General features: G+C 37.0%; 22 protein-coding genes, 1 long non-coding RNA gene and 1 other non-coding gene across 33 annotated transcripts; 15 read left to right on the top strand and 9 right to left on the bottom strand.

Annotated features, from left to right (window-relative positions):
• Window positions 1–18372: 18372 nt before the first annotated feature.
• LOC120634603 (bromodomain-containing protein 7-like) lies at window positions 18373–38444 on the top strand. 4 transcript variants are annotated; one of them, XM_039905341.1, is made up of 12 exons: window positions 18373–18576; window positions 18776–18888; window positions 19310–19432; window positions 21962–22168; window positions 23278–23478; window positions 28411–28561; window positions 29518–29655; window positions 30474–30614; window positions 31688–31824; window positions 34311–34495; window positions 35209–35387; window positions 38267–38444. In XM_039905341.1, the coding sequence occupies exons 1-12, from the start codon at window positions 18558–18560 to the stop codon at window positions 38359–38361; spliced, it is 1689 nt and encodes a 562-aa protein (XP_039761275.1). In that variant the 5' UTR covers window positions 18373–18557; the 3' UTR covers window positions 38362–38444. The 4 variants fall into 4 exon arrangements, with proteins under 4 accessions (XP_039761275.1, XP_039761281.1, XP_039761277.1 ...); XM_039905347.1 differs by lacking the exon at window positions 19310–19432; XM_039905335.1 differs by lacking the exon at window positions 18373–18576 and having other exon boundaries at window positions 18590–18888.
• A 4284-nt stretch (window positions 38445–42728) lies between these two features.
• LOC120630028 (hairy/enhancer-of-split related with YRPW motif protein 1-like) lies at window positions 42729–61304 on the top strand. Its single transcript, XM_039899153.1, has 6 exons — window positions 42729–42810; window positions 43521–43667; window positions 47614–47732; window positions 48141–48340; window positions 50689–50897; window positions 60787–61304. Exons 1-6 carry the CDS (start codon window positions 42729–42731, stop codon window positions 61302–61304), a joined length of 1275 nt encoding a protein of 424 aa, XP_039755087.1.
• Window positions 61305–73997: 12693 nt separating this feature from the next.
• Window positions 73998–99877, bottom strand: LOC120632702. The gene is made up of 2 exons (XM_039902679.1): window positions 99742–99877; window positions 73998–74734 (listed from the first exon to the last, which is right to left on the bottom strand). Exons 1-2 carry the CDS (start codon window positions 99787–99789, stop codon window positions 74234–74236), a joined length of 549 nt encoding a protein of 182 aa, XP_039758613.1. The 5' UTR covers window positions 99790–99877; the 3' UTR covers window positions 73998–74233.
• Window positions 99878–112387: 12510 nt separating this feature from the next.
• Window positions 112388–112459, bottom strand: Trnaq-cug. Its single transcript has one exon. It is a non-coding gene; the product is annotated as a tRNA-Gln (tRNA).
• Window positions 112460–126293: 13834 nt separating this feature from the next.
• Window positions 126294–132892, top strand: LOC120632711. The gene is made up of 4 exons (XM_039902690.1): window positions 126294–126513; window positions 127598–127688; window positions 128573–128812; window positions 130015–132892. The coding sequence occupies exons 1-4, from the start codon at window positions 126382–126384 to the stop codon at window positions 130056–130058; spliced, it is 507 nt and encodes a 168-aa protein (XP_039758624.1). The 5' UTR covers window positions 126294–126381; the 3' UTR covers window positions 130059–132892.
• Window positions 132893–143037: 10145 nt separating this feature from the next.
• LOC120632672 (serine/threonine-protein kinase hippo) lies at window positions 143038–162861 on the bottom strand. Of its 4 annotated transcripts, none has more exons than XM_039902627.1 (11): window positions 162076–162861; window positions 156159–156261; window positions 154119–154277; window positions 153071–153298; window positions 151849–152057; window positions 150901–151010; window positions 149610–149737; window positions 148483–148618; window positions 146748–146898; window positions 145090–145223; window positions 143038–143284 (listed from the first exon to the last, which is right to left on the bottom strand). In XM_039902627.1, exons 1-11 carry the CDS (start codon window positions 162201–162203, stop codon window positions 143112–143114), a joined length of 1659 nt encoding a protein of 552 aa, XP_039758561.1. In that variant the 5' UTR covers window positions 162204–162861; the 3' UTR covers window positions 143038–143111. The 4 variants fall into 4 exon arrangements, with proteins under 4 accessions (XP_039758561.1, XP_039758571.1, XP_039758580.1 ...); XM_039902637.1 differs by having other exon boundaries at window positions 149610–149734; XM_039902646.1 differs by having other exon boundaries at window positions 143039–143284; window positions 145133–145223.
• Window positions 162862–172857: 9996 nt separating this feature from the next.
• LOC120632694 (cilia- and flagella-associated protein 20) lies at window positions 172858–174061 on the top strand. The gene is made up of 2 exons (XM_039902667.1): window positions 172858–173323; window positions 173696–174061. Exons 1-2 carry the CDS (start codon window positions 173048–173050, stop codon window positions 174011–174013), a joined length of 594 nt encoding a protein of 197 aa, XP_039758601.1. The 5' UTR covers window positions 172858–173047; the 3' UTR covers window positions 174014–174061.
• Window positions 174062–174534: 473 nt separating this feature from the next.
• On the top strand, window positions 174535–196232 carry LOC120630258 (nodal modulator 1). Its single transcript, XM_039899417.1, has 19 exons — window positions 174535–174728; window positions 176021–176235; window positions 176749–176920; window positions 178079–178238; window positions 179800–180048; window positions 181418–181586; window positions 182526–182705; window positions 183417–183498; window positions 184404–184594; window positions 184870–185048; window positions 185673–185834; window positions 186676–186852; window positions 188779–188962; window positions 190214–190416; window positions 191467–191657; window positions 193018–193170; window positions 193295–193400; window positions 194612–194974; window positions 195778–196232. The coding sequence occupies exons 1-19, from the start codon at window positions 174580–174582 to the stop codon at window positions 195925–195927; spliced, it is 3435 nt and encodes a 1144-aa protein (XP_039755351.1). The 5' UTR covers window positions 174535–174579; the 3' UTR covers window positions 195928–196232.
• A 2077-nt stretch (window positions 196233–198309) lies between these two features.
• LOC120632547 lies at window positions 198310–200351 on the bottom strand. The gene is made up of 4 exons (XM_039902405.1): window positions 200220–200351; window positions 199541–199655; window positions 199051–199143; window positions 198310–198433 (listed from the first exon to the last, which is right to left on the bottom strand). The coding sequence occupies exons 1-4, from the start codon at window positions 200296–200298 to the stop codon at window positions 198355–198357; spliced, it is 366 nt and encodes a 121-aa protein (XP_039758339.1). The 5' UTR covers window positions 200299–200351; the 3' UTR covers window positions 198310–198354.
• Window positions 200352–203347: 2996 nt separating this feature from the next.
• On the top strand, window positions 203348–204260 carry LOC120630122 (heat shock protein Hsp-12.2-like). Its single transcript, XM_039899277.1, has one exon. It carries the CDS (start codon window positions 203411–203413, stop codon window positions 203921–203923), a length of 513 nt encoding a protein of 170 aa, XP_039755211.1. The 5' UTR covers window positions 203348–203410; the 3' UTR covers window positions 203924–204260.
• A 6614-nt stretch (window positions 204261–210874) lies between these two features.
• Window positions 210875–221031, top strand: LOC120634698 (phospholipid scramblase 1-like). Its single transcript, XM_039905454.1, has 5 exons — window positions 210875–210926; window positions 214175–214374; window positions 218483–218674; window positions 219613–219771; window positions 220887–221031. Exons 1-5 carry the CDS (start codon window positions 210902–210904, stop codon window positions 220908–220910), a joined length of 600 nt encoding a protein of 199 aa, XP_039761388.1. The 5' UTR covers window positions 210875–210901; the 3' UTR covers window positions 220911–221031.
• A 173390-nt stretch (window positions 221032–394421) lies between these two features.
• Window positions 394422–850521, top strand: LOC120627917 (zwei Ig domain protein zig-8-like). Its single transcript, XM_039896047.1, has 7 exons — window positions 394422–394473; window positions 472771–472937; window positions 790601–790811; window positions 793528–793566; window positions 843933–844075; window positions 849475–849643; window positions 850133–850521. The coding sequence occupies exons 1-7, from the start codon at window positions 394422–394424 to the stop codon at window positions 850255–850257; spliced, it is 906 nt and encodes a 301-aa protein (XP_039751981.1). The 3' UTR covers window positions 850258–850521.
• A 15700-nt stretch (window positions 850522–866221) lies between these two features.
• On the top strand, window positions 866222–867916 carry LOC120630020 (protein GVQW3-like). Its single transcript, XM_039899141.1, has 2 exons — window positions 866222–866563; window positions 867839–867916. Exons 1-2 carry the CDS (start codon window positions 866222–866224, stop codon window positions 867914–867916), a joined length of 420 nt encoding a protein of 139 aa, XP_039755075.1.
• Window positions 867880–868796, top strand: LOC120631054 (cytochrome b5-like). Its single transcript, XM_039900468.1, has one exon. It carries the CDS (start codon window positions 867982–867984, stop codon window positions 868354–868356), a length of 375 nt encoding a protein of 124 aa, XP_039756402.1. The 5' UTR covers window positions 867880–867981; the 3' UTR covers window positions 868357–868796.
• A 1548-nt stretch (window positions 868797–870344) lies between these two features.
• Window positions 870345–871211, top strand: LOC120630009. The gene has a single exon (XM_039899130.1). The coding sequence runs from the start codon at window positions 870345–870347 to the stop codon at window positions 871209–871211; it is 867 nt and encodes a 288-aa protein (XP_039755064.1).
• Window positions 871212–877726: 6515 nt separating this feature from the next.
• On the top strand, window positions 877727–885943 carry LOC120633843 (integrator complex subunit 9). Its single transcript, XM_039904214.1, has 3 exons — window positions 877727–877990; window positions 879397–879588; window positions 883583–885943. Exons 1-3 carry the CDS (start codon window positions 877982–877984, stop codon window positions 885296–885298), a joined length of 1917 nt encoding a protein of 638 aa, XP_039760148.1. The 5' UTR covers window positions 877727–877981; the 3' UTR covers window positions 885299–885943.
• A 5445-nt stretch (window positions 885944–891388) lies between these two features.
• LOC120629991 lies at window positions 891389–892714 on the bottom strand (the record flags this gene model as incomplete). Its single annotated transcript, XM_039899108.1, has 1 exon — window positions 891389–892714. A coding segment is annotated over one exon (351 nt), but the record flags the coding sequence as incomplete, so codon positions are not given.
• Window positions 891389–897939, bottom strand: LOC120632727 (leucine carboxyl methyltransferase 1-like). The gene is made up of 3 exons (XM_039902715.1): window positions 897378–897939; window positions 896560–896743; window positions 891389–893263 (listed from the first exon to the last, which is right to left on the bottom strand). Exons 1-3 carry the CDS (start codon window positions 897591–897593, stop codon window positions 892716–892718), a joined length of 948 nt encoding a protein of 315 aa, XP_039758649.1. The 5' UTR covers window positions 897594–897939; the 3' UTR covers window positions 891389–892715.
• A 1332-nt stretch (window positions 897940–899271) lies between these two features.
• On the top strand, window positions 899272–902284 carry LOC120629501 (probable malonyl-CoA-acyl carrier protein transacylase, mitochondrial). Its single transcript, XM_039898449.1, has 2 exons — window positions 899272–899890; window positions 901336–902284. The coding sequence occupies exons 1-2, from the start codon at window positions 899574–899576 to the stop codon at window positions 902156–902158; spliced, it is 1140 nt and encodes a 379-aa protein (XP_039754383.1). The 5' UTR covers window positions 899272–899573; the 3' UTR covers window positions 902159–902284.
• Window positions 902285–905976: 3692 nt separating this feature from the next.
• LOC120629511 lies at window positions 905977–906733 on the bottom strand. Of its 2 annotated transcripts, none has more exons than XR_005658987.1 (2): window positions 906595–906733; window positions 905977–906242 (listed from the first exon to the last, which is right to left on the bottom strand). It is a non-coding gene; the product is annotated as an uncharacterized LOC120629511 (long non-coding RNA). The 2 variants fall into 2 exon arrangements; XR_005658988.1 differs by having other exon boundaries at window positions 905977–906239.
• A 258-nt stretch (window positions 906734–906991) lies between these two features.
• LOC120629492 (very long-chain specific acyl-CoA dehydrogenase, mitochondrial) lies at window positions 906992–910755 on the bottom strand. Its single transcript, XM_039898437.1, has 6 exons — window positions 910292–910755; window positions 908618–909151; window positions 908407–908548; window positions 908183–908341; window positions 907317–908120; window positions 906992–907228 (listed from the first exon to the last, which is right to left on the bottom strand). The coding sequence occupies exons 1-6, from the start codon at window positions 910360–910362 to the stop codon at window positions 907064–907066; spliced, it is 1875 nt and encodes a 624-aa protein (XP_039754371.1). The 5' UTR covers window positions 910363–910755; the 3' UTR covers window positions 906992–907063.
• A 1860-nt stretch (window positions 910756–912615) lies between these two features.
• Window positions 912616–919464, top strand: LOC120629891 (phospholipase ABHD3). The gene is made up of 4 exons (XM_039898971.1): window positions 912616–912906; window positions 912967–913136; window positions 917718–917928; window positions 918646–919464. Exons 1-4 carry the CDS (start codon window positions 912802–912804, stop codon window positions 919318–919320), a joined length of 1161 nt encoding a protein of 386 aa, XP_039754905.1. The 5' UTR covers window positions 912616–912801; the 3' UTR covers window positions 919321–919464.
• A 5408-nt stretch (window positions 919465–924872) lies between these two features.
• Window positions 924873–926241, top strand: LOC120633790 (zinc finger protein 706-like). 3 transcript variants are annotated; one of them, XM_039904151.1, is made up of 4 exons: window positions 924873–924985; window positions 925065–925179; window positions 925762–925917; window positions 926000–926238. In XM_039904151.1, the coding sequence occupies exons 3-4, from the start codon at window positions 925774–925776 to the stop codon at window positions 926087–926089; spliced, it is 234 nt and encodes a 77-aa protein (XP_039760085.1). In that variant the 5' UTR covers window positions 924873–924985; window positions 925065–925179; window positions 925762–925773; the 3' UTR covers window positions 926090–926238. The 3 variants fall into 3 exon arrangements, with proteins under 3 accessions (XP_039760085.1, XP_039760077.1, XP_039760093.1); XM_039904143.1 differs by having other exon boundaries at window positions 924873–925179; XM_039904159.1 differs by lacking the exons at window positions 924873–924985; window positions 925065–925179 and adding an exon at window positions 925341–925472 and having other exon boundaries at window positions 926000–926241.
• On the bottom strand, window positions 926205–927849 carry LOC120633780 (DNA repair protein complementing XP-A cells homolog). Its single transcript, XM_039904131.1, has 2 exons — window positions 927577–927849; window positions 926205–926696 (listed from the first exon to the last, which is right to left on the bottom strand). Exon 2 carries the CDS (start codon window positions 926552–926554, stop codon window positions 926264–926266), a length of 291 nt encoding a protein of 96 aa, XP_039760065.1. The 5' UTR covers window positions 926555–926696; window positions 927577–927849; the 3' UTR covers window positions 926205–926263.
• Window positions 927850–932399: the final 4550 nt, after the last annotated feature.

The following is a 932399-nucleotide window of genomic DNA, read 5'->3' as shown; positions in this document are numbered from 1 at the left end:
AGTCGAGCCGAGATTTGTTAGATTCGTTGAATTTTCTGTTAACAATTCTGAGAAGCCTGGAGTGTAGACATTGTGGTGTCCACCCTCGTGCCTCGAAGAGCACGTTAAGCCGGCGGAAATCGTTAAAACCTACCAACACTAAAAACCTATATAAGAATATTTCATGAATTTGCAAAGTAAACAATGGTGCAAAAGGTGTCCGTTGTACACAAATCTCTTATTAAAACTAAATTGACATGTCGGAAAGTAGTCATGTTCTTTACACAATAATCCTTTTGGGTAAAGTTACTTAATTTATTTTACGAACTGTCATTTTAGTGTAGCTTAGAGATTTATATACTACAGTAACCTTAGTGCAAGATTTGCTCGCTTGCAATCGCGAAGTCGGTTTCGAGTATGGATTAAACTCTGTATCGTCAAAGCAAAGTTTGTACTATTGATTTTTGTTTTACAAATTTTAAGATTTGCTCGCTTGTCGGGGAGTCGTTTTCAAGTTTTAAAATAATTGTGAGTAAAAGTAAAGTCGGTTTCATTCGCATTATTTTAAATCTCTAAGTGTTTTTAACATAACTTTTGTAAAACAACAACCAGAAAGGATCGAATCTTGCACTAAGACTACTGACAATAGAATTGTAGGGAAATTTAAGCTTTAACACCATGCAAATAAGATCCATTTAACGCCGATATTCAGGTATTTCATTCGAAAACGACTACTCGACTGCGAGCGTGCAAATATTGTACTTAGGCGTACAACATTGGCGCCATGTCTGAGATCTAGCTAGTAGTTGCACTACCGTCTCCGATAGGCAACTTTGTAAGGACCGCTTCCCTAGACTATGTTCACGTATTTTATGTTTTTGAAACCCCCGATGGAAGGTAGAGACGCTGGTATAAATCGTAGTTTATTAGGTACAGCTTAAAATTAAAAACTTTTAATATTTCAAATCATATATTTATTCTAATAAAAAAAAAATCGCATTTATTAGGTTCGATGTAGTAGGTTTGAAGCGGTGATAGCTCAGTGTCCAGGAGCTCACAAGCTCAAGAAGCAGGCAAGAAACTTAGCAGTTGCTCTTTTCCAACATAACCAATTTACATTTTAACATAATTTTTTTATCTTGTGTGAGATGAAAGCAGAGCCGGAAGATTCCAAGCAACCTTGCTATTTAGAAATTCATCAATTTAATATTGAATTGATGAATTTCTAAATAGCAAGGTTCGTTGTAATAGAAGCGGTGATAGCCCAGTGGGTAGGACTTCGACTTCATTTTCAGGGGGCCGAGTTCGAATCCCAGCACGCACCTCTAACTATTCTGGGTTATGTGCGTGTGTCAAAAGTGCCTATTTTAGGCCTACTTGAAATCATCTACATTTAATTTCATCTTCATTTAAAGATTCTGTTTTGCTGCTCTAAAATTCCAAAGTCCAAATATCTCTTTTGTCAGAACTCTGAACTATACTTAACTATACTATACTGAACTATATTTAATCATTTATTTCTCTCCGTATTCATTCTCTTCTATTCTCTTCTCGAGCGGGTGAAGATCATTATCTACACCCATGTACACCCAACAATAGAATATCATCATAGTAAATAAAAGATGTATTTCACAGTTCAAAAATAGGAGTGCTCCGATCATCACCAAACTTTACAGGATTACTCGTCAGGTCCATCCGGAGATTCCCTGAAAGTTTCATTGAAATCGGTCAAGCCGTTTCGGAGCCTATACGGAACATACCCACACACTTTCTCTTTTATATACATAGAAATCAGACCATCTAGGGCATCATTAAAATGACTGTGTAAAAAACAAATGTCCAATAGCTTATTCGAGTATTTATTTCTTGGGCTATAATTATAGATAAGTAAGGTAGGCTTGCTTTGGTTTCCAAACGTCAATCGTAGACTCACTAACATGTGATAATAATAGTTTAAGCCCACCAACCCACATTGTAAAGGCGTAGTTGGCCTAAAATCGACTCTCCTATTAAAGTGGCGGCCTAAGCCCAGTAGTGGGTCGTTATTATACTTATAATAATAATAGTGATGAAGATGAGGAAAGCCCAAAAGTCTCAAACAACTGTTTTCAATAGCTTTCGCAATTCTTTAATTTGAAGATTTACGCGAGTTTATCAGAAGAGTTCCGTTTCGAATTCGCATAGATCGCGACCTTGAATACCAATGAAGTGAGGAAGCGTAGAGCATCCTTGTCGCATGTCAGTTTGTTTATGTGCATAACTCAGTAACCGGGCCATCGGAGAAACGGACTTTCGTCTTAAACACTGACGTCAGCACACGTGGAATATCAAGTCTCTAATTTATCTTCATCGTTTTAGTTATTCAGAGCACACAGTAAGAGATTCTTTGTATGGAAATGTTTCAGCTGTTTTTGCCAAATAAAATGAGCAACATAAAATGAATTTTAAATAAACGGTGAAAATTTAGTGGGTGGGATTTTGGCATCATTTTCGGGGAGCCAAGTGGCCAGGAAGCATACCCCGATAGCGGACTAGTATAAAATCTGGACTAGGAGCGGCGGTTGAGTATGGTTAGGAAGCAAAATGTAGAATATTCTAACACTTGATGTATGGCAGTTTAGTAGGGCTATGAAGCCTCGGTTCAAAAAAAGATGAGTCTTTCGACCGTCGAAGCGCCGGTGGGGAGCACACGCTAATGTAAAAATGAATAATATGAATAAAATATCACTGCGAGTTCTCCATAACGTTCTCAAAGATGTGAGAAGGCCACCAATCCGCACTTGGTCAGTGTGGTGGACTACGGCCTTAACCCCTTCTCATAGTGGGAGGAAACCCGTGCTCTGTAGTTGGCCGGGTTGCTGTGATGATGATGATGACATCTTTGTCCGTAGGATGGTCATTAGCCGTTCGAAGCCTCCCACTAGACCAGACCACAGAGAAAATCCAGAAATTATAAATACCTCAATTTCCCGTGGACCACTTAACTTAAAACCACAGCGGTCACCGCTGCAACAGGGAGGTCGTAAAAAATGTAGTAACTACATAAACACCTACGAAACTTTTTTTTACTCTGAAATTAAAATAAGATCGTGAGTTCGCAAAGCACAGCCATATCTTAGATCTGGATTGTTGTTTACTATCGGGGGAGATAAGCAACTTTGTAAGCATCGTTTCCTTATAATACGTTAAGGGATTTTATGATTTTTAAATTAGCGACTGAAGGTAGAGTCTTTAGCTAGCTCAACTATACCGTATAGATGAATTTAGTTACTTTGGATATATAGAAATAATACAGGCTGAATCATCCAAACTTACTATATATAAATCAAAGTCAAAGTCAAATATTACTTTATTCAATAGGTGGCACTTTTGATGTGTTGATTAAATACAAAATGAGTGTACATAGTAGTGAGTGTCGATAACTTCATTCGTAAACTTAAAACTAAAGCTACGAGGGTTCCAAACGGGCCCAGGTCTAAGAAGAAGCCCACAACAAACTTAGCTGGGTGAAGGAAAAGTATAAGCAGAAAAAAATTAAATGTTATTACTAGGCTTCATTTGCTATACATAAGCAATCTCTTTGCACGTTTCCTCCACAAAGTCAAAAGTCAAAGTCAAATATTCCTTTATTCAAATAGGCACATAGATGGCACTTTTGATGCGTTATTGTATACAAAATGTGTACATAGCAGTGAGTAGTGATGGCGATAACTACAATCGTAAACTTAAAACTAAAGCTACGAGGGTTCCAATCGCGCCCTGGTCTAAGAAGAAGCCCACAACAAACTTAGCCGGGTGTTCTTTTTGTTATCACCATCTCCCATTGTCATTAGAAAAAATTTAAGAAGCAACCTGGTTAGAGCAATTGTTTACACCCAAGCTTTTTTATCGTTTACGTAATCCTTTATACTATAATAGGACTTTTCAATAAGCTTTCGCTTAATACAAACTTTGAACTTCTTTAGTGACATCCCCAAGATATCAACCGGTAATTTATTGTAAAATTGTATACAATTTCCTTTAAATGAATTGCTTATTTTGTGTAGTCTAGTGTACTGCACCACAAGTTTATTTTTGCTTCTAACGTTCAAATTATTGCAGTCACATTTTCTTTTAAATTTTGATATATTTTTGTGAACATACATTAAATTTTCAAATATGTATTGGCTATAGAGTGTCATTATTTTAACATCTTTAAATTTATCTTTCAATGACTCTCTCGGACCCATTTTATAGATCGCACGAACAGCCTTCTTCTGCAGCACGAAAATAGTGCCAATATCAGCAGCATTACCCCATAGTAAAATTCCATATGACATAATGCTGTGAAAGTAACTAAAATAGACTAGCCTAGCAGTTTCTATGTCTGTCAGGTGGCGTATCTTCTTTACTGCATAGGCAGCAATTGTAAATCATGCAAACGGATATAAAGCTTATTTTGCTATAAACAACAACAACCTCGCTTATCTGTACGAAGGATAAAAGTTAAGCAACTCATATATATATTTTTTAAACTCTTTATTGCACACCGAAAAAAATGGTCTACTTAAGGCGGACTTAATGCTAAAGCATTTTCTAGAGCAGTACACGCGTCTGTGTCTACGCACATTTACCTGATATGGAAATTCAGCCGATGGAGACAGTTTACCCATTCGAAGTTGAGATCTCACCTGGGCCGAGATCTTCAGTAATGAAGGAACGACCAGAAAGACAGCTTTTGCCCGTTTGCTTTGTCCGCGTTGTAACGGTTTTTTACAAATCACGCAGGAATCTTTTGTTTTCCTTGGATAAAAGTATCTTATGTCCGTCGATCAAGTAAATTGGTTGCTTAATTAGGGCATAAGTAGGGGCAAACAAACTAAGACTTTTGCGTGCAACCTAATCTAAAGTAATATTATCAGATTAGTTTGGATTAGGTTCAATGATTACTGGAGGTCATGACCTTCCACAAAGAACACCTAAGAAACTATTGAAAATTACGCGTAGTAGCAAGAAGAGCGTGTATCATGGACTTACGCAAAGAAACAACTACTTCTATAAAAAATTAGGAAAGCGGTTGACCAAAAGGCCATCTATTTTGTTCTAAGAGCTCGAAAGTCTGATAGAAGTTTCATAAAACACTATTTTTTTAATTCTCTAATTGCTATAACTTTTGAACGAATCATCCGATTTTCACGTGGTTGGCGGTATTCGACGCAGCTTATTGAGTCCTATAAGAATAAGACATGATGACACCATTGCGGGAATAGTCTGGAACGCTTTCTAGGACCTCAAAACGTCGACATTTATTGAAAACTCGATTTTCGAAAAACAGGGTGAAACCAATAACTTTCTTAGCGGGAAGTTAAAAAACTAAACTTTTGCATAAGTATTGTAGAAAATTGTTATTGTTAATTTTGTGATTACGTCAGCCAGTTTCCGTAAAGGCGCCTTGGTCGCGCCCACTATCATTGGCTAAATAAGGGCATCCAGGCCGCCAATGGCCAATACCCTTAGTATGAATTCTGTACGCACAAAATCATCAACATCTGTGTGTTGTCAATATTATTGCCTGACTTATATTAAGGGTCGCAGCAGGTTGCAGAATAAAATGTTATTTATAAATTTATGAGTCCAAGAATTACAATATTAATTATTAATTTTTATAATATTAAAACTAAACTTATATTATCACTATACTAGGCAGCTCGGCCAATTTGTGGCACGAGCTCCCTAACCTAGGTCTTACAATTAATTCCCATACGAAGCGTGGTAAAAAAGGTATCACATCACAATTCAAAGGTAGCCTCCGGAATTCGCTGCGCCGACGAAACTTGAACATGATACGATACGGCCGCATCTTGGTTAGCAGGCATACTATGGCTATCCCTTGGGTATGCCTACGTAACACCTGTGTAGAAGAAGAATTAAAGTATTTATAAAAAATGTATCAACCAATAAAAACGGAGCTAAATGTATATATTTTGAACTTGTTCATGTATCCTTTGCATTAGATTAACAAGGCGAGGATGGAGAGCAATGAAAGAGTTTAGAGAAAGACTTGACAAGAAGTCCATGCCCCATATCATAAATTACTGACCAACCAAACTAGAATAGTTTTCTTAAATAATGGTAGAGTCGAGCGTATCGAACACTTACCTATACCTACAATGTTTTATGCAAATAACAGAATTGAATTCAACTTTACAGAGATTCGATGGTCGAAAACGAACGAAAGATTGCGAGCGTGGCAATTTCATACTAACGGTACAGATATTAGGTGTAGAACTTCTACACTTAATATTATCTGTGATATTAGTACCGACTAAATGTTTAATAGGAGCACATTGACCTTTTCAGAAGCCCACCTACTGGGACTACTGCTGGCTTCTCAATAGAGCCTTCATTGCCAACCGCTGATTGTTCTTTTTTTTTTGGTGTATACCACTAAGCCCTTGACAATCTCTCTCTCTCTCTCTCTCTCTCTCTTCCTCGACGACTGAGTGAGCTTTGTATGTAACTGTTGCATAGTTACGAGTTCTACCCTCGTTTAAATTATTAATATACATAGTCAGTTAAATTTTATTACACACGAATGTCTGTACTAAGTTCTATGTAAAACAAGTTATTATCATCTGTTATGTGGCTCAATAAGTTGTTAAAATGTTTAGTTTATATGCTGTAAAGTATTAAAAAGGTGTTGCTACCAATAAATTATTTATTTGTTTTACCTAGGTTTTTTACTAGGATATGAACTACTGTATTACAATTATTTAATAATAAAGATTTATAAACAAAACAATCTCACCAGGTAATAAAAACCAATCCAACCTACACCCATCCATTGCGGGACCCTTGCCACGTACTGAGAGAGAACAGAGACTTTTCTTTTAGATTAGCTACTTTAAGTTGATTAAAACCCTTTACGATCAGGGGGAGATGTATGGAACATCTTACCATAATCTCTAACACTACGGACTTCGTCTGTTTCTGAACAGCGACATTGAGGGTTTTGCGCGCCGCAGCTACGTAAGGTAAGGTATGTAAGGCTGAGGTAAAATTCCTGAAATGTCTTAAGCCATCTTACATCATTGAGGTGTCCCCGCGTGCCTCGGCAATTATCTTTATGACGGGGCGCGAACAAAGGGCCAGATTATCTCCCATTTTCTCGTAAAAGGACGAATTAAATACTTGAAGGAAGCAGGAATGTTTGGAGCCCTATGGAAATCGCGGGGGTGCGGTTACTCGCGTTAAGGATAAGACATTTGACACACAAGGACGCTACGATGGCAGGGGAGATAGCTGAGCAAATATTGAGAAGCCTGAACGGTTGTAGGGGTTACCATTCCAGGAAGATAAGAGAAGATAGGAGGCAAAGTTATAAAGAGTAAACAAAGATTTGATTGTACACAAGCGACCCGCAACGGCTACGCACGGTTGCTATACTGAAAGTGCAGCTTGGAGTGATTAATAACGATTTTGAGTAACAGCGCGCTTTCAATAGTCACATATTTGAATTCCTTTGTATTTTTTTTAGTATAACTTGCATACCTTTATATATATAATTCTACTGTACGTGTGTATGTCACTGAACTACTCTAAAACGGCTGTACCGATTTGAATGAATTCTTTTGTATGTTTTCAGGTGGCACCCTGGATGGTTTAGATTCACAAATCAGCCAGACAGATGGCCCTGCAATGGGTATCTATGTTTTTGATATATACTGCAAATAAACGGCTGATTTATTCAGGTACGAGTCTGATTTGAAAAATTCTTTCAGAGTTGAATACCCATTAGACTCTTATCTATCTATCGAAGAAGGCTATAGAGTTAATATCATCATGCTAAGACTAATAGGAGCATAGCACTAATGAAAAATGTTTGAAATTCGAGGTTTTTTTCCTTTTGAGAGCTTACGCTACGTGCGCTGCGTAATCGGTTAAAGTTTCGATAAAATCACGTATGAAAAAGTTGTTCCCGTTTAAAGTTCTAAAAAAAGCCAGGGACAGTATATGACTATATTTTAAGGTTGACTTTTACGCGGAAAAAGTCGCGAAGGACCTTTAGTATACTGCATATAAACCTTCCTCTTGAATCACTCTATCTATAGCTGACAACTATAGTAAAATCAACGGATTTTAGGCGTAGTAGGTATAAAATATCCAAGCGTACAAATAGTGTCAGCGTAGTCTTATTTACACAGTTATGAAATTAAATGAAATGTATTTGTATGAAAACGTGATAAAGATCTCTTAACCAAATAAAAGTCAGAAAACCACAACATAGAAAATTTTATCAACTTAAATAAATATACTACGACAATGCACACAACGCCATCTAGCCCAAAAGTAAGCGTAGCTTATGAAAAATATACATAAATACTTATAATATACAGACCCAGACACTTAAAAACCTTTATGTTCATCACACCTACATTATACAGTTGTGGGAATCGAACCCAGGGCCTAGGACTCAGGGCCTAGGACTCAGGGCCTAGGACTCAGAAAGCAGGGTCGCTGCCCACTGGGCCAGTCGGGTGTCGATTATATATCGACATATAGTACGTTTTAGGCGTTCATAACATAATATGTTTTAGGCGTACCTTTACCTTGTATTTGATTGGTTACAGTTGTTAAGTTATTCCTAATTATTTACCTTTCAAGTTTCAACTGACCTTTCAGAGTATGATTACAGTTCTTGCTCTTGTACACTACAGTTCAAACAAACAAAACTAACGCTCGTTTTATTGGGATGACATCGAGCCGTAAATATTTTGTTAGGACGTCGAAAAACAGAACTATTTTTAAAACATACTTAACACTAAGAAGTTATGAAATAGTATAGTATTATTATTCAGTCAACCTTTCCATTACTTCTTGGTATAGAGTATGTTTTAAAAATAGAAAAACAAATAAGTTGAAAAAAATCATCATCAATTCAACCGATTGACCAAATACCACTGCTTGACATAGGTATTGTTTTGGGAGTAATAAAATCCACGGCCCTGGGCCGCTTGTTTTCAGCGGCCGGCAGCGACTCGCTTGATGTATTTCTTTTCTTTATTCATTCAAAAAATGCCCGATAATGACCACACGGGCAGGCGGCGGCGCTGCTGCCCGACACTGGTATGTGCCATTTATTCAGTCTAGCCAATTTGAAATGGTTATACCATCACTTGTCGGACGCCAGAACTATTTTATTTATTTATTTATTTATTTACACAAAGTTTACAAAAAAAAACTTATAGCTAGAGAGCATCAGAAAACCACCCAGGTTTGTAGTATATGCTAACAGAGAATTAAGTCTAGGTACGTTAACTACAGAACATTATTGTCAGTTTACCATGTTGTGTATAAAAATGATCATAAGTGACTTAAAAAGAAGGACTTCCCCGGAATCAGTGGGTAAATCATTAACTTTGTCGGTTAGTCGGCAGGGTGCACCACGGGCACGCGAGGTTGGCAGTTTGGGAGGCTGACTGGACTAGCATTCCACTTACACCCCAAAAACAAATAAAATAACAAGATATGTTCTTCATGAATAATACAAAATAATTTCTTTATTGTGTCCCTTTTAATCTAAGAAACGGTAACAACTATATTATAAATAAATAAAATAAAATAAAATCATTTTATTTCAGGTCGGGGACCCATATACAAAATTGGGAGGTTAACACAAAATAAATATAAAAGTCAGATTTTAAAAATAAATAAATAAAGAAAAAAAAACAGTAATTTATTAAAATCTAGAATTAAAATTAGAATAAATTTCAATTAAAATTAAAAATGAAAATTAAAATCCAACTATTTTATAATATTTCATGTTATGTATAGTTTAATTATTTTTTTATATTTTCAGAAGGGTCTTTCCTCGAAGTTTTATGTACAGATTTTTATATAGATACAGGTACATCGCCGCGTCCTTAACGCGAAGGGCACTTACATGATGCGCAAGCTATGTGGTCTCACGAGCGATTATCGGGATTGAAGCGCGGCATTGTTCGTCACTGATAAGTGATAACTGATAACGCGGCTCACGCATGCTAATTGGGAGGAGTCCAACTGGGAATTTCGAGATAAAGCAGCACTCATTAGTTTTGGGATAAATTTATGGTTTATTATGCTTAGCGCGAGGTAGTATGCAATAGACTAATTTTGGAAAACTGCCCTAGGATGTTCGGAAGTAAGTATTTCATCACATAAACCCGTTACCGGCCCCGGTTAAGGCCGTAGCCCACCACCCTGGCACAGTGCGGATTGGTGGACACACCTTTGAGAACATTATGTAAACTCTCAGGCATGCAGGTTTGCTCGCGATGTTTTCCTTCACCGTTAAAGCTTGTGATATATAATTGCTGAAAAAAAAAAGCTGTGCGTGTACTAGTGTACACACGTAAGAAGTAAAACTTATTACTCTACACATGAACTTATTTTTCGAAAAATGATCCACTATATGCAACTTTACAGAAATTGGTTAAATAAATTTTAATTAGATAAAGTTTAACAAAAAGATTTTAATATCATAGGCATGAATACAAATAAGCGCTGTAAATACTCTGTTATTTGTAATGACTACGTATTTGCGTTTGAGACTCTGGCGCCATGGTCTTCGGGCACGAAACATTTTATTAACGTAGTGTCACAAGAATTGGTCCTTACGTCTGGTGACCCAAGATATTTATTGTAAATATTAATTTTAGTTTTTAATTATTATTTCCCTACAAAAATAAGCCTAAAAAAAAGTGTAACAGAATTAAGAAATAACATTGAAGGATGTATAAGCATATTTCAAAAGAAATAGAAATAATATAATTATTTCATTTTACATATATTAGTAGTACTACTAAATTTAAATACTAAATACTACTAATATTATTACAGCATTTCATTAATTGTAATAGAATTATTACTATCATTGCTATATTTTTGCTTTTAATGGCTTATGGTAACTGAAATATGAAATATATCGATTACATTCTTGGATTAAATAAATAATAAATAAATAAATATACTACGACAATATACACAGCGCCATCTAGCCCCAAAGTAAGCGTAGCTTGTGTTATGGGTGCTAAGATGACTGATGAATATTTTTTCAATGAATTAATATACATAAATACTGGTAAAATACATATAAACACCCAGACACTGAAAAACATTCCTGTTCATCACACAAACATTTTCCAGTTGTAGGAATCGAACCCACGGCCTTTGACTCAGAAAGCAGGGTCGCTGCCCACCACGCCAATCGGCCGTCAATCAGATTGGGATACTCCTTAATGTTCTCAAGAGCGTGTGAAGTGTACCAATCCACACTTGACAAGTGTTCTCATTCTTGGGGAAGACCCATGCCCTGTGTAGGCCGGTAAAGGATTAACGATGATAGAGCTATCTTCTGGAAGCCGTACAGTATCACATGAGGCTTAACACTTTTTTACGGTAATAGGGCAATTGGCCCACCTGATGTTAAGTGGAGAACCAACGCATGTAAACTGGGCAACAATACGCAGAGCATGCAAGGGACAGGTCCTGCAATTCGCCATCGACCTGAGACTAAGGTGTTAAGCCTCATGTGCCTAAAACACCGGCAACCATGCTCTTCTTCACACAACAATGCTGCAGAAAAAAACATGGCGGTGTAACTTCTCTGGACTACTAGATACCTTCTGATGATCAGGTGGGCCATCTTCTTTGTTCGTCAGTTGTTAATATAAAAAAAAACCTACTTTTAAAGATAGTCCTACGTATAGGTACTCATAAAGTTCGCGTGCCGGAATCAGTTTAAAGTAGAGACAACAAGTTCGATGAATAGCATAAATAATTGTAATCTATAACACAGTGGGATTCGTGCGAAATTTAATAACGCTGAGATCGCACTCGGTCGTTGACGTAGCTAGTATTTCAGTCCGGGGGGGTAACGTAGCGTAGCGGACTAACATACTAGTTTGTCGTCTACAATGGGTCAAAACCCGCGGGCTATCGTTTCTCTTTCTCAAGGATAAAATGGGATATCTAATAAATAAAACAAAAAGCCTTTTATTTCTTCATACATTTACAAATTTATGATGAAAATATAATTTTATATTTATACTTAATTTTAAGTAGGTATTAAAGTAAAAATAATAGTTACAATAATTAAATAAAAACTCCTTTATGAAGAAAACCTTTTCAAGGCCAAAGCGCCCTCCAGAGACAGCCAGCGCTGCCTGTTTTTTGTTTTCAGCATCCAGTTTGGTCCAGCCGAGTTTTTAATATCGTCAACCCACCGATAGTGGGGTCTACCTCTAGAAGTGGTACCTTCTAGGCCATGCCATTTCGTTAACCTGAGGGTCCTTCGGTTTCGGTAAGTCTAGCAACATGGCCAGCCCACTTCCATTTTACTTTCCATTTTAGTTAGTATAGGCTGTCATATATCTATGTTATGAATGTACCCTATGATTACTCTGAGTCTGTATTGTATAATATTCTATGGTCATTGATTAACCAAGCTAGAAATGGTAACCAGTGTTTTATTATAAAATTATGTTAGCAATACATAGGCGAGGGCATCGGTTATTTTTCAAAAACCCGGGAAAGCATATGTTCACTTCTGGGGGGTTTGTGCCACCCAAGACTCCCTCCTAGCTACGATAATGACCCCACGGCGAATAATAGCAGGAAACAATGTGGAGGCGAGCGTGAATATCGAGCGTTCAACAACAGTTTAACAAACTCTCGGACCTGCGGACGGACTGTGCCACTGCTGGGTATGTACTTCACTTGGCGATCGTTTGCATCGGAGTCGCCCAGCATATTTTGTTTGTTTGGGTCAAAACTAGTGCCATCGTATAGAGAAAAGGCTTTGGAAAGATAAAACTTTTTTATTTTTATCTTCATTTCTTATCGATAATTTACTGCTATTTATTATTATTTGATTTCGAGTAGAGAAAGGATCATCATCGTCATCACTTTAACCGATTGCAGTCCACTGCTGGACATACATCTTTTGCAGGGAGTTCCAACATTCACGGTCCTGGGCCGCTAGTTTCTAGCGGCTCCCAGTGACTCGATTGATGTCGTATGTACACGTACTTAGTTGTGGGCCGACCAACGCTGCGTTTACCTGTGCGGGGTCGCCATTCCAGCACATTGGACACTCCAACATCCATCGTTTTTGACGGTCATCGAGAAAGGTTATTATATTATAATTATAACAAACTAGATGTGCCCTGCGGCTTCGCTCACGTAATTTTGGAAGGCAGCGTTCTGCTACATAGTCACACCTATAGTCATAAATGAGACTTTGAGAATTTTTCATAAACTTTTTTTATCTTACGTAACTTTTTTTTCTTTAAAAAGTCTACTAAGGTAGGTATGGCATTTAACGCCCAATGTGGAATAACGCCCGAATGCTAAAAATTGGGGATACTGCCGCACGAGTTACGTTACACGCCACGCACACATAGAATAAAACAATAGGAACGCAACAGACGCAATGCTACGGGGCTCACGCCACCAAATGCTCAGTTGCGAACTTTACCTCATGGACGCCGGCAGTGCACGCTGTTATTATAAAAAATACTCTGACAAATTCGTAAGTTTTAGTATATTTTCTATAATTAACATTTCTAATTTTGTGATTAGCGTTTATTTTAGATACCTTTTTTTCATATTTCATTGACGATTTGATTGATTTTTTTTAATTATGTGTGAAAATATGAGTTTTAGGTAGAAGGTACTATTCGGGTAGTAACGCCCCGTAAAGTGAGGTTTGGGCGTGAATAGCCTGTATGGGCGCTATTATCCTTATGTGGGCGCATTTATACAAGGCGTAAATTTCTGTGTATCATAATGATTTGCTTTTTACAGATCGGTGAAATGAATCCATCTCATTCGACACGTAAGAGAAGAGGGGAGTCTTGGTCGGAAGATACTATGAAAGATTACTGATCTCATTCATGTTTAATGTTGTACCCAATTCAGGGCGTTAATTGACGCGCTAGTCTGGGACGTCATTAGCCATCTACGTTTAATAGCGCCCAATAAGCATTTCATAATTATCTATATTTTAATTAAAAATCCTTTAGATGTTGATATTCTATACCTATAACACAAGTTAGAAGTGAGATATTTTTGTCAAAGATGAATATGAAGAAAGTACGTGATGTGTTGGACGTGTTACAAAATTTGAATATTGTAGTATTTGTTGTTCATATAATGATAATTATAGTGCTATCTAAAAAAGACAATATAATATACTTTTAGGATTTGTACGGCTCTAAGTCGAAATATTTATGTTTATTAAGATAATACGTAAATTAATATATGGGCGTTACTAAAAACTGTATGTTCAATAACGTCCATGACAGGGTATTCAAAATGTCTTTGTTTGCATTATCTTAGATGACTGAAAGCACTTATGTGTTATTTTTCTGTGTTTTTTATTTGTCAATAAAACTATTTTTCAAAACAGTTTTTAAATTCAATCATTTCATTAAATAATATATCAATTTGGAATTAAGTGGGCGTTAATTGCCTAGGATACCTTAGGTATATTATTTCTAATACCTCCAACAATATGTATAAAATGTTTCATGAAGATCGGTCAGAAGTTTTCGCGTGAAAGCGTAACAAAGAAACTTACATTCACATTTAAATTATAAAATATATATATTAGTAGGGATAGGGATGTTTCACTTCGCAAACTTTGAACAATCACATACTTACATAACCTTATACTTATATGTAGGTAAAAAACTAATTATACCGCGATAAACAGAATTACTTTTGTATTTGGACAACAAAGTTCTTTTTACTCCCTACTTATAAGTATATAGAAATAGTTTTAATATCTAATAACTTATTAGTACGTTATACCTATTATAGGTATGAGAGCTGATCCCGGCAACTAACTGTTCTACAGTTTGACGGAATGATTATTATTTTTCTTACTGTAGTGATTGTTACAGAAATACAGAAAAAAAAATCATTAGTACACAAATCTCTATAAACAAAAGTCAATTTTTTAAGTAAAACTTCTTTAGGCGCGACTAGGGAGTAACTCAGATTTTTTTCTGACGGAAGTAACGCTTACATTAGACGTCTGTGTAGTTTCCGCTATTTAACAATAATAATTTGGATTGGTCAGTATATGTCATATACTTACGACCAATCCAAAATCCTAGTACGCCAGCTAGTAGTAAATATCATAATCAATTAGGATTATTTATTTCCGATATTTTCAAACGGATCCATTGTGAATACCAAAGTGAATAAAAATTAAACAGTTTAAAAATAAACATTATAAATTCTATGAAAAGGTTATATTGACATGTGCTTATTTAACCCTCAATTTTCTATTCTCAATTATTCTATTTAACAATTTAATCTGAATTATTTATAGGGTCCACGCACACATTTTTTCTCTAATAGGTACGTTTTTGTCTTCCATAATAATGTATAAGATGGAAATCGATGGACAGACAGATTACTCGCAGCTTCCCCGAGGTACATTATTTAGGTCTTGCAGATCAAAATTATTACCTATCAGGCATAACCTAGGTTGGTTCGATAAAGTGTGAACGCAGTGCGAGCAAAGATTTATTAAGCGCTATTCTCCATTAGCCGTTGAAGTCTTCCAGCCAATTTAATTAGCGGCCAACACGGAAGATGCCGTAACAGAGCGCGAGCTTGAAATCACTTTCCTAAAAACGTGACGACTTTTCAATCGTTGTGGATTAGAGGTACGTAGGTACTTTTTTATGTAGCACTCCCCAAAGAGGATACAAACACAAAGTTAGGACGGCCCAGTGTTTAATTTTAATTTATTTACTTTTTAAGTTCTACAATACAGTGCACGGGTCTACTCCGACAATGAGATGGGCTTTTTAAGTTTTTAACTTCAAAATTATAGTATATTAATTAAGTATAAGGCAATTGTAATGAAAACCCTGTTAGGTGTTTTCGTCTTTATCATCATGATACGAGACCCATTACCGGTCCACTGTCAGGCACGGCTCCAAGAATGCGAAGGGTTAAGACCCACCACGCTGACCAAATGCAGATTTATAAACTCGCTTTTGAAAACATCTAAAGAGCTCTCAGGCATGAAAGTTCTGCTCTGTTCTTCGTTTGCTTCACCGTTAGAATAAATGATAGATATTTTTAATGCACATAACTACAAAAAGCGAAAGGTTCGCAGCCCAGGCAGTTAATCGGTCTTTTAATTTAAATACCTTTATCTCTCGACTACTATCTACTCTATAACGTAATTTTTGTATCTTAATTCTATAGATAAATTAAATAAACTGGTGCACGGCTTAAAATTCTGTTGAGCTTATGGCTATTTAGTTTAGCGTTCGGATTTTTTTTTTTCAACGCAGGACTTTATGCCATTATTAGAAATAAGACATCATCTCTGCCGGCAAGCTTCAGCTCTAACAGTATACTGATTGTGATAGCGGCTAAATTGAATTCACTGATATTCCGCTAAAGTCCTAGTCTGACAATAATGACACTGACAGACATACGAATTTCTAATGCAATTTTTATCTTTCTAAGAATTTAATTATTAAGTAATAACATAGTAATTTTAAGTTACTAACAAAATAATTAAAATTGTATTTAATGTTGTTTGTAAATCAGTGAGCGTAAGTTGCTTTCAATATGTAAATATTTATCATCTTATCTTGCCCCTTTGAGTTTGATAGCGAAAATGTAATAATCCAGAATACCGACGCGAGGTCACTATTTCAGTAACTTGGTATCGTGGATGGTTGGTATATTGGTATCCAGAGAATTAAGAGCATACAGAATTTTCATTCAGCCATTTCTTCACATCATGCAGAGCATTGAAACCAAAAAAAAGAGAAGATACCCTGTACACGACTAATATTGTTAACTATATTCAATATTAGTAGTGTACACAAATTTTGTATTTTCTTAATTCTGTATTGGTATCACGTTCTCGGTGCTATGTTCTCCTTCCCACCCATACCCACTTCAACATCGCAACTCATTGTGCTATGTTAGTTATTTTACAGATCTACTCATTACTAGAGTAGATTTGACTCAGCCGTCTGTGTGTGATTATCATAATATTATCTATAAATATATGAGTGTAGGTAGATAGTACCGTGTTCAGACCCAAATTGCCCTGTTATTTAGTTGATATTCATCATCGTGATTATATTATTAATCCATTACCAGCCCAATACATTGCACGGATCTCTTCTCGGAATGAAAAGGGCTTAGACCGTAGTCCACTAAACAAAAACATAAGATATGCATAAGATTTATATATGGCCTGTGTAAGTTCGACCACATATCCCAGTTTCGGACGGAACTTGGGTGGTTGCCAATCAGTCAGCGGAGAGACTTGCATGCTTTGTCCCTTTTATATCGTATCCTTTTCTTTCCTCAAACACCACCTTATTTGAAGGAACGATTTATTTTTTACGGAGCGGACTGTCAGGACTTGCTTCGATCTTGCACCGACGGCAAACTCCAGGTTCCATTCAGTAGCACGAAATACTATAGTAACTCTTTTACGGTTAATTGTGTCAGACTCTGGAATTCCCTCCCTGCTGACATACGTAAGGCTCAATCCCTAAATGTTTTCAAGAAGCGTTTGGAAAACCATTTTTTATCTAGTATGTAGTATATTGCTTAAATATGTATATACTTATATATATTATGTATAATATGTATGTAGTATTAGAATTTATGAGTAAGTAGTTTATTAAAATTATTTTATATATATATAAATATATATTTTTTTTTTATACTTAAATTGCTGCACCAACCCGTTCCTTCGTTTTTTTTTTCCTAACGTCAAAGGTTGTCTGGAAGAGATCGCTTTAGTGATAAGACCGCCTTTGCACGCTCTATTTTATTTTTATTATTTTAAGTTTCTTCTATTTGTGTTTAATTTAAATAAAATGTGTGTGTGCAATAAAGACTTAAAACAAAACAAAACAAACAACAAAAACAGCACACTAGCCTAGTGCGGATTGGTAGATTTCACACGTCTCTGAAAACCTGATGTAGAACTTAAACGCATTTTGGCGGTAATTTGAAAAATAACTTGTTCTAAAGTAAAAATAGGCCTGTTTTCAGTCTTTCGATGCACTTAAATGTATATGCTCTTCTTGATACTTTAACTTTGAGCTCTTTCTACCATTTTTAGCAAATTAAAACTCATATTAAATTATTTAAATGCAAAAAACTAATACAAGATGGCGACTAAAGGAAGTGGAAAGAACAGTGCTACCAATTACTCAAGCGTCAACTCAAGTTGAACGGAGCACGTTCGCTCTTTGAAGTCTTTGTAAAGGATCATATCTCTTTTGACTGAACTTGTAGACTCTGTGGACCCTGTTAAAAAATCTGTTTTCGGTTTTGTATGTACCTACAGTTGTAACACAGTCACAGATAAATAAGATACTGTGATGTGATAACTGCAAGTACAGATTTTTAAACAAATTAATTAAAACACCCGATTTTGCAAACAATCTAAATTAAATTTGCTTTAATCGGACGCTTAGTTTCAGTTAAAATAGTTGTGATACTTCAAAACCTAGTGCTACTGTTAGAAGTTTAGCGTCTTGGTCAACGTAAATATGGACGAATTGAGTTGCAGTAAGAATCCTCAGTTTAATCAGTAAAGCAAAACTGTCTAGTGTCTATCGACATTTAACTATATTACTACTCGGGTGGAATACAAAATTCTCTAAATTAAACAAATAACCGCCCGTCCGGCAGCCCGCAATTGAGCAGTGTGGTGAATCTTAGCCGTGTTTCGCTTTTCGGCTGAAAATGAGTGATTGGTCTGTTTCAGAAGAGGAAATCTTTGATGTGAGTGATATTGAACCGTCTGCAAGCGAAGATACAAAGATAAATGAGGGGAAAATTAAAAAGAAAAGGACGAGGAGACGCCGAGAAGTTGATTTGGTAAGTTTCTTCAGAGTTCTTATACTTTGTTCTATTAACTTGCTAAACCAGGGTATTTAAGGTCTCCTTCGTCTTCCCTCTGGGATAAAACACATTATACAGCTTTCACATTTTATAACTCACATGTTCTTTGCAAGATTAACAGTTCAGGAGACTAAAAAGCACCTAACAATTTAATTAGTATGTTTTACTAGTAGCATAAATGATAAAAGATATCTGATATTACAAATATTATATATTAATATTATATTCTTTCAACTACAGTAGTACATTATTGTAGCTACCTTATGCTTTAATTATCATTACCACTACTAAAGGCCAAGCGAAAACATAGCGTCTGTCAACAATCACACTTCCAAAAACGTGTTTTGAGATTAAGAAACAACATGCTCAAACTAGGATTTTTTTCTGTACACTCTAGATGTCGGAGGGTGATGAAACTGAGGATGAGGGTCTGAACAAGAAGCTGTACCGCAGGCTGAGTCCAGCTCCAGGGCCTCACTCACCAGCCTCGCACAGGGAGCCTAGGACCTGTGTGCTTAAAGTAAGCTTACGTAATAAATAACAGGCTTGCTTTATTATAATCAAACAAATTACTCGCCACTCCACTGACAGTGTGAATTGAGGATAACAAAGTGAACACCCAACTAAGTTGTGGATTTGTTACACCAGTGCAGTGTTTGTTTGAAACCTAGCTGATTTAGTATGAGGTTTACAAATGTAGCTATCACCATAGTCAACAAAGCACAAGTTTTGTATATGGTCATAAGGTCTTCTACAGGCCTATTTGAATAAAGAAATATTATAATTTTACTGTAAAATGTCAGGTGTGCGGTTCTACTGCAGACTGTGCATAGACAGTTAGATGGAAGTGCACACTTGCTTGCTATTTAATAACCCAGTTATTGCAATAATTAAGAATTTAGGGGGCATTGTGACACATATAATATCCTTAATCACTTATCTGGATCTCTACATTATATAATATAATAGCAGATGCCTACAACTTTAAAGGCATAGAATTTCTGATATCCTGAATTTTCCGTGTATGCCCTATTTGGATAGGGCAGACTTGGGTCTCCAAAAATCAAAAAGAAAATGAAAGTCAAAATACCAAATTTTATGGATTTATCCCAAAATGCTTTAGGACCCTATGAAACCCTTCATGCTGGAATTTTAAAAGCACTAGTGCAACATTTAAACAGCAATAGTGAAACATTTGTCTTATAACTCAAAATATATCTTGAAAAATGCAGAACTTTCATGATGATGAAACATGTACATCTTAATTTCTTTAATCAAAAGCACAAAAAGATCTATAACTTGAAAAATGCAGAACTTTCTTCCCCTAACCCTCCAATTTCTGTTAGTTTTTAAAAAAAACTGTGGAACACTCTTTTCTTCTTATTTTATCAAAAGTTCTGAGACATTTCATACATATAACAGTGGATATCCTTTGGGAAGAAGAAGAAGAAGCAGGTGCTGCTAGGAACAAACAATGCAATGGCAGGCCGAACCCCCGGCTTGCCTTCTATGTCACAAAAACTATAATAATAATAATCCTTTTGGAAAAGAATACATATGACTGGCAACAGCACCCTTCAGGTCGTACAGGACATGTGTGGTACAAGAATAGCACATTGGCCTATACAAAATAACTTGATAAACCTTCAGTGTGACTTACATTCAGAATTAAGAACATAGAGAACCCTCATTCAGCCATTATTGCCAAGTACAGTGTAGTGCATTGTGTCCAAATACAGTGAAAACGCCCTGTGCACATCTCATTTCACACCCGCTGAATGTTGCTAGCTAAAAAAATTTTCCCATTTACCCTATTTCATGGTAAACATTTGAAACATTAGAGGTACAAATAATTACTGTTAATTGCTAAATGGAATTAAATGACAAACCAACTGTTCGGGAAACACTACTAACACTTTATTAGTGTTTCCCCAACAGGATGTGGTTTTTGATGCTTCAATATTAGTTGTGTACACGGTTTCTGTGTGTTCTTAATTCTGTGGATTTACTACAGATATAATATTTATTTATGTATGTTTAATTTTTAATTATGAATGTTTATTTATTTATTACTTTTGTACTTTTTTGCTATTTCGGTTTTTACCGAAAAAAAAGATTTTTTTTATTATTATAACTGAAACTGGTTACTTTCACACAAATTTTCTGATTAAGATTAGTTGTAGACTTTAAAAAATCCATTCTTAGTACAGTTCTATTGTGATCAAAGTATATTCTATTAAAATTTCAAATTTCTACGTTTAGCCATTTGGGCTGTAGACTGTTCTTTTAGACGGCCGATTGGCGCGTTGGGAAGCGACCCTGCTTTCTGAGTCCAAGGCTGTGGGTTTGGTTCCCACAACTGGAAAATGTTGGTGTGATGAACATTAATGTTTTTCAGTTTTTGGGTGTTTATATATATTTTATAAACATTTATATATAATATTCATAAAAATATTCATCAGTCTATGGGGCTAGATGGCGATGTGTGTATTGTCGTAGTATATTATTTATTTATACTGTATATGCATAAAACAAAAAAGTTAGATAGTAGTTCACTTAAGCAAAGAAAATGCAATGTTTTACTTACAAATAGAACAAAACCGCTTTCGCTCGTCGACAATTCATCACAAAAGTCACCACTCTTCAAATTAAATAAAAAATTTGCTATATAACAAAAAAACTAATTTTGGATGTAACAAAACTTTGACCTGCCTGAAGCCTAGCTGAAGACACTAACCTATTTAGAAACTGAGGTGCTTCTTCAGTTTATATCTATTTCAAATATAATGCACACACACACACACACAACACACACACACACACGCACACACAGACGCACATACACACACACACTCGCGCACACACACTTGGAAGAGTACTTCCCGACACAGGTATTTTGATGCTTACGTGGAGGTCTCCACAACATGTATCATTTACTATGTAATAACGAAATTTTTTTATTACCATCTCCATCTTTTCCATAGCTCATTTCATTCATTCATTCATGTTCACTTATGAATTACAATTGTGTTTTCTACCATCTTTGCAGGCTAGCCAGAAGCGCCGGCCGCTGTCTCGTCTCCTGGAACAGCTCCTGCGCAACTTGGAGAAACGCGACCCGCACCAGTTCTTCGCGTGGCCCGTCAACGACAACTTCGCGCCCAACTACTCCGTAATCATCAAGAGGCCGATGGACTTCTCCAGCATCAAGCAGAAGATCGACGACAATGAATACAGATCGCTCAATTGTTTTATTGTGAGTAAACCTGTGCCAAGTGCAGTTCAGGAGATTGGAGACATGTCAGAACGCTTTTTATATTATATACGTGAGATTTTAAAGAGGGGGAGGGGGTCGAGTCAAATCTCATGTAATCTTACGTTGGAGAGGGGTCTCGCAAATATCACGCAATATTTTTCTCATTGAAACAAAAAAAAAATACTATTTTGGTCCATTTAATCTATATTTAATTTTAAATGCAATCTTAATACGATTAAGATTCACTAATTAGTTCAAAAGAAAATAATTTAATTCATACTTCGACGTTAAGACTGACTGACTGTCAAACCACCGTATTTGTTTTATAACCATTTCTCTTTTTCTTTTTACAATAACAATCCAACGCGTTTACGTAAGAAACCAACATTTTGAAAAATCTCACGTGAGATTGGGGGAGGGGGTTGAATAAAATCTCACGACATCTCACCGTGGGGGGAGGGAGGGACAGAAAATTTAAATAAACAACTCACGTAATTTATGGACGCCCCCTTATAAGTATATGTATATTATTCATAAAAATATTCATCATCTTAGTCACACGAGCTACGCTTACTCTGGGGCTAGAGGGCGATGTCTGTTTTGTAGTAGTAGCACTATCTAGTATTTTGTGCCTTTGTTTTCAATATGTTCAATAGAGTACACAAATTTCCAATTTCAGGATACTTGACAGTCTTTAAATGAATAGAACTACAATGTCACTGCTTCCATTTACTCTTCTAAACTTCGCTTTCTTGCTTCAACTAGACTGCCTCTTATGTCCGCCTTTCCATGAATGTTTGATTAATGAACATGAATGTTTTTCAGTGCTGGGTGTTTATCTATATATTATAAGTACTTATGTGTATTATATCCATAAAAATATTCATCAGGTATCTTAGTACCATACATAACACGAGCTACGCTTACTTTGGGGCTAGATGGCGATGTGTGTATTCGTAGTATATTTATTTATTTCATTTATTTATTATTTAATCACCAGCAATATAGTATTTTTGAAGTTATACTTCTTTTGAGTAAATTTTTACGATGCGCGCGCACACCGTCACAAAAAAGCGACACCGGTACTGAGCCGCCCCGCCTCCCCGCAGAGCGACTTCAAGCTGATGTGCAACAACGCCATGAAGTACAACAAGCCGGGCACGGTGTACCACAAGGCGGCCAAGCGCCTGCTGCACGCGGGCCTCAAGCAACTCACGCCCGCCAAGCTGCGCCCGCTCGGCGACATCCTCACCTACATGTACGAGATCCCCATCCGCGAGCTGGGCTTCGACATCGGCAAGATGGACGTGGTGAGTGCCACACTCGGCGGATATATAAGATGTTATATAAAGCTAGCTTTGAAGGGTACTCATTGCAGTGGCGGTACTACCATAGAAGCCGAAAAGCCAGGCTTCAATTATCAATCAAAATTTCTAATCGTAATTCGCGTGTGGCCCATAATCTTACCGTCTTTCAAAGATAGTTGATGTTTGTGATTTGGCACAACAATAACTGCCTTATATCGGCCAAATGATGAGTCAGATTAGTCCTATATATAACTGGGCTTGCTCTCATTAAATACTCTAGAAACGCCACCGACTAATTGGGGTATTACAGTGTTTATGATATGCTTAATTGTTTATACAAATTACGCAGTGACAACCATAATATCACCTGCGTTTACGATTATAATGCTATAATCTGAAACAAATACCAGATTAATCTGCAGTGTACATTTTGTGTCATAAACTTCTCTATCGTTCCTGTGGCATAGTTGTGAATGTTGTTAAGACAGCACTCACAACTATGTTGGATACCCATTTAATGTTTTTGGCGATACATTTCTAAATGTACTCATTCAAATAAATGTGAACATTAGATGACATCGGACTATTCAAATTCTGCGCGCGCAACTTGTATTACATTCGAAAAACATCACTCTCATCTGATTTCCAGACGCCGGAATAAGTTTTATGTTCAAAAATTTGTTAAAACAACTAATTTCTGTAAGGATGTCTGAATTCCAAAAAATCTGTTAAAACTTCTGTAAGAATTTAATCTGATTTACAATGTTATCTCTGTCAAATGTGAACCTATTTTGACGTTTTTCCTTTGGGATGTGACGTTTTTCCGATTTTCGAAGATAATGAATGTAAAACCTTAACAAAACGTAAACAAAAACTATAAAACAATGAGTGCATTATTAGGTTGGGGAAAAAGTTTCTTCGAATTTTTAAGCAAATTCAAAACATTTTTAAATATAGTTTATTTACATTTAATTAGAGTATGTAGGTATGTACCTATGAGTTGTTCGATAACTCTTTGCCATCTTGTAGGTAGGGACATAATCCCATTGCTATAGAAATTTTGGAGTTTCTGATCAAAAAACCGCGACAAGTTGTTTTGGCAGTCGTCTCGTGATGTTAAACTGACACTGCCTAAAGAATTCTGAAGAGACCGAAACAGGTGGAAATCTGAAGGTGCAAGATCTGAAGGTGCTATACGGCGGATACATTAACACCTCCCAGCCAAACTCTCTTAATTTTTGCTGAGTGGCTAAGGATGTGTGAGGTCTAGCGTTATCATGATGAAAAACCACACCCCTTCTGTTGATTCATTCCGGCCGCTTTCTCTCAACTTCTTGCTTCAATCTCATCAGTTGTTCGTTGTTGAGTTCAGAATCGATGGTCCTGCCTGGTGGTAACAGCTCATAATGAATAATGCCTTCCAATCCCACCACACACGGTATCACCTTGTTGCGTGTTAACCCGGGTATCGCCACAGTCTGTGAAGCCTGACCGGCCTTTAACCACATGATCCACGTCTCATCACCAGTTATCAGCTTCTTTAATAATGGTTCGGTTTCATGACGTCGTAATAAAGAATCACAAATGAGTACACGGTTCATTAGGTTTCTTTCAGTGAGCTCGTGAGGTACCCAAATATCCAGTTTTTTTCAAATGCGCCAAAACGGTGGTCAATTCCAGTTCCCAGTTCCCAGTTCTTCAGCTACGTTGTAACTACTGATACATATGCCGATCTTGCTCCAATTTTTCTAAAATAGTATCCATTTTATCCGTAAAAGGGCTACCAGAGCGAGGTGCATCTTTGACATAAAAATTTCAGAGTTGAAAATGCTTAAACCAAATTTGTGCTACTCTCGCAGACCCTGCATAAACATCGCAAATTTTTTTTCGCGGCTTTCGTTGCATTTTTACCTTTTTTGTAGTAAAATTTTAAAATGTATCGAATTTCTCCATTAGATTCACTCATCTTCACAGTACGAAAAACAAATAAAAATCATACATTTTCCTAATTTGAATTTGGAATTATCTTCTTTAAAATTTAAACTTTTAATGATACCAAAACCAGCCAGATACAAATAGTATAACCAAAGAGATTTTATTACAAGTTCGTACATACTATAATGCGAAAAGACTTTCCCCAACCTATTATATATGGTGTATTATACATGCAATGTTTTACAACGCAGCCATTACGGACATACGGTCGAAAGGTTTGCAATATAATTATATTACGTAGTGACATGCACTCAGGGTAAGCACAGACAGGAATGTCCTAAACGTTTGGTTACGATCTAAAATTTCCGCAGAATATTCAGTGTCTGATCTTGCCAAAAATAATCTTTATTCATATATTCTTACTTACAGGCACTTATAGTTGAACAGGCTCAGTATTTCCTAGGCATATAGCCTAGGAAATACTGAGCCTGTTCACAATTGGCCAGGCCATTATTGCCCAGGTCTCGTATTGGTTTGCTCATAATTGCCAGGTGCCGTATTTGCCAGAGCCCGGGAATTCAGGCGGATTTAATCGAATAGAAAAATCCCATTCCCATTATAACAAAAAAAAAATTGAGGTAGGCAGTGCTTTTAGGCATATATGAAGAGCAAAACACGAGTAACATCTCAAGCTTCAGGTCGATAATAATACAAATATATATGTTTATATTATTTACATTTGTATTATCGTTAAGATCTAAATGACGGCACATAACTTTTAGTTTGGATACTATAACGATTTAAACTAAAGCAATGCCTACCCTTAGGTTTACAATACGTAAAAAGTTTCGTTTCTGTCAGGTTTCCCACAACGCATTATTTATTTTTTAATTGGAAAGATTACCTGCAATGGTTTCAACTCGAAAACACTTCTAACTGTGTTAACTAAAATTCCGTTAATGTCTGTGCTTCCCCTTAGAAAATAGATTTTTCCGCTTTACCGACTTGAATGGGTGTTGTTTTGTTATTTAGCTGAGAACGCGTCATACTATTATAGTGCAGACTTTTGCATGATCTGTTGTAGTCGAATACGATATTAAGCCACCATACGATGCTTCGTTAGATGCTTTAATAAAACCTACGTACGATCGACAAGTATGCAGTCGAACCTGGATGGGTGATAATTTCTGGGACCCAATATGTTTCTTAGTTTTTAAACTTAATGTTTCACTCTAAAGTGCCTGGTGTTAGATTTACTACCTACGTTTACTTAATCGATCGTTAAGAGTTAACTACGATTTGCAGGGGTTTGGAAGAGCGAAACAGTACTGTCACTAGATGGCGCTTTTTACTTTTCAAATAAATCGTTGTTAACTTACACGCGATCGAATAAGTAGGCGTAGGTAGAAAATCTCACGCTTGGCACTTGGGTTGCGGGATGTCTATTTTCAAATATTGGATAGAAGCAGGCGTTACTTTGCGGAAATACATATACATATGTTATGAAAATTAAGCTTAACTTGCTATACTCCGCGAACAGCAGGAGAATCTGTATGGTGTAATTTATAATTTCTTCAATTCGTATACTCTACACCAAACAGATCGTCGGCAATGTACCTTCTACCTACGTTTCGCTCCGAAACCGGAGCATCCTCAGGAGATGTTGACTTTAAAATGAATAATTGTTAAGAGTTATTCATTGTAAAGTCAACATCTCCTGGGGATACAGATTCTCCTGCTGTTCGCGGAGTATAGCAAATTAAGCTTAATTTTCATGTCTATTTTCACTTACAGGTACAAAGAGTAATTTTTTGTGCGTTATGTTTTTGCTACCAAGAACTTTCTCGAGACGTTATATAAAGCTAGTTTTGAAATACCAAATTCTCGAGATGTTATATAAAGCTAATTTCGAAATACCAAGTTCTCGAGATGTTAAATAAAGCTCGCTTTGAACGACCAAATTCTCGCTATGTTATAGTCGGCTAGTTTTTGAAAGAACAAAATCTCAAAATTTTATATAAAGGTAGTTTTGAAAGACCAAGTTCTCGAGATGTTATATAAAGCTAGTTTAGAAGGGTAATATTGGGGTCTTACAGTTATTTATAGTTATTGTACAAACTTGTCATAAACTACGCAGTGGCAACCATAACAAACAGGAAAAAAATAAATGATGATACTCATAGTGGTTTATGTTGGTTACCATAGAAGTTTTCTAAGGCTAGGTTTTCTATTCCGTGATCTGGCGATTTATGTGACTCGCAGACTATTCACGATTTTCTAAAATCGCTTACTCTTTAGTAAACTTTCGTGACGTGGCGTGAAAGTTTACTCCGATTTATTTCGTATCGATGGAGCGCACAATACCCGGAAACCGTACTACTAGATGGCGACTGTCACTAGATGGCGCGGTTTCCATACCAAAATACAAAAAAATTCAAAATTAATTTATTTCAAGTAGGCCTAATTAATAAGCACTTTGGAAACATCAAGTCAGTCTGTTTGTCGGAAGGCAGATTCCACTGAAAAGAGCCGGCAAGAAACTCAGCAGATTGCTCTTTTCCAACATAATTTTAAAGTTTAACAATCTTTAGAATTTTTCTGTTTTGTGAGAGATGAGAGCGGAGTGGCCTGCTTCCAAGCAGCCTTGTCGTCGTACCATTGAACAAGTAAACGTATGTAAGAAATCTCACATTTGGCAATCTGATACCCTTATTACATTCGAATCGTAAAACGCTATTAAATACAATTTACGACGTCATCCTGCATAAAAGGTGTCGAAATTAACGTCAAAAAATCCATTAAAAGCGCCGTTAAAATAACTTGAGTCCAGGTTCGACTGTGAAATAATTTTTACCTGATATCCTTTAAAATAGTTTTAAAAAGCTATTGCTGTGTGAAACTGGGTTCTTTGCATGAATTAGACTTAATATCCTATTTGCACTGCACGACGCGCTAAGCTGAAACGGTTCGGTGAAGTGCAAAACTGTCTTGTCCCGTCAGCATAAGGTGCTAAAGCGCAGCAGCCCTCTGAAGAGCGGGGGCTCGGAGGCCGAGGTGGTGTCGGACGGGCCGGACCGCCAGGACGGGGACAGCGTCAAGATACAAATGGAGCTGGCCCGGGAGCAACATCGCAAACGCCTCGCTAAGAAAGGTTCACGTCGCTATATCCAATAACTTTCAACAAACACGAAGTTATTTATGTATTAAAACCCCTCCTTTGATATATAATTTTTTATATACAGTGTGTAACAGAATTACGTAATAATATTAAAAAATGCATTAGGATAAGGAATCACCCTGTAATAATATTAAATCCAAAGAATCATATTTATTTTTCCAACAGCGAATTCAAAACAATCTAAGAGTTTACTTATTGAATATTAAAGACCGACACGCGCATACGCTACGGGACGCGCATCTAATAAAGTAATAATAATAAAAGTTTTTATTTGATTAAAAGTACATTTTTTCTTAAATTACCCAGGACCCCAAACTAGGATATACTGTTACTGAGAGTCTTGGGGTCAGTGTGTTCCCAAATGTGTATCGAGATTAGAGAAAAAACAAAGAGAATACATATTTAGAAGTTAATGTGACAAGAGTCACATGATTTCAATTTTGCATGTTAGATTAGGGGTGTAACTGATTTCTTACAGTTAGAACTATGGACGTGGTTTACTCAAAAAATATTAGGTTTTCGGTTTCACAGATAAGTCTCAGAGACAGTTCATATTGTAAGGTTTAATTAAGGAAGTATGAAAGTATTATTTCGGTTTTCATTTACACGTTGTAGGTATACGTTGGAGTGACAGCCCGACAAACAATTTGCAGGGCAGTGTCGAACTATCGAATTTGTCCGATTATAATTATTAATTTGTTACTTAAGACTCCCTACAGTTCGGATTATTTTACAAAGGAGTCCGACCAATTACAATCCAATGATAAGATTCTATGTGTTACAAGTTAAATCATGCATTATCTACATTAACGAATAATGTCACATTCTGTATATTATATAATAAAGAGGAAATTATGAAATATTTGTGTCGAGGGTTTTCAAATTTTAATGTAATCTTTAGTTATTAATAAAGTGATGTCCGCTCCCAGCGTTTCCCCGGATGGATGCGGAAGGCAAAACCACCTTGAAGCTGGTCACCCACACGGTGGAGGGCGTCGGCGACGACAAGCCCATGACGCTTGGCCAGTACGTCGGGAAGCTCGCGCAGGGCACTGGCTCCTTGCACAGTAAGTTGTCCTTATTTCTATAACCCACTCCAAGTTAGAATGTAATCTCAATCTCACTAGTGGTAAATTATGTCTTTTTAGGGTGCCGTCTTCTTACGAAGGTTGGCAATCAAGGCTAAATAATGATTTGGTGCACTTTCCAAACCATTGTGGTAGGTTTTGAGCCATGATATTCTAAACCAGGCTTTCTTCTGCCTGCCGCTTGACCTTGTATGATAAGTTGAAGAAGTTCATACTGGTGTTCCGCATCACATGACCGGAATATTCTAATTTTCTTATTTTATTTCTTATTAGTACCTCTGGAACCTTACCCGTTCTGTGCAATACGTGCTATTCCGTACACGATCTGTCCAAGATATTCTTAGCATACGTCTGTACATCCACATCTCGAACGCTTCGAGTTTCCTGGACATGACAGATTTTATGGAAGAGCGGAGTCTTCTGATACAGGTGTAGTACTACTACATCTAAAAGAAGGTTCCAAACTTGCAATCTTGTTAAAACTGTAAAAATTTGGAAAAAAAAAATAAACTATTTATTTATATTAAAAAAAAAAAAAAAAAAAAAAAAAAAATGATGATGGTGCGAAGTGTACAAATCCGCACTTTGCCAGCATGGTTGACAACTGCCTAAAACCTCCTCATTCTGAGAGGAATGCACCCATGCTCTGCCGAATGGGTTAAAAATGTTGTACGATGTTTTAATAGCCTACCTTCCTGAAAAATGGAATGGCCTTTGGGCTATGAAATAGATCCGACTGGAAGTTTTAGATATTAGCGCGTTCAAACAAGTTAAATTCATTGTCCATTCTCCCGCAGCGACTCGCGAGGACCGGCGCAACATGGCTAAATGCGTGAAGCCACTGCACTACGGACCATTCAGTTCCTACGCGCCCGCCTACGACGGCACCTTCGCTACGCTTACTAAGGACGAGTCACATCTCATATACCACACGCTAGGTAAATCAAAATGGCGTCCACAGTTCAGCTGTGGTTCACAAGTGTTTTGAAGTTCAAATCACACGGGGCTATGTCCAGCAGCTATCTGTACACTAAGTTACTATTTCAGCCAAGTCCTAGCTGTCCAATGGTTCTCCGGGCCCATAAGAACAACTGATGGACGGCCGGGGGCAGGGAATCCAGCGATTTCCTAACTACGAACCCTAAATGCCACAAATGAAAAATAAATGTTATCTCTATCAACGTACCGATGCGACCACAGACCAACGCTTTATTTATCTTGCTGTCACAGAGAACGCGTTACTGCGGCACAAAGAGCATACTAAAAATCTGCCAGAGAGTATACCAACCAAGCTAGCGCGAACATTTACTTAATAACAGATCAACACACCGTGCCGCTTTCATGTTGCAAGAAGGAATAATATTGATGTTGGAAAACAGCAAACACGAACAGACAGATTTGAGGTTTCAAAAGTGCTTTTATTAGATGTTCTTGAACTAAATTAGTTTTTAATTGGAAATTTAATCAGTAACCTCAGTGTTAGTTTTGGACGTTCATAAATAGATAGATAGATTTCGAATATTGATACTCTGTATAAAAACATATGTAATATCATATGTGCACGGAGTACACAGTTAACGCATTAGGGTAACAAATTGGTGTCCGGAGTCTCCCCTCTGTCCGTGGCATGTGCAGTATGCTCGGCTTGGAATGCGCGCCGGTACTTTCAATGAGTATACAAAGAATCCAATGCGTCAGAGTAAAAAGGAATCACTGCACCTTTTTAAAATTCCACCAGCTAAAATTCTTTCAAACTTTTGAATATACTACAACACAAAATAACAAAGTATGATCTTAAAGTTACGGGTTGTTAAAAATTAATGTTCTTTTTGAACTAAGGGAGAATCGTTTGCTACAATTTTAATATGACCATGCCAAAAATCAAGTTGATTTACCACTTATTTAGGGCGTGTAGGACAATCAAAGAAACACACTCTCGCAATAATTATAAAATTCAAACTCATATAGTTGTAATCTTAGAGTACAGTTAAAAATAATGTAACCGTTTCAGCATCAGAAACGGGTCAGGGCAACGAGGAGATGCTGCGTTTCGCGCCCGACTCGCCGTGGCAACACATCTACGATATGGAGGCCATGTTCCCCGACAAAAAGGCGCAGCAAGAGCCCACCACGCCGAAGGAAGACAACGTAAGTAGATACATTGATCATTTTCAAACAACCTTTTTATACTTACAGTACAGTTTAACGGTCTTATCGTTAAAAAAACAGTATACCAGACAACCTAAAGCAAAGTAAAAGGCAATGACAGTGGGTCATGGGCATATAAGTAATAAATATTTATAAATAAATATACTAAGACAATACACACATCGGCATCTAGCCCCAAAGTAAGCGAAGCTTGTGCTATTGGTACTAAGATAGCTGATGAGTATTTTTATGAATATAATACACATTAATACTTATAATATACAGATAAACATCCAGACCCTGAAGAACATCCATGTTCATCACACAAACACTTTCCAGTTGTGGGAATCGAACCCACGGCTTTGGACTCAGAAAGCAGGGTCGCTGCCCACTGCGCCAACTGGCTGTCTTAATAAGTACATAATAAAAGGCAAACATTCAATTATCAGACCTCTAACTTTCTATAAAAATTTCATAACGTCTCGCTATGGGAAATTTCCTATGAATGTGTGTTACATTTACTTTCCTCGCAGGATCAGTCTGTTGTTTTATATGCGTACCTATCTTTTGTTATTTAAAATGAGTAGTAAAGGTGTTAAGTTTCCTTATGCAACTGTTGTATAATAAGCGGTAATAAAACACAGATACTGAGAACACATAGTGTTTTAATACTTAACTATGAACAGTTGCATACAAGACTATCTACTCACATAATATACATATGCTAACAGTCCTAGTAACCTAATATTATCGATTACTGGGTATATATAAATAAACTAAGTATTAATGGGAAGAAATATTTATTGTAGTAGTAATTAACATTTTTTATACCTAGTCAATTGCTAAAATTCAGTTAAATATGTTTTTTTATGTTGGAAGATCTCGATCCCGATGTATTTGGCGGAATATTTTTATAAATTACCTCATACTCTATATTTATTTTGTATGAAATTGGAAAAATTAAACTATAAATACTTAAATATATATAAAAGATCTGGCGGTGTGCTGTCAAAACTGGCATCGCACAAATCAATAAAAATGGCGGGGATTCCAAAAACCTAATTATTTTTAGCCGCGCTAGGGCATGTTCTTTTTTTGAAATTCATACACATACCACGCATCGAGCAGTAAGAATGTGGCTGTCTGTGTGAAACCCTTTGCGCAGAAGGGATCGAAAAAAAAAAACTAAGGAGTGGTATAATGAAATTCAGTACAACATCATATTATCCGTTCGAATGTTTACTGTTTCATAATCTATTATAGAAGACTAGACGTATAATAAACTTAAAAGATAGACATATGCTGTGTCGGATCTTTTTTAGAACTTTAAAGGGGAATAATTTTGCCATACACGATTTTATCGATACTTTAACCGTTCACTTAGCGCAGCGGAAGATATCAAAAAAACATGATTTTGAAACATTCTTCAGTGGCTATATGTTCTTATTAGTCTTGGCGTGGTGATATATAGCCGAACTATATTACTATAGTACTATAGTGTTTAATACCACAGTTCTACAAAGCTTTCCCTAGATGGCGTTTGTGAACGTTATTAATTAATAAGCTCGCGCTATCGTTTGTCCTAATGCATTTTATATGGTAATTGGGTCGCCTCTTCAGTTCAAGTTCAATAATCAAATAAAGTCAGTGCAAAAATAAAGTTTGTTTTATATTGTTTTATAATTCCTACACTTGGGTAGGTAAATACACTAATAAAAATTATAAAAATGCAATGTGTCATGTCTTGTTTCAAATGTTTCCTACTAGATGACGCTACAGTCGCTATAAGACTGATGTGAAAGGCATATACTAATTTCGGTATCGACGGTAGGAGAGCCGTAGCTTAATTGGAGAAAGCGCTCAGGCTGCGATTGCCAGAAAGTCGTAGGTTCATATCCTGTCGGTTCCAAAAATTTTTATATAAATTTTATTTATTTATTTATTCGTAATCAACAGCGTTACAATAAAAATATATTATAAATAGTTTCACTTAATACTAAGGCCACAAAGATTACATAAACATTTTTTTAAATAGCTCGGTCTCGGATTTAACATAAAAATAATTTGAATTGATAAATATTTAAAAGAGTTAATAACATAAAATTGTGAACAAGACGTAAAGAAACAAAGAAAACTATTAAGACTAATCGATCAAAAACAATCAAATAAAAATTTATTCGTCGCAGCATGTGAAAAAGCACATATTTGTGTGTGCGTGCGTTCTTGCGTGCGTGCGTGTGTGTTTATGTATGTGTGTGTATATATGTGTGTGTGTGTGTGCGTGTGTGCGCGCGCGCGTGTATGCATGCATGCCTGGGTGTGTGTTGCATACTTTATAGTGCGGTGCTCCATGTAAGCGCCCGAGTCATGGCGAGTTTTAAATTTATAAAATTGATAATTCCTCCAAGTGTAGGTAAAATCACTAATACTAATGATAAAAATAACGCGGGTTCTGTATGTTCGTAACTCTGTGTCCGGCGCGGCAGGAGCTGGCGGCGGTGCGCGTGGACGTGGCTGCGCTGCGCTCGCTGGGCGCGCTGGGCATCGACGTGGACTTCCTCAGCGAGATCGAGGACGACGTGCTGCAGGCGCAGCGCGACTACGGCATCGGCGCCGCGCTGCGCCACACGCTACGCCTGCTGGCCGCGCTGGAGCACGAGCAACGCGAGCGGTGAGCCCGGCCTTTATATTCCTTCATTAGAAAAAACAAATGCAATACCAACAATACAATAATTTATTGGAAAGGGAGCATCCTACAACCCAACGACTCATGTATACATTGAATTGTCTTTTATAGCATTAACTAGCCTGAAAAGAGCACAATCCTGAAAAGAACACATCTAAGCTCGCAACAAAAACATTTGCACACAATATGAGCTCATATTTAATGAAATTTACTTGAATTTATAAAAAAACAAACCAGTGAAATGCACTTTTTCGAACTCAAACAAACAACTTCCCGTTATAACGCAAGTCATAAAAAGTGTGAAGTTTAGATTGTCTCTGAATACGCCCTGTATAAGCAGATGAGCGTTCAACTTTGTACACGTAACACTTAACAATTATTCATTTTAAAGTCAACATCCCCTGAGGATGCTCCGGCTTCGGAGTGAAACTCTCGTAGAAGGTATATTACCGAAGATCTGTTTGGTGTGGAGTAAGGATTGAAGAAATTCTAAATTACACCATACAGATTCTCCTGCTTTTCGCGGACTTTATGAAATTAAGCTCAATTTTCATGACGTTTCACAAGTATCCGACTTATCGAAAAAGACAGTAAATGTACTGCAAAGCTGGCCTCTAGTCCAGTCGTAATAGGCTGTCGATGACGATGATGTATATCGCGACGCCCGCCCGTGACCGCCGCATGCGCCGTGCCCGCAGGCTGTCGGGCGCGCCGCCGTGGCACCTGTCGCAGTGCGCGCGCGCCGGCGGCTCGGAGCGCGAGGCGGCGCGGCTGGCGGCGGCGTGGCTGCGCGGCATGGTGGCGCGCGTGCCGCCGCACGCCGTGGCGCCGCTGCCCGCCGTGCGCGCCGCCATGGGCGTCACCCTCGAGCACCTGGGTGAGTCGCGCCCACACCCCCACACCGCCACACCGCCACACCGCCATACACCCACACCCCCACACCGCCACACCCCCATACACCCACACCCCCACACCGCCACACCGCCACACCCCCATACACCCACACCCCCACACCGCGACGCGAAGACAACTTGTTGCGGTCAATTTATAAAGGGGGTCAATAATTAAACTTTTGATAACTATACATTCATTTCTGCCGGATATTTAATTAAATAGTTAATAAATAGTATTCAAGAAACAATTAAAATAGCTAGCTAGCTAGTTTCGTTCTTTAGTATATATTGTCAGCATTTAATATTATTTTATATATAATTTAAGTACATATTTGTTTTTTTTCTGTGATTAATTCTTAAATGTATGTTTTGTTCGCGGCACTGGATTTAGCTAGTTTATGTCACAGCTTGATGGATCTTACAGCTTATACTCTCATGTCTCTCTTCTTAATATTTTTTTCTCATTCTAACTGACATTCTAGTTTTATATTCGCAAGTTGTGGCAGTCTCTAAGTGTATCTACAATATTACATTAATATGTTTTTTTCATTTGTTGTGTTCAGTGTTACAGTAATTTTATAAAATGGGTAAAAAACCAAACTTTTGATAACTATAAATTGATTAGGATTTTACAAATACCCTAATAATTATTAATTTATGAAGAGATAGATTTTAAGAAACAATTAAAATTATATTTGATTAACAACCAATGTTTGACGGCCGATTGGCGCAGTTTGCAGCGACCCTGCTTTCTGAGTCAAATGGGTTGAAACCGTGGGTTCGATTCCCACAACTGGAAAATGATTGTGTGATGAGCATGAATGTTTTTCAGTGTCTGGGTGTTTATATGTATATTCTAAATATTTATGTATATTATTCATATATTCTAAGTATTTATGTATATTATTCAAATAAATATTCATCAGTCATCTTAGTACCAATAACACAAGCTACGCTTACTTTGGGGCTAGATGGCGATGTGTGTATTGTCGTAGTATATTTATTTATTTATTGAATTGGTGGGTGTTTTGATATAAATACGACTGCATTATCGATGCACCTCAGTCCTACATGGACTCGACGATGCAAAGATACCTCACGGTGTCTCAGTCGTTTATCAAACTTCACTATTTAATTATTGATGTGAAACATCTCAGACGGAAGTTAAACCTGATTTTTGGCGTGGCGACAAAGGCCGTGGCGACGCATTGCCACGCTGTACGATTGAATTTTCGTATTTCGTATGTAAAAATAAAAATGAATATTCATTTTGTAATAAAACAGTCATTTTTAACCGACTTAACAAAAGGGGTGGATATCCGTTTGGTTGTAATTTTTTTTAATTTGTGGAACAGTGGAACAATTTGTAATGCTTTATCTTTTTATTATGCAATATCTGCAATAACTCACAGAAAACAATTTCGATGTTTCACATCTGCCAGGCGTCCCGTGACGGCTCACACGTTTTTTTATTTAATGTACAATATAACTTAAAAACTGACGATAAACGACTAAGACACCGTGAGTTATCTTTACATCGTTCGAGTCCATGTAATACTGAATTGTATCGAAAATGCAATTATATTTATATATCAAAACACCCACGAACTCAATGTCATGAACATTGGTAATTAATCAAATATAATTTTAATTGTTTCTTGAAATCCATCTCCTCACAAATTAATAATTATTAGGGTATTTGTAAAATCCTAATCAATTGAATAAAATATCTGGCAAATATGAATTTATAGTTATCAAAAGTTTGGTTTTTTACCCACTTTATAAAATTACTGTAACACTGAACACAACAAATGAAAAAAAACATATTAATGTAATATTGTAGATACACTTAGAGACTGCCACAACTTGCGAATATAAAACTAGAATGTCAGTTAGAATGAGAAAAAAATATTAAGAAGAGAGACATGAGAGTATAAGCTGTAAGATCCATCAAGCTGTGACATAAACTAGCTAAATCCAGTGCCGCGAACAAAACATACATTTAAGAATTAATTACAGAAAAAAAACAAATATGTACTTAAATTATATATAAAATAATATTAAATGCTGACAATATATACTAAAGAACGAAACTAGCTAAACTAATACAAAAAGGACAAAAAAACTACTAAGTTTAAACAATACCACAGTATTGCGATAGAAAGTGGTCGTTTAGTTTTTTATTTTTAATTTAGGAAGACCTATCCCCTATTATGTCTGTGTCAAGCACTTTATTAATGCTGCTATACAGAGTTAACATCCTACTAATAGGTGCAGATCAAAAGTCAAAGTAAAAAATATCTTTATTCAATTCATGAGATGGCACCTCTAAATAAATGTAAATAAACTACGACAATAAACACATCGCCATCTAGCACTAAATTAAGCGTAGCTTGTGTTATGGGTACTGAGATAGCTGATGAATATTTTTATGAAAATAATAAATACTTATAATATACAGATAAACAGCGATCCTATTATGCGTACATAACATGAGGAATGTGTACACGGTTGTGAGATGATGGCGATAACCATATTCGTAAACTTATAACAGAAGCTACGAGGGTTCCAAACGCGTCCTGGTTAAGCCCACAAAAACTTAGCCGGGCGTTCTTTTTTGTTATCACATTGTCATTTAAAATTATTAGAAGAGCAACCTGGTTAGACCCACCAAGCTTTTTTTATCGATATCGTAGTCCTTTAAACTTAAAGCTTACGTTTAAAAATACAAACTTTGAACTTTTTAAGAGACATCTCCAACAAATTCTGCTGTCACAAACATCCGTCCGAACTATCACATTCATTTTATCGCTATGGTATATTATAGATAAGGATGGTGATGACGATGATATATTATTTCTAGACACACCGATGGCCGTGGACGACTTCGAGATGGAGATGAACGAGCACCGCGACACCGTGTCAGACCCCGACTCCCGCTCCAGCCACGACAAATGACAGACAAACACTGTAGACGAATATTAATTATAAAATTACTTAAACTTAAGACTAACCACGTTAATGATAATTATACGTTTTCACAAAAACTTAAGCCTTTTTACTTTACCCTATTCCATAGTTGAATTCCCTTATATAGGGATTGAAAGTGACATTTTTTATTGCATGCATTGTGTCGCTCGTCGGTTTCGTACTTAGCAGCGGTCAATCAACCCAGTCAACACTCGAACAAGAAAAAGGCTAATTTACATGTAATTGGATGGAACCGGAGGCCTTGTCAAGATTAATCGATGTGTTTGCGTCGGATTATTACAGAGTTCCCTCGCCACCTTCTGTCTCCATCATCACGTCAGCTCCATGTTCAAATTTCAGCTCAAAAGAAAAAGCGGAAAATGAGCCCGGTTACCGACACACACAAAATAAAAACTTGCAAAAATTAAAGAAGACTTCTTCGTTCTTTCTTATGGTGGAAAGTATACTTAAATACTTATTGTATATTACCCGGAATGAAAGCGATTTGTTGTGTTTGTCTTAAATAATAATCAAATAAAATTTAAAATAAGTCTTCGAATTTATTAAATTAAAAAGTGCAATAAACGATCAATAATCATGTCTATCAAGGACTAAAAAAAACTTACCTTAAAAATTAAGATTTTTAATTTTGTACGAAAGTTCAGCGCCGTGACAACAGATGGCGGTACTAGATAACAAATTTCGATAGTTGTATGTAACTCAGATGCCTTGTAAATAAGTATTCTGCTGTTTAACACCCAGTTGACTGTGTAAATATTCTGTAAATTATGATGTTTTAATACGACGTCTTTCAACACACTCGCGGCTAGCGTGGGCAGTCGACATTTTTCCCCTCGGGAAAAGGACACAATTCCATCTTATCCTACAGCTTTATCAACTCTCCAAGTATTGGAGAACGTGGAAATTATAATACCCAATTGAAATTATAAACGTTGCCTGTGCTGAAGCGACAAATCAAAAAAACAACATAAAAAACTATAAGATGAGAAGCAATCCTGACTTCTCTTTTTGAACCACCCGGGCGCTTATTAGGTGTTTTCCGCACAGGTTTGATAAAAAACGCTATTTTTACGAACATGAGATATGAAAATAAATAAAAAAGTTTGATATTATTTCAGCCATCAGGTTTGCGCCGTCTTTCAACCAATAGGTGTGGGGAAAACGGCTGCCATTTGTTTACCTCAGTCACTGCGTCAGTTCTTCAAGGACAAGACAGAATGGAAGATTTTGGTGTTCTACTTGGAGTGCCGTATCGATCTTAACCTGAACATGGTGCTATCGGTGGATCATGCCTTTACCCAAGAAACCACAACTATGCTGAACCTAGTCTTCGCCTCAAGCTTATCGCCACAGACTAAACTCTTAAACTAACGGAGCGTGTCCCGTATAATTCCTACGCCATTTGTTCGGCCTACCAAAACCGGTTGGCTTGCGTGAAGAGAAACAACTTCAGACTATCATAAAGTTGTAAACTTCAGTAAGAACTCTCTTATGAAAAATGAATGGCGGCCAGGATACAGACAGACAGACCGACATACTGACAAAAAAATACATTAATGGCTTCAGCAACGATTATAGAGGGTCCTCAAAGAAAATGTCACAAAACAGCCGCGGACGACCTGATCTAAAAAAAATCTCACTTGCTCCCCCTAGACCAGAAGCTGGGTACGCGCAGGGTTGCACTAAACGGTAATCCTTAACAAAAAGCAAGGCTTATTGGAAGCTCGACTCAGTGGGAACTGGGAAGTAAAGTTCAAAGCGAAATTAAATCCCCATCGCAATAATTGGTCGTCGATATTTCACGGCGTATTTAGCATGCCGCCCCCGTGCCCCGACCCCCGTCCCCCGCCCCCGCCGGTCGCGTGCGCGGCGCGTGTGAGCCCGCGCCGCGCACGCTTCACACACTGTTCGACGCATGCGAGGGGCGATGAGTACACTGTACTCGCAGGTGATCTGTTGTTTGCGATTCGCGTGAATATTTTTATTATCTAAAAAAATAAAGAAATACCGATTATTAACACGCTCTCAAAATATGAGGGTTTGAAAACCGATTAACTTTTAGAAGTGCTGAACGATTTAGTGTTCCACCGCGTCAAAACCGATTTATGGGTTTGAACTCTAAAATAACTGCGATACCTCTAACAGTTGAACCCACTCTATCTTTGAATACCCTGATGTATAAATTTAAAAAAAAATCATTAATTAGGGACCCACCGAAATATTTGCAAAAACATTAAAAATGGCCCTGTCGTTCAGTAGGAGTTCAGTTATGTGATCAGTGAAGAATTATAGTTACAGGGCAAATTTTTGATAGATTATTTTCAGTTTTAGGTTTTACAATAATTATAGTTAAACCCAATGAGAGTAACATTAAGGTTAACCCATAAATATAACTGATTAACACTGTAATAAATAATTACACATTACATACAAATAAATAATCATATATTAATAAAAATTATAATAAAAGCGATTTTAATTTTTTTTGCATTAAAAACACAGTATAAAAATTGATTGTAGGTTATGGGTATTTGGTGTATATAGGATAAAGTACCTATACGTACTAAATTTTAATTAAAATTTTTGATCCCAAGCACCTTATAAATTTTCAAATCTGAATTTTCCCACCAACTTCCCTAAAGCGGCTCTAGGGAAACAAAAGGTCCAATGCCCATTAGATATCGGAATCAACAATACCGTAATTTCAAAACGATACCTAAAACCACCCCCGTGCCGTATCGCCCCCGTTTACCCTTCGTTCACACGGGAACTCGCAATCTACCAACTTCTAAACACACTTCGAACAACCAAAAGTGGACTCTATTTATTGGCAATAAGTGTTACGTAGACGTTTTACTATACTGGTAATATTGTAACACAATATGATAATGTGGAATATTATTTCTATGTAGAGCATATTTGCTTGGTGATATTTAGTGGTGTTGACTGATCGACATTGTAAGAGAGGGTATTGTATTGAGGCACTTATTACCGTTAGGTATTTGTAGTAGGTACTTTACAACCCGCAACAGCCTTGTATATTTCTACTTACACAGTGCATGATGCATGATGACTTATGGCTCCGAAACGTCGCTGGCTATGGATCTCATAAGAAGGCTAAATAAAAAAAAACAAAATTCAAAATTCATTTATTTCAAGTAGGATAAAAACACTTTTGAAACGTCAAGTCCGTCTGTTTGTAGTGACTCTACCATCGGTTCGGAAGGCAGATTCTGCCGAGAAGAAGCCGGCAAGAAACAGTTGCTCTTTTCGAACAACAATTATTTATATTTTAAAATTCATTTTTCTATCTTGTGATGGCCTGGAGATGAAAGCAGAGCCGGGTGCGAGTCGCGAAGCTGAATTGGCAATGGGCGGGACACATAGCTCGTTAGGTCCTTGAATAGCGACCTCGCACCTGTAAACGCAGCGTTGGTAGGCCCCCGTTGGGATGGACAGATGACAAAAAAATTAGTCGCAGGTAGCCGCTGGACGCAAGCGGCACAAGACCGTGGTATTTGGAACTCCCTACAAAAGACCAATGTACAGCATTGATCGTCAATCGATTGATATGATGATCACACAAGGAGATTACATCCGATTCTATAAGGCTGATGCGACCAACGCGCAACGATCTAATAAGATCGATGTCAAAGTAACATCTAATCATTTCTGGCTTTTATTCTGGTTTAATATTAAAAAAATATTCCAGCGTTTAGCACAATAATTCAGACCACTTATGCTAATCTTTTCTTATTTTTTGTTACATTATTATTATAGTTAAAGGTGAATTTTACTAAAATACTAAGTGAATTTGTTAGAAAATATAATATATTTCATAGCGTAGAGTTAAAATACATTCACGTTTTACAACCTCAAATTATTTGGCTCCTACGAATAGAATCGAGTAGTTTTAGTATAATATGGGTACATAATAGGTTTTAATAAAACAGAGCTTTAAAATATTCTGCCATTTCGCCACAGAAATAAATTTACACAGGATTATGATAGTAAATTAACAAATATTTAAAATCTAATTACTAGAATTCCATTGTATATATGTAATAAATGAAACCCCTCCCTTGCGATCCCGCAATGTACTATTTACGATCATTATCTTCCTAATACTTATTAGGATGATAATGATCGTATTTTATCGTCCTATATACTTAGGTCAACGGGATCTGAAAGGCATTTGATCAACTAATCTTGTGAAATATTAAAAAGTAGCTCTCGCTACGTAACAACCGATACACTAATAGGCAGTTAAAATAAATATTTAATGGCGCCATGGATTTAAAAAACTTGTCGATTAGACTAAAACTAATGTTAAAATGAAGGTAAAATATGTGCTGTGCGATAAGCCGCCCGAGTGCGAGAAGGATATCGAAGTACCCACGTCGCAGAATCAAAGAGGTATGCTGACAACGGGCATCAAAAGATTTTCGTCAAACATGACCCCGAAAAGAAGCGACTCCCGATAAAAAATAGTACCAAAAAGCCTAGGGTCCCAGAGCAAAAGTTTTCGACTTTTAAGGATTAACCCGTTTTTTGTAGGCGTGAGAATAAACCCCAGGGTCTCGTGGCAGGTGCCTACCACCATTGTCACGGAAGGATTCTTTGTGCGCGGAATTTAAAAAGAGCTTTTGTACTTTTATGTTACACAAAATACAACTCGAGTGCTCCCATTCTGTGTTTAAATATACTTTTGATTAACTGTTGTGTTTATTTTACGCTGTGGGAAATGTGGTTACTTGGGTACTCGCCGGCTTGTTTCGAACTGGCCTGGGGCTATATTGCGTTGCTTTATTACTTGTTGCTTGAATTTATGTTAAGATTTATCCATTACCACAGATTTGTACTTGACCTTTATCGCAGCATGTAGTTACTTAACTACCCACCATCTGCACTGCGGCAGGGCATTTAAGTTACCCGTCTTCACCTACATTATTATCAGCCTAATAGAAGAGAGGTAATCACAATATCGACTCACAACGCTGCTCCAATTACAAAATAAATAGAAAAAAATAAAAAGAAAAAGAAGAAAATGAAACTGAAACTGTTCAATTTATTATCATCATCAGCTTTGACATGCCACTGCTCTGCAAATCTTATTTTTTTCATAGGAAATATGGGTTTAGAGACACCCCTCCATTGCGGGTCATCAGCATCACCACCTCAACCGATTGGTCGAACGCTGCTCATCCGAGCCGCATTGCGGTTCTTCTCAATTGCTGAGGTAGCTGCCCGTAGACCCACCGGTTTTCTCACAAGTGGGTGAAAGGGAAATTCATTCAACTTCAACCAACTGCGTTAGGGAAGGAATTAAAAGTTAAAAATATCAGTACACCGAATCGATAACTAAACACGAAATAGTAAAATTTACGTAGCGATTTAATAAAAAAATATTATTATATTTCATAAGGATATAACTTACTATCAATGCCGACCTGTTAAGTAATGTATAACCAATATGGCGGGTGGGCTTAAAAGATTTGTATCACAATTTGTGTAAAATAAGTTTATGAGGCCAATTTTCTTTTATACCGACACCAGCTCTAACGCAATGTTTGGATTGTGGACTAGACGCTGGAATTGATTAGGGGTACGACTACCATACTCCCTAACAGGTTAGCCCGCTACCATCTTGCACTACATCATCACTTACCACCACGTGATATAGCAGTCTAGGCTGATTTATAGTGCAACAAAAAAAAGACAACACTGAAAGACACAGAAACCAAATAACTTATAACCCCTCTTTTTGCGTCGGCAGTAAAAAAGGTGATATGACAGCATTTCGCACGGTTTTTAAAATAATAGCAGCATGGTGCGATTATTCGAAGCACCTTAATCCTATAAGATTTTCTATATAAATAAGTTAATCCTTGCTCTAAAGAGCTCTTGTTTTGTTCGTGATCCTATTTCTTTGAAGAGCCTTCACGTCGAGTTTGAGGCAAAAAGTGAGTGAAAATAAGTAAATTTTAATTTTGTAAAAGTCCTTTTTATATAGATAGGAATCTTTTGTATTTTTAGTAAAATCTTTGGATAAAGAATCTATCGTTCACTTTTTTTTTGTTTAAGCTTAAAGTTATTCGCATACCATTATCGAATCAACGCTGCCTCGACAACAACTTGAACTTGGTTGCCTGGAAGAGATCGCTACTAAGCGATAAGGCCGCCTTTTGTATCCTATATGAATAAACATAAATAAATAAATCAATAAATCAATTAATAAATTAATAACTTGTACAATAATGCGGGCTTTTGCGTATGCCTTTTTGCGGCATGTTTAATACTAAAGTTCTACTTAGCTTTCCCTAGATGGCGCTGGTGAACATTATTTATTAATTATCTCGCGCTATCGTTTTTCCCAATGCATATTATACGGTCATTGAGACGCCTCTAAAGTTGAAGTTCACCAATCAAATAAAGTCAATGCAAAAAAAAATAGTTTGTTTAATTTTTCAGCTTGTGGAGGGTGGACCCTAATACACGACGCCAGAGCAAAGGTGAATGGTGGGTTTAAGTGCAAACACGGCATAAAGAAAGTGCGGCATGTATAATGTACAAAATATGAAAACAGCCGAGCCCAGTTGAAAACGGGCTGCCCACTCGTCTAACACTTCTAAACACCCACAGCCCGCTCACTACTCGGCGTTGCCAACCGGGCCGATTGGCGCAGTGGGCAGCGACCCTGCTTTCTAAGTCCGTGGGTTTGATTCTGGAAAATGTATGTGTGTAACAAGAATGATTTTCTGTGTCTGGGTGTTTATATGTATATTATAAGTATTTATGTATATTATTCATAACTTATCTTAGCACCCATAACACAAGCTAACGCTTACTTTGGGGCTGGATTGCGATGTATCTGTTATTACGTTTGTTATTTACATACGTATACTCACATTACTAACGTATATATAATATATTTATATATAAGTGTAAGTATGTATGTTTATATATATATATATGTATATAAATATATATATTGCATAAATGATGCAAAGTCTCAGGGTTCAAATACCTCAATGGGTGTCCCACAAGGCTCGATTTTGGGTCCTTTTCTATTTTTAGTGTATATAAATGATCTACCGTACCATGTCAGTGGAACATGCGACATTGTATTGTTTGCAGATGATACACCTCTAATTTTTAAGACTGATAGGAGTAAAGATAACTCTGACGAAGTAAACCGTGTTATGTCGCATGTGTCGCACTGGTTTACAGTTAACAACTTACTTTTAAATGCAAAAAAAACAAAGTGTGTCGAATTTATCTTACCAAATGTAAAGAAAATTGATAAAAATATAATGATAAATGGTGAATCACTAAAAATAGAGACTTCCACAGTTTTTCTGGGCGTGACCTTGGATAATAAGCTACAGTGGGGTGCCCATATAGATTCACTAGCGGGTAAACTAAGCTCGGCTGCCTACGCAGTCAGAAAAATTAGACAGATTACTGACGTTGAAATAGCTAGGCTAGTTTATTTTGTGTACTTTCATAGTGTTATGTCCTATGGAATCTTGTTATGGGGTAAAGCAGCTGATATCGAAACTATATTTATATTGCAGAAAAGAGCTGTACGGTCAATATATAAACTAAAATCACGCGAATCCCTCCGTGAGAAGTTTAAAGAAATAGGCATACTTACTGTAGCTTCACAATATATTTATAACAATATAGTATTTGTAAGACAACATATTAGTCTTTATAAACAAAAAGTGGACATATACAGTCGACTTACAAGAAATGGTCATAAATTAGTGTCATCTGCATATCGTCTGCGTAAGGTACAGGGATCATTTGTGGGATTGAGTATACGCTTTTATAATATGATTCCTAAGGTGATTTTGGACCTGCCAATGCACAAGTTTAAAGAATTTGTTAAAACACATTTATTAGAGCGAGGTTACTATACAATTGATGAATTTTTTAATGACAAGGTTGCTTGGAAGCATCCGGCTCCGCTTTCAGCTCTCACAAGATAGAAAAATGAATGTTAAAATACAAAATGTAAATTGTTGATGTTGGAAAAGGGCAACTGCTGAGTTTCTTGCCGGCTTCTTCTCGGTAGAATCTGCCTTCCGAACCGGTGGTAGAATCACTACAAACAGACAGACTTGACGTTTCAAAAGTGCTTATATTAGGCCTACTTGAAATAAATGAATTTTGAATTTTGAATTTTGAATTTTGAATTTTGAATTTTGAATTTTGAATTTTTGAATTTTATAATATAAATATATATGTTTATCACCTCACATCAACGCTAGACAGGAAACCGGTGGTTTTTGGGCATCGATATATACAACGGGTAAATAAAAACCAAAACTTTACTTCACATGCTTTAAGGGGAACATTATGTATTGTCTCTGAGACTTATCTGTAAACCGAAAACCTAATAGATTTTAAGTAAACCACTTCAATCGTTTTTACTGAACGAAATCACATACAAATCACATAAAATTATGCATTCTAATGTAAAATTTGGACGAAAAACATGACGTACGAATGGATGCGTGCGTGTGTTTTTGAAGAACGTATGCAAGTTCCTTTTTCTTTACTTTTGTTTGGCAGTTTTACTTTCAGAATATAACTATGAATATTTATCCGTCTAGCGGTCGTTCTGGTTGACATGATGTGATAGATTTAAAAGATGTTTGCCCCGGCGCGGCGTGCTCAAACAAACTTTATATTTAACTCTTCAGATAAGGTTCCCTCCAGTATTACGGAAAATTAATCAAAGTGCTTAGAATTAAATTTCACAATACCCAGTAAGCGTGACACATCTCCACATCCCTGAGCCTTTGCACAAACAATAGCCTTCGTTCAATGAAATTGCGTTTCCTAATTGACGCCGCTTCCCACCGTGTGTCGGACACGCGGCCTTTTCAAAAATATTAAAATAAAAAAACACCCTTTTATCACCCCTAACTATATAAAAATACCAGCTATATTCCTGTGATTGGCTTTAGAAATAATGCATTAAACGTTGTCAACCCTATTTGATCTTACATTGCAGTCGAAACAAATCCAATCGCTATGACTATAAAGGTTAAAATCGCAGCGCTGGAGTGAAATAACAAAATTGTTTGCATATAAATAAAACAAAGTTATGCTGCAGTCGATAACACGTTAGTGCTTAGTGATAAGGTTTTATTTAGCTTGTTATGTGGTAACTTTATGTTGGTCGGATGTAAAGCATGGTCGCCACAGGGCTGGGAGGCGGTCGGATGGCCAGGCACGCGGCAGCACACTCCGCGGCCGGCGGTCGACGCGCGCGCACGTGTGCATGTGTGTCCCGCATGCGTACTTACTGCGTTCAACAAGTTCCTGTAATTTCTAAGACGTTTTGACACTTGTTTCTTAATTGATTATTTGAATAGAATTTTAATTACGATTGATTCCGGAAAATTAGTGTAAAAATAGTTTTTCTGACAATACTACAAACATTTTCAAAAATATTAGATTTTGAACGGTGTGGTGTGCCTAAAGTGGAAACTCAATTTTTTCCCAAAACAGTTTTGTGTTTAATCAGTGACATTTCCAAAAAAGTTAAACATAGCCACTTTTTCTGAAAAGAGTATCACGAAAAGATTTTTGTTTACTTTTAAATAAAACTATAATTATATTGTGCAGTCAATGACATTTTAAAAGTGCAAAGAAAAAACTAAAACGTTTAACCTAAACTTAACGAAAACCAAACCAAATAACGAAACTTTGGTACTAGTAATTTTATATAGTTATTACAAATGATGGAGTATCAGAGGCACATGGAGCCCAGCGCTCACCAGCAGCCCCAACCCCAAGGACCCCAGTGGGCCCCGCAGTACGGCTGGGGTCCCCCAGTACCCCCTACGACGGCGCCCGCGCAAAGAAACAAACGGACACACTCAGAAAGCGAAGACGACGCCTTCTCAGAGGAGAGCAGTAAGGATGCGCAGTGAGTATATTTTATTTTGAAAAATCTTATTATACTTTACTGTAAACAATAATGTACATTCAGTTTTATATCCCCGATATCCACAGAAAAATATATTCAGTTTAAAAACATAAAAATAAGCCAATTATGTACTGTAAAATAATCATTTCTTCTGTTTATCTGTTTTATACATACGTATAAGAAAAGACTTGGACGCAGCTAGTAAAAATTTTATTGCCACTAATTTATGTACTAGCTTACAACTCTATGTGAGCAATAAACAACGCGTTAATAAGCTACTAAGTAAGACTTACAATGATTTTGCTTCAATTTAGAACACAAGCTAAAATGGAACCATTTATTTCAAAAATATAAAATATATTTAGATATGAAGGAGATCCTAATAAGAAAAAATAATGTACCTATGGAATTTAGTGGCTCGAACCTTTTATGTAGACGATAAAAACTAATATGTTTAAACTGGTCGTAGACAATGGCTACGCCGTAGCTCGTCTACGAACGTGTGCTGAATACGTTGTCAATACTCCTCATTATATTAATCGTTTGTCTGCCTATATCTTCTAATAAACCATTTAAAAAAAAATTCAATTGTAATTCTAAATACACTTACCAACTGCATCGCATCCCTTGCTCTGGCTTTTACTTCATACGCTCGGCTACTATGGACCTTCCTTAAAACTGGGACTAACAAAAATTGTTTTCAAATCTTACTGGAAGTTCCAGAGATTACCGCGTCTAAATCAAACAAACTTAAGCTTATTATTAGAATAATAACTTATAATAAAATAAGTTCCGTTCACGTGTAAATCTCGACCAATCTAGGCATCTAAATATAACGTACTAGCGTGTCCAGCCCGCTTCGCCGGGCTAGATTTTACTTTATTTCATTTAAACAATAAACTTACGTCATAAAATTTTTAATTTAAGTCTCATAATATATTAAATCATTTATTTCTCTCCGTATTCATTCTCTTCTATTCTCTTCTCGAGCGGGCGAAGATCATTACCTACACCCATTTACACCCAACAATAGAATATCATCATAGTAAATAAAAGCTGTATTTGAAAGTTTGACAATTTGAGTTCACCAAACTTTACAGGATTACTCGCCAGGTGAATCCGGAGATTCCCTGAAAGTTTCATTGAAATCGGTCCAGCTGTTTCGGAGCCTATACGTTTAGGAACATACCCACACACTTTATCTTTTATATATTATAGATTCTTACTTAACTATAGTCGTTGAGACATAAATTCGTAATTCAATTTACTTTCTTTTATACTAACTTATTATCTTTCTACAAATAACAATGAGTGAATGCTTTCAAATTTCATTAATATAAAATCAGAATGAAATATTATTGAGAAAATATGGTAAAGGTAACCTTTAGAAGAGAATCCTTTGACCTCAGCCGTCTTTTTAAAACATCTTTTGACTTTTTTAGATTTGTCACGACCGTAATAATACAACCTGATGTTTTTAATCTTCATCAATACTCAACACGCACATAACTTAGAAAAGTTAGAGGTGCGTGCTACGATTCAAACTCTGCCCACCGAAAGTGAAGCCGAAGTCCTATCCACTGGAGTATCACCGCTCCATCATCATAATCAAATATCAACTTATTACCGGCCCAGTACAGGGCACGGGTCTCTGCCCACAATGAAGTTAGGCCGTAATCCACCACGCTAGCCCAGTTGACCCATTGGTTGACTGAACCCGCTTTGGAGGCACGAGTCGGATCTCTTCTCTCAATCTCTCTCTCCTATGAGAGATAAAGCCTGTGCCCAGCAGTGAGACGTTACTAGTTTGATGATGATGATTTAGCATGTAACTGTAAGGAAGTGAAGACAGGAGGCGGCGGGCAGCTATTGGGCTAGCTACTCTCTCCATATCTACTACCACTGTCAAAAAGTTCAAAGTTTATATAAAACGTAAGCTTACAAAAATATCCTATCGTAATGTTAAGGATTACTTAAACGACAAAAAAGCTTGGGTGTGATTGCTTTAACTTTACTGTAAGATGGTGATAACAAAAAAATACCCGGCTAAGCTTTTTGTGGGCTCTTCTTAGACCAGGGCGCATTTGGAACCTTCGTAACTTTAGGTTTAAGTTGGCGATAAAGTTACCTTTACAATTATGTAAACATAATGTATGAAGGCTTCATAAGTGCCTGTGATATGCCTACATGAATAAAGAATTTGAATTTAGAATTTATACAAGCCTCACTACTGTCTGAAGGGGGGTTCAAGCTGTCTTGAACCAAAATAAGGGAAGTGAGGGCACTAGAGACAGGGACATATACACCTAACCGATTATTTGTACTGACAGTAGATTATCTATGACCAGGTCCCCAGGCGGTGACTCCTGCCAGCTCATGACGCGCAAGCGACGACGTGGCGTCATCGAGAAGAAGCGGAGAGATCGCATCAACACCTCCCTCACTGAGCTCAAGAGGCTGGTACCCGCAGCCTGCGAAAAACAAGGCAGCGCGAAGCTGGAAAAGGCTGAGATACTACAGCTCACGGTTGACCATCTCAAGATGCTGCACTCTAAAGGTATTTTTTTTATTTTATTTAGTTCGCAAAACTTACAATCAACTGGTTACTCTAATATAAACTATAGGACTATTTTTCATGTGTATACAATTGTGCCTTCTCGATGCGAACATAGCATGCAAATCCGTTGGGTACATAAGGCTGCTGCAAACAGCTAAAAAAACAAATTTAGAATAGTATAAAAAAAACTAAGAAAAGAAAAACAAAAATTTGTGGAAATAAAATTACTTAAGCAATAACCTTTTTCTTAACTTAAGCTTAACACTAGGTATGTTATCGCTGTAGATATCTATACTATCAAGAAAACAATTTTCGAGAAATTGCATTCGATACATAGGACTATGTTGGCCAAGATTAGTTCTGGTTTTTGGCAAGCAAAAAGTCTTACGGTTTTGGAGGCGGCTACTTTCACGTGGAACTACGAATTTTAATATACATCTATATCTACCAATGGCAACTGATTCAACTGATTCTTTCACAAAACTGATGCTATCAGTGCTCGAAACATGGAAACAAGTGAGAAATAACGCAGCGTTAACTCGGAGAAGGCTGATTACTTATTGTCCTACGGTCAACCGTCTCTAAATTTACCCTAAAGGTAATTTATCTGTAAAGAGATAAACAAATAAATATACTACGACAATATACACATCGCTATCTAGCCCCAAAGTAAGCGTAGCTTGTGCTATGAATACTAAGATTACTGATGAAGTTTTTTTTTTTATGAATAATATACATAAATACTTATACTATACAGATAAATACCCAGAAGCTAAAAAAACATTATGGTCATCACACAAACATTTTCCAGCTGTGGGAATCGAACCTGCGGCCTTGGACTCAGAAAGCAGGGTCGCTGCCCACTGCGCCAATCGCCTATCAAAATTTCCGTTACATGTAAAATACAATGCAATGCTAAACTGAAAAATGCTGTCGACCGGTCGGTCGACCTTATCATCAAGCTAAACTCTAAAGGAAATATATCTATATCTATCTATAAGTTAACGATAAAATAGACGAGCAAGATAAGTTTCCGCGTCATGTGCTAAAAGGCTGTGCTATACTGGAGAATGCTTCGTTATTTCACCATTCCAAGATGCTGTACTCTAAAGGCAGATTACCTTCCTATGCAGCGGTTTAATTTTATTTTGAAATTACAAAATAATATAAACTGATGATAAAAAGAGTAAGCTTTTGTTTATTTATTCTTCATTTAAAAAAATCTCTGTCATGATTATTAAAACTTCTCTTGTAGGTATAATTCAATACTATCTAACCGTTAGCACTGCATTTATCCTGTCATTTGTACCTTTACAAGAAAGAATTCATTTCCGTTTCCTTCGAATTAACAAAGATGCCGTTACGGTTACGCAAAAAGTCGTCAAAATGCTAAAAAGCAAAAGTATTTTACCGTTCGCTTTTCCATTTACCGCTTTCCGGTTTCGTAAAAAATAACTGTTCCTGATAAAAAAAGATTACCTACAGTGGTTTAAATTTTTTTCTGTTTTATTACTCTTAAGTTAGCCCTTGACTGCAATCTCACCTAATGCTAAGTGATTATGCAGTCTAAAATTGGAGCGAGCTAACCTGTTAGGGAGTATGGTAGCCATACCTCTAATCGGTTTCCACTCGACATCGTACCGGAACACCATATCGTTTAGCGGCACGTCTTTGTCGGTAGGGTGGTAACTAGCCACGACCTAAGCCTCCCACCAGACCAGACCAGAGAAAATTCAGACATTATATATTCGAACCCGGGACCTCCTACTTAAATTCACAGCGCTCACCGTTGCGCCAGGGAGGTCGCCGGTTTTATATAACTGATAGTTAATTTAATAAACATACTTGATAGCAGTGGCGGTACTACCATACAAGCCGAAAAGCCGGGCTTGCGTTACAATAAATATCTCTTTTAAATTTTTCTCGACTATTCCGAAATGAAATTAACAGAAACTTCTTTATCCTAATTCGCGTGCTGACCCTAACCGTAGTGTTTTTAAAAGATTTGTTGATATGGTTTGTCATTTAGCACAGCAAGAATGGGGAGTTAGAGATCATGACGAGTTAAATTTGTCCTGTAGGTAACTGGACTAACCCTAGGAACGCCACTGCTTGATAGTTCGCTTACCTAAAATCATTAGACGATTGGTAAGACTAAGCAGGTAAATAACTTAATATCAAAATCTAGACCAATTAAAAAATGTATCGTGAACTGTATTTCAAATGTAAATATTTCAATAGGAAATTATTTTTAATTATTCATTTAATCTCGTATCAAACATGCTTGTTATTCCGTGTAGGTCTTATGTTAGTTTTGGCCCACATGTGCGCCAAAACTGCCACGCAAAGATCGGCAGCAAATCGCACACAAGGGTCGTTATCATCTTATCAATGTGTCACAGAGCCGTTCCCACGCTCTTTCCGGGCTCGACAGGTGGTAATCGCAAAGCGGAAATGCAATTGTATTACAAACCTTAAATTTAGGAAATTAGAGTTTAAATTGAAATGACTATATTTTCATAAAGTTAGTTGGTGAGTAATGGATACCATATCCATTACACACCAACTAACTTTATGGTATATAGGTTGGAACCGGGGCTTTTTTGCCATCGGTGTAATAAGTAAATATTACAGTACAAATGTAAGGTGCGTATATTAAACTAAGTATCTAATCATATTGAAATAGGACATTATAAATCTATACTAACATTATAGAGTGTTAGTTGTTGCTTGTTTATTCTTAGTTTACGCCTTAACTAATCAACCAAGGACGATTCCCACGTTATTTGTAAAAACCCGTAATAAACGCGGATGGAGAACGCGGACAGCAACTAGCTAGTTTTATATTTTATGTAGAAGTAGTAATAGTTGAGTGTAAGGTATCATTGCTGTGTTATTTAACGAAAGTTAAACGTATTTTTTAACAGTTTTTATTGGAGCTTTAGTGGCCGCGAAAATGATTGGTGATACATTAATTACTGACCAAATATCATGTAGTATAATTATACTACATGATATTTGGTCAGTACCTAATTGAAGTAATCATTATTATCTACAAAAAAGTCCGATAGTAAATAATGATATTAATCTTTATCCAATTAATAGTTTTATAATTTTATTAACGTACAAAATATTAATTGGACAATAAATATAATAAAATAATAAATAAAAAAATGACAACCATATCAACAAATCTTTTAAAAACACTACGGTTAGGGTCAGCACGCGAATTAGGATAAAGAAGTTTCTGTTAATTTCATTTCGGAATAGTCGAGAAAAATTTAAAAGAGATATTTATTGGATTGTTTAGAAGTTACGACGGGTATAGAAATGCTAAAAGCAAGAAAAATTCCGCGTACATAGCCGCGTATATATAGTTTGGTACTAAAACTGGTCCTGAGGTGGCGCTGCAGTTAGGTTCTAGGTTTTTTTTTAAGATATTAAAACCTGTAAAAACCGATTTTGTGCAGACGAATTTGCGCGGGTGGGCGATTTTAAAATGAAATATCAATTACTAAAACACGAAACGGAATTGCATAATTAATAAAGCACAGTCACTTCCGGTGTCAGCGGCGACCGCGAGTCAAACCACAGGGCGTGCTGGTGAGATTGCAGCAATTTCACCACAGGTCGTCGACCGCAGAGAGGAAGAGTCAGGAGTTTAGACCACGCTATAATTACTCTTCAAATTATGTGGTTTACGGTTTGTTAAATAACTACTTTTTAGGGTTCAGTATCCAAAGGGGTGCAAAACACGAACATAATACTAGCAGCCGCTGTCTATACGTTCTTCCGTCTATCCGCCTGTCACAGGAGGCTGTAGCTTTCACGGTAATAGATAGCCAGTTGTAATTTTATCCTATATGCCATAGCAACACGTGTGAACATTTAAATAAATTCTATTATCACTGTCAAAGAAATACCAATAAAAATATCTTATAACCGGCATCTATATAACATTACCTATGACTGTTGTATGGGAGCCCCCTTAAATATTTTGTTTATTCTTTTTTTTTATTGTCACAGTGGCACTGTAAAAAAAATTCAACGGTATAACTATCACGGTTCATGAGATACAGCCCGGTGACAGACGGATGTACAGTGGTAGTATTAGGGCTCCGTTTTACCCTTTGGGTACGGAACCACAGCAGCAATTGATCCCCAAGAAGTATGAGATAATTAAATCGTCGCTTCGTCGTCGTTCTTCATAGTAAAAAAAGAAATACTAAAAAGGTTTTGTACTCCAAGGGACGTTTGGTAGGAAAAGGTAAGGACCCTTCAATGCACAAATATTACTCGCACTAAGCTGGTATTAGTATACTTATTTATTTATTAAAAGCACTAACAACATTCATATTACACGTTTTTAAATATAACACACACACACGAAAACATGGACTGAAAGCGTCATGTAAACTTAGTTTGACAAAAATTCAACTCACCGATAACTTATAAGTTACATATACTTTATACGTTGTTTACACCATGATATAGTCCACCAATCCGCAGTGGGCTGGCATGGTGGATAACGGTCTTATGTGGGGGGAGACCCGTGCCCTGTAGTGGGCCTTTAATGATATGATGATGATGATGAGTCACATAGTTATTTAAATAAATAAATATACTACGAAAACACACACACCGTCATCTAGCCCCAAAGTAAGCGTAGCTTGTTTTATGGGTACTAAGATGGCTGATGAATGTATATATATATATATATATATTTTATGAATATAATACACATAAGTACTTATAATATACATTTATATTCATCACACAAACATTCTCCAGTTGTGGGAATCGAGCCCACGACCTTGGCCTCAGAAAGCAGAGTCGCTGCCCACTGCGCCACTCGGCCGTCATTTTCCGACGTTATTTTCCAAGTAACTTAAACATAGGTAATATTTGGAATAAAATACACAAACCCACAAAAACTAGTCAATGAAATGCCTTAATCGATTAAGCTTAACCGCAAATGTTTTCACAATAGCAGTCTATTAAGTATTTAAAACCGCATCAAAACTATTACCTCCGGTCACAATAGCGCCATGTTTACCCGTCCAGGTAGAGAGGGTAGCGCGGCACAGACGGACACGCACCTGGCGCTAGAAAAAGTCACAAACAGGAAGTGGCCGATAGCCGCGCTTAGCTAGTGATATGCGATCTGGCTTTTTGTCCCTGTTTACTTCTGTTTCGGTAATTTTTCTCATGTCTATTTTTATTAAAAAAAAATACTATATAATTTAAGTGAAAATACTGAAAACCATTGGTTTCATTGATGGCTTAGGGGTACAGGATTTAATATAACTGCCATAACAATATCTTAAAACACATTCACTGCAGCAGGGTTACTACAACAACAACAACAACAATTGATGAATTCCTTATCAACAAGGTTGTTTCATCTCTCACAAACTAGGAAAATGATTGCAAATTGTTAACGTTGGAGAGCTGTTCAGCTTCTTGCCGGCTTCTTCTCAGTAGAGTCTGCCTTCCGAACCGGTGTTACGAGTCACTACAAGCAGGCAAACTTGACGATTCAAAAGTGCTTATAGATATAAATATTGTACTTAATAAAAGAATTTTGAATCAGAATTTTGATCTAATACTCAAACGAAATCGCTTTAGCAAACGAGAAACAATATTAAATAAAGACTGAACAATTAATAAAATCAGTAAATCATTAAGCGGCATTCAATACATAAGTAACCAGTGTTTTATCCAGTGACCCCAGTAAGTCCGAGCTCAGCAAATAGGGGTGCGTGGGAACCGAGCTCGCTACCATATCTCACTCGGTAGCTGCCCTACGGAGGGCCAAAGTATAGCCCTCCGAGCAAAATATCCCAGGATTATATTAAAGTCGTAGGCTGAATTGAACTTCTGTAACTAAATTTAGTTTTTCGGAAATTATCATGATAAAACAAACATTCTCAGTACATTAATGTCCCACTGCATTTCAGAGCATCGAGATTTTTAAATGTATTATTTAATGTGTTTTCATATTATATGTAAAGTTAACTAAAATGTGTAAAACTTATCTACGCATAACATAACCGAAACATATAGTTATATATCATAAATATTATCAACCCTTAATCGGCCCACTACTGGGCACGAGTCTTCTCTTAGAATGAGTTAAGGCCGTAGTCAGATTGATAAAAGTACAAAAGCTCAATTCAAATAATAATATCGATATCGTGTAACAATATATCTCTACGTATCTTTATTTGGAAAGAGAGAGATGCTGGCGATCCTACCTATTTTATCTATATTAAGTACTAGCTGTTGCCCGCGACTTCGTCTGCGTTTGATTTTGTTTTTAAAGTATTCCGTATCGCTAAGCCTTAAATGAGTATAGTAGTATATAAAAATATATATAACATGTGACTGTCAATTAATTATAGACAAATAAATTGCAATAAAATAAAATTGCGAATTTAATTTAATTGAAAATATAAGCTATCCTATCTCTTAAGTTTGACCAGACTGCTCACGGTGTGCCAATTTAATTTAAAATCGGTTAAGTATTTTAGGAGTCTATCGCAGACAAACATCGTGACAGGAGATTTATATATATTAAGACTAGTTGTAGGCCGCGTTCTTCATCCACGTTATTTACAGTTTTTTTCAGTTCTCGTGGAAACCGTTTTGGATTAAAAAGTAATCTATTATAATACTTTCCATCTTTTCAACTATCTCTGTGCTAAAAATCAAATCCATTGGTTGATGAGTTAGTTCAAATAAACAAACAAGCAGACTTTCGCATTTATAATATTAAGTATGGATATCCGAATCAATTTAAGTAATTCTTTACACTTATACTAAACCAGCCTCTTTCATAAAGAGATTGCAAAAGACACGTACAAAATACCCAACACTAAGCCATTCGACTAGTATTCAAAAAAAAAAAAAAAAGACATAATCTACATTCGCATCCCCCTATCACGCGTGTATTGTAAGCGGTGACAAGCGGAAATAAGACGGAATCTACTTCCACCCGAACATGGATCCAAAAGGGTTGCGCCCCACCTGTACACAAAAAAAAGACGAGAAAAAATGACGCCCAGTCCAAAAAAAGGAAGGGAGCCAAGACAATGATTCAGTTAGACTACTGCTTGAAATATCCTGTAGTAGTTTCCTTTGAACATTTTTATAATTAAAGTAATGTATGAATTCAAATAGCGGCGATAGACTAGTGATTTTTACTTCGGCACATTGTAGAGGGACCGAGTTCCCCGAAACGTAACTCTCAGTTGTAACCAACGAAATACCATTTGCTTTACGATAAAGGTAAACATCGTGAAGAAATCTGACTCCACTGTGTTTCTAAGGTATGTGAAGTCTACAAATCCCCACTTGACCAGCGTGTTGGATTCCGGTCAAAACCCTACTCATTGTAAGTGCAGATCTGTAGTAGGCCGATGACGAATTTATAATGATTATGTTGAATTCAGACGGTTGTTCTAGTGTTTAGCATTAAGAAGTAGGAATTAAGTTATCTTTCATCATAAAAAAATCGTTTATTTCGTTTCTTACATTACAAATGAAACATGTAGTGGAGACCTCCTAGTAAGCATCAAATACCTGTGTCAGAAGGCCTCACATAGCAAACACAAGATTAAATAAAAAACAAAACGATTGTGTAGTGTGATTGGTTGTGTTTTCATGATATAATGTAATAGAATCATGAATACAATTATCATGTAACACACAAGCTGTTTTATTGAACTTAATTTATTTGGTGGCAATTTTTTTTATTACAAATTCTGTGCAATAATGTTTTAAAATATTTAACGAAGTCCTACTACATATTCAGTAGTTAATTGACAGAAACTGTTTTTTTTTACGGTCTGTCATTTAATAGGTGCTGTCAGTTGACAACTAATTCCGACGTTATGCCAGTTTCATTAATAAGGCTCTAAGAGTTACTAGATTCACCCATAAAAACCTTTTTTTTTTTTTTATTTGGAAAACAAACAGCTATAAATAAATTGTTACCATGGATAAACTTAATTATAGATCTTACACAAGCCAATAAAGTTTTCACTATTAATTAAAATTATCATAATGATACGGGAGTTTGGTTTAATTATATCTAAGTAACCTATACTAAGTAATACTAGTTACAATAAGTTAATAACGCAAAAAAGATTGCTCATTTACAAAAAGTTAATCTAAGAAAGAAAAAACACACATTCAAGTGCATTTTTTGATAGCAGATACAAACTCTCCATACTTATAATAAAATTGGTCTATATGTTGATACTTATTATTGTAAATATCACATGGTCTTATAATATGTTCTTATAATTTATAAAAAAATGTGGACGTATTTCTTCACATATACCAACATCATTTCTTTTTCCGAGTAATAAAGCGTACCACAGTTCTTCATAATGCGATAATGTTATGCAATCTGGATGTCCTTCATTTCCCCCGTTTACAAGTCTCAGTCGTCTTGTCCCGCTGGCCCACTGCCGCCGTAGTAAGACGCGTAGTACGCACCGCAACCCCTCGACATAAACCTTAGCGGATTCTGTTATTAAGCTTTTTCCCCACGGAAGAGCACCGGAAACACGGGGTTCTGATTAGGGCTGTCAACTTTCACTTTATTTATAACTAGCTAATCCGCCCGGTTTCGTGCGGATGAAATTTAATATACTGTATATTTGCATATTAATCTGTAGCCCGCGACGCCGCTTGTTTTGGTGTTTTTAAAATACCGCAGAGGTCTTTGGTTTTCTAAGGATTCTTTACTCATTTTCACTTATCTTCTTTGACTTAGCTTTATTCCCCTATGTGAGGTCCGCTTTCCGGCCTACTTTGTCCGGTCTTGAGCATCCGATTTTTTGACTCTATATGCTCTCAAATCTGTGTTCGACTGGCCGTTTTCTTGAACGTCCAATAGTTTTAGGTCCTGCTGACTACCGTTTTTCGTTTATATCTCTGCTTTGTCCACCTCAACAGTTTGAGATTAATATACAATACAAGTCGATTGTATTGTAAAATTATCATGAAAATTTCAATTAAACCAGAAATTAACATGAAGTTGGTAACCCTGAATCCCGTTAATAAATTCTATCTCTTTTGCACATTCTTTACATCGCCATCCATCTCTTTCTAATTGTAGCATAAGAATTTAAGGGAGGGTAAAGTTGAATGGAGCTTTCTTGTTTTCTTCATTCTCGAATATTCTTTATACTCACGCGCTTTACATTTATTGTACGCATCTGCATCAGAGACAGGTTATTTTTGTCTTTTAAGTTAAATTTAACCCTTCTTCTGTACTCCCTTACACTTTCGTTATGTGCAGCTGGGGGTCAAAATGACTATAGAGCTACTATTGTGAAAGTGAAATTATAACTTAAATAATTGCATGCAACCGCTGCACACTTTCAAAACGTAAAAGAAATTGATAACTTGCACACCCATATCTCAGTTCAATTATAATTTGTAATAGGGTGCGACAATGACAATTACAATTGATAAAATCATTGTTATTATGCATTCATTTCTTATGTTTAACGTATATCTTTCATTCAAGCAATATTCTCTGTACTCCAGGATCATGGTCATCAAACATGATTTTTTTGTTATATTGCGTCACTCCAACTGTTCCAATTCATTTTGATGGCGAATATATATTTTTAATATTTTTTTAGTACTTGAGGTATAGGTATATATTCTGTAATAATTATTACAATTGAATTTAATATTTTTTAAAACTCTTTATTGCACAAAAAAAATAAACGGTTTACATAAGGCGGACTTAATGTTCAAAAAATTCTACCGACCTTTGGACGTGCGAGAAAAACGAGTGTTGTTTTAGGTCCACTTGATGTAAATAATTATAGTTATTTAATCAACTAACGAAATACGATTGTTTCAGGTCTCGACACGTACGCCTACGACCCTCAGCGCTACGCGATGGACTACCACAGCATCGGCTTCAGAGAATGCGCCGCGGAAGTTGCTCGGTACCTCGTCAGCTGCGAGGGCTTGGACATCCAAGACCCGCTGCGATTGCGCCTGATGAGCCACCTGCAATGCTTCGCTGCGCAGAGGGAGCTCGCGTCCAAGTCCAACTGGGGGTACCCGCAGTACCCTGCAGTACCGCAGTCAATACCCCAAACTCAGCACGGGTATACAGAGTTAAGGGACCCCGCCGTATCCACTGCTGTGTCTACGGTAGCGCCTTCGATAGCCGCACCTTTGTCAGCACCTCCAGCCTACACCCATTATCCTCCCGCGCCCCCGGGGCCTCCCGGGCCATCAGCACCACCCGGACACCCTGCCCCTCCTGCTCCTCACTACCCAGCTCCGTATCCTCACCACCCACCTCACCATCAGTACTCGCAAAATAGCTCGAAGCCATATAGGCCTTGGGGTGCTGAGTTAGCATATTAATCTGGTCAAGAGTTTTTATGCGCTGGTAGGAATTATAAGTAAAACTATTTAGGCTTACCCTTTGGCCCTTGGTGGTTTGGCTTTTTCTATAATTTCAAAAAGAACAAAGTCAGAAATACCTTAGACATTTTTAAAATGTCAAGTATGTCTATCTGTTTTGTATTATACCACAACACAGGCTTGGAAAGCAGATTCTACCGACGTGAAAGTCATTTCTAGTCTACAGTTTATTATACATACTGTACGTTTTTCACGCTTCTAGGTTCGACTTGGCATCTTATATCATTCTGCAGCAAATGGCCAAAAAAATGATTCTCATATTTATAATTCTTACCAGTTCAATAATATGTACGTTGTTGTAGATCTCAGAGTTTAATTTAATAAAATACCTACACTTATATTTCAAGACTGTTACAATTAGATATTAAATATTTATACAAATAAGCTGTGTGATACCAATATAGTATATAAAATTAGTTTATATTTACCTAATGTAATCATTTTGGGACCAAAAACCAAGCTTTAATGTTTAAAATAGAATGTACCTAAGGATAAAGCCAGAAATGGGACGAAAGCTAGAATAATCCACTTACAACGCCAACTAGGAAACACAAATAAGTCGTTGCTCTTAAGGCGATGCGCAAACGTGGACTACGTTCAGTAAATATTTCATTTTAACCAGTGAACATTTCATTCTCATTCCGTGCGCATTAAGAAAATAGTTATCGGTGTAACAGTTGTAAAAGTCGCTAACAACAATTTCGTTCGAACCGCTATTAAAATTACAACACTGACCTTTATTATTAATTTATTACCACTAGACTGGCTAGGCTCATACATAGAACAGCTGAAATTTTCACACGATGTGGCATTGTCACATTTGACATATGGAGTACTCTGGAATTAATAATATAGTGTTTTTAACCGACTTCATAAGTCATTTAAATAGTTCCTTGAACACTTTTGCAGCTTCAAAAAGTGACATCAGCCTATCCAGTGATAATTAGATAATAACAAAGATTTGAGTTTCAAACTATGGCCACATGAAATTTTATATATTTGTCATCCTGCAGGCCGATTCTTTATCTTTATTCTGTACATTCGAGCTGACACCAAATTTTCCACTGTGGAAAGTTGGCAACTATATTTTGCATTCTGATTGGCAGGCACAATCATGTCATGTATAATAACGGTGTAAACGTTATTTGGTGTCAACTTTCCACAGTGGCTAGCTTAATTTAGTGTCAACTGAAATACATAATAGCCCTACTGATTGATCGGGCTAGGTCGGTTCACAACTCCTTCACCTGTGAACGTCAAACTGTTTTCTTTAGCGCTCTGTCTATAGAGAAAGGTATGAATATTGTCACCATAATATAAGTTGTGATTTGCACAAGGTTGTGAAAATTATTTTTAAATTTGATGTATGTTTTGGGTGATTTTGTCTTCGCATTACATTATATAATGTTATATATGTGTAAATATTTTTGTAAATATATGAACTAAATCGCTTGCGATTCAGCCAGAGAGAAATTAAATTATTTTTTTTAAATATTTAAAACTCTGTTTTATTTCTACATTCATACAAGTATTTGTTAAATGAACGGGTCAAAAAGAAAGAAGATCTTATCAGGCACTTTAATAATGTAAAGTCTGTCAAGTAGATAGTTTATAAGAACAATATTGTATACTTTTTGCACTTTTAAAAGCACTACAAACAGGCATACTCGACGTTACAAAAACGTCGAGTATGCCTGATTGTAGTCAGTCTACCGGTTCAGAATGCAGATTCTACCAAAAGACCGGCAATACTCTGTAGTTGCTCTGTTCCAACATCAAAATTTACAATCATAAATACTTTGAAATGGTCTTCAGTGGTTTCGGCAAGAAAAAGTGCACGTGGTAATCTCGACTGCTACGGTTGATTGCACAGTATTCCACTGGACCAGTGGCGTCCACAAGGTTTTTGACTGGGGTAGGAACAAAGTAGCAGAAGATGGCATCAAATGGGTAAATCCTCCTCCTAAAAGACCTTTATAAATATTCCAGGCTAAATAGTGCTTTTGTGCATGTATGAAGTGCACGCCACTGCGCTGGACGCACTGCATTCTTCTGGTCGCCGCGGCCAGTTGACTCGCTCACATCTAAGTTGCCGCTTTAGCCACCACAACTAGTCGTCAACGTGGAAGCTTAGTGCGCGAGTCTCCTTATTTTTTTGCGGTTTTGAAGAAATTGCTTTATTTGCTACAAAGTTAATGCTTGGTATAATAACTTTGTCTTTATCTCACTCCTAGGCTTAGGCATTCTTCTTCCCCGGGCGTCTAACAAAGCCAACAAGAGGGACATGCCGTGGTGATTTTTAGTTTGGGTATACCACCTTTAGAGGGGGGAATCCCACATAACCTCCGTCCTGCCTAAGGGTCGGAGGTAACAATAAAGCTTTTCCACCCCGCCACAAAAAAAAAGGCTTATGCATTCTTCACACTTCATAGGCGTATATAAAGGCTTCTCCTTTTTTAATAGTCATAATTGACAGACGAGCTCCGTCTTAATAATCTCTACACCTACTAAAGATACCTTGTTAATCAAGCTTAGCGTAGGAATAAAGCATAGCATGGGGTAGTACTTCCCCGGACGAGCTACCACTAGCTCTACGACGACTTCCGTTGGTCCGGCGTTGACTGGAATGTGTATTGGCGAGCTTAAGTTAGGAACTGTCTTACATGGCTAAGAGACCAGCGAATAAACGTGCGTTCGGTATGGCAAAGCAACAACGGCAAAAATAAATTCATGAAAATGTATGTAATGCTTTAAAATAGAGGGTGTTAGAGCATAGACCCACAACGCTGCTTCGATGTGGGTTGGTGTTTTAACAATTATCACAAAAAAAAGTCAGAGTAAAGAAGTTACATTGTAATATGGACAGATATACGAAGCTTATCATAAAATAAAAGAAGTCACACGTGTTACAGCTATTTTCTTGACGTCCGCGCCACGCTAATTCCCTCTGAAAACTCTGGACTGGTATTGGGAATAACCGGGTATCAAAATTAGGACTTGATGAATGCTATCCACCAGAGCAACGAGGTACTTATGTTAATTGTATGATAAAACGTAACGAACTATTTCCCATTAACCCTCCACACAGCTAAGTTAAATAAATTAGCAATAAACAGCGCACAGGTGTCGCCGGTACCTACTGCAGCAATTAATGTTGACCCCGCAGATGTCATAGGGAGCTTAGGGTTGGCACCTTTAGAAAAAAAAAAGTATCTTCACGGCAAATTAAGAAAGGAATAACTCAATAATTGCCTTTATTTTTTTTTATAAAGGCGATATTTTTTCTGATTTTTATCAAATTTTGGTAATGACATTAAACTTTTTTATTGTAAAAAAATGCCGTGTGTTAGCAGATAAATATTAAATACAATTTAAGATGCTCCCTAGTTCAGTTATAATTACAATGATAACTGGTAGAGTTACGATCACAATTATTATTATTGTGTAAGAAGATAGCATAATTACTAGTAGGTAAAACTATTGTAAAGTTGTTTGAATTGTTATTTTTATTTTATTTGTTGTATTTTTCTTTTATTGTTCTCGTTTCAATCTGTATAATTTACTATACTATGTATTTAAATAGTGTCATTGGTGTTAACCGTACTTATTGAATTAAAATAAATAAATAATAAATAAATTATTTATTTATTTATTTATTTATTTAAGAGCAATAACAACATGCATATTACACGTTTTTTAAACATAGGCCACACACGAACACATGGACTGATATGCACGTCAATGACAAGTGCACATAGCATTATATGAAATAAAATATTTATATCCAGCATGGCTATGCGTAATGTCCAAAATTGGAAACTCAATTAAATTAAAAATAAATAACCAAAAGCTTATAAAACCAAACGGAATCAACAGTCAAAAAGCTACAAGTACTGCTGTATTAAAAGGTTGATAAACCGGTCACGATACACGATAAATCGCACTGTATTGGAAATGCCAAGGTGATTACTTTTGCGATTGCAAATTTGAAGAATAAGCAAATATTAATTATGCTTATTAATTGGGAAAACATATCCACGCATTTGAAGTCCCAATATAACCCGAGTTGCGAGTCAATAACACTTGATTAAAACAAGTCCATCGACCTATTTTAAACCGCGATAGGCAAGTGGCAGCCCTGCCCAGGGTCCAACTAAATGTATTCCACACATATCGTCCCACTTCAGCGATTGTATGGGATACCGCCACCCCTGTGTTTCCCACGAATGGCGTCCCTCTCGCGCGGACTATTCGCGTATCGCCCGTCGCTCTCGCACTTCCGTAGGAAGGCCGAGGGTGCAAAAACGTAAAATTTTTTCTGCGATCGTGTGCGTGCCGTGTGGCGATATGTGTGCTGGTATTTGTGACAACCTGATGCTGTCCTTCCGTAATACGGGAATTGCAGATTTACTACATGGCGTAAGCGTGAATGTTTTAATAAATAATTAATACATATACTACTACAATACACACATCGCCATCTAGTCCCAAGGAAACGTAGCTTGGGTTATGAGTACTGAGATAGCTGATGAATATTTTTATGAATATAATACACATAAATACTTATAATATACTGACAAATACCCAGTCAGTTAAAAACATTCACACAAACATTTTGCAAATGTGGAATCGAACCTACGGCCTTGGACTCAGAAAGCAGGATCGCTGCTCACTGCGGCAACCGGCTGTCGAACAGCCGTTTTGAACAGCATTACTGTCGCCAAGCACTATTGTTGTGCTCCGGTCTAAAGGGATGGTTGCCGGTGTAATTAAAAGTATATGAGGCTTGAAACCTTCGTCTCATATTGATGGATCCAGAGCAGCACTTTGCAGGACGTGTCTTCACATAATTTGCTAAGTGTTGCACTGTTTATCAGGTGGGCCATCCCGTTGGTCCATCCATTAGGTACTACAAAATAAAAAACTTATTAACTCAGCTTCAAGATATTTATGTTACATTAGCTTCTGCCCGCGACTTCGTCTGCGTGGACTTCAGAATTGTGTCTAAAGCTTCGCCAGTTAAAAATATTTAGTCCTATCACGGGAACTATTTGAGAGATCGGTATAGAAGGTACATGACCTTTTCCATAGCATTGGTAACTTGCAATTGCAATACTGTCTGCCCACAGCTTAGCGTTTAAACAATTTTCAATTTTCCCTCGGGAACTACTTAAGGAAACGGAATAAAAGGTAGCCTATGTTTTTTTTTGTGTTAATGGCTACATGCGTGCCAAATTTCATCCAAATCCGTTCCGCTGGTTTTGCGTGATTGAGTAACAAACATCCACACTTTCGCTTTAATAATATTAGTAGGATCTGAGCAGAGAAATACAGATGCGGCAAAGTTGTTGAATGTTCCTCCTTAGCCAGGTTTTATCGAATACCACTTCGTAAGGGTTAGATGTGAACCAAACAAATGGATACCATCGCGCATGGAGTCTCAGTTTTGCGGTAGAGTGGCAACAATGGAATCAGGTTGTTAAGTTCCTGAGCTTCCCATAAATGCTCAACTGATTAATTTAAACCTACACTCGTGTTAGCGACGCAATTAGCCCGATGGAAAAAACGTCATTCTGACAACACCGCGGCAGTTTAAATTGGAAACGTTGACCGCAACTGACCGCAGCCCCATCGTTTTCAAATTCGTCAACCAGCCAGCCAAGTCATTGAAGAAATCCCGTGTTTTCACTAGCCCTGACCCCTACAACTAGATTGGAATAGGCCTCCTCTCTCATAGGATAGAGGGATTTAGGACCTTTTGCTTGTGGAATCCGGCTTAAATATGACATATTAATGATTATAATCCCGGTACTCTCCGAGCAGTGTCTCACGAGAGTGGACACTTCTATTTCCTCACTCCGGACTTTTTCGACTCCCTGGCGCAGCGAGCGTTGTGGTATTAAGCTGGAAACTCCGGGTTCGATTCCCGGCAGGTGTAATTTGGGTATTTATAATATCTAAATTTTCTCTGGTCTAGTCTTGTCTTGTAGTTGGTATAGTCTTTTATTTGTCCGCTCGACCGCTTTTTTAATTTTAACAGGACTATCTCCATACGTACCGTATGCAGATACGTTCCGTTAAGCCCGCTATGGCCTAGTTGCGGAAGTGTACATCGATCGATTGCGTTTGTGATTCAAGTCAGTTACTGCACGGCTAGCATAAGCAAGAGAAAAAGTTTTATCCTCCGATTATAACCACTGAAAAGCGATAAAGTTTACTGATCCACCTTACAAAGCACGGCCACGGGGTGGCAGGTTTATTACTTGTATCATTTGAATATTATTTTCACATATTCGGCGAGTGGATAAAACTGTTGGAGAAGATTCAAATATTGGCACATAAATAAGAAAATACAGAATCCTAATTCAGCTATGTGTATCTAGTACATTAGGTCCAAACAAAGAGAAGACGCCCCAGGTACGTCTCACTTCTTAGTTGCCACCAGCGGAATGTTGCTAGCTCACCATAATAAAAAAAAAAATCCCATTTTCCTCATTTCATGGTAAACGCTTAGAATATTAGAAGTAAAATAATTACTGTAAACTGCTAAATGAATCGAAAACACTACTAAAGTGGAGTGGTTTTAGATGCCCCCTGGACAGACAAAGACCATTGACCATGCAGCATATTCAGTATTTTGCATAATATACTACAATGCTATATATTATATTGCAATGCTATTATAGCAGGCGCATGGGAAAGTACAATATATTTCCTTTGAAAACTACATAAATACATGAAAACTACTTACTTATATGAACGACTTTTGAAAGGCCTACAACACTTTTAGTATTAAAAAAGGCACACCAAATTGGTCCAAAACCTACAACAAAATAGATGGATATGGTAACATAAAAAAATATACACGCTGAAGTATTGAAAAGCTTTTTTGTCTGTTAAAAATAAAGCAAGCATTCTTTCTTTTCGTATTGTGTTTAAGCCATTTTTAGCGTAATTAGGCATTCTAAAGTTTGTAATAACAAACTGGAATATTGTTTGAATACAAAGAAAACCTGTGTAACGAGTTACAGGATTTAGCTTCGCCAAGCCATTGATGCGAAACTTGTATTGGTGTATTGAAATATTGTCAATAAGTATAACGAAAATAGGGCCCGTAATTTTAAACTTAACAATTTATAAAGCAATGAATGGAAAAATGGTTGCATCGGAAATGCCAAAGGACAAAATACGGGTTAGATTTCTGGAAAACATGAGAATAAAATGGATAATAGTTTACCTATTACTGCCCGTGTAGAGCTTCTTATTTTTAATATATCGAATCCATGGCAAAAACAGCTGGCAAGAAACTTGGCATCCTAAATAAGATCAAGCGGTACTTCACGCTACAGCTTCTCACCTTGTACCAAGCTCAGGTTCGATCGCGCGAGTGTCTACTGCTCCCATTTATTGGATGGCTATGCCAAGTATCAGCTTGATTCCTTGGATTCAGTGGATCGCCGTGTTAAATGGTTCATCGGTGACCTAGGCAATGGGCGGGGCACATAGCTCGGAGAAAGGATGGAAGTTGGGGTGCCAAGGTGCTGGGATGGCAGATGGCAACTGGTAAGCAATCCCCGACGAGGTGGACAGACGACATCAAGCGAAGCAGGGAGCCGCTAGACGCAAGCGGCAAAAAACAGTGGAATTTGTAACTTTCTGCAAAAGTGTTTTTACCTACACTTGGAGGAATTATCAATTATAAAAATTTAAAATGCATATAAAAAAATTTCGGAACCGACAGGATATAAATTTTTTTTTATGCATTTTAAATTTATAAAATTGATAATTCCTCCAAGTGTAGGTTAAAACACTAATAAAAATTATAAAAATATAAAAAAAAGCAATGTGTCATCTCTTGTTTCAAACGTATCTCATTGTAATATTTCCTACTAGATGACGCTACAGCTGCTATAAAAATAAAAAATAAAATTAAATTAATTTATTTCGACCGACTTGGATCATAAATGGTTAGTAAAATACAAAGTTAAAATTAAGTTAAGTTGTGAGTAAACTTAGCCTAAGGAAATAGTTTATATAAAACCCTTCGAGCATGCCCGATTGGAAAGCACGTGTACCATGCAGCAATGGCACAGGTACTGACTATCAGTCCTGCCAACAAGTACCCTCAGAAGGCCGTTGGAACTAGCCATAACCCTGCGCACCAAGGATGTACACCGTTTTCGCATGATCGTGTAGAAACAATCTATATGCGCTTCGGCAAAAATCCCTGACGCGCTGCAAGACCGAGGCAATCCCATATAAGACTGTGTCAAAGGCATATACTAATTTCGGGATCGACGGTAGGAGAGCCGTAGCTTAATTGGTGAAAGCGTTCAGGCCGCGATTGCCCGAGAGTCGTAGGTTCAAATCCTGTCAGTTCCGAATTTTTTTTATATGCATTTTAAATTTATAAAATTTCTGCAAAAGGCTTATGGCCAGCAGTGGACGTCTATCGGTTGATATGATATTGAACAAACATCGGAGCAGCGTGACGGGTCCAGGAGACAGGTGAAAACTTTGCCCAGCAATGACACGTTTAGTAATAGACTAATGATGATGATGAAAGATGAGATTTGTGCCCAGAAGTATTGATATTATGGGTGAAACAGGATATCAAATAAGTATGAAAAGGAACCTGTTTGTGTTTCCATAGCTTATTGTGTTTTTGTAGAGGGCTTGTGTCCAATTGTGCCCAGTGTCGCACAGCACAATACGCGGGTCAAACACGTATTTATAATTGCTGCCTTTTACAAATTTCTCTAAGAGACAATTGCATTAATTTATTCAGAGTCCGTCGATTATTACTAAATTTGTCACTACTTTTAGGATATGTATTACTATGAATAGTTCTATAGTGGGTGGGCTGAAATTTCCTTTTCTTAATATAATAATATGTTTTAATAAAACAGTTTTGTAGTAGTGTAAGTATGTACTTTTGTTTTAAATAAAATTACACTATATTCGTGTATAAGTAACTTACGACTTTAAATAGTTTTTGTATGTTTTGAGGGTTCCGACTGCGGGCATTGTTGCGAGTTGAGCCAAGTTGATAACTGAATGAGAAACCAACTGAGGTCTAAATTTTGCCTAACTTTCCCTCCGTGTCACGTAATCCCGGAATTATCACTTATACACTTTATCTAAGAATTCATGAATTTAGGCTTGTTGTTTTTGTAGCAATACTTGACGGAGGAAGCAAATGACCCAGCTTATGGTAATTGGAAAATCATTGGCTATAAATAGAGCAACGCTTCGCTGGATATGCCACGAACTCATCCAGCACCTGTTGGCCACCCTGTGTCCATCAACCAGATCACTGACTAATCAGGGGTCTATCGACATCCTGAGGTGCATTGGCGTGCATAGAGGGTATGCACAGGGTATGCAGATGATATAAAATGATGAAAATCTCCAGTACGAGCTATAAAAATAAGTTTTTTATAGGGTAGGCATTGTAAGAGTTATAAAAAGCCTAGACTCAAGTAATTATAACTCATACTGGAAATTTTATTAAATTTTATATCATCTACCCTGTGCATACCCTCTATGCACGCCACTGCTGAGGTGTAGGGGTTAAGTCTCAATTAATTATTCCGGAAACCACATCCTTCAGACCGGCAGGGTGATAACGTATCTCGCGACAGAAATGCGACAGGCGTAAATGTTGCAATCACTGTGACGTTTGGCGTCACCAAAAGTGACGTTTGACAGCAGTGATTGCAAAATTTACGCCTGTCGCATTGCTGTCGCGAGATACGTAATCACCCTGCCGATCACAGCATTACAACAATGCTGCTTAGCGGCAGAAATGAGCATGGCGGTAGTAGCTACTTCGCCGGACGAGCTCTGTCACAAAAAGCCCTACTAATCTGAATTTGAAGTAGGGTGGTGGTTCTATACTCTCATTGCAGCATAAATGTAAGAACGATGAGCCCTTTTCTACATATCATGATTAAATAAATAAAATAAAATAAATAAATACACTACGATAGTACACACATCGCCATCTAACCCCAAAGTAAGCGTAGCTTGTGTTATGGGTACTAAGATGACTGATGAATATTTGTATGAATTCTATATACATAAATGCTTAGAAAATACATATAAACACCCAGACACTGAAGAACACTTAATGCTCATCACACAAACATTTTCCAGTTGTGGGAATCGAACCCACGGCCTTGGACTCAAAAAGCAGGGTCGCTGCCCACTGCGCCAGTCGGCCGTCATGATTATGGCAAAGACTGCAAAACTGCAGAAATAAAACATTGTTTTTAAATTTTCATTACTTATATTAATAAACTATTTTATTACATTTTGATTATAATAAAATGTATTTGAGATCAATACTATCTATACAATTAGAAAATTATGTTACATAATATGTGTACTTAATATCACAATAACTTTGGTAGGTAATGGTCTGTTGACGCACAGAAAATAAAAGGAACTCGTAGACGGGCCAGATCTTAGGCAAATTCTTACTTTTCAAATTATGCAACACGTAACATTGAATTGAAATATTATATTTTCAGTTTCCATTTTAGTAGCCCGTTTACGAGTGACATTTGCACTTATATACAATAACTATTACTTTGCAGAATACACGTAAACAACTGTTTCAGATATTTGAACGAACTTTGCTTCTTTTTCACAAGTACGTTTTTGGCGGAATTTATAAATTGCCAACTATGTAATGTTAAATATATAATAATTGTTTATATTTCGCATAAAATATTTTTGTTTTAAATTAGGTACTAGTATATACAAAATTAATCATTTTAAATATTTCGTGGCATTATATTTATTATTTTTATGACATTCATATTATACTTAGATACATTATAAAGAACATTTTCACTAACAAACGAAGTATATTACAAACTCACTTACAACTAGTAGTTGACCGTAATTGGCCAATTTTGGCCATAAATACTAGTTTAGACCACTGTTTTCATCATCTTCAGTACCTACTTTCGGCGCCGAAACTGTTAATTATTGATTTACGGAACAGATTTTTAAATTTAAGAGCGAAAACATGGCGCTAAACAACGCCCTTGTTCATATTTTTGACAAACCACTGCATGTCGATTTGAACTCCACCTAGTCACAAGACTCGCAAGTTTCAACATCATTGCAGACGCTGGCTAGACGCGTTACTATGACGTTAGCTGGACTATGAACTAAACTCTTTTCGTAAGGTTTTAAACATATCTACTTGGACATGATATTTTTTCAGTTACTTTCAAAATAGTTAGTCCCTAATTCTAAACGTCGAATACAGTTTTATTGCGTTATCCTAAATTATCTTACATTCTTAGACCATGAGAATAACTACTAATACGCGAAGAGAATATTTCGCACCAGGCACGGTAAATGTAATTAGAGATACCAATATTGAATCCGGCGAGAAAGCCAAGATGTGAAATAACAAAAAGTCGAATTATACGCCACAACTAAGCGACATAACTATTGGTTGCCTTGGATATATTTGTATTGGACGTTCCCATCGGACAATTCCACAGAAATTTTACTATTTTTCAACTATTAAACGTCTTTATGATTTTATGTGAATTCACAAGGAAATTATACTGATCTATTCTTTATCTATTATCTTTGTTTGTACAATGATATGATTCGATCGTTTGGACTAACTTAATTCCACCTACTAATGGTAACTACTTCTGATTTTTTTTCCGACATTTTTTTGCCATCGCGGATATTTAGCGGATTTGAATTTAAAAGAGCAGCATTACATTTCAAATATCAAATATCGCGTTGTAAAAGTCGCCAAATTGGGGCGGTTTGGTTCTTGTGATTAATCGCCCAAAGGACGTAAACGACTTGATAGCCATTAGGAAGCAGGTTGGAAGCCTCGGTTTGGCCTTGCTTTACCTATCCCTTAAACAAAAAGCTTGTCAGCTCACTTCATAATTCTTATGACTTTATTGTGTCAAGATGTTGTGTAAACAATAACAGAATTATTCAAAGCCTTTAGAATCTTATTTACTTAATTTATTTATATTATTAAATTCAAACGTTCGTTAAGCCTCGTGGAAAGCTAACAAGATAAAATTAATTACGATAGTATCTTATGAAAATTACAACACAGCTGTAATTGTCTCAGGAATAATCAAGTTGGACAAAAACATTTTAATTGTTCTGCGAGCTTATTAATAAACTGATATTAATATATTTATGCCTACATTTTAATTGATGTATTTAAATTTTCCCAGAAGCATTCGCTTTTGACATTGTGTTTAATATTTTACATGGGCACGTCAAATGTATACTAATCTTAAATTTGGCAGATCTAAAAGTAGACCCATCCTTTTCACAATTTCCCCTGTGGAAAAGGTAGGGATTTATTCAATAGAACCCAGTTTTATAAGCAATTAAAAAGATTTTTTACAAATCCCGTGGAATATTATGAAATTTAAGCTTAATTTGCAAAGTAAACAGCTTCTGGGGATGCTCCGGTTTCGGCGCAAAACGTGCTTAGCCGAATTGCCGAAGATCTATTTGGTGTGGAGTATAAAGATTAAAGAAATTGTAAATTACCATACAGATTCTCCTGCTTTTCGCGGAGCAAATTAAGCTAAATTTTCATAATATATCATGGCATTCCGCAAAGTTACGTCTGCTTCTATCTAAATTCCTTTGAGACCGTTTATTTTCCTGGTATTAAAAGTTATTCTACTGTTATCTTTGTTACTCTCCGACCTTTCAACTCCATCCTATGCCAAAGATCAAGTCGATTGCTTGCTAAGTTAGAGCGTAAAGTAAGGCCATACAAACTATCGAATTTATAATATTAGTACTAATAACCAGTGACCAGCAGAATATACCCAGTGCGTACATTGCCTCTGTCAGTGCGTCACAGCAGCGTTGCTGCTCGCCTGCTCCGCCAGGGCTGCCTCTATGACTGTCTCACGGGTCTCGTTGAGCACGTTCTGCGAGTGCTCGTCTTCGGCATGGTCAGCGTCCAGCAGCGTGTACTCTGTGTGGATGCTGCTGCTGTCTTCACTGTCCAGCGCGGTGCAATACGTCACAGCAGCGTAGCACAGCGCCCTCTGCGGGCTGCTCCTGTGCGAGCCGTAAGCAGAGTCCCACCTACTCGACTGACTGTGATGACTTTGCAAGCTGCCGTTCCGAGAGCAGCTGTCATAACTGTAGTACGACTCGTTGTTTTCGAAGGCCTCGTTCACTCGTATTGGTGGCATGGAGGTGCGACAGGGACAGAAGCGTTGCAGGTCGATCTCCGGTGCCGCGTCTACGGTCCCGCTGTACGATGGGGAGCGGACGAGCGCTGGGGAGACCCGGTTGCGAGCGCTCTTGCGACTCTTGTTCCGTTTGAAGAGTTTGAAGGCCTGTAAAGAGGAAAGTTTTAAATTAGGTGTTACTCAAAGAAATCTTTGTTTAGAGAAATCACTTGATAAAATGATTCAAAATTGGAATTTTTCCAAAAATTCATTAATTTCAAGTTAGGCCTAGTTTATGAGCACTTTGTGTCACACACAAAGTCAGGTCAGTCTGTTTTTAGTGAGTCTACCACTGGTTTTGGGGGAGGCCTACGCCGCAGAGGCGACTTAAACATAAATTTATTTTTAGTAAACGTAAAGTTATTTGCATTAAAAATATGTAAAAATATAATTGTAATACGTTTTCGAAATAAAGGCTTTTTTATTTATTTTTTCCACCTCCACGAAGAGGAGCAGGCAAGAAGCTCAGCAGATTGCTCCTTTTCAACAACATTTTGACTTGTGGCTGACAAGTCAAAAATCTTAAGAATTATCTAAAGCGATCGAAACGGCCTGCTTCCAAGAAGCCTTGTCGTTAAGAAATTCATCAATCTTATAGTTAACACGTTTTATTAAATAGGTATACACATTCACACATTGTTTAAACTTAAGCAATAGTCTATAAGTTAAAAGTAGTGAAATGAGAGGAAATCTCTACAAAAGACCAAGCATCCAACAGTAGATGTTATTTAGTTTTCCCTAGTTTATCTATTTAGACTTTCAGTGATAGTTATTTGAACTCATAACGGGGCAGATAAAATAAAAGTTTCATTTGCCACGACAGCGATGGTTGCGATGGGACAGGTTAAACTTTTTATAACACAGTACAAGTCGATTCAGAGATCTCAGCAGCTCCTGGGTGACGAAGGACTGACATTAATAATCTCAGGCTTTCACGAACCTGCTTCTGTCCAGCGAACCTTAAACTTACACTTACCACAGTTTTAATATAATGTTTTAATTAAAGTTTCAATATAATGGACCAAAAGCTCCGAACCAACCTCATCATAAAAAATATATGAAGTGACAAAAGCATTATTATGTCATATCGGGATATGATAGGATATTATCAGACAGATGCGCAGTTCCACCGCGTGTCGGGAGTTATTGGGCTGTGATATCGCGCCAAATTGCTTTCCGATAAGGTATATAACCGGAAGTCCTTGTTTTATCACATACTTGTTTTTTTTAATAAAATTGTTTAAGTTTAGGGTTACATTCTAACCAAGTTCAAATGCAGGAAGGTTCTTTGTTCATCGTTATATTTAAAGATTTTAAACTAAGATTTTCGTGGATAATCAACATTCCTTAAATATGGTTCAATGGGTGCGTACCACGATATTATTATGGGATTTGTCCATATTCCGACCCAGTGGATAATGTCAAACAAATAATATTATCCTGGTATGTACCTTCCCGTTGAACTGTATCTAAGAATCGTTATATTTATTTGTATTTTACGAACTAATCGACCGATTTATGTTTTATGTGTTAACCTCAGAATCTTCAGACTATTACTGTCTCACTTCTGGATCTTTATCCAGGGCATACTCACACAAAGGAAAGAGAGAATAAGAGCAAGCATTGACACACAACGCTGCACCAACCCGGATGATCGTCTATTACCTTTAATTATTATCAATGAAACGTAAGCTAAAAAGATTAAATGGCTCATATAACTAGGCCACTTAAACTATAAGGCCACCTCATTATTATGGCTTAGCTATGCCACTGATATTATACGGGGCTTCTACTCTTAGAGCTCAGCGTTGGATTATTGGTTAAATATAGTAACTATTTACAAAAAATTTCATGGTAATAATTATTTATTTATTTAGTTATTCATAAGAGACGACAGCAATTAATTGTAACAACATTCATAAAAAAAATTAAATTTTGTGTTAGTATTACGAATTCTGTCTAGTCATTACAATAATCAATTATAGGTGCACACAGCATTATAAATAATAATAATAATAATAAGTAAATATGTTACGACGTGACGCCATCTAGCGATGAAGTAAGCGTAGCTTGTGTTATGGATACTGAGATAACTGATGAAAAATTTATGAATAATATGCAAATAGACCTCAAGGCAAACGAATCCACAGCCTTGACTGAGAAAGCACGGTCGCTGCCCACTGCGCCAATCGGCCGAAAAAAGCTAATCAAAAGCACTAAGAGTAACGTAGGTTATTTGTATGTTTTTATTCCAGCAAAACGAACGGTTCCCGCGGGATTTGTAAAAAAAAAAAATTAAAAGTACTAATTATTATAACCGGGTTATTACGCCAAACGCGAGTACAGTAATGATCGAGTGATACCGCAGTAACAATGGGGTGAAAGCTAGAATTTCATCAAATCGAGGTTAATAGCCAATCAAGAGAGCGCGCGTCCCGATAATACCTATATTAATATAAACATGATAATAGGTTCCACGCGTCAAACGCAGTTCATTTAAATGGCCACAGCTTAATCCGAAGCAACCGTGTCGAGGGAGTCTGACCCCTGACCTGACCTAGTATATCCCTGGTGTATTGTACCCACTCTGTTATTGATGAGTGCCCGCAGTTTTATACGCCTATACCTACTGTATCCCTACTATTGTATTTGATAGAAGCAGACGTTACTTTGCGGAGTTCCATGATATACATATTACGAAAAATAAGTTTAATTTGCTATACTCCTCGAAAAGCAGGTTAATCTGCGTTGCCGAAGATCTGTTTGGTGTTGCAGACCATACAGAATTTCCTGCTTTTCGCGGAGTATAGAAAATTATGCTTAATTTTCATAATATACTAGCGTACCCTGCCCGCTTCGCCGGGCTAGATTTTGCTTTATTTTATTTAAACAATAAACTTACATCATTAAATTTTTAATTTAAGTCTCAAAACATATTAAATCATTTATTTCTCTCCGTATTCATTCTCTTCTATTCTCTTCTCGAGCGGGTGAAGATCATTATCAACACCCATGTACACCCAACAATAGAATATCATCATAGTAAATAAAAGCTGTATTTGACAGTTTGACAGTTCAAAAATAGGATTGCTCCGATCATCACCAAACTTTACAGGATTACTCGCCAGATCAATCCGGAGATTCCCTGTAAGTTTCATCGAAATCGGTCCAGCCGTTTCGGAGCTTATACGGAACATACCCACACACTTTCTCTTTTATATATTTCATTCATCATAATATACTTTACTATTTTTTCAAAGCTAACTAACGTAAATTTATGAAAATTTGGGCAACCGACGAAGATTCTAATCAGTGAAATGTATGCTAATATACCAAGCATGCAAGTAGTTGTAAAACTTTTTAGTAGCAGTAGAGTTTGAAGTGGTAGTGACGTTATTAATGATAGAAAAGATTTTAAAAGCATTTTTGAGCAGTGGAAATAATACTTTTTACTAGGTTATTTATACCGCCAAGCAGTATGCTGTGTTTCGATCTAAAGGGTGTGGTTGCCGGTTCCGATAGCCACACAATACGACTCAGAGCAAGACTTCTTGTGTCGTGCAAGGAACACGTCGTACAAACTGCCACCCTGTGTCCAACAACCTAAGGCGTGGGTGTTAAGCTTCATGGATCTGTAATCACACCGGCAACCACTTACGCCTCAAAACGCTGCACTGGTAATCAAATATTATAAAGTGACTCGGTTGCTTGCTAGCGCACAGTTTATACAGTTGCCTAGTGGGAGGTTATGACCGTGGCTAGTTACTACCCTACCTAGAAAGAAGTGGTGCTAAGATATTTAGCGTTACTTAGCGTTCCAGTACGATGTCACATAGGAACCGATTGGGATAGGTTTAATGTATCTGTCATATCATTAGCCCGTTATCATCATAGATGGAAGATTGCAGGGTACCCATAATACAAGCTTGTTACTTTCTGGCTAGACAGCGATGTGAGTATTGCCGTATTATAATAAAAAAAAAGAAAAAAAAACTTGTAGTGTAATAAAAAAAACAAATATTTAAATAGCGTTGCATTACAATTATGAAATTGGTTTATAATTCCCAATATGTCGGAAGGATCCCCCGCCCGGATTAGTGACGCGTTCGCCGAGTAAATTGCGGTCATGCTGGCATTTCGAGCGTGAACTCCACTGTTATGTCGTTGAAAAACTGCTTATCACTGTGCTTCAGCGGATTGAAAAGTAAATTAAAAGTTATTTATAGTTCCTTGCTAACTACATGGACTTAGTTTATGAATACACTTAATTTCACAAATCTGTTTAAAGTTAGAACGAATGATCGCAACGTGCCCGTTAATTCCCCTTAAAATTATTGGGATTAAACCTTTTGCTTGATAGTTACGGCGCGGCGGCTATTTTTTTTTTTAATCTATAATAGACTAGCGCTGGACCACAATCTAACCTGCTTGAAAGTGTACATGGGGTCTCAGACTGGACACGCTTGCCTAGAAGATGCCTATTTACTCTAGTTTTAAAGATACCCAGGTTGTAGAAATTAGGATAAACAGAACTCGGAAGGGTGTTCCAATCTATGAGTATAAGAAAAAAGATGCAAATCTGAATGAAACTTTAAATCAATTATTAAATGATTATATAAAATTATCTATCCTATGTTTATTTTGTTACTGAATTCTTTTTCGTTTTCTATATTTTATATGTAGTCTGGCAGATGGTTTTAATAGAACATCCTGACCCAGTTATTTTTGGGCTTAGCCAGCTGATTACATTTGGCCCCGGTGCCAAAACCTTTACACTGGGTCCCGAGTCTGGACTAAAAAGCACATTAACACGGAGCATGCCAAGCAAAACTTGTGCCGAGGATTTTTATTAGGTACAGTCAGAAAAAGACGCTATTTTTAATATGTAAGCGGTTTTAATGTAACTAAATTGCTTAACAAAGTTTTGAATTTATCATTTGGTTAAATTGCAAGTAAAATAAAGTAACGGAAACTTCCGAAAAGATTGACAATTCGTGAAAGAGAATGTTGAATTCAATAAATTTCAGGTTTATACAGAAAAGCCGATTGCGTTCGGTATATAAAAAATATTTCATAATAACCAATACATACAGTTTTATTTTAAGTATAGATAATACCGAAATATTACATACACAACTAACCAGTAAAATTCTTACGAGAAGCGCTGGATAATTTTTTGCACGAAGTATCAGCCTGGCTGTTGAGTGCCAGCACTTTTGGCATCAATCCACGCGGGTAACTTTAGAGTTATTAGTTAAGTTATAAGTTAAATATAGTTCAACGGGTACATACCACGATAATATTTTTGGATTTGTTAATATTTCGACCCAGTTGCATGCATCGTGGTCACGACGGAACTCCCGTGAGTCCCGTCGAATCCAAAAATATTATAGTGGTATGTACCCGTTGATCTGTATTTAAGAAATGTTGATTAATCTTTAAGTTAAACTGTAACATTATGAATCATTTAATAAATAAAAATAACCATTAAAACGTTAATATTTGTTTGTCAGCAGTACTTCATTTGGTAGCTCCACGCTAAACCTCTAAAGACGTGGCCTTACTTAGTTATTCGCCAGCACGCTACCGCAAACTTGCTCATTAAACTTTGATTACTTAGCTCGCAAACTAAGTCAGGGAAATGATCTCGTGAAAAGTTCTTCTAAAATAAAAATGAAAAATACATAGATACTTTTAACTGCTGTGGTCCTGGTATATTTATTGAATTATATGCGTTTAAATATTGGATAGAAGCAGGCGTTACCCTGCGGAATTCCATGAAATACTTGAAAATCAAGCTAATTTGCTATTCTCCGCGAAAAGCAGGAGAATCTGTACATTGTAATTTATAATTTCTTCAATCTTTGTACTCCACACCAAACAGATCGTCAATAATATCCTCGTGATTGACTTTAAAATGAATAAATTAAAAAAAAAAAATTAAAAATGGTGATCGCAGTAGATGGTAGAAAGAAGTAATGGTGCTTATAACGGCTTATATAAGACTAATGCCGTAGTTGAAGAAGCTGGTTTACACGTCTTTGGAAACACTGTTTAGAACTCTAAAGCTTGCTGGTTTCCTCATTGTGTTTTGTGATAATTGCTTAAAACTCAAATAACTCCAAAAAGTACAGGTGAGTTTCATTGGATTATATAAATCTATAAGATATAAAAAAATATTTTGTTATTCTGATAATAAAATAAGACGAAAAAATCAAATTATCTATGAGTCATTCAGTTGCAGTACTTGTTCATCAAAATAAAATGGAAACGAATTTACGTAACAAAGGTTTAACCTTACTAGGTCGGAATTCAAATATTTATTTGCATGGCGAATTTAGAAGTTGAAAGATTGATGTACAGCCTTGTCTTTGCGTGCTTGTTACTAATTAGGGGAGTCTTTGGGGGATAGAGTCAACGCACTTACGTCGGGAAATATAAAATTATATGAATGTTTACACCTGAAATATTTACGTATTTATATGACCCCGATTTTGCGTGTAAAAAAATTGCTTTTTATAACACTGCCCTAATCGAAAAGTGGATATGGACAACCGACTAACTCGAAATGGACATACATAAGTGGTATACCGTCATAGTCGTATCTGCATATTGTCTGCGAAAGGTACAGAAGACATTTGTGGGATTGAGTATTGTTATGCTTTTAAAATATGATAATTAACTTTGAATCTACCAAAGCATAAGTTTATACAATTTTTTATTATTACACATTTAATTAAGTTTGGTTACTATACGATTTATACTTGAAAACAGGCCGCTCCTCTTACATTTTTAAAGAAAATGATGTTGAGTTTCTTGTCGGATTATTTCTCGGTAGAATCTGTTCTCCGAATATTAGGTAGAGTCACTACAGACTGTCTTGACGTTTCAAAAGTGCTTATAAACTAGGCGTATTTATTTATAAAAATTAATTGTAGAATTTTGAGTTTTGTTTGTTAAGACAGTTGACAAAAAGAAGGCCCTCTATTTATTAACTAACCCTCAATGTATTTTGGTTATTTATATGTTTTGTGTAATTTTTATTTTTTTTACTTTATTATCCAAGGCGGTCAGAGTACAATAAAGGTGTTATTCAAACAAGAATTCTGGACGGATGGTAAGTAACTTATATACCAATCGGTTTTGAAACCTATCACCACTAATTTGTATTTGTATTTCATCGTCTACAATAAATATTTAAGATAATTTATTTGTTTACTAACGAACCCCTCATTGTACCTACCTATCTGTAGTAATTAACAACCGAGAAGTGTTTACGAGCTGTTGTTGATAAAATGGACTGATAGCAGTGTCACAGTGTAACAAACATACAGTGAAAATGCAAATGACAATTTACCCAAGAAGGTAAGGCTTTCATAACACATAACATTACTTCAGCCATATTTCTATGTGAACACTTATACCTACGCTGAATATTGCATATATAAACTTTATTATTTATTTATTAACTCGTGGGCTGCTAGCAGTGCCGAGCAGGCTAAGAGGCGTAAATATGGAAACCTTCATAGCAGTTTTATATTTGTGCCTTTTGGAGTAGAGACTTTGGGATTGCGGGGACCAGGGGCTCGAGCACTTTTTAAAGAATTGTTAAAAAAGGTTAACGAGTCTACCGGTGTTCCTAGAGCAGGCAGTTACCTTGGTCAAAGAATAAGTTTGGTCATCCAAAAAGGTAATGCTGCTAGCATCTTAGGCACTATGCCTGGCTGTGGTGGTTTTGAAGACTTTTTAGATTTTATTTAGTTTTATTTTGGTATATAGGTTACTTTAGGTTATTTTTGTTTATGAATAAAATACAATAAATTAAAAAAAAATAGTAATATTTTTTATAATTTAGTATAGAAATTTTCATCACACTTGACGTACTTTTCATCAAACTTCACTCGTAACGTGGATCTTATTATATCGCTTATATTTTCATAATCTAAGGCTCTAAGATATTAAATACGTGTATGTTAAAGTTCTCCCATACACACATTTCGCTACTAACCGAATTACAAAATAGAGGAGGTTATCGATTCGTTTGAAATTGTTCGTTTTTTTTTTTAATTTTAATTTACCTATTTTTCGATAAGGACACTCAGTGAATCCATACTTTAACAAACTTGAGTCATAAAACAAGTAGAATTTTGATTGGCAATTAGCAGTCTCGTTGTTACGTCTACTGTATGATTGTCACACCACGTTAGAGCTATTGTGGATTCAGTGCTGATAGTAAATCAAAGGGAATGGAAACGGGTTGAGCGTTCAACTTTGATCGACGATCGCTTCTAGCCTGATAATGGACGTTATCAGGGTACTTAAAGAAACTAAGTCATCCCTACTAACTATAAGAGTCAAACCTCTATAAGAGCTGTACCAGCGCTAAAGGTATAATGGGTGTTTTAGCCATAACCCTAGTCCTTGACTAGGGTTATGGCTAAAACTACTTGGGAAAGGAGTATTTAGCCGATAGGGTTATTCAATACAAGCTGGTGACCGCTTTCTTCGTCCACGTTTATAACGGCTTTTATTTCAAACCCCGTGGGGACCGTTCGTTTTCATGGTATACAAAATAACCTATGGTATTCTCCGTCTATTTAACTAACTCTTTGCAAACGCACTCACATTTATAACATTAGTAAGGATTCATGGTAGGAAAAAACTTTTGTTGCACAGGTTTTTTGTGAGATCAAGGCTTTTAGAGTAATCACTTTTAAAAAATACGCAGTAACAACCAAACGTCAGCTGCAGTTTTTATGTCAATGGGAATCTTTGTTGAATTGATCTAGAAAACCTTGTAAAAATGCGGGCAAGGCTAACTTGTCCTAAAATAAAAATAAAAATAAGAATTATGCCTAAAACATATACTTTCGTGCGTCATCTTTTTTAACCTTCAAAAAGGAGGATGTTTGTTTTTCTTTATGTGTGTTCAGAGATAGCTCCGTCATTTAATGGAGAATTTGCAAAATCGAACCCCTTTCGAATACATACTAACTAAATAATTCCGAAATGGTCCCATTTAAATTTCATATAGATCTGACGAAGAGTTTCTAAGACATATAACGGGTAAGCTTAAAAAAAAAACAGCAAATCAATTGCGATTGCTGCTATATATATGTATATATTGCTTACGCAATCAAGGCCGCTTTCGCATGCCTACAATATTTGTATTCATTTATTTTATTTATTCTTTATTTTATGTATATTTTGAAGTTTGTGTGAAAGTATTTCTTCTTCTATATTGGATAAAAGCAGTGTTACTTTGCAGAATTTTATGATATATAAGCTCTACTAACAATTATTCATTGTTAAGACAACATCTCCTGAGGATGCTCCGGTTTCGGAGCGAAACGTGCGTAGGATATGTTTAAGTTTAAGAAATAATAAATAACACCATACAGATCTCCTGCTTTTCGCGGAGTATAGCAAATTAAGCTTAATGTTCATAATTATTCTTAAAACTTAAAACATAACACTACACTTGAAAGTGTTACGCAGATGTACCTATTCAGAAAATCGGGTTACACCCACATTTTCTATCAAAGCTAGTTGTAGTATTCCAGGTGGATGTATACAAAGAAGTATTTACTTTTTAGTTGGTATAACATTTATTTGCGTAGTTATCTTGGAGTATTCTAGTATTACCTTTACTTTATTTTATCTAGATGTTCCTACATCTTGATAAACCTATTGACATGTTCACCTATTTATAACCTCCGCGTTACCCCAGACGGTCGCAGAGTCCGTTAAAGTCGCGTGTTTCCGCGTCACCGGCCGCTGAGAGGTCACGGTGGCTAACCACCCTCCCCCGTCAGAGTCCGCGATAACAGGTTGCGTTGTACGTACAACAGGCGAAAAAAGGGAAGCGGCCTCACCAAAGTGATGAAGTAGTGGTCTAAGCTAACGATCTTTACCGTCAAACGTCACTTTTGTAATTTTATTGAAATGAAATTTATTCGCTGAACATGAGCCGAGCTTTCATATGGTCTCATTATAATTCATTCAACATTCTTTCCTATTCTGCTTTAAAGCGAAAAACAAAGACAATTATAATACCTGTTTGACGGCCTAGTGGCGCAGTGCGCAGCGACCCTGCTTTCTGAGTCCAAAGTCGTGGGTTCGATTCCCACAACTGGAAAATGTTTGTGTGATGAACATGAATGTTTTTCAGTGTCTGGGTGTTTATCTGTATATTATAAGTATTTATGTGTATTTCATTCATAAAAAAAAAAATATTCATCAGCTATCTTAGTACCCATAACACAAGCTACGCTTACTTTGGGGCTAGATGGCGTTGTGTGTATTGTCGTAGTATATTTATTTATTTATTTATGTCTGCAAAATCTTTCTGAGCAAGAATTGAAAAGTAATTAATTAAATTATACAGGCAGTGGCGTGCATAGAGGGTATGCACAGGGTATGCACATGATATAAAATGAAAATCTCCAGTACGAGTTATAAAAAACTTAAGGATAGGCATTGTAATGTGAAATAATAATATTATATTTAATTTGAAGTCAGATACTCGGATATTGTATAGAAACATTTATTACACAGCCAATGCGCCAGATTTTTCTCAAAAAATGCGTAGGTTTTTTTTTTATGCCTGCATCTAATTTACTGTAGATTTTATCGCACATAGCAAAAGGGGATTTTGCGGTTTGTTTTCATTTATATTTATTGTTGAACAGCCGAACTTTATTCCTCATTTTAAAATGGCTTACGTTCGAGAAGTTTTTAAATGTGGCGATGAACGAAGACTGATATTTCGTAGATATACATTGTATTGTATGCAAAAGTGACGTATATCAGCAAATATCACGAGATTTGCGCTTGTTGCAAACCCGTTGTGTCATCGATTATTTCCTTTAAATACCTTCCCAGAGTTGAGACAACTCAGAGAATCGCTAGGATCTCTGCTATACTTAAAGTAGGAATGAAGAACGAACTTTTGGAGAAATATACAATTATTGATCAAAACATAAGTAATTATAAACAAAAACTCAATATAAACAATTGACTTTAGAAGTAGACACGGACATAAATTAGTGATATCTGCATATCGTCTGAGAATAGTACAGAAATCCGAAGGTAATGCTAGATTTACCTTTACCTAAATTTAAACAATATATTAAATCACATTTAATCAATCGTAGTTTACTACACGATTGATGAATTCCTTAATAACAAGGCTGCTTGGAAGCAGGCCGCTCCACTCTCATCTCTCACAAACAGAAAAATTCTAAAGATTGTTAAACTATAAAATTATGTTGGAAAAGAGCAATCTGCTGAGTTTCTTGCCGACTCTTCTCAGTGGAATCTGCCTTCAGAACCTGTGGTAGAGTCACTACAAACAGACTGATTTGACCATCAAAAAGTGCTTATAACTAGTACGAAATATTTAGTCAAATCGAGTCACAGATAACTATGATGAAGGCCCTCGATAGTACCCATAATAAAGGTACGCTTACTTTGGGGTTAGATGGCGATGTGTGTACTGTCGTAGTATATTTATTTATTTATTTTATTTATTTAATATGTTTGCACTGGTTATGTAAACAGAAATACTTGAAATTAAAAGGATTTCTCTAAGATGAGTGGTAGGACAGTACCAACCAAATTTTTAAATATCTACCCTTGTAAAGTTATATCTTCCCTAGTGCCACGCGAACAAAGTAGAGAACAATAGCTAGCAAAAAACTACAACCTCCTGCTACCCGTGACTTTACGGTATTTGAATGTAACACAATGTTTGCAGACAGGTGCTACGCCCGCACCCTCGCGTTCCCACGGGCGGGCGGGCGACGGTATTTACGATCTAGTGTGTTTTGCGCTGCGAACATTCGAGTCACAAGCACACAGGTGGCCCAAATGTATTCCCTACACGAAACGAGTTGCGACAACTTTGTAATTAAGTTTAATTTGCTTGAACCGGATCGCTCTTATGGCATTAAAAACTTTTGGAAGCGAGGATTAGGTTTGAAATTTTCCAACAAAATTCGATTGATATAGAGTGTGCGAGCTAGACAAATGAACAAGAGACATCTCTGAGAATAAAAAATGCCCTTTATGCTACATAATACATAATACTTTATGTAACACTATTTATACACATAAATGTGTAAACCTGAGATGCAAACTGATAACGTTAATATATCCAAAACTTACTCTGAGATTAAACCGGTAAAGTGAAAAATAACGCATCAATACAGGCTGACTACAATTGTAAGATAGTTAAGAATAAAAAACAAAATATATTGAATATTGGCGCAAAGTAGCGCCTACTTTGCGTATCGTCATGGAATTACGTAAAGTAGGCGCTACTTTGCGCAATCCCATGATATATGAAAAGCAGGAGAATCTGAATGTTATAATTGTTAAGTTGTGAATTGTTTATTGTAAAGCCATCATCTTCTGAGGATGCTCCGGTTTCGGAGCGAAACGTGCGTAGAGGGTGCATTGCACCTCTGATCTGTTTGAAGATCTGTTTGTGGAGTTTAAAGATTGAAGAAATTATAAATGACAATATGGATTCTCCTGCTATTCGCAGGGTAGGAACAGAAAATTAAACTTAATTTTCATAATAAAGCATATTGAAGACCTATGCAAAACTATCCGTAACAGCATCAAAAAAAATATTTTACATAACTATTTCCAAAGGCTAGTATGCTACAGAGACAGTCACACAGACATTCACAGATTATCGCACTGCTGAAATACAAAGCGAATAAATTATGTGTTAATCGAGTTGGCGTCGAATAACATCGACCGGTAAAGCTCAAAAGTTGAAACCGAAGACAGATTGGAAATGTTTGTAAGATGAAGAAAATTGTTGAACCTAAAATAAGACTTCGATAACTTGTAAAAGATTATTGACATTTATGAGAAAATAAATCCGAGATCAAAAGAATTCTTGACATTATGTTTGAGTACGTTATGTTTAAGTACCGAGATCATAAACCATTTCGCAGAGGCGTAATCCGAGTCCTTAGACGCAAAATTATTAAGTTCAACGCAGCCACCGGACTACGACCGAAGACCTTACGACCTTATTAAACACGGTAGAAAAATTTTTCCACAATCAAGAAAAGGTCAAGTTGTGAAGGTTAATGTACAACACAGTTCACGTCGGCATCACTTGCTAAAAATGCCTTTAATAGTTTTTTACTTTATTAGCTATTTAAACAAATGAACTATTTTTCTGTTTCATTAAGCAGGAAACACACCGCAGTCTATACAGTTATTAAATATTAACGCTAAATCGGGTGCAAACGACATCAATAAGTGATTTGACAACGTTAGCGAAAATGCCCAAAAGTCAAGTTTGTTTTTTTTAATTATTTACCTTTTTTTGTTACTTTCGGTGCTTTGTAGGTTAAACCATCTCCTTTATAGATAGGAGAAAAAAGATGGTTTAACCAAATCGAATAGCTCCAGGAGGAGAGGAAAAAATTATATCCCTCGATCTACGAGTGTGTACCTGCTAAGCACGGGAACATGGAATAGGAGAAGCTTACACCCGTTTATAATTACACTTATATTATTTGGATATTATTTCCACATGTGCGCCAATACTCTGAGAAGTTGATAAATTATCCTTTCCCCGGGGATATAATTGTCTCTTGTAGAATAGACCAGCAACCTTGCGATTTCTTGACGTTAACCCAGTATCTAACATTTACTTTCAGTAGAGATGTAAAACTATAAGTATAGTTATTTTTAGTAAGTATAGCATTCTTTGCAATTTCTACGTAATTTCATACGAGTATGTATAATAATAATAATTATAATAGTTTTTATTTGATTAATAGTACAATTTTTTTGGACCCCCAATCTAGAATATTCTGTGTCTTGTGTCTTCCAATATGTGCATCGAGGTTAGAGAAAAAACAGAGAGAATACATATTTAGAAGTTTACATTATCAACATTCAATGTATTATGTGTATAAGTGCGTAATGGTTTACTTGAGTCTATTAATGTAATGATCAATAATAAATCGTGAATTCTTTGTCATGATAACAACAAACACATCAGACGATGCGCCGCTCTTGGAACCATTATCTCCCTATGTGTACATATCATCGTTATTTATTATCAACTCATTACGGCCCACTACAGGGCACAGGGCAATGGGAAGGGTTTGGACCGTGTATGGGAGCTATGGTGATACGCTCGACCGTAACAATAGGAAGATCTCCCTCCGAGCGGGTGACCGTGCTCGGGGACCGAGGTCCGAACATTCGTTTCATTTTTCGGATGGACGAATAACTACCTGAGAGGTTGCTACGGCGTCACCGGGAGAGTGGGGCGAGCGCGAGAGCTCGCCATGGGAAGAGCTTGACGACATCGGGGGAAGGTGGAAGGTGCGAGGACTCAGACATTCCACCTTCGACGTTAATCTGTCTGTTGAGACCGAACATTCATCTTTGTAAGGTGTATATATAGTCAATTTTTGTGAACACTTCGCTAGCGGGATGCAGGATTTTTGTGGCGCCATCTAGTTCGGTAATGTGGAGACCGTTACAGACCGTATTCCACCACGCCGGCCGAGTGCAGCTTGTACACTTCGAACGCCCTTGAGAGCATTATGAAGAACTTTTCATACAGGTTTCCTAATGAGGTTTTCGTTCACCGTGTGCAACCGTTAAGCAAGTGATATGTAATAGATTGATTACTTTCCTGGCGCAATGGTTGAGCGTTGAGGTCACTGCAGTCTCACCTTGTGGATGTGGTAAGTAATGATGCAGTCTAAGATGGTAGCGGGCTAACCTGCTAGGGAGTATGGCAGTCATAACCCGAATCGGTTACTACGCGAAATCGCACGGGAACAGAACTTAATAGCTTAGCGGCACGTCTTTGTCGGTAGGGTTTTAACTAGCCACGGCCAAAGCCTCCCACCAGCCCAGTTCTGAGAAAAATTCAGAAATTATAAATTCCCATATTGTCCCTGCCGGGAATCGACCCCGGGACCGCTTCACTTACTTCTACTTAAATTTACAGCGCTCACCGTTGCGCCAGGGAGGTCGTCTTATAAGTTTAAAATTCATAACTCGCTTAAAGGAAATTGCATGCAATTTCACAATAAACTACCCATTGACATCTTGGAGATGTCTCTTAAAAAGTTCAAAGTTTGTATTAAACGTAAGCTTATAGAAAAGTCCTATTATAGTATTAAGGACTACGTAATCGATAAAAAAGCTTGGGTATGCATTATTGCTCTAACCAACCTGGTTATCTGGCTGGTCTAATAATTTTAGATGACGATGTGAGATGGTGATAACATAAAGAACACTCAGCTAAGCACCTACGCCATCTATGGGCCTACTTGAATAAATATATTATAGACTTTGACTTTTGACTTTAAATATTCATCTACCTTTAATTGCAACGGGAACTACACTGTTCAGACCAGAACACAGCAATGCTACTTGGCGTCTTAAAGTCAAAGTCAAATATTTCTTTATGCACCTAAATTAACTTTTGATGCGTACATTACACACAAAATGTGTACGAAAAAAAGGTGCAGAACTCCTTTGTGGGGTTGAGTATACGCTTTTACAACATGATTCCTAAGAAAATGCTTGACCTACCAATGCATACATTTAAAAAATGTATAAAAACGCATCTAGTACAGCGAGGTTACTATACAATTGATGAATTCATCAATGACAAGGTAGATTGGAAGCAGCCAGCCTCGCTCTCATCTCCCGCAAGATAGCAAAATGATTGTAAATGTTGAGGTTGGAAAAGAGCAACTACTGAGTTTCTTGCCGGCTCTTCTCGGTAGAATTTGCTTTCCGAACCGGTGTCACTACAAGTTTTGTTCCGAAGTCACTACAATTATACATACTAGACGTTTCAAAAGTGCTTATAAAGTAAGCCTACTTGAAATAAATGAATTTGAATTTGTCCATAGTAATGAGTAGTGATGGCGATAACTGCATTCGTAAACATAAAACAAAATCTACGAGGGTCCCAAACGCTCCCTGGTCATCAGACTTAGCCAGGTGTCCTTTTTGTTATCACCATCTCACATTGTCATTTAAAAAAAAATTAAGAAGCAAACTGGTTAGAGCATAAATACCTAACGGCATACATCCTCGAAAGTGCGTTGTTACAAAAAGCGTTGCCACTGCGATGTTACTGATAAAGTAAAAAACACAGCCATCAGCATCATGTATGATGACGGCCGAGTGGCGCAGCGGGCAGCGACCCTGCTTTCTGAGTCCAAGGCCGTGGCCACAACTGGAAAATGTTTGTGTGATGAACATGAATGGTTTTCAGTGTCTGGGTGTTTATCTGTATATTATAAGTATTTATGTGTATTATATTCATATAAAAATATTCATCAGCTATCTCAGTACCCATAACACAAGCCACGCTTACTTTGGGGCTAGATGGCGATGTGTGTATTGTCGTAGTATATTTATTTATTTATTTATATATAGCATTTATAGCTACCAGTTTGTGTCTGTACACACACTGGTACATATACCTACTATTAATGTATTAAATCAATTTTGTTCAAAGCTTTTGTTATAAAACTCCCCTGAAACTATAATAAAAACACAAATGAACCTAATTTACTTAATAATTTCTAATGTGCAATTCTGTTGTGAGCTAATTAATATAACTTGCTTTTTTGAACAAAAGTGAAATGGTCGTATAACAACTGCTGGCGATGTGACTCAGCGGTGCGAATAAATACCGACATTGTATTGTAAATCATTTACAGATATTGGTCCTTGCCTTACATTAATGTAAGCGTCCATCGGCTGCGAGGCGCAGCGTTATATACAACGTGTAAATGAAAACAGAAATAATATTTCGCAGGCTATAGAGGTACATCCCGGCTTAGTTTGTTGTGGGCTTCTTCTTAGACCAGGACGCGTTTGGAACCCTCGTAGCTTTAGTTTTAAGTTTACGAAATGGTTAGCGCCACCATCTCACTACTGTGTTTTTCTCATGTAATGTACGCATGAAAAGTGCCACCTATAGGCCTACTTGAATAAAGATATTTTTTACTTTGACTTTGCACTGTCTCTGAGACTAATCTGTGAAACCGAATACCTAATAGTTTTTGAGTAAAACACTGCCATATATATAGCTATCTCAGTACCCATAACACAAGCTACGCTTTCTTTGGGGCTAGAGGCCGATGTGTGTATTGTCGTAGTATATTTATTTATTTACTATATATGGAAATAAAATTATGTGACACCTGTCACTATATTAGGTACGCGTCGCGTAGCATACCTAGCTCTATTCTAGCTATGCTCGTGAAGGTATTTTATCTTCAAAAGGGTTCTGTAAGCAGTGGCGTGCACCGGGTTCCTTACCAGGGTATGCATTCAGCGTGTCATTTGCATAAAAAGGGCAAAAATTCTCATTCTATACGAGTTATATTCAATTTTAGGGTAGGCAGTGCTTATGTGTATATATTAAGTGCACGCCACTGTGTGTAAGGAAACACTTAGAAAGTTGTGCATTCGTTTATATGGAAAAATAAATATGCTTCTTTTGGTATTTTTACAGGATGATCCTTCCATATTATTTCGAAATTCTGTTACACGTTGTATACATTTTTTATTGATTGAGAGATTTTTCGGTTCGTAGTAAGTTAGGCAGAACCGCCACACTATGGGGTGAAAGGCTCGATCGGGTGAGCTCGGCACCGCCGCGCCGCTGCGTTTAGTATATTCAATTCATACCTAATAATTGTCTGTTAATTTAATAGTTATTTTTGTGATTTGTGTTATTTGTGATAATAATTATTTTAACAATTACTTGGTTTACTTGGTTAGGGGGTTATGTTACTAATATTATATATGGAAAAAACATTATAAAAACACAGTTATTTTTTTCACTTCTTACGCACAAAACTTCTCGGCAGCTCTAAAGTGAAGTCCTACACACTGGGTTATCACCGCTTTGGCACATAGGTTATTATTTTTGTCTATAAAGGTTGTTTTATTTTATTTCAGTGAATTTAGAAGTTTTGGTTGTAGCGACGTACCTATCAGCTCGGAGGACGGTCAGCTTTATTGTTATCGTTTGGACACTAGGCCGTCTGCTCGGCCAGCCTGATTGCAACGTATCATATTATATGAACACAGATGTACAGCATACGTACAGACAGATAATATGGAAAATAAATACGACGTACCAATTATAGTTCAAATGCCTCGTTATACAAGACTTTTATATTCAACTCAATCCTTAGTCTTTAATCCCCGATCTGTTAGGGTCGGTCCAAAAAATATAGGGTACTTGATAATAATTGCGGTGATAGCGCATTGATAAGGAGCTCGACTTCCCTTTCGGAGGCCCGAGTTCGAATCGCAGCACGCACCTCGAACTTTTCTAAGTTATGTGCGTTTTATGTAATTAAAATATCACTTGCTTCAACGATGAAGGAAAACATCATGAGGAAACCTGCATGCCTGAGAGTTCTACATAATGTTCTCAATGGTGTGTGGAGTCCACCAATCCGCTCTAGGTCAGCGTCGTGGACTACGGCCTTAACCCCTTCTCATTGTGGGAGAAGACCCGTGCTCTGTGGGCCGGTAATGGGTTGATGTGATGATGATAACAACAATGCATTACCAATTAGGAAATTGGCGGAAAATACATAAGGCTCAAACCGGCTTACTATCTCTAACATGTGATTGTCTTTTATAGGCGTAGTTCCAATTTCCAAGTTTGATTTCGGCTGTTGACCAAGTTGGGGTAAATTTATAAACGTTGAGTTCAGGAATTCACGTGAGTTCAAAGGTCTGTTTACAAACTATTTACGGTTGGAAATTCCAAGCACAAAATGCATAATGCTAAATAAATAAATATACTACGACAATACACACATCGCCATCCAGCCCCAAAGTAAGCGTATCTTGTGTTATGGGTACTAAGATGACTGATGAATATTTTTATGAATAATATACATAAATATACTTATAATATACAGATAAAAACCAGACACTGAAAAACATTCATGTTCATCACACAAACATGTTCCAGTAATGGGAATCGAACCCACGGCCATGGTCTCAGAAAGCAGGGTCGCTGCCCACTGTGCCAGTCGGCCGTCAAAGGGTCAGCAGGTATCAGTCAGTAGCTATGTTTTATATCTTTAGTTGTCATTAAAGATGATTGTGCAGCACCGCGATAAGTCATCAAAACTAAAGGGTGTCAAGAAAAGAAAAATAGAGAAAAGGTAGAAAAGAGTAGTAGAAATAGTGATCTTAGGAATAGTAGAAATTACGACGTCCTCCACGCAACGGTGAATTCCGCGCTGTGTTATAATATGTCCGAATCCGGGCTGGAGCATTTTGGAATTTATAATTACCAAATTTTCTCTGGTCTGGTCTAATGGTAGGCTTCGACCATGGGTACCACCCGACCATCTAAAACGCACCGCCAAGCGAGTTAGATATATAGCGATTTGGGAGAACGATGGGTTTAATTTAACCGGTTAACCCGTTCCAGTCATTACTAACATTTGGTGTTATTGCAGTCAAGGGCTCACTTGCAAGAGTTTGTAGTATAAAAAACAAAATCCTACGCGTATAAAGACTGTGATAACAAAGAGTCCCGAAATTAAGCGTGTGTAAACGCGTGGTAAATAAACAAATCCAGATTATTTTACAACCCAAAACTTACCTCACAATATTAAGTAAGTATAAAGTTTCGTATCGTAACTACGTAAATAAAATTACGCATTTTCTACAATAACATAGTAGGTAAATACCTACCTACGTAACTAAATTATGTCCAAACTTCCACGTAATAATTAACTAACATTTATTTACCGACGTCATTAGAGAACCAATATTGAGAGTCCCGTTCGTCTGCTTCCTCTCTTTATCGCGAGCAAATATGACAAACAAACATACAGTGATACAGAACGGCCACAGGTTATATATGGTACAGTTCGGAATAAAGTTTTTAAGTTGTGATATATGTTAATGTTACTTGCGAATAGCCTTAAACACAACTTTCAACAAAGTTTTCGAATAAAATAAAAATACTACATATTAGCTGATTACTGATTTTAATTGTTTAATTTTATTCAGCAAACTTAAAATTGCAACCAGCTGTGGATCTGGAAAAATTTTAGGCCCCTTTTTAATTTTGCAGCACTCTGAAATTGAATACGGTCATATAACGGTCTTATAGTGACTTACCTAACTTAGCAGTCTGTAACTATTAAACTCTGCCTTTGTATGTATGAAATACTAGTAATAACTAATGACACTGGTATTCCACTCTCTTTCTAGCTTTATCCCATAAGCACACCCCGCACGCTTTTTTCCCCAACCTCGGACCCCTTGACAGTAGACAGCTGACAGTTGACAGCTAGCATTTGACTCTCCTTTACCACAACCTCTGTCTACAACCTATACACTACAGTATGTACGTTTGGTTTTAGAAAAAAAGGTATCTTGTGTCCATGGCCTCAAGCATAGAGGCCTCATGTGCCCGTAATTTCACCAACAACCACGTAGAACGGAACACAGCAACGCTGCTTGACGTCAAAAATAAGCATGATATTTCCCTGGTACAAAAAGTACTCTACTCATCAGTAGTATCCGCACTGTACGGTTGTTAATCTGTGAGATTTACAAACCGCGTTGAAACCCCTTATCGCCATGTAAATTACCTCACACGTATGTAAATCTCGCTATCTGCTGAAATATATTTGTAAATAACCAAAATGTTAGGTTACGCTGATTAATAATTTGATGGAGATGGTATTGAATTACAATAAATATATATACATGTATATACACGTAAATAAAAAGGGAGCTCCGAGTTAACAGTATTTCTTATTCTATTAGTAAAATATCCTTTCTAATATCTTTTTTTTGATATAATTTTACTAGTGTTGTTACCGACACTTGGAGGAGTTATCAATTTTACAAATTTAAAATGCATGAAAAATTTCGGAACCGGCAGGTTTTGAACCTGCGACTCTCTGACAATCGCGCGCTCTAACAACTATGCAACGATCCTACCACCGATGCCGAAATTAGTATATATACCTTTTAAATCAGTGTTGTAGCAAATTCTATTATTTTTCTTTTTATCCATTCTGTGCCACATAGTTAAATGGTAAAAATGTCAAGATCGTAAATGAGTTAAGTTACCAGTGGTAGAGACACATAAACAGACAGTTTATAGTAGTACTAGACTTTTTCGTGACCGCGTTCGTCCTGGGAACTACCTACCAACTTCCGCCATGCTTATTTCACTTGAGGCTTAACACCTACGCCTCAAACTGTTGGACACTAATTTAGATTTTGTAATAATGTACAAATTGTATGTAAATTTCAAAAGTACCTTTTGATCGTTCGCCTTGTTGGCTAAATAAAGGGGGGGTTTGGGTCACGTATTTATTAATATAAGCGGTGATAGCCCAGTGGGTGGAACTTCGACTTCTCTTCCGGGGGGCCGAGTTCGAATCCCAGCTGCACCATTAACTTTTCTAAGTTATATGCGTTTTAAGCAACTCAAATAACACTTGCTACAACGGTGAAGGAAAACATTGTAAGGAAACCTGCATGCCTGAGAGTTCTCTATAATGTTCTCAAAGGTGTGTGGAGTCTGGACTACGGCCTTCATCTCCTCTCCAGTGGCGTGCATTGAACCCTCAATGCACGCCACTGCACAGGGTATGCAGATGATATCAAATTATATTAATACAGTACGAGTTATAGAAACTTAAGGGTAGGCTTTTCCTAACTCATTCAATGCCTATGCTTAACTTTTTGTAATTTTATATAATCTGCATACCCTGTGCATGCACACTATGCACGCCACTACTCTTCTCTCGAGCCCTTTAGTGGGTTGATAAAATGATGATGATTAATTTAAGCATTTATGAATGCAACAGGAAAGAAATCTACAAGTAAACGTTTACACACAAAAGGATAAATTTATTTTTTAACAAAAGGATAAATATTTTTAAAAATCAAATTATTAAGCACTACTTATTCCACATAATCTTTAGGGAAATTATATATATATATATATATTATTATTAAAGTGTTTCTTTTTTTGTTTCAACTTTAATTTTATCTTTACTTTCTGTTTAATTTAATTCCAAGTTGTGTACACATACTTTGGGTTGTAGCTTAGAACAAAACTTTTTATTACTTATATTTAGATCTACTTTTAGTTATTACCTGTTTTGTGTACCTAATAACAATAAACAAATAAACACAATCTCGAAGAACCTCTAATGCAAAAGAAAAGTGAGATATGAGTCGAAATGCGAAATATTCTTCATCATCTCGCACAAATCGTCATTTCGGCAATGACAGTTTCGAAATTTATTTCACAGTCTGTGTGTAACAACTTGGCGTGTAGGTGCTAAATCATTCACCTGCTTACCTATTAGCAAATCTTTCATTACAGATGATAAAACAGAATCCGTACCTACCTAGTGTCCTACCTTAAAATAATTCGCGTGCTGTGTTAAATACGACTTCATAAACACACATTGGTGTTTCTCTGCTGAAGGTACACAAATCTCTTCAGTAAACTCAATTGAAAATGATGGTACAGTCTAAAATGTTAGCCAGCTAACCTGTTAGCATGGGTATGGCAGTTATATTAAACCTTTGTCTTTTGTAAAAACTTTGTCCGAACGCTGAACGCTTGGCGGCGCGTCTACTCAATTCCTAAACTAATTTATTCATTCCCAAGTTTCCTCCGCCGCGGATCGAACCCAGTTTACCACAGCTGGAAAATATGGCAGTATGGTGTCAATTCTATTAAACAAATATCTCCAAACATAATTATATTGACCGGTTTTAAAATGGATCTATCCTACCGAAGATCTGTAAAGTTTGCTTGTGTAAAATAGAATGTCGGTACACCGGCAGGAGTATTTCGCATTTTACATTTATGCTTTAAATTTTGCTTTTTATGTAAGTACTTGTTTGTAGGATAAAAACTTTTTCTATTTTATCATGGTATTATAAAAATATGTGTAGATAAACGAAAGTAAACTGGACACTATTTCTCATCACGCCAAATGTTGGATTTATTGTGTCCTGTACCTATTTATAACTAAAGATCCAACGTCGTTACGTTCTGAAACCATACTAAAATATCGATACCTAGCATAACTTCTCTCAAGTAAGAAGTCAACACACAGAACCTTTGATATAAAATACCAAATTCTCCTTCGGATGTACCTAAGCCACATGCCGTATCCCTTGATGGCGCAACGGCGCCTTTGACAAAATGCGGGAAGGGTCAAGACGGCACGGCACAAAGGCGACCGTATCTAAGCGAATGGACTTTACCTACATAAGTTCTCACATGTAGGTCGTTTTCAGTAAAAAGTACACAAGTTTTCAGTAAAAATTTACTTGACCCGTCATTTATCGGACCTCGATACCTGGAGTACAACTGCTTCTTTCCCACAAACTTGTAATAACTGTTTATATTCTTATTTCTCCAATAATCTATATTTATGCTTATAATAAAACTGTAACTGGGAGATTTCTGTACATTTCATATATTTTGAAAATTTTGACCGGGGGGATGCTTTATAATCGATACTGAGTCCAAAACAGATTTTTATTTAATTTCTGTCTGTCTGTCTGTCTGTCCGGGCATCGCGTGAAACTACTGAACGGATTTATATATAATTTGGTGGTAGCAGGTATTTCGGGTCAACATATAGGAGACTTTTATCCCGATAAACAATAAGTTTCCTTCGGAAACGGGATGAAAATTTGTATCTATTTAACTTCGCTCCGTTAAATTTGAACCTATTTTAATAATTCTTTTTTTATTTTAAAGTGTATACTATCAAGCATGTATTGTCTAATTTTTATGGCGATCTGATAAATATTGTCGGAGATAAAGGACATAACTCATCACAGATAACATCAAGTCGTAAGGGATATGGGATAACTATCGAATGCATGCGTACCATCCTACTGTAATTCTCAATACGAAAGAAATAAAATAATAGAAATATTAAGCTTGATTATATACCTGCAAATTTAAATTATTCAATGGGCAACCCAAACATTCAAATTTTTCCTTTAAATAAGGTGGAGAAGAAGCAGCTATCTTACCAGGTACCCATAACACAAGCTACGCTTACTTTGGGGCTAGATGGCGCTGTGTGTATAGTATATTTATTTAATTATTTAGTATTTATTATTTAAAATACCTCTTAAAGCGTCTGTTTTAAACCCATCCAGTTGTGCAATATGGGATTACGTAACAAGTTTGTATGGGTTTTTCTTTCGCATTTACAAATTAAACGCAGACGAAATCGCGGGCAAACGATTGTGTTAATATTAAGGTATCATTAGGGATTATCTAGTGTAACAAATTCCAAGTCAAGTTATATAAATAGGTACTAATTGAATTACTGACATCCCTGTGAATAATATGTTCAGCCGTTTTACGGCAGAATAGATATCAAACGTCGAATAATAAAAAAACACTGTATTACACCGGCCCAATCTGTTTGTGCACCACAATGACACAGACAGACAAAGAGGTCAATCTTAAAACGCCCCTCTTTTTCGATCATCGGTGAATTACAATTGAACAAATTGAGTTCATCACAAATCGTATTACTGTTAAAATGTACCTTTTTTAAACTTGTCAATAATTATATTTAATGTTTACAATAAACATGATTATTGACCAAAAAATTGTGTTTATTTCCGTATACATACCAAAAAACATACAATCATAAAAACGCTTTTGATTTATAATATTATATTAATACACATAAAGTATAAACTATCTTAAATTCCAATACAAGCAACTATATTTATACGTTGACAGCAGGTCAACTTTAATCGGTTTATATTCGACATAGTACTAAAACGCTAAATTGACACTGCCGCTATTCAAACCGGGGACCTCTCACTTATAATGCCAAAGCGCTGACTGCGCCAAGATGGTCGTGAAGATAAACAACTAAAAACTTTAACAAAACAATCCTACCTCAGTCGACCTTACACCCGAAAAGAGCTGTCAGTAAAACAATCCAGATCCAGAAAGCCGAACAAAAAATAACAATAACAAAAAACATTTGAAATGCAACATCGATAACAAAAAGTAAAAATAAACGCACCTGCAGCCATTTTCTCCTTGTCTCCGTCAAGAAGTCTGCTAACACCATTGTCACTTCACCAAAAACTGTGGTAATTAAAAGTGTACGAACAAAATAGTTTTTGTAAAAAAATTTTAGAAAAGTTTACGTAAATCCAACCGAGCAACGTAACGTGCGATCCACACGGCCGTTAGGGAGGGAATGTGGTGTGGTGAATAAAGCTGTGAGTGAGAGGTTCTATACAGTAGCGGCCATGTAGGTATTGTTTTACCCCTCCGCCCCTCTTGGATAGCCGCATATAAGGATCTCTTTGAATTTTGGGATCCCCGTTTACCCCCACTTATAAAAATGCATTAAAATGGTGTCATTCTAGCGTACGCTTATTATTTAGCTTCTTGGGAGTAAGGATGTGTTTTGTTTAATTTTAGTTTTGAATATTTTTAATATCATCGGCTTTCGAAATTATATAATTCTTTCAGATGTTCCAATTTCGTGAGTGATTCCTTCATACAAAAAAATGTATACCTATTTAGAACAATTAATTTTAATTTTTAGGTGTTTTGAAAGTTGCCTTTAACTGCTGCACAGGCGATTCCTTGGGATCGTTGGATCCTTGGATGCAACGTTTTAATATCTCAATTGGTTAAATGTATTGCGTCAATTTGTTCGTCAGAGTAGCGTTCGAAAGTGTGTTATGAAAATTAAGCTTACTTCGCTATACTCCGCGAAATGTAGGAGAATCTGTATGGTGTAATTTATTATTTCTTTAATCTTTATACTCTACAAACAGATCTTCGCAAATGTAGGGTACATTTCTACGCACGTTTCCCTCCGAAAACGGAGATTCCTCAGGAGATGTTGACTTAAAATGAATAATTGTTGTTATTACGTCAGAGTATAGTAAATTAAGCTTGATTTTCATAATATATATTTGCTGCTTTTCTATCCAATACCAATAAACTTGATTTGTATAGAGTTGTTTGAAACGATGGAGAGTAACATAAGCTGCTTTTTATCCCAGGAAAAAAAAGGTTCCCATTGGATTTTTGCTCCACAGCGGGCAATACGAGTGTATAAGTTTATATGCCAAATTCAAATTAATTTATTTGCTTAAACATGACAAATTATTATACATGTTTAATCGCAGTTTACGACATTCAAATCTAAAAGCATCTAGGTATTCTAATTTAGTATACATCGTCACTCAATTGCAAATATATTAGAAATAATAAAAATTGGTAGCGACATGGTAGCATTATAAAGTGTATTAGTTGTGTGTCATAATCAAAAATAAGAAAAATAAAAAGTCTGTAATGTTTCGTGGCAAAGAATAATAACACTTATCCAACAACCAGTCGTGTAATTTAGCTTTGAAGTTCAAGAACCGTAACCCTTTTAAAGTTGTTGGTAATTTATTATAAATCATTATCATAGCATTATCATACCAATTCTTAAAGTTTCGCTTACTTATTTACAATGCTTCCTGTACAAAAGGCCTGTCAATTTATTTCAGTTAGTTGTGTACTTCTATCTATAGTAGGTATAGCACCTTTTACGCATTACTGATGTGGAAAATATTACATTCAACTCGAAAAAGTAAGTAAACCTTCGCTACATTCTTCTCGTAAACATCTCGGGTGTGTATAGAGTACTTTCCATTTCATAGAACAGTCTCCTAATAAGACCTCCTTTTCTCATCACTACACAATTAAGGTATAACATAAAAATAATAAAATTTTAATAAGAAAATGGACGAATGGATGATATAAGAAGCAAAAATAGACTCGTTGCGCAGTTTACTAGACTACATAAAATTGCTAATTCATTCAAGGGCAATAGTATATTACATTATAACAAATTACCGAATGAAATCTTTGAGATGTCTCTCTATAAGTTCAAAGTTTATATAAAACGTTCGGCATACCTTTCGGAGGGTCCTCGTGCGATCCTCGGCACGCACCTATTACTTTTGAGGAAATGAGGAAACCTGCATGACTGGGACTTCTTCATAATGTTCTCAAATAAGTTTCCCAATCCTCACTTGGCCAGCATGTTGGACTACAATCTTAACCTCTCCTCTCGGTCACTGATGAGACCGGTGCCCATTAGTAAAGGGTTAATGAAGATGATGATGATAAAATGGATAACCATGAATAATTGCAAAAATAAAATCCAGCATTAAAAAAGACACATACTTAATGTTCCGTTATTTTCCTTTCAATTATAGTTACGACTAGTATACAATATTTCTACCTATTAATATTTTTTTATTTTCAAGCTATTGCATAGCTTTTATCGCGGGCCCTGAGCGCGGGATTGAGCCAATGTTGCTTGCAGTTCCTTCACACCCACGGAATGGTGCTAGCTCACTTATTTTTCCTATTTTCCGGTAAACGTTTAGAACATTAAAAGTAACATTATTAGTGGCAATTGCTAAATGGTTACTAACTGCCTGTTCGAGAAACACTACTATAGTGGAGTGGTTTTTGATGCTTCAATATTAGTGTACACGGTTTCTGTATGTTCTTAATTCTGTATTTTTTCATTGTGCAATATTGTTTTATATTCTTTGGAAAACTGTGTAAGAACGATAAAATCTTTCTCTCTATAAATGTGCTAAATTGCAGCCAAATTATTTATATAAAATGCTTGTGACATACAAGTTAGATAGTCTGTTTTAGTAGCAGTCAATTTTTTTGTGACAGAGCTCATCAATGTAAGTACTACCTCCATGCATATTTCTGCCGCTAACCAGCATTTTTGTAACGCTATGACAGGCGTGGTTGCCGGTGTAATTACAAGCGCATGAGGCTTAACACCTGCGCCTAACTTGTTAGACTCTTTTCTGCGAAGTTTGGCTCTGTTTACAGACGATGGTTTTCCACCTACTATCAAAAATTTATAATGCCGATTGTAGTGACTCTATCATCGGCTTGGTCCATCAATTATTACTATTAAAAAATGCTCAAACTACCAGTTTTCCAATTGGGATACGGAACCCAAAAACACATTATTTCCACGTCTCTCACCTGTATATGATCCATATATGACGCACCTTAAATGTTACTTTAAATAGATAACTGTGTGTTTACATTACCTACTCACATACTCTCTTAACATTTATTACGCGTGTTCGTTTACGGCTATTTCAGTACACAACATACTTCCCTATTTTTAACCGACTTCAAATCAAGAAGGTAGCAAAGCCATCGTAAATAAAAATTAATCTTATTTCAAAACAGCGGGCTCATAGATGGATGGTCCTTAATTGGCTTGCCGGTACCCATTTATATTCGTTTAGAGCACAAAATTAAACACATACAGAACTCTCATTTCGCCATTATTGTGAATAGTGCATCGTACCCAAAAAAAGTGGAAAAAAAATGTCAAAACGTTACTCTGAGTTGAGGCCGAGACTTCCGAACAAATGTAACTCTATTATGGTTGTTAACAGATATAGCAAGCCGATTCCGTAACTTAGTTGACACCAAATTTAGTAAGACACTGTGGACCAAAAAGTCTGTTAAATAAATATTTTGCATTTTGTAACCTAAGTTTCCAACTGAGTTAATTTCAACTCGGTTGGCCGATACAATAACGTAATGTATTTTAATTATTTCGGTGTTATTTGATGGCAATGTTTAACAGTGATCAACTGAATTTGGCATCAACTGAGATATAGAATAGCCCTGCAGAAGAAGAAGCCCTGCAGTCCATCCGTAAATTTCAATGTACAGTACGGAATCAACAAGATGCAGTCTTATTTCACTTTACCGACTTTTTTGTCCTTAAAACATTATCTCTGCAATTTTATTTGCCAAATATTAACTTATGCAGGCCTACATTAAAATGGTGCTAAGTCCCTCTGTTTACTCGACCCAGTTTTTAGCTTTGAATAATATTAAGAAGGCAGTAAGTATTAGTACAGACATGAGGTCACAAAAATGTATGGTTCACTAGGCTGCATGTGACATTTATATCTATTTTCACTTACGAAGGACAAGCGAATGCCTTAATAAGTAACGCCTAATCTAATGATCTCATTAGATTAGGCGCCCTATTCATACATCAACCGTTAACCAATAGTTTTCACCTAAGACTTGGTGATCTTTTTATTTCTATAGACATCGCCTCATTAGGCATCCGATTTAAGCGATGCTAGGTTTGATTGAAAACGGGCATTAGCGTTTCAGTAACTTTTGGGGCGGTGGTGAGTGCTGTGGTCTTTCAATTTGTGGTCCCGGGTTCTATTCCCGGCGTGGGAAATGTGGGAATTTAAAATTTTCGTGGATAATTTTCTCAGGTCCGATCTTGTGAGAGGCTTCTGTCTTGGCCAGTTACCACCCTACCGACAAAGACGTGCTAAAAAGTGATTTAGCGTTCCGATACAATTCCCCGTAAAAACTTATTTAGTTAGTGGTGCCACAGCCAGTAACGGGTTAGCCCGCTACTATATAAGACTACATTATTACCACCAGAGAGGAAGGGCTAACTTATAGTAGGATAAAAACAAGTCTCTCTCAATTTTACTGTTTAACAATTTATAATCCACATCGAAAACCCGCTAGCTCACGTAACAAGTGTGTAAAAATGATAAAATATATTTCAAAAACCGTAGAAAAATACTTCTTAAATCTTCTCAAGAAGTCGTATTTTAAAGATTAAAGCATTAACGAAAAGTGCTAACGAGCAAGTTTAAACGAAAGCGTTTTATCTTAAAGCGTCGACTTAAAAGTTAAAGATCCTTCAGATTTACCTTAACCGTCGTTTCTTTCTAACCATAATCTGAATTAATATTTTTATGGATAAAAATTTTTGCTAACTGTCTTTGGATGACATTATATTTTATATACTAAATAATAATATTTACTAATCATTTATTGCAAAATACACGTCAATGAGGTTTTACATGTTAATTTAGGGCACAGTGTATTGTTAGTAATTTGGCATGCAATTTTACAAAATAGTTATGACCGCCCAACTAATTGATGTTAAAAGAATATAATAATAACACTTAGATTAATAAATTGTCACATTAAATAATAACGATTAAAATCTTATTTTGAAATATAACATTTGCACATTGGATATAGGCAGGCTGATAATAAATAAACATAAATTGATAAGGTTATTCTCTAAATTGCAAATAGTCATTTATGCTGTAAAATGTTTTAGAGCTAAGCCATTCATATAATTTTCTCTTGAATGGCGCGAATGGTTATGACTTTATGTTGTTTGGTATTTTATTCCCAGTAAAGTTTTTCATAAACAGCACAGTTCTAGGATGGTGTTTTAAGACCAACCTATTTGGATTTCTTGTTCTTCCAGGATACACATTATGAGCTTTAGGAAACAGATGAGGATGCTTTTTAACGAATACACAAGTTTTAAAAATATAAAGGCACGGGAGCGTTAACAAATTAAGCTTCCTGAACAGCGGTTTAGAAGTATCAAGGGGTGCTGCGCCGGACATTGCTCGGACACATTTCTTTTGGGCGATAAATAAATAATAAATAAATATACTACGACAATACACACATCGCCATCCAGCCCCAAAGTAAGCATAGCTTGTGTTATGGGCACTAAGATGACTGATGAATAATTATAATATGAATAATATACATAAATACTTATTATATATAGATAAACACCCAGACACTGAAAAACATTCATGTTCATCACACAAACATTGTCCAGTTGTGGGAATCGAAACCCACGGCCTTGGCTCAGAAAGCAGGGTCGAGGCCCACTGCGCCAATCGGCCGTCTAAATATATATGTATATAAATGCTCTGTTGCTAAGCTTCTGGAGTGAGCTCGGCTGGCTGGAGTGACCCAGCGGGGAGCCATACCAGAGACACTACGTTCAACGGGAGGTTCCGGCCGACCAAGTACGGAGACAAGCCCAGAGGAAGAAGAAGATGAAGAAGAAGATCACAAGATGGAGGCAACATAGGCGTGATAGACTTCCAGAACGATTTTAGTATCAACAATTTATTAAGTCTTCTAATAAAAAAATAAAATTTATTAATTTCTAGATACTTTGTTTTTTTTTAGTTACGATGATCTCAGGGACTACTGGTCCGATTAGAAAAATATTTCAGTATTTGATAGCCCATTAATCGAGGAAGGCTATGTGCTATATACCGTCACACTAAGACCAAAAGGAGCATAGCACCAATGAAGAAATCTTGTACCTGCAAGAGATTTTATAAAAATATTGGTATGCTAGTTATAGTAGTAGCAGCTATTTGTGACACAGCTCATCCGTGGAAAGACTAGATATTGATAGAATTCTGGTGGGAGGCTTTGGCCGTTTCTAGTTAACACCCTACCGACAAAGACGTGCCGCTAAGCGATTTAGTGTTCCGGTGCGATGTCGCGTAGTAACCGATTAGGGGTATGACTACTATACTCCCTAACAGGTTAGCCCGCTACCATCTTAGACTGCATCATCACTTACACCCAGGTGAGAATACAGTCAAAGACTAACTCGTAGTTGCATAAAAAAAAAAGATACGGCCATTTTTATTTCAGCAGCCGCCAAGCATTGCTATATTCCAGTCGTAAGCACGTGGTTGCCTGAGTAATTACAGGCAAATTACAGGATTACGTACGTACGTAAGTCCTTGCATTCCCTGCGAATTTGCTTAAAATATTAAATCAAAAGAAGCATATGGTGGTGTGGTGTGGTTTTGAAGACGCTTTAAATTTCAGTTTTAAATAGTTTATTGTAGGTTAATTTGTAAAACAAATATTTTAAAGAATAAATAAAGTTTATATCTTTTATCTCTTATATTTAGTAACTGCCATAAATAATAATTATAGTATGTGGTATGGTCATCTCACTACCGCGTAATTCTCATGTTATGTACGTATCAAAAGTGCCACCAATGAGCCTACTTGAATAAATTTATTTTTGACTTTGACTTTGTTATAGTACATATTTTTTTTAAATGAAGAATTTGAACTAGAGCGCTAAACGCCTTGACAGGTTTTCACTTTAAAAAACTTTAATTTATTATTATATATTTCATTTAACAGTGCATAGTATGCTATGCTATTGTATAATCACCCTCGTTAGAAATTAGAATCCGCGAGATCCGCAAAATCCTTTTTAATTCTGAGGTATAAACAGCTAAGTTTTAATAGGTAACCTGATAATACATTTCCCAGTATGCTTCACCCCTTAACCAGCCCGCACTAATGAGTATTACCCCTGACATTTGCACACGCCAACTACTAATGAATGCCTGAAATAGAATATAGTATCTACACTCTATCAAAGTCATTATAAGTCGCTCCTTTAAATAATAGATTTATCAAAAGAAGCGCGTTGCTCACAGAACCAATTTACGTTGGAGTCCCAAGCTAGGTGCTGAAGCCGTGTTGACAAGCTCATGGCTGCTTAAAGATTAAGTTAATGTGTTTAGTGACAACCGGGCCTTTGTTGTTGCAAATAACTGTATTAAACTAGACTTACTGAAATTGAACAGAGTACGTAAAACACTGTCGCTTCTAGGACATTGCGTAAGCATCGAGTGTTGATAGAACGAATATCTGCAGCGGATGACGTACACGATACGTCTAGGAAAGTAACAGAACATTTGATAAATCTGACTTCTATTTTAACTTTATGATCACCAACCCGTCTGCCCAGAATGGTGATTACCGGAACCCTGGGAAGATACTCTTAGCCCATCAGTAAACTGTCACAGGCTGCTGATGATGATGACTGTAGCTTTTATTATGGGATACTGTAACCCAGGGAAGCAGAAAATGCCACATAGTAACGACGTAAAGAAAGCAACAGCGATTAAGTTAACCCATAAACTAAGACAAACTATGTAATTATAATGGCGGACGTGAGTTTGCAATATTTTTATATTGCAATACTGTTACTTATTATTATTATTTTGTTATTTAATTTATCTTTTTATATTCTAATAACTGGGTACTGAATACTTTAATTACCTTTCAATAAAGATTATTATTATTATTATTACTATTATTGCGAATTAACAAATGAAAACATTTATGAACTATCGATGTAACGGTGAAGTTTTCAAAAAAATATATTTATTTTATAGACTTAACGTTCATTTTTTCCGTTAACTCTTCATTCCAGCGGTTACAGTTAGTGGTAATATATTGTTTACAATACCATTGATGACCTCGCAGGCGCTGTGGTTTTAAGTTGGAGGTCCCAGGTTCCAGACGGGGCAATTTGGGAATTTAAAATTTCGGAATTCGGGTCTGGTGGGAGGCCTCGGCCGTAGCTTGCTGTTACCCTACTGACAAAGACGTGCCGCTAAAAGGTATAGCGTTCCGATACGCTTTTGGGTAGAGACCTATTAGGGTTATGGGTTTAATATTACACACAATAGATTAATAGATTTGCCGGCCCATTACCGGCCCACTGCATGGCACAGGTCTCCTCCCACAATAAGAATGAGTTAAGGCCGTAGTCCACCACGCTGGCCCAGTGCGGATTGGTGGCCTCCACATACCTTTGAGAACATAATGTAGAACTCTCAGGCATGCAGGTTTCCTCACGATGTTTTCCTTCACCGTCGAAGCAAGTGATATTTTATATTACTAAAAAAGTTAGAGTTGCGTGCTGCGATTCGAACTCGGCCTTTCGAAAATAAAGTCGAGGTACTACCCACTGCGCTATCACCGCTTGGGAATCCGCACCTTAGTGGGAAATAGAAGATTATTCAACGAGGGGGTAAAGCATGTCGTTACGGGCTCCGGGATAAATCTTAAGCAAACGAGGGATTTTAGGGTAAATCCCGAGCGTAGCAAGGGTGCTCCATCTAGAATGCTGAGTATAGGGTTTAGGGGCGTATTCAGATACGCCGTGCGCGATGCTCATCATACAAATCATAAAAGCCCTCCATGGGACTCCAGTACAACATTACTTACCCGCTAAGCCTGTATGATGGATTGAAGTACTTGACATTTCAATACAAGGCTAGGTATTAAGGCGTCGTCGAGCGAGTGGTGTGAAAAAAAACCTGTTATTTTATTTGCATGTAAATAATAATTATTGTAGCTAAGATATCACCAACTTTTCCTCACAAAACCTACGTTGCCCATTTATTTATTTATTTAGTACCAGAAATTAAAATATTTACATAAAAAGGACAAGACGTGCGCAAGGACAACTTCTTCCACTACAAGTTAGCCCTTGACTGCCAATTTACCTGGTAGTAAGTGATGATGCAGTCTAAAATGGTAGCGGGCTTACCTGTTAGGGAGCATGGTAGTCATATCCCTAATCGGTGTCTACGCGACATCGTACCGGAACGCTAAATCGCTTAGCGGCACGTCTCAGTCGGTAGGGTGGTAACTAGCCACGACCGAAGCCTCCTACCAAACCAGACCAGAGAAAATTCGGAAATTATTAATTCTGGAATTGCCTCTGCCAGAATCGAACCCGGAGCCTCCCATTTAGATTCACAGCGCTCACCGATGCGCCAGGAAGGTTATCAAACTTTCCGCAACCACAGCACATTCTCTAAAACATACTTTTAGTAAATAACTACTTAGAATAACTACTTACACACAGAACAGTTGCCACGCTACAAGCGATGGATGCTACGCAAATGGCGGCTCAAATAGAGGTGCGGCTGTTTGTATCAGAATACAGCGCGCGAAAAATCATAATTGAATGCTGAGTACAGTAGCTTTTTGTTATCGGCATCCACCGACACTCTACGAGCCGAATCTAAGAATAAGTTTAGCCTTAATTAAACCGGCAAGCCGATTCTGTATCTCAGTTGACAACAAAATAAGCTACATACTGCGGAAAGTTCTTTTATTTTTTTTATTCCACTACAAGTAAGAGGGAGCGAAGACAGCAAAACTTCACAGGGCATGCAAAAACGAAATCCTGCAACATGCTGCCCTGTGTGAAGGTGCTAAACTTACGACGACGGCCGATTGGCGCAGTTTGCAGCGACCTTGCTTTCTGAGTACAAGGTCGTAGGTTCGATTCCCACTACTGGAAAATGTTTGTGTGATGAGCATGAATGTTTTTCAGTGTCTGGGTGTTTATATGTATATTCTAAGTATATATGTATATAACATAAAAATATTCATCAGTCATCTTAGTACCCATAAAATAAGCTACGCTTACTTTGGGTCTAGATGGCTATGTCGTAGTATATTTATATTTATTTATTTAATGCCTGTACTTACACCGGCAACCACGCCCTTCAGACCGGTACACAGCATTGCAACAATGCTACTTAGCGGCAGAAATAAACACGTATCCCGTACGAGCTCTATCACAAAAAGCTACTGCTAAAAAAAACCAACACAGCTTTTCTTCCCTAACAACTACCGCCGTCTATTAGTAAATTAAGAAGTTTGCATTCCCTTGATTGTAAGCAAATTTAATTATAGAAACACAATACGGGTTTTATACCACTTCATCAAAATAAGTACAGCTAAAATATTTGGAAAGCTCCGTTTTCCCGCCCGAGGGCGCAACGTGGGAAAGAGTTGGCGCCTTTGGTCGCACGGACGACTCCTCTGGCACGTGCCGGCGAATTAATATCACTGACTGACTCCCTTTACTGTAAACCAAACTATACCCTACTGTACTACGTTAAGGTACATTTTAATTATGTTAACTAATTGGACAAGTTCAAGAATATTGTTAAACAAAAACAAACTCTATTATAATGGTATATAAAGATGGCTTTGCTATTTTGGCAATGCCTCTACTTTAACATACTGATTTTAACGCTATGGAAAATTATAATCTGTATGATTGGAATAAGGTTGTGTTTGTATTGTTTTTTTGGCTGGAATAAGTTTGATTGTGTGTACTTTGACGTAATTATTACAGATTTATGGAAAGCGTGCGCTTAATTCAGGCGCACGAACTTTATTGCGTTCACTATATATTTTTTTAGTTGTTGATAAGTTGTAAATTTTTTTCCGTAATAATGGGCAGAGATGCCCCCACCCCTTGTGACGCGTGTTACAAATGGCACGGAAAAAATACCATACCTGCAATAGTGAATATATAGGGTAGGATTTGAAGTTAACAATTGACTTGTCACAAAATTTAATAGTTATAATAATAATAATCATTTATTCAGGCTAAAAATATCTACAAAAATCAAAGTAATTTTAACTTATTTTAAAGGTTTTTTGAATCCTTCGTGACTTGTCGGTATTTCCAGGCTTAGAAGTATCTCAAGTACTTTAGGAAAGACGCAATTTACCTTTTTACCTAATGTTTTCCATACTCAGGTTGACGGTTCAGGCACGAAAAGGTAACATACATATGAATTTATAATAAATCTCTCGTATAGATACTACACTGGTGGCTTATAACTTGTATACTTGTGGGTTAGTTAGTTACATAACGAGATGGCAGGCAGTTGCATCCGCGCCATGGCTACTCAGTTTGGACGACAGTGTTTTATTTGGAAGCCCTTATTAATACCAAAACTAGCTGACCCGTGCAACTTCGTTGCACCAAATCGGTTATTCCCGGAAAACTAAAATAACATTTTCTAAAAATGAATCCTAGCTAGATCGATTTATAGCCCCCGAAACCCAACAAGAAGAACAAGAATTGCTCGTTTAAAGATATAAGATAACAATATTCTAAAAGCATAACTAAAATCCTCCTACTTGTAAATAATATAAAAGTTTAATGGATCCCGGAGTTTTTGGAAAATATCATCGTAATTGAAATGATAATTCCTGGAATTAACTCCTAAATTCGATGTTAAAGGTTGCCTAGTTACTTAAGTTACGTACCTTCGTACTAATTACTACTTTGTTGTATATTGAATAAATCGCATGCCATATAACACAAAGACAAACGACAATGTCGAACTTTTTTCTTAGTAAAAATGGACTATAGTTTTCGGACAAAGTTTTTATTTCGTGAAGTAATATATGCTAACTGTTAAATAGCTGAATTCAAAATAAATTTCAGAATTTTACGTTTCAGCTTCAAATTACTTTTAGTTATTCGTCCATGTCACCTACGTCCAGTATAATGGTAAATATTTATTAAAAAAACAAATTAGTTCTTGTAATAGGCCTTATTTAACATCAAAGCTTCAAAGCCAAAGCAAGTAAAACACTAAACTGCACTTCTTTAACGAGCGCCGCAAGGGATTTTGCTAAGTACCTGAGCACTGAGCACCGGCTGAGTCGAGCTGAGCAATAATGCGTTTTGCTCATTACTCAGCAACATAATACCGCGGTCGCGCGCCGCTCGAGTGCGTGCCACGCGCTCGGCGTGCGCCGTGAAAGGAATATGGATTATGTTTTTTTATTTTATTTTTAGTGATTGCTTAATGTTTTGCTATAGAGTATTAAGTAGCTTTCCGAACTCTTTAGCGTATTAGTATGCTCTGTGGTCTTATATGCGGCAGGTACAGGGTTCGATGCCCGGCAAAGGCAGCTCGGGAGATTTCAGCTGTGGTCACTTGTACCCTACGATAATGTCATACCGCCAAGCTATTTAGCATTCCGGTATGATGCCGCGTAGAAACCGTTTAGGCGCATGGGGGTAATATAATTGGCTTACTCCTAAAATAACCATTTTTGAACGAGACATCACTTACCACCAGGTGAGATTGCAGTCAAGAGCTAACTTGTAGTAAAATAAAAAAAAAGGCTAAAAAGTTAGGTCCCACCGAGATTTGAACTCGGATCGCTGGATTCAGAGTCCAGAGTGCTAACCATTACACCATGGAACCGATATCTGCACGCGTGAACTCAGCTTACGCTAACATCGAGACAGTGAATCGTCAGTTGTAATAATTTAAAAAAAAAAGTAACAAAAAACATTTACAGATTCGATGTATCCGATGGCAGTTGGTACCTACATTAGGTATTCCTGTTTCGTGGATGGGTGCCCTTTTACAATTTAGCAGTTTCAGTTCATCTTGTCAAATGTATGCTTTTTCCAGAAACTTTATACACATGTGGATTTTATGCTACGTTATGCTTTATCTGCTGAATCGTAGCTTAAGAAAGCAAACCAAGAAACTATTTTTGCTTTTGCCTGTTTTACGGAGCAATGTTTAATGTTACTAATACTAGTAACTTTATTATAAAAAAATAGTCTATAACTGAACTGAACTATACACAAATGAAACAAAAAAAAGGTACATGAAGAAAGAAAAAAATAAAATAATAACCGGCTATGTTTATTGTGGGCTTCTTCTTAGACCAGGGCGCGTTTGGAACCCTCGAAGCTTTAGTTTTAAGTTGATGAATTTAGTTATCGCCATCAACTCACTTCTATGTCATATTTTACATGTAATGTACGCATCAAACGTGTTATCGATGTGTCTAATTGAATAAAGAAATATTTGACTTTGACTCTTGTATTATCTATTATTTTAACCGCAGTCGGGGAGGGCTGGAGGTTTTTGATGTGACTTTGATTCCTTTACGAAAAATAATAGATTTTTTATCTGTGTATTCAGATATTCTTTGCGCAAAGAGTTGACGATGAAAACTGACCAAAAAACGTTTTCCTATAGCTACAAAGGTAAGATTGCTTTGCTGCCACGCCCAAAAATAAATTAGAATACAGACTACGCAGTCGTCAGTGACGTGCACTTCATAGATGCGCAAAAGAACTGCCTACACTAAAATTGATATGTAACTCGTAAAGGAGGAGAATTGCCATTTTATGCAATCTTCCAGTGGTATGCATACCCTGGTAAGAAACCCAGTGCACGCCACTGGCAGTTGCAGTGGATGTACAAACAAAAAGAAACGCCCCATTTCTTTAAAATAAATTAGTTTAAATATATGATTGAGCGATTTGATTCGGAGGATGATTAGATTATCACCGCGTCGATTTATTACCATCGATCATATAATTCGACAGCCAATCCAGAAGGAAGAGTTAACATAAATTGCATGTTGGAAATTCAATTCGATTACATTTCTATCACTTAACTATTTTATACACTGACTCATTGGTCTAGCGGTAAGCGTATTTGTCTATGGAACAAATTGACCCGGCGTCGATACTAAAATATATGTTTCGTTATATTTTTTGGTCTACCCACGAGGCACCGAAGTAAAAAGATGTAATATGTTGGTATTACTAACAACACTAGCGGCCAAATGACGCAGTGGGCAGCGACTCTGCTTTCTGAGTCCAACGCCGTGGATTCGATTCCCACAACTGGAAAATGTTTGTGTGATGAACATGTATGTTTTTCAGTATCTAGGTGTTTATCTGTATAGTATAAATATTTATGTATATTATTCACGACGCGGCGGGTAAAACTGCGAAGCGTATCCAGTAATAAATATTATTCTAGTATTAATTAAGAAAAAATATGTAACATTTGCATCGACATGTCGTCCGTATTCCGCCCCATTGGTCATCTGAGTTATGTCCACAAACATTTTGAGTATGATATCCATAAGACTTTATTATATTCCTCGTATTTATATTGGCATTATATCTCCCGATACAAAAGCAGCGCATGCTGAAATTACACCTGGAACGACATTGTTTGATACTTCGAATGTTCTGTTTAAATAAATTAAATCTTGGTTTACATATTTTAATTAAAAAAGGGAATAAATATACCTACCTAAAGTATGAATTTTTAAACCGATCACATATATTTCATAATCAAGTTAGACACCCGAATGAAACTGAAAAAAGCAAAAAACAAACACTTATTATTTATGTGTTTTGTTTAAAACAAAAGTTGAAAATCAGTCACTCACTACTTATTCATTTAAGAAAGCAAAATTTCATGTTTAATATTATATAAAGTAACTAAACAATATATATACACAAAAGTCGGGAATTAACAATTTCCGAATCTCCTCTACCGGGGTTCGAACCCCGTATCTTAAAACTTACTACCACGTAAGGAAAGTTACGTTAACTGATATTATATTATAGTATTTTAGTATTTATTTGATTGAACTAGGTAATTAAATTAAAAACTTCTTCTTCTTCTTTTGATTTATGGCTTTTCGTAGTGCCAAAACAATTAAAAACTTAACTGAGCAAAACGACGGAAACAATGTATATTTTTGACTGCCTCTGTCAAAAAATATACATTGTTGATCACAGAGTATATTTGACAAGTGCACAATATTCTTAATAGATGACGTTCAGTGTCGCGATTAACCATTTCAAGATTAACCTATATTAATAGTTATTCTTACAGTCAACGGTACAAAATCCCAATCCAGTCGAACGCAAGACGTAAACCTCCCTTTGCGTGGGCTAGATGGATGGCAAGGTATTCGGTAAACAATTTTTATCTCGTGCGTGCAATGCTTTCAACAGCAAATATGTTGAGACGGATATTTTTCACGTCAAAATTGGCAATTTTAGAAATATGTATAATTATGGCAAAATAAGCATTATAAGCTGATAAAGTTTTTTTTTTTTTATTCAATTTTGTTGTATAATTTTCACTTTGTACTTAATCCCCAAGCAATTGTGGTTAATGTTATCGTTTATGTATAACTAAGTTGTGGAAATTTCATTGGTTTATGTGATACAGAAATAGGGCTTCACTCTTACGTGTAGTAGAACTGTACCTTGAAAATCTAATAAATAAATCTATAAATATAAAATTATAAATAAATTCTGCAAAGTATCAAACCATCAAATCCAGCTACACTTCAATAATTGTAACAAAATAGATCGTGTCAAAGCTCCCACTCCGCTTGACCATACCGTTTTATTGCACAACTATTAACAACAAAGCTCCTTTATACGACGCCGTAGCTCTTAATGCTACGGTGTAGAGTCCATTTTACTCTAGCCTTGAGGATAATGGTAGTTTGATTGAATTACTGACCACGAGTGACCGTTCCACCGACTGGACAAAGAAAACATGGCAAGTACTTAATATTGGATTGCGCTAAGTTAATTTAATTCAATTATTTGTGAGTTTGAATTAAGAGGGTCTTCTTTCTGTGGATTCTTGATGACTGCATTTCGACAATTTTTTTTATAGTTATAGTCACAGACAAGCAACCAGCTTGGTCTAAGCAGGTTGCTTACCTGGTAGTCATTAGAAAACCATTTTTTATTTTATTTTAACTCTTTATTTGTACACCACAGTCTGAGATAATATAGAGGACGAATAGAGAGGAACACGCCGACACGTCTGATGTCGGTGTGGCCAGCCTTATAAACGACATAACGTTTTCTTACTGGAAATCATTAAATGTAAATAAAAGCCACGTTTATGATACGTACCGCTAAGATGTGGAACGCCCTCCCGGCAACTGTGTTTCCTGCCACGTATAATTTGAGTACCTTCAAGGTTAGAGTGAATAGGCTTTTTCTAGGCAAGCGTGCTCCAACCTAGACCTCATCACTGCTTTCTAACGGGTATGATTGTCGTCAAGCGCTGGCCTATCGTTTATAAAAAAAAAAAAGCCCCCTGAAACTTAGCATCACCGAATTAAAAGATACAGAAACCGTATACACGACTAATATTGAAGCATTAACATACCACTCGATTTTAGTAGTGTTTCTCGAACAGGCGGTTAGTTACTTCACTCCATTTAACTGTCATCATCATCAAAGCTCTACAGCCCTGGGTGGGCCTTGGCTTGGTCAAGCATATTTTTCCATTTGAGGCGGTCAGAAGCTGCTTCTTTCCAGCTCCGAACTCCCAGAACCCTCATATCCCTCTCAACTCCATCACTCCACCGACCCCTAGGTCGTCCTCGGCTTCTACGCCCCTCCAAAGTGCCCTCCATCAACCTCTTTGGCGCTCTCGTGCCTTCCATGCGTTGCACATGCCCTGCCCATTGCATTCTTAACAGTTTGATAGTTCTGACGACATTCGGTTCTTTAAATAGTTCGTATAGCTCGTGATTATACCGAATGCGCCAATAACCATTATCCTGCATAGCACCAAACACTCGTCGCAAGACCTTTCGTTCGAAAATGAGCAGACTGTTTTCGTCTTTCTTGCTTAAGACCCAACATTCTGCGCCATATGTAAGTATTGGCCGGAGCAAGGTCTTATAGACGAGTATTTTCAGACTTCTCGACAGAATCTTTGATCGAAGATAAGGTAAAAGTCCGAAGTAACATTTATTTGCCGATGTGATTCTCCTGTTAATTTCAGATGATATTTCGTTGTCCGCCGTGCCAAGAGAACCAAGATATACGAAATCCCTAACTGTGGCGAAGGTGTTCGTGCCAATTTTAATACTTTCTTCGAGTGGGGTTTTTTGGACGCTTAAAACCGGCATGTACTTAGTCTTATCTTGGTTGACACACATTCCCGCTGCTTGGGTTGCACTCTCTAGTGCTAGGTACGCATTGTTCAGGGCTTGTCGAGATCTGCTTACAATGTCCAAGTCATCGGCGTATCCTAAAACCTGAACAAATTTATAGAAAATGGTGCCGTCTTTTTCAATTTTTGAAGCTTGCATACATTTGTCTAGCACAATATTAAAAAGCAGGCAAGATAGCGCATCACCTTGTCGTAAACCGTCATTCACCAGAAAGGAGTCCGAGAGGTCTGCTTGGATTTTTTCCATTTCCATTCCATCCAATTTGCATTTAACTGTGACAGTAATTATTTCCTCTAATGTTCTAAAAGTTTAACATAAAATAGGGAAAATTAAAAAGTTTGTGAGCTAGAATCATTCCGCGAGTGTTAAGTGAGCCGTACGTTTTCTCTGTTTTTTGACACAATGCACTGCATGCAATAATGGCTCAGCGAGAATTCTATATGTTCTTAATTCTATGAGATACGAGTATATACATAACTCGGAAAATTAGGAGTGAGGTTCACTTTTGAACATCTCTCATCGGCTATAAAAATTGGGGCGCACCGAATAATTAGGTCTCCATTCATCCCCACATCTAAATCGAATTGCTTATCCGATTGCGTTTCGATTAATTCAATTATAATTTAAATTGACGACTTGTTGGCGCTTGTAAATTTCCGTCGGTCAATGGCGGATTGACGATTTATTATTTGGTTACACATGTGATACTTTATGGTTACAGTTTTATGATTATGCACTTTTCATAATTGGAATATCGTAAATCAATATGCTAAGCGGTGATAGCGCATGAGATCGACTTCCCATTCGGAGGGCTGAGTTTGAATCCCAGCACGCACCTCTAACTAAAATTATGTGCGTTTAAATTAATTAAAATATATCTTGCTTCAACGGTGAAGGAAAACATCGTGTGGAAAACTGCATGCCTGAGATTTCTACATCATGTTCTCAAAGGTGTGTGGAGTCCACCAATCCGCACCAGGCCAGCGTGGTGGACTAAACCTTAACCTTTTCATTGTGGGAGAAGATCCGTGCTCTGTGGTGGGCCAGTAATGGGTTGATGTGATGATGAAATCAATATGAAGCTGATCCTTCAATCCCTGAACCAACTACAAAATTTTAGAATAATTTAAACATTACAAGAAAGAATAAACCAGCAGTACAATATACAAAGTTACATAAAATTAATAATTCGTTTAAAGAAAATTGCATACAATTTTACAATAAGCTACCCACTGAAATCTTGCAAAGTAAAAAGTTTAAATTAAACGTGAGCTTATACAATTGTCCTGTTATAAGTAGTATGAAGGACTACGTAATCGATTAAAAAGCTTGGGTGTGAATTTTTGCTCTAACCAGGTTACTCTTCTAATAATTTTAAATGACAATGTGAGATGGTGATAACAAAATAGAACACCCGGCTAAGTTTGTTGTGGGCTTCTTTTTGGAACAGGACGCGTTTGAAACTCATCATAGCTTTAGTTTTATGTTTACAAATATGGTTATCGCGATTCTCCACTACCGTGTACACATTTCTCATGTGCCTAATGCTCGCCAAGTGCCATCTATGGGCCTACTCGAATACACATATTTTTGAGTTTCACAACGAAAAGACAATCTAGGGTTATTCAAGGGGCGGATAAACAAATTCCTTAAAAGCCGGCATCGCATCGGTGGCTCCCCTGGTGCTGCAGATGTTTATGGGCGGCGGTGATTACTTACCATCAGGTGACCCACTTGCTCGTTTGCCCGCTATTAATATAAAAAAAAAACGAATAGTGGACTTTAAATATCTAATTGAAATGTTTTTTTATCTGCCCGCGTTTCCTCGCACGTTTATTATCTTTATTATTCTTGTGTTTATTCCTACAACTCCTCGGATACATACATATGGTAAAAAAAAACGTAAAAATTAGCTGCGTGTAATCTTAAACACACCTTAAACAACCTAATTCGGTAGGTGACAAGGTTAGGTCCTACTTTGGAGTTCCGAAATTTGTCTCTACCTTTCCTCTACTTTATGCCTATGACGCCGTGACGGCTCTTTGACCCTTCGCACTTCGTAGTGTTGGTCCGCGTATCATCCACTGCGTAACACCAGACAATAATCGTTACCTGAGACTGTTACCTAAACACACTAAGATGGCTCTGGGATATAGAGAGTCCTTCAAGAACGATGGCATGTAGAAGACCCGGATGTAGGTTGTGGTAACCCAGGGGACTTCTTCGTATAATCAGGCGCAGTCAGCCTATAATTATTACTGACCCAAGTCTGATACAGGCAGTGAGTAAATAAACAAATCTTGATTAAAATGATAGGTACCTACGTACGTAACTAAGATTACTCGGGAGTTTATTTATCTTAAGTAAACTCACCAAACAAATCAACCCTAACAGCAAACCCTCCATTCCGTTCATTAATTAAGGATTCATTAATTATTACAAGCCCAGAACACTCTATCCCGAAGAGCTTTGTATGCAAATCGTAGAAACCGCTGATTGTTGACAAGCGTGAAGAACTTTTGGAATACATTTTAATTGTAACAAACGTTTTATTCGATCCACGAAATATGAATGTTCCAGTTCATGTTTTTTTAATTGCGGAGTCTGTATGCGATTGAATGATGGACAGCCGTAACCAATTGTCATGAATTCAAATTCTTGCAATTTATTTTATTGTTCTCTTTAAAATTATTCTAGTGAAAACATAGTTTGTTTAGTAAACTATTTTTTTGCTTATTAAAAACCAATGAAGTAGAGACTACGTTAGAGCTATGAATTTGGAGAAATCATTATTTTTACAATGGTTTTGCAGTCTGCTGGCCAGATCTAGCCTGAGCGGCTTACGTTATTTGAGCAACTGCTAGCGACATCTAGTATCATAAACGACAATCTTAAATTTCTATTCTGCTTTTCAACTTTAACAAAACATTACTGCGATAGTAACTTTTATAATTATTCTTGTATTAAATACTAATTATTGTTCTACAAATATTTAAAATAACTGTCTCATACCTTGCCCCTTCAAAACTTTAAAGTTTTGGAACGAAAATAACAATGAACACTGTGTCACTCACTTATGACATTGACATATTGACATTTGACATTTGCATCTGGCAGCCATTAATCGTTATTGTTTGTGTTGTTTTATCTATGCTTATGTTACGAGCGCGTAAATACGATACGGAAATTGTATCGATTTTGTGCGAATTTTTTTAAAAGTTTTACATGTTCAATGAATGGAAGCCAGTGCCTTGAAAAAGAAACCAAGTGTGGTAACGGTAGTGTCCTTATGTCCAATCAATCTAGAACAATGCCTACGTTAGAATTAAAAGTTTACATACGCGTAGTCGCGGTTGTGTTTGCGGTAAGAAAATCACTTTATTTCTTTAATTACTGTAATTAATTATCATTTAAAAGTTTAAATCACGATATGATTATCACTTGTTTATTAAAAAAGAGAGTATAGCAAACGTGTTTGTGCAAAAAATCTAATACCTATTATTTAGTAAAAACTTGTTTTCAAAATTCGAAAATTTGCGAGATAGTGCATAAAATTTTGCGAAAATATAAAAAAAAATAACTTTAGAAAATCATCATACACGAGCTACATTATTGTAAACAGATAAGTCGAGCTAATATTTATTTTATTAATTACCAGATTATTAGTAAATCAAACAAGCAACATCTTATTAGGAATTTATTTTTAGATATCTGTACCTAATCATTTATCACAAGCGCAGACTACACACCTGGTGTTGGGATGTTCAATTATGATATAGAATGTGTATTTTTAGGAGGAAGCAATTTTACATGTTACTAGTACTTACCCGCGACTTAGTACGCGCAAAACTTGGCTCCAAATGTATAGATAGATTTAGAGTAAAGATTTGCCGACAGGTCACCTAGATCTGGTGGGATACTTAGGCTGTAGCTAGTTACCATCCTACCAACAAAGCCCTGCTACCAAGTGATCATGTATAATGTTGCATAAAAACTGATTAAGGGTTATGAGCTTATAGTAATTGCTGTACCCCTAAAAGGTTAACCTGCTACCATCTTAGAGTGTATCCTCACTTATCACCATGTGAGATTGCAGTCAAAGACTTGCAGTAACTTCATCATATTAACCCCACTACAGAGCATGAGTTTTCTCCCACACTGAGGAGGCGTTGAGGCTGTAGTCAACCACGCTGGCTCAGTGAGTATTGATGGACTTCACATGCCCTCAAAAACGTTACGGAGAACTCTCAGGCATGCAGGTTTCCTCACTATGTTTTTCCTTCACTGTTGAAGTAATCCCCAAGCAATTGTGGTTAATGTTATCGTTTATGTATAACTAAGTTGTGGAAACTTCATTGGTTTATGTGATACAGAAATAGGGCTTCACTCTTACGTGTAGTAGAACTGTACCTTGAAAATCTAATAAATAAATCTATAAATATAAAATTATAAATAAATTCTGCAAAGTATCAAACCATCAAATCCAGCTACACTTCAATAATTGTAACAAAATAGATCGTGTCAAAGCTCCCACTCCGCTTGACCATACCGTTTTATTGCACAACTATTAACAACAAAGCTCCTTTATACGACGCCGTAGCTCTTAATGCTACGGTGTAGAGTCCATTTTACTCTAGCCTTGAGGATAATGGTAGTTTGATTGAATTACTGACCACGAGTGACCGTTCCACCGACTGGACAAAGAAAACATGGCAAGTACTTAATATTGGATTGCGCTAAGTTAATTTAATTCAATTATTTGTGAGTTTGAATTAAGAGGGTCTTCTTTCTGTGGATTCTTGATGACTGCATTTCGACAATTTTTTTTATAGTTATAGTCACAGACAAGCAACCAGCTTGGTCTAAGCAGGTTGCTTACCTGGTAGTCATTAGAAAACCATTTTTTATTTTATTTTAACTCTTTATTTGTACACCACAGTCTGAGATAATATAGAGGACGAATAGAGAGGAACACGCCGACACGTCTGATGTCGGTGTGGCCAGCCTTATAAACGACATAACGTTTTCTTACTGGAAATCATTAAATGTAAATAAAAGCCACGTTTATGATACGTACCGCTAAGATGTGGAACGCCCTCCCGGCAACTGTGTTTCCTGCCACGTATAATTTGAGTACCTTCAAGGTTAGAGTGAATAGGCTTTTTCTAGGCAAGCGTGCTCCAACCTAGACCTCATCACTGCTTTCTAACGGGTATGATTGTCGTCAAGCGCTGGCCTATCGTTTATAAAAAAAAAAAAGCCCCCTGAAACTTAGCATCACCGAATTAAAAGATACAGAAACCGTATACACGACTAATATTGAAGCATTAACATACCACTCGATTTTAGTAGTGTTTCTCGAACAGGCGGTTAGTTACTTCACTCCATTTAACTGTCATCATCATCAAAGCTCTACAGCCCTGGGTGGGCCTTGGCTTGGTCAAGCATATTTTTCCATTTGAGGCGGTCAGAAGCTGCTTCTTTCCAGCTCCGAACTCCCAGAACCCTCATATCCCTCTCAACTCCATCACTCCACCGACCCCTAGGTCGTCCTCGGCTTCTACGCCCCTCCAAAGTGCCCTCCATCAACCTCTTTGGCGCTCTCGTGCCTTCCATGCGTTGCACATGCCCTGCCCATTGCATTCTTAACAGTTTGATAGTTCTGACGACATTCGGTTCTTTAAATAGTTCGTATAGCTCGTGATTATACCGAATGCGCCAATAACCATTATCCTGCATAGCACCAAACACTCGTCGCAAGACCTTTCGTTCGAAAATGAGCAGACTGTTTTCGTCTTTCTTGCTTAAGACCCAACATTCTGCGCCATATGTAAGTATTGGCCGGAGCAAGGTCTTATAGACGAGTATTTTCAGACTTCTCGACAGAATCTTTGATCGAAGATAAGGTAAAAGTCCGAAGTAACATTTATTTGCCGATGTGATTCTCCTGTTAATTTCAGATGATATTTCGTTGTCCGCCGTGCCAAGAGAACCAAGATATACGAAATCCCTAACTGTGGCGAAGGTGTTCGTGCCAATTTTAATACTTTCTTCGAGTGGGGTTTTTTGGACGCTTAAAACCGGCATGTACTTAGTCTTATCTTGGTTGACACACATTCCCGCTGCTTGGGTTGCACTCTCTAGTGCTAGGTACGCATTGTTCAGGGCTTGTCGAGATCTGCTTACAATGTCCAAGTCATCGGCGTATCCTAAAACCTGAACAAATTTATAGAAAATGGTGCCGTCTTTTTCAATTTTTGAAGCTTGCATACATTTGTCTAGCACAATATTAAAAAGCAGGCAAGATAGCGCATCACCTTGTCGTAAACCGTCATTCACCAGAAAGGAGTCCGAGAGGTCTGCTTGGATTTTTTCCATTTCCATTCCATCCAATTTGCATTTAACTGTGACAGTAATTATTTCCTCTAATGTTCTAAAAGTTTAACATAAAATAGGGAAAATTAAAAAGTTTGTGAGCTAGAATCATTCCGCGAGTGTTAAGTGAGCCGTACGTTTTCTCTGTTTTTTGACACAATGCACTGCATGCAATAATGGCTCAGCGAGAATTCTATATGTTCTTAATTCTATGAGATACGAGTATATACATAACTCGGAAAATTAGGAGTGAGGTTCACTTTTGAACATCTCTCATCGGCTATAAAAATTGGGGCGCACCGAATAATTAGGTCTCCATTCATCCCCACATCTAAATCGAATTGCTTATCCGATTGCGTTTCGATTAATTCAATTATAATTTAAATTGACGACTTGTTGGCGCTTGTAAATTTCCGTCGGTCAATGGCGGATTGACGATTTATTATTTGGTTACACATGTGATACTTTATGGTTACAGTTTTATGATTATGCACTTTTCATAATTGGAATATCGTAAATCAATATGCTAAGCGGTGATAGCGCATGAGATCGACTTCCCATTCGGAGGGCTGAGTTTGAATCCCAGCACGCACCTCTAACTAAAATTATGTGCGTTTAAATTAATTAAAATATATCTTGCTTCAACGGTGAAGGAAAACATCGTGTGGAAAACTGCATGCCTGAGATTTCTACATCATGTTCTCAAAGGTGTGTGGAGTCCACCAATCCGCACCAGGCCAGCGTGGTGGACTAAACCTTAACCTTTTCATTGTGGGAGAAGATCCGTGCTCTGTGGTGGGCCAGTAATGGGTTGATGTGATGATGAAATCAATATGAAGCTGATCCTTCAATCCCTGAACCAACTACAAAATTTTAGAATAATTTAAACATTACAAGAAAGAATAAACCAGCAGTACAATATACAAAGTTACATAAAATTAATAATTCGTTTAAAGAAAATTGCATACAATTTTACAATAAGCTACCCACTGAAATCTTGCAAAGTAAAAAGTTTAAATTAAACGTGAGCTTATACAATTGTCCTGTTATAAGTAGTATGAAGGACTACGTAATCGATTAAAAAGCTTGGGTGTGAATTTTTGCTCTAACCAGGTTACTCTTCTAATAATTTTAAATGACAATGTGAGATGGTGATAACAAAATAGAACACCCGGCTAAGTTTGTTGTGGGCTTCTTTTTGGAACAGGACGCGTTTGAAACTCATCATAGCTTTAGTTTTATGTTTACAAATATGGTTATCGCGATTCTCCACTACCGTGTACACATTTCTCATGTGCCTAATGCTCGCCAAGTGCCATCTATGGGCCTACTCGAATACACATATTTTTGAGTTTCACAACGAAAAGACAATCTAGGGTTATTCAAGGGGCGGATAAACAAATTCCTTAAAAGCCGGCATCGCATCGGTGGCTCCCCTGGTGCTGCAGATGTTTATGGGCGGCGGTGATTACTTACCATCAGGTGACCCACTTGCTCGTTTGCCCGCTATTAATATAAAAAAAAAACGAATAGTGGACTTTAAATATCTAATTGAAATGTTTTTTTATCTGCCCGCGTTTCCTCGCACGTTTATTATCTTTATTATTCTTGTGTTTATTCCTACAACTCCTCGGATACATACATATGGTAAAAAAAAACGTAAAAATTAGCTGCGTGTAATCTTAAACACACCTTAAACAACCTAATTCGGTAGGTGACAAGGTTAGGTCCTACTTTGGAGTTCCGAAATTTGTCTCTACCTTTCCTCTACTTTATGCCTATGACGCCGTGACGGCTCTTTGACCCTTCGCACTTCGTAGTGTTGGTCCGCGTATCATCCACTGCGTAACACCAGACAATAATCGTTACCTGAGACTGTTACCTAAACACACTAAGATGGCTCTGGGATATAGAGAGTCCTTCAAGAACGATGGCATGTAGAAGACCCGGATGTAGGTTGTGGTAACCCAGGGGACTTCTTCGTATAATCAGGCGCAGTCAGCCTATAATTATTACTGACCCAAGTCTGATACAGGCAGTGAGTAAATAAACAAATCTTGATTAAAATGATAGGTACCTACGTACGTAACTAAGATTACTCGGGAGTTTATTTATCTTAAGTAAACTCACCAAACAAATCAACCCTAACAGCAAACCCTCCATTCCGTTCATTAATTAAGGATTCATTAATTATTACAAGCCCAGAACACTCTATCCCGAAGAGCTTTGTATGCAAATCGTAGAAACCGCTGATTGTTGACAAGCGTGAAGAACTTTTGGAATACATTTTAATTGTAACAAACGTTTTATTCGATCCACGAAATATGAATGTTCCAGTTCATGTTTTTTTAATTGCGGAGTCTGTATGCGATTGAATGATGGACAGCCGTAACCAATTGTCATGAATTCAAATTCTTGCAATTTATTTTATTGTTCTCTTTAAAATTATTCTAGTGAAAACATAGTTTGTTTAGTAAACTATTTTTTTGCTTATTAAAAACCAATGAAGTAGAGACTACGTTAGAGCTATGAATTTGGAGAAATCATTATTTTTACAATGGTTTTGCAGTCTGCTGGCCAGATCTAGCCTGAGCGGCTTACGTTATTTGAGCAACTGCTAGCGACATCTAGTATCATAAACGACAATCTTAAATTTCTATTCTGCTTTTCAACTTTAACAAAACATTACTGCGATAGTAACTTTTATAATTATTCTTGTATTAAATACTAATTATTGTTCTACAAATATTTAAAATAACTGTCTCATACCTTGCCCCTTCAAAACTTTAAAGTTTTGGAACGAAAATAACAATGAACACTGTGTCACTCACTTATGACATTGACATATTGACATTTGACATTTGCATCTGGCAGCCATTAATCGTTATTGTTTGTGTTGTTTTATCTATGCTTATGTTACGAGCGCGTAAATACGATACGGAAATTGTATCGATTTTGTGCGAATTTTTTTAAAAGTTTTACATGTTCAATGAATGGAAGCCAGTGCCTTGAAAAAGAAACCAAGTGTGGTAACGGTAGTGTCCTTATGTCCAATCAATCTAGAACAATGCCTACGTTAGAATTAAAAGTTTACATACGCGTAGTCGCGGTTGTGTTTGCGGTAAGAAAATCACTTTATTTCTTTAATTACTGTAATTAATTATCATTTAAAAGTTTAAATCACGATATGATTATCACTTGTTTATTAAAAAAGAGAGTATAGCAAACGTGTTTGTGCAAAAAATCTAATACCTATTATTTAGTAAAAACTTGTTTTCAAAATTCGAAAATTTGCGAGATAGTGCATAAAATTTTGCGAAAATATAAAAAAAAATAACTTTAGAAAATCATCATACACGAGCTACATTATTGTAAACAGATAAGTCGAGCTAATATTTATTTTATTAATTACCAGATTATTAGTAAATCAAACAAGCAACATCTTATTAGGAATTTATTTTTAGATATCTGTACCTAATCATTTATCACAAGCGCAGACTACACACCTGGTGTTGGGATGTTCAATTATGATATAGAATGTGTATTTTTAGGAGGAAGCAATTTTACATGTTACTAGTACTTACCCGCGACTTAGTACGCGCAAAACTTGGCTCCAAATGTATAGATAGATTTAGAGTAAAGATTTGCCGACAGGTCACCTAGATCTGGTGGGATACTTAGGCTGTAGCTAGTTACCATCCTACCAACAAAGCCCTGCTACCAAGTGATCATGTATAATGTTGCATAAAAACTGATTAAGGGTTATGAGCTTATAGTAATTGCTGTACCCCTAAAAGGTTAACCTGCTACCATCTTAGAGTGTATCCTCACTTATCACCATGTGAGATTGCAGTCAAAGACTTGCAGTAACTTCATCATATTAACCCCACTACAGAGCATGAGTTTTCTCCCACACTGAGGAGGCGTTGAGGCTGTAGTCAACCACGCTGGCTCAGTGAGTATTGATGGACTTCACATGCCCTCAAAAACGTTACGGAGAACTCTCAGGCATGCAGGTTTCCTCACTATGTTTTTCCTTCACTGTTGAAGCAGGTGATATTTTAATTCTTTAAAACGCACATAACTTATAAAAGTTAGAGATGCTGGGATTCGAACTCTTCACCACAACAATGAAGTTCCTAAGGCTAACTTAGTGGAATAAAAAAAATTGGCAATATTAAACCTAGGTATTTCTAAAATTTCAGCTATCCTCAGTAACAGCCTTTGCGTTGGCATCCCTGCGGCTGCTCAACTGGAATCTGTTTTACTTAGAGCACCTGGATGGGGGTGAGTTAGGTGAGTTAATCAATTCTAAAACTTTGACCTAAACTAATAGGTTGGGGAAAAAGTCTTTTTGAATTATAGTATGTATGAACTTGTAATAAAATCTCTGGCTAACTATTTGTATCTGGCTGGTTTGGGTATCATTAAAAGTTTAAATTTTAAAGAAGATAACGACTGTGATAGTAGCACAAATTTGTCAAATTTGGTTTAAGTGTTTTCAATGCTAAAATTTTGATGTCAAAAATGCACCTCACTCTGGTCGCCCTGTTACGGATAAAATGGATGCCATTTTTGAAAAAGTGAAGCAAAATCGGCATGTCAGTAGTTAAAACGTAGCTTAAGAACTGGGAATTGACCACAAAACAGTTTTGGTGCATTTGAAAAAAAGCCGTTGACTGTAATCTCACTTGGTGGTAAGTGACGATGCAGTCTAAGATGGTAGTGAACTAACCTTTTAGGGAGTATCCAGTGGCGTGCATAGAGGGTATGCACAGGGCATGCCGATGACATAAAAATGAAGAAAATCTCCCGTACGAGTTATAAAAAACTTAAGGATAGACATTGCAAGAGTTATAAAATGCCTAACCTCAAGTATTTATAACTCGTACGGGATATTTTCTTCATTTTATATCATCTGCATAAACTGTGCATACCCTCTATGCACGCCTCTAATCAGTTTCTACGCGACATCGCAACGGAATACTAAATCGCTTAGCAGCGCGTCTTTGTCGGTAGGGTGGTAACTAGCTACGGCCGAACTTTCACCAGACGAGATCATAGAAAATTCAGAAACAATGAATTGCTCCTACCGGGAATCGAGCCCGGGGCCTCCTACTCAAATTCACAGTGCTCACCGTTGCGCCACGGAGGTTGTCTAAGGCTCTTCGTAATTACAGGCGTCCACTACTTCATTACGGGCCTCATGCTCTGCAACAGTGCCATAGGCTTCATCAACAGCTGCGTCGTGATAAACCGCAGCGCCGCCCGCAACACGGGCCGCAACATCACCACGTGGCTGCTGCTGGAGTCGCTGTTCGAGGCCACCCGCGTGGTGTACGTGTTCGTCTGCGAGGTGGTCATTAAGAGCCGGGGGCCGCTACACATATACGAGCTTCTCATCAGCGTCGTGCAATACTGTGAGTATGCTTTGTGAAAACGCTGACATTAGAATATTATTATAAATTAAATTCGCAATATATTTATAATAATATAATCTTTATTAAACAAAACATAAGTTATTATAAACAAAAAATCTATATAAACAGTCGACTTACTAGAAACGGACATAAATTAGTGTTATCTGCATATTGTCTGAGGAAAGTACAGAAATCCTTTGGGAGAAATCCTTTGGGGTTGGGTGCTTTTATAACATGATACCGAAGGTAATATTAGATCTACCTCTACCTAAGTTTAAACAATATATTAAAAAACATTTAACAAATCGTGGTTACTACACCATTGATGAATTCCTTAACGACAAGGCTGCTTGGAAGCACTCCGCTCTCATCTCTCACAAAACAGAAAAATTCTAAAGATTGTTAAACTTTAAAATGATGTTGGAAAAGAGCAATCTGCTGTTTTTCTTGCCGGCTCTTTTCAGTGGAATCTGCCTTCCGAACCTGTGGTAGAGTCACTACAAACATGACGATTTGACGTTTCAAAAGTGCTCATAAATTAGCTTTTAAATGAACTTTTAATTTTGAATTTTAAAAACATGTCAAATTAATGTCACACCTTATCCATGAGATAATCATTCGCATAGATCTCATATCTATTGGAATTCCTTCGATTATCGCTTAAACGAAGGAAATTCTCACGTCTCAATTATATGTTTAGGCAAGTGATTATTTAAAAGTGGACTAGTGCAGAAAAAGCTCTTTGAGAAAAAAGCCGTTTTGGACTACCTACACTTCCATTAAATATTTCCCATACACACTTTCGGGGTTATGTTATATAAATTGGACGGCGGATTGGCGCAGTGGGCAGCGACCCTGCTTTCTGAGCCAAGGCCGTGGGTTCGATTCCCACAACTGGACAATGATTTGTGATTAACATGGATGTTTTTCAGTGTCTGAGTGTTTATCTATATATTATAAGTGTTTATATATATTATTCATATAATTATTCATCAGTCATCTTATTACCCATAACACAAGCTATGCTAACATTGTAGCTAGATGGCGATGTGTATAATCGTAGTATATTTATTTATTTATTTTTAATTCAAAGCCCGTCAACCTGCATTGGTGCAGAATGATGGGTGAATTCATTACATACGGCATTAATAAGACATGTTGATAGTGTGACTTGCCCGCTAATTGTTGTTTATTTTTTCCAGTGCTGAACAGCTTCCTGTATTGCCAAATGATACTCAGACACTAGTATAGGTACATATTATGTTGTTTTATTATGATATTATTTAGACTGTTACGATGTTTAAGTGTTTTGAAGTAACGTGAGATGTTTTATTATAGTAGACATTCCAAATAATAGGGTTGTCACAAATGATTTAAACAATTCTACTATTAAAAAAACATAGTGTTTGAATCTTGTTAGTTGTATCACAAATTATATAAGTATAAGGATTTCTTATCTTCTATAACTTTGTTATTTGCATAAAAAGAGATATTTTAACGCAAGTCTCTAACTTTAAAGCTCTCTATATCATTGTTGCTTAAAGCAGGATTCACATTAGATTTATCTTGACTTGACGTATCGTTATGCATGTATGTATTGGTAATGGAAGCCTACTCATATATTTTTTATAATGTCGTACCTACTAAACTTACGCGATAAACGCTTACGCAAGACTAATGTGAATCTGGCTTTACACTCTTCAAAACAATTTATAGCGTCAAAATGACATATAGTATGAAGAGGTGACATTTTCTCCTTGTATGAAAATGTGTAATGTTGACGTAAAATGTGTTTCGTGTTTGTATCTTAACAAAATTCCTTTGTTGAATAAGGTTGAAAGCCCAAGTTGTAAATAAAATACATCATTGAATTAATTGTATAATTAAAGATTTGCCGGTGTTGTGCTATTTCGTTTACAATGCAATTCTTTTTGACTAGTTAAATTCAGTGGATAAAAAGCGATAATTTAAACAATGGACGTTTTAAAGTCATCGGTTGAATTTTAATTGTATAGGAATCGCTCAGTAAAATCGTATTTTTTCACGCTGTTATAAAAAATCGTTATTTTTACGAAAAAAACTTAAATATTTGTGACAACCCTATCAAAAACTAGTACTTTAGGTCACCAAAACTATATTATTGTAATGATCTCTGAAATGGAATCAAGTATTAATTTTAATGAAAAGTGAGAAATTATTAGAGTTTAACTCCACTAAGTAACTATATACATCTGTATTTTCTGCTATGGTAGATTTTAGTAGCGGTTATTTTTTTTATGTAACCTATCATCACATTCGTAGAATTTATTTTGTTTGTTAAAAAATCACTGTGATCTTTATACGGTAAAAAATTATAAATTATAATGTTCCTTTTTTTGGTTTTATATGGACTAAGTTTGAGATTATTTTATGCCTCTTTAAATGTATTAAGTTTTCGAAAATATTATATATTTAAGTAGGTACCTATTTCATGATGAACGCTTCTCACGTAGCGGATTGTGGTGCGTCGATTTATACTGAATTATTTAAACGCTTCGTGAGGAGCCACAAGTAACTTGGTACTACGTATAGTTAAGTTAAGCTAAGAATTGTTAATGTTCAGGCACACTGCGACTAAAATAAGGGTGGAAACACACTCACCACACTCCACCGGAAACGGGTTTCGCGTTTTTTGTATCCGTCTCTGAATGTTATCTTGCCTATCCTTACTATTATTATAAATGAGAGTGTTCGCTTGTTTGTTTGTCCTTCCTTCACGCCCTAACTCAGCATGAGGAGCGTCGACCTCAAGTAACGGGGTTAGGTAGCCCTTGACTGCAATACGTAAGTGATGATGCAGTATAAGATGGTAACGAGCTAACCTGTTCGGGCAGTTATATTAAACCCATACCCTAATCGGTTTCTACGCGACATCGTGCTGGAACGCTTAATCGCTTGCTTGCACGTCTTTGTCGGTAGGCTCGTAACCAGCCACGGCCGATGCCTCCCACCAGACCAGACCAGAGAAAATTAAGAAATGGTATATACTCATATTGACCCCGCCGGGTTTTTTTATATTTAATTAGGCGGCAGACGTAGCATGTTATAACCACGCAGATATTTGCCGATGATGTGTTGTTCGCATATTCGACAGATTTATTTTTAGGTTTTTAAAGTTTCACGGGAATCATTATTTTTTTTTGGGATAAAAAGTATCCGTCGTCCTTCGTCATGCAAGCTGTTGTATATGTCCAGAGGTTGAACCGAATATAGGTAACAAAAAAATAAATAAACAGACACCTTCGAACCAACCCGTTTCTTAAGGTTGTCTGGAAGAGACCGCTTTAGGAGTAAGTAAGACCGCCTTTGCGCGCCTCATTGTCTAACCTAAATTACTTGTTTACCTTTTATAAAATGTGCGTATGCAATAAAGTTTGAAACAAACAAACTTTCGCATTTATAATATTAGTATATAAACTAAGCAGTGTGTGTGGCAGACTTCCATTTTACAATTAAAAATACTCAACATGCGTCACTTATCGAGGTAGTGGCACCTGTGATAAAAAAAAATATATTTATGGACAGTATTCAGAAAAAAGATAGCAGAAAATCGCAGTTTGCCCTGACAAAAATATTAGATAACTTATTAAAGAATAAAACAAAAAAGCGTTATTATTTTATACCCGAATCTAGTTGCAACGAGTCTACTAGAAATAGTTGACTTGGTTCCGGAAGGCAGAGACTCTTCTAGGTCCCTAGCCTTGTCGCCCAGGGACGAATTCATACGAAAACACTTTTTTTGACGAGGGTGAAATCTGCTGATTACGAGATATCCCCCCCCCTTTATTTGACTGGCTGAGAGTCACGACAGCCTGTGCCACATCGAACTGCCGTCTTCCTATAAGAAAACCCCTGCGTGATTAGTGATAACACACATCGCACCAACCACGTCGAGCATAAAATAAGTTCGTAACCGTATGGAATGAATTGAAAGAACCCTATTTTCTCTTTCAGAGAAAGATTAGTGGAATACATATTATCATAATAATATCAACTCAGACTATAATTATGCAACGACTGAAAAAATATATGTAATGAAGTGATTTGTAAGTTTATTTAATTGTAAGTGTATATAATATTACTAGCTGTTGCCCGCGACTTCGTCTGCGTTTGATTTTGTTTTTAAAGTATTCAGTATCGCTAAGCCTTAAATGAGTATAGTAGTATATATATATATATATATTACATGTAACTGACAATTAATTAAAGACAAATAATTTGCAATAAAATAAAATTGCGACTATAATTAAAGATCTAAGCTATCCTATCTCTTAAGTTGGACCAGACTGCTCACGGTGTGACAATTTAATTTAAAATCGGTTAAGTAGTTTAGGAGTCCATCGCGGACAAACATCGTGACTGGAGATTTATATATATTAAGATATATGTATTTTAATATTTATATGCATCAAATATTTGTGTATTCAATTCAGTAGGTATGTATGCATATACACCGTCGACTGTCTGTTTTAACTCATAGCTTATAGCTTAGGTTGCCTTTGAAATATAACTTTAAGTTATAAAGTTGTCTTTGCACCCTAACAATAAAGCGATGTTTTGTTGCAATAAAGCGATTCTATTTATCAATTTTTAATGTATGCCAGCAGGTTATAAGTTTTTTGCAGGATTTATGACGGGCGACCGGTAAAGCTGTCGACTTCTCCCACCCGTGAGAGTACTACTGCATGCTTATTACTACATTGGCGTTTCGGTGTAAAGGGCTTGGTTGCAAGTGTACGTACTGGCACATGATTCTTAACACGTACGCCTGTTTGATAGATATAGGACTTTGTAGGGCGCCACGCATGACCTGCCAACTGTTGCTCTGTTCATAGGCCCTTAGTAATAGGATGACCATCTGCTTCGGCATTAATATAAATAACACGACACCGATTGTAGTATCGGTGAAGTTACATATTATATCCCTATCCCTACTAAACATATTATAAATGTCAATGTAAGTTTGTTTGTTACGCTTTCACGCAAAAACTAATCAGCCGATCCTCATGAAACTGTGTACACATATTCTTGGAATTGTTAGAAGTATTATAGGATACTTTTTATTCCGACATTAAGCTCGGTTCCTTTGGGAGCGGGGATGAAAGTGTTTGATGGTTTTACACCATAACTCCGGACAAATTGTAACCGATTTAAATAATTATTTTTGTACTATAGAGGTTGTAATATGCGTTTAATTTTGCCCAAACTTTGTGTAGATCTGATGAATGTGGTTGGAGATAGAGGACAGAAATCCTCAGCGGACAGCAGCAAACCCCTTATTTAAGCCTTAGCGATACTGAATACATAATTGCTGCCACATTTATGAGGACCTCAGTGCTAGGACTAAATAAACAATGTTAAAAATGTTCTTCGTTAAGCTTTAGCATATGAATCAATTAACAATGCGATTTCGATTCTTCCTGTAACAATTACTATTCTTTGTAAGTGAATGGATAGAATAGAAGGAGCTAAGACTGATCAGACAGTTCTTTTAAGGTATTCTTACTATGTGTGTTGTAATATGTCTGTGTGTGTGTATTGAAAAAGCCTACATTGTTACTAATTTAATGAAAGCTCGGTAAAAAGGTTATTATATGAGAATAAAAGCGTTTTCATAATTTATCATTTTTAATCTGTGAGTTGTCCGTCCAAAAATATAATTGCATACAGCTATCAACACTTCAACAGGCTACAGAATTACAAAGTGCACTTTGTCTCATCACGACTTGTTAAAAGGCAAAACTCCCGCACACTTGGCAATAAAGGGAACAAAACTAAGCCTTACTTTTACCTACACAGTAAAAATATATCACTGTGCGTAATTTTGATGGCCTTTCAAGAAAAATTAGGGCACCAGTTTTGCTAGCACACAATTTTTCAAAACAAATAATATTGTGCGCCAAATTATGAAAATTAATTCATACTACCCTTTTCTATTAGTTTTATTCTGAAGATTTAGAAATTCTCTAAATTGCAGAGCTCATCACGCAGACTGAGAACCTAATTATGTAACACAGGAAAATAGAACGGACCCAGTATTGCCAGTGTACGATAGAGGTAATAATATCCACTCACTATGTGGACAGTCCGGAGGCGCATTGATCATCAAACAATGATTCCTCGACAACTATTATTATTCGAGTCTTTTCCTTCACAGAACACTACAGGATTTAGATGTGCTTCAAATAAACTACAGTTCCTGTTAACTTTGCTCGCCAAATATAAATAAACCTGTCAGATCGTACGACATTCTTGTTGAAAAAAATAACCCGATTGGGCAAATAGCACAATAATTGACTAATAAATTCGCTATCGATAGTTAATAGATCTTTTGAGGCATATACACTCGAATATATTCATTCAATTTGGCGAGCTAAGTACCTAAATCCAGAACAAAATGGACTTATGTCTTAAGTTGTAAATCGATTACAGAACATTTTACAAATATGTTATCACTCCAATGTTCCCATTCCAATTACACTCTACCTCTAATTTAATAAAAAATTTAATAAAATTAGAGCAAAGCAATGCTAAATGCCTTTTAGCAGTTTTACACAAATACATTTTTACCCTGTTTAATTCTTAGAAAGAAAAAAATGATTATCCAATGCTTGTTTTTTTTTTGCAATTTAATAATTGTACGCCGATATAATTAATTTCCAGGTAAAGGTAAATGGCTAATAAAGTATTGCGTTAAGGCACTCGCTTAAAAAAGAAAGTGTCACATCATCATTGCAATCGCGAATGGCACAAACCGACCAATCAACAGGCTTCCCTTCTCTAATATATATAAATAAACATTCTAAATTTGTTAAATCTATTGCTCGAATGTACGAAAATACTATTATTTTACACTTAATGGCACTTCTAAAACATTTGTAACTTTAATATTATCATTTAGTTTATTTGAAGGAGGTTTCATTAGCAAAATACACTCTGTACAGGCGGGGGGAAATGACATGGTACATCGTGACGATCCCAATTGTTATTTGCAGGTTCGCTTTAAGTCCCACTTGTGTCAACATGTCAAATCGTAAGAGATGGGCAATCCACGACCAATGAGTCACTCACCCTTATAGTTTTAACAGTTATCAATAACCCTTTTTGTTGTGAACATCAACAAGATCCATATAAATGGCAAAACGTTTTTTCTATGAAATAAATAATTGAGAAAAATCATAAACAAAGGTCGAACTAAAACGCAACCTGCATTCACGTGCAAATTTGCGCGGCCAACCAAGACGCGCCCAGCCAACCAGCAATTAGGAGTGCAAGTTTGCACACAGCAGCAATTTTGACAACTTAGTTTACTTTTTTCCTGCTATTGATATATTAAAAGAGTTCACTAACTGTTTCAACTGCTTAGGGTTAGATTTTCATGAAATTTTAAGTGAACTGTTCAAAGTCAAGCATGTAGTTCTAATTCCACTGGTTCCAACATAGCTTTGCAAGTCTGTTTTACTTTTTTTAAGAAGTTTAGCATCGTCACGATGGCCCATTTTAATGGAAAAGTAGTTTACAAATGGGTCATATAAACTTTTTCCTAACAAACATTTTTATTTTTCATACACAGTCTAAATCTTATCAGTGTAAATATAGCACTTCATAAACTGTTAACCCTACTTGCAAAAAAGTGAATATGCATAAACTTTAGAAATACTTTGACTCACGAATCTCACAACCCACTACAAAAGTTTATATTTTCTACAGTTTAGCTAGCATACAGTTCTGATGCGAAAGCACATTCACGGAGCAATAGCTATGCACCAATCCAAATAAACATATTATAATGTTTGAATACAGAAACCGGTGTTCTTTCTTTAAATTTTGTATTCCTTTTAAAATTCGAGAAGGCTGTTTCAATAAAGAAATTGTCATATACCGACATTTTTTTACCCAGGTATGCGTTAAGATTGTGCTAGGAGTAGGCTGACAAAGTAGGTAGGCAGTAAAGAAGTTCCTATTTCAGTTCGGCTCCTAAATAATTTAGCTTTGAAAATCAAAACAGCAGCGCCAGCCCTCCGCATTTGATCATCCCCGAACTGTATAGTTGCTATACTGTGACAAATGTCAATGTACAATTGAGTGAATATAATCTAATATAGATATTATTATAATACAGCGAGATGAAAAAAAAAAAAACGTCTGAGATCCAAACACAAGGAACTAAAATTAAATTAAATGAAACGTAAAACACATTAACAAATCAACTAAGTCAAACTAAATATTATTTTGTGAACTCAATGTATCTTACAGTCAGAACTCTTTGCTTTAGATTCTAAACTTATATTTCCCTCGATGCGGCCTTTCACACCTACAACCATGTTTTTCCAGGTAACAGTAATTGACTGGTATAACTGTGTTAAATATTTCACAATTTCCTTTTTTTTTTAATTCCGTTTGACAAGATTCCATTCCATTCCTGCAGGGCTAGCATGGGCGGGGGACACTTCTCCACGGGGAAAGGATATAACGTTTATCCCCTCACGCATTTATATCCACCCCCCGAGCATGGGCACACGGGTGGACAATATATCCACGGTGGATATAATAGGGGAAAGACGAACCCCCGGTAAATGTCACAAATTAATTATTCTAATCTGTGCTCATGGTTTTGACAAATAAATTTTTCGTTTTCTGTTTTGTTTTAGTTGTCTAAGTTTTTTATTGTTTTTTTTATCTATAAATGTTCCTCGTCTGCGGCTGTTTGTTTATATTATTTATTCTGGATTTTTCAAAGTGGTATAAAACCTACCTTTCGAGAAAATAAAATGAGTGCTAAAAAGTAAGTCTTCTATTATAAAATGTTTGAAAAAGTGACTACCTATTGATTTAGAAGCGTACCTAATGAATGAATGTTTTACAGTGAAAGTAAACAGAGACGTTAATCATCAAGATCCAATCCTGTTTACATATCAAATTATTGATCTTGTACTATTTTATTTAAAGTTGTGCTTGCCTTTTTCTATGGCCCATTAGTTGACAAATTTGTGTTTATTCAGATCAAGAAGTAATAAAATACAATTGCAAATGTTGGTAGATTTCATGCCAACCCACAACCACCTTGCCACTGGGGAATTCACAGGAACTCTTAGGAGCCAAAAGGGCAGACTCCCAGTGGCAAATCTTAGTCATTACTGAAGGAGCATGGGCCAGACGGGACGGTCAATCAGTGGAAACACTTAAGTCAATTTTGCGGTAAAGTAAGCAAGTGCAAAAAATTTTAATTATTTATTAGTGTTGTTGGCATCAAACAAGTCTTGCATAATTTTTCTTTTATTTGCAGACGTGGCAGGACATTAAAAAAGCTGCAACAGCACGGGGACGCAGCACCACAGGCAACATATACATAGTATACATGTTGCTGTAAAGTCAACCAAGTGAAGAATTTATTTATTTTCCAGAGTAGGTATAGATGGAAGAATGCAGGATGCTCATTTATCACACAAAAATAAATTAAAAAGGATGAAAAGGTTAATTTAGAAATTTTATTAATTAAAATATGTATTTATAAATCTTTCTCTTTTTTGTCGAGCAACTGTTAACAATCTTGTTTGATGCATATTTGATGTCTGATGTTGTTCTTCGCTCGTATTTACAAAATTTACTGTCATTTGCTCCATTAGAGTTCTGAAATATACAAATTATATTATGCTCAATACTGTTGACCCAAATTAGTAGGGCAAATTGTATGTGAAAATGCAGGATCAATGATTAATTAAATTATTAATTATTATTAATTTAAACATGTAAATTAATTCCTACTTGTTTTGCTTTTTCAGATTTTCTCCAAGATTTTAATAAAATGTTTAATAGAAATATATGCACAATCCTACACTGTAATTTGGACGTGATGATTAACCCATGCCATGTTAAATAATTTATCAGACATTTTTTTTTGTATTTTCTTATATTTCATTACTAAATACAGTATCTACTGCCAAGGTTTTGTACTAATTCCTTAAATAAACAATTTTATTATAATGAGACATTGTTTTTTGTATATTCATATAAATAATTTACCAGACTAGTTGTATACAACATATGCAGCAGAATCCTAGGCATGTAATTTCTAGGTAATTATGAGGAGTATAATATAATGATATAGGTGTGTAACTTTTTTTGATTTGCATTGTTTCCCTTTTATACTAGTAAATGGCAACAATAAGTAAACTTTGCATATTTTATTTAAAACATACATTAGATGTAGTACTGTCCGATTCTACTTTAATACAGCTGTATCTTTTCATATTTTACTTTAGAGTTAATAAATATGAATTGGTCATGGACACACACCACAAACTGTAAAACATATTTTAAAATTATTAACTTACTTGATTGTTTAAGTTTTTGAAAACTCTAGATCTAAATAATTTGTCTTTACGAGTTGAACATCTATCGTGGATCTCCCTTTCCTATTTTTGTATTGCACCCCATTTGGGAATGGTAAGGGAGGGTGCAGTCAATGGCTCCAAGAATATCAGGCAAACCATGCTTCACTTCTAGCTTCTAGCCACAATTTGCCTGGCAGTCTGTTCCCAGGAATAATATGTACTTTGGCATTAGTCTAAAATGAAATGAAAAATAATTAAAGTACCTAGCATTGAATATCTTTGCTATGTACTTATACTGAAGTACTAAGTACTGACTAATAATTTTATTATTAAAGTAAGTATATGTATATTTGATGAGGGGATGTCTGCCATTGGAAGACGGGTGATCAGTCCTATGTAAGGACCATTCCACCCTATTCCCCATGTTTGAGACACAGGTTTTACTGGTGTCCTGGCAGGGTCCTGAAACCTACCAGTCTCTGTGGTGAACCTAACAATATCCCCTAAGTTGAGGTTTGCTAGGTCTTCTTCACTTATTCTATCCTTACCTTGTAGTTCCCATCTTACCAACACGTACAAGAGGCACTCAGCTATAAAGTGAAAACTAGTTATCACATCACTGCACTCTGAACAGGATGGGATTTATATTTACTAATGAGAATTATTAGGAAGTAAGTACCTATATATACTCACATACTGACAATAGCTCCAGTAATTTGCTGACTGTTGTTTGAGCAACAGCCATGGTCTTGACCTGTCCCCGCTGATAACTACCGTCCGCTAATAATAGCCTTAAAGATGTGAGAACCTAGACAAAAAGTGATTAGCCATGCTTTTTTAAACCTACGTTCATATATAGATGATGTCTTTGCACAAGGTGATTTTAGGTACTTAATAACAACTTACTTTATGTGCACTGGGTAGTCCATCGACAGCATTTAGTGGTTAGTGCCTCTTTAAGGTCCTCGCACGAGTACAGCACACAATTTTTACCCATCCGAAACAAATATTGGAACTCGGCATCGGGAAATTCGAACGGATTACTGGCGTCACGTATAGATCGCCGGTGTAATTTTCGTTCAGATTTCTCCATTTCACTTGAATAATAAGAGCCCCAGAAAGCACGAGACATGTTTTTTTCGACTTTAATTCGTTAACAGAATTTTAAACCCACGTCTAAGGACGGGGATAAAATTGTCTCTTTCAAATGTCAAAAAAGGATAGTCTTTCCCCTTTCATTCTTTCCCATGCTATGGGCGGGGGATATATATCCACGAGAAATGTCAAACGGGGATAAATTTATCCTCTCCCCTGTTGCCGTGCTCTGGCAAGGGGAAAAGATAATTATATCCCTTGATAGAGGATATAATCGGGGGAAATAATTTATATCTCCTGCCCGTGCTAGCCCTGCTGAAGCATAATAATTTAAATAACTGCAAAAAAAATGTATTTCCGACCTATAGATACCAAAAGAACTTCGTCCAATATTTGAATTCATCATAATACCTTATTTAGAATAAACAAGAGTTCTGACTGCAACACGCACATTTTGAAATCAAATTAACTAAAGATTTAGATACTATATCTACATTATATAATATTGTCATGTATTTATTACAATATACTACAAGTCATTGTACATTCTCCATGTGAATTATAGAAAATATACTTTCGACTATCCGCTAGAAGGCTTCCTAAATAACATAAATTAATTATACTCTGTATTTGATCTGATATGAAAGGATACATTAGTTTTTTTTTTTTTTATAAACAGTACTACAACAATAAATTTATACGAAACTGTAAGTATTTGTCTAAAATTTCAATATAATTAGCATGAAATCATATTACCATCCGACTGTGAAGCTTCTTTAAGCATCGGCGATCAGCGATATAGTTGTTTTTTAGAAGCTTGCCGACAATACTTAATGCTCCAACGCATACGAACGTCAGTAGTAGAGTTGTAAACTTTTTGAAAGCTCGATGCACTCTGCACACGTACTGTCGTAGCGAGTTAAAAAGCTGCGTACGAAAGAATCGATACAACGTGCGATTTTGACACGATTATCAAATCATCAATAGCAGCGCGCGTCGCAGCATCGAATCATTTGCTAGAACACGCCATTTTAACAAAGAAATGGAACGCAATGAAATATCCATAAAGCATCGTCGCAGCCACTAAATCGCTTATAGCTGATTCTAAAAAGATATATGAAGTAATAAGTATAGGAGACGTAAAACATTTAGTACTCCCATATCAAAATCGAATAGTTTGTGTGCTACGTGGAGGTGGTTCAAAAATATTCCACACAGAAATCAACGCCATCTAGCGGAACAGTAAAGGCCGTTCAAACTACGCAGATATGTCTCAGCATCCTTACGTACAAATCAATGTCTACACTAAATTAATTTAACAACTTACATCTAATACTAGACGCGAGTCTCTGATGCTAGAAACGTAGATACGTGCGAACGACTTTTGTGACGTCCACTTTTACTACGGTTAGAAAATCAGGGAATCCAGTCTAGAAAATATAGGAGAATTTGTCTCAAGTTTCAACAAATTAAACACATTTGTTGCTCAAATGCAATATTTGGCCCTGCGTTAATTATTTGGCTGCAAATTTTGACCATTTCGAATAAATAGGCTCAGGCATTTTCAGCACTAGTTACGTTACCACTGTAAATGGGAGCGAGACTGCGGGGCACAGCTAGTTAGTAATAAATAACATTAGTATGTTATCAGAACTTAACCCATGTTGAGTTTATCTACCTATAATGGAGAGTATCTCTAAGGTTATCGAGAATCAAAATCATAAGAATTTTGCAAGAGAATTCTCAAGCTTTTTATGACAATTCTACATTTTTCGACAAGTGTTGGAAAACTTTTATCGTTAGAAAGTTTAACTTGTTTTACAAAGACTTTTGCACGATTATCGGGACTAGCCTTTTTCTTTTGCCAATTACTATTAACACTATTCTATTAAGAATAAAATGCCAAATAATAGCGTATATCGCTACATGGCTATAAACGACATATATAGCCATTTCTAGTGTTTCTAGTGACATACGTTTTAAACTATAATGTACGAGCTATAATCTAACTGACAAGCTCCGCATAATTTTTATTTCATAGGAACATTAATTCATAAGCAATTTGGCACCTCTAATTTTAAAAGCTCCTAGTTTTATAAAAGTTCAAAAAGTTTTGTTAGGCCGAATTTACATAAGCGAGTCTAGTTTTTTTGTAAGAAGCACTAAAACGCGACCTAAATTCTTGTTCTCGTGGAACGAGATATTTAAAAAAGTCGTGCATGCCCCGAACAAAATTTGCGCAAAAAAAAAAAACAATTTTTTTTTTTTCTCAGAGAACTACAAACATTATAAATGCAGTATTGCTACAATAGCTTAAAGCGGTATTTTTTTTAATACGCTCTTAATCAGAAATACAATTTTAATTTCAAACTGGCTAGTCAGAGTGTCAGAGAGATGCGGAGATCCTAATTTACCAATCAAATCATCGTTATGCATTTTCAAGTGTTACGCAAAAACTGTAAAACCTATCCCTTCCCGAATGACTAGCCGTTGAGATCCTGCTGCAGATAGGTCAGCAAACGCTACACACGCAGCGAGCAGCGTGGCGCATCAAATCTAATCTAGTTTTGTTCCCACATAATAAAATATATCCAAAGATTAGAAATGATGGAATTGTACAAGCATTTCTTCAAACATAGATTCTCAGAAGTGAGATAATGAGCCAATAATTGCACAGGCGTTAACGCAGCGTTCCATAGAGCTGACAACGCGGTAACCAAAGCTGAAAGCGCGGTGCACAGGGCACCGGAGTCGAGAGCGCAGGGTACAGCGCAGCCAATGGCCCCGCCCACTCACAGCGCGGCGCACAGTGGGCGGGGTCACGGCGCGGCTCACAGCGTGGCGGCTAGAAGTTCTGCTGGCGCTTCCGCTTGAGCGAGATGGCGTCGAGGATGGGGCGGCGCTTGCGCTCGTAGCGCTGGTGGAGGCGCTCGATCTCCGCCTCCATCTCGGCGTCCAGGCGCGCCATGCACGCCTCCAGCTCGCCCTCCGACAGCAGCGACAGCTGCGGACACGCGCGTCACACAAGCGCTGCCACTCACTCCGTCTGTACGGAGGCGTTAGAAGCGCTTCCACAGGTTAAGTGCAAATCGGGCCAAAAATTAATCAGCATTTGGAGCCACGGAAATTGTAATAATGCTGTACGATCAACAGAGAACCTAACCTAATGAATATTTAGTGTTACTCTAATAATAACAGGCACCTGAGGCAAGTAAATGTACATGATAATAATCAGTATCGACAGCTTAAAGCCAATATAAGGTGAAGTGGACCGAGCCAATTTAATAGCTTCAGGCTGGCAATCGGACTTTTAGATAGAAGAAATCCAATGCAAATTTTGACCGGACCAAGGAATCTAAGTCAGAAACCTTAATTGAACATTTCTACAAGGTGAGCTACGCAGTTTGAAACATAGTTTAACTAGTTTTTAACTAGCTCAAATTAGTATAAAGACACTTAACAAACTGTAAACTAAACCACACCTACGCCTCGAATTGCTGGACACAGAGCGGCATGTTGCAGGACTTGCATGCCTTGTGAAGTGTTGCTCTGTTTATAATCATCATCATATCAACCCAATACACGGGTCTCCTACCACAATGAGAAGGGGTTACGGCCGTAGGCCACCACGCTGGCCCAGTCCGGGTTTGTGGACAAGCTTTATACAGATAAAAAAACTGGTTTCGTTCTAGTTAAAATCAAACCAACTTGCTCTTCTTCCAAAAGGTGGTAAGCGTATGCAATGATGTTCTAAAGACATGAACCATAAGTCTAAATAACACAAACTACTGGTTGTTTTTTAGCATCTATTTACACTGTTAGTAAAATGGTTAATGGCTAGCCAAAAATATTAACACGAATATGTGTGAAATGCCGTCTTCATTACATACAAATGACACAAAAGTTAAAGATGCCACAAATATTAGGACGCTTCAGGTATTTTTTAATATTAATTGCTTTCGAAAATTTATTGTAAAGGGAACATAGGGACTCCGGGATTTCAAGGTAACTTTGGACCTACCAATGCATATGTTTAAACACATTTATTACAGAGAGGTTACTGATGAATTGACAACAGACATTTGATGAATTTCTTAATGACAAGGTTGCTTGGAAGCACAACGCTTTCATCGCTAGCAAGGCAAAATAATTACTGTACTAACTATGATATTGAAAAGAGCAACTGCTTAGGTTAATTTCTGCAAACAGACTTACTTGACGTTTCAAGTGCTTACATTAGGCCTGCTTGAAATAAATGACTTTTGAATTCAGCACAGGGCACTGAAACAGTGTCATAGCGGGGAAACTGACACACCGTGACACAGTGGCACAGCGGGAAATTTACACACCGGGATACAGTGATAAGGCGATGACACAGAGTCGCAGTGGGGACACTGACACACCGGGAAACAGTGGCACATCGGGGACAGTGACACCCCCTGCCAAGGAAACTAATACACTAAGAGACAATAGCAAAATGACACAGTGGCTTGACGGGGACACAGCCGTGACACACCGTGATACAGCGGCACAGAGGTGCCAGTAACACACTGTGACCCAGTTGCACAACGAAGGAAAAGAACACACTGGGAGAAAATAGCAAGACACAGTGGCTAGGCGGGGACACAGTGTCATAGTGGGGCCACTGACACACCGGGAAACAGTGGCACAGCGGGGAAATTGACTAACTGAGAGACAGGGGCAAAGGGACAAAATGGCTAGGCGGGGACACAGAGGCACAGCGGGCACACCGGGACACGCGGGCACACTAGCACAGCGGCGACACGGAGGCGCCGCCGGCAGACTTACGGGGCCGCAGCGCGAGCAGAGTGACGACGTGCAGTTGACTTACGAATTCGAAGTTGCCCTCCTCCAGCAGCGCGCGTTGCAACGGCTCGCCCGCCGCGCCCGCCGCACCCGCCGCGCCCGCCGCGTTCAGCACCCTGCGGACACGCCGCGATAGTACACGACACGGACCACACCACGTCCTCACCCGAACTCTCATAGTGTGAGGGAATGGGGTGTGTTCCCGAGTTAAACATACTACCGATCGCTGGGAATAAGGATGAGATAAAATACCCCTTTGATAATAGTTCTGGAAAGATTTCACTTTCTTTTCATCGCACCAAGCACCGTGCGGAACACATCATATATATATGACTCTTCAACGAGACGGACCACACCACATTCTCACCCTAGCTTTGTCATAGTTTGAGGGTGGAAATGGGGTGTGTTTCCGAGTTAAAATACCACTTTTCCGACCGCTAGAAATAAGGATGAGATTAAAAAAAAACATAATTGATAACTTCATAAATATAAAATATTTGTTGTTTTTGAATTTGCACCGTTCAGAAGAGGCAAAGATTATTGACCATACAGCCTATTCAGTCGTATAGCAATATTTTTATTTATTCACTTTATTGCAAAACAAGTCAGAAGTGAAACTTCTTTAAGAGATGATATATATATATTTTTTTAAATTATATTTAAAACATGGTAAAAAAAGCCATAAAATTGACTTCCTTATTTATTTTAGATTCTATTCAAAAAGCAAACACATCACGCGGTGTTCCCAGGCGGTCACCCATCCAAGTACTGACCGCGCCCGATGTTGCTTAACTTCGGTGATCGGACGAGCATTGAATTATAAAATCAGAATACGACAATCTGCCAGATAATATCAATACCCATCAGTAATTACGTTAAACTTTTAAAGCAACCTTGTTAGAAGTCGCATTAGAAGTTTCACTTCAAAAAAGGTATACAAAAGGCGGACTTAATGCTAAAGCATATTATATTGGTTAGTTTTTATATCCGGTAATAGATTAGATTGGAGATTGCCTGTATTCCAATGAAATTTAGCGTTAAATTTGACTTCACAACATGAACTATTCATTTTGCACCAATAAACGAATACTTTTCAACGGTGTGTGCAAAAACTTTTAGTTTTCCGTGGGAACTATCAAATGAATTGCCGATCAACTGGTAGTGTTTATATTATCTTTGGCGCGAAACGTTACATACTCTTTTTAGGCTCTGTATTCCTGTTAAGAAGAGTTTTTTCGTAATAACATATTTACATTACGTAAAATAGCTTGAAATTCACAAAGAAAAATAACATATGAATAAAATATACAAAGCTATACTGGAGAGGGAACATTTTAAACTGTCATTGCATGTATTGTATTGGAACTTAGAATATGGTGCGTGATTTTTTAACCTAAACCAAAAGAATAGAATGGTATGAGATAAGAGGCTGTTCCGACTGTTGTCTTTTGAATTAGTAGGAGGGACCACACCTCATTACCACCCGCGGGTGGTAAACCCGCGGGTGGTAATGAGGTGTGGTCCCCCCGCAGTTTAGATAAATAGCCGCAATTTTCCGAACATGAGATTTTCCATCAACTTTAAGCTATGAGATAGTATTAAGCTTTGTTATCGAGTAAAAAATATTATAATAAATATACCTGAGTTCTTCCTCCCCGAACCTTAATGGGCCCGTGAGAGTGCCGTTCGTGGTGCCCATACCGAGATGGTTCACTTCTTTCTTTTCGAAATGTTCCAGGAACAGCGGCCGGTACTTCGGCCGGTTCGTGTCCATGGGATCTGTGTCGTGTCCTGCAAAATACACTTGATGAATTAAAAGTGGACTTTTTAAGGACACAATGTTGAATATTACAAAGTCAAAGTCAAAAATATCTTTATTCCAATAGGCCCATAAGAATTACACAGTGAGATGATGGCGATAACCATTCGTAAACTTAAAACTAAAGCTACGAGGGTTCCAAACGCGTCCTGGTCTAAGAAGAAGCCCACAATAAACTTAGCCGGCTGTTTTTTTTGCTATAACCATCTCACAGTAAATTAATATTAAGCTATGAAGTTAGAGCAATTCACACCCAAGGTTTTTATATCGTTTGAGTAATCCTTAGCATTATAATAGGATTTTTCTGTAAGTTTACGTTTTATTTTGAACTTATTGAGAGATATCAGAAAGATTTAATTCAGTAATTTATTATAGATTAATATACAATTGCCCTTGAATGAATTAGCAATTTTATGTAATAAATAAAATATTTTATTTCAAAGTAGGTTCCTAACTGTATACTTACTGAATGTATACTTACAAATCTGTCATTATTTCAAATAATAATTTTTATTATTACATGAATTGTTTCAACCATTTTGTAATTAAGTTTTTAAAACTAAAAATTATATATGACAAAAGTTTATAATTATTAATTACCGCGAAATTATGCAAAAATAATATTAATAATAATTTACATCTAGCTATTATAACATTATTCGTAATACCAAGTATGTAGGTACTTTTCCATTTAGAAATGTGTTGAAATAACAGCCATCCAAGCGTTCCCGTCATATATATAATTATCTACGGTGTAGTAAACTTTCTTACATAGACTTTCCTTTACATATGATTTGAACCTCCCCTCGCCTAGTAAAAAGCACAACGAGTTTTTTTGCTTGTTCTCGCTTGTAATTATATATATTGTTTTTAATTTATAACATACTAGCTGTTGCCCGCGACTTCGTCTGCGTTTGATTTTGTTTTTTGATTTGGCATTAAATTAAGTTGTAGATCTAAAAAAAAAAGATATTCAGTATCGCTAAGACTTAAATGAAGGGTTTGCTGCCGTCCGCTGAGGAGTTCCGTCCTCTATCTCCAACCACAGTTTGGGCAAAATTAAACACATATTATATAGTACAAAAATAATTATTTAAATCGGTTATAATTTGTCGGAGTTATGGTGTAAAATCGTCAAACGCTCATCCCCTCTCCCAAAGGGGCCGAGCTTAATGTCGGGATAAAAAGTATCCTATATTACTTTTAACACTTCCAAGAATATGTGGACAACGTTTCATGAGGATCGGTTTAGTAGTTTATGCGTGAAAGCGTAACAAACAAACTTACATTGACACTTATAATATTAGTTGGGATGAAATAAAATATAGCAGTGCCTTAAGGGCTCAATTTTAGTGGCTTAAAAAAGATTCTGAGAGCGGGCAAGAGGGCAGTGGCGTGCACAGGGTTTCTGACCAGAGTATGCATAAAGGAGGAAAATGGAAAAATTCCCCTCCAATACGGGTTATATAAAATAATTTGGGTATGCAGTGCTGTTGTGCATGTATGTAGTGCACGTCATTGCAAGAGCGGTGTAGTCTCGTGCGAGCTGTACTCACGCTTCATGGTGGCGAGGTCGTGGTCGTAGATGACCATGGTGCCCAGGTCGGCGGCCAGGTCGAGCGACGCGTCGCGCGGCACCAGCGTGGCCTCGCGCGCCTTCATCGTGGCCTCGCTGTACTCCTCCGCGCCGCTCTGCCGGGGCACATCAACACACATCAATCCCACTTCTACAACCAGACTTCAAGAGAAATAACTAACCATGAATAATACGCGGTGACAACCAAAACGGTGTTTACAAAGAGGTCTTCGTGAATTATGTATTATAATCTACTTATATATAGTACTAGCTTCTGCCCGTGGTTTAGCTAACCTTAAATTCAATTTTTGATTTGTTCAATTTAACTACAGAGGTTTAAAAAAATGTCTTGCTCCTAAAAGAAAAATATGAACGTAAATTACTTAAAAATCAAAAACTTTCATATATTTATATAAAAACAAACACAATAATTAATTATATGAAACAAACTTTCATATATTTAAATATAAATATAAATTTTCATCTCCAATTTGTTGCCTTTGCAGTTGGAATAATTTTTTTTTCAATCAAAAACCTAAAATCAATGTTTCATGAATGTAACTTGAAAAATAAATTGATAAATGAAGTATTTTAGTCACCTTTACTCGCAACTCGTGTTCACTATACGCAACAAACTGATACAAGGCATAAATTAAACCTACCCACTCAGGTTATAAAGAGACAGTGGCGTGCATAGAGGGTATGCAGATGATATAAAATGAAAGAAAACTCCAGTGCTAGTTTTGAAAACTTAAGGGTAGGCTTTTTATAACTCTTACAATGCTTGTGATGCTGGAGATTTTTTTCACTTTATATCATCTGCACACCCTCTATGCACGCCACTGTCAAGGGAATATACCTATGCATCCGATAAAATGGCGATAATTTTTGACAACTGCATTCTGATCTGCCGTCACCACACAGCAACCCGTAGAGGTGTTGCGTTCAAAACAAGCTGCTCTGACGAAGAAGTGGCTCGCTCGCTCGCTCGTTTCACTTTTATGAGTTAGGCGTCTGCTTTAACAGTTGCTTAGGAAAGCCACTTGGGGTTTTCCCAGTACACAAGCGCACATGGTGTTCTAGCTGGGGTACAAAAGAGGTGCTCACCGGCGCGATGGTCTTGGAGTGGTCGTTGTTGAGCAGCGCGGCGGCGGAGCGGAAGGCCTGGCTCTCGCGGATCTCGCGCGCCTCTGCGATCAGGGCGCTCAGGATACTGGCTTGCTTCGCGTTGCCTGCTGACACCCAAACCCCCACCACCATCATTATCATCGTCATCAACAACATCACCATTATCACCATCAATATAACCACCATAAACGCATCCGCGGCAAACTACAGGTTTCGGCGAAAGTCCACCCATTGTCCACGCAGGCCAAGTGCGGATTGGTGGATTTCCACACACCTTTGAGAACATTATGGAGAACTCTGCAGCATGCAGGTATCCTCACGATGTTTCCTCGTAAAGCAAGTAATAGTTTACTTCGCATTGCGTGCCAACACAGCAATATTAATGGTGCAAAGTTAGAAAAATGTATGTCCATTCCTAAGGCTTTTGAAAAAAGTGCAATTAAAGTATATATAACAATATTATAACTGAACAAGGGATTAGACAAAATTTTGTTTTATCTTTAAAAGGAGAAAGAATTTGTATATTCTTAAATCCCTCACAAGTTCACTTATACAAGTGTCATAACGTCGGAATGGTTCCCTAGTGTTCTGAAATTGCAAAGGTGCTGTCCATTGAAGTGCGACATAACATTGCAAACTATTCCGACGTCATCGCTCACCATCTCCACCAGATGAGATTGCAGTCCAACTTTTTAGTGTTAAAGAAAAAATGTAGATACGTGACCAAACAAAGTCAGAGGAGAGTATGAGCCACAAAATTCGCAACATTTTTCTCTGAACAAAAACATTGGTTGTCTGTAAAGTCGGCTTACTGACGATAGTTGAACGTGACAACGTCGTAAGAAAATACTGATGGAATGGTTGGTTGCATTTTTCAAAAGAAAATTTTATTTTTATTTGTTTGATAGATATTATCGTTGCTATAAAAAATTGACACATTCACTTTTCACTGCACTTCATTCTTGCCGAAAACATGTAAATGTATTATTGTATAGAAGCTGTCCACGCAGACGCATCGCTCACTCAAGTAGGAGAGAGACAGATGTCGAACGCGGAGGCCGACTGTGCCTCTTTGTCGCTCGTTCCGCGCTCTCGCTTGCACTTCGAGCCTTGGATGGAACGCCTCAGAGCGAGGTAAGTAGCGAGGAGATTTTTTGTGCGTGCAGCTGGCTCCATCGAATTATAAGTCGTTGTCACGTCAAAAGTTCTTAATATTTTCTAATACCTACTCTGTGGCTTAAATATAAAAAAAATAACTAAAAGTAGGCACCTATAAACTCGTGCGTCAGCAAGTATTCAGCGGTGGCGCGCTCTTCGGGGTTCTTCACCAGGCACTGACTGACGAAGTCTATGAACTCTGGAGACCACTGGTCCGGCTCTCTGGAACCAACAACGGTTATGTAAGTTGTCGTAAGTTTATACAAAAATCCTATTATAATATTAAGGATTACAGGTATGCTAAAAATGCTTGCGTATGATTGCTATAACTTAATAGCTCAACATTAACTCGACTGTGAGATGGTGATAACAAAAAAACCCGGCTAAGTTTGTTAAGGTCTCTTCTTAGACCAGAGCTGGTTTGAAAAATTTATGTTATTTTATTAAATTTTTATGCTACTAATATCACTTTCTTTACTCTTGACAAGACTTAAAAAAGTACCATACACATAAATAATGCATTAAATTAAAAAAAAAAAATCTAACTTAAAATATCATTTCCAATCGCTATTTTAGGGTATAAAATATTGATCGTTAGGTACAAAAAAAAGAGTGTGAAAATTTTTAAAATACTCCGGAGCGAATCGTGCGTAGATCTGTTTGGTGTGGAGTATAAGGATTGAGGAAATTATATTTTACACCATACAGATTCTCCTGCTTTTCGCGGAGTATAGAAAATTAAGCTTAATTTTCAGTATATATCACAGGATTCCCCAAAGTATCGCCTATACAATATTTAAAAAGTGTCAGTTAATTAGCAGGACAATCTCATGATAAACCTTGCTCTTTTTTTAGCATGTTATTTGGTCGCATAGTTGAGGGGATACGTAATGAAAAGTTATATTACGGGATGCACGAAAGAGGAGGTCAATAAGTAACGTCAAGGACACCTGTCGAATGTACCCATTTATGTAACGTAGGTGAAACTGCTGCAAAAAGGTAAACCTTGAAGATTTGTCTATCATTTGTGTATCATGGAGCCAGCGGAGTTCCGCCTCACCGGAAGGAGGGCGCGGGCTTGGTGGGGATCATGAAGATGGCGCGCATGGGGTGGATGTCGCCGTAGGGCGGCTTGCCCTCCGCCATCTCGAGCGCCGTGATGCCGAGTGACCAGATGTCGGCCACGCAGTCGTAGCCGATCTCCTGGATCACCTCGGGCGCCATCCAGAACGGCGTGCCGATAACGGTGTTGCGCTTCGCCATCGTGTCCTGGAATATGCAACTCTTGCTCCAAATCTGTCCGTCTTGATAATCACTTATCAGGAGGGAGTTCAAGATTTGCTCGTCTGCAACCGAAGAGTCGTTTTCGAGTGAAACTTACTTGAACATCGGAGTAAAATGTAACTTAATGGCATTGTAATAAAGCTCAAATTGCCTCCAACTCTATAGCTCGGACTTTTGACAGAACGCGTTTAAAACAAAAATCAGAAGTGCAGGGATTTTAGACTCAAAAACGACTGACAAAACATCCATTTTACTTGGACGATGCAGAGTTTGATATTGCGAAAACGACTCCTCGATTGCATCAGGTGTGATTGCAGTCAAGGACAAACTTGTAGTGAAGAAAAAAAAGCCTCTTTTCTCCACCTTCTGATAAGTAAGTAAGAGTAATTTTTTGTCACTTTCTAACTTTATGTTACCATCGATACTTTTTGTCCACCATCGATACTCTTTAACGTCAGAGTGAAATTAAATGTATTCACCTTATTTGAACATTTAAATACTGCTATACAACGCGGGTTCTCGTTATACAAAATAAAGGATTACTGAATTTATGACCCTATGCAAATGATATTGTATAATTTATTTAACGCAACAAACAGTATTTCAATACTCCAAAACTAATTTTGTAAGACAACAAAATAAGTATCTAGTGTGCTTCTTCGCTTACAAGCTTCACTTAACACATAATGTTTTAGAATTGTTGGTAGTTGTTCCAGAATGATATAAACCTATCCTTAAGGAAATTTTAACAGCTGATTGTCAGACTTTTAAGACTTTTTCCGCGCATTAGAAAGACTCGAGCTTTAATTTTAATTTATGGAATTAAATGATCACCATCCTCTCATTTAAAGGGAAAGAATAATAAGAATACGCTTCAAAATATCATTCTTTAAAGGGAATTCGAATACTGAAAGCTTTGATGTTTATGTTGAGGATTTCTAAATTTTGGAAAGTTTTAGAAGCTGCTGGAAGAAATTAAGTTTTCTAAGGCCACTTACAGTCAATTGCCCAGCGACGCCAAAATCAGCCAGTTTCGCGTGACCCTCCGTGTTGAGCAATATGTTCCCCGCCTTAATGTCTCTGTGGATCTTTCTTCTCCGGTGCAAGTATTCGAGGCCCTTCAACGTATCACACAGTATCGTCGCTATTTCATCTTCTGAGAGCGTTTTCTTTCGTAACCTCATAATATCTGAAACTGATCCCGCGCCGCAGTATTCCATGACAATCTGGAATAACAAATTAAAGTATAAGCATACAATTTTGCAAAGGATTTACTGCACTTTTTGATCTAAAATGTTGCATTAAAAATATGTATGAATTAAAACCAATTTAAACCCACCTTCACGCATTGGAATAGCTTGGTGCGCAACCTCTAATAAATCCTATGACAACGCAGGCCTATGATGAATGATAACATTAAATATTTATGGGTCTAGACGACAGTTTTATGAACCAAGACACTTCATAAATTTAAACGTTATATTGTTTTGCTTTTAATTTAAGCATTGAAATATAACTTGCTATAACGGTGAAGGAAACCATCGTGGAAACGTGCACAGCAGAGATTTCGTCATTAATGTCCTCCATATGGTATAAATTCTACGGTTTAAACTCTTCTTATTCTGAGATTACACCCGTACCGTTTACAGAATATAATATGAAAAAACATATAAAATATATAAGAAGGAATAAAATTGTTTAACACACCATTTGGCTGCATTGCTTCAAGCATATCATCTTTAGTATGGCACCTAAAATCTATTTACAATAAGCTACCAGCGTCAGAATCCTAATGGTATATTTAATTATGATTTAAAGAATAGTTAAGAATTTGGAATTTAACTTAAGAATCTGTTGTTTCTATTTTATGAAAATTGATTGTAATTTAATTATAAGAATAAGCTACTTTAAGAAATTAAGTTTGCATGCAATTAAATGCCATGGCGGATTGTAATACTAACTCTGTAAAACTAAATCTGCAAATAAATTAATTGAATTGTATTATCAATATACATAATAAGGCAAGTGAAAGCTGCCATGCCTCACCCACAGGTCCGTGTTCTTAAAGTAACTGCCGTAGTACTTGACCACGTAGGGGCTGTCGCACTGCTGCATGATGGAGATCTCCTTGATGATCTCCTGCAGGTCCGTGTCCACCGGCACCTGCTTGATGGCGAGCACCTGCCCGCTCTCCTTGTGTAACGCCTGCAAGGAAGACAATCTAATCAATTAAGGTCAGCGACAACTCCACTGACGCGAAATAAATCGTCATTTTCAATCAATCAATCAATGATTTATTTATTTTGCTCGAATTTGCTACATGCAACATGTTTACAAAAGTGTTAATTAAAGTTTATGAGTGTTAAATATCCTGCCAAGATTGGCGTGCAAAAATTATTCGCTAATGATTATATCAATTTTCTACATTAAATAACAAGTCACATTTAAATAAATTAATGAAAAGTAAAAACACAAAAGAGGAAATAAAAATATCAGATTAAATAAAAAATTAATACTTAATAAATAAAATGAATTCATGAATGTCTATAATTAAATTCTCCATTTAGGTAGTCATTGATATGATAATAAATCTAAAAGTTTATCAAATAAAACTGATTTAAAGCATGCAACAGGTAAAAGTTTCAAGCGCATCTGGCAAGTGGTTGTAAATAAGTACAGCCATACAGTGTGCACTTTTACTGGTCACGGTGAGCTTTTGCATTCAGCATCATGTCAACCGATGGAAGTCCACTGCTTGACATAGGTGTTTTGTAGAGAGTTCCAAATACCCCTATCTTGTGCCGCTTGGGTCTAGCCGCTCCGTGCAAATCTCTTGATATCATCCGTCGGGGTCTATCAACGCTATGTTTAATGGCGTGAGGTCGCCATTCCAGCACCTTCAGACCCCAACGTCTACGTCTTCAATTTCGCGACTCTTTGAACTATGTCGGTAATTCTAATACTTCACTTACTCATTCATGGTTTGTTAACCTAGAACTATTTTAAGCATAGCTGTCTCCATCGCCCGCTGAGTGACCCTAAGCCATCTCATGAGAAAATCTTGATAGGGGCAGGTATTGACTTAAAAGTCCCAGGCCAAGGATTTTGGAGTCGGGGGCGGTCAGAGTAGGGGGTTACGACCGTTCACTATACAACATTCCAGGCTTAAGGCAAACAAGTTGGGGAAGCGTTTCACCGGGCCCTAAGGTCGTCGTGCTTGGGAGGCACGGATGCGTTCTTGGGAGATCCCGTAACGTCCCACGGAGAGGTCGGCTATATCGATTTCAAAAGACTTTTCCCCGTTACTAAAAATGGCTATGACAGATTACTTTAGTGAGATGCATTTCAGCTGATGATGGATCAAATTAGGAAGTTGATTCTGAGACATTTATCTTGAACAATCCTATAAATTATGATGAATGTTGGTAGCCAAAAGTCCGATGAGGGCGAGCCTAAAAGGATGCCTGGCACTTACCCGATGAATTCGGGAAAGTAGAAGGCATCGACTGGATGTAAAAGCCTAGAAGTTACGACTTTTCCTGAGCGTACAACGAAATTTCGTTTAAGTTGAAATACGGAATATACCTTGTGAATAGTTGCAATGAAACGTGAATTAATCGAGTAAGGTCATGGAGAATATTTTTTATATGCAAAATGGTTGCGAGGAAACAAAGATCATAAGTAAACTATTGAAATTATATTAAAACAAATAAATGATTTCCTTTAAAATCTCTTCCTCAAAAACTTTAAGTTCAAAACTCATGTTTGACTGTGTTTATTATTGCAAAAGCAAACGGAACCTAAACACTTTCAGCGAAAGTTGCCATCGAGAGAAAATTGCAAAATACAGGCTTTGGGGGCGTCCTACAAACGAATTGGAATTTACCATTTAGCTTGCAGAATTATGCTTGCTTAAATATTTACCTTATAAGATCAATCTTTATCATAATGACGATAAGAAATAGGCGTTAAAGCCCACCGACCAGCGTTAAAGTAGCTCAGTGGTTTTATGCTCCAAAACCATTTCTCCTCTGTGAGACATTCTTTAGTTGAGGATGATAACGTTCGAGAAATTCAGAAAGATACCTTGTAAACGCTGCCATAGGAGCCTTCACCGAGTTTGCAGATGATGTCAAATACTTCCTCCGGTTGCCGCGTTAAACTCTCCTCCGATAGTTTCTTTAACTCACTGGAACAAAGAAAGTAGAAATTTATTCCCAAATATAACATATCAGCCCATTACCTGCCCACTACAGGGCACTAGTCGCCCCCCACAATGAGAAGGGTTTAGGTCGTAACCTACCACACAGGCCCTTTGCGGATTGGTGGACTACACATGCCTTTGAGAATATTATGGAGAACTCTCAGGCATTTAGGTTTCTTCACGATGGTTTCCTTCACCGTTGAATTGGTGATGGCCCAGTGTTAGTAAAACAAAAGTCCTACTTCTGTTTTACTTTCGGGGGGCCGAGTTCGAATCCCTAGCACGAACCTCTAACTTTTGTAAGTTATGTGCGTTGCGTTTTAAATTTGTAAAATATCAAATGCTTCAACGGTGAAGGATCAAACTCGAGCCGAAGCCCTAAACACTACACTACCTCGCATCAGTGCGATATCCTTACTGTGTGCTACCAGCGTCAACTTAATGTAAACATAAATAATATATAATGGCCACTTCACTTCAGCTCGTTTGAACTCCTCCGCCGCGTCACATCGCACGTGGTGGACATAAACAAGGGTGTCGTAATAAAATCAATGCGTTACGAAATACCAGAGTCGACGACCGCCCTAACCCCCACGGCCTACTGATATTACCGTGACATTATTGAACAACATGCTACCGTAATTAATTAGTTTTAAGTCAGATTTATGGCCTTCCTGAACCTTAGATACATTTGAAGGTGAATATGTCGAACCTGCACGAAAACGCAAGTTTCTCAGCATCATCATGTCTCGTCTCCTCTCACAATGAGAAGTGTTTAGGCCGTTGTCATTGTGGAGAACTCTCAGGCATATGTTAATTTCTTAGAACTCACATAACTTAGAAAAGTTAGAGGTGCGTGCTAGGATACGAACTCGGCACCGCGAAAGTGAAGCCGAAACACTTACCATTAGGCTATCAGTATAAGTTTAATTTGAATATATACGATGTTGTGATTTAGAAAGTATGAAAAGTATAGGTACTGTATCTTGACCAGAAACAGCCGGGTCTTATTGCCACTTTAACTTTAAATCAAATAATACGATTTAAAGTTAAAGTTGCAATAAGAAAATGATTGTTTGTTGTTAAGTTTCGTATTGGGAAATAAAGAGACTGGCGTTCTTATTATACGAAAATAACTGCGACTATAAACTTATCAATGATTGTATAGAGAGTAGTGAGGCCATATGAATACGATTAGGTGGGAAACTCTTCACTCAATCACCATGACAGACATACTCCTGTTATTGGTTTTGATAACGTTGTTTACTTCCTCTCGTTACAGAGCAATCAAACAATCCGTAGGTACCGCCACCACCTAACACCGTTCAGATCATCCGCAGCAAAATTAGGGCATTAATAGATTTTTAGATATAAATGCTACTCTCGTAAATTAATCAGATTTGACGAAGATATCAATTAACTTATTGGAAGCGGTGATAGCCCAGCGGATAGGACTTTGAGTCCACTTTCGGGAGGCCGAGTTCGAATCCCAGCACGCACCTCCGACTTTTCTGAGTTATGTACGTTTTTAAGCAATTAAAATATAATTTTCTTCAACGGTGAAGGAAGATCCCCCTAGAAGACATCGTGAGGAGACTTGCATGATTGAGAGTTCACCCATAACGATCTGAAAGTTGAGTTGTGTCAACCAATCCGCACTGGGCCAGCTTGGTGGACCTTAACCCCTTTTAATTGTGGGAGGATACCGCATCCTGTAATGGGTTGATATGATGATGATGGTGATTAATAAACTCCACCCAAATAAAAACAATTGCCAACACGTAGCACAAACATAATATAGGGAATGTTGAAAATGGAGAAATTAACCAAGTATGTCTCCATCCGTACCTAGACCAAAGTAAATAATTTAAAAGTGTTTACATAACCTCCCCGTCTACTCCTTTCATCCATCTGTTACTGACATTTGGACAAAGCTTTAAATCGTTATTATTAGGATCTCAATTTTAAACAAAAGTGTATACTTGAAGTTTATGGACTAATACAATAATAATAATAATAAACGTCAGTTAAAAGATAAGTGATAATGATAAAAGAGGCAAATATTTTGAGTATTTCACATAATAAACTGTATATCACAAATATCTTTTTTTTTAATTTTATTTATTAGGTTTACTTACAAACACTTACACTAATACAACCGTTTTTAAAATTTTAACTATTCTATTTAAGTGTAATGTTTTCTTAAAAGTAAACACAGCATATGAAAATATATAATAACACCATATCATGAAAAGAAAAGGTATCGAGAATGAGAATATAATAACAAAATATCTCACTCACTAAAAAAATAAATCAAGGAAACAGCAAATGAGGGTCAATTGGTCCATGATAAAAATATCTTATCTCTGAACTTATACAACGAGTCAGAGTAAATATCAACTTCAGTGCTAATGTGGTTTAGGGTCTTACATAATCTTAGAACAGGGGAATTGGCACCAAGAACAGTTCTACGCAACGGGGGACAGAGTGGAGTTATAGGTTTACGGGGATAATTAACAGGTATCCGAGATCTAAAACTGGATAGTAATTGAGGACAGTCAATTTTAGCGTTTAGAATCTTAAAAGGACAAAGTAATCATGTGCCGATTTTCTCCAACATTTTGTCCTTTATAGATATTTCTGTGCAGATGAGACGGCCATGCCTTCGGTGATCGAAAATAAGTAACAAAGCGATGACAGCGACAAAGCGAACGTAGCAAACTAAATTGAAAAGGATAAGAAAGCGCTGAAAATCGGATGAAAGGTGTGAAAGACATAATATGCAGTAAGTGGAGATGTGGACTACATGTGGTCTCGTTAGACATCTGTGCCCGAGAAAGGAATGCGACGCTGTTTTAGTTTATTTATGACATAAATAATCACACACAAATAACAACGAACTCTCAAAAGGGGCAGGAGCATGCTAGGATTTAAGAAGTTTTAGGATATACGATTTCATTTTAATTTTGTCTTGGAATTGGACCCCTAAAATGCAAACAAAAACCGTGCTTCAGGTGTCAAGAAATCACCCAGCAGTCATCAAAACATACTTAATAAGAACAAATCTGAAAGCTCCGAAAATAAAACATACAAGTGACACTGAAAATGTTATCTCAATCGGAGCTTAATATAGAATACAAACCATAAGCAGTGATACAATACAAGTATAAAATCAGTACACGTAATTCAGATTTCAATATCGTAAAAACTGATTGGACATACTCCACTCCAAAATGCGATATCTACAAAACGCTCAAAGACAACATCAAAATGTAGTCAAAGAGAGATAGGTGAGCAATTAATATGAATGTGAAATGGAATGAAAGTAACGAGATTTTACCATCCTCGAAGAGAAAAAAAATTACACGGAATACACGAATAATACACTTGCAGTAGAATGTACAAAGGCTAAGGTTTCAGTAGGGAGGAAACTTAGCACCACTACTTTTTCTGCTCTATAAAATAGACGAATAGATATTTAATGATGTTTTTAATTATAATGTGAATTTAAATGTGTAAAGTCTTTTTCGTTGATTTATTTCATGACGTGGAGTAGATGCACTACTCATTAGATAAATAATGTTATTAAAACATGCTTTATCTCATTACAATGTACTCAAATATATTTTATCTTATAAAAATAATAACATATTAGTCATCTGACAATCCTCAGACAATGTGATTGCATCGGAACATAGTGTATGTATATAGATTGTAACTTAAACATGAAAACAATATGACGGTTATCCTCAGTTGTTAGGAAGTTAGCTCTGTAGCAATAAAGCCGCAAAATGGTACGCGTTAGGCATTGTTTTAATCTTATATATCTAATACTATTTGTCATCGGATTGGTCTGCTTTTTTGGGTTTTCTAACCGGGAACCGTTTGTTTTCTTGGCATATAACGTATGATAAGTCCGACAATAGGCAGCAAGCTGTCTATGAGCAAAATTTTGTCAAGATCGGTTAAACTGTGTATAATATAGTGACATAGGTTTTTTTTGCTATTCTGGGATAAAAAGTATCAAATGGTCCAATGGGTAACAAATTTCAAAATAGTTACACTTAATTAAATCCAGTCGTCGGGTTCTCGTCCAAAATCCCCCAGTGCCTGAAGACTAAAGTCTTCGAACAGTGCGTGTTGCCAGTGATGACTTACGGATCAGAGACATGGTCGCTAACTATGGGCCTCATAAGAAGGCTCAGAGTCACTCAGCGGGCGATGGAGAGAGCTATGTTAGGAGTATCTCTACGTGATCAAATCAGAAATGAGGAGATCCGTAGAAGAACTAGAGTTACCGACATAGCTCAGCGAGTTGCGAAGCTGAAGTGGCAATGGGCGGGGCACATAGCTCGGAGGACCGATGGACGTTGGGGTCTTAAGGTGCTGGAATGGCGACCCCGCACCGGTAAACGCAGCGTAGGTCGGCCCCTAACGAGGTGGACAGATGACATCAGGCGAGTAGCTGGGAGCCGTTGGAGGCAAGCGGCCCAGGACCGTGCATTGTGGAACTCCCTACAAAAGACCTATGTCCAGCAGTGGACGTCCATTGGTTGAGATGATGATGACTTTAAATCCATATCCCATAGATACTTTTACAAAAAATAAACTATCTATTCATTAATTCAATATTACTTTTTAAAAAGTTGTGCTCAAAAAGATCATGCAAAAGCTCATATTAGAGAACCCGATTCTGAAAGAACGTGGAAGAGAATATTAAACCGAAAACCTCTGCGTGGATAATTTTGTATGGCTTCGTGATAGTTAATTTACAAAATGTAAAAAATTGTGACCTTGATTGTAAGCTGAGTACCACAATATATCCCATATTCACACTTCATTAGTTGAACCTTTCTAATTTAAGATTTATTTAAATAAAATTAAAAAGAAAAAAAAGTTTTAACTGCATAATTTGTATACGTATTTAATTAGGACATCATAAATTGTAACGGTACCGCCTTAGTCAGTGTAACAGAATTCATGCAGCTAACCACAACAGCATTCTCGGTGATTCACTACATTGTAGATAGGCATTTCCTTACCGGTTATGTATTTCAATAATTGATTGTTTTATTGTTAATATTTCTGCCTTCCTTTTAAAGTTTGTGTTGGTATCTTAGTAATACGGAAAAATCGCAGAACAAACGGTTGTTTACCGCAAACATTTCACGAATTCCTTCTCATCTAAATCATCTGGGCGAAAAAGGTTAAAATGTACGAATAAGTTCCACTTGCAGAAATTCTGTTGAGTTTTATAGGTAAACTAGGTAATTTAGTTTATTTATGACTTAATAAGTATAAACTTGGTGGTGGAAACCGACTCGCCCTTGACCGTTTTTTAATAAGCACAGAGTTGCTTACATTACTTTTCACTTAAAAGCCTTTTTCTCTGTTTTCTGTACCCCTACTTACTAGTCCACACATTGTGCTTACTAGACAGAAATTAAAAACTTCGCTCATGTACGCGCCTTTTGGTCTAGCAAAAGGTTTTTTGAATATATAGGTTAGCATTCTGATGTGTCCAAAGTCGTACAAAGTCATCCAAAGTGATGAATATTAAAAAACATCGCATCTTTTGAATAATAATTAAACAATAAAATAATTATCATATAGATTTCAGTCCGAACTTATCTTAAGCTATGAATTGTCAAACGATATTCGCGTTTTCAACACACTCCCAACCATTGTATCCTAAATTGACTTGATTGATTGACAATAAATTCTAACTATTGTTTCATCAAAATATTATGATTATTAGGGGTGAAGCCTGAAGGTAAACCAACAGTGATGGAAACTCACCCCAGTGGGCGATCGTTGGCGCTCATCCTGTCAGCGCGTCGCTTCTTGCAAGTATTACAATTGAGGGTTGGAGCACCCCCTTCCCACATGCCACCCTTCCAAAACACGAGCCTACCCTCTGCGTCCATGAGGGCACTTCATCTTTGCCATTTTTGCCGCCTTGGCTATTCAATAAAAGCAATCATCCTGATTCACTAAAGTTTAAATTTTAGTCAGATCCTTTCTTTTATCTAGTGTTATACTTTTAAATAGTGATATTTAGTGTACCTCTTGGCCTTTACGCGTCTTAATTTAGTCAAAGAATTGAAGTAACTACCAAAAATTTCCGCCAAACAACTAATCTTCCTCTTAGCAGATTTGGCACACTCAAAAAATAGATTTATTGGCACATATTTTACAAAAAAGGAAAATGTTTGAATGAAGAGTCACCACAATACAAGTGGGCGCGTTTCTACCTAAAAACAGATCACTTAAATATCATTTACACACAAACACGTATGAACACGTTCAATAGGCAAACACTGTTACTGTATCTTTGCTAACTGTCCACCAGATAACCGATAGCTGTTATCACAAAATCACAGGTTAACTTTTCCCGTTATGTTTATCACAATGGGTCGAGGAATTATTGAGAAATGAGATTATTTATATTTACGTAACGGCACGTCCGCTGTAAACATTCCAAAGTGATTAACAAAAGTTAGATCCCGAAATAAACTCTGGTATCCTTTCCAAGTCATAATAAACGGTCGAGGCGTGCGCGTCGAGACATTGGGCGCACGTCTCCTGCGCCGTCTCTCACCAGACTGCCTTCAGCAATTTGACGTTGACAGCTTCGGAAACATGGAAACATTTTCCTGTTTCTCTAGGCATTAACCTCTTTACCTATACCACGTTTAGTTTTATACTTAGCATTGTTTGCAATTTTGTCCTTAATTGGTAAACGGTCAACATACATTGTTCGTATTTCTGATAAAGAATATATAAATAATATAATTGAATTTGTTACATTAACAGTAAAAAATAATAATTCGAAATTATGTATAAATAGGTATATTTATAACTTTGAAGCACGGTATATAGTTAATTAATTTTTAAATACTGTTTTAAATTAATGTATTGACATTCACTTCACTAAAACACGGCTGAACAAGAAGCTGCTAGATCTTTTCCTGATTAATAATAAAAATAACTATTTATTTTCAGGCAATAGTCCCATGGAATAGATTCGTTTTAAAGTATAATAATAAAAATAATAAAGATAATGCAGATATGAAAAGTTAACTTAAAACCTAAAATTATAATTCTCACACCAGTGCAAGCAAGACCAATATTTGACAAACGGTTTTCTAAGGTCCTCATTTAAAGTACAAAGGATGGTATTGGTTCTGCGTCTAAAACTTTCCCAGAAGGAGGCCGTCTTTCTTCTGCAAATGGCAAAGAAAGAATAGTAATAGAATTTATCTGCTTTAAAAACCAATATCATTTTTGTCTTTAAAAAACTCGAAAAAGTTTGTTTGTGTCTACTTTTCGCCCTAAATAAGCTATCAATGGACTTATTTTTTCTCAGTCTGTTTAAAGGACGTAAACAAACGCGCACGAAGAACAGACGGCCAACAGCTAGTAAATGTATAAATATGATTAATTTTTAAACACGAAGACAGATCATGATCAGTATATGTATGATTCCGTATCATAAAAATTATAGCCACCAAATCGCATTTCAGAGCTTACCAAGAATATACACAATAAAAAGCTTTATGTATTAGTTTTCAATGTCCCATTGGTTACATATATCAAATGTTGAGTGATGTTTTTTGCCGCCGTGTCACGAGCGCGACGGGAGACGGGTGGGCGGCTCCAGATAAATAAAACAGCGTGTTGGTCCGTCTATAAATACACGGATCCTATGTGATACCGCCTGACCTTTTTATTGGCACGCTTGTTGATACCGTACTGTAGACTGTAGTTATAGTGTTAATCTAAATCCTATCTAGATTATCCCACTTCTGTCGTGAGTTTACGTGAGTTTTACGGTTTACCGAGCAAATCCAAGACGAGCTTGCTCATATTACTTGTATACTTGTTGATACCATACCGTTGTTATATTGGCACAAGAATCTAGATTAACGTTTCCTACTTCTGAAGTTATGAAAGCTTCGTGTACCATGCAAACATTTTGTACGGTGCAAGCAAAGTTCATTGACCTTATTCTATACACGCCTAATACCTTATGTTTGATTTAAATCTTCAAATATATGCGTTTATAATGTCTTTTTAGGTTAAAAAAACAGATAGTTAATTTCATGAACCTATGATAATATTGTTTGTTTGGTTGTAAACTCTTTTGAACACACAGAGTTTTTTCCAGACTACCTTTAACGATATATTCTATTATTATATTGCTTGCAACATCAGCGCTATCGGGAAAAAGCCTTACCTCAACATCTGCACAAATACCAATTTCGTACCTCTTCGGGTAAATTTGTTTAAAAATTCAAAAATTTACAATTTATTTATTTCGAGGAAGCCTAATATAAGCAGTAACTTAACATCAACAAATTTTAACATTAATTTTTCAATCTTGTGAGGGATGAAAGCATTGCCGGATGCTTCTATGAAACTTCCTTGTCATTAAGGAATTCATCAATTGTATAGTAAACCTGTTTGAAAAAATGTGTTTTAACATATTCTTTAACCCTATGCATTGGTAGGTCCAAAATTACCTTCGGAATCATATTATAAAAGCGTATTTACCGCTGCCCGTAGCCAGACAAGAGTCATACAATTCAAAATAGCATGTGAACCTTCCCATTCATTGTCGTGAACTCGTGGGAACAAAGAGACAACAACCGCTATGAATTATGATGAAAATATGAAACTTTTTATTATGTTTGAATTTTTGCAAAAATCATATTATAACAGAATCAAAGTTAACTCAAGAGATAAAACTTATGTTTCAAACAAATTTTGTTTGAATTCGGTTAGAATTAGAACACTGCGATTTATTCAATTATAGAACTTTCGGAGGGCCGAGCTCAATCCCTTTAACTTTTCAGTTATGTGCATTTTAAGCAATTTAAATATCACTCGCTTCAACGGTGAACGAAAATATCGTGAGGCAACCTGCTGATGCCAGAGAATTCTTTATAATGTTGTCATAGGCATGTGGAGTCCATCAATCCACATTAGGCCAGCGTGGTGGACTACGGCCTTCTTATTGTGAGAGGAGACCGGTGCCCTGTATGGGTTGATATGATAATGTATTCCAAATTCTTAAACAGGAGCCATAAAGCTCAAAGATGACTAAATTTTTCATAACATAGCATTTCCCGTGACTCCAGAATATTCGATGTTATCGATAAACAAGGGAGAGAATGTCGTAAGAAAGGGACCCCACAGCATGTTGAATGGCTGACGAGATGTTGACGCATTGAGTTTCCGCCGGTGATATTTTTGCGGGTAAAAAAGCATCACGGTCATTCCTCGTGGGGAGAAAATACACAGCGTTCCTTTCACCGAGAGACTAGACCACAGCGTCTCAAATTTTTGTTTGTTTACTCTCCAGCTCAGGCAAAATATTTTTTCATAGGTCAGAACTTCGACGACGGCCGAGGGCAATTTACGTGTACGCAAGCTGTAATTCAAATTCAAATTCAAATTCATATATTTCAAGTAGGCCTACTTTATAAGCACTTTTGAAACGTCAAGTATGCATGTTTGTGTGACTCTACCACCGGTTCGGAAAGCAGATTCTACCTATTCTAATGTAACTATTTTCAAAAGCTTTCATTTAAAATGGGTACAACGGTGAAGGAAAACATTGTGAGGAAACCTGCATGCCTGAGAGTTCTCGATAATATTCTCAAAGGTGTGTGGAGTCCACCAATTCGCACTGGGCCAGCGTGGTAAACTACGTACTTAACTCCTTCTTACTGTGGGAGGAGGCCCGTTCGCTGTAGTGGACCGGTAATGGGTTGATATGATGATGATGATTGTGTGCGCATTGCAATGCATCACTCCTCCAACCGTTTCTTTGGTTTATTTCCGATGGACCTCCAACACATACCTGAACAAGTGCTACCGCGCTACCGCGTAAAACGTATAATGGGAAGTATATCAATTCGTTATAAAGTTTAACCGGAAATGCAACATTTTTTCATATCGGGCAGGAGCTTTACGTCCTCTCCTCGACATGTTTCTCGACGCCATCTGCCGAGCGATGAACCTAGAGCGGCTATACCTGGACTGGGGCACGCGATCATGACGTACTTAGCTCTTGGGAATCCTTAGCCGGCGATATAGAGATGAATATTCGAAGCTTGCTCGTGCGTAAGACGTTTCAGAGAAATGTAATAAATTGATCATCAATTTTACGTAGAAACTCGGCAGCGGGAGAAATTTATAAATGACATACTTCGATCTATTTTTAATTTTTATTCCACTACAAGTTAGGCCATGATTGCTGGTGGAATCTCACCTGGTGATAGTTAATTGATCATGCAGTCTAAAGTGTTAAATTGAACCCCTAATCTGTTTCTACGCAGCATCGTACCGGAACGTCGTGGATGACGTGGACGAAGAGTCTTACCAGAATACAGAGAAAATAACATAAATTTCCGAATTGCTCTTGTCATGGATTGATCCCGGTACCTCTTTTTTATCACAACACAGCGTTCACCATTAACGGAAAATGAAGTAAATCTAGACTCGACGTAGCATAAGTTCGAACCCCTTAATCAAATGAGTATGATCTGTAATTTTCAACATATGTAATTACATCTTACATAAGTATTATTGTTTATGTTGTTTTTTACAACATCTGCAAGCAAAAGAAATAATACTGCTAGAATTTGTTAAGAAGCTGAAGCAACTGGATCATTAGGATTCCAAGGCAGGGAAGGGTGGGGTACTATGGGGACATAAGAAGACTCAATATTAATGTACCCAGGATAGGAAGATAGATACATTGAAAAGCACCACCCCGAAAGACAAAAAGGAATAAGAACTATCCAAATAGGTAAACAAAATGAAACATTTGAGTTGGTTGAAAATTGACGAGTGCCAAAAATAACACGTTTCATGAAATTCTTGAACGCGATAGGTATATTTAAAGATGACGATGAGATAGACTTATAGTGCAATGACGGAAAGAGAGCATCCTTAGTACAACATTTGTTCGCTAGCCATCGAGGAGTCGCTTTCGAGTATTAAACTCTTTAACGTCTATATAAAATAAACTTAATGACACTCGCTTCAGTCGCAAATGATATATGTACTTCTGATTTTTATTCAACAAACGTCCTGTCAAAAGCCTTGTGCAAACCATTGTGAGATTTAAAATATTGCAAATCAGTTTTTAGTATTTTCATACTGGAAATCGACTCGATTGCGAGCGGGCAAATGTTGTGTGTACTAAGGCTACAGCAAACGGGACAGGTCAGCCCCGAGCGACGACCTACAATCTGGCAAACACAGCTTGCGCCCAGACCCACGCGAATCCCGCCTCTCAGTAACAGCTGCTTAGAGCTGGGCGACCACGAGACGATACCGATACGACAAAGCAACTGTACCACTTAGAACAGGTTACAAAATTCATAAAATATATATACAACCAAGGACGACAAGAAACTTCCCTAGCGTCCCCTCTAGACCATAAGTGCAACCAGCTTTGACGTTAAGTAAGATATCTGTATGTTAGAAGAACCCAGTAGTTTTTAAGAAACCATAGTAATAAACAAGTAGGCAAATACATGTCGCAGTAGTGTCGTTTAATGTAAAGGCCTGTTCACAGCAAGAGCTTTATCAATGAGTTTTACATTATAGTGTTGTCAGAGACTTTATTACCTAGTTTCAGCTAAATTGCAGGTAATATATTCTTGACAATCTTGCCACTTACGATGTGGCAATTTAGTTTATCATCTGTGTGGGCTGAAACTTTGCTTTTTACTTTTCTCAGAATTTTCTATGCAAAAAATGCAAATGCAAGAATTATCATACTCTTCACTATCAACCCGTTACGGGCCCACCACAGAGCACGGGTCTCCTGTCACAAGGACACGGGTTGGAGGCCGTAGTCCACAACCAAGTGCGGATTGGTTGACTCCACAAGCCTTTGGGAACATTATGGAGAACTCTTAGGCATGAAGGTTTACTCACAATGTTTTCCTTCAGCATTAAAGCATGTGATATTTAATTGCTTTACGCATATTATTTATCAAATGGGAGGTCCGAACTCCCTTAGTTCAAGGGCTCTCCCTTGAATCAATCATATATTCAATTACTGTGCATTACACAGGTATCACTCCAGTAGGGCTAGGCTGCGCGCCACGAGAGAGTTATGTCTACCCATTATCTCGTCCATCCCTAAAGAAAAAATATGAGTAAAGGGTAGAGATAATTATCTCGTCGTGCTCATCCTAGCCCTAAAGGACAAGTTATTTTCAATATAATTGAGTTGTTTCAGCTAATTGACATCATGAGGTTTTTATAATACGATTTATCACTTGTTTAATTAAGGTAGCTATATGAAGGTCGTGTTATCGATTATGTAGGACGTTTTGTATGGACCGGCCATTGATCGCTATCGAGTGGAAGGCGTTGGAAGACAACGGGTGACAACGGGTGCCAGGTGAGTGCCTGATCAAATAACTATGAGAGTTCCGTGACAAACGAAATTCCAATTTAACAAAGGCAGGAAGCGGCGTGACACTAACAGGACTCTGTTTCGCGTCGTAGAGTAAAGAAACCTAAAAGTTTTATAAGTAGGTATCTTCACAAGTATGGTGTAAGTATAAAAGTTATTTAAGTGATTAACGTAGAGCGTGTTGCCAGTATGTATTGGTGCAGCGCTGTAGCAGCCAAGGAGTTGCATATAGTATCCTGAGTGTAGCGAGAGTCTAAGGGGTGCCCAAGATGAAAGCAGACCCCGTTTAAGTACTAAACTTTTGGATCCTCGCGAGAAATAAAAGCATACACATCTTCTACTAAGGTGTACCTACCTTACCTTTACATTCCTATACTTTAGAGACCATATAACAATATGGGATCAATGGAACTACAGCAAAGTTTGAGTGCAACAACGTGGTATTTGGAACACCCCAAAAAGACCTTGGGCAAAGGTCTGCATCGAACGGGTGAAATGATGATAATGATTTCTTTTTTATGTACTTTTTGTAGTGTGCAATAAAAGTATATATTATATTCAATTATTCATACAGCCGCGGACGACTAATGATAAGTAAAGTTTACAGGTACAAAAAAGATGAGAATACTGACCGACGGATCCCTAAAAATGGAGGGCCCTTATCGATTACACGTAATCGTCGTCAGGGCCTTTTTGGTTCGCCTATTGATTGGAGCGTGGAGGGTATTGAATGCAGTGAGTCAATGCGGATGCCACATCCAGCGGCCATTGTTCTACTAATGTATCTATGCTGTGACCTGCTAAAGGTCTGTATGACAGGGCGACGATTTATTCCTAGGAAAACTTTTTTTAAATAACGCAACGCAACAAGGGTTTTATATATGTAAACTGGCTGTCTTCGTCCGTTTATTTTCAGATATTCTTAAATCCCGCCTATGTTTTGTTGCCTTGCTAAGTTATAAGTACCTAAATATGTTGGCTGAAAAACGTAAAAGACATCTCTAATCTATTTTTTCGCGTCATCGTAATGGCGGTAAATGTATGGCGGTACCGCTTTGCCAGGGTGATGGCAAATAGCAGTGGTCCAAGCTGCCCACCAAACAGACCAGAACCAATTTGGAAAAAAAACCCTACAATTCTATTCCATTCAAATAAGGAAACGATGAAGGAAAACATCGGAAAGGAAAACATCGGAAAGGAAATCTGAGGATCTCTTCTCCATTTCGTTTCGGCAGTGAGTTGACTATGATGATGGGATTACTGGGATTTTAGGCCATAGACCACCACGATGGCTAAGTGCGTATTGATAGACTAGTCTAAAAGTACACACACACCTTTGAGAACGTTATTTAGAACTCTCAGGCATACAGGTTTCCTCACGATGTTTTCCCGTTAAAGCAAGTATAAAGCAAAGTTTAAACTTCATAAACTAAAAACCCAAATATTAATTATTTTGAAAAGTTAGAGGAGGATCGAACTTGGTTAACCCGAAATGTAGGCCGAAGCTCTAACCACCAGGCTATAAATGCTTACCCTGTCTAGTGGGCCGATAATAAATTGATAACGATGATAAAGACAGTATACACAACATGCAATTAGACAATAACTAACCATGTAGGAATACTTTCCAACGCAAGGTGACTGACCTGAAAATGCAACACATGCAAAATCAAAGTGAGGCCTTGTATCATAAAAAATAATACGACTTTAAACTTACTGGGTTACTTGAGTTTGGCATTTCACGTTATCGCGGACTGGTTTTCATAATATCAATACAGTGAAAGTGCAAAGCAACATCCACAGAGTAAAGAACATACAGAATCCTCATTCAGCCATTATTGTGTGCAGTGCATTTTGCCAAAAACAGCGAAAACGCCTTGCGAACATATTGTTACCCACCTGAGGAATGTTACCAGCTCACAAACTTTTCCTATTTTCCCATTTTATGGAAAACGTTTGAAACATAAGTAAAGTGCAAGTGGGCATCAAAGCAAGTCAACTTGAAATACTTCAGCAAGGCCAGCAGAGAGCCTTCCAGTAAGCAATACAATTATTCATTCTGTTGGCTTATCATTTTGTACAAGGCCTAAACAAAGCTGCAAGTGAAAAGCACTCAATGATAACAACTACAATGTACATATTTCTAATCTATGACATAAAATTATCTCAACGGATATGTTATGCGATAACTACTTACTCTCTCCAATGTAGTAGTTGAACTTTTAGAAAGTTTATTGATGCATACAAACATATTAAAAACATATTAGAAATATTATTGTTTATTAATTTGATGTAAATTTTATGGCACTTAAAATTGAATATGACTTACTTAACTTATATTTACATAGATAGTAATTATGTTAATTTTAACTGTGTTATTTAGTTTTAAACCAAATTACAGGGATTTTATTGATTCCCATAATATATCATTCAATATCAGTAATAAAAACCTATTCAAAACAGTGCACAAATGAGAAGAAAAATCTTTTCAAACAGGGTTCAGAATTTATTAAAAATAAAAACAAATAATGTTTGTGTGTATAATTATTTGGCAAATAGATAATGTTTCAGAAAAGAAGCTATAATAACTGCCTCAATTAGGCTTATTATTTTAGCTTGCAAAATTGTACTCCCACAATACGACAAATTACAAAAAAAGTTCACCTAAAAATCAACACCAATTCACAATTTCCTTTTACAATACCTTAGAATTGCTATAATGAAGGTATGTGAAACTATTTAATAGATATCTAATTTAATCAAAAACTGACAATATTGTTTAGTATCCTAAAGATGTTTAGACCACTATGACCTATTTTGTTTAGAATTCCTAAAGATGTTTAGACCACTTATTTCATATAAGTTTCACCATTTTGTCTGCCTGTCTGTGACATTGAGGGAGTTTGTTAACAAATACGATTTCCTACAATTATTATTAAATATATTTTATTTATTAAAGGAACAAGAACAGCTTGCTCAAAATAAAGGAAAATTACAATTATTTTGTTTCTAATCTGTGTGACTAGTCACATAAAGGTGTGCACAGCATTTACTTGAATAAAATACAAAAAAAAGTTTGTCACTTTGTTAGTTTATTATTTATGTTGTTGTTTTGTCACTTTATGTGTGGTTTAAAATGAATTTAGTTGTCTGAGTGAAATTAGTAAGTTGTGTGTAATCATTGGGATGAGGAAAAAATTGGTGAAAGAGACATTTTTTGTGGTCCTTAGTTTAAGCTTGAATACACCAAAGAGGCAATTATGTGCCTAAATGCAATAAAGTCAACCTCTTTTGTTTAACTTATTCAAAATAAAACAAAAGATCAAAGTGTTGACACATGTCTATAATCAAACAGTTTATTTGTATTCAATTTCATAAATTTACATGTTTAACTTTAATACGTTATACCTATTTATTTTAAACTCTAGCCTGCCTAGCTGATCCATTAAAAATTACTAAAATTATTTTGAAGTAATTTTGCAGAAAATATTTACGAAATAAAATTGAGGACGTAAACGAATTACTAGTTAGTTTTTCTACCTCAAAAAGATCAGGTAAAATTCTGCTTATTTTGAAAAGATGTGTATAGAATTTATTATCTATTTTCAATTTAGTAGGTAGTAATAAAGACCCTTACCTTTTTGATGAGTTCTCAGTCATGTTCAATGTTTCACAAATACGCACAGAAAATAAACAAACAACAAATCATTATATAGAAATGTAATAAAAAGAGCGACTTATAACTTCATTTTAATTACAGTTGACAAAATAATAAAAAGTTCTCGGTGAATGCGATAGTAAATCGCACGATTCGCGTGTGATCTATCATCTGTCAAAAATCATAGACAATTACAGACGATAATCAAATCAATCGCTGTCAAAGTGGTGCATTACGTTCCATTATCACCTTTAATCTGTCATTATTTTCATTAATATTTCTAGTTACGTAGTGAATATCAAGCATTTTAATAAAGAAAATGCACTCCGTTGCGAATAATCAAAATTTAAAGATAGATATTGTGCTTACAGCAATATTATTATTAGTTTATTGAAATAACTAACTTTGTTAAATATGCAATACTATGGCGGTCATTAAAACGTTTTCCGTAATTCTCTATGGTTTGTTGGCGGTTGGCCGTTACCATGGTAATCTGCATTGATAACAAACGCATGGCCAATGGCCGTGATCAAAATTTTTGTGTTTACTGTCAGTCTGTCAGTTTCTAATGCAACCGCGAAATAATATTCGTTTATTGATTAAACTTTCCAAGTAAACTATCTGATGAATGTGAGGCCACGTAGAAGTTTCCAGAACAATACGGCGACATGTTTAAGAACACTTTTCAGTCTGGGTTTCTGTCAATTCTTTACAGCATAGGCAGCAAACCTTTACAAATTTGGGATAAAAAAGTTCGAAATGGGCACATAAAACGCATTACCGACAATGACATACAAAGTTTAGTGCTTGAAATAGTTGGGACCAATGTGAGCACTACGTACATAACATGCCCGGCGGATCCGAAGAAGACGCTGGGCATCAAACTGCCGTTTTTGGTTATGATAATCAAAAATCTCAAAAAGTACTTCACTTTTGAAGTCCAGGTTAGTAATTTCCGATGTCCTCCAAGTCCTAAAAAAATTAACTTTAGCATAACCTCTTACTATAACGTTTGGCAACCTCCATGCCAGTGGTGATCGCTGTTCCCTTACAAAGGAGAGGTCTTTGGTACAATTCCTGATGGAAGGATTTTGAGAGCTCATAGTTCAGATTCACTATATGGTGTAAGTTGGAAGTGCTTGCAGTACAGCAAGCAGCAGTAGATTAGCAGATGTAAGATACCAGTAAGTATTTCTTGTAGAAATTGAGAGATAGATATGAGAAACTTTCTACACCATTCTACCTCTGGGTAAAATTGCAGTCAAGTGCATAAAAAAAATATCTTCTTAGCTAATCTATGTTGTGTAAACTTTCAGGTACTTGATGACAAGAATGTACGCAGACGTTTTAGAGCCAGTAACTACCAATCAACAACTCGAGTCAAACCATTTATCTGTACAATGCCAATGCGTCTAGATGAAGGTTGGAATCAAATACAATTTAACCTTGCTGATTTTACAAGGAGAGCATATGGCACTAATTATGTTGAAACATTACGGGTACAAATACATGCTAACTGTAGAATCAGGAGGGTGTACTTTTCAGACAGGTTGTATTCAGAAGATGAGCTTCCTGCCGAATTCAAGCTATTCCTGCCAATACAAAATAAGGCAAAAACTGCAGTTGCTACATAAATAATTGTAGTTTAAATATTACCCTAGTAAATGTATTTTATAAGTATATTTTATTTTATTTTTTATTATCAAACACCTGAGCTTTTTGCAAAACATTATGTATAGTGTTATCTCATAAAAATAAAAAATAAATGCACACTAAAAACAATTGTTTAATTGAGATCCATTACTGCCTAAATAAAAGCGTTATGGAAATGAGTGACTGCTATACTGATTTATTTATATACTCATAGCCTGGTTTATGGTAGGCTTCTCATAGTGTTTACATACTCATTGAGGAAAAGATACAAAAGGAACACATATTAAAGTATAAATGTTCCTTGCATATATTGGATATAGTTTTGCCTTTTACCTATGGGAAATATTGAAAAAAATCACGGCTTACTGAATAGGCTTTGCCTTGCCTTTATATGAACAAAACTGAAGCATAAATTATACCATCTGCCGGTCCTGGAGGGGACAAATTAAAAAACAACAACAGAAATAAAATTGCAAACGTCATTTGGAATCAGTAATGTCAATCTGACGTTTTGATTTTCAGGCAAACTATTCATGGGTGTATGAAAATGTATTTCTCAATATTTCGATTCCAAGCTTTAATTTTAATATTTATTGCAAATACTGTATCAAAGTGTTATTCAAATGATATATTAGGTTGCGGCGGATTTGTAAGGAGTCACGCCAGCTTGGACTTTTCGAAAATCGAGATTGGCTTGTAAGTTAACCTACAAATCACTTTAACATAATAGGATTATCAGAATAAAGTCAAGATAAGAATGAAAAGTGTTTTTTTTTCTTTCGTGTAAAGTAGATCTTGACTGTAGTCAAGTTTGAAAACTATAAGCCATTGGGCTTAATGACTATTGGTGAATACAGGTTAAAAAGGAAATGTTCCTTTTGGTAATTTGGTGGTTTTAATTTATTAAACTCGGTGGCGCAGTGGTGAGCGTGCTGGGAGGCCCTGGTTCAGTCCCCTGCAAAAAAATCAATAAGAATGACTCTTATTGATTTTTGTTTGGAATTTATAAGTGTTGAATTTTAATTGGTCTGGCCGTGGCTAGTTACCATACTACCCACAACGGGTTGGGTATAGATATCCGGTACTTGATTTTACATATGTTTTTTGCTTAGGAGCTTTGTCTGGGTTAAACTTGGTCCATATACACTGTTTTTGGATTTCGGAAATGCATTTTGAATTAATTACGATAAAAATAAATTTCACTAAAAATTGCGTATAACGAAATGCAGCTAGATATGTATTTGGTATAGTTTATGAATAGTTACAACAAAAAAGCTATATTTAACATAGGATATTTAATACATAGGTCAAAATCTATTTTAAGAAGCTAGGTTAGGTTAGCTTAGAACATAAAAGACCATTGAGAGCCGAGCGAAGGGGAGCGGAGCGAGGCGTCCCCTAGAATCTGACACTAAAAAGGTATATTTAACATAGGATATTTAATACATAGGTCAAAATCTATTTTAAGAAGCTAGGTTAGGTTAGGTTAGAACATAAAAGACCATTGAGAGCCGAGCGAAGCAGAGCGGAGCGAGACGTCCCCTAGAATCTGACACTAAAAAGGTATATTTAACATAGGATATTTAATATATAGGTCAATATTCCTATGTAAAAGAAGTGAGGTTATGATTTATAAAAAAAATCATTACTCGAAAACTATACTTTTCCGACAAAGGGGAAAGGTGGGGGGGGCTTCCCCTACCTCCCCCCCTCCCCCTCCCACTCCCACCCTCGTACGCAAGTACCGGATATCTATACTTTTACCCCCACAACGACTTCTGAGTTAGCGTTTCAATACGATACTGCCTACTAACCGATTATGCTTATGTGTAATGCAGCTTCCCAGCTACGCCAGCAACTATCTTAGCCAAAACATACATTAAAAATGTGGACACTTTAATGGTGAAGGGGCAAGTTTAAGCTTTATGACTATGTTATCTTAGAGCCTAGTTTTTCCTTTAATATTCCTTATTCATCGCCTATTTTAGATACACAAGAGAGGGAATCCTCAAAGAGAGAACAGAATGTGCACCAACCAACGGATACTACTTTCTGCCGTTATATGAAAAAGGAGAATACATTTTAAAGGTTCACCCACCGGCAGGATGGAGTTTCGAACCTTCCAAAGTAGAACTACTTATTGATGGCGAAACAGATCAATGTTCTACAGGAGAAGATATCAATTTTGTATTTAATGGCTTTGGTATGTTTTTAATAATAATAATAAATAAATATACTATGACAATACCCACATCGCCATCTAGCCCCAAAGTAAGTGCATATCTTGTGTGTTTTTTATGAATACATAAATACTTATAATATACAGATAAACACTGAAAAATATTCATTTTCACCACACAAACATTGTCTAGCTGTTGGAATCGAACCCACTGCTTGGACTCTGAAGGCAGGGTTGCTGCCCACTGCACCATTCTGACGTCAAGTTGCAAAAATATTTTATATTTATTGTAAGTTGTAGTGATTTAATATACAAAGTAAAGATAACCTGATATGTGAGTCTGAAGCTTTTCTCTAAAACGTATAATGGCTAATATTGCAAAAGTACATACTGTTATATCTTGTAGATCATGAGCGATGGTATCTTTTGTGTGCGAGTCTGACTCACGAGTGATGGTCTTAACACTTATTTAAGTGTTGCAAATATTATACCCATTCAATAGATGTCTTTTCCAAAAATATATTGTGCTTGTTTTAGGTATTACTGGTAAAGTGATCACAGCTGGGCAGAAACAAGGACCTAGTGGGATAAATGTGGAGCTGGTTAATGAAAATGGAGATGTTAGACACACAGTTACATCTGTGGGTGGAGATTTTCATTTCACTCCTGTTATACCAGGAAAGTATGTTGTGAAGACTTCACACCCTAGGTAAGACCTTAAAGAAAAAATTGGTTGCCTGTAAAGTCGGTATACGGGCGAAAGTTTTACGTGACAACGACTTTGAGTGGTAAAATAATTTTAATGTGAATATTCATTCGTATAGTAGGAAGAAGGATGAAATAATAGTAACAATTTAAAACATTTATTTATACAAAGAATTATATTTAAAACATTAATTTATACAAAGAATCTCGCACTGAATTTCATATTAACAAAATTTTATTTTTACCTTTACACATACATACGTATTTATATACAAATATACATACAATAACTTGCAATATATTTGCGTACAATGAAACAGCGTTTACTACAAAGGGACGCGTGCCTTTCACTTTTTATGTCTGTCTCTCTCGCTCTTAGGCGGGCTAACCATGCCCGAGTGGAAGGGACGCGTGCCTCTCACTCGCTCTCATTGTGAGCGCATAACGTGAGCGGAGCGTAACGCAGTTTCTTGAAGTGTCACCCGGCAAACCAATTTATAAGACGTTGTCACGTCAAAAGTTTTTGTTTGAAATGGCTTCAATTTGTATGCTATAATTTATATTTAATAAAAAGGATGGATGAGTTTAAACTGTCCCAAAGTTTTAAGTTAAGCCCTTCAAATAGTAAGATTTAGTGCTGAGTAGGAACAATCTATGAATTTAATGCAGGGTCATTATGTCATTCTTTGAAATGGCTATATGCAGTAATGCACACATGTAGCAACTTTCTAGGGAAAGACAAGGCCCATTTTACTTTGGCGATACAGAGTTTGATATGCGAAAACGACTCCTCGATTGCGAGCGAGCAATTCTTGCAATAATCTCACTTTCCCACGCCAATTTACAACACCATGAGTTTACGTCGAGTCAAAAACTTTATATCGTTTACCGTAAAGTAAGTTGTTATTAAAGTGACAAAATAGTTGACGGCGACACTCGACCACGCCTTTTAAATTCTCTAACCGCGCGTTGAAGTCGTGGGGCTTTAAACTATTGCAATTTTTATCGCGCGGCGACTACGCATACCCAGTTAACTTACGAGACAATGAAATAAATTATCGTATTAACATTTCACAACCTTCTTCAATTTTCTTCGATTACCCACGCTAAAAAATAATGCAAAATAGAAGTTGTACAGTTGTGGATCAATATTAATTAACAGGTGGAAACTGGACCCCGCTCAGACTATAGTACAAGTGAAGGAAGGGAACACAGTCCTGCCCCTAGGATCCCTCAGTGTTAAAGGCTATGATGTGTCTGGATCAGTCTCATCCTTCGGCAGCCCCATCGCTGGGATTACTGTTCTCCTTTATTCTATACAGGTAAGATATCGGGTGGTCAAGATGATGAACTACAATACCCTCAGTGTAAGTTTTGGAGTATAGTACCTGAGTGTCCTAACTTAGTGATCCTAGTGATGGAACTAGTGGGACTTCTGCCCTCGGTGCTACTCTGAACTGAATCTGAACTGCTGGTTTAAAGTTTCTCATCAAAATATGACCTTTATTTATTTATTTTTTACTTCACCACATTAAGAAAAAAAAAACGGACACTTTCAAATTCAAAATTCAAAATTTCTTTATTCATGTAGGCCTATCACAGGCACTTATGAAGCGTTCATACATAATTGTTTACATAATTGTAACGGGATGGTGATAACTTCGTTCGCCAACTTAAATCTAAAGCTACGAGGGTTCCAAACGGGCCCTGGTCTAAGAAGAGCCCACAACAAACTTAGCCGGGTAAATTTATTTTTTTGTTATCACCATCTTCCAGTAAAATTAAATTAAGCTATGAAGCTAGAGCAATTCACACCCAAGCTTTTTTATCGTTTAAATAATCCTTAATGTTATAATAGGATTTTTCTGTAAGCTTACGTTTTATATAAACTTTGAACTTATTGAGAGACAACTCAAAGATTTCATTTGGTAATTTGTTATAAAATAATATACAATTGCCCTTGAATGAATTTGCAATTTTGTGTAGCCTAGTAAACTGCACAACGAGTTTATTTTTGCTTCTAATATTAATATTGTTACAGTGCATTTTCTTTTTAAATTTTGATATATTTTTATGGACATAAATTAAATTTTCCTATATGTACTGACTATGCACCGTCATTATTTTAACTTCTTTAAGTTAAGTAGTAGGATAGAAAAGGCGGCCTTATCGCTTAGTAGCGATCTCTGCCAGGCAAACTTTGGATTAGAACAAGATGAGCGAGAGCGGACAGGTGGTGTAAAATTATTATAAACCTACATTCAAATATAACCTACATCTAAATACATAAACAAAATTGCACAAATAAGAAAAATATAATAAATAAATATAAAAGTATAAACTAATCTCAACTCGATCATACATAAATACTTAAGAACATATAGATTTTTTATAAACAAGGTACTAAAAGACGTCATTATAGTGCAAGATAATATGCTTTCACCGCGTTTTTAAATGTTACAAACGATTTTGCCTCACGTATATTTAGTGGGAGCCTAATAGGAGGATTCCACAATTCAATAGCTTGCACTGTAAACGAGAGTTTATAGAACTTCGTCTTGTGAAAAGGCATGTGAAGTGTCAGCATACGACATGATCTTAAATTAGCAGGCAATCCTACAAAATCAAATTTTTCCTTCAAGTATGAAGGTGTTTTATATGTATTTCAAACATTGAATATTGAAATTTCTTCCAAGTGCGTGTACATAGGCCACACTTTTTATAATTAATAACACCTGTTAATGTTTTGATGCAAGATTTAATACAGTCCAAGTGTCAGCTTTACACCTTTCTCGTATGAGAGGACCCTCGTTTAGCAATGGGATACTAATAAGGTTGATAATGCTAATAATTTTTTTTTTTCTAAAAACGTTGGTTTTTCAGGAGAACCCCAAATTTCGAGTTGAAGGGTGCAAAACGGCTCTTCTACAAGGTGTTCCGGATTCCCCCATCTGTTACTCAGTGACAGATGCTGCTGGGGAGTTCAAGTTCGGGCTCGTGCCGGCCGGGGAGTACAAGTTGCTGGCGCTGTCCAAGTCCCCGGGGCAGGCTACCATCACTTACAACATCAAGCCCGACGCCGTGCCCTTCACTGTCAAACATGATAGCTTGTACATCAAGAACGCTTTCGAGGTAATTTTGTATTAGATAGTCACTGGTTCGTTTGTCCGGCTGACCTTTATGGTTCCATCGGCGTCTTTACTATATGATAGCTCATGACAGAACTCTTCGGGAGAAGTTCTACCATGCGTATTTTGACGACAAACAACATTGCTGTGTTCCGGTTAGAAAAGCCGTAGTTGCGGGTTGTATTGGACAGTCCATTTTTATTGAGAAAGGCTATATAACAATGATGTTTTATAGCCTTTCTCAATAAATGAACTACCAATAATATTATTATTAAAACAAAATAAATAAAAAAATCTAAACGTAGTAAAATACCTAGATAAAACAGTTCTACAATGTCACAATGTTCTGGTATTTAATATTGTTGCTCTCGCATTTAGAGACTAAGAGAGTAGGACCGCATGGCCAGTGACAACTGTTGCAAAAATGGGAAAAGTGATACCTTCCGATGTGGTAGGTAAACGTTTAAAGTTACGCCATATTAATATATAAATTGTTCCTCTTAATAAGTTTAAAAAAATAGTCCGCAACAATGTGCATTTACAATGTTTAGTAGTAGTAGAGCTTTTTGTGAAAAAGCTCGTCTGGGGAATGAATGAATGAATATACTTTTGGTGTACAACCAAAGAAAAAAAAGTAGTTACAGAGATATAAATACATAGCAAGAGAGTACAATTTGGTGGCCTTATCGCTACTTAGCGATTTCTTCCAGGCAACCAATGGCGTAAAAGGAAAAAACACTGAAGGGCGTGGTTGCGGGTGTAATTACAGGCACATGAGCCTCTAATGGAAGGACACAGGGCGACATGTCTCTGAACGTGCTCCATGCATGCCTTGTGCAAGAGTTGCTCTATTTATAGGCGATCTCTTGGTCCGACATATAAAAAACTATTTCAAGGTTGCAAATACGCGGACGTACTGGTCTATAAGACCTTGCTTCGGCCAATACTTGCATATGGCGCCTAAAGCGAGAGAGACGAAAACAGTCTGCTGATTTTCGAACGAAGGGTGTTGAGACGAGTGTTTGTTGCTGTTCAATATTTTTGCGCATGCGGCACAACCACGAACTTCATGAACTTTTAAAAGAGGCGAATGTCGTCAAAATCTTTGAACTGTTAAGAATGCGATGGGCGGGGCATATGCAAGGCATGCATTGTACGTGAGCCTCAAAGAGGTTGATGAATGACAAATTGGAGAGGCGTAGAGAGGGCGAGCTCGAGGTCACATGAGAGTTTTGGGAGCCCGCAGTTGGAAAGAAGCTCCTGTTCCTCTGAAGGAACTTGACCAAGCCAAGGCTCACTCTGTAGAGTTTGCTGATGGAAACGTAGACGAAAGCAGGGGACTTTATATATATGCTTTATATGCTCTCGGTCAGATAAGCGGGTTCAGTGTGGTGGGCACGGTGCTGGCGGGCGCGGGCGGCGGTGGGCTGGCGGGCGCGCGCGTGCTGGTGGCCGGCCAGCCCGTCGGCACCAGCGACGCGGCGGGGCAGTTCACGCTCCGCGACCTGCGACCCGGCACCTTCACGCTACACTGCCAACACGGTGAGCCGACTGACACTAGCTTTACTAACTATCAATTCAATTCAACTCCATTTTATATACCTATTATATATATTGCTGATCTGGTGAAATATCTTGATTGTTAAAATTCTACTGGTATAAACATATAACGATATAATCCTTATTATAATTATAATTTTGGAACTGTATCTGTTGTAACTGTATGTTTGTTTTTCCTTTACGCGTTAGATAAATAAAAATAAATACAAAATTTCTTTATTCATGTAGGCCTATCACAGGCACTTATGAAGCGTTCACACATATTTGTTTACATAATTGTAAGGGGATGGTGATAACTTCGTTCGCCAACTTAAATCTAAAGCTACGAGGGTTCCAAACGCGCCCTGGTCTAAAAAGAGCCCACAACAAACTTAGCCGGGTAATTTTGAATTTAAATTTGTTTGTGACTCTCTTGGGCCCATTTTATATATCGCACGAACACTACTACTACGACAATACATACAAATAAAAATAAATAAATAAATATACTACCACAATACACACAGCGCCATCTAGTAAGTAAGCGTAGCATGTGTTATGGGTACTAAACTCAGCACACATACATTTTCCAGTAGTGTGAAACCCACGGCCTTGGACTTAGAAAGCGGGGCCCACTGCGCCAATCGGTCGTGGAACAAGCTAACAATCAACTCGATTTTTGGGATATAATTATTTAAAAGGACGGAGAGTAACTTAGGTTGTTTTCGGATCTGACGTCGTCACATCGCGGAACCATTCTCACACACACATCGCCATCTAGCCCCAAAGTAAGCGTAGCTCGTGTTATGGGCACTAAGATAGCTGTCGTTGAATTCTGAGAGATAACCGGCGACCCGGCAATGATTGCGCTCAGCAGCATGAAAACCAAAATGAAACTAAAATGCCATACCTGTGTCGAAAGAGCAAGAATGGGTTCCGCAGCACAGTGCGAGTTCGACGAGCTGCAGGTGGCGGTGACGGCGGGCGGCGTGAGCGCGCCGCTGCGCTGCGTGGCGGCGCGCTGGCAGGTGTGCGGCCAGCTGGCGCCGCCCGAGCCGCGCCACGTGCTGCTGCGCCCGGCCGGCGCCGCGCGCGAGCGCCGCGTGCGCGCCGCCAGCGACGGTCAGTCTCTGAACTGGAGAGATAGATGTCTTATTATAAATCAGTGTTTTTACTAACTATAGGTGCTACATGTGTACTGACCACATCGAACGAGTCGCCGGAAGCGGCCCGAGACCCTGGATTATAGAACTCCGTACGAAATACCTATGTCCGGCTGCTGTGGTCGTCGCGACGATGATGATAACGATTTCCTTGGAAATGCAAATAATATTTTTAAATTTTAATAGTAATTTATGGATAATGTTCGTTATATATCGCGGCAATCCACAAAGTAACACTGGCTTCTATCAATTCGAGCGAATGATGCCGTCGGTCAATGCTCGGCCTCCCGAGATGTGAGATCTTTTCGGATATATGTGCCTTTTTTTAAATTAAAGCAATAAATATTTATAACACTTTAACGGTGAGGAAAAACACACTGAGGGTATTTACATCCTTGAAACATCAAGTTCTCAAAGACGTGTGAAGTCTATCAATTCGTACTTGGCCAGTTTGTTATTAGATACGGCCCTAAATCCTTCTTCTTCTGGAAGGAGACCAGTGCCCTATGGTTGGCCGCTAATGGATTGATATAGATGATAAACCAACTTATCGACTGGCGCGACGCAAAAGCTCCTTCCCGTAACAAGTAGGGGGAACTGAAAAATGACACAATGCCTGGAGCTTCAGGCCAAGGTCAATAGGGAATGTTAGTAACAAAGCTGGTTTCAGGTAAATGGTGCACCTTCCTGCCGCCCGGCGTGTACTCCGCCAAAGTGGAGGTGAGCGAGCAGGAACAGAGGGACGGCTTACAGTTAGTACCACTTGTATTATTATTATTAACTTAAAAGCACATAAAGAATATAATAATAAATAAATACAATACAGAAGACCTATCGCGTAATCGCGATCTCTGCCGAGCAAACTTAGAATTAGGACAACAAGAGATGGATAAGAGATATCTACTCGGCCTCAACGAATCATCCGTGAAATTCTGCGAAATATCCGCAGCTATCCTAACCTATATATCATAACCTATCTTGACTTCATTCTATTTTGTCCTTTTTATATCTAGATCAAACTTAACTAAAATGAGACTCTTTTTTTCGAAGTTTTTACCAAATCCGCGAAACCTTATGTTAATTGCATGTTAGTAAAAAATTGAACAATATTTTATTATACCTCAAATTTATGACTGCAAATTGTGCACACCGGAACAGAAGACACGAAGCTTCTCTCGCTATCAATCTGATGGGCAAAGATAAAAAGAGACCTCGAGCAAGCCCAAGGATACAAGTAAAAATATGTTAACTGATTCCATTTGGATTCAGTTAACATATTTTTAAGGTTAACGGGATTAGGGGCGGAAAAAAGACCTTGAAGATTTTACGAAATTTTTTACTTCGTCCTCAGCTACCTAGTGAGCCTATATCTAGGTGTACAGCTGCATTAATAGTATAACTGCTCCAATTCTAATGTTAGTGCAGTACGAAGGTGCCACTGGCTGTGGCTCTCCGTATGCTAGGGAATACGTCAATTCTCATTACAGAAGCACGGATGGTGTTATTTATCAATCCTCCTTTAATATATTTCCGGAGAAAGCCTGTCGTCAAGTGAAGTGTTCAATAGAAAAATTGGGAAGTTGGCATTTTGAAGGACTACTTAACTTATCCAAACGTGCGCCCATGGTCGTAAACCATTTCCAACGTGTACGTGCAGGTTCTACCCCGAGGAGCAGCGCGTGGCGGTGGGGCGCGCGGCCGTGCGCGGCGTGTCGTTCAGCCAGCTGCGCGCGCGCGTGCGCGGCCGCGTGCTGTGCGCGCAGCACTGCGCCGGCCTGCGCGTCGCGCTGCGCCCGCTGGCCGCCGACGGCAACTACGCGGGCCCGCCGCGACACGCGCCCGTCGTCGGTGAGTGGCGTCCGTCCGTTCGGCCTCTACCCATCCTCCATGGGGCCATCCATAAATAACGTCACACGAATTTCATGATACTTTGACCCCCCCGCACTTGTGATCCCGAAATTAGTTAACAGTTAGATTATAATAGATTTTGTAATGTGACGTCACAGAATTTTGGACTTTTGTCCCACAATATCACCCTTTGTCCCCGTCCCTTCCCTGACGTGTGTTGTAGTCGGCGAACCGACCGCAATCTCTCGGCTCAGACTGTAACGTCCTGTCCGCAGACGGCGAGTACGCGTTCGAGGAGGTGGTGCCGGGCAGCGTGGAGGTGTCGGTGCGCGCGGCGCGGCTGTGCTGGGCGGAGGCGGCGCACAACGTGGCCGTGACGCAGGAGCTGCCGCCCGTGCCCGACTTCGAGCTCACCGGGCTCGCGCTCGCGCTCAGCGCCTCGCACCGCATGCAGGTGGCCGCCCGAACCGCACTACCTTTACTAACCCCTAACGCACATCGAAGGGGTATGCGTGCGTGCGTGCGTCAGCTGTGTCGCAACGTAGCGCTCGAATGGATGAACTCATTTTGTTTCTTGTTTGAATGGTGAATTAGTCGGGAATTCTTAGCTATGTTTGATAGTGATCAGTAAAAGATGATCGCCGCCACAAAATGACTGATTACCTATTTATTCACAATATGGATGGACTCCCTCAATATGGATATCAAATAACAGGGCTTGACTAGTGGGATATTAAACACTGACAAATTTTAAATCCAAGATGGCTGCCGCCATAAAATGTCGAAATATATTTTTTATAAGGTAAAGGTAAATATCAAATGAAAGTAATGTACACTATATTGGAATCAGAAGTATTAACTACAGAAATGAAAACTAAGAAATAGTGTTATTGTGTTGGAGGTTGTTTTACATTTTTTTATTGGTATTTGGGTTGTTACTCTGGCAAACAGTAATCTCAGTATATGATAGACATAGATACCACTAGAGTTTCTTCATAATTCTATAGAACTCATAAATGTCTATTAGCATAACGATAATAATGTAAATTACAGCTGTATTCGGCATGTTTTATTCCAGGTGGAGTACAAGAGCAAAGCGGCCAACGGCGTGCTAACAGTGCCCGCTGGGCAAAGCCGTCAGTGCGTGCCGCTAGCTGACCAGTACACGCTGATCCCTCGCGGCTGTCACCGCGTAGAGCCGTCAGAGATTACTGTTAAAATGGACACGGCAGATGTGCCGGTAAGTTAACATTTCAACCAACTGAACTCGTTCCCCATAAAGTGAGGCTGAACCACTAGGTATTCACCGCTTCCGCTATGACAAAAATCACGTCAGTCTTTTGCTCTGTTGCTTCTTCATTGAAGGAAAAAATGCAAGAGTAAGCGTGTCTTCCCACAGAAACTGTGCATTTTTCCGGGATAAAAATTAGCCTATGCCACTCGATGCTCTGTTGCTGCGTTATTGAAGGAAAAACAAAAAACAAACAAACAGATGAGTAGTTGAGAGGAAGAAGAATAACATAAGCTACTTTTGATCCTGGAAAAACATGTAATTCCCATAAGAGACATTCAAAAATCATGAAAAATCGTCCTTCATTCACGCTCTAACAACGTGACCAAACGACTTTATTTTTGCGTACAAATAGTTGAAAGGATGCAGAATAAAGGATACACAAGCATCCTGAAATAGTTCACTGCTGTATTCATGATCAGTGTCCTATTCCTCCTGGCAAAGTTTTTCAAATTACCACGCGAGCGAAGCCGCGGGTAAAAGCTAGTAAATAAATAAATATTCTACACGAATACACACATCCCCATCTAGCCCCAAAGTAGGCGTAGCTTATGGGTACTGACCGGTGAATATTTTTATGAATAATTTACATATGAACATCCAGACTCTGAGAAACATTCATGTTCATCACATAAACATTTTCCAGTTGTGGGAATCGAACCCACGGCCTTGGACTCAGAATCAGTCGTCGTCGGTGGTTAGGTAATAGTTAGCTAAAAAAAATTAAAAAACTGGGTTGTATTTTTATAAGTTTAGTTTTAGAGTCCTTAAAACGTCGTATCCATTCCAGAGCATTTCGTTCGTGGCGACAGCCCACGCGGCCGTGCTCAAGATCTTCTCCCCCGAGCCAGCGACGGACGTGGTCCTGCAACTGAACTTCGACGGCCAGCCCGAGGAGAACGTCCCGCTGAAACCTGTCCAGGACGAGAGCGGATATGTGTACGAGCATACGGTTTACTTAGCCGAGGTGCGTAATACGTTGACAGCTCCGGGACATCAACACCTGGGTTGTTAAGTGGTGTCAAGCGCCTTAAATCTTATCATCACCATCAACCTATTACCGGCCAACTACAGAGCACGGGTCTCCTCCAACAATGAGAAGGGGTTAAGGCCGTACGCCACCACGCTGGCCCAGTGCGGATTGGTGGACTCCACACACCTTTGAGAACTTTATGTAGGACTCTCAGCCATTCAGGTTTCCTCATGATGTTTCCCTTCACCGTTGGAGCAAGTCATATTTTAACTACTTAAAACGCACATAACTTAGAGAAGTTAGAGGTGCGTGCTGGGATTCGAACTCAGCCGAAACCCGAAAGTTAAGTCGAGGTCCTACCCGATGCGCTATGACTGCTTCATAAATCTTATACTAATATATAAAGCTAAGGAGTCTTACTGATAATATGGAGTGGTTTTTGATGCGTCAAAATCAGTCATTTACGCGGTTCTTTATGTTTCTTTTAAATTATAATAATAATTTTATTTTATATAGAAAAATGTGTACAGCGGGAATTCCCTTCTGGACTAGACACAGTGATACTATTGACTTGTGCACAAAGGAGTGCTTTAACTATTATTATATATACTTAGTAATAATACTTTATTTACAAGAATGTAGGTACATAGAGTTTTTGATATATTAAATAGAATCCAGTACATTCTACCAGTTGGTGTATGAATATTTCACAATATCAAAAATGTTACAGTATTAAGATTAAATTAAGGAATGACCTAACAATTTATTATAATTCAATAGATTAATAATTTAATTTTTATTTTATACGTTTTAAGTAGATCAAATTAAATAGATGTTAGCACCAATTTATGAATTGTCTTAATATTAACAAAAAGATAATAATATTATATTATATTATAATACAAGTTACGAAAATTAATAAAAATAATAATAATATAATATAAGTCTCAAAATACTTGGACCTTGCGCAGATTACTACCATGTCGAGTGTTAAGTCAACAGTCATTGTTCCGATATGTCATTAGTTGTAATTAAAAATAATACATCCGAAATTACTCTGTTACTTTTTTTGTTTGTTTTGTTTATCATTACAAGTCATCATTTAAATATTCTGCAATATCATACTTACTGTGACAATATAAAAATTTTGAGCAAAAAAATAGTGAACTGAAAAACTTGAAACTTAAGTAGATCAAAATTAATTTTGGTCAAGAAGACTTATCCGGATATTTTGTATAAAATAGAACTCAAAATTAATGTAAATGTTACATATTTGTGATTTGTGATGGCTTTTTATATATATTTTACTAGCGGACCCCAGCGCCATCCGTCGGGCTGATTTGTGAATCTAAACCATCCAGGGTGCCACCCAAACGCATACCGAAAAATTCATTCAAATCGGTCCGGCCGTTTAGGAGGAGTTCAGTGACATACACACGCTCACATGAACTCGTCTGCGTTTGATTTTGTTTTTTGATGTGGCATTAAATTTAGTTGTGGATCTATATAAATTTAAAGTATGTATTATCGCTAAGCCTTAAATGAGGGGTTTGCTGCTGTCCGCTGAGGAGTTCTGCCCTCTATCGCCAACCACAGTTTGGGCAAAATTAAACACATATTATAACTTATATAGTTCAAAAATAATTATTTAAATCGGTTATAATTTGTCGGAGCTATGGTATAAAATCGTCAAACACTCATCCCCTCTCCCAAAGGAACCAAGCTTAATTTCGGGATAAAAAGTATCCTATATTACTTCTAACAGTTCCAAGAATATGTGTACAAAGTTTCATGAGGATCGGTTAAGTAGTTTTTGCGTGAAAGCGTAACAAACAAAGTTACATTCACGTTTATAATATTAGTAGGGATATATCATAACAATAAATTCGGCAATAATTCGTGTGCGTGATGTGTCTCCAGGGCGAAGTGGCGACGGCGTCGGCGAAGTCGTCGCAGCTACTGTTCACGCCGCGCGGGCCGCAGAGGCTTGTGGGCGAGGCGGAGTGCCGGCCGCTCGCGCTGAGCCTGCGAGCGGCCAAGGCACTCACGCTGGCGGGCCGGCTCGTGCCGCCCGTGGCCGGCGTGCTCGTCACGCTCGAGGGAGGTGGGCCGAATACACACATCGCACACGCGATACATCTCATACGAATTTGTAGAATTTAATCGCTCGTGGTGGAGAAACCACAACAAGAACACTATATAGAGAGTCAATATTTTACTCGGAAAGTATTAAGTAACATGGTTGCAATAAAGACAAGTTGACAGTAGGATGAACAAGCACACAAGAGAGAGCAGATTACGGAAGGAAGAAATGATTGTCTATAGTAATACAGTTCCTGTCTGTGTCATAGACAAAGCACCTAAGTTGGGTTGCTTTCAATTACAATTACAGAATACATTTAATATCCAAATATTACAACATACAACAGAATCAATCCGTCTTATAATAATAAATCAAATGAACCCATGTTACGTTCGTGATTACAATTGTTGTTGACTATCATCGTCTACAAATGATCTTCAATGCAAAATAATCTTTATGTCGTTGGCGATAAGATTCATTCCCAATTCGATGTACGTATGTTTGATAACTCCAATCGGAAACGCGCAGTTAATTATAGGTTTCAGTTAATCAAATATTAGATGTCTTAAGAATACAATATGTGCATTATAATTGTTTAAGTTATGTAAACCTGAGGAATTTAGTGTTTAAAATCGTTGATCCTACTATATATAATACTAGCGGACCCTCGCGCCCTCGTTCGCTTATGAGTCAACTCTAAAAAAAACCTGGCTAAGTTTGTTGTGGGCCGTTTAGCCGTTTTTGCGTGACCGAGTAACAGACACCCACACTGTCACACGTTTTAAGGGGTAATCTCTGGATCTGAAAAGTAAAAGAAAGAATATTAATGAGTATGCAATATTTTTTGACTGCGAAATGATAAATATTTTTATTTTATTTATTTATTCATAAGACACACCAGCAATTTATTGTAACTACATTCATAAAAAAAAATACGTGTTAGAATTACAAATTCTGTCTACATACATCATTACAATAATCAATTATAGGTATTACGTAACAGCATTATCGTTAAGCTCTCAGGTCCAATTATAAAAAAATGAAAACTGAAATAAGTATTTTTTTGCAAATAATTTCATTTCTTTCGTGTTGAAGATAAAGTAAGCCAAGTAAAATTTGCATATTTTACACATATTGCATTTTATTTTATAATTTTGTTGTGTGTAGACCCAAAATAAAATTTTTCTTTCTTTCTTTCTATTAAATTGGTATTGTTTCTTCTGTTCTCTTGTTTTGTTAATGTTAGTCAAAGGTTCATTAACTAATTTCCAGACGACGTGCAGCTCACGCAGAGCACGGCAGCGGACGGCGCGTACCGCTTCGGGCCGCTGGACGCCGCGCTGCAGTACCAGGTGCGCGCCGAGAAGGACTCGTACGTGTTCGGCGAGCGCCAGCCCGGCGGCGACATCCGCGCGCACAAGCTGGCCGAGATCACAGTGAAGCTGGTCGACGCTGCCAGCGGCGCGCCTCTAGAGGTATATAACACAGCGCCCGAGGTTTCCGCTTTCGGTATTGCAAGAAATCCCGCGGTAAAAATATCCTTCATCCCCTTTCCAGGATGCTCGTTATATTTTAACAAAGGACATGGCCGCAAATCGTATCTAAATCTGCCCCAGAATGTCCAAAGATTTAATCTTTGTCATTAAATAGTACAGATCTCCTTTTTACAGAATAACGAAGTTTCATGAACTGGTCTCAGATATAAACTTCAACGTTGACAACATTGATTGATTTGTTCGCTCACTTTTTGCTATATTAATGTAAATTACTATATGATAATCCGGCTCGAAAGACCAAAATGATGTGGGGTCTAGTCCTTTGTAGTGTTGATATGATCAGAGATTTGTTAGACATTGATAAGTGCACTGTATTTTCTGTGATAATAATTAAAAATCACGTGTAAATGATATAATGATATTAATAATGAGTCCGCGTCGAGTGGCCCAGTTATAGCCACGAGGCTCGACGATTGCGTAAACTGCTGACGGTGCAATGATCGGTACATGCAGGGGCCCGAACATTTTTTTGTATACTCATTGAGAGTATTGGTGCGCAAACAAAGCCGAGCTGGCCCGACGTAAGCGTCGCGGGCAGAGGGCGGACTCCGCACTCCCCCCAGTGAACTTGTTTGTTGCGCTGTTGATGTCGGCGTTAGTTTAAGTTAATGTGATTTCCGAGCGTGTCGAGGAATAGATGGTTCTGTACGCTTAGACGTACGTGGAACCGTTTTCGAGTATCAAAACACTAACGGCGAAACAAAGTAATATTTATGTTACTAGTTTTTTCAAAAAAGCCCGAAAGTTGCCTGGAAGAGATAGCTATAACTCCGCCTTGTGCCTACGCATATTTAAGTATATGTTTGTAATTTGTTATTTACAACTTTCTGTGGTGTACAATAAAGCATTTACATACATCGATAACAAATCAACGCCGAACGCCGCCCACGGAAAATGTAGTATTAGTTCAACATTTGCTTGCTCGCCATCGAGCGCGCAAATGTCGTAACCGACCTGCGACCGGTGCAGGGCGCGCTGGTGTCGGTGAGCGGCGGCGCGTTCCGGCGCAACGCGGGCGCGGGCGCGGCGGGGGCCCTGCGCGTGGGCGGCCTGTCGCCCGCGCAGTACTACGTGAAGCCCAACATGAAGGAGTACCGCTTCGAGCCGCCGCACGCCATCGTGCCCGTGGAAGACGGCCAGGAGCACAAGCTGATGTTCAAGTACGTCCTGAGTGCTAATTTTTTTGCCAACCCCAGATGCCTACATGCGTGCGTGCGTGCGTGCGTGCGTACTTGCATGGGTATGTGTATGTTTCTGTGGCATCGTAGAGCCCGAACGTAACGGATTAACCGATTTAGATTTTGTTTAAAATATGAACATTTCGGAATTTAATGAAAAATGTTTGATAAAAATCAGTCCAAGATGACCGCCGCTACGAAATGCCTCGTAACATATTTTTTCACAACTCCCTCAATGTAGGTATTGAATGAAAGGGTTTGACTAGTAGAACACTATATACTGTGACAAATTTTCAATCAATGATGGCCGCCACAACGAAATGGTGAATCACCTCCTTTTTTCACAGCTCCTTTAATTTGGGTATCAAATAACAAATAGAATAATTTACCTACACAATATTGAAAGTTAGGGGTTATCTAATTTTAAAATTTTATATAAGAACTGATTGAAAATATCGATTAATATAATTTTTTAATTTGAAGTTTAAAATTTCAAGGTCACGCATAAATACATTTTGTTATATGAGTTATCTAATTAGCATATTTTATTTGTGTACGGAGAGTGTAACGTTACGGATATCAAACGGTGATAGTTAACTATGGGCCTTAGATCAGAAATGAGGTAGAAATTTCTTCTGTAGAAATTCGGAGCATTGTAGTTTTAATGGAAAATATTAAGAGATACTTCCCATAATGTCACAAAACAAACTATAATTTCATCTTTCGGTCTCAATCATTAACTTAATTCATTAATAGCGCTTATTTTTAAGATACTGTAATATCTTGAAAATTCTAACTTTTAATATACCATCTGGTAATTTATATGCGCTCAGTACGCGTTATTTTTAATGAAATTAAATCTTTGTCTACGAGCTTGTTTTTATACATATTTAATTGTATCATTAAGCCTGACATATTTAAAAATCTGTCTCATTGCTTATGCACAAAAACAGATACTTAAAAAATATAAAGGCACTGTGGAGGGAGTATATTCCCAATTTTAAATAGCTCCAGATAGAGACCTTTTTTTTAATTCTGTGTATCTGTCTGCTCTGTCGTTTGACATGTTCAATTAGTGTGGCGAAATACTTTATTTTGATTCCAACGATTCCTGCACGGGAGCTACGGTAAATCGATCGATCGTAAGTATATATATGTATATACTAGCGGACCCAGCGCCATCTGTCGGGCTGATTTGTGAATCTAAACCATCCAGGGTGACACCCAATCGCATACCAAAAAATTCATTCAAATCGGTACTTGTGGCGTCTTCTAGTTCGGTAAAGTGAAGGGATTATTAGTAAGAACCAAAGATTGTAATATTTCCATTGTGCGTGCGCAGGGGAGTACGCGTGGCGTGGTCGGCGCACGGGCGCGCCGTGTCACTGGGCGGCGCGGGCGTGGCGAACGTGCCCGTGCGCGCACGCCCGGCGCCCGAGCACGCGGATCGCTGCCCGCAGCAGGACGCCAGCACTGGCCCCAGCGGGGAATTCCGGTAAGTCAACATTACATCAACAATCATAATGTGGGCCCCGATTATAAATTCAAATTCAAATATTCATACATATTATATGTTTACATAAGATAATACAAAAATCTGTTTGTGTGGGTGTGCTCAGTATTCGTGGCCTGATCCCGCGCTGCGTGTACACGATCGAGCTGAAGGAGTCCACGGACCCGGAGCTGGCGGGCATCGAGCTCGCCAAGTCGCCGCCGCCCGTCGAAGTGAGTCGTTTTTACTTAAAGATGACTTGGTGTTGCACGAGATCTTGTACGTGAACATTTAAACGTTTATATGGTTGTTAAACCCCGACGCAAAAACGACGGGGGCTTAATATAAGTTTGATGTGATTGTGTGTGTGTATGTGTGCGTGCGTGTGGGCGTGCGTGCGTGCGTACGTTCGTGTGTTTGTGCGTTTTATCAAGAAATCATAAACACCAGCCACCAGTTTTGGGTAACTGATATATTTTTACACCCGCACCGTAATACACCACAATAACATCGCCAAGTCGTCCGTCCGGGTATTATAATAATAATAATAATAATATTTTTATTCACCAATAATAATAATAATAATATTTTTATTCACCAAATTTTGGGTGAAATATGTTGCTTGTACTATATTCTGGCAAAACCAAAATGGATTAATTTGCATGATAATGAAATACGGCATAACCTAGTAAGAACGGTTATTTGAGTAAAACTACTGACTTGTCATTACTATGTTATATACGGGTAATCGTACTAAGTCGGGAATGTTTAAAAAAAAAATCGGGAATGCAAGGTTATCGCATTTGCCGGTCTGGTAATCTTTTAAAGTTTTGGCTCCAATATGACTGTGCCCTTTGTTAAACGACCCTGTCTTTATGCAGTAATATCTATGTCAAACTTTAAAATGATGTTGGAGAAGAGCAATCTGCTGAGTTGCCGGCTCTTCTGAGTGGAATCTGCCTTCCAAACCGGTGGTAGAGTCACTACAAACAGACTAACTGAACGTTTCAAAAGTGCTTATAAATTAGGCCTACTTGAAATAAATTAATTTTGAATTTTATGGTTTAAAATAGCATACCTCGCGACTTCTGCCACGTATGAGTCAACCTTAAAAGATAGACATATGTTGTCGCAGACTTTTTTTAGACCTTTAAAAGGAGACCAACTTTGTCATACATGATTTTTATATTAATTCATGAACTTTAACCGTTTACGCATCGCTCGCTGCGGTTCTCAAGAAGGAAAAAACCCAATTCTAAAACATTATTCTTTGATGCTATGCTCCTATTGGTCTTCGCGTGATGCACCCTATAAGCCTTGCTCGATAAATAGGCTATCCAACACTGAAATAAATTTTCAAAGTAAACAAACAAACAAACTCTTTAGCTTTATAAATTGATATATAAAATTTAACGCCACAACTAAATTGGAGCTTTATTTACAGGTAAAAGAAAAGGACATCAAGAACATCCGTCTAATAATAATCCAGCTCAACCAACTGACAGACGTGAACGTCCTTATCCACACACCGAACATAGACCACTACAAATCCCTCCGCCTAACCCTAGCCCTAGAATCCTCCCCCCATAACACCCTGTTCGCCACTAAACTAGACCCTGCGGGCTACAACCAGTACAACAACCCAGGGTTAATGTACGTCATGCCAAGGTTACCCGCGGACAATAAAACGTACGTGTTGCAGTTGGAGTGTTCTCTGTCAAAGGTGACGCATTCGTACAGCGAGAGCGTGTTCTACTTCAATTCCGATGGAAAATTCCGACATTTCGACATCGAATTTTCGCCTAAAGTGAGTTTCTTAAATTTTTTATTTTAGTTTAGTTTAGTTCAGCAGTAGAAGCTTTATCTGACAGAACTCGTCTTATTGTCGAGCTTATTTCTTTCGCTAAGCAGCATTACTGCAATGTCATAGTCAAAGTCAAAAGTATCTTTCTTCAAGTAGGCCCATAGATGGCACTTATGATGCGTACATTACATGAGAACTACACGGTAGTGAGATGATGGCGATAAACATATTCGTAAACTCAAAACGAAAGCACCGAGGGTTCCAAACGAGGGTGTCCCTGGTCTACGAAGAAGCCCACAACAAATTTAGCCGTGTGTATTTTTTTATCACCATCTCACATATCATTCAAGAACAACCAGGTTAGAGCACTCCAACCCAAGTTTGTGACGTCACTTATTGACTGTTATAATAATATTGTTAACGTCCTACAGCTGGGCGCAGGCCTCTTCTCTAGAAGAAAACAAAAATTCTAGAGCATTGACCCAACACGCTGCTCCAATGCGGGTGGGTGGGCTCACACCAACATTGAGCTATAGTAATATAACAACAGATAAAAAATATGTTTGACTAGCTGTTTCACGCGGCTTCGTACGCAGTATTTTGGTTTTTTAGGATTCCTGCGGGAACGGTACATTTTCCCGGGATAAAAAGCAGCCTGTTTATTAATCCAGGTTATATTCTAACTCCATTCCAAATTTCAGTCAAATTGGTACAGTAGTTTTTGCCTGAAAGAGTAACAAACATCCATCCATCGATACAAACGTTCGCATTTATAATAGTATGATAACATGGTGGTTATTTTCCAGGTGAAATCCTCAGAACAGGAGCTCCGGCAAAGTTCCCTTCTGGTGTTGCCACTTCTCGCGGCGTTAGGCCTCCTGTACACGCAACGACATCGCCTGCCCAATCTGAGGCCGGACACAATGAAGAGAGCGAACAGGAAAAAGGCGCAGTAACATGTCACTATCTATCCTAATATTATGAATCTGAAACTGTATCTGTTGGTTTGTCTGAAGCGACTACTTTCACGCAGCAACTGAGCAGCTGATTTGATTTGTTTGCATGTTAATAGTTGAGAAGACGTGAGAGTGACACCATTTTTATTGCGGGAAAACGAAACCGCGAGTATGACGTCCAACACAAAAATGATCATAATAAATACTCTAAGGGATAGAGAAATGTGAAAATTAAGGAATTATTGGGTAAAGAATTTTATACAAAGAGTAAAAGGAAAACTAATTTATAGCAATATTCAAAACAATCAGAGAAAATCTGTACAGATGCTTTACCAACCAATTAATACATTTAAAAAAAATTGTAATTAATTTGAGACATTCCATATTGGAACTTTTGATTTTTACATGAAACGATAATCTATTATATTTCATGAAGACTAATGATATATCAAGAACAAAGTTTAATTTATTATTTATTATTTATTGTTCAAAATATTTTTTTATGATTATAGAATGAATATAAAGTATTTCTTAAATGTAGTAAGGTATTCTTAACACGATATTTATTTGAAATAATACTCGCAGAACGTTATTTTACTATATTTAAAAAATAAATCGATTAACTACGAAAATAAAGTTTGAAATAAAAATTAAGTAATTATTCATTGAATCGTTTGTTTAATATTTGTGGGTGTGATGTGATGGTGAAAGTATTCAATAGATATAAGTGTGAAGGTCAATAAATGTGATTTGTTAGTAAAATTTGTTTTTTAATCATCTTTCAGTATTTGCCTTATGAAGTCAAAAAAATATTAGAACCAGTTTTAAGACTCAAATTTAAGACATAGTTCCACGGCAGGATTACAGAATTTTCCACTTTAAAACTATATAATGTCTACTTTCCTATGACGTTTCTGAGTATCGCGAAGGATAAACTAATATGAGGAATTAACATATATATAAAAGTAAGTCAAGCAATCCGCACAGAGCGCTGTGGATTTAAGTAGGTGGTCCCAGGGTCGATCCCCAGCAGTGCCAATTTGGGAACTTATAATTTCCGAATTTTCTCTGAACTGGTCTAATGGGAGGCTTTTGCCGTATCTAGCTACCACCCTATTGATAAAGACCACATCCAGACAAGGACCAGATTCACAATTTTTTTTCATATGCCATTTACTAAATCCCATCTCGGAAAACAAGCGCCTATTTACAACGAGTTATCTATAAAGATACCTGGCATCGATATCTTCCATGACTCACCCACAGCTTTTAGAAAGAAACTCACCGAACACTTGTCGGTGAGTTTAATTTTATGTTAACTTTTTTTTGTCAAATTAAGTTTACATGACGCTTTGTCAATGCTATGTGCACTTGAATGAATGAATTAATGAATATACTTTTATTGTACACCAAAGACTTTGGTGCCTTATCGCTACATAGCGATTTCTTCCAGGCAACCAATGGCGTAAAAGGAAAAAACATAGAAAAGAGGTAGGTGGTGCAATAAATAACATTTAAAATTATACAAATATATAAATAAAATATATAACATAAATACCTATATAAATATATAACATACAACATCCTCAATTTATATGAAATACATAAATAATTAAAATGATCCGCTTTAGCGGTGTTCGGCCGATAGAGACAAATAATGATCCTTCACTAGTTTCTTGTCATTGAATGCATATCAGTCCATGTTTTTGTGTGTGTGCTATGTTTAAAAAATGTGTAATAAGTATACAAGTTGTTAGTGCTCTTAATATTTGATAAATAAATAAATAAGACTTGTCAAGCAATTTAGCTTTCCCGTAAGATGTTGCGTAGAGACCGATTAGAGGTATGGGTTCAGCCCGTTACCATCTTTGACTGCATCTTCACTTACCAGCAGGTGAGATAGTTAAGGGCTAACTTGTAAGATTTCTTGTTTGTCTTTAATTTACGGCCTTTGCAACCTATCGAATTGATTTTTAGTTAGTGGAAACAAGAAAGAGTGACATAGGCTTCTAGCATGCACGGCTAGCATGGGCAAGAGACATATCAGCGGGGAAAAGATACAAATTTAACTTCTCCTACAGTTTTATCAACTCTCAGAGCGTGATCTCATGTGTGATAATAAACGGGGAAAACTCCTATTCCATGTTCCCTTGCAGGCGTGTGCTACGTCATATTTTACATGTAATGTACGCATCAAAGTGCCATCTATGTGCCTATTTGATTAATTGACTTTGACTTTTGGACACGTTAATTATATCCCCTGTCTGGGGATATTTTCCGTCTCCTGCCTGTGCGAGCCCTGCTTGACAACAAACGGATCCCACGGGTTTTGAAGAAATACGTAATAATCGCGGATAACCGGCTAGGGGTAGTAAGACAAAGTTGGCGGATTTTGAGAATCTTTATTGGTTCGTAGTAAATCTTAGGTTATCTGTCGCAGCTATACCTTTGTGCACATTCGGACAACGAATGCGCGCGATGATCCCAGAGACGAGCGTTCTCTTTGCTGTTGAATTAGAAAAAAAAGTCATTAAATACGCTACTGCTACTTGCTACTTTTAGTCTTAGTAAACATTCCACTTTTTTTTTTATTCCACTACAGACCCTTGACTACAATCTCATCTGGTGATAAATGATGATGGAGTCTAATGGCAGCGGGCTAAACTGCGCGGACCAGACGCACTTTTGTCTTGATTGCGATATTAATGTCTTTCCAAGTCCTATGTAGCTGTGACATAGCGCTTTTAGCCAATCCGATTCGCCTTCGAAATTCAGTTTCACTAGAACCAGTGGCTAATATTGGAACCCAAAGGGTTAATATGATGCTGATGATGACATCCCGTCAGTCATTATAATACTAGTTTACCCTACCTATAAGGTCTATGAGGTCAGGTCCTTATCTACCTATAGAGAGAAAATGGCAAATAATATAAACTATTCAAATAGAATAATTCTTATAAGTACCTATTTGGTTTGTGGAAGTAAGATCTCCAAAGATCTTTTTATAAACCAACTTTTTAGACATCCTTTCGAATGGAAACAAAATAGTAGATATCTCTTGTTTGTAGTACAAAGATAAATCATATAACTTCTAATTGGAACACCCTTCGTATCTATACTTACTTGACAAAGTACAATTCAAAAGCTGCTATGAAGTTCCGATTGGATCGAGCGTGCAGCTTGCACAATTCCAGCTTCTCGCATTCTTCTTCTAAACTGAAAGCGGACGGATAATTAATTATTATTATTTCTTCTATCCATACATGAATGTGATTTCAAAAACAGCGAGTTAAAAAGCTCATGAAATGATTTGTTAGAGTAGATATTTATAGAATCTATACTATAAAAACAAGAGTTCTTAAAAAAGTCTGCCAATCGATTTTTTATTCGGTTATTTACATATTTTCTGATTCGCTTCACCATTTTAAATTTAAAAAGACAAGAGAGAGAGAACTTTATTATTAATATTGGGAGGTACATAACCTTTGACAAGCAGAAAGCTTCTTGCTTCGTTTCGAGACAAATACCTATCTGAATAGGTAAATAGCAAACAAAATTGTATTTCTTATCAAAATCGGTTTAATAGAAAACAAGGAATTACTTATGCACTTACTTTCTTTTAGCTCTTATTTTTGAAAAATCGTTGCTAGTAAACCCGCCCGAAGTCATCGATGGGTTTATAAACCTTTTGAAAAGCCGATGCTCTGGAACTGCCACCAAAGAAGGTTCTAGAAATATACATTTTGGTAAATTAATTACATATTCTGTGTTATGTAATTTGACTTTTGTTGACATAAATCTTAGTATGGAGAAAGAGCGTAGAACTTATGAAACGGTAGAGCCGTAACGAGAGTAGAATCTCAGACTAATACTGAAACATTTTCGAATGAATGAATACACTTTTATATAAACATACACAAAAATTGTAAATAAAAATGTAACAAAAAGTATACAATTTGGCAGCCTTATCGCTACATAGCGATCTCTTCCAGGCAACCAATGGCGTCGATTAATCTTTCGAATTGTGTCCAGTAGATTTGTATGACTAGAATGTTTTCATAGTAATAAGTAATAATTGACGGAGAGCAACACTTCGCAGACTAACATTGCTTTAGCAATAAGACCGCCTTTGCGTACCAATGTTTGTTAAAATATACTACTATTAAAATATACTAGGTACTGTTACAATAATTTAATAATATAAGATTTGCCAAATATTTCTTAAAAGTAGATACTTCTGGACCGATTCTTACTACAGAATAAAATGATAGGAGTAGGTAGCCTCTACATACCAATTTCAGTTTCCTCCAAAGGCTTACTTTGAACAGCACAGAATATTACAACGAATACAACAAAAACTATTGAATTCATTGTTTTTATTTTTTCAGCGCCGATATTACTTATGTTTTAAAGTATTAAAGCCGAATGAGATTAAACGGTTTATCTTCAAGATTATATACCTACCGTGGTTCGGAGTACCGCGGACGTCAAATGTATCGCGGTCAGCGATAATTGGTAGTGTAAATATATTATTGTGATTATCGCGTTACAATTGCTCGAACAATCGATCAACAAAGGAAAAACTTGTGTGCCTTGCATTCACATGTAATGTATCTACCAACCTCATCACCATCACCATAATCACTTCAATTTTTATTTTGGTTGAATAATAAACCGTTTTCTTTACGGAGTTCCAAAACCCACGGTCTTGGGCCGCCTGTTTCATGTCTTTTGCCCCGTCCGGGGTCACCATTTCAGCACCTTGGGACCCCAACGTCCATCAGTTCTCCGAGCTATGAGCCCTTTTGAACGCGCTTGTCTCAAAAGTTTATTATAAATCGACGTCAATTTCATGAAGACATATTTTATTATTTATTAAACTTTTTATTTGTACACCACTATGAAGTTAGGGAAATAAAAGAACAATAGAAATACAAAGACGGAAGTAGAATACAAAAAGCGGCCTTATCGCTTAGTAGCGATCTCTGCCAGGCAACCTTTGGATTAGGACAACATGAGCGAGAACGGCCAGGTGGTGTAAAATGATTATACCTACTTACATTCAAATAGCTAAATACAAATACATTAACAAAATTGCACAAATAAGAAACATACAATAAATAAATATAAAATAATAAACTTATATATACTTACCTAATACTCAATCATATTACTTCGAGTGTAGTACATAGAGATTGTTATACGAGTATAGTTGCGGCATCTATATACCTACAGTAGTATAGCTGTGATAATTTTGTTATTTATTAGTTGCTCTAAAAGGATATCTTTTACTTTACTATTCCAATTGGAGAATCACGACTCAAGAAAACTTCAATCTGTGACTCACCGCACTGCGTTTTTATTTAGATCTGCCTGATATATTGCCCAAATACTTACAATTAGCAGATAATACTGGACCGATTCTTATTACATGATTACTTAAAAAATTATGTTAATATGTTGCATAAACTTTAAACTTAGCTACGTGCGTCATTCAATAGCAAATGTATTACGAATCGAATAGTTAGGTATATACTTTATTTTGCAAGAAGTAGTAAAAATATGTGTTACTATCTCATACGTTAAATCTTTAAACTCTACTTTAAAACGTATTTCATTGTAATCTGTGTATCACTTTAGAGTAATTAACATCTTGAAGTCCCAAATTCCGTGACCGCACAGAGTTCTCTGAGTAAACCTACGTAGTTACGTACCTTCGTGCGTGAATGCAACTGGTCTATTGTTATCGACACTATCTAGGTACAGTATTGAAACCACACTGATTCCGGCCAGAAATAGCAGCGGTTTTTAGGCTCGGAGCTATTTAACCTACTCAGGGATAGCCTACTAGAGATAGGGTTGCTAGACGGTCGGGAATTGGCGGGATTCTCCCGAATTTTTGTATGTCCTCCCGACTCCCGACAAAGCGAATAGGTAATCTCCCGAAAAACATGGCAAGAACAAAAACAATAAACATGCTCATTCGGTTTTTATCTTATGTGTCACAAATATCTACTATGTTTTTTTTTCTTATATCTACAGTGCAATGCAAAAATATGTTTGTTTACTTAATATATTATGTATAATTAATATTATTTACTTATTTTTTTATTTCTCCCGATCTGGCTACTCTGACTAGAGGAAACTGAAATGTACTGATAGTTCTATGATACAAATCAATGTAGGTCCTAATGCAGAACACTGGCTTGTGACCAGCAAAGGGGATCCACAATGCGTTCCTTGTCTGCATAGTGTTTTTTTATAGTTATACGCGTAGGTGGTTAGCCTCATGTACCTGTAATTACACCGGCAACCCCGACCTTCAAACTGTAACACGCAATTCTGTTTAGCGACATAAATAAGCATGGCGATAGTAGTAGTGTAAATATGCCATTTAGAAAGGATATATTCCAAAACGATGAAGAAATCTGAAAATTTTCCCCGAAGTTGGAAAAAAATTACATCGTCCCCAGCCACGGCATCTTTGTTTATGGGGTCAGATGAAACGTTTTTCACTCAGGATCCCCTAGTGTAAATTATTCTATATTATCTATACTTTTTACGCCTACACATACAATAAATAGTCTAGCTGGCCACTTTATGACTTAAGTTTAATTTCATTGTATTGCAGTTATTCTATTTTTGTCAAAAACTCACATAACTACGAAATGTGAGAGGTTCGTGCCAGGGATCGTACTCGGTGAACCGGAAGAGAGACCGAAACTCTAATCACTGAGCCATCATCAACGACTACAAATTCACCACTACATTTACTGAGTTATTTTTGGCACGTTAACTTAGGTACTGTATTTATCTATCGATTTCATCACCCAGCTCTAATTGTCTTTTTCCATTAGGTATGCTTTCTGTTGCAAATATTGTGCAATGGCTTATTTACTTATGCAAAACTTTGCTAGAGAATAATACTTTAATTCAACTAAAATTAATATAATATTACAGTAAGAAAGAAAATAATATTATATTGAAGTACGTGTCAATCAATGGTAAAATATTTTATTTAAACTAACAGCGCCATCTAGTAATGGCAAGATATATTGAAGAATGTAAAAACACTACTTACTGCTAGATGGCGCTGTATATGTACCGTTATTATACAAATCAATCTTTATTGGAAGTATAACCTTATTTTAGTATCTTCGAAATACTCTGATCTCTGTCTGTCTGATCTCTGATAAAACTGTCATAAAATACACTCAATATTTTTATATTCTTTAATAAATATCAAAGGTCTTTCTATTCAACAACAGATGTCGCTATGTGGACACTACGCGAAATCTAGGCTCCTGCGGACTATGCGACGCTTCGCTAGAACTTTCGCGATAGTTCTTGCGGCTTCTGGACTACAGATAGCGCTAGTGCCGCGAGTATAAATACGGCGCAGAACCGCGCGCAAACTGTCAGTTGAAAATAAACACACCATCGAAGAACTTCTTACAATAACGCGAGAAAAATAACCACAACAATGTCTTTGGTACCGTATTGGTTGCGTCATATGCGGAATTTGGCTCACCGAGACCCTATGGTCAGATTGTTGGAAGACCCATTTGCCGTGCTCGCGAAGGATCCTTTCTTCAGAGACCCGGTGAAGTTCATTCGTCAAGTAACAGCACCAATCGAGCATCAACATGAAATCGAAGGCGTTTACTCTGATTCAGAGGTGAAAGTCGACGGGAAGAAGGTGGAAGTGCATTTGGACGTTCAGAACTTTACTCCCGAGCAAATCCAAGTGAAAACAGTTGGCAACGAGATCACAATTGAAGGCAAAAAGGAAATTAAACGTGACGATGGGTGGACCAGGAGTCACTTCGAAAGGCGTTTCTTGCTGCCCGAAGGTTTCCCTCCAGAGAGGGTGGAATGCCACCTCGACAAGGGAAAGTTGAAGTTGATAGCATTCAGGGCTGAACCGCTTCCGGAGAGAAAGATCCCGATCCAGGAGAAAGCAGGCAGTGATAGTGATAAAGAAAAATCTTCCTGAATTCTAACTTATTTAGTGTTAATATTATTTTAAATTATTGTTTTCTTTAATTACAAAGCATGTCATAATATTATGAAAAGGTACTATAAAGCTTGTTTCATAATGTGTTTTATAGGTACGTAAGTACGTATCTAGGTTTTTGCAAGAGGTAAGTTCCCACACCAATACTTAACTTGCAAGAATCGAAATGATTGTGAAACAAGGTTTATTGCTTTACGTCATTTTATTGAAAACAAGTTTATCCAGACTGATTAGTTTAGGGTATTGTTTCTATAGTATATAGTAAAAAATATTTTTTGTTTTTTGTGCAATAAAAACTTTAAAACAAAGTACTTACTTGTCATTACTGTGAAGTGTCACAGTACTTCCGAACCATGATATTGGACTTCCCTGGCCCAATGGTGGGGGCGCACCACCCTGTAAATTTAATTAGGAGTTTCCGGGTTCGATTCCCGGCAGGAGCGATTTGGGAATTTCATATTTCTGAATATTCTCTGGTCTGGTCTGGTTGGACTTTGGGCGTTTTGGCGTGGCGTAGTTACCAAAAGACCTTTATAATTATATAGAAATTTTTATCTTTTATTATATGTAGGTATACAACCTAATCCGTAATAATTATAATATCATCTATATCTTTACTTAATAAAACTGTTACTGGAACATTTCTGTACATTTAATATATTTTTAAAATTTTGATCGGGGGATGCTGTATAATCGATACTGAGTCCAAAACAGATTTTTATTTAATTATTGTCCGTCATCTGTCTGTAATAAAATTTGGTATAGTGGTAGCTGGTAACATATGAAACGGGATGAAAAATTTATCAATTTTACTTCATAGCTCCGTTAAATTTGAATCGACTTTAATAATTCTTTTTTTATTTGAAAGTGTATATTAACAAGCATGTATTATCTGAGAAATAAATATCTGAGAAAATTTGTTAGAGATAAAGGACATAACTCTTCTCAGATACTAGCAAGTCGCAAGGCATACGGGACAACGACCGAATGCATGCGTACCAACCTACTGATATTATAAATGCGAAAGTTTGTGAGGATGATAACCATAATCATTTATTTGCAAAGAACATGTAAAATTATAGATGTTACAAAAAATTATACAGAACAATGTTTAGCCCATTTAAAGGCATGCAAATCTTAACTTAAAAATAATTAATAATATTCTTTAATAATAAGGTTTTAGTGTATATTTTACTTTACTATGTAAATAACGTAAATCTTGTACGTAAGTAAATAGCATGAGTGAGTTAATAATGTCAATAAATAAAGTAAGTAAATAATGTGAGTTTATTTTGTACTTCAGTAAATAAAACGATTAAGTGAATGAAGTTATTCAGTACATAATGTATGAAAGTAAATATTGTACGTAAGTTAATAAAGCGCGTGATAATATTATTATAGTATATAATATATGAAAGTATATAGTGAAGCTGATTAATGCAAGTAAGTATATAATATAAGTAAATAAAGCAAGTAGGTAACTGAAATAACTAAATAAATTTACTAAGTAAATAAACGAATATATACTTGCAAGTAAATAAATAATGTAAGCAAATGATTTAAGTTAATAATGTTTTTAAGTAAATAATATACGTAAGTATATAATGTGAGTCAACAAAGAAGGGGACTTAAATAAGTAAATAATTTTACTATGTAAATAAAGCGAATAAGTAAATAATGTTATTACGTAAATAATGTAAGTACGTAAATATCGTTAGAAGTAAATAACATGAGTGAGTGAATAATGTCAATAAATAAAGTAAGTGAATAATGTGAGTAACTTATGTACTTTAGTAAATAAAACGATTAAATGAATTAAGTTATTCAGTAAATAATGTACGTGGGTTAATAAAGCGCGTGAGTAAATTATCATAGTAGATAATATATGTATACTAGAAATACTAGGTGATCTGGAAGCAGGTAATGTTTGTCATTGTGGAATATTTCCTTATTCTTGGCTGGAACTTGGCTGACACACTATCGTGTGCCTTCCCTACTTTCATTATTTAATACATAATTTTTGTGTATCATCAATAGTTTTCTCAGCACACGCTACGTAAAAAAAATTGTAAAAAATGTTGTTACATCGTTGCAATTATCTTGATGATCTCCATTTTTTAGTCCCGTCTAAATCAGTCCAGCCATTTTAGAGATTAGCCGGAATAAACAGACAGACAGATAGATAGACAGATAAAAATTGTAAAACATGTTACTTTGGTGTACCTATATTCCGTATTCATGTACATGTAGTAAAAACGGTTATTTCAACATTACAAACTGACACTCCAATTTTATTATATGTATAGATATAGATAGAAGACATAGATGTATAGATACAGATTACAGTGAATTCCCGCACCCATCAGTAGACTGCAGATGGCGGCAAATAATTACACACCATAAAAACCGTGAAAGTACTTGAAAAAATACTAAATATTTACCCTGTGCTACGAACTCTGTTTTAACTCGTCTGATATATTAGTCGAATCAATTTCTCCAGAAAAATATCTACCCGCCCACGCCGATCATCGGGATTAAAAGAACATCGCGATCTAAATAGAAATAAACAATCGCCCGCAAGAAATTGTAGACGGGTTGCGGGCTCCGTGAAATATTCGGGTTTATACAATGATACTAACGTTACACGGAGTGTTCAGTTTGTTTCTAAGTGTTCCGCGGCGGGCTCACCAGTAGGTACAGCATGTTGGCACCCCAACGTCTATCGGTCCTTCAAGCTATCCGGTGCCTATTTTAAATTAAAATTCAAATTCAAATCTTTATTTGCGTGTTAACAAATTTGATCTTACAATAAAACATAACATATAAAAACTGTATAAATTCCAAACATATACATGCTAAAATAATTTATTTATAACTACTCCTCAGTCACGTTTCCAACAAAACAGTCAAAATTGAATTATTTTGCAAGTGCCCATGTGTTTGTGATTCGCTGCAGCATGCCGTGTTGATCGCGCCTTGAGAGCTGATAACAATGATTGAAATTTTATCATAATGGTTTCCATATCTAATTTGCTTCTGTAGATTTTGCCTGAAGAGAGGAGCCGACAGATTCATCGATCGACTGGCGTCTGTATCATTTTATTCGTTGACATTATATTCCTAAAGTAACAGTAAAAAGCTAAGTACAGTAAGTGAAATACATCAAATGACAATATGTAAAGTAAATAAGGGGATGAAAGTTTTTGTGGGAATTTATGTATCACAAGTTATACGCGCACCAGGTCGTGGGCAAAAGCTATTTATAAATAAATTTCGCTATCATTAAGTGACCCAAAGTAATTTAGCGTGTTTGACGTGGGTGTGCTAGTTGACACGGGGATGGGGGCGGCAGACGGGGTAATAGCCCGGTGACAGAAACCTCAACGCCCGTGAGTTTGTGTTTGCTTACAGAAAGTACGGGGCGACAAACTATGTGATTGTATATCGTACCTACAACAGTGACACAAAAGAGTTTCCTGTTTTAAGTTTAACCGGTTGTGTTTGTCACACAAACAGTCAATAAAGTCCAAAATACAGCTGAGAATAGGTTCTCCAATTCGGTTTTAAGTATAAGTTAACAGACAGACAATTAACTTGGGAATCTGTTTTCGTTTCATGAATACGTACTAAGTTCGTCTGTGACATCGACACCTGTGTAGTGCTGGGAAAAATGGTCCAATCTCAATACACCCATTCATTCGATCATGGGTTTAAATGTATAAAATTTTACAATGAAAAAACCTTCCAGTTGACAATCTTGGAGATGACTTTTAAAAATTTTAAAGTTATATCAACGATGGAAAATCTTGAGTATGGCTCTAACTGTACACTTAGGTCATCTTCTTCTACATTACTCTACATCTTTAGTTTCTTACTCTAAGATTTTTCTTTTCAAGCAACGTCATTTACATACAGTAGATATTGAAATAAAGAACGGTTCCTTTTTGTTTGTTTGATAAACTTTATTGCATGTACCGGGAATAAAAACGTAATAATTTAGGCATAGAGATGTTTCCAGATGCACTTCTTACAGACAACCTTTGGTGAAATAATTCAGACGACCGGGAAAGTGGAGGACAAAAAAAAATACTTCTACATACTACACGGCATATAATGAAAAGTGAAATTTGAAAACTGTGGTTTTTTCTGGTCGGGAGTGAAGCTTACGCCGTGGCTTACCATTGCCACCCTAACGACAAAGAAGTGCCAAGCGATTTAGCGTTCCGGTACGGTGGGTTTTACGCCAGTGCTACCAGGTGAGATTGCAGTCTAGTCTTGTAATGGAATTTGAAAAAAAATGATGATAAACAAACGTTTTTAAGCTTTCTTAGCTTCGTGTTTTAAGACCCGTTGTGATATTGGTAATCACACTTCAGTTGGTTCCGAGACGCGGGAAAGGCGGTCGTTTGGAAAACAGAAATCGCGGATTTCTATACTCCAAACACGTACCGATTATTTTAATTGTATATAAGACAAGTTACTAATAATGAATTAGTTATCTGTGGTTGAAAGTTTAAGTTTTAAAGTGCTTATAGACATAAAATATACGTTACGGTCTTTCGTATAAGATATACACGTAAAATATGTTTTATTAATATTTGAAAGAAATAAACTTAACAAAATATCTGCGATCTATTGAACTATTACGAGTGATATGCTAGGTTTTGACCGTTGAGAAGTTACGTCTTCTATATTCAAATAATTGAAGCTTAAAGCTGTCTTATTGGTCCCATTCGTATGAATTATTGTACGGGACCAATTAAACCGTAGGACCTTTCAAATTGAATACAAAAACTGAAATCAATTGAGATTTGTTTGTTGTGAACAGAGTGGCACATTAAAATTCAATATGCATAACTATTTAGCCAATGAGGGACAAATTAATACGTAAGTTTTAAATTAACGTTAATGATGTGGGGATTTGGCAAAGTATCCTCGCTGCACCTTATTCAGAGGTTACCAGAGTGCTATTTGATTTTAAATAAAGATAAAGAGAAGAAGGAATTATTAATATTCGTAAAGGGAACGATGGAGCTGCCATTCTTATTGTTAAGAGAAGTCCCCAATAAATAAAGAATTAAAAAAAATATATTATTATTTAGAACCAAACTGAATTTAGATTCAACTTTCAAATAAAGAGGAATGCCAAAAACAACAACTTCATATACTTTAAAAGATAATTTAAAAGTTGTCTATGCCATTTTAGATACATATTTTTGATACAAAAAAATATCCTTTGTCTATTTAAAACTTCCTTCGGTTTTATATAAATAACTAAATAGTGTGATTAGTGGCATCCTTTTGTTTTCCCTTGGAGTCTTTAGTTCTATACACTTAATTAGATAGATGATTAGATAGATAATTAGATAGATGTGTCCTTCAAAATAGGCTACGTGTAAGTTAGTTGCACTCCGATAACGGAGCATCCTCGGGAGATTTTTCATCTTTATTTAAAAGGCAAAATATAACTGTAATACTGCATTCGGTGAATCGGTGATAGCCTAGTGGGTAGGTCACTTTCGGGAAGGAGGGCCGAGTTTGAATCTCAGCACGCACCTCAAACTTAGAATAAGTTCGGTGCGTTTTAAGTAATTAAAATATCACTTGCTTCAACGGTGAAGGAAAACATCGTGAGGAAACCTGCATGCCTGAGAGTTCTACATAATGTTCCTAAAGGTGTGTGGAGTCCACCAATCTGTACTGGACCAGCGTGGTGGACTACTAAACCCCTTCTCATTGTGGGAGGAGACCCGTGCCTTGTAGTTGGCCGGTAATGGGTTGATATGATGATGATGATCAATACTGCATTCAAGGGCTCATTCACATTTGCAGATAAATAAAAATAGTGTAAAGGGATCGCACTTTACAGCACACAGGATTTTAATTTTAGTAGTTGTTACCACTTAATTATATTCGTTAAGCTGGGAAAAGGCGCCATTAAAACTCTGTTAGTTTTTACGACCTCGGTGGCTCTATGGAGCCACTTAAACGCTCTGATTACCCAAAAAGGAAATTGTTATTCGTACGTACCCATTTTGCTTAATTTAACTGTTTATCCCACCATACAAACTGCTTTCCTGGTTATGTACGTATTGTACCTAATGCCTTTTTGTTTGAAGTATGATGATAGCCATTGAAAGATGGATGGATAATCATATAAGTTATAATATAAATATTATAGTTATATAAAATATAAATTTACTTTACGTGCTACATTGTCACATTAGGACAACTTTGAATAAAATAAAATTTTGTATAAAACCTGATTTTTTCCAAATTCCCAGTCTGCTTTGTCCTGATTCCGCCCCCAGCCTGTGTGTGCTCCACGCCTAATACAAACGCAACTATCACGTAAAGGAAATCGTGGGCTTGCATTAGTAAAACCAATAAATTTGTAAAAAAAGATATTTGATCGTGCGAAAACAAATCGTCTCAGTACGGTGGCATGTTTATTACATCAAAATAAACTTTGCGGACGTTGTTTATTTACAACAAGAAGAAAAATTAAATACCACAACAAAAACATACCTACTATAGCAGCCTCTTTTGGTGGCTTAGATAAATCTTATTTAAGACCTTGTTCTAACCTACTAAACCTCATCGTAATAGGCTTAGGAGCAAAGTTAAAAATACGAGCGTCACCCTTTTTTGGCCTACCAGTAGTTACACAGAAGTGAATTTACTTTTATTTTGAATTCGATTTTGTTATTTAAACTGTACTAAATGATTATAATATTTGTATGAATTATTTTGAAACTGGAATTATGTTTGATGAAAGAATTGGCTAAATAATGTACACTACTATTACTTTTTTAACCAATAGTCACATAGCCGCTGATATCCTATGACAATCGACTGCTAGATTTTATACTCCGTTTCATAGAAGCTGTACACATTAGTGTCAAATAAAAATTACACGGAAGTAACCAATTATAGTATTGAAAAAATACCAGGAAAATGACGACTCCCGAATCATCTACAGGTAAGACTTCCTACTTCCTACTATCCTTTGACGACCTCCCTGGCGCAACGGTTAGCGCTTTGAATTTAATAAGGAGGTCCCGGTTTAATTTCCGGTAGGGGCAATTTGCGAATTTATATTTTTTTGCGAATCTGTTCTGGTGGGAGGCTTTGTCTGTGGCTGGTTACCCTACCCATAAAGACGTGCCGCTAAGCGATTTAGTGCTCCTGGGCGATGTCGTGAAGAAACCGATTAGCGGTATGGCTACCAACCATACTGATACTCCCAAACAGGTAAGCCCGCTACCACCTTAGACTGCATCATCACTTACCAACAGATAATATTGCAGTCAAGGGCTTACTTTTAGTCGAATAAAAAAACCTACTTCTCACTATTATTATAAATGCCGGTTTGACGGCCGACTGGCGCAGTTGGCAGCGACCCTGCTTTCTGAGTCCAAGGCCGTGGGTTCGATTCCCACAACTGGAAAATGTTTGTGTGATGAGCATTAAGTGTTTTTCAGTGTCTGGGTGTTCATATGTATTTTCTAAGTATTTATGTATATATAATTCATAAAAATATTCATCAGTCATCTCAGTACCCATAACACAAGCTACGCTTACTTTGGGGCTAGATGGCGATGTGTGTATTGTCGTAGTATATTTATATTTATATTTATATTTAAATGCGAAAGTTTGTTACTTTTCACGCAAAAACTACTGAACACATTTGAGTGAACTTTGGAATGAAGATAGATTCTACCCTGGAATAACACATAGGCTCCTTTTTATACCGAAAATTGGTTGCCTGTAAAGTCGGTATACGGGCGAAAGTTTTACGTGACAACGACTTTGAGTGGTAAAATAATTTTAATGTGAATATTCATTCGTATAGTAGGAAGAAGGATGAAATAATAGTAACAATTTAAAACATTTATTTATACAAAGAATTATATTTAAAACATTAATTTATACAAAGAATCTCGCACTGAATTTCATATTAACAAAATTTTATTTTTACCTTTACACATACATACGTATTTATATACAAATATACATACAATAACTTGCAATACATTTGCGTACAATGAAACAGCGTTTACTACAAAGGGACGCGTGCCTTTCACTTTTTATGTCTGTCTCTCTCGCTCTTAGGCGGGCGCGTGCCTCTCACTCGCTCTCATTGTGAGCGCATAACGTGAGCGGAGCGTAACGCAGTTTCTTGAAGTGTCACCCGGCAAACCAATTTATAAGACGTTGTCACGTCAAAAAATGTAGAGTTCCCGCAACATTCATGAAAAGCCACGGGCAACAGCTAGTATGAAATATTGACGTTAATGTTTTGCCACCCGTTGCTCAGCTGTGCCGTTATATTCATCTTTTACCCGTTGTCCAGTTCAATTAGTGACAAATCAGAAATATACTTAGACTTATCGGTGACCGGCTTGCTCGGTTACCCGATTCAATCAAGAAGTTGAATGATTTTATACAATTAAATCCAAATACCAAAAACTCTTAAATCCAAAAACTTCTTTCATGTAGGCCTATCACAGGCACTTATGAAGCGTGCATACATATAATATGTTTACATAATTGTAACGGGATGGTGATAACTTCGTTCGCCAACTTAAACCTAAAGCTACGAGGGTACATACACACTGTTATATATACTATTCTATTACTTGCAATTTTTTTTACGATATAACCTAAAAGCCCTCATCGATTTTAATAAATCAGTCGTTAAAATTTTACAGACAAAAATAACCACCTCGTAGGAAATATGAAAAAATTGTTATCCAAAAATGTTCATTTTGGGTATGGTACTCAGAACTCCGGGACTATGCATAAATATTAATTTGAATGATTAAAGTATTATCGTCGAGAGTCGTCTTAGGTTCAGTGGCGTGCACTGGGTTCTTACCAGGTATGTATACAACGAGAAGCTTCCCAAAAATGCCAAAAATACTTCAGCTATACGAGTTATATGTCAATTTTAATGTAGGCAGTGCTTTTGTGAATGTACGAAGTGCACGCCATTGATTTAGGTTTATAAATAAATAAATAAATATACTACGACAAAACACACATCGCCATCTAGCCCCAAAGTAAGCGTAGCTTGTGTTATGGGTACTAATATGCCTGATGAATATTTTTATGAATGATGTACATAAATACTTATAATATACATATAAACACCCAGGCACTGAAAAATATTCATGTACATAACACAAACATTTTACAGTTGTGGAAATCGAACCCACGGCTTTGGACCCAGAATGCAGGGTCGCTGCCCACTGCGCCAATCGGCCGTCAAATCGAATCTTATGATTGAATCTTGCTTACTTAGTCTGTTAGTTCCACGCTAGTAAATTACGCTTCGAAGGCTTGAAATTCTCATCAAGCTTAGAATTACAGCACGGTTCTCAATTTACAATGTTGGTACAGCAAGCTTGCAAACATTCAGCGCGAATTTATGGAAACGCATCTCTTCATGTACGCAGGCAGGTGCGTCTCGATTGGATGTTTATTTACCTGTCCGTTCGCCAATAACTCTGTAACGTACCGAATGAATACAGCTTTCCTGCCGTAATTCACACTCCATTCCCCCGGAATGCGGGGAATAAACTCGCCGCAAGTTTCGGGTTCGGAAATTTATGAATTGTTTAGACACATTTTTATCTGAATGTAAGTGCATAACGAATGACGGCCTTTGTGGTTCTGCGATTCATGAACGAACTACCTTCAACGTTGATCCAAAATGTAAATATTAAAAATTTTAAGCGTAAACTGAAAGAATACTTTTTAGCGAAGTTGACTGACTCTTTTATATCTAGAATAGTTTATATTCATTTATTTTGGTACTATTGGACGGCCCATTGGCGCAGTTTGCAGCGACCCTGCTTTCTGAGTGAAAGGACGTGGGTTCGATTCCGGTTCGACAGCCGGTTGGCTTATCCGGCAGTGACCCTGCTTTCCGCTTCCAAGGTTCGATTCCCACAACTGGAAAAATGTTTGTGTGATGAGCATAAATGTTTTTCAGTGTCTGGGTGTTTATAATATGTATATTATTCATAAAAATATTCATCAGTTATCTAAGTACCCATAACACAAGCATATGCATAATACAAACACAAAATAACGCACCGTGTGGCAAGAACCATAGACAAGTTAGTTGCCCAGTGAAAATCGATTAAGTAATAATTGTCTATAGTACACGACAAAACTAACTTTTCAAATCTGATTGTATATAAAATTCATTTTCGGTTCAAGGTATCGAAATGCTCAAGACAATCGACCGAGTGCTGATCAGAGAGAAGACCGGGACATATACTAATAACAAGTACGTGGTGCTGACGGCTGACGGCACCGTACTCTTGTATGCCAAGGAGGACTCGGGGATCCTCAACAGGATGCTGGTCGGCAAGAGCAGGGCTTTTGAGATTGACGTCTTCGACACTAGCGATCTTGAGGTATGATATTAAATAATTGAAAGTAAAATGCTTGAACCCTTTATTAAATTTGGCGTATTTGAGCAAAGTCATGAAAAGAACTGCTTTTGGTTTAGTGGTTAGCATATTCGGAATCATGAAGTCCTGGGTCAGAATCATGGTCCAGGCAAACATTTTTCAAAAAATTAGGTACTGAGTAATTCTATCTAGAAGTTTCTGAATTTGTGGTGTCCGACCCCGTGCCTCGGAGAGCACACTAAGTACTCAGTCTCGTCGGTTGCGTCCACTATCACTAACATATTTAAATATACTGCACTAGATGTTGCCCGCGTTTATTACGGTTTTCCGATTATCTGGGACATAAAGTAGCCTATGTTACTCTTCGTCCATTCAACTAGCTCTGTTTCAAAATTCAAGTGGGTTGGTTGGTATGTTTGGGCGTGAAATAAGAACAAACGCACACATTCGCATTTATAATATTAGCAAGGATTGCATAGATTGACATAGCGACAGTAGTAAAGGGGCACATAGCTCGGAGAACTGATTGAAGTTGGGGTTCCAAGGTGATTGGAATTGGTTTATCGGCCCCCAACGGTGTGAACAGACGACATCAAACGAGTCGCTGGGAGATGCTGAAATTAAGCGGCCCAGGACCGTTAATTTTGGAACTCTCTACAAAAGACCTATGTCCAGCTGAGGACTTCAATCGGTTAAAGAGATGATGATGATGAAGGATTGAATTTTCATTTCAGGCATCTTGGGAATTCAAAATTGACCACCGTTTTGATATAAGTTTATCAATGAAATGCTGACCACTGGACGAATGTTAAGTCTTAAATCATACGCAGTAAACCCCATTGGGGTTAATTTCGGGTTAATGGAAAGGTCAGCATTCGATATGATCGCGTATTAGCCGTTTCAACACGCTACGATACTTCGCACGCACCTGGGAAAACTGTTTTTATAACCCTTGGATTACTGTGAAACCTTGCGTTGGGTGATTTATTAGGAATACGATTGATTAAGTGAATTTGTGTTGCGCGGGTAGCGTCACAAAGGGTTGGCGGTAGGACATGGTAAATTAGTCAATTGAGTTGGTAAAGTTTAAAATTGTTTCTTATTGCACCAAGTAACAAAAATAATGCTATTGATGCACAAGAAGTTGCAACAAATAAGATGCCTTTTTTCGGATTAAGAAATTTTTTATCTCTCTCTCCCCTGATGAAAACCTAGCTAAGCTTGCTAAATGATGTTATAAACAACTAGTCTTTATTTTGTATGCGGCTATATAATAATAAAAATGTTATAAGTACAATACCATCATGTTGAACAATTAGGTTTAAGTATTATTATTCTCTATCATCGATATTTCAGTATCGTACCTACTGTATGTATCCACAGAATAAATACATATAACAAATATAAATAAATATACGCCGATCTACGTCGATAGCTAAATTGTTGACCAGTTCTGAAAGATTGTCGTGTTAAAAGAAAATGACATTGATAGAAAACATAAAATTATAAAACCCACTGGAAAGAAACTTCTACACCTTTTGCAAAATCTAAGAAACTGTGCAGTGCTACCTGTGTGAGGATGCCATAAAAACCTCTTTTATATAATATATTTCAGTAAGAATAATAAAATAACAATAGTCATTTTCAGCCTCCCATTTGGCTTGATTTTGAAGCCGGAAGACCTGCTCAGAAATTCTAAACACCAAACTGAAATTGGACTGTTACGATGACATCAGATATGAAGATATACAGGCAGAAAGACAGACCGACCGACCCAGCCTTCAGATTTGTAACACCTCTCTCTTTGCGTCAGGGGTTAAAATTTTATCTTCCTCGCTTTGTTATTTGAGACGCAATTCCATTTTCACGCAGAACACGTTTCGTGCTTCAGCAGTCTATCTAAATAGTTGGCGTATTTGAAACAAGGAAACTATCCACTGTTCGAGTAAGGTACCCCATTTTGATTTTCTTTGACTGTTTCTGTGCTCTTTGTGGTTCTTTGGCTCAAAATTCCGTTTAGATTAAAGTTAGTCATATTTATTTACTTTAAAATATCTAAGTTTTGTAAAAAGATTGAATTGGAAAAATTTGTCCGTAAAGGGATTAACTCTATTAGAGTGTGAAATATTTAAACATTTATGATAATAAAAAAGAATAGATCATAGATAATTATATAAGTAGATATTTACTGCCCACAATTATAAGACGAAATAGGAAATACGAATATGGAAAAAAAACAACAGTTCTTATAATAAAATCGATTATATATCATATATTTCTATCCATATACATAACAATCGATATGTTTCTGTGGTAAGTATGAACGCAAAAACAAGGGAGTCATGAGCGATGATATGGGATAAATGAGCGTAAGGCCGTTTTCTGTGATGGCAAACTTGTCTATTTTACCGACCATGAAACTCTAAAGCTTTTGGGACGACTCGAACTCTTATGTACAAAAAAAAAATCAATTCTATTCTATGATCCGTAGGCGAATGTCGAAGGTGCTAACCGTTAGATTGCCGAGGTAGTGTGTGAGGTAGAAATAACTATAAATCCGAAGGTTATTAGGCATACTGTATGTTTGCAATAGCTGACATCTTTTTGATCATACGGAAGAAATATTATGATTGGACTGGGCCCATTAGATTGGTTGATAGTAATTCAACAATATTCTGTAATTCCTAACAGGGTATAATAAAAGAACTGCATGATAGTAAGTCATCTTTCTAAGTTATTATCTTTTTCTTTGTTATGTAACTTCTTATTATAATATATTTTTTTTCTTTTTTATATATCTCAAAATTTTGTTGTAAACAAAGAGGGTCTTTTGTTATATGCATGCTGAGTTAGCCTTTAAGTGGAGTGTACAACGTTATAAAGCAATTGTGCAAATGTGTCCATATATTTATATAGGTTGTATACTCGTTGGCTTTCTAATAAATAAATAAGTAAATAATTTTACCAAACATTAATTATATTATTTATTTTGTAATTAACTGGACAATATTCTAAAATCAAAATCGAGTATTTCAATCATTTACTTCGACGAGGTCTTCTTAAAAGCACTTTTGAAGCGACAAATCTGTCTGCTTGTAGAAACTCTACCAGCATAACTGACTCTTTTCCAACGTCAATAGTTACTATTTAACAAACACATAATTACTACACAATGATAACAATTATCCTGGCTTTTATAACGATTACTGGTATAAGATGTAGGCGATTTTCGTTCGTCAGCTTTCGTATACCTAACATTGCGGTATGCATATAACGCCAGCTTTTTGCCCTATCATCCATTATTTACGAGAGGTTGCCACATTCCACACATTCACGTTACATGTCACATTCCCCGTAGAGACGGTCCGTATGTGTGTACAATAATGGCCAGCTCACGCCGTGGATGGCAGAATTTTCAATCTTTTTCCTAGTTCGCTTAAATAAGAACAGAACCAGAGTTAAATTAGTTTACCGGTTCTAGATTTAGTACATAAATACACTATCTGAAACAGAATATTGCCCTCTGTCGTGCTTCTATATTATTATCCCAACTTCTGGGTGTTGTACGCAAAAGGAATACCTTTTTAATTACAGAAGAATATTTTCCTAATAGTAGTTTATCTATCTAGTTTTTAGGCATTTTACAGTCGAGGCGGTAATCTTACCGATACACATCCAACCAATTTATAGCCAACATCGTTCGCTGCATACAACCTATATTAAAATATAGTAAAGGGAATATTTCAATCATGTTTAAAATATGTAATACATATATAATATATTCAAAACTAGTATTGAATTGTGAAAAATTTTATAAAATTAATCGTTCATTTATATTGAGAAGGTAAAACTATTTGTTCCTATTACTTTTAGATGCATAAAACCTCTTTGTTTATTAAAAATAAATAATCTGTGTTACCCGGCTAAATTCAAAGTGTTGAATCTTTATTCATATGACTTGCAGTGAGTTACAAACTAAACTTAATCGGGTCATCATAAATAAAGCACAAGTACGGTACTTTTCAAATAAAATACGCGTGTGTCTTGGATATCGATGCAGGTGTGTTGAAAAAATCTTTACGAGAATAATATTTCGTTTAATGTCTTTCAGGTAATGAAACTGCGTCGCCCTTACACCGTGGGTGCAGACAAGATGGACGTGATGCTGTGTGGACTGCCGGCTGCCATCGTGCGCAAGGAGGTGACCTTCTTCAAGCCCGTGCTGGTGATCAACGACACCAGCGACCGGCTCGTCATCAGAGTCAAGGGTCCTGTCTCTATATCTGCTGAATGCAATTTTGAGGTACCTAAGCTTCATTTAAACCTGTAGTTAAAACATTGTATATAGATTCATTGAGTCTACTTTCCCTTATTCTAAGTTATGTAGTGTTGACTAATCTAATTCGATGACCGATTGGCGCAGTGAGCAGCTACCCTGCCTTCTGAGTCCAACGCCGTGGGTTCGATTCTCACAACTGGAAAATGTTTATGCGGTGAACATGAATGTTTTTCAGGTTCTGGGTGTTTATTTGAATATTATTAATATTATGTTTATTATTCTTAAAAATATCAGTAATCTTAGCACCCATAACACAAGTTTGTAAGTGTACTTTGTTTGTATTGTCGTAGTATATTAAAAAACAATCGTATTCTTAACTCGAAGACAGGCTTGTTTTTTTGGTATCGCATGTTTTTAAGACCTATAGCCTAACTGACGTCAAGCTTTCTTAGGAATGCTTTTGTTGGTAAATAACCGTCATCTTTCGGTTGAAACAATTTTAAATTAAAATAGACTATTACAAAATATCTTAACAAAGCCAGGATTTGAAACGAAGCCCAAGAACAATAGTTCTTTCTGCTCACATTTCCAAATAATTTATTATGAAAATTAAGTTCAATTTGCTATAATCCACAAAAAGCCTTAATGGACTTTAAAATAAATAACTGTTTAAAAAAAAACCGGCAAATTCAACAAATCATTGTCAACATATCCTGAGGATGCTCCGGTGTCAGAGCGAAACGTGCGTAGATTGCGGAAAATCTGTTTGGTGTGGATATTTAAAGGTTTAAAAAATTATAATATAAAAAAATTGTACCATACAGATTCTCCTGCTTTTCGCCGAGTATAGCAAATTAAGCTTCATTTTCATAATATATCATGGAATTCCGCAAAGTAACGCCTGCTTCTATCTACTATTAAAATAGTTTATTTTAATATTTCGTATCTAATTATTTTTTCAGTTGTACACGAGCGACAAAAAGCGTATAGGCGACATCCGCAAGCGCTGGAGTGGACTGTCGCGCTCAGCGGCCAGCGACCGCGACAGCTTCGCCATCCGCTTTCCACTCGAGCTCGACGTGCGCTACAAGGCGGCGGTCATCGCCACGTGCTTCCTCATCGTGAGTTGTTGTCACTCGCGACAGCGGCGACGCCGTGCGCCTGTCGCACATCACACGAACATTAAATTCTCTATCGCACCAATGTTTATCACTTGAAGAACACACCCTCCTCCCAGTCAAAGTCAAAGTAAAGTCAAATATTTCTTTGTTCGAATAGGCACATAGTTGGCACTTTTGATGCGTGTAACTCACACACACATAACATGCACATTACAGGTAGGTAAAATATGACATAGAAATGAGTTGATGGCGATAACTAAATTCGTCAACTTAAAACTGAAGCTACGAGGGTTCCAAACGCACCCTGTTCTAAGACGAAGCCCACAACAAACTTAGCTGTTTTTTTTTGTTATCACCATCTCACATTATCATTACAAAACTATTTAAGAAGCAACCTGGTTAAAGCAATAATTAACACCCAAGCATTTTTATCGTAGACGTAGTAATTAAAATTATAATAGGACTTTTCTATAAGCTTACGTTTAATACAAACTTTGAACTTTTTAAGAGACATCAACTGTCAACTATTTTATGTAGCCTAGTAATATACTAGATTAGATAGATTCAACAATCATTACATTTTAATACATTAAATTTTAAAATATATATTGGCTAAAGACTGTAATTATCTAAACATCTTAAGTCGTTACAGCACATGTGCAAACAGTATTTATGATTCAAAACCAGATTTTGAATAAAATAGTATTAGTTTTTAAATTACGTAAAAACTTATTACTTATCTATGTAATTGAGTATTATGTGAGTTAATAATAGCATAAATATATATCATAAATATCTATTATGCGAGTACTATATATATATATAAATTTATATCGGTATTTGTAGTTATTATGTAAATGTAGTTTGTATGTTCATGTAAGTTTATTTTACTTTTTGTAACATACTTTATGCACCATCCACTTTCCACTTTTTTATCGGCTTCGAATACTCAGGTTGCCTTTAAAAGATCACTTTATCAAGATAAGGCCGCCTTTGCACTAAGTAATATTACATTGTTTTCCTTGTGTTTTACCTATTGTATTGTATTGCAATAAAGTTTTACAATTCTATTCTACCTCTATCTTAAACTAAACTTAATATGTTTTCCCTTTCAGGATTTCTTGTTCTATGAAAATTGAAGAGCAAAACAAAACGCAACCAGCAACGGTTCACTGAATAGGACTTACAAGAATCGATAACAATATTAATCCTGACCTACTTTTTATTTAGTTGTTTATTAAGTCTATAAGATGAATTCAAGAAGAGTAAGTTTAATAAAAGTGTCTCTTCTTTTTCGAATTAATTTAAGAACCTAATAATTTATGGGAAGCCTACTTAAGTTAATAATTTTATCTATAATTTATTCTGTGATATTACATTCTAATGTTTCTTCTAAATAAAAGGTCAGTTAATAATTCCAAATGTATTTGATTTTGATTAAAAAGAATTGCAACTATTTATAAAATAAAACATATTTAGGTATAGTTATATTTCACAGCGCATTGGGCGAGCTCGACTTCACTTTCGGTGGGGCGACTTCGAATCCCAGCACGCACCTCTAACTTTTATAAGTTATGTGCGTTTTAAGTAGTTAAAATATATCTTGCTGCAACGGTGAAGGAAAACATCGTAAGGAAATCTGAGAGTTGTACAAAATGTTCTCAAAGGTGTGTGGAGTCCACCAATCCGCACTGGGCCAGCGTGGTGGACTACGACCTCACCCCTTCTGATTGTGGGAGGAGACCCGTGCTTTGTCACTACAAATGGCTTGTAATGGGTTCATGTAACGATGATGATGATATTTCACAGAAAGTAGTTTGTGCTGCCATCTGGTAGCGAGTAGCAATAACCCTTGGCAACGTCACTACATTTTCGTAGTTCTCTTGAACTGCGATAGATGACAGATATAAATTGTCTTAAATAGCCTGCATATTATTTATAATAGAATCCGTATAATGTACGAATAATAATTATAAATAATATATCTTTTCGCGCGGTCTCGAAAAAGGCATACAGAGGAAAGTTGTTTTGTTTGGTTCGGATGGGGCAGAGAATCGTTTAAAAAGTCCCGAAAGTTTTATTCGGGTCCCGCCAATGTCAGTGTCGCGAGTCGGTTTAGAAATTGTTACCTGCGTCAATTTAACTATTTAGATTTGTTTAAACTTATTTTGGGAACATTTGCAAAAGCCATTTTTCTTTAGACAAGTGCTGATAGCAGGCACTGAAGTTCAGGTTCTCTAATCTACTACGACAATGCACACATCGCCACCTAGCCCCAAAGTAAGCGTAGCTTGTGTTATGGGTACTAAGATGACTGATGAATATTTTTATGAATAACATACATAAATACTTAGAATATAAACACCCAGACACTGAAAAACATTCGTACTCATGACACAAACATTTTCCAGTAGTGGGAATCGAACCCACGGCCTTGGGCTCAGAAAGCAGGGGCGCTGCAAACTGCGCCAATCGGCCGTCAAATCCTTAATTACTACTATAGCCTTAACCCCTTCTCATTGTGCCTGTAATAGATTGATATGATGATGATGATGATGCGGTACCTACCCGGATAAGTATACTTAGATATTCCATAAAATAATATCGAAAAACAACAAGATTTTTTTGATTTGATATGTATTTTGTTTGGATTAAATTGATACGTTCGTCAAATAAAGGACGTGTCACATGCAAAGTTTATTGGAGACTAGCTGTCCCGGCAAACTTCGTACCCCGGATAACTTTTTTTTTATGAATGTTATATATAATACTTGTCCTATTCCGGTCTAAGAGAAATCCAAAAAATCAAATATCATAAAAGTTGGTCCAGCCGTTCTTGAGTTATAAATGGTGTAACTAATACAACTTTCTTTTATATATATAGATTAACTAACTGTTAGTAACACAAGGAGACTTTGATAGTAGTCGGCTAACAAAGCCGTAGCTCACGCATCTTAGATTAATCAGGCCAGCCGGGTTGCGCTTATCTGACCTAGTCTTACGACTGTTGACTTCTACGCGACGCGCATTCAATTCACCGCTTGACGCGTGTTATGACGTCTCATTCATTTCACGTTTCTATCGCGAATGTAAAGGAAAGCCGAGCAGGTTCTACTCCATCTCGCGTGAAGTAGATTCACTTTAACTACCTATTAAGTGAATTCACAGTTGTTTGTTTATTTTTTAGATAGTGTTGAAAAGATGGCGATACATTCATACAGTGTAGCATAGCCAGGAGTACCTAACAGGAGTACTTAACTGGAAGGAATCAATTTTGGGCCTGCATGTAATAGGTTGGTGAGGAAGGAAGTGTTTAGTAAAGCTTGGTGCATAAAATGCTGAAGACTAAAAAAATTGGCTGACTGTCTTCTGTTTAGACTATTATACCGGAAAGGAGAAGGAAGAAAATACAAGAAAGACGTCATGTTTCAATCTGAGAGGCCAACGAGGCGACAGGGGGTCACCTTAGTACCCATGGTTAGTGTTGCCCAAATGCAAGAACAAGACGAGACTTAGCCAGTCTTGGTCTTGGTATTGCGCCAATACACCTGGTCTTGGTCTTGGTCTTGGTCTTGCGCTCCCAGTCTTGGTCTTGGTCTTGGTCTTGCAGCAAGAGTCTTGCAAGTCTTGCAATTACCTATTAGTCTATTACTATTTATTAAAGTTTACTTTAAATCTTAGAAAAACGTATTAGAATTGGAACATTGTGAGCTTGAATTAACATAGCCATAGTAAAGATCAAGCAGATTAATAAATAACTGAAGATTTGATAAGAAATTCGAAAAATCAACTGACCTATATGTCGTTTTCCATGGAGGTAACTGTTTCTTAATAAACATTTATGATTTATAAGCTTACATTTGCTAAAACATGTAAAAAAACAAATTAATTACAATAACTTGACTGTATTTTAAAGAACAATACTTATCTGTCTAGAAAGAGATTGAACCCTCAACTTATAAGAAATTTAATAAAAGAGTTTTACGATTTATCATTTATTTGAATAAAAAATAAAATACAACACAAATCAACAGCTTTATCATTAGGTTATGATACTTTATATCAATTCTTTTGACCAAGAATTAATACAAAGTAACCATCTGGCTGACTCATCACTTAACCTATTTCTATGTTTTCTAATTACTAATGATGCTTTAGAAAATAACCTCTCAGCAGGTACTGAAGTTGCAGGTATTGAGAGAAAATCACGGGCCATTTTCGATAAAATCGGATACTCTGTCTCATGCGTCCTCCACCAATCTAAAATCACCAATCTGAAACTTATTTATTCTTTGGAACACCTGTAGGTACTCTTAAAATTCGAAATTATTTTGCATGAATAGTGTCAAATGTTATGATTTCGGCGCGGCGGCAACGATTGTTTTAGATTTCAAAAGAAGCCGCCGGCGCGTGTATCATAACCATGTACTTCCGAAAAGCGGCAAATTTCTTTGAGAAGTAATTACAAAACCTTTGATGCCGCATTATCAAAGTGCCGATGGTTAAAACATAACTATGCATGCACTCAGTTTGATTTTAATAGATATTTTTTTATTCGCTATGTTTATGGTATTAGTCGTAATGCGCATAGGTCCAGTTTTTCATATTCTTTGATATAGTTTTTTGCGTCTCATAGAATTCCTAAGCGTACCTACCTACCTATACACCGAACTGTTACACCTAACTACTCCGTGAAATAGCGCTAAGTCCTAGCTGCAAGACGCAAGAGTCTTGCAGGCTATGTCTTGTTCTTGCTCAAGTCTTGCACGGTCAGTCTTGGTCTTGGTCTTGCTAAAAATACGCGGTCTTGTTCTTGGTCTTGGTCTTGCAAAAACGCAAGAACAAGACCAAGACTGCAAGACCAAGACTGAATTTGGGCAACACTACCCATGGTTTACTTACAGTCGCAAATAAATTAATTAGGTAATATTACGTTAGTATGAAGTACCACTTAGGATAAATCTTAGTCGAGCGTAGCCTTCGCGATTAAAACTAGGCGAATCCGGGGTAGCTAGTCTTATACCTAGATGACTGCTTAAGCAAAAGAAACTGAAATATGAGTCGCTTGAAATAATAATTTCTTTAAAACTCAAATATCTACTGAAAGAAAAGTTTACCTTGCTTGCAAATTAATAAATCATTTATTCACTAAGCCCTGGTCAATTAGACGTGCCCAATTCTGCAAACCAAGATGCAAATACTGTTAAATAATCGAAAAGAAATAATAATAGGTGAGTTAAAAGTAAGGTCTATCTTATGTACGGGGACCTCTAATAACAATCCTGCTTTTAGAAGTGTCAATTTAATTTCTGTGTATTTAAAGAACAGGTAGACAAACAGTTGTAGTTGCAGTTTTTATGTTATGCTATGTAGTTAATATTGAATTAAAAGAGCAGAACTTAACAAAATAATGTTACTTGCTTGCTTTGGATGGGTCTAAGAATTTATTGTTCCTTTGGATGAGTCTACTAATTGTTTTGTAGCGTCAGCTTTATATTATAAAGTAGACCGACTGTATTGAAATATGATATTTAAAAAAAATAATAAGACTTAGTACTATTCCAGTCGTAGAATTCTTATCTATACTTATAATAAAACTGTAACTAGAAGATTTCTGTACATTTAATATATTTTGAAAATTTTGATCGGAGGATGCTTTATAAACGATACTGAGTCCAAAAAAGATTTTTATTTAATTTTTGTCTGTCTGTCTGTCTGTCTGTCCGGGCATCACGTGAAAACTACTAAACGGATTTAAATAGAATTTGGTATAGTGGTAGCTGATATTCTGGGTCAACATATAGGCTACTTTTTATCCCGATAAGCAAAAAGTTTCCTCCGGAATTGGGATGAAAGTTTTTATCAATTTTATTTCATAGCTCCGTTAAATTTGAACGGAGTTTAATACTTCTTCTTTTATTCGAAAGTGTATACTAACAAGCATGTATTGTCTAATTTTAATGAAGATCTGATAAATATTGTCTGAGATAAAGGACATAACTCTTCGCAGATACCAGCAAGTCGCAAGGCATATGGTACAACGATCGAATGCATGTGTATCATCCTACTGATATTATAAATTCAAAAGCTTGTGAGGATAAATGTATGGATGGTTGGATCTAAGTATGGATGAATTTAGTGTATATTTTACTATGGTTTTCTGTAAATTGGCTGAAATATAACGATGCTTTCTAAAGATGTCATAACGATTTAGAGTTTTACTGGGTTACGCCGCGAAAATGGTTGATGATACATAAATATAATGTATTTCATGTTTAAAGTAATCGTGATTATCTACAAAAGAATCCGCGAGGCTATATGTCTAACTGTTATGGTTAAGTCACAATAACTACTCTTTTTATAATTTTTCTTTCAAAAAACTGGTATAATTGTAAGATGTTGACATTCCTATCATATTAATACTTATCCAAATAAATAGTTTTATAAATATGAATTTTGATTATATACCTGCAAATTACTTTTTAAATTGTTCAAATTGAACCTATCGCTTAGAAGTTACGACGGGAATAGAAACGCAAAAAGTAAGAAAAATGCAGCGCGAGTAACATACTTTGGAAGTAAAACTGGACCTGGTAGGTAGCGCTGCAATTCGTTTCTAGGTTTTTTTAAGATATTACAACCTCTAATAACCGATTCGGTGCAGACGAAGTTGCGTGGGTAAGCTAGTTGTATAATAAGCATGACTACAGTAACAAATAATCGCTAAAATATTGTATTTATCTAATGATTTAAGGTTCATGTATTATGAAAAACATATTTTCATTTTTATTCAAGGTAAGATTGGTATTTATTTTCAATCCGCCATGAAAGGTTAAACGCCGAACTCAAAATTATGACGTCACGTCTATATAAGTATAATTTTGTACCGTTTGAACGTCGAAAATCTCTGCGTTGATATACGTAAGTATCAGCTATTAAGTTTTTTTTATCAATTTCAAAATCAAGAATCTTTAGCTATGGAACAAGGAATTACTAAAGCTCTATTTTTCCTTTGACGTCATGTGTGCGGCCATGACATCCCGAAGTTACGCGAATGAATATTATAATGAGCCTTTAAAGTGAAGTAGGACCGGGTTTACTGGATTATATAAGAAATGAATGACTAAATTACCTACTATTACTTAGTAAAACATTTTTAAACCACCAGAGCGTATTAATAAAGTATTTGAAGTTGAAATAACATCGGATTTCAGGATATCAGCGGCGTGGCAGTAAACACCCGGCGCAAGGAACTAACGCCCAAGAGGGCGTGGGCAATTTAAGGAAGCTGCTTGGAAGCATTTGTAGTTGTGTAATAGATTTAACTACCCCGAAGGCCGTATGTTATCCAAAAGAATTATTTTTTGTTATCCAAAATCTATTAAATTTTGTAAAACTACAGAAATGATGTCCACCTAGTTAGAATTCTGAGGCTATGGAATGAAAGTTACCAAAAGTTTTAATTGTCTTAGCTTTCTAATGACGCTTCATTTCCCGGTGCAGGCTCACTATTTCAGCGTCTTGGAACCCCAATGTCGGTTGGTACTGACTATTGGGAACGAGTCCCACCCATATTTAAAGTTCTATATACACATAAATAAATAAATAAATAAGTGCTTATTGAGTTATATCATTATTTGATGATGTAGCTTAAAATTGGTTGCCTGTCTATTCACCTTTAGAACTGCTGGACCAATTGTTGTGACGTGACTTTAAATGGGAAAATAGAAATTGAAAGCGGACCAAGTCACGGCTTTTTTCATTTAAAACCTCATAAGTTGCGAACACACTATGAACTAGCAGTTGAGTCTACTATCATATTCACGTGACGTATATATACTCGTAGCAACTTTAAGGTTACCTACAGTTACCTGTATACCAGTCCTATCGTTTGTCCTGCTATTCTAACATATTTTCTGTACAATATCTGAATATCTGACATATAATATCATGATTCGATATTGCTATGATGACGTTGACAATATCTGCATAGTTTATTTGGTTACACTTTAATGCTTGTCCAACAAGATTATGTATATAATCATTGTTCAATTCAATTCAACCTTAGATTTCGCATATTTTAGTAGACTATGCAGAAATTTTGTATTGTTATAAGACCATATGAATAAGTGACCATATGTTCAGCGAATATATTTCATTTCACTTCATAATTTCACATCATGATGACAGCCGATTGGCACAGTGGGCAGTGACCCTGCTTTCTTAGCCCAAGGCTGTAAGTTCGATTCCTACAAATGCAAAATGTTTTGTGATAAACATAAATATTTTTCAGTGTCTGTATACTATTAGTATTTGTTGTATATTATTTACCAGTCATGTTAGTACCCATAACACAAGCTACGCTCACTTTGGGGCTTGTTGGTGACGTGTCTATTCTGTGAAGGTATATTTATTAATTTAATTATAAAGCATCCCTAAAACTGGGCCACGACCTCTCATACCAAAAGCTATTAGCATAATTACTTTCTGTCTGTTCGGACGATGAAATGTTTTCCGAGTTAACGCCAAGATGGAGTGGGAATGCTCCGCCCGCTCCGAAGATGGGTATCTTTTGGAAAATGCAGGTTAGTGATTGAAGGAGAGAACATAAAATAAGTTCAGTTTACATATTCAAGTAAATGGCAATATAGGTATTTAAGTAGGTAGCAGCAGGATAGCTTGCTCTTCAATATCTGGCTCTTTCGGGCATTCCCTCATAATCCACGATTATGACTAGTAAACCGATATACAGGAAGAGGGGTTCACTTGTAGATGGGGAAGAGACCCATAAAGATAAATTCACCAATAGATTTACAGTCATACAGTTTACTTATCCCTCGCACAGTGAAATACGTTGTTTGTCTTTGACTGCGTGCATCGTACCAAAACAATAAATCGCTCCTGCTATCGCTAAATAGTTATCATATTTAAATAAGACTTTTTATATGTTGGGCGCGGGCCCCTTCGCTCCTATTGAAATGGAATTTCAGGCAGGCTGAAGTCAATTTCCTACATACAGACAACTTCTTTATATGAAATTTGCGTTGGTGTGGAGTCTAGACTACTAAAAATTTCTCGGAAGAAATACCCAATGTCTAACAATTTCTGGACCTATTTGAGAAACGTGACCCGTAACGCGAAACAAAACACCAACACAACAGCTCTGAGACATAGAACTAGCTGACTTAAAATAATATACCTTAATTAAACTATTATTTGACCACCTTCGTGACGCTATGGTTGTAACTAGGAGGTCCGGGTGCGATCAAATAAAGATTATTATTAATATTATATTACTTACCTCGACTGCAGTCGAGAGCTTATTTGTACTGGATAAAAAAATAGTGCTTATGTTAACGTACGAGGAAATAAAACTCTATTATGAGCGAGGACTAAAATTCCATGGCCCCAAAGTCTTCGAATACCGGGACAATATGATAAGACTTAAATAAATTCAAAGGTAAATTATAGCCGCACTTTGTGGCTAGTCATTGAATTTTAGCACTAAATTCCGTGGACTAGCATTTATGTACTTAACTTGATTTAGGTCGGTGGTATCTTGGGCCACCAGCTTCCGTTACCGGTTGAAATGGTAATAGCTACTTTACTTATAATAATCACTGGTGGTGTTTTGCGGTTTCGCATGCAGAACGTTTTATAATTAATAAGTTTGCCAGTTGACTGTACTTTGACTACATTCTCACATAAATGAAAGTTTTTTATTCACGAAATGCCAGCGCTTGACGACATTAATAGCTGCAACAAAACAATCATGAGTTCTAGCAATAGGGCCTAGGGTCTAGGCTGCACGCTCGAATAGAAAATGCCTATTCACTCTTGCCTTTAAAGGAATTACCGTGGCAGGAAACACGGATGCCGGGAGGGCAACATTATAAAAAAATCAAAATTGATTTATTTCAAGTATTGTGAAACATCAATGTCTGTTTGTAGCGACTCTACCACCGGTTCGGAAGGCATATTCTACCGAGAAGATGCCAGCAAGAAACTCAGTAGTGGCTCTTTTGCAACATCATTTAACAATTTAACAATCATATTCCATTTTGTGTGAGATGAAAACGGAGCAAAAATTATTAAAAATTCATCAATAGTAAGTAATAGGTATAGTGATCTTAATGTATTAAATGTGTTATGTAAAGTCAAATATAAGAATCACCTCGCTGTATTAGATGTGTTTGTACACATTTTTTAAATGTATGCCACAGTAGTTCCAGAATTACCTTAAAAGCGTATACGCAACCCCACAAAGGAGTTCTGCACCTTCCGCAGACGATATGCAGATATCACTAACTTACGTCCATTTCAGTTAAGTCGATTGTTAATATCAGCTTTTTGTTTATAAAGAGTAATATTTTGTGTCACAAATACTATATTATGATAAATATATTGCAAAGCTATTGTAAGTATACCTATTTGTTTAAATATTTCACAAAACGAAGTTATTAAAATACCGCTTGCTTCATTGGTGAGGAAATTATCGCGAGGAAACCTAAGCCTGAGAGTTCTCGATAATGTTCTCAAAGGTGTGTGGAGTCTACCACGCTGGCCGAGTGCGGTGGACGGTCTTAACCCCTTCTCATTGTGGGAGGAGACCCGTGCCCTGTAGAGGGCCGGTTATGGGTTAATAATAATCATTTATTTGCAAAAACATGTGAAATTATAGATGTTACAAAAATTATACACAAAAATGTTTAGCCCATTTAAAGGCATGTAATTCTTAACTTAAAAATAATTAATAACATTCAGAATTAGATTAATTAAAATTAATTTAATCTAGGCCTGTGATTTAGATCTACGGAATAATAACATTGTTCAATAAGATATTTTTTTTTTTTAAATAAATAAATATACTACGACAATACACACATCACCATCTAGCCCCAAAGTAAGCGTAGCTGATGAATATTTTTTTTTTATAAATTATATATAATAAAATACTTAGAAAATACATATAAACACCACACTGAAAAACACATTGCTCATCACACAAACATTTTCTAGTTGTGGGAATCGAACCCACGGCCTTGGACTCAGAAAGCAGGGTCGCTGCCCACTGCGCCAGTCGGCCGTCAAGCCCGCTGCGTCAGTCGGTAGGTAGATATTGTATTAGTTTCAGCTTATATGTATTTAATTAGTTATGTTTTAGTTTATTTTGTTTCTGAACAGTAGCAAAATATAACAGTTTTTCATATGATAACAAATAGGGTTGATCTGATGATTATGATTCAATCAGTAGGTATCAGATTATCCATTGTTTCAGATACATACTAGTTGCTTAAATGATATCGGAGTATCTCTTCGTAGATTACCCTAATTATTAAGGATTACCTGGCGCCTTAAAGCTTAAATTGTGAACAATGGGCCGACAGCGTTTAATGAAATTAGAACGACAAATAAATTTCGTCCAGTTGTTTTCCTTTCCACTACCTTAAGCTGCTGAACGAAACGCTTTCTGATTTCGGGCTCTTTAAATTCTAGTCATTGCTCCGGACGAGCGAAGCATTGAAGATGCTTTGTCATATATTATTTTAAAATACTTTTTACTTAAGGTACTAATGTTTTCTCTAGCGAAGGACAAAGCAATGTCTTTGTAAGTTATGCCTTAACAATTAGATTAGGAGTTCGTATCTCCGAGAGCACGTTAAGTCGTTCGTCCCGGTTATAACTTGTGACGAAAGTCGTTAAAGCCCACCAACCCGCATTGGAGCAGCGTGGTGGGTCGAGGCTCTAAATCCGTCTCTTCTATAAGACGGCCTGCACCCAGCTGTGGGACATTAATAGGCTCGGCGGCCAATTGGCGCAGTGGTTAGTGACCCTGCTTTTTGAGTACATGGTTCGATTTCAACAACTGGAAAATGTTTGTGTGATGGACATTCATGTTATTTTCATCGTCTGGTTGCTTATATGCATATTATAAGTATTTCTGCATATTATTCATAAAAATATTCATCCATCATCTCAGTACCCATAAGCTACGCTTACTTTGGGGCTAGGTGGCCATGTGTGTATTGTCGGGATATACTTATAGGCTGCGCATAATGATCCATGATGTGATAGTTCGCCTTTTATGTGGTATCTTATGACCTGCGCACACTATATCGCACGCGAAGTCAACTCAAATTGTGTAACAAACTATTGCTTATATGAACACTAGAACAATTGTATTACAGAAAAGTAATGAACCCACCATAATTTAAAGTGGATATTCAAATATCTGTAAACATCGATTCTTAAACTTGATCGATTCTTACATAAAAATTATTATTTTTCACTTAAGGTAAATAGCGAAATGGTTAAGCCATTAATTTTGGCTAAGGTGTAGAAGTTGTGGCCTAATGCCTTTAAGAGTTAGAAGCTTGGCTCTACATAAGATCTGATAATTTTAAGCTGTGCGAGTCTTAGGGGCTCGTGGTAACATTGTACATGAAATGTTTTTAGGAAATTACCATTCTTTTACTTTAGTCGAGTCGGTCTAAATCGATATGAAGTGCGAAGGTCATTATCAGACGAAATGTATGCGCATGCCGATGATCTTGCGGGTGACAATAATATAAGTGTCTAATAGATTTTCTTTAGTTCGTTAATTTTTTAAGCATATGTCGGAAGGAGATTGAGATTGATTTATTTGTATTTAGTGAAAACACACACTCAAAACAAAACACTTTTCCATTATTTAAATACAAAGTGTCATCCATTATTAGTAGGGGTAGGCTTTTTTTCCAACTTTACAGTAGTTGTTCTTCTATAGTATATACATGTTTAATAATAATTTTTTACAATACACACATCGCCATCTAGCCCCAAAGTAATATTGGATTAAGGTTTCGTCTACGGGGACTGATGTATGCCCAAATTAGTTCTAAGATACAAAATGAAGTCCCTTAGTACCTCGTACGAATTACTGCTAATTTAATCAAGCACAGTGCACTTTCACCTTTGCGCCTTTGGTTTACAGGGTATATTACTGTGAGCTTTACATTGTTAGATACATTCTATTACATCAATTTAAAGGATCCCCTACTTAAACCTGATTTATCAAAAGCTCTAGGCTCCTTTCCACAGAGCTACCGAAGGATGCGTTGCTTTAGATGTTTTTGAAACCAACCAATACGATCGTGGCATTTCATTGATTATTAATTACAAGTAGATCTTTACACGAATTTACGCACCGTAAAAATATTAGAGTTAACACAATAGAAAACAAAAACCTTTATGTAGAATAAAATTAAACTTTCATACAGTCCGAACAAATAAATAAAGATATAATAAATAAATAATAAAAAAATATATTTTATTTTATTTTTATTTTTTCTTTAATTGGAAAACCAACAGTTGTAGATACTAACTAGTTCACAGATTGATTGACTTAAAACTAATAACAGGTTTCCACAGATAAGTCTTATATAAACAAGGGTACCTGATAGAACCCAGCAAAAACGCAGCAAACTAAAACAAAGTGTTAAGTTTACCTAGCATGCAACAGTTTATCTACTAAGTTGCGACGTACACTATTCATATTACCATAAAATAAGTCAATTTCGGGGTCATTGTAAACAGAATTAAGAAGGCGAGAGACACGGATTATAAAGTAATTAAATCTATTCTTAGTTTTAGTTAAGGGTACGTGCAGAATCTTTTTATGCCTAGGTAATCGCGAGGGTACAAATAAATCTAACTTAGTAAGTAATTCCGGACTATCTATTGACCCTCTAACAATGTTAAGTAAGAGACAAACGTCGGCAATGTTTCTACGTGTAGGAAGGGGTACAAGGTGTAAATCCGAACATGATATTTCGTAGGAAGTTTTAGGAAGGTGAAATTTGTGCTTAAGGAATCTAATAAATTTCTTTTGAATACTTTCTAATTTATTGATATAAATGTGATACGCAGGATTCCATATTTGGCAAGCATACTCTAGTTGACTACGGACCAGTGAACAGTAGAGGATTTTGATGGTTTTCATTTTTTTGAATGGTTTACTAACACGTATAATAAAACCTAAAGCTTTAAATGCTTTGGTCACAATAGCATCTATATGATAATCAAAAATTAGTTTAGTGTCGAGGAGTACCCCGAGATCTCTTATAATATCAGTTCTGTTAAGGTTTTGATGTTTTAAAATGTAGTCATAGAGAAAAGGTTCCCTTTTCCTAGTAAAAGATATAGAGTTACACTTAAAGACATTAAGATCAAGTTTATTTTGAATGCAGTAATCATCTAATCTAAACAAGTCAGCTTGTAAAAGTTCCGCATCTTTAACATTATTGACTGTACGAAATACCTTCAAGTCATCAGCAAAAAGTAAAAATTTTGAATGTATAAAGCAGAGATCGATATCATGAATAAAAATAGTGAATAAAAAGGGTCCCAACAAGGACCCTTGGGGCACACCCGACGGTACTGCCATCCAATTTGATTTAAAACCATTTAACACAACTGTTTGAAGTCTGTTATTAATATAAGAAGAAAACCAGCGAAACAAATCTCCTCTGATCCCAAGGGAGGCCAGTTTTTTTAGAAGCAAGATGTGGTCAATCCTGTCAAAAGCTTTGCTATAGTCAGTATATACAGCATCAACTTGGTCACGACTATCTAACTTATCAGTAAGAAAATCTAAGAATAGTGCCAAGTTTGTGACCGTAGATCTACCCTTTAAGAAACCATGTTGGTTCTGACTAAATTGCGACTTTAGGACATTATAGCATTGATTATATACAATACGTTCCAAAACTTTGGCCACAAGGCAAAGTTTAGAGATTGGGCGATAATTCTCTACCATATTTCTTGGGCCATTCTTATGAATAGGGGTAATATAAGCAGATTTCCAAAGAGAAGGAATATATCCTTCAGATATAGACCTCCGAAAAAGAATAGAAAGGGGAACTGATAAACTATGCGCACAACTAATCAGAAAAATGGCAGGAATTTCATCTGGGCCAGCTGATTTATTAGGTTTTAAAGATTTTAGGGCTTTTTCTATAACTTGGGGAATGAATTCAATTGTATAAATGTCAGTTGTAATAGAATCTCCTGGCTGCACATGCGAAGATGAAGAGGTTACTTGTTGATAGGTTGAATGAAAGTATGATGAAAAGAGTTCACATATACCTGTTCCAGTGTCAGATTTAGAATGGGAATAAGTCATAGACTTAGGATAGAAGCTAGTTGCACGTTTGGCAATACTACGCTTAACATGTGACCAGAATAATTGAGAATCTTTCGTGAGAGACTCTTCAAGTGAATTAATGTAATATGAGTAACAGTTATCTTCAAGTAGTTTGACTCTGGTTCTTAGTATATCTTATATAACGTATTTAAGGGTATAATGTAAATAATGTAGTTAGTTAAATAATGTACTTAAGTAAATAAGTAAATAATTTAATTAATGTACTTAAGTATATAATGTAAGTAAGTATATCATGTATTTAAGTAAATAATGTACTTAAGTAAATGATGTACTTAAGTAAATAATGTACTTAAGTATATAATGTACTTAAGTAAATAATGTACTTAAATATATAATGTAAATATGTATATAATGTATTAAAGTAAATAATGTACTTAAGTATATAATGTATTTAAGTGAATGATGTATTTAAGAAAATAATTTTCTTAAGTAAATTATGTATTTAATTAAATAATGTACTTAAGTATATAATGTTAATAAGTATATAATGTATTTAAGTTAATAATGTACTCACATGTACTCAAATCATCACTTACCACCAGGTGAGATTGCAGTCAAGGACTAACTTGTAGAGTAATAAAAAAACAAAATACTGAATTTTACACAAACTCAGTACTACTCAGTGTAAAATTCAGTAGTTTCACATTTCCGAAATATTTTACAAACTGCCCGTGCAGGTGAATACGAAGCCGACTTCTTCTTCGCATAGAAATCCACCAATTTGACAGAAGCCCCAGAAAGGTTTTTAATACAATATTTAAACGAACGTGCTAGACAATAACGGCGGATTTCTCTAAAAAGCTAGCTGTTAAACTTCTGGCTGGTCAATCGCTCTTGGCCACTGCTGCTTCAGCACGACGCTAGTCCACACACTACACAACAGACGGCTACCAAATTAGAGGAGCCTTAATTGTCTAAGACATCCACCTTACCGGACCTCGCTCCAATGGATATCCATTTTTCGATAACTTCTTGCAAGGGAAAAATTCAACTAAGACGGGGCAGTCCAAAGCGCCTTTAAAGATATTATGTAGTAAAGGGATCAATAAACTACCTGTGAGATGGCAAAAGTACGTAGATAGCCATGGTATTATATTTTAAAGACTAAAGACTAATTATAAAATGTATTGGTAACTAAAAATTTTTAGCACTATTAAAATTAATTAAATTATTTTCTCTTACGATCTTTGGTAACTTATTGTAATGTTTATGTATTATTTAGCCATCACACATAGGTACACTTTTATTAAAGAGCACGGTTTTGTGAGGGGTAAACCTAGTTTACATACATTTTTGTAGCTTAAGATTAATATTTGGTCTATCAAAGACTACAAGTCCCTGCTAACTACCTGAATGGCATATCTACTTCGTTAATAAAAAAATAATAATCTGTTTCACATATTCATATTCAGTTGATATCACATAGTTTGACTGTTCGTCGTAGCATCGCCGCACACTTCCAGTGGAAGCATGGGCTAGCATGATGTTGGTAAGCATATAATAAACGGTCGTACGTAAATGCAGGTCTCTCCCGTGGCCACTTAGTACATGCTCCTATGGTCCCGAATTCATGTTCACGGTTCGATTTCAAAAAGCCAGTTTCTACCGAGATACCTTACTCGGCGAACGAGATAAGACGATGTATCAAAGGAATAACCGTAGGGGTTTTAAACTTTGGATATTAAAACTTTGTTCAGAATACAGGGACTTTAACACTATTTTGACGTTTCAAAAGTGCTTATAAACTCGGCCTTCGTGAAATACATGATTTTTAAATATGGAATTTTTGAATTTATTTTTAACCGACTTTCATCATCTGATCTGCTTTTCACAAAAAGCAGATGAGATGATGAAAGACTCGAGAACGGCTGGACTCTTTTGGCTAATTTAGTTCTTGAAATATTTGTGGAAGTCTAGGGAAGATTTAAACGGTAAGAGAAATACTAATATTGATAATGACTTAGACAACGGGAGGTATCTTTGTATCGTTCGAGTCCATATAGGACTGAAGCGTATCAATAATGCAGTCATATTCATAAAATTACCCACTAACTCAATGAACATGGTTTTTTTCTTTTGGCTTTTAATCAAATATAATTTTAATTGTTTCTTAAAAACTATTTATTGATTAAATAATAATTATTAGCGTATTTGTAAAAATCCTAATCAATTTAATAAAATATCTAGCAAATATCAATTCATAGTTTAAGTTTTTACCCAATTATAAAACTACTGTAAAAATATATATAATTCTTCTTTGCGTGTGCTTGTTATCTAGCTCCTGGACCGATTTTGATGAGATTTTGTGTGTTTATTTCAATAAGTTCCTACTTTTTAATAATTGTTTTGTGAAAAACTGTCACAGTTTGGTGCCTCTTGAACGCTGTTATACGTGTTGTACACACTTTGAAGTTAATTGCATATCTGATCATAATGCAAAGTAGGAACGTGAAACTTTAATAGGTCAATATATAAAACGTTTCCTGCATTTATCTAACTCTTATTAGTACCGACATTCTAAACTTTGTCGTGATAATTTCAGACTGGCGCAATTTCGTCCGAGCACGCTCAACTTTGCCGTTTCACATGATCACTGCAAGTTTAATAAAATAAAAATAGCAACATGGCTGCAATCTGTTGCAGAAATTAATGTGTGTGATAATAACTTTAATATTCCTATATTAACTTTACCGTCACAGAAAACAGTTTTTATTTGACTTATTTATTTCGTCATGGAACCGTAAGGCAAAAGAATGATTCTGTAGGATACCGACACCAGCTTGTCGTGTCATCTGTTGGATCGATGTCCACAAGTGGGCATAGGTCTCTCGTAGAGATTTTTACAAATTTCGGTCTAGTGCTACTTGCGTCAAGCGTCCATCTTTGATAAGCAAGAAATAAATATTTTCTACAACATTTTAAAGTATTTTTTTTTAAGTAAAACTTCGTTAGGCGCGACTAAGGAGTTGCTCAAATATTTTTTCTAACGGAAGTAACGCTTACGTCAGTCGTTTGTCTAGTTTCCGCTATTTAAAAATAATAATTTGGATTGGTCGTAAGTGTATGTCACATACTCCACGCTTCTTGACTTATACGTTTTAAAGATAATAACCACTTTGATGTATTTTAGAATAGTTTTGGTTACCATGACCACTAATTGTTATTAGTTAAGTTGTCGAATAATATTAAAATGGATATCGACCACTGTGACTAAATGCTCATATTATTTCACTATAAGTTAGGCTTGCCTTGTTAGGACTGCAATCTCACTTGCTGGTAAGTGGTGATGCAGTCTAAGATTGTAACGGGCTAATCTTTTTGGGTTATGGTTGTTATATTAAACCTATACTTCTAATCGGCGTCCAAACGACATCGTAACGGAACGCTTACGCTTAATCGTTTAAAGGCACGTATTTGGGTAGGGTGGTAACTAGCCACGGCCAAAGCCTCCCACCAGATAAAGTAACTTTTTACGTAAATTTTATGAGACGCTAGTTAGTTAGTTTTAAAGCAATTATCCAATCGCACAGTGTCCCTTGTTTACTTCTAACTGCCTAAGTAATTCCTAATTGGGTCAATAAAAATCAAATAAGATTTTAATTTACATTAAAGTCATTATTTTGTTTTGTAGACGCGGAAAATAATGATTTTAAAGCTAATTTGAAAAAAAAGGATGATTAGGAAAAGATATATTATGTTTTTTATACTCAATGAAAACACTCCGCGACTTTACCCGCGTCAACTATAATATAAACAAAGTAGGACAAAAAATAAGGAAAAATAATTTTAAACTCGGATCTACGGCCTTTGACTCAGGAAGCAGTATCGCTGACCACTGCGCCAATGGGCCGTCAAAATTGTAATAATAAAAGAAAACAATTAAATTAGAATAATAAATATTGAAGTCAAGTCTTTCTAAATATGTCTATACTCAAATAGGCACATAACATATGAAAAAGTACATGACAGTGAGATGATGGCGTTAACCATTTACATTATGGAACGTAAAACTAAAGCTATGAGACTTCGAAGCGCGCCCAGGTCTAAAAAAAATCCCACTACAAAGTTATCCATCCATGTTCGTTTCGTTATCACCGTACAATAAATCCTAATTATTATTATAACTGCGATAACATTTGCTTATCCTTCCTTCACGACCTAGGTAAGTAACCAATCGGGGAATCAATCCTAGACGGAGAGAAATATAGGCTACTCTTGGTCCCGGAAAACAAAAGAGTTAAATAATAATAAAAAAATAAATATACTTTGACAATAAATATACACACAACACTATCTAGTCTCAAAGTAAGCGCAGCTTGTGTTATGGATACTAAAATGACTGAAGAATATTTTTTACAAACAATATACATAAATACTTATTATCTACAGATAAGCACCCAGACACTGAAAAACATCTATATTGATCACACAAACATTTTCCAGTTGTGGGAATCGCACCCACAGCCTTGGACTCAGAAAGCAGGGTCGCTGCCCACTCCGCCAATCGGCCGTCAGTTGTTCACAATCTGAACATTCTTCTTTTCCATTTACGTGTTAAAAAAACAACCAATTGACTTTATTTATGGCATGGAGATAGTTGAAAAGATGGAGATTAACTTCGACTGCTTTTAGTCTTAGAAATAACTATATTGGGTGAGTAATTCACTGCGGGTAGCACCGCGAGGCGCAGTTAGTACGATTATAAATGATCCTCGTTATAATATTATGGTCCAAAATAGATGAATTTGGTGAGCTTTAAGCGGCGTTGTGATTGGACTAGAGTAGAGATTTGGTAATTATATTAAAATAACTGTATCTTGCGAGTTTGCGCTCACCTATAAATCTCCACGAGCCCAGGGTTCGGCGCGGGGTGCGAGGCGCGCGGTGAGACGACGTAAAGTAATTACACAGTTGCCGGTGAGTTAGCGACGTGTTTTATTACTGTCGCCTGTCTGTTGCTGACTCGTCCGCCACTGAGCCTTTCTTTTTAGATAACTTTATAATACTTCTGCATTATGGTGCTAACGTACAAGTACTAACAATTTTCGACGCCGTACGACAGGTTGGGCTTCAAATTCCAAAAAGACTGCTCTTCCAAAAGGTGGTTGTTAAAGTACAACCTTGCCATACAGTTGAACTTCGTCATAATGATTTACCAATACTAAGTGTGTTAGATACTTGGGCATATACGATCGAAAACTGACATGGAGAAAACACATACAAACAAAGTGGGAACTAAACCTAAGATATCGAGGATTGTTTTGGTTGCTTGCTAGCAACTCAAAGCTGTCTACAGACAAACAACTTCTTATAAAGAAATAAGCACTTAAACAATTAAGGTAACATCCTAAACAGCTGGCAGTTCAACTCACTGTACCAGATAGTCTCAGCCGGCCTAAAAGGAATAATATCCTGGACCTAAATGAGTGTTAACTCAGTCTCTTCTGAATTTAAATGTAAAATTATCTATATTTTAAATATAAAACAAATAAAACTATCTGCTGATTAGTGGCAATGGGATAGGGCATGTTATTATCGAGGACTGATTGCAGAATATAAGGAAAAAAAAATCTACGTAAGAACCATCCGATTATCCTAAGTTTTATCATCATTACTAACCCAGTACTGGCGAAGGGTCTCCTCTCGGAATGAGGAAGTTTTCTTAGGTTACTTGGTTGAATACAAGTAATTTTTCTCTAAGTTTTGTTGAGTAGTTTTGAGCTACCTTAGTCACAGTTGGTGAGCATAGGATTGACGGCTGATTGTCGCAGTTTGTACCGACCCTGCTTTCTGAGTCCAAGGCCGTGGGTTCGATTCCCACTACAATAAAATGTTTGTGTGATGAGCATGAATGTTTTTAGTATCTGGGTGTTTATATGCATATTGCTATTTATTTATGTATATTATTCATAAAAATATTCATCAGTCAACTTAGTCACCATAAAACAAGCTACGCTTACTTTGGGGCTAGGTAGCGATGTGTGCATTGTTGTAGTATATTCATTTATATATTAATCATTTATAGAATTGACACAATAGGAACTGAAAGCGACCAGCGTAGACCCTCTACGATAGTCTACGCTGTTGAAAAGTAAGCTGGCTTTTTCTTCGTGTTTTTCTGTTTTCAAACAAGGAACGGGACCTTACGACACTGGATCTTATACGCTGTGTTATGTTTGTTTTTCTGTCCTTTTTGTGGTGTACTTAAAATAAAGGTACCTCTATACTGTACTTGGGTTTATATCTGTTACTTAGCGTGTAGTTTGGTGATTTTTTTCTTATTTTATATGAACTTGTTTGTTTTGTCTGTGGGAGGCTTTGGCCGTGGCCAGTTACCACCCTACCAACAAAGACGTGCCGCTAAGTGATTTCGTCTTCCGGTGTGATGTAACGTAGAAACCTATTATGAATATGACTACCATACTCCCTAACAGTTTAGCCCGCTACCATTTTCGGCTTCATCAACACTTACAGTCAAGGTCTAACTTGTAATGGAATAAAGAAAAAAAACACTTTTTTTTGGATGCAATAACGGTGTTTTCATCAATTCATAAAAGTGTTTATACGTTCATCCATTAATTAATTCGTGAGTAGCAAATATAAGGTAAAATTATTTTAAAAGATATAACTCTCTCCTCCACAATGCAAAGTTAAATTCAGAGGCGAACCATAATTAACTACCTAGATAACTTAAATAAGTAATTTACCTAGCTCTAGATTAATTACGGTAGACAGAAACGTTATAAGTTCCATAAAGCGTAATTACCCGAATTTAATTAAAGTGACAGCGCTAAGGTACTTAAAACTGAAATGAATGATTACCAAAAGTTAGAATTGTTAGTTAGTGTGACACTTCAGCGGTAATCGAACTTTGGGATTTCACTAGGGTTCTCACTACAACACACTGTTTTCTTTCTGCCTTTATTAAACACAAGCGTGAAAAAAAAGCTAGCTTCATAAATACTGTTCTACATACTACTATTTAATGATCAGCGCCATTATTTAAATCTAAGTCATACTTACTGTCGGTATTTTTAATCAAAAGCGATAACACAAATTTTCATAGATATGCTTTAAAAAATATTTGTAAAGAATGTGTTTCTTATTTTTTAAACTTTCTTATTTTCATTATTTATCTGTTAACTTCTTTGAGGAATTTTACATTTACAAATGATGACCATATTTCTTACTAATTTGTTAAAGATTCCTGAATCAATAACCATTAATCGGATAATTTTGTGTGGTTAAAGACATTTTATTACAAATATAAAATTAAATGGCTATGGGTGTAGCTTCGGGTATGGGTGTGGCTGTGGGTGTTGCAATGGCTGTGGGTGTAGCAGTGTGAGTGACAGTGGAGGTGGCAGTGGGACTGACAGTTGAAGTGGCCGTAGCAGTGGGTGTGGCAGTGTGAGTGGCAGTGGGACTGACAGTTGAAGCGGCCGTGGCAGTGGGTGTGGCAGCGGGTGTTGCAGTGGCTGTGGGTGTGGCAGTGTGTGTGACAGTGGGAGTGGCAGTGGGACTGACAGTTGAAGCGGCCGTGGCAGCGGGTGTGGCAGTGGGTGAGGCTGTGGGTGTGGCAGTGGATGTGGGTGCGGGTATGGTACTAGCTGCGGGAGTGCCTGTGGGTGAGGCATTGTGTGTGTGTGATTATTGATTTGGGGTATATGTTGTTATCACCAGCCATGTCACGACCTATAAATGTTAAGTAAAGTCACTAAAGGATTCAAGCTGCGCTACACTTTATTGGTAAATGTTTTTTTATTGACAAGTTCAAAGCTGATTTTAATATCTGTTGGCAATATCGTGCCGCACCGCTTGAGCGAAATAATACGAGTCGCTGGCTGCCAACGATAATAAAAAACGTGATGGCGCCAATTACACGCGCTGCGGCCTTCGGCATACCTATGATAGATATACTACAGCGAGCATTCCCAGCGACTTCGTCTGCATACTTAAAAATATAACTCGAATCACAGACACTTATAACCCGCCTATTTATATACCATATATACTTAGTTTGCTTGGCTCCTAAAGGCCTTGATAGTGATGCCACAATAGGAACCGGTTTAAAAAGTCTTTATCTCTTCTCATGAATTGTATTATCAAGTGCCAGAACCATCACCCCTCCTCGAATCGCGGCTGTCGTACAAGGTTACTGGAAATAAAGCGTAAAAAGGCAGTCCTTCAATTAATCTACCACTAACGTCTACTGCGATCACAAACCAGTCATCAAATCGTGGTTAAGACTTAAGAGTGATATTTAGTCTTGCATTGGACTGTTATTGCTATGTGATAATATTTTTATTGTTATTGGGTAATTGAATTTATATAAATTAAGATTCAATGGTGAGCGCTGTGAATTTAAGTAGGAAGTCCCGGGTTCGAATCCCGACATTTTTCGTAATTATTAATGTAAAAAAAAATCTCTGGTCTGGTCTGGTTAGAGGCTTTGGCCGTGGCTAGTTACAACCCTACCGACAAAGACATGCCGCAAAGCGATTTAGTGTTCCGGTGCAACGTCGCGTAGTAACGGATTACGGGGGTTTAATATAAATAGAATACTCTTAACAGTTTAGCCCATAACTATCTTATACATTACTTCTAGTGTTTAAAGAAAATCTGAATTCTTAAACAGAAAACATTAATAACTACGGCAAATATTTGTGTATTAATATACACAAGTGATCAAAATCCCAACGACAATTTCGATCATTCAGTCAAAACGGCCAATAGATAATCACATTTTGGTTGGAGTTACAACGAAGACGCTACGGGTTATGATAAAGGTGTAAGAGCGGTGATAGCCCGGTGAATAAAGATTCAGCTCTCCTAGTGTTGGACCGAGTTCGATTCCCGGCCCTAACCTCTAATTTTTTGAAGTTATATGCGTTTTCAATTAAATATCACTTGTTTTAATGGTGAAGGGACACATCCGTGGAGAGACCTGCATGCCCGAGAGTTCAAGAACCAATCCACACTGGGCCGATAAATCGCTAAGCAGGCACGTCTTTGTCAGTAATCGGCTTTTGCCGAAGCCTATTGCGAAAGCCCGAAGAAAATTCAGAAATTATAATTTGTTTAAATTTCCCATGCCTGAGATCGAATTTGGGTACTTCCATTTAAAACCACGCTCACCGCGGCGCTAAAGGGTGGTCAAAAACTTGGAGGTTTCAATCCCCGTGACCCGTAAAGCATGCTACGCCGTAGATCCGGCTGGGTAATTACGTATCTCACGGCAGGAATATACATTCTTGTTAAACCGCCATTGTAGTAAGCAATTTGCGTAAATAGACTATTATCAGAAGCTAGTGGTAGTTATTTTTATAAATTTAAAATGCTTATAAAATTTTCGCAACCGACAGGATTTGAACCTGCAACTCTCTGGCAATCGCGGCCTGAGCGCTTTGACCACTAAGCTACGGTTCTCCAACTGCTGATGCCGAAATTAGTATATGCTTTTATACCAGTCTTATAAACCCTGCTGATTATCACTATATCTCAAACTTGTGATAATAGTCACAGAACAAGTACAACGAGTGTGTAACAAAAACGTATACGAAGGTATTTTTATCTTGCGTAAAGTAAGTATTTGTTCCGGAAAGGGAATACTTATTTATTCCGCCAAAAAATCTTTATTATCTTGGTAATTTGGCGCGGCCGTAAATCTCGGAGCCCCGCGGATACAAAGCCCCGTCTTACAAATAAATTAATTACAAGTGCTCTCGCCGGCGAGTGGTAACGTGGTTTATTGCTGTTGCCGATATGTCGGCGTCACTGCTTCACACCGAATTTAAATCGGAGCCGTTTCAATATGGCTTTCAAGTACAAGGTATACGCTTAAAGGTAATAAATCAAAGTAATTTAATAGAAATATGGCGATGTGCGTATATAAGTAATTTAAAATATCTTCAAAATCTCAAAAAAATAAAAAAAATTGTTCCAACTTGACAACGGCAGGGTGATTACATATCTCGCGACAACAATGCGACAGGCGTAAATCTTGCAATCGTTGCTGTCAAACTTTACTTTTCTATACAATAAATAAACAAAAGTGACGTGATACGTTCATACATATATGTTTACATTATTTTAAGGGGATGGTGATAATGCTAAAGTTACGAGGGTTCCAAACGGGCCCTTTTCTAAGAAGAGCCCACAACAAACTTAGCTGGGTAATTTTTTTTGTTTTCACAATGTCACAGTAAATTTACATTAAGCTATGAAGTTAAGAGCAATTCATGATTTGCTTAAAGATAGCTATAGAGAAAGAGAGTAGAATACTTTTCATTCCAGAATAAATAAAACCAATTGTTTATGATATTTGCCACTAGCTGGCGTATAAGTGAAGAAGCGTGAAGTAAATGACATATAACCACCAATCCAAATTTTTTTTTTTTTTAAATAGCGGAAACTACACAGACGTCGTACGCGAAAGAATCTGAGTTACTCCCTAGTCGTACCCAAAGAAGTTTTACTTCAAAAACTAATTCGCACGAACGAAGTCGCAGGCCCGAGCAACTCTGTCCGCAATAGCGCCTAACGAGTGCTGCAAAAAACTCATTACAAAAAATAAGCGCTCGTAATTTAAGCGGACGTCATCGCTGACTTCGCTTAAAAGCTTAGCGGGGAGAGAAAAAGCGAGCTAAATCAACCCGGAGCTCCAAAAAGTCCAGATAAAGGATCAACAAGGCCCGATGGGATTTATTTGGTGCTCTGATTACGTTAAACGCTGTCTCCTTTGTGTAATTGTTCAACTAAGCTGTAGAATAAAGTATTCAATTAACTTTGCTCGCTTTGGGATCCTGTAGACTGTGCCCTATGTTGTGTCCAGCGCCACTTTAGTATAAGTCTCGAGCATTGAGGAAGGAATGCAGCCATCAGTGGACTTCAATATTTTGTTGTTCAAACAATTACAAATACCGAAATAAATGACTTGGTAGTAACAAAAATCAATTCTCTCATTTCACTCTTTTCTCATAGGAAAGGGTTATCTAGAACCTGCTTCAATGTGTGTTGGAGGGCCTCTACTGATAATTCATCAGTATCAACCCAGCCACAGCCTATAAATGTCTCAATACACTTCCATACCCGGGTTTGAAAGTAAAGGCATCACTCTGTTCCAATCCGGGTTGGTGGGTTAACCGAAATTACACAAAGAAGGTACATTTATATAATAAATTAGCAAAATATAATTACCATGCCTGACATGGTAATTAAACATATAACGTTATACGCTTATATACGGAACAGGCTGTATGTGGCATTTCATTTGCTTACTTCTTCGAACTACACAATGTACCCTCCTAAAAATATGTTTTCTCGCACACCTACATTGCGAGCATGATATTTGTGTCATTTTATTGACGTGACAACGTCTTATAAATTGGTTTGCCGGGTGACACTTCAAGAAACTGCGTTACGCTCCGCTCACGTTATGCGCTCACAATGAGAGCGCGTGAGAGGCACGCGTCCCTTCCACTCGGGCATGGTTAGCCCGCCTAAGAGCGAGAGAGACAGACATAAAAAGTGAAAGGCACGCGTCCCTTTGTAGTAAACGCTGTTTCATTGTACGCAAATGTATTGCAAGTTATTGTATGTATATTTGTATATAAATACGTATGTATGTGTAAAGGTAAAAATAAAATTTTGTTAATATGAAATTCAGTGCGAGATTCTTTGTATAAATAAATGTTTTAAATTGTTACTATTATTTCATCCTTCTTCCTACTATACGAATGAATATTCACATTAAAATTATTTTACCACTCAAAGTCGTTGTCACGTAAAACTTTCGCCCGTATACCGACTTTACAGGCAACCAATTTTTTTTTTAAATATTTAAGTACCTAATCTGTTATTTAAATGGAATGTGCAGTTCCCTTTCAAGGCGACAAGGCTTAAGGGTGCGAAGAACCCACAAAATATGTAATATTTTTGTTTCAATAAATAAATAAATAAATGCATATATAAAGAAAGTGGACTGTATTGATACTATGATAGGCGACAACGAAAGAGGTATAAAGATTAGGAAAACACGTGAAGGACAAATTTGGATTAAAAAGAATCAACTCACGGTAGCCCTTCGCGAATCCAGCGTGTCACTTATTTTCACTTACACACAATATTCAATGAAACGTTATGCGAAACGATTTTAATTTATATAATTTTTGTAACTTATACGGCATATGTTTTTATTTCTCACGAAGCCGTGCGAGCGCGACGGTAGTCGGAGTTCGACTTTTTGTTCATAAATCGGCGAACCCCAAAGGACGGGTAGGAAGGAAATAAAGATAGGAGTATTAATGAGAGGGAAAGAGAAAGTGTATTATTAGTAATTTTTAAGTGATGTCACAGCGACTGTTTCGGACTTCGTCCGAGAGCGCTGCTGGTGTGCTCTTAGACGACTCGCATAACCTGATTTTGTTCTAAACGTGCGGATGCATTCGTTACACGTCAACACACCGGCAACGTAGTTATAGTATACGGCCGCTGGTGGTCGGGCCTTTAGCTCATCGCGTTTAGCATCAAGCTCCTTAATTCGTCTCAACTCAAATTTCGCCACGTTCGTGTTCACTAAGCGCCGCCAATGTGAGCGGTCTTTTAAAGGTCTTCCATCTTGCCGGAACAATGAAACATTGCTTCATATAACGCTTCAGCACGCTGGCCGCCTTGTTTCTGCTTGCCATCTTGCAGTTTGGAGTAGAAGATGCGCTTTGCAACTCTCCCGTCAGACATCCGTGGGCCATGCCCACACCACCGCAGCTGCCGCCTCATCAAGTATGCCTCGATACTCCAGACATTTGCTCGCCGTAATATTTCTGTATTGCGAACACGATCCAAATAAAGTTTAACAGTTTAGTGCGGTTAACTGTAAGAGAAATATATATGAAATATATGTGCCATATCAAGACACCTAATGTTTTTTTTTTATCCATAAAAATAATATACATAAATGTCGTGTGGTGACGGCAGATCAGAATACAGTTTTCACCAGTCCTCTTCCCGCGGGTGTGAAATATAACACAGAGCAGGCAGCTTCGTCCTCTGTGCTACTACTATCATCTACTGCGATCACCAACCCTTCTGCCCAGCGTGGTGGTTATGGGCAAATCCTCCAGTTAGGACAGGCTTTGAGTCCAGCAATGGACCGTGATAGGCTGTTGATGATAATAATACATACATACATATAACATACAGATAAACACCCGGACACTTAAAAAAATCATGTTCATAAATGCAACCCACGACCTTGGACTCAGAAAGTAGGGTCACTGACACTGCGCCCATGGGCTGTCAATATGCATGGCGGTACTTCCTCGGATGAGCTCTGTCACAAAAAGCTCCTACTACTACTTATAAATTTATACTCATCATAACATCAATCAATTAACGGCACTACAGAGCACGGGTCTCCTCACATAATAAGAAGGGGTTAGGGCGTAGTCCACCACGCTGGCCCAGTGCAGATTGGTGGACTCCACACGCCTTTCAGAACATTATGTAGAACTCTTAGGCATGCAGGTTTCCTCACGATGTTTTCCTTCACCGTTGAAGCAAGTGATAATTTTAATTAATTAAAACGCACATAACTTAGGAAAGTTGGAGGTGCGTATTTAATATTATTAGTGTTTTAAGGTTATGTTAAGACAGAACTCAGACAAAAGCGTACTACTTAGCGAACACTCATTTTTGTATCGTAGGTTAGCAGAAGTAACGTTTCTGGTTTCAATTAGACTATTGGCCCCAAAAACCTTTCAGTTGTTTTCGGCAAGTTGCTAATGCCATCGCTCTTTGTTGGTTAATTCACTTTTAATTTGTTTCACTTGCGTTAATTATTAAAGGCGGCCGACACTTTAATACCGTTTAACTTTGTTAGCCAAGACAAGTTTAGTTTAGTTATTACCATTGAGTACCTGGGCAATGCCGGTGGCTCAGGGGTTAGCACTTTCGAATAAATATCACACGGTACTGGGTTCTGTGTGGGACTCAAATTTGTTATTTATTGTGCTTTTCTATCCAGAAACACTCAACTAAACTTTTTACAGACGCTTGCGTGAAGGGAAACATCATCAGGTTTCCTCATGATGTTTCCCTTCACCGTTTAAAGCAATTGATATTTTAATTGCTTAAATTAAAAACGCACATAACGATGAAAGGCAGTTTTGCGTACCGGGGCTCCAATTCAGTCTTCACGAAAGGAAAGCGGAAACCTTAACCACTAGGTTATCAGGTAGCTAGCTGATGACTATTTGTACGAAACACATAAATATTTATAATATACTAACATACACCCACAAACAAACATTTTCCTGTTGTGGGAATCGAACTCACGGCATTGATCTCAGAAAGCAGGGCTGCTCACTGCGACAACCGGCTATGCGGTGTGTTAAAAAACCGTGATAAACGTGGACGCAAAACGCGGCCAACAGGTATTGTTATAGTAATCGTTAAAGCTTGCCAACTTTTATCAGAACAGTGGGAGTCTCAAATGTAGTGGAGGCTTTATCTCATTCCAGTTCTGGTAGGAGGCTTCGGCCGTGGCTAGTCTTCATCCTACCGACAAAGATGCACCGGTAAGCGATTTAGCGATCCGTTACGATGTCCCGGGTTAAATATAACTGACATACTCCCTAACGGGTAAGCCCGCTACCACATTAGACTGCATCATTACCTAAGGGAAGTTTGCAGTCATGGGCTAACTTGTAGTGAAATAAAAACAATTGCCACTAGCGTGTGCTTTGTGTCAGGGCATTACTTGGTTGTGGCTATGATGATGAACTTGGTTATGCAGTTTACGTCACGGAGTGCATTGACTTGTTTATCGTCACAAGCTCTCAGCCTACAAATAAAACACGATTCCACGAGCAAAATATAAAACGTTGAAGAAAGAATTGGTTTGTTATTATCAAGAGAATTGTGTGATCTGGAAATTTGGCTTTGAAAAATTTTCAGAAGAAATAATTCTAGGAAATTCAATGCCTGCCTTCAATCACACTTCTCGAAGTCCTTGATTTCTTGATTTGAACAGAAAACAATACCAATGATAAAGAGTTTCATTTGATACTGTTATTGAAGGAGTTGAGAAAAAAAAAATCTCTATTTTGTGGTGGTGGTGGTCTTGGATTTGAAATTTGTCATAGTGTGGTATAGTATTATAATAGTCAAGCCCTATGATTTAATATCCATACTGAGTTGTGAAAATATATGTAAACCGTCATTTTCTAGCTGTGGCCATTACGTACTGATTTACGAGGCCACAGATAGACATACACACGCACACAGGCACATCAAACTTATAAAACCCCGTAGTTTTTGCGTCTGGGGTTAAAAATGAAATAATTTTTAGTTGCGCCCATGCATGACTCAGAGCATGGCTCTTAAGAATAAACTTACAAGCAATAATTTTAAATTACATTGCAAAAGTTATAATATTTCACTTGTGTGATTAATAGTGTGGTGATTAGGTTAATAAAGAATCTAGTTTAAGTGTTAAACCTTCATTAGGGCGAGTGTGAGGCTTCGCTAATGTGCCTTTGGCGTGATCACACACGCCGTGCCCGCTGCCGAGCCCGGGCGAAAGGTTCGGTTCATAAATGTAGCTTTTAATAACACATATATTTTTTATTATAATTATATTTATTAAAATTTTCACAAAAATGACTTATCTGCAGTCGGTCTGGTTTCTAGTTCTACTGTAGTGTTATCGATAGCATTCCATGCCATTCTATCCTCAACATTTCTGATAGCACGTGTTATGACGAGTAAGTTTACGCGTTTACTCTTAGCTTTAAGTTTGAGTAATTACCGTGGCTTTACAAAAACTGATTAAATAAAGATACTCCATGACATGCTCCACCGAGTGAGCGAGTTCTGGGTTTTACTCAGGTTTTCACGTCTTAGAAAATCGAATACAGCTTTAAACAAGCACGCCAACCCAGGCTGCGAGCAAGCGGTCACTCTGCTCCTGCTACTTCTTTTATGCAAATTTGTACTAAATTTGTATCTGATATACAGGTAGCAAGTATCCTTTTTGCAAGTTTAGTACGTCTCGTATACAGGTCACAAGTGTTGTTTATGCAAGTTAAGCACGTCTCGTATACAGGTCGCAAGTGTCGTTTATACAAGTTTAGTACGTTTAATTTACAGGAAGCAAGTGTCGTTAATGACAGTTTAGGATGTCGCTCATACAGGTCGCAAGAGTGTAGAGAGTTTTATGCAAGTTAAGTACGTCTCGTTTACAGGTCCTCGTTAACTATTATGTAAGTTTAGTACGTCTCGTATACAGAAAGCAAGTGTAGTTTATGCAAGTTTCATACGTCTTGTATACAGAAAGCAAGTGTAGTTTATGCAATTTCATACGTCTTGTATACAGAAGGCAAGTGTCGTTTATGCAAGTTTCATACGTCTTTTATACAGGTCGCAAGTGTTTTTTTTATGCAAGTTTAGTTCATTTCGTATATATATCGCAAAATTTGTTTATAGATGTTTAGTACGTCTTGTATACGTGTCACAAGTATCTTAATTGCAAGTTTAGTACGTCTCGTATACAAACAAAAAATAAAAACTCTTAAGCGGTGTTATATTAGTAAACATGTCGATCTAAATATTCACCAGAAAACACTATGTGAGTTAAAAACAATAATAAGATATAACTGAAATTAAATTGTGAGCCGGCCCCTTGTTTGTTATCTTCTTTCCCTTCATAGAAACGGCCAACAATGTTAAGACTTCTTTAATTAAAACTTTCCTACATTTTATTTCGCTGTTTATTTGCTGAGTTGAGGTTTTTCTGTACATGTACGTAACTACGCAAACGAATGGACTGTCCCGCACGAAGAAGTTTCATTTTTTACGTTATTTTTAAATTGTTGAACGTAATGCACTATATCCTTCGCAGAGAAAATTAACTAGGTAATTGTTTCCAAGATACTGGCAGGTAATTTGAACTAAGATTATAATATAGAAAATCTTTGTTTGCATAAAAAAAAAAACTTTTTAGAAATATAGGAAGGGAAAACGGGACCGTTTTGACCACGATCCATGCATGTGGGTCGAAATATCGATAAATCCGATAATATTTTCGTGGTACCCCTTGAACTTTATTTAAGAAATATTGATTGACAACGAAAATTTTACTTTTAGTTATTAGAAACGTGTAATATCGATAAAGGTAAACAACAAGCCTAGGATTATAATAACCTACTTAAAATGATTTCAAAGACACTCGAGTGTAACCTGAGGTGCTCCAAATGGGGGCAAAAAGCTGTGATTCGTGAGGTCAGCAGGGCTAGCACAGAAAGAGACACACATTATATCCCCCGACAAGGGAGATAATAATACACGGTATATACACATATATTATTTGGATATTATTTACACTTGTGTGTAGTACTCTAAGAGTTGATAAAGCTGTGGGAGAAGATACAGTTTTATCCTTTCCCCGGGAAGTTGACTGTCTCCTACCCATACTAGCCGTGCAGATGGTCCAATGTTTTATAAAGAAAGATCAGTGGTTGTAGGAAATTCACAAACATTTTAACACTGTAGAAGTAAGTACCCACGGTAAAATTGAATAATGAGTTTACACTGAGCAGTGTGGGCGTCTCGGCGTAATAAAGTGTTACCACTATCAGCTGTCCGATGCGGTGGCGATGGCGCAAGGTGTACAATTAGGCTTGCTTAGAGTTACTTCACAATACACTGCGAGTACAGACATTTAAAAAACTTCCAGTTGATGTGTGATGTTTTTAGGTTTCATGTTTGTATGTACGTGAGTTCATTCATCCACCATCACTTATCAGTGCCTCAACAGATTTGTGTAACGTATCTTAAGAAATCTGGCATAATACAGAGTGCCACTGGCTTTAACAAAGAAAATTCATGCAATGATCGGCAGTGTTTTTCATTGCTTGCACCGAATGCTTCAGTAAATGATTTTTTTGATACTGAGCATCCCCAATAAAATAATAATAATAATAAGTACAAGTACTTGCCGTACTACAAGTACACACCGGTGCCGGTACTCGAGCGCGACAATGTCCCGCTCTGTTGGGACCGGTCTATTATTACCGACAGGACGATCATGGCTAATAAGCCAGATATTGTAATAATGGACCGAACGCAGTCTACGGTGTTTTTGGTGGACATCACGAATCCGTATGACGAGAACCTCGTGAGAGCGTAAATATCTTGTTCTAGGTTTAAAGAAATAAAAAGTGTTGAAATAAAAAAAATTCTAAGCGTGTTGGTATGATTGGAGGTTTCAATTTGACTTCTATCTGTGCCTTGTAGTGCACGTTAAGCCGTCACCTCCAGCCGTTTTTTTTATGGTGTATGGTATTATCGTTTATGCTGGAGTGGTTAACACGCTACGGTTTGGTGCCTGATTTGTCTAGTGACTTGCTCGACGATTCAGGTAAAATAGGGGTGCAAAATGGGTATACTAACGTTAAGGTTTCCGTTGCAATGTCGTTTCTCCAGCAACTTAAGAGTGCTGGAGTTATCGTTCGTTTGAGCTATGTATCTTATTTTTATTTATTTGGGACAGATAATAATTATATACTACATTAATAGCTCTTAAATTTAAACAAAAATAAAATAGGGCTAATATGTAATCCAACACTATCCACATAAGCGTCAGGAGCAGTAGGGTGATATGAGGAAGATTGACGGCCGACTGGTGCAGTGGGCAGCGACCCTGCTTTCTGAGTACAAGGCCGTGGGTTCGATTCCCACAACTGGAAAATGTTTGTGTGATGAGCATTAAGTGTTTTTCAGTGTCTGGGTGTTTATATGTATTTTCTAAGTATTTATGTATATATAATTCATAAAAATATTCATCAGTCATCTTAGTACCCATAACACAAGCTACGCTTACTGTGGGGCTAGGTGGCGATGTGTGTATTGTCGTAGTATATTATTTATTTATTTTATTTATGAGGTAGATACGATGCATTGTTGGTAGCTCAGCTAGACTAGACTAATATAATTTTTGGTTTGATCACTTAATTAGATTTATGTTTTCAGGGCCTGATAAGGTCAGCGACCCCCAAATCTGCCTCCTTTTACGAATCCAGTCTACCGCGCTGCTGACACGCGTTCTCGAAAATATCGCGTTGTACAAAGTCCCCCATAAGTTAACTTGTCAGGGTAAACAAGGAAAAACGTTCGTAAGTCTATGGCTCTCTTGTGGGATACGCCTCCGCAAGTAGTCGTAAATACATCGTCCTATCAACAGCTTGTTTTCGTGATGTACTGATAACCTGCCCACACTGATTAGGGTGTGGTTTTGTACGGAGTTAATCGCCGCTTTAACTAGTATTAGCCGACTTTTAAAACTAGAAATATGTAAAAACCTAGATCTCGATATGGTGACGTGAAGCGGTGATAGCCGATAAGACTTCCGCCTCTCTTTCGGAGGGGCAGAGTTCGAAACCCAACATACAACACTAACTTTTATAAGTCATGTGCGTTTTATGCAATTAAAATGTCACTTGCTTCAACGATGAAGAAGCTTTATAAAGTATTGTCAACCTTATAGTGGGTACATTGATATTTGATAATAACGTCTGGTATGTCAATCTTGGGCTTTACTTGAAAATTTTGAGATGCTTTTGGACGCGTTCTTCGTTCGCTATTATACAAATCCCTTGGGAGCCGTTTGTCATCCTGGGATAAAAAGTATTCTATGTTACTCTCCGTCCTTTCAACTAACTCTACGCCGATTGCCTGCTCAGTTAGGGCGTGCAAGGAGGAAAAAAAAATAGAAACACACTTTCGCATTTATATTATTATTAAGGGTAGTAAGAGTAAGTATAAGATTAGATTAGATACATCATAGGTAAGCTTCTACAATTTCGAAATAGCTTATTTCAAAATTGTAGAAGCTATAAAATAATCTTCAATATTACTTCCGTAGGTAATTAGGTATGTCTTATTAGATAGGTCGGTTTCTTGGCCTGAACTAATTCCTGAGCTCGCAGTCGACAGGCTTCAGATTTATTTTAATACGCAGGTCATAGGGTTAACCTCTTGTAATCCTTTTAAGTATGACTTCTACGTCGTCGGACGTTGGATTGCTGCGTTCCACAATAAACGCTCATGGCTTGCGTCCAACAGCTCTCTGCGACTCGTTTTGTGACAAAGATCATCGGAAGCACTACTAACATGCTTATGACTGCCGCTAAGCAGCATTGTTGCAACGCTGTGTTCCAATCTATAGGGCTTCATCATATCAACCGATAGACGTCCACCGCTGGACATAGGTCTTTTGTAGGGAGCTCCAAATTCCACGGTTTTGTGTCGCTTGGGTCCAGCGGCTACCTGCGACGCGCTTAACGTTCTCCGAGCTATGAGCCCCACCCATTACCACTTCAGCTTTGCGACTCTATGAGCTATATCAGTAACTCTAACTGAAGGGCTCGGTGGCTTTTATTTTAGGCACATGGGGCTTAACGCCTACACCTCAGGTTGATGGATACAGGGCGGCACGTCACAGGACGTGTTCGTACGCAGCCCTGCGAAGTGTTGCTCTTTATAGGCGATGGCTTTCCACTTACCATCAGGTGGCCCATTTGATAGGTCCGTCAATCTATACTTATAATGAAACTGTCACCAATATTATAAATGCGAAAGAAATAAAATAAGAAAAATATTAAGTTTGATTATAATAATAATATATTCATTTTTAAATTATTCAAATTTAACCTATTGCTTAGAAGCTGCGACGGGTAGGTATAGTATACGTACGGCGACGACGGGCCGCGAATAACATAGTTCGGAAATAAAACTGGACCTGGTAGGTAGCGCTGCAATTAGTTTCTAGGTTTTTTTTAAGATATTAAAATGATTTGGTGCAGATGAAGTTGCGCGGGTCAGCTAGTCATTAATATAAATAAAATTAATGTTGCTTTTATTAATGCAGGATCGCAATTCCAGCACCGTAGGAACCCCGTGACCAGTTCAGCTTTGATACTCGTTCTGGTTTGTCAGTAGCTCTAGTCATTGGAAGCAAAAGCGAAACGAACTTAAGGTGAGGTTGTAAAAACATTTTTAATCATTACTTCGTCAGTACAGATTTGAAAAAATGGACTATAACAATATGAATATTAGAAATAAAAATAAACTCACTTACATCAAACGAAAATTTGAATTACGTTTTGCATACTTATTCATTAAAATCACTAATGTCTCCAACATTATACTCATATTTGCTCTAGTACGGACGGATAAAACCATTTTAATAGAGGTGTACCATGAGTTTTAACAAAAAAGGAAAACATCATAAACTACAAATCGCAAATTGTAACATACTGAACAGAACAAGTCGGCCCAGACAAACAGACAGAAACAGAGCCTCTGTTTTTGGCCGGGGCTTAATAATTAAGTACAGATTTCTGGTTTTTTAATCAATTTAATGAATCATTAGGTATTATGGTTGTTGACGTAAATAAAGCGGAGGTCTGGCCCTCCGAGCCCGTTGTGCAAAGCTATTGCTCATTAGCGGTGAAGCCCTGCTGCGAGAAATGTTCAAATCATTGGGTATTACTAATTCCCCGGTATGGAAGTAATGATTAAAACAAACGTCTGCTTTAATTGACTGTTTACGATGGATCTTTAAAAGGACTTACGGCGTAGGTATAATTTATTTAATTGTCTATATAATCTCGGTCATTTTCCTAGCTAAATTAAATCGTAAATTCCTTATTAAGTAGAAGAAACATAACGTTGATTTTAAAATACCCGTTCACCGGCCCTTGACTTAGTTCGTATATTTTTACTATTTTATTTTGATAATATGGCATCGTTGCTGGCACTTGTGAATTTTGATTACTGACTTTTGTATTGAGTGACATTCGCAAACATAATGACGAATCAATTGTCAAAAGAATCATGAAATGGACCTAAAATTTACTTTAGTTGTAAACTCTATCGTTTTCGACTATGTTAATCTTTAAGCAAATATAAATACACATATTTATGTAACTTTGAATGTTTATAGGAGTCTACAAACCAGAGTCTACAAACAAAATAAAGCCGCCAGCAATAAAGCCGCCGGTTTGCGTCAGTGGGCACCGGCTTTATTGCTCTTCAATTCCAGTAAGAATTTTTGGAAAGAAAAACCCATATTTTCTAATAATACCCAACCCAGGATGAACCCGCAGTCAAACATGGTAACAAATATACCAATAAAGAATTTATAAAGCCGACAGCCGACTGGAGCAGTGGGTAGCGAACCTGCTTTCTGAGTCCAAGGTCGTGGGTTCGATTCCCAGAACTGGAAAATGTTTGTGTGATGAACATTAATGTTTTGTAAACATTCTGTATATTATAATTACTTATGTATATTGTATTCATAAAAAAATATTTATCAGCTAACTTAGTACCCATTACACAAGCTACGCTTACTTTGGGACTAGATGGCGATGTGTGTATTGTCGAAAAAAAAATCCTTCAAAAGAAAGTATTCTAGAATTTTGACTGCATGTTTGGTTGAGAAATTACTTTTCGGACTAGAATGTTATGGCGCCAAACCTGCTTTGAAGTGTCTTTAAACCAATAAATCTTGTTCACGCCTGAACACAAAAAAAATACTTATCCTTAAGCGCGTGAAACAACAATTAAGAAATATAATTTCAACAAAGAAATTCTGTGTTCTTATGACACAAAGAAACTGTGTATAAATGTTAAGTATATGATAAAACGTTTCCACAAGTAGTGGAACTTAAGAGTTTGTCGGCATCCTTTGTGAAGAGAACTTCTTTCTAAGAACCTAAGCATTATAACTCGCTACACGTAAAAAGAGCGCTGTCGGTACCGACCAGCGGGCAACTGATAAAATTACTTTCGAATGAATGCGGTGATATCCTAATAGTTCGGACTTCGTCTTCACTCCCTTCGAACTACTTCGTACCGGTAGGCACTTTTAAATTTTATAAGCTATGTGTCTTTCAAGTAATTAAATATGACTTGTTTTCAAGATAAAAGGAAAAACCTCGTGCATACCTGAGAGTACTCCATTTAAAAGCATGTGAAGTCCACCAATCGACACTAAGCCGTGTTGGACTACGGCCTAAAACCTTTTAATTTTGGGAGGCAACCGGTGTCCTGTAGTGGCTGGTTGTTAATGATTGTTTAAAACGAAAAACTTTAAAGTAAACTCAATAAAAGTGCGTAGAACTCGTATCTACATACTTGTAGGAAGTTTCGAAATGCCTAGGCCTACTCAAAACAAAGTAATCGTGAATTTAATTTTAGAGTTGTTTATTTAAAACACGAGTCATAGACACTATTCTGTAAATTTTCTAATCGACCAAGAGTAAGCGCTCTATTTCCATGACGTGAGCTTTACGCGTAATGACTGAGAGGCAATTCGAACAACTTGTCTCTATTTCTATATCTTTGTCTACACTTTGAAATTGCACGCGTTTGCTAAGAGAAAAGGTTTTTCAATCCATACGCAAGCATTTTTGTTGAATTTTTACGTGAGCCCTGTGTTACGGCAGTGGCCATTTTGGAATTCTGGTCTGGTCAGGTGTGAGGCTTCAACCGTGGCTCGATACCACCCAAAAGACAATTACGTACCACTGAGTGATTAAGTTGTAGAAATAACAATAGGCTAATATTTAGTTTAAAATTTTGATTGATGGCATAAAACATCGGGATGGTGTTAAACGTAAACTTAGTTATACCTGACGAAACAATAATTTAATTAATACGTTTTAAAAAATGTTTGGAAGGCGTCCTCGAAAGACCAAAAAGCGAAAGTAGCAAGCGAGCATGTAGCTTCTAGGTCTATAAAATGAAGTCTCATAGCAAAAACAGAACAGTACATACGCACGGTGCTTGTACATGGTGCATATTATGTAGAAATTTGAGGTAGAAAAGCTTTGTTGAATGCCTGAAGATACCACCCCTATTTTTTCCGTGTTAAAGACGTGGTGATAGCCCAGTGGTTAGGACTTCGGCTTCACTTTCGGGGGACCGGGAAGAAGAAGAAGAAGAAACAATTAATTGCACGCAAAACACAAAATAACTAGAATAACAAGAAATAAATTAAAAAATGTACGTAAAGGCGGCCTTAATACTACCATCTCTTACAGGCAACCTTTGAATGACAGAACCAGTGGCAAGAGAGTTGGACAGTGCTATAAGTACCTATACTAATATAAATAAATAAACAAATATAATATATATAAATAAATACCTATACAAATATATGTATGCCGAGATCGAATTCCAAACTCTAACTTTTCTAAGTTATGCACGTTTAAAGTACCTCATCAAAATACCACTTGCTCCAACGGAAGGTAAATATCGTGAAGAAACCGCATGCCTACAGTTGTCCATAATGTCCTCAAAGGTATGTGGAGTCCACCAATCCGCACTGGGCCAGCGTGGTGGACTACGGCCTAAACCCTTCTCATTGTGAGAGGAGGCCCACGCCCTGTATCGGGTATTAATGGGTTGATATGATGATGAAAAAACGCAACCCAAAACCGATAATCTATCTTTGAATTATACGAGTGTATTGCTTAAACCATCAAACGCGCTAATCTTATCCTGTCCGATTGAAATATTATTTTTGTGTCCTAATCCCAGAACTAATCTTTTACCTTTCAGGGTTTGGCAGGTTAATTTAGGAAATTATTTATTCTTTACTTTCCTTAAGTGTTATGAATTAAGTAATGCAGCTGAAACCGGGTTGCAGCTAGCAAGTAAATGTAACAACGTGTAACAGAATTACGAAATAATAATAATAATTTGAATTTATTTCATAAGGAATCACCCTGTAAAAATATTAAATTAGAAGAAGCATATTTATTTTCCATACAAAGAAATTCAAACCATTCTAAGTGTTCACTTATGACAACCCTATTGCAGATAAAAGGCCAACACGCGCATAGTACCTACGCTACGCGACGCGTACCTAATGAAGTGCCAAGAGATACATGATTATAATTTTGCATGTGATGTTAAGGCTGTATGTGATTTCTTTCAGTAAAAACTATGGCAGTGATTTACTCAACAACTATTATGGTTTCGATTTAATAGATAAGTCGCAAGGACCGTAAATAATGTACCTTTGAAGCCTATGAAGATAAGATTATTGCGGATTTCATTAACACGTTGTTCAATCACACATTGCCATCTATTTATAATATGCTGATAACCACTCAGACACGAAGAGAGATTCATGTTCATAACACATTTCCAGTTGTGGGAATCTTACACTCAGAAAGCACTGTGCCAAGCTGCCGGCAAAGCTAGTGTTTGATATTGAAAGCACTGAAGAAGTTATTCGAGTTTTCATCAATACATATAGATTGTCATTTGTCTATTGTTTCTTGAGAAATTAAATGAAAGTACTCTTTATTGTATAACTAGCAGTCACCCGCGCTAAGGATGCGTACACCAAAACAATGAAATTATTAAATAAGAAATAAAACAGGTTGCAGATACAAAGATATAAAAGGTATTTTTTTTTTATTACACTACAAGTTAGCCATTGTCTGCAATATCAATTAGTGGTAAGTGATGATGCAGTCTAAGTTGGTTATTGGTTAGTTATATTTAACCCACACCCCTAAAAGGTTTCTACGCGATATCATACCGGAACGCTAAATCGCTTAGCGGCATGTCTTTGTCGGTAGGGTGGTAACTAGCCAATAATAATAAATATTAAATTCCCTAATCTCCCCTGCCGGAAATCGAACCCGAAAACTCCAACTCAAACCCAAAGCTTTCACCGCTGCGACAAGGATGTCGACAAAAGTAAAAAAGGTATTAAGTAAAAAGGGATATTTCTTGTTACCTTGTTTAATACCTAAAATGGATATAGATGTGAGATGTCCATATCAATTTGGCAGCTTTCATTAAAGCGCAGCGGGGTAGCAGTCAAATATTTATTATAGTGTCTGAAGTTATTCTGATAGATTGCAAAAGATACTGCTAAGTACACACTGCAATTAGGGCGCGGATTCGCTGAAGTTAGTTGTTTAATTAGTTTCCGATTGTGAACGATGATTGATCGCCCCGTCGCCGATGCGGGCGCTTCAGACATCAGACACCTAGCGTCCGTAACACTGCAATACCATTACAGGTCGGACGTATCCGACGCCCGATTGTCCTGTGTATTGAAAATATATTTAACTACCCATTGACATTTTGAGATGTCTCTTAAAAAGATCAAAGTTTGTATTTTTAAACGTAAGCTTATAGTTTAAAGGACTACGTAATCGATAAAAAAGCTTGGATGTGAATTATGGCTCTAACCAGGTTGCTCTTCTAATAATTTTTAATAACAATGTTAGACTAATGGTTTGGCTAGATTGTAATAGTACCATGTGTATTTATCATAAAAAAATTGCCACCTTATTTATTTGAATATTAAGAATTATAAGGCTCTTGGGTTAATGTAAAGATTCATTCATTTAAAGGTTATTGTGGAATTAAAAAACAATCACATATGCACGTCCATACATGTTGTCTTCTGAAAATATTGCAGCCTTTTTCGGCAGACTTCCACGCGCTAATAGTATTTTGTGGTCGCTGGGCTCAAAAGGAATGCTCAGGATACGAGTCTACTCTAGGGTTGTATTATGTGTTTTGTGCATTTATGTACTATAATACAAATAAATGAAATTATTATTATTATTATTATTATTATAAATTACCGGTGTTTCACACGATATGGTGACTGCCAGTGGTGACGTAGAGTGACGCCAGATAAGAATACAGTTATCACCATCTTCCCACTGGTGTCCTACGATGCCAGTAATGAATATGATGGAGACCGGTCATCTCCTGCGAAAACCAAATTCTCCCGGGAAGGTTTAAAGGCTATTGATTGAGTGAGGAAGTTCTTGATTGATCGAGTGAGGCTGAGTATCATTGCCATACTTTTGAACTCTAACTAATGTTGTAAATTCAGAAGTATGTTTGGTTCTTTGTTTGTCCTACCTTCACGCTATAACAGAGCAACGAATCGAATGGATTTCCGCACAGAGTTAGTTAGAGTAATCTCCGTCCTATCTATCCGTCTCCGTCTATCTTACGATAGACTACTTTAGAGCCCAGTGAAACAAACGACTACCACGAGATTTGTAAAAAACGCGGATAAAGAACGCGGGCTACAGCTGGCATTGTATTAATACTCATCTTTGTCATAATGTCATTAGAATACTAAGGTTCAATTATATATTTAATTAGATTAAAAACTGATTAAAAAAATAATTAAATTGTAAACACGTGGTGGATTATCCTTCACTAATTATTACGATATTGCTTTGAACCATGTTAGCTTAACTGATATTTTGGCCTTGTAACTCCCTCCTACAAAGCTTTTATTATGGCTGATTTTACTATGGCTTTTATATTGGCTCATTTGCATTCACTTGCCCAAATTTCGTTTTTCTTTGGCAGCCCTAATTGTGAGCTATCGGAACAGAAATTAAGGTAACTCAAAAGAGTATAAGAAAGGGATAGACGTTCAATAAAACGCAATTTTGTTGACGCTATGATGCCGATTCTAAATAAAACCATTTGAAGAACTGTTCTCGATCAAGGGATTTATACGTACGCGTACGTGCGGAATACATTGTACAATAATGTAGTTATTTTATCAATTTTTTACATAATATATTGAAATTCGGTTCAATTTAATATTCGATACCACTCTAGTCTAGCATGATACTGTGTGAACAAATAATTAAATATGCTGAATGTTTTCAAATTATTTTAAATGACTTCTATGAAGAGTTACAAATTTTATAGAGTTTTATTGTTTTTGTTTTGTGCAACTTATGTATAGATGGTTTTATTTCATTACTAGTGAGCCCCTGTCTACACAATCTCATCTGTTAAAAAAAAATAATAGTAGCGGGATAACCTGTTTGTAGTTTGGCACACCCAATCGGTTTCTACGACACGAATTACCTAACAGACCAGACCACAAACTGCGCCAGGAAGGTTTTGAAAAAACAAACTCTCGTTGTAAGATACAACACACAGTTTGGATGAATTATCTTATCAAACTGTTCACGCGTAGCACGCATGTTCTCACGCAGAGGCTTTACGTGTATTATTTTTTGTTTAGTCTGTGGGTGCCTATAAATAAAACGTAAAGTTTCTCGCGATACGGAACGAATCTAATTAGAAAGCGGTAGTCGGGAGCTTTTATAAACGTAATTCCCTTTGATCTCGGCCAACCCGCCCCCCGCGCCCCCCGCCCCGCGCCCGCGACGACGTGCAGGGATTACACTGAAAAAGTGCGTCAAACCGGACTCGATTTTTTTTGGCCGAACGGACTGAGCTCTTTTCCACCAACTTTTATGTAGGAGCTTATGTTAGACGTTATTTTTTTAGGCAGTTTACTTTCTTTGTTTTTAATTTCTGAGTAAAGGCTGTCAGAGCTTTTATTTATTGGTGGATTAACAATATTTTGTTTCTTGGGAAAATACTTCAAGCACACAATTAATAGTATTAATATATTGTTGAAGCCTAAAGTACTTGCTGTTCCTCTGGAGCCGGCTATCAAACTTTTGTAACTTATCAAATTCAAAAATTGCCTAGCATGGTCCTGACCAGAGACCAGACCAAGGAAAATTTAAAGAGCCAGGGAGGTCGTCAAAAACTATTTTCAATGCAATCTGTCTTCTGCAATAATTTAAGCTACTTTTAGAGGGTTTTGAGTTTAAAATAAACAGATAACGGATCATTCACGGAGACTCATGCAGTAGCGTTTAATTAATATATTAAGCAGTCTGCGTAAACGGATTTTGCATCGTGTCTACAACCGAGCTGTTAGGTACCATGCAAAGATAATGTGAAATAAACACATCAACACTTCTCAGATAAGTGTTATCGCAAGCGAGTGCTATAAATTAATTTGTAGAACTATAATAAAATGTGGTAGAAATATACTCCATATTGATTGCGAGGTTTGGCCGCGCCACCCGCTCCCCGTATTGAAAGCGTAGTGATATCACAGACTAATGGAAAAAGGTCAAGTTTGGGGTCCCAAAAGAAAATAGAGGAGAGATGCAAGGCACACACAATGAAATGAAAGAGGAGCCTGCCTTCCGAACCGGTGGTAGAGTCACTACAAACAGACTGACTTGACGTTTCAAAAGTGCTTATTAACTAGGCCTACTTGAAATAAATGAATTTTGAATTTTGGAGGGGGGTCTAGAGCCAGTTTGATAGCAACGTTAGTCGCAATCCTACGTTATACCGAAGTTTTACGTACCGTTTTGGTGAACCGTATCGTACCCGTTTCCGTAGGTGGAATAGCGGACAAGCAAGTGAGTTGTAGTCCAATATACAAGTGAGTGTTGTATTTATCGATAGCTTTTTTTATAGTGTTAATTGACGGAGTCAGCAGATCGCCCAGGTCATGTTGAGAGTAAACCATCCACTACAAACAGAGCAACACTTCGCAGGGCATTCAAGAAACACCTCCCTGGCGCAACGGTGAGCGCTGTGAATTTAAGTAGGGTTCGATTCCCGGCAGGGACAACTTTGGAACTTATTTCTCCACTACCATACTCCCTAACTGCACCATCATGTACCACCAGGTGAGATTACAGTCAAGGACTAACCTGCAGTGGAAAAAAAAAATTTTGTGTACAACAACAAAAATGGGTCCGAGAGAGTTATTGATAGATAAATTTAAAGATTTTAAAATAATGACAATGTATAGTCAGTACATATTTGAAAATTAAATGTACGATCATAAAAACATTTCTAAATTAAAGAAAAAATGTGGCTGCAATAATTTAAACATTAGAAGTAAGAATAAACTTACAGTGCAATATACTAGGTTACATAAAATTCATAATTCGTTTAAAGGAAATTGCATACAATTCTATAATAAACTACCAATTGACATCTTGGAGATGTCTCTTAAAAAGTTCAAAGTTTGTATTATAGAAAAGTCCTATTATAGTATAAAGGTACGTAATCGATAAAAAAGCTTGGGTGTAAATTATTGCTCTAACCAGGTTGCACTTTCTAATAATTTAAAATGACATTGTGAGATGGTGATAACAAAAAAACAAAAAACACCCGGCTAAGTTTGTTGTGGGCTTCTTCTCAGACCAGGACGCGTTTGGAACCCTCGTAGCTTTAGTTTTAAGTTTAGGAATGTGGTTATCGTCATCATCTTACTACCGTGTAATTCTTATGTACGCATCAAAAGTGCCACCTATGGGCCTACTTGAATAAAGATATTTTTGACTTTGACTTTGACTTTTCCCTTAAGACTAAAACAATGCTGCTTGGTGGCAGAAATATGCATGGCGGTAGCCTTTTCGCGGACGAGCTCTGTCACAAGCTCTTTGTTTGTTTTTGATAGGTCTATCTATCTTTCCTGTGGTCTGTGATTAAAACTGATATAATATTCTTATTGGAAATGAATTATTGAGCTCATAATACGATAACAGGGTTTATTTTTATCTAATGCTGTATGTTTGAAACATTTTTAATGGAAACCTTTTATTGGATTATATCATTAATAGAGTTTATTGCTTGGGAAGAGAATACATATATTTTATTATTTTAAGAGCCTGATGCAAAAATTTTGGCTGTTTAGTTTCACTGCCATATCTGTCTGCTTATGCGTGCCATTGTAACGCAGAAAAGGATGCACCGATTTTAATGCGTTTTTTAGATTTTCTACCCAAAGCGTGCCAACCGGAACCTTAACTAAGGGCATCTGCTGCCCATCCGTCTTTTCAGAAGTATGTCTCTAACCGTGGTAGTTCAAGAGTTGAAATTTTCATGCAGTGTATTTTTATTGCTTTAAATAACAATAATAACTAATAAGAAAACGGTCAAGATCGAGTCGGGCTTACACAACTATTTACATTTATTAAATGTGTAAGTAACGGCTGAACTCCCGCGAATTATCGTCGGAGCTTGCCCGACTAATTTCGAAGCCATTCAGGAATCTTAATTATCAAGATGGACTAAGAGCAATTTGGGATTCAAAGGTAGTCGGGCAATATCCGACAAAAAATATCCGATGGTGTGGAACCCTTCTAAAGTTAAGGGAAAATATTCATAGGGTACTTGCATACCTATATTTAAACACTTATTATTCTAAAAGTCCCCTGTTATAACATTGTGAGGTTACCTGCATACCTGAGAGTGCTCCCGAATGTTCTCAAAGGTGTGCGAAGTAAACTAATCCACGGTTATGGACTACGTTGCTACTAGCGTTGTGGACTACGGCCTAAACCGTTTTCATTTACTTCAAGTAGGTCTAAATAAAAGCACTTTGGAAACGTCAAGTCTGTCCATTTGTAGTGCCTCTACCACCGGTTCGGAAGGAAGATTCTACTGAGAAGAAGCCGGCAAGAAACTCAGCAGTTGCTCTTTTTAACATCATAAGTATTACAATATGTATTCTGCCTTGCGAGAGACCAATAGCGGAGATGTGTTCTTCCGAGAACCCTTGTAATTAAGAAATTCTAAAGTTGTATAGTAACTTCGCTGAAATAAATGTGTTTAATTTTTTAATCCTATGCATTGCTTGGTTGAAAATAACTTTGGGAATCAAGTTATGATAAGTATTAATGTAAAATCCTTTTGAAAAATACAATGCGGACTGAATTGTATATTTCAAAAGTATACGATTTACGTAGACGTCAACGAACTATCTGCATTGATCTGACTATCAAAATATGGTCTGGAATCAAATGTCTACGTGGTGAATGGTGGATGCAGTTTAATTCCCGCTTTACGACATATAAAAATGTCTGGGCTGATCGCATAAAACCGATATTTTATTCTGTTTTTACTGTCCATTTAGATGAGGCGATTAGGGATTTATTTGTGTTTTATGTTTGGTAAGACAACAGATACTCGTCTGCAATCACACCTAATTGAGCGAGTTAATAGCAAGAGATATGATAGGGTCGATTGAACTGTGACCGTGTCCCATTAACAGGTCCCTAAATGTATGTAGTTCAGGATGTTTTTTTAGACTATTATTTATAATTTCTATAACCCTTAAACCCTAGATTTGCCTTTGATACACCCTTTCTTTACGCTGGGAAATGCATTTATGTATTCCCTCCGGAAACAGCCGAAGCTGCTTTCATCTTTCTCAAAATAGAAAATGAATGTTAAAGTGAAATAAGTAAATAGTTGATATAGGATAGAGCAACTGCTGAGTTTCTTGCCGGCTTCTTTTCGGTAGAATCTGCTTTCTAAACCGGTGGTAGAATCACTACAAACAGACAGACTTGACGTTTCAAAAGCGCTTATATTAGGCGTACTAGAAATAAATGAATTTTGAATTTTTGACTTTTTGGCTGCACCGTTTCTGGAGAGGTAGGTGGGATTTACCGGCATAAAGGCAGCCCGAATTCCCACTAAAACGCAGCGATGTTCCTACGCGTCGCCTGTTGATTGGGTCACGGAATACTGACGAAATCGTCCGCGACCCAGCCAGCGGTGTCCGCGGAGGAAGACCCTCCTCAGGGGGAGCTTAGTGAGGTACCCTTACTCCGTCAGAGGCGTACCAGGAACATTCAAACATCTTAAAGGGCGTCGGATTTCTTGGAATCCATCGCCCGGAACTCCTTGTTAGGGTGGCAAGAGACGTTATGCGCACGACGCCTGCGACCCGGATACGACACCCCATGTACAACTCTAAATCTACCTGTTTTGTAATTGAAATATTAGATATCGTAACTTTGCGATTTTTTTATATTTTTTTTTATTTCACTACAAGTAAGCCGCAACTTTGGATTTGGATGATGAAGTCAGAGATGTTGACGGGCTAACCTATTAAGGAGTCTGCTAGTTATAATTAACCCTAGTCGATTTCTATGCGACATCACACCGGAACGCTGAATCTCTTAGCGATTTATATCACATGCAATTTATAATTTTTATTGCTTTTTACCGAGTATAGCAAATTAATCCTAATGTTCAATGTCTTTTCCAAAGATTAGGCCAAACAAACAGATAGACAGACGGGCATAACTTTTAACGCGTGCTTGAACCATGCTACGATCTTTTGCAATCTCTATCTTAGTAAGAGATAGTTATTTCGATGTTACAGAGAAACAATTTTTAGATAGGTATTTATTTCATATTTGTATAGAGTGCCCGCCAATAAATAACGCATAACGCCAAAGTCGTCTCTTGCAAATAATTAAAAAAAACACAGACATAAATTCCTTTGCATCGGGCTTCTTTATATAAAGGCAGTGGAAGGCAGACTAATATTATTTCACGGCAAGACTTCCGGCGAAGTCTTTTTCGATTTTCGTTGCCGTTGAAGACAGCGATATACAAACATTAAGATATACACATCAAGTGATTTTGTACAGAGCATTCGGTCTTCGGCCACAACCACCATTATTATCCAATTAAAGATATTAATGTCGCACTACTGGACATAGGCCTTTTTTCTGGTGTTAGAGTATACACACACCACGCTGCTCCAAGGCGGGTTGATGGGCTTTTAAAGTTTATATCAACTGTTAGTCATAAATTAATAACCAGAACCAACGGTAAGTGCTCTTCGAGGCTCGGAATGAGACACAACCAATTTTCTCACACTGTTCAGTTACCGAAAATTTGTTAATAGAAAAATCTACTACCTTACCTCATTTATAGACCTGTATAATAAATACAGCCCTTGTATAGCTAGTCTATGGGCACTTGTATAGAAATTAAATGGGAAAAATTAAGAGTTTAGACCTTTACGCTGCTCCAAATGCTCAAGCAGCGTAGAAACTCGTGACAATCTGGGACAGATGGCTTTCTGAGACACAGGATTACAGCATCACTAGTTCCTGACTCGTCAGTCGTCGCCATGAAAGAGTGAAATACTTTTCTAATATCATTATTTTAATAATACTAAATGATACTAAGAAAACTTTCATCTCAAAAATCCTATCTATATAAGAGATTTATTCTCTTAAAAAGGTGACTAGGAAACGATCGAACAATTTCTCAAACGTTGACATCTTAATTTTGTACAAAGCTGATTGAAATATTCTTATTATTGCCCAGTACTTAATCAATAATTCTTATTATTATATTCTCAGATTAGTAATTCAGTCTCTAATTAACATTGCTTTTTCGTTTATATCAATTAATTAGTTTTTCTACTACTTTGTTTTTTTTTTTCTTTTATATTAGCACTAAGAGATTTTTGCGTTAACTTGCTATGAATGAAAATTCTAATTATTGATTAGGTACTTTAGGTAGCTACAGTTAAGATTATCTTTCATAGTACGTGTAACTTGTATCTACATCGTATCGCCCTACTGCACCTTACAATATTATGTGGATATAGTGTTGTGGATTACATATTAACCCACCCCTTTTGTTTAGATTTAAGAGCTATTGTTATAATATGTAATGGTTTTCTGTCCCAAATAAATTAAAGATTAAAATGTGTGTATAAATTATGATTGTAAATTAAAATACTATTTTTTTGCTGTAGAAATCCGCGCCCCCCATTTATTCTTCCCAGAAAAATTAGTGGACGTAAAGTTGTTCTTCAATACTGCTTAGAAACTTATCTTAGTATAAAAGAGTCTTAGCAATTATATGTCTTCGACTATAATGTAGATCAACGGTCGCAGCCTATATTTATTTAGTTCCTGCCGGCTACTGCTGCCTGGAAGCTGTGCACCTTTATTGAATTTCATCCCTCAACGAGTAAACTACATAAATACATAGATAGCGACGGCATAAATAAACTTGCAGAAACAAATTCGCTAAATGTTTAATTAAATAAATGGAAAGTGAGGTAAATTATTTTATTAGACAGCCGATTCGCGCAGTGAACAGTGACCCTGCTTTTGATTCCAAGGCTGCGTGTTCGATTCCCACAACTGGAAAAAGTTTGTGTGATGTACATGAATGTTTTTCAGTGTCTGGCTGTTTATGTGTATATTATAAGTATTAATGTATATTATTTTCAAAATCATCAGTTATCTCAGTACCCATAGCACTACGGCAGTTCGGTTAATGTGTCTTAATTTATGTACATAAAAATATAATGAAATTTAAAAAGAAAGTGGACTGTAACAATATTAATATAAGAAGTAAAACTAAACTTTTAGTGCGGTTTACTAGGCTATATAAAGTTAGAAACTCATTTAAGAGTAATTGTATATCCTTTTATAAGAAATCACCAGATAAAATCCTTAAGATTATATAAACGTAAGCTTATAGAAAAATCCTATTATATTATTAAGGATTACAGGTTTGATAAAAAAGCTTGGGTATGTTTTGCTCTAACTTCATAGCTCAATATTAACTCGACTGTGAGATGGTGATAACAAAAAAAAACCTTGCTAGGTTTGTTGTGGGCTCTTCTTAGACCAGGGCGCATTTGGAACACTCCTAGTTTAAGTTTTAAGTTAACGAATGCAGTTATCGCCATCACCTAACATAAGGTTTAACATGTTAAATCAAAATGTATGAACGCTTCATAAGTGCCGGTGATAAGGTCTACGTGAATTGAATTTGAATTTAAATGTATTGTCGTAACATATTAAGTATTTATTATTAATCTATTATTAATTAAAGAAATATTGTTATCAGTTATTTTTAACCGACTTGCTTCAAAAGGACTGCTATCGTGTTAATATGGATTGTTTACGCAATTACACAATGTTATCATTTTTGTTAAATAGTAATAATAATATTATGATTTTTGTTCAATAGTTTGACGCTTGTGGGCAGTATTACTGCTACCGACAAAGAAGTGCCGCTAAGCGATTTAGTGTTTGTTTATTTATTCGTAATCAACAGCATTACAATAACAATATATTTATAAATAGTTTCACTTAAATCTAAGACTAAAAAAGATTACATAATCATAACATTTTGAAATAGTACGATCTCGGATTTAACATAAAAAATATTTAGGTATTGTGAATAAATAAATATGTAAAAGAGTTAATAACATAGAAGTGTGAACAAGACGTAAAGAAACAAAGAAAACAAGACTAATCGATCAAAAACAATGAAATAAAAATTTATTCGTCGCAGCATGTGAAAATGCACTTATTTGTGTGTGCGTGCTTGCTTGCGTGCGTGCGTGCGATGTCGTGTAGAAACCGATTAGAGGGTATGACTACCATACTCCCTAACAGATTAGCCCGCTACCATCTTAGACTGCATCACTTACCACCAGGTGAGATGGCAGACAAGGGCTAAGCTGTAGTGGAATAAAAAAAAACTTTTTACAGTTGTTGGCAAAATTTGTGTCAACTGAGATACAGAATTGGCCTGCTGGTCTGCCAAGCTTCTGGCTTGGCCAGCTCACCAGTATAGAGGGAGGGAATTTTTTATAGAATGAATTGACAAACCACGGCAATATAAATACAGCAACGCTTCGCAGAGCATGCAAGGAATGCGTCCTATAAAGTGTTGATTTGTGTCCAAAAAACTGAGGCGTACGTTTTAAGTGTGTACTTATGTGCCTGTAATTATGGTATATAGAGCTTACGTAACGCTACTCCAATATGGGCTATTTACTATAATAAAACAATAATCCTTTTTTCAGAGATAAATCATATTCTAATGATAAAGTTTTCAACTGCCATCTATATTAAATTCGATTGTAACTGCGTTGCGCAACTATCCCATTCTCAAAGATAAGAACAAATAACTTTGTTTTATTAAGGCCCCATTATTATAATATCATGTTTTATGCCACTTAAACTGACACAGTGAAGTAGCCATTTTGCTATGTTGATCCAAGTAACTCGTCTATAAAATTTATTCGGCTATTTATTAGCAATTTGGCGACAAATGGCGGAGCGAGGGCTCGAGTAGAGGTACTACGGAATATATTCTCGTTTACGATCATTACCAGAACAACTTTATAGCCACTACAGAATTACAGCTGGTAGGTATCTACTTTGTATTGACTGGAAATTTAGTGTTTTAAAACACTGAATTTCCAGTAAATATGTACTTATGACGTCAGTTGTCAATTTCCAGAATAACTGAGACTTTAATGATGTCTATAAAGTATGGGAGAAGCGATGATAGCCGATTTTAGTGGTTGGGACTTCGACTTCCTTTTTGGGGAGACCGAGTTTGTTTCCCGGTACGCACCTAACTTTTCGGAGAGATGTGCGTTTTTAATTTAAAACAATAAAATAGCACCGGTTTTGAAAGTAAAGGAAAACATTGTGAGGAAACAACACACAAGTGATATTTCAATTACTTAAAAAGCACATACCTAACTTAGAAAATTTAGAAGTAGGCACGTGCAGGGATTCGAACTCGGAACCCCGAAAATGAAGTTGAATTCTTACCCTTGCCCAAACAAAAACTACAAAATTGCCCTTTTTATTTAATAAAAAAATGTCTAGTTGCCAAGCATATAAAAGTTTATCCCGGGAACATATTTATGTTCTGAAAAATCTCTTACTAAATCAATATAATTGAAATATCACCATTCAAGAACAATTTGGTAAGTCAGCCAGGCGGTGACAGATGATGACAGAGCGCAGAATATGATGCTGATATTTCCATCATACTTCGTATTCTTTCCCGTTAGCTGAGTGTACTAGGTTTGTTTCACAGGTTTACGAAAACCAGCCTGTGAGTTCAACTCCCTGGTATTGGGGGTTCAGATTTTCTGGTAAGGTATAAAATAAGCTAATATGCATTGGTGGGAATAAAACGTTTTGAGAGTATTAATATTTTAAAAGAAAGTGACCTGGATTGAAAGGCGAAAAAAAGAATTTATAAAGATTAGGAAAACACGTGAAGGACAAATCTGGATTAAAAGGTATCAACTCACGAATTCAGCGTGTAACTTATTTTCCCTTTCACACAATAACTTCACAATATTCAATGCGAAGCGATATTATTTTATATAATTTTTGTAAGTTATACGTATGCGACGTATACGTATGCGTGCGCGCGCGACGGTAGTCGAAATTCGATTTGTTGTTCATAAATTTGTGAATCCCAAAGGGCGGGTAATACAGATATGAGTTTTAATGAGAGGGAAAGAGAAAGTGTCTAATTAGTCATTTTTACTCGATGCGTTTTGTTTTGGTACATATTGACACCATACAGATTTTCTTGCTTTTCGCGCAGTGTAGCCAAACTAAGCTTAATTTTCATAATAAATCATGGATTTCCGCAAAGTGACGCCTGCTTCTATCCAATACATATTTTGATTGCCATATTAAAATTGAGATTCCTATTATTACCATACATGACAAACTTTACTACCATCGGTTGAAATCACAGAAAAGTTAAATACATTTCTGTACTTAAATCAGTGTTTTGATTAATATTTATAATAATGGAAACTTTTATTTGGGAACACCAATACATTATCTATTTAAACTCAGAAAATATGACAACTTCAAACTAAGAACCAGTTGAATTGAAACAACTTATATTAACTAGATTAAGATCTGTGAGTTCTGAAAAATAATAAAAAATAAGCAAGCTATGTAGGCATAAGTATTATTAATACCAAACAGAGTACAGCCTCAGCTTACTCCTGTAGTTGCGGTTCACTGCTACAATTCTGACTGATCCTAAGGAAATTTGGGATGTACTAATGCATAAGTTTAAACAATTCAGTATAGCGGGATTCAGTTCTGCTTGCTTCTCTGCCATACAGTAGACATATGCCTTAAATTAATAATTGCCAGAGATAATTTGAAATATATAAGGCGCGGAATACATAATTACGAACAACGATGCGGAGCCTTTATACTGCGAGAAAATTATATTTTCTTAGTGAGTTAAGAAGCAAGTAATATTTTACAAAATAATAATAATATTTTTATTCACAAGAATGTAGGTACATACAGTTTTTAAAATGTAAAGTAAATTTTATAATATTTATACAAACAAATGCGTGCCTCACAAATAAAAACTCGGTCTTGTTCTTTAGTCCGCTTTCGTTTCAATTAAAACCCCTCGGGAATCTTTCATTTTCTTATTATGCCATGTTCATCAGTGCAAAATTTCGTTAGGTTGTACTGAGGTTAGTTGGTTAAAGCCAGCGGGGTCTGTTCCCGATAGCTCTTCTAGATCTCCGTTTCGAGTATGCAAGCTATCTCTGTATCATCACAGACATGTACGGGAGCGGTAGTGATGTGTTCGACCGTAAAAATAGGAAGATATTCCTCCGAGCGGGTGATCGTGCTCGGGGATCGAAGTCCAACCATTCATCTTTGGAAGATGTATACCCATATGGTAAATTTTTCTGGACACTTTGTAAGCGCGATGCAGGATCTTTGTGGCGCCATCTTGTTTGGAAATGTGGAGACCGCTACAGTTTATGTTGGCGAACGAAGTTATCACACATTTATATACCACCATTACCACACAATTATGTAAACACTAGCTGACTCGCATAACTTCGTCTGCATCTAGAAAAAAAACCTAAAAACTAATTGCACCGGCCTGTTTTATTTCCAAACTATGTTATTCGCGGCCGTACCTACGTGCTATTCTACACCCGTCGCAACTTCTAAGCGATAGGTTCAATTAGAATATTTTAAAACTGAATTTCCAGGTATATAGTCAAACTTAATATTTATATTACTTTTTTTCTTTCGCATTTATAAAATTAGTATTTAGTAGGATGATACGCATGCATTCGATCGTTGTCCCATATCCTCATATCTGTGAAGAGTTATGTCCTTTATCTCCGATAATATTTATCAGATCTTCATTAAAATTAGACAGAACATACATATATAAATATACTACGACAGTACACACATCGCCATCTAGCCCCAAAGTAAGCGGAGCTTGTGTTATGGGTGCTAAGATAGCTGATGAATATTTTTTTGAATGTAATACACATAAATACTTTTAATAAATAGATAAACACCCAGACTCGAACCCACGGCCTTGGACTCAGAGAGCAGGGTCACTGCTCACTGCGCCAACCGGCTGTCTTAAAAGAACGAGAAGAGAACTGTTGAGAACATCATATAGGAGGAAATTTCAGGCATGCAGGTATCCTCACGATGCCTCCTTCCACCGTTCAAGCTAGTGATATCATTGCTTGAAACGGATGCAACAGTTCCATAGAAGCCATGCTAACAAGGCTCTAAGATGATTTTAATTCTGTAGTAGAACCAGAATTAAAATCATACAAAAACCTTCTAGACGTCTAATATAGAAGCATCAAAACCAATGGAATGGTTTCTCGAACAAACGGTTAGTCACTTCATACAATTTAGCAGATGACAGTAATTATTTACTACGAATGTTCTAAGCGTACACTATAAAAATGGGAAAAAGTTTGTGGGAGCTAGCGACATTCCGAGGGTGTAAAGTGAGAAGTGCGCGGGGCTTTTCACTGTTTTGGACACAATGCACCGCATGCAATAATGGCTGAATGAGGATCCTGTATTTTCTTAATACAATGGATTCTACATAGGTTTTATTTATAGAGAATTCATTACTGCGTTCCATCCCGTCGCAGCACTGCATCTTAGAAACTCAGTTGTATGCTACCTCTTGAGCGCGACAACACTTGCAACACCTCACAGATCCTCCAACACAAAGCACTCTACGCACATTTCATTCCGTCAGCGAAACATCCTTAGGCACTTCACAACAAACTATTTTTACTTGTCTGACTTTTATTTATTTATTTTATTTATTTATTTGGTATCTATGACCCAAAAAAATTTATAGCCCAAAATAGTCGTAGCTAGTGTTATGGGTACTAAGATGACTGATATGAATAATACACATAAATACTTTATATAATATACAGACAAACACCCAGACGCTGAAAAAACATTCACGTTCGTCGTACAAGCATTTTCCAGTTATGGGAATCGAACCCAGCGTTGGACTCAGAGGATATAAAGAGTATAGTATCTGTCACGTAGTTTGAAAATCTCTGAATACTGATTCTGACCAGAGAAATCTGAATTTTCTCTGGTCTGGTCTGGTAGGAGGCTTCGGCCGTGGCTAGTTTTCACCCTACCTACAAAGAAGTGCCGCTAAGCGATTTAGCGTTCCGGTACGATACCGGAATCGGAAAACTCCCATGCTTTAAATCCTCTATAAAAGATTCGGAAACAGTTAGCTTATTGCCAACATTAAAACACCCAATGTCATAATAAACGTTATAATGTTGTACTGAATTTCATTCTAACACTCCTTTTTTTACGGCGCAAAGGGTTTCTCAAAGACAGCCAATTTCTTACTTCTTGAAGAGTGGTTTGTGTGTGAATTTCAAAAAACGAACATTGTCACTCACGCGCTTGGCGTCAAAAAAATAATAGGCTATTCAAATCCCAACTTTTTTTCTTCGATACTTTTATTGTTTTGTTTACAAAAAAAATAGCGATTCAAGTTTTGACAACACTCAGACGGATATTTTAAATATATTTTTATATTTATAAAATATATAAATATATTTTTCGAATTCCATAGACAATACAAATAGTGAAGTGATAAATATAGATACCTATTCCGCCGAGTACATCGTGACCGGAACGGAATGACCTTCCAACATTTAAGAACCTATTCACATGAATTTTAATAATTGCATTATACAAATTAGACTAGACGAAACAATAAAATTATGCTACGGCAATTGGAAAAGTAAATCATTTATTTCTGTGAGTTGTAGGCGTTAGTTACTTATCAAACCTGTTAGGAACAGTTATTTACAGTGCTGAAAAAAATCAGGGGTGATTTCACTGTTGAAAGCTGTACCGGGGTAAAGGGTGGGGGGTGAGCCAGGGCGCCGACTCCGGCAGTACCAAACCGCCGTTAAGACTCGTCACACGTCTCTCGTGCCGCTCGTTTCTGTGCTGTGATACCTTGTGTCTGTGTTACGTGATATTGTCATGTGAGTGGAATACAATCATTGAAATATTTACGTGTCAGTGTGTTGGTTGTGGCTGCCTGGGCATTGACTGACGCGGTTTCGGTAAGATTAAAATTTAATGTACCCTTTTTAACTAGATCGTGACTTAGTTCGCTAATATTTCCTTTTTGGCCGAGTTCGACGAATCCAAAGACCTGAAATGTTAATGAAATTTGCTTTTCAGGTTCGTTGTTGAATAAGAGATTTAATTAATCAGGTAATATAAACCTTCTTCATGTATATTAATACGTTATATTAACCTTTATTATAAAGATAATAATATTATATCTGATATATTAAATTTAATGGAATGGTTTCGGAAAATTGAACATTGATTTCCATCGAGAATATTTTTATCAGAAACTATTATCAAACTCAATACTTGTATTAATTTTCAAGTATATAGGCATTTGCATTTAAAATAAGGAAATAGCAAAAATATATAATTAAGTACAAGAAAAGTAATTTCGAGTTTAAAGACCGTACTTTTTTTTTAAATTCCACCTTTGCGTTATGATATTGACCCAATTAGGCCGTTCCTTTTTTCTTTTATTTTAGATATTGTTTATTATGTATAGACAAATAGGTCATTTTAGGTTGTTTAAAGTTATAAATACCTGTAAATAATTCATTTTATTTACCTCAAGATGGACTAAAGGTTTTTCTTACACTTTATGAAAAATCTAAATTCTTTTTTTAAAAAAAACCTTGGATATCGAGTATACCGAGTGTTTCGAAGTAGATGGAAACTGAACTAGGTAAACATTGGGTGTCACATAGAAAACACTAGAATTGCGTGTATAAGAGCGTGAAATTCGCCTACCTATTGAATTTTTAGTCTGTAGTCGATATCTCAGTCTCTATCTCTATCTCACAATATCATTTAATTTTCAACATATAATCAGTGAATGAGGCTTTTGGCATAAGCAAATAATTGTTCGTAAGTAGATATCTCTATATACTCTGGTAACTAACGATTCCATTGTTTTTAATAAATATATGGGAATATTGGGTACAGTTTCCGAAAGATCTATGTCACTTCAGTATCCATATCGATATTAAATGCGAAAGTGAGTCTGTTTGTTTGTTTGTTACCTATATTCGGCCATAGATCACCCCGGACCCGTTGTTGCGGTCTGTATAAACTAGGTTTTGTTTCATTATAAGCCTAGGAAATAAGTTTCGCGCAGGAATTCTTCCAAACCACAACAAAAGCAGGCGAAATTACCGTTACTGGCTAGTAATGAATATTATTGGCCAACCGTGAACGCGGGCAGTAAACGCGTCTTTTTTTTAAATTGGTAACAGATATACCACCTAATTGTAAATGAAATACCAGCGCGATACCGAGCAACGCTTCGAAATAAGTATGGCCGTAGAGGTACTATCCCAGACGAGCTATCACAAATAGATCTATTACCACTAATGTTTATGTACATATAATTTTATCATCATCATCATATCAACCTATAACCAGCCAACTACGGGCAAAGGTTCTCCCACAAACAGTAAGGCTAATGCCGTAGTACACCACGCTGACTAAGTGCGGATTGGTGGACTTCACATACCTTTGAAAACATTACGGACAACTCTCAGGAATGCAGGTTTCTTCACCGTTAAAGCAAGTGCTTTTTTAATAACTTAAAACGCAAATAGCTAACAAAAGTAAAAGGTGGGATGTGGTAGGATTCGAACACGCTTCCCAAAAGTGAAGTCGAAGTCCTACCCACTGAACTATCACCGACTCTGGACTATCAGTGTACGTTTTTTTAATACCATTTCCCAGTGATGCTACAGGGCTGATTTGAATGTGGTTTATGTATGACGTAACCATTTGTTTTAAAAATGTTTACCGATGGGAAATGCTATCATGTTATTAATTATATACTTCTTGCTTTTGCACGCAACTTCATCTGCTTTGGTAACAATTTATTTAAGCTTAAACTTATGTACCTAGCTAAACTTGCATCCTCGAAACGGCTCCAGGGTGTAAGGTATGTGTATGTATTTTGCCAAGATCGCTTTGGTTGTTAGGCCGTCTATTAATAACAGTCACATTTTCGAAAACCCGTGCAAACTTCCGCCCGTGCTTTCGCTAATTTATTTATACAACGTGTAAATGAAAACCGAAATAAGCCTTCAGAGCCTTTACGTACATTATTTACTGTCTCTGAGACTTATCTGTGAAACCGAAACGGCAATAGTTTTTAGGTAAACCACTGTCATAATTTTTACTGAAAGATATCAGATACAGCCCTAACATCACATGTAAAAGAAAAATCAAGTGACTCTTGTCACTTTTTTAGGTACGCGTCGCGTAGCGTAGGTACTACGTGTCGGTCTTTTATCTTCAATAGGGTTGTCATAAGGGAACACTTAGAATGATTTGAATTAGTTTGTATAGAATTTAATATTTTTACAGGGTGATTTCTTATGAAATATACCTATGCACCCTTCGACAGTATTTCGTAATTCCGTAACACTTTGTATATTAAGTATGGGTATGTAGGTAAATATCTACACGTTACGTTTTCACGCGCGATTATGAACTTAAAGTTCTAAGACATAAAATTCTTTGTAACAACAGTAATGGACGAAATCGCGTAACACAATAATTCAAATTCAATTCAAATAGTATTCAATCATAATATTGATTGATTTATGGATATAATAATAATAACAATACAATTATGTTTACCTTTATTGCTCTACTATATTGCTTGTACAAGTAGTAAACGAAATAATGACATCGACATGGTCATCGAATAAATTAACAAAATTTTATTATTTACTTTTCGGTGTAGCATTTTAGGCAAACAACACTAGCTTTAACGATGAAGGAAAATATCGTGAGAAAACTTCCATGCTTGTTCTTCATAATGTTCTGAAAGGTGTCTGGTCTACCAATCCGTACTTGGTAGGATTTGTGGACTAAGGAACAAATCTTCTCTTACACTGTGGGGAGAGCTTGTGAACCCTGTGACCTGTAGTGAACCAGGAATGTGTTGATAACGATAATTTAACTTATTATCTAAAATATACTTTAGGAAGCCAGAAGGGGAAAATCTTTAAAAAACATTATAAGACAGAACGTCAACTGATAAGTTTAATTTTAAGCGAAAAACAAAAAAATAATTACGAAGTAATAACAAGATGGCGGCGCAGCGCCACCTGTTCGAAGGTAGTCGACAAACCTACTCCCAAACAAATGTGACAGCTGCCTTTTATGGGCAAATGTACCTACCTTGTTAGTAGGTTGGAATTTATTTCCAAATTCTACTATAGATTTTCCACTATGGCAAGTTTTAATAAATTTGTCATCTTATAACTGCGAGCAATTCTAAGACGCAATGGGTCTAACACGCATGGGTCTAAGGAGATGCCCACAGCAAACTGAACCAGGGATTCTTGATGTTATCAATATTACTTTAAAATCATCTTAGTTTTAGCAATGAAAATTGAAGAAATTTTGACGACCTTCTAAGTGAAGTCGTGAACACTGTTGCCTTATAAGGGGGAGTTGTAAGGAATCTTCCCTACGCGCTAAATAAACAATATTTTTAAAGAACGTAATATCGAGAGAAAATCGAACCTCATAATTTTATTTCGTAACCAAATCCGATCAAACTTGGCTCAATTAAGTTTAGAGAAGTACTAAAACATGGCATTACAAAATAATACATTTTATTCGTTTAATTTTTCATATATGCATTAGGCCCATCTCGCCCTGCGACTACTTTAAGGGGCGATCGGACGCTCAGTACTCCGAAGCCGGATATGAAATGTAGTTTAAAAATGTTTAAAGGCATTGTGGAGGCAAAGATATTCTGAGATCAAACATATCCCGTGTCAAACTTTATTTAATATAAGGTGTCACCTATAAAACTTGCCAAACTTTATCAAAAACAGTTCAGTGATTTAGGCTCGAAAATTACTGAATGTAGGTACTAATGGAGTTCTAACAGACAAACATAAGTACTTTCGAATCCAAACTAATATTATAAATGAGAGAGTGTTCTTGTTTGTTTGTCATTAATTTACGCCCCAACTAAGCAATAGATTTGATTTTTGGCATAGAGTTTGTTAAAAAGACGGATATTAAGATAGGCTACTTTTATTCCAGGAAATCAGATGAAAAACCGTAATAAACGCGTTTAAAGACTGAGGGTAACGGCTGGTGTATAATATTAGTATGAATATTTATGCACATGGGCTACACTGAACCAATCTTAAAGCGGAGTAATACTATTAAATCAACCCAATAATGAGTCGGTAAACATTCTGCCCTAAGGCGGTTATCGGTCGGGCAACAGTCCCCGGATGAAGAAAAGGAATAAGCCCAAAACTGTTTGTTTAACCCAGCAACTCGCTAGCCTCCTTCGGCCTTCAATGAACCTGAATGACCGATTGCTCAAACAGACGTATTAACTCAGTTGATAATGCGTTTATATTGTTATCTATACTTATAATAAATCTGAAGTGTTTGTTTTTTTGTTTGCTTTGCGCTAATCTCTGCAACTAACAGTCGGAATGGAAAACTCTGTTAGGCTTTTTATAGGTCAATCGTTGAGAAAGGGTATAGGCAACTCAATATCACGTTGTGACCCTTAGTTGTACAATGGGAGGGCGATTCGATGCAATGGGTCCTAGAATAAAAGTTTGTATGGGATATAATGGCTTATCAGAAGTTGTTCGCGGACGAACACACGCTAGTCATATATTAACGTATTATATCATATCGTAACTCGAATAGTTCAACGATAAGAAAGTAACATGAAATATCGTAATATAACATAAAGAACCCTAATTTTGTTGTAGGTATATTCTTAGACCAGGGCCGATTTGGAACCCTCGTAGTTTTAGTTTTAAGTTAACAAATGTAGTTATAGCCATCATCTTACTTCTCATACATACCCATTATTTATGTGATTTACGCATCAAAAGTGCATTTTATTAACTAATTCAATTAGAATCAAAAATTAAAATTAATCTAAAAAGACAGGACGAGCGTTCTTTAATAAAGAAATATATGATTTTGACTTTGGCTCTACCAGTTACCATTCGTTATTTGAGTAGCTGTAAAGCTTTCGGCCGTGGTTGCAGACTGTCGGTGTAATTACAGGCACATTCAATATCACTTGCTTTAACGGTGACGGAAAACGCGTCGTAAGGAAACCTGCATTCCTGAGAAATCTCGATAATATTCTCAGAGACATATGAAGTCACTGGACTACACATATACGGATACTGATCCGTATTTCGCGAGCTTGGAGCTAAGGCCTAAAACTTCTCATTCTTGACGTCGACCACCTGAAGTGGGCAGTCTAAATATGAGGCTTATCACCTACGCCTCGGGTTCGGGTCCTCGGGAAGGACACAGGGCGGCAGTGGCGTGCAGTGGGTTTCTCACCAGGGTATGTATACGGCAGTAAAATTGCATAAAATGGTAAAAATCCTCCTTCTATACGAGCTATATATAAATTTTAGGGTAGGCAGTGCTTTTGCGCATGTATGAAGGGCAATGTGGCACTTTGTAGGACGCGTTTCTGGCATGCCCTTATTTTTGCTCCATCTATAGGCCATGTTTTCCACTTACCATCAGGTGAGCCATATGCCTGGTCTGTCCAATTATTATCCTACTATCTTACTTATATTACAGATGTGAGTGTGGATGTTTTTTTACTCAATCACGCAAAAACGGCTGGATGGATTTGGATGAAATTTGGCATGCTTGTAGCCTTTGGCATGGAAAAGAAAATAGGCTACCTTTTATCTCGATTACTTAAGAAGTTTCCGAGGGAAAATTAAAAGTTAATTAATTATTACTATAAAAATATATATTTCAAAGATACAATAAAGTAAACGTTTATTCTATTTCAATAATCTGAATAAATGGTATTTTAATATTCGTAACGTTAAAGTACAAATAGCAAATGATATTTTGTGCGTTACATTGAATCCTCCATTGTACTTTTGTTATGTTAAGTACGGTAAGGGTTTATTATAGTGGGTAGCTGATATCTCAAATAGTGGACTTTCTTTGATAACAGCATCTGGGCTAGTTTCAAAGGCTCCAAATGAAAATTGAATAAGGTTTGTATCTCACCAAGTCAAAGATATTTAAAGGTTATATTTGTGGCAGATAGGATAATGTGACAAAGAGCATGGTTTAAGAAAAAATGACTAATGGACTTTCTTTTTCTACTTCTACTCTCAATAATTAAGTACTACAATGAATAACTTAAACTTAACAAAACTAGTTAAAGTTTATCTAGTTAAGTTTAGTATTTAATCTGTTATTGTGCTGTTACGAGTATTATAAAACTACCTCCCTACTTACGAAGGCGTTCCAGTATAACGCTGCATGAACACCGACTAAGGGCATGAGTTTAACATAACTGTCTTACTTCTTACAGACAGGTTAGTCTGCTGCCATCTTAGACTGCATCACGTACCATAAGATGAGATTCCAGTCAAGGGCTAACTTTTACAGAGAAACTAAGAAAATAATAATAATTGACTAGCGTTTGCCTGCGTTATTTGATGTGTTTATTACGGTATATTATAAATCCCGATGGAACCTTTTGTTTTCCGGGGATAAAAATGTAGCCTCCGTTACTCTTCGCCGTTTCAACTAGCTGTATGGTAAGAATCAAGTTGATTGTTTGTTTAGTTAGGGCGTGAAGGAAGGATGAACAAACACTTATGAATAAATAAACAAATATACAAAACAACACACACATCGCCATCTAGCCCCAACTTAAGCGTAGCTTGTGTACCAAGATGTCTGATGAATATTTTTTTTTAAAAATTAGTTAAATACTTATAATATACATATAAACACCCATACACTTAAAAACATTCATGTTCATCGCACAAACATTTTCCAGTTGTAGCAATCGAACCCACGGTTTTGAAAGCAGGGTCGCTGCCCACTGCACCAATCGACCGTCGAATGTATAATTGACGGCCAATTGGCGCAGTTTGCAGCAACCCTGCTTTCTGAGTCCAGGGCCGTGGGTTCGATTCCCACAACTGGAAAATGTTTCTGTGATGAGCATGAATGTTTGTCAGTGTCTGGGTGTTTATATGTATATTCTATGTATTTATGTATATTATTCATAAAAAAATATTCATCAGTCGTCTTAGTACCCATAACACAAGCTACGCTTACTTTAGGGCTAGATGGCGGTGTGTGTATTGTCGTAGTATATTTATTATTTATTACTATTATAATATCAGTAAGGGATATCCTCTCTACTTCGCGGTAAATCTCTTAGTGTTCGATGTAGTGAGGTGTAAGGAAGGGCTCTTTTTGAAAGCTTTGTTGACTCAGCCAGCCGCGCGGCCGAAACCTTAGCCTTGAAGATCTGTTTGATTATATTACACAGTGCAAAGGGATCACGGCAGTGATATACAAAATGGATCTTACGATCAATCTATGACCGGTTTGTGTGATTTAAAACCCTTCACACAAAAATAGTTTCATCACATTTTCCATTCGTCCGTCCGTACTGATTTTTTTATTCTTGTACAAGTTAAATCTATAAGTTTTACATACATGGCTTTTCGTATTATGTTTCTTAAAACAATATCTCTATATACAACGTGTAACAGGATGTACTGCATTTTATTCGTCTACAAGTGACATCTATAAGTTTTACATACATGGCTTTTTGTATTATGTTTCTTCAGTCTATATCTATATACAACGTGTAACAGAATTACGAAATAATATTGAAGGATGCATAAGTATATTTCATAAGGCATCACCCTGAACAAATATGAAATAAAAAAAGCATATATATTTTTCCATACAAACGAATTCAAAAAAAAGTATTTGCTTTTGACAACCCTATTGAAGATAAAAGATAGACACGCGCATAGTAGGTACCTACGCTACGCGACGCTTACGTATAAAGTAAACGGAGTCATAGGATTTTTATTTTGCAGGTGATGTTATGGCTTTTCTTTCAGTAAAAACTGTGGTTTACTCAAAAACTATTAAGTTTTCGGTTTCACGACAACACGTATTGTGGCACCCCCCAAGGTTGGCTGGTAGAAAATAATTTAGCGTTAAACCGCCTTTTGTAAAACTTTTTAAACTAAGATGGTAATGGGCTAACATGGAAGGGGGTAAGGCAGTTGTTATACAACTTAACCCTAATTGGTTTCTACGCGACATTGTATCGGAACGCTTCTATTTATATGTTATTGTATTAATTTAATATATGCGCTGGCGATACAGGTTAATGGTATAAATGTTAAAATAATCTAATTCGGGACTGTGACAAGCCCAATTTACACGCTAATTATCAAGATAGTTTTATAATATTGAAAATGACATAGATTTGAATCAAGAACAACAAAATTTAAATTACATGTAATAAAATATTTACTGGTGGACAAAGGCCTCTTTCAAGCAGCACCAAAGCGTCAATGGTCGAATATGCCTAATGATCACCTATAGAATTGCTTAGTCGCTGGCGTTATAGCTTCTTTTCACGGCTATACTTAGATTTATGCCCGTTTTCACTAACGACGAACTAGGCAATGCCCAAGTAACGCCTAATCAAAGAAGACTTACATTTACCTTTCAACAGTCAATTTTCACTAGGCAACTTGTCTATGCCCCAAGGTGTGGTATTTTGAGTTAGTATTATCATTTTTTTTGACTTAAGATTACAAATAAAAAAATCCAATTATATTTTTTTATCTGTCTTGTGCCAGTTTGACCAGTTTGAGTTCCCTAAACTTTACGATTCGCCGAATCGGTGCCGTAACTTAGACTGCGCCTAAAGCCGTGAACCTCTTTTTACTCTCTGGGAATCACCTAAATCCCTAGGCATCCGATTAAGGCGATTCCTATGTTTTGTGACCGGCATTAGTGTTGTTAGGTAAGCGCCAGCTCTTAGGTCAGCAGACACGTAAACTTTTCAGACATTAATATACTAAATTACAATATAAATAATTAATTTCCATTACATTTACCAATCATCTAATGAATTATAAATATTTACGAAAATTAAGTATAATAATTTATTAATTACACAACTTGTTATTAATTAAAATGGCTTCGGTAAATTTTGCGCCAAAACACTCACGAATTTTTCAACGACATAGTAAAAAAAAAATCGTAAGCTCCATGACCGTTCCAAGCGTATTTTTTTCATATTAGCGCGTGCATAAAATATTTCACTATTAACTTTAATCGAATTCGTACTCAAGACGCTGAGGTGATACTATTTAAGTGTAGTTATTTGCTAAATTTTCCTTTCCGATTAAACATTGAGCACGGATTATACTGAAGTGATTATATTACGGTAATTTCCACTTTAAGGAGAAGGGAAGGTAGGTAAGTAGACAGCTGATCGGATTTGCCGCGCGGTGTTCAGTGGCTTAGAAAAGTTGACAACGTTGGTGGTTACCAGATAATATAGCTATGTATTTGGCTATGATGAATTATTTATACAAGGGAAAAAATGTATTAATATACAACATTCTAGACATTTCCCAATGCGCTATTATCGGTGCTACGCCGGCGCTCTCATGAAAACACAAAAAAATCCCTCATCATAAACCCGGCCTACTACAGAGCACGGGTCTCCTTCCACAATGAGAAGGGGTTAAGGCCGTAGTACACCACGCTGGCCCAGCGCGGATTGGTGGACTCCACACACATTCGAGAATATTATGTAGAACTCCTAGGCACGTAGGTTTCCTCAAGATGTTTTCCGTCACCGTTGAAACAAGTGATATTTTAATTGCTTAAATCGCACATAACTTCGAACTTCGGGATTCGAACTCTGCCCCTGAAGTAGTTTCCTGCTCAAAAGACGTGGAAGTTAAATGTAATCTCCTCTACGGTATGTGTAATGTAAAATTAAAAATTTAAGTCTGATTTGTTGCGATACGAAACTTCCTATAGATACCGATGTGCAGCTGCGATATCAAGCACTGTAACGGTCATTAGCGAAAAAATTGGCACCCGATTTGTTGAGCTATTTGAAACTGTTCATTTTCCTTTTTTGTTTGTGTTTCTAAAGTGTAGTAGTTCAAACGCATTTTCAATATTGCGTAGATATTCTATAGTTTGGGTAGCTGATGAAATGCGACGACTAACTTGCTATTACTTCATTGAATATACGAAAAAACGGGCAAAACTGCACAGTGCAGAACTTCCAAGTTGTGTGGTGTAATGCTGTGCAGTTTACTAGGCTAAAATTGCTATTCGAGGGTTATTATATTATTTTATAACAATTACCGAATTAAATCTTTGAGATGTCTCTCAATGATTTCAAAGTTTATATAAAACGTAAGCTTACAGAAAAATCTTATTATAATGTTAAGGATTACTTAAACAATAAAAAAGCTTGGGTTTGAATTGCTCTAAAATCATTGTTTAATATTAATTTACTGTGAGTTTGTGATAACAAAAAAAAAGTACCCGGCTAGCATTTCTTTAATATAGTTCAACGGGTATATAATATTTTGGGATTTGCTGATATTTCGACCCAGTTGCATGGATCGTGGTCACGACGGGATTGCGTAGGTACGAGATCAAGTTGGATGTAACGGGCAGAATCTGACAATGATACATAGTTATATTTATAATACAATGTTTTTTTTTAAATATTATATAATGCAACGTTTCATTCCGCAAAGTAACACCTCCTCCCATCCAATGTTTATAGACCAGCTTCGTAAGACCCCTCTAATGCCACACAGTTCGATGGTAGAATGTTGCTGAACATTCCTGTCAAGGTTCCAAGGTATCATGATAGGTAATAATAATGTTCTTAGCTTTACAATCTTGCGTTGACTATCGCATCTTCACAGATGAGTGTAATAAAAATATGGTGGACATAAAAAAACATTATCCTGCATTCAGTGCCCAGATTAACAAAGATACCTATCAATGTTTATGGTTTACTCGTTACAACTCACTTTCTCATAAGATGCGCTATCCATCGAATCTAACGCACCGAGGTAATACTTGGCAGAGTTATCCATAGAGTCCTTGCATGGTTGAATTTAAGCTTCGTACAGAGTTATAAGCTGCTCCGGCGTTTCCATTCTGTATTTGTGTTGTGTAAGTCGTGTGCATTGGAAATGCAAACCGGCATCAATCTACATGTTGAATGTAAATCATTTTGTCCAAGCACAACTGCCACTTGCGTGCAAGTGACAAGTAAACGCATGATAAGCTCTGGTGCAAATTACTTGTACTTACATGACTACCAACAGACAACAGTGGTACCAGGAGTGGTGAGCGCTGTGATCTTATAAGTAGGAGGCCCCGGAGTCTTCTCTTGTCTGATTGGAAACTTTGGCGTTACTCTAGCAACAAAGACGTGCTGCCAAGTATAAACGATATACCTACCTACCCTTAACATGTTAGCCGGTTACCATATAAGATTGCATCATCACTCGACCGCCACGTGAGATTGCATTCAAGGTCTAACTCGTACTGGTAAAAAAAGTTATTCATTGGTTAAGAATTATACGCATTAATTTCGTTACTATCGTGATATTTTAGCCCTTGTGGACGGTTCCACGCCCTTTTATACACTCCCGCCATTTTACCGGTTTCGTATGCCGCCTCACGTTTTTGATTTAACTTTTTTTCAAAGGGCCTAAGCACGCGCTCAACTTATTTGCTCTGTTAAATCTAAATTTGGAAAAGCAACCCAGTTGTTTATATACTCTTTCACACAGAGTATATTTTGTGTTTGTATCAATCAGTCGAAACTCAATCCAACATTTTTCTTCTAAATTCAAAAATGTGCTCGTTGGTTGGTCTTTCTCTCACGTATCAACAGAGTAATGATATGTTTTTTTTTATTGAGATTGTTATAGAGCTAAAGCGTGACACAGGTTTTGTAGTTTTGACTGAGGGAAAAAGCTAGTTTTAAAAAAAATTGTTAAATTGACTAAATAAAGTGGAATAAATTAACTGAGAATGTTTTGTACCAAAACGCCTATTTAGTTACAGTTATTTATTTTTAGTTATATTTTTTTCACCAACTATACCTGTTTTTGAGGTTAGTTATAAATACTTAATCTAATTTTAAGGAAATTTAATAAAAATACATTTATCGGCATTTGAGTTAGTTGAAAAGAAAAACAAATGAAATAGGTACAAATTTGACTGAGATATAATATAGAAAAATCGCAAAACAACCACTTCTTAGCAATAACCTTATCCTTTTGCAAATCTGTTGGAAATATAACCTTCTGATAGGCACCTCCACGTCACGTCACGTCACGTTTTTGTCAGAAACTCGAGCTTTGTGATTTGCGCGTTTAAAGCGAACACTGGATTGCTTATCGCCGGATGAATAGAAGCCTTTTCGCTTGCCCTTGACAATGAGCGATGGCGCGTCAATGCGAACAATGTACGCATCAAACCACCCAGTCGGAATAATTCACGAGCCCCGCAACTACAACAAACAATTTATCCAACTCAAATTATATCGCTGCGGATCTTTTTTCGTTTTTTGAAAATACAAATAGCAGGAAAATACAGGAAATTATTCTTCTTTTTAGGGTCGCTTTCCCAGAGGCGAAGTTTGTCAGTCAGCTTTGTTTAATCCGGCTTATTCTTATACTATGGGCGAAACAATCATAATAATATGTAAATAATAATATGTAAATCAAAAATTTAAAAAAAACCCCGGCTTTCAATGTGGGCAAGTCCCTTTTATTGAGGAACTTGGTAAAAAAATATTAAATTGGCCATTTCGTGGTGGCGGCTATCTCGGATTTGAAATTTGTCATAGCGTGTAGTCTTATATTTATTACTATTAGTCAAGCCGTTTCATTTGATGCCCATTCTGAGGGAGTAGAGAAATAATATGCGATGCACCATTTTGAGGCGGCGGCCTTAGACCAATTTTCATGAAACATAGCTAAGAACAATCCCGATTCTTTAACCTTACAAACAAAAACTATATCAAAATTGGTTCATGCGTTTGGGAGCCACGATGCCACAGACAGACACGCACTAAGATGCATACACGCAGACTCGTCAAACTTATAATACCTTTTGTAAAATTTTGTACTTTTCCTTTTTAAGGAATTATTGCACCGATATTTAAAATTTGTTGTTTACCCATAAAATGTACAATATTATGAAAAGCAAGCTACGGATAGCTATATTCACTTTAGTATATAAAGACAGACACGCTCAAGACGATATAAATAAATAAATATAATTCGACAATACACACATCGCTATCTAAACCTAAAGTAAGCATAGCTTGTGTTATGAGCACCTACTAAGCTGATAAATATTTTAATAAATATATTTGTTTGATTCCGGCAAAAGCAATTTTGGAATTTATAATTTTTGAATTTTCTCTAGTCTGGTCTGGTCGTGGATTTGGCCGTGGCTAGTTACCACCCTACCGACAAAGATGTGACGCTAAGCGATTTAGTATTCATAGTACCCCATGCACGTTTCCAGCATGTGAGGTAGCTCTTTGCAAAATCTCGCCGTAACATGTTCCGGATATTTTTGGGAAAATGCTGGCTATTTAATATATAATGTTAAAAATTCTTTAAGAAATAAGTACTTACCAAGGACATCCTCATTCAGCCTTTATTGCATGCAGGGCATTGTGTCCAAAAACAGAGAAGACGCCCCGGGCACGTCTCACTTCACGCCCGCGGACTGATGCTAGCTGAAAAATTTCATTTTCCTCAGTTTGTGGTAAACGTTTAGAAACAAGGTTAAATAGTTACTGTCAACTGCCAAATGAATGCCTAACCGCCTGTGGTGAAACACTACTAAAGTGGAGTGGTTTTTGTTGCTTCAATATTAGTCGTGTACACGGATTCTGTATGTTCTTAACTCTGTTGTACATACATATAAAGCTTGCCTCATATGATCTTTTAACTATGCATAAGTTATAAACCGTTTTAATTAAATATGGTACTCTAATTAACAGAATCATTTTCGGATCTTTTCATGTCAATTTAAAACAAGTAATAAAACCTTAAACCTTTCACTGGCCACAGTATGTAATAAAGTAGGTCAACATAAACCTTAGTAATAATAACGTTTTGATGTTATGTCGGTCTGTAGAACATCGTATTCCAATCTCCTGCAACAAATAAATCAGCTAGTCGGAAATGCTTCGTGAATTTATTTCAATTGTAGTTTATAAGGTAAATCTGAAATGCGACAACACAATAGCTCAAGAGTACATTGTCAACTTATCTAAGCCACCGCGCTCCGTAAATCTACTCTCTTCCAACTCTCCCAAGGTTTTGTAGTTTCCAGCTTATTTTAGTCGTAACGAAGTAAATTAACATACTTTGAAAGACTTGACTTCGTCGAAATCTTCCGGACATGATTTTGCAGATAATTTTATAGTTCAATCGGTATCAAATCCATTTTACTATCTTTATTGGTATATTTTATTATAGAAGTGCTGGAGAAATGATAATAAAATGACGCTTCCTACTTTTTAAAACAGATTTTTAAAATAGGCGCAAACCATAGACATTCACATAGCACACATGCATAGACACACACACACACACACACATACATACACACACATAAAAAACAATACGCGTATCCCATTGCAACTCTTTATAAAGAAGCCAAGGTTTTAAATGTAAGGCAACTTTTAATTATAAAAACAACCCTATTGAAACATAAGGAAATGGTTAATGCCCCAAATCATAGCGAAGTTACAAAAAAAGAGTATACAAAGCAAACTTACCACGACTTAAAACAGCATTTGCCAGACGCTTTTTCCCTTATATTGATGCACATGTCTACAATAGTATTCTTAAATATACAGATATTAATGACCTAACTGTAAAGAAGGCTAAGGAAAAGTTAACATTTTGGCTCAACACACTTGGATACGATGACACTGAAAAGATATTAAAATTCGTACAGTAAAATTTTATATATTTATATATCTTACCATTTTATATATGTAGAAGTAATATATATCTTACTTTTACCTACTATATTATATACACAGGCTAATTTGTTTAATTTATTCGATTTTTACCTCATTAATACCTTTATTTAAAACTATCACCTTCATAAATTTCTTTTTTGGCCGAGCAATCAATTTTAGCAATCTGTTAACTGGGCCCCACGATACAGGTCGCCTAGTGTGGGGTCCACATTATCAATAATAAGAGGCAAATATCAATATAATGTGCAATTAGCTTTACAAATATGTTTACCAATTTATGTGAAATTGTTGTAGTTTTTGTGTTGTATTTCTTTTTCTTTCTACTGTTGTATATGTACACAGAATATAAAATTCTGTGTAACATTTTTGTTTCAATAAATGATTTATTATTATTATTTATTAACACACAGCCATACACTCTAAATAAGTCGCTGCAAGTTTTTATTGTTTTTTTTTTTGTATTTGAAACTTAACCATTGTTTTTAGTTATCTTCGTTTAATTTACTTACTTGGCTCTAATTTTTTTATAGGCATTTACTATGTTCTACATTTGTTTTATAAATGCCGAAAATCAAGTGGTATTGTAACCTAGTTAGGGCGTGAAGGTAGGACTAACAAACAAACACACTTGCGCATTAATAATATTGGATATAATCAATGCGAAGCGGTGGTAGCGCACTGGAGATTTTCATAAGCAGACCCTGTGCATACAACTGCAGACACTATACAATTATAAGTAGGTATTAATTGCGCTTCGATTACGGAATGTAGTAGGTAAATAATTATGCTCATCACTATAAAGGATGGTAAAATGAAGTTATAATTATTTTGTCCCGTGGGAACAAATGTGTGAATGCTTTTTCTGGGATAAAAAATGTCAGTCTCCAGGTTGCATGTTATCGACACCATATTTCGTCAAAATCGGTGGAATGATTATGATAAGCAACAAACAGACAAAAAGATCTTTTTTCGCAGTCACAGTATTCGTAGGTACGGATTTTGGATCGATAAATCAATTGAAATTCCGACAGAAGACAAATACCAAATACCAAAGTTCGTGATTCGGATTCAAAAATTTAATTTTCTTTGCTTTTTGAAACTGTAATAGCGTAGTCCTCTCGGCGTGCATATTCGTATACTCTTTGCACTCCATAACATGAGTCGAGCTGCGCCCAACACTTTGGAACCGCTACAATCGCCGAGTCGTGAGTGCAAACTCAATGGTTCATTCATTCATTGTGTCGACATAGCCACTGCTCCGAACAAGAATAAACTTGCTGACGATGCACTGGATTGGAATTGGGTTTTTTCAAATAACAGTTCATATTGTGTGATATACAACCCGCACTACTTATTGGAAGGCTTTACTACAATTATGCCTGATACAGTTACCCTGACCGATTTTGACCACGAGGGCGGTAGTTTTAATTCTCCAGAGATATTATGGAACTACGCGGAAGATATTATAGTAATAAAATGAAGAACATTCAGTATTGAATAGAAGCAGGCGTTACTTTGCGGAAATCCATGATAAAATGAAAATTAGGCTTAATTTTCTATACCCCAAGAAAAGCAGGAGAATCTGTATGGTGCATTTTAAAATTTCTTCAATCCTTATACTCCACACCAAATAGATCGTCGGCAATGTACCCTCTACCCACGTTTCGCTCCGAATGATCATCTCCACTCAGGAGATGTTGACTTTACAAATGAATAAGTAATGAAGTCTAGGTAACAGAAGAAAGAGAAGAATATTTACTCTTACTTAATAACTACTCAAGTAGTACTCGGAAGAACAAATTAATGCCAAAAAGGCATTCAACACTTTACTGTTTCGTAGCAGAACTGAGGAAGAAAAGCGTGTTGCGTATTATGAACGCAAATCGTCTCGTGCGGTGGGCTGTGTAAAAACGCCCTTGCCAAACGACGGTACCAGGCCGTGATAACCCGGTACACTGTGGTATAATATAAAACTGGTATCATTCCAAATTGGCACATTTACGAATTGGACTAGTTTTGTTATCGACGAAATGTTAATTACGTTTTACGACCAAGGCTTATATTCGACAATTAAGTACAGAAATTACAGCGGGTAAACTTAATGCTGAAAAAATTATTATTGCATATTTCCTTCGCAATTAGAACAACCTTGAACTGGGATAATAACTAAAACAAAATGTTTGAAAAATGTTTACAGTTAAAATATTTGAATTCTTTTCCTACACTGTCCAGTTAGTTAAGTTCCAATTTCGAATAAGAGGTAAATCCTCAAAGTTAACTCGAATGAGCAGCATTCGGAAAGAGTCGTGACATCTTTTATAGAAAATTCTTTGAGAATTTTCGCCTTGCAAGTGCTGGATAACGGTTCTTTAACATGGTAATCGAATAAACTCGAAGTCATCAAACGATGAGCTAAGTTCCGAGAACCTATGATGAACTCCAAAAATGAGAAGATCTGTCGCAGAACCATATTTACAGAAACGAGTTTATAAGTTCTCGAGAGATGAAGCCTTTAGAATTTTTTGTTAATTATTCTACAAGTTCCGAATCAAACTCCAGTCTCCCGCGTGACAGGCGAGGAGACTTAACCACTATACTACCTAAGAACCGGTATGCTGTGTGGTGACGCCTGATCAGAATACAGTTTTCACCAGCGCTATCTTTCCACGGGTGTCGTACGAGGTGACTAAAGGAATATAACGGAACACGAGCACCAGCGTCCTCTGTGCTAGTACTACCTTCTACTGCGATCAGCAACCCGTCTGTCCAGCGGTGGTTATGGCCACACTCTACCGTTGGGAGAGGTCTTTAGTCCAGCCGTGGACTCAACTTATAGGCAATTGATGACAAGTTAGCCCTTGACTGCAATCTTACCTGAGGTAGTCCAAGATAGTAGAGAGCTTATCTGTTAGAAATGAGGCAATTGTAATAAATCTCTACCCCAAAGTTGCAGGCACGCTAAATTGCTTCGCAGCACGTCTTTATTTGGTAACTAGCCACAGACAAAGCCTCTTACCGAGCAAACATTCTGGTGCTGATGATGACAAGGATGATGTAAGGTGAGGAAGAAATGGCTTAATAAGCAATATATAAATCTTCTTCCCTCGGATGCCACTTATCACAGCGATCGATAATATAACTGACAAAAACAATAGAGAGGTTTAATTTCCTGTCCTTCGTAAAATATAATTTAAGCCCGGCGCGCTTCCGATTGGGAATATTCAAGGGAAATGTCCCAATATTTTATCACAGACCAAAGTAGTACAGATAGATGGAATATATGTGAAAAAACGTGTCAGTAACTGTGGGTGACCTTGATTCTCTATGACATTGCAATAGTTATCCGTCACAAAATCTATTCAGCGATATACTATTTCGTTTCTAAGTTATTATTTTCGTGTTTTTAACGAGCTTATGTAAGGTTCAAAGAAATCTCCTAATATGATCGCCCTCAAATTTTTTTTACTTAAATTTTCGAATGTGTGCATCGATCCCCCTATCCATTGTGTATTTGTGTGTCCATTGTGTATTTGTGTGTCCAAATACACAATGAATAGGTGGATCGATGGATGGATAGATTGACGGAAAATAAAATTACACCAAAATAAACTTCGCTCGGTACTTTAATAAAATGAGTTTTAAACAGCCTTCAATTACTGAAGTCGCAAACTGCAGACGTATTTCATTAATTATTTGACGGAACGTTTAACTTTGTCCTTTTAGTCTGTGTAAAATACATTTGAAAAATTCGTGAACTGAAGCTATTACGTTTTGGAATCTCTCGGATATTTTGTAATCTACTTTTAAGTTTAGCGGCTCTAATAGGCTTTCAACAATTGTACTTGAGCTTGTAAAGAGTATTTATTGATTATTTGGCCAGACCCTGGAGCAAATGCTAGGAATAAATGATGAAATGCTGTATCATTGCCATATTGCTCTGGCAATAAGGCTGCCTGCTGAACTCTGTATAATATTTATTAAATTAAAATGTTTTCTCCAGAGTGATGAGCTGCAGGAGGTCATATTTATCGTGTCTCATAATATGACCAAAGTACTTTAACTTCCGCCAAAAAAAACACTTCAATTATAATGTATTATTGATATTCGTTTTTTTATAATTTTTTTAGTGTTTTTACCTTTAGCTAACTTGTTAGAAATTAAAATTTTCCATTTTTTTTAATTCACATAAAAATTACGGCACCGTTACGATTTGAACCTGACACTCGTGACTGCCTGAGAATCGCAGCTTCAAATCCTGTCGGTTCCGTAATTTTTATATGCATTTAAAAATAACTTCCCTTAATTCAAATGATGTATTCTATTTGAATTAGCGGAAGTCCGTTATGTACACTGAACACTTAGCTTAATTTGCTGTAATCCGCAATTACAGCTACAGCAAGTCTTAAGTTTCAGCAATTTTGCGTAGAGAGCGTATTTGTAGATAAATAAATAAGTAAATAACGACAACTTTGCATCGATATTAAAAATGTGCTTATTTTACTCGTAAAATGCGAAATATTATGATAAGCAAGCTACGGGTAGCTTTATTCACTCTAGTCTATCAAGACTGACATGCTCAGATGGACGATATAAATAAATAAATGTACTACAATATATCCATCAAGCAGTCCATTGTGGCGTTCCACAAGGTGTACATTTGGGTCCAGTACTTTTGTCATTGAATTTAAAAGATGGGATCAGCATCATCATATCAACCCAGTACCGGCCCACTAAAGGACACGGGTCTTCTCCCAAAATAAGAAAGGGTTAAGGCCGTAGTCCACCACGCTGACTCTGCGGATTCGTGGACTGATATGGATATAGGATACTCTATCGTTAATAGTAATTATATTATATATGCTGACGACATGAAACTATATAGAGTCGTCAAGTCTTTTGATGATTGTCTAAAATTACAAGTGGATCTTGAAAATCTATCAGATTACTGTGCTCGCAATCAACTCTTTCTCAACTCCGATAAATGCAGTGTTGTATCGTACACCAGGAAAAAATATCCCATAAAATTTAACTACAATCGCTGTAACAACGCTCTCAAGCAGGAAAACCTGGTTTGGTGATTTGGGTGTGATTCTGGGTGATCAACTAACTTTTAATTTGGATAAAGATAAAATAAGAACAGTGTGCTTTTAGAAATTTAGTTTTAATTAACCGAACCACCAAACCATTTAGTAAAATTATAACATTAAAATTGTTATATTATGCCTTTGTTCGTTCAATATTAGACTTAGGTTGTATTATTTGGAACCCTTGCTACAAACTTCATATTAATAGAATAGAAAAAGTCCAACGTAAATTCATCACAATATTCAAATTTCGTTGTAATTGCTACAATGACTCCTACAACAATTCCCTAAAACACTCGTATTTTAAGCCTTTACAATCGCCGGAAGCATTTCGACATTGCATTTTTATATGAAATCATAAGAGGTCTACTTGATTGCCCTTACTGCTATCTAAATTTAACTTTTCATGTCCATTAAAACTCCCTATTCGCCTCAATCGTTAACTATACATGTTTTCGCCGCCATTTTAAAACTGCATCTTTTAAAAAATACTTGTCATGTACCTTTATAATTATCTTTATATTTAAAGGAGGAGGTACTAAATTCGTCGGAATCTTTTTTTTTTGAAGTAAAACTTCTTAAGGCGCGACTAGGGAATAACTCCGATTTTTTTCTGACGGAAGTAAATGAATAAATAAATAAGTCGTAAGTATATGTCATATAGGTACTCCACGCTCCTTGACTTATGCGCCAGCTAGTGGCAAATATCATAATCATTTACAATATTTTCAAACGGATCAATTGTTAATATCAGAGTGAATAAAAATTCGTATAAATAATATACCTAAATGCTTATAATATGTATAAAATATGAACACCCTGACACTGAAAAACATTCATGTTCATAGCTCAACCTTTTTCCACTTGTGGGAATCGAACCCACGGCCTTTGAGTTAGAAAGCAGAGTCGCTGCCCACTGCACCAATAGGTCGTAGAGATCTGTATGGTATGGCTTAAAAATAAGTTATAATTTGCAGCGCGCTGGTTTGCCTGGCTGTTTTGAATAACAAAATAATACTTTTGCAATGAGTACAAGTACAAGTTTTGTACAAAGGAAAAATACCTTTGACATAAAGTTCAACATTATAGTAGCAAAAGGGAAGCTTTATTTGTCACCAATTACAAATTGTTATCTATTTTTCGTTTACCTGTAATTTTTATTTATGATGTCAGGATTTTTCCAAATTTATTTTTATAACAGTTAATATCTCTTTATTGCTGTATTTTACAGACATAATCACAGATTGGCCGCAATTAACAATCGGCCACACAATAGCTTAAGCTCGTTTCAAATTAATTGTATTAAATTACACACAGCAAAACACATTAATTTAGTCTAATTTAATATCATAGGCCTAATAATAATAGATATTGTTTTACATTGTGCTGGCGCAATTTAGCAGCAAATCATTACAAAGCTGGACTGTAAAATAATATTATGCTGATTACTAAAATTGTAACCAATCTATACTTCTAACAGTAACAACTGTCTAAAACTGTAGCCGGTCGAATTATGTTGAAGGGGAACTTTATAATCTATACTCAAACCATAACTGTAGTTTTTTCATTTTTCTCATTGTCTGTCAATCTGTTTGTCTGTATTATGGTCGTTTATCACGCTGAAACTATATTTAATGAATATAATCCCCGAAATTCTGCTCAGTTCCTTTCGGAGAGATGAAGGTGTCTCATTGTATGTGTTAATATGCAGAGAATAAGCAGCTCATACATCTTTACATCAACATAGTTATGTAAATATGTGTTATTCTTGAAGTTTCTTATCGAGTAGCCCTCAGGACGAAGGGTCAAAAGTTAGCCCGATACACTTTACACTAAGTGTATAATTTTGTCAATTATATTCGGCCCGATGGCTCGGAAACTAGATTAGAACACAAAATAATTGTAGCATGAACTATTATGTATATATAACTAAGTTTATCTTAAATCCATTATAGTTCGTGAACACAAATTGTGCTAATATTGTGCCACTTATTCCGACCGGCCTACAACAGGAGTTCACAACTTGGCCTCCGTAATAGGCCTGTTCCACAATGCTTGGGAACCATTTGTAACTTTTTTTTTATTCCTCTACTAACTATTCCTGTACTGTAAACTCACCTATACATGCTAATACTAGCATGAGAAGATGAAGATGAACAGGAAATTGGGTCAAAGATATAACATGGTGTTCCTGTTCTTCTCCTACCGCCCAAAGTACTTCATGGGCGGTAGAAGAAGAGCGAGAAGACCATTCCGAAGGCCAGAAGACGACAACAGGACCGGAGAAAAACCAATGATCGCGAAGCATGGAAGAACTTGCGGGAAGCCTATGCTAAAGAGCAAAATAATCAAGCGAAACCGGTGCCTTGGTAAGTAAATACTCAGTAAGAAAAGATTGTTGAAAATGCTTTAAATGAATAAAATTATATACCCTGATGAGGGATACAATTTTCGTGTCCACCAGCAAAAGTAACCGGGACTGAAGAAGCTAACCCCCGTTTGGTATTAATATAAATAAATAAATATATTTTGACAATACACACATCGGTATGTAACCCTTAAGTAAGCGTAGCGTAACACTCAGAGACTGAAAAAACATTAATGTTCAAATGTGTTGTACATTTTCCTGTTGTGGGAATCGAACCCACGGCATTGGACAAAGAAAGCAGATTCACTGCCCAGTGCGACACTCTGCCTTCTCACTTATCATCATAATCACCCATTACCGACCCACTACAGGGCAAGAAACCAATGAGAAGGGTTTAGGCCGTAGTCTCACACGCTGGCCAAGTGCGGATTGGTAGACTTCACACGACGTTGAGAACATAATGGAGAACTCCCAGGAATGCAGGTTACCTCACTACCGTTTAAAGCAAATGCTATTTAAATTGTTTAAATCCCACTTCTATCATGTGCATATTATTTGCACACGTGCGCCACTGCTCGGTTGATAAAGCTGTGGCAAGATAAAATTGAATCCTTTCCCCCGGGGGGTAAAATCTCTTCTGCCCGTGCGAGCCGTGATGGTGGTAAGCGGTGATGCTGTCTAAGATACGAGTCCCATGAAAATCACTTAACAATTAATTGTAAAGTGAACATCTCCTGAGGATGCTCCGATTTCGGAGCGAAACGTGCGTAGAGGGTACATTGCCGAAGATCTGTTTGGTGTGGAGTATAAGGATTGAAAAAATTATAAATTACACCATACAGATTGTCCTGCTTATGAAGATTAAAGAAGATTGAAGATATATATACATAAAATATATAATATACATAAGTAAGGTCTTAACTAGTATATCAGCAGATAGTAACTGATGTTGCAGATCGTCATAGTAGCGACCTAACCCGTCAGGGGTAGGTATAGTAGTTATATTAAACTCATACCCATATTTGTAGGTATATGAGGTATAAAACTATACCTGTCATGACTTAATAAAATCTTAGAAGTTAGATTACACAATCACTTACCACCGGATGAGATTGCAGTCAAGGTGGGAAAAATGAGAAAGTACACTAATTCGGTTAACCATTAACTATATCTACAAAACCATTGTTTCACCTAGTATAAAATTAACTGTTTAAATACAAAATAATAATGTGCCGCCATCAAAAGTTTCGCGAAAGGCCCGCCTGACCTTTTAACCTCTTTCAACCAATCATCCTCTAAAATAACTCGTCCAGTTTCCCCCCAACTTCACGGTGTAATTTTCTTGAAACCGACAACTTTCCGTAATTTACGAACAGTTATGGCGGACGAATTGGTCAAAGGGTTTTGTTAAACAAGAGCTTCTTAAAACGTGTACCATTAAAATAACTTTTTCAACTTTCGCGATTGCATTTAATATTGTGGAGTACTGCGCATTGTGGGCGATGTAGCAATTTCAACCTTACTGTCGGGTTGTTATGAAATTATTTACGAAAAGCAGGAGAATCTGTTTATAATTTCTTCAATCCTTATACTCCACACCAAATAGATCTTCGGCAATGTAGGGTACATTTCGCTCACAAACCGGAGCGCCCTCAGCAGATGATGACTTAACAATTAATAATTGTTAAAGTATATATACTCGCGGAGTAAAGCAAATTAAGCTTAACTTTCATATTTTAATTTGAATAATATGAGTCTTAAAAACCGAAGGAAGTTCACTCTGTTGATTTCAGTTTGTAAACTACCAGCATATTCGAATGGCTTATGCCCTGATGTGGTAAAAGTGAAAAAAAAAACATCTCCAACTTCTGAAGCACTCCCTTTAATAGAAGACAAAGATCTAGACAGTTATGTGGTGCTATTGATAGTTTTTTTTAATTCCACGACAAGTTAGCTTTAAGATGGTATCGGGCTGTGAGGGCTAGACAGCTATAAGCCTATCCTCTCAAATCAGTTTCGTACGCTTATTTAGGTATAATAAAGGTGGTAACTAGCCACGGCCTAAGTTCCTTCTACCAGACCAAACTAAATCAAAGAAGCATAATTTATGCTTCCGTCCAGTACTAGATTTTTCCATGTCCGAACACGGGACCTCCCACTTGTACGAGTAAGACCACATCGCTCACTCGAAGATAGGTACTGATGAAAAAGTAATATATCTAGTCCATGTTTCAAACGAAATGTCTTATGGCCAATTTAGTTCAGAGTGAAGCTATAACGTGAAGCTTGCAGCGGTAACTTTACACCTTTTTGAATCTAAAACATTTTAGACAAGCATTCATGAAGTTCTATAAAAATTGTGACAGTAACTTTTAAGTCGCAAGCTGTTCACTGCCTCAAGCCGCATTTACATCGGGCAAGTTTTTGTGTAGATGTAGGTACGAGTATGTCTCAGATTTTCGTGTAATCATCACCTGAAGCTTATTAAAGTCTCACTGCTGAGCTCAGGCCTCACTAACCCAACGTTACATTAATATTTGTTACAACTAAAACTTTTCGTTCGTGGATTAAAAGATATATAAATTACAATTTACGACTGAGCTTGCATATTGTGTGCAATAGCTATATATAGCTTGACACTTAAATTTTTTCATCATTTCACTTTTATTAAAGGCACAAAAGTACAGACATCAGAATAACAAGCATAACACTGCGTTTACAATTTAAGCTGAGAATGATGATGCCAGTTTTTAGCAACTCAAGATGCATGTAACTTGCATGGTCGCAGTAGAAACGCAGCTTAGCGTGCGATATAAAAGTAAACATGCGGGCGTGTAAAATATTTACGACGACCTCACGACGCCATCGTCGCAATGGATGAACTTTTAGTCATAAAAGTGTATGACGATAAATGTTTAAATTCTAACACTTACGTCATTTTCATTGGATGATAAAAATTAAAAATGAATTATTAATGGAAAATTAACTAAATTAATGACGACGCCTTGCCGCACGAAAACGTATCGCGCCGATTCGTTTTCGTCGATATGCTTTGCGTCTTTCGTCCGCACTCTTGCTTATTGCGTGCGGTTAGCTTGCATAGTACGAGGGCCCATTGGCGCAGTTTGCAGCGACCCTGCTTTCTCAGCCGAAGGCCGTGGGTTCGATTCCCACGACTGGAAAATGTGTGTGATGAACATGAATGTTTTTCAGTGTCTGGGTGTTTATCTGTATATTATAAGTATTTTATGTATATTATTCATAAAAATATTCATCAGTCATCGTTGTACCCATAACACAAGCTACGCTTACTTTGGGGCTAGATGGCGATGTGTGTATTGTCGTAGTATATTTATTTATTTATTTATTTAGTATACGCTCCGAAGAAACTAGTGGACACAAGTTGCTCTATTAAAGCCATCTTCTCAACTATCTTCTCAACTGAATGACAGCCACTGCTGAACACTGAACTACAAAAGACTGCCATTACAGGAATCTTTTGTATACATTTCCATTTTCCACACACTGCGGTCTTGTGCAGCTGGAATAGGTACAGTGGCTACCTGCGGACTCGTTTTATGTCGTGTGTTAACCTCGTTTGCATCTACCGACACTGTATTCGTTGTGAAATCGCTACTCCATCATCATAGGACCCTTGCGTCTTACAAGTGTCTGAGTTAGTTATAACGGGACAATCCTGTCATGACCACGATCCATGCAACTGGGTCCTAAAATATTATCGTGGTAAGTATCCGTTGAACTATATTTAAGAAATGTTGATTAACTACGAAAACCTCAGTTCAAAATCTTTAATCATGTATTAATGTAGATATTCCAATCTCCATAGATCTTTCCAAGACCCGCTTATTGATTTTCGATGAAGTTTTTAATGGAGTCCATCGATAGCTAACTGAATAAACTCATGCATACCTGTGAGAAACTATAGGTGAATCGAAAACTTCGACTACTCACTCTAAGGACACCTGTAGGGCTATCATGATTTCCACAAGAGAGTTATGTCTATCCATTATATCATCTATCTCTATAGAATGAGACGAGTAACGGGTAGAGATAATTATATCGAGATGCGCCTGCTAGGCCTACTGGACGCAGGTATCTAAGGCGCAATGTCATGGCTTTTTAATTAATTGTTTTGGATGTTTACTTACATTATTATTTCGAGCGTAAGAGTATCAGTGTTAGCAATGATTTTCAATATTCCTCAACGGATCCTTTATGAAATATTATGATAAGTGATAACGCGATGAAATCACTGGGAATTGAATTAAACCGGGAAGGGTTCGCTGGGGAGGCGGAGTGCTTGCCGCTACGCGTTACGTAAATTAATTAATTCGGTTGCTCTCCCTGGCGGTATTATGATATTATGACGAGTCGATTAATGGCAACATTTATCAACCGGCTGCAAAAATAAGAGGTTATAATCTTTTATTAAAATAAATCAAAAATCATAATCGTGCCGTGTGGTTGCGGAATACAGGTTTCTCTCCCCCCTCCCCCCGCGGGTGTTTTACGAGGCGACTAAGGGAATATAACGGAAAACGGAAACTGCGATCACCAACACTGCCCAGCACGGTGAGCATGGGCAAATTCTTCAGTTGGGAGACACCTTCAGTCCAGCAGCAGGGCTAGCACGGGTAGGAGACAAAAATTATATCCCCCGATAATATCCTCTGACAAGGTGTGAAATCAGATATAATTAACGTGCCCACCTGCTAATTCACTGGAACATGGAATAGGAGAAGTTTACCTCGGTTTAATATTACACATATATATTATTTGGATATTATTTCGACTCGTGCTCTTAGATTTGATAAAGCTGTGGTAGAAGATAAATTTTTATCCTTTCCCCGGTGATATAATTGTCTCATGCCCATGCTAGCCGTGCTGGGGGCAGTTATAGGCTTTTAATAAATCACAAAAATCAAATATAAAACTAAAATTGCGCGTTACTATCCCCCTACTCGGAGAACATGGTGATAGAATTGATTGTTCTTAAATAAACTGTAATTAAAATCATTGTTACATTATATGCTTCTGTATATATAGCTGAATACGCGGATAGATTTTCAATATATATAAAATTTTATCTCTCAACTGTTGTCCAAAATATCGAATCGCCGCCTAGGTTATACAATATTTGCTTTGTATTTTATGACCAAGAATCATAAAATTTATACCTTACCGTAATACGGCAAAAATGTAGGTCAAGTTACAAAAGTAATTCCTTATTTTATGTTTTCTTCGTGTTAATAGTATTAGACCTGTAAATTAGGGTTGTAACATCTTAATTTTCAGGTCTAATACTATTAACACTATCTTTATTCTTTATACCTATGTAAAACAGATCTAGCTTTTCGTCAAAGAAAATGGTAAAAAGAATTAGCGCTACTTTAAGATATGCTGTTATTTTAATTTAGATATTTGTATACAATCATTGATTGTTGCAGACCAATATTTAATTAATAAAAGTTGCTCTCCCTTGCTTGTACATGTTTGAAACTGGGTGCTTTGCGCAAAAGCATTATATAAGGCATTATTGCATTTAGCATTATTATGCGGCCAATTATGCGTACCCGAAGTATGCTAGAAATCCTAATCGTTAAATTCTAAACTACCTTCCCAAAACTTAGTATTTTGATAAAAAAAAATTTATCAAAGTACTTGTATAATAAAATACCAAACTATATGAAATCATTGGCAATGATAATCAATATAATACTAAATTATTTAAATGGCTTAATGTGTAAGAATTTTTCGAATTAAAATTTGATAATGATGTATAATTTGGTGATAATGGAATTAATTACATTATTATTATGTATATTACTAGACTATACCACGTAATAAATTGGCCAAAAAATATAATAAAATATAATCTGGCAATAAATAATTATATTATTATTGATATTGCGTACAAAATAAATTATTGGCACCACTGTAGGACACAAGAACGTAGAACGCCGGCTAAGCCAAAAAAATATTTTTTCGCATTTAATGTTTCGAAACTTGCTCAAAGTATAAGTTAGCCTCCTACGCCTATTATTAAATATGAGGATCTCTTTTTTTATCTCATAGCAGAGGGGGTTGAACAGCATTTGACCACCAAGCTTCTCCAATGAGGTTTGGTAGGCTTACGAGATTATTATAAAAAAAGTTGGCTTTGTAAATTGCTATCCAGGCAACTCTGCATGATCGATAAATTATTTTAATGAAGATCTCTTAAGCAAAATATATGAAATCCAACAAACCATTATTACGGGATCAATTTTCAATTTCCGCAATCTTCATAAACCTAAGGAAATCGCTCCGAACAGATTCTAAAGTTGTTTTGTTAATATTAAAGTCGCTGGCCGTTTTGATAAGGATTGACTTTACGTTGTTTGCAAAATAAATTTTGTCTGAATAAACCGAGAGCTGGTGAGCGGGAAGTTATCGTATTTAGGTTGAAATTTTAATTGCTAACTTATGTGAAGGTGCATTTTGTCTTTTGTCCATCTGTTCATCCTCTTATGCCACATATTTTTGATCGGCAATGCACGCTTTATTCTTAAATAATTTATTGTGAGAAAATTTACGATAACCGAACGAAAAGCAAATGATATTTGAATACGCACGATAATGTCTTTACTAGTGTTTCTACCACTGGAACTATTTACTTGTCAAATCGTTTAATATTGATAATTTTTGATTATTTAATTTGAGACCTGCCTGGCGCATTGGTCATCGCTGTGGTTTTAAATGGGAGTTCTCAGGTGCGATCCTATGCGGGGAAAATTTTATGAATGTATACCTATTTCTGAAATTTCTCTGGTCTCGTCTTGTGGGAGGCTTCGGCCGTGGCTACCACTACACAGATATGGCGCCAAATCCCGGACAGATGTCGCGGGGAAACCAATTAGGGTTGAATATAACTGCCCTACCTCTAACCCGTTACCATCTTAGACTGCATCTTCACCAGAAGTGTGGTTTAGTCAAGGGCTAAACTTGTAGTGGAATAAAAAAAAAATACGCACTAAATTTGGCATCGATTGATTACTAACCACAGAATTAATAACATACAGAACCCTCATTTAATGAGGAGGAATGAGGGGAATTTTCAAAAACAGTAAAAACTTTTTCCATATTTCCCATTTTATGGTAAACGTTTAGAACATTAGAGGTAAAATAATTACTTTCAACTGCTAAAAGAAATGAAGTGGCTTACCGCCTGTTCGAGAAATACTATTAAAGTGGTGGGATGTTCATAAATCTATATTACTAATATACCCTGAAGACCCTGGGACCCTTGCTGGGGATTGCTGCATCAGATTACATTGAGATCGGGATGTTATAGGGTGTGTCAGAACAGCCGCGAGATGGCGATGAATTAATTGAAAAGGCTCTCGCTTGGCCCTGACGGTGATAGATGGCGCGTCCAAATATTAACGATGCCTACTTCTAAATGATATAACTCATTTTTCTTTGGATTCGTTCCTTTTATTTTGCTAGCACTGACAAGTTGTTAGTTAAAAAACCGTTTTATATTTCTTCTAGTATTTATTTATTTATTCAATTAAAATTCCACTACAATTCAAAATTCATTTATTTCAAGTAGGCCTACTTTACAAGTACCTTTGAAACGTCAAGTATGTAGTTTGTAGTGACTCTACCGACCGAGAAGAGCCGGCAAGACACTCAGTAGTTGCTCTTTTCCAACATCAACATTTACAATCATTTCTATTATGCGGGAGTTGAGAGCGAAGCTGGCTGCTTCCAATCTACCTTGTCATTAAGAAATTCATCAAATGTATAGCCATATCGCTGTATAAGATTTGTTTTTACACATTTTTTAATGTCATATAGATTACACAATTACTATATTTTCAAAAGAGATTGTTAATCTGATGTTTGAAACATTTGAAATGGAACACTACGAGGGCGCTGTAACTAGATTGAGAGGTGTACTTTCGTTTAGGAAGTCGCTTATTTTATAATAAGCTGTCTGCAGCAAGTAATTTTTAAAGGTTTTTGAAAATAAGTTTATACTTTCTTTTTCTTTTAAATGTTCCGGGATTTAGTTGAAACCTTTTGTACATGCATGAAATGGAAAACCTTTGCCTGTAAATGGAACAAAACGTGGCACTCTGTGTTCATCAACCTGAGGCGGAAGTGTTAAGCCTCACGTGCCTATAATTACACCGGAACCGTTTCTTGTGTTAAAAGATCTTTATCTAACTGTTTGCATTAGAGTTTTCCCGCGTACAACTTTTGGCAAGACCTATATAAACTTTGACCTGCCCCACCGGATTTTGCTGTTAGTTCATTTGCACGTCTTTTAAGAATTTAAGCATGATATTTACTGGCCTATGATATTACATAAATAAGCAATTAAATGCAACAAAAGCATTTTTTAAATCCGAATGGTTCTTCCAGAAATTCTTATCGAAAGTCTCTTGCATTAATTATTTTTTTTAACTGCAAAACCTCCAACGGCCAAGTATGTTGAAGCTTTCCAAATGCCATCAAAAGTCAAAGTCAAAAATCCATAATCATCATTGTATATATCATACAAATTAAAAACATCTCTAATGGTACTCCATCACATTAATTCTTTAACAGAATTCTTTCTGTTCTATTAATATTTTATAAAATGTGTTGCCGACTTCGTGCTCGGAGAGCATGTAAATCCATCAGTCCCGATAATTGTTAAAAACAGTAGATAATTATCGTTATCTGAAATTCAAAGCTTGTTGCAAGCAGGCGCTGGGGATAAAAGTAAAAATTCCCAGGTTCGGTTCTCGGCTGGGTCAGTTTCATCAGCATAATCCGCAGCCTATTAACATCCCACTGCTGGGCACGGGTCCGCCCTCTCATAAGAGGTAGCATAGATCCACCACGCTGCCCCTACGCGGGTTGGTGGACTTTCAAGGCACGGGCATGTCTCTTATGAGAGATGGTTTTAGAGCATAGACACACCATACTGCTCTAATGCGAGGCATGGGTATTGAAATCGTCAATCAAACATGCTAACCAGCATGTTTAAAACGACTCACAAGGTCCTCGGTTAAACTAGACTATTTGGTTAATAAAAAACTTCTTAATTCAGAAATGAGCAGATTTGTACTGTAGTAATACACCTTTTAATCAATTATAATGTTTTATAATGTTTAATGTCGTCTTTCATTCTTTTGTCTTATAGTTATCCATAAATTATTTAGTTCCGTCTAGTTAGTGTAAGTGGCCCTGCCATAATAACAACATGTGAAATAAATAAATTAAAATAATAATAATAGACCAACGAGGCAGTCAATGTAACTTTTTCTGGTCTGGTGCTTCAGGCGTTGTGGGGGAAAAACTTTATTGCTTTCTCCAACCGTTGGGCAGGACGGAGGTTATCGGAAGCCTACTACAACTGCTGGACTAAAGGGGTCTCCCAACGGTGGGGTTTGCCCATAATCATCACGTGGGGCAGATGTGTTGGTGATCACTGTTGATGGTAGTACTAGCACAGTAGACGCTGCGGCCCGCTTATATTTCCTGACGACACCCGCGGGAATAGGAGGATAGATGACAACGTATTCTGATCAACCGTCGCCACACGGCAAAATATTATACAGGCATTAAAATATAAAATTAAAAAATAATATATTGGTGCAGCGTACAAGGGGCATTACATACTGGCTTTTAAAGATGGTAAAACCCTTTTTCTCATCGCGTAACAAGTTTTGGTACGACAACATCAACAAGGCAACTTTTGAACTTTTAACTATAGCCCTGGGTGGGCTAAACTTAAACTACTGAGGTGATGATGCTAAGTTTTAATAAGATAGAGATTGGAGATATCATTTCCGAAATCCTTTTCATTATTGATGGCGTTAATTCCGTTTATTACATCTCGTGCACACCTACCCCACCGTACCAACTCCCCTTGAATACATTAAAGGGTCTTTGTCTGAACTTATTTACAATATTGCTTTCTAGTTATCTTTGTAATCAAACCTTTGTAATTTACGACTTGAGCCTAATTTGCCTTTGATTAAAACCAAACTTTTGCTGCCCCCTGTTGCCCTGGTATCCTATGATCTTAAACATGTCTTAAAATATATAACCTACTCTTACAATTTACTTGCCACTGATTTAAAAATGTTATAGAAAATATTTTATTTCTTACTTTATAAATAGTTGTTACACAAAATCGGTTTTTATTATCAAAAATATTTTCCACGCTTTTTTGTGGGTTTCCAACTATCTAATTTATGTTGCTTTTTTTAAGAAAATACACATATTTCTTCAAAAATACTCAAATCGCTATAGTTGCTCAATTTATCTAAGATCCCTCAAATAGATCTTCACCAAATTAGAATGGGATCACCTCTGAGGTAATCATCAAAATCGGTTTAAATCTGGTAACAAATAGAAACACCATCGATTTGAGAACCTCCTCCTTTATTAAGACGGTTGAAAACTCCGAAGAGTAACAAAGGAAAAGGTAGCAAAAGGTAGTTTCCGCATACAAAAACCCTGTAATAAGGTACGTGATCCGAATTGACGCCCAGCCATACGAAACGTGACGATGACTGTACTAAATACGTGTTTAATTGAACTGAAATTAAACAATTTAATTTCGTGTGTGAGAATCATTTTCTATTTTATCCAAAGGGTCGTTTCGAAAACAGTTTATCTATATGTTCGTATAAACAGAGACTTTTTTCATCGTACAGTGACCCAGTTAATTAGCCCAATGTCATTGTTATTCATTGTTAGATAAAATACTAAGAACAATAAAATTATAGTTCGATGTATAAGAAGCACTCTATATCGAGGTTTAGCAGTTCTGTGCGATGGCGGTATCAATGTAATGGCGGTCGTTCCATGCAGCAGAAAAATATTCGAAGTGGTACTTAATTCGATATTGAGCTTCCAAATCTCTAAATGCTGAAATTAATATTTTAATTTTCTATCACTGTTGTAGAATGGATAGACTAAAAGATAGACTTCTAGTATCCTAAGAAGTAGTTAGTAGAAGTAGGATTCGGCTTCTATAATAAGAGGTTAATGTTAGTTTTCAATAAGCCAAAAATTTGTATGTTTTTTTGATTAATAACTTTGCATTTCTACAACAGAGTGTTTAGTCGGTCCTGACTATTATATCTAACATGTGATGATAATCCTTATGACCACCATTTGCGTACTATATACTGTACACAAAGTTTTTTTAACCATCTGAAACCTCATTGTTTTTTTATAAGAATTACCAAAAATACCACTAAATACTAATGTGGACATACAAACTAATATGATATTGTTAGATCCTATTTAGTAAGAACACGTTTCTGTGGCTGCAGAAATAATATTGAATTGTGTAAGGATCGTGTTTCTGCAATCCACAATTTATGGAAATGAAATATTCTTATTGCAGAGAAATCTATAAAGATAACCATTCTATTTTTCCATAATATCAATCTCTTTTAAATTTTTCGATTATGTTTTAAATTGAACTAAGGGAATGCTCAGACATATTCTGGTCAGGGATTTTAGTGCTCCGGGCCATTTTCGTACACAAAAATATTAGTTTTTTTTTTAATAATTAAGTCCCAAAATTCTGGTAGCATTGATGAAGCAGTAATGCACGTAATCCCAAAAACTTTCAAAACATTTTTTTTATGCATGTAGACCTTAAGACTAGGAGGGTTCCAAAGGCGCCTTGGTCTAAGAAGAGCCCACAAAAAACTTAGCCAGGTTTTTTTTTGTTAACACTATCTCACAGTCAAGTTAAGGTTTAGCTTTGAAGATAGAGCAATTCATACCAAGGCATTATTATCATACATGTAATCCTTAATATTATAATAGGATTTTTCTATAAGCTTACGTTTTATATCAACTTTGAACTTATTGAGAGGCATCTCAAGGATTTCATCAAATATTTTGTTATAAAATGATAAACAAATACCTTTAAAACTGTATATATAATTACACTGAAGATACAAACTGGATTCTATTCTTTTTTAGATTTGGGAAGGTAAAAGGCCTAGTTAGAGCGGTGGATACGATCTCGGCTTTACTTTCAGGGGCCCAAATTCGAACCCCGGCACGACCTCTAACTTTTCTCAGTTATGTGTATACCTAACGCACTTAAAGTGTAAAGGTAAAGGAAAACATCGTGAGGAAATCTGCATGCCTTCAAGAGAAATCTGCAAGATTTCTCCATAATAATCTCAAAAACGTGTGAAATCCACCAATCTGCACTGGGCCATCGTGGTGGATTACGACTTTAACCGTTCTCTTTCTGAGAGGAGACCCGTGATCTGTTGTGAACCGGTGATGGGTTGGTAACGAAACTGTATAGTTATTTGCACGTAAATATGAAGAGGATCTGATCAAAGTATTGCGTGATTATTATTGGGGAACGGAACTTTTCAAGGGAAAAAAGCAAACCACTCGCATACCGAACAATAGTTCACAAAGTAGTCAGTTTTGTTATTTATTTTGAATTAAATTGTAAAGAAAACCGATAAACAATACGTATAACTGATAAAAGGTTCTTGTTAATTTAGTTAATGGACTTTCGGGAATGCCTTCCCTCGGAATGATATTTGATCTGGATAAATGGCTTCGGTAAGTTGCGGCGGCTTGGCTATGAATAATTCGAGTGATATTGTTTTACTTTCCGTCACGCACGGCGCAATCTTCCACTGTCGGCGAAAACAAAATCATTTCTATAGTTGTAAACATCACATATTTGAATAGTTACGTTTTTATTTGATTTATATCCCGCTAAACCCAAACTAAACGTTTTGCGTCTTGTTTTTCTTATGATGTGAAAAAAGAGTAAGTACAATTTGTACATGGCGGGGGGGGGGGGTTCCCCCAACTTTTTTTTATAATTATTAAGTTTTTGTTTTTTTGGTTACCAATATGCTGTTGTTTTTCATATTTAATGTTATAAATAACTCTTAAAACCTTTATTGATACACACCTCAGGAAGAGAAATCTGCGATAAAGTAGTGTTGTCGCTTTTACATCACTCAGACTTCCCAAAGGTTTACGTTTTGTTACAAACTTCTTTTTCTTTTTGCGGAAGAATGTTACTATCGACATCAATATCGGCCAAGTTACTAATATTGTTGAATTCCAGAAGGCTTTCGCTTGGAATGATATTTGATCTGGATGAATGAATTCGGTCGGATGCGGCGGCTCTGCGAATCATTCGGGAAATATTGTTTTACATTTTGACACGAACATAGTAAGTAATACTTCACTGTAATTTTGCCAAAGCCAATTGAGAACAGAAAACGGATATAAACATTACAACGGAAATGTTTAGAACTTAAACTTTTTAACATTTCTCCATATATATCTATGAAATATGCTAATTTGTAAAGAAAAATGTTGAAAGTTTACACCAAAATGAAAGAAAACGTACATGTTACATTATATAATTAGAACGTATACGTTAGATTATAGAATAAGATTTATTTTAAATATTGTATTATAAATGTCACATTACGTATTGTGCTGAATAAATTGAAATTGAAATTGAAATTGACCTTGAGCGCAGGCAATACTTTTACTAACTTATTACTTCCAGGTGTTATTGGGTATTGAATCCTTATCATGGTATTTTCGAGGGTAGGGTAACTAGCCACGGCCGAAGCCCCACTAGGCCAGACTAACAAAACTTCAGAAATTATAAATGCTCAGTTTATCAGCTTTATGCTCGAAATCAAATCCAGGACCTCACATATATAAGATCACACAACTCACTCTATAAGCACTTTTGAAATGCACGTATGTTCAAAGTCTATAACAGATAGACTTGACGTAGTGACTCTACATCAGATCGAAAACCTGATTCCATCAAGAAGAAGCCGGCAAGTAAACCAACAGTTGCTCTTTGCCAAAAAAAAATATAGTTTCATATTATTATATTATCTTGTGAACCCATGGTGTTATTAAGTCTAGATAAAGGAACTTCGACGTCTAGATCATTACGACAAAGTCTAGGCTCTAAGCTCTTAATCTCTCACCTAGCTCACTATTGTACACCCAGAGTCAAAGTAAGCCCACTACTTCTACCGCTACCAGTTCAACGATAGTGCATCAATTCGTTGTAAGTAATTTACATTGCGGAACGGTAAGTTACATTATTAGGAGGCACAGTGTTCACCGCGCAGTGAATAATGGATGACGCAATGGTCGCCGTTGAATTATGACTTAGTAGTGTCCCCAGCCACCGGTCGTTTCAGTGGGATTGAGACTGACGATATTGGATTTTGTACAATAATCAGATGAATCTCTACTGTAATATTTTAAAGTAGAAGGGTGTGCTTAGCGCGCGGTTGTTTTGTCCTTTTGTATTCTATAGAGTTAGTTTTTTCTGCATAGAAAGTGTCATATCATAAAGACTTTAGGGCGGATGCTGTCTCCATGCATAACATTTTCAAGATTGGTTTAGCTCTTAGGTTATCATCATCATTTCTAACCATTACGGGCACGGGTTTCCTCTCAGAATGAGAAGGATTTAGGCCGTAGTCTACCACGATGGGCAGATTTGATAGACTCCACACGCCCTTGAGTTTCATCAGGATGTTTTCCTTGAACGTTAAAGCAAGTGGTATTTAATAGTATAAACTAAAAACGCACATAACTCTGAAATGTTAGAGGTGCGTGCCGGAGACCGATGCCCCCGAAAGTGAAGCCGAAACCCTGTGCTATATTAAATCAAAACTGATGAATAGGTCGGACATACATAAAACAAATAGACACTCACGCATTCAAACTATCGCTATGGACAGTGGCGCGCATAGAGGGTAAGCACAGGGTATGCAGATTGTATAAATGAAGAAATGAAGAAAATCTCCCTTATGAGTTATAAATACTTAAGGGTAGGCTTTTTATAACTCTTACAAAATTTCTATCCTTAAGTTTTTTATAACTCATACTAGAGACTTTCTTTATTTATACCATCTGCATATCCTGTGCATACCCTCTATGCACGCCACTGACTATGGATGCGAAAGGTTTATGATTACTTTACGCAGCAATATTCGCATTCACAACAGTCAGTACAAGCGAGTAGTAAAGTCGGATGAAGCCGGGCATATCTCCTTAGTAAATAACAGAGAGCCGTTGAGTTTTGCTAAAAGCCGCTGAGTACGGTACATTTTCTCAATTTTAATGAACGTATAAAATAATATGAATTAGGTTCTGTGCGTTAGTTGTGCGAAACATAATTGTAATTTGCGGACAATGTCGTTAACACGAGTGGTTAATTTAATTTGTAACCGGCCCTTACACCCAGAGTACGGGGCTTAGTGCAAATTACTTTATCATCCGCTAAGATGTATTGTATAGAATTAACTCCAGTGTATTTCGGTACAGCGATTATTCAATCGACATATCTATGACTTGATAGTTATAAATTCGTTCTGTGTACAATATACTCCAGGAATGTAAAACTAGCGATGGGCTATTTTTGTGTTTGTGTGATTGACAGCCGATTGGCGCAGTGGGCAGCGACCCTGCTTTCTGAGTCGTGAATTGGTTCTATTCCCTTAGCTGGAAAATGCTTGTGTGATAAACATGAATGTTTTTCAGTGTCTGGGTGTTTCTATGTATAGTATAACTATTTACGTATGGTATGTATATACAGCTATCTTAGTACCAATTGCAAAAGCTACGCTTACTTTGGGGCTAGATGGCGATGTGAGTATTGTCGTAGGAAATTTATAAAAAAAAATACAGATTTGCCAGCCGACCCGCACTGATGCAGCGTGGTGGGTTTATGCTCTAAAACCGATTGGGCTTACGTGTCCAGATAAGGGACATTAATAGAATAAAGAGATTTACGTTGCTAGTTTTGTAAAAATAAACTTCCTGTCTTGCGTAGGAAGTTATAGTTGAAAGTACTAAACTGTCTACTTAACGATTGCACTGACTACTAATTAACTAATTTGGTACTCGTATAAGAGTTCCAAATTCTGTATTTATTTAACATACGCTCCGCCAAGAGCGCTGCTGTAGCAGTGAATTTGAGTCTTAAATTAAGATGAATAAGTTACATTGTATCAATTACCTACATTGTTTAAATACTCGAAAACAACCTTACGCTTGCGAGGAAACTAAGGATACAATGTACTTTTCTTACATTACATAAAACACCGAATAACTTGCCAAGCCTTATATTTGCAAATTAATTAAAATGCGATAATAATCTGAGAATAATCTTAACGGTTATGACAGCGTCACCGCGAAAGCTCGCCATGGGAAGAAGAGCCCCAAGGCTCGACGACATCTTTCGATCGCCAAATAAGACGTTCTTATAGTTATGGTCAGGAAAATCTGCTCAAATTCCATAAGCAGGCTATCTAACGATTATTAAAATCCCTTATAAACATTAAAAGGACATGTAAAATGTTTAGATAGCCGATAAATGAATTTCAAATTACCATATCCCTTTCGTAGATAGTCAAGCACGTTAGGTCAAAAGATATTTTATGAGTGTTGTCGATTTTTATGTAAGGTATTAAGTTTTTTAAGCAAAGTTTTAAGCATAAAATGTGAAGCAGATAATATTCCAGGACATTTTACCAGCGAAAAATGTAGGCTGTCCCTTCGGCTCCAGGTGGCCGGTAACAAGGTTAGCGGAAATGCATAATGGAGCGGAGAAAATTGTTCCAGAGAATTCGGGGGCACACGGAACGCTTCAATATATTATGACGCCGTTCCCTTTTATACCTACGGGTACATGTTACATAGGCGAACGAGTATAAACTCGGCAGACATTTTTGTATTACGAGTTAATAAAATTTGTTACGCTGCGGCGTTAACAAATATATTTTTTACTCGCCTGCGCAATCTACACGGAACGTTATTTTGGGTTTGTTTTTTTTTTAGAAAAAAGGAGTAGAGGGGTTGGACTCTACATCAGGTTAATATGTCTAAAGCACACAATTGCACATGATATTTAAAAAAAAACTCTTTGCCTGTAAGCCATATAGAAAAACAACATAGTGGTTTCTTCTAACATATGTTAGAATAAACAAAATATTGCTACATATGCCAGAAATTAATATTATATCTTATCCAACATCTTCATTTAGTGATAAGAACTAAGACACCTGGAGGTATCTTTGCCAGTGTATCGATAAAATTCAAAATTCATTATTTTAAGTAGGCCTAATATAAGCACTTTTGAAACTTCAAGTCTGTGTGTCTCCACCGGTTCGGAAGGCAGATTCGACCGAGAAGAAACCGGCAAGAAGCTCAGCCGTTTCTCTTTTTCAACATCAACAATTTACATTTTACATTGAAACGTTCATTTTTCTATCTTGTGAGAAATGAAAGCGGAGCCGGATGCTTCCAAGCAACCTTGTCATTAAGAAATTTATCAATTTTATATTAACCTCGCTGTAGTAAATGTATTTTACATATACTTTAAACTTATGCATTGGTAGGTCCAAAATTACCTTAGGAATCATATTGTACCTTTCGCAGACGATATGCAGATGTCACCAATTTATGACGTAATAATATATTAATGTAAACATTACAAATTCCATTGACTGTCGGAAGCTTTTGGATTAGATTAATTATTTATCAAATCACGTCGGGTGTATATAAAGCTAGATTGGTTCAAATTTCTAAACACCTGCCAATTAAAGAATTAATGTCTCACACCATGTTTGATTTCGTTTCAAAGATGCCCTAGGCCTTCATCAATAAAGTATTTTAAAATTTGAATAGAAACAAACATATTTCAATTATAAACATAAAAACCGTCATGACGTTGCAGTTATTTTGAAGCAGTGGTGAAAATACTACTATAGGGTTTGCTTAGAACCAATTAGAGGCTTTCCTGGTAACGCGTAGATCAGCTACGACTCTTGTAGAGTTAGCTACGCAAAGTGTATAGTTTGCTACGGCACGGCGATAACCCTCTAAATGACCTTTTTCAAGAAAGCATACAATTATTTCAGCATCTGTGGATCGAGATCCGTAGGTTAATAGTATGGAGGGTAGAGGTAAGGAGAGTCATCTTATATGGGAGAAAAGTTGAAAAAGTGTCCTGACACTGCGCTAAATAACAGTTCAAAAATCCTCCACAATGGCGCTGGTGGATGCACAGTGTATGGTATGAATGTAGCAATCGTAGATGAATTGAAGTATGCCGAGTTAAAAAATTTAATGTCATTATCGACTAAAGTAGTTAATTATTGAGAATTTCAACAACTTACGTTGTACAAAATATTGTGGTAAATATAACCTTACTTCCTTGTTTATTTTTCAAGCCTACTCTAACAATATTTATATTTGGCGCTTCTTTTAAGAGTTACCTTGATGCAAATGTGGCGCCATCCTAATTTAATACATTTTGACGACACTTTTTCATATACACAGATGACTCTCCTTACCTCTACCCTCCATAGTTAATAGGAAAAAGCACTCAGGCCGAGATTGTCGCAGAGATGCATTTTCAAATAGCGTTTTTAAATAAAATATTCTAAGTGTTTTTTTCGAATTCGACTACAAATTAGCTCTCGATTGTTGTCTAACTTGCTGGTAATTGATGATGCAGTCTAAGATGGCAACGGGCTAAGCTGTAAGGTGTACAGAAGTAATATTAAACCAAAAAAAAGTAATTTTACCTAACCTAACCTAACCTAACTGGATTCTCCGCGACATCGTACTGGAGCGCCAGATCATTTCACATCTTCATCGGTAGGGTGGTAACTAGCCACGGCCAAAGCGTCCTACCATACTAGACCAGATTATAAATTGCCAAATTGCCCCTGTCGGGGATCGAACAAGGGACTTCTTACTTAGAACCGCAGCGCTCACCGCTGCGTCTGGAAGGTCGTCAAGTGAAGGTGAAGGTAATATAAAATGACGCCTAATGGAAAGTAACTTAAAATAATATAGCAATGATTACAAGTATAGAGCCAGACAAAGGACTTGACCCGTAAATGTATTCAGGAGGAGTGTTCACGAGATATATTAGACATAATTAATTAACGCGAACAATGAGAGGGATTCTAAGCCCTTAACTCATTTCTCTTTATGTAATTGAGCATTTTTTTAATAGAGTGAACGTTTTTGGATTATTATTTTTTGTCGTTTTAGGATTTTTCACCTCGAATTCGGCTCTTCTAGGCAAATTATTCTGGCACAATAGTATGCTAGGCTCTTTAAAGTTTCTTATGTAACTTTTGCTTCGTAGGGATCAACCCTTATCATTTTGTGGTTAATGTTATCGTTTATAGTAGTGGAAACTGAATTTGTTTATGGGACACACTAAAAAACGATATTTCTCTTATATGTAAAATCAGTGTTTGTTTTACGGAAAAGATAATAAATAAATAAATTATAATCTACTGGCCTACCCAGCCCGCTTCGCCGGGCTAGATTTTGCTTTATTTTATTTAAACAATAAACTTACATCATTAAATTTTTAATTAAAGTCTCATAATACATTAAATCATTTATTTCTCTCCGTATTCATTCTCTTCTATTCTCTTCTCGGGCGGGTGAAGATCATTATCTACACCCATGTACACCCAACAATAGAATATCATCATAGTAAATAAAAGCTGTATTTGACAGTTCAAAAATAGGAGTGCTCCGATCGTCACCAAACTTTACAGGATTACTCACCAGGTCAATCCGGAGATTCCCTGAAAGTTTCATTAAAATCGGTCCAGCCGTTTCGGAGCCTATACGGAGCATACCCACACACTTTCTCTTTTATTATATATATAGAAGATATGCTGTGACGCTTTAGCCACGCAAAAAAGAGTGATATATTTATTCTCATCTGATGCGAGCAGTTTCTTGGTTAAGTACGTACCACTCTCGGTATGTCCTTTTTTATAATAATCATTGACGGGCCAAGTAAAAATGGACCAGCTGATGGTAATTGGAAAACTATTGTTTATGGGCATGCAAGGAGACCTTTTTAAAGAGCGCCGCCCTGTGTCTCATGTAATTATCAAGCCTCATGTGCCTTTATTTACACCAGCAGCCATGCCCTTCAGATCAGAATACAGGAACCTTGCTTGGCGGCAGAAATAAACATGGCAGTTAGTACTTTTCCCGACGAGTTTCACGAAAAACTACTCGTCTCGTAATATTGTATCTCATATATGTGTCGGTCTGTAGGCCACAACTTGCCATGCAATCATGTTTTGATTTATTTTAATGTAACAATAATATACGGTTTTTATTGTCATAATTAACGGTTTTAAAATAATGCAGTTTTCTTACAACTGACCGAATTAAGTTGGTGTTCGAGTAATATTTGCTTGATCGGAACATTGAAAGATACCGCTACTGCACCGCATCGCTCACATTCACTTCATCAAATATATATTTATTTTGTTTCATGAGACTTATTTGTTTTTTGTTTTACTTTTAAACTATAATTAACACTTTAATAGGTCTTTCTTTGAGAAAATATTAAATCAATAGTAAAACACATTTATTACCGTGATAATTCAAAATAAAAACGTAACTGGATCTTATCACAGAATGCTATTCAAGATTAAGGTAGATATTATATGTTTAATATAATGTAAGGAATATTAAAACTTTTTTCTTTTCTTACGATAAGGTTTGAACGCGCTACAAAAAAGAATAGAGATAAAAATGGAACAGTAATAACCAAATATAAGTAAATTACTCATTATTCTTCGCAAGTCAGATAGTATAATGTTGATTCAGTTCGGCGTGTGAGATAAAACAAAAGTCTTAAGACATTTTATGAAAAATAAAACTGAGACTGTTTTTACGTTCTATATAATATTATAGGAGTTGCAAAATGTTTTATTTCAAGAAAAAACAAACCCATCACTCCAAAGGTACATCGTGATATTTCATCCATTCATAAAAATTGTGAGATAAATGCCTTTCAAGAGAGGTGACAAACTCACAGAACCAACTCTTGTAAGAGATTGCTTTAGGAATAAAACCGCCTTTGCACTCACCTAAAAGGTTTTATTTTAGGGTATATGATGTGTTATATCCATGTATGTGCAATCAAGTATTGTTAGTTCTAAAGTGCCCTCTAGTTTGTTACCTTAAGTTTGTTAGTTCGATCCCCTGCAATTTAGATTTAAATATTTCTAAATCTTCTCTGGCCTGGTCACGTAGGAATCTTCAGCCATAGATAGTTATGACCAAGAAAGACGTGCCACCGAGCAATTAAGCGTTCCAGTACGATGTCGCGTAGAACTGAATAAAGGGTACAAATTTAATTTAAAAAGAATATAACAGTCATACCTACCAGGTTTGACTATCTTGGACTGTCAACGGGTCAATAAAAAAGTCTTATTGAATAGTGTCAGCTTGACTTTAGATATTCCTATTCTCTATCAGCAAAATAAAATATTAACTACATAGCAATACAAGAAACACATAAAATAAAACATATTTACTCTCAATATATCTAGACAAAAGATACAAATCGTCAATACACGGACTAAAGCGTGTAAAAAGGCGAGTCTACTTTTCTCGAATATTCCGTAATAAGATACGTGAGGCGACTCCACGCCTTTATTCGTCTACACGATACGAAACGTGACGATGATACGACTAATTTGTTCCGTTCAACTGTAATCAAACGATGAATGCGCTGAGAAAATGCTTTTCCTATCCACTACATTAGGAATTGGCTTTTAAAAAAAATATTGGAATATACATTAAATAATACAAAGTGGATTTCAATACGTTTGAATACTTCATTTACTCACTAGCGACCCACCGCCTCTGCGCACGTGTGCAAGGTGTGTACGTAATGTTAATTTGTTTTTCTGGAGTTAAAATGTCGCGCCCGCCACTCACCCTGCCCTCGATTTTTTAATAACTGATTTCCTCTAAGATATTTATTTTAGTGATACATTGTAAAGGACAATTTTATCGATATAAAACGCACAACGTGTGTTTAATTGGATAAGGAGTATTACTGTATTGACTAAAATAGTTTTGTAAATAACCCTTAATTCGCATTTCAAACCAAAAAAACAAAATCAAAGTCGGTTCATCTGTTCGGGACACACATACTGAAATACGAAAACACCCACACCGACTCATACCGACACACACACACCCCCACTCTCTCTCTCACACACACACACACACACACGCCCACACACGGACACGCACACACACACACACACACGGCTTAACACTAACTTTATTACACAGCATAATAAGGATCATAAAAAAGTTGCCTTTAACTCTTACGAGTCAAACTGTAGACATGCGTGGAAAAAGAGATTGGATGTGAATAGCACCGTTATTATTAAACAAAATAACATATATTTTAAATATGGTATATTCGTGTAACGTTTTGCTTGCGGTCAGCAAACGTAATCATCGAAACAATACATCAATACACGAACGTTACGTATTACAATAGAGAATAACTCAACATCCGTCCCGAATATCCTGTTATAAGTTACGTGACTCGATCCCGTTTGTTTGGCCCTGAGTGACGCGGTGACGAAACAAGCGATATAGCTGTTTGAATTTATTTTATTCTTCACTTCTTCATTTTCATTGGGATGTTAGCCATTATGTTTATAAACGCTATTACAATTTCTATGTTTTTAATTTATATAACTTAGGAACTCGTAAAACTAGAGTGAATTGGCGTCTGATGGCTCAATTACGTGGCGTAAGACTTAGGAACAGAAGAAGAAAAAAAAGGAGCTTGTATCCTGGAGACATACAACTACTACATATCTCCGGAAAAATAAGATTTCCCATGGGTCTATTGTCCCAAAAAACCACTGTCGAATCCTTGGGGAAATAGCTATAAATATAATAAAAAAAACGTGAGACGTAAAATATGTCACAATACATCAATACGCGAACGTTTCGTTTAACAAAGGCGAGCGACTTAACACCCATCCATGCCCGAATATCCTGTAATAAGATACGTGGCCCGAGCCGTTGAAACCTTGATAATACGTTGGTGACACAAGCAATGTACACCGATGTGGTCTAATGTAGAAGCCTCATAAGATCATCATCATCGTTATTAACCTACTGGTACTTCTATAAGACACGGGTCTCCTCCCAGACGGGTATAGGCCGTAGTTCAAGTGCAGATTAGTGGCTCTTAGGAAACTGGAATGCACTGGTATCAGAGGCACACCACTTCAGTGGTTCAGAAGTTACTTGTCCAACAGAAAACAGTTCACTAAAGTGTCAAATATGAAAAGTGCCTTGCAGAATATTAATTTCGGTGTTCCACAAGGCAGCATAATTGGACCTACACTTTTTGTACTATACATCAACGACATACATGACTTACCATTTAAAAATGCTGACATTGTATGTTACGCCGATGACACTGCCTTAATATTCAATGGTTTGACTTGGGATGAAACATACCATAATGCCCAGCAAGGGATTGCAGTGTTATCGGAATGGCTTAATAGCAATTTGTTAACCTTACTTGTTAACATTGCCAAAACTAAATACCTTTGCTTTCACAAAACTGCTACTTCCGCTCCTAGCAAAAAAAATTGCTACAGCCTTAAGGTTCATAGTTGCGGCACGGCAAGTACAAATGCTTCTTCAAGGCATCAATGTAACTGTGATCAAATCGGCTTGGTTAACGTCATTAAATATCTTGGAGTCCAGGTGGATAACAACCTCTCCTTTAGGTTCCACGTCGCTTTCCTATCTGGCAGAGTCCGGAAAGTCATTGGTATAATTAATAAATTACGTAACGTAGCAAACATATTAAAAATTAATATATATATTTTTGTGTCAGTCGTTGCTCAATTATTGCATTCTGTCCTGGGGAAGTGCAGCTAAGACTATTTTAATAGAATTAGAGAGAGCGCAACGTTCTGTCCTAAAAGTACTACTAAAAAAACCCTTCAGGTACCCAACTACACTACTTTACAAAGAAAGTGGAGTACTTACAGTTCGACAGCTCTTTATACTGAAAGCAGCTATACTGAGGCACAAACAGTTACTCCAATCTCCAAACGTTGACAAGATTTTTAAGGGAAGAGTAGTGAAAATCAATCTTCCAGTGGCGAAAACAGCTTTTGCTAGACGTTTTACACCCTATGTTGATGCGAAAATCTACAACTATGTTGCCAAGTCTTGTAATCTTAAACACCTAACAATTAAACAGGCAAATCATACCATCACAAACTGGTTAAAAACACTAACTTACAAGGAAACAGAGGAAATACTTATGGCAAATATGTTATAAATATTTTCTTACCCTTTACAACATACTAGTATATTTTTCTTTTTATTTTATTTTTATAAATATATATTTATATTTATTTATTTATTATACCCTAAATCAATGTATATATCTAATTGTGTCATGGTATCTATAATATATAAATATTTAGATCATAAAAGGATATTAGGAGTATCCTAGTCCTATGTTAATCTAAAAGAGAAGTCTTTCATGTTCTCCACGATACAGGCTACCTAGTGTAGAGACTAATTGATTTTTGTAATCTTTTGAAAATAAAGATATTTTTATTTATTATTTATTTTATTTTTTTAATGAATCATTGTAAAGTCTAAATTCCTAACAATTATTCGTTGTAAAGTCAACATCTCCTGAGGATGTTCCAGTTTCGGAGCGAAACGTTGGTACATTGCCAAAGATCTGTTTGGTGTGGAGCATAAGGATTGCAGAAACTATAAATAATACCACACAGATTATCCTGCTTTTCGCGGAGTATAGCAAATTAAGCTTTTTCATAATATCATGGATTTCCGCAAAGTAACGCCTGCTTCTATCCAATATTTACAAACGACATTAAGTTACAGGTGTGTACCGGAGTTCGAAATTGGCCACTCCCATAATGAAACTTCAACCACTATTTATCTTTAGGCTGTCACCTAATAAGATACTGCGCAGATATTCCGACACTGCTATGCTAACCACTAGACTTTTGCAAAGGGGGAGTAGGTCCTCAATATAAATTGACTAAGTTAAGATGTAGTTTAGTCATTCAAATCAAAGTTACAGTTAAGAAAGTTAAGAATATAAGTACAAATATTCTACGTACTAGATAAGACGTCGTATACTTTCCTGTCAGATAATATAATTAATTGCATTTGCACATTCCTCGTTATAGATCGAATGTGCAACCACAACTCATTTTAGTTGTGGTCTGCGACACAAACTGCATACTATGGTCAGTCGGATATCAGAAAATGCACATACTGCTAGCTTGTTCTCCATTGCTATGAGATTATTGCACTGTATGACTTATCCCTGACTTAGACCTAGCCCCTGTTATTTGATATCAGTGACTATATAAAAATATGTCTACATAACTTGTTAATTTTTAATTTTATTCAGAACTTATTAAGTTACTGTTACCTAATCTAGCTCATAAAAGTTATTTAAATTCAACTAGTTATTTTTAGTTTTTAGTTATAATTATTTAATATATTTTGTATTATACAACGATCGAATGCATGAGTACCATCCTACTAATATTATAAATGCGAAAGTTTGTGAGGATCGATGTATGGATGGATGTATGTATGAATGTATCAACTAAAATAATGACTAAAAAGCCCCGCAAACGGAGGAATATCTTTTTTTATAAATTTTTATGTGTTTTTTTTTATTAATTTATACTGTTGAAAATTAAAAAAAAGTACTTAAATAAATGATATAATATGTTAGATAATAGAATATACACATGTTTTTTTTTATTTCATGTACAGAAAGCTTACAGTTACAGTTTTAATATAAGTACCTATAGATATATTATATAAATAGAAGAAAGTAGAATTTTTAGGATTAATAATAATCTGACTTAGAATACAAATAAAAATACGTGTTTCATATCCATAAATCATAATATATCATAAGATAAATACAATAGTTTAGCGATTCTTTGTTACTGGTTATGCGTATTAAGCATAATATTTTCTAACATGCTAGAAGGTTACCAATCCAGTTACGATTGGTAGCCACAAAGGCACAGCGTCGTGGACTAACCAAAAACCCTTCTCACTCCGAGAAGAGACCCGAGATGATAATACATGGTGACGATACCATGTAGTGTCGTGCATAGGGAGTATGCACAGGGTATGCATATAAAATAAATAAATAAATAAATAAATATACTACGACAATACACACATCGCCACCTAGCCCCAAAGTAAGCGTAGCTTGTGTTATGGGTACTAAGATGACTGATGAATATTTTTATGAATTATATATACATAAATACTTAGAAAATACATATAAACACCCAGACACTGAAAAACACTTAATGCTCATCACACAAACATTTTCCAGTTGTGGGAATCGAACCCACGGCCTTGGACGCATAAAGCAGGATCGCTGCCCACTGCGCCAGTCGGCCGTCTGATATGATACAAAATGAAGAAGAAAATCTCCAATACGAGTTAAAAATACTTAAGGGTTGGCTTTTTATAAATCTTACAAAGGCTATATGCACGCCACTGATACCATTTATTAAAATATCCATTAGTCGTTAGTGATTGTACAATATGCAATACTCACCGCTTGGCATCTTTTATGTTTTCACGTGTTGATATTTTATGACAAATTAACAAATGAAATCTTTGAGACGTCTCTCAATAAGTTTATATAAAACGTAAGCTTACAGAAAAATCCTATTATAATATTAAGGATTACTTAAACGATAAAAAAGCTTACGTGTGAATTGCTCTAGCTTCATAGCTAAATAAATTTAATGTGAGATGGTGATAACAAAAAAAAATTACCCGGCTAAGTTTGTTGTGGGCACTTCTTAGACCAGGGCGCGTTTGGAACCCTCGTAGCTTTAGGTTTAAGTTGGCGAACGAAGTTATCACCATCCCCTTAGAATTATGTAAACATGTATGTATGAACGCTTCATAAGTGCCTGTGATAGGCCTACGTGAATAAAGAAATTATGAATTTGAATTTGATGGAATTGATATGTGCAATTCACAGATAATTGTTAATTAAAAACTCTAATGGTTCTGTTGTTCCATCATCAGCATATACGTTCCCCTATTTCGAATGGTATGAGTTCTAGTATTCTGAAAGCATTTTAAACGGAGCTCAACGTCACATTTCTTCTGGCGTTATATAAAAGCTTCGGTATTTGATATTGATGTTCAACGTCGCTTTATAAATAGGCCATGTGTCGAGTGACTTATTGTTAGTTATTTTAAATATTAAAATATGTGATAGTTTTTCTATATTCCAGTAGAAGTAAGCCCTCGACTGCAATTGCACCTGGTGGTAAGTGATAGTGCAGTCTTAAATGGTAGCGGGCTAATCTGTTAGCGGTTCTGTGGAAGTATGGTAGTTATGACTACCATACTCCCCCTAATCCCTTAATCAGTTTCTACAGGAACACTAAATCGCTTAGCGGCACGTTTTTGTGGGTAGGGTGGTAACTAGCTACGGCCACAGCCTCCCACCAGACAAAATCTTTTCTTTTTTTTTATATGTTTTTTTTGTTTTTTACATCAACGAAATTGATAAATCAAGCAGATGGCTCAGCGAGTGGGAAACCATGGCATATAAACGGAAAAACACTTTGCAGGTCATGAGAGGAACACGTGCTACACTACAACTTTTTTTCATCAACCGTAATTACAGCCTTTTTTTCATTAACCTGAGACGTAGGTGTTAAGCCTTATGAGCCTGTAGTTACACCGACAACAACGTGCTTTAGACGTCACACAGCAACGCGGCAGAAATAAGTATTGCGGTAGTACTTACCCGGACGAGTTCTGTCACAAAAAAACTCTACTATTTTTTATCACAGTAACAGAATTAATATAGCGGCTGACAGCCTTCAGCCTAAATTAACATAGAGGTTACATTTAATCACAGAAAATAAAAAATAGTTTCCTCATAGACTGTACATCCATGCGCACAATTTGGTATAGATAGATAGTTTACATTCTGCATGAACACTAAAGTTCATACCGGAATGACCAAAAAGAAAAAATGTATTCGGATAAGTTATATTTCTTTGTATTATAGAATTTGCAGTAGTCTAAGATTGATACAAGCTAACCTGTTTGGGGTGTGTCAGGTATAATAAATAAACCATAACCTTCATCGGTTTCTATGCGATATCTATATGCTTAGCGGCACGTCTTTGTCGGTAAGCTGGTAACTAGCAACGGCCGGAGCTTCCCACAAGACATAATATATCTTTTTAAACCCCAAATATTTTCAACACAATTCTAAATACGTGGCAGAAACTAGTTGCTAAATAAAACGTCAAGTAGAGTGTGCGAATATTATTTTTTGTGATCAGGTCGCACTTTGCTGGCTTTAGTACATTATGTTGTATTGTGTAACGTATTGAACTCGCTATTACAATCACGCCCATTGTGCGCCGCTCCCGAATAATGGCGGTTCAAATTTGTAATACAAGGAGATACTGGCGTCAAATATGGCCGCGTTAGGTCGAGATGTTATCAAATTACGGTATTTATACTAGCATATTTTACCTGGACTTCGTCAGCTCAAAATGAGTGCCCTTCCATTTTTTGAAGTAATAACTTTTTAAACCGTGTTGAGCTATGTTGTTGATGACCTCGACATGCTCGTGACGTATTGAGCCAGACTGGCAACGCTTAGTGACCTGTGTGCATGTATACGCATATATATATATATATATATATATATATATATACTAATATATTGCATTAATATATACCTACCATAACCTAGCTGTAAGTGAGTTATGTTATAAGGCTAAATAGCCATTTACTTATAACATATCCCACGTTTCAAGTGAATCGCCATTGGAACCAGTGATAGAGTCACTTCAAAAAATAGAGTAAGAGAGTCTAAGAGTAATATAGAGCTTTTTGTGACAGAGCTCGTCCGGGGAAGTACTATCGCCATGCTTATTTCTACCGCTTAGTAGCATTGCTGTTTTCCGGTCTGAAGGACGTCGGTGCCGGTGTAATTACAGACACATGGGGCTTAGCGCCTACACCCCAGTTTGATGGACACAGGGCGGCACGTTGCAAGACATGTTCCTTTCATGTCCTGCGGAGTGTTGCTCTGTTTATAGGCATTGGATAGAAGCAGGCGTTACTTTGCGGAGTTCCATGATATATTATGAAAATAAAGCTTAATTTGCTTTACTCCGCGAAAAGCAGGAGAATCTGTGTGGTGTATTTTATAGTATATAGTATCCGCACTGGAGATGTTGACTTTACAATTATTAATTGTAAAGTCAACTTCTCCTGAGGATGCTCCGATTTTGGAGCAATGCGTGCGTAGAGGGTACATTGCCGAACATCAGCTATCTGGTGTGGAGTATAAGGATTGAAGAAATTATAAATTACACAATACAGATTCTCCTGCTTTTCGCGGACTATAGCAAATTAAGATTAATTTTCATAATACTGTTAATAGGCGATGATTTTCTGCTTACGATTAGGTAGGCGATATGCTTGGTCCATCAATTACAACTTTTAAAATATCTGAGTTTTGTCAGAAAAATATTTCTTTCTCTTGATAACCCATCTCCATCTTTCCGACTCTCCGTCGCGCTCTCTCCATTCTCCGCTGTTTGACTGGCGTTATCGATTGCCCCTCGATTCCCGATAGGTAAGCGATGCGTAGCAAGATGAATGGGTTTTAATTTAAATACGTTCGCATTGTTTGTATGGTATGGTATGGTATGAAATAATATTCATTTGTAATTTGCATGCCTTTTAACAGACTTCTGAAAGAAGATTATGTTAAACGTTTTGAGGAAAATTAATATTTGTTGTATTTTTTTTCTTTTTTTATTACACTTGTTCAAGTTAGCCCTTGACTGCAGCCTAAGATATAACAATTAACCTGTTAGGAAATATTGCAGTTATATTTAACCCCTAATTGGTTTCTACGCGGCATCATACCGAAACGCTTTATCACTTAGTGGCACGTCTTTATCGGTAGGGTGGTAACTAGCCACGGCCGAAGCTTACCACCAGACCAGACTAATGATAATCTGCTGCCGGGAATCGAACCAGGGACCTCCATCTTAAAACCACAGCGCTCCCTGCTGCGCCAGGGAGGTCGTAAAAAATATTGATAGTTTAGTATAAACAAATATGATAATGTAATCATAAAATGTATTCCGTTTTATCTCAAAACAGTAAACTAGTTTTGGTGGTATTCAAAAATAATATTCATAATTACTTGAGAATTACTTCGAAGTCGCGATAGCACAGTCGGTAGGTTCGTATAAAAAAATTTTAGTTAGGCTGGACCATATTCCCAGCAACTGTGTTTCTTCTTTTATTAAGCCTTTACCTTTTTCCAAGCCTTTACTTCAAGACTAGAGTGAATAGGCTTTTTCTAGGCAAGTATGCTCCAAACTAGACCTCATCATTGCTTTCTAATGGGCATGATTGTCGTCAAGCGCTGGCCTATCGTTAATGAAAAAAAAAATATTTATGTCACTTTTTGACACCATTTGGCTACGACTGCGAATGAAACAGAACCCAAGTTCAACTTGTATTTGACACGATTTTTCTTAATATTCAATTGCTGTTGCATGTCGCGATTGTGTGACTAATGGATGCCTGCACGAAGATGAAGAAGCTTTTAAAAGCTGCGAGGTGGGCGGCAACCGCTAACGATATGTTTGCTCGCGGCACTAATGAATTGCACTGCACCGCACCACGCCGCTTCGCTCCGTTCCATCTAATGAATTCTCTATGAGCATGCTCTAAGCACTTTTGGCTGTATTTTTTTAATGCACTGTTTGTTTCCTTTAATTTAGCTAACGTCGTTTTCTTGTAGGCTTATATAAATATTCTGCAAAGTTAATCGCAGATTGCCGCAAAACCGTAGATGTCTCAGGAGATTGGACACATTTTTCAGAAGTAATGTACCAAATGCAGAAAATTCTTCCGGCATCTGTGTTTCAATGCAACGTTGAGTACCTTGAGGCAAGTGTGAATAGGTATTTTATATGCGTTTTAACCTACTTTTAACATCATATATAATATTTATATTCTAATAAAAAATAAAATTCTAACAAACAAACTCTGAAGATAGGAACAGAAAACGGGTCTCCGTCATTCGAATTTACGGAACCTACTGCATTAGGTGTGGTTCATGCTCATTTTGTGGTAGTGCACGATTAGTTTTAGTTGTCATGTATAAAGCTAATAGTGAGAGTATATTACTAAAATCCACCATTTTAAAATTCATTTCGAGTGGTTGTGCCAGCCGTACGGGGTCACAGACAATGGCAATAGAAAGAACTTCAAATGGTGTCGCGTGATTTCTTATTTGGAGGCGAAATAAAATGAAAGTAAATTGAGAATATTGCATTGTGGAACATAATATGGCAATTGCTAAGTAGGAATTCGGGGATTTTGAACGTATTTCTGACTTAGCTTTTATAGAACTAAAGAATTTAAAGAAAAATATAAGACATTAAGGTCACAATTCAATAAATTATTTGTTAAAAATATTTGGCACTCAGCTTTAAAGATTGTATGCACCTAAGTGACGAAAACTAATCTGTAGCATGAAATCAAAAAGTTATTTCGGTTTTAGTACATAATTTATTTATATTGATTCACTTTGAAAATTATTAGTTCATAATCGTAATTAGCATGTAATGTTTACCTTTAAATGGTTTTGCATAGGTACTCTGTGCAATGTATATAATATATATGATAAGGAATATTATTTTTATTTATGAAAAACTCTGGTATAAATAAACACAAATAAAATAATAAATAAGAAGAATAAGAAACGAGATAGCCCAGTGGGTAGGAATTCGACTTCACTTTCGGGGTGCCAAGTTTGAATCCTTGCGTGCACCTCTAACTTTTCTAAGTTATGTAAGTTCAAAGCAATTAAAATGTTAGCATAGAAACCAATTAGGGGTTTGACTTATAACTACCATACCCCTAACAAATTATCCCAGTACCATCTGAGTTAGATAAATGAGCAGTCAATATATATTGAAGTGCAAAATAAATCTTAAAAGACGAGTCGAATTATAAGAGCAGGTTCTCATTATTCCTCACTTTTGATGTAATATTCTTCGGTCTCCGGCCAACAGCCTGCCGAGTGAAGGCAAAGCAGATGAAACTCCGAGGCCCTACCAGAGGTAAAACTGGCCCGCGTTGGCACTGATCAGCAAAAATTTGCCCTAAAGTATCATCATGTATTGTTATTACGTTTTGTGTTTATGAAAAACATATGTCACATGCCTTAATACCAGTAGGATCGGACTATTAAATGTTAGTGTGCCGGCTAGCCCATGTACGACCGTTTCCAGCAGTAGTGCAGCTAAATCTGGCAGGAGCATACTCATACAAAATGCATCAAATGAAGCCGAGTGGTTTACTGCAGTGCAATTTATATTAGTGTTTGTAAACATATTGTTAGATTACCGTCTGTTTGTAACTTGCTGGGACATCGGTGAGCTTCAATATTTAACGGTTCACGGTCTGGTTTGAATTAAGAATAGTTCTTGACCAGTTTTTTTTTATAGAAAAAGCTTCAGACGTTGTACCTGAAAGCTATTGAAAGTATCGTCAGCATCCCCAGCGTTTAACTGATGTACCGGTGGGCATAGGTCATTTCTGTTATGAGAGAGAGGACTAAAAACTTCAATTACTATTTTATTAAAATTCAAATCCAATAAATATTTATTTATGTCCTATCAGAGACACTTATGAAGCGTTCATTTACATATGCCACTATAAATATGAGGTGATGGTGATAACTAACTACATTCGTTGACTTAAAACTAAAGCAAGGAGGGTTCCAAACGCGCTCCTGTCTAAGCAGAGCCCATAACAAATTTGACCGGGTATTTTTTTTTTGTTATCACCATCTATCTCACTACTACAATATTTTTTGTTCACTACTAGTTAGCTGTTAGCTGACAGCTGGAGGTAAGTGCTAATGCATTCTAAGATGGTAGCAGGATGGCTTGTTAGGTCTATGGCAGATGTAACCGCACACCCCGCACTATCGGTTGCTACTTGCATCAGAGCGTAATATCTTAAGGTTATCATCACATCTTAGTTATAAAACTGGGGCTAATGTTTACTTGTATCACTAGACCAAATAGCCAGAAACTAATTTTATACTTATTTATAAAGTTGAAGATCTTGTTTGTTTGTTTACTTGAACGCGACGATTTCAATAACTACTCGTCAGATTTGAAAAATTCTTTCATTGTTGGCTATCCCATTTATCGAGGTAGCCTTGATTGATATCTCACGTTAAGACCAATAGGAGCGAAGCACCAATTAAGAATGTTTAAAATTATGGTATTTTTCCTTTTTAGAGAGCTTCCGTTGCATGCCCTGCTTTAACGGATAAAGTTTCGATAAATTTCGTTTATGACAAAATTATTTTCTTTTAAAAGTACTAAAAAATTCGTTGACTAATTCGCGATTAAAGTCGCGAGGGACCGCTACTAACATATACAATTCAATTTATATTGCCGAGTTTATGCAGACTTTTTATATTTCATACCATCATACAATTACGCAAGACGTGAATGCATCTCTTCAGATTTATAAAGCTTATGTTATGTCCTGACAAATACGCCCGCATTTATTAACAGAAAATGGGATTCCTGAGACAATAAAAAATACAAAAGTGCAATTCCTTCTGCCGTATTATTTATAAGCCTCATTTTTCTGTTGTTACTCTTGATACAATTTTATTTTTTTAAAGGGATGTACAAGACACCTGGTCTCCTTCTTATAACGGTATATAAAGTTGCATTTAATTAAGTGTATGTTGACTTTAATTGTATAAAGGGGTGGCGAATAGGATGTCAAAGTTAAAGCAATTAGTTCAGATTTCTCTTTCGGTCTCTCTCTCCCTCTTAATTGCTAACATATAATTTAAATTAATTATATTACAGTAAATTTAACAATATATATCAATGCATCTTAAGGAATCCAAGTGATGAAAACAGAGGTTTTCCGACCGCAACCTTTTATCTTTATCGTAAAGATTTGTCTTCTTGTCTTGGAGATTGTAGACTATCCAAAAGTAGTGTCTGCTTCTATTCAGAATTAGGACGGAATTTAAAAAAATCCTGATAAGTGCTTTTGTCTAAAAGTTACTAGCGGATGATTGTGACTTCTTCTGCATCCACTACAAACAGACTGACTTGCCGTTTAAAAATTGCTTCTTAACTATACCCACTTGGTATAAATGAATTTTGAATTTTGTAAAATTTCAGTTAGTAATTTTTTATAATAAAATCTCCCGACATCGAATCACCTGTTCACTATGCTTATTCGTAATCGCTTCATACTTTGCACGAATTCAAAAACTTTTTAGCGTGATGTTGGAAAGTCTACCTACCTACTATAACCTACACACAACTTGGGCGATCAAATGAAATTTTCCAATACGACAGATAGTTATATCACTTTTAATGATAAGGTCGCCTTTGCACGCTAGTACTAAGCACTATTACTGTTTTCCTTGTGTTTTTCTTATTGTTTTGTGTTGCAATAAAGTTTTTCTATTCTATTCTATTCTATAGTTCCTGACATTAACGCTCTTATACAAACAAACTCTTCGTCTAGATATAAAAGACCGGGGATAGTTATATCTTAATGTTTTATTTACCGTTACTGCAGATGGAAAAACGCGGCAAGACGACCATTCTCTATTCAACCTCCTTTATGTTTTGAGGTCAGTAAAAAAAAATATGGCAAAAGTGCAATTTTCCCGCCATATTTTCCACGCGGGTTTTTCCTGTTATTAATGGCCGCGACCGCCGATCGTGGCAGGCAGCGGGCGATTGGTCGGATTATTGCGAACAATGAAATAGCGTGAACCCGGGGCCCGCTGGATTGCATATAATGATATCGAAAACCATTCCGCCATTGTGGAATATGTTGTTTTCATTTTGTATTGTTTTATGTTTGCTCATTTTTAACGCCATTGGCCCATTTCTCTGTATCTATACAAAAAAATTAATCTCCGTCGTCTTTGTGTGATTTTTTATGACTGCGTCTTATTAAAATTTAAGTTTTACATGTTGATGAATCCATGTTTCCAGCGGCTCGAACGGTCGAATCACGCTGCGTTTACCAGTGCGGGGTCGCCACGTCAGCATCTTGGGTCCAACACATCCATCGGTTCTCCGAGCTAACAATAACCTACTAATAAAAGTAAATGCGGTGCACCTGAAAGCGATTCCAAAGTCTTACGCACTGGGCCTTATCACCGATTTTTCTAAATTAATTATATAAAAATGGAAGCGTTTAGATTTTTTTTTATCCTATTACTCAAAAAGATTTTTCGTCATACATTTATCCTTCGTCTAGTCCACGTCCCCAGGCCTCCATTCTATTAGGGCACCACACGAATAATTTATGTAACGGCTCAAGTGTCGCTTCCTTAAGTTGTCTTCGCTGTTCTTTGTGATATATCGGGGTCCGCGCGCCATTTCTGAAAAATACCACAAGTATATTGTCCTTGGGAGTAGCTTTATCGCATTTTGTACCTATATTTCAGCGATTATCCCCAAGAGTCTAATTTGTTTGATGGTTTTGACTTTTTTTTTTTTATTTGTCTGGTAGGAGTCTTTTTTTGCCACTACAAGTTAGCCCATGATTGCAATCTCCGTGATAGTAAGAGATTAGATGGCAGGTGGCTAACTTGTTAAGGTAGGGCAATAATATTAAACTCTGGGCCTCGGTACGATGCTACGTAGAACCGATTAAGGTTATTGTTTATATAACTGCCATATACCGTAAAAGCTTAGAACAATTACAACTATACAGAATGTAATCTTGGGCTAGCTTGTAGTAGATTCATTATAAAAAAAGTATATATCAACCCTGAAAATTCATTCGCGCGTTTTATCTTTCCTTGCTTCGCTCTGAATGTACGAGTACCATAGAACATTCCGTGCAAATCCCTTATTGACAAGTTTCCTTCAATACTGTGAATTAGTTGACGATGTAAGTTCTTCTGAAATTTAACCTCAGCTCCATACTAAACTGCTGGTAACACGCTTAACTATTGGGATTACGGTCATACAGGTAAAGCACAAGTGAAGGCTGCCAGGCGGGTCATACCCTAAACAAACCGCTGAAAAGGGTATACTAAAACAAACGAATACGAAACTTAAAGACACGCCAGTCACTCAACTGTGAGTATTCGACAAGTCACTTAAATTGTCACTAAAACACATGTTTGTCTTTCCTGTACTTTTTCTCCGTTTTTTGTACAATAAAGTTATTTAAATAAATAAAACATGCCCTACGAAGTGTTGCTGGTGTTCTATTTATAATAAGGTAGCCCCTTTGCTTGTACAAAAAAATATATAATTTATTCATAATTCATAAAGCTTTCAGAAAAAAGCTCAATCAACTTATCGTTAGTTTTATTATAACAGTCAACTTATAATAAAACTGTAATTGGAAGATTTCTGTACATTTAATGTATTTTAAAAATTTTACCCGGGGGTAGCTTTACAATCGATACTGAGTCCAAAACAGATTCTTATGTAATTTTTGTCTGGCTGTTTGGACATCACGTGAAAACTACTGAATGGGTTTAAATTAGATTTGGTATAGTGGTAGTTGATATTTCGGGTTAACATTTAGGATACTTTTTATCCCGATAAACAATAAGTTTCCTCCGGGAAATGGGATGAAATTTTTATAAATTTTACTTCATAGCTCCGTTAAATTTGAACCGATTTAATAATTCTTTTTTTATTTGAGAGTCTATACTATCAATCATGTACTGTCTAGTTTCTGATAAATATAGTTGGAGATAAAGGACATAACTCTTTACAGATAACAGCACGTCGCAAGGCAAATGGGACAACGATCGAATGCATGCGTGATGCGTACCACTACACACTACTTAATATTATAAATGCGAAAGTTTGTGAGGATGTTTGTATGGATGGATGGATGGATGTTTGTTACGCTTTAACGCCACAACGAATGAACCGATTTGGCTAATAGCTCATAGGCTTCATTTTATGCCGGAAAAGCAAATAACTCCTACTCCTGTAGGAGCTGTTGATAGCATCGCTATTTTTTTCGCATTTGTATTTCAAAATCCGCGCAACGGAGTTTTGGATTGACGTGGTTGTTTAAATAGGCATAGTTTTAACATTATAAAGCTCTTGTCCGCGACAACATACGACTATTTTTTGAAGTTGATTTATTCACAGACGCGAGGGACCGCTAGGAAACAATAAATGTAATGTATGATCTCGTCCCCAAAGTGCGAAGTGAAACGAATCAGTTACAATTCCAAAATGTTTAGCTCGCTACGTGAGCGGCGCCTGTGCAAGTTTATTTCTGAAATAGAAAAGGAATTGCAGGTGAGACGTCACCCCGAAGCTGGATCGGTTTTAGCTACAGCCGCTTTGGGTTTGTTGCACACTGCCGCAAGATCCGCTCGAACCCGTTGAATCGCAGCCAGCGACACAATTCGTCCGCATTATAAGTGATATGTGAGATTACGTTAGGCTCATACAGCGGGCAATAAGTTTAAGTGTTAATGGGCGACTAACACACAAAGGTAACAAAAAACGTGTGTGTGCTTATGTACACGCGTTAGAAGTTATAGTTCTTTGGCGTAACAAAATTTTATCTTTCGCCATGTTAGTGTCGTTTTTTCTACAAACATAGAATGTTTGTAAATGAAAAAACGACACTAACCTTAGAAATAAGGTATTTAATATATTGAAAATATTATTATTATTATCTCTTTATTAGGCAACCAAATTTCACTCAAAATTAATATTTGAGATTTTAGTACAATTGAATCAATTAAAACACCAAACTTTGACAATTGAAATTGTACATTGTCAAACCTTTTTTTGTAAAACAAAAATTTTGACCATAGCTAACTTCATTGTTTTGAGACGGTGTGCGCACAACGTCTCAAAAAACCAACACGCTTCGTAAAAATTTGCTCTCATCATTTTACCGTAACGCACCGAAAGAATTATAACTTCAATAATCGGACTAATCTAAAATCTTCGGATGACAGATTAATTTTAGTAGTGCTATTCCGTTCTACCGGTCTACATGGAAAAGGATAGCACTACTAAATTCTATATGCCATTTAAATATTTTTGATTGGATTGATTAAGTATTACTGTAGCGTAACTAAAGTCAATTTAGCATAACTGTTTCATTATATGTTGACACTTTCCATGTTTTGTTTATGAAGAAATACCTATTATTGGCCGACTCTAGTTACCAATAGATGTGCTATATCTATTGCAACCTTAAAAAAAGCAGCATCCAGTTTTAAATCCTCTTTTAGGTGAGGGAAGAGACCTACGCCTAGCAACTGTTGAACTATAATAGGCTAACCATGACGTTTGGTACAACTATGTCTATTACTCCTGTTTTTTTTTGTTTTTTTTTTATTCTACTACAAGTTAGCCCTAACTGTATTCTCCCCTAGTGATGAGGCAGATGCTTAAAGCTAGTTAACCTTTCAGAAATATGGCAGTTATGTTAAACCAATCACATTCCCAGACTATCTACCGGAACGCAAAATATGTTTGCGGAACGTCTTCGTTGGTAGTTTGACAACCCGCCACAGACTCCCACCGGAAAAAGAGGTGTGAAGTGGCAATACGTATTTTTATGGAACTAGAATTCTATGGAGATTACACTGTTGTATCAATTTCAAAGTACTCCGAATGTCAAATGTAACGTATTAAATGTGGACAAGATTTCAGCTGTCTTAAATGAGAGCCAGTGCAATGGTATTATAGAGCTCAGGCATAAAAAAATCCGAGCCGTGTTTAATTCAGTAGCATTCGCTTACATTGTACACAAGTCGTTAGTCATGTAACCGCTAACGACGCAGACGTACTGGCACACAATTAGGCATTCTGTTCAACTAGCGAGCAATAATGAAAGCGATCAAAACTCTTCTGAGCAGCTGTTATTGCGCACTAAACTCCTTTGTTGCACAATACATCAAACGTAACTCGTTTATGTTAGTTTGTGGCGACGCGTTTTTTGGTTTTATACCTGTCATTATACGTTATACGAGTTTGGCGGGAGTTCGACACTGCAAATTGCTTTTACGTTACCTGGGGGTTACACAGAACTTTGACGGCGATGGGTAAAGCTGGCTTCACATTACAGACGCGTCACAAGCTTGACCGGGGTATTTTTTTCTATGAAGATACGATATTCTTATACTGGTCATTGAATCTATACTAATACTATATGTGTGACAGATATGTGACTTAGCAACCGATGAACTTTATTTATATCATAGAGTTAGTTGATTGGATGGAAAGTAACATCGGCTACTTTTTAAAGAAAGAAACGATTCCCACGGTCTTTGTAAGAAAAACCTAATAAATGCGGACGAAAAACGCGGGCAAATGCTGCTAAATTCTATGAAGATACGAAAAATTCACAGAACTGTACTGATGATTTTAGTAGAAGTACAGCTTTATGGGAAATAGCTCGTCCAGAGAAACATACTTATTTCTGCCGCTAAGCAGCATTAATGTGTTATGGTCTGAAGGGCGTTGCCGGTGTCATTACATGCACATGAGGCTTATCACCTACGCCCCAGATTGATTGACACTGAAGGGGGGGGGGGGGGGGACCACCTTGTAGGACAAGTTCTGTGCATGCCCTGTAAAGCGTTACGCACTCTGTTTAGTATTACTTCAGGACCAGTTCGGAATGGAGCAAAAACTGTCGTTCCTTGAAATAATCACCAATATCTTGTGCTAATAATCGTTTCAAAGTCAAAGTCAAAGGCCCCTAGGGGGCACTTTTGATGCGTACATAAAAATTACACGGTAGTGAGATGATGGCGATAACCACATTCGTAAACTTAAAACTAAAGCTACGAGGGTTCCAAACGCGTCCTGTTCTAAGAAAATGCCCACAACAAACTTAGCCGGGTTTTTTATGTTATCACCATCTCACAATGTCATTTAAATTATTAGAAGAGCAACCTGATTAGAGCAATAATAAATGAATAAATAAATAAATATACTACGACAATACACACATCGCCATCTAGCCCCAAAGTAAGCGTAGCTTGTGTTATGGGTACTAAGATAGCTGATGAATAATTTTATGAATATAATACACATAAATACTTATAATATACAGATAAACACCCAGACACTGAAAAACATTCATGTTCATCACACAAGCATTTTTCCAGTTGTGGGAATTGAACCCGCGGCCTTTGGACTCAGAAAGCAGGGTCGCTGCCCACTGCGCCAATCGGCTGTCTAATAATTCACAACCAAGCTTTTTTATCGATTACGTAGTCCTTTGTACTATAATAGGACTTCTAAGTTCTATAAGCTTTTAAGTTTAATACAAACTTTGAACTTTTTAACAGACAGCTCCAAGATGTCAATGAATAGTTTATTGTATTGTATTTGTATGCAATCTCCTTCAAACGAATTATGAATTTTATGTAACCTAGTATATTGCACTGTAAGTTTATTCTAACTTCTAATGTTTAAATTATTGCAGTCACATTTTTTTCTCAAATCTAGAAATGTTTTTATGAACGTACATTAAATTTTGAAACATGTACTGACAATACATTGTGATTATTTTAAAATCTTTAAATTTATCTCTCCCAAATATCTTTATGTCTACCAACCCACATTGAAGCAGCATGGTGGGTCTCAGTTTTTTATCCCTGTCAATTGTGAGAGTAGTCGTGTGCTATAAAAAGCTGATGAGGGATGATAATACTTGCAAGTAGTAGACGTCTATACAGGAAGAATGAGAAGAAAAAAATTAAAAAAATTCAATTATTTTCCTTGAAACCTGTTTAATAAAGAAATGTCTAAATTTGAACCAGTAGCCAGAATTAGCATCTGAATGTACGCATCGCCTTCCCATTTTTCCGTCTACCTAATACAATTTAACTTGGCCGGTTCACTTCACTTGACCCGGAGAGTTTTACTGTATAAATTTGGAAAGTAAGTAATAAATTTCTTAATTTCATTATACAGTGTTATGTCAGATGTGACTCGAGGATCGGGAAAGAGGGGGGAGGGGAGGCATTAATCAAGCCGGATCGTATTTCTGTCAGTTGTGAGAGGCTCTGACTTATAACACGAGGATTTATCGATGGCTGGAGACACTTTCGTCTCTAATGCAGGATGTCGGGTGTTATATATATATTTTAAATCAATTACTTTACCATTTTCATAAGTATAATTTACTTCATATTAAGCAATTTGGTTTCACACGGGGTCGCTCAACAATCGACGCAGGTGTTGAGCTAATACAAAACATATTTGAAGCCTGGGAGGAGTCACGTGATGCACTTGGTGTGTTCTGTGACTTATCTAAGGCGTTTGATTGTGTTCAACACGAAACGTTAGTTAGGAAACTACACCACTATGGAATTCAGGGTGTAGCTCTAGACTTAATGAGTAACTATCTACGCGATAGAATTCAGAAAGTCGACGTGAATGGAAAACGGTCTAATGGATCAGTTATGAAAATAGGTGTCCCACAGGGGTCTATATTAGGACCATTTCTGTTCCTTATTTACATTAATGACCTTCCTTACCTTGCCAAGGATAAACACGGGATAGTTCTGTTTGCCGATGATACATCACTGACTTTTAAAATAAATCGACGTGAACTAGCTTTTGACGACGTAAACAACTCTCTCGCTAAAGTGGTACAGTGGTTTGAAGCTAATAATTTGGTTCTTAACGGAAAAAAAAACCAAGTGTATAAAATTCACTTTACCTAATGTTAAACACGTGAAAACCACTGTACTACTTAATAATGAGGAACTGAAACTGGAGGATACGACAGTTTTTCTAGGAATAACGTTAGATTCTAAACTTCAATGGGGCCCTCATGTAAATAATTTATCGAACAGGCTTAGTTCTGCTGCCTATGCGGTAAAGAAGATACGCCATATGACCGACGTAGAAACTGCTAGACTGGTATATTTTAGTTACTTTCACAGCATTATGTCATATGGAATTTTACTTTGGGGTAATGCTGCTGATATTAGCACTATTTTCGTGCTGCAGAAGAGGGCTGTTCGTTCTATCTACAAAATGGGTCCGAGAGAGTCATTGAGAGATAAATTTAAAGATTTTAAAATAATGACAGTGTATAGTCAGTACATATTTGAAAATTTAATGTACGTCCATAAAAACATTTCTAAATTTAAGAAAAAATGTGACTGCAATAATTTAAACATTAGAAGTAAGAATAAACTTTCAGTGCAATATACTAGGTTACATAAAATTCATAATTCGTTTAAAGGAAATTGCATACAATTCTACAATAAACTACCAATTGACATCTTGGAGATGTCTCTTAAAAAGTTCAAAGTTTGTATTAAACGTAAGCTTATAGAAAAGTCCTATTATAGTATAAAGGACTACGTAAACGATAAAAAAGCTTGGGTGTAAATTATTGCTCTAACCAGGTTGCTCTTCTAATAATTTAAAATTACATTGTGAGATGGCGATAACAAAAAAAAAAAAAAAAACACCCGGCTAAGTTTGTTGTGGGCTTCTTCTTAGACCGGGACGCGTTTGGAACCCTCGTAGCTTTAGTTTTAAGTTTACGAATGTGGTTATCGCCATCATCTCACTACCGTGTAATTCTTATGTACGCATCAAAAGTGTGGGCCACCTGTGGGCCTACTTGAATAAAGATATTTTTGACTTTGACTTTGACTATATTAAAATTTGTAGTAAGAAAAATCGTATTAACGTCTTACGATGCTACTCTTATAGTGGTCCGTTAAATCCGTTGCAAGCGACAGATGGAACGTGTAAGTAGATATACCTATACCTACGACCTATATCTGCGCATGCTACGGAGTTCGTTTCCGCCTGCGAGTAGTTATATTCGCGTTTCGATTATCAAAAAACGCTCTTAAAAAAGAAAGAGGCAATTCAACTGTTTGCTTTGTTTGTACATTTGTTATGCGATTACTCTGCAACTCCGATTTTGATGATCTTTGTCATAGCTTAGAGGTCATCGTATTTTTAATTGGTGAAGATGTATAGCAGAGACCTTGAGAGAGAAGAATCGATGGAAATCTTCAAATTTTATAGGCTCACCTATAGTGAAAGTGTAAATATTTGAGTATTTTGAAAATACTTAAATTGCTATGATAATATAACTAGAGCATTTGGTGAAATGAAACTGATAACAGACCAGGGATGGCCACCGGAGCTATAGAATAAAAAAAATGCACTGCCATTTTATTTTTATTTTATAGTCAATACATATTAGAAAATTTAATGTATGTTCATAAAAACTATTTGTAAATTTAAGCAAAAATGTGACTGCAATAATTTGAACATTAGAAGTAAACATGCAATGCAATATACTTGATTGCATAAAATTCATTAGTCTTTTAAAAAAACACAAAAATTATTAATATGAGAGGAATAAAAGATCCTAATAGAGGGTATAATTTTTTTATTCAACGCTGATAACGGTCTGCGGGCCTTTTACGGTATAAAGACAATGCCGCTTGATATTGAATATCACACAATATACTGCCGATTGACGTAGCGACCCTGCTTTCGGAGAACGCCGTGGGTTCGATTCCCACAACTGTAAAATGTTTGTGTGATGAAAATTAATGTTTTTAATTGTCTGGGCGTTTATTGTATGTATATTATAAGTATTTATGTATATTATTCATAAAAATATTCTTCAGTCTTCTTCAGTATATTTATTTATTAATAAAATTAATACGGTCTCTTCAAAACAATTTCTAGTTTTTATTTTTAAAAAAGTTATACGATTGTAAATTAACATTTTTTTTTAAATAATTAATCTAAAAATAGTTGGCAATCGTGAGACTCTCTCTCTCTCTATACATACAGCTACTTCACAACATTAATTTATGTTTGTTTCAAATGCACTAAAATTAAAAACTCTAATATTTATTGATTATTGTAATCATTAGCTGTATTATTAATATGCAACAGCTGGGACTTTTTAGTCGTTTAGGACGGTTTATAGTTTTAACCATCAACGCAGGTCTTAACAATTATTCATTGTAAAGTCAACATCTCATGAGGATGCTCCGGTTTCGGAGCGAAACGTGCGTAGAGGGTACTTTGCCGAGGATCTGTTTGGTGTGGAGTATACGGATTGAAGAAATTATAAATTACACAATACAGATTCACCTGCTGTTCGCGGAGTATATTCAATTTAAGCTTAATTTTCATAATATATTATGGATTTCCGCAAAGTAACGCCTACTTCTATCCAATATACAATACAACTACGCAGTTCCAATGCGTATTTATAGGTTAATTAACACTTTATTAAGCCATTTTCTTAGCGTTTTCGTTAAAAGTCGAAATCGATGCATAGTTGTAATACACGTTGAAAATATGAAATCGTGAATAAATCTGTAAATTTGATATCCGAGCATTTATACGCAAGTTTAATTGCATTCATAAAGTAAAAGTCAGTGATTCGGTTGATTTACAAAACCGACCATTTTTTGCTAGTATTTTACAACGCCGAATATAAAAATACGGCGCAAATTGGCGTATCTGAACTTAAGCCTTTTTTATTCGTGCGTAAAACTTGAGTTTATTGGATTGTTTTCACTCTCACACAGTGCACTCTTAAAGGAACTCAACATTTATTTGTTTTTATCGAAATAAATGGGTTAAGTGCCAGTTAACTGGTAACCGACATTTTCTTATTTTATTAAACAAACTCTACTTCACTGTTATTTATGAAATATTATTTTATTTCTTTACCAACACACAACTCAAATTTTCTAAGTCTATATATATAAAAGAAAGTTGTGTTAGTTACACCATTTATAACTCAACAACGGCTGGACCAATTTTTATAATATTTGATTTTTTGGATTCCTCTTAGATCGGAGTAGGATAATAAGTATTAAAAAATAACATTCATCATTCATGATGTGCGGTACGAAGTTCGCCGGGACAGCTAGTTTATTTATAAAATGGGCTTGACGAAGCCAAATACTTTTAAATCAATTATTTAAACTGTCATTTCAACTATTGTAACAAAATAAATTGGAAAAAAAATTGTTAGTATCGTATAACTTTTTGGAAAACCGATATAGTTTTGTTTTCTTCACGGGGCTTTATTGTTTCTAATGTTTTTATGATACCATATTTTTTCAAATTTTATATTAATATGAAGAAAATATTCTGTCAATTCGGCTATTGATGCCGTAAAAACCAGTGCGGGTTTACCTGGTAGGGCAGTTAAATTAAACCCTATAATCGGTTTCCAAGCGACATCGTACCAGATGATAGATCACAGATCCAACGTGCTGCTCTTATAGAGATTTACCGAGACCAACGACATTACGTGTTTTCCGAGGTACGAAGGTGGCCCAACCCGGCTCTCAAATCTAAGAACTCGTGAATGATGTTTTGACACGCTAACCATGTAGACCAACGAGGTAGTTTATATATGCACATGGATTATCCGAATCAATTGGAGCACGCAGAGTTCCAACAAACGCCGTCCCGCAAAGCCCAGCGCAATCACACTAAGTGCGCTCAAAATAGCGTGTGCTTTAAATTTCAGGACGACAGGTTACGGCTCAAGCCGGAGTCCTAAAATATAGCGTTTGACGACGCGTGCCGCAGTAATTGCTTTATAAATAAACCGCTCTGCACTGCGCAGACTAAGTGCTTCTTGACTTGGCGAGGTCGCTGCTTTTACTTTACACGACACAATGGCAATGACAACATTTTCTATACATTCAAAATTGACGCTTCATCGTTATCGCATAACCGGCCTACTACAGGATATGGGACTCACCGCGCTGGCCCAGTAAGGATTGGTAGACTTCATACGCCTTTAAGAACATTTTGGATAACTCTCAGGGCATCCTCAGGGTTTCCTCATGATGATGGATGTTTTTCTTCACCGTTTAAGCGATATTTAAATCTATATAAATATATTACGACAACGCACAAATCGCCATCTAGCCCCAATGAAAGCGTCGCTTGTGTTATGGGTACTAAGATGACTGATGAATATTTTTATGAATAATATATACTTAGAATATACATATAAACATCCAGACACTGAAAAACATTCATGCTCATCACTCAAACAATTTCCTGTTGTGGGAATCGATCCCATGGCCTTGGAATCAGAAAGCAGGGTCGCTGCAAACTGCGCCAATCGGCCGTCATATATAATTGCTTCAATTAAAAACAAAAAAAAAATAGAGGTGCATGCCGAGGTTCGAACGTGGTTCTTTGGACAAGAAAACCGAGCCGACCCACTAGGCTATTTGCGCTATGAATTATATCCATTTGATATTACAAAAACAAGAGTGTGTTTGTATGGATTGCTGTTTGTTACTTTTTCACGCAAAAACTACTGAAGCAATTTGACTAAAATTTGGAATGGATATAGATTATACTCTGGATTGATACGTAGGTTTCTTTTATCCCGGAAAAAATGAACGTTTCGTGCGGGATTAGTGAAATATAAAAAAATCGCGGACGATCTCATAACAATTTCGGAAATATTTAATGAAAATGTACACTTCATAACCAGCTTACTACAGGGCACGAGTCTCCTTTTAGAATGAGGAGGGTTTGGGCCATGGTCCACTATGCTGGCCTAGTGCAGATTAGTATACTTCACCCGCCCTAGAGAATATTATGGCGAACTCTCAGGTATGCAGGTTTCGTCACGATGTTTTCCTTAACCGTTGAAGCAAGTGGTATTTAATTGGTTTATTGTTTATTGTTATTAGGTACACAAAGCAGGTAATAACTATAGGTAGATCTAAATATATACAACTACAACCCAAAGTAATTACTTTTAAATTTGCTTAAAACGCAAATAACTCCGAAATGATAAATGTGTGCCGGGCATCGAACTCGGTTTCCCAAAGTCCTGACTACAAGCACGGCCGCAAGACTGTCAATATTTCGAACAATAGCTAAACTAGCAATGATTTGTTATGAATAGGTAATGTACATCATATGAATGTCCTCTGTTTCAATATTTGCAGAGTACCATTACAGTACACTATGTTAATATCATGTCTTTTTTTTTTAATCCACTACAAGTCAGCCCTTGACTGCAATCTCAATTGGTGGTAACCGATGATGCTGTCTAAGATGGTAACGGGCTAACCTGTTAGGTAGTATGGTACCCCTAATCGATTTCTATGCGACATCGCACCGGAATACTAGGAAGGGTGGTAACTAGGCACGGCCAAAGCCTCCCATCAGACAAAAAATGTCTTGCATAATGTTTTAATGTCACCTTTGAATTATTTGTGTTATTTGTGTTAAAATTATCTATATATAATGCAGTTCCATCTAGTGAGTGTAATTAGCGCTGGCGTATTAACAACATGTGAGTGTTATTACGGCCAACCTTTTTTTTTTTTATCGGGGGGGAAATCTTCAAAGATACCCGACCTCAGGGAAGATCGGGTTATGTTGGATTTTAACTCCGCTGTCGGAGGCTCCGGGATCTCCTAGGAACGCACCGGTGCCTCCCTCGTACAGCGCATGTAGAGCTCGTCCCGGGAGAAAATATTCCCCCGACCTCATTTGCCTCGCTATGGCTACGGCAAGTTGCTGTCCTACCCGGCGCCAACCTGGCCCTATAAACTCAGAGATAGTCGCGGGCTACAGAGAGGTAAAAGAAAAGCGTGAAAAATGTTTTAACCAGACTGACTAGCCTATTTATTGGTCGTGGATTATATCAAGCTAAGCCTAATGGTTATTGTAGCCGTGATTCCTGTTTCCACTATTAGTTGATATGATTCAACGATATAACTGTGTATTCAGATTGCACTGCTATGACGAATCAATCAAAGCTTTTAGGCTACTCATAATGAGTAGCCTAAAATGCATAATAAGCGATGATAGCCCGGTGCGTAGGACTTCTACTTCACATTTGCTGGTCCGAGTTTGAATCCCAGCTCGCACCTCTAACTTTTCTTTGTGCAATTTAAGCAATTAAAATATCACTTGCTTTAACGGTTAAGAAAAACATTGTGAGGAAGTCTGGATGCCTGAGAGTTCTCCATAATGTTATCATAGGCGTGTTAAGTCCACCAATCCGCATTGGGCCAGCGTGGTGTACTACGGCCTTACCTCCTTCGCAGTGTTCGAGGAGACCCACGCCCATGCAAGTAAATTAGCCACAGCATTGAAACTCTTAACTAAAAAATGTAATTCGTGTCTGTCAAAGAAAAACAGCGGAAATCTTGAAGCCCTAAAAAAATCGAGAACGAACCTCACCATGTATATAATACTGCATCGAATACTGGATGCCAATCAAGAACCGGTGTGCATCTTACAATGAAGCCAATGCCAAAGAAATCTGATATAGGTCAATCAAATTGTAGTGTTATAAGATTATATTCGAAGAAAAATTTATACATTAGAATAAAACAAATTACACCTAGTACTGACGAAATAAGAGACCTTCGAAACATAAAGGTACAAGATGACGATGGACAGACACTCTATGAAAGACATGAATATAAAATGGATACAAACGAAACCAGAAACCATTTAGTAAAAGACATGTATAGAGACTCCCGAATACACGGAGGTAAGTAGAGTAAGCAAAAGGTATCAAACCGATAAGATTGGTAACCTTCAAACTGAATTTAAGTAGAAGCAAACCTCTAATCAAAAATTTTCATATTGAAGTAATATCTTTAAGCTAGTTTCCAGTATGAAATATGGGAAAACTCTAGGATCAAAGGAAATATAAGATAAGATTTTTAATGGCGCTTTTATTAAATAAGTTATACATAAAGAACAAATCCGTTTTGCTTTTATACTAATATACTCTATATTTTATTTGAATAATAATTACCTAATACTGCGATACAGATAAATAAATAAATATACTACGACAGAGACATCTAGACCCAAAGTAAGCGTAGCTTGTGTTATGGGTACTAAGATGACTGATGAATATTTTTATAAATATTTTACATAAATACTTATAATATACATATAAACACCCACACACAGAAAAAAATTCATGTTCATCACAGAAACATTTTCCAGTTGTGGGAATCGAACCCACGGCCTAGAAAGCAGGGTCGCTACCCACTGCGCCAATCGACCATCCAAAGATAGAAATGAAAGCTGACATTTAGAAGTTTGTTCAAAAGATTTGCATCAATGCTACAAATTGAAAAGAAAATAACTTTTAATTGAACGAGCGGAGCGAGGTCTTACATAAACTTGAGTGAAATTGCACTTGTCCGTCAAACTGTCAGAGGTACATAATTAATGAATCAAAGTATACAAACATACAGTAGAGTTTCTTTGTCAAAACTCGTCCGGAGAATTACTACTAACATGGTTATTTCTGCTGAAAAGCAGCACTGTTGCAATGCCGTGTTCCGGTCTGAAGCGCGTGGTTGCCGGCGTAGTTACAGGCTCATGAGGCTTAACAGCTACGGTTCAGGTTGATGGGCACAGGGCGGCACGTTGCAGGACGGGTTCCGTGCATGCCCTGCAAAGTGTTCCTCTGTTTATAGGCAATGGTTTTTCACTTACCAAGAGTACGGGCCCATGTGCTTGGTCCACCAATGAGAACTTTAAAAAAAGAAACCTATTTAAGTATACTTTATAAACGATATGGATAAAACCAAAGTATTTTACTAAGTATTTTAGGTGTTTTAAATTTTTCTTAATACTAATTTATGCTGATATTGCCTCCTAGTATAGTTAAAAAGTCTTTGATATACATAAAATGAATTTAATTTATCATAAATTAGACGACTCCTAGAATGCACCTAAAATTGCAAAATATGAATATATATACAACGTTTCACACGTTAAAAGCGAAATATTGCTACACATGATTTAGGGCTACATTATTTTCTGTAACTGAGATTTGCTTGTGAAACCGAAACGCTAATAGTTATTAAGTGAACTACTGCCATATTTTTACTGAAATAAAATCAGAAACGGCCACATCATCAGCTAACATAACAAGCAAAATTAAAATCAAGTGACTCCCGTCATTTTATTAGGTGCATATCGTGTAGCGTAGGTACTATGCGTGTGTCGGTCTTTTATCTTCATTAGGTTAGTCATAAGTTAAAACTTTTGAATTAGATTGAAAGGACAAAAAAATATGCTCCTTTTGATTTAATATTTTGCACCCTTAAACAGCTTTTCGTAATTCAGATACACGTTGTATATATTAAGTATTGCAAGGTTTATTTAATTATTAATTTATTATTTATGTACCATAAATTGTGATTGTAAACACATGATACATGAAGTATACAAAGGAAAGCTCATCTCCATAAGAGATCACTTCCAGCTACCCTAGGATTTAAGTAGGATGATTTTATTATATATAGGTCAAAAAAGGTACAACATACTAAATAATAACTACTAAAAATATGCAATATATCGAAATATTAACAAGATTCTACTTGAAAAATTTAAAGATATTATATTGTATACAAAATACATTACAACAATATACTAAATATTAGGGTTGCATCCTTAACTCAAAGTCCGGTTTGGCCAGGCCCGTTAGATTTTTATAATCCCTCGGGATATCAATAATTTATACGCAGCAGCTGCTGGCATCCGCTAATGCTTACAGATATTATAAAAGCGAAAGTGTATTTGTTTATTACTTTGTTAGTTTGTCTTTTCTTCAAGCCCTAATTAAGCAACAATCAACTCGATCCAATTAACCAGATTTTTGGCATAGAGTTAGTTGAAGGGCTGGAGAATAACATAGGATTTTTATTCATGAAAAATAAATGGTTCCCGCGGGTAAATGCGAACTAATAACGCGGGCAACGCACGCACACCTTAACTTGTCTAAGTTATGTGTAATTTAAGCAATCAAAATACCACTTGCTTCAACTGTGAAGAAAAACATCGTGAGGAAACCTGCATACCTGAGAGTTTCTCCATAATTTGCTCAATGTTGTGTGAAATCCACCAATCCGCCCAGGGCTAGCCTGGTGGACTACAGTCTTAACCCCTTCTAATATAATTATGTATTGGGTTGATTTGATGATGTTGCTGATGGTAAACTTATCATCAGTGTTATGTTGACAAATACACAAACAGATTTTTCTGTCTTATTTATAAAAAAACAAAAAAGCGTTGCGAAAAACAAAAGGAAGACCCTCTTGTCCCAGTACTTATTGTTTTGTTAAGTAATCATAACACTCTTAGAATAAAAATGAGATAATCTCCAAGAAATGGAAATGCCAGCTCAAATCTAGCTCCGAGGCGTCTTAATGCAAAAACCGAAAGGCGAATTTATTTATTCCCGTAGAAAAAATTCCGAGAGCAGTCGTCGAAACTAATATAACAAATTGCTTGTTACAGCGTTCTTTTTCATAACGCCCCAGCGAATACATCATTTGTAAAAGCTTAGGTATACTCCTACTACTTTTATTGTAATGTCGCCGTTTTCCTATTATGTTAAGTGTTCTCTGGACTTTCCCCGTGTAACGTGCTGGACAAATCGCGTCGCGTGAATTTTCTGGCGATGTGAATAAATATGTGTGAAACGTCGCGATAATACCCGCGGTACCCACCCGTGTTACCAGCCACTTAATAGCTAAATATTAATTGACTGTGAGATGGTGATAACAAAAAATAGCCGCGCTAAGTTTGTTGTGTGCTCTTCTGGGCAGTGGCGTGCATTGCATATATGCAAATAAGCAGTGCATACCCTACCCTCAGGGTCTTAAAGAACCTTCAGATAGGACCATTAAAGTTTTGTAATTAAAAAAACACTAAGTAAAAAATATATGAAAGCGCCATCTAGTAATGAGCGGCCAAACTTCTAGGTCAATTGTCGCTAGACAGGCGACAGCGCAACCAGCGCGCGCGAGGCGTATAGCGTACAAAATAAAATCTTCTACTTCGTATTTTAATTTTTAACCGTAAATGCTAAACATTTATCTTTTAAAACACGTGAAAGTACCTATATTATTATTTAAATCTCATGTTATCGATTGCAGGGTAAATCCATTATTATGAATCACTCGACATATGACGCCCTCTACTGTTGCATAGAAATATCTGTTCTGCTAGATGTGTGCGTGCAATTTAGTAGTGTGTGTCGTGTAATGTTATAATCGTGCGCTTGTACTTACAAGATTAGCATCGGTTCACACAAGAACAGTTTCATTCATAAATTCTCTATGTATGGGTGTCTATAAGCACTGCTTACGGAAGTGGATAATCAAATACGTGTTTAATTTTTTTATGAAAAGTATTCCAGGAATTATTGAAAAGTGAGAAAGTTAACAATAAATATTGTTTCTATTTATTTTTGACATATCAAAATAAAATAGCGTTCGTACCCATACTTACAAAAAAATTAAAGACATATTTTGACTAATTTCGATTGCAATATTATCATTAGCATATTCAATCGCCATTATTGTTTACCTTCAAACAATGCTCTATGGCGTTGGTGATAAATAAACGGTTCAAGTGCATAAATTCAGCAACTTATAAAAGTTTGAGTAGTGATAGTTTAATGTGTTAACGTTATTTTATAGTTTATTCATTCATTTTATAATGAAAGTTGTTAACTCCCATATTCCTGCGGTCTTTGTTTGGGTTCAGTGTGCCTGGAAAAAGTACTTAGAGACAACTTTAATTTCTATCCCTATATCGTAAAATCATTCGCAAAGGAAGGTGTGTACCAATGTTACAAATATCCACAAAAAAGGTGATAAAGTAACACGTATGTTTAATAATAAATATTACGAAAACTATTCCTGACTAAGCGGCTTTGTACACACCAATCGATTATTTTGCTTTCCTTTTGTTTTATTGTCCAATATACGTAAAGTGTGGAATGATAAAGGATATTGTGATATTAATAATTTTCATCAAGACGCTAAAAACATATGTTGGAAAAAATATTATCATCTTCAGTGTGCTTAGAAAATGCTGCCGAATGGTGTGTCATAATTTTGTGACGTAAATCAGGGTATGTACTTTTATTCAATTAGCAGTAGATAGACGATAGTATTAAATCAATCAAAAATATAACTTTTATAAAGTAATTTGATTATAAACCGACATATCTAAAATATAAATTTTACTTTATGTTTGTGCTGAACACCTTGTGCATACCCTGGGTCCAAGGGCTATGCACGCCACTGCTTCTGGGATACGGGCGCTGTAAACCATAAGCAAGATATGAACGCATTTGACCTTGTTGTGTAGACTTGTTATTTTTCATTCGAGATAAAAATTAGGTTATCAGAAGTTTGAGAGAACGAGCGAGTATTTCAGTGTTAATAACTATTTGGTCTGGTCCATCAATGTTATACTGGGAATAAATAAACTGTCTCATTACTGTTCAAAGGCGTTTTATAGCTAAGACCCACCACGACGCTAATTCGCCAGCTTTGAAGAACTAAGGGATAAAATTTGATTGTTGCATTTTTATTCACGTAAGTTTCTTGTCATCTTTAACAATTTTCCATAGCAGGCATTCTGACAAGGTCTTTTTTGTTTTGGAAAATAGTTTGGGGATTGTTTATTGTAGGCTTATTATTTGAAGTTTATCGGTTTCTTCTTTATTTCAAAGACTCATAATGTGAACAGTTATCAAAGAATTATAAATAAAACTGTCTGTCTCTACAAGTTATTGTGTAGACAGAATAGATACACCCAGAACGGATAAACCTTTTAAGTTTATAACGTGAGATTTTAACCTAGTTTTTAACGTGAGATCTCACCGGATGGTATCTGACAATTCGGTCTAAGACGGTAGCGGGCTAACCTGTTGGCGGTGTGGCAGTTATATTAAACCCATACCCCTAATCGGTTACTTGGCGACATTGTACCGGAACGTTAAATCACTTGGCAGCGAGCCTTTGAAATGTTTTTTTTTAATAAATGAATTATTAATTCCAAAATTGCCCTAGGATGACATATTAAAAAGATCGCAGTGCTTACCAATGCGTCAGTGAGTTTATTCAAAATAAAACACAGTTTTGTCAGATTATTTAGAATTAAATGATATTGAAACTAAGTTGACAGCTCTTAATCCTCGAATGATAACGTCCACAAGGAATTGTATTTTTTTTTCACTAAAACACAATATTTCTTTTTGGTGAAAGTTTATAATTCTGTGCCCAATAGGTACTTAGTATCTCTGTCATTCCGTTTCTGACATTCAAATTTAGTCATGTGCATATTGAGTTTAAGGTTACGTAAAGGCATGTTTAATACTTTAATAGGTACGCTTTATTCAGCCTAACTACATTTCAATATAAATAACTGTATCAGCTATAAAAATATTAATTTACGATAATAACTAACAATAGAACCATCTACTATATCAGTTGTTTCTATTTAGTGACCTATCGGTTTAACCGGCTCAGTTTGTTGTGGGCTTCTTCTTACACCAGGGCGCGTTAAGAAACCTTGTAGCTTTAGTTTTGAGTTGTCGAATTTAGTTATCGCCATCAACTCACTTCTATGCCATATTTTGTGTACATGTAGCTGTAGGTAATGTTTACATCAAAAGTGCCATTTATGTGCATATTTGAATAAAGAAATATTTGACTTTGACTTTGTCAAAACGGATATAAAAAATAATGTCAATATTCATAATAAGTTTTTTCATCAGTATATGCCTTAAACATGTGATAATGGGTAACGCTTTGGCTTTCCTTTGAGACAAGGTAGGTAGGAAGGTAGGTACAATAGAGAATTTTGGTTTCTACGTTGCAATTTTGATATATGCTTGGGAAGGCAACTACTGTGCGTTATCACATTAATTCTGTCTAAGTGTAAATAGTCTACCATATAAATGTTCCTAGTGTAAGGAGAACCTCTGAATCAAAAAAACTCCTTTGTTTGCATCCACCATTCAATCTTTTAATTCGATGTTTTTCAACTACCCACTTTTCATTTCCTTTAAATTATAAAATAAACGAAGGATTGCTTTTAATAATACGCAAAATAAAACCTAACACTATGAAGTAAGGTCGTCGCTAAGGAAGCGGTGATAGCTCAGTAGTTAGGACTTCGGCTTCACTTTCCGTGGGCCGAGTTCGACCCTCGGCACGCACCACTAACTTGTCGGAGTTATGTGCGTTTTTAATTTTAGCAATTTAAGTATCACTTGCTTTAACGGTAAAGGAAAACATCGTGAGGAAACCTGCACGTCTAAGAGTTCTCCACTAATGTTCTCAACGGACTGTGGAGTCTATCTATCCGCACTTGACCAGCGTTGTAGTCTACAGCCTAGGCCTTCTCATTCTGACTTGAGACCTATGCCCGGTAGTGGGCCGGAAATGGGTTGATGAAGATGATGTCTCAAACTATAATTTGGATATGAACCGTGTAGTGTGGTGGTTGGGCTCTACCAACGCTGCGTTTACCGGTGCAGGGTAGCCACTCCAACACCTTGGTACTCCAACGTCTACCGGTTCTTCAACGTCTCTGGTACCGTCTTCTACGGATCTCCTCGTTTCTGATTTGATTGCGTAGTGATACTCCTAACATAGGGTTTTCCATAGCTCGCCGAATGACTCTGAGCCTTCTTATAAAGCACATAGTAAGCGACCACGTTTCCGATCCGTAAGTCAACATTGGCAACACGCACTGTTAGAAGACTTTTTCTTTAGGCGCTGACCATTCGAATAAGATTCGGCGGATCACCTCTTTCTCAAAATTGGACATACTTAACTGGATCGTGTGTCCTAGGTATATATACTCGTCTACAATTTCGAGTGCAGAGTTACCAACTATCACTGGGTTGAGCGGAACATGAGCCTAACGCGTAAACGTACTTAAACGTAATTTCTGACTTTTTACAAAAAATAATATTTACTTCCACCTTGACCAGGATTCTATGCATTCTGAATCAGAAAGAATCAGATCTTAAAGCGTAGAGATAATAATTCTGAATAATTAAAACCAAATAGTAAAACTTAAGCAGTTAAAAGTGTAGAGTGAATGGATTAGGGGACAACTGAGCTATTTAACGTGTAAACATTGGTTTCCGCTGAACGATGACGGATAAAAATAGTTCTTTCATTGTTTGCTCTTAACTGGGCCGTAAGATCCTACTTCATTATATATTTAAAGACTGCTCGTAATAATTCAAAGTAGAACTGGTTCATAATAATTTAAGGAGGTAAAAGTACCTAATTGTACGGTAATATAACGACGGCTGTGGCTATTGCACTCAAGATATATAATGAAATTATAGGTAATACTAGTATATTCATGTGCTGGCTTTCAGAATTCCGTCTAGTACAAATACTCAAGCGTTAGAGAATTTTAGTATCTAGGTTGCAATATTTATTTATACTTAGACGGCATTTATATTATCATATAAACGCCGTCTAAGTATAAATAACGTTACAAATACTACAGTTGAAATCCTGGCTAAGTGTTATAAATACGTATAAGTGTTTTTGTGCATTTGAATTTTCTTCATGCCTTCACTTCTTAATGGAGTTAGTTGAAAAGTGGGAGAGTAAATTTAGTTCTTTTGATCCCTAAAAAACAAACGGTCGCAAAACATGGTATTAGTAAAAACCCGTTATAAAAGTGGCCGAAGAACGTTGGAATACAAGTATTTTTGAAATTGTAAACTGCGTAATGCGTACTACTTTCGTTTGAAGCAGTATAGTTTTAATATTATTTTGCAAAGTTTAGATACATACATTTTGATGGATATGAATTGTGTCCTTATTAGGCAAGAAACGAAAAAAACATGGTTTTGTTCTAATTTAACAAAAAGGAACACTTGCGATGCGATATTCTTGCCGTTAGCAACTTAATTTTAAAGTAAGGTTTCTAGCCTAAGTCTAAACACTAGCTGTTGCTCACGACTTCATCTGCATTTATTTTGGTTATTTTATCTTCAAAACAACTTCTCTTTATCGGTGCAGCTGGTTGAACTGTGAATAAGGAAACAGATACTCGTACAATACAACATATCATGACCACACTCACGAGTATACTATAATCTGATCGTGTGTCTGTGTGTGTTTTGCTTCTCCTTTCAGCTCAACGCTCTTTATCTCGGTACAGAGCTTGCATAGGACAATTCTTAGCGGGGTTAAAATCATTATCATCATCATATCGACCAATTAAAGGCCCACTACAGGGCACGGGTCTCCTCCTTTAATGAGAAGGATTTAAGGCCGTAGTCCACCACGCTGGCCCAGTGCGGATGGGTGGACTCCACACACCTTTGAGAATATTATGGAAACTCTCAGGTATGCAGGTTTCCTCACGATGTTTTCCTTCACGGTTGAAGAAAATGTTATTTTAATTACTTGAAACGCACATAACTTGCAAAAGTAAGAGGTGCGTGCTAGGATTCGAACTCGGCCCACGAAAGTGATGTTGAGCTCCTACCCACTGCCTTATCACCGCTTCCTTGGGGGTTTCAATAATAGAGATAAAAAAACAGAAACAGATTCATATGAACAAGAAGTGTTAATTTAAAACCATTAAATACGTTTCAATCATAATTTCTTTAGAATTGTCATATTTGACACACACCCATAAATTCCTCCCCTACCAATAATCGTTCAACGCGACTGAAGAAGTTTTCATTTGGTAAAAAATAGAAAACACCTAGCTCTTAATATTAATATGGATTAACATATCAATTAAAGATAATAACATGTATGGCATTCTTTCGAATGATTAACATGAACAAAACAGATGTGTTCCGAGTCGGGGCTCATAATGATCGTTATAAATCAGTCACGTACGCGACAGACGGAAATACGCGCGCTGATTAATATAACTAACAACAGCACAATAACAACGGTATAAAACGCACAAATAAAAACAGACTTAAATGAATCTTTTCATTATTTTCTTTCAGTAAATCGCATTTAAAGGGGTTTGAATATTCTAGTATGTAGTCTGGCCAACCAGTTTTTTTTATTTTTGCAAAATAGCAGCCACACATAAAACATTTATGAAAACTATTGGTTTTGTTTTTAGTTTTGAGTCAAAATATCAATAACCCTTTTGGGATGATCTTACAAAGATCGTATAAGATAGAGAACAATTCCTACTATGTATTAGTGTAGCAGTGATGGTTTAAATAGCAAAAGCGTTAATGATTGGCTTGCGAAACTCTATTTAGCATTTGAACAAATTAATGTAGCTGTAAAGTGTGAATACCATAAAATAATATCTATTTGTATGACATCGCCACGTCAGTAGGTACTCTATTCTCACAGCCGCGACAAAACTATAGTAAAGGACATATAAATAAATTTTATCGCATCCGCAGTTTCGTGGAAATTTGGAACCTGCGAGCGACCAATCACATGAATCTTATTTGTATCGGTTTTGATTTATATGTACTCTTTGTTTGCACACTAAAAGTAAAACAAAAACAGAAGAAGAGTAAAAAAAACACAGACAGAAGCACTATACAAGAGGCGGCCTTATAGCTTAGTAGCGATCTCTGCCAGGCAACCTTAGGGTAAGAATAACATGAGGATAACAGACTACAGGTTGTGCATACTTAAAAAAAATACATACGAACTACATACTAATTCTTGAACTAGATTACACAAATAAAATAATACATAATATAATAAATATTAATAAAAACTAATATAAACTTTAACATCCCTACTAATATTATAAATGTGAATGTAAGTTGGTTTGTTACGCTTTCACGCAAAAACTACTTAACCGATCCTCATGAAACTTTGTACACATATTTTTGGAAGTGTTAGAAGTAATATAGAATACTTTTTATCCCGACATTAAGCTCGTTTCCTTTGGGATAGGGGATGAAAGTGTTAACCGATTTAAATAATTACTTTTGTACTATAGAGGTTATAATATGTGTTTAATTTTGTCCAAACTGTGGTTAGATATAGATGACAGAACTCCTCAGCGGACAGCAGCAAACCCCTCATTCAAGGCTTAGCGATACTGAGTACTTTAATTTTTTTTAGAACTACAACTAAATTTAATGCCACAACAAAAAACAAAATTAAACGCGGACGAAGTCGCGTACAGCAGCTAGTATATCATAAATAACAGTAAATGCTATTACAAGTTATCTCTACAGTGATTTTTGAAATATTTTTTAAATATATCAAGTAATTTAGGCTGCCGTATGTCGATTGGGAGCGCATTCCACTGCTCAATTGCTTACACTGTAAACGAGTGCTTGTAGAACTTAGTTCTATGAAAAGGCATACACAGAGTCACAGCTTTATCAACTCTCAGAACACTGGCGCACAAGTGGAACTAATTTCCAAATTATGTATGTGTAATAAAAACGGAGGTAAACTTCTCCCGTTCCATGTTCCCATGCTTTAGCAGGTGGACACGTTGATCATACCCCAGACAGGGGACTGTCAGGGGATATAATCGAGGGATATATAGGGGATATATTTAGGTCTATCATGATCTACAACAAAATCCCAAAGTATATTACAGAAGAAAGGAATGAAACGGTATTTAAGCGAAATCTGAAACATTGGCTTATTCAAAATTGTTTTTAAAACGTAGACGACCTTTTTAAATATGATGCTAAGACCTAAATTACATGATATCTTAATTATTAATTATCAATTATTAATAAAAGTAAATCCTAATTCTATAATTATTGCTAATCTTATGTTTTAAGTTGACTTACAATATTCTAATATTTTGATTTTATTTTTCTATTTTTTCCATTAGTTCTAAGTTGACAAATTTTAATATTTAAATCAATTGTAATAATTGATAGTTAAGTAAAAAATAAAAATAATTTCGACATTTTTTATGGCAATGCCCCGACGGGGCGTCATGTCTCTTATGTATGTGCATGTAGCAATTTATAAACAATAAACGATATAATTTTTGTCTCTTGCCTGTGCTAGCCCTGCTGAAAAATGTTTCCTGGTACGCTTATAGGTTAGTTGAATAAGATTCTTTTGTTGTAATTCAATTTTCAATTTGAATCTTCTTGTGTCTACGTTTTAATGTGATTAGGTAACAGTATTACAAAAGCGATTAACATGGTAACACACGATATTTCACAGGCTAATGAAATTAGCTCTAAATAGCAATAATTATCAAAGCTGCTACGTAGTAGAGCCACCGATTAGTTTTAATAACGTTGGTAACAATGTCAACATCAATTTCAGATGGAATTTGAATTTCAAATGGCTCTGGAATCACGATTAGAATGTCTCCTAGGAGACTATTAAATATTGGTTAGGTGAACTTAATGAAACGTTCAATCGCAATAAGTTTCTGGACATAAATTGATTTATAATATGCGAGATGCAAAGTCTCTTAGTGCTAATAAAAAAAAATATAGATTGTAAATACTGTATTTTTTTTATTAGCACTAATAGATTTTGCATTTATTTGCTATGAGAACTAATTTAAATTTTAATTGGTTACTTAATATGTAGATAATACTATCTTTCATAATACGTGTAACTTGTATATTGCATCGCCCTAGTGCTCCGTACATTAGTGTAATGATTACAACCTATTAACCCACTCTTTTTATTTAGATTGAAGTGCTATTTTGAAACTATGAAATGGTTGATAAACTGTCAAAAGATTGTAAGCCGTAATGTACCTACTGAATTTTTGTTAGCTTATAATCTCGATCGATAAAATCGAAGTGAACGGGTAGTTATGGCTTACAATCTATCGACAATTTACAATATTGCGAGATTGAATATAATATTAATACAACAATAACTGTTCTAAATAAAGATTTATTATTTTTAAATAAATGAACTAAAATAGAAATAAATTTGCAGTTAAAACAAATTTAAACATATAAACCGTATTGGAGCAGCGTGGAGGGTCTTAGCTCAAAACCCTCTCTCCTGAGTGAGTTGAGTCTGGAGCCCAGAAAAGAAACGTTAATAAGTTGAGATGACGATGATGAAGTTTACGTCTAACCGTTAAACTAAATTTTCTTATTAAGTTGAAAAGTTCGTTTAAAGATAACATAACACAATATTGGACTTGGACTTCAGTTTCGGGGAGCCGATTTCGAAACCCAGCCCTAACTCTTTAAGGTTATGTGCGTTTTAAGCTTGTTTTAAAGGTGATGGAAAACTTCGCGAGGAAACCCGCATGCCTGAGAATTCTCCATACTGCTCTCAAAGGTTTGTGGAGTCCACCAATCCGCACACGCCCACATCACATGTTTATCCGCCCATTAAATAACCGAACTATCTATTGGTCGGGGCTTATCTTTTATATTACGCAACATGGCATTACTGGTAGTGTGACCACTAGAAAGTCTTCATATAAAATATTCGCATTGAGGTTTAAAAAAATAAAATCAAATCATACGTTATAATAATACTAGCAAAAGGTATTTTACGAATAACCTGGTATAATAACGTAACATGTTGTTCACCCGTGGCTCTGCTCAATTATGCAGAACGCGTGTCCGGACGACATGTCCCGTCATGTTTAATTATATAGAAATTTTGTTCAGTGTGTCACAGGCATGTCACGAGTCGGACGTTTTTCATATTTAGATTCTATTATTAAAATCTCGAATCTGGATTTATAAAAATGCACCTTAACGTTTTTGATTTTTCCTTAGTTAGAGATAAGTTAAAGGACCCCAGTGTATTTAATAGAAACAACAGAACAACTGCACGCAATAGTATGCTGCTGCACAAAGGTCTTTTATAGGGAGTTCCAAATTCCAAATTCCACGTGTCACTTACGTCCAGTGGCTTCCTGGGACTCGTTTGAAGACGTCTGCTAGACGGGTGGAGAGTCTATATGTCAAATTACAGAACAGACATATTGGGCTTAACACCGACGCTTCAGATTGATGGACACAAGGCGAAGTGTTCCTTGCATGCCCTGCAAACTGCTGCTCTATGTATGGCCAATGGTTTTTACGTACAGATTTACATACAGATTGATCAGTCAATAGTTACTATAAAAAAAATTATAATATAATGATCAAGAGGGTATATACAGGGTATGCAGATGATATAAAATGAAGATCTCCATTACGAAATATAAATACTTAAGGGTAGGCTTTTTATAACTCTTACAATGTAAGTAATTTTAAAATTTAAGTAAGTCAGTTAAGTTAAGCCCTCCCCTTAAGTTTACTCTGTGCATACCCTCTATGCACGCCACTGATAATGGTATCTGTAAAGTAACCAAGAGTAAAAACTAAAACAAATGTGTTTGATCCGCGTGTACGTAGCACGCACATAATTGGTACGTCATACATAAGTATGCACTAAACACTTTAATAGATAATGCAAAAAAAAAATGTTATTAAGCCACAACAACGCATATAATGTTTAAAAGGTGATTTTCAATCATCATTAGTATGCATAAAAAGTCATTGTATGATCTACTCAATCTTATGTAGATAAACCTCTTCCTTTATATTATATAATGCGAAAAGACTTTTTCCTCAACCTATTATATAATATGTTATAAATTATTTGGATAATTGACATAGTTTAAGGGATATAAAAAATTTTCAAACAGAGTCCTACGGGAGAAGAATTTAAGTCTGAGTAGTAGGAACCCGTAATGCAAGCTATCATTTCATTACAGTCCAGTATAGTCAACATGGGTGAAACCGCGGTAAATAGCTAGTGATCGATAAAAAAGTACATTACCAATTAAGTATATTACAATGAACACAGCCCTCACCACACCGCTGCAGTAGATTGTGCTTTGATTGCGAGAATATTTGTTCAAGGTTTAAAGTTCGATTTAAGTGAACGCTAAATGGGTTTTGAGATCAAATTCGGCAGTGTTTTTTATTTAGATTAGAAATAAAATATTGTTAAATATATAATATAAAATAATTATAAAATAAAACAAAATAATACATTTAATAGATAAAAAAAAAACAACCGCTACATATTAGTTTCGAGATGGTCTACGTTATTATTTTTGGTAGTCGATGTCGTTAGAATTATGTATTTGGGTATTTCAAACATCTCAACAATAAATGATTATTTATTAATTAATGTACAATATTTATATGTACACCACAATAACTTGAAGAAACAAAAGAGTAAGGAACCTCTAATGCAAGCTAACATTTCGTTTTCAATTATAATAACAGAAATGGAGAAAAACCTTTTAACGAACCAGAAAAAAAAAAAAATTAATGTAATGTGTCGATTTATGCTCTTGTGCATAAAATTGTCACATTACTCTTTTAGTCCGTATACATACTCAACTTGAATAAGGAAAATTTCGAGTTTGAGTGTATTGAATGTTCCGGCTTCCCTGCTCGCTGTAGCCATCCATCCGGTGCCGCCCGACGCAGTTAAATGCACTTCCGATTGATTGATGGCTCCCGCGCCCTCGCTCGCCCCAGATTCGTTCGCTCTTTTGTGTATTTGTGTTCCCTCCTCAAACACCTGTGGTAAACCTGCGCTTTGTTTGCGACTGTGTGTTGCTTTTTGTGATCTATTTAATGGTTTGCACTTTACTTACTCATGTAATCAATCTGCGTGAAATTTACGGTCCATTTGTGTGGAGGGATTTGATAAGAAGTGAGACAAAAAACCATCAAAGAAGATTTTAGAAAACGTCTCAAAAGGTTACCGATGAGGAAGTTATGCGACACAAGTTTGTTGTCAGCGCAAACTTTGGAAGACCGTCAAAAAGAAAAAAATTGCTTATCTATGGCATGTGCTTAAGCATGACAGAACAGGCTACTGCGGCCGAAAGTGATAGGCAAATTTGCTGGAAAGTGGCGCGTCAGTCGCAAGAGGAAGTCTTAGTTTGTGAGTGGAGAGTGGACTGAGATCGCGAGTGCCGTCCAGCTGTTTAGCCTCGAGAGAGAAAAGGTGTAGTATCAACAAACGATGGCAATCCTGAACTAGGCACCAAAACGAAACGGAATATTGTTCTAGATGTAAAAACAGAAGTAAAGATGACTGTATCGTATGTATGGGAAGATGATAAAAAATGTGGCTGAAATTATTGGAAAGAGAAAAAAAAAGGGGTCTCCGTAGAGAACACTTGGGCAGGCCTATGCTGGAGAGCAAAACAATCAAACCGGTGTCTAATATAATTAATGACAAGGTTGCTTGGAAGCATCCGGCTCCGCTTTTATCTCCCACAAGATAGAAAAATGAATGTTAAAATGTAAAAAGTTGATGTAGGAAAAGAGATACTGCTGAGTTTCTTGCCGGCTTCTTCTCGGTAGAATCTGCCTTCCGAAACGGTGGTAGAGGCACTACAAACAGACAGACTTGACATTTCAAAAGTGCTTATATTACTTAAAATAAATGAATTTTGAATTTGAAACATATTTTTTAACAAAACGGTTTTTACTTTGGTAGTCATCGTCATCATTATCATAACAACCGATAGACGTCCACTGCTGGACATAGGTCTATTGTAGGGAGTACCAAATTCCACTGTTTTGTGCCGCTTGGGTCCAGCGGCTGCCTGCGGCGCGCTTGATGTCTTTTGTCCACCTCGTAAGGAGTTGACCAACGCTGCTGGCTGCTTATCCTTTGGGTTGGTTGATTTTTTTTAATAACAATTGATGTACCTGGCGAATGACCTACCAGATGGTAAGAAAAGAACAAAGAAACACTTTACAGGGTATGCAAGCAACACCTCCTTAAAATACTCGGTTACATTAAAGCGTGGCAAGCGTGGTACAAAAATTGAAAATCTCTGTCGGTATAGTGGTAAATCCAAGCCCTAAGCTTTTAGAAAATTCAGAAATCCAAAATTCACATACTGCCTTTACCCCCCGTAATCAAACCCATCCCACTTATAAGGCCACAGTGCTCAATACTGAATCACAGTTGAAAGAAAGACAAAATCCACAATAAGGTAATAAATAAAAGATGTCTATACCATTAGTTCTTCTGTTTGAATAAACTGAAGTTTAAATGTATTGCCAACTGATTGATGGCTTGCTGCCCTTCACAAGTGAGCTCAAGAAAAAACCTTTTGTTTATTGATTTTTGGAATAACTTATGTTATAGAGTTGTGTTTCGTTACTATGTTCTCGGAAAAAAAAAACTTTTATATGATAGCTGTTATTTCAGCTATGTCTTTACTTCTACGCATTTTCATACATAGAATGTTGATAACAATATTTAACTAATCAATATCAGTATTACGTAATACATAGTTTGACCATCGAAAAAACAATTAATTGTTTTAACTTAGTTATTTAGTGCATATCTAAATTTGTCTTCAAGATCATGGTAAAATCTTTGTGTATACGACGAATATATATAACAATAATGGCTATGAACGAGAGCTAAAAATGGAATATAGATTTGAAATAAAACAGTTATGTATGTATTTACTAAGCACGGATAAATAGACATTTCCCTACATTATTAAGGAAAATTAGGTCAAGAGAAAACTGCAGAGAAAGTTAAGACGTTTCATTGCAACGCTCTGCGATCTCCGACTTCATCTTTCCCTAGTTTTTTATTTCCTTTGTGAGAGTGTTCAGCTACAAGTTAAATGCGCTTCCAATTGATTAATAGCTGCTTTTACACCGGGGATGCTGTTTCATCAGCTTCTGTTCTCTTTTATCTTCCAACTATGCATCTCTTTAAAATGTTTTAGTCGCTTATATTTAGTTTTACGAATAAATAAAATTGAACTCTATTGTCTGCCTGTTATTGCTGCAATCATTTCTCCTGTAATGAGTTTAAACTCATATAGACGAAATACACTTTTTAAAATTGTATTGGCTGGCCGTATGTTTATACATTATCAGGTCACTAATGGACAGAAATACATTCTCTCAAATTCATGATATCATAACTGATATATAATTTTTTTGTTTATAACATTACTTGTAAAAGTCTTATTTTTCTGTACTTACATTATTGCGAGCATCAGTTGCTCCAATTAATAAATTATTTATTATAAAGCGTAGTTTTAAAATATTGTGTAAAATTTTTAGTAAGGTTTGTGTTGTAGGGTTATTTTAACGGACGATCCTATACTTTTCTTTGATAAAGGCCATTATTCTACTTTCAAATCGCTATCAAAGAGTATACAGACTATAGTTTGTTGATATATTTTTAATATAATCATCGGTGCAGTTTACTAGGCTGCATAAAATTAGTAATTCATTTAAGGGTCATTGTATATCTTTTTATAACAAATTACCAGATGAAATCCTTGAGATGTCTCTCAATAAGTTCAAAGCTTATATAAAACTTAAGCTTATAGAAAAATCCTATTATAATATTAAGGATTACATGTATGATAAAAAAGCTTGGGTATTATTCATAGCTCAACATTAACTAGAATGTGAGATGGTGATAACAAAAAAAACCCTCCGAGCTTTAGTTTTAAGTTACCAAATGCAGAATCACCATCACTAACATTTGCGAAACATGTTAAATGTATGAACGCTCCACAAGTGCCTGTAATAAGGTCTACATTTTTTAATTTGAATTTGAATTCTTTTCATAGATAAAGTACTGTAATTCCCTATTTCCTAACACCCGCGGCTTCGTCTGCATATATTTAATACACATTTTAGTAATATGTAGTTATAATTATATCATATATTGCGGATTTTTGTGTGTATTGATTTTTGTGTTTTTGTGTGTTGATGTATGTGTGTGTATGTGAAGACGTCTTTTTATTGAGGAAAACATAAAAACAAAAAAATCAGATAGATAATCTCAAGTATGAGCTAGTTCTGTACCATGATATTAAAACACGACAGTAAAATGATCTTTAATACACATTTTCAATTCTATCGAAATCATCAGATCATCGCTGTATGAAAGGGTTTCAGTTTGGATTTACGTAAAAATCTGCGCAATTAAATAGGTCAATGTCGCTTAACTGATTTGTTCCGCCGCAACTAGGCCGCCCATCTCAATGATCCGATCGCTCAACAATATCTTCAGCGGTCGTGTGGTTAAAAATGTATGTTATAGAAACATTTTGCACTCATAAAATATTCATATAAATCCCCAGAACTCGCATTTACAAATATTTCTATAAAGTGCATTCGAGCTGTGTAGACTTCAGCATCAATTCACTGCAGCACTATGAGAATTCATAGTAAAGTTTCTGAATAAATACTTTTTTTAGCGGTTATAAAGGCGCAAGGCGAACATATTTTTCTCTATGGGCGTAACAAAATTATTTATGTTTTAAGTTCATTGTAATTTATAGGTACAAATATATAATATAATAGCTGTTTCCCGCGACTTTGTCTGCGTTTGATTTTGTTTTTTGATGTGGCATTAAATTTAGTTGTAGATCTAAAAAAAAATAAAGTATGTAGTATCGCTAAGCCTTAAATGAGTGGTTTGCTGCTGTCCGCTGAAGTGTTCTGTCCTCTATCTCCAACCACGGTTTGGGCAAAATTAAACACATATTATAACCTCTATAGTACAAAAATAATTATTTAAATTGGTTATAATTTGTCGGAGTTATATTGTAAAATCGTCAAACACTCATCCCCTCTCCCAAAGGACCCGAGCTTAATGTCGGAATAAAAAGTATCCTATATTACGTCTAACACTTCCAAGAATATGTGTACAAAGTTTCAAGAGGATCGGTTAAGTAGTTTTTGCGTAAAAGCGTAACAAACAAAGTTACATTGACATTTATAATATTAGTAGGGATATAGGCATTATTAATTTGATTTAAATTTGTATTTCATAATCGATCGATTTAACTATTTGTTATTTGACTAAATAATTCTTCAATCAAGTCTTTAAGATGAAGATGTGTTTTTGAGACTCGGGAACAAATTACTTCAAAAAGAAGCTATTGTGATAACCTCCAAAATAAGTCAATTCATTATCGCGGCATATTTGTAATAAGAATATTTTTATTTTCTGTTTATATAACTTCTAGGCTTTCTATCAATACTTCGCAAGCTTATATCTTCTCGATTATCGGAGTAGGTTCCCAATTCGGTTGTATTTTTTGTTTACTTTAGTGTTATTAACTACAATTTTATTTTTGATGCTGAACATATTTAATTACATAATATTATTATTTCAATACCAATCCGCACGGGGCCAACGTGGTTGACGGCCTTCACCTCTTCTCATTGTGGGAGGCGACCCGTGCCCTGCAGTTGGTCGGTAATGCTGATTATTATTTAAAAATTTGCATGAACCAAATACACAATTTTCTTAGCGTTTTTTCCTTTTTTCTGCAGGACATACATACAATTTTTAGGGTGAAAATATTGCAGTAAGATACCTTAAGCATTTTTTTTCAACGCGCTGAACATAGAAAAGACTCAAACTATTATACTCTAGAAGGGACCGGACGAAATATTTTTTTACCTCTTTGAATTGAACGCGAGTGAAACTGCGAGGGTAACAGATAAAATGCGGCCTTCCCTTCCCATCCGATAGCTTGAGATCAGTTCCGTTGTATTTTTCTAGTCGGATGTCGATTGTGCGCGGCTGCAGCGATGCACAGCGTCCGTCAACAAGTGGCCATTTAAGGGAATGAATGCCTCTTTGTTGACGGCTGAGCTCGCAGGTTGACGGCGAGTGGCTAATGTAAGCTACACTTCGTAGGGAACTGCTCTTAGATTGAGTATTGGTTATTTGTTTTACTCACCTAATGATGTACAATGTGTAAATGAAAACCGAAATAATACTTCGGAGGCTTTAGAGGTACATTATTTACAGTCTCTGAGACTTATCTGTGAAACCAAAACGCTAATAGTTATTGTGCAAACCATTAGCAACAGTTTTTACTGAAAGAAATCAGACACAGCCCTTATATCACATGCAAAAATACAATCAAGTGACTCGTGTCACTTTTTTAGGTATGTGTCAGGAAGGCTTAGTGAGGTCGTGAAGGAAGGACAAACAAACAAATAAACAAGTACAACATCGCATTTATAATATTTATGCTCGGTATATGGGCGTGAGAGCCAGAGATACTGACATCGCTCGACGCTTTTTAAAGTTATAATATTAATTTTATATTTATTAATATTAATTTTATATTAGTTATAATATTAATCCTTACATCCTGTCTCAAAGTAGGAAGAGTATTTTTGGCGCCTTATTTAACAAAGTTGTATGAAATATAATTGCTCAAATAGGGTTCGGACTTTGAACAAAGGGTTTTAGCCCACTTTATGAGTTATGCTCGGTATATGGGCGTGAGAGCCAGATATACTGACATAGCTCGACGCTTTTTAAAGTTAATGATGTTACAGTTAGAGAATCTCTAACTAATGCGCGGGAGATATTGTGGTGCACCAGTGTGTGTGTGCAAGCACAGTTGCACTCTGTATTCGCTTGCTCTTATAGTCCGATGAGACGGCTACTCGGATACGACAGGAAATAGTTCAGGCGCAAGAAAGACAACATTACGAGCTCTCGAAGGCACGGGGGTGAATCCACCGCCAATTTGAACCAGTCCGGAGTTTGGAAGATTTCTTGATAGAAAAACTTACTATTCACTGACTCGACCCGGGATTGATCCCAGCTCCTCGTTGTCTGAAGTCGAACATGCTAACCGCTAGACAAACAAGGTAGACCCCACCCTGGGTAGACAGATAGCAGCTAACAAGTGGTAGCAGGACACAGTCGACATAATACTGGTATTTGGCAATCGCTCGACCATTTTTATGGACCATTATTATGATGATCTGTAAAACTGTTGTAGTTATTCGCACTGGGCCAGCGTGGTGGACTACCTTCCTTCTAATTTTGGGAGGAAACCCGTGCTCTGTAGTGAGCCGGTAGTAGGTTGATGTGATGATGAAGATTATGATGATAAAGAAGACTTAAAAAACATCGGTTTAAGCGGGACTACTATAGCACCTACACTATTTTTAAATGAGGCAAAAAGAAACGGCGGCAATATGCATCGTGTTACAAAGCCAAGCGTCCTCTATGCGCATGCATTAAGGCGGCCACTTTGTGTCTGTGGCGGCACAGACAACAAATTGCCCTTTGTCGCTGATAAATATAGGGCGGCGGATATCATCCTGCTTTTAATACGAGAAGTGCTACTTTGTGCGGATTTATTGCTACGTTCTATTGAAAGCGCGACGAAGCGGATTCCGTCCGTCTAGAGCGGACAGCTGATCTGCAGTGCTTGTTATACTCGTATAAATAAATAAATTTATTAAAAACGACTAAGAAGCATATGCACCCATTACCGGCTGGCAGTACGTGTCTTTCCATATTGACAATGGGTTAAGACCGTAGTCCACCACGCTGGCCTAGTGAGCATTGGTGGACCTTTGAAAACATTATGGTCTCTCTGCAGGTTTCCTCACGATGTTTTTCTTCACCATTGGAGCAAGTGATATTTTAATTGCTTAAACGCATATAACTTAGAAATGTGCGTGCGGGGATTCGAAATCGCCTCCCCCTCACTCGTTAAGTCGAAGTCCTACCCACTCGGCTAGTTAGCGCTGGTCTAACTTGCCCGTGTTTATTAAATCTAAGAATCTCCTAAATAGAATGCCTAATTTAGGCGATGTCATTAGAAAAAAAATGTTTCACCAACTCTTAGGTGACAACTATAGGTGAAAAGTTGATTTATGCCTAGGAATCTCCTTAGATTAGGCGCTACTTATAAAGGCATTGCCTGAATAACAATTCATAAGAGAAAACGGGCATGGATCTCCTCTGTGTGAACGGTGGAGGACAGGGGTAAAGTCAAAGTCAAATATTTCTTTATTAAAATAGAAACATAGATGGCACTTTTGATGCGTACATTACTTGTAAATGAGTATGGTATTTAAATGTTTAACTTAGACCTTGGTTCAATGACACCTGATAGTACGTGATAAAGCAGCCTAAGATTGGTCAGCACTAACTAGAAGATGACTTGGTCTTGATACTCTGATGATTCTGAAGATACTCGCATCTTTGGTGGTGGAGGAAAGGGATGCCGGAAGACATTCCAAATATATTGCGGTGCGTATTGGAAATAAGGAATGAAAGGCTGCGTACGTGTCAATGAGATATCGTCTACGTTATGAAGTATCCCCTTATAGTTCTTTGGTGAAAATAAGAGGGACGTTTTAGATGAAATAGCTGATGATTGATGAATGATTTTGTTCGAAATGTCTATGCAAAAATTTGCAATGAACCCGAAACCTAGTTTGCTGCAATAATTTTTTGTTTGTTGTAGTAGTAATGTTTTGTTTATAGCTCAATGGCAAAAGCCTGTATCCGAAAGGATCTGAAAGGATGTCCATCCTTCATTTGCTTATTACGGTCTACGGTTGGGCTCCCAAGGTGCTGGAATGGCAGCCCCGAACTGGTAAGCGCAGCGTTGGTCGGCCCCCAACGAGGTGGACAGACGAGATTAAGCGCGTCGCAGGTAGCCGCTGGATCCAAGCGGCTCAGAACCCTGGAAGTTGGAACTCCCTACAAAAGACCTATGTCCAGCAGTGGACGTCTATCGGTTGATGTGATGATGATGATGATGATGAAGCAAATTTAAAGACACTCTTATTTTTTCTTTTCTATTAACATCATGACCAATAATTATTTTAAATGTAAAAATAACCTCCCATTTGTAAAAAACACCCTAACTAAGCTAAGCCAGAAAAGACGTAAAAAATGAATAAGGACAAAATTCCCAAGGAATTCTTAGGAAGTTATAATAAAAACTGTAACTGAAAACAGTCCGTAATGGAGTCTGTCATTTCTCGGGGCCACTGGAGATGTCAGCTTAATTTAATCCTCCAAAATGAGCACCCTCTAGATTTTTTTGTACACATAATGCGATTTATTTAACCACCGCGGCCGCTCATGGGTGACAAATTCAAAAAAATATATTTATTTTCAGACCTACTTTACATTATAACGTCAAGGTTATCCGTGTACGCAAACTAAGACACTTAGACGTTGTTCTGATAATTATATAATTTATGATAACTTCAGCTTTTTCTACATAATTTATTTTTGATCAGGATCTCCTCGAACATCGGCTACGGTTTTGTTTCTGTAATTTTTTCATTGTAAGAATTTGTTGATTTTTAGATGCAAAAATCGCTGTGCAGTTTACTAGGCTACATAAAATTGCTAATTGATTCCAGGGCAATTTTATATTATTTTATAACAAATTACCGAATTAAATATTTGGGAAGTCGCTCTATAAGTTCAAAGTTAAGAAACATCCTATTAAAATGTTAAAGATTACTCAAAAGATTGGGTGTGAATTGTTTCATAGATTAATATTAATTTAGTAGAGATGGTGGTAATAAATATTACCCGACTAAGTTTATTGTAGGTTCTTCTTAGACCAGGGCGCGTTTGGAACCCATACCCGTAGCTTTAGGTTAAGACTGGCTAACGAAGTTAGCACCATCCTCTTACAATTGTCTTAAGACTGACTGAACAATAACGGTCTACTCAACATTCCACATGGCGATTATCTCGTGAGCTTTGTCCAAGTATTTAGATACTTTTTCCTTTTCAGCTTTTACCAGATTATCGTCATGTAAAAATCTTTATTGATAAGCAATTTTTTTAATACAAACATTATTTCTTTTCCTTTACGAAATACTGATACTTAGGATATAAGCGGGATAAGCAATAAATTTTAACCTGATTTGGTTTCCGGGACAAGAAAGGAATGCTAGACACCAAATCAACCACAATTCACTCTAGTAACACTTTACTACAGCTTACTAAAAGGAAACCAAAAACCTCAAATGTATATAATAATTTGAGTACTTTTTTACATCCCATTCCATAGTTTACCGCCACACACTTCCTGTAGGCTGTGGCAGCATTCCGTAATGAAAGGAATCGTAAAACTATATTTTTACAGAGTCCCTTGGGTTTACGATGGATAAAATCAACAGGCAAGTTGTGTTTGTAATATTGTGACGCTGTAGGAGAACTTTTTGATCATTATTACCATTTAACGTTCTTAGTTTTAAATGATTAAGGTAATAAATAAACACTCGACTGCGATTCTGAACTGAATGAGTCTATGAGACGTTCTATTTTTAATACAAATTGTATACACCAGTCTACTGGCGGTATAAATATAGTTTTAGGAAACATATCATCCATATCATCAAACTATTTAAATGATTTATATAATGTAGTGGTACTTTAAGTATAATTTAGTGGCTTTAACAGACCGGCATAGTCACATTGACGACAAAGCTCTTTAAATTAAGATAGAAACAAAAAACAAAATCTGAATTAAAAAGAATATTAATACAAAGATATTATCGGATGCGATGGGCTTTGCGATGGTAAATAAATAAATAAATACGTATGTTATGTCAAGTAGGCCTATATAAGCACTTTTGAAACTTCAAGTATGTCTGTTTGTAGTGACTCTACCACCGGTTCGGAAGGCAGATTTTACCGAAAAGAAGCCGGCAAGAAACTCAGCAGCTGCTCTTTTCCTACATCGTTTTACAACTTAATATTTTTAAACTTTGTTCTATCTTGTGTGAGAAAGCGGAGCGGCTTGCTCTCAGGCAACCTTGTCATTAAGAAATTCATCAATAGTATAGTAACCTCGATTTATTAAATGTGTTTTTATGTATAAATATGTTAAACTTATATAATGGTAAATCTAATATTACTGTCGGTATCATGTTATAAAAGCATATACTCAGCTCCACAAATGTTTCATAAAATTAATAGTAAGTATATGAAATTCTTAACTGCGTTAGCGTCTTACTATTGGACTACGGCTCTGTCAAAGGGGATAGGTATTTAGGGCTTAGACCCCCCACACCGCTCTAATGCGGAATGGCAGGCTTTAGCGATTGAATTCTAAATTAATTTACTCCTGTAAGACTTCTTTATAGGCGAAGTCTGTCTGTTTGTTTGGTTTACAGTGATTCTAGCCCCGAATAATTCAGCATGATGTCGGTATGATAAGTTTAATATAACTGCCAAACGCTCTAACAGGTTAGCCTGCTGCCATCTTAGACTGCATCATCATTGCCAACATATGAGATTGCATTCAAGAGCTAACTTGTAGTGAAATACAAAAAAAAAATATTGGCATTTGAATTTGGTTGGTGGTTTCTACAAGAATTACTTATTACGGAGAGTGTGCAGCATATATTTTTTCTTGTATCCTCACCACCTTGTTGCTATTGGACTGCAAAGCATTATAAGGATCTGAATTATTATCTACGTATATCCCACGGACGCACAAACACAAATAACTATGCTTCCTCGTTTGTAATACGCATAGGAAAGATATTAAATGTCCTGCCAGCTTTCCATTAACCACCTTTACTATCTACGTGGTACTTATAAATCTCAAGTAAATCTTCTGGGCTAGTGTTCAGGTCTGAAGCGCGTGGTATCCGGTGTGTACAGGCTCATGAGGCTTAACACCTACCCCTCAGATGATGTGTTCCTGTAAAGTGTTCCTCTGTTTATAGTTGTGGTTTTTAAAGATTTTAACTTAGTTACCTAAATATAGTTCAACTGGTATATACCACCATAATATTTTGGGTTTCCTAAAATATTATCGTACCAGCTACCCGTTATACTATATTTCAGAAATTAACGTTATTTTTGTTTTCCACTAACCATCAGGAACAGCTCTCTCCGTCAACTATACCTGTCTGTCTGGTTTACCATCAGGTTTCATTACCGCTAAGCGAGTTTGTATATAAAAAATCTATATTCATATCGAAATTAAACGTCTGTTATACACGATCTATTTAGCAAATAAATTAATATAAATATACAAAGTATGCGTATATTGTGTTATGTTTACTAAGATTACTGGTGATTAGATAAGATACAGATAAACACCCAGACACTGAAAAACGTCATGTTCATCACACAAACATTTTCCAATTGTAGGATTCGAATCCACAGCCTTGAATGTAGCCTCTTAAAAGCAGGGTCGCTGCCCACTATTCCAATAGGCCGTAAAAATTTAATTGTTATTTTTAGTGAACTTGACCACTCGTATGTTATATTCTATAAATTCTCTAAACAAAAAAACTGCCCCAACACAGCAAAAGCGCTCGCAAACCCGCCCGCCCTAACGAAACTCCATCCAACAGCAGTAAAGAACCGGCAGTAAATGCGAATTATGTGTAGCGGTAACCGAGATTGATTCGAATCGAGCGAAAGCATAAACTAACGCAATCACAGCGTATAATGCGTTCAGCACACAACAATTTGGCGGAATGGCCCATTATGTTGCGAATTACGCGTTAACACCCGCGGGCGTAAACACTGCTTACATTCTTCGCATCTTGATGCGATGTTTTGAAAGTCTTCTGCGAATAGAACTTGTTTGTACAGTTGGATCAAAGAAGCTTGACTTGACGTTTGTACGTCACCCTGCCAATCATTGTGCCAGTGCTCTTTTGAATTCGTCCCTAACTTCGCGTCTTAAAAACGCATTCCCCAATTACAGTTTGTAGTACTAGTATAACGCAGAACGGTTAGCAGCGTCAGCGTTTTGGTTTTCGGAGGAAAATAACCCTTAGGACTTCCGACTAAAACAACAATCCCCCCTATCTGCCAGGTCTGAACGGTACCCACACTAGATTTTCCCGTCTCGTCGGTGCCTTTTACAATTTAACAGTTTCAGTTGATGTTGTCACTCGAATAACAGACGATTAAACAATTCGTCCATACGATCTGATTATTGATGAAGTTGCTTTTTCTATTAACTTTATACATATTTAAATATTATGCTAGACAAAGAAAAGTTTTTCTGTTAAATCATAGCTTAAGGAAGTAAGCCAGGAAAACATTTTTTCTTTTGCTTGTTTTACCGAGCAACATCTAATGTCACAAATACTGGTAACATTTTTATATTTAAAGGAGACTATAAATGGACTGTTACGTTAAGCAAAGCTCGACTTGATTCTAGTCAAGGAGATCTTAAAGATCCGACGTTTGAGTAGTTTTATAATCATTAATAGATGTTTTTGACTGATAATAATAATAATAAATAATAAATATACTACGACAATACACACATCGCCATCAAGCCCCAAAGTAAGCGTAGCTTGTGTTATAGGTACTACGATGACTGATGAATATTTTTATGAATAATATACATAAAATACTTATAATATATAGATAAACACTCAGACACTGAAAAACATTCATGTTCATCACACAAACATTTTCCAGTCATGGGAATCGAACCCACGGCCTTTGACTCAGAAAGCAGGGTCGCTGCAAACTGCGCCAATGGGCCGTCATGAACTTTAAGTACCATATTTTAAAACCTATAGCTGACGCACAGTCAGTAGCTCTGCTTACCTGATATAGCTTGACGGTTGGATATCTAAAAGCCTTCTTAAGAGTAGTTCTGAGTACTAACCTTTGTGCTCGTTCTAACTGAATCAAGTGTGATTTCGAAGCATTACCCAAGGAAGTTATGCAATAAGTGATTAGTGATTGACAACGGGCAAAGTAAACAGAGTGTAGTGTTTCTGGTGATGCAGAATATCGAAGCAGTTTCATAATATTTATAAATTTATACATATACATCGGAGCGTGTAAAATGCGCAAACCCTGATTGACTTTTTGCGAGGTGGTAGTCTATTATGGGTAGCAGTAGCGATCACAAGGCCAACGTGTGAGAAAATAGCCACCGGAGCTTGTCGGTCTTGATTCTTGAGGTAACAACTGCGGGCATAAACACTTTTTCCGTATCTTGATGTGTTGAGAAAGTTTTATCATGCTTTTGGCCCACTGTTGGTTGGTGTTCATATTCGTCTTTCAGTGTTCTGTTAAATATTCACAAGACAAAGTCACGGTAAAACATTAAGTATACACTATATTTTAAGAAATAACTATCAAACATTTCCACTAACAGTGGTCTCACCGTTCATAACGGAATATTAAAAGTTTATTCAAAGCATTAAATTTGGCAACCTCGAAAACCATCAATGTAAAAGGGAAATAATTTCAAAAGGGCAAAGTTTGTGCAATCCCCGCTAGTGTGAGAGACAGCGCTAGATTTATGTCCTTCGCGGGAGTATGTTTTCTCGGGATAAAAAGGAGTATCTATTTATATCTTTACCTTATTCCAAAAGCTTTGGCTGAACTAGACAGTAACAGCAGTAACTTTACTGTGTAAATCCAACTAATAAATAAATAAAACAAGTAATTTTCCCCATGTAGCATTATAACTAACATAGAAATATTTTTATTCACAGGAGTTAAAAAAAAAATATTTTGTAATGAAAATGGAAAATTTTTGTATGTAGTCGGTTTACAGTCAAGTCTAAAATTCACACCATGAATAAATGTGCCACGTGAATTTATTTGCATTGCAAGCTGTTTGGCGCACATTAGTTCGGTGGTTCAAAGTCCATAACGGATAAAGGCAATAAAAACAATTCAAAATTCAAAATTTCTAAATTCATTTATTTCAAGTAGGCCTAATACAAGCACTTTTGAAACGTCAAGTCTGTCCGTGTGTAGTGACTCTACCACCGGTTCGGAAGGCAGATTCTACCGAGAAGAAGCCGGCAAGAAACTCAGCAGTTGCTCTTTTCCAACATCAAAAATTTACATTTTATATTTTAACATTCATTTTTCTATCTTGTGAGAGATGAAAGCGGAGCCGGATGCTTCCAAGCAACCTTGTCATTAAGAAACTCATCAATTGTATAATAACCTCGCTGTAATAAATGTGTTTTAACACATTCTTTAAACTTATGGATTGGTAGGTCCAAAATTACCTTAGGAATCATATTATAAAAGCGTATACTCAATCCCACAAATTACTTCTGCACCTTTCGCAGACGATATGCAGATGTCACTAATTTATGACCATTTCTTGTAAGTCGACTGTTTATATCCACTTTTTGTTTATAAAGACTAATATGTTGTCTTACAAATACTATATTGTTATAAATGTATTGTGAGGCTACCGTAAGTATACCAATTTCTTTAAATTTTTCACTCACGGAGGGATTCACGTGATTTAAGTTTATATATTGACCGTACAGCTCTTTTCTGCAATATGAATATAGTTTCAATATCAGCAGCTTTGCCCCATAATAAGATCCCGTAAGACATCACACTATGAAAGTACGCGAAGTAAACAAGTCTTGCTGTTGTCGTCAGTAATCTGTCTAATTTTCCTGACGGCGTAGGCAGCCGAGCTTAGTTTACCTGCTAGTGTATCTATATGGGTACCCCACTGAAACTTACAATCCAAGGTCATGCCCAGAAAAACTGTGGAATCTTCCATTTTTAGTGATTCTCCATTTATTATTATATTTTTATTAACTTTCTTTACATTTGGTAAAATAAATTCCACACACTTAGTTTTTTTTGCATTTAAAAGTAAATTATTGACAGTAAACCAGTGCGACACATGCGACATAGCACGGCTTACATCGTCAGAGTTGTCTCTACCTCTATCAGTTTTAAAAATTAGAGATGTATCATCAGCAAACAGTACAATGTCACAGGTTTCACTGACATGGTGTGATAGATCATTTATATACACCAAAAATAGAAAGGGACCCAAGATTGAACCCTGTGGGACACCCATTGACGTAGCCGACCCCTGCGACTTAATGTCTTTTATGCAAACCCTTTGGGTTCTGTCACTGAGATAAGAGGCAACCAAATTTAGTGCAACGTTTTTGATACCATAATGGGCTAGTTTAAGAAGCAAGGTTTTATGATCGACACAATCGAATGCTTTGGATAGATCACAAAAAACACCAATGGCATTCTGCGAACGTTCCCAGGCATCGTACACATGTTTTAAAAGTTTAGCGCCTGCATCCGTGGTGCTACGACCTTTAGTAAAACCGTACTGCTCCGGATGTAGTAAGTTATTTACATTGAAGTGATTCAAAAGTTGATTTAATATAATTTTTTCAAAGACCTTACTAAGAGCTGGTAAGATTGAAATGGGTCTGTAATTGTTAATGTCGTTTTTATTGCCAGATTTAAATAGAGGTATAAGTTTACTATGTTTCATTAAATTTGGAAAAGTACCTCTATCAACACATTCATTAAAAAGTATGGCTAAGTAAGGGGCAATAACGTCTATAATGTCAGATATTACCATTACAGACATACCCCATAAATCACCGGTTTTTTTCTGTTTCAACAACTTAAAATTCTTTATTATATCATATGCAGATATATGTTTAAAATTAAATAAAACGTTGCACTCATTAACGTTGTTCCTCAATAAACTCTGAGCTGCAGTAGGTGAAGAATTAAGTGAATCAGTCAACAAAATAGGAACACTCTGAAAAAAGTTTTCAAAGGTACTTGCAACCTCACTGTCAGCGGTAACTTTATTATCATTAATAATTAATTCAAAGTTTACGTTGCGAGATTTAGCTTTCCCAGTTTCATTATTAACAATTTTCCAGGTTGTTTGTACTTTGTTATCCGATTTTATGATTTGATCCTTAAAGTATAGCGACTTAGCATGAAAGCAAACGTTCTTAAACGTTTTAGAGTACATTTTTACGTGTTGTAGGAAAGCTGGAGTATGGTTATATTGTTTTTCACTATAGAGCTCATACAAATTATCTCTACTTTTGTATATGCCAATAGTTGCCCAATCGCTAAACTTTATTTTTTTATTGAAATCTATATGTTTGAAATTGAATATTTTGTTAAATTCATTTTCTATGATATTAAAGAGCGTACCATAAATGCTGTCAGGATGACCGTTCTTAAAGACAAGGGCAGGAATTTTGGATGATATTTCACCTTTGAATCGCGTCAATTTGCTCTTAGTTATCGGCCTACACTTGACGATATGTTTATCTTTGTTTATATTATTCAAAACAGTAATTTGTTGGCCACAATGATCTGATCTTAAGTTGGTTATTATCGATTTACCTAAGATATCAACAGTTGAGAAAAATATTATCAATCATTAATATATACTTTATAATATTATTCTTATTAAGCTACGGCTCTCCTATCATCGTAACTTAATTGGAAAAAACGCTCCGATTGCCAGAGTCGCTGGTTCAAATCCTATCGGTTCCGAAAATTTTTATATGCTTTTTAAATTTATAAAATTGATAATTCCTCCAAGATTAGGTAAAAACACTAATAAAAATTATAAAATTACTTAATTTATGGATATATTTTATATATATCCATAAATTAAGTAATTTCTTCTAAAGCAAGACTTGTCGTTATTGTCATGCTTTGAATCCTCATAATACTTGAAAGGTGGCTCTTGGACTAATCGACTTTAACCTCCATTAGGAGCCGGAACAAACTTTTCGAACTGAGTAAACATTTGTGTAACTTGCCACTTGAATTATTTACTTATTTCTTTGGGTGCTGCAAAAATGTTGTAGAAATGTTTCTATAAATACATTAATTAATTTGATAAAATATTTCTGTACGAATCACCATAGTATAGTTGGTGTATAGGTTAAAAAGTTTGGCTAGGTATAATGAGGAAAGTGAGATGTAGGAATCATTCCTTCATTTAATCGTTGTAACCTTCTCTTCTTGCGGTGATTGCGAAGGTTTGCAGTAAGCTTCGTAGTTCTGCTGCATTTGCGATTCCAGTCCGCGATTTCAGTCTGATGTTATGTAGCCAGTTTTTTTGTGCGACCAACGCCACTTTTTTCGGCAGCTTTTCCCATCATAAAAAATTGCAGGATCTCATATGTCTGCACTTGCACGTGCCTTTTGCAAATTTTCTGACTTTGGTGATGTGCAAAGTTTTGGTTGACGCGTCGAAAAATTTCCACATTCCATACGTGAGTCCATCTAATGGCCGTCCAGGCCTCGTATCCGTATAGGAGTATGGGCCAGATGTAACAACAATTCCGCAAATAGATCTTAAATCTGCGGTCGCACAGTACTTATTTCATTTTGTTAAAGGATCTTCTAGCTACTTCAATCTGAGTCTTAATTTTTTGATGTCTGCTCCAGGCAAACATTTAATTTTGCACTCTCTCAACTTTGTGGCCCACTGTATCAGTGTTTGGGTTTTCTGTCATAATATTCGCTGCTCTAATCTGTAGTAACAAAATTGGCGTTTCTTTAGGCCGTTTTTATCTGTTCCCAGGAACTCCTGATACGCAGTTGAATTTGGGCTATCGAACATGCCCTGACAAAAACAACCTTGTGTCGATTGTGACGAATAAAAATCAAGCTCATTGTACTTGTACAATAATTTTGATCAAATGTAAGATTTGGTCGAATTGTTCTTGGTTCTCATAATATATTCTGGGTGGCTTTTGGTCTAATCAACTCTTAATTTTCTTTATCCAAGTCTGCGATAAAAGTAATCAACATATTTCGATTTTGAATGTGTAATTTAAAAGAGCAAATACTCCCGAGAACGAAACAAATCGTGTACATATGTTATGCAAAATATTTAACGGCTAAAATATTAATTTGTCACGCCCCCGTTGGCGGTTATAAATTCCACGTGGCCCGCGATCCAAGTTATTATTCATACATTTCCAATGGACGTATTGAAATTGCGTATTCAAATTCATATTAAATAAAACCTGTGCGAACTTGATTACATGTGAATTGTGTCTAAAACGTTTATTTAGTTGAACGTAATGATTTGAATATGAATTTGAAGCAAAGAAAAAATATATGTAAAACAATACCATCGTAAAAATAAAGAATTTCGAATATAAAAATAAAAATAGACATAAATAATAACGGTTAAAAATCAGTAGGTAAATAGCAATTTTGTACAACTTATTTCTTTTGCGTCTCCATCATCCAAACTGGCTTTTTACTGACGTATTTTCAAGTTTAGTATTATATCTACATAGGTACGTATTGTTATGTTGTTTTTTACATAAGTAATAATTAAAAGATGACAAGTATAAGTAACCAAACTGTTTTTTCAAGATCCTCTACAATCCTCCACACTTCGTCACCCACACCCTATCGTAGTTGGGTCACAGCGTAGCAAAACTAATTAGAAACAGTTCACTTGTGAATCGGAGTTAACTTTGTAATGAAATTCCCGAACGGACCGTGGCGAGGCCCTCCCGGTAACGACCTCTCGAAAATTTATATCGTAAGTTGGAAACTACCTGCGCGACCGCCATAAGCGATCGCCCATAAAGGACTGGAACCATCCCATTACAGATGAGAAGTTACAATCTCGATTGCACAGGGAAGGGCCCTAGGTCCGCTTCTATTCATCCTTTCTGTAATTGCTGACTATAACACTTTAACCCTTTAAATTACACCGATTCGGTATAGATTTCGATTGCAATCGTTTTTGTAAATTTATATTTATTTCTATTTTCTGAACTTTCCATTTGATAATATACATATTAAGCAAAAACTAAAGGATAAAATTTTCAGTAATTTTATAGAAAAATGCAATTTTTGCCAATTTTCTACAAATTGTATTGTTTATTCCAGTATCTCTGTAGTTGAAAAACTTTCATTCTCAAGAACAGAACAATTTTATCAATCGACATAGCCACGGTTTACCGACATTGTTATTTTGACTATAACAAAATTCCTTTGAATTATATTTTTAGATAGTTTCCTATTGTTAGTTTCGCAGTTCGAGAGCTTTTCGTTTCCAAGTTGAGAAGCTTCGATCCCGGACTGCAAAACAATTAAGTCAACTGTTCAACTTTTTTACTCCCTCTGGTATATTTGGACCGTCATCCGCCGTCCCACTTTTGTCTTCCAAACAACGCTTTGATTAAACAATTTTGTTGTACAACGTCAAGAAACATAGTAACGAGCAGACATAGCGTCCATGTCAATATTAACTAAGTTCACATAGCGTTAATTTAAGCGATCGGATTATGGGATGAAATATTAATTTCCATTAATTTTATTATTGAAAATTAAACCAAAGGGTTGATGAACTTTGAGATTTATTTGTGAATAATTGGGTAGCCCACACAAACTTAACAGATTAGAAGTTGACTGAGATCCTAATGGTAGTTTGTTTCAACAGTTTTATGTACTCTTAGTATCTAGTTTATGATTAATTGATAGTTTGTATAAAGATTTGAATGTTATAGATATAATTACTTAGTATTTTTTTAAACTTCTTATTCTTTAACAATATCTAATAATAAGATATGACATCCAATGCAGTAAATAAACGTCACTATTCTTACAGCGTTTGTCTAAAAGAAATTATCTGTATCTTTTTACTAATTTGACAAAACTGAACTCCCAGACATAGGCTGTTCTAGTTAAGTGATCAAGGTTCCTCTTTTAATTAACTAAGAGAAAAAGACGAGGATATAAAATAACCAGTCAAACGTTCACAACACATGGGAAATATAAATATGTGTCAATAATTTACAGACATTTAGATGTTACTGCATTTTTAATTCGGACCAAATGGTCTCGTACCTTGTCAGGGGGTTATGTAGTTCTTCTCAGAACGGGTTGAGTTTTGTTATGCAAGTATAAAGCTTTTAATCTTTCGCCCGCACACAATTGTCAGATATGGAACGGGCGGGCGCGTGGGTGCACGGCTACTTCAGCGATTGTTGCGAGGCCGTCAACCCGCAGGCAATTTCCCCGCGCGTTTATCGGCGTACTTGTCACCAGCCGCATAACCGCACAACCGCGATCTCAATTCTGCATACGTGCCACTATGCGATTTGTCTCCTTTGCAGTGCAATATTACGTGGCGGATTTAACTGAAATTTAACGGAATGTCAATTAATTTTTACTTCAACCATCATCCAGTATTTTTATATGTTAACTAGCTGTAGCACGCGTCCGCGTTTGTTACGGTTTTTTTTTTTACAAATCGTTGGTTTTCATGGGATAAAAAAAGCCTATGATCGACTTCGTCCTTTCTACTAACTCTATGCTAAAAGTCTATTCGACTGGTTGCTTAGTGACGGCATGAAGTAAGGACTAACAAACAAACACACTTTCGCATTTATAATATGAATATGTATGAACTACACCCGTCTAGTGAAGTTTCTGAATTATCTCTGGTCTGGTATGATAGGAGGCTTCGGCCTTGGCTAATTAGCTAGCAGCAGTCAGAAGTTAATTTGTAGGAGGAAGGACAAAAACTAATGTTGTAGGTTTTTTAATGTTCCTATCTACTGTAATAAGACTTAATCAATAATTTCCAACTAAATTATCGTAATTGGTATGTATTCTTTATTTTTTAGGTAGCAACAATCACGCTACAAATTACTAGAGTTGGTGGTATTGATGAAAAACGGGGAGATAGATATTTTACTGACGTCGCTGTTTATAATTCAAGTAGGTCATCAAGTCGAGGTCGTCTGGCCGGTTATTAATGGTTCATCACTATTCGAGATTCAGTATTCCTTAATTAACATATTGTGTTAAAAGAATACTACTGTTTATACCTAGTATTCTGTTGACTATTCGAGTACTTGGTAATGTATCTATTTACTAACATAAATATGTTAGCAATAAAAGTAGTATCTGCATATGTTTGAAAAGGTATATTCATTTATTTCTTTTTATTTTTTTTATGAATGTTTATTTATTTAGTTTTGGACGTTTTTATGCTTTTGGTTTTTTATTGGATAAATTATTATTGTATAACATAATGCATATCTACTAGGGCAGTAACCCTGCTTTATGAGTACAAGGGTGTGGGTTCGATTCCCACAAATGGAAGATGTTTGTACATGAATGTTTTCAGTGTCTATATATATATATATATATATATTAGTCATAAGCAATAAATTATATATTATCTATCTTCTATATATATAAAAGAGAGTTAGCTTAGTAACCATAACACAAATAATCGGTCCATTTTTAAAATACACGACATATATGAGTTTAGCCTGTAACTTAATTTGCCGGTAAACGACATGTGGCCAATACAGCAATTCCGATTTATCCCGAAGAAGGTAGTCAAAACAATGCTCAAATTTCCAAACATGTGTATGAGTTAGATATTTACAGCTCTTAGTATTTTCATATCTAGTTAATGATGGCAATTCGCGTTGACACTGACTGATCGGCATGCGATGGATGCATTGGCACTCGCACGAAGGCCGCTTGAACACGTGTAGCATGCGTTCCCGATTTGCCGTTTAATTTGCCATCACACTGATTCTTCGTTATTGACGAGATGATTGGTCTCGTCGTGATTGGCATTTGATTCTTTGCCATCATCGTCATTATCATCGTCAGTCCAATTAATTTTCACTGCTGGGCTCAGATCTCCTATTTTATGGGAGAGATTGGTATGGAGTTTAAGCTTGCTTTGCTAATATTTTTAAGCAATTTATCATACGCTTTAACGGTAAAGAAAAACTTCGTGAGGAATTTAACATACCTGAGAGTTCTCCATAATGTTCTCAAAATCGTCAAAAGCGTTGTAGACCACGGACTTACTTAATGAGGAAATGAGGAAAGAGACCCGAGGCCTGTAGACTGTAGTGGGCCGGTATTTGGTTGATACATGATTATGCTAGTATTTGCTAAGGTATATAACGAACTCTATGTCCGCAATATAATACAAATGCCAAGCGATAATGATTGGAGCTAATATTGACCGTCGCGTCGTCGGTAATCCCTGACACGATCCTAAATTTAACCTCATATGAAGCATGTCATGCTTGATTTGTCAGTACGTGCACCATAAGGCAACGTTTCAGGTCATCATCTTATCAACCCATTACACAATGAGAAGGGGTTAGTCCACAGCGCTGGCCCAGACAGGGTTTTGGTGGACTCCACCCACCCACACGCGAGAACATTATTAAGAACTCTCAGGCATGTGCTAGAAAAAACACGTATTTGCTCACAATGTATTCCTTCACCGTTGAAGCAGGTGGTATTTTAATTGCAGAAAACGGACAGCCGGACGGACGGACGGACGGATATCCGGACAGCCTCACTAGCATCCCAAATACATTATTTTATACTCTACACGTAGGGCATACATTGTGCCGATTTTACGTGTTATTGACCGACAGTAAGTCGTGTAAAAGGAAGTGCTCTAATCTCTAAAGAGCGTTACTTGTACTTAGGGAACAACGATTTTTTTGTGGTGTGGTGGAAAAGCTTTATGGCTAGCTCCCTTCTTTTTTGACAGGACAGAGGTTATGTGGGACTCGCATACCCAAACTAAAAACAACCACGGCATGAACCTCTCGTTGGCTTCACTTGACGTCCGGGGAACCCATTGCTTACAAACCGCCCCAGCCGAGTTCCAGGACTCCCACGCTAAAGAGGAGGGGATAGTGACTGCTTGACCTCCCCCTCAGACAGTAGGGATTCTCGCATAGTAATGGGTAGCCCAACAGCTACCCACCGCTTTTTTTTGCTTTGTGCTTTCGTAACTAAGAACTTCATTTGATACAATTTCTGATGCCTTAACTATAATTATCAATCAATCAATCAATTTTTATTTTTGCTTGAATATGGTACATGCAACATGTTTGCATAGGTGTTAATTAATTTTTATAAGTGTCACATATCCTGCCAAGATTGGCGTGCAAAAATTTTTCGTTAATCATTATATTAATTTTCCACATTAAATAACAAGTTACATTTAAATAAATTAATTAAAAGTAAAAACACAAAAAAAAACAGGAAATGAAAATAACAGATTAAATAAAAAATAATACTTAATAAATAAAATGAATTCATGAATGTCAATAATTATAATAATTTTTTATTTGGGTAGTCATTGATATGATAATAATGTCTATCCAAAAGTTTGTCAAATAACACTGATTTAAAGCATGCAACAGGTAAAAGTTTCAGCGCATCTGGCAAGTGGTTGTAAATAAGTACAACCATACAGTGTGCACTTTTACTGGTCACGGTGAGCTTTTGCATCGGTACACATAACTTAAGTTTAATCCTTTACGTAACTAAGCACCCTTATGTACGTCGTAGATCTCGTGTGCCGTCAGGATCATTAACACTTTATTATAATGAATACACTTGAATGAATGAATTCACTTTTATTGCACACCAAAGAAACAAAAAGTAGTTACAAAGATATAAATACAAATCAAGAGAGTACAATTTGGTGGCCTTATCGCTACATAGCGATTTCTTCCAGGCAACCAATGGCGTAAAAGGAAAAAACATAGAAAGGAGGTAGGTAGGTAGGGTAGGTAGGGTAGGTGGTGCAATAAATAACATTTAAAATTATACAAATATATAAATATAAATAAAATATATATATAAATATAACTATAATATATATGTATAAATATATTACATATAAATACAAATAAAATATATAACATAAATATCATAATAAAATCATAATAAAATGAATAAATATCATTATAATATAAACTCATCATCATCATCAACCCGGCCACTACAGGGCACGGGGAGAAGGGTCTGTGCCGTAGTCTACCACGCCCTTGAGAACGTTATGGACATCTCTGGCTGAAAGCATGCTGGCTGGCACCTAAACTCAATACTGAGTCGAAATCCCACCAACCCACTAGGAAAGCAAAAGTAGGATTTGTCTTTTTTCTTATAGTTATTGCCGAACCATGAAGATTTTCCACCTGATTGTATGTGTGTTTGCGTGTGTGTGTATGTGTGGTTGTATGTGTGTGTGTAATATTGATTTATTTTTGTTTGAAAGGTAACAATTATTCATGCGGATGCTCCGGTTTCAGAGCAAAACGTGCGTAGAGGGTAAATTACCGAGGATCTGTTGTCTGGTGTGAAGTGTAAGGATAGAAGAAATTATAAACTTCACCTGCCTTTCGCGGAGTATAGCGAATTAAGTTTAATTTACATAATATATCATGGATTTTCGCAAAGTAACGCCGGCTTCTATGCAATATTTGAAAGATAAATTAATCGAGAGTGATCTTATCTATGTTTAATAAAAACCGGTCCAAGATGGCCGCCGCTACTAAGGTGTGAATTATATTCTTTTGACAACTTCCTCAATATGAGTATCAAATGAGAGGGCTTAGATAATAGAATAATATACACTGTGACAAATTTCAAATCCAAGATGGCTGCCATCATACTAGGGCAAATTTAATATTTTCACATAAATTATTTTTTTCAACATTTTTTTCATATAAACTGAATGGGGTTGACTAGTACAATAATGTACCTACACGAAATTAAAGGTCGGGTTGGGTAAAATTTAATTTAATATTTTTTATACGATTTTCATTAAATCAGCCTTAATTGAAAACGATTTTCACATTGAACGGAACTTCAAAGGCTGAACATGAAAATATTCGTATAGTTCAGTCAATATAAATGGTCGAAATAAATAAAACAGCACGTAGCAAAACTAATTAAGCACGGTTCACTTGTGAATCGAAGTTAATTCGGTAATGAAATTCCTGAGTCCGGGCGCCGGCCGGACCGGCCGCATGACCGCTCAGAGTCCGGCCGCTCTTTCAGCAACGAACTCTTCAAAATTCATATTTTTAAGTCGATTTTCTAAAAAAGTTCTTATTTATGTGTATATATTTTGTGTGTAGAATTTATGTATGATCGCTGTTTGTTGGTCTTATGTTCGTTCTTTACACATTTTTTCCTAGAAAACCTATTTTAAAAGCACTTTCGACATTTTTGACGACTTCCCTGGCGCTATTGTGAGCGCTGTGAATTTAAGTAGGTGTTCCCAAACAATTCGGGAATTAATAATCTTCTAAATTTTCTCTGGTCTGGTCTGGTGGGAGGCCTTAGCCGTGGCTAGTTACCACGCTACCGACAAAGACGTGCCGCTAAGCGATTTAGTATTCTAGTGCAATGTTGCGTAGAAACCGATTAGGGATAAGACTACAATACTCCCAAACAGGTTAGCCCGCTACGATTTTAGACTGCATCATAACTTACCATCAGGTGAGATTGCAATCCACGGCTAACCTGTAGTGGAATAAAAAATAAAAACATTACTTCGCGTTACAAAGTAGGTACTAGACTTCGTCCGCTTTTAAGTCAACGTTTAAAGATAGACATGCAGTCGCGGACCTTTTTAAAAGTGGAACCACTTTGTCATTTATTATTTTTGCGAAACTTTAACAGTTTAAGCAGCGCAGCGGAAGATCTCAAAATGAAAAAAAAAACCCGATTTTTAAACATACTTCATTTGTTTTATGCTCCTACTGGTATTAGCGTGATAGCCTTCCTCGATATATAGGCTATCGAACACTGAATGAATTTTTCAAAACGGACCGGTAGTTCCTGAAATCATCGCGTTCATGTAAACAAATACACAAACAAACTCTTCAGCTTCATATATCAAATTAAACTATATAAACCGCCAAGCGTCATTCATGTGCGAGAGATATAAATAAAATATGGAATAACACATCAGCATCATGATTTCAACCAATTGACGTCTGCTGCTGGACATAGATCTTTTGGAGGGAGATCCACAATCCACGGTCCTGGGCCGCTTGCCTCCAGCGGTTGCCAGCAACTCGCCTTATGTCATCCGTCCACCTCGTTGAAGGCCAACTGCGTTTACCTCTCTACACCTGTCGCCATTCCAACACTTTAAGACTCCAACGTCCATCGGTTCTCCGAGCTATGTGGCCTGTCCACTTCAGCTTCGCGATGGAATAACAAGTCTCTTAGCAATATAAAAAAAAAGAAATCTCCAAAGAGAAATGTCCAACTTTCCTTCAAAAGGGACTGTTTGACAAAAAATAAAACTATTCTAAATTCATAACTAGTCAAAGCAACAACTTTCACAGTGAATGATTAATAGTACTGTACAGTTATTCTGGGAGCTCAGATTCCTAGCGAGAGGAAGCTAACGCGTTGCTCGGCGGTTGGTCATCTGTCCGTCACAAAGGTCAGTGCAACGAGATATTAGTGCTTTTGTGGACATTGAAATTGTATTGTGGTCGTTTACTCCGACGCAGATTGTTTAGCCAGTTGACAACTCGGTCGGTATATTAGGTTAAGCACAGAATTTAGAACATACAGGTTTGCCCGAGTACGTCTCACTTCACACTCGCGGAATGTTGCTAGCTCACAAACTTTTCCCCTTTACTTCATTTTATAGTAAATGCTTAGAATATTAGAGGTGAAATAATTACAGCTGGAAACTGCTAAATGAATGAAGCGACTAACCGTCTGTTCGAGAAACATGACACACTAAAGTGGAGTGGTTTTTGATGATTGGAATTTTGTAAATAAATAAATATATAACGACAAAACACACACCGCCATCTAGCCCCAAAGTAAGCGTAGCTTGTGTTATGGGTACTTAAATGACTGATGAATATTTTTATGAATAATATACATTTATACTTATACTATACAGATACAGATAAATACCCAGACACTGAAAAACATTTATCATCACCACACGAACATTTTCCAGTAATAGGAATCGAACCCACAGTCTTGGAATCAGAAAACAGGGTCGCTGCCCACTGCTCTAGTCCGCCGTCAAATAATAATAAGACGCCTTGAAAAGCACGTTATCCCGATTTACGCAAACACTGATATAACGTATGTTTACTTGATAACTTACACTGAGGCTGATCTATAGAGTGTAATTTAACTTTGCTCAGAATTTACTTAGTATTAAATTGAAATAGATTTTAGCAAGACTCACCATTTGATCATTATAACGTGTTCCTTGCATGCTCTGGCAATATTGCGCTGTTTATAGGCGATGGTTTTCCTTAAATTATCTAAAAATAAAAGGCAGTAGGTAATAATCCTAACAAAATGTTTCCATTTACAAACTTTGATCCGGCTTTCAATGTAAGTGTCTGAAAGTCGGTCGATCCGTCAAAATATTGCTGTCGGACTTCGCCGGCCTACCGCAGGTTACTAAACTTTGCTCTTCCGAAATGATTTCCCGTCACTCACGGCGCCCGGAGTTGGCAAACTTAATACTACCAGAATAAACACACCTCTAACAAATAAAACTCGCCTGAAGAGCTATTTCACTCCATTTAACAAACGTCACGTGGATTTTAAATCCAACATTCTGGCTTTTTTAATACAAGCTAACCCTTTTAGTGTTAGCGACAACGTATTCTGTAGGGGAGGCGATAACTGCTGCACCGATCGTTACGAAATTTGGCTCATATATAGCTTGCACCCTGGAAACGGGCATAATATACTACTTTGTATCATAGAAAAGCAATGAGGGTTCCAAGATATACCCTTTGTTATCTAAGCTGCGTTTCTCAGCTTAAACGATCATAGCAAGATTGCATTAAGTTATATAGCTTGTAACTTGAATACACTTGAACTTGGAAATAGGATATTTTTTATCTTGGGAGAACAATCGCAGGACAAGTTCATCACAAACAGCTGTTTTTGTCTGCTTCAACCTTGGGTGTTTAACAAGTTCGTCATCGTCGTCATCGTCATAGTCGTGCTGCCGACGAGTCGAAACCGATTACGAGTATAGTTTTATTATAATTGCCACACCCTCACAGGTAAGCCTGTTTCTATCTTAAGCTGTATCATCACTACTTGATCAGATTCAGAAAACTTGTAGTGGAATAAAAAGATTACAAGTTTTTCAGTAAAAAAAGCATTGTTTTTGCGTTTTGTAGTCAGATTGCTTCAGGCATTGCGGCTGGAATATTTCGGCAGGCATCCGTTGCTTTTATTATCGCGACATTGTCTCCAGTCTCGCTTTGATTAAACTATTTTGTGGCAAGAGAACCAAATGAATCCAAGAGCACTAATGCCCGTTGTAACTAAACCTATCGCCTAAATCGAATGCCTAATGATTTAGGCCTAAAAATTACATCTCTTGACAATATTCAACACGCAACACAAAGTTGTGCAGTGAACATTTTCAGAAAATCTCCGGTAAAATGTGCGTGGAGTATGTTTTGCAGAATGTGGTGTTATTGCTTTTACTGTATTATAGTGAGAGAGCGATTGAATCATAGTGCACGCCGCGTGTTGCAGTTTGTAGTGTTTGTGATTAAAGCAAATAAAATTTAAATTATTCGTGATCCTGGACTATAGTAAATTAAAGCTTGTTCAATTTTTTTTTCTATTAAAAGTTAGCCGTTGACTGCATTGACACTTGGTAATTAGTGATGGTAGTGGGGTATAGCAATGATATTAAACCCAAACCCCCTAATTGGTTCCTTCGACATCGTACCGAAACACGAAATAGCTTAGCGGCAAGATTTTGTCTGTAGTGTGGTAACTAGCATCATGCTCTGGTGGAAGGCTTCCTTCCACCAGAGCAGTTGCATCTGTGCAACAGACTTCATGACATTAGGAGAAGTTTCCAGGCAGGCAGCTAAAATGCAAGAAGTTGACTGGAACGGACCAATATAGCACAAAATTTATGTTTGCAAAATGGTAATTACATCTATCTATACTTATAATAATAAAACTGAGACTGGATTTGTGTACATTATATATATTTTGAAAATTTTGACCGGGGAATGCTTTATAATCGATAGTGAGTCCAAAACAGATTTTTATTTAACTTTTGTCTATCTATCTGTCTGTCTGTCTGTCTCTCTGTCTGTCTGTCTGTCTGTGTGTCTGTCCGGGCAACACGTGAAAACTACTGAACGGATTTAAATAAAATTTGGTACAGTGGTAGCTGATATCCCAACAACATAAAGGATACTTTTTATCCCGATAAACAATAAGTTTCCTCCAGGAAATGGGTTGAACATTTTTATGAATTTTACTTCATATCTCTGTTAAATATGCACAGATTTTAGAAATTCTTTTTTTATTTGACAGTGTATTGTCAAGCCAAGCCAAGCATGTATTGTCTAATTTTAATGAAGATCTGATGAATATTGTCGGAGATCAAGGACATAATTCTTCACAGATAACAGCAAGTCCTAAGGCATATGGGACAACGATCGAATGCATGCGTACCATCCTACTAATATTATAAATGAGAAAGTTTGTGAGGATAGATGCCTGGATAGATAGATGGATATTTGTTACGCTTTAACGCCACAACAAATTAACCGATTTGGTTGAAATTTGGCAGAGATACCTACAATATAGTCTGGAATAGTTACAATAACGTATGTAGTAAGTAGGTATATTGGAATGTCGGAATAGATGTTTCTTTAAAGTTCTTTAAAACAGTCCGCAACAACATACGACTATTTTTTTAAACCGATTCATTCGCGGACTAAGTCGCGCTTAATTGTACATACCTACACAGTGTTCATGGATTGCATTTTATGTAAATTTGGCCAGCTGGCTAGTAAGAGTACCTACTCTTACTAGGTGTCTCTGATTTCACTAGATTGAGGTACTGGCTGAAGAATTGAACTAATTTGATTTGAAATTAGATAGTATGATAACTTCAGCGGCAGCACCCGCTGAAGTCCACTACATAAAGACTTAACGCAATTTCACTAAACATTTTTATAAAACGGTTCGAGAATTAGACTAAAAAACACAGTTGCCTAAGTATAGGTGCCTTTTTTTGTAGACATGTATTGAATCATAAACATTGCTAATGGTCATGTTTACATTGTTTAAGGGAATACTTTGTTTGGACTTTTTTTTACACTTTTTTATATTGGCTTACTCTACTCCTTGATTTTTTGAAACTATGTATCAAATCAAATTAAAAGAGACCCATAGAAAATTACTACGACATTGTGCTCCCGAGAGTCGTTGCTATTTTTCGAATAACTTCTTCATTTCTTTAGCTACAAATAGAGAGGCCGTAAAGGCGAGAAACATAATAGGATTTTACCTTATTTTATTACAGGTCCGAAACCTAATCTAATAATAACATTGGTGAGGGCCAAAATTAAATTACAAATAATAACTATTATTCCCAAATGAATTTTCAGTAAAGTTTATGAAAATAAATCGTAGACAATAATTAGAAAATTAGAAAAAATATTACTAGCTGGAAAACTGATAGTGATAATATTACTTTACTAATAATGTTATTATATAGACTTTTGGAGCCAATTAGTTTAGTTTTTAGTGAACTTTTTAAAGAGAATTCACGACAGAACACTATTTTAATCGTGTTAAGAAGAATCACGCATACATCTTTTTGTGTGACCCTAAAACTCTATTTGCCACGTGGTATCATGTTTTTAAGTACTATGTCTGCTCTTTTATATGGATGCGAAACATGGATGTTAAAGAAGGAAAGTTGTAGACGGTTGCAAGCGTTTGAGATGTGGTCAATACGAAAAATGTTTAAGATAACATGGAGAGAAATCATCTCAAACGCTCAAGTATAACGAAGGGCCAAATGCCAACGGAAACTAATGACAACCGTCATATAAAGGAAGGTTTTGGTTTTTGGTCACCTACAGAGAGGATCCCTGTTCTAGATTGATCCTTCAAAGATTGAAAATTACCGGGAAAAGAGCACCTGGTAGACCGAGAAAGAAGTGGTTTGATACAAGAGATTGGACCGGACATAGCTATTCGGAATTGAAGAAGATGGCACATCATCGTTCGATTTTCCACGAGCTGACCTCCGAACTTCAATATGAAGTTGGCACCTAATGATGATGTTGATCTTTAAACAAATATATTTATCAAGAAATTATATTATGAGTAAACTCTTTTTCTTATCTAGTCGATTTGAAAATATTGCATGCTTGATTGATTCAAATCAAGGATTCAACCAAGTAGATGCATTAGTTAAATCGTCCTAAGGAAGAGCATTGGAAGTTCAAAGCTGCATTCCTTCCTTGGAGCTCATTAGACCGATCTACCAACGAAGACAAGTGGCACGACACTGGCACTGTCAGGAGTTTGTTGTACCTACATAGTTTACAATTTAACAAATTTAACTTCGGAATAAAGTAAATCTGTCAAAATGATATCGAGGTCCGAACATTCGTTTTTGGAAGTTGTATATATAGGCATTCTTAGTGAACACTTCGCTTGCGCGATGTAGGATTTTTAGTAGCGCCATCTAGTTATGTAATGTGGAGACCGCCACAGCCTTGTGTTTAAAACTTCATCGTCCCTTGCGACCGAGTTTGATCTACGGAACCCCTAACTTTTCGAAATTATATGCGTTTTAAGCATCGATCATTAACACAAAGTAGTGATCGATGGGTTTAAGTAATAAAGTTGTCACTTGCTGCAACGGCGCCTGGAAACATCATGAGGAAATTGTCATGCTTGTGTTCTCCTAGGTACGTAAAGGCTGCATTTGGACTTCGGCCAAACCCTCCCTATCTTAGAGAAACATCATGCCTTATTTTAGGCTTTTAATGGTGGTGATGATATAATGTTATGCTTTAAGGTTGGCGCTGTCAATAACGCAGTTTTCTTGCAGGTGCGGTTGGAACGGGCGCGGGCAGGTGGCTCAGTGTAGTGTATGTGCGCGGGGGCCGCGGGGCGTGGCATGCGCGCGCGCGCCGCTAGCGAGCGATGCAGCGCGCGGCGCAGTTCGTGCTGCTCTGCATGGCGCACATCTCGCCAAGTAAGTACTTTTATCACATCCACACCTAGCGACTGCGCCAATGTGGGATTTTACTCCATTTGAAGTTCTGACACTCCTATTGGGAGAGAACTTCTCAACAACCTAGGACAGATAGTACTGGCGTGAGAAAATTAGAAGACTCCAATCCGCCCAAAATGGGATAGAGCAAGGCAGAAGATGATTGCATTCGCACACAATAGCGACTCAACACCAACTGAACTAAAACTTGAGCATTTCAATTTTGGGTTTATGTCTCATGTCATAGTGTTGTTGGAAGTGCCTGACGAGTGTGCAAAAATTGGTCTACTCGTGGTACGAGAATATTGAAAAGTTTGCATTGTAAGTCAAAACATAAAGCTTATATTCCAATACTGTAAGTTCAGCCGAATCGGCCATTAGGCAGCGATATGTAAAAACTTTATAACGTAGAGGATCTAAAACAATTAATACATGCACGATTGTCACGGTTGTAAATACTGCAATGACATTTAAAGTTAGATGATCCCAACATGTGGTGCTGTGTGCTGGCCTGAAATTTCTATGTTTTCTCGATTAGTAGCATCTCAAATAAAAATAAATGGTTGGAAAACGGACGATAGAAAGAGTTCCAGATAAAATTTTAAAATGCTTCTCGTTTTTCATCACTTCGCACTTATACTACTAAATCAAAATTATATTTGGCAAACGTGTTATCAGGTGTACCTAACCGATGGACATATTGGCCCAGTCCGCAGGATCTATAAGTGGTAAAACATATAGTTCTCGTACTATATTATGCAAATTGTACGGTGCCTTTAATATAACATACCTCAAATTCTGCATTAGGAATAGTAAATTTCTTTATTTTACCTCGCTGCTTTAAACTAATTACGGTAGTGTACCTCAGTTCTTTGCTATTATGCGTAATATTATTACGGTTTGCAGGAAACTTCTCGCAATAATACTATACTGTGGGAATAAACTCATTACTGCCATGGTTGATGCATTTCCTAACAATTTGATTTTAAGCCGGAGCTTTGTTACACTGAAATATTAATGAAACTTAAGGGCTGAGAAGAGTGGTCTAAACTACTTCACACTTTACAACAGCAGTCGTTGCATATATAACAGATGCAAATTTCATACCTTTCATCTGAATCCAGGCGTAGGGGATCAAATTGTTAATGAAAGTTTAGTTTCAGATGGATAGATACCTTCCTTATTGCACACAAGTAAAAGACAAAAAAAAAAAATAAAGACAACAAAAAACTAAATTAAAAATGCGCAAAGGCATCAGTTAGTTCCACACTATATAAATATTTTTTTCCACATTCTTGCAAATTATTACTTCCTTTTGCTTGTTGTTATGCCTACTAATTTTTACATGATAGTCAGATATAAATCCAAACGCGCCCTGGTCATTTATAGGGTGTATAATAAAATCCTCAAATATCGGCAATGCATTGGTTTCTCTCATCCTCTCAGTATACTGGAAGTCACTTACGTAAAGGATGACCCTCCTCGTTATTTAAAAAAATATAATGAAAAGAAATACCTAAAATTATACCATTTCATGCATCCATATTATCCGATAGCGGAAGTAAACCGATCTTGAGCAAATTGAAGATCGGGTGCTCAGAAATTGGTATGTACTTTAAAACTTTTTTTACCGAAAAGGACCGTTCTTATTGAAATCAAAAATCGTTCTCAGAATACGATAAAAGGCTCCCTCGTATGAATAACTAAACTTTGGGAATTTCTGCGTAATCATAATAGCCTGGGAGCTAGTGGTAATTTTTTCATATGACTAGTTCTAGGTTGGGGAAAAGGGCGATAGTGTACCTTTTGAAAGAGATAAAAAATGAGGCAAACACAGTTTTTGCGAATAAAAAAAACCAATAATGTTCTAAGTGTTCTAAATCTGGTTGGCGGTTATTGCTGCGGCTAGATGCACAACCGTACAAAGATTTACCGCCAACTTAATTCAGTAATCTCTGTTGCGCAAAAACTGATTCAGGATTCCGCCTACTACCCTGTATGTTCTCTCATCTGTAGTCGTAAAATTATAGCATGGAGAAAATAAAAAAAGTTCGAAATGATTTTATCGTGTCCAGCATTCAAGTGTTATTTTAGTATAATAAAAAAAACATTATTTTGCAGCAAAAACCGTTACCTATTTCTATAATTTTATAAAATTGATATTTGGAGGAAATATCTTTACCATACAAATTACACCATATTAATTTAAATAGCATATATAAATAGCTATCATAGCTAACGTAGCTAGGTAGGTAATGGACACACGCTGCGATTCTCAGAAAGACAGAATTTTCTGACGCGATCTTATGATTAGAAAATTTCTGCCACTAGCTCTTTAAGTATAAAACTTCGGGTTCCTGTTAAACGGTATAACGATGTACCATTATGTTCGATAGTTTGCGAGGAACCAAAGAACACGTAATACAGTTTTCTCCAAGGTATTTTTTGTTTTATCTGTCGAAAAAACGTTGTTTACATCTTTACATAGTAATAAAGGAAAATCGCTCATATCTCTGGTACGCTTAAACATAGCAAAAGATTTTTTAAAATACAGTTTTGATATACAAAAAAAAGAGAAAAGCAAAAAAATAGAAATATACCTAACGATCTACGCGTAGTTGCATCTAAACTTTTATTAAATACCAACTGTTGCCCGCGACTTAGTTTGCGTTTTTTTAAAGCGTCCTGTAGGAACAGTTAATTTGAGAGATATGCGGCATTCACTTTAGGTGCAGTCCTACAGATATTTTTTAAATTGTGTATTCTTGTACAGAGAAAACGGATGTGGTTTTTAAAAATAACTTTTTGATATTAGTGTATACGGAGTTGTTTTGTTTAAGTGTAGTCCGTACATTTATAAACCCAAGATAACTTTTTAAATAAATTTGTTTGGAAAGAATTACTTAATGTTTTACTGCTACGTATTTACCCTTAAAGATAACACTATTGATTTGAATAGGAATATGTACCTGCCGTACTATTTTAACCGAGCTTTGTTTCTACAAACGATTTAATAAAATGTAAGAACACCTTACGGACGGACACTTTTTTAAATTAATAATGAGTGCATAATTTTTATTTAATACCAATAGGCAAAATTTAGCTACTTTGGGTTACATTATTACAGTTTCCTTAAAAATCTCCCCAAGGCCTGGTGGTCCACAACGCTAATTTATTAATAACTAATTTATTTCGGACTAGTACTGAAAACTTCTTAACAGATGCCTTCACAGGTGTTCGACTCGGAAATCAAACCGAGGTTCCGTGGTCAAACATTCAATCACTAGACAAACGAGGCGGTCAGTAAAAATGTTGATAGAATAGAACAGATAAGTAGGGAGTAGATGATATTTGTAAACGAAATAGCTCGCAAACACACTTTGTGATATTTTCGGTTTCCATAGCCAAGGTTAAAATGCGTTTATCTCCGAAGATCAAAGCGGCTTTCGGAAACTACGGTCCCTTTCATCCCGAGGCTGAGTCCCACTGAATCCCATCTTAACCCGGCTTCAAGTTAGAGCAATGACGTCACGGGTACTTTTCATAATGTAACCTATTAGATGGAACGAAGAGATTTACAACGAACAAGCTCAGGGTGTCGAGTTAGCCGCACTGGGTCGGACGACAGCAGTGCGTCTTTGTTGAACGTATGCTCGTTTGACAAAGACGCAAACAAGCTTCTGTCACAAGCTTGATTTCGCATTATACCACGATTTAAACTGTGGATTTCTTAAAAATCAAATCTAAAATTCTAAAAAATTAAATCAGTTTAATTTAATTTCAACCACGAATAATAATAATTCTTAAAAATTATTATTATTCGTGGTTAATAATTCTTAAAAATTAAATCAGTTTAATTTAATTTCAACCACGAATGTTGAAATTAAATTGTATACATTAATAATATGACAATCCGTCACTTGTCATGCTGTTAATCACAATGAAAAAAAAAAAATCATTCCTTAACCTACAGATCAATTGAGTAAGAAAAATTATTAAATTTAGTGATGCCACATACAAATTAGTCTCATGTTAGACACTTAAAGCTAACCAAAAAAAACATCTATCCATTAGCTATGTGAATAATCGTATTCTAAATAGTGTTACTGTAATTTTTTTAGTCAACTGGTATTGTAAAGTTTGATACACATTGCACATTTAAATTATTCAGGTAATCATGGTAATGATTACTAAGGATATAAAGAATCCAATATAAAACACTATCGTCTATAATCCTCATTAGTCTTGGTTGAAAAAAGCGCTGATATCAGACCATGAGGAAGCATACATGGAAATGGGTGACATGTTTTATTTACTGGTGTTGTGAGTTCAAATTAATTTAAAACAATTTTAAAATTGAGTTTAATAAAATTATGTAGATGTAAATCTTAAAAATAAATTCAGTATACCCTGAATGAATATAATGTAATTTTGACGATAAAACTTAATGAAATTTTAAACATTATTTTATACAATAAAATATAAATAGAGAACAAAATTTCTCAATCGTTGAGAGCAAACCCTTGGAATCGGTAATCATTTGTTAAAAAGGTATGCTTTCAAAACATCTTTAAAATTAGGACGACATAACACAAGGGAAATTTTTTTGTTTTTATTTTTTCCTTAATCTATTGATTCAATGATTTTACAATATTACCAACTTTATTGCTTTTATTTGAATTAATATTTAGAATTTAATCAAAAATAACACGTAAAAAAGTGTTATGGTTGCTTTTTCGTTTTCTATAACTTTTATTTCTATTTCTAGTAAAATTGTAAATTGACGTTCGATATATGAAAGTTGGTAATCTTAGCTTAAACCTTTTATAAAATATTAAAATTGAAAACCTTTTTCCGGATTGGATATAGTACATTACGCGAATAAAAAACAATATGGCAACGTTGTGTACGATAAATTAATTTTTCATCTAACGTGAACGGTCCGTACCGGTATAAGTAATAGTTACCTAATAGGATTTGATATAAAATTCGTAGAACTTGTATCGGGTAATATCAACGTAACAGTGTTTGAAAATAAAGAAAAATGTTTTTATTTTAATTAAATATGCAGCTTACCGTTTAGGTTAATTATTTATTTATTTATTAAGAGCACTAAAAACATGCATATTACACGTTTCTAAGTATAGCTCACACTGGAACATGCACTGATATGCATGACAATTACAAGAAAAAAACATTACAAGATGACAGGTATAATATTAACGTTTAAACTTTAAATATCATTAAACGTTAGCTTAAATAGCTATTGCTTGACTGCAATGTAACTGATCTTATCAGTATGTTTATGAAAATAAGTTATTACATTGTTTTCACAAGGTTATTTTTTGATGTAAAATTCAAAAATTCAAATTCATTCATTTCAAATTTATTTTAAAAGCAATTTTGAAATTATAATTATATATATTTTAAATTTTAATGTGAAACAGAAAGTATGTCTATATGAAATGAATACCACCGGTTCGGAAGGCAGATTCTACCGATAAGAGCCGGCCAAAAACTCACCTGTTTTCCAACATCAACATTTACAATAATGTTTCTATCTGGCGGGAGATGAGAGCGAAGCTGCTTCCAATCTACCTTGTCATTAAGAAATTCATCAAATGCTTAGTTACCTCGTGAATGAGATGTCATAGGTCCAGAATTACCATAAGAATCATGTTGTAATAGTGGATACTCAACCCCACAAAGGAGTTCTGCACCTTTCGCAGACGATATGCAGATATAACGAATATAGTTCCGTTTTTGTAAAGTTCTATAATGTAAGGTATAAACATAGAAATCTTAATAATAATACTGTTTCTTTTTCTATGGGTATAACCAAACGAATATCAGGGTAAGCCTGATGCAACTTTCTAAGATCTAAGCGCATTTGAAACTCTTTTAGCTCTAGATAATGTAGTTATCTTAATACAAAGAAAAAGTATGTATGAACAATGTAATGAATAGAATTCATTTTTTCAGCGACATAAAGAAATTAGTCATTGAGAGATAAATTAAAAGATTTTAAATTAATGACAGTGTAGTCAGTACAAATTTGAAAATTTAATGTATGTTCATAAAATCATTTCTAAATTCAAGAAAAATTGTGACTGCAATAATTTAAACTTTAGAAGTAAGAATAAACTTACAGTGCAATATACTAGGTTACATAAAATTCATAATTCGTTTAAAGGAAATTGCATACAATTCTACAATAAACTACCATATAAAATATAAAACACTAGTGTGCCTTGTCAAAAAAGGGCAGTCTCTGTTTAGCCAGCAAATAGTTCTTCACGTGGGCGGAGGCCGTCACGCTGGCCGAAATACTAAACTTAAGTACTTTACATAAATACTATATTATTTCATTTCTTGCTATACAATTCAAGTTTGTGCTTATAAATTGGTGGTAAATTGTTTCATAGGATAAAATAAGATTTTTATAAAACATCAAAAGGAATCATTGTAATGTAAAACATGATATTTAAAAGATGGGTTGCTCTGGAGTTTCGCCACTTCTCCTCATGACCCGATTCCGAAGTGGTAGTAGTTTGAAAAGAAAATATTACTGTGAAATATATGACCAAAATACTTTAACAGAGTTTTTATTTTTATGTCATTTAATTTGGGTTCAATTATTACTTCAATCAGAAGAATAATAGTCCATTAGTTTAAATAAGATTCAATTAATTCGTCTATTAGTTAAAAGAGATATACCTACCTGACTAATTAGAAATCTTTTACCTGCTTCTATCCAATAAGGGTAGGTTTTTTGTAACTCTTATAATGTCTATCCTTAAGTTTTTTATAACTCCTACTGGAAGTTTTCTTCATTTTGTATCATCTGCATACCCTGTGCATACCCTCTATGCACGCCAATGGTTTCATATAAGCTACATACTGCGGGCTTTTCTGTCCTGTGCGGGAGGTTCAGTAATTAAGCCGATGATGACACACAATACATTGTAAACAGCGTTAATAAGTTTCCATATAAATATCGCCGAATCAGGAAAGCGTCCGCAAATCCAGGTCAGGCTTGCCGGCCGGGCGCCTCGTAAACAAACTTTGTTATTACCAATACTCTCAACTTTTCTAATTTATAACTGAGCAAGCGCGACTCTGCGTTGATCTTTATTGTTTAAACAATGAAAACTTTCATCTGCAATAACAGCTCCGAGCCTACTGCTCCTTAATGTCCTTGTTCATATTACTATGCGGTAGTGTGTTTTGCAGGGCAATTTTTAAACTGGAAAAATGCTCTGTACTTTTATAATGGACAAATAGCGCAATCTTTTATAATTCCTTTGTATGATTGCCCTTGATTGCGTGGTAAGTGACGATGTAGTCTCAGATGTTAGCGGACTTACTTGTAAGGGAGTATGGGAGTTAAGTTAAACACATACCTTTAATCTGTTTCTACGTGAAGTCGTGCCGCAACGTCTTTGTCGTTATGCCGAAGGCGCCCGCCAGACCATAACAGACAAAATTTCCAAATTGCCCAAAGTTAATTAAATCTAATTCAGGCCTATAGATTGCACTTATAATGCCCTGCCAGCACGGCTAACATGGGCAGGAGATAATTATATCCCCGGGGAATGGATAAAATTGTATCTTCTCCCACAGCTTAATCAACTCTCAGAGCACTGGCGCAAAAGTGGAAATAATATCCAAATAATATATGTGTAATAATAAACGGGGGCTAACTTCTCTTATTCCAAGTTCCCGTGCCTTAGCAGGTGGACACGTTCATCATATCCCTATAATTTTTATCTCCTGCCCGTGCTAGCCCTGCAGGAGTCGAACCCGACTAAAACCACAGCGATTACCGCTATCTTATTATGACCGGCTAGTTATAAAATGGCTGAACGTTCAGACTAGCCCACATGTTAGAGGTTTTGAACCCTGTTACTCGAAACAATTCATTTTTACGTTTCCACTAAAGCGTCTGACTGAGCGAGTTACAGGAATTCAGTAAAGCAAGAACAACTCACTTTGCTTACATAGAGCTAGTTACAAATAAGAAAACTTCAGTTTCACAAAGCAAAGTTCAAATAAACAAACATCCTCTCAAAACGACGGCATCAAGAGTTGAAGCTTTTCATCTTTCGAGTAGAGATATTTAAACGTGATAGAGCGACCAAATTCGTAGCCAGAAAAGGCTCATTTGAGTTATTCAAGTAGTAGGTATTATAATTCCAGTCCAATGCCATTATTAAAACAATATATTAAGACATAAGATTCATTCATTGGAAGGTAAACACGTTGCAAGTCGAATGTAGCTTATATACTCGTTTTACTTTTTTTAGTCCATACAAAACATTTCGAAATTAACTACTTAACTGCCTGCTGTTATTAATGCGAAAGTATTTGTTGGTTATTCCTTCTTTCACGTAGCTATAATAACAATGAAATTGATTTCATAGTTATTGCACTTATCCTCCCAATGAAAATGCAGACTAATTAATTACAGGCTATTTAATTGCAGGATGTGTTATTTTCATGCACTGCAAAGTGTTGCTTTTCTAATAGCGATAGTTTTCCACTTGCCATCAGGTGGGCTATGTGCTTGGTCTATCAATTATATACTTTAAAAAAAAGTCTTAATATGCGTTAGATCAAAAGCTCATGCCCATTCATGCTAGAATGGCTCAATGAATTTTGATGAATTTTTATATATGTATACGTTTTGTCCCGAACTTTCTAATACTATAATGTGAAATTGAGTTTAATTATTTGTTATTCTTTCATCTACTTTCGATGAAGAATATAGGCATTCTTAGGTCTAGGATACGTTGTGTCCCAAACCTACTAATTTTATATATGGGAAATTTATTTTTGCTATATGTACTTCTTTCGTACACTTTAGAATTTATAACAATACTTGGGGCACAGAAACGCTGATTAAATCTATCCGTGGTTTACCTTTCTCACCGTGTCGTAAAAAATAAATTGTAGGTGAATTTACTTAATAGTCGCTCTAACGAAATGCAATTATCTTCGCTCAAACCATTTCATCTCCCGTCAGCAGTTTACGAGGACAGGACGCGAATAAAACTATCCTTTCTGGTGAGAACCTACTCGCCTGGTAATTTATGTAGCTCCGCGGTATTTACTGCCGCTCTCGAATTGATGTGGATAACGGAACCAGGAAAGGGAGAGAATAACTCGTAAAAATAATATGCTGGGTCCACACAGAGGGAAAAGGACGAACTTTATTTAACTGTAACCTTTTTTTTTACTACAAGTTAGCCCTTGACTGCAATGTCAACTGGTGGTAACTGAGTTTGCAGTCGGTAGCGGGCTAATCTGTTAGGGAGTATGGCAGTTATATTTAACCCCCCAGACGGTTTTTACGCAACATCATACGCTCAATCGCTTAGCGACACGGCTTTGTAGGTAGGCTGGTAACCAGCCACGGGCGAAGCCTCCTACCAGACCAGACCAGAGAATATTCGGAAATATTAAATAGACAATCTCTCCTGCTGGGCATTGAACCCAGGACCTCCGAAACCATAGCCGATATCGCTACGCCAGGGAGGTTGACAAACTGTCATAGAAATTAAGAATCACTAAATTAACATTCACAGGTTCAAATTCGATTTTTAAATATTAATCTGCAGAACGCACAGTTTTTTAGTTTGTAAATAATTATAAATTCTCAGCCTTTCTCATCCAACCGCTCCCCGTCACTCCTTTTATGTAGTCGGTCAATCATACTGGAGGGCGTTCCACACTACGCTTGCTTGTTCGTGATCTCTACTCTAGAACTTTCCTGATCCAAATATTTTTTAAACATTATTTTTTATTTAAAAAAATGCGGACATGGTAGTTAAATGATGGCGATAACTACTGATAAGCGACTAAGACACCGGGAGGTATCTTTGCATCGTTCGAGTCCATGTAGGACTGGAGTATATCGATAATGCAGTCGTATTTATATCAAAATACCCACCAATTCCATGTCATGAACATTGGTTATTAATCAAATGTTTAATTATATAAAATTACTGTAACACTACCTTCGTCAGCTTAAAACTAAAGATGCAAGGGATCCAAACGAGTACTGTCACCCTGCATTGATTTCGGTGTAATTTTTTTACGTCGTTCTTCAGTTCACGCCTAATGTCTTTCGCCATATCTACAAGTACCATAACATAAACGTTTTTTATCTATTTCGAGTGTTTGTTTTGGGCGTTTTTACGACGTCACTGACAGCGTCATTCCGGTGAATGATAAATTAGCTCGTCGTTGCTGTGTGGGCCGAGCGTCAAACTAGTACAAAGTTTATTGCTATTTTACGAAAGGAGCCATTGTTATGAACACTTCCTACCAACAATACGAGTAGTAGTTAAGGAACGTAGTTATCGCCGTCATTACTATGTACACATTCTGTATTTATTTATTTTATTAAGCTTGCTAGCTTCCAATGTTCTGCTTGCAAAACCTATTACATTGTTAAATTACATATCTGTCCGTCTGTCTGGTTTTCGAACCAAAGAATTTTTAATATAATATTTGATTACCGATTTCGAGGCTACCAAAATTATATGAAATTTTAAATATTAGTGTAAACTCGAATTAATATTAATTAGTTCTCAGTCAAATTAATTGAACTTTCAATAACAGCTTAGGGCTAATCGCATTGGCATCTTTTTCACTCTGTTATTATCTTTATATCCGTCGTAACTCCGATTCGAATAAATTGAACAGGAATTTAAATATACACACTCAATCTTGATTTTGAAAACATTTTTCTGTCAATTCGAACATAAAGCGATTATTGTGAGTTAACTATTTTTAGACATAATATATACACACAGATTCTTTTCACGGCATTAATGCGTAATATAAAAACATTCAGTACCTATACTCTTTTAAGTACCATTAAAAATTGTAATGTATAAGATTAGGTTAATGAATTTTATTAATTAGTCCTAACGCTATGTTGTATTTTTACATTACGTGGTAACTACTTTATGCTAGAAAAAAAAAAACATTTTTCGCAGCGTACGCCGGTGTAGCAGACGACATGATTTTTCCCGACATCTTTCGTCGTAATTCAGCCAATTTACAGAAACCTTTATTAATGATATGCTTAAACCGTCCCCCTAAAGCGAATCATACTCCATCTATTAGTGCCAATCGTATGACAAACCGATTTTTATAGTTATAATTCTTGGACCAAGCAGATGACCCGACCAAAAGTAAGTGTATAACCATCGCCTATAAAAAGGTTTACACTTCACAGGGCATGCAAGGAACACGTCCTGCAACGTGCCACCTGTGTGCATCAACTTGAGTTAAGCCTGTTAAGTCCCAGGGGCCTGTAACAACACCGGCACCCACGCCTTTCAAACCGGAATACAGCATTGCAAAAATTATTTATAATTATTAAAAAAAAATGGTGTATTTTCCCGGACGAACTCTGTCACAAAACGTCTACTACTAGGTTTAGTACTTTTTCAGTATAACACCTTCAGACAGACTCGGCGGGGGACTGTTTCATAACATGTAGTCAGTGGCATGTATAGAGAGTATGCAAAGGGTATGCAGATTATATAAAATGATAAAAAACTCCAGTACGAATAATAAAAACTTAAGAGTAGGCTTTTTATAACTCTTAGAATGCCTATCCTTAAGTTTTTTATTACTCGTACTGGCGATTTTTATCGTTTTATATAATCTGCATACCCTGTGCATACCCTCTATGCACGCTATTGCATATTGTGATAGTGATTGTGTCAGCGAAGTGCGGATACTAATGATAGGTGGAGGCAACGCTACGACAGCGCAGCCCTCGATTGGCGCAACAATACGCTGGCGCTATAAAACAGCAGTGGCCCGCGGGCGAGGCGAAGAGCGGCCTTGTGCCACATGCGGCATTGTCGCTGCTGCGCTTGCAGACCTAGATACGCCTCTCGAGAGCAACACAACTTGAATATGTAAGGAATTGTTCTTGTAGGCCGGTCGCGGACGGATATAGACATTTAAAAGCAAAAAAAAAAAATGCAAATGTAACAGTAAACTTCTTTTTTCAAATAAGCAACATATCAGACTCGTATGATGTGCTACTACATATATGTATGCTGCTGCTTAAACTGAATACTATATCTCGTCTATGTCTATAATTGGTGATCGCAATTAGAACGATTATGTAAATTTCATCTAAACCAAAACACCCAATATTTACCTATTTAAAATTAAGTCAGAAAGCTCAATACAAATGTATTCCCAAATTTCCTTCCTAGATGCCTCTAGAGCAATATATATATTTATTAATTTAAAGACCAGTTCATCGCTATCATTTCTTTTTCTAGAAAAGCTTAACATTTTAGAAAATCTAAGCTTTTAAAATTACCATTAATTTTTTATTCGCTATTTTCAAAGGACTCAATTTTGAACAAGAAAGAAAGATATAAATAGACGTTAACTTTCTTTAAAAAATTATGCCAATCTTTGCAGGATATATATATAATATGAGTCTAAACACCTATTCATAAATGTGGCATGTGCCTCATTCTAGCAAAATAAAACATATTGATCGATTGATTGGCAGGGGAATATTTTTATAAATAAAATCAGTCCGAGCTACAGATGTCTCTGTTGCACTCTACGGGTGAAAACAGGCTCAGCGCGAAGGCAATAGTTTTGTCAAATACTTATTCATAAAAGTTTACCCAGTCATACCACAGTATTAATAGATTCTGTGACTGTATTTACACGTTTAGCTTTCAACCTATAGCAACGCTTGATGAATGCAAGATAGCATATCCGATATTGCATAGTATCAATTGAAGTGATAAACAGCTAAATTATCGCACGCCCTGCTAAAAGTTGCCTTGGGTAAAACCTCCCTTAGGCTACTCGGCTAACAAGAAGCTCACAGAGCAAACATAGCTACATACTAACATAGCCGCTATTTATTTGGTAAATATGATATATGTTTTACATGAAAACCATAGCGATAAACATTACATAAGTAGTACCTACATATTATATTCGAATGTAATTATTAGTTTCAGTTGTTGGTTTTTAAAGAGAAGCACAGCGTTGATTTTTATAAGTATCTTACCTTTAAAACAAATATGTGCATTTACTGCTACTTAGAATTAAAAATGTCGTGTTTTATGTCATTCTTAATTAGAACGATATGGTAACTTGGGTTTCAGGATTTGGAATGAGAGAAGTCAGCCCTTGAGTCCAAGGTTCCAGAATACACTTCCAATCTATGGTTAATATCACGTCACGCTACTTCACTTCTCGCGCTTTTACAATTTTTTTTTAAATGTTTATAGACGACTGCTATTGCGCTTGACTGCAATCCCAACTAATAAATATGTTGTTTGGTTTTACCTAAACCCACGTTATCATGCGCGATTATGATCTTTAAGTAGCCTAGTATTATGGTTATTTGTAACACTTTAATATTTTTTTGTCCACCAATACGCACTGGGCCAGCGTGGTGGACTACGGCCTTAACCCCATCTCATTGTGGGAGGAGATCCTTACCCTGTAGCGGGCCAGTATTGGGTAAATATAATGATGACCGATGGGAACCGTTTCTTTTCTGGGATAAAAAGGGGCCTACGTTATTCTTCGTCCGTTCAACTAACACATCATCAAAATCATGTGGACTGGTTGCTTGGTAAGCGCGTGAAGGACAAACTAACAACCAAACACACTTTCGCATTTACAATAGGTATTTTTCTCTTCTGAAAGGGAGAAGAGGATACTAATGACAAAGATTCAGTTTGAACTCAGTTAATTCCTGACTTAATTTACTAACGTCTGCCAAGTTTATATTTGGACAAACCAGGAACATAATAAAAGTTGGTTTTCATAAACGCCTTTATACCTCCACTTGCACTGAACTTTAGTAATAAAACTGAACATTAAGCAAAGTCAGAACCATTAATATTACACCTGTCTAACATACAGGTTGGCCATAATTACAGTGTTAACCTTTGCTTCAGTTTAGTTTTGTTCGTTGGCAGCAAAGGATATATTACTTTCATCGTCACATCGCTGCGCTGAGTACAGAAACCTTTTGTTATACGCTTTTATAACATATTTCAAAAGGCACTTTTAGACCTGCCATTGCAAAAGTTTCAACGACGTTTTGTTAAATTATATCATATATATGTGTGATGACTGAGAGTATACAAAGACAGGGATCAATTTAGGGGCCCGCGAAATCTAATACATACTATATACCACGTTCTACATCATTGCTTCTCTGCCTTCAGGGGCAGTGTTAAATATACTTTTTATTAATATAGTGTTTTTTCATCTTGATAAATGCATATTTTAGTCAACTTTATTATGTAAAAGTTGAGTAAAAATAAAAATTATATATTTTTTATTAATATTGTCATATCGTAATTACAGAATACAGAATGGAAGGCGTATAGAGCGCATGACGGCAAATACCATGTCGTGTAATTTGCCGTGACGGCATACTTTAACTGGGAAAGCGTACCAATAAGTGTTTGACATTTGTCAATTTAAGGCACAAATACAAAATGCATTTAAATAAGAATCTTAAACTATACTCGCATTTAAATTAAACATATAACTTTCAGCTAGCTAAAATGATTAAAAAACTAATTTCAGAAATCACAGGTTGCAGGATACAGGATATGCCAGTACATACCCGGTAGTGATGTAAAATTCCTCTTCCTAGAAGTTATGACGGCACCTAATTTACTTGTATAATTTACAATTTACTTGTATAAGCAATTGTATTTAAAAGAATGCGCGCTAAAAGTAAATAATAGATAATTTTTAAAGTGATTATCAGAATTTAGTATCTTACTTAGTCGAATGCAGAAACAGATAATTTATAAAATTAATTTCGTCAAAAGAGATTTACAAATAACTCCAAGAATTACCATTACCTATTTTCTAAAAATATCTTATAATAATATTTCGCGGTCCGCGTGGAAATAAATTCTTTAAAAATTTCCCAATAAACCCTCTACTACCCACGTACGCCTAGGGGGACACTACCCCCTCGTTCTTTCAAAAGAAGTAGGGGTAAAATTTCAACAAACATTGTAAGGAAACCTCATACTTACCGAAGTTTTTCTTAACAAAGTTATTTTAAGTTGACAGAAGGCCAGTGATCCAGCGATTAAAAATTTTCCCTCAAAATTAAGGCATACAAAGGTTTACAAACTCTGTGATCCGTGAAAAATCAATAAATACGGACAGACATTCGATTGTTGAAATTCGTTTCATATTTTCATTATCGAGGAAAAATGGAAAAATATTTTGTGCCACCTGCAACAATGAAATAGCAATATTTATTATTGCTCAATTGGATGCTTTAGATTTTATGAAAGAAATAATAAATTTTGGTGCCTAGAAAAAAAAATAGCTGTCATTAGAGCAGCGTGGAGATCTAAACCCCTCTCTCCCATGCTGCGAAATGCTTGTGCTCAATAACGGAATACTAAATGCTGGAAATAAAAGAGTATAACAAAAAAAACGGGATTGGAATTCAGGTTGTTACCTCACTGCATCAAGAAGTTTGAATCTCGAGCCAAACCAAAGTCATTAAAATATCTATATATATAAGCATTTTCAGTACCGGAAAAATAATCTTCCAGCAGAGGGTGGGGTAAGGAGAGTGACGCCTGCGGCTCTTGCAGAAGTCTGCGATCGACTTAAGCTAGAAAAATGCATTTTGTAATGTTAAACTCGTGCACATAATTTCTCTACCGTCTTTAGTACCGGTGGCCCCTTCCTTTTACGAGTTCAAATAAAATTTCTTAAGATATCGTGAGCAAAACCTCATTTACAACTCGCTCACGTTTTTTGTTAAAAACTTATTTCAAGCTACACGAGTACGAGCTACACGGTGAAAAATAAATAAACTTTTATTTTTAAATCAAACATAGTTACTCGTAGTCACTTACCGATTTCTACAGCAAAAAATCCTTTAATTATTAGGATATATATTCAAAATTTTGAAGTGATCATAAAAGTGGGTGGTGTGAGAAAGTACCTATACAAAATCAATGCTTACTATGGCCTATGTATAAAATTTTACACGCCGTGAACTATTTGAACTTAATCATACGTATGAAGAACCGATGACTCAATAATAGTTCAACTAAATTATAGAAAGATGTTTGCCAAGACGCAATTTGAATATTTCTTTTGAAGTGAAAACTTCATTTATCGCGGTACGCATATTTTTAGATGAGATATAATCTCTGAATTGGCGACACCGTTACGAGCCGCAGCTATTTGAATTTTTTGAATAGAGAATTCGATTTAACTATGTCCAATCAACGCAATATGAGCACAACGAGATATAAAAGTACAATTGTTAATAAATTTAAATAACTTCGAATCAAAATTGTTTATTTCCTATTATATTTGCCATGAACCTATTTCTATTTTAGATTGTAATAATTTTAATGATAATGTTGATGATACAAGAGATTTTGAAAGCTAGCGATGATAATGATGATGATAATGCTAGTGTGAATATGAAATGTATTTTACAGTTTCTAATTGTTCACACATCTTAAATATAATACAAGGCAAATGTCGTCCTCTAGTTCCAAATTAACCTTGTCAATTCGTTACCTAGATGGCACCACTTGTCTATAATGTTGCGCTAACGACTTGTTCAACGAGAACTTGAAGACGAGTTATAATGCAACCAATAAAAAAGTTTTCAAACAGTGTTGTGCAGTGTTTCATTGGTGCGGTGAGTGAACACTAATAATGAATAAAATAAAATTCATAAATGAAATGCATGCATTTTATTAAAGTTTTGCACTCGTCTGCGGAATAACCTGGAAGTCAGTACAATGATTCTTCTGTCATCATCACAAACGTAATTGAAGCTGCGACCTGTTGTCGTAGAGGTTAGAGTCATCAACATCATCATTCGCAGCCTATTAACATACCACAGCTTCACAGGCCTGCTATCCCATAAGAGAGACGGTTTTAGAGCAGGGACCCACCACTGTGATCTAAGGCGTGTTCGTGGGCTATAACGACTATTGTCAGAAATTAGCGAATAATGGTAATAACCGAGACCGAAGTTTTAATAAGATATTGCCAGTTACTAATATTAAAATTATTCCATGACTTATCCTAAATAATATTTGTCCTTCCTTCACACCCTAACCGAGCAACCTATAAACATGATTTTGGACATAATGTTAGTTGAAAAGTCAGAGAGTAATATGGGCTACAAACGGTTTAAAAGCGGACAACAGCCTCCGTAGGAAACAGCTATACGTAGTTTGCCTTATAATGGTGAGGTATGGGATCGGATCCTCAGCAGAGACAACTTCGGCCGTCGCTAGTTACTCTACCGACAGAGACGTGCCGCGTTTATGCGTGATTCAGTGGTCTAGGACGTTGCGTTGAAACAGATTAGAAGGGAGCCATTCCCCAAATCGATTAGCCCGTTACCATTTTAGACTGTATGATCGTCAGGTCGGATTGCAGTTAAGGGCAAATGTATAGAGGAATAAAAAAACGAAGCACAAATAAAATGTGATTGAAATAAATAAGGGAGTAATGGGAGGCGGGGCGGCAGCCCTCCGAGCCCGCCGGCGTTGCAGTTGTTTTATGTTAATGATGTTAATTAGTGAATTCTTCAGGCGAAACGTAATTTAGCAGCGTACTCTAGGTGCTATATTATGTTAAACTAAAGGTTTTTAGATTGCACTAGCTCAAACGGCTTATCTTTTAATTATTTCTCACTATAACAATTTAAAATTATCGCTTGCAAAACGGGTCGCTTCAATGACTTGATTAACCTATAGTAGAGCCAGTAGAAGCGGTGATAGCCCAGTGTAACGGGCGGGTTAGCGAATCCCAGCATGCACCTCTAACTTTTCTAAGTTATGTACGTTTTAAGTAATTAACATATCACTTGAAATTTTGTATTTACAATTTTTCTGTATGAGAATGAATGAATACACTTTTGTTGTATACCACATTGTGTATTCATTCATTCATTCACTTAATGCAACGGTGAATAAAGAAAAGAAAAACATCGTGAGGAAACTTGCATGCCTGAGAGTTCTCCACAATGTTTTCAAATGCATGTGAAGTAAATCGATCTGCATTGGGCCAGCGTGGTGGACTAGGGCTAAACCCTCCTCATTGTGGGAGGAGATCCGTAGTGTAGTGGGTCGGTAATTGGTTGGTGTGAGGATGAGAAACCTACCACCTGATAATGTTCAGTATACTGGACTACGGCTCACATGTTCATGATGTCAGTTAGTAAAAAACATTGCTAGCCACTTTTCCATCTCCTTGTTTCGGAGAGTATGTAAAATCGTTCGTCCCAATTATTATGACTTATAATGTGTTATAGTCACAGAATTAGGAACATGCAGAAACCGCGTACAAAAGTAAAATTGAAGCATCAGAAACCACTCCTCTTTAGTACAGTTTCTCTCACAGGCAGTTAGTTACTTTACTCCATTTAGCAGTTGACAGTAATTATTTGACCTCACATGTTCTGAACGTTTACCATGAAATGGGGAAAATGGGAAATGTTTGTGAGCTAAAAACATTACGCGGGTGTGAAGTGATACGTGCTCGAAGCGTTTTCAGTGTTTTAAGATACAATACACTACATGCAATAATGGCTGAATGAGGGTTCTGTATGTTTCTAATTCTATGGTTACAGTTGTAGCTTCGCATAATTAAGCCTCATTTCTATGAAAGAGAAGGGCTGTACCCAGCAGAGGGACGTTGAGCATGCACCTTCCATCTTGAGGATTTAAAGCTTTTAGGAACTGCTCGACGGGCAACAGCAAATCAGTTAACTTATGATAAACGATTAAGACACCGGGAGGTATCTTTGCATCGTTCGAGTCCATGTCCATGTCTGAATTGTATAGAAAATACACCCGTATTCATATCAAAATACCCACCAACTCAATGTCATGAACACAAGTTTAATTATTTACCCACTTTATAAAATTACCGTAACACTTCTAACCATTAGTAATAACAAACGTAGTATAATCATACAGAGGTATGAAGGAAACGTCTAGACAGAATAATCTATCATATCCATCAAATACGATTTCAGCATTTAGGCCGAGAAAAACTACTGTACCTGTTTTCAAATTCAAACTCAATATTTCTTTATTCATATAGGCCTATTACAGGCACTTATGAAGCGTTCATACATATATATGTTAACATAATTGTAAGGGTTGTAAGCCATCGTGATAGCTTCGTTCGCTTATTTAAACCTAAAGCTACGAGGGTTCTAAACGCGCCCTGGTCTAAGAAGAGCCCCCAACAAACCTAGCCGAGTATTTTTTTGTTATCACCATCTCACAGTAAATTAATATTAATCTTTGAATTTAGAGCAATTCACACCCAAGCTTTTCGACGTGACAACGTCTTATAATTCGATGGAGCCGGCTGCACGCACGAAAAAACATGACAACATGCTGCGTTACCTCGCTCTGAGGCGTTCCATTTAAGACTTGAAGTGCGCGGAACGAGCGACAAAGAGGCACAATCGGCCTCCGCGCTCGGCAGCGTTCGACAGTGAGCGAGCGATGCGTCCTCGTGGACAGCTGCTATACAATAATACATTTACATGTTTTCGTCAAGTATGAAGTGCAGTGAAAAGTGAATGTGGTGTCAATTGTTTATAGCAACGATGATAATAGAAACTATGTACATTGTAAAAAAAAATACATAATTGTATTCATGCGTACAAATAAATGTAACTTGGTCAATTCAATTGTGATTTCAATCTATCTACTTTCTATATCCATACAAAATATCTATCAAACAAATAAAATTAAAATTTTCTTTTGAAAAATGCAACCATTCCATCAGTATTCTCTTATGACGTTGTCACGTTTAACTATCGTCAGTAAACCGAATCGATTCGAACAGACAATCGATTTTTTTATCGTGTAAGTAATCCTTAACATTATAATAGGATTTTTCTGTAAGCTTACGTTTTATATAAACTAACTTTTGTATATTGTGTACTACATAGAAAGAATTTTTTTTAACACTGCTGTTGCATTTCTATACTTTTTAAAAGTTTATTCACGGACTACCACGGTGAAGTATCCATCCAGAATAAAACTCTTCATTTAAAGTAGAAGCTACACGGTTAACTTTATTTACTAGGAAATAAAACTAAAATAAATTCATTCCATTTCCATTCTGTTCAGAGGAAATGTTATATATAAAGAAACGGATAATCGTGTTAAGGCCACATGAAAAGTGGATCGCGCCAGCGTCGTTATCCGGCGCTGCGACAAACGAGTGAAAAGCACCTTAATTAACGACCTCTCCACCCCTGTTGTACTGTATCCCCTATTTCAACACTGACTTTCGAACTACTACAATGGAATGCACCGTTGACACACACAATAAACACTTATCTTAACAGAGACGCACATAAGCGTTGGCATAATGATTCTATTATTAGATACAATGAGGCGTTACTTTGCAAAAGTCAATATAAAATTAGCATTAAGCTTAATTTGCTATAATCCACACCGGTGGTAGAGTCATTACAACCAGACTGACTTGACGTTTGAAAAGTGCTTGTAAAATAGTCCTACTTGAAATAAATAAATATACAACGACAATACACACATCGCCATCTAGCCCCAAAGTAAGCGTAGCTTGTGTTATGGGTACTAAGATGGCTGATGAATATGTTTATGAATAATATACATAAATACTTATATAATAATAATAAACAAATAAATACCCAGACCTTCTGCCACTGTGCTGCCCACTGCGCCAGTCAGTCGTCGAATTTTGAATTTGAATTTATGCAATAAGCAAAGAAGTATCGTATCAAAACCCCGTCCTCTTAATTACATGCAAGAAAATTGAATAAAACTTCTAGCTATCATGCAATATAACGCATTATCACTCAAACTACACTGTGCATGCAGATTCATTTAGAAACTATTTTCCGTTGTGAAGTCAATAACTCCTGAGGACGCTTTGGTATCGGAGTGTATTTATTAAATCACCAAATTTTTAACCTTTTTGTATATAAGGGATATAAATAAAGTGGTACAGAGTTTTTGTATTTCTTTCATACAGCAAATGATGAATAAAATATTCACAAAAAGAGATTCAAGAAGTTTGTGGCCTATTGGTTGGAAGGCTTTTATAATTGTTTCAAGTTTGATCACGTGAGCCATTTGCAGCAGCACTGGTACAACAGTATCTTAAGCATATATTTCAAACCACAGATAAACAGATTCGGGCTTTGGGTTTAAAGCTACTACACCCCAGAGGGCTGATCATATTATACAAGTCGCAACCGTACAATTTGATCCGTCCAAACTCTGTACTAAAGGCCTATGTTCAGCAGTGGACTTGCATTGACGTGATGGTGATACCTCTTCCAAGTTAATTTTCACTTTAGAATGCATCTTCATTTACAATCACTGATTTAAAATAGATATAAAAGAAAAAAAAAACTACACAAAAAAAGCTTTCCAATGTTCATCTGATCGCTGTTGATTTTTGGCCGTTTTCCGAATTTTTCAAGGGGAAGGTAAAAAGAAACAGATAATAGGGTGAAGGCCACATAAAAAGTGGATTCCGGCGGACTCCGCACTCGTTACCGGAACAACAGTGAGCGCGGGAAAACACGTTAATTAACGCCTTCCCACCCCTCCCCCCACTTGAGCCGGCGGAAATAAAATAAATGGAAATAAAAACTAACGGAGGTGGAAATAAAAGAAGACGGTCAAGTGCGAGTGGTTATTCACGACTTTAGCGGGCTCCATACCTTTTATGTGTTAAACAATCGATAGATGTTATCTGATAACGAGGTCCTAGATTCGATACCTGGGTCAGTTAAAGAACTATTATGTAGTAATTTTTTTCTGTTTAAATATTTCAGGACTAAATGGTAAATATCCTTGCTCCTTTCAGGAAAGAGGCAACTGTGTTCATTAGTAGCTTGATACTGATATTCATGATAGAAAGTTTCGATAAGCATTGAATGAGTTTATATTATTTATATACAAAATAAGTTAGTATATACTAACAGTTGCTTCAATAGTTTTCTCAAAGAAATGCGACTTCATCTCAAGGACTTCCGGTTTTCATATTCCGCCCGTTAAGTGCCCGAATTATCTAAGGTGAAGCGCGGTTCACTGTACCAGTCGGAAGCTGGTATTTGCTCGAGAACCGAGGCCCATAACAAAACGAAATAAGGAAACATATATATGTTTGGAAGTTACGGCGCTCATGTGTGAAAAGTTCCAAAGCGTGATGTAGATTTTGATGGTGCCATCTCTTTTGGTAACCGCCACAGCCGTCATAGAATATTGGAAAATAAGGTTTACTCATTTCGAAGATAAGCATGAGTATACATATAGACATATATAAAAACGTGATTAAAAATTAGAAACCTAAACTTCACTTACAAGTTACTCTTGTAGCTATAAATCTGAAACTAGGATGTATTTCAATATCATACAAATCTTGAATGAAGACATTTTTGAGATTTACTTTACATCTGATCTTTATATGATCAGTACTGTAAGAAAAATGAATACGACACTGTACGATATATGCCTGAAGCTTTTATAAAAACGAAAGTATTGTATTTTGTAATAACAGAGTAGTAAAACCGCGTCGGAAACATCGCTGCCAACTTAACAAAACTAAACCGAAGCAAAGGTTAACACTGTAATTATGGCCAACCCGTATGTGAGACAGGTGTAATATTAATGGTTCCGACTTTGCTTAATGTTCAGTTTTATTACTAAACTTTAGGCAAGTGGGGCCATAAAGGCATTCGTGAATACATACTGTACACGATGCCGGAGTAGTCGATAGCACAGTAAATAGAAAATCTTTTTCACTTCTCATGCTCCTAAAGTTTATGTTTGTGCTAGGCGTAAGCCGAACAGAACAGTGTTTTTACTCTTGTTTATAATGCTAGAATTTGATCTCAGAGGTGGCTCTGAGATCAAATTCTGATGAGCTCAGATCTGAGTTACATGTTCAGTGAAAAATGTACTCATGATGAATTAGGTAGTAGATATCTTTAGCCTAAGTAATGTTTAAAGTGAAAAGATACATTAAAAATAATAAAAATTGTTCTTTTTATAAATTTGTACTCGTTCAATAAATCAGGTACAATAAAAAGGACAATCTATTGACTGCGGACTAAGTGCGTTTCAAATATTTTGAAATCAAGTGATAATAACCTACTTCCTCCGCTGTGTAGTTATGTTATCTATCTCCGGTCAACACCAAACTATAACCTACCTAATACAAAGAAATATTTAAATTGGTTTACATTTTACGGAGTTATGATGTGAAGAGTATTCTGAATATGATTTTATTGATATGTAGTATTAATTATTTGGGTGACATTACTAAGGCCCATTGTACGCCAGTATTAATAGTCATTTTCTTTATTTTTGTGCTTCTTAAAGAAAGTTCTAAACCAATGGCACAGTTTCTCAGTAACCTATACATAGTTATAGGAAACCCTACAGGTAGTTTCGAAATGATTTACACTATACCTGGTATTGACGTAAGAAGAAGTTGTCATTATTGTTGTTGAAGTCTCATTAAGTTGACTTTGGCAATGACCAAGCTAACTGCTAGTATTTTTGCCTTGCTTCAAATAGGTGTACTGAAAAATAATAAGTTGATCGTTTATTAGTAGTACAAAGTATTCTTAAATATATAGAAATAAGAAACCTAACTGTTAGGAACGCAAAGGCCAAGTTGACATTTTGGCTCAACAGCTTGACTCAGTTACGATGAAACTGAAAAGATATTAAAATTCATACAGTAAAATTTTATTTATTTTATTTATCTTACCATTTAATATATGTAGAAATAATATTTATCTTACTATTACCTACTATATTATATACTGTGGGATTAGATGAGTATTCAAATATTCTATTATGTTAATCAATCGAATAACCAAAATGAACAATGCATTTCCACTGTAACTAGATGTCGGTTAACTGTTGGGTTTAAATGGGCAAGCTAACGAATGCTATTCGTTAACGCCATTAGCCCGTACTGCGGTCGTTTGTTTAGTGCTCGATGTATATATTAGTATAGTTATAGGACGTACATTCAAATATATATTGGATTATCTATCTCTTTAGTCTAAGCTTGGGTTAAGATATCACGAAACTACTTCCTAAATATAACTATACTGTGGTTAGTTATGTGAAAGAATTAAAATACTTGTCTGTTTTTATTTACGACAAACAATGTCTAAGTAAGTAACGCCTAAACAAACAAGATTCCTAGGCATACATTTACCTTTCACCAATCGATTTTCACTAGGTAACTCATACAACCTAACTTGTATAAGATTCTTGCCACAAGCTCGACGGTAGGAGGTCGACTTACCTTTCGGAGGGGTCGAGTTCGAAACCCAGCACGCACCTCTAACTTTTTAAGTTATGTGCGTTTTAAGTAATTAAATATATCTCGTGAAAAAACCGTGAGGAAACCTGCATACCTGAGAGTTCTTCATCATGTTCTCAAAGGTGTGTGGAGTCCACCAATCCGCACTGGGTCAGCATGGTGTCCACTATGCTGGCCCAGAGCACGGCCCTAACCTCTTCTCACTGTGAGAGGAGACCCGTGCCCTGCAGTGGGCCGGTAATGGGTTGCTTTGATGATGGATTTAAGGCACTGACCTGTATTATTATAATAATAGAGGTCAGTGTTTCAAGATTACTACAAACACCAAATTTTCAATCAATTTACGAGTTCCCTAAACATTACACACCACCGACCGTGTCGTAACGTAGGATAGCGTCCAACGTCATAAGTTGTTATCGGTTGGTGTAACGTTTTTGTCTCTACGCATCAGCAAAACCATTAGCGTCCGATCTAAGCGTTTCCTAGGTCTAGTGAAAAGGGGCGGGTAATATTATAAGTTGCCTTCATTAAAATTTAAGCGTACCTTCTTATTCTCCTTCTATTCCTGGGTCTGTAGCCGTACTTGGTTTGTAAGTACGGACACAGATTTGACTCCCCGCTATATAAAGTACTCCGGCCACCTGAGCACGCCGGCCGTGCTGCCGAATGCTTCAGGGAGTAATGCTGAGGAGCTATGGCGATTACGAGCGCAGTTAAAATTTTACTAATAATTCCAATGACAACACTTTGCTAATATCACTCTCCATTGCCGTAAAAGCGTACTGTGCAAATGGAATTGAATTTCATTTTCGGCTTTGGGATTTACGTATTATATGTGAACACATATATTTACATCCATCTCTACATGTGAATTTGAAGTTGATGTTCTATTACTAAGATATATATTGTTTTAATAGACAGACAGGCGGGTGGATGGTGTTCGTTTAGTTACAAACTATAGTTACAAACCTTTGAAATTGTAATTGTTGGTGAGAATATCATGATCGTAAGAAATCTTTGCTCAAACGGCTGAACGATCAAAATTTTGCGCGCTGATAGACCATGTCAGTTTAACAATTTGTATACAATGTTTTAAACTAGGACATTGTTAAAGTATAGAGCATGAGCGAAAAGGCGCGAGCGTATGTATTGAGATATTCTCTGAATATTATCAACCGACTTCAAAAAGGACGAGGTTCTCAATTCGTCGCAATCTTTTTTTTTTATGTATGTTACCCGATTACTCAAAGACGCCTGAACCGATTTGAAAAATTCTTTTTTTATTTTAAAGGGCATACTTTTAAAGCGGTCCCATTTAAATTGTATTGAAATCTGTCCAGCTGTTACTAAAAAAACAACAATAATGTAACCCAATGTAGCAAATTGTTGCCTATAAAGATTATTATTTGGCGTGCGCTGAGAAAAGTATTGATGATACATAAAAAAAAAGATTCTTAACACTCATTATTACCTACAAAAATGTCCGCGAGGAAATATATCTAACTATCATATTTAGCTCACAAAAGTAGCGTTTGTGTTCTTAAATTTGATTAGAATTATTGCATTTTTTTGTTTCTGGGCAAATGTTGAAGTCGGTTTTTTTTAAATTGAAAAATATTTTTTGCTAGTCAATGTTGCGCGTCGCTCCACTTTGCTCGTCTTCACATCATTTTGCTCGCCCTGATTCTGTTTTGTTCGTCTCCAATTTAGTCGAAACGCACTCTTAATCCACATAAGATGGTCCCATGTTCCGAGCCAGTCTAAGATAAGCTATACAAGCTGGTCCGAGACAAGATAAATGTAACTACACATTGCATACTTACCTCCATTACACAAATGCTCGTATTACCCGGTACGGCGGCCGCATATAGCACTAATGAATTGCGTTCATTAGCTGCGCCATTTAGTTAGGCTCCTGCAATCTTGACATTGTGTTAGTCAAGTTTTAGAACAAAAGACAATTTATTATCATATTATATTGTCTTCCTTCTGACCAAACACACAATAATAATTTTTCAAATAAAAATATTATCTGGCCACTTACATAAAGAATATCACTACATTTGAAAACAGAACTCTTCGGCTGTAGAATACCTGCAGATCGTTTCATCTGTCTATTAATGTTGTAAGTCTTTTTTTTGTTTCCATGACTGCAGAAGTAGGTAATTCCGAAATTAAGTATAGCCTATGAACTTTTGGATCAAATAGCATTCTAATGGTGAAGGAATTATTAATATCGGTTATGAAGCTTCCGATTATATTGATTACAAACGAACAAACTACAAAAATTTCACCTTTATAGTATTAGTATGGATATGATAATAATATAGTATATTATACAAACAGTTTGGTAGGTTGAGTTTTACAGTCGAGACAGTATTAGGCGCATGAGCTATAAGCGAGGAACGTAATAAGGAAGCCGAGAGTATAATATGCAATGTACGATTCGAGTTTTATAGAACGATTTTCTTCACAGTCGCCTTGAAAAAAAGGCTGAAATACGTTCTCAGACAATATCTGACCCTTTTTGTTGTTTTTTTCACTGTATCAAAGTTACCTAGGCTTTTCTCTACATTTTGGTGACAAGGGGCTATTCAAACGCGATTCGTTATCCCCAGCAGAGTGAAATCTACTGCTCTGCTTTCCAATTTAAACTAGAATTTTTAATAATCAACCACAAAGCGAAAACATTAACGAAAATAAAGCAAAATTATTAATTACGGAATGTAAAAACTGACATTCAGCCAGCATCATTCGCTGCATACCGCCTGTATCAATATAAAACGTGTAAAAATGTAATAAAAGGAATATTTTCGTATTTAAAACATGTTAAAAAAATAAATCTAGTTATTTTTTTAAATGTAATTAATTTAAATAAAGAAATTATTCTGAACTATTTGATAAAATATAAGGTACAAAATATTAGTTCATTGAACCTCTTTATTAGTAAAAAAAGAATTTGTATTACCCGGTTTAAGTAAAAATAGTATAACTTCATACGTCTAACTTGCAGTGAGTTACAAACTTAACTTAATCGGGAGATCATAAATAAGCACAAGTACGGTCATTTTAAATAAATCACGTGTGTCTAATATTTTGGATCATTTGTCATATGAGGTCCTAGTTACGAGCAAGTGTGATAAAAATATTGAAATTGTTTATTTCTTTCATCAAAATTTTATTTATTATAAGTTGACGAACTGGCTAGCTAGATTTTTATCTGAAGGCAGGTTTTGAGAAAAACCAGCCTTCTCCTCCGGAATACACGTGAATATTAAGACATAACAATTATATAGCTTTAATTTCAGCTGTTTCACATGTCCCTACCAAGATATCCGCCCTGGTGGGGAGTGTAACATCTATAAGACTAAAAATAAGTTCTTCTCCTGCTTAAGTTTTGAAAAGTCTTCTGGTTTTTCGTACATTTACTAAGTAGAAATGAGGATACTGTATTTTTTACAAGCTTATTATACAGGTAGCCTAGGAAGTAGTAAAACCGTCCGAAAATTAGTTTATTTTTAAACACATTTGTATTTTAATGTATTGCATTTATTAATAAAAGTATCGTTTGAAGAATATTTAGGAGAATAAAAATCACCGGCAACGGTACACGATCGATAGCTGCAGTTTGTAGTTATCACCTGCGGCCATTTTCTTTTACAGTTCAATTAATTCTGCACAGAACATTGTTAAAAATAAAATTGGATTTATTTTATCCCCAGAGGTATATACAGTGACAGCGTGATAGTTTTCAATAATATTTATATTTCGTTTTATTTGTGGCTTTTAAATAAAATGAACTGTGACAGAACCGTAGCACCATGATTGATTTAAGCTCTTTAATATATTTTTTGCATGAGAGGAGGCCTTTTCCCAGCTGTAGGATATAAAAGGGATAGGAATGTATAAAATAGATATGAAACATCAACATTTAGACATGATAATGAAGGTGCTGTCCACCTATAATTGATTATTGTAATGGTCCATTTGTAAGTGTAACGCTATGTTTTTTTATACTATAACAAATCATTGCTGGCGTGTCTTATGAGTATATAAATAAATAAATACTGCAATGTGGTTAATAGAATGATACTTGTAGTGATGATGATCCTGTCTCTCTTCCTCTACGTCGTGTTCCTCATTACTGAGGGTCGTGAACCCTTCCACTTCCAACCTTTCGGACGGTTTTTTGCCATTTACCTCGGCTTTTAGCAACATGTAAAGCAATAGGGTATCGAGAGCAGTGCGCTGATGATGATCCTTAATTACCCCTAAAATTATGGGATGCTCCGGTAGTATAGATTTGTACTTGAGATGTAAGTAAGTTAAGTTTTTAAATATGTTGTGAATCGAAATTTTAAAATGGTATTACAAAATCTAGCTGGTTTAACAAATAATACTGTACGTTACCCAGTTTAAAAATTGTATGCATTTTAAATTACCGATTCCCCCATATTTCTCTTGCAAATATACTTTGCTAGTTAGAATTATAATTTAGCTTTCCTGTAATAATTTTAAGAACGTTTATCGATTCTATTAATATCTGTTATTTTACTTTATCTGTATTATTTTTGTGGAGTTAGTTTGTTTTTGTTTAACTTATCATGATTTAACTGACCAGGCAAGTGAAAATGCATGTGTTAGGAAATAAAGAAATACAGATTTATTTATTTATTCCAAACAAACACGTAAAAAGTAAGCCAAATAATGCAGATAAAGTCTGTGATTTCCACACTAGGATTCCCTGTGTCATGGACTTGCATCAATGCAAATAGGCCGTTCTCACATTTATCACCTCTTTCCTTCACTCGCGTAATGTGAAGTGCTACAAATAAATAAAATAAAGTTAATAAACTGTACGTGATAATTAATTGCTTAAAACGTACGTAACTCCAAAAAGTTAGAGGCCGGGGATCAAACTCGGTCCACCGAAATGGAGGCCAAAGTTTTAATTACTAGACTCTCAGGGCTGTATTACATAAATGTACTTGGCGCGATTATTGTTAATCATTATAGAGTTTTTCTAGCTCTTTTTCTAGATCTTTCTAGCCTATAAAACCCAAAGCAGCTTCGTAACCACGTGCTTTATTAAGCCGTTTGCTTTCTGCCCTCCTTTATGATCCGTACTTAACACGCCTTTTTTTATTTGGAGTGGTAGAAAAGCTTTATTGCTACCTCTGACTCTTAGGCAGAACGGAGGATATGTGGGACTCCCTCCTCTAAAGGAGGTATACCCAAACTAAAAACCACTACGGCATGTCCCTCTTGTTGGCTTTGTTAGACGGGCGGGGAGCCGTGTACCTTGTGTTCAGTGAACTCACCTTGTTCTGTGCTTTGTAACGTGATACAACGCATGGAAGAACCTAGTGTAGAACTTTCCCATTAGAAGCATATGATACAAAGTATCATAGTGTGCTTTATTACAAATGAAGACACCAGCACTGTTTCTGCCTTAGCGCTATAAATCCGCGGTGTCGACGTCGTGCCCCCCCCCACTACGCGGCAACTTCGCTCGGGGCAGGCGTCTTTTGAGTTACTAGTTTCATATTTGCATGTGCCAAGTTATGAGCCCCAAGCGATTTGTGAGCTCGAAACATGATCAAATGGTTTATATCTTTCCCAGCCGTTTACAACAACCACAATGAGAGACAACAATATTTGTAAGTTTTCTTTTTAAATGATCACATTATTTTTATTTGCATAGTTGCATAACCTCAACTTATGATGAGACTTTCACAGGCAAGTAGAAGAGATTTTGCAAGCTATATTTATTTACGTGTACTTTTTCCCGTAAATATTTACCGATTTCGATACAACTTATGCAAACATGAAGAGAGATTTGCAAGAAGTTAACTAAGCTTAAATCGTGTGGTAACGGTAGATCAGAATACAGTTGTCCCCACCTTCTCTTCCGCTGTCGTCATACGAGACTAAGGGAATATAACGGAAGACAAGCAGCAGCGTCTTCGGTGCTACTACTACGATTTACTGCGATCACCAACCTGTCTGCCCAGTGTGGTTATTATGTGTAAACCGTCCCGTTGGGAGAGGCCGAAAATCGTTTTAGTTCGGATCAGTTAGTATACCAAATAATTGAGAACCCGCCATTTCCAACAACCTAGACCAAACATCCGAAGTTACGGTCCGGCTTTCATCCGAGTAAGTTCAGTATTATTTGTGTCATCCGCTTTGCATGTAGCATGTATGTGACGTTACTGTGAGTTACAGCCGTATAAATATTTACTCGCGAGCGTTTTGCTTTTGATCACGGAGATGAATTTGAATTGGTTTACAGTGGTATAGTCGATATCACAAAAATTGATGTAACGTATGTTTGCAGGTTTGAACTGTTTTTGGGTTGTCTTTGTGTGTTAACAGTTTATAGCACAAAGCGTTCTTCGAAAATCTCCAATTAGGTATTATTTGGGTGAAATTTAATTTTGTCCAATTTTTTCTAGCCTATACTTCTCTCTGTCTGTCAGACACTATCACCACCTCTTCCACGTCACAGTCTATAGATAAAAAATGCGTTATAATCAAAATCAATAGACACTGATTTGCCAACAATATTTAGTCCATTTTGTTTCAACATTATATGGGTCGACGACGGGTACGTTTTATCATTCGTGCCATAACCTCTCTTCAAAGTAAACAAATTCAATACTGTTTGTCACAAGTTCACAAAGACATTTCGTCGCTTTCAAAATTACTCTTAAGTAGGTATATGAGGGTAGTTCGCGTAAATACGATCGGGATTTCAATTTACCTATGTAAATTAGATCCTTTGAAGCCTCCCTATTTTATGACCCACTTGGAATTGGGATTCGATGATAGTAAACTTTCATCTTTGTGAGCAGAGCGTTGTTACTACTACTATACCATTGTTTGTACGTAGCTGCGTTACGTTTTCAACTAATTACTGTGATTTTTATAAAGTATAACCAACTAGCAATTCTAATGCTATAGATATCGTATTCGAATAAAATAATAGATGAGACGAACTTTGCCGTTTTCCTACCTTGTCCTAGAGTGGGCTGGTAGGAAATGCTTTAGCCTTTTAAAACCCTTTTATGGGAGTAGTAATAATAAAGAGACATAAAACTTAAAATAAATAGTATTCTATTGAATTAATGTATTACTATTTATTTATATAAGATTTTATGTTGTTCAAGGCAAGTTTTAAGAGGTGTAAACATACACTCTAAAAAAAAATTGGTTATTCCTAACAAGATAGTGATTGTTGTGATCAAGCATCTTGATTCCATACGAGCCTAACAAGAACATAGATACATCAAATAAGATGATAATGATTGTTTATCATAATTCAATGGACTGGGCAACTGTATTGCTCCTATTATTGTTACTTAACTAAGGCATATTCTTAACTGATTCAATTTACGTACTTGTTTAAGCTAAATAATTAAAAATAATCAAATCATACAAAGAAGTAAATAATAATAGAAACAACGTATTTATTTGTTAGAATCAATGAACATACCTACATTGTTAGCTCAATCTATAATGAACTTGCTGCTATAACTAATCAGCTTTTGTTGTTATGTTTATTATCATAATTGTTATAATTTATATAACGCCAACTAAGAGAAAATCTCTCTTAGTTGGCTTTCTTTTTTAGAGTGTACCACTTAATTAACAGCGTAAAAGCGAATTCAAATGGATGTGTCGTTGTTTGTCTTGATGTATCAAAAATATATTTAGAGCCATCCTTTAAATAATAACTCTCTACATCATTGTATTATACACGTTAAAATAAGTCTTAAGAGAAAGAGTATATATTACTCCTTTCTGATAAATTAAAATAAAAACTTGATTGTGGTGATTTTAGACATTAAAATAACTCGGTTACATAATATCAGAAGTAAACGCTGTGTTTCCCACAATTGGGATTGTTGCAAATAGATAGAATGTTGGAGTAAATGAAATAATTATTAAGTCATAAGCAGAAGGTCGATCGAGTCTCTACGTAATTAAATCAGAAATGAGAAGAGCCGCAGGTGAACTAGAGTTACCGACATAACTCAGCGAGTCGCGAAGCTGAAGTGGCAATGTTCCGGGCACATAGCTTGGAGAGCCGGTAAACGCAGCGTAGGTCGGCCCCGAACGAGATGGACAGATGACATTAGGCGAGTCGCTGGAGGCAAGCGGCCCAGGACCGTTGGACCTCCCTACAAAAGACCTATGTCCAGCAGTGGACGTTAATTGGTTAAAATGATGATGATGATGATGAAGCATAAGGGGAGTGTATGCTATTCTGCGACACGACACCTCAGCCCTTTGCACTGGTTTAGAAACATCAACCCGAGTTGTTAACACACGAAATGAGTGACCGATGAAGACCTTTGAATTTCTTCCTCAAAAAGCACTAAGTTTGGTCCGGGTCATTACCACTGACATGTGATAATAGTCGTTATCTTAGAAACAAAATCTAATATCAGAGCATCAGTGGCGTGCGCATGGTTTCAGACCATGGTAGAAATGAAAAAATGCTCCTGCTTCACGAATGATATAACTTTTTAAGTGCTTCTGTGCATGTAAGAAGTGCACGCCACAGAGCAGGAAGGTTGAGCAGAGCACTGTGTTTACCTCCGCTCGTGAGATATCAGAGAGATAGATCCTAGTCCGGCTAGCAGACATAATTAAATATTTTTTTGTCAGCTTAAAAACAAGGCTTATAAAAATAAAGTACAATGTAAGACCTACATTTATTTTCAGAGCACGTAAGTTTAGCATATTACATAATGATGTTTAAAGACACAGGTTATGTTTTGAAATATTTATATTCTGTTTATGTTCCGCAAGTTATGTTTAGTTAGGTTTGTTTGAATAAAGCGCTGTGTTAAGGGAAAATAGGTGCCTGTTCAGAATTCTCCACACCCAAGTCTGCCCTAATTTAAAACATAAACTGATTGTGTCTAAAATGTTTCTTTGTTTGAACTTCTTTGTTTTGGAAGAAGAAAATAGCATGAGGAATCCACAAGTAGTCGCAGTTTTTATTTCTTATTTTATATCTCTTCATTGAATAGCCTAATAATAGCAAATTAATTCATATTTAAAATTCAAAATTCAAATTCAATCATTAATTTCAAGCATGCTTGAAATTAACGATTGAATTTATAAGCACTTTTGAAACGTCAAGTATTTATCTCATGCATCGATGTTAAAGATCCTTTTCCCATACCCCAAATAGTTTACTTCGTGCAAAGAGTAAGGATAGTCATATAGAGTATCGATGAGTTCGTGTAGGCAGAACAATCGGTTGGAAAGTGCGAGACAAGGAAATTAATGACTCTTACATACAATCGCGATGTTGTCTCAACTAAGCTGGCATTTACCACGAAGTCACATAGGTCAAACTGTTCTTTCTTTGTATTATGATGTATAGTTGACAGAAACAGTAAAGTAGACTTAGAATGCGCACGCGCCCCGGCACGTGCCTCTAAATTTTTGGAGTTATGTGCATTTTAAAATATCAAATGCTTTAACGACCGATTGGCGCAGTGGGCAGCGTCCCTGCACTCTGAGTCAAGCCCACAACTAGAAAACGTTTGTGTGATGAACATGAATGTTTGTCAGTGGGTGTCAATCTATAGATTGGTATAAGTTTTTATGGATATTATTCATTAAAATATTCATCAGTCATCTTAGTACCTATAACACAAGCTACGCTTACTTTGGGGCTAATGGTGAAGTGTGTATTGTCCAATCCACACTTGGCGAATGGAGAGGTCTACCACCTTTTTTGCTATTCAGAATACAGGGAATGTGGGCACATATTGCAGAGCGGCAAAGTATTTAATTTAAAGTCCAATCAGTTTTGTTTGGCAGTTTGAATTTATATATTTTATGGGAAGGTTTTGTATTTAGACATCTGTTATTTATGTCCAATGTGGGCGCAATTATTTAATCTCTTTAGAATTTCCTTTATAAATATCCTACCCACATCTCTTAAATTTCGCTTTCAGATACCAAAAGGTTGACTGGAAGAGATCCCTGAATGGGATAAGCCGTCTTTGTACACCTGGCCCGCTTTTAATTAATATTGTATTTCTATTGTGCGCAGTAAACAGATTATTATAAGGAAATAAACAGGGTTCTGATGAAAAAAAAACTAGTTTCCGTAAATTCGTCAATTTCATGAATATATGAGATCTTATTAATGTTAATATTAAAATGTCCTTAAAGACTTTTCATTTACATTTTTAAATTGAATTTGTCTTTGTTTTTAATAGAAATAACTGAGGACCAACCAGATAGCCCCTTGAAAAACCATCGTCATTATACATAGCAGCAATTCGTGGAGCATTCATGGAACATGTTCTATAGAGTACCGTCCTGTGTCCATCAACCTGAGATATAGGTGCATACACTCTAAAAAAAAATTGGTTATTTCTAACAAGATAGTGATTATTGTGATCAAGCATCTTGATTCCATACGAGCCTAACAAGAATATAGATACATCAAATAAGATGATAATGATTGTTTATCATAATTCAATGGACTGGGCAACTGTATTGCTCCTATTATTGTTACTTAACTAAGGCATATTCTTAACTGATTCAATTTACGTACTTGTTTAAGCTAAATAATTAAAAATAATCAAATCATACAAAGAAGTAAATAATAATAGAAACAACGTATTTATTTGTTAGAATCAATGAACATACCTACATTGTTAGCTCAATCTATAATGAACTTGCTGCTATAACTAATCAGCTTTTGTTGTTATGTTTATTATCATAATTGTTATAATTTATATAACGCCAACTAAGAGAAAATCTCTCTTAGTTGGCTTTCTTTTTTTAGAGCGTAGCCTAATGTGACAATAATTACACCGGCAACCATTCGCTTCAGACTGGAACAAAGCTATGCTTCTTGGCGGCCGAAATAAGCATGGCGGAAGTGCCCTAATTGTGATTTGTAGATAGATATAATATTTGAGGAAATTCAACGCGGAGATCTTAACTCTTAACAATAAAGTACTTGGGCTTAAAATAGCTCAACGAATTGTCACGCAACGACAATGGTCGGATCACACATCTTGGAGTTTCCAAAGCACAGTAACAACACAGTCCTAACACAGTCCCAAAGTTGCTAAGTCAAAGCTTCTTTACTCAAATATTTAAAAAAAGTTACTTATTAAACAATAAAAAACTTTAGTTTCATAAGAAACATTTTCACGTACTTAGAAATTAAATTTACAATGTACACTTTGTCATCCAATTTGAGTGATATAAAACTAGGAGCTTAAACTAATAAAAGCTGATGGTAATAAAAGTAGCGCGTTTATATAAAAAATACAATAGTTTTCAGGCTTATTTTTAAGTGATACAAACGACTTGTCGCAGAAAATCTCTTTAAGTAGACTGTTATATAGTAGTGCTCGTCCAACCTAGCTCGATTTAATTTTGATGCGTTCATAATTTTATTTTCCATTTCAGTAAGATGACTGTGATTACTAAATACGTGAATTTACAAATAAAGCTACTAGGGTATAAAATCATTAAAATTAACGAAATGAAGGTTTGATGGCAGCATTGCACTGGAAAAATAAGTGTCAGTAGACTCCTCACTAGGTTTACAGATGAAAATGTAATACAACCCACAGGCCGTCGCTGGTTCTAAGCGACTCAGAAGAAATCCCTACAAGACACTGTCCAGCATTTGATCTCCATGTTACTACGACAAAAAACTTATATTAAACAATAATTCTTAATCGGAAATAAATAATTTAAAAGCAAAAATGTTGAATTCCTCAACAGAAATTACAAATCTTCAAGTTTCTAATGACTCGGGGATAGGTTTAAATTCTTATTTTAATGAATTCCTGAGAATAAGTGAGTGCAAAGAGCGCTCGTTAAAAGTTGTAATCTGCTTATTCTTGAAAGAAAATGTATTTCTCCAGCAAGGGTTGTTTCTAAATGTAGCCGATCATTATATTTATTTTAAAACATTTTTTCTGTCTCATTTTATAGTGATTATGTGGATTCTAGGCTTATAATTATAGGATTTAACCTTATCCTTCATGTCCGGTATTTTAATAATGGTTTATTATAAAGCAATACGCTTTAATTTTAAGAAATTGTCTGTTATCCGTTAAAATATACCGTCCTGTATCTCCAAAGATTAATTAGATCCTCAAAAATATTAGATATAACCAGAAAATATGTAATGTTTGCATTGTCTAGGCAATCTAAAGACACGATAGGTGATAGGGATACTTGCGCTGGATCCAAGGAGTTACTCGGAGCCCTTGCTTACCTTATTCTGGTAAGAAACCAGCTCCGCCACAATTTTAAAAGTAAAAGAGAGGAATAGATCATGCCAAAGATCAATTAGCAGTCAGTCAAGTAAATTTCCAGAAATAATTCAATTGTCCATTGACCATCCATTTATGGATGTAGTTCAACGGGCACGCTCTACACAGTTATGAATTATTATCTTTTAATGCTCTAAGAATTTGAGATTTGATAAGAAGAACGTGGCAAGTATTTATATTCTCTTAATAAGTCGACGCGAACCCAAAGAGCATACCAACTGTAGATACAGACCACAGAATATAGTGAACAAGTAGTTAATCCTTTCAAATCTTAGGTTCAAATAGGAAGGTAAAAATTTTACTGGGTATCATCATCATCATCATCATATCAACCCAGGCCGGGCACGGGTCTCCTCTCGCAATGAGAAGGGGTTAAGGCCGTAGTCCAGCACGCTGGCCCATTGCGGATTGGTGGACTCCAAACACCTTTGAGAACATTATGTAGAACTCTCAGGCATGCAGGTTTCCTTCAAGTAAGTGATATTTTAATTGCTTAAAAAACGCACATACGTGTATCTTAGAAAAGTAAGAGATGCGTGCTGAGTTATCGACCCTTCTAGGGACCCTTCTAGGGACAGGGACCGATTTTACAGGGCATAGTCAGTGTTAAAAATCACGAATTAATTTTAAATGTCGGTAGTTGTTGTAAAGACCAAAGGTTATAAAAGAAGGATTGTTTAAAATCAATAAACTGAACGTCCTCTAGATATTATGTATTTTTTTAAGACTGTTATCTACACTCTGTAACCAAAATGATAAAGTCGTTACTACTACTATATCAGTTTCAAGACTATGTAGTGAAAATGAGTTGAGGGTTCCCACATTTTGTTACTATATTTATTTACGAATAAAAATGTTGTTACGAATTTTATAAACACATACTAACGATGATTATCAATAATGATAACGACTATTATCAATGCGGAAGTGTTTGTTTATTTATTCACTTTGCTTGTAACATAAGCTCAGCTCAACTACTACACCGATTTCGATATTTTAATAAAATTTGGCATAAATATAACTTGTATAAAAGGAAATTTTACTTTTTGAAAAAGTATCAGGGTAACGTTCCTGAAGGATTTTAAAATTGCCTTTGTTACCTATCCATGCCTCTAAAGGTAAAGTGATATTGGCGAAATTTTGCAATAGATAGGTCAATGACAAAGTACTATTTTAGTCTGGGAAAAATAATTGCTTCAAGAATTTCATAAAAATCAAAACAATGAGGACGAAGTCGCGGGCTAGCTAATTAATTATTGAAAATTTTAATATGGAGATTATCTTAAGAAGCTTTTGTGCTTTAGTGCTATAGCTCCCTGCGACTTACTTGATGTGGTCTGTCCACCTACTCGGGCTTAGTAACGCTGCGGTTAACGTTATGTTTATATAATAATCCCTAACTGGTTTAGTTACCTATTTATTTTTGCATGCATTCCCGATATGCTTTATTATCGTTGAAGATAAGCGTGATAAAGATACCGTCTGGTGTTGTTGGTAGTCTACCGTTCCTATCACATAGCCACGCCGTTGTTACCCCATGCCTCACCGCAGGCGCTCGTAACACGCGAGCGTACACGAAGCGTACTCGTAATGCATGCAAATGTCTTAACTCGCCAGTTGCCAACTCACAAGATCCTAGTCATCGCCTTAATCAATTTCAATTTAATAGGAGACTATTCCTTAGTCGCCTCGCACAAAATCCCCGGGAAGAGTAAGAGGTGGTAACAACTGTATTCTGATCTACCGTCACGGCACATTAAATGATAAATCACGACACAAGTTATATCATAGGAAATACATATGTCTTACTTACATCGTTACTTGTTATTTTAGTTATGCCACTTGAAATTGGGGTCGTTCAAGATTCTAGTGGACTGAGTTAAATCAAATTTAACGCTATGTAAAATACTTTTTTTTTAAAGCGGTGATATCCCAGTAGGTAGGACTTAAAATATCACTTCTTTAAACTTTGTGTGAAATCCACCAATCCGCACTGGGCCAGCGTGATGGACTACGGCCTTAACCCCCCGCTCATTGTAGGAGGAGACCCGTGCCCTGTAATGGGCCTGTAGGCCTGTAGTGAAAGTACTTTAAAACTATGAAGTGGTGGGGAGAATAGAGCCTCCAAACATCTTGTTGATTTATAAACAAACAAGCTGAAAGGACCTTTCAAGCCGATTTTTATTAGCGTTATGGCGTGTCGTGGTGCTATGACTGTCAGCCATAAACATTACATTTAACATGAAGGCGTGCTCAAACCTCTATCGTGACACAGTGAATAGTGTTCACGACATAATATAAATGGTATGGTCGTCCTTTTGATGCATCTCTACAAGCCGTGACATTACTGTGAATGCCGGTTTAGAATTAGTTTAATGGGTTTGCATGTTGTCAGGGATAACTTACGGCTTCAAGACATTGTCGTAGTGGCCTGATACAAAAGCTTAGAGCAGAACTCAGCGGCCAGTTACTTAAATGAGCTATACAAAGCGGCGATAGTCTAGAGGTTATAGTTCGATACCTCTGACTTTTCGGAGCTTTAATTTAAGCAATAAAAATATCAATTGCTTTAAGCTTCAGAGAGTTTTTCATAACGTTCTGGAATTTAATGAAGTGTCCGCTCGACCAGCTTGCTTGATACCCTCAGACTCTTTAGGCTCGGAAGGCTAAATCTACTGAGAAGAAGCAGGCAATAATCTCAGCACTTATAGTGCTCTTGTAGTTCTTGGAGTATCTTCCACATGATTAAATAAATTAGATGTTCAAGAGAAGCAGAAAATTCGATATCCTTAGTGTGTTAAAATTTAGATGTCTTTAAATAAATAAATAAATATACTACGACAGTAAACACATCGCAATCTAGCCCCAAAGTAAGCGCATAGCTTGTGAGGAGGGTACTAAGATAACTAATGAATAATTTTATGAATAATATATATATTTATAAAAAACAGATAAACATTCAGACACTGAAAATTATTTACGTTTATCACAGAAAAAAAATTCCATCGAACCCACGGCCTGGGGCTCAGAAATCAGGGTCGCTGCCCACTGCACCAAACGGCCGTCTTTATATTAATTTCGACAATCGCTACTAAAAGTGTACTATGCGTGTGTTACGCTGAAACAAATATTCAACAGATATAATCATGCCAACCGTTTTATAATACAACGAGATAATCTATCCTCCATTTATGTCACCCTCGCAGCTCCCGGCCTGAGTCTGAGATCGTTGCAGGAATTGTCCAATTACCTCTACCAATTAGGGCGAAGTAATTGGACAGATCCATTCTATTGAGAGCCAATAATGGCCAGAACCTATTGCCTGCCTCCAATTTCACTTCTCACTTCCCGCTATATTTTCTCTAATTATGAAATGTATAATAAATATTTAAATTTAAAATCTAGGAAAGGAAACAGCCACAGTTTACATTAAGATAAGATAACAAAATTTACAATACTAATAATCATGCTTACGGTAATAGCCTCCACTTCTGAATTTTCGAAGTTATGTGTGTTTTAAGCATTTGAATATCATTTGATTTAAAGGTGAAGAGAAACGTGAGGAAAAACCTGTGTGCCTGAGATTTTTTTATAATGTTCTGAAGGACGTGTAAATGCTACCAATCAGCACCTGGCCGTCCAAACATTGACTTAAAGTTAAATATTAACTGGGAAAGTTATAAGAAAAATTTCTAGGTGTAATTCGAAAATATTTATATCTTATTGCTATTCTAAAGCACAGTAAGCCAGGTCCAAATTTTGGCTAGACAATCTGTCACATACCGATTTAGGAATGCTGTTTTGTGTTGTGCTGAACCTCTCCCAAAAATAACCCGTCATCATCATCTCTTTAACCGATTTACTTCCTCTGCTGTATAAAGGTCTTTTTTCCTTCGTAGGGAGCTTCAAAATCCACGGTACTTCGCTTCTTGTTTCCAGCGGCTCCTAGCGGCTCGTTTTCGACTCGTTGGTGGCCGACCAACGCTGCCTTTACCGGTGCAGGGTCGAGATTCAATCACCTAGGGATCCCAACGTCCATTGGTTCTTCGAGTTTTTTTGTTATAATTAATTAGCATTGCATACGAATTATGCGTTATATAGCAGCTAATTTCATCCTACTGTTCGGAGTAACAATACAAAAGTTGTAAACACTTCAATACGAATTCATTAGCAGTTCGCAGAGGAAGGCCGCTGTGCGCAGCGCAACTACAGTCTACAGTGAACTGCGACCGCTTCCGCTTCCGAGACATTATTGTTTGCCGCATCGAGGCGGGAACTCAGATAGTTTCACATTTCGCACTGCTATGACAGTGGGGATTACAACTTACGCTTTTGTATTATTTCCATGCAAATATTCAGCCTTACTGAGTTTTGAAGCGGTGATAGTCTAGTGGTTAGGGCTTCGGCCTCCATTTGAGGGGTCCGAGTTCGAAGTTATGTGCGTTGTTTTAAGTAATTAAACTATCTCTTGCTTTTAACGCTGAAGGAAAATATCGTGAACCCTACCTACAATCCTGGAAGTTCTCCATAATGTTTTCAAGGTCGTGTGAATTCTACTGATGCGCACTTGGATAGCGTAACGGATTAGTCCTTTCTCATTCTGAGAGAAGACCCGTTGGCTGGTAAAAGGTTGATTAGGTTACTGAGTTTTGAAACCTGGAAAGACAAACCAATAAGGGGGGTAAATAGTGCTTCCCAGGGATCATAAACGACCGCCCAAGAATGGTCTTATACATTATCATCATCAACCGATTCTGATCTTATCATAGGCTATTTCATTCTATACCTACTAGGCTATCTTTGCTAAGAATTATATATAAAAGTGAACATTCACAAATTTTAATAACAAGCAGTAAGACGCAAAGTAAGAAATGTACGATTAATGAATACAATTTTTGGTATCAAAATACGAAAGGTTATCGTTTCCAACCTGTAACGCAGTCTCAAGCACCGAGCCCCCTCTCGAAGTATTCTCAAAAAGATCAGCTGACAATTAACTTGTTAGCCAAGAGGCGTAGGCTAACAAAGCTGTCATTTCCCTCCTGCCGTCAAAGGCCCATCAAAGGGCTGTTGACAAAGACCCGGCTATATTAAAAGATTGCCTCGCATTCCTTACGAAGGCTTTTAATCGAAGACTCATTACCCACTTCTTAATGTATACAAAGGATTTGGCCCTGCGGTGTGTTTCGGAAGTCAGAAGTTTTAGTTCGATTCGGCTCCATCCTCATGGGACATAGGAGAGATGGTTTTAGAGCATAGAAGCAGACTAGCGATTATTAACTACTACTATACCAGTAGTTTAAATTAGATTTTATTCTTTATTTGTAATTCCACTACAAGTTAGCCCTTGACTGCAATCTCACCTGGTGGTAAACGATGATGTAGTCTAAGATGGTAGCGGGCTAACCTGTTAGGGAGTATGGTAGAAGTACCCCTAATCGGTTTCTTCACGACATCGCAGCGGGACACTAAATCGCTTAGCGGCACGTCTTGTGGTGGTAACTAGCCACCGCTAAAGCATCCCACCAGACCAGACCAGAGAAAGATCAGAAATTACTAATTCCCAAATTGCCCTTGCCTGCTTAAATCCACAGCGTCAAAAACAATAACTTGCTAATAAATTGTAAATAGCATAACATAATGTAAAATATAATATGCTAAAGGTTCAATAAAGTAATTCTTTAATAGGAGAAAATATAAGTGAAACATAGTTCACGTGTGCGTGCTACTACAGCCAATTTTCTCAGATAATTTGGTGTGTATAACCCAATCTTATTTTATTATTATGGCCAAAATAAATAAGGACTAGTGAAAATTGCTATTATAGCGCGTCGGCGTTATGACTCTAGACTATCTATGCCTTGTCTAGCCACTCGAGCGTTTTTAATTGTGACAATATTTATTTAACTTACTACATCTAAAATGAATCAGTCAAAAGAAGGTTCAAATCTCACTTTTTTATTTATTTTTATTAAACTCTTTATTTGTACACCACTATACAGTTAGGAATATAATAGACGAATAGAGATAAACACAAAGACTGGAGAAGAATACAAATGGCGGCGTTATCGTTTAGAAGCGATATCTACCTAAGGATTTGGACAACAACAGCAAGAACAAATAGGTGGTGTAAAATTATTATAAACCTACTTTCAAATAACTACATACGTATGTAGTTGTTACACAGTGTAATCTTGTTGAACGGGAAACAAATTTAAAATCAACTATTTATTTACTATTATTGTGCGTTTTTGTTACCTTAACATGCTCAAGATATTCTCACTGTCAACCTATTTACTATATAACCTGCTGCCACTACGTTCTACGTTCTACTGCCGTCACTACTTATCTCTTCATCGTCTAGAGTCTCGTACAAGATTGAAATGTATCGGAAATGCTCCCGTTCTTAAATCAAAATACCCACCAACTTAATTCATGAACATTGGATGTGAATCAAATGTAATTTTAAGCGTTTCTTGAAAACTATTTATTATTTAAATAATTATTAGTGGCGCATTATTAAAAATCCTAATCAATATAATAAAATAGTGCAAATTAAATTACTTTGTGCACCATCTGCTATCCATTTAACTACTTGCTTCTTTCGCGTAGGTTCCCTTTAAAAGTTTCCTTCAAGTGATAAGGCAGCCTTTGCACCACTAAATACTGAATTGGTTTTTTATTGCTTCATTTCAATAAAGTAATCCTATTTATCTATAGATACGTAGCTGAACATTAGACCGTCGTGGCAGTTTTCGGTTCTTAATATCCAATCCTATAGCTAACAATTACATCGTGTTCTATCTGACGGCGACTTGCAGTTAATAGTATCAAGTTATTATTGATGGAGAAACTTAGACGAAGTTCGCGGATAGACAGAGTTCGCTGGAAGCCATTGCTACGTCCTGAGTTATGACGCTTGTGGGTAATTGAATTTTATAAATTGATGTGATGAAGACAAGTGATCGAGCTTTTTGGCTAAATTTGTTTTAGCATTTGCCGTATTAAGGAAATATCTACAGCCGATAGTACCATGGTTCATCGACTCATATATATACCGTTGATTTTCTTCGGCACAATGGTCAGCGGTCTATGTTGGAGATCTTTTAAGAGGGAATTTATAATTACCGATTTTACTCAGGTCTGGTCTTCTGGAAGGCTTCAGCCGGGGTTACCACAAGTTACCACCATAACAGCGTCACTATACAATTCGGGGGAAGGGTAAAGAGGGGAGGGGAGGCAGTTGTTCAAGCTATCCCGATCCCTTCCTAGTAAGCACAGACTGGCTGGGTGGCTTCCTAACAAAGCCAACAAGAAGCTACATATCGTGATGGTTGGATTTTAGAACGGGTATCCCAAAAAAAGGGTTCAAGCAAACTATATTATTTTCCGGTATGATGCAGCATAAAAACCAAATAGGTAGGTATACCACCAGGAAGTTATCATGGGTTAACTAGAAGTAGGATAAAAAAAACATATTCTTTAATTTTTGTTTACGCGGGTTCCCTGAAGATACCTAGCCACCAGGGGCAGAGTTCCGAGTTATGTGGACCCCACGAAAACCCCATCGGGCTACTCTTGCAGACCTTCTTTAATTAAAGAATTGACAATTTTTATTTGATGTGTTTCTGGTATTGAAATAGTTATCCCGTTATTTATTTAAACAACTTTAGTGCATTATATAGGAAACACACACAGGACAACTTACTTAAACATTATTATGTGCAAAAGGCGGCCTTCTCTAAAAGTGATTTCTTCCAAGCTTCTATATTAAGTTTTCTATATTATTCTATATGTATCTAAGTAAGTATAATAATGTTGTTTCGGCTTTATATATATATTTATTTTATACACGGGAGTGAGAGTAAATCTCGATAATACCCAATAATAATAATTTATTTGCTAGAACTGTGGGTCACAATAAGTTGTTTTACAATACTTAAAATACACTCCGTAACACTTTACTGTCAACGACGGTGTGCAAATCTTTTCTGATTCTACGGAGTAAGATTCAAACACTTTTATTTATCGAAAAATGAAAAATAATAAATAAAAATAGGAAATTAATTAAGGAAAGGATAATTATAGTCAAAGATTTCAAGTCAAATTGTCATTTAAATATTCGTTAACACTGTAGTATATTGAAAATAACTCTCCTAAATATCTTGAGTGGCAAATTTTTATGGCACTCAGGTAGTTTATTATATATATAGCCATATATAGATATAGCCATGCAAAAAAAATGTAATTGAATTTTTAGAAAAAAGCTCCTCCTCGGCGGCACCCATAGTCTATTTTGTGGCCCTCCTATTTGGGTACAGTCAACATAGTGTGGGGAATAAATGTGGATATTTTTATGTTTTATAATTCGTGTCCGTTAGTCCAGACTTCGGAACAATTTAGCTGATATTGGCTTAAGTACGAAGACATTGCAAGACGTATTCGAGGCTTCTTCATACAGCGTCAAATAGATAGTTTGACGATATCGCGAGCAACTATCTGCTAGTGAATACTATGTGTGTTTTTAGTATTGGGAGTAGGTAGCGACCTCGTTCCGCCGCAGGATATTAAGCTGAAACTAGCAGCAGATTTATTATCCCATAACTAATATTTACCTGTTCGTGCGCGTGGCGGAGCTGAGTCGACGCAACGGTTTTACGAGGCCACAGATTAATGGGATCAGCTAGCGAAATTCACGCCTACGTTCAATATGACGCGTACTAATGCGCCAGGCGGAATTATAGCGTGCTAATGCGCTTACCAATGTCACCGGCGGGTTGCAGTTCCTGAACGTAGCTTTCGTAGAGCACATTAATTGATTGCGCTTTTCTATACTAATATTATAAGAGAAAAGATTTTTTTGGTTTGTACAGAATAGGCCCCGAAAGCACAGGACCGATTTTAACCAATATATAATTAATTTGCAAAGATTTTGGACATCATTAAGAAAATTGCAAAAATGTAACACAAAGTAGTAAATTTTAGACTCTAAAAACTATTGGTGACACATAAAAATGATATTATACTACATGATTGAAGTACTCATTATTATCTACAAAAATATTCGGGAGGGAATGTAGTAAAGTAAGGCAGACAGACATAGTCAAGTTATGACTTAACAATCGAATCTCCAATCTCCACCAACCACTCCAACTCAAATCTCCAACCAAAAAAAGGTGTCAAACCATAGTTTGACACCGATTGAAACTTAGAAAGTTTTCAAATTCGTTTACATGGTAAAATAAATATGCTTCATTTGATTTAATATTTTTATGAAATATACTTCTGTACCCTTCAACATTATTTCATAATTCGGTTACACGTTGTATATTTGTAAATAATAATTAGGTTCATTGGGTTATCAGCTTGGTTACTGTTCAGTCTACACTGTGCGGGTGTTTATTGATAACTACGGTGGAGCTCGCGCGTGCAAATTGAACAGGCTCGCTCGCTTACAAATGAGGTTTTGTGTATTGTTAATGGAAATTGTGTACGCGTAGCGCATTCAAGGATCAAGGTCGGTGGTTCGGGACAATACCTAGTTCTATACGTACCTGGCACCGAAGATTTGGAGCGGGAGGCCCCAGAGACGCGGGGCTTTTTAGGAATTTATAATTTTAGAATTGTATCTGCTCTGGTCTCGTGGAAGGCTTTTTAAGCGATTTAGCGTTTTCCGGTAGGATGTCGCGTAGAAACGGATATGGAGTGATAGATTTAATATAACTGCTAAACCCCTAACAGGTTAGTCTGCCACCATTTTAGAGAGCACCTTCACTTATGTACCAGCAGTTGAGATTGCAGTCAACGGCTTAATTGTAGTGGAATAAAATAAAAGATTTAAATCGTAGATATGCTCTTGCAAAATATCAAAAACTCGAACGATTTAATGCCCCACAGATGGGCGTACGGTTTGTGTCTCATTAGTGCGAGGATTTCAGCTTTGATTCAAAATGCTCATCCAATGTGGATTGGTGATTTTAACATTTGTGACTAAGTGATAATAAATAACCAAGTTTATCGGCTTTACCTGCTCTCGACTAGTGCCAATGTTCTAGTTCCGGATAGGTATTGAAAATTTCTCGGTCATCAATAAATTTTCCGCCAAACGTGGGATTGTCGCAGAAGCTGAAGTGGCAGAGAATGGGCACATAGCTTGGGGAACCGATGGTTTTTGGGGTCCCAAGGAGCTGGAATGGCGAACGCACACCGGTAAACGCAGCGTTGATAGATCACCCACGAGGTGAATGGATGACATCAAACGAGCCGCAGGGAGCCGGTGGACTCGTTACAAGACCGTGGAACCTATTTGGAACTTCCGACCAAAGGTCTGTGTCCAGCAGTGGGCGTTCATTGGTAAACAAGATGATGATGACGATATGAATTGTATCCAGTACCTCGTGATTCCTAGTCGTACATGATAACAACTTGACCAAAGAGGGATGATGGTGGTTCAAACTACTATCATCAACGTCATATTAACCCATAACCGGAGGAAGGTTTTAGGCCGCAATATATTATACTGTTCTAGATTTAACCAAGCATCATTGTTATTATTGTTTTTCCTTGCATTTAAAAAAAGTAAAAATAGTTAAAGCAGATATATTTGCGGAATTAATGCACAAAATTAGAACTCTTATACTGCTTAAGTGTATTTTATATTAGGCTTACTTAATGAAAATAATAGCCCAACACAGGTTGGGATTTTATTTTCTTTTACCTTTCAGAAAAGTATTTTTGATCAGGGCTTATACTGACACATTTCAAAGTGCCTCGTGTCAAAAAGTCAGCAAAGTATTGTTCTATTAATAGAAAACCCAAAATAGGTTTCCGGTGGAGAACTCAAGTTTCATTCCTATTTATAGGTATCTAATTATTAACACATTTTCTCGTTTTCTTCAATTTAATTTTGTGGAGGTATTTATCCACAGTACAAGGAGCTTTACTTTATTACTAGAGAGGCTTTTCAGGAGTTTTTAAATGTACAAAAAGTTAACCTGGCCTTATTTCTTGTGCCTTGAGCTTTCAAACCACTGTCTAACATATAAAACCCAGTGTTAATAGACAATTTTATCCTAAATCGAAGGTGGAATATATTTGTGTCATCCTTAATTTTTAAATGTTTTCTGTTGACAAGAATGGTTCTGCTCATTTTAATCCACGATCGTTTTCACATTGGATTCATTATGTACACGTGGATACTGCGTCTAAAATAACAGATTAAACAAGCCAGATGAACAACTAAATGTAAAATAAAGCGTATGCCACTTTATCCTTACTTTAAAAAATGGTTCTTCATTCAAAATTATTACAGTACAAGAACATTGCATTCACTGTCACTGTGCAGAAGTCTTAGTATAACATTTCACTTACATTAGTTCAGCAATTTTAGCAAGTGGCAAAGAATAAAATTACTCTTAGAACTAGAACCGTAATTTTTTTTAGGGCTTAAAACTATCACTCTTTGGCTGTTGCTTCGGATAAACACATTTTTTGTTTTGTAATATTAGTAGTGCTAGGTGGATTCTGTATTTTCTTAAAACAGTTTACAAAGACCGTACTCGGTTGCTGTTAAACTTTATAAGTTATCAGAACTTAAATAGCAAATCTCATAACCCATTAAATTAATAAACTTTCGAAAACTCCTTTTTAATACATCCTTAGACTTATAAGCAATGTGAATAAAACTATTCATGCGTATTAAAACGCATTTTTAATAACTTTCGGCGTTTCGTTGTAGCCAAAAAGCCCCTTTTCTGAATTCATTGATGGCATAAAATGTTGAAATATCTTCGGCGATTCATTATTTAAGAGTAGGCGTGAGCCAAAGTGTGTGTGGGGTTACAACGAAACTGTCTGCAGAGTCCGTATGTATTTGTTTAATTAAAGGGTGGAAAATGGATGTAGGCCTTTTGTGCAAAGTCAGTTTTATTTGACCCGGGTCACGTTAGCGCTCCTGAAATATTCGAGCGGGTTTTTTCATTAGAGAATGTTTAGAGACTCTGAATTTTAATAACCTCATTTACCTATGAATTATTTTCACCCGACTGGACAAGATAAAATATAGAAGCTATGTTTCATATGTTTGTATGCAAATTCAAATTCAAAAATTCTTTATTCAAGTTGGCCTTTCACAGGTGCCTACAAAGCATTAGTACATATTTGTTGCCATGATTTTAAAGTGACATGAGAAATGCTTGAATCGGATTCCATATGTTTTAGGTGATGACTAGAGAAAAAAAAAACGTTTCACCAACTCTTAGAAAATCACTAGCGATGTTAGGTGCCATATGAAGTTAGAACATCGATTTGGCTCGACTCATAAACTTACACTTGACCAATGGAAAAAATAAAAATTCGCTTGTATAATAACTATACAAAAAATGAAAAATACGATAGTCCAAACAGAAAATACCGCACCTTGTGTTAAGCATCATAGCTGTGTTAGCTTATGTGAGTTGCCTAGTGAAAATTGATTCGTGAAAAGTAAATCTTTTATAAGACGTTACTTACTTAGGCATTGCTTTGTCGTTTGTTAAAACGGACATAAGTCTTATACCAATAAAGTTACATTAATACGGGCAAAACCAAAGTTCCACAAAGATGTTCCATCATCATATTATATTCCATCATAAGATATTCCATTACCTGCACGCGAGCACATAAGTTATGGCGAAGTTTGCAAGTTAGCGATATGTATGGTGTAAGTACCGCAAAGTTACTTTATCAATATACAAGTCGATGCTAACTACTAACTACTTACTTACCTAAGTAAGTCGCCACCAGCGGGAGTTGCCGATGTCCGAGTTTATGAAAGTTCGATATATTCAACGGGCTTAAAAAAAGGAGGAGGTTCTCAATTCCACTGTATTGTATATTTATTTTTTTTGTATCTTTGTTACTCAATTACCTACTAAGCCAATTATTATAAACCGATCTTAATGATTCTTTTTTTGTTCGGTATGCTATACTTAATTTGGTGGAGATTTATTGGAAGGATTTATTAAACGTAAGCTTATAGGAAAGTCCTATTGTAGTATAAAGGACTACGTAATCGATAAAAAGCTTGGGTGTGAATTATTGTTCTAACCAGGTTGCTCTTCTTTTAAATGACAATGTGAGATGGTGATGACAAAAAAAAAACACCCGGCTATGTTTGCTGTGGGCTTCTTCTTAGACCAGGACGCGTTTGGAACCCTCGTAGCTTTAGTTTTAAGTTTACGAATGTGGTTATCGCCATCATCTCACTACCGTGTAATTCTCATATACCCATCAAAAGTGCAACCTATGGGCCTACTTGAACAGATATCTTTGACTTTTACTTTGGATCCAATTGGTAGCAATTTCAGTACTGTTTAATATAACTTGTGCATCACCTTCTGAAAAGCACCATTTAGTCGAGTCGAACGTATTATTATTATTATTACTCTTTATTTGTGCACCGCATGAGGTAAATACAAGAAAACAGAAATATAAATAAAGAAGCAAAATAAAAAAGGTGACCTTATCGCTTAGTAGTGATCTCTGGCAACCTAATTTAAAAACTGAATACCGTCATAGTTTACAACGTAATTTTTAACAAGTACTTCTAAACTGGAATACGCTAAGTTACCCGTTACTGTAGGGACCATTGTTAAATGATAATGGTCGAAAATTACAATGGTCTATAAGTGTTATAACACTATAGTGTTATCACCAAACTGTTACCTGGGAAGTATGCAATCGTTCGTGTCGCACAGGTTCAAACAAAGTCTGGGACTTTCAGTTCATTTATTTATTACTTTCATGTATAGCACACATTACTGATACATAATTGAATAGATAGGTAAATAGACATGAAGCTCCGATATGGTTAAAATTACTTTAAACTGCTTTTTTTCAGAAAAAAACCAATTTAATTTGTTATTTTTATTTGTTAAATAGGTGATAAAAATATAAGAAATTTAGAAATTAGAATTTTGTCAAGAATATTATAATATACTAATCAAATGTCAGCTGGTTTATCATAAATATGTCAGACGTTTAAAGTCAAGATTACTGGACTTATGATCGGCTTATAGTTAAACTTTGTCCGATATCATCTCAGAGGTATTTATATGTACTTGTAGTTAAAGCTTACAATAATTATTCCTACGCAAGTTAGATCTCCTCAATATTACACACACATTTATTAGTCGGTGGCAAAAAAAAAGAAAATTACTCGGTTTTTACCTTGTCAAATACTATAAAAATATAAACCGTATACAAAATACATCTATAGTTAATTAACATTTCACTTAGCACCGGCTTTATATGTTGTAGAAAATATTTATTTCTTGCTTTTAGTTTTTCAACAAAGTTTTATTATCAATTTTTTTTTTCGATAATACTCGCAAAGAAAAAAAATTGAAGTGTCTGTCTTTGATTCCGAGTGCTAAACCCTCGCACAAGCACCCTGAGCACGTTTTCAAAATTATTATTGTACGTCTTTAAATGTACAACATTTCTAAACGCATTCCGTTTAAGAAGACAACAAAACGCACAATATATAAGATTGTTTTCATATTCTAAAAAGTTATCAAGAGCAAATGATTATCCAGCTTTATTTCCTGTTTATGAAATCCTTTATTTTACAGTACATTTTTCTTTAAGCTTACGTTTTTTTGTACACTTTGCACATAAAGATTATGGTAGATAATTTTATTTTACATAGTGTTATTTTATAAAGCCAGGGAAATACTACCTACCATGTTTAATTCTGCCGCCAAGAAGCATTGCAATGCTATGTAGCGTTCTGAAGGGAATGGATGCCGGTATAATTACAGGTATACGAGGTTTAACACCTACGCCTCAGGTTGATAGACACAGGGCGGAACGATGGTTTTCCACTTACCATAAGGTGGACCGTCTGATTGGTCTGTTTGTTAATAATAATATCAAAAAAATCGATGGTATGATTCTGACAGGCTCGCGAGAGCTCCGTCTGTATTCTTCTTCAATGCTTGCACTATAACGAATAATAAACAGCATAGTTTAGCAGTAAATCAACGACAATAATATTGTCTACAGTCCAAATTGATGTAGCAATATGGGCAGTATACTAACAGTAGACAATTACAGTGCGCGTGCCAAGATAGCGGAATTATATGCACGCGTTGAATATAATTATCTCTGCCATATTGAATCACATGCCGGTCTTTAGCTATTAATTTAACTTAACTAGGGGTCGTCTCAGTCGATTATACACATTTCCAATGTCTCTAATTATATCCTAACTTGGTCAATAGCTGATAAACAGAAAGAAAAGATGAAAATCACTTTCCTAACAGAGGAGAAAATAGAAAGATTTTGTCTTAGCGTATTTAATTTTTCCATACCAATTAACACTGATATTATTCATGGGAAAATATTTTTTTGTTACATGTCTTCTTAGTTAAGAAATTCTTTTACTTCCAATGTAGGGCGTCTTACTATTGATGAATGAATGAATACACTTTTATTGTACACCAAAGAAAAAAAAAGTAGTTACAGAGATATAAATACATATCAAGAGAGTAAAATTTGGTGGCCTTATCGCTACATAACGATTTCTTCCAGGCAACCAATGGCGTAAAAGGAAAAAACATAGAAAAGAGGTAGGTGGTGCAATAAATAAGATTTAAAATTATACAAATAAAATATATATATATATATATATATATATATATTTTATTTATAATATTACATTATATTTCGGAAAAAGCCAATCGCGGGGTGTTTTAAAAAATCGCAGTAGATAATAGTAGTAGCACGGAAGAATCCGCTACTCGTTCTCCGTTAAATGAAAAAAAACAAATCCAAATATTCTTTATTCACGTAGCAATATCACAGGCATTTATGAAGCGTTCATACATATATGTTTACATAATTGTAAGGGGATGGTGATAACGACGTTTGCCAACTTAAAACTAAAGCTACAAGGGTTCCAAGCGCGCCCTGGTCTAAGAAGAGCCCACAATACACGCCGGGTATTTTTTTGTTATCACCATCTCACAGACAATTAATATTAAGCTATGAAGTAAGAGCAATTCATACCCAAGCTTTTGTATCGGTTAAATAATCCTAAACATTATAAAAGTTTAAGCTTACGTTGTGTATAAACTTTGAACTTATTGAGAGACATCTCAAAGATTTCATCCAGTAATTAAATAATATACAAAAATATATGCTATATTCCCGCCTCGTGCGATACTCGCGGGAGGAGGAGGCATAGTAACAACTGTATTCTGATCTGCCGTCAACAAACGGCTGGTTATAATAGGCAGGTGTATGTTAAAGTTTTCATAAATAAATCTAGCACATGACTTCATTAAAAGGCGAGGCGGGGCCTTTCCAAATGAATACATCTCCAAAATAATTTATCACGTCATAATATCAAAGCCGTGACTCCAGCTCTTTACCGGCCGCCCGGTGCCCCGCCCTGACATCCGCCTTGATTAAAACTCTTCTATTTACACCTTCTATACTCCTCTGCAGTGGCGTGCGCTTCATACAAGTACAAAAGCACTGCCTACGCTAAATATGCTATCTTCCTTCTATATGCATACCGATCAAAATTACTACGATTAAAAAAAACTTTTTGCTTTTTATTGCTCAATACTTCATAGCGGCAGGCGGGCGAGTTGATGCTGTAGGTCGGGATAAATTGTGAAGGATAACGGAAGTAAGTTTGCATGGAAACTCATCAGAAGTTGTACACGGACGAAGAACCGGGGCTCTGGACTGTTATATTTTAGGAATAAATATTTTGCACTAGCACACAAAGCGCTAAAAATATTGTTTACATTACAAGACAAATGAGATAAAATGAACTATAGTAAGTATATCACTTTTCTAGTACTGAGTCAATGTTTTGTTGTAATAAAGTTATTCCACCTATTTATCTATCTACATAACACTATTGCCTCGCACAGCTTCCCTAACCGAGTAATCTACGTCTTACAATAAGTTACTGCGTCTGCTGATATCCACCCGCGAAGCAATTGAAATCTAGATCCGCATTCGGTTCCACGCGAATTACACAAGTTGTATTAATGCGGGATTGCGGCGACAGCGCACACTCGGCGCGCGCTTCCGCAATATCCGCAACCGAAAGCTTATTATAGCTGGGAGCTGGTGGCAATTTCGGTATATGATTAGTTCGGCGCTGGCAGTAATCGCGAATAGAGTGGCTGCTGCCGACACGGCTAACATGTTGTGAGTCTGTGCACCTCCCGTTTCAAACATCCTATGTTGGGTTACGAGTGAGTTAGCTCGCAGTATGTGATGAGTTATTAACAGATCACGGCCGATTGGCGCAGCGGCCAGCGACTCTGCTTTCTGAGTCCAGGCCGTGGGTTCGATTCCCACAACTGGAAAATGTTTCTGTGATAAACATGATTTTTTTTCAGTGCCTGGGTTTTTAAAAGTATTTATGTATATTATTCCTTAAATTATTAATCAGTCATCTATACACAAGCTACGCTAACTTTAGGGATAGACGGCGATGTGTATATTACCGTAGTATATTTATTTTATTTATTTTATTATCTTTCAAAAAATTACTCAAATTTATTTTTATTAATTGATGACTACCGTATTCAGTGGAGAGCAACGTGGTGGGTCTGTGCTCTGAAAGTGTCTTTCCTCTTTGATAGGAGGCCTGTACGAAGCAGTGTGGTACTTACCCACCTGACACATTTATCAGTCTTCAGTTTTAAGCTTACGAATGTAGTTATCGCCATCATCTGACTACATTGTTCTATTTGAATAAAGAAATATTTGACTTTTACTTCGAAATATTAATAGGCTACGAATTTAAAATGCATATACAAAAATTATATAGCCGTAGCTTTGTGGTCAAAGCGCTCAGATTGCGACTGCCAGAAAATCGCAGGTTCAAATCCTGACGCTTTCGAATTTTTTTATGTGCATTTTAAATTTATAAAATTCCTCCAAGTGTAGGTAAAAAAACTATAAATATTATAATATTATTAGGCTGAATAAAATAACTTAGCTGTTTAAACATAGATATTAACGCTTAATCAGAATGTTTGCAGGATTCGACTAAAGTTTATTATGGTATCTCTAAAGCATTCAATAGTGTTAAACACAAAACCTTGTTACAAAAACGTTTAACTTAATTTTCTTTAAATGAGAAATAATTACCTTTAAATGAGTAAGAAGGGTGACTTAAACGCCATAATATCTCAGAGCTGTGAAAATTTAATGGGTGTCCCACAGGGCTCCCTTAATTTTTTTTGGCAGACCATGTACCGTATCATGTCAGTGAGACTTGAGACATTTTATTATTTGCAATACATATCTTATAGCATGCCTAAATATGTTTTAACAGTCGTTATAGACACCTATTTGAAAAAAATGAGTTAAAACTTTAATTAAAGTTATGTGATTCACCTTATAGTAACAGTATTATACATTATATACATGATAATGATTGTTTTCACAAAGACCAATCAATCCACGTGTGTAAATAGGAGCCAATGTTGGTGCTGTGATGGTTATTAATAATTATTTATTCATGTTTGTTTTACGTTTTGTGCTTAAATTTACTTTGCGGTGAATTAATATTGTTTGCAGACGGATTTGGGTCATAGATAAATGTTGGGTTTGGTAATCAGTGATAAGGGCGTAATAATCAGCATTCTCTTAAATAGTAAGAATTTAATTAGGCTGTTATTTCTAAGTAGGTACTTTGCCTGTTACGCTGATAGAACATTTGACATCGATCTAAATCACAGCTTTGAAGGTTGTTATATAATTGTGTTTTCGCTTAAAGTGTACAGTTTTTTAATGATATCTATATCCTGAAAACTGCTAGGCCGTTTAATGTGGCATTTTTACGTTTAACAGTTATCATATTCTGAGAGTAATTTCTTAGATATGTTTTTAGGTTACGTTAGGTTGGGGTAAATATATTAGCGGGTACTGAAAGTTGGATAACATCATAAAAAATCATTAACTCCATATTTTCGCTGTTAATCTATGGACTAGTCTATAGCTACGAGTATTTTAATACTGGGAATTGTAGACATAAATATTATGCACGGTGAATACCTTTTTTTACATACTTTCACAAATCTTTACTCCAACCTATGTTCGCTTCATTCAAACATCAACACAAGACTAATTTATTTCATACTTATAGCCCCTAGTGAAAAAAAGCGAACAGATGATATATTTCTACATGATGAACTTATATTAGAAGCACCGAATTAAACGATATGGTTACAATTATTACCACAACGACGTTGATATGACAATGTGGAAGAACGATAGTATACTGATATTTTCTGTATTGATTTTGGAAATGAAACTGAATAGAAAAATAAAGCAGCATGCATGGCGTGTGTACAAGTGAAACACTTAAGTTTGAAAGGGCTCGCAGCAGAGTGCATGAGAAAAGCTTTGCTCTTAATATAAAAATATGAAAAAAGCTAATATCAAAGAAACTTAGCAAACATACTTCTACTATTTAATGGATTGTATGTGTAACCAAACTTCTTAGTCGTATTATATTTATTTATCTATTATTTATGTACCATGAAATGTGAATCAGAAAATTGTAGTATATGTCAAATAAAGGTACAATATACTAAATGATAACCACCAAAAATATGTAATACAGAATAACATTTGAAGATATTATATTATATACGAAATACATAAAAATAATATTATACGTATAACTATAAAAAGTAACAAGTGATAAATATACTATGAAAACGACAGTTAATGCTCTTTCACACTGTTTTTAAAATATTGCACGTCTTTTCATACCCTTGTAAGTTTTTAATTTCAACAAAAACATGTCAAATGAAGATCAAGTTTGGGTCCAGATTATCTATTAAACTCTGATTTAATTCTGTCAAAAAATGATTTATGAAAGATTCAATCACTTCCCGACGATTGGTCAGCTCTCACTTAATTAAGCTAATACATTTTTGAAGTTAACCGTGGTTTACTGCAACCGTGGGTAATCGGCTCACGGAGAGTGCGGGGCGCGGCCGCCGTTGTCAGTCTCACACTCGACGATGATCGATGTTTGGTTGCCGGGTTTAAAAATAGCACACGTTTATGCATGTCACTCTCAAGTGTATAAGCCACGTGGAAGTAATGTTTACTCTTCGTCTTGCTGTAAATATTGCAACAAGCATTACGAAATCAAATTGATATAGAATTGAAGGCTAATTATTATTTAACCTAATAAAAAATATCCTCAGAGCGTTCCGTGTCCAGGTCTAGTCCGGATCAAGTGCAACTGTTACTTATCAAAATACTAACAATCTGTCAAATAATGGAGTTGTCTAATTTTGACGTTTAGACCTCGCTAATGTGACAATTCTTTTCATGAAATATTAAACACGTGCTATGATCTTTGGAAGGAGTATATAGTTTTTTATTAAAAAAACAAAATCGAAGGGTATATGGTATAAAACCATCAAACCATCTTCTACACAGCTGTGGATTTAAAATAGCTTCTTTAATAGAGCGGACATAAAACCTTATGATGCGCCTTCGCTCCGCGCATATTCCATTGGATAAATTTGCTTACATGATAAAAAAAGTTAATACACCCAATTGTAGTGTCTGCAGTGTGGTGGAAGACGTTGACCATATTCTAATGGAAGACAGCACTTTAATAAGCTGATTCTAAGATCCATTGGATATTTTAACAGTGTGCTCGCCTACCCAAATTCAGTAACAGCAAGAAAACTGTTGCGATTGGTTGGGATTGGTATCGAGAAAAGACAATAATAATTCCTCCCTCGATGACAGTCCTAACCATGCTGTAGTAGTACTGTATGTAGTTATACGTAATGTAACTTTGCAGAGAGGCATATTCGCCCAGTGAATCATCTCTTAAAATAAGGATAAAAATATATATACATATTAAACACACTTGAAGGTACATAGATCTGATCCCTGGACATGTCAGTTTAGTATACTATATCTCTTTTTCTGTACAATATTTCTGTTTCTAGTAGAAAAAATTTAAAACGAAAGAGTTTCAGCTAGACCTCTACGTCTAGCTGAAACTTGGTATACATGTTGTAAGACTTTATAGATTTTTTTTACCATCTGAAATTCTTGATTGGAGCGGAATTTCCCCAAAATTAAAAAAAGTAAACGGGTACTACGGAATACCTCCGCGTTTTAAGTTTCGTTCAAGGTTATTCCTTTTTCTTTTACAAAATTTTTAGTTGGTCTCATTAAAATTTGGTTTATATTTGATGTGATGAGCAGCAAAGCTCTTCAAAATGCACAAAGTTCTTCACTTTTAGATTTCTACCCGAGGATTCGGTTTAGCGAATAGTAGACCCAGCGACAAATTATTTATTTGACTACTGGCTTCTAAAATTCGTTTTTAAATATTTTGTTATTAAGTAAATAAATAAAAATCATTTTAAGTTTGCGTAGAAAGAATAGCAAGGAATAAAATAACCTCGTTATTGGAATATTTTCTTGGCAGTTTGAATATCATTTAACACAATTCAACGGATTACCGAATAACGCAAAAAAGCACAAAAACGTGCCGTTCGGGCCATTAAGGGTTTTTGCCGCGCTGCAGCTTTATTGCCGACTCGTGACTGCGGGCGGGTTGGCGATATTTTACACCGACTTGCAGAACGTGGAGGTTATCAGCTCACACTTTTTCCCACATTTTAAGAATTAAGAACAAGTTCATAATAAGTACAACGAGCGAGCGAGCAGGAGTGGTAACTACCTCATGGGCTGAAAACTGTCACTGAGGTGCAAGGCTTCTTGCCATGGCGTAGATTTAAATAAATTTTGTACAAGGTTCTAATTAATTTTGATTTATTTAGATGAAGTTATACGTGCGTTACTAGATGCAACTAGTGCGTAAAATCTCCATTTCTGTCAAGTCTCCTAAGACACCTCTAGTCTAAGCCGTCCTTGAAGCTTGATGAACTGGTGGAATTCTTTTATGATTTGTTTACAGTTTACAGAATCTTTAGAATGTTATATAAACAAAACAGAATCATCATATTTAAGATACTGTCCTTGTAGGAATCACCACTTTTCTAAATTTTGTGCCCCATTTTGATCCAGTGACTCTCTTGCATCCACACAGTATCGCTTCCGCACAGAGGAGGTTTAAACACGTGAAAGCTTCGTTAAATGATGCGGGTTGCAGCACCTTGGAACTTTTTAAGGAGTTTCTTAAGGGGAGGGGAGTTTCTAAAGACTCGCATGGACTAAAACAAACCACCTTGTATCTGGCAAGTCTGCACGGAAGCGTGCAGAATAACCGAAATATTCTCATCATTTATATATATCATTAATTTATAAGTAATTGTTTTTCACGACCTCCCTGGCGCACCGGTGAGAGCTGTGAATTTAAGTAGGAGGTCCTGGGTTCGATCCCCGGTAGGGGCAATTTGGGACTTTGTAATTTCTGAATTTTCTCTGGCCTGGTCTGGTGGGAGGCTTTAGCCGTGGCTAGTTACCACCCTACCGACAAAAACGTTCCGCTAAGCGGTGTTCCGGTGCAATGTCGCGTAGAAACCGATTAGGGTATGACTACCATACTCCCTAACAAGTTAGCCCGCTACCATCTTAGACTGCATCATCTCTTACCACCAGGTGAGATTGCAGTCAAGGGCTACCTTGTAGTGGAAAAAAAAATCTTTCATTAGGCCATTGGACTAGTATGCCGTAAGCGTCCGTTAAAACCATACATAGTCACTCTAAAAAGCGTTGAGAAACCTAAGACTTGGTTTGTGGTTGAAACAAACTGTCAGTGTCGGCCTTCCCGTCCATACATTAATAATCACAGCTATCACGGGTAGTGCACTCATTTGTTCACTCGTTCATGTTTCACTACAACATCATGGCTTACAAAGTAAAAAGCTATTTCACCGGATTCCAGTCCAAAGCTAGATTTCGGAGTCCGATAATCCGGATTATATATTCTGGCATTTTAAGCAACTAGCACGGCGGGACGCCACAAAAAATGTTTATGGTTTAGCAAAAATCTGGATTCCGCTTTAAAATAGGCTTTGTTTGTTAGCGTCTACAGATGTGCCAACAAATCGGATTACGATATACTCCAAGGTCGGGAAGTCTTATTGAATAGATATACCCGTGCAAAAAATCGGCAGCTGACCTGATTTTGTATTACAAATTGGTGCAACTGTACTTGCTATAGCAACAATTAATATTATAATTATTATTTAACAACAATTAATATTATAATTATTATTTAACATTAATTAATATTATAATTATTATTTAACAACAATTATTTTACAGTTTAGTTTCAGGCAGGCAGACCAACTCACTCTCACGTTAAAACAGCGACTCTCTCTGGCTTTCTTAAATTGAGTATTTTTAACGGTCGTCGATGAATGTATATAGTATTTATCTATATATACTATATAGGTATATATGCAAATATAGATGTTTATTTATATGCACCACCTACCTCTTTTTTTGAGCTGCCTTTTACGCCTTTGGTTGCCTGGAAGAAATCGCTATGTAGCGATAAGGCCGCCCAATTGTATACTTTTCGTTAAATTTTTATTTCCAAATTTTGTATATTTTTATGTGGTGTACAATAAAAGTGTATTCATTCAGTCATTCATCATTTAAAAGGCAGTACAAGTTGGAATGGTTGTTACGTGTTGGCAAGTCGGAACATCTACAAATTCCTTTAAAAAAAATCCGGGTTCCCTTTTCAAATAAACTTTGTTTGTGCCACGCGAGGTAAAACAATGCGATGAAATATTCCTGTACGGAGTATGTTTGTGTTCGCGACCGCAAGGGTTTTTGCCGCGCCCGCAGAAATGTTTGAATACTTACGGCCGTTATTTACGGCGATGTGGAAGATTTTAATGGAAATTATGAGTACATAAGTTCATTTTTTTACAGCATTGCCCCAGTTTTTGCATCAATGATCATTGACATGATTAGTAAATTACCTGTTAATCGATAAAAACGTTTCAGTTAATCAAACTAATTTGATTTTAATCTGATGATTAGCGTTTCAGCTCCTAATCTAAACATATCTTTTGTTTACTGCTATTTGCCTAAACAGTTTGAAACAGTTTTTCTGTTTTTAGTAATTTTACTACCGGTTCCAAAGTTTATAATTGACATATTATAGTGTGGGATAAAAGTAGGACCGACGATTCTAAGTAACCTTGTTTTAAGGAATTCAACAATCCTTCACTTATCTCGATTTAATAAACGTTTTATTCATGTAAGAGTTTGTTTTTTTCACAAGAGGTTTTCGTGGTAAGCTGCTATGTTATATTATTTATTTTGTGTAGTAGATACATGGTAGATTAACAAAACATATAATGCCTTAAGCATTAGGTACAAAACACCGGATTGAAACATAAGTAATAATGAAAGCGTGATGAAAATATAAACAAATTAACTAGAAGAGTTTTTAAATCTTTCTCAGTAATTAAGCTTGTATTTTTAATAGCTAACCGTAAAGCTGTCAGTTGAACTTACACTCAACCACTCGGCTTGCCCTGTATTTACTTAAACTTTGTGTAAAGATGCACGTACATTAAACACAATACAGACGCACGATATTTCGGAAGTGCATATTAGCGGACCCAAAAGCAAAAGAAAAAAGCATTGTGTGCATACTTTGACAAACTTTTTGGAGTGGGTATTATTTATATTATTTAGGTAATTATTATTATTATAATTTCTTAATCGATTTTAGGCTTTGGTGGCGGCTTATTTTCCCACAGACAAGCTGTCGAAAAGGAACGCTAAATCGCTTCTTATCAGGGCAGTTCCGGCTATATTGGTAAAGAAGCCGATTTAAGGGAAGCGATTAATAAAGTGCCCTACGACTTTCAGATAACTGCACTTTCATCTTATACTGTATCGTAACTTACCATCAGGCAAAATTGCAGCCCAAACTTGTACTCAATAAATACACTAAGTTGCCACTACTTTTGTGACTGCACTCAGCACAAACGTCACAATCAACAGCACTAGGAAAATGTATATTATGTTTATCAATACGTGGAAGCTATGCTACTTACGTGAAACTCCTTAAAACATAATAAAAAAAAGGTATAATCTAATCTAGAAATTATTTATCATACTTGTAAATAGAAGTATTTAAAGTACGTTTATTTGTTACTTTAATAACGCGCAAGATTCAGTGGAGAGGGTCAGATGTGCGATCGCCTTCAGTTGCATTCAGAATGAGCTGTCATCGGTAAGGGATGGGGCGCGATGTGATATGGGTTCCCACTATATTTCACGTTTTTACTTGTCTCCGGGATGATTGGCTGTTGATTTATTTGTTCCATTCGTGTTCCTATTTCGTGGCAAACAAGTCTGTGATCCCATTGGCAGTTAGTCTACGCGTCTTACAAACATGAGGACCAAGGTTCTGTGACCTGTTCTTTTTCTTTACACATCTGGCCATTATTCTTACTTGTTGCATGCTTCTTATTACACTTGAGGAACAGATAATCACGATCACGTTCTAGCTTACAAAATGTGTAACGAGCGAGCGATAGCAGCGATAAGCAATAGCCACGTGTCGGGCTAAAATTTAAGTGTCATACTTAATACTTAAATTGAATTGTAGTTGGTTTTGATTCATCCCCTAAGGCACCAGAATCTCCGGAGTAAGTCCTAAAGCAACGTGGAGGGTCAAATACCTATCTTTTATTAAAGCTGGATGTTTATGCACAGCCGTGGAAAGTAATTAAATGATATTTATCATGATGATACGTTAGTTTAGTTGTTATCATTATTTTAAAAGTATAATGTGTATACAAGCAACGTCGTAACTAAACAAGTCAGAGACAAAGTAATCTGTCGGCCTTTTTCAATGCTCTCGTTCGCATTAGGAATAGCTTTAGCTGTGGATGCTCTGACCAACGTCCAATCTGTCTTAGTTCTCGGTCCAATCAAATTACGACGCAATCTCTCCGCAGATTTATTGTGACCGTCCGTGCTGGGTTAATCGTTTTTTCGATGACCAACCTTGAGGACGTCACTTCCCGAGGCCGCTTTATCACTCTTATTCCCTCGTTCTATCGTCAATCTGTCCTCACCATTTGAATGAATCTTGCCCTCATTTACGACCTTATTTGTATCCTTATAGAATTCTTTATCCTTTGCAAAGTTTCCATCATGTGTGTTATACTCATCTGCAACTCTAGGCTTTGCATTTGCTGTAGCTTTTATTTCTTTGACAAGAAGAGCCAATTTGTAGTTTTTATCGCATGAGTTAAGTTGGTACCCAATTAAGGCGATATCCATCAAGTGTCGGCCGCTGATAGGCGATTGATTAAGTTGGCGTGGTGTCATTTTTTGGAAGGTCCGAGATTAATGGAGAAAATACTGACTTGATAATTATCGTGCTGATCTATTTGTTTTTTTTCGAACTAAAACATTGAGTTTAAAGTTAATTCCATCGTTCCTAATAACGATTAGGCTATTCCAAACAAAGATGAAAAAGTATTTGATATATGAGGAAAAAGTATTTGATGCACTTTATATCAAATCCTTTTTTTTCGTATAGCGCAAATATGTATCATTAAAATATTTTTTTGTGGACACAGATAGATAGTGAGAAATGGATTGAAATCTATATCTCTGGCTAAACCTTACGAGATAGATCAAATAACAGAATTGTATTACTCAGCACTCCTTTTGGCTCCACATTTGTCTCTACACTGCTCCCGTGCGTAGACGGGGTGGGTACAATTGTACTGTACTGTAACACTAGTTGATGATAAATACAGAACGTAAAATACGTAAGCCACGGTACATGATATGATTGTAGTTACGTATGCCATAGAAATATCAATTAATTATTTTAGTTCGTTACGCTTCCTGCATAATCAAAACACTGTTATTGAATAACAAAACGAAGTTAACGAAGTGAAAGCGGGGTGGAACGGGGTGACGCAGGGGTGAAACTAAGACTATCACTCTCGAGGGAGACCAGGCTACAAATATTATTAGTTTGTGTCGTTCATGGAATATTATGCTAATTTTATAACAACACATTACACTAGGCACGTGTAGGCATGTGATTTAGGGCAGGAGTTTATGAATAAATAGTTTTTTTTTCGCATACCAACATCTTTTTATCAGATGAAGTTCGTGTGGAGCTTTTAGTGAGAGCACTCGTCCGGCGAAGTATTTCTGCATTGCTGTGTACTGGTTGAAGGGCGTGTTCTGTGCAATCCCTGAAAATTGTTGGTCAGTTAATGGGCGAGGGTTTTTAGTAATAAAAAAGTAAAATGTTGCTATTAACCTTCTTACACTATTTTATTTAACTTGTGTAAAGGCTTGCTCACATTTGGCGATGCGCAGCGTCTAAAATTAACTATGGCGTATTCGCTTCGATCTTGATGCCGGAGATTAGTTGTCACGATGTACAATTAATGTCAGCAATGTCAATATTAATTTACTAGTAATGAGTAGCTGTGGTCGAGGTTTGTTCAGAAAAATACTTATTCGGTTTAACAACATTTATTACAACAACGGTATTTTGCATTACATACTGATAGGTAACATAAAACAAAGGCAAGATTTGACGCAACCTTTCTCATCGATTAGGTTTAAGAGATTCTATACATAAGGTGGATAATGACTGGCGTTAATAACGCGTACGATATGCGATGATAATAAAAAGCACTTACTGCGCATACGTTTTAAACGCGCGTTGAGAGCGCGTTGTAACTACAATGTGCAGAAGCCCTTAAATGAACCCTTTCATTTACATTGTACTTACTCGTTATACTATCGGAGAAGGTATAACTATTTTTTTAAGTCTATTTTACATTGTAATCGTTCTCGTACCATATCCGTAATTAAAGCATGATACGGGAAAGTAGTTTCGAAAGATATGTTGTGATTTAAATTTGGTACATTTCGTGCAAATTTAAATTTTAAATTCCACCGAGAATCGCGGCTGTTGAACTAGTAAGTAATATGAAATTGAGATAACGTTTCAGTAGCATTAATTAAACTTGTTTGAATGATTTTATGTATCGTTGAATCGGGTAGCAATTACAAAATTAAAGATTTTATTCGATTATTGGCATAGCGGACACCATCTCTGAAAGTTTTATATAGACTTTTTAAAAAGGGGGTGGTATGCCGATGAGGTTTTACATTTTATTCTAAAAACTTGGTACGAAACTTAGTCACCAAAGCTATCTGTACATAGTATCTCCGACTTAATTCTGCGATAATAGCTCGGGTTGGTCGGTGCGTGCAACTGTGTTTGTGTGCTGTTTTGAACGTTTGTTCGTAGTTTCCATATGGCTTTAATAAAATAAAATAAAAAAATAAAAATAAAAATCCTTTACTTCGACCATAAAGTTGATCATAATTGTTAGTAATAACACACCTTAAAACTAATGTTAGTGATCTTATATCTATCTAATTACTTAATCCTAATACTATATCTAAGACAGGCTTGATTAGTCAGCATGTGCACCATATGACAATGGTTCAGGTACTGACAATCAAACCTGTCAGCAAATGCCCTCAGGATGGCATTGGAACTAGCCCTTACCCTGCGCACCAGGGATGTGCACCGCTTACGCATGGTGGTATAAAAGCAATCCACATGCGCATCCGCGAACATACCCGACGCGCTGCAGCAACGAGGCAGGCCCAATAGCATCCTGAATGCATTATTGTACTGGACACGCAGGGCATTGTACTGTTTCTGCGTGTAGTCCACCCACAGGCTACTCGTGTAAAAAGAAGTGCAGTAAGCTCTAAAGAGCGTTACTTTTACAGGAATAGTACAACGAGCAAACCTGCGAGCGATCATGTTCGCTCTAATAGACAATGCCCTGCGTTCTCTCTCTATGTCAGCATCGTCTTTCAGGTCAAAAGACACCAGATGCCCTAGGTATTTGAACTGAAACACCCTCTTTAAGGGGGTACCGTATAACTTAATGGGTGGTACGTTTGAGGGCACTGGTTTCCCTTTGGCCTGAAAGACCATGCATTCGCTTTTTTTTACATTATACGTTAACCCGTGACTGCGAGCGTAGCTTTCACACATGCTTAACAATTTAGCCAAGCCACAAACAGAAGCACTGAGCAACACCATGTCATCTGCGTAACTGATGTTGTTGAGACATACTCCGTCAATATGGCAACCAACATGCGTAGTGCTAAGCGACTCCATCAGTGCGTTGACATAAAGGTTAAAGAGCTTAGGGGAAGTTAAGCCCCCCTGTCGCACGCCGCACCCTAACCTATATGGCTGCGAATACGATTCAGACCATCTCACGACATTGACCTGGTTTCGATACCAATATTTGAAGATCCTAGTAACTTCTTCGGGCAGACCGGTGTCTTTCAATTTCTGCCATAGGATATCGTAACTTACCAGGTCAAATGCCTTGCTAAGGTCCAGAAAACACGCATAAATAGGCGTTCGTCTGTCCGTATAGTACTTTACAGTTTGCTTTAAACATAATATGGCCGACTCTGTTGATAAACCTGGCCTGAAGCCAAACTGATTGTCGTGTAGGATTATATGTTTATCCAGCTGGATGTCAAGCAAACTGTCAAGCACTTTCGCCACAACCGCGCCAAGTGAGATAGGCCTGTAGTTGGCTTTATCAGATATGTCCCCAGTTTTGTTTTTCACAATTGGCACCACCACAGTTCTCATCAGTGCAGCGGGTAAGTACGAATGCGCAATACATAAGTTGAACAACATGGAAAGTACTCTAGGTAAGTGAGGACCAGCATGCTGCAGATGTTCAATACTCAGCCCGTCATGGCCAGGAGACTTTCCACGCGACATAGAAGTTATAGCATTCTTGACATCCTTAGCTGTAAAACGGATTCCAATCACCTGGCCACACGTACACTCATCACTGACGGACTGTGATGGTCCCAACGGTGAAGTCACTGTGAAATGTTCTTTAAACATGTCTGCTATAAGACTATGCTCATTAATACCATTCACGCTCACTGGTAGACCAGGCCTACCGTTTGATTTATTGGTGGATTTCCAAAAGTTACGAAAATCATTTTTCGCATGCTGTGAAGCCAAGATATTCATCCTTATTTGTTCGCTGTGGTTCTGACACCACCTTAAGCGTGACTTAAATAGACTGCGACTTCGATGCATGTCGACATAGACCCTACCATATTTTGGTTTACCCCACCAGACCCATATTAAAAACTTCGACCTAGCCTCCCTATGTGCATCGCGAACATACCTGTTCCACCCCGCCACAGGACGCTTCCCAACGCGCGATCTTACAGTTTTGGATTCAGTGGCAGCCACAGACAGAACATTTACAATGTCGCTATACAATTTATCAATAAGTAACGTGTGATCGATACGCCCGCAAACACAATCACTACACGAACGAAATTCCTCGGGAAAATCAATATCTTTTAATTTTTCATGACATAGTTTAGTATACATCACTATTTCTTCCGGTTTTCTATCTCCCCATAGAATCTCGCTCGGCATGTTACATACACTCGTCAACTTTGGTTTAACCATATCCAAGTCACACTCAATAATCAACGGATAATGGTCGGACCAATACACATCGTACTTTACATATACATTGGAAATTGACGAATAAGCCGAGTTGGTCGTCACGCAGTGATCAAGCCACCGCCTCGACCCGTGGGCTTCACTCACAAACGTGTATGTGTCCGACCTTATGCCTAAAATCTGTACATCCACACATGACCACTCTTGCTCGTCACAAAAACACGTCAGCTCGTTATAAAAACGTTCATTCGGATGGGCGTTAAAGTCGCCAAGGATGTAAACACATTCTACGTTCATACTGTTAATAATAGCACTCACCGAACTGAGGCAATCAGTGAATTCCGTAAGGTTCACTATTTTATCTGTAGGCATATAAATACTAAACACTAAAATAGACCTATCGCCCATCACTATTTTTATGGCACATATTCGTGGATTATCACAACACACGACCGACACATTTTGGAAAACACTTTTATTCCATAGCAGCGCTACACCTCCATAAGGCCGGCCGCACACCATGCCCGCCGCCGCATCCATAGCAGAAGTGCCCGTGCTGCCGAAACGCTCATCAATCCCGCTAAGAAACTGAATATCATGCCCAAATAACCACGTTTCTTGAAGTGCTATCACACTCGCCGACTGACACAAAAGCCTCACATTGTCAACTGAGCGCTTTATACTTTTACAGTTGAAGCTTACTAAATTACAGGTGAATCTTTTATCCATTAACAGTCGGGGTAGGGCCGTTCACGGTATTCGTCGCCACCCCGTTCGCACCACTGCTGTTATTTCGCTTGAAATTGACGAAACGCCTGAATATTACTCCCTCCGGCCAGAGTGTTGCATCTAAAAATATTTCTATTTTCCGCTCTGATACAAAAAATTTGTACGCGTTATAGTCCTTGTTTCCTCGTAAAAAGGAAATCTTTTCGAGATTGATATGCTCTTTCGTTTTGTTATAGACGTAATCCATAATATCCTTCTCCGTGGTGTCTTTGTGTATCATGGTAATAAAAATTGGGACTTTTCTTTCGACGGCTTTAAAGTTACAATTCTCGTCATTGGAGACCCCCGCGACTCCCTGGTAACGATACGATCTCGTTTTCGGTTTCCGACGCTGTACAACATTCCACTCGCCTTCTGTCTTAGTCACCTCAGCGAACGACAACACACCCGCTGCCCGGATCGGAGCCGTCTCGCTGGCCGTCTGAGCGCTCAGCGCACTCACCGCTGGTTGCGATGACACATCACCCGCGCCGCCCGCGCCCTCGGCGCTCACCTGCTCCGCCGCGCGCGCGCCTTCGCCGCTCCGGATACGTTGAGATTTATAACTATCCGCCGCACTACCTTCCATATAATTTATGCTCCTATAGTTTAAACTAAGATCTCTCGGAGATGACGACTCAACGTTAGGACGATCGCTGTGATTTGTAATGATCGTATCATCGAGTTGCGACAATCCAATGGGCCCACTGTCCCGATATGCGCCTCTTTTCATGTTCACCTTTGCAGCTGAGAAGGGCGGCGATGTATATCGGTAACTTTGGCACTCAGTTCTCACTTTTTCCAGCTGGTCGATAGTTACATATGACGACTTAATATCTTTTATCTCGGCCTGCACAACGGCCAGATCCTTGAGTAGTTTTGAGACGTCAAGGTGGTCAAACGTAATCGGGGGTAACTTATCTAAGTCTCTCGCTACAAACACTGGCAAAACATCAGGGTCAGTGCCCTTAAAAAGACTGATTATGTCGTTTAAAAAACGGTTTTCTTTGCCTTTTCCTCTCCTCGCAGTTTTACGCAGATCCTGCGGTAGGGAATCGACGAGCAATTTATAACTTTCCTCGATCTCCTCCAATGAGAAGGTCGCGGCACAAATCCTCACAATGCTGTCTTCATCAGCCACAGACAATTTTGCTTTTACGTACGTTAATAATTCACATATTACGACCCTACAATTATTGCACGATAACGTCATTTTTCAAAAAACTGCAGCGCCGCCGTACAGCAGGCACACTGCACACGACCGATACGGGGCGCGGCGCTCGCGCAACTGAATTAATATATTTACTGTAACTTTAATGCTTAAAGTGATGGGCAAAGCATCAGTTGTGTTTACATTTTAAGTAAAATGAAAATAAGGTATTATTGATATCTCGTAGATAGTATTAAACAATATATTGGTATACAACGTGTAACTGAATTACGATATTCTGTTGAAGGGTACATAAGTATATTGTATAAGGAATCTCGCCGTAAAAATATTAAATCAAAAGAAGCATATTTATTTTTTCATATAAACGAAATCAAAACATTCTAAGTATTTACTTATGACAACCCTATTGGAGATAAACGATTGACACGCGCTTAGTACCTTCGCTACGCGACGTTTATCTAATAAAGTCAGAAGATTTTAATTTTTCCTGTGGTGTTAGGCTGTTTTCTTTCAGTAAAAGTGGTTAACTCAAAAACTATTAGCTTTTCGGTTTTGCAGATAAATCTCAGAGACAGTAAGTAATATACCTCTAAAGCCTATGAAGTTTTAATTTGGTTTTCATTTACACGTTGTATATATTTGTCTTTATACGCCCAAACATACGTGTGACATAATGTATACATTTTAATCATTTTTCACCCCCTTTCGTGCAATTCAAATATGCAGTTTAGCATACAGACATACATTAATGCTTTTCAGCCCGATGATATAATTCATCGCAGGATTAGCCACTGGCGGTAATAAGTCTAGTCTAAGTAAACTCTCGCTGTGTTTACTTGATCAACAAGACAATCATTAACACATCGTTTAATTGTGTATGTATTGTACCTAACTGTGTATGGGTTCAACGATCATCAGGGATTAGTTATCTTCGTAGAATTACCTCCCTCTAATTGAATACCTCCCTAGCGCGGCGGTGCTCACCGCCCCTTGCGGCCTTTCTATAAAGGAGGTTTTAAGTTCGATTCCAAGCTTGGGTAACTTGAAAGTTCAGTTGGAAATTGGTTTTAGTGTAATTTGGTCCAATGCGTAACAATAAAGATGAAATTGATCGTCCAGCACGGCTAGCAGAACGGAGACACAAATTATATTATACATTTTAAACAGTTAATAGCAGCTAGTTGAGGGTGAAAATGGGGTGTGTTCCCGAGTTAAACATAATTCTTTTCATATCGATCGTTAGTTAAAAAGGATGGGTTGAGACAGTAAAAAAGATTTAATTTTTTTTCATCGCGTCACTTCATACAATATTTATTGTTTTTTTGACTGTCCCCTTCAGGCTCTAGGACAGGCAAAGATCATTGACCATACAGTCTGTTCAGTAGCATAACAAAATATTTTGTTAGTTTTGGATATTATCTTATCTAATGGGTAGTTTATTTTATCTTTGGCGCGAAACACGCCATACTTTTTGGGCTCTGGATTCCTGTTGTAGCTGAAAAAAGTTTAGAAATTGTACTATTTCATTTCATTTCTGGCTACACTAGGTCTCCATAGTTATTTTTTGCCAGGCTATATATAATATTTATTAATCAGCTTACCAATAATTATTTTGATGTAAAGCTTATAACTTTAAATGCATTAATTATAAAATCTTTGAAGGAAAAATTAAACCATTATGTTTGTCCATGTGCCAACATCATCGGCCTACGACGTCTAATTGTTCATTATAATCGATTGTCAATTTACTGAATAGGCTGTAAGGTCAATGATCTTTGCCTTTCGTGAAAGATACAACAACAACATACGTATAAAAAAAGTATGTGACGATTGGCTGACTTCTCTTTTTGAATATTTTACACCCGCGATAGATTAATGGTGTCTTTAGCCAAAAAACGCTAACTTTTCTAAACATGAGATATTAAAAAGTTATTGGTAAAAATTCCAACCAACCATAGGGAGTTACCTGGCCCAAAGGTAGTTATAGAGTGTATATCTAGTTTCAATATTATAGTTTTAGTATTCAAAAATATCTACAGTACAGAGCCTAAACCTAAAAACATGATACAATACCATATTTAAACCCCACTATGTGAATGACACAATAATCCAGCCCAACATACCCAGACGGACAAACAAAGCGGTCAAACTTATAGCACCGCTGTTTGCGACGGGGGCTGAAAAACAATTAAGTCTAAGTAAACGCTTTTCATGTTTACTCGTTCAACAAGACAATTACCACCTCGTCCAATTATGTACAAGTATTCCACCCACCTCCGTATGACCTCAACGACCATTAGGGATTAGTAATCTTAGTCGAATGACCTAGGAAATGGGCGCAGACTCGCCGTGAGCACATACTTGCGGCCTTTCAGCTTGCTTAATTGCTGGAGCCAAGTTAATGTGTTACTGGAGGCTGCAGCCATTAACGCACGACCGCCTGTTAGCCGCACACAGAAGTGCTACGATTTTAGCAATCTGTGTTATTAGCCCGGTAGGGAAATACACGAAACACTCCCGTTCGAAGGTACTCAGTATTACTTGAATGACACGCTTTAAATGTTCACGCGCCTTTAAAACCAGTACTGAATGCAAAATTCTTCTTCTTCTCAGTCGGTTCGCTCTTGTCAGAGCGGTCGTGGTCGTCATTTAAGGGTTGTGGCACGCTTAACTATTCGTCGCCACTCTTCTCTGGCAGCTGCCTTTCTTGCACACTCATGTAAGGGGACGATGATGATGATTTAGTTCCTAGTTATAATGGCCAAAAACTAGGCGTTTAGTGGTGCAAGCACTTTTATATACTTTTTGTATTGTGATTCTCACAATAATCGAGGCGCGATACTCTTTACGTATTCATGTATTTTTCTCAAACATTTCCTTTGCTTGTCTCGAGTGGAAAACTTAAATACATTGATACAGCACAGGTCATTTCGGAGAGCATTGGATTTAGGTTTTTAGCCGTCATAAATTCACACTTTCAAAATATCACATTTCTGCCGGGTGGGTATTAAAAGACATTAAAAAACGGTCAAAGCAAAATAAGCTCCTTTTCTTTGTAATTCGGTTCATATTTGCAAACGTACGTGCGACTTACTCATTGAAGGTCAATATAGTTACACACCACGGGAGCCGGATTGCACAGTTTAAAAGACAAAAAAAAACTAAGAAAAGCTGACTTCAGGGTACAAAACAGAAATTAAGCTTTTGACGCAAGTGAGTATTAATGAATAAACCGTATTTATCTCCATGTATCCACGAGTATATTCACTGTGTACAGGCGCCCTTTTCCCCCATGGCCACAACCGAGCATTTCATTGAATACTGCTACTGCTAAGCTAATAAATGCTTTTTTGTTTGCTTCCACTTACTTCATACCTCTTTGTGAGTTAGCTCGCAACCCGAGCTTGCGCTTAGAAATTTAAAAATACAATTAAAATTATGAAAATGAAGCTTAATTTGCTATGCTCCGCGAAAAGCAAGAGTATCTGTATGGTACGATGGTACGATTCACAATTTTTTCAATCTTTATGCTCCACACCAAACAGATCGTCTGCAATTTACCCTCTACGCACGTTTCGCTCTGAAACCGGTGCATCCTCAGGAGATGTTGACTTTCCAATGACTATTTATTGTAAAGTCAACATATGGAGTATAACAAATTAAGCTTAATTTTCATAATATGTAATGGCAAAGTAACGCCTGCTTCTATCCAATAAAATTAAAATAACTTCTTTAACTGAGTTTAATGAGAGGAAATGTAGTATGCATTGTAGTCTGTACCTGTGTTTCTTGTACTCTTTGTAGATTACAAAACCATACAATTTTTAATCTTAAATGATAAATTGTTCTTCCATGGCCTATATATTGGTCGGGTATCAGCTTTTATTGTCCGATTATTCTCGTTCAACAATGGCTCGGATGAATAAATAAATAACCTTTTGTTTTGTATTTAACTTTATTGATAATGTGACAACGAAACTAAAGTAATTACTAAACAAGTCATGCCCACGTGGACTGGTGCCAAAAATGCTGGCTGCATTTTCGCGCTTAACAGCCAGGCAGATTCTCTGCTCAAACAATGGACCAGCCCTTCTGTCACCAGATGAGGCAACCCACAATCAGAAAATGTTTGTGTCAAGAACATGGATGTTTTGCATAAACATATTCACCCGTCCAGTTAGTGCCCATAACACTATCTGCGCTTATTTTGGGGCTAGATGGCGATGTATGTATAGTCGTGGTATATTTATTGATTAATTCAATAACCCTTAATTTAAAAAATTCAACTTTCTAAATTTCAAAATTCATTTATTTCAAGTAGGCCTAGTTCAATTCAATTGTTTATGGATTTTGTCTGTGCCAACTGGGCACAAGGTACTTCGCCAGTGTCTTGTAGATGGAGAGAAGTAGGCTTAGTTTATCAGCACTTTTGAAACGTCAAGTCAGTCTGTTTGAACTGACTCTACCACCGGTTCGAAAACTTCAAAACACCTTCATAATTATTGCCTCGCGGTTTAAAATGTATACTTAGTATAAAAACCGGCAGACAGCTAGCGAAGTGCTTCGATAACCTCCTCTATAACGTGTTTACGAGCGCATCCTCCCAAGATCGATGCTGCGCATTGATTGGCAACTTTGTGCTCCGAGATTACGCGAGAGCCGCGTTTATTGCCAGAACTTTCCGTATAAGCATTTTGCGAGAGCAAATTTAATAGAAAATCGCTCATACTCAGATTATATTAGATGCGAGGAAGTTGAGTGAACAGATTTGAGTTTTATTATAGTTTTTGGATTTCCCCTACGCAGACAAATGCAATCATGAACGGTTAAATTAATTTTGTAATTGTGTAAATAATTATCATCATCATCTTAACGGTGATGTAAGATACCCAGCTAAGTTTGTTGCGGGCTTCTTCGTAGACCAGGACGCGTTTGGAACCCTCGTAGCTTTAGTTTTAAGTTTACGAATGTAGTTATCGCCATCACTACTCACTGCTATGTACACATTTTGTATATAATCAACGCATCAAAAGTGACAAATATGTGCCTATTTGTATAAAAATATTTGACTTTGACTTTGGTGGTAGCGTCACTACAAACTGACATACTTGAAATTTCAAATGTTATATAGATAAAATTAATGAATTAAAAAAAAATCAATTAGGTTCTAAGTAAATAACCCGTCAGCCACTGCTGGACACGAATAACATTATCTATGTATTATCTTCGTGCACTGATAGGATTATATGATCTTTAATGAGAACGAAATGCATTTCAAACAGTAATTGTTGACTGTTGTTGGAATGGTAAAGAATTTTTGAAAAAAAAATTAATTGAATGTACTGCATTGTACCCGAAATAAAACATTATTCGTTTGATGACTAAGAACAATAAATTAGGGAGGAAGTTTTGTCCTCCCAAAAAAAATAGAGTTCATGATATGGAAGGCTCAATTAGGATCTCCATAGCATATAAGCGACGCGAGGGCTAATTTATTGTAGACTAAAAGTAAAGTTTTTAGTCCACAACAAGTTAGTTCTCGACTGGTGGTAGGTGATGCAGTTTAAGCGGGCTAACCTGTCAGGCATTTATATTGAATCTATACACCCAGGCTTCAACCAGACATCGTACCGGAACGCTAAATTATTATCATTATTATTTAACTCTTTATATGTATAATACATAATTAACATATCCCTACTTCCCTATCCCTATCCCTACTAATATTATAAATGTGAATGTAAGTTTGTTTGATACGCTTTCACGCAAAAAGTGCTTAACTGATCCTCATGAAACTTTGTACACATATTCTTGGAAGTGTTAGAAGTAATATAAGATACTTTTTAAGCTCGGTTCCTTTGGGAGAGGGGATGAGTGTTTGACGATTTTACACCATAACTCCGACAAATTATAACCGATTTTGATAATTATTCTGTACTATAGAGGTTATAATATGTGTTTAATTTTGCCCAAACTGTGGTTGGAGATAGAGGACAGAACTCCTCAGCGGACAGCAGTAAACCCCTCATTTAAGGCTTAGCGATACTGATTACTTTAAATTTTTTTAGACTTACAACAAAATTTAATGCCACATCAAACAACAAAATCAAACGCAGACGAAGTCGCGGGAAACAGCTAGTACTAATATAAAATAAAAACAGAAACATGAAAAAAGAAGTAAAATACAAGAGGCTAAATCGCTTGGCGGCAGGTCTTTGTTAAAGAGTGTTTATTAGCTACAGTCGAAACATATAGATTTTACAACTCGATCAAGTTTGCAGACTTCCATTATAAACAATCAGCTTAATTTGCTATACTCCGCAAAAAGCAGGAGAGTCTATACGATGTGATTTATAATTCCTTAAATCCTTATACTCCACACACAACAGATCTTCGGAAATGTACTTTCTACGCACGTTTCGCTCCAACACAGGAACATCCTCAGGGGATATTGAATTTACAATGAACGAATTTTGAGTGCAATTGGTGTGAAGTATAAAGATTGAGATAGCTCAGTTGAAGCGGTGATAGCTCAGTGGTTAGGACTTCGGCTTCACTTTCCGAGGGTCGAGTTTGAATCCCAGCACGCACCTCTAACTTTTCTAAGTTACGTGAGTTTAAAGCAATTAAATTATTACTTGTTTCAACGGTGAAGGAAAACATCGTGAGGAAACCTACATGCCTGAGAATTCTCCATAATGTTCTCAAGACGTGTGGAGTCCACCAATCCGCAGTGAGCCAGCGTGGTGGACTAAGGCGTAAAACCTTTTCACTGTGGGAGGAGACCCGTGCCCTGCAGTGGGCTTGTAATAGGTCGGTATGATGATCAAGATAAAAGTAATTATAAAATACACCGTACAGATTCTCCTCCTTTTCGCAAATTAAGCAAATTTTGACGGCCTAGTGGCGCAGTGCGCAGCGACCCTGCTTTCTGAGTCCAAGGTCGTGGGTTCGATTCCCACAACTGGAGAGTGTTGGTGTGATGAACATGAATGTTTTTCAGTGTCTGGGTGTTTATCTGTATATTATAAGTATTTATGTGTATATTCATAAAAAATATTCTTCAGCAATCTCAGTACCCATAACACAAGCTACGCTTACTTTGGTTGGTATTTATTTTATTTAAGCTTTATGTTCATTGTAACTTAATAACCGTTATTTTAACAACGCATCACACCTCTCACCGGTCTGGTTAATAGTGAAACTCAAACCAGAACAGTTTCCACTTTACCAGCGCCGTGGAACCAATCAACCGTTGATAATGAGCTTACCGGTGCGTCACGGCCCCGGCGAGCGGCACCAGCTAATGTCTGACACACTTCCGTGCCTCATCATTTGGCGGGTAATGGAAGGTGGCCCGACTTCGCGCAATTTAGGTCCCGCAACCCAGACCGTTGACTCAAAGGCTTTTGTTAGAGGTTATTAGCGGCTTATTTAGCGACACAGATTGAATTTTTAACCCGATAACATCTTCTTAGTTTACAGCATCGGAGCAAAGGTGCCTCTAATTTGTTTGATATTCATTGTTTACACGTGTAAATTGATTGACGTATAGCGACTTTTTTTCTCTCATTTGTCAACCTGAGATCAGTCTCTCTGGACTATGGTAGGTCAGACAGAGTAGGTCTGGGTAATAAAAAGGGTCTGGTGATAACTGTTTATTTAAATAAGTATTAATACTGCGATACTAATGAAACCCACGTTAGTTTCCACGGGCAGCGGTTAAATAAAATTTTAGAACACAAAAGCTGCTATTGCGACTTAACTATGATAGTTAACTTAACTCCCTCGTGCAATTTTTTTGTAGGTCATAGTGAGTTCATCTATATGTATCATCAATAGTTTGCTCAACGCACGCAAAATAGTGAATTTTATAGGCCAAATTATGCTACTTTGGGTTACAATATTGCAATTTTCTTAGAGACCTCAAGAAACAAAAATATTCCCTCTTATAATATCAGTATAGAGATATAATCTGAGTCGCGGCGGCTTCAACGATTTTAATAATATTCAGTATAATAGCTCAGGTGGGAAATCAGGCGGCTCTGAAACTAGACGACCCCGGTTTGAGTCCAGATGATTATTTATTATTTTTTTTGTTTTGCTGTTATTCCGAAGTATGAAGGCCCTCAAATTTTGTTTATGGTATTCAAAGTTTTGTTTGTTGGTCTCGTAGAGCAACGTCTAAAGTGCATATCTTGGTAGATACATCTCTTTAATTTCAGTATGGAGTAATTTGCCGACTTTGCTGGTTTGAGTAAAAGGTTGCCTTTGTGTGCCATTTAATTATATATTTTTTAACAAGAATAAAAACTTACATCAGTTATGAATGTTAAGCACTACTTGAATACTATGTGCTACAACTAGCTTTCAGAAGTGAAAGTATATGTAACTACTCCCAAATTTGATAGAAAATGTGGGTGTACCCTGATATACTGAATACATCTGCGTAATACTTTCGAGGGTACGAGACGGGATGTTGTGTTGTGTGATTGCATTAACAATGCATATTTATGCGAAAGCAGCAAACGTGTTTCATTTGCTGTTGTTGTTTAAACATTTCTAAACAAATGCCCTTGGAATAAAAAATAAATTTTGATTTATGACTGAATACAACTAAAAAAAACATCCGAATTAATAACCTCCTCCTATTTGAAAGAAGTCGGTTAGTAAAATAAATAAATATTATAATGACTAAGAGCAAAGATAGTGCAGTTTACTCTGAATTCAAAAGTACTGACAATCGGGTTTAATTAGAAAAGAAACTAATAATATGTTACCTTAGAAATCTTAATAAGACATTCTAAATAACCTTTAGCCCTTTAAGTATACACAATACTTGTCGCAAAACGATGTGCAGGCACACGCGAACGCGTTTGGTGTCATACATTTTGTTTGTCACAATGACGTAAACTAGTTGTTGAAGGGACAAAAAAAATGTTTTAAAAATTATAATCGAATCGCTAACTGTTACAAATGTAGTTTGAAATTTGAGTGCTCTGAGTCACATTTGATTTGTCTTGTTTTTAAGGTTTCTGTCTACTCAAATGACTGACAAATGACATTGCCCGCAGGTGCGTGCGACGTGGCAGGCGGCGCGGGCTCGGTGAACGCGCTGCCGGCCGGCGGCTCAGCGCGCCTGGCGCCCAGCTTCGACGCCGCCACGCCGCGCAACGTTACGGCACTCGTGGGCAAGAGCGCCTATCTCAGCTGCCGCGTGCGCAACCTCGGCAACCGCACGGTGAGTACCATTGGCATGGCCACTTCCCTTATAGCTACTACTAGACTACTAGACTTTACAGTTTTACAGGAAATATAAAAAGTGACATATTTTAATTGAAAACAATAAAAGACGCATGTCGGAAGCAAGGTTATTGCACTGCAGCAAATAAGTAGACAAAGGGTTTTTGAATTTGTTTTGATTTTCGGCACAACAAACTAGTTTTTTTTTAATCCTATACACGTTATATTGGGTTTCAAAAACACTAAAAGGATTTCTAAAAATAAATCTATAGTAGCTAGGTTAGATTTCAAACCACGAATCTCTAAAACTCAAACTGCATAGTAACATACTTTTTTCATCTTTCATAGAAATGTTCGAAAGCAAAAGCTGGAAAGGCATAAATCCGCTTAAATATACAAAACATTTGAAACAAGTTGTGGGCTCGAACTACGAATAAATCGAATTTTGCGTACTCCACAGTCCTCCACAGAAATGCATTGGAAATGTTGCCATAAAGCGTGGCTAGACTGTATCCAGAAATGGGTGACCTACTTTAGCAGAAAAATTGGCAACGCCCATTAGAATTGGTCGAAATTTGGCAAGTGTTATGCCACATGGGGCACATAATGGCTATTCTGATATTAAACAGACCATTATTTCAGTTATTATAATTCTTTATTAAACAGCATTGTCAAATTTGCTTCAAAAAGTTAACACGTGTAAACTTGAGCTCATTGGCGTTTATCAGTTTTACGTGAATTGGTTGTCAAAATTCAGATGGTTTTACATATCTCATTTTCAGAAAATAACAGGAAATTATAAACAACACAATTCTATTTATTAACTTTTGGTTTTTCCACTTACATATGGCTTTAGATTACAATCTCACCTGCTGATGCAGTTTATAATGGTACTGGGCTTAGCTGTTGGGCATATTGGGCAGTTGTATTAAACGATACCCCTAACTCAAGAGCTAATAAACGACTAGTATATGTTCATTTTGCTTTTTTACTTTTTCTGTGTTTAGCTGTAATCCAAAATGTTTGCTGCAGCATGAACAGCAAGTAGATCAAATTTTGGAAATTGCTAAATCTAGCTTAGTGTTAAGACTGATGCTTACACTGGGACTCGCATGCATTCCTCCAAAACCGTGGAAAAAACATCCGAGTGACGTTAGAAATTACAAACTCTTCGCCAACAAACACTATATGGAGGGTTTCATTTAAACTTTATTTATAACTCGCACTATACAATTAATTGGCTTGAAATGTATTTATTAACTTTACATCCATGAAAGAAAATCTTGTATTTTTATCTTCATAAATCGAAAAAAAAGCTCAAAATTCTTCCAGTTTTCAAATAACAAAACATTTCATTTTGTCCCCACTGTGTGAGCGCGTTCCATCTTCCGACCCCATCCATCAGGTACTACAAACGGCTTTATGCACTAAACACTCACCTTAGTTACTTGGTATAGAGTTTAGTTTAGTCTGTGTATAGCGTACGATGCTCTGTTAGTTTCTATGTAGGGTTGCCACATGTAATATGCGTTATAATTCGAAAAGGCTTAGCCTCACGCCATATTAGGACAGTCTCACGTGATCCCCCGACACATCCAATGAACTCGTGCAACGCTTTTCGTAAAAGGATTCACCAGTTTGATTAAAACGCGTTGTCTACTTCTTTCTTAGAACTTCTTAATTCTAGAAATAATAAAGCCCAAATAGTGTTTAAACGTCAATCACCTTATGTCTTACGTAACGTCACAACATTCCACAGTTTCTGAAATAGAGTACGCTTACAAAACTTTAACATAACAAGTCATCTCGTAATTTTATATCAATGCAACCGACTAACGTAATTTCTTTGATACTTTTATTTATAGTTATAATTGACCAAGCTGATATGCAACCTAATGGTAAATGGAAAACCGTCGTCTATGAACAGAACTACACTTCGCAGAGCCTACAAAGAACATGTTCTGCAACGTGCCGCCCCGTGTCCGTCTGCCTGAGGCCTAGGCATTAAGCCTCATGTGTAATTACACAGGCAACCAGACCCTTTAGACCGGAACACAGCATTGCATATTACTAACTCTGGGAAAACTAACTAGATAAACCGATGTCAGTTATTTTATAAGTAAGTACCGGTGGCAACCCTGCGTGTATGGTGCTTTCATGCATTATGTGCGCGCGGCGGGCGGTTTGGTGGAATGCGTTTAAAAGCATGTTTTACGCGTGCTCTAATGAATGTGTCTGGATGAAGTGCGGGTGATTTTGACACTCGCGATTATGACGGCTCCGCACTTTATCACACCCTTTGATTGCGACAGCAATTATAGTCTAAGGTTGCCTTTCCAACAAGGATCTTCTGCATAGCTAAGCAGCGCGAGAAAGCGGTCTCGTTGTAGAACACGCTGTGAGAATTGGGTAGAAGAAAATCTTTATTATAGCCTGAAGTAAATATATTGTATTAAAGTTCATATTACCTCAAAAAAAAACAACAAAAGAAAAATCAAGTCAGTAACACTTCACACATAACGAAAAAAAATATGCCATTACTTCTACAGTTTATGGAAAATTTGATCTCTTATTATTTTCTTTTAGTTTGTTAGTCTCTTCAAGGATACACATCGTTTTAGAATAATACTATATTCACTTCTATATTAAAAACTCAAAATTAATATTTTTTTTCATTCATGGGGGCTTCTAACAAATGATACATATTTCAATATTTGTCGTGCGCGGAAAAATCTATTGATGACGCATAGAAGTGATTTACTACATGTTAAAAGTACTTATTATCTAAAAAATCCTCCAGTTAAATGACGGTTCGGATTTGTAAACTCGAACGGCAATAAAGCTAGCTATCTATAAAGTAAAAAAATATACCAAGCATTCTATAATTTACAATTCGTACTTATAACAACATAAAATGTGAAGAAGAAATTTCCGCCACTGGCCACCTTTGAAAATCAATAGCTAGTGGACTTTAAATGGGATTTAAGTAAAAAGGGCGCGTAGGAAACCGGGATCGTGGTCGTGGGCGGGTAATCAGGACTGACCTGAGTAGGTCCGTGACCTGTACGACCGACAGGCACAGCTGCAGCACTTACGTCGTCACCACATTCCAGGTTGTGTTTATTAAGCAGACAGACATGATCTTTATACGTTCGTTCACTGAGCGGTCTAATACCAACTTATATCCCGAATATAAGCAACAGTGCACAATAAACAATAAGAGCGCGAATAGCTCACTGAATGAACAGAAGCCAATAAAGAGCCAGTTTAACGTTAACGATAGGATTTTTCCTTTTATAGATATCTCCAGGATTTAATTCGGTTATTTGTTTTCAAACATTATAAAACATAATTCCAATCAATCACTTTATTGCAACCTGAACCAGAGGTGATTTCAACTATTAGTATGGCCACACGAAAAATTTTCAAATGTATATTATATATTTTCACTTCCTGAGTAAGAACCTGTGTGTGTTTTCTTTTCGATGCTTATGGCCGCACAACACTACATACATTTTCAATTGTATATTATTTTCAATTCATAATTAAAAACCTAACTGTGTGTGTATATCTCTCGCTACGCAACCTCACACATATCGCATGGAAATACACCCTTACTTTGTCTGGGACCTCTGAAGGGGAATAGTTTTCCATAAGATAGTTCTCTTGCATAGGGGTGTTTCGCAGTTAAGTAGGAATGTCTGCTTGTGGATATGTTTTTTATTAGCATTGTCGACACCCCTGGTAATTATAGCTCGGTACTTAAGGGTCTGTACTATTAAAAATACCACTTGTTTGTTAAAACTCACATTTCTTGATTTCTAATTACTAGGAGAATCTTAATTGAAGTTCTTAAGTGAAGAATTTTAAGTGAAATCTTAAGTTAAGAAGAAGAATCTTAAGTGAAGAGAAATCTGTTCTCTAATCGCACATATACAATGATTTGGCATAATGTATTAGCCATAGGGTGACCTAGGTACTACATATTATTACTGGAGAGGCTGCATGTATACGGTTTATCTTTGGTATACGTAAGTTTGATCATGTGTCCTAGTATAGTTCTCGGTTAAACTGGCTACCAATTCAATCCCGTAGGAACTTGCACGGTCTTTGTCTTTTATATTCTATTTTATTTTCTCCTCAAACGCCACCATATTTAAAAGAGCGATTCAACTTTCTTGGTAGCAATGTTCAGTGCTATTTGAGGGCTAAGGATGACAACAGGTTGCACGTTCCTGCCAGACACTCGCATGCGTATGGACATTATTTTACAGTCAAGGTGGTTTTACTCTGGAATGGAGTTCCAAGAGACATAAGACAGTCTAAATCATTAAGCATCATCAAAAGTCGTTTAAAAGAATATTATTTATCTACGGAGTCATAAACTTATATATTTATATGTGTATGTATTTATTTCTATATAATTTGTATTTGTATTAGCTATTTATGTATTATAGTTATATATAGTAGATGTAGTTTATGTTATAACATATTTTAAAAATTGCACTATCCCGTTTCCATACTCCTTTTCTTCTTTCATTAAGGGTTGTTTGGAGGAGATCGCTTAAAGCGATAAGACCGCCTTTCCGCATTTTTATTCTTCTTGTATTTATGTTTTCAATTTATATTATCTTTATCCCTTAATTGTGTGCAATAAAGAATTTATCTATCTATCTATCTATTATTATATTTATAAAAGAAAAATGCAAACATTCTAGGCGATATAGATAAAATAAAAATAAATCTTTATTGACAAAAAGTTGCCATTGGTTCCCACATTAGGTAACTGTCAAAGAAATCTAGTGCGAATGTTTAATTTATGTTATTAAAAAATATAATTATTATCTTCGGTGTCGATGTTTGTTATTTTCAACCGGTCTGTAATGCGTAACTTGGTCTGTAAAATTTCTTTTTTTTAGTAACTTTCAAGTTAGCTCTTGACATTTTATTTGGACCTTCTTCTTATTAGGACTTCTGTTGACAGAAGCTTAATATTTTTTATACGTGTTTATGATTTAACACTTTTGAATACAACACATTAATGGAATAGAAGTTTGAGAACGTATCTCGCTATTATATTTCCTGGATTTCAGTCACGAGATAAAATGATGAGCCTTAAACGATAGCTTCCGGCTGATTGACCCGCGCATAAAATATCTTATTCGCTCTATACCGTATACGCTACGATAACGTATTCTATCCGCAGGCAAACTTTATAGTTATCTGATCGCTTTTGTTTTAGGCGCTCAAATATATTAATATTAACCAATAGAACATTGACATACTTAGAAGTGTACAACTGATCGGTTAACGTCATAGTTCTAGAGCACGATAATGTACGCTACTTTATATCCATTTGTATCGGAAATAATAATAATATAAAACTGACGTGTTATGTTTGTGCGTGTGATAGTGTGCGTGAACATTTTGGTTATATCTAGCACACAAATCGGGGACCTGAATCATTTACTTATTCAGAAAGACAATCATAGCTAACAGCTACCGATTATTTAAACAAAAAATCTTTGTACAGTATTTTATCTAAATTTTTTTGATCTCAGGTCTCTCAATATTATGAATACGGTACCCATCATATACGACACCCCACATCCTTCCTTTTTATGTTGTGGGGGCTTTATAGATATATTAATTTAAGTAGACAGTTCTTAGTTCTAGTTTTAAATTAAGTTGGTCAAAAAAGTCTTTTGAATTTAGAATTTTGAGGTACCAGGATCTACCGAACAATTTTTTCTACTTTAAGTACATTATATTCATTATAACCATTAACATACTTACAAACGATAATCTTAAAACGCAGGCTTTGAAACACATAGTACAGATTGAATGAACACTGTGAAGTTAGCTCGTATCGTATAACCTAATAGTTATTGCAGCAACACGAAACGAAAACACATTCAACTTCACGTTGCTGTTATACTTAGATAGTTTGATTGCTTGTATGAGTCCCCTTAAATCAGAATCAAAATTAGCTATTAGTTTTAAAGGTCCCTTTTTAATTTATTGAGGATTTACTAGCCCTGACTAGCACATATAGAATAGCTTATGTTAAACGGTACATTTGTAACCAATATTTGCAGTATTTTATTAGAACTGGCGCTGTACTCCACTCTTTACCCTGTTTTACCTCGTTAAATTGCCCATCATCGTACCTACTATGTTTTCGCTTGGCGTTCTCTCATAGCATTTCATAAAAAAATCGAAAAATACATAGTATTTTCTTTTTTACTCTAAATATTAGCGCTTTGAAACAAATCAAGTACTTTTGCTTTATTACTAATGTATTGCGTTGTTTCGGGACAGATGTTTACGTCTACCAATAAGATATCTACCCGCGCAACTCGGATACAATATTTTTAGGACTCATAGACCGATATAGAGTGAAACATCAAGGAACAGCTACTGAACAATGAAAACAAATCATAAATTTTATTTACGCCTATACAAAATATCCGCGTGTAACCAATATGTCATTTAAATACAGGGTACATATCAAAGGACGGTGTTCTCGATCGCTTCGACATCATTTAATTATCCAACCGATCATAAAGCCTCCTTTGGGATTAAAGAGCCCCAACATGGTCTAATATGTATCTCTATCACCTGTACAATAAGGTGCAAAATTGAACAGCTTTGTGAAAATGCGCTATGGCATACCCGAGTTTCCGATAAAGGCGTAATTAAAAGTAATACGTTTTATTGTTGCTTTTATCGCTCCGGAGTCTTGGTACCGTTGGATCTTACAATTGTAGGTAGGTAGGTGCTTAAATTTTAGTTGTTCTTACAACTTCGAGTCTTTAAATGTGTTTTCGAAATGGGTTCGATGTGAATAACCTTTAAGAATCTCTACCATAGTTCGTCCGGTCAAATAGTTTACAGTTTACCCGCAGGCTATTTTGAAAATTACGTGAAAGTTAATAAATACAACATTTTTTCATTATTCAGAAACTCATTTTTTATTTTATGTTTATTATAAAAAATGATATTGTTATACAATAATATAACAATGGAAAATCTATATAACTTATAGAGAATCCATTAAAATTAAGGACTACACCTAGAAAATATGCATCTTTTTAGAGCTGCAAACGTTTAAAAAAAATTTACAAAAACAGACGACTTTGGATATGCTGTATCAACTAATAATGAGGGACAAGGTCGCCATTTGTATCCTTTTACTTGAAGTGTCTTGTAGGAGTATAAATAAAGAATATATATAAAATATAAATAAAAAGTAATAAAATAAATATATTTACAACATTGTAAGCCAACAGTTCAGTGCCAAAGAAAAAATAAAAATTACTATAGGCGAACGGTATACAAAGTATGTGATCACGGCGACTTCTTGTAAAGTGACGTAAAACCTAAAGCAAAGAATAAAGTTAAGTCTTCCTGGTAGAGAATTAGCCGTTCTGAACATATACCGGCTGCCTTTCAACCACTACTTAAACCAGCAATATTTTAATATTGTTGACGTTTTGCTTTAGAATTATAATAGTTTTAGGACGGCAAGGTCTGCCAAAGGAGTTAGTTTTTAACCTCCACTGCAATAACGATGGGGCGATACATAAGTTTGACTTGTCTGTGTGAAATCGGTCCAAGATGGCAGCCGCCACAAAATGGCAGATTATATATTTCTTCACAACTACCTCGGGAGTTTAGAATTATTTTAATTTATAAATGATCCTATTTGAAGCGACGATAGTAAGCACTCTTCAAAACAAAGGATATATGACCCTTTTATGAGGCAGCTGTTTTTAAATCACAGACAAACACCGCAACTTTATTTATTTTCACACAGAAGAGGTATTACGATTAGTAGTTTCTAATTATTACCGAGTATTCAATTAAATTCCAAGTCGGAACAACAACCGGTGTTTTGTTTGTGTTTCTATTATAATAATATACTGTTATATTTGTTAGGGGCTATCATCCATGGTATATAATATTATTATGATATACTCCGTACTTTAACTGTCGGTTCATAAGCAACTCGTTCAAGAGAATACATGCAGGTGCACTTGTCTAGTATACAAAATTATACCATTTCATACGGAGGGAAGTTACATATTTAAAGATTGTTCATTGCAGCCTTTTGACGACCTCTCTGGTGCACTTTAATCTTATAAGTGGAAAAAATCGAGCTTTGTTTATTACTTTATTTATTAGTTCATTTTGAATATTTATTCTATTAACCTGTAAATTTCTCCCTCTTTACTTACTAATTACTTATAGAGTATCCAGAATGAAAAACTGTACCGAGACGAAAATGTGCGTAGAAATAATATATTATGTTTAAACTCTCATAAGTGTTTTTCGTATTATTACGTGTTTTAAATTGTACCGCGTTACGCAAATACGCTCGAGAAAAAAAAGCTCCTAACGAAAATCTCCGTGAATCCAGCTGATTCTGATCTCTGTGATTACATATGATATAAGAAAACTATTATATTAGATTATATTAGACTTTATATTAGATTAGGATAATTTTAAGTTTTATCATTGATTGTTATAATCAGAGGAAGTCACAGTAAACCACTAGCATGCCATTGAATAAGCAAAGTCTCTATTACCTATTTTTGAACGCTCTTTCCTAGCTTACAATAAAATGCAAAAGTATCACCTATGAGTGGCCATCTACGGGTCATCTCCTAGAATGGTGGATTTTACACGCCATTGTGAACGTAATGAAAACAATCTCAGGCATGCAGGTTTCCTCTCAGTGTTTTATTTCACCATTAAAATAAGTGATATTAATTTGCTTAACAAACGCACTTAACTGAAAAGTTAGAAAAGTTAGATGCTCGAACGTGACGCTGAAGTTCTAACCAATAGGCTATAACCGCTGAGTATTTATATAAGATCATCAGTTTTATTACTTGACCAAGTGGCCCTGTACTTTGATATAACCGAGTCTGCATATATCGCTTCTCGTTTGGAGAGGTTCGTGCTTTGGTGGGCGCAAGATGAATATTCATGGTGGATTAGCATAAATAAATACGGCGTGTAAGAAGAGGGGACCATTATGCGGGAGTTTGTGACAGCGCTGTGTTCCCGCGTTTTGGGACGCACCTCTTCATCTGCTGTAAAGTACATTACGTTAAAACATGGATTTATAATTATTTCGACAGCACCCTTTATTTTGTATTATTTTAAAGCGTCTGTCCGGATCATCATCATCATATCAACCCATCATCGGCCCACTAATCATGGCATAGCATGCGTCACACATGGCCAACAATGAGAAGGGGTTAAGGCCGTAGTCCACCACGCTGCAGATTGAACTCCACCGACCTTTAAGAACATTATGGAGAACTCCAAGGCATGCCGGTTTCCTCACGATGTTTTAATTCACAGTTGAAGCAAGTGATATTTTAATTTCTTAAAACGCACTTAACTTTGGTTATAGGTGCGTGCTGGGATTCGAACTCGGCCCCTCCGAAAGTGTAATAATAATAATAATAATACCTAATAAAAATCATTTTTTTGCAAGAACGTTTGTATAATATCAAGATGTTGGTAAACAATATAGTTAGTTTAGAGAGCATAAAATTCTATTAAATTAATAGTGTGCAAATTTGGTTCAAGGATATTAAAGAGATCCACCTTAATTAAATGTCAAATTAAATTAAAATAACCACAGTAACACAGTAAATAAATGTGTAAATAACTAAATCGAAATAAATGATCCATAATTTATGTTCAAAATTATTTAGTTTATAATAAATATTCTTTTACATCATAATAACATTTTTCGAGAAGCCATTTGTAGTAGAGCTCCTACCCACTGGGCTATCACCGCTTGACTCTTAGGAAGCAGGTGTTGCTTTTCGGTTCAGATGAAAGTTCAAGATAAACTTTCATCATCATCAGAGATAGCATATAACAGTCCACTGCTGGACTAAATGCCTCTCCCACAGGAGAGTTTGCCTATAATTAACATGGTGGGTGAGGGGTTGGCGATCTCAATAGATGTTAGTAGTAGGATAGAGCTGCTACCCTTTCTAGGTTGTAATCCCTTAATCTCATAGAATACACTGTTGTTCTGATCTGCCGTCACCACACGGCAACTTACTTTTAGTTGATTAAATAGTCCGCACCAATGCCTGAATTCTTCTTATTCCGAGAAGAGAACCGTGTACTGTAGTGGGCAGGTAATGGATTGATAATGGATGGATAATTAAATAGTAACACTGAATAAAGAAATTCCGCATTTCAGGGTTTTCGTTAGACCCTATTTGCGTTTTACCAATGTTATTAAAATCAACCACAGCCTATCGGCTAACTTATTGAATATGCAACCGAACGATTGTACAGGCGATATTTCGAGCTGATATCCACTAATGTGCTTCCCCATACGTCCTAACAACAATAACCACGCAATTTTCATGGACAGCCCATCTATATGGCCATTCGAAATACAATACTGCGTTACATAAAATAAAAGTGCCGTTACATGTAGCGAGCGTTAGGAATATCCGCGGTTAGTACGGTACATGGAACGTAAAAAATAATTCGAACCAAATAGACCTTTACGACCAGCATAACATAGACGTTAATCGCGTGGGTGAATAATTCCAAAAGAGCATGGTCCTTTTGGAAAGCGTCCAACCCTCCCATTGGGAGCAAACTGCCGATCCTCTGATTAAGTTTCACAATTCCACTGAATAACCTTCGCTTTGGATTTTTGGATAAAATATTCCACTTGGAAAATATGAAATCGATCGTCCAAATTTCGTTTTCAATGTTTGAAGTTTTAAGGACTGTCATGATTATTTAGTCTAGTTTTCCAAGAACTTGTTTCTGATACCTACTCTTACAAATTCTAGAAATTCTTAGGGCAAAGAATAACTGAAGCTTCTGAAGCAGTTATCAGATCCAGGAAACTTGTTAACTTGAATGTCTAAATTTTACTTAAAAAATGTGAAAGAGATCATCGTAAAACAGATCAACTTCCAACCAAGATAAAGTGTCTCACATTTCTCCTAATTTTAATAGTGAAATCCACTTGAACGATGTCACGGCTCGTGAACATAATGCAAAACATTGTGTTATCTTTAAAGATATATTACCGATTCAAGTTTTGTCAACTGATAAAAATCGTAAAGGCACTTTGCTGCAGTATCTTATCGGAGGTTAGCATGTTATCAATGAATTTCTAAACTAAAATGTGTAGATACTAAATGTATCGGCTTTACATAACTCTGCCGGCAATACAATGAATAATTATTTCATCAAATCAATTGATGGACGTCCAACATGCTTGTAGGGATTTCTGAATTCCTAGATCTGGTACACCTGGTCCAGGAATTAATATGATTGATGTGGTTAACTTGTAAAATATTCAATTTGAAACAAAAAAGGTCTGCATATACAAACTTCATAACCTAAATCCAACCCGATCGAGAGAAAAGGCGTATTCGGGAAGTTTCAAGATTTTCTCCAATTCCACGTTTGAGTTACCGCCGTTTCGCTTCCAGGTGAATAGATAGCCACTCTTGCAAAGTTTACCGACTCTGCCGTTCTTAAGAACATTTCATATACCGTTATTCCCACTCGCCACTTGTTTTATAGTTTCTCGAGTGTTTACGACTCCTAAAATTCAATCTATTTTACAAAGAATTCGTGTAAAAGTTTGTTTGTTTTTTATTGAGAACGTCAACTTTGAAAACTGCATATTTTAATGGAACTAAAAAATTGTTTATAAACGTATCTTGGAATTTGGGTGGGCGTAATCAACAGGTAATTAAGAAAATATATATTTGAAATGTAATAATATTTCCTTTAAATTCTGGTTAGTAATGTCTTGAGCCTCTAAACTTAATCTAGACGCGCTCGAGTCCAAACTAGCATAATTAAATATAGGATTTGAAATAGCAACAATTTATGTATCGTAACGACCATATGCACGTTATCATTGTAAAATATACCTATTTTTGAATCTGGTAATTTTCTTAACAAAAAGTACGTAGGAATTCGGTCATTTCAGCTGTTTAAAAATAAAAATAGTAATAAAAAAACTTTATTATCAAAATGATTGCAAAAACCAATATCTAGTGGTCTCCACACTAGGAAGCCTGTTTGGTGGATACCATAAAAGTCTTCCATTTAGTTTAATAAGAATTAGGACACTTCCTTTGATGATCTTAATATTAATATATTATAGGTACCAAGATACAAGTAGATATATTCACTGAGGTAGGGTAAAATTAATAAATATATATATGTATATGTATACGTATATGAATATATTTGTTTGTATATTGAAGGGGCAGAGAAGAGACAGAGACTGGCATTTTTATTATTTACATATGATAGACTTGCACTTGACAACTATGGATAATGGAAATCAATCATGAGGTCTAGGTTGAAGCACGCTTACCTAGAATTTGCCTATTCACTCTCGCCCTAACGGTTCGTTAATATTATAAAGCCTTGCAATATTTTCTATCTGAAGATTTCCCAATTAATCAATGTAACTGACCTTTACATTTTATTGTACAGAGCCGACGATTCCATCCAAGTGTGTGAAGAAAGTAGCGTTTTAAGATTTTCTTGCAATTCCACGTTAGAGTTATCGCCGCTTCGCTTCCAGGTGGATGGATGGTCGTTCTCCCGAACTTTGCCGTCCCCAAGTGAATTTTATACTCGGTTATTTCCACTTGCCGTGCTTTTATAGTTTCCTCTACCTTTAAGTGGGTCGCTTTTTGAAAACGTACTATATTAATGCTGCGACTGAATTCCCAAGTGATCCGTCTTCCGTTTGATAAAGGTAGACCCATTACAAATCTCTTGAGTAGTTAGTTACTCTTACTTACGAGTATGTATACTTTTTGTTGCGTTGTAAAAACAATTACATGGCACTAGCACAGTGCTGTCAGTTTTATATAGATAGATAGATAAAGTCTTTATTGCACAAATTATAAGCGAAAACAAGAAATAACAAAACAATAAATATATATATATATATATATATATAAGATGCGCAAATCTCTCTTACCGCTTTAAGCGATCTACTCCAGACAACCCTTTATGGTAGAGAATTAGGTTTTAGTTTATCCGATTCAAAAATCGATGCACGGGCATTCTTTCATTTTATACGTATTTTTTTGAAAACTTCAGAATTATTTAGCATGTTACGCAACTTCGGTGCTACGGTTGTTTACTTGAAAACCTACTCTATAAAGATAAATTTAACTTAGAGCTAAGTGGTCTGATAAAGGCTTTAGCTGGTACTAAGTAGTTAACTGCTTTAATTAACATAATATTGGACTTTTTCACCTGCTTGGCTGACCATCGTAGGATTTTTTTCTTTTTCATTTAGTACCTACCTATAATTATTTTTATTGAAACTTTTTCAAAATGTTACGGCATCGAGCGCAGTCTAAGATTTCTTTCCAATTCCACGTTTGAGTAATCGCAAGTTAGTTTCCGGGTCGACCAAACGAACCCACTTGAAACTTTGCTGTACCTGTAGGACATTTTATACTCCGTTAATTTCAGTTGCCACGGTTTTTACTACCTCATGCAAGTTAACTAGTATAGAACACTGGATTTGGTGTCGTGGATGAAAACATACATTGAATTATATTTGGGTTTGGTTTTTTTTTTAATCAAGACTACGGACTAGTCTATACTATGATTGTTTGTGCACACAAATACTCATTGTTTTATTGTGCAGAAGTTCGGGATCTATTGTTTTAACAACAGTTTCTTCCACAATGGAACAAACAGTGTGAATAAAATAAAGTAGTATTTTTTACTGGACATTATAAATAAGTTTTTGATTCAGTGGCAACTTTGGTGGTATGAAAGGCCAATGGAGTATTATACAAGTGCCATTAAAATCTGCCGTGAGAAAACGCCTCTGTGCATACTCTTGAAGACTTAGCTAAACAAATTAACTTGGCAGATATTCTAAACGAATATTCATTGACATCATTTCAGCATGCCGGGACGTCAACTGCTGAATTTTGCCAAAATGGCGCAAATTACCAAAAAAGTATTCTATTGAGCTCCGGCAGTTAACTTAAATAATATTATCATCCAAGCGAAGTATTTATAGATTAAGAGAGCGGTAAATGAAAATTGTCTTGCTTACCGAAGGTTTCGCCCACGGTTCGCAACCGCGTTTTCCCCTTCTCTATCGTAATCTTGCTGTTACAATACGTACACGTTTGTTTTCACTTCTAATATTAATATTGTTACAGTCCTCTTTCTTTTTAATCCAATTTCATGAAAGAGTTCAATCGTCTAATCGAAATCAGAAGTGGAGCGTTAATCATTTTAATAATTGAAAAATAATTTAAAAGTTTCCTCACTCGGATGAAATTCTAAATCACAAGTGATGAAGTTTTACCAAGTTACCTGATTAAATCGACCACTGTAGAGCAGTTCCAATAGTTCAAACTGTAGGGCATTAGAGAGAATCTGAAACTTCGTGCCCAATTATGTAGACTCAGTGTTATTAAAGTGACTTAAGCTATAGAAATGGTTCACGACGGCTTTTCGGTTTATCATCGTAACTTGGCTCCGGTGGAGTTTCAAGTTACCTACTGATATTTGCGACATTAAGGAGAATTAAATATAATTAAAACTAGCTGACCCGTGCAGCTTCGTCTGCACCAAATCGGTTATTACCGGAAAACACAAATAAAATGTAATTTTCTAAAAATGAATCCTACGAGTAGCTTGATCGATTTATCGCCCCCAAAACCCCCTGAATGCTAAATTTCATGAAAATCGTTAGAGCTGATTCCGAGATTCCAATTATATATATACTAGAATTGCTCGTTTAAAGATATAAGATTTTCTAAAAATTAATCCTAGCTTAATCGATTTATCGCCCCCGAAACCGGGGTAGTATACAGGGGTATACTAAATTTCATGAAAATCGTTGGAGCCGATTCCGAGATTCCAAATTTATATAAACAAGAATTGCTCGTTTAATGATATAAGATAAGATATCACTTGCTTCAACGGTGAAGGAAAACGTCGTGAAGAAACCTGCACGCCTGAAAGTAATAAAAATTGTTCTCAAAGGTGTGTAGAGTCCACCTAAATCCGCCCTGGGTCAGCGTGGTGGACTTTAACCCCTTTTCCGTCAGAGGAGACCCGTGCTCTGTAGTATAGTGGTAGTATACAGTAGGTAATAGATTGATGTGATGATGATGACATATATTGCTACTTAAACTACGGGTTAAACGTAGAGTGGATTTTTTTTCTTTTCACTGCCAGATCTCTTAAATCTAAACATAAATACAAATTAACGACTTAACTAAAGATTAGTATAGCTAGCTTTTCCAAACATAATATTTAAGTGCTTTTGCAATACATTAAATATAATGGTCCAAAAGTTAGTTACAAAAACATCTGCTTAAACAACGTATTTAAATTTTTTTTTTTAATTTTATGTACCCAGGGCATACTGAAGAAATAAACAAATATGGATAGACTAGTAAAATTTTATTTCCAAAATTAATTCCTGTTTCATGAGTATATCACACAATTAAAAAAAAATACATTAAGTTATGCAACGCGTGATTGAATACCGAAATAATACTTCACAGACTTAGAGATCATCCATAATGTACTGTTTCAGAGGATTATCTGTGAAAACGAAAACCTAATAGTGTTTGGGTAAACCACTGCCATAGTTCTTACAACGAAATCAGAAATTGCCCTATCACAGGAAAAATGAAATCATGTGACTTCTGTCATTTTATTAGGTGACGTGTAAATACTATGCGCGTGTTTGTCTTTTTTCTTTAATAGGGTTGTCATAAGTAAACACTTAGAATGTTTTGAATAAGTTTGTATGGAAAAATATGCTTCTTTTGATTTAACATTTTTACAGTGTGATTCTTCATGAAATTAGTTCGGTTACACGTAAACTATATTTGCCTGTTGACTTCTACTTGCTTTGAAATAAAGTTTTGATTCAACAATTAATTTGAGATAAACTCCGATCGATCGCAACATTAAATGAAGTAACGCTAACAGGTTATGAAGTTAATAATTAAAGAGACGTACACGTAATGGTCGTATTCGCCACAAGTTTACAACAACAATAGGTTTTGTAAATAGAGTTACAAACTAGCACAATTGGATGTTAATAAATTTTCGTAACAGCCCAGTTAAGGGGAACTAGTTTAGTAATAGCCTTAGTTTGATTTAGGTTCTCCGGAGGACGCCCAAAAACTAAAGTTGAAATCGAATTATTGGCGATGTTCCGGAATCCTGCAAATGGATGAAAATTTATGAGTTTCTTAACATTTTCCTTCGGGATGAGTAAGTTTTTATTGTAGTTATTAAGCTAGATGTTCACGTGCGTGCATGCTCCACGTTGGTATTTCACCAAAACGCAAGCTAAAAATGGTGAACATCAGCTCTTTGAAGCTTATTGGTCGAGCTTATCTAACTAAAATTTTCCAACGTTTATTAAGAAATATATCATAATGTTAAATATTTTCTACCCAAGTTTACTGCTTTAAATTGAGTCCATAGGTCTCCGTATATACTCGACGTCTATTCAATCAATCAAATTCGATTTTGTGATGCTTGCTCGCCGAGCTTGTGCCTTCGTGAGGAGGCAGCTTTATAATTTCGTCCGCATCGTTTTTCCACTTCGCTGAGCCGATGGCGACTCAGTTTTTTGTAATATCACTTTAGCACGATTTCTGTCCGGACAGAGCGTCTTCATAGCCGTCTTACAACTTCTTACAATATTTCTTTTATAAAAAAGACGTTCATTTTTGTAACGAGACCGTTTATTTTGATAAAATAAGCTATATTTTATGTGATGTAAATATTTTTCTTTATAAAACGATAATTATTGTATCAATGTCAATGTTGTATCAATCAAATTCATGCAAAATTATGTTTGTTATATTATAGTCCTTACGCCCAGAAGCGACGGATTTTTTGATCGATGTGTTTTAAAAACGTTTTTAACAACAACAATCTATTATTAAGTCAGTTTGTTTTACTAGGACTAACGTTAAAATTAAACTTCCAGTAACTGTGAAATCTGCTTAGGTAATATCTCAATATCACCATGTTGTGTGTAACCATTGAATTTTCTACTATTTTGTGTGTTTGACGACCTCTGCAGTGCAGCGGTGAGCGGTTTAGTAAGTTCTTAGTTCTTAGTTTTAGTCTTCTTCTTTTTAGTTTAATAAAAAGTAGGTAGAAAATTATTGAAAAATATGATTTCTAAATAATATATAATCCAATTTGAATTTTCCTACTCTACAACCTCCCAAAAAGACACCAACAACACTCCCTAACTTAGCAGCAAATTGACATTATATTTATTTTGTTGTTGAGAGAAACATTTTTCTACTACAACTACTTTTTTTGTTTTCCTGGGATAAAAAGAGATTGGTAAAAAACGCAGGAAACAGCTGAGACCGTTACAACGTCTCGCAACCATGAAATCTGTTCGTACAGTATAATTGGTAGGTTCTGGTAAGAAAACCTTGGCTGAGAAAATTCTAAAGAATAAAAGTTATTTGTTGGAAAGTGCCTCATCGATTGAGATGTGGGTTCTGGCCGCACATTTCCCGCTATTATTTTCCCGGCGTTATAATTCAATTTGGAGAGCTGGCGCCCCGGAGCCGGCCGGCAGCGCCCGGGTGCTAGTGCAGGGGGGAGTGGCTGCTGTAAGAGCGGATTCTTTGTTTTCGCAACGCTGCGAGTTACAATTTAACTTCAGATCTCTTAAAATTTACGTGGTGGGAAGCTTTTGCCATCTTAAAAAATAAATAAATAAATATACTACGACAATACACACATCGCCATCTAGCCCTGTGTTACGGGTACTAAGATGACAAATGGATATTTTTATGAATAATATGTACATTATTAATAAAAATATTCATCAATAGTTGTGTATAAATACTTAGAATATACATATAAACACCCAGATACTGAAAAACATTCATGCTCATCAAAGTAGTGAGAATCGAACCCACAGCCTTGGACTCAGAAAGCGGGGTCGCTGCAAACTGCGCCAATCGGCCGTCTTTGCTCCATCCTAACTACATTTTAAAGTTAATTGATAAGGTTAGAAAAACCACTTTTTAATGCAAGTGCAAGTATTCCACATTACACCACTTTATAGAGCTGCGAGCGAGGCAAAGACTCGGGAATAGTGAAAATAATAGTTCCGCTTGTGTATCAAACGAAGTTCGTTAGTAAATTTGTGTTATGAAAAAGAGTACCTACCTACTAAGAAAGAACGCCTGGTTCATTATGTTCTTTTAGATCTTGGTCTAGCATAATACCTACTTATATAATTGGTCATCACAATACTCATAGAATTGTATCTATTAGATATCCCTTTAATTTGCCAAGTACATGCACATTATTTATCGTTTCAATGTTTCAAATGTTAAATTCAAACTGTTCGGTTTGATGAATGGCTCGGAACAATAGTAATGTAAAAAATAAAGGGAATTTGCTAACTCACTGAACACAAGATCTCACAAACGACACGACTCCTAAATTTTTTAACGGCAGCTGTCACCTAAGGCAGGATATTTGGAAATTGATATGAGGTGAAATAAGGGTTGGATCCTATCAGACATAAAAAATCGCAACTATTATTATAAAGGTGGCCAAATAGGGGACGAAAATTTTTGCGGTCTTTTTTTTTAAATTTAATTTATTTCTTAGCTTGTTAAGGGAAACAAACTGTGCTATTACACATAAGAGTAATGTCGTATTTTTATATCACATAAACCAATGAAGTTTCCACAACTTAGTTATACATAAACGAGAACATTAACCACAACTGCTTAGGGATTAAGTACAAAGCGAAAACTTTACAAAAAAATTATTAAGTCTACAAAAATAGGTTACTTATGAAGAGTATACAACACTTTTTTAATGAATTCTAATATAATCGGCATTGGTAGATTGGGGCATTTTCCTTAGCTGGCGTGATAATAGAGTTGATACTATCAACTTCATGATATTTATATTCGTCCCCTATTTTGTCTTTTGATAAAGGTTTGCACATCTTAAAACCTTGTAGGCAACAATAAGCACCGCTTATGGTGAGACCACACTCGTTGCTGCGGTTGGTCGAAGCGCAGTGAATCAGTCAGTGAGACGGTGCCTTCATCGCAGCGACCATGATGAATAGTATCGGATAATCCGCGCGATCCGTCTTTAATATTACTTTTAATACTATCATTTATGTCTACGATGCAAGCGGGGTTATCGTGGCCTTTTTCGAGACATCAGCTTATTACGTTTGTGCTTAGATATATGTAGGCCAAGGCATGCCGAAGGAATAATACAAAATATGTACCAAATGATAATTACTGCAGTTTTTAAAGTCGGTTTAAGTCGATTTAATATTGAGAACTGAGTAAGAAGCAACTACATTGGTGTTAAGAGAACAAAATACTAGCAACTGAAAATGATAAATCAACGGAATTAGGAGAAATTGATATGTTACGACTTGAAAGAGTTAGGAGCATAGAAAGAAACGGCCTTTCGGCTGTTCCCTTCGCTGGCTATAGCCATTATATCGATGAAAAACCAACACTGATGATAAGGGGCCGTAAAAACACCGAATCATGCTGTCTGACAAGTTTCCCTAAAATCCTTTCAAAGCTCCAAATCGCCCTAAAGAGGGTAATATTTTTTAGCCAAACATTGATGACTTCAGTAGATAAAGAGCAAAATCATGTTTTATACAAATGCGTGCTCATATTCCCAAAATAAAATGAAGGTTGGCAACTTTGTGCGTTTTATACACCTATATATACACATCGATTTCTTCACCTTTTCTATAGTCGGCAATTAAATCAATGCCTTTTCCCAATAAATTTGCGTGAATACATTTTTTATTCGGTTACGAATATTGGGATTGGAATTTAATTTATTTTATTTTAAGATGATTAAGAACTTCCTAGATCTAACTGTAACAGTGGAGTCAAAATAGGCTTAAATTAACAGATCCAAGATTTTCTGTAACCTGTAAACCAAAAGTAAAAATTCATGTCATATTCAACAAGTATAAGAAACCTGATTTCCATTATCGTCTGCAAATCATTTCTAGTTGTTGTTTTTTTTAACAATTGCCCTTAAAGTGATTCGTAGAGTTAAAGTGTTTAACTAAGTAAAACATAATATAATAGCTAGACCTAATAAGAGTTTAATTTATTACCTTATTTTTTTATATTTATTTATTTTTGTTAGTTTTTTTCTTATAAAATATTATATAAACGCATATAAAAATGTGACGTAACGGTTTTAAACTAAATTAATCCTCGATATACAACATTGTTGCAACCGTTATCGTTGCACGACGAAATGCAAAAAAGCGTTAGCAGGAGCATTACACTGGAAGCTGTTTATTAAATATTTCGTAGCTCTTTATCCTGTTCAATAGAAACTTTATTTTTCACTGTGTTTCTAGCATTCTGTATCAACCAAGCGGAGCGGGGCCGTTTAGTCCATCAGTCTCAATTACATTGTCATACAAACTTAGTGCAACAGATAATCCAATCCAAATAACTAAAAACTATTTATATAATTTGCGATTAATATTAGCATTAACGTTTTTAACCGACTACGAGAACAGAGTAGGGAAAACTTTTGAAAAGCACCTTTTGGTCAAGTTAATCCACGGATGTCCATCGGAACTACATAATAATAAGTATTCCAAGTCTATATTAATTATTTTAAAAAGCGAGAAAGAACAATATTAATGCATTAAATAAAAAAAAATTACTAGCCAAGTATTTTTAGTAGCTTATTTTTGAAGCTGGGCAGTTTGTCTTTAAATAAATCGTTTGACTTATCCTTTACTATAAAATATTTGTATGAACTGCATAATCTAGGAATCAAACAGTGACGACTTAGATTAAGTAATTCTACAAAATCGGTGAGTGAAAAGTTTTAATGACATAGAAACTCAATGATTTACAGTTTTGCTTTGACTCGGGACCCACGGTCTCGTGAGCTGTAGTCTAGGCAATCAAGCTAATTAGACCAACTAGGCCGCTTTTTACTCCAGAAAAACCCCCAGATCCTATGTGATAGAAATACAGCGCAATTCTATTGAACCTAAAATATCTAAGCGGACTCTGAAAGTTATACGGAAACATCCACAAATATTCAGCATCGTAGCGCCCGAGCAGTTTCTTATGTGTGAATATTCGTTTCTGTACAATAATATTTATCAATTAATGAATTTCTAAATAATAAATAAATATAATATTACCTAGCACTCAGTGGCGTGCATAGGGTATGCACAGGGTATTCAGATGATATAAAATGAAGAAAATCTCCAGTACGAGTTATAAATACAATATAGTATATTTATTTATTTATTTATTTGTGCATACCCTCTATGCACGTCACTGCTAGCACTTATACCTAATGGCCTATATTAGGTCTGTAAATAACAGATATACATTTTTTTTTGTTTTTAAAGACAACTGAATTAAGAACCTCCTCTTTTTGTTTTTAAATTGGTTAACAAGACGTGATGTTGATAAATTATGAACATTCATTTACACTAAATAAATTGTCCTGCTTTTCGCGGAGTATAGCAAATTTAGCTTAGTTTTCATAATATATCTTCTAGAGATGACAAAGGCCTTTCGAACAAAGAAATATTATTTAAATCTCAATGCATGACACAGATATGCCGATACATAATAATAAACAAAACAACCGAAACGGTAACCTCCTTTTTGAAGTAAGTTCCGCTTAAAATCTGATTAAGCTTTATATTCATCGTAAGTACCTATATGATGAAATTCCGTAAAAATCCTCTTCAACCCTGTTAATAGAGACACGATACACAGAGTAAAGCATGCGTAAAATAATTGTTATACCACAAAAAATAATTATTGTATGATCAGTAATCCAGTACAGTGTGCGCATCGTGGGAAATAAACACGTTAATATCATCACGAAGAGGATAATTGGCACGCCATTAGCGACGGCGCTAAACACCGGTATGCGCAAATCAAGGAGCAATTCGCAAGTGTGGAAATGAGTTGGAAATAACGCCGATTTGGGCAGGGGCCGTATGCTCGGGGCCCGTTTCATTTGATGGCCCAATATTGGGGAGCGTTTGGTTTTCAATTTGCTCACTAATTACTCCCGAATTTGTCTGACGTCACACGTATCAAGACAGAACCAGACCTATCCCACTAAATTCACTGTTAAGCTTTCGTTATGTGAAGTTGCTTCTTAGACATACGTAAATAATCAGAGTAGAGTAGCATTAAGTTGATAAAACATCCAATGCAATGACACAAATCACACTTTGTATATTTTATATGAAGTATTTATATTTTATTAAAGACTTTTAAGTAATACATGGGTACAAATGATAAATCAACATAATGACAACATAATTATTAGTAGGTTTCTGCGAGGATTACGTTCTACAAAGTGCCAACCTGTGTCCATCGACATAAGGCGTAGTTGATATGTATTGGATAGAAGCAGGCGTTACTTTGCGGAAACCCACAATATATTAAGAAATTTAAGCTTAATTTGTCTGCTGCTTAGCGGTGTAAATGAGCATGGCGGTAGTACCTGTGCTACTTCCCTGCACGAGCTCCGTCACAAAAAGCTTTACTACTACTACTAATATGGATTGGACATGGTGATTACCAAAGCCAAACAGCCGACTGAGTTGCTGTGCCTCTTATATGCCCCCAAAAACGACGTGGAGCTATAAGTTTGTGCACTCAACCTCAATATTAGTAGGTAATTCCCTTAACATGCCTATATAGTGAAAAGGCTTGACCGGTAAAATACTATACACTATGACAAATATCAAATCTAGGATGGCCGCAACCACAAAATGGCAAATTACTTTTTTTTTTTACTAGCCCCTCAATATCAAATGAAAAGCCTTGACTTGTAGAATAACGTACAGTGTATTAAAAGTTAAAGTTTTTCATTTATAAAATTGTAAGTAGGTTATAGAACCCATACGCATAATTGGAAAATATATTAAACATTTCAAATAAATTCTGTAAATAGACCTATTTGAATAAGAAACTTTGTATCAAACAAGGTAAATACCAAGTAAAAATACAACGAACCTCGCAACAATACTTTAGGAGAATTATATACCGAATTACGTAATGTCTGGATACAAGAGCCGCCTAAACTGCTCAAGGCTGGGCGTACACGAATCCTCTCAGGGTTTGTTCGGCGGCTCATTATCCGCACGGACGTGATCTGCATCCGCAACTGCGCACATCCACGGAGCGGCTGCGGATTTTTATGTTCGCCTGTTTATACTTCAGCTACCGATACAAATGGCAAGGAGAATGAAATAAAGAGAAGCCAAAATAAATAAAGGCGGAACTGATCTCTCATTCATAAGCTGCCTTCGATTTAACTAAACAGGCACGGCAGACTAAAATTACTCTCTGTGTGTGTGTGTGTGTGTGTGTGTGTCTGTAGCATCGTATTGGCCGAGTGGATGAACCGATTTTGTATAGTTTTGTTTGAAAGTTTAATTAGTTGGGAGAGTTCTTGGCTCTCTTCTTCTGTTGATAAAAATCGGTCCAAGATGGTCGCCACCAAAAAATGGCCTATTTTGTATTTTTTCACAACTCCCTCAATATGAGTATCAAATGTAAAGGCTTGACTAGTATAATAATTGGAGATTGAGATTACATGTCGGGGGTTTTTACAATTTAATTTTTTTACATTATCGACCGACAAAATGGTTGAGGTTTTTGAGCACAGGTGATTGCGTTGATAGTAATAATAAATTTAGGCAACTAACCATTAAAATAATTATGATTGGGAGTGAGGATTGATTCTGAGAGAGAATTTGAATTTATTATTTCAGATTTTTCCTTTAGCCATAGAGGTTCTGCCAAGCGATTTAGAGTTCTAGTACGATGTTGCTGATTAAACAATAACTTTTCTTAACTGCCACACCTCTAACAAACTAGCCTGCCACAATCCTAGAGTGCATCATTATAAACAAGGTTTGAAGATGAGTTCAAATTCCTTCTATATAAAAAAAACCGGCCTTTTATCATCGTCATCATATCAACCCATTACCGGGCCACTACAGAGCACGAGTTTACTTCCACAATGAGAATGGTTTAGGTCGTAGTTCACCGCGCTGGCCCAGTCTCTCCAGAATCTACACGCCTTTGAGAACATTGTGGACAAATATCAGGCATGCCGGTTTCCTCACGATTTTTTCCTTCACCGTTAAAGCAAGTCATATTTTCATTGCTTAAAACGAACACAACTTAGAAAACCGTGCGCGCAGTCCTACCCACAGGGCTCGTGGTTTTTTTACATTAAGCTGCTGTTTTTTTTTTATTTTGACCTTTGATTTGACTATTATTATAATACAGAAAATAAATAAATATAATTCGTCAATATACACATCGCCATCTAACCCCAAAGTAAGCGTAGCTTATGTTATGGGTACTAAGATAACTAATGAATATATACATAAATACTTATAATATACGTATAAACACCAAGACACTGAAAACCAGTCATGTTCATCACACAAACATTTTCCAGTTGTGGGAATCGAACCCACGGCCTTGGACTTAGAAAGCAGGGTCGCTGCCCACTGCGCCAATCAGCCGTCAAAAATAGGGATATAAATGTTTTTTAACGCAATTGTTTCAGCGGTTATGGGTGCGTGGCTGTTATGCTCACGTCATCCACCTTCTTTACCTTTTGAAGCAGTTATGAATAGTTTAAAGATAAAGCCTATACCCACGAATCCTTGTTATGTAATAATTCTCACAAATATTAAATATAGGATAGAAGCAGGCGGAATATAAACTTTGCGGAATGTCATATATGCGAATGCGACCCGCATTGCCGAAGATTTTGTGTAGATACAGTTTCTCCTGCTTTTCGCGGAGTACAGTAAATAAAGTTTGTTTTTCATCGTACAGAATCCTCACCATCAAATAGCAATGATTTTTAAACTTCAAGATGGGACATAAATGTCACCCCTTAAAAATGAAATTTGAATACATATTTTTATAAATGCAAAAATAAGATTTGAATGCAAATAACGAAGCGGATATTACAAGCGGCGCAGCATCTTTAAGTAGTAGGAGCTTTTAAAATTGAAAAAATTCACACCATTTCCGCCGTTTAAGATAGCTTTAAAAAGGATTTTGATAGTAAACGTTCAGAGACTTGCACAAGCTTAGCTCTTTGTGTAATGATGTACAATTCCTTTGGTGGAGTTTGTTTACTCTCGCAGAAGCAAGATTTTCGCCTTAATGTTAAATAGATAAAATGAGGAAATTGGATAAACTGCGACACTGTCATTTGTTGTGGTTACCGTTTTTTGTGTATAGAAAATAAGTTTAATGAAATTGAACTGTACTGTGTTGACTCAAAAGAAAATAGTGCGATGGAAGGTTTGCACGCTTTGTCTATTGCACTAGTAGCGCTCATCTTCAGGACATAGACCCACCACACTACTTCAATTCGGGTTGATGGTCTAAATCGATTGTTGTTGAATGTTCATGAAAATAATAGGGACCGACAGCTTAAAGTGCTCTCGCAGACACGGGGCTGGACCCCGTTTTTTTTTTTAAAGTCCGGACTGGTACTGAGAATTTTTAATAGAACAATCCTGGCCCAAACAGGTAATCGAACTCCGAACGTTGTGATCCTTAGTTTAATATGCGACCACCAACGCCTAGACTATCTAGACAGTTAGTAGCGCTCAAAGGGACTTAAAATAGTGATATCTACGTATTGGCTGCGTGAGGTACAGAAGTCATGTTTTATGTTTAGTTTCTTATGGTTTTTGCTTAAACAACATGCTTTCAAAGGTTACTATGACCTTTACCAATTCATGAATTCAATACGAATTTATCATGGCAAAATTACTATCTAAGAGATGAATTTTTTAATGGAAATGTAGCAAGGAAGCCGGCTACACTTTCATCTCAGACTAGAAATAATATTGAATGTTAAATTGTATAATGTTGATTCAGAAAAAGGCAATTGCTGAGTTACTTTCTTTTCAGTAGAAGCTGCATTTAGAACTATTGGTCGAGCCACCACAAAAACATAGGCTTGAAGTTTCAAAAGTACTATAAGCAGTTTATTGTACTCATAGCAGCCTTTAAGCGGTATCTACGTGAAATCATACTGGTACACTTGCTTTGCTGAAGTCTCCCAACAGACTACATCCAAGCTTATCGAACCTAGAATTCCACTAAAAGGTACAGTACATCTTTATTTCAGAGAAAATACGTTTGCGGATTGTCCGTTTCACATGACCAGATATAGTAATATCAGGATGATAAATACGTAAATAATGGATCGTTTTTATAAATTATCTTCTGTATATATAAACTTAGATCTTTAGAAAGCAAATATGCAGTTTCGAATCAATATGGATTACGTTGATGATCCATTTACCTTTCCTCCGCTCCTCCGTTATCACTAACACCTGATAATAATTGTTAACTAAGACTCAGTACGTTACCTAATCCCGCCATTACGAAAAGGTGTACCGCGGTAGATCAACGCTCTATAGTCTATACCCCCGTCTTCTATTGGAAAAGATGCTCATGCTTGCCAAAAACCCATTAAAGAAGATGATAATTATCTCAATCATTAAATAATTAGAGTTTCTACTTTTCGTCGTCTCTCTCGTTGCTGGAGCATGATAAGCCGTTAGTTATCAGTGAATGGAATGAAATCGCTTCCTGCTTCCTTCCTGGTAGTCGATTTTTAATGGAATTTCAAAATGCAAAAATGAAAAGGCACTAAGAAGACGGAAATTACAGTCGGCGCAGTCTTTCAACCCGAGCACTGAACATTCATCGCTGCTTTTTATTTGATCCGCTTTTAAAAAGGTTGACATTGTTCTAATTAGTTTCAACTTTTAATTTAACTCTCCGTATTGTCGTAGTGGAATAAACTGTAGTAGAATTTAACTCAGCTTATGAGGACGTTAATTAATCACCAAATTAACTAAAAAAATAGGTGTCATAATAAAGCGGGGTCACTCAGCGGACGACGGGGAAAGAGATGCTAGGAGTCATCTATAGTCAGTAGGAAATCCATAGAAGAACCTGGTTATTGACATAGCTCAACGGGTGACGAAGCTAACGCACTCCCTTTAAAAGATCTATGTCCAGCAGTGGACGTTCATTGGTCATTCATTGGTTGGTGGTGATAACGAAGTTATTTACAAAGCTCTTTGATTAGTTTATTATATAAAGAAGCAGCAGATAATGCTTGGATTAATTTTGTGTGATGAAATCACGTCGAATCACGAAATATTTCACTTTGACTTTGACTTTGATGCGTTTCCCTCTTGCTGCTTTAAAGTGGGACAGACCAGAAAAATAATTAAAAATCAAAGACAACCGACTCAAAAAATATATATTCACATATGGATCTGTTTTATGAACCAGTACCTATAGTCGCTACAAATAAACTGACAGAAGTTTGAAAGACGCTATAAAGTAAATCAGGCCTGAGTAAAAGGTCTCTGTATTTGTCTTTATTATCTTTCAAAAAATATAAGTTCATCTCACAATTGCATCCTATCTGCTATTTACATAAATCAAAGATTTCCCCATTGTGTAGGACAGGTCCGAATAATACCGCATATACATAGATCACGCGGACATTTGTTGATTAGCTTCTGTTATGGGCTATTGTATTGCATTATTAATTACCTAGTACGTTCCTATTGAAGCGGAGCGCAGCAAAGATTTGCAGACATAGACCAGTTTGTGAATGATCAGAACCTTCTACTTCTTTGTCCGTCCTTCTGTCTATATGGACATATAGGTCTGTAACCAGGTTTTATCTCATGAACCGTGTAATAATGATTTTTTGTTGCCACAGTAATAACAAATACTAAAAACCGCATAAAATTTTAATATTAAAAAGGGGCTCCCATGCAACACGACTTGCCGTTTTTATAGATATATAATGGTAAGGTTTTTTTCTATTTGAGGAAAGGGATAAAATAAAAATAGGGTGCGACTGGCGGCGCAAAATCTGGATGTTTTCTAAATCCACTTATAATTTTTACAAGCGCAATTATTTATTCAATGCTTTATACCAATTGGTGAAATTGTAACCAGCAAATAATTTTTTTCTCCGGACTCTACGACCTGTGAATCCATTGCAAACATTAGTGATCACGTTATCATCATTCACACGGGTCTTTTTCCAGAATGAGAAGGAACTAGGCCGTAGTCTGCCAAGCTGGTTAGGTACGGATTTGCCCCCCCCTGCAGGGCCTAGCAAAGGTAGGAGACTAAAATTATATTCCCCGATTATATGCCGTGACAGGAGATATAATTAACGTGTCCATCAGCAAGAGCACGGGAACATGGAATAGGAGAAGTTTACCGCCGTTTTTATTACACATATATTATTTAGATATTATTTCCACTTATGGGCCAATATTCTGAGAGTCGATAAAGATGTGGGAGAAGATAAATTTATATGCTTTCCCCGGCGAGATAATTGTCTCCTGCCCATGCTAGCCCTACTGAAAGTTAAGCCGAAGTTCTTACCATTGAAAGTTCTCACCGGCTACCAATACTATTATTTTTTATTAAGAGGGTATTTATTTAATTTATTAAAAGCCCTAACAGCATATATATTACACGTTTTTGAAAATAACCCACACACAGTAACATGCACTGATGTACACGTCAATAACAAGTGCACATAGCATAGACAAAGCGTCATGTTAGCGGATTTGACAAAATAATGTTAGATAAAAAACATACAGAAAAAAGATTTGAGCCGTCACGGGATGCCTGGCAGATGTGATAAATAGACTTGAACAATTAATAGGTACAAAAGTACAGATTATGACCGGAACTAAATATGGCATGATAAGAAATACAATATTACGAATTTTCTCCAGAAAATAATGACTTTTTATTTAATATACATTTATTTACATCAAAAAAAATTCGCATGACATCGCGGCGCCATTTCTAACACGCTATTACCTATAGACAACGTCTAGTACATATATTCCATTATAAAGCGTAGCGAAGCGTCGCCACGGCCTTTATCGCCACGCCAACAATCAGGTTTTCGCTTTGCCCATAGATGTGTCACATCAAAAATAATTGACAAATTACAAGATTTTATAAATTTATATAAAAATTTTCGGAACCGATAGGATTTGAACCTGAGACTCTCTGGCAATCGCGGCCTGAGAGCTTTCTCCAATTAATCTACGGCTTTCCTACCGTCGATCCAGAAATTAGTATATGCCTTTCACATCAGTCTTATAGCGACTGTAGCTTCATCTAGTAGGAAGCGTTGCAGTTTCGAGCTGCTTTTTCAAACGTCCATATTACAATGAGACACGTTTGAAACCTGAGATGACACATTGCTTTTATAAAGAAATGCAGAAAATTATTATATGCATTTTGAGTTTATAAAATTAATAGTTCCTCCAAGTGTAGGTAAAAACACTAATAAAAATTATAAAAAAAAAAATTGCAAGATGGTGGGAAGATAGCGATGAGATGAACGAACCAAGAGAAGGCCGCAATCCGGACTCGTCTCCATGAATGGGCAAGAAAAGCAACCGTGAGGGACGTGTGCAGACGGATTGCAAAGCGTGCCACAATTCCCAGACGACGTTCACGACCAGTCTATCAAGACTAACGACTAAGAAGAAAAAGATTATGGGTATAATATTCACGTTTAAACTTCCTCCAGAAGCATGCTTATAATAACTTTCGGTTGTATAATTGTTGTATTCGTTAAGGAGTTTCTATAATTGCAGTATAAAAATGTAAACCTAATGGCGAGCACGTATGCTTAAAGTTACAAAGCATAAGTTTGTTCTGTATTACATTTTAAATGAAACGCGGGTCCGCTCGTATTTGCATCGCATACAACTTTTAAATTTTAGTTGCTAAACTAAAATGGGCTGAGAATTATAAAATTCCAGAGGAAATTTCTGCAAGAGAATTTCGAGTGCAAGCGTAGGTATATTTTTTAATACACCTAGGTACTTATAATTAATCTTAATCTGGGTGCATATTTCTTTTTCTAACAAATACGTTTGAGACTTGAATTTGATACTTTATATTTTATATTTTAAAAAACTTTGAACACATATTATATACTAGCGGACCCTCGCGACTTCGTCCGCGTTTGAGTCAATCGAGAAGCTAGAATAGATCTGATGCTTACATAATAATCATATTGGTTGATACATACATACATACATACATACATACATACATACATACATCTTCACAAACATTCGCATTTATATAATTAGTAGGACGGTATGAATGCATTCATCGTTTTCCCATATGCCTTGCGACTTGCTGTTATTTGTGAAAATTTATGTCCTTTATATCCGACAATATTTATCAGATCTTCATTAGAATTCGACAACACATGTTTGATAGTATACACTTTCAAATAAAAAAGAATTATTAAAATTGGTTCTAATTAAACGGAGCTATGAAGTAAAATTGATAAAAATTATCCCGTTTTCCGGAGAAAACTTACTGTTTATCAGGATAAAAAATATTCTATATGTTTATACGGAATATCAGCTACCACTATATACCAAATTCTATTTAAATCCGGTCAGTAGTTTTCACGTGATCCGGTCAGTGAGGGCAATGTGCGCACGTTTCGCTCCGAAACCGGAGCATCCTCAGAAGATGTTGACTTTACAATGAATGGAGATGGTGACTTGACAATTATTTATTGTAAAGTCAACATATCCTGAGGATGCTCCAATTTCTGAGCGAAACGTGCAAAGAGGGTTCATTGCCGAGGATCTGTTTGGTATGGAGTATACGGATTGAGGTAATTATAACTTACACCATACAGATTATGCTGCTGTTCGCGGAGTGTGGCAAATTAAGCTTAATTTTCACAATATTGCCATAATTTAAAAAAAAAAACGTTAAATAATAAAATGATTAGACAACATCCTCATTTCGCCTAGTCCTGTAAAAATATCTATGACCATTCTCATAAGTGTGCTACAGATAATGAGATAATCAGAATCAAATCACATATAATCAGACAAACAGACAGACTTTTAAGTTTACAAATGTAGTTAACGCCATCAGTTCTCATATATGTACACATTTTGGATGTAATCAACGCATCAAAAGTGCCATCTATGTGCCTATTTAAATAATGCAATGTTTTATTTTGACTGACTTGACTTTTAAATTCGTTATATTCCTTCTGACGAGAAAGCTTATGAAAATTATAATTTTAGATACTTGCATCGTATAAATTCAACGTGCATTTCTGTATGTCCACGGAATCCCTGAGATTTTAGCCATTTACTAGATTCTTTATTTTTCGATATGGAAGATTGAGTATTACTTCATAAAAGTATTTTTAATAAGATTCGTTGAAAGTAATAGTTCCTTGAGCAATTTGTGCTGACCTATAAGAATCTTATAAAAATATTTAATAAGATTTGCTTTCAACAAACTTCCATTAGGAAGTATAGGTAAGAATAGGAAGTTTACTTTAACTATATATAACATTTTATGTGCGTTACCACTGCTGGGCTCTCTCAACGGGAGCCAGAGTTTGCCCAGTTTGCCCAGCCAATCAGACTGGGCTTGGTGATCCTAGAAAATGGTAGTAGTAGTACAGAGAACACTTCTACCCGTTCTCCCTTGTATGCAAGATGGCACGCGGAAACAGAGCGTAATGCTTCTGCGGTATACAGATGTACTGAAGCGCCATATGAAATGTTTCATTATTCCAGCAAGATGGGCGACATTTACAAAATACCGCTTACATTGGCGGCGCTTAGTGAACTAAAAAAATTCGATGTTTGTTATAGTATAAAGGATTACGAAAACGATAAAAAAGCTTGTATGTGAATAATTTTTATAACCAGGTTGCTTCTTAAATATTTTCAAATGGCAATGTGAAAAGGTGATAACAAAAAGAACATCCGGTAAGTTTGTTATGGGCTTTTTCTTAGACCAGGGTGCGTTTGGAACCCTCGTAGCTTTAGGTTTAAGTTTACGAATGTAGTTATCGCCATCTCTACTCACTGCTACTTATACATTTTGTATATAATCAACGCATCAAAAGTGAACACGAACGCGACGAAATTTGAGTTGCGACGACTTAAGGAGCTTGTCGCTAAACGCGATGAGCTAAAGGCCCGACCACCAACAGTTGCCTTCGTTCTTCGTCCGCGTATTTGACCGTTTTATTTAATTTCGCGGGAACCCGGTTTTCCTGGGATAAAAAGGAGCCAACGTTACTCTCCTTTCTTTTAACTGACTCTATGCCAAAAATCTCAAAAGTTGTGGTTGCTAGAGGCGTGAAGGAAGGACAAACAAACACATTTTCATATTAATTACAATATTAAAAAGGATACTAGCCCGCGGTCTTCTATCGCGGTTTATTACGGTTTAAACATAGTCAAATATTAATTTATAACCTGTGGAAACAGTTTGTTTTACTGGAATAGAAAGTAGCCTATGTTACTCACGGTCCTTTCAACTTACTCTATGCTGGAAAGGACAATTAAACCAATAAACACAATTTCATCGACTTCGTATATCATTCAAAACGGATACTATGCAGACTTTGTTTTATAGGCCAACCCTAACTCCACGCTCCTGCGGCTATTTACCTATCCCATAAACTGCGACTTAAGACGCGGAAAAGATCGCCTGTTATAGTTGTTATACTATCAAGATTGATACCTGACCTAATTGCGAAATGGGGTGAAGTTCGCTTAATTACGCCCCCCGCTGCAGCCGCACCCCGCGCCCGCGCACCCCCTAGCCACCTCTTGACCTAGCGCAGTCGGACGCAAGTTGCCCCACGGTAAATATAAACGAGACTGCAATGTTTATCATTGCACTGAGCCGGGGTAGTAGAAAGGCAAATATTTTTGCTTTAGTTAATATTTGTTATACGAGGTGGAAACGATAAGTTTCCTCTGTGGCTCAGTGGTGGGCTATGTTGCCTTACAAGTTCGATTCCCGGCGAGGGCAATATTGGGAATGCATAAGTTTTAATTCGGCCCTGGCCTTATTTAGCAGGGAGCTTGTGATTCCCAAAACACCACAATTGTAACGCCAATTGGAATTCTTTTTAATAAACTTGTTGGCAAGTAAACCTAATTTTGAGAATACCAGCTTCCTTCTTCCGTAATTATTCCGATAAAATTATAAGTGAATACAACCGTCTTTATGTGCATGTGTAGTATAATCCATAATAGTTTTATACTAATATTACAAATGCCAAGGTAAGTATTATACATTCGGTATAAGAATCGTTACCGCGATATTATAAAAATGCACTTATTTCCTCATTCCTTGAACGGTGAAAACCTAATGGTTCGGTCTGTGACATCCCTCTCATGGGGATCGAGTTCCATCCCCGACACGCACCTCTGCAACTTTTTGGAGTTATATGCGTTTTTACGTAACCGGTGAAGGAAAATATCGTAACGAAACCAGGCTTACCTGAGAGTTCTTAATAATGTTCTCAAAGGTGTGAGGTCTACCAATCAGCACTTGGCCAGCGTGGCGGACTACGGTCAAAACATTGCTCATGCTGAATAAAAAACAGTACTATTAAACAGTGGCCCAGTGACAGGTTGATAATGATTTTGATGTAAATAAAAGTAAGCTAGCGCCCTGGAGATGTAAATACATTTTATAACAAAAGCGAACTCGGTCTTAGCCGCAGACAACCCCTATTATACAATATTTTACAACATAAATCTTTAACAGATTTTTTTTACATTTATATACTACGACAATACACACATCGTCATCTTACCCCAACGTATGCGTAGCTTGTGTTATTGATTCTTAGATAACTGATGAATATTTTTATAAATAATATACATAAATAATTTGAATATACAAACAAATAAACACCCAGGCACTGGAAAACATTCATCACACAAACATTTTCTAGTTGTAGGGTCACTGCCCTTTGCGCCAAACGGCCGTCTCAATAGAATAAACCGATAACCATCAAAACCAGAAAAATATCAACAAATGCAATAAACTCACTCTCTTTAATATCTAAAGAGCATATTCAAAAAATATTAGATTTTTACTTATCGCTTTATAAATTATTTTAAAGCAATGAAACTAGCACTAGCTTGAATCGCACTAAACCGGTCACTCTTCATAAACCTTGGCATCATCATATCAACTCATTACCGGCCCACTACAGAGCACGGGTGGCCTCCAACAATGCGAAGGGGTTGAGGCCGTAGTGCACCACGCTGGCCCAGAGCGGATTGGTGAACTCCACACACCTTTTGAGAACATTATATAAACTCATTTCAAAATTTGTATCCATATATCGCTTCCGGTATCGATACCGCTAATTGGCTCCTGAAGCTCGTGTGATTATCGTGCAAGATCCACTGTAATATTGTGATGGATCTAAAGTTTAAACATGTAACACATCTCGCAGGTATCCCTATTAAAAGCTTAGCGAGCTAGAGTGCGAGCGTAATTGAATTTCATTTGTTTTTAAACATTTCCGAACTCGTTATTTTCATTCTGTTATAATCGCATCAGAATTATAAGTTAATTTCACCACCGCTGAGTGGCTAATGGAAAGTTTTATCATTCCGAACTTTGAGAATTTTAATCCATGTAGTAGGTACAACAGCTTAGCAAGTGTTCAGTTAGGAAACGTACTGGTGTTGAACATTAACAGAGAAATTCTGGCAACTATTTCAACATCAATCAATGAATACGACTATTATTCAATATGTAACACAATTGCAGCATAGGGAATTAAAAATTGCGACGATCGCTATCAACATTATCGTTCTAATTATCTTATAGTAGGGAGTATAGCTTAAGTTTATACTATACTATTGCAATGAGGATGCCTCGCTTTCGGTAACGATCTATGAGTCTTGAAAAATTAATAGGAATTGTAACTGAATACTGGCTGAAAAATAATATCAAATAGACATAAGGTAACGTAAAAGCCATAATGCTGAACTTCAACACACATACAACTACTGACTTTGATTAATAGTTAGACAGCATCATTGATTTTTCGCACTGTCACAACAAAGCCATAGTTTGACGTATTGTAAGTTCGGCAAATTATTCTTGCTCCTTGTAGTATCAAACAAACAGACAGCCTGTAACATTCTAATTACATTTAAGTCCAAAAATTTTAGCATGCAATTTATAGCTGTTAAAACACTTCACTGATCTGTATGATTACTTTACTGTGGCACACATACATAACACACGTAAGTTTTGAACGGTAATTTGTTTTAAAAATTCATTTTATTATTCTCCCTCGTTGCGGGATATGAATTTGAATGAAATGGGAAACCCCAACAAACTCAGTTAGTGTTTGAATAGTTATTTTATGTGAAGTAAAACTAAACTAATTATTTATAAGCCTATTTCAGTGTTATGTTTATTTATAAGACTAAGTTTATATAAATCTCATTTGTCACTCTTTCAATGTGTTGTGTGTGTTTGTGTTTGTTGCATGACTTACGAGGTGTTGTTCTGTTTATCTGTGATGATTTTCACTTACTATCAGGTGGGCCATCTGTTGGTTTATCAATTACTACTGAAGGAAAAAAAAATATTTCATATGTTTCGTTGTTACAAACAATGTACGCAAACAGATAACACAGCTTATCTATTAACTAAAGCACATAAAAGCTTTTTTCAAATTCCTCGAATAAAAAACTAGCTACATACTAAAAAGCATTATACATTTTTCACGGTATCTAATGTTAAGCTTGGTAAAGCTCAGAAAATTATGCGAAAGTTCTCTTTAGTCTCATATAATCTTCCAAGAATTTTCCCGATCGAAAAGTTTAAAAGCTTTATGCTTCGATCGTGCTTAGACATGTCTTTAGCCGACATCGTGTTATCATAAGATACTCGTTGTTCCTACTAGCTATACAAGAGTGTTTGGAACATGCCTATGCCTAACCCTATCCCTACTTCCCTACTTAATACTATAAATGTCAATGTAAGTTTGTTTGTTACGCTTTCAAGCAAAAACTAATTAGCGAATCCTCATGAAGCTGTGTACACATATTTTTTTTATCCCGACATTAAGCTCGGTTCCTTTGGGAGAGGTGAGGAAAATATTTGACGATTTTACACCACAACTCCGACAAATTATATCTGATTTAAATAATTATTTTTGTACTATAGAGGTTATAATATGCGTTTAATTTTACCGAAACTTTGTGTAGATCTGATAAATGTCGTTGGAGATAGAGGACAGAACTCCTCAGTGGACAACAGCAAATCCCTCATTTAAGGCTTAGCGATACTGAATAATACTTATTTTTTTTAGAACTACAACTAAATTAAATGCCACATCAATAAACAACATCAAATGCAGACGGAGTCGCGGGCAATAGCTAGTAGCATATATTTGGAGAAATTATTACAATCACAAATACTAAATTTTGACAGAATATTCTCTGAGCACTTCAAGTTACTAATGTGGTTAAACAGGGTAAGAAAGTTTACATAGAAGTCTGTCATTTTTTCAAGTAACATCCAAGGAACAAGACATTTGGTTTTTTTTTTGTTAAAAATTAATATATTTATTTTCACACTTATTGAAAATACTACCCTCAAACGGATTAAATAGTAAAAGGAAGTCCGTGGTTTAAGCTTTACCCGTAGCTGGTTTTTAGAATCAAGCATTGGGACCTGTGGGAAAGTTTCTCAATCTCCAATTAGAAATAAGTACCAAGCAGACGAAGTTGCGGGTATTCGTTAGTTATGAAAACTGTAATATCCCAAACGTTAGTAGGCCATTTGCTTCCTTGAATAATCAACTGTGTTTTTAAAGATTTAACCTAAAAAAACATAATAATAAACCTTGAACGTGATGACCAACCAGCTTGATGGAAAGCAATGATGAGTTTAGTTTACCTTTGCGTTAAAGGTACTTAAGTTATCATCATCTTGTCATCTCTTGTCAGGTCTTTTATAGGGAGTTCAGAATACCAGGGTCTTGTGCCGCTTGGGTCCAGCGGCTCTCTGCGACTCGCTTGATGTTATCTCGTCGGGGGTGTACCAACGCTGCGTTTACCGGTGTGGGGTCGCATTTCCAGCACCATGGGACCCCATATCCATCGGTTCTTCGAGCTATGTACCCCGCCGATTTTCACTTTAGCTTCGTGACTTCGAGAGTCACTTAAGTAACACGCAGCAGGATACATAGAATACTGGATTCAAGGTTTCGCCAATATACAATGTGTAAATGAAAACCGAAATAATACTTCACAGGCTTTAGAGGTACATTATGTACTGTCTCGGAGACTTATCTGTGAAACCAAAAACCTTAGAGTTTTTGAGTAAACAAATGCCATAGTTCTTACTAAAAGAAATCAGATACAGCCCTTACAAGGCCAGCGAAATTACAATCATGTGACTGCTGAAACTTTATTAGGTACGCGTCGCGTAGCGTAGGTGCTATGTGCGTGTCGACCTTTAATATTCAATAGGGTTGGCATAAGTAAACACTTATATTATATAAAATTATATATGCTTCTTTTGATTTAATATTCTTGCAGGGTGATTCCTTATGAAATATAGTGATGCATCCTTCAAAATTATTGAGGATTTCTGTTATACGTTGTATAAAATGTATCACAATACATTAGTTCTTAAATATTTGAGTGTACATATGGTATGTTATGGACGTATCACAGTTTTGAAAATAAGATTTGAAACTTCTGAGAGAAGTTATTATGAACTAAGTATTAAAAAAAACTTGTATTAAAAAGGAAAGTATTGATACTTTCCTTTTTAAAACAAGTCCAATGTACTGAGCTATTTATTATTAACTAGAACGCATACTCAGAGGTTTGTTTACCTCGGGCCTGAATAAAACATTTTAGTAATTAAAATCCAGGTTTACAATACGCAATAACAGTAAAATGCTATAAATATTAGCTTTTTCACACGTAATACAACGATACACATCTGAGTTATTGCCGGGCCTGTATTACTGTACCCGTTTTGTTGTAATTCATTATTACGATCACGCTATCCTCCTGGAGATAGTGATCTCGGGTTATTATGACCCCAATTATAAACAGCAACAAAGGAAAAATAATTATTTTTCCTTCTTGCCCACGTCACAAGCAAAAATTAGTAAGTTCAAAAGTAGCATACCTCATTATATAACTTTGGTACGCTAAGGGTACGTTCACATTACATACACATATCAGTTACGAGTTTAAACTACGTATCATACATCTACCTGTGTTTTATTTTTATTCTTGTTCTGATTTTTTTTAACTAGTCTGCAAATAAAAGAGTACAAATAAATAAATGCCAGCTACGATAAATATAAATAATCATTGAAGTTTGTCGATATTTCGACCCATTTACACGAATGGTAGACACGTGGGATACCTACCGAAGTTGGGAACGTCAAGTTGAATGACACGAGCGATCCTGTCTGCTCGCCACGAAAGTAAATCGTAAAGTGACTGACAGTCGTCAAAGCACGTCACTTTTTTTTTCTTATCTTTTTCGTCTATTTTCATTTTCTATTTTTTTTTAACTTAAATACTTTAGTGAACTGTGGCTTCCCTGCGTACTTTTTTAAGTTTACTCATTTCAAGACGCTTAAAGTTGCCATCGGTGGTTAAAATCTGACGATTATGAAGTTCTATCAAGTTTTGGACTGCTGTACCTTGAGGCTCCTTTGTTTTTGACCGCAACATGTTATATGGCCCTAGTGGCTGGTCCAGAGCTGCAATCGGTTTTATATTACAAGCAAAAAAGAAAAAGAAACAAAAAGGAAAAAAATATAGTACCGAATTTATATCCAGAGGAATACCAAATTAGTCGTATATTTTAAAAAATCTAATATAAATTTTCTTATTATCGCTCAATCTATGAGTACGTTCACGAGCCAATTGAATTCGTCTTCTTTGAATTTTTTTCGTTGTCTAAAGATGAATGAATTGCTATTCCAAGATTAAATAATAATTTGCTTGTAATTACTCGTAAATAATATAAAATATCATACCTAGCTCATAATAATTCCTCAAAGAAGATATAATTAGGTTTAACAAAGTTTTATTTATCTTTCGTACGGTTTATAACAGGATTTTTCACTTACACTCTTGTGCAGAGATACGTGCAATGATTCGTCGCAACTTTTTTGTATTCCGATGTACGCCTCATGGTGCTGGATACATGGACTCCATACTCTGGAGCCAGAAAGGGGCTGTAGGATCGCAGCTACTCGTATAATAAAATATAGACGACTTATTCTCAGATTTTTCCCTTTTCTCGCTGTTTTATAGTAATCATCCACGCCTGAAGTAAGGCGGAACTTTCAAGATATGTTACTGCGTGTATACTTGTAGGTGGTAAGCATGTTCAACTACGAGGACCTGGGTTCGATTCTTCGGCCAGAATATGCATTAAAGCTCGCCAACAGATGGTAGGTCTACGCTCTATAACACTTTCTCTTATGTGATAGAAGGCATTATATGCCAAGCAGTAGATCGGTATATGTACGGTAGTGATGATTAGAGGCTTAAGTCAAAGAAATGTATGTTTTCAAAGACCAACGAATAATAAAGTAGGTGTAAACGAAACTTTATATAAAATCACGCTAATCTTTACAAAAACACAAGTATTATCTGAACTCTGTAAAGGGTAGGAATTATTAATAATACGGAAAGCAGCCCGTAGTGTCTGATACATAATGTTATCTAGGTGATGAATGAGCAGACATTACTCCTACCTACAATGGTGTGCGATTGATTTATGTGGTCTGAAGTTTATGGTCAGGCCAAATAATTGTTAGTGGTACTTGTAATGACTACCAGTTGGTTACATGTAGGTATCAAGTAAGTAAAGATAGCCTGGAGTGTCTTCGAACAGTGCATGTTGCCGATGATGACTTATGGTTCTCAAACGTGGTCGCTTAAGTTGGGCCTCAGGTTCAGAGTCATTCAGCGACCGATGGAAAGAGCTTTGTATCTTTGCGCTGTCGCAGCACCACCCTTAAATTATCTATTTGAAAAGACGCTTGCTTTGAAATAGTACCATTGCATTTAAAAATACCATAGCTAAAGACGTAATAGAAAACAGTTGGCGGTATTACAATGCTATTTCATTTGTATTTACCGATAGTGAAACAAAACAAGTCCATATAAAACAAGCCAGAAAGGGCCCTGACTGACAGAGATAGCGGCTATTGTTCTCTCCCTTTATCTCAATTCTCTTTGTTACTCTCCATGGTATTTGTGGCGGACGATGGAGGATAAAATGCGTATTTGTTTAAGAGCAAGTCAGGGATTTGATAGAGCTGTTAAAATACAAATCGACGCTGAGTGGATTTTAGTTCCCAGAGCAATGGTAAATTAAAATATGAGTGCTTTTTAGTTATCTTCAACCGATTGAAGACTGCTGGACATTAACCTTTAAATTTGTAAGGAGTGACTGATTAGGCGTCTGCCCACCACGTTGGGGCCCACTAGCGCTGCGTTTGACTGTGCGGGGTCGCCATTCCAGCATTACTGGGAATCGGAAACACTTCAGCTTTTTAGTACCCATGTTATATGTATAATAATAGAATTTGTGAGCCAATAACAATTAATTGAAGCTTCGAGGTTTGTTTATCATCAACCCATCACGGACCCACCACAGGGCACGGATCTCCTCCCACAATGAGCAGGGTTTAGGCCGTAGTCCACCACACTGGCCAATGTCAATATTTTTCACTTTAGCATTTTAGCTGAAAAGACTACAATCGAACCTGCCGACTGTGCCGACCTGCGTGCCGAAGAAAGCACAAAATATGGATTTGTACCGCATTGTATAAATATTTTAACTGACCTTGTTTACCAGCTCTCAGACTAAATTACCCGCGAAGGTTGCGGATGCAGCGCACGTCTGCTCGGATAATGAGTTCAACTGAACCCGCGACTTGCGCGGTTCCGCATTGTACATCTAATCTTAAGCAACTGAAGCCGCCGAGTTACGCCCGCCCTTTATTTCCTGTGTTTCCGGTTACAGTTGAAAATTTGGCTGTGAAAACGTGTCTAGATCAATGTTCTGTAGTATTGACTCCACCATGGCCATTGAGGGGAAGTTTGCGCGTTCTAAACACATCACCTAACCGGAATATCACGTTTCTTTAAGATGTGTGACTTCGTGTGGTATACAGAACGGTAGTATTCATTTGCGTGTATGACGACCTACCTGGCACAGAGGTTACCGTTGTGGTTTTAAATTAGAGATACTGGGTTCGAAATCCGTCAGGGGCAATTTCAACTCTGATCTGGTCGGGTGGGAAACTAACTTATAGATGTCCTCAATTTTCTGTCATCATTCCTTCATGTTCTGCAGATTTATTCAAAAGTTAAACACGTAAAAAAGTCAAATTACCTTTTTGCACTCAAATTACAGTAACTGATATTAATTTTCAGTAATTATATTATAAATACGTTGGTGGAGGAAAAATAAGATGGATAAAGATATGAAGGCGGAAGGGGTAATAGTGTATCGGACTTTAGCCTCCCAGACCAGTTTTGATCCCCGAATCTCAGAGTCTGCAAAGTCTACCAATCTGTAATTGGACCTCCTCGTTCCAAGAGCTGATCCGTACCGTGTAGTGGGCGGTTATTTAGTGATTTTTATTATGGTGATATCTCATAACTACAATATAATAATGACAGACTAGTAACAATGTAATGACTCTAAAAGTTTTGTAATTTATTTGGTAAAAAGGATCTATAAATACTACTCAACACTTTTGATATAAATATAATTAATTAAAACTGAATTTTAGATTTTACTGCTTTTTACTGGGAATCGAAAAATTAGAACGCGAAACTGTCGAGAGCAAACAAACTCTTTAACTAGTTAAACAAATTTATTAGAATCAAAATAATTTACTGAACGATTGCGAAACTCACTGCGTCGAAAATTTATTCAAAACAATTATTGAATAACGGATTGGGATGAAAGTTTAGATATATTTTTATATTTGATAAAGCAAAAATAACAATTCTTGATTATTTCGTGCATTAAAATTAAGGCAGATGAAATTAATTATAAAAAAATATATAATACAATAAGCAGTGACATTTTTTCACATTAACAATAAGCTTCAGTAAAATTATTTATTTCATCACACATTTCTCTAAACCGTTCTTATTTATACGACACGTCAAGTGTGATTTAGCATATTATAGGTTTCTTCGTAATTCATCCTACGCATCATCTAAAATTCTCTCTTTTTTATAAATCTACTTACAGCTTTTGTACACTACATTATCACATTAACCAAAATGCCTTGTAAGGGCCATTCGCTACTTACTTATTCATTATGTGTATATTATATGTAATCCTTAATTATATTAAAGATTACTTAAACGATAAAAAAACTTGGGTGTGAATTGCTCTTACCTTAAAGCTTAATTTAATGGGAGATGGTGATAACAAAAAAAACCTGACTTAGTTTGTTCTTCTTATACCAGGGCGCGTTTGGAAAGCGCGTTTAGGTTTAAGTTGGTTAGGTTAGGTTAGGTAAGTTATCCCCATTACTTCACAACTATGTAAACATATAATATACATAAACGCTTCATAAGTGCCTGTGATAGGCATACATGAATAAAGAGTATTTGAATTTGAATTTGAATTTATGCTTTTACGGCTTTAGAAGAACTTTTGATTTTTTGTACATCTAGTAATAATACCTCAGTGCTAATGTTATCAAACGGCAAAAAACTGTAACGTTTTTACGGCTTCGTGCCTGGCAACTTACTCTGGGCGTGATAAGAAAGTTCAGCGTTACTTACTGACAGTGGGCAGATTTAAGCTAACAGTTTCCTTCTATTGTCAAATTAGAAACTACAAGTGCTGTTGGAGAACCAGATTGAGGGAAAGAGTTCGATGAGTTTGCAAAGCTCAATGGCATATAGCTTGAACAGCCGATAGACTTTAGGGTCCGAATGATTAGAGATGCCAACCGGACCTGTGCAGAAAAACCTTGTCATATATTATAAATCTACCAGTGGACGTGTATTGATTGCTGTTATGTTTACAGTTGTTTGAGCTCTCAATTATTTAAGATGAATCCATTTTAGTTGACAGGATTAACCACGATGAAACTGTCAAGTTATTTTTATTCTTTGTAAGCGTAAACAATTGTCTAGATAAGGTCAAACTCCCAACTTCCTGACGTCAGGACCTCCTTGATCGAACTGTCAAGAACTTTGGTAAAAGCATATCGCCGTCGACAGAAATTAGAATTGAGGGGTCTGTCTGTCAGTGGTGAAACTTTGTTTCTCGGAACGTAACTTTTAACGCAGAAAAGGAAAAAGATTCACGACTTTATGTTTAATCTTGAGATCTACTTACTTAATGTAATTGGATTTTTTCGTCAACTCCTGATCGAGGTTTTTGTGGTGATTATATTTTCACTGTTATTCAGATTTTTGAATGGGAGGTAATTATTCACCTTAGTGAATAATAAATTCTTCGTTACGGTTATAAAATTATTTCATTTATAAACGCAGACATTCTCAATTCAATACGTATTTAATGTGTTGACAAATCGGAGGAAAGTATTAGAGCTCTTAAATAAAAATGTTCGCCCATCTTTTTTTTTTGTGATAACCATCTCTTCTGTCTCTCTTCCGTCATCCCGTCTGTCCATCTCTATATTGGTTAGTAATTCAGAGCTCTATACATAAATAAGAGTATGCTTCAACTAAAGAGACGAGAGAGAGTAGGGTAGGGCCATGGTTAGAAATAACTCTTTTCTTAGCAGTTTTTAGTACCAATTATTAGGGACTCCTGGGACTGTTTTGTAAATTTCACAAGGTTAAAGTTTTATTAATTTTGTTGATTTAATGGTAATAAATAACATTGATTAATAAAATAATTAAACATCACAACCACAAGAAAATAATTTATTACTTGATTCCTGACAAAGAAATACATCGTGTGTGCTCTCAAAACATGATAGATGGCGCTAATCATGGTAGGGCATTTTGTAACACAGCTTGTCCGGGGAATTCCTATCACTATACTTATTTCTGCTGCTAAGCAGCATTGTTGCAATGCTGTGTGCCGGTCTGAAGGGCGTGATTGTCAGTGTAATTACGGGCCCATGATTCGTCTCAAATTAATGGCCACAGGGCGGCATATTGCAGGACGCGCTCCTTGCATACCCTGTGATGTGTTGCTCTATGGTATAAAGATTACTAGTAAGAAAAACCCCGATTGAATCACTAGATATTTTTGCATAATCCATCTCACTTTTCGCATTTCATAATAATATAAAGCTGTAACAAAGGTTATTTTAGTGAGAAAGCGTTTTCAGGTTACACGGCTATTAATAATAATGAAACATTACTGTGAAATGCACAAGCTCGTTCGCTTAACTAGAATAATATTTTGGACACGATTTAAATGCACAAAACTTTGCGGTATATATTTTCGAAAAGGTCAGCGTGACATTTTATTTTAATTTATTCACCGTTCACACTATACCAGCCACTGAATCCTGGATGTACATATCTTTTCTTTATAGTGATAAATGATGTTCTAAGTTTATGGCCCATTTGATGGTAACTGAAAAACCAATACGTACAAGCAACATTTTACAGGGCATGCAAGAAACAATTTCTGCATCGTTATATGCCCATCAACCTGAGGCAAAATTATTAAGCCTCATGTATCTATAACTACATCAGCAACCACATCCAACATACTGAAACACAGCATTGCAACAATGCTACTCAGCGGTAGAAATAAGCATTGTGTACTTCCCCACAGGAGTTGTCACAATAAGCTCTACTACAACTGTTTATTTCGTTAGATTTATTTTGTTGTCTGTTCCTTTAAAAATAAATTCTGTTTCCAGTAAAGTGTTGTGATAGTACAGTTACTGTACTAGAGTGTCATGTAACCTCTGCGTTTTAGTAACAGTAACTATGCTGTTCATAGTATTCCAGTAGCAGTAGGTACATCGCCAACACACCGTTGGATTAGAATGTCACTTGAATACTATGAACAGCATAGTTACTGTACTAGAGTGTCATGTCACCTCTGCGTTTTAGTAACAGTAACTATGCTGTTCATAGTATTCCAGTAGCAGTAGGTACATCGCCAACACACCGTTGGATTAGAATGTCACTTGAATAATGTGAATGAGTCTTTATATACGTATCTTAACTAGCTTTGGTTTTCGGAATAATAGTATTCTAAGGATCAGCAAAGGATTTAAAATTAAAAATAAAAGAATCACGATCAGCCTAACTTTAATTTACAAATTTCAATTTTAACAAAAAAATAAACATAACCAAAATAAAAACAGATCCAAACTACATAAAAATAAGCACACAATAACACGCAAATTATCACAAAAATAACAATTAACAAATACAAGAAAAATGGCTCACGTGACCCGATATGCACAGCACACACAATGTTCTTCATTGAGATCCAACAAACAAATGAATTTATGACGGTACAGTGCTTGGTTTTATAGGAGGGTCGGTATCGGTGGGGGATGCGGCTAACACGGCCTCTCCTGACGAAGAGTCGTCCCTGACCCGTGGACATGGTGTGGTGCTGGGGGCAGCATCAGCCAACGCTTATGGTCCTGCCTCAGGATCAAAATCCAACGGAGGCATGGAGGATCCGGTGCCCGATCCCGGTGCTGCGGGGTCTGACGGACTTTCTTCAGTTTCGTCATCTGTAGGGAAACCAACATGTTAGAAAGAAGATCCAGCGTACCAGAAGTTGTCACAATCAGCTCAGTCTTCTTTCACTATAACGCTTTCACACAATCCATACGTCACGCAACTCAGATCATCTTTAACACAGTCTTACAAACATCACCTCAGAGACGTCTCAAAATAAGAAAATAGGGCCCTGTTACTCTTATCCTTGTTCTTCGTTGACACCTCCAGGCGGCAGCCGTCTGCCAAACACTGACCGCTTCGTCGACCGCCCCATGGCTGGTTGCAGATGTCATCTCCAACGCGCTCACGCGTTCACCCAATCGAGGGTCTACTGTCTGACTGAGTGCTTAGCACTGCTGACTACAGACCAGTCCACACAACTTGGACGTCCGACTGAGTGCTTAGCACTGCTGACTACGGACCAGTCCACACAACTTGGACTTCGCGTTAACACACATGCGTGCCTTCACGCCAACGGTTACTCTTAACCGTCTACCCGACTAGGTGCCTCGCACCCCTCACAGGTCTGCCAACCGAGCCATTTACCTTAACCCACCAACACTACCTACGACGCTGTCGATCGCCATCCACTATCCTAACACAGCTTAAGCTAACCTTTGAAATTTACTAACCGTGTTTTAAATTGAGTTTACTACTTTTAATTTGTCCTATTCCGCTAAGAGGTCTTTCTATGATAGAGAGAGAGAGAGAACCTACCTACCTACCTACCTATACATGTGGGAAAATAGGTTTTGTTCATTTTTGTTACTAAATAGGATAGCGACAAACAGAGCCACAAGCAGTGTTTAAATGCGATTAAGATAAAATCGGTTGCATTCTTATTGCCAAAGAACGCAGCACACGTCTCCGGACACCACTCGCCCGCCAAGGCACCATGTATTGCGCAGCCGCTTGCGTCGTTTTCCCATAGCTGCCGCTCAACAGCTTGAGCTCGTAACGACCGCTCGGCAGTGCGCCGACCACTCTATACGGACCGCGCATCCCAGGATCAAATTTTCCTGTCGAGTGAGAAATTTTATCATAAACACAAAATCACCAACCGCATACTGACGAGGTGGATGCCTATGCAGATTCGAATACTCGTTCCTGGCGACCTTAGTTTTCTCGAAGGAGTTGTCTCGTCCTGTGCCTCATAACCGATGCTACTGGCGTCTGTGTGAACCTCGGTGGGTAATTTATGATCAAAGATAGCCAAGATTGGCTCGCTGGTCAAGTGTCGGATGAGGTCTTGGCGTACCTTTTCTTGTTCGTCTCCCCAGTGAAATGATACCCCTTTTCATGTCACATAGGCGATGCACCTAGTCTTGGTTGCGTAGTCTTTAATGTAACGGCAAAAATAGCCAGCGAGACCTAGGAATTGCCTTACCTGTTTGACATTCCCTGGTGGTGGAGTCTTCGCCAGTGCTTCCACTTTTCTGGGGCTCGGCTTAACCTGACCTTGACTCACTATTCTACCAAGATATTCAACCTCGGTAGTAAGGAAGTCGCATTTTCGAAGGTTGATTGAGAACCCCGCAAACGTGAGAGTATTCAGTACACGGCGCAGCAGCTCAATGCCTTCAGGAACAGAGTTGCTAAGGAGCAAGACATCGTCAACATAAACTAACACCTTACCTTCATCTATGAGAGCGCGACCTACGATTACGTCGATCAACACTAGTCGAACGTGACAGTGTCCTATCACGGGAATTTGCCCTATCGCTATAATGGCGTAGTGGCGTTAGACTTCTCTAATAGCTACGCAAATGTGATACCACGCTTACTTGTGCGCAAAGGGCTCCGCGAGCGGTGAGCCCGGCCACGCGAGCCACTTTTCGAGCTATCTCTTGATTGACCACGTGGCATTATACCAATCCGATAAAAAGGTTAGTTATACACAAAACAAAATAATTTTTTTTTTTTTCTAAGACGCGGGTAGATCTGTTTCGCTCCTGGTTTTGTTTATGTGGGCTCTTTAGCAGGACTTTATCCCACTTCTGATCTAAGGATCAGCAGAGGATTTAAAATTAAAAATAAAAAGAATCACGATCAGCCTAACTTTAATTTACAAATTTCAATTTTAACAAAAAAATAAACCTAACCAAAATAAAAACAGATCCAAACTACATAAAAATAAGCACACAATAACACGCAAATTATCACAAAAATAACAATTAACAAATACAAGAAAAATGGCTCACGTGACCCGATATGCACAGCACACACAATGTTCTTCATTGAGATCCAACAAACAAATGAATTTATGACGGTACAGTGCTTGGTTTTATAGGAGGGTCGGTATCGGTGGGGGATGCGGCTAACAGTATTATTTTCAAAGCGACATTTTCCATTTATTTTGATAAGAAGAGACGTAGTTTGAATAGACTGATGTTTAATTTCTGGATAGATATTTTTAAAAGAGTTTAACTGCAGTTTTATTTAAGCGTATATGCAGCGTATTGGGAGATAATAAAAATGAATTTTCAAACGGATAACCACCCGTTAATAAAACTGACGTGCACGGTTTGAAATGAAAAATGAAACTTTAAAAATCATAAAACATTAATTAAACTTCCCTAACGCCAAGTGGAATGGTGAAGCCAAAACAGGGTTACCACTTGGCACGATTATCTACACTTGCCTGGAATCTCCCCATGTAGCTATTGATCATAAAGTCATCTAGAGGCATGATTCTCTGAAATGAGTCGCTTTTATCTGAAAAGGGTATTTTTTCAATAATCAGTTGAATGAATTCTACTAAGCGTACCGAGATTCCGGATCTACAGAGAAGGTTTTACCAGACTTGTTTAAGAAATTCATAAAGCTCGAGATCTTGGCCTTCACTAAACCTGCTTACTTATAAGGAAAAACGTTTAACACTATACCAAAGTGAACATAAAAATACAGCATAAAGATTGGAGGATGATCTTACCCACATTGTAAGAGAAAGCAAAGCTAAATACAATATTTGCGTAGCGACGTTTGGTTTTGCGGTCAATGCGCACAACAACAAACAGTGGATGGTTTAATACAATTTACAAAAAACAGTTCCTTTTACATGGTTCTATGAATATAATCCTAAAAACCACATAACTTACATTAAGAATGTGGTAAAAAGGGTTTGGAAATGTCAGAACCAACTACTTTTTGTTAGATTTCTATTAAGCAAATACAATAATCTCGTTTATTTTTCCGTGGAACAAGTTGCATCTGACTTGGCTAGGTCAAGAGGGAGCCTGGAGGCAGAGGGAGAGAAAGGGGGATTTGTAATTAAGAAACCGCCTCCACTTTACAATTGGGTCAGGTATCAATACGGTGGTGTTATAACAAGCGATCTTTGCCTGGAGCAACACTCTATGAGAGTAATAAACTTGTATTGAAAATACCCTTGCAAGAACCGAGGTTTAACTATGAGATTGTCAGTATTTTGTAAGACGCTAATGGCAATTTTGGAACCTATAAGATTATGACGTTGGTAGGTGTGTCGAGTAGTTGGTTGCTAACAGTTGTGTAGCAAACGATCTCTTCTATTATGTGTTACAATTTCTATGTGGAAAAAGCAACTCATGATTTTCTCGCCAACTTCTTCTCGGAAGAAACTTTATTTCAAACGCGGTAGAGTAACTACTTACAAACATATTTGATGTTTCTGAAGTAACGTATGTAACGTTACTTTAACTTTACTTTTATAACTGTTGCTATGAGAACTTGTTTAAAAATTTCGTTCAGCCTGGTACTGATCACTACAGGAAACGGGTCTCCTCTCATAATGATAAGCCACTCTGGCCAAGTGCAGATTGCTAGACACGCCGATAACATTATGGAGAACTCCAAAGTATGCAAGTTTCGTCACGATATTTTTCTTCACCGTTTAAAGCATATTTACATTGCTTAAATTAAAAACTCCCAAAAGTTAGGGGTGCGTGCCGGGGCTTAGACAGGGCTCCAGGAATGAAAAGCCTTACCAACTAGGCAAGTGTCTTAGACTTCTAAAGTGTGTAACTGGATGCATATTTAGTTATTATGTAAGAAAGATCTCGGTAGCATCCCGGAAAATTGTAAGTTGAAGCTGCACCAGCCATTGATTATGTTTTTATCACTCACATGTAATCAAAGAAGATTTATTTGCTACGAATGCTATTCAAGAATTGTTACCAGAGGTCAGATATAGTTACTCAAGTCCAATGAAAAATCGGAGGAGTGGTAATGAAATATGTCTTTTTCGCCTATTTCAATTTCAGGCATTTATAGTTCTGAAACAAAACGTCAAAAATATTAACCTTTTTTTAGTTTTTAGTTTAGCTTAAGTCAGCTCTATAATAAACTTAGTATGTTCATATTCATATAATGAGATATATTCTTAATCACTCTATTCCATTTTCTCATTTAGACAAATTATGTCTAAATGAGAAACTTTAGTGATAACAATTAACAATATTGTACAAATAATGTACATCATATAAAAGGCAGAAAATACAACAGGGAAATAATGGCCCTTCAATAATCATCAAAGGTTTCCTAGAGGTAATTTGGTAAATCGCCCTTTGTTCTTTCCCACTGCCTGGCAGATTATCCTCAATAAATACACACAACTGTCTCCCATCAGGTTTAACTTCGAACTCGCCGGTGATAGCTTCGCGATCCCTCCTGATCAAACTGTCAGAACTTTCGGAAGTAGTAAGCCAATGTTACCAAAAATTCTGTCTGTTTTTGAGAAGTTTTCTGAATTCCTTTGTAATTTTCTCTCATAATTTCTATAAAGTTAAACATGCTCTTTGGTTGTCGAATCCCAACAAATTGATGCTCTCGGTATGAATAACATCTTCACCATGTTATAATTTTCAAGCTTTTACCCGTTACTTCTATTGCATGGCAATCGGTAATTGTCACGTAAACTTTTAAATTTTCTGGAATAGAATGTTTCCTATTTATTTAGGTTACAACTATTTAAACAAAAATTGGTAGAACTTATTATCGTCAAGCCAAATTTAGACCAGAGCCTTAATTCTTCTTTTACAATTGTGTTTCGGTTTGCCAATGACGTGTTTAATAAATTAAAAAATGCCTAACTATTCGTACCATGATTTCAGACCGATTACCCTCATCGTCCAATATTGAATCTACGTTGCCTAACATCTTGTCTACTTATTTCATATCAAAACTTGGCAACACTATCATGTATAAGAACTTAACAGATTTTGATGGTTTTTTCTTCTCTCCACGTTCGAAGAAGAGGTCGTAACTCCTCAACTCCTTTGGAAAATCACTCTCAGGTAATGCTTTGTATTTGTTTAGTAAAAAGTGTACGTTCATCAAATAGGAAGAAGTATAGAACATAATACTTTCAAGTAGTTTTAGGTTTATTAAAATCCCTGTTACGAAACTCAATTTATTTAAAATATACAGGCGGCCAGGAAGTAGGAACAGCTTGCTAAATAGTTATAAGATGTAAATCGAATTCAAGGAATTTATTCAACGAAGCCACCGGGTCACTGCCGAGGGCCGACAGAACTAATATAAATAGTTTAGTTTGTCCTGTCCGTGACAGTATTCAAATTTTAAATTACTTGTTGTGGACTGTGAACGCGTACGTACCTACTGCAGTAATTAATAAAAGCAAAATCTGGAATGCATGTGTTTCATTTATGGTTTATTTACTCTACGATTGTACTCTTATGCGAATGCTTGCTACTCGATTAAGCCAAAACGGCTAAACGGATCTGAAAATTTAGCACAGATTTAGGTAGTAACCTGAAATAGCACATTGACTACTTTTTTATCTAGGAAATATGTACATTTTTCCAAGATAAAAAAGGAGCCTTTATAATTTTAACAAAAAATCAACAGAAAGTAAGATCGACGTGTTTTTTAAGATATCATTGCGGTATTTCAGGAGTCAGATAGGCACAGCACAATCAAAATTTTTACTCGAATGAAGTCGCGGGCAGCAACTAGTAAATCATAAGTTGAACGTATGTTTTTCGATATTCGCCAAGTAAACAAGGTGACCGGTTGATATATATCTCTAATTAAGGAATGTAACCAGTTTTAAAATAACTTCGATAAGTTACAAGCCAGCAAATGTCAGATCGAATATTATACGCGAAGACAGCTCAAATCAACTTTGTGTTATGAATGCGAAGTAGGTACCTCCAAGCAAGTTGGGCACAATGCAGCGCGGCGCAACGCCGCAGGTTCTCTCTCTTTATTTATGAGAAAAGTTTTCCGGAGCCAGACTCCGTACCTTTGTCTTGAGGAATCCGTGTTAGAGCCGTTATGGTTATAACGTTGTACTACACTATGAGTTATTTAATTATGCTTGTAAAACAAAATTGCATTTCTTTGCCCGCGAGAGACGGTAGGAATACGTGCGCTTGGAGTGTGAAAACTTGTTTGTATGCGTATGTTACAATTTCCCAAGAATATAATAGTATTTTGGAATAGAATGGTATGGTATCTGCTCAGGGTGGTTTCTATATATAACCATCGATTGAATCGTCAATGAAAATGGAAATGTATCAATTAAAGTTCCTAGTAAAATGGTCTTCATATATGACCCATTCGATTTAAGAATAGTATAGTTTGCTGCATTTTTGCTCGGTACCCTTGTTTATATAAAAGTTATCTGTGGAAACTTGTTATTAGTTGTAAGTCAAACAATTTGCTAATAATTTAGTATTTACAACTGTTGGTTTCCCAATTAAAGAAAAATAAAATAAAACAACCTTGACGTGTATGTAGTTGGTTAACCTGAAGGTGTATGTAGTTACGCTATGGGCCTCATAAGAAACTCAGAGTCACTCAGCGGGCTACGTGATTAAATAATAAATGAGGAGATCCGTAGAAGAACCAGAGTTTTGACCATGGTTGAACGAGTCGCGAAGCTGAAGTGGCAATGGGCGCGGCATATAGCTCGGAATCAGTGGCGTGCACTTGGTTTCTTACCAGGGTATGCATACAGCAAAAAATTGCATAAAACGGCAAAAACCCTCCCGTTTTACGAGATATATATAAATTTTAGGGTATGCAGTGCTTTTGTGCATGTATGAAGTGCACACCACTGCTCGGAATTAAGGATGTATGTTGGGGTCTCAAGGTGCTAGAATGGCAGCCCCGCACTGGTAAGGTCAGACCCCTAACGAGGTGGACATACGATATTAAGGTAACCGATGGACCTAAACGGCCTAAAATACATTTGAAATTACAGAATTCAATATTAAATTTATACGAAAGCAACAAAACATGGCACCTGTTTTACAAGACAATCAAGTTTGAGGTCCGCTCGTTTACAAATACGAATAATCGAAGCTTTTTTTAAGAATGGAGAATGAGAAATAGGGCCATCAAAGGCCTTCATCCTTCAGTGAGATACAATCCATCAGACCGAGTGATAGGAACAAGGTGGAAATTAAACTGAGACACGAGACGAGGTAATCTTGAACGCCTGAGAAATTACACCAATTATATCCAGCGGCTAGCGATTTGTTTTTCAACTTTAGCAGCAAATTGATTGTACCCAAGGTAAAACGAGGTAGAATCGCAATAAGCAGCGGATGGTTCTAGCCGCGATTGTGATCATACAAGCAAATATTATGATACACAATTACACAATTTACATTACGGTGAGAGTCTAATGGTTTTTGCACTTGTGTACAATGAACACAACAGAGGAAATACACAAGCAGGCTGATTAGCCCGGTGGGCAGCGACCCCGATGAGTCCAACCCCGTTGGTTCGATTGCCACGACTGGAAAATATTTGTGTGATGAACATGAATGTTTTTCAGTGCTGGTTTATATGTTTATTTTAAGTTTTTGTGTATATTATTCATAAAAATATTCATCAGTCATATTAGTTCCCATAACACAAGCTACGCTTACTTTGGGGCTAGATGGTGATGTGTGTGTTGTTGTAGTATATTTATTTATTTTTTTACTTACAATTACGCAACTAAATGCTTAGAGTACTTTACAACTTGATCGTTCGTCTGCTATTCATATAGAAAATTCACCTTCTCTTTATAAGAGAGATTCCCTGTCTCTCTCAGAAGAGCCGATATTGTATTGGTTTCAAGCGCACACTAAATGTTGACAAATAGCTGAATAGCACCTGAATTCAAACGAGCACATGTTCGCAAAATTAACAAAAAAGGTGCTAAAATATCGAGAATAACGCCGACCGCCATTATTAAATATGCCCGTGATAAATCGACACGTGCATGGTCGCATCGCGAACTTTTATAAATTTTATAGCCCCATTGCAGTTTTATTGCTAGCGTTAATATCGGCGACTGGTTCCGCCTATCTCTAAAACTTTGAAATCTATCTGACAATCTGATCTACAAGAATTTCCATTATTTGTGTTTCTCCTTTTAACTCAGGATCCGTTGATGTATTGAGAAGTATTATTTCTTTGTTATTTTGCAATTCAGTTGAGTTTTTTTTAGTTTTATTGTGAGTTAATAAATATCTCTTAGTTCTATTGTGAATCAACATCCGCTATTCATGTTCTATACAATAACAGAATAACAAAGTAAAATAAATATTTGTGTTATGGCATATGAGTATTTATAATCGAGATTCACGTTTATGGAATAAGAAAATATAAGTACCTATATCATGAAATTTATGGTATAAGATTCACTTTCGGGAGGAACCAAGTTCGATTATCGGCACGCACCTGTGTTCGGTGTTCTGTGCGTATTTAAATTGGAAAAATTAAGTTATTAAAATATTACTTATTTTAACGAGGAAGGAAAGCATCGTGAGGCAACCTGCGTGCCTTAGAGTTCTACATAATGTTCTCAACGGCGTGTAAAGTCTAACAATCCGCTCTGGCCCAGCAGGATGGATGATATTGAAATTTACTACCTATTTATTGAGCGATGTTTTAAATATAAGAAGTCGTCTCTGGCTTGCACATTTTAGCGATTGCACATCCTTTTTTATTATATTTCAAATAAGGTATGATCAGATTTTCAATATTCAAGGTTAAAAACGTAGCTAAAAAACAAAATAAAAGATACTACCTTAATAAATTTAGTAAGAGTTTGAAATACCTTTCTTAGTACAGATCTAGGGTTCCGGAAGACTATTATCTCAAAAATTACAATTTTGATGTAAATTATTCACGTTCTGCCGTTTGAGACGTAGGTTGTCTGTCAGTTAGTCAGGGCACAGCCTTTTACAGTTATAAATTTGAATTAAATAAGGCAGTTATGAATTTAACTTTGCGACACACTTTACCACCTTTGTGTGATTGAAATTCTCATAGTGGTTCTTGTTTACGTATATTTATAACAATTGCTAAAGCGAAATACATTTATCGTGTTTGGTATTCCGGCTATCCACCCATTACTATACTATTAAGGCGAGAAAGAGAAATAGATAAACGCCAGAACCTACACGTAGTAGTTAACACGCGTTTTGTTAAACATGATTTTAGTCAAAATAATAAAATCATCCTTTATTCCTTCATAACACAATGCACTATCTTTTCTCAACTGCAGGTACGGTTGGCAAGCAACCAAAACCGGTGGTGTATTTCACATTATTTCTGGTGTTCTCCTAATTTATAACCCCCCCTCCCCTTACCCCTAGACTCCAGTAAGTGAAACAGTAAACCGGATGTGGTGGGATTGTGCCAAGCAAAACATTAGTAATACTAAGTGATGCTTTATAGATAATGGAACGGATGGAAAATAAAACTAAAATGCATTTGTCTGTTATGCGAAATCGCTATTGAATTTTGCTGTTATGATTTTTGGCAGTCTGTTTGTGCACCACCATACCAACTTCTGGTCACGGGCTTCTTTTTTCGTAGCAGAGAAGGATTTAGAGCATATATTTTCTCTTTGTTGCTACAGTTATGTGGATTGGTGGGCTTTATCTGCTTAACCTATTATAAAAGTATGGGCACGGTGCCAAATCCCTTGGGTTGGTCAACTCCTAGGTAATTTTTGACCCGACCTGACGTGTATCAATCCAACCTGCTAATACAACACACAAGACCAACAAAGTCGTTGTTCAGAGGCAGTTTTGAGCAGAGTTCAATACCAAAAGGTTTCATTGTTAATATTGCGAAAATATATGCGTACATCCTTACACCCTTACTGTTATCATAAATACGAAACTGAATTGTTTTGTTTGTTCATTTCTATACTTTGCGTCCTAATTAGGCAAACAATCAACGCGATAGAAGGGCGGGCAATATCTAGTAAAATAATAGACACGAAATATTATTAAAATAATAATAATAAATATACTACGACAGTTACGCACGAAAGTAAGCGTAGTTTGTATTATGGGTACTAAGATGACTGATGAATATTTTTATGATTATTAAACATAAATACTTTTAATATACAGATGAACACACAGTCACTGAAAAACATTTTGTTCATCATACAAATATGTTTTAGATGTAAGAATAGAATCCACCGCCTAGGACTCAGAGAGCAGGGCCGCTGCCCACTGCGCCAATCGACCTACAAAAATTAAATAGTCTTTTTCGGAAAAAATAAAGAAAATGTCACTGACGTAATAGGTCAGGGGAAAATGTCATATTTTATGAAGAATCTTTTACTTCAAAAGCACAGAGTAGGTAAATGAATTAATTTTGCTTATACACGTGTTTCAAAATCAAGCGTTTATTTATTACGCTGTTCCCACTTGCTCGACTGCTAATTAAGTGTACAAAAAATCACAATGTGTGCGTCTTAGTTTCTCCATCGTTATTCAACCGACTTGAAATACTTATTTTTAGAACGAAAAGAACAATGGTGAGAATCTTGTTTATAGAATTCGTAAGCGTCTGCAAATGTAACTCTGCAGATTTGGATAATATATTTTTTATATTTTCCTGTTATAATAATTATAGGTACTCTTAGTATAAACGATATGAGAATTTCACGCTCGCAATCATCAAATCAGTTTGGCTTAGTTAGCCACGTTATAAAGTGATACTCTCTGTACTACTTCTAAATATTACGCAATATTATTTAATAGTAGATTGTTTTTCAAGGAGGTAATGCGACGTCTTACGTTACGGGTGCCGGGATAGATCCCGAGCTAATAAGGGGTTAAAGAGTAACTCCCGACCGAGGGCTGCAAATTTTTTAAAATATATTAAATGTACAGAAATCTTCCAGTTACAGTTTTATTATAAATATAAATATAGATATATTTGCATAATTTTTGTTTTTAATATGCCTTTTTTAATTTCTACGTATAAACCATATAAATTTATATTTTTAAACCATGCCTTCATATTTTATCTTAACAAAATATTTTCGTCTCGCTGCATTTCAATTTTAAACTTTTATTTATCTCATTTGAATACATCTGTCGTCACAGATATCTAGTGGAATCAAACAGTGACTGTGGTATGGAAATTAAAAGTTGAAGATTAATCAATGAAAATTCATTTATCGCCTCGGATGGCGCAACTTTGATGAGGAGCGTGTTTGTTTTATCCGATGAAGGAAGGGGGGCTGGGGGAGAAGTGAAAACGAGTGAAGTGTTGTAGGTAGGAAGGCTTTAATTAATTTTGCTTCGTTAGCCGATAGTTTTTAATCTGTCGGCAATCGACGCTCAAAAGTTTTAACTCATCGAATTTGCATTTGCTCCGAGGTTTTATGTTACTTTTTAACTTTTTCGCGATGCTGGCTGCTTGTTACCGTACATTGTATACAGAATAAGTTATAACAACCGTAGAATTATTTATTTACTAGCTGATACCCGCGACTTCGTTCGCGTGGATTAAGGTTTTTTATTCCCGCGGGAACTCTCTTATTTCCCGGGATAAAAGGTAGCCTATGTTCTTTTTCATGTCTAAAGCTACATGCATGCCGAATTTCATCCAAATCTATTCAGCCGTTTTTGCGTGATTGAGTCAAAAACATCCTCACTTTCACATTTATAATATTAGTAGGATAGTGGGATTTTGCAGAAACTCTAATTTTATTATACAGCTATGAATGTAATGCTCCTTTAAAGTTGAAGGTTGGCCAAGTTGCAGTCTCACAATTGATTGAAACGTTGACTTAACCCAAGTTGATAATTCGATGGTTGGCTTTGAAGGTCTAACCGTATAGGTCTCACTAAACCATAATTAAGTAGCTTGTTTGATACTGCATTCTGATATGGATAGTGAGTGGGATAACTTAACATTAGGCGACCCGCGTGCTCGCTGGTCCATTCATTCTATATAAAAATAAAAACTTAAGTCTCATAAATTGGGGAGGTGGACTGTCTAAAAGCGCTATTTTGAGATGTTGAAATATATAATTCTATTCGTATTTTAGTTTTTCTCTGACTATTATATTTTCCAGTTTTGCTAGCGCAAAAATGTGTATGAAAATAACCAATGTTATAGTCATCTCATGTAACACTAGCAGAGATTTTATATTATCGGATGTGCCCGACAGCTTCCGGTCCTGCGCTAGAGGCAATTCCAGATGCTTTCAATTCCCGCACGAGGAATATAAAATACAAAATATAGCTGCCTGAGCTACCTCCGCATGTCTCCCCCATGCTCTGCGGAGATTCGCTCGCGACAATTTAATAGCATCGAAGAAAGCTGGCCGAGTTTGTTGTGAAATTCTTGTCAGACCAGAGTCCTTTTCGATCAGGCATTCATTCTTATACTTAGATTTTGTTAAAGAAGTATAACTTCTTTTAAAAAAAACGACACCCTGAAGTTAGCTATAATCAACATTTTAGTTTAAAAAAAAAAGGTTTGACATTGTATTGTTTGTGTGTGATGTGATTTAATTGATTCAATTGTACAACAATCTCAAATTTTGATGTTGAGTGAAACTTGGTTGTATGATTATATAATATATAAATAGCTAGATAATGCGTTATAATACAACTATCAATGTATTAAATACCTTTTTCTATTTTCAGTGCGGTTTTTTTACAAATGTAGATTATTAGAAAGATAAACTTTTTGAAAAGATTCTTATCTTGTTATGCCAAAGAAGTAAAACTTCTAACGCGTGTATACACACTTTTTTGTAAAGTGGAGTCAAATTTCTTAAAAATAACGTTTTTGACAGAAAACTCAAACGATTTTTGTTAAATAGAAGATATGTACCTACTCTCAATACAAATTTAGTAAGACAGAATTGTATAATATTAAGCTTGTTATAATAGTTTTAAAGCTAAATTTGTCTACAATTCCACGACAATTGCAGAACGCTTGTTAAATAAAAATCTGTGCAACAGATTTTGCGATATATAACCAAATAAATTTGGACCACGTTTTCACACTGTTCAACTCTTTTTATTCATAACGGGCACAACCATATCAACTCAGACGTTATCGCGCAAGGAAAAACCGAACTGTGGGCTCCTTAAATTTTTTAGAATATCTTGATTAACCTGATGAATTTGAGTATTAACTCAAGTATATAAGGATAAGGACTGCATCTTAGCGTACAGGATTCAAGATATCTCTCATTTGTTGCAACAACATTTTATCTGCTAAAAGTTGTAAAATGGTAAAATAATGGAAACAGCATCAGTAAATATTAATGTTATGATATGATTCGAAGAAACGTTTTATTATTATCAGAACTTCGTCTTAAAATCGAACTTAGTTACTAATATTGCACAGTTATTAATTATTTAATATTAACAAATGATTCATCAGGTCATTTTTATTAGTTAAATAAATGATTTATAATTATATCAGACTTAGCTCGGATGCTACGAGTTTTGGCGGTCGTTTCCAGGTGCAGTATGAATTAAATTTTTTTTTTTCTTTTTATAGAGACTTGAAACAATTTTAAAATTATTTTCGATTGTAATAATTGTTGCGAGTCTCGACGGAATGACTTACCTTCGTGTTAATTTTTATTATTAGTTGTCATGGCGATAGAAACAATATTAAATGCTTAGGTAATTTAACATTTTCAATCAAATTAGCACATATATAAGCACAAAGAAGCTTTTGATGCTGGCTCGTGGAATATAAAATATAAAATGGAAAATAGATGCACCCGAGCTAGACCACATGTCTCCGCACTGCACTGACAACAGTCACTCGGTTGGATGTAATGCGTGAATATACCTGAAGTTATTCGCTGCCAGTGTGCTAAGTAATGGCACGCCAGTTGCTCTACTTGAGATCGCATTCATCTGAGCTATTAGTAATGCACATACAAATGAATTATTTTACGTAGGCTTGCTTTACAGAAATTTGACTTGTAACTCAGCAGTTATTCTTTTTAAAATTAAAATAAATAATATTTTGATAGAATTTCGCCGTGATGAACTTTCGAATATTTTTTGCTTGTCTTTACTAATGTTAATAAATAATACTGTTTATTCGTTTCTATGCTTGGCTTTATTACTGCATTATTCACGAATCCCGGATACGGGTATGGAATACTTTTTTACACCAGAAAAGGTCCCCACGTGGATTACAAAAACAACATTGTGTTAGCTATTGGTTGTATTGGTTGTACCAATGTATGTATTTCTTTGTCGCTAAAAGTAATAGTGTGGTATGTATAGCTTGCGTGCGTGTTTATGTAGTCACACTAGCGACCCAACTCTATAAAAGAGTAATTTAAGTAACACGACACAACATTGTCAAAACCTCTATTTACATACAGTAATCATATTTCATTACATACAGTACGAGTTCGAATCCCAGCACGCACTTCCAACTTTTCTAAGTTATGTGCGTTTTAAGTAATTCAAATATCACTTGCTTCGACGATGAAGGAAAACATCGTTAGGAGACCTGCATGCCTGAGAGTTCTACATAATGTTGTCAAAGGTGTGTGGAGCCCACCGATCCGCACTGGGCCAGTGGATTACGGCCTTAATCCCTTCTCATTGTGGGAGGAGACCCGTGCCCTGTAGAGGGCCGGTAACGGGTTGATATGATGACCAATAAATCGCCCGTATTTTGTTTGTATACCGGCCCTGTTGCATACGCAGTTATATAATAGTCCACCGGTTTCAAATTAATGATTATAGCATTAATTTTTGCTATAAACATTAATTTGTTTCTTGGACACTAATAATAGCAGAAAGCTCTGTACAAGTTATGTATTGTCTGTCTTCCAAACTTCAAGAACGCAAACATTCATTAATAACCGCGCTGCTTCCATTTCCTCAACAATTTGTATTTCTCAGCGCGACGCTGAAGGCCAGTCGCAGTCGGGAGTTCGACAAATGGCGCAAACAGACCAAATCTGCCAAGAAATATTACAACTGCAACTGCGACTTGTATGCATCTAATGAGAGCTAGCGAGGAAGCTTATTTGCGTTCGCTGAGAGGGTGGTGCTTATGGTTGAGACAGCGCATTGCAGTCGATTGCGCTGCTTGTGACTTTGAGTATAGCTGGTAATTGGCTTGGTCCGACTTGAAACTCCACTTACACTGATCTCTACTACCACTTGTTCGCCTGATATCACTTTGTTTTTGTCTCCAATAGGCATGATGATAATAACAAAAAATAGCCAAAATATTGTATTTATCTAATAATATATCATTATGATAATATTAATCCCTACTAATATTATAAATGTAAGTTTGTTTCATGCAAAAACTACTAAACCGATTATCACGAAACTTTGTACACATATTCCTGAAGGTATCAGAAGTAATATAGGATACTTTTTATCCCGAAATTAAGCTCAGTTCTCTTGGGAGAGGGGACGAAAGTGTTTGACGATTTACACTAGGCTTAGCTATCCTAAATACATAAAGTGCTGCAACATTTATGAGGCACATGTCTTTCGAAAAACAAAAACAAAAGCGGACGAAGTCGCGTGCAATATCTAGTTTACTATAAAAACTTATTTTTATTTAAATTCTAACAGAGATTTGCATTTATTTTCAACAAATAAAACAGCATAATCCAGCGATCTGCCATGACAGTTGAAACGGCGAATTCTTTATGACATCACGTCTCTATAAACACAATTTTGTACTTCTTAAATCTTTAACTTCGAAAATCTCTCCATATATCAAGTATTTTGTGATTATACTAAACTTTGACTTGGTGTCACGTCCAGCAACCCGGTCAAGCCTCACGTTCCTGTAATTGTAATCAGTGGCAGAAATAAGCATCGTGGTAATAATTTCCTGAGAAACTCTGTCATAAAAAGCTGTGCTACTACGTGTGACACTTGTATTTCTTAAAAGAAATTATTGAATTGTTAGAGACCTGAACGGATATTTGAAACTAGGCATTCATATTATGCTACAGTTTCTTTAAAAAAATATCCATAATGTATGTCAAGGTACGATCATAATAAGGAATCTGCTCGACAGAGAGATAGTAATGTTATATTATTTGGGTCCTACATTGTATTCACGTTTGTTTAAATTTCACAAAGCAACAAAAAAAATCAAATCAGTATGAGGACATTTAATACTACTGGTCGGAATGGGTTCACGTGCGGCCAAATAATCTCGTTTTTCCTTTGAAACTTGATATTTAACAGCATCCTTTTATATCAATCGCACGGGGTTTCATACTGCATTACATTCATTGAAAATCCTGCTCTGAAAGTTTGTTATATCTGGTGAAATGTCTGATCGCTACGCCAAATAAGTGTTTTTTATTCCACTAGGTAAACCTTAGTTAACTTCTCAGTTAACCCTTGACTGCCATCTCTCCAGGGGTTAGGTAAGGATGCAGTCTAATAGAAATAAAAATAGTATTTATTTGCTTAAATATGTGTATAAAATGTAATTTACAATAACTTTTCTAAATTCAACATATTCTACCAGTTCGGCATGCAAATATACAAATAATTATTTACAGCAGTCATGATAATAATTACTAAAAATGTCATTTTAAAAATAATTCAGTCAATATCACAGAAATAATAATATGATGATACAAATTAAATAACAAATAAATAAAATTCCGTAATTCATAAATTAAAATATATAATAGATATTCATTACAATTACGCATTAAAATCTCAGCAATAATTCAAACATGCACCTTCTAAATGTCAATAAATTCATTTTGTAGCATTGTGGTGGCAGATGATTATTAATGCGAATATATAAAAACCATTCAGTTTCCAGGTGACAGACCAAACCAGAAAAAAATCAGATATATTGAATTTCCAAATTGCCTCTACCTGGGATCGAACCCAGGATCTTCCACTTTAAACCACAGTGTTCATATGTCTTCAAATTATACAAATATTTATAATATTTTATAACCACTTAATCATTATTTATAAACGTATGTTGCACTTGTTATTCGTTAACCCTATTTATATTTATTTCCACAAAATAAACTTCCTTTCATTTTCTAGGCACGTAAAATGGAAATTGGCCGGAAACCATTTTATTATGAAAAAAAAGTTAGCATACAAACCTCCTTTCATAGTTTGAGAGATTTCACGGCACCCGAGCTGACCTGCATCTATATTCTATAGCCTTTCATTTCTGATGTGCGGAATACAAAATATCAAATTCTGGGGAAACTGGAGCCAAATTCACTCGAAAAGTAAACTCTCCTGTAGTGCGAGGCGCGATACGTAATGTCCTCTTCTGTCAAAATACCAGACCATCCGAGCTAAGCAGTTTATGAAGGTGAAACTTGCGGTAGGTGAGCTATGTTTGGACCCCTAACGCAAAAGGAGTGTTATAGGATTCAACATCACGCTTGGTTCGGTTGTATATGTGTGTCTGTGACACTATACTTAAAGGAAAGGATTGATTTGAATGCGGTTTTTTGAATTGTCATACAATTATTTTTTTCATTATAAAACACGTTCTTAAATATTATGCGGATGAAAATGCGACTTAACGGTCACTCTTAAGTTAGTAGTCTAATCGACACTGCAAAACCAAAAAAATTAAAACATGACGAATAAAAACTACCGCGGCGCTTACTAGTGGCCTCATATAAAAAATGCAATTGCAATGCAATTATAGCACAAAACACATAGGTATAGACGTCTATACGTGTAAGTTTCTGCGGTTATGGATGCATTAAATCATAAGATTATTATGACGTCTCCATTTCGTCACAAATACTCAATTTTTTATTAATTGACTTAGTTTTATTTGTCATCATCATTGGCTCTCTGTGAGTCCGGCCTGCTCCAGTTAATTTCTCCATTAATCACTATCCTGTGCATTTTCGCATGCCGTTGGCTTTTGTATCTCAGTCTATGGAGAGACATTGTAGGTTTTATTACAGTACCTATGTGACATCAATTGTAAACAAGTCATTAAAAAAAAATTGTGAACACGGGGAAGTCTCCACTCTAGCGGCTGCTCGATGAATTTCGGCAGTCACCCATCGAAAATAAATTTTACCGTTACGTGTCTCTAGACGCACATGCAACGCGGAAGAGCCGCTCGTTGAGATTCAATACCCGGAAATATCTGACTCATAGCTTTTTTTTTCTTAGTTTATTTTTAATTTACAAGCAATGTTATAAATCCTTGCAAGCACCTATAATATAAGTTATGTGCGTTTTAAGCAATGAAAATATAAGTTGTTTCAACAGTGAACACATTGTGACGAAACCTGCATGCCTAAGAGTTCTCCATAATGTTCTCAAAGGTGTGTGGAGTCCACCAATCTGCCCTGGGCAAGCGTGGTGACACCCTTTTACTTTGTAGCAAGATTACCGGTGTTCTGTATTTATCGGTCATATGATGTTATATTTTCAGCGTACAGCTTCGCTATGCTGAACCGCATCTAATAATTTAGGGTGTAGTACTGTGTAGTGGTAATAATTTATAAATTTAACAACGTTTTTATTTGGACTAGGGTTATGAAATGATTTCACAAACTTTCTAAAAACTGTTTTATATGAATCCAGAACAATTGAATAAGGTACAAACTAAGTTATTTTATTCATTTTTATGACTATTTAAATCAGACTTATTTATTCCCCAAGGCACAAAGCCTTCTCATGACCTAAGTAAGATTTTCAAACACGGGCATCATAAAACGTTTTCGAATTAGGTAATACCTGGTTTACCTAAGTAAGTAATAATAAGTTTAGTAGTTTAGTTTAGTTAACGTTATTTTTTTAGGTTTCCGAGTTTAGTTATAACAATAAATATAAAATCACTGTTTACTTACAGAAATGAATGTATGTTGGGTGAATCCAACTATTTGTTCCATTACTTCCTGGCATTAATCTACTTAAAGCATTGCGGGCTAATGCAAGTCCGACCGCAGCGGAATACATCTAGTATTTCAGTCCGACGGTCCGCTACGCCGTATCGCCCCATCTAGCGTGTTTCGCCACAAAATCACCGTGACCGCTAAAATGTGGAGCCTGGCTTCCAATTTGTAGCCTTTGAATCTATTTTCAATAACATTTCAAATTCAGGCTACTCCACTATCCGTAGTAGCCTTGGATGCATGCCACGCCATGAAATTTAGGTCAAGTTATACATACTCGTATCTCAGGTTTATCTTGGACCTATTGTGACAAAATTCAGAATAATAGGGACTTTTATAACAGTTCCACAGAAGAGACAAACTTCGGTATCGTATTTAATTAATTAAGAGAGACACTTTTAGATTTACCATAGCATCCCACTTTGGGGACCCCAAAGTTTACCGGTCCTAGAATTTGTCCTACTCATTGCCATTTGAGCTTTATAATCCACAGATCTATTTAGGTCTTTGCATAAAGGAAATGCAAACAACCACACAACAAAAAGTTTGGTTTTAACACTATCTACTGTCAGTTCTTGTGGAGTGTTAGCTACTAATACAAAAGCAAAAAATAAGAGGGAATTAGAGCTGAGAGCAGGCAACCTTTTCATCGTCCATTAGCGAGTTTGAAGAAAGAAATTAATTACTTTGTAGCTCGGTGAATGCACTCTAGTATAATTAATTTCATTTTAAATTCATCTAATAGAGAGAGAGAGAGAAATGCAGGTGGGCTTTTCAACTTTTTCTTATTCTGTTTTTCGTGGATATCTAACTAACTAAAAATAAACTCTACGTACTCTAAACGTTAGGGATTTCAAACGAACACATTTTGTCACGAGTTCTTTTCTTTTGAGCACAAATACTGTACCGGACATTGTAACCATTTATTTAATACGTTACTGTTTGTTTTTAGCTGAAATAATCTTCTATTAGTACTTTGTCACAATAAATCACAAACAAATTGCGTCCCATTGTTACGCCAATGTGGAAAACTTCTACGGAAAATTTAAAAAAATTTTAGCTTTTTTAATATTCTTTAGCTATGTTTTTGCATTATATACTGGCAAAATAAGGGTAAAGTTAAATAAAACTAAATCTCTCAAGAACTAAAAATATGCTAACCAAAATAACTGATTCTTTAGAAATAAATTCATTCATTCATTGTTTAGTTATTTTCGTTACTTGAATAGCTCTAGATAAGGTTATTGGCAATTAGGGTTAGTGTCGAAGGTTAGGGCAACGATATATTTCTACGGAGTACAGCTGGCTGGGCACCGTGTGGTGACGGCGGACTAGAATACAGTTTTCACCAGCTCGCCTCTTCTCGCGGGTGTCGTACGAGGTGTCTAAGGGATCAGCAGGGGCAGAAGCCTCCTCCTTGCTACTATTACAACACGAACCAGTCTGCCCAGTATGGTAATTATAGCTCAACTATTATAGATTACTAGCTGTTGCCCACGACGTTTGATTTTGTTTTTTGATGTGGCATTCAATTAAGTTGTAGTTCTAAAATAAATTTTCAGTATCGCTAAGCTTTAAATGAGGGGTTTGCTGCTGACACATTCGGATCTACACAAAGTTTGGGCAAAATAAAACACATATAATAACTACTATAGTACAAAAATAATTATTTAAATCGGTTATAATTTGTCGGAGTTATGGTGTAAAATCGCCAAACACTTTCATCCCCTCTCCCAAAGGAACCGAGCTTTAGGTCGGGATAAAAAGTATCCTATACTACTTCTAAATTTTCCAAGAATATGTGTACAAAATTTCATGAGGTTAGGTAGTTTTTGCGTGAAAGCGTAACAAACAAACTTACATTGACATTTATAATATTAAGTAGGGAGGATAGGGAAGTAGGGATAGGTATAGGGATTGATATCAAAGCTGGCAAGCTTCAATGAGTCTTCGTTAAAATAGGTACCTACTAAAACCATAATGAAGGCAAAGTGGAGAATTAAGCAGTAGACGCATTCCCGTCCAAAGTAATTGACGAGCAAAGCTGGTAAGCTATCACCTGTGAAACAAGCTAGTTTGACCAAAATTAGGGCAAAGTTCAAAATGAAGCAATAGACAAGGTAATGAACGAGCAAAGCGATGAAAGGTGAATTGGGTGGCGCGTGATAAATCGTGTCCAATACCAAATGCAACGTTCGCAGGCAAATGTGTTTCAGGCACGAATTCGTTTTGCAACAGTTTAGTTGGGCCGTTGAGTGAATTTACCCGTCGCTGCATAAAATTATTGCAACACCGAACTGCAGTTGATTTTAATACGGTTTTTTTCCTTGACCGAATTAACTGCCTCTTTGGTCTAGTGATTAGCGTATTCGTCTAAAGGTCACAAGTTCCTTCATTCGAGTCCTGGGTTTGGCCAATGAAATGCAGAATACTGAGTTTTTATATTTCAATAATCAATGTACACGTCGGAAGTATTAAAATTGGCGATTTCCATCTTTTGCTTTTTGAGAGTATTTTAATCAAAGGGACTTAATTTTCTTCTTACAATCATTTATCAATATCAAACTTACGTCATCACAATGTCTGTCGATTCAACCATTACTGGTCCACGACAGGGTCTACGGGTCTCAGAAAAAGAAATGTTCAGGTAATACACGCTGGCTTAATATGGATTGAACACACGCTTATATAAACATTTAAAGACAAATGTTCGAATACAGCAGTAGATTTAGCTTTTGATACAACTACATAAATATTATGTACGAGTACCTGATAGAGAGACGATGGCAATTACTACATTCATTATGGATTACTGTCGGGCACGCGGGTTTCCCTAAAATGTTTTGCTTCATCGTTAAAGTAAGTGATATTTAGTTGAAGATGCTAAGCGCTTTATACGTACGTCGTATATCGACCACGTAGGGATGTAGATCCTTACGAGGCCTCGCGGTTCGATGGTAAAAAGGCGAGGGGGGACTAGATGAAATAGTTCTGGAGCACACTGAAATATATACTATAGAATACCGTAAGGCAGGTAAACTTGCGACGATGTTCCAAACTCTGAAGTTTTTTTATTGGCTAGGTCACCGATAAGCCTTCGTGCACGGTGATCCACCGAATCCAGGGCATCAAGCCGATACTTGGTAGAGCCATCCCATAAATGGGAACAGTACTCCTTGCACGATCGAACTTGTGCTTGGTAAAAGGTGAGAAGCTGTTCAGGCGTGAAGTACCGCTTGACCTTTGAGGATGCCAAGTTTCTTGCCAGCTATTTTTGCCTTGGATTCGATGTATTGTCCGAAGATGAGGTTGGACGATATATTGACACCTAGAAGCTGTACACTGTCGGCAATAGATAAAGATATACCTCGGAAAGTCGAAGTCAGGGAAAATAGACTCCGTTTGGCAGTCTGATATTAAATATAAGTCAAACTGATATTTTATATATTTTTATAGCAATAAATGATTGGACCAAGTAGATGGCGCACCTGATGTTAAGTGGAAAACCATCGCCTATACACAGAGCAACATTTCAATTTGTATTAAGCCTCTTCAGACCGGAACACACACACAGCACAGCAATAATGCTGCTTGCGGCAGAAATAATAATGGCGATAGAACTTCCCCGGACGAGCTTTCCCACAAAAAGCTCTCCTACTACAAGTAAGTAAGATTCAGGAGAGCGTAATAGCTGATGGCCTGAATATTGAATTTCGTTTTATTTACCCGAGGGAAAGTTTTGTAAAATTATTGAGCAATTACTTAGTTGGATCAAACGGCTAAATAATTTAATAACCTGGGCGTCTGCTTACTAACTGAACTGTACTGTACTTTGTCTTTCAAACAAAGCTCTATTAAACGCTACTGTTATTACTTCAAAGAGTTTCTGAACTAAGGGCGGGAATAAGTAGCTGGGTAAATTTGAATTAAGGCTACGGCGGCTTTTAACTTTCTTTAGATATAAAACACAAATGTTTCAAGTTCTTTTTATAAGTCAAAGTCAAAGTCAAATATTTCTTTATTCAAATAGGCACATAGATTGGTGCGTACATTACATGTAAATTATAACATAGAAGTGATTTGATGGCGATAACTAAATTCGCCAACATAAAACCAAAGCTACGAGGGTTCCAAATGCGCTCTGATCTAAGAAGAAGCCCACATTCTCAATATCACATTGTAATTTAAAACTGTTAGCAACTAAGAAGCAACCATTTACACTCAAGCATTTTTATCGTTGACGTAGTCCTTAATTCTATAATAGGACTTTTCTATAAGCTTCTGTTTAATACAAACTTTGAACTTTTTCAGAGACCAAGATATCAACTGGTAGTTTATTGTAAAATTGTATACAATTATATTTACTTTAACTTGCTGTTGCATTTTATTAAGATTTTTCAAGTCCCGTGGGAACTACTGGTTTTCCTGGGATAAAAAGTAGCCTATGTTACTCTCCGTCCTTTTAACTAACTCTATGCCAAAAACCAAGATGAGTAGGCACTATTAGGAGGCACTATCTAATAGTGCCTAAAGTAAACGACAGACAAACAAACACATTGTCGCGTTTATAAGATAAGTATTGACGATTAACTGCAATCTTAAGCAAGGTTGCTCAAACGCTTTCACGATGTGCGTATAGGTTTTTTAATATTTCTAGACTTTATTTATTGGCTACCAACGAATATTATGAAGATTCATTTGTAAAGAAAATACTCAGTAATTACTCCGCAATTTAATAGCTTATTTGCATTTCATCCAAAGAGTTTGTTTCTGTGTGGTATTTAATAAATAAAAAGTAATACTGAACTTGAAAAAAATAGAATGTAAATAAACATATAATTAATAATTCATAAGAAGTAAAAATAAAGAATTGGTGAAAGTTTTAGATACAAAAAAAGAATTTTATATCGCTAAAATTAATCACGTAACGTTTTATAAATTCATTGACAACCTAAATGGTATAAAGAGAATTTTTTGTTAAATTGGGAAAATGTTTTCATTTTCGCAAACATATAATACAATCAGCCGAATGAAAAGCAGATAGGCCTTTGTAACAGCAATTATTATCAGAATAGCAGAAGGTTTTGCGCACAATTTTTTAATTTACGATCTGTATATTTCAAGTAGATTTTGATCATGGATTTAAATATAAGCTTTCTTATATTTTTCTTTCTTAAATTTTCTCGATATTTAAATAAGGTAGGCCCATTAAGAAACCTGTTTGGACTAATGATTTATAAGATCACTAGCTTATATCAACAATTTTGCCTGCGAAAGTTTTCTGATATCCCGTGAGAATAAAGACTGCGATTTCTATGCCTCAAAGCCAGCTATAGTCAAAGTTTATAGCCAATTAAATCAAAATACCAAATTTATAGATATAACTTTAAAAATAAAATACTTTTCTACAAAATGGTAACGTACAACGTTTTTAACCGAAAGCCAAAAAACTATTTTCATGTACATAATTTAAAAATAACTTGAAACGGAAGGACTTTCATGAAAACTTTCGTTCCCTATTTTACTGGGGGTACTTAGTATTTTCAGCAACTCTGTAATACTTGGTTCTCATTAAGTTTCATGGATATAACTTAAATAAGTCAGTTTCACCCTAACTATCTTCCCTTGTTAAACCCCAAAATGGGTAGAATTTTAAAATCAAATCCTTTCGTAGTACACCTCTAGGATGCTGTAAGAATATTCTCTCCGATTAGCCCGTTGGGTTATACACTTTAAGTACAAGGTGTGCACGGTACAGTGATACAGTTTTGAAATAATAGAAAATCAGGACTGTGACCTCAACATAGTCTATGGTAGCGCTCTAGGTTCAGAAATGAGTTATAAATTGTTTGAAATATAATTCATGAAAAGGAATCTACTATCAGTCAAAGTCCACGTTGAACTTACATATTTGTTAAAAACTTTAGCGTTTTTCACTACTATTTTAATACTTTCACTTTTTCATAGTTTTTCAATTACATTTTATAGCATTGCCGTGTGGATCGGCGGCTTAACTTGTTTTCCTACCATAGAACACGACACCAGTGCAATTAGCTTAACTTTAACCTAATACTAGATGAGCCTTTTAAAATTGGTTTGGAGCTAAGATAGCTTTCAGTATATTCGTGGGGCCGGCAGCCACATCGAGGCTTATCTTTTATCTTATCTCCGCAGGGAGCGCAATCTAAGATGCACTTTGATCCCAGGTTTCTATACTCACCCTATATCCACGTAAATTGGGTCAAAAGATTTTCTATTTTTGAGGTTTACGCGATTTTACCGTGCGAAATTCAATAGAAAAACAGATATTTACGTACTTGATATTTAAGTATATCCTCTATGATATTAAATTTATTTTTGTGTATCCATTGGCGTTATAAATAATATCATGTAGACATGTATACAAAACTAGTATACATCATAGACAAACTCGTATTATATTATACTTGAAGGTTATTGAGTTTGCATACCGACATCGCGTGGGTATCAATGTCCATATAAACTTATTCAGAAGACACATTAATCTTCTATATAGATAAAAGGCAAAGCTGACTGACTGACTGACTGACGCACAGCTCTAACCACTTGACGGATCGGGCTAAAATTTTGCACACATATAGTCATTACAACGTAGGCATCTGCTAAGAACGGATTTAAATTTTAATTTCTTCAAAAAAAAAAATCCGTTCAAGTTTGAATCCATGAAACTTTCATTTAAGGTTGTCGATTAAAAATAAAGAAATACATACGTGTTTTACAAATTTTAAAAATTCCATCTCTAAAGGCGTCAAACAGGAGATCAGAATGTATATGAAAGTTTCTGATTTTTTAAGTTATTTACGTTCATATTAAGTTATTTTCTTTTCGCAGCAAGACATTTTTTTTAACCTTTGTAGTTTAATTTACCAAATCTTAAATTGAACTTAACTTGAGCGAAGTCGCGGGCATTAGCTAGTTACGAAAAAAATTAAAGTACTTCAAATCCTACTAAAATTACAAATGCGAAAGTTTGCATAGGTGGATAGATAAATGGATGTTTGTTACTCTTTCACGCAAAAACTACCGAACGGATTTTGATTAAAGTTTACAGTAACAGTATCTTAATTTTAAAGATAATACGTATACCTAGGACACACGATCCAGTTAGGTAGGTCCAATTTCGAGAAGGAGGTGAACCGCCGAATCCAACTCGGATGGGCAGCGTTCGGGAAACTTCGTGCCATCTTTTCGTCAAAAATCCCTCAGTGCCTGAAGACGAAAGTCTTCGAACAGTGCGTGTTGCCAGTGATGACCTATGGCTCTGAAACATGGTCGTTAACTATGGGCCTCATAAGAAGGCTTAGAGTCACTCAGCGGGCGATGGAGAGAGCTATGCTCGGAGTATCTCTACGCGATCGAATCAGAAATGTGGAGATTCGTAGAAGAACCAAAGTTACCGACATAGCTCAACGAGTCGCGAAGCTTAAGTGGCAATGGGCCGGGCACATAGTTCGGAGAAAGGATGGACGTTGGGGTCCCAAGGTGCTGGAATGGCAGCCCCGTACTGGTAAGCGCAGCGTTGGTCGACCCCCAACGAGGTGGACAGACGACATTAAGCGCGTCGCAGGTAGCCGTTGGATCCAAGCGGCTCAGAATCGTGGAACTTGGAACTCCCTACAAAAGACCTATGTCCAGCAGTGGACGTCTATCGGTTGATGTGATGATGATCTATATAATATAATCTTGCTTATGGTAATCAAATTTGTTTTAAAACAATGCATTATTGGCGAACGTGTTTTTATAAACTTTATGTAAATTTTAATCCAAATAAATACGTTATTCATGACAAGTATATGTATCTTGAACAAAATTGTTCTCGATATTATTGAAATTTCAATAAATATCTCAGGAGATATCATTGTTTTAAAATAACTCCGCAACAATATAACACCACGCGTGCATTTTTAATGTGCAAGGCAGTCATGAGGGAAAAGGGAACTATGGTTTTTACTGTTACTGATCATACTCGTAGCATGATGTACCTTTAAATAGCTAATTACTTATACCATGTAACAATATATTCCCTCTTGAAAGTAATATAATATATTTTACCGGGTTTATTCCTCAAATAATCGCGGATTAAGTCGCAGGACGCAGCTAGTGGGTTGATAAGTAAAAATACAAATATTTCAACTATATTGAAATGGATGTTATAGTATTTTTGTTGAACTTGTACAACGTACCAGGATATACATTAAAATGCTGTACTGCATCCAGATCTGACGAAACTCGCATACCTGAGAGTTCTCCATAATGTTACCAAGCCGCACTTAGACTAAGGACTTGGGTTAATAATGACGATGATGGGACAAATAGACATAAGGGACAAGTCTGTTTGTTTTAAGTTTCTTATATACTGCTCCATCTTACAATTTATGTTACACAGTTACATCGTTTGTAGACACAGAAACCAAATCAGAGCTGTTCTTGATTCCAGCTAACCAGTGTAAACTCCGAAGAGCGGATTGTTTGTCAGTTTGCATGTTTGCTATAATCACGTTGCTCCGTCGGTCAACACAACTGGAACGTCGAAGAGGCTATGAGACAAATAAATACAAGCTGGACTCCGTATTGTATCTCGAATTGGATGTTTGCTTTCAAAATTTTAGTAGGTAGGTACTTACTGTAAAAGGCAAACATTTATATATATATATTGACAAAGCTATTTACAAACTGGACCGATTCGTTGAATGGAATGAAATTATATATACTTCTTTTGATTTAACTAATCATTATATTCTATAAATATACTTAGTGGTGCCAGAGTTACGGGTAGTTAGTAAACTCTTAACATTTTTTAATATCCTAATTAATAAATATGCTTTTTATTTCATTTCTTGTTATCGTTTAAGGTGTTCAAAGTGCAAAGATTTTTATCTAGTCCCCTTGGAGATTTATTTTCTGCCTCGGAGACTAATTTACTTATCTCATGTTATACACTTTAAAATTGTGATTTTTCGCTATGAGTGGGATGGCCAATGCTCAGAAGTAAGAAAACATGATTATGAAGTTACTAAAGTTTTATCGTCCAACATTTTATTCATATGTAGGAGTTTCAAATTTTAAATGCATATAAAAAAACTTATATGCATTTTTAAATTTATAAAATTTATAATTCCTCCAAGTGTAGGTAAAAACACTAATAAAAATAATAAAATCATATGAATGAGTTTATCATTACCAAATACTACTAAACACGGATATGTTTCTGATATGTGTAGAAGTGATATCTGCCTGACAAATTGATGAGAGATTAATGACTAATAAAATGTCTAAAAGATATCAAAGAAGTCTATCTCGCCAACACAAAGCGCTATGATTATTCGCATCAGCACATATTTGTTACATTATCACTACAATCACTCTTCGCTCACAAGCCTGTAAAGGTGCATTTCTACTGAACCAGGAAAACGGAGAGAGCGAGTTATGACGAGAGACTATAATAGAATAAATTGATCTCGAAGGATCGGTGAGGTTTCGGCTTCCATTTTGGGGAAACCGAGTTCGATCGACGGCGCTGCTTGCTGAAAACATTGTGAGGGAAACCTGAGTGCCTGGGAGTTCTCAATAATGTTTTTAAGGGCGTGAAGTCTACCAATACGCCTTCTTTTTCTGAGAGGAGACCCGTGCTCTGTTGTGGGCCGCGAATGGGTTGATGGTGAAGTCGATATAAACAGTCGACTTACTAGAAACGGACATAAATTAGTTACCTATATCTGCATATCGTCTGAGAAAAGTACAGAAATCCTTTGTGGGGTGGGTATATGCTTTTATAACATGATACCGAAAGTAATATTAGATCTACCTTTAACTAAGTTTAAACAATATATTAAAACACATTTAACAAATCGTGGTTACTATAGTTTTGATGAATTCCTTAACGACAAGGCTGCTTGGAAGCAGGCCACTCCGCTCTCATCTCTCACAAAACAGAAAAATTTTAAAGATTGTTAAACTATAAAATGATGTCGGAAAAGAGCAATCTGCTGTGTTTCTTGCCGGCTCTTCTCAGTGGAATCTGCCTTCCAAATCGGTGGTAGAGTCACTACAAAAGAACTGACTTGCGTTTCAAAAGTGCTTATAAATTATGCCTACTTGAAATAAATGAATTTTGAATTTGAATTTTGGTGCTGTGACGGTAGGCCTTACACGTGTTTACCTTTGCCAATTGACTTATTCGGCAAAGTGAAGGTAATGTGCAAACAAATGTGGCACGAGTATTTCAATGAACGGTCACTAACGAAGGGTATTTGGTACAAAACCTTACAGAGTGAGCCTCTTCGACATCCATGGTTTGAGAAAATGGCAAGAAGATATGTGGTCGCACTATTACGGCTGCGGTCTGGTCACATTCCGTCGAAGAAGTTTACACATTTAATGGGTATATTTGACTCCCCGAACTGTCCTGATTGTGGAGTTATTGACGACATCCAACATGTTTTGACGGAGTGTGAACGGAACGCCGTGGAACGACAACAAATTTTTACTCTATCTTTGCAGGTAAGTTTGTGCAATAGCATCTTGGCCTTCCCCTTATCAAAGAAGGCGGAGTGGCTATGCACACTATTATTTAGTGTACATTATTGTGATTAAATTAGAATAATATCATAAATTATCACAAAGTGATAAAGCGACTTAATCACAAAGTGATAAAGCCCCCTTGAAAATAATAAAGATTTGAAAAAAAAAACATTTTTGAAACGAACATTACTTAACTTGTGAGAAGGAGGTATCTCTCGCACTAGAGCAAGAACCCCAACTTTACTTACCATAATGGCTTGCCATAGTATCCGTTTTACGTTAAATTATCGTTAAACTTCCAAGAGAGAGATCGTTGTGAGTCCAGCTAATATTAGATAAATCGAAAGCCCGGTAAACCTCCTATCACCTAAAATTTAGATGATTACATTTGGCTTTTCATAACCAAATATCAATCCGCACTTCATCTATTGACGTGGCAAGTCTCATAGAAAATTACAAACCTGTAGATTTATTTGAGTTTACAACCTTTTCTATGATTTTTTCCTAGTCTCCATTTTTACATTACCCAGTATTAAGGCAATCAAAACAAACAAAAATATTTAAATACTTTCGAGTTATTGCGTGACTAACGCACGGCAGTTGCGATGTAGATATAAATAGATCTCTGTTCGTTCCTTCATCACTGAAGATCGTGGTCCCGGTGAGATCTCAATTTCGAGTTGGTAAACTGTCTCCATCGGCTGCTGTTTGGATATAAATAGATAGAGTTGTTATTTTTGCTCTACACAAACCGTCTCCGCTTCGGTGGAAATGCGCCCTAACTCTCCGCTCGCAAGCCAGTAATGAATACCTTCAGGAAAGTCGCTGGGTGACGCAGCTATTAATAACCACGATTGGCTCCATTCATCTCTCCCAGGCCGCTCATTTCCGACTAATTATCGCAAAAACAGCAAAAGCATTGTTATTGGGGATAAAACTATTTTTTCGCAACTACGGCTTTTGTCTGATGTAGACATTGATATCCTGCCCACGACATTAAGTCTGGATTTATAAATGAAAAACATTTCTTTACAACAATAGGTAACTCTAGAAACGCGTTCACACAATACACGCAATATATTTTAGTTAAAAATATATATTAACTGTGTAAATAGCTCTGATATCTTATATTTGGATACCTTGTATCCTCTTAGTTACGGTGTTGATGCATTCATTTCAGATATCTGTAATAGTTGTACCAAAACAATTCTGATCAGCACTTATGACTATAACATCAAAAATTACCATTCCGAATTCTTTATATTATGGAAAATAATTCAAAACTAAGCTGGTTTGGCAAAGTTATTAATATTTTAGTAAGACCTAAGATCTATAAAATGGGTCCGAGAGAGTCGTTGAAAGATAAATTTAAAGATGTTAAAATAATGACACTCTATAGCCAATACATATTTGAAAATTTAATATATGTTCACAAAAATATATCAAAATTTAAAAGAAAATGTGACTGCAATAATTTGAACGTTAGAAGCAAAAATAAACTTGCAGTGCAGTACACTAGACTACACAAAATAAGCAATTCATTTAAAGGAAATTGTATACAATTTTACAATAAATTACCGGTTGATATCTTGGGGATGTCACTAAAGAAGTTCAAAGTTTGTATTAAGCGAAAGCTTATAGAAAAGTCCTATTATAGTATAAAGGATTACGTAAACGATAAAAAAGCTTGGGTGTAAACAATTGCTCTAACCAGGTTGCTTCTTAAATATTTTCTAATGGCAATGTGAGATGGTGATAACAAAAAGAACACCCGGCTAAGTTTGTTGTGGGCTTCTTCTTAGACCAGGGCGCGATTGGAACCCTCGTAGCTTTAGTTTTAAGTTTACGATTGTAGTTATCGCCATCACTACTCACTGCTATGTACACATTTTGTATATAATAACGCATCAAAAGTGCCATCTATGTGCCTATTTGAATAAAGAAATATTTGACTTTGACTTGGTTTAATTAATTATTAGTTTAAATTTAATGGAAAGTTGAATCCTAAGAGATGAAAAAATTATCACGCCTATCAACCAAGCAACCACAGATAATTATTGAGTAACCAGTTTTATTTAGAAAATAGGCATGAAATTGGAAATATCCGCGCTTTAAGTGCTTCAAAAATAACCCATCATGGAAATGGTATTTATGTAATTTTAATAATTAATTCTACTAAGATTTTAAATGTGAAATAGTGGGTGTTTGTTATTCAATCACGCAAAAACGGCTGAACGGATTTGGATGAAATTCACCATGCATGTAGCTTTTGACATGAAAAAGAACATAGGCTACTTTTTATCCCGATTCTTAAAGTAGTTCCCGAGGGAAAATTGAAAATTGTTTGCGAGCTAAGCCGCGGGCAGACAGCTTTGAATGAAAAATCAGCTAGCATGTCACCTATGCTAAGAAGGGTATGTACTTTCTATTCCGATCTCTCAAATAGTTCCCGTGGTAAGATTAAAAATTGTTAACGAGCGAAGCTTTAGGCTACATTCTGACGTCCACGCAGACGAAGTCGGGGGCAGAAGCTAGTAATTAATATAGTTTAACATGTTGAATATATATATATCTTTATAATAATAAATCTTGAACTTCCATCGTGAATTTAAATGGCAACGTTTTATTTACTGCCCGAACATGAAAAGTATATTAGAAATCATGTAAGAAACGATATCAAATAAAAACAAGTTTTTCCGCAATAAGTGTACCTGCCCAAGGCTTCCTTTTCCGTGTAATAATTTTCCGGAAATTAACAGAACTGCCAAGATAAATGGCGCCAATCGTGGTTATTTATCGCCACCGTGTCGGCGGGAGACGTTTGTGTAATGGATGCATGTTATATGTTGACATGAGGAATCATAAGGGAATTCATGTAACTAAGTATCTAGTTATAATGTAAAATCGTGATCACAAAAATACCTAGTTAAGTTTGCTTTGGACATAGAATTAAAAACATACAGAATCCTCATTCTGCCCTGATTGTGTCCAAAAACAAGAAAAACGACTACAAAAACGCGGTATGTTGAACCCTCATAAACTTCTCCTAATTTTCCCATTTTATGGTAAACTTTTAGAAAATTATAGATAAAATAATAACTGCCATCTGCTGAATGGAATTAAGTGACTAAACTCCTGGTCGAGGAACAATATAGTTGAGTAGTTTTCATGCTTCAATTAGTCGTGAACACGGATTCTGTATAATTTTAATTCTGTGACTTCGGACTTCTCTCTCTCAAACGCGCCCTAGAACAGAACTCGTACAGAGGCCTATAAATATGAATATAGGAATTAAATTTCTTTTTTATAGTGATAATTAACGGACCAAGAAGATGACCCCCGTCATGGTAATTTCAAACATACAATGAACACCCCCTTTAAAGTGCCGTCCTATGTCCATCAACCAAGACCTTCAAACCGCAATGCTGCTTAGCGGCAGTTAAGCATGATCGCACAAAAAGCTACTAACATTGTTTGTACTACTCGAATTTCTTATTCGTTGCTAATGTGTTGCGTTGTCGTACCACTATGGTTTTGCGCATTATTATTTAATACTTTATTTGTATACCACATCATTAACATATACAGAAATAAAAAAAAACAGAAACATGGAGAAAGAAGTAGAATGTGCTCAGGAACTTCGCAATCTTGTTCCTCCTTCCCCGTTCTACCACAGAACAGCGAGACACCGTGAGCGGTGGCATCCTTATGTGGTTTATATTCCATCAACACGCACGAAACGTTTTTATCCACGTTTCTGATACGTACCGCTAAGATGTGGAACGCCCTCCCGGCATCTGTGTTTCCTGCCACGTATTATTTGAGTACCTTTAAGGCTAGAGTGAATAGGCTTTTTCTAGGCAAGCGTGCTCCAACCTAGATCTCATCATTGCTTTCTAACGGGCATGATTATCGTGAAGCGCTGGCCTATCGTTGACAAAAAAAAAAGGGCAAAGAGGCGGCCTTATCACTTCGCCATCTCCGCACGGCAACCTTCGATTTAGGAAAAAAAGAAAAGGAGATTAAAATACTGGTGGTACAACTTTTAAACTACATACATGCGAATTACTACATAATGTAATTAATAAATAAAAAAATAAACTAATATGTACATAATAACAACACAAAAATATTTAACATACAATAAATATTTACGTGAGAGTGAAAACATGCTAATAATATCGTCGTCCGTCGACAATATAATCGGCCTTAACTACTATGCTGCGCATTACGTTAAACACGGGTATGTGTCTTGTTGCAAGTCGCGATGCGATTCGTAATGAATCTTCATTGGGAACCGATGGTAGAGTCACTACAAACAGCCGATCTTGACGTTCAAAAAAGCTTGTAGAGTAGTAATTGTACAGAATCCAGCTTTCCTAAAACATTGTAGCATCTCAGTGTTGAGTGCGTTTTCTTGCTCCTTATGGCAACGCACCAGGTGGTATACCATTGTAAACTACATGTGGGTAGTACGACGCACTTTGATACTTGTAGCAAAGCGTCGTGTTGCTTCGCTCTTATTATGATTTACAATATGACAAATCTCTCGTTTTTAAACAATAATTCCGTTCGGTTATCCAATACCTTCTATAAAAGGACCACCATTGTAGCATTGCAGTCATATGCCCAGCAGTGGGATCTACATGATGTCCGGAAAACATTGTGAGGAAACCCTGCATGCCTGAGAACTCTTTATATTCTTGTCAAAAGTGTGTCAAGTTCACTAATCCGCATTGGTCCAGCGTGGCACTGCTTAACCCTTTGCGTTCTCGGAGGAGACTAGTGTCCTGTATGGGGCGGTCTATTAATATTATAAATGAGCAACTGTTTGTTTGTTATTCCTCACTTTACCCCTAACTAAGACTAGACGATCAAGTCGTCAATTTTGGCATAGAGGACGGAGATTGACGGAGAGTAGCATAGACTACTTTTTATTTCAGAAAAACATCTCCATGAAAAAAACCGTGATAAACGTGGTGACAATTGTGATGCTGATGAATCTATTTACAAAAGATAAGAGTGCCCGTGTTACAATGATTGGAATAAAAAGTGAATAATGTTGGTATTCTGTTGGACACACACACCCACAAAATAAAGTCACAGGTGGTGGCATGTCGGCATTAAAGAGCGTCATGCCGCTTACTGCAACGGCATACGAGTAGATTTGACTGCGCCAAGGCGCGCCAATAGAAGTTTCACATCGAAAAAATCCCCTCCATGAAACTGTGTTAGCTAAGTGGGACGACCTCATTAAGAAAATCCCATTCGTCGATTTCCAAGCTACAAACTTTCAATTAAATTCTCTACATCTGCTAATTAGTCAAAGTTGTATTGATTGCAGTTATTGGCGGGGCAGGTGTTAATTGGAAAGTTTTGCAGAATCAATTCCAACTTGTATCTGTGGGCGACAAAAAGTTGGCGAGAGAGCGAATTTATGATTGCAATCAGATGAACCGGCTTCGTGCATTCGCTTTAAAAGATTAATTCAGTATTTTGCCCGATTAGTTTCCCGTTCGGGGTCCTTAGTCATAGACGCGTTCGCGTCATACGGTACGCTGAAGTTACTTTTTTTTGCAATTCGCCAATAAGCCCTTACTGCAATCTCACCTACTAATAAGTGATGATGCAGTCTTAGATGGTAACGGGCTAATCTATTTGGGGGTATAGCAGTTATATGAAACTTAAATAGGTTTCTACGCGACATTGTTCCCGAACTTTAAATCGCTTAGCGCTACTACTTTGTCAGTAGGGTGGTAACTAGCCTCCCACCAGACCAGCCGGGCAATCGAACCACAGTGCTCAGCGCTGCGCCATCCCAGGTCCTCTAAATAGCGGTTATAAGTGTCAGAAGTAGTAGGCAAATGTCGACGTTTCAACCCCCAGCAGGTATCTGATCTGGTGGTTCTTGCAGAAACATCCGTAGGTATAATCGAAACATGGACATCGAAAAAAGTCGAATTATTTTAAACGTTACGGTTTTGTAACATTTCTCAGGTGCCTTTTGTTGTGCTAGACTAAAGAGATTAAGCTAAATATCACTGATATTCAAATATCACTTGCTTCTACATACATAAACACACTCCGTACATAAACATACAAACCAAGACACTCGTTTCGCTATTTTTCTTTTATCTTGTCTTTTGTTGCTATGGAAGAGGGAGGCCTCCTGAAACAGGTATTTTGATGCTTACCATGAGGTCGCCGCAAGATGTATCATTTACTGTGTAAGAAACGAAATAGCGATTTTTTTTAAATTAACCTTCACGCCTAAAAGTTCTCCATAATGTTCTTAATTAAAGGTGTGTGGAGTCTTCCAATCCGCACTGGGGAAGCGTGGTGGACTACGTGGTAACCCCTTCTCATTGTGGGAGGAGACCCGTGTAGTGCGCCGGGCATGGGTCGATATGATGATAATGATGAAAGAACTTAAAAGGTATTCCATGTTCATCAAATGTCTGGGAAAACTTCGTTTATGCAGAGGTTGAACCCTACATGATAGCTTTAGTTACGATAGAGAAGTTTACAAATGTGGTTGTCATTGTCACTACACAGTATTTTATAGACTTTGAGTGGAAGGGTACTTGCTGCGACTGCCTAGGGTAGGCTATAGTCAATAACCTATAGCAGTCCACTGCTGGACTAAGGGCAATAAAGAGTATCAGGAGATCAGGAGATCTTCGGAGATGTGAAATTCTTCAACAATTATTCGTAATATATTCATTGTCAACATGAGGATGCTCCGGTTTCGGAGCGAAACGTGCATACAGGTACATTGCCTAAGATCTGTTTGGTGTGGAATATAAATGAAGCTTAATTTTCATAATATATCGTGGAATTCCGCAAAGTAACGACTGCTTCTATCCAATATATAAAGGCAATAAGTCCAACATGAGGGTTTGCCAATAATCACCACGCTGAGTTGGTGATCGAGTCAATCTGAGATGGTAAGAGTAGGGTTCGTGATTATTGTATTCTGATCTGCCATTATCACATGCCAAATAATAATTAAGATTAAATTTTACCCTTAGACTTAAACCCGAGATATTTCACTTGTAAAGTCACGCTGCACATCGTTATCGTTAAATAGAATTCAACAAGAATTCATTTGTCCGTAAAAATAATTACGACTACATTCATTAACAGTATTTTTTTAAACGAGTGAATAATCAAATACATTTTATCAGATCGTATCCAAAAAAATTGCGAAAATTCAAACAGATTCGAAGGTAAGCTGATTATAAATCTGGACTCAAATAAATTGGTGGGCATTGATATGAAAAAGTATAGATGAATTTTTAAATTTAAAGCGTCGTGAGTGATGCTTTTTTTTTAAATTCCACTACAAGTTAGACATTGACTGCAATCTCACCAGCTGATAAGTTATGATGCAAAGATGGTAACGAACTAACCTGTTAGGGGGCATTGCAGTTATATTACGCGACGTCTTACCGAAACGTTAAATCGCTTAGTGGCACGTCTTTGTCGTTAGGGTAACTATCCGGGACCGAAACTTCCCGCCAGACCAGAGAAAAATCTCAATCTTATTTATTTATGTATTTGTGAACAATAACATAACTTAACCTCTAATAAATGAAACTGTGATAACTGTTAAAAAAAAAAATCAAGGTTGGTAATTATAAAGTGTTGGAAAAGAGCAATCTGCTGAGTTTCTTGCAGGCTCTTCTTAGTGGAATCTGCCTTCCGAACTGGTGCTAGAGTCAATATAAGGACTTTGAAACGTCAAGTCACAAACAGATTGACTTGACGTTTCAGAAGTGCTTATATTAGGCCTATTTAATAATGAATTTTGAATTTGAAAAAAACCCATTTACGCGATACGCTATGTGTGTACCTAGAGTGCTGTGTATCAATGGTGCGTGATTGATTCGTGGACCCGCACTAATTCAGTACACGCCCGTAATGAGCGGGTCCATTACTATGTCCACTCGTGGGCGGGGCGGGTTTCCACGAAGCAATTGATTGCGCTTTATTTATTCGATTTTGATACGGGGCCTACTGCGGTAGGTCTCAGTGGCTCATATGACATGTTAATTGGTGAATGTTTAGGAAAACTTTCCACTAATAGAATCCATTATTGTTTATCAAGCGGTGGTCTAGTGGCCTTGGCCTCACTTTCAGGTACCCAATTCAGTTCCCGGCACACAAATCTAACTTTGTTTATGGGCTTATTGGCGCAGTGTCCCTGCTGTCTAATCCAAAGCTGTGGGTTCGATTCCCACAACTAGAATTTTTTTGTGTGATGAACATGAAGTTCATGTCTGGGTATATATACCTGTATATTAAACGTATTTATTTATATTCTTGATAAAAAAAATAATCAGTCATCTTAGTGCCCAAAACACCAAATACACTTTCTTTGGGACTACATGGCGATGTGTGTATTATGCATTAATATACGTGATGACCTACCGCTATTCAATTAATAATCAGATGTTGGTAAAAAATATTATCTGGTGATACCGCATTTGGGCAGTCGCTTTAGATCCGTCACGCAGCTCAAATATAAGTTGGTGGGTTTATTATTGTAAAATTAAACTACTACTACAACTGCTCATAATCTGGGCTTAATCGGGCTTAATGTAGTCTTCAAAGTACGACGCTAGACTTCCCCAATTATCACAAAAATGCAATGGCAACAATTCGTTATCACTTTTAGCCAGAGTCGAAACTGTTCTCCTATGTCCATCTCCTATGTCTCTCTATGTCTATCGTACTATTTATTATTTATTTATATCCTTAGTATACTTACTAGCCAAAGCCAAGCCTAGCGTATTTTGTCAATTTTAGACAAGAACAGTGCAATAATTTTCTTAGTAAATAATTTATCTACATATAAATTAGAAACTTATCTAAGCTTAAAAAGAAATATATTTATTTTTCATATAAAAGCTTGTGTGCCTTACATCAAGATATGTTCAACGGTTAAGCCGTACTTAGGTAACAATCAGAAAAACATATAAATAGTCACATTCCACTGCTGGAATTTAATCGTTTTATAAGGGTTTGCCCATAATCACCACGCTAGGCATACGTGTTGGAGGACTTTGCTTCTCGTTCTCTCTTATATTCCCTTCGTGGCCCCGCACATCCAATTGAAGAAGAGGGGTGGTGACAAATGTATTCTGATCTGCCGTCTTCACGGCATAATGATTCATAAAGATTCCTTTAATTCTATAAGCTGATTGCAGCAATATAATTAGTAAGTAGATTTCTACTCTCCCTACTGATAAACAAACCACTCGATAGTAGCATTAAAGACAAAACAAAACCCATTTGCGATCATGAAGTTAACCCTCCTTTGACTGTTTAATTCCAAAGTGCAATTTATAGCGTTCCTTTGTGATCAAAGGGAGATAAAAAATTGTGTTTTCACAATTCATTTGATTTGCATTCCCGGACGGATGGCGATTGGAATAAATGTAGAAATCTCCGATTCCGAGGCAGCCATTCAAATAAATAAAATTGAAACGCCAGTCTGTTATAACTATATTTCCATATTAGATCTCTTAGCAAAGGCAAAAGAAGATTCTAGGTCTCCTATATCTAATAAGGAATTAGTAATCAAAACAATATACAGTTTTTTTAAATTTTATACTACGACAATACATACTTGCCATCTAGCCCCAATGTAAGCGTAGCTTGTGTTACGGGTGCTAAAATGACCGATGAATATTTTAATGAATAATAAACCATATTATACTTAAATAGAACAAACATTCTTTGCGGACGATGTCGTGGAAAATAAATAGTCAATAATAAAAACTGAATATTGCTTTTAAGTCCCAGTTTATTGAAGGAATAGCAGAGGCTTTCAGTTGAAAATAAACGAAGCAGAAAAACTACAAGTGATTGCGTAAATAAAGTGGTTAATTGAAAAACGGGCGAGTTTTTTATTTATGATTTATGGATATTCAGTTTATGTATTGTGGATTCATAATACTCTTAGTACTACTAAGGTGAATGAATGAATACACTTTCATTGTACGCCACATAGACATATAGAAAAATGTAAAGTATACAATTTGGCGGCTTTATCGCTAAGTAGCAATCTCTTCTAGGCAACCAATGGCGTTAGGCGTAAGATCATTGACACATCGTCAGCATAAAATGCTGACCACATGTAAAGAAAAATAATTAGAGCCTTGACCTAAAACTGCACTATACGGACTTCCTGCCCTTAACGATTTCTAAACTCTTAATCAAAGTAATACGTTTAAACACCTTACTTATTTTCTACAGTGTGGTGGTGTTTTGGTTAAAGACATGTGGTATCGATAACATTTTAAGACCAAAGATACGAGATAGGTATAAAATGCGCTCAGGTTATATGAAAAACCCAAAAATAAAGCGCCTGAGTTTATTTTAATATTTGTATAATCAATCATCCTACAATATTAACATTATGCAGTGAGATGAATTTCCAAGCTCCCTCATCATTTATACCGTTAGATTTATCATGAAACTTACTTAAACAAACCATTATGCAAAATCCACACATCCAATAACTCGTTCCAAGGTTAGTTATGCCAGTGATATGGAAGAAACTGCGTATGCGATTTTGAAACTGTGTCTTTTATTTTTCCTCAAAATATTATCATTAAAATCAAATAATTCAAATATAACAGGATTGCTGAGACGCTTAAAGAATATAGGCTTATATTTATAGACAGGTTCTAAGATATTTATCTTAGAACCTGTCTATAAATATAACAAAAAACCGCCTTCGTCACACACATTTTGTACCAACACTTACGTTCCATCAGCAGAAACCTCTAACTTTACTAAGTTATATGCGATTTTAGTTGTGTTGGTGGAAATTTTTTCAAAGGTGTGTGAAGTTCACGCATCCGCAAGGGGCCAGTGAGACCTGACCGGAAATGAGTTGATATAATGATGCTGATGTACTTTTCGTGCAAATGAAAGATTCACTTTCGAATTATCAAATGTCAAACATTCGACCCAGACCGGAACCACTTTTTCGTGTACAAAGCTGTATTTTTTATTCAAAATAAGTTTGTCACATTTTTTTCTGTTACTAACAGGGAACCTATTTATTTCTTCTTCTAATAAAACTTAGTTATTTCCGTTTCACTGAAGTGGAGTAGCAACAAAGGATGTAGCAGGAGGTGCAGATAAGGGCAGACCCTTGTCAGTTTGTTGTTTGTCCGCATTTTTATCCCGCCTCTAATCCGCACTGATTGTAGTGAAACAAATTAAATCCGGCCATCTATGCCGTATTCAATTCCCGTTAGTAATTACAGCATAAATATGTCTGTCTGTCCCTAAATATGTTATGACCTCTCTGGCGCAATGGTCAGCGCTGTGAAGAGGTGCGTGCCGAGATTCGAACTCACTCGAAAGTGAAGTCGAAGTCCTACCCTCTGGGCTATCACCGCTTCAGTACCAAAAGTTACTACCTTTCTTAAGTTTTATGGTACATAAGCACTGCTTCTACTTATGAGTCTGTTCTGCTTTAAACCTTTTTGACAGCCATAAGGGCCACTTTCCCCTGGCTCCCATTTTGGTTTGGCCAGTTTTTGGCCTTCTGTGTATAAATATTTCTTTCTATCTCAATTTTAGAAAATGCGTCGAGTCTAAAGCTAAAATGCCTGCTAAAAATTGCCTGATTATTGGCATCTTACACAATATATATTTTGGCGAATGTGCTCAAGAACTTCACTCATTGTTTTCTTCGGTTGCTATTCTAGCACAAAACATTGAATTGAATCAGGCGTTACTTTGCGGAATTCCATGATATATTATGAAAATTAAGTTAATCAGCTTTTGTTAAGCTTTTGTTTAACAAATATTCATTTTAAAGTCAACATCTCCTGAGGATGCGCGGTGGTTTATAAAGATTGAAGAAATTATTAATGACACCATATAGATTTTCCTCTCTTCGCGGAGTAGATATAGAAAATTAAGCTTCATTTTCATAACAGGCATGAAACGTTTTTCATCCAAGTACTACCGTCAAGAAGTCCTGTTTTTTTGTGCCAGGTATAACTACATTATCTTCAATGAACAGTTTCGCAAATGGTACACCACATTAATTATACTTTAAATGTGTTCTACCAGAGCCGCTAAATACAATGATATCGATTTGAAAAAAAAAACTATAGATTTTAATGGTTAAATATACCATTACTTTATAAAAATTACCGAATGAAACCTTTGAGATGTTTCTCAATAAGTTCAAAGTGTATATAAAACGTCAGCATATATAAAAGTCTTATAATAATATTAAGGAGTACTTAAACGATAAAAAGCGTGGGTGTGAATTGCTCTTATTTCAAATCTTAAATATTAATTAACTGTGAGATGGTAATAACAAAACAAAATAACCCAGCTAAGTTTGTTGTGGACTCTTCTTAGACCAGGGCGCGTTTATAATCCTCATAGCTTTAGATTTCAGTTGGCGAACGTAGTTACCACTACCAGTAGGCCTGGCCTACGTAAATAAAGAATTCTTAAATTTGAATTTACCTATAACATGACGCTATTTTTGTCGACGCTTTCACATTACAGTTATTTGCGCCAGTGCTACCGCCTTCAATCTTAGCAAAATGGCATGATATGAAAATATGCCAATAGCAATTTGTCAAAACGCTATGAAAGATTAATACAAAACATGCGACCTGTTAACCAGTTTAAATGGATTAACTAACTGCGATTCATCATTGCACGGGTTCATTGTTTCAAATCATTTTCTAATTCACGAATAGTTAAGGAGCTGGTGGCAATTCCGGAATATCATTAGTTTCACGTTGTGAGTGGCGGGAAGAAGTTGTGATAAGTTAAATAAGGTAGCAAATTAGTTGTCCCTGCTCTGGTACTGCAACAAAGCAATAAATATATTTCGAAGTTTTATAAAGGTCGATCAAAACATGTCTATATTGGGAGAAAATGATACATCAGACATTTTCAATAAGAATTTATGCTTTAATTTTTTTTTCAATTTACCTCTACTCAGAGGCGCAGTATATGGCAGTAGTTTTTGCAAAATTTTGCTAATTACTGGTGCCAAATTGAGTTGACAGATTTGATCAACACATACTTATTCACATATGAACGACACATAACTAAACACTATAATATATACTACTACTACAGATAATCTTTAGACCTATAGAACAAGGAAATTAAATAAAGCCCGTCAAAATAGTCCAAGAAATGGCGGGAGAATCGTAGGTACATAAACAAATCACAACGAAACTTACTATTCAAAAAATTCTGTCGGTTCCCTGGCTATAATTCCCGACAAATATCAGATTGATCGCATTATTCGTGTAACGTCCCGCCCCCGTAATCCTAACAAGCCAGCGATAACAAATTATGTTTTGTCATGCCATTTGATATTTATAACGATTCATTATTCTTAAACAAGTTATTTTTTAGTATGTCAGGAAAGCTATATGTTTAATGAAATTAATTTGCAAGGTACCTAAATAGATTTTGCTTTTAGATGAAGAAAAAACTTCAGGTAGAAGAGCCGTAGCTTAATTGGAGAAAGCGCTCAGGCCGCGATTGCCAGATAGTAGCAGGTTCAAATCCTGTCGTTTCCATAAATTTTTAAATGCATTTTAAATTTATAAAAATTTATAATTCCTCCAAGTGTAGGTAAAAACACTAATAAAAATTATAAAAAACTTCAATCTCAACCATAATGAAAAACAATCATCTGGTTATTTAGGGAATTCAGATAAATTTATCGGGAAACTTACTACGGTCTACCAGCGGCTTAGCTCGTAAACATTTTTAAATTTTCCCTCCGGAACTATATAAGGAATTAGGGTTTTCTAGCCTATGTCAAAAGATACATGCATGTCAAATTTAATCCAAATCAGTTCAGCCATTTTTGAGTGATTGAGCAACAAACATCACACTTTCACATTTATAGCATTAACAGGATTCTAAAAACAAGCAACCAAATTTATGTCTCATACGATACGATTAAGTAGTATCAGTAAAGAATCGAGGTATTCCTTTATAATGAAGTATTCGTGGAGCTTTTTGTGCCAGAGCTCGTCCGGGGAACCGCCATACTTATATATCCCGCCAAGCAAAATGCTGTGTTCCGAGTCTGTAAGCTGTGAATTCAAAGCACGAGGCTTCTAATCTACGCCTCAGTTTGATGGACACAGGCACCTTATTGGACGTGTTACTTGCATGCCATGTGCGATACCGCTCTGTTTATTTAAAATAGTTTTTCACTTGCGATTATGGGGGTCACGGGGTGGCTTGATCAGTCAATTAACCTATAAAAAAAAATTTTGTCCCATAATATCATTTTAGCAATAATTAAACCGGAAATAAATAAAAGGTTATAACATATCCATATAAGGATGGTAACTAATATATCATTCGCAAAACCTTAAAACATATCTATCAAGAACGGTTCAATGGATCTGCTGTAAGTAACCGAGGAATTGGGTAGTCGTAGACTGTAGTTGATAGACGTGCTATAGTTACCTTTATTACATTCTGTACTGTATGTTTTGAGGATTACTTATTATATCTCTTAGAAACACGACAATGTGTCAAAAGCCACGTTTCGGGCAGAAAAGGCTCAGAATTAAGAACGTACAGAAACCGTTAATGTGCGCGTAGCGTTTGTTTTTATACACAATCTACTGCATACAATAATGGCTGAATGAGGGTTTTGTGTGTTCTTGATTCTGTGAGTAAAGGTATTAATACCAATTATTCAACAATTGAAATACTTACGCTAACTGAGAGAAAAATGCTTTAAACGTTCAAATATCCAAAATACCAATATGTCAGTCAGTCAGCACAATGCCTAGTTAAAAGTGCACAAAAAAAATCTTTCAAATTTAGACTAAATATACCTTATACCTGGTTTTGGAACCTGATGCTGAACCATAAAGACAACAGTTTGATGACATAAACACAGACAGACAGATAAAGCAGTCAAACCTAAAACACAGCCCGTTTTTAAAGGCAGATACGTTATATCACGTTATAAATTTATGTGCGCTCGATCTGGAGAATCTAGACTGGACTAGATCGTAGCAAATTTGTAGTACGAGCGGAGATTTATCAGACGTCAGATTAGCGCAGCGATGTAGCGGGCGCGGTGAACATGCAAATTGGATTGTAAGCGCTCGAAGCGCTGCCCTCTACATATTTGTGAAACATGCAATGAAATCCATATCAATATTATAAATACGAAATTTTGCCTGTTTATAACCTATTTTCGGTTCAAGTGCTGCACCGATTTTGATTCCATTTGGCACGCGTTCTGGAGATTGACACAGCATATTTGCCCTACAAATAATCAGATCAGAAAAGATCAGATTTAAAAAATAGCCATTATTTTGTATGCGTGTGCGTCGTCTGAGCGAAAAGAATTTGACTAATATAAATTATTAAATATAATACAGGTAGATCACGCTGAGAAACACAATTTGACTTATGAATCTGAAACGAGAAACGTAGGTCCAACATCAAGGCACAAACATAACCCGGTCATGACCCAGACCGAAACGGAGTCAATCCAATTCGGCAGTAAACTGCAGTAACGAGTGGATTACGGGGACGGAATGATATCATTAATTGACATAGCTTCCGGACCAGTGTAGAGACACAGTATTTGTACGCAGAGATTCCACTTCACTACGTCTAGTGGACTAGACGTTTCGAAAGTATAGCCGTGTTATTCAAATTAATTATGATTATTTTTTCGTTACTTACTTTATATTTTACTACTTGCACTTCGTCTGCAGATCCCATGGGATAAAAAGTAGCCTATGTTACAACGTCCCTTTTAACTATATATCGAAAAGAAAGTTGATTAGTCGGTTAGGCTTCACGCCCTAACATAGCCCTGTCACAGAAAGCTCTACTGCTACTTTGAATAATATGATACTATTAGAAGAAGAATATGTGGGTATGGGTACATGTTTCACATACAACCGGTGGGACTTTCGCCATCGACCGCATACATTTTTTGGTATTCCATTAAAATAAAGCAAAGCGGTACAGCTCCGAAGCCACTCACAGAGCACAACTCATTACAAACAAAATTAATAAGTAACGAGAATTTTACGCAGCGATGAGAACGTTCATTAACTTTCCTATCAAAACTTTAAGTGGCCCGATCCCTCGATCCACGTGTAGACATAATTAAAAGAGCAGCTGCGATACAAAGCGTTTTAAATATAACTGCAAATCTCTCAACACGAAGTAAACGGATTTAAGCTAAAGTTTGTATAATAGACTGAAGGAGAGTAAGCGATTCAGCCATAGAAGGTCAGATAATGCTTAAATATTAAAGTCATTAACACGTGCGAGAATTAGTAATATGTCCATAAATAGATATAATCAATCAAACTTGGTCACAAAGTTTGAATGAAGCAAAGAAACCGGTGTGCATCGCTATTCACTTTTTGTTGTCACTTAAAATAATTAAACAAACTTACCATACTTTTGGAGGTCGGTAGAAGAAAGATCAGTATGTGTGTGACTCGGTGTACAATTTACACAAACTTGGGAATCTAAATGTCATTGGTCCTTCAAACCTCTCGCAGAGGCGAGCTCTGTGATCTTATAAGAAGGAGATCTCACGATGGATTTCCTTATTTCTTAATTGATTGAGTTTGATACTGTTTTATCAAAAAAAACAATGTAATATCAGAAAATTTTATTACATATTGTATCGAAAATAATTGTTTTATTATCATGAGCGTGTTTCCATAATATTGTACACTGTTACGTTCTAAGTGAACCCAGTCAAGTGTTTGTAAATATGGGGTTACCGCTTTTTCTCGTTTGATGTTATTTTAAGGTAAACGAGATTAAATTACGCGGAACAGTTGAAACATCGCAATGTATTTTTTCCGTTAATGTACTTATCTCAAATTTAATACCATAAGACTCGGAAATTTTGTTTTTATTTCTATTTATATATTACGTTAGCTTCTCTCTCTTAAGCCATTACAAAACTTTGAGTAGGTGCCTACTGTTATTATTTTTTCTCACATCCGGGGGCTCCTTACGGAAATCTCTTTAAAGGAAGCTGTTTTCTACAGATCTTGTACTATAGTACTAAATAAATAAGTAACTTGGCCTAGATTACAATATTACGTTATCTACATAACCGCTAAAGTACACTATTGCCAAAGAAGGTAATTATACAGCGGTCCCACGAATTTGGATGGAACAATCATGCAGTAGGTAAGGACCAGGAAGTACCGTGGCTGGCTCAGTTGCAAAGGACCATGTAGATGTTATAGGTATGACATGGTCGAATTCGAAAACAGTTCATTCAGACCTAAAATGCTACTTGGCAGTTGTTTTTAAATACACAACTAAGAAAACCTTTCTCATTTGCGTTAGTCTTGACATTATTTTCTGTCCAGTAAATTCTATATAATCGTTTAATCAGAAATATATTCAACAATAACATTTCTTTTCTTCGATATAGAGAGGTTTATAGATTTAAATAAATAAAAAAATTAAAAATAACAACATGAAATTTAAAAAACAGCTGTGATTACATTATTTATTTAGCTTTATATAATGCAACGATGATAAATTATGACTTGATGATAATATGCTAAGAAAAAATACAAAAAATAAGGTGATTTAACTTCGCGTTATCGCTTAAAACGGGTCGGGGGACCCAAAGTGCCTCCCACTTACAGCATTATTACACACATTAGCTATGGGCCTCTTTCTTCGTCCGCGTTTGTTATAGTTTTTGAAATCGCAACAGAAACGGAAATTGAAATGGAAACAGTTTGCTTTCTTGGGGTAAAAAGTAGTCTATGTTACTCACCGTCCTTTCAACTTACTCTTTGCCAAAAAATCAAGTTAATTGGTGAATTGGACGAACAAACAAACATTCTTTCACATTTACCGCCTTGAAATGGACATAAGTTAGTGACATCTGCATATCCTTTGTGAAAGCGGCAAAATTCATTTGTGGGATTGAGTATATGCTTTTATAATAAGATTCCCAAGGTAATTTTGGACCTGCTAATTCATAAGTGTAAGCACTATGTTAAAACACATTTAATAAATCGCGGTTACTATACTATTGATGATTTTCTTAAAGACAAGGCTGCTTGGAAGCAGGCTCAGCTCTCATCTCTTAAAAGATTGTAAACAGTAAAATGATGTTGAAAAAGAGCAATCTGCTGAGTTTCTTGCCGGCTCTTCTCGGTGGAATCTGCCTTCCGAACCGCTGGTAGTGTCGCTACAAACAGACTGACTTGACGTTTCAAAAGTGCTTATAAACTGGGCCTACTTAAAATAAATGACTTTTGAATTTATAAAATTAGTAAGGATAAGCTCATGAATTTAAAACACCTAAATCTTTACTGAATGTTATATAGATATCTGTTGCCAGCGCTAACAAGGCGACTGCAAAAGAAAAGAAATAGCAAATGAGAATAATGGCACCAATATTTCATCGTTAGGAAGTTAATATTTCGTAAGCACAGCGATATCAAATGTCAAAGAGAAATAAACGCAGGGTAATGTTAGAGCGGCTTTATTATAGTTTCCAAAAGGTACCAATATATTTTTATTTTTTTAAAACACTCTCTGCCCGTTGCATTTCATCCTGTTCATATATTATTATTCGTAGTAGTAATCTTTTATTGACACGGTATTAAAAATGCCATTTTTTTCTGTATTAGTGAAATAAATTTTCCAATCATGTATAATCTATATTTATACTAATAAATATTAAAAAGAGGTAAAGTTTGTGAGTTTATGATACTATTGGAGGTAATCTCTGGTTCTACCTTACCGATTTTGGAAATTCTTTCACCTTTATAAAGCCACGTTATTCGTTGTAGCCTATAGTAAGTCAGAGAAAAACGGTCGAAAGAAAACGTTGACGATGATAAATATATTATTGAGTTCTGTAGAAAAGTTGTAGAACTTTAATCTACAAAAAAGTCAGCAACAAACATATGAATAGTTTTCATATCTAAATAACAAACAGTAGTTTTTTATATTTAAAAAAATATTAAATCTGTTAAACACGTTTATTGGTATCAAAATTATGAATTCTTACTAAAACAGAAGGCTTTTCCCTTTACTGCATACAATTTGGACGAATGGTTAAAGCGATAATACGAGATAGGTATGGACCCGCGACCATGTAATCTTCTAAGTGATATTATTTTTATATGTTCAACATGTCAATCTTTTTAGAAATAATCTGTGTTTGCTTATATCGGGAACTCCAATAGTATAACATGTTGGTACCAAATAATAACATTACATCTAATATAGTTTATAGAGAAATTTTGAACACTAAAATAAACGTTATTTCAAGGTAATAATATAGTAAAAAAATAAATATATTTAAACATTCATAATTGTAATAGCGGTTATACTCGTTTTCTCAATTACTAAGATTCGATGTGTGATAGTAAATAGCATATTTTATCTATTTCCCTTTTGAATCTAGATTCAAAATTTTTGATCTAATTTATTTATTAAATTCTAAAATTAAAGTAACTTAATTCCTATATCATTATCTATCTACAAATAAAAGTCATGTTTAATTTGTGCTTCTGTTTAGAAGATAGCCGAAACTACTATTACTTTGCCAAATAGTGCCCCAGAATGCTACTTGCCGTAATATAATAAGTTAAACAAGATATGTAGCTCGGCAAATGTTACAGACACGTGAACTCTTCGGAACCATGTTAGTTTTCAAGTAGAACTCATCACAAGACTTGGCATTTATCTATCAAACTTGCACGAAGTTTAAAACTAAATTTGTATCTGTATGTTTGCTCAAAACTTACACTTAAAGCTCTGTAACTTGACTTCGAAATACACTTCAAAGCTAAATTTATCTAGCTACCTACGCAGTAGTACCGTGGCTGATAAAAAATGCTTTGCCTAAAACAGAAGACCTAGAGATTGGATATTCAAATAAGTCCTTAAAAAGCCAGATGCGTGAAAAGAAATACATCCGAAATTAAATGAGATATTGTATAGTAACAGGCGTTACTTTGCCGAAATCCATGATATATTAAGAAAATTATACACCGCGAAAAGCAGGAGAATTTAAACTTTTTTTTGTTTATTGTATGGAAAAGTGACGTTTGACAGCAGTGATTGCAAGATTTACGCCTGTCACATTGCTGTCGCGAGATACGTAATCACCCTGCCGAATAACTTAATTTTTTAACAAAATTTTAGAGAATGTTAGAGAAAGAAACCAAATGGCTAGACCATTCTTTAATTCTAATTCAGCTTTGTCCTGTTTGTCTTGAAACTTTTAAATCTCTTTGTAAAACCTGAAGGTTGGCGTGTTCGCTCTGAGAGTGAACAAGGCGAAACTTTTATGCTTTCTAAATTATAACTTTGAAATTATTTAGATTAACATCGGAATCGCCAAAGATTTAAATTCCTTGCAGAACGGTGGCTTTATCAAAAGGTACCTCACGCTTATTAAGTTTACTCTAGACTTAAATCTCACTTAATGATAGTGGTGATGCAGTCTAAAGATATACCGGGCCGGTTAGGGGTATGGCTGTTATAAACCCATACCCTATTCTTGGTATTGTGGTAATGAGCCACGGCCACAGATTCCCAGACCAGACCAGACTTAAGCTAATTTAGAAAATATTGATTCTGAAATTGATTGCCTCCCCACTTTCAGAACCACAACGCCGACAATTGCACCAGGGAGGTCATCTTTATTGCGATTATTATTTTATTACCAGTCAGGGTACGAGTCTCGCACGATGAGAAGTGTTTAGACCGTGGTCCACCACGCTGGCCCGGTGCATTGTTGGACTCCACACGCCCTTGGGAATTCCATTTCTTCAAGTTATTTCCTTCACCGTTGAAGCAAGTGATATTTTAATTGCTTAAAACACTCATAACTTAAAAAAGTTAGTGGTGCGTTCCGAGATTCGAGCTCGGCCCCCGAAAGTGAAGCCGAAGTCCAAAAATATGTCGCAAGTACTATATCCTTATTTCCCAAGGAAGGATTTAAATGCCCAAAAAAATGACAGACCAAAACTTTCGCCATTATAATATTTCCAAGGATTTTTTCAGTGTACGCTTATTTAAGCGCACGGGCATAGTTACAAAACAATAAGAATATAAAAGTGGTGCCACACCTTGTAGCAAGAACTATAGACAAGTTAGGTTATATGAGTTGCCTAGTGAAAGATAAAATAATGCCTGCTTAAGAATCTTCTTTCACCAGGCGTTACTTACTTAGGCATTTCCTCGTGCATCGTTGTGTAAACATTAGCGTTACGGTTCGATATCACTTAGAAACCGATTAGGAGTGTGGGTTTAATATAACTGCCCTAACAGGTCAGCCCGCTACCATTCTAGACTGCATAGACTGCATCACCATCATCACGGCTAGCATGGGCCGAAGACAGTTATCTCCCTGGTGAAAGGATAAAAATGTATCTTCTCTCACAGCTTTATCAACTGAGAATTGGCGCACAAGTGTAGATAGTATCTAAATAATTACAAGCTGACCCGTGCAACTTCGTCTGCACCAAATCGGTTATTACCGGGAAACACAAATAAAATGACATTTTCTAAATGAATGAATCCTAGCTAGATCGATTTATCGCCCCCGAAACCCCCTGTATACTAAATTTCATGAAAATCGTTGGAGCCGATTCCGAGATTCCAATTATATATATACAAGAATGATATAAGATATATGTAACAATAAACGGGGGTGAACTTCTCTTATTCCATGTTCCCGTGCTATGGTTATATCCCCTGTCAGGGGATATTATTTTTGTCTCATGCCTGTACTAGCCCTGTAGTTGAGATCACAGTCAGTGGCTAGCTGGTATTGGAATAAAAAAAAGTAATGCTAATTCTCCATATACATTACGTGTTAAAAATAAGCTTCATATAAAAAAATTGTTTCACTGCGTAGAAATGAGAGACTTCAGAGACTGTAATAGAAAGTTTAAATAGCGAATTCTAATTAAACTTTAATTTAACTTTTATTATTTGTCCCACGGTCAGGCGAATGAGTCTGACGATATACTAGTAGACAGTATCCTTTGAACTCGCCGCTAGTATTTGAACTTTTGGTATTAGTTGAAAAGGCTGGCTTTACTTTCTTAACATAGGAACCCACTTTATTGAGAAAGTAAAGTCAGCTATACCTAATCTCTCTAATAATACACGTATTTAATGATTGAATGTATTTCACGTTTAATATATATGCGTCTAACAACAGAGCATGGGGTTCAGAATGAGACAACTGCGGATTGGTAGATTTTAATGCTGGGCTGGCCTGTGAGAGGACGCTGCTCTCTGTTATATTTCCTCATCCGCCTCGTACCACTCCCGCGGGATAAGTAGGAATGATGACTATTGTATTCGGATCATCTAACAACCAACCGTGACTTGGTGTTCCGTAACGAACGGGTACGGGAAACTAGCACAGGTTAATTTTCGCGCAACAAATGGTCAAGTTGTACCACCGCATCGGTCGCCGCTACCTTTGAAATGCACAGTATATTTCCACACAATTCCAGTCATTTGGTGGGAGAAATCGACCGTGATAAGTTACCACACTACCAACAAAACCTTGCCGCCAGGCGGATAAAATTTCCAGAAAGATGCCGCGAAGAAACAGATTAGAGGTATGGGTCAAATATAATCTGCCACAGCGTTATGACTTACCACCAGATGATATTGCAGACAAGGGCTAACTATTAGTAAAATAAAAAAAATTGGGTTCCCGAAAGTTCACCATGTGCTATTTCTAAAAGTCATATTTACTTAATAAAGTTTGTGACTTTGACTTTGCCCCGTGGCCAAAAAGTTAATATTACTTTTAGCAATCACACATGGTTGTAATGAGTCAAGTCATAAAGTATATAAGTACACATAAGTATACCGAAGTTAACGATCTTACGTTACGCCGTGCTTATATCCTAAACCGCAAGCTCCCCACTCTCTCCCTTTACCCTTAACAATTTAGGTGGTAGTTTATAGCCAATATAATAATATTTAATCCCATTTACACATAAGCTTAGTTAAATATAAATAATAACATTACTAACCTAATCGGATTTAATATTAGGTACCTATTATTAACGTGCCAGTTAAAATTCCTAATATTGTTTAACCTTCCTTCAAAAAGGAGGAGGAATTCAATTCGAATGTTTTTTTTTTATGTAAGGCGTATATATATAGGCGGATTTGCAAAACTTTTTTTTGTTCGTAAGTGGTTTAATCTGAAATGATCTTAGGAAATTAAATGGTACGTTTAATTTGTTAAAGATCTGATGAAGAATTTCGGAATTGTTTAAAAAATTAAAGCAAATCAACAGCGATTACTGCTATCACATGAAAACGCATTGTTCAGGCAATCATATAACATAAGATCTCGCCGGTACACTTGAAAGGGTTACGCAAGTTTTCAGCATATCAGCGTTCGCCCACATTTTTCTTGCATTTTTTTAGTAGTTGCATATTTTTTCACGACTGAAATCTAGTTGTAGTTCATAGTATGCAAGATTCATTACTACAAATTTTTTATTCATTTTATTAGCTGTGGCATATATTTAAGAAGTCTGTGTGTTTTATTCCTAAATATTTGAAAAATTAACATTTTATTCATTAAAAACGAACGTAAATCACTCTACGATTTATGATGTGAGTGCGGTCAATCAGTCAGTAGGTAGGTATAGTAGTAGTAGGTAGTAATAGGAGCCGTGATGTGACTGAAGGAGTCACATCACGGCTCCTATTTTATAAGTATAGAGGAGTGTGTGTAGAAATCTATCAAAAGAATAAAAAGCTACTGTGAGTCACATAGCCCGGCAGTTTATGAACTACGAAGACCTTGAACGATGTGACGGCTTTATTTACCAAACGGTCCTTTCATACCAAACTTTATGCCACTTATACTTTCTAAATGGTAAACATATACCATAGAAACCGTCGCCCCGTCAGTAATTCGAGAACTTATGACCTTCTTTGTGGAATGGAAGTATAATATGAAATTATGTACGACTTCAGCTCTAACTTTTCTCATAACGATAATACTAGACAAATCTTAAGCTGTGTTCTTAAGTATCGAAGAGACCTTTGGTATAATATATTAATAGGCATAAAAAATAAACAATAAAAGTTATTTCGCAATAACATCATCTGCATAGAGTAAATAAATCCTTCGAAGGAGGTAAAGAGAGAGTGTTCTAACAATACGGCAGTAAAAGACGTTTTAAGACTGTACGGTACTAAGTTAAAAATATTATGCCATGAAACATTTTTCTATTTCAATTGAATTTCATTATTAATTTCATGAAAATAAACGGCGAGCACACCGCTTTCGACTGCACACAATGCAAAAATTTTCGTTGTTATTTTTTAAGGACAACAGAATTTACATGCTGGAATTTTGTCAGAGGATTAAAATAAGAATATTTGTTTTTATTTATGTAGCTGATACATTTTCCCTTTTCTATCTATAACGTATTTTATTCATCATCAACATCATTATCATCAGATAATGAGCATCCACTGTTGGATATAGGCTTCTCGACTCTTCCAATTTTCTGCTTTTCTCATTCAGTCGATGCCTTACATGGAGGTTTCCTGCCACTCCAGCTAGTTGGGGGTCGAATGACACTTTATTTAACGACTCGCGGTCTCCACTCGAGGACCTTTCCGACAAACGTGACCAGCCCACTGGCACTTTACCAGCCACTGTATTTTATTGTAATTCTTAATTTTTGAAAATACTTTACCTACTCCGTATCCAAGTAAGTGTCGTTGGAATAATAGTTGGAAGGGTTAAATTTAGAACAATAATCTTTCAGATTTCAGGCTGTCTCCATACAGCCTCCGGCTGTAATCACATAGAGGACTGATTATTATTAGACCATTACTTAATATGCCAAAACCCGACTAGTTAGCCCTCTACCATCATAGACTGCATCTTCATTCACAACCAGATGAGATTGCAGTCCAGGGCTAACTTGTAATCGAAAAAAAAAGGTAGTACCTTTAAGATCCCAATAGGATAAAAATATCAAGTTATGTAGGGAAAGCGATAAAATCTTTGAAACGGTACGAGTAAGCCGGGTCTCTGGTCTCGGGTCTATGTTCGCCTGCGGGATATTCAAATCAGTGGAGTGGAGAGATCCGACGGCGCCGGATGGCTTACCGTCCCGGGCGCATCCCCCGGGATACACAATTTGATAATACTCCGCCCCCAATCTTACTAACTCAGATAATAATAAGAAATGTTTATAACAAACAAATCATTTTTTTAAACTCTTTTCATCATAAACCTACAATTATTGTTGTTGTTGATGGGATTTCATAATATTTCATGGTCATCATCAACCAGCGCACTTCAGGGCACGGGCCCACCACTTAAAAGCTGTAATTCGTGATTTTAAAAAGAATAAACAACGTGACGTTCATACGCCCTGGTCACAAAAGAGCTCACAGCAAACCTTGTCGGATGGGTATACATTATGTTATTATCATCGTGACATAGCTTTATATCGAAAATATACCTTAAATTAGTTTTAATTAAAAAACGAGTTACCAAAATAAACTCTATCTAGTTTATTTTAGTATATTTATATATATATATATATATATACTAAAATAAACTATATGGTAAACGCAGCGTTGGTCGACCCCCAACCAGGTGGACAGACGACATCAAAGGAGTTGCGCGGATTCGCTGAATACAAGCGGCCCAGAATCGTGGATTTTGGAGCGCCCCACAAACTCCAATGTCCAGCAGTGGACGCCAATCGGTTGATTTGATGATGATGAAAATAAACTATATTAAATCGAAAACGTCTTCGATACGACCACAACGAGGCATATTACCAATAAAATGCTGGAAACAAACGAATTCATACGCCAATGATCAATATGATTTGAATATACACCTTTAGCGTCTCTCAATTAAACGAATACATATAATATAGTCTAGTTTTTTTATTGGCAATATCAGCTTTTAATTAATAAATAAATATAGAGTTACTATAGTCGTATAGAGTGAGTAGACTCTTAAAATTTGGAAACGAATGTAAAAAAATAGTTTTGTATTTCTAACTAACCTCAAATCCTCATTGTGAGTATAAAAAGAGGAAGGGAATTTTATATTTTTCTTTTTTTCTTCCACGCGATGTTTCCATTGTTCCTGCCACGAATAAACCGGTTTTGCTCGTACGCGCACCGCAGTCAAGACAATACGAGAACTCACGCATCTGAAGCCCATTTCACGTTACATAAAACTTTACTGCTTTGTGGTTTTTATAAAGCAATAGGGTAAACGTAATATTTCTACTACGCTGTATCGTGTAGCCTTGCGTAGTTCGCGTGAGAAAGATAAAAATGAACTAAATCGCCCAAGCCACGCCGCGGCGCAGGTGGCTCTTAAAATTAACGTGAATAAGAAGATTATGTTTAATGCACACGTTGTGCGCCATGCAGTTTCTCTGGAGCACTCGCAATTCTTAAAGGCCTTTCTGATGCGTTGGTTAGCGCTGTGGTTTTAATTCTTGTCCCGTGCTCGATTTCCGGCAGGGGTAATTGTGAATGTTCTGGTCCGATGCTTGGCTTGTTACCATCCTACGGACAAAGCCGTGCTGCTAAGCGATTTAGCGTCCCGGTACGATGTGGCGTAGACACTGCCTAAGTGTGTGGATATAACCTGCGATAGGTAGGGTGAAAACTGGCGACAGCCGAAACTTCCCACTAGACTGATCAGAGAAAATTCAGAACCGAATCGAGCCTGGGATCTTTCACATAAAACACAGCTCTCACCTGCGCCAGGCAGGTTTACGACCTTAGTTAAAATCTTCAATATACCAACGAATGTTTACAATTTCATTAGATTGATAAAAATCTATTTTGCCTCTTATTGGACACATACCTAATTAAATTTCTTGTTAGAGCCATTTGGCGCACCTACACAGTGTGGCGTCGCGTGCGGTCGCATGCATGTTGTCTGCGATTGCATGCGTTGTATAAATCTCATATTCCCTCACATTATTTAACGCGGCGATCACGCGATGAAATATCGTCGTGTTGAGTTCATAGCGCCTGTGCAATCATATGGAAATATAAAGTGCAGAAGTTCCCCGGCCTTGCAGCTCCAATGTTCTGGCATTTAGCTTCATTCCAAAAGATTCCTATAACCTTTGTCTTTTCGAAATACCGTTTTGTTGAACATTAATACATTATATATTTTTTCAATAGTACAAAGGTACTATCTTTACCGTACTACTGTTACCGTAGCAATAGATAGAGTGATTCAAGAAGAAGATTTATATGTATACATGCATATTATAGGAGAGAAAAGCCCCTAATGGTAAGTAATAATGCAGCCTAAGATGGGGCGTGCTTGCCTAAAAGATTCCTATACATTCTTGATTTGAATGTACCCAAATTATGGGTATCGGGGAAGACGGAAGATGGAAAGGCATTCCAGACCATTACAGATCTTTGAATTGAAAGTTTAGTGATTTGATGTTGTAACAAACCTATCCTTGTGCGCTTACAGCGTAACGGTGGCTCAACCTTACGTGATAGATCCAATGTACTACGCAATTGTCTTTAAAAAATGTAATAAAAAAGTCTGAAATGGTATATGTTTATTTACACAGTAACCATTTCTTTTCTTTTACATTTTAGAAAAAAAAATTGGCTATTAGCAAAGTTATTTTCAAGTCAAAGTCAAAAATAACTTTATTCAAGTAGGCCCATAGATGGCACTTTTGATGCGTACATTACATAAAAAATGTGTACACGGTAGTGAGATCATGGCGATAACCATATTCGTAAACTTAAAACTAAAGCTATGAGGCTGACATATTGGAGATGTCTCTTTTTAAAGTTTAAAGTTTGTATTATACGTAAGCTTATAGAACAGTCCTATTATAGTTTAAAGGACTACGTTATCGATAAAAAAGCTTGGGTGTAAATTATTGCTCTAACCAGGTTGATTTTTTTATAGTTTTAAATGACAATGTGAGATGGTGATAACAAAAGAAAACAACCGCCTAAGATCGTGGTGGGCTTTTTCCTTTTTCGCGTAGCTTTTTAAGTTAACAATTAACTTCTATGTCATATTTTACATGTAATGTACTCATCAAAAGTGCCATTTATGTACCTATTCGAATAAAGAAACATTGGGCTTGAATTTGACACTGGTTGAAGTAATATTTTATAAAAAGATTAGTTGTTGTACCGCGTTGATTACCTGGGATAAAAAACCTGTATAACTCTAAGCCACAGATCAAATTGACAAGTTGATAAGTGCGGGCGTATATAAGGACAAACACCCAAACAAACTTTTGCATTTAAAATATTTGTTAGGATTAATAATATTGGCGGTAGTTGGTGGCCTTGATTTAAAAAAAAAAATAAGGATAGCTAAACTTACAGTTTTCCATTTTAGCTTAAAATTTTGTAACATAGAAAAGAGACGCTGCTGATGTCAATCAGATTTTGTTTATTATCAGGTTTTAGTGATAAAACGGGACGCTAGGCTAATCGTGTGAGATACGTTGGAAGGGTAAAGGCTAAATTCAGACCTCCAAACATGGTGACCTCTCAGTAACTGACTTGGGTCAGCGCACTTATTCTGCTTTTGCCAACCAGCTTCACTTCTTTTTGTTTTAATAGTACCCCAGAAAATAAGGTAAATGTCAGAGGCAAAGATGCTTCTGGTCATTCAGTCAGTTTGTAGTAAAGCCACATGCTAGGTGCTGTAGCCGCGACCTTGCACCGAAAAACGTCTCAGGGAGACGCTGGAAACAGGTAGGACCATGGTATGTAAAAATCTTTGCAATAGACCTATGTCCAGCGGTGGACTTCCTTAGTTTTGTGACAATGACCTACACAGAATGACCCATTAGTCACCAAGGCAAACTCGGTCAAGTGCATGTAAGTGCTGAAAGCGACTTTCTCCTTCCCTGTTATCAGAAGTTAAACGTTTGACTTGGAAAATTAATTTTACAAATTTCGCATCTTAATTAATTTGCGTAATAAAATTTTCAAGAGTAATTAATTTATTTTCCGCCTTTTTCTTGATCTGTGGGTGACAATATAATTTGTTTACTTAGTTATAATTATTTTGGCACAAACGTTGTTTTGAGTATACTTTTCTAATACGACGACAGGATTATATCGTATCGTAGTCTAATGCCTGATATTGTAACGAAATTCATAATACCAATACATCTTCAGGCCACAGAAATAAGGTCGTATATTCATCCTTATTAAGAGGGAAAGTAAATAAATGGATAGAATTTATTTTAACGCTTGATTGTTGGAAGCTGTGGATGATGTTTTTGTTAATATAATGACTGACTCTTCAGTCATGATGCGTTTTTAATAATGATGTATCTGAAAATCGGAGAAAATCCTTTGGTCAATGTTGTTTTTGGCAAACAAGCACGAGCTTGCAAGGAAACATTTGTTAGTACGTATTGCATATTCATTTAATTATTATATTAGCGTGTATTTGTATCGATACATGTTAGTATATAATAGAAATCTAAACCTCTGTACTTTTTGCCACTATATATCACTACTTGTAACTAACTACTGCGATTTAATATATGCCAGTAAATAGTGCGTTAAATTGTTTAACTATCGCCAGCCATGCTAAGCTCTGTATTTGGTAAATTTTTGAACGAAATGTATTCTGTTTGTGTTGCAAAGTAAAGTATAATGTATTGACTATATTGTTGTACAATGGCGGAGGGGCCGGTCTTCAAGCGATGAATCATTCACAGGCTCTCACTTTACTGCCTAGGCCGTAAACTTAAACAGAAATTGACAATAAAGTGCCTTAAAAACGTATAGAGGAACGCGCCCGGAATACGCGAATGAAGGAGGCTCGTAAAGACCACATATACATAACACGTGACATTATGTGGGGGATCTTTACTGCGTTTCGAAAATATCATAATCTCTATCAACTTTAAAACAAAATCATTCTTTTTAAAGCTAGGTTTTCGAGTTTACTTCGGTTGATCAATCTATCAATATCTATTTGAAAACCTGTGTGTTTTGTTCGTTTTCTGTTTGGTTCAACACTGCACCATATGATATTTGGTTCAGATATATCTAGATTGCAGTTTGAGACGGAAAACTCGCAGTTCCTGTGGGAATTTAAAGAACTGAAACAAACGGACTAAACAGATATTAATATGATATATCTATATAATAAATATCTTCCTCGTTTAGTCGTGCTCCTCGTGTCTAATGGTCGTGACCACCTCCACCCATGACTTACTTGTTGACGATATTACGCCATTTCTTTTTATCACCAACGACGTGGAGAGTATCGTAGACGGTAGTGTCAAGTGAGCAGCAAGTATGGTCAGACTAACGTATAGGACTACGGCCAAGTAATCTTTTCCTTCCTCTTCACCAGTGACTACAAGTTTTTCGAGATTATCGCCGTCTTTCGTGGCAATGTGTCCGAAGTGTTCAAGAATTCGCTTGAGGCAGATAATAGATACAGTGCCTTGTTTTGATTTGAAATTTTGCAATGGGATACGGAGCATTTTCCACCCGCACCTATATAAGATATACAATTCAGCTTAATCTAATATAATCCGTAATCAGATGAATATGACTTTATAAGATGCAATTCCACGGAGAAAAGAACGATGTCAATGCGATGCGATCAAATTTTGCAAGTGATTTTATAAGCGGAAGGTCTTGGGTTGAACCCCGACAGAGGTAATTTGAAAATTCATAATTTCTTTATTATCACATGTTCTGGTCTATTGAAAAGCTTCGGCCGTGGCTAATCCACCATCTTAATGGCAAATAGGTGCTGCCAAGCCATTTAGCGTTATTTGTTGCGTGAACCTATTAGGGTTACGCAGAGCGCGTAACGATCTTAGACTGCATCATCACTTACCACTAAGTGTGATTGCAACTATGTAACTAATGAGAAGGGTTAATTTGCATCTTTTTTAACATTAATTATGCAAAAATTTAAAAACTTTCAAAAGTACTGCCGAAACTTGAATCATCAAAACCGATCCGGAAAAGTTAGAGATATTAAATATTGGTTAAAGCTTCGTTTAATAAAGTAGGAACATGGTCAAGATGGGAATTTTGAAAATTCAGTCCGCTTAATACCAGTTTTAAAGTATGCAGAGTTATTGAAAGTAAATTTGAGTTTGACTTTGATGGCAAAATACGAGTAACAATTTTCTATTAAATAAACAAGGATTTTTTAATTTGATCATTTAGTGGTATTTAAGGATTAGCATTCTTAGAAACTTAATGAATTAGAGTTAGTTTGTTCACTGTACCAACGCCAACCTCCTTTCGTGCCAAGATACATTTTAACAGCTAGTCAGCGTACGCACAGCGTATCTCCATTAAGAGTTATAAAAAGCCTACCCTTAATTTTTTATAACTCGTACTGAACATTTTCTTCATTTTATATCATCTGCATACCCTGTGCATACCCTCTATGCACGCCACTGCAGCTAGTGTGTCTATATTGGCGGACCAGACAAATGGTCCACCTATTCGTACGTGGAAAACCATCGCCTTTAAACAGAGCAATACTTCTCAGGGCTTGCAAGGAATACGTCCTCCAAAGTGCCGCCCTGTCACCATCAACCTGTGGGCTCGGTGTTAAGGCTCATGTGCCTGGCCACACCTGCGACGGAAATAAGCATGGTTGTAGTACTTCCCCGGACGAGCTCTGTCACAAAATATATATGGCCTTCGCATCGTATCAACCGCAGGAGGTCCACTGCTAGACATTTATTACGTCTTTAGTAAGCTTTCCACACGCTATGGCAAAGTGCAATAACGATCAACACATAAAACGATGTAATGTACGTAGCTGTGTGATTCATGCATGGTGCATGTCACATCTCCATGGCTATAAATTTGTCGCGCTTTAAAATTTAAGACCTAAACAGGAACACACACGGACACCGGGGCGGAAGCTGTCCGGGGCTTAGAGTCCGCGAACACAATCTGGTCTTAAACTGGTGTTGTTCTTTGAATAGAACAGTAGAATAAGAAGATAGAAGTAACAATAGGTTTTCGAACATACTGCTTTCGCGTGCATTGTCCAAATAAAAAAAGGTATCTCTCAGATTGCTGAGATACCAGCCGAGTAAACGCGAAGTTATGTTTTGCGTAGTCTCTAGTAAATAAAAATATACTAACTTTTATATTTTATATTCACTTTCCAGGGAGGTAGTAACAGAATTAAAAAACTTCAATTATTTCCCTACGGTATAAATTAAATAATTTTTACTATAGTCAACAGCGGTTACCACTGAGCGTGAAAATGCAGACCTATCACTATTTGATCTAACATTGATTATGGTATTATATTGTTATTTTTATTAGGTACATTAGTTTTAAATAAAAATTGTAATTCTTTGTTACCGCTGGTTGTACCCTAACGTAAGACACTGATAAAACTTAGTTAGCCGCTGTCTGTGAAGATTTATTTATAAATAGTTGGAGATTTGATATACCGCTTCCGCCCATGGTTCTGTGTGTTTAGTGCTTTAACAAAGTAATCGGCGAACACCGCGTTGACGTCATATCGCATTATGCTTCCCCGATACGAATTGTTATTTTTGTCGACATGTAAATTGAAAATTGTAAAACGGGGTAATTTAAGCGGCTGAAACATGCAAGCCTTTCAACTATTACGGGCATTTCTGTTGAGTTTTCTTTCAACGTTGTTCTTTTTCAACGCTAAGTAATGCTTTTTATAAAATAATATAGACTAAAAGAAATATGCTAGACGGGATTGAATGTGTTCATAGAAGCGTGTAATTTATGCGCACATTGTTTAAAGTTCATGCCTACTTCGCATTAAAGGCTGGTCTAATGTAGTAATAGCTATATTATGTACTTATATGATGGTGGAGTAGGAGGTACCATGTTGAATTTATTCATAAATTCTATTTAAGCTCAAAACTATGATACTTAGAACCTCCTTCTGTTTTAAAAACAAATGTTCTATGCAATTTATATAATGATCTTCGACGAACTGTGTCTTCTTGCGTCAGCTGCTACGGTATTTTATAAGATTTATATAATAATGAAAGTTAAGATGTTAAGCGGGATTTTTTTATAGATAGTGGTTTTAGAATTTAAATGATAAAATGGAATACCGAGTCGACTGCGCCAATACTCCCGGGCGCGCTAACTGGAGTAGACAGCGCGCTTTGAGCGTAAATATTTCTACAACAACGCGCTACGTAACGAGGTTACCTGAACACTTCAGTTGTTACGATGTGCTTACTTTATAAATTGACTCCTTGTTCTGCAATACACTCAAACTCAAAATATACTCGAGTTGGCTTGTAGAAGGCACTTTTAATGCATACCTAGAGGTTTTTACATTGTAGTGAGGTGATGCTGATAACAACACTTATGGTATCACTCCTGTTTAACAGTGAAAATTTACGATTAAAAAATAGTCAAGTTTCGCAACTTAGAGGTTAACATCTTTAACCACGGATCACAAGATCCGTGGTTCGATTCTTTGGCTGGGCCAACAATTCATTACCAACCAGGAATTTTGGAAATTGAACGTGTCTGTTAAGCTGCTTTAAGTTAAGCCAACGTCTCTGGTTATAGTCAGAAATTAGTGACATGTGATAATAAACAGGACACGTATTAGACTACCGTTTTGGATATATAATCCCTTATTTAGAGGAGACCGGAGCCCAGCAGTGGGACTTTATAGGCCAAGTGTTATGATAAAGATTTAATGGAGTATGATAAGATGGTGATGATTAATATAATTAAATTTGCTAACAGGTACACATATTATTAACAATTAGCCTTGGAAAAATTATCAATGCCGAACCCGCTGTAGCTATAAATAGACTAACGATGATAATAGTGAAGATAAGTCTCAATTTGCTTTTGACCTTCACTTTGAGGAATATTCAAATAAATCGATTAAAGTTATCGAGAATCAGATTCAAATTCAGAGTCAGATTTAAGCCTAAAAGCCCGACAAACTGCAACAATTTTACATTACAGACTCTGTTCCGCCCACGGATAAAATATACCCTTACTTTCTAACAATACTTTAAAAGAGTGCAGTAGCGCTTCAGTTTTTAAGTTTATCTTGTTTAAAATGTTAGTCTTCTCCAAAAACTACGGACCTACATTGGCTTATCTTTATTTGCATGACCGCGCTCTAGCATGCCCGATGGCGAATTTATTTACGCCGGACTGAGCGCTGGATTGGAACTGTTATGCTAAAAGATACTCTAAATCCGGGTAGCAAACTAAAAAGTGGCGAGCAGCAAATCCACGGCCAACTTTAGCTTTACGGCCGCCGTGACATAGCGGCGACACTGACAAACCCTCCGGTGTCGTATATCAAAACTGACCCCGCAATTACTTGCCGGAACTGTTTGAATTGTTTCAACATTTGCTAACCCTCGCAACGTATATGTTGCGTCACGAAAAAAGAGCCGAAAGCCGATTAATTAATATAACAATCTCTATGTAGGATACATAATTTTATTACTACCGGAAAAGCCGATTAAATTAATTAAATATCCGATTTGGAATGAATTAAAAAGTATTTTATTGCTATATAAAGTGTATTTTATAAAACTATTCATCATCAATTTGTATATTTTAAACTTGCACCTATTACTTATTTGGCACAGTTTAGATTTGTACCTTATTTTAGTAATAAGATAAACCCTTAACCGAAATAATTTGTAACGCTGTTTGATTACTAATAAAAAAATAAATCATTCATACTAATCTGTTGCACCAACAACAGGATTCTTCTGGGAATTAATAATTGGGTCAATTGTCCACATTATTATCCAACTACCCTCCTATTCCTTGTCTTGGATTGTTACCTATGTACTCGGTGTGACGCGAGCGCCGCACCGCCTCAAGTTGGTATTGCACCGCTTCGCGATCGGACGTATGACGATTGCGTCTGTCTGCGCATAACCGCACCTAAATAGTGGAAACGTCGTGAGTGCTGCTGTGTGAGCGTTAGACCCCACAGGGTGTTTTCGTATTGCCAGTGAATGTGTACTGTGCCAGTAAACCGTGCTCCTCGCTTAAGTACGGGTCGAGGTCCTGCTAAGGTTAGTGCACGATTACCAGTTTCTTTGCCCTTCCTCTGCCTACAGCCTGCCTACAGATTTGACAGTCAACAAGCCTTGCCTTTCGAAGGTGGACAGTGGTACCGAACTATTGTTTCTAAAGGCGATCCAATAAAATTTAATGACACAAAAGCTGCTATTGTGACTAGTACCATCAAGTTTTATTAATTAATTAATTTGTTTTTTAACTTACGATTAGGATAATAGAGATTTTCCTAATTCAAAAGCGAAGATACGGATGCACCTACCTACATACATTAGAAAGTATATTTTATTAACCTACCTCCTAAACATTATCAATGTAATGTAAACCTTTGTGAGTTCAGTCAGAGAAAAACGAAACAGATTCGTTCTCTCAGCTATGTCGTTAAGGGTGAAAATAGCGCGCGTCAGCGGCGCCGTGCCGTGAGCAAGCTGGTGCTGCCGCGCTGCCTGCGCCTACGCCGCACGAACCGGTCCGGGGCACAAAAAATTCATCTGTCTTAAACCGTCCGCATTATGCAACCTCACCCTAATTATTTTGAAAATATACAATATAAGTGTTAGTTCCCTCCTAACTTTGAGCTCGTTATATCCTTCCATACCCCGAACAAATAATGCTGGATACATTAGGGGCTAGTATGGGTATACCCCGTAAAACCTCATGTACAGGAACCTAAAGAATTTATTTTGCACTCGCTCCTACATAAGGCTATATTTAGCCTCATGTGGAGCCCAAATGACTGAGTTCCTTTTTAATTGGCTCCTAACCAGAACATTGTACAAAGCTATCAACGCTTTTATGTTGTTGAAACCCCTTACAGAACGAATTAATAATCCTAAAGTTGTGAAAGCTTTCTTACAACAATTTATAATGTGAATTCGAAACTTAAACCCCGTGTTTAAACCAACCCCGTAGTCTCTCACCTCAAGTAATTAATTATATTATAAGAAAAAAATTTATACTTTGGATTGACGGCCGATTGGTTACTATTGACGGCCGATTGGCGCAGTGGACAGCGACCCTGCTTTCTAAGTCCAAGGCTGCGGGTTCGATTCCCACAACTGGAAAATGTCTGTGTGATGAACATGAATGGTTTTCTGAGTCTGGGTGTTCAAATGTATATTATAATTGTTTATGTATATTATTCATCAGTCTTCTTGGTACCCATAACACAAGCTAACGCTTACTTTTGGGCTAGATTGCGATGTGTCTATTTTCGTAGTATATTTATTTACTATTGCAATTTTCTAAAAGATCTCCTTTTTTTTTTAACAAATTATTTATTAGTAGTTTTCTGATAGTTTAACTTTCTTTTGGCGAAAAAGTGATTAAAATCGGTCCAGTACTTTTAGAGCCTTTTCACAAACAAAAAAAGAAGTTTCCTTTTTATAATATTAGTTTATAAGTCCTCTTTATAATAGTAGATATAGCAAGCGCTGGGCCAATCATTGAGTGAACCACTTGCTTAATTCATGGTTCAATCTTAAAATACTTTATCAGCTTTTTTTTTAAATACTACGCACTACTACAATACACGAATCGCCATCTAGGCCCAAATTTAGCGTAGCTTGTGTTATGGATATTAAAATGACTGATGAATATTTGTTATGAAATTATTCATAAAAAATATTCATCAGTTATTTTACATAAATACTTATATAAGATACAGATAAACACCCAGACACTGAAAAACATCCATGTTCATCACACAATCATTTTCCAGTTGTGGAAATGGAACCCACGAACTGGGACTCCCACTGCGCCAATCTCCAGCTTTAGTCTATTTAGAGAGCGGATTTTAAGCATAGACCCGACACGCTGCTAAAATGCGGGTTGGCAGACTTTTAACACTGAGAAACCCGCAATTACGAGGCGGTTACTAAAAACTAAAAAAATAAATGAGTTGGGAGGTTGAAATAAATTTTACGGACTACGATTACAACTGCTGTTACATTGATAAGTTTGTATATTCGAATGTCTCACCTGGCGGTAATCTTATGATACGATGGAGTTTAACGCCCGTATTTATATGCATCGAGCTGAGAACGAGTTCTAAAGCATTCGTCAATCCACGCTTAGGACGGAAGTTGACAACTTGTTCTTAGCTCAATTTCTGTTCATTCACACGGGCCTAAGAAAATAAATACTTGAATGATGGATGCATAATAGAAGTAAAAGCATTTTTCCTATACTATAAAGGGTACCCTTTTTTATTCGTTAGCTCTTATGTATCATTACAAACGCATTAGATACGCCAGCTGGTACAACTATTCAGGTCATCGGAGGAGGAATAGCTTTTTAATACGGGAACACATTACTCCCCTCACCGCTGAGCAAAGGCGGTCAAGTGTAGCGCATAAGCCTTTTTTGACGACTTTCTAGCGATAGTTTTTTTGGTGACGACAAAATGGAATTTTTCATTTGTGCACGTAATGGCCTGTACAACATATCAACTCAACACCGATCTGACTGCAATTAAAGCTTTGCATTCCAATGCTGCGAGTTTTATGTTACATGCCATAAATAAACTTTTCCAAGAAGACAATTGTTGAATAATAAATAACTAAATATATCTTTGATTTTTATTACAATACACACAACGAAATCTAGCCCCAAAGGAAGCGTAGCTTGTGTTATGGTTACTAGGATGACTGATAAATAATTTAATTAAATAATGTACTTTAATACCTATAAAGACCAGACACCTACACAGTGAAAACTTTCGTTTTCAGCACACAGACATCGGGCGTCATAATATAATTCCTAGGGTAATTTTGGACCTACCAATGCATTCGTTTAAACAATGAACAAATTTATTACAGCTTTTAGCTAGAGGTTACTATAAGATATCATTCTGTATTTCTCAATGACAATGTTGCTTGGAAGTATTCGACTCCTTAATCTCACATAAGATAGAAAAATTAATGTTAAGCTGGGACTGCTGAGTTTCTTGCTGTCTTCTTCGCTGTAAGAGTATGTCTTCCGAAGCGGTGTTTTGACTTTGACTTCTGTTTTAAGAGACTCAAAGTCAAAAATATCTTTATTCTAGTTGGCCTATAGGTGAAACTTTTCATGCGTACATTACATGAGAATTACACGGTAGTGGGATGATGGCGATAACTATATTCGTAAACTTACAACTAAAGCTACGAGGGTTCCTAACGCGTCCTGGTCTAAGACGAAGCCCACAAAAAACTTAGCCGGGTATTTTTTTTTGTTATCACCATCTGACATTGTCATTTAAAATTATTAGAAGAACAACCTGGCTAGAGCAATAATTCCCACCCAAGCTTTTTATTGATTACATAGTCCTTTATACTATAATAGGACTTTTTTTATAAGCTTACGTTTAAGACATCTCCAAGATGTCAGTGGGTAGTTTGTTGAAACAAACATACAGACAAACTGGACATTTCATAAGAGCTCATAGAGTAATCCAACTTAAAATATAGGTTAATAAATTTATAGATCATAATTTTCGGTATTATTTTGTGTCATATTTCATATTTATTAAGAATATATAGTAAAAGGAATAAATACTTATTTAATTTCAAAAATATATAAAAATGTTTTTGGCTCACTAAATCAATTCAAATGGTGTCGTGAGTTTTCCCCACTTGGCGCCCGGGGTGTTGAAAGACACACTATTTTAGGGTGGAAAAAGTTAGACGCTTTCTATGAGAGACCGTGTGGCCATATAAGAATGCATTATAACCATTATTCAACGGGAAAAACTAGTTTTAAAATAAAACTATACAAAATGTTATATCGATTAAACCTTATACCACAGAATTATAGTCGATTTTATGTAAATTGCATCAGGACCTGGTTAAAGCTCGGGTTATTGTGATCCATTCCCCATTTGTGATATAAATGGGGAATGGATCACAATAACCCGAGCTTTTAAAAACGAAATGAACAGTTAAACAGAATATAATAAGATAACATCTATGTGTGAAACTTAAAAGTGACTGCACGTCTCAGATGCACTCACAGAAAAAATGAAGCCGTAGCAGGGCGTAACACAGAAACAATATTTCAAATGGAAAAAGTCCGTTAGGAGTTAACACTCAAGGCACGAAGTTTAGTGGTCCATTTCATGTCAGCTTTGCCATTTGCTGTGACTCGTTCGTAATAACGTAGATATTGTATAACTACTATAATGGTCTCATACATAGGACGCAACAAAATTATGACGTTTCAAAAGCGTTGTCCACACAGGAAACGATTAGTCTATGTGATAGTCCATATACTTGTTTGCAGCGGGATGTAGAATCGTTGAAAGCCACACTTAAATAAAGTATCCATGTATTTACATTATAAGAAATTAAAAAACATGTTAATAGACCGTTAAGATGTACAAGTCGATTTTGGGGAGAGCCTCGTGATTTATGTACCGGTCTCCTTTGATAACCGTTGAAATAAAGCATCGTGGGCAAACATGTACAACTGACAATGCTTCTCCCAAATTCGTGTGCAGTCTACCATCAGCCCTTTGCTAAGGTTGTCAACTACCGCCCACAGTTTCTGCAGGGAGGAGTAGCAATAAGTTGATATCGATGAAGATATTCAAAATGATAAAATTCGTTGAAGTCAAAGTCTAAAATATTGAAGCCTATAGATGGCACTTTTGAGGTGTACATAACATTAAAAATGTGTACATGGTGGGAGGTGATGTGACGATAACCGTTTCGTAAACGTACAAAGCTACAAGGAGAAGTAAAGCTACAAGGATTCAAACGTGCGCTAGTCTAAGAAGAATCCCACGGTAAACTTAGCCGGGAGTTCTTTTTGTAATAGCAATAATTGACAACCACGTTTTTGTATCGTTTACCTGATTCTTTATACCATAACTAGCTATTGCCCGTGACCAGGTGAATTAATTTTATATTAATTTGCTATAAGCAGTTTAAAAATAACTTTTATTTTACCATCCGGAAACTAAAGACGGATTCATCTTAGCTGTTGTACGTTTTACTCCCCACTTAAAAGCAGCTCCAAGAAATTGATTGTGCTGGTTAAGCAACATTAACATAAATCCAGTAAATATGATAAATTTGGTTACCAAATTTGGAAGTTTGAAGGAGAATTTAGCTATGATCAATTTTAAACATGAATAGTTTGGTTAATCGTTTGCTTAATCATTTGGTTAGAAGTTAAAATCATACTCTCAGTTGTTCCGTATGCAGAAGGGTAACCAAGAAAATTCCTAGCATTTTTATTACGAAGTTTTAGAGGTCCATTCTCATATGCTTGTATGTGGCATGTCCTTACAAAGCACCTTGAAGTCTTAAGTCTGTGGGTTGCTTCTGTCTGCTCAGAAGTTCTGTTCTGTCTCTAATGCGTTCATTAGTTGATAATGCTTATCGTTTATTATCAGGCCGTCAGGACTTTATATTTCATATAACATGAAGATGATATTCAACAGATCTTCATCATCTCTGGGTAGAGCTACTAAGGATATAACTTTTCCAGTAAAAAATCTTTAATAAAATTAGTTGGGATATGACAGAGCTACGGTATTAAATCGTCTAAATCTTTCCTCCTTTAGACCGCAGGACCGCCATTGTTTTTTAGGATCAAAATACCTTAAATGTTAACCCGGAGTATCAGCCATAGGTAAACTTAGTTGCACGCCTACAGAAAGGTGAAAATTAAAACAATATCTGTTTGTGTTCTCTATCGATATTTAAGCTTCCCCGGATAAAAATATTATATGATGGGCTCACAGTTTAATTATAAGGAATTTCAGAATATTCTTTCTTAGTGGATACCTACACTTTACAAATAATACGCTGACCTAAACTCATGTCTGTAAGACCAGCGTATAAGTTATGCTTTGATTTTTCAGTCATGCGACTGAAATTCTAAGAACTGTGGTCCTAAAATTAAATATAGAAACACATATTTCTTTATTTAATTTTAGGAGCCAAAGTACCAAGTTTCATGGATATAATTTTTAAAATGACGAACTTTCAAAAAAACTGAAAACCCTATAAAACCCTATTTAATTGGGGCGGAATTAAAAATACTTTTTAGTGTGCGGTTACGTAATACCAGAAACCTAAATGCTAATAATTTAAATTCAAAGTTTCTAACCATAGCGGTTTAGGCTATGCGCTGATTAACAGTCAGGACTTTGAATTTGTTATATATAGAAAAGACTTTTCTTCATCGCGATCTCTGTTGCTTAAATCGTTGAGGATAATGGATTACAATATCGATCCGTCGTTCGAACCGTCTGCAACGGCGGATCGTCTCGTGTGTGGGGATCTTAAGCAGAGCGGCTCCGGCTTGTGCTCCGCATGTTATGAGGAGTTGCCGTTTAATTAACGTTTATTTCAGGCTGCTGGCTTCGAAATGTTCTTAATAACCGAGCAAATAGCTTTTAACCCCTTCTTGTTGGAACAAGCTGAACCGCATTGTGGCTTAATATTAGAATAATAAACCTATAACCCTTATTAATATCCTCGCTAATATAAACAATCGTCTTAGTAGAAACTGACATCAGTTATTGATATCTGCACACTGTTGGCGATAGATACAGAAGTTCTATATGGGTATAATAAAAGCGTTTACTTAAGTACGCGCTTTTGTATGTTATTCGGAAGGTAATTATGGACCTTAAAATGCATTAAATGATATTGTTTATTCAAGCAAGAACTTTTTCGAAATTCATTCAAGTAAAGTAGGCCCAGTTTACAAGAACTTTTGAAACGTCAAGTCAGTCTGTTTATAGTGGACTGTGCCACCAGTTCGAAAGGCAGATTCCACCGGGAAGAAACGGCATGAAACTCAGTAGATTGCTCTTTTTCAAAATAATTTTACTTTAATTAATTTTGTATCATGTGAGAGATGAGAATGGGAATTAATTGTCATGTTCAATTAAAAATTTTTTTGTAATGAAAACAGCTGGCTCTGCTCACATCACTTACGAAGATAAAATAATGCTTGTTAAAGTGTAAAATGTTGACGTTGGAAGAAACAACTGCTGAATTTTTTACTGGCTCCTTCTCGGATAATCTGACTTCACAACCATTGGTAGAGTCACAGTCACAGATAAAGCGATAAATATATGTTTGCTTCATTCTTTACAAAACTACTTAAACTTTACAGGTAATGCATTCGAGAGCTTCTTATTCAGAATAAATAAGGACGGCACATACGACAAAGCGTTGCACATAGCAGTAGTTTTTACTTGTATAAACTAGAATAAATCTAGAAATAGGCAAAGTTCACAAAACGCATTACAGAAATGGAACAACATTACGCTTCCAGCGAAGTCGGTCAAGTGGATGTAAACGTCGCGTCACCAGCGCGCTGTTGCCATTTCCCCTTTTCATATAATTCACCCACTGAGAGGTAAATGTGCGTTCGAATCATTCATATTCCATTTATTACTAGTTTCCTCGTGGAGTTTCTGTTTTCCCGCTGGACTAAAACATTTTTCCGGGAAGAAAAGTTTCCTACGAGTTAATCGGTAAACCGGGACATACTTTTTCTATGTGTAGGTACAATTAATTTGTTTAGTAGTTTTATCGTGATGCTTTATATTTCATGTATCTCGGAAACTGCGCTTACCATTGGAATCAAAACAATAGAGTATACTACATTCTCGACGGAAAGTTTGAAAAAAATAGAATCGTTGTGATTGGAAACTCAAAACGAAACGATAAAAAAAAACAAACGTAAAATGTATACTACAAATTCTGATTCAAATCTTCTTTCTTCATGTAGACCTAGCACAGGAAATTATGCAGCGTTCATACATTTAACATGTTATATATATTGTTATATAACATGTTAAAGCTATGAAGTTAGAGCAGTTCACAAACAGGATTTTTTTGTAAGATTACGTTTTAAATAAACTTTGAACTAATTGAGAGACATTTCATTCGGTAATTTGTTATAAAATAATATACAATTTCCCTTGAATTTATTAGCAATTTTATGTAGCCTATTAAACTGCACAACGAGTATATTTTTGCTTATAATCTTTATATGAGAGTGTAACACACTCTATTTTCTTTTTAAATTTTGTTATATTTTTATGGACAGAAATTAAATTTTCAAACATGTACTGACTATGCACCGTCATTATTTTAACTTCTTCAAATTGATCCTTTAATGACTCTCTTTGGCCCATTTTATATTATATTGCACAAACGGCCCTCTTCTGCACGACGAAAATAGAATCTATATCAGCAGCATTACCCCATAATAAAATACCGTAGGACATAATGCTGTGGAAATAACTAAAATACACGTAGTATTAAGTAAGCAAGAGAATGAGGTAGACACATTTTTTTTTAGTTACCATGGAATCTGAATAATATTGAGTAAATTGCACAGGACATTTTTTCTTAACTATTTTTTATGTAATAAAAAGTAATTTCTTTGCAAAGACACGATTTTAGATATAAATAACTCTGAACAAAGCTTAATCCCAAAGTATATACGTAATAGAAAATAATATGATATAGAAATAGTCAAGGCATTAAAAGATTTAACCATTTTTGTTTTGTTTCAGGTAAGTCATCAAAAGTTTTGAAAATAAATCAAACCTCAACAGTTTAAGGTGCCTTTGGTATGTATTTAGCATAAAACTAAGCCAACCACGTTATACAACAAAACTATATGGAATGGTTAGTACTTCCAATAGGATTAGTGGATGCAGGAGTCCAGTGAGAGGAAGAGTTCAAAAGTATTTGAAAATGTTAAAATCGACTGCTGTAAAAATGTACAAGAACCTTTTGCATATAATTTATGTTAATGTGAGTGTGTGTTTCCTTTATATGCAATAAAGTTGTTAAAATAAATAAATAAATAAGAACCTCATCCTAAGTGTTTTCTTGCTTGCAAAGTTGGGGATAGACGAAATGTGGTATTTGCGACTACTTTAACCGTGTGACAGAAGACTGCAATGCAGAAAATAACAATAACCAGATATTGGGAAGACGGGTGAGTAGCTTCCTCATTAATGTTTTTACTTTATAAAACGATATTTTCCAAAGTTTAGTTATACATATGAAAATTGCGAAATCAAAACCTTACCTTAAATTCTCTCATATTAGATAAATGGAGCATACCAACACCACGCTGCGGGTCGGCGGGCTTCAGTTATGACGTATTATAATCACAGCTTCCGCAATTGTTGTACTGCATCGCCTGAGTTTTAGTCGTAGTTTTGTCGCTAAGGTGATATCGGATGAAGTGAGATATCATCAATATCCTTGTATAACTCATTCATCCCATCATCTTATACTAACAGCTTCCGTCCGTCTATGTACGTATGTATTATTATATCTCAAGCAACGTACGTAACAATAAATCAACATTTTCTTTATAAGTTCTACCTGCTTCTTTGGTCAAGTGATGAGGACGTTCGGCTTCGGATTACAATGTCCTGGATTCGTTAACCACCTTTACCGAAAGCGCTCAGTAAAACTATATATGTATGTATAAGTGTAATAAAATGAGAATTTATCTTGCATAAAAACAAATAATTAAGCTATGATTAGGTACATACTGTGGGTACAAATAATGGCACATTAAAAATAGCGCATAAAAAGAAATTTTATACCTAGCGTGCCTCATTTATCCGATAAGGCATTACAGTTTTCTATTATAAAACTTTTCAATTTACATGTAGACCAAAATAGCCGTATGTGTCATAAATGTTATATGACGTCAATTTGGCATGCATCGTCGCGTGACGGCCGCGTTAAATAATGTGAAGGCATGATATATTTGTGACATGCATGCGATCGTGGGCGACATGCATGCAATCACACGCGACTCGATGCATCGTCTATTTTAACGATAGTGTTAAAATCTTTACTTAATGTTTAAAAGTTAGATAGCTGTTTATATATAGCTGCATATAGGAGACCATGAACGAAATAAAAATCGACAAGGGGTGAGTCAGTTCATATTGTAAGAGTACGGCCTTACGTTCGCCGCTATCTCTTTGTATTACGCCGCAGGTTGCGCCTATCATGACACAATACCTCTGCCAATGTGAAAGGATCAATTTACCATAGAGATCCGAAACTATCCATTCTAGTTATTACCATTTGCCCCGCTGCTTTAAAAATGAAATATTAAAATCCATTACAATATGAAACCAATGTGTCAAAAATATCCCGATAGTTAATTATTGTCTAAACCTCCACACGTAAGGGTTTGATAAATAATTTCCACCAAGCAGCCAGCTACCTTTTCCAAATTTTTGTCTGAGCCGTAAGTTAATTTACCCTACTTATTCTTTTTAGGACACGAGACTAAAAAGAAATTAAAAAATTTGGCGCTTCCGCCTTCGTAAAGTGCTCCAGTGAATGTATCAAAAAGTAAATGTAACATTAATCAGAATGAAAAATTTCCTGCTCTTCACTTTGTTATCTTTTTGTACCTTCTTTCTTCCTTTGAGGAAGCTTAACGCTCGGTTATATTAACCTTAGCTTTTGAGAACACACTAGTAAAAAATTGTTCTTAAAAAGTTATACGTACGAGTACCTTAATTTATTTAAAAAAAAATGACTTAAGTTTAAAATGCATATACAAATTTTCGGAACTGACAGAGCTTTTGATCTTGCAACTCTGTCGATTGCGGCCTGAGTGCTTTAACCAATTGAGCAACGGTTCTCCTACCGTCGACGCCCCTAATAGTATATATATTCCTTTTACATCAGTCTTATAGCGAGTGTAGCGCCATCTAGTAGGAAATATTGCAGTTTCGATTAACTTTTCAAGATCCATATTACAACGAGACAATTCTTTTCAAATTATATTAGATTTTTTAATCAGTGTTACACATAGGATTAAAGACATTTATTCTCAAAAGAAACAGTTTCACTTAATGAGAAATTAAAAATTAACATAAAGAAGTGGTAATATATTATCTAGTTTAGTGTGATACAAAAACAAAGCAAACACAAAAATACAAAAGGTCGCATCCTTTTGTATTTTTGTTCGCCCGTTTATACAATATTTAAACAATGCTTTTTTAACTTGTTTTTAAATGATTTAAAAGATTTCTTGCAAAAAATCTCTTTGGGTAGACTATTGTATGGTTAGTTTTAAATCCAAAACTTACTTTCAAGCAACAGTTTTCACTACTCAATGAGACACCTAACTCATTCATAGGTCTTTTATAATACAATACAAGGAACGTTGTGTGTTCCCGAGGGGTATGTGAGGCGGAGGCGACGGCCGTCACTGCTGGAAGTACCGATTAGGCGGACAAATATATTAAAAAAGGCACCAATAACGCACGCCCTCCCCATCCTCAATGTCATATCAGAGCAATGTGATTTGTATTGTTGCGCTCTGAGTGAATTCACAAGGATCGCAATGTGGATTATTTGTTACGGAAATAGATAATTAAATGGCATAGGATATAGCATAAGGATGTTAAGATTATTTAAAAAAAAAGAGCTACATTATCGCATTAGGTTTAAGTATTGTGTAATGAAAGTGTTAGAATAAGAATATAAGTAAATAAATAAAAAATCCAAATTTTACGGCTTCATGTTGCTTGTTCACATAGAAGGGGCAAAGCATCCCTTTTTTTTTTTTTTTTTTTTTTGTGGGGAAATCCTCATGGATACCACTACACCACGGGGAGGTGCAGTGGTTATGCCGGACTCTTACCGACTAAAACCCCACGGTGTTCCAACTCATCGCCTGGTAACTGGGTCATGGGAACGCTTTCGCACACAACCACAACCGCCCCTACCGTAACCTTAATGTCCATCGGTTCTTTGGTGTACGTATTTGGCCCGTGTCCACTTTGAAAATAAATGGCACAGATCGGTTTCGGCTGTAGGGATACCGCTAGAAATAGACCAGTCTTGTTCATCCCAAGCTTTTTTATTATACATTTAATCCTTAATATTATAATAGGATTTTTCTATAAGCTTACGTTTTATATAAACTTTGAGAGACATCTTAAGGATTTCATCTGGTAATTTGCTATAAAATAAAATATGAAAGTATACCCTACCCTACCCTTCTATATATTATGAAAGTCAACTGCCGTGCAATAGTTTTGCAAAGATTCAGAAATGTTTGTTTAATCCGCTTCAATACTGGGCTGTAGGAAAACCCCAGAAGAACAGCTAAAAATCGTAATCGTATTGATAATCGCTAATTAATAGTTACAGAGAAATAAAATTTAGGTAGTCCGAAGTTCTTTGTATATGATGAACCATCTATAATAATATTGGAATGAAGTTGGGTAAGTATTACTAAGTCTATAGCATAAGCAGTAGAAATAGTAATAGGAAGTCTTTACAGATGGACAAATACTTTATATTCGACTATTAGTAAGAGAGCGGTGATAGCCCAGCAGGTAGGATTTCGACATCACTTTCGGGACGTCGAGTTCGAATCCCAGCACTCACATGTAACTTTTCTAAGTTTTGTGCGTTTTAAGCAATTTAATCAAACATCGTGAGGAAATCTACATGCCTGAGACTTCTCCATTATGTTTTCAAAGGTGTGTGAAGTCCACCAATCCGCACTGGGCCAACGTGGTGGGCTATGGCCTTAACCCCTTTTCAGATGGATTCCCATAGTGAGACCTGTGCCTTGTAGTGGGCCATTGATGGGTTGATATAATGCTGAACCTACCACCAAACTAGACCAGAGAAAATTCACCACTACGCCAGAGCGGTTGTCAAAAATTCACACCAAAAGTTTTTTTTTCCATGTCTAAACATTTAACACATCTAATGTAAATAATATTTATCTATTTTATTATACTCGTAATCATAAACAATAATAACCTAAAATAACCTATGTAACAATAAAACACAGGTTTAATATAATTTAATATAATTTCATCTTTTTGTGATATCACAAAAGATATTAACAGCAACGTTTGAGGCAAACAATAGTATGCAAACGGAAGCGCAGTTGTTTGTTTACACCGCTACAGCTATCAGCTAGTCAGAATGTAGGTTTGATCAGAATGCCTACATCTAGGCTTGTTAGGAAGCCTTGTTTACTGCTGCGCTGAGATTTCATATTGCAGGGTTGCTACTCGTATTGGATATACCGACTGAGAATTGAATGGATTATATTAATCTTTATTTGCATATACTCTTGTATGTACAATTACTTTAACTTTGCATTGAGTTTGCAATTCATTGCGTGGTATTGAAAAAAACCCTTTGTTAGTCATTTTCCCAGCAGCTAAGCTCTCGGTTCCAGCTATTATCAATAACTTATAGGAATAATCGTTAAAGCCCAGTGACTCACATTATAGCAGTCTGGTTTGACGGACTCAGCAGGTGACTAACTTTATTGTAAGTGGAAAAACAGAGCAACACTTGACGACAATCCTGGACAAGCCAGCGCGTGCTTTAACGTACTGCCCTGTGTCCATCAACCTGAGGTGTAGGTGTTAAGCTTCATGTGTCTACGCCCTTCAAACCGGCATTGAACAAGGCTGTTTTGCGGTAGAAATAAGCTCTATCACAAAAAGATCAACTTCTATATCATAAAAGCAATCCTTGATTATTATCTACTGTGAGTACTATAAAGGAGTATCCTAATTTGTTTTTCGCCGTTCTACCACAGAACAGTGCGATGTTGTGAGAGATGGCATCCTAGTAGATAACATTTCAGGCATTTGCACGAAATGATTTATACCACATTTCTCTACTCACAAAATAAACCTTTGTGTATATAAATATAAAGTTGAGCGTATTCAAAAATGCTCATTTCACTTTATACCGGATTGAACCAGTTTAATTATTCATTAATTTAATCAAGGAAGTCTGATACGGGATCGCAGAAGTCGCCAACCCTATTGTTGCCACAATATAGCACATAGTAACGTATGTATTGGCGCCATCGTCTATCGGGGCCCCAGTAATCTTCATCCACGCTTCGACTTTATTAGCTTATCGATCTATTGGCTAGGCTATTAAGTATATAAATCCGTACTATTAATTTACGCAGCTTTTTTGAAAGCATCGAATTTTGAATAGAAGTAGAGTATTGGATATAAGCAAGCATTACTTTTCAGAAATCCATGATATATTATGAAAATTAAGCTTAATTTTCTATACTATATAAAGCAGGAGAATCCGTATGGTGTGATTTATATTTACTTCTATCCCTATACTCTCCACACCAAACAGATCTTAATCAGAATTGTTAGGTGTTACTTTACAATTATTCCTTGTAATGTCAACATTTTCTGAGGATGCTCCGGTTTTGTAGTGAAACGTGTGTAGCGGGTACATTGCCGAAGATCTGTTTGGTGTGGAGTATAAGAGTGAAGAAATTATAAATAAAACCATACAGATTCTCCTGCTTTTCGCGGAGTATATCAAATTAAGCTTAATTTTCATAATATATAGTAGCAGAGCTTTTTGTGATAGGGCTCGTCTGGGGCAATACCGCTGCCATACTCATATCTGCCGCCAAGCAGCATTGGAAGCATGCAAGCAGCGTTGCCGTTGTCATTACAGACACATTGTCTGAAAGGCTTAACACTAACACCTTAGGTTCATGGGCACAGCAGAGCGAATCCACTGCGCTACAACTAAATACATATGAAAAATATATTAATAATATGTTTAATTACTAAATCTGGTTCTTCAGTTCTGGTGCCGTGGGATTATGGAAGATCAGAATAAAGTTGACGACACCACTCCTCTGCCCGCGGGAATCGTACGAGGCGACTAAGGGATAGCATCGTAAAATTTCAGCCCGACCCGGGATTCCTTCCCGAGGAAACCTAATAAGAATCCCGCTAAATCTCTAAATCCCTCTCACTCACCGTGGCACAAGGCTGAGGATAACAAATAATAACGTAGGCCTACTAACTCAAATTAAACTTCAGTGCTAAGCCCATTTGGGGTCACCGTGCAGAGTAACAACTTTTGATTGTTAACATGTCCCGGCCGCGACACCCCTTAGAACTTAAGTTCAAGTTATCCTATTTAAAGTTTTAATAATTATAAGTTCTGCGGGCGGGATCTCTTTTAAATTTGATATTTACGCCGCCATGTTGTATTTTTTATCACTAAACCACTGCTAGGTAGCAGACAGAGACAAATATAACGACATCTATAAAATCGATGAAACATATAATTTTTCATCACCATCAACAAATCTTGACGACCTCCTAGCGCAGTGGTGAGCATTGTTGTCTTATAAGTGAGGCCCGGGTTCGATCCCAGTACAATCTCACCTGATGGTAAGTGATGATGCAGTCTGAGATAAACGAGCTAACCTGTTAGAATATATGCCAGTTATATTTGATCAGTTTCTACGCAACATCTAACCGGAACGCTCAATCGGTACGGTAACTAGCCACGACCAGTACTTTAAAACTCGAGGCCAGCATTTTGACAACGAACCAAGGCATAAGGATCGTCTTCTTGTACCTAGGATTAAACTAGCCTTATATAGAGAAAATGCATTTTGTATGGCTATTCGAGTATATAACAAGTTGCCAGACTCCATAAAAGGAATGAATCTTCCTTTATTTAAGAGGAAACTGCATGAGTGGCTATTATTTAAGTGTTTTTACTCAATTAATGAATTTTTTGACTTTACTTAATATTATTATTTTCGATAATTTTTGTATGCATGTATTATCAACAATATAATGTATATTACTCAAGAATGACTTTGTTAATTTAAATATTTTTGCGTCCAAATTGTAGTTGTAATTTCTTTTGTAATGTTTTCCTTTTATGTTTTTATTTCAAATAATATGTTTGTAAGTTGCACACCAAATTAATGGTAATACACTGTTTCAACAACAAAAGCTAAATTTGTAACATCTGATTATCTACGTGTATTTATGCAAAAAATCTAATTATTATTATTATTATTATTATTATAATTTCTATACTACTATCAAGCCAGCCTGCAAGTCCCTACAGTTTTTTTAATGTCGTCTGTCGGCTTGTTTTGTGGCCTCTCGCTCTGCGTTTTCCGGTGCGAAGACACCCGGGCTAGTTAACACCTCAGCGTCGAACGATCTTCTTAGTTTTGTTCAGATTCCCAACTCAGCTACATCGGTAGCTCAAGAATGGATTTCCTCAGTAAACACTTAGTGTCAGACAACAATTTACTATTCCTACGTATATTAAAGAACGCGCGACGTTTGTTGGGTATTCTCGGATTCGGATCAAAGTTTTCTTACAACAGCTTAGCCTAAGTGAGTATCAAAACAAAAATATTTCGCATTATTATTAACTTTCCCGTCTGGGGTGAAACCCGGTCGAGTGGCCCTTTTGTTTCAAAAGAAAAAAAAAAGAAAAATACGTTTTGTTATCAAGAATCATTTCTAAGTCGCACAAATCAAAGGCATTTCCTTCGAGCCAGAAAATATAAAGTTCATAATGAGACAGAACAGGTGTTCTTTGTTGGATCTCTTTCATTAAGGTAGGTGGCGCGTTGAAATTCAGGAGCACCTAAGGGTGTTCACGCAACTAAGTTTATTAACACGAGATGCATTAAAATCAAAACAATCCCACGACCACTAAAATTCAGAGAGTAGCTCTTATTTTTTCCTGTACGGTACAATACGTCTCCATAAAGTTCACATTGTATCAAATAGGTTGAAACTAGGCTTAGTAAAAAATAATAGTTTTTGTATAAATAACAATTAATTTAATTGACTCAAGATATCTTATTATTATGGTGATGTTGTATTTTTTGGGGATCTCTTATCGTATGTCATCTTCATCGAACAAGAATTCAACTTAACAGTAAATTATATAAGCTATTTTTATTCCAGAAATCTTGTTGGAGTATTGTATAAAATTCCAAAGGTATTAGTTTGTTAATTTTATTGAAGAAAAAATATACAAGATAATATATCTATTGCGGTGTAACAAAAACCCAATCGGTGGAAATAATTAAGACAATAATATCTATAATGATATTCTAGACACAGACATCTAGTTGAGAGTCAAATATTCACCCAAACATACAGCCAATTTTTCTTTTTAAGTAATAATTTTACGCGAATATAAATTAATTTGTAAGTGTAAGTAGGTCAAATGTATAAAAAAGGTATGTGTACTTATAATAAATAAATAAATAAATCTGCTGGTAAACTAATATATAAGCAAATTCACGTGTTTAGTATATATCACGTTGGATAGAGGCCAACAGAAATTGTTTTAATTGTGTCGCTGTTGTCCAACATAGTGCTCGAGCAACCTTACGTTATGCGTCAAGAAGGCTCTTCAAATTGTCAAGTAGCTAAGACCACCTCCAATCCCCATTGTTAAGAGAAAATTAAACCAACTCCGAGGCTGTTTATGTAAAAATTTAACATTAAAGCAAACTTAGTCCGAACTGTATTTACTTAACTGACTTTTAGTAATTTTATTTCTTGAAAAATGCTTTGTTCCATCAACATCGAAAGAAAAAAGAGCTTATTTAACTGCGGTTTTGCGCAATACCTACGTAAGTGGCAATGCACGCATGTTGCCAGTGCTGACGTAAAGCTATGGGCCTTCTAAGAAGGCTCAGGGCCTTCTTAGAAGGCCCATAGATAAGATAGGCTTAGGTAAAGAAGAGAGATATTCTCAGTGTATGATATAAACATTATAAAATAAGAAATGTGGATATTTAAAGAAATAGAGTTGCAGACTTGTGACAACGTCAACACAATGTGACAAAATATTTAGTACGCTATTTTGATTTCAATTTTGTATTCGTCAGCATTAATTAACTTTTTTATTTTATTTCTACGAATAGGTTTTTTAAAACGCACTGCAGTACTCTAATACGATTTTATTTTGTGTTTTTGTTAATATTTACTATATAAATTGATATAATTATGTTTACACTTTTTTAAGAAATGTCTTATAATTTCGCTTTTCAATCTACCTTAGCAATCAATGAGGAATAACGCAAATAATTCTGAAAAATTGGAACGAGCCAGGGATCGAACTAGGTAAGTAACTAGGTGTCCCCGAAACTAAAACTTCATAATTATAAGTTAAGAAAAGTATGTCCTATATTTTTTTTTAGATAAGAAGTTTGGCAAGCAGATGAGTAAAAGTCTTGTTTGTTTACATGTTAGTAAGTAATCTAAGTAATTTATCAGTGTAGGCCCGAGTTGAGATCGCCACTCTGTCTAGACTAATTTCGTACCACTTGCTGATATGACTTATCGTGCAATTGATTATACTGTTTATAAGTTAAATTATTTATAAGTATTCATTTCTGAGCTACGCTTTGTATATGAAATTACAGTTTGTTCGCCTTCAATATGCCATGTGATAATGCAAGTTATGGTAAACGTGTGTTCAGAATTTAATTCAAATCCTTTGAGCCGTTTGTGTGCGGTTGAGTCAACAACAATCCACAAATCCAAATATCCAAACATCCAAACCGTATCTCAAATGTTCATAATATTTGAATACTAGTGCAAATAAGTACAGATTGGACAAATTCTTTATTGCACACAAAAAATAGATTTAGCCTGGACGAAAAATTTGTTTGAATCTTCCCACAATTTATTTTTCTGAGTAATTTCTAAATAGGTACTTCCAATAAACTTCTAGCTGAAAAAAGCTAAAGTTTGCAATCACTAACTTTATAGAACATTTTCTTGGAAACCCGGTTTAGTACCTGCTTGAGACGTTCTATTAAGAATAACTTAGCAAATACTCCTGAAACTTTAGTTAAAAATTTCCTACTTAAAGAAAAACATCATTAAATGAATTGCTTGGAATAGCTGGTGGCCATTTAGGTACAAGATTAGTCCCTTTTGTTTATTTGTTGATATTGATTACTAGTGAAGCATTAAACCGCGTGAGCTGATGCAATGTTCCTCCTGAATCATATAATAGAGGTCAGTGGTATTCATGATAAAAATTATTGCTAATGATTAAAATTATTAAAAATCTTAAAAATATACCCGATGAATCACAGCAATTGTAAATACTATACTACCAAGTGGCTTAAGACGCTGTCCTATACTGATACGGAAAATATCGTCACTTAAAATTAAAGGCACTAACTTTGCAGATCTTGCTTGCAAAACATACTCAATAACACGCAACCCTCACACGTACATACACGCACGAACACTCATACATACACACACACACACATACACAAACGCCTTGTCGCACACATACGCATACACGAACACGTACATTATAAAATTGTAAATTGTATTGTTTTAGTTGTAATATTTTAATTTTTCTTTGTTTAGTCTTTTTAAGCAAACCCGGAGGTGGGCGTTAATAGCTGTAACACAGTTTCTAACTAACACAGTTGTTACCGTTCCTTAGAATCCATTGTAAATGAGACACAATAAAGACAATTATTATTATTAATTATTATTATTATTACTCTGACACAACAGTAGATAGGTTATATTCTATCTCTGAAGTCACGCACACAAAATTAGTCTCAAATATAATCAATTACTCTTCTCTCTTTAATAAGAGAAAATGGCGACTTCGATTTGCACTCGAAGCAATATAAAGCTTTATCTAGAACCCGAGTGACCCGGCGATAGAGTGCTGATTCAGGTACACTTCCCGCTTTACGGCGTCGTAACCCGCTCTGGTTAAGGACCCCCATATTGTGCCAAGCATCAAGATCGCACTCGGCGAACTGCGTCACCATACGTACCGTTGTCGGTGAGACTGTCCTGCTCAAACTTGACAGAAGACCGCTTGTCCACAACCTCAGATAAGGACATAAACTTCTTGTGACTCTGTCGCCTTCATAAGCATTTACTGCTTTTATAATATAATATTATTAATAAAAAAATTATAATCGAGAAAGTGTGTCGAGTTTTCTGTTGGTTTATTTCTTTGGCATGTAAGCATCTTTTTTTTTCGGCACAATGGCACCTTGCATCCTTAAAATTGGCACAAAATAATTATAACCCATTATTTAGGCTTAAGATCAATCTAAATTTAGTCTCTAAGTAACCGGACATCTATTTACAAATGCTTATTAATAATTATATAGTAATACTACTCTATTGGTTAATTATTATTTATGTTTTTCACCCGAAAATGTAGTATTATTGGAACCCTACGAGGTGCAGGCAGACACCTGCTAATGAGATCGAATCCAATATAACTAAACCATTAAGGTTATAGCGGTTACGTAATCGAACAAGCGAGACTATGGTGATGCTGGCTTTGAAAGCTAGCAAGCAGACATATTATTTTTCGTTTTATCAAAACTCTGAGTTTCAAAAAAAACCACCAACGCCGTCGTGGATCTCCTGGCAGATGTGCAAAATTAAGTATTATTAATTTAAAGTGAAATCAACATCGCGAAATATTAATCGAAACATTTACTGTGTAGGTGAGACTTTAAGAAGCTAGACAATTCCTGTTTAAGGCCATGAAAGAGTGGTCACATTAGTCATGAATTAATGTTATCTTATTGTCCCCGATATCCTCAGCTGTTACTCAATCCCGCCATATAAAGCTCTTTTACAGCATCTAAACATTCACGCGACCTTTCTCGTGCGCAATCTTGTATTGAATAAATAAAATACAATGCAGCAAGGCCGCATCGCATTACGCTGAGAGCTGATAAACGGAATGAGGCAGTTCTTTATAGCACTCAAAATATCTTTTGGGTTGGTTCTTACGCAACATGATAAAACATGCTGAAGGAGAGTATGTCCTAGGTATTAGGTACACATCAAATGTAAACTCAAGAATAATAGATTTTTATAAGACAAACTATGTCGTACTATCTTTTTTGCATAATAAACGAGCGCAAGAATATTCTGCGAATCATGCGAAAGATAAAATGACATCGGGCGAATCTTTAATGGTACCGGTTAAATAAAATCTCGTCATAAAGGTGTACTCAAGAGTGCTTTATAACGACTACATGTTAGAGCTACTACACATTATAAATGTGGCGCGCGTCTTTATAGTCCAAATGCTCACTCAGGGTGTATAGAGGCAGGTCACTGTATTTATCATCACAAGCAATTTCGGGTCAATTAGTTTATACTTTATACGTATAATAAGACACTTCTAACCTTACTATTGTTAACCCTTTTTTTACTGCCGTAGGCAATGGAAAAACGCTCAAAAATATCTAATTCCATCGGTTCCGTGTGAAACTTTTATAATTTAAGTTTAACGGAAAGAACACCAGCTCTCCGACTACAATACAATGTAGTACCACGTCAGCAATGCATTGAAAGTTCAAAGTTTTGTAGCATTTTGTTTACGGCACTCTATACACAAAGTAAACAAGAATTATTTCGTGAATAAAATGTGAAAACCTTTTCATAGTCGTAAAGTTGGGATAAAATGCTATTTGAGAATTAAAAGCAAAAAACCGACGCACTGATGCAACGTTTTCCAAACAGGTCGCATTTTCGGTAATACATTGTGTATTTATTGCTCTACATTACGCTTTCCGTTCAGTGTTCCGCGCCATTATAAAATTGCTGCTGAAATTGATGTTTACAATTTATCACGGGCTTACGCTGACGGGAAAGATTGCGTGAAAGCTCGCATGCGTTGATAGATATTTTCATAGTCAAACTAATATATCCTTTATGACGATTTTATACAAGAGAAATTATCAAGAAGCTTAGTCAACAATACCACGCAACTAAAATAAACAATTTTTATGATATCTAAATAATCGAATATTAATTAAAAAGTAGATAAGTCTTAAAAAGGTTCGTATGTGAGCCAATTCAATGTTCTATGTAGATAAATTTGTTACATTGAATGTTTGTAAATTATTAAACTGATTAAAATGTTTTGAAAATTAAACTTAATTTGCTATACTCCGCGAAATGCAGGACTCTGTATGGTGTAATTTATACTTTCTTGAATCTTTGTTCTCCTCCACACCGAACAGATCTTGGTCAATATACCCTCTACGCGCGTTTAACTCCGAAACCCGAGCATGCTATTGTTAAAATCTACTTTTTATGTATTTTGATTAATTTTTTTGTTACTGTAACTGGGGCTCTTGTGTAAATCGAAAAAGACACATGCATACACATGCACATAAAAAAAAGCAATGAGCAATTTTTGAAACAATAAACTTAGTCGTAAAAAATATAGTATGATCAATTCTTTGCTGAATGTAGGTGGTACAATTATTTAGCTAATTTAGGAACCGCCTCTGTATTTATGGCGAGCGATAAATAACTGTCTGAAAATAAAAAGATCACATCTAACATAAAATGGGGTGACACAATTTAAAGTTACCTTTCCTGCAACGATGATGCGCGAGATATCGTCGCCGACCGCTTCATTTTTATATTATTTAGCTCTGGTAGAGAAAGTTTTTTTCTCTCGTTGAAGCCTTAGGTGTGTCTTTTTATGTCAAAGCTAAACTAAGCCATATTTTTCGCTACGCATTCATCGCTTGCATGCCTCGCTCACATTTTTCACTTTAATAAAAAAAACTGCCTTTACATCAAAGCTACAAGAGAACAAGACATAAAATACTGTAAGCTGTACAGAAAGTAGTGCTAAAAGATAATATCTTGTAGGTTACAATATCTTGTTTTACAATAATTAAATATGTTTTAATTAATTAAAAAAAAAAATGTCAATGAAATACAATAAATCATGATTAAGATTATTCTAACATAAAAACAACAAGACAAGATTAAAAATCAATTTAGAACTCGGATTACAAGATAGCGGGCTTGACGAGTATCTAATTTTGGCCAAACCCAGTTCCTTTATGGTAAATTATAACCACTACATAAACGAGGCAAGTCTATCTTCTGCCCAAGTTATTCTAGTGTAGTTTCTGTAAATAACTGTTGTGTACCAAAAACGATAAGACGTCTGAACTATTTTAATATTGAAATGATTCATCGAATAATTGGTACGGTCATTAAAAAATTTGTAACTAGCTTTACAAATTTTAAAGGCTTTATAGCTCCTATATAACTATGATAGCGTAATCCTTATTGTTCAATTCTGCTAGTCGAGATCGCCTCGCTACAAATCTCGCACGTCTTTAGTGAGAAGACAGCCTTCATTTCCACCCCGCTCGGCAATTTCGATGGCAGGGAATGTCAGTGGTGTGTAAAATCGGGTGTTTGTCGCTGCAGGGCGGGCGCGGTGGAGGCGGGGGTGTTTTAGCAATTTTTCTATCTCCCGTGTAAACAACATTACGTCGATCGGCGAAACGGAGGCCATCGCCACATCAACGTTACATAACATTTTGTTAACATTTCGTACGATTATACATGCGTCAGCGATTCTGTTTTCATTTTACAAGCTACTTCAAGTAGAAAGTTATCAATTGAAGCTGATGGGCGCAGACTGTATACTAACCATTAAGCAGTTTACATTATTATACACTCACCCACCGCGGCAACGTCACGATTCGTTCAACCCTCAAAACTGGGATCCTAACGCGCAAAAATTGGAACGAGCAAACTAATTTGGTAAGGATCGCCTTGCTTACGGCGACCCCGCTGCTTTGTGAAATAGTTATTTTTTAAAGTAGGTTAAAAAATTAATTTTTGATAAATATAACTTCATAACATAATGTGCCAATGATTAACAATTGTTATATAACTTATTGAAAATATTAATTGAAATTATTATGGTATTTGTCTAATTTAATACTTTTATCAAACTATAAAGACAGGTCGCTGATATTTATCACAGGATGAACTTAAGAACAATAATTTATTATTAATTTTTCTTAGTGATGAACTATAGTCCTGTCAGTCCCTAACGGTCGTTTGGCGCAGGGGCAACCACCCTGCTCTGAATCCCGGGCCGAGGGTTCGATTCATCTGGATAATGTTTGTGTGATAAACATAAATGTTTTTCAGTGTCTGGGTGTTAACTGTATATGATAAGTGTTTTTGTATATTATTCATAAAAATACTCATCAGATATCTTAGTAACCATAAAAAACGCTATACCTACTTTGAGGCTAGATGGCGATGTGTGCATTGTCTTAGAATATTTATTTTATTATTTATTTATTGCTTCGTTATTTCTAGCCTAAAGTAATTTATTGCTAATAGCTACATCAGCAATAAATTACTTTTGACAGTAACACAGTAAATTTGCAAGTAGACTTTTTAACTGTTATTTCAAAAGGACTTCATAAAACATCACATCCCGTATCATGTCATTTTTAGTAATAGTTTATTAAATACCTAGTATACTTGGAACTATGAGCATAACATTGATGTCAGTATTTTAACCGCCTTAGAACAGGGGAGAGAGAGAGCACTAAATTCCGCCTGTTCCCAGCAGTGGGACATTGCTAGCCATCCCTTGACGCCTCTACGCTTAGCAGCACGCTTTGTTTCACGCTTTGTTGGTAATTACTTAGTTAACTTAAGCTGGGTACAGTATTTAGAATGCGCGGATGTCCCCGAGGGATTGCGGGTTCAAATTCTAGGAAAGCTCCTTTGAATTATTCAATACTAGCCGACTCGCCTCGGCTTTGCACGGTCAACCTTTGTTATCTGTTAATATATATGTTGTGGTGATCGGGACTGACAAACATTCCGTGAATTAAACTTATGAACGTTTTTTGATATATTATTATGGAGTTTTTATATACTACTAGCTTCTGCTCGCGACTTCGTCTGCGTGGACTTCAGAATTGGGTCTAAAGCTTCGCTCGTTAACAATTTTTCATCTTACCACGGGAACTATTTCAGAGATGGGTAAAGAAAATAAATGTCCTGTTCATAGCATAGGTTATGTGCATACCAAATTTCATCCAAATCCGTTCAGCCGTTTTTGCCAGATTGAGTAACAAACATCCACAGTATCTTATTTTTAATATTATATAGTAGGATTAATTTTTATCACGCTATAACTCCCACTGTATAAGTCAACGAGGGCCAGCTACATTCTACTTGAAGTCTTTGCCTTAACACCTTTCAATTATTATTACTAGTATTTAGTTTCAAATTAGTCTTAATAATTGAATTGTTGCGTGTTTTCTGCTACTTGTTTTATTTTTTATTATTTGAATTATTTCAAAATCTTTCCTTAAATAATTCTTTTAGTGTTATTAATGTAGCTTTTCTAGTTTAAGTAATAAGAATTTACTTAAAATATTTTCTAACGAACAAGACTTCGTTTGCAATTTTTCCGCAAAATAAAATTGATCAAGGATGCAATCTATCTAAACGCAAGGGTTCTTTCCTACTCAACAGAAGAGGGACATATGTGCTGCAGGCAAATTAGTTAATGAAACAAAAGTAAGGGGATTATTTTCAAAGTCCGGCACGCAATTCAAACTGCCAAAGTGTCCGTTTTGATGTAACCGCTCGCGAGCGCTGCGTTTGTCAACTTTGGGAAAAGTTTCACTCGCCGCCACACCCGCCCGACATTTTAGTGGCGTTGCGGTTTTATTTGTTTATTATTGCGTTTCGAAATTAAACCAGCTCTCTGACTTTATATGGGTCGTTACGAAATTGTAATACTTTGTCTCTTAGTACCTACTCGTCATTTTTGTATAGTTTTTTTTTGACAACATGATCACGCGGTTGTAGTTTAAGTACGAGGTCCCAAGTTCGATCCCTTCGTCTGGTGGTATATTGACAAAGAATTGCCTCCAACTGATTCAGTGTTACGGTGCGGTAAAAGAAGGAGTTCATATTTATTTGTTAGCGATGTTTTGCTACTATCACTTTGGGTGGTTTTATTACTACACGCCCGACCAGAAATCTTGTCGGATTGCGCTCACGTATGAGTTCGTTAGAAGCTTTCATGTTTAACGGATGTCGGGATGATATGCAAAAATATTAAAATAATTTCACAATTCCTAGTTACTAAATAAATTAAAATCTCTTAAACCAAATATTCCCTCCAGGATTCTTTTCTTTTTGTTTTGTTCTGGAGTAGATCAACAAACGCTTTTCAACGTCTATCGTTCACAATCGACTGCTGGAGATTAGTTAAATTTACTTATGTTTTAATTGGAAAACGGAATCGACAGGTGACCAGTGGATTATTGATATGTGAGTATAGATATTTGATTAGTATATATATATATATATATATATATATATATATATATCTATAATATATTCAAATATCTTGTAGCACAACCCCTAACATCTAACCGAAATCTCCGCCATTTTTTAGGCGACGTATAAAAGGCAAAGTAAAAACACGTGCACATAAATTACGAAAAATGCCTAAATTCACAAATATTTACGCACAGCTTAATTATAATCTCTTGCTCCAACGTACCTTTTGAATCAGTTCAGTTAAATAAATAGAAATGTCCTGCCTGACTTTTTACTACTACTGCCTAACTGCAATTATTATCAGCAAATATTATATATGGTCATGAAATCAAATACATGTTTGCAACCGGCAAACCTAACGTTCATTTGTTTTTCCGTTGATATCTCTGTTTTTATACCCGTTTTATTGTGATCATTGCCATATTTTATGGCATGTTATCTGTGTGCTTTATGTATATTTTATCTATTTATATATATTTTGATGGCTCATAACTTGTATGTCAACTGTAGTATAACTTCTGTGTTGTGCATATTTTAAAATTATGATTTGCTACAAGAACCCTTGCAATAATTCTTTATTGACGTAGGTATCATATGGTAAAACAATATTTCACTAATCACGTGTTTGTTTAAATATTTCTCACGTTGTACCTACCTTAGATGCTACAAAATGATAGAAGATTTTTTAAAGTTACTTTTTTTTCAAATTTTTATTTCAAAATATAAAAGTTATTCGTGCGTAGTTCCTCATCGGATTCAAGGATCTTCTAAAGGTCTGGTATTTAGTATATATTACTACAATGATGCAGCTCTAATAGCGTTTCTACTCTTATTGTTAACTCCACGCGCTAGTACAGAACTATCGCAAAACTACTCTGCACTAGAAATACGTTACATAATGCTGTAAAAATAGGAAAAAAGTATAGAAATAATGTGGTCCCGTCTCGTCATTACGGGCGTGCACCATGCGCTCATTAAAATGGAAATAAAAGTAAAACTGTGCGGAACGAGCCGCATTATTTAGATGGAAATGCGGCCAGAGCGGCCACGACAGCACTGCGTGCGGCGTGCTGCGTGCGGATACCGCACCGATAAACGCCGCATCGTAGACACATGAGGGAAAAGGTACTGCACCCATAGCACAGGGTAATAACTGCTTGGGACCCCAAGTCTGATATTGCAGTTTTGTCTCATTTATCGTTCAAACATAATAAATGAAAATATAATCAAATGGAAACTTTTAACAATAAACAATTTTACGATAAATAAAATTTTTCGTTCCGTATCAACACCTTAACAAGTCTATATCGTTCTATTTATTGCAATAAAACTTATTTAATCGTTTGTAGCATATAATGTTTCATATAATAAATAACCTTATTTTTCATTTTCATTTTATTTATGTTGTAACTAACGTAATTTATATATAAGTAATATATAAATTACGTTAGTTACAACTTTATAATGTGGGTAAATAATTAAGCTTTATATATTTGTTATGATAACTATAACTTGATATGTCCCAGATATTTTATTAAAATGTTACATTTTAACCAATGTGCTCGTAATTCTTATTTAATTAACAAAACGTTTTCAAGAAATAAATCAAATTATATTTGATTCATAACGTTTGGCCGGTGGGCATTTTGATATAAATACGTGTATTTTCGATACTTTTCAGTTCTGTATGAACTCGAACGATGCAAAAATACCTCTCGTTTTTCACCCTGACACAAACGATGGGGTGTTATAAGATGAAGGAACGGATGAACGGATTTTGATTTTGATTTTTTTGAATGGAAGGTGAATTAGTCTTGAGTGATCTTGGCTATGTTTGATTAAAACGGGTCAATAAGGCCACCACCATAAAATGGCGAATTTAATATTTTTCACAACTCCCTCAATATCGGTATAATTGGGGTACTAGTAGAATAATGTACACTGTATTTAAGTATGGCAAATTTATTCCTCAGATAGGTTATCTAATGATTGTAAAATCAGCCCTTAATATATTCGTAACACATAATTACGTCTTTGTCTGTAGGGTGGTACCTACTGTCAAATTGGGCCTGTTGGGATTCGAACCCGGTATCACATTTACCATTTATTATTGTGGCGCAAGAGTCACGTGAACAATCGCGCTAGGGCCTGCGATGAGCCAACACAAAGGCCGCTTCGATAAGCTCGCGCGGGCATTAGGGTGACTCGCCATTAGAGCTGTGCGAGGTAGTTGCGCAGAACTATGATGCGGAAGGAAGGTGTGATACTTAATAGCGTTACACTCAGCGGTATAAGCGGCATAACGGAGCCAATAAATAAGTACAAATATTTGACAGACGATGGGTCACACTTTCCAAGTGTACAGCGCTATCTTAAATAACGCCATGAAGCTTTTTTTTTATTTCTCTACTATTATTAGTTGACTTGACTACAATCTCACCTGGAGGTAAGTTATGATGGTAAGATGGTAAGGGACTAACCTATCAGGGAGTACGGTAGGTAAGTTTCTAAGCGACATCGCACCGTAACACTAATTCGCTTAGCGGCACGTCTTTGTCGGTAACTAATCACGGCCAAAGCCTCCCAACAGATCAGACCAGAGGAAATTCAGAAATTATAAATTCCCCTATTGCCTCTTCCGCAAATAGAATCCGGGACATCCTACTTAAATTCACAGCGCTCACCGTTGCGCCACGGAGGTTGTCAGAAACGATGAATCTGAAGCTCAGGCCTTCTCTCACAAAGAGACGTTTTTCAAGCATTAACCCTACGCGATACTGCATTATGCGTTGGCATAATGTGCGGACACATGACAACGCCTTTTTTTTCTACTATATCTATCCGGTCCTAAGAATTTTTAGAAAAAAAATCTTAATAACAACTGATTCTTGGCCTGATCTGGAAATTGAACTCCTCATTATGAAAAGAAACTCATTATCCGTATTCCTTACTACCAGATCAATGAGTCAGTACTTTCATATTAATAAAATACTGCTACACTAAACCTCTTTTTATTACAGCTAAGCCATGAAATAAAGCGATCATATTTTTCGGTTCGATGCTCATCCAGAGCAACACATTATAACACGGTTCCAGTGGCAAGCCACCTTTAGGCCGCAAGCAAGGCGCTAACAAGCGGCGCGCATCAACCGACTGAACAAATAAACTCAATTAGAATCACCCGCCTTTGCGTTTCTAATTGGGTATGTATGCTTAATTTAGATTACGTGTTGATCTTCTGCGCACCGCACACTATCCATATTTTACTTTATTACGACTGTTTTTGTGGAGCAGTTTAAGTGGGTAACTGAGCCCAATACCATCTCGTTCACGACAAGTTTGAAAAGAACCTTGAAATTTGAAGAATAGGCATCGCAACCAATCACCGACGCACCACAAAATTCAAAAAATTCAAAATTCAAAATTCATTTATTTCAAGTAGGCCTAATACAAGCACTTTTGAAACGTCAAGTCTGTCCGTGTGTAGTGACTCTACCACCGGTTCGGAAGGCAGATTCTACCGAGTAGAAGCCGGCAAGAAACTCAGCAGTTGCTCTTTTCCAACATGAAAAATTTACATTTTACATTTTAACATTCATTTGTCTATCTCGTGAGAGATGAAAGCGGAGGCGGATGCTTCCAAGCAACCTTTTCATTAAGAAACTCATCAATTGTATAATAACCTCGCTGTAATAAATGTGTTTTAACACATTCTTTAAACTTATGCATTGGTAGGTCCAAAATTACCTTATTTACCTTGGGTTGGGTCTCCTCTAAGAATGAGAAGACCGTAGTCTACTACGCTAGCCAAATGCAGATATGTTGACCTAACACACCTTTGAGAACATTATGGAGAACTCATAGGCACGCGGGTTCTCTCACGGTGTCTACAAATTCCATCTCCGTTGAAGCAAAATTAAAAAAGAAAGTGCACTGTAACAGTATTAATATTAGAAGTAAAAATAAACTTGTAGTGCAGTGTACTAGGCTGCATAAAATTAGGTATTCATTTAAGGGTAATTGTATATCATTTTACAACAAATTACCAGATGAAATCCTTGAGATGTCTGTCAATAAGTTCAAAGTTTATATAAAACGTAAGCATATATATAAAACATATTATAATATTAAGGATTACATGTATGATAAAAAAGCTTGGGTATGAGTTGCTCTAACTTCATAGCTTAACATTAACTAGATTGTGAGATGGTGATAACAAAAAAAAACTTGGCTAAGTTTCTTGTTGGTCTTCTTAGACAAGGGTGCGTTTGGAACCCCGGTAGCTTTATTTTTAAGTTAACGAATGCTGTTATCACCATCACTAACATTAGTGTTAAATGTATGAACACTTCATAAGTTCCCGTGATTTGCAGTGATATTTAGTCTACTAACGTAAAAACGCACATAACTCTGAAAATAACATGTGCGTGCCGGGGATCAAACTCGGTCCCCCCAAAAGGAAACCAGAAGGCTTACCGACTAAGCTATCACCGTTTACTAGGCAAGCACAGTGTTAAGTGTTCATGGCCTGAAATACTTACCATTTCTTTTATAAATTCCACTAACATGAAACTGAGTTACGAGTTAAGACAGTGATATGGCGCGATGAAGTGTTCGTCGCCGTAATATCTCACGCAGAGATATACGGCGGCCGTCGCGGAGATTTGTATTGTGTGCGATGAGAGTACTGCTCCTATGAATGTTTGAGCGCCACCTTCTGTATTGTGCTACATCTGATACAAGCTTGTGACTCACTGCAGTGGAGCTTCTTAACGCACGTATGGGATATGCGAGATGGGGATTAAAGCTAGTTTACTTTATAAGTATTGAAATTTTTCACAAAACAACTCAGGACGACAACTAAACTCAAACTCAAAACTTTCATACCGACCCGTAGTAGTAAATGTATGTCCTTATTTTACGCCTTAACTAAGCAAAAGAGTCCTAGAAAAACAAATGGTTCCCACGGGATTAAAAAACATAATACACGCGGACAAAGTATACAAGCAATAGCTAGTGATTCATAAAGATATTTCTCAAGACCATTCTAAAACTTATTATCCTTAGATCACAGAGTAAAGAACATACACTAAATCCTGTACACGACTAATATTGAAGCATCAAAAACTCCACTTTAGAGTAAGGTTTCTCGAACAAATGGTTAGTCACTTCATAACATTTAGTAATTAAAAGTCATTATTTTACCTCTTATGTTCTAAACGTCGGCGTCGTACGTAAGCGGTGATAGCCCAATAAGTAGGAGCTCGAATTTACTTAAGGGGGGCTGAGTTTGAATCCCAGCACGCACCTCTGACTTTTCTAAGTTATGTTCGTTTTTTAAGCAATTAAAATATCACTTGCTTCAACGGTGAAGGAAAACATCGTGAGGAAACCTGCATGCCTTAGAGTTCTCGATAATGTTCTCAAAGGTGTGTGGAGTACATCAATCCGCACTGGGCCAGTGTGGTGGACTACGTCCTTAACCCTTTCTCATTGTGAAAGGAGGCCCGTGCCCTGCGGTGGCCTTTAATGGGTTGATTTGATCATGTTCTAAACGTTTACCACAATATTTGAAAATGAGAAAAAGTTTGTGAGCTAGCAAAATTCCCCGGGTGTAAAGTGAAACGTGCGCGTGGCGTTTTCACTGTTTTTGGACACAATACACTTCACACAATAATGGCGGAATGAGGATTTTGTATGTTCTTAATATGTTCTTAATTAGGTATACATTATATAAGTAGTTTTATTAAATTATTTGCTAATAAATTAAATATAATGATGCTTAGTTATAAATCTTATTAGAAAATAGGAATAATTCATATTGTGGCAAATCTGAAAACTGTTTACGCTTAAGCTATTTACGATTCATTCACAAAATTTAAACTTTTTTATGTAACGATTGAATATAACTGGGTCTAATAATAATACGCAGGTCACAGCCGCTCTTTTTGTCACGTTTAACTCAAAATGTCGTAGTATTAACTTCGCCGACCGAAAGTAAATTGTATCACAATGTAACAGATCGTTGGTTGTTCAACAAAGTGCGGGGACGTGTGGCGCTAAAATATTCATGAAAATGTTTTCCACCCCCTCGTGCCGAGATACCACGCACTTCTACATTATAACATGGTGACAGACAACCGGCCGAGCTTTGTGTAGGTGACAAGGTTGCGTGGAAGCATTGCTTCGCTTCCGTCTCTCACAAGATAGGAAAATAAATGTTAAATTGCAAATTGTTAATGTTGGAAAAGAGCTACTGCCAAGTTTCTCGCCTGCTTATGCTCGGTAGAATTGCTATTCAAACTGGTGAATTATGAATATTGAGCTTAATTTGCTTTACTCCGCGAAGAGCACGAGAGTCCGTATGGTGTAATTTATAATTTCTGCAATCCTTCTACTCCAAAGGAAACAGATCTTCGGCAATGTACCCTACGCACATTTCGCTCCGAAACCGGAGCATCCTCAGGATATGTTGACTTTACAATAAATAATTGTTAAGTGCTTAACAATTATTTATTAGGTTTTATTTTTAGTTTTTCCGCATATTAACGTCTGCTTCTATCCAATATCCAATCTGGTGGTAAAGTATCTGCAAACATACAGACTTGTCGTTTCAAAAGTGCTAACATAAGTACTTACCTAGCTTTAACTTAAATTTTTCACTTACGCCACGATAACTTATTATTATCCAATATCTTAGTATTTAAAAACAAAAATCAATAAGTCGAAGTGGTTGGTTTTTTCCGGAGTCTGTAAATGACTACTTGAAATAAATGAAATTTGAATTTGATGGCAACACCGCGCCGTGTTCTTGAGACATGGGGACTTGAAAGATCGACATCCTAGAAGTAACTAGCAGAATAACCGTTTGATCTCAACGGCTTGCGAAGGTTAACTGGCAATGGGCCCATACAATTGATGGGCGTTGGGCCCCTGGAGTGGTGACCCATTCAACAAGACATCTTTATCAAGGTCAATATGTATGCAGCCCCAGAGGCATTGTAGGTTTTGTTTTACTGCAATAATTGACGAATTGGAAAAACATCGCTTATATGTAAGGTACACATACTGCAACGTGCCACCCCGTGTCCCGTGTCCATCAAGCTAAGGCATAGGTGCGCCCTTCTGACCGGAACACAATGTTCCAGCTTTACAGCTGTGCGGCAGAAATAAGTGTGGTGGTACTTCTCTTGACGATCTCGCTTAAAAAAAGCTCTAATAATACTAAGATATTTTTAAGTTATTTATTCAACCGCCACAAGCAACCTTGTCATCTGAAACTGAGCACACAATCCCCTAGACCAGACAGAAAGCGTCACACTTCAAGAGATATAGCAGACCGTTCAACACGTCCGATCGGGAAACCATCACTTAGCCATCAATAGCCTTTAACAGTTCACTGGTGGACTAAAGGCCTCTATCAAACCCCTCTAGGGGTTCGCCCAGGTCATACTCACCACGCTAAGCAGAAGAGTTGGTGATCGTAGTAGATATAAATAAATATAAATATATAAATAAATGTACTACGACAATACACACATCGCCATCTAGCCCCAAAGTAAGCGTAGCTTGTGTTATGGGTACTAAGATGACTGATGAATATTATTATGAATAATATACATTAATACTTAGAATATACATAAACATATAAACACCCAGACACTGAAAAACATTCATGCTCATCACACAAACAATTTCCAGTAGTGGGAATCGAACCCACGGCCTCCGGCTCAGAAAGCAGGGTCGCTGCAAACTGCGCCAATCGGCTGTCAAATCGGCTGTCAGATAGTAGTAGTAGCACAGGGAGCGCTGCTGCCCTTTATCCGTTACATTTCCTTAGTCGCCTCGTACGACATCCGCGGGAAGAGGAGTGGTGACAGCTGTATTCTGATCTGCCGTCACCACACGGCACCGTAACATGTAATTTAATAACTCAGTTTAAAAATACAAAGTTGATGATATTACATGCAATAGCACGACAGGCATTGTGAGAAAGCTTAATGCTCATCAGTTTAATTTTTTATTAATTTGTGTTTCGAAAATGTAAGCTACAAAATTGTATTTCCGTCTCTCCGACTGGTGAATCAGTCGCTTGTTAGCGATTCTTTTCCTTAAATTCGAATCGCCCCTAATGAAGCGCCCTTTGTGCAGTCACGTCTCAAAAACAACTATAGACGTGACTTTGAATGGCGCGAAAATGAGATATCGCTAAGGGTTTAGTGGAAGAATCCTCTTTTTATTTTAACAAACTTCAAAAGGAAACGGTTCTTATGTCGATTGTTATGTGTATATATAACAAATCTTCTTCTATGATAACGCTTAACTCTTGTTTGGATAAACTGTTTTAATTGTTTTTTTTTTAAGAATATCTTCGGCGATAGTAGTCGACAGTTTTTTTTACAAAAATAACTAAGTATACTTAAACTGCCAAAAAAAAATTATCTAATCTAAAGGCACAGAAACTTCGTTACGATCCTGAGCCACTCTTGGCTGCTTTTATTTCTAAAGAAAACAGAAAAACTAAATCAGGAGAACTGCTCAATCGTTTTGTTAAAAAATCTTATCAATTCATAGTATTATACCTACTTAGTGTTGAAAAATGTATCGAAATAGGTACAATAGAAATTTCATCAAAAGATATTTTAATCGGATTACATTTAAATGGATTCATATTTCATTTCGTACATTTCTCATAGAACTTAAGTTCGATAAAGAATTTAGCAACAATGTAAAAAGTAATAAATTGAATAGATACTTTCTACTCATTGAAAAACTCTCAAAATCTGCGTCTTGATCTGGAACATTTTGGTACAGCAATAATACAGATAGGCTGAGAAACGTGGAAGATTTAACGCTGCCGTCATATGCCATTTCCTACGGAAAATCGGCACACATCTATTTTTGTAATTATAACAATTATTAATATTTAAAAATTTCACATTACTACCTTTAGCTATAGGTTATAGGTTATCGGTCAGTAGTCAGGACAAAGCTTTTTTTATTATAGTTTGAAACATAACTTATACTAATGACTGTAGCAGTCATGGCCACTTGGAATCGTGCCATGAATGCTAGCTGCATTTCCGTGCTGAACAGTCCAACTGTCCCTGTGAAAAAAAAAAATCTACACAGTGGTACTCACAAACTTGTCCCTCCCACAGCCATAGTGCTACATACAACGTTATTGCACATGAGGCTTAACACTAATGATTCAGGTAGACACATGGCGCACTTTGTAGGAGGCGTTCCTTGCATGCCCTGCGCGGTGTTGCTCTGTTTACAGGAGCTGTATTTCCACTTCCACACTATGAGGTGGGGCGTCTGCCTAATTGTGTATTTTATATTTACTAATGTACCTAGCTGTATTTTGACGGCCGATTGGCGCAGTGGGCAGCGACCCGGCTTTCTGAGTCAAAGGCCGTGGGTTCGATACCCACAACTGGAAAATGTTTCTGTGATGAACATTAATGTTTTTCAGTGTCTGTGTGTTTATCTGTATTTTATAAGTATTTAGGTATATTATTCATAAAATTAATTTGGAGTTAGATGGCGATGTGTGTACTGTCGTAGAATATAATATATATATATATATATTATACTCTTAACGTTACTCACCTGTTCTATTTTACCTTGCCTAACTGCAGTGTTAGTATAACGATCGAACACAAAGTCATGATTCCAAATCCCAAGCAAGGTATTCTGTAAAAGATTGTAAATAGCAAAATTGTGTGTTGAAAAAGAGCTATCTGCTCAGCTTTCTTACCGGCTCTTCTTGGTAGAATAAGTCTTCCAAACCGATGGGAGTGTCACTACAAAGAAACTGACAAGACGTTTCAAAAGTGCTTATAAACTAGGCCTACTTGAAATAAATGAATTTTCAGTTTTTGAAAAGTATTCTCAGTACGAGCCCGGAATCACGAAATAGGCGGTGTCAAACGTTCGTGGGAAAGCACGTGAAACCTTAACAAAACCGGTTAATATCACTTACATGTCGCTAAAACCCATTAACCCCCACCGGAGCAACGTGGCGGGGGGTCTGCGTCAAGCCATAAGTCGTTACAGGCTGAAGATCATTAATATTGGTTTTTGTTCTGTTCTTCAATTGGCTAGATCTTCAATACTTGTATGCTACGGAACATTTAAATTAGTTAATAAATTAATCAAATCGTTCGCAGCAGACGTTGGAACTTTTGTAATGTAACTTGTTCACGTCCACTGCTTCATAAAACACGGAGCTTATAACATGCAAATCGGAAGTCGCCGCAATGCATATCAAAGAAGCAGGGAGATCAAACAGCTCCTTTGCTGCGCGTTATAAATTTTTATTTTTTTGCATTATAATTTACTTAGTTAATTATTAAAAAAGACAAGCATATATTCTGCCAAACAATAGCGGAAAGCTTGCAAAACGATGATAGCCCAGTGGGTAGGACTTCGACTTCAATTTTGAGGGCCCGAGTTCGAATCCTACCTCTAAATTTTTTAAGTTATGTGCGTATTGGAATTAGGAATTAAAATATCACTTGCTTTAACGGTGTAGGAAAGCGTCGTGGGGAAACCTGCACGCCTGAGAGTTCTCCATAACGCTCTCAAAGGTGTGTGGAGTCCAACAATCCGCACTGGGTTGGACTGCGGCCTTATTACCTTCTCACTAAGGGAGGAGACCCGTGCCCTGTACTGGGCCGGTATTGGGTTGATATGATGATAATGATGATGGCTGACAGACCACCTTTAGCCTATAACTGCTGAACGTAGAAATTGGAAATTTTTGTCAAATATACCTGTAATTGAGTGTGAAAGTGTGAGATTGGTATCCCATAAACTAGGTAGCTAGGAGTGTATGGGCGTTAGATTGGGAACTAATAAGAGACTACCGCTTCATCACAATCTCAACCTGACGGAAAGTGTAGATGTGGCCTAAGAAGGAACGCGCTGGCCTTGAAGATGCCTAGCCTAGGAATCAGGAGACACACAAGTCGGAAGGGCGCGTCCGAACTCTAGCTATGCGTATAGGAAAAGAAGCTGCAAATCGCTTTGTGTTTTTTTGGGATATTGACAACATAGGAATTCAACCCCTCCCGGTGTCTCACAGGTGTCCCACATATTCAATTGGTGAAAAGGGGCCGAGATCGAACAGTTCCTGAAAACACTCCGCGAAATATATCTTAATACAAAACACCGACAAATCGGCTTCCTTATAAAGATGATCAAGACTTTGTCGTTATTGTTGTGTTTGTTTGTTTGTCGAATTTTGTGTTGTGTTGATATGTTTTTGTTGAGTTTTTTGTTTTTATATTATAGATAACTAAAATAAAGATTTCGCGTCTTTTACCCTTAAAAAGAACCTAAATTCAGTGTGATACATTATATAATGCAACAAACAGTGTCAGTCAACATCGACCCAGTAGTTTTTAAAGAAAAGGGTGAACGAAAAACCATTATGAGTTATTTTATATTATGTTAGGGTTAAAATGGAGATTATATTATACATAACGTAACCAGTCTGTAACCTCTAAACATAACTATCTATTACCCCACAAAACCATGCATTCCTTTATAAAAACCCAACGCCCATCTTTTTGAGTTGGGGATTAAAAAAAACTCCAAAAATACTTAATTTTCCACAAGAGCTGCACACTAAGTTTCCCTCACGTAGAGACTTTCTGGCTCAAACAGTTTTATTACACGTGCACAGCAAATACATATAAATATAAAATATTATACATATGCCGTATTCCAGACCACGTAATGCATTTGAGAGATGAAAAGAAATCACATAGAACCTTCGCCGCTCGTTATAAAATGCAAGCCGCGTTTTCTCGACGCAGTGCTCAACTAACCGGGAGCCTGCATTCTGTTACGAGGATACCTATTCATTGCGTTATGGCTACGCTTCGTAGTCAAGAGAAATATAGCAATATAAAGAAACAGTAACCCTAGTCCAGCATTCTGACGATACAACAGCCGATGTTTTTTTTATAAACATAGTCAACCGGAATGTTTTATTCAAAATCTTAAAACATTTAACCTTAAATTGAGAGTGGCCTGCTTTCAAGCAGCCTTGTCGATAAAGTTCCATATTTACTTTTCCAATAACTAGAAATCCCTATTTGCAGCCTATTATTAGTCTCTTACAGAAGTCTAGACTAGACTAGACTAGAAGGATTAATTCTTTATAAAAACGGAGCTCTATGCGAATTGCTCTGAAATAGCGACATAATTATAAGTTGGCGATAATGATCCGCACCGACGGTTTAACCTGCATTGCGTAGTACATGAGTGAAGCTATTTCGCAATTTCCTGGCTCTGGACTGGTTACCAGAATATTTGGACAGGAAACCCAATATTATGTTGAACATTCAACAGCCTGCTTGACTTTGACATTGAGGTTCAATTGCTTTCTGTTTAAACTAACAATAGTCGGACAGATAATAAAAAATAAAATATAATAAAAACATTGTATTACAGATTGACAGAATTGACCAGATTGCCCAGTCCATATTCAAATTAAGTTTTAAACAACAGGCATAAGATTCTTATATTAATAAAAGTAGAATTTATAAATTATATGATAAAAATTCAAATTAAATTGAATTTTATTATTTCATTACAACCAAATCAAATAATAATATGTAGGTTATTCCAAACTTGAACAAACTTTGGAATGTTGTTATGGTAGGACTTAACAATCTTTATTATTCTATCTTTTTTGTTTTTGTTTTTTTTATTCTTAACAATGTTAAATAATATCAATAAAAACAACACTATTAAAAGTCTATTAAAATTACATCCACTTTTTCGCTTGCGGACTTTTGAATGCCCAAGCAACCAGCGCTCAGGGCTCAGAGTGAGTAACCTCCTCACAATACACGCCGTTTCAAGGATTACTGCCTTCTGTATCTGACCCTTGATCCAACAACTAAGTTAAAGCTTCTTAAGATGTTGGTCGAAACTTTTCGCGAGAAGACTGAATGCGTTATTGTATTGTACTCTGAGATTTTCAAAGGTGATTTTGGTGTAGTTGCACCAGAGCTGAGAAGTTTAGAGCGTCTGAACAGGGTGACCTTCAATTTTCAGAAACAGCGGGTGAAACGCCTTGCCAGCATATTGCTTTTAGCAGCCAGAGAGCAGTCTCTGTTTCTACACGTCCTCATTACCTTTCATGGTGTCACATAATATATATCCTAGATATTTGAGTTTACAATTGTAGGTTTACAAAGGCAGTACAATTTCTGAACCTTACTTATATTTAAATACCATAATTCTAGTTTTTATTACATTATATATTTATACAGTAATCCGTATTTTTCCGCATATTTTTCACATATGAAATGATATTTCGTATCCCGAAAAAATAACGGTTTATGTGAGATTTAAATATAACCGAATAGAACAGGGATGATGTTGGATGAAGGCGAAGTACGCTTATCATCATATAATCCTAATAATACTCCAGTATCACTGTCTTGTATCTTAACACTGAAGTGTTAACGTACGAGAATGTTTGAGAACAATACAAGTTTCGTCTAAATTCTGTTCCCGCTGAGTTCCTCTATTGGGGCCCGGGGCGCGGACGGGGTGTATGCACTGTATAATAAAACGCTCCACATTTCTTTACACAATCGACGCGTGTGGAGTTTGGAAATTCAATCGAGCTTCACAAAATTTGCAGAAATTTTTCCAATTTGGAATAACGGTCCGCCGTCCTTGGGTAACAGGTTTTGTCGAATCATTTTTCGATAAATACCGAGTGTAAAAATGAACAACGATAATATCGGTCATTATTTTTTTTTTTTTTCTATTAATTACGAGTGAAATAAAATATCTAAAAATACGTGATCATCAAATTCATTTACATGATTTTGATGATTTCTTCACATGATTTAAAGGTAAATTATTTACTGTCTCTGAGACTTATTTGTGAAACCGAGTAGTTAATAGTTTTTGAGTAAACTATTGCCATAGTTTTTACTGAAAAAAAATAGATACTGACCTTACATCACATGCAAAATAAACATCAAGTGGCTGCGGTCACTTCTACGTGTCGCGTAGCGTAGGTACTATGCGCGTCTTTTATCTTCAATAGAGTTGTCATATGGCTGCACTTAGAATGTTTTGAATTAGTTAGTATGGAAACATTTCTTTCTTTTGATTTAATATTTTGACAGGGCGATATTTCTAATGAAATATACCTATGCACCCTTCAACAGTATTTCGTAAGTCGGTTAATCGTTGTATAATGTGATATAAAAAGTTAACTTATATCCTACACATGGGCTCAAGCCTTCCATATCATATGACATCGAAGACAGCGGGATATAGAACCATCTTACTGCTTTAAAGCAGATTTCTGGGCTTAGATAATGATACTGATAACTAAAGCTAGTCGTAAAGTCATCCAATTACCGACTGGGCAACTTTGCTCAACCAACGCAATCGACTGATTTTCGCTGTCGCAACTAGGTCTCGGCTCACAATCTCGTAATGAGAGCACTGATTGCTGTCGAGTCGCAAAGTGCGCAGTACTTATATGAATTTATAATGTTTATTTTTACTACCACGCGGCAACATGCAATTTTCTCCGCACGCAAGCTTTTAACTATAAATGCGATAAATTGAACATTATTTTTGAACTTGAACTTTGAAATTAGGTATATAAATAAACTAAACCTAGTCGACAGGTGTACAAATAGTGCTATACTTATCACAATGTATTCTGTAGAAAAGAAAAGCACTAGTTTTAGACATGTCAATGGCGTTTAGTTTAGTAGTGTATAAAATCCATGTTTATTATATATTGGTTGCTTCTGCTCTCATTTACCACAAGATTAATAGAATAATTGTTAAATTACAAAAGGTTGATGTTGGACAAGACCTACTGCTGAGCTTCCTGCTGGATTCTCATCTGCCTTCTTCTGAATCAATGTTACCAACAAACATATTTGACGATTCAAAATGGCTCATTAAAAACTTACTTGCAATAAATGTGTTTTAAATTTGAAAGTGGATTTGGGACATAACCACTACATATGCCACTCTTATATAGATTTATATTGACAGACTAGTAATCAAATGTACACAATTTGTAAGCATGACTCATAACATTTTAATATCTGTAATTATTATGAACATTTACTATACGAGTATGTCCCATTGCGAAAATTTAAGTTATTCATAATGTTTCTACTATTGGTTGTCCATTATTAATTAAATATAAAAATAAGCGATGATCACAAAGTTTAAATCGATCTAGGAACCTTGAGGTATGCATTCACACAACTGTAAATAAGCGGCGGCACATCGTCGTCCTCATTGTCATGAACAGCGTTTTACAACGAGGCGTAAACCTCCAGCGACCCTGGGGCTGCGCTCCGGAGACATTATTTCGCGGCGTAATTCTCGCTTTGATTAAAATATTTTATGAGCAGTAACCACTCGTCACCGAAACGCTTTGTTTTACTGCCGAAATACAACAGAACGTTGCAGACGAGGGACAATACGGTCGTATTTGCGACTAAGTTTTTTTTAGCTGGGTCTGCTTTTATTACGATTATTTCAAATCTCATGGGAAACATTCAGTTTCTAGGTTGAAATAGCCTACGATACTCTCCATCCTTTTAATAACCTGTTTGACATTAATGATGTGTTGACTGGATGCTTAGTTAAGACATGAAGAAAGGACAAACATACAAACAAAGAAATAAACATACTTTCGCATTTATAATGTTAGTAAGGATTTCTTTATTCCTTTTGCAATGGAAACCTATCAAATACTTGTAATACTTTTTCAACTTGGAGCTTCTGCAAAAATGTTCAGTTAACGATCGGAAAATTTGCACTTTCGAACAAACGTCGATTTAAAAAAACATTAAATAAACTAGTGACCATGCTAAAATAGAGTGTGCGAACAAGTAATCCAATAACGTGATCGCATAGCAAAAACAAAATTGTGTCCACGTTGCATGGTGTCAAAGTCAATAAAGTTAAAAAAAAAGATCTTGCTTCCATCGGATGTGCCTCGACACCTTACTTTGATTATATTTCTGTGTTTCTGGCTATTTTCTGGCGTTAAATTAGACATCACTTCATACAAAAATGTTTGAGGAAAGAAATTTCAATACCATATGGAACTTCATCCCACTATTTAGTAAATAGTGGGATAAAGATAGTAGTATTTACCCCATTTCAAGTTATGTTTCATGGCAAATGAATCGTATAATCGAAAATAATGAACTTTACTAACATTATATTGGTCACTACGAGTAAGCAGCTTATGATTAGAATATTTACGAGAGTTTAGCAATGGAATGGAATTTTTGTAGTGGTAGAACAGAGCTCGTCCGCAGAAGTACTATCACCATCTTTATTTCTGCCGCTACACAGTATTTTTGCAATGCTGTGTTCCGGTCTGAATGGCGTGAGAGCCAGTGAAATTACAGGCAAATGAGGTTTAACACCTACGGCTCAGGTTGAAGGGCACAGGGCGGCACGTTGCAGGACGTGTTCCTTGCATGCCCTGCAAAGTGTTGCTCTGTTTATACCATGCAACTTACCATCAGGTGGGTCATCTGCTAGTACTACTCATAAAGCCTACAAATCGAGTGTTATCCCTACCGATAGTTTATTACGTCGATCTCTTTGAGTGGCGTTCACAGAGTCAATACAAATCACGTGATCGTAGCAAATGTAGAGCACGGCGGATTGCAATAATCCAAACGAGCACGTCGTCACGGTTTCAAAAGGCGAGGAATATTCCGAAAACGGTAGTTCGCGTACACAACAAGTCCTCCGATCGCAGGGAATAGCGGGCGATACCATACATAATGAAACTCGTTGATTTTATAACTAGCTGTTCGATCCGAGTTCAGCTGTAAAGCAAATTACTTTTACTTTTAAGCGAAAGATTGTCAATCAACTTCTAAGCACAAAATTATATTTGTTTTTGATTTATGTCTTTTATTTCTCAACAAAACATATGTATTTTTAGGCATTTACTAAAATACTAAGGAATATTTCAAAATTAATAATTTATTTAATTTTTTTCGTAATATTGCCTATTTTGGCATAGCCCCGGAACCCAAAAAATTGCTACTAAAAAAAAGGTTATGTAAGAGCACAAAATAAATGAAATTAAAAATAATATTTTTTAAAAAGCCATGTAAGATTTTATAGTAATTTCGCTATGATGTGCTTATTACTGATATTGTCCTTTATACTTATATCCACCGTTGCACATTGACTTGTGAATTTAAAATGAGGCCAACAACTGTTATACTCCTTTCGTCTTACGGCTTTACAAATAAAAGTGGCCTAACATCGCAATGCTATGCAGTGTTATAATAACTACATAGTGACGCATTATTATTTTTCCGACTTTATATAACGTTTATTTTTATTTTGTAGGATTCTTAAACCCTAAATCGATTCGCAGTTCGTCATTGAAAATAAAGATTTTAAAACAGTAATGAAATAAAAATAATGAGATTCCTCTTATTAAGATTACCACGATTAACTATTGCTGAAATAACATAAAAAAATATTTCGATGAACACCGCTAGTAGTTTTTTATTTTGTATGATGTCTGCGCCGCACCGCAATAAGCGAGCACTCCCGCGAAGGTTAGTGTAGTTTTGAATAAGAACAATAATCTTAATGTAAGACGATTACGCGCTGTGAGATTTGCTCCCATTAAATATCACGAGTATTTTCAGTGTAAATAATAATAAATTTGTAATTTAATTCATAGCATCGTGTTAAGCATTGTGCTAGTGGTACACTCAATTTAGGTTTTGTGTGTGGTTGTGATGAGCGCTGTGGACTTCTAAGTAAGGTCTTGGATTCGATCGGTGGGGAAAACTTGGGAGTTTATAATTTCTAAATTTTTTCTGGTCTAATATTGTGGAAAGCATTACCGTACCGATGTAATAATATACCTACATATACCGATAACACCTAACCAGCTTCATCGTGTCATCCTTGGTAGCGTAAACTTGCAGTATTTCATAATTATGTACATAGTTTTTTGTCCGTACCATTGGATAGAAGCAGGCGTTACTTTGCGGAATTCCATGATATATTATCAAAATTAATGAAAATAATTAATGTCAACATCTCCTAAGGAAGCTCCGGTTCCGGAGCGAATCGTGAGTAGAGGGTACATGGCTAAAAATCTGTTTGGTGTGGAGTATAAGGATTTGAGATATTATAAATTACACAATACAGATTCTCCTGCTTTTCGTGGAGTATAGCAAACTAATTTATATTATTGCATATACACACCCGCATTTGCGTACATACTAAAAAAAAAACATTACGTCAATTATTATTGATTACGTTAGTTATACAAAAATTAAGGGTAGGTTTTGTATAACTATTACAACGTTATATCGAAAATGAAGTTTTGTTAATTTTTAACTAAAATAAATTTTATTTTGGTTTGGTTAGTATAGAATGTGAATAATCTCTTTTAATCATCTGTTCTTATTTGTAGAGCTAGATGCGGTTCAAAATAAAGCTCAGCTTCAACTCGTCATTATGTTTAACACAATATAGTTACCGATTGTTCTGGCATTATCAATAATTAAAATTAAAAAGTTCCCACTACCCTCGACTGGTAAACATGCGCGTTCCACTTTATATTTACAAAACGCTGGAGTAGAGTGGGGAGGGACTGGGGGGCAAACCATTTAACCTGTAAATAGCATACGTTGCCTACCTAAGTACTGTTATACGCACACTTGCGACAAATCACACACTTTAAAAGCAAAGGCGAAAACCTTGTTTATTGGTCCCCAAACTCTTACAGCTACCAAAAGTGATCTCCACCCAGTGGTGGGTGATTGCATGTGGGTGGCACCCACAACCACAGATATAATTCTAATCGCTGTTCGAGCAAAATAGAAGTTGAACGAGGCAACGAATTATTTAGCCCATACTGCTGACACTGCAAACATTCAGCTTTATCTTATACGAGCAATTCTTGTATATATATATATATATATATATAATTGGATAAGAATTGGAATCTCGGAATCGGCCCCAACGATTTTCATGAAATGTAGTATACAGGGTGTTTCGGGGGCGATAAATCGATCTAGCTAGGATAAATTTTTAGAAAATGTCATTTTATTCGTGTTTTATCGATAAATATATATATATAATTAGAATCTCAGATCGGCTCTAACGATTGTCATGAAATTTATTTTATAGGGCGTTTCTGGGACGATAAATCGATCTAGCTAAGATTCATTTATATTGGAATCTCGGTATCATTATATTGGACTATTTTTTTAAATCGACTCATTCGCGGACGAAGTCGCGTGGGTCTGCTAGTATGATACAAAAAATGGTTTTTTGTAAGATTTTGGTGATTATACAGTAATAATAATAGGCATGGTGTTCGATGTAGACATGACAGAGTCGGAAAGATACAAATGAGTCGGAAAAGGAAATTGTATTGCTCAAATTAATGAATATATATTATATTTGTTATTGCATTTTCAATAAAGTAATTTTTAATCTGGGTAATTTAAATTTATCTTAAAGCGTTTGGATAGTTGTATTCTAACTTATAACGTGGCGCAAGGGTGATCCTACTCGCTAGTTTTTGCTTTTTAATTTTAGATATCAGTATGAAGAAGAGAAGCTAGCAAGTGCAAAGGTAGAATACTCAATTATATAAAGAAACATTCCAAGGAGAAATAGTAAACGGTCTGTTTAACCAATGTACCTAGTTCATATCCTTCATACGACCACAAACTCCCGAGTCAACTTCCCGCCGACTGTCTCATCGCCCGTGTGCGCGCGCTCGCGCAACCATTAGATATGCGCTCGACACATTACACTTTCACAACAAATGCCATTTACTTAACCCTTTTTCGCGAAGTGCCTCGGTCTACTTCGCCCCTAATACAATATTCCGCTTTGAACCCGAAATAGCTTCTTGTTGACTTATTTATTGCCTCTTATCGTTCCGCCGCGTCTACGAAACAAATAAATTGTTAGATTTGTACCGAGTAATTATTTCTAAGTTATTATTAAGTAGCAATAACGCACGCACCACTTGAAAAGTCTTCTGAGTGCCAACGTGAGTTTTTTAACTGTTTACGAATTCGATCGCGTGAAAGTCAGCTACGATTTTAATGGTATCGAGTGAGCGCCATCTAATTACAATAATAGGTAACCGTACTGTAATATAGGTGGCGCTCTTATCACACTTGGAACTCGTTTATCCAGTGATGCCATAACGTGGTAAATAACCGTGGTTGATACCTATGGGCTTCGTAATTTAGTTTAGAATTATTCAGCCAGCGATGGCCAGAGTTGTACTCTGATTTTAATAAATCCAGTTAATAATAATAATAATAAAGCTTTATTTACATTCCTTATAATTAAGTACTAGGGGTAATTGAGTTTTCTACCGATAATCAATAGCAATTATTTATGAGTCCGCAACAAAAAACCACCAACAACACTAAAAAACACTATGTATAAAGGTAGAATACATAAAATACAGTTAAGTTAGTTAAATAAAATAGAATAAAAACCATACACATATTGGAGTTAAGAGTGTGCTAGAGTATAATAGAAAAAAAGGCAGAGTTGCTTGATTTCTGCTTTTCAAATACTGACCTATGCCTTAGAAGGTTACAAATTTACTGTATGTTTCAGTCAGAGAGTAGACAGTCTAATTTCCAAACCACGCGGTACTTTATCCAAAAATGAAAAAAAGAGTAGTAAAAAATTCAAGTTTTTTAGTTCAAAAAGCCTGGTAAGTAGCTTGGTATAATAGTTTTTCATTGTTATATATGGGATGTATGGTTTAAATTATACTCGCTACTGTCAACTCACTCGCTGGAACCATAAACATAAAATAGTTACACAAGATTGTATGTTTATGACTGCAACTTTACGCTATATCTGTATAATGCCTCGGCACACAAACCCTGTTTGTTATACAACGAACTCCGTTAACTTAGCATAATAGATGTAGAGTTTGTTGAACTATTCGATTTAGTTCCACCCTCATCTTTCTATAAAATCGAAGCATCCAAAGGTCTACACCGTAACATTGTACCTGTTATAACCACTCCTATTGCTACCTTGTTGGCTTAGTGGGTAGCGTAATCAACTACGGAGGCCAAGTTCCTGGATTAAATTCCAGGGTCGGGCCAAAAATTTGTTTGAATAACCATCCCAACCAACCCAGCAGCATGGTGGGTCTGTCTAAGACTCTCTCTACGGAGACTCTCTCTCTATGTGACAGGAGGTCTGTGTTCAGTAGTGCGCCTAATTATATACACCATCTAAGCGCTATGCTTTTTATACGCACTGATTAGATATTGTCAAATACACTAGTTATGCAATCTACGATTAATATTTGTTAATTACTTTGCCAGTTGACTGAGGAGTCTTAGCAACGATTCTGACCCATCTTTCTACGCATTTTTAACGAAACAATAACGACGGGGTGTTTAATGTACGTGTGTGTGTTTCTGTGTTGTGGCATCGTATCTACGATGACCGTTACGATGCAACGCAACTTTCCATGACATGACTGGGGAGTTATGAAAAGTTATTAGAGTTTAAGTTGCCTTAACAATTATTCACTGTAAAGTCAACATCTCCTGAGTATGCTCCGGTTTCGGAGCGAAACGTGCGTAGAGGGTACATTGCCGAGGATCTGTTTGGTGTGGAGTGCACGGATTGAAGTAGTTATAACTTACACCATACAGATTCTCCTGCTGTTCGAGGAGTATAGCAAATTAAGCTTAATTTTCATAATATATTATGGATTTCCGCAAAGTAACGCCTGCTTCTATCCAATATGACTGGGGAGTGTAAATATATTCTTTCTACAACTTCTTTGATATGGAAGGATTTAATTTCAAATGAAAGGGCCTGACTAGCAATAGAATAATACATGATCATGAACACAGTGATAAATACTAAATCCAAGATGGCTGGTACTACTACAAATGGAGGATAAACTTTTACTTTTTGCTACTTCCTCAATTATCGTCTTCATGATCAATAGTTACTGCTGGACTAAAGGTCTCTTCTACGGCAGGGTTGCCCATAATCAGCACGCTGAGCAGACGGGTTGGTGATTACAGTAGATGGTAGTAGTAACACTGAGGACGATGCTGCCCATTCTTTGTTATTTTCCCTTAGTCGCGTCGTACGACACCCGCGGGGAGAGAAGGGTTGGTGAAAACTGTCTTCGGATCTGCCGTCACCACAAAGCATAATATGGTTATCAAATAGAAGAGCCTGACAAGTAGATACTACTTATATTATTTATTAGTTACTAGCTGTTGCCCGCGACTTCGTCTGCGTTTGATGTTGTTTTTTTAATGTGGCATTAGATTTAGTTTTAGATCAAAAAAAAATTAAAGTATTCAGTATTGCTAAGCCTTAAATGAGGGGTTTGCTGCTGTTCGCTGAGAAGTTCTGTACTCTATCTCCAACCGAAGTTCGGGCAAAATTAAACACATATTATAACCTAGTACAAAAATAATTATATAAATCGGTTATAATTTGTCGGAGTTTTGGTGTAAAATCGTCAAACACTCATCCCCTATCCCAAAGGAACCGAGCTTAATGTCAGGATAAAAGTATCCTATATTATTTGTAACACTTCCAAGAATATGTGTACAAATGTTTCATTAGGATCGGTTAAGTAGTTTTTGCGTGAAAGAGTAACAAACAAACTTACATTGACATTTATAATATTAGTAGGTATTATTTAAAAATACCTTTAGAATCTCCAGCAATGTGAGTCGACCCTTGACAGAGTCGACCTCCGAGGCATTTTTAGAAACTGCTTAAGTAAGGCAATACAAAAGTGATTTATGCCCGGTCTGAGTTAAAAATGACGTGTACCGATTTATCTACATCTTAATTACAGCTTTGCATTATTCCACAGGGTAGCGTGAAAGGCCGACGGTTTAGCGACTTTAAAATAACTAAAACCTACTTGTAACTCTGTGTTGTAAATAAGAAAGCGCACATATTTGACCGACTTTGAAAACAAGAGGAGGAAATCAAATAGACGCGCTCGTTACACTTAATTTTGGTACATTCCTCACCTACATATAAAACTATCGGTTCTTTGTAACCCTCATATCTTTTATAATACTTATGAAATAAATGCATAAATAGCGATATGCTAGTAGCTAGTGAGTGATGATGCAGTCTAACATGGTAACATGGTAACCTGAGCGGATCGTTGAATAGGTCAGCGGCACGTCTTTGTTGGAAGGATGGTGCCTAGCCACGGCCGAAGCCTCCCATCAGAGGAAAGCTAAGAAATTATAAATTCCCAATTGTCAATTCAAGTGAATTGGAACCCGGGACGTTCCAATTAATACCACAGAGCTCACCGCTGGAAAATTGTCGAACATATTATAATCAAACTAAGATTTTATGACATTGTTTGTTAGTACCAAGTGAAGTTGAAATAAAAGCCTTTTTTGTGTAAATTTTTTTTAGATGTTTATGTTTTTTATTATTTGCATAATTTATTTAACGTAGCATAGATTGATGATAATGTATGGTGACATAACAGAGCGTTGAACCGTTTTCAATGATATCAAAAACTTTTTACTTAAACTGTGTATGGATATTGAAGGCAAAACCTCCTCTTTGCTTTACCTTAGTGGAGTATTGTGTCATGTTTTTAAATAATTATGCTTGCTAAAGCACACTATTTATGAAAGTTATAATTACGAGCCGCTCTTAATGAAAAGCTATTTGGAAATAACATGGAAAGTGTACGTATCAGTAGGTTTAAATAACGGTGTAACGGTTAAAAGGCCGATTAAAGTTTAATGGCACACTTTCACGATATACTATAAAAATACTGATATTGAAAATATCATATATCGATCAAATCAACTTTATGACGGCCGACTGGCGCAGTGGGCAGTCCCTGCTTTCTGAGTCAAAGGCCGTGTGTTTGATTAGCACAACTGGAAAATGTTTGTGCTATGTACATGAATGTTTTTCAGTGTCTGGATGTTTAACTGTATATTGTAAGTATTTACGTACTTGTAGTTACGTATATTATTCATAAAAATATTCATCAGTTATCTAAGTATACAAAGCACAAGCTACGCTTTCCTTGTGGCTACATGGCGATGTTTGTATTGTCGTAACATATTATTACTTCTTACAAAAAAGCGCGCCCCGGTCTAAGAGCCCACAACAAACTTCACCAGATAATGCTTTTGTTATCACCATCTCTCAGTAAATTAAGATTCAGCTATAAAATAATATAATTTCCCTTAGCAATATTAGGTAGCCTAGTAAACTGAACAACGAGTTAACTTTTGCTTTTAATATCCATATTGTTACAGTACATTTTCTATTTCAATATTTACTATATTTTGATGGACATAAATTAAATTTTCGAATATGTACTGACCATGCACCGTCATTATATTAACTTCTTTAAATAAATCCCTTAATGACTCTCTTGGGCATATTTTATATATCGCACGAACAGCCCTCTTCTGTAGGACGAAAATAGAATCAATATCAGCCGCATTACCCCATACTAAAATGCTTTTAACTTATCACCGCACTGCTGCACTAGTAGCCGTTTTATGTATGTGTCGTAAATCTTTTGTACTGAGTTATATCAACGTTTACATATTGTAACCATATATCCCTTGACCCCATGGTAAGGATTCAAAGGTTGCAACTGCTAGGCCTATTCGGTCGGTAGAGGCATAGATTGAGGTCCGATTCCAATTTCCCGTTGTCACGTGGTCTCGATCGTTCCTTTCAAGGCGAGACACACTCGACACATAAATCAAGAATCCAAATTGAATTGAAACGGAAATACCTGAATATTGGCGACGTATTTCATACAGATATTAAGTGGCTTCGGGAAATTTTTCGAATAATAAGTTGGGCTTACATTTCGGGTGGGCTTCAGCAATTTAGCTGTCTTTTTTTCATTTAAGTATATTTATTGCATAAAAATAAAAAATGACTTTGAATGAACACAAAGCTTAATTTGCTATGATCCGCGACTAAAAAGCTTTTCTAGGCACAGGCCACACCACATAGATCTCCAAATTAAATAATAATAATATTAATTTGGTAATAAATAATATACTACGGCAATACATCACATTGCCATCTAGCCCCAAAGTAAGCGTAGCTTGTACTAAGATTACTGATTAATATGTTTATAAATCATATACATAAATCCCTATAATATACGTTTAAACACCCAGACACAGAAAAACATGGCCTTGGAATCAGAAAGCACGATTGGAGCATTCTGAGGAGGTGCTAACATCAAAACGCACGACATTTCAGGTAGGATTAAAAACGAAAAATGTGTTTTTTAAGTAGCATTATTTACATGCTTTCGATTAAATTGTTAAATTAATATAATAACTATATATTTTTTTATTACTATAGAAGGTTAACTAGATTGTACGCCTACAGTTCGTTGTCACTGGCAATATCCACGAGTCAAGAGTTTGGCCTTCAGGCACTAAGGAATTTCAATCGAAAAGATGTCTTGAAGCTTTCCGAACGCTGTCCCCCCAAATTAAATTCAGCGGTTTACCTCTTTCATTTAATAAGTTCTACTGAACAGGTAGACCACCTGTGAGAGATGGTGATATGCGTGTCGCAACCTCAAAAGACGGTCTGACCCATAACATTGAATGTTAAACATACAACAGTGCTATCAACTGTATTTATGTATATTATTCATACAAATATTCATATGTCATCTCAGTTCCCATAACAAGCAAGCTACGATGGCGATGTGTGTTTTGTCATATTATATTTATTTATTATTTATTGAATTTGAATTAAAAACTGCGCAATTTAATATACTTTCAACCGAGGTACGTATTAAAAATAAATTCATCTCTCAGTATTAAAAAAGTCACATAATATCTAAAAAAGAAAATTGGTGGCATTAAGGAGTACTATAATTCCATTCCACAATAAAATAAGAAAATCCTCGTAGCAAATTCCTAGTTCAAAACAACTCTTAAACCACTCAACGGTAAAAATACAACGCAATAAAATATCTATCAAATAGATTAACAACACTATCACTGGAAATTGCCTTTTTACGGCCAAAAATAAATAATGATACTAAAATTACTTATTTTACGCCAAAAAACGCTAAATTTTTCGCAGTCTTTTAGCCTTAGTACGAGTGGAGTCGGAAACTGTATAGTTAACGTGTGATATGATAAGCGGCAGTACGGAATGTACGGAAAAAGAGCTTAAACTTACAGCTAATAAAGTAACGATGCTGACAGCTACCTGTGAGTATAAAGGTGGTTTTGAGGCTTAACCTCGCTTCTAGACTCATCATCATCGTCATCATATCAACCCTTTACCAGCCCACTAAACAGGGCACGGGTCTCCCCCCACAATGAGAATTCTTTGCCCATTGCGGATTGGATGACATCACACACCTTTGAGAACATTAAGAACTCTCAGATATGTAGGTTCTTCAACGGTGAAGAAGACATCGTGAGGAAGCTGAAAATTTAATTGCTTCAATTAAAATATCACTCGCAAATAACTTAGAAAAGTTAGAGGTGCGTGCTGGGACTCGAAATCGGCCTCCCGAAAGTAAAGTCGAAGTCTTACCCACTGGGCTATCACCGCTTCTTCTAGACTAACCAAAGTTAATCCTTGATCACCATCTCTGAACTAATTATCGATACCTATGTAAAGAGTCGATAGGTACTCGTTAAATATGGCGGTATACTCTACGGGGCCAGTTTCTGGGCAGCTGTTGTCCATGTTATTTTATTACAACATGCCGCTTAAGATACTTAACATGCCAACTGCTCAATTGGATGTCAGCAAGTGTTTGAACTCTCGATTTTAAATTTCGAAAGAGAAAAACACACGACCGACGCACGATAAACAAAAGCTTGTTAAAACCAATTACTGTCGTAAGTGGAAAACATTCACCGAATGGCACAAGCAGCAAATATGTATGCGTTCCTCAAATATAAAAAAAAAAACTCAATTAACACACACTGAATGTAAACAATTAAAATATTAAGTAAACTTTCACCCCGATGTTAAATGAATATAGTTATGAAATTCGAAAACCATCATGGCGAGGTGCTTGCGAGCTGCATAATTTCGTACTAAAGTTGCTGGTATTACACAGAATGCGATCAAAATAATGAGGTACTTGGGGCGGAGAGGACTAAAACTTGAAATTTGAATTGTAAATAGGATTCAGGCAATAAATAAGATGCGGGGGCAAATAATAGGGGCTTTATTTTGTTTTGTCTTTTGTGCCGCCGTGGCGTAAACAAGGTTCGTAAGCGCTTTATTAGTTGTTTAAATGAACGCTCATCATCCTGCTTTGCAAAGACTTGCCGTGTGACGGTAGATCAGAATACAGTTGTTACAACCCCTGTGCTATACTCAAATTCCCCTGTTCAATTCTCAAAATTCATACGACGCTCTCCGCGTTCAATATAACAGTCACATCATTTCCTTAGCCTGAGTAATCACCGGTGTGCTGACCCTCCACTGCTGCATTCATCATGATGGTCTAGACTAAAATAACCTTTGAATAGGTCTCATCCCCGTTAGAAGGGAGGGATTCAGAGCTTATATCACTATACACACAGCTTCAACAAGGGTTGGCGGCTAACAATATAATATTAACCTATACATTTGTCCCGCCAAAACCGTAGAACTCAGCAACGGCATATTTTTAATGTCATCGTAATGCACACAAACTTAAATATACCTATGCAAAGTAAAAATGAAAAAATTTGACTTGCAAAGGCGGCCTTATTGCTGCATAAATCTCTTAGACAACCTCTAATAGAGAAGATCTGTTGACAAGGCACTACTAAATTCAATCCTAGGCCAGCGTGGTGAACTACGGCCTTAACATGTTCTCATTTTTGGAGGAGAAATTCAATCTGACGTCTAACAATTTCGGATTAGATTGATTATACGGTATGACAGTGATCAGGTTAATCCCCGATTAAACTCAAGCAGGCCGAATTTAGATCTGCGCCACCTGCCAACTGTTTACCATTAGTGGACATTTAATATTGCATAATAATAATTAGTATCGGTAATTTAATAATCGGATCGGATTTAATTATTGGTGTGGAATTATGAACGTGCAGTTCCGGTGCTGCGGTGGTGGGCACGGACTGCGTAATTAGCGATTAATTCGTTTACATTTCAAATTATTGTATACTAACCCACAGCGGTGACGCGTGACGTAGCGATTCATTCAACTCCCGAACTCGCAAAAAATGGAACGAGCTAACTGCTTTGTGTGAAGACCGCCTTGTTTATGTCCAAATTCAAAATTCATTTATTTCATTTATTTTAGTAGGCCTTTATAAGCTTTTTTTGAAAGTCAAGTATGCTTGTTTGTTATGAATTCACTTTCGGGGGGCCGAGTTCGAATCCCAACACGCACCTCTAACTTTTCTAAGTTATGTGCGTTTTATGGATTGAGTATACGCTTTTATAATATGATTTCTAAGGTAAATTTGGACCTACCAATGCATAAGTTTAAAGAATGTGTTAAAACACATTTATTACAGCGAGTTTATTATACAATTGATGAGTTTCTTAATGACAAGGTTGCTTCGAAGCATCCGGCTCCGCTTTCATCTCTCACAAGATAGAAAAATGAATGTTAAAATGTAAAATGTAAATTTTTGATGTTGGAAAAGAGCAACTGCTGAGTTTCTTGCCGGCTTCTTCTCGGTAGAATCTGCCTTCCGAACCGGTGGTAGAGTCACTACACACGGACAGACTTGACGTTTCAAAAGTGCTTGTATTAGGCCTACTTGAAATAAATGAATTTTTAATTTTTTGAATTTTTGTATCTTGAAATATCACTTGCTTCACGGTGAAGAAAAACATCTTGAGAAAACCTGCATGTCTGAAATTTCTACATAATGGTCTCAAAGGTATGTGGAGTTCACCAATCAGCACTGGGCCCGCGTGGTGGACTACGGCCTTAAGCCATTCTCATTGAGGGAGGAGATCCGTGCCCTTTAGTAGGTCACTTGGGAAGCAAAGTGGGTATTAGTAGAGCTCATTACGTCGACCTTTCTGGGTTCGATCTCGAGAAGGAAAATTTTGGAAATATATAATTGTTACATTTTCTGATCAGAGGTACAGCGTCTTAGTACGACACTTCTTAGGAACCAATTGGGGGTATGAGTTTAATATAAATGCTATCCATTACCATTTTTTACCATTTGAGCTTTACCATCATTTTTGACGCCCCGCTGATGAGCACAGGCCTCCTTTCTTCTAGGACAGAGCGTTTAGAGCATACCACCTTGCTGCTCTTATGTGGGTTGTTGGGCTTTAACAACGGCTTTACTTGCTTTTCAAGGTCCGGGGGTTGACGCGACCAATTATATCCGACTCCGGGCTGGTATTGAGCATTTTTAACAAGACAACTTTTGGCCTGACCCGGAATTCGAACCTAGTTCCTCGTGATTCGTAGTTAAACATGCTAACCGCTGGACGGAGGAGGCAGTCACATTTCAATTAAATTTTGCGATTTATGTCTAAAGATAATGTACGTGGAAACGTGGAGAACGATCGGGAGTTAGTGGCGAAGGGGAGTTATAGACGCATCAAAATTTATATCTTCTACGAGATAACACCAGCTGTTCGGAAGATAAAGATGTAAGATACCCACATAAACGGTTTGTTACATTCTAGGCTTTATTAGCTATAAGGTAAAAGCAGGTTTCAGTTGGTACTACTTCATCAGCCCTATACCACCAATGGCTCGGCTTAGCCACATCTTTGAACACAGTTTTCTAACGCATTTCCTAAGCCTAATTCTTATCGAAAATTATTGGCTATTTAACAGTAAGCTACAATACTAAGGAACTGGCCAAAAAAATATCATCATCACATCGACTTTGGGTTGGGTATATCCGTTACTCTCTTCTACAGATCTCCTTATTTGATTAAAGATACTCCAATTATAGCTCTTTCGTCGTCCATGTTCCAGAATAATACTTTATAAGAACTTTAAAACATCCAATCAGTTTGATTATGGTGACTCTACCACCGGTTTAAATAAGGAAGAAAGAAACTCACCAGTTCCTCCATTAAAATAAGAATATAGAAAGGTGGGCCCTAGCTCTGTAATCCTCCCTCCAATTTATGACATTCAAAGAAACACAGTAATAACTTGTATTACCCGCGAACTCATTCAACTTGACGATTCCTTTGTTACAAGGTCTTTACTCTTTACATACTGAAGTCCATCCAATTCTCATCTGACTTTGTATTTGAGTTGTCCCGAAAGTTGCCTTAAGTTTGAAATTCATTTCAGTTTAAATATGAGGCCGGTTTGCAAGTCTTTATGTTAAACTTCTTCATATTTTCTAGGCACCGTGGCACGTATTCTTTGAAAATTTTCAAAATTAACACACAACTTTAGCAACTGTATGAGTTGAATCTTGAATTTGTCAGTTAATATGATCGCACATCTATCAGCTGGCATTGCATGTGGAAAAATACATTTAAGTAGCCGAAAAATTAATGCCGCTTAGAAATGTTTTTTTTCTAACTAGGCACTTACTGTTTTGCATTTAGTAGTACTTGAACTTTCACTGTTAGCCACTTTTCAAGTGAATTCACTTCCGTTAACACCCACGAAAAACATTTCATGAAAGTATCAAACGTATCTGCAGGCATATTAGAAAACGAAAAAGACAACAACGTAGTCAGTGTTCGACTTTATATTATGAATTACTCGTATATAAAGGGATAACAAATTGCTATTAGTTTGACCGATTAACGTTACTTTGCGTTTACTTACTTAAAATCTTACACTAGAGGTGATCAAAATTGAAGTTAGGTTCCAGGCTAAGCAATTGTGAGAACTCCTAAGTTGATATAATGGCGAATCTAAACGAAATGTGCACTGACGTCATCAATATACACACTAGTTACAAGTAGTGATAATGGCGTTTGGAAATCCTTATAAATCATGTCAACTTGGTCCAGCAGTGGCCGTTATCTTTGACATATCACAGTCACTTATAAAGCGTTCTTTCATATATGTTTACATAATTGTAAGGGGATGGTGAAAACTTCATTCGGCAACTTAAACTTAAAGCTACGTGGTAAATTATTTTTTTTTGTTATCACCATCTCACTGTAAATTAAGTTATGAAGTTAGAGCACCCAAGATTTTTTTATCGTTTAAGTAATCCTTAAGATTATAATACGATTTTTCTGTAAGCTTACGTTTTATATAAACTTTGAACTTATTGAGAGATATCTCAAAGATTTTATTTGGTAATTTGTGACAAAAAATATACAATTGCCCTTGAATGAATTAGCAATTTTATGAAGCCTATTAAACTGCACAACGTGTTTATTTTTGCTTCTAATATTTATATTTGTAGTATAGTTCGTTTTCTTTTTAAATTTTGCTATATTTATATGGACATAAATTAAATTTTAAAATATGTACTGACATTGCATACAACGTCATTATTTCAACATCTTAAAATTTATCTCTTAATTTATATCTTGGGCCCATTTTACATATCGCACGAACAGCCCTCTTCTGCAGGACGAGAATAGAATCTATATCAGCAGCATCACCCCATAATAAAATGCCATAGGACATAATGCTGTGAAAATAACTTAAATACACAAGCCTATATTTGTCATATGACGAATATTTTAAACCGCGTATGCTGCAGAACTAGCTAGGGCTGTTCGCTAAATTATTTATGTGTGGGCCCCATTGAAGTTTAGGACCTAACGTTATTCCTAAAAAGATTTACGTATCCACCATATCCAACTCCTCATTATTAAGTTGTACAATGGTTTTTACTTGTTTGACATTCGGTAACGTGAATTTAATACTCTTCGTTTTTTTTCCGTGAAGAGCTAAGTTATTAGCCTCAAACCATTGTACTACTTTAGCGAGACATATGTTTTCATCGTTAAGATTTGAAATTATGTTGCGTCGGCCCAACTTAGCGTAATAATAGGGCAATAATAAAAACATTGTCGAGGCCCAAAAACAACGTCGGTAATGGGACCAAATTAGGTTACGCTGAAGTATTTTTTTTGATGATTGATATTGTAATTCAATTTTTTACCTCAAACCGACTCGGAGAAAAAGGAGAGAGACACATAAACGGACAGCAAAGCAGTCGATAAGAGCTCGATTTTTTTAAGGAAACCTTAAAAACAGTCGCATTTACTGGAGTAGTTTAGTAAACAGCATTTTTCCACGAATAGTAAGTTTTATTTTTCAAACAAAAAAAATATTTTTACTGCATAGAGGTACACCACAGCCGACTAAAAGTTGCAAGCTAATAAATATAAAATGTTTACCCAACAGTGTTCATAAATTTACTTTAAAAACTTTAAAACTGGAAAAATATACAACACATTTTCGTTACAGAAGTTTGCAAAAGTTTTTTGGCGAGACTACTTCAACCCTCATTGTTTTCCGACGCGAATATAAGTTGGCTAGCGAAAGGCAATATCGGCAGGTGGGCATGGGGCAGCGAGGCGCGGGCGGGGAGTAACGGGATGAAGTGATTTATTTGACAGCTGAGCCAGAATCATGATATTATTACTCGTACCCTCAGCGACTCGTGTTCAAGAGGACTTCAACCAATTGACGTCCATTGCTGAAGATACGTTCACATATAGGGAGTTCCAAAATCCACGATCCTTGGCCGCTCGCTCGCCGACAAACGCTGCGTTTACCTGTGCGGTCGCAATTCCAGCATCTTGGGACCCCAACGTCTTTCGATTCTCCGAGTTATATGTGTATAGATGCATAGTTAATATTGCGAGGGTTTGCATAAAAGACATTAAGTCGCAGGGGTCGGCTACGTCAATGGGTGTCCCACAGGGTTCAATTTTGGGTCCCTTCCTATTTTTGGTGTATATAAATGATCTACCACACCATGTCAGTGAGACCTGTGACATTGTACTGTTTGCAGATGATACATCTCTAATTTTTAAAACTGATAGAGGTAGAGATAACTCTGACAATGTAAGCCGTGCTATGTCGCATGTGTCACACACGTGGTTTACTGTCAATAATTTACTTTTAAATGCAAAAAAAACGAAGTGTGTGGAATTTATTTTACCAAATGTAAAGAAAGTTAATAAAAATATAATAATGAATGGAGAATCACTAAAAATGGAATATTCCACAGTTTTTTTGGGCATGACCTTAAATTGCAAGCTTCAGTGGGGTACCCATATAGATACACTAGCAGGTAAACTAAGCTCGGCTGCCTACGCCGTCAGGAAAATTAGACAGATTACTAACGTAGAAACAGCAAGACTTGTTTATTTTGCGTACTTTCATAGTGTGATGTCTTATGGGATCTTATTATGGGGCAAAGCTGCTGATATTGAAACTATATTCATATTGCAGAAAAGAGCTGTACGGTCAATATATAAACTGAAATCACGTGAATCCCTCCGTGAAAAATTTAAAGAAATAAATATACTTACGGTAGCCTCACAATATATTTATAACAATACTAGCTCTTACCCGCGACTTCGTCTGCGTTTGATTTTGTTTTTAAAGTATTCAGTATCGCTAAGCCTTAAATGAGTATAGTAGTATATATATAAAACATGTGACTGTAAATATAGACAAATAATTTGCAATAAAATAAAATTGCGACTATAATTAAAGATCTATGCTATCCTATCTCTTAAGTTGGACCAGACTGCTCACGGTGTGCCAATTTAATTTAAAATCGGTTAAGTAGTTTAGGAGTCCATCGCGGACAAACATCGTGACAGGAGATTTATATATATTAAGATAGTATTTGAAAGACAACATATTAGTCTTTATAAACAAAAAGTGGATATAAACAGTCGACTTACAAGAAATGGTCATAAATTAATGACATCTGCATATCGTCTGCGAAAGGTGCAGAACTCATTTGTGGGACTGAGTATACGCTCTTATAATATGATTCCTAAGGTAATTTTGGACCTACCAATGCATAAGTTTAAAGAATGTGTTAAAACACATTTATTACAGCGAGGTAAAATATACAATATATATATATATATACAATTGATGAATTTCTTAATGACAAGGTTGCTGTGGTGGCATCCGAATCCGTGGCAATGGTGGAAGCATCCGGCTCCGCTTTCATCTCTCACAAGATAGAAAAATGAATTTTGAAAAGTAAAATGTAAATTGCTAATGTTGGAAAAGAGCAACTGCTGAGTTTCTTGCCGGCTTCTTCTCGGTAGAATCTGCCTTCCGAACCGGTGGTAGAGTCACTACACACAGACAGACTTGACGTTTCAAAAGTGCTTATATTAGGCCTACTTGAAATAAATGAATTTTGAATTTTGAATTTTGCGAGTTACTTTAATGGAGCTGCAAAACGGTCATAGCACCATTACCAGTTTGGTAGGTTCGAATTCGAGTCAGAGGTGAACCAGTGAACTCTCTCGGCCGCGTTCGTAATGTTCAATACAATGATAATTGTATTTTCCACAACAACACTTTATTTATTACGTTTTAAAAGCTGAAGAATTTTAGTTTAATCTAAAAGTTTTCGGCGTAAGGATACTTACTATTATTTACAAATTTACCTCAGTCTGATAGAATTCACTTTGGTTAATTTGTGTTTTAATCTCTCACAAAGCCAAACAGAGTTTTAAATTCTGGAATAAGGAACAGAATTTAGTTCTTAACAATAAATACATATTATAGGTATACGGTAATCACCGGCTAAAACCTTAACACATTAAAGTAAGATAAGTTATTAAGGAAAAACATTAATATGTAGACTAAAGAAGAGGCTATATCGAAAACGGGTTTAACTCGAAAGCTGTGACAATAACGGTATTAGTTTATTTATTTCGCTTAGGTACAGAAATATCCTCATATCCTTATAGGTTAGCATGTTCAACTAACTATAATGAATCACGTGGTACTGGGTACCGGCCTCGAGTTATGAATTTGTCGGTGACCACCCCCGTGCTTTGGAGAGCACTGAAACCCGTTGGTCCCGTTTAACACAAACAATGTGGATTTTGTTAATTACAAACTATTAAAAATTAAAAATCTGAACAACCTTTGATAGCCTTGAGATATTCTTGTGTGTTCTAAGCCCGCAGGTTTCGCCAATTTGATGTGTACTTGTATTTAATCTTGCTAAAGTAAGTTGGCCCCTCGCTCGCATGAAGGTAACATGGGTTACCGGCGTATAAACAACGGCCCTTGTCAGGGAGCGCGTTCAAAGCTACGTCCCAGTTAAATATGCAAAGAATAGAAAAGGTCCACGTTTGTGTCGGTGCAATTAGCAAGATCCAACCCGCACTCGACCCCTTTTGGAACAGGCCGAGAGCTGGTGACCGGTTTCTTTACTATGCTAAAATCCCAACGTTCCTCTGCAAAGCGCGTTGTCTTATTAGGTTATATTTTTTTTGTTAATAATGTAACGATAAAACTTCTAACTAAAGCAATTACTGTAAAGATCCTGACCGCGTGGAATCAGCCAGGCTACTGCTTTGCGGAAAAAGGATTTTCCCTTTTTTACTTGTGTGTTCAATTTGGTATGTAGAACATGGACGTAGTAAATTATTTAGTGACGGTAAGACTGTTATATTATATGTTCCAGTTTTGTTTTGTAATATGCATGATGGTCTGCCTAACTATAGCTCCCAATTACACATTAAGGATTATCTCTCAAGTAAAATTAAACTTTAATTATTTTGACCGTTAATATTATAATTGTTACTGCTATGTATGATCTATACTTTGGGCCTTTTCTCTCTATCTATAGAAATAACACAGCTAAAGCGTTGGGCGTTTTGTTTGTATGAATGTTTAAATGCGCTAATTTCTGAACCAGTTTGATTTAATAAATTTGCATTAATTTATATCCCAATTCTTGAGAAAGGTTCTATTTGGATATTAAAAATCATGTTACCACCACAAAAAAAATGGGGTGACGCAGTTCATTGGATATGTTGTGTGGGATAGCTCTAGAAAGTTTGTATGGGAATCTTTTCAAAAATTGTACGCAGAAGACGCGGGGACCACTAGTATTTTATAATTTTGTTCTATTGTATTTATATTTACAACACAAGTATATTTATTCACCTTGGACTGGCATTCCAAACAAACCCTTTACTGGCTCTTGAACTATGAAGCACGTCGATGCGAAATACATCGGTACATTCAGGTATTCCCATTCGATTCAATTTGGATTCTTGATTTATGTGGAACGTGTGTCGCAACTTGAAAGGAACGATCGAGAGCAAGTGACGGCGGGAAATTGGGAACGCAGCACGATTTATGATTTCCCCGGACAGGTGCGAGCGATCCGGCCAATGTGAGATATATCGCTCATATTTCATCATTAACCGGATTTTATTAACTAGCAATTTAACGCTCAGTTAAACCGGGATTAATCGGTAGTGCGTTGATCAATGTAATCAAATTACCTACTTTATTTTTTGATCGTAGCTCAAAGATTTGATAATCGTTGAAATCCTGAGATGCTGGAAGTGCGAGCCCATAGCGATTTTAGATCCACCACTAGTTGCAAAGATGCATACAACGACACCATACAAAAGAAATATGTCCAACAAGTGACGTGTTGCGATGATATTGTTTTGATGATGAAACTTGATGCTTCTTCATTCAAAAACCCCATTAGACTCTATTTAATCCTTTAACATGTTGCCTTTGATTTCATGGGCCCATGCCTTTGAAATGCGTAGGTATATTTAAAACTCCAATGTTGTTTCCTATATAGAGCCTTTGTCGAGATTTTAAGCATCAGGAAAACGCAAGAATAAATGTCCTACGAAGTAATTAGTGTACTATTTCTTAAATGATGCCAGCGTAATGGCTACAATAGGTGGTTTATGGCCGACACATTGCAGCCATGAAAAGCTGGTTTTATGCTGTAGTCAAAGTTTGAATTCTGTTTCTGCTATACATAGCATATTTTGTAAAGCTGTTTTACAAGACTCAAATAAAAAAAAAATCAAAATTCATTTAATTTCAAGTAGGCCTAATATAAGCACTTTTGAAACGTCAAATATGTCTGTTTGTAGTAACTCTACCACCGGTTCGGAAGGCAGATTCTACCCTGAAGAAGCTGGCAAGAAACTCACCAGTTGCTCTTTTCCAACATCGTTTTCCAATTTAACAATGTTTGTTCTATCTTGTGTGAGATGAAAGCGGAGCGGCTTGCTTCCAGGCAAACTTGTCATTAAGAAATTCATCAATAGTATAGTAACCTCGTTGTATTATATACTCATATGCTGAAAATCCATATAAAACCATTAATGCCATTAGATTTCAAACAGACTCACTTCACATTTGTGAATATAGAAACTCATGTCAGATAAACATTTTGAACCAAAACAACAAAACGCAATATCAACTAATGTTGGCTAATGTTTATTATTTCAAATCAATCACTCTACTCGGAGTTCGCTAAATCGCTGTTCCAATAAAGCTGCGTCCACATTAGAGCGTATACCAACCCAACCGCGACAAAGCGCCAGCATCCAAGCTGAGTACACAAACCAAGCACTAACTTTTATCACAAACTGCGGGCTCTCTCTACCGTGTGCCTGAAATTGCTGAATTATACCATGTTACAGCTTTTCAGGTTGATTTTAGGTGTGTGCTTAGTTTGTTAACGGTCTGCCGGTTTCTCATCAAAGCAGTCTACGTGTATATAAATTGCATTTAATTGATTTCCAAAATCGAAATATTGAACTCTAATAATTTCCCATGAATTCACCTGAGCAGTCTCCAAAATTCAATTTCTTTGTTGTTCTGTTTATTTTCGAACATTTTTATTTTTTTTCTACCATTACTTTTACACCTTTTTTTATTAGCACCAATGCACAGCATAAGGCTGAGTTTGCGGTCATTTGCCATATTGTTATTAATAAATCCAAAATAATAAGATTTAAGAATGAATTTAGTAGTGCTAACCTTCTCCAACTCTTTCCTGTAGATATCAATCAGAGGCATTTCATTAAATATATACACTTATTTGTGAATGACAAAACACTGTAATTTTCAGTAACTCGTGTAGATTGGAGGATCATTCTATTTTGCCTTCATGGCATTAGCCATACATGTTTACCCTGGTTAAAATCCCTACGGGCGCACTAAATCCAAAAATCCATTCAAAGATTTTTAATTAGATTTGTTACAATTTATAGCGAGACTTTGAAAGTCCTCTAAAAGGCAAATGCACTTTTGCTTCAAATCTTTTCAGCAATAAACATAACGTTGGCAGCGACCTACCTAGTACTAACTTATATTATAAACGCTGAGATGTGCTTAGTATGTGTATTCCTAAAGTTTCTATATTAAGCAAATTAATCGCTTTTCAGATAATCTTACCAGATTTCAGCGATTTCTCACATATGTGCTTAGTTTTGGTACGCTCTAGGAGTTTTCATTTAAAGCAGCCCTCTTGATAATGTGATGAAGCGTGACGTGAATACGGATGTATAATTCCATTACTTGACTTCGAAAACTTTTATTTTTAAATTTATTGGATTTTATTGGATTTTTTTACTAAAAAACTCTCATCATGTGGGTAAAAATAATGTCAAAGATTAATGCGTTTTCTTGACTTTAATAAGTGATATGTACAGCCTGTGATCTGGGAGGCTGTGGTCGACAGGTATAAAATTTAGCATTGATATCATACCAAGCTTTCCCCTCATACTCTAATTCACAAACACAGCAAATTGGCCGGTTATACTCTTTAGTCTTTGGAGTCTTCGAAACAAAATGCCCACGTACAGTTTGAATATCGCTATTGTAACAGTAATTTTATAAAGTCGGTAAATAATTTTAATTATAATATACATGAATAAATATACTACGACAATATACACATTGCCATCTAGCCCCAAAGTAAACGTGTTATGGGTACTAAGATAACTGATGAATATTTTTAAGAATATTAACATAAATACTTATAATATACTATACCTACACACTGCAAAACATTCATGTTTATCACACAATAAATTCGAGTTTTGGGAATCGAACCCACGGCCTCGGACTCTGAAGGCAGGGTCGCTGCCCGCTACGCCAAACGGGTGTTACTTTAAATTCATATTTGCCCGATATTTAATTAAATTGATTAGGATTTTTACAAATGCGTTAATAATTATTATTTCTGGTGGGTATATATATATATATATACATGTAGGGATAGAAATACGGGAGCATTGTCGATACACTTCAGTATTGTATGAGACTCTAGATGATGCAGAGCTACCTCACGGTGTCTTAGTCTTTATATATGCGTAATCACTGAAAGGATTTCAATAACATTTGATACTCAAATAGACAATATCTTGGTTATATTATTTTGAAGATTGACGGAGCAAGCAGTTGGCCTACCTAATGGTAAGTGGAAAAACATCGCCTCCAAACAGAGCAACTCGTCGCAGGGCATACAAGGAGCACGTCCTACAAACAGTACTTCCCCAGTAGAGCTCTGTCACAAAAAGCTGTACGACTACTAGAAAGATGCCATTAGTACTTCCCATAAGCATGATGGTGGTTTGGAATAAGATACTTTTAAGCTCGTCAATTTGTTTAAGGTACGAAAAAACAACGCGGACAAAGTCGCTGGCAGATCGTTATGTAGAAAATTTGTTTGTTCCAACAAAAATACCTTAGTAGGAAATAAAAAGGTAACCGAATGTAGGAAGAATGATTTCCAAAATAGGTCAACACTTATCGCGCTGCTCAACAAAATGCATTCACGCCACTAAACTGAGCATCCGTCGCAGCTCGCAGCGAGTCCACGGCCTAATTCACCCCCTCTCCTCTCCCTTCCCATCTATTTCTCCCGCTTTAGATTATTGCAGGGTTGCCGTGCGAAAACTGACTGGACTGAAGTACCTAGAAATATAACAGTCATTTATTTGACAACAACAATAAAGGAATAAAGTTTTTGAACTAAGATTATCGTGGATAATTAACATTTCTTAAATACCGAATATATAAAAGCGGTTAGAGATAATGAAACACGCACAATGCGGAGCATATTCTACAAGGGGGCACCCAGCACTGGACAGAGCTACATAACCCTAAAGTTCTCTCTACCGACCGTTATTATATTCCAAGACAAGTTCGTGAAGCAATTGAAATTCTAAAGCTCAAAAACTTCAATCGTGAGGACGGTTTTAAATTAGCAAGTGTTTAGAATCCAGTAGTAGAATTATGCAAACCAAGAAAGCATCGTACAGCTTCTCAATTTAAAAGTGACGTTGTCAGTGTAGTGTGTCGAACAGTTCGTGAAATACCGACAGAAAGAACACGAAAGCGGATAGTCAGATTCTGGCCGTGACATCCAACTTGACATCTCATACCTACGCAGTCCCGTCGTGACCACGATCCATTCAACTGTGTCAAAATATCGACAAATCCAAAAATATTATCGTTGTATCGTTGTACCCGTTGAACTATATTTAAGAAATTATTATAAGTTCTACATTACAAAAGATTTCTTCAAATAAAATGAACCAACTATGTGTTGAACTAAGGGTTGAATGCTTCTATTCAAATATATATTTGTAAAAAAACGGATTTGAAACCGACTTCATTGTAAGTAATGCAATCTATTCGTCTTCTGTTGGCGTGTTATTTTCAGAGTTAGATTCTATGGCATATCTTTTCTTTATAAAAAAAGGATTTTAATTCTGAAACAAAACGACAGCAATATTAAAATAATACTGCTTTAAATATATCCCTGGTATAAGCAAAAAATACAAAATTTTCTTTAATATAGAATGAATTCTTTAAATTCGACAATCAACATTCTTTATTTCCTTTAAAATAACGAAAGTTTTTTTCAAATTAGGTTATGTTGGCTAATGACTGGTAAACTTTTTAATTTTTCGTTTTTCCCACAACTTCACTTTCCTTATTCGTTTTTTTGCAATATTATTTTAACTATCACTCTTCGCTTACTATCTTTTAATTATCACTTCTAAAATTATATCCATTCCAAGTACGTTGAGCGTTCGCGTCTGAATCCATAAAAGGCACCATCTTTTTCTTCTTTTTATTGTTTTTTTTCTCGGCATATACGAGTATGTCTGTGAGGTATATGTAGGTGAGTGGCATGGCAAATATGATGCAGCTAATATGACACGGCTCGCAATTACGCGGTCACACAGACGTTATCGTAGATGGTCACATAGACTTTCTCGTAAATAGGTCACACATACACATTGCTGACACCGTATGATTAATAGCACAATCACCACTTTTGCCAAAAGCTTATTAGACAATCGTTAAAGATGGCCACAGTCTGAAAAACAATAGTTACTAAGAACAGTCGTCATTTCAGCTGAGAGTCAAATAGAACAAAGTCACCTCGTGGGCTAAACTTTTGTATCGTACAACTTCTGACTGATAAACGACTTAGACACCGGAAGGTATCTTTGCATCGTTCGAGTCCATGTTGGATGCGGTGCTGCTGCGGTGCATTGATAATGCAGTCGTATTTATATCAAATTACCCACACTCAATGTCATGAACATAAATATCTGACAAATATGAATTTATAGTTATCAAAACTTTAATTATTTACCCATTTTATAAATTAACTGTAACAAACGCTACCACTTTCTAGTGGATGATGTAACAAACATTGATTTAATATTTTACTATCTGGTAACAAACGTGAATAGAAAAATACAACTGAATTAATGAGAACCTCTTCTATTTTTGAAGTCATTTTAAATCATCGGAATATATTATTTTGTATATGTAAGTGTGTAACCGAGAACACTTATGGCGGACTCCCGGCGAGCGCTTTCCGTTGCCATTTTAAAGTTCAATATTATTGGCTTATGTTATTACGTCTATTTACGAAACGTTATAAATTGGCTCCCCGCACAGCCCGCCACCTCGCGGGAACTATTTCTCACAACAAGCCGCCAGCGAGTATTGTATAATTAAGATTGGTAATTTAATAACCCAATTCAATTTCATTATAACTGCGGAATATATGCTACAATTTCGGTTCCCGCGCGCCGAGAGCGCTCGGCTAATTAGTGAATACTTTATGTTTTTAATGGCTTTCACCCCTTTTTCATTATTATGGTAATCAAACAGACTCGGCCGCGGATTAATTGCACTACATTTTAATATTAAGCTCTTTGCTCTTTTTGCTGCCATTGAGTTGTATTCCCTTCTCGTGCGTGCGTTAAATGCAGTTCGGTTTATTTATTACTTTGATGTCTCATAGTGCTTCCGAATGCATACTATCGGTGTCATTAGTAAAGATATTATGGTTTTAGTTGGTGGCCAAAACCTACCCAACTGACAAGTGCCAATTAAGGACAGTTGCTTTTCTACCTATTGCAAAGTCATTAAAGTAACAACCGAAGTTTTCTAAATTTTAACTCAATCGGATGGTAGCTTGAAAAATGTATTCCATAGTTGCGACAGACGGACACACACATCATTAACGTTCGTTTTGAGAGATTTTTATTTACACTTGCGTTGTTAGTTAGTCAAACCTTGCAACTCGATTTAAAACCAATTATTTTCACCACCGATTGACCATAAATTTTGCATAAACATAACTACTATGCATGAATGCTGTGACATCAATTACAATTCAACATAGCAGACTCCCAACCATGGCGGATTTTTGTGCAACTCCCTCACGTGTCTCATATATATGGGTAGGTGTCAAATGAAGGTTTTGCTAAGAAGAGTACAGAAAGACTAGCGGATGCCGGCTAAACCAAAACCAAAACGCAGCGATCTCCGCTGCACCAGATAAATCGTCTGCAATCTTCGCTTGTCTAAGCCCCTCCCCCCACGTGTGCGGGGACACTGCGCGCCGACACGCGAGCTGCCGTGCCGGGGCCTAGTAACACGCCTGCTGATACCTGTGCCATTACTGCTTATAGCTGACTCCGCGATAACCCTACTTTGTAACTTGTAACAAAGCCGTACTATATACAGTCGCTGATTGACTTCCGCGTGGCAGGAATATTTAGTAACGAAACCAGTGAACATCATTTAGAAGACAGATGTGATGTAACTTACCCCTTTCCCTACCACCTACTCGCCTAAGGAATACGTGCAATGATAAAAAGTAGTACTCGTGCAAATACTAACTTATCTACATCTCTCATATAAATATACATATAATACATATAAACATACATTAGCACAAACGACTGTAACCGTAGCTATATAAAAACCAAAATAAAAAAATGTACTTAATACTTATTGCTAAATGAATTCATAGTATTATATATAAAAGACTAGCTTTTGTCGGCGACTATGTCCGTGCTTAATTCGGGTTATTCAAAATAAATAATTCCCACGGTAATCGTTAAAATTTCTGGGCTTCAAAGATTCCTCTATTTGTTTCTGGGATACAAAAGCTATGTAAAATGTTGTCAAGATCGGTTTCGCTCTTTTCGTAATTAGGTCACGACCTAGGTTCTTTTCCGGAATAGTCCCGTACGTATCTTAACTTGCAAGCTTCCTGCGTGTTAAATTTCATCAGGATCGGCGCTATAGCTTACTTCAAAATATATAACAAACAAACACACTCATTTGCAGTAGGTTTGGATGGTAAGCAAAAATTAATGACTACTAAACAGTTACATGGCTTTACACACGTGTAGGTTTGCTGATAGCTTTTTATGAGGGGTTCAATGCCAAACAAGGTATGCCGTTAAAATTAGGCACAGTCATAGAAATCTGTTACCGACACATGGATGTGCAAGTATTCAAATTTATGTTTTCATATTATATTAGTGTTATTAATGTTTTTCATATTAATTGAATTGCTCTTAATATTGCTATAATAACACAACCGAAAAAACATCTGCTGGTAAAGATTGAAGTCTATACTCTTAATGAAAACTGTGAGACTAGCAATGACAATTCTCTTGCAGCAACATTTGACATGGAGGGTTGCAAGGAACATATCTAACAAATTGCCGCCCTGTGTCCATCTACCTGACGCGTAGGTGTTAAGCCTCATGTACCAATAACGCCAGCAACCACGCCCTTCAGACCGAAACACAACAATGCTGCTTTGGGGCAAAAATAAACATAGTTCCCTGGACAACCTTTCTCTCAAAACAATTCAAAATTCATCATATTCTAACTCATGACAATTTATTTATTTTAAACTATTCAACAAATTGAATATAGCTATTTATGCAACTGTTACGTTAGGTATGATAATAAGGGACCCTTGCTGAGTTTCCCATTTGCTTTGTGATGATGATATCAACGTTGACTTTTTGGTCAAAACCAATTAACACAATACAATTCAAATGCAATAAATACTGCGAAAAAAACACTTATCACTTAAAATACAGATATGTATGATAACAGACATTAAATCCGTAACTCCATCACAAGTAAAACGTAATAATAAAATTTATACTTTTTCATTGCTGATGGTGATAGATCAGATCAGACCATGGATATACCGTACATGATATAGTTCGTAATTCAATACAGTCGCAATGGCCACATTTCAATACTGCTGTCAAATTCATGATTGGAAAATTTCGACACCGTTTTACCTCATTTTCAGTTCAATCAAACATGAGTCACTAAATATCTCTCTGATAGTGAAAAAGCCTAAGTCAGCCATTAAATATTCGGCGAAAATGTACCGTATTCGTTGAACCCTTTAAGGACTCTTTCATTCAAAATTCAAAAAATTCAAAATTCATTTATTTCAAGTAGGCCTAATACAAGCACTTTTGAAACGTCAAGTCTGTCCGTGTGTAGTGACTCTACCACCGGTTCGGAAGGCAGATTCTACCGAGAAGAAGCCGGCAAGAAACTCAAAAGTTGCTCTTTTCCAACATCAAAAATTTACATTTTATATTTTAACATTCATTTTTCTGTCTTGTGAGAGATGAAAGCGGAGCCGGATGCTTCCAAGCAACCTTGTCATTAAGAAACTCATCAATTGTATAATAACGTCGCTGTAATAAATGTGTTTTAACACATTCTTTAAACTTATGCATTGGTAGGTCCAAAATTACCTTAGGAATCATATTATAAAAGCGTATACTCAATCCCACAAATGACTTCTGCACCTTTCGCAGACGATATGCAGATGTCACTAATTTTAGACCATTTCTTGTAAGTCGACTGTTTATATCCACTTTTTGTTTATAAAGACTAATATGTTGTCTTACAAATACTATATTGTTATAAATGTATTGTGAGGCTACCGTAAGTATACCAATTTCTTTAAATTTTTCACGGAGGGATTCACGTGATTTAAGTTTATATATTGACCGTACAGCTCTTTTCTGCAATATGAATATAGTTTCAATATTAGCAGCTTTGCCCCATAATAAGACCCCATAAGACATCACACTATGAAAGTACGCGAAGTAAACAAGTCTTGCTGTTTCTACGTCAGTAATCTGTCTAATTTTCCTGACGGCGTAGGCAGCCGAGCTTAGTTTACCTGCTAGTGTATCTATATGGGTACCCCAGTGAAGCTTACAATCCAAGGTCATGCCCAGAAAAACTGTGCTGAAACTGTTCATGCAAAGAATATAACCTAAAATGTATGACGCGTGGTTGTGTTTTGATTGCCCCGCGAATAAGGTCATACAATGACCTAATTCACGCTTATAGTATGAGACAAATTCCGATATGAAAGCGAATTAGGGTCAGAGCACACCCAGCGACAAAGTGCGAAGTCATTCTTGATCAGTTTCTCCAAAGATAGTGAAATGTTGCCTTTATCCAACTCTAGTAGTACCTATATTATTCAGCCTCTTTGTGTCTGTATTATATGATAAGATTTTAATGAATTGTTTATCTACTTAAATGAGTGGTGAATACAAAAGGTTCTATATTAAACCCTAGGCTGTAGATCATTTATTTTATAATATTCACGTCGTATTATCATAAGTCAACTTTCCCCGTTTGCGTTGACTTGTGCATAATAAAGATTAACTATAACTACTCGAATGAAAGGTATATCTTTTTGTTACGGAAAAACCAACGATTCGCGCCTCTTTGAACCGACTCCTAAGGGGGAGATTATTAATTCGGATGTTTATATTAATTTTTATGTTCCGGCTTAACTTTGTCATCTAAACTTGTAATTTTTTTCATCGAAAGGGGTTTATTTTGAAATAGTCCCATTTTAATTGCAAAAAGATCAGATAATGATTTTCGACAAACAATGGCACTTTTCAAAATATTTACAGCAAAGCTACCGCGCTCAGCAATACGCCAGGGATAGTCGTCAGGTCGTCGATAATACCTATGCCCAGAAGTGGGACTTTATGGTGATATAATATACCACCAACATAGCTATATTTACTAAGCTTGCCTATGGCAAAGACACTTTTTTCATAAAGACGAAACAAATCGCGAACCTTTGTTTTAAAGTTTAAGAATCGAGGCGGTTTTCTTTTCGGTTATATTTTTAAAGTGTATAAACAACGATTGGGGCAAAATTGAAAGGGCGCTGAGGTACGTCTGACTGAGATTGGGCACGACATCGCGTGCTATAGTGTAGTGTAGGGCCGGCTTTGCTTCTACAACGTGTTACCGTATAGTGAATATTTGATAGACAATTCCAACTTGCTAAATGAGATGGTGTACGGTGTTCTGAAAGTGCATCATGCGGAACATAAAGCTATAACAATGTAAAATGCTTATAAACGGCACAGTGTGTGTTTTGGAACTAAGTATGTTGTTTGTTTATAAGTGGAGGCGAGTGTGTTGTGGACATCTTGTCAAACCTTGGTTTATTTGGAATATTCCCTTATTCAGTTAATGTGAACAAATGTAACTATCTCATTCGCCTTACGACTGTGCAAAATGTTATATCTATAGACTCTTGAAAGCTTCGGTAAATAGGTTAATTTTAGATAAGTTATTATATATATGCTGTATAGTGTATTTGATTTTTTGAACCTGCTTATCTCGGGAACAAAAGATCAGTTTGGTATATCATTTATGCATTCGATATTTAAATTTTTGAGTATTGTTTTATGCTTTTTAACATCACACAACGACCTTTAGGATATGAGCGGGTGGGTGTTGAAATGCGGCCGGTCAGGGTATATTGTGAAGAATAGTGGATAAAAGATTAATAGGAAAAATCACTTTTCAGAAATTGTACGCAAACTTTTATGTTATAATCGGCTTTAAAACATTAAGCCATTCTCAAGTTAATGTACACTTTTAATGCTTCATCTACATTATATTATCATACATATTTTTTGAGAGAGATTTTATGTAAATTTTAGTCAGAGTATCGTCCGATAGAGCCATAAGCTAAGATTTAGCACACTTGAGATTGTAGAGTATTTTCACAAGTGTCGAAATACTAAAATTACCTATTTTGCTACCTACGTGCTATTGGAATATAAACTAAGACGAAAATGCGGCTCGTTTTACTTGAAAAGTGTTACTCGAAATGATTACAATATTTCTGAATTTGCAAAAATAGAGCAAAAATGTTAATTTTATTCTGTGAGTGCAAGGGCAAAAAGAAGGATGACAAAATAATAAGAAGCTTATTGTAATGCAATTATCTGGTAATTCATATTTGTACCTGTCAATTGTATTATACATTTCCGTATATTTATTAGCTGCTCGTATATATCTTGTACTAGCTGTTACCCGCGGCTTCTTCCGAGTTTTTTGGTTTTCATGAATTCCCGAACTGTACTTTTTCCAGGATAATAGTAGTCAATCAATGTTAAAATCTATCTCTATTCCCAGTTCAGAATTAGCGCAGTAGTCATTGGGTGGGAGATTATCAAGCATCCATCTATCCAAGCTTCCTTAATACTACTTTCGTATTTATAATTTAAGTAGGATTTGTGAGAATAAATTTATACAGAATAACTTATTTCTTAGATATCTGCCGGGAAATGCTAAAATTAGTGTCGTGACTACTTAAAGATGCATTATTGATAATATTCAAAAATATATACATCAGAAACTGCCGGGGAATGCTAAAATCCGAGCTCGCATTTCCGACAAAAATTCATACGAAGCGGAATTTTAAATCAGGCTATTCTACTCGTATTCCTCGATTATAATAAACCTGGGCGGAATTCCAAGGCTTTTCTGGTAAAAGGCCAATATCACTTTAAAGAGATACTCATAAAATTATTCACCTGATCGGAGATTAATTTTGACCTTATTCGCAGATTTTCTTCAGGATAGTAAAGCTGCTGAGGTTGCAGTCAATGCAGTTGCTTTAGAACTGAAAATATTTGTGTATCGTCATGATCATCAACAGCCTAATTAATGGCGACGAAATTCCACTCTTGGGTAAGAAATATCTTCGGACATATCGAGTGATATTAAGGGTAATATTGAAGCATCAAAAACCATTCCACTTTAGTAGTGTTTCTCGAACAGGCAGTCACTTCACTCCAAATAGTAGTTGACAGACACGACATGACTAATGTTCTAAACGTTTGCTATAAAATGGGGAAAATAAGAAAAGTTTGTGAGCTAGCAACATTTCGTGTGTTTGTGTTCAAGTGAGACCTGCGCGGGGCATTTTTACTGTTTTGAGGGTTCTGTATATGTTCCTAATTCTGTGGTATAAATGTTAACGCGCCCTTATTAAGGCTTAACATAAGATACAATTATCTTTACCTTATCGCAGACTACTTGTAGTATTACTAAACTTTTGCATTGATTGCAAGTGAAATCTTAATAATCTTGATCCAAAGTAAACCCTGTCAAGGGTTATCTAGGAGTCGCGCAAGTTCGTGACCTTTCTACCGCTACCCTTTCAAAATTGTAGAGTGAATATCAACAACATGATCTGCACATCTTTATTATCTTAGGAATGTAGCAATATCTATTGTTACATTCCCGTTCGTAAGTTCGAGCGGTTCACAATTTCCGAGAGTAGGCTCAATTTTATTAAGTGGCACTTCCGAGATTGTTCATTGAGCTGATCACAAGAGATTGTGCGTAAAAATTCAATAAAGCTCACGATCGAGTGAGGCATTTTGCAAATCAGGCGTCTTGGAGAGGCGGCGGGATTCGCAGATCAAATTGACCTTTCTGTACCGTGGGGTATCTGCCGCGGGGTGCCCCGGGGCCGGCGCTGATGTGGTTACCCGGGTTGATTTCGAGAGTGTACCGCATAAAGGGATTACGGCAGCAATTCAAACAGTCCATGCAACTACTAACCTAAACTATACATAACGGCAGTGTTATACTCTACATAACCCTGTCGTTATGTACAGTTTAGGTTCCACCTATATACCGCTGCTATATTAAGGTTTGTTTTAATGACGCCATACTTGATAAAAGTAATTGATTTCGAAATCAATTTTTACTGCCGTCAAATTGGAATATATCACAATTATAGTTTTGATCAATGTAAATGGGAACTCTACATTTTTTAGATGCATGGCAATTTGCTTTAATGGATTATAGTAAAATATCAAAAACGGAAATAATATTCGCTTCTTCAGCTTTCTATCATCAGAGATCAGTTAAGGTGTATCAGTATAAAATCAGTCATGCAAACAACTGCTTCTCTCTCCATTAAAGTCCAAGTTTTATAAATAAAAAATTGCCATCATTGAAATTGACAGTAACAAACCTAAAACATACCACGATTTTCAGCAATATTTCTCTATATATTGTGTATTGCACTACCCATTAACCCAAGGTCAAAATGGCTGGCGTGTGTTCAGTTGTTTTTCTCAAAGAAATCATATTTGTTTTTTTTACTATAATTGCTGCTTTTCCCTAAACATGAAAGCAGTCCTACGAGCTTATGACAGTATTTGCGCTTAAGCTTTTAAGCTGATACAATTTTTATTATTAGTAGAGCTTTTTATGTGTCAGAGCTCGTCGGGGGAATTACTACCGCTATTTGAGTAAAAAGTTTTGAAAAAAAAATTGAGTTTATCAATGCTTTCAATTGAATTTAATTCAAAAGGTTTTTAGGTTTCTATTTTTATTCATCTCACTAGATTTAATTTAAGTGTATGGTTCTCGCTCCATAGATGGGCGATAATAAATGCGACTCAGTCTTGCACTATAGCAGTATTATCGAATTTGGGTTTCATGATACACATTACCTTATGTTTGCCTTATTTTGTACTATTTATAATTTACTGTGTAACTGTTAATTGAAATAAACTTAATATTTTTATTATTATTATTTTGCCGTCGACTAGGTTTGCATGGCATTGGTTGCCGGTGTAATTAGAGACACCTTCGCCTCAGGTTGATAGACACATCTCGGTACTTTACAGGTCGTGTATAAAATAATAAATCTGGATCAGTACTGGTCAAAACTTATAATTTTTTTGCATTTTAACCGACTTCAAAAAGGAGGAGGTTCTCATATCGTCGGATTTTTTTTTCCCCCTATGTTACCCAATTACTCGAAGACGCCTGGCCGATTTGAAAAATTCTTTTTTTTTGTTTTAAAGGGCATACTTTCTAGGTCGAGCTGTTATTAAAAAAATATCAATAGGTTACAACGAAAGTAGCAAATTTTTGCCTATAAAGTTCATTTGGCGTGCGCTGAGAAAAGTATTGATTATACTTAAAAAATATGTAGTATATGATTAGTACTCATTATTAACTACAAAAAAGTCCGAGAGTGAATGTTCCTTTTTAGTTCCTGGGCGCATGTTGAAGTCGGTTTTTTTTATTTATTATGATTATTTTTATATAATTGCACCACGTTGGCTGGCTACATAATATTGTGCAATACCGTTCGATAATGAATTTTATGACGCGCGATGTTTCATTTACATTTCCTAAAGCACATGGGAATAATTAACAGCTGAATAATTTAATACGCATTGCATTAAACATATAGTTTAATAATTTATGTAATTTGTTCAAAACAAGCTAACTTGCCCAGACTTCGGATGGTTAGCGACTACAAGTTAAGATTAGTGATTCAGAATAAGATACCATCGTCATCATTCTCAAGGTTCAAGGTGGTACTGCTGGGCACAGACTTCTTCGCTCAAAGAGAGGGTTTTAGAACATACACCTACCATGCTACCGCTATGCTGGTTCAGAGGCAATTACGATACTCAAAATTAATTTTAGCAAGTAGTAGTAGGAGGTTTTGTGGCTGACCTACTCCGAGGAATTCCTATCACCATGCTTATTTCTGCCGCTAAGTAGCATCGGTGCAATGCTGTGTTCCAGACTGAAGGGCGTAGTTTTCGATTGCAAGCTCATAAGGTTTAACACCTACGCCTCAAATTGATGGACACAGGACATGTTGCAGGACGTGCTCCTTGCATGCCTGTGATGTGTTGCTCTTTTTATAGGCGAAGGTTTTCGACTTATCATCAGGTGGGATATCTACTGGGTCCGTCAATCATTACTATAAAAAGCAACTTCGTTATTACTACCACGAACTTTGTAATGTTATTCCTTGTAACTTTCCCATTTTACCTTTAGTCTAAACCAGTGAATTTGTTTCAAATTTCCTTGCTTGGATGTATGTATACCTTATGATGGAAATTATTTATCCATCTCAGGACTGTAGGTTGAAGTGTGTGTATCGCCTCTCAGTAGGGCACCCTCGGGAACTCGGAGTATGTTCCGCATTCTGCACAGGTATATAAGGGTCAATTTATCCCTCGCAGATTTCTGTCCCATCCCTTAGTAACGGCGGAAGTTACAATTATAATGTTTTACAATTAATTAACATACTTCAACTCATCAACCGTATACGTGTACCTCACAGTAACTCAAAATGCCTTGAGAAGTATGATTATTTTTCAATTTTATACTGGAAACACTTTCAGTGAATGAATTCTTTAGGTCGTTGGTCCTAGGAAAACAAAAAAAACATGAAAATGAAACTGAAAAAGTTTATTTGAACATCAACATTAAAACTTTTTTGTTACATACATTATAAAATTATAAGTCACAACAGAATAAATCGCTAGCGAGCACACTAAGCTTGTTACGGTGCGCGCTAGCAAGTCTCGATTTGTCCGAACTTTTAACCGAAAAAAACCTAAAATGTATAATGATTATAGTGTTACATTACATTATCGCTTAATCTAAGTTAATCAAAAAGGGTTTCACTTGAGTAAAGCCGGACATGCTGACATGTTTGCTCTGCTGAAGAATATAGACGCTGCATGGGGTAGTTAACTGAGGAAATCGATCGCGGTGGAGACACAACCAACTTAATCGACCATTTTTTCTTTGGCAACTGTACTTTGTAATGTACTAAAATATAGAGAAAACGTAACATATTCTCAATACACCCGAGTTGGAAAAGTAAACAAAAGTAGAATAAATAAAACCAGTCGCTGTAATTCCGGGAGGTCCAGATGAACGTGCTGCATTAAAAATCCAGAGGGACCTCGGGACCTCATCAAATATTTAACGCCACGTCGATACTCTCAGACTCACCGTCTAAATACGTCGGGACGTTTTATTTCTAACGCCGAGTTCGTCGCTGCGTGATGCTCTCGTGGGAAACCGCTTTAAATAAACCCCTACAGGACACATTTCTATTAGGTGGGAGGTCCCGTGTTCGATTTACGGCAGAGGTAATTTAGAAATTTATAAGTACCAAAGTTTCACTCATCCGGTCTGTTGGGAGACTTCGGCCGTGGCGAATACAGACGTGCCGCAAAACCACTTACCATTTCGTAGCTGAGTAGGATAATGGATTCGATATAACTGCCATACCAGATTATATAACAGGTTGGCCCGCTAACCTTCTAGACAGCATCATCTTGCCAGAAGACATTTAAGGAAAAAGTAAGAAAAAAAATTAAAGTCTATTAATTTCACTGTGTGAAATACAATATGAAAATCGTTCAGATTTACAGACGTAAATCTGAACGATTTTCATATGTAACAGAATTGAACGTTGAATATTTGGATCCAAAATGATCCGGGGGTGTGGAAGAAGACCGTAAAAAATGTTAAATTAACCTTTAAAAAATGGATCTACGGCCCTTTCTCATCGTGGGAGCTGATTCGTGCCCTGTAGTAAGGATTGATACGATAATGATGATACAAAAAATACTTACTTTAAACACTGATAAATAATAACTTTGTACGTTATTGAGTAAGAAAAAGGGGTTAATTTTTGGTAATAATACCATATAGACATTGTCACATAACCATATAGACTTACACGTTATCTTATTGTATAGATGCAAAGGCGCGTCGTCGATGTGGAGATCGCAATTGAGCAAATATCATGTTGTAGCTATACCTTATTGGGTGATAACGTGATGATGCTATCTGTCAATAATCTGATTGGTATATTTGTGCAGTGGAAACGCCCTCATATACTACCGGATCGGTCTGTTTCTAGTGCATATGATGAAATGCAAACACAGACAGACATTAAGCGAATTACACAGCGCTCGTGTCCGCACGGACGGAGTGATCCTGTCGCCATGCTCTGGGGAGAGCTGCAGCACAATTAGCCCGAGACAGATGCCTGCATAAGTGCATGTCTTTGTTATCGCACGATCGTGTTAGACGGCTTCACTGCAGACATATTGACCAAGGAGATATATATCTAAACGGTGAAGTCCAAAAAAAATTTGTTACACAATATGTTCTTTTCGGAGTTAGGTTAGTTAGTGAAGGTTTTTGTAGTAGTAGAGATTTTGTGACAGCTCGCCCGATGAACTCACACATACACACTCACACACACATACACACTCACACACACATACACACTCACACACACATACACACTCACACACACACACATACAAATGTTTGGATTCTCCCTACCTATTTTAAGGAGTTTGTAAACTACTCTAACTATCTCACCCTTGTACTGTTATCGACAACTATTTAAAAAGCAATATTATGTTCAAGAAGTTAGACCTTTCATCTCTTTTATACAAGTGGTGGTAATTATAACATTAAAATACCTGTTCACATATTTTAACGCAAGTCCGGGAGAGCTTATGTCTCATATTATCCCGAATTTCAAGCACCAGTAATAATGTCTTTCGACTTATTAATATTTTAAACGAGGATTAAAATTTTGGAATACATGAAATCACATAACAGGGTCGAAATATTCATAATATTGTCATCCGCGTGGCGGTCGTTTGAGGTAATACGTAGTTCATCTTCATTGGCCTGTAGTACAAAGTATTCCTTTACAGCCAACTCTTTCGTGATGTTCTTTTATCTTCAGTTTAACAACCGTTAGCGTATTATTGGTAATAAAGTAAGTATTTTATGAGTCAAATGTGTCTTACTTTCAACTTTTATGTTCTAGAGCCTAAAATGCATGTTTTAGTCCGCTTCCACAAAGCTTAAACCACAACTTTAAGAGCGGAAGTGAGAACTACATGTTTTTGTAATAGTCATTTGTGATAATCCATCTTGACCTTTGTTTCTATTCAGTAGCGAGATCAGAAAGTAATATTTTTGTTAGAGTCACTTTATACGACCTTTGTATAAAAAGGTTTGTTACAATTGCTCCCGGCGCGCTAAAGCCTTGGCTTAAGGGCCTCTCTTCGGAAAACTATGTCAAGGCCACTAAATCCCATATAATCCCGAGGTTTTGACGAAAATTCCTTATTTTGCTTACTTGATACTTGAACTTTAAAGTTTTGTGTTTAGCGTGTATTATAATTGTGATGTTAACGTTAAGCTCTGATAGTTATTATAGTTAAAATAGGTCGGGTTAATTTCCTTAGGTTACGAACTCTGACCCTTAAGTAATGATTACCAAATACTCTCAAAGTCCGTCTCATAGAATATTTAGTAACCTTTACAATGCACATCTATATGGTGCAGATCTAATTCGGTCATCGCTCCAGTTACGGACTTCAGTCAAACCTGGTATGCACACACCAATATCCGCTGGTTCCTTGGCGATAAACATAAACGTCACATTGTACAAGTATTTTGAAGTCGGCCATAGGTTAATGTCGTCCTAATATAGTCGGACTAATGTTTAAAAGTTGCTAACCTAATCAGACAATTGCAACAACGCCTGTGGACTTGCCTCATTGTAATAAATCAAGGCGGTTATACGTGGTGCGTTGGGCTTGTACATGGAGCATATGGATACTGATTAATAAAAAAAATCTTATGTAACGTAAAGCTTTTGCTGTTGTAAGATATCAACTAGCTTTTATTAATTGAAGGCACCATCGCGATCTCAGTGTGCCATCATTTACTTATAAATTTTCAAACTTGAAAGATCTGGAAAATCTATACGTGTGATCTAGTTATTTTGAAACGGTTATTACCCTTGTTATTCCTTTATCCTCCATCTTACCTTTATACTACAGCACAAAATCAATAAATAAATAAATATACTACGACAATACACACGTCGCCGTCTAGCCCCAAAGTAATCGAAGCTTGTGTTATGGAAACAAAGATAACTGAATATTTTTATGACTAATATATATAAAAACGTTTTATACACAGATAAACACCCAAACAATATAAAACTTCATAAGAGATTCATCAGATAGAAAGGTTCAAAGAAATGATTAAAATCAAAAAGAACAATTTTTCCAAACAATGTTATTATATTTACTTTTAATCGTTTGCAGCTCAAAGTATATTTGGGAAAAGAGTTTATTACCGGGAAATCGGGGAATATACGTTGAGGGAAAAAAGGAAAATTTATTTTCAATCCGATTTAAATTTCTTGAATGAAATCACCTTACGGCTGCCACTGGATAGACAAATGGTTTATTTCAAGTTACTTATGTCGAAAAATATTCAAATGTATACAAAAAAAGTAACGGGAAAAGATTTTTTTGCTTTTACTTGTATTGCAGAAAAATATAATTTCACTCACATTTCAAATCACTTTGAGATATTTCATATAAAAGATATTTGGAATAATGATTTACTGAAAATATTAACGAGGCACGACGTTTTTGGAGTATCGAAACCCTTCATATGTATGATAGAAATAATGCTGTCTTCTAAATTATAATTAATTCTCTAAATCGAGCTTTACTGACACTTTTTATGAGATGAAGTCCATCTAGCTTTCTTTAAACATCTCAGGACAATTCAGTATGTCAGTCAGTAATTTTAATGTAATTCTTTAGTTACTAAAATGAAGCCTGCGGCCATAACTCACATTTATTGGCTCACGTTTTAACACCATCTCAAATACTGGTTGTATTGAGATAGCGTTAAAACTTGTGATTTAGAGCTTGACAACGGTGAATAAGTGAGATCCGCTAGCTGTTCGGCGTTGCCACCATAACTCATTGCGTTATTAACTTGCAATCTCCACCTCGCTTGAGATTCGAATAAAGAGAGAGATTCGCTGAAGATATTAAGTATAGGAAGATATTAAGATATTACAAACGAGGAAAGTTCCTGCGGGGTGTTTTCGACGATTTCAGACAAACAAAGTTTTCCCTGGCATACCATTTGCTGACGCGTCGCGTGATGCTTTGTTTTTGTGAGGAATCCTCGGAAACAAAGAAACGCTGAAATATTCGAGAGATACCTAGTTACTTACTACCTACCCAGTATTCGAAATTGCTTGTTATTATCTGCGCTGTGATTTTTAGTGCGAGGGCCCGGATTCCATTTTACAGTTTTACCATTTTAAATTTGCTGTTGTCTTGATTTATTTGAGGCTTCAGCCTCGGCTGGGTACCGCGCCCACCACGCCGCATCGGGAAATGTTCTAGCGTTTCAGATTAAGCGTTCAACTTGCTTATTACTTCATATTTTCTCGGAAAAACGGAACTGAACTGAATTCAAACGGATCAGTTTAGACTTATCTTCGTGGTGGACTTACACTGACTTAATGGGTATTACCAATCGGAACATGGCCAGCGCGGTAACTACGTGGCCTAAACCCAACTCATTATGAATAAGACGCGTGCCCAGTAGTGAAATAGAATAGAAGTAGAATAATTATAAATACCTAATAGTTATTATTGTTGAGAAATAAAGCCTCTCATGAGCTTTCTTTGGTTCTGAAGTGAAAAAGCGCATTTTAAACATCTACGTAGTGTAATGTATATAGATTGATGAAATTATATTGTGATTTGCCCGGTTTTCGCGAAATATAGCAAGTTAAGCTCCATATTTAATGTACTGAACCTCGAGGTGTGTAATCGTTGTTGAAGAAACACCGTTCTACTTGTCATTGGCTGTATGCACATAACAATAGATGTAATAAACTGTATACATTCTAATTCGTGCATTCATTAGCCTGTGTTATAAATGGGAGCAATTTGAAAAAGTACATTTGCATTCACTTTACGCGACTCACCCTGCGGCAAAGACCGTGTGACAAGTCGACGATAAAACCTCCAAGTTAAATAAAATACGGGCACCTACCACCTACCTACCACTCGCTTCACTTTGAACACGCCATGCCATCGTAAAACTTAAAGCAGGAGCTTTGCAAAGAGTTCGTTTTTATTAATCGTTTTACTTTTAGTTAAAAAATAGCGCGCAAACGAGTTGGCGGGTGCTTATCCCTTTTATTGTGAAATTGTGATGGCTGCAGTTGCTAGCGTCCCGGTTTGTTATCGCGTAGAAACCGATTTGGCGTATGAGTTATCGGGCTAACCTGTTCCATAACAATGTAACAGGTTAGCCCGGTATTTAACCCGTTACCATCTCTTTTTGTCTGTTCGGAGGCTTCGCTCTTAGGCTAGTTATCACCCTACCGACAGAAACGTGCTGCTAAGCGATTAAGCGTTCCGGTACGATGTCACGTAGAAATCGATAGGTAGATACCGGTACCGGTATATAACTGCAATACCCGTAACGGGTTAGCCCGTTACCATCTTAGACTACATCACCACTGACCAGAAGTTTATAAGATAGCGCTCAAGGGCTAATTTGTAATGGAACATATATTTATTTAAATATTCGGTATATTTAAACCATGGCAACCTCTGAGTTACAATCAATGTAGTGTACAACTAGCCCTCATTTGTTTCTTTTAGCTTCTGATGCAGAATAGATTTAAAAATTTGAACATCTTTATATTTGTGTTCCCAAATGAATGAACCGATTTTCAGTAGGTTACGTTTACAAATATATTTTCGTTATATTATACCATTGGTGACCCGAAAGAGATTAGTGCTATATGATTGCATAATTCATGACACTTTATTTGCTTTTCTGTTCTCTATTCATTCGCGCGGTAAACAATAAACGACTTATGCCATTGCGTTTTTTGTATGAAAACTATTTGCACCTTGCTAATAGAGGTACATAATACGGTAAGAAGGTCGGTGCTCATTGAGATTGGCCGCACCAGAGGATCCCCTTTTTATTAGATGCTCACAGCTCTTATAGTACTCTAAATATAGAAGTTCTTATTTTTAAAGTTACACATCGTTTTTTAATTAGTAGGTAGGTACACATAGCAGGTGTACCACCTACCGCATAAATATCAAATTCAAAGTATCAAAATGTCACTCTAAATAATATGGCTACCTTTGCAACCTAACATTTATTGTCTTTCTTTGTATTTTGTTGCAATAAAAGTTATTCTATCTTCCGATTGATAACCATAGAGATAGCAGTTTCACCGGTTCTAGAATTTAGCTATTCAGTTTTTATACATTTCAGAATATTAACTAAAATTAATTTAAAATATTTAAAAAAACGTATAGTAACCACACTGTTTTTATTAAAGACTTGATCTAAGTACGTAATATATTTTACTTGGTGGCTACGCTATAAGAATAAAACTAGATATAATTAAACTGGATAAATCATTCACTGGGCATCGTTTGGTTATCAAGAGTTTTAAATTGCATTAATTAAAATCGGGTGATTTTTCTTTTACCCCTGTTCAAATATTTCGCGAATAAATTAACTCTTTAGATTTGAATATTCAAGAAAAGTGTTATTTTTATCGGGATTTCGAGCGATTAAAAAATTCGGGCGTTTATTTGCGCTGTAGAAATTCTCTCAACAATCAACTTTATTGTACCTACTTCTGCTTAGATTAGTCTGAACATAACGCTTATAATTTTATTTATTTTATTAGTCACTAAAATATCAATGTTTAGTCAAAAAAACTTCTCTGCCAATAAATAATAAAAGCCTGCAAACCATTTAGTGAAGTTAAATATGACAACCAACCTTAATAGATAGAACGTAGTGTATTATTTTTCAGAATAATACACTATTATTTTACTATTAGTAATAGTGTTAAGTCTCTTCTTTGTTAAGTGACTGAATAATATGTGTCAAACAATATACTTATTGTACTCAATATACCAAATACATAAATAGAAACTTCGGACATCACTTGAAATAAACATTCGCGGTGAGTGAAATATAATTAAATTATTCCTAGTAAACTATTCAATAAATTACCTTTGGAAAAACTATAATCAATTTAATTAAATAAATATCTAACACAATAGAACCCAGTTCGGTACACTAAAAGTTCTGTCGTTGAAGGGTTTAGTAGCAGTTACGAGTTAGTAGGGAGTTTAAAATGTAGCACGTCAACGGAAACTCAAGTAAGGTGATTATGCAAAGCAGGGCGGCACGGGGGCGGGGCGGTTCGTGCTCGCTGATAGCCGGCTAAGACCTGAATGAAAATTAGACATTTACACTTTACAGACCGAAGTGGCATTACTATTGCATACAGGCATTAAGTGAGGCCTCAGCGGCTTTACCGAGTACCACTATTAACTTCTTCGGGCGAGCTTGATTTTGAGTTTTGAGCCTTTAATTTTCTATTGCATTCAAAAATCCTAAACTGCCACGCGATGAATCAAAATGACTTCAACTCATAACCCATGCGCTATGAATATGGCGACGGACTTTGGTGAGAAAAGTACAGAATGGTGATCAGTTTTTGACGGTGCGATTATCTGGCAGCCTAGCAGGGTTTCAGTCGAACCGAAATCAGCGCGACTGATAGTACAAGATTCACAACTAACCAAAGTCCGCCCTTTTGGTTCCACGCTAAAGGTGAAAACACGCTCCGTGCCTGTTAAAATTGCAGCTTTAATATTGAAGCCACCAAGAGTATAAGCCTAACTGAGGCATCGATAATTCAATCGATGGCATTGAAAAACAAAGTTAACCCAAATTGGTTACTGTATGACCGACTTTGGTGGTGAAGTATTTACCTTTCCGTGCTGCTTTCGAGTACGGTAAGAGACATAGTTTGTTACCTAACCCCGCTATCCTATTAAAAAAGAGCGTAGTGGGTATTTAACACAGTTCTAAGCTATGTATCTTGCTCTCCTGTAATGAAAAAGATCCTGTTAGGCTCCGATTGTTGGCCACAGGCCTCTGTGATAGGAGCAAGCGTATCAAGGTAATGATCCACCTTGCGGGTATATGCGGCTTGGCGATTTAACAATAATTTAACACACGTGAGTTAAAATAACCAAGAACGATGACATACTGTGTTCTCCTATACACAGGTATGGACACCATCCAAGTCAAAGTCATAGTCAAATGTTTCATTATTCAAATACTTAGGTCTGTATAGATGCTACTTTTGATGCATATACATTACATAAAAAAATGTGTTGGTGGCACCACCACCTGCTATTAAACTGGTACTGAAATTCTAGATTGGAAAACTTTATATTTATTTATTTATTTGTGAACAATAACATTACTTAACCACTAATGAATGAAACGATGATCACTGTAAAAGTCTGAAACTGCGTTACAGTGATCAAGCCCACCACATACATCCAGGACTTCGACATTAAGGTGACACATGCGAATCACTAGTTAAACGAGGCAGACCCGCGGACAGATAATAGCAATGAACGAACAAACAGCCCCACATCTGGCTACCAGGGAGCCAGAGCGTAGAGACGCCTTTGATCGGTCGGTGCCGATCCTATTTACAAGTAAATGCGCTCGTGCAAGCTCACTCGCCCGGACTGCTAATAGGCTAATGCGGGTTCACTACACAAATGGCACGATTTCATTTAGGACTTCCGACGACGACTCCCACACAACCGTGCGTTATTTCATGCGTCGCTGGAACAGGTGGTTCTGGGATGTTTTCCAAATTGACTCAATTATTCTGGTGTATTAAGAGGCTTCGGTTGCATGCAATTTCCACTTTATATCTATCAACCATGTCAAAGCCCTGCTGTACTTATCGATTTGGTGTTCTGTAAACTGTAACCTGTAACCTGTAACCTGTAACCTGTGGTGGTGTGCTAGTATAATCAGCGGTTTTTAACGTAAACCAATCAGGTGGCAGGGAATGATTTATTCGGTTGGTATTCGATTAGTTAAACATTAACTAACGGAATAAGTTATAATTACATAGATTTACAGACTAAAATACATACATAATTAAATAAAACAAAATATGTATATATACATAAATACACATACACATATATAGTATTACTGTTAACATATTTATACATATATATTTATATATTTTTAAATAACATAGCCCATATAGTGGTGCAGCCGATATAATGGTGAAGAGATAAAGCTAGTAATAATTATAAAAACAAATTTTCAAAATAATAGTTCGATTTAGAGTTAACGAGAATTATTAATTAAACACTAATTCCCGTTTCCATTTAATGTTCTAATTATTGTATATTCCGGTAACACTATTTTAACAAGCCCAGGCAACACGTGATTGTTGATAACAATTTGTAATACAAATGATCAATTCAGTAAGTACCAAGGTGACACTCCTGATTTATTCGGATTCAATTAAATGTAAAACAAACAGTTTAAAAATGATATTTTTTTTTTAAATATTAGTATTGTCAAATTAAAATTCAAAAATTCTTCATTAATGTAAACATTCACAGGCACTTATGAAGCGTTCGTACACAGATAAAGTTCCATTATTGTGAGGTGGTCATGGTAAGATTATTCGTTAACTTAAAACTAAAGAAAAGCATTCCCAAACATTTCTGGTCTAAGAAAAGCCCACAACAATCCAGTTTTTTCTGCTACTACCATATCACAGTTAATTAATATTTAATTCAATTCGTACTGAAGCTTTTTCTTTGTTTACATAATCCTTAAGATAAAAATAGAATTATATTTTAATTAAATATAATGAAGGTGCTTTGACGGAACGAATTTGGCGGCACACATCACATTTAGCAACTCGGGTCCCAATCTAGCTGACCGCAATTGACTATTCAAATTTGCTAACCGCTACATACGTTCCGCCAGCAAGGTTTTCCAAGAAAATCCTGTGTTTTCTCTTGCCTTATTAATAAAAACCATGCGATATATGCCACGTTGATTAATAAGGCCTAACATTTTTTTATCAATAAGGTACTCGTATATTCATGAATGTATGTATTGCGAAATTAAAACTAGATAGTGTGACACAATCCATATATTGAAGAGTGACAAAAGGTACACACAGTTAAACGAAACTAAATTTAAATTGGATTTCAAAAAAGAAAATAGTATTTCTTGAACATGTGTGTGTGTGAGAACCAAAGTGTGTGTGTTCGCACTACCTTATAAATTATTTTTTGTTGTCCGTTGAGGATATTATCCTGGATTTGGGTTTCGAGCATCATTGTCAGCCTAATTAAGAGTAACTTAGCCTTAGAAAAACACTAAATCTGAACTAAAACTTTTGGAAAAGGTCACAATAAGTGGGTGAATGAATAAGTTCGCAACAATCTCACTAAATCTTAAGCCAAAGAAGATAAAGATATCGCCGAAACTCGAATTTCTAATTGACGTTCCATATTACGAATAAGAATGATCTTTGTTTCCAAGTTGTAATTAGACACTCTATAACTACTTTGGAAACTAGTTAAGTTACCCTCATATTACTTATAAAGGCCGTTTTAAGTGTTTGCGTCGAAAGTAAGAGTTAAGAAGGTACTCATAAGCCGGAGCGGCTGTTATGAATTATTTTTATATACAAACGCCTTAAAGGAGGTGACCATTTTTTGAGGAGATCATTTTTTGCTCAAGCATTGCTCACTCTTGACTGATGATTTAGCTGCAACGCCATTTTCATCAGAGCTACAAATATCGTGATTCGGCGTAAGAAAAATCAACACAAGATATATCTGACTATTAACTACGCTACGACATATTACGTTCCTAAAAAGTTGATTTGCTTTATAATTCGTTATAATTGTAACATTTATTTTTAGGAAGACCCTCTGCCCGATTATAGATCTAATGTAATAAGTGAAAATTAATTGTTAAAGTATATCCCCACGTTCTCCAACAGAAGGCAAGTGCCCTTTTTTATATGATGATCTTCGACCTACTCGTATCTGACAACGAAACATTTAACAATCTTTGCGCAATAAATCGCGGTGTTATCAATAAAATAGAGCCGTGAACCTTGGCTCGGGAGCTCTCATCCGACAGCGCCAAATGTTTGTCTTTGTCGCTTTATTATGCAAACTGAGCGAACTGGCGCAAACTCGGCGACATATGACGACTCGCTGCCTCGTTAATATCTATGCGCCGTTCGCGCGGATGAATGCCAGAATATTGTCGTTTTACGCTTGAACAAAGCTTAAGATGCTTTTAACGTGCTCTTAAGTTTTGACGACCTTATAAGGGAGCGGTGCGTTATAAGTGAGACGTTACGAGTTCGATTATCAGCGCAGCACCTACATATAGCTCTAAGAATCAAAGAGTCGCAAAGCTAAATTGGCAGTGGGCATAGCTCGGAGAATCGATGGACGTTGGGGACCGAAGGTGCTGGAATGGCAACCTCGCACCGGTAAACGTAGCGTTGGTAGACCCCCACGACGTGGATGGATGAAGCTTGGAGCCGCTGGCCAATAGGCACAAGACCGTGGTATTCTGAACTCTCTACGGAAGACCTACGTTCAGTAGTAAACGTCCATTGGTTGACATGACGATGATGACCTACTTGAACACCCAAGAAGTCCGAATTGACATATTCTAGCGCAACAACAATGTGTTTTTTATTCTACTACAAGTAAGCCCATGACTGCAATCTGATCTGGTGGCTGTTAATGCAGTCTAAGGGACCGTTACATATAACCTTTACATATAACCTAACCTATATACAGTATACATATAACCTAACCTATAATTCTTAAACGAAATGTACTCGACATTGTACCTGATCGTTAAATCGTTTGGTACGTCTTTGTCGGTAGGGTGGTAACCAGTCATGTCCAAAGTTCCCAGACAAGACCGGAGGAAATTTAGAAAAATATATATTTACAAACTACCCTGGGAATCGTACCCGGAACCGCCCACTCAAGTGACTCCACAGCGCTTACGCGCTTGCGCGAGGGAAGTTGTCAAAATAATAGGTACTATGTAACGCTGACGTCACCGCTTGACGAGATTATAGTACACAATTGGAGCGGCTGCGTATTTTCATGTAAATAGGCTCTGTGTTGGGTCGCTGGTCAAAGGCCACTGCGGACGCTGGACAATGCCATCACAGATTTACACTATTAAACTATGAAATCCCATCGATTGAACACTTAGTCTAAGTTCGGATAATACATACGTCCAGACTAATATAAATGCGAAAGGGTGTTTGTTTTTTTGTCTTCACTTTACGCCCTTGGCATAGAGTTAGTTGAAAGTTCGGAGAGTAGCATAGGCTTTTTATTCCAAGGGATTTGTAAGAATCATAATAAACACGGACGAACAATGCGGACAACAACTAGTAATATAATATTTTTTTAGTAAATTTTCAAGTACTTCTAATTTAAGAATACTACAGAAATCATCTGTGGGGATGGCTTCTAAAACACGATACAGAAGGTAATAGTAGATCTACCTTTACCTCAAAATTTTATGGATCAGTATGACACTTGACAGATAACCAAAATATAAATTCTTGTTTTTTATAATATAAAATCTATACGAAGAATGAAACATATGATAATACAAACATAAATTACCACACCTTGTGGCAAAAGCCATAGACAAGTGAGTTGCCTAGTGAAAATCGATTGGTGAATGCCTGGCAATCTTCCTTGATTAGGCGTTACTTACTTAGGCATTGCCTTATCCGTAGTTAGTGTAAACGGGCATTAATTATATTTATTTGCATACATAACTACAGGTATGCAGAAGCTTTGAATTAGTCACGATGTCAATGCCACAGAGCCCGGGCCCGGGGGCACAATACGATCGTTATTGACTCGAACTGATGCTGTAGAAGGCCATCGTTACGCCTCTGACGCCAGATTACCTTTGATCATCGCCGCACGACCCCTATTTACATGAAAATACACTTCTGAGAGCTGCGGACAGGTGGGTCCCTATTGCCATTCTAACAAAATGTTGTACACCCAACATTATATTGGAGGTGAAATCACAAGATTTCGTTCCAGAGCTATAATAGCTACACGTTTTGAGCTCTAATAGGTTTTCTTTTATTTAAAATGTGTGAATATGTTTTATTCATTCAATTTTATTCTGGAAATGTGCTAATAAATGTGTATGACTTTCTCCATCTGTTCATATTCTTCATATTTAAATAGTTACTAATGCATTCAAATGATAAAGAATTTAAAATGTTTTTATTATAAAGCTTTTTCTTTTTTATTAAAAGGGACAAAATTGAGTTTGCGAGGACAAATGGGATATCATATGAAAATAATTCATTCTACAATCGAAAATAGGTTTTTAACTGTGATTTTTTTAATTTTATTACGCTTTAAAGATGCTCCTATAGCTTGCAAAGTAATGAGACTGAAGTTTTTACAGAAAATCAATAACTGGATTAAAAAAAGACCTGATCAAATTTGATGTATAATACATTACAGAAAAATACAGCTGTTTTAGCGGTGATAGCTCAGTGCTTAGGAATTCAACTTCGCTTTCGGGGGTCTAGTTCGCTTCTTGCTTCAAAGCTGAAAGAAACCATCGTGACAAACCTGCATGCCTCAGAGTTCTCCATAATGTTCTTAAAGGCATGTGTCAACCAATCTACACTTGGCCAATCTCAAAATCCGTTCTCGAATCGAATCTCATTCTGAGAGGCCTTTATTGAGTTGAATTTAGAACGTAGTTATTGGTTAATGCTGGTAATATTGTCGGGGTATAAGGTTAGTACCTACCTGTTATTAGTACTAGACTTGCAATCTGTCAGCCCCACATGATTATGTTGAACGTGCGGGACCAATGGTAGTATATAACTAAATATATTATATATATGTATAGTTTATAACTGTTATTCGCCAGCCAGGCCTCTATCTAGTCCAACAACGCAAAACAGTATCATAGTGAGAGGCCGAGCACTGCGATGTCCCATTGAGATTGCTAACTAAACCTTGATTGCCTGGTTGATACCTCACCGACTATGTGGTATATCATTCTTTTGACGTTTTGTTACATGCGCCAGAATCGCACTGGGCCAGCGTGGTGGACTACGGCCTAAACCCTTCCCCACTGTGGGAGAAATCCTGTGACTTTTAGTCGGTCCGATGGGGTTTTGATGATGATTTCTGTAGGTAGTTTATTCGGTAATACCACCAACCCTAAAAAACTAAAGTTGGAAATGCGGTTCCGTATGCCAAACAAACTACTGTCAGCAACTTCCAGAAAGCTAACTTTAAGTGAGGCACCCTGGCTCCTAGTGTAGTGTAGGTACGTACAAAATTCATCAAGTTGGAGCTAACTGGGTAACGTCGCTGTTATTTTGAAATTCACACAGGAGTAACAACTCGCTGGATTAATATTTCAAAATCTCTCTTCCGTTCAACATGCAAATGAAGTTTGGAAGATTTGTGAGAGATGAGTTGGTATTATGTTACAAACGAGGTAAGTTCAAGTGAAAGGTAGTTGGGAACGTCGACTGACAAACCGTGGCAGCTTTTCTCTAAGTGTAATTTGCGGACGCTGCGGTGATTTTCGATTTTTTGCCAAGAACTTTCAGAACTACGTCCGGAAATATTTTTTGCTACCTTATTTTGTCTCAGTTTTTGTACTTGTTTTTATTCTAAGGTTAGCCGAAGAAAAATATATTTTCATCATTCTTGCTCGAAGGCTTGCTTCTTTATTGTTGTAACGTGCATAATACAAGGTATTAAACACGCGTGTTTTATTTCACATTACCATACTTTTGTTTTATCTTCTTCAAAAACTTACAAACCATCATTAAGTATTAAAGTTTTCAGTGGGGCAAACATTTTCATCATCATCGACATTTTATTGGGTAAACGTTATCGATGTTGAAATTAAACAATGAAATTATATTAATAATACGAGTACAAAAATTGTCAAGTGAACGTTATAAAGTCTACATACAAGGCAATTTGTCTTGTATTTATTTTCAACCGTATATCAAAATACGAAATTTAGTGGATAACTTGAAAAATTTTTGAGAAATGAAAAACTATCATACAAAGTTTCACTGCCTAATCCACTAGTTTGGGATGAGTATTTTCAGAAACTATGAAATAGGAACGTGTTTCTAAAGAAAAGATCATTTTTAGTACTAAAGCCGCCTTTGCACGTATTAATAGTTAAGTGTTTCCTGCGCGTGTTACCTATGTTATGCAATAAAGTTGTTAAATAAATAAATAGGTTTTCATAACACAAAGTTTCCTGTGCTATATTCAAGAGTTAAGATACTTTTTTACCTAGCAATTTTTAACAATTCATCTAGAATGTGGAACATTGATTGTATTCTTTATTAACTTGAAATAATGACAAAGTCCTAAAACCCCCTTTAGCTCTTTGTCATTATTTCGTCTCAGTATTATGTTGGCAAAACGGGATGTCGTCAATAACTTTACAAACAGTCTCAGCCTTAGTACTAGATTTGTCCGCTGGCAATAAAGGAGTCGTTTTCAGGAGCTCGACTTCCCTTTCGGGAGGGCGAGTTCGAATCCCAGTACGCACTTCTAAGTTTTTTAAAGTCACGTGCGTTTTAAGTTATTAAAATATCACTTGTTTCATCGGTGAAGGAAAACATCGTGAGGAAACCTGCATGCTTGAGAGTTCTATATATTGTTCTCAAAGGTGTGTGAAGTCCACCAATCCGCACTAGGCCAGCGTGGTGGACTACGGCCTTAACCCCTTCTCATTTTGGGAGGAGACCCGTGTATTGGGCCGGTAATGGGTTTATGTGATGATGATGATTATGCGTTTTATATCATAACTGCCAGACCCTCACAGTCTAGCCTGCTACGATCGTGGACTGCATCATAACATAATACCACATAATAATTTAGTCGAGGTCTAACTTGTACTAGATAAAAACCCCATGAAGAAAATATAAAAACAGAAATGGGCACACTTTACCAGGAGCTGAAAATTAAGTTTGTTGTTCTCCACTCCACAGTGTAGCACAATTTATCAGCAGGGTTTTTGGTAAATTTAAATGCAAATTAGCGTATTAAGCCCACGTTGTGAGACGAAAACCGGCTTTGCTCAGTTTCCATTCAGGACAAAACATGGCCGCCAGCTTATATTGTCTCTTGCGATGATTAGTACGTCGCACTGAACACTAGCGCCCCTTATTATCGTCCCGTCCCACTGGGCGCCGACCTCCTGTCTCGTAGGAATCATGATATTAGTTCCACCACGCAGCTCCAATTCGGGCTGGTGGGACTATCTATAGTCATAACTCTATTATATAAAATAAATAAGATAGTATAATATTTTCAATTTCTCGTGTTTACAAAAAAACAGAAATGTCAAAAAAGGAGAAAACACTCGGCACACTTTTTTTTTATCCAGGAAATATTTTAATTATTATATTATTCGTTCAAAAACGGATCACGAAGTCCTGGGTTCGGTCAAGGTGGACGAGAACGAGATTGTTGAGTATTAAAGTGTTTGAGTTTTAGTGTTATAAATTCTTACGTAATCGTAAGAATTTTTAAAGCCTTGATTTTCTAAGAGTTAAAAATAATGTATTATGATGAAAGAAAAAATCCAGAGGTAATGGCACGCTCTTTGAAAATTCATAGTCTCTAGTTTACTAGTAAAGTACTAGTAAATTACGACACGAATTTTAAAACCTTGACGTGTAAAGCTCAGTTGCACCAACAGTAATGTCTCCGCATCTCGTATGTGCTATATTCCAAAGGGACGGTTCTAGCTCAGGAGGCGTTGCGATTAGAGACGTCGTAAACAATATCTCGAGCTATGTTCCTCGGAATGTTCGGGATCTTTCTTTTGTGCCTCTATTTCAGCTTTTTTCATGGCTAGCACAGGGCTGACAACTAAGTATAAGTAGAAAAAAAATATGTCAATTTTCAACATTCACGTACAGATGGACGCACAGACACATACACACACATAAACACACACACGCATACACGCGTTTCAGTCAGCATGCTATTCTCACTTAACCGTTAGAGAACTCAACACACCTTTGTATAGTTTCCTTTGTTAAAGTGCACGAGATATTATCTCAATGATTGAATCAATGTTTGGGAAGGCACTGGCCCCTAAGATATGGGATTTCCTAGTTTAGGGGTCAGGATACCAAAGATTTATTGTACTGAGTTTATTAATAAATATATTCTATTCTATTCTTCTATTCAAGGGAATGTCGAATTAAGCTATAAAATATATCGTGAGCTGCGTAAAAAGCATAAAAGCAACTTGCAACGCTACGCATCCTGAACCACACGAAAAAAGTGGGTTGCATTTGTCGGGACCATTTTGTTCGACAGCTGCAGTTAGCCCCCCCGTTTAATGAAATACTTTAAATACCATCGAAGTTAATTGAAAACGCGCTATTCTAACATATTATTGTAACCGTCATTGATGCATCATTATTTCTGAATTTTCTCTAGTCTGGTTTGTTAGGAGACTTCAGTCGCCGTAGTTACCACCCTACCGACAAAGACGTGCCGTGCCGCTAAGTGATTTAACGTTCCGGTACGATATCGCGTAGCAACCGAATAGGGGTATAGTTTAAATATACTGAATTAAGAACATACAGAATCCGTGTACACGACTAATTTTGAAGCATCAAAAACCACTGCACTTTAGAAGTGATTCTCGAACAGGCTGTTAGTCACTTCATTCCATTTAGCAGTTAACAGTAATTATTTCATCTCTGATTTTCTAAACGATTACCACAAAATGGGGAAAAGGGGAAAGTTTGTGAGCTAGCAACATTAGATGGAAAGTGCTCGAGGCGGTTTCGCTGTTTTAGAACACAATGCACTGCAAACAATAATGACAGAATGAGGGTTTTGTACTTTCTCAATTCTGCGGTTGAATATAACTGTTACACTCTTAACAGGTTAGCCCCTTACCATTGCATCATCACTTACCAGCAGGTGAGATGGCAGTCATGGACTAACTTGAAGCGAGATAAAAAAACATTTCCTCACATTCCAAATCGATCTTGTATTCCTTATTAAGGTTTTTGCAGCGCGATAAGAGATCGTCTTAATAATCCAAAAAATATTCTGATATTCTGGTGTTCAGCCGCCAGCCCTGCTAACTGCGCTCTCCGCGGTAAGTAACACCCTATTATGATCCCACTCGTGGATAATGGCCGCACGGAAAAAGGTTTAGCTCATTTGTGTCTGGTGTGAGAAATTGGACGGAAAGTATTTTTTATGGCATACTAGATAAAGCTAACATACGTGGCGTGGGGCGGAGTAGAGTGAGGACCTTATGGAGCTTAGTGGTGTGGTCAATAGGTATTTGGGTGTTATAAACAATCGCCTAAAAGCTATGAGTGAATAACGAACTTTATACCAGCAATGAAGTATTATTTAAAGTAATATAAAAAAAAACTACTTCTCCACATACATATTTCAGAGCATCGATAAAGATCTTTAGTATCTTATCCACTGCAGAATTTAATAAATTGTGTAAGTACAGGTAATGTAATATTATGAATCGGTAATTTAATTCAAAAGAGATATAGAGTCTGTATTATCGCGAACAAACTTCACTACGAGGCTCCCGGGATTGTTTTAAGGCACTAATGCTTTCATTGGACTAGAAAATAACGACTCCGGCGATCGTTGACCCGAAACTATGGAAATGTTATAGTTGGCGCCAAGTGAAAAGAACCCTTACTTCCGATCAGCCCAATGGACAGTTTATACAAGCATACTGTAGAAAGAGAAACAAGACACAGTTCATTCAGTAGTTCACATATCCCAAACTAACTTATTCTCTGCTTTTTAGTGCTTTTTTGCTGATTCATCTCCTAAGATCATCACCAGATCTTCAATTTGTACAATTTTGACTAATACGAGTCGAGACACTTCAAACCAAAAAATGTAGTCGAACAAATCTGATATTTTAGACAAAGTAAAATTGAGAAAAAAATAAGAAATAAGTATGATTTTAGAAAGAATGGTGGAAAAAGTTTGTCGCCAAAACGTCAACGTTTAATGATTATTTAGTTTATTAAACATTGAATTTTGGCACAATGAGACATCGTGCTTATAAAATAAAGTTATCACGTCGGAAGTGACTTTACTAAATGTGATTTGGGACATAGGTAAAAGACAGATTTAAAATTGAAATCAGAAATTTAAGCAAGATGAAATCATTTTAGCATAAAGTTCCCAATGTAGCCAGTTACATTCAATGTACTTTTTACGTGACGCAACTTATAAAAAGTCCCCTTTGCTATAGTAGGTACGCTAAATATTAAATGGTGCTCTGCTCGCGAGTTTTCACGAAGATTTGTTTTTTTTTTATTATTCATATGTGTTCGCAGCTCTCTAAACGTGCTCAGCGATACGACGAGCACGGTGCATGTGTTACAAGTAAGACAAAACTACAACTAACCGTCGCACACTAGGCAGAGTTTTAGGAATGATCTATATATAAAAATTAATTGCTGATCGTTAGTCTCGAAACGGCTTGACCAATTTTAATTTATTTTTTGTATGCTTGCGTGGTTTAAAAAAAAATTAAAATTAGGAAAAATCCATTGGAAATTGCTCCCTTAAAAGTTATTAATAGCCTTTATTTCTCGGTAAACGTGAAACTGACCTAAGACATTTCAAGAAAATCTGTGCGATTCCATTCAACTTTCCCAAAACCCTCCAAGGTATTTCAAATAAAGGGTATTATGAGTGAAGTAAACGGATACTTTTGTAAATTCATAAACGGCTTACCGACGCCGTTTACGTTTACCGATTAAGCTCACTGAATCAAATCTTTTACTCTTGGTTGAACACGAAAGACGCCAGATGGGCGACACTGCCGAGATGTCTAAAGTAGGTCAATAATCGGGACATTAGGGACAGAGTCCCGGACACTACAATCACCCGATATTTTGTTCTTAAACACCCCTTAATGCGAGTATTATGATAACGATCGCTGATTTACAAAATCCAAGATAAACAGTAAAGCTCTCAGTATGCAAAATCGTGCATTGACAGGGATTTAGCAGCCAAGACACCAAAAATTAATAAAAGGAGATATACCACTTCTGGAGTCTGTGAATCTTAGTTTTTTAATTTACTTAATCGACCAATCATACGTGATATTCCCCATCATCATTCCTCACTCAAATATTCTTCCGTCCTTATCAAATATTATTCAACAATATCCTTGTAATTTATGTAGGAATATTTTTGAAGTAAAGAAAGATTAAAAATAATACTATCAAGGAGGTCAAATCCAAACAAACAAACATTTTTAGAAGACTTGTTAAAAATCACTTTTTGTGTCAGTTGTCTGTAGACCAGTATGTTGTTTTATGTATGCCTATAACCTATTTTATTATATTTATTTTATTGTTTTTATTCGTATACTTTTCTGTGTATATATGCACCAACACCCTATTTTCCGTACTTAGATTTCCTACGCCAATCGATAAGGCCGTCAAATTGTATACGCTGTTTTGTCCTTTTTATTTATTTTTCTGTAATTTTCTGTTTGGTGTTATAAAAGTATATTCATAATAATTAATACATATTTTTTATTGGCTGATAATAATTCATGTATGACAATCTTTACCAAATCACTACACCAATCTCCAATCTCCAACCTCCAATCAAAACTTATCTCCAATTTCAAAAGCTTATTTTCCCTAATACTTCCATAGGTAGTTTACATCTTATAGATTAGAGTATATCTTTTTTTAAGTATGTCAGTGTAAATAACCACTAATAGCAGTACTATGGTAAGAACCGATGTTTCTATTGTTATAATGCTTATTGTGTTTGGGTTGTTCGGCACTTCGATAGGGTTTCGGTTGTGAAAACTCATTATAAGTTTGTTTTACTGTTTAGCTCTATGATAACATTGGGAAATGGGACATTAGGTTGAACCATAGATAGCCTAATAAAATAGATAGGTAGCACAAAGCAAAATACCAAACACGTTCTCATATGTTCATCATCTTCTTGACGTAGGAACGTCGTAAACTAAATGTATCATCATCACCATCATGTATCTAATTGGTATCTCTCTGCTGGACACCGACTGTATTTTGTAAACTAAAGCGACAGTTAAGGTAACGTCCACTGTGCTTATTTCTGCCGCCAAGCAGCATAAGGGTGTCGATGAAGTTCCTGGTTGCCGGTATTATTACATGGACTTGAGAAAAATTCATGGTTATCGAACCTAGGTCAAATATAGGACCTCATGATTAGTAGTGGGAGATGCTAACCACATACACAGACTTATAAAACCTTCGTCTGCGTGGCCAAGGCCACAAAATATTGAGTCTAACAAAATAATAGAACTCCCATAACAGTAACAATACTTATAAATTAGCTTTTACATCTGGATGTACAGCGGCGGCTATTATCCCAAACGGCTAATACCCTTTGTTCGAAGTGATCTTCAGGCGCAGTGAGGGACACGCAGATGCGACCTGAATGTAATCTGACCTGAAGGGACGGCGCATTCAAACAAATGATAAGGGAGCTAAGATGCCATCTTTGAAATGGGCATCTACGACTGAACGTATTGCTATTATACCTTTTTACCTGCGATGGACCGAAGATTGCTTTTGGTGTTGGAGGTTTTGTTTGTGTTTTCAATAAAATAAATTCATTTATTTTAAAACAGGCTTACTGTATAAGCACTTTTAGAATGTCAAGTATGTCTGTTTGTAGTGACTCTACCACCGGTTCGGAAAGCAGATTCTTCCGAGATGAGCCTTCAAGAAACTCAGTAGTTGCTCTATTCCAACACCAACATTTACAATCATTTTGCGGGAGATGAGAGTGGAGCTGGCTGCTTTTAAGCTACCTAGTCATTAAGAAAATTATCATTTGTATATTAACCCCGCTGTATACAATCATCACCTGTATAACAACATTTATTAAAATATCTTCTACAACTTAGGCAGACGATATGCCAATATAAAAAAATATAATTACTAATATAGTATGTTTTATTTAAATTAATTTACAACTTAGCTTTTGCCTGCAAATTCAACTGGTGGGAAACCACCATACCCATACCGGGCTAATCATCATCACCATCATAAACCCATGAAAGGCCCACTTGTAGTGGCCCTGTAGGGCAAGGGTCTTCCCTCAGAAAAGGAAGGGCTTAGGCCGTTGGCCACACTAGCCAATGCGTATTGGTAGACTTTAAAGGGCATTGACATTGGTTTCCTCGCGACAATTTCCTGTACCGTTTAAGCAAGTATATATAATAATAAATATATTACGACCATGCACACGTCGCCATCTAGCCACAAAGTAAGCGTAGATTGTGTTGTGGTTACTAAGATGAATGATGAATATTATTATGTATAATATACAGAAATACTTATAGTATACATGTAAACGCCTAGATATTGAAGGCCATTCATGTTAATCACACAAACATATTCCTGTTGAATCGAATATTCGAATCGAACCCACAGCCTTGGACTCAAAAAGGAAGGTCACCTGTCACTGCAGTATTAGGCCGCCATAACTCAGAAATAGATAGAGGTGCATGTTGGGAAACGAACTCATCGTCCCGAAAGGGAAGCTGAAGCCTTTCCCACTAGGCTATCAGCACCATACAGGCTAGCCCGCTAAAATAATCTCTTTGACTTAATTCTTCCAGTATTTCATGATTAATATCTGCGTGGTATTTATTTTTAGTAAGCCTTCACTATAGGCTCTTTTGAAACGTCCAAGCGTAGCTGTACGTACATGTACGTCCCTACTTTACCTTTGATGTCCACCCTGACATTGTATGGGCCACTTTACACTGGCAGCAAAAGCTTGGCGCCACCAAATCTGTGTCACTGTTGACAAGTCCCTACGTGTTCCGACACATCCCATAAATCAATACACCATTTATTCCCAGCGAGCGCCGGTGTCGGCCGAAGCTGCACAACATATTATGACAGCCCTGTGATGTTGCGAAATAGAACTAACAGCTGTTGTTACACGTTACATTCCACACGGGCATCGTTTTAAACGGGTTTCAAAAAATGATAGCTTTAGTTTAATCACCGTCAGCACACAATAATGGAAACATAACATATGTATGGTTTATCCTAAATTGGTTCAGTAGTTCCGAAGGTACTTGGGTAAGCAGATATGGGTTGGTAATGATGATTAGGATATGTATGAGCGCTCCATAAGACCTACATCTTCATTAAACCTGACCTAGGTATGTTGGACTATCATCATAGGCCTACATATATGAACAATTTATAAATCTGACATAGGTAGTCCTTAATTTTTATTTCTCAAATAACATAGCCTAGATTACTTAAGACTTATTTCTCCAAGATATCTTGGTCGATTCGCGCATTTCTATGTTCTCATACGCTCTCGTATGAAATGTCCACTGCCATTAAGATGCCAATAAAATGTGGTTAACTTTAAATTAAAGATATATCTTCAATGTCCAGCCAGTAAGGCAGCCAGCTCATAGATATTTGATCGGCAGAAAAATATTTCGTTGAATCGATCTTATTGAAAGCTGAAGAAAGTTACAGCTTAATCCGAATGTATTCGTTGTTTTCTATCTAATATCGGTTCCGGCGATAATTGTAATGATTTCTTCATACTAGCAGGTCGTAGAGCTAATTGACCGTTCAGGTAAGATCTCTAATTGGGTTCCACAAGCGTAATTATACACGCATACACGCATCTTTTGACGGCCGATAGGCGCAGTGGGCAGCGACCCTGCTTTCTGAGTTAATGTTCATTCGATGTGAATCGATCGAAATCTCTGGGTGTATATCTGTATTATACGTATTTCTATATATTATTACTAGCTGTCTCGGCGAACTTCGTACAGCGGATTTTTTTTTTTGAGTAATGTTATATTTTAATAGATACGTATTACTATTCCGGTCTAAGAAGAATCAAAAAAATCAAATATCATAGTAATTGGTCCAGCCGTTCTTGAGTTATAAATGGTGTAACTAACACAACTCTCTTTTATATACATAAATAATAATATTCAGCAGTAATCTTAGTATCCACGACACAAGCTACGCTTAGTTTGGTGCTAGATGGCGATGTGTGTATTGTCGTAGTATATTTATTATTTTATTTATTCTTTGTCTTTATTTCTACCAAAAACTTATTATCAGATTATACCTCATGTTCCCGATGATCGCGAACACGCTTTTCCGCGATCGCGCCGGCGACGCATGACAGATGTCGCGAGCGCGCCAGGCGAGGTCGTGACAAATGCTCTTCATTCCTCCATTGATCGCATCTATTCTTCAAGCGCCGTTTCAATTTCTGCTGAAATGTTTGCGTTTTGAAGGTTAATGTTCACGTGTGTTACGTGAATCAATAACTGAATAGTAAATGCAACGATCGATTTTTCCACGCATTTTTTTATTTTGAAGGAATATCCACATTTTACAATCCCGTGTCTCTTTTAACTAGCGGTTATACCAACACTGTGTTTGCTTTACCAAAATGTAAATTGCCCTTTTAGCACTTTGTGACTACTTCCATTGATCTTCATTTATGTTCTAGAAGAATATTTGAGGTTAAAAATAGGGATGCCGTGATTTCTACGAACCAATACGGGAGGTTTTCTCCTCCGATACCCAAAACCCAAAATGCTGCTTTTGAACTACAGCATATACACATAGCATTAATATGAAATGCTCGTTTTAAATTTATTTACGCCCAGCCATATCAAGATGTATTTTGTCAAAATACTGGACAAAACCCGTTAGGCAACTCTAAAAATATACTCAACAGGTCAATTTGAATCTTTTATACCTTACTCATATCTTCACCTTTACTTTACAAGACGAATTAAGTTCTTGGGATACAGCAAAGTATTATCAAGAGTCAAAAATAATTAAATATTGTCTATTCAATCCTATTTCCTTACTATAAGAACTTTCAGTGAGCCATTTTACGTTAATTTCGAAACAATAGCAGTGCGCAAAAGCTTTAAAGCGATATACAAACAAATTTTACACGAAATCCTGCAGCGCCAGGGACGTGAAAATACTCCATTATTAGGTCTTCCTTTTCACGATTGTTCCAAATGGTAGTGTCGGGTATTGCCGCATGAATGTAACAACAATTTGCGAGTGGCACAAGTGGCACGTGGCGCGGGGGAGCTGCCCACGTGCGCTTGTATGCTCACACACACGACCCGGTTGCCGGCAGCTGCGGCGTGTTACTTAATTTGCTTCCTCAAACTTGAGCGACACTTCCGGGAACTTGCGCTCGTGTGGGATGACAATCTTAAGTACCCGCTTAGTTTGAATGCAATACAATAATTTACTGCTACAGTAACATATAAGTTGGGACAAGTGAAACAGGGGGAGTTTTTGGGAATCTGAATGTTCCTTGAATGTTTATGTTTCCTTGCTTATCAGTGTACGTTTATCTTTACTATATGTTTACTTACCAGTTTTAATTTACGTATCATCGGTAGGACCTACTTTATAACTTGGAGTTTCTGAATTAAACAAGAATTTCAAATTGGTAAATAATTTCAAGAATCGTATCCTATATATCTTTTGGTAGCCAAAAGTTATAACCATTTTTGCTGATGATTGAATATATATCCAAGAAAACGTTAATTAGTTGGTTAATACTTCTACAATTACTAGGTTTTCCTGTCCACTTGACCTGTCAAGAAACAGATAGTTTTTAGCTCGCCGACCGGATCCGTTGCGTATAAGGGAACCCTTAGCCGTGACGTCACCTGTTTTCCCATGCAAGACAAACGGCCCCGGCGCGGCGCCGCCGTTATTGTTTTGTGACTGAAAAATTCACCTCCGCCAGTAAATAAAGCGTTAAAAATGGATTGTGTTGCGTCTCCTCATATAGCACTCCACGTTGTCTCGGCGGGAATGCCGCGGTAATACAAGCGCGTTCATCAAGTTGACACCTATGCGTTAGGTAGACGCAGAATTCGTTTCGCATTTGTCTTACGCTGATCCGCACAATACATTCCATTACATTTTTCTTGTACCTCAAAAGCGATGACTGCTGATCGTACTAATAAGAGTAAGATTTAGAACAATTTATTTGCTAGACCTGTGGATCATAATAGGTTGTTTTACGATCTGATACTAATATATAAAGCTGAAGTGTTTGATTGTTTGTTTATTTACTTTAAATTGAAAAAATATTTTGTTGAGGATCGACAATTTATCGAGGAAAGCCATCATGACACTAAAATAAATAGAAGCACAAATAAAGAATGTTTAAAAATCGGAGTTTTCCCCCTTTTTAGAGCTTCCACTGCGTGCGCCGCGTAAAATATTGCTATTTTCTATGAAAATAGGCAAATACCGTAGCTAAAACAAATAACATAATTAATTTTGTAAGGCTGTCAATGCGTGAAATAGTATTATATACTATGGCGGCCATCGCCTTTTGTGATCTCTGCCCTTAGGATTAGCAAAACATGAGAACAAACAGGTAAATACAGAGCTCGACTCTACACGCTGCTCTGGTGCAACTTTACGGGCTGTTACGTTTGTAATCCCATGTTAGTGATAGTAATTTATATTCTTTAACAAAAAGCGTCAAACTTACTCCATAAACATTATATTTCCTCTGTAGATATACAAAAAAGAAAGAGTGAAGAATCACTGACTAACTGGCTGAAATCACTGGATGGATCATTCGAAACTGTGTCATACAGATAGCTATTATAAAGTTAGCAAGCAAAATTCATCACCTAAGGGGGACAAAGTAAGGGTTCGAAATTTCAACTAAGTACATAAAAATAAGAGTAGACTGTAGATGCCCGAATTTTTTTAGTGGGATCATAATGACGTGGAGTGCCGGGGGCCCGCGCCGGGGCACGTCGCGGCTCCATTAGGCGTGGTGTTAGTGGCATTAGTGGGCCACTAATGGCGTCGCGCAACCACTTTACGAACGGCCGGATGACGAACGATTACGAGGAAATTTTCGTTAAAGTTTATTGCGAATTTCTCGGTGATAAAGTATTTTATGTGAAGGTATATCAGTCGTCATGAATATAATATTGTTAGCTATACCTTTATCTGCCATGTATTATGTACTTAGAATGTTACTATACTAATCACGAGTTTCTGGGTTTCTATTCGCCGGTTAGACTGAAATATTTGGGTTTTCTGTGAGAAAATTCTTACTACCCGGAGCCGAGCAGAGTTATTTAACCCATATGCCATTGAAAGCACGCTGAACCGTCGGTATCGATTATAACGTAACACATCAACCTTTTCAGCCCGCAAGCCTTTATAGAAGCAAGGTAAGCTCTAAGCTCCAAATCCCTCTACTTAGGAAGGAGGTCTGTTCCCAGCAGTGGGACATTGGAACATGGATAGGCTTCTGATGATAATCATGACGGTATGACCTTAAATATAAGACACTGAAATTTTTATGGCTTCTGTGTTACCAAGTAATTAAATACATATTTATTTGTAACGAAAAAAAATTAGGGTAAGTAATAATTTACAGCTAGTGCAGCGGCTAAGTATAGAAATCTTTCTGTTTTTAAAATTATTATGGAAACAAGGTTTCGAAATATTTGGAATAAAGGAATATTTTAATTTTTTTAAATTCTACAGGCAGTACAAATATTCGAAAAATGCGCAACCCTGAAGCCAATGTTGACAAAGAACGCCAATATTTGAACAAAGGCTGCCAATATTGAACCAAAAGCTCCATTGTGAATTGAACTTTACAGCGACGCGCAAAATGAAGATTAAAACTAAAACTAAATTAACACAGCAATATTTAACTATTTATTTTTTTAAGCACGTTAAAAAAAGTAACCCGACTTAAATATCATTTCCAGCCCATCGATGCCCATTGCTAGGCACAGGCTTCTTCTAAAGGGAAGAGGGTTTTAGAGCATATAAACAGGAACGGTGGCTAAATGTAATCTGCCATGTTATGACTCCAGACTGGCACTGACAATTTCTTAACAGTAAACCAATAAGTAACCACCTAGTTACGATGAAATGCACTCTGTATATACGAAACGGCCCATTCCTTCACTTCCTACAAAATACTGAATGAGTTACCAGATGCTAATGTCTTGAATCCGACACTGCGTGATGTTATTTAGATTTTTCTTTTCATTTCTTTGCCAGATAAGCTTCACGTATGAAAACAAAATTCATGGATTTTCCCTGGCTTTTGGCATAGTTTGAACAACATTCAAACAATTCATCTGAAATCTCATACACCGCTCGGTAATCAAACGTCGGGTTTTTTTCAACTCAATATGAAAGAGTATTGTAAATGCTATTTGAGAACACAATATGCGGTTGTAATAACTTTTTGTGTCTGCAAATAAACACCAAAAAATTCTATTATTTCAAGTGTATTATTTCACGTCAAGTATGTATGTTTTTTCGCGACTCTACCACCGGTTCGGAAAGCAGATCCTACCAAGAAGAAGCGCCAGAAACTCACCAGTTGCTCTTATTCAAAATTATGTTACAATTTAACAATTATTCTACCTTGTGTGAGATAAAAACGGAGAGGCTTGCTTCCACGAAACCTTGTTGTAAAGAAATTCATTAATTGTTTAGTAGCCTCGGTGTATTAAATGTGTTTTTATACATTCTGTCAGGTTATGCAAAATTAAATCTAATAAATCCTTCGGTAAATTTTATAAAAGCATATCCTCAGCCCCACATGCGTTTTCTGTATTTTCTCAGACGATATGCAGATTTCCCCAATTTATTGCCAATTTCTATAGTACCTAAATAGTTTTATAACATAAACACATTGTGACATAGATATCATGTTTATCTTTAACACATTCTTGTTCGATGTGTCGAGACACAATGAGTGTGTCTCCACACATCTTTAACACATTCTTTCTTTTTGTGTGCAGCGCAAAACATAATCTTATTAAACACATTCAGAACCATTAAAGTCAATATACTCGTATAACTACAGATTAATCTATATCAAAACAGCTTTTAGGTGCGCCTGATGGGAATGCAGAATATTTGCATTAATAGTATAAATCATGTGAAGGAAATCAGTTCATAACTAAGTTTGTGCAACAATAAAAACACTTCGAAATTCAGACTCGATTTTAAAAGCAACGCTACCGACTTCCTTTCCATCGAGCATTTGAATTTATTGGCTCAAGCAAAACTGCTCCCCCTTTCGGTCCCCTTCGCCAGTCCAGGCCGCCGTCTCGCCCTCCCGAAGCGAACGGAATACGGTTTAAAGAGCCAATCCCTGATTTTGCCGGTCTGTACTCCTCGCTTGTCCACGACCTGAATTTTAACCGGCGCGGGATAAACAACCCGCCGTGTCCGAGCGTTCACTGTTGTGTAAAATTTTTGCCAAAGTGTCGACCCTCCGGCGCAGTCGTTAGCGGTGCCTTATAAGTGGGAGGTGCTGGGTTCAATCCCTGGAAATGGCAAGTTTAGAATTTAAAATCCCTGTGTTTTATAATCTAAGCAGGTCTTTTTTGTTTGAGTACGGCGAAAATCTGCAAAGATACCCGACCTCAGGAAAGATCGGGTTATGTTGGTTTTACCCACATAACCTCAGTGGCCATCCTTGTCACATATTTGGGAGGCTCCGGGATCGCCCTTGCCCAGCGCATGTAGAGCTCATCCCGGGGGAAAATATTCCCCCGACCTCATTGTATTGTGCCTCGCTATTGGCTACGGCAAGCTGTTGTTTCCCCGGGGTCCAACACTACCAACTTCCCTTTCATCTGGGACTATCGATCATACGGAGTTGGGCGATGATTGCCATAACCCCGGCTCATTCAAACCTTCCTTGTTTTGATCACTTATTTGTTATAAAAATTGTCATAAGAGCCATTGGAGCATCATGGTATTGGCAAAGTTTTGTTGATATAAATTAAAACGCTCTCCGAGTCTAATGGCCGCACTCTTGTCGGTACAGGTAAATACGACTTATCTGCTTTAGTAAGTCCTTGTTCCATAGCTAAAGATTATTGATTTTGGTAAATATAGTTATTTCTTAGCAACTAACAGTTGGAAATAACAAAATACTTGATATACGCAAATAACAAGTGCAGGGCCTGATGAAGTTCAAGCTAACCTAAAGTAGGTTTATATAAATTTGACGTCATTCAGCGGTTCATCTGTCATTGCGCATCGCTAGATTTTACAGTTTTATTTATTGAAAATAAATACTAATCTCACTTTCATTTCATACATGAATCATAATATATCATTAGATAAATATAATATTTTAGCGATTCTTTGTCACTGTATCACAAGATATGTCCTAATAGTGTTGTGTGCAGCACGTCATATCGACAAGGCCCACAGCGCGTTTGACGTACTGCAGCCGCATGACACCGCAACCCGCAGGACATGTGCGATGTCCATATTTCCGGCCATGGTTTTGTTTTAAACAAGCTGCCAGTTTTCTAATCGGTCGTTGGTCTCACCTCACGGACAACGGCCTACGGGCTTGCTGCTATGCTATATATGAGTATATATTTCTATCTATAAGGATTTTAAAATAAGATTTTCGAGGTAAATGAACATTTCTTAAATATAGTGCAACGGGTACATACCACGATTCATATACGATTACAAATACGATTTCAACATGACATGATGTTGTCAGAGTAGTATGTCGAAAAGTTCGTAAAATACCAATAGAAAGAACACGAAAGCGGGTAGTCAGATTCTGCCCGTGACATCCAACTTGACATCTTGTACCTCCGCAGTCCTGTCGTGACCACGTTACATGCAACTGGGTCGAAATATCAATTTTTAAGGAATATCTATCTTTATACGAGTTCATGAATTTTACCAACAAAAAAAAATGCTGGTATTTTCCTTCTTTCTTTCAGGCAATATGTTGCCAGTATTTACATCTGTAATCTAAATCACAAGACGTACAAAATGTTGTACCTCCTGCGCCTATTAGATAAATGCCCTTATTCAATGAAAATATCAAATTAAGTAAGTAAGTCTATAAAATATTATCCAAACAGTGATTTAATTTCACGGCTATCCCCCAATAGAACGTAAGTGGAAAATGTAAAAATGAATGTTAGTTTTGATCTTACCGTCTAAAAGTTTTAGATTTTTGCAATTTACGTGTTATTTTTCTGATAATATGGGACGTGACGTAGAGCCAAGGGCAAAGATCAGCGTTGCGGCTCAATAGACCCAGCACTCAGAAAGCCCTTTTGGGATCGCATCATTTTTATTGTAAAACTTTTTTCCGTGAAAATAAATGTTCGGTTTTTTTAGTTGTAAATTTCTCACACAGTAAGCTAAAAATAAAGTAGGAGTAGCTATAAATATGAATAATCCGAAATCAAACGTAAAGTGAATATTCACATCGTTTGGCCGGAAAGGATGTCTACGTGGAACCGACAGGGATAGGTATTGGAAATGAAATAGCTTTCTATAATATCACCTTTAAAAAGAACTTGCTCGACCGCGACCGAAAACGTCGAGTATAATGCTCCAGTGAAACGATTTTTATTTTTATTCCACTACAAGTTGACTTGTCTGCAATCTCACCAGCTGATTAGTGATGATGCAGTCTTAGATGGTAGCTAACCTGTTAGGGGGTATGGCATTTATAATAAACCCATATCTCTAATTGGTTTCAACGCTCAATCGCTTAACGGCCCGTCTTTATCAGTAGGGTGGTAACTAGCCGCGACCGAAGCCTGCCACCAGATCAAATCGGAGACAATTCAGTTATAATAAATTCCCAAATTGCCCCTTCCGGGAATTGAACCCGAGACTTCCCACTTGAAACCCCAGGGCTAACTGCTGCGCCAATGGGGTAGCAGTAGAATAAATAAATATAAAAAAAGCATGTCGGGTATAAAATTTAAAACTTCTTCCCCATATGAATTAAGGCATATACCATTGGTGGGCCACACTAAATCACTTCTTCCTATAAATTTTCATCGTTTGAGAGTGCACCCACCAAATAGCTGTAAAATACAAAAGTTCTTTTCTTAGTCTTAATTGTTCAAAAATTACTCCGGGCCTTTAATATTTAACTGAGCACTAATTAATATCTGGTAAATCGAAATTAGACATTAAAAATAGTTTGATTAGATTTCACTAATGGATTCAAATTTCTGCGTCAATGACAAAATAGAAGGACCAGGTGCTCGCATAAACCGAGCGTTATCTTATTGCGCGCGGTCCTCAACAAACACGGCCACTTCTAACTCTTTACCAAATTTATATGCCTACCGAAGCTAAAACAGCTTTGTTAGGCATATAAATTTGGCTTCCTTAACTTAAGCTTTTTAAACAAATTAAAAGTGAGGCGTATAAATGAATATAGGTATGTGTCTAAGTATGGGTAGTAAACGGAACGCAGTTAATGATGTCTTGGGCTTCTATTGGTCCGCGTACGGGTTTGCGACATACGTGGACGCAGCTAACAACTTAGCATTGTATAACGCCATCTTGACATATCGCCGTGCCTCTAAAAATTTGTAACTAACACGACAAGTAAAGCGCATACTCTAAATGTTCGCTGTTTATTTTTGAAAACAATCGAAGCAAACAGTATGTAAGGTATATTGTACGTATTTTCACGCATAAATGAATATTGGAACAATCAATTGATGTGTTTGTTTTTGTGACAAACATGGCCCGTTAAGATGGTAAGCGACGCTGTATAAGTACAGCTGATTCAGATAGATCGGTAGGTGATCGATTAATAAAGGACAGGCAGCTTTAGAACTATAAATGCTATTGGTTGTAAACTAAGGTATTGCTAGGTCTGACTTTATACACACTTGATTCCAGCAATTTCACCAATAGCAAAAAGAACATCTAGGCGGATAAGATCGTAAATACTTTCACATGTCCATGGACCATGGCTTTTCAAACCCATGAATTTAAAAAACCGTAGTGCAATGTGTGTAAAGATATTCAATTCAATCCCAAAATCTAACTAACCTATACTACGATTTCAAAAAATTCTAAATAAATTGAAAAAGTGGATATATAGCAATGAATTTTATTCAATAGATAAATTGCCATAGAAATAAATTAAGAATTTAACATACGTCGTGATTGAATGATTGACTTTTACTTTTTATTATGTTAAAAACTCCACCATAGAAATAAATAAATTTTATTTCATTTGTACCTATAACCTTATTCAGACAAAAAATATTAAAACGTGATAATTATTATCGAGAACTAATAATAATAATAAATAACAGTTTTTATTTGACTGAAACTAAACTAAACTTTGACTGTTTGACTTTTTTCTTTAACGTAGTCTTTAAACCATGCCAGTGGCGTTCCCCGTATGCCAAGGCACTCCATTTTCCGAAGAAGCAGAGGTATTGAATTGAACTACACTTAATAGTCCGAAATAAAACATAATTTTTGTCGAAGAACCCGTTTATTGAGGAAGGTTTACAGGCTATAAATCCCATATTTACGGGGCACAAATATTTATCAATGTTTTATGGACGTCCCTTATGATTACAAAGAGATAGCGGACAAAGAGCGTTGTTATCGCGATACAAGACGCGGCAAGAACAAAGGGCGCCGCGTGACTAATTGATGGCGCTCGGAGGCTATTGATGACGCTGTTACTCTATGTACTCGGATACTAATGGCTAAGTTCAGAGGACAGCGGCGTGGTGTTACAGAGCAGTGCCCTGGCTTACAGGAGTACTGACAGGCAGTGCGCAGGCGATACCGCTCAAGACAGAAACATGTTATAAGCGTTAGCCTTAAACGTGAGGAAAGAGGAAAAAAGAAAGATTTATTCAAAGAAAATATCCATGCCCATACTTTTTACACGCTTTTTATTTTCTTCACCTGTTCGTTTGTTTGTATGTTTGTATGTTCGTAACCAACTCCTTTAGACTTAATTTTGACCCTCTAAAAACGGTCTGATTTCGTTAAAACTTTGCAGATATATTGAGTGCCTATGAGGCAATATAATATTATGTAAATACACGAATTTGATAAAATTATTCCATTTTTCAATTTGGAAAATAAATTTTTGTTAATTTATATACTTTTCTATAGTCGATATAGGCAGGAATGATGCTAATTTTACTTTCCATTTATTATGTTTAACTGATTTCTATATAGTATTGACAAATTTGATGATGGTGACTTGGTTACCGAATAATTTTGCTCTAATAAAAATAAAAATTTTATAAATAAACTAAAATAAAAGGAAGAAATAAGTTTAGATTTGTATATCAAAAGTGTTATTTTTTAATTTATTAATGAACTTAATACAGTTAATATTGTTCTATTTTGAAATCAAATTCAACCTTTTGGGTGTGAATTACACACTTTTCGGATGATGAACGGACGGGCATCGTGTGTACGTGACTGGGCGCAAGTGGACATTCTCTTAGCTAGAATCTTGCCCTTAGAAAAAATAAGAGTGGTAATTGTTATTATTCCTACTAACTATGGAGGGTAGAGGTAAGGAGGATCATCTGTGTATATGAAAAAGTGTCGTCAAAATGTATTAAATTAGGATGGCGCCACATTTGCACCAAGGTAACTCTTAAAAGAAGCGCCAAACCAAATATTGTTAGAGTAGGCTTGTAAAATAAACAAGGAAGTAAGGTTGTATTTACCACAATATTTTGTACAACGTAAGTTGTTGAAATTCTCAATAATTAACTACTTTAGTCGATAATGACATTACATTTTTTAACTCGGCATACTTCAATTCATCTACGATTGCTACATTCATACCATACCCTGTGCATCCACCAGCGCCATTGTGGAGGAATTTTGAACTGTTATTTAGCGCATACAACTGGACACTTTTTCAACTTTTCTCCCATATAAGATGACTCTCCTTACCTCTACCCTCCATACTACTAACCTAATTAGTCAACCTAACCTAAGTTTGTTGGTGGACTGAAGTTCATCACATAGAGATTTCCAAAATTCAATACATAACTCAGTTGCACCAAACGATATTACCCGTTAGGATCGAATATATCATTCTTATTATTTTTTTATTTATACCACTACAAGCTAATCAAGGGATTACAATCTCTCCTGATGGCATGTGATGATGCAGTCTGAGATAGTTACGTGCTGAACTGTTAGGGGTATGGCCGTAATTAAAACAATACTCCACAACGCCACGCTACAAACGCTTAATCTCTGAGTGGCACGTCTTCCTCGGTAGGGTACTAGTTACCACCCCCTGCCGGGAATTGAACCCGAGACTTCCCACTTAAATCCCCACTAACCGATGCGCCAGGGAAATTTAAATTCAAATTGTTTATTTGCAGATTGGTTTTACATTGTTGGTACTCGTAGGTACACAAAATATAGGGACAGACAATCCTTATGCCTTAGATGGCATGCAACAAATATATATGTTCGTACACTAATTCATACTTACTATAATAATACTATCCTAAGTCAATCCACATTATTTAAATAAGAATAAACTTTAAGACTGATATTGATACAAAATTACAAATATCTAATCAATTATTCATGTCAAATTATATTCACTGTAAATGTCAAACCTATAATATTGTGTCTGTTAAATGTTCTGGGGTGGTATAATAACATTTCCCAAAAAGTAATTTTTTTATCTTCTCTTTTAAATCTCGCTAAAAAATGGAGGTCGCTTAAAATATTTATATCTTATTCAAACTCTGCACAGGTTTAATGAAAACCATTCATCCTATTGTGTATTAGTAGTAGGTATTATACACAAAATGGATTTGTGTTTTACATAAATATAGAAAATATCATTCCGCGGGAGAATTCCTAAACCCATGTTACTTTGATGACAAAATACATATCCAGCGCAAACGTCTGGCCTCAATGTTTGGCTCAACAAGCTGTCAGAATGAAAGCCGCCGTAACTGAAATCAGTTAGGGGGATTATCATTACACAACGCACAAGCGCTGCAATTTGGCAAACTTGTGCAAACTAGTTATGATATCGACATCGGCAGTTTGTGAATTGTTACCAGATAATTACGTGAGGTAGGTAATAAATGATGAAGTTTCTCTATGCCATAGTTTACTTACCGCCTTTGCAATTAATAATCCAAGTAGCGATCCCCTGCGACTTATAATCAGTAAATTGCTCGGATACACATATAACTCTACGACCCACCGCGTTGCATTAACCGCCTGATACACAATTACTAAGGGTCGTATTAAAATGTTAAATAGCTTAAAAACCTACCCAGAAATTGGGCTACCTTACACGCTTAAAGTCGAATTAGACTTCCGAAGTAATTCAAAGATTTGTATATATATATATATATATACGTTCATAACCGAGATTGCTATTATGACTTTTTATCAGTAGGTATAGTTTGGTAGCTCTGTTTTTTTAAGTTAACTGATTAGTATTCTATTATTTAAAAACTTTTCGGGTTTAAGTAACACTGAATTACCATCTTAAGCTGTGATAGCGCAGTGGGTAGGAGCTCGACTTCACTTTCTGGGGGCCAAGTAAGAATCACATTCCTAAGTTATGTGCGTTTTAAGTAATTAAAATAGCACTTGCTTCAACGGTGAAGGAAACTATCGTGAGGAAACCTGCATGCCTGAGAATTCTACACAATATTCTCAAAGGTGTGTGGAGTCTACCAATCCGCACTGGACCAGAGTGGTGGACTACGGTATTAGCCCCTTCTCATTTTCGAGGAGACCTGTGCCCGGAAGTGCACCGGTAATGGGTTGATATGATGATCGTGATGAATTACTATGTGGGTAGATATTAGACCTGCTCTCATCTCCACTTTACAATTTACTACAATAACAATCAGATGATTGGTCAACTATTCTTAAACTTAACATGAGGCCACATCTTATGTAATTACACTCACACAATCACACACACCGGAACACAGCATTACAACAATGTGACAAAAATAAGTATATCGATAGTACTTCTCCGTACACGCTCCGACACAAAAAGCTCACAATATAACACTGACATTGCGTGCACTGACACCATGCAAAAAGGAACTTTCACCTGCCCTACAAATATTATGAACTCGCAGCCAGCTAGTCAGTCGAGAGAGTCTCGTAATCAGAGCTTATTAAAAGTAATATTGAACTTCTCAACAGCCATTACTGAAGTAATCCTGGGGCATATTTCCTAGTAATATTTAACGGCGAGGTAAATGTTGTGGAGTGTCTTCTGACGAATTTTAAATATGCTATTTTGCGAGGTAGAATACAGCTCGAACAAGTTTGACCTAGTTCCTTTGTCAAATGATTGGAGATTCCGTAAAATTGGAAAATTTACATTTTGAAGAATATGAACCATGCACTGCACTATTACCTCCAACTAAAAGTAAAGCATGGAACAAATGCAGGTTTGCAAGTGATACAAAGTTTTCTGAGAAAATGTTAAAAATAGGTAAAGAAGGAAGGTTAAATTATGTCATTAGAACATTTTACACTGTGTAAAATATTGATTCCTGACAAATAATTACTTTAGCTACTATAATAATTATGCTCATTATAATTCATAACAGTTAATGTATTAAATTATGATACCGGTCAACTTAAGCAATGTAACAACATAACATGATGTAATAAGAATCATTTTTTATGAAAAATCACTCCGCATTAGAAAGCAAAGTGTTCGTAGACGCTCTACTAGGAAATCAGACGACATTGTTGACGAGAGTGTGGAAGTACTTAAAAGAATTATGTTCAGTAGAAAAGTCGAGTTTATCTGTTTTTAGCGACCGGTCTACCACCGCAGCGGTTCGGAAAGTTATACAGAGCAACTTCTGCATCATACAGTCATTATTCTGTCTTGCGAGAGACTTAGACTTACTCGCCATAAGGATATCCACCAATAATTGTATAGTAACTTCGCTTTAGTAAATATCTTTTAACGCATTGTTTGAACTTATGCATTGGGAGGCCCAAAATTACCTTAAGACATATTATAGAAACATATGAACAACCCCACAGACTAATTCTGTACCTAAAGCTATACCATTTTCCGCAGCTACAGAGTTATTAAATATACTTTCGAGCTGTCGCCCATGTCGTCATCTGCCCATCATACCAACGACAACCACTTGTAGGGCAGAGTCTTACACGCGATCTCAACCCTCGAGTTGAGATCGCGTGTAAGACTCTGCCCTCTAATTACGGCTCGAACGCACATGGGTTCTTTGGCCAACTACCTACTACCACGTGTTAATTTGATAGGAAACTGTTAGTTTATAGATACTGTGTGCCCCTTCATCAGTGGACGAAATGCAAATGTGAGTCGAAAGTTTAAAATTAAAGTTAAAAGTAAACTAGTAAATAGAACTCCTTGCTTCCAGCGCATTTTAAAACTTGGTCCCGCTTTCAGTTTAAGGGCGGAAACATACTTCTGAAACGCAACGAGTGTTCTCTCAAATCAAATTGTAGTATTTTACACAGACCTCAAAAGAGAAAAGATTTTCTTTTTAATTGTTGTATGCTGTACTTCGTAAGTACACTCGTTTATTGAGATTTATTGATTTACGTAGCTAAAGTAATATGTAGTTTTGTAATGTATTGGCTCATATGTAGATTTGTATTGTATTGGCGACGTCGCATACTGAAATCGACTCCGGTCATGTCACACTCTATAATAAGTTACGTAAATTTTTAAAACAGATCTAACAACTTGAGTTACAAACTGCAACAACGGTCAAATGATATCATGCCATTGACAACTCACGTTATTTGCGGATAGAACTATCTATTGAAACCCACACCTCTCAATATGGATTACATAAGTTATTAGGTTTATATGTATTTCAAATGCATATACAAATTTCGAGAACGACAAAATTTGAACTTGTGACCAGGTTTTAATATACCTATAAATGTATTTCGCATCAATCGGACCAGTTTTGCGCGATGCGTGATAAACAAATTAGCAACCAAACGATTGATACTACAAACATCTTTATTGATTGTATGTCCAGAGATTTTATTGTACGCTAGCACTCAAGTAAACTCTTGCGGATAATTAGACAAGACGCCGATCTCAATCTGTCGCGCACAAAGCGGCTTTGCTGGAGACTTCCTCTATCAATGAGCGGGCCGAGAGGACTGCAAACAACTTTTATTGTTTCCCGATTGCACGCGACGGCCGCCCTCGGGACCCGCTGTACAACTTCTTAACAATACCGGTAAATAGATAGGAAGACATTTTATCTATGTATGGGTGAACTCATTTCTCATTAAATATAATACAAAATTGACTTTCTTTGATAATATCTTTATTTATTTATTTAAACATCTTTATTGCGTAGTAAAGGAGAAATTCCAAATATAGTTAAACAAAAAATTAAAAGCAAAAGGCGACCTTATCACTTAAAGTGATCTCACAATAAAACATGAGAGACGGGAAATCGCAATTAAAATAAACAATACATAAATTTACACACTTAAGTACATACTACTAATATATATATATATATATGTTTATTTTATCTTTATTTATATGTTCCAAAAAACATCTCTCCTATGGGAGGCGAGGTCCGTGATTAACACTCTGGGAAGTTAATAGGCCGCGGATAATATTATTAAGTACTCGTACAAGCTTTAGGCTGGAAAAAAAAACATGGGAAACGTTTTATTTACGACTTAAAAAAAATCCTAAGCCGTATCCAAGAAACTACAACTTATTACAAAAAATTACAGAAAATAGAAGAAGAAGCTCGAATTTATAAATGCTTAAACATAATCATTACTTATTGCTAGGGATGGATTTAGAGAAATGGTCTTGGACAATCGACCTTTCGGGTTTAAGACAACTCTCAATCGTGTAGGATCAAAAAAGTCTGTTGTAAACATAATGTTAGCAAACATAAACATGGACACGGGTTATTTCCAGTGGCCGATCAATAAAGAAAGCTCTTATTTATGTGAGTTCTCTCGGGAAGGCTTCTATGCCAGCGAAGGATACTCGCACAATGGGTCCCACGCGAGCGCCCGTCACAAGCTACTCGCATTGTTCGTCGCTGGTGCCGCTGGTGCCGCTTGGGACAGGGGGCTTTCTGCTTCTGTAATCACTACAGTGCCCAAGGCTGCTATTGCAATCAAGGTTTACTGGTTGATCAATGACGCCAGAGTTCTCTGAAAAAAATCCCATGTCCAGCCAAAACTTGTTACATATTGGGTTTTTATGTTATAGAATTTTCAGTGCCAACCCGAAGTTAGGGAATTAGTGGTAAACTCTCATGCCTCAGAGAACACTTTAAGCCATCGGCCTCGGTTATAACTACTAACTTGTGGCAATAGTCGTAAAGAAACCTTTATTGAAGCAGAGAGGAAAAGAAGAAAAAGAGGCTGTAGGACGTTAAAAGGCTAAGGGTATGGTTAAATCTCTATTTTCCTTCCTCCCCTTAAAGGAGAGGCATGTGCAGTTGCCTTAGTTAGGCTTTAGTTTGATGGTCTTATCGGCCCTTAAAGAAATAAAGTGGTGAAGTGGTAAAATATAACGGCAAGCTTTCAAAGGTTTGATTCTCATTAAACCGAGATTTTGCCAAGTTAGCAGTGAAGCAGGCAAAACAGATGCAGATGCAGATGATACATCTCTATTTTTTAAGACTGATAGGAGTAAAGATAACTCTGACGAAGTAAACCGTGTTATGTCGCATGTGTCGCACTGGTTTACAGTTAACAACTTACTTTTAAATGCAAAAAAAAACAAAGTGTGTCGAATTTATCTTACCAAATGTAAAGAAAATTGATAAAAATATAATGATAAATGGTGAATCACTAAAAATAGAGACTTCCACAGTTTTTCTGGGCGTGACCTTGGATAATAAGCTACAGTGGGGTGCCCATATAGATTCACTAGCGGGTAAACTAAGCTCGGCTGCCTACGCAGTCAGAAAAATTAGACAGATTACTGACGTTGAAATAGCTAGGCTAGTTTATTTTGCGTACTTTCATAGTTTTATGTCCTATGGAATCTTGTTATGGGGTAAAGCAGCTGATATCGAAACTATATTTATATTGCAGAAAAGAGCTGTACGGTCAATGTATAAACTTAAATCACGCGAATCCCTCCGTGAGAAGTTTAAAGAAATAGGCATACTTACTGTAGCTTCACAATATATTTATAACAACATAGTATTTGTAAGACAACATATTAGTCTTTATAAACAAAAAGTGGACATAAACAGTCGACTTACAAGAAATGGTCATAAATTAGTGTCATCTGCATATCGTCTGCGTAAGGTACAGGGATCATTTGTGGGATTGAGTATACGCTTTTATAATATGATTCCTAAGGTGATTTTGGACCTGCCAATGCACAAATTTAAAGCGAGGTTACTATACAATTGATGAATTTTTTAATGACAAGGTTGCTTGGAAGCATCCGGCTCCGCTTTCAGCTCTCACAAGATAGAAAAATGAATGTTAAAATGCAAAATGTAAATTGTTGATGTTGGAAAAGAGCAACTGCTGAGTTTCTTGCCGGCTTCTTCTCGGTAGAATCTGCCTTCCGAACCGGTGGTAGAATCACTACAAACAGACAGACTTGACGTTTCAAAAGTACTTATATTAGGCCTACTTGAAATAAATTGAATTTTGAATTTTGAATTTTGAATTTTGAAAACTGATAGACTTTCATCTCAATAGATAGACGTCTAATACTAGACGTTTCTAGGAACGATTGTACAGTTCAGCGTATTTTAGCATATTTTGTTACGGGGACAGTTTTCTTATCTTTATGTCCTGCCTTATGCTAATATCACCTTGTTGCATTTCAAATTTAAAATCTATAATAAAATAATCTATTTTAAAACAAGACACGAGTGCAAGAATATCGTTCGGAAATTGAGCTTTCCATAATTATTAAATCTTTTTTCATTCTCAACTCCGCTTTGTCTGAAGTATGAGAATAATGAAAAGATGCCGCAACATTTTCAAGTTTCGATTTTAGTTTGAAGTCACACTATACATGTATTGTTGTAATCTGTTTTGGAGCCACTGACTCTTGTAGTATCACAATAACGGAGAGCAAGAATTCCCCCGCGTCAGTCGCGAGACAAGTTGACAGGAGCGTCAAACGGATCTGCCGAGATTTATGGGAATCCCGGGAATTTGGTTACACTTTCACCGAAATATTATACGTATCTACGAGCTAATAGAATACTTGCGTCACATCAGTGACGTGCGGGAAGGATTGGATATGTATCTTTGTGCTTTTAATGTTGCTGTAAGTTAACAAAGGCTGGGATTGGTGCAGTGGGCAGGATTTTAATTTTACAAGTTTCGTACCTACGGGTATATAACGCAGTTTGTACATAATTATGTCTTAATTTAAAACTCTAAAACTCATGTCGTAATAATTTAAACCAAACTTTCATGAAGTATTTAAGTCAATAATGTACTTAAGTATTTAATGTAAGTAAGTATATAATGTACTTCAGTACATAATGTATTTAATTAAATAATTACTAAAGTATATAATGTAAATAATTTACTTAAGTATATAATGTATTTATATACATATGTACATAAGTAAATAACTTACATAAGTAAATATGTCTGTATGAACGTGACTGTTTTTCAGTCTGGGTATGTATATTATTCATTTAAAAATATTCAGTCATCTTAGTACCCATAACATTATTTTATAGGTACTAAGAAGATTAACATTACCTTATTTTGTGGCTAGATAGCAATGTGTGTATTGTCGTAGAATATTTTATTTATTCCACTCAAATAAATACGTCACATGTTGGTTAGCGCTATTGAACCTCTGCAAAGAGATGTCATGAGTCACCCCCTAAGACACTCAGAGCGCTATAGCAATAAGATGTTGTCAAAATAAATAATGATTCTACTAAGATGCCGTGTGGGTATAATTGCATTGTCTTTAAAATTTAAAGTCTTTTGTAGTGACTTGCACTTTTAAACAGGCTTCCCAATGAAATTCTTTCGAGGTTCTCAATTCACTTTCATATAGATCTGATGAAGAGTTTCGGAGTAAAATAAAGGAACTCTTAAAAAAATGATAGCAAATCAACCGCAATTGCTGTTATCGCTCAAATATTCATTGTTTACGCAATCACACAACATCAAAGTCAAAGTCAAAGTCGAAGTCAAATATTTCTTTATTCAAATAGGCACATAGATGGCACATTTGATGCGTTGATTATATACAAAATGTGATCATAGCAGTGAGTAGTGATGGCGATAACTACATCCGTAAACTTAAAACTAAAGCTACGAGGGTTCCAAATGCGCCCTGCTCTAAGAACAAGCCCACAAGAAGCTAGTTCACTCAAAGGGTTACGTTGACGGCGGTCGGCGGTTCACCCACAGTTTCTACCAAAGTTAGTAGTATTTTCGAAGTCGGGTTTTTTTTATCCAAAAATTTTTGACAATGATTTTTATGATCTTGCTGCATTTGATGAAGAAGATTTAGGTCCGATGTAAATATTATAAGCGCCGGAAGAAGATTGTTGGAGATAGCAGATAGAACTTAAACTAAAAATAACTAAGTACCTATCGTAGTTAACTTAATTGTATAATTTTAACTATACTGGAAATACTGGAATAACATATTTTTTTGTTTGTTGTCGTTCAACTGCTTGTTTATAAAATCCCATTATGATTATAAAGCATGTTCTTTTATGTAATTTTTAACATTTTTAGTCTTTGTTTATCGAGGAAGATTTACATGAACATTTGTCTAGCTCTAGTGTCCTGAATCATTTAGCACCGTCTTATTCGAAGCCTGCGCTCATTTTTAAACGTTATAGAGTGTACGCCGGGCGGCTAACTCGGGGCGATGTGTCAGAAAAAGGGCCGCTGCTATTTGTCTAACTTCCGATATAGGGTTCCGATGACTAATGGAGCTGCGCAAGGACGCGAAGGGTCCAACCTAGAGCCTTATACCGTAGGCGACGCCTTGACGCCTCGCTTTTTTTTATGTAAAGCAAGTTACCGCGTCACCGCAAACTCGTCTTATAATAAGTGACTATGCAGTGTAAAATTAACCTACAATATAAATGCCCTTACAAATAGCCCTAAGACATCAAATAAAGCAATTTTTCCACCATACTTACTATTTATAAATACTCTGATTGCCTTAACTGAGATACAAATCTGGGACTTCTGCTAGATACAAAAAGATAAATGAATACGAATTGTAAGAGAATGCACCGCCATCGTAGCACTGTAAAAGACTATATCCATCATATATTTTTTAACCACGCTACCACCAAATATTTTTTTTTGGGAGTTTAATCTGCCCGCTACTAATACAGACTGCACCATATTTACCACCGTGAGATTGCAGTCAATGACTAACTTGTAGTGGAATTTATAAAAACCGGAAATGTTCTTTAGAGTATCGCCAGCATTGACGCGAATGCTTGGAACCTTTTCACAGAACCTCCGCTCTGTGCGCTCTAGTGCACTAGCAATTACGTCACTGAGACACAAAGACCCGATTGTGTCTCTCTTACTCTTAAAACTCAGACATTGTGTCTATGTAACTTAATGAGTAGCCACGGGTAGCGCGGTCTCGATATTTGCTGAGTGGTGGTCTAGTCGGTTGGCCACTGCGGTCATAAGAAAGCGGGATGTAAAACTGAAACCAACGCGACATTGTAATGTAGGTTGACGAAACAAAATTTCAAAATTCAAATCCAATTTTTTTCTATTCATGTAGACCTTACCACGGGGATGGTGATAACTACATACGTTAACTTAAAACTAAAGCTAAGGGGGTTCCAAATGCGCCCTGGTCTAATAAAAGCCCACAACAAACTTAGCCAGGTATTTATTTTGTTATCACCATCTCACAGTCGAGTTACTGTTTAACTATGACGTTAGAGCAATTCATACCCAAGCTTTTTTATCAAACTTTTAATCTTTAATATTAAATAGGATTTTTCTTTAAGCTCACGTTTTATATAAACTTTGAAGTTATTGAGAGACATCTTAAAGTTTTTATCTGATCGTATCGGAACGTTCAATCGCTTAGCGGCACGTTTGTGTTGATAGGCTGGCAACTAGCCACGGTCGAAGCCCACCTGACCAGACAAGAGGAAATTCATAAATTATAAATTCCCAAATTGCCTCTGCGATCGAACCCGCAATCTCCAACTTAAAATCACAGCGCTCTCTGCTACGCCAGAAAGGTCGTCAAATAACAACCGTCCGAAAAAAAAGTAAATTCGAAACCAGCCTCTCATCCAGAAATTGACTTTTTAAACGTTGTTTATCGAGCGAACGCTACTGATTTGTATTTCACACTACCTATTGCAGCAAGGCAATATATGAGTACTACGTAGTTGATATTCCACGGAAACTTACAAAGCACTGCCTCGCTTCTAATAAACAACGCTATCTGGGCGTTCGCCCATGCTTCTATTTCTTCTATTTTCCCTCCACTTTCACCTAACATATGTGCCTATGGCAAGCGCGCTCCTTTTTAGTAGTAGTTGACCTTTTTGTGGCTCGTCCGGGGAAATACTACCGTTCTACCGCCTAACAGAATTGCTGTGTTCCAATCTGGAGAGCTGCCTGGAAGTCATTGCAGGTGTAATTACGGGGCACATGAGACTTCACACCTACGCCTCGTTGCTTCGTTGATAGACGATGGTGTCCCCCTTATCAGCAGGGGGTCTTCATAAAAAACAATATGATACAAAAATAATAATATTAAAGTCCACAAAGAATGAAAGTTCCGCACCAATCACTGGTGATCTTTATATAGTGGGATGAAGAATCGATTATTTACGAAACACAAACTTTAATTCCGCTTTGTGTGAATTTAATACGTATACCTGATGATTGCGTATTTCGAAAAACTCTTATTACCTATTATCTGCAGAAGCATATAAGACAAGTACTTAGACAGTTCTGCAAAGATGCAATCGTCCTAAGTTATCTTACAAATCAATAGATAACACTAAATGTGAGTTATCTAAGGATTTGCCAAGTACTTATACAAATATAATGACACAGTTGCCATGCAACATCCATGATAACCACATTATAATTATAAGCGTAAAATAATGAAGTGAATCTTCGAAATTAAATTAAATTAAATTAAAAATTCATTTATTTATGATCAGATTACATTGGATCAATAACAATAGAGACGATGGCGACAGGAAAAGTTTAAAACTGCGTTCCAGCCGCCGCGCCCACCTCCGAAACTAAAGCTATTATTATATTATGTTCTAAACCAAGTTGTTGTATAAATAAAGTATACAGTTAGTTCAGCATGCAAGAAACATAATAATTGTTGTGTGTATGTGTGCATGTGTGTGCATGTGTATATGTGTGTGTGAGTGTGTATGCTTGTTTTGAGTTGGAGTGATAATGCGAGCGTGTGCATGTGTATAAGGCGAAAGAGTATGAAAATAAACATTATTTAACTACTAATAGCAGTTTTTCAGTCTCTTCGTAAGAGAGTGACTGAAGCCATTTGGAACATTTTTCTTTACAAATGTGAGTTGTGAGGGGAAGTATGTTTAATAATTTGTTAACTCTGTTGTACAGTAGACAACTTAAGAAAGGATAATGCCGTTTGGAAATTGCAGTACGAACAGACTTATATGTAGCCGCCAAATCCGTTCTTCGTTTTGTTTTAATAATTGGATCGTAGGGAACTTCGGGGTGTTTTCGTAAAATGGTACATAAAATAAACAGTTGTCGCACTGTCAGGACCTTAGTGTTTGCATAGAGCTCAGAAGTTGGAAAAAGGATGGGTTTATTACACATGACTTTTAAAACTAATCTTTGAGCCCTTTCAAGTCTCAACATTGAAGTTGTCCCGGAGCCGCCCCAACAGGTTATGCAGTAGGATAAAATTGACTGAGCTAGGGAAAAGTAAACAATTTTTAAGGAACTCATGTCAAGCACATTTCTCAAGCGCTTGAAAACAAAAATGAGTTTTCTCAGTCGAGATACTAGAGAATCGATCTGGTGGTACCATGTCATGGAACCATCCATAATCACACCGAGATACTTTGTGCTTAGTGAACGCTCTAGTAGTGGACAGTTACAGACACTATCAAGACTGGGACAATGGTGAGCTCGAATATTAAAAGATGAAGGTGCTTGTGAGGTTGAGGAAGAAGCAAAGGTAATGAATTTTGTTTTGGAAATGTTGAGAGTAAGCAAATTTAGTTTCAACCAATTCAAGACTGATTTCATGCAAGATTCCGAAAATTTGTGGGTTTCTTCCCAGGTTTTTCCATATACAAGGAGTACTGTATCATCCGCGTATGTGATAATCTTACAGTTGGGGAGAGGTAGGCAACACAACTCATTTATATATATGAGAAACAATGTAGGGCCAAGGACACTTCCCTGTGGAACGCCGTAGTCAATTGAGGACTCGTTGCTAAGGAAATTACCTATCTTGACGTATTGGGTACGCCGTGTTAAATAACTCTTAAAAACTTTAAAAGCCAGACCCCTGATACCTATTTTCTCGAGTTTAATAAGCAGCTTTGGGATGGAGACGGTGTCAAAGGCTTTGGAAAGGTCAAGATAAATAGCAACAGATTTTAATTTATTGTCGATATTGTTCAAAATATTTTCAGTGAGTTTCGAAACTGCGTCTTCCGTTGATTTGCCGCTGCGGAAACCAAATTGGTGGTCTGATAATATGCCGTTTCGATTGATGTAACTTAGCAGCCTCTTGTTCAGTATTTTTTCAAATATCTTGGACAGAGATGTTAGTACCGAAATTGGTCTATAGTTTGTGACACTGCCTCTATCTCCGCATTTGTAAATAGGGTGCACAACGCCTTTTTTGAAAGCAGTGGGAAATATTCCTTGAGAAATGCATAAGTTAAAAAGGTGTTGTAAAATTGGAATGAGAACATGTGCACCGGCTTTGATAACTGCAGATGGAATACCGTCCCAACCCACTGCGCTTTTGTCTTTGAGACTACGTATTGCATCTACTATTTCATCAAAGTCTACTGGAAGTAATGCCATAGCATTTGAGGAACTATTGTTGGGAGAGTAGGCTGCATTCGTTGGAAGCCCAGGTGGTATAACGATTTTTTCTGCAAGATTTGCCCCTATATTGGAAAAATAGTTGTTAACCATGTCAACAGAATCATTTGGATTACTGCACAAATTTAGCAACTCAGAGGAGGTAAACTCTTTTTGTTTGAGATTAGCAACTTTCTTAATCATGTGCCAAGTTTTTCCAGCATTATTTCTAGCCTTCTGAAATTCATTACGCTCATATTCTTGTTTAACTTTCTTGAGGATGTTATTACAGAAATTACGGTAACGAACAAAAGTAGCTTTAAGAGTTAAATTGTCTTGCTGTTTTTTTGATTTTCTGTATAAGCTGTCTCTATGTCGAATGCATCTCAGTAGGCCGGGGGTAATCCAAGGTTTTATAATTCTTTTTTTACTAGGGATGACCAAAGCATGACTATTGGCCTTTATAGCATCAGAAATTGTATTAATGAGCAAAACAGCTGCTTTGTTAGGGTCAGAATAGTTGAGTATCGGATAAAAATCAGCTTGTTCCAAGTTTGTAACCACGCCTTTGATATCGAGCTTCTGAGTTGTTCGATTTATAGATTGAGCCCTTGTTTTGATATTGCAATAAAAAATTATAGGTGCATGATCAGTAATGAAGGTGTCCAAAACCAGAGTGGTGACAGGATTTGGGGATCTAAACATAATATGGTCTAGACAATTATTGAGTCTTGTAGGTAGATTGTGTGCAGGTAGCATTCCATTCACAGCAAGCATATTGAGATATTCATCAGTAGAGGTATCACGATTACCAGCTGCAATGTTAATGTTTAGGTCACCAACGAGTATTGCATGCTTATAAGAATTGTAGAGCTTTAACTCTGAGTCAAGGCTAGTAAAAAAAGGTTTAAGGTTTTTATATGATGGGGAGCGGTATATGGCGATTACAGCGATGGAATTAGAGATTATTATCGAGAGACTGTTTGCATCAATTAAATTCGTGGTTTTGACTTCATGGGTCATATTAGATCGTATATAAACAACGATTCCATCATTTTGGCTATTAAATGATGAAGCATAGGCATTGAAACCATCTAAGGGGGGAATGGACGGTGTCTTACTTAGCCAACATTCAGATAAAACTATTAGGTCTAGGCGGTGATTTATTCTATGTAACAGAACCAGCAAGCTATCGAAGTTGCAATTAATACTGCGTATATTTATGTGCATAACTTTGAAGCATTCGGCTGGATTGGTCACGTGAAGTAAAGTCTCATCAGGGGAACATACCATGGATTTCGATGTTGTTATCAGTTCTATATCCTTTGCTATGTTGAGGATGTCATCCATTATGTAAGTAAAATATTAACACTGGAGAATTAAAAGAAGACTCAGAAATAGGGCTCCGTGGATACTCTAGAAACGGTCTTTTGCTTATTAACATTGTTACTGTAAATAACAAACAAAAATTGAGAGTAGAAGAGGCGAAAAACTTTATGGATGGTTGCTGCATAAATGTCGTGTAAAAGACGAGTAGTGCGTATGAAGTGTATGTGTAAAAAGTGTGTGAAATAACTATGGTAATGAAAAGCACAAAGATACAATAGAAAGCCTTATAAAAGTTAATTATAAAAGAAATATTCTCAAATTCGAAGCCAATGATTCCAAGATGCTGGGTTACTGTTTGAAAGTCTAGTCACTTTTGATTCTTAAGGTCAGATAAGTCGGATTCGCCAGAGATTTGAATAAGCGGACCACCCTCTCTTTTCCGTAAGTAAATCCTGCCGTGCGACACCCAGCAGAACTTGAAATCATTAGTTTTGGCATAATCACGAGCTAAAAAGAACACTCTCTTCATTTTCGTCGTCAAGTTTTCCCAGATGAAAACAGGCTTGGCGGGCCCTTGGATTTTTAGATGTTCAGTCGTTAATTTATTCTGTCCCTTGTTGAACCTGCGGACCGCGCTTATAATCTTTTCTTTCAATATGACGCTTGTTAAATCGACAATTATGGTTTTTCTGTCTAGGGTTTTGGTTTTAATACGGAAAACGTCTTTAATCTCGTGTGGCTGGATATCTAAATTAAGGGCCTTACCAGTGTTGATTACTATGTTTAAAAGGTTATTTTTCGACTCTGCGCTCTGTGTCGGTATATTTCTTATTTCTAGGCAAGTAGCCCTTGAGGACTTTTCTGTTCTTTCTAGGGCATCCTCCAACATTTTTATATGGTTAAGATCTTCCTTACGGTCCGTTTCCAATTTTTCATACTTGGAAGAAAGCAAGTCGTATTTCTCAGCCAAAAATTCGACCGAAGAGCGAAGATCATCAACTGTGGAACACAATTAAATAAATAAATATACTACGACAATACACACACCGCCATCTAGTCCCAAAGTAAGCGTAGCTTGTGTTACGGGTACTAAGATAACTGATGAATATTTTTATGAATAATATACATAAATACTTATAATATACATACACCCAGACACTGAAAAACATACATGTTCTTCACACAAACATTTTCCAGTTGTGGGAATCGAACCCACGGCCTTGGACTCAGAAAGCAGGGTCGCTGCCCACTGCGCCAATCGCCAATTTTTCGATGGTTTCAGATTGCTTAGCTTGTAATTCCTGAAACATTAGTCTCATCTCCGAAATGAAGTTCTTAACATCGCTATCGGACTCAGAACGTCTCCTTTTCAGATTGCGTATAGTGAATTTTGGTGTACTACAAATAGTTTCATTACTGGTTTGGTCCAAGGCGGTATCAGTAAGATTTTGTTCTAAAGATAAAGAAGAGGCATGATCCTTTTTCGGCTGCGCGCGATTTAGCGGCATCACTGCGCGTGCGCAGCTTCGAGTACCAGGCGTTCAGAAATATATAAGAGTAGAAAGGACAGTTCGTTGATCGGCGCCACGGAGGGGTCAACGTTATTTGGTGACAATCGGCGATTTCATACAGTTTTGCTTTCCGTCCAGTATAAGTTGATCCCGCCTGGTCCCAAGTAAAGTAAAAATGCTCCTTATAATTGGAAGCTTATCGTTATGTACATACGGCTCGAAACTTGGTTCCAGTTAATACAGCAGTATTGTGGGCGACGCCGAAGTAATTCCACTACGCGGCTCTTCAGATTTTATGCTGTCCGATTATTTGGCACAAATTTTTACTACGCAATATAAATTAACAAATTAATTTAAAACATAAAAACAAAGTGAACACGTCTTATTTGCACGGGGATCCGGAAGGAAGGGGAAATGTAATGTAAGGAATCACATTAAAATGGGTCCATCCGTGTATCATCGTGGCGTTAAGCAACCCTTAAGTTAATACACCCACTCAGATAAAGTCCCCCAAGGAACACCCCTTTAATGAAAACGGAAGTATCAAATCGTTATGTATTAAGTCGATAAAAAAACCTTAATTCGCAATTGATTTTAAAAAGAAAAGCAATCATTCTACACAGGTACCTATTGTTTTGTATTTCCATAAAATAAAGTAGGCACTCTAAAAACCTAGCCCGTACAAAGCCGAACCGTTATCGGTCACTTGTTCAATTATTCACGCAATTTTGAACACTCTGAAAACGTAATGTGCAGCCGGAATTTATGTACCGCGTGGGAATAATATTTCTGATGGCTTTTCTTGCTGAAAAAAGGTTTTGTTATCCCGACGACTGCATAGTACAAATTCACAAACTAAATTAATGTTTACAAGAGACCGTATTCTTGCCGGCGCTAAAGGTGAATCTGCGGATTCTTGCATCTGTGCTCCCATCGGTTGGGATACCTTATCCGCCGACCCCAAAGATTTTCACAATAGCCCCTGCATGCCGCCACTCATACCCCGTCACGTGAACGACTTCATTAGTAAACCAAGTTGAATACTTTCAGATAAAAAACCCAAACTCAGTATCTTCCGATGTTCGTGCGTATTATTTCGTTTAAGCCAATCCAATAATAAAGTAACCCTTCTTAATCTTTTGATAGACTTCCTCACACTTAAAATACAGTGAAGTGCGATTCGAGCTCGTGCCCGAAGGGCTCCGTACCATTTTCTATCGAAACGGCAAAAAATCATGTCTGATGAATGAGAATATAATAGATTATTACTTAAAAATAATATTTATATTGTATTTAATTAATTACTAGTAATATTAATATTTATTTGTTATAGCGGCGGCAGTAATACATAATCTGTGGAAACTTCAATAATCTAACTAAAACAGTTCATGAGATACAGTCTGGTGACAGACGGCGGAGACTTAGCAGTAGGGTCCCGTTTTACCCTTTGGGTACGGTACCCTAAAAAATGGGTCAAAGTGATCCATAAACGTTTGCGAATTTGATACAGTATTCTTTATCGTTCGCCGGGTATTGGTTACAAACGTTGGGGCCATTCGCATAATGCCGAGTGACTTCCATAAAGTGCGGACATTCGTCGTATTAATTATGAACGGGAGATACGGGTGGTTGGGTTATTTCCCCGCGGACGCGGCTTCGCGTTACGACCGCGGAGGAATTGATGTGCCGCCATTGATGTTTAATAGCTGCAATTACTAGAAACACGGCATCGCGAAAAATATACAAAACAAATAATCAAAGAAGAGTCCTAGACATATATTTACCTGGCGGCAGATTGGTGCAGTCGGCAGCGACCCTGCTTTCTGAGTCCAAGGCCGTGGTGATGAAGGTTTTCAGTGTCTAGGTGTTTATATGTATAAGTATTTATGTATATTATTCACATAAATATTCATCAGTTATCTTAGTACGCTAACACAAGCTAAGCTTACTTTGGGGCTAGATGGTCATATCTATATTTATTTATTTGTATACCTTTCACCAATCGATTTTCACTAGGCAACTCATATAACGTCGTATGGATTTAAGGTTATTAAAAAAAAACGAATTTATATATTTTGTTCATCTGTCAAGTGTCAGTTTACGGCTCCCCTAAACTTTATAACCGAATCGTTGTCGTAACCGTAGACAGCGCCTAACGACGTTAGACATCACATAAGAGATCGTGAAATCGTTTTTTTTTCCTAGGAAATTACCTATATCACTAGACATCCGATTATGGCGATTAGAGGTTTAGTAACAAAGGGCGTAACTTTAACTTTTTTCGATCTAAAATGCAACTTTCTATGTAATGACAATTAATAATTCAAAGATATATCTACTTTATTTAACTCAAAATACGTACTTTTGTACTTAATGTTAAGAAAAACAACACAATCATAATCAACAGACTCAGAATAGATCTGTTCAATCAACAATATTTCTTTGTGGGCAGAAGTTACGCCTGTGTTGTATAAAAATGAAGTACATGTTTACCTCGTTATGTTAAAATGGCTGTATTGTGTTGACATTCTCGTAAAGTTATTGCAATACCAACAAACATTATAAATCCTTAAAATCCTATGGTTAATGTTTCGGTTCACGCAGCAACTTTGACATGTTGGAGGAGATAGGTGCAGTTCATGCAGATATAGCCCCCCGTTGGACTTCCATCATTATTACCAACTATGAATCTTAGAATAAGGATTTGGGGTTTAGTGCGATTTGCTAGACTTCACGCGCCATGGCGAACATTGTGGTGAACTGTTAGGCATGCAGGTTTGCTCACGGTATGGTTCTTCACCAGTAGAATAAGTTTTATTTATTTGCTTAAAACACGAAACAAAAAGAAGGCTGAAGTTCTAAACACCAGGCCGTCGCGTCCCTGCTATTTTTTCGTAAAGCTATGTTCATATTAAAAAAGGGCAGCCACAGTTGCGTCAAATCAAACGTGTATCTAAACAATGATCGGGTCGTTTGCGTCGGGGAGTAACAAACGTAACAGATTCATCGGCCCGCTGCGTCCGCTGTGTCCGGTGCGTCCGCGCGTGGACGCGCTGTCAGATGTAAATTAAAACGGGCATCGTTTGCCGATAGCGTTTTAATGGTTTCATCGGCCGTGTTTTGTTTCCTTTTTTTTGTTTACATTTTTTAGTTTCTAAAAAGTTTTTATCAAATTCGATATCCTACTACACGGCCGTTTTATTTGCCTTCCAAAAATTGTTTATCGTATTGCTGAACAAAAAGCTCGATCTATCAATAGCATATCAGCGTTATATATTATTTTTTATTATTTTTTTGCTGATACAGGTAAATAGGTGTTACAAGAAAAAATATATGCAGATCTTAACTGTACCACGCCAAATTGGCATGCAAAAATTTTTTCAGGGTAGTGTTTAAAATTTTAAATTGTTACTACTAGGTACAATTAAAATATTGGCAACTACAGTGTTTATAATAACACAATACAATTAATAAAATAATAAATTACAATTAAGTTTATATGGGCACATGTCAAAGAAATACAAATAAATTAATAATCACTAACAAATGTCATTTTAAATATTCATCAATAGTATAATAAGAATGTCTATTTAAATATTGAAATAATTTATCTTTTAAACATTTCATGTCATTTATTAGTGGCTTAATTTCGTCAGGTAATTTACATTTTGCTACTATTGTCACTTCATAACATTACTTGTAACTAACTGCTACAATTCAATATATATCAGTAAATAGTCTGTGTCTACATATCGTATTATCTTTACCTACTTCCACACAAGTATGTAAAATACATAAACACTTATATCCAGACACTGAAAAGTATTCATCACGCATTTATTTTCCAGTTGTGGAACCCAGATTCAGTAGAACACACGGTTCATTAGCTTTTCTGTTTATCTGTTTAGTTATAAAAAACTTTTTTCTACATAAAATTAGTATAGATAATAAAATAACATTTATTGGATGTTTTTTTAAGTTTGAAGTGCCGGAGAGGCACTAAAACCAATTAGGTATGGCAATATACCGCCAGCCATTATTATTGTTATAAATAATATGTAGTGCAGGCGGCAGGTGCGACACTTGAGCACGATCGATGCATGCTCGTCTTCGGACACTCGGCGCGCTGCTCATTAAATACGTCATTAATTATGCAGCTCTTGATCACTCGCGGCCGTGTCGATCTTGTTGATAAAACGATATTGATGGGCTGTACAGCCGGGCGGAGATTCTAACCTATACCACTTCCTTCCATTGCAAAGCGGTGTACAATTTCCAGTTCCAGTTCCAGAGTTTTCCATAATGTTCTTAAAGACGAGGGGATTCCACCAATCTGCACTGACCCAACGTGGTGGATTACGACCTAAGCCCTTCTCGCTGTAGGAGGAGACCCGCGCCTCGTGGTGGGCCGATAATGGGTTGATATGATGATGATGATGAAGGTTCTTTAACAGCTTGAAATCATATATTGAAATCTCTCCAAATACATTGGGATTTACCCAATGTATTTAGATTTACCCAATGTATTTTGAGAGGCATAGAAAGAGAGAAAAAAGAAAAAACATTTATTCATGTTAAGTGTTACAAATAATACCATACATAATAAACCAGACAGAAAGGGTGTACAGCTCAGCATTTGCCATGCATTGTACCTAAGTACATGCATGCCGCTGATTTTCAGCTGAGACCCGAGTGACGTTACGGCAAACAAAATATATAAATAAAAATAATGAAATAAAGAACAATAAATAAAGTGAAGTACAGGTTATTCCCATTAAAGTATTTTACTAAAAAACAATAAAAAATCAGAAATACTGTTAATTACATAATAAATAAATAAATGTTGCAATTATATAATTAGTGTTAATATAGTAAAATATAATATAATACGATTTGTATATAAAGATAACAGATTACCTGAAACTCGCATGCCCACCTCTATATAATTGACATATCAGTCGCACAGCCTTCAGATTCTAATTGTTTAGCCAAGATGAATTTTTTAATTTATGGTTGAATGAAAATTTTGTATACGAATGACGTATGGCGGAGGAATGTTGTTCCAACACCGGGTTGCGGCATATTTGAAACTCCCTCTGAAGGAAGCAGAGCAATGACGTGGGACGCCCAGAAGTTTTCGCGTACACCTTAATTGTTCTCTATCTTCGTAAATCCTTCTGAGTTTGTTATTGGGAATAGACCTGTATCCAGTATTGAGATATATTTGACTGAGGTTGATAGAATAATCTTTTTGTTTTTATCCAGTAACTAGAGACTTTCCAAAATACATAAGATACAGTTACAAAAATGCTGTCGGGTTTAGCTTATTAAAGTTCACTTACTATTTCCAGTTTCCTTATCAAAGTGTTTTGCAGGTAATAAGTTATTGCAAGCACGACAGACTTTCTCATTAGTGTAGTTGGAACTGCGCAGAGACGCAGCCCTCAGATAATGCAGGTGAGCGCCGCATACATCAAAGTGGAGGCGTGGTTTTAATTAAAGAGGCGCCACTCTCCGACTTGCCGCAGCACTATCTCCGCCAATATCTATCTTCTAATGATAACAGTTAGATATTATATAAATCTGATACCTAAAATGAAAATAAACCTATAATGAAGCGTTGATATCCTAGTAGACAGGACTTCGACGTCACTATCGTGGGTCCGAGTTCGAATCCCAGCACGGACTTCTAACGCCGCCCTGCGTCCATCGATTTAAGGCGTAGGTGTTAAGCCTCATGTAATTACACCGGTAATAACGCCCTTCAGACCGGAACGTAGCATGCTTAGCGGCACAAATAAGCATGGCGATGTACTTCCCCCGACGAGCTCTGTCTGTGAGCGTTAGTATTAACTAGAGATACTAAAAAAACAGTTATTTCCTTTGTCCGCTTACTGAGTTTACTGAGCCTATAAACTGGGCCTATAATAATTATTGGCACCGCGTTTCGAAGTCAAACTCTCAATCACTGATAACGCGCAAGGTTCAAGAACTGTGATGTTCAGGCACTAAGCAACCTTAATTGCTCAAATTTCAAAGTTAACATTTCCGTTACTTTGTTCAAACAAAACAAATACTACAAGCGGTATTATTTAAACGGTTCTAGGTCAACATCAATACAATAGAACTGGAACGCTATTGATAGCGCCACCGCGTAGCCAGCATTGTTGATACAACGGCGTACAACATATTACCACATTACTATTATCTAGCTATAATCACTTGGTATTTTAATTCTACATTGTTTTAGTCAGTTATCACATAACTTTTGAAGCGTAGTACAGCTTTTTATGACAGAACTCGTCGGAATGCACTAATCCATGCTTGGAAGCAGCATTGTTTGAGGGTTGCCGATGTAATTACAGGTACATGGCGCTTATCACCTACGACTCAAGGTGATGTACACAGGGCGGCATGTTGCAGGACGGGTTAACGTCATGCTCTGCGAAATATTGCTCTATTTATAGGTAATGATTTTCCAGATCTGATTGGTCCGTCAATGAATACTATCTGATTTTCTTATACAGTAAAGTCCAAGAAAAAGAAACAGTGAAAGAGGTATCTTACGTTGAACACGGTAACACTGTAATAGTCTAAATTGACGCGGACTTTTTAATAGAGACACTAGATTCAAGAGACATATTCTTTCTAATCCTTAAATTTCAGCCCGTAATAGAATGTACGTGAGGGCACTCAGTAGTGGGACATTAATTCGGCTGACGCTGATGATGAATTACACTATCTAAGCATACTAAAGTCCCGTATACCCCTAAAAGCCTTCACGGTGCGCTTTAGTAAATGGAATACCGTCTGCACTCGCCCAGTACGGCCGCGCGATTAGCGTGACGGGCGGCCGGTGGCAGGTGGCTAATCAGTACGGGCCCACGGCTTCACTGTACACGGGCAAGGCGGTGACAAAAGTGGCGTCCCGTCTGTCATATTGCTTCAATAATGACACATATATGTAAGTCGTACTCTGTACTTATCTATGTTTCTTACAAAACTCATTAGGTAGTTGATTCACTTGAGTTGTTATACAATGTTGCATTTCTACTTGTGAATGTTTTATGTACTGTCTCTCCCTTTTATAATTGATATGAAACTGAAGCGTGGACGGGTACAGTTCGGCTCTCCTTGCTTATTTATCAACATGTTGCAAAACTAAAGTGGCAATATTTTTGTTTCGTTGTATCCATACAGATTTTACGAGTTTAAAAGAATTAAGTTGAGATTACGTTCTTATTACGATTACGTTTGGTGGGTTCAATTCCCACAGCTGGAAAATGTTTGTATGATAAACATGTTTGTGTTTCAGTGTCTGGATATTTATATGCATTTTTAATTATATTTTGTGTATATTAAATATTCATCAGTCAGAATCTTAGTACCCATAACAAGCTACGCTCACGTTAGGGCTAGATGGCGATGTGTTAAATGTCGTAGTATATATTTATTTATTTATTTTACTAAAGTAATTTTATTTTAGTTTCGACTACCGATCACGACGTTCTGGGTTCGATTCCACATTCTTAGCACCAGCGGGAAGTTAGGATTGGCATTGTTCAGCCTGCAACCCAATAGTGGGTACGTGGTTGATCAACGAGGAAGTTGAGGTTGAAGGGGCCTGTTCCCAGCTCTAATTTGTATGTACATAGTAAGCAGCAGCAAATTATGTATTCGAGTGATTACATCTGTTTGACTCAGTCTATTTATTTATTTGGACGTCTGTTCTTGTACAACGGCTCCGGCGTATTATTCAACGCGCCCTAACATGGCCGTGTTTTGTAAGCGATTAGCGTGACAGGTCAGTAATAAGCAATGTAGCTATTAGTGTCAGGGCGCGTCACACTGGACAGCGGCTACTGATAGCGCCGGACAATGTGCATAATTACAGATGTCAATATTGATAACATATCCGCATTAAGAATCTGTTCCATTGCGGCATGTTCGCGATACTGAGCGTTGCTTGCTATTATAAAGAACAATTATAAGATTCAAGTTAAAACATTAGTTTATAAAATAGATTTTGATCCATTTAACATCTATTTTATAAGCTAATGGATGTACATACAACCTTCATAATGCATTTCGGCTTTGAATATAATTCCATGATTTATTACACATCTTGCACCTACTGTGTAGTGGCGCGGTAGTAGATATGTAGGAGTACATATATTTAGTAGTGTTGTATCTCATGATTATACCTATTATACCATTGTAAGGGAACTAGTCTATGTAACTCTACATCCTTTTAACTTACTCTATGCTAGAAATCAAGTAGATCGGTTGCTTAGTTAGGGTGTAAAGGAAGGACAAACAAACAAACACATTTGCATACATAATATTACTAGCTGTGGTCCGCTCTTTTCTTGTCCGCCGTTTACGATCATCATCATCTTCTCAATCGTGGAACGACAATTGATGGACTTATGTTTTACAAAATATGAATTTATGCCATTTTAATGCAACGAAACACTGCAATTCGGGACAATTTCGGGAAACTGTGATCAATGGCTCTTTTTATTTTAGCTGAGTAATTCTGAGTCTTCTATAATCAAATCAATGCTACACAACCAATGTTTCTGTGCACTGAACACACAAGTACGTGCTCGATGACGTCATTAACATCAAGACGCACGTGGCCTGCTTAGATATGATGTGCACGTACCTCGTATGAAGTTCCCTGCATTAGCATACAACATTATCTGCATCTCTGCCAAGAGGTCCATTAAAACAGAAGAGCTGTCGTCGCTTTTTCGAATGTCCACCTAAACGCTGACTGTCCGTGCACAGCTTGACCTGTGAGTGCTCCGTGTAGTGGTCACAGTGGGCATTCCAGCAATGCTTCAAATGATAATTGCGACGTCGTCGTCCCGCCTGCAGTCTGTACTGTTCCAATTCTCTACATTCTTGCAGATGTGGACAGGTAGGTAGGTACTATGTTAGAGATAGCCATGGCGTAATAATGTTATATCTCCTGACCTATTGAAGTTTGACCTATATTCCATTGAAGCCCAAGATTTTGAACCTCAGTGACAGATAGAGTAAAACAGCAACATTCATACTCGTACGTCGAGAGATATTGCTTTTAGGTTTTGTTCATTTTTGAAACTGAAATCAAAACCGCCCGAAAAAGGTAATGAAGGCATTTTAAAAACAATTGACATCTTGTTTAGGCTCTAATGGTATATATAATATACGGATTTGAACGACAAGTTTTATAAAATGATCCAAAGACATATTATTATTATTATTTGGAATACGTATTTATTATAAAAACTGAAGTGAATGCAAGAAAAAACTTACACTCTCTATCTTTGCGGAGTGTATAATATCTAGAAGGTGAAAAAGCGGTAATCTAGAAAAGAACATTTATTTATTCAATTAAAGTGTTTTAGGTGTATTTGAAAATAATTAGTTTTGACTCTGACTTTGTACTCATAGTATGTAATAATTTATATGGAGCAATGTATTATAACGCTAAATGGCTTGGTGTAGGGTACCTTGACAAATACACGTAAACGGTGGCATGAACTGAACAAAATATAGACCCGTGGCCCTAAAGTGGGCCGATAATAGGTTGATGGTGATGTGTCGAAATTATAAACTCTTCAATCCAAATCCAACAACAAACCGACGTGTGGGTTACTTCTATCACTTAAATTAATAATAGTTTAATATTGGTTTAAATTTTCGTACCACAACTTCCTTTAAGTAAGGTGATTATAATATTGTTTTGTTGGCCGTTCCTATGTCCTGAAGGCAATTATTCACCATAATATTTTTGTCTTGTGGGAGGCTTTGGCCGTGGCTAGTTACCACCCTACCGACAAAGACGTGCCGCTAAACGATTTAACGTTCGAGTACGATATATACGATCTATGCGTAGGTCACCGGTCATGGATTTAATATAACTGCCATAACCCCAACAGGAAAGCCCGATACCATCTTAGACTAAATCATTACTTACCAGCAAGTGAGACTGCAGTCAAGGGCTATCTTGCAATGGTATAAAAAAGTAAAAACATATAATCTTCGTAACAGTCGCCGAAACAAAGCAGTTATTTTGCTATATCATTAATCTTTTCTTCTTTACCAAAAGAAATCGTCCGTCGTCACATCGCACCGCGCTAACATTGTAACCATCGATTTACTTATTAGTCGAACAAACTTCAGCACTTATATACATTTACGCAAGATAGATTGAATGTCGCGAGCACTTCTCAAGCTCCGGACACGATGATCCATGTATTTCGGCGTCCATTGAAGGCTGTTTACCTAAATCGGGCGTTAACAGTCCTAGCAAACGAGGTATGGATGGTGTGGAGGTGGAATGTGGCGGCGTGCTCTGCGACTGCGCGGTGGAACAATCAATAATCCCGCAGCCTCAGGGCTCATAGGTAGGGCTGGTAACCGAGTGAGTTTGATCCCGAATGCATGGCGACACACGGCAGACATCGCCATGCAGTTTTGGGTCCAATTACTGTCATGATTTTAGTTAGGATACTAGCTGCTGCCAGCCTGTGAGTCCCTCCGTCAGAGCTAGTTAGAGCGTGAAGGACAATCACGCATTTATACTATTAGTAAGAATTACAGAAAATTACTGGAAATTGCTAATTCATGAATACATTATAGCCTGGCAACCCCTTGTAAGAGCAGCATGGTGTTTTTTTGCTCTAGTAGCCTCTCTGCTAGGAGAGAGGAGACGTGTATACCTTTGTAGGACATTGTTAGGCTAAAGTGAGGGGAAATAGAAAAACTTTATTGCAACACAACACAATAGGAAAAACACAAGGAAAATAGTAATAGTACTTAGTGCTAGGGTGCAAAGGCGGCCTTATCACTAAAAGTGGCAAAACTGAAAGGCAAACTTAGCGTGCGAAGCCGATAAAAGGGTGGAAAGTGGATAGTGCGTAAAGTATGCTATATACTTTATTTACATATTAACTACAAAAATATCGGTATAAATGTATAAATACTGGAATAGTTATTTATGATACATGTTTATGCTATTATAAGTTTACATAATACTCAATTATATATGTAATGAGTATGTATGTAAAAAACTTTAAAGCAATTCTTACACAGGTGAATAGAAATACTACATGTTTTAAATTAAAATATAGCATGTTTACAGTTAAACAGTTTAAAAATATAGTTAATCTTGGTAATAGTAGATACGTAAATAAGGTATCTACTATTATACTATGTTATGGAAACACGAAGCGCTGATAGCATGTAGTGTGGTGTGGGTAAGACTTAGTGGCGCTATCAGAGGGACCGAGTTCGACCCCGGCACGCACCTATAACTTTTCGGAGTAATGCGCGTTCGGAATTTAAGCAATTAAATATCACATGCTTTAACGGTGAAGGACAACATCGTGAGGAAACCAGTACGCCTGAGAGTTCTCCATCATGTTCTAAAGGGTGTGTGAAGTCTAGCAACTCACACTGGTTCAGTTTGGTGGGATACAGTCGCAACTGTCAGCCATTTCTGGGTTGATGATGTAAAGATGAAAGCGAAGCCGATTGTATTAGTTTTTAATATTTAGACTAGCGCTTAACTTCAATCTCACCTGATGGTAAGTGTTGATGCAGCCTAAAGTAAAGCGTGCCTGCCTAAAATATGCCTATTCACTCCTGATTTGAAGGAACCCAGATAATAGGTATCGGGGAAGATTGAAGAAGGTAGGGCATTCCAGATCTTTGCGGTGCGTATCAGAAAGGAAGAAGCAAAGCGCTTCGTACAAACACCAGTAAAGTGTTTAAATTTGTGCGCAAACAGTTTGAATATATGCCTCATTAGGATTATGTATTATATTTGAAATTCAATACTCAGAAAGGTTCTTTACGTGAATAACTGCGAACAAGTGTTTCCTAAAGTATTGATAACGCCCTACCGCACCCTTGTAGAAAATGGAGTCCTTTAATGGGGATTTAGATTCCAAACTACAAATTTACGTTAATTTTCTTGCAAGAAATCAATGTAAAGATTAACTTCACAAATCGCAGTTTCGAGAGAGTTAGAACATCTCGGAGAATCCGGTCTCAGATCGAGCGAACTGATTTCAACCCTGATAGCCATTTCTGTCTCATCTCCTACTGCGACAGCGGTTCCGCTTTAGAAGGTTTTTTCATTAACTATTTGGGTTGGTTACGTTAGGTTGCGTTTACCAATTTTCAGAATGATTAACTACTAATATATTTCAAATAAAGTGATATGTTTATTGTTTTCAGGTAAGTGCCGAGTTCATGGATGACAAACTTAGAAATGCAAGTATTAAGAGTTAAACTGAGGTTATCTTAAACATATTTAATTATTATGACAATAAAGGTTAATTTGCTATACTCCGGGAAAATATATTTGTTTTGTTCACAAATTTAGCTTAATTTTCATATTATATTATGAATTTCCGCAAAGCCTGCTTCTATCGTTCATTCGTAATCAAGTAAAATTTAAAAACCAATTCGGTATTAACCACTGTTTTTATGTACATCAACAATATTTTTTGGTACTAACTGACTAATCTAACGCCCACTAAAAACCATTCTAACGGAAATAAATTACAGGCCTTGTTGGTTTACGTTTAGGTTTGAAATGAAACAACAAAAGACTCCGTCGTCTGTTTCGTTCATAACATTTGTACACTTTCTATTATGCAGATGAAAATTATTCAAGCGTACATTTGGTACGTTTTTATTGGACAAAATGTTTTCGTAACTTTTATACACGTGACATCTGCTCAGGTACGTCTTTGTAACTTAGAGCAAGAACTGTAAACGCGTAGAATTCAACGTAGCTCGTCTACGCGCGTAGACCGCCGCGACTCTTGTACAACCGTAAATAATATTGTATACTATTTGTCCGGTTTTTTCTACGTACGGAAGCTGGTATCCAGTCACGGCCAAAGTCTCGTAAATCTTGTTTAATATAATGTTAAAAAAAAAGTTAATTGATAATAGCCTCGCAAATAGCAATTGATTAGCGACACCAACAGCTATTTGGAATAGAAGCTGAACAACTTTTACAAACTCCAACTTATTGGTTTTGCGCAAAGTTTCAAGGTCCAGTCGCTCACAACAAGCTCCCACTTGTGCAACTTCAGTTGAACAGCTGTTGCAATGTAACGTAATTAATGGATTTTTACAAAATATAAAATTTAAATTGGCGTTATTAAGTTAGTTCCGTTAACTTAAACTATCATGATAACAGTCGGAAAAGCCCACAAACCCAAGCCCATTGAAGCCAATTGAAGCTATTTTTTTATCATCAATGGGTTCATGACCCATTACCGGCACAATACAGTCTGCCCCGCGGTCACCTCTCAGAATGAGAAGGGTGCAAGCCGTAGTCACACACTGGCCAAGTGCGGATTGATAGAATAACACGCGTTTGTGGATATTAAGGAGAACTCTCAGGCATGCTGGTGTTCCTTTGCTGTAAAAGCAAGTGATATTTAAATGGCTTAATTCAAAAACGCAAATAACTCCAAAAAAATAGCGGTCCGTTTCGAAGATTGAACTAGACCCCCCCCCCCCCCCCCCCTGAAAATGCGGCCAATTTTTGTAATTTACACGCTTATAGCAAATGCAATTCAAAATTTGAAGATACAGGAAAATTTAAACTCCATCGGCGGATGGGATTAGGGGCAATGAAGATAACCGATATTTAATGATTGAATTATAAAATCCACTACCTCTAAAACACTCTCAATATAATTAAGATCATAACATAGTACATATGAGATTTAAATATTTCTTTGTATACCTCATATATAAAGAAATATATTATTGATTGTTATTACTGTTTTAGAGAAGTCGGTAAGTTCAATTCTATAGTTCGTATCCAGCTAAATATTCGTTAGAGTTTAACATCATATTTCACTCTCCGAAATATTACGAAATTGGGAGGCTTTGCACTGAATTTGGTATCATCGATGACTACGAGATCAGAGAAGCGGCAAAGGGTATTCATCTTGTGTCCCCGATATTTCGGTTAATACACCAGTTCCCTGAAAGTCGACTTTAACATAGTCCAAAGCTTCCAACGTCGCGCAGAGGTTATTCCAGGTCAATTTCGAGCTTCGATTGTTTTCAAATGTGAAAGGTCTGACTCAATCAACTACTATATAGTTGCATTAAAACTTTTGCATATTTTATCCAGAAACAAATAAATATAATAAATTATTGTCGAGGCAAGAAAAGTAAGTAAATGCTGGAAGAGAGAAAATCCATTTTTAGATTCTCTAAGTATTTTCCTGGAAAGCTTTTTTTTGATATATTTCGTTAACTTAATTATAGTAGTTTTTTTTTTAATTTAACAAATGAAGTTATCACCCTCACAAATGTAAAAAGGAGCTACTATAAAACTATACAAACAACCGGACAGACATGAAAGCGAGTGAATAAAATCGGGTAAAAATGTGTTCTTATGTAAATGTGTTCTAAAAACTTATCAAGTTAGTATGAATTATTGCTGTATTAGATAATGTGACTATGAAGATGATAGGAATAAGAATCGAAAAGTCACAATTCGAATAAATAAACACAATAGAGGCCGTAACGTGAAGAAGGCAAAAGTAGGTACGAGTACCTCCGGCAAGACGAATGGCAGTTGTTGTTGAAATATTACGGCTCCGCGGGGGCATTCCTTTAAAGGAGCGAGCAAAATTAAATTTACAAATCCTTATAGCCGCAGAGTGAGCAGTAAAAAATCGGATGTTAATTGAGCTAAACTGACCGGGCTGAAATGCAGTGCTCATTGTCCCACTGTTACTTTAAAAGTTCGACATTTTTTTTAACTATATTAAATGATATACTTGTATACCTCGATGAAATCCAATATGATTTCACATTTTTTTCATTTGTAAAGTTTTACTGAATAGTTTTTTCGATTACCATTTTATGGGGCTCCGTATAAAATGATCGGAGATAGACATAATGGTCGCATGCGAGCTGTCCGCAAGGCCCTCATAAAATATTCCCAGCAGCTCCTGGATTAGACCCCCAACTGAAATATTTTGCTTCCAGATATTTGGAATGCGAGCAGTCGCTCCTATAGGCCTATTAATTGAGTTGGCGAAAAGAGAATTTGAAACAAATTAAAGCCTCCCGATTTCAATTAGGTTTGCCAGATATTAATTCACTTATTTTGGGACACTGCCGGCAAATATTCAATTTAGGCAAAATTGTTTTAAATGGTATTTTATCCGATTGACTTAGTGTTCCGGTTGAATGCTAAACATCAAATCACTTTCGCACCTCTAATTTTCCAGGCAGTGCGTGTCACTTTCTTCTTTTCTCACATAATTCATCTTTTTTTTTTGATAATTACTTTATCATAGATATATGCAAATATGAACCGATTTAAAACTTCTGTCTACTTTTTCGTGGTAGAATCTACTTTTTAAACCGTTACAAATACACAGACCTGGTGTTTTACCACAGAACTTCGCTAAAACCTGTTTAGTCGCTTTGTATTATCACATGGCTTGACTGTACCTTCTTTTGTCACGTAATCTGAATTACGATTATGTTATATCAAATGGCAAAACCTTTATTTCAAGTGGGTCACGTGTAAAAGGAAACTCATGTATTTGTAGTAACTCTACCACCGGTTCTTATACACCTCCTAAAAGCTTCTAATCAAATTTGCCGCAGTAGGTATAAAAGTATAACTAAACTCTCTCGTACTGTGAAAATGTTGTCTCTATTAACCATTAAAATAACAAACTGCACAAACAAAATGTTTTTATAATAGAAAATCCAAGAAACAGTCACATTATTAGGTACATTCTAATATGTTATGTTTATGTTTTAAATCGACTGCAAAAAGAAAGCTCCTGATTCTACCCGCATGTAAATATTTATCTCCGCCCGTAATGGGTGAGCCAATTAGAATAATCTCTTTATTTATTTACTTCATGTAAATTAATAATGTCTCATTTAAATGTAGTTAATATCTTCGGTGTCGGAGGTAGAACAGCAAATCACTCATAGTCAGTGTTATAGCCTTAACCTACTTATTTTGGAATCCTACGTACCACCAAAGAATCAAGAACATGCAGAACCCTCATTCCGCCATTATTGCATGCAGTGCATTGTGTCCAAAAAAAGTGAAAACGCACCATACCCGCGGAATGTTTTTAGGTCACAAACTTTTCTCATTTGCTCCATTTTATGGTAAATGTTTCGAACATTAGAGTTTAGTAGATAATAACCACCTGTTCGAGAAACACTACTAAAGTCGTGTACACGGTCTTTGCATGTTCTTAATTCTGTGTATAACACATTAATTTAATTTTCTTAAAATTTCTATAAATTTTATTTTAAGGTATTTGCGTCATAATTTTTCTGTCAACTCAATATTAAAACGTGTAAATCAAATTGCGTCGAACATAATAATATAATAAATTATATTGTGCCATTTCAAAAGCTTTTATTATATTTACACAAACACAATCGGCGCCGTATTTGCGCGCCGCCATTGTTGCCAACATTATTGTTTTCGGCGTATTTATTAATCAGTATTTCGTATTGCTCATTAATGAGTTTCCGTTTCCGACGATAAATAATGGGAACGTGTTGAAACTTTACAATAAAATTGTTCCGAGCCGCGTCCTTAAAACAACGGCGAGCTTTCAATTTACGTTCACCATTGCTACGCATTTCCCGAGATTTTCCCGGACTCGTGATGACTTGAGAAATAAGGAATACGTCGGCCTCATCATAATGTTATAACGAATATTTTAACCTAATTAATAAGTCAAATACCTTCATGTATACGTTTATTTTAAATTACTGTTACTAAAAGATAGTAAGAGAAATTTTGACTTATTTACAATTATTTTTTATACTCTTTATTAGTAGAGGTATAATTGATCGAGTTGGTACTAAATGCCGCTTAAGTCAAAGTCAAACTAAAATATTTCTAGTATTTGGCACTTTTGATTGCGGACATCGCATACAAAAATGAAACTAAAGCTCCAAACACGCCCTGGTCTACGAAGAGGACTGCGACAAACTTAAATGATTTTGAAAGAAACCATTAATCTATGTAGTGACACAGTGTAAAAGATATATTATACGAATTTCTAACCAAACGGTTATTCGCTTTTATGTAGGTCAATATTGAGTGTTTTAGTTATATATTTTTTTTAATTTCAAATGAATACTGCCGCTTTCTTCAAATACACGTAAAATCACTTCAATAAATATACAAAATTAAATTTAATTATTCTGAATTCGACAATAAGAAATCATCAAAATAGCAAAAAAATTTTGCATACTAAAATCAGATCCGGTCATGTGGCGCCCTGAATCCCTCCTAGTTGTTAACTGGATGACTGACTTCTGAGGTCAACATTTTTATCTACAGTATTAAACCGTGTTGGTGCCTTTAATTATCTCTTCGCGCAGCAGCGCGCAGTAGCGCAGGGTAGTGGGTGTAAGCTCTATAAACCTCTCCTATGGAAGAGGAGGCGTGGGTTCAGCAGTCGGACATGAAAAGACTGGTGTGGACAGGTAAAAACTGGACGGTGAGTGAAAGTGTTTAATGAATGTTTAATAAGTTTTGGCAAATAACTTCGTTAACGTTTACCAATTCGGTGCAGCAGCTGTAAAATACGATTGTCGCGATAAAATAGATGGCAGAATAACGCAGCCAAAACAACATCCGACACCGGAAGTGTTAATATTAATGAGCCGCGCGGGGATGGTGGATAGTGAGGGGGACCATGTTAACAGTAATGAAGCTATTAGCTGCCAACGTACTGATTTGTTGGCGTCAAAACCCAATTTATGTAACGCTTGGTTCCCACGATACGTCTTTCTCTCTCCTGTAAGCTCTTCGCGTGATGTACCTACGAGGTGTAGGGCCTGCACTACATACATAATTGACGTTTTACCCTGACTATAAGTTATTGCTAATTAAGTTTTATATTTAGATTAACAAGGGATTGTGTATTTCAATGTAATTAATTAAAGTTGCAGGTTTCTGAAATGCAATTCGAGAGATCTCGAAAAACTTCAACAGCCTCCTACAACCTTTGACCTGCAAAGTACCGCTGATGGGAATATCACTCCTTGGAATCCTTGTAATTGTATCAAGTTTCAAAAAGAAAATTGTAACCAAGCAACGCCAAGTTGTTTTACGAGCAATATCGGCGTAGGTAAGACGTTCCAAGGTTGGGACTTGGGAGTAAGTTTCATAGGTCATTTGGCGAATTGAGAGCTGTTTTATGGCGGCACGCGGGACGCACCTAGCTCTTACGCCTAATCTTTATGTGCGAATAAACCCGAACGTAAACGTGCGTCTTAACTAACGTGTGCGTACTGCGGGGATGACAGACGTTGGTACGCCAACCCAACATGCGTGGCCAACATGCAACCCAATAGCAACTCTTTTTAAATACTTCTCATATTTTTGTAAGGTGATTGTGGTAAATATTACTAACACAAATGTAGCGTTGCTTCTAGTTGCTTTATGTTCATTATCATCAATTCAACCGAGGGGCGTACGCTGTTAAACACTATTCTTTTCACTTTTCCCATACCATGTGTATCCTTGTGTCCTTAGCGACTTGTTTTTTTTCCTCCTCAATACCTACATGTAGAGTAATGTTTTATCTGCCATTTCATTGACTGGCTGCCCAGCTGCGAGACTGAACTAAAATTAATTATTTTTTTAATTCATTGATTCGTAATTTTAATTTGTCTACATAAAAGACGTGGTCTACCCAGGGGCATCAGGACTCAATAAAACTTCTAGCATATTCTATGGGCTTTAAGTACTAACATAAAAAACATAAATTAAAATAACGTTTTCTTTCACACGTTCCTAATTGAAGTTATTTAATTACTGAGCATTACTTAAACAACGAAAAAGATGTTTAGATGGTGATTTTAAATTTATAAAAGCAAGGCTAAGCTCTGTCGGGTGTCGCTTAATTTTCTTGTTCCTAACGGTTTCAACGGGTACAACTGCTGGTAAGTTTCCAATACAAACTTTAATTGTATACTATTTGTGTCGAAACCCATCGAGTCGCATCGCCAGCCCACGCATACTACGTTGTCGCTTACCGTTCTTTCCCACTGCTTTTCTTTTAGTTAGCTTTGTAAGGGTCGTTATATATAGCTTAAAATTTTCCGAAAAAAAGATTTTCAGAGAGCGCTCAAAAACAAAAAAAAAAACAGACTATAGTTTTATTATAAGAATAGTTTTGTTTCGATGTTTTTACCAGACGGACCTTAAAATGTGTGTGCACATACTCGGAGCGCGGGCGTGATTATTAACTAACGCCTCAAGTGAAGTTTATAATTACGTATGCTTACATATACTTATAAGTTACAAACTTAATCGTTGTCATACTGGCAACCTGCACTTTTAATAAGCCATGTGATAACAGCAGAACAGAAGACAATGGTCACCACCCCTATTCTCCCCGCGGTAAATGAGAGCGGGCAGCAGCGTTCTCTGTGCTACGACCGTCATCTACCGCGATCACCAACCCTATGTGATCATGAATACACTTATACAAGAAAAAACAAATACATGAAGAAATAGTAGAATCTCTGCCAAGCAACTAAGTTAGGAAAAAAAGGAGAACAGTCTGCTAGTGGTACAATTTTATTTTAAATACATATATAAATATTTATGTAAGAGTACTGTTATTGGCTAATGATCGATTGGTGAATATCTGCCATTCAGCGGTGGAATATACCTTCCGCTCTTTCACTTCTAAACCGGCGGATCAGAGGTACAGACCCTGCCAAGGCCTACTCGAAATACACGACAATTTCTTCAACTGGATTCGAAAGAATGCATATTCAATATGTAATTGTTTGGTTAGCGGTCATGAATTAAAGTGTTCCGATAACTCTTCCGAGGCGCCCGCGTCATTGCAAGCGTTGCGATCCGGGGTTAATATTATCATAATGGCGGTCGTTAACATAATGACCCGGCGCAGTGATTAGCGCGTCATGTGCGCGCCTCCGCGGGCATCGACTCCTGAAAACTGAGGCTGGCACTCAATTAACAGATTTAACTTAGTTTTTCCATCAAGCTTTAATAACTTAAATTTTAGGTAGAGCTTTTTGCGTAGGAGAAGGAGAAGAGAAGAGAGATTTCAGGAGAAGTACTGCGCTATGCTTATTCCTGCCACAAAGCAGCATTTTTGTAATGGTGCGTTCCGCTCTGAAGGTTGATGGACACAGGGCGCATGTTGCAGGACGTGCTCCGTGCATGCCCTGTGAGGCTTGCTCTGTTTATAGGCGATGGCTTTCCACGTACTATAAGTTGGGCCATCTGCTTGGTTCTACAATTACTTTATACTCCATATAAAAATATAACTTTCATTGGTATTTTTTATAGGCACAACTGTCCGAAATATTAAATCTGTAAAATCAAAAATATTTATTTTAACTAAAACATGCTGTAGCGGGTCATATTAATCTGTATTAAATTCACAAAGCACTTAAGGTACTTAATTGGATATAGATTAATGCTGTATTGCTTAAAATCGCTTCTAAAATTAGCCATTTCTCGTAAAAAGTAAAGGTTAAAAATGTTTTTTTTGGGTTATCCCTAAGAGATAGACATAAACTATTCGGGACTTTATTATAGACCGTTTTAAGATCTACAATACTGTTTTTCATTTTGGTCTATGTCGTACGGTTCATTAAGCATTTGCAATGTAAGCGTAAAAAATACGCATTATGATATTAACCCCAAAATTAAATATACTAATAAATATACTAAATTGTCAGTATAGTAATATAATTTAAGGATTGTACATGTAAGCCTTCCTGTTGAATTACTCTATCTATTAAACAACTGCATTACAATCCGACAGACAGACAGCGGGAAGCAACTGTGTTTTTCAAACTATGTAGTGACAGTGATAAACAGATATTTACAGAAATCGTGCTCATAAAAGTAGACACCTACTCGTACATCGGGTATAACACAAAACTATATTAATATGAAGCAATAAATACATCGCACGCGGAAAATGGCGGAGAAAAGTCGAATGGCCGTGAGTGGCGGTATAGTGGTACAGCGGGAAAAGAAATCCAAATTACAATAATAAAAACGTTTGCGAAATGGAGTGAAAACTCGCCCGTTGCAGCTAGGGCTGGCACCTTTATGGACACCTATTATTTCGATACCTAACTCGAAACTATGAAAAGTTGGTACAATATCAAACACGCAAAGCTTCGCATCAACAGCATGATATATTAGTGAATACTGACACTGTCGAAGCAGATTTTTATATTATTCTATGTAGGTCCCTTACTTCATAGCCCGCACAGCACCACATTTACCGCTCGACTGCTCTGTGTTGATGGTTTTGTCGGGCCTCCGTGATATCATGTTTTAGCGACTTCTGAGTAAATGGCCAAAATAACTTTGGAAGGAGATGCTTTTCAAGAAGCAGTTTCGTATAAGTTTGTCGAAACTACCGGGGTCTCATGGCGGAGGTGTGATACTTAGAACGCTCAAAGTGACACCGGTGTTCATATACAGTCAACGACTTCGATATAACTCTCAGAGTACTAAGTGATCAAAAATGTTTTTGTAAGTAGATCTTTAATGAATTAACCGACTTTTACATACATTTAGTTATGTTGCATACAGTCCGGGTGACAACCCTAGCTGCAGCTCAACTCTCATTTCTACAGGGCTCAGAGAAAAATAGCCTTTATTATATGGATATTAAAGCAAACGGTAGTGTATCCCAATGTACTATCCTCTACCCTAATAGGGTAACGGCCCGAGGCAATTTGTTCTGCGTTACGTTAGGTACCTATTTCTGTTAACTATACAGAAATAAAAGGTTTTTAGGGGCATGTGTATGGGTTATTAAAATATGTGCTTTTATGTCGAACTTCACGACCACCTGTCTGACTATGTCGTGCCTAAATCACCTAATGGAAACATATTTCTCAACATATCTCAACAAAGAAAAAATTAACAATAAAATCGGTCTTAAATTTTTTTAATGAAATTAGTATAAGGTCCAGTATAAGTTTCTTTTCTGAATTCATAAATTTACAATATCTCCATTGTTTCGTATTTTCAAGCCCAAAATTTGTAAATAATACTCAGATAAACAAATTAAGAGAGTAACATCGCCCCGAATGCATACAAATGTGTAATTTCCGCTCTAGAGCGCAAAAAGAGACTAGAATTTTTGGTAAATTCGCAATGTCGCGTGAAAAACGGCGCAATTAAAGTTCTCCAAACGTTCTACCAAGACACTGGCGAAATGGAAACTTTGTGACTTCCGTTATTTACATTTACTAATTTTATCAAACTAACAGTATGGAAATATAGAGAGTTTGTTGTAATATAATAATAATAAATAAATATACTACGACAATACACACATCGCCATCTAGCCCCAAAGTAAGCGTAGCTTGTGTTATGGGTACTAAGATGACTGATGAATATTTTTATGAATAATATACATCAATACTTAGAATATACATAAACACCCAGACACTGAAAAAAATCATGCTTATCACACAAATATTTTCCAGTAGTGGGAATCGAACCCACGGCCTTGGACTCAGAAAGCAGGGTCGCTGCAAACTGCGCCAGTCGGCCGAATAAATATTAAGCACTAGACGCTGATGTGCGCAATGACAATTATCATGTTTTCATTACCTATTTAAAGTACCAGCGCTGGGCTCCTACTCTCGTATAAGACGGAGCATAGACCAAGCTAGTTGGCGAGCTTCGGTAGCGGAATCTTAGACTTACTTTCTAAGAATCGGTATTCCAAAGTCGGCGAGCATTCTAGATCCATTAAAAAGAGCTATAAATCGTAGAGAGTATACAGGCATCTAGCATTAGACGAGAGTCTAGTATCATACCTAAATGACATTTAAAGTATACATCAATATAATATTACGCGAAGCAATAACTTTTTCTTACGAGAATTTCGCGGACAGAGGAGTATGAAATTTCCCTCACTTATACTTTATATAGAGGAGTGCAAAATAATTTTTTTTTTATTATTATGCATAGTAAATACTTAAAATCAATAAAAAAACATAACTCGTAGTTCCACATATTTGACACACACACACACACACATAGGCCTATCTTTCAGAGCTTTAGTATTAACTCGTATATATTCCACGACTTCCAATGTAGATAAATACCACTGTATGTAAATGCAACATTTGACAAAATGAATTTAACTAAAAATTAATAATTATGTAAATCAATAGCCAAAAATACTATAAAAAAAAACTTTAATTTAAAGAGGGATTTGAGCACTAAATTAAGTCGACTGTTAAATATAGCATTGATGTAGGCGCAATAATTCGGAAGGTCCGTAAGGCTGTACTTCGAATAATAATTATAAAAAGAGCACACTGAGGAATGGGGGTTCTGTTTCATCCAACAAAAAGAACTTTTTAATGTAAAAGAGGCCATTCGTCCGCTCCGTAGAAACCTGTTTTTCCTACAAACAACCCACATTTTAATAACAAACCTCGTCCTTTTACGACAGATTTGCTTTTATTTTTCCCGGCGACTCTGGTTTTATGCCTGATTATATCGCTCTGGACATAGCTCCGCTCGTAATTTCGCTTTTTCCGCCTTTTTGCGCGCGGATCCTAAATGTTTAGGCATTATTTCCGAAAACATTAAGCATCACCGTATTTTTCATTCGCGTTCCGCCGCGTAATCACCTAAAAGCGCTGAGATTAATATTTGAGTGGATGTTATTAACGGTTATTATTTGCGCGGAAGCCTGACGAGCCATACGTTACCGCGCTAACCCGGTTACCCGGACAATCGGATGCGCGTGCTGTAATATCGTGAGTGCCAAATCATTTCTCACTCACTGTGTTCACTCGATCGCACTAGAAAGAGGCTTTTCGAGTGTGCGTGTATGTTTATGCTAAAATATTTTGACTAGAGGTTTAAGACGTGTATTTTTGTTTTTTTTAATAAATAAACTGAAGTTCATCTTAGTTGTACACTGAGGAAGTAAAGTGTATGTTACGTTTTAAATCTTACAGTCAGGACTCAGCCGAGAAGTAAAAAAGGGTAGTAAATAATAAGTCCACCAACAAAGCCTCACGCGAAGGCATTATCATCAAAGGCAGGAGTAGCTCCGCGCAGCACGTGGAAGTCGCTTATTAGACCGTCAGAAGCACCTTTTGTTTAGAAATCTAATTAAGAACTGACGTCCCGCGGCTTAATTAAAACAATTCTCAACTTTCGCACAACTTCATTTGTTTAAACGTTGTTTAGAGGCAATCGCGGCTCACGCGTCTTTATGTTCCCATTTCTCCTTCCTTTGAGTCCGTATGAAGCAGAGTATAAACAACGCTTTGCTGAAAGGAAAGTTAAGGTTAAGCTGCCCACCGATTCTCTTTGATAGAGAAGTCGTAACGCAAGAAATGTTTCTGTGACGCCCGCTGCGTCACCAATTTATAAAAGAACCTTCCAGTTTGACGTCAAAAGTTTAAAGGCTTGACTTTTTATGATTTGGAGCTTATATATTTTACCATTTTTATAATTAAAATTGATTGTGTACCTCGAGTGGAGTCCGCGTGTCGGTAAACAGAGTGTCGGACGCCCCCCAAAGAGATGGAGCGACGACCTCCGAAAAGTGGCAGGCATCGACTGGATGAGGAAAGCCGAAAATAGGAAAAGTTGGCGCTGCTTGAAAGAGGCCTATGTTCAGCAGAGGACGCACAATGGCTGATGATGATGATGATGATTTAAATTATTCAAATTGGACCTATCATTTAGAAGTTCGTGCTAAAAGTGTAAAAAGTCGAAGTGCTAAAAGCAATAAAAATGCAGAGGGCCGCCCGGTCGCGTATTATATAGTTAGAAAATAAAACTGGGCCAGGTAGGTGACGCTGCAATTAGGTTCTTGGTTTTTTATGATCTTAAAACCGATTATAACCGATTTGATGCAGGAGAAGTGGCGCAGGTCAGCTAGTATTCTGCAAAATCTATATGCTATATGAGGTCAGCATGATAAGTGTCCTACTTGTAGATATGCTGTTGTGTGTTCGGCATATTTTTTATAAGACCTGCCGCTTATCCTACCCTCTTTTGGAATGTTTTCATTGATGGGACAACCTCCACTTTCTTCTTTGATAGGGTAAAGTATTCTTTAAATCGAAAAAACCGTTCTTCACTAAACCTCCGTATGACTTGGATCACCTTAGTCGCATTTAACAACATCCACGGGAAGGTATTAGGTAGTTATATTCATAATTGCGTATAAAGTTTTTGTTCAATTCCTTTTGTTCAAAAGTGTGCTGTTAACAATTAAAGTGAATGAAGCAGAAAATGTTTATATCTATCAGTACAACTGATGGGACTTCATAGCTTGCTTTCTACTCTTTGTGTCGTATATCTATCCAGTGAAGAGTTGCCAGTCCACCAACTTGGGATCCCAACATGCTTCGATCCTCCAATCTATATTACCACTTCAACTTCGCAACTAGATAAGCTACGTCGACGATTGTACCTTCTACAGATCTCTTAAAGTCTAATTTTACTTATTTACAATTTGTTCCGCGAATAGCTCTATTTCAATCACTATTGTGATCCTAAGCTTCTTTTATATCTATAGATAGCAACTATGTTCTGGGCCATTAGTCATCGCGGTAGTCTTTACCTACTTAGAATCAAAATATATCTTTCAACAGTTTAATATAAAAATTAGTTGTTGCGACCAAAATTGAACTTTGAACTTCCATAACAGAGTTCATTTTAAAACAATAGAGGGCGAAGTAAGAGTGTCTTCCGGTTGCGGTGTCTCGATTATTTTTAGGGGAGCGGCGTGCGGCGGATCCCATTTGCATGAAGACGCTGTTACCGAGATAAGTGCCCGCTCAAGTGAGTATTACACATTAAAGTATTCGACGTGAGGGAATTTCTAAAGAGTGGCACTATAATGTGAGGAGATTGTATAGAAAGTGATTCTCAGAGTGATTAGCTATCCCGAATGGGATGGTTTACGTGCGTGAACTAATATAATATCAAACAATAGATCTACAGCAACATCTAATAAAACCTGAAGTTTGTTTTTTGGTTTGAACGCGTTAATCTCTTGCGATTGGAAAAAAAATTTCTTCGTTTGACATACAAGTTCATGGACGAAGTCGCGCAGAACCGCCAGCACAGGGTTATACTTCCAAGAATTGAATATATTGCCTAGTCCGTGCCTAAATATTTATGATGTTGTACGATACAGCAAATTGAATGAAGTCTTGTTATGTTTTCTGAGAGTTAAATCGGTTTCTCAAAGCATTTGCGTAAATTAGTAAACGTAAATGAAACACGCTGCCAAAGCAGCTTTTCGGAGAAGCTAATATTCTTGGAAAATTTACGAAAGCAACATATTATGTTAAAACGATTTTTTTTCTTTTTTCTTTTAGTCTGCTAATAGAACAAAAAACATTATGTTTCCGTAAATAAATAGAGAAATTAATTTTAATTGGCGTTAATTAGAGAGTTTTTTGTAATATATGCAATATTCATCACTTAGTTTAATGTGGAAAAACGTCGTGAGGAAACCGTCAGAGAGTTCTCCATAAAGCTTGTTGAGTCTACCAATACGAACTAGCCCAGCGTGGTGGACTACGGCGAGCTTGGTTGACTCATTCTGAGTCGAGAACCGTTCCCTGCAATGGACCGGCAATGAGTTGATTATGATATGTATTAAGGGCCGATTTTTTCACAACAATAGAATTATCGCTTTTCTTAAGAAAAGTTAACAGTTAGTCAACAGTTATTGCGAATGTTTGACGTCATATTACAATATTACACCTTTTAAATGAAAAAAAAACGATAGCTACAATATTACATTATAAGTTTAGTTTTACGGGTTAATATTGTTATAGCCTTTAGCATTTGATATTAATTTAATTTATTAATGAAATTCACTGCTAACGAACTTAATTTCAAAATAATAAACCACGATATTCATAACTCAAATTGATCATCATTTAGATTTCTTACCCCCTAGTTAGTATAATACTCTGAGGCATGAAGAAAACGCATTTATCAATAATTTACCCCAAAAATCGGTCATCTACCTGTATTATCTACTACTCACTCCTCAGGGAATTAGGGATTAGAGGTGAATAAAGTAACAAATTAGTAGATCTTATAACAAAATGCGTACGATAAGCCCCGGTTCTTAACAGAGGCTCCATGGAAGCGAAAGCCTCTCTATCAATATAGGGATTTCCGTAGCTTAGCTGTGCGCTACTCGGCGCTGAGTGGTCGATATGTCAAGATAATTCTTATACTTTTAGCCGCAGTCTCCACTCTTTACGTTGTGTTATAGCGACTAAGGAACTGACTAATGCAGTGATTCATTGTATTTTGTACGTGCAGTAAAAGTTCCACTCAACTGTTTGTATGTAAAATGGGAAGTTACCACATACGATTTAAAATTAATGATTTAGTTAGTTAAATAGTTCCTGCCCGAAAAAAAATATGAAACAGAAATAAAATGAAGCCATTTTTAAATTATTTCACTTTCTATTTTTTCCAAGTCGGCAATCTATAGTAATTGCCTTACTTTATCCACGTGGAATTTTAATAAAGTTTCCGGGATAAAATATGTCCGTGGGTTAAATAGAGATAATATTGACTTGAACTGTCAAAGCAAATATTATATCTATTTTAAAGTTTAGCCAAACCAGTTTAGTCACAGTATCGTGAAAGAGAACAAACATCCAACAAATTATAAATCCGAGAGATCCTGAAAAACGGGAATGCTACGTTGTTTATTTATTTCTATTTTCTTGGAAAACAATATAAGCAATTCTAAAGTGTAAAATTATTCCTGCCAATCACTTATCTATGCGGATTGGTACTTCGAATTCTGGATGCATAAATTCTGTCGTCTTCTGTTAACAGAAAGCATTAAAATAACATAACCTCCTTTGCATCCGGAAACGAACACTCCACAGATTATATTTTATTGATTTCCAACTTAACAAAGGTAATCAATTAGGTTGTAACCGCAGAAATCTAAATAGTATTGCCTTGTTACCTATTCAGATTTATGTGGTTACAAACTAACTCTGATTTGCGTAATGAATATAGCTGGTATTCAATGTGCATAGAATACTACAATTCAGAGCCTTCGCACACAGAAACATTTCCACGCGTGTTGTAGCGTTAGACACAATTATTAACACCTTCGGCGCGGTAATATGTCTACCGCTGACAAACATGAAGGAGTTGCAGCGTAGGTACTGAAAATATTACCTGAAATTTAAAACTAGTAATTTACATGTTTGGTCAAACTTGGGAATCCCACCAGGGAATTTTATAAACAGAAATGCCAATTGGAATCATAGACGTAATGTTAGAAAAATAAATTTAAAAAAAAATCTATATTGTCCTTTTTAAACGATTTATGGCCTGCTATGCTCTTACATAACTAATGTACAACATTGTAAATAGTATAAATGATCGCGTCGTGGTCCAGCCACTGGGAGCACATGGGTGACAATATCCTACTAAAAGTGCTAAAGGGCATTTCTTGTTATTAATATTTCTATGACCAAACTTCGTTATTTGACAACTCTATATACAAATTGTTGTTATCGACTGATGCTAGCTGTCGGTGCGGGGCGGCTGTAACAAGTGCTCGTGTGCGCGGGCCCGCACTGCATTTCCCGTCATTTCCTCCGAAGCCGCCATTAATTGTCAGGAACATGCACAGTGTAATAACTGTATACGTAACTCGCATCGGAGATGAATTCGCCGCGGTATCAACACATCAGCATTCGACACACTGCCACCGGCCCGGCGCCGCGCCGCCCGATACAAGAACCCATGGTATGAATTTGTACATATCGAATAGTTAAGAGAAATCACGTTTTGGCAACTAGCTTTTGCACACCACTGATTTATTAACGTTATGTATGAAAAGTGCAAACTATTTCTATGCAGACAAAACACCAAGATAAGCGGTCATCGCATAGGTAACATACTTTTTTAAACCAACGGGTCTGTTTTTCCGGAAAAAAAATTATTAGGAGATGCGGTGATAGCGCAGTGGTCAGGAACTCGACTTCACTTTCGGGGGCCGAGTTTGAATCTCAGCACGCACCGTTTTAAGTTATTAAATATATCACCTGCTTCGACGGTGAAGGAGAACATCGTGAGGAAACCTGCATGCCTGAGAGTTCTACATAATGTTCTCAAAGGTATGTGGAGTCCGCCAATCGGCACTGGGCCAGCGCGGTGGACTACAACCATAATCCTTCTCATTGTGGGAGGAGACCCATGCCGATATGATCATGACGATGACGCCCATCTCCAGTATGCAAGCTTATACATACAAATTTCATCAAGATCGATTCGAAGTTTCAGCCGCAGATACGTAATAACCATGAAATCAAACCAACATACTTACTTTCACATGTTAAATGAATCAGTATTATTTCTGCCTTAAGCTTACTAACATATAGTTAGTAATGATCAGATACTATTATATCTTGAGATGGAAAAAGGAATATCTCAACGGACATAAGCAAAACAAAAAACCATCGCCTTTATACAGAGCAACACTTGTGCAGCCCTGGGCCCCTGTGCCCATCAAACTGAAGCTTACTTGTTAAGTGACACCTGAGCCTTTATACCCGCAATCATGTCCTTCAACCTAGAAAAGACCAATGTTGCTCTTCAGCGGAAATAAACATGGCGTTAGTACTTAGAGTTCTACGAGATCTGTCACAAAAAAATCTTCTTCTATGGTTGCCACTGTATATTTTATACGACAACTTTGGTAAGTCGAGGTCGAATCTCGTTAACGGAAACTATAAAATGTGGTATTCGGGTACAGCGAAATGTTGTTTGCAACTCGTGAGTCGAAACCCGCTGTTTGAACGGTGAAATGAAACGCATACAGCGCTGCCAGTAACACTATATAGTTTACATCTATATATTCTGTTAAAATAAGCACAAGAAATGTCGAAATAACTTAATAGAAAATACTTTAAATCTATTTTTAGGTTTAAAGTTTTTCCAACTTTAACTCTTGTTTATTAAGGGTACATAGGGTAAGAAAACAAGAAGAAAATCTATGTTTTTGAAATAATCTATGAAAGTGGGGAGGCACTATCCATAACAAAGTGAGAGTTATCATTACTTATGAGGTGTAATATATGTTATAAACTAATACAGTTGCATGATGGGTATAAGCTCTATTCCCTCTATTCCACAGAAGAGGAAACCGGCGCAAATTTGAGAATTTAATAATCTAATCCAATGAAATACATCTATAATATCAATAAACCTGCACCAATGAATGTGGATAATGAAAAGGTTATCACCATTGTACTGTACTTTGATTAACGTTACACCAATGCGAGCAACTTGCTTGCCAAGTTGCCACTTGGCATCTAGTCTAGTTATATCCGTTGGTAAACATTCCAGAAACTGATGATAAGAAGTCAAAAAATCATACGTGTTTTAAAATAAAATAACGAGGCGCTGGCGGGAGTAACACACACGCCTCACACGTCACAGTTACATATATTTAGATGTAGGTATTTGAAAGGGTTCTACAAAAACAGTCCATGGAATGTTCTTTTCAAACCCTTTTTTCCTTTCTTAAAATATGGTAGCCGTAATTTTTCATCTCGCGCACTGGCATATGAAGAATGTGTTTGAAACAACTCTTAACAATCGGGTATTTATAAAAATAGACCCAGGTTTTTATTTATTAAATATTAATGGGTATTTATGTAACTGTAAATGGAAATTGGCGTTATAAACCCCCGTGCCTCGGAGAGCACGTTAAGCCGCAGGTCCCAGTTATTATTACTAACTTGTGACAAAAGTCGTTCAAGCCCACCAAGCCGCACTGGAGGATCGTGGTGGGTCTATGCTCTAAAACCATCTCTCCTATGAGAAAGGAAGGCCTGTGTCCAGCAGATGATCATGGTTTTCGGTACAATACCGGATAGAAATCGAATAACACTATCAGGTTAGCCCGCTTACATCTTACACTTTACCAGCAGCTAAGATTGCAAACCAGGGATAACGTATAGTGGAATTTAATACAACAATCTTCATACGCTTATGACGAGCTACTTGTGGTGCAATTTTTAATCATCCTAAAACCTATAAAAACTGCTAAGGTTTTAATAGGGATAATCATTTTGTGTTTTAACTCTGCCTAGTTTCAGGTTACTTATCACTTGAAGAGTGTTATAGTTGCTGGATAATAACTTAATTGAGACGATTCAATTATCACGAAATTAAATTGTCAAACTTTTCGACAAACTTCGGGACCAGTATACGTAGCCAGAGGTCAAGTTTGCACATGTTTGGTTCACCATTAACTTTTAAATTATATTTTTTGCTCTTCAAGACCCAAGTACTTGTCAAAAGAATCGTAGTTCATCAATCAAACTCGATTACTCGATAAGTGATTATTTCGTTTCTTGGCTCAAACGTCGAGGTTGACATCCAACATGACGCTGCTCTTAGTAAAAATGCTTTTTACACCAACAATTAAAAACGAGAAAAATTAATATTTTTTCTTGTTGTTGATTATTGTAGTGTTGTATGTCATCATCAATATCGTTATCAACCCATTACCGGCCAATTACAGTGTCCGCTGGTGGCCTCCTAGAATAAAGAAGGCTTAGGCCGAAGCCACAAAAAGTTATGGGGAACTCTCAGGATTGCTGGTTTCCTCACGATGTTTTCCTTTCCCGGTAAAACAAGTAATATTTCAAATTCCTTAAATTAAAAAAACTACATAACTTTTAAAGTTAAGGTGCGTCCCGGGAATGAATCTCGGTCACCTCGGCAGGCTCTAACCCCAAGGCTATCACTGCTATGTAAAACTGCAATGTATTCTTGACCTACTAGGTCAGAAGCAAAAATTTAAATTATGTTAATCGTACAGGTAAGTCCTACAAATAGGTACATAAGTTTTTTCTGTCTGCCCTGGTGTACTCATGAAGCGCTGGAATTCTGAAGAGTTACTATTTTAAAATATATATATATATATATATATATATATATATATATATATAAGTTTATATACATAAGTTTTTTTCTGTATGCCCTGGTGTACGCATGAAGCTTTGGAATTCTGAAGAGTTACTATTTTAAAATGTATATATATATATATATATTTATGAATATATCGTAATAAGTACCACAGTAGAAGCAAAGTTGTAAAACAATAACTAAATGTTTGAATATGTTACTGCTTTGGTACCAACCCCTTTCTGACATTTAAGTTATTTACCCCTTCCAAGTAAAAGCACTTCCATCTAAGACTATCGTGTAAGCGCAATCACAGAAAAACGCGTTATAACTTTATCTGTAAAATCTGTAAACAGCATCGCATAGTTGCAATGCATTATGTAAACTAATATTATATCGCTTATTTGATTTCATTATAAAAAAAAGCCTGCGGATAATGTGCGGAGGTGTGCGAGGTTGCGGTGCAGGTGGCGTGCACGGGGTGACCCTCTACAAGTGCGTTCAGCTTTATGGTAGCATTTTATTGAAAAGAATATTATTTAGATCGACATTTCCAGAATAATTGGCGCGGAATCACACGAGCGGAGCAAAACGACGCGCCGCCAAATCAGCGAAAATTTGTTTGACGAAACAAAATCAGCAGCGCTATTGTCACTACTCACAAACTAAGAATAATAAATCGTGCAAAATACCCAAACAATACAATAGTTAGTGAATATCTAATATCAACATATTCCAAACTGGATATTATATAAAATATTTCGAATATTTAAAAAAATACAAAACCTACTCCAATTCTACTCAATGACTTATAAATGACTGAGCGTTTCAAAGACATTGCTTAACAACGGGTCCATTAGAGAACCTTTTTCGTGTTGGCTCTCGTTGGTCGAGTATTTCTGAGTTCGAATCCCACGTCAGTTAATAATTGTTAATTATTGCGTATTTTCTTTTTAATAATTTCCAGAAACGTAGCGACGCGAGCTTTTTGTGACAGAGTTCGTCCGGGGGAGTATCGCCATGTTTATTTGTGCCGCTAAGCAGCATTGTTGCAATGCTGTGTTCCGGTCTGAAGGGTATAGTTGCCGGTGTAGTTACAGGCACATGAGGCTTAACACCTACGTCTCAAATTGCTCAAAGTGCTCCTTGCATGACTTTGAAGAGTTGCTGTTTATTGGCGATGGTGTTCCACTGACCATCAGGTGGGCCACCTGCTTGGTTCGTCAATTATAGCTATAAAAAAACTCTTGATAATAGTCGTTTAAGGCTACCAGTAACAATAATGAAAGTATTTTATTCAACCAAGTAAATAACGACTCTCCTGGCGCTACGGTGAACGCTGTATTCGTATACGTAGGAGGTCCCGGGCCCAATTCCGGCGAGGGCCGATTTAGAATTTATAATTTCCGAATTTTCCCTGATCTGTTCTTGTGGAAGGATTTTTCTGTATCTAGTTACCACGTTTCGCTACGATTTCACGTAGAAACCGATGAGTGATGTGGGTTTAATAAAACTTTCAAGCCCGCTATCATCTCATCATCACTTGACAATAATTAACATGAAGGGAGATTGTAGTCAAGGGCTATTTTTTTGTGAAATGAAAAAAAACCTAAAATTTCGCACTAAACACAGGCCAACAAGCTAGTAGAGACATAGCATGCCGCTCCATTTCGGCTTTAATGATTATCATCAGACAAGCTGGCGTTTTGTACGGTTTTAATAAATCCCGTGAGAACCGTTTGCTTTCGGTTTAAAGATATTTATTTCTTAAAAAGAACATACAGTTCACTTAATAGAGATAATAGGTTCACAATTCTATAAATCTACACAGAACGCATGCAAGCATTATATTGTGTATATCAGTATTTCTATGATGAAGTTTGAAGTTTCCGTGGGATGGAATTCAAAGGGTATGCGTTTTGCCTAACGTAAAAAAAAATGATAAAAACATCATAATAAATGGAGAAACACTTAAAATAGAAAACTCCTCTGTTTTTCTAGGAATGACCTTAGATTGTAAGCTACAGTGGGGTACCCATATAGAAAGCCTAGCGAGTAAACTCAGCTCAGCTGCATGTGCAATCAGGAAAATTAGACAGCTTACCGATGTAGAAACAGCTAGGCTTGTTTATTTCGCATACTTTCACAGTATTATGTCCTATGGGATCTTACTGTGGGGAAAAGCTGCAGATATTTAAAGTATATTTATACTACAGAAAAGAGCCGTACGATCAATATATAAACTTGGATCACGCGAATCGCTTCGTGAAAAATTTAAGCAAATAGGTATTCTTACAGTAGCTTCGCTATATATCTATAATAATATAGTCTTTGTGAGGCAAAATATTGCTCTTTATAAACAAAAAGCTGAAATTAACAATCGACTTACCAGAAACGGACATAAATTAGTAATATCTGCATATCGTCTGCGAAAGGTGCAGAACTCCTTTGTGGGGTTGAGTATACGCTTTTACAACATGATTCCTAAGAAAATACTTGACCTACCAATGCATACATTTAAAAAATGTTTAAAAACGCATCAAGTACAGCGAGGTTATTATACATTTGATGAATTCCTCAATGACAAGGTAGATTGCAGCCAACCCCGCTCTCTTCTCCCGCAAGATAGAAAAATGATTGTAAATGTTGATGTTGGAAAAGAGAAACTACTGAGTTTCTTGCCGGCTCTTCTCGGTAGAATCTGCTACCGAACCGGTGGTAGAGTCACTACAAACATACATACTTGACGTTTCAAAAGTGCTTATAAAATAGGCCTACTTGAAATAAATGAATTTGAATTTGAATTTGATAAAAAGTAGCCTATGTTACTCTCCTTGCTTTCAACTAACTCTATGCCATAAGTCAAGCTGATTGATTGCTTAGTTAGGGCTTGAAAAATAAAAAGCAAACAATTCGGATGGTTATAATACCAACCATTTTACTTCCAAGTCATATAAAATTAATCTACTGATACTTTCCAGAGCCTTCTTTTTTCATTTTAGCTCTCGTCTCTGGCACGTCACGGGCCCATGTAAATACAGCTTTAAACTCCATTATGAAAGGGCGAACGTGCCGATCTGTGAGGCGATATGCTAATTAATCCTGTTACAGTAAAAGCTGAACCCTGAAAACTCCTTTGAATTTGTACCGTCCATTAAAAATGTTCCATGTTATAGCTGTTAAATGAGCCGGTTTAAATTACGTTGTAAGTATCTCCATTAAGTCTGCACATCTCAAAAAATTTTATGATTTTTGAAAGTAAGTACTAATGTTATTAAACATAATAAACCCCCGACTATCGATATATAGTGTACATATAGTGAACATTATTCTACTGGTCGAGCCCATTTTCAATGAGTTATTAAAATAAATGTAAATTTGTAGTGGCGGCCATCTTTAAATTGGAAACTTATCATAGTGTATAGTAATCTACTATCTACTAGTCAATTCCTTTCATTTGATTCCATTCTCATAATGAGGGAGTTGTGAAAAAATATGTAATCCAATTCGGTTTTTTTTTATAACCTTAATTTCATACGAGAAATGAATAATACGATAATACAAAAACAATATACCACACCTTGCAAGAACCATAAACGAGTTAGGTTATATGCGTTGCCTAGTGAAAATCGATTAGTGAAAAGTAAATATATGCCTAGGAATATTATTTATTTAGGCGATACTTACTTAGGCATTGCCTTGTCCGTCGTTAGTGAAGTCGGGCATTATAGTTGTCACTAAGGGCGCTAGTGGTAGGTGGCTATCTAGGAATTCGACATAGTAACAATCTGCTTTAAGAAAAAATAATAATTATAGATGCCTTGGTAATGCGGTTACACGCAATATTGTCGTTATTTTTTTTTGCTCTCTTTATTAGGTTTTACATAGTACACACGTTATTTATCTTCATAATATTTTGACTGCGCCTGCGAATATAACGCTTACTAAAATAAGATTTAATACGTAAAAAGCTTTTCCTTAAACTTTTTTTAAGTAAACCGATTCATAGTTATTTTTTCGGTCGCTTTTCAGAAAGCACTATTTATATAGTTAACAAAACCTTAAGTTCTTTGTCGCACTAACTCACCAATTAAGTTTCTATTTGATACTGCCACTATGTTTCAATATAACTCAACAACAATGCCACGTAACAAAGGCAATTTTTTTTAAAAAGCACAGTCCTACATGCGTTGTTCCCACGTGTAATGAATTCCCGTCTCTCCCTCCACCCCGGTGACACGTCACACAAAAGATAAGTTATCTCGGCCGCTATCCGGAAAATTACGGCAAATTACGTCTTAACACCGGCGCGCGACACATACCCACCACTGTGACGTCTCAATTCATTGTGTGTTTTTGGGAAGATAACAGTCAAGGTAAAACGTTATTATAACTGTACAATGGCTGCGGTGCTGTTGTATAGCTTCTTAGCTAACGTAACTGTAACGTAACGATTGACTGATGATTGATTATAGAAGATATTTGACGATACTGACAGATTTGTAGCTTTTGTTGTGCTTTTGTTTTGTAGCTTACTATGGTAGTAAGCTACCATCGCTTAAATTCTTCGCTTAAAGAGAGGCAATAAAAAAAAATCAATCGCTGCTTAAAACAGTATTATTTTAAAATGGATGTCCTTTAAGACCCTTAAATTGAAAAAAAAATGTCAACAAAAATAAAAGGGGGCAGTAAGCCAATCAACATGTCTACTTTTTTAAATCTTTATTAAAAATATTGGCAAGTCGTATTTAAAACACAAGTACATAATATAACACATACTAACTGAAATCAAATCGTACATTTTTTCGTGACCAGAAACTAAACAACCAACAACACACAGCAGGTTGGTCGCATTAACTAGAATTAGTATAAAAATACAGTAAAAACATTAAAAGTGATGTATATATATAACATTTAAGTTATGTAATGACTATAGCACATAATGAGCTCTGGAAGGGTGTAATTGCCATATAACGTTTTAGTTTTCATCAACTTTATTAACGTTTTAGTTTTTTTTATAGCACAACACAATTTATTGCCTTGGCCTAATTCCAATAGCCTAAGAATTGTATTATTTGTCTATTATAGAGAGCAGAGACGTACTTTCGTTTATTAAGGCCCTATTATACGGGCCTGATTAAGGAACAAAGGAGAGACACGTCATAGCTGCGTGCCGCGGGGCTCGCGTCAAAGTATTTAATCCCGCCCAAATGAAAAAACGCGGAGACGCGCCGCGGGAGATGACGACAAAGAACGGGGGATGAAAGCTTCCTCCGGCAGACGGGCGCGGGGTATAGGATTTTATTATTAAAGTAATATCGTATTATCAACGAGATGTGCTTCTTATCCTGTATCGTGGCGAGATAATGTGAGCGCCGTGGAATAATACTTTAATTCCTTTCAACCAACATCGATAATAATAAGGTTAACCAGTCAAAGGGCAATGCTTCTCGAAGTAGGACAATGGTTCAAAAATATTGAAACAAACGAGCGATCCGTAGAGGATCCATAGTTTACTAGTTTAGCATTCTAAACATTGCCGCTAATCGAAAAATAAAAGTTAGTTCGGTTTATTCTTTAGCTTATTATCCTGTGCCTCATTATTATGGAGCTTTAACATTGTATTTAGTTGCAAGATCATTTTACATAGAGGGGAATTTTGTTTAATTTAATTCCAAGTTGTGTACACATACTTTGGGTTGTAGCTTAGAACAAAACTTGTTATTACTTATATTTGGATCTACTTTTAGTTATTATCTAATAACAATACACAATAAAAAAGAATGCTATGCCCTCGATAACTTCTTTAAAATTCTCAGTTTATCATAATGAGAATTGTTTATACCCTGTTATGTTCTAGCTTTAACTGTCCAATATTCGGAGACATACCAGATATCTAATGAAACTTCTTATTTTATGTGTTTATTTAGCCATATATGTGAACAGGTAATATTAAAATATATGCAAAATAATTGGACTTATGCTCTTCGTCTTGGACTCCTGGCAAAGTATTATAAAAATAGTTTTCTAAACGTGACAGGAGCCTCTCACCAAGACCAAATTTAAATGTCTAGATAATTTAATTTCAAATTTCGAACCTCGAGTCCTCCACTAAAAGGTTGTGTTATTCCGCATCCAAATATTTAGCCATATCTCGTGGCTTCTTAACGGCTCGTTTTCCTCGTTAAACACATTAGAGAAGTTAATGTACGGCGACACGGAACTCGGGGAGTGTACCTACACAAAAAGTGGTTAATGAGGGAGAGCGAGGCCTCCACGCCTGACTAATAGAGCCTGACCCGGCAGGACACTTGGCCTGACACAACCTACCCATTGTTGTTATAATAAACTAGTAGGTGACTCCAAGCTTTTCCGCGCAATTCTTATACCACGGTGTAGCTTAGAACTCTCGTTGCATATTGTCCTATAGTGTAGTCTCTTACAGGCAACTGTATATTATTGATTCAATCTTTCCAGCAGTAAACTCTTTTGTTCTGTCTTTCTTAGTCCCATCCAAAACAGTAATGCCGTTCAACAGAGACATACAGACGAAAGCTTCGAGTTTCTAAAACTTCACAATCACTAAGTGGCAACGGTCCTAAATTAAAAAAATAATTACAATATCGTTAATTTAAAGAAGAGTTTCACTTTAAGAAGTTGTAAGGGCAAATACCTGAGATCAATGCATTCGAAATATAAAACGCTTCAACCCGCCGCTCGTTAGATACAAAACTACAAGGTATCAGTTAAGTTCAAAGTGAAAACTCTCCGCGAAAGCAAAGACTTACTCCATTCAGGAGACTTACTCAATGTTACGGAAATGTATAGAGCTGTTTAAGTTTCGAGCAGGAAACTCATTCGGCTGACTTTGGAGTCGAAACTTCTTGGTCACTTTGTTAACTTAAATGAGGGTTACGGGGTTTTACTGATCGCGGACAGAGGGTAGCCCCCTCTGTCCGCGATCAGTACATTATACTAAGTAGTTAGTTCATTTACCATCCCATTTTAGGTCCAATTCTAGTTTGTGAGGATGCCATCACATATGTTTGATTTTAATTTATAGACTAAGTCAAAACATTTTAGAACTAACTTATATGCTTTATTTATTGTTAACTAATCGGGGAATGCAACTTTGAAGAAGCATGATTACAAAAAGAAAGAAAACTTTACTAGTTAACTAAGAATTAGGGTGTTTTATAGTATTTTGTTTGACTGCATCCAATAAATATATAAATAAGGTCACGATACTGTATGATGTAATATTACAATAGAGACTGAGTAACTGATGATTAATCGTCAAGCGTCAAGCGTGGATCTAGTTCAACTATAGATCATAAAGGTCTGGATTGGATTCGCGGAGCATTCGTTATGGAGGATCTACGCCCTATGACGCAAAATTGAATAAATGACATAAATTGTTAATTATATTTGCATAAGTGGCCGGTATGTCTTTCGATGAATTGATCCTGATCAAATCAGGTGTAAATTTGAAATGGACAAAATCGCTGCTTTCCGCCTACACCGGCCGGCCACCGCTCGCGTCGCTTCTGATTGCCGCCGCTCAATCACTTGGAACCCCAACCTCTAATTGGGCTATAATGTAATTACTATGGACCCCACTTCGCTAAGCTTCTTAATTAATTTGTTTTTTAGAATTGCCAATTTGACAATCTATCAAACAACTCTTGACCATTATATTTCAAATTCAAGGCCTATCACGGGCACTTATGAAGCGTTCATACATATATGTTTACATAATTGTAACGGGATGGTGATAACTTTGTTTGCCAACTTAAACCTAAAGCTACGAGGGTTGCAAACGCGCTCTGGTCTAAGAAGAGCCCACAACAAACTTAGCCGGGTAGTTTTTTTTGTTATTACCATCTTACAGAAAATTGATATTAAGCTATGAAGCTAGAGCAATTAACAACGAAGCTTTTTTATCGCTTAGTAATCCTTAATATTATAATAGGATTTTTCTTTAAGCTTTCATATGGTAATTTGTTATAAAATAATATCCAATTGCCCTAGAATGAATTTGCAATTTTGTGTAGCCTAGTAAACTTGAACGAGTTTATTTTTGCTTCTGATATATATATTGTTACAGACCATGATAAGCAATTATGTTCGTTCAATATCAAGTTATCAAGCCTTTAAAGATTACATAATAGACAATGTAAATAGTGCTAGTAACTTCAGTGTTAGGTTTACGAATGTGGTTATCGCCATCACCTCACTACCGTGTGATTCTTATGTATGCATCAAAAGTGCCACCCACTACTAATGGGCCTACTTTAATAAAGATATTTTTGACTTTGACTTTGAGTGAATAATATTTGCTATGATCCGCGACATTCAGACGATAATTCTAAAAGTTGTAAATTTCATGTGGCAAACGTTTTTTTATGTAATGTTACTTGCAAACTAGATACCAGGAATGCCCTACGACTTATCATATTCACTAGCTCAGCGTTAGAAACTACAGTCTAATTGGGCATGAGCGGTACAGTGCACAGCGCCGTAGCCGCCAAAAATAAACAAATAAACCAATTACGCCGTTCGCCATGACACCTTTGAAAAATTTGTTAACACATCCGGCGCACTAAAGTGTGTTAACGCTATTTCTAGTTACAGTACAGTGCTGCCCATGTCAAAGTGACAATCAAGATATGGTAAAGTAACCATCTCTTGAGGTTGCATAAGTTAAGTAACTTCATTGATAACGCACCATTGCTAACTTAAGCTTTGAGCGTTTTGAACACAACATTACAGCTTTATTTTCATTTTAAACCATGTCTTCCGCAAAGTCATCAATAGCCTATAACAGTTAAGTAGTGGACTCTTGTCTCTCACAATTGGAGAATTTGCCCATAATCACAACGTTGGGCAGACGTAATGACGATGTCTGTAGCACGTCGTTGTATTCCCCTAGTTGGGGTGGTGACCACTATATTCTGATCAGCCAGACCACACGACACTTACTTATTCAACAAAATGGCGTCTGCTTAAATCGAATATTAAGAATAAAATACATGATAGTCTCGAACTCTCCCCGTGATATGGAAGAAGAGGAAATAGGAAAACAAGTAAACTTACAAATGTTCAAACTGGATTTGATTTAAGTCCAGCGGAACAGCTATAAATCAGTCGATTTGTAAGTAGGTTCAAAGTTTGGAGCGGAAAGTGAGATGTTTTGTGTAGCCCCTCGGTGTCTATACTCTTCGTGCGAGTTTGCCTGCCCCAACACGGCGTCAGAACAAAATGCTCCTTGTTTAAAAGTTGCACATGCCGTTCTCATCACACTGGATAATGTCCTACTCATACGAGCGAGAGGTGGAACTTATAACTTGCGTTCTGCTCCAATGTGTTTAAACGTTTATTTAATAAATAACCGGGACGGATGAACTCTCCGAAGTTCGTAGATGGACGACAATTTTCAATCTCCAGACTGCTTTTTTACGGATAAACTTAATATTTTGGCAAACCCCAAGAATCAATCCCAAGACATGTTAGCATGACCATTGTTAGCACTAGAATAACGTTGCAGTTTATAGCACATCGCCGTGTATTATTTCACAGATTCTAGTTGGACACTGGTTGTAGACGAATTTGAGCTTACTTAATATTAGGTCAGTTTTGTCTCAACGTTATAGATCACCATGTTTTAAAATAATAAATTATTAAAGGAAATATAATTTGACAATTAAGAAGCCATTAAAGCCGCCAACCTTCTTTTCGACTTCAGTTTGAGTGAATCTTTAGTAATGTAGGTAGCGCCCGTGACATATGCTTCTTTGCGACATGTTACCAACATGCTGAGAGATTTTGTCCGGGACTTGCCTCTGTAGGTCAGTTGCTAGGTGATTTTAGTAGTTAATATTAAATCGTATCGACAGTTTTCCTAATAGCTACCCAGATATAAAGCCGTTAACAAAGTTGGTGTGAAGACTCCTTTATATCACAATTTTTTATAAACCTATTGGATGGTATCGATATAATTGGCCCATGTATTCAGAAAATAAATCCGAAGTGTTAATTTGTATTCCAATAATAACGCAACCTCATTCCGGTAATCCTCATATGACCTAAAAATTAAAATTTCAAATTGAAAACCAAATTACTTGGTATATTTGACCACTTTTACTGAGGACGTGGATCAGGCTTCATTTCACGCGCTGACGATAGCGAGACGGGCTCAGTAGTTTTGTAATATGTATTTTATTAAGATAATTCATAATTCATCAACTTCAAGCCACTAACACTTAGCACTATCGCCACTTTTGAGCCATCAAGTCTATCTGTTACTATACTCTACCACGGTTTGGACAGTATCTATCTGAAGAGAGAAGATGTAACTCAGCGGTTGACCGATATAAATATATAGAGTCTATACCATATCAACATTTTTCAAATTAACAATTTTTGTTCTTATCTTCGTACTTCAAAAATTATCAATAACAAAATAACAGTATCGTTGGTATCGTGTTTAGCATGCTTAACTTCGGCTCACGAAGTCCTGGGCTCGATACGGATGTCTCATATTCTCGGTAGCACACCGGAGTCAGAGAAATGTGTAGTGCCCATCCATTGTCACTAGTGTCTGATTATTTTCATTAACACATTAGAGCAGCTGCGTGGACCAAAACCCCTTTACCCTCGCTTAGGGCGTGTTGATAAATGTGGGTTAACACATTGTTTAAATATACCTTTTTATTAAACTCGCGATCTTGAAGCATTTAATTTCCTCTGCCTCGTGTATTGAAAGGTTCATTGGTATGATTGCGTACGTGAGTCCCGGCGCTTCAAACTCTGATATCGTCGCCCGTCACTGTTACATGCGCCATACGTCCGGGTTTTTTCCGTGACAGTAAATGATGATACTTACACAATAATGCACGTTAAGGTTGCGCTTCTCGCGATTTATTTTTATTTTTTTATATATACTTCTCATAGCATATAATAAAATAGAATACAATATATATTTACCCATCCCCATCCCTCCTGTTCCCGCGGTTTCGTATGAGTAAAGTCCATCTCCGATCCGACAGCACAGCGTGGATCATGAATAAGGGCAAACCCTCCCGTTCGGAGAGATCTTTAGTCCAGTAGTGTACTGTTATAGGCCATTGATGATGCTGGTATGTTGAACAATCTGCATTTCAGAGGAAATAAATGAAAGAAATGTGTATGTAAATAAATTATCATAACACTGCTAGTGTTAATTTCTTCTTAGAAATTCACTTCCAAGAAACTTTTATTTGTAGAAATATATTAATTAGATTGCCTTATTACTCTTATTTTTTAACATAGCTCGTCTCACTCTCGAGGTTGTTCCGCGTGTAAACGCAAAAGCACACATCTTTTTGTTCGCGCTCGCGCCAGAGATACCGGCTAGCGCACACTTAAAATAACCTAAAGGCAGTCGGCGTGACATCGCATAAATCTGTCCACTTTTTGCGCGTGACAAATGACGCGGACGCGTGCTAAATAATTACAATATTAATGTACCGCCCGTCCCGCGCCCGCCGGCCCGCGCGCCGCCATGTTTCACGACGCCGGTTGTTTTTGTCCCGGCATAATGAGGTGGAGACAGAGAGTTATTAACCGGACACGGTGTCCCGGTGTCCTTGCCTTCCTTGACAAATTGTCACCTAACTTGTTTACGGTTTCGGTGGGCTCACTATAGTCTCAGATCGGTCCCCAGCTGTAACCTGTGGTAGTCCTTCACTAAACACCAAATGTTCGTTATGACATTTAATTGGAATCACTATCAACGTCAGTTAAAGATATACTGAATTACCCACATTTCGATTTCAAATCAGAAACACCTATACAGCGATACAGTTTCAACACGACCGGTATGAATATTAGTAACCAGTAAATTTTATCGACACTATTATCTGTCGTGCTTTCATAGTTCCCAAAGTGTAGTCAATACGATATGAGCCTTTTAACGCTGCCTAGATCCTATCTGCGTTGTTGTTGTGAGTTGTTCCACAGAGATTATTAGATCAATGGTTAAAGTATTCAAAAATTAATTGCTTCTCATTTTTGGTTGTTCATAACGATTTCATAACCTAAACTTAAGGTTTTAAATTACAAGTTAAGATAGCGTAAGGCTCGTTTCCTCTTAGAATGATGGTGGAGATTGTTCTTAAAGTTTGAGGAGAGCTCTCGCTTGGAAGAGCAAAGACTTTGAGTGCTCTCTACAATTGTTGCGTACTATGAGAGATGGGATTTAATTCGTTAACTTTAAGTTCTTTACTTTCCGTATTATTGTATTCCGTATATTGTAGGAACTTGGTACCTGGTAAAATAAAGAGTAATTAAAAGTACACCTAACCCATGAATGTTTGCTACGATTATAATTAATGTGTATCAATTTGCGGCCTTCGACTTGAAAACGAATACCAAGCAAATGGTTCATACGACACTTTTTCATAAGTATTGGAAAAATAAGATCAGAAACCATTTGTCACCCCTCCTCATCTCGCGGGTGTCGTACGAAGCGAATAAGAAAATATATCAGAGAAAGGGCGGAGGCGGAGCTATTCTCTGTGTTACTACTACCGTCTATTGCAATCAGCAACCCGTCTGCCCCGCGTGGTGATTATGGTTAAGAGAGACCTTTATAAGTTCAGCAGTAGACAGTTATGGGCCGTTATATATGTACGAACGCTTCATAGGCTGCCTGTGATAGGCTTACGTGAATAAAGAAATTTTGAATTAGAATTTTCAATTTGCTTATAATTATTCATAGAACAAAATATGGGGAGGGATGGTGATAGATGAATATTTGAATATTTTCACCCAAACGAAACAAAAGTAAAGTCGACCAGTTCGGAATGTGTTCGAAATGTGAATGTGTTTTTAGTCAGCCAGTTTTCAAAAGTATGAAAAGAAGATAAAATGAATATTATAATAAGAGAAATTTGAGATAGCGACTCGTCGGCAACGTAACACGCGAATGCCGCCGGCCGACGCGAAGATTTGCGTTTATCGCCGCACTCACAGGCTTACTTAAGTAAAGAACTTACTTTTTTATTCTTCAAACGCGTTAAATTTATGTAATCTTTTAATCGCTTACAACAAAATGGTTTATAAAGGATTAACGAGGGTGGCTTTACGCTGTAATACAGCCGGGCTGAAACGTGAGGGTGCGACGATCTGCCGCGATACGACAATGTCACCTGGCTTTAGACGCTGGCCTTGGAGGCTTGACCTTTTACATAATGCCACTCAGGGTGGCAGGAGATATACAAAAGCTAAATAGTATTGACAGGTTATATTCTGCATGCTTCACCACGCGATGTTTTGAATTAAATCAGCAGCATTTCAGCCTCTATCCAGTGTAGCCGACCGTAACATACGACGAAGCATGTATAGCTAAAAATGTTACTTAAAACTTGCTCGGAAAAGATATGTACGTAAAGCAACAAACAGTAGTCTATAAGCCCAAACATTTTTAAGTCAGTAAATGATCACCAACGCCAAATGGAAACCATCTGCACCGTGGGCATACACCTATATTTATAACTAACTTCGCTCGGCAATGATATTGTTTTTACAAGCAAGTAGCCAAATAGGTCGACTAGACAGTGTTTTACATAAAAAATCGCTAATCTTACCTGCCATTTGAGATCGGACCTTTACGAGCTAGGACTTTATGGTAGTTTTTACAAAGGACATTAAGAATGTTTCTTGAATTTTATGTACATCTATACCAGTTATAGTAGTACCAAGCTTCATTACAACTTTTTGGTTTATTTTTTCTAGTTAGTGATAGATTAATAAAGTCTGTTCTTTAAATCCTTAAAAATGATTTTAAAATTTCCTAATTCACAAATAATATCGGGTATATTTAATAGTATTGTAGGCTCAGGTACGTGGAGAGGCAGTAACATGTCAAAAATATTTTCATCGCCGGTACGTGTGTGATTTTTTTGCTATAAAATTATTTTTTAACAGATTTCGTCTGTTACAGACTTCCTAGTTATCTGCAAAACTTACTTCGTTGGTTCTTTGCTCATCTACACAACACCAACGGGAACGGAGCTTTGTAATCTATTGCGATAAAACGATATATATTATATATGAAAGCTTGGCTACCATTGAAAGACAACTCTAATACAATTTTTTGACAACAAGCAACGTTTAACCAAGGCGGCGACTAGATGGTTGTCTCAGGTGCCACAGTTTAGCCGTAACAGGAAGCTAATTCAAGTTATACAAAATAATATTACTACGGCATCTATCGAAGTTATAGAACATACCTACAACAGATTTTTGAACGCTGGGAAGGAACATAATTAGCTTACCGAGCTGATTACCGCCGCAACACATACCGCGATAAGCAACATACTCGTGACTAACATGCAACTGAAACTTCGTGATTAGACATGGCCGTTTTATCCGTTCTGTTTATCATATTATCGAAATCGTTATGTCTTATCCCTCTCTAATCCTTTTTTAACATGTCAGTCAGAACTAACGGATTTTTGGAAATGGCGGCATACATGTTAACGACAAAGAAAGCTTCACCACCTAGTCGACTTTATTTTTGGCATACTTTTTATCCCAGAGCAACAAATGGTTCCCCCGGGATTGGTAAAAAACCATAATGAACTCGGACAGAGAACGCGGGAATGACTCTTATAAATGCGAAAGTTAGCGATTCATCTAAATCTTCATTATTTTTCCTTTTTTTGCAATACGTTCAAATAAGTAAACTAGCTATCCTATGGTTTCAAGCTATATTAATACGTCGAATGCAAAAAGAGTTTTTTTTGTAATTCAAAATTCCAAGGCACAGGTTGAATCGACCGCCCTGTGAAAATATGTCTGGAAGACGACGGCCCAGGCACGTCTTTCTTACGTCTCCGTTCTATAAGGACCAGTTTGGTTTAATTCCAGTTATTGTATTGCCCAGTAATAGAACATAATAATACTCTTACAGAAATAAATGAACATGCTAAATTCGTGTCAGTAAATATGAAATGAATTCAGTGCCAGAGAGCTGCGGGAATACATGTTCAGGGTTGACACAGCACAACAAATTATATGTATATACTATTATCACAGTATATTGAGCTTTTGCACAATCTTCAACATGTATCAGTAATTTTCCTTCGATTCTTCAAAGATACTCACATGAGGAACCATTTAAAGCCATATGATTCATAATAGTAATAATAATAATAATCATCATTTATTTGCAGAAACATGTCAAATTATAGTTGTTACAAAAAAATATACAGAACAATGTTTAGCTCATTTGAAGGCATGCAAATCTTAACTAAAGAAAATTATAACATTCAGAGTTAGATTAATTAATTTCATTAAAGCTATAATTATATAATTACAGATTATTATTGGAGTAGAGACTTTGGGACCGTGGGGTCCGGAGGCAAGAGCCCTTTTCAAAGAATTATCGAAAAGGGTTATCGAGTCTACCGGTGATCCTAGAGCGGGCAGTTACCTTGGCCAACGAATTAGTTTGGCCATCCAAAGGGGCAATGCTGCCAGCAATCTTAGGAACTGTGCCTCGCTGCGGTGGTTTCGAGGACGTTTTAGATTTTATTTAGTTTTTAAATAGTTTATTTTAGGTTATAGTTATGTATTAATAAAAATTACAATTAATTTTTAATTAGTTATGTTTTAATTTATTTACCTTAGTTTATTTTGTTTATGAACTGTAGCAAAATATGACAGATTTTCATATTTTTTTCATATTTCATTATTCGGAACTAAATAAATGTAAGTTGGCATTTCAAACCTAACATTTACCAGTATGAAGTTTAGATTTTTAAGGTTTGCGACATATTTTAAGGCTAGAATGCTCAATTATCTCGATTGTTGTAAAACAGTTGTGTATATTCTGGTGTTCCAACACCCTAATATTCTAAAGTCCATTTATACTTCATTTATTGTCCTAGATGTAGGTTATAACGCCACTCCCGCTGTGAAGATCATTAAGCTATGGTCATGAATATGGTTCGTCTGCAAATATCGTCATTTTTCCAAGCATAGTGACTTGTACCATTACAATTTAATACCACTAGGCTGTTTTGGCAACCCTATCCAGCGGAGCCGCACCAGTACGTGCGCTGCGGTGTGCTAAGCGCATTATATTGTATCAGCGAGTTGATCCAATTGCATTCAATTCCGAATCACACCAGCACAAGCTAATCTATTCCCATCGATTATTTGATATATAATGCCCCCTGTGAGGTAGCCTACTAGACTGCCTCACCGTACTTTTAAAGAATAACTTGTAGTGGAATAAAAAAAAACTTTCATGCTGTTTTGTTACGAATTTGACTTTCAAAAATACTACCGCAACGATTTGTGAACTATTCAATCTCTCTCCGTCACATGTTCTACTACGTTTAGTATCTTTTTCCTTCAAACTCTGGCGCAAAAAACTGGTTTTAATGATATTGATAATTTTGTTAATTTAAAAGCAACAAGAGTGAATAGGCATATTCTAGGAAAGCGCATCCTATATTTATCCACTGGATAACTTTAACATCAGGTAAGGTTTTGTGTGTGAGTGAGAGCAAGTCTGCAATAAATAATAAAATCTTGGCATCCGGCCGGTACGTGAGCAGTATAAAAGAAAGGCGGAATCTCAGATTTCAACCGAAATATTTTATTTTAACATGTTTAGCATACATTGTTTTTGACTTCCCAAGACCCGGTCCCATGTCTCAAGACAGTAAGTTTATAAAGTTCACCACTTAAAAGTGCCATAGCTAATTCCTATTCAATGTTATCAAATTAGATTTTTTCGTATTTTCAGGATTGCGGCTAATAAATCGAAAAACAATCATTTCAGTTGGTTCATTGAGAGCACACGCATGGCAACTCTTTCATAAAAATAGGACACTTAGGTACAAGTAGTTGTCACTTGCACACTTTCTATGTAAAATCGTGTATAATAAGACTATCTATTATGTCAGCGTTGTAGTTTTATCGTTTACATCGACCTTTGGTTTAAAGGACGTGGCGGCCTTGAAGCGATAAAAACCTTCAATTTATAAGAACTTATCCTTTTTTGTAGTACATGGAAATTTATAAGCCCTATTTAGGTAAACAAACTTCAAACTGCCACACTATGCTTGTTTTTATTCTTGTTTTTTTAACAATCTTACTTATCCAATTGAAAAAGTGTCCGAATAAGTAGTTTTGTAAGTTGTAAAAAGAATTGTGTAAGTAATTATGAAATTTAAGAAATACCTTGAATGGAAGATTTCTGAAAAAAGACCAGAATGTTAGATTTTTGCCTTCTTCGTAAAGCAAGGCGCATTTCGTTGCTTTATTGTTGCGCTAACAAAACTTTAACCTAAGACAGGGCAACATAAATTTGTTTTTTATTATTACCGATGGGCCAGAGATTGACGACAATCATGGCCGTTAGAAAGCTATGAAGAGATCTAGATTGGAGAACGCTTGCCTAGAAAAAGCCCATTCACTCTTTGCTTGAAGGGCGGGAGGGTGTTTCACATCCTAGTGGTACGTATCAGAAACGTGGATAAGAAAACGTTAAAACATGCATAAATAATAATATTTGGTAGAAGTAGGAATTCATTTAAATATTCATATTCAGAGGATCTCCTACTTGTAAACCTCAGCGCACACTGGTGCGTAAAAGTGATCAACAAAACCATCCTTCAGTGATCTCCGCCGAAGTAGTTAATTCAGCTGAGATGAAAAACTGCAAGAAGCTCCTCTCGAGATGAATGGCGCCAAAGAAAATTGAATGTTATCTCTAATCTGAGTCGAGCGCTCTGGGAAAAATGTAATTTAACTTTTTAAGTCACGCTATTTCCGCCGATGGTGTTTGTTTACGAAGTCCTGCTCTAAAAGAGTGTTTTCGAAGAAGTTTATTGGCTATTATTGTATTAACTGTTAAAGTTCACAAAATTGGTTTTTAAAACATACTGAAGTTATTTAAAGTATTCAAATGGTGGCCTGTACATACACACCATTACCGCAAGCAATTGAGCTTGATTAATTAAATGACCGTCGATTGTAATCTTTATTCAATTAAAATGCGCAACTGGTTAAGTAACTTTACCGCGGTATTTATTTATGCCCTTTTCCATTTGATGGCGTCGTAAACCATTGAACTTTATACCCAGTTAAGGATCTTACGAGCCGCCCTCGTTTTACACAATTCGGCTTGTAAATGGAATATTTGCGATAAGGTTTTATGACGTCACCGTACAGCCCGTGACGTCAGAGTGCGGAAGGAATTTATGCAGTGGCTGTAAAATTAAATTGGCCGCAGGTTTAACATTAAACCTCTTTGAGTTTCACTTATGCTTAAAGACCGAAACATGTAGATTGGGAAATCAACCTTATTCAACGCCAGTGCAAATGATAACGGCACCTGTCCATGATAGCTATGCGGCCTCCATCACAAGTCACGTTGACAATGCTAATCGCTTGTAACACTGAAGCGCCCCAACAGGCGCGCCGTAGAGGCGTCGAGATAAGGCTTATCACAATAAACCGGGGAGTGCCCACATCGAAGTGACGGAGCCTCACTCGTAAACCTCCCAGATTTATCGACAGCCGCAGGATATGTAGCCCTCGAGAAATACCTTAGTCCTTTGACCTTCAACGTATAATGAACTTTACATTGTCACGTTTAAGGTAGACATTCTATTATAAGATACCGTTGTGTGTTGTTTTTCCGCCAAACCTCGAGGCCTCAGGGATATGCAAATGTTACACTAGTGGCCCATTCAGTCAAAACATCATTAAAAATAGGCTCGTTGACTACTTCTAGCTCTAGGATTTATAAAACAAATGATTGCTAATTTCCAATGAATGGTGTAGTCTCTTGTGTGTTTGAACATAAGAAGCAAAAGTAAACTTGCAGTGCAATATACTACACTACATATAATAAGTAATTAATTTAAAATACTTTTTTTTCAATTTTACAATAAACTACCAGTTGATATCTTGGAGATGTCTCTTAAAAAGTTCAAAGATTGTATTATACGTAAGCCTATAGAAAAGTCCTATATATATTTGGCTAATAGTATTTGAAACCCACGTAGCTTTAGTTTTAAGTTGACGAATTTAGTTATAGCCATTAACTCATTTCTATGTCATATTTAACATGAAATGTACGCCTCAAAAGTGCCATCTACTCGTATGTGCCTATTTGAATCAAGAAATATTTGACTTTAACTTTGTACTTATAGTTCTTAAGTAACTAAGTTGATATGCCTGAGCTATAAGAAAGAGAAAACCCAAATCATGCTTTCTGTGTTAGGTCTAGTTGTACTCAGGTAATATATTTTGTTAAAAAAATGCATTTATTTGCATTTGCATGCTAGGTCGTAAGCGTACATACCCATGTGAATGTTTAAAATGGAAAAACATTTCAACGTTTAATATGCCGTGGAGTGTTAAGCTATTTTATTATCTCTCCTATGCCAAAGTAAGCCTAAGTCCAGCAGTGGGATATTTATGAACTGAGGATGATGGTAACCTTTTTTCTTCTAACGATATTTGTGCACCTAAATTGCCGCTCTACAGGAGAAAACTCACTCCGGTAAAGACACATAAAGGTGACAACCGCACATAAAGACGTAGGTCATCTCCGCCGGTCGTTGAACCGCCTGTAACGTCACGAACTGAGCTCGTAGCTCGTAGCCGAGCGGGTAGCTTCCTACACGCATATGTCCGGTGACACACTCGCCCGCATATTGACAGAAGTTACATTAAACATTTTCTATATAGATATTTCTATATTTATATAATAGTTTCTAATCATTGACCTCTATTATGCACAATAGAGGTCAGTGGTTCTAATGTATGTACATATAAAGCTTAAAAATAAAAAATAAAAATGAAAATGAGAAACAGAATTGCACTCTACGAGTCTTAAAACAGAGATTTTTATATAAGAGACCACTCTGTTAATAACTATTGTCATATATTAATGGTAATTATTGGAATCGATGGCTTTACGCAATGCAAGGGAATGGATCACGTTGATTTCGGTTTTGAGAACCTCTCAACTAAGAACCAAATATCTAACACTTTTGCATTCCAAATTTTTGGTTTGAATCGAACTCGTTTTCGAGCCAAAGTTCAATATGTAAGTCATTTAACCAACTCGACGGCTCCACCAACGACGGTCTTTTAACCAACTAGGCTTGAGTATATAAACTCAAAATCTAAGCATTATATATCGAGACCTTAAATATTAATATCATACAGAAACGCAAAAAAATCGTTGCCTAAAAGATATCGTTTGATAACTAAGCATATCTATGTATTTTCGAATATATATGTATGTAAAATTACACTATCCCGCTTTCTTGGAGCTTTTACTTTTGCCAGAGGTTGCCTGTAAGAGATTACTTGCAGCAATAAGACCGCCTATACATGCCTAAAATTTTTGTTCTTTTTTTTATTCTTTATTTTATGTATATTTTGATTTTTGTGTGCAATAAAGTATTCCTTCTTCTTCTTCTTCATGCCGACTCAAAATGGAGCAGCGTGATGGGTCTAAGATCCAGCTCTCCTATATGAAAACTGTATTCATGTAGGATTACATTAATTGGGCTTATGATGTGTACAAGTATTAACATGAGCTGCTTGATAAGTTTACTACTGGAATTTCCAGTCTACGTTACAAATCTGCGTAGTACTGCAAAACCAAGAATAATTTTGCTTACTAAAAAATATAAGAATATAAGCAAGAAACTTGTGAAAGCTCGCAAAAAAAATTAAAAATGTGCGAAGTAAAGAAACTCCAGCTAAGATGAACCTCATTAGTGTTCGCGGAGTTTTTCTTAACAAGAACATTTTAATTATAATTTTTAATTCTGCCACAGAGCCCCAGCCTCGCTCATAGATGTAATACCTACGTAGCCATGTTGTAATAATTTAATACCTTTTAAAAACTTGAATGATCATGATGACATGATTTGACAATTGTGAGATGAAGGTTTTTTTTAACAAAACATCGGATTGCCAGCAGAATTGCCAACTACTCTGCTAGACGACTCGGATGGTCTCCCAACATTGCTCGAAGAATATAGCTATTGGTTAATATTTCTTTGTAGCGTTAGCATTGACGTCATGGCAGAAAAGATGGGACTAGTTTTTTTCTGGTGGGAGGCTTCGGCCGTGCCTAATTACCACTCTACCGGCATAGGCGTTCTGCCAAGCGATGATCTAGTATATTCAGTAAAATTCCGCGTCGAAACTGACTGGGGGTAATGGGGTTCATATGATTTAGGTAATCATATGGAACCCCAGTGACTGATTAGACCGTCACCATCGTAGGATGCATACAAACTTACCACCAGGTGAGATTGCACTCAACGGTTTACTTGTAATGATACAAGAAAAAGATTAAAAAACAGATTCTAGTTTAATGCAATAAACTTCTTATGCTAATATAGAAAAGTAGCCTTATGCAAAGAGTTGTTTGAACAGTGCAGCTTGTTATAAGCGTTCCGACGGCACAGTGTGTCGAGCGGTTAGCGGACATCATGTGCGCTCGCTTGTTTTAGCGCTAATTATAGTTTAATTTATGTTGTTTGATCTGTCAGACTGTGGCGGGACAACTTTCAGTTTTAATTAAAACTTTTGCACGTGTGCAACTGCGCAGCCACGGCCGTCACACTTGAGCGGTATACCCTAGTAGAATGGCGAGTCAGATAAAAACCACTTTTAATAATACTAAACATAAATAATGGTAATTTATTTCTGTCTTTCTTACAAAATCATTCCAGAAGAAGTAAACTATTAAATAGCAGCTATACCATAAATAACCATCTGGCGTAATTGCAATTATAAATAACCATCTGGCGTAATTGCAGTCCTATTATAATATGAAGGATTATTTAGATTATTTAAACGATAAAAAAAGGTTGGGTGTGAATTGCTCCAGCTTCATAGCTTAATTTAAATTTACTGGAAGATGGTGATAACAAAAAAAAAATTTACCCGGCTAAGTTTGTTGTGGGCTCTTCTAAGACCAGGGCGCGTTTGGAACCCTCGTAGCTTTAGATTTAAGTTGGCGAACGAAGTTATTACCATCCCCTTACAATTATGTAAACATATATGAATGAACGCTTCATAAGTGCCTGTGATATGTCAAAGATAACGGCCACTGCTGGACCAAGTTGACATGATTTATAAGGATTTCCAAACGCCATTATCACTACTTGTAACTAGTGAGTATATTGATGACGTCAGTTCACGCTACGTTATTTCGTTTAGATTCGCCATTATATCAACTTAGGAGTTCTCACAATTGCTCAGCCTGAAACCTAACTTCAATTTTGATCACCTCTAGTCTACATGAATAAAGAAATTTTGAATTTGAATTTGAATTTGCAGCCAAGCCTAAGTAAAATACTACTTGAACTACCATTAAAATTAAATAGAGTTAAATGATAATTTTTAAATATACACAAATTCAAATCAAATCAGTTCTTCTAATTTCCCCTAAAATTGACGCTTTAACAAAAACTCAACCGATTTGATAAACTTAACTTTTAGAAAACCCAAAGTAGCAACCGAACAATTATAAAAAAAACATCATACTTGGCGATTTTGTATGGCAACTGTAACTTCAGATTATTTTTATAAAATAGAATGCTTTAGGTAAATACAAGTAAACCCTAACATATAGCATATGTATGGCTCTATGATTAGTGGGGTGCGCCAAATAATCAAACAGGTTTACCCAGCGTACGGAGAAGGGCCACGACTCGCACTACAGGCGTGCCGCTCGACGCGGCGTCAAAAGCCGTGGCCGTTAGGAAGCACATGTGAGCATATGAGCATTAGAACAAGAATTATTTAACAAATTTCAAACTCGACTGCATCTCGCATGCAAACTAAATTGCTAAATGTGAGTTAGTTAGTTACCGGATGTGAGTTAGTTCCTGTGCGCTTTATTTCACACCGTCCTGATAACATACTCTCTATTCCATTTTCAACTAAAAAAGAAAGATATAGCAATGTGTTGATATTAGTTTCAACACACAATAATCAGGCAACAGGCAAAAATAAAAAGCGATGGACTTTTTATTAGGATAAGAGGAAATGTCTCATACACACCACAGCCAGGCACATGCCTCCTTTGACAAGGTATGCTGTTAGAATTAGAGCTTAGACTAAAACGCTATTTGTATTAGTAATAACTTACTACTTTAAAAAAAGCGCAACCCTTGAGAGCAATCTTATGAGATGTTAATTGGTGATACAATGATAGCAGGATAATCTGTTAGGTTAGGTTTGAACGGTTTGAACTAACGAAAAAAAACTTGACCGCACGGGACTCTGTTGGTGGCCGGGAAAATCAGACTAGAGAAGTTTAGAAATTATTAATTCCAATTATTAATTCCAATTGACCAAGTCCCCCCCGCGACCCGCAACTTAAGAACCACAGAGCTTAATTCAAAGAACTCGAGGAAATTTCCAGAAGAAACTTTCATTTGGCCACCGCCAATCTTCTGGCTCCGGGCTGGTACTGATTAAAATATTTTAACGAATATTCATAATATGTAACGTACCTTCTATAGATTTATTAATAGCAGTACTAATTAGTTGACAAATCAGAAAGCGTAACAGCAATCGAATCTACCACCATAACCTCATATCACTTTTATTATTAAAGTTTATCATAAAACCTACGAGGCAGTTTTATAATATAATTTTATAAAATTTTGAAATAATTGTTGACGATATTAATGTGGTCGTAGAGTGCTACGGCGTAGTGATGCGGTTACGGTGATGCTCCGAGAGTGCTACAGCTGCAGCGGTTACTATTTTATTATAAAACAGGCGGCCGGTTAACCGCAAGCCAGGGTCGATGACCACGGACATATAAAGCAGGGTAATCAATTTGACTTCAGTTGATAAATTGCTTTATTTTACTTATAGAACAAGACTTGTCATTATTGTTTTTACTTTATATTTACTTAGTTCTATCAAAAAAAAGATTGTATGTTGCTTTAATAGATATCGGATAGAAGGATTTGCGGAAATCCATGATATAGTATGAAAATAAAGCTTTTTTTTATATACTCCATTTGCTAAACTCCGCGCAAAGCAGGAGAATCTGTATGGAGTAAATTATAATTTCGTAAACGTGCGTAGAAGGTACATTGCCGAAGATCTGTTTGGTGTAGAGTGTAAGAATTGAAGATATTAAAAATTGCACCATGCAGATTCTCCTGCTTTTCGCGGAGTATAGCAAATTAAGCTTAATTTTCATAATTAATAGATATCGTCTATATTCGTTTATATGTTTGTATTATTTAATTAGAAATTCAGATCAAGGATTAAAACTAAATTCCAACGTTTAGCCTGCATACTGAATAACATGGCAAGTTCAATAGAAGCATCTTAACTTGACATTTCCAAAGTCTCTATAATGTCTACTAGATATGCCGACCTATATTACGTCACTGACTCGATATAAACGAATTTATGTTTAATATTATCACTCAGTGGGCGGACGACGCGGTTATATCCGTACGGAGTACAGCTAACAGCAATATAGTACTTGAACTTTATGAGAACGGTAAAATAAAAGCCGCTTAGCGGCAAATGTAATTCGAATGTATTTATAGATACGCCGGTAGATCGTTGGCGATAACAAAACGGAATTTAAAAAAGTGTTAACAGCGTAATAAAGGGCCATTACACAATTTCCCTTAACTGAAAGGGTTCTCCCCTGTCCGGGCGGGATGTAGGTCACGTGTCGCGCTCTCACCTGCGGCCGGGGCGCCAGTCCAGTAGCGCTGCGGGCGGAAGCGTTGCGATGTGCGGTTTACTAGGCTACGTAAATTTGGTAACTCATTCAAGGGAAATTTTTAGTTTATAGCGTATTACCGAGTGAAATCTGTGAGATGTCTCGCAATAACTTCAAAATTGATATAAAGCGTGAGCTCATAGGAAAAACCTATAATACTATTATGGATTCAAAATTCAAATGTTTGATTACATAAACGATCAAAAATCTTGGGTGTGAATTGCTCTACCTTCATAATAATCTCGTATTAATTGAAGATAATAACGAAAAAGCTAAGTTTGTTGTGGGCTCTTCTTACACAAGGGCGCGTTGGGAACCCTTTAAGTTAGGATAAGTTTTAAGTTAACGAACGTAGTGATACATGAAAAAGGAATTTTTGAATTTGATTCAAATTTCACATTAGAACTTGAATTAATCTTTACTTTGTTGTGTAAACTGATGTGTTTCTTGTAGCACCTGTATAAACACGGCTAAGCAAGTTCTATATAATAATGGAAAGTTTCAAGCTAACACACATTGAATTTTTCCTATCGCTCTCAATAAAAAAATCCAAAATTATGTTCTACTACTTTACTCAGTGGCTGGCCAAACAAGCCGAAAAGCCGGGCTTGCGTTACAATAAATATCTCTTATATAATCTCTCGTTTGTTTTATTATAAATTAAAGTAAATATTGTTAAATATGAGCTCAAATAGTGTGCAAATTGTTTATGTGGCGAAATCAAAAAAATAATTAAGGAAACAAAAGGTAAACTTATTTGAATTTTTAAAGAAAATACAGCTCTTTATTTCACCGAAACCTACGCCAGACTTGTGTATTTCTCATACTAAGCCCATAAAAGACATACTAATGGATCTGTAGAACTCTGTTTGATGCTCCCATTCTAATAAATTGTTTGTTAATATTGCATATTTTTCATCTTTGGAACGCGGCTGGTTATGACATAAAGTACCAGGCATCATAAAAATTAAAGAGTGGTCTCTTTAATTTTTATGATGACTGGTAATGCCACTGGGCCCATCCCCCATCATACCTCAATCCTAGAAACCTTCACGACCTCGCACCGCTCCAGTGGACAGGAGGCCTAACCGACTGGTGCCGGCATCGCAAAAACCAGTCGAGATTGGAATCTACGCGCTTGGCGAGGATTAATGAGTTTCTTTGAGCCGCGGGGAAGTGCACGCGGGAGCAAACGGTTCCACCGCGGCCTGCACCTAGCCGCGTTACGTCATAGCATATTATAATTACCCCCTACGGAGTAAGCGTGCAGGCACAAGCGTGCCTTCTGTGCAACTTTTACAAAATTGTATCTTCGTTTGTTGACTTGATATAATTATGTATGTTAATTCTTCTTAAAGCGAGATGTATATCTAAAGCTTGCATCTTGCAGACTCACTTAAGCTACTTTATATAACGGAAAGTAAAAGAGTTTCCACAGAAGTTTTTAGAATTCTAAACCAGAACACGGTGTCCAGCTAATAACTCTTTGTTCCCACCTCATTACGCCGAAACAAAACACTGGCGCCATAAAACAACACGGGACGGCCGAGACAGTGCTGCGGGGCGGGCGGGACGCGACCGGGACACGCCCGGGATGCTCGATTAACATTCTAATTAGTTACCTCCCACCCGCCTTGTTCATCAGCAGCGAGTATGATACGTTTCCGTGTAACGTCGACGGTATCAGCGGCGAATTCTCTCTCTTTATCTTAGATCTCACAGAATTATACAATTTGTTACACTTTTACCAAACCATTGAGCCTCTTCAAACAAGAAATGTTCAACGCACGCTGTAGCTCCGAATAAGGCTGTTTGTTTGTGGGTTTACCGACCCACAAACAAACCTAACGGGTCCAGTTTTATTTCCAAACCATATAATACGCGGTCAGGCGGCCCTCTGCATTTTTCTTGCTTTTAGCATTTCTATACCCATCGTAACTTTTGAACGATATTCAATTCAGTTTGAATAATTTAAAGAGGAATTTGCAGGTACATAATCAATTTTATATATTTATTTATATAAGGACTAATATTATGATAGGAATGTCACCATCTTTAGACTGTACTTGACTTGACAAATTATAACAAAAAGTGGTTATTGTGACTAAACAGCTAGACATATAGCCTCCCGGACTTTTTTGTAGGTAATAATGATTACTATAAACATGTAGTACATTATTGTTATGTTTTATCAATCATTTTTGCGGCGTACGACAGTCAAGCTTCAAATCGGTGTGACATCTCTAACGAACATCGTTATATTTCAGACATTTGACAGAAAACCTTAATAAAATACACTCAAACCTTCCGCACGAGTCATAATACATGCTTGATAGTATGCAGTTTCGAATAAAAAAAGAATTATTAAAATCGGTTCAAATTTAACAGAGCTATAAAGTATAATTGATAAAAAAAATTCTTCCTATTTCTCGAAGGAAACTTATTGTTTATCGGGATAAATAGTATCCTATATGTTATACTAGTGTTGTTATAGTATCCTATATTACCGGGAATATCAGCTATCACCATACCAAATTTTATTTAAATCCATTCAATAGTTTTCACGTGATGCCCGGACAGACAGACAGACAGACAATAATCAAATAAAAATCTGTTTTGGACTCAGTATCGATTATAAAGCATCCCTCGGTCAAAATTTTCTAATTATATTAAATGTACAGAAATCTTCCAGTTACAGTTTTATTACGAGTATAAGTATAGATTTTTAAGTAAATATCAATTTTATACATTATATTATTTATATTTATGTTACTACCAATATGGTAGTTACTTATTTATTTATTTGTATTTAGTTACAAGTATTGTTTTATATATATTTATTTAAGTAATGAAATATTTTTGTTGGGTATATGTATATATGCAACACCTAAATATTTTTTGTACTTGTTTTCTACGCCATTTGTTGCCAGGAAGAAATCGATATAGCGATAAGGCTGCCAAATTATAAACGTTGTTTTATTATACTTTTCTTTTTTATGTACTTTTTGTTGTGTACAATAAAACTATATTCATTCACCCTGCCCAAATGATCAACTCATTTAAACATTTTGGCAACTCAGTTGGTGGGTGGTATCTGGATGTTATACCCACCGCGCTACAAGTCTATACGCCTTATAGCATTGTAATAAATTGTTTAGTTATTTATTTAAATACTGCTGTAGATCCTCCAGGGGTGCTCGCCTGCGTTGCCCGCCATAAACCCAGTAATGCCGCCCGAGCCCCAAGTTCACGAGGCGAGCGCTGCCGTAAAGCCTTATCTTAAAATATTCCATTTACAAGCTAAATTGTGCAGAGCGACGGTACACTCGTAAAAGACCGTCTACTTAAATCAACTTTACTTAATATCAAATGAAAAGTTAAGTCTTCAATATAAACTTCTGAAACTGAAATGATAATGTTTGACGACATGCCTGTACGCTGGCGAACTCAAAAACGAGACTTCTTTATTCAAATGTGCCAACCACAGCCTCTTGTGGAGAGTTCATACATAATTTCTTGCATTATTGGGAAGTGATGTTGATAACTACATTTGTTAAAACTGAGGCGCGCAACAAACTTGACTGGTATTGTTTTTGTTACTTACGATGTCACTTTAAACTAAAACAGAAAACCTTAAAGCAATAGTCTCAGGCTTTTTGCTTTTTATTTTACTGAAAGTACCATTATGACAATTTAACGAGATATTCCAGGTTCAAAGTTAATTAATTTTTTAAAAACCACTTTTAAATTGAGAACAAAAACCAAAATAGCGTCGTTATACACGTGGAATGCGTTAGTACAGTTAAGCCTCCAAGGTTACAGTAAAGTAATAAACTGCCTCTTCAACAGAAACAGATGAAGAGCTGTTATCCACTTAGAGAATTGTCGAGAGCTCTACGAAGCCTGCGCCGAGCTGAGAACTCAATAAACTTTTCAGATTATCAGTTTTATTTTAATTAAAACAGAATCATTCTGTTTTGTAGAAGTCCACATTGTCATTAGTCTTGAATGAAATAAATAAAAATATTACGACAATTTACACCATCGCCATCTAGCCCCAAAGTAAGCGTAGCTTGTGTTATGGGTACTAGTATGATTGATGAATATTTTTAAAATAATATACATACTGACAAACGCTCACGTTCATCATACAAACATTTTCCAGTTGCGCGAATCGAACCCACAGCCTTGGACTCCGAAAGCTGCCGACTACGCCAATCAGCCGTGAAAAATAAATTCACTCGATACGTTGCATGGGTTATTCTTTGCTACTTCTTATCGCGGAAAACTTGAAGCAGAAATTCCAGCGAATAAGAATTCTAAATGGCATATTGTAGTCTCGAGGTTCGGTTAAGATAAGATTCCTCTAAATTAAAGTTATTTTTAATAACTCTATATCATAAATCCTTACTTATAACATAAGTGCGAAAGTGTGTTCGTTTGTTTATTTGTTCCTACTTCCTTCACGCCTCAACTAATCAATCCTTGATTTTCATTTTGGCAAGTTAGTTGAAAGGACGGAATGTAATATAGCTAATTTTTATTCTGAAAAAACGGTTCCCACCAGATTTGTAAAAAATCGTAATAAACGCGGACAACAGCTAGCAAAACAAAATCCAATAAAATTTAGTACTTCAGTTATTATCTATCAACATAATAAACACGAATGAATACATACAACATAGAGCAAATTAGATAGAGATTTTACCAATTTGAAATATAAATTTTGTAGTAGTAGTCTGTTATTTTCAGGTAGGAGTTTGGCATAAATACGGGTGCTTGACGCGTACACTACAGCCTTGTACAGAAACTTGAGTGACTATTAAAGGCTTTCAGTCTCTAGGCTGTAATTTGATGAAGGGCGAATCATAAATATCTCACTTAGATTTAGTTTAGTAGACGCAAGGAAAATGATCATTGATTAAAATAATTTGCCATTGAGTCTTATAAACCATTCAAATTAACTAACTGGTCGTGTATTAATGGTTTTTTTTCCTTGACTATTTTGCCTCACCTCATGTGAATGTACAGTCTAAGGTGGTAAAGGTCTTTGCTACCCAACGCCAGTCATATTTAACCCATAGTCAGAACACTAAACTACTTGGCGGCACGTCTTTAACTAGCCCCGGCTGGAGCCTCCCACCGGACCAGATCAAAGAAAATTCAGAAATTTATATTTCACGAATTACCTATACCCGATAGGGGCAGTTTGTGAATTATTAATTAGTATATTTTCTCCGACTTTGTCTGGTCTGGAAGTGGGCGCCATTTGCGCCTGGGAAAAGTCTTGTGGCTGTCAAAACTAGACTAGTGTCAGAAACTAGAACTGTTTACTAAAGGCGAAGAGAAGCGCAGACATCCAACATAAAAGTAGCTTATGCCTATAATGATCAACTTAAAAAATTATAGTTGTCATAAAGATGTTTTACGCTCGTTCGTTCATGACCGCAATATACATATAATGCCGTCCCGCTCCCGCGGTCTGCTTTATCATGAGATTAAACCCGTCACTTCATATTCAGACGCTAGTTTTCATTATTTTATTTTCCAAATTTTAAGGGCATGTTCATGCAATTCCGTACCTTTGGTACCAGTTTTGTCAAATGAATATTATTCGTACTGTATTAATTTCTTCATCTCGGACTTTTTTTATGAAAATTACTTCACAATTGCTAAAGTAGCAATATCTTGCCCGACTGTGTTTTTTTCGGCTCTCCTTGCCTCTCTTACAAAGTTGGCCTCCCAACGTACTTTTATTTTAATGGGAGATATATAGCCTATGTCTAACCTGAAGGTTCATCAGCTACCGATGTATCTGTGCTGTCAATAGCAATCTGTTAATGCTAAGCCGATCTGAATCTTAATAGTATTAAAACATAAACATAACTAAGTGCACATAAACATAACATACGAGTATAACTAACACATGATACACTAAGTAAACTAAAAGCGTGATGTCCTTACATATACACATACCCAGTATGATCCAAGGGAGAACATCTAATTCGATCCTATCAGAATCTGTATGTCTGCATATTGTGCCTGATATCTATGCTTTTTTACGACACAATTACTTTGCACACTTTATTTATTTGCATCGCCAGGCTGCAAGGCAAGACAGGCACCATTCCATCTATTCATATCTCTGAGTGTGCAAAACAATAAATGAACACTAGGTTTTTCAGTGAATTTGTAGTTAGAATAGTAGATTTGTTGGCCAACAAATACACATTCACATTCATACATCATCACTCATCACTCAAAAGCCAAACGAAGCATTCATCATCATCATTATATCAACCTAATACAGGGCTCGGTTCTGTTCCCACAATGAGGGGGTGGCGGACTCCACATGCCTTTGAGAACATTGGAGAACTCTCAGGAATGCTTTCCTGACGATATTTTCCTTCACCAAGTTTCCATTTTATTTTGATTCCACGAAACGCACATCGCTTAAAAAAGTTGGAGGGATGCTGGGATTCGAACTGGGTCCCCAAAAGTAAAGTCGAAGTTCTAACCACTACCTTTTCTAAGTAATAACCACCGTCAAAGTATCAAAATAGTTTTTTTTTTGTATTGCGTTATTTCAACAGATTAGAATTATAATGCACCATGAATTCCGCAGACCGAAAGTAGTAAAACATAAAATGTAAGACGTCTTTATTGCCCGAAACCTTTACAACCAGCACTAATGCTACATTTGTCGCATTTCCTTCGTGCGCGAACTCCGCAGAGCAATGACCTGTAGTTTTCCAATTAAAAAACCTCATTAGCATTAGAATTGTTGGAGCTGCAGACTGCTTCGCCCGGGGAACCGGGCGGAGGGGGAGGGCGGTAACAATGCAATCTTCTCGGACTTTCGAATTTCCATCGATTTCGAGAGGTAGTCTCTATTCTAACTTTCGAAGATTTAAAAGGTGAATTTCAATGGAGCAAAACTAAAAAGTATTTTGACGAGTTATCTGACGCAACAAGAAAGTCAGGCAATGGGTCTGGTCTTGAACTAGAGGATTCTAAGTCCGATCTAGTAGGGACACTTAAAATAGTTAATCCTCAGCGTCAAGTTTCCCGAAGTAAAATTAAATTAAGCATCATGAAGTTAAAAAAAGGTTTGATGGCTCAGTCGCCACTTTCGCAATTTGTAATATTACAAGCGGTTGCCCCCTTCTCGACCGCGTCTATTACGGTTACAAATCTTTTTGGAACGTTGGTTTCCCTATGTAGTTAAAAGTAGCCTATGTTACTGTCCGTACTGACGGACACTTGGCTGAGTTAGGGTGTGAAGGAAGGACTTACAAACAAATAAACAAACAAACACACTTTCGCATTTATAATATTAAGCAGCAAGTATTTTTTTATTCCTCTACAAGTTAGTCCTTGTCTGCAATCTCACCAGGTGGTAAGTGATGGTGCAGTCTAAGATGGAGCGGGCTAACCTGTTAGGGAGTATGGTAGTCATACCCCTAATCGGTTTTCACGGCACCTCACGACGGAACACTAAATCGCTTAGCGGCACGTCTTTGTCGGTAGGGTGGTACCTAGCTACGGCCAGAGCCTCCCACCACACCTGACCAGAGAAAATTCGGGATTTTGAATTCCTTAATTGCCTCTGACGGGAATCGAACACGGGACCTCCTTCTTAAATTCACAGCATTCAGCGTTGCGACAGGGAGGTCGTCAAAAAAGGTCGTCGTATTGATTGTATTAGTAAGAATAATAAACCAATAAACCTGTATTTATCCTTTCTGCTAACTAAGCAAAAAGGATAAATAAAATAAATACCGGGAAGGAGGTTGACATAATCACTGGTGAGAAATTCCAAGAAGATAGTTGTGTCGGGTCTCGGTTATGACGCCGGAGCGGGAGGCATGTAAGTGTAATGAAAATTTACAACATCGGAATACTTGAGGTCGTAGGCGAAGTCGCTATTGTTCGCGAAGTTGGGAATGGCGCGATTTGACGCCGCTTCCACAACTATTTCTAGAATTGGCTTTTGAATTAATATTAGTTTGTAGGCATTGGTAATAACAATGCTGAATTGGCCCAATATGCATAGTTTGCGGATTCAATAACAATGAATTCCTCACGGAATGTTGTTTTCATGATAAACAATGATACTGGTAAAGGTATGCCAGGACTGAAATAATGTGACACAGAATTCATGTTTAAAGTCCATCGTTGGAGATCGGTACGTCACTCTGTCGAATAAGCGTATTTATTTTACCCATTTAAGTAATTAAAGCGATGGTGTATTACAAAGGGTATATATACATCTTTAAAGGGTTTTTATTTAAGACAGGTATCCGCTTGATGATGGAAAACCATGATAAATAAATAGATATACTACAACAATACACAGATCGCCACCTAACCACAAAGTAAGCGTACCTTTTGATATGGGTATTACTATAAAGTCAAAGTCAAAGTCAAATATTTCTTTATTCAAATAGGCACATAGATGGCACTTTTTATGCGTTATTATATACAAAATGTGTACATAGCAGTGAGTAGTGATGGCGATAACTACAATCGTAAACTTTAAACTAAAGCTACGAGGGTTCCAATCACGCCCTGGTCTAAGAAGGAGCCCACAACAAACTTAGCCGGGTGTTCTTTTTGTTATCACCATCTCACATTGTCATTAGAAAATATTTAAGAAGCAACCTGGTTTACACCCAAGCTTTTTTATCGTTTACATAATCCTTTATACTATAATAGGACTTTTCTATAAGCTTTCGCTTAATACAAACTTTGAACTTCTTTAGTGACATCCCCAAGAAATAATAACAGCGGTCAACTTTACTGCGGGTTGTGAAATCGAATCTTTAAAACTAAATCTGGCTACGCTAAATATGACTATCTGTGCAAACTCCAGACGATAAAGCCAAGGTGCCGTCGTTGACGGATACGTCATGGACAGGACATCATTATCATCAAATGTATGTGTGCTCCGCACCAAACACCGTATGAGCGCTGAGCGCTGTGAACTAAAGGCATATATAGGTAGAATTGTATGTAAAATTAATAATTGGCAACGCGAATATAATCCAGCAGTCGGAAAAAGAATTGGTCTTTTGAGCATAACCTTTAAAACAGCTCTCTGGGCCTTCTCAATTCGTAGTATAGTCGCTTTCGTAGAACAACCCCAAGAGATTATGCAATATGACTGTATGGTTGCGGAGACGCATAATGGACGTATTTGAGACAATGATCAATAAGTCGAGTCAGAGTCCATATAAAGTCCAAATAAATAAGCGACTTTATACGGCATACGGTATACTTTATACGGTAAAAACAAAGTCAAAAATTGGGCAGCGCCTTAGGTGTAAGAATAATTGGTTATAATGGAACACTAAGATATTCAGCCAACATCGATCGGGAATTGGTAATTGGTGTTAGTTGAGAAACTATTTCTTGAGCCGGCTCGGAGTTGTGTTCGCCGCCAGCGCGAATGCATCCCCACTAAGGCATTCCTAAATTGCTCTGCAATAGTTTGTTACTACTGATTATTGGAATAGTTCGTAGAAATCAACCGGCGCAGTCATTAAAATATTTTAGGTGTTTTCCAGTCCATTGACAATGGGTGGCACTTTTTAAACACTGAGCATCGCTTGCTTGGAATCCGGATTAATTTGTGTCGTGGGGTTCACTCGATAAGTTGTTTTTCTACGGCTACTATCTTAATGCATGAGACTAGTCTAGCTTCATCGTACTTTTGAAATGCGTGCGCATTTTTAATGACATGAGAACCACTTGGCCAATTTTGACTTCACGAGATCATGCAATAGATACGACATAATTTCAATAGATAGAAAATAATAAATAATCCGCAATGTGTGTAATATAATTTTCACCATTGTGAGCTATAATAAAATAAAATGAGCCAAATCTACTCAAATTATCTCAGAAAACATCTATAAAATCAATATAACAGAGTCTAGCGACTAGTAGGCATGGAAAATGAATAATTGATAGAAATTTTCTCCAATCACGTTTCATTGTGAGGCCTCTATTAAGCGAGCAAAGTAGGTGCTTTGTGTCGATTGAACAGTCTAACAAAACACTTTTAGACATCGATTCTTTATCTACGAACTAAGACCCTCTCAAACACCTTTGGAGCCTTAAATAAGTACCCTTCTGAAATATACTGTGGCTACGTTTTAGTATTCATACATTGCCTTATAAAAACAAATTACTGTTTAATAATAGCGCGTAGAATCTCTTAGTGATATTTTCAATTGGATTCAAAAAGTGGAATTAATTTATTCGCATACGTTTTTTTTAATAAACCAGATAAACCAGACGTTTGATTGTGAAATCACAAAGCTTTTGTTGTTTTGCTTTTTCAATAAAAATTTCAAAGCTCCTCAAGGGATTGCTAAACTTCGGAATACGTGCAATAAGTAAATAATAACTTTACTTTGAACCTCGTTGGTTTATGAACAGACCGCAATATCTTGGGTTCGATTCCCGGATCGGGCGATCTTTGTGATGCTCGAGAACCATGCTTCGAACAACCAGTAGCCAGCAACGCAAGAAAATAAATCTTGTTTTTACTCTACTATTCTAAACATTAAATTTTACAGATTAACTCTGACTCCAGTGGATATTGTATCTGCTTGAACTTACTTGACCTTTATGTGAGAGTTAAAGTAAACAATTTCTCCATTGGAAATTGGCATATGCCTAGTAAATGTGTGTGGAATCGCTAAATTCGGCCGGCCATACAAACGTATAGCATAGCTAGTAAATTTATGTCTACCAAGTAGATACTATTACAGCAAGATTCGTTCAAAACGCTTCACATTGAAATTGAGACGCTTCAGTTATTTACGAATATAGCGAGTCGCAGCCAATCGCTGTTTGCTCCAAACAGACTCGCGCTTCGCTTTACATATAGAGTGAATCGCGCTGTTTACATTACCTACCCGCGCCGATACTGACGCTCCGACGCGCTACTCGTGTATCGAAATGCGACCCCAACTTGGCAGCTTACAGTTTTTTTGCAATGAATGCGTTGGTTGATTTCTACGAGAAATATATAATGCATAGTTTTTCTCTTTGATAGAAATATAACAAATGACCAATATGACCTTGTTACATGCAAAGGAGATCCATCTGAAGTATATCGGGGTGCGAGGCTCGAGACTTTGCCTCCGATCTCAAGCTGTTACTAACAAATACAAATTCAAAAATTTTGAATTTGACCACCTTGTGATATCTACATCGGTATGAGTCATGATTTTAACAGAAATACAGCTTTTTACATTTCAATTTCAAAGTTCCAGTGTTTTATTTTGTATTCCAAGACCATGTGACTCCTACGTACCTCTTACACTTGGGGCAGCAGAACCAAGCACCCTGGACCTCGATGTCTATCTTTTGCCACTTCACTTGCTATTCCTTAACTAACTCTGACTACGTCCTCTCTGACTTTCCAACTTAATACGCCAAAATCAATCTTTGAAATCAGCAATCTATATATAATCAAATAACTGATCTGACCATTCATTACTGATATTGGTAAATTATATAAAGCCTCCAGGAAAACGAAAAAGATCAAAATAGTCTTACAAACAGTAGAAAAGATTGGTTCAAATTCCAAACTTTTCTACATTTATGATCACTAAATTCGAAACTTACGTCATGCTTTTGCGTGCTGCAATTTGACACGACATGCTTTTCGTGTCAAATTGCAGACGCGACACTGGGCACTATCACATCATTGCAAATAAAGAAATTGAAATCGCTCCTTTGTTATCAGGCAATTAACGAACTTTCGCAACGTCACCTGACGTATGTTGGTCTGTTGGTCTACAACCATAAAACATATTTAATAACCTTTCCTGAGGTAACACCTGTGCAAAGCAAAACCCATCACAATCGTGTCATACGACTAGTAGGTACGTGTGTACCATACAATTCAGGTTCCCCTTGTGGAATATAACCATAAAATTTACACAAGAACCTAGCTAGAAATTATTCGCGGTTAAAGATGAAATCCGTCCTTTGAGAAAACAATAAACTGTCACTCTTATTTGCTTTGGAAAAATCCTGAGCGAACGCTCAGAATTTTTCCAAAGCAATAACAAACTCGCTGAAAAAGTGTCTCGCATTGACACTGACACCCGTCACTTATCCGCGGCGGCGCGCTGCTGCCAGTCTGCCTACTGGCTCACTGCGGCTACAGGGTACCGCACTTAGCATGTGATACAAGTAACTGCGTCAGAATCTTAACTACGTCACATTCCTAATAACGCTATTAGTGTACCACGTGCACTTCGCCTAGCGTACTCGCTATCAGACATAGACCTGTCCGAGATCAGCGGCTTCGCTGTCTAGCCACATATATCACCTACAGCCAGCAATGGACGTCCAGTGATTGAACCGACGATTGCCGATAAAGAAAGAAAAGACAGAAAAATTCTTATTGTCACTCATTTGTGTAAAATTGTAAAACTTACATCACTATTAAATAAAATAAAAATGTGTGACAAAGCAACTGCCTCAGTACAGTGCACACTAAAAGGCGCAGCTGGATTCAGCTGTTAAACTTGGTCATCATCTGTAACATAAGCTATATCCATCAAACAGCTGTAATAGCGTTTTAGCTCCCACTGTACTCTCTACGGTTGGGAACCTCGCCCATATCGTTGAAACCTTTCCACAGTGGACGGAGAGGCGTTACTAATGTGCGCGGCGCCGGCAGCTATTTGCTCGCACGGACTTTACATATAAAGTGAACTCGCTGTTTACATTTCTTGAAGCGATCCGTACAGCGGATTGCGAATGGAGCTATACAACACAGTGATAGAGAATACAATGTTATACCTAGTTCCTCGATGTCGGATTTTAAGGTTCCGTGCCTCATTCAATTCTTCAATTATAGTTTAAAAGTGTTAGTAATAATAAAATAAAAAATTCTGACTGTCGTAAGGCGCAGTGGCCAGGAACCCTGCTTTCTGAGTGGGTTCAACTCCCACAACTGGAAAAGGTTTGTGTGATGAACATGAATGTTTCTCAGTGGCTGGGTGTCTTTTTATTTGTATATAATTATTTATGTATATTATTAATAAAACTATTCATGTGTGTTATGGGTGCTAATATGATTGATCTTATTACCCATAACACAAGCTCCGCTTACTCTAGGGCTCGATGGCGATGTGTGTTTTGTTGTAGTATATTTATTTATTTTATCACTATTTATTTATTGGCCACAATAGTTCCTGCAGCAACTCACAAATAATTATAGAAAGAAAATAAAAAGATATTAACTTAAATTAAAATCTTCGTTGCGTCGTTGTGATCACTGAGTCACCTCCTCAGCGCTGTAGTATTCTGCAGGACTGGTTTTCAGTAGAGACCCAAGGTTATACGTGCACTCGCAGCGACATGGTCCGACGTAGTGCTTGTATACTTTAAGGGTAAGCTAAATAAAAAGATAATACAATTACCTCGTGCTTTCAACTTTCAGTGTCTGTTAGGTAATTTTTTTCAAATAATTAGTTAAACCTTTGAAGCGTCGCTAAGAAAGAAATATTCTTGTTTTGTTCCGTTCGCAATACTTAACCATCAAAACCAACATTCCTGAAATTTTACATATCAATGAATGGTAGGCTACAGACGGACATAAGATACTATTTCGTCTGGAAGTATCTAAAGATTTTGAAAAAACCCAAAAAAGCAATAGATAGCTAAAAATTACTGTGCGGAACCCTTATATGCTCAAACGATGGAATTCTCATTTGAAATATAAAAAAAAATATAATCTTTTATAAAACAGAAAGATTATGACGGAAAAACAATGCAATTTAATCCATCATTCTCCTAAACTACTGGAATTAAAATACTTTTTCTAATAGATTTTCGTATAGTGGCTATTTATAAAGCTCCATAGTCCGCAACCGTATTCATTGTTTGCTAGATAAAACACAAGACAGCTCTGCAGGTAGGCGAAAATTTTTAGGAAAAATCCTGGCTTTTGATATTACGGAAATGTGGCGTTACCTTGTTTGCTCAGAGCTGAATATCCCTTAACATACGGCGGATGATAATACAAAATGCTATTTTCCGTACAAAATGTAATATCGTGAATGGCTTCTCCCATGGTCACTGAGAACATGCAGCTTGCACCCGACTGCAAAATAAGCTGTTATTTGTTTTACTCTTATCTACGAGTACTTTTTACTTTTATACCACCACGATGAAGGATAAGTATGATTTTCATTTTCACCAAATTATTCTTTTACCTTTTAATTTTTGGAGTTTACTCCTTAAGAATCGATTTTCATATATAAGGCGACCGGTATGAGAAAAATGTGAGGAGTAAAATCTACTGATGAATGACCTCGTTACGTTTTCGCTTTGCGACGTTGCATGCCCGGCAACTGTGATGCGCAAACATGCAACGTCGCTTTCGTTTAATTAACTTATTTTTCTTATTTGAGTTACCAAGGAAACCGAATATTATCTAGGTAAAGAAACAAACACATAAATATATGGGACAGAGTGAGATAGAAAACATTATACTTTTTTTTTCCTATTCTTGTTACCATGGAAACTAAATAATAAACATTACATTTATCCTAATAGTTCTGATACTCTACATCCACCTCAATCTCCCGTAGGCTACTTTTAAGAAGTTACACTTCCGCCGTGTGTGAATAAATTGCACAGGATTTTTAATTTACCCTTTCATATGGTATTAATCTTAATTCAGCTAAATAACCTCTTTTTGTGTATATTTCGACAATCGTAAGCATTTAAGTTAAGGAGTAAACTCCAGTCGTGCGTCGGAGCTGATACACACTTTTTTTTTTCTTTTTAGTTGTACTAGAGCTTGCTGTGGCAGAGCTCTATGTATTACCAACATGCTTATTTCTGCCTCTAAGCTGTTGCAATTCTGTGTTTCAATCTAAAGGGCGTTGGAGCCTGTGTGATCACCTGTGGCTTAGCACCTACGTCTCAGTTTGATGGACACAGAGCGGCACGTAGCAGGAAGAGTTTCCTTCTTCCATGCCCTGCTAAGTTGCTTATAATAAAAAAAATCAGACATCATCTATAATGTAATGCAATGGTAATTTATTACATCTTTAACCAGAAACGCAATCCAGAATACAAGGTCGGCACAAAGTCTGGAAAAATAGCTAAATGCAACTTATTATTGGGTTTGATCCAAGGATATACTGGTCGTTTCCTTTATGTCGAAATTTACGGCCAACTGTTAAAACAACGCAATAATCAAAAATCGTTTTCCAACAACGGCACGTCGTTGTGAGAAATGGAAAAACTGTTAAATTACTGAAGCTTGATTGAATTTCGCGCCCATGCCGCACACAAAGCAGACTGTAGTGTACATACAGTACACGCGGAGTGCAAAAAAACTATTTACCCACTGCATTTAGTTATTTTTGATTGTTTAATTTCATTTTGTAACTCAAAAATATGGTATTATATATGACCTATATTTACGCGGACCTACCTATGTTAAAATATTTAAATGGAAATATTGTTCTAACTCTATTGATTAAAATGTTAATTATATACCAGAAAAACTCCAGTAGATTCTCGAGTGGAACTTTTTATTTGATGATATATACGAGTAGATTAGCGCTTGACCTTTATCAAACCCGATGATTAGTGACGATTCCGGTAGCCGGGGCATTCTTTTTAGAAACTCAAGAAGCAGAAAACTAAAACAGGACTTCGGTTCCTCTCAATTACTGTTTATGTATCAAAAACTTATCATCAGATCAACCCGACGTCCACTGTTAGACATAAATGTTGGCATGTCTGTGACTCCCGCGCAAGGTTTTTACTCACCTATTGGTTTTTGCTCACCTAGTGGTAATTGGAAATTGCCACTTCAGCAGCCAATGAAAGCAATTGCCTATTTTTTTTTCTACTACAAGTTAGCCTTTGACTACCATCTCACCTGCTGGAAAGTGATGATGCAGCCTAAGATGGTGACGGGCTAACCTGCTGTTATATTAAAGCTATAGCCTTAATTGGTGTCTACGCAACGTCGTATCGGAATACTGAACGACTCTCAAGGGGCACTTCCTTGTCGGTAAGGTGGTAACTAACGAAACCAGAATGTCTCCGAACTATGTGCAGGAAACAGTAGAATTGGTAGGAATGTGTTAATTGTGGCAACGGTCACCGCGCCTTAATGGCGCCGGCCTATCTTTGCGGCGGCTGGCGCTGATTTATCGGCCAGCTCGCAATTTGCGGTCGCGCCCGCAGTCGCCGGTCACGACTCACGTCGAGTCACGCGCAACTCACACTCACGCTCCGTAAATACAATCTGCGTTGCGAATTGCGACTTGGGCACCCGTACAGTTCAAGTTTACAAACGTGATGCCGGAGATTTGAAGTTTAATTCATGTAACGCGAGTTTATTCTAACTGTCAAGTTTAACTTTGTTTATTCCAAAACTTACACTCACAGCAAACAAATAGTAAAAACTATTTGTCATATTGTATTTCCCGCGTCAAGAGGTATTAACATTATTAATTCGTATTTGTTACTGTTTAGATTCGTAGATTACCTTTAAAAAAAACGCACTTTAAAAACATAATTGAAGTAAATCCGAGGCTTACCTACTTCAATAACCCGTTGTGAAAACACATAAATATATAATTTTTTATTGCATATAAAGTATTATATGACAATTTACCGGAATAATCTTAGCTGAATAAGTAGACATAAAGAAAACGATCCAATATTCCTAATTTTATAAATATTTGGATAGTCATTGAACTTAGGAACTTCCACCCTCTACTGCAGCTATGAAGTCAACAACAGCAGCCTGCCTGGGCCCAGCAGTGGGCTATCAATACGATTGTCAATTTTGAATCCCACTTTTACATTAGTACATTTTTAATTAGACTCTCCAAGCTCCTAAAAGTTTTGTACACTTGAATCATTATGTTATATTGTTCTCCAATATACGATCAGTTGTGCGAAAGGCTTGTAAAACGTTTACCAACGTTGACAGAAGTTGGTGACTAGGTGGGTGCACGATTTCACTTTTTCTCCGAGCTTGGATTCGATTTTGGTCATAAGCACCGATAAGAATAAGCCTTATCACTATTATTGCAGTGTTTTGTTCTGGGACAGTTATAGTTTATTTATTTTTTATTAGAACTACCATGTATCGTGGATTTCGATGGTATTAAAAGTGCCATCAGCTTTGCCACAGCATTACTCGGTTAAAATAACTTACAGTTTTTTAAGTGTCATTTTATTTCTTAAATATAACTGCAGATCATCATCATCATCATCACTTCAACCGATTGAAGTCCACAGCTGGACATAGGTCTTTTGTAGAGAGTTCCAAAATCCACGGTCCTGGGCCGCTTGTTTCCAGCGGCTCTCAGCGACGCTAGTTCAGGTGCTACATAGCCTTATTACAAGATATGCTCGCACAATAGAGGAGTCCATTACGGGTATTAATCTGTGGCTATCGTCATAGTAAAAAAGGAGTTAATGACACTCATTTTACAATTGCATATCCTAATAGTTCTTTCACAAACTTTATGTTCAAAGCCCGAACTAAATAATTGTAGGCACATTTGAGCTTTAAAACAATTGATAAGATCAATTTTACTCCGATGTTCAACTATTTCCACACTCGAAATTAACTTCTCTATGACGAGCGAGTAAATCTCCTACTTAGGCTTCAAGCGACAAAGACTGTATAATGTGGATTTATAGCCACCTCTCGCTGAACCCGCGACCGATTGTATATTTGTGGTCAATTTGACGTCTCTGTAAGTCATACGTTCTGAATACAAAGTTTGCGTTTCGGAGACAAATTCTTTGTGGTTTCGATTTTAGCCGTGAACTGTAGGCATCCACGTCTGAGGTGGAGGGCACGTCAATGACGGAGCTATCGCTTACGTATTAGTAATTACAATTGAGAAATAACACATAAGTATTCTTACAATGATAAACTATGTAATATACGTTATATACGTTATATACGTTATATTACATAGTTTATCATTGTAAGAATAGGTGCCTATTTATGGCACATTTTACATGCAGACTATCATATTTATTTAGAATGATTACCGTGTTGGTCATGAATGACTCACTGTAACATCGGGCCCAATACTATTATTTCATAATTTTGTAAAACTACTCAGATAAAAGGAAAAAGATTGACGGAGTTTGCGACAACAGATGCATGAGCCAAAACCTAGCCTTGAGTGATGGTTTTCCGCACAGGACGTGAACTTGAACATTCAAAACTATGATTAAATTAAGTAGAATAGAGCAGAAGTGGGTAGGTACTCAAATATGCACTTTAAACTAAATTGAAACGAACCAGTTGTCCTTTTCTGGCATAACATTTTTTTTTCTGGCCATTTTCTCTCCATAGCTCGTCTTTTCAGATTCACACATTTATTCGAATTTTAGTGTTTTAACTCAAAACTAACACTAGTTACCTATTTTTTAAAAGATAAAATATCAATGTTCCGCGGTAATCAGGGTGAACGCTAACCCAAGTTGCAAAAATTCGATAAATAGTGTCTTTAGCAATTCTAATTACAAGTGTTCACTGAAAATATTTATTTAATTAATCAGTGCACAGCTTTTTAAATAATTTGATTGCACTAATTGGTATTCAAGTCAATAGAGATTGAGTTAAGAACTGATTACAAGTTTTAAAATCGACTTTTCCCGACGTTACGACGACTCCTATTTCCTTTAGTCTGTGTGAGTGTACTGAATTAACTAGATTTTTCCCTCGCCGCGCCGCGCTGCAGCGAGCGGGCTCGCAATAAAGTAGCAAGCTCGAGCGTGTGTTGTCGGCTGTTACTCACGATGGTATGAATTTCTTAAACACAATTTAAGTGATATATGCACGCTTCTCTGCCAAGCTGTTAGCTGTTGACTGCGGGGTTACTTAAACTACAGCCGTAGATATTTGATATGAATAATGGGTTTACTTCATAATTCGGCAAATTATTCTCGTAGTATTTTACGTGAAGTGGTCAAATTTGTACCCTGGCGGATAGCGTCTACAGTCCGCACTGACCTCAACGAATTTATCGTTGTGATATGAACCGGAACCCTGTCCAATCCGGGATATTTAAGTGTCCTGAACTGGGTCATTGGATATGCTCTTGAAGTAAGAAGTATTTAAACTATTTCGTACAAAACAGTAGCCCGAGAAAGCTCTAAAAGGTTTATATTTTTTTATATGACTTAGGTAACATGATGAATAAACTAACTTCTACTTAATGAATCTACTTTATAGTTAAACTAATGGTGTAATTTCTACCATCTTTCTTTGCCTGGAAGAGGTTGCTATATAGAGAGATTTAACACCAAGTACTTCAACTTGCTCTGTTGTATTTGCATGCTCTGTTATTCTTTGTGGTGTTGAAAGTAAATGCACAACAGTTTCCAAGAGTTTTTTTAATCACAATGTAATGTTTAAAGACGCGACGTCTCTCACAACGCTTTCAAGATGTTTTTGGTCGTCATAGCACGTTGCTTGTGCGAATTATCACGTGACAAATCGGGCTAACAGCTCCAGTACGGATAAGCACAACATGCTGTGGTCGGAAAGTTTGGAAGCAATATCGCTGGCATGCAGACTGGCGTTCCAACACAAAACCCCGCGCACCCGTTCCCGGACTCCGTTTTAGAAATATTAATCATTCAATGCATGTAACAAAGTAAATTAAAGTATCGTTTCGTTGATATAAGCTACAGGTCACTCCTGAACGTCAACTACAATAATGAGCTACCGAAAAGAGTAACTTCTGTGTAATGTTTATTGGTAACGTCAATGATCAGTATGCTACTATTGCGCTGATTTACAGCTGTTCTATGAAAAGTTCCCGCCACTAACGTCAAAAATATTTTCTCATAGTTAATTGTACACCATTTTATTATATTATGTACCACCTACGATAAGTCCGGTTTTTAAAAAGACTCCCGTAAAAACATGTTTGAAAGAGTACCAAAATATAAAAAAACATTTATTTCAAGAAACGATTCTTTTGAAACGTCAAGTCAGTCGGTTTGTAGTGACTCTACTGTCGGTTCGAAAGGCAGATTCTACCGAGAAGAGCCGGCATCGGAAACTACGATTGGTTAAATGTGTTTTAAAATATCGTTTAAACTTAGGTAAAGGTAGATATATATATATATACTATTACCTTTGGTATCATGTTATAAAAGCATATACCCCCACAATTTAAGCAATTATGTGGGCAAATATAACATTTCCTTCTTTCTTTTTTCTTTCCACAAAGGATTTCAGTACTTTTCTCTGACGATATGCAGATATAACTAATTTGTCCGTTTTTAGTATACGTCAACTGCTGTACGTAGGTATATTGTAGAGACTTTCAAAATCACGGACTTGGGCCGCTTGTCTCCAGCGGCTTCCAGCGTTTGATGTCGTCTGGCCACCTCGTTGGGGGTCGACCAACGCTGTATTTAGCGGTGCATGGTCACCATTCCAGCACATTGGGATCCCAACGTCCATCGGTTCCCCGTGCTATGCTTTTATTAAATAAGCGAAGAATATTCATACCCGAAAACATTAAACCCTTTCATATGTAAAAATTCACCAAAATTGGTTTATATTTCACAGAAAATCTCGCTGTATTGATAACCTTTGGAAGTCGATTGAAAAAATAATAAGCTTTATTACGTGAAGTCGCGCGACTGCATGTGATTGGAATATTTTCATGCGAATAGTTTCGCGAGTGCGCTGCTGGAATGTTATTTCAGAGCGCGTTGCAATATGCGAGCTATCCGCAGCCCCTGTTGGCCCTGCCAGCCGCTGCCATCCCTCGCCAACCCTCCCCGGCCTGTCAGCTGCCAGGCTTTGCTTTTGTTTGATATGATAGCGTTAAGTAAATATTTACGTACGACCTTTCCTGTTTTCACAAAAGTAAAATATGAAAGTGTTCGATGTAGATTTTTTATTGATGGGCTCGGTTACGCTCGCCTGATGTAAGTGAGGAGGTTTGGCGTGGTAAGGGCGTGTACGTCATGTCTGGCACTGCCTATGGCACCCCAAAAACTTTGTGTGATAGTAACTCTCTCTTTGATCATACCTTCATTTCTGACTAGCTGTTGTCCTCGCTCATCGGCTGAATTTATTTTTTTATTCTACACAAACTCACAACAGTACCTCAAAGGGCGAGGCTCAATGTAGAGTGCATAGCGAGTGCCGGTCTACAGTGCCCGTGTCTGTTGCAGGTGTCCTGGATCCGCCACCGCGACCTGCACATCCTCACGGTGGGCGGCTACACGTACACGTCGGACCAGCGCTTCCAGGCCACGCACTCGCCGCAGACGGACGACTGGACGCTGCAGATCAAGTGGGCGCAGCAGCGCGACGCGGGCGTGTACGAGTGCCAGGTGTCCACGCAGCCCGTGCGCTCCTTCTTCGTCACGCTGCACGTTGTCGGTGAGTTACACATCTTCATGCTAAAAGTGGTATATGCTATTTCTCTCTCTCTCTCTATAATCTAATATACTATATTTTTTTATTGAAGCATTCACATTAGGTTTTTTTGTTTTTGTGAAAATTATTATTTTTTAGGTTACATACTGTGTAGTATTGTTAAAAGCAAGAGTAATTGAGGTTATTTGGTTTGACATATTAAGTACGATATAACATAATCCTGTACACAATAATCGAGGCACATACATTACTGAAGCATTACAACGCGTCTGTACATATAGTCGTATCGCGTCGGTCGTGTCGCTGGAATGCGCCGCGCGAGAAACTGCTCGCCATTTCACATCGATATAAATCTATTTAAGTTGCCATTTAAAGATATTAATTCACCGGTGGTTATGCCTTCTGCTACGACCTGATAACTCAGAATCTTAAAATATTATAAGAAACTTTGCTCTATCAACTACAATCTTAGTTTATAATTTGAATACTTAAAAAATGTAATTTGACTTACTTTTTTAAATTAATAATTAAACTCCTGTTATAAATTAGGCAGTTTAATTGAGTTAGTTGTGTATAAAGAAGAAAACTATAATACCTACTACAGGGTATAATGAAGTTAAAAATTTTAAAAGAAAATGACACCTAAGTTGCGTGGAGTTCCAAAAATTCCATATATGTTCCATTCCAAACAAACAGTTTTCACATTGTGTAACAAAGTACAATAAAGCCCGCATATTGATTGTACAGGCATAAAGCCATTTATTTAGACAAATAATACACAATTGATGGAACTGATAGTGCGCCAGTAGTGGGCCCGGCTTTTATCGGAGGTTTTCCAACAAATTGGTGTTCAGAGCCCGCGCCCCGCCGATTCATTCAAAGCACGCGCTCGCTCCAATAAATATGTTAAAATGTTTTGTGACAATGGTCGGATTCCGAAATCGCGTTGCGTGTCACCACTCATTGAATCCCTCCCGCCACCGCCCGCTTCTCCGCACCCCCGCTGACGCCCGGGCCCGATTGGAAAGGGCTTTATTGCCTCCAATCCCAAATTTTGCGTGACACTTTATTAGACAGGACTTATTTTAAAGGCTGATGATTTAGAATCTGAAATTAGGCGTGATTTATACTCAATTTATATTTCAATTTAATGGGTACTGATTACTGTGTACGTATTTTAAAGAAGTGTTTAGTTAAAGCTTATTTATTTATTTATTTATTTAAACTCTTTATTTGTACACCACTCAGAAATAATGAATGAAGCAGGATACAAAAGGCGGCCTTATCGCTAAGTAGCGATCTCTGCCAGGCAACCTTAGGATTAGGAAAACTAAAAAGAAAACAAATAGCAAAAAGCTTCGTATTGACTAGGAGACAAAGTTGAGAGGTATATAGGACGATGTGACACTCGCTGGTCCAGTTTTATGACATCTATGGATGGAAACGTCTGAAATAAATGATTTTTATTATTGTTATTATATATGCACATAATATTCGGTAGTCCTATAGCAACGAGGAGTGTCGTGCGCCAGGCCGCGCGTATGCCGCTCACAGTGCATCGGCAAGGTAACGACACGTAATTGTCACCTGCTACGTCGGCAACCTCTCCAACACGACATCTACGTATCGAGCGAAAATCAAAAAATATCATCTCTATTGATTAAATATTTCCTGGCTTTTTGGCAGTTACTTTTCCCTTATGTGCAGTCTTGCGATGTCTATTGTCGCCGATCATACTCGACATGAATTTAATTTTATAACGCTAATAAATAAGCTTAATAATTCATTAGTATCATCGTAATAATGCATTTTATTTTCGTAAAGTTTTAATGTTCACATCTTAGTTAATATCTATGAAAATTAGTATGAAAAAGGATTGATTATCTTTTTTAAAAATTACTTAATCAAAATTAGTGGAATCTATGTAACTTGCTGTTTGTCGCCAGGCACTTAGTACACAACATGAGTTGACTTGTCAGCTTCGTGAATGTGTAGCCGACACACAGCCGACGGCGTATTCAAGGTTGCGGGTCGAACGGCTACTGGGTCAGTTGAATGGCTGCCAAAAACCGTTTCCTTTCGTGAAAAAGTCACGAATAAGGCAGTTACTTTTAATGTTTTTTGTGTAATTTATTGAAACATTTTGCTCAGCACTCAATTTGAAAGTGTCTTCGTGTATTTTAAATAGTTCAAAAATGCCGCTGTTTTCCTGTAAAGTCAGAATAAAAATGTAATGAATTCTGGAACGAATGGTAGTTTTTTCGCGGGCAGGCGTAAATTTCTGTCTGCAAAATCCTACACTTGTTGCCTTTAGCGTTAGTTTCCTGACAATATGGATTTAAAAAAATCTTGAGGCACGCATAAAGGTCACGGTCGAAACATTCCGGGCAATCCTTAAGGGCTAGTTCTCAGGAAAATATTCGCGTTAGTGTAGTAAATTTTCGTTTTGGAGTCGTCCGGATTTTGATAGTAATAATTGTATAGTTTTGACAAAGCGCCAAGCCAAGCTTAATCCCTAGTGTGTGTTGTCAAGTCAACCCGGAATCTGATTCACAATTAGTGTCGTTAAAACTGTGAATGAAGGCGTGTCTAAGCTTACATCACAAGATACGCTCTTGCGCAGTTAATTCTTAATGACAAATACAATATTATAAGCCTAACTGTCAGAGATCTATTTAAAGTGCCGAAATGTTGAAGCATTTATTATTCCTGCCCACAGATTGCGACGAGATATACCAGAGGATGTTCTCAGATGGAGGTCTGTTGAGTGTGTGTGTGTATGTGTGCGCGTGTGTGTGTTATTTACCCTTAGTGTAAGATTTGCACGCTTTCCACAGTAGGGACGTTTTTAACTCTCTAAATACTTTAACTTTAAACTAAAATGAATCTAATGCTGCTCGTTTTAAAGTCACTAATTCTATCCTAATGATTTAGAGTAACTAAATAATAATCAGGATGTTAAAACAATGTGGACTAGTGGTACATTTCTCCGAAGTTACAGTGCTTCTATATTCTAAAACAAATCTACAATTTTCAAGCATGCAAATATTATACTTAGGTGACAGTACTACTAACCATGTAACAAAAGTTTTATATTGTACTCTGATTTGCTTACGGTATAGTTTACAGTTTCATGGCTAGATTATACAGGATGCTGCGTTACTCAAATGACACGATATTTGTCATTTGTTGTTATTTTACAGCCCAAAATAAACGACGGCGACAACGAGAACGACATTTTACGTGACATTGGAGTAGAGTAAATACTTTAACTCCAATGCCACGTCAAATGTAAATTAACTTGAACACTAACCGGGGGTTCTAACAAATAACAGCTCATAATCCTTATTTTAAGTAACACAGACTTGGTTTTTTTAGTTTAGTGCCTACCTACAAATAATTTCATTATTTGTTGCCTTTGCACTATAAGTAGATTTTTTTAATATTTTGTATGTAATTTAACTAACATAATAAAGAGTTATAAGTGACCACGACCCTTGGGTTCATTGGTTCCAAAAAAGGTTAAATATAATTTAAAATTATATTTAACCTTTTTTAACTATCGCTAATCTTTGAGTTGTACATATAAAAAAGTATATCAGACAAATTTACTTCAATTTTACGTAAAAGTTACCTCTATGGCCTTACCTAAGTCGTGCTATTCAAATAACAATTTTTTTATTACACAAAAACAAGTAGGTACTTTTGACTTAATGATGCCCGCGACTTCCTCGTAAATTTGTTAAAAAGCTCGAAAAACTAGCGGGCTTACCCTAATTTTACCGCAAGATAGGCGATTTTTGTAACTGCCTACTTGTCGGATATCATTATTTTTATTTGACTTCACACATAAAAATAACGAAAATAAAAGATATTACGAAATATAAGATTATATTTCGCCCCTTAGCTGATGTTTAAAAAAAAGGCAGTCAAGAAAATGTCGCTTGTGTTCTGACTCTGTACTTCGAGATAGAGCCAAACTCTTCATTTAGTATTTATAAAGTTTGCTTTCGTCTCTATGAGATGATAAATAAATCTTGAAGTTTTTGAAGGAGCAGTGCTTTTGAGTAAGAAGAAAACTGTACACAACGTTCACTTTTATTTTGCGGAAAATTTGTTAAAATGAGAACCAACATGTTAGTTTTGGCAACGAATTTAAATCTGTGTGCAACTCACCGATATGCAGTCTGCAATGTTAAGTACGTCTACCCCGGCAGGCATCGGTTCTGCGGCAGACATGGCCTGTCCACTGCCACTACATCGAGCAAAAGTTAATATGCAGATAATTTTTTTTAATTTTAATGTGCCATATTCGATCTTTCCGAGAAGCCCCATTATAACCCCGCTTCATACCACATTAAGGGACTTTAAATTTCACTTATTGCGCCATTCCGGTAGTCCAAGCATGTTTGCTCTGCACTTTAGGTTCTGAATCAGTCGTTATAACTACGAGTACATTGGGAAACCGATGTCTGTGCTAATTTGTTCGAGTATTAATAGTTCTCAGTGACAAGCCTGTCTTGAAGATTGTTTTTTTTTTGTTTAGCCTGTCCTTTTCTATGTTTACGTTTTTAACTTTAATTCAAAAATATATTATTCATTTTTAACTGCTGCCCGATCATATGATAATAAATTGCCAGCACGGTTTTTAAATGGTGCCAGCAATGCCCGCAGCCATCACTCGTACGATGTTTTGACTAAGTGAGCCTCCGGCTGCTTAGCTGAATTAGTTACTCTTGTGTGCCGTCACCTAAAGCGCTGAGCAGTGTGCGACTTCCCCGACGCCATTCATCCTAATTATCAAAAGCGACGATCAAACGTCGCCGCTGTGATTTATTTTCGTTTTATTAAACTTGGCGTGCCATTATATTCCGTGATGCCAATCGGAATCATACTAATGCGTTAATGACGATCCGGGGTAGGAGTGGTCCGTGACACAGTACCTTAGTCAGTCCAGGGGCGACATTCTGTATGACATGTCGCATGAAAAATCCTGCTTTCCGGCTTCTTCACTCGGGCTGTAACCAGTGGCGTGCATACAGGGTATGCACAGGGTTGATATAATGTAGAGAAAATCCGCAGTACAGGTTAGAAAAAACTTTTGATGCGTACATTACATGAGAATTACTCGGTAATGAGATGATGGAGATAACCATATTCGTAAACTTCAAACGAAAGCTACGAGGGTTCCAAACGCCATATCTGTTTCTATGGGAATACCATAATTTCCCTTCGTTAAACGGCTTGTACGGCATTTCAGAACAAGAAAACAGCAGATATAGAATGTCTACTGGTCATGACTTTAAGAGTTCAACTTTTCCGAGTCCTTATGTGTATTAGTTTTAACGCAAGTTATAATCTGAGACCGAATCGTCACCGACCCAACGCAATCGCATTGCATGTCAAAACGCTTGGCGAAAAATAACTTTTAGAAAAGGACTAACCAAATTTATTAACAAAATTTACTTTTACGTCAGTATAGCCACTGTTAAAACCTACTATGTTATAATTACTGAAGATGCGATTAAATTACTGTACGTGGTACAAGTAATTTTGGTCCAAATATTTATGTCTACACAATGTGTATTATGAAGATAATTATTATTTTGCAAAGCGAATATGACAGCGAGGTTATCTGCGGCTAATACAAGATGAATTTACCTCTGTGGTGCGCTGCGTCGGGCTTCTCGCCCCGTTGCCCTCATTCAGCCTCCTGGGAACCATCGACGGAAGTTTGGTCCTGTTCTACATTTGAGAAATTTAGTTGTTGTTAAATTTTCAATATATGCTTCCCGATTCTGTGCTTTAATGCAGTGTTTTGGAAGTATGTTTAAAAAAAAATCAAAGCATTCCTTAATAACGACTCACGCTCTTAGTTCAAGAGTTAGGTCCCAAGTTCGATCACCGGCAAGAGATCGATCTTGTCCGTTCTAGTGGATTTGGCTGTTGCAAACAATTTAGCGTTCAAAAATTCAAAATTCAAAATTCAAAATTCATTAATTTCAAGTAGGCCTAATATAAGCACTTTTGAAACGTCAAGTCTGTCTGTTTGTAGTGATTCTACCACCGGTTCGGAAGGCAGATTCTACCGAGAAGAAGCCGGCAAGAAACTCAGCAGTTGCTCTTTTCCAACATCAACAATTTACATTTTGTATTTTAACATTCATTTTTCTATCTTGTGAGAGCTGAAAGCGGAGCCGGATGCTTCCGAGCAACCTTATCATTAAAAAATTCATCAATTGTATAGTAACCTCGCTCTAATAAATGTGTTTTAACAAATTCTTTAAACTTGTGCATTGGCAGGTCCAAAATCACCTTAGGAATCATATTATAAAAGCGTATACTCAATCCCACAAATGATCCCTGTACCTTACGCAGACGATATGCAGATGACACTAATTTATGACCATTTCTTGTAAGTCGACTGTTTATGTCCACTTTTTGTTTATAAAGACTAATATGTTGTCTTACAAATACTATATTGTTATAAATATATTGTGAAGCTACAGTAAGTATGCCTATTTCTTTAAACTTCTCACGGAGGGATTCGCGTGATTTAAGTTTATATATTGACCGTACAGCTCTTTTCTGCAATATAAATATAGTTTCGATATCAGCTGCTTTACCCCATAACAAGATTCCATAGGACATAACACTATGAAAGTACGCAAAATAAACTAGCCTAGCTATTTCAACGTCCGTAATCTGTCTAATTTTTCTGACTGCGTAGGCAGCCGAGCTTAGTTTACCCGCTAGTGAATCTATATGGGCACCCCACTGTAGCTTATTATCCAAGGTCACGCCCAGAAAAACTGTGGAAGTCTCTATTTTTAGTGATTCACCATTTATCATTATATTTTTATCAATTTTCTTTACATTTGGTAAGATAAATTCGACACACTTTGTTTTTTTTGCATTTAAAAGTAAGTTGTTAACTGTAAACCAGTGCGACACATGCGACATAACACGGTTTACTTCGTCAGAGTTATCTTTACTCCTATCAGTCTTAAAAATTAGAGATGTATCATCTGCAAACAATACAATGTCGCATGTTCCACTGACATGGTACGGTAGATCATTTATATACACTAAAAATAGAAAAGGACCCAAAATCGAGCCTTGTGGGACACCCATTGAGGTATTTGAACCCTGAGACTTTGCATCATTTATGCAAACTCTTTGGGTTCTATTGCTGAGATAAGAGGCAACCAAATTTAGTGCAACGTTTTGGATACCATAGTGGCTTAGCTTAAGAAGCAAGGTTTTATGATCAACACAATCGAAAGCTTTAGATAGATCACAAAAAATACCCATGACGTTCTGTGAACATTCCCAGGCATCATAAACATGTTTTATAAGTTTAGCGCCTGCGACCGTTGTGCTACGACCTTTAGTGAAGCCATACTGCTCAGGGTGTAGTAAGTTATTTACATTAAAATGATATAATTCTGGTACAATGTCGCGTTGAAACCGAAAAGGGATAAGATATGTTAATGTTGCTTAGATACATTAATAATGAAATAATACAAAACATACAATGATAGTACCCGTACATACAAATCCATCGAATTATCGTCCAGTGTGTGTTGTTTTCAGGCGGCGGAACTCGTTCGTTCGCACTCATTCATAGCTCTTACTCATTTGCGCTCGCTTGCCGGCGACGCGGAGTGTATGAATATTTACATCATTCCAACACTGAGCGGCGGGACAATGAGTGATCGCGATCGTTCCGCTGTAAACAACGAATCTTGTTAATTGAATTGCACTGAGCCGCGCAGCGCAACGCGTTGTGTGACGTCACCGGCGCTCTTTTGTAGGGACTTTAATTTATTAGAGATACATTGCAGGGAACATTAGCAAGGGGGCCATAGGGAAAAGGGGCACCCTAAAGTGGCTGGTTCATATCATATTTTAAAAACCTTGATTTTTGTTCCAAACCGTGTGGTGACGGCAGATCGTAATACAGTAGTCTGCAACCTTCGTCTTCCCGCCGGTGTCGCACAAAGTGACTAAGGGAATATAACGGAGAACGAGCTGCAGCTTCCTCAGTGCTACTACTACCATCAACTGCGATCGCGTCTGCTCAGCGCGCAGAGTGGTGATTATGCAACACGCTGCGCGCTCTCTTGGGAAAGGCTTTTAGTTCAGCGTTGGAGTTTTAAGTGATTGATGATGACAAACAATTATTTGTAACAACAGAGAAAGAATAAATGTTTTTTTTACAGCCATTAGATCAACTACGTTGCGACCGCACAGTCTGTATTTTTTATGAAAAATTACAACCAGAAAAGCTACCTCCTACTAATAAAACTAAAATAATCTAATATTTAATTATTTTGTATGTATAAATGTATGCTTTTAGTTTAAGCACTTTAAAATTAAATATCGCTTGTTTTAGCGGGGAAGAAAAAAATCGTGAGAAAATCTGCATGCCTGGCAGTTGGTAGTCCTAAACCCTCATTCTGAGAGGATATTCTCTCGTGGAGAGGAGATGGGTGGGTCGCGGGGCCTCTCAGGTGGGATGGGTTGATAATGATGATGAGTATGATACGTAATGTATACATTAGCTCGTGCCTGCGACTTAGCCTTCGCTAACTTTAGTTTTTATTAAATCCTAACTATTAATTTTCCGGGTATAAAAAAAATACATTGTATCTTCCAGATGGAAACTTTATACGTGGCAATTTTGATCAATATCGGTACACCATATCCACAAAAACCATACCTCCAGGTTCCAAGATGATCGAGAAAACCCTGAAGTAAAAAATTTATAAAAAGGTATGTTTACTTTAACACGAAACTTAATTGACATTTTGTAAGTAGCTAAGTCAGGTAATAAAAGTAGCCCATGTTGGTTTCCGTTCTTTTAGCTATCTGTACGCCAAAAATCCAGTTCATTGGTTACTTAGCGCATAAAGGAAGGATAAACAAACAAACACACTTTCGCATTTATGTATATATACTGTAGTGTAAAGCAAAAGTGTTCCAAAACTATATACATTTTATACGACTGAGGTAGCAGTATTGATATTTTAGTTATTTTTTCAAAAGCAATAAGTGCAGATCAATATAACGAAACCGTACTATTCCCAACAACTTAGCCCATATCAATACAAAGTTCGAAACTCAGAGCAACAACTTGTTTACTTGGACAACATTCCTGCGACTCCATTTAGCGGAAGTCCATTCTTTAGCGACAATAATAGCTTTATATCTCACAAATTCTTCTTTGGCATTAGTTTCCTGGTATTTGACCAGGAAACACATTATTCCATGTCACTTCCGTTTGGAAAACTACCAGTTTTTGTTTAGATAGACATAGACAGTAGTCTCCAATGTTTGTTTCAGAAGCGCAACAAAACTTTGATGAATTCAACGCAACAATCAATTTCAATTGGTACGCTTTGCAAAACTGCTAGCTTTATGTATGTAATGAAATAGACATGTATGACGCGTACACACTCATAACATTATCTATTCTAGTTCGAATTGAGCAAAGTTGTCTATTTAAAATTATAACTTAGAGAACATCAAAATCAGCTGGCGATACTTCCCTCGGGAGAGCCTTGTCACCAAATGCTCTACTTTTACTAAAAGTCAATGCATCAGTGCTGCCATCTCTGGAAAATCACTAGATATTTTTATGACGATGGCAGATTTGACGCGAATATGAGCACTAAACAACACTCGCATCGAATTCATATACTTCTTAATTTTGCAGGTAGCTTGATAATCAAAGAACAAAACGCACATTTATCTGCACTCCATAACAGACGGACTGATTTATAATGCATTCAGACTGAGATATATAAACTGGAGAACTCAATTTTCAAATTTTATTATTCGGAGCGCTCGAATCATATCACAGTTTTATAAATCAGGGCGCAGCGTTGCCAACAATTTGAAATATCAAACAGCAATATCATTTCTCTGAAAACAGTTTTCCAGCTTTAGACAGATTCCACTGACGTATCTTCTCAACACTTGTTCTCAGGCCAAAATACGTAAATAAGTAGTTTTATCATTCGCTGGGAGATGCCGTACTGTCCGCTGCGTGCCAAATCTTAAGCTTTGTATACATCAGGAATATCAGATTTGACGTGTCACAGAACTTCTCAGCTACTTGAATGATGACAAAATTTGACAGATCCACCCTCAGTGACCGTATTATTAAATAAAACTGTCCCCGAGAGATCTTCTATCGTAGAATGCTATCATTATAGAAAGTAAATTTTCTTGTATACTAACAGTGTTTTTTTACTTATCGAAAAAAATAATAGAAAGGTACTAAAAATAAGGCAGGCTTAAAAGTTAGTTTTTCAAAAGTTTGACATTATACCGGGCCTTAACTTATCTAATTGTTATTTTTCGGCAGTGAAAATAGATATGATGTCAACTATTACAAATTATGCAAAATAAATTTATACGAAACGAAATCAAACTGAAAATTCTCATAAAAGACTTTCTCTAAGGAGAAGTATCTTGATGAGGCCCTTATTTATTCTATAATAGAATTAATTTTTCTGGGAATTTTGGCCTGATTTTCGTAATTATTTTCTTAGCAAGAAAATGAACCTTAATGTTGTAGAGACCCTATTCAATCAGGTACTTCAATTAGAAGTGCTAATTTTATCCACTCTTTTTCACTCCGACGTCGAGACATGAACAGACTTCAATTAAAACGACGAGAATTTGCAATAAACCAATTGTTCTCAGCGCCATGCTCGCGAAGTTGTAGGCACTATCCTGAGCCGTATTCGTCCCTGTCGGCGCTGTCTCTCTTCATTTCCTAACCGATAGTTTTTGTTTCTAAAAGTGTCACTTTTTGTATATTAACTAGCTGTTACCCACGAACTTGTTTTGTTTTAAAGCTTCCCGTAGAAACAATTTATTCCCGAGATGTGTGGCATTCAATTAAGTAGTAGCTACAGATATGTTAGGTTCTTATTTTTAAACTTAGGTGTAATTTTCAAAAAGAGCTCTTGCAATAAGGTTTATCTCTAAAAGTTTATTTTTTGTTTAGGTGTAGTCCTAATTTTTTTAAACTCGCGATAACTAATGTAATCCACATTTGTTTCAACCGACGATTTAATAAAATTTTAGAACACAAAACACTTTTTGTAAGTTATAGCGGGTACTTTATTCATGTGATATATACCTTTATGTATCATCAATAGTTTTCTCGGCGCACACCAAGGTATGAATTTTATAGGAAAAATTGTGCTCCTTTGAGTTACATTGCAATTTTCTTAGGGTTCTCTTGCTTCGTGATGGTTTCTCGCTCTAGCTCTCTTTCGGCAAAGAAATGGTTAAAATCGATCCATAACTTTCGGAGCCTATTGGGTATTAACAAAAAAAATATATTTTCTCTTCATAATATTAAGATAGATATAGATTACTAATATTTAAATCTCTTTGTTTTAAACGCAAAAAAGAGAAAGTTAAAAAGAGTCTAAATGATCAGTTATGCCAACTGTAGTTTGAGTGAAATCTGTAATTTTTTGTACAAATTTAAGTACAAAAGTTCTCAGGTTCAATCAAGCCGAATCGCCTCGAGTATCCCGTGTCAAGTGCAGACCGACAAAGTACTAAATACTGACTGGTATATGAGGAATTCGCTCTACATACTTTCCGAGCGGTATCTCATCAATTGCTATGATGAAAACTGTTTACAAAGTGATTGATTGAATTCCAAAAGAGCGATGTAAACCGTAATTGGTTCAGCTGGATGTGACAAATGCCTACCGTGGAGGTCACAGCAGACTCACACACTCTCGCAGTTACAACGCAGGTGGGCTGACAACAAACTTGCCCATCTCATTTGAGTTGTTAATCTGACGTGTACAATTTGCTGTGCGTTAATTTACTCTCGCTTTATCAGCCTCCAGGAGGAATGAAGATGAGTTAAATTGAAGCAGGTATAAATACGTCCCCTGTGGCCTATTTACGGGCTACATTACACCGCCCCCCACCCCGCGCTCCCGCGTAAGCCTCGCCGTGGTGTATCTTTAAGTTTTTTTCATCTTGTAGAATAAAAGGCTTTCCCAGCGTTTTTCAGTTTGATGCTAAATCACTCTCATATTACTTTTAATTATTCAATAATATGATGTAAGTTTAAAAGTGAATACAACCCATACCCAGTGGCGGTACTACCATACAAGCCGAAAAGCCGGGCTTGCGTTACAATAAATATCTCTTTTAAATTTTTCTCGACTATTCCGAAATGAAATTAACAAAATAATTAAAACTTGATAGCAATGAGGATATAAATACAATTTTTTAACTTTTCTTTAATAATGTATATACTCTTTGTCTACTTTACTGCAAGCACTACGTTACTCTGGCAGGTAGACTCTGTGGTAGCTGTAAGGACGTGTCAATGATACACCAGCGTTAGGCATGTACTGACTTTATTCTTATAACTATGCACCTCATACAATATTTATTATTAACCCACCCTCACATCTTTCCCCTTAAAAATAAACTAAAAATTAACAATCACTCTCACCTTGCTCTTTCCAAAATTAATTAAATTGCAAATCAATCAAATAATCATTTCATCACAAAATGCATTTAAGATTAATTAAATCGTAAAGATTTTAAAGACAAATTTACATTACATACAAACTTTTTCAGCAAAATTCTAGTGTAAAAATACAAAATCAATAAACACATTAACCTTATTATATCAATAACCTTATTTTTTATCCATGAATTTAAACTCAATATTGAACTTATATCAAATTTACCACATATATAATAATATTTTTCTTAACTATTATATTATGCACATTTTCGCCATAAAGCTCCTTATTCCAAGCCAGACTGGTAGTTACGTAAACCCCCATCTATCCGGAGGCCTCACTGTCCTGCCAGAACGAGACACATAATTATTCTCTATCGTACCTGTACGCATATTTTGAGTTTGGTAAGGTTCTACGTTAACATCTTTATTTAAGCCTATATCGTCATACTCAAACCCATAGTGAAGCGTGTCTTGTCTTTCCGGCCTATCTACCGTAATATGTCGCCTGTTACGAACTAATTTTTTGCCTTTTGAATTTGTAACTTCATACGATCTATTATTCAAAACGCGGGTTATTGTACCTGGTATCCATCTTTTAATATTTAAATCATAAATCCTTACTTTTTGTCCTACAATTAATTTTTTTAAGTTTTTAGCATTCCGATCATAATAAAATTTTTGTTCGTCCTGTCTAGTTAATAATTTATGTCTTATGTTTTCGTGTACTTTTGGCTTTAACAATTTTTTTGATATGGGCAAAATGCTTCTTAACTTCCTACTCTGTAGTAACTCTGCCGGCGAAGGTAACTCTAACGATAATGGTGTATTTAAATATTCCAATATAGCTAAACGGTAATCAGACCCCGTTTCTTTAGTTTTAATCATTATATTTTTTACCGTCTGAATAGTACGTTCTACTTGTCCGTTCGATTGTGGATAGTGAGGCGAGGAAGTTACATGTTTGAATCCCCATTCCATGGCAAACTCTTTAAAGAAAGTTGAGTTATATTGGGGCCCGCAATCAGAAATCACCACAGTTGGAATTCCATAATGGCAAAAAATATTTTTTAAACATGTTATTATATGCATAGAATCAGTATACTGTAGTTCCACTATTTCAAAAAATTTACTATAGTAATCTACTATAATTAAATAATTGACACCCTTTAGTTGGAACAGGTCAGTGCCAACTTTAACCCACGGACTATCTGGAATTTCATGAGGCTGCAATTTTTCTTTTTGATTCAATTTCTTATGCGCGAGACAAACATCACAATCATTTATTACATTTACTATGTCATTATTAATGCCTGGCCAAAATATAGTTTCTCTAGCCCTTAACTTAGTTTTTTCCAACCCCATATGACCAATATGTACTCTACTTAACATTTCTTTTCGTAATGATTTGGGTACCACAACCCTTTCATTTTTCCAAATAAGACCATAAGCAAACGACAAATCCTCCTTATATTTCCAATATGGTTTCACTATATCCAACACAGCATTTTTTTCGACCGGCCAACCCTTTTTAATGTACTTTGACAGCTGTTTTAATTCACTATCATTCTCAGTGGATTTTTGTAACGCAGCAAACTGTGCGTTTTCAAAATATTGCGTAAGCGCCGATGCCGCATCCCGCGTGACGGCACACACCTCGTCATAAAGACTGTCTTGACTCGAGTGAACGGTCTCGGCAGGTTCATAAGCGCGCGATAATGCGTCGGCAATATAAAGGTGCTTGCCAGGCTTGTAGACTAACTTAAATGTATAGCGTTGCAAGCGTAACAACATTCTTTGTAAACGCCCAGGAGCATCTGTAATTGGTTTCTTTTTTATACTTATGAGTGGCTTATGATCGGTTTCAATAATAACATTCGTTTTCCCATAAATGTACGCATAAAACTTCTCGCATGCAAACACACAAGCAAACAGTTCTTTCTCAATTTGTGCATATCTCTGTTCAGCCTTAGTTAGCGCCTTGGACGCATAACATACCGGTAAATTATTTTGCATCAAGCACGCACCCAAGCCACTCTTACTCGCATCTACTGATATAACTATTGGTTTATTGACATCATAATATTGTAACACAGGGCGACTAGTCAAACAATGCTTAATATCCCGAAAACATTTCTCATGCCTTTCGTTCCAGTGCCAATCAGTTTCTTTTCTTAATAACTCTCGTAATGGAAGTACCTTATCCGATAGATTAGGAATAAAATTACCTATGTAATTAACTAAACCTAAAAATCTTTCCACATCCTTTTTATCATTAGGGATCGGCATTTTTGTAATCGCCGTGATATGACTGTCATCAGGATACAGGCCATTTTTTGTTATCCTGTGTCCTAAATATTTTATTTCTTCCAAACCAAACTTACATTTCTTTTCATTTAATTTTAAATTAATTTTCCTACATCTTTCTAACACTCTTCTTAACCTTTCATCATGTTCTTCTTTATTTCTACCATAAATTAGCAAGTCATCGATATACATGCACACTCCTTCTATGTCATCAAAATTTTCTATCATTTTTTTATGAAAGACTTCTGACGCTGAACAAATTCCATAAGGCATTCGCAAGAACTTGTATCTACCAAAAGGAGTGTTGAATGTGCAGTACAAACTACTCTGTGCATCTAAGGAGATATTCCAAAATCCTGAAGAAGCATCTAGCGTACTAAAATACCTAGCCCCTGATAGTCTCGATAGAATTTCATCCAAAGTCGGCAGTCTAAAATGTTCCCGTTTAATAACCATATTTAGTTCCTTGGGATCTAAGCATATACGCAGATCGCCATTAGGTTTTTTAACCACAGTAATACTGCTAACCCAGTCCGACGGCCCTTCAACCTTAGCAATAATTTTCTTAGTTTGCATTTCCTCTAACTTTTTCCTCACATCCTCTTTTAAAGCAAACGGTAATTTTCTAGGTGCATGCACCACAGGAATAGATCCCTCCTTTAAATGTATTTTATATTGACCCGGTAAGCACCCTATTCCTTGAAACACATCTTTAAAATTCGTTACAATATCCGGTTTGCAATCAACGGTTTGTATCGACATGACACGTCTCACTACGTCTAGTTCTGTGCAAGCATAACGTCCTAATATCGGTACAGACTGAACATCAGCTATCTTAAATTCGAGCATATAATTCTTTACTTTATAAATCACATTTAAATATATCTTCCCTACGACGCATATGCTTGCACCAGAATAACCATTTAATCTCGTGTGTGTTTTTAATAAACAATCCTGTGGTATTTGCAATTTTTTCAGATAATATAACGGTAAAACATTAACATCTGCCCCCGTATCTAATTTAAATTTAATCAACGTGCCACAAATATTTAAGCTAAGATTCCAATCACTGTTATTTAATGAATATATTACCTTATCATCAGAGTCCTCAATATAATTCACCCCACAAACCCGGGCAAAATGATTCATCCTTAAACACCGCGCACACTTTTGGCCATAGGCTGGGCACTCAAACTTTTTATGCACTATTCCACAATAACTACACTGATTATTCGAACCCGCAACCGAACGCCACTGGCTGACGCCACGGCCTCTGGTCGGCAGGGGGCGCTCGCGCGGCCCAACAGCGCGCTGGCAACGCGACTCCGCGCGATCGCCGCGCCCTCCACTCCATCGCTCGAACTTCGCTGCGTCGTCGGGTACCTGGCTTCTTATTTGTCCTCGTGACGATGATATCTTCGACTTTACAAGTGCAACGTGATTTTGCATTTGTTTTACTTGATGAACATTATGCATATCTTCTCTTTCAGGCTTAATCTTCTCCGAATAGGTCCGGGATGCCACGGCAGCACGGCAAATATCCATCGCCTTTTTTAGTGACAGGTCATCCTCTCTTAATAACCGTTCACGAATGGCTGCACTTGAAACGCCACACACCAGCCGATCTTTGATCAGTTCGTCGTGCAAATCACGAAACTCACAATTTTTAGCTAATTTTCCCAACTCAAACACATACTGCTCGATAGTTTCGTTGTCACGTTGATCACGAATAAAAAATCTATGACGTTCAACCGTTACGTTTCTTTTTGTTTTGAATTGTTCATCCAACTTTTTCCATATGTTTTCAACAGTCGTGCATTTCTCTGGCAGTTGATCTAAAATTTCTCGACACTGCTCACCCACCACGTGCAATAAAATGTTCACCTGTATTTCCAATGATTTTTTATTTATTTCACACGCTTTACTGTATATTTCATAACTTCTTTTCCACTTGATCCATTTGTCATGAATGTTATTTGCGTCCGATGCATTTTTGTCAAAACAAAACGAAGACGGCGGCGTCAATATACTTTCCATGTTTCCAGAGTTTTCTACTTTAATGTTAATTTCCCGACTGCGCCATGTAAGGACGTGTCAATGATACACCAGCGTTAGGCATGTACTGACTTTATTCTTATAACTATGCACCTCATACAATATTTATTATTAACCCACCCTCACAGTAGCAACCAGCCGAACGGTGCGGCGCCGCGCCGAACTATCACTATCGCGCTCTTCGCGTGTCTTCGTACGCGATCGGAGGCCCCGCTTTGTCTAGCTCACACTCATTTGCTTATATGGGGCTTTTATTTTACTGCTCTCTCTCATAGAAATTTCAATGTATTTAGCAGAGACAATCTAGATTATTTAATAATTTAGTATGGAGATAAATTTGTCCTTTAGGTAAGTGGGCTTGCTCAAATTCAAAACCCTAGGAACGCCACTGCCCATACTTACTATATTTTTGGGAAACAGTACAAGTCCAAATTGTATTTGTTTTTATTATAAACGCAATTTATATTAACCAGACAAATATGATTTCTAAACGCAAAAGTTTATCAGATAAAAATTCACTACTCATGCTTTTACTATTCACGTATTATCATCCGTCCTCTTTTTATTCCGAAACTTTCAACACATAACAGTCCTCTCTATCGAACAATAGCAAGTTTGAATTGGTAAGCCGAATAGTATTTACTATAACGTCATATTAACTGATGAACGCCCACTGCTACACGAAGGTATTTTCCAGTATATTTATTTATTTATAAATCCCGGTCGGGCCAAGAACGCTTAGGTATTTTGTTTTTCTGTTAAATTACTTTCGTTACCAGCCCAGCATCACTTAAATTTTCCACTGCACAGTGTTTGAGTAAAGAATAATGTTTGATCGAAGAATGCCATCACCCTCTAATCCTATGAATTTGGGGCAAGAAATCAAGTTTCAGCGTACGCTCTGTTTTCCATTCGTGAGCGCCACCAATATGAAACGCGCGACAAGTAAATCAGCAAATTAAGCGGCCTATCAGTCAGTCAGTAATCACGTTAACAAATCCGTCACGAGTACACGGCGAGCGACACCATCGCGTCACATCTGAGAATTAATTATCGAGAGGCGCGGATGAGAATGATTTAATTATGTTACAAATTCCGCCTATTTAACTCAGAGCCTATTGTGAGCGTAGCGCCGCGCGCGCGGAGGGAATAGAAATATTATTCAGCGGATATGCGAGTGGAGGCTGTATTCAATGTATTAATATAAATGAGGACTCGCCACAATGGATAATATTAGGAGGAAAATTATATACATTTGTATAGGCAGATAGCTTGCTACAATGTATGAATGGACACGATTTAATCTATCTATATAAATCAATATTGTAATCTATGAATACTATAGTAGCCTCGACTCCTTAAATATATTTTTAACATATTGTTTTGATCTATTAATAATACGAGTCTCCACTCAGAATGAGGAGGGTTGGACTGTAATCCACACCGCTGCCCGGCATTATGGAGAACTTAGGCATGTAGGTTTCCTCATGAAGTTTTCTGTCATCGTCTAAGCAAAACGTTACATGCTCCTATCCTTCGCATTGAACGATAAATGCTTCTTAACCTTTTTTTTATTTTGTTTTTTGTAATAGATCTCGAACAAAGCAGATGGTAGGTGGAAAATCATCGTCTATAGACAGAGTGACACTTCGCAGGGCATGCCAGGAGCACGTCCTACAAAGTTCCGCCCCGCGTCCATCAACCTAAGGCTTACATGTTAAGCCACAAGCGCCTGTTATGACACCGGTAGCCACGCCCTTCAGACCGTAACACAGCATTGCAACAATGCTGCTGGGGCGGAAATAATAATGGTCGTAGCACTTCCTCCAACGAACTCTGTCACAAAAAGCTGGAACTACTACGACTGGAATAACCTATTATGCCGTGAACCAAATATAATGTAGAACAGAGATAATATAATTGTTCGCGGTACTGGTAACGCCACTCAATGCGCGGACATCTGGCCGAGCTCGCTATGTACATTACGGAGCCTAATTGAACATCGAGTTGAAACGAGCAAACCAGATTGTAGTTAAGCGTTTAATTAGCTTATTCATATCACATTTGATGCTCTAACGCACCACGTGTACAGACTCGTCAAAAACTGATATTCAAATGAGTTTTCTTCAGTGAAATTGCACTTTCTTTGTCCGTCTGGCTGTCTGTTGGATTGCTCGTCTGCCCCGCCCATTGCCACTTCAGCTTCACGAATCTTTGAGCTATACCGGTAACTCCAATAATTCTTCTACGGATCTCCTCGTCTGATAATTGATTACGTGGAGTATCTCCACGTAGCTACACTCCTAACATAGCTCCACTGCATCTGAGTGACTCTGAGCCTTCTTATGAGGACAACTAAGGAGCCAATAGTAAATATGCAAACTATTTAACAGTTTTTGCGACAGTGCCCGTCCGCTAAAGTAATATCGGTCAACCGGAACCGAAAACTTTTTGATCGAAAAACAATTTGGATGTTATATGCAGAATTAAAGCAAAAAGCACTTGCGTGAAAGGAATAACTTTCCGCGCGCTAAACATACATGGAAAAGTATACTTTTTGAGCTAATATTTATTAAAGTTTAAAATTATTAAAATATATTTTTACAATAAAATACGAGGTCTTTGTTTGCGAACAACCACTACTTTGTTTATGCACACAATACGATTGGAATTTACCAAAAAGGTAAAATTGACAGTACCAACATGCCTTATGGTTCTCTTGACAGATGACTGAGAACAGACTGGACAAACGTCTGAAATAAATTTATTTATTTATATTCGATACTATTAAGATAATTAGAATAGACATTCTGAAGGAGGGTTGACGCTAAGCAGCCTGCCTCACGACAAGTAAGCCTAAAGCAAAACAACAAGCCTGTCTGACAAGTTTGAAGACGACATGTTGTGCCGACCACACGTTACGTGGGATGAGGGTAAGTAGGAGGAATCGTAACCAAGTGTGCGAGAGACGCGGCGCGAAGCTCTGAAGTGGATATACAAGCTGTTCTAACTTTACTGATAACTTATAATTGAAGCCATACAAAGTTAACAAGCCATCGCTTGCTCTTCAAGTAGTCTAAAATAAGCTGGCGCTTCCACCCAACCGCGTACAGCACTTAAAACATCCACAATATTTAATTTAAATGTGGAAGTACTAAGTAGGTATTCATATTTTATATGAAAGCGTCCGCGCTTTAACCGTGTCAAGTGGCTTAAACCGTAGTTTAAATAATACCGTTGTTACAATTTAACTGCAGGCGAACAATCGCGCCGCATTAGCCTAATTAACATCAAATTTCACTAAAACGAGCACTACAAAGTGGAGAGCTTTTAATTGTCACGCTTTCATTTCACTGCGAGAGAGCGCTGCGGCCGATTGCCGAAACAGCTTGCGGGCTATACCATAGTCCTATCATATCGATTTTCATATTGTTACATCCGCATAGTGTATCACTAAAATGTTTGGACCTCTTTTCCGAGGCGCCCGAGTTCAATCCCAGACGCACCTTTTGGATTATGAGCGCTACAAGCAACTAAATATCACTTGATTTACCGGTGCATGAAAATATTGTGAGGGAACCTGCATACCTGTGCCCAGTGTGAAGGACGGCGGCTTAAACAATTCTCATTCCAATAGGAGCCTCCCCTTTTCGAGATCTCAAAATGGATTGACAATGATGATTATAGTTTGTACAAGAAATTGAGTAGAGCGTCAGTCTACATGTGTGTTTATTTGTTGGATTGTCCTTTCTTTACGCCCTGATTACGTAACTAATCTACTTAATTTTTGGCATAGAGTTAGTTGAAAGGACTTGGGAAACCTAGGCTACTTTACTTATCCTCGGAAAACTATCAGTTCCCACAAAGTTTGTAAATAACCGTAAGTAATAACCGCGAATACCTATGATTGTAAGGTGATCAGTTTGCTGGTAGATTGGATTCTTTTCAACTTGTAAAACTTGTAAATGTAAATTCCGTGGTTTGGTAAACAACCAAGTAGGTACAATAAAGTTTTAGGTTGCATAAATTCTTTGTTGTATTCACAGGCATATCTATGGTCTTGTGTTCATAAGAATACCATCGCTAAAAGCTTTGGCGGGTTTATAGATGGTCAGGTAACCTTCCACATTGTTCAGGCGAGCCGCAGCGACACACTTTTATTGGGAGGAACTCGTGACTTTATATCAGTAGGCTATTTACTCTTCGTCTCTTGTTTAAAATCGGATGAAAACCAGCTATTCAAATAATAATAAGTTACAATCATTCGTCACATACTCAACATTCTTCTCGAAAGTTTCTATCGTATATATTTTTATAGTTAATGTATTAGCTACAGAATTAAGAACATAAAGAATTCTCGTTCAGTCATTATTGTATGCAGAGCATTGGGTCCAAAAACAATGAAAACGGCCCGCGCACGTCTCACTTCACACCCGCGGAACGATTCTAGATCACAGACATTTTCCCATTTTATGGTAAACGTTTAGAGCATTAGAGGTAAAGTAATTACTGTAAATGGTATGAAGTGACTAACCTTCTGTTCGAAATGTGGAGTGGTTTTAGATGCTTCAATATTTGTAGTCTATTGTGTATGTTCTTAATTCTGTGGTATCAGCATGGAATAGTTATGTAGTAGCCTGTTAACTAAATGTTAACTTAGTCAGCCAAAATGGTTTCATCTTGTTGCACAGTTGATGAGTTTTAAACTTCATCGAACGAACTGCTGCCAGTACTTCGGAGTGGTTGGTAGCGTTAAAATGTTTCCGCTTTCCTTATGGAAAGTGTTTACTCTAAGTGTCCCAGCACACGGGCCACACCACAAAACACCTACCGGCATATTTTCTGTAGCGAGCAGCAGCGACGATTTGTAGTGCGTGGCCGTTAGCCGTGTGCGGCATATATGGATAAAATGGATGAAAACAACAGAAAAATACTAAAGAAGCCGGTGGTGGCGTTTAGTGACGTATGCAGTAACCAAACTATGTTTAGTGTGTGAATTTTAAGAGAAATATAATCATTATACAACGTGTACAGTACTATCACGAAATAATATTAAAGGATCCATAACTGTATTTCATAACCACCCTGTAGAAATATTAAATCAACAGAAGCTTAAATATTGTTCCCTACGAACGAATTCAAAACATTCTAAGTATTTACTATGACAACCCTATTGAATATAAAAGTCTGACACGCGCATAGTGCCTACGCTACGCGACGAGTGTTTTCAATTTGGTATGTGATGATAGGGCTGTATCTGATTTCTTTCAGTAAAACCTATAGCAGTGGTTTACTCAAAATCTATTAGGTTTTCGGGTTCACTGATAAGTATCAGAGACAGTACATTATGTTATCTTATCTCTAAACGAGCAATTCTTGTAAATATATAACTTGAATCTCGGAATCGGCTCCAACGATTTTCATGAAATTTAGTATACAGGGGGTTTCGGGGGCGATAAATCGATCTAGCTCGGATTCATTTTTAGAAAATGTCATTTTATTTGTGTTTTCCGGTAATAACCGATTTGATGCAGACGAAGTTGCATGGGTCAGCTAGTGTACCATTATGTACCAAAGCCGGCTATAGCCGGCTACAGATCTTTTCTCTCATAGGAAAGCCGAATTCAAAAATTAGCTGATGGGGCTATCACATTTCAGTGATAAGAACCGGATCTGACAGGCGACAGCTGAACATGCTCTACAAGGCAAGGGGTTGGACTATTTAAATTTTCTACTGTGTACTATAAACTGTACACAATAGCCACCTAATAATAATTTTGATGACAAGGTTTGGATTCAGGGAGGCCTTCGCTTTACTTGAAACTCGAGGCCTAACTACTACTCCAACTTTGATCCAAATTACTAAATTAGTTCAAATTAGTTAATTATTTCAAGAACAAGAGCAAATACTGGTTCAAGAGCTTTTTGCCACAAAGCCCGTCCGGGGAAGTACTCACCGTGCTTTTTCTGCCGCTAAGCATTCCGTTGCATTGTTGTGTTCCGGTCCGAAGAGTACGGTTGCCGTCGTTATTACCGGCGCATAAGGCTTTACTTGTGCGCGTCAGGTGGATGGACACAGGAGACACTTTGTACGATGTGTTGCTTGAATATTCTCCAACGTGTTGCTCTGTTACACAGGCGATTGTTTTGACTTCCCCCTCTGAGAAATACACACATACACACAATAAAAAATAAAATAAAATACACTTCCTACTGCTTTCGAAAACGTTGTAAGCATGATCCTCAGTCTGCCGTACGCAGTAGTAGTAGTACAGAGCGCCCGCAGTGGGGAAACTAAAGGTTCCTCTCAGGGTTATTTTCTTGAACTCCTCACGGATACCTACATACTTACCTTTCCATAGAAATGTGTGTGGCAGGTGCCGCTTAACACATCTCTACATAGAAGGCCTAACTCCAAGGTCGTGGGTTCGACTACCACAACTGGAGAATGTTTGTTTGATAAACATGAATGTTTATATGTATATTGTAAGTGTTTATGTATATTATTCATAAAAATATTTATCAGTCATCTTAGTGCGTATAACACAAGCTACGCTTACTTTGGGACTAGATGGCGAGGTGTGTCTTGGCGTAGTACACTAATTTATTTATTTATATCAAATATTTATTATAAATTTTCCGCTTCACAGACTTCGGAAAATGGTTTCTCTTGGTTCATGTTAACCGGCATGCAAAAATGCTTATTTTAGAATTCAAAGTATTTTCAGGATTACAATTTTTATATTATATGCATTCTTGTTGTAAAAAATTGTCTAATTGACGAATTTTAGCAACATTCGTAACAATTTATTATCGTAATTTGTTGGCGTTGAAGTTTTTAGATTATTGAATACCTGAAGCGTGGCGCGTGGTTTAAACTTTACATCATGCACCTGTAGATTAATTAAATAAAATACTTAACTTACCAAATACAACTGTATTTTACTAAGTCCGAAGATACTCCTAAGATACATTACAAATGCACACTGAATGTATTTTTTTTAATAAGTAATAGACTCGCGTTGCCCACAATGTCGCCTCAGAAGAGACACGCTTTCCTATAGAAGGTACCTCTGCTCTTGGCTTAAAAGTAGCCAGGAACAGGTTAAGGTAATTAAGGAAATGCACGACTTCCAAGGGTGTTATAACGTTTAAAAAAAAGAAGCTCCAGATAGTTTTTGGGTAGTTTTACTACAGACCATGATTTTTAAAATAAAAAAATATACTGAATGATATTTAATCACAGCTAGCATAGACATGTTTCCCTAGTTGGAAGGTACTTCAAACAATCAGTTTCTTTCAAGCAACCGCCCGTGCTCTTGGCTTACACGCAAGTCTTCCGACTAACTCAAACAATAACAAGTGGTAGAGACAGAGCCCTACGACGTTGGAAATTAAATTCGCTGACTTTCAGTGAACTCTATGAAGTGGTTATGGCTTTCAGTTTATACATCATCAAAACAATAAAGTTAGTGTAACTAATTTTGTAAAATAAATGTATTCAAGTAAAGTTTAGAAACTGACAAAAATCAAGGCAAATGGTTATTACCAATTAATTGAAATTTAGGAGTTTCCTTATTGAAGGAGTTCTCAGGTAGAGTGGGGACTAAATAATAGTTTTTAACTCCGTAATACTGCAGATAGTTTACGCCTACATTTTAACCCTAAATAGAAATGATAGCTAATAAAGAGAAAGAACCTGCACAAAAAGACGACTCTTCCCGCAAACATTCATGGTCGCGTGACGCGTCGTGGTGTCTGTCATGGCGTCACGGTGCTCCGCGCCCTGACGCGTGTCAAGCCGCGCCTGCGAGCCCCAGCCCTAGCTTTAGCTGGCTCTTAACATCACACGTAATAACAAATAAATTTGGAAATAGATTTCGTATTATAAACAAAGCCAATATGTAGCATTGATTTTTCCTTCTTGCACGCAGCTTTTGCAATTACAACATAACTAGGAAAATCGGAAAAAACACGCGAGTGACGCCGCGAGTACTAAATAAACGTTAAAGCTTTTAAGACCGGTAGTTTAAGTTGTAGCGCTTCAACGGATGATCCCCTCGGAGCGCGGTGTTGGCGCCATGCGTACCAACTCCTGGCAGGTCATTGAACTGTTATAGCAAAAGGATACAAGGGGCCCTGGACACGCATTCAGTTTTTAATATGTCACTACGCGGTAACACAGGTTTTCGGGCTATAACAATCATACCTCATGCTAAGGAAATCAGCTTACCATAATCTTCAAAGCAAGTAGGACGACAAAATAATTGCCTAACTCGGAGCTGGTACTGACAATTTCTTAACATAAAACTCCAATACATGTTTCCGTCTGAATTTGACTTTAACGAGTCATACAAATAGTTTATTTTTCAGATTTTCAGATTCTACCCAGAAATAGTACCAGATGAAGAAGCCGTATGGCTTCTTCATCCTGTTGATGTTTGTGTGCATACGCTGCTCTACCATAATCAATATTTATGAAAACGCCCAGTTGAATAACTCTTTGCATTTAACAGTTATACTCGTACAACATCACTCTACGAGCCTCAGTTGAGCAAACAAAGTAATAGTACGAGCGGATCAACTGAGTGCCGAGGTATATTTATACCGGATGGAAGTTTTAAGTTTAGCGTTTTAGTTCCAGTCCCGGGAAACCACTTGTCATGTTGATAAAGTCACAACACTGTGGCAAGCGCACCGTGCTCAGTGCCAGGCGCACTGCGTATAAACTATTCAGCCTCCGAATGAACAGGAGCCTTCCGAATTGAATCAACTATTACTGAACTCGGAAGCTGTTCATTGTAGGCGTAATGTCCTCCAAACGCTTGGATTCATATTGCGGCGCGCTGTCAAATCGCATTCGACTTATTTAAATAATAAATATACATGCTCTTTTTCTAAATTCCTATATTTAAATCGGTGGTCCGACGGTAACCTTTGCTCACAAACAAATAGACGGATCGCTTTAGTTTATATGACAATGAATGGATTTATAATAACAAAGTATGGATGATATGTCGACGCTTCAACGTTCAATGCGAGGCTGTTGCAGCTTATAGATTAGAGAATAGCTGCGAGCGATTCGTTGAACAGAATATTATTTCATACTGCCGGTAACCGAGCACCGCATCGAGCAAATATGGGTTATTTTAATCTGTAAACCCAGTCAGTGTGACATTTCACATAATATCAAAGTTATTGCATTTTTCTATTTTATTATGTCCGTCGACTAAAATATATATCTGTTATTTTACACATACCACATATCACAACCAGTGCCATTAAATAACAGATTTATTAAAGGTGCCAAAAGATACTCGTAGCACGACTTCAGCTTTATAAATCTTTTGTCTATTACCTACCTACCTTTAACTTCTTGAGCACTAAACTCAAATAATCGTTTTATAAAAAAAGTTAGGATGTTGTTTGCATGTGCCGAACAAACTAGACTAAGATTCAAATCAGCTATACGCCCTGACACACATAAGATAGCATAACTTACTTGGTGCGTGATATAATTTAATTTAAAAATATACCGGTTCCAGTTTGTTCCAATTTTTATTTGAAAAATGTCTACAAATGCACAAATTAAAAGATAATCGCTGTTTTCCGATAAGAAGAAGATCAAATTTGTATCATGTCATGCGATACAATTCGGTGTGGAATGAAAGGGACTCAGTTGCCGAAAATAAAGGTAAAGGAATAGATTCGATTACCGATCGGACTGGTCCGTTTGATCCGCGCCTTATCTGCGACGTGACGCGCGGCCGAGCGGATGCAGTGCAGCGCCGGAGCCTTACATTCGTCACGGGGACGGGCTAATGCGCCGTGATGGAGTGCCGAAGGGACGCGGGCTGATGCCGAGCTCTGTACTACTGGGACATTGATTTTTTGCATTACGCCATCTTTTAGTTGCTCCTATTTACGTCGCCATATAGCACCGACCCTGCAATATACGGCTGAATAAGGGTACAAGTTTATATTTGAAAAATATTTTAGAAAGTAAAACTGATTTCGATAGTAAGTTTTGTACCATTTAAATAGTAAATACACTTTTGTATACATCAACATAATACTAAGTTCTACAGCTTCAGTTGTAAAAAAAATTGCAACTTCTACTAGCTTTGATAGAAAATGTGAGTGTACTATGAACTGAATTCGTCTGCGTACCCTTTCCGAGTTTACAGGCGTGATGTTATATGGGTGATTGCGTAAACAATTGATAAACGACTAAGATACTGGAAGGTTTCTTTGCATCGTTCGAGTCCAATTAGGACTGAAGTGTATCGAAAATGGGATTGAAAATGTGATTGAATTGTGTATTGAAAATGATTTAAATCAAAATACCCACCAACTCAATGTCGCCCGGTCGCGAATAACATAGTTTGGAAATAAAACTGGACCTGGTGGGTAGCGCTGCAATTCGTTTCTAGGTTTTTTAAGATATTAAAACCGATTCGGTGCAGACGAAGTTGCTCGGGTCAGCTAGTCAAATATAATTTTAATTGTTTCTTGGAAACGTTTTTGTAAAAATCCTTATCAATTTATATCAAATTAGAAATATTATGTAAAATTAAAAATATCTGGCCAATATGACTATATAATTATCAAGAATTTAATTATTTAGCCACTTTATAATAATTCTGTAACACAATGAATATTTATGCGCTAGCAGCAATCGCGGTTTAATTGCAGTCATTTTTGAAGAGCTTCGTTGTCTGTTTCCGAAACAGTTCATCAGATATATATGAAAATAAAATGTATAATTTCAGAATAAACCACTTTCGAACAAAAAAAAATCTATTAATGACAGTAATACTCGAACATACATAAAAAAACAACCGAATCTCCCCCTTTTTGAAGGAAGTTGGTTAAAAATGTAAACGTCATGAAAAACACAGCTAAAGCGTATACTCAAACCTCATTTTCTTAATTAAAAAAGTATTTTTCATTTAAAAATGTATAAATTAATTTTGAAATTATTTCACAAACTTCTTGCTGCAAGCCATTCTACTTCTCAGAACTTTTAACATAATTTAGATTTTTTAATGAGATACAGTGCTTTGCTTTTCGGGCGCTTTGCACTAAGCACATTTTGTTAAACAAAGTTTGAAACTCTCTTACTGAGTGTTTACCCCCCGCTCTCAGATACTTGTTGCAAGTGCGACGTGTCTCGCTAGTCTAGTGGCAACTTCGGAGGTCGGTCATGGTAATGATTCCCTGTTCGGAACATTAATCTTCCTGGCATGAAATTTTCAGTATCAGCCTGAAGCAGTTAACGTCTGGTTATTATTACTAATATGGTCTTACCTAGGAATTGAACCGAAGACCTGGTAGTTCGAAACACTAAAGCATCACAATGCATAAAGCGATGATAGCTCAGTGGGTAGGACTCCGACTTCACTTTCGGAGAGTCGAGTTCGAATCCCAGCACGGAACTCTAACTATTATAAGTTATGTGCTTTTTAAGCAATTTAAATATCGCTTACTTCAACGGCAAAGGAAAACATCGTGAGAAAACCTGTATGGCTGAGAGTTGCCATAATGTTCTCAAAGGTGTGTGGAGTCCACCAATCCGCTCTGGGCCAGGGTGGTGGACAACGGCCTAAACCCTTTCTCTCATTGCGAGAGGAGACCAGTTCCCTGTAGTGGGCCAGCAATGGGATGGTGATGATGATGAAGGCATCACATATTAGATAATTGTTACTTAAATGCGCCTAATTGTTACTTACTACGTGGCACAGTTACAACTGAAATAAACAGATTTACGTTTTTGTAATCATTATAATCGATAATGTTATTCAGCAGCACATGGCCGTGGATTTGACTCGCGAAATAATCCAATCTAACGTTAGATGCCCATCGTTTGAGATAATAATTCATGTTAAGGATTATTTATTATATGTGTCGAAACAAACGATTAGAATGTTTTTATCTCTTTCACAGAATAATATAATTCAACGTCGTTGATCCAACACTTCGATTGTAACTAATTTTAGTATCAGTAAATAAGTTGCCGCAATTAAGTGTCAACTTAACCTTTTGCTGTGTTCGCGAAGGATAAGGTCCGCATAGGAGCAGCATCGCCAAAACAACACGTTGTATTGCAAGCCCCCAGTTATCGAAGTTCGTTGACAAACCTGCATTGTCATTGTGCGTTACACTCATAACCTATCGCCTATAAACAGACCTACACTTTGCAGGGCACGCGATGAACCCTTCTTACAACGTCCTGCCTTGTTTTCGTCAACCTGAGGCATAGGTGTTTAGCCTCATGTGCTTGTAATTACATCGGCAACCACGGGCAACCACGCTCTTCAGACCGAAACCTTGCAAAAATGCTGCTTTGCGCCAAAACTAAGCATGGCAGTTGAACTTCCCCAGACGAGCTCCGTCACAAAAACTCTACCTACTACTACTAAAAGTTAGATTCACAGTTGGACCGGTTTTTTTTTATTTTAAGTTCGCTGGCCATGAAGTAAAAAAACCGTGCAATTATTTCTAATTATGCCGCTTTACCGAACCATCTCGCTGAGTCGAGCACAAATCGTCCTCGAGTCGAGACATTTGACTCGTATCGCCGTTCGCGGAGCTAGAACTGGAATGAGAATTATGCAAATGCAATCTTTTAAAAGCTCCGGACAAAGTTTAATTATGTATCTTCTCGGTCCCTCGTTCATTGTTTACCAGGGTGTTTTAATTTATCGCCAATTACCTGTTAGGGAAGAATATATTTAATTGTTTGAAGTCACAACTACGTGCAGCTAAATACAGACCCAGTCAACTTACCCAATTAAATATTACTTAGATTTTTGTACGCATTTTATGATAAACAAGCAGACTTATCCTGAAATGGCACGACTGGTTATTTTGTCAACTTTTTTTGTGTTAAGACTGAATTATTTGTACGCAAAGAAACAAACAATCAAGTAATTTTCGGAACGAATACGATAACCGCACGTGAAAACCACACAAGCGGGATTCCACGTTATAAAGAACCTTAACATAATAAAGTCAGTTGGCTTATTTATTTTCCAGGATACAAAGAAGCCTATGAGCCAGGAAGATACGCATGCATTCGATCGTTGTCCAACATGCCTTGCAACGTGATGTTATCTGTGAAGAGTTATGTCCTTTATCTCCGACGATATTTATCAGATCCTCATTAAAATTAGGCAATACATGCTTAATAGTATACACTTTCAATTAAAATCGATTCAAATTTAACGGTGGTATGAAGTAAAATTGATAAAAATTTCCCATTTCCTCCGGGAAATGGGAAATTTTTACTGTTTATCGGGATAAAAAGTATCCTATATGTTGACCCGAAACATCAGCTACAACTATAGCAAATTTTATTTAAATCCGTTCAGTAGTTTTCACTTGATGCCCGGACAGACAGACAGACAAAAATTAAATAAAAATCTGTTTTAGACTCAGTATCGATTATAAAGCATACCCCGGGCAAAATTTTCAAAATATATCAAATGTACAGAAATCTTCCAGTAACAGATTTATTATAACTATAGATTATCCTTTAATATTTATGTTTATCTGGCTTAATAGTTGTTTTTATCGCATACTTCAAACGTAAGCCACGTGCAAAAAAGGTGCCAGTCACTAACATGATTCTTAGATTGTCAACAACAATCTAAATCCGTGGGTGATAAAGGTCGTCTCTTATCAATCCGGCAAATTCGCCTTATTTCACACTTTACTGCACACGCGTGACATTTTTGTCACGCCATGTGACATTCAGCCAACAGGGGAAAGGAGGAGTGAGGACAAAATCTAATATTTCCTTTTAAATTTGTCTCACATAATGTTATAAGTAAAGAATACTTCGATAACATAACCTAAAAGGTCCTAGCTTATCACGGTGAACTAACGGTGTTGCTCAACGGGGCTTTTAAAATGGCTTGAACCCTGTCCTAGACTATGTCGGGGATACACAAAACATGTCAAGAAACTAATAAACTGGATGTGAAATGCATCTTTGTGGTAGATTACAACGCACTATGGCACTTTTTGTGTTTGTCATTTCTTAGGATACTTGATACCTGTGGATTATATGCAAGCCTTTGTCATAATAAAAGTCGAGAAATGGTCAACCAAACTACTTACTGCTGTTGTCTACGTCAATATATGGCCGAGAAGCCATATTGAAAAATATAATAGATGAGGTATGCACAGTTAAAGTTGTTTATGGTACAAGATATCTTTTTAAAAGTGAAGATAAAGAGAATTCCCTAATTAATTCGGCCGCGCGCCGCGCGGAGCCGGCCAGGCCCGTATCGCCATTCGTTAGCGGAAACTTGAGGCATCGAAATGAGAAATATGCAAATGCAATCTTTTAAAAGCTTCAGACAAAGTTTAATTATGTGTATCTCCCTCCCTTTTCCGCTGCAAGTTATTTACAGCGACAGTTTAAATTTATCCCGCAGTACTATCCGTTACTTGCGGCCTTACCAGGGCCGTGAGGTGCAGCCCTACACCTCTGAGATTTCTATAAAATATAAGTGCTCAAAATGATGAGAACAATCACTGGGAAACGTCTCGGAGAAAATTCGGAAATTTTATATGTATTAGGTTTATTTACTCTGTATCAACTTAAAATAATTTCTTGAGGCTTTATCCGAACCACCGACGATTTGGACTTTAAAAGATGAATGGGCCTGCGGTCGGATCAACCGACAAACAAGGTTGACCTAACCAGAATATCGTCTACCGAATCGGATTCATATTTTGTTGTCGTATAAAAACAACCGCTTTCGCTTTGGCTTTAATCCCATAAGCGCGGTGAACTAACTGCGGACATCCGGTGATCCAGATTACTGAATTGTTTGGAAGTTTCATGCATAACATACAAGTTAATTCGGCGCGGATTTGTACAGAGTATAATTTACAGAAGATTACGAGGAGTGATCGTATTTTATACAATCATTTTAAATATACAAGTACCTGTGCAGTAAAGAAGCGGTGATAGCCTAGATGATAAGCCTATGGCATCCCTTTCGGGGGTCCTAGCTCGATCTCCAGTACGCCCATGGACTATGTAATGAAATGGGCCTGCCGTGTCGCGTCTCCTATCTATAAAAACCGTGCTAAACTAATTGTTCTAATATTTAGCAATAAAAAATATATATTTTTTCGCCTGTAGTGTAATTGTAGAAAAAGAATGTAAGTGACAATAAGAATTGTCTGTTGCGAGTTTTCGACAAACATCTTACAGCGTGCTTTGGAATACCAGTCTGGTCCTACTAGTTTTGTGAAGCCTGGAGTTTTCTAGTAAAAGTTCTTAAATACATAATGCTGAATATTTACACTGAAATAACGTAATAACGTGTTTTACAAATTATGTAAAATGTCTTACGTACCTAATTTATTTTATATACCTAATAGTATAAAGGAAAATAGATGATCTCTGTTATTATGATGAGAGTTCGTGTTGGCGTTGCTAACCAATAACCAATCTTTGATATTAGATTGAGTGTATATAACATTTTTGCAAGTGGTGATTAAGTTTATTACAAGTTTTCTGAACTGAATACGACAGGAATCAGATATTGTATTATGAAAAGATAAAGCATTATTAATTTGTTCCGAAAATAAAACAGAAATAAGTTGGAAAATCCAAAAGTGCACGCCTCATAATCTCATTCATTACAATCAAATTGAGATTATTTGTAAATAATAATTAAACTACATCTAATTATACCTTGAAAAGTAATAGGCTTCTATTCCTCAAAATACTGAAGCCTATAAAAAAACCAACTCGATAAGTGAAGTATTTCGCTCGTTATCGTGACCACAAGATACGGGATCCGCACATACAGAAACACGGACGTCCGAGGCAGAACTTTTTTAAACAATTTTTAATTTGTTTAAATAATAAAAAGATATTTAAAAATACCATGAGTGTTAAAAATAGTGTTTTTTCTCAACATTTGTCTTTTTATATTCACTTATAAAAGCAACAAAGAATAAAAAAGTTACATTTTAAGTTGGAGAATCACAGGGCGTGCGTAAACTGACAGTAATACCCACCTAAACGCTTCGTTTATGAGGCGTGCAATACAACCGAATTCATAACCGAATCATTGAACGGCCGATTGGCGCAGTTTACAGCGACCCTGCTTTCTGAGTACAAAGCCGTGGGTTCGATTCTCACAACTGAAAAATGTTTGTGTGATGAGCATGAATGTTTTTCAGTGTCTGGCCGTGTTTATATGTATATAATAAGCATTTATGTATATTATTCATAAAAATATTCATCAGTCATTTCAGTACCCATAACACAAGCTACGCTTACTTTGGAGCCAGATGGCGATGTGTGCGATGTCGTAGTATATAAATTATTTATTTATTTATAACCTCTCCTTTCTGTAAGTCGGTTAATAATGACTTTTTATTACAAAATTAATTTTCATTTTTATTAAATACGAAATACAAAAATTCAATCATATATCGTAGCGACGCGTCGCAACAGATTGTACAGATTCTCCTGCTTTTCGCGAGTATAAAAAATTAAGCTTAACTTTCACGCTACACCATAATAACCTTATTCCGTTTTGTATAGCTACCCCACAAATAGTTTGGTAAAATTAAGAAATCATAAATACATAACGTTACCCGCTACCGGGAATCAAAACCGGATCCTCCCGCACATAGAACAATAGCACAGCGCCCAGCGCTGCACTAAAGAAATCGTCAAAAGTTATTTAAAACAACGCAGTCCATATTGTTATCAGAATGTTATTACATTAGCATCGAGTCGACGGCGGCGAGCTCTAGCGCGGCGGTTAATGCAACTCTCACAAAGACATTCCGCCATTTTTGTTTCTTTTTGGAGCTGTTCAGTGTTCACCGAGACAAAGGCACTAGCGATCCTTTTAGGACGTTTTCTGCTCTCTTTGTCACCGCCATCCACCTCTCGTGAGTATTATATGCTGTGACTCTGCGAAGAGCTAGTGCAGAGATATTTAAATAGGAAATTCGTTTAAAACTAGCGTCCATTGCATTAGGTGCCATTTTAAATTTAATCTTCGCATTGTGGTGTGTGTGCCTAGAAAGTATCTATAAACTCTTGTCTTAAAAAGTACTCAATTTATATATAGTTACAAGTTCAACGGGCAACACAGATGTCGGAAAGGTGTTTCCGCAACTCAGCGGCTCGTATCAGAAACGTAAATAAAAAACATGCTTGCCTCTCTCTGCCTAAAATGTGCTAAGTATATCTTACAGATCAAGATGGAATTTTCTCTGAGTACCTAAGGAGTCGTACTCTGTCAACAGCGTTGACAGAGTACGACAGCAGAATCTGTAGTAAAAAGTTTCGTATTTGTTATTTTTTTTGTAAGATTATAATGTAAGATTGGACATCGATATTAAGATATGACGCTAACGTCGATGTGATGTTGGAATTAAACATAATTTATTCGCTGAACATTAGTATGCATAGGTCTTATTACAATTTAACATTCATATTCTATTGTAGGACATGCAAATAATTAAAATAAACAAAAATAACTTAATTTAATTACACAATTTCAATATCAAAATCAACGGAAAAATTAAAGAACCGGTGATAGCCTAGTGTTTAGGTTAGACTTCGGTTTCACTTTCACGGGGCCGAGTTCGAATCCCAGAAGGCTTTCTAACTTTTCTAAGTTATTTGCGTTTTAAGCAATAAAATATCCATAAGCAATATAATACATAGGTAACGGAAAACATCGTGAGGAAACCTGCTTGCCTGAGAGTTCCCTTACGGCCTTAACCCTTCTCATTGTCAGAGGAGACCCGTGGCCTGCAGTGGGCTGGTAATGGATCGATATGATGATGATGATGACTAAGAGTTGATAGCTGTAACGCTGCTTCAGGGTGTTGCGTATCATGATGGGATCAATCCCATCCGCGCCAAAACACACTGATGATGATGAAGTTCAGCCGTCGATGGCTGAACTTCCTTCTGAGAACCTGTAGGAAAAACCCAGTGTCTACGATTTCTTGTCCCGTTCCAAGAATCAAACCATGGCCTGATGCGTAGTCAAACATGCTAGCTACTGACTCACTATTCTTTTCAAAGTTCGGAAGCTGTTTTCGGCTCCACGCCGACTTGAGGCGTCGCATCGTGAGGGCGCAATATTGTGGTAGCGGGGCTGGCGCCGGGCCAGCTGCGCCCAGACGCCGCAATTGAAGGCAATAATAAACTCTTCGCGGAGCAGCTTACAGTATCGCGGCGATAAGTGAAAAAATAATACTATATTCTCTAGCGCAAGCATATCACACTGATATCTAGTATTTTTTGGTTTGTATATTTCCTTTTTGGAATCGAGCGAGCGAAAGTAGGTCTTAGAGTTTTCATGGATAAAACCGCACCTTGTCTTTCTTTCTATTGATTTATCCTAGTGATAGTATTGAAGTACGGAAACAATCTTCTATCTTTAAAGTGTATCGCGAATTATCGACACATGTCATTGAACACCGATCATTTAAAACATCGCATTGACAAATGCTCATCTTTCTTGTAAGTACAGTGTTGAACTATCTGATCGAGGTGTCCCTCACCTCGTAGTATAGAACGCGTGGCATCGTAAGGATTTGCAGCCGCACGTGGTTGATACCCAGGGGCACACACGACGGGCTTTGCTTCCTCGTCTCTAATACGCACGGAAAACATCTGGAATTCCCTTTGAGCTTCCTTTTTCCCTAAATGGTAAGGACAGGTTATGGTGGTGCGCGCTTGCCTAAAAAAGCCTTTTCACTATTGATTTAAGTTATTTATAGCTCATAAATAACTTCAAATCATTAGTGAAAAGGCTTTTTTAGGCAAGCGCGCACCGCCATAACCTGTCCTTACCATCGGGTGTGTTGCAAACAGGCGCTACATCGGAGCAGTCTCAGAGATGACAGATTGACTTTACAAAGCTAAATGGCTAAGCAGTTACTAGTTGACGCGGATTGCTGCAAATTAATAACGCCTGCTTCCAACACATCGTTGCATTGTTCACAATGAAGACACCTTCAAAAGGAATAAACGTCAGTTGGTCAGCAAACCACAGAATACATTTAATTTACTTGTCAGTTTGTAGGTGCGGATGACTGTCTGAATCCATGGGGCTGGGAATAAATTAAAATAATTCAAAGTTAATTTAAATGTCAAGTTTCCACGGAACTGAAGACAGGCTTAATTAAATCGCTTTATTAGTAAGTGTGTTACGAGGTGTCGCCGCGGGTGGGGCGGCGCCGGGGGGAGGGGGCTCGCCTGTCATATCGCTGATAGTTTAGTGTCACACACACATTCAATTAGTGCGGCGACACGCGCGCTCATTGCAAACACAAACACTAACATAGGAATGAAGAAACGAAATGATGTGCCGCGAGGTGATACGGAGCGCGGGAAATCACACTCGTTAATGTCGAGGTGCGGATCGGAAGAGGCGCTCGGGTGAGGAAGTCGAGATTCGAATTTTGGAGGCGTCCTTTGTAATTGCTGGGCCTTGAGCCAGCCTCCCCACGCGTGCTGCCGGTACGCCCATCAGTGTTCCATTTGGCATTCTATGTATTTCTAACGCACTCGCAGCTCTACAGCGGTGCTGAATTGTAGCTACGAGCATAAACAAGCAAAGTTGTTTATGCTCGTAGCTACAATTTGCGACGTCAACCCTGACGTTCCTTTATTTAGGTACAGCCGACTAATTTGACGTCGCGTAATGTAGTTTGTTCGGTACGGTGAAGGAAAACATCGCGAAGAAACCTGCTCGCCTGAGAGTTCTCCATAATGTTCTCAATGGCGTTCACTGCTCCGCAATAGGCCAGCTAGGTGGACTGGGCCTTTATCCATTTTAAAGTCATAAATGCGACGAGCAATTTTAACTCCGTTGACAGATTTTATCTACAGCCTGGTCCTATCGAAAGCCTACTGCTGGGCTAAAGGCCTCTCCTGGCGGGAGGGTTCGCCTATAATCACCACGCTGGGTTAAAAGTACACTTACAGTTGTTGATACACATTGGCAGGAAGGTTACATTCCTACAGTATAGATTGTTTATAAAGAAAAGGTACACAACAGGAGCCTAGTATACGCAAATTTTGACAGATTTCATGAGAGAACAGAAACCGTACGTTTAATTTGAATAAGAAGTTAGTTTGTACGGGTTTCTAGATAGAAATTAGGGATTAGTAACTATAAATACGAGGTACATTGAAAACATGTCATTCTTCTGAAGTATACAGTTGTAGTGATATGTACCTAATAAAAATTATTAATAATTTAACAATAAATAATCTGTATAAAAATAATTCTTATAATTGAAACATTACAAATCCATAATCAATATTACATATCTGCAAATTAAAAATATATTATTTCTAAAAAAACTGCAATAATATCCTATTTATTTATTTTGTTATATTTTCACATAGCGTTGTCAGATTATATTGAGTAATATTATAGAGAGTTAGTGATTTTCATATCTGCTAAGACAAATCGAGTGTGAGCCTGTTCCGATATCGCAGATCTCCCTATACTAACTCAAGCAATCGGGAGAGAGTTTGCCGCTACACACAGGCTTACAATAGCTTACGCGCGGGACGCGCCTCGTTAATCCCCGGCGCAGCTCGTTGCTAATCCCGCCAGAGCGCGCGGCGAATAAACTACACGAGATTTACTCCCGCGCGTCGCCCTGGATGCACACGCGCAGCTTGCAACGTTCACACACACAGCTACACAGATAACACAGATTACTGTCCAGTCTGCCTGCTCACCAGATAGCACTGAAATGCCACAAGCCTCTTGTACGCTCGATGCGCTCGGGGGACCGACGTCCAACCATTTGTCTTTGGGAATTGCATTATTGGGCGACATTTGTGAAAACTTCGACAGCGCGGTCTTGACGAGCCATCTAGTTTAGTAACCTAAAGACTAACCTAAAGAGCTTTGATATATTTGGGATGTCTCGATGTGATTTTTAAACGTAAGCTTATATAAGTATGTGCAAATAAAAAAAAAAAAAATTAAAAACCTACAATGTACAATACCTAATACATACATAAGACTAAATTTCAAATTATTCTAAAAAGACAAGTCCTATTATAGTAACTAATAGTTTAGTTTTAAGTTAAAGTATGTAGTTATGGCCATCATCTCACTACTATGTATTTTTTTTTGTATATAACGCACGAATTAAAGGTGCTGTCTATATGCCTATTTGAATAAACAAATGTTTGACTTTACCTGAGCATTAGTTATCAGAGCCAATAAATACAACACACATACAACATCGCAAGCAAAAACGAGTTCCTCAGGATATCAGATATGCTGATTACCTGACGATGTTGCTAACCATTTATCCAATGAGCCAGTTAACGGAGAACGTAAAAGCCAAATTCCAACATAAAGTACTTGCAACCTCTTAAGCTTGTAAGAAATCTCTAAGAACCTGAGACTACTTGAGGAGAGCTTGTTGTCCACCGCCGCTCAACCTGGCTAATCCGCGAGCTCTAGCGCCGGGATAATCTGTCGTAGCATGAGCTGCGCGCGGTGTTGCTCCCATTTCCGGTTTCAAATATGCAATGCATATGTAAACCCCTGGCGTCGAGTTATTCCGAGAAACCTATTTTCGGAAAATTCTTGTTTTACCACAAACTTACTACTTTCGTGCAGTAGAAAGGCAAGGTGCCAGCCCTATATCTACCGAAGCATGCAGGGCAATATGTGACTAATTTTGCAACCCTTCCGATGCTTCCCTGTGTTATTCAATCCTTCCACGGCTCCATAATGAAGTGATTAAACTTAAATTGATTGGGTTCCCGAGCGGTAGTAGTAACTAGATCTTCAAGAAATCTGATCCTCTCATATTATATCCACCAATTACGGTATTGTTTAAAAGCCTTTAAACAATTTAATTTTTGTTAAAATTTAATGTAGAGAACAAATTTATGTGGACTTTTCTAAAAAGTATACTAGATTCCTATGTTATTTATATGTTTCAACCCCACTCTGAAATGAACCACATATAACACACCATCGCGGGGCGAGCCAGGTCCTCTAATCTCACGTCCGTTTTCTATGTTCAATCTATCTGTAAACTGTTGATAAGTTGCTAACTAAACAAAGTTGTTTTTTCTTAAAAAAATTATGAATATTTTTTGTTACTAAAAACGTTGCTAAGTAATAAATGTATAGATGTCGGATTGATTGAATATTGAAAATCGTTGTTAATCACCCTTATATCAACCATCGCTGAACATAGGTCTTATGATTTTTTTCTAACATAGGTCTTGTGCACATGCGTCCTACGGCTCTTACTACAGAAACGCCACACAAATAGAATTTATTTCTCCAGAAGATACTAGTTTACTTATGGGCACTTGAATGCTTTTTTATTAGCTTACTCCACTAAAGACATAAGAATTATTATATCCTTCCTCCTCCTAATATTATAAATGTGAATGTAAGTTTGTTTGTTACGCTTTCGCGCGAAAGCTACTTAACCGATCATCATGAAACTTTGTACACGTATTCTTAGAGGTATCAAAAGTAATATAGGATACTTATTATTAAAAAAAAAAAAAAAATTGTACGAAAGATAAAAAAAAAATTGTCAATAATCTCATGTATGACTATAGGTGTATACTATGTACGCTGCATTCCGAAATTTACCCGGGCGAAGCCGCAGGGAATTTCTAGTTTCTTATATATTTTCCCTCTTAATAAGCATACAGCTTAGGCTGGGATTTAGTGTTACAATACGATTATTAGGTATTTTGGTACAGTATTAAATATGAAGTGGCACAAAATATAGCAAAATAAATCAACCCAAAACAAATAAAAGAGGAAAACGGGAGTGTTTACTTTAAACGTATTGAAAAGTAAGTTCTGTCTTTTATAAATATATCTCCAAGTGTAACCTCCCGCGGCAGTTCAGTTTGTTTGTCAGTATTTTTGTTTGCAGCCTGGCGCGCTGCCCGCGGGGAGCAGTCGGAGTCAATAATAGCCTCCTTTCACCTCTCCCACGAAATATCCAGAATCCCAATATTTAGGACACTAGGACATACATAAATATAAACATTAAATATACAAAGCTACCAGAGAAACTCTACACTTTTATTAATTTCAAACATTGTTGAAGTTATTACTAATTTACATTTCTACCCAATTTTTTACTAACGTTGTAATTTTTTTTTCTCACGTACGCTATGTTGGTTGTGTCTTAAAGTCAAAGCGCTCACGCGAGCTCGTCAGCAAGTCGTATCTTGTGGTGGATTTACAAAAGAATGTTTTCTTTTGAATCTCGCCAACCTGGCGCGTATGTCAAGTTACTTCTTTAAAGACATTTCAACCACGAGTAAATGATCGTAACAGTTCGGGGATGGATCTAAAGTAACTTGTATCTTGGGCCTGAACGTTATTGTGTGGGGAAGTGCGAGTACGGGAACATTATTAGAGGCAATTTCACGGGTCGATTATCAAAGGCCCGCCGGGGCGCCCGGGCCGGCGGGGCGCTCCACTAATAGCTGCCCCGGCTTCTAATTCAATAAGCGTCACACGCGGACTACAAAAATGATTCTGTTCGCTCTGGGTTTGCCCATAGTAGAAGTGGACCGCCTAGCAAGCCTCAGTTCAAAATAAATATGTTACCGATGTACTGTAGCACCGGGAAGTGTGCTCTGCGTGGCACTTGATAGAAACACTCGACACACTCGGACCGACCCGGGGATCGAACCCACGACCCCGTGATCTGCGGTCGATCATGCTCACCACTACACTACACCAGCGAGACGACGAGCGAGTTTCTCTAGGAATATATATAAGTATTTACCAAGAGGCCAGCGACCCTGTTCGGAAACATTTTCGAATCTATCTCCGTTTTGTTACAGTCTCGCGATTTACTCTTTTGTCACTCGACCTTTCCCTTTAAAAGAAAGATTAATTATTTTCATGCTCCGTTATTCGTCTTTTTATAACTATGTATATAAGTTTAGTTCTTCGTAGCTGGTCTTTCTATAATATACTCGCAAGAATATGCTCTAACGTACTGGCCACGGGACATTGTGCAAATTTTTGCGACAATGACAACAAGAATTATACAAAGTAACATAACGTATTCATGGGTAATGAAGTAAACTGTATTTTTTCAATAAATTTATACCCTAGTTCAGGCGTGCAACATTTATTTCACTAGCTGGGAGCGTAGAGTCTTGAATATACACAATCTAGAGATGACTGCGGTAGAAATTCAAATAAAGCAGCGCACAGAAACGCGTAGTAATTTAAAAGATGTCTTTTAAATGAGCCACAAAATGAGTCTTAAAAACTAGAAATTGAATGAAAATCTTTTTCATAGTTGAAGTATGGCGGAGCGGACTGGGAACGCAGCAAGGGGCGCACATAAACACAAGTTATAGAACATACAACAATAGCAATCACGGCGGGGAAAGCCAGCCTTGCGCGCCTTGCCAGCGCGTGGTGCCTAGGGCTCAAACAATACGTCAGATGTTACTTGCTGCATGCAAGAAGATATCTGACATGTGACCAATGGACAAATTGTTTTATCTTCTAGAAACGTACAACAAGCACCAGTTTTGTTCAGGGTTAGCGAGGTCAAATGATAACTGGCCTTCGGAAATGTCAATCAATCAATTACATCAACCGATAGACGTCCACTGCTGGACATAGGTCTTTTGTAGGGAGTTCCAAGTTCCACGATTCTGAGCCGCTTGAATCCAGCGGCTACCTGCGACGCGCCTAATGTCGTCCGTCCACCTCGTCGGGGGCGACCAACGCTATGTTTACTAGTGCGGGGCTGCCATTCCAGCACCTTGGGACCCCAACGTCCCAAGGTACAACTGAACAAAGAAGAATCGTTCCCCGATAGTGATCTTTTAATCTTCTGATTTTGCCGTCTTGGCTAGGTTCCCAGTACTTAGACAAGGGTCCATAATATTATTCATTTATGGGGTTGTTTTCACATCACCTCACATTTTTAATTCTCTGCTTGCCTGTATCAGCATGTCCGTCGTTGCAGTTTATTATTATTTTATTTCGTTGCATATAATAAGAGACGTCTGAACAATAGATCAATAATAATACGACTGCAATGGAGATCATTATTTCACTTATATTTCTTTGGTACATGTAAGCACTTTCCCACGGGTTATTACGGTTTTTGGAGGCTTAGTTAAGGTGAGAAGGAAGGACAAACAAATGAACAAAGTTATTGAGTATCATCGTGTGATGATCCTCGATAACATGTTTTTGTGGACATCCTCATATGAGTACAACAACACAAAAAATAATTTAACTAAAATAACTAAAAGTGCAGTGTAATCCTGCCCTTACACCTCCGGAACATGGAACCTAAGCGAATGCAGAGACGTGCGCAACTCCCACACAAGCTCCCACATAAGGCAAGATGTGTCGCGAACATGACCGCACATGATGCGCCCTCGTGCATACGCGGCCTGCGGGCACTGCGGCCATTAGAGCAGGATCTGTAGCACACTTAAGAAGAGGCGCACTACACGCTCTGGCAGGTGTCAAAATATACATTACACGTTTACCGGTCACTGCCACCGAAACAAGAGGACTATTCGTTTCATTACTTCACTATTGAGTAGTCATTATTCTATACGCCATGTGATGATGGAAAATTAGAAGACTCCACTTCCCGTGGGTGTCGTTTAACAGAGGGCGGGCAGCAGTGCTACTACTGTCAGTACAGTAACCGACACTTTCGCATTAAAATACAAGTAAAATCTGTAAATTATTAATTTTGTTAAAGTTGTATTTAATAAAATATTTGTTAGATATTAGTGCGAAGTCAACTGCTGGGCAGAGACTACTGTAGAAGTTTGAAATTTTATCCAAAATGTTTTTTGTACCTGTGTACGAAGAAACTGTTTGGAAACAAAATCGACTCCGCGTTCATCTGCACATAGATTAAAATAAAAAATGCTTATAAATTCTTAAATGTTGCTGTTGGAAAGGAGCTACTGCTAAGTTCCTTGTCAGCTTTTTCTCGGAAAAAAAATCCAAACGAACCCAAGTAAAAAATAGACAACGTTGACGTTTTAAAAGCTTCTTTGAAGCAGGACATCACATAAACATATTTGTGTATTACTTTATTTGAGGCACAAAATTGTTTATGTATAAAACTATCTTTCTCTTTCAGAGAAAAAACATCGGAAAGTCAGTTTTTTAAAATACTTGTACTTTACGCCCAGACTCCGGAGTGCCTATGTTGCACCTTTCCTAATCGAGTACAAAATGTTTGCACAACACGTTAACGAGTCCTTTGTTATCGATAGGTTATTGAACTCTAACGGGGTTCATATTCATACACGGGGTTCATATTTATGCTTTATGACGTTTCTCGCAATAAAAGTAGACGTCATCTTAGACTGCGGAAACGTGTATCGCGGCTTAGATTTTTATCATGCAAATAAAAATAGTTGCACAACGGGACAAAATTGATTAATTGCGTTTGGCGTTGTAAATAAGTGTCTGTTTGTGTGTTATTTTGTTCAAACGTCCGTTGTTGTCCTCCTATCAACTGACCTAATTCACTTTCTAAATATCTCAAACCGTATTTAATAGTATTGAGCCGGTAACCTCCATTGTAGGCTCTGACGGGCTCTCGAAGGGATGAATACGACTCGCAGAATTGAGTAGAAAGGGCTTTTTATGTATTCTAATCTAACTCATACTCGTACGTACTACGTATACCAGTGCTCGCTTCAATGGCATTCCGAGTGAATTCTAAGAGACTCTAGCTCTACACACTTCGCTGATTTCCAATACCAACCAACGCTCCCGTCATATTAATAGTAATAAAAAAGTCGATTATCCTCATTCGCAGTTTATCAACGTCCCACTGTCGGGCCCAGGTCTCCTCTCTCAGAGAGTGGTTAAGCTTAACTGCTCCAATACAGAAAGGGGAGTTGTATAGATTATAACCAATCAGTGATAATATTGATTAACAATTTGACGACCTCCTTGGCGCTTTGGCGGGAGTGAATTTAATATATCTGTATTTCCTCTAGTCTAGTCTGGTTACCAACCTACCGTCAAAGACGTGCCGTCAAGCGATTTAGCGTTCCGGTACGATGCAGCGTAGAAATCTATGAGTGATATGGGTTTGTCATAGCTGCCATGCCTGTAACAGGTTAGCCCGCTACCGTCTTAGATTGCATCACTCCTTAATTAAGATTCTAACTTGTAGCGGAATAACACAGAACTGACGCGCGGGATGGAATAAAATATTAAGTTGGTTAGTTGGTCCGGTATTGAAAAGGTCCGACTCTTGGTTACACTAAAATCCTTTTTTTACTTATTATCGTCATCAGTATCACGCCTCTTATTAAAGAGATGTCATTGGGACGAATGTGGGAAACTTATTGTGACTGTCGGTTTATTTGTCTTTGCGAGGTTGGGGCTCTAGTTGGGCTCATCAATGATCGAATCGGCTGAACATCTAGGACTTTACGATGTAGGTCAGTCGTCCTTTTTGCACGACCATTTACGTCTCAGTGATCGAAAGATCTGCTTTTGTTGTTCGTGGGATTCCACTTTTATTGGAAAACGTTAAGAATGTAAACGTTTCCTCGCTCCGGAGTGTCACTGCAGTGCAATAGCGCTCACGAGGCGCGCGTCGGAGCGCGCATGTGTCTTGCAATACTACAATTTTCTATTCAAGATCGTATTCAGCTGCCCATAGCGTAAAGTAATTGAAAGGTGCATGCAATACTACCTCAGTGGTAGTTGGCATTTTCAGTGTTAAGTGTTTAGCCGTAGAAGAGCTTCTAGTGAGTGACCTCGTTCGCTTGCCCCCGATCTGTAGGGCGTGGTTGCTGGTGTACCTATATATGGGTACGTAAGGCTTAGCACCTACGCCTCAGGTAGACAGACACAGGACTGCACGTCATTTTAGTTTCCGAGTCTGGTCGAAAAGTTGGGTGAATTAAATTCAATTGTGCTATTTGTATTCAGTATTAGCTGGCACACTTTTAAATAGGAAATAACAATTCCTGAAATAATAATTGGATGTAAAAAAACGAAAATGATCCTCGAGAATGAACCTTGAGGTCGTTTTCGGACACGTAGAGCCTCCCAAATAAATGTGGCATAAGTTCGCAATATTGACGCAGTGCTTTCATGTTCTGACTCTGAAAAGAGGTGTCAGTTGGAGTGTGACTTTATGCCATATTAAGTGTCCCAAAACGACCTTAACAAAGTCAAAGTCAAAGTCAAAGTCAAAGTCAAATATATCTTTATTCAAATAGGCATATAGATGGCACTTTTGATGCGTTATTATATACAAAATGTGTACATAGCAGTGAGTAGTGATGGCGATAACTACAATCGTAAACTTAAAACTAAAGCTTCCGAGGGTTCCAATCGCGCCCTGGTCTAAGAAGAAGCCCACAACAAACTTAGCCGGGTGTTCTTTTTGTTATCACCATCTCACATTGTCATTAGAAAATATTTAAGAAGCAACCAACCAAACCAAAAAAGCTTGGGTGTAAACAATTGCTCTATTGTTTACACCCAAGCTTTTTTATCGTTTACGTAATCCTTTATACTATAATAGGACTTTTCTATAAGCTTTCGCTTAATACAAACTTTGAACTTCTTTAGTGACATCCCCAAGATATCAACCGGTAATTTATTGTAAAATTGTATACAATTTCCTTTAAATGAATTGCTTATTTTGTGTAGTCTAGTGTACTGCACTGCAAGTTTATTTTTGCTTCTAGCGTTCAAATTATTGCAGTCACATTTTCTTTTAAATTTTGATATATTTTTGTGAACATACATTAAATTTTCAAATATGTATTGGCTATAGAGTGTCATTATTTTAACATCTTTAAATTTATCTTTCAATGACTCTCTCGGACCCATTTTATAGATCGCACGAACAGCTTTCTTCTGCAGCACGAAAATAGTACCAATATCAGCAGCATTACCCCATAGTAAAATTCCATATGACATAATGCTGTGAAAGTAACTAAAATAGACTAGCCTAGCAGTTTCTATGTCTGTCAGGTGGCGTATCTTCTTTACTGCATAGGCAGCAGAACTAAGCCTGTTCGATAAATTATTTACATGAGGGCCCCATTGAAGTTTAGCATCTAACGTTATTCCTAGAAATACTGTTGTATCCACCGGATTCAATTCCACATTATTAAGTAGTATAGTGGTTTTTACATGTTTAACATTTGGTAATGTGAATTTTATGCACTTAGTTTTATTTTCATTTAAAACCAAATTATTAGCTTCAAAGCATTGTACTACTTTAGCGAGATAGTTGTTTACATCGTCTAAAGCTAATTCACGTCTCTTGATTTTGAACATAAGTGATGTATCATCAGCAAACAATACTATCCCGTGATTGTCCTTAATTTGACAAAAATTTTTGACGTAGTATTTTTGTTTAACTACGTCCTTACTTAGTAAACGTCTATTTATTAGTTACATACTACATCTGAATAAAACAGTATTAGCTTTCAAAGTAAATGAAAGCTATACCCGATATTTTTGGAACATTTTGACAACATTCCGCCGGGACACGATTTCGCGTGTGAATACCCGACCGTGTGTCCGCCCGACCGTGTGTCCGCCCGACCGTGTGTACGCCCGACCGTGTGTCCGCCCGACCGTGTGTCCGCCCGACCGTGATGGCCCGACCGTGTGTCCGCCCGACTGTGTGTCCGCCCGACCGTGTGTCCGCCCGCCGTGCCGGCCGCCCTGCTCTTAGCTCCGAGCAAAATGCGAGAACATTTTTGCATCTAAAAATATCTACTTTTCATCACTTTTGGATATTTAATATCCTCACGCCGCGCAGAAATCATGTTCTCGGTTATTTTAAATGCAATATGAAACTGAAATTGAAATTTATACGAGTTAAGAACAGAAACCGCACTCTACTAGAAATGTAAGTCCAGAATTTAATGCTAGTTGAAGTGGTCGGTAGGTTACCATCGCAATAGTGGTAGGACTGTTTTCATAAACTCGCAATATTATTTCTTTAATCCTTCCTGCCTGTAACTGATCTGATCTGACTGAGGCCGAAATGAAACTAGCTGACTCCCCTTTACTTATATAGTTTTAGGAAGATTTTCAGAATAAAAATAGGACCCCAGATCTAAATTCCAAATTTAACTCGTTCAGCTCTTATAGGATAGGGTAGTGGTTTATAATAAATTTTAGTTGCAACATAAGTGTTTCAGATCTGTCTCTTAGGATTCTTTATATTTTCCAAGTTACAAAGTAGCTTATGTCCGACCTATAAACTGTCTGTATACAATCTGAAAAATAAGGTCAAACTTAATTCTGATCAGGAAAAGCTTTAACATTTATCAAGAATCCAAAAAAGATATTTTTTTTATGTTTGTCTGTATGATAGAAAACGAAAACGCTCTGAAGACATGTCATATGCAGCTGTCAATGATAAGGAGATTGGAACTTTCTAATGTCAAGTAGTTAAGGTTCCAATTAGTTAGTAGTGTCACATCAGGCTGTGACAGTCACCGCAGGGCACAGCTAGTTCTGTAAACTCCTCTTTAATTATAAAACAATAAAGCTTTTGTTATGTATATAATAGGGGATCTATATATCCTTAATCTACTTTAACTTTTCCAGACAAGTTAATCACCGAGGATAACTTGTCCTGCCTGCTTCATAACCTAGCCAGCTGGCGGCTTACGTCAACTGGCTAGGCTTTGAAGTACGCCCCGTGCCTGTCCGTGATATATGCACGTCTGCTGCACGCGAGTGTTGCCAGCACTGCCCCGCGCGCTCCGCACTGACGCCTGAGAGATGGTCACTGCCTCGCACGCCGCTTGCGTGTGGACAAGTGCTGTCACACCGATTACACTAACCGCCGGGAGATTTATAAACGTCTACGTCTGTGTGTCATTCGCATTACGCGTGGTCTGTCCCTATGTTATTTGCTATAAGTATGAAAGTACTTTTGAGATACATTTACTACTGCAGTGGAAGGCCACAAAGCGGCCGACCGCAAAAGTGGACTGTCGAGGGCGCTCGGGCGTAGCACCGGGCCTGGCCACTGATGTTTAAAAACGCCTTTAAAGCATGATTGCTACGGGCGCACTGGGATATTTGAGTAATATTCACATATCATGGAATTGTTACATATTAGTCTACCAAAAATCCGAGCTGCAGGCCAGGTTTTTATAAGAAACTCCAGTTTATTAGGTATACCTTAGTAGTTATATGTAATTTTATACTTTTATCTAAATTCATGCAATAAGCAATTTATAAAATCTTCGTAAAATAGTATTTTGACGTTACCCGTGAAATTCGTCTGGTCATTTTTAAATTGGCCAATTTGAGGTTACGGGGTTCGAGGCATTCTTTTCTTACCCGGAATTTGTTAGCGGGGGGTGGTCGCGTCTGCCGTAGCCCGCTTGCGTCGTATTCGTCGTCATCATCAGCGCCTGCGTGTTACCGCGCCAGTGACTGGAGAGTCCTCCTCCGTCCGTCGGTCTGCCTGTCAGTGTCGTCCAAGAATTAAAAATGTATTAGGAAGCGTCATCATTCAGCGCTAAGCCTGGCGCCGCGCCAGCCTCCCAGCACGAGTGTGTTCCACTGCGCTGCCTCCCGCACCCAGCGCGTCAATTCTACCTTGCGATTTATGCATTCGTTCCAAAGTTTGACGAACTAGGCCTTCGCATAACACATCGACTCGACGCCGATTCGTCGCCGCTCAAGTTTCAAGGTTTTCATCTGAGTGGTGTTAGTGTTGAGTCGATGTGTCACAACCACCGCTGACACAAAAGGTATCAAGATATCAAGTCGTCATCACTCGGTTGTTTGGAATCTGCAAAGCCATAAGTTTCCACGAATTTCCTTAATCACTAAATCAGTTGTAATTAAAGTCATTATAGCTCCCGCTGCGCTTCAAATAATACACGGATGATACATTTATTTATTTGTTGTCAAATCGTGACAGAAAGTTTGGCCGTTCGCTTCGCTATCATTGTAGCAGTACGCCGGTGCGACATCTGTTTGCTTGCGAACTCAACTAGCGCTAGAAACAGCTTCGCAGATAGACGAGTAAACACAATAAGGTCGCCATTTCAAAAAGTGGTTGGCGGCGCGGCGGCACCCAACCGCAAATATAAATCCGAACGGAAAAGTCGCGAATCCAATAACCTCCCGGGGGTTACTCTGACGATGACTTTTAAATATGAGTATGTTTTTTTTCAAACTCGTGTCGAAAACTGCAGCATGACCGCCGAGCTTCTATGCTGTCACACCATGACTTAGCGTATGCAATTCCTTCTCACAGTAATAGGTTTTCATTACACTTTTCAAAAAAAAACTTCAAATTGAATACAAAAATAAACACGAACTGCACGATATTGGGCAAAATGAAATGGGTTATGTTACCAGAAAATGCCAAATACAAAATATTATATATAAAATAATAGGTTCTGTGTATACTTTTTTTTTAAACTACAGAATGACGTCTTTGAGTTAAGCTCCGTAGCTACGTTGAAATTGCTATAATACAATGTAACGTCTGCGCCGTAACTTGGTGAATCACCACACACCGTAACTCCGAGAAAGCAAAAGAAGAAAACTTAGAAATTTGTCAATCACCCAGCTCATTCATTTCTTTGATACATTTTGCATCTACATTTTGAATACGCATCGCAAGGATCCAGAATTCTTTTTGAGCTTCTAATTTTCCTAAAATTTTCCTTAACTGAACCCCAACGTTCCTTTAAAATGACCAAACGAGAACCAATAGGGTTATTCTTTTCATCATGACTACTTATCACGTGAGATAGCACAGGCAGTTCAGTATGGCGATTACTTTGTACTACTCATTTGAAACTGTTCTGCCAACTCACCCAGGCGTCGCACCGGGGTCTTCAAAGCTCGTTGAATAGTATTTCACTACGGTTCTTTTACTTTGGGTTCATCTCCATCGCTAACGACTATCCGGCGGCACCGTCAACTAAACTACTGTCTTCAGAAAATAAATGTAACGATTTAACGATAAAGGTTAAATCGTTACATTTATTTTCAAATTAATTTTTTATTAAATTTACTTTAATAAATTTTTATTTAGGAATTTAAAATAATTGTACAAAATCTATTTAAGTTTTAACAAAACTTCGTAAATTACTTTCTCCCTTAAGTGTTGAGAGGACTTTCTATACAGCTTCAATGTTCGAGACCGAGCATCTTGATATTTTAATGTAGAAACAAAATTTAGAAACTACTGGTTGCTTATATACGATACGAAGTATATGATCTATACATAGTAATTTCCTAAGTTTTACTTGGCAACGACTTAAAAGTGTTGTAGAAAATATTTAATTCTAGCTTTTTAGTTATACAACTAAGTCGGTTCCTTTTTTGTCAAAAAAAAAATTTCACCCTTTTTAGTAGCACATAGATGTACCAGTGTAATACTTATTTTTGTGTATTTCCGGTGGTCATCCGTGGTCTTCATCATCGGTTTTACTTTGCCAAATTTTGGTTTTCGATAGCAAATGCTCAAGTTACTTTACAAAATACTCAGTACACAATTACAGTAAGTCTGTTAATAAATGAGCCCCTTCGCTGTATACGGGCGAGAGATGGCGAGATAGGTCGCGAACAGTATTATGTATAAAAATTAGTACCTATACCCAGATATATGTGTAGAAGATACCACGATCACTGTCTGCTTTAAACAAACTTTTGATGGAGTCTCCTATGTGACATATTTGCAGATGACTGGAATAAATTACTACGCCTGTTACTTCCGTTTTCTTAAAGAATGTAACTGACTACCTACTCTGATTTAATTTATCTGTGTTTTTTTTTTAATTGATTTTTGTTTGTTTTCTTTTTATTGTTGTTAGCATTATTATTATTAGTATTTCTCTCTTTTCTATTTTTTGTACGCTAATTTTAAATAAATACATATTGTTCGTGTAGTTCATAAGTATTACATAGTGAGAATAATAATGTAATTGTTATTTAGTGTGTGGATTTGATAAAAAAACAAATAAATGTGTGTTAATAGGAAGTTTCAGCACGTCGGCTTTGGCTCGCGGAAGAGGTTGTCGCAACACTGCCATGAGCGATCACACGGAGATTTGTAATGCATTGACGTGTAATGAATTCAATTTTATTTCAAGAAATTTAAATTAATAGTTTAAAACATAAACAAAATGTATTATTAACAGACGCCGAAAATCCTAAACCACCAGAATGAAAAGTCTTAGAACCCCAATATGTATTTCATTTATAAATGGACTAAAAACGGAATAGTCGTACGAACTGAAGCAGCAAAACTGCTGAAGCATTATAGTGAGTTGCGACAGACGAGCGTCCTAGTCCCCCAGTTACGACTTTCCTATTATTTTCCTCTAATTGCCATTTAATGTGCGCGTAAATCAGAGCAACCAGTTCAAAAGGCCACAGAGTAACAACTCAAGGTCTGCCACCAGCAAACTCGTGGAAACCAAACAGTGTAACCGCTAACTGTAACTTTTTTGTGAGAACATTTTACTAAAAAAATCATCCGAGTGCGGGTTTCCGCATTTATAACTATCACTGATTTCCAAAGTTCGTCCCGACGGTAAAAGTATCGAATGAAACAAAGAACTTACTTTACAGGAACGTTAACTTAGTGCTTTCCTTCCCCTCCCATCTCCGCGTGTTCCGACAAAACCTAACTGCGCTGTTACCAACGACCTTAATTGTTCTTGGTCTTTTAGCCTGTCAGTGTCAGCGCTCCCCAATTTGTGAGCGCGACTTGCGCCGCTCGCTAACTGCAGCTCGCGCCCGCGAAGCGTTACGTCACAGATGTTCTGAGCTTAATCACAGGGAATCCCACTTATAGGGTTCCATTTCAGAGCCTCGCCTCGAACTGACGGAGCAGGATTGAGCCGCTTTATCTGTCCGTGTCATCATAAAGCGTACACTTTTAATTGAAATGAATAGTGGTAAATCCAGATTGTCCTTAGTTCTATTCAATGAATGTCTGTCAGTTGTAGCTGCTCTTTCTTAGCTTTGGCAATTTCAGTCATACAATGTATTACATTATTTACCCTCGTGAAACTTGGTTTTCGGAGTAATTCGCATCACAGTGTCACATAAATTATTATTTAAAAATAATACTGTTTTAAGCAATGTTAGTAACTAGAGAAGCCCCTGATGCTGCAATCAGTTTAGTCTGTAGACTACCCAACTCCTTGACAGCTTACAGCAGATGTGTCGAATAGGGGCTCATCGTTTTGAGCTACTTAGGAAGTTATATTGTAGGACAGTCGACCACCAGAGGGCGAGGGCGACTTTAGATTTCGTATTGGTTTTTATTTAATAGCTGGTTATAATCTATGACATGCCTTAAAGTGCAGCCAGCAGGCTTGTTATACTCGTTATAAGCGCCAAGTGTCCGCTCCCGCAGTTTCGTCGCTACCACGAGCCCCCTAACTGGGTTGAAATTGTAAGACAAAATAAACATTACGTTATCAACGAAATAGCCAAGTAATTCCACTTTGCTATGTGGTGTCATAACGAGAGGTGGCTACGGCGGAGGCGGTCTCCCGTCAGTGAATCCTTTGCTTTATGACGTCACAGTTCGGAACCCAGCGGCAGCGCGTTAAGAGCCACTTTGCGCGAGCAAATTGTTTTACATTTCATTCGGTCTCAACGTTTTATACGAGCACCAGAATGCGCGACGTTTAACTGATGTTGCTATTAAAGTGAAATCAATCGCAATCAATAGGACTTTCTGGAGCAACTGTATACATTAGTTAATAGTCATTCATACATAGGTATTGTACGAACTGACTCAATCTGAAATTAATTCCCGTTTCCGTGAAAACTTATACAAACACTTTCTAATAAAGATGCACGTTGTGTAAACGTTTTAAGTTAATTAATGAACGTATTTTCATGTTTCTCTCTCTCATCATTGCGTTGCGTTGCGTCGTCCACAACTGCGTTGCAATGGTGTATCGCTTTTATGTGGCATGGCCATAGAAATCTCAATAACAAGACACTAGAAATGTCCTTTACCACTTGAAGTATAGAAAACACTTGACTTGACTCGAGTTCGAGTACTCAGAGTCTCGTTCGGTGCCGCGTACACAAGCTTTCTAGTGTCTTGTTATTAAGATTTCTATGGGCATAGCATTTTAACATGTGCGACGCTGCAACGCGTCGCGCCGCACTAATGCAGCAATAACATAGCAGTTGTGGTCGCAGTGCCGTCGGCGCGCATCCTGGGCGGGCCCGACCTACACGTGGACATCGGCTCCACCATCAACCTCACGTGCCTCATCCAGTTCAGCCCCGAGCCGCCCGCCTACATCTTCTGGTACCACGAGGACGAGGTGAGCGGACGCAAAGTAATTATTCCATTCCATTCCTTTACACTATTATTAGACATACTGATTTGGCCTTACAACACACCCTAACGGCAAATAGACAGGTGCTGGTAACACACGTGGCTGCGGTTCACAGGACCACTGCAATTGGCTTGTACGGTCTTTTTTCTGGCCACTTTTCTGTCTATTTTTCATATAGTTTGTGATGTAAGCCTTAATAATTGTAGAATCACAAAAACATACCTTTCTCGACGAGACAGCGAGTGTTATCGTACGGCAGGTGTCGCTCGGAATCAAGCGAACATTCAATGTGAACTACCAAAAAACTTGATTAAAAAATAATGGAGTGTTGTATGTGAATTTCACTCAATCAAGTAGTCAACTTATAAAGTTTGATTTAGTGTGAAAGTGAGAACCTACGCCTCAGGTTAGGTTTATAGACACAGTGCATCTTTTTGTAGGATGTGTTTCTTGCATATCCTTCAAACAGTTGCTCTGTTTATAGGTCGTTTAGGTCAGGCGGTAGATGGCTTTCCACTTACCATCAGGTGGGCCATCAGCTTAGTCTGACAATTATTACTATAAAAAGGAAAAAATGTACATGCCTCTCCTTATAGGTATCTGATTGAACAAGTCGAGTTGGCAACGTCGCGTCACGTCGGGGAGTGCTAGTGCTTATGTGTTTTTACCACAAGTCGCTGGGCCCTGATTCCACGAGTCATTCAAATCGCAACTAAGTACTCATCACACAAGCAATCATATTGATCACGTCAAAACCTCTCAGAATAACTTCTAGTTTCGATTTGGACGGCACGCTTGATGAGGACCCGGACGGATACTCTGCTGACACTTGCTTACCCCGACCTGTCATCATCGCGCGAAGCTCGCAAAGGGTGTACAACCGGAACTATCCGATCTTAAATTCGTATTGGCACGACTTGCGCCATGCGGCAAGCAAGTTAAGCAAAGCAGAAAACAGTTGGGTTGAAATCTGAACAATTATAATCTAAAACTATTTAATAATGTGAGCGAAAGGCAAAATATGCAACATTCACTTAAACTTGCTGAGGATTTCGTTTAGAACGTAAAACGTACCGTATCTGAAAACACTAACTTCCTTATTAAATAAAAACCCGCATTTACTCGTCCGAGCGCCCGCAACTTGCAAGTTAAATTAAACTCAGGAGCAAGGCGAACAAGTTGTAGGGACGTATAAATTGAAACTCTGCGGCGAAATTGTGTAAATTTTATTTTTTTTATTTTTTTATTTTATTCATTTATTTGTAATCAACAGCGTTGCATACAATATAATTTTACATTTAGACTTAATGCTAAAATAAGGCCAAATAGGATTACAATCCTTAGCTTGACAATTTACTTAAATGCTATACTTAAACTACTAATTACAACAGGTTTGGAAATTTGAAGAAACTAAACAATTTAAACAAGCTTTACAATTTAACAAGATATTAATAATACAAAAGAGTAGTAAGATAATTACAAAAGTGTGTGTGTGTGTGTTTGTAGTGTGTGTGTGTGTGTGTGTGTGTGTGTGTGTGTGTGTGTATGTATGTGTGTGTGTGTGTGTGTGTGTGTGTGTGTGTGTGTGCGCGTGTGTGTGAGAGAGAGTATGCATTGATAATATGTATTTATGTACTATTATAGATATTAATATAAATATTATAACTTACACGTTATTAAGTTTCCGATGTAGGCTAGATATTTCTGTTTTTAATTGTATTTTGGATAAGTGAAAAAGATCAATATCTGAGTAAGTTTTATTATAGGTACGTGCCAGGCGTAAAAGCACGGAATTTCGAGCGTAGATTGTATTTGATTTTGGTACACGTAATAGCTGCGGTTTTCGAGGCCTAAAGGAGGAAGCATTGAGTGAAAATGCAGACAGCAGTCTAGGACAGTCAATTCGTCCAGTCAAAATAGCTTGTAGCAGTAGCATGTCACTTTGGTTTCTTCTTAGTTCCAGGGAGTCAATTTTGTAATGAGTACAGGCTTCTTTGTAACTGTTAAATTTTTTGAATTCTTTGAAGGCCAGGTACTTAAGAAATTGTTTTTGTATTGATTCAAGCCTATGAGTATGTATAATATAATAGGGTGACCAAATGTTGCATGCATATTCGAGAATACTACGAACATACGCAAAATACAAGGTTTTTATACATTCTATATTACTGAAATTACGTGTTACTCGTTTAATAAATCCTAGTTGTTTGTAGGCTTTGTCCGCCACAACTTCGACGTGGTCATTCATCGATAGTTTAGTGTCAATTTTAATACCCAGGTCTCGGACGGTTTGGACTTTAGCAATGTTTGAACCATTGATTTGATAGTCGTAAGTTATTGAGCTAGTTTTACGGGATAGAGTAATGTGGTGACATTTTTTAACGTTAACAATAATTCTATTCCTGGCATAGTACTTACTCAGGTTGTTTAAGTCTTCTTGCAGCCGAGAACAATCCTCAAGGAAACGTATTTTAAGGAAAATTTTCATATCGTCAGCAAACATTAAATGTTGCGCATGGCTGAAACAGCTACCAATATCATAAAGATAGGCGTTGTATAAGAGGGGACCAAGGATAGACCCTTGGGGTACCCCTGACGGTATGGTTACAAAGTTGCTCCTAGCACTGCCCGTTACTACAGCCTGCATACGGTTTTTGATGTATGAAGTCAGCCATCGGAGCAAGTTCCCGCTTATTCCTAGGACGCTTAGCTTGTGGAGTAGGATCACGTGATCCACACGGTCGAAAGCTTTTTCGGTCGAAATTTGAATGAAGGTCATCAATATCTCAGCGCTCGTCCCGCTCGCGAGCGTCGCACGGAGGCACTCGTAGGTACCCGTGTACTCCGATAACTAATAAGTAAGACGTTAGCGGGCACGCGGCACGTGTGTGTAATCGTTTGCAGCCCTTTCATTAATTAAATTACTAATTTGTAGCTCCACAATAGCGCTGGAAGACACGGTTCGTATACCTAGTGGTTGCTTTGTATCAATTACGGTTTCAACACAGATCTAACACGGAACAGTGTGCGGTAATCTGGCATAGTTAGCATCCAATTGACTCGCACGACCCATTCTGAATCGTCAAAATTCTATTATTTCAAGTTGGCACTTTTGTCTGATTGTAATGACTCTACCACCAGGGAACCAAACTTACGAGCCACGTCGTTAACATGATACGCACTGCTGTGTGGCTGTAGTGGCGCAATCACGTATTACTTCACCGATTGACGCTCTTATTTGATATTTTCGGTTATGATGATAATCGTTACACGCCAAAGTAACTTACTTTATAAATAAAACAGCGGCATTAGAAACATCATCACTAAAAAAATTGGAGAATTAGGTAACAATTTATTTAAAATTTGTTGGGGGCGAAATCACGGAGAACCTCTACTCTAGTACCTACTTACGTGGCAACTGATAATCCAGTTTAATTATGATTTGACCATTTAACATGGACAAGCAGGCAATTTGTAAGTAATTTTCTACATTTTACTTGGCACCGACCTAAAAATGTTGTAGAAAATATTTATTTCATGCTTTTTAGTTGTTTTACAGTCGGTTCTTTTTAACAAAAAAAATTCGAGCTGAAACACATGAACTTTGTCTTTTGTACTAGTCATTAATTCAAATTAAAAGAATTAGCAACTTAATACGAAGCCCGGGTCGAGACCACTTTACTTGCGAAGTTACTTGATGAGTTCGGCGACAGCCTCGAATTACAACTTCAAAGCGGTACGCTAAGCGGCCGTAACGAGTTTACCTTGATATAATAACGTATTTAACAAATAAAGTTGGCGTTGTGGGTCCACTTGAATGCGACACGTTTCAAACGCAAGTGAACTGTTCCATCAACAACGTACTGCATTAGTCTGACGGGAAAAGACCAACATCAATCGTGTTCGCGACAATCCGCGACGGCAGCCGGCAATCCAACGTGAGCGTGACGCGGACACAATAGCAAAGCACTCATGAATGCCATCAATCGGAACTTGAGATGGTTCAAGTGTGTATTAGGTAGCTTGTTCATACACGGCGGGCTATTTACACCAGTCTTTTTTAAAAAGATAAAAGGCTTTTAGTTTATTGATACTAATGTAAAGTAGTAAAAGTATTGTTCATAAAATTATTCGAGACACAAATTAATGTTACAACAAAAAAAAAACTTAGACGAGTTGTGCCAAGAATTCTTGTAGCATTAGTATTAAAGTAACGCATATTGTTGTAGCTATCACCGTCTCCTCATAATAATGGACAAAATATATTTATTCAAGGACGGAGCCTCTCATGAGTTTTAAATAATCAGGCAGGTAATGAGTACGAAAATAGGCTTCGAAAGAAAATCTTTTTATTTCGAAGCTAAACTTGAAGCTCCAATCTGAGCAAAAGGAGACAATTGACTTTATTTCTCAGCGTTAGTTTCGTCTCAAGCGGTCTTTGAAAAAAAAAAGGTTGTGACGAACGGACTAACAGACACACAGACAGACAACCAATTAATCCGTTTTTTGTAGTCACTAAAACATTGGTATGAAAATACAATTGCGTATACACGTAAGTACACTTATGGAGTAGTGAAAACGAGTTCCGGGTTCTACAGACGGGCGCGGCGGGACGAACGCGACTGTTAGTGCCGGGCATAAGCGGTGCTTTCCGGCCTAAACGGCGCACTGTGTGACGGAGATCGCGTGTTTAGGACCTACATTTAACTTGACACGATTTCATCGCCAATGTCTCAGTGTTTACGTCCGTACAACTTGCTCTTGAGTGTTTATATACCTTGTAGGTTGCTGTCGAAATAAAGCAAGTTTTTTTTATTTAAAATAGAAAGTCCTTCCAGAAAGAGCACGTTTTACCAGTTAAGATCCAAGCTACCTACAGTAAGTTTTTCTAGCGATGCATAATTTGAGCTCGTTTTTTGAACTTAAACATTAAGATAGTTAAACAGGCTTTTATTATGCAATCACACAAAGTTTAATATTTTAAGCATCGGCTGCATTTATATTTTACAATGCTGGCTGATTTATCTAAATATTTATATATTTAAAAATAAGATATTATTGGCCTAAAAATCAAGCCGCGAAATAAATAGTAACTTTAAGTTGAGTTCTCAAATGTGAGCCGTAGCTGTGGCCGCTTCTTGCGATGAAAGTGCCTGACTTAGTGTGAGTTCACGCATAACTCGATGGTCCGAACATAACAGTGCGATGATGGGCTTCAAATTTCATAACTATTTGAGGATTTGTTTTGAAAACCACATCGTTAAAGTCGTGCGTGAATTCTCATGAGCTCGTAGGCGCGTCGCAAGCGCCTGTGTTGCGGACCGCGGCTGCGATTACGGCTCGCAAGCGCGCGACACACAACTCGTTGTGTGAACGTGCGTGGCGTGTGCGTGAAGCAGGTGATCTCGTACGACTCGACGCGCGGGGGCGTGTCGGTGGTGACGGAGAAGGGCGCCGCCACCACGTCCTACTTGCTGGTGCAGGACGCCGCGCCCGCCGACTCGGGCCGCTACTCCTGCGCGCCCTCCAACGCGGAGCTCGCCGCCGTGCGCGTGCACGTGCTCAACGGTACGACTGCGCCCCTGTCTGTAGGCTACCGCTGCTAGCGGAGCGGATGCGGGCCCTGTCCTACCGACTGGTGCAGGACTCGGGCCACTACACCTGCGCGCCTCCAACGCGGAGTTCACGTGCTCAACGGTAGGATTGCGGCACTGTTCGTAGGTTGTCGCTGCTGACGGAACGGGTTCCGCCAAGCATCCTACCCCGGATGGTGTGAGTATAGCGACGAGCGTATGACACGCCTTATCAGGAGGAGTTGCTGCCGCAGGCTAAAGAGCAACGAGCTTCGTCTTATAGAGATAAGTAACCTAAACAACATCCCCATCATCTGAAATTTCACATTATTCGAACAACAAGTCAACAATCGAATATTAATAAGTCCACTTAAATGTAGCAATTTGAAAATCGTCTATTAAACTGCCCTTGACCTTCGGCCTCATGAACTACTATTGCAAGAGTACGATGTGTACGCGAGTGCTCACCGCGCGCTGTCCGCAGGCGAGCGGCCGGCCGCCATGCAGACGGGCTCGGCCGGGCTGTCGGACAGCGGGCGCGCCGTGCTGGCGCTGCTGGGTGCCGCCGCGCTGCACGCGCGCCTGCTGCGCGCGCTGCTCGCCAGCTGATGCCGGGGACCCGCCGGCTAAGTTGCCCCCCACGTCGCACGCTGGCAGAACTCGCAGGAGGCTCCGGGCTCACGCGGCACTGACGAGGCACGCTTGCACCGAGCAGGATCATTGTCGAGTCCGATGAGTGCACTCCATTCGAAGCTCCCACTTTTTATTATGTTTTATTTTATATATTCAGTAACAGTCAATAACCCAAGTATGCTAATTGCGATTGATATTAGGACACTAGTTTTATTGACTTAGATTTTGTATGCAGGCGAAAAAATCCACGAAAAAAATCTAAAATGTAATAAACACCATTCATAGTGTACCTATCGTGTGCCGCACTGGCGATATCCTTCAATATTTTGTGACTGCACCTCCTCGCGTATGTTCTGCCGCTATTCGTTTAGTAAGTACCTAATAAGCAAGATCTGTACGAGCGAGCACGTGGCCTGCCCCTCCACCGCTCCCTGCCGCGCGCCAGCCGCCCGTTGCGCCAGACACGAACGACATTTTAGTTGTACCTTCAGTTAAAAATTACACTTGGAAGTAACCATCGACTTACACCTAAAATTAATATTGAAATCAAGCTGTTTCATAATTATTTTAAAACTAAGTTATTTATTAGTACCTACTATCTTTTACCTGCCCTGTCAACGAGGACAGCTTTATAAACTTATTGCTTGATCTGAAGGTTTAAAATAAGATTGACTATTAACTTCAGGTTTTGACGAGTTAGCATTCGGTTTAAAGATTTACGAAAAGATAGCAGAAATCAGCGGCAGGGAGCTGGGCCCGGGCTGGCGACTTCACGTTTGCTAGTCACTCGCTCCTCTTACACTGTAAATACAATTTTGTGATAAGAATTGTTTGTATTGTATTTGTGCTGGGCCCTGATCCGCTTGGGCCATTGTCACCGATTACGATACACCCCCGGGCGTAAAGAGCTACGCAATAACTGTGTTTTGTGACATCAAATTTGACATCTCTTCAAACGAGAACTGCGAAATTCGATAAGTGTGATACGATTTCCATGTAGGCAACGGCGCCCTGTGGGTCAGCAGTAGTTTTAATAGGTACTTCGGTAATATTACGAACTGCAGCCAACGCAGAACACGTGTCAGCCTATCAGAATACATTGCTGTCAGCACATGCAGAATTGCAATCGCTTGCGACGCTAATTATTAACTTGTACTATTTGTTGAAGCATGTTTTGACAATTTTTTTAAAACAGCAGATACTTTTTATGTTATATTCCTTGAAATTGAAATGAAATAAGTTTTGTGCCTTTAATCTTTCTTCATTAAGACCTGGATACCAGTGTATTTATTTTACATCAGAATAAATATTCCAAGAATTGTTTTAATATTTAAATAATATTTAATATTTACAAAAGAAGTTTACAAGAATTTAGACCTATAATTTGAAGATTGCTCCCGTCGATGGCTACTTTTCTGACACTCCAGAGGAAAGACTTATTGACAGCTACCCTTTTCGGTCCAGCTTCAATAAGACTTTAGAGCGTCAGTTTTTGTACGCTGCATGCTGAATCTATCCGATATCCAGATAATATGTTAATATCGTGAATGATTCGCTTACTTAAAGGTGGCATCGAAGATTTCAATCTAAAAATTATAACAACCGATTGACAATGACCCGTTTGATTTTCATTTCATTCTGATATTTTATTATTCTCATTTGGATTTTAACAAGTGTGCGGATAATTCTTATTATATTTTTTTTAATAAGGATATAATTCCAATTAGAAAACACACAATAATAGTTACAAACTAACAAACCAACTAACTAACTATTCTCATTCGGATATTTTTTTAATTAACCAAAATTAGGTCAGGTCTGATGATATGACGGCGACAATTTTTTTCAAATTACTAGTAATATAACATACGTAAAAAAATAAGACATATACTTCGAAAGTCTACTTGCCATCTATGTGATGACTTGAAGGTTGGGTATTCGATTTTGATGTCATGAACATTCAGAGCCTTGAATGGGGCTTTACGTCTAGAGGTATTGCCAGGTTGTATCTCACTGCACCATCCCCGCTCCCGTGCAGCCGGTAAATTAACTTATTGACGAACTAATGTGTAACGTACGACACATTAAGTGTGCAGTTATTGTAATACACTTACGACGCCCACTTGCGGAGATGGCGAAGCACAGTGGCATCCTAACATTTTGTATATTATAGAGTTTAATTTAAGCTAGGTTAATGGTGCCAATTCTGTCGTACATGAATCTCTCAACTAAACTGACAGGTCTGAAAATAGCGCTGTGCTTATCTAATGGGAACACTGTGAAAAGGGCAGCATTAGCGACACCTAAACTTTTCTACTTTGCTTAGTTTGGGATTTGTCTGGGGATTGATGTACAAAACAATTGGCACCGATGTATAAAACAATATATAGATAAGAAACTGATTTTAATAGTTAGGAAATACCTTATTTGTAAATTCCTTCTCGACACAATTCATAATAAGGTATTACAACTTACGTTACACTGATGTCCTTGTATTTCACGAAGTCTGTTTGGCTCAGTTGTGGCAGCGCAGTGTATGCGCATGCGCATTTGTGTGTGTACACTGATATAGCGTGCTTTATGAAACTTAAGTACACTCACAAATAAGCATGCGGTTTCACCAAGGGCGATGGAAATTCCGAAGTGAGATATACTTTTAATGATATAGCCTTTAAGTTCCACCCTAGATTTATTGAAATCAATTCCTTGGTTGTCACATTGCCTACACTACCTTCTCTACTTTATGTTCTACATCTAGTAAATATATGTTTTAATTTATTTATAAAGTAGCATCGAACAAAATTGGACTGAATTATTTCATGGCATGTAACATGTAACTGCTCAGGCTTAAAACTCTTTTTTTTATCTTTTTTTTTAGGGCTTTTACAGAACAGCTGCATGTCAGCCGTATTGTAACCTAATAAACATTAACCTCTATGTTTTAGCAGCAAATAATCTAAACAAGTGGCACGCCTCGATGGAGTCTGGTCTTCCTAAGAGGTTGAAAAACGCCAACGTGCTACTTGTTTCTTACAACTCTTGTCAACCATAAGATTAGTATCTCTTGTTTGGTCGATATTTGTGATGATTGCGCATGCGTCTGAGATATGCGCTAACTCTATAAGCAGCTGCTTACTAAGTATAAACTGTAAGAATGAAATGAATATCTTGCAATCTTTCGGAAAAGCATTTCAAATCTTAATAAGCTACATTTCTGTAACAAACTGGGTTGGATGGAAAGGTGTGCTATGTATTACTGTGCGCATGATGAAGAAACAGGTCTTTTGATCGAAGGTCAATAATGTACTCACGGATTATTATGGCAATGGAAAATATGAAGTTCGTAGCATAGTGTCAAAACAATACCTGACATACACGATGGATCGACCATTCATACAAACAGGTTCAAATGTGACTTCATGGCTCTATACTAAGTTAGGCGAGACCATTTTCTACACTCCCTTTATATGCAAACTGAAATATATTACATCATACATTATTATTTTTTTCTTTTTTAAAAATGCTTTAGGTTATTAAATTTATTTATTCTATAAAATATTTGTTTTATTCATATAACCTTCATAAACTGTTCTTATGTAAAACTAAATAAAATCTATACATTAAATTATAATTTTACGTCTAAATCGACACGTTTCCAACGTAGCACCTTTCCAAATGGCCCCCTATGGTATTCCAAACATGGGAGTTACGTTACAACTTACAAGTGTCATCATAATTATTATTGTTTCAATAATCTAATAATTGCCATGAAATGAGAATACCGTCTGCTCGGAATTATTGACATGTAGGATATTATTTATAGCCAAATTATTTTAGTCATTCATGCCTGCGTTATTTATTTTTCCTGGTATTTTGCGTTAGAGATTGGTGCAGCGGAGTCGGCACCGCTACGCAATGTATGTACGATTATATAACAGCAAGACTAATTTGAGTTTGTAGTTAAATAAAAACTGGTTTTAAAAAAATTAAATCATTGTTATGAAAAAATTTTAATTATTTTATATTAAATTTAATATTAGACCTGTTAAGTACTTATAAATACTTAAATATTATATAAATAGATTATATTGTTGTAAAATAATTAAATATACCTAGAGAAATAAGATAAATTATTATTGAAAGATTCTAAATAGCTGAAAAGTATCGTTAACGGTTTCCTTGTGAACAGTATTTTGTAAACTTCGTAAAATCCTCCAAGGATTTACTTTGATGTGGTCTTAAATGAAAGAAGGATTAGGTATATACTTAAAAAGTATTTTAATATTTAAGAAGAACGATAACGTACTTTGAATCACACTTGAAATATGCAAATTGATTCTTTTTGTGACGATGAAAATTATAAAATATATACCTGGGTGCTAATGCGATTGAAGATAAATAGTCTAAACTCACGTTTTTCTGTGGCGATATATTTAACTTGAACGATTATTTTTTTTTATCGGAAAGGTGTGTATTCCCTTTTTTCTTGGTAAACAAAGAATTCGTTTATACTAGTTTGTATTACTACCTAATTAGCACCTTGGGCTATTTCTGTTTATAACTAAATAGAAGCTAACACAGGTTGAAGAGAAGCTTCTAACGGATTTTCAGCATCACTGGTCGCGCCATCTATCGACGGATGCGGCGCAACTGCGTGATCCGAACGTCGTCGGTCAGGAGCTTCCCTTCAAAACATATTTAAGCATTTGTTTGATTGCTCAGTTATTTGATTCTTTGTCGCTGAAATCATCTCGCAGCATACTGCAATTTATGACGTCAATTCTTAGAAAGTGTCAAAATTAACGTCATAAATTTTCCCCCGACAGTTGCAGTGTGGACGTTATGATTTTTATGAGTTAAAGCTATTATATAATAGTCATAATTGTACTGTCCGTCGTTGTAGCGCGTGACGGTTATTCTTTTGTATACCTAGGTACTTTAACGATTCCTTATCTTACGCCTAGTGTAAGAGTGTTCCACAAAGACATCCAACATTACGTCTGCGTGTTTAAATAAAGTTAATAAACGGTCATAAACGACTACCAGTCAGTTTTCGGTAACCCCGCAGTTGAGTTCTAAATTTTTTTTTTCTCACATAAGTTTTGGTTACGAACTAACAAAATGATGTTTACATTCGTTCGTATTATAAAGATTTAACTAGAAAAATTGTAACTGTAAAGCAATCGATTTAAAGTCAAGATTTTCTATACCAACTTTTATAGGTTATGAGTAATGGAGGAAGTCATAATTTGTTCAGCAATACCGAAGATTATAGTCTAAACAAACAGATAAACGGACGGAAGGGTATTGAAAAAGAATATTCCTCAGGTATTCAAGTTTCGTTCAAATAAGCAGCGAGTATTTCGAAATCAGAAACAGACACTTGGATTTTAATTAAGTATCTGTACCTGTAGACATTTACATGTCAAATTAGACGTCCAAAATGCATTCTACTGGGACGGGGCGTGTCCCCTGACGGGCTCTTGAGCAAATCCCCCAATCATTTGGCAGTGGTCTCTGGCGGGCTGGCTCACAAGCCGGCCCGGTGCCGCCGACGCCTAGCAGGCGTAACGTTGGACGCCGCGTTGGCTCGCTGGGGCGGGGGCCGTAGCGGGTCGTTGTATATATAGTCATAATGATAGAGGTCTACAATAAGTTGGGTTAAGTAGATGACAACACTTTAATTGTATAAATACGGAGACTATGTATGTAAAACATGAAACTTTATGTATACATGAATCGAGTAAGTTTGTTTTCAAATAAAATATTTAATATTTAGTCTGGTTGTTTTATTTCCACATTGAATTTTGCGTTGAAGTAAGCACGCCATCTATTGAAAGTAAGTAATAAATAAATAAATATACGAAGCCAATAGAAACATCGCCATCTAGCCCCAAAGTAAGCATAACTTGTGTTTTGGGTAGGTACTGAGTGAGATGTCTGAGAAACGGCGCAATTTCCGTACACAATTTCGATTTGGATGTCGTTCAATAATTTCCAATTTTTAATTTGATGGCACGACTGGGAGAGATTTCTTTTATTGTTAAATTGATGGCTCACCTGATGGAAAGTGGAAACCCATCGCCGATAAACCGAGCAACAGTTCGCAGGGCATGCTAGGAACACATTGTTTAACTTGCCGTGGTATCTCCACCATCCCGAGTCGTCGGTGTTAAGCCTCATGTGCCTCTAATTACACCGGCAGCCGCGCACACACCGGAACACAGCACAGCAATAATGCTGCTCCGAGGCAGATATAAGCATGGTGGAATCACTTCCCCGGATGAGCTGTCCAAAAAAGCTCTACGGTTTCCATGGTTTCTAAACAGCACAGTGCTGGAGCACTAATGCCCGGTTTCTGAACAACTTTTTTCGGCAGTTAATCTATTCAATAGCGCTATTGGTTCGATAACTTAGGAAAGTGCGTTTCTGAACAACGCCTTGACAGAAAAACTCCGTTTAAACTTCAGTTTTCTTAACTGACAAGAGATATCCGACACATTAAGCAACTGTCTCTCTTTTGTTTAATTTCCTTCTGCCATGCGGCAGCCTGTGTAAGGTTTGAAATAAACTCTTCGCCGCTAACGATTGCGTAACGCGGGGACCGGGTGCCGACGCGACGCCCGGCATTCGAGGCCCGGCATCCGAGGCCCGGCATCCGAGGCCCGGCATCCGAGGCCCGGCATCCGAGGCCCGGCATCCGAGGCCCGGCATACGAGGCCCGGCATCCGAGGCCCGGCATACGAGGCCCGGCATCCGAGGCCCGGCATCCGACGCCCGGGTGCCGCTTTCTGAGTGGCGGTGCAGAGACCCGCTTCAGTTACAAAACTCGTTAACAAGTTTCCGCTCCTAATCATTAGGTGCGGAGCAAATCGTCTTTAGAAGTACACGACATTCGTTTTGTTTCGCAAATTGTGAACAATGGTACCCGTAAAGCTGAGCGGCTTTTTGATAACACCTATGTACCTACCTAAACCCATAATGATTTGAAAATACTTTCGTCAAATAAGGGTCGGTAATATATATACATATATATATTATTTATATATATATATAAATTTCGGTATATAGAAATACTAGCAATCCAATTTTTTTTACGAATCCCGCGTAAGTTGAATTAATGAATGAATGAATACACTTTTATTGTACAACACATAAAAGTGTATTCATTCATTCATTAATTCAACTTAATAATACAGAAAAAGAAGAAGTTAAAAAAAACTAGTTTACACGATGTATACAATTAGGCGGCCTTATCGCTACATAGCGATCTCTTCCAGCCAACCGATGGCGTAAAACACTGCTCAAGAAATGCTTTATAAATATATACATGAATACTATATATATAGAATAATTCTACACGATATTATGCATACTAATAATTAAATATCCCTAGGTATATATGGGCGCAAATCGCCACCTGTCGGCAATAATTGGCGACTATTGATATTTATGTTTTAGTTTATCTTTAAAGTGAATATTTTAGTATAAAAATATCTGAAATATATCATCAGATTTAAATTCAAATAGTTATTTGTAAACATAAAACCTCTACTTATTAGGGCCTGATATTTAATAGACACTGTTTTGACTGTTTGAATGTTTTCAAGATATTTGATGTTCCATTTATTGTTAAACTACTTTATTTACTGTGAAAATGTTCAAATTAAAATCTTATAGAATTAATATCATTATTCTGTATCAAACTTTATTATTTTATGCAATAAGTCTTTCTTTAATTCATTTTAAATCTGGCCTGCAGCGCCATCTTTAGACTGACTAATGTTTGTTGCAATTAAATGAACAAATCTCTGTATTATATAAATGATTAATCATTTTAAGTAATTTAAATTGATTAAACATTTATTATAAACATTAAGGAATATTTTAAGAATTATTTTGCAGTACCTAATTTTATTTGTTTGTTTCAAAAGAAGTTGTATTTGCTATATCCGTTTTAGCCATTGTAAGGAAACTATAAAAGCGTTTGCGTCCTATTTTGTTGACTGATTCACTTAATTCTTCACCTACTGCAGCTCAGAGTTTATTGAGGAACAACGTTAATGAGTGCAACGTTTTATTTAATTTTAAACATATATCTGCATATGATATAATAAAGAATTTTAAGTTGTTGAAACAGAAAAAAACCGGTGATTTATGGGGTATGTCTATAATGGTAATATCTAACATTATAGACGTTATTGCCCCTTACTTAGCCATACTTTTTAATGAATGTGTTGATAGAGGTACTTTTCCAAATTTAATGAAACATAGTAAACTTATACCTCTATTTAAATCTGGCAATAAAAACGACATTAACAATTACAGACCCATTTCAATCTTACCAGCTCTTAGTAAGGTCTTTGAAAAAATTATATTAAATCAACTTTTGAATCACTTCAATGTAAATAACTTACTACATCCGGAGCAGTACGGTTTTACTAAAGGTCGTAGCACCACGGATGCAGGCGCTAAACTTTTAAAACATGTGTACGATGCCTGGGAACGTTCGCAGAATGCCATTGGTGTTTTTTGTGATCTATCCAAAGCATTCGATTGTGTCGATCATAAAACCTTGCTTCTTAAACTAGCCCATTATGGTATCAAAAACGTTGCACTAAATTTGGTTGCCTCTTATCTCAGTGACAGAACCCAAAGGGTTTGCATAAAAGACATTAAGTCGCAGGGGTCGGCTACGTCAATGGGTGTCCCACAGGGTTCAATCTTGGGTCCCTTTCTATTTTTGGTGTATATAAATGATCTACCACACCATGTCAGTGAAACCTGTGACATTGTACTGTTTGCTGATGATACATCTCTAATTTTTAAAACTGATAGAGGTAGAGACAACTCTGACGATGTAAGCCGTGCTATGTCGCATGTGTCGCACTGGTTTACTGTCAATAATTTACTTTTAAATGCAAAAAAAACTAAGTGTGTGGAATTTATTTTACCAAATGTAAAGAAAGTTAATAAAAATATAATAATAAATGGAGAATCACTAAAAATGGAAGATTCCACAGTTTTGCTGGGCATGACCTTGGATTGTAAGCTTCAGTGGGGTACGCATATAGATACACTAGCAGGTAAACTAAGCTCGGCTGCCTACGCCGTCAGGAAAATTAGACAGATTACTGACGTAGAAACAGCAAGACTTGTTTACTTCGCGTACTTTCATAGTGTGATGTCTTACGGGATCTTATTATGGGGCAAAGCTGCTGATATTGAAACTATATACATATTGCAGAAAAGAGCTGTACGGTCAATATATAAACTTAAATCACGTGAATCCCTCCGTGAAAAATTTAAAGAAATTGGTATACTTACGGTAGCCTCACAATACATTTATAACAATATAGTATTTGTAAGACAACATATTAGTCTTTATAAACAAAAAGTGGATATAAACAGTCGACTTACAAGAAATGGTCATAAATTAGTGACATCTGCATATCGTCTGCGAAAGGTGCAGAAGTCATTTGTGGGATTGAGTATACGCTTTTATAATATGATTCCTAAGGTAATTTTGGACCTACCAATCCATAAGTTTAAAGAATGTGTTAAAACACATTTATTACAGCGAGGTTATTATACAATTGATGAGTTTCTTAATGACAAGGTTGCTTGGAAGCATCCGGCTCCGCTTTCATCTCTCACAAGATAGAAAAATGAATGTTAAAATATAAAATGTAAATTTTTGATGTTGGAAAAGAGCAACTGCTGAGTTTCTTGCCGGCTTCTTCTCGGTAGAATCTGCCTTCCGAACCGGTGGTAGAGTCACTACACACGGACAGACTTGACGTTTCAAAAGTGCTTGTATTAGGCCTACTTGAAATAAATGAATTTTGAATTTTTTGAATTTTGTTTAATTTATGTAAATCGGCTCTGTTCTATACTAGCAATTGTGCGAAAATAAACTACGTGATATTTTGTGAGTTATTTTATTATAATGGACACCGAGCGTGAAAACCCTGGCGTATCGCCGACAGCAGCGGTGGGATCACAGCCCCAAAACTCTTCAGGGCCTCCAGATGGTACAACTTTCAGTATGGAACAAGTGATGGGTCTCCTAACCTCCATAACAAGAACTGCTGCGACAAGCGCTGCGAGAGCGACGTTATCTACAGAGACTGCACCTTTACGGCGGCACCATGACTTTTATCTACCGCCGTTCAACCCTGATGAGAGATCGCATGACATCAGGGACTGGTGTGCTAATGTGGACGAAACCATTACGAAGTTAAATATTTCGCCCCATGAAGCTCGAATGAAGGCCATCTTACAATTGAGAGGACGAGCAAAGACCTGGGCCGACACCTGGTCACTGCATTCAACCACGTGGGAACAAGTGAAGGAAGAGCTAACTCATACGTTTGGCAATGAGTTCCGGTACGCGGATGACGTGCAGAAATGGTGCAGCTACACTTCAGACCAAGCGAGCAGCTACGCTGAATATGCTACAACGGCTTGGACTCTCTTCAGGAGGGTTCGACCAGAAGCTACCGACGCCGACGTAGTGGATGCACTGATCACAGGTATTTATCCTGAATTTATTCGTTCTGAGTTGTTGAGAAATACCCCCAATTCACTTCCCAAATTAGTATCGATACTAAAAACATTTCGAAAGCGTAAAATTGAAAATAGAGAGAGTAAATATAATGACGCAAAAAACCACGTGTCACGGTACCTTCAAAGGATCAAGTCATATGTTTTAATTGCAATAAGCCGGGTCATTTCTCACGAGACTGCAAAAATCCATCTAAAAATAACCCTGTTTTGTCACAATCAAATAATAATTCTAATTCCCGTGGTAGTTTTAATAACGCTAAGGTTATTGAGTGTGAATACTGTCATCGTAAGGGCCACTTAGAGAAAAATTGTTACCGCCGTCAAAATGACGGAACGTAATGCCCCAAATAAAACAATTAATTATTGTTCATCTATTAAACATGCCACTTTTAATGTAATTATTGGAAACACAAATTATAACTGTCTTTTCGATATTGGAGCTGATTGTTCATTAATTCGGGAGAAAATAGCTGGCTCCGTTGCTGGAAAACGTAAGCAAGTTGACGTGAAGTTTATCGGTATTGGGGGTCAAACAATTATTTCAAAACAAAGCATTAAAACTATAGTTCAAATTGATAATGTTCGCTTAGAGCTCGAGTTTTATGTAGTAGGTGATAATGAAACTCAATTTGACATTCTAATAGGTTTTAATCTTCTAAATATACCCGGCCTTAGCGTTACCCTTAGCGAGGACAGTATATAAATTAATCGCGAGTTCTTTATCAATGAATGTTTAAATTTAACATCTTCTTTTGAATTAGATACCGACCTTACTAACGATACACAAATTAAAGAAATCTATCGTATTATCAATGAGTTCAAGGATAATTTCACATCTGGAAATCGCGTCTCACAGGTAACCACCGGGGAGCTAAAAATTAGATTAAAAAATCCCGATAAGATCGTGCAACGCCGACCATATCGTTTGTCCCTTTAGAACGTGAGAAAGTCAGAGATATTATTAAAGACCTAAAAGAAAATGGAAGAGATAGCTCGTCTCCGTTCAGCAGCCCTATATTATTAGTTAAGAAAAAGGACGGTACGGACCGACTTTGCGTTGATTTCAGAGAGTTAAATTCAAATACCGTTAGAGACAATTATCCTTTACCCCTTATAGCGGACCAAATTGATAGATTAGGCAAAGCTCGATATTATAGTTGTTTATACATGGCCTCTGGTTTCCACGGTATTCCTATAGCGGAAGACTCTATCGAGAAGACTGCATTTGTGACCCCGGATGGACAGTTTGAATATCTTCGAATGCCATTCGGTCTATGTAATGATCCGTCTGTATACAAACGCGCCATAAATGCCGCCTTAGGTGATTATAGAGATAATATTGCTTTAGTTTATGTTGACGATATTCTGGTTGTATCTGAATCCGTGCAACAGGGTTTGATAAATTTGAATCTTATTTTGACTAGATTAACTCAGGCTGGATTTTCTCTAAATATTGCCAAATGTTCTTTTCTTAAAACTAAAATTGAATATCTTGGTAACATTATTGAAAATGGCACTGTTAGGCCAAGCCCAAGGAAAGTTCAGGCTCTTACTGACTCTTCAACGCCTAAAAATATAAAAGAAGTAAGGCAATTTAACGGCTTAGCAGGTTATTTTCCAAAATTTGTACCCAATTTCTCTAAAATCATGGCACCTCTATACAACCTAACTAAAGCAAATGTTTCTTTTAATTGGACTGACCGACATGAAATTGCTCGACGAGAAATAATTAACATACTCACATCTTCCCCAGTTTTAACTATATTTGATCCAAATTTGCCAACGGAGCTACATACAGATGCCAGTTCAATTGGTTATGGCGCCGTTCTGATTCAGAGACAAGACCGGAATCCTTTAGTAGTAGCTTATTTTAGTATGAGAACTTCAGATACAGAGAGTAAATACCACTCCTACGAACTAGAGACTCTTGCAGTGGTAAAGGCTACTAAACATTTTCGCCATTTCCTTCATGGCCGGTCATTTAAACTAGTCACAGACTGCAATTCATTAAAAGCTTCGAGTTACAAACGAGACCTAACCCCCAGAGTGCATAGATGGTGGGCCTTCTTGCAAAATTTTTAATTTGAAATTGAATACCGTAAGGGCGATAAACTTGCTCATGCTGATTTTTTTAGTCGTAATCCAATTAAAAATTCTAATGGACGTCAATTAAAGCGGTGTTTAGAATTTAATAAATCAAGACCCCTAATTTGGTCCATTAATACCACTACACTTGATCATAACTAGCTCCTTGTAGAACAAAAACGCGATTCAACTCTATCTAGTATTGTAGAGCAATTGAAAGATGATTCGATTCCCAAGAATATCGCAGACACTTACGTTATACTTCAGGATAAATTATTGAGACGTAAAGTACAGATTAATAACAAGACACATAAGTTAATTATAGTTCCACGTAATTATAGATGGAATCTTATATCCCATTATCATGATAATCTTCAACATTTCGGTTGGGAAAAGATCCTTGAAAAATTGCGAGAGCAGTACTGGTTCCCTAATATGACCAGATTAATTAGAAAAATTGTAGAAAATTGCGTCATGTGTAGAGTTAGAAAAGGAGTATCTGGTGCTAGACAGGTTACTTTACATCCCATTGATAAAATAGCTGTTCCTTTCCATACCGTTCATGCAGATATAACTGGAAGAATGAACGGAAAACGTAGTGAACCTGAATATGCTTTTGTATTTATTGACGGCTATGATTATACAAATATGATTTATATGATTGATATGATTTATACAAATGATCGTACTAGTGAAACTGCTATCAAATGTTTTCAAAATCTGATTACAATAGTTGGCTCTCCATCGCGATTAATTACTGACCAAGATAAAAGTATGACTTCAACAGAGTTTAAAAACTTCTGTCAACGATATGGGATTCAACACCACGTAGTAGCAAAGGGAGCTAGTAGGGCCAATGGTCAGGTTGAACGATTAATGAAAGTTATAAAGGATAACATGTCTGTTATAGAACTAAGTAGGCCATGGCACACAGCTTTACAAGAATTACAATTAGCTATAAACTGCACAGTATCAAAAAGTACAGGTAAAAGTCCCATGGAATTATTATTAGGAAAAAGATGTTACCCACCTGCCATTAAAATATTGCAAATTGACGATGACATACTAACAGACAACTTAGAGGAAGTTAGATCGATTGCTAAAAAACGGATGGACGAGCGGTCCCTTAGCGATAAAACTCGTATTGATAAAGGTAAAGCCACAATCCGTCCATTTAAAGTCGGTGACGTCTTAATGCGGCGCCATGAATGACACACTACTAAGTTAGGCTCAAAATTTGAAGGTCCGATGGAAATTTTAGAAATATTACCAAATGATCGATATAGGCATGTTAACCTTCGTGGTTGTTCAGAAAAGATTGCAAGTCACGATGCCTTACGTCCCGCTCCCATAGCTCAATCAGACCCTTTCAATGATTCTGACAACTCAGACGAATTGACCGTATGGGCGGAGGAATCAGTGGAGACCGAGGGTGCGTCCACTTCCTTTTCGGACAAAGTTAGTTCTACATGATAACATACGAGTGAATTGATATGGTTTATAATTTAATTTTGTAATTATTAATGTGTTAATAATTGATATGATTTAAGATTGTAATTATTAATGTGTGTGCGTGAAACTTATTTTTCCTATCCAATATCCTTCCTTAAACGCTGGCTGGCCACCATGCGTATCCTTTTAAACCTGGTCTTGTTGGCTAGATCCCAGGATGGGTGATGCCTTGTGTGTTGGCTAGATCCCAGGATGGGTGATGCCTTGTGTGTTGGCTAGATCCCAGGATGGGTGATGCCTTGTGTGTTGGCTAGATCCCAGGATGGGTGATGCCTTGTGTGTTGGCTAGATCCCAGGATGGGTGATGCCTGTGTGTTGGCTAGATCTCAGTATGGGTGAGGCCTTTGAAATTATGTCATAAAAACAGCGCAAGGGACGCGCTGGAGTCAGTATGGCCGTATGGGCGCAAATCGCCACCTGTCGGCAATAATTGGCGACTATTGATATTTATGTTTGAGTTTATCTTTAAAGTGAATATTTTATTATAAAAATATCTGAAATGCAGCGCCATCTTTAGACTGACTAATGTTTGTTGCAATTAAATGAACAAATCTCTGTATTATATAAATGATTAATCATTTTAAGTAATTTAAATTGATTATACATTTATTATAAATATTAAGAAATATTTTAAGAATTATTTTGCAGTACCTAATTTTATTTGTTTGTTTCAAAAGAAGTTGTATTTGCTATATCCGTTTTAGCCATTGTAAGGAAACTATAAAAGCGTTTAATTTATGTAAATCGGCTCTGTTCTATACTAGCAATTGTGCGAAAATAAACTACGTGATATTTTGTGAGTTATTTTATTATAATGGACACCGAGCGTGAAAACCCTGGCGTATCGCCGACATATACAAATGCAACCTGTTCCTATTTATTGATATTCATATCAATACATAGGAACAGATTGTTAGTTTTCTCGGGATAACAGTGCTATTCCGAACTCTGGCCCACATATAAATAATTTAGTTCATTGCACTGACATTTATTCAATTCTAAAAGAGGTGCTAAATATTTTTCGAAAACAGTAATTCGTTTTATCACTCGTGCCCTTCGAGAACAATGAACTCTCGTAAATTCGTTATTGTGTCAGCGCAAACAACAATATAAGTACAACAACAAACAATATATTACTACTAACTATCGCTTAGAAGGGTATAGAAATGCAAAAAGCAATTAAAATGCAGCGGGCCGCGCCGCCCAGCCTCGAATAACATAGTTTGGAAATAAAACTGGACCCAGTAGGCAGCGCTGTAATGCGTTTCTAGGTATTTTGAAGATATTTAAACCTTTGATAACCGATTCGGTACAGACGAAGTTTCGCGGGTCAGCTAGTAAATAAATAAAAAAGTGTATCAAATCGGTAAATTCACGCTCTTAAGTATCGTTAAATTACGCAAGTTTTAAATGAGGGGTTTGCTGTATAAGTACCGAGGAATTCTATCCTATGACATTAACCAGATCTTGGCCAAAAATTTAACATATCCAAACTGGTTACATAACCTTTCCAGAGATACTATAACTGTTGAAAGCGGTCCGGGTTTAACGGAGTTATGGATATAATTCAAAAAATTATTATTTAGGGTTAAAGGAGCTCTACGAGGGTGCATTTTTATATTCGCGGAATGGGTAGGTAATTAATAAATGAGGGTACTTTCCTTAGTCGTAACTGGTTAAGTAGCTTATTATTAGTATAAATAGAACGTTGTGTAATCGGGCCATTTGAATTATCGTCGATCAATCAACTCAGTTGGGAAGGACATTGTGAAAAATGGAGAAAATCGAGCACCGCGCTGTCATAAAGTTCCTTACCAAGCAAGGTAAATCGGTTCAAACCATACTAGAAGAGATGTCATCCGTTTACGGGGAGTATTGCCCCGGTAAAACCATGGTTTATAAGTGGCATACCCTTTTTAAGCAGGGCAGGGCCTCACTTGAAGATGATCCTCGGCCAGGACGGCCGATCGAGGTGACCACTCCGGAAATAATTCAAAAAGTGGAAAAATTAATACTGGAAGATGCTAGACTAAAGAAGAAACAGCTCGCAGAAATGGTTGGAGTATCCAATACAACCATATTTAAAATTCTTCACGATCATCTCGGCATGACCAAAGTCAGTGCAAGGTGCCGAGAATGCTCACGCCGCCTCAAAAACAACAGCGCTTAGAGTGTTCTCGCGCGTTTTTGGACCTCTGTAATGAAGACCAGGATGGAGTATTGACTCGAATTGTTACTGGGGATGAAACTTGGGTTCATCATTATGAACCTGAGTCGAAACAAGATTCTATGCAGTGGCACAAAAAAGGTACACCACCACCAAAGAAATTTAAGGTGTCACAGTCGGCAGGAAAAATCATGGCGACAATCTTTTGGGACTCAGAAGGAATCTTGTTGATAGATTATAAAGATAAAAGTGTCTCCATGACCGGAGAATACTACGCTTTAATCTTAGAGCGATTAAAGGAAGCAATCAAGGCAAAAAGAAGGGGAAAATTAACCAAAGGTGTCCTCCTTCTGCACGACAACGCGCCTGTGCACAAGAGCCGTGTTGCGTTGGCTTCCCTGTATAAGATGGGCTTCGATATTTTGGTTCATCCACCCTACAGTCCTGACCTGGCTCCCAGTGATTATTATCTCTTTCCAAAAATAAAAAAAGAACTTCGGGGGAAGAAGTTCTCAAGCGATGAAGAAGTGAAGGAAGCAGTTTCAGCTTATTTTTCAGACAAAGAAAAAACATTTTTTTCGAGGGTATACATAAGCTAATTGAAAGATCTGAAAAATGTATTAGGGTTGCAGGAGAATATATTGAAAAGGAAGAATTAACTTGTATTTTTATTTCCACGTCTTACCCCCGATTCCGCGAACTTAAAAACGCCCCCTATTCTGCGCACGGTTTTGAAATACAAAATATCCAAAATGTGAGCTATAAGTAAATAACCAAATTTCATTCACACAGAAAGCACACAGACAGATATATAGACATTTTTATTTTAAATATATGCCTTCTCGATAAAACTAGGGTATCTAGATTCGAAAAACTATGTGAAAGTATTTTGTACTGTATCCTGACTCCAGAAAAGATAAAAGCGTCTATGTCAATCCCCATATGCGCAGGTTTGATAGACCTTGACAAAACAGTTTACTTACCTTCTCACCTCAAAGCATGGCTCAGTTAATAATTAGGAACTAAGTGAAAAAAAAAACGGGTATTATGAAAATCCTATCTATGCAATATTTAAAAAAATCGGGGTCAAGAAAACAAATTTACTCTACGTCATTGTTTCTTTCCATATGCACGGGGTTAAGCAATAAGTACACCTAATTTGATATGCCAATGAAGATCCAATTTAATGAAATTAATTACAAAGGTCGTGATTTCCCGTGTCAGCGATTACGTAAACTCGTAGCGGCGCAACACGGAGCCGCAGTGCCGCCCGCGCCGCCGCTTGCGCCGCCGGCTTCATAGAGCTTCCGCCAGTGCGCTGACACAGTCGGCCGCGAGCGGCGCCCGCGCACTCAACGAGACCAGCTATGGCGCGCTTCACACGCAAGGAGCTCGAGCAGCGCAATCGCGCCGACGACGCGGTCATCGTCATCGACAACGTAGTGTACGACGTCACGCGCTTCCTTGACGACCACCCGGGCGGCGCGGAGATCCTGCTGGACAACGCGGGCAAGGACGCCTCGCAGTGCTTCCGCGACGTGGGCCACAGCGACGACGCCAAGCTGTGGCGCGCCGAGTTCCAGATCGGGGAAGTGGTGGCGGCGGACCGCTGGGAGGTGCTGAGCCCCGTCGAGACCGGCGCCGCGCCCGAGCCGCCCCGCCTGCAAGCCCTGCTCAGCGTGTTCGCGCCGCCGCTGCTGCTGGCCGCGCTGGCCGTGGCGCTGTACGCGCTGCTGCCCTAGCCCGCACCCACACTACGGCAACATCGCTACGAAAGGCGCATGCTTACGTTTCGGGTGCAGATGCCCTTTGCATTGTGTATGACTGAAAACGAAATATCATGCTACGACCAATTATTGCACCCGAATTTCCCGATCACCACTCCTTTACCCCCACACTTTAATGAAGTCCATACTATAGTTGGAACTGGCAGTGGAATGCATATCTACAGGTATAAGCTGCGATAGATTACGTCTGTTGTGCGGTAGGTACGTATTACTTATAAGTGAAACTAATATTGTGTTTTTTGAACAGGTTGTGGATACTTTGGTGAGGTTTAAAATTAACTCGCGGAATAAATTGGTACCTACTTATTACCGATTGACTGTACCTAGCTTTAACACCTTAGTTATAAGATGCTGGTGATGTAATTAAATATAATTTGAATATCATACGTGTTTAATTATGGTTTTATTTTCAACTTGAAACGTGTTCCGGAAGTGTGGAAGTACCTAATAGTTATTACAATGACATGCGTCACAACCATAGAAATCTTAATATTGCCTTGTTATTGGGATGTCTATGATCACAACATAAAGCTTTATACCGCACATTTAGACGGTTGCTTTTTGCGCCATTCAATAGTTAAAAACAAGTTTGTTCAAGTACGAAGGTATTATATGTAAGTCATGCAATAGGTAAGTAGGTTGCAAGGTCGTCCACTGGCTAGCGCGCGCCAACACGGCGACGCGTGCACTGCCCGCGCGTGAGGCGCACTGCCAACATTGAGCTCGGTCCCGGCAGCATAGCGCGGCTGTGAGGTGGGTGTACCAACTTAAATCAAGCCAAGCCATCCCCGTTACAAGGCCGCGGTCACCGATGACGATGGGATAGCTCATGGCTTTTATACCAATGCGTTAAATTCAATGGTAGCTTAGAGAGACAGGATAGTCAGTGGAGGAGTCCTTGAAAATAAATTAAAGATAGAATAAGAATAAATAATATACTTGCTTGAATAATTACGTTTGCATAGATGTCTATACTGATTCATTCAAACGTTGGTACAATGTTAATGTAAGATCACTAATTGTGCATCATGTCTCAATAAATAAATAAAAAAACAAATGCATCTGTGAACATTCCAACTGTATCATGTTGATAGGGTTCATGAGATGCCAGCGGAGTCATACTGTCTCATTTCCCCCTTTGAGAACGGAAATCTTAAAAGCAAAAATAAGTTACATTATTATTAAATTATACGTCAGTTGTATTATATTGTATTATACGTCAAAAAATGTGTGAGTGTTAGTGTACACACGTAGGAAGTGATTCATTTTATTGTTACAATTAATTGGTGTTTCAGTCGTATTTATTAATAATTGCTAGTTTTAATAAAATTAATTTAAATTCACTGATATTTACAATCAAAAACTGAGATTAACCTGTGTAGGTATCACAATATATAAACGAAATACTTATATCATAATAATTAACCTAAATACTTTACATACATATATAACTTAACACCTTATTCTAATTTACCAATAACAATTCGAACATACAAACATTCACACAAACATACATATCAACATTCACAAAATTACATTTACGATCGTACCTACCGGTGTAATTCAACAATAGTCCATACCGATCTCGCAGTTGAAACGCACAAACTGCCGACTGGTATTATGACGTCGTCGTTTGCATGTAGGTAGTCGGTACACTAACCGCGTGCCGGCAGTCCGCTATTGGATTCGTGCATCAGTCGTGTCGCTCAATGTAAAACGAATGTTATTGTGTTTCTTATCGGCCCTAAACAATATTGTAAATATCGGAGTAAAGTGATTCTGAACTACAAGTGTGTTTAACATTTAAAACAAACCTAAACATCATCGGAAGATCATAACTCACAACGCATTGCCCCCCCAAACTGGTGACCCTTGGATTATTTTTTGACCTTGGAAGAGGTCATTCGGGAACGCGTGGAGGAAGCTACTGAACACCTACCAGCATGTTCAGCTTTGGCGGTAATGTTGGTGATCAAGAAGAAGCGGGAGGTAGTACAACAACTCGAAAAGATACAAAGTGTGTTTCACCGGATGGACCACCTGAGATTTATAAGGTCGGTATCAAAGTGCCTCCGTTTTACCCAGACGATCCCGAAATTTGGTTTGCTCAGTTAGAAGGCCAATTTGCTTTAGCTAATATTACCAGTGATATGACTAAATTCTACTACGTCATTGGTCACATTGAGCATCAATACGCGAAAGAAATAAAGGACATAATAGTGAACCCTCCAGCGGCTCAAAAGTATGACAAGATCAAATCTGAGTTAATTAATAGATTGTCCGCATCGAAAGCGTCTAAAATTAAACAGTTGCTGCGCCACGAGGAACTTGGTGACCGAAAACCCTCGCAATTTTTCCGGCACCTTAGGGATCTAGCCGGTGCCGAGTTTCCTGACGAGTATTTGCACACGATATGGATCAGTAGACTACCAGTAAACGTCCAAACAGTTCTTGCCGCGCAGAGATCGGCTACATTAGAAGAACAGGCCGAACTAGCAGACAGGATTATGGATATAGCTTATTCAACGCCCAACGTTTATGCTAGTGTAAGTCCATCACCTGTTGACGACGACCTGCGAAAAGAAGTATCGGAGCTGCGAAGGCAAATTGAGATGCTGACATCCAAGTTTAGCAATAGATCTCGCCAGAGTGCCAGACAACCACAACGAGGGCGCTCACGAAGCCGTTCTCAGTCAAGCTACCGCAAATACCCGGTTTGTTTCTACCACTCCAAATACGGTAACCAAGCCAATAAGTGCGTTCGACCTTGCGACTTCAAAACTTCGGAAAACGAAAAGGGCAGTCGCTAATGGCGACCGACGATTGCCCTCCTGCTGTTGGTCGTCTTTTCATCACGGATCGAAGAACGAAGATACAGTTCCTGGTCGATACAGGAAGCGACCTCTGTGTCTTCCCCCGGTCCTTGCTTTTCGGTAGTTTTAAGCCCGCGAATTACCAATTAAGTGCGGCCAACGGTTCGTCCATTGAAACGTACGGTTATATAAACTTTAATATAGACCTCGGACTTCGTCGTGATTTTGTGTGGCGATTTATTGTGGCTGACGTGACGAGACCTATAATTGGCGTAGACTTTTTAGTTTTTTATAAATTAATTGTAGATTGTCGTAACCAATGTTTAATTGATAGTTCTACTAATTTAAAAACTATTGCGTCAATTGCTCAACTTGATTCAATTTCCTCTGTAAAGGTCATGACTGGTGAATCAAGTTATCATAAAATCTTGGACGAGTTTCCAGAAATTACTCGACCGGCAGGTACGTTACGTATTACACAACACAACACGGTACACCACATCCGCACAACACCCGGCCCTCCAGTCTCCTGCCAGCCAAGGCGCTTAGCGCCTGATAAACTTAAAATAGCGCAACAGGAATTCCACACCATGTTGCAAATTGGTACAGCTAGGCCTTCAGAGAGCCCGTGGTCATCCCCTCTACACCTAGCTCCCAACAAAAATAATGGCTGGCGTCCCTGCGGTGATTACCGGAGACTGAATGCCAGGACTATCCCAGATAGGTATCCGATCAGGCATATCCATGACTTTGCCCACAGCATAGCTGGTTGTAAAGTTTTTAGCACGATTGATCTCGTGAAGGCCTATAATCAGATACCTGTCAGTCCCGAGGATATCCCGAAGACTGCAATAACAACACCCTTCGGGCTTTATGAGTTCCCGTTTATGACATTCGGTCTCCGCAACGCCGCCCAAACGTTCCAGCGGTTTGTAGACGAGATGACCCGGGGACTCGACTTCTGTTATTGTTACTTGGACGATTTTTTAATTTTTAGCAGAAACGAAGTTGAACATGGAGAACATCTTCGCCAGATATTTAGTAGGTTAAGGGATTACGGTATGCTAATTAATATCTCAAAATGTGTCTTTGCCGTCCCAGAGGTAAAATTTCTAGGACACCTTATTTCAGAAAAAGGAACTAAGCCACTGGATATTTCAGTTCAAGCTATTAAAGATTTCCCCCAGCCTAAAGATATCCGTCAGCTCAGAAGGTTTTTGGGCATGCTAAATTTCTACAGGCGTTTCTTGCCGAAAGCAGCTCAAATACAGGCCCCTTTGCATGCTTTATTAGTTGGCACGGCGAAGGGATCTCAACCAATACATCTGACGGGGGACACACTTCAAGCATTTCAGGACTGCAAGGATAGCCTGGCTAATGCAGTATTGTTAGCACACCCTGACTTCGAGGCTAAGCTCGCACTCGTGACAGACGCTTCGGACGTGGCTATAGGAGCAGTTCTGCAACAGAAAAAAGGTGAAGATTGGGAACCTTTAGCGTTTTTCTCTAGGAAGCTAATTCCTTCACAGAAAAAATATTCTCCATATGACAGGGAACTGCTTGCTATATATGAAGCAATTAAATATTTCAGACATATGTTAGAGGCTCGACATTTTGTGATCTACACTGATCATAAACCTATCAGTTTTGCTTTTCACGAACGAAAAGCTAACTGTTCTCCAAGACAGTATAGACACCTTGACTTTATAGCGCAATTCACCACCGACATAAGGCATATATCCGGCAAGGACAACGTCGTAGCCGACACCTTATCTCGAGTGGATGAACTACACGCTCCAGTCAGTCTTGAGTCTCTAGCAGAATGTCAAGCTTCAGATCCTGAGTTAGCTAATTATCTCAAGGAAAAGTCTTCTCTTCGCTTACAAAGGACGAATCTACCTGGAAGTCAATCTTTTGTTTACTGCGACGTCAGTACATCGACTCCCAGACCATTCGTACCCAAACAGCTAAGAAGACAAGTCTTTGAGAGCCTGCACTCCCTCAGCCACCCAGGCGTCAACGCAACTGCCAAATTAATAGCCGAACGTTTTGTTTGGCCGGGCATAAGGAGAGATTGCAGGTCGTGGGCACAATCATGTCTACCTTGCCAGCGTGCAAAAGTAAGCAGGCATGTGTCTGCACCCTTAGGCACATATAACCTACCCCGCGCACGATTCAACAATATCCACATTGATATCGTGGGGCCTTTACCGTCTTCAGAAGGTTATCGCTATTGTTTGACAGCCGTAGACCGTTTTACTAGATGGGCGGAAGTCATACCAATAGTTGACATTACAGCCGAAACGACAGCAAAAGCCTTGTTGTCAGGTTGGATATCGCGCTTTGGCAGCCCAGAGACTATTGTCACAGATCGAGGCCGCCAATTTGAATCCGCTCTGTTCAGTTATCTGTCAAAGATAGCTGGATTTGAGCATAAAAGGACAACAGCATACCATCCCTCTTGCAATGGCTTAGTCGAACGCTTTCATAGGCAACTCAAAGCGTCCATTGTCTGTCATGCAAATGATAAATGGACAGAGTCATTACCTTGGGTGCTTCTGGGGATAAGAAGTGCCTTTAAGGAAGACCTTCAAGCTTCTTCGGCAGAGCTTTTATATGGTGAACCTTTACGGCTACCTGGAGAATTTTTTCACTCCTCGGTAAATATTACCACAGACATAACCGATTTTACGGCCCGTCTGCGCTCGTTCGCTGAGAAATTGCGGCCTGTACCAGCTGCACGGCATGGTAGGAACAAAGTTTTTGTTTTCAAAGCTTTAGAGACCACCGATCACGTTTTCCTTAGAGAAGATGCATCACGTGGCTCATTACAACCTGCCTACACAGGACCGTATAAAGTGTTATCTCGCAACGACAAAGTTTTCAATCTATTAGTTAATGGCAAGGAAGTAACGGTATCAATAGACCGCCTTAAACCAGCCTATTTATTAAGCGACCAAAGCGACCCCAATCCTAATGAAGATGAGCAGCCATCTGAAAAATGTAATTTTAATGGTTATCGAACTCATTCCGGCCGCCAAGTCAGAAAACCAAATTTTTATCGCCCTTGACGGTCTCTGGAGGGGGGTGGTGTAGGTATCACAATATATAAACGAAATACTTATATCATAATAATTAACCTAAATACTTTACATACATATATAACTTAACACCTTATTCTAATTTACCAATAACAATTCGAACATACAAACATTCACACAAACATACATATCAACATTCACAAAATTACATTTACGATCGTACCTACCGGTGTAATTCAACAATAGTCCATACCGATCTCGCAGTTGAAACGCACAAACTGCCGACTGGTATTATGACGTCGTCGTTTGCATGTAGGTAGTCGGTACACTAACCGCGTGCCGGCAGTCCGCTATTGGATTCGTGCATCAGTCGTGTCGCTCAATGTAAAACGAATGTTATTGTGTTTCTTATCGGCCCTAAACAATATTGTAAATATCGGAGTAAAGTGATTCTGAACTACAAGTGTGTTTAACATTTAAAACAAACCTAAACATCATCGGAAGATCATAACTCACAACGCATTGCCCCCCCAAACCTGAAATAACTTAAAAAATATTAAGATAATCACACCCACGTGCTGTATGTATTAGAAACAAATATGGCGCGTAACGAAAAATTGTGACTGAGAAATATAGATGGCGCGAAAATATTACAAGATGACGCGTAACAGCAAAACGTTACATTGGTTTGATATACATAATTAACTGCTTCGTTTAAAACTTAAATTAAATTTATTTTCCTAAATTCCCATGCTACGTTGTATACAAACAAGAAACAATAGTGAACAGGCAACTTCTAGGCAAGCGCGTCCCATCTTAGTCCACATCACTATTTTCCATCAGGAGAGATAGTGGCCAAGTGATAGTATACGAATTAAAAATTTACGCCTCGGTCACTACTATAGATCTACTTATTAGGATAAGACTGGGAATATCCCTCAGATACCTCTACCCAGACAACAATAATAGTTGTTGTGTAAAAAGTGAAACTTCTGTAGAATTACACATAGGCCATCATGACAAGACATAATGAGAAATATAAAGTCCTATTTCAGTAACCTACCATGGTAACACTACCATCGTTTTACCTTAAAATATTAATGGTTTAATGAAAATGCTACTAATATTATAAATGTGAAATGGATGTTTGTTACTCAATCAATGGACGCATCGCCACGGGACAGGGTGACTGGTCTTGATGCTATGTGGTCTCAAATACAATATTTACTCGTCTGTGATTGTAATCTAAGACCTATTACTAAGACCTTAGCTTAGGCCTCAGACCGGTGGTAAATATTTACTAATATTCATTAACTATCTATTTACTGTAATGTGCCGTAGACCGCAAACTGTAGCTATATGCGCGTGTTAGGAAATTACAGCACTGTATCTATGATTAATTCGATGATTATATTAAATAATCAAACCATAAACAAACCATAGTTTGTATACTTATTGACAGTATATTCATTATGCTTTGATAGAAAAGTACAATATGATCTTATGGCGGGAATGAGAGTTTGACAAGATCGATTTGGTGGGAAAGAAAAGTTAGCACGCTTTTGAATTTATTAATTGAGAAAAGAAAAGTATGGTGATAGAACGGCACAAATTGGGAATACATGATTTATAATGGAAACGATATACTTAATGAAATATTATTGTGGCGGAATCGTATACCTATGTAGTACTATGGTGGTACCCGATGTTGCATAAGATAAGTATATATCCTTTGGGTTATTGAGGTATCATACATGGAGCCCTAGAACTATTTTAAACAGACAGTATATGTCTTCTCTGCCGAAGACAGCATTCCACACTGGTAGTAGAGTCATTTCAAGGTAACAAGTCCTAATATGAATTATAGAGAAGCTTAAAATACAGTATTATGGTCGGTCCAGTTGTTTTCTTTTGCTCCTTGGGGAGACAGGGCTATAGAGTACAGACCCACCACACTGCTCTGATGCAGGTTGGTAATGATATCATTTATAAAATCAAAACTTTAATAGTGTGTATGTTATACCTACCTAAGTAAGGAAGAATTATATTCACGAGAATAAATACAAGAAACTAGGTATTTAACTTCAATAATACTTTTAATTAATTAAGAATGATCTAAGTGCCATTGTAAACATTGCTCGCCTTAAAGTTAACAGCTGGTTCCCATCTATATATTTTTGTTAGCACGCGCGTAGAGCTGTTGTCACTTTACACCTCAGATACAGGACTTATAGATTAAGAGACAGAGTACTTCCCTTGACAGCTACTTAGGTAAAGATGCCAATTACATTTTTTGTCCTTATCTCTGTAGCCTGTTTTTGGGCCCTAGTTTTCAGATTTATGTGACATATAATTTTGTTTTAAGTTAATAAGTTGAGCGCAGTAAGTAGTCATAATTATATTTAATAACATTGGAGATATCCCTAAGGATATCATGAATAGATACTGACTCCTGTTTGTTGGTTAATAAACCTATTAACTAAAACATTAGTGCTACTAGTGTATTATTTTCCAATACCTTACTATCAGTTCCCTATATAAAAAATAAGAACAAATTAATCAATGCATTTGTAATATTAGATTCCCTGTTGATCTTGAAATTTAAATAAAAGGATTAAAGCCACCGGACAACAATATTGGAATCCAAAAAATTTCGCAACGATAATGTTCAAGTCATTCAACATCAAAAAATATTTTCTTCAAATATTTTTTTTCTTCATAGCCAATTTTAAAGCTATTTTAAAAAAAAAAAATGGTTGCCTGTAAAGTCGGTATACGGGCGAAAGTTTTACGTGACAACGACTTTGAGTGGTAAAATAATTTTAATGTGAATATTCATTCGTATAGTAGGAAGAAGGATGAAATAATAGTAACAATTTAAAACATTTATTTATACAAAGAATTATATTTAAAACATTAATTTATACAAAGAATCTCGCACTGAATTTCATATTAACAAAATTTTATTTTTACCTTTACACATACATACGTATTTATATACAAATATACATACAATAACTTGCAATACATTTGCGTACAATGAAACAGCGTTTACTACAAAGGGACGCGTGCCTTTCACTTTTTATGTCTGTCTCTCTCGCTCTTAGGCGGGCTAACCATGCCCGAGTGGAAGGGACGCGTGCCACTCACTCGCTCTCATTGTGAGCGCATAACGTGAGCGGAGCGTAACGCAGTTTCTTGAAGTGTCACCCGGCAAACCAATTTATAAGACGTTGTCACGTCAATAGGAGTATAATTAACACTTTCTCAGATACCTTATCTTATAATTATGTTGTTTATTATACTTTATTTGTCTCATATTTATTTAAACAAGAAAAAACTTTTTAACCTCAAAATAAGGACACAAGGTTTTCTGGCAACACCTAACAGCACACACCATAAAGCACAGGTAAAGCAAGTTATTAAAAAATTGACACTAAATGTCAAAAGTATTCTGAATGGTCTGTGGTAAATAGTCAAAACAATGAGTACGGCATGGATCGTAAACTGTATTCTAAAATGAATTTAATGATTTATGCTAGTTTTTCTGTGTGTTAATGAACTTCAATCTTCGCGATATAACTGTTGTGACCTCAGGGAAACATTTTGTTGATGCCTATCCATTCGCCGCGTCCTATGACTTGACTGGCAGCGGTGCGCTTTCAGACGGGTCCATAGAGGCATCTGAATGCATTGTTTAAAAATCGTCGAATAAAGATTCTCAATATGAAGCTGGTAATTCTAACAATCCTATTAAATATTGTATAGAAGCAGATGTTACTTTGCGGAATTCCATCATATACTATGAAAATTTAGCTTAATTTGCTATATTGCTAACTTTATGGTGTAATTTATAATTTTGAAATCTCTCTCGAGAATTGATTTGAGGGAAGAATTGGAAATTATTAAACATATGCAATGTTAGATTGAGTTGTTAATGAACAAAAAATTTATCAACTTCAGCTTTATTAGACATATTCATAGGTACTAATAACTTAGATAAGGTGGCAAAAAGGTATTTGCTAAATTCTTCACTTAAAAAAATATTAATTGTACTTTACAACATCTGAGGATGCAGCAAAATGTGTTTAATGAGTAAATTGTGGAAACATTGGTGTGGAGTATCAAGATTTTAGAAATTATAAATATCACTACACAGATTCTCCTGCTTTTAGAGGAGTATAGAATAATATTCAATAACCAATTCAAATAACTGCTATTAGATGTTGAGTGTGAATATTATAAGAGTGTATTCCAATTTGAGTAGATTATAAAAGCTTGATGCACAAAAACAGACCTGGTAAATTCGTAGGCTGCTAAATCTAGTTAATGACTGTTTAATTTGATAAAAAAAAAGTGCGACTCATAAGTCAGACTTGTATCCCTAGGTTTCCTTAATAATATTAAATATAATTATATTTATTTAGTTTAATTTTTCACACACAAACAAAAAAATCATATTCTTTGTGTTTGGTGTAGAACTACAAAGTTGTTTGCTAAGAATTGTAGTTAACCTCCAAAATCTTGTAAGACAGTTTATTTATTTCTGTATTTTAAGCATTTTATTTTATTTTTTATTTAATAAATAATGAGATGTATATAGGGTGGCATTAAAAAACATCAGAGGTTTGATCACAAAAGCAAACATAATTTTGCTTTGATCATCACAGGCAAGTTAGAGGGAGGGAATGATGTTTTGTGGCATTGCAACCCAAAAAAAACCCAGAATATTTTTCATATTTTTTGCAAAAATGTTGAGGAAGTTTTAATGCAGACTACCATAAGTCATTAAACTAGCTTTTGCCTATTGGAAAACCAAGCTTATTTTTATTTTTGACCATGGAAATAAAAATCATTGGTTCTTGTGCTACATAGAAGACACCTTTATATAATTTTCATTGCAGTCAATGTGCAATCTGCTGGTATTATAAGTTTTGGAAAGGCTGTGTCCAATGTTTGGAATAAGAACACTTGATGACTTAGTAACAATAGCAATAAGAAATCATTGACAGTGAGTTTCAATTTGATTAAACAATAACATTATGGGACCAACATGTGTACAGATAAGTGTAAGAACACATGAAAAGTGTCTTTTAAGTTTATTTTCATAAAAAATTATTTCTTTTAATTATGTTTGACAGTACTGCCTCAGCAATGACCCGGCAAAGCCCTGCTTCGTGCTGTCGTTCAAGGAGCTTATGATAATGTTGGACTGTGGGCTGTCGGCTCAGTCGGTGCTCAATTTCTTGCCGCTGCCGCCCGTACCGAGCACTCGTCTAGCCTCGCTGCCCAACTATACGCCGCCGCACATCAACGACCCTCTGCTCGAAGGGGTGAGCTTATTTATTTATTATTTATTTATTATTTATGTACCATAAATTGTGATTCTGAACATAAGATACATGAAGTGTACAAAGGAAAGCTTATCTCTATAAGAGATCTCTTCCAGCTACCCCAGGATGTGAGTAAGATGATTTAAGTGTGGTATAGGTCAAATAAAGGTACAATATACTTCATAACTACTAAGTATATTTAATATATCTAAATAATAACAAAATTCTACATACTAATACAATAACATTTGAATATACTATACATACAAAATACATAAAAATAATATAATAAATATTTATATAATATAAATATATATCTATAATTTGACGGCCGATTGGCGCAGTTTGCAGCGACCCTGCTTTCTGAGTACAAGGCCGTGGGTTCGATTCCCACAACTGGAAAATGTTTGTGTCATGAGCATGAATGTTTTTCAGTGTCTGGGTGTTTATATGTATATTATAAGTAGAGTATGTATGTATTATAAGGAGAAAGATTTCTGGAAGAAAATAGTATTATATGAAGGGACATCAAGAGGATTTTTTGACACGCAAGACCGCAAGGGTCTCATACGCTCACACAAATAACCAGGAGAAGAAGAATTATATAGGATGTTGTAAAGGACAGTTAAAATATGCACATTAATTGACGACGAAAATCAGAAACGTGATCGAATTTGCGCAATCCGAAGATAAAGCGAATGCACAAATTCTGCAGTCTTTCGAGTTTGTCAAGTAGCTCTTCAGTGGCATCCAAATAGCAGACGTCGGCTTAATCAAGTATTGGAAGCAATAAAGATTGGGCCAACATAATTTTGGTATGAAGCGGAAGAAAATTCTGCAGCCTCCTCAATGAGTGAACGACATAGTGCATACGTTTACTTACTTGGTTTATATGAGCTGACCAAGTTAAATTACTGTCAATTATAAGTCCTAGATTTTTAGAAGTGCACGAATAAACAATTGGTATACCGTTATAAGAAATCGGAGGCAAATCATTAAAATTCACACGACTCCTTAGCTGTCTACTACCAATGATCATAGCCTGTGACTTATTTGGGTTAACTAGTAGGCCGAACGATTCGGCCCAGTCTTTAATTGCATTCAGATCCTCGTTAATAGCAAAAATTGCAGCGTCCAGATCTGTTAAAGTTGCATGCCTATAAAGCTGCAAATCATCAGCGTAAAGATGGTAGTGAGAAGTAAGAATTTTTGTAATTTCGTTAATGAAGACTGTGAAAAGAAGAGGAGAAAGCACGCCACCTTGAGGAACACCAGCGGAGAGGTCAGCCCAGTCAGAGTATGCCTCTTCCGTGCGAATTCTCTGCTGGCGTCCATGAAGATAAGAGTTAAACCAGTTAATCACAGAAGGCGATATGTTAAGAGAGCGAAGAATACCAAGGAGTATATCAAAGTCCATGGAGTTAAACGCATTACTAAAATCCGACAACGTAATAACAGTAAGATTTTTGTTGTCCACAGCAAACCGAATGTCGTCAGTGACTAAGTAGTGCTGTAATTGTACTATGGGAAGGACGGAAACCTGATTGAAAGGGACTTAAAAGATTATTAGTGAAAAAGAAAGAAGATAGTTGTATAAATACAGCATTCTCAATGACTTTTGAAAGTATAGGTAGGAATTTGGATTAGGATATTTTGGTAAAGGAATGACATGAGCCATTTTCCAGTCAGTAGGGAAGATCTCATAGGCCAGGGAGAAATTAAGAATGTGGGAGATTATAGGCACTATATGATCCACCACAAGAACTAACATGTCACGGCTCAGGCCATCGCTTCCAATAGCTTTAGTTGAGATAGAAAGAATGCTCTTCTTAACGACTTGCTCTTCTTAACGACTTGCTCTTCTTAATGAGCTTATATGTATTGTTGACGTATAACATCATTATCACAATCCACAGTTTATCTAATAGGTTGCTACGTATACTATTCATAAAATAAATTAATTCTTAATTCTGTTTACAATGACCCCATTGTAAACAGAATTAAGAAGGCGAGAGACACAGATTACAAAATAATTAATTCTGTTCTTAAAATAATAAAATAAAATGAAAATAAAAATAGCCTTTATTTTCTCAATAAATAAATTTTTGCTTATACACTACTAGTTACTAAAACTATTATTTTATTAAGTAAAAAATAGAAAATAGAAAATATTTATTAGTAATGTAACTCAGTACAATAAATCTTTGGAATCCTGACCCCTAAACTAGGAATACCCCTATCTTAGGGGCCAGTGCCTACCCAAACATTGATTCAATTGTTGAGATAATATATAGTGCACTTAACAAATATGTGTGTAGAAGTGATACTTATTCCTGTTTTGTAACACCAGAATGCTTAGGTGTCCTTGGACATAGGCCTCCTCTAGAATAGTCCGGTGTGCTCTGTCTCTGGCTATCGGCTCCATCCTTTTTGGCAGGTCATCTTCCCACCTTTTTTGTGGCCGTCCTTTTTTCCTCTTGTCATCTCTAGGGTATCAAGATATAATTTCTTTAGTCCATTTTTCTTTCAAAGAACTAACCACATGGCCATTCCAGCGCTCTTTTAGCTTCTGAATCTTTCTGGTGGCATGCATTACTCCTGTGGCCTTCCTAATTTTCCTTAGACTCCACTTGTCTTTCAGCTTAATATTCAACATGCTCCTTTCCATTCTATGTTGGCATATTTTGAGCTTCTGTTGGTGAGCTTTCGTTAATCCCCAAGTTTGACATCTATAAGTGAGGATTGGGAGAATGCACATGTTATATACCTTGGATTTGGTCAGCATTGGAATGTCTTTGCTTTTTACTATTTGTTTAAGTGACCAATAACAAGCCCAGCTGTTGTTTACCTGCCTTTGCAATTCCTTGTCCATCTGCATGTTTGGTGAGATTATTTGTCCTAAATAGACATATTCGTCCACATATTCTATCTCTTGGTTGTTAACTATTTATGTCTATTTGTCATAACCTTCGTTTTGGAAGTGTTGATGGTGAGCCTGCTTTCCGACTTTCTGATGCTAGTTGGTTTAGCATTTCTTTTAGAGTGTCTGGGTCATCGGTAATCAGCACTAAGTTGTCTGCGAATCTCAGGTGTGTCAGCTTGCATCCATTTATATTAATTCCTAACTCTTCCCACTGTAATTTTTTTTTTAATTTCTTATAGCACAGGTAAGAAGACTTTAGGAGACATAGGATCTCCTTACCTTACTCCTTTCTTTATTTTGAATTCCTCTCCAATTCTTCTCAACTTTACTTTTGCTGTGCTGTTGCTGCATACATTTCTAATGAGTCTGATATATTTATTTTCTATTCCTTGACTGGCAAGGGTTTTATATATGCAGTTGTGAGAAAGGGCATCTATAAATTATATATAGACATATATATATATATATATATATATATATACGATTTACCATACTCATTTTATTATATATATATATATATATATATATGATTTACCATACTCATTTTATTTTTCAACATCTTGTTTCACTACATGTATGTGGTCTACTGTTGAAAAATCAACTCTAAAATCCGCCGTTTCTCTTGGCTGTTCTTCGTCTTACCTTTTAGTGAGCTGTTCTAAGATGATTTTAGAAAACATTTTATAAATTGTTGTCATTATAGACTTACTGGTATCAGTGGACCAAGCAAAATGTCTAATATCCCCTTTAGCAACTCGCACTCCGTCCTCACCGGGGGCATTTTTGAGATAGAATGGCTTCCATGGTTTCGCCTTCTAATATATGTGGGATTTCCGCCACATTTGGGCCCTGCCACGGTATTGATAACTCTGTTGAGCTATAAAGATCCCTGAAGAAGTCGGTGGCGATTTTGTAGATCAATGCTCTTTTTGACGTCTTCATTTTTGGTATCCAAGACGAATGATTTTAAGTTTATTCATTCCTCCTGTCTTCGGTATATCCTTCCCACAGTAGTAGAACACACGCCTAGAGATATCGGCACGCGCGTAACGGAGCGCATTCCATTCGCAGGAGCTGAAGGAATGTTGCGGGCGGGTGTTCGTGGACAGCGTGCCCGAGTTCTGCCCGCCGCTCGACAAGGTGGTGGACTTCTCGCAGCTGGACGTGATCCTCATCTCCAACTACACGTGCATGCTGGCGCTGCCCTTCGTGACGGAGGACACGGGCTTCAAGGGGCAGGTGTACGCCACGGAGCCCACGCTGCAGATCGGGCGCTTCTACCTGGAGGAGCTGGCCGAGTGGCTGGGGCAGCGCGGCGCGGCGGGCGCGCGCCGCTGGAAGGAGCTGCTGCACGTGCTGCCGCCGCCGCTGGCGCTGGCCCGCCCGCGCGCCTGGCGCCGCCTGTTCTCGCGCGCCGCGCTGGAGCGTGCGCTGGCGCGCGTGCGCGTGGTGCGCTACGACGAGCGCGTGGACGTGTACGGCGCGCTGCACGCCACGCCCGTGAGCTCCGGCTTCTGCCTGGGCTCGGCCAACTGGGTGCTGCGCTCGGCGCACGAGAAGGTGGCCTACGTGAGCGGCTCCAGCACGCTCACCACGCACCCGCGCCCCATCAACCAGGCGGCGCTGCGCGGCGCGGACCTGCTGCTGCTGGCCGCGCTCACGCAGACGCCGGCGCACAACCCCGACCACATGCTGGGCGACCTGTGCGTGCACGCCAGCCTCACGCTGCGCGGCGGCGGCGCCGTGCTGTGCCCCGTGTACCCCAGCGGCGTGCTGTACGACCTGCTGGAGTGCCTCAGCGCGCACCTGGAGGGCGCCGGCCTGGCGCACGTGCCGCTGTACGTGCTGTCGCCCGTGGCCGACGCCAGCCTGGCCTACAGCAACATCCTGGCCGAGTGGGTGTCGGCCGGCAAGCAGGCGCGCGTGTACCTGCCCGAGGAGCCCTTCCCGCACGCGGCGCTCGCGCGCGCCGGCCGCCTGCGCCACGCGCGCGCGCTGGCCGACGACGCGCTGGCCGACTTCCGCGTGCCGTGCGTGGTGTTCGCGGGCCACCCCAGCCTGCGCTTCGGCGCCGCCGTGCACCTGCTCGAGCTGTGGGCGCCGTGCGCCAGCCACGCCGTCATCTTCACGGAGCCCGACTTCCCGCACGCGGACGCGCTGGCGCCCTTCCAGCCGATGGCCATGAAGGCCTTCCACTGCCCCATCGACACGTCGCTCAACTACGCGCAGGCCGGCAAGCTGGTGCGCGAGCTGCGGCCGCGCGAGCTGGCGCTGCCCGAGCAGTACCGGCCCGCGCTGGCGCCCGACGTGCCCACGCTGCTGCTGCGGCGCGGCGCCGCGCGCGTGCCCGCCGTGCGCCGCCGCGTGGCGCGCGCCGAGCTGTGCGGCGAGCTGGCCGCGCGCGCCGCGCCGCGCGAGCTGCGCGCCGGCCTGCGCGCCGCGCCGCTGGCCGCGCAGCTCTGCGTGCGCGACGCGCGCCTGTGCCTGCGCCCGCCCGGCGGCCCGCCAGGCGACCAGCCCGGCGGCCCCCCCGGCGGCCCCCCCGGCGGCCAGCCCGCGCTGCACTGGAGCGCGCTGGACGTGGACGCGCTGCTGGCGGCGCTGGCGCGCGAGGGCGTGGGCGACGCGCGCGTGGAGGCGGGCGCCGACGGCTGCATCGTGCACCTGCCGCGCCACGACACGCTGGTGCACGTGGAGCGCCACGCCACGCACGTGTTCTGCGAGGGCCGCGCCGACGTGCGCCAGGCGCTGCGCCGCGCGCTGGCCGCCTGCCTGCCGCACATCTAGCGCCCGGCGACCCACGATCGAATTCAATAATAATAATGACCACTTGAACTTTCGAGGCCTTTGATTGTGTTCAACGTAACATGCTAATCTGAATATTTAGACCACCACTATCAAAAACAGGTCCAGAATTAATGATTTTCTATCTCCATGAGTCTACTCATGTAACCTAAGAGTTCAAAAAGTTGACGTGAACGGAAAGCGGTCCAGCGGATATTTTGTGAACACAGGTGCCCCTCGGGGATATATGGACCTTTTCTGTTCCTACTTTTACATAATTCGACGGCCGATGGGCGCAGTGAGCGACGACCCCGCCCTGTGAGTCCAAGGCCGTAGGTCGAGAGGCGCGGATGCTGCTCTACACGACCCCTTCCTTATTCGCATCTTATAGCGTTCAATCGTTTGATGCCCGATTTCGTCAAAGACGAACAAGACAATAAGTAACGGCTAATATATAAAGAGATTCCTAGGCATAATAGTTATCACCTAAGAGTTGGTTAAACGTTTTTTATCTATGTAAAGACATCGCTTAAATCAATAGGCATTTGTTTTAGGCGATGGCTAGATTTTAATGAAAACGAGCATTAGTATCTCTTATAACAGCAACAACACACATTTCAATTAAACGAAAACATTTAACTATTTGAACATTTAAATTTTATTGAACTTTATTACTTTTCGTCTTTAATCTTGACACTTTCGTAGGTACTGGTAGGCTTACCAAATCTCTATTAGCGGTACACATCAATAACTTCATATTGTCAAGTGTGTTCTGCAGAAAGGCTGCAATTCATGGTGGATCCTCAATTTTTATATACATAACAAAATAACTTTTAAGAAACGAAAAGATGTGGTAAGTCTTTCGGTAGAACGCATTATAGAGTTGTCTTGTGTGGAGCTGGAGCGATTTTAACAGTGTGAGTATACCGTCCCCCTCAAGTGATTATAACCATTTTGAAGATATAAAGGATGTACTGTACTGTATATCTGCTAAAAAAGTTATAGTATGCGGAGATTTCAACATTGATATTTTAATAGAAAACGCGACTACAACTAGGTTGCTTAACATATTTAAATGCTTTAATTTGAACCATGCTTTTAGTGAACCAACTAGAATGACAGCAACCGCAAAAGACATCATCCGCAACATCTGCAAAAGATGTTTTTTGTGATCTATCCAAGGCATTCGATTGCGTTGAACATAAAACCTTGTTACTTAAACTAAGCCACTACGGCATCAAAATGTTGCGCTTAATTTGATTGCCTCTTACCTTAGTGATAGAACACAAAAGGTATGCATAAAAGACATAAAGTCTCAGGGTACATCAACTTTAATGGGTGTCCCACAAGGCTCAATTTTGGGTCCTTTCTATTTTTGGTGTATATAAATGATCTCCCAGATACATCTTTGATTTTCAAGACTGACAGAAGCATGTATCTCACTGGTTTACTGCTAATAACTTAGTTTTAAACGCATAGAAAACAAATTGCGTGGTATTTTTGTTACCATTGTTATTATATACCATATAAAGAAAGTAGATAAAAAAGTTATGATAAATGGAGAATCATTAAAAAATTGAGAATTCCACAGTTTTGCTTGGATTGTACAGCTACAGTGAGGTGCAGCTGCTTATGCTGTCAGAAAAATTAGATAGTTAACAGATGTTGAAACTGCTGGACTTGTTTATTTTGCATACTTCCATAGTGTAATGTCGTATGGGATCTTGTTATGGGGCAGAGCTGCTGATATAGAAACTATATTTATACTACAGAAAAGAGCTGTGCGATCCATACATAAACTTAGATCACGCTAATCTCTTCGTGCCAAATTATAAAGAAATAGTTATACTTACAGTAGCCTCGCAATATATAGATAAATTATAATAATATAATCTTTATTAAACAAAACAATTCATTATAAACAACAAGTCTACTTACTAGAAACGGACATAAATTAGTGATATCTGCATATCGTCTGAGAAAAGTACAGAAATCCTTTGAGGGGATGGGTATATGCTTTTATATTCCTTAACGACAAGGCTGCTTGGAAGCAGGCCACTCTACTCTTATCTCTCACAAAACAGAAAAATTCTAAAGACTGATTGATTGAACTATAAAATAGTATTGGAAAAGAGCAATCTTTGAGTTTCTTGCCGGCTCTTCTCAGTGGAATCTGCCTTCCGAACCGGTGGTAGTCACTACAAACAGACTGATTTGTCGTTTCAAAAGTGCTTATAAACTTGAAATAAATGATTTTAATGAATTTGAATTTGGTACTCCTCTACATTTTATTCCCACCATTTTTATAACTTTTTAATAACTTTCATTTTGATCTGGGTTCCTGCTATTTTGAATCCCCACTCCAACTTGTAGCGACAACAGATAATGCATAACTTTGTCCAGTCTGAATAAAGATACTTTTTTTTTTTAAATTAAACGAACACGGAAAGGCTAAAGTTCTAGACCTTCACGACGCACCTCTGTTGCAATACTATTCTACAAGTGATTACGATTGGCAGGAATACATGGAAAGAAATGGTGGTAACCCATTTTCACCTATCTCATTGACTCATCTATATGCAATTCCGGGATACATCTAACATACTTACAAAATTACTTACGGGTACAATCGAAAGATGGTGATATTCCTGTCATGATATTATTCCTTATTTGAATAAGTAGTTTTATAAATATTAAGTTTGATTATATACCTGTAATTTCTTTTTAAATTTTTGAAATTGAACCTATCGCTTAGAAGGTGTGACGGTCATAGAAATGCAAAAAGCAAGAAAAATGCCGTGGGCCGCCCGGCCGCTTTTTTTATAGTTTGAAAATAAAACGACCTGGTAGCTGACGCTGCAATTCGTTTCTAGGTTTTTTAAGATATTAAAACCTGTAATAACCGATTAGGTGCAGACGAAGTTTCGCGGGTCAGCTAGTTACGGACATATAGTTAGAAAGTTATCAAAGAAGATCTTTTGCTAAAACGTGCCGGTTAACATAAAGTAGGTACGGTAGCGCGCAAGGCGGCAGGGCCGTATACAAGGAACAAAAACACTTCTCACTTACACGAAGTCGCGGGCTTCCGCTAGTCCGCAGGTGCTAATAGTCTACTTATATTATAAATGCGAAAGTTTGTAAGGATGGATGGATGTTAGTGTGATACTCTTGTTTCGTTTACTGATAAAATTTTACCTTTTTAAAATTGGAATCCTTATTGTAGGTAAGTCAAGTTTGTCCGGAAAATAATCACTGGGTTGCCGGGGCGTCTAGAAAGCAAAGCGTTTAAGTGAGAATTACCGTAGTGGTTTTTATTTCAGGTATACACCCATGGGACACGTATCCACCATGGCTAAAAAATGACATATAAAACACACAATATAATCACTACAAAAATGTAGATAAATATACCGCGTTTATTATATTAAACTAGCTGTTGCCCGCGACTTCGTCTGCGTTTGATTTTGTTTTTTGATGTGGCATTAAATTTAGTTGTAGATCTAAAAAAATGAAAGTATGTAGTATCGCTAAGCCTTAAATGAGGGGTTTGCTGCTGTCCGCTGATGAGTTCTGTCCTCTATCTCCAACCACAGTTTGGGCAAAATTAAACACATAGATATTATAACCTCTATAGTACAAAAATAATTATTTAAATCGGTTATAATTTGTCGGAGTTATGGTGTAAAATCGCCAACACTCATCCCCTCTCCCAAAGGAACCGAGCTTAATGTCGGGATAAGAAGTATCCTATATTACTTCTAACACTTCCAAGAATATGTGTACAGAGTTTCATGAGGATCGGTTAAGTAGTTTTTGCGTGAAAGCGAAACAAATAAACTTACTTTCACATTTATAATATTAGTACTTTATACTATAATAGGACTTTTCTATAAGCTTACGTTTAATACAAACTTTGAACTTTTTAAGAGACATCTCCAAGATGACAATTGGTAGTTTATTGTAGAATTGTATGCAATTTCCTTTAAACGAATTATGAATTTTATGTAACCTAGTATATTGCACTGTAAGTTTATTCTTACATCTAATGTTTAAATTATTGCAGTCACATTTTTTCTTATATTTAGAAATGTTTTTATGAACGTACATTAAATTTTCAAATATGTACTGACTATAAACTGTCATTATTTTAAAATCTTTAAATTTATCTCTCAATGACTCTCTCGGACCCATTTTGTAGATAGAACGAACAGCCCTCTTCTGCAGCACGAAAATAGTGCTAATATCAGCAGCATTACCCCAAAGTAAAATTCCATATGACATAAAGCTGTGAAAGTAACTAAAATATACCAGTCTCGCAGTTTCTACGTCGGTCATATGGCGTATCTTCTTTACCGCATAGGCAGCAGAACTAAGCCTGTTCGATAAATTATTTACATGAGGGCCCCATTGAAGTTTAGAATCTAACGTTATTAACAATCGACTTACCAGAAACGGACATAAATTAGTGATATCTGCATATCGTCTGCTAAAGGTTCAGAACTCCTTTGTCGGGTTGAGTATACACTTTTACAACATGATTCCTAAGGTAATTCTTGACCTACCAATACATACATTAAAAAAAATTGTAAAAACACATCTAATACAGCGAGGTACTAATACATTCGATGAATATGTTAATGACAATGTAGATTGGAAGCAGCTAGCTTCGCTCTCATCTCCCGCAAGATAGAAAAATGATTGTAAATGTTGATGTTGGAAAAGAGCAACTACTGAGTTGCTTGCTAGCTCTTCTCGATAAAATCTGCCTTCCGAACCGGTGGTAGAGTCACTACAAACTTACATACCTACTTGACGTTTCAAAGGTGCTAATGAAGTAGGCCTACTTGAAATAAGTGAAATTTGAATACCTTATGTTTTACCCTATTTACTTAATAAAATTATTGTACTTACCTGTAGCCCACTACAAAATAATTTGCATGCTAAGTAAGCACTTCAATTTATCGCAAGCTGTCTGCTTTTTATAAGAAAATCTTCTGTTTAAATTCAGTAGTTATATTTTTGAATAGCAAACATTGTTATAGCAAAAAAGAGAACATATTTGTATCAATTCTTTTGTCGTTGAAGTCGACAACCCACCCATATTCTTATATGGACATTGGCTTTAAATTTTTACATAAATAATTTTTTTGGTATTAGAGATAAAGTTAGTCGAAAGGACAAAGAGTAACAAAGGTTACTTTTTATATCCCAGAAAAACGGTTCCCAGAGGATTTGTAGAAAACCGTAACAAACGCAGACGAAGAACGCTACGTACATCAGCTAGTATCTTTATAAATTATAGTCTATTCTTCTGTATAACCTATATTAATATAAGGTAAAGATTTTTCAAAACCCATTCAGGAGTTTTAGCAACAAGATAAGAGTAATAACAAACAGCCACCTATTCGTCTTTATAAATTTTCGCATTTATGTTAGTTAGGATTGATGATAAGCGTCGAGCGGTGAGAGCTCCGTGGGTAGGTGGGTGGGTTGACCTTAGGAATTCGACATTTATATTTATATTATTTTGCTTCAACGGTGAACGGTGAGTCCACCCAACCGCACTGGGCCAGTGTGGTGGACTACAGCCTTAACTTGGAAGTTACAAGGGCTCTGACAGACGGACGGACAGACCAAATGCACTTTCACCCGAGTTAACTCTTTAACCTCGTTTCGTTAGGTCAATTATTAATTATACTTAACCCTTCGAAAAATATAACGAAAAACGTATGTAGGTAATTTTTACCAAATCGTAAAATTTACTGATTTCTGATGCTTTTCTTTGTAAAGACCAAACTGTCAAGTCGTATACCAAATTTCAACTTTTTAGGTCACCTGAAAGCAGGTAATTGTGGAATAAGTCAGTCAACGAAAAAGATGCTGCTTTTTAAACGTAAATATTTCAATGTACATTTGAGCTGTACTTATGAAATTTGAAAGTCTTTTATTAAATATAATAAATTTATTTAATCTTTGAAGGCGCTATGTACTACGCCCGGTAGTTGAATTTCCTTTGCAGGTTTTTTAGTTAACCAAATTAAAAAAAATGGTAATCGCTGTCGTATACATAGATCACAAAACATAAGGATCAAAGATTTTTGATTTTATTTTATTTATTTGGAAAACAAACAGCTATACATTTTACATAGTTTCAACTTTAGTTTAGATAATTACATTAAGCAATTTAAATTTTCATAAATTTGAAGATACATATTTACTGGGTACCTACATAAGATCGGGTAGATGTGCTCATTGCGGCTCACGTTTACAACGGTAAGGTGAGGAGTGAGTGCGGGAGGTTTGCACCCGAAATCGGGAAACGTGTCTCATTCGTGTCCCGCTTACGGCTGCGAACCTCCAGTACTTACAAAAGAATATATCAAATACGATACTTCCCGGTAGGTTAGCCCGCTACGATCTTAGACTACATCAGCACTCACCACCGGGGGAGATCGCAGTCGAGGGCTGACTCGTAGTGAAATATGTTACATCTGTCGCAGACTTTTAAAGATGTTTCGTTCAGAGCCAGCACGGCGCGCGCTAGCACAGCAGGTCCATGTCGGCGAGCAGCGCGCCGCGCGTGGCCAGCGTGAGCGCGTAGTGGCGGTGCAGCTGCTGCAGCAGCTCGCGCTCGTCGAGCGGCTCGAGGCGCTCGGCGCGCGCGCGGTCGTCGTCGGGCAGCGCGCGCCACACGGCCTCCATGTCCCAGGCGCGCGCTAGCACAGCAGGTCCATGTCGGCGAGCAGCGCGCCGCGCGTGGCCAGCGTGAGCGCGTAGTGGCGGTGCAGCTGCTGCAGCAGCTCGCGCTCGTCGAGCGGCTCGAGGCGCTCGGCGCGCGCGCGGTCGTCGTCGGGCAGCGCGCGCCACACGGCCTCCATGTCCCAGGCGCGCGCTAGCACAGCAGGTCCATGTCGGCGAGCAGCGCGCCGCGCGTGGCCAGCGTGAGCGCGTAGTGGCGGTGCAGCTGCTGCAGCAGCTCGCGCTCGTCGAGCGGCTCGAGGCGCTCGGCGCGCGCGCGGTCGTCGTCGGGCAGCGCGCGCCACACGGCCTCCATGTCCCAGGCGCGCGCTAGCACAGCAGGTCCATGTCGGCGAGCAGCGCGCCGCGCGTGGCCAGCGTGAGCGCGTAGTGGCGGTGCAGCTGCTGCAGCAGCTCGCGCTCGTCGAGCGGCTCGAGGCGCTCGGCGCGCGCGCGGTCGTCGTCGGGCAGCGCGCGCCACACGGCCTCCATGTCCCAGGCGCGCGCTAGCACAGCAGGTCCATGTCGGCGAGCAGCGCGCCGCGCGTGGCCAGCGTGAGCGCGTAGTGGCGGTGCAGCTGCTGCAGCAGCTCGCGCTCGTCGAGCGGCTCGAGGCGCTCGGCGCGCGCGCGGTCGTCGTCGGGCAGCGCGCGCCACACGGCCTCCATGTCCCAGGCGCGCGCTAGCACAGCAGGTCCATGTCGGCGAGCAGCGCGCCGCGCGTGGCCAGCGTGAGCGCGTAGTGGCGGTGCAGCTGCTGCAGCAGCTCGCGCTCGTCGAGCGGCTCGAGGCGCTCGGCGCGCGCGCGGTCGTCGTCGGGCAGCGCGCGCCACACGGCCTCCATGTCCCAGGCGCGCGCCGCGTCGAAGCCCAGCGCCAGCAGGCGCGCGGCCTGCGCGGCGGGCGGCGCGGCGTGCGCGCCCGGCGCCGGCACGCCGCGCGCGCCCAGCTGGCGCCGCATGACGTCGCCGAAGCGGTCGGCCAGGTTGCACTGCTCGTACACCAGCAGCGCCAGCTGCGCGAAGGCGGCGGCCAGCTCGCGCAGCAGCGCGTCGGCGGCGGCGGGCCGCAGGTACACCAGCACGCACTCCGCCAGCAGCAGCGTGGGCAGCGCGCCCGCGCCCGCCGCCGCCAGCTGGCGCCGCACCTCGCCCGGGCAGCGCAGGTCGCAGCCCACCAGGTGGTAGCCGTCGGCGTGCAGCTCGCCCGCGCGGAACGCCACCTCGCCGTCTGCGCACGACACGAAACTGAACCACTGAAAGTTCCGAATGACTACGTCCTCGATGTGCACGGACGACCGGTGCGGAGCTTTATATTTACGTAGACGTGACGACGTTCGGCGTATCACCTGTCGTATTGGATCCCTACACGTTGTCATTTTATTTATTGAAAATGAGTACCGTTCTCAGACTGTACATAGTACATTGATCAATTAATATTAAATAAATACAATATTTAGCATCTTTCTGTTTCTGTCATCGTGCTTATTTAAAAATTGGATTCCTTTAAGAATACCGAACACAAAAGAGTTGGGCGAACGTAGTCGGAGCTGACAACTGTCAAAGAGGCTTCGATTTGGGAGGGAGTGTAAATTAAAGATAGGTTAGATAAGAATGAGGTCCATATATTGAAACTATATTTTGTTAGTTATGATGACCTTAGTGCATAAGTTGTTGTACAGAATTACTTAATGGCTATTTATGCAACTGTTGTATAATAAGAGGCATTAAAACACGAGTGTTTTAATACTCGAATACCAACTGTTACATACAAGTGTAATTGTTAAAATTCACTCGAATTTGTTCTTTAATGTTGAAAGGCCGATCCCGATGCACTCGACGGAATAATTATATTAACCGTTTTTGGTTTTCTATGTAATTAAAAAAATATAATATATATTTAAAATATCTGGCGAAGTGTTTTCAAAACGAAACGCTAATTTTTTATGTAAAAAAAAACTTTAAAAAATTCGAGATTCGAATAACCTGCTTTTTTTGCGTCCATCTTGCGCATGTGAGAAGAACTACAGCACTTTATCTATGATAAACCCGATGATAATATTAAATATATCAACAAACCAAAGTTTGTATACTCATTGATAACATATTCATAGTGTTTAATATTATTAGAATAATGGTCTTTACTAGACTATCAAAGAACAGTTTATGATCTGTGGCGGCAGCGCGAGTTGAACAAGATCGACTGGCGGGAAAAAAAATTAGCACGGGTATAAATTACCTAATGAATTCTGTGCTATCTTCAGGAGTCATTGGCAGTAATGGTCGCTATCCTAAAAGTGATCCGGTTGCCATAAACAAAAGTTGAAGTTGAATTAATTAATTGAGAAAAATTAATTAAGTAAAGTTTGGTTATAGAACGTTACAAATTTTGAATAGATGATTTATAATGGAAACGATATACTTAACGAAATATTGATGTGGAGGAACAAGTCGTATATACTGGTGATTGCGTTGTTTAAAGTTGTTGGTACTATGGTGGTATCTAATGATGCACAAGATAATTTTTTCTCTAATATTCCTTGGGTTATTTAGCGATCAATTATCATATATGGAGCCTTAAACTGTCTGTGTACAGAAATGCTATACACAGACAGTTTCCAATAAAAACTTGTTCCAAAAGTACTGGTGTTATAACTTATAAGTGATAATAGTAGTTATGTTTGACCTATCTTATATGTCATGTATCCTTTGATAGTGTTATAGCATATGACAATGTTTTTTTTTATTAAACCTTGCTTTAATTGATTGAATAAAAGAGCGACTGGTGATAGATTTCAAGGTAACAAGTAATATTAGTATTAGAGTAGGTCCAGTTGTTTTATTTTATTTTTGGGGAGACAGGGTTATATAGAGTACAGACCCACAACACTGCTCTTATGCAGGTTGGTGGGCTTTAATGATAACATTTATAAAATTAATACTTTAATAGTATGTCATAAGTAAGGAAGAATAACATTCATGAGAATAAATTCTTACTGCTATTTTCATATTTTCCTATTTTTTTAGTGCAAAATATCAATGGCATAAATAATAAAGTCCTTTTTTTGAAATACATACACAGATCATGCATCAAGCAGTAATAATGTGGCTGTATGTGCAAAACAAACTCTTACTTCCCGTTTCAAAAACTGCTTGTTATCGCAAAAATTGTTATTGTATGTTTATTTAAATATACAACAATTTGCCTGATCAATTGAAAGAATTACCTTTTAATGTGTTCAAGAGAAAACTGCATAAATGGCTAGTTAGTAAGTGTTTTTACTCTGTAAGTGATTTACTATTTGACATAAAAATACAGAATATATTAGTTTACATATTTTATATGATTTATGTTGAACTTTTATTAATTAAGTTATTTAATAATGACTTGGTTACCAAATAACTTTTTGTAACATCTATAATTTGACATGTTTTTTGTAAATAAATGATTAAAAAAAAAACCTTTGCGCTAAAGGGGGGAAAAAGAAAACAAAGGATTGTTATTAGGCCATAGGGTGATTACACAGTTTGATAGAATTTTCTGGGATTCACACTAGCCCCAGCCCCCCCAGGTGAAGACGAAGTTCTACCTATCACCGCTTATATAGCAGGCTATCACCACTTCATAGGTAGTTTACTTACTCTACACCTTTAATCACAAAACATTTAGTATTACTCACTAGTCATTGTACTCAGATCAGACACTATTTGTGTTTTGAGATGAACTATATTGAACCTTTTGGCTGTGCACAAAAATAAAACTTTTATGAGAATAGATTTAGAGTAAATTACCTAATTAATTGTGCATTTATGTATTTTAGTATGAGGTCTTAGCTTTAATATATGGACCCAATTCTTATCAAACCTGTTATCTATTCATTTACACTGTCTCCAAAATCACAGCCACTACTTGTCAGATGATTCTGTTCACCAAACTTATTTGTTAGATGTTTGCCCAATGCCCCATGGATTGAATTTCAAACTACATGATTGGTTCTACTGCATGTGTTGCAGCACAAGACCAGCCAAGTTTGACCGGCAGTTAATTTGTCAGCATTGTGACTAGTGAATAAAATGATGTGGAGCACTCTGCTGTAGCCACTCCCTCTGCATATATTTTCCTTTGGCTATTTTTGAGCAGTAGTTGTGGTTCAATATTAAGCGGTATCAGTTGGAATGCGTTAGGGGTATTTTGATCAATTGCCGAGCAAATCAATTGGAAAATCAAAGAAATTGTTAGTTCATTTTAGGCTTTTCACTTGTGGAGCTACCAACAATCAACTAGTAAGACAGTTTAGCTAGATGATCTTTACGTATTTTGCAGCACCAGCCAATCTCCTCATATTCCAGGACCAAAGCAGGGAGCATCAGTTATTGTCCTTAGAACTTAGTTTTGAATCCTTTGTATGCACTTTATGTTAGACCTACGGCAGGTAACCCATAGTATTGTAGAGCCAGATGGGTTCAAGCACTGTGCAGTAAACAAGCAATTGGTTTTTGAGCCTCAGCTAATTATAATATTATTACCTTCTTTGCATATTTTCTCAAGCAGCTGTTTGTTGCGTTTGATGATGTGACACTTCTTGCTGGTGACAGCAGGGAAGTCCAACTCAATAAAGTTGCTGACAGCCTGTGTGGTGTCCTTGAGGCGCCAGTACAGAGTGTCAAACCCGCAGCCTAGGTTGATGATCTGGCACTTTGTTCCACACCGCTGTAATGTTCAGGTATTGAGGAAACATCATCATATCAATCCATTACCGCCTCGCTACAGGGCATCTTCTCATTGTGTAAGGAGACTCTCCTTCCACAATGAACAGGTGTCAAGGATGTATATAAATAACTAATTATGTGTTATAAAGAAGGTATTATGATTTTGAGTTGTTTTTTTATCCATTTGTTTTTGAGATCATTTTGCCTGACCTAAAAGATTTTATGTTTGGTTTCATTTATCTGATTTAAAGTATCTAAATAAGTAAAACATTGAAAATTATTTTAATATATATAATATACAAATACAAATAAAAATTATACACATCAAACTTCAGTGCATCTTGTGATATATATCAGATATATTACATCATCTGATATGTATAAAAATTGCTGCTATTTTGATATTTATATGTGGTGATATAATTATGTGGTAATAGGTTAAAGGGAGGGAGAAAATGAATCAGAATACATTAAACATATAACTTACCATGGAATCTGTACATAATAAAAATATTAAACCTTACTCCCATCCTATTTTCTTATATGACCAATAAAACCTGACATCAGCAAAACATTCTTTCAGCATGCAGAAACTGGTTTGTTACGCATAAACTATCACATTTATAGTATATTACCTCTAAAAACTGGTGAATAAACATTTCCATAGCTCGGACCCGGGCGTAGTAGCCGCGGTTAATTTCGGGCGCCTTGCGTTCGCCACGCTTGGCGAAGTAACAGATGTACTCGTCCTTCCAGTAGCCCAGCTCCACGGCGCAGCGCTTGCACTCCGTGGCTTCAGTGTTGGTGGTGATGATGGCCTCGTCCTCCGTGCTCCACATCGAGCTGTCCATGGTTCGGATCAGCGCGTCTGCCGGTGACCCCTCTTCACATTGCCGCCCTGCACGCTAAGCAACTACGATTTCTGATATACTTATCGCTAATGTATTTTAAATTATAAATTTCGTAGTCATGGGTCAAAATCAGAAACAATCAACTTGAAATAGTTGTACACAGGTAAAGCGATACCACGAACGATACTATACAAAAAAATTATTGAGTAGTATTAGTAAATTTAGACACAATTCAATTCAATTCTTGTTTATGGCTTTTAGTGTGCCAATTGGGCAAGATACAAGCAAGATTTAGGAAAATAAGATTCAATAAACTATTTTTAGGGCAGTTTTGACATTTGGTTTGACACAGCACAGAATAAAGAAAAAAGCAATATGGCAAAGAGCATAGACCACTGATTTTAGAGCATTAATTTAACTTTTTTATTGGTCAACTTCGGATCACGAGTTCCTTTTTCGATTTCCGGTTCAAACGAAATATTGGGTTTGGTATTAAGGAACTCTCAGAGCTAGCCCGTAATGAGATTGTCCAGACTTGTCCATTCCCGATGATAATCGTTAAAGCCCATCAACATGCTTTGGAGAAGCATGGTGGGTCAATGCTATTAAACTATCTAACTGTAGCGGCTCGTCAGGAAAGATAATCACTTGTTGGTGGTGCGACACTCGTTTACACCATCAGTCCGTTAGAGCACTTAAAGGATTACTAAAGTAACAAACAATGGTTGGTGAAATCGGCCCTAAACTGAACCTAAATTAAACAATGCCAGATAATAGGGTATAGACCACCTAAATAAATCTCAAGACTAAGGAATCAACTACAATAAAAATAATTTTCTTTCTGTGAAAGAAAGAAAGAAAAATATTATATAGACCTAGTATAGTGTAAGTATAAGTCTAAACTATATAGTATAAGTCCTCAACTCGCGTGGCTAGAGTCTGGCTAATGAAAGTTGATAAAATATCAGCATGGCAGCCCTAAAGTAAAAAGGAAAGTTGGAACAACTCACTTTGATATTTTGACATTTATTTTTATTTTACTAGTGGATGCTTGCAATTTTGTCCGCGTACTCTATTATACTTTAGGTTATGTACGATTAAAATTAGCATAAAACCTTATAAACGATCTATTTTCTATTGCAAATTGTGTTGTATATTATAGAAATATAATAAACGATAATTATTTATACTTTTAGCAAATCAAAAGTATTGTACTTACGAGTGGAACGACAAATCCGGAAATTTACGTTCACTATCACTTTTACATCCTAAAACACTGCACCGAACCATGTTTTCGCAGAAATTCTTCACGGAAGCTGGTTATTAACAATGTCAAAGTAGTTAGTCTGTATTTTTGTGCTCACAATCTTTTTATCTTGAATTTCTTACTAATAAAAGTATCTCTTACTAATAAAACGATGGCTAACTGTCAAACTTGTTTCGCAAAGTGTTTTGCTAATCCATGAAAAAACCGGCACGCGGTATGAGACAAAAGACCCTATCGCTTTATCTCGTTTATTTACAAGACGTATACGTAAGTTGTTCTCTTACTTGTGTGAATGCGGCGGTTGCTATCCATTTGTCTATTTACTTCTCTGTCTACGACTTAACTACTCGTCACAGATCACAGACCAGTATCACAAATTAATATCAAATATGACAGATACTACCCAAGTACCTAATCCAAAAAATCTCAAATAAAAAAAAGTAAAAATCTATGCTCAATATTATTCTTGTCCCCATACTGTCCACATACTTAAAACTTATAGGTTCTGTACTCTTACCTCAATCGGAGTGTTTCAGTATCATTCTGTGCCTCTTTACCTACCTTTATTTATAATTGTGATAAAGAGATTCGAATTATTATTTTGAATTCTTTAGGTAGGCCGGGAGGATCTTTGATAGTGATTGCGGTTCAAAGGTGGTCGTGATGTGAATCGGTATCAGTGCTTGAAGTTTTCGGTGCCTAACTCCCCAGGCATGAACTCGCTAGCGCGCGCGTGGCTGCGCGCGCGGCCCCAGCTGCGCGCACTCAGCTGCGCGGCGGACAGCCCGCTGCGGCGCTTGCTGCGCGACGCGAGCGCGCACGCGGAATCGGGCGCGGCGGCGGGCGCGGGCGAGCTGCAGTGGGCCACGCAGGCCTACGCCAGCGAGCCCGCGCCGCCGCGCGCCGAGCCGCCCGACGCCACGGTGCTGCTGTTCCCGGGCCAGGGCGCGCAGTTCGTGGGCATGGGGCGGCGCCTGGAGAGCACGCCCGCGGCGCGCGAGCTGTACGAGCTGGCCTCCAGCGTTGTGGGGTACGTGCTGCCCCTTGAACGACTGGACTTGAACCTACTTGCTTTAAGAATGTTCACTACCAAACATAATCTATAATATTATTTAATTTTTTCTGGATTCAGATATTCTCGATAAAAATCGCAACAAAATAGCTCTGTTTTAAAGTTGTTGCAATTTTTTTGAAGTGGTCATTGTTATTTGTGATATAAATAATAACTCAATGCAAAGCATACTAAATTGATGGCAGACTGGCGCAGTGGGCAATGACCCTGCTTTCTGAGTCCAAGGCTGTGGGTTTGATTCCCACAACTTTAAAATGTTTGTGTGATGAACATCAATGTTTTTCAGTATCTTAATTATTTGTGTTGACTGCAAAACAAGTTTCTTAAAAGTTGTGAAGCAAATATGAATAGATTGGCGAGGGTTAATGCCTCAAAATGTGATGCCTTTGCTACAAAATACAATGGTGGATTAGGTATTCACTTCAAGATAACCAATGTTCAGGATGGCAGTTAGATCATTTCATTAATTAATAGTTTTGTTATAGTATACATTGAAGATATACAAGCATACAAGTTACATAGTTTGTTAACAGTAAGAATTTATTCTAATGAATATTATTCTTCCTTACTTATAACATACTATTAAATGAAAGCCCACCCACCTGCATTATTAATAGAGCAATATTGTTGGTTTGTGACCAAATAACTGGACAGACTCTGATACTGTATATTAAACTTCTCTAACGTTCATATTTGTTACACTGAAATGACTTAACTACCAATGTGGAATACTGTCTTTGGCAGAGAAGACCTCTGGCAAGAAACTCTACCGTTGTTCTTTTGTTTAATAAGTTGAAACAATACTAATAAACACAGTTGCAACATTGTTATATATGTTATAACACTAGGCCCTTTGATACAAAACATATAAGATAAGTTTTGACTTGCTATGTTTGCATAAGTACTAAAATTTATAAAACACTGGAACTTTTGGAAAAAGTTGTTTAAATAGAGGTACCTCTGCTATATACTGTCTGTATATAGAAATGTTAGGGCTCCATATGTGATACCTAAATAACCCAAAGGTTATTAGAGAAAGTAATCCTTCAGGTATCACCATAGTAATAACTTTTAACAACTCCATCAATATTTAATTAAGTATATTGTTTCCATTATACATCGTTTATTCCCAATTTGTAACATTCAAATAATCAAACTTTTTCTTAATTAATTAATTAAAATCTGTGCTAACTTTTTTTCCCGCCAGTCGATCTCGTTCAACTCGCGCCGCCGCCACAGATCATTTGCTTCTCTTCGATAGTCTAGTAAAGGCCATTATTCTAATTTTAAAACACTATGAATATACTATCGATGAGTATACAAACTTTGGTTTGGTGATATATTTTATCATCGGGTTTGTTATAGATAAAGTGCTGTGAGTCACTATTTCCTGACGCGCGCAGGTGGGACGTGTGGCGCGTGTGCGTGTCCGGGCCGGCGGACGAGCTGGAGCGGCGCTGCCAGACCGCCGTGCTGGTCACCGCGCTGGCGGCGCTGGAGCACGCGCGCGACCTGCGGCCCGGCGCCGTGGAGCGCGTGCGCGCCGCGGCCGGCTTCTCGCTGGGCGAGATCGCGGCGCTGGTGTTCGCGGGCGCGCTGGCGCTGCCGCACGCGCTGCGCCTGGCCGAGCTGCGCGCCGCCGCCATGCGCGCCGCCGCCGCCGCGCGCCCGGGCGGCATGCTCACCGTGTGGCTGGCGCCCGGCGCGCGCCCGGCCGCGCTGCTGGCCGCCGCGCGCGCGCGCGCCGCCTCGCCCGCGCTGCCCGCGCCCGTGTGCGAGGTGGCCGCCTACCTGGGCCCCGGCTGCAGGGTGCTGGCGGGCGACGCCGCCGCGCTGCGCGCCGTGGAGGCGCTGGGCCGCGCGGCGGGCGTGCGGCGCAGCGCGCGCGTGCGCGTGGCGGGCGCCTTCCACTGCGCGCTGATGGCGAGCGCGGAGGCGGCCGTGCGCGAGGCGCTGCGCGCGCTGCCGCTGGGCGCGCCGCGCGTGCGCGTGCTGTCGTGCGTGGACGCGCGCGGCGTGCGCGACGCGGCGGGCGCGCGGCGGCGGCTGGCGCGGCTGACGGCGGCGCCGGTGCGCTGGGAGCAGACGCTGCACGCGCTGTACGCGCGGCCGCGCGGCGCGCCGCAGCCGCTCACGCTGGCGCTGGGCCCGGGCGGCGCGCTGCGCTCCACGCTCAAGCTGGTGAACGCGCGCGCCTGGGACGCGTCGCTGCAGATCGACGTGTGACGCGCGACGAGCGTACGGCTCGCTCTAGTGAAAAGCCTACTTTTGAATGTTGTCCTACGGCCGCTTCGATTCGGACGGATAGTGGCAAGGATCGTAACGGACGACGCTCGTATTTGTAGTGATTTATTTTAAGGGTAAACTAGTCAATATAGACAATTGCAATGTGGCACTCCAAACTTTCGTTTAATTTACAAATAAACACTGTTGACATTTTTTAATATTAAGAAGCAATTTATTTTTAATCCTACGGTCTCATATGCTATTTAAGTAAGGACTTAAAGAAGATAAACAAAAGTTTTGATAGCTTTCAATATTTTCAAATCATCAACCGTCAACGTGAAATTGGAAGATATAAAGCGATAACACACATCGTTAATAAACACTAAAAAGAACATAGGGCCACGGTGGGACCCTTATGGGACGCCAGATGGAACCCTGAACGGATCTGATTTGTGGCCACAAACAACAACCTGCTGTCTGCACGACAAATAAGATGTCAGCCAAGAGTGCAAATTTGGTATGTTGAGATCATATTTTTCGTTAGGGTCGACCACCCTAACGAATGCCTTACATCATCACTTGCCACCAAGTGAGATTGCAGCGACAGGCTAACTTGTACTAGCAAGCAGAGGGTTAAACAAAATTTTGGAAAACCCCCTTAAAAATAAAAGTAGCGATAACCGTAAGTATAATAAACCGTACCATACTTGGCATGTTATCAATATCTAAACGATCGTATATCAGTTTATAATTGAATTGATTTATTAAAATTTACAATACCAAATCAGTAGATATTATTTTAATTGAATATAACAAAATAGGACGTACGATTTTCTAAATTAATATTTAAAAAAAAAAATTTGTCCACACTACATCTTAATAGTTTGGCGCCGTGCGCGGGTCAGTGATACAAGTTAGTCGAAACAAATGACTTTTTACTTTTTGACGGCCGACTGGCGCAGTGGGCAGCGACGCTGCTTTCTGAGGCTATGGCCGCGGGTTCGATTCCCACAACTGGAATATGTTTGTGTGATAAACATAAATGTTTTTCACTGTCTGGGTGTTTATCTCTATATTATAAGTATTTATGTATATCATTCATAAAAGTATTACTACTACGCTTAATTTGGGCCTCGATGGCGATGTGTGTTTTGTCGTAGTATATATCTATCTATCTATTTTTAATGTAGTAAAGTATTGAATTTTATGTCATGTGATCAGTGGTATAGTGCTTCTAATTATTGTGAAAAAAACAAACGTGTTTTATAGTTGTTTTGAATGTGTAAAGACAAGCTAAGTCGCTATACATTAAAGATCGGATAGTAAAATCTGAAAACAAAATACAAACAACCTGGAAAATTGTTAATAATGAATCTGGGAAAACTAAATCTCGAGACGGAAATTTTGAATTAATTATTAATAATAATATGGTAACTACTGATACAGAAGTTGCTAGTACTTTTGAAAACTTTTTTCAGAATGTTCCTATTTTGTTAACAGATTCACTAAATTCCTCACCTACTGCAGCTCAGAATTTATTAAGAGGCAACATTAATGAGTGCAAAGTTTTATTTCATTTCAAACATATAGATGCATCGGATATCAGTAAAAACTTCAAGTTGTTAAAATTAAAGAAAACAGGTGATATATGGGGAATGTCGGTAAAGGTAATATCTCAAATTATTGACGTCATTGCTCCTCTTTTAGCCATAATTTTCAATGAATGTGTTGATTTAGGTACTTTCCCGAACCTAATGAAACATAGTAAACTCATTCCTCTATTTAAATCTGGTAATAAAAATGATATAAACAATTACAGACCTATCTCAATCTTACCAGCTCTTAGTAAGATATTTGAAAAAATTATATTAAATCAACTCTTATATCATTTTAATGTAAATAACTTACTACACCCTGAGCAGTATGGCTTCACTAAAGGTCGTAGCACAACGGACGCAGGCGCTAAACTTATAAAACATGTTTATGATGCCTGGGAATGTTCACAGAACGCCATGGGTGTTTTTTGTGATCTATCTAAAGCTTTCGATTGTGTTGATCATAAAACCTTGCTTCTTAAGCTAAGCCACTATGGTATCCAAAACGTTGCACTAAATTTGGTTGCCTCTTATCTCAGCAATAGAACCCAAAGAGTTTGCATAAATGATGCAAAGTCTCAGGGTTCAAATACCTCAATGGGTGTCCCACAAGGCTCGATTTTGGGTCCTTTTCTATTTTTAGTGTATATAAATGATCTACCGTACCATGTCAGTGGAACATGCGACATTGTATTGTTTGCAGATGATACATCTCTAATTTTTAAGACTGATAGGAGTAAAGATAACTCTGACGAAGTAAACCGTGTTATGTCGCATGTGTCGCACTGGTTTACAGTTAACAACTTACTTTTAAATGCAAAAAAAACAAAGTGTGTCGAATTTATCTTACCAAATGTAAAGAAAATTGATAAAAATATAATGATAAATGGTGAATCACTAAAAATAGAGACTTCCACAGTTTTTCTGGGCGTGACCTTGGATAATAAGCTACAGTGGGGTGCCCATATAGATTCACTAGCGGGTAAACTAAGCTCGGCTGCCTACGCAGTCAGAAAAATTAGACAGATTACTGACGTTGAAATAGCTAGGCTAGTTTATTTTGCGTACTTTCATAGTGTTATGTCCTATGGAATCTTGTTATGGGGTAAAGCAGCTGATATCGAAACTATATTTATATTGCAGAAAAGAGCTGTACGGTCAATATATAAACTTAAATCACGCGAATCCCTCCGTGAGAAGTTTAAAGAAATAGGCATACTTACTGTAGCTTCACAATATATTTATAACAATATAGTATTTGTAAGACAACATATTAGTCTTTATACACAAAAAGTGGACATAAACAGTCGACTTACAAGAAATGGTCATAAATTAGTGTCATCTGCATATCGTCTGCGTAAGGTACAGGGATCATTTGTGGGATTGAGTATACGCTTTTATAATATGATTCCTAAGGTGATTTTGGACCTGCCAATGCACAAGTTTAAAGAATTTGTTAAAACACATTTATTAGAGCGAGGTTACTATACAATTGATGAATTTTTTAATGACAAGGTTGCTTGGAAGCATCCGGCTCCGCTTTCAGCTCTCACAAGATAGAAAAATGAATGTTAAAATACAAAATGTAAATTGTTGATGTTGGAAAAGAGCAACTGCTGAGTTTCTTGCCGGCTTCTTCTCGGTAGAATCTGCCTTCCGAACCGGTGGTAGAATCACTACAAACAGACAGACTTGACGTTTCAAAAGTGCTTATATTAGGCCTACTTGAAATAAATGAATTTTGAATTTGAATTTGAATTTGAATTATGATGGTAGAAGAAACAATAGGTATGAACTTAAATATTTATTTTTCATTAATGAGAGATTAAAAATTTTTGCATACATTTTTCATACACATCCTATTTACTGGTGATACCCTATGGAGAAGCAGCATTAAAGTTTATTATCCCTTTTAATAAATTAATAAAACAGTTTTTTATTGGACTGATAGATCCTGAGACCACCTGGTAAAATTTTGTATTGGTACCTATACTGAACATCACAGCTTTACTCACAATATAGTCAGGTAAAATTTAGCTAAAGTCAGGAGATTAGCTAGCAGAATAAGGTCACACAGCAGTACTAAACAAGAAAAGCAAATGCAGATCTATATTAGCTAAACAATAAAGATTAAATATGTAAAATTTGAATTTTCTTTTGAGATTCATTTACCTTGTTCCTATTAATTATTATAGATTAACTTAGAAATAAAACAAGAGAGAAAGAACAGTTTTGAATTATCTCTTTAATTTGTAATAATTGTCCAATTAAATAGTCAGCTTATATTTAGTTTTGTAAATGATACATGCTTAGTGAGTCTCTAATTTAACAGAACAATGCATTTTTATATAAACTGAGGATAACTTATTACACAACTCAGCATTTGTGTGGTAAATTTGTTGATTTTTATAAATGTTTAATATAGTGCACACAAAGCGGTTTGTTTGGTCTTGAGTATATAGAGAAACCAATAATAGTACCCTTGTCTGCTGAAAAAAAAATACTATATTAGATAAGATTTACCATCATAATCCTGCTTAGAAAGAGGACCTATAGAGCCACCATGCTCCCATAATGAGGGATAAACTGTAGCAGGTTATCTAGCTAAAGTAACAACCTAATAAATAAAATTAAAAAAAAATAATAATGTAGGGATAACATTAACTTGTGAATTATTTATAAAACCATGTACTACGGTAACCAATCTAAAATAAAAGGGTAATATTTAAAGCATAAACCGCTTTTCGAAGTCCTTTATAATTATTATTAGCATAGCGCTTTACACTCTACGTAACACTTTGAAATACTCCTAAATGTGAATATTATCATGATTAAAATTACCCTTAGGCTTTTATGTTGCACTTGTTCTAATTTAACGTAAAAGTATCAATCTTATGTTTGTCAATTGATCACCTACATAATATATGTTATAAACGGATTATTTTCTTTAGATTTACTATGGTTTATTTTATAGGTTATGTTGTTTATTTTGTTACTGAACACTGATGCACAGACTAAAAATTTATACCTTTCTGCTTTTTTAGCAGTGGATACCTGCATTTTAGTCCTAAAGTTATGCAAAATTTAGTGTTTGTATCATCATTCATAAAGATTTGTCCTCTTCGCTAATATCAAAACGACTGCTGTGGTTACGCTTGTGTATCGTATTTCGTAATTTCATTACACTTTGTATACATGGGTATAAGATAAATTATAATAGCAAAATGAAACTACCGAATGTTGTGCAAAAATATAATTTCTATTTATAACATATCAGCTAAGGATTCATGCTCCAGTGGTCCGGCGCCCGCTACAGGTTGAGCGGCGAGCGCGACAGCTGGCCACCCGCCTCGGCCACGTCGCGGCCCAGCGCCGTGAGCCGCTCGCCGTGGCGCTGGGCGCGCGGGCCCAGCGCCGCCGCCAGCGCGCCCAGACGCTCCGTGGCCTCCTCCGTCCACGCCTCCGCCATGCGCACCTGCGCTCGGGGGACGCACGCATTAGTCGACGTCGATGTGGTGAAAATGTTAATATTCATTCAAAAAATATCGATCAGTGGAACCGACCTCGTGGTCGGCCGACGGCAGGCCCAGGCGGCGCGCGCGGCTGGCGCGGGACAGCACGGCGGCGGCCGTGTAGGCGTCCACGGCGCCGGCGGCCAGGCGGTTGAGCAGCAGCTGCTCGTCCAGCACGGCGCGGCCGTGCTTGCGCAGCGCCGCCTCCACGCACGCGCCGAACTGCAGCACCTGGCGCGCCAGCTCGCGGGCCGGCGCGCGCAGCTCCGCGCCCACCAGCGCGCCCACGTCGGCGCCGCGCGCCAGCCCCACGGCGCGCGAGGCGCGGCGCCCCGCCTCGCCGAAGATGAGCCCCAGGTGCGCCGTCGGCCGCTCGAAGGCGCGCATGAGCTCCTGCAGCTGCGAGCCCGCGAACTGGATGCCCGTGAGCGCCACGAACAGGCGCAGGATGTCGTTGGTGCCCTCGAAGATGCGGAAGATGCGCAGGTCGCGCAGCACGCGCTCGAGCCCCGTGGCCTTCATGAAGCCCATGCCGCCCAGGATCTGGATGGCCTCGTCCACCACGGCCCACGCCGCGTCCGACGCGAACACCTTGGAGATGGCGGCCTCCAGGTGGTAGTCCTGGCAGCCGGCGTCCATGTTGCCGCTCACCATGTAGGCCAGCGACTCCGTCACGTACTGCAGCAGCGCCATGCGCGCCAGCTTCTCGCGCACGGCGCCGAAGTCGGCCAGGCGCTTGCCGAACTGCACGCGCGTGGCCGCGTGCTCGGCCGCCTGGCGGAGCGCCGCGCGCTGCGTGCCGGCCAGCGCCGCCGCCATGCCGAAGCGCCCGTTGTTGAGGATGTTCATCGCCACCTGCAACAGCCTGCGTCAGCCGCGCCGCCCGCGCCGGCCCGCGCGCCCGCCGCGCCACTCGCCTTGAAGCCGTTGCCCACGCCGCCCAGCACGTTCTCCACCGGCACCTTCACGTCCTCGTAGTACACCTCCGTGGTGTTGGAGCAGCGGATGCCCATCTTGTTCTCGGGCGGGCCCGACGACACGCCGCCGAACGCGCGCTCCACGATGAACGCCGTCACCTGCGGAAGGGCGGCCCGTGAGACGCGGCCGGAGCCCTGCGGGGAGCGGGGGGGCGGCGGCTCACTTTATCGACGGTCTTGCCGTCCTTCTCGACGGGCGTCTGCGCGAACACGGTCATGATCTCCGCGATGCCGCCGTTGCTGATCCAGATCTTGGAGCCGTTGAGCACGAAGTGCTTGCCGTCGGGCGCCAGCACGGCGCGCGTCCTGCAACAGCGCGGCGTGAGGGGGGGGCGCGCGGGGGGCGGGGGGCGGGGGGCGGGGCCGCGCGCTCACTTGATGGAGCCGGCGTCGGAGCCGGAGGAGGGCTCGGTGAGGCAGAAGGCCGCGTACTCGCCGCCCGTGACGCGCGGCAGGTAGCGCGCGCGCTGCGCCTCGGAGCCGAACAGCAACACGCCCTTGAAGCCGATGGACTGGTGCGCGCCCAGCGTGATGCCCACGCCCAGGTCGTGCGCGCCCACCACCTCCACCAGGCGCGCGTACTGCGTGTTGGACAGGCCCAGGCCGCCCAGCTCGCACGGCACCTGCAGGCCGAAGGCGCCCAGCTCCCACAGGCCGGCCAGCGTGCGCTCCTCGATCTGCGCCGCCGCGTCGTTCTTGGCGGGGTCGTTGACCTCCCGGAAGAACTTCTCGACGGGCGGCAGCAGCTCCGCGAGCGTCTGGCGCTGCTCGTCGCCCAGCGCCTCGGGGAACGGGAACACCTGCGCCGGCTCGAACTGGCCGCGGAACAGGTTCAGCGTGAACGAGCCGCTCTGGCGCACGGCCCGCGGCGCCTCCTCCGCGCGCGCCGCCAGCCCGCGCGCGCCGGGGCTGCGGGCAACGGCAAAGGTGACCGAGCTGACTCCAATACTTTCACTGACCAATTATACATATTTGGTCTTTAGTTAAATAATTATCCCCTCAGTGATTGTCTTTTAATGCTAAACAGACACTGAAAAAAGAATTTGAAAGGTAATTTAAAACATCAAATACTGGACTCGACTACTAATAAGGTCCCCTCTCAAAATAACAAATTCAATAGTCAATTGAAAAAGAATATTACAATACATTTATATATTTACGATAAGAACCTAAGTACAATACAAAATCTAGAATTTAATTACGAAATATAATTTTTGCATTGGAATTTATTAATAATTTTTTTATATTTACATATATATATGATATTATACAACAGAATTCTGAACTACTGGAATTGTTTTTTCTTTTTAATTTGTTGATCTTTTAGAGTAAATTTAAGTTTTGACTTTTCTTGGCTTTTTGAGATTTCTAAAATTATTTAGTATTATCAATAATTATCATGACATAACCATCCACCAGTCTATTAATACTTTACAAGAGTACTTTATCTTGTTCATCATTTCAAGTCACTCATTGCGATCAGCAATCAGTGAGTAATTGATCAGAAGAAGTCTATTGCTACATGATACATTGCTTATGACAATGCACATACAGAGGTTACAAAACAAAATAACTAATGTGAATTTGGATATCAAGATTCTTAAAAAACTCTTTAGTTTCAATAAGTTAATGATGTTATCTAGAAAGTTGTTTGCAGCACCCTACTTTCACATTACTTTCACCACAAAAATCATAGAGAAATTTAATATGTTTGGAAAAATAAATAAATTGAAAAGGCACCTATTTATATTTATAGCTATTTTTTAATAAAAGAGTATGGCAAAATCTTTAAAAATTGATTGCCATAATACTACATAGCCTACATAGCTAAGTAACATATTCATATTATGGTATTCATTACATTATATTAGTTTCAACACATTATTTTTCATAATTATAAAGATATTCATGAGGTATCTTCAGCGAGAGCATATTGCCTATTTCAATATATGTATTTCTGTTATTGAGACGCCCTAGATGCATGCGCCGAGGCCGCGGCGCAAAGTCCAAGGCCCGCGCCCGCGCGTGCCCTTTGGCCGACGCACTCACCTGCGCACCGTCGCCAGCCTGCGGCCCCCGAGGCAGCGCCCGGCCGCCGCAGCCAGCTGGCTACTCTTCATCTTCTCCGCTTGCGAGTTACGACTCTCAAATTTACTTTAACTCTGGGTTAATGTTTTATAATTGACATATTTATTAATAGAAAAGTGGGAACGTAACGGCAACTTATATTTAATACTTGTAGGCTTAAAAAATAAGTGCCTATCTCTAAATGAACTAACTACTACGAACTTTCAAGAACAGTACCATTAACAATTACTACTGAAAGTAAAATGTAAATAATTATTTTTTCTAGGTCGGTATTATGTTATGTCAAATTCAATGTTCGTTGATTCGCTCATCGTTTTGCTTGTCACATTTAGGATCACAGATTAGATACTAGTTAAAATTTCGGATGCCAATTTTGGCAGCTCACAGGACGATGCTATAGAGGCGTAGACTGAGTAATACATAGACCAAGGAACTGTGTAACCGCGACTGAGATGGAGATAACATGACGTAACGATGACGTCACATGACAAGGTTTGCGTTTAATGTTGCCATTTAACTGCGCTCCCCTATTTAGGTATTAGATGAAATCGGTTGAAGTTGAATGGATTTTATTTTTTAACCTAACCAATTGATGAATTTTTTAATGAGTAAACTGCTGAGTTTATTGCCGGCTTATTCTCGGTTGAATCTGCCTTCCGAACCGGTGGTAGAGTCAATACAAACAGACAGACTACCTACTTGAAAAAAAAATAGTTCTGAATTTAACATACCTTTTTTCTAGGTGCTAGGGTTGGAAAATGTGGAATAACAACACGTGATGACTCTTGTGACACTTTATTCTCCTCTACAATACAAGGTGCTAGAACACATATATAATAGCAAAAGTAAAAACGCATTATTGATTGAGAAACAATGTCAATTTTGTGTAAAAATTTCTTACTTTTTCTGTTTTTTCTGACAATGCTTTTGTATATTTATTTATATAAATATACAGACTTGAAGATATTTCATAGTGATAGCTTTTATCAAAAGGATTATATTATGATCCTCTAGGGGTGAATGGTCATATGAAATACCATGTTCGTAAAAACTGTTTTCCCAAACATTTACACAGACATTGATATATTAACTGTTGTAGTAGTTTGTTTATTCTTAATTTACTACCCAATAATGCTACATTATGCTTAAATACTTTTTCAGCAAATTTCACAAACTGCTATTACGTCGTTTGAAAGATATTGCAGACCATCTTTAATAGTAATAGTACTTAGTGCTAGGGTGAAAAGGCGGCCTTATCACTAAAAGTGATCTTTTAAAGGCAACCTAAGCGTACGAAACCGATAAAAAAGTGGAAAGCGGATGGTGCATAAGGTATGTTGCAAAAAAGTATAATAAACTTACATGAACATACATACTACATTTACATATTAACTACACAAATACCGATATAAATTTGTATATACTATAATAGATATATATGATATATATTTATGCTATTATAAATTAACATAATACTCAATTACATAGATAAGAAACTTAACTTTTTTATGTGAAAAAAGTAAATAAATACAAATAATTTACTAACAAATATGATGACACCAGGAACTGTCAGTTTGTTTAGCAACTAAAGTTGCCGACCTTGAAAAACCGGTTACGCGATAAGGGACAAAAAATAGGATAGCTGCGTCTCTATTTATTAGTAACTTTTTATGCTCTCTTTCGAGTGCGAATGAGAGAGGAATCGTCATTGGGTCTATCTTTATCACTCAGTCTACGTATAGACAATAGAGGTCAGAGGACGAAGCCTCTCTACAGTACGCTGCCAATTTTTTTATTTATAACTTATAAGGTCAAGCAGGGCCCGCTTGTGTTCTTCTTGCGATAATGCAGGAATTTTAAGTATTTTTTTTTAATTGTCAATGCGACGGTCGCTAATGCATACGACACTCCAGTGAACAATAGAAGTATACGACGCGAGCTATAGTAATTATCTACTGCCGGTTTCGATATTTGTTAAATTTAACATAATCAACCACTGAACTTCACTTTTAGTTTAACACATTAGACACAATATTATTAAGGATACTTTCTATATGCGACTAAGGCGGTTTCGAATAAAGCACGCTTAAAAAGTTGTAATTACTCAATTACAGCGAGCTATAATCCTTTCCACAGGTCGCAGATTACGTGTGTACTAATTATACTTACGTTCCAAACATTTTACTGAGGATAGTTTTCACAACAACACTCAAGCCTAAATTATAAGACTGATTTGGCTGTCTGGTTCATGATCTTTGCTAGTCCTGAAGGGAACAAATTAAAAACAACAGAAAAAAAATTACAATTGTCAAAACAAATAATCAAAATTTCTTAGCAGTTTTCTTGATTCCGTCAATCGACCAATCGCATTAGCCTGTGATATTCGTATCTTAAGAACTAGCGATATGATAAATTTAATTTATCTAACTTTTTTATGATTAAACTGGTCGCCGTAAGCGCGTGTGCTCAGAATGCATGGGGTATTTTTGTACATATTTGAAATAAGAAAAGATTTTCTAGTATGTTTCTCGCTGTCAGTGCTGTATTTAACCTACTATCTGGTGGAAGTGGTCAAGGTGAGGCCGACCCACGCGCCTGTGCCGCGCGGGGGCTGGCTGACTGACGTTTGTTTGCAGAGGCCGGTGCTGCACTGCCGCGAGGGTGACTTCCGCGAGCTACTGGAGGCGCGCGTGCCGCTGCTGCGCGAGGCCTACTGGCCCACGCCGTGGTGCGTGGAGGCGCGCCTGCAGACCGTGCTGGGCTCCGTGCTGCGCTCGTGCCTGCTCGCCCCGGTACACTACCGCCGGTATTGTTAGCGTTGTTGTTCTGTACCCACTTCCTTATGCGACGGCGGTGCACCACACACTGAGCCCCGTTTGCTACAAACTGCACAGATAGACAAATCTGTGTAGTGTCACTCATATCTTGCTTATGCCTTGCATGCCACAAGACCTTCCAAAAAAGGCCCAGTATATTGACACATAGTCTTGTAGATATGTTGCTTATGATTCTAGTGGTTACTTGTATTTAATAATATTATGCTATGTTGTAATGCCAACTAGTAATGTAGATATGATCTTTGAACAACAGTTTTATGCCAATGTGGAGTGTGTCAGTGGTTTTCCGATGTGATAATCCATTATTGATTGTTATCGATTTCTACAATATCTCCCATATTGGTATTGGAGATTTTACTACTACATTAATGTGTGTATGAACTAGCTGTGCCCTGTGTAAAGATATGGGTTGAAGCATGCTGTATGATTTTATATAGTAATAGCGTAAAAAAATCATAGGGGCATCTGGTCAGATGTAACAAAGCTACCGCTGCTGTGTGATTTTTTATCTCTATCATTTATTCTTTTTCTTTTTTTTTTTTTAATATAACTAAAAACACTTAAAAATTTATAAAAAAAAAAAAAACTTCCACCCTCCGGTGGTCAGGGCTCCAGAGTGAGGAACCTCCTCACAATACGCGCCGTTTCAAGGATTACTGCCTTCTGAATCCGACCCTTGATCCAACAACCAAGCAAAAGCTTCTTAAGATGTTGGTCGAAGCTTTTCGCAAGAAGTCCATTGACTGAAACGACGATCGGAACAACAACGGTCGACTCAACATTCCACTTGGCAGTAATCTCGTGAGCAAGGTCCAAGTATTTAGATACTTTTCCCTTTTCAGCTTTCACCAGATTATCGTCATGTGGAATAGTAATGTCAACAATTATTGACTGATCGATCGACTAGCACTATATCAGGTCTATTAGCTGTAATATACCTGTCAGTGATAATCGTTCGATCCCAGTAGAGCAATGCACTGCTATTTTCAAGAACTGACGGCAAGTCGTACCTATCTCAAAATCGAAAAGGCCAAACCGAAGAGCAAGTTGTTGATGAACTATCCTGGCTACTTGATTATGTCTGTGCAAGTATTCGCCGTTAGCAAGATGAGAACACTCGAAAACTATATGCCTGAGGGACTCCCCAGGACGATGACACGCTCGCCATATGTCTAGAGTGCCATCTTTCATAATGTGTTTCCGGTAGTTTCTCGTCTTGATGACTTCGTCCATAATTGCACAGACAAAACCCTCGGTTTCCCCAAATAGGTCACCGAACTGTTACCAGGATACATATGCGATTTGATCTACATCTGGTCCCGACAGGGCCTTGTAGAATCTGCCATGCACCTCCTTACTCTTCCATACCGCGACACGATCTGTGTTGCTAAGTACTTTTGGCTTGCGCCAGTTCTCTTTGCCAAGGAATAGTGGAGTAAAACCCTTATCTACTGCAACTACATCCTTACACATACCCACATTCATTCTAAGAAAATGATCTCTAAGATTGCACACCTCACGATTATGAAGGTTCTTGGCATTCAGAAGACCACGTCCTCCACATTTGCGTGGGATGTACAACCTCATTACAGAGGAATGTGGGTGATGCATACGGTAAGCCGTCAAGTCTCAGTTCAGTTTGAGTCCACTTTAGAATGCCAAAAGTGTATATGAGTAAGGGCATGACCCAGCTATTAAAGGCACGTACCTTATTACCACCTGATAAAAGACTCTTTAGTACTTTTTGTTACTCTGTAAATATTATTAATGTTTTTCCAATCCAAGTATTCCTATTCCAATTTAAAAATATTAACAATTGTGCACACATTTTACATCATAATACCAACCAATTGTCATCCACTGCTGGATATAGGTCTTTTGTAGGGAGTTCCAAATACCATGGTCTTGTGCTGCTCTGTTCCAGTGTACAACAACCATGAGGATTTGTATAATAATGAAATATATTTCTATAAAAAAATTGGTTGTCTGTAAAGTCGGCTTACTGACGATAGTTGAACGTGACAACGTCGTAAGAAAATACTGATGGAATGGTTGCATTTTTTTTTTTTGTTTGATAGATATTATCGTTGCTATAAACAATTGACACCACATTCACTTTTCACTGCACTTCATCCTTGCCGAAAACATGTAAATGTATTATTGTATAGAAGCTGTCCACGCGGACGCATCGCTCACTCAAGTAGGAGAGAGACAGATTTCGAACGCGGAGGCCGTCTTTGCTAGCTCGCTCTTTGTCGCTCGTTCCGCGCTTTCGCTTGCACTTCATGCCTTGAATGGAACGCCTCAGAGCGAGGTAACGCCGCATACGTCATGTTTTTTCGTGCATGCAGCCGGCTCCATCGAATTATAAGACGTTGTCACGTCAAAAACCGTTTTATTATGAATAAGGATATCTCACATATATTTTATAACATTTGCAGTATTGTACAGTATAACAAATATTGTACAGGCAGATTTATCCAAAAAATAAACTTTTCCTTTAGCAAATTATTACTAATATTGGGTAAAGTGTTGCCTACTAGCAACATGAAATATGTTTGTTGGGTTGGTTAGTGCTGGGTGAGCAATATTACCCAAGTTGGTTAATGGTTTGGTGACAAGATGAGCTTTCCCTCAAAAGGCAAAATATCACTTCTGCCCTAGTGAAAGAATGTAAGTATACATTTAATTCACTAGCTGAGAGAAAAAAAGTGTGTATTACTTGGGTTGCTGGATCAAGGAAATTGGGGCAACGAAAGAGCAGATGCTAGCAGCTATAGTCGTTAAAAAGTTATAGGCCCGTTTTGACATTTGTCATCGCGACCTAACTAGTTATGGAACCATAAGACTCGGGACTCGATACTCACGATAAATCAATTCAAGTTTGTATCAGTACTTGATTGATATTATTATGTATTGTAAAGTGTTCGTTCGTTCAAAGTATTCCTTTAACTTCACAACCAATACGCGTGACTGGCTGTTGATTATACATCCACTTTTTAACATGTTGAAACAGAGTTAGTACTATATAACAACAAACACAAAAATCGAGTCAAATCACTATTTTTAAATTAATGTCCAAAATAGAAGAGCCATAGTTAACGTAATAGTAAACAATATATATATAACAACTTAAACGAGCGCACAACTTTACAAGATGAGGAACGAAAAACTGCGCAGTGCGCGCGGGGACGCTTCAGTCATGTGCCGTTTGGTCAGATACATCAACTCAGACTTTATTGAGAACCAAGCTCATTCTTTGCAGTAAAGATTACTACACAAAATTTATTTTCGATATTCAGTAAAAATATGTTTACAGCTCTACTGTAAAAAAAAAAAAAGACAACGTAATTGTTTTCGGAACGTTTCGCAACAATATAAATTGCATGCTGCTATAAAGTAAGCTCAAAAAGAATACTCGCGATATATTTTTTCATATTATTTGACGTCCCAAAAAAAATTACGTATTTTTTAAAACACCGTATGTAATTGATTTTTACTTTTTCTTTCAGTTTCGTTCCAAGTTACATTCTATGGTCTTGCACAAATGTTAAAACGGGCCTATTACATGTTTACGACTATAGCAATAATGTGCGCAAGTAGTCAATTTTAGGGACCTGACCTACACATTCCATATAACAATACACAATGAAGAAGAAGAAGAAGTCTTTATTGCACAAAACATATACTATACATACTAATACTACATATATATAGTTAAAAAAATTATATTTATATATAAATATCTTTTTAATACATATATATATATAACCAAAAAAATATATGTATAATATGTTTATAATATTCCCGTCAATGGGTATTTGAAACAACATTTGCATCTTTATTTAAACTACCCATTGAAGGGAATATTAAGTATAAACATTATTATTAAACAACATTTAAAGCCCTCACTTCAGGTCTTTAAAATCAAATAATTTGTTCTTAAAATAAACTCTTAAATCTCTTTTTAAATGTCACTTATCGCTGTAAAAAAACATTGGTGACTTTTATAAAAGGTTTAATATATGTTATATATATAAATATCTATATCAATATATAAACTTAAATACATGATACCACTAAAAATACACACAAAATAACAGAGATATTTTACAACATACAGGACATATACAGACAGGAACTAGTCTAACCCTGATTTAGCGATGTTTAATGATTTACTGTCTTATTTCCCCTGGCAACTGATTCCACAGGTTAACCACCTTTACCGTAAAAGAATTGCCATACGCCAACGAACGACTAGCGGGAACGTGTAACGTGCTGTCATTATTAGATCGCAGATTTAAGTGAACATCGCTACCCGGAAAGGTGAATCGCTCTTTTAAATTCGGCGGCGTTTGAGGATAACATAAAATGGAGTAAAAGAGAGAGAGCGTGTAGGTTTGTACACGAACGAATCGGGAGCCATTTTAATTGAGCACGATACTGAGACACATGCAAATTTACGTATGGCGAGAATTAAACGTATAACTAAGTTTCGGAGCCTCGAGCACACGTAAACATAGTATTGTCCACAACGAGCCGGCGCGCAGGCAGGTGCTGCGGCTGGCGGACGGCGGCCAGGTGGCGCTGGACTGGGCGGAGCTGGACGCGCGGCGCGACCGGCCCGTGCTGCTCGTGCTGCCCGGCCTCACGGGCGGCGCGCAGGCGGACTACGCGCGCTGCCTGGTGGCGGCCGCGCGCGAGCTGGGCGCGCACGCCGTGGTGTTCAGCAACCGCGGGCTCGGCGGCCTGCCGCTCACGGTCAGTAGTCCGGGCCACGAGGCACCTGTAACCATTCCATCTAGAGACGGACACTAATTAGTGATATCGGCATATCGGTGCTTTAATAACATGATACCGAAGGTAATATTAGATTTACCGTTACGTAAGTTTAAAGAGTCATCGATTATCTTAGTATCCATATGACGAGCTACGCATTCTTTGGGGCTAGATGGCGATGTGTGTATTGTTGTATATTTATTTATTTATCTCTATTAAATAGTCTATGTCCAATTCTGTCAATATGGTTAAATGTTGCACTGGCTATTGATTGGATACCGGCTAATGGCCTTTTCATACAATCTTGATTTTCATTAGTACTTCCAAATATACTGATGCGAATGAACTGTGCAATCGTTCCATTTATCTATCCACGATAAGGCGCACGGAATTTTAATATAATTATATAAAAAATAGCCTCGTCGCATCATCCCCGTTAGGTATTATTTTAACAGAAATCTTACAGCTATGATTTAGTTGCAATCGTGCAGAATTTTCACCAAATTTAAAAAAGAAGGAGGAGGTCTCCATGAGGTTGTATTTTTTACGTTTGTCATGTCGGAACTTTGTCATTTATTAAAATGGAAGGAAGGATACCGTCTCGAACGCGAGTAACTTTATAAATCGGTGTAGTAATGGCCGAGTGCCGAGCTAACATAAGACGTACGACCGAACGACTGAACGTAGCGCGGTGCGCAGACGCCGCGGCTGTACAGCGCCGTGTCGCACGCCGACCTGGCCGAGGTGCTGGAGGCCGTGAGCGCGCGCGGGGCGCCGCTGCTGGCGGCCGGCGTGTCGCTGGGCGGCCTCATCCTGGGCAACTACCTGTGCGCGGCGGGCGCGGGCGCGCGCGTGGCGGGCGCGCTGGCCGTGTCGGCGCCGCTGGACGTGGAGGCGGGCGCGGCGTGCCTGGACGCGCCGCTCAACGCGCCGCTGTCGCGCCACATGGCGCGCAACCTGCGCGACACCGTGCGCGCGCACGCGTCGCTGCGCCGCGCCTGGCCCGGCGTGGCGCGCGTGCGCAGCGTGCGCCAGTTCGACGCGGCCTTCACGGCGCGCCACTTCGGCTTCGCGTCCGCCGAGGCCTACTACGCCGCCGCCACGCTGCGCGGCCGCCTGGGCGCCGTGCGCGTGCCGCTGCTGTGCCTGCAGGCCGCCGACGACCCGTTCCAGCCCGCCGGCGTGCTGCCCGCGCGCGAGGCGGCGGCCAGCGCGCGCGTGGCGCTGCTCGTGCCGGCGCGCGGCGGCCACATCGGCTTCCTGGACGGCTGGTGGCCCGCGCCGCCCGCCACGCCGCCGCAGAGCACGTACCTGGCTCGCGTGGCGCGCCAGTACTTCGGCGCGCTGCTCGCGGCGCCGCTGCCGCCCGTCTAGCGCCTCTTTCTTATTATCGAATATTATATCGTTATTTATTTGTAAGATATCCTACCGACGGAACGGGAAGCGAGGAGCGAGGGGAGGAGGCGAGAAAAACACCGGCGTCTGTGATGTAGCGTTTATGTACACCGCGGCGGCACGACGCGTCGGAAGTTCGAACATTTCGTCCAAAGAGATAATAATATAGGAATCTGTGATGTCGAATAAAGTATTTACACGCGCACGTCCGTTTTGTATGGTCCCGACCGACGCCGGCGCCCCGGCGCGCGGCTCCCCCGGCCCGCTACAGGCGCGGCAGCTCGGCGCCCAGCGCGCGGCAGAAGGCGCCCACCAGCCGCTCCGCGCGCCGCCGCCGCGCCGCGTCGTCGGCGAGCCCGCCCGCGCCCTCGCCCGCGCGCTCGCCCGCCGCCGCCAGCGCGCCGAGCGCGTCCGCGAAGGCCTCGGCGCGCTCGACGGCCGCCAGCTCGTCGTCGTCGTCGGCCGCTTCTGCGCACGACGGTCGCAGTCACGAGCCGCTCGGCGGCCGAGTGTGGCCCCACGAGCGGAAGTAGCGGGTTCGATCCCCGCCAGTCGGTGGAATATATCCTACTTTCTCTATCCTGCTTATATTATTCTTTCACGCTTAAACAACTACTGAGCGGATTTTGATAAAACGTTACCGTCATATAGGACTGTACGTCAGTTATTTATAAAGATTAAATTGCCCATTGAAGAGTTCGAATATGCTGTAGCGGACGTTCTTCGGATCTTTCATGTGGACGCCATTGGTGCCACTACTTATAAAGCAGATTTTATTTATTTATTTATTTATTTATTTATTTAAGGGACAATCAACAGGTTACAACAACAACTCTTAAAAACTAAACAAAAAATGAAATAACATAAATGTAATATTGTAGACCCACTTAAAGACTGCCACAACTTGCAAATAAAAACTATATTGTTAGTTAGAAGGAGAAAAAACGATTAAGAGAGACATAAGCTAGCTAAACTAACACAAAAAAGAGTAAAGGAAAAAAAATAATAATAATAATAACTAAGTTTAAACAGTACCACCGTATTGCGATAGGAAGTGGTCCTTTAGTTTTTTTTTAAATATAGGAAGACTATCCCCTATTATGTCTATGTCAAGCACTTTAGTAATGCTGTTATACAAAGTTAACAACCTATTAATAGGCGCTGAGACCCCCAGATTTGTTTTCGGGACGGCAGCTTTAAAAGGCATATAATTTTTTACACGACTGAACGGCCTTGGGATTCTGACAGAAACTTTGTAAAGTAGATCAGACGCATCTAGGGCATTATTAAAAAGTCTATATAAAAAACAAAGGTCCAAAGATGTGAAACTTTGTCAGTTTCTCTACGTAATCAAGACGTACAGTTTGGCTGGTGGGATCGACTACGACCTTTCGTTAAGACGTACCGATAAGATTAGAGCACGGCGGTGCGGCAGCGCAGGGTACAGGGTATGACGCAACATAAATACTGTGATAAATGAACAGCCTTTACAGCTAATCAAGCTTTTTCTGTAATATCCTTTTTAGAATTTTCTTACAACTTATAATTGTACAAAGCAGGATATTTCTCCACCTCGGAAATAAATTAAATATTAAATGAATAATTGATTGATCTGCTTTCCTGGAAACTGCAGCAACTTTTGTAATTATATTTTTATAATTGATAATTGAGAAAAAAAGTATATTTTTCCATCTCCGAAACCAATTTAAAGTTAAACAGTTGATCCACCGCGCAGCTGGTGTCGCGAGCTGTGTACGAACTTGTATGACCTCGGCTCTGGTCGTCGTTTCGAACTTTACTTGACTTTTGGACGATTGCGAACACGTCCGGGTGATGTCACAACAGGCGTTGTGTTTGTATGTGTAATTGTAATTGGGAAACATTGTAGTTATATGATCATCAGGGTCGTCAAGGACGTGTTTCAGCACTCCAGACGAGAAAACAATGTATTAAAAAAAAATAACTATGGCATTTGATTTCTTATGAAACAAAACATCTTCAACTAGTACTTCAAAGAATAAAAAGTATATCAAAACTTTGGAAGCTTAATCTTTGAAATGGGTCACTTGACGAGTTTTCGTCACAGAATATTTTTTTGATTGTAATAGTTCTTGCTAGCCGTTTTTAAAAGAATTATCTGGGAATGCGATTTTGAAAAATAAATCACAAAAGTTTGGCATTTTGCACACAGTAAAACCCACTTATAGGCTACCACAGCTTGCATTATGTAATGGTGTATCGGTAGTGTGAATGGAGCCCAGCGGCACGGGCTCGTAGCACTGACCTACGGCTCGGCCGTCGAGGCGCTGCAGGCCGCGCCAGACGTGCGCGTGGAGCGCGTCGCGCACGCGCGCCACGCCGCACGGCTCGGCGGCGCGCTCCGCCAGCGGCACGGGCTCGTAGCCGCACGGCTCGGCGGCGCGCTCCGCCAGCGGCACGGGCTCGTAGCCGCACGGCTCGGCGGCGCGCTCCGCCAGCGGCACGGGCTCGTAGCCGCACGGCTCGGCGGCGCGCTCCGCCAGCGGCACGGGCTCGTAGCCGCACGGCTCGGCGGCGCGCTCCGCCAGCGGCACGGGCTCGTAGCCGCACGGCTCGGCGGCGCGCTCCGCCAGCGGCACGGGCTCGTAGCCGCACGGCTCGGCGGCGCGCTCCGCCAGCGGCACGGGCTCGTAGCCGCACGGCTCGGCGGCGCGCTCCGCCAGCGGCACGGGCTCGTAGCCGCACGGCTCGGCGGCGCGCTCCGCCAGCGGCACGGGCTCGTAGCCGCACGGCTCGGCGGCGCGCTCCGCCAGCGGCACGGGCTCGTAGCCGCACGGCTCGGCGGCGCGCTCCGCCAGCGGCACGGGCTCGTAGCCGCACGGCTCGGCGGCGCGCTCCGCCAGCGGCACGGGCTCGTAGCCGCGCCGCCGCGCCCAGCCCGCCAGCGCGCCCGACGCGTGCGCGCCGCGCGTCAGCACGAGGCGCACGTCGCCCGCCGCGCGCCGCGCCTCCGCCGCCGCCACCTCTGCGGCCGCGGTCTGCGGAACCGAGCAGACCCGAGACATAAGTTGTGGCCGACTATGATTCCATGAGAGCCCACGAGCAGATGAACGTACTTGCTCTGTGATGTAGATGACGTGGGCCTCGAGGTACTCCATTCCCGGCGGCGCGGCTTCGCCGTCGGCTATTGGGCACACCTCGACATCTACGCGATAGTATTTGTTTATGAGTCTCCAAACTCTGCCTTTACGTAGATTTCTTCCACTGTCTATCACTTCATTGTCAATAATTTCTGAAAACAATTAAATCAGCATCATAAAATATAAATTTAAGTTGAAGTTTGGTTAAATACTCTACAAGTCAGCTAAATAAATTGTATTCATCTTGCCTAGATAGCATATGCATTTCAATATTAATATTAGCTACTAACACCCAAAATTGATAGTAAAGTTAATTAAAAACCTTCAGTAGCAGACTTACAAGAGTAGAGACAAATAGAACTTAAATAAAACACCGGGTAATGCTCACATAGGATTACCATTCCTATTCCTTAAGAGTTTATGAAAAGTCAATGTTTAAAATAGGAAAGACCAAGTGAGTTGATACAGCCACAACGGGATTGTTGAACGACTAACTGGACAACAAACTTCCAAACTCAAGCTTAACAAGTTTAAAAATTCTGGCCAGCATATTAAAAAAAAATAGGTCCATTTTAACATTATTGCTACTATTTTTGATAAATGTGCACAATCTAGGCAAATAAGAATAACTTACTAAAATTTTGTGTGACAAAAGGAGAATGGAATTGAGTATGGTTGTTAGTAGAAACTTTTGGGAACAGCTTCAAGAAGCTGCTCATAAAATCTTCTGTATTATTTGCAATATCAATTAAATAGGTAATAAGGTGAGCAAGCTCATTAAATATAGGTGGTGGAGAAAACTGAAACTAGGAGGCCATTCCAAATCTTTGCAGTGCATATATGAAACGAGCACGTAAACGAACGCTTCGTATGCGTCCATGATATTGTAAGCAAGGTTAAAAAAATGGTTTTTGAAATTTACCCGATATAATTTTTGAAGCATTTGCCAAATCTACTGCGCTGACCAATATTAAAGGCAAATAATTTTCCGACATCCCAAGTCAATTTAACTTGCTGTGGGTACTTAAAATTATTGGTACAAGATTTTTACGCAGGCTTGATTTATTTCGGCTAATTTAAAATATACAAAGTGTTACATTTCAGATTTTACAACTATTATTTATTTTGGATCAGACTTCAAAGAAAAAAAGTAATCACTGCGTGTTTTGGATCACAGAGTAGACACGTAAATAAATATTTTGAATGAACAAGACTTCAATTTCTTTCGAGCGGCGCAGTGGTAACTGTTAAGTGCGAGCGTAAAGAAGGGCCACTTGCCTCGTGCACAATCGCTTCGCCTCGTCATTCATGTGACCGCTCAACCGAGAGCGGTTTTTTTGGAAAAGATCAAAGTGACGAGTGCGAGCGACCCTTCCACACGCTCGTATTGTATCTATCTAAAATAATTAATACTATGTAAAGTAATTAATAATGTCTACATATTATTATCCGAGCGTGACGAGAGTTACCTCTTGTCTCGGCGTCATCACTCGCCGAGTAGCTCGCACGAGTGCCTCGACCGAGCGTCAAGTGCTTTATTAGAATTAGGTACAGTCCGTTCAGTATAAGATGTCCCTTGCCTAAGGAGTTGGCAGCATTGCCTATGGTCCTGACAATAAATATTGCTTTAGACATTAGTTCCCACAAACGAGTTTTAATAACTCTAAAAAATTACGAAATACTATTAATTATTTCGTGTTTACAAATGAACTGGCGGACCCGCGCGTCTTCGTCCGCGAATGCCGACTTGAAAAAATATTCGTATGTTGTCGCGGACTGTTTTATAGTATAAACTTTAAAGAAACAACAATTCCGATATACTTACTCATACTTCCGTCGTTTGGCGTAACGTTTACTGTTGACGTATAACACGCATCAGAATCTCTCAAAAAGGATAATTTTTGCAGTTTTTCCCCGAGATTCATATAAATGAATCCTAGATCTCGATTTATCGCCCCCAAAACCCCCTGTATACTAAATTTCATGAAAATCGTTGGAGCCGATTCCAAATATATATATATATATATACAAAGGAATTGCTCGTTTAAAGATATAAGATAGTATACTTTAATTAAAGTAAGTCTGAGAAATTGAGTAAAAGGGATAATTCCAATTTTAAATTATGTACTGATTACAAATAACAATGGAACAATTCCGGACATATCAAAGCCAAACATGGCCCAAACAATTTATTTAATATTACATATTATCACAAACGATGAAAAGAATCCTTTTAAAAATAAGAAATCAGAAAAGGCTCGGATATCGTTATTATTAATATCGCAAACGGTAAAGCCGTGTTTGGCGTTTGTATGATCTTTGATTTCCCATTAAATTAGTTCTATATATAGAGGTAGTTCTATAGTATGATACCTATAGAGGACAGTGCTTTCTCTATATTCTATAATCAGCAACTGTCAAATGTCAATAACCAACCCACCCAAAGTATATGGATAATAATAATTACCTATTTTCTTAAAACTGTACCTGCATTGTAATTACAGAATTGCCCTGTAAAAAAAGCTGTAGGTATACGTTTAATTGGTTACGATAAAAAAATATATCTTCAGTTTTAAGCAATATTTGTAAAATATTTTCCACCAGTGTCAATAATCAACGTAGAGCTAGGAAATAATTGCCAAGTTTACTTTCTCGTGTTCGGGACCAGTCACATCTGTTAGCGTTAAAAACTTTCCTAACCAGTCTGAAGTACTCCGAGGTATGTATCATCTTATTGTTTAATGAAAGCTATTGTCGATATTGTCGACGTGTTGTTTTCGGTATTTACAATATCAGGTAATAGGTAGATACCATATCTTTGTGTTAAATTTAGCAAATCAGGAAAGGTAATAAGTTATATATATTTTGTTTCCTCTAAACTGATATCGATTGCTAATTTGTTAATCAGTCATAGATAAATTGAATGGTATATCTATTTCTAAAGTTATATTCACTGGCCTGGATATTCATGATGACTGACTTTTAAAAACAAGGATATGTAAGTTTGGTCAGGTTAGTATATTGAACATTATAACATGAAGCAAATAGACTATCTCTATAACTTTCACTGTGCATGCCATGCATCTATCCACCCAATAAATGCTCCACCCTAGGAGCTAATAGATCCACTATGAGTAACCATGCTACTTTGGACACAGCGCAAAGGTTAATATTATATTGATGTTACTTTTTTGAATTTACAAAAATTGCTAGGTCTAATGAAATATCACTTGATATCCCAAATGCCTTGTGTAAGCATTTTGGAAATTGGTAAATTATCTTGACTGGTTTCATATTGTAGATCCTTTGCATAATGGCTCGAGGACAACAGAAGCTGCAGTCGCAGGCCAAAGCCGCAGAAAAAATATCAAAACTGAAAAAGCAACAGGGTCACAGTGCCACGGATCAAAAAAAGGCTGCACAGAAAGCGCTCGTACATGTTTGTGCAATCTGTAAGGTATGTGGCTCAAATTTTATTATTTTCTTAAAACTACATAACTCTGTTAAGTTTTATTCTCAAGTTGTGAATATTGTTGCAGGCTCAGATGCCAGACCCCAAAACTTACAAACAACATTTTGAAAATAAACACCCTAAGAATGATCTACCTGAAGACTTAAAGACTATTTAAATGAGACTTATCATCCGTCGTCACGACACCAACAATCGATGCACAGTAGGCGCTGCGAGGTCGCGCGGCGCCGCCTGCCGGCGGTGGTGTCGTGGAGACGGATGGGGCGACACCGGTTAGATTTAATCTTTTTATTTATAAGAACAGTTGGCAAATAGCTCGCGGGCGCCCGCGCTACATCTTCTCGTAGGTCTCCGCGTGCCCGCACGCGCACTCGCGGCGGTACACGTCGGCCTGCGCGTCGTACGCCTCGGGCCCGAACTCGTGCTCGTGCGGCGCGCGCGCGCTCGCGAACAGGCTGGAGCGCACGTCCATGCGCAGCGCGCGCAGACGGCGCCCGGCCGCCGTGCGCTCGGCGCGCTCGCGGCGCTCGACGCGCGCGGCGCGCTCCAGTTCCAGCGCGGCGTCGGAGCCCCACACGTCGCGCGCGCGCTGCTCGAGCTGCGCGCGCAGGTACAGGCGCATGGGCGGCGCGCGCGCGCGGTGCGGGTTGGGGCGGGCCAGCGCGCGCAGCGGCGGCGGGCGCGCGTCCAGGTCGCAGTCCTGCAGCAGGAAGTCGCTCTTGGCCTGCGTGCGCGGCAGCAGCGCGTGCGCGCCCGCGTCGTCCCTGCGGAGCGTCTTCATTTGAATTGTTACATTTTTTTACCCAATAAATCGACTCTCGATTATAATAATAATTTTTCTTTGTAATACTGTACATTCAGAAGCATGTCTAAACCAGTAACTAGGATCTCAAATGAAACACTCACTCATACTACCGGAACTATAAATAAATAAAAATTAATTTAATTATAATTATTATTAAGAACAAAATAATAATAATATGATAAGGAGTCTAATACCAAATTAAATAGTAGGGTTTGGTAGTCGCTACCAAATAAACCAGTGTTAAATATCAATAGTCTGAGCAGTATCTAAACAATGTCTAATATCTTCTTTACATAAGTTGAATAGCCAAATATTAGATAACTTATGTTACAATTAGCAAAGTAGAATCTTAGCTATTTTTAGGTTTTTTTAGGTCTTGGTCTTGTCTTTTGAAAGCACCTGTGAGAGTTTAATCCAAACCATTTCTGTCACTCTCACCTTGCTAGTACAAACTGTCACATGAGTTATATTGTTGTTCAAATTAAAATTAAGTTGAAAAGAAAAATAGGTTTCCAAGGCCTGCAGTTAGGATGGCTCAAACACACCCTTTGTATATATATAATATTGTACCTCATTTTCATGAATAGATTTTCTCATCTCTAAGATGCGATATCAAATGTGAAGGGAGGCTCATGTTGAACAGTTAGGGAACAGAGATAATGCCAATTTGGAACTACAAAGTGGGATATTAAGCCTAGCTTTAAAAATCTGATGAGTAATCAAAAAATATTTTGCATAAGTTTATCTAAAAATGCATTAAGTTTCTTGATGCTTGCATTTGAGAAACTCTCCTTGTGTATTATTTGAGTGTGAGGATCAGGACTGATCCATCAACTCACTCAACACGGTAAATGCATGTTCTGGTGTCAAAACATGTGTGGCCACCTGCAGGCGTCGCACACGCTGTAGTCGAAGTTGTCGAGCAGGAAGGACTGCGGGAAGCGCTCGCCGCACTGTAGGCACGCCGGCTGCACGAGGCGGTGCACCAGCGGCGCCGGGGCAGCAACCGGCACTGCGCTCGCCTCCGGCTCGTGCACCGGTATGAAGCCGCCGCCGCAGTCCGGCGCCGCGCCCGCCCTGCAACACAGCTGCTGCGGGTCGGCCGGCGGGCGCGCCAGGCGCACGCGCGGGGCACTCACGGCTCGGGCGGCGGGCGCGCGGCTCGCAGAGCGCGCGCGCGCTGACGGTTGCGCTCGGAGCGCGCGCGCTGCGCCGCGCTCAGGCCGGCGGCCGCGTCGTTCTCGCCCGAGCTGCCCATGCTGCAACGGGGAGATCCAATAAAAAGCTTGGAACACCCTGTACTGACTATCACTGCCCACCTCCAAATGCCACCGTCAGATTGGCTGAATGGTATGTTCAGAACATTCTATTGTTCTGTTTTTGGAATAGTTGAAATGAAGCTACCTTATTCACTTGAAATTTTGTAAATATTTTATCATTTATTACTTTCTATGTTGTAGGAGTGAAAGTTAAAGGTTTACCAGTGAAATCTCTCAATCTCAAGTTACAAACTTGCTGAAACATGTTTGCATGTCAAGTTTGTAAGAAAAAGTTATTGAAGTTTTTCTGCTGAAATTAACAGCTGCAAATTTAACAAGGCAAGGTGCATAGATGAACTTTTGCCATTTATTTAATTTTTTCATACCTAAGTAACTTTAGTGACTAAATGATAATATGTCACTATGGAGATGGTCAGATGATAGAGTTGGAAGTTCACCTTAGCTAAGGGAAGTGTTAATGTGGATCAAACAAGTTTTTAGGCTTTTTTTTAAAAACTTCTTTAAATTTTAATCAGAACACTGTGAAGGTGCTATGGGGAAATGGTGATAAAGCTAACTTTTAAGTAAAGCTAGGTGAGCGCACTTCGCAGTGATGTGCATCGGTTTCTCTAAAACAGTAGTGACCCTGAGGCGCTTTTCATGTATATCATTACTAGTACATAAGGCTATCTTCGCAACTGGGTGAGGCTGCTAGTTCAATTTTACCGATTCATGTTTGAATAACCAAATATTAAACATAAAGTGAAAAACATAAGCTTGTCTACTTACCTGAAGAAGTAATAATGTGGATTCTCTGAAGTTAAGACTACACAATCAGTTAACTAAATCACATGAAGCGCTGAATAGTATTAATAAAGAAATGGTACTACATTAATCGTTTCATAAATTACAAATTACAATCTCAGACAAGAGTAAATAAATAATAACAACAGTTCACAATAGTTACGAATTCAAAAAAAGGTGAAACAATGCAAGTAAAGTTGATCACAGATAACTAATTATTTATTTAGTGTCAGTTTCATATTCTGTGTTACTCATTGATAATTGGATAGTGATGAGCATGGAATTCGATAATCGAAACTTTAGACAGACAGGCGATGAGATGCCATAATATGTGTGGGAGCGTTACGTAGTATTATATTAAACTGTGGTGAAGAGAAGCCGGTCGCCGGGTCACGTTGACTCGAGCTGCACGACTAAGTAGTTCTCACTCGCTTTGCTTTTTTTGGAAAAGATCAAAGTGGCGAGTGACGAGTTAAGCAGCCCTTCCACGCGTTCGTTTCGTATTCCTGTGTTCTTCTATTCAGTACATGTAATTTTTATTTTATTTTTATAAAATCGTAGACTAGCCGTGCCTGTGCATTAAATATTTTCGCACAAAATTGTTTTGTAATGGCTATTTTTATCAAACCTAGGAATAGCCTTAATCGGATACTATTTGCTACAAGCTATGAAGCTAGAGCAATTCACACCCAGCTTTTTTATCGTTTAAGTAATCCTTAATATTATAACAGGATTTTTCTGTAAGCTTACGTTTTATATAAACTTTTAACTCATTGAGAGACATCTCAAATATTTCATTTGGTAATTTGTTATAAAATAATATACAATTGCCCTTGAAAGAATTTGCAATTTTGTGTAGCCTAGTAAACTGCACAACGAGATTATTTTTGCTTCTAATATTTATATTGTTACAGTTCATTTTCTTTTTAAATTCTGATATATTTTTATGGACATATATTAAATTTTCATATATGTACTGACTATGCACCGTCATTATTTTAACTTCTTTAAATTTATCCCGTAATGACACTCTTCGGCCCATTTTATATATCGCACGAACAGCCCTTTTCTGCAGGACGAAAATAGAATCTATATCAGCAGCATTACCCCATAATAAAATGCCATAGGACATAATTCTGTGAAAATAACTAAAATACATAAGCCTAGCAGTTTCTATATTTGTCATATGACGAATCTTTTTTACCGCGTATGCTGCAAAACTAAGTCTGTTCGCAAAATTATTTATATGTGGGCCTCATTGAAGCTTAGCATCTTACGTTATTCCTAAAAAGATTGTCGTATCCACCAAATCCAACTCCTCATTATTAAGTTGTACAATGGTTTTTACTTGTTTAAAATTCGGTAACGTGAATTTAATACTCTTCGTTTTTTTTCCGTTAAGAGCGGAAGTTTTTTTTTAAGTTATTAGCTTCAAACCATTGTACTACTTACAGACATATGTTTACATCGTCAAGATTTATTTCACGTCGTTTAATTTTAAACATCAATGATGTATCATCAGCAAACAATACTATGCCGTGATTGTCCTCAGCTAGGTAAGGAAGGTTATTCATGTAAATGTTTTAATTTGTGTCAAACTTTTAGTGAACCTACTGGAGTAACTGCAACTTCAGCATCCTGCTTAGATAATATTTTTTTCAATTGTGACATTTTAGATAAAAAAATAATTAATAATTTAAGGTCAGATCATTGTGGTCAACATATTACTGTTTTAAATACTATCAATAAAAGCAGACAAATTATAAAGTGTAGGCCAATAACTAAGACTAAATTAATGCGATTCAAACGTGAAATTTCTGCGAAAATCCCTGGTATTGCGTGCGAACATTTTCATCCGGACAGTCTTTATAGTGCACTATTTAATACTATAAACAACGAATTTAATAGAGTATTCAACTTTAAGCACATCAATGTCAGTAATAAATTAAAATTTAGTGACTGGGCTACTGTAGATATATATAAAAGGAGGGAGAAGTTGTATGAGCTGTATGATGAAAAACAATTTAATCATACTCCAACTATCGTAGAACACGTAAAAAAATACTCTTAAATATTTAAGAATGTTTGCACTAATGCGAAATCGCTACACATTAAATATAGTATAATGAAATCTGATAACAAATTACAAACAACCTGGAAAATAGTTAATTACGAGTCAGGAAAAACTAAATCTCGTGATGTGGATTTTGAACTTATTGTTGATAACAAGAAAGTGAAGTCTGACCGGGAGGTTGCTAATACTTTCGTTAGAATGTTCCCATTTTGTTAACAGATTCTCTAAGCTCTTCACCAATAGCAGCTCAGCGTATATTGAGAGATAATGTTAAAGAGTGCAATGTTTTATTTAATTTTAAACATATATCTGCAATAGATATTGTAAAGAATTTCAGGTTATTAAAGTTGAAAAAAACCGGTGATCTGTGGGGTATGTCGGTGATGGTCATTTCTAACATTATTGACGTTATTGCCCCTTATCTAGCCGTAATTTTTAATGAATGTGTTGATATGGGTATTTTTCCGAACCTAATGAAATGTAGTAAATTAATACCCCTTTTATAATCCGGTCATAAAAATGATCTTAACAATTACAGGCCTATTTCAATCTTGCCAACTCTTTGTAAGGTCTTTGAAAAAATTATACTTTATCAACTTTTAAATCATTTTAATGTAAATAACTTACTTTATCCGGAGCAGTACGGCTTCACTAAAGGTCGTAGTACAACGGATGCAGGCGCAAGACTTATAAAGCATATTTACGAAGCATGGGAACGTTCGCAGAATGCCATTGGTGTTTTCTGTGATCTGTCCAAAGCATTCGATTGCGTTGAACACAAAACGTTGTTATTAAAACTAAGCCACTATGGCATCAAAAACGTTGCACTCAATTTAATTGCCTCCTATCAAGGTGATTTTGGACCTGCCAATGCACAAGTTTAAAGAATTTGTTAAAACACATTTATTAGAGCGAGGTTACTATACAATTGATGAATTTTTTAATGATAAGGTTGCTTGGAAGCATCCGGCTCCGCTTTCAGCTCTCACAAGATAGAAAAATGAATGTAAAAATACAAAATGTAAATTGTTGATGTTGGAAAAGAGCAACTGCTGAGTTTCTTGCCGGCTTCTTCTCGGTAGAATCTGCCTTCCGAACCGGTGGTAGAATCACTACAAACAGACAGACTTGACGTTTCAAAAGTGCTTATATTAGGCCTACTTGAAATAAATGAATTTTGAATTTTGAATTTTGAATTTTGATAGAGTTCAAAGGGTATGCGTAAAAGACATAAAGTCTAAGGGATCATCTGCCTTAATGGGTGTCCCACAAGGCTCAATTTTGGGTCCCTTATTGTTTCTGGTGTATATAAATGATCTGCCACACCATGTCAGGGGCACTTGTGAGATTGTACTGTTCGCAGATGATACATCTCTCATTTTTAAGACTGATAGAAAAAAAGATAATTTTGACGACGTAAACCGTGCTTTGTCACATGTGTCAGACTGGTTTACTGTTAATAACTTACTTTTAAATGCAAAAAAAACCAAGTGTTTGGAATTTGTTTTGCCAAACGTAAAAAAAA

Source organism: Pararge aegeria, chromosome 2 (assembly GCF_905163445.1).
Source record: "Pararge aegeria chromosome 2, ilParAegt1.1, whole genome shotgun sequence".
Lineage (NCBI taxonomy): Eukaryota > Metazoa > Arthropoda > Insecta > Lepidoptera > Nymphalidae > Pararge > Pararge aegeria.
This window is presented reverse-complemented; position numbering and strand designations above follow the sequence as displayed.

Excerpts from the sequence above, each read along its gene's own strand:
- LOC120634603 (XM_039905335.1), top strand. The coding sequence starts at position 18,754 with ATGAGTGATTGGTCTGTTTCAGAAGAGGAAATCTTTGATGTGAGTGAT. Across the intron at positions 23,479-28,410 it reads ACATCGGCAAGATGGACGTG|CATAAGGTGCTAAAGCGCAG; the intron begins GTGAGTGCCACA and ends TTGTCCCGTCAG. Across the intron at positions 28,562-29,517 it reads CAAACGCCTCGCTAAGAAAG|CGTTTCCCCGGATGGATGCG; the intron begins GTTCACGTCGCT and ends GTCCGCTCCCAG.
- LOC120630028 (XM_039899153.1), top strand. The coding sequence starts at position 42,729 with ATGAAGGTAAAATATGTGCTGTGCGATAAGCCGCCCGAGTGCGAGAAG. Across the intron at positions 48,341-50,688 it reads GAGAGCAGTAAGGATGCGCA|GTCCCCAGGCGGTGACTCCT; the intron begins GTGAGTATATTT and ends ATCTATGACCAG. Across the intron at positions 50,898-60,786 it reads CAAGATGCTGCACTCTAAAG|GTCTCGACACGTACGCCTAC; the intron begins GTATTTTTTTTA and ends CGATTGTTTCAG.
- LOC120632702 (XM_039902679.1), bottom strand. The coding sequence starts at position 99,789 with ATGGTGTTAGCAGACTTCTTGACGGAGACAAGGAGAAAATGGCTGCAG. Across the intron at positions 74,735-99,741 it reads CAAGGAGAAAATGGCTGCAG|GCCTTCAAACTCTTCAAACG; the intron begins GTGCGTTTATTT and ends TCCTCTTTACAG.
- LOC120632711 (XM_039902690.1), top strand. The coding sequence starts at position 126,382 with ATGAATGGAAGCCAGTGCCTTGAAAAAGAAACCAAGTGTGGTAACGGT. Across the intron at positions 127,689-128,572 it reads CCTGGATGGGGGTGAGTTAG|GCGTCCACTACTTCATTACG; the intron begins GTGAGTTAATCA and ends TCGTAATTACAG. Across the intron at positions 128,813-130,014 it reads CATCAGCGTCGTGCAATACT|TGCTGAACAGCTTCCTGTAT; the intron begins GTGAGTATGCTT and ends TATTTTTTCCAG.
- LOC120632672 (XM_039902627.1), bottom strand. The coding sequence starts at position 162,203 with ATGGACGCAGAGGGTAGGCTCGTGTTTTGGAAGGGTGGCATGTGGGAA. Across the intron at positions 154,278-156,158 it reads CCTATGGCAGCGTTTACAAG|GCGTTACACAAGGAGAGCGG; the intron begins GTATCTTTCTGA and ends TCTTCCTTGCAG. Across the intron at positions 143,285-145,089 it reads TCTGCTCGCGCTGCGGCCCC|CTGTCGCTGCTGTCGGAGGG; the intron begins GTAAGTCTGCCG and ends GCGTGTCCGCAG.
- LOC120632694 (XM_039902667.1), top strand. The coding sequence starts at position 173,048 with ATGTTTAAGAACACTTTTCAGTCTGGGTTTCTGTCAATTCTTTACAGC. Across the intron at positions 173,324-173,695 it reads ACTTCACTTTTGAAGTCCAG|GTACTTGATGACAAGAATGT; the intron begins GTTAGTAATTTC and ends GTAAACTTTCAG.
- LOC120630258 (XM_039899417.1), top strand. The coding sequence starts at position 174,580 with ATGTATTTCTCAATATTTCGATTCCAAGCTTTAATTTTAATATTTATT. Across the intron at positions 174,729-176,020 it reads TCGAAAATCGAGATTGGCTT|ATACACAAGAGAGGGAATCC; the intron begins GTAAGTTAACCT and ends CGCCTATTTTAG. Across the intron at positions 191,658-193,017 it reads GAGCACAAGCTGATGTTCAA|GGGAGTACGCGTGGCGTGGT; the intron begins GTACGTCCTGAG and ends GTGCGTGCGCAG.
- LOC120632547 (XM_039902405.1), bottom strand. The coding sequence starts at position 200,298 with ATGAATTCAATAGTTTTTGTTGTATTCGTTGTAATATTCTGTGCTGTT. Across the intron at positions 199,656-200,219 it reads TTTGGAGGAAACTGAAATTG|AACCTTCTTTGGTGGCAGTT; the intron begins GTATGTAGAGGC and ends GTATATTTCTAG. Across the intron at positions 198,434-199,050 it reads TTTGAATTGTACTTTGTCAA|CAAAGAGAACGCTCGTCTCT; the intron begins GTAAGTATAGAT and ends CTAATTCAACAG.
- LOC120630122 (XM_039899277.1), top strand. The coding sequence starts at position 203,411 with ATGTCTTTGGTACCGTATTGGTTGCGTCATATGCGGAATTTGGCTCAC.
- LOC120634698 (XM_039905454.1), top strand. The coding sequence starts at position 210,902 with ATGACGACTCCCGAATCATCTACAG. Across the intron at positions 210,927-214,174 it reads GACTCCCGAATCATCTACAG|GTATCGAAATGCTCAAGACA; the intron begins GTAAGACTTCCT and ends TTTCGGTTCAAG. Across the intron at positions 219,772-220,886 it reads TCGCCACGTGCTTCCTCATC|GATTTCTTGTTCTATGAAAA; the intron begins GTGAGTTGTTGT and ends TTTCCCTTTCAG.
- LOC120627917 (XM_039896047.1), top strand. The coding sequence starts at position 394,422 with ATGCAGCGCGCGGCGCAGTTCGTGCTGCTCTGCATGGCGCACATCTCG. Across the intron at positions 472,938-790,600 it reads GCAACCTCGGCAACCGCACG|GTGTCCTGGATCCGCCACCG; the intron begins GTGAGTACCATT and ends TGTCTGTTGCAG. Across the intron at positions 849,644-850,132 it reads GCGCGTGCACGTGCTCAACG|GCGAGCGGCCGGCCGCCATG; the intron begins GTACGACTGCGC and ends CGCTGTCCGCAG.
- LOC120630020 (XM_039899141.1), top strand. The coding sequence starts at position 866,222 with ATGGAGAAAATCGAGCACCGCGCTGTCATAAAGTTCCTTACCAAGCAA. Across the intron at positions 866,564-867,838 it reads ATCATCTCGGCATGACCAAA|CGATTACGTAAACTCGTAGC; the intron begins GTCAGTGCAAGG and ends TTCCCGTGTCAG.
- LOC120631054 (XM_039900468.1), top strand. The coding sequence starts at position 867,982 with ATGGCGCGCTTCACACGCAAGGAGCTCGAGCAGCGCAATCGCGCCGAC.
- LOC120630009 (XM_039899130.1), top strand. The coding sequence starts at position 870,345 with ATGTTCAGCTTTGGCGGTAATGTTGGTGATCAAGAAGAAGCGGGAGGT.
- LOC120633843 (XM_039904214.1), top strand. Across the intron at positions 879,589-883,582 it reads ACGACCCTCTGCTCGAAGGG|GAGCTGAAGGAATGTTGCGG; the intron begins GTGAGCTTATTT and ends TTCCATTCGCAG.
- LOC120632727 (XM_039902715.1), bottom strand. The coding sequence starts at position 897,593 with ATGGACAGCTCGATGTGGAGCACGGAGGACGAGGCCATCATCACCACC. Across the intron at positions 896,744-897,377 it reads TTATTCACCAGTTTTTAGAG|CGGTGTGGAACAAAGTGCCA; the intron begins GTAATATACTAT and ends TGAACATTACAG. Across the intron at positions 893,264-896,559 it reads TGAGAAAATATGCAAAGAAG|ACGGCGAGGTGGCGTTCCGC; the intron begins GTAATAATATTA and ends TGTCGTGCGCAG.
- LOC120629501 (XM_039898449.1), top strand. The coding sequence starts at position 899,574 with ATGAACTCGCTAGCGCGCGCGTGGCTGCGCGCGCGGCCCCAGCTGCGC. Across the intron at positions 899,891-901,335 it reads CTGGCCTCCAGCGTTGTGGG|GTGGGACGTGTGGCGCGTGT; the intron begins GTACGTGCTGCC and ends TGACGCGCGCAG.
- LOC120629492 (XM_039898437.1), bottom strand. The coding sequence starts at position 910,362 with ATGAAGAGTAGCCAGCTGGCTGCGGCGGCCGGGCGCTGCCTCGGGGGC. Across the intron at positions 908,342-908,406 it reads ACGGCAAGACCGTCGATAAA|GTGACGGCGTTCATCGTGGA; the intron begins GTGAGCCGCCGC and ends GCCCTTCCGCAG. Across the intron at positions 907,229-907,316 it reads TGCCGTCGGCCGACCACGAG|GTGCGCATGGCGGAGGCGTG; the intron begins GTCGGTTCCACT and ends CCCCGAGCGCAG.
- LOC120629891 (XM_039898971.1), top strand. The coding sequence starts at position 912,802 with ATGCATGGGGTATTTTTGTACATATTTGAAATAAGAAAAGATTTTCTA. Across the intron at positions 912,907-912,966 it reads ATCTGGTGGAAGTGGTCAAG|AGGCCGGTGCTGCACTGCCG; the intron begins GTGAGGCCGACC and ends GTTTGTTTGCAG. Across the intron at positions 917,929-918,645 it reads TCGGCGGCCTGCCGCTCACG|ACGCCGCGGCTGTACAGCGC; the intron begins GTCAGTAGTCCG and ends CGCGGTGCGCAG.
- LOC120633790 (XM_039904159.1), top strand. The coding sequence starts at position 925,774 with ATGGCTCGAGGACAACAGAAGCTGCAGTCGCAGGCCAAAGCCGCAGAA. Across the intron at positions 925,918-925,999 it reads ATGTTTGTGCAATCTGTAAG|GCTCAGATGCCAGACCCCAA; the intron begins GTATGTGGCTCA and ends ATATTGTTGCAG.
- LOC120633780 (XM_039904131.1), bottom strand. The coding sequence starts at position 926,554 with ATGCGCCTGTACCTGCGCGCGCAGCTCGAGCAGCGCGCGCGCGACGTG.